At 47.5% G+C, this 975,175-nt stretch overlaps 1 protein-coding gene across 2 annotated transcripts; it reads left to right on the plus strand.

Moving 5' to 3' along the window:
- Positions 1-170,780: 170,780 nt before the first annotated feature.
- LOC115084727 lies at positions 170,781-964,677 on the plus strand. Of its 2 annotated transcripts, XM_029589965.1 has the most exons (18): positions 170,781-170,816; positions 173,022-173,172; positions 192,761-193,043; positions 242,781-243,871; positions 271,184-271,294; positions 272,713-272,781; positions 327,595-327,616; positions 329,694-329,777; positions 363,092-363,228; positions 436,956-437,072; positions 469,148-469,184; positions 555,209-555,245; positions 613,747-613,768; positions 698,364-698,399; positions 760,109-760,234; positions 824,621-824,774; positions 871,299-872,552; positions 964,336-964,677. In XM_029589965.1, the coding sequence occupies exons 4-18, from the start codon at positions 242,987-242,989 to the stop codon at positions 964,389-964,391; spliced, it is 3,147 nt and encodes a 1,048-aa protein (XP_029445825.1). In that variant the 5' UTR covers positions 170,781-170,816; positions 173,022-173,172; positions 192,761-193,043; positions 242,781-242,986; the 3' UTR covers positions 964,392-964,677. The 2 variants fall into 2 exon arrangements, with proteins under 2 accessions (XP_029445825.1, XP_029445826.1); XM_029589966.1 differs by lacking the exons at positions 170,781-170,816; positions 173,022-173,172; positions 192,761-193,043 and adding an exon at positions 242,372-242,634.
- The last annotated feature ends 10,498 nt before the right edge of the window (positions 964,678-975,175 follow it).

Genomic DNA, 975,175 nt, shown 5'->3' on the forward strand with positions numbered 1-975,175 from the left:
AGAGACCTTGGGGTGATAGTGTCTAATGATCTGAAGTCAGCGATAGCTAAAGCCAGCCAGAATTCTGGGCTGCATAGAGAGAGGAATATCGAGTAAGAAAAGGGAAGTGATTATCTGTTCAGTTCTGGAGACCGTATCTCCAAAGAGACAGACACAAGATGGAGGCGGGCCAGAGAAGGGCGACCAAAAAGGTGGAGGGTCTTCATCGAATGACTTATGAGGAAAGATTGAAGAATCTAAATATGTACACCCTGGAGGAAAGGAGGAGCAGAGGTGATATGATACAGACTTTCAGATACTTGAAAGGTTTTAATGATCCAAAGACAACGACAAACCTTTTCCGTTGGAAAAAAATCAACAGAACCAGGGGTCACAATTTGAAGCTCCAGGGAGGAAGACTCAGAATCAATGTCAGGAAGTATTTCTTCACGGAGAGGGTGGTGGATGCCTGGAATGCCCTTCCGGAGGAAGTGGTGAAGACCAGAAATGTGAAGGACTTCAAAGGGGTGTGGGATAAACACTATGGATCCATAAAGTCTAGAGGACGTGAATGAAGAGTGGGTGGCTCGCGGGAATTACGGCTACTACCTAGAGATAATTCCCTTATTCAATAAACATACACACGGTTAATGCGACTCCAACATTGCTCTAAGCTTCAACGGCAAGAGGAAATGTGGAAAAAAGGATTTGCATTCACAAAAAAGTGGGGAGTAGCTTGCTTGTTACAGCAGTTACTACCCAAACCAAATTAGCCTGATACTTCACTTTCAATGCATATCCAGCATAGCTCTCTGCTTCAACGGCAGGGGAGAAAGTCTGATACTTCACGCATATCCAGCATAGCTCCATGCTTCAACGGCAGGGGGAATGAAGAAAAGTGGATCTATATATGGAACAACCAACAAGGACTGAATTACATAGTCTGGGTAAACAAATAAGCATGGGTGTAGCTTGCTTATTGCGGTGGTTACTATCCCTAACTAATTAAGCTAGATATTTCACTTAGATGCAGTTCCAACACTGCTCTCTACATTAATGGTGGGGGTGGAAGGGAAATAGAGTCAAAAGGTTACTAAGAGCCAAGAGTAACAGATAAGTATGAGAAAAAAAAGAAAGTGTGAAACTTGCTGGGCAGACTGGATGGGCCGTTTGGTCTTCTTCTGCCATCATTTCTATGTTTCTATGTTTCTCTCTTGCACCTGCTGCTGCAAAACATCCAGACAAAGCAGCACCTCAGCTGTCATTCTCTCTTCCTGTTTAAAGGCCTCCAAATTTTCATCCAGGAAATTAACTATAGGATGATGTCAGCCAAGGTGGCACTCCTGGAACTCAGTTCCTCCGTGACATCCTTGAAGGGCTGCAGGATTTTTACCAGCTGACTCATGACTAACCAATCATGATGCCCTAGGGGATTCTGCACACCTATGTCCATTGAGCCAGAAAATTCATGAAGGGCTGTCTGCAGCTCCACTAACCTCTGCATCATGTAGGTGGAATTTCACCGGGGTGGCAATGTCTTGAATGAGACGCTTGTGAGGAATCTCCAAAATCAGTCTGCTTTTGTCAGAGAAACTGCCCCACCTTTCACACTTCTGTGGAAGTGCCCTGCTATGTCTCTGCACTTGTGTATTAAGTCCTGCAGGTGCTTGGACTCCAACCCCAGAGCTGACTTCACTACCAGGTGCAGAGTGTGTGCAAAACATCGGATGTTCTTAAAGCGCCCCTCTGTTATTGCTTTAACCATGTTTGCACCATTGTCTGTGGCAAAGAACCCTGCCTGAGGATTCCTGTCTCGCTGGTGTAGTTGCCAGCCCTCCAGCATCTGTCTGATGCATGCATGCTAGAATATTGGCTACGGTACGGCTGCGGTACGGGCCTGGTCCGTAAAGCCCACCTCCACCCTGATAGTTGTTCACTAATAGAGCTGCTGCCTGTCCCTGTCCCTGCCTCAGCCAGGTCCCACCAGTGTGCTGTCAGGGAGAAGTAGCATTCATGGCAGTCCAGATATCGCAGGTGACATGCACACTTCCCTCTGTCTTAGCTAGCAGTGCTTGGATGCAACTGCGACACTGCTTGTACAGACTGGGGATGACCTTTCTGCTAAATGTGGTTCTGGAGGGGACTTTGTAATTTGGAAGTACGACCTTCAGAAAATGCTTGAAACCCACATTCTCCACTATCTGCAAGGGCTGGTCATCAAGGGCTATCATTTCCCCAATGCTCCTGGTTACAACTTTTGAGGCTGCCTGCCTCCTACCCCGAGATAGCGTTACTGCACTCCCCCCCATTTCCTCCATGGTGGGTTGTTGCTTCTGTCACATGTTAGGGGTTTGCTGGCCTGCCACCTGACTGCTAGAAGGGGCTGAGGGCGTAGGGTGACTCTGCTCCTTTTCAACCACTTTACGCTGCTTGGAAGGGGTCCCCTGATCCCCTAATGGCAGTACTGTTGTTGGGTGTTGCCTCTTCATATGATGTGTCATGCCAAAATTAGATAGTTCCCAGTACGTACCAGGATCAGTCCAGACGGTGGGTTATGTCCCCCGTCCAGCAGATGGAGTCAGAACAGACTTCGAGGGATGTCACCAGCATAAGCCAGTACACCCTCTGCTGGAGCTCAGTATCTTCTGACTCCAGCAGATGAGAGTTGGGGGGATCCATTAGCTCCCCCAGAGTGACAGGATTCTAGGTTTTCTTCTTCTTACTTTCTATCTGTCATTTTCTTTTGAGCTCCCTGGATCAAGTTTAAAGTTTTCAGGTTTAAAAAAAAAAAAAAAAAGCTCCAACTTTTAGGAGGCGGGCCTTTTTGTCTGCTTCTCTCGGTTTCACTTCTCCGCCGTCGCTGGGGGTAAGTTGTTGGGGTTTTTCTTGTGTGCCTTTCTTCTTTGGCAGGTTTTTGTTTGTCTTCGCCGGCAGCGTCTTCAGTGCCCCGTGGACGCCGGTGGTGCCGGCCTCTCCACGTGGGGACTGACGGTCCCACGGCTCAGCGGCCTGTTTCTTGCGGCCCCCTTCTTTGGTAGGGCCTCCTCCGGAGCTGCGGGACCCGGCGGGCGGGTTGTGCGGGCCGTTCTGGGCCCCCCCGCGGCACGTCTTCAATTTTTCAGGCCCCCCCCCCCCCCCCGAGGCGTAGTGCCTGCTTTCTCCGGCGTCTCTTCATGCCGCGGCCGTCACGCTGTGCGGCTTGTGGCGAGCCGGGGTCCCGGATTTCAAGGAAGGGGATTTGCGCGAGGTGTCTCCCCGGGGGGGGAAGGCACCTCGCAGTCGCTAGTCACTTTTTTGTTTCTCCCCTCCCCCCGGCAGGGGCGGCGTGGGCTGGCCACGTCGCCGCCGTTGGCGGGAACGGCGGCCATGTTAGATTTGCAGCACGATGCTGCACAGGATTCAGCACAGGAGCGGAGGGATTTTCGGGAGGTTTTCCCCCCGAATTTATCCCCGGAGGGGGCATTGGCCGCCTTGGAGCCCTCAGTGGTCCCTCCCTCGGGGCCCCCTCCCAGCTTGACGAGGTTTTCTCCGGAATTCATCCTTCTTATGCATAATGCGTATTTGGAGGGACTGGGGGTCCCGGGGGGTCTCCCCCCGGGCCCCCCGCCTACCAAGACCCCTCGGGTCTCCTCGGCCCCTCATGTTGCCCCCCCCCCCCCCCCCGACCTGGTGGGTTCAGTGTCAGGGGCCCTGGGACCGCTTCCTCGCATTAGGCCTACCCAGGGGGGTATGGGAGCGGTCTCGCCTCCGGGGGGAGCCTCCCCGGAACCATCGGACCCGGCGCACCCGGATCTGCCGTCCGAAGGGGATGACCCCCTGGCGCTCCGCATTTTCCAGAGAGATGAGCTGAATGATCTGATCCCTCAGATCCTCCTAGAACTGGACCTTGATCCTCCACCGGATCCGCCGGCTCCTGTTGCACCCGCAGTCGCCACCTCGTCCAGGAAGGGGGACCCTGTTCTAGCCGCCCTTCGCCCTAGACCTAGGGCTTTCCCCATCCATGATTCTTTCCTGCAGCTGCTCACCAGGGATTGGGATACCCCTGAAGCCTCGTTGAAGGTCACGCGGGCCATGGAGAAATTGTACCCGCTACCGGAAGATTTCCTGGACCTCATTAAGGTGCCCAAGGTAGATTTGGCTGTTTCAGCGGTTACCAAGAGGACGACGATCGCGGTCATGGGCGGCACAGCCCTGCGGGATACCCAGATCGAAAGCTGGAAGTCTTCCTGAAGAGAGTTTTTGAAGTCTCCGCCTTGGGAATGCGGGCCGTCATGTGTACCTCGCTGACGCAGCGGGCCAGCCTCCGGTGGGTTCAACAACTACTCACCTCCCAGTCTCTTCCTCCAGAAGAGGCCGCACAGGCAGATCGTTTGGAGTCTGCAATAGCCTACGGGGCGGATGCGCTCTATGATCTTTTCCGAGTCCTGGCGCGGTCCATGGTGTCGGTCGTGGTGGCTCGACGACTTCTCTGGCTGCGCAATTGGGCGGCGGATGCCTCTTCCAAGTCGAGCTTGGGCTCCTTGCCGTTCCAGGGCAAGTTTCTTTTTGGGGATGATTTGGATCAGCTCATCAAGTCCCTGGGGGAGAACGCGGTCCACAGGCTTCCCGAAGATCGTCATCGGCCTTCCAGGATGTTTACTTCCGGTCGGACCAGGGCCAGAGCACAGAGGCGCTATAGGTCTTACAGACAGTCTGGGACTCGCACAGGCTCCTCCAAATCCCAGTCCTGGACGCGGTCCTTTCATGGGCGTAGGCCCCCGCGCGATGGATCAGGGCAGGGTAACCCCCTGCCAAAGTCTACACAATGATGCCAGTTTCGCCCACTCCTCCACTCCCAGGATAGGGGGTCGGCTGGCGGACTTCTACGAGGAGTGGGTACGTATATCCGCAGACCAGTGGGTCCTGGACACTATAAGGACCGGCTACGCCTTGGAGTTTGTCCGCCCTCCCAGGGACAGATTCCTTTTCTCCCCCTGTGGCTCGGATCTCAAGAGGGCGGCAGTGCAACAAACCCTGGATCGCCTTCAGAGCATAGGGGCCATTTCCGACGTCCCCTTCGGCGAGGTGGGCTTGGGCCACTATTCCATCTACTTCGTCGTGCCAAAGAAGGACGGATCTTTTCGGCCCATCCTCGATCTGAAGGAGGTCAACAAGTCTCTGTGTGTCAGCCGGTTCCGGATGGAGACGCTGCGCTCAGTGATTGCGGCGGTACACCAGGGAGAGTTTCTGGCCTCCCTGGATTTGACGGAAGCCTATCTGCACATTCCCATTCTTCCAGCGCACCGTCGATTTCTCCGCTTCAAGGTTCTGGGCCAGCACTTCCAATTCACGGCTCTCCCCTTCGGCTTGGCGACCGCACCTCGTACGTTCACCAAGATCATGGTTGTCGTGGCGGCGGCCCTGAGGAAGGAAGGCATCCTGGTGCATCCCTATCTGGACGATTGGCTGATTCGGGCGAAGTCCTTCGCCCACGGGCAGGCCTCGGTGGCCAGGGTTGTTCAGGTCCTCCAATCCCTGGGCTGGGTGGTGAACTTCTCCAAAAGCTCCCTCGTACCCTCGCAGCGCCTGGACTTCCTGGGTGCCAGCTTCGACACGCTTCAAGGCAAGGTGTTCTTGCGCCCGGACAAGGCTCAGTCATTGCGGGAACATGTGTGTCGTTTTTCTGCGTTACAGGAACCCACTTCCTGGAATTATCTGCAGCTGTTGGGAGTGATGGCGTCCACCATCGATATGGTGCCCTGGGCTTTCGCCCATCTGTGTCCTCTGCAGGCATCTCTCCTCTCCAGGTGGAAACCAGTGTCTCAGGATTATCAGGTTGTCCTGCCTCTCCCCCCAATCGCCAGGGCCAGTCTGGATTGGTGGCTGGTGCCTGCGAATCTGGCGCGCGGAGTCTCGATCGAGGTGCCCAATTGGGTGGTAGTCACCACCGATGCAAGCCTCGTGGGCTGGGGCGCCGTCTGCGATCGAAGCGCCACGCAGGGGATGTGGTCCCCGGTAGAAGCGACGTGGCCGATCAATCGACTGGAAACCAGAGCGGTAAGTCTGGCGCTTCAACACTTCCTCCCGCTGGTGCAGAACAGAGAAGTACGGATTCTCTCGGACAACGCCACCACTGTGGCCTACATCAACCGACAAGGGGGCACAAGAAGCAAGCATGTCTCCCTCGAGTCGACCCTCCTGATGGAATGGGCGGAGGTGCATCTCATCCGGATCGCGGCCTCTCACATCGCTGGTATGGACAACATTCAGGCGGACTTCCTGAGTCGGCAACAGCTGGATCCCGGCGAATGGACTCTCTCCGACGAGGCAATGCGGCTGTTGATCCGCCGATGGGGCGCACCGCATGTGGATCTGATGGCGACTTCCATCAACACCAAGGCACCACGCTTCTTCAGTCGCAGAAGGGAACATGGCGCGGAAGGAGTGGATGCCCTGGCCCTTCCGTGGCCGACTCACCGGCTTCTCTACGTCTTTCCCCCATGGCCCTTGGTAGGCAAGACTCTCCGCAGGATAGAAAATCATCGGGGACCGGTGATTCCCGTCGCCCCGGAGTGGCCGCGCCGGCCTTGGTTTGCGGACCTCCTACAGTTGGCAGTGGACGGTCCGCTATGACTAGGTCATCTTCCTCGTCTACTGCACCAGGGTCTGGTATATTTCGAGCAGGCCGAACTCTTCTGTCTTGCGGCATGGCTTTTGAACGGCATCGCCTCCGGCGCAGAGGCTACCCAGAGGCGGTAGTTGCCACTATGCTCCGTGCCCGCAAGTCCTCCACTTCGGTTGCGTACGTCCGAGTTTGGAGAATTTTCGAAATCTGGTGCTCCGCCAGAGGGATTCGGCCTACGGAGGCGTCGGTTCCTTCAATCCTGCAGTTTCTTCAGGATGGCCTGGAAAAGGGCCTCGCATATAATTCCCTTCGAGTCCAGGTGGTGGCCCTGAATTCTCTCGTGCAAGGGAACGGTTCTCTCCTCCTTCAACCGGATTTGGCTCGTTTCCTCAAAGGGGCTAAGCACATACGTCCACCAGTGCGGGATCCTTGTCCCTCCTGGAGTCTCAACCTGGTGCTTCGTGCCTTGTCAGGGGCACCTTTCGAGCCGCTTCGTGGAGCGACCCTCAAGGACCTTACACTCAAGGCGGTCTTCCTCGTGGCCATCTGTTCGGCTCGTCGCATCTCGGAGCTACAAGCGTTGTCCTGCAGGGAACCTTATCTCAGATTCTCGGATTCGGGAGTTTCCCTGCGCACCGTTCCTTCGTTTCTCCCGAAGGTAGTCTCGTCTTTTCACTTGAATCAGACAGTGGAACTTCCGTCCTTTGGTCCCGGCGAGCCCTGGACCCTTCGTCTTTTGGATGTCAAGCACACTTTGCTCCACTACTTGGAGATGACTAATGACTTCAGGCTCTCCGATCATCTCTTCGTCCTTTGGTCGGGGCCAAGGAAGGGGTGCCAGACCTCGAAGACAACGATTGCGCGATGGTTAAAGGAGGCTATCTCCTCATCTTATATTGGAGCAGGTCTGATTCCTCCCCGCAGAGTTATAGCTCACTCGACTCGCTCACAAGCCGCTTCTTGGGCGGAAGCTCAGTCTGTCTCCTTGCAGGAGATTTGTCGGGCTGCAACATGGAAGTCGTTGCACACTTTCTCACGACATTATCGACTACACCTGGCGTCGTCATCCACTGGGCATTTTGGTGGCCAGGTTCTCTGAGCAGGGCTTTCGGGGGCCCACCCGGTTTAGGGAAGCTTGGGTACATCCCATCGTCTGGACTGATCCTGGTACGTACAGGGAAAAGAAAATTATTCCTTACCTGCTAATTTTCGTTCCTGTAGTACATGGATCAGTCCAGACGCCCACCACTTTGGGATTTCTTGCTTCTGCTCGGGTCTGCTTACTGTCGATGATTTTCTGTATTCCTCAGTTCATTCACAGCTCCCTACAAGTTGGGTGCCTTGCCACTAGTTGGCTGTTTATTCTTACATCTAGTTGTTTCATGTTTTAATGTATGTTTAAGTAACTTGATCCAGACTTTCCTGGTCCTTTTGGGCTTTGCTATGCGTTATACTGAGCTCCAGCAGAGGGTGTACTGGCTTATGCTGGTGACGTCCCTCGAAGTCTGTTCTGACTCCATCTGCTGGATGGGGGACATAACCCACCGTCTGGACTGATCCATGGTTCTACAGGAACGAAAATTAGCAGGTAAGGAATAATTTTCTTATGTCCCATTTGCTTGCCTCTGCTAATAGCCCTGCCATCGTAATTCCACCAAGTAAAACATGGTTCTTCTGTCACTTTAAAGTGGCTCCAGATCGCAGATGTCTTTCGTGATCCTCCCTTCTGTATAGTCTTGGGGGTGGATGCTGGCACTGGAGCTGAAGTAGTGGGTGCACCCTGAGAAGCAATGCCGGGGGCATCAGTCACACTCTGTGCCTGCGCTGACTGCTCTTCCTCCTCCTCATCATCTGTTTCATCTCTCCCCTGCTGCACTGAATTGGAGGCTAAGACAGGACTAACGAATTCTCCTAAAACTTCGTCAGCTATTACTTCTTCCATTTCTGATGAGAATCCCACACAAGATGATTCTTCATCTGAATCAGAAGCAAACAGTGCCTGCGCTACATTGTCAACGCTAAGTCAAGACTGCTGTCCCACTGCTACTTTTGGGTGTCGACATTTTGTCTTGCATGACTCAGCCTCCCCTTCCCTCACCTCCAAAACTACAGGATCAGAAACAGGTGGTGGCGATGCATCATGTTTAGATTTCATGTTTTTCCGGATGGAACTGCCTGCCCCTCCAAAGATTTTAGATTGCAACAGGTCCCTTTTCTATCTTTAATGGGGGACTGGCACTCCCTTTTGAGGTGTCTCCTCTCCTAATCCCAATCACCCAACCATCTGTAGCTTTCCCTGACATTATGGATTTAATGTCACTGCCTACTAGGGATTTCAATTAAAAGAATTATTTCCAAAAGAGGCTCACTGGGGATTTGGCTTCACAGAGCACACTGTCCCAATATACGTGAGTCTGCAAAACTGGCTGCTCACAGGCACAGTGCCTTGATGTGCACTAATGTAATCTATGTGCACACACCAAGCTTGTAACTACAAAAGAGGCCCACTGGGGATTTGGCTTCACAGACCACCGCTGTCCCAATATACGTGAGTCTGCAAAACTGGCTGCTCACAGGCACAGTGCCTTGATGTGCACTAATGTAATCTATGTGCACACACCAAGCTTGTAACTACAAAAGAGGCCCACTGGGGATTTGGCTTCCCAGTCCACCACTGTCCCAATATACGTGAGTCTACTAAACTGGCAGCCCACAGGCACAGTGCCTTGATGTGCACTAATATAATGTGTGTGCAGAGAGAAACCATCTCAGATCAATAAGAATATTTGCAGTAAAAAAAAAACGGCTAGTAGCTGGCACTGCAGCCAAATGCAGAACAAATATGATTTTCTATCGAAGTAGCTAGCCTAGCTAGCAATTGAATACAGATTTGACAACTCGGACTAGCTCTGAATGCAGCCACCTTCCGCAGACCACCTCCCCAGACCACTCCTGCAAAGAAAGTATGTGGCACGCCACGTGCTTAAGTATATTTGGTGCTGGGTCATCAGCAAAAGCGTCACCGACTACTGAGTGAGAGTGCAAATGGCTGCATTGCCAAAATTCTTACCGCTGATACGTTGCATTCGGGTCTTCTTGCCGACCTGACCGACCCACTCTGTGATAGGGCTGTGAGGTCACTGATAACTCACAGGAAAGGGCTGGGTTTTGTCTATGGCGTTCTCCTATTTCAAACGGCTGCTTAGAAATCACTGTGAGTGCGCCAAAAGAATAAAATGTATGATATGTTTTATTCATGGGGGATCGCGATACGTTTCGCGAACCCACTAATACAACGAATATGGACCTATTCGTTGCGGATTGCCAATACGTTGCAAACAAATGCACACCCCTAATCCTTACTTGCCTGAAAAACATATTACCTGTTGTTAGGAGTAAAGAATCCAGAGTGCAGCATCTCTTGTCTTCTTTCATAATTCTTTTTCCATTTATCTGTATCAGGTGTGGTTACATAGACAGCATAGTCTCGTGCTTGCACTTTCAACAGACTTGGACTTCTTCCTACAAATGCAAATTGTAGTAGAAAATGTCTCAGTATATTTCTTTAGGGCAGGGCCAGTGCAAAGGTATTAGGTGTCCCCTCCCCCCCCCCCCCCCCCAAAAAAAAAAACCTCCCCACACACAATTAAAAATTATGCATTTATAGTAGATTTTACATGAAAAAGGACATTCTGAGGTAAAAAAAAAATAATCTTTTACAATTGTATATTATATTACATGCACTACTGTGGTGCCAACAGGAAAACCCTGCAAAAAAGATGCTTGGAACTCATATGGAATTAGACCTAATTAAGATGTGTTGTGTATGGACTTGGCCCTCAGAAAGTCTTGAGTAAACTGAATTACAATTACAATATACCAACATAGCACTAACTGCCAGCACTCAAACAAAAGGGTGACCATATTACTCCATGTCAAGGGAGACAAGCCAGTCCAGTCCTGGTTCTACCCCATTGCATTCATAGAAATGTAGTTCTGATTTCCCTATTGAGTTCCATAAGAAAAGGAGAACTATGTCTCATTGCATGCATTGGGGTAAGCCAGGAGCTGGTTCCATTTTTTTTCCTTTGAAAAGGAGCTACTTTATCACTCTACATACAAAAATAAATTTTACATACAAAGGTAAATTTAAGCAAGCTAAGTCTTTAAAAATAAGTTATTGTGGACAGGTAAATCTTTGGCATATGGGAGATGCATGCAGGCCATGATAGTTTGAGTTGGTCTTCAAATTGTTTACATTGTTAAATAATATTTTCTTTCAGAAATACAATTTTTTCAGGGTTTGGTTCTGTGCTTTTATTTTCATAATCTATCTCTTTTGTTGTTCCCTGATCTAGTTTTCTCTTTATCTCTGCTTTTTCTTTTCTCTCTTTCCTACCTTTGTCCTCCTTCCTTTTTCTTTTATGCTTAGTTTTTGCCACTTCTTTCTTTTCCTTCAGAAGTGTATTAGTCATTCCTTTCTCGCCCTTCCTTCTCTTTCTACTTCTTCAAAATTCCTAATTTTGATGGAGTATCTGACATTTTTATGTTCTGAAGTCTAAAGTTCGCTAGAGATTATGGCATGTCAAATATCAGAAATCCATCTAAAATCAAAATAGGAAGATTGCCAGCAGAAATATATAAAATCCTCAACAGAGCTCTTTTTACTTTATCTCTTTCTCTTCTTCCCTTCTCTTTCCCTATGCTCTCTTTTCAAATTTCTTCCTCCATTTTCCCCTTCCTTTTACATGCTTTCTCGTTTCCCCTTCTTCCTATGTTCTCTCTCCTCCTACTTTTCTCTTTTCCACTTCTTCCTCCTGTGTACTATTTCCTCTCCCCCTTCTTCCTGAGTAGTCTCTTCGCTCACCATTTCTCAATGCATTTCCTCTCATTTTCTACCTGTTCCCTTCTTTATACACTACTCTAGCATTGCTGGTCACAATTTCCATTGATGGGGGAAAAGGGAAGCCTGAGAAGGCAGTTACACACACACACATCTCATGCTCCCTAAACCTTGATCCAAAGCAAAAGACCACCAGAACCTTGGTTTTTGGAGTTGGGAGAGAAAAATTCCTATATCCCCACACCTTCAATTGCAAAAGACCAATAGCATCTCCAGTGCTGGGGAGTCAGTGAGAGGAAGGTATTTCTACCTCCTATGGGTGAAATTCTGCCAAAGAGCATGAAGGGGAAGAGAATCACTTCTGTCCCTGAAGTTTATCTCAACCACATTCCACTTTTCCCTCCTCCTGGGAAAGATTGTAGCTAATTAGTGGTAGAGGGTAGAGGTGTATGGTTGAGATAAATTTCAGAAAAAGATATGAGGACAAAGAACAATCAGGAAAAAGTTTTTATAAAAATGAACCAGCCCTGAAAATTAAATTTATCCAGTAATTCTAGGCAGATTGAGGCAATCGTGGTTGAACATAACTGCATAGAAACATAGAAACATTAGAGATGTGAATCGTGTCCTCGATAGTCTTAACGATCGATTTCGGCTGGGAGGGGGAGGGAATCGTATTGTTGCCGTTTGGGGGGGGTAAAATATCGTGAAAAATCGTAAAAAATCGAAAAAACGTAAAATCGCAAAACCGGCCCATTAAAACCCCCTAAAACCCACCCCCGACCCTTTAAATTAAATCCCCCACCCTCCCGAACCCCCCCCCAAATGACTTAAATAACCTGCGGGTCCAGCGGCGGTCCGGAACGGCAGCGGTCCGGAACGGGCTCCTGCTACTGAATCTTGTTGTCTTCGGCCGGCGCCATTTTCCAAAATGGCGCCGAAAAATGGCGGCGGCCATAGACGAACACGATTGGACGGCAGGAGGTCCTTCCGGACCCCCGCTGGACTTTTGGCAAGTCTTGTGGGGGTCAGGAGGCCCCCCCCAAGCTGGCCAAAAGTTCCTGGAGGTCCAGCGGGGGTCAGGGAGCGATTTCCCGCCGCGAATCGTTTTCGTACGGAAAATGGCGCCGGCCATACGCATATGGCCGGCGCCATTTTCCGTACGGAAAATGGCGCCGGCAGGAGATCGACTGCAGGAGGTCGTTCAGCGAGGGTTCCGGCGCCTCGCTGAACGACCTCCTGCAGTCGATCTCCTGCCGGCGCCATTTTCCGTACGAAAACGATTCGCGGCGGGAAATCGCTCCCTGACCCCCGCTGGACCTCCAGGAACTTTTGGCCAGCTTGGGGGGGGCCTCCTGACCCCCACAAGACTTGCCAAAAGTCCAGCGGGGGTCCGGAAGGACCTCCTGCCGTCCAATCGTGTTCGTCTATGGCCGCCGCCATTTTTTCGGCGCCATTTTGGAAAATGGCGCCGGCCGAAGACAACAAGATTCAGGAGGCAGGTAGCCCGTTCCGGACCGCTGCCGTTCCGGACCGCCGCTGGACCGCAGGTTATTTAAGTCACTTGGGGGGGGGTTCGGGAGGGTGGGGGATTTAATTTAAAGGGTCGGGGGTGGGTTTTAGTGTGCCGGCTCCACGATTCTAACGATTTATACGATAAATCGTTAGAATCTCTATTGTATTGTGTTCCATAACGGTTTAAAGACGATATTAAAAATTATCGGACGATAATTTTAATCGTCCTAAAACGATTCACATCCCTAAGAAACATGATGGCAAGAAAAAAGACCATTATGGCCCATCTAATCTATGCATCCATATCAACTAGACCAGCGCTTCCCAAACTTTTTATCCAAGTGGACCCCATTTTGAAACTTGAAATTCATATGACCCCAGAGGCATACCTGGGAACTTTTGATTTCCTGTCACCCTGAGATTGTTGAGGGTCGGGGGGGGGGGGGGGGGGGAGACGATAATAGCAGCATGTGCACAAACTTTCTCACACATTAGCACACTCATATGTTCACTCACATGCTTATTCTCATATACTCATTCATTTCTCTCCCTTGTCCACATACATATGCACACTCACTTCTTTCCCTGTTCCACATACATACATGCACTCAGATACACATGCACTCACTCCTCTCCCTTTTACACACACACACACATACTCTCTTCCAAACACATACATACACTCACTCATTTCTCTTCTTCCACATACATACATGCATTCACTCCTGTTTTCCACACACACACACAAACTCACTTCTCTTCCTATTCCATACATATACATGCATACTCAATCTTCTCCCTTTTCCACATACACCCATAAATGAATACACTCACACATACATTCACATTCATTTACTTCTCTCCCTCGTCCGTACACATATGCACTCTCATTCTTTCTTCTCGCCTCAATTCTTATTAGCCACAGGAGCCTCCTTTTTCCCCATGCCCGCAGGACATGTGCTCCATTTCCTCCTCCTGCAGTGTCGGGCTGCTCTGCCCTTGTTTTATTTTCAGCGCGTGGCCCGACGTTGTTGCTCCTCCTCCTGCATTTGCAGTTTCTTGTTTCCCATGGAGGAGGGCAACGCTCCTGCTCATCTCACTTTTCACATCATTTTCCTGAAGCATAGGTGCTGACGCTCCTCCTTCCTTGAGCCTGCGCTGCTCCAGACCCTTTTTCTTCCAGCCTTCTGCAGCAGGGCACCCAGAGTTATCGGGTGTTGACCTAGAGACCCAGCAATTCGTTCAGAATTCCGGCGTCTCCAGGCAAAATCCAGAGAGTTCCCAAGTATGCCCGCTCCCTCTCACGCCATCTCCCATTGCCTCCTCCCTCTCGTCCTCTCTCTCAAACCTTCCAGCTTCATCTCCTCCCTCCAATCCTTTCCTCACATCTCCATTCTTTTTCCATCCCTCAGTTGATCTGTCATTCTTTCTCTCTCACTCTCCAGAAGTAATCCCTCCCCACCTTATCCAACACAAAAAAAGCTCTCTTGCCTCTCATCCCTTTCTTTAAATAGCCCCTCTTCCAAATATCTCACTGGTCAGAGTCAATGATAAAATTTTCCTTTGGGCTCTGGGAAAAAGGTGGATAATAACAGTGGGAAGAGAGAGCAGGCTAATGACAGAGGCAACATTTTTTTCTTGGTTAGGTTCAGTGGTTGGTGAGGGGAGGGCAGCAGTGAAAATCTCCACTGGCCCTTCATACAGCCCTCCCCTTCTTTCATGGCTGGTCCCAAGCTGCTGCCACATGCAGATCACATCAGGCCCTGCCAGCAGACCTGATCCTTCCTTGTGCAGGGCTTCCTACAACTACAGAAACTCATGCAAGAGCTGTGCCACTGCACCATCTATGAGTGTGTGCTTATTTACAGGCTCCATGCTAACTTCCACTACTAATGCTGCTGCTGCTGGCACCTAAAGAGTGCCGTAACTTGAGGCACTTGTGACCCCAACTGAAAGATGTATGATCCCATTTGGGGTCCCCGACAGTTTGGGAAGCCCTGAACTAGACATTTTTATGATCCCTACCACTGTCTCAGAGATCTTCTGTATTTATCCCATGCTTTCGTGAAATCAGGCACTGTTCTTGTCTCCAACACCTTTACAGCGAAGATATTCCTTGCATCCACTACCTTGTTTGTAAAAAAAATATTTCCTTAGCTTACTCCTGAATCTACCCCCTTTCACCCTCATCTCATGATCCCTCGTTCTAAAGCCTCTGTTCCTTTAAAAGAGGCCCATCTCCTCTGCATGGAAACTATGTAGGTATTTAAAAGACTCAATCATATCTCCTCTATCCAGACTTCCTCTAGGGCAGTGTTTCTCAACCTTTTTCCCATTGGGACACACCTGACAGACCACACTCACGTGTGGTGACACACTGCTCATACAATTCACAGCGAGAAATAAGAATAAAGGCCCAGTATTATTTTTATTGTTAAGAATGACACAAGGGAAAGATAAGTACTCTGTCTTGAACAGAAATTGCATAAATAAATAAATCATATACCAAAACAGCACCAATTTCCAGCACTCAAACAGTAACCACCTTACCTAAGAAAAAGCAACACTGAAAATATTTCACCAGGCCTTAAGACACCAATACACCTCCTGTTAGGACAATGGAACAAGCCAGGATGCTACAGAGCCCTACACAGAAACTACACACCAGCAGAATACCTTACCTCAGTCACATTTACAGACCCTCACCTAACAAAGAATAAAGAGACCATAAAGTATGACGAGAAATGGAGGATCCAAGATGGCACCTTAGCGAGACTAGCAGGAGCGTCTTTCTTTCTGCTTACTCTTTCCTTTATGCAATGCCGCACTCGGCCCGCAAGCGAAGGGAAAGAGAGCAATTGGGCCTCTGAAGCCTCTCTCTCCCATTGTGGGACCTATGAACGTCCATGTTTCATCAGGGCAGCAGCTATTCTGGGAGGAAAGCTCTCTGGCTGGTTTTCAGGGAGAAGAAGAGCCCGAACATGTCCCTGAGCTACTGACATCCTTATTCCCAGAGGAGAGGTCTCCCACCCGTCAACCCTGCTGACAGACGGCTCCCATCAGCCGCGACGAGACTCGGAGGTGCTAGGGATGAATGCCTTTAGTGACTTCTCAGCCACAGCCCGCGATGCTGGAGGGAGGTGCTTCAGCCCCAAGTTGATGCAGGAGATGTTCCTGCTGGAGCTGCCTTGCAGCAGGCCGCTGAGAGCTCAGCTGACCATACATCTTTTCGACTAAAGAGCTGGTAAGACCTCAGTCCTTTAATCTGGAGTCGATTTAGGATGTAATACATGTTCTGAATTCAAATATTACAGTTCAGATAAATTCTATTATTAATACAGTTAAAGATTTATTTATTTATTTTAAAGATTTTATATACCGACAACCGTTTGCACATTGTATCGGTTTACAGATAACTTAGAACAATAAATATCGAATAGGCATGGCCTTTACAAAGAACAAGAAACAAACAAGAGTATAACAGGAAACCTAAGAATTTAGTTAATACGTTCAACTGGGAGTAGCATAAATTGGGGGGGAGTATACAACAATGTGATAAGGGAAAGGCTATGTACAGGTTCAAAAAATAAATTCGTTGAAGTTGCTGAGTTTTATTTTTATTTGGGGAAAAGACAGGGAAAATTGAGAGGCCTAATACGGGTACTGCTTAGATCTGAGGGGGTGTCATAAGGAATAAGATTATCAACAAAAACTAGACAGTTAGATAGATTTTTAGAGTTTCTGGATTGCTTTTCATTTTTTTCAAATAAGACATAACGCAATGAGATTTTAGCAGTAGGTCATAGAAGGAGTGGGATTAGCGTGGGTGGATAAAGAGGGGTAGGCTTGTAGGAAGAGCCATGTTTTAAGTTTTTTTTTTTAATTTAGGTGTGGAAGTTTCAGTGCGTAGGTCGAGGGGCATGGAGTTCCAAAGTGAAGGGCCAGCAAGCGTGAAGGCTCTGTTTGTTGTAGAGGGAGTGCAGAGGGTTCCTTGGAGAGAGAAGCGTGTTGGTCTTGTGGAAGTTCGAGGGAGGAGTGGGGGATTTATCCAGTGGTAATGTTCATTGGTAATGCGTTTGTGAATGAGGGTAAGAGTTTTGTAGAGGATGTGTGATTGTATCGGTAGCCAGTGAAGATCAATCAGAGTGGGAGTGATGTGGTCCTTCTTATTGGAGTTTGTGAGGATGCGAGCAGTGGCATTTTGGAGGAGTTGCAAAGGCTTGATGTGGGCAGCAGGGAGGCCAAGGAGGAGAGCATTGCAATAGTCTATTTTGGAAAAAATGATGGACTGGAGTACTGTACGGAAGTCAGAGAAGTATAGAAGAGGTTTGAGTTTTTTAAGGGTTTGCAGTTTGAAATAGCAGTTGCTGAGGATAGATTTGATGTAGGGTTTGAAGGTGAGTTGGTTGTCAAGTATGACACCCAGGTTTCGTGTGTGGGTAGGGAAAGTGGATGAGGAGAAGGCAGGAGGTATAGGGATTAATGAGTGTTTAGGGGAGATGAAAAGGAGTTCAGTTTTTTGGGGGTTGAGAGACAAGTGCATATTAATGAGGAGCTGATTAATGGAGGCAAGACAAGTTTCCCAGTTTTGGAGTGTGGTGAGAAGGGAATTTGTGAAAGGTATGAGGATTTGCACGTCATCTGCGTAGATGAAGTGCATGAAACCGAGATTGGAAAGAGAGTGGTAAGAGGGAGCATGTAAAGGTTAAACAGTGGTAGAAGATGAGGGAAGAGCCTTGTGGGACACCACAATCAAGATTTACAGGGTTGGATTCTTTATTATAGGTGATGACTGTGTAACACTCGATTTTGGAGGTATGATTTATCCAGGATAGGGCAGATTGGATATTCACCTAAAGACTGTTGAGAAAGAACTGGAGAACATAAAGTGATGTTAGTTTACTATACTCAGCAAGCGTTCATTTAGGCAAACCACATTACTCAGTTTAAATTAGAGAACACGGCGAATCAAATGTGTGTGAAAATTTACGATGCATTAAACTTTCCAAAAGTTCGTTTGTTTCACCTAAGACATCTGGAGGAGGTATCTATTAGAAATATTAAAAATTCCAGCATCTACACTCCCAATAATTTTTTTCTAAGATATAGTTTACTGGACAGTAATAACATACAAGTTTTACTACCTACTGAAACATCTAAGTTGGATATCTAAGCAGTTTTGGAACAGTCAGATGAAAATTTGGCAACATCTTCTACCCTGATTGTTACTTTCTTGATTGTCACTGACAGGGACTGGATCTTCAAAAAATATTTTGCACATCGAACAGAGCTTTTTTCTGAACCATAAAGTTCAAATATTCCCTGATCTGTCAAGACAAACCCAGAGGAGAAGACACCATGTTTTTGTTATTAAAGCCAAAGTGCTTGAATTAGGATTATTTGTATTAAAATTTCCATGAAAATATTTGATAAGCATCAAGGGGCTTCCTATTTGTTTTTCAACCTTCTCAATTAATAACTCCTTTCTAATAAAGTTGGAGTCCAATTAGCTCTTCTCTGGCCTCTGCTTAATGAGCTCCCTAAACCAGCAACTTGACCTGTTCATATGATATGCTGACCCATTCTCACTAAGTTTTGATGATATAGTTTGATTCCTCATGGATAGTTGTAAATCTTGGATTAAATTTGTGGGCTTGTTAGAATGTGGTATTTGATTTGTTATTTTTTTTTAACTCTTTCTATTTTTGTCCTTGCTGTAATACTACATATATTGCCTTTCAAGTGATGCTTGATATTATATTGAAATGCATAAATAAAAATTTAAAAAAAAAAAGAAATGACTAGAAGCATGCAGACAAAAACTGAATTGGAAACCGCAACAAGCCAGAGTCTCTGTATGCAGTGTAACAAAGGAAAAAAAGCACATCACCAGTCCTCAAAACAAATTAAGAAATATAAAATCAATAGCAGTAAACCATACTAACAAAAAGAACAGATTCTTTCAAAACAGCTGAGGAATGGAAAATCCAATATTAAAACTCATATAAAAAATTTCTAGATACCAATAAAATATTTCAAAATAGCAGACACAAAGACCCAATAATGAAAAATAATAAGGATAAAAAAATGTTTTGCTCTGCTTATACTGGGAACGTTTGATCATCCAGGTGCCCTGAGATTGTTTTGAATTAGCAGAAGGAAGGATGGTTTGCTTGCAAATTTCTGTTACGATTCCTGCCCGAGGAGTTTTCCCGCGAGCAGGCCTCTTCACCATCCATTCTGCTGCTGCCTTCCCCCCTTTGACTGGTAAGCCGCCGAAGCTCTGACGCCGCAAGACTCCACCCTCTGCGGCCTGGACTGCCGCTTTGCTGACACACCACACGGCCAGGAGGCTGCCGTCCTCCTTCTCATGCCGCTGCCCGGACCGCAGCGAGAGTAATCCTCTTCGCAGCATGGTTGCCGCCCCCAGACTTCCTCTTGCGGTTCGGATGCCCATCTTTGGGGCCTGCCCTAAGGCCCAAGCTCCTGCTCTTGCATGGCCTCAGCATCTCTGCGGCAGCATGGCCGCACCCCTAGGTCCTGCCCCCTTTCTAAGGGGCAGGGCCCGCGCTTCTTCCCCTTCTTAAAGGGGCAGTGTAGGTGGGGTTCCTCCTGGCCCCACCGGAAGTCAGCTCCACCCCGGTTTCCTGGTTCAGCCTTATAAAAGGACTTTTCACTTCAGCCTTTGCCTTGCATTGGAGTTTCCTGCTCCTGGAAGTCTCATCTTCCAGCACTCCGTCCAGGTCTTCGTTCTTTGTTTGGAGCTCCATGTCCTGAGTCTTCGAGGCTTCCTGATGTTCCATGTCTTCATGTTCCGAGGTTCCTAGTCCAGGCTTCCTGATGTTCCAGGCTTCCTGATGTTCCGAGTTTCCGTTCCTCCTTCGCTTGTTCCGAGCTCTCTTGACCCTCCAGCTCCTTTGGTTCTCCAGATGACACTTTTGTTGGAGTAAATCCGTCTCATCGGTTTCCTGTTCTCGTCATTGGAGTTTCGTCTCGGCTGGATTCCCTTCCTGCGCTTGTCCCGCTCTCCGCGTGGTCCATGACCAGCCTCTCCAGGTTGTGTAGGGTGCGCAGTGGGACAGTGGTGGTTTGTGACCAGCCCATTGGGTTCCGCCCATGTCGGTGGGCTGTGTAGGGCGCCCTGAGAGACAGTGCCTATGTCTGAACCTCCAAGCTCCTCATCTCGTCCAGAGTCTTCCAAGTTCCTCATCTCATCTAGGAGACTTCTATGTCACAAAAGCCTTCGTCTGCCCTCATCCTCAGTCCGGCCTGCTACTTCTTCGCCGACACCTAGCAGCAGGTCCAAAAGGGCTGGGGAATGGTCGGTGGGACCCTCTACGGACCTGCATGCTTCTGGAAGGCATTGTTGGCCTTCCAGAAAGCATGCAGGTCCGGTAGAGGGTCAGACCTTCAGTCTTCACCCATGCTTGGACACGCCTCGCCTACCTTGGTGCGCTTTGGAGTCTTCTGGGGTCGTGCCAAGGCCCAAGGCACACAATCCTCTCAGATGGGGATCGGTCTCCTAGCATTCTCTAACAGAACAGAATGCAGGCTTCCTATGGCTTATCAGAACAATTTCTCCTCTCTCTCAGTCACCCACAAGCACTCTCTTTCAAATATTGGCTGTCAATCACACACATACACACATGCTCTCTTACTTACATAGGCTCTCAATTGCTCACATATGCACAAGCTTTTTCTCTCTTTTATATAGGCTCTTAATCACACATTTACACACATGCCGTCTGTCTTTTCATCACTTACATACACACAGGCTTTCATCACGCACTTACATACATGCTGTCCTCTTTCTTACACACTCAGACTCTTATTCACACACGTACACACATGATCTCTCTCTTTCTCTCACTTACACACAGGCTTCTATCACATACTCACATTCTCTCTCACCTACACCAGCTCTGTCACACCCAGACACATGCTCTCTCTTTTGTTTATTCACACGGGCTCTTTTTTTTTAATTTATTTTTATTGGGTTTTTCAAATAACACAATTTTAAAAACATGTTACATGTGTTAATGTCCAAAGGCTCATAAACAATAAAATTCTAAAACTTCAGTAATCATACCATTGGAGGAAGAGAACATGGGCATCTTACTCTGCACAGCATCAATATCCTCAATTAACCAGTTATCATAACCTAATACCAAGTGACAATTATTCCCCCCAAGGACCAGACCCCCTCCCATCCTCCCCCCTTCCCTTTCCCATTCCCCCTCCTCTTCTACTGACAACTTTCAATGCTAAAGTGAGTATAGCTCCTATGCCAATGTTGAGAGTCAAGCTGATTGTAGTACAAAAGGTAATATTTCTCCAAACATAGTCCATTCATAACAGTTGTGAGGTTATCCGTGATATCTCCACAGTGTTATACCAAGAACGCATCTCAGTGTCCTACTGCAGGAGGCATCCCCCCCAACATATGTTATCCTTTTGTTGTAGGTGAGCAGTCTGCAACCCGTAAAACGGAAATAGTACACCAAGGCAGGGACCCCACTGCTACGAGACCATGCTTCACCCTATACTGCTGGAATACTATGGGTATTAGAGATGTGAATCGTGTGCCCGATTCGTTTTAAACGATCAGGTTCGGATGGAGGGAGAAAAAAATCGTATCGTTAGAGATGTGAATTGGAATCAGTTCACATCGTTAATTTTTTAGTGAGGCCTGAGCAGATAAAAAAAAAACCCACCCCGACCCTTTACAAATGACCCCTTTGCTCTCCCACCCTCCGAACCCCTCCCCAAAATGTTAAATTCCTGGTGGTCCAGTGGGGGGGGTCCCCGGCGCGATCTCCCGCTCTTGGGCCATCGGCGCCATTTTGGCTACCACTGAAAAAAATGGCGCCGACGGCCCGATAAAAAAAAAAAAAAAACCACCCCGACCCTTTACAAATTACCCCTTCGCTTCTCCCACCCTCCCGACCCCCCCAAAAACCTTTTACATGTACCTGGTGGTCTAGCGGGGGGTCCAGGAGCCATCCCTTCAATCATACCCTCGGTGCCGGTGCTGCTGGACTGGTTTCAAAATGTGCGCCGAACGCCTTTGCCCTCACTATGTCACAGGGAGCGACCGTCGCTCCCTGTGACAAGTGAGGGCAAAGGCGATCGGCGCCATACTGGCAGTCTATCGCCTTTGCCCTCACTTTGTCACAGGGAGCGACGGTCGCTCCCTGTGACATAGTGAGGGCAAAGGCGATCGGCGCCATTTTGAAACAAGTCCAGTACCGGCACCGGCACCGAGGGTATGATTGAAGGGATGGCTCCCGGACCCCCCGGTAGACCACCAGGTTCATGTAAAATGTTTTTAGGGAGGGGTCGGGAGGGTGGGAGAAGCGAAGGGGTAATTTGTAAAGGGTCGGGGTGGTTTTTTTTTTTTATCGGGCCATCGGCGCCATTTTTATCAGTGGTAGCCAAAATGGCGGCCGATGGCCCGAGAGCGGGAGATTGCGCCGGGACACCCCCCCCCCCCCCCCACTGGACCACCAGGTAATTTAACATTTTGGGGGGGGTTCGGGAGGGTAAAGGATTGGTTTTAAAGGGTCGGGGGTGGGTTTAGGGGTTGTTTTGGTGTGCCGGTTTTCCCGCCCTCCCCCCATATAATTCCCGTACTCGATTTAACGATTTTCACAATAAATCGAGGGAATTCCTATTGTATTGAGTCCCTTACCAATTAATGATGATTTTAAATTATCGGACGATAATTTAAATCATTAAAAAACGATTCACATCCCTAATGGGTATAGCGGCATTGGGTCGAAAAGCATTGGACACTGGTGAGGGACCCCATGCCTCAATGATGGGGCAAGGTGAGGCTTTGGGCTGCCCACCCTAGGGAAATAGTAAGTACATTGTGATTATGGGTCCATCGGAGACGGAGCAGGTATCTTCTCATGGAGATACCATAAGATTTCTTGGTGGGACCCTGGCGGGACATCCTTCTATTTTTCTTACTCTTTCTAATTCAGGGAGATACTGATAGAGAACATGATAGTGAGACTTTGGGCTCTAACTAGGCAAAAAATGCTTCCCAAACTCCCTTATATCAGATTGACCTTCTTTAAAGGGGTGTTTCTGGCTACAATATATTCTAAAGTACTTAAGTTGACCATTTTTGTAAACCAAAAGCCCAGCTGGGTGGTTTATCATTAAGCCACTGGGTTCAGAATAACTTTCCTGCCCAATAAACTTGCCGCTGAGGGTAAAGCATGCCCAGTGGGCTCCCCAGATATCGGGCTCAGAGAGCCAAACAGCCAGAAGTTCGGATCAACCGGTAAACTTGTCCTACAATTTGGGAACATTTTGAGAGACTTTTTCCCAAAAGGACACTGGACTTTTGGGAAAAACACTCCCAGAAACAATGTACATATGTGCTTTCGTTTGCTCGGCATATTATACAGTCTGCTGAAGTGGTTATCTTGAATTTATATGCTTGCAAGGGAGAGATATACATTGTGCCAAATAAACCTGTAGTGTGATTCTCGTAATAGCACATTATCAGAGACTTCTGGGAGAGAAGCGAAAAGATGGTTAAATTCTTTCATATGTGAGTTGAAAAAGCGGCCATACTGCCCATTTTTCATATACCTTTCAATGTGTGCCAGATCTCCACTGTTTGCTAGTAATTTGTAGTACAAGGTAATAGTGGGTTTATTTATTTATTTGAAACTTTTTATATACCGGTATTAGTATGCATACATCATACTGGTCACATTGTAACTAAAGGCAGAAATTACAATCAACAGGGAGGGGAAAACAAGGAGGATTATACAAAGAGCAGGGGGCATAGAGATTAAAGCATTAAAACTGTAACGAGCTATTTACAGGACTATATACAAATTTAAGCAGGTTACTTACAAGAGTAAAAGCAGGGGGCATAGAAATTAGAGCATTAAAACTGTAACGTGCTATTTACAGGAAAATATACAAATTAAAGCGGGTTACTTACAGGAAAAGTATAAGAGAGGGTTCAATAGGGCAGGGATTGGTAGGGGAGGGGGAGGGGGGTGGAGAAATTAGTCAGGGTAGAGGGGGGGAGGAGGTGAAGGTTAGTCAGGGTAGGCTTGTCGGAAGAGCCATGTTTTAAGTTTTTTTCTGAACTTGGAGTAACATGGCTCCAGCCTGAGTGTGGTGGGGAGGGCGTTCCATTGTTTAGGGGCCTGCAATGGATAGGGCCGCGATCCCTAGTAGAGGTGGGCTTTTTTTAAGGGGGGAATGGAGAGGGTGCCTTTATTGACAGTTCGGGTGGGTCGTTCAGTGCGTATGGGACAAAAGGGTTCATCTAGCCAATTAGAGTTGTATGAGTGGATGGATTTGTGTACTATGGTTAAGATTTTAAAAAGAATTCGGGATGCGATGGGGAGCCAGTGGAGTTCTTTGAGTATAGGAGTGATGTGATCAGCTTTCCGTGAGTTGGGTAATGACCTGGCGATGGCATTTTGGAACATTTGTAAGGGTTTGGTAGTGGAGGAGGATAGACCAAGGAGGAGGGCGTTACAGTAGTCGAGCTTTGATGAAAGGGTAGCTTGGATGACGGTACGGAAATCATGATAGTGGAGGAGGGGTCTGAGTTTCTTCAGGATATTGAGCTTGAAGAAACCTTCTTTGAGGATGGTGTTGATCTGTTTTTTTAGATTGAGTTGTTGATCTAGGATTACTCCAAGGTCTCTTACAGTAGTGTGGGGCATTATGGTGCTGAAAAGCTGGGGTCGTTGGAGATCAGGGGTTTGGGAGGGAGGTGAGGAGAGATGAGGAGCAGCTCCGTTTTAGAGGAGTTTAGTGCAAGGTGGATGTTGGAGAGGAAGTCATTTATGTTAGCAAGACGTGTTCCAGAAAGCAAGGGCATCTGAGAGAGAGTTGTGAATGGGAATGATGATTTGCACGTCATCTGCATAGAGGTAGAATTTGAGGCCGAGGTCTGTGAGGAGATGACATAGAGGAGTGAGATAGATATTGAAAAGGGTAGAGGAGAGAGAGGAGCCTTGGGGGACACCTTGAGACAAGGGGTATAGTGTGGAGTTGGCGTTTCCTATCTTGACGGAGAACTTTCTGTTAGATAGATAGGATTTGAACCATAGCAGGGCTAGGCCTGAGATACCTATTTCGGTTAAGCGGTTGATGAGGTGGTTGTGGTTGATGGTGTCAAAGGCAGCTGAGATGTCGAGGAGGGCGAGGAGGTAGCAGCTGCCTTGGTCCATGCCTATAAGCAAGTGGTCTGTGAGGGAGAGCAGGAGGGTTTCCGTGTTGAGGTATTTACGGAAGCCGAATTGAGCTGGATAAAGAATATTATTACTTTCCAGATATTCTGAGAGTTGGATGTTTACAATCTTTTCCATAATTTTGGAGAGGAAGGGCAGGTTAGAGATAGGGCGGAAGTTGGCGGGGTCTTTGTGGTCTAGTGTTGGTTTTTTTAAGAGGGGCTTAACAATTGCTTGCTTGAGCACATCTGGGACCAAGCCAGAAGAGAGGGAGGAGTTTATGATGTCTGCGATGGGTTTGAAAATAGTATTTGGGATGGAGAGGAGAGATTTAGTGGGAATGGTGTCCGAGGGGTGTGATGCTGGTTTGAGTTTTTTGAGAATAGATTCCACTTCTTTAGAGGAAGTCAGGTCGAGGGTTTGGAGGGTGGGTGAGGTGGCAGAAGGTTGAAGGAGGGGGAAGGGGGAATTGAGGGAGATGGGTGTTGAAATCTGCGGAGGATGTTGGTGATTTTTGCGAGGAAATATTGGGCGATTTCTTCACTCTTGGCGGTGGCTTCATTCTCAGGGATAGCGGGCTGGGAGGATTTGGTGAGGTTGGCAACATAATTAAAGAGGGCTTTAGGGTTGTACATGTACTGGTGGATCTTGGATGAGTAGAAGTCTCTTTTAGTTTTAAGGGTGGTTATTCTGTATTGGTGAAGGGTGGTTTTGTAGCTTGAGGCGAGTTGGGGTGAAGGGGCTTTTCGCCATGTTCTTTCTCGTTGCCTAAGGGTGTTTTTTAGGGATCTTAATTCTGTCGTGTACCATGGTTGATGGTTTTTTGTGGATTGGGTGAGGTTACGTCTAGAGATGGGACATAGTTTGTCTGCAATCTCAAGGGTTGTGCTGAACCAGGATGAGATGGCAGTTTCAGGACTTGAGCAGTCAAGGCTAGTAGAGGCGTTGGAGATGGCAAGAGCTAATTCATCTCCTGAGCAGGGTTTCCTAAAGGTGAAGGTAGAGTTGTTTGAGGGAGTAGGGGTAGTTGGGAAGTTAAGGGGGAGAAGGGGGAGAAGGGCTTTTATGAGGAAGTGGTCCGACCAGGGTACAGGGAGCAGGTGGGGGGGTGGGATGGTAGGAAGCATTGGTTAATGAATATGAGGTCCAGGGAGTGACCAGCTTGATGGGTGGGGGAGACAACGATTTGTCTAAGGCCTAATGCTTGTTTCTGGTTTAGTGGGGATTGAAATATGTCCCGGTGCTTAACTATGGATGGCATGTCTGAGAAACAGTGTCTATTACTCCCCAAATAATGTTGGATTGCAGATGTGCGAAATAGTTCATTTGTGGTAGGCCATACTGCCTCATCAGAGAGGGAAAGTCATATGGCAGTCTGGTTTTTGGGTCATATAATTGGTATACGTACCGAAGGCTGTGATGGTGCCATATTTGAAAGGTGGAGGAGGCAAGGCCAGGGGGAAAAGTGGGATTTGAAGCTATGGTAATTAGCGAGGTGAGTCTATGGGGGATATGAAGCAATTTCCCTAGGTGGTTCCAGGTTTTACGACAGGTTTGCAATAATATGTGAGATTTAAAGTCGCCTTTAAGTTTGGAATATTCTATTTGTAATAGAGGGTTTAGTGCTGGGACTTTATACCAATCTACCAGGCTCTGATAAGGGATGAAAGTAGACGTGGAGAATAAGCAATCTCTCACCAGTCGTAGATTGCAGGCTATGTTATACCACATTAAATATGGACAGCCTAGTCCCCTCTGGGAGGTTGACCTGTAAAGGATAGCCATGGATACTCTTGCTCTCTTGTTGCGCCATTAAATATTGTGTAAGGCTTTCTTGATGTTCTTAAAGTCATGTCTAGTTTTCCAAAGGGGAACCATTTGAAGGATGTATAGCCACTTTGGCAATAAGATCATTTTGAATAACTGCATTCTATCTCCCAGGAAGAGTGGCAGCACTTGCCAGCGCGTCAAAGAGTTCACCATTTGTGTTAGTAATGGTTTTATGTTAGCAACATATGGATGGGAATTTTGATACCCAAATATTTTAGCTCCAATTTCACCCCTCTAAGCGGAAAGGTCATTTGCCAAGTAGAATGAAGAGTACCCGAAACGTCAATCGCTTCTGACTTTTCTTGGTTAATTTTTAGGCCAGCAAAGGTACCAAATATAGATTGTAAAAGTAATACCGCCGGCAAGGATACTGAGGGGTTGAGGAGGAACACTAAAACATCATCAGCAAATGCTGCTACTTTAAAGGGGTTATCCGGCCCCCCAAAACTGGTGATGTGTGGGCTTTCCACTATTTTCCGTAAAAGGGGGTCTATAGAGAGAATGTACAACAATGGAGATAAGGGACAGCCTTGCCGCACCCCCCGCCGGAGGGGAACATCTCTGGATACACATCTGTTGGCAACTATGTGGTATAGGAGTGATAGGTAACCCAAAAAAGCACCCTCAAAACCCAACCGACATAAAGCGAAGAACATTTAATTCCAGGAAACACAGTCAAACGCCTTTTCAGAATCGAAACCTACTGCTATAGCAGGTATGCGATTGTAAAGCTGAGAGCAATTTAAGGATATTGGCGTTGGCCTTTCGCCCTTTCACGAAACCAACCTGATGGGGGGAGATTAAGTGTGGCAAAATGACATTGAGACGGTCCGCTAATATTTTTGCCAAAATTTTGAGATCGCAATTTAGTAAAGAAATAGGTCGGTAAGATCCTGGAAGTTGTGGGTCTTTGCCCGGTTTCGGTAGGACCGAGATATGTGCTAGGTTAAAGTCCCTGAGAAATTTGTTGTGATCCATCCCGTCTCTGTAAAAAAGTGTCAAAGGGTCGGCAAGCTGAGTACTGAGAATTTTATAAAAATCATAGGAAAATCCATCGGGGCCCGGGGATTTATTTATTTATTTATTTATTTTTAGTTTTTATAAACCGACGTTCCTGTATAAAATACATATCACACCGGTGTACAGTGAAATAAAACTGTCGCCACGTGGGCGACACATGTCGCCACGTGGGCTTACATTATAACAAATAACATTATAAATAACATTATAAATACATTTAACATTTTAACCGATAACATAGAGATTAGAGGAGATTAGCGGAGATTACAGTAAATAATCGAGGTTGATTAAGATTCAATGATGAGCTCTTCAAGAACTTATATACGACAGGTGGGTCTGGTCATAGGCTAAACTGATCAAGTATAAGCTCTTCCTGCTCTTAGTTCTCCGGGAATGCTTGTGTGAAGAACCAAGTCTTTAGTTTCTTTTTGAATGTATTATGGCAGGGTTCAAGGCGAAGGTCTGGAGGGAGTGAATTCCAGAGTGTGGGGCCCGCTGTGGATATTGCGCATTTCCTCAGTGAGGTTTTTGCCGGCTGGGTGATTAGCAGGTTCTTGTATGCGCTTCTGGTTGGTTTCTTGGAAGTGTGTAGCTGGAGTTGGTAAGTTAAGTTGAGAGGCGCGATGTTGTGTAGGGCTTTGTGTATCATCATAATGGTTTTAAAGTGAATCCTGTAGTTAATCGGTAGCCAGTGGAGCTGCTGAAGGATGGGGGTGATATGTTCCCTTTTTTTGGAGTTTGAGAGAATTCTGGCCGTGGCGTTCATTACCATCTGGAGTGGTTTGGTGGTGCAGGCGGGAAGGCCCAGTAGGAGAGAATTGCAGTAGTCCAGTTTTGGGAGTATGATGGCCTGTAGGACCAGGCGGAAGTCTCTGTAGTTTAGTAGTGGTTTTAGTTTCTTTAGTGTTTGCAATTTAAAGAAGCATTCTTTCGTGGTGTTATTTACGAACTTGTTGAGGTTGAATCTGTTGTCCAGCAGAACACCCAGGTCTCTTACTTGTGGCGGGGAGGAAGTGACTGGACCTTGGCTAGCCGTTGGAGCGATGGGTGGAGAGTGATTTTCAGGAGCTATGAGTAGGATTTCTGTTTTGTTTGTGTTTAGTACCAGGTTGAGGCTGGCGAGTAGGTTATTGATTGCTGTGAGGCATTTATTCCAGTATGCCATAGTTTTGTGTAGAGATTCAGCTATAGGAATGAGTATTTGAATGTCATCCGCATAAAGGAAATGTGTAAGCTTGAGGTTGGTAAGTAGGTGACAGAGTGGGAGAAGATAGATATTGAAAAGTGTGGGTAACAGTGAGGATCCTTGCGGTACTCCCATCTTGGATTCTATGGGGTGAGACTCTTTGTTGTTCACTTTGACCTTGTAGAACCTGTTATCTAGAAACGATTTGAACCATTTGAACGCTGATCCTGTAATGCCTATGTCTGAAAGACGCTGAAGTAGGCATGTGTGGCTCACTGTATCAAACGCTGAGGATAGATCCAGTAAAGCGAGGAGGCAGGGTTGACCTTTTTCCAGATTGAATATAATGGTGTCTGATAGTGAAGCTAGTAGGGATTCGGTGTTCCGGGTTTTACGGAAACCGAATTGGTTTGTGGTGAGGATGTTGTTATCATCGAGGAATTCTGAAAGTTGTCTATTTACAATTTTCTCCATAATTTTGGCGATCATTGGTAGGTTTGCTATAGGTCTGAAGTTGGCTGGGTCAGTAGTGGGAAGGTTAGGTTTTTTGAGGAGAGGCTTGAGCATTGCCAGCTTGAGTTGATTAGGGACGTGGCCTTCAGTGAGGGAGCAGTTGATGATGTCTGCCACTGGTTTGGCAATGATGTTGGGGATGGAGCTCAGCAGATTGGAGGGGATGTGATCCAAAGGATGGGATGAAGGCTTGATCTTCTTGAGGATGTTTTCTATTTCTATGGTGGACGTGGGTTCGAATGTATCGAGTGTGACTTGGGTAGTATTAAGTTGTTGGTTGGATGGGTCCGATGGTTGGGTACTGTAGGAAGCTGAGTGATTAGAGTGCGGTGAGGGAACCTTGAGGGGGGCGACAAGCGTGGAGATTTTTTTGTCAAAGAAGTCTGCCAGTTCGTTGGCTTTGTTGAGTGCTTGATCATCTGGTATGATGGGTGTGGATGGTTTAGAGAGGGCTGATACGTAAGAGAAAAGTGCTCTTGAGTCGAATATGAAGTGGTGTATCTTTTTGGAGAAGAATTCTTTTTTGGTTTTGTTGATGTCTTTTCTATATGCGTTTAGGCACTCTTTAAAGGTAAGTAGGGCTGTCTTAGAGGGGCTTTTCCGCCATTTGTTTTCCTTGCTTCTGAGTTCCTGTTTGCGTGCTTTCAGTTCCTGAGTGAACCATGGTTTCCTGTTGTCTTTTTCTGGATTATGTGATTTTGTCATCATGGGGCACGCTTGATCTGCGGTCTTGGTGATTTTAATCCATGATGACGTGGCCGTGTTGGCGTCTGATAGGTCCAGATGCTCTAGTTCTTTGGTGAGGTATTCACTGAGTCGATCTCCGGTGCACGGTTTCCTGCTGGATATAGTAATTGTTTGAGTTGTTTGTGGAGGGTGTTCCTTGATCTCTAGTACGGAGGAGATGATTTGGTGGTCTGTCCACGGAACCGGTAAGCAGGAGGGAGTGGTGTGGGGTAATATTCCTTCGTTAATGAAGATAAGGTCTAAAGTATGACCTGCTTTGTGAGTGGGCTCTTTCACAATTTGTCTAAAACCCATATGGCTCAGGGAGGAGATTAGTGTTTTGCAGTTAGTAGAATGCGGTTGGACATCGACGTGAAGGTTGAAGTCCCCCATCAGTATTGCTGGTTTACCGGTGTTAAGGTGTTTTGCTGCATGTTCTATGATCGGTGATGGGTCTGCTTCTAGTGCTCCGGGAGGAGCGTAAATTAGTTCGATTGTCAGGTGTTTTGAATTGAAGAGGGCAAATTCTATATTTCCTAGGTTGTTGGAAGTCTGCAAGGTTAGACCTAGGCCTTTTCTAGCTGCGAGGAGGAGGACTCCTCCTCTTTTTTTGAGTCTAGGAATAGATAGGAAGTCGTAGACCTGAGTGGGTAGCTGGTTTATTAGGACAGTGTCTGAGGCTTTTAGCCAGGTTTCTGTGATGGCACAGATGTCTGGTTTTGAATCTGATAGGAAATAATTGAGGATATGGGTTTTCTTGGAGATGGATTGTGCATTGAATAGGGTAAGCGAAATCAAAGACATGCCAAGTAGTTGTGTTACGGGTGTCAGTAAGATGGACCTGAGCCTCTGTTGTCGGATGGGAGGTGGGGGAGGGGGCTTAGGTGCTCTCCACATGTGTTTGTGGATAATGGGAATTGTAAGGAGTTGCATGGTATCTGGTGAAGTCGAATGTGTATGCGGATGGTTCCTTGTTGTGTCGTGGGAGGTTGAATCCCAATGCAATTGAATGTCCCGGGATTGGTGCTTCCCCAGACGGGGGTAGGATGAGACTGCAGGCCTGAAATGTGGGAAGAGTGAGGGGGGACCTAAAGCTCCTACCTGGGGGCCTGAGCCCTGGCTCTGGGAGAGTGGGGAAAAACTCTGGATTCGATTAAAAAGTTGGTGGTGCTGCCCCTGTGGGGGCTGCACTAAGGGGCGCACAAAGGGGGCAGGCCCCTTTGTCGTGCTCCTTCGGGAGTGCGACGCTCGGCGCGCGGCGCCTAGCAGAGGGCCGTTTCAAGCCCAGCGGGGCTGGCCTCTGATTGGTGGCCGCTGGGTGGCTGGGCGGGCCTCGGCGCGGTTTCTTTTTGTTTTTTCTGTTTTTAATTTAGCAGGTTCTGCCAGAGCCGGAGGCGGTCGCGCGATTGGGGCTGAGCCCCCGTACGGGTGGGGGTTAAATTACTGACCTTTCCCCCGACGGGGCTTGGCGGCCGGATCGCGCAGGCCTTCCCCCCGATGCAGTGCTCCAACGAGGATCCAGCGAGGATTGAAGAGGAGAAGAGGAGGAATGGCGCCCGCAGAGCCCCGTTTTAAAGCCCAGCGGGGGCTGGCTCTGATTGGTTGCCGCTGGGTGGTGGGCGGGCCTCGGCTGTACCTGCTGTGATAGCATTTAAAAACTTCAATTGATTGTATGGGTCTGTTCAGAAAATTTAGTTGTGCTGTGGAGAGTTTTGAGAAGGATAAATCCTTGAAAAAGTCAGACTCCTCTGGCCTAGGGTCAGTGGTGTCATCTGTGTATAAGGTCTCATAAAACTCCCGGAATACTTCACATATATCTGGTTGGCTAGAGACCAGAGTCCCTTTGGCGTCTCGCATTTATGGGATGAACGTGTTCAGCCTGGCAGCTCGCACTAAATTAGCCAGTAGTTTCCCTGCTTTATTCCCGAATTGGAATAGATTCTGTTCCCCTTTATACAGTTGTTGTTGCGCTCTAATATGTAATAGTGTGTTTAAACGATTCAATATTCTGTAATATTCAGTATTGGAATGATGAAGTGCATTAGCAATCACCAATTTTTGTGTTTGTAATTGTTTGCTTAACTGTACAATATCTCGACTCAAAATCTTTTTGCGTGCCCGCGTGTATGATATTATTTCACCCCAAAGAACCGACCACACTGACACCCCCCAAAACAGTTGGGGGGTGTCAGTGTGTTGTTTGTTATGTAGTGACAAATCAGTCCACTTCTCCAGCAAGTAGCTTTAAATTTAACATCATTTTTAAGGTGGGTTGGGAATTGCCAGATTCGGGCCTCGGGTCCCTGAGTATTCGTGGCGAATTCCAAAGCTATTGGAGAATGGTCAGAAAGTGCCTGTGTTTCAATTGTGGCTTTTATCATCTCTGAAAAACTATTTTGAGACACCAAAATATAGTCTATGTGAGATAAAGATGTGTGTGCTCTAGATATGTGAGTGTAATCTTTCTCATTGGGATGAAATACTCCCCAAATATCCAAGAGACCCAAATGGTGGCCAAATATGCTCTACCCTTTTTCTTCCTACTTGCCGTCGGAGCGTGGGCGGGTTTCTGTCAATTATATGGTCATGAACACAATTGAAGTCTCCTGAAAGAAAAAGTGTTCCCTGCGTACAAGCGAGAAGAATATTACATAGGTTCAGAAAAAAACTGTGATTGTATTCATTTGGTGCACATACATTGTAGATCGTAACATTGACAGCATTCCAAGTACCAATAACAACACAACATAGCGACCATTTATATCAGTTATTTGGTCAATGACATGGAAGTCGATGCCCTTATTTATGAGTATTGCAACACCCGCCTTCTTTCCCTGTGCAGCTGAATAGTCACAGGTGGCCCACCCATTCCCTTCGCAGTTTTACACTTTCTGTAGCAGTAAGGTGTGTCTCTTGCAAACAAGCAAGATCCGCATGTAGATGCTGGAGATGTGAAAGGATCTTTTTGCATTTAATGGGTGACCCAAGACCATTGACATTCCACGACCCCAACTTACCCATGATCCAGAATAGTGTTATTCAAAGTGGGCCGAAACCCTGTTAGTGTCTGCCATCTAAGGAGCTATGGGACTACCAGCACAGCCCCCCCAGCTCCATGACCCTTTCTCATCTATCTGATTATAGATGATATTACTGGAGCGTACTCCAGCGGGGTACTCCACATCAAAAAAACATAGGTATGCAGAGTTGTGTCCCCGATTAGTTCAATTAAAACTAGCCTGTATTGTCAGTAGATCCCAGCCCCCCCCCCCCCCCCCCGCAACCCCTTCCCTTGTCTGTGTCCCATCACAACGGTGGTGTGGAGATCGTGTTGTATGTGCATGGATGCCATACCACCACTATATGAATAAAAGAACCCTGTTTTTGTGACCCATAGGCGCTGTTCATTCAGATAGGACACTGTGCTTCAAAGATTAATGTTAGCTCAGATACCACAGGAGGTGCTGGGTGAAGAAGGATGCTAAACCTCAGGGGCCGCCTTACCAGGCTGTGCTATTTTCTGCCCTCAGTCAGATGATTCAGTATATAAAAATAAATAAATAAATGATTCAAAGATTTAGAGATTCGGTGCCAGAGAAATCCTAGGCAAAGACCAGTTCCTTGCTAGTTGGAGTGGACCATATGTCCATGCCACTAGCATGGTGAAGCCTCTCGCAATGGAGCAAGAGGGAAGATGGTGGTCTCACTCCTGTCAGTGGCAGTAAAGAAATTCCTGTTCTGTCCCAGTCTCTAGCACTGCCCAGTGGCAAGCTGATGAAACTGTACCAGCTCTCCCCAGCATTGCGCTGTAGATGGTATCGTGTCTGAGAGTTGCAGGGGAATGAACTGGTATCTAGGCTTTCTATCGCCATAAAAAAGCCCTCCAAAGCTTCTACATGGATCCACTGTGCCTATGACCAGTCGGGATGATGTCCGCCTCTCCAGGAGATGGGAATAAGCCAGAGTTAGATAGATTTATTTATTTATTTATTTATTTATTATTTTTATTATACCAAGTTTCATGATATGAATCACATCAACCCGGTTTACAATTAACAATGTGAATAACTGCAGAGAGTAACATGGTAGAAACATTTCCCAATTCGACATCAAATATAATAAGAAACTTAACAAATAAAAACATTATAACAATATTTAGGATGTGAGAAAGTTACAAAAAAACAAGGAAAAATAACTAGGAACTGAAAGGGGAGGAAATTAAAGAAAGAATATTAACATTTTAGCCAACTGTATCAATTAATAAATATGTATAAAATTATAAAATATAGATGGGTAGGAAAGATTGACCAAATATGAATTGTTGTGAAGTATAATAATATGTTGTTGTCACTGCGTGTGAAGTTAGTGGGTTTTTGTTACAGTTCACTAACTTTTGTGTTTATGCTGATGGGTGGAGAATTTAATCCAGTTCTGGGAATGCTTTTTTAAAAAGCCAAGTTTTTAGTCTTTTCCTAAAAGTTAGTGCGCATGGTTCTTGTCTTAAGTCCGGGGGGATGGAGTTCCAAAGGATTGGACCTGCAGATGAGAGAGCTCTTGAACTGTAGGATTTGTGGTGGTAGGTTTTGGCATGTGGAACCTGTAGTGATTCTTTGTAGTGTTCCCTGATGGGTCTGGCAGATGTGTGTTTTTTAAAAGGGATTTGTAGGTCGAGTTGAGTGTGTTGATGGATGTTTTTGTAGATAATCATGATGGTTTTGTACATAATTCTGAAGTGGATCGGTAACCAATGAAGGTCTTTGAGGATGGGGGAGATGTGGTCAATTTTCCTGGAGTTTGTGAGGATTCTGGCTGCAGTGTTCTGTACCATTTGTAGAGGTTTGGTGTAGGAAGCTGGGAGGCCTAGTAGTAAAGAATTGCAATAATCTAGTTTGGAGAAGATTATTGCTTGTAGGATTGATCTAAAGTTATGCGCGTGGAAAAGTGGCTTTATTCTTTTCAGAATATGTAATTTGTGGAAGCAGTCTTTGGTAGTTTTGTTAATGAATGGTTTGAAGCTAAGACGGTTGTCTAAGATGGCTCCTAGATCTCTTACATGTGTGGTTTGTAGAATGGTTGGAGGCTTTGAAAGTGTGTTGTTGTTTTCAGGTGATATAAGGAGATATTCCGTTTTCGACGCATTAAGGATTAGGTTAAGGCTGTTAAGGAGGTGTTTGATTTCTAATAGGCAACTATCCCAGTATTCCATTGTTATCTTGATAGATTCTTTTATAGGGATCACAATCTGTACGTCGTCAGTGAAGAGGAAGTGTTTCAGTTTTAATTTTGTTAATAGTTGACAAAGAGGTAGCAGGTATACATTGAAAAGAGTTGGTGAAAGGGATGAACCTTGTGGCACCCCTCTGGTGGAGGGGTGATGATGTGATTCTGTATTATGAATTTTAACCCTATATCCTCTGTTTTCCAGGAAGGTTTTGAACCATGTTAGTGAAGTATCTGTCACTCCGATAATAGCTAGTTGTTTTAGAAGGAGGTGATGGTTGACGGTGTCAAAGGCCGCCGAGAAGTCGAGGAGGATTAGTAAAAATGCTTTGCCTTTGTCGATTCCGGAGAGGAGGAAGTCTGAGAGTGAAAGAAGTAATGTTTCTGTGCTTGCAGCTTTACGAAAGCCATATTGGTTTGGAGATAGAATTCCGTGATCTTCCAAGTAGTTGGAAAGTTGTGTATTCACCAATTTTTCCATTATTATGGCTATGAATGGAAGGTTGGAAATAGGGCGGAAGTTATTGGGATCGCTTGGATTTAGATTTGGTTTTTTTAAGAGGGGTTTGATTGAAGCTGTTTTTAGTTCATCTGGGTAGATACCCTGGGACAGTGAACAGTTTATAATTTCGGCTAGTGATTTTGATATAGTATCAGGAATGAGAAGTAGCATTTTGGAAGGAATTTGATCGAAGGGGGTGTGATGAAGGTTTCATTTTCTTCAACACCGATTGTATTTCTGTGACAGTGATGGGTTCGAATGCGTTAAGTTGGATATCTTTGTTAGGGAGAATGTGTGTGAAATCTTGAGAGCTAGTGGTTGGTGGCAATTGATTGATGAGGTCAGAGATTTTTTTGCTGAAATGCAGAGCCAGTTCGTCTGCTTTGGTCTGAGAAAGTTCTGGTGGTATATCCGGAGTGATAGGTTTAGTGAGATTAGAGACGAAGGCGAATAAAGCTTTTGAGTCAAAGATGAGGTGATGAACCTGACGGGCATAGAAGTCTATTTTTGTTTTCTGTATACTGTTTTTGTATTGGTGGAGTGTGCGTTTGTACTCAGAGACTGAGGCCGGTGAGGGGGCTTTGCGCCATTTTCTTTCTTTCTGCCGAAGTAGTTGTTTGAGATTTCGCAGTTCATCATTAAACCAGGGTTGTCTTTTGGATGCCTTTGTAGAGTGTTTTTTGGTGGTCAGTGGGCAAAGAGTGTTTGCTACTGATTTTGTTATTTTGGACCAAGATTGAAGAGCGGAATTCGGTGTAGAAACATCGATGGACGGTAGTTCTGGGGCTAAAACTTTGCTGAGGAGTTCAGAGTTACATGTTTTTCTGTAGAGGAAGGAGGGTCTTGTGTCAGGTTTGAAATCTGGTTGTGGTAGGGAAAAGCTGGTGGAGATTAAGGAGTGGTCTGACCATGGGACTTGTTGACATTCAGGTTGAGTTGTTTGAGAAATGCCTGCGTTTGTAAAGAAGAGATCGAGAGTGTGTCCTGCTTTGTGAGTGGGTTTGTTGATTTGTTGTTTGAAACCCATAGCGGACATTGCGGTGAGGAAGGCTTCACAGTTCGTTGAAAGGGGAACTTTGTCAACATGTAAGTTGAAGTCCCCCAAGATTATAGCTGGGGAGTCAAGGTTTAGGTGTAAAGTTATAGTTTCTAGAATGGGAGAGGTGTCTGTTTCTAGAAGTCCTGGAGGGGCGTAGACTAGAAGGATTTGCAGATCTTCTGATTTGAACAATCCTAATTCTAATTTGGTATTTGTGTTGATAGGATAGAGTGTGAACCTCAGGGATTTTTTGGCAGCTAGAAAGATACCCCCTCCTCTTTTTTTTTGTCTTGGGATAGAGAAGAAGTCGTAGATCTGTGTTGGTAGTTGGTTAATGAGTGCGATGTCAGTGGGTTTGAGCCAAGTTTCTGTTATGGCGCAAAAATCCGGTGTTGAGTCCAGCAGTAGGTCATTAAGTATTAAAGTTTTGTTGGTAAGTGATTGTGCGTTAAATAGGAAGATGGTAAATAAGGTGAGACCTAGAAACTGTGTGGTAGGGGAAATCATGATTGGGATGAGGGATTTGTAGGAGCTTGGGCGGTAGAGCATTGTCGGTTGAATGAAGGCTTGTTATAGATTACAGGGATGTAATGGCAGTATGAATGCTGTTGTGGGTTGGATTGGTGTTGGATGAATGCTGTTGAAGGTCAGATAAGAGTTGGATGTACGTTGTAGTGAGCTGGTTTGGTGCTGGTTGAATGCTGCTGAAGTTTGTCTGCGTGCTGGTTGAATGCTGCTGAAGGTTGTCTGCGTGTTGGTTGAATGCTGCTGAAGTTTGTCTGCGTGCTGGTTGAATGCTGCTGAAGGTTGTCTGCGTGCTGGTTGAATGCTGCTGAAGGTTGTCTGCGTGCTGGTTGAATGCTGCTGAAGTTTGTCTGCGTGCTGGTTGAATGCTGCTGAAGGTTGTCTGCGTGCTGGTTGAATGCTGCTGAAGGTTGTCTGCGTGTTGGTTGAATGCTGCTGAAGGTTGTCTGCGTGCTGGTTGAATGCTGCTGAAGGTTGTCTGCATGCTGGTTGATGAGCTACCAAAGTGAGGGCAAGAATATTGCTGCACGGGCCTTAGTTCTGGCTCCTGGGTCTCTCCAAGGGGCCCCCTTAGGTCGCGCCCCTTCGGGAGCGCGACGCCCGGCGCGCGACGCCCGGCGGTAGTCGCCGCGATTTAAAGGGCTTAGTGCCGCCTTCTGATTGGCCTAATGCCTTTGGAGGGGCGCGGCTGACTCACCGGGTGTGCTCAGAGCAAGAGCTTCCTTCGGCTTTTTTTTCTGTTTTCCGTTGTGTTTTTTTTTTTTAGTTTTGCTTTCGTTTGATTCGGTGGCCTCCTCTGCACGGCTCGCGGTGGGAACGAGCGGGCTCTTGCCCCGATTGGGCCTCGGGAGCCCCGACAGAGGAGGAGGAGGTAAGCGGGTGCCGGAGTTCGACGAGGAGGAGAGGGGTGCCGGAGTTCGACGAGGAGTTGAGTTTTATATACCGTTTTATATACCGTTTTATATACCGTCATTCGGTACATTTTTCTTAGCAGTTGTGTAAAGAAAAAACAATGTGAACGTTATACATTTTCTTAGCAGTTGCAGATAAAATAAGATAAAATAAGTAGATAAAATAAGGGCGCAAGCAGGCCTGTAGGTTGTAGGCATAGGAGCAGAAGAACAGAACGTGGCTCCTCCCCTGTGCCAATGCACCAACTAGGCTTACATGGCGATGTGCTCTAAGGTCAATGATGCAACCAAATATCTATAATTCAAAATGAATTTGTGAAATAAAGACAGCCACAGTCCGAGCCTCCTTGCTGCACAGGTTAGAATGTGTGATATCTTGGCTGTTAGTTGATGGGCCGCAGGTAACCACACATTAGGGATGTGAATCGTTTTTCAACGATTAAAATTATCGTCCGATAATGTTAATATCGTCTTAAATCGTTATAGAACACGATACAATAGAAATTCTAACGATTTATCGTTAAAAATCGTTAAATCGTGTTAGTGCGCACTAACTCCCCGTTAGTGCGCACTAACTCGATTTAGTGCGCACTAACTGAAAATGATACAAATAAACACTTTCCAGGTCACTGAAGGTCAGTTAGGAATGAATATGTGTTCCAATTGGCTGGCTGCCCTCTTATCTATTGATGTTACCAAGGTTACCACTGAGGTGATGATTGGGGGGATGGGAAATGGAACTGGAAACTAACGAACACCAACAGAAAATGAAACAAAGTGTTCACACTTCCCAGGTCAGTAAAGGTCACTTAGGAATGAATATGTATGTATGTATTCCTATTGGCTGGCTGTGCTCTTATCTATTGATGTTACCAAGGCTAACACTGAGGTAATGGTTGGGGGGATGTGAAATGGAAACAGTTGGAAGCTTGACAAAAAAAGTAATGTAATGATCAGCACTCACGTGACTAGAACTTGTTTGTTTATTATTTTTGTTAGCAGGCACCTGAAATGCTAGTGCATGTTGAATTTGCCAATCACTGTGCATTTTAGAAAGGTGGTCCTGGCTGGAACTGTACACAGTTCAAATATATGTAATTGATTGTTGGTAAGTGTATTTTTTAAGTAGCCACACTGGCACAAGTATGTTTACTTTTCCTCCTACTTAACTCACTAGCTCAGCTTTGTAAGAAGGGCTTCTCTGCTTGTGTGTTGTTTTTGTTTGGTGTGAGGAGAGCAGAAACATCAGATCTTTATTCAATCTACTACAGTCATCTCTTACAGTGCCCTATCCCTATTAATACCAGGAGTGTTGTGATCTTCCTGCACACAATGCCCTAACCCTGATACCAGTCTGAGACAGCTCCCTCCCTGCATTACTAGTGAGAGGCTGGCTTCACAGACAGGGGGGAGCTGTCTGATCCTCACTCCTGACTTCCCCCATGTCCCAGCTAGTGAATGGTGTGTGGGTGAGGGGGGGGGGAGGATGGTGAAGTCTGAGACAGCTCCCTCCCTGCATTACTAGTGAGAGGCTGGCTTCACAGACAGGGGGGAGCTGTCTGATCCTCACTCCTGACTTCCCCCATGTCCCAGCTAGTGAATGGTGTGTGGGTGAGGGGGGGGGAGGATGGTGAAGTCTGAGACAGCTCCCTCCCTGCATTACTAGTGAGAGGCTGGCTTCTCAGACAGGGGGGAGCTGCCTGACCCTCACTCCTGACTTCCCCCATGTCCCAGCTAGTGAATGGTGTGTGGGTGAGGGGGGGGGGGGAGGATGGTGAAGTCTGAGACAGCTCCCTCCCTGCATTACTAGTGAGAGGCTGGCTTCACAGACAGGGGGGAGCTGCCTGACCCTCACTCCTGACTTCCCCCATGTCCCAGCTAGTGAATGGTGTGTGGGTGAGGGGGGGGGGAGGATGGTGAAGTCTGAGACAGCTCCCTCCCTGCATTACTAGTGAGAGGCTGGCTTCACAGACAGGGGGGAGCTGCCTGACCCTCACTCCTGACTTCCCCCATGTCCCAGCTAGTGAATGGTGTGTGGGTGAGGGGGGGGGGGAGGAGGATGGTGAAGTCTGAGACAGCTCCCTCCCTGCATTACTAGTGAGAGGCTGGCTTCACAGACAGGGGGGAGCTGCCTGACCCTCACTCCTGACTTCCCCCATGTCCCAGCTAGTGAATGGTGTGTGGGTGAGGGGGGGGGGGGGAGGATGGTGAAGTCTGAGACAGCTCCCTCCCTGCATTACTAGTGAGAGGCTGGCTTCACAGACAGGGGGGAGCTGCCTGACCCTCACTCCTGACTTCCCCCATGTCCCAGCTAGTGAATGGTGTGTGGGTGAGGGGGGGGGGGAGGATGGTGAAGTCTGAGACAGCTCCCTCCCTGCATTACTAGTGAGAGGCTGGCTTCACAGACAGGGGGGAGCTGCCTGACCCTCACTCCTGACTTCCCCCATGTCCCAGCTAGTGAATGGTGTGTGGGTGAGGGGGGGGAGGATGGTGAAGTCTGAGACAGCTCCCTCCCTGCATTACTAGTGAGAGGCTGGCTTCACAGACAGGGGGGAGCTGCCTGACCCTCACTCCTGACTTCCCCCATGTCCCAGCTAGTGAATGGTGTGTGGGTGAGGGAGGGGGGAAGGAGGATGGTGAAGTCTGAGACAGCTCCCTCCCTGCATTACTAGTGAGAGGCTGGCTTCACAGACAGGGGGGAGCTGCCTGACCCTCACTCCTGACTTCCCCCATGTCCCAGCTAGTGAATGGTGTGTGGGTGAGGGGGGGGGGGGAGGATGGTGAAGTCTGATACAGCTCCCTCCCTGCATTACTAGTGAGAGGCTGGCTTCACAGACAGGGGGGAGCTGCCTGACCCTCACTCCTGACTTCCCCCATGTCCCAGCTAGTGAATGGTGTGTGGGTGAGGGGGGGGGAGGATGGTGAAGTCTGAGACAGCTCCCTCCCTGCATTACTAGTGAGAGGCTGGCTTCACAGACAGGGGGGAGCTGCCTGACCCTCACTCAAGCAGAGAAGCCCTTCTTACAAAGCTGAGCTAGTGAGTTAAGTAGGAGGAAAAGTAAACATACTTGTGCCAGTGTGGCTACTTAAAAATACACTTACCAACAATCAATTACATATATTTGAACTGTGTACAGTTCCAGCCAGGACCACCTTTCTAAAATGCACAGTGATTGGCAAATTCAACATGCACGTGTCTGCTAACAAAAATAATAAACAAAGAAGTTCTAGTCACGTGAGTGCTGATCATCACATGTCAAGCTTCCAACTGTTTCCATTTCACATCCCCCCAACCATTACCTCAGTGGTAACCTTGGTAAACATCAATAGATAAGAGCACAGCCAGCCAATAGGAATACATACATACATATTCATTCCTAAGTGACCTTTACTGACCTGGGAAGTGTGAACACTTTGTTTCATTTTCTGTTGGTGTTCATGAGTTTCCAGTTCCATTTCCCATCCCCCCAACCATCACCTCAGTGGTAACCTTGGTAACATCAATAGATAAGAGGGCTGCCAGCCAATAGGAACACATATTCATTCCTAACTGACCTTCAGTGACCTGGAAAGTGTCTATTTGTATCATTTTGAGTTAGTGCGCACTAATCGGAAAAAAACGATTTTTTAACGATTTTTCAACGAAATAATTGTGCCAAACACGATTTTCTTCTCCTGCCACACGATTTCTATCGTTAAGACGATATGGAAAACGATTCACATCTCTACCACACATATCCTGCCTCCCACAGGTTCAGCTGCTGGTCTGGAGAAAGTGGTGTGCTTGTTCCGGCATTTCAAAAAAATGGATCTTGTCCTTGTGCCACACTTTCAGCTTAGCCAGGTATAACAGAGAAAAATGTATCTGCTTTTTGAAAAGCTCCGTGCAGATCAGAGAAAAGGTTTTCCTTAATGCAGAGACACGAGCTGAATAATCCTGAAAGACCAGTATTTTCTGGCTGTTGTACGCTGCATTTTGCCTCTTTCTATAAGCCTGCCAAATATCCTGCTTGTTGCGGAAGTTCAGCAGTTTGGCAATGACAGTTCTAAGTCTGTTCTGCTGGTCGGATCTGACCCTCAGCCGATGAGCTCGCTCCACCACAATGTTGCCCTGTAAGTCGGGGAGCCCAAATTCGTCCGGTAGCCATTTTTCGAGGAGGCCAACGAGTTCATTGTCTGCCACTGCTTCAGGGAACCCTGTAAACCTTAGGTTCGCTCGGCGGTCTCGATTTTCGAGATCGTCTAATTTGGACTCGAGCATAGCGATCCTTTTCTCTTGCGCCGTAACCATTGTGCTACAGGCCGTGGATTCGTCCTCCAAAGCCGCTATTCTGCCCTCCGCCTGCTCCAATCGGGGTGTGAGCTCCGTAAGTGCCGAGCAAACCTCTGTAAGCCGTTCCTCAATGCCCGCTATTTTTTCCCCAAATTTCTCATCTAGGGCAGCCTTTACTGTGTCTTTAATTTCGGCACGCGTGATGCCTGTGCCTGGGTTTTCCCCCGAAGTGTCAGGTCCCGCCGCCATTTTAGGTTCTGTGCCACGTGGCTTTTCTTTTTCTTTTTTGCTGTTTTTAGCGGCCATTCCGGGTGGCGATTTTTGCATAAATTTCACAATGGACATATGCTCTTATCGGAGATAGCAAAAAGCTGGCTAGTGATGGCATTAGTGGGTCAGATGGTGATCAATTGCGGGGTAGGCACCCGGAACCTGAAGAGAGACCTCTATCCAGCTCACCACATCATGTGATCTCCTACACATGGGCTCTTAATCATACATACACATGATCTCTCTCACACACAAAGGATCTCAATCGCACACACATACTCTCTTTCACACAAACAGGTTTTCAATCACACACTTACATACATGCTGTCTCACAAACACACACACACACACACGATCTCAAACACATATGCTTGCTCACTCACTCACTCTCTCTCTCTCTCCACCCACTGAACTAGCAGCAGCAGCCTTCTACACTTTCAAACCTAATGGCAGCACCAGCTTCCTACACTTTCAGTCCCCTCAGCCTCGAGAAAGGAGTCCCATCAGCCATGGGGGTTGACATTGTTCCTCTTTTGCTCTGCTCATTCTTCAGGCCACGCTTCTCTTCTCTTTTTTGGGCCTATGCTGCCTGCACTAGCATGGTCTCTTCTTCCCACATGCACAGCCACTGCATACCACTTCCTCTTCCAGGCCGCGGGGGGTGGGGGGCAGGAAGAAGAGACCATGTGGTGCCGCTGACTCCAGCTCTCCTGCTGCGTTCCGCCCAGGAGGAGGACCCATTTTGCTGGGTCAGGGGGAGCAGCTGGGCCAGTGGGGGACCACGAAGTGGGGCAACACAGCTGCATGTGCTTTGCGACACACTGTTGTGTCACTACACACCGATTGAGAACCGCTGCTCTAGGGTATACATGTTTAAGTCGATCCCATATACTCTACTAGGAACACCACTAACCAAGATGAGACATAAAACTCAGGAACTTGGGAGACTCAGACGAGGGTTCGAGGAACTTGGGAGACTCAGACGAGGGTTCGAGGAACTTGGGAGACTCAGACAAGGACTCGAGGAACTTGGGAGACTCAGATGAGGTTTCAGGATACTTGTAAGACTCAGGCAAGGATTCAGGATGAAGGCACTAGTGCAGGGTGCAGCATTCCCTGCACAGCCGCCCATAGCTGGTCACGGACCTCGCCGGAAGCGAAGCAGACTCCAGGCGAGAAAGTGAAAACTTGGAACTGGAAACATGTCGAAGATTCAGGAGAGGCCTGCTCCAAGGCGCGCCCTACACAGCCACCCATGGCTGGTCGCGGACCACACTAAAGCAGAGCAGGTTCTGGCTTGAGTTTAGGGCATGGACAGAAGCATGAGCAAGGTACTCCAAAGACCGGAAACACGATTCAAGACTCAGGATTCAAGACTCAGAACTCTGATTAAGGAACAGACCTCAGCATTAAAAACAAAGGCCTTGGAGTCACGTGATGTGGTGAGTCGGGGAAGACGTGACTTCCGCGGCTCCGAGCACCCGCTGCCCATCTACCCGCATCTTGCCCATTTCTACGCTCCAATTTTGTGCCTAGTGTACGGTTGGTTCCGCTTATGTCCATTGTTAAATATATGCAGCGTTCCTCACCCGCGATGGCTGCGAGGAGCAGTAAAAAAGACAAAGACAAGACTCGTGGGGCGGATGCTAAAATGGCGACCGGCAGCGATCCTAGCGGAGACCAGCCGGACGCAGGGCTCACTCTAGCAGCGATCGAGGGAGTGATTCGTGCTGCACTAGACGATAAATTAGCGGGCATACACTCTCAACTTACCGAAGTAAGTGCCGCGATCGGGGAAATCACCCCGCGTCTAGATCAGGCAGAAAGCCGAATTAGCTCCCTGGAAGACGACGTCACCGCCTCTAGTCAGACGGTGGAGAAGCAGGGGAAACTTATAGCAGAGCTGACGGAGAAACTCGATGACATTGAAAACCGGGCGCGGCGCTCTAACCTGCGATTCTTGGGGTTCCCCGAATCGATAGACGACAAAGATTTGGTGGGCCTGCTCGAAACCTGGCTGCCTGAGGCCTTAACCCTTCCGACTCTACAAGGGAAGCTCATAGTGGAACGCGCCCACCGCCTGGGGGCCAAGCGAGCCTCGGATACTCGGCCCAGGTTGATTATCGCTAAGTTACTAAACTATGCCCAGAAAAGTGATATTTGGCGGGCATATCGGAGCCACCCTGACCTTCATTATAACAATCATAAAATCCGGATTTTTCAAGACTATTCTGTGCGGGTTTCGGAACAGCGGCGTAGATTTTCACCAATCTGCACGCAATACTATAACAAACAAATCAAATTCTCTTTACTGTATCCGGCTACATTGAAAGTTTGGCACAAGGAGACTCAACACACATTTACAACCCCGGAAGCGGCTCAAGCTTATTTGGCGGCCCTACCGGACTAAGAAGGGGGCATCTTAGCCCCAGCTCTGGAGCTGACAGAAATGACGTACATCCCTAATATGAGATAGACTACGTTATCGTCGAGTTGGTTATTACCCCGTGGAATTTTGGCTCCCTGCAGCCACTGCTTCATATCTCCGGCGGAGCTCATGATCATCCTGATGCAGTGACAATCTTCTCACATTGAGTTTTCCTCAGTCTACGGAGGTTGTCTCCCTAATCTACAGTGAGACATCTCTTCACTTGGGCCTAGCCGACCATGTATCTCTGCTATCGATGGTATGCTATCTTTGTGAGCGTGATTCATATAACTGTTGGGCATGGTGCTCGAGCACAGGACACGTGCCTCCACAACTCCCGAGAGGAGTTTTTGCTACAGACACTAAGGGGGAGACTGGGGGACGTTGGGGGGAGAGTTCTTGGGAGGGGGGAGGGGAAGGGGGAACCGAGAAGAGATGGGGAACATGGGGTGGGCAGGGAGCAAAAGTCGTCCACATTGTTTTTTATTTTTCAATTTCAGCTCATGCAATGTTTGTATTTGATGGGGTGCGTGTATATCATTGTTGGCTCTTGGTATTCTATGCAGTATGTGTCCAGTGAGATAGTGGGGGGAGGGCTAGCTGGGGGCCCTGCCTCTACTTACGACAGTTCTTGCACCTGTGTTTATGATCTGCTACTGTTGATAGGCAATGGCTAAGCTTGTATCTTGGAACGTCAACGGGCTGGGGTCCCCAGTAAAAAGGAAAAAAGTATTATCGCACCTTAAGCGATTGCGGGCTGACGTGGTGTGCATTCAGGAGACACACCTCACGGATCCGGAGAACCATAAGTTGCGCCGGGAATGGGTGGGTTCCTGCGTGCACGCTGCGGCGGCCCAGCGAAAAGCGGGAGTAGCAATCCTGATCCATAAAAATGCTGATCTTCAGGTCACTCAAACCATATCTGACCCGGGGGGACGATATATAATTCTTATTGGTGTGTGGAATCAGCATCCTGCTACCATCTGTAACACCTATGCCCCTAATGACTATAGTCATGAGTTCTTTGTACAGCTCAGCAACTTGCTCCAAATTCACGCTCAGGGAACCCTTTATTTGGTGGGGGATTTCAACTGCGTACACGACACATTGGTAGATAAGCAACCTCCCCAGACCCCCGTTAAGAGGTGGCAGAAAAAGGGGATAGAGTTCTTGTGTCTTCAACTGGGGCTCCTAGATGTCTGGCGCACACTCCATCCAACCGAAAAAGATTACACTCACATATCACGCTCCCATGGGACGTTGTCCCGTATCGATTATATACTATTATCTCACGACCACTTTTTTGAGATCGCTTCGGCGGATATTGAGACCCAAGCTGTGTCAGACCATGCTCCTATCTCTATCCTCTTGCATTCTCATATATCAGCATATAAAGACAGGCTATGGCGCTTCCCTGGGTACCTTAAAGATGACACCCACTTTCAGTCCTTTTTGAGAACGAAATGGACAGATTATGCTGCTAATAATAAACAGCATATGAATACGCCACACCTTTTTTGGGAAGCGGGGAAGGCCGTAATACGAGGGGAAATCATCGCATATACCCATTTTCGCAATAAACAGCTGACAAAAGGGATCCTACATTTAGAGGACTTGCTTAAACAGGCAAAGGACATCATGATCCAACAGAACTCAGACCACAGTAGGAAAGCATATTATAGTGTCTTGGGACGCTTGAATACCCTTCTTGGTACTAGAGCCCAGCTATACTTGCAAAAGGGACAACAAAACCTATTTCGATTTGGGAATAAACCCAGTCGTCTACTCGCCAACTTGACTAAAGCTCGTAGATTGAAAACTCACATTCATAGTCTGAAAACTTCTAAGGGAGCGGTGGTGACCCAGGCGCGCGATATTAATGAAATTTTTCGTCAATTTTTCACTACACTCTACACGGCCGAACAACCAGAGCACTTTGGGGCAGAGGACGCCTTTTTCCGAAATTTAGTCCTTCCTACGCTTACGTCCTCTCAAATTACATTCTTGAACCAACCTATCCAACCTTACGAACTGACACAGGCTATAACTGCAGCACACCCTGGGAAATCCCCTGGCCCAGATGGCCTCCCCTATGATTTTTACAAAATATTACTTTCTCATGTTAGTACACCCTTAATAGCGTACTATAAAACGGGGCTTGAACAGATGCGCTTTCCAGTTTCTTTCACAGAAGCCTTTATTACGGTCCTTCCTAAACCGGGTAAGGACCCATTGCACCCATCGTCCTACCGTCCCATCACTCTACTGAATTGTGACCTGAAGCTCCTGGCGAAAGTGCTAGCAACCCGCCTGAACGTTTTTCTGCCACGCTTAGTTTCTCCTTGTCAGGCAGGGTTTGTTAGGGGGCGGAAGCCTAATGCCAACATTATTAAGTTGCTCACTGCTATGAATCTCTGTCAACAACAGGATATACCAGCTTTAGTAGCAGGGCTTGATGCAGAAAAAGCCTTTGACAGAGTTGCATGGCCTTACCTATTTAATGTCCTACAGAGATTCGGCCTTCGGGGCGATTTTCTGCACTACCTCCTTCTTTTATATGATAACCCCACTTCGCGTGTATTGGCCAATGGTTGCTTATCTGGTGCCATACCGATTCAGAGGGGGGTCCGACAGGGGTGCCCCCTTTCCCCTTTATTGTATATCCTTTCTTTAGACCCTCTTTTGCGGACTCTGGAGGCATATGGGGCAGTGAAGGGATTTGGAGGTCCAACACATGTATTTAAAGTTGCTGCTTTTGCAGACGACTTACTAGTTTTTCTCACGAGACCGACTCATTCGCTCCCCCACGTGTTGGATACTTTGACCCAATTTGGTACCTTCGCCGGCCTTAAGATCAACCATCAGAAATCTGAAGCCATAGATGTAACGGGGGGGCTGCGTGCTACCTGGCCGGGAGCGTTTCCGTTCCGTTGGGTGGCAGACACGCTAACATACCTGGGCATGAAGGTCCCCATACAGATGGATGACCTTTACAGAGTGAATGTTCAGCCTCTTATGCTTCATACAGAAACTTTGTTGCGCAACTGGACCCCCTTCCCATTATCTCTGATGGGCCGTATTCACCTTTTTAGGATGGTTTTGATCCCTAAATGGTTATATATACTACAACTAGTACCCATTTGGATTACGAGGCGGGACCACCATCGGTTAGAGAGGGCTTTGCGGCTCTTCCTATGGCGTGGTAAAAAAGCTCGTATTCCCCTAGAGACCCTTATGAGCCGACAAAAAGGGGGTGGTCTGGGATGTCCCAACCTTCTTATGTACAACCTAGCGTGTTCCACACGTTATGTTAGAGATTGGCTTTTCGCTACTTCCACAATAGTCCCCAGTCTCTGCCTTTTAGAGTGGTATGGAGTGCGTTCCCTGAACCCTTTGTTGCAGTTAGATAGCCGGATGATCCCTCACACCCTTAAACACCAACCCCTCTTGTACGTTTGCAGGAAAGCTTGGCTCCTGCTAAGTAAACTACATCATGTACCGAGCCGATTAACTTCTCTCCTCACTATCACTGGTCATGATTTATTCCCTCCTGGGCAAGACAAGGGGACCTTCTTTCGCTGGAATCAAACGGGGCTTCGTTTTCTTTCTGATCTGTATGATAGGGGGACTGGGACTCTGCTTTCTTTTGCCGCCCTTAAACAGAACTTCGCACTCCAAGATTCGGATCAGTATGCTTACATACAGATTGTACATTTTTTACAGTCTATGCGACCGCACATCACCAATCACCCTGCGGTTTACACCCTCAGAGACCTGGTTTATGGGAGGAAAAATACTAAAGCTTCCATATCATACTACTACAAAGAGATGGTGGGTTTAGCAACCCTACAGAATTTGGATCTTTTATATGCCAGATGGGTGACATGGCCGTTATTTTCCTTAACCCTGGCGGAATTTCAAAAATGTTTCGATGAAATACCTCATGTTTCTGAAAATGTACTGCTTCGTGAGACTTATTATAAATTTCTTTGGCAGAGCCACATCACTCCACTCCGAGCCAAGCACATGAATATAACGCAGTCCTCGTGCTGCCCTAAATGTGGAGAGGAGGATAGTGATTATTTCCACTGTTTCTGGGACTGTCTGCCTATTACCAATTTTTGGAGACAGGTGTGTAGAGCCTGCTCGACCTTTCTTCATACCAAGCTGCCGCTTACCCCTAATCTATGGCTTTTTGGCCGGGACACGCCTCCTTACCTATCCCTCACACCGGCGACTGAACTTTTTCTTAAGAAAGCGGGGCTTGTGGGGAAACAAGTGATACTGGCACATTGGCTCAATCCTCATCCTCCCAGTCATGATCACTGGTTTCACAAAATGATGTGGCTCTGCTCTATGGAATATGCTGTTGCTAAGGACACTGTACTACGGAAATCTATTACAACGCCCCAGGTGTGGGCGGGGTTCACGTCTTCTCTCGCTCCACACATTGGACCCTATTATGATCCTTGGAGTCTGGACCGGACCCCAGACCTGGATGCTGCAGAACCCACGGACACTGAGACTGCTTTTCAGGATTCATAGTCGACCACTTTGGAGGGGAGTGTGGCTCGCTCTCCCTCCTACATTCTTGGACACCCCCTTACGGATTGTATGAGCGGGGCGGGATTGGTGGGGGGGGGGGAGGGGGAGTTAACATAGGGAATGTTATTCGTTGTTTGTATTATTTCTTGGTTGAAAAAATGAATAAATACAAATTCTAAAAAAAAAAAACAAAGGCCTTCCAGAGACTTGTGCTGCAGACGTGAAGACAAGCCTTGTGCCACGAAGCGCCCTACACAGCCCCCCATGGGCTGGTCATGGACCATGATGGTGGCACACCAGGAAAGGTGGACAAGCGGGAAACCTGGAAGCAGGATGAAGAGCCAAAGATGAGATCTGTAAATTTAAAGTACTCTCATTCCCTTAGTCTCCTAAACTTAACTATTTATTTATTTTATTTATTTAGAGCTTTTTTATACCGACATTCATGATCCCAATCATATCATATCGGTTTACAAGAAACAATGGTGCAATAACATTAACATCAATCTGAACAATAGGCGAAAAGTGATAAAAGTTACAATAAAACAGGGACACTCGAACTGGGAGGAGGAAGAGCCAAAGGCATGGGTAACTCAGAGATAAATAATATCTGGTAATATACTCAGGATTAACAATAATCTGAACTCAGGGCTGAATACTATCAAATATATAAATAAGATCATATACTCAGGACTGTAATAATATCGTATATTCATGACTAATTAGTATCAGGTCTTAGAACTCAGAACTAACTAATATGGAGTCAGAGGCCATGTCAGGGCTGGGGTACATTGACTGGAGGACCATGAAGTTATTGTGGTTGGGGAGGTCATAGCTCAGGGAAGGCTTGTAGAAATAGCCACGTTTTGAGTTTCTTTCTGAATGACAGAATGCAAGGTTCTTGTCTAAGGTCGGGGGGCATGGCGTTCCAAATGGTTGGTGCCGCTGTCGAGAAGGCTAGATCTTTGGTGGATGAGAGGTGAGTGGATTTGGCTGGGAGGGTGTGTAGCGAGCCCTTGTAGGCTTCTCTAATGGGTCTAGAAGAGGAGTGCAGCGTGAGTGGGTAGTGTATATCGATGGGTGTTCTGTTGTATATAGCTTTATGGATGATGGTGAGACACTTGTATAGAATTCTAAAGTTTACAGGGAGCCAGTGCAGGTTTTTCAGGATGGGTGTGATGTGGTCTCTTCTGTTGGAGTTTGTTCAAATTCTGGCGGCTGAATTTTGTAGCATCTGAAGCGGTTTGGTGGTAGAGGCGGGAAGGCCTAGCAGAATCGAATTACAGTAGTCTAATTTGGAGAATATAATGGCCTGGAGTACCGATCTGAAGTCTTGAAAGTACAGGAGCGGTTTGAGTCTTTTTAGTACCTGAAGTTTGAAGAAGCAGTCTTTGGTTGTGTTGGTGATGAACTTTTTAAAATTTAACTGGTTATCAATTATAACTCCGAGGTCTCTTGCTTGGCTGGCCAAGGTGTTGGTGTGGATTGAATGTGAGTTATCATTGTGGTTGAGAGATATAAAGAGCATTTCTGTCTTAGCCTTGTTAAGAACAAGGTTTAAGGTAGTAAGGAGGTCGTTTATATCTTGGAGACATTTGTCCCAGAACTTCAGTGATTTTGTGAGGGATTCAGTTATTGGGATCAGGATTTGGACATCGTCGGCGTAGAGATAGTGTTTGAGTTTAAGATTCGTAAGCAGCTGGCAAAGGGGAAGAAGGTATAGGTTGAATAGTGTAGGAGACAGAGAGGAGCCCTGTGGAACACCTCTTGTGGTGTTGATGAGCGGAGATTCCTTATTGTTGATCTTTACTTTGTAGCCTCTGTTCGTGAGAAAGGAGTCGAACCATTTGAAGGCCGTACCTTTTATTCCGATGTCTGAAAGTCGTTTAAGGAGAGTGGAGTGATTCACCGTGTCAAATGCTGCTGAGATGTCGAGGAGTATTAGAAGGAAGGAGTGACCAAAGTCCATACCCATGATGAGATGATCTGTGAGGGAGATGAGGAGGGATTCGGTGCTTAGTGCTTTGCGAAATCCGTATTGCGATGAGTGGAGAATATTGTTATCTTCCAGATATTCTGATAATTGGGTATTGACTATTTTTTCTGTGATCTTTGCCAGAAAAGGAAGGTTGGAGATGGGGCGGAGGTTGTTGGGTTCTCTGGGGTCTAGATTTGCTTTCTTGAGAAGGGGTTTGAGGGTGGCTATTTTTAGGACGTCCGGGAAGATTCCTTGAGATAGTGAGCAATTTACGATGTCTGCTAGGTACTTGGAGATGGAGTCTGGCACTGATAGAAGAAGCTTGGTTGGGATTTGGTCGAGTGGGTGGTAAGAGGGTTTCATTTTCTTTATTAGAGATTCAATTCCAGAGTAGAGGTGAGTTCAAAAAAATTCCAGTGAGGGTCCAAAATTTGAGGGGGGGGGGAGCTGGAGATGCGAGCGGAGGCAGAATTGGAAGGCAGGAGTGTTAGTAATTTAGAAATTTTGTTGTGGAAAAAAGTTGCCAGTTCGTTTGCCTTTGCTTGTGCCTGTTCATCTGGGATGCATAGAGTAGAGGTTTTTGTGAGCTCTGATACGTAGGAGAATAGAGTCTTAGGGTCAAAGACAAGGTCATGTATTCTGTGACCGTAGAAATCTTTTTTCACTTGGAGGGTGGCGTTTCTGTATAAGTGTAAGGTTGATTTGTATGCGTTTAATGTGCTCGGGCATGGGGGTCTTACGCCATTTGTTTTCTTTTTGTCTGAGGTTTCGTTTAAGTTCTCTGAGTTCATCGGAGAACCAAGGTTGTTTCCTATTGGGCGTCTGCTTTGATTTTTCTGGCTGCCCGCTATTGATTGTGTGATGCTAAGCCATAAGCGGAGTGCCGAGTTGGAGTCAGAGACTTCTAGTTTGTGGAGTTCCTTTGTTAGATGCTTGCTGAGGACCTCTGGGGAGCAGGATCTCCTGTAGTGTATTGTAGACTGAGTGGGTTGTGCTTTGGGGTTTTCCTTGCTTGAGAGGGTGGTGGTGATCAGCAAGTGGTCAAACCATGGGACTGGTGTGCATTCCGGGGGGGTAGAGGGTGAAAAACTGGAGTTGATGAAGATGAGGTCGAGAAAATGCCCTGCTTTATGGGTGGGCTTATTGATGATTTGTGTGAAGCCCATGGCCTTGAGAGAGATGAGGAATGCTTCACAGTTAGTAGAGAGCGGGATTGAATCGACATGGAGGTTGAAGTCCCCTAAAATCAAGGCGGGGGCATCTAGGTTGATATGTTTGGCTATGATTTCAATTATGGGGGAGGCATCTGTGTCCAGGAGACCAGGTGGAGCATAGATAAGGATGATTTGTAGATGGTCAGATTTAAACAGGCCTAGTTCTAATTTAGAGGCTGACTTAATTGGTTGAAGGGTTAGTCTAAGTTCCTTTTTGGCCACTAGGAGCAGGCCGCCGCCTCTTTTTTTCTGTCTGGGAAGAGAAAAGACGTCTTAGTGATGTATAGGTAGTTGGTTTATCAGGGCTGTATCTGTTGGTTTAAGCCAGGTTTCTGTTATGGCGCAGATGTCTGGATTTGCTTCGAGGAGATAATCATTTAGGATGTGTGATTTTTTTGTGATCGATTGAGCGTTAAATAGAGATATTGAGAGTAGTGCAAGACCCAGTAGTTGGGTGAAAGGCGAGATCATGATGGGGATAAGGGATCTAGTAGTGCGTGTCTGGGGTAATGTGAGAGATATTTCCCTGGTAAGGGCGCTGTGGTGGAGGATGGGAATCGGGTAGCCTTGTGTCATGTTCCCCTTGTGTTCAGGCTGGACCGGTTTTTGGTTGAATGTCTGTTTATTGGAGCAAAGGGGTTAGGGCTGGAATCCTGGGGTGGGAATTCTGGGGAGTTGATGTTGGCAGTGTGAAGAGCGGTGTGTCCTGGTGGTCTGGGAGAGGCTGCGAGAGGATTAAGCGTCCTTATTCTGTGAGTGGTTGGATGAATGAGAGGCGTCCTTCTGCTGGGAGGGAAGGGTGAATGGAATTATGAGAGAGCACCCGTCTGCTGAGTGAGGGAGGTGATTGATGGGAGGGTGACCGTCTGTAGAAGTTATATGTCGGTCTGTTGAGTGAGTCCGTTGAGTGTCCATCTGCAGTGTGGGTCCGTTGGGTGTCCGTCCGTTGAGTGTCCGTCTGCAGTGTGGGTCCGCTGGGTGTCTGTCCGTTGAGTGTCCGTCTGCAGTGTGGGTCCGCTGGGTGTCCATCTGTAAAGTGAGTCCGATCGGTGCTGGTCTGATGAGTGAGTTCGTTGAGTGTCCGTCTGTAGAGTGAGTCCGATGGGTGCTGGTCTGAAGAGTGAGTTCGTTGAGTGTCCGTCTGTAGAGTGAGTTTGCTGAGCGTTGATCTGCTGAGTGAGGAGCATGGATGAATGAAGGCAGAGTGTTTGATGAAGAGGTGCTAGGTGTTGTTCTGGTGTGCACGAAGGGGCACACAAAGGGGCAGGCCCCTTTGTCGCGCTCCTTAGGCGCACGAGGCCTAGCGCCATCGAGCCCTTTAAAGGGCTCCGGGTGCCTGGCTGACGTTGGGTTTTGGGGGGCGGGCTTACCGCACTGTTTTTTTTCTTTTTTTCGCAGCTCCTTTCCGGATCGGGGGTCCAGAGCGATGTAGCTACTCTCCCTTCCTCAGGTCCACCTCCCCTGACCCCAACGGGTCAACGCCGAGAGCGCAGGGAGGGCCGACCTGGGTGGCGGCGAGCTGGGAGCAAAAGGGCGCGTTTCCCACCGTCGAGCCCTTTAAAGGGCTCCGGGCGCCTGGCTGACATCGACCCCGGGCGCCTTGCTGACGTAGGGTTTCGGGGGGTGGGCTTACCGTGCTGTTTTTTTCTTTTTTTCGCAGCTCCTTTCCGGATCAGGGGGTCCGGGGCGATGTAGCTGCTCTCCCTTCTTCAGGTCCACCTCCCCTGACCCTGATGGGTCAGCGCCGAGAGCGCGGGGAGGGCCGACCTGGGCGAGTGGGGAGCAAGGAACCTGGGCGAGTGGGGAGCAAGGAACTAGGAACTCAATAAAACTAAGATGAAGGCAGCAGTCCAGCAGCAAGAGTAGGAGAACATCACTCTGGTGTAGCAGGAAGTGATCCTGTAGCAAGGACCTGCTCTCCAGGTGATGTATGTCCTGTCGCACTGAGGACAAGTCTCCCAGGGCTACTGCCCAGGAGGGAATGGTTAGGCCGGCCATACTGCAGATGGCCAGGATGGCTACTGCCCAGGAGGGCCAGGATGGCTACTGCCCAGGAGGGAATGGTTAAGCCAGACCCACACTGCAGATGGGCTGATGAGTAAAGGTGGCTGGCGCCATCTTTAAAGATGGCGCCGGCCAGCCAGTGCTCCTACCATGTGACAGGGGCCAGCCAATGGCACGGATACCCTGTCACATGGTAAGGGCAAAGGTGCATCAGCGCCATTTTATTTTTAGAACAGCTGATGCCTGGGAATGGGAAATCTCTTCCCGAGGCCCCCCTGGATCTCTCCTCTCCCCGAGGCCCCCCTGGATCTCTCCCCGAGGCCCCCCAAGGACCCCCTGGACCACCAGGTAATTTTAAAAGGTTTTGGGGGGGTCGGGAGGGGGGGGTCGATTGAAAGGGTCAGGTGGGTTTGTTTTTTTTAGCGGCGCGGGCCTCACTTAAAAACAAATTAGCGATGTGAATTGGAATCGGAAACGATTCCAATTCACATATCTTAATGATCAGATTCTTCCCCCCCCCCAGCCGAATCTGATCGTTAAGATGATCTGGCACACGATTCACATCTCTAAAGGATACTAATGAAACAGGAGAGTTAGGGCATCCCAACAGAGAGGTTCCATTAAAAACAAACAAAGTCCATATGTAAAAAATCACCAAAGCTAATGATTTCCAAATTATCCCTAACAACTGAAAAGCAGGTTGTTAATACAAACAAAAAACACACTTTGAAATGTCTGTATGCCAATGTCAGAAGTCTAAGAAGTAAGATGGGAGAGTTAGACTGTATAGCAGCAAATGATGAGGTTGACATAATTGGCATCACAGAGACTTGGTGGAAGGAGGATAACCAATGGGACAGTGCTATATCAGGGTACAAATTATATTGAAATGATAGAGAGGATCAGCTTGCTGGGGGTGTGGCACTTTATGTCCAGGAGGGTATAGAGTCCAACAGGATAAAGATCATAAAAGAGACTAAATGCTCAGTAGAATCTATATGGGTAGAAATCCCATGTGTGTTGGGTAAGAGTATAGTGATAGGAGTATACTACCGTCCACCTGGACAAAATGATCAGACAGATGATGAAATGCTAAGAGAAATCAGGGAAGCTAACAATTTGGCAGTGCAATAATAATGGGAGATTTCAATTACCACAGTACGCTGGTGCAGGATAGAAATTTAATCACCATTAATTTCTATGGTATGGTATACTTTACTTGAAAAATTGAACATCAAGGATATATATAGTTCAAACAGGCAACTCCATGAATTCCAAGTAGTACTTTAAACTCGGTCCCCCGACACGGTCCCGTGTTTCGCCAGGCTGCGTCGGGGGGGAACCAGGGGTACATTCAAATCTAAAGTGTAAAAACAGATACAAATCAACTCAAATAATTGGTGAGAAAGGCTACGTTGTAACATCCGTTTAGCGAAAGTACATACCTCTAAAATGTCACCCGGAGCGCGCAGGCTCTCACAGGTGTCTGACATTTAAACACAGGAAAAGGCGCGAACGTGACAGATTTCGCGAGAGCTGTCAAAATTTTCTTGACAGTTCCCGCGAGAGCCATCAAGAGCCAGCAAATCTCGATGGATCCATCCCTAATAGAACAGATGCCACTCAATTTCTCTGTTGAGGCCCTGGGGGGCAACCGTATCAAGCGTGAAGATCCACCTCTGCTCCCTCCGGCCCAAGGCCTCTGGGAAGTCCCCACCCCGAAGGGGGGGACGTACAACCTCAATTACTGAAAAAAGAAGATCGGAGACGGTGTGACCAAATTCAATCCAGTGCAAAACCAGGGGCTCATCTACTCTATGAAGGCGAATATTTGAGCAATGCTCAATCATGCGAGTCTTTAACATCCGAGTGGTTTTTCCTACATAGAGTAGAGAGCAGGGACATTTTATGATGTACACTACACCCTTTGTAAAGCAGTCTGATGTAGAGCGGAGTTTAAAGATACGCCCCGTTCGAGGGTGTGTGAACTCAGAGGACGATGTCGTATGGCTGCACATAGTGCAGCGGCCACATGGACCGTGTATTCCAAAATTGTCAGGACTATCATCTGAAGGAGATGTGTGGACCAGCCGGTCCCGCAGATTTTTCCCCCGTCTAAAAGTAAAACGTAATGAACTGTCAAACAATTCAGTCATAGCCAAAGATGCCCTGCAGAGGTGGATCTTCACGCTTGATACGGTTGCCCCCCAGGGCCTCAACAGAGAAATTGAGTGGCATCTGTTCTATTAGGGATGGATCCATCGAGATTTGCTGGCTCTTGACGGCTCTCGCGGGAACTGTCAAGAAAATTTTGACAGCTCTCGCGAAATCTGTCACATTCGCGCCTTTTCCTGTGTTTAAATGTCAGACACCTGTGAGAGCCTGCGCGCTCCGGGTGACATTTTAGAGGTATGTACTTTCGCTAAACGGATGTTACAACGTAGCCTTTCTCACCAATTATTTGAGTTGATTTGTATCTGTTTTTACACTTTAGATTTGAATGTACCCCTGGTTCCCCCCCGACGCAGCCTGGCGAAACACGGGACCGTGTCGGGGGACCGAGTTTAAAGTACTACTTGGAATTCATGGAGTTGCCTGTTTGAACTATATATATCCTTGATGTTCAATTTTTCAAGTAAAGTATACCATACCATAGAAATTAATGGTGATTAAATTTCTATCCTGCACCAGCGTACTGTGATACTTGCTTATGTGCAAGGTTTTGCTTCTTTTCTCTCTAGATTTCAATTACCCCAATATTGACTGGGTAAATGTAACATCAGGACTTGCTAGAGACATAAAGTTCCTGGATGTAATAAATGACTGCTTCATGGAGCAATTGGTTCAGGAACCAAGAGAGGGAGCTATTTTAGATTTAATTCTTAGTGGAACACAGGATTTGGTGGGAGTGGTAATGGTGGTGGGACCACTTGGCAACAGTGATCATAACATGATCAAATTTAAACTAATAACTGGAAGGGGGACCATAAGTAAATCTGCAGCTCTAACACTAAATTTTAAAAAGGGAAACTTTGATAAAATGAGGAAAATAGTTTAAAAAAAAATGAAAGGTGCAGCTGCAAAGATTAAAAATGTTCAACAGGCATGGACATTGTTTAAAAATACAATCCTAGAGACGCAGTCCATATGGATTCCACACATTAAGAAAGGTAGAAGGAAGGCAAAACAATTCATGTCATGGTTAAAAGGTGAGGTGAAAGAGGATATTTTAGCCAAAAAAAATCCTTCAAAAAATGGAAGAAGGATCCATCTGAAGAAAATAGGATAAAACATAAGCATTGTCAAGTTAAGTGTAAAACATTGATAAGACAGGTGAAGAGAGAATTTGAAATTAAGTTGGCTATAGAGGCAAAAACTCATAATAAAAACTTTTTTAAATATATCCGAAGCAAGAAACCTGTGAAGGAGTCGATTGGACCAATAGTTGACCGAGGGGTTAAAGGGGCTCTTAGGGAAGATAAGGCCATTGCAGAAAGACTAAATGAATTCTTTGCTTCCGTGTTTACTAATGAGGATGTTGGGGAGATACCAGTTCCTGAGATGGGTTTCCAGGGTGATGAGTCAGAAGAACTGAACGAAATCTCTGTGAACCTGGAAGATGTAGTAGGCCAATTTGACAAACTAAAGAGTGGTAAATCATCTGGACCGGATGGTATGCATCCTAGGGTACTGAAGGAACTCAAAAATGAAATTTCAGACCTATAAGTAAAAATTTGTAACCTATCATTAAAATCATCCATTGTACCTGAAGACTGGAGAGTGGCCAATGTAACCCCAATATTTAAAAAAGGCACCAGGGGCGATCCGGGTAACTATAGACCAGTGAGTCTGACTTCAGTGCCAGGAAAAATAGTGGAAACTATTCTCAAGATCAAAATCTTAGAGCATACAGAAAGACATTGTTTAATGGAACACAGTCAACATGGATTTACCCAAGGGAAGTCTTGCCTAACAAATCTGCTTCATTATTTGAAGGGGTTAATAAACATGTGGATAAAGGTGAACCGGTAGATGTAGTGTATTTGGATTTTCGGAAGGCGTTTGACAAAGTCCCTCATGAGAGGCTTCTAAGAAAACTAAAAAGTTATGGGATAGGAGGCGATGTCCTTTCATGGATTACAAACTGGTTAAAAGACAGGAAACAGAGAGTAGGATTAAATGGTCAACTTTCTCAGTGGAAAAGGGTAAACAGTGGAGTGCCTCAGGAATCTGTACTTGGACCGGTGCTTTTCAATACATATATAAATGATCCGGAAAGGAATACGAGTGAGGTTATCAGATTTACAGATGATACAAAATTATTCAGAATATTTAAATCACAAGCAGATTGTGACACATTACATAGAAACATAGAAACATAGAAATGACGGCAGAAGAAGACCAAATGGCCCATCCAGTCTGCCCAGCAAGCTTCCCTCATTTCTTCTCCCATACTTATCTGTTACTCTTAGCTCTTGGTTCTAATTCCCTTCCACCCCCGCCATTAATGTAGAGAGCGGTGATGGAGCTGCATCCAAGTGAAATATCTAGCTTGATTAGTTAGAGGTAGTAGGGGTAGTAACCGCCGCAATAAGCAAGCTACACCCATGCTTATTTGTTTTTACCCAGATTATGTTATACAGCCCTTATTGGTTGTTTATCTTCTCCCCTGCCGTTGAAGCAGGGAGCTATGCTGGATATGCGTGAGGTATCAGTTTTTTTCTTCTCCCCTGCCGTTGAAGCAGAGAGCTATGCTGGATATGCATCGAAAGTGAAGTATCAGGCACATTTGGTTTGGGGTAGTAACCGCCGTAACAAGCCAGCTACTCCCCGCTTTGTGAGTGTGAATCCTTTTTTCTTCTCCCCTGCCGTTGAAGTTATGCTGGATATGCGTGAAGTATCAGTTTTTCTTTTCCCCTGTCGTTGAAGCAGAGAGCTATGCTGGAAATTCGTGATGTATCAGTCTTTCTCCCATGCCGTTGAAGCAGAGAGCCATGCTGGATATGCGTCGAGAGTGAAGTATCAGGTACATTTGGTTTGGGGTAGTAACCGCCTGAACAAGCCAGCTACTCCCCGCTTTGTGAGTGCGAACCCTTTTTTCTTCTCCCCTGCCGTTTAAGCAGAGAGCTCTGCTGGATGTGTGAAGTAACAGTTTTTCTTTTCCCCTGCTGTTGAAGCAGAGAACTATGCTGGATATGCATTGAAAGTGAAGTATAAGAATGGAGTGATCAAGCTAGTTGAAAGGCATCAGGAATAGAGGAAGGTGGAGGTAGTAATTTGGATATTTGGTTTGGGGTAGTAACCGCCGTAACAAGCCAGCTACTCCCGTCTTTGTGAGTGCAAATCCTTTTTTCCACATTTCCTCTTGCTGTTGAAGCTTAGAGTGATGTTGGAGTCACAGTAACCATGTGTATGTTTATTGACTAAGGGTATTGTCTCCAGGCAGTAGCCATCATTCTGGCGAGTCACCCACTCTTCATTGGCGGCCTCTTGACTTTATGGATCCACAGTGTTTATCCCACGCCCCTTTGAAGTCCTTCACAGTTCTGGTCTTCACCACTTCCTCCGGAAGGGCATTCCAGGCATCCACCACCCTCTCCGTGAAGAAATACTTCCTGACATTGGTTCCTGACATTGGTTCATTACAGGAGGACCTTGCAAGACTGGAAGATTGGGCATCCAAATGGCAGATGAAATTTAATGTGGACAAGTGCAAGGTGTTGCATATAAGGGAAAAATAACCCTTGCTGTAGTTTCACGATGTTAGGTTCCATATTAGGAGCTACCACCCAGGAAAAAGATCTAGGCATCATAGTGGATAATACTTTAAAATCGTCGGCTCAGTGTGCTGCAGCAGTCAAAAAAGCAAACAGAATATTAGGAATTATTAGGAAGGGAATGGTTAATAAAACAGAAAATATCATAATGCCTCTATATCGCTCCATGGTGAGACTGCACCTTGAATACTGTGTACAATTTTGGTCGCCGCATCTCAAAAAAGATATAGTTGCGATGGAGAAGGTACAGAGAAAGGCAACCAAAATAATAAAGGGGATGGAACAGCTCCCTTATGAGGAAAGGCTGAAGAGGTTAGGGCTGTTCAGCTTGGAGAAGAGACGCATGAGGGGGGAATATGATAGAGGTCTTTAAGATCATAAAAGATGTTGAACGAGTAGATGTGAATCGGTTATTTACACTTTCGAATAATAGAAGGACTAGGGAGAATTCCATGAAGTTAGCAAGTAATACATTTAAGACTAATTGGAGAAAATTCTTTTTCACTCAACGTACAATAAAGCTCCGGAATTTGTTGCCAGAGGATGTGGTTAGTGCAGTTAGTGTAGCTGGGTTCAAAAAAGGTTTGGATAAGTTCTTGGAGGAGAAGTCCATTAACAGCTATTAATCAAGTTTACTTAGGGAATAGCCACTGCTATTAATTGCATCAGTAGCATGGGATCTTCTTAGTGTTTGGGTAATTGCCAGTTTCTTGTGGCCTGGTTTGGCCTCTGTTGGAAACAGGATGCTGGGCTTGATGGACCCTTGGTCTGACCCAGCATGGCAATTTCTTATGTTCTTATGTTCTTATAACATCAGGACTAGACCATGGAACATCAGGAGCTTCAGAACATAAAACATCAGGACACCAAAGAGACAACAAAGGAGCTCCAATGAAGAACAGGACCAGGAACATCAGACAAAGGAGACCAGGAACAACTGGAACATCAAACAAAGAGCGAAGACCACAGCCGACCTTGACTGGAAAAGAGGTCACAGGCAACTGTGAATCCTGGTTCAAAGCCCCAAGGAAATGAAAGAGAGCCCTTTTATAGGGCTGGTGAAGGAGTAGGTTGATGATGTCATCATTGGGGCCACGGGGCTTTTCCTGCTGCTGGCCCTTTAAATGTTGAGCAGAGGCCCGGAGACAGGCAGGTGCAGGCGTTAGCGGCGTTCCTGCCATATGAAGGAGGTAGAAAGACGATGGCGGCACTCATGCCGCATACAGAGGCATCCTGCCTGTGGCTTTCGTGCAGTGAAGATGAGTGTAGCTTGCTTATTGCAGTGGTTAATACCCCTAACTAATTAAGCTATTTCACTTAGATGCAGTTCCAACACTGCTCTCTACATTAATGGCGGGGGTGGAAGGGAAATAGAATAAAAAAGGTTACTAAGAGCCAAGAGAAACATAAGTATGTGAGAGAGAAAAAAAAAGTGCGAAAGCATGCTGGGCAGACTGGATGGGCCGTTTGTTCTTCTCCTGCCGTCATTTCTATGTTTCTATGAAGATGGTGGCAGCTTCCTAGCCACAAGGAAGGTGAAGTAGGTGGCACTAGGGCTACAAAGAGACATCCCGGCAGCGGCTCCTGTTGCGAGGAAGAGGAGCCACAGCGGCATTGGACCGCACAGAAGCGGCAGTGGCAGTCCAGAGAGGCCTAGGCTGCGAGACGGCAGCGACGTTGTGTCGAGCCGGGGTGAGTGAGGCTGGACCGGGACAAGATGAGATGCTGCTCGCGGTATGGGCTTCGCGAGCAGCATTGTAACAATTTTTTGGCTAAATTAGCCTCTTTCATCTCACCTTTTAACCATGCAGCAATCATTTGGCCTTCCTTCCACCTTTCTTAATGTATGGAATGCTTCTGGACCATGCTTCTAAGATGGTGTTTTTTAACAATGTCCACCTTTCATTTTTTTAAACTATTTTTCTCATTTTATCAAAGTTTATATTTTGAAAGTTTAATCCTAAAACCATGGATTTACTTATTGTTCCCTTTCCAGTCATTAATTCAAGCAGCCCCACCACCATTACCTCTCTCACCAAATCCTGCACTCCAATAAGAATTAGATCTAAAATATCTCTCTCTCATTGATTCCTAAATCAGTTGTTCCATAAAACTGTCATTCCACCCAGGAACTTTCTCTCTAGCATGTCCTGATATTAGATTTACCCAGTCAATATTGGGGTAATTGAAATCTCCCATTATTACTGCACTACCAATTTGGTTGGCTTCCCTAATTTCTCTTAGCATTTCATCTTCTGCCTCATAATTTTGGCCAGTGGATGATAGTATACTCCTATCGCTATACTCTTCCCCAATACACAAGGTGTTGCGGTCCTGGTCGCTGGACTCGTGACCGGGTCCTTACCTTCTTCCTGCCTTGAGTATCGCAATGGGGTCCAGCATTTTCCAGGCCTTCTTAGGCTCGGCAGCGTCTCCACTACCAAGCTCCACTCCCCTTAGACACGCGCGAGCGAGCGAAGGAAGGGGTGCCATTTAAAGGCACTGTGGCGTGAAACCGCGGCCGGCCCCCAAGATGACGTCAGATGCCGGCAGGATATTTAAACCCGGCGTCTGACTGAAGACTTTGCCTTGCAACAGGGTTCATTCCTCGGAGTTACTAGTTGCCTTGCGTTCCTGATCCAGCCTCTGTGTTCCTGATCCAGCTCCTGAGTTCCTGAGCCTTGTTCCTCTGCAGTTCTAGTTCCTTCTCCAGCTTCAGTTTTCCTGATCCTCGGACTGTCTCCCTGGTATCTGATCCGGTACGTCTTCGGTTCCCTTGTCTGCTGCCTGCCTCGACCTCAGACTGCTTCTTCTGACTATAGCCTGCTCCAGGAGACTGCTCCTAAGTCCCAGCGGCCCGGGTCCACATGGGCTCCTCCCGAGGGGACCGCGGGCTTCCAAGGGCGAAGCACCCGTCTGGTCTCACAGCTCCGTGCTGCCACCCGGCTATTCTTCAGTACAGAGACTCGCTTTCCTTCCATTCACCATCCGCACGGCCGGCCCAAGGGTCCACCACTCCAGCGATAACAGTTTGCAAGGCCATGGACCCGGCGGACATCTCGGGACTTCAGGCCATTCCGGGAATGGCTAAACGTCTACAGCAGCATTGTCTGGACGTTCTCGCAGCTACCGTCAAGCGGTTGGCTAACCGCTTGGATGCCACACCTCCAGAGGCACCACCTGTGCATCCTCAGGTACCTGTTTTGGGAGTTACTGCACCTACTCAGCTACCTGCCCCACTTCGCTACTCAGGCGATGCCAAGGGTTGTCGAGGGTTCCTGAACCAATGCTATATAAGATTTTCACTTCTGCCAAGCCAGTTTCCTTCTGATTCCTTGAAGGTAGCCTACATTTTGTCCTTGTTGGATGGAAAGGCGTTGAGCTGGGCCTCACCCATGTGGGAACGCAATGACCCGCTGTTGAATAACTTGCAACAATTCATAATTAATTTCAAGCAAGTGTTTGATGAGCCTGCTACTTCGGAACTTCTGCAACTACGATAGGGGCCCCAGTCCTTGGCTGATTATGCGATCGAGTTCCGCACCCTCGCCACGGAAGTCGGGTGGTGAGACGACAGTCTGCGGGGAGTCTTCCTGGAGGGGCTGTCGGCCTGCATTAAAGATAAATTGGCAGCCAGAGACATCCCCAACGACCTTAACAGCATAATTGATTTGGCTGGGCGAATTGACCGTCTTCTTCAGCAAAGAGTTAAGGAGGGGCGCCCACCGCGCAGGTCAATACCGTTGGCCCCAGCCTTCTCTAGACCTATGACATCTCCACCAGGCCATTCAGTGCCTCATCCAGAGCTGTCGGCAGAGGAACCAATGCAGCTAGGACAGACCCCTTTGACTGCAGAGGAGAGGCGTCGGCCTCAGGCGTTGGGTCTATGCCTATACTGTGGCAACAAAGGCCATTTCCTGACCCAATGTAAGGAACATCCGGAAAACGCCAAAGCCTAGGTGCAACGGGGGAGCTACTCCTAGGCTGTGGTAATTCTGCTCCTTGATGTATGGTTCCTGTGACTTTTGAGTACCCTGGAGGGTCGTTTTCCACACTCGCTTTCATCGACTCTGGAGCAGGAGGGAACTTTATCCTGTCCAATTTGGTACAATAACTTCAGTTACCCACTCTTCCCCGTAATCCACCGTTGCAAATCACCTCTATCCGGGGCATGATATTACAAGGGAGTATCTCTGCTACCACTGCTCCCATTACTCTCCAGACGGGAGTGCTACATTCTGAAAAGCTATCCTTCCTGGTCCTGGAGAAGGCGCTACATCCTGTAGTACTAGGATTACCGTGGCTACAACAACACTCTCCGGTTATACACTGGGACACTTTACAAGTGGCAAGATGGGGTTCTTTCTGTTTTTCCAATTGTCTCAACATCCCATCTCCTCGGAGGGTGGCCTTATTGAACACATCGGTCATACCCCTGGCGTCCTACGCAGAATTTGCAGAGGTGTTTTCCAAGAAAAAAGCAGAGATTCTGCCACAACACCACCCCTTTGACTGTGCAATTGAATTGCTGCCCGGGACCACACCTCCCCGAGGAAGGGTATACCCACTATCACTTCCAGAGACACAAGCAATGTCCAAGTACATTTCCGAAAACCTTGACAAAGGGCTTCATCTGACCATCCAGATTACCCGACGGTGCAGGGTTCTTCTTCGTAGGGAAGAAGGATGGCACCTTAAGACCTTGCATTGACTACAGGGGCTTAAACGCCATCACTCGATGAGATCGCTATCCTCTTCCATTGATTCCTGAGCTCCTGGACAGTTGACGCCAGAGTATGGCCCAAGGCCGCCTGTCAAGTTTTTGAGGACCTAAAGGAGGCTTTTCTGCTAGACACTTGCTTACATCATCCAGATCCACAACGCCCCTTTATAGTAGAGGTGGACGCCTCCAACATAGTGGTAGGGGCAGTACTCAGTCAAACCTCCAGCAAAGGGAGGCTACTTCCATGCTCTTACTTCTCCAAGAAATTCTCAGTAGCCGAGTGTAACTACAGCATTGGAGACAAAGAACTCCTGACGATTAAATTAGCTTTTGAAGAGTGGAGACAATGGCTAGAATGGGCAATCCACCCCATCACGGTCTACACGGATCATAAGAATTTAGAATTCCTATGCTAAGCCCAACAACTAAATCCCAGACAAGCCCGTTGGTCCCTCTTTTTAAATCGCTTTAACTTCACTCTTCGCTATCGACCAGCAACCAAGAATATCTGAGCAGGCACCTTGTCCAGAACCACAGAGCAGGAGGGGGAGGGAGAGTCACCCCAGTACATCCTGGATCCAGCAAAGGTCAACATAGCAAGCACTGACTTAACTCCCTTGGGCAAAACAGTGGTCCCACGGCAGTTACGAAATAAGGTATTACTTTGGGCTCATGATTCTCTCACCAGGAGACATGCTGGACGAGAAAGAACTTTGGAGCTCCTGACCCGCTATTATTGGTGGCCTAGGATGGGGCATGATGTTCGTACCTATGTCAGTTCCTGCCCTATCTGGCCAAACAGAAGCCCTTGCCAGGGCAACCATGGGGACTTCTGCAACCTTTGCCCATACCTGTAGAACCCTGGACACATCTAGCCATGGTCTTTGTGGTTGATTTGCCATCTTCAGAGAGGAAGACGGTCATTTGGGTCACGGTGGACTGTTTCTCCAAGATGGCTCATTTCGTTCCACTTTCCAAGCTACCATCAGCACCAGAACTGGCCCAACTCTTCACACAGCATATCTTCCGGGTTCATGGGCTGCTGCAGAATATTGTCTCAGACAGAGGACTGCAATTCACTGCCCGATACTGGAGGGCATTGTGTAAGAAATTTGGAGTCCAGTTAAATCTGACCACAGCCTTCCATCCTCAGAGCAAGAAGACTTTCCTCCACACATTTGCTACTGAAAAACAAAATAATTGTGTGACGTTACTACCATGGGCCGAATTCTCATATAACAATCATACCCATTCAGTCACCGGGAAGTCTCCCTTTCAAGTAGTTTACGGTAGGCAACTCAAACCACCATTAACTCTGCCAGTAACCATCCCAACACTTGCGGCTGAACTGTCAGCTCAACAGCTGCATAACCTCTGGAACTCCATTCAGAACAAACTATTAAAATCAGCAAAGTCTGCAAAGAAGTATGCCGACCGGCATCGCCGACCAGCGCCGGTATTTCTACCAGGTGACAGAGTCTGGTTAAGCACCAAGAACATACATCTTTGATTACCATCCAGGAAATTGGCTCCCAAGTTCTGTGGGCCCTTCAGAGTCGCAGAGAGAGTAGGCATGGTTTCCTATCACCTACGTCTTCCCACCACATTGTGAATTCACAATGTGTTTCATGTCTCCTTACTTAAACCAGTAATTCTTTCTAGGTTTCATCGTAGACCGCCAGATCCTATGGAGACCCCTGCCACCGATGAAGCAACGTATCAGCTTCAAGAGGTCCTACATGTACGATTTCATCACCGTCGATGGGAATACTTGCCAGCCTGGGAGGGATGTGGCCCTGAGGAGAACACCTGGGAGCCCGCTCGTAACACCTTGGACAAATATCTTCTGCAACAGTTCCACCTGGATCATCCTGGTAAACCAGGGCCTCTGAGGAGGGGGCGTAAGATGGGGGTACTGTTGCGGTCCCAGTCGCTGGACTTGCGACTGGGTCCTTACCTTCTTCCTGCCTTGAGTCTCGCGACGGGGTCCGGCATTTTCCAGGCCTTCTCAGGCCTCTCCGCGGCAGTGTCTCCATGAGGGAGACGCCACCGAACTCCACTGCCAAGTCCCGCCCCCCTTAGACACGCGTGCACGAGGGGGTGCCATTTAAAGGCACTGAGGCGCGAAACCGTGGCCAGCCCCCAAGATGATGTCAGACGCCAGCAGGATATTTAAACCCAGCGTCTGACTGAAGACTTTGCCTTGCAACAGGGTTCACTCCTTGAAGTTACTAGTTGCCTTGCGTTCCTGATCCAGCTCCCATGTTCCTGATCCAGCTCCTGAGTTCCTGCTCCAGCTCCTGAGTTCCTGAGCCTTGCTCCGCTGCAGCTCTAGTTCCTTCTCCAGCTTCAGTTTTCCTGATCCTCGGACTGTCTCCCTAGTATTTGATCCGGTACATCTTTGGTTCCCTTGTCTGCTGCCTGCCTCGACCTTGGACTGCTTCTTCTGACTATAACCTGCTCCGGGATACCGCTCCTAAGTTCCAGCGGCTCGGGTCCTGATGGACTCCTCCCGGGGGGACCACGGGATTCCAAGGGCGAAGCACCGGCCTGGTGGCTCTGTGCCGCCACCCGGCCATTCTTCACTGCGGAGATTCGCTTTCCTTCCATTCACCATCCGCACGGCCAGCCCAAGGAAGGAAAAAATTTGTTTCGTTTCATATTTTCATTTCATGGGGCCACAATTCGTTTCATTAGTTTCATAGAGGGGAAACCAATTCGTTTCTTAGTTTCATTCATTTTCGTTTACCATTAAAGTCAATGGGGGAAGTATTTGCAGCCTATTTTTGGCTGTAGAATTGGGGTTTTCTTATCAATTCTGATGAAACTTCTGGGAAGCAATCATCAGAATGAGAAAAGAGCTCCAAGCTACTTAGACTGTGGCAAAGTGGCACCAAAGTGGCATGAATAGCCTAAGGCACTGTAAAAGGGCAAAGGGGTACCAGGATTGGCAAGAGTGCTTTAACAGAGGTGCAAAGCAGCAGCGAGAGTGTCAAAAACACACCACAGCTTCAAAAGAGAGCACCGATAACAGAACCCTTGAAGGCAGCATGACAGGCAAAGTGGCAAGACAAGTGGCATCAACATCCTACAGCATAATGAATTGGGAACATAGCAAGCAGAAAGAATGTCAGAAAAAACCACAAGGTGCCGATAAAGGGACAAAGCAGCAGAAAGACTATCACCAACACACTGAGGAACCTTGATAATGGCAAGAACACCACAAGGAGTAGAATGAGTCGTCTGCTCTATGGCAGCAAGGCATAGGGGCAAGACAGGCTGGCAGAGCCAGAGTCTGGTCCCTGTGGTTTTGATAGGGGCAATAGAGGCTGGCAGAGCTGAGGTAGTCAGGTCCCTGTGGTTTTAATACGGGCAAGACAAGCTGGCAGAGCTGAAGTAGTCAGGTCCCTGTGGTTTTGAAAGGGGCAAGACAGGCTGGTAGAACTGAGGTAATCAGGTCGCTGTGGTGTTGATAGGGGCAAGACAGGCTGGCAGAGCTGAGGTAGTGAGGTCGCTGTGGTTTTGAAAGGGGCAGGACAGGCTGGAAGAGCTGAGGTAGTCAGGTCGCTGTGGTGTTGATAGGGGAAAGACAAGGAGGCAAGACAAGATGAGGCTCAGCCCATGGATGGTGTTAGGCTGGTAGTAGTGGCCCCCGGCGTGCCTGGACTAGGTCTTCTCGGAGTCAGGTTGTTGTGATGCAGCCAAAAGTGGGTGGTAAACTCCATCTAAGGCTAAATACCGGCACGAGACCAATAATCAACAAGTAATTCAATAAAAAAAAGTGCAATAAAAAAAAAGCCTGGCTGTCTGGCAGGCACAGCAGCAAAAAAGAACAAATATCTTTTTCAGCAATAGAAAATTAATTGTAGCAAACTAGCAATAGTAATTGAATAAAGATTTGAGACACTCTGAGAGAGCACAAACACCAAACAAGCTTCTCAGATAGAACCCAAGAAGAGGGGAGCAAGGTGAAGGGGTACGGGGCCCCCTAAATGTGGCACGATTGTCAACCAGGGCGTAGTATTGTCCACCCGATCTGTCTTGAAACACGGACCAAGAAGTATAACATGCGTGCTAGGACCTGAAACATGATGAACTATGCCTGGGTGGGGTGCAGATCTTGGTGGTAGTAGCAAATATTCAAACAAGTGCCCCAGGGAGAGTTCCCTTTCCTTTGTGCAGGAAAGGGCTCCCTAGAATGGGTTCGCCCCTAGAGTGTGGTGGTTCTGTTGGCATCTAGTGAGCTCTCGCTGGTCTTTTAAAATCTGGTGGACGTAGCAGATGTACAAACGAGAATTTTGAAGGCCGAGACGGAGAAGGTTTCCATGTGAACAGTGGTTCAACATGTGTCAGCGGGTACTAAGAGATAGGCAACACCTAGGAGAGTTCCCTTTCCTTTGCGCAGGAAAGGGCTCCCTGGAATGGGTTCGCCCCAGAGTGGGGCCCGAGCCTTCAAAGTGTGGCAAAGTAGGGAAAGTTTCCATGTGAACAGCGGTTCAACATGTGTCAGCGGGTCCTAAGAGATACGCGACTCCCGGGGAGAGTTCCCTTTCCTTTGCGCAGGAAAGGGCTCCCTGAAGTGGGTCCCAAGCCTTCAAAGTGTGGTGAAGTGGGGAAGGTTTCTATGTGAACAGCTGTTCAACATGTGTCAGCGGGTGTTAAGAGGTAGGCGACACCCAGGGAGAGTTCCCTTTCCTTTGCGCAGGAAAGGGCTCCCTGAAATGGGTTCACCCCAGAGTGGGGCCCAAGCCTTCAAAGTGTGGTGGAGTGGAGGGGGTTTCTATGTGAACAGCTGTTCAACATGTGTCGGCGGGTGTTAAGAGATAGGCGACATCCGGGGAGAATTCCCTTTCCTTTGTGCAGGTATGTTGTGGTTTGATCTGTCACTTCTTCCTGAACTGGTTCACTGCCAGGGTGGGGAGAAAGGTATATGGGGGAAAGAACTGCCTGGCTATTTTTTTGAAAGGTGAGGTGGGAGGAACCCTGAGCTATTTATTGCAACTTTATTTGTTGGGGGCCACCTCAATTGGGTGAGTAGGAGGTCATATTTGACCTCTGGACATATTTTTACTATTTTTGGCACCTTCTTTTTTTTTTGTGCTGGACCCTTTAAATCTAACGCAGGAGCATTAGGGTCTCTATGCTCCCAAGCTAGATTGTTTACCCCAGAGCTATAGATAAAATAATGCACTGACAAATTTTAAAGTCAGCCGTCTATTCTCCAAGCTAAACAGACCTTACCTCTTTAGCCTTTCCTCATAGGTTAGACATTGCATCCCCTTTATTGTTTTGGTTGCCCTTCTCTGTACCTTCACCAATGCATCTATATCTTCTTTGAGATGTGGCAACTAGAAATGAACATGTAACTCAAGGTGTGGTGTCACCATGGAGCGATACAGAGGCATGAAGACATTCTCCGTTTTATTCACCATTCCCTTCTTAATAATTTCTAACATTCTGTTTGCATTTTGACCACTGCCAACAATTTCAATGTATTGTCCACTCTGATGCCAAGATCTTTTGCCTGGGTGGTAACTCCTAACATGAAACCTAACATCGTGTAACTACAGCATAGGCTATTTTTCACTTGTCCACATTAAATTTCATCTGTTATTTGAATGCCCAATCTTCTAGTCTCGAAAGGTCCTCCTACAATTTATCACTATCTGCTTTTAATTTAACTAATCTGAATAATTTTGTGCCATCTGCAAAATTTTTTCACCTTACTCATCGTTCCCCTTTCTAGATCATTTATAAATGTATTAAAAAAGACCGATCCAAGTGCTTTTTAATATCCTCAGATCCCTGAGGCACTCCACTATTTATCTCTCTCCACTGAGAAAACTGACCATTTAATTCTACTCTCTTTCCTGTTTTTTTAACCAGTTTACAGTCCACAAAAGTACACTGCCTCCTATCCCATGACTTTTTAATTTTCTTAGAAGCCTTTCATGAGGGTCTTCATTAAACGCCTTCTGAAAATCCAAATTCACCACATCTACCGGTTCACCTTTATCCACATATTTATTAACCCCTTAAAAAAAAGTAGCAGATTTGTGAGGCAAGTCTTCTCTTGCGTAAATCCATGTTGGCTGTGTCTCATTAAACCATGTCTGTCTATATGTTCTGCGATTTTGTTCTTTAGAAGTTTCCGTGGTTTTTCCTTGGACCAAAGTCAGGCTCACTGGTCTATAGTTTTCCAGATCAACCCGGAGCCCTTTTTAAATATTGGGGTTACATTAAGTTCCTTTCCTGTTTCAAACCAGTTTGAAACTGATTTCCAACCTTATTTGGTAAAAAAAACCCAAAAAACACAATATGGTAGTGTAGTTCTTATGTATATACTGTATAGAAATTAAAATATAGGACTCTCCAGACTAGAAAAGAGATGGCTAACCAAGGTCTATAAAATCATGAGTAACATGAAATAGAGAAACAGGGAATGTTTCAGAGAGAGGGAACAAAAAGGGCCTTAAAGCCACTCGCTCCCCCCTTACCTCCTGATGTCTCTTCAGCATGGAGGCCCTCCGGCGGCTCATGCAATCGGCACCACCCATTCAGGGTAAGAGCCCTCCCCCCTTTCCACAGTGTTCGACCAACCCTGCAGGCCCTCCGACGATCGCGCCCTTCCTCCAACCAGGATCCAGGCGCAGGGCTGACGTCAGAGAGAGCGACCAAAAAGGGCCTTAAAGCCCAGGCACCAGCCACTCGCTCCCCCCTTACTTCCGGACGTCTCTTCGGCAAAGAGGCCCTCTGACGACTCGCACGATCAGCGCCACCCAGTCAAAGTGGCAGCGTTTGACCGACCTCTGCAGGCCCTCCGACGATCGTGCCCTTCCTCCAACCAGGATCCAGGCGCAGGGCTGACATCAGAAAGAGCGACCAAAAGGGCCTTAAAGCCCAGACACCAGCCACTCGCTCCCCCCTTACCTCCGGATGTCTCTTCGGCATCGAGGCCCTCCGGCGGCTCGCACGATCGGCGCCACCCAGTCAGGGTAAGAGCCCCCCCCCCCCCCCTTTCCACAGTGTTCGACCAACCCCTGCAGGCTCTCCGACGATCGCGCCCTTCCTCCATCCAGGATCCAGGCGCAGGGCTGACGTCAGAGAGAGCGACCAAAAAGGGCCTTAAAGCCCAGGCACCAGCCACTCGCTCCCCCCTTACCTCCGGACGTCTCTTCGGCAAAGAGGCCCTCTGACGACTCGCACGATCAGCGCCACCCAGTCAAAGTGGCAGCGTTTGACCGACCTCTGCAGGCCCTCCGACGATCACGCCCTTCCTCCAACCAGGATCCAGGCGCAGGGCTGACATCAGAAAGAGCGACCAAAAAGGGCCTTAAAGCCCAGACACCAGCCACTCGCTCCCCCCTTACCTCCGGATGTCTCTTCGGCATCGAGGCCCTCCGGCGGCTCGCACGATCGGCGCCACCCAGTCAGGGTAAGAGCCCCCCCACCCCTTCGACAGCGTTCTACCGACCCCTGCAGGCCCTCCGATGATCACGCCATTCCTCCAACCAGGATCCAGGCGTAGGGCTGATGTCAGAGAGGGCGATCAAAAAGGGCCTTAAAGCCCAGGCACTAGTCCCTAGTGCCGTGCGCCGAAGGAACGCTACCAAAGGGGCATGACCCTTAGAATGCCCTTTTGAGCAGCACCTTTGACCCTAGACCTGACAGTTCATTTGAACCAACTTCCAAGAATCCCGAGAACGATATCATACCTAGCCACAAACAACTAAAGATGAATCCCACAACTTCAAAACACCCTCTTGAAAGACACCAAACTTGGTAAATATACACATCAATGACTCTCTAAAAAACATGATTTTCTTAGTTTTTCTCCTCATAAACACTCAATCGATCACAAAAACATTCATGCTGATTTCTGACTTCCTACAAGATCATAAACTGGACTTCATTGCTATAACTGAAACATGGTGTTATGCTCAGGCTTGTGAACCCTTGGGCCAACGGAGGATGGAATACCTTAGGAGGAAGATCCGTAGGTTCTCCCGTCGGGTGGTGAGGCAGGAACAGAAGACGTGACCAGCTGACCCTCGGCACTGGAGACAGAGGCGACTGTGGAGGCGGATGAAGAGTCATGACATCGAAGGAAGGGAGTGTGTCTTCGCCGCTGAAGTCCGCGGTCCCTCCAGGAGGAGCCCGTAGGGACCAGGACCGCTGGGACTTAGGTGGACCTTTGAGAGGTCAAGAAGTTCGGTGCAAGGACTGACTGGAGCTTTACCCCTGGAAGCCCATGGTCCCCCCAGGAGGAGCCCGTAGGGACCCGGGCCGCTGGGACTTAGGCGGGCCCTTGGAGACGACGGTCAAGAAGAAGTCCGAGGTCAAGTGCCAGAGGGTCGCCGCTTACCAGTCCGAGGTCACACACTGAGGGATCACCACTTGCCAGTCCGAAGTCACACACCAGAGAATCGCCGCTTGCCAACCAAAGTCAATACCAGGAATCACCGCTAGCCGATCCGATGTCACACACGAGGAATCACCACTAGCCGATCCGAAGTCAGGAACCAGGAACACCAAGACAAACCAGGAACAAGGATCCAAAGCACAAGAACTTACCGAAGCAAGCAGACCTGACTAACCACGGAAGTTGCCAAGTCAAAGAATGAGCAGAGGAAGCCTCCTTATATAGTTCCTCTGCTCTGGATCATTGAAGGCAGCTGAGTGTAATTAAAGGGCTTAGGTCCCGTTAATTCTGGTGAGGAGGCGCGGCCTCGCGCCTAAGATGGCGACGGCCATCTTGGATTCCGGCCACGGGGGAGAAGCTATAGCTGCAGCACCGGGGAAGCAGGGACGGCTCCCAGCCGTATGGGAACCCCAGGGGCCCGTGCCGATGCACGGGAACCGCAGCACTGAACTGGGGCTTCTCTCCCAGTGTTTCCGTGGCAGGTCGCTGCCGCGATCAGGTAGGGGGATGCACCCACAGATGGCCACGGGCGCAGAACACAACACATGGCTTAAAAAAATGGACCAAGTAATATCAAATCAGATAACCAACAGCTCATATGATCTATTCTCCATACCCAGAATTGCACGTAGAGGAGGAGGAATAATGTTAATTATTAAAAAATGTTTTGCCATGAAAGTAATCCCTCACTCACTCCCACAACATTATGAGGTAGCATTATGCGACTCAGAAAATCTCCAGATCTGCCTAGTTTACTGCCCCCCCCAAACAACTAGACAATGACATCTCCCCTCTAATAGAATTCTTCATATCAATTATCAGCCACAAAAAACCCTCAATTATTCTCAAAGATTTCAATCTTCATACTGATGAATCCCCACTATCACACTCCTGCCAAACCCTGATAGACGTATTATCTGCCCTCAGCTTCACAGCTCTAGTAAACAACCCAACACATAAAGCAGGCCACACTCTTGACCTCATCTTTACAAATGATAAATTCTCCTCATACCCCACTGTATCTTGCTCACCAATACCATGGTCAGACCACTATCTCATATACTGTCAGACAGCAATGGACACAAACAACATGGCAATAAAAACCAATCTCTCCTCCTTCAAATACAGACCACTATTTCCACTAGACCTACTACAGCAAGAACTCAAAAAACAATTAAGGAACATAGATCTATCAAATATCAACATTGCCTCCCAATCATGGCTGCAAATAACAACAGAAGTAGCTAATACCATAAACCCTGAAAGAACTAAGCGGATTGATAACAAAAGAAAAAAAGGAAACCCATGATTCAACAAACAACTGAGAGAGACCAAATCAACCCTAAGAAGAAAAGAAAAGATTGGCACAAAAAAAAAATGCCCACTAACACTAGCAAGATACTGAGCAGACTTAGCATACTATAAAAACATGATAGACAAAAGAATACTACAGCAATAAAATCCAAAACTACTCAAACAATCCAAAAACCCTATTCAACACAGTGAAAAACAACAGAAACCTAAGCCAAGATCTAGCAAATTTCTTCAAAAGCAAAATAATCAAAATTACAGCAAACATAAACAAAACCACGACCCACAACATAAATCTAATTAATAAAGACATAACAACATGGCCCACATTTGAACCTGTATCAACCAATGAAATCAAGATTCTAATTAAAACACTAAATCCTGCTTGTCATGAACTCGATAAAATACAAATTTGAACCCTAAAAGAAATATCACAAACCATTACCCCAATCATCACGACAATCATCACTAGAGGAAGGAAAAATTCCAGACAGACTGAAAATGGCCACAATCAAACCAATTATAAAAAAAAAGAACCTAGACCCTACTGAATTCAACAACTACCGTCCCATCTCAAATTTACCCATTTTAGCAATATTAACTGAAAAGGTAGTCCTCAAACAACTAAATCAACACCTAAAACAAAATAACATCCTACACCCAACTCAACATGGTTTCCAAAAACACTACAATATGGAAACCTTACTCCTAACCCTATCAGACACAATCATAAGAGGTTTCAATAAAGGCCAACGATACATACTAATTTTACTAGACTTATCCGCGGCCTTCGACACTGTTGAACATAAAAGCCTAATAGGCCGACTATACAAAATTGGTCTGGCTGATAAAACTCTAAACTGGTTCACTTCCTTCCTCCGCAACAGATCATTCCAGGTTAACATTAACAACTCCATCTCAGAGTCAATTCCACTAGAAACCGGAGTGCCACAAGGATCAGCCTTATCAGCCACCCTGTTTAATATATATCTCTTCCCATTATGCCCGGATTTACGCGAGCAGGGCCTTGCGCGCCGGCGCGCCTATTTTCCATAGGCCTGCCGGCGCGCGCAGAGCCCCGGGACTCGCGTAAGTCCCGGGGTTTTTTGTCGGGGGCGGGGCTGATCGACGCAGCGTTTGGGGGGCGGGACGCAGCGTTTCGGGGGCAGGCCCGGGGGTGTGGTTTCGGCCCGGGGCGGTCCGGGGGCTTGGCCGCGCCCTCCGGAACCGCCCCCGGGTCGCTTCTCGGCGCGCTAGCGGCCCGCTGGCGCGCGGGGATTTACGTCTCCCTCCGGGAGGCGTAAATCCCCGGACAAAGGTAGGGGGGGGGTTTAGATAGGGCCGGGGGGTGGGTTAGATAGAGGAAGGGAGGGGAAGGTGAGGGCAGGGTGAAAGCGAGTTCCCTCCGAGGCCGCTCCGATTTCGGAGCGGCCTTGGAGGGAACGGAGGCAGGCTGCGCGGCTCGGCGCGTGCCGGCTGCACAAAATCGGCAGCCTTACGCGCGCCGATCCTGGATTTTAGCAGATACATGCGGCTACGTGCGTATCTGCTAAAATCCAGCGTACTTTTGTTTGCGACTGGTGCGCCAACAAAAGTACGCGAACGCGCATTTTTTGTAAATCTACCCCTAAGGGTGTATGTTTTTGTTTTAATAGAATTCATCAGTAAAGGATAAGTTACTTATAGAATGAGTCCTCAACTCAAAACCGCTATAGAATCGACCGGGATATGATAGTGATCACACTCATTTTAACAACTAACTTTGATTAAACTATGTTACCGAACATTATGGCACCTGTGTAAAATGATAGAGGTTAATAGCATTACTTTTGTGCCTTATTGTAAACCGTTGTGACGGTACCCACCTTAACGACGGTATAGAAAAAGATTTAAGTAAATAAATAAATAAATAAATGTTTTTGTGATTTCTGTAAAACGTTGTTATAACTGTAAACCGGAGTGAAGGCTAGTACCAAACTTCAGTATATAAAAGCTTACAAATAAATAAATAAATAAATGTTTATTTACCCTTTTGAATAATACTAGGACTAGGAAACAATCCATGGTGATAATAGATAGCACATTTAAAACAAATCAGAGAAAGTATTTTTCCACACAGCAAACACTTAGGGTCCAATGCAATACCGTGCATCCATAACCCTCAATGCAATACAGGGATTAGTCAGTGCATCCAAAACATGCATACAAACCACCGCGTAGCTAATAACACTCTTACCCTAATACCCACGATGCAAAAATATTTCTCGCACAGCCAATACGCCCATTGCAACATGTCAAATTTTATGCCAGTCCGTGTCTGGCGTAAAGGTATGCCACACTCAAGGGCTCAATGATAAAAACAAAAAATCCTGCTTTCTTTGATTCCTCCTATTAGTATCGTAGATTAAGGTAAAAAAAAAAAGTCTTGGGTAAAAACAAATTCTAGGTGCCCAATATAAACACAGAAGATACATAGTCCAGGCCATGTATCTTGTGCATGTATATTGTGCCAGTAGCAGGGACCACAATTTTCCCTAGTGCCTCCTGCATTTAAATATTGCATCGCGTGCCCAGGAGAGGTGGCTAGACACGCATTAGGAAAACGGGCACTCAACATTGAGTGCCCATTTTCTACACACAAATATTGCATCAGCCCGCCAAATTGTGGAATTTGTTACTAGAGGATGTGGTGAAAGCAGTTAATTTAGCTGGCTTTTAAAACTGTCTAGACAAGTTTCCAGGCAAAAGTCCATAAAACATTATTAGCCATGTAGACATTAGAAAGCCACTGTTTATCCCTATTTATAAGCAAGAAGGATCGGCTTTATTTTTTACAATCTTGCTAGGTATTCATAACCTGAATTGACCACTGTTGGAGACATGATGCTGTAATATGGCATTTCTTATGTTTCTTAGGTAACCCAGACTCACCTATTTTTTTTTCAATGTATGTAAATACTTACTTTTTGCAGCATCTGGTAAACATTGTTTCATGTAGCCTAATATGACTTGATCTCGTTCAGTTAATGACTGGTCCAAGTGAGTTGCAATTCTCTTAATAACTTCTGCCATGTTTAGTTTGAGGTCCCAAGGAGGATATCTGAAACAAAAATGTTGTTGTTTAATATCTAATATACAATTTTAGAAAGTGTTGGGAAGAAGTTAGCTGTCATAATTTATTGGGTACCAATGACAAAGGAAAATGGTGGATGGGGGTTCTAGAAACTAAATTTATATTTTTAGCTAGTAAACTAAAATTCAGAACCTCCAAGGTAATATTCTCTGACATGCTACCATTTTTACAGGGATCCCAGAGATAGGCTAAGCCTGGGGTCTCAATATGTGGAAGAGATTATGGTGCAGGGAAGAGAGCTTTAGATTCATTGGGAACTGGAGAATGTTTTGCCAAAGGGGGGAGCCATTCAAGCGGGATGGGCTCCACCTTAACCAAAATAGAAACTTTCTGCTGGTGCTAACAATTAAAAAGGAGCTAGATCAGCTTTTAAACTAGATCATGAGAGAAAGCCGACTGTCCCTCAGGAGCACATGCTTCAGAGCAAAATATCCACAAAAGATACCATTAAAAATAGGAAATCAGTTTGTCCTCACAATCGGACCGATATAGTAAAGTGCACTCCAGCGGAGCCAAACGGCTCCAAGCGGAGCCCGCGTTTGGCCGCGCGTTTGGCCGCGCGTTTGGCCGCGCGTTTTCGACAAACTCCCCCCCCCCCCCCCCAAAACTAATAGCGCCCGCAACATGCAAACTTGCAAACCGTTGTGATGGCTTCACCGAATGACGGTATATAAAACTCAACAAATAAATAAATAAAATAAATTCCCACACGATCCAGAAAGTAAAATGTGCAGCCAAGCCGCACATTTTACTTTCAGAAATTAACGCCTAGCAAAGGCAGGCGTTAATTTCGGCCGGCACCAGGGAACTGTACAGAAAAGCAGAAAAAACTGCTTTTCTGTACACCCTCCGACTTAATATCATAGCGATATTAAGTCGGAGGCCCCAAAAGTAAAAAAAAATTAAAAAAAAAATTTTTAAATCTGCCAACGGCACGCAGGTTGGAAGATGGATGCTCAATTTTGCCGGTGTCCGTTTTCTGAACCCGTGCTGTCAGCAGGCTTGAGAACCGACGACGGAAAAATTGAGCGTTGGCTGTCAAACCTGCTGACAGCCGCTGCCTCTCAAAAAGGAGGCACTAGGGATGCGCTAGTGTCCCTAGCGCCTCCTTTTACTGCGGGCCCTCATTTACATTTTTTTTTTTACTGAATCGCGCACCCAGGAGAGTGGCCTGGGTGCACATCGGGAGAGCAGGTGCTCACCGGCCTGAATGAGGATAAGAAAAGAGTTGATTCCAAATTATCTGAATCAACTGCTAATAAGCAGGTTGTAAAAAAAGAATTAAAAAATGCATTTAAGTGTCTGTATGCAAATGCCAGAGGTAAAAAAATAAGATGGGAGAGTAATGTGTATTTCACTAGATGAAAATATTGACATAATAGAGATCTCAGACCTGATAGAAAAAGGTCAACCAATGGGACACAGTGAAGGTCATATTCAGTAGGATGGTTAGAAAACAAGCTCTCCAGCTAAAGTTAGCCCGATAATTTGTCCTGTATATACAAGCAGGATAAATACCCCACTGAACATATAGTCGAATAATTTATAAATCTAACTGGCTATGTTTGAATATAGCCGTTTATGTTTTTAAGTTATACAGCCTTGTGTCACCAGATAATTTGCTACTTATCTGAATTAGTTCAAAAGGTATCCGGGTAAGTAATGCTGCTACTTATCCAGATATCTTTAAAAGATATCCTGGTAGGAGATCACGTGATGCAGTGAGGTGGGTGAGTTGCATTCACTTGGGCTCCGAGTGTCACCCCCTTTGAATGCAGTTTTTGGGAATAATAATTAATCGGCATTGATACTGATCATATTAAGCCTCTCCTGTAAAATTTCGTGGCCAAATGTTTTATTAAAAAAGGAGTTATGGCTGCTAAGCTGCAGAAATGAGACAAGGAAAAGGGTAAGCCTCTAGAGAGTAAAATGGTAAAAGGACATGATTCGCTGGGCCTACCTGATATTGACCAAGCTACTATTATCATCCTGATGCAGGCACTTGTGGCTGCATTAAAGAGTAAGTTCAAGACAGTGAACACAAACATTTCAGAGTTAAAAACCTCATTGGAGGACATTAGAAAATGAATTTCGTTGCTGGAGGATGACAATAATGTCTTGACAGGTAAATTGGCGGTGATAGAAAAAGCAATAGCAGCTGGTGAAGCGAAACTGGAAGACTTAGAAAATTGCTTCCAGTGCTGTTGGTTTAATGGACAGGGTAACAGAAGAGGAGCATGTGAGTACTCTTTAAAATTGGCTACCACAGGCATTAAATTTGACCAATCTGGTTGGGAAAATAATAATAAAATGAGCATACGAAGTGGGCCCCAAAACATGGAACCTGTTTTATTTTTTTTTTAACTTTGTTTTTATTGAGTCAAGTAATAAACAAGAACAGATAAGTACAACCACCACACGCATATTGGTACAGATAGTGGCAAAACGATCCAATTTTCTAACATAGAGAAAACCACAACCAAAAACAACAACCATGTACTCCCACAATCACACACTCATAACCCACACAACCACTACATCACATACGAACCCACCACAAAAAACCCATGAACTATAAAACAAAAGACCCCCAGCAGCCTAAAAAGACCAGCCAATAGAACCCTAGCAACAAGTACACCTCAAGGAGTAGAAAGTAACTTATCCCTTAAAACGAAGTAACCTTGGAGACTAGGAGGAGATCGAAGAGTGACCAAGTCCTGCTTCCGAAGTAGTTCCAACTTCACTGTCTGCCACATCAAGGCCTTCCATTGATCGAAAGAGGGAACATCCTCAATTTCCAATTCTCCAAGATAACTTTTCTGCAAGGAGAATGGCCACAGCCAAAAAGTGTCTGCTCCCCTATGGCAATGAACAATCAGTGTCCCAGAAACAAAAATACACAGAGACCCTGACCAGGAAACATCACAACCCAGAAGTTTATCTAAATACATCATAATGCTACTCTAAAAATTTTGTAATTTATGACACCCGGTGAACATATGACAAAATGAACCAGGAACAGCCTTACATTTTAAATAGATATCAGAGTTCCACAAATTCATCAAAACCACCCTAACCCTGGAGATATAAGTTCTGTGCAATAGCTTAAACTGGATTTCCCTCATATAAACAGCTAAATAATATCTATAGATCAACATAAAAGCACGAGCTACCATCTCCGCGGAAACATCCTCTCCAAGTTCTGCACTCCACTTCCCAGCCAAATGAGTCAAGAGAGGAGTGGATAAGGCAGAGAGGAGAAGTCTGGCCCATATAGCAATTTTGTTGAACTTTGACATGGTCTCGAAAAAACCTTCATCAACATCAGTGAGAGCGAGTAAATAAACATTACCCTTAGTCAGACTGTGACAATAATGATGGGTCTGGAGAAATGCAAAACATTGAGATCTTGGTATGTCCCACTTCTCCAGCAATTGCTCGAAGTGTCCACCAGCTGAGCCACGCTGCGAAGTCCCATCACTGGAAAAAAGAATCACTCAAACCTGGGACAAAATTTGGATTGGCTGTCAAGGACAGAAAGGGAGAAACCACCATGCTACAAGCCTCAAGCCCCCGCCACCACTCAAAACTTCCTAAGTGCCTTAAGCCAGAATACAGAAAGTTTCATAGAGGACAATTTGCTCGGTGTTAGATGCACTAAGTTAATCGGGGCAAAAGGAGCCGCCCAGTCTGACATCAAGCTCTTGACATCAAACTTAGGACAACCAGACACCCATTCTTGTAAATAACACAAAAGGCAGGCTGCATTGTAGGTATGTAAGTCTGGCAAAATAACACCATCATGCTTACAATCAAGCCTCAGCACATCGTACCCAACCCTTGCCCGTCTATGACACCAGATAAAAGAGCCTACGAAAGATCGATACACCTTAAGGGTCGAAGCAGAGAGCCATACTGGAAGCAGTTGCATAGGATATAGTAACTTTGGGAGGATCACCATTTTGACTAGAGTGCATCTACCTAGCATTGATAGCAGGGCTTTCCACTTCAGCAGTAATGCCTTGACATGATTAATGGCAGCGTCAATGTTCAGGGCATAGAATTCCTCCATAGAGTGCGCCACCCGTATGTTGCGCTTAGCGGTGGACCCTTGTCCTGTGGTAGTACAAGAACTGTCCACAGGGGACGGAGCATGGAAGGAGACAGAGGCAGTATAGAGGTTCACCACTGGAAGCACGAGGTCCCCCCAGGAGGAGCACATAGGGACATGGGCCACTTGGACTTAGGTGGGCCTCGCAGGGTCTCCTGGGAGAGTGTAAGTCCGGTGTGCCCACAGATGCTAGAGGAGCGCTATCAAGTTCGAGGCTGGAAACAGGTTGGAGGAGAGCGAAGCAGAATAGAGATGGTGATGACAAGGCTAGGGACAGTGCCAGAATCAAGCAGGATCAGGCAAGCAAGGTCAGAGTCCAGAAGTCAGTCTGAGGAATGGTCAACGAAGCAAGGGTCAAGATCCAGAGGTCAGGCAAGGTCGAAGAGCAAGCTGAGGTCTTCGGCAGGTGGCAGGCAGGCAGGCAGGAACAAGCTGAGGTCTTGGGCAGGCGGCAGGCAGGCAGGTCAGGAACAAGCTGAGGTCTTGGGCAGGCGGCAGGCAGGCAGGCAGGTCAGGAACAAGCTGAGGTCTTTACCAGAAGGACAGTCCAAGGTAAGACCGGGGAAATGAACAACGGACACTGGAACAAGCAGGGCTAGGAAGCAGGAACAAGCAGGAACGGAACTGGAACAGAAGGATCTTGGAACAAGACTAGGAACAAGCAAGTAGGAACACAAGCAAGGGCAATCTCAAGAACAAACCGACGTGATTGCCAAGGCAAGGAAGTGAGGCCAGGAACTTCCTTTTAACATGAGTTCAATCAGGGTGCGCCGCGGATCTAGACCCCGCCCTGGAACCTACATAAGAACATACGAACATAAGAACATGCCATACTGGGTCAGACCAAGGGTACATCAAGCCCAGAATCCTGTTTCCAACAGTGGCCAATCCAGGCAATAAGAACCTGGCAAGTACCCAAAAACTAAGTCTATTCCATGTTACCGTTGCTAGTAATAGCAGTGGCTAATTTCTAAGTCAACTTAATTAATAGCAGGTAATGGATTTCTCCTCCAAGAACTTATCCAATCCTTTTTTAAACACAGCTATACTAACTGCACTAACCACTTCCTCTGGCAACAAATTCCAGAGTTTAATTGTGCGTTGAGTGAAAAAGAACTTTCTCTGATTAGTTTTAAATGTGCTACATGCTAACTTCATGGGCGGCTGGTCCGCGCACGAATAGGGGCTTGGCTAGCTGCTGTGACGCCGAGGTCCAGGCGTGAGGCCTGGCATGCAGCCGAAGGCCCGGCGACCGTTGCTGTGGGACGCCAGGGCATAGCTGGACTTGCAAGGGCCGCGAGGCAGACAGGACCAGGACCCGCTGTGGAACCCCGAAGGTGAGCGGTCCCATGCGCGGGACGACCGCAGGTGGGGCGCGTAACACTATATACCCAAGTATTAAAATGAGATCATGCCCAGGTGAATGGGAAAGGCCCACCCCACGTAGACAGCAGAGTAGGAGACCAAGAAAAAGCCACCAACTTCCCATAATTAATCTGAAGCCCCCAAAAAGAGCCAAATTGATTGATAACTGTAATAATGTCCCCCAGTCAACAGGATTACATACAAAGAGCAAATATCATTGGCAAAGTGGCTTAATTTAATGGATGCCCTGAAATGAACGAAGCGCTCACAACTTTATCGCCAATGGTTCCAGAGCAAGGACAAACAACAAGGGAAAAAGGAGACAGCCTTTACCTACCTAAAATAAAAGCCTCAGAGAGGGATCTATTCACCAACAGTTACGCTTGAGGGATATGATATAACAATTTGACCAGGCCATCATGGAACCCCCAAAATTATATCATTCCAAGACTTGATGCAAGTAAGACCACTCTACACAGTCAAATGCTTTTTCAGCGACAAGGCTGAGGAAAAGGTTGACAGAATTGTTAGTCTCAGGTGAGAGGGCAGCCAACAAAGTTTTTAAAAGTTAATGTTAGAAAGCCGCCCTTTGATAAATACCGTTTGATCTGGGGTGACTACTTCAGAGATCACCGAATTCACCCGGTGGGCCAGGACTGTGGCCAATAATTTAATGTCTTGATTAAGGAGGGAAATGGGCCAGTAGGACATGGTTAAAGCAGGGTCCTTTCCTGGCTTAGGTAACAAGACCAAGTAGCAAGATTATGTCCTCTATCAAACTCCCCCCTGCTCTTGAGCTGCCTGAAAGATATTTTTTAGAGGCAGCAAGATATGATCACCCAGTAGTTTATAAAACTCAGGACCAAGGTTACATGGATCCTGTTTTATAAGTTGAAATAAACCTGTTTTTGTTGAACACCTCTAACAGACAGCTGGCTGGGTTTCTCTGTGCATCTTCAGTTTGATGAGATCTTCTGAAATGAGTACCCATTGAACTGTGATTTATTGGGTGTTTGAGAGTGATTGACTGTATCTTAAGTCTTCACCACTGCACTGAGGGCTCCACAAGCCCAGCCCTCTTCCCTGCCAATGGAACCCCAGCATACTAGTGGCTAACACTTGCTGTGAAATAGCAGAAAGAATCAACAGTACAGGACTTTAATAAGTAGCCCGGAGAACTGTGTGGCATCTTTATTCAGTCTTTTAAATGAAGCATGGGTTACAATAAGAACACCCCAATCTCAATCCCCTTCCCATTTATATCAAAAGCTCTAGGCAGCTAAAAAATAAAACATTCATAATTAAAATAAACAAAAGACAATAGAGTTAAAAGACAAATGGCAATAGCTATCTCGTACTGTCATCAGCCCCAGTGTGCTCTGGGGCCTATAACCCACATCTGGCTCTGCCTCCCAGGATCTATGGAGATCCAAAGATCTGTAGGGGTTTCCTAAGGTATCATCACCTTCTTCTGTCCCTCTTCCCCCAGCATCATAATCATGTATTTATTTATTCATTCATTTATATTGACTGCTCACTCAAGAAAAATCTGGTTGGTGCCGTGTCCAACAATTCAAGCAACCATATACATTAAAATCAGGATACAAGAAGATATACATTCAAAAAACATAACGTAAAAATAAAACAATCATATAATCAAAATAAAACAACACTATAACAGCATTAATAAAATAAATAAAAAGCTCTAAAAGCACAGTTTATTCTGAACTATAATGGAAAGAGCCACATTTTCACCTTTTTTCCAGAAGGGCAAATAATTTAACTCCATCCGTAATTCTTTTGGTGCTGAATTCCACAGTTTGTGTCGCACAATGAAAAAGAGACGCTTCCTAACTGCACTTCTTAACACCTCCTTTACTGTTGGAATTCTAAATAAAATTTCTGATGCTGAATAAAGGCATCTCCTTGGTGTACACTACTTTACCAACTGTTGTAAATACTTCGCCCCCCTGTCTTCTCGATACTTTATACATCAAGCCCATGATTTTAAATTGTGCTCTTTGCTGGACCAGGAGCCAATGCAGCTGCTTTAATAAAGGAGCGGCACTGAGCTTCCGAGGACAACCAGAAATCAACCTCGCTGCCATATTTTAATCATGCCTGTCCCCTGGCATCTTCTTCTTCCCTTCCCTATCCCCCACCCCCCGGCATCATCATCATCATCATCTTCCCCTCTCTCACTATCTTTTCCCCCTCCCTCGTATTATCATCACCTTCCCTCTCCCTCACTCCCTGACCTCAACATTGCCTTCTATCTCCACCTCCTCACCCCTGGCATCACCACCTTCCCTTCCCTTTCCTTCTACCCCTCTCCCCCACTCCCTGGCATCATCAACTTCCTTCTCCCACCATCATCATCATCACCTTCCCTCTCCTTCCACCACTCTCCTTGCATTATCACCACTCCCTGGCATTATCACCTTCTCTCCCCACCTCCTCTCCCCTGGCACAACCTGGGCAGGGATAGGGCCTTTCCTTTGTGTTCTGCCATCCCCACCCTCTCTCCCTCCCCCTTTAATCTCTTTAAACCGCTTCCCAACTAGCCAGGAACCACACAGATGATTAACACAAATCATATTTATTCATGGATAAATATACATGGCCACAGCATAGCAACATCAGCAATAACTTCAACACAAAACAACTGAATCTAGGCTTATACAATTATCGTCCTGCACTAGAATACAATCAATATTGCAATAACCCCTAGGTGACAAGCCCCAATGCAATTGATCAACAAGCTGTTGACAAACTAAAACCCAGCCGTAGATGCCAATAACGTGGGAGGGGTTGCTGCCAGTCTGAGATCTGGACTATAGAAGGTTCTCAGGTTCTCAGGTGAGAGCTGCTCAGGTTTCCCCCTCTTCTTCTCCCCGGAATGCCTTTGAAGTGCCAGGCTTCCTATCTCACTGCCGTGTGGGCTGCTTGCCCTGCTTTATCTTGCCCCTCCCCTTCCCCTGGGCTGCTGCCCTTGGCCTAATGAACATAATGACTGGGGAAGGGGCCCAGTCACCATGCCACTGCTGTGGCCATCCCTATCCAACATTAATTCTAGCACATTTTGAATGCCACTGTTGAAGATGTCCCAGTCTATGTCTGACAAATGCACCCCATCTGGATGGAATAACCCAGGGCAACTTTCTTCTGTCAGATTGTGGGGTATGTGCAGCCCCTGCACAATGGGAAAAAATCTACACATCCATCAGTTAATCTTTTGTCTTGCCCTATCTACTGCCTGGTGAGAGCATTCTCCCTTCCAGACGTGTCTGGGGGTGATACAGGACCAAATGTTACAGGTCTCAGGATACCAACCTGTAATTGAGAAGCAATCTTTATGCATCCTTTGCACTAGCGCAACACTGCAAATGGCCACCAAATCATTGCTCAAAATATGAAGGATTCATATAGTACATTCAAGATATATTACAATTATCTTTAATCAACATTTACAAAAATATTTAAAATTACAGTCACAAACTATGCTATTATAATAAAATAGAAAAAGGAATTCTATCCTCTGTCCATAACCAGACATGTATATTCACTTAAAATAAGTATATGTACATCTCCAAACGTTTTCAAGTATCTTATTCAGACCGAAAGGTGCCCTCAATTCTGCCTAGCGCTATTTTGGAAGAAATATTTTGCTCCGCCTTAATTTCATGTAATGCTAGAGAGTGTGCATTACACACTGGGGAAAGGCATTCAGGTGGATCTCGGGAGCAGGGAAACCTAAAATCTGTAAGAAAACCCAGGCTGATCTGTGACACCTTTTCTTTGTAGGGTTAAAGCTCGAGCCAAGGCATCATCACCTCAGTATTGACAGTGCCAACTCCCTCTGCTCCACGTACCTGGAGGGGACCCAGCTGTCTATAGTTCCTTTGCACATGGCACTGGGTTGCTGGATGACCATTACCACAATAAGAGCAGGCATGCCTGAACTTGCAGTGGGCCCAAGTGTAGTGACCCGTATTATATTGTCTGCAGGTGTCACACCTCCCCCTGCCCGCAGTATTAAGCCTATCCCTTCCTCCCCCAACAATAAAGACTGGCTTTTCCTTGCCAGATGACTTGTGCATTGTCATCTCACCCAGCCAGAGGTCTAAGACTTGGTATCTCTATGAAATGGAGCTGTTTAATAGGGATGTGAATCGGGCTTCGGACGATTGAAAATATCGTTGATATTTTCAAAATTGTCAGAAATCGGGGGCTCCCCCAAAATGATAGGAAAACCCCACGATATTGATCGTGGGGGTTCCCTTATCATTTGGGGGGAGGGCGGGAAAAACGGCACACAAAAATAACCCCTAAACCCATCCCGACCCTTTAAAACTAACCCCTTAGCTTCCCCCACCCTCCCTACGCCCCCAAAAACATTTTACAGGTACCTGGTGGTCCAGTGGGAGTCCCGGGAGCGATCTCCCACTCCCGGGAGCGATCTCCTGCTCCGGGCCGTCCTCCCATTCCCGGGCCGTCGGCTGCCACTAATCAAAATGGCGCCGATGGCCCTTTGCCCTTACCATGTGACAGGGTATCCGTGCCATTGGCCGGACCCTGTCACATGGTAGGAGCACTGGATGGCCGGCGCCATCTTGTGCTCCTACCATGTGACAGGGGCTGACCAATGGCACCGGTATCCCCTGTGACATAGTAAGGGCAAAGGCTATCGGCGCCATTTTGATTACTGGCAGCCGATGGCCCGAGTGCAGGAGATCGCTCCTGGACCCCCGCTGGACCACAAGAGGCTTTTGGCAAGTCTTGGGGGACCCTCCTAACCCCCACAAGACTTGCCAAAAGTCCAGCGGGGGTCCGGGAGCGACCTCCTGCACTCGGACCGTTGGCTGCCAGTATTCAAAATGGCGCCGATAGCCTTTGCCCTTACTATGTCACAGGGGCTACCGGTGCCATTGGCCAGCCCCTGTCACATGGTAGGAGCACAAGATGGCACTGGCCATCCAGTGCTCCTACCATGTGACAGGGGCTGGCCAATGGCACAGATACCCTATCACATGGTAAAGGAAAAGGGCCATCGGCGCCATTTTGATTAGTGGCAGCCGATGGCCCGGGAGCGGGAGGATGGCCCGGAGCAGGAGATCACTCCCGGGACCCCCACTGGACCACCAGGTACCTGTAAAAAGTTTTGGGGGGGGGGGTCGGGAGGGTGGGGGAAGCTAAGGGATTAGTTTTAAAGGGTCGGGGTGGGTTTTTTGTTTGTCGGCTCAGGCACAGCCGATAAACAAAACCACGATCGGACCCGATGCAAAAAAACCCACATGTGAATAGGAATCAGAGTCTGAACCGATTCCGGTTCCGATTCACATCTCTACTGTTTAATGCCACACTTCTCCTGAACTTAATGTCATAATTCAACCAAGGCCCACTCTCCCCGCTTGTGGGCTTTTGTAATGATATCTAAATACCTAATTAGATAGGGCACCTGCTCAGGTTTGCACTCAATGACCATGCTCATGAACATATGAAACGCTGGCACCCAATTAGTAATAGTTTTTTAAATTTTTGGCCTCTTGTCTTTCGTTTCTGCAGCTGCATCTTTGGCCTTTAAATTGCTGTCCCCCCATCTTGCACCCTAACAAGAAACAAGAATATATCTATAAACTTCCATCTCCAAATCTTTTTCTTGATTCTCTTGGCTACACCGCATACCAGCAAGCTGACCCCACATTATACCTCCTGTCTGATGAGCAGAGTCTGACCCGCCGATGCTCCTAACTGTGCAACTTGCCCCTGGGTAATCTCTTATCCTGTATTATTGGCACACCACACAGCTCTAGCAGAATTAGCAGTTGATGTGGCATTAGACCTACTGCCTGCCCTCTTTTTCTTGAATGTTTTCAAAGTCTTCTGCATGCCTGAAGCCAAGGTCAGCTCCTCATCGCTTCTATCAGGAGCCAAGCATGAGTCAAAGTCACTAATAGCGTCCTTACCTTGGGCCACTAAATGCACACCCTCATTGCCCTGTGGGGCAGGGGGTGTGCCGCTCACTTGAGAGGTACCACTGCTACTATCCGCAGCTCGGCTGCCAGAGGTGCTGACAGTTCCTGCCAGATGTTGGTGAAGCCAGCCTGTACCGTGAGTGTTGCGGCTAGACTGCTGAGAGGGTAGATGGTGGACCCTTGGGCTGGCCTACCGGAGATCACAGGGCAGGCCGGGAGGCGGAGGCACAATCTGGCAAGGTTTCACCTGGAGCCTGGGATTCCCCCAGGAGGAGCCTGTAGGGACCCAGGCCCTTGGGACTTGGGCACTGCTGAGAATGTCCTGAGGAGCTAGTGCGTAGGAAGGGCAGGAGGCCCACTGGGAGCTGAGCCGGCTAGAGCCATGCCAGAGAGTCAGAGAGACAAGACAGGCCGGGTCAGGGGCTGGCCCAGAGGGTAACAATCGAGGCCAGGGCAGGCGGGTAGTGGTAAAGAAGTCCGTGGCAACCTGGGTCAGGGTAGGCGGCAGGCTGTAGCGAAGTCAGGAGCAAACCGGAGTCAGGGCAGGCAGCAGGCTGTAGCGAAGGCAGAAGCAAACCGGAGTCAAGGCAGGCAGCGGGCTGTAGCGAAGTCAGAAGCAAACCGGAGTCAAGGCAGGCAGCGGGCTGTAGCGAAGTCAGAAGCAAAACCGGAGTCAAGGCAGGTATCAAGGAGTCAATAGGAAACGCGAACAGGAAGCAACTAGTCAGCTAGGAACCTCGTTGCAAGGCGTTTAGTGAACGACTGAATGCCGGTTATATTGGGAGCAGAGCGTGACGTCGGCCAAGGAGGCGGGGCCAGGCTTCCGGGAGCTGGACGCACAAGAGGCGCCTCCTCGCGCATGCGTGAGGCCGAAGGAGAACAGGCCCGCAATGGCATCCGCCACGTGGGAACTGCGCGGACGGAGGGCCTCCCGGGGCCTGGGCTGAGCGGAATCCCGCGGCTGCCGGAGCGGAGGTAGGCGGGCCTGAGCCCGATCAGGAGAGGGGCGGTCGGGACCGCAACAGTACCCCCCCTTTTACGGCCCCTCTTCAGAGGACCGGGTTTCTCAGGGTGGTCAAGATGAAACTGCTGAAGGAGGGACTTGTCCAGGATGTTACGACTCGGCTCCCAGGTGTTGTCCTCGTCGCCGCACCCCTCCCAGGCGAGGAGGTACTCCCATCTTCGGTTGTGGAATCGTGCGTCTAGTACCTCGCGTACCTGGTACATGGGATCATCAGCTATGGGAGTAGCCGAAGAGTCCGGAGACTTGCGGTGGTAGCGGGAGAGGACCAGAGGTTTTAGCAGAGAGACGTGGAAGACGTCGTGGATCCGTAGTGAGGATAGCAACCTCAACCGGTAGGAAACGAGCCCCACCCTTTCGGCAACCCGGAAAGATCCACAGAACTTGGGCGCAAACCTCCTAGAGGGTAGTCTTAGATGGATGTTCTTCGTACTGAGCCAGACCCAGTCTCCAGGCTGATACATGGGTGCCGGGCGTCGGTGGCGATCAGCTGCTCTCTTGGCGGAGGAGGCAGAGGCAGCCAACTTGTCCTGGGTATTTGCCAAAGAGTCTGTAGTTGCTGAGCCGTCACCTGCGCGGCCGGGGAAACACTGGGCGTGGAAATGGGGAGCGGAGGTTTAAGCTGCTTCCCATATACCAGCTGGAAGGGTGAGCGTCTGGTGGCGGTGTGACACTGGTTATTATAGGCAAACTCGGCCCAGGATAGGAGCTCAATCCAGTTGTCCAGCCTTTCATTGATGAAGGCACGCAGGAAGGTCTTTAAGGAGCGGTTCATCCTTTCGGATTGTCCATTGCTCTGAGGGTGGAAAGCAGTGGAGAAACTGAGCTGAACCTTGAAGCACTTGCAGAGAGCCCTCCAATACCGCACGGTGAACTGCGGCCCTTGGTCCAAAACGATATCCTGGGGAAGCCCATGAATCCGGAATATGTGCTGGGCAAAAAGAAGGGCCAGTTCAGGTGCGGATGGCAGCTTGGGCAGCGGCACAAAATGCGCCATTTTGGAGAAACGGTCGACGGTGACCCAGATTACCGTCTTCCCGTGTGACGGCGGTAGGTCGACCATTAAGTCTGTAGCGAGATGGATCCAAGGTTCTGTGGGAACCGGGAGAGGCTGCAGAAGACCACACGGAGGACCAGGACTGGGATTTTGTCGGGCACAGGTGGGACAAGAGCTTACGTAGGTGCGGACGTCCTGCCGAATGTTGGGCCACCAGTAGAACCGGTTGAGGAGTTCCAATGTTTGCTCCCGCCCGGCGTAGCCTCCAATAAGGGAGTCGTGGGCCCAGCGCAGGGTCTTAAGTTGGTCTCGTCAGGGGACCACAGTTCTACCTTGAGAAAGGACCGTCAGGGCTGATAGACGGACTTTGCTGGGGTCCAGAATGTATTGGGGAGGCTCGAGGTCCTCTTCAGACATGGAGGTCCGTGACAGGGCATCGGCCCGAAGGTTCTTTGCTGCAGGGCGGTATTGCAGTGTGAAATCAAAGCGGCTGAAGAACATAGACCACCGGGCCTGACGGGGGTTTAACCGCTGGGCTTGGGACAGGAACTCCAAGTTTTTGTGGTCAGTGTATATGGTGACCGGGTGTTTAGCTCCCTCGAGCCACTGCCTCCATTCCTCGAAGGCGAGTTTGATTGCTAAAAGTTCCTTATCTCCAATGGAGTAATTCACTTCGGCGGGGGAGAATTTCTTGGAGAAATACGAGCAGGGCAATAATTGGCCTGAAGCGGAGTGTTGGCTGAGAACCGCCCCAACGGCCACATTGGAGGCGTCGACTTCGATGATGAAGGGTCTTGCTGGGTCTGGGTGGCGGAGACAGGTGTCGGCCAGGAATGCCTCTTTCAAATCGGAGAATGCCCTGACGGCGGCGTCGGGCCAGGTCCTGGCGTCGGCTCCCTTTCTGGTTAGGGCAGTGAGGGGAGCGACCCGATGGGAGTAGCGAGGAATGAAATGTCTGTAGAAGTTAGCAAATCCCAGGAATCTTTGAAGAGCCTTGAGACCCACAGGCTGGGGCCATTTGGTTATGGCCGAGACCTTCTCAGGGTCCATCCAGAAGCCAGTTGACGAGATGATGTACCCCAGAAAGGGCAAGGACTCTGCCTCAAAGACGCACTTTTCTAACTTGGCATAGAGGCGGTTATCCCTTAGAGCCTGTAGGACTTGTCTGATGTGCTGGCGGTGAGATTCCAGGTCCTTTGAAAAGATTAACACGTCATCAAGGTACACGATGATGTGAGAGTGTAGCATCTCGCGTAAGACCTCGTTCATGAGGTTCTGGAAGACGGCCGGGGCGTTGCAGAGTCCGAAGGGCATCACCAAGTACTCGTAATGCCCGTCCCTGGTATTGAAGGCTGTCTTCCATTCATCTCAAGGCCGTATACGGACGAGGTTGTAGGCCCCTCGAAGATCTAGCTTAGTAAAAACGTGGAACCCCTGGAGGTGGTCCAAAGGTTCAGGAATCAGAGGAAGGGAGTAGTGGTCCCTCTTCGTAATGGCGTTCAAGCCTCGATAGTCTATACCGGGGCGGAGTGAGCCGTCCTTCTTTGCCACAAAAAAGAAGCCGGCTCCAGCGGAGGAACGAGATGGGCGAATGAAGCCCATGGCAAGATTCTCTGTAACGTATTGGGACATGGCAGCAGTCTCTGGCAGGGATAGTGGATAAACTCGGCCTCGAGGGGGCGTGGTACCAAGCAACAAGTCAATAGGGCAGTCGAATGGCCGATGTTGGGGGAGAATCTCCGCCATCTCCTTGGAGAACACGTCGGCGAAGGCTTGGTTCGGCTCCGGTAAGAGAAGAGATGAGCAAAGCTGGAGCGGCGGCGGAGGGCGCAGGTCCTGCAGGCAATGTGCAAAGCAGAAGGGACTCCACTGGGTCAGCTGGAGGGTGTCCCATTGAATTATCGGGGAGTGACGCTGCAGCCACGGCAGTCCGAGGACCAGAGGATGCACTGCCCGCTCCAGAATCAGCAGGGAGATCTCTTCAGAGTGAAGCAGTCCGGTCTGAAGGGTCAAGGGACCCGTGCAGCAGGAAATGGTCCCAGGAAGCAACATACCTCGGATGGAGGAGATACGCAGTGGAGGAACTTTGGGCCGCGTGGGGAGCGATAACTGGTTTACCAGGTCCGCTACTATGAAGTTGCCCTCTGCCCCAGAGTCGATGAAGGCACGAGTCTGGAGTTCCCCTCCGGGGTATTTAAGAGTCACTGGTATGGTGCATTGAGGAGCTGAGCCCGCAGAGCCTAGGAGTAGCTCCTCAGGGTGACCTAGGCACGGTCGTTTCCTGGACCCTCCGAGCAGTTGGCGAGGAAGTGCCCCTTGCCGCCACAGTAGAGGCAAAGGCCCTGCGAACGGCGTCTCCTCCTTTCTTCTGTGGTCAGTGGGGACCTGCCCAACTGCATGGGCTCACCGGGGGCGGCAGAAGCGGGTGGTGTCTTGGGTGCTGAGGGCCGGGTGGTATCTCCTTGTCTCGTTGCTGTAGGCGGCGGTCTACCCTTCCGGCGATATCAATCAAGTCATTGAGGTCCTCCAGGAGATCTCGACCCGCTAGCTCATCCTTGATACGGCTAGCTAGGCCTTCCAGGAAGATCCCCCTAAGGCAGTCGTCCCGCCAACCGACCTCCATGGCGAGGGTGCGAAAGTCTATAGTATAGTCCGCCACTGAGCGCACCCCTTGCCTATGGTGCAGGAGTTCAGAGGCGGCCGTAGTTTGGCGTGCAGGGTCGTCGAAAGCTAAGTGGAAGTTGAGAACAAACTCCTGAAGGTTCTGTATCAAGGGATCCTGATGCTCCCACAGGGGAGAAGCCCAGTTGAGTGCTTTTCCATCCAGCAGCGAGAATATGTAGGCGACCTTGACCGCGTCCGAGGGGAACTGTGCCGGCAAGAGCGTGAAGCGGACATAGCACTGGTTCAAGAAGCCTCGGCATGTCTTGATATCCCTGGCATAGCGAGTCGGTGCAGGCAACTGGGTTACCGACGCGGGGCTGGGGACGGAGGTGAGAGGCGGAGCTGGAGGCGGGTCCGGCAGGGAAGCCTCCAGACGGCTGACCAGCTGTTCCATGGTGGCAGCAAGGGTGTTGATGCAATGCTGCTGTTGTTGGAGGCGTTGTGCCATGCCAGGGATGGCCTGTAGACCGGGAGCCTCCGCCGAGTCCATGGCCTTGCAAACTGTTGCGGCTAGACTGCTGAGAGGGTAGATGGTGGACCCTTGGGCCGGCCTACCAGAGATCACAGGGCAGGCCAGGAGGCGGAGGCATGATCTGGCAAGGTTTCACCCGGAGCCTGGGATCCCCCCGGGAGGAGCCCGTAGGGACCCAGGCCCTTGGGACTTGGGCACTGCTGAGAATGTCCTGAGGAGCTAGTGCGTAGGAAGGGCAGGAGGCCCACTGGGAGCTGAACCGGCTAGAGGCTTGCCAGAGAGTCAGAGAGACAGGCCGGGTCAGGGGCTGGCCCAGAGGGTAACAGTCGGGGCCAGGGCAGGTGGGCAGTGGTAAAGAAGTCCGTGGCAACCTGGGTCAGGGCAGGCGGCAGGCTGTAGCGAAGTCAGGAGCAAACCAGAGTCAGGGCAGGCAGCAGGCTGTAGCGAAGGCAGAAGCAAACCGGGGTCAAGGCAGGCAGCGGGCTGTAGCGAAGTCAGAAGCAAACCGGAGTCAAGGCAGGCAGCGGGCTGTAGCGAAGTCAGAAGCAAACCGGAGTCAAGGCAGGCAGCGGGCTGTAGCGAAGTCAGAAGCAAAACCGGAGTCAAGGCAGGCAGCGGGCTGTAGCGAAGTCAGAAGCAAAACCGGAGTCAAGGCAGGTATCAAGGAGTCAACAGGAAACGCGAACAGGAAGCAACTAGTCAGCTAGGAACCTCGTTGCAAGGCGTTTAGTGAACGACTGAACGCTGGTTATATTAGGAGCAGAGCGTGACGTCGGCCGAGGAGGTGGGGCCAGGCTTCCGGGATCTGGATGCACAAGAGGCGTCTCCTCACACGCGCGAGGCCGGAGGAGAACAGGCCCACAATGGCGTCCGCCACAAGGGAACTGCGCGGACGGAGGGCCTCCCGGGGCCTGGGCTGAGCGGAATCCTGTGGCTGCCGGAGCGGAGGTAGGCGGGCCTGAGCCCGATCAGGAGAGGGGCGGTCGGGACCGCAACAGTGAGTCCTGGTCTTGCTGTGCAGTTCTCACATAAGGTCATCAATTCGTGCTGGTCATTGCTGCCCTTTTTCATTGCCTTGTAAGGCGCTGCACTGTGTGGAGTATTGGCAGGTGCCTGCCTGCCAGTAGTTGCCTTCCACTGCTGTTCCAAGGCACCTTGCCTACCGCTATGCCCATGGCTCCACTCTTCCGCTCTCCCTTTCCCATCCTTGCAGATGCGATGGACTCGGAACACTTCTTTATAACCATTTGCCTGGGACCCCACTACCCCTGCTATAAGTAAGAGTGCTGAAAGGACAAATAGAACATCTGAGTATAACTGAACATCTTTCCCACACAAATGCATTTCCTCTTATGAATCAGCATCACATGCCCATCCTGGAAGATCACTTAAATTATACATTAAGATATCAAACCATCTGCAATAAATGAGATAAATAAATGCAGGATCAAGACAAAGCAGGCCAACATGGCAAAGTACAATGAGTGCAGTAACCCAATTCTTTTTGTTTTGGGTTTCGTTTTTTTTTATAGATTCCATCACTTCTCGTTTCCCCTCATGCCCACGCCAAAGATGACTGTGGCTTTGGACTGCTAATGCCAGAAGTCTAAGAAGTAAGATGGGAGAATTAGAATGTATAGAGCAGTGAACGATGACATAGACTTAATTGGCCTCTCAGAGACATGGTGGAAAGAGGATAACCAAATGGTACAGTGCTGTACCAGGGTACAATTATATCGCAATGACAGAGAGGAGCACCCGGGAGAGGGGTGTGGTGCTTTATGTCCGGGATGACATAGAGTCCAACAGGATAAACATCCTGCATGAGACTAAATACAAAATTAAATCTTTATGGGTAGAAATCCCTTGTGTGTCGGGGAAGACTATAGTGATAGGGGTATACTACTGTCCACCTGGTCAAGATGGTGAGATGGACAGTGAAATGCTAAGAGAAATTAGGGAAGCTAACCAAATTGGTAGTGCAGTAATAATGGGAGACTTCAATTATCCTAATATTGACTGGGTAAATGTATCATCAGGACAAGCTAGAGAGAAAACATTCCTGGATGGAATAAATGATAGCTTATGGAGCAATTGGTTCAGGAACCAACAAGAGAGGGAGCAATTTTAGATCTAATTCTCAGTGGAGCACAGGACTTGGGTGAGAGAGGTAACGTGGGTGGGGCCGCTTGGCAATAGTGATCATAATATGATCAAATTTGATTTAATGACTGGAAGAGGAACAGTGTGCAATCCAAGGCTCTCGTGCTAAACTTTAAAAAGGGAAACTTTGGAGGAGAGGAAGTGACGTCAGCCGACGAAATGGCCTGCCTAACTTCTGAGCTCCCGCTACCTTCCCCCTCAAATGCTTTCTTAAGAGTGGCAACTTGCATATTTCTATTTCCCCCTGCGGCGAGTTTTACAAGCAGGCATCACGGATGGCGACGAAACGAAAATCCGTGGATTTTCGCTGCTATTCTTACCAAAAATCGGGTGGAGAGGAGGCGGAGGCAACGATGAGGAGCGCGCCTTCCGACATGATTCCTGAACCCCCTGATGGCGCAGATGAATTTAATGTAACATCTGATGTGGCACCCGTCGCGCTCAGAGTTTCGCGATTGGTTTCTGCAGCATTAGGCAGGACCTTAAAAGCTACAAAAAGGAGATTCGCGAAATGATGGAAGATTTCCAGAGGAATTACATGCCATAGGCAGGTGGGTCGATGATCACGAGGGCAAGATGGACGAACAGGTGGAGGCCACGAAGCAACTCCAGGATATCTGCAACGAGTTGCAGGGTGAAAATGTCGCCATGCGGGCCAAAATGGCTGATCTGGAGAACAGAGCGAGAAGGGGGAATCTCCGCTTCCGGGGCTTCGTAGAGAATCCTACTACGAGAACTGTGAGCTACTGATTACCCGCTTCTGTACCTTTCTTCTAAACGGCGAGCCTTCGGAATATGCCGCAGGAGGGGGTGGACATAAAGATTGATAGAGCGCATAGAGCTTTGCGCCCCCCGAGGGCGAATGTCCCAGGGACATAATTGTTTGCTTTCCACAGCTATTCACAGAAGGAGAAAATAGCAGCAGCGGCACGGAAGCAACAGAAATGGGGTGTGGGAAACCCAGGAGATTTCTATATACGCTGATCTTTCTCAAGCCACGTTACAGATCGCTACGAATTCCGGGAGGTTACACAGTTTCTTCGGGCGCCAATATTAAATATCGCTGGCTGCACCCGTTTGGGCTGACTTTTACATGGGAAGGACAGACCTCTCACTTGCAAACGGTGGCGGAGGCGACTAACGCTTTTGAAAGAAAAGGGGTTTTGTCCTGCACTCCGCTTTCGGGCCCACCAAGGAAGGCTCTCCCTCAGGGCCAGCACCCCCGGTGGCAGAGAGCCAGCACAACGAAACAGCAGGCTGAAGAGGAAACTCTGACGCTACTAAGCACGCGGCTGGGACAACCTGATCTTCTAAGGGTCTATATAGTTGGATATCTGTTTGCATTCTTTGCCTCAGGCTGAGCGAGTTCAAGGCCTCACAAACCTGCGCTCACTGTTTAATTGGTTTTTCAGTTTCCTGCGCTTTGCATATGTTCAGAGTTGGGGACACTAGATAATCACTGCATTATTCACATGTCTTTTGGGAAGGGGGAGTGAAGCCCAGTTATAATCTTCCTCTATGAGTATTGAGAGGGTGGATCTACGGTAACGGAGTTTTGTAGATCTGATGTGTGGGAGGGGAGGGGTTTGGGGAGGGGTGGATTTTGGGGGATACAGGAGGGAGCCCTTGCTCTATGGCAGCGCTATGGTCATGGGCGCGGTTCACAGCTCTGGTATTGTGTAAGGGGAAACAACGGAGTTGGCCGGAGGGATGGGGTCTCATAGAAGTAATAGCATTGCGGTGGCCATTATAGATATGATACAATGACGACCTTGCGTATAGCCTCTCTTAATGTTAAGGGGCTTAATACTCCTTATAAGAGACGCCTGTTCTATAGGGAATTGGGATGTCTTAAAACCGATGTCATTTTTGTTCAAGAAACCCACCTCCGAGCGAGGCATGAGTCACTTATGGCATATCCCCAATTATCCGCACCAATACTATGCAGCCAGCTCTAACAAGGCGAAATATGCAGGGGTCGGCAATTCTGATTAGCAGACAAGTGGTCTTTGAATGTCTAAGCTGTATTAGGGATCCAATGGTTCGTTACCTTATTTTAGTTATCTCTATCAATTGGGGTGGCGTATACCTTAATGAATATCTATGTACCCATAAGGAACAGGGACAGTTTTTTGATCAGGTTGGCACCTCTGCTCCTACAGCACAGCCAGGGATTTTTGTTGCTCGGTGGGGATTTCAATGTGGTGCGGAAAGCCTCACCTTGATGCATCTAAGGGCAGTGTCCTCCTCTTCTCCCAATCATAGAGTTAAGCTGAAAACCCTCATGGATACCTGGCAGTTACTATATGTCCTGGAGGGTACATTATCCCACTTCTCGAGTATATACGTTCTATTCCGCACCACATTGCTCTTATTCCAGAATCGATTATTTTTTGGCAGATAGGGGCTCTTTCATCAGATACGTCACTCAGACATCAGCCCAGTGTTGTGGTCGGATCATGCTGCAGTGGTACTCGAGGTCTCTTTAACAGGGGTATGAATGCGGGGGGTCCGGTTTGGCGCCTTAACGAATCCCTATTGAGTGAGGAAGCTTATGTCTCGGCCCTCACTGAAGATATCAAAAGTTTTTTTTCCCTAAATATGGGGGAGGAGGTTTCTGCGCCCATAGTGTGGGATGCATTTAAGGCCTACTTTAGGGGACTATTGATCTCCCGTGGCACTTTTGTCAAAAAGAGGGATTCAAAATTGCCCAGGGATTAAGGGATACTATACGCCATCTGTCCTCGGCAGCATCAGCTCAGTGGCTCCAGGAAGGTATGGCTGAAACTCACAACGTGGCTAGGGAGGACCTTACCTCGATTGGAAACCAAAAAGGTTGCCCACTCAATGCTGCTGGTGAAGCAGGACTACTTTGAGGGGGGGCAACAAAGCTGGCAAGCAGTTGGCCTCCCGATTAAAACCATACAATATCAAAATAATATTGCCAAAATTAAAACCTCAACGGGCACTATCCTCACTAATAACACGGACATCCGGAAGTGCTTCTTAGATTTTTATGCTCAGTTATATGCCCCTAACACCAATATCTCCCAAGCAAGCGTAGATGGCTATCTAGAGGATCTACAGTTACCCTGCCTTACCACTGAGGCGCAAAAGGCCATTGACGCTGAGATTACAGCTGCCGAGATACTTGATAGTATTCATGAGTTGAAGGTGGGGAAATCACCAGGTCCTGATGGCCTGACGGCAAAATTTTACAAGCAATTTGCGCCCCATTTGGGTAGCACATTTGCAAAAAGTTTATAATTCTTTAAGACAGGGAGTCACTCTGGGACCTCAAGCTAATCTAGCGGGCATTACGGTTCTCCCCAAGCCAGGCCGAGACCCCACGGTATGTGGCTCATATCGTCCCATTTCCTTGATAAATCTGGTCCTCAAGATTCTAGCGAAGATACTTGCTGGGCGCATGAATAATTATATCACGGGCCTCATCCATCAGGACCAGGCGGGCTTTATCCCGGGGAGAATGGCTGGGGACAACATTCGGAAATTGATAGATCTGATGTGGTTGGCACATGGACGGCAGGGGGGATGCGCTTCTCTCTTCCATGGATGCAGAAAAAGCATTCGACATGGTGCACTGGCCCTTTCTATTCGGGGTATTACGTAAAATGGGGTTTGGCCCGTATTTTTGTGAGTGGCTGCTTAAATTGTATGAACATCCTCGGGCCTGTCTCAAAATCAATGGGGGGTATTCTGATAGTTTTGAATGTGGGTAGGGGAACTAAGGCAGGGGTGTCCTCTCTCGCCCATTCTTTTTGCGATATTTTTGGAACCTCTAGCAGTTAATATTCGCAGTAATCTGGCTATTCAGGGGAGTGCAGGTGGGTGATACCCAACATAAACTTTGTCTTTTGCAGATGATGTATCTTTACAGTGACAGATCCACATGCTTCACTCTTGGCCATTGAACAGGAAATAAGGAGGTTTAGTGCGGCCTCTGGCTACCGGGTAAACTGGGAAAAATCAGAGATCCTCAACCTTACCTGTTCTGCTTCCATTGTACAAACCTTAAAACCTCTCCACCCCTTTCGCTGGGCTCATCAAAATCTCAAGTATCTGGGGGTTTATCTATCCAGCCATCCGAGGGATATTTATGCTTGCAATTACCCTCCGCTTATCCAGAAAATTTTTTTGGATCTGGATGTCTGGCATCGGTTCCCTATGTCCTGGTTGGGGCGAATAGCCACTATCAAGATGAACATCCTTCCGAAGTTGTTATATCTTTTTCAATCATTGCCTATAGCTATCCCTACTGCAGCACTAAAAATGTGGCAGCGTCGGATTTTTAGCTTTATTTGGAGAAGACGCCCGCCACGCGTTGGTAGACATGTTCTTTATCAATCTAAATTGGAAGGGGGGCTTAGTGTGCCTAATTTTCAATGGTACTATGTCGCAGGGCAGGTTCGCTCTCTTATAGAGTGGCATGTGGATAGGGATCCCAAACACTGGGTAGCTATTGAGCAGTCTCAGGTGCCGGAAATGCAGCTAGCTGCCTTGCCCTGGCAGCCTAGGAGTACGTGGAGGGTTTGCCAAAATGTCTTGCCTACCACCCGTCATACTCTAGCGCTGTGGTCCACTTGGAAAGCTAAGTTGGTGGGCAATAAGAAATATTTCTATATGACAAGTTTATATCATAATACTGATTTTTGCCCGGGGCTCCTTGCATCAGCATTTCATGCCTGGAAGGTCAGGTCTATCACTAGATTAGAGCATCTGTGGGGCGGGGATAAACTTCTTTCTTATGCCTTATTGCGAGAGAAGGTGGGCATCCCGTCTACTGAATATTTGTCCTATAAGCAGTTGGAGCATTTCTGTCTTACTAATGATGTGCCGGCAGATTTGCGGGGTGGCAAGACTTTATTTGAAGGCTTTTGTTCCACCCCACATAGAACGAGGGGACTCCTCTCCAAGATATATAAGTTACTAAATGGAAGACTGTTGGCTGCACCCAGCCATATCAGAGCCTGGTGTGCTGACCTCAGGCGGGACCTGACTACAATTGAATGGGACCAGATTTTTCTTCGCATCAGTAAAGCCTCCATTTCCTCTCTTCTTGTAGAAAATGGGTACAAGTTATTATATCGGTGGTACATCACACCGGAAAAGCTGGGGAAAATGAATCCCAACCATGATGGTAAATGTTGGAGAGGGTGTGATGCTCGGGGATCATTTTTACACATGTGGTGGGAGAGGGCTTGTATCCAAACTGTGTGGAGGACAGTTGAATGTTGGCTAAACGAGATGCTTCCCCACCCTATCTCCCTCACTCCTAATGGCGCACTGTTGCATGATTTTGGCAGCCTTGAACCTGAGGGGACATCGGACTTGTGTGTACAGGTGTGTATAGCTGCTCGTTTGGAAATTGCACGATTGTGGAGGGACAAGAACGGGCCTGGTTTGGCTGTGGTTCAACGGAGGACAGACCAACTCTGTACCCTGAACAAACTTACAGCGGAAAGACATAAGAGACTGAAATTGTTTTATCAAACCTGGAATCCTTATCTTAGATGGCGGGCTACATCGGCATCCTTGCCGTCTACTAACTAGCTCGGGACTTTGCAGAGTATGAGACGAGCATACCCTTCTGCTGTGTATCTCTTGTTTATTGGTTTCTCTACTCTGGCTGGGGGATCATGTCCTTGTGGGACGGAGTTTTACTGTCATGGCCTATGGTTCTTTGATACATTGCTTCCCTTCTACCTTATTAAGCAGTTGCCTATGTACTATATCACTGTCTATGGAAAACAGGGTGGGGGCTTCCTTCTGGTACTTGGGGAGGGGTGGGGGGAAGGAATTTGGGAGGGTATGAAATGATGACACTCTGACGCATCTTTTTGTGTTGATTACTTTATTGTTGTTCCGCTGTTGCTTTACTGTGTCAATAAAAATGTTCATGTCAAAAAAAAAAGGGAAACTTTGAGAAAATGAGAAAAATTGTTAGAAAAAAACTGAAAGGAGCAGCTACAAAAGCAAAAAATGTCCAAGAGGCGTGGTCATTGTTAAAAAATACCATTCTAGAAGCACAGTCTAGATATATTCCATACATTAAGAAAGGTGGAAAGAAGGCAAAACGTTTACCGGCATGGTTAAAAGGGGAGGTGAAAGAAGCTATTTTAGCCAAAAGATCTTCATTCAAAAATTGGAAGAAGGATCCAACAGAAGAAAATAGGATAAAACATAAACATTGGCAAGTTAAATGTAAGACATTGATAAGACAGGCTAAGAGAGAATTTGAAAAAAAGTTGGCTGTAGAGGCAAAAACTCACAGTAAAAACTTTTTAAAATATATCCAAAGCAGAAAGCCTGTGAGGGAGTCAGTTGGACCGTTAGATGATCGAGGGGTTAAAGGGGCACTTAGAGAAGATAAGGCCATTGCAGAAAGATTAAATGATTTCTTTGCTTTGGTGTTTACTGAAGAGGATGTTGGGGAGGTACCCGTAATGGAGAATGTTTTCATGGGTAATGATTCAGATGGACTAAATCAAATCACGGTGAACCTAGAAGATGTGGTAGGCCTGATTGACAAACTGAAGAGTAGTAAAATCACCTGGACCAGATGGTATACACTCCAGAGTTCTGAAGGAACTAAAAAATGAAAATTCAGACCTATTAGTAAAAATTTGTAACCTATCATTAAAATCATCCATTGTACCTGAAGACTGGAGGATAGCAAATGTAACCCCAATATTTAAAAAGGGCTCCAGGGGCGATCCGGGAAACTGCAGACCGGTTAGCCTGACTTCAGTGCCAGGAAAAATAGTCAGCCATGCTGACTTTGTTCCATTAAACCAAGTCTTTCTATATGTTCTGTGATCAAAATCACAGAACATATAGAAAGACTTGGTTTAATGAACAAAGTCAGCATGGCTTTAACCCAAGGCAAGTCTTGCCTCACAAATCTGCTTCACTTTTTTGAAGAAGTTAATAAACATGTGGATAAAGGTGAACCGGTAGATGTAGTATACTTGGATTTTCAGAAAGCGTTTGACAAAGTTCCTCATGAGAGGCTTCTAGGAAAACTAAAAAGTCATGGGATAGGTGGCGATGTCGTTTTGTGGATTGCAAACTGGCTAAAAGACAGGAAACAGAGAGTAGGATTAAATGAACAGTTTTTTCAGTGGAAGGGAGTGGACAGTGGAGTGCCTCAGGGATCTGTATTGGACACTTACTTTTCAATATATTTATAAATGATCTGGAAAGAAATACGACGAGTGAGATAATCAAATTTGCAAATGACACAAAATTGTTCAGAGTAGTTAAATCACAAGCAGATTGTGATAATTGCAGGAAGACCTTGTGAGACTGGAAAATTGGACATCCAAATGGCAGATGAAATTTAATGTGGATAAGTGCAAGGTGATGCATATAGGGAAAAATAACCCATGCTATAAATACACAATGTTGGGTTCCCTATTAGGTGCTACAACCCAAGAAAGAGATCTAGGTGTCATAGTGGATAACACATTGAAATCGTCGGTTCAGTGTGCTGCAGCAGTCAAAAAAGCAAATAGAATGTTGGGAATTATTAGAAAGGGAATGGTGAATAAAACGGAAAATGTCATAATGCCTCTGTATCGCTCCATGGTGAGACCGCACCTTGAATACTGTGTACAATTCTGGTTGCCGCATCTCAAAAAAAGATATAATTGTGATGGAGAAGATACAGAGAAGGACTACCAAAATGATAAGGGGAATGAAACAGCTCCCCTATGAGGAAAGACTAAGGATGTTAGGACTTTTCAGCTTGGAGAAGAGACGGCTGAGGGGGGATATGATACTAATTATAGAGATGTTTAAAATCATGAGAGGTCTAGAACGGGTAGATGTGAATCGGTTATTTACTCTTTCGGATAGTAGAAAGACTAGGGGACACTCCATGAAGTTAGCATGGGGCACATTTAAAACTAATCGGAGAAAGTTTATTTTTACTCAACGCACAATTAAACTCTGGAATTTGTTGCCAGAAGATGTGGTTAGTGCAGTTAGTATAGCTGTGTTTAAAAAAGGATTGCATAAGTTCTTGGAGGAGAAATCCATTACCTGCTATTAAGTTCTCTTAGAGAATAGCCACTGCCATTAGCAATGGTAACATGGAATAGACTTAATTTTTGGGTACTTGCCAGGTTCTTATGGCCTGGATTGGCCACTGTTGAAACAGGATGCTGGGCATGATGGACCCTTGGTCTGACTCAATATGGCATTTCTTATGTTCTTATGTTCTTAAAATTGGCAGAAGCTACCTTTCTATGATCTGTGCACAGACCTAAGATGGCCACCAGCTTCCCTAACCTGCCTCCACAAAATGGCCGACATTTACATTTTCCTACACAAAGATGGCCACTACTTCTTCAAAGCATCCACAATGAGGTTCTACCCTCAACAAAGATGACCACCGCCTCTTCAAAGCACAAACAATGAGGTTCCACCCTCAACGAAGATAGTCATTCCTACCCTATCACACCTGAAATGCCCAGCATCCCTGCCCCCATCTCGCAAACAAAAGCAGACTCTATGCCCTTTGCCCTGCGGTCCAACGAGTACTACAGCCCCCACCCCCGCAAAAGAGGAGAAAGAGGTCCCAGGAACCAAGTATGAATGCCTGCCATGTGAGACAGACCTGCTATCCATCCCACCAAACTGCCCTGAGCTTCCTATCCCCATCTCCTCCCCCTTTTACTTTTTTCCTCCAAATGGAAAATTTGCTGTGAACTTCAAAAAAAATGGGGATGCAAGGGGGGGGGGGTGGCCAGGGCCATCATCAACATGCATCCTGGCCTGATTCCTACTGGCAGTCAACAAAAGCTGCCAACAGGAAAGCCCTGGGGCTTGCTACAGCCACTCCCAGCGCCTACAGAACCCTGGTCCAGTATTTCAACAGATTTCATCATGGATCTTCCCCCCCAAGGCAAGGCAACATGGTGACTGCTTCTCAAAGTTGGGGCACTTCATCCCGTTGCTGGGTCTTCTGTCAGTCCCGGATTTAGCAAAACTCTACTTGAGATACATCTTTCGAGTTCACGGGCTCCTCAAGGAGATTGTCTCCGATCGGGGACCACAGTTTGCCACCAAGTACTGGCACTCCCTATGTCAGAAATCAGTATTTCCTTGAGTTATACCTCGGCCTAACCACCCTCATGCCAATGGGCAGGCCAAGAGAACAAATCGGACCTTGAAAACATTCCTACGTTCATACGTCAATGACCAACAGAATGACTGGTCAGACCTTTTCCCTTGGGCCGAGCTGTCACGTAACACTCATCTTGCAGGAGCCACGAACGTGTCTCCCTTTTCAGTGGTCTTTGGAAGGCAGCCCTGTCTGCCTCTTCCTGTTCCTGTTATGGTTTCCGTCTCCTGCAGCACAATCCATGCTCAAACCATCCGCCAAGTATGGACTCAAGTAAGAGAACATCTCTCGCAGGCTGCTGAGCGAGCTAAACGCACCTCAGATCTCCATCGACGATCTGTTCCACTCTGCCGACTGTTTGGCTGAGTGCCCGCTATATCTGTCTCCGACTTCCATCTCATCGGTTGGCCCCGAAGTATATCGGGTCCTTTTCTAATACTCAGAAGAGTGGGAGATGTTTCCTATCAGCTCCAGCTACCCCCAGTCCATGGGCATCCACAGCACGTTCCACGTGTCTTTGTTAAGGCCTCTTGTCTTGTCCTGGCCCTCTCGCAAAGACCCTCCAGTTCCACGTGTCTCGGCAGAGCCTGATACTTCTCTGTAGGTAAGAGAAGTCCTTGATGTCGACGACATCAAGGCAAATGGGAGTATCTCCTAGCTTGGGAGGGCTATGGGGCTGAGGAGAACTCGTGGGAACCCTCTCAGAATATCCTTGACAAGGATCTCTTGAAGACCTTCTAGACAGAATCCTGAGAAACCCCAGCAACGTAGGGGGAGGCCTAGAAGGGGGGGGGGAACTGTTTTGTGCCCCACCTGCGGTCGTCCAGCGCACGGGACAGCTCACCTTCGGGGTCACACAGTGGGTCCCGTTCCTGTCTCCTTCGCGGCCCTCGAAAGTCCAGCTAGGCCCCGGAGTCCCGCAGCGGCAGTCGCCAGGCCTTTGGTCGCATGCTAGGCCTCACACCGGGCCTCGGCATCTCAGCAGCTAGCCACGCCGCTAAGCGTGTGCGCACAAACCAGCCGCCCTGATGTAGGTTCCAGGGCGGGGCCTAGTTCCGCAGTGCACCCTGATTGAACTCATGTTAAAAGGAAGTTCCTGGCCTCACTTCCTTGCCTTGGCAATCGGGTCGGATTGTTCCTGAGATTGCCCTTGCTTGTGTACCTGCCTGCTTGTTCCTAGTCTCGTTCCAGGATCCTTCTGTTTCAATTCCGTTCCTGCTTCTACCTGCTTCCTTGCCCTGCTTGTTCCAGTATTCGTTGTTTGTCTCCCTGGTCTTACTCCGGACTGACTTACTGGTAAAGACCTCAGCTTGTTCCTGACCTGCCTGCCTGCCGCCTGCCCAAGACCTCTGCCTGCTCTTCGACCTTGCCTGACCTCTGGATCTTGACCCTTGCTTCGTTGACCACTCCTCGGACTGATTCCTGGACTTTGACCTTGCTCACCTGACCTTGCTTGATTCTGGCTCTGTCCCTAGCCTTGTCCTCACCATCTCTATTTTTGGTTTGCTCTCCTCCAACCTTTTTCCAGCCTCAAACCTGATAACGCTCCTCTAGTGTCTGTGGGCACGCCGGACTTATACTCTCCCAGGAGACCCTGCGAGGCCCACATAAGTCCAAGGGCCCAGAGGGACCTCGGACTTCCAGTGGTGAAGCTTTACACTGCCTCTGTCTTCTTCCGTGCTCCGTCCCCTGTGGACAGTCCCTATACTGCCACAGGACAGGGGTCCACCCCCAAGCGCAACACTAACAGAGTTAAGGTGAGCCGATTTTAGAAATGGAATGGGTAATATACCATTTCTGGCCGATCTGGAGTTTCAATGAGGTGTATGGAAATGCAGTGCTGCCGTATGCCACTCCATGTTATCATTATATAAAGTTTTATGGATAAGGGTTAAAGTTTTGTATTGAGCTCGGTGCGTTATGGGGAACCAATATAGGTTTTGTAAAACAGGGGTTATGTGCTCAGAAAGTTTCATATTTGTGAAGATTCTGGTGATGTGTCTGTCGCTTCCCGATGCCCTCTTTCCTCCCTCCTTACCTCTTTGGCGACTCCCTCTTTGCCTGTGGGAAGTTTGGCTGCCTCGGCGTCCTTCTACCAAAGTCCTCCGGCGTCCCCGGACCGGCTAGACGCTGCAACCCGCCATGTTTCCTGGAGGCTTAGGGGCGCGCGCGCGCGCGGCGCGGCCCCAACTGAAGTACCAGCGTTGGCGCGAACCTCAGGAGCATCCCTCTGAGATGATGTCATCCGCTATGGATATATAAGGTCTTAGAATTTGCTATCAGATTGAGTTAGCAACGGGTAAGGGTCGGGTTCTCTCACTCTACCTAAGCTACTCTGCCTCCTCGGCTTACCAGGGGTACCCGCTCCTCGGGGGCCTCGCTCTCTCCTTTGTTTTTCAGGTTACAGTCTGGAACCAGTACTCGCTCCTCGAGGGCCCATGTTCCCAGACTTGTTCCGTATTCTCTTCTGCCTGGAAGTCATCACTACCAACTACATCAGTGAGTTACCATCGTTTTCTCAGAGCTTTCCCTGGAACCAGGTACTCGCTCCTCGAGGGCCTATTCATTCCAGCTCCTGGGCTTCTATGAGACGATTGAGTGAGTGTCCTATCAAGGTTCATTACCTGAACTCTGCATACCCTGCCTACTCACTATCTTCAGTTTCTCAACAGCTCAGCCATCCAGGGATCGCTATTCCAGTACCTGAGGGACTACAGCCCTGCCGGGCACTCCAGCTCACTACTGCCACCTCTGGTGGTTCCTTATATGGTTTAATAAAAGATCTAGTGTGTGTCTGTCTCCAAACTCTGAGCCTGACCGGTGTCCTCTCAGGATCTTCCTCACGGGGGCGTGGTCCATCTGCCACCGGTCCAAGGGTCCACCTACTACTCCACCATAATAGATAGTCATCTGTTAGGGAGTTGGCAAACTCCCTAACATCTGGCTGCTGAATTTTGAAAACAACTGGAGAGGCCTTGTAGTAGCTGCTGGAAGACCTAAAAGAAGCGCATTAAAATAGTCTAGCTTTGAAAACAGTAAAGCTTGTAAAACAGTTCTAAAATCTTGACTATGTAATAGTGGTTTGTTTTTTTAAGATGTGTAGTTTAAAATATCCATCTCTAATGAGATTATTGATCCATTTTTTACAATTAAGTTCACTGTGAAGGGTTACTCCTAGATCTCTAATTTAATTGTCCTACATTCAATGGTTCGTTCCATACCGGCATCTAATGCAACACCACACCAGGGTCACATCGGAATGGGATATTAATAGCAGTCTGAAATGCAGGATATGACGTGCCAATCATGCAATAGTACATCATAAATTACATATATATATATATATATATATATTAAACACCAAAGCCCTCAGTGACTCACTCACTCATCACAAATTCTCCCACTTTCCAGGTATCTACAAGGCTGAAATTGGTACCGGCATTTCCTTTCATGGAGAGACCACGCCCCCTCCATGACATCACGGAGACCTTCGTCGGCGGTTGAGAGGCGCCTCGCCGCCGGGCCCATTTACATCTAGGGCCCCCCGCAGTAACTTTAATTTCCATCATCAAAAGTTAAAAAAAGAAAAGGAACTGAGAGGAAACTATAACATCGGGAGGTGAGATGACATCGCGAGAGAGAGAGAGACCACGCCCCCTCCCACGACGTCACGGAGACCTTCGTCGGCGGTTGAAAAGCGCCTCACCACCAGGCGCATCGCGCGACGAAGGGGTGCAACAAAGGGGTTTTCCCCCTTTGTGCTCCCCTTCGTGCAACCCTTGGTGCCTCATTTATATCCTTTTTTGTACATTTTCTGTTATATAAACCTTTTCAAGTTATGTACCCTTTTTAGTTTGTTAACAAGTTTATAATTGTAATTGTTCACTGTATCAGACTATGGAATTATTCTCCAGCTGTTTTTTGTTCTATGTAAACCGGTATGATTTACATGTAATGTAAGAATGTCGGTATATAAAAATCCAAAATAAATAAATAAATAAATGTAAAATCGTATAATTATTATTGGAGAAAGTAGTGATGTGGATCGTAATGGGCTCTTTCACTTTGTGGCAAAGTATAAGGAACTCTGTTTTCGCTTGGTTTAGAGATAAGCAGAGTTGTGCAAGTAGACGTTTAATAGCTGCTAAATAAACTTCCCACAGTTTAAGTGTTTTTTCCACAGAGTCAGTAATAGGAATTAGGATCTGCACATTGTCCGCATATATATGATGGGATAAGCCTAGACCTGCCAGGAATTTACATAATGTGAGCAGGTAAAGATTAAATAGGGTCGATGATAGGGATGACCCCTGTGGTATTCTTGTGTCCGTCAGTGCCCGACGCCCTCTCTCCCCCCTTCTTACCTTTTGGCGCCTCCCTCTTTGTCCGCGGGAAGATTGGCTGCCACGACGTCCTCTTGCCGAGGTCCTCCGGCGCCCCCGAATCGGCTCCACGCTGCACACCGCCATGTTCCTGAGAGGCCTAGGGGCGCGCGCGTGGCGCGGCCCTGACTGATGTACCGGCGATGGCGCGAACCTCTGGGGTGTCCCCTGAAGATGACATCACCCGCGTCGGATATTTAAGGTCTCAGTATTTGCTAATACTTAGAGTTAGCAAGGATAAGGATTCGTTCTATCTGAGCTACTCTGCCTCCTCGGACTTACCAGGGGTACCCGCTCCTCAGGGGCCTCGCTCTCTTCTTGTTTTTCAGGTTACAGTCTGCATCCAGTACTCGCTCCTCGAGGGCCTATGTTTCCGAGCTTGTTGCTGAATTCCCTTCTGCCTAGAGTCTTTACTGCCAAACTACTTCAGTGAGCTACCATCGCTCTCTCAGAGCTTTCCCTGAAACAGGTACTCGCTCCTCGAAGACCTATACCTTCCAGCCCCTGGGCTTCTGTGAGAAGGTGTGTGAGTGTTACCATCTGGATCGGTACATGAACATTGCATACCCTGCCAACTCACTATATTTCAGTTTCTCTCCAGCTCAGCCTCCAGGGATCGCTGTTCCAGTATCTGAGGGACTGCAGCCCAGCCAGGCATTCCAGCTCACCACTGCCACCTCTGGTGGTTCAGTATATTGTTTAATAAAAGAACTAGTGTGTGTCTGCCTCCATACTCTAAGCCTGACTGGTGGTTCCTCTCGGGATCTTCCCTCGAGGGCGTGGTCATCTCCCATTGGTCCAAGGATCCACCCACAAATACCTACAAACTGCTGTCTCCCAAGCAGTCTGTCCATCCCGAAGATAAGATTGCTAATTCCAGCAGTCAAATACCAACAGGTACCCCATGGGTAGCATTGACGTTTTCAGAAAAATGAGTGTGTAGTTGTACTTTGAAAGTCCTATTCTTCAAGAAAGATACAAACCACTGATAGACAGTACCTGTGATCCCAATTTCAATTAGTCTATCTAATAGTATTTCGTGTTTAATTTTGTGGAAGGCAGCCGAGATATCTAACATACTGGCCGATACAGTAAAAACGCAGGAGAGCGGGCGAGCGCCCGCTCTCCTGTGCGCGCAATTCAGTATTTTAATTTATTAAAATTAGGCCCGGCGGTAAAAAGAGGCACTAGGGATGCTACCGCATCCCTAGCGCCTCTTTTTTGACGGATGCGGCGGCTGTCAGCGGGTTTGACAGCCAATGCTCAATTTTGCCGGCGTCGGTTCTCGAGTCCGCTGACAGCCACGGGTTAGGAAACCGGACGCTGCAAAATTGAGCGTCCGGTTTTCGACCCGCCAGCCGCGGGCCCATTTAAAAAATTTTTTTTTAATTTTTTACTTTTTGAAACTTTCGGGACCTCCGACTTAATATCGCCATGATATTAAGTCGGAGGGTGCACAGAAAAGTAGTTTTTACTGTTTTTCTGGGTAGGCGCTAATTTCTGAAAGCAAAATGTGCAGCTTGGCTTCACATTTTGCTTTCTAAATTGCGTGGGAATACCTAATAGGGCCATCAACATGCATTTGCATGTTGCGGGCGTAATTAGGTTCGAGGGGTTGGATGCATGTTTTGGACGCGCTATTAAAGCTAGCGCGTCCAAAACGCACATTCAAATGCCGGCTAACAGTGCGCTCCATCGGAGCGCACTGTTAGCTCCATCGGAGCGCACTGTTGGCCGGTACAGTACAGTGCGCTCCATCGGAGCGCACTGTACTGTATCGGCCTGATAATTAAGAAGTAAGATTGACCGTTGTCTAGACCCCTCAAAACCGTGTCCATGAGGGACACTAGTAAAGTCTCTTTGCTAAAAAAATTTCGAAAACCATATTGGAAAGGAAATAAAATACTGTTTGTTGGTTGACTGTTTTTTCAATGAGTTTAGCTAAAAAAGACAAATTAGATATTGGTCTAAAATTTGAGAGGTCAGTAGCTGGCAGATTGGGGTTTTTTTAAATCAGTTTAATAACAGCACTTTTTAAACAATCAGGTAAAATGCCTTGAGACAGTGACAGATTAATTATATTAGCCAGAGGTTTGGAAACGATGTTTGGAACTAGTTTCAGTTAGAACATAAGAACATAAGAAATTGCCATGCTGGGTCAGACCAAGGGTCCATCAAGCCCAGCATCCTGTTTCCAACAGAGGCCAAAACCAGGCCACAAGAACCTGGCAATTACCCAAACACTAAGAAAATCCCATGCTACTGATGCAATTAATAGCAGTGGCTATTCCCTAAGTAAAATTGATTAATAGCCATTAATGGACTTCTCCTCCAAGAACTTATCCAAACCTTTTTTGAACCCAGCTACACTAACTGCACTAACCACATCCTCGGGCAACAAATTCCAGAGCTTTATTGTGCGTTGAGTGAAAAAGAATTTTCTCCGATTAGTCTTAAATGTGCTACTTGCTAACTTCATGGAATGCCCCCTAGTCCTTCTATTATTCGAAAGTGAAAATAACCGAGTCACATCTACTCGTTCAAGACCTCTCATGATCTTGAAGACCTCTATCATATCCCCCTCAGCCGTCTCTTCTCCAAGCTGAACAGCCCTAACCTCTTCATCCTTTCCTCATAGGGAAGCTGTTCCATCCCCTTTATCATTTTGATTGCCCTTCTCTGTACCTTCTCCATCGCAACTATATCTTTTTTGAGAATCGTCGACCAGAATTGTACACAGTATTCAAGGTGTGGTCTCACAATGGAGCGATATAGAGGCATTATGACATTTTCCATTCTATTCACCATTCCCTTCCTAATAATTCCTAACATTCTATTTGCTTTTTTGACTGCTGCAGCAGACTGAGCCGACGATTTTAAAGTATTATCCACTATGATGCCTAGATCTTTTTCCTGGGTGGTAGCTCCTAATATGGAACCTAACATCGTGTAACTACAGCAAGGATTATTTTTCCCTATATGCAACACCTTGCACTTGTCCACATTAAATTTCATCTGCCATTTGGATGCCCAATCTTCAAGTCTTGCAAGGTCCTCCTGTAATGTATCACAGTCTGCTTGTGATTTAACTACTCTGAATAATTCTGTATCATCCACAAATTTGATAACCTCACTCGTCGTATTCCTTTCCAGATCATTTATATATATATTGAAAAGCACCGGTCCAAGTACAGATCCCTGAGGCACTCCACTGTTTACCCTTTTCCACTGAGAAAATTGACCATTTAATCCTACTCTCTGTTTCCTGTCTTTTAACCAGCTTGTAATCCACAAAAGGACATCGCCTCCTATCCCATGACGTTTTAGTTTTCGTAGAAGCTTCTCATGAGGGACTTTGTCAAACACCTTCTGAAAATCCAAATACACTACATCCTCCGGTTCACCTTTATCCACGGTTATCCTCGGTTATTTTCACATGTTTATTAACCCCTTCAAAAAAATGTAGTAGATTTGTTAGGCAAGACTTCCCTTGGGTAAATCCATGTTGACTATGTTCCATTAAATCATGTCTTTCTATATGCTCTACCATTTTGATCTTGAGAATAGTTTCCACTATTTTTCCCAGCACTGAAGTCAGGCTCACTGGTCTATAGTTACCTGGATCACCCCTGGAGCCTTTTTTAAATATTGGGGTTACATTGGCCACCCTCCAGTCTTCAGGTACAATGGATGATTTTAATAATAGGTTACAAATTTTAACTAATAGATCAGAAATTTCATTTTTGAGTTCCTTCAGAACCCTAGGATGCATACCATCCGGTCCAGGTAATTTGCTACTCTTTAGTTTGTCAATCTGGCCTACTACATCTTCCAGGTTCACAGTGATTTCGTTCAGTTCGTCTGACTCATCACCCCTGAAAACCATCTCCGGAACTCGTATCTCCCCAACATCCTTATTAGTAAACACGGAGGCAAAGAATTATTTTAGTCTTTCTGCAATGGCCTTATCTTCCCTAAGAGCCCCTTTAACCCCTCTGTCATCTAATGGTCCAACCGACTCCCTCACAGGTTTCTTGCTTTGGATATATTTTAAAAAGTTTTTATTATGAGTCTTTGCCTCTATGGCCAATTTCATTTCAAATTCTCTCTTCGCCTGTCTTATCAATGTTTTACATTTAGCTTGACAATGCTTATGTTTTATCCTATTTTCTTCAGATGTTTAGTTGGGATGGAATCAAGGGGATGAGTGGTGGGTTTTAGATTCCGTAAAAAACATTCAATTTCTGTTGAGACAGTGTTATCAAAAGAGGACCAAGTGGTATCGATGTTAGAAGGGAGAGTTATTTTATTGCTTAAATCGGTAGGTATAGCATTTATTAACTTCTATGGTTTGCCTCTAAAGAAATTGGCCAGATCATTGCAGAGGGATTCAGCTTTTAAATTTATCTCTAGATTGGAAGTAGGGCTAATTAAGTCAGAAACAAAAGATTGAATTTGAAGTCTTGGATTTTTTTTGAGTAATGTTTATGTTTAGTGTCATTAATTTTATTTCAGTAGTTATGAAGGGCTGTTCTGTAATTAGTCAGAGTGGTAGGTGAAGGTATTTTACGCTATTTTTTTTCCAACTTTCTCAACATATGTTTCATTAATTTTAATTCGGGAGTATACCAAGGGGAGGTAATTTTATTACGTGATTTAATTTGTTTTTTAATTAAAGGGCAACAATTGTTGCAACAGTGTTGGTAATATCCAGCCAGGATTTAACAGCATTGTCAATATTGGAGACAGTTAACTTTTTAATGGCATCTGGGAGGAGATCAGTGAGGTTCTCTATGGAGCCTATCTTTCTATATTCAATATTAATGGGTTGGTTGGTCGGAATTACAATAGGATTTTTAATGGTGAGCATGGCAGAAATCAAAAAGTGGTCAGACCAAGGAATGGGAAGAACTTTGGGAAAATCTTTATATTGCAATAAGGTGTTAATAAAAATGAGATCCAGTGTATGACCTGCTTTGTGTGTAGGTGAGTTGATAATTTGTTGAAAACCAATGGCAGTCATGGTGGATAAAAATGATTCACAATTTGAAGAGAGTACATCAGAGTCGGCATGTATATTAAAATCAGCCAAAACAATGTCAGGGATATTGGAGTCAATATTGTTCATAAGGAACTCAATTAAAGGGGAGGGATTATGATCAATTAATGCAGGGGGAGCATATATTAGACATATTTTGTTGCGAGCACAGCCTTCAGGGACCGATGGAGTGGGCTCGGCGCGCATCACTTGGCTCTTGGGAGAGCAGAACCCATGGGCCACAGGGCGGCTCAGGTCAAGACATGAGTCGCACCCATGGTGAGGTGTATGTGTGGGAACGGGCCTCGCAGGAGTAGAGCTGGACAGAGCTAGGAACTCACGAAGAGTACGTCGTGGAGCTGAAAACTTGGAACTTGGAACGTAGAGATGAAGGCTTGGAACTTGGAAACGTGAAGCTTGGAACTTGGAACGTAGAGAATTGAAGCTTGGAACTTGGAACGTAGAGATGAAGACCTGGGTCATGTAGATGAAGACTTGGAACTTGGAAATGAAGACTTGGAACTTGGAGATGGAGACTTGGAACTTGGAGATGAAGACTTGGAACTTGAAACGTGGAGATGAAGACTTGGAACTTGGAGATGGAGACTTGGAACTTGGAGATGGAGACTTGGAACTTGGAACGTAGAGACAAGGAACACAGACGTAGACTTGGGACGAGGAAGACAAATCCCACAGGCGCCCTACACGCACGAGAGGCTGGTCACGGACCACACTGCAGACTCAGGCGAGGAACAAGACACAGACGGGGATGAGCAAGACCTTCAGGCGCCCTACACAGCACATGGGGCTGGTCGTGGACCACACTGTCCCCTTCACACCCTACACAGCAGGATGGCTGGTCGCGGACCACGAGGAGATTGGGGCAAGCTCAGGAAGTCTCATAGTGCAGGTTAGTGGAAACCCCTCGGATCCTCTGGGGTCGGAACTAGGGAACCAGATAAGAGCAGGAAATCTCTGGAGGCACGGGTCCCACCTCCTGGTGCATTAGGACCAGGACAAGATCAACAGGGAGACAGGAACCTCACAGGCAACTTGGAACTTGGAACGAGGAACTTGGGACATCTTGAATCATCTTGGAATGAACTGCAGGACTTGGAATGGACTGCAGGACTTGCAACGGACTGCAGGCCCTGGAATATGGAACCTCTTGGAACATACATCCGGTTCAGGATGCATGGACATTTGGACTTGGAATGGACCACGGGATCTGAACTCACAGACGTCTGGACTTGGAATGGACCATAGGATCTGGACTCACGGACGTCCAGACTTGGATTAGGCATCGGGAGCTGGACTCACGGACATCCGGAGTTGGAATAGACATCAGGATCCAAACTCAAGAACAGACATCAGGATCCTGATTCAGGAATCAGACATCAGGATCCGGACTCAGGAACAGGCATCAGATGAAGAGACATCTTCAGGGAGCATATGCGCTGATGCGAAGACAAAGCTGGAATGAAGCAGGACCCTGAAGAGGCAACTCCCTGGGAGGAGCTGTCCGGAGGACTACGCCTGACTGGCCCCATAAGAATGGGAAAGAACCGCGGACTTGCCCCTTAGGAGGAGCAATCAGAGGAAGTCTGCAGGACCCTGGACAGCAGCCCTGAAGACGCTGAAGCAGGAAGGAGGCGGAGCAGAGGAAGCAGGCCTCTGGCCAGGCTCTGATGACATCGGTGGCATCCTGCTGCATCGAAGAGGAGACGGAGCAGGCCTCAGGGCCCGATGAGGAGCAGCGGCCCCAGCCGTACAGGAACCCTGAAGGATGCGGCCTCTAGGCCGTGGCACCGGATGGCGGTGTCGGCGGCCTCCCAGGCTGTGAAGGAAGGCCCGGCATGGCTCCTGCCATGCCAGCAAGATGGCGGCCGGGCTGCAAGGTCCCAGCATCGGTGGCTCCTGCCACGGGCAGGGGAAGCAGGCTGCGAACCCACCAGAACCCTGGGAAGGTAAGAGGTGGCTCGTGGCTCCGGTCACGGGCCGCATCGCAACATATTTGGAGCTGTTTAGATTTTAAGAGGCCAATTTCAAAATTAGAGAGAGACACAATGACTTGCAACGACATCTTAAAGATTTTCTTAATCAGTAATAAGATTCCGCCCCCTCTTTTGTTCAAGCGGGGAATAGAATGAACATCATAAATGTTTTTTGGTAATTGATTTACTATAACAGAGTCTGTTTTTGTGAGCCAAGATTCAGTTACTCCGCAAAAGTCCGGTTTATCATCCAAGAGAATATCATTGAATACTGGTAATTTTTTTGTTATGGATTGGGCATTTAACAGTAATATGGAAATCATCGACATTCCTAGAATTAATACGTTATTTGAAGTAGGAATTTGTATAAGACAACGGACAGAAGGTTTTCTGTGTGGTTTGATACATATCTGTCTATTAGATGTAATGGTCGACAAAGACACATTCCCTTCCCTCTCCCCCCACACATTGTAGCACATCCATCTGTCCCTTTCCCCACTCTGCCCCCAGTCCCTGAACAGCAAAGGTCTGGGAGCAGGCTTACCAAATGCTGCTTCTTCCTCCTTTGCCAGCCTCCCTCTGCAATTTGAACTGCATAGGGCCAGCAAGTCTCACAAAGCCTACAGAGCCCCGTGCAGTTTCTGTTGCATAGGAGATCCAACAGAGGGGAAGCAAAAGCAGCAGCCAATAAGCGTTGCTCTCTGACACCACCTGCTTGCAGGAGGACATTCTTCAGGCCAAGAGGGAAACAGGAAATGAGATAAAAGTAGCGGCACACCTACACTCCAGTTATGGCACACTAGTATGCTGCGACATACCGGTTGAGAAACACTGACCTAAACCAATGTTGATGCAGTTTGAGCTGCAGGCTTCCAGCTTCCCTATTGATAGGGACAAGATTATTTATTTACAGTAATTTATTTATATACCACCCCTCTAGGCAAAGGAGATTGAGGTAGTTGACAATTCATCAAATATCAATGATAAATAAAAACATACAAACTAAGTGATTTGATATCAAATGCTGTTCTGAAGAGCCAAGACTTTAAAATCTGTCATTCTCTTAATGACTCTGACATGGAATTCCATAATCTCAGGCCAGCGATATAAATGGCTCTGTCTCTTATTTCTCATAAGTAAGCGCGATAAACAGAAGGGACTTCAAGTAGCCCTTTAAGGGCGGATCTTAGATTTAATTAGGGCATGTACATTTGTAGAGATGCACCTAGCCAAACCGTGCCTGAATTTGTCAATATTTTGTATATTAAGGTCAAGATTGGTAGCCAATGCAAAGAAGAAAGGATAGGTGTAATGTGGACATATTTTTTTTTCCAGTTAAGACCCGTGCAGTAGCTGTTATGAACCTGCCCGCGAGGAGCACGGGCAGGTCCCTTACCTCCCGCGGCCAGTCGGGCTGCTGGTGCTGCTTCTTTCGCTGCTGGCGTGCCGCTGCCACCGGGCTCCTCCCCGGCTGCCTCTGGCCCTGCGCGGTGGGGTCGGGCTGCCGGGGGCTCTCCCTCGTGGCCGGGACAGCCGCTGACACTCCTGTTCCTACCGACGCAGCTAGGACTGTTCTTGGGGTCCTCAGACGGCAGGGAGCCGTCCTCACCGATGCCGGGTCTTCAGCCGGCAGGGAAGCCGCCCCTGCCGGTGCCTGCTGCTGCCCGGGTCCTTGCCCGGGAGGGAAGCCGTCCCTGCCGGTGCCTGCAGCTTCCTGCTCTTCCTGCAGCCTGTCATCTCTCCACTTTCATGGCAGAGCTGCCCCGCTGCCTGCCTTGCTTCTCCTCGGGCCTTCCACATGGCTGGGGACGCCACTAGCCTGTCCTCTCTTCTCCCAGCTCTCCTTAGGTGCAGGCGCGCACCTCTCTCCTGCTCTTCAAGGGCCAGCCAGGTGTGGCCCCCTGCTGGCCGCTCCCTGGGCTCAGCATCCATTCCAGTGTTGCCTTCGCAAGGAGTTAGACGCTCCTGGGATCTTCCTGTCCTTCGCTCCAGGAGTCATCCCTGTTCCAGCTCTTCTTCAAGGTCCTGTGTTTCCTGTTCTTCGTTGGAGCTCCTCGTCTTGTCCAGTTGTCCATGTTCCAGTCCAGATGTCTGCCTGCTGTTCCTGATACCCATGGTCAGTCTTGTTGTGTGTCTTCCAGTTCCTGCAATCCGTGATCCAGTTCAGATGTTCGTAATGTTCTTCTCTTGTTCCTGAAGTCCGTGTTCCAGTCCAGATGTCCTGAACCCCTGGTCTCTTGTTGCCACCCTTCTTTGTGTGCCACATCGTGGTCCGCGACCAGTCCCATGGGCGGGCTGTGTAGGGCGCCTCGTGGTGCAATGCCTCCTTTACTTCTGCAGCACAAGCCTCTGGGAGACTTCCGCTTGTATCCTTGTCCCTAGTCTATGGAGTCCCTTGTGCTCGCTCCACCCATGCCAAAGACTCTGCTAGTACCTGTGCCGTTCCAGCGTGGTCTGCGAGCCTGCACTGGAACACACCCTTCTTAGTGTGGCCAGCCGCACTGGAGCCTGCACTGGAGCACACCCTACACAGCCGCCAGTGGCTGGTCTGCGACCAGCCACTGGCGGCTGTGTAGGGTGTGCTCCAGTGCAGGCCTCTACAGCTTCTGAGACGTGTTCCTCTTCTTCTCACCACATCTCGCCTAGAGGCTCTTTGAGTTCAGTGTGGTCCGCAACCAGCCCCGTGGGTGGGCTGTGCAGGGCGCGCTGCGTCATAGTCTCAAACCAGTACTTTACTTGACTCCTCTGAATATCTTGAACTTTGCTTGACTCTCCTGAATACCTTGAACCTAGCTTGAGTCTTCTGAATATCTTGTTCCTGAGTCTCGTCTGTGCATCCAAGTACCTTGTTCCTGAATCTTCATCTGTGCATCAAAAACCTTGTTCCTGAGTCTTCGTCTGTGCATCCAAGTACCTCGTTCCTGAGTCTTCATCTGAATCTCCATGTTCCGGTCTTCGTTGCCCTGGCCTCCATCCGGCCTGCTGCTTCTTGCCATTACCCAGCGGCAGGTCCGAAAGGGCTTGGAATGGTTGGAGGACTGTTCATAAGACCACCATTGCGTTGATGGTCTTCCCGAAGCATGCAGGTCCGGAGGAGGGTCAGTATCTTCAGCCATCCTTGTCTCCAGTCCAGCCTCCCTCCTGTCCAGCCCATGCTTGGGCATGCCTCACCTGCCACGGCACCTCTTCGGAGTTCCTCTGGGGTCGAGCCGTGGTCCAAGAACACACAAACCCCTGGAGAGTGGAACCACTTTCCTAGCGATTCCTAACAGTAGAGTTCTGTAATATCTGCAATGATCTTAGAGTATTGGCAGGGAGGTCCAGAAAGAGGGAACTACAGTAGTTTATATTAAAAAATATTAATAAGAACATAAGAACACAAGAAATTGCCATGCTGGATCAGACCAAGGGTCCATCAAGCCCAGCATCCTGTTTCCAATAGAGGCCAAAACCAGGCCACAAGAACCTGGCAATTACCCAAACACTAAGAAGAACCCATGCTACTGATGCAATTAATAGCAGTGGCTATTCCCTAAGTATAATTGATTAATAGCCATTAATGGACTTCTCCTCCAAGAACTTATCCAAACCTTTTTTGAACCCAGCTACACTAACTGCACTAACCACATCCTCTGGCAACAAATTCCAGAGCTTTATTGTGCGTTGAGTGAAAAAGAATTTTCTCCGATTAGTCTTAAATGTGCTACTTGCTAACTTCATGGAATGCCCCCTAGTCCTTCTATTATTCGAAAGTGTAAATAACCGAGTCACATCTACTCGTTCAAGACCTCTCATGATCTTAAAGACCTCTATCATATCCCCCCTCAGCCGTCTCTTCTCCAAGCTGAACAACCCTAACCTCTTCAGCCTTTCCTCATAGGGGAGCTGTTCCATCCCCTTTATCATTTTGGTTGCCCTTCTCTGTACCTTCTCTATCGCAACTACATCTTTCTTGAGATGCGGCGACCAGAACTGCACACAGTACTCAAGGTGCGGTCTCACCATGGAGCGATACAGAGGCATTATGACATTTTCCGTTCTATTAACCATTCCCTTCCTAATAATTCCTAACATTCTATTTGCTTTTTTGACTGCTGCTGCACACTGAGCCGACGATTTTAAAGTATTATCCACTATGATGCCTAGATCTTTTTCCTGGGTGGTAGCTCCTAATATGGAACCTAACATCATGTAACTTCAGCAAGGGTTATTTTTCCCTATATGCAACACCTTGCACTTGTCCACATTAAATTTCATCTGCCATTTGGATGCCCAATCTTCCAGTCTTGCAAGGTCCTCCTGTAATGTATCACAGTCTGCTTGTGATTTAACTACTCTGAACAATTATGTATCATCCGCAAATCATCCGCAAATACTCGTCGTATTCCTTTCCAGATCATTTATATATATATTGAAAAACACCGGTCCAAGTACAGATCCCTGAGGCACTCCACTGTTTACCCTTTTCCACTGAGAAAATTGACCATTTAATCCTACTCTCTGTTTCCTGTCTTTTAACCAGTTTGTAATCCACGAAAGGATGAATCTAGAAACGTTGTTAGATCAGGTGGTATTTCATCTTGATCTTGATGAATATCCTGGTTTCTATCAGTTGGATAAAGATAGTATGCCTTAGTAATTACAGGCTTAATTTCTTCTGGTATTTTCAATACCTGAGAGACATACAACTATAGCCTTTTCAATTGACTGCAGGGCTATCCAAATCATAGATAGATTTATTTCTACAGGCATTTGCAATTTTAACTGCATTAGGGCTTCATGGTTCACATCACCACCTCCTCCACCCACTGTTAGGCCTACGCCATTGCCGACGCCCATATGCTACAACTCTCCAGCAAAGTCCAGCCTCTGTCCTCCAACTCCCCCACGAGGCTTTACCTTCACTGGCTGCTCTGAGATGGTAAGTCCAAAAGATGTTTCACTCTGCCCGGTCGCTTTTGCCTCTCCTCGGAATCCTTGAATCCTTCCAATGGGGTCATGGTCTCCTGCTGCAAATACTCTCCTCCATGGGCCGGCGGCTCCGGTCTTTCTGGTGACCCGGGGGTTAATGATATCCCGGTCAGAGAGGACGGCTCGCGCTCTAGAGTTGTCCCCTCAGCGACCTGCGCACCCGGAGATAATGGTGGTATCGGAGCGAAGAAGCTTCCTATCCAAGGTTGTGTGACTTCTAACGGTGTGGAGGAACTTTCCCCACACTGTACCCTGGCCTTTCTTTTGGTGTGAGGCATGGTTTAAAGAGGTAATAGAAACATTTCTGGAGCCTCCTTCATGCACATCTGCTTAGGTCGCCATCTTGAAAGCTCTCCTCATTCTTCTCATTTTTAACACATATTTGTCCCTGTGTTCCCTTTTTTGGGATTTTTTATACTTCTTGAACGCTGTTCTTTTTGCCTTCATTTTTTCAGCTACCTCGTTTGAGAACTATATTGATTCCTTTTTCCTCTTACTTTTCTCATGTATAGATTTGTTGCCTTTGTAATGGCTCCTTTTAATTTGGCCACTGTTGTTGCACCTCACCCATTTTCTCCCAGTCTTCCATATCTTCCTCCAGGAAATGAAATTCAAAATCTGGGTCTTCGTGTGATTTCTCTGTATCTTATTCACAACATGGAACCCCTACCCTAACATTAGAGACCTTATCCCCATTATTCCCATTATACCCGTCCTCATCTTATTGTTGCTGCTGATGTCACAAAACTAACCCCACAGCCAAGCACTTTGCCCACACCGCATACTGTGCTGTTTGAGCTTACTGGAGGATCAATGAAAATATTTGAACACAAAAACACTATAAAACATGCATACTTTGAGATGGATTTTTAAAACGTTGCTCATGCAAAAATTCCCACATATGCAGGTATGTGGACTGCATGAGCAACATGGATTTAAAAAAGCCGCGAAGTATGCGCATATACACCCGTGTGCAAGTCAAAAAATAAAAGGGCAGAAAAACATTTACGTGCATTACTCCGAATTTTAAAACTGGAGACCGCTGCGCATGTTGGCTTGTTATCCGCATAACGTTGCTGCTATACCAGATGACGAACAAGTTTATAGATCTCAAGTTTTAGGGCTTACAGGACAGGGTGAGGGGTCTAGGTCAACTGGAGAACTTGCAGGATGAAGAACCAGAGGGTCTTGAAGACCTTGATATTAACTGGGAAAACTGGTGGACTAATTGGAAAAACTGGATTGTCCCTCAAGCGAGTATGTTTTAAAATCACCTACATACGTGTGTAAAAACCGGCAAGTCCTAGGAAAGGTATAGAAAGTACATTTTCTCAAGCCATCTCTTAAGATTAGGTACATACTTATGCGTGGGATGTGTATTTTAAAATATATGCACGCAAGTGTGCACATGATTTAAAATTGCAGCATATCTACGCTCGCACAATAATACATGCGTGTATAGGCGCATGCGCGCTTGTTTTAAAATTTGCCTGTTTGTGTTAATGCTGGAATTGTACACTTCTCCAACTTGTTTCTAGGTTAACTGTAAACTTCATATGGGAAATAGGATTGATATAGTTTACAATATTTATAGGCATTTCTACATTTTTTTTAATATATTCCATGAAAGATTGAATTTTGAAATTATGAGATACATTACGACTGAATAAGGAAGTTTCTGAAGAGAAGGCCATAGCAAATCATAGTACCTAGGAATTTTGGGGTTTTGTTCACCCTGAGATTAGCAGATTTGTAGGCAGGAGAGGGGAGAGAACTTCACTGACTAAAATCACTCAGTATTTTCTGTATATGATGCAACTTTTGTTCAAGTAGGTGGAACAAACAAGGTAAGCAGAACAAATAGAAAGCCTTTTTGGTGGTGCCTATTTTCGGGAAAGACAATACAGTGAAAGAAGCCAACAGGAAAATATCTCTCCTGTGTTGCTTTTCCCACTTTCTCCTCCAGTCAGTTGGCTTTCTTTCTCTCCAATTGACAACCAATTGACCAAGTTGAAACGTAGAAATAGCAGCACAGGTAAAAGATGTGTTCTGCCTTACTCTGTGGCTGTTCAAACCTTACTACTGGGCTGCACTGGTGAATTTTTTAACTGATCACAGAGCCCCAGAGAAGCTTTGAACTCTTCTGGATACCTGGAGTAGGGTCTCTGAACCTGGAGCCTCCAGGAAAACCTATAGTTTCCAGCTAAAGTCATAATTCATGTCATGTATTTCAGTAATAATAGGTGACAAAGTCAAACAGGGATGTGTGCTTGGACTGTATCAAACTAGAGGAAAAATAATAATTCTTATTTTTTGTAGTTAACATCAAATATTGTAAATATACTGTAGGGTTCACTGATTCATATATAGGGATATAAATATGTGGTCCTCAGCACAGTCTTTAAGTCTTCCTAAATAAGTGTCAGAAAAGAATTAATGTGGATAATGATGGGTGTGAGGAAGTATAAAAAAGACTCACTTTAGAACACAGTCTTTAGTGATCTGCCCCAGTCTACCTTAAGGCACAGACCCACAAAAGATTCTGGGTCCCAGGAGGATCCCATCCGAACAGTATAAAGGATCAGGGCCCAGAAGGATTAGGAAGGCCCCACGGAGCTGCTTTAACACAATGGTATGCCTGTACAGAGTATGTATAACTTATTTGGATGTTTAAAATGAGGTGAGATACTGTTTATGTTTTGCTGTTTCTTTGAAGTCTTGTAAATAAACCTTTGTTCCTGATCAGAACAGCCAAGTCTTGCTGTCATCCTTGGCTGTTCCAGACACTGTGGCTGGCTCAAAATACTACATGTAATAACAGCAGTGGGGTGGTTGCCTAAAGAGGGAACTACCGGCACAACTAAAATAGAAAAAAAAAAAAACACAGAGGTTTTATCCCTGTTTTCTGGGGCCTTCCTGGTTCTCACCTAATGGTGCTACAAACAAGCTAAGGGGGTAGCCTGCCTGGAATAGTTAGGTTTAAGAAGTGAAGTAGGGATGGAAGGACTAGCAGGATTTTATTTTTTTCTCTTCCTTCTCTTTTTTCCCCGAAGAGTCACCTGTCTAGCATTCCCCCTCCTCCAGAATGCAGGAAAATATGGAGCAAATAATACAGGTCCAAGAAAACAAAGAGGTAGGCGATCTATGATAGCCGTCAGGAAAACAAAACAAAATAGATGCCTCAGTCTTTTTTCAATATTTATTAAAACAGAGATGTGTTCACAAGATGCCCGACTCAGGCCGAGTTTCCAGCCATCCTGATTCCTGCTACCATCCTTACCCAAAAGACTGATGTGAATTTGGCACCATGTGGAGAGATCATCATCAAGAGGAAATCCAGTGGAGATGGGAAAATCCATAAAGATGAAATATGGACTGCCAGACAATGGACTGTGTAATGTCCCACCGACTGCAGTGCCCATCCCATGGCTGTTGCTTCTCACCTTCAGCTGATCATGCCCTGGAATTCTGTCACCACTCCTGCCTGGCTCAGGCCCTAGGTGAACGCAATTGCCGCACTCTTAAAGGCATCACAGTGGGAACCGCTCCATAGCGCATGCTTGTGACGTCAGCCTCCCAGGGTCATTTATGCGCCACCTGTGCAGAAGTCCAACGCCTCAGCAACAGATCCCCCTGCATCTGCAGTGTTCATTGCCTTGTTTCAGACCTTACCTTGCTCCTGGCTTGCTCAAATTCCTTGTTCCATTCAGATTCCTGCCTCGTCCTTCTGCCTTTGCTTTGTTCTGCTCCCTTCTCCAGTTCCTGTCCTGTTCCTATTCTTGCCTTGCCCTACCCCTCCTTGTCTTTGTTCTCTGTCTTCTTTACCTCTTCAGACTGGTCTCTTGTGCCTTAACCTGTGCCTGGACTTGACTCTGCCTTGTAAGCCACCTGCCTGGATACTGAATCAGCCTGAACTCCACCTGCCTTGACTCTTGCCTGGATATCGACACCTTTGATCGCTGCATGCTCTGACCCTTGGTCCACTCCTCTGCTGTGGACATTCGCCCAAGTCCAGCCAGCTTCAGAACCCAAGGGCTCAATCTGCGGGGGAAGAGGCTGGCATAGGTGAAACATTCCTCTCACTCCCAGCCCTGAATGTGTCCACATGCTGTTAGCATGGACCCACCTGTGTCCATGTGTTGGGCAGTACCAACTGCACCACAGTCTGAGGACTCACACTGCTGTGACAAACTGTAAAGCACTTTCGGCTCGATCCAGTAAGGCCGCGGTAAAAACAGTGCGGTAGTGTCAGGCGCACCCTTCCTCCCCGCACGCACAGTTCTCTTCACTAACTCCCCGATACTCTCCTCTAATCGCATGCAAATGCATGCCGCGGCTTTAAAGCGGTAGGAAAGGGTTATGGCCGCGTAACCCATTTTACTGTATAGACGCTTAATACAGCGCCTATACAGTAACCTGGGTGCGCTGGTACCTGTCATTTCAAATGACATTTGAAATGACAGGTACCAGGAAGTGTAAAAATCAAAATTTGTAAATACCTGTCGGAGGGCCGCGTGGGTCCAGGCGGCCGGCGGGATCCGGGGGGGCCGGTGGTCGCGTGTTAAATCTAGGCCGCGGGCGGGTGGGCGCAGCGGCGGCGAGGGGACACGCGTTAGTTCGAGACGGCCGGCGGGCGGCGGGTGGTCGCGTGTTAAATCTAGGCCGGGTCCGCACAGGCGCACATTCATTCATTCACTGCCGGTGGGGGCTGCCGGAGAGGCAACCCCCACCGGCAGTGAATGAATTCATTCATCCAGGCGGAGGAGCCGGCTGCTTTCGCCACCGGCTCCTCCGCCTGGATGAATGAATGCGCGCCTGTGCGACCCCTGCGTTTCGGCGCTCAAGGCGTGACGTCACGGCATGTGACTGCCTTGAGCGCCGAAACGCAGGGGTCGCACAGGCGCGCATTCATTCATCCAGGCGGAGGAGCCGGCGGCTTTTCGCCGCCGGCTCCTCCGCCTGGATGAATGCGCGCCTGTGCGACCCGGCCTAGATTTAACACGCGACCACCCGCCGCCCGCCGGCCGTCTCGAACTAACACGTGTCCCCCCGCCGCCGCTGCCGCCGCCGCCTGGAACAGGCGCCCACCCGCCCGCGGCCTAGATTTAACACGCGACCACCGGCCCCCCGGATCCCGCCGGCAGCCTGGACCGACGCGGCCCTCAGACAGGTATTTAAAATTTTTTTTTTCTTCTGACAGGTTTTATGTGTCCCACATCATTACATTTTCTCGATCATCTCTGTATCGCTTTTTTTTTTAATTGTGTTTTATTGTTTTTGAGTGTCTTAAGCGGTGTCGATGGATTTGTTACTAGACTCACAGTCCTAACTCCTACTAGGGGGAGGCGGTAAACTAACACGTTACGGCCGCGGCAAAACAGTGCGTTACTAATGAGATAACTTGAGCGCGCGTTACGGTATCGGAGGGGAATAGCTAATTCCTTCATTATACAGCTAATTCGTTCATTTACATGCCGGGTGCGGGAAGGGTTACGCGTCTGTTTTAAGAAGCGCTACGGACACGCGAAACTGGAAACTGTATCGCTGATTTGCCTTACGCGTCCGAATTGTGCGCAGGGAGCTCGTTACAGACGAGAAAACTTCAACTGAATGTTACTGTATCGAGCTGTTTGTTAGACACATCACTGAAACAGTGCTTCTCTTGGCTCATGAAGAAGCATGAGCACTTTGGACTCCTTAGATTGACTGCAATGTTGTTAGTGTTTAATTAAAGAAAAGTTAATAGTGACGGTGGGGGGGGGCCTTGTCTCCACAGGTGCTTTCCTGTTTATTCACTGTTGTCCTATTTTCATAGCATTCTACTTCTCAGCAGCTTGTCTGTTTCTTACTAATGCTGTATGCATGCTTTATTTTGCATAGTTTTTTTTGTTTACTATTATACTACCAACTGGTTTCCAGCCTGCATCATCAGAGGTTCTGTGTTATCTAGTGTAGTTGAATCTAAAGGGTTAGCTGTGACTGAAAGCAGACATGCCTTGAAGTTTTCTTATCAGGTGGCTCTCTCATCTCTGGTCAGTACTGGCCAGGCCTATATGAATCAGTAATTATCCTGACCAATCCTGCATAATTATTTTCATTATACTTGTCCTTAGTTCAGTGGCCCAATCTGCACAGACAGCTCCTATCTTTATTAAGACTCTTAATTGTTTTACATCAATAAAGCTGGATTTGAAGCAGCAGCAGCCTCATCTGTTTGCGAGTAAGGACTGCGTTAAGCTATCTGTTGAAGCTGTGCATAGGAAATGCATAGCTGAGAGACTAGCATATATCCTAACATAATTAGAATTTATCTGAAATTCCACTAGGGTGACCATTATTTATGGATAAATAAAGAAGCCTGGCAACAATCTAAAGTTAAGAGAATCCATAAAATCTTGATTACATATAATCTTTCCTTGCTTCAACTCTCTCCCACTTCTCTATTCTGCTTTCTACATTTTTCCTTCATTCCTTCCACCACACTCTTTCCTTTTCAATCCTGCCTGCCACCTTTTAGAAGCACTTCAAGAGACAAAAAGGCCTTACCTTGTGACCCATCCAGTTTTCTCCTAATCAAGCAGCCCATATTGAGGTAGAAATGCTACCAGCCTGTAATGCTGCTAGAACTTTATGATGTCACAGAAGTACAACATACAGTAGTAAAGGTTGAGCAGCTTCAACATAATGTTTAATTAATAAATTTTAAATGCACACATTGTAAAGTAAATAGGTTTATTAACAATATCACATATAACCAAAGAGGTCATCTGTATACACAAAATGCAGTTTTCTAAATAAAGTAATGTGAGAAAGGCCTGTAGTCAACAACATAGCGCCAATTAGCTAAACAATAGAGAAAGCTTGCTTTCACTCTTTGATTATGAGGTTGGTTATTTAATGCAAGAAGTCAAGCTACCTGTATAAACCTGCATCACAAGATAAAGAGGAATGGAGTTCTAGGAGATTGCTGGTAGGTAGGCCTGCAAGATGCACACTGATAAATGTTCAAACTGTTTTCATTAATGTATATGTCTCAGGAGCTCAGAGGCTGGAAACTTTATAAACATAGGTGTCATATGGAATGGGTTAATAGGGAACAGTTGTTTACAATATCAAACAGTACTAGGATTAGGGACGGAGACTCCCTGAAATAAAGTTAAGAGCACTTTTTTAGTCAGCATACAATTAAGCTATGAAACTTGTTGCCAGAAAATGTGGTTAAGGTTAATAGTATAACTGAAACATAGAAATGACGACAGAAAAGGACCAAATCCACCAAGGCTGCCCAGCAAGCTTATGCCAATATCTGCTGCACTGTGCAGGATACCCTCATGCATATCAGTTTCCCAGACCATAAAAGTTAGGGCCCTCGGATACTTTTTAAATCCAATTTCCCTTAATGCTTGCCATGGAAGCAGAGAGCCATGATGGAGCTGCATCAAAAGTATCAGACTTAGGGGTCAATTTTAAAAGGCACGCGGTTTCCAGTGAGCACTCATGGATGCGCCTATTTTATAACATGCGTGCGTCACCGCGAGTATGTTATAAAATACGATATCTGTGTGCACATACACGCCTGATAGTATAATCGGCGTACGCATTTGCGGGCGGATGCCCCATTCACGTGTTCGGGGGGGGGGGGGGGGATTTTTCAATTATGCGTAGCAATGCGATCGGCCTTTTTCCCAGTTCCTTCCCAGTCCACTCCAATTAAGGAACTTCCCTAACCCTAATCCTATCCTTCCTCCCTCTTTCCCTCTCCTCCCCGACCCCTAAACCTACCCTACCTATCCCCAATTTTTGGTTTTTATACTTACTGCTCCTCTGGAAGAGAAGTAAACCAGCACGCGCTTCCCCGCAACAGTATCTAATGGCGTTGTCCCAACTTGTCCCCTGCCCAGCCCCTCCCCACCCAGACCCTGCTCATCCCAGCCCGGCCCGGCACTTGTGCAGGTATCGGGGGTTACGCACGTGGCTGGGTCCTTTTGAAAATGCGTACGGTGCGCGTAGGACCCAGCCATACATATAACTCCCGATTTTTACACATGCAGGGCTTTTAAAATTTGGGCTTTAATGATTAAGGGTAGTAAAAGCCGTATCAGCCAGTTACCCCTGTTACGAGCGCGAGGAGCGCAGTCACCTCTAAAGCAGGTGTTGAGCCCTTGAGCCATGGCGTGACTCAGGGAGGAGCCCCAAGACACACTGTGGGAGGTAAGCTGGTGCGAGTATGGGTAGCCAGGAGCAGGACAAGGTAAAAGACAAGAACTGAAGGTCCGATCCTCAACTGAACCTGCCCACCTCAGGATGACCAGCAACATAGTGTTGGTCAATGAACAGTCCTCCGACCGTTCCAAGCCCTTTCGGACCTGCAGCTGGGTAACGGCAATAGGCGGCAGGCCAGACAGAAGATGAGGGCAGAGGAAGAACTTAAAACATAGAAGGCTCCAAAACAAGGCACTGAAGACGAAGACTCTGGAACAAGGTACTGTAGCATAGACTCTGGAACAAGGTACTGTAGATGTAGATTCTGGAACAAGGTACTGTAGACGTAGACTCTGAAACAAGGTAAGGAACTTGGAAGGTTGAGACACTGGCACAGTCCCTCAGGGCGCCCTTCACAGCCAGTACCACTGGCCTGGTCACGGACCACCCTGTCCTACATCCGCGGGAGCAGGGCCAGCGCAGGAAGGGTAAGAGGTACTGAAGAATCAGGAACAAGGTACTGCACACCGGCAGTCAGGAGCAGGGTACTGCACACCGACAGTCAGGAGCAACAGGACTGGAACATCGGGATCAGGAAAAAATATCAGGAAACAGGTAGCGACACAGGACATGGCACCATCAATAAAAGAACCCAGTGGGAACCTGGACAAGCATGGCATCCAATCCAAAGGCAAACAGGAACTGAAGTGAAGATCCTTTTTCCCGTCGATAGCAGGGCGGAATTAGCCATGCTGTCATGGGATCTGTCAATCAGGCCCGGGAGGCGGAGCTTGTCAAAGCAGAGAACAGAACTTTGCTCTCTGTGGCTGCGCGTGTGTTCCCGCGCAGAAAAGTAACGGTATCTCCTCAGTCTGTTTTTTCCGCGAGCGGGATCGCACGCGGAGCTGAACTCTCCTCAGTTTTAAAAACAGAAATAAAAAAAAAAAATGTCAAAACCGGGGTTCAAACCCTGTAGCTGTGGAAAAAGTATGTCGGTCACGGACGGACACGACCGCTGTTATAAATGTCTCGGACCAAGTCATAATCGAGACAACTGTGAGTATTGCTCTAAGATGTCACCCAGAGCATTAAAACAAAGGGCCTACAGGCTGCAGGAACTTTTTGCCTCACGAGATCCGTCGGAGGCTCATTCATCGCCTGGCCCAATCACTTCATCGGCTCCACCAAAAAGGAAAACTTTAAAGTTGGATCCTAAGTCCTCCACTATAGGAGGTAAAGGAAAGGAAAAAAGACAAAGGCCAGTGGGTTCTCGAAAATCCCCAGTGCCTACAGAGCCACAACATACCTCATCTGAGGTGGAATCCTCAGCGCCGAAGACTTCTGTGCCTATGACGCTGTCTGCGCAGAACGACATATCGGCGCCGAGAAAGGAGTCTGCGCGCAGCTTACAGCTTCCGGCGCGCATGGCGCAGAAGAAACACATGGCACCGGAGAACCCTACACGTACGGCGCCAGAGAACCCTGCGCGTATGGCGCCAGAGAACCCTGTGTGTACGGCGCCGGAAAACACTGCGCGTTCGGCGCCGAAGAAACTTGCGCATATGGCGCCGACTACAATGAAACTTATGCGCACGGCGCCAAACACTTTGGCGCCGATGACCCATGTGCGCGCCGCATCAAAAAGATATGCGCACATCTACTACTGCGCATGAATCTACTTCCACGCACAGATATACAAGTGCGCATAAGTCTACAGTCGCGCATACGCGCATATCTGCGCATAATTCCACATATGCGCGTAAGCATAAAACTGCGCATAAATCTAAATCAACGCATAGATCAAAATCTGCGCATGGAACGAGCTTGAAGCGGAAACGGTATCCTTCACACAGCTCTTCTCCAGAGACTGGAGCCACGGATACTGATACATCATCTGATGAATATCACGAGTATTCAAGTCACTCCCACCGTAATAAATTACCAAAGAGGAGTGCTACATGGGAGATAAGTCCTTCTACTTCTATATCACCTCGTAAAGCTCATACCTGCTCAAAGAGGAAAATAGTACAAATTTCTTCCTCGCGCACTTCTTCAGATTCAGAATATTCAAGGAATAGTTCAATCAATAAACTACAAGGAGATAGAGAAGTTCCTACAACTTCACCTCAACCAGTTATCACTCAACAACCAGACAGTCGTATGATAATGCCTTCTCATACAAGAGAAGCTTTATACCAACTATCTCAATCTTTAGCAGGCTTTTACGAGACGCTTCAATCATCATTTCAAATGACTAATACTGCTGATGAAAATGCTACACAACATAGAGCACAAACTACTGAACAGCAGTTGACAAACCCACCGACATCTCCCATGTTAGACCAACCAACCTCACCAACTCATAACCAGGAGACATCTTTAGATTCTCCTTCAATACAAACTAGAGATGTGAATCGTGTCCTCGATCGTCTTAACGATCGATTTCGGCTGGGAGGGGGAGGGAATCGTATCGTTGCCATTTGGGTATTTAGAATATCGTGAAAATCGTTAAAATCGTGAACCGGCACACTAAAACCCCCTAAAACCCACCCCCGACCCTTTAAATTAAATCCCCCATCCCCAAATGCCTTAAATTACCCTGGGATCCAGCGGCGGTCCATAGCTAAATCGGGGGAAGGGGGAGGGCAGGAAAACTGGCACCCTAAATCCCCCTAAAACCCACCCCCGACCCTTTAAATTAAATCCCCCCCCTCCCGAACCCCCCCAAATGCCTTAAAGTACCCTGGGGTCCAGCGGCGGTCCGAAATGGGCCGAAAACCGGCACACTAAATCCCCCTAAAACCCACCCCCGACCCTTTAAATTAAATCCCCCCCCCTCCCGAACCCCCCCAAATGCCTTAAAGTACCCTGGGGTCCAGCGGCGGTCCGAAACGCTCCTGCTGTTGAAGCGTGTTGTCTTCAGCCGGCGCCATTTTGCAAAATGGCCGCCGCAAAATGGCGGCGGCCATAGACCAACACGATTCGACCGCAGGAGGTCGCTTCCGGACCCCCGCTGGACTTTTGGCAAGTCTTGTGGGGGTCAGGAGGCCCCAAGCTGGCCAAAAGTCTCTGGGGGTCCAGCGGGCATCCGGAAGCGATCTCCTGCCGCAAATCGTTTTCCGTATGGATAATGGCGCCGGCCATATGCGTATGGCCGGCGCCATTTTCCGTACGGAAAATGGCGCCGGCAGGAGATCGACTGCAGGAGGTCGTTCAGCGGAGGTCCGGAACCCTCGCTGAACGACCTCCTGCAGTCGATCTCCTGCCGGCGCCATTTTCCGTACGGAAAATGGCGCCGGCCATACGCGTATGGCCGGCGCCATTATCCGTACGGAAAACGATTCGCAGCAGGAGATCGTTCCCGGACGCCCGCTGGACCCCCAGAGACTTTTGGCCAGCTTGGGGGGGCCTCCTGACCCCCACAAGACTTGCCAAAAGTCCAGCGGGGGTCCGGAAGCGACCTCCTGCGGTCGAATCGTGTTGGTCTATGGCCGCCGCCATTTTGCGGCGGCCATTTTGCAAAATGGCGCCGGCTGAAGACAACACGCTTCAACAGCAGGAGCCCGTTTCGGACCGCCGCTGGACCCCAGGGTACTTTAAGGCATTTGGGGGGGTTCGGGAGGGGGGGATTTAATTTAAAGGGTCGGGGGTGGGTTTTAGGGGGATTTAGTGTGCCGGTTTCGGCCCGTTTCGGACCGCCGCTGGACCCCAGGGTACTTTAAGGCATTTGGGGGGGGGGATTTAATTTAAAGGGTCGGGGGTGGGTTTTAGGGGGATTTAGTGTGCCGGTTTTCCTGCCCTCCCCCTTCCCCCGATTTAGCTATGGACCGCCGCTGGACCCCAGGGTAATTTAAGGCATTTGGGGGGGGGGGTTCGGGAGGGTGGGGGATTTAATTTAAAGGGTCGGGGGTGGGTTTTAGGGGGTTTTAGTGTGCCGGTTTTCCTGCCCTCCCCCTTCCCCCGATTTACGATTTTTTGACGATAAATCGGGGGAATTGGTATTGTATCGTGGCCCTAACGATTTTTGACGATTTAAAATATATCGGACGATATTTTAAATCGTCAAAAAACGATTCACATCCCTAATACAAACATCCCCTTCATCATCGGTGGGATGTCTCTCAGACCTGCAGGACCACATACAGGAACCGTATTCCCCTCCTGAAGACCTAACATACCCAAAATTCTTAGAAAAAATGGGTTCCATTCTACATCTAGAGGTCCAAAAAGAGACAGACCCTAGGGCAGAAACCCTTGGTCTTCTAAAGATTTTTGATACTCAAGTGGAACCAACATCTCTTCCACCACAAGATATCCTGCATTCAGTCTTACAAAAATCCTGGGAGGCCCCGTATACAATAGCAGCCATTTCCAGGAAAACAGACATAAAATTTCATATGAAGAAAGTGTCACTATACACTCTACCACAACTGCCTCATGCATCACTTGTAGTAGAGTCGGCGATGCAAAGATTCAAAAAGACAAAGTTGCATACCAACTTTCCACCAGTAAAAGACAACAAATATTTAGATAAGTTTGGCAGGAAAATATTCCATAACTCGATGTTAACTGCAGGAATTATGCAACATCAGTTCTACATGGTGCAATACCTCTATGAATGCATGCAAGCTATGAAAAGTACTCATTCCTCAATGGCGGAACAGATACCTCAGCCTCTTCATGACATGGAGGAATGTTCTCGACACCTCTTGAGATCAATCTACGAAGCACATGAAACATCATCCAGGGCATCTGCAACAGCCATCGCAGCCCACAGACTAGCATGGTTACGTTCCAGTTCGATACGTGAAGACTTGCACGAAAAACTAACAAATCTCCCATGTACAGGAGATAACCTGTTCGGAGAGAAATTCCAGGAAGCAGTAAGTAAATTAAAGGACGAAGCTCTAGCAGTACAATCGCTAGCATCACATCCTATTTATTCGACTACACGTCGCTATGTGGGGTCTACCCGTAGGCAATCCTATGGCAGAAGACCCTATAGATCTTATCAATCTTTTCGTACGCAGCCATACCCTGCCTACCAATGTCCTGCTCCACAAACCAATACCTCAAATCAACGAAGAGGTAAAACACGTAACCAGAGGCAACAGGCACAACAGCCGACGACTGCAGCAAAACCAACGTCATCTTTTTAGTTACTCAGCCGCCACCACAACATCAAGCTCCTCCAGGCAGAATTCGTGCTTGCATGAATGTCTGGGAAACAATAATATCAGATCAATGGGTGCTGGAGATAGTATGTCAAGGCTACCAACTCCAATTTGTAACAAAACCCATCTTGCCTCATCTTTCCACACTCAAGATCTACAATTCCCATCCACAACTGGGGGAGGAAATTGCTTCACTTCGCAAACAACAAGCAATTCGACAAATCCATCCACATCCCAATTTAGCAGCATTTTATTCCCCGTACTTCCTCATACCAATGAAGTCTGGGGGCCTTCGCCCAATACTAGACCTAAGGGAGTTGAACAAATTTCTCATCAAGGAGAAATTCAAGATGGTATCATTGAAGTCAATTCTTCCTCTCATTCAAACCAACGATTGGATGTGCTCCATCGATCTGAAGGATGCTTACACGCACATTACATAGAAACATAGAAACATAGAAATGACGGCAGAAGAAGACCAAACGGCCCATCCAGTCTGCCCAGCAAGCTACGCAGTTTATTTATTTATTTCCAGCACCCTCCGGCCCCAATTCCCTTCCACCCCTCCACCAATGCAGACAGCAGCGCCGTATCCGCATCCCAGTGATCATCCAGCTCAATCAGGGGTAGCAACCGCCGCAACAAGCGGCCACACCCCTGCCCCATACTCTTACTCACCTCTGTTTTGTTTGTTTGTTTGTTTTTTGTTTTGTTTTTTTGTTGTTTTGTTTTTGGGGGTTTTTTTGGAGATGGCAGCCCTCCATCCTTCCGCTCCGTGAAGGTGGAACACAAACCACTGGCCACTGGCATCCCGCTCCGTGAATGCCTCTGTGGCGCTCCGTGAATGCCTCGTGGCGCTACCTGTGCTTTCGATACAGACATCAACACTACCAGTACAAAGTTCTTCCCTTTGGACTTTCGGCGGCACCCAGAGTTTTCACCAAATGCATGGTGGCTCATCTCAGGAAACAAGGTATAACCATCTTTCCATATCTGGACGATTGGCTCATAATCGCCTCAACTCCGAACATCTTACAGGATCACCTCAATCGGGAGATACATTGCTTGCAAGAACTAGGGTTGGTGATAAATTTTCAGAAATCACATCTACAACCAACACAGCAGTTACAGTTCATAGGCGCATGCCTGGACACGACGTGCAACAGAGCATACCTCCCAGACGACAGAATATCACATTTCCGTCAACTTCTGCACACCTTGAAACATACTCAGAGACCTTCAGCAAGACAAGTCCTGGTAATTCTGGGCCACATGGCAGCGGCGAATTTCATGGTTCCCAACACCAGGCTACACATGAGACGCCTACAATGGGGTCTAAAACGACAATGGAAACAGCATTCACAACCATTGACACAGAAGGTATTGCTAACCGCAGAAATGAAAAAAGATATAGTATGGTGGCTCCTAGACTCCACCTTGTCCAAGGGAGCGTTGTTCAGCCCCCCTCCTCACAATGCAGTCCTAACCACAGATGCGTCTCGCAAGGGATGGGGGGCTCACCTCGAGATTTACGAAACCCAAGGGTTAAGGACAATCTCAGAACAAAATTTACAAATAAATCTATTGGAACTCAGAGCGATTCGCAATGCATTGCGAGTCTTCCAAGACCACCTGAAGGGACGCAGAGTCATGATCTACACGGACAACCAAGTAGCGATGTTTTACATCAACAAACAAGGAGGGTCCGGTTCATGGTCCCTCTGCAAGGAGACCCTGACAATCTTCGAACACGCTCACAAGAATTGCATACATCTACAGGCAACTTACCTTCCGGGAATTGCAAACACAAGAGCGGACAGACTAAGCCGCATCTTTCATCCCCACGAATGGACACTCAATACAGAAGTAGTCCAGAACATATTTCTGCAGTGGGGGACACCTTCCATAGATCTCTTTGCAACAGAGATCAATTCTCAAGTTCCCAAATTCTGCTCGATAAGACCAAGCCAATTCAGGATTGCTCAAGATGCCTTCCTCATTCCGTGGATGACAGGCCTTCTCTATGCCTTTCCTCCCATACCTCTCATAACAAGAACAATTCAGAAGTGCATAACGGACAAAGCTCAACTGATACTCATAGCCCCGGCATGGCCGAGGCAACCATGGTACAGTTTCCTACGTCGACTATCCATCAAGGATCCAATTCTATTACCGAATCGTCAAGATCTTCTCAGCCAAGATCAAGGAACACTACTACACCCGCTACATTCATCTCTACACTTGACAGCTTGGAGATTGAAAGGCTCCTTCTAACAGAACAAGGAGTTTCCACTTCAGCACAATTCATTTTGTTACAATCAAGGAAACTCTCCACCAGGAAAAATTATAGCTATAAATGGAAACGCTACTCGGCCTGATGCACTTCCAACGGTGTACCACCATTGGACTGCTCCCCGGAATTTCTCATTGATTATCTTCATACACTATATGTAGCTGGTCTAGCAACATCATCCATCAGAGTTTACCTCAGCACCATAGGCGCCTATCATAGACCAATCAATGACATTCCTATATCCAATCACCCATTACTGACTCGTTTCATAAAGGGTTTAACACACATTCGTCCTCCGGTATCCAAACCTCCAGTTACATGGAACCTCAACATAGTTCTGGAACAGCTCATGCTTTCTCCATTTGAACCTATGGACTCAGCACACATTAAATACCTCACTTGGAAGGTGGTATTCCTGGTTGCGGTAACATCAGCATGAAGAGTTAGTGAGTTACAAGCTTTGGTCCATTATCCTCCATACTTACAATTTCATCAACAGAAGGTAGTTCTACGAACTCACCCATCCTTCCTACCGAAAGTAATTACCCCATTCCATCTCAATCAGACAATGGATTTACCAATATTTTTCCCTAAACCTCATGCAAACGATAGGGAAAAGCTACTGCACACACTGGATTGTAAGAGAGCTTTAACACACTACAAAGAAAGGACGAACTCGGATTCCCGTGTTTCTCAACTCTTTGTTTCCTACGACCCGAAGGCACCTGGACTGCCAGTGGCTAAACGCACCATCTCCAGTTGGATAGCACAGTGCATCAAATTCTGCTACGACAAACAGAATTTACATTTACAGTCTACTCCTAAAGCTCACCAAGTCAGAGCAGTAGCAAAATCCTTAGCACACCTGAAGAATGTGCAACCCATAGACATCTGCAAGGCAGCTACATGGTCATCACTGCATACCTTCACATCTCATTACTGCCTTGACCAACAAGCAGCCACGGATGCGAAGATAGGGCAAGCAATACTGCAATCTCTATCTTCCTGACCTCGGTGACTGCCACACTGTCACAGATCACGTCCAACCATATATTTTTAAATTAAATTTATTATTTTTATATACCGACATTCGATCTCAATCGATATATGTCACAAATGACGTGATCGGGAGCTTTGGACTCCCATGACAGCATGGCTAATTCAGCCCTGCTATCGACGGGAAAAAGCAAGTTTGCTTACCGTAAACGATGTTTCCGTAGATAGCAGGATGAATTAGCCATGCTGACCCACCCTCCTCCCTGGCAGTCACCAAGTCTTCGACTACACTACAGCTTTATTACAGACTGAGGAGTTGAAGGGGTCTGAACGCTTCAACCTGACAAAGGACTTCATGTACCAGAATTCCCTGCTTCATGACGGGTTTACTTACAGTCTGCAATACAGCTGTAATTAGGACATTGAGAAACTCTCTGTCAGCACATTGCACATTTTCATTTTTTGGCTTCGCTGTTCTTATTCTCTGATAAGCTTTCACTGCTGTAACCTAGATTAGAACAATGGATGTATTATGTGATGGGCTGTATTACTGCAGACTCGCAAATTCCTTTCCAGAACTGCAAGTCCCAGCAGCCTCTCCTGCAGAACATGGGAGAAGTTTCACGAAAGTTCCAGGGTGTCTAGGGAGGGGGTCAGTAGCCCCTTCAGCCGGAATATGCTTGCTCAGCAATGCTTAGAACGCATGTGTAAAAGATAAGAACTGTAAAGTGCATAAGAGTCTGCTCCTGGAGGGGAGGGGCATGCAGTTGTACTGAGCCTTTGTCTTAGCTGCATCTTGCTGGCAATAAAAGTCTATCTTTACGGATCAGTTGTCTGGACCTCCTTACTGACTAAAAAGAGACGGTTACATTTGGCGAGCCTCAGCCAGGAGGTACCGGGGACGCTATTTTAGCCCCCCAGTTGGTCCAGGGGATTTTGTGGCGGAGTGATCCCCCAGACTTGCCTGGTGAGTGGCCACCGCTGAGTTCAGTGATCAGGTATCTGAGGGGGTCATTCCACGGAGATCCTCTGAGACCTTTGGGCTGGTGATCCGGGAAGAAGGCTTTCATGACGTTCGGAAGACCCCTGCAGGCGAGTATTATGGGAATGATGGGAAAAGTGAAGAATAGCTAAAAGAGTAGCAAATAACCGGTCCATCCGTGAGGGGACCGAGGGGGCTTTGATCACACCCCAAGCGGTGGTTTGGTAGGAATTGCATTCCGAAAGCCACGCGCATAAAAAGAGGAAAAAGAAGTAACGCATACGATAGTGGGAATAGGTTTCTTGTTGTGTGAAAGAGAGTGAATGGCCTCGCAGTTCTAGGCCGGGCTGACCGCGTCCTAGTCGGGGTGATTGTGACCCTTTTGTGTCTGACGGGTACGGACCCCTTACCTATCCGTCTTCCCTTCCCTCCTTTGTCTGTGAATTCTATCCTGATGGGAGGGGGCGGTTCGACTCCATTAAAAGTCATGACGGAACACTATAGGGAAGTGTTCGATAGACATAAATGTACTAAACCCGGAATGATTCAACGATGCACCCATAGGTGGCCCAGTTTGTGTGTAAATTGGCCTCCGGTAGGAACTTTCGATTTCCAAACGGCCACAAGGGTCCAGAAAATAGTTAGTGAAGAAGGGAATCCGGGTTGCCCTGAGGATATAGCGTACATAACTGCTTGGATTGCAGTTATTGAAAATCCTCCGTCGTGGGCAAAGAAGTTAGTGGAGGGAGCCGCCCTCGTAATGGTGGCTCAGGCGCACAAAATGGGGAACTGGAAGTCCCCATTATTAATTAAGGATTGTAATGTATGTAACTGCTATCTGTGAATTGCAAGCACATGTACCAGGGATTTTTTTAATTGTTTTAATTGTTTTAAACCCTAATAAGAAGAGATTTTGGTTTACAGATGCTGCACAAGACTACTATACAACAAATTAATGTACAGTGTTAAGTTAAAATACTGATTTGATTACTGGAGAATGCATTTACTGGTGTTGAAGTTTAGAACTTGATGGCAGTTAAGGGTTAACGGCAGAGATAATTACAGGAGAGAGGAGGGAATCGAGCCAGAGGAAAAAAAAAAAAAAAGACGTTGAGCCAGTGCGTAGTGCATTCAATATGGCTGTGCATTTCAATGCTGGCGTTGTTAATCAGAAGCTTTCAGTTTTCTCATATCTTCTATCCCAGTGTCCTCCCTATGCTTATCTTTCTATTCTCTAATACCATGTTAATTATTGTTCTTACTTGTCTCCTATATATTATCTGTTATTTAAAAGTTACATTGGAACGCATGATAAAGTATGAACTCTCTTTTGCTGACGCAGTTTATTTTGAAGCTGTCTCTGGGAAATTTAGAGAAATGATTAAGAATGGGTTCTTTGTTAAAGTTTTTCTTGTTGCTTCTTTGGCTAGCAGTAGTTAAATATGCAGAGCTACTCCCTGTTTTAAGGAACTGGCAAGATAAGACAGCCAAGCATGTGCAGCGCTGACTGTGGGAATTACAGGATGCCGTTTGTAAAAAAAAAAAAAACAAAAACGGAGAAAACAAAGACTTAATATTAAAAATTTTGATTCAGTGGCAGGCGCAAGATAAGGATTATTGGAAGTTGTGGGCAAGAGAAGGGGCCACTATGCAAGATTAGGAACAAGAGCAAATATGAGTCGGCCCAAATGATAAAGTAGTAGCCCCCACACACACACACATATATATATATATATTGCAATTATGTTCTTTGACCACTGGTGGGGGCTGGGCTCTGGCTATTACCATATGTTCTTAGTGTTTGCAATGTAATTGATACAAGGCTTCCAAGGGTTTGATCATCACTCCTGCACACCTAAAGCGCCCCCCCCTGGATCCTTGCCTGCAGATCCAGGTTGACTTTATTGAATTAACCCAATGCCAAACTTACAAGTATGAAGGAAGCAATGTTTTGCAGCTTCTCAGCCTCGTCAGAACTGATTTGCCTCCAGGCGCAGGTCACCTATTCAATTTCCAGATGGACTGTGATCTTTTCATCGTATTTTGAGATGTATGGGAACAGGGATCAGGAAGAGAAGAAAAGGGCCCGTCCCTGCAACCAGGAACTTAATAATAGAGACCCGACATCCGAAAGAAGCTGCAGAAGGCCGAAGGCTTTGAGGGCATGAGCCTCAGCCAGTTAAAAGCTATAGCAGACCAGGTATGTGGAAATAGAGAAGTGGAAGAGAAAAGAGAGAAGCAAGTAGAGACATGAAGGAGAAAGTGACTGTTAGCCGCCGCTCTCGAGGACACGCGGACGGGAAGGAGCCAAGACAATGGCAGACCGCGAAGAGGAGGGGGAACAAGACCCCCCTTTGGGAAAGAATCAGTGTGCGTACTGCAAAAATGAAGGCCATTGGAAGAGAGACTGTGAAGAATGGCAAAAGAAATACGGGAGCCCTGCAGTGAATACTAACGAGAAAAATGGACCTGCACCGACACAAAGGGGCTGAGGAGGAAGGAGATCGGACAACCCCCACTGGCAGATGACGGGGGAGGCGACAAGGAGCATACAGCCTGAAGAGACCGGGAGGGAAGAATCCCCACTGACCCTCTGGTGGAGATCCACGAGGTAACACAACAAAAATCAGGGGCCTGTTGGACTCAGAGGCCAACGATCTGTCATGACTGCACCAATCGGCCCCCCCCGACGAAAGAGACTGTTTCTATAGTGGGTGCCTCAGGTCAGGTACTCACTGCCCCTCTGCAGAAAGAATGAAGTATACAAGTAGGCGGGACCATGGTATCCCTTATCGGATGGAACCTGCTGTGTAAGCCTCAGACCACATTGAGATTTCAACCAACAGGGGAAGTTAAAGCCTCCTTCGGGGACCATCCAGTGATACTCATCTGTCCCCTCCAAGAAGAATGGAGACTACATCTTCTAGGGATGTGCAGAGCAAAATTTTATGTTCATATTTTTTATGTCCGAAAGGGGGTCCCACTTGCGGCCAATATGGACATAAAAAAAATCCAATGAGTTGGGTATATGTACATATGTGCAAAAAAAAAAATTAAACCCCCTCACCCTCCTTAATCCCCCCCCCAGACTTACCACAACTCCCTGGTGATCGAGCGAGGAGTGAGGACGTCATTTCTGCAATCCTTGGCGAGAAGCATGTGACGTCGGTGGCACGTCGAGTGACGCGGCGTCACGTGATTCCCGGCTCGTTCGCGCCGGACGGCTCGTTCGGCCCAAAAAGAACTTTTGGCCAGCTTGGGGGGGCCTCCTGACCCCCCCAAGCTGGCCAAAAGTTCTTTTTGGGCCGAACGAGCCGTCCGGCGCGAACTTGCCGGGAATCACGTGACGTCGGCGTCACGTGATTCCCGGCTTGTTCGCGCCGAACGAGCCGTCCGGCGCGAACTTGCCGGGAATCACGTGACGTCGCGTCTGAGTGACGCGGCGCCACGTGATTCCCGGCTCGTTCGCGCCGGACGGCTCGTTCGGCCCAAAAAGAACTTTTGGCCAGCTTGGGGGGGTCAGGAGGCCCCCCCAAGCTGGCCAAAAGTTCTTTTTGGGCCGAACGAGCCGTCCGGCGCGAACGAGCCGGGAATCACGTGACGCCGGCGTCACTCGACGTGCCGCCGACGTCACATGCTTCTCGCCAAGGATTGCAGAAATGGCGTCCTCACTCCTCGCTCCATCACCAGGGAGTTGTGGTAAGTCGGGGGGGGGGGGGGATTAAGGAGGGTGAGGGGGTTTATATTTTTATTTTGGCTCAACAATCGCGATTTCCCACATATCGAACATATCTATGTTCGATATGTGGGAAATCCGATCGTTTATGTCGAATCAATTTTTTAAGTAAAAAAAAAATATGAGTTGCGTTTTACTAATGCGGTCAATCCGAATGCACACCCCTAACATCTTCCCATAGTCGAACGAACCATCGAACATCGATATGAAAACAACACCCCCCTCAACAAAAACGAAGACAACTGATGGATAGTGTACCCCAAGTATGGTTCGAACAGAACCCGGGAGGGATAGCTATCGACGCTACCCCCATATGGATAGAGATGAAACAGAATGCACAGGTGATTAATCAACCTCAATACCCCATTCCATATATGGCCAGGCAAGGAATCCAGATACATCTGCAGAGACTGTACGACTTGGGCATTCTCCGACGAATCCGATCTGCTTGGAACACCCCTTTGTTGCCAGTAAAGAAGCCTGGATCTAATGACTATCGACCAGTACAAGACTTAAGAAAAGTGAATAGTCAAGTAGCAGATCTAGTAGCCCTCGTCCCAAATCCGTATTCAATCTTGGCTCAAGTCTCTCCTGCATCAAAGTGGTACAGTGTCATTGATCTCAAAGATGCCTTCTTCTCCGTCCCGGTGGCGGAGGAATGTCAGAAGATTTTTGCTTTCACATGGGAAAATGCACCTACTGGAATAAAGCAGCAGTACACATGGACTCGTTTGCCTCAAGGGTTTAGGCACTCACCTACGCTGTTCGGTGAGCAACTGGCAAAAGACTTGAAGATGTACCAAGTCATGTATGGGCCAGTAATACAATACGTGGATGATCTTCTGGTGTTTCGAGAAACGTACCTCGAATGTGAAGTATCCACTCTTCAGCTGCTAAAGACGTTGTACTCAAAAGGATATCGTGCAAGTAAAAAGAAAGCGCAAATCTGTGAGTTGGAAGTAGAATATTTAGGCTTCCAAATACGTGGAGGAACCCGTTGTCTGGGAATTTCTCGCACCAGTTCAATACGAGGTCAACCTGTACCCACTTGTAAGAAGGAACTCCGAGCGTTCCTTGGAGCTGCAGGATACTGTAGACTGTGGATTGCTAACTATGCAGTTATGGCCCAACCCCTGTACGACAAGTTGCGGGGTAAGGAATCAGAGTCTCAAACTTTTCAATGGGAAGGACACGAGCTAGCAAGCTTACGTCAATTAAAAGAAGCCTTAATTGAACCACCTGCTTTAGGATTGCCAGATGTAATGAAACCATTCCATCTATTCGTCGATGAAAAGAAAGGAATGGCCATTGGGGTATTGACTCAAACTCTAGGCTCATGGGAGCGACCTGTTGCATATCTCTCAAAAGGAATGGACAATGTTGCAAAAGGATGGCCTGGTTGCCTTCAAAGCATTGCGGCTGCATGCTTACTAATTCCAGAAGCAGTCAAATTAACTTTTGGTCAAACTCTGAACGTAACAACTCCCCACACCATTCAAGGACTGCTAGAGACCCATGGACCAAAATGGATGACTAATTCACGTCTCGTCAAGTATTAAGCCTTACTGTGTGAAACACCTGAAATTCAAATACAAGACAGCAAAAACTTGAACCCGGCCACTCTTATGCCGGCACCTGAACCAGTTGCCCATGATTGTGAAGAAGTCATGACTACAATACATTCCAGTAGACCAGACCTGAGGGATCAACCCTGGCAAGGAGCTTGGACTTTATTAACTGATGGGAGCAGCCAAATCATTCATGAGATACGTTCTGCTGGATATGCTGTTGTATCCGAAGATGAAATCATTGAGGCTCAACCTCTTCCCCCAGGAACGTCTGCACAAAAAGCTGAACTAATTGCCCTTACTCGAGCTCTGCAGTTGGCAGAAGGAAAACTGTAAATATCTATACAGACTCTAAATATGCCTTCCTTACAATTCAAGTGCATGGAGCATTATAGAGGGAAAACAATTGAACAATGCATCAGAAGTACGTGAATTACTAGACGCAGTTTGGCTACCTCGCAAGGTGGCTGTAATGCATTGCAAAGCACACACCAGGAAATCAAACCCTATTGTCAAGGAAATCAGAGAGCAGATGAAGCAGCAAAAAGGGGCAACTCGGGAACCCTTCCAAGCAGTATTAATTGCATCGAATCATCAGGCTTCAGGCAGTCCTGGAGCTCATCACCAACGACTGCTTTCGCTCTTAAACTCTGGGCAAAACAAAATACCAAAATTATGACTGCAGTGTACCAGAATAGATTGGTTTTAGATTACCCTCTGGCCCAGGAAGGAGGGTTTGTGGAACATTTAACCTCTCCAATTGTTGTTTACAGGTAGATGACCAAAACAAGGTTATCCAAGACATCACTGATCGCATGGTCAAGATGGAACACGTCCCTGTCCAGCAGTGGAATAGTGCTTGGGACTGGACCAATGGATTCCGTGGTTGGTTTTCCATGATCAGTGGATTTAAGAGCTTGTTTGTTATCCCAGCCAGTTTAATTCTGTTTTGTCTTTTAGGACCCTGAATTATTCCTTTCTTGCTCAAACCGCCTTCGTCAGGTGATGAAGGACATTGCTGAACGCAAAACAGCCACGCAGCTCCTGTCACTGTACATGTATTCCTCTGAGCCTATAGAACCTGTTTAACCATCCTCATGTTTTATCCTGGGCCATCTTCCCATACATGACAAGTTCGGGCTACAAAGGGGGGTGGAGCCATTAGGGCCCATCCGTCTCAAACCCGTGAAGAAACCATCGGACTGTTTGGGAAATTAGGGCCCCCTGAGAACTCAAATTGCTAATTTTTCTTGTTTCTGTTTCTTTCAGCTCCACAGTTGCGTTGTGATGGTGTGATACTTTTCATAAATAATGATAAGTATCAAAGGGGGGAATGAAGGGGTCTGAACGCTTCAACCTGACAAAGGACTTCATGTACCAGAATTCCCTGCTTCATGACGGGTTTACTTACAGTCTGCAATACAGCTGTAATTAGGACATTGAGAAACTCTCTGTCAGCACATTGCACATTTTCATTTTTTGGCTTCGCTGTTCTTATTCTCTGATAAGCTTTCACTGCTGTAACCTAGATTAGAACAATGGATGTATTATGTGATGGGCTGTATTACTGCAGACTCGCGAATTCCTTTCCAGAACTGCAAGTCCCAGCAGCCTCTCCTGCAGAACATGGGAGAAGTTTCACGAAAGTTCCAGGGTGTCTAGGGAGGGGGTCAGTAGCCCCTTCAGCCGGAATATGCTTGCTCAGCAATGCTTAGAACGCATGTGTAAAAGATAAGAACTGTAAAGTGCATAAGAGTCTGCTCCTGGAGGGGAGGGGCATGCAGTTGTACTGAGCCTTTGTCTTAGCTGCATCTTGCTGGCAATAAAAGTCTATCTTTACGGATCAGTTGTCTGGACCTCCTTACTGACTAAAAAGAGACGGTTACAGAGTTACCATTACTTTCCTGCGCTGGAACACACGCGCAGCCGCAGAGAGCAAAGCTCTGTTCTCTGCTTTGACAAGCTCCGCCTCCCGGGCCTGATTGACAGATCCCATGACAGCATGGCTAATTCATCCTGCTATCTACGGAAACATCGTTTACGGTAAGCAAACTTGCTTTTATACTGCTGTAAGCAGGCAACTCCCTGGGGGGAGTCCAGATGGGCCACCCCTCGCTAGCCCTAGAAGACTGGAGAGAAGCCGCTGGCCCGCCCCTAGGGAGAAGGGCATGGCCCTCACCAGAGCATCCAGGCTGCAGAAGAGTAGGCCTCTAGCAGGCCCCGACCACCTCTCCAGTCTGTGGAACATTCAGGGCCCCTAGCCTCCTGCTGCTACACCGGACTGTGCCTGCTGCTTCCAGCTGCTGCTGCTTTCCAGCTGCTTGAGGAGCCAGCTCCTGCTTCCAGCCACTTCCTCCAGCCTGTGGGGTGGTTTTTGGCCTGCCTTCTCCAACCAGGCACAACTCCAGGCCTGCAGGGCCTTCCGGTGGCCTCTCCTAGGCTCAGTACCTTCCTCCTTCCCTTCCTTCCCTCTCCTTCACATACATTCAGGTGCTGCAGCATTTTTCCTTCTCTTTCTTTTACTTCTTTTGCCTTCCCTGGTTTGGTTAGGTTAGACCCCCCCCCCCCCCCCCCCCCCCTTCTCTTTAGAGTTTTGTTTGCTTCTCTCCATATTCACCCCTCCCCCTCCTTGGGTTGTTTTTTTTTTTCCCAGGTGCTGCTCCTTCTCGTCGGAGGCCCCTCCACCTGCCCTCTGCGTCCAGGCAGAGACAGCAGGCCCTGCAGGCATGCAGGCCTTCTCTACAGGCAGAGGTAACAGGGTGCAAGGAGGTTTGTGCCACCTTCTGGTGGTTCCCTCCCTCCCCTTCCTTTCTCTTTTTGGCTTGCACGGTGTCCACCTACCTTAGTGGTTGTCTCTTTCTCCCCTGTTTGGTTCTCCCTTTCCTTGCCTTTGTTCCGTCCTCTTTTCTTTTTTGCTTCCTGGATTTTCTGGTTGTTTGCTGTTCTTTGGGTTACCGTGTCTCCTTCCTGGCTGCAGGCAGCTGGCCTGCCTAATTACTTACAGGTCGATACAGTAAACGTGCGGTTTGAAGATTTCCCGTCTGTAACGTGCTGGGAGCGCACAATACAGACGAGTAAGGCCATCCAGCGATACAGTCACCAGTTTCACGCGTCCTTAGCGCTTCCTAAAATAGACACATAACCCTTTCCGCACCCAGCATGTAGATGATGTGTAAATGAACGAATTAGCTGTTTAATGAAGGAATTAGCTATTCCCCTCCGATACTGTAACGGGCGCTGATATTATCTCCTTAGTAACCCGCTGTTTTGCCGCGGCCTTAACGTGTTAGTTTACCGCCTCCGCCTAGTAGGTGTTAGGACTGTGAGTCTTGTAGCAAACCCATCGACACCACTTAAAATACTGAAACACAATAAAACACAATAAAAAAAAAAGCGATACAGAGATGATCGAGAAAATGTAATGCTGTGGGACACATAAAAACCTGTCAGAAAAAAAAATAAAAAATTTTAAATACCTGTCGGAGGGCCGCGTGGGTCCAGGCGGGCGGCGGCGGGAGCCGGGGAGTGAGTGGTCGCGTGTAAAATCTAGGCCGCGGGCGGGTGGGCGCCTGTTCCAAGCGGCGGCGGCGGCGGGGGCGGGTGGACACGCGATAGTCTCAGACGGGCGGCGGGATCCGGGCAGAGGGAGCCAACGGCGAAAACGGCCTCCGGCTCCCTCTGCCTGGATGAATGCACGGCAGTGAAGGAATGGCCGTGCGATTTCAGCGCTCAAGGCAGTCACATGCCGTGACTGCCTTGAGCGCAGAAATCGCACGGCCATTCATCCAGGCAGAGGGAGCCTCTGCCTGGTTGAATGCACGGCCCCCGCCGGAATGGATGCCCGTGCAATTTCGGTAGTCACATGACTTCACGTGCCTGGATGAATGGCCGTGCGATTTCAGCGCTCACTGCCTTGAGCGCTGAAATCGCACGGCCATTCCTTCACTGCCGTGCATTCATCCAGGCAGGCCGGCTCCCTCTGCCTGGATGAATGGCCATGCGATTTCAGCGCTCAAGGCAGTCACGGTGACTGCCTTGAGCGCTGAAATCGCACGGAGAGGAGAGGGGAGAAGGGACGGAGGGGAGAATCGCACGGAAAGGAGAATCGCACGGAGAGGAGGGGAGGGGAGGATCGCACGGAGAGGAGGGGAGGGGAGGGGAGGGGAGGATCGCACGGAGAGGAGAATCATTCCTTCACTGCCGTGCATTCATCCAGGCAGGCCGGCTCCCTCTGCCTGGATGAATGGCCGTGCGATTTCAGCGCTCAAGGCAGTCATGGTGACTGCCTTGAGCGCTGAAATCGCACGGAGAGGAGAGGGGAGAAGGGACGGAGGGGAGAATCGCACGGAAAGGAGAATCGCACGGAGAGGAGGGGAGGGGAGGATCGCACGGAGAGGAGGGGAGGGGAGGATCGCACGGAGAGGAGGGGAGGGGGAGGATCGCACGGAGAGGAGAATCGCACGGAGAGGAGGGGAGGGGAGGATCGCACGGAGGAGAATCGCACGGAGAGGAGAAGGGAGAAGGGACTACCGTAGCAGGCCCGAGCCTTGCTACTTTTTCGGTTTTTTGTTTGTTTTTTTTTGCCTCAGGAGGAGGGGACCGGACGGGGCTGCAGGAGACCGGACGGGCTGCACCGGAGACCGGACGGGGCCAGGGCAGGTAAGTGGGGGCTGGGGGAAAGTTTGCTGAGCATCGGGGATCATCTGGTACCTGTCATTTCAAATGTCATTTGAAATAACAGATACCAGCGCGGCCGTGAAGCGTTAGGCCCGCGAACCCAGGATACTGTATAGGCGCTCTATACAGTAAAATGGGTTGCGCGGTCCTAACGCTTGCCTAAGGCTTCGCAGCCGCGGCATGCATTTGCATGCAATTAGAAGAGAGTATCGGGCGCTAAGTGAAGAGAACTGTGCGTGCGGGGAGGAAGGGTGCGCCTGACACTGCCGCACTGTTTCTACCGCGGCCTTACAGTATCGAGCTGTTAATTGGCCTCAGCTGCCTGCAGCTGCCTGCCCCGCCCCTCCCCCTAGCCAGTTTCCTGCCTCCTTTGTGGTTCCTTTTAGTTTTGTGGCTTCTTTTATTTTTTATTGGCCCTTGTCAGCTCTTGAAGTTTGTAGTGCTGACCTCCCCCTTCTACCGTATAGTATTCAAAGGGAGCCAGGCGCTTCCTCTCCCTTAGAGCCCCTCCTTATCCCCTGAGGGCTTTTCTTTCTTTTTGCTCCTTCTCTTCCTCCCTTTCTTTTTAGTACCCGTTTCAGTTCGGCTCAAGTTGCCTTAGTTCCTCTTTTTCTTATTTTTTCCCCCACTCTCGAATTCAGAGTTTGGGCCCTCGGGCTTGTTTTCTGTTCCCCACCCCCACCTGCCCTGTTGGTTAGGATTGGCCACCCCCCCCTCCCCTTTCAGTTACCTTCGACTTCGCATTCGCCGTTCCTCTTTCTTTCAGTTTGGTCCTTTTCTGTTCTTAGCCCTTTCATGTCTTCCGTGGCGCAAGGAGCCGCCCCCCCCCCCCGCCGGCCGCCGCTACTGTCACTCTTCCTTCGGCTGGCGAGGCGGCGCGAGAGGCCACTCCTTTATCGGACCCCCGGCCGGAAGGGGAGGGCCCCCCTGCCCCCGCGGCCGCCCCACCCCCGCTAGCCCCACCCCCCACCGACCTCCTTCGCGGGAGGATCGGCCCCTCCCACCCACCCTTCCGCCAAAGCGGTGCCGGCCGCCGGTGCGAAGCCTGCCGGGAAGAGGGCGAGGAAGGCCAAGCACATTGCTTCGCCCCTCCCCTCTTCCGGCGGCTCCCCGGCAGCCCCGCCCACTCCCTTCCCATTCACCCCCATCCACGAGCTGGTGGCAGAGGATGGGACCATAATCACCCCCTTCCCCTCTTGGGCGCGGGGCGACCCAGCCACGTGGACGCGAGCCCCAGGACCCGCTCTTCCCCCTCTTCTGTCTCCCCTGCCGCAGAGGGCGGCGAGTGACACCTCACGGCGGGCCAGGGCTGCTGCCGCTGCTGCGGCTATGGCGCCCCACCGTGCCCGCAGCCACGTCCGCCGCCCCCTCCTGCGGCACACCCTCCCCTCCCCTACCGTGGCCGATGTTATCGGCGGCCCAAACCGCCACGGCCACCAAACAACCGACAGCCTCTGGGGGCCCCACGTCGCCTCCGCCCGCCACCCCCCCCCCCCTCCCCGCCCCGTGTCAGTGCAAACCAGCTACTCCGCGGCCGCGGCCCAGGGAGCAAGAGCCAGAGGAGGGCAGCGTCCCGTCGCTGGGTCTTTATTCTTCAGCGGCGGGTTCCTCCAGCCTCACCCTGTGGCACGGCCTGCGCTGCCAGCTGCTGGCCACCGCAGACCCCCTCCGCTTCTCGGCTGCCCTGGCCAAGTTGGTTGGGCCCCGACAGGTCGTGGCGGCGGGGAGAATGCACGGGAAGGCCGTGCTTTTCGTCAGGTCCCTCGCCTCGGTCCACAAGGCCGTGGTGGAGGGACTTGTCATCGAGAGGGTCCACCATGCGGTGGAGCCTATCGTGGGGCAAGGGACGCGGGTCGTCTTCTCTAACGTCCCGCCCCACATTCCGGACGCCCTCTTAAAACTAAACTTCAGTGGCCTGGGGACTTTTACATCCCTCATAACAGCCATCCCAGCAAGCCACCGAGAAAAGGAGCTGCGGCACGTGTCCTCCTACCGCCGGCAGGCCTGGATCTGTTTACCGGCGGAGGGGGCGTGTTACGAGGGGTGGAAGCACATCATGTACCGGGAATACCTTTTAAGGTATACTGTTCGGCGGAGGGGCCGCTGTGCCAGAACTGCCGCATGCTGGGGCACTCTCTTCGGGAGTGCCCCGGCCTCCCCTCCCAGCTTCCACGGCGGGAGGGGGAGGGGGCAGCGGCAGCGAGTCCCCTCCCAACCGTGCCCCCTGGTGCAGCCACCCCTCGACCATCTCCGGACCCCTCCTCCACATGGGGGTCCGAGGCCTCGGCTCCTTCGAGGGCGTCCACTCGGGGCGGGACCACAGCGGTCGTCGTCAACGTGGAGGCCGTGAGTGAGGGGGACGAGCCCTCGGAGCCTCGGCCCGACGTCCCGGGCGGGGAGTCGGAGCCGGCCCCGGGGATTATCCTCGAGGGCCAGGAAGGAGGAAGCTCCCCGGAAGCGGGGAAAATACCGGGGACCCGTCGGGCGGGCTCCAGGTGGGACCCAAGGGTGAGGGACAGATAGTATCATCCCTGCCCTCCATGGAAGTCCACCCTCCCCCATCCCCTGAGCAAAAATCTCACCCCCGCCACCGCCGCCCCCTCCTGACCAGCAGGAGGCGGGTGAACCCCCCGCCATCGTTGGTGCTCCCGGCCAAGGAGCCCCCTCCACCGCCCCCCACCAGGCCACCTGTCTCCACTTCGGTTCCCCCCTCCTGTCTAGGCAGAGGGGGACAGCCCGGTGGGCCGGGCAGAGGAACCTCTGGCCGTGGAGGCCTCAGTGCCCCCTGACCCTTCCCTTTCCCTCCCTGCCCCGGCTCCGCAGGGCGCGGGACCAGCCAGGCTTCCGCCTCCGGTAGGGGTCCTGGAGCCCTCCGACCCGTCCCTGACAGAGTTACTGTCGGGGCTCCTACACCCCCTCCCCCTCTCTCTCCTACCCCTTCCTCCCCCTGCCCCACTCCTCTCCCCCTCTCTCCGATCTGGAAGAGGGGAGATCCTCTCCCTTCCGCCTCCGTCCCCCTTCCTCACTTACGGTTTCTTCTGCCCCCATCATCCAGACCCCGCTTTCCCGGCCTCCCCCTCCCGTTTCCCCTCTCCCTTCCCCTCCCGTCCCCGGACCCCCCAACCGTCCCCCTCCTTCCCGTCGTTTCTCCCCTCCCCTTCCACTCCCCTCCCTTCCGCCCCCCCCCGCTCTCTCGCGCTCCCCTCCTCTCCCCCCATCCCTTCCATCCTCTCTTTTGTTCGCCCTCCCAGTCCCTCCTTGGCACCCTCCCCGTCCACTCCCCCGGCACCCAGTCACGCGGGCCAGAGTCCCGCGGGGGGCGGGAGGGAGGGTGAGGGCGGTCAGATGTCCTCCTCCAGGAGGAACCGCCGGAAGAGCTCTCGGTCCCGGAGAGAGCTCGTTCCGAAACTCGTGGGAACAGGTCCCGGTCCCCCGCAGGGTCAGGTCCTGGGGATTTCCGCAGCAAGGAGGAGGGGGGAGCGGGGCGAAGTGTGAGTGGGCGTGTGGCCGAGGACGGAAAGAGGGTCGCGCATCGGCACGGGACTCACTGGCCCTCTCGGCCCCCGCTCTCCCCCGTCGTTCGCCTCTAAACCCTCCCCTCGATCGTGGTAGGGACGCTTCACCCGGTTCCAGTCGGGGGGGGGGGGGGGGACGCGGAGCGGGCGGCTGTACCGCTCCCCGACCGTCTCCCGCCCCCAGCGAGGAGAGCTTCTTCTTCTTCATCGGTCACTACGAAACCGTGCGCGCTCGGCCGGCTCTGTGACGGGGCCGGTCGTGCGCGTATCGCCTGAAACCCCGTCTTGACAGAGAATGGCTTTCACATTCTGCACCTTTAACGCCAATGGCTGCAAGACCGGGTTCTGCAGGCACTGGGTGCTTTCCGCCATCGTGCGCGGCGGGTACTCGGTGACCTTTTTACAGGAAACCCATACCACTCCGGACGCCGAAGCAGCCTGGCGACTGGAGTGGGACGGCGAGATGGTCTTCGGTCACGCCTCGGGAGGGGCCTGGTGGGGTGGCCCGTCTTGATTTCGAAGGTCTCGCAGACGGAGGTGCTGAACATCGAGGCTGTCATGCGGGCAGGATATGCACGTGAGGCTGCGGGCGGAGGGGAGTCGCCGACACGGTGCTCAATTGCGTCAACGTGTAGGCCCCCTGCCAGCGGGCCCGAACAGAATGTATTCTATCGCTGGTTGTCTGCCTTTCTGGACTCGTTGGACCCCGATGAGGAAGTGGTGCTCGGGGGAGACTTTAACCTCACCCTCGGCCAGCTCGATCGGAAGGGCACCAGCGAGGGCAGGGCTGCGCAGGGGATCTCCTTCAGGAGGCCGTCCTGCGTCTGAACCTGACGGATGTCTGGCGTGAGCAGCACCCGGACACCTGCTCCGGCTTCACCTTGCTTCAGGTGGTGAGGGAGCACATGCGTCGCTCTCGCATCGACCTGTGGTATCTGTCCCGTTGGCTGATTGCCCCAGGCCACAGAGTGCACGGTGGTGCCGGCCGCCCCTCTCGGATCATCACATGGTGGTCCTGAGGGTCGTGCTCAGCCGCGCTCAGCCCAGGTCAACCCACTGGCACTTCAACAACTCGCTCCTGCAGGACGAGGAGTTGGTGGCGGTGGTGGTGCGGGAGTTCTGGGTGGACTGGCGCCGCCGGGAGGCGGACTTCCTTTCCCTCGCTCAGTGGTGGGTTGTGGGCAAGGTCCGCCTCGGGTTCTCTGTCAAGACCGCTCCAGGGCCGTGAACGCCGAAGCAGCATCTGGACGCTCCGTCGCCTTTGGGGAGGTGATGGAGTTGGAAGAGCGCCTCGACGACGCTCGGGGACCGGGAGGCGAGCAGGCTCTGCTCCTAGAGTACGAGGGAAGAAGAAGGCCAGCCCTGCGTCACCTCAAAGAGCAGGTGGGGCCTACGTGAGGCTCGCGCGTCCAGATTCCTGCGGGAGATGGATCGCGGTACACCCTTCTTCTCACGGGTGGAGAGGCGGGAGGGGCAACCGGAAGCAGATAGCGTGCCTGCTGTCTGCCGACGGGACCCCCTTCGACAAGCCGGGCAGGATCTGGGCGGAGATCCGCGATTTCTACTCTGCTCTTTTCTCCCCCAGACCCCGTCGATCCGAACGCTTGTCAAACCGTTATGGGAGGGGCTGCCGGTAGTGAGCGAGGTCAGCCGAGCCTGGCTCGACCTACCCTTGGCCTGGGAGACCTCGCCGAGGCTCTGTGCCGGATGCCGAGAGGGAAAGTCCCCCAGCATCGATGGGCTCACCACCGAGTTCGTCTCTTTCTTTTTTGACGTCTTAGGGCCCGATCTCCTGCGGGTCCTGAACGAAGCCCTCCGGACGGGCTGCCTGGCCCTCTCTTGCAGGCGCGAGGTGCTCACCCTTTTGCCCAAGAAGGGGGACCTCCGCTGCCTCAAGAATTGGCGGGCCCGTCTCCCTGCTCTGCACGGATTATAAACTTCTGGCCAAGGTGGCTTTCGCTGCGGCTGGCTTCCATGCTGGTGGAGGTGATCCACCCCGACCAGACCTACATGATCCCCGGACGCACCATTTTTGATAACATCTTTTTAGTCCGGGATCTCATCCACTAGGTGCGTTGGTCTGGTCTGTCGGCGGCCTTTTTGTCCCTCGATCAGGAGAAGGCCTTCGGACAGGGTGGATCACGACTTGGGTACTTAGGTACTTTGCGAGCGTTTGGCTTTGGCCCCGGGTTCGTGGCCGGGTACCTCCGCCTCCTGTACTTGAAGGCAGAGTGCCTCGTCAAAGTCAACTGGTCCCTGGCGGCGCCCCTGGCGTTCAGACGTGGAGTGCGTCAGGGGTTGCCCCCTCTCGGGCCAGCTCTATGTCCTGGCATCGAGCCGTTCCTGTGTCTCTTGTGCAGGCGGCTCACCAGCCTGGTGTGAGAAGAGCCCAAGCTGCGGGTCACCCTTTCGGCCTACGCCAACAACGTGGCTCTTGACGGTTCAGGACCCGGTTGACCTGGAGAGGGTGCGAGACTGCCAGCAGGTCCTATTCCGCCGCATCCTCGGCCAGGATCAACTGGGCCAAGAGCTCCGGCCTTCTGGTAGGGCCGCAGAGGGTGGATGCTCTCCCTGACCTGTCGTGGGGAAGGGAGACTCTGAAGTATCTGGAGTCCAACCTTTCCGTCGCGGAAACCACCGCCACTGTCAACTGGAGCGAGCTCGGGGAGAAACTCGAAGCTTACCTCGGGGCGTGGAGGGTCTGCTGCGGCTGGTTGTCCTTCCGTGGTCGGGCCTTGGTGGTGAACCAGCTGCTGGCGAGCATTGCTGAACCACCGCCTCACCGCCTTTGAGCCCGACCCCGGAGTCCTCGCCCGCACCCAGAGGAAGTTGCTGGACTTTTTCTGGGGCGGCAGGAAGCACTGGTTCTCCGCGGGAGTCCTAGCTCTCCTGCAGGGAGAGGGCAGGTCACGGAGTTGTGTGGCCTGAAGTCTCAGGTACACACCTTCCGCCTCCAGGCCCTGCAGAGATATTTGTACGCGGACCCCCGCTCCGCGATGGCGCCCGCTGGCGACGCAATTTTTCCGCCAGACGAAGCAACCCTCGGTACGACTGGCAGCTGTTGGTCCTCAACCCTAGCGGCTTCACCCCCCTGGAGGCTCAGGACAGCTGCAGGATTCTACCGCGAAGAGCTGAAAGCTTGGACGTTGCTGGGACTGACCAGGGGTCTGCCGAGCAGGCCGGGTTGTCCTCCTGGGGGAGCACCTCCTGTATAACTGTGCTCTCGGTTTGGGGGAGCTGGAGGGAAACACCGGCCTGCAACACTACCTGGTCGGTGCCCAGGTGACCAGGGTCGGGACCTGCTAGACACCCCGACCCGTGTAATCGAGCTCCTCCTGCGGGGGCAGCCCGGCGCTCTCTGACTTCTAGCACGAGCCAGGAGCAAGGGGGCCCCGCGGCAGCCCGGGGATCCCCGCACCGACCGCACCCCCCGGTCCCCTGGCCGCTGATCATAGGGGCCCAGGTTTGACCAACGAGTCCGGCCCCCTCGCAGAGCTGACGCTTCTCCTTGTACCCACAGCCTTAGCAGGCTGTGGGAATTGCCCATAGCGGACTTCCGGACCGTGTCCCGGATGAGTCCTGTGCCGGCTTGGTGGTACATTACCGTTGCACCGCCTCGCCCTCGCTCCGAGGCCCGACATTCCCTGGCGGGAGGTGTTGGATCGAGGGGCGGGGACGGGAGTGGCCCCAGCTGGGGATCATTTTATTCTGAGATGATCCCCGGCTATGAGGGTGACCGCTCCTGGAGGTTGGTGCACGGGGCCGTGGCCACCAGCTGGTTCAAGGCGCGGGCATTCCGGGAGGACCCCTCCTGTCCGTTCGGCTGAGGGCAGAAGGAGGATGTTTTCCACCTGGGACTTCAGTGTCCCAGGCTGACCCCCTTCCTAGCCTTTTTGAAGGGTTTGTTTTTGGGTTTTTGGTTGAATTTCTCCCTGCACCTCCTCATCTATGGGCGCGCGCCTTGGAGGAGGCCTCTGCGCCAGAGGGACAACCTCGTCAATTATCTCCTGTCCGCCGCCAGATCCTCAGTCTGGCGGTCGCAACAGGAGATGTTGGCCGAGGGGCGGTCCCTCGAGTGCGAGGTCCTCTTCCGTGCCACGGTGCTCGCCCGGCTGCAGGCAGAGCACTTCAGCGCGCTGTCCACTGGGCGGGTGGAGGAGTTTACCCGCTGATGAGCAGTGGACGGAGTGCTCTGCTCCCCTCCCCTCCCTCCCCTTTTTGAGTTAGTCCTTAGGATTTAAGTTTTTTTTTGTTTGATTATGTTTTGCTTTGTGCACGTTTTGGGTGTTCCTTCCCCTCCCTCCCCTCACCCCTCGCTAAGAACCAAAGCGAAAGGGTCAGGGGGCCCCTTCCCTGGTCCCAGTAGGGATCCCCTTCTCACCCTCCCTTATTTTGGTCGGCGACCCCCCCCCCCCCTTTCCCTTTGCCCCATCCCCCGCCCTGTCAGCGGGTATTGTCGGCCCCCCCTTCCCTCTCTTTCCTCATTGTAGGAGGTTGACTGCCCACCAGGTTTCAGAGGCGGGCAGTCCTCCGGTGGTCGCTGGCATCTTCAGGCTAGACAGCTAGAGTGGCTCCCCCGATGGCTGGACCCCCTGGTACCTGATATGGTAGGCGTCCTTTACTACTCGACAGACACGAGGTAGGTGGTAGCAAGTGAGGGTGTTTTCTTTTTTCGGCCGCCCATTCCATCTTGCGGCCCTTTGTTTATTGTCACCCCTCCCTTCCCTTCCTCTGTCCTTCTCTTACTGGCCTCCAGCACTCTCGCTAGGGGGCGCTGGAGTAATGCGATATTCCTTCCCTGTATTTTGTTGTCCTTTTTCTCCCTTTTTCTTTATTTGGCCGGGGCGGCCAAAGGCCGCCCCCGTCTCCTTCCTCGCCCACAATAGTAGGCCTCGAGTAGGCCTTGAACAACACCGAAGGCCTCCCAGGCCGTAGAGCAGGATATGGACAATTGTTCAGGCGAGGCCCTGGCTTCGGAGTAGCCTCCAGAGAAAGGTGAGATGCCTCCTGTGGCACAGCTACAGGAGGAATCGTAACAACCCCCTTGTTTATTTGTTCCCCAAACCATAAAAGTTGGGGCCCTCGTTGGTTGCTGTCTGAATCCAATTCCCCTTTTCCCAATGCCATTGAAGCAGAGAGCAATGATGGAATTGCAATAATGGTATCAAGGCTTATTTGAATTGAAAAAAGGTTTGAACAAGTTTCTGGAGGAAAGGTCCATAAATAATAATTAGCCAGATAGATTTTTCTTTCTCCACATTTTAATTCTTTGAGAGAACAACACAAAACAAACGTTCATACAGAGATTTGCTGGGTACTTTCAGGCATCCTGGACTGCCCACTGTTGGAAACAGAAAGCTGGCACTTTTTATGTTTGTAACCCAAACTACATTTTGGGTTACTAATAGTCTTGAACAGTCTAGTGCAGTTAAGGAAATAATTAGGGGAGTATACATTCATGGACAGCTCTCCCACTAGTGGGACTGTAATGGATACCCTTGGTCCTGAGGTTTTATAGCAGAGCTCTACAATAAGCTCTGGGGGGAGTATTATTTAGAAGTCAGACAGAGGAGGTATTTTTCCTAAGTTAGATTTGGGCCTACCTGGAGCTTCAGACACCCTCCGAGACCCCTCTAACAGGTCGATACAGTAAGGCCGCGTTAGAAAGAGTGCGGCAGTGCCGGGCGCACCCTCGTTCCCCGCACGCACAGTCCTGCTCACATACTGCTCAATACTCTATTTAAATTGCTTGCAAATGCAAGCCGCGTCTGCGAAGCGTTAGGCGAAGGGTTCGGCCCGCGCAACCCATTTTACTGTATAGGCGCTTAATACAGCACCTATACAGTATCCTGGGTGCGCTGGTACCTGTCATTTCAAATGTCATTTCAACTGACATTTGAAATGACAGGTACCAGGAAGTGGATGGTTCCCCCCCTCCTGAAGCAAGGCGCAGGCGAAAATTAAAACAAAAGTGTAAAAAAAGTAAACTTACTGGCTGGAGCCAGTGGGTGCACGTTCGAGGTGGGAGCGAGTTCATCGAGGCGGTAGCCGGCGGGCGCGCGTTCATCCAGGCAGCGGCGGCGGGGGGAACCGGCGAGCGGGGCGGGCGCGCGTTCATCCAGGCGGCGGCGACGGGAGCCGGCGGGCGGGTGGGCGCGCGTTTATCCAGGCGGTGACGGTGGGAGCCGGCGGGCGCGCGTTCATCCAGGCGGCGGCAGCGGGGGCAGGCGGGTGCGCGTTCATCCAGGCTCTGGCGGCAGGAGCTGGCGGGCGGGCGTGCGTTCATCCAGGCGGAGGGAGCCGGCGGCGAAAGCGGCCTCCAGCAACCCCCGCCGGCAGTGAATGAATGCACGCCTGTGTACGCCCGTGCAATTTCGGCGCTCAAGGCGTGACGTCACGACGTTTGACGTCACGGCACGTGACGTCGGCGTTCTCTAATGCCCTGCCTTGAGCGCTGAAATTGCACAGGCGTACACAGGCGTGCATTCATTCACTGCTGGCGGGGTTGCTGGAGGCCGCTTTCGCCGCCGGCTCCCTCCGCCTGGATGAACACACGCCCGCCCGCCGGCTCCCGCCACCGCCGCCTGGATGAACGCGCGCCCGCCGGCTCTCACCGCCGCCGCCTCGATAAACGTGCGCCCGCCAGCTCCCACCGCTGCTGCCTGGATAAATGCGCGCCCGCCAGCTCCCGCCGCCGCCTGGATGAACACGCGCCCACCCGCCTGCCGGCTCCCGCCTCGATGACAGCACGCCCGCCCGCCGGCTCCCGCCTCGATGACAGCCCGCCGGATGAACGCGCGCCCGCCGGCTCCCACCGCCGCCGCCTGGATAAACGCGCGCCCACCGGCTAGGTCGAGCATATCTTCACCTCCACCGAATGATAAATAGCGCCAGAGCAAAAACAAGCAGGTCGTCCATGGTGCAGTCCGGTACGTAGCTGTTCAAACACCACACTAACGCCAGGTAGAGGGTAGGCGGTAAACTAGCAGGTTTACCGCCTACCCTCTACCTAAAATAGCAGGTTAGAAAGGAGATAATCGGAGCGCGCGTTACAGTATCGGAGGAAATAGCTAATTCGTTCATTAAATAGCTAATTCGTTCATTAACATATCATATACATGCCAGGTGCGGAAAGGGTTACACGTCGGTTTCAAGAAGCGCTAAGGACGCGTGAAACTGGAGACTGTATCGCAGGATCGCCTTACACGTCCGAATTGTGCGCCCACAGCGAGTTACAGACGGGGAATCTCCAGCCGCACTTTACAGTATCGAGCTGTAGGATAGGCCAAAGAGGCTCCACTGCTGTACTATCCCCACAAGGTGCAGAGTGGCTGCTCTGGGACTGTTTTTGGGGATTTTGAACCTTTATTTAGAGGAGCCTTGCTGAAAGCCTGAGCCTTTCCGAAGCCCTGGGAATGGGGAACCCTGGGCTGAAGACGTCCAGTGTTTAGGGAAGATATGCCCAACAAAGGTGATGACCCATTGCAATGGATTCCTGCAGTTATCTAAGTTGGGGAGGATTTGTTTTCCAATATCTGTGAGGAAGTGTTTTTCTGGCCCTCTTCCTGCCCATCAAGGGGTCTGGCAAGGACTGCAATCCGCAAGGATTCCTACCACCAGGATCCCACCAGAAGATTAATCTACTAACTGTGAGTAAAAGATCTACATTCAAGGGAAGACACCCATCTGGCGTCCACAAAGAGCCCTGAGGGATAGAGACATTAACTCTGTGCCAAGCTAGATTTTTGTGCCATTGGGAAGGGCTTCCCAACCATTCAAGGGGGCCTAGCCTAGAGGGACCACTACACTATCTAATCCAGAAGTGTGGATGGATTCCTGGCCTAATAAAGACTAATGAGCAGATAGAGGAGAAAAGATCTGTAATTAAGAGTGAAACTGCAGAGACTGTGGTGTTTGATATACAATATTTAATTGTGCCATTTAACTAAACTGTATCAGTAAAGCATTATTTGGACACTGCCTATGTGGTCCAAGTGCAGGACCACGTAGGCAGTGGGACCAGATAGGCAGTTTGTTTGGCACATAAGAGAGCTCCATCACAGCTCACTGTACTCAGCGCCTATACAGTAAAATGGGTTGCGCGGGCATAACCCTTCCCTATCGCTTCACAGCCGCAGCATGCATTTGCATGCAATTAGAAGAGAGTATCGGGGACTTAGGGAAGAGAACTGTGCGTGCGGGGAGGAAGGGTGCGCCTGACACTGCCGCACTGTTTCTACCGAGGCCTTACTGTATCGACCTGTAGGTACCCTGTACTGGGACCCCTAGTCCAAAGGACCTACACTTTGGGATGGGAGAAGAAGTAAAAGCTAGCCATAGTCCCTGCCCAAAAGAAATTACAAATACCTTTATGCACCCCTCCATACTCGACTTATACTTTAAGGACGGGTTACATGTTCTTATGTTAAACTATGTGCCTGGAAAGATATTTCTGTTGACAGAATTGAGTCAGCCACAGTTTATTTCACTATGTTGAAGTTAGTATTTTGTTTTCTAGGAGTTTTTTCCCTCTCTATATCATTTCAGCACAACTGTGCATGTGTGTGTTGCAATTCAAGCAGAGACTGGCAAATAGTGTGGGAGCACAGCCAGCAGGAGAAATAAATGTTGAGTGGAGAGACAAGAGAAATTGCTAGATGGGAGGTAAATTCATACTACAGCAGTTTTATACACCCATAGAGACAGTGAGGGACCAGCAGAAAGGGCAGACAAGAAACAGACAAAGAAAACATTCAGACTCCTATCAGTATTTTACAACATCCTCCCAATCAGTGGTGGTTAGGAGGGGGTGAGCAGCAGGGAGAGAAGGAGAATGCAAACAAACTCTGTGGAACTTGATCCCCAAGCAACTGCTCATGTGGTCAAGAGAATAGAAAGAGGAGAAAGGGCAGACAGCAGGCAAGTGCAGAAAGAGTGTACCAGAGGAGGAAGAAAGGGTCAAGAAGTAGACAGTAAGAAGGATGGCAAAGTGAGGTTTGCAATGAGAAAAGTGTCTGTGGGAAGTAATGACACTATTCCCTCTTGGGAATGATAAAACAGTGAACAAACAAAAGATTCAGCGAAAGAAGACTTTATTGATCATTTGCAAATGGATGCAAACAAAGCCAACACACACATGTGTTAACAATGCAGGCATAAGCTTGCTGTTGGATATGCAGGGCCTTTTATACCCTTTTGGTTCCTCTTTTTAAGCTGTGCGGTTAGGCATCTCTCCTATCTTATTCTTGCCACCTGGCAGGCTTATTTTTCTGTTTCTTCTTGTGCAATAGCAAGGGGAGTTGGTGTGGGTGGGGGTTTGTTGCACTTTCTGTACTTCCCTAAATCTAACAGCTTGCACCTGTTTGCTTTGGAAAAAGGGAAGGGGGGGGGGATTAATCAGGGGGCTGTTTTCAGCATTGCCTTTCTTAATATTTCTTAATATTGCAGCTTACGGCTTCTGGAGGTATTCGCCATTGCTGTGGTTTCAGGGCAGGAAATCAGAGGGCCATCCAGGTACATTTGGTGTCATTCCAGGCCGTTTCTTCTTGTTACAGATCCAGGATGCATTTCATGTCTTCAGGGCTGTTATTCCACCCAAAGGAAACTGTCACAATTTAGGTAATAGGTTTTCTAGCTGCACATATATAGCAGTCACTCTTATTTAGAGATTGTATGGTATATTTGACACATTCCATCCAAACATTCAACTCTCCATATCCTGTCTCTATCTCTAGGGTCTTACTCAGCTTGCCTACTGTTTCAGTCTTCACTATTTTGGGATCATTCAGGATTGACTTGAATGTCTCACTACTGGACTCCTCCTCTGGGGTTTCTGCCTTGTCTAGATTCATGATTCTGAACCTCCTTGCTGCCCCTTTGTCTTTTAAGGATATCCTTAAGGAATATAATCCCTCCACCCACTCACGATACTTCCCCACCTGTGCCTCGTCTGTTATTTGTGCTGTTCGATCCCAAATCTCTGGCTTAATTGTCAATATCAGGGGATTACACATTAAATTCCCACATACAGGATTAGCCTTTCCTCGGATCAGGCTCACGGCCTCTTTTAGGGGCCCATTAGGGTAATTTTTTTTACTAGCTTCAACTTTTATACTTCCCTTATGTCCACTGCTCCACCAACTATTCTTTCCCCATGCACACGGGCGAGGCGGGGAAAACAGTATTATTTCCTCTGCACACAGGTAGAGATCAAACCAGGCCAGTGTTCTCTGTGCCACTAGATTGCCGCAATCCATCAGTTGGCAGGCATCAAACATCAGAGTAACTGGTGCATCACTCCTAGTCACAATGAACCACTGTTGTACTGGATAACCTCCACCTTCAAGGTATTTATCCTGATTTCTGTAAGTTTCCAGCATCTGGGGATGGTAATATGTCCAGGTGGGTGTCCAGCACAATAGTGGAGCAAGAATCCACAGTATCCACACTCTCCTCATCTTTGTCTCCTATCTCCTTTCCTGACCATCTTTGTTTGTAAAAACACCAAAATATTTCGGGTCCCACGATTAGCAGTACTACTATTGACAAGACTATTACCACTGCTTCTAGAACTTCCTTGATCCACACATAGGTCCATCAACCAAATTCCCCCGCCAGCTTTCACTCAAAATTCTCTACTAACTGTTCCTAAAAGATGTGAGCCATTCATACGAATTATTTCAAATAATTCAAGTTCCCTTGTCCCTCGTTTCCTTAAGAAATACCAAGGGTGTCTCCTGCGCCTGTACTTGTGTATGTGATGTACCAGTATGTCACAAAATCCCCTATTCCTGGTCTCATTAGTGGTGTAGCTCCTCTATCTATTCCTGACTTGTTTTGCTTCTTCTGCTTCAAAACTTTCCCTGCCACACAGTGATAGAGGCCCAATCAACCACCCATTAATCAAAGGTGCACATATATCATCAAAACTGGTTATGGGATCCCAGGTGGGATTATCTTCTGGGCCTGGATCCCAACTCAAAAGGGGTTTCCTAGCAACTCATCATCCATATGTGAATCAGTCCTTTCAGTCTTTCTTGGCAATCTTTATCTTGAGAGGGTCTTCCGTGTTTTCCACAGTCCAGCGAGAAGAAGGACAGGCATCTCGGGACAAGTCTTTGGGGTCGTTCGCTCTTGATCCTGGGGCATCAGAAGGTGGTTCCACGGGTCCCTTGGCACGGGAATGGTGTGTCCACCCTTTTGCTTCTGTTCTAATGACAGTCTCGGTGGTCAGCAGAACCTGGAACCGGGCCTTCCCACTTAGCTTGCAACTTGGATTCTCTTCCACACTTTTATCAGCACCCAGTCTCCTGAACCGGTGCACCATGAAGTCCAAGGGAGGGGTCTGTACCAATAGCCCTTTATGCCTTAGATAGGATAAAGAAGAGATAGTTGCCAGTATATAGTTTCTCAAAAATAGATCCTTAGTTTCAAAGGTGGGAATCTCCCCTTTTCCCCCTAGATATGGTAAGCCAAACATTATTTCATAGGGAGATACTCCCACATCTTTCCTGGGGTGGGTCCTTACCTGTAGCAAAGCCAGGGGCAAGCACTTAGTCCAGGGCAATTTGGTTTTCCAGCATTAATTTGGAAATTTGTTGTTTCAGGGTCTGATTCATTCTCATCCACTTTTCCCGATGACTGGGGATGCCAGGGTGTATGGAAGTGCCAATTGAGTCCTAGCCCTTCCAATACTCCCTGCAGGACCTTGGAAGTGAAATGACTTCCTTGATCTGAGTCAGTATTCTCTACCAAACCATAACGTGGTACAATTTGTTCCAGGAAGACTTTTATAAAACCCTGAGCTGTAGCTGACGGCATGGGAAAAGCCTCTTCCCATCCTGTGAGGTGATGCACTATCACCAGCAAGAACTTAACTCTCTGAGACGGGGGCAATTCAGTAAAATCTACCTGCACACTTGAAAGGGCCTTAGGCCAGGTTATCTCCCTCCCGGCAAAGTTTTTCTTAGTATTTTCTTGTTTATCTTCTGCACACACTGAACATCTTCACATATTTGTTTTGCTACTGTATAGTAGGGATGTGAATCGTTTTTGAACGATTAAAATTAATCGTCAGATAATTTTAAAAATTGTCCTAAATCATTAGAGTGCACGATACAATACAAATGCCCCCGATTTATCGTCAGGGGCATTTGTATTGTATCGTTAAATAGGGCACGGGAATTATTTGGGGGAGGGCGGGAAACCGGCACACCAAAACAACCCCTAAACCCACCCTGACCCTTTAAAACCAATTCCTTACCCTCCCCCACCCTCCCGAACCCCCCCCAAAATGTTATGTTACCTGGTGGTCCAGTGGGGGGGGGGGGTCCCGGCACGATCTCCCGCTCTCGGGCCATCGGTGCCATTTTGGCTGCCACTAATTAAAATGGCGCAGATGGCCCGATAAAAAAAAAACCCCACCCGACCCTTTAAATCGACCCCCCTTAGCCTCCCCCACCCTCCCGACCCTTTTTTTTAGGGAGGTCCGCACCGCAACAACCCACCTGACCCTTTAAATCGACCCCCCTTCCCGACCCCCCCAAAACCTTTTAAAATTACATGGTGGTCCAGGGGGGCCTCGGGGGCCTCGGGGAAAGATCCAGGGGGGCCTCGGGGAGAGGAGAGATCCAGAGGGGCCTCAGGGAAGATTTCCCGTTCCCCAGGCATCAGCTGTTTCTAAAAAAAAAATGGCGCCGATTGCCCCCTTTGCCCTTACCATGTGACAGGGTATCCGTGCCATTGGCCGGCCCCTGTCACAAGGTAGGAGCACTGGATGGCCAGCGCCATCTTTACTCATCAGCCCTTATAGTATAATAGGGCTGATGAGTAAAGATGGCCGGGCGTCCCTAAAAAAAAATTAGCGATGTGAATTGGAATCGGAAACGATTCCAATTCACATATCTTAACGATCAGATTTTTCCCCTCCCCCAGCCAAATCTGATCGTTAAGACGATCTGGCACACGATTCACATCTCTACTGTATAGATCCCTATACAGCCATATTTTCTTAAGATCATGTCACAAAGGGCCTGGGCTCCCCAATGGCTCTCCTGATGAAGAATAGCCATCATTTCTCATGCGATCTGCTTATTCAACATCTGGCGTCCATCTGGAAGGAGCCAAGCTCCTGCTTCACTCTGAATTGCCCCTATCTCACTGAGTTTTGTCTGTTCTTCATCACTGAATATTGGCATGGTTTTAATGGGAATCAAGGCAGGTATCAATGTATACAGACTTATGCATCCTTTTTGTTCTGCCACTTTCTTAGTGGCTTCATCGACTAGTCTATTACCCCTTGCTTCTGGGATGGTGGACTTTTGGTGCCCCGGTACATGAACAATTGCCACTTCCTTTGGCAGCATCAAATGCTCCAGCACTTGTGTGACTAACTCTTCATGCACTAGCTCCTTACCTCGGCTGTTTATAAGCCCTCTCTCTTTCCAAATATTTCCAAAAGTATGCACTACACCAAAAGCATATTGCGAGTCTGTATATATTGTCCCTTCCCCTTTTTCCATTAGTTACAATGCTCGGTCTAGAGCAGTGGTTCTCAACCTTTTTTCTGTCGGGACACACCTGGCAGATGGTTCTCACATGCATGACACACTGAACCCATGACCATCACGGGGCTAGGTGTAAAAGTACAGTTTGCATCCACGGGAACCCCCCTGACCCACAATAATGGATGTAAAGCAGAATTACAACATTCCCCATACAACTCACCCTACAAAAATGATATTCTGGTTCTGGTGTCATCTCAGTAACAGCAACTCAAACTCCTTCTACTACCAGGCTCAATAGCCCTACTTATGAAAAGATAGCAGTTTACCACCAATGCATGTCCTCTTGAGAAAACACAACAAATAAGACTGATACAAACGCTTACATACTAGTAAAATATCTTACCTCAGTAACACACACAGAACAGACCTAACATACTCCCAGGATCTGCAGTATGCACATAAACTAATCTGCACACAGTTACACCTGTATTATGGAATACACTCAAACAGGAGCAAACCCTATCTATGAAAAGGCAACACTACAAATATTAAATCAGGCCCTAAACACCAATACACCTCCAATTAGGAAAACAGAACTAGCAAGCAGCTATAGATCCCCACAAGGAAATATTTGTAAAACTATACTAATAAGCAGAATAACTTTCAAAACAGCTAGGAGCAGAATAACATCCAACAATTAAAAACTCATAAAAACTATTAAAAATTCTCCAAACACCAATACAATATTCAAAAAAGCAGACACATCATATAATATTAATAATTAAAATGGCATTCAATCAAGAAAAATAAACTTAAAAAGCCACCTTTACTTACCCCCTCCAGCAGCTCTCCTACTCCTCTTCCGTGCAGGCCGTAGCACACAACAGAAGCAGCAGTAGTGGCTAAACTCTGTACTCATGATCCTCTTCCTTAGGGCCCATGACCAGTCTCTCTGTCGCTCATACACACACACACACACCATACCTGTCACACCCCCATGACCAGTTTCTGTCTCTCACACACCAGTCATCTCCTAACCAGTCTTTGACACACACACCAGTCACCTTCCTGAACAGTTTCTCTCATGCCATACACACACAAAGGCTTCCCACTCCCGTGTTCTATCTTACATATATGGGCTTCTCACTCCCATACTGTGTCTCTCACACACACCCGGGTTTCTCACTCCCATTCTCACTCTCTCCACATGCACAGGCTGGGGAAGCACCTTCCATCGGTATTGCTGATTTCTCCCTGTTTGCAGGTCTTCCCATTCAAATGCAAACATGTCCCTGCTATCCTCGGCTAGTGGGCACATCCAAAAGGCATCTTATAAATCTATTACGCTAAACCATTTATGTTCCTGAGGGATTTTACTTAATAATGTGTAGGGATTTGGAACCACTGGATGGCACACTTGTACAATTTTATTTAGCTCTTTCAAATCCTGTACTAATCTGTAAGTGCCATCGGGTTTTCTCACGGGAAGGATCGGGGTGTTATAGGAGACATACAGGGCTCAATCAGCCCATCCTGCAACAGCTTATTAATCACTGGCTGCAAACCTTTCCTTCCTTCCAGGGAAATGGGATATTGTCTCCTGCATACAACTTCCTCTCTTTCTTTCAGCTTGATCTGCAAGGGTGCTATATCTAACCCTCCCCTTCCATGAAGTTAGCAAGTATCATATTTAAAACAAATCAGAGAAAATTATTTTTCACTTAATGTTCAATTATGTTCTAGAATTCATTGCCAGAGGACATGGTTAAAGCAGTTAGTGTAGCTGGCTTTAGAAAATGTTTGGACAAGTTCCTGGAGGGGAAGTCTGTAAACTGCTATTAATCAAGTTGACTTAGGGAATAGCCGCTGCTTATCACTGGCATTAGTAGCATGGGATCTAGTGATGATAGTTTTAAATTGTATTGTATTTTTATTATGTGTATTTTATTTGTGACCCACACTGGACAATATATTGGATTTAAGAAAATAAGAACATGCCATACTGGGTTAGACCAAGGGTCCATCAAGCCCAGCATCCTGTTTCAAACAGTGGCCAATCCAGACCACAAGAACCTGGCAAGTATCTAAGAATGTTACTGTTGCTAGTAATAGCAGTGGCTATTTAGTGGGATATAAGAATGTTAAATAAATAAATTTAATATTTGGATACTTGCCATGTTGCTGGGTTTGATTGACCCTCGGTCTGACCCAGTATGGCAACTTCTTATGTTCTTAAGTTAAGTTTCTTCTATCTGTATGTTATTGTTTGTAAGGTTTTGGGTGGACCCTTGGACACTGTGGCAGATGACCATGCCCATGGGGGGAAGTCCCGTGAGGGGCACAGATCAGGCTCAGCTTTAGGACACACAACACAGAATTATCTTTTATTAAACAGAGTTGAGAACCCACCAGAGGTGGCAGTAGTGAGTAGAGATGAAGCCCGGCTGGGCTTGTAGTCTCTCAGGACACTGGAACAGCGATCCCTCAATAGCTGTGCTGTAGTGGAGAGAAACTGAGATCGTGAGTACAGTGGAGCATACATAGGGTTCTGGTGTAGAGCCTCGTTGGTTGATTAATCACACAGCGGTTTCTCCCGGAAGGTAACACAGAAGCTGGAATAAAGGCAGGCCCTCGAGGAGCGAGTACCTGGTTCCAGGGAATAGCTCTGAGAGAATATAGATGGTAACTCACTGATGGTGTAGGCAGCGGTTTCTTCCAAGCAGAAGTGAGCTCAGGCAGCGAGTCCAGGAACATGGGCCCTCGAGGAGCGAGTACCGGTTCCAGACAGCGACCTGAAAGAAAAGAGAGAGGCCCCCGAGGAGCGGGTACCCCTATAGAGTAAGTCCAATTAAGGAGAGGCAGAGTAGCTAGGTACGGAGAGCGAATCCCATCCGTAAGGAGTCCCTTGCTAACTCGAATAGGTAGCAAACAGAGTAGGCTTTTGTATCCAGGATGCGTGACGTCATCACAGGGGGATGCCCTGAGGTTCGCGCCAAAGAAGGAATAAGAAGCAGGGCCGTGCGGCGCGCGCGCCCTGTGGCAGCTGAACAACATGGCGGGATGCAGCACCGAAGCCGGACCAGGGACGCCGGAGAGGACGGCAGGCAGATGCCGCGGCAGCCAGACATCCATCAACCGCAGGAGGAGTCGCCAAAGAGGTAAGGAGTGGAGACGTCGGGCAGCGACAGTCGTAACACTGTAGATGAGGTCATTATGAAAAGCAGTGGTGTAGCCAGAACTGATTTTTTTGGGTAAACCCAAGGTTAACATGGCTGAGCCTCAGGCTTACAGGACTGAGCCCTACTAGTTGTACTCTAATCAACAAATATGCCTTAGCATGCACCCTACAATTGGTCTCTAACTAGTTGCAACAGCCATCATGATTCATGAGTGACACTTTAAAATATTTTAACTCAATTATTTCAAGTGCTTACCAACATTAAAAATGCCTTATTAATCTGTATTAATTTATTTATATATTTATTACAGTATTTAAATACACAGGAATTTAATGTAAAAAGCAAAGAACACATACATCAGATCCAATCATGTAATAAAACAAATAATTTATTCTTTCATGAATCCTCATTGCAGAGATCATAACTCAATAAAATAGACATAATCTTAATAATCATAAGAACGAGTACAGAATGAACCTAGAACAGTTCACATTACAACCCAATATGAAAAGAATATATTCGAATTCTGGTATCACCTCAGCAAAAACAGAGAGTAGGATTAAATGGGCAATTTTCTCAGTGGAAGGGAGTGGACAGTGGAGTGCCTCAGGGATCTGTATTGGGACCCTTACTGTTCAATATATTTATAAATGATCTGGAAAGAAATACGACGAGTGAGATAATCAAATTTGCAGATGACACAAAATTGTTCAGAGTAGTTAAATCACAAGCAGATTGTGATAAATTGCAGGAAGACCTTGTGAGACTGGAAAATTGGGCATCCAAATGGCAGATGAAATTTAATGTGGATAAGTGCAAGGTGATGCATATAGGGAAAAATAACCCATGCTATAATTACACGATGTTGGGTTCCATATTAGGTGCTACAACCCAAGAAAGAGATCTAGGTGTCATAGTGGATAACACATTGAAATCGTCGGTTCAGTGTGCTGCGGCAGTCAAAAAGCAAACAGAATGTTGGGAATTATCAGAAAGGAATGATGAATAAAACGGAAAATATCGTAATGCCTCTGTATCGCTCCATGGTGAGACCGCACCTTGAATACTGTGTACAATTCTGGTCGCCGCATCTCAAAAAATATAATTGCGATGGAGAAGGTACAGAGAAGGGCTACCAAAATGATAAGGGGAATGGAACAACTCCCCTATGAGGAAAGACTAAAGAGGTTAGGACTTTTCAGCTTGGAGAAGAGACGACTGAGGGGGGATATGATAGAGGTGTTTAAAATCATGAGAGGTCTAGAACGGGTAGATGTGAATCGGTTATTTACTCTTTCGGATAGTAGAAAGACTAGGGGACACTCCATGAAGTTAGCATGGGGCACATTTAAAACTAATCGGAGAAAGTTCTTTTTTTACTCAACGCACAATTAAACTCTGGAATTTGTTGCCAGAGAATGTGGTTCGTGCAGTTAGTATAGCTGTGTTTAAAAAAGGATTGGATAAGTTCTTGGAGGAGAAGTCCATTACCTGCTATTAAGTTCACTTAGAGATTAGCCACTGCCATTAGCAATGGTTACATGGAATAGACTTAGTTTTTGGGTACTTGCCAGGTTCTTATGGCCTGGATTGGCCACTGTTGGAAACAGGATGCTGGGCTTGATGGACCCTTGGTCTGACCCAGTATGGCATTTTCTTATGTTCTTATGTTCTTAATCCCTCTACTGCTAACCATTTTGTGAAGTAACACAAAACCCCGCAAAAAGAAGACACCTAGAGCCTTGCCATATCATACAATCATAGCAGCAACTCTCAGGACTCATATAACAGCAGTCTTATTTATGAAAAAGCAGCAATGCAAATACTACACCAGGCCCTAGAACATTAATACTCCATCTACTGGGGTAATAGAACAAGCCCGACTGCTACAAATCTCTACAGAGAAACTGCACGCTAGCATAAGTACTGTGCCTCAGTCACACACAGACCAACCCTTAATTAATTACAGAAATAAGGGACTAAAAATTAGAAACAAACATACAGATATTACTGAACTAGAGAGCCTGAGAAACCAGACTCTGAACAGTGGAACTCTAAAGAAAGAGCAAAATACAAAAACATAAGAAATGCACATTCCCAAAAATGGCACATTCCAGTCACTAAATTTTACTAATCGGTTTGTATCAGTCTCTTTTTTTCACTTTCCCCTAATTCCTTTTTCAGGGTCTCTGCAAAAAGACTGTGACCTCATGCAGCAAGGGGTAATGAATAGATTGTCAAGGCAACCCCACAGCCCCCATGGCCTGCTTTCCTTCATCCAGCAGCCAGTGATGGAACTACACCCAAAACACGAGATAAAAATTCAGTTTGTTGGGTAATAATTAGAATAATATTTTTTTATTTTTTTACAGGATATCTAAGGGATATTTTTTACAGGATATCTAAGGGATATTGTAGGAAAACTAAGATTCTGCAAACCTCTTTTTTTCCAACATACAAAAAATGCTTCTTTGCTTCTTTTTTTAAGAAATGAAAATAATTGAAAGAAACTAAAATTGAATTAAAACATGGTTAGACATGCCAATGCTATTTCATACTGTAAGTAAGACTATAATACACTTGCATATTTTTTCCATTCTAATTATGGTCAGTGGTGTTACTATGCTATATATAAACTTTTATTTTTTTTTCTTTGGCTGTCTGGATTGTATAGTAAAGGCAATACTGAGAACCAGCTTGTCAGGCTGAATTGATGACCGTACTGCTTTGATCTCACAGCTCTATACACTGAGACCTTATTCTGGCCACTACTTTGGCTCTTGGGGCCACAAGCGGTTACGCTCACCAGCCGCTGCAAGCTGCAACCAGCACCACTCACCCGTAGCCTCGTGCTCCCCCTGGCCTCTGGCATCCTCGCAACTGCAGCAAGTTCCTGCCGCCACTCCTCCCTGTTCCAACCCTTCTGCAGGTCACATGGTACCTGGGACGCAGCCGACTGCTCCTTTCATCTGGGCCCTCCCTAGGTGCGCATGCACACCGCCTCAGCTCCCTTTAAAGGGCCAACGGTGGAAAAACACGATCCGGGCATTGGGATAATGTCAGGCCTCCCGGCCTATTTAAAGACCGCCTCTAGCTCCAGCTGACTGACTTGGCAATGAGTTCACTGGATCCTGTTTCAGCGTATCTACTTCAGAGATTCCTGTTCAGTGTCCCTGCCTGTAGTTCCCGCTTCGGAGGGCCTGGTTTCAGCCTTCTTGCTTTGGAGGTCCTGGTCCCAGCCTTCCTGCCTCAGAGGTCTGGTCTCAGCCTTCCTGCTTCGGAGGTACTGATCCCAGCCTTCCTGCTTCGGAGGTTGTGGTCTCGGCCTTCCTGTTCCGCAGGTCCTGGTCTCAGCCTTCTTGCTTCTGAGGTCCTGGTCCCAGCCTTCCTGCTTCGGAGGTCCTGGTCTCCATGTTCCTGCCTCGGAGGCTCCAGCTTTTGAGGGCTCTGCGTCTACTTCCTGCTTACTACCGCCTGCTTCTGACCTCGGACCGGACCTGACCACCGTTTATTGCCGCCTGCCTCTGACCTCAGACTGGACCTAACCACCACTTACTGCCACCCGCCTCTGATCTCAGACTGGACCTGACCACCGCCTTCTGCCGCCTGTCTCTGACCTCGGCCGCTCTTCGGGACCAGGCCCACCTAAGTCCAGCCAGCCCCGGCACCCAAATCATATAATGCCTTTCTTTCATCAGACCTTAAATTATTTTAGAGTATAACCCTTGTTGAAAATGCTGTTTCTCATATTCTTCTATATCACGGAGGACAATCTTTTTATAAGTCTCCAGTTTTGGAGACTTCCTGATGATAATGGATTCGTTATCCTTCAAATCATATAATGCCTTTTTTGATATAGAAGAATATGAGAAACAGAATTTTCAACAAGGGTTATACTCTAAAAATAATTTAAGGTCCGATGAAAGAAAGGCATTATGGGCCAGATTTTCAAAGGGTTACGCGCGCAGAAAAAGGTACTTATGCGGTAAGTGGCCGGTGCGCAAACAACCCGAATTTTGCATACGGGTATTTGTGCGTGTAAATGACCCTGCGCACGCAAATTTACGCGAATAAGAAAGGGGCGTGTTGTGGGCGGATACCTGACTTACGCACGTAAGACGTATTTGATAAGCGACGCGCACAAATCCACTGGCACGAGCAGCCAATTTCACATGTATATATTTACTACTGCCTGCCTCTGTGCGCAAGCGACAACTGAAGTGTCCGCAACTGCTGGTTCTCATCGCTCAGGGACCCTACATTCTGGAGAAAGGCAGAACGTGGAAGGAAGAGGTTGTGGAAGGCTAACTGAAGGTAACTGGGAAACTCCAACCGATTTCCCTAGGCACTGTTGATGTGTGTATAACGGTGTTGCGTCCGTCGGTCTCAGATGGCTTCGACCTCTGTGCCTCACCTTTCTTCCTTCTCTCTCCTCAAGCCTTGGGAAGATGGCTGCTGCCGCGTCTTCATGCTGCTCTCTCCGGCGTCCCTGGAACGGCAATGGCGACTGTGTTTGCCATGGATTTCCTGAGGGCCTCCTAGGGTGCGTGCATGCCACCCATGTCTTTATCCATGTCATGGCGGGAACCTCGGGGGCGTCCCCTCCTAGTGACGTCATGCCATCCGGGTATTTAGCCTGCCCTTCATTTGCTAACAAACTGACGGGAGAGCGGAGGAACGCCTGCTCTCCTGGCGCAAGCACCGGTCCCTCGCCGGTGCGCGTGATTCACTATGCAAATTAGGTGGCGCGGTAGAAACAGGGAAAAGGAGGTGCTAGGGACACTATCGCGTCCCTAGCACCTCCTTTTTGACAGGCGCGGTGGCTGTAGGCGGGTTTGACAGCCGACGCTCAATTTTGCCGGCGTCAGTTCTCGAGCCCGCTGACAGCTACGGGCTCGGAAACCGGACACCGGCAAAATTGAACGTCCGGTTTTCGGCCCAACAGCCGCGGGCCGAATTCAAAAAAATCTTTTTTTACTCTTCGGGACCTCCAACTGCACAGAAAAGCAGTTTTTACTGTTTTTCTGTGCATTTTCCCGGTGCCGGAAGAAATTGGTCGGCGCTAATTTCTGAAAGTAAAATGTGCGGCTTGGCTGCACATTTTACTCTCTGTATCCTGCGCGTATACCTAATAGGGCCATCAACATGCATTTGCATGTTGAGGGTGCTATTAGGTGCCGCGGGTTGGGCACGCGTTTTCCTCCCCTTACTGAATAAGGGGTAAGGGATAACGCACTTCCAATAGCAGGCCTGTGAGTTAGCAAAGATTGGAATTTCTCCGGTCTAAGCTGCTCTGCCGCTTCCCAGCTGCCGCAGGAAGCTCTCTCTGCCCTTCGGGGTAACTCATCGCTAACCTGTGTACCCGCTCCTCAGGGGCCCATCTTCTCTCTTTCAGGTACATGACTGGAAACCGGGTACTCGCTCCTCAAGGGCCTGCGCTCCCTACACTGGTGCCTGCAACTGCTTCGCTTCTGTCTGCCAGGATCTTCATCAATACAGCTATTTACTTCAGTGAGTAACTAACCTTGTCAGTCTGTCTCACTTCCAGCTTCTGCACTGCGAGTCTATATCCGGGACTTCTCTACTACCTTGCGCAGCCTACTGTCTACCTGAGCGTGGGACTGGTCTCCTCTGCTGAGGACTCCTGGACTTCTTCTACTGGTTACCTCACTGCTGCCACCCCTGGGCAGTACCACCAAGCTGTCTAATAAACATGAATTCTCTGTGTCTGCATGTATAGAGTCTAGCCTAGAACTGCGGTTCCTCACGGGGCTCCTCCCCGTGGGATTGGCCATCACTGCAGTACCCAAGAATCCACTCCAACACCTCAAAACCATAACAGATTGCTAACTCCATGGATTCGGCTCAGCTCACCACTTTGCAGGCCATTCCGAGCCTGGCCCAGCGAATCTCCGAACAACAGAATTCGTTGGATAACTTGACTGTTGCCTTTAACCAGTTACACGCACAGATGAATACTCTGACTACCACAGGTAAAGAAGTTACACTGCCAGAAGTGACGGTCAAGACTACAGTGCCTCTATCTGCTCCAACACGCTTCTCAGGTGAAGTTTGGAAATGTAGAGAATTTATCAATCAATGTTGCATGTACTTTTCTCTGCAACCTAACCATTTTCCTACAGCGTATGCCAAGACCACTTATATCCTTTTGTATCTGGATGGAAGCGCGCTGGCTTGGGCCTCACCACTGTGGGAGCGCAATGACCCTATACTGAATGATCTTGCCAGGTTTCTTGAACTGTTCATATCAGTATTCGATGACCCTGCCTGGTACTCGACAGCAGGATCAACCTTGGTGCATCTAAAACAAGGTAATAAACCTTTACCAGACTTTGCCATTGAATTCAAGACATTGACTTCGGAATTACATTGGGACCCTAGGTGCCTGAAGACCCTCTTCTTTGAAGGACTGAGCTCCCGGTTGAAAGATGAGCTGGCGACTCGAGAGATGCTTGAAACCTTAGCAGAACTGATGAAGTTGGCAACAAGGATTGATCGCCGACTTCGCGACAACGTTCAAGACGTCAAGAGCCCCAGAAGACCACCTCAGGGAGAGACTCGAGTCAAGTCTGTACTCAGGCCTATACCTCCAGGTCCTGCTGCGGGCGAAGAAGAACCAATGTAATTGGGCCGCAGTCATTTGACTTCTAAAGAGAGACGAACTCTAAAGAGGTTGGGACTATGCATGTATTGTGGACAAGCTGGTCATGCTGTTCAAACATGCCCTATATGTCTGGGAAACTGGCAGACCTAAGTCCTGTGGAACTCTTCTTAGGTCTAACTGCACCCTCTCCTTCACTCTCTCTTCCAGTATCCTTGATCTGCGGACCTCTAGAATACCAGACCCTTGCCTTAGTGGATTCTGGGGCAGGGGGAAATTTCATTTTGAAACATCTAGTGGAACATATGCGGATCCCCACCACTACCATGACATCTCCTCTACTTTTGTCCTCTATTCATGGAGAGCCCTTACTGGGAAGTAATCCTGCTTATAGAAACAGTGAGCTTATGTACTGGTGCTCTTCATACAGAGACTATTTCCTTCTTTGTGCTAGAGAAGGCCATGCACCCTTTGGTACTTGGGCTACTGTGGCTGCAGAAACATATGCCACAATTCAACTGGGCCACTTTGGAGCTTTCACGTTGGGGTCCAGATTGTCATGGAAAATGCTTGATGGAAGTCTCTTCAATACCATGCATGTCAACTACCCCATTGTTGCCTGGGTTGCCTCCTCAATATGCATCTTTCCAAGATGTGTTGTATAGAATAAAGCGATGTCAGAGTACATCCAGGAGAATCTCCAGAAAGGCTTCATAAGACCTTCCAAGTCTCCAGCCGGTGCAAGCTTCTTCTTCATGGGGAAGAAGGATGGAACATTACGTCCATGCATTGATTACATAGGTCTGAATGAGATCACTGTAAAAGATCGCTATCCCTTACCACTCATCTTGGAGCTATTCGAAAGGCTACAGGGAGCGAAGATATTCTCCAAGCTTGACCTCAAAGGAGCGTATAACTAAGTTCGCATCCGCTCTGGCGATGAATGGAAGACGACTTTTAATACCTGGGATGGGCACTTTGAATACCTGGTGATGCTCTTCAGCTTGTGCAACACCCCGGCTGTCTTCCAAAACATGATGAGCGATATTCTGCATGATCTACTCTACCAATGTTCATTGTCTACTTAGACGACATCTTGATTTTCTCCCAGGACTTGCAATCCCATCAGGAAGATGTCAAAAGAGTTCTGCAGAGACTTCGCGAGAACCGCTTATACACCAAGTTGACTAAATGTGAATTCCACAAGGAATCCGTGCCCTTCTTAGGGTACATTGTCTCAAACAAAGGCTTCCAAATGGACCCTCAGAAGCTTGAGAGTATTCAAAACTGGACACAACCCACTGGCCTAAAAGCTCTCAGGCGATTTTTGGGATTTAACAACTACTACAGGACCTTCATCAAATATTACTCTTCATTGACTGTTCCATTAACAGCGATAAACAACAAAAATAAAGGGATATAGCTAGTATACAATCAAGGCAAAACAATAACTGGCTATATGATGTAAGCCGCAAAATATAGGGCCAGCGGTGGGCAGTCCTGGCAAGCTCCTCCCAGGGAGTTTCCTTCTACCTCCAGTATATAAGGACTTCCTTGTCATTTGCAACTGGCCTTCGGATTGAGCATTACAGTCGCCTGTAACCTTGCCGATCCAGGTCCTCCATGTATTGTTGGCTCCTTGTCCTGACCTTGCTTTGATGTCTGTTCCTGACCTTGCTTTGATGTCTGTTCCTGAAGCTGCCTGATCCTGTTTCTGTTCCAGTTCCGGTTGTTCTGCCCTATGTCCTCGCCTGGTTCCTGAGCCTTCTGTCCTGTTGGGCCCTGGAGTGGCCAACAGGAGGGATTCGTCCCCCGGGCTCTTGAGCTTCCCTGCCTGCCAGCCGAAGGGGCTTCGGATGTCAGTATCCCAGCATCAGAGTTCCTGCTCGTCTGGACCTTTCCTGCACCCTCCTTTCCTCAGCGTGGTCCGCGACCAGCCTTCCTGGGCTGTGTAGGGCGCGTCTGGGACAGGGTGGTCCGCGACTCAGTCCCGTGGGTGGGCTGAGTAGGGTGCCCTGTTGGACAGTGCCATGTCTCCTTCCAGCCCTCCTCTTCAACATCTTGCTTCAGCCTGTCTTGGATGTCTGCTTCAGCCCCCGTCTGACATCTTCTGTGTAAAGGACTCTGTCTGCCCTCGCCTCTGTCCGGCCTGCTGCCCATTGCTGTTCCCAGCGGCAGGTCCGAAAGGGCCGGGAACAGTCGGAGGACCGTTCATCAGTCAACTTCCCAGTGTTGGCTACCATGGGCGTGCAGGTCCGGCTGAGGGTCAGACTCTGTGCCTGCTTCTGTACCCGCCTGGCTCACCATGCCTGCCCAGCTCACCTCCCACAGTCTGGCTGGGGCTCTTCCCTAGCTTTCGCTGTGGCCCAAGGGCTCACCACCAGCTCGAGACGACCGCGCCCGCGCGCGCTCGTAACAATATCGCTCCATGGTGAGGCCGCATCTTGAATACTGTGTACAATTCTGGTCACAACATCTCAAAAAAGATATAGTTGCGATGGAGAAGGTACAGAGAAGACAACCAAAATGATAAAGGGGATGGAACAGCTCCCCTATGAGGAAAGGCTGAAGAGGTTAGGGCTGTTTAGCTTGGAGAAGAGACAGCTGAGGGGGGATATGATAGAGGTCTTTAAGATCATGAGAGGTCTTGAACGAGTAGATGTGAATCGGTTATTTACACTTTCGAATAATAGAAGGACTAGGGGGCATTCCATGAAGTTAACAAGTAGCACATTTAAGACTAATCGGAAAAAAATTCTTTTTCACTCAACGCACAATAAAGCTCTGGAATTTGTTGCCAGAGGATGTGGTTAGTGCAGTTAGTGTAGCTGGGTTCAAAAAAGGTTTGGATAAGTTCTTGAAGGAGAAATCCATTAACGGCTATTATTTTATTTATTTGGGTTTTTTTATATACCGGCATTCATGATAAGATCACATCATGCCGGTTTACATTTGAACAAGGAGTGCATGATAACAATAAAACTGAAACTAGTGCATAGGAAATACAGTTACAATGAACAAGGGTAATGGAACAAGGAGAAGAGAGAGAAAGACATAAGTAAGTTAACATCATAATTAATTATTTACAGAGCCGGAGTGGATACATTCTTTGAGTAGATGAAGTGAGATTTAGGAGTGTTCTGGGAAGGCTTGTTTAAATAGCCAGGTTTTAAGTCTTTTTCGGAATGTAGGGAGGCAAGGTTCATGGCGAAGATTCGTGGGGATGGAGTTCCAGAGAGATGGTCCAACTGTCGAAAAGGCCCGTTCTCTCAGGGTTATATGCCGCGTGAATTTCGTATTGGGTACCTGGAGTGATCCTCTGTACGCTTCTCTGGTCGGTCTTTTGGAGTTATGTTGGCTGAGAGGGTGTTGAAGGTCAAGTGATGTAAGGTGGTGGATGGTTTTGTAAATGATGGTGATGGACTTATAGATGACTCTGAAATGGATGGGGAGCCAATGAAGATTTTTTATTATGGGGGAGATGTGGTCTCTTCTTCTGGTGTTGGTAAGGATTCTTGCCGCCGCATTTTGGACCATCTGTAGCGGTTTAGTGTATGACGAAGGGAGACCTAGTAGGATGGTGTTACAGTAGTCTAATTTTGCAAAGATAATTGCTTGAAGAATTGTTCTAAAGTCATGGAAATGGAAAAGCGGTTTTATCCTTTTTAGCACTTGGAGTTTATTAATCAAGTTGACTTAGGAATCCTTTTCAGCACTTGGAGTTTATTAATCAAGTTGACTTAGGAATCAAAACAAAGAATAGCCGAAAGTCCTTTGAAAATCTGTTTATTAGTTGCCCGACTCTAGGCCTGAGTTTCGCCCAACAAGGGGCTGCTTCAGGGGCTATAAATAAATAAATAATACAAATTAATAATTTACATTAAAAAATATTAAGAAATATAATTAAAAACACAGACACAAAAACAGCTCAACCTAAGCAATTTAAGCTTACATAGAAACGGTAATCATAAAGAACAATTCAAAAGATAAGTATAGATACACATTGGGGTAGATCTTAAAAACATACACGAGCGCGTACTTTTGTTCTCGCACCAGGCGCGAACAAAAGTATGCTGGATTTTATAAGATACGCACGTAGCCACGCGTATCTTATAAAATCCGGGGTCGGCGCGCAAAAGGGGGTGCACATTTGTGCAACCTGCTCGCACCGATCCCAGCGCGCGCTGCCTGTTCCCTCCGAGGCCGCTCCGATTTCGGAGCGGCCTCGGAGGGAACTTTCCTTCCACCACCCCCCCGCACCTTCCCTTCCCTTCCCCTACCTAACCCACCCCCTGGCCCTATCTAAACCCCCCCTAACTTTGCACGCGCCGGCCGGCAGCCCTGCACTGTGTTCCGGTCCTGGGGGCTGGTCCGGAGGCCGCAGCCACGCCCCCCCGAACACCCCGGGCTAAAACCACGCCCGCGTCGCTGCCCCCAAAATGCCGCATCACGCGAGACACGCCCCCAAAATGCCGCGTCACTCCGGGCACGTCCCGACTCGCCCCCGACACGCCCCTTTTACAAAGACCCGGGACTTACATGCGTCCCGGGCTCTGCGCGCCAGCGGCCTATGCAAAATAGGTGCGCCAGCGCTCGAGGGCCCTGCGTGCGTAAATCCGGCCGGATTTACACGCGCAGGGCATTTAAAATCCGCCCCATTATGAATTAAAAGATACATGTGTGTGTTAAAAAACAAAAGAGGAGAATATCAGGAGAACAAACAAAATTGCAGCAAAATAAAAACACAGATAAAATTAATCATGTCATATGGAAATACAGATTGTGTCTTACAAACTCTTCATACATTAAAAGAATTAATTTGAATTGTAAAGAAGAACAGAATATAAATACCAAAGGATCATACCTTATTTTAGACTAAAATGGCATATTCATAGATGTGCTCTGTCCACGGAGGTTCATAGGCGGACTTCAATATAAATATTGAATGATATCAATATAAAACCTGATATTAATACTGATAAAAAATCAAATATAATGGGAAGTAACAAAATATAATTACCTTACAAACAATTAATAAGCCTTCATATTCACAATATCCAAGTGACTGCGCAAATGGTCTATATTTGTCCAACATTAAAATTTCTCAATTTCAATTAAAGAAGCTCCAGACTCCAACAGGAGAAGGTGTACATGCAGGATGCAGCTGGTTTGCTAAATAAATGACCCCATAAAAAATAAATAAAAAATCAAATTCTATACGGAATTGATAAAGACTTGCTTTAGACCATATAATCATTCCTGAACGTGCGCTATCTATCTTTTCATTTGAACGGACTTTGATTGTGCGAATTGTATTAAAAATTATATGATAAAGGCTTAGTGTTAAAAAACTTAAAACTGAACCTTTTCAAAGGAGATAAGTGGAACAGACTGTCAATCTAAGGAACATGCTAAGAAGTAAATGTAAATAAACAATACGCTGTCGGCACTAATAATAAAATTACAAACAAAATTGTCTTAAGTTAATGTACTTACTATAGTGTTGTATGTAAATATTATCTATGCATTTAAATGTACACAGTGATTGGTCAATTATGTTGCGCCAACATAAAATAAATATAAAATCTGACTCAATTCTAATATTGCCTAAAAATGTTTCTAACTTTATGAATATTATAATATTGTTTAAATCATTTGTGCACCAAAATAAATATCCTTTTAAAACATACACTGTGGAAAAAACTTGTACAATTTAGGATAAAAAAATACGCTAAAAAAACGTTACTTTATTCAAGTTTATAACAAGTTTATTAATTTTTCAAGATTTCAATGACAGCGCCGATAATGCATTGACTAATTACATCCACTTACCGACACGGTAGCAAGATCGATAGTGCTGTCAACTCATCAGTTTAAAAACGTTCATTTTTTGTAGTAACACAATTTTTTGATATCGTGGGTTAAATTTATTATCATTATTTTAAAAAGAGGATATCGCGCTTCTGACTCCGCAGTTCAAATTTAGAATTTTTTATCCTAAATTGTACAAGTTTTTTCCACAGTGTATGTTTTAAAAGGATATTTATTTTGGTGCACAAATGATTTAAACAATATTATAATATTCATAAAGTTAGAAACATTTTTAGGCAATATTAGAATTGAGTCGGATTTTATATTTCTTTTATGTTGGCACAACACATATGACCAATCACTGTGTACATTTAAATGCATAGATAGTATTTACATACAACACTATAGTAAGTATATTAACTTAAGACAATTTTGTTTGTAATTTTATTATTAGTGCCGGCAGCGTATTGTTTATTTACATTTACTTCTTAGCATGTTCGTTAGATTGACAGTGTGTTCCACTTATCTCCTTTGAAAAGGATCAGTTTTAAGTTTTTTAACACTAAGCCTTTATCATATAATTTTTAATACAATTCGCACAATCAAAGTCGGTTCAAATGAACAGATAGATAGCGCACGTTCAGGAATGATTATATGGTCTAAAGCAAGTCTTTATCAATTCCGGGAGGCGTAAATCCCCCAACTAAGGTAGGGGGGGGGGATTTAGACAGGGCCGGGGGGGTGGGTTAAGTAGAGGAAGGGAGGGGAAGGTGAGGGGAGGGCGATAGCGAATTCCCTCCGAGGAATTCCCTTGGAGGGAACGGCGGCAGGCTGCGCGGTTCGGCGCGCGCCGGCTACACAGAATAGGCAGCCTTGCGCACGCCGATCCAGGATTTTAGCGGATACGCGCGGCTACGCACGTATCTACTAAAATCCCGCGTACTTTTGTTTGCACCTGGAGCGCCAACAAAAGTACACGAACGCGCCGTTTTTGAAAATCTACCCCAATGTGTATAAATACTTGTCTTTTGAATTGTTCTTTATGATTACCGTTTCTCTGTAAGCTTAAATTGCTTAGGTTGAGCTGTTTTTGCGTCTGTGTTTTTAATTATATTTCTTAATATTTTTTAATGTAAATTATTAATTTGTATTATTTATTTATTTTATAGCCCCTGAAGCAGCCCCTTGTTGGGCGAAACTCAGGCCTAGAGTCGGGCAACTAATAAACAGATTTTCAAAGGACTTTCGGCTATTCTTTGTTTTGATTCCTCACAGCTTTCTTAGACCGTCTTCCTCAAGTTGACTTAGGGAATAGCCACTGCTATTAATTGCATGGGATGTTCTTAGTGTTTGGGTAATTGCCAGGTTCTTGTGGGAAAAATAACCCTTGCTGTAGTTACACGATTTTAGGTTCCATATTAGGAGCTACCACCCAGGAAAAAGATCTAGGCATCATAGTGGATAATTGTCGGCTCAGTGTGCTGCAGCAGTCAAAAAAGCAAACAGAATGTTAGGAATTATTAGCAAGGGAATGGTTAATAGAACGGAAAATGTCATAATGCCTCTATATCGCTCCTTGGTGAGACCGCACCTTGAATACTGTGTACAATTCTGGTCGCTGCATCTCAAAAAAATATAGTTGCAATGCAGAAGGTACAGAGAAGGGCAACCAAAATGATAAAAGAGATGGAACAGCTCCCCTATGAGGAAAGGCTGAAGAGGTTAGGGCTGTTCAGCTTGGAGAAGAGACGGCTGAGGGGGGATATGATAGAGGTCTTTAGGATCATGAGAGGTCTTGAACGAGTAGATGTGACTCGGCAGAAGAGAAGGTAGGAGCAGGCAGTGAGCAGGAGCAGGCAGCGAGCAGGTTCGAATAATAGAAGGACTAGGGGGCATTCCATGACGTTAGCAAGTAGCACATTTAAGACTAATCGGAGAAAATTCTTTTTCACTCAATGCACAATAAAGCTGTGGAATTTGTTGCCAGAGGATGTGGTTAGTGCAGTTAGTGTAGCTGGGCTCAAAAAAGGTTTGGATAAGTTCTTGGAGGAGAAGCGCATTAACGGTTATTAATCAAGTTTATTTAGTGAATAACCACTGCTATTAATTGCATCAGTAGCATGGGATCTTCTTAGTGTTTGGGTAATTGCCAGGTTCTTGTGGCCTGGTTTGTCCTCTGCTGGAAACAGGATGCTGGGCTTGATGGACCCTTGGTCTGACCCAGCATGACAATTTCTTATGTTCTTATGTTCTTAGGAAGGATTCAATGTTAGAATCAATAATATTGGGTTCTCTAGCATATAATTCTGCATAGAACTGGTTAAATCTATCCCTTATTTTGTCCCCTTGCTCTTATCTCTCTTATCTCTTATCATTGTCCCCTTGCTATCTTTCATTTTTATTATTTGAGATTGAGAGAATTTGGTCTTTAGTGCATGGGACTTAGCTTTATTGCCATGTTCGTAATGGGTCTGCTTCAGCAGATCCATTTTAAACACCAATTCTTCCATCTCCAATGCCTGTAATCTATGACTAATATCCCTGAGCTCCTGTTGCAGCTTTGGTGAGGGGTTCCTTTTATGCTCTTGTTCAGATTTTTTCAATTGGTTAATCAGTTCTTGTCTCAGCGGTCCTTTTACTTTCTTATTATAGGAGGCTATCGATATCAATCTTCCCCTAAGCACTCCTTTTAAGCAGTCCTATAAAACAACTGAGTTCACCAATGATGTTTTATTAAATTGGAGATACTCAGGGATTGCTGTCCTAATTTGTAGTTCCATAGCTTGATCCTTTATCAAGGAGTCGTTTAGTTTCCAAAATCTCTGTCCAGTATCCAAAGAGATTCCCTTTATTTCCCACCATACCGGGGCGTGATCAGACCATGAAATATTCCCTATCCCGGCCTCCTTGGTAACCAATGCTAGAGATTTGTCTATGAGGAAGAAATCAATTCTAGTGTAAGTATCATGGGGTATTGAGTAAAAAGTATAATCTTGTTCTGCATAATGCTTGTCCCTCCAGATATCAATTAAGTTCCACCTGGACATAAAATTATGGAAGGCTTTCCTATCCAGTCGGGAGTGGTGTACACCCCCTTTAGAACAATCCACCAATGGCTGTTATTATTTGTAAGGGTTTTGGGTGGATCCCTGTACCTGTGGCAGATGACCACGCCCACGGGGGGAAATCCCGTGAGGGGCCACAGGTCAGGCTCAGCATAGGAGACACACACACACTAGTTCTTTTATTATACAGGATTGGTGAACCACCAGAGGTGGCAGTAGTGAGCTGGAAGTAGCCCGGTTGGGCTTGTAGTCCCTCAGGCTCTGGAACAGTGATCCCAATGTCTGTGCTGTAATAAAGAGAACTGATATTGTGAGTAGTAGCAGGATATGCAGAGTTCAGGAATAGAGCCTTGTTGGTAATGTACTCACGCAGCAGTCTCTCACTGTGGAGCACAGGAGCTGGAGTAAAGGTAGGCCCTCGAGGAGCGAGTACCTGGTTCCAGGGAATAGCTCTGAGAGATAGAGATGGTAACTCACAGATGTTATAGGCAGCGGTGTCTTCCTGGCAGAAGTGGAGTCCAAGTAGCGAGTCCAGGAACATGGGCCCTCGTGGAGCGAGTACCGGTTCCAGACTGCAACCTGAAAGATAAGAAAGAGAGGCCCCTGAGGAGTGGGTACCCCAAATAGAGTATTTTATTTATTTATTTTTTTTGTTTTTTAATTCATTTTAATATACCGATGCTCAAGACCAAGTCTTATCGTACTGGTTTACAATAAACTAGGGGGTGAAACCAGTTAACACAGAAAGCGAAAGTTACATTAAAACAGGGAATGTAGAACAAGGCCGTTTGAAGAAGAGGGATAGATTAAACAATTTCTAACTGGAGAGCAAAGCAGATAAGCCGGGAGCAATTGCTTACATAGTAAATATATACAGTTAACATAGCGATTTACACAGTTATTTGAGTTATTCGATTTGACACAGTTATTTGAGTGAGCAATTCTAGCATAACAGTTCCATTGTGAAGCAGATAGAGGACGCAACCGAAAGGTGGTGGTCTGTGCATGTTACCATAAGGCTTCTTCAGCGATATGCTTGGGCGAACAGCCATGTTTTCAATTTTTTTCTGAAGGTGAGATGACAATATTCCTGGCGTAGATCTGGCGGGAGAGAGTTCCAGTGATGAGGTCCAGCGGTTGATAGAGCTCGTTTTTCAATGGAGTTGTGTATAGCGGATTTGCTAGGGGGAACCTGGAGGGAGCCTCTGTATGCAGATCTGGTTGGTCTTGATGAAGAGTGGAGTTCGAGGGGTATGGTAAGTTGGAGAGAGGATTGCTGATATATGGTTTTGTGAATGATGGTCAGTGTCTTGAAGAGTATTCTGTAGTGGATGGGTAGCCAGTGTATTATTTTCAGAATCGGTGTGATGTGGTCCATACGGCGAGAGTTTGTGAGGATCCTGGCTGTAGCGTTTTGCAGCATCTGAAGAGGTTTGGTAACAGAGGCAGGGAGACCAAGCAGAAGTGCGTTGCAATAATCAATCTTTGAGAATAGTATGGCTTGAAGGACTGAGCGGTAGTCATGGAAATGTAGGAGAGGTCTTAACTGTTTTAGGACCTGTAGTTTATAGAAGCCTTCTTTAGTGGTGGTATTAATGAATTTTTTAAGGTTCATTCTGGAGTCCAGGGTGGCTCCAAGCTCTCTCACTTGGCTTACTAGTTGTGTAGTTGTGGTGCTGGCTAGGGGGTTATTATCATTGGGGGAGATGACCAGAAGTTCGGTTTTGGACGTATTGAGAACCAGGCTGAGGCTCGTGAGAAGGAGATTGATAGCATGAAGGCAGCTGTTCTAAAAGTTTAAAGTGTTGGAGATGGGATCCTTGATGGGGATTAGGATCTGCACGTCGTCAGCATATATAAAGTAGGTGAGGTTGAGGTTATTGAGTAATTGGCATAGGGGGAGAAGATAGATGTTAAATAGGGTTGGGGAAAGAGAGGACCCCTGGGGTACTCCTTGTTTGGAAGCTATGGGGGGAGATTCTTTGTTGATTATTTTTACCTTGTAATACCTGTTGCTTAGAAAGGATTTTAGCCAGAGGAGTGCAGAGCCTGAGATGCCTATTTCCATCAGACGGTTGATGAGGATAGTGTGGTTAACTGTGTCGAACGCTGCGGAAATGTCTAGGAGAGCTAGCAGGTAGGATTGACCTTTGTCAAGGCCCATCAGGATGTTGTCCTTTAATGAGAGTAGGAGATTTAGCTTAGCTATGAAAGGTAAGTTGGCGCTGGGGCGGAAATTTATAGGGTTGGAAGGGTCTAAGTTAGTTTTTTTTAGTAAGGGTTTCAGAGAGGCTGTTTTTAAAGCGTCTGGGACTGTTCCTTGAGTGAGGGAGCAGTTTATGATGTCGGCCAGAGGTTTGGCTATGGTGTTCGGAATTGTGAGAAGGAGTTTGGTTGGAATTTGATCTATTGGGTGTGATGAGGGCTTCATTTTCTTGATGATAGATTCAATTTCCAAGGATGATGTAAGATCAAAAGATTCTAGAGACTGTGTATCGTTTGGGAGTAGTTTTGGCTAGATGGAGGCTGAGAGTTTGGAGTAGAGTTGGAAGATGTCAGCGGAATAAGTAAATTTTTAATTTTGTTGTCAAAGAATACAGCCAACTCTGTGGATTTGTCATGGGCCTCTTCTTCTGGGATGATTGGAGGAATAGGGGTGGTGAGTGCTGCAACATATGAGAACAGTGTTTTTGGGTCGTATAGGAAGCCGTGTATTTTTTTGGCGTAGAAATCCCTTTTAGTGCGAAGAATGGTGACCCTATAATAGACCATTGCGGTTTTGTAGGAGGCCAGTGTGGTAGGGGAGGGATCCTTCCGCCAGCGTTGTTCTTTATGTTGCAGGTCTTGTTTGAGTTTTCTTAATTCTGTTGAGAACCAGGGTTTTTTGTTAGTGCGGGCAGGATTGATAACTTTGGAAGTCAAGGGGCATATTTTATCAGCTGCTGAGCGGGTGATAGTTAGCCAAGAGTTAATAGCAGTGTCGGCATTTGTGAGGTCCAAGTTAGTTAGGTCCTTGGTGAGGATGTTGCTGAGGGCTTCCATGGAACATGGTTTTTTGAATTGGAAAGAGGATTTAGGGGTGTTGGTGGTCGGTTTTATCTTTATTGATAGTTCAGTTACTATCAACGAGTGATCTGACCAAGGGATGGGGGTACATGAAGGAGGAGAAGTGGGCGAGATTGAATCGTTCGTGAATATTAAGTCTAACGTGTGTCCTGCTTTGTGCGTGGGTTTATTGATAATTTGTTTGAAAGAGTAGGTCCAAAGGAGGCAGAGTTGCAAGGTACGGAGAGCGAATCCCATCCGTTAGGAAACCTTTGCTAACTCGATTAGCTAGCAATCACGTAGGCCTTTTGTATCCTGGATGCATGACGTCATCACAGGGGGACGCCCCTGAGGTTTGCGCCACTGAAGGTACTTGAAGTAGGGCCGCGCGGTGCGCGCGCCCTAAAGCAGCTGAACAGCCTGGTGGGAAGCAGCACCCAAGCCGGTCCGGGGTCACCGGAGAGGACGGCAGGCAGACGCTGCGGCAGCCAAATGTCTGTCAACCGCAGGAGGAGTCACCAGAGAAGTAAGGAGGGGGGAGTGGAGATATCAGGCAGTGATAGTCATAACAGTACCCCCCTTCAAAGGGCGATCTCCTCTTCAGGTACAAATCTTCGGTTTAGAAGGATGTGCAAGGTGCAATTGACAGAGCATCTCTTTGTCAAGAATGTTGGCCTGAGGCTCCCAAGAGTTTTCTTTGGGGCCAAAACCTTCCCATGACAGAAGGTATTCAAGTGCATTGCCTCATCTTCGGACATCAAGTATCTCTTCAACCTTGTATTCTAACTCGTCTTCTGCGTTGATAACAGGTGGTACCTGAGTCTTGGAAGTAAATTTGCTGAGAATGAGTGGTTTTAAGAGTGAAACATGAAAAGCGTTATGGATGTTGAGTCCAGGTGGTAGCTTCAGACTATAGATGATGTTGCCAAGACGTCAGAGGATTGGAAATGGTCCAATGTAGCGAGGAGCGAACCAAGTGGAGGGTAGCTTTAGTCTGAGGTGTTTGGAAGATAACCAGACTTTATCTCCAGGTTTGAAGACTGGCTCTTGCGAATGGTGAGCGTCATAGTACTTCTTAGCACGGTCACTCGCTTTATTCAGCATGTCCTTTGTCTGAACCCACAAATTATGGATTTCATCAGCAGTAGCTTGAGCTGCTGGGGACGTCACTGAGAGCTTCAGTGGAAGTGGCGGTGTTGGAGAACATCCATATACCACTTCAAAAGGTGTTGATCCAGTTGATGTTGCTGGATGAGAGTTAATGGCGAATTTAGCCCATGGTAGCAGTTCGGCCCAGTTATTCTGATGGGAACTGACGTAGGCACGAATGAACTGCTTCAAAGTTCTATTCATCCGTTCTGTTTGGCCATTTGATTGCGGATGGTAGGCTGAAGTGTAGTCTAGAGAGATGTCAAATAACTTGCACAAGGCCCTCCAGAATCATGCCGTGAATTATGAACCACAGTCAGAGACAATGTGACTAGGTAGACCGTGAAGGCGAAATATGTGCGATATGAAGAGCATCGCAAGCTCCAAGGCTGAGGGTAAGCTAGGAAGCGCTATGAAGTGGCCCATCTTGCTGAAGCGATCAACTGTTACCCAGATGGTATTCATTCCTCCGGAAGGGGGTAAATCGACTACAAAATCAGTAGCGATGTGTGACAAGGACTGTTCCGGAACTGGCAAAGGCAGCAGACCCCACGGTTGACCAGAAGCGGGTTTGTTCTTGGCACAATTTGTACAGGATGTCACATAGGAATAGGTATCCTTCTTGATCATAGGCCACCAATACAACTTCTGTATTTTGAGCAGGGTACGGCGTTGACCAGGATTGCCAGCCAGCTTGGAATCGTGTGCCCAAAAGAGCACTTTCTTCCTGAGGTGTTTTGGAACGATGGTCTTACCAGCAGGCACAGAATGGGTAGTTGCCAAGATGACTTTCTTCAGATCAATAATGTGCTGAGGTTCTTCGAGCACATCCTCCGAGAGAAAGGAGCATGACAAGGCGTCTGCTCTGGTATTTCTGTCTCCAGGGCGATATTTAAGCACAAAGTCGAAACGATTAAAAAATAAGGACGATCTGGCTTGTCTGTGGTTAAGACGTTGTGCATAGCGGAGATACTCTAGATTTTTTGTGGGCCGTGAATACGGTTATTTGATGTTGAGCGCCTTCAAGCTCAACATCAAATGCAAGCTTTATTGCCAAGAGCTCTTTATTGCCAATTCCATAGTTCTTCTCGGCCAGGGAGAATCGTCGTGAGAAGAAGGAACAGGAACGTAAGGCTTTCGAGTCTCCTGTCTGGCTCAATACGTCCCCCATGCCGAAGGGCATCACCAAATACTCAAAGTGTCCGTCCCTGGTGTTAAAATCTGTCTTCCATCCGTCCCCTGAACGAATGCGGACAAGGTTATACGCGCCTTTAAGATCCAGCTTGGAGAAGATCTTAGCCCCTTGTAGGCGGTCAAACAGCTCAGAGGTGAGTGGTAAGGGCTAGCGGTCTTTGACCGTGATCTCGTTTAGACCACGATAATCAATGCATGGACGTAGGGTTCCGTCTTTTTTCCCCACAAAGAAAAACCCTGCTCCTGCAGGAGACTTGGATGGCCTTATGAAACTTTTTTGTAGATTTTCTTGTATGTATTCCGACATCTCTATATTTTCCACCACCGAGAGGGTGTATACTCTTCCCTTGGGTGGTTCGGTATTCAGTTTCAAGTTGATCGCACAGTCATAAGATCTATGTGGAGGCAGTATATCAGCGGCTTCTTTAGAGAACACATCTTGAAACGATGAGTATTAAGGTGGTAACCCAGGTATCAACGGAATTGTAGGCTTACAGGGTAGTGGTGAAACTTCCTTCAGGCATTTGCCATGACAATCTGGGCCCCAATGTGAAAGCTGCAGTGTAGCCCAGTTGAATTGAGGCATGTGCTTTTGTAGCCATGGTAACCCAAGTACTAAGGAGCGCATAGCCTTTTCGAGCATGAAGAAGGAAATGGATTCCGTATGAAGAGCTTCAGTCCTTAAACTGACCGGTTCCATTTGTAGGGTTACTTCACCCGGTAAGGGCTCCCCATGGATAGAAAATAACAGAAGCGGAGGCTTCATAGTTGTAGTGGGGATTCGCAGATGTTCCACTAAACGTCTCAGTATAAAATTCCCTCCTGCCCCGGAGTCCACTAGGGCAAGAGTCTGGAAATCAAGTGGTCCATTTATCAAGGAGAGTGGAGGAGAAGGAGCAGTTAGACCTAAGAAGAGTCCTCCCACAGTACTTAGGTCTGCCCGTTTCCCGGACAGATAGGGCATGTTTGTACTGCATGGCCTGCTTGACCACAATACATGCAGAGGCCTAATCTTCTCCGTGTTCTTCTCTCCTTAGAAGTCAGGTGACTGGAGGGGAAGGCGAGAGGAACATTTACCATCATTTGTAAGATTTGGAATTTAAATTTACCGCTGGAACCGGAGGCAGAGAAGAACTTGCCCCGACGGAGGCTTTCCACTTCCAGGAGTGACGTCACCGGGAGGCTCTTTAAAATCAGATCATTCACGTCGTGCAGTCGACGAAGGAGCATGCGTCGCCCAAGCCGCACGCGCCTAAGGGGCGTGCGGTTTTGATTTGAAGTTCCTTTTCTTGTCTGGTTCCAACCTCCTTCTCCAAGCAAGTAAGTAAATACAAGCTAAGTTAAGTTTTTCCTGATTTTTTGCTGATGAGCAGAAATTGAGAGTTTTCAACCTTAATATATTTCCATTTCCTCTATCCAAACCTCCACTTGAGAAGTAAGATACTTAATTAAGATTGTGGAGAGGTGTTTAGGATCTAAGGGTTTCCTATTTACCTGTGTTTCTTTTTCAATATGCCTCATACAAAAAGGAAGGCAAAGATTAGGGAGATTATTACTTCATCTCCCTTATCTGAGCCTTCACAACCTCAGATCCATGCATTCTTTTCACCAGCACCTAATAATCAACCGGTGAATAGGGCCATTGAAGAACTGGGCATGGAGCGGGTGTCCAAGCTTCCGGCCGAAACATCTCTTAGTCCCGGTGCTCCAAATACTCCTCCTCCACCTCTACTAATTCCTCCTGATTTCTTAACAATTAACCCTTCCAAAGAAGGGAAGGGAGAAGGAGTCCAGGCTAAGGAAGGGTAACAACAATCCAGCATTCTAAATGACATCTCACTGCAGTTAGTTAAACCTGCAGAAGTTACAATGAACTCCATCTGGTCTGCCATCAAAGCACTTGAATTAGCAATAGTAAAATTAACAAAAATAACAGAAGCAGCTAACCAACGAGTTACTAATATTGAGACTGCTGTGATAAAGATGTTGGGGAGCGCTAGGAGAGCGATCCCACTCCTGGGAGATGTGTGTGCCCTTGGGCCGCAGCTCGACGCCAGAGAAGTCTGAAGAGGTGCCGCGGGAGGCGTGGCATGCCCGAGCATGGGCTGGACGGAAGCAAGCTGGAGTGAAGACTGGAAGACAGGCCCTCCTCCGGGCCTGCATGCTTCGGAAGACCCAACAACGCTATGTTGGTCTTGTGAACAGTCCTCCGACCGTTCCCAGCCCTTTCGGACCTGCCGCAGGGTACAGCATGAAGCGGCAGGCCGGATGGAGGCCAGGGCAGCGAAGACTGGAACATGGATGTAGACGAGACTCAGAAACGAGGTACTGGAAGTGCAAACGTGGACTCAGAGACAAGGTACTGAACGTGCTGGCATAGACTCAGAAGCAAGGTACTGGAAGTGCAGAGGTAGACTCAGAGATGAGGTGCTGGATGCGGAGAGGAGAACTCAGGAATGAGGGCCGAAGGAAGACATGGGCACTGTCCCACAGGGCACCCTACTCAGACCATCCGCGGGACTGAGTCGCGGACCACCCTGTCCCATGCGCGCCCTACATTGCCTTGGAAGGCAGGTCGCGGACCACGCTGAGGAGAGTGCAGGGAAGATCCAGGCGAGAAGAACTCTGATGCCGGGACAAATGACATCCGAAGTCCTGTCGGCTGGCAGGAAGGGAAGCTCCAGAGCACAGGGACGAATCCCTCCTGTTGGCCACTCCAGAGCCCAACAGGACAGAAGGCTCAGGAGCCAGACGAAGATGAAGGGCAGAACATCTGGGACTGGATCAGGAACTGGATCAGGTACAATCATGAAGGCAACAGGGAAGAAGAAGGTTGCTGCACTCCTGGCAGCCTATAGCAGGGTTTGCTGCACACCGGCAGCCTGAAGCAGGGTTTGCTGCACACCGGCAGCCAAAGGCAAGGTAAAGGCATCAACTGGACTCGAACATGGGATCGGATTGGAAGACAGGCCAAGGGCTGGAACATGGACAGGCAAACATCAGGGCTGGAACATCAAGCAGACATCAGGACTGGAACAGCAGGTAGACATCAGGACTGGAACAGCAGGTAGGCATCAGGACAGGACGAGGCGCTCCGACAGAGAACAAGTAACACTGGACCTTGCAGAAGGCTGGAACACGGACAACTCCTGGAGCAAGGATGGTAGAATCCCAGGAGTGACCAACTCCTTGTGAAGGCAAAGTCAGACTGGAAGCTGAGCCCTTTAGTAGGGCTGACGATGACAACGCCCAGGGAGGGGCCAGCAGGGGGCCACACCTGGCTGGCCCTTGAAGAGGAGTAGAGGGGCGCGCGCCCACGCCCTAAGGAGCTGGAGAGACAAGCTGGAAGCTGATGGCGTCCTCCCGGCCACGTGGAGAATCCAAGGAAGTCAGGCAGGCCGCGGAGCAGCCCTGCCCTGAAGGTGGAGAGGTGGCAGGCTGCTTTAGCGGCTCCCAGCCACGAAGACTGAAGCAGGAAGGCAGAAAAGGTAAGCTGGCTGCAGGGAGAACCAAAGGCTGCAGGCACCGGCAGGGACGGCTCCCTGCCAGGCGGGGACCCGGACTGCCGCACGGGCACCGGCAGGAACGCCCTCCCTGCCGGCCGAGGACCCCGGGAAGGCTGAGAGACGTCGAGGAGGCCCAGACGCAGCAGCGGGTGCCCTGACTGCAAGGGAGAGCTCACGGCGGGTCGGCCCCGCTGTACGGAGCAGAAGGCAGCCCGGGAGGGACCCAGACACCGCAGCAGGACTGCCACGGAGGCAGCAGCGTCAGCACCCCGACTAGCCGCATGGAGGTGAGAGCCTGCCCGCGCTCCTCGCGGGCAGGATCGCAACAAAGATAGAAGGAGAAAAGAACCAACTAGAAGAAAGAGTGAATAAGATGGAAAGTTGTTACCAAAGATTCACAAAAACTGAGATACTTTACGATAAGAGACTTGAAGCAATTGAAAATACTCTGAAATACCTTAATTTAAGAGTATTGAACTTTCCCAGACAGGACTTAATTTCTCCACTGGAAATGTTTAAAGAATATCTTGTTTACATTCTACAGATGCCTCAAGAATCTCTTCCACTAATTTCAAAAATTTATTATACCTTACCTAAAGGGAATAAACTAACTCCGGATGATAAATCAGAGGAGCCTCAATTAAATCTGACCGCAGTTTTAGAATCTACTGCAGAAACTATAATTACAACTAGGGCAACTTTGCATATAACATTTGCTTTTGCGACTGATAGAGATGCTATTTTCCGCCTCTACATGAGGAAAAGATTGGAGAAATTTCAGGGGGCCCCAATTTGGATATATCCTGACCTTTCTAGTTTAACACAATTAAGGAGGAGGCAGTTTCTAGCCTTGAAAACTGAAACTGAAAAAATGGGAGGAAAAAATGATTTTGAAATTCCCGTGTAGATGTGAGATAATGCATCAAAATCAGAAAAGTTTTTTCTTCGAAGTTCCACAATTAAGAATGTTTCTGGATTCAATTAACCAAGAGTCCTTAGTCTTGGAAAACGTGGCAAAGTAAATAGAAATATGTTAGGTCCTTAATCTTATTTTCAATTGTTAATTGGATATCCAATTGATTACCTTTAACAGCCTTTGTTTCCTTCCTTACTTCTTGAGTATTACCTTATTAATTGTTTCTTTTTAATACAGATAAATACTGTAATTGAATTTGTAAGAATTTATCACCTTATTTAAAATTCAAAATATCTGTAACGCATTTTTTATTGTATTCTATAAAGCATAAATTAAAAATTGAAAAAAAAAATGTCAGGTGACTACGGCCCAGTTGCATAGGTTCTTCTTCACCAGCAACCGCTTTAGACTGAATAGGCTTACGTAAAGTCTTGACTCAGATTTCTCCCTGGCTAGGCCTCTTGGAACCTTTAACCTCTTGAACCTTATCCCAAAGTCATTGGTCAAGTCTTGTGGCTAACTTCATCAGGTCCTCCAAGGTCTCAGGCATTTCTCGAGCCGCCAATTCACCTTTCAGTCGGGAGTTCAGGCCTTCAAAGAAAAGGGTCTTCAGGCATCTTGAGTCCCAGTTCAACTCTGAAGACAAAGTCAAACTCGATGGCGAAGTCTGGTAAAGGATTATTACCTTGCTGTAGATGAACCAATGTGGATCCTGTGATTGTGTACCTGGCAGGGTCATCAAATACGGATTTCAACAGTTCCAAAAACCCAGCAAGGTCCTTCAAGATGGGGTCATCATGCTCCCACAGCGGAGAAACCCAAGTTAGTGCTCTTCCATCCAGATAAGACAGGATAAGACAGGATATACGTAGTCTTGGCATAGGCTGTGGGAAAGTTGTTAGGCTGAAGTGCAGAATGCATACAGCATTGGTTGAGGAATCCCCTGCATCTCCAGGCTTCTCCAGAGAAGTGAATAGGAGTGGAGAGGGGTACAACTGTTTCAGCCATCACTTCTGGCGGTGTTTCTTCTTTACCTGAGGTAGTAGAAGCGTTCATCTGTGAGTGCAGTAGATTAAAGACCACAGTCAAGCTTTCCAGCGTACTCTGTTGTTCAGTGATTCGCTGGGCCAGGCCTGGAATGGCCTGCAACGTGGTGAGCTGAGCCGAATCCATGGAGTTAGCAATCTGTTATGATATCGAGGTGTTTGGTGGATTCTCAGGGGCAACAGTGATGGTATCTCCTATGGGGAGGAGCCCCTTAGGGAACTGAAGCACCGGGCTAGACTCAGATGCACAAACACAGAGAATACGCTACTATCATCCTCTTTTGATACGGTAAAAAGTGGCTTTGATTCAAATACAGATTACATTTGTTATGTTAGACATAAAATTAGAACTTGATACCCTGGATCAGAGCATTCTTCTGACAAGTCTAGAATCAATATTTATTTATTTATTTATTTATTAACTTTTATTTACCGACATTCGTGAAGCACATCATGCCGGAGGTATTAGAGATGTGAATCGGAACTGGAATCGGTTCGGATTCCGGTTCAGATTCACATGTGGGTTTTTTCCCATCGGGCCCAATCGCGTTTTGTTTATCGGCGCTACTTTTGCCCTCACTATGTGACATATGAGGGCAAAGGCTAGCGCCGGCGCCATTTTGAATACTGGCAATATGGCCTGAGTGCAGGAGGTTACTCCCGGACCCCCGCTGGACTTTTGGCAAGTCTTGTGGGGGTCAGGAGGCCCCCCCAAGCTGGCCAAAAGTCCCTGGGGGTCCAGCAGGGGTCCGGGAGCGATCTCCTGCACTCGTGCCGTCGGGTGCCAGGAACCAAAATGGCGCCGATATCCTTGCCCTTACTATGTCACAGGGGCTACCGGTGCCATTGGTCAGCCCCTGTCACATGGGAGGAGCACAAGATGGCGCCGGCCATCCAGTGCTCCTACCATGTGACAGGATCCGGCCAATGGCACGGATACCCTGTCACAAGGTAAGGGCAAAGGACGGCCCGGTAGCCGGAGGACGGCCCGGAGTGGGAGATCGCTCCTGGGATCCCCACTGGACCACCAGGTACCTGTAAAAAGGTTTTGGGGGTTACTTTTAAAGGGTCGGGTGGGTTTAGGGGTTATTTTTGTGTGCCGTTTTTTCCCACCCTCCCCCAAAACGATAAGGGAAGACCCACGATCAATATCGTGGGGTTTTCCTATTGTTTTCGGAGAGCCCCCGATTGCTGACGATTTTGAAAATATCGACGATATTTTCAATCATCCGAAGCCCGATTCACATCCCTAATAGGTATTACAGGCATAGTATTACAATGGTTTACTTTATTTCTCCTAAATCATATACAGCAAATAAGGATTGGTCCATCAGGATTACCTCGGGGATCAGCTCTCTCTGCATTACTTTTTAATTTTTTTCTCCACTACATTGACTCCTAGCAGGTCTTTGCGTAAATTTTAAAATTTACACCAATGACATTGACAGTTTTTTTTTTTTTATCCCCTACAGCACTTCCCGGACCAACGCACAATTAAACTCTAGAATTTGTTGCCAGAGGATGTGGTTAGTGTAGATGTGTTTAAAAAAAAAAAAAGGATTGGATAAGTTCTTGGAGGAGAAGTCCATTACCTGCTATTAATTAAGTTGACTTAGAAAATAGCCACTGCTATTACAAGCAACGGTAACATGGAAAAGACTTAGTTTTTGGGTACTTGCCAGGTTCTTATGACCTGGATTGGCCACTGTTGGAAACAGGATGCTGGGCTTGATGGACCCTTGGTCTGACCCAGTATGGCATGTTCTTATGTAATATATCTTTTATTATACAGCTAGTGTGGTCCACCAGAGGTGGCAGTAGAAAGTAGATTAGATAGCAACAGTCTGTGATCCTTGGCCTAGGAGACCCGTCCCACAATGGTGGGTAAGGCCCCGATGCAGATGTCCAGTAAGGCACTGTAGGAGAGACAGACTGGCAGATGTTATAACACACTCCCTGGTAGCTGAGTAGAGATGAGCAGTAGAGAGAGGATAGGTATTAACAGTCTGTAATCCTCGGCAGAGGAGACCCGTTCCACAATGGTGGTGTAGGGCCCGATGCAGATGAGCAGCAAGGAGCTGTAGATAGACAGACTGGGAGACGTTGTACTCACTCTCTGTAGCTGATAGCTAGTGTTCCAGCAGGTTGAAGAATTGGTAGCAGGCACCAGGATAGACACACAGGCCCTCGAGGAGCGAGTACCTGTATTTAGAATAGGCTCCTGGAAATAAGCAAAGGGCCCCTGAGGAGTGGGTACCCAGGTTAGTAGAGGGTGAAAGTGGCTTCCAGCAGAGTAGAAGCGGCAGAGTAGCTTCAGACCAGAATGAATCCAATCTGTTGCTAACTTGGCGAGAGTCAGCAAATGGGCAACCTTTTGAATACGGAAGCAGTGACGTCACTCGAGAGGGACGCCCCCGAGGTTGCGCCAACACTGCCACAAGATATGAGGCGTGCGCGCGCGCCCTAGGAGGCCTCAGGTCAACATGGCGGGACGCCGCGCCAGAGCCGCTCCAGGGAAGCCGGAGGGTGTGGCAAGGAGACGCTATGGATGCCATTCTCCCGAAGCTGGTGGAGAAGACTGAAATAGAGGTGAGGCATGTTGGGCGAAGCCATCTGAGACTGACGGATGCAACTCAGGGTTGCTGCAGCCCAGGGAGCAGAGTTGCTGCAGCCCATTGACATCTAGGCTCTGGCATTTCCAGTCTCTCGAGGCACTGAGCCAACATGTGACCCTTACCGGCACAATAGAAGCATAGCCCCAAGGTGTGCCGGCGCTGCCTCTCTTTGGGAGATAGTCGGCTGCGGCTGAGATATCATCCCATGATGAGGAGCCAAGACATACTGTTATGAAATGGTATCGTTTATGAACCCTGGGTCGAGGTGAGTGATGACTCCATCCACAGGGAGGAGCCCTGTGGAGACTCACCCTGATAGGCGTGGCCTTAGCAGCATCAGACACAGCTATGACAAGCAGACTTTATTATGTAGGAGAGAAAAGTAGAACCTGCAGAGCGGGCAGGAAATACAGTTCTGGAATGAGATAGTAAATCCAGCAGTCAAGGCCCGGTAGTGGCCCGCAGAGTGGGGTATGCCGGGGAGTCCTTTCAGTAGAGTAGAGTACCTTGTAGTGCAGATCCAATAGTGGCCAGTGGAGCGGGGTACGCCGAGGATTCTGTGTTGAAGATGGAAAAGCAGATCAGGTCACTCGAGGTACTGCTGGATAGTAAGGTGCACTCTGCAGCGCAGAGTGTGCTGTGTAGAGTAGCTGAAGGAAGAACGGTAGTGGCCCGGGGTACGGGGTATGCCGTAGGTATTCCTCAGCCCGATGGATGAAGTGTTCAAGTAGATAGGTACTCACTAGAAGTCCAAGGCAGGTCCAAGAAGTGAGTAGGTAGATTTGCCAGGAAGAAGGCCCTCCGAGGAGCGGATAGCCAAGACGCGGAAAGGCCCCCGAGGAGCGGGTACCTAGAGCGTCCAAGACAGGAGCAAGTCCAAACAAAGTGTGGAATTGAGCAGAGAGGAAACTCCTTGCTAACTCGTAGAAGAAGAGGGCCAAGTGGATTAAATACATCAGTGGGATGACGTCATGCGGAGGGGATGCCCCTGAGTTTCCCGCTATGACGTGTATTTAGGAGGCCCTGACACGTGCGCCCTAGGTGATACCCAATTCAAGATGGCAGTTGGCAGCGCCCACGCTGTCCACTGGACACCGGGGAAGGCAGCGTTTGCTGGTGGAGACTGCCAATCTTCCGACAAGGGCTGGAACAGGAAGAAAAAAGGTGAGCATGAGAGGTCACAGCCATCTGCGACCAACGGGCGCAACAGTACCCCCCTTCTTAGGGCCCCACCCCGGGAGTTTCGGCTTTCTAGGATATGACAGTGGAACTGTCAAATTAAGTCCTTGTCCAGGATATTACCTGCAGGCTCCCAACAGTTCTCCTCCGGCCCGAAACCCTCCCAAGAAATGAGGTACTCCCAGTGTCTTCCATGTTTCCTCACATCAAGTATGTCATCTACCTGATAGGTGATGTCCTCTTCTGCAGTCAGCGTTTGAGGCTCAGGTGTCTTATTGGTAAATTCAGATAACATGAGCGGCTTCAGAAGAGAAATATGGAAGGCATTATGTATTCTCAGAGAAACGGGTAGTTGCAAGCTGTAAGTCAGTGGTCCCAGGCGGCATGTTATCGCGAAGGGGCCAATGTAGCGAGGCGCGAATCAAGCAGATGGCTGCTTGAGCCAGATGAACTTGGTACTTAATCATACTTTATTTCTGATTTGTAGCTGTGGAGCTTCTCTATGATGAGCATCATAATATTTCTTGGTCCTTTGTCCTGCTTTCTGAAGGAGGCCCTTGGTGTGCTCCCAAAGCTGGTGGAGCTCTTGTGCTGATACCTGGACTGCAGGAGATGTTACCGTCAAGGGTAAAGTAGTGGAGGTAATGGCTGGCGACCATACAAGATCTGGAATGGAGATGATCCAGTAGATGCTGATGGGTGAGAATTCAGAGCGAACTCGGCCCAGGGGAGTAATTCCGACCAGTCACGTTGTCTGGAGTTGACGTAAGATCGGAGAAACTGTTTGAGAGTACGGTTCGTCCTTTCAGTTTGTCTGTTGGCTTGTGGGTGATATGCTGACATTAAATCCAAAGAAATGTCAAATTTCTTACACAGACTTCTCCAGAACTTGGCCGTGAACTGGACCCCTCTGTCCGAGAGGATATGCTTTGGCAACCGATGAAGGCGAAAGATGTGTTTATTGAACAGCTTCGCCAGTTCTGGGGCTGATGGTAGCCTGGGTAATGCCACAAAATGCGCCATTTTTGAGAAACGGTCAACCGTGACCCAGATGGTATTGTTTCCGCAAGATGATGGCAAATCGACGATGAAGTCCGTCACGATGTATGTCCAAGGTTCACTCGGGACTGATAACGGCTGGAGAAGTCCTTAAGGATGGCCGGCTGGAGGTTTCTGTCTTGCACAGTATGGGCATGAGTCTACGTAAGCCCGCACGTCTTCCTTCACTGAAGGCTACCAATATTATCTCTGTAAGGTGGACAACGTACAAGCCTCCCCAGGGTGACCAGCAAGCAGTGAATCGTGGGCCTATCCAAGAACCTTTTTCCTAAGGTTTTGAGGAACCACCATCTTGCCAGGTGGAACAGCGTGTGAAGCAGCCAGAATCACCTTTGCAGGATCGATTATATGGCGTGGTGCATCCGGGACATCTTCAGTGGTGAAGGAACGTGAGAGTTCGTCTGCACGGGTGTTTTTGTCAACAGGGTGATAATTCAGCAGGAAATCAAACCAATTTAAAAATAAAGACCGAGTGGTGACGTCACCCGCCAAGATGGCCGCCTGAGATCTCGGCTCCCCCCTCCTCCGGTGTGGATCTCCTTTCATCGGGGCGAAAAATGGCTCATTACCCACTCTGTTCTGCACACCCAAGTCTAGCAATGATGGCGCCGGCTACCCCGCGGAAAAAACTAGATTTAAATTGCTTCTCCTTTGCGGCAGCAGCCGCGGCCGCGATCCCTGATGAGGGAGGTAAAATGGCGCCGGGCAGCAAGACTGCAGAGGATACAGGGCCCGTGGTGCCGGCCGGAGAGCCGGAGGTACCGTCTCGGCACGAATTCCAGCAATGGTTTCAGGACCTCAGGGGCGATTTGGCTCGAATGCGGGAGGAGCTGAGCGCCATGAGAGAGGACATAAAAATGGATATTCGCGAGCTGGAAAGAAGGGCGGATGAAAATGAGGCTGGCCTGGAGGAGTTGCACACAGCGCTGGATGGGGTACGTGAAGAGCAAGTCAAGTACCAGGAGGCGCAGGAGGATCTGCAAATGCATGTTGAGGATCTTGAGAACAGAGCCCGGAGGGTAAACCTTCGGTTCAGAGGAGTGCCGGAGGGAGAAGATTTTAGAGATTGCACCCAAGTTGTGCAGGACATTTGCTCTCTCCTCCTGGATTCGGAGGGTACCGCTGGTAGATCACGGGAGGTGGTCTGGAAAGGGCTCATAGAGCATTTGGAAACCCGAGGAATAACCAGCCCCGTGATATCATTGCGTGTTTCCATAGCTTCCAAGTTAAGGAGAAGGTGGCGCGTGCAGCCAGGTCCCTGGGAACTATTCAATGGAAGGATCACCAAATAGAAGTTTTTCAAGACCTTGCGATTTCTACTATTAGAAAACAGAGGGACTTCCGAGACATCATAAGCATCTTGAGATCGCATAACTAAAATACTGCTGGCTTTTTCCATTTGGCCTACAATTCACTATCAGCGGCACCGCATCCAGGGTTCATAAGGTCACGGAGGCTGAAGACATATTGCGTGCGGCGGGTCTGCTCACGTCTGCATTACCACGGAACAAGGACACCGCCACTCCAAGCAATGCCCGGGCGGCAGACAGACCACGCTGGAAAAGAGTGGAAAAAGGTGATCGGCGACTATGTCGGAGATCAGGAGGACCAACGGACCTGGAGGAACCGGGCTAAGAACTAATATACATCTGTGTAGGTTAACACTAGCCCGATATGGGCGCTCATCTCAGTGACTCTGTGCACATGGGATATGAGGTGTGCCGACTCTAGAAAGACTCTAGAAAGTTTGGTTTAAGTATAGTTACTACTAGTGGAGGGGGATCCACCCTCATCCTTTTGTTCTTATTGTTTATATGTTATAACGTTTTGCATTTGCAGGATGGGGGCGGGGAGAGGGGGGGAGAACATTATGGTCGTGGTGACGTCAGGTCTCTCATGGTGGTGTACCACTCAGAGGGGCGAGTGGATGGAGGGGGGAGGGGAGGGGAGGGGGGAGGGGGGGCTAGGGGTGGGTGGGACGAGGACAGTGCTAGCTCGGATCAGGGCCTAAACTGTCGGGTTTATGGTAGGGGGGAATATAGCAGGTCTCTCAAGGGATCCCAGAGGTCCACTTTTAGACTGGAAGGAGGTGCTGGGAGAACAATTGTTTTAACATGGGGTCACTAAAAATCACGTCTATTAATGTGAAAGGGCTGAATACTTATAGCAAGAGACAATTGTTCTCCCGGGAAATGTTTCATATGAAGGCAGACATCATATATAGCCAAGAAACACACATAAGGAAGAGATACGAGCGGTTATTATCAATCAAAGGGTATCAGCCAGTGTTTCATGCAGCAGCCTCAGCTCAACACAAATATACGGGGGTGGGGATCTTCCTGGCCAGCTCTTTAGCGGCCGATGTAGTATCAGTGGTGCGGGATGTGGAAGGAAGGTACATACTTGTGAAAGCTAAAATCAATGATGGGCTTTACACTTTTATGAATCTCTATGCACCTAACACAGATCAGATTCCGTTTTTTCATAAAATATCTTCAGTAATCAGTGAGTGGGCGGAGGGTCATCTCATTGTGGGAGGGGATTTCAATATTACGCGATATCCTTACCTGGATAATTCCCAAGGGGGAGGAGCAGGAGGCAAAGCTGTTAGACAGGTGCTGAAACGCTTCATTCAAGATAGGGGGCTCATTGACATATGGAGGCTACCCAACAGCCCGGAATTATACATTCTATTCACACCCGCACCAGACTTATTCTAGGATAGACTACTTTCTAATTGATAAGGATCTAGTGGGATCGGTAAGAGACGTAGGACTGGGTAATATATCATGGTCAGATCATGCTCCCATCTGGCTTACGCTAGTCTCTGGGGGGTGCCAGGCGGGTACTAAATTCTGGAGACTAAATGACAGATTATTGGATGACAAAGATTTTGTTGAACATCTGAAGAAAGAGATTGCCGCTTATCTAGACATTAATGATGATGGGGAAGTTTCCCCTGGAGTACTCTGGGACAGTCTTAAAGCCTACATACGGGGTTTGTGCATAGCTAGAGTGGCTTATATAAAGAGGAAAAAAGATAGAGAACGTTTGTCCCTCATGGCGACTATTGCTAAACTAGAGTTGAGTCATAAGTGCTCTCTCGAGCCAGGAATATTACAGCGACTATTAGCAGCGAGGCGGGCTCTGCACACTTTGGAAATAGATGGGATAGCGTACCAATTAGAGCGGTTGAAGCAGCACCATTTCGAATGGGGGAATAAGGCTGGTCGTCATTTGGCCAGGAAATTGAAGGAGAGAGTTTCTCAATCTCAAATTACCAAAATTAAGGGGCCCCGAGGGCAATATGTATATACCCAGAAAGAAATCGGACAAAGCTTTAATCATTTTTACAAATTCTGTAAGACTCAGAGTCCCTTTGTACACCGCAGGAGATAGAACAATACCTGCAGGATCTGCCACTTCCAACACTTTCATCAGAGATGAGGGAGCAGCTTAATGCAGAGCTTAGGGAGGGGGAGGTCTCATTTATTATCAAGGATCTTAAAACTGGGAAAGCCCCTGGATTAGACGGTTATACAGGTAAATTCTATAAAGTGTTTAGCGCTGAGCTGTTGTCTCCGTTGGTGGCCATGTATAATGCCTTGCGGTCGGAGGGAACCCTATCTAAGGAGACGAACACAGCAGGAATTACGATTCTGGCAAAGCCCTTAGAGATCATACACTATGTGGATCCTACAGGCCAATCTCATTGATTAATATTGACCTCAAAATTCTTGCCAGGGCTCTGGCTATCCGCCTTGGGCGAGTAGCCCCTACACTATTTTATTTCGGTGCTTTTATATACCGAGGTTTAGCAGTTAGCCTTCACCCCGGTTTACAGTAGAACAACTTGTTACATCGAACCAGGACACGGAAACTAGAGTGGCAGAGAATACATCGAACTGGTAACATAGAATCATAGAATAAAACTTAAATGTTTGAACAGGGTCGCGGCGTGTTTAACTGAAACTTTGCACGGCATCGAAAGAACTGGGAAATGGGTTCACAAAAAAAACAAAGAGAAAGAGACAAGACTCTAGCGTAGCTTATTGAGTTCATCTTATAGAAACATAGAAACATAGAAACATAGAAATGACGGCAGAAGAAGACCAAATGGCCCATCCAGTCTGCCCAGCAAGCTTCACACATTTTTTCTCTCATACTTATCTGTTTCTCTTAGCTCTTGGTTCTATTTCCCTTCCACCCCCACCTTTAATGTAGAGAGCAGTGATGGAGCTGCATCCAAGTGAAATATCTAGCTTGATTAGTTAGGGGTAGTAGCCGCTGCAATAAGCAAGCTACACCCATGCTTATTTGTTTTACCCAGACTATGTTATACAGCCCTTATTGGTTGTTTTTCTTCTCCCCTGCCGTTGAAGCAGGGAGCTATGCTGGATATGCGTGAAGTATCAGTTTTCTATTTTTCTCCCCTGCTGTTGAAGCAGAGAGCCATGCTGGATATGCATCGAAAGTGAAGTATCAGGCACATTTGGTTTGGGGTAGTAACCGCCGTAACAAGCCAGCTACTCCCCGCTTTGTGAGTGCGAACCCTCTTTTCTTCTCCCCTGCCGTTGAAGCAGAGAGCTCTGCTGGATGTGTGAAGTATCAGTTTTTCTTCTCCCCTGCCGTTGAAGCAGAGAACTATGCTGTATATGCATTGAAAGTGAAGTATCAGGCTTATTTGATTTGGGGTAGTAACCGCCGTAACAAGCCAGCTACTCCCCTCTTTGTGAGTGTGAATCCTTTTTTCCACATTTCCTCTTGCTGTTGAAGCTTAGAGCGATGTTGGAGTCACAGTAAGCATGTGTATGTTTATTTAATAAGGGTATTGTCTCCAGGCAGTAGCCATCATTCTGGTGAGTCACCCACTCTTCATTGGCAGCCTCTTGACTTTATGGATCCACAGTGTTTATCCCACGCCCCTTTGAAGTTCTTCACAGTTCTGGTCTTCACCACGTCCTCCGGAAGGGCATTCCAGGCATCCACCACCCTCTCCGTGAAGAAATACTTCCTGACATTGGTTCTGAATCTTCCTCCCTGGAGCTTCAAATCGTGACCCCTGGTTCTGCTGATTTTTTTCCTACGGAAAAGGTTTGTCGTTGTCTTTGGATCATTAACACCTTTCAAGTATCTGAAAGTCTGTATCATATCACCTCTGCTCCTCCTTTCCTCCAGGGTGTACATATTTAGATTCTTCAATCTCTCCTCGTACGTCATCCAATGAAGATCCTCCACCTTCCTGGTCGCCCTTCTCTGTACCGCCTCCTTCTTGTCTTTGTCTTTTTGAAGATACGGTCTCCAGAACTGAACACAGTACTCCAGGTGAGGCCTCACCAAGGACCTGTACAAGGGAATAATCACTTCCCTTTTCTTACTCGATATTCCTCTCTCTATGCAGCCCAGCATTCTTCTGGCTTTAGCTATCGCCTTGTCACATTGTTTCGCCGACTTCAGATCATTAGACACTATCACCCCAAGGTCCCTCTCCTGCTCCGTGCACATCAGCTTTTCCCCCCCCCCATCGAATACAGTTCATTCGGATTTCCACTCCCCATATGCATGACTTTGCACTTCTTGGCATTGAATCTCAGCTGCCATATCTTCGACCACTCTTCCAGTTTCCTTAGATCTCGTCTCATTCTCTCCACTCCTTCCGGCGTGTCCACTCTGTTGCAGATCTTAGTGTCATCCGCAAAAAGACAAACCTTACCTTCTATCCCGTCCGCAATTTCGCTCACAAAGATATTGAACAGGACCGGTCCCAACACCGATCCTTGCGGTACACCACTTAAAACCGCTCTCTCTTCAGAGAAGGTTCCATTTACCATCAGATGATCAATCGGGTTTCATACCCGGTAGACTTTCATACCCGGTAAACTTGCGTCCGATAATGTCCGGAGAGTGGTGGAATTAATGTGGTGGGTGCAATCAAAGCACATTCCAGCAGTTATGCTTACTGTGGACGCAGAAAAAGCTTTTGACCGGGTGCATTGGCCATTCTTATTCAAAGTTTTGGAAGTATTGGGGCTGGGGGAATTTTTCATTACCTGGGTTAAGAAACTGTATGGACACCCGCATGCCCGCATAAAGATCAATGGGGTGTACTCGGACCCCTTTGAAGTTAAAAGGGGCACACGTCAAGGTTGCCCGTTGTCCCCTTTGTTGTTTGCCCTCTCCTTAGAGCCCTTTGCTGAGACAGTACGTAGACATCAAGATATAAAGGGCATACAGGTGGGGGAGGTGGACTATAAAATTTCGCTATTTGCTGATGATCTGCTATTCACTGTTACGAAACCAGAGTCCTCCCTGAAAGTGTTATTGGCAGAGATGAACAAGTTTGGGAGATTGTCAGGATTTAAAATCAATGCTGATAAATCAAAGCTGTTAAATATTTCCATGCCGGGAGCACTATATATGGAGTGGGGAGTACACTGCCTTTCCGTTTTGCAAAAAATTATGTTAAATATCTGGGTGTGAGACTGGGGACGAGCCTAGATGATCTGTATAGTTTGAATTATGACAATTTGATATCCCAGATCCAACAGGATTTAGATAAGTGGGACAGGCTAGATCTCTCCTGGTTTGGCAGAGTGGCAGCCACGAAAATGAATATCCTGCTTCGGTTTTGTTATAAGTTCCAAACTTTACCAGTGGTGGTTCCGGAAGGAGCTATGCGCATTTGGCAAAGGAAACTTTTTCGATTTATATGGAAGCACAAACCACCGAGGGTCTCACGCTATATCCTTTACAGGGATAAAGCGCGGGGGAGTTTGAATATACCCAATTTAAGTTGGTACTACACTGTGACTGTGCTTGGGGTCGTAGTCAATTGGCACAGTTTGAGGGAGTCAAAGCCTTGGATCCTGATTGAACAACATGTTTCGGGGGCTATGACCTTGGCTGATAGGGTCTGGAGCAAAGATGTCCGGCAGGTGATCAGTGGAACCCTTACCCCGTTTACACTAGGAGTACTCAAATTATGGGTTAAGTGGCGTAGTAAACTGGCAGGCCACAAGGGGATTTACTCTCTTCCTCTCCAATCCGGGATTTCGCCCTGGGTTCGATACAGCATTTGTTCAAAGGTGGAGTCAGTTAAACCTTACGATAGTAGGGCAATTTGTTTCTGGGTCTCAAGTGATTCCCTTTACGGAGCTGCAAGCTTCCCATGGGCTATCACAGGGGGACTGGTACCAATATCTGCAAATTACCCACTTCCTCCGAGCTGAAGGGGCGCTTGCTGACCTTGGCAAAGGCCGATCTATTTTTGAATCACTATGCGCGCAAGCGGGGCCCTTGAAAAGACCAATATCCTGCTTATATACGCTTCTCAACAGTGGACCCAAGCTCAAGGTGTCTTATCAGCGGCAGTGGGAATTGGACCTAGGGGAAGTGCTCTCTGACGCCGACTGGGAGCAATGTCATATGGTAATAGGCAGAAGTTCTATTTCTGCCACTATCAAAGAAAATGGGTACAAATTGATATACAGATGGTATATGGCTCCAGACCGGTTGCATAGAATGAACACAAAATATAGTGCATTATGTTGGAGGGAATGCGGAGAGAAGGGGTCTTTCTACCATATGTGGTGGACATGCCCTAAGATACAGAGTATTTGGGAATTAATGACAAATTTCATGACTGAAATACTGGGGGTACATATCTCTCCAACCCCCAAGGGTTGCTTACTTAGTCTAGTGGATGGGCAACTTAGTGATAAGCAACAAATGTTAGTGTTGCAAATATTCATAGCCACCAGCTTATAGATGGAAGAGCACCGATGTCCCCTCATTGTCAAACGTACTCACAAGAATTGATAGAGTGTATCACATGGGATATCTTACCGCTGTGCGACACGACTGAGTTCGCAAATTCCATGATGTTTGGGACCCATATTGTACGTGGAAAGGCAAACAGGGCCCAGTGTAATCCGGAGCAGCTGATTTATTCATCGATGTCCTGGGGGGGGGGGGATGGGGGGTCGTTAAAAACTGCTTGCATTTCTTATCGGTACACTGTTACATTGATGATGGGTCACTTGATGTATAGTTCCAGCTTTATATGACTGTTATTGGATTATTCTTCTATATGACCCGTACAGCTGGTGCTAGGGGGTAGATTTTCAAACAAGGCGCGTTGGCGTACTTTTGTTGGCGCTCCAGGCGCAAACAAACGTACGCGGGATTTTAGTAGATAAGCCCGGAGCCGCGCGTATCCGCTAAAATCCTGGATCGGCGCGCGCAAGGCTATCAATTACGTATAGCCGGCGTGCGCCGAGCCGCGCAGCCTACCCCCGTTCCCTTCAAGGCCGCTCCGAAATCGGAGCGGCCTCGGAGGGAATCCTCTAACGCCCTCCCCTCACCTTCCCCTCCCTTTCTCTACCTAACCCACCCCCCCGGCCCTGTCTAAACCCCCCCTCTTACCTTTGTCGGGGGATTTACACCTCCCAGAGGGAGACGTAAATCCCCGCGCGCCAGCGGGCCGCTAGCGCGCCGGGACGCAACCTGGGGGCGGGTACGGAGGGCGTGGCCACGCCCCCAGACCGCCCCAGGCCGTAACCACACCCCCGGACCCGCCCCCAAAACGCTGTCGACACGCCCCCTAAACGCCGCGATGACCGGGCCCGCCCCCGACACGCCCCCCTCGGAGAACCCCGGGACTTACGCGAGTCCCGGGGTCTGCGCGCGCCAGTGAGCCTATGTAAAATAGGCTCACCGGCGCGCAGGGCCCTGCACGCCTAAATCCGCCCGGATTTGGGCGGATTTAGGCGAGCAGGGCTCTTAAAATCCGCCCCTATATGTATGACTTATGGTATAGATGTAAAAGGGATACCCTTTCACCTGTGATTTATGGAGTGTGTACCAGACAGTCTTCTTGTTTGTATTTGGATGATATGAATGCATAAATAAAAACTTTCACAAAAAAAAAAAAAAATAAGGACCACCGGGCCTGTCGATGGTTTAAACATTGCGCATGACGCAGATATTCCAAGTTCTTATGGTCATAAGAACATAAGAAAATGCCATACTGGGTCAGACCAAGGGTCCATCAAGCCCAGCATCCTGTTTCCAACAGTGGCCAATCCAGGCCATAAGAACCTGGCAAGTACCCAAAAACTAAGTCTATTCCATGTAACCATTGCTAATGGCAGTGGCTATTCTCTGTGGGGTAGATTTTCAAACAAGGCGCATTGGCGTACTTTTGTTGGCGCTCCAGGCGCAAACAAAAGTACGCGGGATTTGAGTAGATACGCGCGGAGCCGCACGTATCCGCTAAAATCCTGGATCGGCGCGCGCAAGGCTATCAATTACGTATAGCCGGCGCGCGCCGAGCCGCACAGCCTACCCCCGTTCCCTCCAAGGCCGCTCCGAAATCGGAGCGGCCTCGGAGGGAATCCTCTAACGCCCTCCCCTCACCTTCCCCTCCCTTCCTCTACCTAAACCCACCCCCCGGCCCTGTCTAAACCCCCCCTTACCTTTGTCGGGGGATTTACGCCTCCCGGAGGGAGACGTAAATCCCCGCGCGCCAGCGGGCCGCTAGGGCGCCGGGACGCGACCTGGGGGCGGGTACGGAGTGCGCGGCCACGCCCCCGGACCATAACCACGCCCCGGACCCGCCCCCCAAACGCTGCCGACACGCCCCCTAAACGCCACGACGACCGGGCCCGCCCCCAACACGCCCCCCCTCGGAGAACCCCGGGACTTACGCGAGTCCCGGGGTCTGCACGCGCCGGTGAGCCTATGTAAAATAGGCTCACCGGCGCACAGGGCCCTGCTCGCCTAAATCCGCCTGGATTTGGGCGGATTTACGTGAGCAGGGCTCTTAAAATCCGCCCCTAAGTGAACTTAATAGCAGGTAATGGACTTCTCCTCCAAGAACTTATCCAATCCTTTTTTAAACAAAGTTATATTAACTGACCTCAACCACATCCTCTGGCAACAAATTCCAGAGTTTAATTGTGCGTTGAGTAAAAAAGAACTTTCTCCGATTAGTTTTAAATGTGCCCCATGCTAACTTCATGGAGTGCCCCCTAGTCTTTCTACTATCCGAAAGAGTAAATAACCGATTCACATCTACCCGTTCTAGACCTCTCATGATTTTAAACACCTCTATCATATCCCCCCTCAGTCGTCTCTTCTCCAAGCTGAAAAGTCCTAACCTCTTTAGTCTTTCCTCATAGGGGAGTTGTTCCATTCCCCTTATCATTTTGGTAGCCCTTCTCTGTACCTTCTCCATCGCAATTATATCTTTTTTGAGATGCGGCGACCAGAATTGTACACAGTATTCAAGGTGTGGTCTCACCATGGAGCGATACAGAGGCATTATGACATTTTCCGTTTTATTCACCATTCCCTTTCTAATAATTCCCAACATTCTGTTTGCTTTTTTGACTGCCGCAGCACACTGTACCAACGATTTCAATGTGTTATCCACTATGACACCTAGATCTCTTTCTTGGTTGTAGCACCTATATGGAACCCAACATTGTGTAATTATAGCATGGGTTATTTTTCCCTGTATGCATCACCTCGCACTTATCCACATTAAATTTCATCTGCCATTTGGATGCCCAATTTTCCAGTCTCACAAGGTCTTCCTGCAATTTATCACAATATGCTTGTGATTTAACTACTCTGAACAATTTTGTGTCATCTGCAAATTTGATTATCTCATTCGTCGTATTTCTTTCCAGATCATTTATAAATATATTGAAAAGTAAGGGTCCCAATACAGATCCCTGAGGCACTCCACTGTCCACTCCCTTCCACTGAGAAAATTGCCCATTTAATCCTACTCTCTGTTTCCTGTCTTTTAGCCAGTTTGCAATCCACGAAAGGACATCGCCACCTATCCCATGACTTTTCACTTTTCCTAGAAGCCTCTCATGAGGAACTTTGTCAAACGCCTTCTGAAAATCCAAGTATACTATATCTACCGGTTCACCTTTATCCACATGTTTATTAACTCCTTAAAAAAGTGAAGCAGATTTGTGAGGCAAGACTTGCCCTGGGTAAAGCCATGCTGACTTTGTTCCATTAAACCATGTCTTTCTATATGTTCTGTGATTTTGATGTTTAGAACACTTTCCACTATTTTTCCTGGCACTGAAGTCAGGCTAACCGGTCTGTAGTTTCCCGGATCGCCCCTGGAGCCCTTTTTAAATATTGGGGTTACATTTGCTATCCTCCAGTATTCAGGTACAATGGATGATTTTAATGATAAGTTACAAATTTTTACTAATAGGTCTGAAATTTCATTTTTTAGTTCCTTCAGAACTCTGGGGTGTATACCATCCGGTCCAGGTGATTTACTACTCTTCAGTTTGTCAATCAGGCCTACCACATCTTCTAGGTTCACCGTGATTTGATTCAGTCCATCTGAATCATTACCCATGAAAACCTTCTCCATTACAGGTACCTCCCCAACATCCTCTTCAGTAAAAACCGAAGCAAAGAAATCATTTAATCTTTCCGCGATGGCCTTATCTTCTCTAAGTGCCCCTTTAACCCCTCGATCATCTAACGGTCCAACTGACTCCCTCACAGGCTTTCTGCTTCGGATATATTTAAAAAAGTTTTTACTGTGAGTTTTTGCCTCCACAGCCAACTTCTTTTCAAATTCTCTCTTAGCCTGCCTTATCAATGTCTTACATTTAACTTGCCAATGTTTATGCTTTATCCTATTTTCTTCTGTTGGATACTTCTTCCAATTTTGAATGAAGATCTTTTGGCTAAAATAGCTTCTTTCACCTCCCCTTTTAACCATGCCGGTAATTGTTTTGCCTTCTTTCCACCTTTCTTAATGTGTGGAATACATCTGGACTGTGCTTCTAGAATGGTATTTTTTAACAATGACCACGCCTCTTGGACATATTTTACTTTTGTAGCTGCTCCTTTCAGTTTTTTTCTAACAATTTTTCTCATTTTATCAAAGTTTCCCTTTTGAAAGTTTAGCACGAGAGCCTTGGATTTGCACACTGTTCCTTTTCCAGTCATTAAATCAAATTTGATCATATTATGATCACTATTGCCAAGCGGCCCCACCACCGTTACCTCTCTCACCAAGTCCTGTGCTCCACTGAGAATTAGATCTAAAATTGCTCCCTCTCTCGTCGGTTCCTGAACTAATTGCTCCATAAAGCTATCATTTATTCCATCCAGGAACGTTATCTCTCTAGCGTGACCCGATGATACATTTACCCAGTCTATACTGGGGTAATTGAAGTCTCCCATTATTACTGCACTACCAATTTGGTTAGCTTCCCTAATTTCTCTTAGCATTTCACTGTCCATCTCACCATCTTGACCAGGTGGACGGTAGTATACCCCTATCACTATAGTCTTCCCTGACACACAAGGGATTTCTACCCATAAAGATTCAATTTTGTATTTAGTCTCATGCAGGATGTTTATCCTGTTGGACTCTATGCCATCCCGGACATAAAGTGCCACACCTCCTCCCGAGTGCTCCTCTCTGTCATTGCGATATAATTTGTACCCTGGTATAGCACTGTCCCATTGGTTATCCTCTTTCCACCATGTCTCTGAGATGCCAATTAGTCTATGTCATCATTTACTGCTATACATTCTAATTCTCCCATCTTACTTCTTAGACTTCTGGCATTAGCATACAAACATTTCAAAGTTTGTTTGTTGTTTGTATTTTCTTTCTGCTTTTTAATTGATAGGGATAAGTTAGAATTTTTTAGCTCAGGTGATAGGGATAGCTCAGGTGATAGGGGTAGCTCAGGTGATAGGGATAAGTTAGAATTTTTTAGCTCAGGTGAGTTTTTAGTTACAGGCACTTGGACTACTTTTCTAATTATTGGAACCTCACTGTCGGGATGCCCTAATTCTAATGCATCATTAGTATCCTTTAAAGATACCTCTCTCCGAACCATGCGCTGCTGAGCGACTGTCGGCTTTCCCCTTTGTTCTAGTTTAAAAGCTGCTCTATTTCCTTTTTAAAGGTTAGCGCCAGCAGTCTGGTTCCACCCTGGTTAAGGTGGAGCCCATCCCTTCGGAAGAGACTCCCCCTTCCCCAAAAGATTCCCCAGTTCCTAACAAAACTGAATCCCTCTTCCATGCACCATCGTCTCATCCATGCATTGAGACTCCGGAGCTCTTCCTGCCTCTGGTGACCTGCACGTGGAACAGGGAGCATTTCAGAGAATGCTACCCTGGAGGTTCTGGATTTAATCTTTCTACCTAAGAGCCTAAATTTGGCTTCCAGAACCTCCCTCCCACATTTTCCTATGTCGTTGGTGCCCACATGTACCACGACAGCCGGCTCCTCCCCAGCACTGTCTAAAATCTGGTGCACAACACCAGATAACGGTCTATAAAGACTGTTATCTGGTGTTGTGCACCCTCAAGCCAGGGGCACCACTCCTCAAATACCATCTTGATGGCAAGTAACTCCTTGTCTCCTATCCCATAATTCTGCTCGGCTAGTGAAAAGCACTGTAAAAAAAAGGAACAAGGATGGAGTGTATGGATGTCACTCTGTTGGCTGAGGATGGCTCCAACACCGACATCGGAGGCATCTACCTTGACAATAAATGGTCGTCGAGGGTCTAGATGGCGAAGGCAGGGCTCCTTGAGAAATGCCTTCTTGAGTTCTTGGAAGGCATTAACAGCTTCTGGAGACCAGTTGGAAGGATTGGCTCCTTTTCACATCATGGCGGTAAGAGGTGTTACGAACGACAGCCTCAAAAGGCCTTGCATTCTGTTACGTGATGGGGTGTTTAGTGTGCCCTTGGGCCTCGACCCAATCCCAGATGGATCCAGGACCGAACCAAGGGTTGACGGCGTGTTCCAGCATGGCTGTTGGTCTTACCCTCTGCGAGGCCTGCAAACTCCCAAGGCCAACAACATGATGATGTTGGAATGTGAATGGTCCTCCGACCATTCTGAGCTCTTTCGGACCTGCCGCTTGGATCGGCATGGAGCAGCAGGCCTGGCCTGAGGTCGAGGGCAGACGGGCCTTGACATGAAGACATAACACCAAGGTCGATGCTACGGCACAGGACATGACATTAAGGTAGCTGAAGACATGACACCAAGGCTGATGCGAAGACATCATGGACCAATGGTCGATGCCATGGCATCCCGGACCAGGGTCGATGTGACGACAACAGGAGCAAGACGTTGACATGATACCAAGACCGATGCAACGGCATCCAGGACGAGACGAGGAACTTGACGAAGTCCAGACGAGAGCTGGGCGGAAGGACATTGGCACTGTCTCTCAGGGCGCCCTACACAGTCCACCTGCGGGACTGGTCGTGGACCACCCTGTCCCACAGCGTGCCCTACATAGCCCGAGGAGGCTGGTCACGGACCACGCTGAGAACCGGACAAGCGCAGGGAAGAATCCAGCCGAGGTAGAAACTTCGACGACGGAGCCATAAGTCATCCGGAGCTCCGCAAAGGCTGGCAGGACATGACGGCTCAGGAGCACAGGAACGAATTCCACCTGTAGGCAACTCCACGCTCGGGAAAGACGTCATCTCAAGAGAGCACGGCCTGAAAGGACCAAAAGGCTCAGGAGTGCTGAAGACACAGGAGCAGGACACCAAGGAATTTGGGACATCAGGAAGCAGAAGATCAAGACGAGACACCAGGACACCTGGACGGGGCCCTCAGGCACGAACATGACTTGACAAGACGAGACAAAAGAAGAGGAGCTCCACGAAGAAGACCTGACGGAGCTCTGGCAGGCAGGAGCCTCCAGAGTGAAGTAACTCCGATACAAGGCCAAGACGTACTGTGAAGACAGCCCTTTTATAGGGCTAGGCAGGTAATCAGTCCTTATGTGGGGTCAGCCACACTTCCTGTGGCTGGCCCTTTAAATTCTGTGAAGAGGCGCGCGCCGGCACCTAAGGGAAGCAGGAAGCTGGCTGTGCAGGACCGTGGAAGGCAGGCCTCAAAGATGGCAGTGTCTCCAGCCGCTGCAGGAGGCCCCGGGGGCGGCTCCAGCCACTACTCCAGCCCTCGCTTTCAGCCTGCAGCCCCGGAGGATGTGATGACATCAGCGGCGGCTCCGTGCTGCATGGGATGCTGAAAAGTCCGTGGCACAGGCCACGGTGAAGACTGCTACCAGGCGCGGCCTCTGGGCCGCAGGAGGAACTTCAGACCGCGGCTCCAGCCACACCGGAAGACCTGACATCAGCGGCACCAGCCGCTTCGGGTGAAGCAAGGTGAGCAGGGCCTGCTCGCGGGGGACCCGCGAGCAGGGTGCATGACAAGAGGTGCTGTCAGGGTTGAGTTATGATGGATGAATGTTCGGTAATAGTTGGTAAATCCGAGAAAGCATCGAAGAGCCTTGAAACCAGTGAGTTGGGGCCAGTACTGGATGCTTTTGGTCTTTTGTGGATCCATTTGAAACCCCCTGCTGAAAACCACGTAGCCCAAAAAAGGAACAGACTCTTGGTGGGAAGAGCATTTTTCCAATTTGGCATAGAGCTTGTTGTCATGTAGCCTCTGCAGGACTCTAGCAACGTCCACTTGATAGCTCTGTAGGTCATGAGAAAAGACCAGTATGTCGTCTAAGTATACGACTATACACGGTACAACATATCTCGAAGTATCTCATTCATCATATTTTGAAATACGGCCGGGGCATTACAAAGGCCAAAGGGCCAAATACTCAAAATGGCCATCTTGGGTATTAAAGGCCATCTTCCATTCGTCTCCCTGATGTATGCGGACTAGATTGTATGCCCCTCTGAGGTCCAATTTTGTGAATATCTTGGCTCCTTGGAGCCTATCGAAAAGTTCAAAGATCAATGGTAAGGGGTATCTGTCCTTTAAGGTGATCTCATTTAACCCACGATAGTCTATACATGGGCGAAGGGATCCGTCCTTCTTACCCACAAAAAAGAATCTGGCTCCTGCAGATGACTTGGAAGGCCAGATGAATCCTTTCTGTAAATTTTCCTGAATATAAGCCGACATGGCCTCTGCCTCGGATAGAGAGAGGGGGTAAACTCTTCCTCTGGGAGGCTCTGAATTAGGCTTCAGGTTAATGGCACAGTCAAACGATCTATGCGGTGGTAATACGTCTGTTGCCTTTTTGGAGAACACGTCCTGGAATGATGAGTATTGAGGTGGTAGGCCCGGAAGAGAAGTGGTGGTCGTCATGCAAGTTAAGGGGGTTACCTTCTTCAGACATTTTCCGTGGTAGGCTGCGCCCCATTGTGACAGTTCTAAGGTGCTACAGTCAAACTGGGGTGAGTGGTCTTGCAACCATGGTATCCCAAGCGCTACTGGATCGATCGCCTTATCCAAGACTAAGAATGAGATGGTCTCAGAGTGAAGAGAGCCAGTGCTAAAGCAAATTGGCTGGGTAGAATAAGAAACCTCTCCTGGTAAAGGTTCTCCATGTATGGAAGATAACAACAGCGGCATAGGAATCCGGACTGTGGGGATTCGTAGGTGTTCCACGAGTCTCCTGACTATGAAATTACCCCCCAGCACCAGAGTCCACTAGTGCAAGGGTTTGAAACTCTAGAGTCCCAGAGATGATCGAGACAGGTAAGGTCAGTGGAAGAGATGGAAAAGTGAGACCTAGGAAGAGTCCTCCGGCGGATCCTAGGTCTGCAAGTTTCCCGGACAAATGGGGCAGGATTGAACAGCATGGCCAGGTTGTCCGCAGTACATTCAAAGACCTAATCTCTTGCGGTAACGCCTCTCTTTGGCTGTTAAGAGGCTGCAGCCTAATTGCATAAGTTCTTCTTCCTCAGCATTGGGTAGAGACGTGGTCTGAATCACGGGTGCAGGCCGTGAGCATGGGATTCCTGGAGCGGTCTTCTTAGAACTCTTTACCTCCTGTGAGCATTCCCGCAGGCGACGAACAATTCGCCCTACGAGTTCAATGAGTGAGTTCAAGGTGTCAGGAAGTTCACATGCAGCCAATTCATCTTTAATGCGGGGATTGAGGCCTTCTAGGAAAATGGCCCGCAAGCAACCCAAGTCCCAGTGAAGTTCTGAAGATAATGTTTTAAATTCAATTACGTAGTCTGAGAGATATTTAGCACCTTGTTGCAGGTGCAGAAGAGCTGATCCTGCGACGGTCTTGCGAGCTGGATCATCGAACACTGACCGAAAGAGAGCAAGAAAGCTAGTTAAGTCGCTGAGGATTGGATCATTATGCTCCCAAAGAGGTGAAGCCCAGGCCAGGGCTTTTCCGTCTAGTAGAGACAGGATGTATGTGGTTTTGGCCAACATGGTAGGGAAGCATGTAGGTTGTAGCGAGAAGTGCATGCTGCACTGGTTTAGGAAGCCCCTACACATCAGGGGATCTCATGAAAAGCGAGTGGGGGCCGGCAAAGGCACGGAGGTCTGTGCAGGCCCCGCCTGCAGAGAAGAGACACTCTTGTCAGGCGTAGGAGTAGAATTCAGTCATGCACTCAACTGGTTAAAAGTATTAGCCAAAGTCTCTAAAGTCCTCTATTGTTCCGCCAGATGTTGGGCCAGGCTGAGACCTGTGCTGAGTCCACCTGAGCTAAAAAATTCTAACTTATCCCTATCAATTAAAAAGCAGAATGAAAATACAAAAAGATTTTTTATTGAAGCTCTGGGAGTTTCTGAAAATAATCTGTTTTCAATTAATACATGTTTCTTTGTAAAAAAAAAGAGCTTCAGCAGCAGTAGTTTCCATCCCGGTAAATCTCACTAGTTTCTTAGAGGATACAACTCTAGAGGTATTAGAAAGAGATACATTAATTGTATCGTTTATAACAACAGTGGACATAAGTAAATTGATGAAAATATATTTTCAAAAATTCCCTGTTTCATACTATGGCCAAATAGTAAAAATATTTCCAGATTTAGCACCTATAATACGTTCTAAACATCGTGATTTTTTGGCCTTGAGACAAAGAGTGATTTCTTTAGGTTTTTCGTTCATGCTTAAATACCCATGTAAATGTAACATTAAGAAAGGAAACGAATCATTTAGTTTTACACAAATAGAACAATTATGCCAGTTTGTGGAAACACGTGAGCCGGTAACCTCTTCTCCTATAGTTACCTGATGTGTTGGACTTAGAGCAGAAATGGCTGTTCTACTGTGCATTCTTATTAATGATAATCTGTAATATTTCTTCCATATTTGCTTTGAATTCCTCAAATTTTTCAATAGATTCCTATGAGCAATTATAGAGATATGTTTTGCCGATTTCAACAATGAAAGATTTAGTTAAGTATCTTGATATGTGATTCAGAAATATTATAATTTAATTATTTTCTTATATCTTCTTCTTTTTTTTTTGTTGAAATTAAGAAAAACAATACATTTCAATGGATTTATATTGAATGTAATGATTTACTGAGTATGTAAATTGAACAGTAATAAATAAAGAATTAAAAAAAAAAAAGCAGAATGAAAATACAAACAAAAAACAAACTTTGAAATGTTTATATGCTAATGCCAGAAGTCTAAGAAGTAAGATGGGAGAATTAGAATGTATAGCAGTGAATGGTGACATAGACTTAATTGGCATCTCAGAGACATGGTGGAAAGAGGATAACCAAAGGGACAGTGCTATACCAGGGTACAAATTATACCACAATGACAGAGAGGAGCACCCAGGAAGAGGTGTAGCGCTTTATGTCCGGGATGGCATAGAGTCCAACAGGATAAAACATCCTGCATGAGACTAAATACAAAATTGAATCTTTATGGGTAGAAATCCCTTGTGTGTCGGGGAAGACTATAATGATAGGGGTATACTACTGTCCACCTGGTCAAGATGCTGAGATGGACAGTGAAATGCTAAGAGAAATTAGGGAAGCTAACCAAATTGGTAGTGTGGTAATAATGGGAGACTTCAATTATCCCATTATTGACTGGGTAAATGTATCATCGGGACACGCTAGAGAGAAGACGTTCCTGGATGGAATAAATGATAGCTTTATGGAGCAATTGGTTCAGGAACCGACGAGAGAGGGAGCAATTTTAGATCTAATTCTCAGTGGAGCACAGGACTTGGTGAGAGAGGTAACGGTGGTGGGGCCGCTTGGCAAATTTGATCATAATATGATAAAATTTGATTTAATGACTGGAAGCGGAACAGTGTGCAAATCCAAGGCTCTCGTGCTAAACTTTCAAAAGGGAAACTTTGATAAAATGAGAAAAATTGTTAGAAAAAAACTGAAAGGAGAAGCTACAAAAGCAAAAAATGTCCAAGAGGCGTGGTCATTGTTAAAAAATACCATTATAGAAGCACAGTCTAGATGTATTCCACTCATTAAGAAAGGTAGAAAGAAGGCAAAACGATTACCAGCATGGTTAAAAGGGGAGGTGAAAGAAACTATTTTAGCCAAAAGATCTTCATTCAAAAATTGGAAGAAGGATCCAACAGAAGAAAATAGGATAAAGCATAACGTGGCAAGTTAAATGTAAGACACTGATAAGACAGGCTAAGAGAGAATTTGAAAAGAAGTTGGCTGTAGAGGCAAAAACTCACAGTAAAAACTTTTTAAAATATATCCGAAGCAGAAAGCCTGTGAGGGAGTCAGTTGGATCGTTAGATGATCGAGGGGTTAAAGGGGCACTTAGAGAAAATAAGGCCATCGCAAAAAGATTAAATGATTTCTTTGCTTTGGTGTTTACTGAAGAGGATGTTGGGGAGGTACCCGTAATGGAGAATGTTTTCATGGGTAATGATTCAGATGGACTGAATCAAATCACGGTGAACCTAGAAGATGTGGTAGGCCTGATTGATAAACAAGAGTAGTAAATCACCTGGACCGGATGGTATACACCCCAGAGTTCTGAAGGAACTAAAAAAGGAAATTTCAGACCTATTAGTAAAAATTTGTAAACTATCATTAAAATAATCCATTGTACCTGAAGACTGGAGGATAGCAAATGTAACCCCAATATTTAAAAAGGGCTCCAGGGGTGATCTGGGAAACTACAGACCGGTTAGCCTGAGTTCAGTGCCAGGAAAAATAGTGGAAAGTGTTCTAAACATCAAAATCACAGAACATATAGAAAGACATGGTTTAATGGAACAAAGTCAGCATGGCTTTACCCAGGGCAAGTCTTGCCTCACAAATCTGCTTCACTTTTTTGAAGGAGTTAATAAATATGTGGATAAAGGTGAACCGGTAGATGTAGTATACTTGGATTTTAAGAAGGCGTTTGTCAAAGTTCCTTATGAGAGGCTTCTAGGAAAAGTAAAAAGTCATGGGATAGGTGGTAATGTCCTTTCGTGGATTGCAAACTGGCTAAAAGACAGGAAACAGAGAGTAGGATTAAATGGACAATTTTCTCAGTGGCAGGGAGTGGACAGTGGAGTGCCTCAGGGATCTGTATTGGGACACTTACTTTTCAATATATTTATAAATGATCTGGAAAGAAATACGACGAATGAGATAATCCAACTTTTGCAGATGACACAAAATTGTTCAGAGTAGTTAAATCACAAGCAGATTGTGATAAATTGCAGGAAGACCTTGTGAGACTGGAAAATTGGGCATCCACATGGCAGATGAATTTAATGTGGATAAGTGCAAGGTGATGCATATAGCGGAAAAATAAACCCATGCTATAATACACAATTGTTTGGGTTCCCATATCTAGGTGCTACAATCCAAGAAGAGAAGGATCTAGGTGTCATAGTGGATAACACATTGAAATCGTCGTTTCCAGTGTTGCTGCGGCCAGTCAGTAAAAAGCAAACAGAATGTTGGGAATTATTAGAAAGGGGAATGGTGAAATAAAACGGAAAATGTCATAATGCCTCGGTATCGCTCCATGGTGAGACCGCACCTTGAATACTGTGTACAATTCTGGTCACTGCATCTCAAAAAGATATAATTGCGATGGAGAAGGTACAGAGAAGGGCTACCAAAATGATAAGGGGAATGGAACAGTTCCCCTATGAGGAAAGACTAAAGAGGTTAGGACTTTTCAGCTTGGAGAAGAGACGGCTGAGGGGGGATATGATAGAAATGTTTAAAATTATGAGAGGTCTAGAATGGGTAGATGTAAATCGGTTATTTACTCTTTTGGATAGTAGAAAGACTAGGGGGCACTCCATGAAGTTAGCATGGGGCACTTTTAAAACTAATCGGAGAAACTTCTTTTTTACTCAATGCACAATTAAACTCTGGAATTTGTTGCCAGAGGATGTGGTTCGTGCAGTTAGTATAGCGGTGTTTAAAAAAGGATTGGATAAGTTCTTGGAAGAGAAGTCCATTACCTGCTATTAAGTTCACTTAGGGGCGGATTTTAAAGGAGCGCGAATAGCCCTACTTTTGTTTGCGCTCCAGGCGCAAACAAAAGTACGCTGGATTTTAGTAGATACGCGCGGAGCCGCACGTATCTGCTAAAAACCTGGATCGGCGCGCGCAAGGCTATGGATTTTGTATAGCCGGCGCGCGCAAGGCTATGGATTTTGTATAGCCGGCGCGCGCAAGGCTATGGATTTTGTATAGCCGGCGCGCGCTGAGCCGCGCAGCCTACCCCCGTTCCCTCCGAGGCCGCTCCGAAATCGGAGTGGCCTCGGAGGGAACTTTCCTTTGCCCTCCCCTCACCTTCCCCTCCCTTCCCCTACCTAACCCACCCGCCCGGCCCTGTCTAAACCCCCCCCTTACCTTTGTCGGGGGGTTTACGCCTCCCGGAGGGAGGCGTAAATCCCCGCGCGCCCAGCGGGCCTCTTGCGCGCCGGGCCGCGATCTGGGGGCGGGTACGGCGGGCGCGGCCACACCCCCGGACCGCCCCGGGCCGTAGCCACGCCCCCGTACCCGCCCCCAAAACGCTGCCGACACGCCCCCGAAACGCCGCGACGACCGGGCCCGCCGCCGACACGCCCCCCTCGGAGAACCCCGGGACTTACGCGAGTCTCGGGGCTCTGCGCGTGCCGGTAGGCCTATGTAAAATAGGCTTCCCTGCGCGCAGGGCCCTGCTCGCCTAAATCCGCCCGGTTTTGGGCGGATTTAGGCGAGCAGGGCTCTGAAAATCCGCCCCTTAGAGAATAGCCACTGCCATTAGCAATGGTAACATGGACTAGACTTAGTTTTTTGGGTACTTGCCAGGTTCTTATGGCCTGGATTGGCCACTGTTGGAAACAGGATGCTGGGCTTGATGGACCCTTGGTCTGACCCAGTATGGCATTTTCTTATGTTCTTATGTTCTGGTGTTACCTGGTTACAAGTACATCAAACCCAATTTGACTGGGCATCTCTAAATCTCTCCATTGGGGTCCAGAAAGTCATGGGAAATGCCTTAAGGAGATATCTCCTGTTAATAGCAAGCATGTGACTCCAGCAGTACTGGGTCTACCGTTCCAGTTCACTCCCTTCGGGGATGTCTTCTCTAAAGAAGTAGTTGATATTCTTCCTCCATTGGAGCCCTATGATGGTGCCATTAGACAGAAGTCTAAAACTGAATCTCCAAAAGAACAGGTGCACTTTCTTCCTGCAATCGAGAGTAAATTTACTACAGAAGACGATACACTACTTAAGGAATGTTCCTCAATATCTCAAGATGAAGACAATGCACTAACTAACGAATGTTCTTCAGTATCTCGAGATGAAGACAATACAATAACCAGTGAAAGGTCTTCAATATCTCCAGGCGAAGACTAGACCCTTACCCCGAGTGTTCTTCAATACATCAAGACAAGGACAATGCATTAACCAGTGAAGGTTCTGCAATATCTTCAGACGAGGATTATACTACTCCTGGTGAATGTTCTTCGGTACTTCCAGATGTGGAAGATACTGTTATGAATCTGGGTTGTGGGCTCCTGAAAGAGGAAGGAGTTAGCAATCTGTTATGGATCTCCATGAGGAGTTAGCAATCTGTTAGGAATGAGTTGCTGGATACTCCTGTTGGAGGAGGAGTTAGCAAACTGTTATGAATCTGCTCCTGTGGAAGGAGGAATTAGCAATCTGTTATGATCTACTCCTCAAGAGGGGAGGAGTTAGCAATCTGATATGCTCAGCTCCTGTAGAGGGAGTAGATAACAATCTGTTAGGGTTTAGACTGCGGAGTTAGCAATCTGTTATGAATCTGTAGCTGAAGACTCCTAATGGAGAAGGAGTACCAATCTGTTACCAGCGGAGTGCTTGGAGAGGGCACTCAGCTGTAGAGGAATGTAGATAGGTGGATCCTTGGGCCGATGGCAGATGACTGCGCCCCCAGGAGGATATCCTGAGAGGGATCACCAGCTAGGCTTGGGTATGGAGACAGACACAGATAGTTCTTTTATTAGACAGGTTAGTAGAACCACCAGAGGTGGCAGTAGTGAGCTGATATGCCCGACAGGACTATAGTCCCTCAGGTACTGGAACAGCGATCCCAGGATGGCTGAGCTGTTGAGAAACTATAGATAGTGAGTAGACAGGGTATGCTGTGTTCATAGCCAGAACTAGATGACAAATCTCACATAAGGTCTTAAGGAAGCTCAGGAGCTGGAAAGGATTAAGCCCTCGAGGAGCGAGTACCATGGTAACTCACAATTGTTTGTAGTAGCGATAGCTTCCAGGTAGTAGAGAATCTTCAAAGTGTCCAGGAACATGGGCCCTTGAGGAGCGAGTACCGGTTCCTATCTGTAATCTGAAAGAAGAGAAAAGAGCGAGGCCCCCGAGGAGCGGGTATGTCCGAGGAGGCAGAGTAGCTTGGGTAACGATCCCCTTGCTAACTCAGTTAGATAGTGAAAATAGAGTCCTTTAAATATTGGAAGCGGAAGACGTCATCTCAGGGGGACGCCCCTGAGGTTCGCGCCCTTGCTGGTATTTCAATCAGAGCGCATGCGCGCCTTAGGTCTTCAGGCAACATGGTGGATCTGCAGCTTTGAGCCGGTTCGGGGATGCCGGAGAGAGATGGCATGGAGACGCCGCGGCAGCCAACTGTCCATCAGACCTGGAGGGAGTCACCACAGAGGTAAAGAGGGCGGAGTGAGGGCATTGAGCAGTGACGGTCGCAACAGTACCCCCCTTCAAAGGGCGATCTCCTCTTCGGGTACCAGGCTTAGGTTTAGAAGGATGCGCAAAGTGGAACTGATGACGCATCTCTTCATCCAAGATATTGGTCTGAGGCTTCCAAGAGATTAAATCAGGGCCAAAACCTTCCCAAAATCAGAAGGTATTCAAAAGTCTTGCCTCTGTTTCGAACATCCAGAATCTCTTTGATCTTAATTTCTAAGTCGTCTTCTGCAATGATGACAGGTGGATCTTGAGACTTGGAAGAATCTTGCAGAGTGTTATTGATCATATCAGCAGCAATGGATTGAGCTGCTGTGAATGTCACTGAGGGTTCAGTGGAAGTGGTGATGTTGGAGTACGTTCAAAACCCACTTCTAAGGATGACTCTCCAGTAGATGATGCTGGATGAGAGATGGTATTTTTGATCAACTCAGGATAGCTGAAAATCAGAAACTGTCAAAATACAAAAGGATCCAGCTATGTAAAGAACTCAATGTGAACTTACTTGGCAACCGTCATACATAGCCTCAGTAGTATATTGGCTTATGGTGTCAAGCCCTTGCAACTCTGGGCTTGATAATCATAGGTTGCTGTAAGAATTTTAAGAACCAAACACTGTGTGAAAACTACAAATGTTAGCTCTTAACGTTTTCCACCAGCCAGGGGAGAAAATATCTTACTACCTGAAGTGCACGCTCCAACACGGCAGTGTTTCGGAGTGTCCAGACTCCTTCCTCAGGGAACTTCAGGGAGGTAATTTGCTGGTGTAATTTTTTGAAACGATGTTTATGGTCAATCAAAAAGCGGTTGCAAGACACTGGCTGAAATCGGTGCCCCAAAAAGTGAGCAGCCTTGCCGAGATCCTTGCCGCTAGAAGTGGTCACTGAGGCTATGTATGACGGTTGCCAAGTAAGTTCACATTGAGTTCTTTACATAGCTGGATCCTTTTGTATTTTGACAGGATGAGAGATGGTGGCATCACCAGCGGAAACAGACTGACTGGTTGCCAGAGATATTTTCTTCAGTACAAATGCTGTGGCTCATCAACACATCTTCTGAATGGATGGAGCGTAACAGATATATCTAAATTTTAATCCGAGAATGTGGATAGATGTTATATCTTCTTCGGATCTATAATGTGCTGTGGTTCAGGCACATCTTCTGAGTGAACCGAGCATGACAGCGCGTCTGCTCTGGTGTTTCGATCTCAGGTCGGTACTTAAGCCCAAAATCAAAACGGTTGAAGAGTAAAGACCATCTGGCCTTTAAACATTGTGCGTGTTGGAGATACTCAAAGTTCTTATGATCCGTGAAAATGGTTATATTTGAACGCCTTCGAGCCAAAGTGAACGTATAGGCGCTATGAATAACAGCAGCCATGAGTTGAACTGCTGTGGACGTCACTGAGATCTTCAGAAGTGGTGATGTAAAGGAACGTCCAAGCCCACTTCAAGTTGTGAAGCAATAATGGATCTTCTAATTTGACGAAGGGACTCCTCAGGTCTACCATTAGACGTCTGAGTATAAGGTTGCCTCCTGCCCCTGAGTCTACCAGGGCAGGGGTCCGAACCGTAGTCGGTTCGCAGATCACGGAGACTGAAAGAGAGAATGAAGGAGAGAAGGCAGTATGGCCCAAGAACAGTCCTCCCGCGGGACTTAGGCCCATCCGTTTCCTGGATGAATGGGGCATGTAGAGACATCATGGCCGGGCTGACCACAGTACATGCACAGGCCACGTTTCTTCCGAAATCTTCTCTCCTTGGGGAACAAGTGTCCATGACCAAGTTGCATCGGTTCATCTTTATCAGCAGTAGACGTTACTGGAACCATTCGAGGTGCAGTAGTAGTACTAGCCTGTTTCAACCCAGGTAACAACTTAGGCTGGAGCTCCTTCACCTTGTCTCGGAGCCGGTGATCAATCCGAGTAGCCAAGGCTATTAATTCGTCCAAAGAGTCAGGTGTCTGGCGAGCGGCCAGCTCGTCCTTTAAGCGGGTATCCAGGCCTCTGCAGAAGAGTGTCTTGAGACATATAGGGTCCCAGTGAAGTTCCGCTGCAAGAGTCTTGAATTCTATGTCGAATTCAACCAATGATCTGTTGCCTTGCTTCAAGTCCACCAAAGCAAAACCAGCAACAGAAATACGAGCAGGGTCATAAAAAATGGATTTAAACAAGTCCATAAATCCTTCTATGTCCTGCAAAATAGGGTCCTTGCATTCCCACAAGGTAGATGCCCACCACAGGGCTCTCCCATCCAAGTATGACAGGATGTAGGTGGTCTTAGAGAGAGCCGTGGGAAATAAAGAAGGCTGTAAGGTAAAGTGCATGCAGCACTGGTTCAGAAAGCCCCGGGTCTTCTGGATTTCTCCGGAAAAGCGAATAGGAGCCGTCAGTGGTACAGCAGTCTTTAAAGTTACCTCCTGTAACTGACCTTCTTGGTTAGAAGCTGTGCCTTGTATCTTCTGTGTGTGTAGCTGATGAAATGCTGCAGTAAGTTTCTCCAAAGTTTCTTGCTTCTCTGAGATGCGTTGGGCCAGGCCCGATATAGCCTGCCAGGTGGAGAGATGTGCTGGATCCATGGAGTTAACAGCATCCCATAATATACCGGATCCACTGGAGTTAATCGCATCCCATAGTAAAGCCGGATCCACTGGCCTTAACAGCATCCCTTAGTAAGCCGGATCCACTGGAGTTAGCAATCTGATGTGAACGTTGTGAACAGTCTGCTGGGAGGAGCAATCTGTTAATGACGTGCTATCTGATGGGAGGAGCAATCAGATAGTAATTAGCAATCTGTTGTTGATCTGACTGCGGAGAGAGCAAACTGTTAGAATTCTGTTATTGTTGACTCCTAAGGAAGGAGGAGTCAGCAATCTTATTTGAATCTGCGTTGCAGGCTCCTGAAGGAAGGAGGAGCTAGCAATCTGTTGTGTCTCAGATATCGTCTTGCTAAGGAGTAGCAATCTGAAATGAATCTGATATAGTTGTGGGTGGATCCCTGGGCAGGTGGCAGATGACCACGCCCCCGGCAGGATATCTCGAGAGGGACCACCGGCTAGGCTTGAGTATGGAGACAAACACACATTAGTTCTTTTATTAAACAGGTTTTTTAAATTACCAGAGATGGCAGTAGTGAGCTGATATGCCCGTAGGGCTGTAGTTCCTCAGGTACTGGAACAACGATCCCAGGATGGCTGAGCTGTTGAGAAACTATAGAAAGTGAGTAGGCAGAGTAGACAGAGTTCATGAACAGAACTAGATGACAAAACTCACATAAGGTCTCAAGGAAGCTCAGGAGCTGGAAAGGATTAGGACCTTGAGGAGCGAGAACCTGGTTCCAGGGTAAGCTCTGAGAGAGCAACAGTAACTCACAATTGTTTGTAGTAGCGATAGCTTCCAGGCAGTAGAGAATCTTCAGAGTGTCCAGGGACATGGGCCCTCGAGGAGCGAGTACCGGTTCCTATCTGTAATCTGAAAGTAGAGAAAAGAGCGAGGCCCCCGAGGAGCCGGTACCTCTGGTAAATCCGAGGAGGCAGAGTAGCTTGGGTAACGATCCCCTTGCTAACTCAGTTAGATAGTGAAAATAGAAACCTTTAAATATTGGAAGCAGAAGACGTCATCTCAGGTGGACGCCCCTGAGGTTTGCGCCCTTGCTGGTACTTCAATCAAAGCGTGCGAGCGCCCTAGGTCTTCAGGCTACATGGCGGATCTGCAGCGTCAAGCCGGTCCGGGGGACACCAGAGAGAGGACAGCATGGAGATGCCGCGGCAGCCAACTGTCCATCAGACCGGAGGGAGTCGCCACAGAGGTAAAGAGAGCGGAGTGAGGGCGTCGAGCAGTGACGGTCGCAACAGATACTGAGGGAGCTCAGAGATGTGCTGGCGGCTCCGCTGCATGACCTGTTCAATAGATCCCTGGAAAAAGGAGTGGTGCCAAGTGATTGGAGAAGAGTGACGGTGGTCCCTCTTCACAAGAGTGGGAGCAGAGAGGAGACTGGTAACTACAGGCCAGTTAGCCTCACCTCGGTGATGGGAAAAGTATTAGAGTCGCTGCTGAAGGAAAGAATAGTGAACTATCTACAAGCAGCAGAATTGCTGGACCAGAGGCAGCATGGTTTCACCAAGGGAAGGTCCTGTCAGACGAACCTGATAGACCTTTTTGATTGGGTGACTAAAGAATTGGATCAAGGAAGAGCGCTCGATGTCATCTACTTGGATTTTAGCAAAGCTTTTTATACGGTCCCAGACAGGAGGCTTGTGAATAAAACAAGAAGCTTGGGAGTGAGTGCCAAGGTGGTGGCGTGGATAGAAAACTAGTTGAAGGACAGAAGACAATGTATGATGGTAAATGGAACTTACTCGGAAGAGAGAGCGGTGATGAGCGGAGTGCCGCAAGGGTCGGTGTTGGGACCGGTCCTGTTCAATATGTTCGTGAACAACATCGCGAACGGGATAGAAGGTAAGGTTTGTCTTGGCTGAGATTCAATGCCAAGAAGTGCAGAGTCATGCATATGGGGTGTGGAAATTTGAAAGAAATGTATTCGATGGGGGGTGAAGGGCTGATGTGGACGGAGCAGGAGAGAGACCTTGGGGTGATAGTGTCTAACGATCTGAAGTTGGTGAAACAATGCGACAAGGCGATAGCTAAAGCCAGAAGAATGCTGGGCTGCATAGAGAGAGGAATAACGAGTAAGAAAAGGGAAGTGATTATCCCCTTGTACAGGTCCTTGGTGAGGTCTCATCTGGAGTACTGTGTTCAGTTCTGGAGACCGTATCTCAGAAGGGACAGAGACAGGTTGTAGGCGGTCCAGAGAAGGGTGACCAGAAAAGTGGAGAGTCTTCATCGAATGACTTATGAGGAGAGATTGAAGAATCTAAATATGTATACCCTGGAGGAAAGGAGGAACAGGGGTGATATGATACAGACTTTCAGATACTTGGAAGGTTTTAATGATCCAAAGTCAACGACAAACATTTTCCGTTGGAAAAAAATCAGCAGAACCAGGGGTCATTACTTAAAACTCCAGGGAGGAAGACTCAGAACCAATGTCAGGAAGTATTTCTTCACGGAGAGGTTTGTGGATGCCTGGAACGCCCTTCCGGAGAAAGTGGTGAGGACCAAATCTGTGAAGGATTTCAAAATGGCTTGGGATAAACGCTGTGGATCCATAAAGTCTTGAGGATGTGAATGAAATGAAATGAAGAGAAGAGGCATGGGGGTGGCTTGCGGGAATGATGGCTACTACCCTTATTCAATAAACATAGACAAAGTTAATGCGACTCCAACATTGCTCTATGCTTCAACGGCAAGAGGGAATGTGGGAAAAAAGACCTGCATTCACAAATAAGCGTGGGAGTAGCTTGCTTGTTGTAGCAGTTACTATCCCAAACCAAATTAGCCTGATGCTTCACTTTCATTGCATATCCAAGCAGCTCTCTGCTTCAATGGCAGGGGGAATGAAGAAAAGAGTATTTATATCCAAACAACCAACAAGGACTAAATTGCACAGGCTGGAAAAACAAATAAACATGGGAGTAGCTTGCTTGTTGCGGCGGTTACTACCCTGAACCAATCAAGCCTGTTTGAATATATATATAGTGCAGCTCACTGCTTCAACGGCAGGGGGAATGAAGAAATGAGGATTTATATTCAGACAACAACCAACAAGGACTAAATTGCACAGGCTGGGTAAACAAATAGGCGTGGGAGTAGCTTGCTTATTGCGGTGGTTACTACCCCTAACAATTTAGGCTTGATACTTCACATTGATGCAGCTCCACCACTGCTCTCTACATCAATGGCAGGGGTGGAAGGAAATTAGAAGCAAAAAGTTATCAATAAGGGCCCTGAACTCAGCGATCAGAGTAACAGATAAGTATGAAAAAAATAAGTACGAAAGCTTGCTGGGCAGACTGGATGGGCCATTTGGTCTTCTTCTGCCGTCATTTCTATGTTTCTATAAAGGGGGGGGGGGGGGGAAGGGGATAGAACAGAGTAGTGTATGGCAGAGAGTAAGGAGTATTTGGTATGCTTTGCCAGTTTTAAGCTCCAGCCTAGAGCAGGAAGTGGAGAAGTTCTGCCTTGTCAGTTCCTTGTATAGGGTTGGCAGGGAATTTGAGAGAAGAAGAGTTTTGTGTCTTTTTCTGAGTTTTAAATCTTTTTTTCTGATGAAGACCTGTGCCTTTCTGGAAGTTTGTTCACCTGCCCAGGGAGGTCAGGAGGGAGCTGTATACATTAGAGATGTGAATTGTGTGCCAGATCGTCTTAACGATCAGATTCGGCTGGGGGGGGGGGGGGGGGGGGAATCTGATCGTTAAGATATGTGAATTGGAATCGTTTCCGATTCCAATTCACATCGCTAATTTTTTTTTTTAGGGAGGCCCGCGCCGCTAAAAAAAAAAAACCCACTCGACCTTTTAAATCGACCCCCCTTAGCCTCCCCCACCCTCCCGACCCCCCCCAAAAACCTTTTAACATTACCTGGTGGTCCAGGGGGGGCCTCGGGGGACGATTTCCCGTTCCCAGGCATCAGCTGTGCTAAAATAAAATGGCGCCGATGCCCCTTTGCCCTTACCATGTGACAGGCTGTTACATGGTAAGGGCAAAGGGGCATCGGCGCCATTTTATTTTAGCACAGCTGATGCCATGGTAAGGGCAAAGGGGCATCGGCGCCATTTTATTTTAGCACAGCTGATGCCTGGGAACGGGAAATCGTCCCCCGAGGCCCCCCTGGACCACCAGGTAATGTTAAAAGGTTTTTGGGGGGGGTCAGGAGGGTGGGGGAGGCTAAGGGGGGTCGATTTAAAGGGTCGGGTGGGTTTTTTTTTATCAGGCCATCGCGCCATTTTAATTAGTGGCAGCCAAAATGGCGCCGATGGCCCGAGAGCAGGAGATCGCGCCGGGACCCCCCCCATTGGACCACCAGGTAATATAACATTTTGGGGGGGGGGGGGGTTCGGGAGGGGGGGGGAGGGTAAGGAATTGGTTTTAAAGGGTCGGGGTGGGTTTAGGGGTTGTTTTGGTGTGCCGGTTTTCCCGCCGTCCCCCAAATAATTCCTGTGCCCTATTTAACGATTTATGACGATAAATCGGGGGCATTTGTATTGTATCGTGCACTCTGACGATTTAGGACGATTTTAAAATTATCCGACGATAATTTTAATCGTTCAAAAACGATTCACATCCCTAGTATACATACCTCTTCGCTCAATCCAAGAGGGCCATAGAAACATAGAAATGACAGCAGAAGAAGACCAAACGGCCCATCCAGTCTGCCCAGCAAGCTACGCACTTTATCCATTTTTTTTTCTCTTTTTCTCTCTCCCACCTGTTACTATTGGCTTCCAGTACCCTCCAGCCCTAATTCCCCTCCACCCCACCACCAATGTAGAGAGCAGCGTCGTATCTGCATCCAAGTGAACATCCAGCTCAATTAGGGGTAGCAACTGCTGTAACAAGCAGGCCACACCCCTGCCCAATACTCTACCCACCCCTGTTTTTTTGTTTGTTTGTTTGTTTGGTTTTTTTTTTTTGAGATGGCAGCCCTCCATCCTTCCGCTCCGTGAAGGTGGAACACCAACCACTGGCCACTGGCATCCCGCTCCGTGAATGCCTCTGTGGCTACTGCCACTCCGTGCAGTGTTTTGCTGCCTCCTCTTTATACACGTCCTCTAGACCTGATGGATCCACAATGTTTATCCCACGCCCCTTTGAAGTCCTTCACAGTTTTAGACTTCACCACTTCCTCCGGAAGGGCATTCCAGGCATCCACCACCCTTTCCGTGAAGAAATACTTCCTGACATTGGTTCTTAGTCTTCCTCCCTGGAGCCTCAGCTCGTGACCTCTGGTTCTGCTGATTTTTTTCTGATGGAAAAGGTTTGTCGTTGTCTTTGGATCATTAAAGTTTTTCAAGTATCTGAAAGTTTTAATCATATCACCCCTGCTCCTCCTTTCCTCCAGGGCTGGGGGCCATCAAGGTGAAGAAAGGAAAATTAGTTTCTTACCTGATAATTTTCGTTCCTGTAGTACCATGGATCAGTCCAGACAGCTGGGTTATGCCTCCCCTCCAGCAGATGGAGTCAGAGAGAAAACTGAAGCAACCCCCCTAGATATACTGGTGTGCCACCTGTGATCCCTCAGTATATGTGATATCAAAGCAGAAGTAAGGAATTAACCACTTTCAACACTGCCCCCAATAGATTTCCAAAATTTCACTTTATTTATAGTATTTTAACTTAGAGGCCAGATCAAACAGAAACCTCCTTGATAACAGACAAAATCAGAAATAATAAGTAGGACACGGACACCTAAGAGTGTACAGTAAAACACGAACAATGACAAACCTAACATTTAAAACGTTGCATATGTTGCTGATATAAACTGTAATGAAAGAATTACGGAACACGAGCAGACTCCCAGAAAACTCCCAGAAAACTGTGGGCGGGCGTCTGGACTGATCCATGGTACTACAGGAACGAAAATTATCAGGTAAGAAACTAATTTTCCTTTCCTTTCCTTTTCAGTCCAGACAGCTGGGATGTACCCAAGCCGCCTCAACTGGGGTGGGACCCTGAGAGTCCCGCTCGAATCACGCTGCTCCCAAAGGACTGTGCAGACGGTCCACGGACATCCAGGCGATAATGCCTGGAAAACGTATGCCAGGATTTCCAAGTGGCCGCCCTGCATATCTCCTGGGAAGAGACCAATTGATTTTCTGCCCACGAAGTTGCTTGAGAACGCAACGAATGAGCTTTGAGCCCATCAGGAACAGGCTTACCGCAGCCAATATACGTGGACGTAATAGCGCCCTTCAACCAGCGTGTGATCGTAGCTTTGGACGCCTGAAGACCCTTCTTGGGTCCATTCCATAACACGAAAGGTGATCCGACCTTCTAAAGTCGTTGGTAACCTCCAAATAGCGCAAAAGAATTCGACGGACGTCCAGTCGTCTCAAGTCCCTACCTTGAGAAGACTGCAGTTCCTCTTCCGAAAAAGAAGGCAACTCTACCGTCTGGTTGACATGAAACGCTGAGACCACCTTAGGTAAGAAGGAGGGTACGGTTCGTAAAGAAACTCCTGATGCAGAAATACGCAAAAACGGTTCTCTGCAAGAAAGAGCCTGAAGCTCCGACACCCGACGAGCCGAGGAAATGGCCACAAGAAATACCGTCTTGAGAGTCAGATCCTTTAACGAAGCCGTTTTAATAGGCTCAAACGGGGCCGCACACAGGCCACGGAGTACCAAGTTCAAGTTCCAGGAAGGACAGGGAAGCCTAACAGGAGGATGCAAGTTTCTAACACCTCGCAAAAAATGAGCCACATCTGGGTGACTCGCAAGGGAAGACCCTTCAACCTGACCTCTCAAGCAACCCAGCGCCGCTACCTGGACTCGAAGCGAATTATACGCCAAACCCTTCTTCAGGCCATCCTGTAAGAACATAAGGATATGAGGCACGGATGAACGTCTGGGTGAAATACTTACGGGCGGATTTTAAAAGTCCTGCTCGCGTAAATCCGCCCGGATTTACGCGAGCAGGGCCTTGCGCGCCGGCGCGCCTATTTTCCATAGGCCGGCAGCGCGCACAGAGCCCTGGGATGCGCATAGGTCCCGGGGTTTCTGGAAGGGGGCGTGTCGGGGGCGTAACCCGATGATGCGGTGTTTTGGGGGCGGGGCGCTGCGTTTTGGGGGTGGGACCGGGGGCGTGGTTCGGCCCAGGGCGTTTTGGGGGCGTGGCCGCGCCCTCCAGAACCGCCCCCGGGGGGTTGGGTTAGGTAGGGGAAGGGAGGGGAAGGTGAGGGGAGGGCGAAAGAAAGTTCCCTCCGAGGCCGCTCCGATTTCGGAGCGGCCTCGGAGGGAATGGTGACAGGCTGCGCGGCTTGGCGCGCGCCGGCTGCCCAAAATCGGCAGCCTTGCATGCGCCGATCCAGGATTTTAGAAGATACGCGCGGCTACTCGCGTATCTTATAAAATCCAGCGTACTTTTGTTTGCGCCTGGTGCAAAAACAAAAGTACGCGAACGCGCTTTTTAAAAAAATCTACCCCTTAGCGCGGTACACCAATCGTGGAAAACCTTCCAGATCCTAGCATAAGCAAGTGTAGTGGAAGACCAACGCGCCCGAAGGAGAGTAGACACAACTGCATCCGAATAACCTCTCTTCCTTAACTGCTTCCGCTCATAAGCCAAGCCGCCAGACAAAAGTGATCCGCCAGATCGAAAAATACCGGACCCTGACGGAGAAGATTGGGAAGATGACCCAGACGTAGCGGACCGTCCACCGCCAGATTGACGAGATCCGCAAACCACGGGCGACGCGGCCATTCCAGAGCTACGAGAATCACCCGACCTTGATGGGACTCTATGCGTCGTAACACTTTCCCCACCAGGGGCCACGGAGGAAACACATAAAGAAGGATGTGATGGGGCCACGGAAGCACCAACGCATCCACCCCTTCCGACGCGTGTTCTCTTCTTCGACTGAAGAAATGCGCCGCTTTCGCATTTAGTCGAGTCGCCATCAGGTCCAAGCGCTGAGTCCCCCAACGCTGAGTGATGAGACACATCGCCTCTGTCGAGAGCTCCCATTCTCCTGGATCTAGATGCTGCCGACTGAGGTAATCTGCCTGAACGTTGTCCACGCCGGCAATGTGGGTGGCCGCGAGGCGCGACAAGTGTCGTTCCACCCAGTTCATCAACAACGCCGCCTCTGTCGCTACCGCTCGACTTTTTGTGCCTCCTTGCCGATTTATGTACGCCACTGTGGTCGCATTGTCCAACAGAATTCTTACCGGTCGGCCGCGCACCATTGGAAGGAGGCGACGCAAGGCCAGACGTACCGCTCTGGTCTCCAATGGATTGATGGACCAAGTGGACTGGAGCGCTGACCAGGTGCCCTGGACTGCTCAGGACTGGCAAACCGCCCCCCAGCCTGAAAGGCTGGCATCCGTCGTCACCACCATCCAGGATGGAGGTTCCAGGTCCACTCCCTGTAGGAGATTGCCTGGAGTTAGCCACCAGGAGAGACTGGAGCGGGCCGGCTCCATCAAAGGCAATTCCATCCCGTAATCCTCTGATCTGGGATCCCAACGAGAGAGAAGCACTCTTTGTAACGGCCGCATATGCGCAAAAGCCCACTGCACCATCTGTTGCGATTCCGGGTCGCCCCCGGAATCATCGCCCACCTTATCTGCACTCCGCACGGGTCCCGCGCTCCCCGGGCCTCCAGGGACCTCGGCTGCCGCAGGCCCGGCGTCTCCCCACCTTGCCCGGGCCTGCAGCTCCTTCTCCTTCTGCCTCCTTGCTGCGCCGGAGCAGCCGGCGCCTCGCGGCGGTAGGCCCCGCCTCCTAGACGCGCGCGTGCGTCTCGGCCCAGAATTTAAAGGGGCCAGCGCGGGAATATTCGGGGACGCCTCCTGATGACATCAGACGCTGCAGGGTACTTAAGCCCTGCAGCTGGACCAAGACTCTGTCTTGCAACGAGGTTCCCAGGTTTTTTCCTGTCCCCAGTTGCTGCGTTCTTGCTTCGTGGTCTCCTACTTGGCTCCTGACCCCGGATTGGCTTACGTTTATTCTTGGCTCCTGACCCCGGACTGGCATTTGGTATTCTCTGGCTTCTGACCTCGGACCGGCTTACGTTGACCCTCTGGCTTCTGACCCCGGACCGGCTTTCGTTGATCCTCTGGCTCCTGACCTCGGACTGGCTTACGGTGATCCATTGGTTCCTGACTCTGGACTGGCGAGCAACGACCCTTCGGCACTCAACCTTGGACCACAGCTGACCAGGCCCCCGCGGGCCCTCCGAAGTCCCAGCGGCCGGGTCCCTACGGGCTCCTCCTGGGGGGACTCCGGCTTCCAGGGTGAATCTCCTAAGTCCCAGCGGCCGAACTCCTACGAGCTCCTCTCGGGGGAGGATTGGCTTCCAGGGCGAAGGTTCTCTCAACACAGTGCCAGCGCCACCATCACCTTCTTCCTCGCCAGGGCTCTTGGTCGCATAGGGCTCCCAGAGTTCCGCCTTCGGCCAGCCACCAGTCTGTCCTCGCCGCCTCCCGGTCGGGGTCGCTGCTGCAACCACCTACAGCAGCTCTTCCTCCGGCTCCGATCGGCCCAAGGGTCCACGAATCCAACACCGTCTCCATAGTAGACACCATATGACCAATGACTTGCAAATAATCCCAAGCCGTGGGAGTCGAAAGGTCCATCAGGCGCCACACCTGTGCCATGAGGTTGAGCATGCGTTGATGTGGAAGAAAAACCTTGCCCACCAAGGTATCGAACCGAGCGCCCAAAAACTCCAACTGTTGGGTCGGCTCGAGTCTGCTCTTCTCGAAGTTGACTACCCAACCCAACGACTGAAGTTGACGCACCACCAAGGAAACCGCTCGTTTGCAGGACGCTTGCGACTTTGCCCGGATGAGCCAATCGTCAAGATAGGGATGTACAAGGACTCCTTGCCGACGGAGAGAAGCCGCGACCACTACGAGAACCTTGGTGAACACTCGCGGAGCGGTGGCCAACCCGAAGGGGAGGGCACAAAACTGGTAATGGCATCCTAACACCATGAACCTCAGGTATCTTTGATGTCGCTCTCGGATTCCAATGTGGAGATATGCCTCGGTCAGGTCCAAAGAAGCCAAATATTCTCCCTTGTGGACGGCCGCAATAACAGACCGTAGAGTCTCCATACGAAAGCGAGGCACGCGTAACGCCTTGTTCACACCTTTTAGATCCAGAATTGGACGGAAGGTGCCCTCCTTTTTGGGAACCAGGAAGTATATGGAATACCGACCTGTCCTGAGCTGGTCTGGCGGGACCGGAACCACCGCTCCCAGTGCCTGTAGGTGATCGACTGTTTGAGCTATAGCCAGCTGTTTTTCCCGCGGACCGCACGGCGATATCATAAAAAGATCCCGGAGGGGATGTACAAAATCCAACTCGTAGCCGTACCGAACAACGTCGAGGACCCGTTGATCCGAAGTTATTTTGACCCACTCCTCCCAGAACCGGGACAGCCGACGTCCGATAAAGGGAACGGAGGAATGGGCCTGCGCACCTTCATTGTGCGGGCTTGCTGGTAGCGAAACTTTGGGAGGAGCCTCCTCGTTGAGGTCTCCTGCCACGAAAGGAAGGAGACCAAGACTGGGGTCTCATTGCCTGCTGCCTCTGGGGAAAGGAACCACCTCTTCCCGCACGGAAATGCCTTTGACCCTGAAAACGAGCCCTGGCATTCCCAAAAGACCGAGACTGACGAGGCTTATACTCCGGTAATTTATACACTTTGTTGTCTCCCAGGTCCTTAATGAGCTGATCTAGTTCCTCGCCAAACAGCAACTTACCCTTAAAGGGGAAGGAACGTAATCTCGCCTTGGAGGTGGCATCCGCCGACCAACGACGGAGCCACAGCAACCTCCTGGCGGAAACTGCCGAGGACATAATGCGAGCTGAAGTGCGCAATAAATCATATAAGGCATCCGCTGTATAAGCGACCGCAGCTTCTACACAATTGGCCTGCTCTGCCTCGCCCGGAGGAAGCTCCTGCGTGGTTAGCAACTGCTGGACCCATCGCATGTTGGCCCTCTGCACAAGGCTGCTGCATGCCGCCGCCCAGACACCCAGGGCAGCCACATCAAAGATGCGCTTCAACAAGACCTCCAGCTTGTGATCCTGGAGATCTTTCAAGGCTATACCCCCCGTAACAGGGATAGTAGTATGCTTAACCACAGCCGTGACAGCCGAATCCACCGCGGGTGTCTTCAAAAGATCCAGGGATTCCGTAGGCAAGGGATATAGCTTTTCCATAGCTCGAGTCACCCGTAGGGAAGCCTCTGGCAGCTCCCACTCCTTCGAGACAATCTGCAAAACTTTGTGATGGAAGGGGAAAGTCTGAGGGGGGGCCCGAAGCCCTGCCATAGCAATATCCCCTGTAGAAGTGTCCGCATCTTGGGGCGGCGCTGTCAGCTCTAGCTCTTGCAGGACATGGAGAATGAGGGAGCTTAACTCATCCTTCCCGAATAAACGTAGCACCTGGGGGTCATCCCCCTCTACGGACCCCTGTTCGTCCGCCGTCAGCAAATCCGGAGCCCCCGGAGGATCCGTAGCGGCTCCTGCGTCCCCCGTGCCCTCAGCCCCCCCCCCCCCCGCGGGAGGGGGACATTAGCCCCGGAGGGCCCCATGCCCAGCGGGCTCCCTTGGGCCAAGGAAATTTTGGGGACCTTTGGAGGAGAGGGAACTTCCGCCTCCCAGCCAGATTCTGCCTGCAAAAAAGCTTTGTGCATTAATAGCACAAAGTCTGAGGAAAATGGCACTGACCTTTTTAAATTCTTCTTCGTGGATCCTGAGGGAGGAGGGGCTTGAGGGCTCCCCAAACCGGGCGGGGATCGCGGGCTCTGCTCGCTAGGAGAGGGAGTAGGGGAGATTTCCTCCTCCGAAGCTGCCGATTCTGCCTGCCTCGTGGCCAAGATGGCCACCGCACTCCTCCCCGAGGGAGGAGGGGCCGGGGAACGGCTGCCTGAAGCGCCGCGATGCTGCGGTGTAGAGGGAAGAGGAGACCCGCTGCGGGCAGCGCTCAGCCCACGAGAGGGTCACTCGCCCCCGGGAAGACATCGGGGACAGAGGCCCTCTCGGGAGAGTCGCGCCCACGCCCCCCCACAGGCTGCGCAGGCCGAAGATCGCGGCATCGCGGGAGAGAAGACGGAGCTGCAAGAAAAAGGCGCCAAAAATCAAGGTGAGTAAAAAACTTCACCAGCACAGCGCGCTGGGTGGACTAGTCACCCCCTCCGGAGTCCGTAGAGGCTCTGGCAGGCCGAGGTTGAAAAGGAGGAGCTCACTGCCTGTCCCCAACAGGCCTTAAGTGGCTCAAAAAGAAAAAACTTTTAAACCTCTTTTTTTTTTGTAAAACCCCCTTCAGGGCTGGGACCCCTGGAATTGGGGGGAGGGTGACCGGCCCACCTGTAAGCTCTCCCCCAGCCTCAAGGACCGTCTAGTCCGGGAACTGCAGAGGGCACTGCCCTCTGTGCCTGCCCCACACTGAGCTCCAAACCGCGCTGCGCCAAGACAACCAACAACACAGACAGACAGAAGGGAGAAAGGGAAGAAACTAATTGATCTTGTCCCTCTGTTGTTGTTGTTTTTTTTTTTTTTCCCAGTACCAATAAACTGACCAGGCCGGGACCGCAGGTTATGCCTCTCAATCTGCTGGAGTCAGAGAATATACTGAGGGATCGCAGGTGGCACACCAGTATATCTAGGGGGTGCTTTCAGTTTTCTCTCTGACTCCATCTGCTGGAGGGGAGGCATAACCCAGCTGTCTGGACTGATCCTGGTACGTACAGGGAAAGGAATTTTCTTGTTTTGTCTACCTGAGTTTGGGAAGGAAGTTTTTTCTTCCACCCTTACCCTAAGCTGGAAGCTTTAAGAACTGTTTCCAGGGAAGAGGTGTTTCCTCCAGGAAGGTCTACAGACATCTGTTTGAAGAGGAGTGGAGAACATCTGGAGACCCCCAAAGAAATTTCCACCCAAGAGACAAGGGACACAGCCAGATTGGAGATTGGGTGTGCCCTTGGACTTAAGGTACTGAGGGGAGGGGATCCATTCATGGTTAGGGCTCCGCAGCCATCTTGGGACAATTATCATTTCACCCCATGGAGAATAAGCACGGTCCATGCCCCTGTACTGAGGCCCACCTCCACATAGGTAGAGAGACTTTAAATTTGTACTCTGATATGGCAGAAGTACCTGGATATATCTGGACACTTAATTATTTACTCATTTTAATTCTTTTGCAGCCAATCACAGTAAACTTTTATTTGAATACCATACAGCAAGTCCAGCCTGTTTTGTTAGTGTACCTGCCCCAAAGTCATAGTAACACACATGGAAGGGATTTGACCTGTGCCTTGAAGAATATCCTTTGCCTCCAAGAGACAAAGAACCCACACTTCAGGACAAAAGGACTAGTGACTGTAGCACTGGGACTCAGCGTGGGATGTTTATGGCCCCAGCAAGATTCAGCCCAAACAATGAATTGAAGGTTACAGTCAGGGCCGGAGGAACCACTAGGCAAGCTAGGCCTGTGCCTAGGGCGCTGCGATTTAAGGGGCGCTGCGGCAGGCGGCAGAATTTTGAAAGGGCAAAAAGTGCCCTTTCAAAATTCTGCCTTTAGCCCCTACCAGGTATTTTATAGGTTTTCTTTTAGGGGGGAGGAGTCGGGGCTGTGACCGGAGGCGGGGCTGGGGGCGGCACAAGGCTGAAGGTGCTTAGGGTGCCCAATCCCCTTGCACCGGCCCTGGTTACAGTTTGTTTTTAGAAGGGATGTGGAGGCGGGAGCAAAAGCAGAGTACATAAGTGCACATTCTTCCTTCCCATCCCCTCTTGCTACTCCTCCCCACCTAGAAGCAGTCCTCTTCTCCAGTCTCTTTCAACCAACTCCCATCTCTTCCTCTGCTCATTCCTCAGCACCTTCTCTTTCCTATCAGGTACAGATTGGAGCCCAAGATTTCTCTCTCCATCAGTCAAGAAACTGCAGAACAAGATTTTTGAGTATACAGTAAATATTGACAGATAAAGACCAAATGGTTCATCCAGTCTGCCTCGCAACGTGTTCGAGGTTGTAACTGAGGCATTGTGGCAGTATGAGTTCTAGGGAATTTCTGGTTGGTATCATTCCTGGCCTTTACTTGACTTCCATTTTGTAATTTTTGTCTTTACCTTTTATTTTAACCATTTTATTACTTTGGAATATATTACCATGCTTAATCTGTTAGGATGTTAGTGTGACATTTTACTGTTTTCACTCCAGGCTTCAGCACTCAGTACATCTTCTCATCACCACCAAGGGCCCGAACTATTTTCTTTATGTCTCCCGAAAAGCTCAAAGATATGTTTTGCGACGTCGAGCACGTAGTCAGCGTCTGACGTCACCCGTCTCTGCTGCAGCCGGTGGTGGCCTTGCACTGCGCATTGATACTTTTTGTTGCTTAAGTTCCGGTAGAAGATTCTGGCGCAATGGCAGCGGCAAGTGAGACGTGCCAGGAGCGGAGAGGGAGGCTTCAGGAACAGATGGGCGAATGGCGAGGCCCTCAGCCTGGAGAGGCAGAGGAAAACTCGGAGGAGCAGGGCATGCAAGATATGGACCTAGTGATATCGGAAGAGGAGGAAGAGGTGGAGATGGTGGTGGCGGCGGCGGCCTTGGGATACGAAGGGATGGGGGAGCGGGAAGTCAAAGAACCCGAAACGGCGGACGAGCAGGGCTTGCAGGATATGGATCTGGTGATTTCGGATGAAGAGGAGGAGGTAGTGGCGGCGGCAATAGGATATGAAGAGATGTGGGGGGCGGGAGTCGAAGACCCTGAAACGGCGGCAATGGCCTATCAAGAGATGTGGGAGCTGGGAGTCGAAGATCCTGAAGCGGCGGCGGCGGCGGCAATGGGCTATCAAGAGATGTGGGGGGCGGGAATCCAAGATCCCGAAGCGGAGGAGGAAAACGCAGAGAAGTTAAAAGTTCAGGTTATGGCGAAAGAGGAGGAAGTAGCGGCGCTGCTAATGGGATATGACGAGATCGGGGGTCCGGGAGTCCAAGAACTGGAAGCGGCGGAAGAAAATGCCGAGTTGCTGGGAATGCAGGATACAATGATACGGAGGGAGGAAGTGGCGGCGGAAATGGGAGTTGAAAGGGTTGGAGAGTCGGGAGATGGACAGAGTGATATTGAAGAGGGAGAAGCGGAGAAGGCGGGAGATATGACGGAGCAGAAGGTGGTGAGACCTTTGGAGGAAGAGCAAGAGAAAATGCAAGCCAAACCACAACAGACGATGGATACGTCAGGGGTGGCTGATAAGAAACAGCAGAAGGTGGTGCAGCCGGAAGCGGGGAATCTGCAGTGCAGAGCCACGGTGAGTGCCCTGGTGGTGGGTGGGGAGCTGCAGGGCCAGGGAAGGTAAAAGTTGGCGAGGCTAAATCTCGCGCCCACTCTCCCGACAGCGGGTATGGGGGAGGGATTCCTGCCGACACACGGCGTTTCGGACGCACTCCAAAATCTGTTGGCGGCGGGGTGGACTTCTACAAGTAGCGCTTCGCTCCACCTGAGGTGCTCGAAACTGTTGTGCATCTTGGGTTGCCCGGAGGCCCCCCCCCTTTAAAAATCATTACCCCCCAACTCCCCCATGATAGACAAATGCATGTGCCCTAGTCAGTTTGGGGGAATTGGAAAAATGCTCGGAGGTACTAATGGGTTTTTATTTATTTCATGGCTTTGGGAAAAGTGCTTAGTACTTGGGCCTGTTGAATAGTGTCTGTATATTAATGCTTTTGGATGCTTGTGTTTTGTGCCCAGAGGGTACCTGCAAACAACTTTGTAACCTGACTTGGGAACGTTCTCGCATGCAAAGGTCATTTGGGTAAGGCATGCCAAGTGAAATAAAAGGGTAAACTCTCTGGAGTGGACAACAGCTATGCAGTTTGCACTATTTAGTGGCCTAATTAGAATGCTTAGCAGAGTACACTTTGGCAATTGGTACCAGCATCAGAGAGTGTTTACTATTTTGATTTCACTTGAAATGGTATGGCCAAATAGACTTGCATGCCAGATAGTGCTCAAGTCTGGGTGCACAGTGCCATTCTGGCGTGCAGGGCCATTTGGCCTTTCTTAACTAGGAAGGTAATTGGGCAGCAGTCAGGCCATTGAGAGCTGGGCCTTGCTGTTCAGCCCTTTTCATCCGCTTTTAAAGCCTTCTAGCTGCTGTCCTGTCCTCAAGCTGAGTGAAATGGGGAGCGTGTGCACTGCTTATACAAGTGGCAGCAGCAGTGAAAGAGCTCTGGCAGCCAAAGTAACTGAGCCAGTTACCTGTACCATATCAACTTCTGTGCTTGTGTATAGAGGGAGTTGATCTACTTTGGGTTCATGTTGCCTCCTCTCCCTTTGTTTTATAATTTCGAAGAGGCAGGGGGCTTTTTGATTCTCAGAGTTTGACGTGACACATTTTTTGTTAATGTGGGTATGCTATGGGCTTCAAAAGATTGGAAAACACTGGTCCGGGCTGATGAAGCTCATGCAGTTTAGTGCGCTTTGTTGGCTTTGGCCAATAACAGGAATCAAGTGTGAGAATGCTTAAGAAGGCTGACATGAAGCACTATGACCAGATAGCTGCAGAATTCAGTCACCTGTGCTATGAATTGGTTGCCCTGTATAAATCCTTTCTGGTTGATCTGCTCTTCCAAGGGCAGTTTTTTTTCATGCCTGTCCTAGAATACTCTTTAGCTACTCTAATTTTAAAGATATCCACAAAGAAATGGATATGAGTTGCGTGCATTGCCTCTATTGCATGCAAAATTGTCATGCATATTTATTGTGGATATCTTCAAAACCAGACTGCAGGGACTACTTGGCAACTGGCATTTTCCTAGCGTGTAGTAGATGGACTCAGGACCAATGAGTATAGTGTGCTCCTGATAGTAGTTGGAGACAGATTTCAATCTGATGTCAGCACTACATACACCCCTGCAGGAAGCTCTGCTCGTCTGTATTTCTGTCTCCTTAGCAGTTTGGGACTCTACACACGCTCACGCAGCGTTAGGGAAATACAAACCAAAGTGCGGTGATACCTAAGGGGTAGATTTTCAAAAACCGCGAATAGGCCTACTTTTGTTGGTGCTCCAGGCGCCAACAAAAGTACGCTGGATTTCAGTAGATACGCGCGTAGCCGCTGAAATCCGGGATCGGCGCGCGCAAGGCTATCGATTTCGTATAGCCGGTGCGCGCCGAGCCGCGCAGCCTACCCCCATTCCCTCCGAGGCCGCTCCGAAATCGGAGCGGCCTCGGAGGGAACTTTCTTTTGCCCTCTCCTCACCTTCCCCTACCTAACCCACCCGCTCGGCCCTGTCTAAACCCCCTCCTTACCTTTGTTGGGGGATTTACGCCTCCCGGAGGGAGAAGTAAATCCCCGCGCGCGCCGGCGGGCGGGTCCGGAGGGCGTGGCCACGCTCCCGACACGCCCCGAAAACGCCGCGCGGTTCGGGCCCGCCCCCTGACACGCCCCCCGACACGCCGCCTCCGAAAACCCCGGGACTTACGCGAGTCCGGGGCTCTGCGCGCGCCGGTAGGCCTATGTAAAATAGGCTTATCGGCGAGCAGGGCTCTGAAAATCCGCCCCTATGGGTCCCTTCTCCAGTCGAGAATTTCTGAGGTGATTTCCATGATCCCCCAGAGGTAAGCCTCGGTCCAGGAGCCAGTTCCTGGCGTGGACTTAGCCCCCAGGAGGGAGTGGCTGAAAGGCAGCAGGTGCAAGACCGAACGCGGTGGTGAAGGTATTTCCCCCGCCCCCCCCCCAGCACGAGACCGGGAAGTGCCGAGACAAGGTAAGGTAGAAAACTTTAAATCTCCGAGGCTCGGATAGCCGCACAGATCGCCCGTCGACGACTGTCCCATGGGGTTGAGCAGCCCCTTCCAGGCTAGACCCTGAGCTGGTCCTCCTACGTGGAGACCGGGAGGGGGTCGCCACCTTAATCACATGGTGGCCAGCGCCATTCCCCCCCCTTTGATCGCCATACTGTCCGCCTAACTGAGCCGTGCACACAGCGGCGAGCCATGCGCATAACGTAGTTGCGCACATAAGTGCCGTGCCCACAGCGAGGCACACGAGGGTGCCGGGCGCATAGCGCCACGCTCAACAGCACCAGGCGCAGAAGTTCGGCTGCGCACAGACCGGGCTGCGCACAGACCGGTCTGCACGCATATCTTCGCATCCTGCATGCGCACCCGGAGCACATATCTTCTCCTGGCGCGCGCATATAAACGCACAGACCGGGTTTGAACGCCCCTACCCGCGCAAACCATGGCACCACCAGCCAAGAAAGCGAAAGTACAAGCCCTCTGTCCAGCCTGCCACATTAAAGCTGCACAGCATGAAGAGGCTACTGCCCTGTGCGAGACGGCACTGGGAGAACCAGGGCAAGGTCCATTGTGACAGCCAGAAGGCAACTGTGGCTCCGAAGCTGGTCAGCCAACGCGACTTCTAAGACGAAATTAACAAGAATGCTGTTTTTAAAGGAACCCTCCTGTTCGGAAGTGAACTGGAGAAGTTAGCCGACAAATGGGGCGAATCAAGAGAAGCCAACGCCCCTCTCCCTGAACATCCAGGCGCAGAGGATCACAGCGTTTCAGACTGTACAAGAATACGTATCAAGCAGGGGCAAGGTGCTTGATACGGAACAAACACAACAAGAGGGGAGCCGGCCCAGGCCCCAGCTGCACCCCACAATGAGAATCAACAGACAAATCCACAGGAAGAAGCCATAGGGGGCAGGCTTGCCCGATTGTACCAAAGATGGGTCGAGATAATGTTGGACAAGTGGGTCCCAACCATCATTCGAGAGGGATACTTTCTGGACTTCCACAGCATCCCTCCAGACAAATTTGTGAAATCTCCCTGCCTTTCCCCTTCCAAGAAGAAGGCAGTGAAAACCACGCTAACCAAATTGCTCGCCTTAAAGGCTATAACACAGGTGCCTGCGCAGCAACGAAATACTGGACACTATTCCATCTATTTTATCGTTCCCAAGTAAGAGGGAACGTACCGCCCCATATTGGACCTCAAGTCGGTCAACCGCTACCTAAGGGTACCACACTTCCACATGGAAACCCTACACTCGGTCATAAGGGCGGTAAAGCCGGGAGAATTTCTGACCTCCCTGGACCTGTCAAAAGCCTATCTGCACATCCCGGTCCATTATGATCATCAGCGCTTCCTATGCGTCACGATCCTGGACCATCACTACCAGTTCCGAGCACTACCGTTCGGGCTAGCTACAGCCCCTCGGAGGTTCACCAAGATCATGGTCGTAGAGGCGGTGACACTGAGGAAAGAAGGAATCCTCGTTCACACATATCTAACAACATTATCTAACAACATTATCTAATCCCATATCTAACCCATTATCTAACAACATTATAATACCACCTGTTTAGCTAGACTACATTAGGCACCGTACCTTTTAATTATGTTATTAACCCCATATATCTTAACCCAAGTTAATTCGACCTGTTCATTGTAAGACATTTACTTGTCATTGTTATTGTTGAGAATGTAAACCGAATTGATCAATAATTCTGTTATTGGAAAGTCGGTATAGAAAAATGCTAAATAAATAAATATCTGGACGATTGGCTGATCAGGGCAAAATCTCCAGAAGAAAATCATCAGACGACCACTAGAGTCGAATATCCTGGAGAACCTTGGATGGGTCGTCAATGCAACCAAGAGCTGTCTGCAGCCCTCCCAATCTCTAGAATACCTGGGAGTCCAGTTCGACACCCAACAGGACAAGGTCATTCTTCCCCCTACAAGGAGAAGGAAATGGATGGACCAGTTGAGAAAACTGAACGGTGCTCGCCCCATGGTAATGGACTACCTCAAAGTCCTCAGACTCATGACATCAACCCTAGAAGTCGTACCATGGGCAAGGACCCACATGCGACCACTAAACGTTCCCTACTATCACGATGGAACCTGATGTCCCAGGACCGGCGGAGGTATGGATCCAGCTCCTATGGTGGCTACAAGAAAACCACCTGAGCAAGGGAGTAAGGCTATCCCCACCGTCCTGGGTCTTGATCACCAAGGATGCGAGCCTATGAGGGTGGGGAGCCCACTGTCAGGAACTGACGGCCCAGAGACAATGGGACAAGGAAGAGTTGGGATGGAACATCAACCATCTGGAAGCCCGGGCAGTCAGACTAGCCTGCCTACAATTCAGTTACAGACTCTGGGGTGAATCTGTCAGTCATGTCTGACAACGCCACAATAGTGGCCTCCATCAATCGACAGGGAGGAACCAGAAGCCAACAGGTGACCCTGGAAATAGACCCCCCCCCTAATGGCATGAGCGGAAGCAAACCTACAAGGGATCTCAGCTGCCCACATCGCGGGGAAAAGACAATGTTGCTGTGGATTAACTCAGCAGGAAAAGTCTTGACCCAGAGGACTGGAGACAGTCAACCACAGCCTTCCAGGTGGTGGTAGGCCGCTGAGGAACTCCAACCAAGGATCTTCTGGCAATCCTGTCAAACGCCCAAGTCCGTAAGTTCTTCAGCCGTAGACGAGAACCACAATCCCAGGGGATCGACACCCTGTTCCAGACCTGGCCACAGGAAGACCTGCTGTACGCCTTTCCTCCATGGCCACTACTGGGCGGAATCATCCGCAAGATAGAACACCACAGAGGGCTAGTACTTCTAGTGGCCTCGGACTGGCCAAAAAGGCCGTGGTATGCAAACATGCGAAGACTTCAGGAGGGGGAACCCTCTGTGTCTACCTTCACTTAGGGACCTGCTCCAGCAAGGACCGATCCTCGACGAAGGCCTAACTCAATTCTCGCTTACGGTCTGGCCATTGAGAGGACTCGCCTGAAGAAGAGCGGATACTTGGGGGCAGTGATCGACACCTAGCTCAGAGCACACAAATTTTCCATATCTTTAACCTACATACGAATATGGAGAATATTCGAAGCCTGGTGTGAAAACCGTGACATCCTTCCGCGGACAGTCAAAATTCCCATGATCCTGGAATTTCTGCAGGCTGGCTTGAAGGGGTTATCTCTCAACTCCATCAGTCCAGTGGGAACACTGAGAGGAGAGGCTCACCTTGCTGGTGGCTGAAAGGAATCAGTAAAGTTTTGCTTGGGACATTTTTTTTTTTTTTTTTTTAAAGTATTGGGGCAAAGTTAACTATTTGGTAATATTATTTAGTGTGTTTGTGTATGTGCTTTTAATAGTTAGTAAGGCAGCAAATAAACAGAAGCTAGTGTTTGTATAAAAAAAAAATGAAAAAAAAAGTAGTCAGAAGCTAGAAACAAACTAGGAGCAGTGTATACCTAAGTAAAAAGGTTGAAAAGTTCGGTTACTCAACTTGGAAAAGTGAGGTAGTATGATTTGGTTTGATTAGGTACCAACATTTGTTAATCAAGAGAGCAGTGAGTCGCTCTGGCTGACTAACTGAAGTTAGACTGTTTGTTTGTATTTCCCAACCCACCCCTAGCTCATCCTTTAATTTATAGGCAGGTGCCACTTTAAAAAAACAAACAGAAAACACCTTATTGACAGTTTGATCATTTCCTGTGTAGGCCACTACTAGACATATAGTGAATTCACTAGTACATTTAAAGGACATTAGACACATTCCTACTCCCATAGCAACCTAAAACGTAAGGAGCTGAACAAATTTGAGATGAAGGCAGCAGTCCAGCAGCAAGAGGGGGGCTTCCCAGTCTTTTGCATAGACGTCACGTGTATGATTTTTTACCTGCTGGTGAGAAATTGTACATGTGCATGCTATTTCCGAGGGTCTACCCATGTGGAGACCCTCCGAGGGGGTCGCCATATTGCTCGCCGTCGCCATCTTGGCCCTATTCACTTCGCCGATCGAGAGCGCACAATTCAAGCTAGGCGCACAAACCACTTGTGCGCATAAACTTACATGCACATAAAACCTTGGGCGCATAATTGCGCGCACAGATCCGGGCACATATCTAAGGCTGAACGCACAGCTGTGCGCACAATTACATGTTCATCTTAAGCGCACCGGAGCGCATAAGAGTTTACACGCTGACAGCCATGGCAACTCCAGAAACAGGGATAAAGGCTCAGGCCTCTGCCCAGCATGCCACATCAGAGCCGCGCTAAGCAAGGAGGCCGACGCCCTATGCACGCAGTGCGAAGAGGCCCTGGGAGACCCAATCCCACCCAGGGCTGAGTTCTGGCTCCTCAGGGGGTACCCCGGACCTAGCCAGGGGGACCTCCCCACAGACGGGCACCCCCAAGGAACCAGTGCCCCTCAGCTTTGACCCAGCGTCCGATCTCATGGGTGGAATTCTTTAAGGGGATTCACGCCTTTGTTCAAATGCAAACTGAACCTCAGGCTGACCAGCCACATGCTCCACAGGAGGAGCCTCATGCCCCAGGCACTTCAAGACCTAGGCACAGGCTTCCACTACCCAGAAGCCCCACCTATGGGACTCTGATATCTCTGAGGAGGAAGCCAAACCCTTGGAAGGGGGGAGCTCCCCCCAGGGACAGAGCCTCACTGAACCATGACACGCTTCTTCACAAAGTACGAGCTCCCGGACCTGGTCAACCAATGCCTGACGGAGCTCGCTATCCTGGGCCCAGATACTTCGGGGGAACCTAAACCGGAACACCTGCTGGAGGGTCTTTGACAGACTTCTCGCCATTTCCCTCTGTTACAAGCAGCACAGCAGCTGATTGACCTGGAATGGAATGCTCCGGAGTCCACATTCAAGGGGGGATGAGCTTTGGCAGCCCCGTACCCCCTGGACCCGGCAACCAAAGATCTGCTTGCATGCCCAAGAGTTGATGCCATGGTCTGCGCGGTCTCCAAGCGCACTACCATCCCAGTGGAGGGAGGAGCCGCGCTCAAGGATGCACATGACCGGTGGCTGGAGTCCATCGTCAAACAGTCATTTGACATAGCAGCTATGTCTCTACAAATTGCAGCCTGCTGCACCGTGGTGACATGTGCCTGCTTATCACAAACCAGGAACAACACACCGGGAGAAGACATGGAACCAGCAGTATCATTCCTCGCGGGCGCTGACTCCGACCTAGTACGCACTGCGGCCGGAGGAGTGTCCTCTGAGGTGGTGGCCAGGAGGCAACTCTGGCTCCGAAGCTGGTCGGCCGATGCATCTTCCAAAACTAGGATGCCCGACAAAGGATCCCTCCTGTTCGGCAGTGAACTAGAGAAACTGGCCGACAAATGGGGCGAGTCCCCATTACCACGTCTACCGGAGGATAAGATGAAGAGAAACCAGTGACCCTTCCCCAGCTCCTCCAGGGGCAGAAGTTCATAGCGCTCCAATCTTTACAGGAGCAACTATCAAGCCCCCCGCCCTACGGTCAGGAACCAGTATTTTTGGACCAAGCACAACAAGAGGGGAACCTGCTCGGGTACGGGCCCCAGCCGTACCCCACAATGAGATTCATAAGAAAATGCCATACTGGGTCAGACCAAGGGTCCATCAAGCCCAGCATCCTGTTTCCAACAGTGGCCAATCCAGGCCATAAGAACCTGGCAAGTACCCAAAAACTAAGTCTATTCCATGTTACCATTGCTAATGGCAGTGGCTATTCTCTAAGTGAACTTAATAGCAGGTAATGGACTTCTCTTCCAAGAACTTATCCAATCCTTTTTTAAACACAGCTATACTAACTGCACTAACCACATCCTCTGGCAACAAATACCAGAGTTTAATTGTGTGTTGAGTAAAAAAGAACTTTCTCCGATTAGTTTTAAATGTGCCCCATGCTAACTTCATGGAGGGCCCCCTAGTCTTTCTACTATCCGAAAGAGTAAATAACTGATTCACATCTATCCGTTCTAGACCTCTCATGATTTTAAACACCTCTATCATATTCCCCCTCAGTCGTCTCTTCTCCAAGCTGAAAAGTCCTAACCTCTTTAGTCTTTCCTCATAGGGGAGTTGTTCCATTCTCCTTATTTTGGTAGCCCTTCTCTGTACCTTCTCCATTGCAATTATATCTTTTCTGAGATGCGGCGACCAGAATTGTACACAGTATTCAAGGTGCGGTCTCACCATGGAGCAATACAGAGGCATTATGATATTCAGCCGACCTATCCAAGGGAAGAAGCCATAGGGGGCAGACTAGCCCTGTTCTACCGCAGATGGTTCGAGATAACTTTGGACAAGTGGGTCCTAGCCATCATTCGGGAGGGGTACTACCTGGATTTCCTACGAATCCGTCCAGACAAGTTCATGGAGTCCCCCTGCCACGACCTCTCCAAGAGGGCGGCAGTGGAAGCTACACTGTGCAGGCTACTGACCCTCGAGGCCATAACCCCAGTGCCTCCACAAGAAGTAAATACTGGGCATTATTCCATTTATTTTATCGTCCACAAGAAAGAAGGAACATTCAGGCCCATCCTGGACCTCAAATCGGTTAACCGCCACCTGAGGATTCCCTGCTTCCGCATGGAAACCCTACGATCCGTAATAAGAGAGATACAACCGGGAGAGTTTCTCACATCCCTGGATCTTTCGGAGGCCTACCTACACATCCCAATTCATTAGGAACACCAGCGTTACCTACGCTTCAAAGTCCTGAACCGTCACTATCAGTTCTGGGCACTACCCTTCGGGTTAGCCACAGCACCCCAGACGTTCACCAAGGTAATAGTGGTGGCAGGAAACCCTGAGGAAGGAAGGAATCCTCGTTCACCCCTTACCTGGATGATTGGCTGATCAGGGCAAAGTCACCGGGGGAAAGCCGCCAAGCAACCAGCAGAGTCATAACTCTACTGGAGAGTCTAGGATGGGTGGTCAACACAAAAGCTCCCTACAGACCTCATAGTCGCTGGAATACCTAGGAGTCCGATTCGACACCAAAGAGGACAAGGTCAGCTTGACCCCCACAAGGAGATCAAAATTGTGGAACCAGCTGCAAACCTTGCTTGAACGATCCTTGTCCCACAACATGGGATTACCTGCAAATCCTCGGGCTGATGGCATCCACCCTGGAAGTTGTGCCATGGGCGTGAGCCCACATGAGGCCCCTACAGCGCTCCCTCCTATCACGGTGGAGCCCACTGTCCCAGAACTACACCGTACGTCTATCACTCCCGGGCAGAGTTCGGACCCAACTACAGTGGTGGCTGCAGGCTAGCCACATGAGCCGGGGTTCAAGACTATCCTCCCCAACCTGGACCCTACTCACCACAGATGCCAGTCTACAAGGATGGGGAGCACACTGCAAGGAGTTAACCGCCCAAGGGCAGTGGCACGCAGAAGAGGCGGGATGGAACATCAACCGCCTAGAAGCGCGGGCATTCAGACTAGCCTGTCTGCGGTTTGCTCACAGACTCTGAAACAATGCAGTCAGAGTAATGTTGGACAATGCCACGACAGTGGCCTACATCAACCGGCAGGGGGGAACCAGGAGCCAACAGGTGTCGCTAGAAATAGACCCCCTGATGGCGTGGGTGGAAGCAAACCTCCAGGAGATCTCCGCCGTACACATCGCCGGGAAAGACAACATCACGGCAGACTTTCTTAGCAGGGAAAGTCAAGACCCATGAGAATGGAGGCTGTCGTCCGCAGCCTTCCAATTGATAGTGAATCGGTGGGGGACACCGGACATAGACCTGCTGGCAAACAGATCCAACGCCCACGTATCCAGATACTTCAGCTGCAGGCGGGAACTGCAGTCCCAAGGGATCGATGCCCTGGTAGAGACCTGTCAACTTTCTAAATACCATCAAATTAACAGTGCTTGCTGTAGCCTGAATTTTTGTAAACAGGGAGACCTCATAAGATGTGGCGGGCTCACCGTGTGAGCGCCCGGAACGCCACTTTCAAGGTAGTGCGGTGATAATTTTTCGAATACACCGTCAAAGAAATTCAAATCATTTGTTTTGTACAGATTTTGTTTTCTACTGGTACAGACCTGGCCACCGGGGACTCTACTATACGCCTTCCCGCCATGGCCCCTATTGGGCGCGATCATTCACAAGATACAACTACATAAGGGACTAGTTCTTTTGGTGGCTCTGGATTGGCCAAGAAGACCCTGGTATGCAGACATGAGAAGACTGCTGGCAGGGAACCCTATTCCCCTGCTTCAACAAGGTCCGATCCTCCTCGAGGACCCAGTTCAATTCTCTCTTACGGTCTGGCCATTGAGAGGGCTCGCCTGAGAGAGAGCGGATACTCGGGCGGTAATTGACACTCTCCTCCGAGCACACAAGTTCTCCACATCGTTAACGTACATAAGGATCTGGAGAGTATTTGAAGCCTGGTGAGAAGACCACAACATCAAGCCACGCTCATTTAAAGTTCCCGTGATCCTGGAATTCTTACAGAATGGACTACAGAAGGGTCTGTCCCTCAACTCAATCAAGGTACAAGTGGCCACATTGTCATGCTATGGCCCCAAGAGCGAGGGCGACAGCATAGCTTCTCACCTGGATGTGTCATGCTTCCTGAAAGGAGTCAAACACATTCGCCCACCACTAAGGTGGCCGATACCTCTGTGGAATCTCAATCTCGTTTTGGACTTCCTAGTGGGAACCGCCTTCAGACCCATCCGAGGCCTGTCCCCTCTGCCTGTTAACCTTAAAGACGGTGTTCTTGCTGGCAGTGTGTTCAGCCCGCCGCATCTCGGAACTACAAGCACTGTCCTGCCGTGAGCCGTTCCTCAGGCTCACCCCGGGGTCCATCCAACTACGCACTGTTCCCTCCTGCCCCCGCAAAGTGGTCTCACACTTCCACCTCAACCAGACCATCTCGCTACCAACGGCGGATGGCTTGAAGAGTTCAGAAGAAGCCCGTAGTCAACGTCACCTCAACATCGGCAGACTCCTATCCAGATACCTGGAAGTGTCGGAACCCGTAGGAAGAACGGACCACCTTTTCGTGCTTCACAACGGAAAGAGACAAGGGGAATCGGCCTCGCGGGCAACAATCGCCCGCTGGATCAAGGATGTCATCAAGGCGGCCTACGTAGAAGCTGGCAAGCCACCACCTCTACAGGTCAAGGCCCATTCTACCAGAGCCCAGGCAGTATCCTGGGCAGAAACTAGAATGCTGTCACCTGCCGAGATCTGCAGGGTAGCGACATGGTCCTCCATCCATACTTTCTCCAGATTCTACCGTCTGGACGTTCAGGCTCGGGAGGACACGGCATTTGCAAGGGCAGTACTAAGTGGGTCACGGGCAGCCTCCCACCCGGTTCGGGAGTAGCTTTTATACATCCCATTGGTCCTGAGTCCATCTGCTACACGCTAGGAAATGGAGAAATGACTTACCTGATAATTTCGTTTTCTTTAGTGCAGACAGATGGACTCAGCATCCCACCCTTGGCTGCCGTCACGCATGGTTTTTCAAATAATTCAAGGGTAAGCCATGTTTTCATTTACCTAGGGCATCCACCCTGCTGGGTGTTGACGCTTTCTGGTTGAGTACACTGGTGGTTTCCAGCTATAGTTAATCAAGTTTGAACGTTTAAGTTATGAAGTTATTAAAGTTAACCAAATTATTAAGTTAATCAGTCACACACATATCCACAATGCTTTTCGAAGAGAATACTGAAGAGCTGCACTTCCTGCAGGGGTATATGTACTAGGGGCTGACGTCAGATTGAAATCTGATCAGTCTCCAACTGCTAACAGGAATACACTGTACCCATTGGTCCTGAGTCCATCTGTCTTCACTAAGGAAAACAAAATTATCAGGTAAGTAATTTCTCCATTAATGTTTCAAAACAGCTGATGAACAGAATAACGCCAAACAATTAAAACTCCTAAAAAATTGTCCAAATATCAATAAAATACTTCAAAACAGCAGACACATCACATAATACTCAATTAAAATGGCAGTCAATCCAGAAAAATAAACTTAAAATGCCACCTTTACTTACCCTCTCCAGCAACTGTCCTACTCCTTTCCCCTGAAAGCACATACCAGGAGCAGGAGTATCCGCTGAAGCTCTGTCCTCACGGACCTCTTCTTTAGGGCCCACAAGTCACTTATTTTCTCACACACCCACACACCCTGCCCAGTCTCTGTCTCTCACGCACCCCCCTCCCCTCCAGTCACCTCCCTGCCCTGTCTCTGTCTCTCACGCATGCTTAGAGCCCCAATGCTGTGTTCCCCTTTAATTTCGCAGTGGCAGATTTCCCAGGGCTGCTGCTGCCTTCTCAGCCGCACTGAAGCAGCAGACATTTATTTTAGAAAAATATGCCACAGCACTCAAGCCTTTCTTCTGGCTGTCGGGATATCCACGGCTGCTGGGAGCTCCAATTGCCCCATCTGTAATCAGCATGGCTGAGTGCCACTTTTACTTTAAGAGAGGCTTTGCCGCGCTCACTGTTGCATCACGATGTGAGACCCCGGAGCAACCGGCCTCTTTGTGCTTGTGACTCATTGCCACTTTGGGAAATCCCTACTCTATCGCGGTTTCCTGGCGTGGCTGGCCAATTTTCTTTGTGGCTCGCCGCTGTTTAATTTCAGCACTTCCACATGGCGGTGACAGGGTCGGGCTTCTTTGCCGCCATGGGCCTGGACACTGCCACTCCTCCCAGCCCCTCATAAACCACCCCACCTCTGGGCTGTGAGATGCTCCACTGGCCAATCAGCGGCTTCCTTCTTCCACTGGCAGGAAGAAGGGAGGAGGCTTCCGATTGGCCTGCGGGGGCAGGAAGAAGGGAGGAGGCTTCCGATTGGCCTGCGGGGGCAGGAAGAAGGGAGGAGGCTTCCCATTGGCCTGTGGGGGCAGGAAGAACTGAGGAGGTTTCCCATTGGTCCGCGGGGGCAGGAAAAAGGTAAAGGGAAGTATAACTGGGGCTTTGGGACACCTGGAGCCGCAACACACCAGCTGGTGCTTGGCGACACATTGGTATGTCGCGACACACCTGTTGAGAACCGCTGGTCTAGGTGGTTCACATATAAAAACATACATAAATCATAACAGATAAACAGATAATGTGATAAAACAGACTTTACCATGGAATAATAGAGGCATTATGAAAACATTTCAGTCTCACCTTGATTTTTTTTCACTTCAGTTTGTCATGGGGTCCTATGGCTTTTTGATGTTTCTTTGTTTCCTTTAGTGTTCAGTTCCCTTCTGGACGGCATTGACCATAGATTGTTGCCCCTATCAAATTTGATTTAGCTTCCCTTTTATTTTGAGTTGATATGCCTACAGGGCTCCAGTTTTTCCCAAGGACATTGTTTGCTTGGGGGCATCACTTGATGTCCGGAGTTGCCACAAGTATGCACAAAAGGACACTGGTCTCGCTTGGATTTGAGGGGTCATCTGTTTGGGTACCATAAGACTGATCCATTGCCATCTGAGGCATCGATGTCAAAGGACTATCAAGCCACACCAATGGATTTAGTCACTTGCATTGGGGGGGGGGGGGGGTGCGGGGGAAGGCATTGATTCCCTCAATGTCAAAGGCTGGTAGGGATAGAGAGGACTTTAGTCTTATCTCCTATCTCCTCCTTGTCCAGGAAGGCATTTGGTTCCTCTTCTTTGCTGGCATTAAGGAATCCGAAGATCCCCCATCAATAATGCTGAGCACGGGGATGGTCCAGCTTTTGCAGAGAAATCACCACAACAACCTCGGTGAGGAGTCTCTATCCTCCCAGTTTACCTGGGGTTTACCACAGTTTACACTGATTGTGGTGTCAGCCATTGGTGGTCCTCTTGCTTCTGAAGAGGGTGTGCCTACGCCTCCTGCCTCCCAAGTTTCTTGGCATTGTCGATACTTTAGTTGGAGAGATGCATGCAGAAGGCTGTAGGAAAGGTGTTGCATAGCCTCCATGATGGAGCACAGATGGCACATTCTTTACTTGAGCTACTGCTTGGCTCGCTGCAAGCACTAATTGGTGTGCTACTGACACTTCCATCGGTCTTGTTGCCCATTGCCGGCGGGGCATCAGTCTGTGTCGGCCGATCTATTGGTCATCAGAAGTTCATTGGAGAAGTGGAAGCTCCTTTGGAGTAAGGGCCTTATGGTCTAGGCCCTGGAAGCTAGCTGCACTGGTCATCGAACCGCTGGCTGAGGACGGAGTGCCTAGCGTTCCTTTCCCTGGCAGTTGCAGTGGGTCGTAATCAGACTATTCTGGGGGTGCGGAGGCTCCAGTGGCTTGGATGATGCGGCTCTCGGTCTAAAGCAGTAATTCTATCCAGTGTGTTACGGCTCCAGTGTCTCACTGCCCCAGTTGTGCTTCCCCGTTCCCTGCCCCCACAGCTCAATGGCAAGCTGCCTCCATTCTTCCTGCCCCTGCGCAGGCCAATCGGAAGCTTCCTACCTTCTACCTGCCAGGAGGAAGCTTCTGATTTGGCTGTGAGGCAGGAAGAAGGTACATAGCATAGGCCGGGGGTTGGAAGGAGTGGAAATATCAAAGCGAGGCCTCCACGGGAGCTCATCCCCATGGTGGTGAAGAAGCCCGACCCGATGAAGAAAGGCCGCCATGGGATTCCCATCTCCGTGGCTGTGAAAAAGAAGAGCCTCTGGAGTAAAGCAGCGGCGGAACTGGAGCCCATCCCTGCAGCGAAGGAAGAAGAGGCTTGGTGGTGAGGCCTGGTGCATCCATGTGAGAATGGAAGCCTGGGTGTGGATGTGAATGGGAGCCTGGGTGAGGGCTGATGTGCGTGATTTTGAGCTTGTATATGAGAGAGCATGTGTGTGATTGAAAGAGACTGGCCAGGAAGAAGACTGTGTGCTTGAGGAGACCTAGCTTGGTCATGGGGTCTAATTTGTGGTGTGTGTGTGTGAGAGTGACTGGTTGTGGGCTCTAAGAAGAGGATCGTGAGGATACAGCTTCAGCAGCTTCTGCTGCTGCTTCTGGTGTGTGCTTTTGGCCTGCAAGAGAAAAGAGTAGGAAAGTTGCTGGAGATGGTAGGTAAAGGTGGCTTTTTAAGTTTATTTTTTTTGATTGACTGCCATTTTAATTATTGGGTATTATATAATCTGTCTTTTGAAATATTTAATTGGTATTTGGACAATATTTTAAATAATTTTTGAGTTTAATTGTTGGATGTTCTGTTCATCAGCTGTTTTGTAACATTTATTAATATAGTTTTACAATTATTTCTGCGTGGGGTTCTACAGCAGCTTGGCTTATTCTGTTTTCCTAATAGGAAGTATATTGGTGTTGAGGGCCTGGTTTAATATTTCTAGTGTTACCTTTTCATAGATAGGGTTGTTACTGTTGGAGTGCATGCCATAATGCAGGTATAACTTTGGGCAGATTAGTTGTGTGCATTATTGCAGATCCTGGGACTAATTAGGTGCTATATTTGTTTCCATTTCTCCAGGTTTGCACTGCATGCAGAGTGGCTTTCTTGGTTTTCCATTCCAGTTTGTCTCCATATTTATAATTTGTGGTCTTTCTGCCCTTGGTGAAGGTCTGCTTTGTGTGTGACCGAGGTGAGGTATTTTGCTAGCATGTAGGCATTTGTATCACTTATTGTGTGTTCTAAATAGGATATACTTTAGTGGAAAATTAGTCTTTTCATAAGGACTTTTCAATTAGTCTTTTCATAGTAGTAAAGGGAGTTTGTTTTGCTTTTACTGAGATGTCACCAGAATATCTTTTTTTGTATGGTGAGTTGTATGGGTAATGACCTAGTTCTGTTCTGACCCATTGTTGGTGGTCAGGGGGGTTCCCGTGGATGCAGAGTGTATGTTTACATATAGCCCCGTCACACTGAACATGTGACAGTCACGGTCACATGTTCAGTGTGACACGCATGTGAGAACTATCTGTCAGGTGTGTCCTGGCTGAAAAAGGTTGAGAACCACTGGTCTAAAAGACACTCACATCAAGATATTCCCTAGTCACGAATTATCTCAGATTTGTGGTGTCTTCTCAAAATGCTTAGGCATGGTGCTAGTGCACCTAGCAGGCTGGGAGTGCATGTGTTGCTCTATCTGAACAATGGGCTGATCAAGAGTATGTCTTGGGCAGGAGCCAAGGAGTTCTAATGCATGACTAACCAGGTTTTATAGTTAATATGGTTCATCAAGAACACCAAATCTCACTCCTGCCTGCTCAGTTGGAAATAATTTGAGCTCTGTTAGACATTGCTCAGGCTGGAGCCTTCCTCCCACAGCAAGGAACTGTCACCCTGATGGCTATTGTGGCAGAAATCCAAGAAAGTCAGCAGACAGCATGACACATGTTGTGGCTGTTAAGCCACATGGTGCAGCCGTTCATGTTATCCCCATAGTTCATCTTATTTATGTGACAAGCCCAATGGACTTTGTGGTTTCAAGCCACTCAGGATTTTCAGGATTATATTCTAGTCACTCTGTTGCTCCAGGAAACTTCAGTGCAAATTGTGCTAACCACGGATACATCCAACCTTTATTGGGTAGCTCGTATATTGTAAATGAGCTTTGCATCCAGGGCTCTTGGTCTGCCTGCTAATGTCGGTGCTAGACAAACATCCTGGTGTTCCGAACAATATGATACACACTATAGGCTTTGAGATCAGCTGTCCAACAAAATCATACGGATCTAGATGGACTAACGTGGTGATGTATTACATCAATAAGCAGGGATGTACAGGACCCTACCTCCTATGTAACAAAGCAGTCCAGTTGTGGACCTACACTCTTGGGATGGTGCTCAGGGCCGGTCTGAAGAATGGGATGGTAGACTGAGTCAGTACTTCAGACCCCATGAATGGTCCCTGGAACAGGAAGTGGAACTGGAAGGTCCCTCTTTCCTGCTCCACTTACAGGATGCACTGCAAGCTAGCCTTGGATGCCTTGCTCTCCTTTGGGGCCCAGGAAGGGGAAAAACTGATTCTCATAGTCGAGACAAATATGGTTTCTACTCCCTTTGAGAGTTATCTATTGGGAAACTTATCAGACTAGGGACTTCCCTCAGATTTCATCACTTGGGATCAATTCATATTGTATCATCTCATTTTCCAGGCCATCTTGCTCATGCCAGGCTTATTCTACAACCTTTTGACCTTTCTTAAGATGTCGTGTGTTCTCCTTTCTTCCTGATAGCTTTCCACCAGAAAGTCCTATGGACTGAAGTAGAGGAGTTTTCCCATGTGGAGTGAGCAAAGGTCCTTAGACCCCCTTCTGCTCACCACAAACACTGCTTGACTACCTTCTACAGCTTTCTGAGGCTAGTGTTAAGATTAACTCTGTAAGGGTTCATCTTTGTACGATTGGCACATATTACCATAGAGAAAGTAAGCCCATCTCTGCACATGTTTTAGTTATGTTTTATGTGGGGTCTGCTTCATTTGAAGCCTCCCATCAGATTTTTTATGTAATGGAACCTCGGTGTGGTTTTGTCATAGCTGATAAAAACTCCTTTTGAGCTGCTGTGCCCTTGTGACCCTGAAGTACCAGACTTGTGCTGTATTTTTGGTGGCGGTTTCTTCAGTGCGCAGGCTCAGTGAGCTTCAGGTCTTAGTGATTTGTCCACTTTACACTAAATCTTTTCATAATAGATTGTGTATGCACCCTAAGTTTTTGCCTGAGATGGTGTTGGAATTCCATCTTCATCAATCAATTGTCCTTCCACTCTTTTCCCCAAGGCTTCATGCTCACCAAGGTGAACAAGCCTTGCACAGTTTAAAATGCAAGAGAGCCTTGGTCATCTGTCTGAGGAGGATAGCTTTTTGATTCTTCTTGATCAGAGATAGCTGGGGGTTGCTGTTGCGAAGCAGATGCTCTCTAATTAGGGAGGCTTTACTCTTTTTGACCATGTCAAGGCTCACGCCGTTTGAGCCATGGCAGCGTTGATGGCTCATTTGTAATCAGTCCCCATGAAGATCTGCAAGGATGCAATGTGGAATTATGTCTACTCATACAAATTGCATTATTGTTTGGACAGGGATGGCCATTACAACAAAAGGCTTGGCCAATCTGTCCTCTGGAAATTGTTTGAGGGTAGAACCCAGCTCTGTTCTGGCCTAGGGCCTGTTGATTTTCTTCTAGGTTAAGAACATAAGAAATTGCCGTACTGGGTCAGATGAAGGGTCCATCAAGCAAAGCAACCTGGTTCCAACAGTGGCCAATCCAGGCTACAAATACATGGAAAGTACCCAAACACTAAGAAGATCCCATGCTACTGATGCCAGTAATAGCAGTGGCTATTCTCTAAGACAACTTGATTAATAGCAGTTAACGGTTTTATCCCAGGACAAGCAGGATAATAGTCCTCACATATGGGTGACATCACTGGATGGAGCCCTATCATGGAAAACTTTGTCAAAGTTTCTAGAAACTTTTGACTGGCCCACTGAGCATGTCTAGCATGCCATTATCCCTTGAGCCACAGGGATCTCCCTTCAGTCTCTTTTTTTTTTTTTTTAATTCTGCAGTTTGCTTAGGAGCCCTGTGTGATTCTTCACACAATTTTCCTAATGGAAAACGTATTAATTTCCTCAGAAAAATATCCCCTCAGGGGTTTCCCATTCTCAATTTATTTTTCTTCGATCAGTGAGTAAAATACTTAATTGTGGTCGATACCGATCTCACCAACCCTCTGTGCCCGCAGGCCGTCAACAGCTGACTGGTCTCAACTTTTTAAAAAAGTGCCCAAACTGACCGACCCCCCCCCCCCCATGACAAGTGCATCTTATGCCTTGGTGTGGGACATAATGTTTCTTCTTGTCCTCAATGTGCTGAAATCACAGCAAAAGGTAGGCAGGCCCATCTGGAAAAGATGGAAAATCTGTTTAAAATAGTTACTTCCATGGACATTGACTCAATCTTCACCGGCAGGGGTATCCAAGAAAGTAGTAATAAAGACCCGCCAAATACATGAGGGTAGTGGTAACCACCCATTCCAGACTCCATCAGTCGTCGACTAAATCTACCTCTGTGCTAGGAAAAAAAAGAACCGAACACTGGCATCAACGGGCATCCACACCCGGTGCTGGCTCTGATTCCGGAGCGGGATCGATGGCTATCGAGCCGCCCCCGAAGAGGACGAGGTTAGAGGAGCCAACTATGCCCTCGACACCAGAAGGTCCAAGGCAATTGCCACCAATATTGGTGCCGGGTACTGCGCCCCCACAGGGACCTGTGGAGGAGCCAGTTCCACCTAATCTGCCACGCCCTGTAGCTGCTCTGTCTTCTTCAACTATACAGGAGGAACTGGATGGATTTATTCGCCAGGCAGTCATCTATGCCCTTTGAGAACTACATCCACCGATGCTGGTTCGCATTCCAGCATCGATGCCGGAGCCATCGATTCTCACACCATTACTGACGAAACTTGATACATTGATTGGTGCTCTACCGACGCAACCTGCGCCACCGATGCCGAAGGAACAGATTAAGCATCCGAAAGACCCGATACAGATTCCCAGCTCTTCGGATGAAGAAGGCACTGACTCTGACCCACAGTCACCGATGCCTCAGCCGATGCCAGGACTCTGGGGACCGAAACGTCAGAGTTGTCCGATGCCATCGATGTCACTGAATCATCAACCAAAATCATCAAATGATCCTTCGAAGACTTTACATCTTTCGATGCCATTCTTCATTCCTCCTTCCAGTCCTCAACCAGAGACTGATTATTCTACAGAAGATTTCTTGTCAGACCCATCTCCACCGGAGGAAAGGAGAAAGTCACCACCTGAAGACCTCTCCTTCTCAAATTTCGTAAGGGAAATGTCAGAAACAATCCCTTTTCAATTAACAGAAGAAGATACAAGACAAAACATTGGAGGTTCTTCAATTTGTTGATGCCCCCAAAGAGATAGTGGCTGTACTAGTATGACGCAATACCAGAGAAAGCTGTGGAAGCAGGTTTAAGAAATATCAGAAACTCTTCCACAACATCAGGGCACCTACATACATAAAGGCCTTGAAGCTGGGAAGCACGAGGTGCGAGCGGCCTACGACTCGTTTGAGATAGCTTCTAGAATGGCAGCAACTGGCATCAGTGCCAGACGATGGGCATGATTAAAAGCATCTGACCTCAGGCCTGAGGACCAAGATAAATTGGCTGACTTGCCTTGCACTGGAGAAAATTTATTTGGAGAAAAAGTGCAAGAAGCAGTTGTGCAGCTTAAAGATCATAAGAAACCTTGCGCCAACTGTCCATAATCACTGCAGAAACCCCTTCTGCAAGACGCCCATCTAGAAAAGACACCAGAAAGCCATTCTATCGACCACGCAGGTAGTATCCAGCAGCTCCTCGTGGGAGAACAACAAAGCCATCTCAAAGAGGATATCCCAGACAACCAAAAACATCCAGACCTCAGCCTCCCCCCACAAACAGGCCAAGCATCTGGGTTTTGAAAAACTCCGAGAACAGCAGCCTCTCCAGAAACCCAAATCAAGATTTACCAGTCTGTGGCTGGGTTTATTACTTTCTACCTAACTGGACAAACATCACCACAGATCAATGGGTTCTGTCCATTATAACACAAGGTTACCATCTAAATTTTATCACGGCACCCAGAAATTCCCCACCAAACTTACTTTTAATAACTGAGTGAGACATTTATTGCATTTTAATTGAGTGTTTTAGAGGGCATGAATTAGCTATTTTAATATTTCATTTTCCTAGCGTGTAGCCAGATGGACTTAATACCAATGGGTATTGTGCTCTACTGATAGCAGATGGGAGACGGAGTCAGATTTCAAAGCTGACTTCACTCTACATATACTCGTGCAGCAAGCTTAGCTCTTCAGTATTTCTCGTCTCCACAGCAGATGCAGACACTATCCCATACTAGAATAGTGTTAGTAATTACATCAAAGAAGAGAAAAAAATCTACCTTCAAGAAGATTGAGCCCTGCTCTCCTGTGGTGAAACCCAAGGGTCCCTCCCCCAGTCAAGCATTCCTGAGATGATCTCAGATATCCCTCAGAAGTATGCCTTGGTCCCGGCATGGACTTAGGCAGCGGGTGCACATCCGAGCACGCCGGTGAAGGTAAAACCCTCTCCCCCCGCAGCTGGAGACTGTTCAATGCACAAGCGGTAAGCAGGAAACTTAATATTCAGTTCTCCGATCTCCAGAACTCTGATCGCCATACCGACTCCCCTTCCAGCAAGTTAGAAGGGAGCACTGATTGGATTGAGCAGCCTTGGTTAGGCTAGGCCCTGATCTGGTGCAAGGTTCCACACACTTGGAGACCCTTAGGGGTTGCGCCATCTTACACGTGTGGGTCGTCGGCACCATCTTTCCTTCCCCTCCGCGGTATGTGCAGGATCTTCCGGTGGCCGATGCGCATAGATAAGACTGCGCACAAATACCGTGCGCATAACTACGGCTGCGCACAAATTTTTGCACGCAGTGAAACTCGTGCGCCTAGACATAGGTTCAATGGCACCGGCGTCTAAGAAGGCCAGAAGGCACTCTTTGCACAGGCTGCCACGTAAGAGCCACGCAGAGTAAACTGGAGTCCTGCCTGTGCCCGCAGTGTGAAGAAGCCTAGGGGGAACAGAACCCCACTGTCGGAGGGGTCCGGAACTACTGACGATTGCTCCCCACAGGAGGACACCTATGGGGCCCCCTACTCCACACCCCCCCCCCCCAACCAGGATCAATATGGACCCAGGGACCTTCTCCTGGGTGGAATTCTTCAAAGGGCTGCAAACAGCCCCCGCTGTGCACCAGGCTCAATCCAGGCCGTAAGCATAAGATCTTCCCGGCACTACTCGGATGCCTCGAGACAGGCCTCGTCTATTAGGGGCCCAGATACCTCAGTGATGAGTGACTCCCTGGAAGGAGAAATCCCTCCAGGGATGGAACCATACCGAACCATGCCTTGCTTCTTCCACAAGGACGAATCATCAGCCCTTGTTTCTCAGACTCCGAAGACGCTGGGCATTCCGGGCACTGACCGTATAGTGGAACCAAAGAAGAACTCTAGCTTGGGGTCCCTTCATAAGGCCTCATGCTACTTTCCTATGTTGGAAGCCACCCAGAAACTGATTGACTTGGAATGGAATGCCCTGGAGGCCAGCTTCAAAGGGGGGGGGGGGTGTTCCCAAGAAGCCCTATACACCCTGGAACCTGCAGCCAAGGAGCACCTGTGCTCCCGAAAGTGGACGCTATGGTCTGTGCAGTCTCAAAGCCAACAACGATTCCCGTTGAGGGGAGGAGTGGCACTGAAGGACAGACGATTGGAGTCCATCCTTAAGCAGGCCTTCACAATAGCAATGACACTGCAGATTGCTTCCTGCTGCGCACTGGTGGCACTTGCCTGGTTACTCCTCTCCAGAGACACAAATATGGCCGGAGAGACGATGGAATCTGCGTCATCCTTCCTCACTGATGCAAGCTCAGACCTAGTGTGCACCTCAGCCAGAGGCGTTGCCTCAGTAGTAGCAGCCAGAAGAAAACTATGGCTACGAATTTGGTCTGCGGACCCGACATCTAAAGCAAATCTCACGAGAATCCCTTTAAAGGACCTCTCTTGTTCGGGAGCGAATTGGAGACGTTAGCCAACAAATGGGGCAAATCTCCAGTGCCCCGACTACCGGAAGATAGAGGTAAAAGACCCCAGTGTTCCTCCCCCAGAAAGACCAAGGGCAGAGGATCGCAGCGCGTTAGACCCTACAGGAACGCACAGTTCCAGGTACCCAGTCCTTTCGGAGCTGACGCGTCAAAAGGGGAGCAGGACCCGGGGGCAGGCTCCAGCAGTTCCCCATAATGGAGAAGAGACCAGCCCATCCACAGGAAGAAGCCATGGGGGGGTCGACTTGCCCTCTTCTACCAAAGATGGGTCAAGATAACGTCTGACAAATGGGTTCTAAACATCATTCGAGAGGGGTTCTCTCTGGAATTCCGCAGCATCCCCCGAGACAAATTTATGAGATTATCCTGCCACTCCCACGCCAAGAGACTGGCAGTTGAAACCACATTAACAAGACTACTCAGTCTGAAGGCAATAACTCCGGTGCCCACGCCCCAGTAAACTACTGGGCGCTATTCCATCTATTTTATTGTTCCCAAGAAGGAAGGGTCATCCGACCCATCTTGGATCTCAAGAACGTCAACCGTCATTTACAGATGCCATACTTCCACATGGAAACCCTGCGCGTTGCGATACTGGGTCACTATTACCAGTTCTGGGTGCTACCCTCTGGTTTAACAGCCACCCCCAGGATCTTCACCAAAATTATGGTGGTCATGGCGGCAGCACTGAGGAAGGAAGGGATCCTGGTACATCCCTACCTGGACGATTGGGTAATCGGGGCAAATTGTTCGGAAGAGAGCCGGCAGGTGACCAGCAGAGTCAAGAGCCTACTGCAGGAACTCTTTTGGGTCGTAAACACGGCAAAAGTAGTCTGCAGCCCTCTCAATTGCTAGATTACCTGGGGGCCCATTTTGACACCAAACAGAACAAAGTCTTCCTCCCTCTCCCGAGGAGAAGGAAACTGATGGAACAGTTACGATTGATGACCAATGCACACCTTCAAGTCCTCGGCCTCATGGCATCAACCCTGGAAGTCGTCCCTTGGGCAAGGGCCAATATGCGACTGCTCCAGCGCTCCTTACAGTCACGATGGAACCCTCTGTCCCAGGAATACTCAACTCACCTCCAACTACCAGCAGAGGTACGTTCTCAGCTCCAGTGGTGGCTACAGGAAGACCACCTAAGCAGAGGAGTTAGCCTGTCCCCACCGAACTGGATCTTGCTCACCATGGATGCGAGGGTGGGGAACCCACTGTCTGTCAGGAATTGACAGCCCAGGGGCAATGCACCAAGGAACAGGCAAAATGGAACAAAAACCGCCTGGAAGCTCAAGCAGTCTGACTAGCATGCCTGCAATTCAGCCACAGACTCCGAGGCAAAGCAATTCGAGTAATATCGGACAACAGTTGCTTACATCAACTGCCAGGGAGGAACCAAGAGGCAGCAGGTGTCTCTGGAGATAGACCCTCTCATGGCATGGGCGGAGATAAACCTATAAGGGATCTCGGCCTCCCACATCGCAGGAAAAGACAATGTCTCAGCAGACTTCCTCAGCAGAGAGAGCCTGGTCCCATGGGATTGGATGCTATTGACTACAGACTTCCAACTGATAGTAAATCGCTGGGGCCTCTCAGCCATGGACCTACTGGCCACCTGTCTCAGTGCCCAAGTCCCCAGGTTCTTCAGCCGCAGACAAGAGCCACAATCCCAAGGAATCAATGCTCTTGTCCAGACTTGGCCAGAGGAAGACTTACTGTATGCCTTCCCCCCCCCCCCCCCCCCCCATGGCCACTACTGAGCAGGTTCATCCGCAAGAGAGAACATCACAGGGGACTAATTCTACTAGTGGCCCCGGATTGGCCAAGACGACCATGGTATGCAGACATGCAAAGACTCCTTGTGGGGAACCCTCTGTACCTACCTCCACACAGGGACCTTCTCCGGCAGGGCCCAATTCTCCACGAAGATCCATCTCTATTTTCTCTGTCTGGCCCTTGAGAGGATTCGCCTGAAGAAGCGTGGTTTCTCAAAGGCCGTGATTGACACCCTGCTCCAAGTGCGCAAGTTCTCCACATCCCTGTCATACATACAGATCTGGAGAGTATTCGAAGCCTGGTCTGAGGAACGTGGGATTCTCCTGCAGACAGCCAAGATTCCCATGATTCTTGAGTTCCTACAGGATGGTATGAAGAAGGGGTTGTCACTCAACTCCCTCAAGGTCCAAGTAGCTGGACTGGCCTGTTTCAGAGACTAAGTGGATGGTATCTGGCTATCAACCCATCCAGACTTGTCCCTCTTCCTGAAAGGGGTTAAACAACTCCGACCACCCCTAAAGTGGCCGGTGCCACTATGGAATCTCAATCTAGTATTAGACTTCTTAGCTGGGACTTCCTTCAGACCAACACGCTGTCTGTCTTGACATTGAAGACTGCATTCCTGGTGGCAATATGTTAAGCTCGTTGCATGTCCGAACTACAGGCTCTATCCTGTCGGGAACCGTGCCTTAGGTTCACACCTGGAACCATACAACTTTGCACTGTCCCCTCCTTCCTTGCAAAAGTGGTTTCCGAGTTTCACTTGAACCAAACCATCTCACTACCAGCTCCAGATGTGAACGTAAGGGCTCGGAAGACTCCTGTCTTCTTGGCCACCTGAATGTCTGCAGACTCCTGGTGCGAGATACCTGGAAAGATTGGAACCAGTGCGCAAAACGGATTGCTTGTTTGTTCGTTCTTCACAGTGGGAAGAAACAATGAGAAGCGGCCTTGTGGGCGACCATAACCCGCTGGATCAAAGAAGTAATCAAGGCAGCTATATAGAGGCAGGAAAGCCATTACCTTTATAGGTTAAGGCTCATTCTACGAGGGCCTAGGCAGTCTCTTGGACAGAAACCAAGCTGCTGTCGCCCACAGGGATCTGTCGGGCGGCGATGTAGTCCTCCCTACGCACCTTCTCCGGGTTCTACCGCCTGGATGTTCAGGCCCGGGAAGACGCAGCCTTCACAAGGGCAGTATTAAGTGGGCCACGGGCAGCCTCTTGCCCTGTTCGGGAGTAGCTTTTGTACATACCATTGGTCCTGAGTCCATCTGGCTACATGCTAGGAAATGGAGAAACTTGATTAAACTGAGTAAAAAACTTGAACTGGTTCAACTAATTTCCAAACTGGAGACCGCCAGTCCACTCAACAAATTAACGCCGACAGGACAAACTGTGGGTAGGCCACGGCTTAACAAACCTCGAACTAAGCAAATACGGGTAAGCCGTGGCTACCCACAGTTGTCCTGTCGGCGTTAATTTGTTGAGTGGACTGGCGGTCTCCAGTTTGGAAATTAGTTGAACCAGTTCAAGTTTTTTACTCGGTTTAATCAAGTTTATTTAAGCAAAGATATATCCACAATGGCTTTTTGAAGAGAATACTGAAGAGCTGAAGTTACTGCAGGGGTATGTCTACATTGACGTCAGGTTGAAATCTGACTCAGTCTCCCATCTGCTAGCAGAAGAGCACAATACCCATTGGTCCTGAGTCCATCTGTCTACACTAAGGAAAACAAAATTATCAGGTAAGTAATTTCTCCATTACCCAAATTTCCTTTCCTCTGAGGGAAGGCCAATCTCTTGACTAGCCCTAGGCTGTTGAGGTTTTATGTTTTGGTTGGCCTTTTCCGGGCAAACTTTGCAGAGCGTGATTCTTGCTCTTCATTGAAAACTGGTAAGTGGCTTATTTAGCCCCTTAGTTTATTGAATGTTATTTCTTTTGGCTTAACTCACTGTTCCTGTTTTGGATTGGAAGCTTGAGTAGTTCATTGTTAATGATCAAGTATAGTCAGTTTGTCCACTTTGGCTTTTCCAGAGAATACTGGAGGGCTGATGTCAAGGCAGAACTATATATCCATGATGTCAGCTTTTGCTCTATCTCCATCTGCTGGCAGAGGTGCATAACAGGGATTGTCCTGCCCTCAGAGGAAAGGAAATTATCAGATAGTAGTAATTTCTCCTTTTTCGACAGCAGAATGTGAAAAATATACAAGGGTGTAAAGACTTTACAAGACACTGTGCCACTTTATTAGGAAAAGCAGAAAGAGCCACTAAACTAACATTTGAGGATCAGTTGTGAGAATTATTTTCCAGCTATTTAATTTTACATTCTCCAAGTCAAAAGACACAGACCAGCAAATGTTTGATTTGCAGATTCCTATTTTTTGTATGTTTGGATACCTTGAGGCAAAATTTATGTATGCTTTTTTTCTTCAGGATCTATCATGTAATTCATTGAAAACAACTAACACTAAGGATGCTGCACTACTATCCAAGACAGATGAAGATGACTTACTTAATTTTGAGAGAAGAATTTTTTTTTGTCAGGTAAGTGTTGCCTTTCCTAACAGTAAGGCAGGTTAAACATTCTTCTACATCTGTTCAACTGTGCTCACTGCTGTTGGAGAGGTGAGAAGCTGCTGAGGTGCCATGGATCTTTATAGTAGCCATGGGTTTCCCCAACTAAAACCTCATCACAGTGACAGGCCTTGCTAAGGGACCCTTCCCTTATCAGCCACCCTTATCTCCTAGCCCATAGTCCTCTTGACCATTTGTTACATCAGCCTGACATTTATTCTGTCCTTGACCTTTCTCTCTGCTTCTTCAACAGCTTGTGTCCCTTTTCCAGTCCTCTCTCTCTCCCAGCACTTGCTCTCATTACTTACTACTTCTTTCATAAGAACATAAGAAATTGCCATGCTGTGTCAGACCAAGGGTCCATCAAGCCCAGCATCCTGTTTCCAATAGAGGCCAAACCAGGCCACAAGAACCTGGCAATTATCCAAACACTAAGAAGATCCCATGCTACTGATGCAATTAATAGCAGTGGCTATTCCCTAAGTAAACTTGATTAATAGCCGTTAATGGACTTCTCCAAGAACTTAACCAAAACTTTTTTGAACCCAGCTACACTAACTGCACTAACCACATCCTCTGGCAACAAATTCCAGAGCTTTATTGTGCATTGACTGAAAAAGAATTTTCTCCAATTAGTCTTAAATGTGCTACTTGCTAACTTCATGGAATGCCCCCCTAGTCCTTCTATTATTCGAAAGTGTAAATAAATCACATCTACTCGTTCAAGACCTCTCATGATCTTAAAGATCTCTATCATATCCTCCCTCAGCCGTCTCTTCTCCAAGCTGAACAGCCCTAACCTCTTCAGCCTTTCCTCATAGGGGAGCTGTTCCATCCCCTTTATCATTTTGGTTGCCCTTCTCTGTACATTCTCCATCGTAACTATATCTTTTTTGAGATGCGGCGACCAGAATTGTACACAGTATTCAAGGTGTGGTCTCACCATGGAGCGATATAGAGGCATTATGACATTTTCCATTTTATTAACCATTCCCTTCCTAATAATTCCTAACATTGTTTGTTTGCTTTTTTGACTGCTGCAGCACACTGAGCTGACAATTTTAAAGTATTATCCACTATGATGCCTAGATCTTTTCCTGGGTGGTAGCTCCTAAAATGGAACCTATCCCCTTCTCCCTTGCAGCGCCGGCTCAACAAGTTTTTCTCCCCCTTTCTCATCCTCTCTTCCTTGAAGCTTTTCTTCCAGCCAATATTCCCTCTGCCTTCTCCAATTAGAGATGAAGGGAGCACAGCTCTCCAAAGCTAGTAACAAATGTATTAAACTTGTTCAATAAAGTATTGCTTACAGACTAATGCGGCATTCACAGTACTTTATTCAATAATGTTTTTCTAGTAGCTTTGATTATAATTTGGTTTTGTTTTTATAGATTTGCCAAGTTCCCTGTCTCAGTGAATCAGTTCTTCAGTTACATTATCGTGGGGCAAGGCATAAGAAGGTAATGTTAATTTAGGTTTTTTTTCCTTTAAACTAGGGATCTAAATTTAGATAAGTGACAGTCAAACATTTTTTAGGAGTTAAGGAAAAATGTTTCCCCTCTGGTAATTTTTGTTATTCCTGTTTTGCTTGTTTTTAATGTTTTTCTTTTTCTGCTTTTTTTTCCTTTGAATTTCTGAATTTTCTGCACGGATTCTAAGTTTTAGATGCCCTGGCTAGAGAAACTTTCCTGTGATGAGTTAAGGATTTTTTCCCTAAATTATTCTCTTAAATATATTCTACTGTCATGAACCTCTGTTTAGGTGTTGCATAACTAGTCCTATTTTCAGTGATGTGTGTGTATCTTGTTCATTTGAGAAACAGAATGGTATTGACCTTTTCCTGTACACAAGCACGGCAAATAGCCACACAAATGGATAAAGTCATCTAATTGTTCCAAGCCTGGTGATTTTTCCTCGCTTAAAGACCAGAAAATTCTTCTTAGCGTTAAGACAGGTGGATCCAAAACAATTGGGTTATGCACCTCTATCAGCAAATGGAGACTGAGCAGATGGTGGATGTATATCTCCCTACTTGGGGGTTGCTTAAAGTTTGCAGAAGGAGAAAAGATGGAGAATTAATTTGCTGGTGATACCATTTAGTCCCTCCCTCAGCTGCAAATTCCTGAAGTGATAGGTATTGGATTTTTCCCTCAGATGAGTGCCTTGGTCCAATAGCTAGTTTTCAGCTGGCATGGACTTAGCTGTAAAAGACAGCTGAAATGCAAGTGGGTGTAGGAAGCTGAGCATGGTGGTGACTGTATATGCACTCTTTCCCCGCAGCTGGAGACCGATTGTGTACTCAGCTGGGGCTGAGCTCAGTTAAAGCAAAAAAAAAAAACAAAAAAAAAACCAGGAGGGGGGGTTGTCTGTAGGGATTCCTTTTTCCTCTGGTCTCTGCACTTGATGCTCCGTTCTGATGTTTGTTCCCTATTTCTGAGGGAATTTAGATGTGGGCAGCCTGGCGAGTTGAACAGCCTTTTTGGGCTAGGCCTATCACTATGCACTGCGTGGTAGGCCATGGTGGCCTTTTCGCGCGTTTTCCTGGCTGCCTTTTTCAGGACTGTTGGTTTATGCAAGTTTGCCCAGTTTTTGGATGTTTATTTGGATGCCTACTTGGACATCCAATTGGTAGAGGCGTCTAATTGAGGTGTGTGTTTATCTATACATACAATCTGCGCGGCATTGAGGGCATTCAGTTCTTGGGTGCTCATTGTGGCACAGGGCTGTACCCTTAAATATGGATGCATATTTTTTGCAGCACGACTACAGCTGGATGCACATCTTTTCAATCGCCTGTTAAGCGTACTGTCAGACTGATGGCACCTGTAGCTCAGAAACCTTTCTGCCTTTCCCTCTGTGCTATTTTCATATTTGGGCATCTCAGCCTGGTGTTCCCTCTAACTTGTGCTAGCACTGCTTGGAGGCCTTCGTCTGATTTTACTAAGCTCTGTTCTTCCCAGCCTGATGCGGGCCTGGGTAAAGATATGTCAAATGGGGTGCCTGACTTTGGAACTCCCTAACTGGTTCGTCAACGGGGGAAGGTAGTCAGTGAGCACATAACAAATGCCTCATGGTTTTGGCATGGATCCTTCTGCCTTTTCTTGGGTGAAATTATTTCAGGGATTGCAGTCCTTTCTTCATGCATAGTCTTTGGCTCCAACTAAGCTTGCCAAGTCAAAGACGCAGGTGGTGACCTCCTCCCGCATGCCTGGTGTTGCGGTTAAGCATGGAAGTACACCTAGATCGGGGGCCAGTCTTCCTGATAGGGGCCTGGGTGGCACGGATGATGAAGCTGATCCTTACTCCCTGGAGGATAGGGAAATTCCTCCGGGATTGGAACTGTATAGGACTATGTTGTGGTTCTTTCATAGAGATGAGTTACTGGCTCAGATTTCCCAGATATTAAAGATGCTGGGAGTCCTGGGGCTGAATCTGTCTGAGCCAAAGAAAGATCCCATTTTGATTTCTTTTGTGTAAAGCCTCTTGTGTTTTGCCTTTTATGAAGACTACTCAAGAATTAATTGATCTTGAGAGGGCCACCCCAGAAGCTAATTTCAAATGGGCATGAGTCTTGGAAGGACTGTACCCACTGGATCCAGCTGCCTAGAGAGCAGTTATGTTTTCCGAAAGTGAATGCGCTTGTGTGTGCCCTCACCAAGTGGACGACTATCCATGAAGAGGGAAGAGCGGCCTTGAAGGATGTGCATGATAGGAGGATTGAGGACAACTTAAGCATTTAAAGCAGTGTCAATGACTTTGCGGATAGCTTCTTATAGTTCCCTGATGGCTCGCTCCTGTTTCCTTCTCTCTCAGGAGGTTGATAAATCTGGTGTGAATTCCTGGGCAGTGATGGACCAGCAGCCGCCTTTTTTTTTTTTTTTTTGACAAAAGCTGGCTGCAATTTAGTCTGCATCTCAGCCAGAGGAGTGGCTTTGGTAATAGGAGCCAGACGTCAGTTATGGCTCAGAAATTGGTTGACCGATGTGACCTCCAAGTTAACCTTACAAAGTTGCCCTTTAAAGGCTCATCCTTGTTTGAGAGCGAGTTAGGGAAAATGGCAAGTAAGTGGGGTGAGTTCCAGTTACTGGAGAATAAGAAGCAGATGCCATGCTCCTTTAGCATGACAGAAGTACTAGGGATCCAAGTGGCTTTCAGAGGACTCTACCTTTTGGGTAGGTCTCGGTCCTTTCATTCTAGACAGCCCTGATGGTGCACAGGCTTGGGTAGTGGAACCCCCTGAGCCTCCCAATAGAGACGTGTTCATGGTGTCTCGCTGCAACTCTCTGCAAAAGACAGGCAGTGGAGTGTACAATGTCAAGGCTCCTCAGTCTGAGGGTTGTGATTCCAGATACCACGTCTCAAGAAAATAGGGATCAATATTCTTTATTTCATTGTGCCCAAGAAGGGAGAGCTCTTTTCGTCCCATCCTGAATCTCAAAGGGGTCAGCCATCATTTGCAAGTGACTTATTTTCGCATGGAAACCTTTTGCTCAGTGATAATGGCCGTGCAGTCTGGGAAGTTTCTGATGTCCTTGGATCTGTATGAGATGTACCTGCATATTGCCATCTGGCTAGAGCACAAACATTTTCTGCGATTTTGTAGTTTGGGTATGTCATCAGTTTCGAGCACTGCCTTTTGGTCTGGCCACCACACCCAGAACATTTTCCAAGGTGGTGGAACAGTTGAGAAAGTATGTGATATTGGTACACCTATACTTGGACGACTGGTTGATTTGGACCAAGACTCTGGAAGAGAGCCTCCTGGTATTGTGTAAGGTATCTCCTTTTTGCAGGAGCTCGATTAGGTGATGAACCTGGCCAAGAGCAGTCTTTGGCCTTCTCAGTTGCTGGAGTATCTCTGTTTGGTTTGACATGAAGCAGGGCAGGGTTTTGCTGCCAAAGGGTCGTATTCAGAAGTTGATGGTTCAGGTGCATCACTTCCATGGTTGCCGTAGCGAGGCTGCATATGCGTCCTCTTCAGCACTTCCCTGCTGTCTTGGTGCCCTCAAGACTATTCGATTTGACTTCACCTGCCAATGGAGGTCTGCACTCATCTACAGTGGTGGTTGATTAAAAGCGGATCATCTGAGAAAAGGGGTTTTCCTAAGCTCACCGGACTGGCTGGTACTCATGACAGATGCGAGTCTTCAGGGTTGGGGAGCTCACTGTCAGGAGTTGACAGCAAAAAGGCGCTGGAGTCCAGATAGGTCTCTCTAGAGAGTCAATCAGCTGGAAGCCCTTGTGGTTCGGCAATTGATTGAAGGATTGAGCAGTCCGAACACTGTCTGATAATGCAACGACAGTGGATTTACTTCAATTGGCAGGGGGCAACAAAGAGCCAGCAAGTATCACAGGAAATAGCCCAGCTTATGGAATGGGTGAAGTGTGCATCTTAAGGAGATCTCAAGCTTACACATTGCAGAAAAAGGCAATGTAAGAGCAGACTCTCACAGCAGACAGTTTGAATCCAGAAGCATGGAAATTAACAATTCATTTCAGCTGATAGTGGATCTCTGGAGCTTTCTGTCTCTGGACCTACTAGTGACGACTTTCTCTTCTTCCACTGCAAAGGTGCCTCCGTCCTTGAGAATTGATGCCCTTGTGAAGGAGTCACTGGAGGGTGAGCAGCTGTATGCCCCTCCTCCCTGGCACCATGTTGGACAGAGTGGTCCAGAAGATCGAGGGTCACAAGAGGATGGTGCTTCTCGTGGCACCAGATTGGCCCAGGAGACCATGGTATGCAGGTCTGCGAAGGCCACTGGTAGGCCCCTCACTCCAGGTTCTGGCGCACAAGGATCTGCTGCGGCAGGGGCCTGTTCTTCACAAAGAATCAACTCTGTTTTGTCTTGTGAAATGGCCCTTGAGAGGGCTCGCTTGCTGAAGCGTGGATATTCTACTGCGGTGATTGCCGCAGTTTAGGTCTCATTCCACTAGGACTGCGCAGTGTCATGTGCGGAAATTAGATTGTCTGCTGTTGACATTTGCCGAGCTGTGACATGGTTCATTTTATACACCTTTTCCAGGTGTTATCGTCTAGATGTGCAGGCCTGGGAGGACACAGCCTTTGCACGTGCAGTTTTGACTGGACTGTGGCTAGCCTCCTGCCCTGTTCGGGAGTAGCTTTGGTATATCCCACTTCTGGATCCACCTGTCTAAATGCTAAGAAATGAGAAATTTCTGCTTACCTGATAATTTCCTTTTCTTTAGTATAGACAGGTGGACCCACCTTTCTGCCCTTGACTGCCAGCAAGTTGTGTGTTCCTCCTGCATGTTTGTATGTTTCCAGGGGTTACTTGTAACTCTTAATCCCATGCCTAGATTAGTGTTCATATGTTCTTTGTCTGAGCCCAGTGTTTCCTGTTGGCTGATTGCTGGAATGGTTGTCTGTTAATCGAGTTTTGTTATTATGTCCACAGTTGGCTTTTGCAGAATACTGGTGGGCTGATGCCACTGCAGGGGTTTATATAGTGTGTTTTCAGCTTTGCTCCATCTCCATCTGCTGGTAGAGGTGCGTAACCTACTTGTTCTGGATCCATCTGTGTCTACTAAAGAAAAGTAAATTATCAGGTAACTAGTAATGTCTCACTGCTTTCTGAGCATGTGCGGGCCTTCCTGTGTTACCATCTCCCCACTCTATTTTTGTCCACTTCAGCATTAAAGCTAAAATTTGAAATGTTGATGGGAAAACAAGAGGAAGAGCCCATTTTAAATAATGCCAGCCCTGTGGGGACACACAGATGTAATTTTAAAAGGAGAAATTAAAAAAAAGTCATTAACTCGTGTAAAATGCACATCCTATGAACAATTCAATGGCATTATTGTAGCAGTTTTTTCAAAAGTGCATTTACAAATGTAAAACTCAATTTTAGGTGTGTGAATTGTTTTTTAAATTGGCTCTAAAATGTCCATACTAGAATCGCATTCTTTATCTAAAATGCTTAAAGCTGGATCGCAGCTCATCAAACCGTAGCCTCTGCAAAATCGATATCCCCGAAAGCATAATTTATAGATAGTCGTTACTCAAATATGAGCTTCTAAGCTCATCGAGAGAGATCACATCAAAGACTAGTACAAAAACATTTCCAGGGCAACTAAGCCGAGAATCATCTGCACTTGTGCCAAAATGCCACATCAGGAGCTGTGACATATCCATGGTAAAGGGAGATTACTAATTTGACTCCAAATTAGTAATCGGAGCCAGGAAGCAGCCCTGGTGCCATAGCAATGAAGCATGAACTAGCAGGTGCTAAAGCATCAATGCATTGACTCAATGGCACTGAAATAATGGCACACAGATTTTGTAGCACCGAAATATCACCGACCAGAATCGCTGATGCATCGGCATATGGTCACCAGAACCAAAAATTTACATTGGCGGTTATTGGCACAGAACCGGCATTCACCAGTACAGGAAAGCAATTCCGATTTGGAGCAAGAAGTAGGACACTATCCATTTGTCCATTTCATTTATTAAAACTTATTTTTGTCGAGAAGCAGGCTGCATTAGACATGATCTGTGGGTGATGTCATCTGGCAGCACCTAATGGACTAGTCTCTCAAAGGTAATAGAGCTTTGAGATCTACTGAGTATGCACAGGAGTTCCCACTTGAATGTTACCTCAGAAACCTCCTCTCTTTCTCAGTTACAGCATGGATGGTTACTAATTCTCATCTTATCTTAGTTCTTATAAATTTTTCTCTTCTCACTGCCTCAGCAGCACCTCCAACAGCACTTTTCAGTGCTACCTTAAAAAAAAAAAAAATTCCAGCAAAGTACTTCTGCACTGATCTTTTTTATAGATCATATTTATTGGAGATTTCACAACAAATACAATGACATATCAAACCTGAAGAAAATCCAGCCATCTAGAGCAAGAAAAAACTTTAACATTATAACCACAACCATCCTCGCTACAATTGTGGTCATGCATAATTAACAGCATATGTCCAACACAATACAATGATGTGGTAGTAATAAACTTGAAAACAGTGGGAAACTCTTAAACATAACACCAGTACTATAAAAAATTTTCCCTTTTTATTCTAACTCACCCTTAAAGCCTCCCTCCCTACTGTTAGTAAAGAAGCTAAATAACAATGTCCTTTAAATTGTCCTTAATGGTGGGGGACAAGTATGTTATGAAAGGTCTCCAGGTTGCCATTACCATCTGGTATTTTTTTCTAGACTTCTGCTTTGCGGAGAGATGAACAAGCGAATCTGTTTTTGAAACCAGTGTTCTACTGAAGGCGGGGATTGTGATAGCTATTGCCCTAAAATTACTTTCTTTCCTATAAGGCCCTCTTTCAGAACTAAATGCCAGTTTGCCCCCGATTGATCTAAATCATCCAGAGTGCTCCCTCCAAAAAGCCACATGCTTGGGTCTTCTTGTAATGCTTTCCCCATGATGCCCTGTGCCTTGCCGTATTTTTGGTGCCAAAAAAGTTGGATGTGTGGACATGTCCAGGCCATATGAAAGTAGTCTCTTGGGGAGTGGTCACATTTTTGACAGCAATTAATTAGAGATTGGGAAGCCCTAAAGGCCTTACTTGGAGTCCAATAGCATTGCCATAAAAATTTCAATTGGGTTTCCCTGAGGAGGACATTTTCTGAGGTCTTTGGGATAATTTAAAAAACATTGTTTAAAATTTTGAAACGATAGGTGAAACTCAGGCCACGCCTCCCACCTCTGGTACAGTTTTTAAAACGTCAGGGATGGTATTGTTGAGAGTTTTATGAATAAAGGCTATAGTCTCAAATCATTCAGTGGGGACCACCAGAATGATCTTACGGAGTGTTAAGAATGTACGAGGTTCCTGAAACGGGAGTCCTGATGTTTCGAGAGAGTGCCAATTCTACAAGTAGGTGTAAAAGTGGTGTGATGGTAGATTACCGTATTTTCCGGCGTATAAGACGACTTTTTAACCCAAGAAAATCTTCTCAAAAGTCGGGGGTCGTCTTATACGCCGGGTATCGTCATATAGGGCACACCTGTTCTCTGACCAGTTTCTCTCAATCACATACATGCTCTCAATCAAATGCATTCTCTCACTTACACACAGGCTGGCTGGCTGCTTTTCTCTCTCACTCACTTCCTCTCCCCCGCCCCCCAAGCACAAATAGTAGCTGCAGTCCCCGCAGGCCAAGAAAGAAGAATCCCATCGGCCGCGGGAGGCTCATGGTGCTGTCTCCTTTCCCTATTATCAGCTGCTTCGATTGCTCGGGGGCCGATGCTGCTGTCGCCGCTGCTATTTTTCATGCGGCACGGCTTTCTCCTTCCCGCGGTGCCGCTGGGCTATCAGCACGTTCAAGCCCAGCGGTGAAAAAAAAAAAAAAAGTTGTGGCATCCGCGGCTGGCCTTTTCTTCTTTCCGCTCCCCCCCCCCCCCCCTTTGAACCGGAACAGGAAGTGATGTGCGGGAAGAAAGAGCCGTGCCGCGTGAAAAAATAGCAGCGGCGACAGCAGCATCGGCCCCCGAGCAGTCGAAGCAGCTGATAATAGGGAAAGGAGACAGCACCATGAGCCTCCCGCGGCCGATGGGTTTCTTCTTTCTTGGCCTGCGGGGGCTGGAGGAGGAAGCTGCTGCAGCTACTATTTGTGCTGGGGGGGGGGCGGGAGTGGAAGTGAGAGAGAGAGAGAGAGAAGCAGCCAGCCTGTGTGTAAGTGAGAGAATGCATTTGGGAGCATGTGTGTGATTGAGAGAAACTGGTCAGCGAGCTCATGTGTGTGTATATGTGAGAGACAATGAAAGTGACTGCTCAGAGAGATGACTGTGTATGTGAGTGTGAGAGAGAGAAAAAGCATGGAAGTGAGAAATCTGGGTATGGGAGTAAGAAGCCTGATTATGTGAGAGAGCATGGGAGCGGGAGGGCTGTGTGTGTGTGCATGCATGAGAGAGAGACTGGTTGATAAGGTGACGGTGTGTGTGAGAGAAAGAGACTGGTGTGTGTGAATGTGAGAGAAAGAATGTGATTCAGGGAATGAGAAGCCTGTGCACATGGAGAGTAAGCATGGAAATGAGAGACTGGTGTGTGTGTGTGTGACAGAGAAAGTGATTATGTATGGTAAGCAGAACACGGGAGTGGGACGCCTGTGTGTGTGTACGGCATGAGAGAAACTGTTCAGGAAGGTGTCTGGTGTGTGTGTCAAAGACTGTTTGGGAAATGATTGGTATGTGAGAGACAGAAACTGGTCATGGGGGCATGATTGGGGGGGGGGGGGTGTGTGTGTGTGTGAGAGACATGGGCCCTAAGGAAGAGGACCATGAGTATAGAGCTTAGCCATTACTGCTGCTTCTGGTGTGTGCTACGGCCTGCATGGAAGAGGAGTAGGAGAGCTTCTGGAGGGGGTAAGTAAAGGTGGCTTTTAAAGTTTATTTTTCTTGATTGACTGCCATTTTAATTATTTAATATTATGTGATGTGTCTGCTTTTTTAAAATATTTTATTGGTGTTTGGAGAATGTTTAATAGTTTTTATGAGTTTTTAATTGTTGGATGTTCTGTTCATAGCTGTTTTGAAACATTTATTCTGCTTATTAGTACAGTTTTACAATTATTTCTGTGTGGGGATCTATAGCTGCTTGCTAGTTCTGTTTTCCTAATAAGAGGTGTATTGGTTTTTAGGGCCTGATATACGGTATTTGTAGTGTTGCCTTTTCATAGATAGGGTTGCTCCTGTTTGAGTGTAAATATTTTTTTTCTTAAAAATATTTATAAAAAAGGGGGGTCGTCTACGCCCAGTCTTATACGCCGGAAGATACGGTAAATACTGCTTGCAGTTCTTGGAAACTGTACAGTTGCTGGGTTTCTGATGAGAACAATTGGTGTAAACTACTCAAGCCTTCTGATTTCCAGCTATTAAACACCGTCTCTCCCACACCTGGAGGGGGGAACATGGGATTCTGGCCAATGTGTTTGTAGGGTGGTTGTAGCTATGCCCATGCCTTTCTGCAGGAGAGGATCAAGAGGTGCGTTAAGTGTTGAAGTAATATTTTGGGGGGGCACTGTATAACAAAATTGAGAGTTGGGATCAGATACCATCGCTTAAGATAATAAGGAATATATCTTGAGGTTTCTAAGAGAGTGTCTTGGACCCACCAAAGCATTGCAGCAAGATTATATATCTGCAGGTTAGGGCATCCCATTCCCCCCCCCTAGCCAGAGGTTTAGTTAGGCTCGTGTCTCCTTTCTGCTTCTTTCTTCCATTCCAAAGAAAGACTGAATAGTTTCTTATGGCCTGGACTGGCCACTGTTGGAAACAGGATGCTGGGCTTGATGGACCCTTGGTGTGACCCAGTATGGCATGTTCTTATGTTATCATCTCTCTGGTCCTCTTTCAAGAGCCATAGAGGCGCTATTTGGAAAATGTGTATCCATTTCGGTATAATCATCTGCAAGAGGTGATTTTCCCCCATAAGGATAAAGGTATTTATTTATTTGAACATTTTTAGAGACAGACGTTTGTTGGGAACATCACATCGGTTTACACATAAAACAATAAGCAGCAAACGGGCTTTACAGGTAACTGTGAACAGAATTATGAATAACTTAAAAATAGCAATTTGGAGCAGAAAGAGCTGATAACTTGTCTAGAAAATAAGGGCATAAAATCAATAGCTTAAACTTTCAGTTTAGAAACATGAGTGACAGCTTGTCAAATATCAAGGCATGTAATACAGTATTTACAGTCGAAGTGGTGTGGTGATATTAACAGTCAAGAATATCAAGACCTCCACAGGTTGAGAGAGTGAGTAGTCTCTTTTACCGGGGGTCGGATATTAGCCTCATGTGTCCACTGCATGTGCTCACTGGACCGCAAGGATTCCTACACACATTCCTAGTCAAATTCCTTTTTGGTGCTATCTTCGCTTCTGGGCTGATTCAACCCCCTATCTCTAGGCTGAGCCTTGCAGTAGTAGCAGCAGCCCATGTCAGGGGATTCAGGTCTTCCCTTAACTGGACAATTGGTTGCTTACTGTGTCCACACAAGACAAGTTTTATAGGTCCTCTTGAGTGACCGAGTTTCTCTAGAACCTGGGTTTTCTTATCAACTTTAAAAAGTCCTATCTCATTTCGACTTGACTCCTCCTCCAAGTCATTGGAGTGTGGATACTCTTTGTTCAAGAGAGCATTCATGTCCTGCAAATGCACCTGTGCCCTACATCTTGTAATAACCAAGCTTCTCTATGCCCTTCTGACTCAACCCACCAAAACATATGTGGTGTTGAATACATGGCAGCAGTGATATGTGGTTCCACTGACCCACTTACACATCTGCCTTCAGTGGGATTTGTAACCACTGGATCTAGTTCCTACAACTTTTGAACACAGTCGCCATATCACCAGAAATAAATAAATAATAATAAAAGAAAACTCTGACTGCATCTCCACATTCTTTTGAGACACCAACTGCTTTCAACCATTACCTTACCAAATGATCTCAGCAACAGATTTCTCCAATATGGGCTGGGAAGCTCACACCAGGTTCTGGCAGACTCAGGTACCTGTAAATCGAGCTTCTTAAATTCTGAGGCATCAAAAATGCATGCTTGACATTCACACATTTACTTCGGGGAAAAGGTATCATAGTTTAAACAGACAAAAAGGAGGCAATATTTTACAAGAACAAAATGGCACTGGATCTTGGATGCTCTGTTGGGAGAGACTTCAGATCTGACAATGGTCAATCATGTAATCCTGAAAGCACTTATCTTCCAGGGATACCTAATACCTTGGCAGACTTTTCGGCAGAGTTTCTTCCACACGAGTGGTCATTCAGGCAGTCTACAGCTGACAGACTCTTCAAGTTCTGGGGTTGGCTATCAATCTCTTTGCATTGGCGCAAAACTGAAAAATCAGTTTTTGTTCCATGCTTCTGAGCCCTTGTAGAATAGCACAAGACACTTTCCTTCTGGATTGGAGAACAGACCTTATGTATGTTTGTGGGGTTTTTTCTTTTTTTTTAAAACACCGCTACCACTTATTGCAAGGACTGCTCAAAAACTCCTTTACGATCATTCTCAATCCTCATAGCCATGTCATGGCCAAGACAAGTATGGTACATATCTCTCATACAACTTACTTCAAGTCCACCAATCCATCTAGTATCAGATTCTTTCCTACTAACATACTTCATCTTTTTCTACCTTCTCGTAACCTGATAGTGTGGATGTTGAGCATGCTATATCTCACTTATTGTTACCAAAGCCTGCAGAAATTATCATTCTAACTGCTAGGAAGCTATCTACTTTAAATGGAAGAGAGATTCATTTTCCTACGAGCCTTGCCATCTTGTCCTATCTCTATGATCACTCATCTGATTCTGGTCTAGCAACATCTTCGGTCACTTCACTTGAATGCCATCGTGGCCTACCATGTTTGTTGACCACAGAGCTATTTTGTCCCATCCGTTGATAACTAAATTCACAAAGAGTCTTACAAATCCTCCAGTGTTTAGGTTCCAAGACACTGCTGGCTTAAACTTCATTCTCAAACCATTGGACACAGCATTTCTCAAGCACCTGATTTGGAAAGTTGTGTTGCTATATCTTCTGCACACAGAGTATCCTTGTGAGGCCAGTTCCTCCTTAGAAGAGGAGTATATGATTGACAACTTTAACTAGCAGTCCTCATGGGCCTACTGTGAAGCTGTTGAGTATGCTGTGAAGAAAGTTTTTTGGGAATATATAATTGACAATTATAATCAGCAGTCCTTGAATTTAAGGCACATTTATCCGGAGGAACTGTAACCAGCAAGTATTTAATTGAAGATGCCAAGGATATATGGATTTTGAACATGTTTTATTGTTCCCATGACATTTTTCTAGCATGGAAAACTGTTAAAATATTTATTGTAATTGTAAAAATTGTTTTGTGGGGGTAGTCATGGGTATGTATGAATGGGGTTGATTTGTGAATGGGATATGTTTGTGTGAATGAGCAACTAAGGGATGTTTCATTGGATGAAGGAATAAACGGGTCGATACAGTAAGGCCGCGTTAGAGTGCGGCACTGCCGGGCGCACCCTCGTTTGCCGCACACACAGTTCTGATCACATACCGCTCGATACTCTTTTTAAAAGAAGCGTTAGGCCCACGCAACCCATTTTACTGTATAGGCGCTTAATACAGCGCCTATACAGTATCCTGGGTGCGCTGGTACCTGTCATTTCAAATGACATTTGAAATGACAGGCACCAGGAAGTGGATCCCAACTTTAACCCATGAAAACTGAAAATCCCCTCCTCCCGAAGCGGCTCGACATGGGCCAACTTACCTTTTGTTGCTTTTCAGCCCCTTCCCTTCTCTGCCGCCCTCCGGAGGGGGCAGCCGGCGGCGAAAGCGGCTCGTGGCGGCCCCCCCCGCACAGGTCCCGGTTCTCCTGGCTCGGCGTGAGGTGAGAGCTCACTGTTCTGTGCCCTCTCCGGCACGAGCGGAGCGAAGCGTTCTTTCATTGGCCTGAGCGCCCGTCGATTTGGGCGCTCCAGCCAATGAAAGCACATAGACGGGGAGCGCACAAATCGGGCGCTCAGGCTAATGAAAGCACGCGTGTGTCACGTGCGCCCATCTATGTGCTTTCATTGGCTGGAGCGCCCAAATCGACTGGCGCTAAGGTCAATGAAAGAACGCTTCGCTCGTGCCGGAGAGGGCACAGAACAGTGGGCTCTCACCTCACGCCGAGCCAGGAGAACCGGGACCTGCGTGGGGGGGAACGCTGCAAGCCGCTTCACAATTTGGCCGAGCTAGGAAGGAAGGAAAGATTGGGGTGGATGGAGCCCTAGCTGTTGCAGGAGGAGAATGGGAATACAAGGGGGAATGGATATGGAAACTTGTGCCAGACTGGACAAGTTGCTTTAATTGGTGGCCATTGTACTGCTGTTGCTGTTGCCGAGCCAGGAGAACAGGGACCTGCGCCGGGGGGACTGCTGCGAGCCGCTTTCGCCGCCGGCTGCCCCTCCGGAGGTCGGCAGAGAAGGGAAGGAGCTGAAAGCAACAAAAGGTAAGAAAGCAACAAAAAGTAATGTCATGTCGCTTCGGGAGGAGGGGATTTTAGGTTTTTAGAGGTTTCCTTTTGGGGGAAAGTTTGCCGTCTACCATTACCCCTGCCTCTAATGCAGGGGTAAGGTTAGGCGGTAAGTTAGCAGGTTAAACGCGGGGCAAAATGGCAGGGTAAAATAGCGATAGTCGGGGCGCGCGTTACTGTATGGGAGGGAATAGCTAATTCGATGGTTTACATCTCATATACATGCTGCGTGCGGAAGGGGTTACCCAGTGATTTAAAGAGGCGGTAAGAATGGGTTAAAGGGGATAGTGTATCGCGGGTTGGACTAACGCGGCCGAAAAGTGAGTAGAAAGCGGGTTAGGAGCAGGGTAACCGCGGCCCCACTTTACTGTATCGAGCTGAATGTGTATTACCTGTTGAAACCTTTATAGGATAACATTTGTGGAATAAATAAAATTTGTTCTTTCTTTAAAGGCGTGATTTATTCTGATAAAAGGTTATTAGTGAGCTGGGTAAAGACAAGTTGGTGGCCTGTATAGGGTATTTATATAGAACATAAGGCTTGCCATACTGGGTCAGACCAAAGGCCCATCAAACCCATTATCCTATTTCTAATGGGATCTTGCCAGGTACTTCTGACCTGGCTTGGGCACTAAGTGATACATTCCAAGCTACTTATCCCAAGAATAAGTAGTGGATTTCTGCAACTCTACCTTAATAATGGTTAATGGACTTTTCATCCAGGAACTTGTCCAAACCTTTTTTTTAAACACTGCTATACTAATAGCTTTCGTCACATTCTCTGCAATGAATTCCAGAGCTTAATTGTGCATTGAGTGTAAAAATATTTTCTCTTATTTATTTTATTTATTTAAGGTTTTTTTATACCGGCATTCAAGAACTCGTTCTCATCATGTCGGTTTACAGAAAACGGGGGTGCAAAAATATAACCAAAAACATAGATAAACATGGAGAAGAGAAGCAGTTACAATTAACAAGGGTTCATGAACTGGGACTATAAGAAATAAAAGAGATAGATGAGGATAATTATATACAAGTGTACAATGTAAATAAGGAGTCCTCTATAAATACAAGAGAACAAAATAAATATGGAGTCCACTATATACAGCTACTTAGCATAGGAGTCATTGATGGATCTTGTTAGGTGGAGTTCGGGAAGGCTTGCCTGAAAAGCCATGTCTTCAGTCTTTTCCTAAACGTTAAGAGGCACGGTTCGTTTCTTAGATCTGGTGGGATAGAGTTCCATAGCGGAGGGCCTGCTGTTGAAAGGGCTCGGTCTCTCAAGGTTCTGTGATTAGTAGTTTTTACGGGTGGAACAAGGAGGCATCCTGTGTAGGCTTCCCTAGTCGGTCTTGTTGATTTGTGAACACGGGGAGGAATTTGTAGGTCGATTATGGTGTTTAAAACTCTTATTAGTTTTAAATGTTACCGAATAACTTCATTGTACTTTTCGAAAGAGTAAACAACTGATTAACACGTACTCGTTCCATTCCGCTCATTATTTTATAGACCTCTTATCATATCTCCCCTCAGCTATTTCTTCTCCAAGTTGAAGCATCCTAACCTCTTTAACCTTTCTTCATAGGGAGTTGTTCCATCCTCTTTATCATTTTGGTCGCCCTTCTCTGTACCTTTTCTAATTCTGCTATATCTTTCTTGAGATATGGTGGTAGCTTCAAGCTCTGGTGCATTACTTAACTTTATTTTCAGTTTTTTCATGATAGAGGTTCTTCGCACACATCCCAAATTCCTTCCAGAAGTGGTCTCTGTTTTTCACATTAATCGATTGTCTTACTGACTTTTGGCCACACTCCCACAATGATGAAAAATCTCTTCACATCTTGGAATACAAGAGAGCATTAACATGCTATAAATGAATAACTTGGGTTCATTGGCCAATGGTTTTTGTCTCTTAGAATCTCAATAAATTTGGCATAGTAGTTCCAAGCATATCTTACCCAACTGGATAACGGAATGTATACAGCACTGCTACTCTGCTGTAGGACTTGATCTCGCTACTCTTGTTAAAGCTCATCAAGTTTGAGCTATGGCCTCCATTGCCCACCTGCAAGATGACACATGCAAAGCTGCCACATGGTCATTGCTACATATTTTCATGTCTTAATACTGCCTGGACAATCTCATTTCCTCTGATAGCACAGTAGGATGGTCAGTACTGTATCACGTCCTCTTGCAGTATCTGCTCCATGGCGGAATCTAGATTGCTTACTTACTGAATGCTCTGATGCAACCTTCAGATTAGGACTCCCCATAGATCATGACTAATTCAGCCTGCTTACTGATGGAAAAAGAAATTTGCGTACCATAAATGTTTTCCACAGATAGCCGGATAAATTAGCCATGAGATGCCTGCCCTTCTCCTGAAGAGTTGACCATGTACCTAGGTAGCTTTGAAACAGATTAAGGAGGCTTCTGAGGTAATATTAGAGTAGGAACTCCCATGCATGCTCAGTGGATCTCAAAACTCTATTAGCTTGGAGAGATTAGTCTGTTCAGTACTGCCGTATGACATCACCCACAGATCTTAGCTAATTCATCCTGCTATGTACAGAAAATAGCATTTACAATAAGCAACCTTGCTGTATCCCACTGTAAAATTGTATCTATCTTAATGACATTTCCTCGGACCTCATTCAAATAGGAAAACAAAGCATACTGGAACATCAAATATGTTCTCACCTCTGTTAGAACCCAAAAGAGTCATCAAGGGTTTATATCCAGAAATCCTGCTAAAAAACCCAGTACAAAAATGTCATTCATTCATACAGAAATTAAGAGCAGATTTCATAGGCACATACCCAGTCAAGAGAAAACAGTGCAACCCATACTAGAGAAGTTGCAGGAGCACCTTCAGTCAGCTTCCATCCTCAAATTAGGAAAAGACAGAAAAGAATGCAAGGTAGGAGAAAAAAAAATCTGAAATAGCTTCATATATACAAATAATATCTGTTGATTCAAGCACTTCAAATGAATCCTATGTAAAAGAAATATACTGTCCCTATACTCCATGTTGGAGTGAGCTAGGAGTTTAACATTGCCAGTTGACTCCACATACCTGAACTTTATACAAAAGATGTCAGAAGTATTCAGTTTTGAGGAAGACACAGCTCAGTTCATCCAGCCACCCAAGCAGTATGAAGTGCTACCGATGCATGATGCGCTTTTGAAAGTGCAAAACAAAAATTTGTTAGAAACCTTTCTCCATGGCCATCTCTAGCTAAAAACATTGATGTGAAATATAGCATATAGAAATGCCCAGGGCATAAGAAGATGCAACTTCATATAATGTAAGAAGATCGGTATATAAAAACCATAAATAAATAAATAAATGATTAGATTATAATAGAATCAGCAAAGAAGCAAGATTTTAAAAAGCAAAAACCATACTCAAATTCTCCTCGGGGAGAAATCATAGAACATTGATAAAGTCAGCAAAAGAACATACCGAGAAGTGAACTTACAAGCAAGGATTGCTGCACATCAGATCAGGATGGTTCTGTTTCTGTTCAGTAACCTAGAAAAACTCCATGACTGTTCTTTTGGTAACTTCTTAGAACAATCTTACAATGAAATCATGGCAGACACACAGGATTATGCGAAATGCATAGCTTGCTCAATTTATGACTCATTTGATACTGCTACAAGTTTCTGCAATAGCAGCAAAAAAAAGGCTAGCATGGTTGAGGACTTCAAGCCTCTGCGATGTCCACGAGATGCAGATATTCCTTGTTCAGAAGATAATTTACTTGGGATAAAGTTAACGAGAAAGTAGAAAAGAAAAAAAAATCAAAATAGCATTCTCTGGTCTCTCACTTCTCACCAAGAATCTTTGTTCTCAGAGGACAAACAGGATGGTAGCCCTCACATATGGGTGACATCAGATGAAGCCCTGAGATGGAAAACACATGTCAAGGTTTCTAGAACTTTTGACTTGGCCACATTGAGCATGCCCTATACCACATGTCCACATAGGCTCTCTCTTTGGTCTTATAACATAGACTTAGAATAAACTAAAAAAAAATAGGAGAAACCCAACTCCAGGGGTTGGCAGGCGGGTTTTGTGTCCTTGGAGAATACCTGTTGCAGTTAAGCAACTCTGCTATATGGAAACAATTTAAGCAAGACCTATGTAAAAGGCCATACTACTATTCTCAAAGGAGAAGATTCTCTCCAGTGTACAGTATGTCAGTGAATCTTTCCTTTACCTCCGGTAGGAGATCTTAGGCCCACATCCATGCCATTTTGCAGGTGCAGATTCATGCTACAGAGACCCTGATGACGTTTTGAAAACATTGTAGATCGCACGGCCCTCATGTTTTCCACACTCCAAGCTCTTATGTGCTAGTGATATGAGGATGTCCTGCTGCTGTTGAGGCAGCTGCTCGGCCACCTCGTGCACCTACTTCTAAATGTCCCATAAGTACTAGCTCATGTAGGGCTGGTAAGAAGCTGTGCAGGAAACTATCATAGCTCCCTGAAAACATTCCTCCCAAGAATGTCCATCGCTCTATGATCTTTCCCCTTGGGGCATGGAGGAATGGGTACAAAAACGCTTGGCCCTCTCGAGAGCAGATTTGACCACTACAGATTGGTGGGGCAGCTGATGCTTGTCAAATCCAGCAGCCTTCTGGATTGAGAGAAACTGTCTACCTTCATGTTCATGGGAGGCACTGTGAAGGGGTATTCGCTCCTTAATGATGTCTTGCACCAGGACTGCCAAGACCTTCTGCTGTTGGAGAACTCCTGTCATAGGTAAGCAACTCTGCTTATACAGAAACAATTTAAGCAAGACCTCTACAAAAGGCCATCCTATATTCTCAGAGGAGAAGATATAATACCTAATTCCCTTACAGACAATGACCAATTATACAAAAATCGCAATCTCAAAACCAGCAACTGCAAATTAGGCAACAAAATTATAATATATCTCAGCAGAGGCAGAACCATCAGCCTCTGCAAAGATCTACTCAGTTCTTTTTAACTCCAACCTACTATCAAAACCCATTTCAACAACTGGAAGTAGGTGTGAGACTACAGTTTAACCAGGATCACTGGAGTAAAAAAACCCACAAAAAACAAATGGGTTTTGAAGCAGCATACCAGCAGCATTCAAGATCAACTCTCCATTTTGTGGGAAGAGTTGCAATTACTTCAATCCAGAGCAGTTCAACCAGTTCCCAAGAAGCAATGAAGAATGGGTTTCTGTTCAAAATATCTTCTGATCCTGAAAAACAGGTGCCCTGCATATAATACTGTATCTCCATAATTTGAACTTTTTCCTAAAAAAGGAAAAGGTAAAGATGATTTACATAGGAACAATGTTACTACTCCTACAAAAAAGGGAATTGGTTTTAATATCCTTAGATCTAATGGACGCCTAAGTGCACTTTTCAAACAACAAAACTCAACAAAAATATCTGATTTATGCATGAAGACAACAATTACCAGTACAGAGTACTACATTTTGTACTGTCAGCGGCATCCAAATGCCTAATAGTAGCAGCTCACCTAATGAAACAGAACACATTGGTATTTCCATACTTGACAATTGGCTACTATTGAATGCATCCTACTAAGACTCAAGCTTACTGATAAAACACCATTCACTGCCTAGGCTTTAGCATAAATTACAAGGTAGCTCTGCCAGTTACCTTCTTACTAGTCACACTATACCTCGGCTTCAGCCCTATTTAACCCAGCCGGCTCAATGCCTTTTCATTGCCAGCTCGACTCACTGACCTGGCCACTCTTTCTTGGTTATCCTGTCTTGCCTTGCAGCCTACCCAGGCCTCCTACTTTGCCTTGTAGTCTCTGTGCCTCTTGCCTTGTCTAGCCTTGTGGCCTCTTACTTTGGGATCCTCTAGGCCTTCCAGCCTTGCTCTGAGGCTTCTTGGGATTCCAGGCCTACTAGAATTACCTTGCCCAATCTTGTGCCCTGTAGGTATTTCTTCTTACCTTTTTAGTCCAGTCCTGTCCTTGTCCTGCTCAGTCCAGTTTGGTCCCCTGTTTATTCCCCAGGTTTTGCCCTTGTCATTCGCCTCAGATCCAGCCAGCGCCAGTCCCTGTATTCTGCTCTCAAGTTGTTTTCCCTCAGCTTCCGGCCTGCCATGCCTCGTCCAACCTATGTCTGACCTCTGCTCCCAGCCTGTACCCCAATGTTTCACAGACAAGTCCTGCTGGCCCCCAGAACTCAAAAGGCTCAACCTGCAGGGAGGGGGATTGGTTAGGCAGAAGATCAGCTCCTATCCTGTCCTGCAACCCTGTACTTACCTCTGTAGGGGTGCTACCTGACTCCAGCCTGTCAGTCCCTGACAGTTGTCAACTCAACCACACACATGGTAATTCAGTGACGTCATTCTGCAGGACCTTTTTCGCAGCTTGAGGCACACCAAATGGATCTTCTTGAATCTGTTCAATCACAAACTACAGAACTACTGTTTGAAGAGACTGTGAAGGATGTGATTATAGATGCTTATCTGAATCTACCCTTGGATCAGAATGATACTATGTAACTTTGTACCAATTCCATTAATAGCAAAAACAATTATGAAATTTTAACAAGAGCAAAAACACAATGATCTTGATAGCCCCCTATTTATTTAGTCATTTTTATACCGCAATATAAAATATCAGCGCGGTTTGCAGTTAAAACACATGACAACAACATCCTCTAAGAGACTTCACAATATAATGTAAATATTTATTCCTTAACTGACCAGTTATCTTGCTCTAATTCTTTCCCACAGTTAGACTTTACCCTGTTTTAATGTAACTTTACGACCTTCGCACTTGTTAATGTTCTGTTATTTGACTCACTCCCCCTGTTATCTGTAAACCAGCATGATGTGATTTTTTTTTTTTTTTTGTATAAAAGTTTTTATTGGCAATCAAAGCTACATCATAGTAAAAAACAGAACAAGAACCGGAAACATGAATTAGAACTCAAATACAAATAAAGTCGTAGAGGTCCATGCACGAAAGGATAAAACCTCGATTGACCAATTTTCATACAGTGTATAAGTATATCCCATCCCCAAAACCCACCCCCCACCCACCCACACACACACAGCGGGACAGCGAAATACAAGTGTGCAAAAAAAAAAGAAGAAAAGATAAAATGAGGGTGAGATAAGAGTAAAAGTAGAAGGACTAGAAAGGGGGAAAAAGTAAGGAGGACAACAGTTTGAGGAAAAATCGCCCAATATGTCCAGAGTGAGGCACCCCAAACTGAAGGATCATGGAGGCACATGAAACAGACTAGGGAAAAACCAAAGGCCAAAAAACATCAGCAAGCTCCAGGGAGCCTCAGAAACGCTCAGGAGGAAGGAGCATGGGGAACTGAGAGTGCCTGAGACCCAAGCCAGTGAACATAATGAACCCATATTTTCTCAAAAATACCCAAACGATCCCTAAGAACAGCAGTAAGTCTACTGAGTTGATAAAAGGTGTGTAACCTATGTTGTATTTTAGCCATGTTCGGCACTGTGGCCCCTTTCCAGTGTAATGCAATTTCCGAGCGAACAGCAATAAAAACATGTCAGAAACCTCTGAGTGTGTTTATTGTGTCCAGGAACTGGAAGGCCTAAGAGCACATGCCAAGACTCAGCTGCTATCGGGTCCGGGATAAACGTGGACAACCAATCGAACACCTCCCGCCAAACAAGAGCAATCTGCTGGCATTCCCACCATAAATGGTAGTAGGTGCCAGTAATCCCGCACCCCCTCCAACAGCAATCCGATAGGGATGGGCGATACTTATGTAATTGGACCGGGGTATAGTGCCATCTATATATAAGTTTATAACAGTTTTCCTGGAGACCCACCGACACTGAGCATTTATGAGCATTAATATATATAGCATCCCAATCCTGATCGTCCAGCTGACACTGAAAGTCCCGGTCCCACAGACCACGATGACGGGGAGGATCCCTTGCCAGGCCATTAAGAATGCCATACACTTTAGAGATAACGCCTCGTATAGTGGATGCATTCTTGCAGTAGTTTTCAAAAAGGGTACCCTTTAATGTCAAGTCACGTCCACGCAGGCCCCGCTGAACAAAATAGTGCAGCTTTGCATAATGCAAGAAATCTATCGCAGGCAAGGAGTACATTAAGCAAAGCTGATCGCGAGTCAAAAGAGACCCTAACTGTTGGACGTGAGACAAACAAATAAGGCCCCTAGACGCCCACTGACTCAGGGTCGCTGAATTATCCTGGGTAGAATATACTGTGTTAGACCGCATATGGGTCATGGTAGAGTATTTCTCAGGACCAACAAGGGCAAGTTTCCAAGTGCGCCAGACACGAAGAGTCGTGCGGAGCGCAAACGGAAAATAGAGGAGTGGTCCCCACGTAACTTTGGGTTGCCAGGGTAGCGCAGATATGGGGAAATCCCCTAGAAGTGACTGTTCTAAATGCACCCACTGTGGAATGTCATGAGAGCGATGGATAGCAACCAGAGCTCGCAGTTGCGCAGCGGAATAATACCATAACAAGTTTGGTAAGTTAACACCCCCCCTAAGTTTTGGACGATACAACGTGTTCCGTGCCACCCTCGGAGGTCGCTTGCGCCAAATATAGCTGCACAAAATTCGTTGCCATTGTTTGAGAACACTGGTGGGTAAATAAATGGGAATAGTGGTAAAAAAATATAAAAATCTGGGGAGGACATTCATCTTAATGACAGCCAAGCGTCCCAACCAGGAATGCATTTGATTCTGCCAACTACGTAAATCCTGCAGTATTTTTTTTATAAGAGGGTCATAATTCAGGGAGAATAATTGACTGTTGGAAGATCCCAAGCGAACCCCCAAATATTTCAGGGCAGGCTGGGCCCATTTAAACGGAAAGGCTTGTTCTATCAAATGTGCCTCTGAAGGCAATAGAGTTAAATTGAGAAGTTCGGATTTATCATAGTTCACTTTTATGCCGGAGACGGCAGTGAACCGACCCAGCTCTGTCATAACACCCCTAAGGGACGTTTCTGGATCAGTAAGTGTGAGCATCACGTCATCCGCAAAAAGGGAAATTTTAAAATGACGACCGCCCTTCTGGACTCCCACTATATCCTTGGATTCCCGGACGGTCGTGGTGAAGGGTTCTAGGAACAGAGCGAACAAGAGAGGGGACAACGGGCACCCCTGCCTTGTGCCCCGATTAATGGGAAAGGATATACCATAACCCCCATTCGCCTTCACCCGAGCCAAAGGATGGTCGTATAGTTTCGCCAACCAAGACATAAAAGAGGAGCCAAAGGCCATGGACTGCAGGGTTTTAAATAAAAAGGGCCAGTGAACCAAGTCAAAAGCCTTCTCGGCATCTAAGGAGAGAAGGACCGCTGGCTGCCGCTGAGTGTGTACCAAATCAATAATGTCCACTATCCTCCTAACGTTGTCTGCTGCCAGACGACCTGGCACAAAACCCACTTGGTCATTGTGCACTAAGGTGGGCAAGACCCCATTAAGCCGTACTGCTAAAACTCTAGCCAACAATTTAAGGTCTATGTTAATTAGCGAAATGGGTCTATATGAGCTGCATTTAGTGGGATCTCTACCCGGCTTGGGAAGCACTGTTATCCCTGCGGTATTGGAATCACTACCGAGAGAGGCACCCTGTAAGAGAGAGTTAAAGGCGTCCGTTAGGGGACCCACTAATATATGTGCAAATTTGCGGTAGTAGGAGCCCGTGAATCCATCGAGGCCCGGGGCCTTGCCTGGCTTTAAGCGTTTGATAGCCTGATGGACCTCATCCTGGTCAATGGGTTTGTCTAAATATGCCCTCTGCGAATCCGTGAGCTTAGGTAACTGGACCGAACGGAGATAGGCATCGATAGCAGTGTCAGTTACCACGCCATCAGGGGCATACAACTGGGCATAAAATTTAGTGAAAGCTTGCCGGATACCATCAGAGGTGGTAATGTGAGATCCAGTCCCTGAGTCCAATTTTTCAATAGTTGTTATGGCCCTGGCTGCACGCAGTCTATGTGCAAGATAACGCCCCGCCTTGTTACCCCCTTCAAAAAACTGTTGTTTTAATAAAAGGAGACGATGACTGATAGCTTCATCGTCTAGTGAGCTAAGTTGACTCTTAATTTGTAATATGCGGCGGTAGACTGCTTGAGAGGAGGTGGCAATGTGTTGTTTAGTTAAGGCTTCCAGGTCGGACAGTAATGTAAGCCTAGACTGGGCCCTAGTTTTGTTACAATAGGCAGCCTGCGATAGAAAGTGTCCCCTCACGACAGCCTTAGAACACTCCCATATAAGCAAAGGACCAGTGCCCTCAGTAGTATTCTCCTGGAAGTAATGTTGTAAATGAGATTCCATTTTAGTGAGAAATCCCTGATCTTTAAGGAGGCCCTCGTTAAGACGCCATGGTCGGTATCCTGGATCTGAATCATGGAAGGCAACCTCAATCCAAATGGGAGCATGATCAGACCAGGTAATGGGTTCTATCCCTGTCTGGAATACTCGGGCCTGAATCTGCACTGAAACAAATAAATAGTCGATTCTAGTATAGCTACCATGAGGAGGAGAGTAGAAGGTGTAGGATCTAGAGTGTGGGTAGCGTCGCCGCCAAATATCAACAACGCACCATTTGGTCAGGAAGCGACACCATCTCGTACGAAATCTGGTGGGTAGCCCCGCACCAGTACTGTGATCCATTTTAGGAGACAAGGTGGCGTTAAAATCGCCTCCCAGGACCAGGTCCCCCTCTAAATGTTGTTGTAAAAGATGGTCAAGTGAACTAAGAAACGCCACCTGACCTGTATTTGGAAAATAAACGTTAAGGAGGGAAATAACACTGGTACCCACCCTAATCTGTAGAAAAATATACCTGCCCTGAGGGTCAGTAATGGTAAGCAGGACTTCATGCACACAGGTATTAGAAATCAGTATCCCCACTCCCACATACTTGTGAGCCTTGGAGCTAGCTGCCCAACATGCAGTAGAGAAATTTGGAAAGGTCAGCAGCCGCTCATGGTGCCTACGCACGTGAGTCTCCTGCAGGAAGGCTATGCCCACCTTCTGACGCTGGAGCTCCCTAGCAAGTAACGAACGCTTGCGGGGGATGTTCAACCCTTTCACATTAAGTGAGAGAATCTTAGTAGCCATTGGTCATAGAAAAACAGCTAGCCAAGAAAGATATTGAGATTTCCCCAACCCATTGCACAACCAAAGTGAAAAGAGATACCCCCTCCATCCAAAATAACAGAGAAAAAACAAATGTCCCCGTGTGTGTTCCCATAATTACACCGTATCCCAGCATCCGCCCCAGGGATACACAGATAATGGGAGCCGTGGTCTCCCGATATACAGCAGCTACAAACCCCCAAAACTCTCCCTCCCCCGAGCCCGCAGCCTAAAGTAAGCACAAAACAAAAACCTAAACAAGAAACCCACTTAACAAAAATGTAGTGTACCAGAAGAAACCACACATTCAGCCTGGCATGGGAATAATAAAGAGTCTCTGGAAAAAGTCAGTCCAAAAACAACAACAAGTCCGCACCTCTGTTATAAAGCAGCAACACAGAAGTGAAACCCACAAGTGTAGAGAACAAAAAAACTGTTCAAAATAAGATTTCACCCTAGGTCCTTCTGTGGGGAGCGGCGAACATCAGATTGCCTCCTCAGCCTCTTTCCCCCCTTGTCTGCTCGTTGCCAACGAGGGGTGGCGTCCAGTTTTCCCAGGGAAACCGCCATCTTAGGAACCTGGAACGTGGCTGGAATTTGTGCCTTGTGAAAGGCTTCCGCAGCATCAGCCAAAGTTTTAATCCTATAGGTAACTCCTTGAGCCTGAAAAAGCAGGCCAAAAGGGAAAGTCCAACGATACTTGATATCCTTGGAGCGTAACGCAGCTGTGGCCTCTCGCAAGGCATACCGTTTCTGAAGGGTGACGGGTGCAAGGTCCTGAAAAACGGAGATAGTCAGATTGCGCCAATGTATGTCCTTCTGTGAGCGAGAAGCAGCATACACCCTTTCCTTTGTCAGGAAGCTATGAAAGCAGATGACTAAGTCACGGGGTTGCTGATCCCGACGCTGACCCAGCGCACGATGGGCCCGCTCCAAGCGCACCTCTGGGGGATCGGCCGGTAAGGCATCATTACTATCCGGGCCACCAAGGAGCAAATGCTGGCAGATTTGGGTAGCCACAAGCGCCGCATCGGAAAATTCAGGAGTCTCAGGGACGCCCCTAATACGGAGATTAGCCCTCCTGTTTCTATTTTCCAGGTCCTCTATTTTCTCCTGAAGCTCCAAAATATCAGACTGATATTGGGTGCCCTGAGTTTGTAGCATGTTGAGGGCCTCGCCATGAGATTCCACCCGGGTTTCTACGTCAGCGACCCTGTGCCCCATAGCCGCCAAATCTTCTTTTAGATCTGCTACAGATGCCATAATGTCCTGTTTATGCTGCTTCATATCTTTTCTGAGGTCCATAAACCATTGCCGTACCTCCGTTCTTGTGAGATAGTCAGCTGTCGAGGGAGCAGCCCCGCCGGGCGCCAGTGCGCGCGTTTCCTCGGCCTCTTCACCTTCCCCCGCGCTGAAGTCGCCGTCCGAGGCGCCATCTTGCTCCGGGCCCGGCGGTAATTTGTTATAAGAAAATTGCCGAAGATCGGCTGGTTTTCGCTTGGTGGCCATCATAAAAGGTACGCGGACCCTGAATGCAAGTGTTCCAGGCAACTTTGCAAAAAATCTACCCGGTTCGCTGCCTTTGGAGCGGATAGCGGGCTCGTGGGGGAGCGGAGCTCAAGAGCTATGCGTCTGCTCTCATCGGCTGCGTAAACCACGCCCCAGCATGATGTGATTTTTAATCACGAATGCCGGTATAGAAAAACTCTAAATAAAATAAATAAATAAAATGTTAAACTTAAAAACAAGAAAGACTTGAGCTACCATACCAGATTTCATCAGCATACAAAAATCAGCAAATCTATCATACGCTCCCGTCTATGAAGTTGTTACCAAAATATCTCTGAGACAGCCATGTTTTTAAAAGTTTCTTAAATGTGGAAGTGGTGGATTCAGTTCTCAGAAATTCTGGTATATTGTTCCATAGTATTGGCCTATCCACTGAGAAGCTACAATCTTGATTTTCCCCCAAGTGTGTCTCTTTAACATATGGAATTTTGAGCAACCCCTTATTCTGCGAATGAAGGGAATGTGAGTGTATATACACTCTTAAGGCTGCACCTAACCAAGGAGTCCTGTCCTAATTGATTAATTTATAGATGAGCATAATGATTTTATATTCGATGAAAGTGGTAACCAGTGTAAGTTAACCAGGACTGGAGTAATATGGTTAAACTTCCTACCTACTACCAGTAGGAGAGCTACTGAGATTTGCAGTTGGTGTAGGGCTGAGCCAGAAGACTCAGCAGGAGGGAATTGCAGTAATCAAAACATGGCAGTAAAATTGTATGTAGAGCAAATGGAGTCTGGTGGTTCCAACAGTGATTTGAGTCTGAAACGGATCTTATACAAATAAGGTTGTAATGTGAACGGAACACCCCTAAGACTCTGGAGGAGGCAGTTTTTATATGTCTCTTTAAACTGAACTCTAAGTTCTCAGGTATTCTGGAAAGAAACAATTTCCAGTTTAGAGAGATTCAGAACAAGACAATTTTAGGACAGCCACTTTTGAGTTGCTTCCAACTAAATTTTTAGGTATTCAATTGAGGAGGCTATAAACCTCTTTATTGGTATTTAAAAATTTGATGTCATCAGCATATATAAAAGCCCCAGACCTGCCAAATATTTACAAAAAGGGGTTAAATAATTTGAACAGAATCATCGAGAGTGCAAAGCCTTGAGGCACCCCAGTAGTAATCTCAACCAATTGGGGAAAAATGTTTTATGTCATTCAAATATGTAGTGAACCATTTTAAAGGTTAACCTCCAGTACCTAATGACTTTAAATGATTAATCAAAATTCTAGTATAGATTGTCTAATGCAGCTGATACATGTAATGGAGCGAACAGATAGTCTTGACCACCATCGAAACCCCACAGTACAGAATAAAAAATGGATAACTGTTTGTGTTGCTTTGTTTCCTGAAACAAAACTGGTTCGGAAACCACAGCAAATTCTTCTAAATCAGATAACTGAGTGAGGAAAATATTTTCTATTAACTTTGAACAAATGGAAGTGAAGAGAGAGGTCTGTAACTACTGGGAGAACAGGGGTCAAGATTGCCATTCTTCAGTAGTGGTCTAACAATGGGTTTTTTTTTATTGCACTCGGAATATGGCCTTCTAAAAGAGAGATTTCCTAGCATGTAGCCAGATGGACTCAGGGCCAATAGGTTTATGCTCCCCTGCCAGCAGATGGAGACAGTCAGGTTTCAAAGCTGATGTCACCCTAGATACACCCCCACAGTGACCTCAGCCCTTCAGTATTTCTCAGTCTCCCAGCCTCTAACTGCCTCTCTAACTGCCTCTCTTACCTGCCTGTGCCAGAGGATAATCGCTAACACTTTCTGACCCAGATTTGGGGAGTGTGCATAGACAGTACATGGCAGCCACGTTTTCCTCCAAGTACTTAGCTGGTGCAGTTTATCCAGATGGCTCATTCACATAGTTAAATGGAAGAATAAGCCCACTGGTCCCTTTTAGCATTTGTTTGATATGCAGCAGGGACATATTTATTTATTTATTTATTTATTTTTAATTTTTATATACCGGAATTCCTGTATACAATACAAATCAGTCCGGTTTACAGTAAACGAAGAAATTGCCCCAGTCTGGGAGGTCAGACCTGGGTTGATTACATCGAACATTGAACATTGAAAAATAACAATGAAAAATAAAAAATAAAAATAACAATTAACAATTAAACATTAAACATTGAATGTTTTCGTGACCTAAATTAAATTAAATTAAAATAATTAAAAAGTTAAATATTGCATATATATATATGTTGAATATTGTTAACTGTATAAAACAATAAATTAAAGGTTCAATCAGGATAAGGTGCTTAGTTGGATTCTGTAAATTGGAACGCTTGTCTGAAGAGCCAGGTTTTTAACTTTTTTTGAACTCTGGCAGACTGGGTTCAAGGCGTAGGTCTGGGGGGAGAGCATTCCAATGGTGTGGTCCTGCGGTTGAGAGTGCTCTTTTTCTTAGTAAAGATGTTGCTGGTAGGGCGAACAGTGTGCCTCTGTAGGCGCTTCTGATGGGTCTGGAGGATAGGTGTGGACGAAGTTGCGTTTGGAGAGATATAGGGGCGATGTTGTTTATTGATTTGTGAATAATGGTAAGGGTTTTAAAAAGGATTCTCTGTTTGATGGGTAGCCAGTGGAGGTTGCTCAGGATAGGGGAGATATGTTCTTTTTTATTGGTGTTTGTTAGGATTCTGGCGGCGGCGTTCTGTACCATCTGAAGGGGTTTGATACTGTTAGCGGGGAGGCCAAGCAGGATTGCGTTGCAGTAGTCGAGTTTTGAAAAAATGATGGATTGTAGGACAAGGCGAAAATCATTAAAGTGAAGGAGAGGTTTTAACTTTTTGAGGACTTGTAATTTATAGAAACAGTCTTTGGTGGTGGTATTTATAAATTTTTTTAAGTTAAGATGATTGTCAAGCCATGCTCCTAGATCTCTGACGTCTGAAGAGAGATCAATATTTAATGAGGTGGATTGATAAAGGTAAGGTGAGTTGATGTGTGGGACGTGTGAGATAAGTAGCATCTCTGTTTTGCTGGAGTTTAAAATCAAGTTAAGGTTGGAGAGTAGTTGTTTAATTGGTTGTAAACAGTCCTCCCAGAAGGATAAAGTTTTTTGAATAGATTCTGAGATGGGTAAGAGGATCTGGATGTCGTCTGCGTAGAGGTAGTGGGTAAGCTTGAGTTTTGATAGCAGATGGCAGAGGGGGAGGAGGTAAATGTTGAACAGGGTGGGAGATAGAGATGAACCTTGTGGAACGCCTTGGTCTGATAGGATGGGTTCAGATTCCTTGTTGTTTATTCTGACTTTGTAGAACCTGTTTGATAAGAATGATTTAAACCAACTGAGAGCCGTGCCTTTAATTCCTATGTTTGATAGTTGGTCTAGGAGTTGTGAGTGATTTACCGTGTCGAATGCTGCGGATAAATCTAGGAGAACCAGTAGGTATGATTGTTTTTTTTCCAGATTCAGAAGTAAGGTATCCGTGAGAGAAAGCAGAAGGGACTCTGTGCTTAATGATTTCCGAAAACCGTATTGTGCGGGAGAGAGAATGTTGTGTTCCTCGAGGTATTCGGAAAGTTGTTTGTTGACAGCTTTTTCCATCAGTTTGGAAATCAATGGTAAGTTTGCAATGGGTCTGAAGTTAGCTGGGTCAGAAGGTGAAGCGTTTGGTTTTTTTAGTAGTGGTTTGAGAATTGCTAGTTTCAACTGATTGGGTACCATGCCTTGGGCTAGGGAGGTATTAATGATTTCTGCAATGGGTTTTGCTACAGTGTTAGTGATGGCGGTGAGCAAGTTGGTTGGTAGTGGGTCTGAGGGATGAGCAGCTGGTTTAATTTTTTTCAGTATGTTTTCGATCTCCATGGCAGATGTGGGTTCGAAAGCCTCTAGTCTGGCGTTCTGAGTGAATTGAAAAGCGCTCATAGGTATAGGTGGGGAGTTGTGGGTTGTAAGGTGTTGAGTGAGGTTGGAGATTTTTGTTTTAAAATAAGTGGCCAATTCGTTTGCCTTGTTGAGTGCTTGTTGGTCTGGAATGGTTGGGGGCATTGGTTTGGTAAGAGATGAGACGTATGAAAATAGAGCTTTTGAATCGAAGATGAAATTGTGAATTCTTTTTGCATAGAAGTCTTTCTTTGTTTTGTGGATGGCATTTCTGTAGGTGTTGAGGGTGTTTTTGTAGTCCAGTTTTGCTGAGTGTGAAGGGTTGTTTCTCCAGCTTTGTTCTTTGTTTCGAAGTTTTTGTTTCAGGGATTTGAGATCTGGGGTGAACCACGGTTTTCTGTTGTCTCGTGCTGGTTGAATTGTTTTGGAGGAGATTGGGCAAAGTTGATCAGCTATTTTGTTTGTGAGTTTGATCCATGAGGTAATGGCTGTGTCGGCATCTGAGAGGTCTAGTTGGTTGAGATCATTGGAGCATTGTTCGTTAAGTTGATCAATCGAGCATGGTTTCCTAAAATGAATCGTGGTTTTGTTAATGTTTGGAGGTGGAGTGTTTTTCATTTTGAGAGTCGTGTTGATGATCTGGTGATCTGACCAGGGGACTGGAGTACAGGAGGGATTGGAATAGGTAGATAAGCTTTCGTTGATAAAGATGAGGTCTAATGTGTGACCTGCCTTGTGTGTGGGACCGCTGATTATTTGTGAGAATCCTAGGTGACTGAGGGAGGTAAGAAATGTTTCACAGTTTGAAGATTGAGGGGTGGAGTCGACGTGTAAGTTGAAGTCTCCTAGGATGATAGATGGTTTTTCTGAGTTGAGGTGTTTGGTTATTAGCTCTATTAGAGGAGAGGGGTTGGTGTCTAGGGTTCCTGGTGTGGCGTAGATGAGAAATATTTGAAGTTGTTGTGATTTGAATAGGGAGCATTCCAGTTTTGTAGTGGAATATGATTGTTGTAGGGTTAGGCCCAGTTGTTTTTTTGCGGCAAGTAGGATTCCTCCTCCTTTTTTTTTGGGTCTGGGTATTGAGAAGAGGTCAAATGTTTGAGTTGGTAGCTGGTTTGTTAGTGTTATGTCTGAAGGTTTTAACCAAGTTTCTGTTATTGCACATATGTCTGGGTTGTTGTCGATGAGGTAATCATTAAGAAGGTGAATTTTTTTGGAAAGTGATTGAGCGTTGAATAGGGTTAAGGTGAAAAGAGAGAGGCCAAGAAGTTGCGTGATGGGGGAAGTCATGATGGATATGAGTCTTTGTTGTCTTGGTATGGGGAAGGGCCTGAATCTATGTGGGCAGTTGTGAAGGTGGGGAGTGGGGGGTTTTGGTGCTCTCCACTTGTAGTTATGTATAATGGGAATTGTGATGGGGTGCATGTTAGCGGGTGGAGGTGTCTGAAGTCAGATGTCTGACGGAATGGTTGTAGTCGAATGAATGCTGGGAGAATGTAATCAGATGAATGCTGGGTATATGTTGGGCGAATGCAGTTAGCTGTATGCTGGGCGAATGCTGGGTTAGTGTAGTCCGAGAATAGTCTCCTTTTCTAAGATCTCTGATATTCCTCTGTGGAATCTGTTGCCACTCCGGCTATTCCACTGGTTCTTGGATTGAAGCTGGCGTGGTCTGTGCAGGTCTGGAGTTGGAATCTTGTACGCGGTAGTATGTAGTGGCTTGGTAGGTTTTATTGTGGGAGGATGGAAATTGAAGGCTAGTGCCGCTGTCTTTCGGTGTTTGAGCTCTGATACTTCAGCTAGTAGTTGATCCGCTGTTATTATGAAGGAGCTGCAATGGTGAGCAGCTGACGAGGAGATGAGATATAAACCAGAGCTGGAAGACCAAGGGTTTGACTTGTGGCTCCTTCGGGGCTGCGACGAAGGGGCGAGACAAAGGGGCAAGCCCCTTTGTCGTGCTCCTTCGTCGCGCGGCGCCGGTTTGAAGAGGATTTAAAGCCCCTCTGGGCTGTCTGCGATTGGAGGCTTTGTTCGGCGGGCGGGGCTTCCGATCTCGGCGCGTTTTTTTAAAATTTCTAGCCGCTTTAATTTTTGCAGTAGGGATTTTTGTTTGCGCTATCGGCGTCTAGTCCGCCCGGGTGGGGAGAGCAATTTACTGACCTTCCCCCGGCGGGGCTCGGCGCCGATCGCGCAGGTCTTCCCCGATGGTGGCAGCCGTGATGAAGAGGAAATGGCGCCGGTTTCAAGAGGATTTAAAGCCCCTCTGGGCTGTCTGCGATTGGAGGCTTTGTTCGGCGGGCGGGGCTTCCGATCTCGGCGCGTTTTTTTTAAATTTCTAGCCGCTTTAATTTTTGCAGTAGGGATTTTTGTTTGCGCTATCGGCGTCTAGTCCGCCCGGGTGGGGAGAGCAATTTACTGACCTTCCCCCGGCGGGGCTCGGCGCCGATATATAAAACATATAAAACAGAAGGGAAAACATAGTGTGTTCTGAGAGGTTACCGGCTGTTTTGGCCTATGACCGTTCATGTCGAGGCCTTAGTGTGTGGTTTGACAGTGTTTTCAAATAAGTTCCAGAAACATGTAAAGTATTTCCTGTCCCAAGAGAAAACTGCACATTGACTGATATACATACTTAAAACAAGAGCTTAGTAGATGAGAAAGGTCTGTTAGTTGGCATGTTCAGTTTACTAAAGAATGCTTAGGCTAAAGGTCTTAGATATTTTCCTGGGCCTCACAAAACAAGGAAAGGAGAGAAAATCTTTATATGATCTTTTTGTATGGCTTTGTTTATCCTGTTTTGAAACAATCTCTATAGCAGTGTTATTTGCAGTTAAATGAATATGCATAAACTGAGTGCCTGGTGTTTGAGTATTACTTGGCGTAAACAGGGAAGATACCACAAGATGTAGCTCTTACAGGTGTAAGTAATAGATGGGGGTTGTGGTTTCTTGGAGCAGGCAGATAAGGGAGGGGGGAATTGGAGGATTCGGGGAGATATTTGTACGTGAGACAGTATGGTAGAGCGAATGATTGGGAGAGATATTTGTACGTGAGACAGTATGGTAGAGCGAATGATTGGGAGGAAGTATGAGAATGTAAGAGTGGTTTGTGGGTGTTGTGCGTTTTGTATGTAATACAAACTATACTGTGGATGGGCACAATGGATTTGGTTGCCTGGGGCCTCAGCTGGGAGGTTTCCTGGGCTGGAAGTTAAATTTATGTACTCAATTTGAGTCTTTATTACACTGGAAACATGGGGAAGGTTGAAATATTAATGTTAAATATTGATGGAATCCAGTCTCTGATTAAGCATAAGTTTTTGAGGTTGTTCAAGCATTTGAAAGCACAGATTGTTTTTCTTCAAGAGACATATCCATCAATTCCAGTTCCTTATTGACAAAGTTAACCCCAAGATTCTCAAACCCCAGCTTGGCAGTCTCAGCATGTTTAGTCTTCTCTGCTGTTTGCAGCTACAATAAAGTCATCTCCCGCTATTAGCTTATAATCCAAGAGAGTTAGCAAATTCGCCACACTGTCCTTAAAAAAAAAAGTTTGAGGCAATACACTTGGGGTGTACAGATTGCAAAGGGCCAACTTTTGATGAAAAAGAGAACCCATCTCAATGATATATCAACTTTCAGCATCTTGTATTTGATGCTCCATTTGGAACAGCAGTTGTTTATGCACAAGTATAGCTACTCATCTCTGCCTACTACAAAATGAGTAGCACCCAGTCATTCGTTATCTTGGCATGTTCTGTATCATTCAGATATTTGGTGGACCCTTTACGCTGGAGAACTAGATTTAACATTTTTTTTCTAATCCCCACAAAATTATACTCACATTTGGATTATTTTTTTAATCTCCAAAGATTTGTTCCTCTGAGTCTGTGGCTCCACTATAGGAGCTATATCTTTTTCAGATCACGCACCAGTATCATCTTTTTCAGATCACGCACCAGTATCATTTGCAGGCTCTGCTGAGCACCTCCAGGCCCCCACAGCTTGGTATTATCTACAGGTCATCGGCTTAATGGCATCCACTCTGGAAGCAGTACCATGGGCATGGGCTCATATGAGACAGTTACAACGCGCCCTCCTATCTCGGTGGAGCCCACAATTACAGAACTAAACCGTGCGTCTCCCTCTACCGGCCAGAGTACGGAATCAGTTACGGTGGTGGCTGCAGCCCGGCCACACGATCCGGGGGTCGAAAATGTCCTCCCCAACCTGGACCCTACTCACTACAGATGCCAGCCTGAGCGGCTGGGGAGCACACTGCGAAGAGCTAACCGCCCAAGGGCGGTGGAGCAAAGAAGAGTTGGGGTGGAACATCAACCGACTAGAGGCACGGGCAGTCAGGTTAGCCTGCCTGAGATTTGCGCACAGACTTCGAAACAAGGCAGTCAGAGTGGTGTCGGACAATGCCACCACAGTGGCATACATCAACCGACAGGGCGGAACCAGAAGCCGACAGGTATCCCTAGAAATAGCCCTCCTGATGGGTTGGGCGGAAGCAAATCTCCAGGACATCTCCGCCGTCCACATCGCCAGGAAGGACAACACCACGGCAGACTTCCTCAGCAGAGAAAGCCTAAACCCGGGGGACTGTCAACTGTCACCTACGGCCTTCCAGATGATTGTGGATCAGTGGGGGACTCCGGGCATGGACCTACTAGCAGACAGGTCCAACGCTCAAGTACCCAGATACTTCAGTCGCAGACGAGATCCTCTTTCCCACGGGATCGACGCCCTGGTGCAACTATGGCCTCAGGGGATCCTGCTATATGCCTTCCCCCCCATGGCCCCTGCTGGGCGCCATTATACATAGGATTCAGCGACACAGAGGCCTAGTTCTTCTGGTGGCCCCGGACTGGCCAAGAAGACCCTGGTACGCAGACATGAGAAGACTGCTGGCAGGGGATCCCCTACCCCTGCCCCCTCACAGGGACCTGCTGAGACAAGGTCCCATCCTCCACGAGAATCCAGCTCCATTCTTTCTTACGGTCTGGCCATTGAGAGGGCTCGACTGAGAAAAGGGGGATACTCGGGGGCGGTAATAGATACACTCCTCCGAGCACGCAAGTTCTCCACATCACTAACTTACATACGGATCTGGAGAGTATTTGAAGCCTGGTGCGAAACTCGCAGCACCAACCCACATGCTGCTAAAATCCCAATCATTTTGGATTTCCTGCAAGATGGGCTTCAGAAGGGGCCTGTCCCTCAATTCAATCAAGGTTCAGGTGGCAGCACTATCCAGCTACGGCCCAGGTGTGACGGCAACAGCATTGCCACACATCCAGACGTTTCACGTTTCCTGAAAGGAGTCAAACACATTCGCCCGCCACTGAAATGGCCAGTGCCCCTGTGGAACCTCAACCTAGTTTTGGACTTCCTAGCGGGACGTGCTTTTACCGAATATGAGCTTTTAACATCGAACACCAAATAAGGAAGATCGGAGTAAGATACAAATAAGAAACACCAGTTATATCACTGGGCTGAGTTTTTTTTTACATGGTTTGTCTGTTTGTTCTGTTTTTGAGTATTTGTTTTTAATGTTATATTTTATTTGACCTATTTTACTTTTACTGCCTTTAATAACTAACTTATTTCATACTTTTAACAGTTAGTTATTACTATTTATAAATGTACTGTATTTATTACATGTTTTATACTCTGTAAACTGTTGTGAAGGCACGTCTGATGCGACGGTATAGAAATACAATAAACTAAACCTACCTTCAGACCCCTCCGAGGACTGTCCCTCCGGCTGTTAACCTTGAAGATGGTGTTCTTGCTGGCCGTATGCTCAGCACGCCGCATCTCAGAGCTACAAGCGCTGTCCTGCTGCGATCTGTTTCTCAGGATCACCCCAGGGGCTATCCATCTTCGTTCGGTTCCTTCCTTCTTACCCAAAGTAGTCTCACACTTCCACCTCAACCAAACCATATCCTTGCCAACCACGGAAGGGTTGAAGAAATCGGAAGCAGGTCGAATACTGCGCCATCTCGACATCGGCAGGCTGCTGTCCAGATACCTGGAGATGTCAGAAACAGTACGAAAGACGGACCAACTGTTCGTCCTTCACAGTGGGAAGCAGCAAGGAGAAGCGGCCTCACCAGCGACTCTTGCTCGCTGGATCAAAGAAGTTATCAAAGCGGCCTACGTAGAAGTGGGAAAACCACCACCTCTACGAGTCAAGGCTCACTCTACCAGAGCACAAGCGGCCTCCAGGGCAGAAACCAGGATGCTGTCGCCTGCAGAGATATGTAAAGCGGCAACGTGGTCCTCCATCCAAACCTTCTCCAGATTCTACCGTCTGGATGTCCAGGCCAGGGAGGACTCAGCATTTGCAAGGGCAATCCTAAACGTACCTCGGGCAGCCTCCCACCCAGTCCGGGAGTAGCTTTTGTACATCCCATTTGTAATGAGTCCATCTGCTACATGCTAGGAAATGGTGAGATTACTTACCTGATAATCTCGTTTTCCTTAGTGTAGGCAGATGGACTCAGCATCCCGCCCGGATGCCGATATATATAGGGATTTACCGTTTCGAGGTAAGCCATGTTTCTTTAGAGGGCATCCACCCTGCCGGGTGTCTATGCCTTCTGGTTGAGAACACTGGCGGTCTCCAGCTACTATCAATCGGTCAGGTTAATCATGTTCAGTTAATCAATCGGTCAGTCACACATATATCCATACAGCTTTTGCAAGGAAGATTACTGAGCGTCTGCACTTCCTGCAGGGGTATATGTACCACGTGCTGACGTCAGATCCGTCTCCAACTGCTAGCACGAGCACACTATACCCATTTGTAATGAGTCCATCTGCCTACACTAAGGAAAACGAGATTATTAGGTAAGTAATCTCACCATTATTGAACAGTATTTTCAACACACCCCCTGGGCTAACTTATCATTCTGATATGCCTTAATTCAGCAAATAGCGGTCATAGCTATTCTCTTGTCTCTTTTGTTATGCCTCTAGGAGGCACTACCACAAGTTGTGGTGTGATAATTGCCCTCCATCTGCAGAAATAAAAACCCTCTTGTTCCATTTCCTAAGATAATGATGTATAAGAGAAAATAATCTAAATTTGCATATATGATTAAATTATGTTGCAAATTACTAATACAAACATGACACTCATCAGTAAATCATAGCATGGAGTCCTGTGTTTCTGAATTTTTGAATTGGAATCTCATTGGGTAAAAGGCAAAACTGGCATATCTGTTATCAGGATATGACATTTTTAATTAAGTACTTTAGCATTGAATATATGTATATAATTTCTTTTTCTATTTTTTCTCTGACATCTGTTAGATTCAAGATATGTTTGTTTAATTTTCTTCTCTTATGCATTACCATGCCATAACTCACGCCATCCACTAACGTACCCTCAACCTCAAACAACTTAGTGTAGTAATCCACTGTTCAAGCAAACAAAAACTCTTCCCAAAAGGAGAGCTCCTTCAATTCATTTGAAAATCCTTAAACCTTGTGTGAATCTATTAAGATGTCTGAGGTAAAGTTTGTTAGTGCTTTGTAATATGAAATTAATCAAAACATTGTTGCTGGATAGGGTAACAAAGGCTCTACTCCCATCTTCAGAATGATTTTTGTGTAGCTCTTCATACTTAAGATAACCAAATGGATGCATTTTAACTCTCACCAGAATAAAGCAGCTTTCCTACTCAGTTCTTTTTTTTTTTTTTTTGCAGAGAGGAGTGAATTCCTGAGGGTGGGGCTAGTCCAACTGCTACAGTAAAACAAACTTTCTTATCGCAGAAGTAACTAGAAAACTGCTCAGAATATTTTGCTTTACACTTCAGTCATTATTTATTGACAAAACACTTTAAACATACACATCTGGCAGAGCAGACAAATCTCAGATACCAAAAAAAATTTGATTCATATTTTAAATCTAATCTAATCACATTTCTAACTAAAGTAGGAAACTAAATATTTTACCTAACTTAGAACAGAATAGTATTTCTTTTTTCCATCTACATTATTTTTGATTTATTAAGCAAAGAAAGCAAAAAGCAGAAAATTAAAAAGGAAGCTTCTCATCTCTATAAGATCTCTGTATAAACAATTAAACATCTGCTTTGTTCAAAGAGCAAGGCGCTCAGAAACTAACTGCATGTTTCAACTCATTCTGCCATACAGGTTCTTTCCCTTAATAAACAGTATCTATAGTATTTCATTACATATATTAGGGATAAAATATAAACATTTATGAACACCAGTCATGTAACAGGCATTCCAGTCTGATTCAGGACCAAAGCATGCATTATATGCAGAAAAAATGGACAAGACAGCTGTTCTCTATTTCTTGATCCGAGCCATTCACTTTACTTATTTAACGCACATACAAGTATTTATTTACCCATAGTTTAAAGAAATCATACCACCTTTAGTTTCTGTCCAAATTCAATGCTAGCCATCAAGAGAAAGCAGACAAAACCAAGCTTTCTTAATCTACTAAATTAAATTCACTTTCTGTAAAAATCAACTCATTTCTCCAAAACTTTAATTCCCATCAGTTTGTTTATAACTTCCAAATAGAAAAAGCAATTCATTTAAACCAGTTCTCCCCTTTGTTTCTAGTTGCCTATGAGAATTACTTTGAGCTTTACATAACCCCCCTTCCTCTTATCTTCCAACAGTTAACTCTCCAGCGCCCAGTGTTCTTTCAAATTCTAAAACTTCCACGGCAATTGTAAATTGAGACTGAGCTGTGATCCCTAGAGCGGATCCCCACTCACTGCGATGCATTAATACAGTTACACCATGGCAGCAATCAGACATAAACAGAAAATCCAATTCCAAACAATGCTTTCCCCAAAACTTTCCCTTCTTATTCTCCTCTAAGTAATCTCTTCTAAGCAAGGCAAGGACTTAAAACAAGACTAAATGTTGCTTGAACCTCTTTGTATTGTGTTCCAGTACAAATTTATTAACAAATCTATAGGCAAACAAACCAGAATCACTCTTACGTTTTCACTAAGTATACTAGAAATAATCTTAAAAAAAGAGTGGGCGTCCCCATGGTAAATCAAAATAAATCATGCACTTTTATCTACAATTGGCCAAAGAAGATCTTTTACTTGCAAACAAAAATTATCCTTACATACAGATCTGTATTTCGCTTACCACTGTAGTGCGAGTGCATCTTCAAGTCTCTGCTTTCTCTTTTTCTCTGTCTCAGAGTATAACTTCTCAATGGTCAAACATCCAGAAAACTTTATCTGGGAAACTTCCTTTGGACAAGAAGCCAATTGAAGTTAGAGTGTCACTGTTTGGGTCTGTGCCTGTCCAGCAGATTCAGATGCAAAACTGTGCAATGCACGGTGGCCTCAGCCGCTGCTGAGTCCTGCCGTGGTCGCCAGATGTTTAGCACCAAACACACTTAAGGCGCTTCTCCACGGCCACAAGGATACCATACCAACATTTGTAGAAACAATTTTTTATTGTATATTAATAAGCAATACAGGTACCCTTGGTAGGTACAGTTGACAGGTCTTCTGCTTATGAGAAGCACCAGTCTCTGTTTGCACATTAGCTACCTCTTCTTTTTATAGATTAAGTAGTCTGAAATAAGTCCCTGAATTGCATGAACCTATGGGAGTATCACGTACATAGTTTCTCATGTAAAAAAGAAGATAAAATTAGACCTATATTACCCTGATCCCCTTCCCAAATTGAGACACACTTGCCTGATGTTCACATCAATCTTCCATTAGTCCTTTGTCCTGCCATTTTCTTCACCCTCAGAGAGATTTCCAAGACCTAAGCTGTTTGTTCAGGTGCTACTGTAGTTGGAATATTAGCCTGAGATTCTGACCTTTTCCTTCTGCTTTTTTGTGACCATGTGACCCTCCATCACAAGTTTTAGACAGCTCTGGCTGCTGTCCAGATGTCTCCTGTAATTTCTCCAGGTCAGGCTCAATAGTGCATTCAGAGTTCACATGGCCAGACCTGCAAACAGGCCAAGGCAGCAGAGGATTCTGGGTCAGTCAGTCTCTATGTTGGTCTCAGACTCAGGTACACACATCAAGGGCTAAAAATACATTTTAGTAAGTTAGAGACATTGGCACTGAGCTTTCGGAACAATACTTCAGGAGGGCCCCTATGCTTTCCCCTTCACATGGGCTGCTCAAAAGAAAATTTAAGTATTTGGGAGTATGGATCTCACAAAACCTCAACACCATATATGAGGTCAAGTTCGCATTGGCACGCCCTGGCATGAAACCTCCCTGGTCACCATGAATCAGGATGGGGATGACCAATGATAAACATTTTGCCAGTATTCTGGCCAATAATTTTGTCTGTTTGAGAGATATCGGGCGATATGAGCTACATAGTGTCCAGTCTTTCCATGGCTTGGGGAGTATTGTTATGCTGGCTACATTAGAATTAGGTGGTATCTGCTCTTCTGTTTAATTTAATTTAAAATCTTTTCTATACCGTCGTTAAGCGGGTGCCATCACAACGGTTCACAATAAGGCACAAAAACTGTTGCATAAAGTGTCTGGAATTCTAACACTTAAACAGGTGCCATCAACAATACTGTAACATTATATCATAAGTACTATTTGGTGAGTGTTATAAGTTATGTCTAGTTTTTCTAACTCTGCTAAAAGTTTGGTGTTACTTAACTTTAGTTCTTTGAAGTTTAAGATAAAGGTGGAGATTAGAATATAGGAGAGAAGACTTCCGGCGATGAGGTGCAGGAGGCGGAAGTGAACGGGGAAAGCTCCGTGGCCTCGCTCCCCCGAATCGGCAAATAAACCATTTAAAAAATATCTGTTTTCGCCGCTAGGATCGAGGAAGGGCTGCCGGAGGTGCTGCTGAGGCTTACCGTAACGAGTAGGTCCGCGGGTGATGCGCAGGTCGAGCGCCCACGGCAAGTCTGATCGCAGACTGCACCGACCGCGTGCTGCCAAGATGGCCGCGGCAGCCCAACCTGGGGAGCCTTTGCTTGCATCCGTGAATGAGGAGGCCCTGCAGAAAATATCACAATGGGTGACCGAAGCGCTGGATGGCCGGCTATATGAGCTCCAGACTGTGATGGAGGATATCAAATCCGCGGTCGAAGGCCACGCCAAAAGGTTGGACACCGCGGAGGGGATAATTTCTGACCTGGGAGACTGGCTGGTGACCACGGAGAGGACCATAGCAGACCACCAAGGCAGGCAACGCGAGCTCCTTGCTAAGGTGGAGGAGCAGGAGGACAGAGGACGCCGGAATAATTTAAAATTATTGGCCTCCCAGAAGAGGTGAAGGAGGGGGACCTAAAGGACCTAGTGGAGAAGTGGCTCCCCCAGCAGGTAGGCCTCCTTCTCGCCGGGGACCAGCTCCAATGTGAACGGGTGCACCGTGTGGGGCCCATGCGGGATGGGCTTGGATGGCTGAGACCAGTAATGGCCAGGATTCTCAATTGGGACCATAAGACTCTGCTTTTGAGGTCCTACCGCCAAAAAAAGGAGGTGGATTATAATGGCCGCAGATTGCTATTATTTAATGACTTTTCAGCTAACACAGCAGCGCTGAGGAAAGCCATGGCGCCGGCCTGTCAGCGCTGCACAAACGAGGCATTCGGTTTGCCCTGCTCTATCCTGCAAAACTGCGAGTCCAGCATGAAAATGAAACCCTCTTTTTCAACTCTAAAGAGGAGGTGGAAGGGTTTGTGGCGAGCCTTCCTCATCTGGCTGGGTAGTGAGGAGTCGACTCTTTGGTGGCCTGATACTCAGCTTATTGTTCTAACACCTTCTACTTCTAACAACTGCTGTTTACTAGCGCTTCTACTGGTGTGTTCACCTCTCATTGCGCTTGAGGGGACCTGTTTTTTCTTTCCTTCATTTTTCCCCGGTGGCGGGGGCCACAGCAATGCATACTGTGATGCCTTGGGACAGCCTTTGTCGAGTGGTAGTTATATCCCAACATGTTAATTGTCCCTGTTGGACTCTGACTAGTCGGATAGATGAATTGCAAATCACACTTTTAGGATTGGTTCTGTTTTGAAGTCTTTTTCACGCGTTGGATTCTGCGCAGGACTCTACTGCTTAACTATTGCAGTTTTTTGGGGTCTCTGATGCCTACGGCCAGAGGCGGTGAATGGTGGGGAGTGGGGCGGGAGATGGGAGAAAAGGATTCTTCGTGGTATCCTTATGGAGCTCGGCAGTTCGAGCCCCATGAGGTATGGGGGGGGGGGGGGGGGGGATTTGTGGTGAGAATATGGATCTGCTGCGTGTTTGTGGGTATGTGTGATAGTAGAAAGGGGCGGGCAGGGGAGATGACCCATGAGCTACTAAATTCAAAGGTTTCATTTGTGACCAGAGTATGGTTTGCAGCTTTTCCCTCGAGGCCTAGGCTGGGAGGCCTTGAGGGATTTCTTGTGAGCAGGGCAGGGGGCCTGGGAGGCCCCGGTTATCTTTTTTTTTGACTTCACTGTTCCTCTAAAATGATGGCGCCTGTTAAAATTGTTACTATGAATGTGGATGGCATACACTCCCCAATCAAGCGGGCTAAATTATTTGCATTGTTTAAATGTATGAAAACACAGGTGGCGCTATTGCAGGAAACCCATTTGGGGGATGGGGAGCACGCCAAATTAAAAAGAGATTGGGTGGGCCAGGCCTACTACTCGTCTTATCGGCGTCAAAGGGGAGTTGCCATCCTTATTCACAAAAACTTGCCATTCCAACTTGAGCTTATTTGCCGGGATGAGGAAGGCAGATATGTTCTAGTGGCAGGCACTTTGTACCAGCAACGTATTGTTTTTTGTGCTGTTTACGCACCTAACGTATACTCCCATGGATTTTTTGTTTCTCTGATTAATCTCTTGGCCGATTTTTCTGATTATAGTTTGGTACTGGGTGGTGACTTTAATATTGTGGCGAGCCGCCAACTTCATAATGCACCCCCTAAGCTCGCCTTGAGAACGGAGAGTGGGGAGGGTATTAACCTACTGTGTCAAGAGCTTCGCTTGCTGGATGTCTGGCGGATTTTACATCCGCAGGAGCGCGATTTCACTTTTTTTTTTTCACACCCTCACAATGTGTATTCCAGGCTCGATTATCTACTCGTATCCGATCAGTGCTTCGCTAAAATACAGGATGCCACTATAGGGACTATCTCCTTATCAGATCACGCGCCGGTGGCCATGGTCCTTCAATGGGGATTGGGGGCCTGGCCTCTACACTCTTGGCGCCTGAGACCGGATCTATACTTAGATAAAGAGTTTCGTGGGTACCTGCAGGCATTTTGGAAGGAATATGTTGCGCATAACATGACCCCGGAAGTTTCTCCCTCGACAGTGTGGGAAGCGGGGAAGGCGGTCATGCAAGGGGCGGTCATTGCTTACGTAGCTAAGAAAAACCGCCGCTGTAATGCTGAAATCTTAAGACTAACGGGAGTTCTTAAAACTGAGTGCATGGTTCTTATGTTCTTATGCACAAAGTGCTCATATGGGGGGCTTGTCTGAGGATACCAAAGCCCTTTTGGATCGGGCACGGGAGGCTTTAAACAGCTTGTTGCACCAATGGGCTTCCAAGTCCCTTCGATATTACTGGTACCAATTGTATAAATATGGCAATCGAGCAAGTCGACTTATGTCGCACCTGGTTCGGCCTTGGGGTCAGCGTGCCTCGATTGTCGGAATCAGAGATAAGCAAGGGGTACATCAGACAACTTCTACTGGCATAGCGGCCAGGTTCTTAGAATATTACAGGACCCTTTACACTTCCCAGCCTATGAATCAGGGGATAGCAGATCTAATGTTTGCTGACCTCCCCTGGCCTCAATTAGCACCAGAACATTTGGAATTGTTGAATCGTCCCATTAATACTCAGGAAATTTATGCAGTTATTAAGAAGCTTCGGCTTGGTAAGGCAGCAGGCCAAGATGGGCTTGGATCTGAGTATTATAAGATCCTTAACTTTGGAGTGCTTACCCCGCTGCAAGCTTATTATGCTGACTTGTTGCATACAGGTACACTCTCATCCGCCTCCAATCAATCTGTTGTCATAGTTCTTCCCAAGCCCGGGAAGGACCCTTTGGAGGTGGGATCCTATCGCCCCATTTCGCTGTTAAATGTGGATATTAAAATACTAGCTTCGGTTTTGGCAGCCCGAGTGTCCACTATTCTACCAAAACTTATTCATGGGGATCAGACTGGGTTTATTCAGGGACGCCAAGGGGTGAGGAATGTTAGACGCTTATTGGCGGCATTGAGTTACCAAGCCGAAGCTGAAGCACTGATCTTGAGCCTGGACGCTGAAAAAGCGTTTGATTCCATTTCTTGGGAGTATATGTTCTGGGCCTTACAGAAGTATGGTTTCTCAGGGGCTTACTTACAATGGTTGCATATCCTTTACCAAAACCCTAGCGCCACTATCTTAATCAATGGGATACCTACCGAGGCTTTTCCTATTTCCCGGGGAGTTCGTCAGGGGTGTCCCCTATCCCCTTTGTTATTTGTTATGGCGCTGGAACCTTTGGCCATTTGCCTCAGACGTGAGAGGGCCATTAGTGGAATCAGCTTGGATGGTCACCCCCTAAAGATGGCCTTGTTCGCGGATGACCTCTTATTATTTGTGGGGAAGCCGCGAACTAGTGTGCCGGCTATTATTAAACTGTTTGATCGCTTCCATTTGGTTGCCGGTCTAAAAATTAATTATGATAAATCTGAGGCCTTGGCCTTACACGAGGATCTCCCAGCCACATGGGGAGGGGAGTTTCCTTTTCGATGGGCTCCTGGCAAGCTCAAGTATCTGGTAATATGGATTCCGAGGGACCTATGACAATTGTATTCCCTAAACATAGGCCCCTGCATTGCTAACTTTCAAGCACAATTGGACATGTGGAAGCTGTTACCGCTATCACTCTTTGGCCGGGGCGCCCTAGTCAAAATGGTGTTGGTCCCTAAACTCTTATATCTTCTACATATGCTCCCTTGCTGGCTGACGGTGGCTGATGTCCGCCGGTTGCATTCCAGTATTCAACGTTTTATGTGGCAGGGGAAATGTGCCCGTTTAGCCTATGTGACTATGGAATACCCGCGAGAGGGGGGAGGGTTGAATTTGCCGGATTTCCGGTTATATAACGTAGCCTGTCAAATGAGGTTTATAGGAGAATGGTTAACGGGGACTTATCGCTACTGTGAGGAGGGGATGTTGGGTTGCATGTCGACCCCTGGGTCTCCTTTGAGCCTTATTCAAGTGCGGGTGGAGCAGCGTCGCACTGCCTATTATCCTAAGGTCCTATTAACTCCCTGTGTCCGGGCATGGTGCTGGATGCGGAAAAAGCATAACCTATCGGGAGGGCAGTCCTTGTTGATCCCTTTCTTGAAAAATGTGGAATTTCTCCCCGGCCGTGAGTGCAGCTTGGTGTTTCGCACTTGGGCGGAACGCGGGGTGCTGTTTGCGTTCCATATGTATGATTCTGTTTCAGGTACACTACTGGACTTTGCTACGCTGGCATGCACCTTTCAATTACCTGCAAAACAATTCTATGCTTTTCTCCAAGCCCGCCATTATTTGACTGCTTTCGCCTGGACGAACCTGGAGTTGGAGGCTGAGATAAAGTTTGCCAGTACCATTTTTGATACTGCGTATTTGAGAAACACTATTACCAGCTGGAAAAAACTAGGACAAACTTAGTGGTGCTGTTCCACTCCGTCGCCTGGCCAGTCGGTGGTCTACTGTTCTGGGCTCCCCTGTTACTGAGAGGCAGATGTCAAGCTGGTGTCGAGGCCTGTATACACTATTACCTGACCTGGGCCTACGGGAGCTTCAGTTTAAGCTTCTTCATTGTCTTTACTATGACGATGTCCGTCGGTTCAAGATGAAGCTGGCTACATCTCCTAAGTGTACTAAGTGTGGAGCTGAGGAGGGTACGCTGCTCCACCGGTTGATAGATTGTTCATTACTTCGCCCTTTTTGGCAGGCAGTGTTGTTGGTGGTGGGAACTTGCATAGGTGAACCTCTCAGACTCACTGGTTGGATGCTACTCACCTGTACTTCACGTCGACTCGCGCCAGGCAGTGGTTCTAAGGCCCGATTTGAGCGGGTGGCTGTTTTGATGGCGTGTCGCACTATTCTAGCTGGTTGGACGGAGCCATCGGTGCCTACGCTTGATGCTTGGTTTGGGAGAATGGCCTCTCTTGCACAAATGAAAAGACTGGACTATCTAGCAGGCAGGAGGCGCCCAGACAAACTTTATTGCAACTGTTGGGATGCATGTTTTAACACCTTTCCTAAATCTCTTCAGGAAGAATTGCGCCGCAATGGTTATACTACGCAATGGTCATCTAAAGAAGGGGGGAAGGGGAAGGGGGGGGGGATTAAGGTATGAATGGAGAATGCATGTGTTGTCTGTGGGATTTGGGTTCGGGGAAGGGGTATTGGGGTGAAAATGGAAAACCAGGGTGGGGAGTATGTTGCGATTCTGGTCACACTGTGTTACTAATGTTATTGAAGCTGCATTTTTGTACTATGTTTATTTGCTTGAGTGGCAGATGTTACTGCCCCCCTGTTAATAAAAAGTATTTTGACAAAAAAAAAAGAATATAGGAGAGAAGACACACTTTAAGAAGGAAGGAGTGTGTTTGTGTGGGCGTTTGCTTGACCGCAACTAACAGTTCCCTGGGTTCTACTCTTGATTTTCTTTGTGGTATGCTTGTTTAAATAGCCATGTTTTTAAATTTTTTCTGAATGTTTTGATGTCTCTTTCCAATCTGATTTCTACCGGCATGGTGTTCCATATTATCGGTCCTGCTAGGGATAGGGCCCTGTCCCTTACTTGTGTTAATCTGGCTGTTTTGACTGACGGTATAGTTAGCAGTGCTTTGTTTGCTGACCTTAGGTTTCTGTGTGGGGTATGTAAGCGGAGGGCTGTGTTCAGCCACTCTGCTTTTTCGTCGTGTATTAGTTTATGAATGGTGCGTAAAGTTTTGTATTGTATTCTTTGTTCAATGGGTAACCAGTGTAATTCTATTAAGGTTTCAGTGATATGTTCTCTTTTACTTGTTCTGAGAAAATTGAAAATTGAACATCTCTGCTAGGGGGTTGACCAATAGTTCTTTAAACCTTTTATAAAAGACAGGGGTGTGGCCATCTGTACCTGGGGCCTTTCCCGGTTTCAACTCCACAATAGCCTCTAATACTTCATCAGTATAGATAGGCTGCCCTAATTTCTCCCCCAAATCTGTATCTAGGTAGGGAAGCTGAACATCCGCTAAGAACTTTCTCAATCTCTGCCACAGTGGAATCTTTTTGCATATAATTCAGCATAATAATGATTGAATCTTCCATTATTCCCTCCCTGTTCGTAATCATCGATTCATTTCTATCTTAATTTTAATTATCTGAGCTTGGGATAATTTTTTTTTTATTTATTTATTTTTTTAGTGCTTATGCCAGCAGCTTGCCAACCTTATTGCCTTGTTCATATTGGGTTTGCTTATATGATCCATTTTAAATGCTATTTCTTCAGCCTCTAGTAGTTGTAACTTGTAGCGAATGTCTCTTAATTCCTGCCATAAGCTGTGAGAATTATTTTCCCGTCGATAGCAGGGCTGAATTAGCCATGCTGTCATGGGATCTGTCAATCAGGTCTGGGAGGCGGAGCTTTACTGTACGCCTTCCCTCTGTGGGCCCCTGCTGGGCAAGGTCATTCGCAAGATCGAATGCCATGGAGGATTAGTCCTTCTGGTGGCCCCAGATTGGCCCAGACGTCCGTGGTATGCAGAGGCTTCTGGTGGAGAGCCTTCCTATACCTGCCCCCACACAGGGACCTTCTCCAAGGTCCGATCCTTCACGAGGACCCAACTCTGTTTTGTCTTAGTTTGGCTCTTCAGAGGGCTAGCCTGACGAAGCATGGATATTTGCAGTAGTAATCATCACCTTACTCTGCACGTCCTTGGTGTACGTGCGGATCTGGAGAATATTTGAGGCCTGATGCGAGGAGTGCGGGGTGCCCCCCTCAGACGACCAAGATCCCCATGATCCTAGAATTTTTACAGGACAGCTTGAACAAAGGGTTGTCCCTAAACTCCTTGAGGATCCTGGTGGCAGCTCTCTCCTGTTTCAGGGGCGAGGTGAACAGAGTCCGCCTGTCGATGCACCCGGACCTGGCCAGTTTCCTAAAATGGGTTAAACACCTCTGACTACCCTTAAAGTGTCTGGGCCCCCTATGAAATGTCAGTCTAGTATTGGACTTTTTAGCAGGGCCTTCCTTTCCTCTATGCCTGTTAATGCTGAAGACAGTATTCTTGGTGGTGATATGCTTGGCTTGAACTACAGGCGCTATCATGTCGGGAGCTGTTCCTCTTGTTTACTCCAGGAACCACTGTTCCTGGAGTACTGTTCCTTCCTTCTTACCAAAGGTAGTCTTGGAGTTTCAGCTGAACCAGTTCATTTCCTTACCGTCCCTAGATAGATGCAAGGATGTGGAAGACTACTGCCTCCTTCGCCACTTAAACTTCAGGCTTTTAGTACAATATCTGGAACGTTCAGAACCAGTGTGCAAGATGGACCGCTTGCTTGTTCTCCACAGTGGAAGGAAACAAGGTGAAGCGTCTTGGCGAGCTACCATAGCTCGCTGGAAGTGGTCACGGGAGCTTATGTAGAGATAGGGAAGCCTTTACCACTTTAGGTTAAAGCTCATTCCACTAGGGCCCAGGCAGTATCTTGGGCAGAAGTTAAGCTACTGTCTCCTGTCAAGCAGCAACGTGATCCTCCTTGCACACCACCTCCAGGTTCTATTGCCTGGACGTCTAGGCCCAATAGGATGCAGCCTTTGCGAGGGCGGTGCTAACCGTACCTCAGGCAGCCTCCCGCCCCATTCAGGATTAGCTTTTGTACATCCCATTAGTCCTGAGTCCATTTGGCTACATGCTAGGAAATGGAGAAATTATTTAACTGATAATTTCATTTTCCTTAGTGTAGACAGATGGACTCAGCATCCTGCCCACAGCTGCCCATGAATGGTACCAAGGAATTGCCCATGAGATAAATCTCTATTCCAAGAGGTTACAGGTAAGCCGTTTTCCTATCCCTAGATCAAGGCATCTATAATATTGCTGGGGTTTAGCGCTTTTGTTTGGAGTACAGTTACGGTCACCAGTTTAATCAGGTGTTTAATCAAGTTAAGTTGTATTCAAGTTTTTCAATAGTATGTCAACAGTGGCTTTTGGAGAAAATACTGAATGTCTAAGGTCACTGTAGGGGAATATCTAAGGTGACGTCATTTTTGAAACCTGACTCCATCTCCATCTGCTAGCAGGGGAGCACATAACTCATTGGTCCTGAGTCCATCTGCATACACTGAGGAAAACGAAATTATCAGGTAAGTAATTTCTCCATTTTCGTGGAGGGACCATTATTACCAGTCATTCTCGCCTACAGGACCATACCTCGGTGAGAGAGGTTCTAGTCCATCTAATTGGCAAGTATGCCTTTCACCTCTCACCATATCCATGTCTGAGGGAGTTGGTGGACGAGGAAACCACAACAGAGTTGCTGCTTTTTGGTTGTGGTGACTTGCAAGCTATACTTCCTCATTTTAGGGATAACAGTCTCTGCGGACAGGAGAGTCCTGGTTCATGCAGCGGTTGTTCCATTTACTGGACTGCAAGCTTTCTTGAGGGAAGTATATATAATCATGGCTGAGGTACTCACACCTAAACCAGGTTGGTGGGCAGTCTGTTCCAAGATCACATTGACCCTGCCCTTGTACCCTTAGGGTTTCCAGGCCAGTGAAGAAATGCTGTTTTACAGCAGTTTGCACTTGTCACCCCGACTTCTTGTCTCTTGGTGAAATGTTTCTGGATTTCTTCCCTAGGGGATTCGTTCTGTTTCAACTGTTCCATCTCGGGGGGAGTAGGGGTTTAATTCCCTACTGGAATCGGCAGCAATTTATTTGCTTGGGGTTGAGAGATACAACTTAGCAACTTGTTCTTACCCCTGCAGCCCAGCAGTCTGCCTTTTTGTGTTATTCATTCCTTCCAATTTCCAGTTGGAATGTCGAGGGGAGGGTTAGAAAAGCTAGGGCATTTGTGGTTGTCCACTTAGTGAAATGAATCCTGTCCTTTAGACAGCAAGGATAACCTTGGCCTTGACAGGGTGCAGTGTGCATGAGCTTCAGACCTTATCTCACTGCTCAGGGGTTTGGGTTAGCCTTCCTATTCAGGGATTTCCTTTCTTCCCCTGAAACTCTTGATGCTGTCCTGCATGGTCAGCTGTGTCTAGTACTTTGGTGTGTAGGGTCTGTCACAGACCCTGCTGCTGTTGATTATTCTTAAAGTGTTGCTTGGGTTTTTCTGCCCATTGTGCCTATCAGCCAAACAAAGGTCACACTTCTGCAGATGCCTTCTGTCCTTCAGATGCCAGTGAACCACAGTGTCTTTCTACAGAGCTTTCGGAGCCCCAGTTTGATCTTGTCCATGTGACCATGTGATCTTCGTCCAAGAGTTCTTCTCTTGTATAAATGTCTAAAACCTTTTTCCTGTATCCAGCAGGTTCTAGACCTATTGTCGTTGTCGCGGTTTATTGACCCAAAACCCTGCTTGTAATATTTTCTGTGATGCAGTGTATGTTTTCTTGCTGGCATTTGCATCACTCCCCTGCCTTAGGCGCCTCTGCTTCGCATTGGGGTTTTGTTTCTTTTCTGTGGTTTTCTCTTTGTAGAACCCAACTCTTTTTCCACTTAGACCTCTTTGGGGGTTGGCTGCCTCACAGGCAAAATAGAGGTGATGCTTATCTTGCTTGAACAGCCTATAGCTTGGGAATCACCCATGTGTGAGAACTACAATTTTGCTTGTTCTCAGAGAAAGCAGAGTTGCTTACCTGTAACAGGTGTTCTCAGAGGACAGCAGTATGTTGGTACTTGTGAAACTCACCCGCTTCCCTGGGAGTTGATTTCTTCATGTATGAGCTATATTATGGACTGAGGGACTCTGCCTAGGGCAGGGTGATAACTATAGCTGCACATGCTCAGTAGAGCATGTTTGAAAATTTTAGAATCTTTGAGATCAAAGTTCTGGACCAGGCTCCATCTGATGTCACCCATGTGTGAGGACCAACATCCTGCTGTCCTCAGAACACCTGTAACAGGTAAGCAACTCTGCTTTCTCTTTCTCTAATAGATGATAGATGTGCAAGTTGTGCAGCTGGGATTCCTTTTTAGAAATTAATGCTGGAAGATTAAGCCTAGGAGTCTTTCCTCCAGTAAAGTAGGGCTGAGCAGGGGAGGGTGTCTTTGGCCCCTGGATGGAGGAGGATGTTAAGGGAGAGCGAGAGACAGAGAAGTCTGATTCCCTCATCAGCCCATTTCTCCTCCCTGAGGTCCCATCTCTTAGGGTCTGTCTGTAGGCAGATTTACATAGAAAGCTGAAGATTCTCAATTTATATTTAAAAAAAAAAAAAAAAAAAAAGAGCTGACAAGAAGATTTCGGATAAAAGTAAGATTTGTTGAGGGGCTCCTGCCGTGTAAGACCTAGAAAAGAGTTGAAGTGATTTTCTTTTGCTGCACCTGGCAGCAGACTGAGCATGGGAAATCTTTGGGCCTACTGTATGATGTGTTGAAATACCAAGCGCATCTGGGGACTGGTGCAGTGGGGCTCTTTTTGCTGCAGATGTGCGGGCCAGGTATCCTTATCGAGGGATGACAGAATTATTGAAGGGAGACCTAATGAGTTCCTGGATCAGGATGCAGTGATGAACTTTGTCAGGACTCTCCAGAGGGTCCTTGGCCATTTTGAGGATCCTTGACTTTGGGGAGGATGTTACACTTGGGACACCAAGCCTTGCTGTGGTGGATCTGGAGTGTGGGGGCCATGTTGGGAGAGGAATGATTGTTTCAGGGGGATGGGGTTCCTTTGTTCCAGAGTTTTTGTTTCTTCAGGCATGTTGACTGAAGCAGAATTTGCCCACTGGGTCTGCAGAGGCTTAAGGGGTCCCTCCCTTCCCTTTCTTTTCTTCCGATCTGGTAGAGGGGGTCTTTGTCGCAACTTAGACAGAGGCCTAAGAATCTTTCAAGATTTTCCTCTGTCAAATTTTTGTTTTCAATATGATAAAAAAAAAAAAATCCAAATAGTGTTGGAGTCTGAGATCTCAGCTTCATAATTTTTCATCAGAAGTAAGATTATTAGAAAAGTGTCAGACTTTGAGATTACAATGTTGTCCGACTCATTTGGTTTACAATTAACAGCTGTTTAGAATGGCAATTGTTTGACTTACCAATGAATCTGAAGCTACGGACACTTGTCATCTGCCGGAATCCATCTCGTGCTCAACAAGACACTCCAGCACTTCTACTATTGATATTTTTGGATGCTTTTTCAAGTCTTTGATGTATATATTTCAGATCAATTTCTATCTTGTATTTTGGTCAACAGACATTTGTACACCTTTGTCTTAAGTAATGTTATCAACACTTGTGTTTGATAGCTCCATTGCCTTCTGGATGTTTCTTGTCAGTTTGACAACATGGCCAAAAATTCTATTTCAGAAGTGGAACTACCTAGAATTTTTAGAGCACACATAATTTTACTATGAGTATTTTCTTGGCTAAGTTTCATAATCATGGATATCTTGCTGTGAAATCAAGCATGAAGGACAATGAAAGGACAGTTGATGCTGTTTCTAGGCATCATACCTACCAGCTTCATTTATCCAGGAAAAAAATGAGAAATGGGACCAAACAATATCGTTCATCCAATAAACATTGTGATTCTTGCTCCTACATCTACATTTACCCTCTATTCTATATAGCAATTTAAATCATGGTCTACTTCTGTTACAGCTGTTTGACCCACTGAATCTAGACACCAAATAGGGGAGTGTATTGTTTGGCGGTGCTTGTCAACCAGTCCTGAGGAGTGAATTACATACCTCCTTTGGGTTATGAATATGCTTTGTTTACAGGTAAGATAGGCATTGGAGGAGTTCTGGTCCATTGTGCATAGTAAATTTGGTTTTTGTGGAGGCATTGTCTCAACATTTCTTTATAATGTTCACGGTCATTTCTTTTGATGGACAAGCATTCCACAACAAAAAAGACTTAGCTTGCTGTATTTGCAGAGATAAGGGGCCTTGTGCTTTGAAAGTCTACCTGCTTTTTTGCATTATCATCAGTATTGAAGTACCCTTTCAGGAAATGCATACCATTCAGATATGCTAGATATGGAAAGAGATTCATTTGTGATTCAAAAACAAATGTACTAAATGTAGCCACAGTGGTTGAGAGAATTGGAAGAAATAGGTTTTCTTAATGAAATCTTATACTAAGGAAATTATTTGCCAAAACTGTAACTTTGGTGGCTATTTTCAGGTGTCTGTAGCAACCGATTAAGACTTGTACACTCAAGCTTGTAGAAAATATAATATAGATCAATGTCCCGAAAAAGGGAAAGGCTATAATGTTAATATAACTGAAGTATTCTTATGTTTTTACACACAGGGCTGCGTCTAAACCAGAAATACCTTACTGTAATAATTTTAAAAAGGTGACTTAAACACCTGTCAAATCAGCTTGCACAAAATGGATATGCAAGATGACCCTTGATAGAATTTGCTAACGTTTTGGGTATTTCATCGGGTTGCTATGGAAGTGCCTGCAACATAAGATGCATTGAGGCTAATCCAAAGAAAAAGGTGGTAACTATGTCCCAGAAGACAGTACCGGAAAACGCATTAAAAATGTTCATATTGTTAAAACTTTGTTTAACTAGACTACCCACTTCCTATTTTACCTGGTTATGAGTTTACGAAACTTGTTGTGTCCGTTTTTCGACTATTTGCTTGGGGTCACTTAGATCCCAACACTTGTCTTGCATTTACCTAATGGTTTTTGAGATTAGTCAGTTAGATTTGTATTCAGTGAATGTGCTTTACGCTTTATCAAGTTAGATGTTCAGTTCATAGAATAACATTTATTTTTGATTGTAGACCATATGTTTTTCCTACGGTAAGTAGGGGTCTCTTCAATGCAGAAATACATGTTTTTTTTCCGGAGGTGGAAGGCAAAGCATCCTTATGGACTTCTAGTCTTTGTTAGACATAATACATCACATTTTGTAAAAAGGGGCATGGGGCCAAATCAAACCTGTTTGGTTGGCACATAATTGCATGCAAAGACAGGCTTTATGTTCTAACTGATAAGATTTGAAGTGGCTTTTAGATCCATGCTAGTGTATTATGTCATTTTGCCACTTAGTCCTTTTATTTGTAAAGGTTTTCCACTTTTTTGCTTTTTGTTTTCAGCTGTTCAAGTTTTTCTAGTTTTCTTATTTTCATATTTAAATAGAAAAAGTAAGGCGGTCTTTCCAAATAAGCCCCAAAATCTTGATTTTTGAATGCTGCAGTTATTGAACTGCAAATGTGCAGAAGTTAAGATTTTCCTTTATTGTATCTGTTTGCAAGGTTTTTTTGTTATATAATACTAGGCAATTAATATATTACTCTAGGTTTGTGCTAGATGGATTTCTTATATCCAGATTTTTTGCAGAATTATCATAAAGGCTGCACTTAACTGTTTGTAACAGGAAAAGTTGGCCTTCGCTGCATAATATCTGCAAAAACTATATCACCACAAAAAGCAATTTTTTGTGAAAGGATTAATATACTAATGGGGTCTTTTCTTATTTTATTTTGGGAATGATTCGTTTCTTCATATTAACAGAGAGAGAAAGCTATGAAATCTGGTAAGTATGGCTTTTTTTCTTTGAAAATACAGACTTTGTTTTCAGTATAGTTCCGTTTGAATGACCAACAAAGTGAGTTGAATATCTGAAGAAAAGATAATAGCAGTGTAATTTTGTATTCCCTAGTGGCATAATTGTCATTCAGATTTTTTAACTCTTTGATGGAAGAGGAGTTCCACATTATGGCCATCATTCATCCATGGACATTTTGCCTTATTGATGGCTTCCTGGAATACTAGCAGAAGAAAATGGAATGACCATGTCATTTTATTTTTTATTTTTTTAATTTTTTGGGACATTCATTGGAATATTTAAACCACTCTAATCATTTGAAATGATTTTTTTTTCTTAATACATGGATTTTTGAATATACTGCTCATGCCCTTCCAGCTTTAAGATCTTTTTTCCTTTTCCATTGCTTTTATTTTCCACTAATTTAATTTTGATATTTCACAGTAAACTGGGATCCTTTCTGTGGTCTTTGAACTATTTTAGCAAAAGTATAGTGGCTGTAGAAGAGGTGTGATATTTAAGCAAGTGACAATAAATACATGACAGCTTCTCCCAATAAAAAATTCAGTAATCTCATTAATCTCAGAACACCAAATTAATGGCATTTCTGAATGTTAGAATAGTAGATGGGTCAGTGAATTTACACATGAATTTCATCTGCATTTCTGATTTTAAACTACATCCTCTGCCTCACAAATTCCCACTTTACATCAGTCTTGTAATCTGCTAGCAAGTTTTAGTTGGAGCAGTTCATTCAGGACCAGATGTACTAAAGAGTATTTTCCTATTTTGTCTATGGGGAAGAAAGTTTAGTAGGTCTTAACCATAGCTGAATTGGTTATAATCTGTCTATCAATAGTTATTTGCATCAAAGGGAAGCAGAAGAGTCTGCACTATAGGACCTTCAGTTATAGCTTCTGCAGTGTTCTGTTGGTTTCCCATCTCCTGTCATACTGGGCATTTACAGCTACTTCTGGTTGCATAAAAATGCTTTCTGTGGTTTTATTAGAATTTCCCTTGTAGCCTGAAGGCATTGCTTGTATCTCAAGGTCTGATTCTACCCTACCCATCCACTCTAAGCATTCCTATTTCTGATTGACTCAGTATGAGTTAAATGCCATAGTCCATTGCACTATTATGGGTCACTAAGCCAACCTAGATACTTAACTGTTAATACGGAAAGTAGAAAAGGGAAATCTATATTAAGATTATAATAAAGCTTATGAAATCATTCATGGGGCAGTTTTGAAATAGCTTGCATTGCTGTAAAGTATGTGGGTACTAATGCTGTGTGTACTTTTAGCTAATTTCTGGATAGTTTTGCTTTGAAAATGAGCTAATGTAAAGTACATTTGCTAAAAGCGCCAGTGCACTTGAACTGCTTGTGTGCATGGAGGTGTTTAAAATAGTATCACGTGCACGTGTGCATCTCCCTATCTAAAAACATGCCATCTTTTTGATCCAGCTCATAGCATGTGCACTTCAGAAACTTGAAATGTAAAAGAAATTTTCGCACAGGTAAATGGGTTTGAAAATTGCCTTTTCAATGACCATTTGAGCCTTAACTGTAATTCCTGGCTCACACTGATATAAAACAAATTTATTATGAACTTTATATTAATACAAAGTATGCATTTTTATTTTACATTAAGTATAATTTTAAGAACTTTATTATATGAAGTTATGTGTTGTAAATGTAAGCCTGTATTAATGATCTTAGTATTTGCTAGTGATTTGCAATATTTAACATAATGCTTTGAGAGAGCCAACTAAAATTAATTAATAGAGTCTAAGATACATGTATTTTCTAAAATATTCTTGCCAGTATTTCTTAGGTTTGCTTGGGTTAATTTATGTCGTATATTTTCTTATTGGTTTTTTTTTTTGGGGGGGATTATGTATACTTCTGTTTACACTCTTATAGGTTCTTTTCATGGATGACAAACTTTGGTACAGCTTATAACTTGTATTCGTCCCTATACTGATGTTTGCATTGGTTTTTTTTTCTGTTGATATAAAATGTTAAATATTTTATATTACTAAAATCTAAACATTTTTTTTACAGAGATATTTCTAGGGATTACAATGTCAAATCAAATCAAATCGCTAGCAGACTACATTAAAGAGCCTTCCAGAGAGCCCTTAATTGGTATGTTTTTTTCTTTTGAGGGGGAGGAGAGGGACCAGTGGGCAGAAGGACATAGTGGATATTTCATTAATACATATATTTGTTTAAACATCTGTCATCAAGGTGCTATATCCAAAAGACAGGGAAATTTCCTAGCGTGTAGCCAGATGGACTCGGGACCAATGAGTATTGTGCTCTTCTGCTAGCAGATGGGAGACTGGGTCAGATTTCAAAGCTGACGTCGCTCTAGATATACCCCTGCAGTAACCTCAGCTCTTCAGTATCTCTCAGTCTCCAAGCAGATGTGGACACTATCCCACACATTAGAATAGTGTTAAGAATTACAGCAAAGAAACAATTTACCTTAAGGAAGATAGAGCCCCCGCTCTCCTGCGGTGATACCAAAGGGTCACTGCCCCAGTCAAGAATTCCTGAGGTTGATCTCAGATATCCCTCGGAGAGGTGCCTTGGTCCGGTAGCCGGTTCCCAGCATGGACCTAGCCCCCCAGTGTGGCTGAAAGGCAGCAGGTGCAGAAATGAGCGTGGCGGTGAAGGTAATTCCCTCTCCCCCCGCAGCTGGAGACTGACACACGACAGGTAAGCGCTGAGACCAGGTAAGAAAAAATCTTTAAATTCAGGTGTCCGGTTTTCACAGGTCGGCTTGCCATACCGAATCTGTCCCTGCGAGGTTAGAAGGGAGCACCGATCGGATTGAGCAGCCTTGGTTAGGGTAGGCCCCGATCCGGTGCAAGGGTCCACACACATGGAGATCGTCGGGTGTGTGTGTGTGTGTGCGCGCGTGCCATCTTACACGAGGGGTTGTCTGCGCCATCTTCCCTTCTCGCCGGCGGTACGCGCGTGGCAGGCTGGGTGGCCAATGTGCCTAACTTCAGGGCGTCCAATACAGACGCGCGCACAGCTGTGTGCGCAATTGAGCGCACGGTTGCGTTTACTTCTGCACGCGTGCAAACACACAGAAACAATGGCATCGGTGCCCAAGAAGGCCAGAAGGCGCTCTTTGCACAGCCTACCACATAAGAGCTGCGCAGCCTGAATTGGAGTCCTGCCAGTGTCAACATTGCGAAGAAGCCCAGGGGAAACCAAAGCCTGGTCCTTTAATGTCGGGAGATGGTTCCGGGACTACTGAAGATAGCTCCCAGGACCTTTGCATTTCCGTTGGCTTCCCCGCAAGAGGGCACCTTCAGGACCCCTACTCCGACTCCCCCTGGGATTAACATGGATCCAGGGACCTTCTGGTTGGAATTTTTCCAAGGGCTGCAAGCCTTTGTTCAAGCGCAATCAGCCCCAGCTGCGCCCCAGGCTCAACATAAGAACATAAGAAATTGCCATGCTGGGTCAGACCAAGGGTCCATCAAGCCCAGCATCCTGTTTCCAACAGAGGCCAAACCAGGCCACAAGAACCTGGCAATTACCCAAACACTAAGAAGATCCCATGCTACTGATGCAGTTAATAGCAGTGGCTATTCCCTAAGTAAAATTGATTAATAGCCATTAATGGACTTCTCCTCCAAGAACTTATCCAAACCTTTTTTGAACCCAGCTACACTAACTGCACTAACCACATCCTCTGGCAACAAATTCCAGAGCTTTATTGTGCATTGAGTGAAAAAGAATTTTCTCCGATCAGTCTTAAATGTGCTACTTGCTAACTTCATGGAATGCCCCCTAGTCCTTCTATTATTCGAAAGTGAAAATAACCGAGTCACATCTACTCGTTCAAGACCTCTCATGATCTTAAAGACCTCTATCATATCCCCCCTCAGCCGTCTCTTCTCCAAGCTGAACAGCCCTAACCTCTTCAGCCTTTCCTCATAGGGAAGCTATTCCATCCCCTTTATCATTTTGGTTGCCCTTCTCTGTACCTTCTCCATTGCAATTATATCTTTTTTGAGATGCGGCAACCAGAATTGTACACAGTATTCAAGGTGTGGTCTCACCATGGAGCGATATAGAGGCATTATGACATTTTCCATTCTATTCACGATTCCCTTCCTAATAATTCCTAACATTCTATTTGCTTTTTTGACTGCTGCAGCACACTGAGCTGACAATTTTAAAGTATTATCCACTATGATGCCTAGATCTTTTTCCTGGATCCTAATATTTATTTATTTGTAGGGTTTTATATACCGTTATTCGGTAGAGCCATCATAACGGTTTACAAATCTGCAATTATCATCCAACATATGCAATTATCTTACAATCAAATGGAGTTAACATAGTAGTTGGGAACAGTAGGGTTTTGTGAACAATCAACATATTTTCTTAGTCGTTGAATAACAGAATATTGCGGAGAACATTTTCAAAGAACTTAACGGATCAATGGAGTGAGCAGGGAGGGGTAGAAAAGGAGGGTACAACAGGAGAGCATGAAGGAGGAGGATTATGCTTGCGAGTTCTGTTGAGTGCTGGGATGATCAGGTGTCAGAATAGAGTTTGCGGAATAAAAATGTTTTTAGATCTGTTTTAAATGTTTTTTGGATGTGCTGGGTCCTCAGTTCTATGGGTAGGGTGTTCCAAGTTTTGGGGGAAGCAATGGAAAATGCTCTTTCTCGCGTAGTTGAAAGATGAGCGTCTCTTAAGGTGGGGATGTTTTGGAATCCTGTGTTGTTGGAGCCTAGGTTTCTTTGTGGGTTTTGGGGGGTTATGTTTAAGCCTTTTAGACCATGAAGATCATCATTTAAGATTTTATGAATGATGGTCATAGATTTGTAGGTAATTCGTGCAGAAATAGGAAGCCAGTGAAGAGAGGTTAAAATGGGTGTAATGTGTTTCTTTTTTTTCCGGTAAGGATTCTGGCAGCTGAGTTCTGCAGTATTTGGAGCGGTTTGAGGGATGATGAAGGGATTCCAATAAGTAATGAGTTGCAGTAATCGAAGGTGGAGAAAATAAGCAGTTTGATGACGGTTCTGAAGTCAGAAGGGTTGAGAAATGGCTTTATGTGTCTTAGGATTAGTAGCTTGTGGTATCCTTCTTTCGTTTTATTTACAATGTGGGGTTTGGTAACTCCAAGGTTCCTGGTATGGGTGGTAGGGATTATCGTTGTCATTTGTTTATCTAGGATTGTAAGGGGTGGCAGAGTTGGATTGGGTTTTTTATCCATGAGTATGATTTCAGTTTTGTCTAAGTTGATTATGATTTTTAATATGGAACCTAACATCATGTAACTACAGTAACTGTTATTTTTCCCTATATGCAACACCTTGCACTTGTCCACATTAAATTTCATCTGCCATTTGGATGCCCAATCTTCAAATATTGCAAGGTCCTCCTGCAATGTATCACAGTCTGCTTGTGATTTAACTACTCTGAATAATTTTGTATCATCTGCAAATTTGATAACCTCACTTGTTGTATTCCTTTCCAGATCATTTATATATATATATATATATATATATATATATGTGCTGTCACTGAAACCTGGCTCAAGGACTCTGATATTGTCCTCCTCAATCAGCTCCCTTCTGACACCTATGACTTTTTCTCCATCCCAAGACCGAAGAAACGAGGCGGTGGTCTCCTCCTCTCTGCTAAAAAGCACATGAATCTCAAACCTGTAAAAATCATCACACCACACAAATTAGAGATTGGGCTATTCAAATCTCAGAATCTCCAGGTCTGCCTAGTATATGCCCCCCCTAGCATTCTCGAACACAACCCTTCCCCCCTTATAGAGTTTATCTCCAACAACATCAACAGCGATGCCCCTGCCATTATCCTGGGGGATTTCAACCTCCATGTTGATGCCACCCCCTGCTCCACCTCATGTGAAGCCATCCTCAGCACACTCAAAGCCATCGGCTTTACCCGTTATCTCCCCCACGCACAAAGCAGGGCACACCCTGGACCTCCTCTTTGTCAACTCCAGCATTAGCCTACCCTCTAAACCACACTGTACCCCTGTCCCATGGTCCGATCACGCTATTGTCAAATCCTCCATCTCTATAAAGATACCCAAACCATCCAAATCCCCCTCCACCACATCTTTTGCCTACAGAAAATCCTGCCCCTGTGAGGACCTTACTTCAGCCTTTGCCAGCTCTTCTCTGAAACTCAACTGCTCAACTCCAAACACAGCCCTAGACTCTTGGAGCCACATCACCTTCGATATTGCAAACAAACTGTGCCCTATCACCACACACAAAACTAAACTATCTGCAAAAAAACAAAACCCATGGTACTCCCCAGACCTCAAACTAATGAAACATGAGCTCAGGCAGAAAGAACGCACATGGCGTAAGGACCCATCCCCGCAAAAAGCATCCATATTCAAATCCTCACTACATCTCTACAGGCTAGCCACCCTTAAAGCCAACGAGACTACTACGCCCTAAGAATCCACGATTACAAATATAATCCCAAAGCCCTCTTCACCTATGTTTCTTCCCTTACCAAACACACATCCCCGCCATTCCTGACAGCGAAGCCAGCAGCAAATGTGAAGAACTGGGATGCTACTTTCATGACAAAATCGCAACCATCCTTCTCCGATTTCCCTCTACTCCCTCCTCGCTCCCAGCTGCTACAGGCATTGACCCACCCTCATCCTCCTTTAACGACCTTGAACTCGTTTCTTCCACTGAAATCACATCTATCCTCAAAAAGATGAAACCTGCGACTCATCCATCAGACACTATCCCCACCAAAGCCCTCCTCACCATACCTGACATCATTTCCAAACCCATTGCAGATGTTATCAATTGCTCCCTCTCTTCAGGCATTGTCCCTGACCCACTCAAGCATGCTGTGGTCAAACCACTGCTCAAAAAACCTGCACTTGACCCCAAGGACCCCTCCAACTTTCACCCTATCTCCAATCTCCCTTTCATCTCAAAAATCATGGAGAAGGTCGTCAACTCGCAACTTACAGAATTCCTTGAAACTCACAACCTTCTCCACCCCTCTCAATTTGGCTTCCGTAAACACCTCAACACTGAGACCCTCTTACTTTCCCTGACTGACTACTTACTCAGGGGAATGGATCAAGGTCACAGCTACCTTCTTGCTCTACTGGACATTTCAGCAGCTTTTGACACCATAAATCACACCCACCTCCTTGCCTGCCTAACCGACATTGGCCTTTCCGGCACAGCCCTTAAGTGGTTCTCATCCTACCTCGACAATAGGAAATTCACCGTGAAAATAGGCAATGCTGAGTCCTCCCACTACGCCCTCGCCCAAGGAGTCCCCCAAGGCTCCTCCCTCTCTTCTACCCTCTTTAACATTTACCTCACCCCCTTGTGCAAACTCTTATCAGAACTTGGCCTCAAATTCTTTCTCTACGCTGATGATGTGCAAATCATCATACCCATTCAAGGCTCCCTATCTGACACCCTTGAATCCTGGGGAAACCATCTCGCTGCCATCAACTCCTTACTTACCAACCTCCACCTTGCTCTAAACACTACCAAAAATGAACTCCTCCTCATATCCCATCACCCCCCTACTAATCCCGCACTCTCAATTGACTCTGCTATCAAGATTCCTCATGCACAGCCCTGCGCAAGGAACCTGGGGGTCCTAATCGACCAACAACTGAACTTCAAAAAACATATCAGTGCCATACTCAAAGAGGGTTTCTTCAAACTTAGTCTTAAAAAACCTGAAACCTCTCCTTCATGCTAGTGACTTCCGCACTGTCGTCCAGGCTACACTGGCATCCAAGATGGATTACTGTAACTCCCTCTTTCTTGGCCTACCCTACTCCTCCTTAAAGCCCCTCCAAATGCTACAGAACACTGTAGCCAGAACCCTCTCCAACGCTCACAAATACGACCATATTTCCCCTATACTGAAGGACCTACACTGGCTCCCTATTCCCTCCCACATCCTCTTTAAATCCCTGACCATTATACATAAAGCCTTATATTCCCATCACTCCAAATGGCTGGCAGATCCCCTCCAATTTACCTGCTCGAATTGACCGACAAGGACCACCAACAAGGGTCCCTCCATGTGCCATCCCTAAAGAAAGCACACCTCACAGCTACAAGGGATCGGGCGCTCTCCATTGCTGGACCTATTCACTGGAACTCACTCCCAACCCACCTCAGACTTGAACCTTGCATCACCAAATTCAGAGCCCAGCTCAAAACCTGGCTATTCAAACAAGCCTTTCCCCAACACACTTGATGAATATTGAATTGTGATGGATCATGACCTGAATTTGACTATGACCTTGTTCTTATGACATTATAGTTCACTTGTTGTTTGTTCCTATGCTTCTCTGCTCTCCTTATGGTTTTTTTGTACCCCTTACCCTTCCCCTGTTACTTGTAATTTCCGTTGCTTTTGTTCCATGTAAACCGAGGTGATGTTTCGACTAACATCGGTATAGAAGACTCTTTAAATAAATAAATAAATATTGAAAAGCACCGGTCCAAGTACAGATCCCTGAGGCACTCCACAGTTTACCCTTTTCCACTGAGAAAATTGACCATTTCCTGGTGTGTAGCCAGATGGACTCAGAACAAATGGGATAGTATCCGTGTGCTAGCAGTTGGAGACGGATCTGACGTCAGCACGGGGGTGTATATATCCCCACAGGAAGCGCAGCTATTCAGTAATTTCCGTCTCCAAAGCAGTTTGGAGTGCCTGCACGCTGGTTGAGCGTGCTTTCCAAGACTACTTTAATTTTTCTCTTTTCTTATCATTCTAGATTCTACTTTGTGTTTCCTGTCTATTCAACTTTAGAGCCCCGCGCTCCTGCGGTAGATACCCCAGGGTTCCTCCCCCAGTTGAGCTCCCGGGGTGATTGCTGTGCTCCCCCGGCGGTGGAAGTCCTCGGTCCTGCTGGAGCGCGGCAGTGACACAGCCCCGGGCGAGTTCGGGTGAGGCATACGAGGCCCTCGGTCCCGGCGTGGACGAGGTAGCGGGTGCATATCCTCAATTGCGGCGGTGAGGTGGTCCCTTCCCCCGCAGCCGGAGACCGTCTGTGTTCCAGTTGGGAAGCGCCGAAGCTGGTAAGGAGTACATCTCTTCCTACGGGTCTCCGAAGCACAGAGGATCGGCGGTGTGGCACGCCGTGGAGAACGCCATTTTGAGGCCTTGCTCAGGTACTCCGCGCCCGTAATAGGCGCGGCTTTCTTCCTCCTTGTGCGTATATGGCTTTGTTTCTGTAAATTGCTCAGCGCCTATTGAATGCCACTGAGCGTCTATCGCTAGCCGCATATTGCTGACAGCCTATTGAATGCAAATTGGGCGTATATGGCTAACTGCTTATTACTGAAAGCCTATTGAATGCAAATTGGGCGTAGATGGCTAACTGCTTATTACTGAAAGCCTATTGAATGCAAATTGGGCGTAGATGGCTAACTGCTTATTACTGAAAGCCTATTGAATGCAAACTGTGCGTTAATTGCTGCCCGCTTATTACTGACAGCCTATTGAAGGCCATTGAGCGTCTATTGCTAACTGCATATCGCTGAGAGTCAATTGAATGCCATTGTGCGTATATTGCTACCTGCATATTGCTGAGTGCCTATTGCATACCATTTAGCTGGTTTTTGGCCGCCTATTACTGTGCACACGTTGAGCGCCGGTTGTGTTAAGCACCTATTGCTGCCGCATATTGTTGCTGTGCGCCTATTGTCTTCAGCGCCTCTTGCTGCCGCATACTATTATTGAGCGCCTGTGGTATTAAGCGCCTTTTGCTGCCGCATACTATTATTGAGCGCCTGTGGTATTAAGCGCCTCTTGCTGCCGCATACTATTATTCAGCGCATATTGTTCAATGGATCAGAAAACAGCAGAGTCTTCAGCGACGGCGCCGCCTGCTTCAGGCATTGCAGCCCTTGGCCTCTGCTCTGCATGCCAACTTAAGGCCACGCGCAGTGATGAGCCTGACTCTCTATGTGCCCAATGTGAGGGGGCCGTGCGATCCTCGGGCCAGGACCGGTCTCAGCCACGATTTGTGGACAGTTCCCCAGGGGCTACCCCGGAGTTAGGGGGCAGTCTCGACCAATCAGGAATCCCGGGGGAGCTTGTACCCCGGCGATTAGAGGCTGCTTCAATTTCCTGGGTGGATCTCTTTAAGGGGATTCATGCCTTCGTACAGATGCAAACGACTTCCCGTCCAGGCCCTGCGGTTCCTGTGGTGGCTGCGCCTGCGGCGGCTGCTGCAACTGCTGCTGCGGTGGCGGCTCCTACGGATCCGGTTCCTGGACCCTCACGACCTTATCGCGAGCAGGACTTCCCACCGCTGGACAGTCCGGATCAGTCAGACCAGGAGGTCTCACAGGACGAATCCGAACTCCCGGACGAGGGGGACCTTCCCCCAGGGACTGAGCCATATAGAACCATGAGGCGGTTCTTCCCTAAAGAGGATCTCTCCGACCTGGTGTCTCAGTGCTTGGCGGAATTGGATATTACAGGTCCCAGCGCTTCGGTACCCTCTGCGCAGAACCCCTTGCTGGAAGGTCTTCGTCCTACAGCCCGCCATTTTCCATTCTTACAAGCGGCACAACAACTGATCGATTTAGAATGGGCGGCACCAGCGGCTGCCTTCAAAGGGGGTCGGGCCCTGAAGAGCATGTACCCATTGGCACCGGCTATCCAGGACCTGCTGGCGTGCCCTCAGGTGGACGCCTTGATTAATGCTGTGGTCAAGCGCACTACCATTCCAGTTGAAGGGGAGACGGCCCTCAGGGAGCCTCATGACCGGCGACTGGACGCCATTCTGAGACAGGCCTTTGAGGTGGCAGCTTTATCTTTGCGGATCGCCACCTGCTGCACGGTGGTGGCACGTGCCTGTTTGTCACAGGTTAGAAACAACGCTCCGGCGGCGGACATGGAATCCGCTCTTTCGTTCCTTACAGATGCGGCATCTGACCTGGTCCGGACAACAGCTAAAGGGATTTCATCCGCCGTAGTTGCCAGGAGGCAGCTCTGGATCCGGAGATGGTCAGCTGATGCGCCTTCTAAGACACGCCTCACCAGATTGCCCTTTAAGGGCTCTTTCCTTTTTGGCAGCGACCTTGATAAACTGGCCAGTGCATGGGGTGCCTCTCCAGTGCCCAGATTGCCGGAAAATCGGTTCAGAAGGGGCCAGTGCGCCTTTCCAAGGCCCTCCAGGGGCAGGAGTTCCCAGCGTTTCGTTCCTTACAGGGGTCGCTACCAGGCACCACTTCCTCCGGCCAGGAATCAGTCCTTTCGGACCAAGCAGCGCAAGAGGGGAGCGGGCCCGGGCTCGGGTCCCGGCCGCGCCTCCCAATGAGAATCCGCCGACTCATCTGGGGGACGGAGCCATAGGGGGCAGGTTAACCCTCTTCTACCCCAGGTGGGTCAAGATTACGTCGGACCAGTGGGTCCTCGCCGTTATCCGGGAGGGATATTACCTGGACTTTCATCATCTCCCTCCGGACAGGTTTGTGGAATCTTCATGTCCCATACACAAGGCGGCAGCATTGGAAGCTACCCTGGCGAGGCTCCTGTCCTTGAAAGCCATCATCCCAGTACCTGCCTGGGAAGTGAATTCTGGACACTATTCCATTTATTTCATGGTATCCAAGAAAGGGGGTACCTTTCGTCCTGTCCTGGACCTCAAGTTAGTCAATCAATACTTACGGGTACCGAGGTTTCTCATGGAAACTCTACGCTCCGTCAAGGCCGCAGTACAGCCCGGAGAATTGCTCACGGCATTAGACCTGTCAGAGGCATACCTGCATATCTCGATCCATCCGGATCATCAGCGCTACCTATGCTTCAAAGTTCTAGGCCGCCACTTCCAGTTTCGGGCTCTGCCCTTCGGGTTGGCAACGTCGCCATGGACGTTTACCAAGGTGGTAGTAGTGGTAGCGGCGGCACTCAGGCGGGAAGGAATTCTGGTCCATCCCTACCTAGACGACTGGCTGATCAGGGCGAAATCACGAGAGGAGAGCCTTCGGACAACTGACAGGGTGATTGCCCTTCTGGAAAGCTTGGGCTGGGTAATCAACCTCAGCAAGAGCTGCCTACAGCCTTCCCAGTCACTGGAATACCTGGGAGTACAGTTCGACACCCGGGCAGACACAGTCAGTCTCACAACCAAGAGAAAGATGAAACTTCAGCAACGTATCCAGTATTTGATGGCAGCCGGTCGGCCCATAGCCTGGGATTATCTGCAGGTTCTTGGTCTCATGGCATCCACCCTGGAAGTGGTACCTTGGGCGAGGGCTCATATGAGACCTCTACAACACGCCCTGCTCTCTCGCTGGAGCCCCCGTTTACGGAACTATTCTACGCACCTACCTCTGCCAGCCAGAGTGCGGACCCAGTTGCGGTGGTGGTTGCAGTCCAACCACATGAGCAGGGGGTCGAAGATGTCCTCACCCACGTGGATCTTGCTCACCACAGATGCCAGCCTGAGTGGCTGGGGAGCACACTGCGAAGAACTCACCGCACAAGGGCGGTGGAACAGAGAAGAGTCAGCATGGAACATCAACAGTCTAGAGGCCTGCCTTCAATTTGCTCACAGACTGAAGAACAGAGCAGTCAGAGTGATGTCCGACAACGCCACCACGGTGGCATACATCAACCGTCAGGGCGGAACCAGAAGCCGACAGGTATCTCTGGAAATCGCCCCTCTGACTTGGGCAGAGGTGAATCTTCAGGACATCTCCGCCGTCCACATTGCCGGGAAAGACAATACCACAGCGGACTTCCTCAGCAGAGAAAGCCTAAATCCGGGAGAGTGGCAGCTGTCGCCCACAGCCTTCCAGATGATTGTGGATCATTGGGGGATTCCGGACATGGATTTACTGGCGGACAAGTCCAACGCTCAAGTACCCAGATACTTCAGCCGCAAACGCGACCCGTTCTCACACGGAATTGATGCCCTGGTTCAGCCATGGCCTCCAGGGACTCTACTGTACGCCTTTCCTCCTTGGCCTCTGCTAGGCGCTGTCATCTGCAAGATTCAGAGACACCGGGGCCTAGTTCTTCTAGTGGCGCCAGACTGGCCAAGAAGACCCTGGTACGCGGACATGAGAAGACTACTGGCAGGGGAGCCTCTTCCCCTGCCTCCTCTCCGGGACCTTCTACATCAAGGTCCCATTCTTCACGAGGATCCGGCTCAATTCTCTCTTACGGTATGGCCCTTGAGAGGGCTAGATTGAAGAAGAGGGGTTACTCGGAGCCCGTGATTGATACCCTCCTCCGAGCTCGCAAGTTTTCCACATCCCTCACATACATCCGGATCTGGAGAGTATTTGAAGCATGGTGCGACACTCACAGCACCACTCCACATGCACCCACAATCCCTATTGTGTTGGATTTCCTGCAGGAAGGACTTCAGAAGGGTCTGTCCCTCAGCTCCATCAAGGTTCAGGTGGCTGTGCTGTCTTGCTATGGTCCCAGGAGGGATGGCAAGACCATCGCCAAGCACCCAGATGTTTCTTTCTTCCTGCAAGGAGTCAAGCATATTCGTCCGCCACTGAAGTGGCCTGTGCCTTTGTGGAACCTCAACCTTGTTTTGGATTTCCTCGCAGGATCCACCTTCAGACCCCTTCGGGGCCTGTCTCTTCGTTCTCTAACCTTGAAGATGGTGTTCTTGCTGGCTGTATGTTCAGCCCGCCACATCTCAGAGCTACAAGCATTGTCCTGCCGTGATCCCTTTCTCAGAATCACTCCGGAGGCTATCCATCTTCGTACGGTTCCCTCCTTTCTACCTAAGGTGGTTTCACAGTTTCATCTTAATCAAACCATATCCTTGCCTACCATGGCGGGTCTGAAGAAATCTGAAGAAGGGCGTTTATTACACCATCTCAACATTGGCAGATTGCTGCCCAGATATTTGGAACTTACACAAGACCTACGAAAGACTGACCATCTGTTGGTCCTGCACAGCGGGAAGAAGCAAGGTGAAGCGGCCTCGCGGCCCACCATCGCCCGCTGGATTAAAGAAGTTGTCAGAGCAGCGTATGTAGAGGCTGGGAAGTCTCCGCCTCTACAGGTCAAGGCTCATTCTACTAGAGCACAAGCGGCATCTTGGGCAGAATCCAGGATGCTGTCGCCTGCGGAAATCTGTAAAGCGGCGACCTGGTCCTCCCTCCATACCTTTTCCAGGTTCTACCGTCTGGATGTCCAGGCCAGGGAGGACTCAGCTTTTGCGAGGGCTGTACTACATGGGCCTCAGGCAGCCTCCCGCCCAGGCTGGGAGTAAAGCTTTTGTACATCCCATTTGTTCTGAGTCCATCTGGCTACACGCCAGGAAATGTTGAGATTACTACCTGATAATCTCCTTTTCCTTAGTGTAGACAGATGGACTCAGCATCCCGCCCAGCTGCCTGCGTACATGGGTTTCACCGATTCAAGGTAAGGCATGTCATCTGTTTCCATAAGAGCGTACACTCTACCAGGTGTCAACGCCTTCCGGTTGGGAATGCTGGCGGTCTCCAGCTACTATCAATTGGTCAGGGGAATCCTGTTTTCACTTTTCACTGAGCGTCAGTACACACATCTATAACAGCTTTTGCAAGGAAGATTACTGAATAGCTGCGCTTCCTGTGGGGATATATACACCCCCGTGCTGATGTCAGATCCGTCTCCAACTGCTAGCACGCGGATACTATCCCATTTGTTCTGAGTCCATCTGTCTACACTAAGGAAAAGGAGATTATCAGGTAGTAATCTGAACATTTAATCCTACTGTTTCCTATCTTTTAACCAGCTTGTAATCCACGAAAGGACATCGCTTCCTATCCCATGACTTTTTAGTTTTCGTAGAAGCCTATCATGAGGGACTTTGTCAAACGCCTTCTGAAAATCCAAATAAACTATATCTACCGGTTCACCTTTATCCATATGTTTATAAACCCCTTCAAAAAAATGAAGCAGATTTGTTAGGCAAGACTTCCCTTGGGTAAATCCATGTTGACTATGTTCCATTAAATCATGTCTTTCTATATGCTTTACAATTTTGTTCTTGAGAATAGTTTCCACTATTTTTCCCGGCACTGAAGTCAGGCTCACTGGGCTATAGGTACCCGGATCACCCCTGGAGCCTTTTTTAAATATTGGGGTAACATTGGCCACCCTCCAGTCTTCAGGTACAATGGATGATTTTAATGATAGGTTACAAATTTTAACTAATAGATCAGGAATTTCATTTTTGAGTTCCTTCAGAATCCTAGGATGCATACCATCCGGTCCAGGTAATTTGCTACTCCTTAGTTTGTCAATCTGGCCTACTACATCTTCCAGGTTCACAGTGTTTTCGTTCAGTTTGTCTGACTCATCTCAGCGTCCTTTCCCCAGAAGAACCAAGGGCAGAGGATCGCAGCGCTTTAGACCCTACAGGAATTTGCAGTTCCAGGCACCTAGTTCCTCCGAAAGGTCCCAGCCCTTTTGGAAGAGACAGACCAAGAGGGGAGCAGGCCTGGGGGCAGGCTGATGGCTGAAAGGAAACAGTAAGTTTTTGCTTGGGACATTGTCTTTTTCAAAAGTATTGGGGCAAAGTTCCAAAGGCTGGGCCCGGCTATGTCCACAGCCGGGCCCAGCCTTTGGAACTCGCTACCACCCGAGCTTCGCCAAGAACCCTCTCTCCAAACTTTTAAAAAACACCTTAAAACATGGCTCTTCAGACAAGCCTTTCCTGAATCTCAACATTATTACTCAGACACGAGTCAAAAGACATAACATGTCACAAGGGAACCTCTGGGCATAAGACATATCAGGACTTTAAGGAGACACTTGATCACGCATTACTTCCGTATTATATCCCTCCAATCTTGATTCAACGCCTCACATCCTTCCCTTCTACATACTCCTCCTTCCCTCCACCACTCAGCCAGATTCTCATTGCTACCCTATGCCTTGTACCCCCGCTACGCCTTATCCATTATGCAGCTGCATAATGATACTCCATTAAACGTATTTTGATGTTACGCCCACAGCCGCCCCAGTTGTTCTTGCTCTATATATTATGTTATTCACTGATGAATCATTTCACTATTTGTTATTGTTGACTTGTTCTATGTTCATTGCTCAATGTTCTATGTAACGCCATAGCCGCGACTGTTCTGTTTAATTGTAAACCGATATGATTTGATATCTTTGTTCAAGAATGTCTGTATAGAAAAATTCTAAATAAATAAAGTTAACTAATTGAGAATATTATTTTCTGTGTTTGTGCTTTTAATAGTAAGTAAGGCAGCAAATAAACAAGTTAGACTATTTTTAAATGGTCAGTCTGTAAGGCAGCTAGTAAGCAGAACTGAGTGTTTGTATTAAAAAAAAAAAAAAAAAAAAAGTAGTAGCCAAAGCTAGAAATAAGTTAGGAGCAGTGTATACCTAAGTAAAAAGTTTGAAAAGTTCAGTTCAGTTACTCACCTTGGAAAGGTGTTGAGGTAGTGTGATTTGGTTTGATTAGGTACCAACATTTGATAATCAAGAGAGCAGTGAGTCACTCTGGTTGACTAACTGAAGTTAGACTGTTTGGATTTTCCACCCCTAGCTCATCCTTTAATTTATAGGCAGGTGCCACTTCCACAAAAAAAAACAAAAAAACAACAAAAACTTTATTGAGAGTTTGATCAGTCCCTTGTAGGCTACTACCAGACATAGTGAATTCACTAATACATTTAAAGGACGTTAATTAGATACATTCCTACTCCTCATAGCAACCTAAATCTTAACTAGGAACTGAACAAAATTGAGATGAAGGCAGCAGCCCAGCAGCAAGAGGGGGGCTTCCCAGTCTTTTGCATCGAGTGTCACGTACAAATTTTTACCCGCTGGTGAGAAGTTGTACATGTGCATGCATTGCAAAGAGCTCCTGACTCTCAGAGAATGAGTCTATCTCTGGAGGCTAGAGTGGCAGACCGGGAGGAGCTGAGGCAGACAGGTATATAGATGAGACCTTCAGGGACATAGTAGTCAAGTCCCAACTGCAGACTGGCAGCCCTGGTGCTGCCTTGGAGGAAGAAGGTCTCATGATTGGAGAGCATCAACCGGGTGCAGCAGGAAAAGGATCATGTAGCAAGGACCTGCTCTCCAGGTGGTGCATTGTCCTTTCGCACCGAGGATATCTCCCCAAGGCCTACTGCCTAGGAGGGAAGGGTTAGGTCAGCTGTCATAGTTGGTGATTCGATTATTAGGAATGTAGACAGCTGGGTGGCTGGTGGGCATGAGGATTGCCTGGTAACATTCCTACCTGGCGCGAAGGTGGCGGACCTCACGCGTCACCTAGATAGGATTTTAGATGGTGCTGGGGAGGAGCCGGCTGTCGTGGTACATGTGGGTGCCAACGACATAGGAAAATGTGGGAGGGAGGTTTTGGAAACCAAATTTAGGCTCTTAGGTGTAGAAAGCTTAAATCCAGAACCTCCAGGGTAGAATTCTCTGAAATGCTCCCTGTTCCACGCGCAGGTCACCAGAGGCAGGCAGAGCTCCGGAGTCTCAATGTGTGGATGAGACATGGTGCAAGGAAGAGGGATTCAGTTTTGTTAGGAACTGGGGACCCTTTTGGGGAAGGGGGAGCATTTTCCAAAGGGATGGGCTCCACCTTAACCAGGGTGGAACCAGACTGCTGGCGCTAACCTTTAAAAAGGAGAGAGAGCAACTTTTAAACTAGAGCAAAGGGGAAAGCAGACAGTCACTCAGCGCATGGTTCGGAGAGAGGTATCTTCAAAGGATACTAATGATGCATTAGAATTAAGGCATCCCGACAGTGAGGTTCCAATAATAAGAAAAGTAGTCCAAGTGCCTGTAACTAAAAACTCACCTGTGCTAAGAAATTCTCACTTATCCCTATCAATTAAAAAGCAGAATGAAAATACAAAGAAAAAACAAACTTTGAAATGTTTCTATGCTAATGCCAGAAGTCTAAGATGGGAGAATTAGAATGTATAGCAGTGAATGATGACATAGACTTAATTGGCATCTGAGACATGGTGGAAGGAGGACAACCAATGGGACAGTGCTGTACCGGGGTACAAATTATATCGCAATGACAGAGAAGAGCACCCGGGAGACGGTGTGGAGCTTTATGTCCGGGATGGCATAGAGTCCAACAGGATAAACATCCTGCATGAGACTAAATGCACAATTGAATCTTTATGGGTAGAAATCCCATGTATGTCGGGGAAGACTATAGTGATAGGAGTATACTACCGTCCACCTGGTCAAGATGGCGAGACTGACAGTGAAATGCTAAGAGAAATTAGGGAAGCTAACCAAATTGGTAGTGCGGTAATAATGGGAGACCTCAATTACCCTAATATTGACTGGGTAAATGTATCATCGCACACGCTAGAGAGATAACGTTCCTGGATGGAATAAATGATAGCTTTATGGAGCAATTGGTTCAGGAACAGATGAGAGGGAGCAATTTTAGATCTAATTCTCAGTGGAGCACAGGATTTGGTGAGAGAGGTAATGGTGGTGGGACCGCTTGGCAATAGTGATCATAATATGATCAAATTTGAATTAATGACTAGAAGAGGAACAGTATGCAAATCCACGGCTCTCGTGCTAAACTTTCAAAAGGGAAACTTTGATAAAATGAGAAAAATTGTTAGGAAAAAACTGAAAGGAGCAGCTACAAAAGTAAAAAGTGTGCAAGAGGCGTGGTCATTTTAAAAAAAATACCATTCTAGAAGCACAGTCCAGATGTATTCCACACATTAAGAAAGGTGAAAAGAAGGCAAAACAATTATCGGCATGGTTAAAAGGGGAGGTGAAAGAAGCTATTTTAGCCAAAAGATCTTCATTCAAAAATTGGAAGAAGGATCCAACAGAAGAAAATAGGATAATGCATAAACGTTGGCAAGTTAAATGTAAGACATTGATAAGACAGGCTAAGAGAATTTGAAAAGAAGTTGGCCGTAGAGGCAAAAACAGAAAAACTTTAAAAAATATATCCGAAGCAGAAAGCCTGTGAGGGAGTCAGTTGGACCGTTAGATGATCGAGAGGTTAAAGGGGCACTTAGAGAAGCTAAGGCCATCGTGGAAAAATTAAATTATTTCTTTGATTCGGTGTTTACTGAAGAGGATGTTGGGGAGGTACCCATACTGGAGAAGGTTTTCATGGGTAATGATTCAGATGGACTGAATCAAATCACGGTGAACATAAAGATGTGGTTGACCTGATTGACAAACTGAAGAGTGGTAAATCACCTGGACTGGATGGTATACACCCCAGAGTTCTGAAGGAACTAAACAATGAAATTTCAGACCTATTAGTAAAAATTTGTAACCTGTCATTAAAATCATCCATTGTACCTGAAGACTGGAGGATAGCTAATGTAACCCCAATATTTAAAAAGGGCTCCAGGGGTGATCCGGGAAACTACAGACCGGTTAGCCTGACTTCAGTGCCAGGAAAAATAGTGGAAAGTGTTCTAAACATCAAAATCACAGAACATATAGAAAGACATGGTTTAATGGAACAAAGTCAGCATGGCTTTACCCAAGGCAAGTCTTGCCTCACAAATCTGCTTCACTTTTTTGAAAGAGTTAAACATGTGGATAAAGGTGAACCGGTAGATGTAGTGTACTTGGATTTTCAGAAGGCGTTTGACAAAGTTCCTCATGAGAGGCTTCTAGGAAAAGTAAAACGTCATGGGATCGTTGGGATATCCTTTCGTGGATTGCAAACTGGCTAAAAGACAGGAAATGGAGAATAGGATTAAATGGGCAATTTTCTCAGTGGAAGGGAGTGAGCAGTAGAGTGCCTCAGGGATCTGTATTGGGACCCTTACTGTTCAATATATTTATAAATGATCTGGAAAGAAATACGACTAGTGAGATAATCAAATTTGCAGATGACACAAAATTGTTCAGAGAAGTTAAGTCACAAGCAGATTGTGATAAATTGCAGGAAGACCTTGCGAGACTGGAAAATTGAGCATTAAATGGAAGATGAAATTTAATGTGGATAAGTGCAAGGTGATGCATATAGGGAAAAATAACCCATGCTAAAGTTACACAATGCTAGGTTCCCTGTACGTACTAGGATCAGTCCAGACGGTGGGTTGTGTCCCCCGTCCAGCAGATGGAGTCAGAGCAAACTTCTGAGGGTGCTGGCATATAAGCTGGTGCAACCCTCCTAGTCCTCAGTATCTCTCTGACTCCAGCAGATGTGAGGAGGGGAACCCGTTGCTTCCCCTAGCTAGTGGCTTTGTTCCACACTTTTCTGTTTTATATTTCCTTCTTAGGGTTGGATCAAGCAGTAAAAAAAAAAAAAAAAAAAGTTATTTATTAAGGGGAGATTTTATTGTGTGTGGTGAGGAGGCTTGGGCTTGCCGCCCTAACTCTTGCTATCTGGACTGCCTCTGCGGTAATTTCTTCATTTCTCCTCTCACTCTCTCTCCCTTCTGCTTTCCCTTCACTTCGCAGCCGTTTTGGGGGGAAAGTTTGGTAAGTTTTTTTTGTATTGTTTCCTTTGCAGCTTTGCAAGCCGTACGGAGGTGGATGCTGGTGGGGCCAGCCTCTCCCCTACCCTGAGTCGCGGTTTTTTCCTCCCTTCTCGCGGCCCCGCGACACGCCAATTCCCCGGGGTCGCAGCGGCAGGGAGGTCTCTTTCCCCTGTCGCTCCTGGTGGGAGGATAGCGAGTAGAGCGAGGGCGAGGCAGGCCTGCTTCTCCCGCGGCACGACTCTCCAAGGCTCTCCTGCGCCTCGTTCCCGCCCGGGTCCGACACCATGCAGCGCGCTCGCTGCCCGTCCGGCGGCCCGGGATAGGGCGGCTCGCGGGAAGGTCCGTGCGGCCGGTGTCTCCCCGGGGGGGAATCAAGCGCCGCTCCCCCGACGATTTCGCCGCCGCGCTCAGAGTGCCGCGCTCCTCGGGGAGGTGCCCCGCCCTTTCCTTTGGCGGGAGCGGCGGCCATCTTGGAGCTGGAGAGCAGCGTGGGATCCGAACCTGAAGAGACTCAGGAGGAATTTTCGTCGCTGGTACCGCTGATCCCGGACCCGGGCCTGCTCCCCTCCACCGGCGGACTCCCCAGGGACCCTCAATCCTCCACTTCCACGGGGCCCCCAGGGTTTTCGGCCGACTTTGTGGTGCTCATGCACCAGGCCTATCTTCAAAGCCTACACCCCACGGGAAGGGGGGGGGGGGGTCAGCAACAGTTTCCCCGCCAGCCAAGTTCCCAAGGATCTCTGGGACTGCGGCCGCGGGACCGGGGAGCGCAGGGGGGGGGGGGGTCCCAGAGTGCCACTGGGCCTTCCGTTGCCCCTGGGAGGGACGTCTCCTCTGCCAGACCCAGGAGGGGATCCGGTATCGCAGGGGGATGAGGAAGCAACTTCGGCAATCCACCTGGAATGTGATGACCCTTGGGTGCTACGGATCTTTCGTAAGGAGGAATTGGCGGAGCTTATCCCCCATGTTCTCCAGGAGTTGGACCTCGACCCCCCTGTTGAGCCCCCAGCTCCTCCGGCTCCCTCTGTAGCTTCCGCCACAAAGAAAAGGGGATCCAGTGCTGGCGGGCCTGCGTCCACTGGCTAGGACCTTTCCTATCCATGATTCGTTTCTCCAGCTGCTAGTGCGGGAATGGGACACCCCGGAGGCGTCCCTTCGGGTCGGCAGGGCTATGGACAAGCTCTATCCTCTCCCTGGAGACTTTCTGGATCTCCTTAAGGTCCCTAAGGTTGACTCAGCGGTGTCCGCTGTCACGAAGAGAACCACGATCCCTGTCACAGGGGGTACAGCTCTTCGAGACCTACAGGACAGGAAGCTGGAGGTCGCCCTGAAGAAGATCTTTGAGGTCTCGGCACTGGGGGTCCGAGCAGCCATCTGTGGTTCCTTAACTCAGCCGGTCTTCGTTGGGTCCAACAGCTCCTCACCTCGCAGCAGTTGCCGCCGGAGGAGGCAGCGCAGGCGGACCGCCTGGAGGCGGTCATAGCCTATGGAGCGGATGCTTTACATGACTTATTGAGGGTTCTGGCGAGGACCATGGTGTCAGCAGTCTCTGCCATGCGACTTCTGTGGCTGCGAAACTGGGCGGCGGACCCTTCCTCCAAATCTAGCCTGGGGGCTCTACCCTTTAAGGGTAGATTTCTTTTCGGCGAGGACCTCGATCAGATTATCAAGTCTCTAGGCGAAAATTCGGTCCATCGGTTGCCCGAAGACCGCCAGAGGTCCTATTGCCCATCTTCATCAAGCTCCAGGAACCGCGCCCGCCCTCAGCGGCGTTACAGTGGAGCTAGGCAGCAAGGACCCAGGACGCCATCCGGGAGGTCTCAGTCTTGGACCCGGCCCTTTCGGGGTCGCAGACCCGCCAGGGACTCCTCGGCTCAGGGAGCCTCTGGTAAGCCTTCCCAATGATGCCAGGCCAGTCCACTCCTCGCTTCCCCGGATTGGAGGTCGCATCGCTCTGTTTTTCAAGGAGTGGACCAACATCACAATTGGCCAGTGGGTCCTGGATATCCTAAGACACGGCTACGCATTGGAATTTGTCTGGTTTCCCAGGGACAGGTTCATCTTCTCTCCCTGCGGATCCGGCTACAAGCGCCTGGGAATCCAGCGCACGCTGGACAGGCTTCTGGACTTGGGGGTCATTGCACCCGTCCCTTCAGGAGAGGTGGGCTCGGGACATTATTCCATTGACTTCGTAGTCCCCAAGAAGGACGGCTCCTTCCGTCCCATCCTAGATCTCAAGGAAGTCAACAAGGTGCTTCGGGTCTCCAGGTTCCGCATGGAAACACTCCGCTCAGTTATCGCTGCGGTGCATCAGGGAGAGTTCCTGGCCTCTCTCGATCTAACAGAGGCCTATCTGCATATTCCGATCCAGCCGGCCCATTGGCGGTTTCTTCGCTTCAAGATTTTAAGTCAACACTTTCAGTTCCAGGCCCTACCCTTCGGATTGGCGACCGCGCCCAGGACTTTTACCAAGGTCATGGTAGTGGTGGCAGCCGCACTCAGGAGGGAAGGAATCCTGGTCCATCCTTACTTGGACGATTGGCTCATCCGAGCGAAGTCTCTTCAGCAGGGTCGGTCGGCGGTCGACAGAGTGGTGTCCTTCCTGCAGTCTCTCGGCTGGGTGGTGAACTTCAGCAAGAGCAGCCTGGTTCCCTCCCAGCAATTGGATTTTCTGGGAGCACGCTTCGACACAGTACAGGGCAAAGTCTTCCTTCGTCCAGACAAGGCGCAAGCCTTGCGGGATCAGATCGTTCACTTTGCCTCTCTTCCGGTGCACACGGCACGGGACTACCTACAACTCCTGGGATCTATGGCTTTTGCGATAAATCTCGTGCCCTGGTCTTTTGCACACCTGAGACCTCTGCAAATGTCTCTGCTATCGAAATGGAAGCCAGTGTCTCAGGATTATCAGGCGATCATCCCTCTCTCTCCAACCGCCAGATACAGCTTGAGGTGGTGGTTGGACCCCAAACACTTGGCCCAGGGTTGCCCGCTGGAGACTCCGGACTGGATAGTAGTCACTACCGATGCCAGCCTGTCCGGTTGGGGGGCAGTCTGCCTCAGGAGCTCGGCTCAGGGTCAATGGACAAAGGAACAGACTACATGGCCGATCAACCGCCTGGAGACCAGAGCGGTGCGTCTGGCGCTCATGCAGTTCCTGCCCTTAGGGTCAGTCGGGTCCGCGTCCTCTCGGACAATGCGACTACGGTGGCTTACATCAATGGGCAAGGGGGCACCAGGAGTCGTCAGGTAGCCCTCGAAGCCGCTCGTCTGATGTCGTGGGTGGAACGGTTTCTCGTTCGTCTGGCGGCTTCGCACATTGCAGGGGTGGACAACATTCAAGTGGATTACCTGAGTCGTCAAGCCCTGGACCCCGGAGAGTGGGCTCTCTCCGACGATGCGATGGCCCTCATCGTGCGGCGCTGGGGGATGCCCTCCATGGATCTCATGGCAACCGCCTCCAACGCCAAAGCCCCACGGTTCTTCAGCCGCAGAAGAGAGCGCGGCGCGGAAGGGGTGGACGCCCTAGTTCTTCCTTGGCCGTCCCGAATTCTTCTCTGTCTTTCCCCCTTGGCCCCTGGTGGGCAAGGTGTTGAGACGGGTAGAGTTGCATCACGGATCGGTAATCCTAGTAGCTCCAGAATGGCCGCGACGGCCGTGGTTCGCAGATCTACTCAGCATTGCGGTAGACGGTCCTCTTCGGCTCGCACACCTGCCTAGTCTCCTTCACCAGGGTCTGGTATTTTCGGATCAGGCGGAACACTTCTGTCTTGCGGCCTGGCTTTTGAAAGGAGGAGCCTCCTGCATGAGGGCTACGCAGTCTCCGTGGTAGACACTCTCCTCAGAGCGCGGAAGACTTCGACCTCGGTTGCTTATGTGCGGGTGTGGAAGGTCTTCGAAGTATGGTGTTCCGCACGGGGGGCCCACGCAACAGCGGCCTCGCGGCAGCAGATCCTGGCGTTCCTTCAAGAGGGGCTGGAGAAGGGTCTCTCCTACAATTCCCTGCGAGTGCAGGTATCTGCGCTGGCCTCCTTGGCTTGCTCTTCGGGAAGACCCGATCCCTCGTCTCATCCGGATATCTCACGGTTCCTGAAGGGAGTCAAGCATCTGCGGCCGCCGGTGCGTCAGCTTTGTCCTTCCTGGAACCTTAATCTGGTGTTGCGGGCTCTAGCGGGATCTCCTTTCGAGCCGCTGCATCAGTCCTCCCTCAAGGATCTCACTCTGAAGACGATTTTCTTGGTGGCAATAGCCTCGGCGAGGCGCATCTCGGAGCTCCAAGCTCTCTCCTGCAGGGAACCTTTCCTTAGGTTCTCGGATTCGGGAGTCTTCATCCGGACAGTTCCTTCGTTCCTGCCCAAGGTGGTCTCGGCGTTTCACTTGAACCAGGTGGTAGAACTTCCGTCCTTCCCACAGGACGCCCCTACATCTCTCAGGCGCCTAGACGTGAAGCGAGTCCTCTTGCGCTATTTGGAAGTGACAAATGAGTTTCGAGTTTCCAATCATCTTTTTGTTCTCTGGTCCGGGAACAGAAAGGGACAACAAGCGACTAAGACCACCATTGCTCGCTGGCTCAAGGAAGCGGTGGCTTCGGCGTACATCGGCTCCGGTAAGGATCCTCCGATAGGAATCAAGGCTCATTTGCTGAGAGCACAGGCCACTTCCTATGCGGAGTCGCAGCACGTCTCCGTTCAGGAAATCTGTAGGGCAGCGACCTGGAAATCTTTGCACACGTTTTCCAGGCACTACCGGCTCCATTTGCCGGCAGCGGAATCCGGCTCCTTCGGGGACAGGGTTATCCGAGCAGGGTTCTCAGGGACCCACCCGGTTTAGGGAAGCTTTGGTACATCCCACCGTCTGGACTGATCCTAGTACGTACAGGGAAAAGAAAATTATTTCTTACCTGCTAATTTTCGTTCCTGTAGTACTTAGGATCAGTCCAGCTGCCTGCCCTGGTCGTGATTGGATCTGGGGGTATACCTGCTCGAAACCGCTCTCTCCTGTCCTTTTGCTTAGCCTTCTTCTTTGGGGGCTAACTGTCTGCGTGTATTTGTTTCCGTTGTCAGTTCTCTTGGCAAGTTGTTCTGGTTCACAGTTTTTACAGTTTTTTACAGTTTGACTTTGTGGATATGCTTGATCCATCCTCCTCGGTCTGTCCAGTTTTCTGACTTGGCTTTGATATTCTCGATACTGAGGACTAGGAGGGTTGCACCAGCTTATATGCCAGCACCCTCAGAAGTTTGCTCTGACTCCATCTGCTGGACGGGGGACACAACCCACCGTCTGGACTGATCCTAAGTACTACAGGAACGAAAATTAGCAGGTAAGAAATAATTTTCTTTTCCATATTAGATGCTACAACCCAAGAAAGATATCTAGGAGTCATAGTGGATAACACATTGAAATCGTCGGTTCAGTGTGCTGCGGCAGTCAAAAAAGCAAACAGAATGTTGGGAATTGTTAGAAAGGGAATGGTGAATAAAACGGAAAATGTCATAATGCCTCGGTATCGCTCCATGGTGAGACTACACCTTGAATACTGTGTACAATTCTGGTCGCCACATCTCAAAAAAGATATAGTTGCGATGGAGAAGGTACAGAGAAGGGCTACCAAAATGATAAGGGGAATGGAACAGCTCCCCTATGAAGAAAGACTAAAGAGGTTAGCATGTGGCACATTTAAAACTAATCGGAGAAAGTTCTTTTTTACTCAACGCACAGTTAAACTCTGTGGAATTTGTTGCCAGAGGATGGTGGTTAGTGCAGTTAGTATAGCTGTGTTTAAAAAAGGATTGGATAAGTTCTTGGAGGAGAAGTCCATTACCTGCTATTAATTAAGTTGACTAAAAAAAATAGCCACTGCTATCACTAGCAGCGGGTAACAATGAATAGACTTAGTTTTTGGTTACTTGCCAGGTTCTTATGGCCTGGATTGTCCACTGTTGGAAACAGGATGCTGGGCTTGATGGACCCTTGATCTGACCCAGTATGGCATGTTCTTATGTTCTCATGCTCTACAATGAGAATGGGCTGACCCATGCACAGGAAGAGGATATAGGGGATTGACTTGCCGTCTTTTACCAAAGATGGGTCGAGATAATGTCGGACAAATGGGTCCTAAACATCATTTGAGAAGGTTCCTCCCTGGAGTTCCGCAGCATCCCTAGAGACATGTCACTTTGCCACTTCCCATTCCAAGAGACTGGCAGTAGAAACCACTCTAACAAGACTACTTAGTCTGAAGGCAATAACTCCGGTTCCCATGCCCCAACAAAATACAGGGCGCTATTCCATCCATTTTATCGTTCCCAAGAAGGAAGGATCTTTCCAGCCCATCTTGGATCTCAAGAATGTCAACTGTCATCTGCGGGTTCTACACTTCCGCATGGGAAACTCTTTGCTCAGTAATAATGGCAGTACAACCAGGAGAGTTTCTAACCTCCCTGGACCTTTCCGAAGCTTACCTTCACATCCCAGTCCATCAGGATCACCAGCGCTTCCTGCGTTTTGCGATACTGTCACCATTACCAGTTCTGAGCACTACCCTTCAGCCTAGCAACCGCCCCCGGAACCTTCACCAAAATCATGGTGGTCATGGCAACACCGAGGAAGGGAAGGGATCTTGGTTTATTCCAGGACAAGCAGGTGGTAGCCCTTACATATGGGTGACGTCACTGGATGGAGCCCTATCACAGAAAACTTTGTCAAAATTTCTAGAAACTTGACTGGCACACTGAGCCCACTGAGCATGCCATTATCCCTCGAGCCACAGGGGTCTCCCTTCAGTCTTTTTTTTTTTTCTGCACTGCAGTTTGCCCCGCGCTTAGGAGACCTGTGTGATTTTTCACGTTTTTCCTCACAGAAAAAATGTTACAATTTTTCAGAAAAATATCCCCTCATAGGGTTCTCCAGTTTAAATTCATTTTCCTAGCATGTAGCAGATGGACTCAGGACCAATGGGTATAGTGTACTCCTGCTAGCAGTTGGAAACGGATCAGATTTCAATCTGCCGTCAGCCCCTAGTACATATACCCCTGCAGGAAGCGCAGCTCTTCAGTATTTTCCGTCTCCATAGCAGTTAGGGACTATCTGCACGCTCTCAAGCGTTAGATCAAATTTAAAGAAGAAAACCCAAAATTGAAAGAAGAAAACCTACCTGAAGACGAGCCCTGCTCTCCTGCGGTGATACCCTCTGGTCCCTCCCCCAGTGCAGTCAGACTCCCTCAGTCATCAACAGCTGGATCCTGGACCTGGTACAGTTGGCGACAGACGGCCCTCTACGCCTAGCTCAACTGCCGAACCTCCTGCGACAAGGGCCCATTTTTTTGGATCGGGAGGATCACTTCTCTCTCGCTGCCTGGTGTTTGAGAAGCGGTGGTAATGGATGAAAGATTATTCGAAACAGGTGATTTCCACCCTGCTTCAGTCCAGGCAGCCCTAGACATCTATGGCATACGCTCGAGTGTGGAAGGTGTTTGAAGTCTAGTGTGACCAGCAGGGTGTAGTGCCGTTGTCGGTGACCATGCCTCAGGTCTTGGGGGTTTTTGCAGCAGGAATTATCTAAAGCTTTGGCTTATAGCTCCCTGTGTGTTCAGATTTCGGCCCTGGGATTTCTCCTAGGGCGGGTAGGTGGCAGGCCTCTAGCCAGCCACTCGGACATTGTCTGTTTCCTGAAAGGGGTGAAGCACCTTCGTCGTCCTCTTCGTAAGTTATGCCCGGAGTGGAATCTCAATCTGGTGTTGAGGGCACTTCGTGATCCCCCTTTGAGCCTCTGGGACACGCTTCCTTAAAGGATCTCACCTTGAAGACTGTATTTTTTGTGGCCATCTATTCCGCGAGGCGTATTTCAGAATTGCAGGCTCTTTCCTGTAAGGATCCCTTCCTTCGCATCTCTGCTGATAGGGTGTCCCTGTGCACGGTCCCTTTCTTTTTGCCGAAAGTGGTGTCTGTCTTTCATGTTAATCAGTCCGAGGAGTTACCTAGATTCCCTGATTGGGCTCGTGACCCCGCTATGGGAAGAGATCTTCATTTGTTAGATGTCCACCGGGTTCTCCTTTGGTATTTGAGGGTCACTCAGACCTTTTCAAAAATCGGATCACCTTTTGTGCCTTTGGAGTCTAAAGAAGGGTGAAAGGCACCTAAAGCATCCTTGGCTCACTGGCTGAAGGAAAACAATTTGCTGGCCTACATCTGGAAGGTCGCCCCCATCCCGACTGGTTTGAAAGCTCACTCAATGAGAGCACAAGCGGCGGCTTGGGCGGAGTGTCAGTTGTTGTTGCCTGAGGAGATTTGTAGAGCCGCAGTCTGGTCTTCCCTGCATACCTTTACAAGGCATTATTGTCTGGATGTCAGGGATTTGGACCAAGCACTTTTTGGGGAGAGCATCTTGCGAGCGGGTCTTTCAGTTTCCCGCCTGGCATAATGTGGCTTCGGTATATCCCACTGGTCTGAACTGATCTGGGTAAGGAAAGGAAAATAGGTTCTTACCTGCTAATTTTCATTCCTGTAATACCACAGATCAGTCCAGGATCCCGCCTGGGTGCTACTGCTGAAAGACTGATTTACCTAACTGTTAGCTGCTGTACATAGGGAATCTATTAGAATGATTCTATAATATTTGTGTTTGTTATGAACAGAGGTTCAAACCTGATTTTCAGGTATTGGGGTCGTTTGTTTCGGACCCTTGAGGAGTTTTTTCCTGTTCGCTCTTGTTTCGGGAATTAGATGTTTTTTTGTCAATTATACTTTGCTTAGGTATCGATAAATACTGATGAGCTGCAGGTGGCACACTTGGGATAACAGTGCCTCGAAGCTTTGCTCTCTGACTCAATCTGCTGGTGGGAGTACATAACCCACTGGTCTGGACTGATCTGTGATATTACAGGAATGAAAATTAGCAGGTAAGAACCAATTTTCCTATGGCACATGTCTTCCAAGTGCTCACAAACCTGCAAACTTGCCACTATAGTTATTTGTTCAGGGGTGCCACTCTTTCACGTGTTCTAGCATTCGGGTAGCAAGCATGGCTGGAAAGCTCTCGGATTCTGTTGCGCATATGTTGAGGAGTAAAGTTTGAGAGCATGGGGCATGATTGGGAAACCATATGTGCAATAGATGGATATTTTCCTAATACTGTCCCTATGTGCACTGTTGCTGTTCTATTAGGCGTATCACGTCTTTGATCTTGACCAAACATGGGCTTCATCTGCACTCAGGCAGGCCAATCCACACAAGTGGGTTCTGCACCTCTGCCAGCAGATGGAAGAATGTGTAAGCTCATTTCATAGACATACAGCCCTGCCCTGCCCCTGATATCACCTACCGTATTTCTGTCTCCAGCAGACAAGTAGTTCATTTCTGTATTGAAGATTACTTGTTGTAGTAAAAAAAAAAAAAAAAAAAAAAATAGAAGCAAAGGAGTTTGATAGCACCATTTGAGATACCTGTGAGTTCCTCCCTAAGTTGAATGCCTTTAGCCCAGTAGACTTTTCAGGTTTCGACTAAAAAACAAACAAACAAAAAAACAACTTTCACCCTCTCCCGCAGTAGCCGGAGATCTGGTCATGCTCTCAGCCAGGGAGAGCTGAGCTCGGAAGAGAGATTATATTTCCCCTTTTTCTATTTTCCTAGTCTTCTTCCCTCGGTATGAGTGGTTGGTGTTTTTTCCCTTCCTCCCTCACTTCTCTGGGGAGTTGAGTGAGATGTGGAAGCAGCGCAGCTCTGTGTGTTGAATAGCCTTTGGCTCCCAGGCTTGGTTTAGTCAAGCTGCATGGCAGACCGTGGTGTTGTTTTTGCACGCTCGCTTGTGCGCATTCTCTGTATACAGCGGTGTAGTGATGTCATTGCTCATATGCATGCCTACTTGCGCGCGCACAAGACTGTATTTGCCTAGTTGTGCGCATACTAAGCTCGTTCTTGAGAGCGTGTCTTATTTGGGTGCACAAGAAAAATGAGTATGGCTTCGGTGATGAAGTCTTGCTTAGCGATCTGTGCTGCTTGCCATATAAGGACAATACAGCCAGGGATTTTTGGAGCTTGTGTCAGCGCTTTGTGGATGTTCAAGGTGACTGCTGGCTCCTGATCTTGCAGTCACTGGTCTTTGGACAGAGGGAATTGGAGTTGAAGGCGATACAGCTAGAGTGTCCCCTTCTTCATTTGACTCTGACAGAGACATCTTCGGGGGGTGTTCGGTCAGAGGACATCAGTTTGGGTCCTGGGTAGAATTTTTCCAGGAACTACAGACCTTTCTGCAGGGGCGCCCAGCATAGATGGCAATACCTTCGAAATCAGCTCATTTAATCGAGGTCTCTAGTTGTCTGCCACTCTGTGCAAGTGCCGCGGTAAGGTCCTCTCTGATTAGGAGGGTGTGGATAAGGATGACTGACAAGGATTTGTGGTTTCTTCCCTCTGGAAGAGGTGGAAATTCCTCTGGATCCACATAGAACTCTGCTCAGTTTCTATTATAGAGGTGAGTTGCTGAGTCTGTTATCTCAGACTCTGAAGAAGCTTGGTGTGGCTGGGGGTGAGCCTACTGGTGCGTGAAAGAAGGATCCCATTTTGGTTACCCTATGCAAAGCATCATGTTTCTTTCCTGGATGCAATTCAAGAGTTGCTTGACCTTGACTGGAATGCTCCAGAAGCAAACTTTAAAGGAGGAGGCGCTTTGGCAGCTCTGTACCCCTTGGATCCGGCAGCTTTGGAACAGTTATGCTTCCCGAAGGTGATGTGCTGGTGTTTTCTGTGACCAAGCGGACCACCAATTCTGGTAAAAGGAGAGGCAGCTCTAAAGGATTCTCAAAATAGAACTGCTCCCTGGTGGCTCAGGTTAGTCTCTGTCTCTCTCAGGAGACTGAGTGGGGTCAAGTAACAGAGCTCTGAAGAAACCTGGAACTGCCGCCTTAGCTGACACAGGCTGTGACCTTGTTTGCACTGCTTCCAGCAGGGTGGCTTCTATTATAGCAGCTAGGTCTCTGCTGTGGCTGCAAAATTGGTCGGCTGATACAGTTTCTAAGTCCAGTCTCATGAGATTACCCTTTAAGGGTTCTCTCTTATTTGGCAGTGAGTTGGAGAAAATGGCAAATAGATGGGAGGAATCCCAGGTTCCTCGTTTGCCGAAGGATACGTTGTTGTCACGTCCTTTTGGGGCAAGAGGCCGCGCTAGGGACTACAGGCATTTTCATCCCTATAGGGGAGTGACTATGCAGAGGTCTCGACCTTTCCTTGGGCCTTGGGCCTCAGTCCTTTTGGCTCAGAATAATGCGGGCTCCAGGAGTGGAGCACTTCAAAATTAACAATGAAGGTGTGAGGACTCAAACCTACTGGGGCTAGAGTTTCTTTGCATTCCTCCAGATCCCTTTCTGGTTTCTTCCTGCAACTTCCTACAGAAGAAGGGGGCAATGGAGACTACCTTAAGGAAGCTATTGGACTTAAAGGTTGTAATTCCTGTTCCTGAATCACAAGAAAATATGGGCTGCTATTCCATTTATTTCGTCATACCCAAAAAGGAGGGATCTTTTCAGCCATTACTGGATCTCAAATGAGACAATTGATATTTGTGGATGACTCATTTCTATATGGAAACTCTGTGCAATGCGCAGTGCATCTCTAGATCTGATGGAGGCATAACTGCATGTTCCCATTCGCCAAGAACATCAATGGTACTGGTGGTTCGCCGTTCTGGGACATCAGTTTTAGGCCCTGCCCTTCAGGCATTGTGCCCAGGGCCTTTTCCAAGGTCATGGTGGTGGTAGTGGTGTCCTTGTGAAAGGACTGCATCCTGGTTCACTTGTATCTGGACGACTGGTTGATTTAGGCCAAAAGTGTGGAAGAAAATAAACTGGTTTCATGCAAGGTAGTCTGATTGCTGCAAGACTTAGGTTGGGTGGTGAACTTGGCCAAGAACAGCTTAATGCAGTCTCAAATGCTGAAGTATCTTGGTGTTCGTTTTGATATGAAGCGGGGCAGAGCGTTTCTGTCAGTTACATTTGGAAGTTGTTTGTTCAAATTTAAACCCTGAGAAGGGCTGTTTGCCCAACAGTGTTGTCTTGTCTTCAGGTACTGGGTTTGTTGACAGACACCTTGGAGGTTGTCCCCTGGATGAGAGTGCACATATGGCCTCTTCAGCACACGTTGTTTTTCTGGTGGAGTCTGCAGTCTCAGGACTATAAGGTAAGGATTTACTTGCCATCAGAGGTGAGCATCTTCTTGCAGTGGTGGTTGCAAGTGGATCATCTCAAGAGGGAGTTTTCTTAGATGCTGGAATGATTAGTGCTCATTAAAGATGCAAGTCTTGAGAATTGGGTGCTCATTGTCAGGAGTTGCTGGTGCAAGGTCGCTGGAGCGCCGTGGAACATCCTTCGATTGGAAGCAAGTGCAGTTTGCCTGGCATGCTGGAGGTTCATTGAGCATCTAAAGGTTTAGGCTAATAAGATAATGTCAGACAATGTGATAATTCTGGCTTACATCTATCAGGGTGGAACCAAAAGCCAACAAATGTTGGAGGAGATAGATGCAGTCATGGTATGGAAGGTACAATATCTCTCATATTGCCAGAAAGGACAATGTGTAAGGGCTGACTTTTTCAGCAGACTGAGCTTGGACCCAGGAGAGTGGGAGTTGTCTGAAGCCTTTCAACTCAGTGGTGCGCTGGGGTTGCCCCTGAATTTGTTGGCAACTTCAAACCGCACGAAAGTTCCCCGGTTCTTCAGTCGCAGAAGAGATCTGAAAGCTCTGGGTATCAATGCTCTTATTCAGGCATGGTCGCAGGGTGGGGTACTATATGCCTTCCCGCCATGGCCACTGGTAGGCAGGATCGTTCAAAAGATTGCAAGAGAGACTGAAGCAGTGTTTCTGGAGGCTCGAGATTGGCCTCTAGGCTGTGGTATGCCGATCTGTAGAGGCTGCTGGTCGGCAGTCCTCTGACTGCTGCCCTGGAAGGATCTGTTGCGGCAGGGACCCATTCTATAAGACAATCCAGGTTGATTTTTGTCTTATGATTTGGCTTGAGAGGGCTCAATTATTGAAGTGTGGATATTCTTTTTGCGGTGATTTCCACTTTGTTCTAGGCTAGAAAAGGTTTCTACATCTCTGGCATGTTAGTTTTGAGGTTTCAAAGCCTGGTGTAAGGAGTAAGGTTCTCAGCCTTTGAGTGGAAATTCCATTAATTTTGGAAATTTTTTGCAGGAAGGATTGCTTAAATGCTTGGCACTTGACACTTGAACCTTTCAAGGTATTATCTCTTGCGTTTTATAGGCAGCGAGTCAGTGATTGGCCTTTGTCTTCTCATCCGAATGTGTCTTTATTCTTGAAGGGAGTTAAGCATCTTTGTCCTCCCTTGTGGTTACCGATGTCTTTGTGGAACCTTAATCTGGTCTTGGATTTCTTGGTGGGTCCTACCTTTTGTCCTCTACGTAGCCTGTCCTTGAAGCTACTTACCTTGAAGACTTCGGCACCTGATGTAGTACCTGGAGGATACTAAACTTATCAGGAAGTCTGATAGACTGTTTGGGCTCCATGGCGGAAATAAACTGAGTGCGTTGGCGATGAGGGCAACTATAGCCAATTGGATTAAGGACATCATCACATCCACCTATGTGGATGCTGAAATTCCTTTGCCTAGGCAAATTAGAATGCATTCCACTAGGGTTTAGGTGGTATTGTGGGCAGAGCATAGTTGTCTCCTGTTGAGACTAGCCGAACAGCAACGTGGTCCTCCTTACACACTTCTTCCAGGCATTACCGCTTGGATGTTCCGGCTCAGGAAGACGCTACCTTTGCACGTGTAGTGTTGCCTGGACCACGGGCAGCCTCCTGCCATGTTTGGGAGTAACTTTGCTACATCATACTTGTGTGGATTGGCTTGCTTGAGTGCAGAAGAAGGAGAAATAACTACTTGCCTAATAATTTCTTCTCCTGTAAAGAAGGCAGGCCATTCCACAGCCTGCCTTCGGCTGCCACCTTAATTTTAGTTTGTCCTTTAGGTATGGATGACACAGACTGTTCTGTTACTCGCTGGAGGGACTGCTAAGTGTTATAACCAGCTACTCAGTTTAGTGAATTTTTTTTTTTGTCTGAGCTCAGTGTTTCCAATTGGTTGGGAGCATGAGTGTCCTGACTCTTAATAGTAATGTTCAAGTATAATTAGTTTGTCCACAGTTTGGCTTTTCCAGATAATACTGGCGGGCTGATGTTGGGGCAGAACTCTGTCTATGATGTCAGCTTTACTCCATCTCCAACGGAGATAAATAATATTCTCATGGCTCCATACAGAATATTTATTTTCTTTCTATGGTGCTTTCCTTCTCCAGTTGCCCCAAACACCCCAAGTCAAAGCAATAGGTTACCATCTCTCCTGATTGTATTAATCTACTAATACAAAATTTCTGGCTTTTTGGTTTACAATTTTTAATCTCTTGCACAGCTTAGAGATAGGGAATGGAAGAATGTTTGTTTGGGTAGGGAATGGAAGAATGTCTGGAAGTTGGTGGGTGGAGGAAGGGAAGCGAGTGAGGCTATAGCTGGGGGAAGGATTAATAGACTGAATGCAGAACTAATACACTTTCAGCATATTATCTCAAGATAAGGTCAGTTCTCTGAAGAAAGGGAGAATATGCTTTAGTAAATAGTCTCATATTAAATCTAAATGGAATGAAACAAATTACCAGGCCTGACTCAGTATCTGTATCAAGTATTAAAAGATGGCAAATAGAGGATTATGGGTTTGTCTAATGTAAATGTAAAGGTTAGCAATTCAGGATTAGGATTTTGGAAAAAAAACATTAGATTTAGGACTTCTGAATTGCTAAACTGTCATTTGAATGTGTAGGAGAGAGATTCCCCAAAAATTGTGAAAAATCAATGTTTTGTGATGTTTGTTTTAAGAGTTATATATGTGCTGACTTAAGTTAAAACAAAAAGAAATCAGGAAAATTGCTGTATATTTCAGTTGTGGTAGCTAAACATTGTATTTTTCTTGTTTTCTAGGTTTAGAATATGTTGTTGAGCACAGAACACCAGGAAAAAAAACTCCAACTTACAACTGTGAGCTGTGTGAATATAAAACGGAGTTGGCTCCTATAGTGCAACATCTTATTGGCTTTAAACACAGAAAAGCATATATTGTGAGTTGATTTTAATGGTCCTTTGCTATAGAAGGCTGCAACATGTTAAGTTCATTGTTATATTTAATGAAAGTGGGGAAAATAACACAGGCAATCTACTGCAATAGAGAATTGTCCAAAAAACCAGTGGACTTAACACAAACACAAAATACACTTTGAAATGTTTGTATGCTAATGCCAGATGTCTAAGAAGTAAGATGGGAGAATTAGAGTGTATAGCAGTGAATGATGACATAGACTCAATTGGCATCTCACAGATATGGTGGAAAGAGGATAACTAATGGGATACTGCTACACCAGGGTACAAATTATATCACAATGACAGATGAGCATCTTGGTGGTGGAATAGCGCTTTATGTCTGGGATGGCATAGAGTCCAACAGGATGAAGATCCTGCATAAGACTAAATGCACAGTTGAATCTTTATGGGTAGAAATCCCTTGTGTATTGAGGAAATATATAGTGATAGGTGTATACTACCGTCCACCTGACCAAGATGGTGAGACAAGACAGTGAAATCCTAAAAGAAATTAGGGAATCTAACCAAATTGGTAGTGCAGTATTAATGGAAGATTTCAATTTCCCCAATATTGATTGGGTAAATGTAACATCAGGACATGCTAGAGAGATAAAGTACCTGGATGGAATAAATGACAGTTTTATGGAGCAGTTGGTTCAGGAACAGACAAGAGAGGGAGCAATTTTAGTTCTAATTCTCTGTGGAGCGCAGGATTTGGTGAGAGGTAATGGTGGTGGGGCCTCTTGGCAATAGTGATCTTATATGATCAAAATGAGGGTCTCTTAGCCCAAAGATCTTTATTCCAAAATTGAAAGAAGGATCCATCAGAAGAAAATAGGATAAAGCATAAGCCTTGGCAAGTTAAATGTAAGATATTAATAAGACAGACTAATAGAGAATTTGAAAAGAAGTTGGCCATAGAGGCAAAAACTCACAGTAAAAACTTTTTAAAAAAATATATCAGAAGCAAAAAGCCTGCAAGGGAGTCGGTTACACAGTTTAGATGATCGAGGGGTTAAAGGGGCACTTAGAGAAGATAAGGCTGTTGCGGAAAGATTAAACTATTGTTTTGCTTCAGTGTTTACTGAAGAGGATGTTGGAGAGAGACCCTTCCGAAGACTGTTTTTTCTGATGATTCAGTTGAACTGAAAAAAATCACGGTGAACCTGGAAGCTGTAGTAGGCCAAATTGACAAACTGAAGAGTAGTAAATCACCTGGACCAGATGATATACATCCAGGGTTCTGAAAGAACTCAAAAACGAAATTTCAGATCAATTCAAGTAGTTTGTAACCTATCATTCAAATCATCCATTGTACCTGAAGGACTGGAAGGTGTCCAGTGTAACTTGATATTTTAAAAAGGCTCCAGAAGTGATCTGGGCAATTAGACTACTGAGTCTGACTTCGGTATCGGGTAAAATAGTGGAAACTATTATAAAGAATAAAATCACAGAACATATAGATACACAAGATTTAATGGGACACAGTGAGCATGGATTTACCTAAGGGAAGTCTTGCTTCACAAATCTACTTTTTTTTTTGAAGGAGTGAATTAGCATGTGACCTGGTAGATGGTATGTATTTGGAATTTTGGATGGTGTTTAACAAAGTCCCTCTTGAGAGGCTTCTAAGAAAACTAAAAAGTCATGGGATAGGAGGAGATTTCCTTTTCCTTTTATGAATTGCAAACTGGTGAAAAGACATGAAACAGAGTAGGATTAAATCTGTTTTCATACTGGGAAAAGGTAAACAGTGGAGTGCCTCAAGGATCTGTTCTTGGACAGGTGCTTTTTAATATATTTATAAATGATCTGGAAAGGGGTACGGCGAGTGAAGTGATCAAATTTGTGTATGACACAATTATTACAGTAACTAAATCTCAAGCAGGTTTTGATAAATTGCAGGAGGACCTTAAGATGGATTTCTTAATTGAAATTACTTTTGAGAATTATCGATGTATTTGTTATGATCTGAATTGTTTGTTTTCCTGTACATGTGAAATGAAAATAACATAAAGAATTAAAAAAAAAAAAAAAAAATAAAATAAATTGCAGGAGGACCTTGTGAGACAGGAAGATTTGGCTTCCAAATAGCAGATGAAATATAACGTGGACAAGTATAGAGTGATACATATAGGGTAAAATAACCCTTGCTGTAGTTAAGCAGTGTTAAGCTGTATCTTAGGAGTTACCACACAGGAAAGAGATTTAGGCGTCATAGTGCATAAAACATTGGCATATTCAACTCAGTGTACTGTGGCGATAATTCTTAACATTGTTTTTTTTTATTAGGAAGGGATTAGCAAATAAAACGAATGTCATAATGCCATTGTATTGATCCATGGTGAGACTGCATCTCGAATACTGTATGCAGTTCTGGTCACCACATCTCAAAAAAGATATACTGTATTTTTTGCTCCATAAGATGCACTATTTTTTCCCCAAAAGTGGGGGGAAAATGTGTCTCTCTTATCGAGCGAATATTTAAAAAAAACCCTGGGTTTTTTTGTCCCCATTCCAACCCTTTAAATTTAATTAACTACAGCCCCCCCCCCCCCCCCCCCAAGACTTGCCCAAAGTCCCTGGTGGTCCAGCGGGGGTCCAGAGCGATCTCCTGCACTCGGGCAGTCGGCTTCCTGTAATCAAAATGGCGCCGATAACCTTTGCCCTTACTATGTCACAGGGGCTACTGATGCCATTGGTCGGCCCGTCACATGGTAGGAACACAAGATGGCGCCGGCCGTCCATTGCTCCTACCATGTGATGGGGGCCGACCAATGACACCTGTAGCCCTGTGACATAGCAAGGGCAAAGGCTATTGGCGCCACTTTGAATACTGGCAGCTGACGGCCCAAGTTCAGGACCCCCACTGGACCATTAGGGACTTTTGGCAAGTCTTGGGGTGGGGGGGGGGGGGGGGGGGGGGGGGGGGTTATAGTTAATTAAATTTAAAGGGTTGGGATGGGGAATGAGGACAAAAAACATTTTATGCCCTACCCTATTTTGCTCCATAAGACGCACAGACGCCCAGGAACGAGCTGGTTTAGCACACCAAATTTTTTTTTTTTTTTTAATTTTCCCACTCTGAATCCTAGCTGCGTCTTATGGTCAGGCGTGTCTTATGGAGCGAAACATACGGTAGTTGAACTGGAGAAAGTGCAGAGAAGGGCAACCAAAATAAGGGGCATGGAACAGCTGCCCTATGAGGAAAGGCTAAGGAAGTTAAGGCTTTTCAGTTTGGAGAAGTTGACTGAGGGGGGGTTATATGATAGAGGTCTACAGAATCATGAAAGAACTTGAACAAGTTCATGTAAATCAGTTATTTATTCTCAGATAATAGGACTAGGGGGCACTCCATGAAGTTAGCAAGTAACTCGTTTAAAACAAATCGAAGAAATTCTTTTTCACGCAATGCATAGGTAAACTCTGGAATTCATTTCCAGAAGATATGGTTACAACAGTGTAACTGGGTTTAAAAATGGTTTGGATAAGTTCCTAAGAGGAAAAATCCGTAAACTGCTCTTAATTAATCAACAACAGTAACTAGAGATTTATTTAATGTTTGTGTAGTTGCTAGGTACTTGTGACTTGGATTGGCCACTGTTGGAAACAGAATACTGGGCTTGATGGACCCTTGGTTTGACGCAGTATGACACATCTTATGTTCTAAGTTCTTATGGAACTTAGAACATAAGATTAAGTATGTATAAAATAGTTAAAGCAATACAATTATAGGAAAAATAATTATTGAAAATCATACCAGCTGATTGGCATAAAATCTGGAAAGAACAGTTTGGAAATGGCCTGATGTGATTGGGTTGGCATTTATGCCTGTGCCAAGATTTTTATGAACTTTACTTGAAAATCAGTCATGGTAATACTATGAAAAAAAGTATGACATTTTGAACATATGACAATTCTAACAAAGGGCAAAAAAAACAACTAATTACAGATGTCTGAGAATCATATACAAATTCAAAGAAAAAAATAGAGTACAGAGAGCTGGATAAATGGAACACATAACCATGAAATGGCCAAACAGCTCACTTCTTAATGTTAATACCCTGTGATCCTAAAATCTCTACATGAGAACCAGAAAAATCTGTGAACCCCAAAATGTGGCTATGTTGGGTCGTCTTTCCAAACTGTGGTCTTTCAAGATTTTATGCTCTTCATCTGTTCTGTTGAAGATTTGGATTAGATTGGCAGCTTCTCAGAGGACAAGCAGGATGGCAGTACTCATGCATACTATAGCCACCTTCCTGTCTCCTTAGTCCTTTTTTTTTCCCCGCAGAACCTATAAGACATGGCTCTTCCATATCTCCCTCATAGCTACTGTGGTTAACGTTTTGGAGCTGCAGAAGGTGTTTTTATTCGAGGACAAGCAAGGTGACAGATGAAGCACAGATGCGGAAAATTTGTGTCAATGTTTCTAGAACTTTGAATAGGCACATGGAGCATGCTACGTGCCCCATACCATGCATCCACATGGAGTCCCTCTTCAGTCTCCTTTTTTTCCGTGGAGCTTTAAGCCTCTCGATGTGATTGAGCTCAAATCTTTGGCTTTTTGCCTTGTGGAAGCCTTCTTTCTTTGTGCTTTGAGTACTTTTCTCTTTAGTCTGTCACCGGATCCTTCTCTGTGCCCTCCAGTAGTGTCCCCGTCACAGTTTTCCGTGTGTCAGGTAAGTTTCCTTTCGCGGTCAATTCCCCTGTGGTGGTGGTGCTTCAGTGCCCACCGGCCCTTGATGTGCACAGCCATCGTTTTCGACTTGGGCCCTTTTGTTTCGCCCCGTCATGGCCATGTCCAGTTGTTGTCGATGCCCCCCTGTGCCTGAGGACTGTCTCTATCACTAATTTTCATGAGGTGTACATCCTCTGCCTGGGGCCATTACATAGAGTCCGGGGTTACTGCTTTTGCACCCCAGATGACTCTGAAGGGATGTCTGCTTTGACTCAACAAGATGGATCAGCTCTTCGGGTTGAGGAGGTCAGCATCATTAGCATCGAAGGACCTTGGAGCCACACTGATGGACACTTCACCATCGACATCAGTGGGGCACTGGAGACAGACCATTGTCAATCTCCTCCAGCTGAGGACACCGGGTTCATCGGCTTCGGCACCAGGGAAAGACCAGGCCGAGCATCGAGGGAAGCCTAAGAAGCATCGGCCATGGTGCCTGGCACTGGGATGCACTGGCTGTTGCTGCCCTGCCCCCAAAGTGGCCCTGTGGCAAGGAGTGCCCATTCTCTATCTATTCCCGGGATCTGTAACCATTTCCACTTGTCCTGCTGCCAGTAGCCGATACCCCTCCTGGGTCCGAGGAAGATCTGGCCACCCCTCCTTCCTCCCAGTCTGTATTGGCATCTGCAACATTTGAGGAGGAGCTGGAGTGCCAAGTCAGGTAGCAGTGGAGTGCACACTCCAGAACTTTGCTCCTGTGGCACAGGAGCTGGTGCTGCCTGTCCTCGTACCACTTCCGGAGACACTCAATGTGCTTATCCGTGCGTTATTGACCCAGCTGGCATCTGTCCCTAGGGCAGCATGGGTGCCCGGTGGGGCCGCAAGGCTTCCCCTTATCGATACGGTGGTTGTTGCTAGTTCCTCTTAGGAAGAAGCTGCAATGAGGTCGGCAGAGATGGCAAGGCCTACAGCCCTCTATCCAGTTTTACCGGAGCCTGCACCTTTGGACATAGGCCAAGCACCTTGGGCTCCATCCCCTGTACCATACAGTGAGGATGAGGGTCCCTCTGACCCCCGGGGGAAAGATCCAAAAGAGCCATCTTCTGAGGCCTCTGATGGTCTCCCGATAAGCGAAGGAAATCTCCCATCTGAGGACTTAACCTTCGCAGTGTTTGTGAGGGTGATGGCAGAAGCCATCTTTTTTCAGCTTTTGACTGAGGATACCAGGCACAAAATGCTTGAGAGCCTCCAGTTTCGTGGAGCCTCCTAAGGAAATAGTGGTGGCCTGGGTTGTACAAGATACTTAAGGAAATGCTGCTGAGGATATGGGAGCACTCCCTCACAGTTGCTCCCTTTAACAAGAAGGTGGATGGGGTCTACCTCCAAAAGGCTACCAGATTCGATCGTCAGCTGCCTCACCAGCTGGTGGTGGTCAAATCTGCTCTCAAGGGCCAAGGGCCCTCGGACCCATTCCTCGGCGCCACCGGGGAGGGACCACAGAGTGATGGGTGTTTCATGGCATCGAGAGTGTTTGAGGTGGGAATTAGCACCCACAGAATGGCATAGCTGCGCGGCCTCGGATCACCGGCCGGAGGTACAGGAAAGACTTGCTGAATTGCCGTGTACTGGAGAGAGTATCTTTGGAGATAGGGTGAGGAATGCTGTAGCCCAGCTTTGGGACCATCATGAAACCCTCCAGTAATGCTCCGTTGGTACTCTGGACCCATCCTCCTCATCTAGGAGGTCCTTGAGGCCAGGGCCCAGGAATTCTTTCTTCACCAAAGTACTACCTTCTCCGCCTCAATCCCATCAGCATTTTCAGAGCTCCTTTGGCCATTCCAAGTGGCAGAGAGCTCCCAAGCCCTTGCCAGCTCCTCAGTTAAATCCCGGGATGGGGTTTAGACTGGGCCGCAGGAAGCATAAGCCTTTTTGCCCGTACCTGAGATGATGGACCCTCCAGTCAGGAGCATGCTGTGGTTCTTCGCAAACCAGTGGCCCAGTGTAACATCAGACCAGTGGATTTTGACCATCATCCATCAGGGGTACCAATTAAACTTATTGGGTATTCTGCCAAATTGCCTGTAGCTCATCAGGATGTATTGCAACTGGAGCTCTCCTCCCTCTTACTGGAACGGTCGAGCCCATTCCACCAGAGCAAAGAGAGCAGGGATTCTATTCCAGGTACTTCCTAATTTCAAAGAGAAAAGGAGGACTCTGTCCCATTGTAGACCTAAGGGACTTGAACACTTTTCTAAAAAGGGAAAAGTTCAAGATGTTTCCCTGGGCACTTTGATTCCCCTTTTGCAGAAAGGGGGACTGGCTTTTGCTCCATCGACCTGAAGGACGCATATACTCACATTGAGATCTTCCCCCCATCACAGGAAATATCTCAGATTTGTGGGTTTGAACCCAGCACTTCCAGTACAGAGTGTTGCCATTGGGTTGGCGTTTGCCCCATGGGTCTTCAAAAAATGGTGGTGGTGCTTCTCCGCAGACTGGGAGTGCATGTCTTCCTGTATCTGGACAATTGGCTGGTCAAGAGCATATCTCAGGGAAGGGCGAACGGGTCCATACACTTGACCATTTGGGTGTTGGGGTCATTTGTTTTCAACCACCCAAAGTCCCCTCTCAGCCCGTCACCTCAATTGGACTTCATGGGGCCCTGCTAGACATGGCTCAGGCCAAGGCCATATTCTGCCCTGCCAGAGGGCTGTTACTATGGTGTCCATAGCGATAGACATTCAACAGATCCAGCAGGTATCAGCCTGGCACATGTTGAGGTTATTGGACAATATGGCGACAGCCATCCATGTTACTCCCCTGGCATGTTTACACATGCGAGGAATCCAGTGGACCCTGTGAGCCTCCAGTATTGCAACTGAGTTCCCCCATCTCTCAGGACTCTTTGTCCAGGTGGCCGGCATGTTCCACAGGGATCTTGTTTGAGTCCCCCCACTCAAATTGTGCTAACCATGGATGCATGTACCCTGGGTGGGGAACTCGTGTAAATAGGCTTGGCGCCCAGGGTCTTTGGTCCGCTCAGGAATGTACTTGCCAAATTTAACTTTCTGGAGCTTTGGGTGATCTGGTACATTCTGTGTGCTTTCAGAAATTGGCTGTCCAACAAAGTTGTCCTAATCCATACTGACAATCAGGTACCCATGTGGAATGTCTGTAAGCAGCGAGGCACGGGGTTATACCTCCTGTGTCAGGAAGTGATCCAGATCTGGTCATGGGCCATGTCCCACGGGATGGTGCTCAGGGCCACGTACCTGGCCGGGATGGAGAGCGTGGAAGCGGACAGGCTGAGTCGAGCCTTCAGACTCCGAGTGGTCCCTGGATCTGGGGGGGTAGCGAATGGATATTCTGCCTCTGGGCAGCCCAGTCAAAAATCTATTCGTGTCCCCCTGCAACAGGAAAGTTCCTAGATTCTGCTCCCTGTACAAGTCAGACGGCAAACCAGCCTCTGGCGCCCTTGCCTATCACTGGGGCCAAGGGTCTTTCGTATGCGTATCCTCCAACTCTCTTGGCAAAGACTCTTGAAGGTTCGCAAGGACAGGGAACTATAATTCTTATAACCCCCTCGTTGATTGAGACAGGTCTGGTTTCCACTCTCACAGGAGTTGTCCATCTGGAAACCGATCAGTCTGGGGACTTCCCCAGACCATCTCATGCAAGATGTACATTAGTTGTCATGTCAACAGCATGATAAGATCATCCCTAAGATACCCTGAGTATTTCTCAAGGTGGGGTCCATTTACCATCGCTCTCTAGATAGTCCTTTGTTCTTTTAGAATCTTGCTGGTCAGGGCAATTAACACATCTGAGGCTGTGTTTACAGATGCTCCTGAGAATTGTGCCTCTTATTGTGACAGTATAGCCTGAAGTTTCCAACCATTGCCTTCTTTTATGACCCTATAATTTCTGCAAGTCAGGTTCAATAAGTCACTTAGAGTTCATACAGCCAAGACAGGCTAAGAAAGCAGAGGATTCTGGGTCAGCTGCCTTTCTCCATGTGGTTTTCTGTTTCAGGCATATATTTATTTATTTATTTAACAGTTTTTTTTATACCGACCTTCATAGTAAATAACCATATCGGATCGGTTTACATTTAACAAGGGTATAACTGGAGTAACAATTCAAGTGAATGAAAGATGATAGGTAGGAATAGGTCAAAGTTACAATCAACAGGGAAAGAGAACTTGGAAGCTTGCAACAAGCTGGAAGGAAGATAAGGCAGGAAATAAATATAAAGTGTTACCAAAGAGCGTACGGGTTAAAAGCTTAAAAGGTGCTTTAACCTGGAAGATTCAGAGTCCATTGTTCATGAATATAAATGCCAGGCCGGGTTAGAGTGAGGACAACTATTTATTTATATTTATTTATTTGTTTTTATATACCGACATTCAACGCATGTTATCACATCGGTTTACATAGAACGAGTTGAGAAGGATACATTGTAACATGGTGTGGTAACTGGGAGGGGGAAAACAGGGAGAGAGAAATTTAACAGGCAGATAAGGTATATAAATAAATTTAACCGGAAAATAAAGCAGTTAAAGAATAACACTGGGAGGAGGGATTCTCTTATGTCCATTTAGGTATGTGGAGGATTGGCATTCTGCGTTAATATCAGTGTGGGATGGAAAGGGGAGTGTGGGAGATGGGTTAGTGAGTGGAATGGAGGGCTAGTGGGTGAGGAAGGGGGGGGGGGGGGGGGGGGAGAGGAGAGGGTTTAGGTGAGTTGAATGGTGATTGTTCTTATGATTTCGTGAATGCTTTTTGGAAGAGCCCACTGCGGCATCCTAACCTTTAGGCACTGTCTCTCACGGCCTGGATGATGTTGAGAGGTTGATTCTCAGCTGCTTGATCTTTCAGAGGATTTCTCTGGTTCTAGGGCTTCTAGAAAGCCTTCCGCTAGAAAGTCCTGTAGGATAAAGTGGAGATTTTCCATTTTGTGTGAGCAGAAGGCCCCTAGATCCATTCTCCTGCCCCACACAAAAACTGCTTGATTACCTTATACACCTATCGGAAGCTGGCATGAAAACCAAGTCCATCAGTGCAACACTCCTATGTGCAGTTGGCGTATAACACCAAGGTGTAGATGGTACGTTCATCTCTATACAGCCTATAGTTGTTTTTCATGTGACTTCTGCTTCAGTGGAAGCCTTCCCTAAGGGTCTACCCCTGTGTCTTGGGGCCTTAATATGGTTTTAGCTCAGCTGATGAAAACTTCTTATGAGCTGCTGCACACATGGGACCTGGAAGATCATCTTTTGGAGGTGGTCATTCCAGTGTGCAGGGTCAGCGAGCTCCAGGCTTTAGTGACTTATCCGCCTTGTGCTAAGTTTTATCATGACAGGGTGGTCTTGTGTACGTGCCCTAAGTTCCTGCCTAAGGTGGTGACTGATTTCCATCTTAACCAGTCAGTCGTCCTGCAATATTTTTTCCCAGGCCTCATTTGCATCAAGGTGAATGAGTACTGCACAGTTTGGACTGCAAGCAAGCCTTAACCTTCTATCTGTAGCAGACAGAAGCCCATAGATCAGAGCTTTCCAAACTGTGTGTCGCGACACGTTAGTGTGTCGCCTGCAGTGTGCAGGTGTGTCGTGCAAGCCCGGTCCACATAGCCGCTCCCCTCCAGCGATTCACTTTTTTTTTTTTTTTTTCAGTTTGTGAGTTGCTTATTATTGGGCAATTTTTGCGGTCAATCGTGTTTTTTTTTTTTTTGGGGGCTTGGTAGGTGGGACTTGAGCCCAGGTGTCCCTGTCATTGGCTGCTGCTGCCGATGAGGCCTGGCCATGAGGAGTACTGACTGCAAGCAACAGTGTCTGGTGATTATGAAAGGTGTTATGCACCACGACAGGCTTGAACCCTGAAGGGAGTGAAGCACTTAAGTGGCAACAATCAAAAAGAAGAGTTACATGAGGGTGGGGGCGACAGACAATTTGTTTTATTATTGTTACTCAAATTATAACAACATTAATCTTGGAATATTATATATTTTTAATATAAATGAAAGGTTTTCATGAGAATTTGTCGTGAAACATTTTATGTATATATTTAAGGAAACACAAATTGTCAAAATACATTTCATTCATTTAACCTTTAACCTCTGGTTTGCTAGTAGACTGAATTACTGTCGTGAAATTGTGTTTGTCTAAAAAGTGTGTCACCAACATGAAAAGTTTGGAAAGCTCTGCCATAGATAGTCCATCCAACTTTTTATTTTTGATAAGAATAGGTTTTTTGCTTTGCTGTTGCCAAACAGACACTATCCAATTGGCTACCAGATTACAACTCCTTCTGTTATGCCCAGGCAGGATTGCATCTTGGGAGTCATTCAAGGCTCATTCTGTCAGAGCCATGGCAGCATCAGTGGCCCACTTCAAGCGGTTCCCGTGGAAGAGACCTGCAAGGCTGCATGGAGTTCTCGCCACACATTCACATCCCATTAATGTCTGGATAGGGATGGCTGCTGCGACAGTAGCGTCAGCCAATCTGTATTTAGGAACCTGTTTGAGGATTAGAACTCGGCTCACTCCCAAGCTAGATCCTGTTGTTTGGGTTCAGGCTGTCTCCACCTCTGTTACCAACAGCACTGGTGGTGTTTTGCCTGTTGGCATCTTATTAGGTGTCTGGTCCCCTTTTGTGTTGGGGAGCATCCTGTAGCTAGGGATTCACCCATGTGTAAGGACTGCTATCCAACTTGTCCTCTGAGAAAGAAGAGTTGTTTACCTGTAACAGGTGTTCTCAGAGGACAACAGGTTGTTAATCCTCACAAAACCCTCCTGCCACTCTGCTTAATTGAGTTTATGGCATGCTGGTTATTCTCAGCGTGCCTAGTCAAAGTTCTAGAAACTTTGACATAAGTTTTCTGCATCCGGTCTCTGGTGATGTCACCCATGTGGGAGGACTAACATCCTGCTGTCCTTGAAGAACACCTGTTATAGGTAAGCAACTCTGTTCTCTGTTTTGTCCTTATGTATCTTTTTGGTAGTTAGTGTTACAGTATTTTCCCCATTTTCAAGGTTTTCTCTGCCATCTGCATGGTGAGTGTAGTCCCTAGTGCAACTTGGCAGAAATTTCTTCTTTCCCTAATAAATAATGCTGTGCCTGCAGCTTATTTGCATTGTCCTCCCATTCAATTTGTTTTTTTGTGCCTTCATTGATGCCTCGTGGGATTTGCAGGCAATGTTTGGTCCACAGAGGTCTCTGTCCTGGGGACTTGCCTGAGTACCCATCCAGGCAGGAGTTCATGACCTTCTATTATGGACTCCTGCCTGGGCACTGCTGCGGAAACTGTCGATGCCATGGATGTCTGTGTTGTCATTGATGCCACATGCACAGTCAGCACCATTGATGTTGTGGCAGCCAGCAAGAGCACCTTTTCCACCATCAAACATGGTAGGCACCAAAAGGGGCATCGACTGCCATCAAACACCATTGGGCATGCCTGTTGTGGGGTCCTTAAAGTTGAACCTCCCAGGCCAAGCTGATCAGGGGTCATTGTCAGGTAGCGCTATTGGGTGCAATCCAGTGCTCTTGCATACTGGGCACCATGGTGCAATGTATGGCAGTGATGGGATCGATGCCACCCCCTCACGTCTATCAGCTTCTTCACAGTGCACCGCTGCAGGTATCAGCAGCTTAGTTGTTGATGCACGCTGTGGAATGAACATGGTCTACAATGCTGACACAGAACTATGCTAGTACTCTGCCATTGGACATATATGCACCACCAACAGCAAGGTGGAGCACAGTTTACGCAGGTGCAAAACACTGCTATCACAATGCTGAGGTTAAGTGCAAAGGCACCACTGATACTGGTGACTGTGGTGCAGTGGCCCATGATGCCTTCTGTCCACACATACATTTAACCTGTTGTGTGTGTGTGTGGACAGAAGGAATCGCAGGCCAGTGGGTATCAGGACTCCCCCCAGGTGTAAAAGACAAGACGTTATGGTCCCTTTCCAATGTTGGCTTCTGATATGGATCCTCTTCACTGGGAAGCTTCCAGGCCACATACCATAGCAATTTCTTCGTTCTTGCAGGGACTATTCATCTTGATTGCACAAACTGTTTGGCCACCAGCAGTTTTCTCTGTCGCTGATAGAATAGTGTGGTGGGGGGGGGGGGGGGGGTGGTGGTGGCTGTCCTACCCTTCTCCTTAATGTATTCATAAGTTGGTAACAATATCCCACTCTCGTATGAAGATGAGGGGGGTTCCAGGATCAGGGCTTTGTTGCCCAGACCTGGATAGTGCCATTTGTAGATCACAGGTATGAGACAGGGTTCTGGTCACATACATGCTATTGACTGGGTTAAATTTGAGATCTTCATCCCCCTTAGGATATAGAGGTTATGACAGTTTGCTTCCGAAAGGCAAGATTAGTAGGTTCACTCTCAGTGCCTTGTTTTCTGGTCAGGGAAGGGGTTGTTACCAGCTACTTTCTCCGAGTGGCTTTGCTTTTCAGTGACTGCTTTCTTCATTGGCCATTCTTTGTATCCCACTGGATCTGAGAACCCATCTGCGAGAAGTACTCCACCACTTTGCGCTACCGTGCAGTTGAGATACTTCGTGGCATTCAGGAAGCTTTACCGAATTCTGCAGTATTTACACTGGATTCCTTCTTGTGGGAATCTGCTCCCCTGTAATAGAGAGATTTCTTCCAAGTGAAGGGAATGCTCTTTCTGATACCTGCTGGGCAAAACATGCATGTTTTCAGTTTGCAACTGCTCCTGCCAATCAGTGTCATCCTTGGGTGTACTCTTAACCATTGCCCCTCTGCAGAAGGGGGTACCTGAGTTATGCAGAGGTTCTCAAAGGACAAAACTGGATGGTGGTGGTCACCCATGGGTGACATAATCAGATGGAGCCCCGACACGGAAAACATCAACGTTTCTAAAACTTTGACTTGCCACACTGGATATGCCCAGCACGCCCTATACCACGCATCCACATGGGGTCCCTCTTCAGTCTCTCTCTTTCCACGGAGCTGCAGCATCATGGTTGGTGAGCTCTTTTCAGCCTTTTTTGGTTATTCTGGAAAACGTTTCTAGTTTATGCTTTTTTTGTGACTTTTTTCCACCTGCATTCGCTGGGTCCCTCTCAGTCTTCCCTGTAGCATTATTAGTCAGGATTTTCATTACTTATCAATGTTTCCTTTCACAGTCTGTACCTCCACAGTGGCGGTGCTTCGGTGCCTGCTGGTCTTTGATGCCTGCCACCATAGATTTTGATATTGCTTCCCATCTGTTTCACCCCCGTCATGGCTGGGTCTGATTTCTGGTGATGCCCTTGATGCCAGAGGACTATGTCCATCATGGACCCCCATGATGCCTGAGGGCATCGCATGACATCCAGGTGACCCCAAAGGAACATTCTCTTCAGCTTGACAAATGGAGCAACTCTTCGGGTCAGAGAAGGACTGAGCCATCATTATCAGCGGCAATGGTATTGAGGGACCTCGGAGCCATCGACATCTGTGGATAGGGACGCCAAAGACCAACCACCATCTGGCTGCTTTAGGCAGAGGACGTCTGGTTCCTTGTCATTGGCCTTGCTGGTAAACATAGAAGCCAACAAAGCATCGGCATCAGTCCCTGTCTATGCATGGGGATGTGCCAGCTTATGCTGTGATGCTCTCGAAGCAACCCCGCAGCAAGGAGCACCAGTCTTCCATTGGTGCCAGGAATCTGCGAAGGTCTCCATCAGTCCTGATGCCAGTCTTTGATCCCTTTCTGGTTCTAAAGATGATCTGGCCACCCCTCCTCCTTCCCAGTTGGTATGGGCATTGGCAGTGTTCGGGGAAGAGCTTGAATGGTGAATCAAATGGCGGTCGAGCGGGTGATGCGGGGCATTCGTCCCATAGCAATGACGGAACTGTACCATCCATCTTGGAACCATTTTTGGAGAATCTCAGTGTGCTTATCGGGGTGTTACCAACCCAGCTGGCATCAGTTCCCAGGCCAGCGTCTGAGCCCTTAAGGGCACCACAGCCTCCCCCTGCCGATATGGTGATTGTTGCCAGTTTTTCAGAGCAGTAAACTCCCCCCAGGCTAGCTGAAATGCCGAGACCTGTAGCCTCCCCCCTACCCAGCTCTGTCAGTGTCTGCACCTCCTTACGAGTGCCTAGGGCCCCACGCTGTCTGTTTCATTGAGGATGAGGGTCCCTATGACTCCTGGTGGGATGACACCGCAGAGTAGTCCTCCATTGGCTCTGAGGGTCTCCACTCAGACCCTTCTCCTCCAGAAGAGTGAAGGAAGTCTCCACCTGAGTTCTTAACCTTTGTAGGTTTTGTGAGGGTGATAGCGGAAGCCATCTTATTTTGATTCCTGACTGAAGAGGATGCTAGGTACAAAATGCTTGAGATCCTCCAGTTCATGGAGCCTCCTAAGGAGATTGTGGTGGTCACAGTACACAATACCCTTAAGGAGTTACTGCTGACGATGTGGGAACAGTGCCTTCTGTGAACAGGAAGGCTGATGGAGTTTACCTCACCCAGAACCTCCTGGATTTGATAAGCGACAGCTGCCTGACCAGTCGGTGGTGGTCGAATCTGCTCTTGAGAGCCAAGTAGTCTTGGACCCATTCCTTGGCGCTCCTGGGAAAGGATCATAGAGCAATGGATGCTCTTGGGAGAAAGGTGTTTCAGGGAGCCATGTTCATTGCCTGCATGGCTTCCTGTTAGCTCTACATGACCCAGTACTCATATCTGGAAGCAGATGCAGGTGGTGGCCGAACAGCTGCCTCAGCAGCAGCAGGACTCTCATCTCATGGTGCATAAGGGCCTTGGCGTGTGGAAAACACGAAGTCCGAGTGACCGATGATTTTGAGATGGCATCTAGGGCTCTGCAGCAGGAATTGGCACCCGTAGAATGGCATGGCTGAGGGCCTGGGATCTCTGACAAAAGTACTTGAACGACTTGCTGACGTGCTGTGGATTGGGGAGAATCTCTTCGGAGATAGGGAGAAGGACACTGTGGCCCAGATCTGTAACCACCATGATATCCTCCAACAATTCTTCGCCAGAACCCAGGACCCATCCTCCTTGGCTAGGTGAGATCAGGGCAGAATTTTTTTTTTTTTTTTTGCCAGAGGATGTGCTTTCCTCCACCACTTCTTTCCAGTTAACGGCATCAGGGCTCCCGCATAAGAACATAAGAAATTGCCATGCTGGGTCAGACCAAGGGTCCATCAAGCCCAGCATCCTGTTTCCAACAGAGGCCAAAACCAGGCCACAAGAACCTGGCAATTACCCAAACACTAAGAAGATCCCATGCTACTGATGCAATTAATAGCAGTGGCTATTCCCTAAGTAAAATTGATTAATAGCCATTAATGGACTTCTTCTCCAAGAACTTATCCAAACCTTTTTTGAACCCAGCTACACTAACTGCACTAACCGCATCCTCTGGCAACAAATTCCAGAGCTTTATTGTGCGTTGAGTGAAAGAATTTTCTCCAATTAGTCTTCAATGTGTTACTTGCTAACTTCATGGAATGCCCCCTAGTCCTTCTATTATTCGAAAGTGTAAATAACAGAGTCACATCTACTCGTTAAAGACCTCTATCATATCCCCCCTCTGCTGTCTCTTCTCCAAGCTGAACAGCCCTAACCTATTCAGCCTTTCCTCATAGGGGAGCTGTTCCATCCCCTTTATCATTTAGGTTGCCCTTCTCTGTACCTTCTCCATCGCAACTATATCTTTGAGATGCAGCGACCAGAATTGTACACAGTATTCAAGGTGCGGTCTCACCATGGAGCGATACAGAGGCATTATGACATTTTCCGTTCTATTAACCATTCCCTTCCTAATAATTCTTAACATTCTATTTGCTTTTTTGACTGCTGCAGCACACTGACCAGACTATTTTAAAGTATTATCCACTATGATGCCTAGATCTTTTTCCTGGGTGGTAACTCCTAATATGGAACCTAACATCGTGTAACTACAGCAAGGGTTATTTTTCCCTATATGCAACACCTTGCACTTGTCCACATTAAATTTCATCTGCCATTTGGATGCCCAATCTTCCAGTCTTGCAAGGTCCTCTTGTAATGTATCATAGTCTGCTTGTACATAAGAACATAAGAAAATGCCATACTGGGTCAGACCAAGGATCCATCAAGCCCAGCATCCTGCTTCCAATAGTGGCCAATCCAGGCCATAAGAACCTGGCAAGTACCGAAAAACTAAGTCTATTCCATGTTACCATTGCTAATGGCAGTGGCTATTCTCTAAGTGAACTTAATAGCAGGTAATGGACTTCTCCTCCAAGAACTTATTCAATCCTTTTTTAAACACAGCTATACTAACTGCACTAACCACATTCTCTGGCAAGAAATTCCAGAGTTTAATTGTGCGTTGAGTAAACATTTCTCAGATTAGTTTTAAATGTGCCCCATGCTAACTTCATGGAGTGCCCCCTAGTCTTTCTACTATCCGAAAGAGTAAATAACCAATTCACATCTAGCCGTTCTAGACCTCTGTGATTTAACTACTCTGAATAATTTTGTATCATCCGCAAATTTGATAACCTCACTCGTATTCCTTTCCAGATCATTTATATACATATTGAAAAGCACTGGTCCAAATACAGATCCCTGAGGCATTCCACTGTTTACCCTTTTCCACTGTGAAAATTGACCATTTAATCCTACTCTCTGTTTCCTGTCTTTTAACCAGTTTGTAATCCACGAAAGGACATCGCCTCCTATCCCATGACTTTTTAATTTTCGTAAAGCCTCTCATGAGGGACTTTGTCAAATGCTTTCTGAAAATCCAAATACACTACATCTACCGGTTCACCTTTATCCACATGTTTATTAACACCTTCAAAAAATGAAGGGGTTAATGCAGAGAGCCCCCAAGCCCTACCTCAGCACCTCAGTCAACTTAGGGATGGGGTTTGACTGAGTTGTAGGGAGCATTACCCAGTTTCCCATACAGTTGGCGGGAGGCTGTGGTTCTTTGAGAACCAGTGGCTTGGTATAACCTCAGACCAGTGAGTTTTTTTCCATCGTCCACCAAGGGTACCGATAGATTCAATTGAGTGTCCTGTCAATTGCTTTCCAAGGCCCGTTGTTGGGGGCTTGGTAGTGCATCAGGAAGTACTTCTAACAGAGCTCTCCTCCCTCTTAACGGCCAGAGTGGTTGAGCCTATTCCATCAAGGTAAAGATGGTGGGGATTTTACTCAAGGTACTTCCTGATTCCAAAGAAACAGGAGGATTCTATCCCCTCTTAGACCTTAGGGTATTGAACAGATTTGTCAAAAAAGAAAATCTCAAGATAGTTTCTCTGGGCCCTTGATCTCCTTTTGCAAAAAGGGGACTGGCTGTACTCCTTCAGTCTAAAGGATAAGTACATTTACATCAAGATTTTCCCCAGTCACCAGATGTATCTCCAATTCATGGTAGGAAAACAGCACTTCCAGTATCAAGTATTGCTGTTTGAGCTAGCGTTATCCCCCTTTGGTCTTCACAAAATGCCTGGCTGTGGTGGCAGTACACCTCTGCAGGCTAGGGGTGCATGTTTTCCCTTATCGGGATGATTGGCTGGTAATGAGCACATCTCAGGCAGGGGCCATCAGGTCCATGCGTTTGACATCTGGGTGTTGGAGTCACTAAGGTTCATGATCAGCTACCAGACATCCTGTCTCAACCAGTCACTTCAATTGGACTTCATAGGAACCCTGCTAGACATGGCTCCTATGAAGCCTTCCTGCCTTGTCAATGGGCTGTCATTTTGACTACCATTGCAGCAGAGAGCCAGCAGGTGTCAGCCTGGCACATATTGAGTCTTTGGTCCACAACCGTCCATGTTACTCCCTTGGCACGATTAGACAAGCACAGAGCCCAGTGGACCCTGAGGTTGCGGTGGCACCAGGCAACACAGAACCTCCATGATTGCTTCAGAGTCACCTCGTTCCTCCAGGACTTTCTTGGTGACAGGTACTTTCAAATCTGGAATGGCGGATTTCTTTCTGAACTCCTCCTACCCAAATTTCCTAACCTCTGATGCATTCACCCTGGGATGGGGAGCTCATGTAGATGGGCTCTGTACCCAGGGTCTCTGTCCACCCAGAAAAGCTGTTGTCAAATCAGCTTCCTGGAGCTTTGGGTGATCAAGTACGCACTATGTGTTTTGAGAGATTGGGGTCCAATAAAATTGTCTTGATCTAAACCAACAGCCAGGCGGCGATGTAGTATATCAACAAGTGGGGAAGTACAGGATCATACCTCCTGTGTCAGGAAGCAGTTCAGATATGGTCATGGGCCCTATCCCACAGAATGGTGCAGAAGACCATGTTCTTGGCCGGGCCGAAGAACGTGGAGGCGAACAGACTAGAGTTGTGCCTTCTGAATCCACAAGTGGTCTCTGGACCAGGGGATTGCGAATCGAATGTTCTGCTTCTGGGGTAGCCAGAACGTATCTCTTTGCATCCCCTTGAAGCAGAAGATGGCGAACCAGCCTCTGATACCCTTGACGGTCATTGTGGTAAAGATCTTCTGTATGCATATTCTCCGATTCCCTTAATGGCGACTCTCTTGAAGCTTAGCGAGGACAAGACTGATTCTTCTTTCCTCTTATTGGCTGAGACGGGTCTGGTTTCTGCCCCTTTGGGAGTTGTCCGTCTGGAGACTGATCAGTCTGGGGACTTCCCCAGATCTCATCACACAGAATCGAGGCAGGTTGTGACAGCCCAATCTCCAAGCCCTGTCGCTCACAAGCTTGGCTGTTGAGAGGTTAGTTCTGCAACCACTCGATCTCTGAGGATGTGACTCACATCCTGACCTTTACATTTGTGGGAGGCTGGTTTGAAAACCAACTCAGAGTTTATCTGAGTGCAGTTGGCACATACCATTATGGTGTAGATGGTATTCTTATCTCTGTACAGTCTATAGTTCGTTTCATGCAGGGCCTTCTTCAGTGAAAGCCTCCCCTGAGGACTCCCACTCTGTCTTGAGACCTCAATGTGGTATTAGCTCAGCTGATGAAAACTTTTGAGCCGCTGTGCACCTGTGACCTGAATTACCTGACCTGGAAGGTCATATTTTTGGTGGCTGTCACCTCTGTGCAGGGTCAGTGAGGTCCAGGCCTTAGTGACTTATACATCTTCTTACACTATTTATCATGACAGGAAAGTCTTGCTTAAGTTCCTGCCTAAGGTGGTGACGAACCTCCATCTTAACCAGTCCATCATCCTGCCAACATTCTTCCCCTGGCCCCATCCGCACCAAGGTGAAAGAGCCCTGCACGGTTTGGATTGCAAACAAGCCTTAGCCTTCTATCTGGAGTGGACAGAAGCCCATAGAAAGTTCACACAACATTTTGTTTTTTGGATAGGAATAGGTTGGGGCATTGCCGTTACCAAATAGACAATATTGAATTGGCTAGCATATTACATTTCCTTCTGTTGCCCAGGCAGGATTGCATTTTGAGGGACTTCTTAAGGCCCACTTGTTGATCCACTTCTGTGGAGGAGATCTGCAAGGCTGCAATGTGGAGTTCTCTCCACACATTCACATTTCACTATTGCTTTGATAGGGATGACTGATGCGACAGTAGGTTTGGCCAATCTGTTTTTCGGAATTTGTTTGAGATGTAGAACCCAACTCTCTTCCGCCTAGGGCCCATTGTTTGGATTCGGGCTCTCTCCCCACTCTGTTACCAACAGCACCATTGTTGCTGTTTCCATTGGCACCAGGTTTGGGTGTCCGTCTTCTATGTTTTGGAGCAGCCTATAGCTATGGATTCACCCATGTGAGAGGACTACCACCCTGCTTGTCCTTGGAGAAAGCAGAGTTGCTTACCTGTAACAGGTGTTCCCCAAGGATGGCAGGATGTTAGTCCTCATAAAACCCATCTGCCACCCCACGGAGGTGGGTTTCTTCTGTTTTTTGATTTGAATATAATTCTATGTTATAAGACTGAAGAAGGGACCCTGCGTGGACCTGTTGTATAGGATATGCTGGCATGCCCAGTGTGGCAAGTCTAAGTTGTAGAAACTGACTTAAGTTTTCTGTGTCGGGGCTCCATCTGATGATGTCGTACTTGTGTGAGGGCTACCATCCACGTGCGAGGACTAACATCCTGCTTTCTTTGGAGAACACCTGTTGCATCTAAGCAATTCTGCTTTCTCTGGCACTTCTTACCTTATCCATGGCTACATGCTTCATGGTGTATCTCACACAAGGCCCTACACTCAAATTGCAGTTGCTTAGGGGTTTTCATCTCTTTCAAGTGTAACCGTGATTGTGTGGGCATTCGTTGGCTGACAAGATGGTATGTGTCCATATAGTTGAGGGTTTTTTCTACCTAGCAGAACAACAAGATTCTTCTGTTGGAGAACGAGTTAACGTTGGCAGTAGGTCATGAGCCCTACTGCAGGTGGGTGAGCAGTCTTTTCTGCTGGTCAATCTGAACCTTATCTGAAACCCTCAAGTTTCCTTATTGTGAGAAGTCCTATTTTTCACAACATTGCTTATTCCATCTCTCAGTGGAGTGGCTTCTGAACTGCTTTCTCAGGATGCTCTCGCCAATAACTAGAATCTTGGGTTTGTACTGAGTTTGAGTTTGATTTTTTTGAAGTTTACATTGTCAATTTTCTACTGAGAGGAGGTTGTACTAGGTTAAAGCTCCTTGACTAGATGTTCAGCAGGGGGGGGGGGGTTTTGATAATTTTAGACTATCACCTACCATCAATCTCTAAAGATTATAGGCTGTTTTTGTCCCTGCATCCCCAGGGTCTGCCGCCTTTTATTTATTCACTTCTTCTGACTTAAGTCAGAATATGCAGGGAGCAGCCAAGGTGCAAGAGGTTATGATCTTGACGAATGGCTTTCAGAAAAGGTATACAGTCCTTTCCCTGTTTTTGACCAGAATCCTGGTAAAAATGCCTTTTGGCTTTTCGTGATCGATTGGTTGGCCAATGTATTAATTACCCTTTCTCCTGGGCTTAACCTACTTGAAGTGAGGATTTGGCTGTCATTGGAGGGTTTAGATTAGGTGAACTCGTTGAAGCTCCCTACCATGGTCAAGGTCTTGATGTGATGCTACCACTGGGGGTAGTTCTTTCATGTCTCTGCAGTCTTGTCTTCACGCTATCTGACGTGGGAGGTCAGATCTTTTGTTGTGGCCATTTGGCAGATGGGGTCTGCACAGTCCTTAATACTTTGTACTGGCTTCTATGCCCATTGTTTCTCATGACCAGAAAGGCATAGCTACATCTCAGCAATCTGTTACTGCTCTTCAGCAGTCCTCTGGCATTTCACAATTTTCTTTCTGAAGGGCTCTCTAGCCCCAGATTGTCTGTTGGCTCTTTCCAAAATTGAAGGAAACTGCAGTCTGTTCCAAGAGCTCTTTTTCTCTTGGTTAGTGATTTATATACTTTCTGGGCCCATGAGCACCTAGGCTTAGTGGGGCATGTTGTGTTGTGCTGTGTGGGTGCTCTGACTTTGTGGGTTTTGTGCAGCGAAGTGGGCTTCTTTCCATGAGTTCACATTATACCCCTGTCTTTGGATTGGGACTATTGGCATGCAGTGTGGTTTGTCACTGCATCTGTCCTACAAATCTCTCTGAAATGTAAAACCCAATTCTGTTCCTTCCTAAAGCCAATTGTGGGTTCTGCTGCCTCTTTAAATAAATAAAAAAAAAAATCACACTTGACAGGAAATTGAAAGAGTGGCTTCTGCAACCACTTTAGTGCCTTCAACACTATGGGGTTTCTCCCTTATTCTTGTTTTTTGGCCAGCCTGTAGATTGGTAATCACCTGTGCGTTTGTTGCATGATTACCAAATCACTTTTTCAATATAGAACAAATGCATGGATGACTACCCATGCAGTTGTAGACCAGTGAAATCCGGTTCTAAGTGTGCATTTGTTCCAGATATCCTAAAGCAGTGGTTCTCAACCTTTTTTCGGCCGGGACGCACTTGACAGATGGTTCTCACATGCATGAAACACTGAACATATGACCGTCATGAGGCTATATGTAAACATAAACTCTACATCCACAGAAACACCATTGACCCCTAACAATGGATACAGAGCTGAACTAGGGCATTACCCATAGAACTCATCATGCAAAAAAAAAAGATATTTTGGTTCTGATGACATCTCAGTAAAAGCAAAACAAACTCCCTTTACTACCAGACACAATAGCCTTCCTTATGAAAAGGCAATAATTTACCACTAATGCATATCCTATTGAGAAAACAGAACAAATAAGATTGATACAATTGCCTACATGCTAGTAAAAAACCTCACCTCGGGCACACTCATAGAACCTACCTTCACCAAGTACAGAGACCACATATTACAAATATGGAGACAAACTGGAATGGAAAATCAAAAAAAGCCACTCTGCATGCAATGCAAACCTGGAGAAATGGAAAAAGAAATATAGCACCTAACACAGTCCCAGGATCTGCAATAATGCACAGAAAATAATCTGCACAAAATTACACCTGCATTATGGAACACATAACCATATCTATGAAAAGGCAACACTACAAATATTAAATCGGGTCCTAAACACTAATACACCTCCTATTAGGAAAACAGAACAAGCCAAGCACTATAGATCCCCACACAGAAATAACTGTAAAACTATATTAAATGTTTCAAAACAGCTGATGAACAGAATAACGTCAAACAATTAAAACTCATAAAAATTATTAAAAATTGTCCAAATATCAATAAAATACTTCAAAACAGTAGACACATCACATAATACTCAATAATTAAAATGGCAGTCAATCAAGAAAAATAAAATGGCACCTTTTCTTTTCTTAAAAGCAGAATAAAAATACAATCAAAAAACAAACTTTGAAATGTTTGTATGCTAATGCCAGAAGTCTAAGAAGTAAGATGGGAGAATTAGAATGTATAGCAGTAAATGATGACATAGACTTAATTGGCATCTCAGAGACATGGTGGAAAGAGGATAACCAATGGGACAGTGCTATACCGGGGTACAAATTATATCGCAATGACAGAGAGGAGCAGTCGGGAGGAAGTGTGGCGCTTTATGTCCGGGATGGCATAGAGTTTAACAGGATAAACATCCTGCATGAGACTAAATACAAAATTGAATCTTTATGGGTAGAAATCCCTTGTGTATCAGGGAAGACTACAGTGATAGGGTATACTACCGTCCACCTGGTCAAGATGGTGAGATGGACAGTGAAATACTAAGAGAAATTAGGGAAGCTAACCAAATTGGTAGTGCAGTAATAATGGGAGACTTCAATTACCCCAATATAGACTGGGTAAATGTATCATCGGGTCACGCTTAGAGAGATAACGTTCCTGGATGGAATAAATGATAGCTTTATGGAGCAATTGGTTCAGGAACCGACGAGAGAGGGAGCAATTTTAGATCTAATTCTCAGTGGAGCACAGGACTTGGTGAGAGAGGTAACGGTGGTGGGGCCACTTGGCAATAGTGATCATAATATGATCAAATTTGATTTAATGACTGGAAAAGGAACAGTGTGCAAATCCAAGGCTCTCGTGCTAAACTTTCAAAAGGGAAACTTTGATAAAATGAGAAAAATTGTTAGAAAAAAACTGAAAGGAGCAGCTACAAAAGTAAAAAATGTCCAAGAGGCGTGGTCATTGTTAAAAAAATACCATTCTAGAAGCACAGTCCAGATGTATTCCACACATTAAGAAAGGTGGAAAGAAGGCAAAACGATTACCGGCATGGTTAAAAGGGGAGGTGAAAGAAGCTATTTTAGCCAAAAGATCCTCATTCAAAAATTGGAAGGAGGATCCAACAGAAGAAAATAGGATAAAGCATAAACATTGGCAAGTTAAATGTAAGACATTGATAAGACAGGCTAAGAGAGAATTTGAAAAGAAGTTGGCTGTAGAGGCAAAAACTCACAGTAAAAACTTTTTTAAATATATCCGAAGCAGAAAGCCTGTGAGGGAGTCAGTTGGACCGTTAGATGATCGAGGGGTTAAAGGGGCACTTAGAGAAGATAAGGCCATCGCGGACAGATTAAATGATTTCTTTGCTTCGGTGTTTACTGAAGAGGATGTTGGGGAGGTACCCGTATTGGAGAAGGTTTCATGGGTAATGATTCAGATGGACTGAATCAAATCACGGTGAACCTAGAAGATGTGGTAGGCCTGATTGACAAACTGAAGAGTAGTAAATCACCTGGACCGGATGGTATACACCCCAGAGTTCTGAAGGAACTAAAAAATGAAATTTCAGACCTATTAGTAAAAATTTGTAACTTATCATTAAAATCATCCATTGTACCTGAAGACTGGAGGATAGCAAATGTAACCCCAATATTTAAAAAGGGCTCCAGGGGCGATCCGGGAAACTACAGACCGGTTAGCCTGACTTCAGTGCCAGGAAAAATAGTGGAAAGTGTTCTAAACATCAAAATCACAGAACATATAGAAAGACATGGTTTAATGGAACAAAGTCAGCATGGCTTTATCCAAGGCAAGTCTTGCCTCACAAATCTGCTTCACTTTTTTGAAGGAGTTAATAAACATGTGGATAAAGGTGAACCGGTAGATATAGTATACTTGGATTTTCAGAAGGCGTTTGACAAAGTTCCTCATGAGAGGCTTCTAGGAAAAGTAAAAAGTCATGGGATAGGTGGCGATGTCCTTTCGTGGATTGCAAACTGGCTAAAAGACAGGAAACAGAGAGTAGGATTAAATGGGCAATTTTCTCAGTGGAAGGGAGTGGACAGTGGAGTGCCTCAGGGATCTGTATTGGGACCCTTACTGTTCAATATATTTATAAATGATCTGGAAAGAAATACGACGGGTGAGATAATCAAATTTGCAGATGACACAAAATTGTTCAGAGTAGTTAAATCACAAGCAGATTGTGATAAATTGCAGGAAGACCTTGTGAGACTGGAAAATTGGGCATCCAAATGGCAGATGAAATTTAATGTGGATAAGTGCAAGGTGATGCATATAGGGAAAAATAACCCATGTTATAATTGCACGATGTTGGGTTCCACATTAGGTGCTACAACCCAAGAAAGAGATCTAGGTGTCATAGTGGATAACACATTGAAATCGTCGGTTCAGTGTGCTGCGGCAGTCAAAAAAGCAAACAGAATGTTGGGAATTATTAGAAAAGGAATGATGAATAAAACGGAAAATGTCATAATGCCTCTGTATCGCTCCATGGTGAGACCGCACCTTGAATACTGTGTACAATTCTGGTCGCCGCATCTCAAAGATATAATTGCGATGGAGAAGGTACAGAGAAGGGCTACCAAAATGATAAGGGGAATGGAACAACTCCCCTATGAGGAAAGACTAAAGAGGTTAGGACTTTTCAGCTTAGAGAAGAGACGACTGAGGGGGGATATGATAGAGGTGTTTAAAATCATGAGAGGTCTAGAACGGGTAGATGTGAATCTGTTATTTACTCTTTCGGATAGTAGAAGGACTTGGGGACACTCCATGAAGTTAGCATGGGGCACATTTAAAACTAATCGGAGAAAGTTCTTTTTTACTCAACGCACAATTAAACTCTGGAATTTGTTGCCAGAGAATGTGGTTCGTGCAGTTAGTATAGCTGTGTTTAAAAAAGGATTGGATAAGTTCTTGGAGGAGAAGTCCATTACCTGCTATTAAGTTCACTTAGAGAATAGCCACTGCCATTAGCAATGGTTACATGGAATAGACTTAGTTTTTGGGTACTTGCCAGGTTCTTATGGCCTGGATTGGCCACTGTTGGAAACAGGATGCTGGGCTTGATGGACCCTTGGTCTGACCCAGTATGGCATTTTCTTATGTTCTTATGTTCTTACCCTCTCCAGTAACTCTCCTTCTCCTACTCCTTGAAAGCACATACGAGCAGCAGCAGGTGCTGAAGCTCTGTCCTCGCGTTCCTCTTCTTTAGGGCCCACAAGTCTGTCGCTCTTGCTCTCGCTCTTTCGCTCTTGCTCTCTCTCACACACACACCAGTCACCTCCCTGCCCAGTCTCTGTCTCTCTCACACACTTTGCTTAGAGCCCCAATGCTGTGTTCCTCTTTAATTTCGCAGTGGCAGATTTCCCAGTGCTGCCTCTACCTTCTCAGCCACACTGAAGCAGCAAACATTTATTTTAGAAAAATATGCTACAGCACTCAAGCCTTTCTTCTGGTTGTCGGGATATCCATAGGCTCCTGCGGCCCCCCCATCTACCTGCTTTTACGGCCGCTGGGAGCTCCAACTGCCCCATCTGTAATCAGCATGGCTGAGTGCCACTTTTACTTTAAACGCGGTTCTGCCGTGCTCACTGTTTCATCAGGGGGAGAATCCCCGGAGCAACCGGCTTCTTCGTGCTTGTGACTCACTGCCGCTTTGGGGAATCCCTACTCTATCGTGGTTCCTGGCGCGGCTGGCCTCTTTTCTTTGTGGCTCGCCGCTGTTTTTAATTTCAGCACTTCCAGCCTGTGGCGGCCAAAGGGCCGGGCTTCTTCGCCGCCACGGGCCTGGACTCTTGTCACTCCTCCCAGCCCCCCTCAAACCACCCCACCCCCAGGCTATGAGATGCCCCACTGGCCAATCAGAGGCTTCTTCCTCCCACTGACAGGAAGAAGGGAGGAGGTTTCCAATTGGCCCGCAGGGGCAGGAAGAAGGGAGGAGGTTTCCCATAGGCCTGTGGGAGCAGGAAAACAGTAAAGGGAAGTATAATTGGGGCTGTGGGACACTGGGAGCCGTGACACACCAGCTGGTGCTTGGTGACACACTGGTTGAGAATGGCTGTCCTAAAGTGTCCTCCAATCGACCAGTGGCTGGCTGTGCTATTTTTCCTAAAGTTCATGGGGAAAGTATAATGCTTGTATTTTTGTACCCGTTTGCTTTGCATGGTGGTTGGTTGAAAAACAAAGCAAGCACTGTTAGCTACATTTCTCTGAATAGAAAGTATACTTTTGTGGATCTGAAGTAAAACTTACTGGGCCTTACTATATTAGGAAAGGCAACTGTGTAGTTCCCTCCTTTCATATCCCCCCACCTGTGAGGGAACCTTTCTTATATAGTTTTCCATGGACTTCTAACTACTAATCTTCAATTTCCTAGCGTGTAGCAGATGGACTCAGAACCAATGGGTATAGTGTACTCGTGCTAGCAGTTGGAGGCGGATCAGATTTCAATCTGACGTCAGCCCCTAGTACATATACCCTTCAGGAAGTGCAGATCCCCAGTATTTTCCGTCTCCATAGCAGGAGCTATCTGCATGCTCTCAGAGCGTTGGAACCAAATTTAAAGAAGAAAATTCTACTGAAGACGAGCCCCGCTCTCCTGCGGTGATACCCTCGGGTCCCTCCCCCAGTCGAGATTCCCGAGGTGATTTCTGTGGTCCCTCGGAGGTGAGCCTTGGTCCGGCGGCCGAATCGCAGCGGGACCTAGCCCCTGAAGGATCGGGCGCGGCATAGAGGCAGCCTCGGTCCGGCGGCCGAATCGCAGCGAGGACTTGCAGCCCCCGAGCGAGAGGAGTTCGGGCGCGGCTGAGAGGCAGCGGGTGCACCCTCAAAAGCAGCAGTGAAGGTAGTTGCCCTCTCCCCCCGCAGCCGGAGACCGCCCGGGTCGAGACCGGGAAGTGCCGAAGATAAGGTAGAAATCTTTACTTGTGTCGGTCTCCGAGGATTGAGGACGAGCGCAGGCCATCGGCTGAAGCCAGCGCCACCCGGTTGATCCGCCCTAGGAGGCCAGACCCCGGCATTTCCAAGGGCCTACCCACGTGGAGACCCTCCGAGGTAGTCGCCATCTTGCCCGCATGGTTGCCGTCGCCATCTTGGCCTTAATCTCGCCGTTCACATCGCTGCCCGGCCGCGCGCACAGAATTTACCTGTGTGCACAAACCTACTTCTGCGCGTAAGTTATACGCACAAGAACCCTTGGATGCATAAGCGGCGCTCGCAAGTCCCAGTCGCACGGACTACGCGCACTCGACTACCCGCGTGCACATCCCGGGTTAAGCGCTCAAATACGCGCACAAACCCCGGTTAGGCGCACAGATACGCGCACAACCTCCACGCACGCGGCCAGGCGTTCCGGAGCGAAACATGTACGCGCAGGCAACCTCGACACCTCCAATAACGGAAGTAAAATCCCTAGGCCTCTGCTCAGCTTGCCACCTCAGGGCCGCCCAGAGCCAGGAAGCCGATGCCTTATGCACCCAATGCAAGGAGGCCCTGGGAGATCCACCACAGGCTCAGCCTCGCCCAGGGCCGGGGACTAGCTCTTCAGGGGGCTCCCTGGAGCTAGCAACCCCCAGCGGGACTCCCTCTCAGCCGGAGGCCCCCAGGGAAGCAGCGCCACTCAATGTGGACCCCCTCGTCTATTTCTTGGGTGGAACTTTCAAGGGGATTCACGCCTTTGTCCGAATGCAAACGGATTCCCGGGCGGACCAACCACGTACGTCGCAGGAGGACCCCTATGCTCCAGGCCCCTCAAGACCTAGGCATAGGCCTTTACCGCCAAGTAGTCCCACCTTCGGGGGCACGGACATCTCAGAAAAAGAAGTCGAACCCCTAGAAGAAGGAGAACTCCCCCCCGGGGACAGAACCCCACCGAACCATGAGACGGTTCTTCACAAGGGAGGAACTCCCAGATCTGGTCTCCCAATGCCTGGCGGAACTGGCGATTCCGGATTCAGAAACCCAGGGGGATCCCGAGGAGAACCCATTTCTGGAAGGCCTTCGACAGACCTCCCGTCATTTCCCGCTCTTGCGAGCCGCCAACAGCTAATTGACCTGGAATGGAACACCCCAGAGTCTGCCTTTAAAGGGGGGCTGGCCTTGGCCAGCTTGTACCCCCTGATCCAGCAACCAAAGACATGCTCGCTTGCCCTAGAGTGGATGCCATGGTCTGCGCAGTCTCCAAGCACACCACCATTCCAGTAGAGGGAGGAGCAGCACTCAAGGACACGCATGACCGGCGGCTGGAAGCCATGCTTAAACAGTCATTTGACGTGGCCGCTATGTCTCTTCAGATTGCGGCCTGCTGCACCGTGGTGACATGTGCCTGCTTATCCCAGGCCAGGAACGGCACCCCGGGAGATATCCTGGACCCATCGCTATCCTTTCTAACGGACGCAGCCTCAGACCTCATACGCACAGCGGCCAGAGTAGTATTATCGGCGGTGGCGGCCAGGAGACAGCTCTGGCTCAAAAGCTGGTCGGCCGACCCATCTTCCAAAACACGCCTCACAAGGATGCCCTTCAAAGGAACACTTCTGTTCGGCAGCGATTTAGAAAAGATGGCGGGCAAATGGGGCGAATCCCAGTACCGCGCCTTCCGGAAGACAAGTCAAGGAGAGCCCAGCGACAGCCTTCCAGGGTCTCCAGGGGCAGAAGCTCGCAGCGCTTCAACCCATACAGGAGCAGCTACCAGGCGCCCCGCTCTTCGGGCAGGAACCAGTCCTTTCGGAACAAGCACAACAAGAGGGGAAACAGCTTGGGCACAGGGCCCGGCCGCGCTCCGCAATGAGAATCAGCCGACCCATCCAAGGGAAGCCATAGGGGGCAGACTGACCCTATTCTACCAAAGATGGGTCGAGGTAACTTCGGACAAGTGGGTCCTAGCCATCATCCGGGAAGGGTACTACCTGGACTTCATACGCACCCCCCCGGACAAGTTTGTGGAGTCCCCCTGCCACGACCCCACCAAAAAGGCGGCAGTGGAAGTTACACTGGCCAGGCTACTGAGCCTCGAGGCCTATCCTCCGGTACCTCCTTAGGAGATGAACTCTGGTCATTATTCCATATATTTTCTCGTTCCCAAGAAAGAGGGAACGTTCCGACCAATCCTGGACCTCAAATCCGTAAACCGATACCTGAAGGTCCCCCGCTTCCGCATGGAAACCCTGAGATCCGTAATAAAGGCAATACAGCCGGCAGAGTTCCTCACCTCCCTGGATCTGTCAGAGGCGTACCAGCACATCCCAATTCATCAGGAACACCAGCGTTACCTACGCTTCAAGATCCTGGGCCATCACTACCAGTTCCGGGCCCTACCCTTCGGGCTAGCCACAGCACCACGGACGTTCACCAAGGTGATGGTGGTAGTGGCGGCAATACTGCGGAAGGAAGGAGTCCTCGTACATCCTTACTTGGACGACTGGCTGATCAGGGCAAAGTCACCAGAGGAAAGCATCCAATCAACCAACAGAGTCCAGTCTCTACTGGAGAGCCTCGGATGGGTGGTCAACACGAACAAGAGTTCCCTGCAGCCCTCACAATCGTTGGAGTACCTGGGGGTCCACAAGGAGGTCAAAACTGTGGAACCGTATGCAATCCTTGCTGAGCGACCCTCACCCCACGACATGGGATTACCTGCAGGCCCTAGGGCTGATGGCATCCTCACTGGAAGTGGTCCCCTGGGTGAGGGCCCACATGAGGCCTCTACAACACTCACTGCTGTCCCATTGGAACCCACGGTCGCACAACTACACCGTACGCCTAGCCCTCCCGGGCACAGTTCGGACCAAACTACACTGGTGGCTGCAGCCCAGCCACGTGAACAGAGGCTCAAGACTATCATCCCCAACCTGGACTCTGCTAACTACAGATGCCAGCCTACGGGGATGGGGAGCACACTGCGAGGAATTAACCGCCCAAGGGCAGTGGAACACAGAAGAGGCAGGATGGAACATCAATCGCCTAGAAGTGTGGGCAGTCAGACTCGCCTGCCTGCGGTTCGCCCAAGGACTCCGAGGCAAAGCGGTTAGAGTGATGTCCGACAACACCACAACGGTTGCCTACATCAACAGGCAAGGGGGGAACCAGAAGCCAACAGGTGTCATTGGAGATAAACCCACTGATGGCATGGGCAGAAGCAAATCTACAGGAGATCTCCGCAGCCCACATCGCTGGGAAGGACAACATCACGGCGGACTTCCTCAGCAGAGAAAGTCTAGACCCAGGAGAATGGAAGCTGTCTCCCGCAGCCTTCCGGATGATAATAAACCGGTGGGGAACACCGGAAATGGACCTTCTGGTGAACAGAACCAACACCCAAGTACCCAGATATTTCATTCGCAAGCAGGATCTACAATACCAAGGGATCGATGCCCTGGTGCAGGCCTGGCCACGGGACCCTACTATACGCCTTCCCGCCGTGGCCCCTCTTGGGTGTAATCATTCACAAGATACAGCTACACAAGAAGGGACTAGTTCTTCTGGTGGCCCCGGATTGGCCAAGAAGACCATGGTACGCAGACTTGAGAAGACTGCTGGCAGGGAACCCTCTACTCCTGCCCCCTCTCAGGGACCTGCTACAACAGGGTCCGATCTTCCACGAGGACCTAGCTCAATTCTCTCTTACGGTCTGGCCATTGAGAGGGCTCGCCTGAAGAAGAGCGGATACTCGGGGGCGGTAATAGACATCCTCCGAGCACGCAAGTTCTCCACTTCGTTAACATACATAAGGATCTGGAGAATATTTAAAGCCTGGTGCGAAGATCACGACATCAAGACACGTTCACTTAAAGTTCCCGTGATGCTGGAGTTCCTACAGAGCGGACTCCAGAAAGGTCTGTCCTTCAACTCCATCAAGGTACAGGTGGCAGCACTGGCATGCTTCGGCACCAGGGGCGAGAGCGATAGCCTAGCCTCTCACCCGGATGTCACGTTTCCTGAAAGGAGTCAATCACATTCGTCCACCTCTGAAGTGGCCGGTACCTCTGTGGAATCTCAACCTCGTCTTGGACTTCCTGTCTGGAACCACCTTCAGACCTCTTCGAGGGCTATCACTCCATCAGCTGACCCTGAAGATTGTCTTCCTACTGGCAGTTTGTTCAGCGCGACGCATCTCTGAACTACAAGCACTGTCTTGCCGTGAACCCTTTCTTAGGTTCACTCTGGGATCCATCCAGCTGCGCATGGTACTGTCATTCCTTCCCAAAGTGGTCTCCTACTTCCATCTGAACCAGACCATCTCGCTCCCGTCGGCGGGAGCCCTGAAGAATTCGGAAGAAGCCCGTAGTCTGAGTCACCTCAAAGTTGGCAGAATCCTTTCCAGATACCTGGAAATGTCAGAACCCGTACGGAAGACGGACCACCTTTTCGCCCTTCACAGCAGGAAAAGACTAGGGGAAGCAGCCTCGCGGGCAACCATAGCCCGCTGGATCAAGGAAGTCATCAAGGCAGCCTACGTAGAAGCAGGGAAACCTCAGCCTCTACAGGTCAAGGCCCATTCGACCAGAGCCCAGGCAGCATCCTGGGCAGAAACAAGAATGATGTCACCCGCCGAGATTTGAAGGGCGGCGACATGGTCCTCCATCCATACCTTCTCCAGATTCTACCGTCTGGATGTTCAGGCCCGGGAGGACACGGCATTTGCAAGGGCAATATTGAGTGGGTCACAGGCAGCCTCCCACCCGGTTCGGAAGTAGCTTTTATACATCCCATTGGTTCGGAGTCCATCTGCTACACGCTAGGAAATGTAGAAATTACTTACCTGATAATTTCGTTTTCCTTAGTGTAGACAGATGGACTCAGCAGCCCGCCCTTGGCTGCTGTCACGCATGGAATTGCAAATGATTCAAGGGTAAGCCTCTTTTCGTTTATCTAGGTCTCCATCTGGCTGGGTGTCGACGCTTTTCGGTTGAGCTCCCTGGCGGTCTCCAGCTATACTCAATCGACCAGTTCAAATTAATCCAGTTAATCAAGTTATAAAGTTTATATAGTTACGAAGTTATACAAGTTAATCAAATTAACCAATCGGTCAGTCAAACATATATCCACAATGCTTTGCAAGGAAGAATACTGAGGATCTGCACTTCCTGCAGGGGTATATGTACTAGGGGCTGACGTCAGATTGAAATCTGATCCGTCTCCAACTGCTAGCACGAGTACACTATACCCATTGGTTCTGAGTCCATCTGTCTACACTAAGGAAAACGAAATTATCAGGTAAGTAATTTCTCCATTACATCATCTTCTATTACATAGTAGATCCTTGCAGCTCAGATAACACAAACTTTTTACTGTCTTTCAGGCCGATACAGTAAAAGTCGGGGGAGAGCGGGCGGGCGCACAGGCCACTCTCCTGTGTGCGCGATTTAGTATTCAAATGAGGGCCCGCAGTAAAAAGAGGAGGCTGTCAGCTAGTTTGACAGCAGTTGCTCAATTTTGCCAGCGTTGGTTCGGAAACCGGACACCGGCAAAATTGAGGGTGCGGAAACCGGACGCCAGCAAAATTGAGCGTCCGGTTTTCAAGTCGCAGGCTGACTTTAATGGACGGGAGGCATAACCCAGCAGTCTGGACTGATCCTTGGTACTACAGGAATGAAAATTATCAGGTAAGTCCTAATTTTCCTTTTTTTAACTTTTGGGACCTCCGACTTAATATCGCACTTTCCTGGTGCCGGCAGAAATTAACGCCTACCTGTGGGTAGGCGATAATTTTTGAAAGTAAAATGTGCGGCTTGGCTGCACATTTTACTTGCTGAATCGCACGGGAATAACTAATAGGGCCATAAACATGCATTTGCATGTTGCGGGTGCTATTAGTTTCGGGAGGGGGGGGGGGTTTGGCTGCGCATTTTCGACACGCTATTACCCCTTACTGAATAAGGGGTAAAGCTAGCACGTCAAAAGCATGCATCCAAACGCGGGTTAACAGTGCGCTCTGCCAGAGCGCATTGTACTGTATCTGCCTGTTTGCTTGTAAAATTTGGCTTTCAGTTTCTGCCTATTAAGCTTTACTAGCTTATTTTATTATAATTTTACTTTTTATTTCAAATCCTGTTAAACTTTTGCTACAGCCTAATTTTTCCTTACCTTATAGGATTTTAAGGGATTAATTAATCATTAACAAAATATCTTTCATTCAATTAGGATGCTTATCTCCCAAGACTTCTCATTTGGAGAATCAGATTGTCCATTTTGCCTCCTGCTGTCTGCAGTGAAAAAAGAGCTGACTCATCTGAGTGTGAAATTGTCCAAGTTCTAGTAATGTCCCCTTCATTCAACTACCTTGCATCTCTCTCCCAACTTACATAGGATTCTGAAATCCCAGAAAAAAAGTTTAGTGAGCTCTGGTAGAACAAGATATGTGACAAGAAGACACCTAACTTCCCCAATTATGGTGCATCCTGTGTATCAACCCTCACTTTCACAAAGAAGTCAGAATCCAGGATTCAGAAATAAGGGCTGTGATGAACAGACACCCAGTCTCCATGCTGTTACCCTTACATAATACCTTTTCTGCATTGGATAATGAACAAACTCATGTAATTGAAAATGAGGTGATTATGAAAGGTATGTAGTCACCAGGAAACCCTTAAACATTATGAAAGGTCAAAAAAGGAAGCTGGTTCTGCTAGGAGACTTGATCGGAGGAACCAATTTGGGAAATCATTTTGATGGGGAGGCAACAGCTAAATGCCTTTCAGGATTCTCAGCCAGTAGAAACACCAACCAGATTAGTCAATGTGATTATAGAAAAAAAGTAGACACGCCAATATGAATGTTATACATCTGGGAACCAATGACCTTTCTAGAAGTGGTATCCTTGCAGTACAGAAATAATTCCAAAATCTAGGGAAGAAGATTAAACATATGGCAAAGACCATTGCCTTTTCAGAAGTATAACCTGTTAATGGAAAGGCTCTGCCATATCGAAAACTATCTGAAAATATGGTGTTAAAGTGTTTTTGGATACATGGTCTACATTTATCCTTAGCAGGGAAGAGGATGCTAAATAAAAAAATTCAGATCATACATTCTCACAGGACAAGCAGGATGGATGTCATCAGGATGGTGCCCAATCACGGAACACTTGTCAAAGTTTCCAGAACTTTGACTGGCACCTACTGGGCATGCCCAGCATAGCACCAATCCTGCAGCCAACAGGGGTCCCCTTTCAGTCTTCTTTTTTCCGCGCAGTAGTAGCCACGCAGGTTAAGGAGCTCTTCAGAGATTCCTGACAGGAATTTTTCCTCATGGAACTTCATCAATATTTTCAAAAAAAGTTTACCCCACAAGGGTCCCCTTATCAATATCTTTGCTCCGCGGTCGAACGGTAAGTTTATCTGCCTGCGGTTGATTCCTGTCTGGTTTTTCCCTCACGGCCATTGACCTTACCACGGCTAAATTTTGTCGAGGCCATGGCGTCGGGTTTTTGTCGGTGCCCTGACTGCACTCGATCGATGTCCATCACTGACCCTCACACGGTCTGCGTGATGTGTTTGGGGTCGGACCCCAAACACATACTTACTTGCACCAAATGTGTCCAAATGACACCAAAGGGTCACAAGGCTAGGCTGGAGAAGATGGGACTTCTCTTTCGGCCAAAAACCGGACTCCATCGATAGCTTCGACATCGTCTAAACCAGTGCCATCTACTTCACGCCAGCACCGGGAAACCGCTGCTGCCCGACCGGCTTCGGCTCCGTGGGTGTCGACCCCCCCCCTCCCCCCTCTGTTCCTCAGGAGAAAAACCGAGGAGAAAATAGGGAAAAGTATCGACACCGCCATCAAAAAGCTCAGGCCACCGATACGGGCAAGCCCTCTGCATTGACGTCATCTGAGCCACCGACAAAAGTCCCGAACAGAAAAGGTCCCATCCTCTTCTGTCTCTAGGTCGCCGAGGCATTCCCCCACCTGGACAGGTGCCGGGATCCGCGATTCCACCTTTCCCGGTAGACCCTCCGGCTGTGCCAGTGCTGCCTCCTACTCCGGAACCGGGTATCCATGCCCCAGACTTTCGTGAGGAATTGGATCAGATGATCCAAGAGGCCATCTGTAAAGCACTCCAGGGGTTCAAACCGCCATCGATGCCGGTTCCTGCCCCGGCCACCGATCCTATACCCATGGTGCTTGTACCGTTATTGGCAAGAATAGATAAGTTAATTGGTGCCCTTCCACCGGTGCATCCGAGGGAACCGATGGCTCCGATTTCTTCCTCACCGATACCCTTGTCATCGGAAGAAGAATAATCACTGATCTCCATTCCACCCTCTGGAGTGCTACCACCGACACATCCATCGATGTCGTAGATTCCCTCGATGCCTCCCTCGATGCCTTCGGTTCCACCTCCAAGGCCATCGATGCCTAGGCCCGGACCTTCCGCAATAACACCGTTACTCCCTTCTGATGAACATATGGGAGCTGGTGATGAGCCATACAATCCCTGGACTGATGACTCATCCCAGGATTAAGATGATTTGCCTTCACAGCCCTCTCCTCCTGATGAAAGGAAGCATTCTCCTCCAGAGGACCTGTCCTTTAATAAAGAAATGTCTGAAATAGTTCCATTCCAACTTCAGACCGAAGAGGACTCTAGGCATCAGATATTACAACTTCTCCAATTTCTCGATGCTCCTAAGGAAATCATGTCTATCCCTATTTATGATATCCTTTTGTACCTTTTAAAGAGAAACTGGGAGCACCCTGGCTCTGTGGCACCTGTAAGCCGTAAGGCAGATGCCATCTATCTAGTTCAGCCAGCCCCTAGCTTCCAGAGAGCTCAACTAGATCATCATTGAGTAGTTGTGGAGACAGCCCAGAAGAGGGCACGACGCTCCAAACCCCACTCTTCCATTCCCCCAGGAAAGGAACAGAAATTTCTGGATGCATTTGGAAGACTAGTATTTCATGGGACAATGCTCATCTCTCGCATTGCTTCCCATCAATTATACATGACCAAGTACAATAGGGCCCTGTTTACGAAGATTCAGGAATTTGTTGAAGCCTTACCTCTGTGATTCCAGGATCAACTTCATGCCCTAGCACAAAAGGGTCTAGATGCTGCCAAACATGAAGTACGTTCGGCATATGACATCTTCGACATCACCTCCAGAGTTTCGGCGTCAGATGGGCCTGGCTAAAGACTTTAGACCAGAAGTACAGGACAGGTTAGTTGACTTGCCCTGTTCTGGGTATAATCTTTTTGGAGAAAAAATTCAAGAAGCAGTGGTGCAGCTCAAGGACCACCAAGAGAATTTGCGCCAGCTCTCCTTACTGCCTTCTGATCTCTCTTCTTCTTCCAAACTATTTTTAAGAAGAGACTCCAAGAGACAATTCTATCCAAGAGGCGATTCTATCCCCCGGCGTCCAGGGCTCAAGCTTCTAAGCCTTACCAAAAAGGCCAATCTAAGCAACCTCGAGTTCAGAAGTCACAGCCAGCCCCCCAGCCAGGTCCAGCGTCTGGCTTTTGACTCCTTCCTAGAGAGCAGTACCCAGCCTCCACTTCCAGCTATTCCTCTTTTGTGGAATTTTTCCAGGGGTTACAGGCTTTTTTGAAAGGGCGTCCAGCGGAGACGAAGCATCCCTTTAGGAAGGAGGCTCATTATAGGGTATCCCGCTTGGTGTTCAAGTTGGGCAAGTGCCATAGAGAGGCTGCCCCTGGGGAAGTAAAGGAGAGGATAAGGCTCATGGCCAGTCGGATGATTCGGGTTGAGATTCAGATTTTGCACGTCTGGATGAGAGAGACATTCCGCCTCACTTAGAACCACATAGGACTCTATGCTGGTTTCACAAAGACGAGTTGCCAGGTCTGTTGACTGAGACTCTGAAAACACTGAGTAGATGGGTGTGATGCTGCAGGATCACAAAAAGATTCCATCTTGGGGTGGGGGGTGTTCCTTGGTGGGTCTGTACCCCTTGGATCCCAAGGTAAGGGAGCAGTTGTGATTCCTGAAGGGTTGATACCTTGCTGTTCTGTTACCAAGTGAACCATCATCCTGGTCAAAGGGGGAACCGCTCTGAAGGATGCCCAGTATAGGAGGATTGAAGCCATTCTCAAGTAGGCGTTTGAAGCCATGGCAATGAATTTGTAAATGGCTTCTTGCTGCTGCTTGGTGACTCGAGCAGATTTGCATCTCTCTCAGGAGACTCTCGAGGGCTGGGAGCAGATAGCGGGCCGATGTTGGAAACAGGGCCGCATTTCTAGCTAGTGTGGGCCGTGATTTGATGTGCACGGCTGCTAGAAGTAAAATAGCGGCAAGGCACCTGATGTGGTTGCAGAACTGGTTGGCAGATACTATTTCTAAGTCAAATTTGACAAGGTTTCCCTTTAGGGGTTCTCTTGTTCAGGAGTGAGTTGGAGAAGATGGCGAATAGATTGAGATGAATCCAAAATTCCATGACTGCATGAGGTCAAGAAAACAGCTTCGTGTTCTTTAGGGGCGAAAGCCCGCTTCAGGGATTCCTGTCTCTTACCCGTACAGAGGGGCAGCAACTCAAGTTGCGCCCTTTCGGAACGTTTCGGTCTTTTCAACCTAAGAAACCACATAAGGACGAGGGCTCCAGACTCTGAGCATCTTGATCTTCGCGATGAAGGTAAAGGGGCTTACCCTACTGGTTGTTTCTCCTAGGACAAGCAGGATGGTAGTCCTCACACATTGGTGACATCAGATGGACCCCGTGTGGCCGCATGGATAGTGGCACGCCCAGCATGCCACTATCCATGCGGCCATGCGGGGTCCCCCCTCAATCTCTTTCCGTGATGCAGGTGGCTCGCAGTGTTGGAACTCTACTCTGTTTTCTTCTGATTTTTTTTTCGCCGCTTTCTTGTGGGGTCTCCTTTCCTCAGTTCTCCCCCTAGTCAGTGGGGTGGTGCGGTACGTTCTACCTACTTTGCAGTCAGTTCTGTGGATTTTTGGCGTTTGGTGTCCACCCACTCGTCTGCTCGAGGCAGCAATGCCTCAGTGCCTGTGGATCATGTCTGATCTGGCTGGAGGCACTGCATGATGGTCTGGGGTTGCCATTTTTGCGACCAAATGACCCCTAAAGGTCGTCGAGTGCGTTTTGATAAAATGGAGAAACATTTTGGGCCCAAGAAGTCTGGGCCCACCGCACGGTCGAGGGGAACCCATCGACACCGAACCCTCGGCGCCTACCCCTTCTCAGGCTCCCCCTCTAGAGAGGGTTGCCAGAGATCAACCTCTTGTCTGTGTCCTTCCATTCCAGAACATTGTCTCTTCATCCTTCTCAGTGCTGGGGAAAGACCGGGCTGAGCACCGGAGATCAAGAAAGCAGTCACTGGTCACCTTCAAGGCATGGCTGTGGTTCTGGGACAGCACCGACCTTGGCTGGGTTGCCCACAAAGCGGTTCCACAGAGACCAGGATTCGCCCTCGATCTAACCCAAGAGTCAGAGGCGCTCCCCACAGATTCCCATGTCTGTGCCGGGCACCAATCTCCCTCATTTCAAGGGTGATCCTGTGGCGCCTGCTCCTCCTCCCCCTACCATGGCCATGGCACTCTTTGAGGAGGAGCTGGATCGTAGGGTTCAGTTGGTCGTGCTCAGAGCCCTCAGGGGTATCAAGCCGCAGGCCCCATTGGTGCTTATGACGAAGCCCTCGCCCTTGATCCTAGCACCGCTGCTGGAACACCTTGATGGAATTACTCTGCATCCTCCTTATGCAGTCGGTGCCCGGGGGGGGGCCTCCTATCCCCTGGCGGCCATCGTTGCCTTCCCCCTTGGCTATATCATTAGCTGGTTCTTCTAAGGAAGAAGGCTCTGTACTTCCAGGGTCCTTGGAGCCTTTGGCACCTAGACTGCTGACTCCGGCACTGGGCCTTTTGGGGACGTCTAAGCCCTCTGTGCCCCCGGCGCTTCCGGGGCCCAGATTGTGGGCAGTCATCATGAGTCTCCCGCAGATCTCTTTGGGAGATCTCAGCAAGGACGCCCCATATGATCCATGGGGGCAGGGCAACAATGCTTCAGAGTCCTCCTCAAATGTTTCTGAAGATGTCCTTGGAACCATCTCCCTGGAGGAACAGCATTGGTCTCCCCCAGAGGACTTGACCTTCGCTGGGTTCATCTGAACAATGGTGGAGACCATTCCTTTTCAGCTCCTCACAGAGGAGGATGCTAGGTACAACATGCTGGAGGTCCTCCAGTTTGTGGATGCACCAAAGGAGGTAGTAGCAGTTCCTGTGCATGAAATATTCGAGGAGTTGCTCCTGCATATCTGGGAACATCCTATCTCTCTCTCCCCATTTCAGAAGGATATTTCCTGAAGATGTTGCTCTGCCCATGCCATGAGGGTATCTATCTCCACTTACCCTGGTTCAGCCCTGATTTATGTAGGTGACCATAGTGGCATTGTCCAACATTCTTACCGTTCGACCTGTCAACCACTCAGTGAACCTTATTTATTTTATTTATTTATTTATTTATTTATTTTGGACTTTTATATACCGACATTCATGTGGAAGATTACATATCATATCTGTTTACAGTGAAACACAAAAAATTGCAAAGAGCATTACAAAGAACAGGGTTACATGGAACTGGTTATAATATTGGAATCTGTTAAAGAGTGAGCCCCATTAGGAGTGGGAAAGCTCTTAACCAATATCCAATCCAATGAAAACATATGAAAGAGATGAAACAATATCCAATCCAGTAATATCCAGTCCTATGAGAACATATGATAATAAAAGTACAAAGCTGATGCCTATAAGATAATCAAATAGTACTCTAACAATAACCAAACCAATGAAACATATGAGAAAAAAAAAAGATATGATAAAAACCTATAAGCTAATCATATAGTGAGAGCAGTTCAATACAATAAAACACTGAGCCTAGTTATACAATGATAATAAGTTTATAAGAATGTCTGAAAGTATGTTCTGTCCGGTCCAAACCAAATGGAGAGTCCATTCCGGAAAAAATGGGGAACATATGTTCCCTATACATACCAGGATCATTCCAGACGGTGGGTTATGTTCCATGTCCAGCAGATGGAGTCAGAACACAAAATTCCCAGGGGAGGAACCATATAACCACGCCTCCCATGTAACAGCTCTCAGTAACGTTCTGACTCTAGCAGATGTGAGCAGGGGACTTGTGGTCCCCAGCTTGTTAGCTTAGGGCTACCTCCTCAGGGGGATCGTTTAAAAAAAAAAAAAAAAAAAAAAAAAAAAAAAAAAGGAAAGTTTTAAATTTAAAGTTTAGGTCACTTTGCTAAGGATCCTCTTACAGCAGGGGAGAGCTCTCCGCTGGTGCTGGCTCATCGCTCTCTAGCCTGGTGACTTGCTGACAGGCTGTTGCCTGTTTTCTTTCTTTCTTTTCTCATTTTCCTCACTGAGGGCTCAGTTGGGGTAAGTGTATATTTTGTTTCATCTTCTTTTTCAGCAGAAGACTACAATTTTTTGGACTCCGTTCGGCTCTCTGAGGTGAAAGTCTGTAGCGCCGGCCTCTCCCTCCTGACCCAGATTTTCCCCCCTCCCTTTTGGGGAGCGACCGACGTTCCGACCTGCGGCCCAGCGAAGCACCATTCCCCGGGGCCGCCTGCTGTCGGGAGGGTAATTCCCCATCAGTTCTTCAGGTCGGTGGGGGACCGCGGCAAGCGTCCGTTGCCGGGTCGGCGCTCATTTTAGGCGCGAGTCACCTGTAGAGCCTCCCCCACCCCCCCCCCTCTCTCTCCCTGCGGTGATGCAGTCCGCGGCGCCTTGTGAGGGCTCCGACAGGGCCGGATTATTTTCTGAAGAGGGTCTGTGCTTAGGCTGTTTCCCCGAGGGGGGAATGTGCGCCAGCTACTAACAAGGACGTTCGAGCTGCAGACTGTGTGGGAAGGAAGCGCCAGGCCCCATTCCCTCTCAACGCGGGAAAGGCGGCCATTTTGTTGCAAGATTCTGATGCCCCGCTTTCTGAGGAGGACACGGATAATCCGTTCCCCACTTCTAGGCCCGTTTTGGACCCTTACTCCGAGTCTAATCCTGGTAGGCAGAGGGGGGATCCCCCCGGAGGGTGACCCCTCAGGATGCCAGGCCTTTTCCCCTGAATTCATAGTCCTGATGCACAGGGCTTTTCTTCAGAGCAGAGACACGACCTTCGGGAGACTTCGGGGGAAGGACAATCCCAGGACCCTGACGTGGACGACCCCACCTTGGCGGCCCAGGTGGAGAGCGACGACCCTAGGTTCCTCTGCATCTTCCAAGCGGCGGACTTAGATGACTTCATTCCCTACATCCTCCAGGAAATGGATATTGATCCACCTCCGGAACCGGTGGGGCCTGACCCGGCTCTCAAGAAGGGGGATCCCCTCCTAGCAGGACTGCGGTCTCTAGCCAAATCTTTTCCCACTCATCACAAGATCTTGCAGTTGATCACTCGGGAATGGGATTCCCCGGAGGCCAACCTTAGGGTCGGTTGAGCCATAAAAAAATTGTATCCTCTGCCGGCCGATTTTTTGGAAATTCTCAAGGTTTCCGCCGTAGATTCTGCGGTATCAGCAGTCACAAAGCATACCACTGTTCCTGTCACTGGAGGGGGAGGGCGTTGAAGAATATGCAGGATCGGAAGCTGGAGGTTTACCTCAAGCGTATCTTTGAGGTCTTGGCCTTAGGGATGCGGGCGGCTATCTGCAGTTCCCTCGCACAGCGAGCGGGTCTTCGGTGGGTGCAGCAGCTTCTCACCTCCCAGTCCTTACCAGACGCTGAGGCTCACCAGGCGGACAGACTGGAAGCCGTGGTTGCCTATGGAGCGGATGCTTTATATGATCTTTTAAGGGTCCTAGCCCGAACCATGGCGGCGGCGGTCTCAGCCGTCTGCTCCTTTGGCTTCGCATTTGGTCGACTGATGCCTCTTCCAAGACACGTTTGGAGTCCCTTCTTTTTAAGGGTAGGTATCTTTTTGGTGAAGACTTGGATCAGATCATCAAGTCCCTTAATTAGAACGCGGTGCGCAAGTTGCCCGAAGATCGACCCCGTTCGTCAAGATCATATAATTACTCCTGAAACCGTTATCGTAACCAGCGGAGAGCGCGTCCTCAGAGGCAACAGCCACCTCGGTCTCCCTCTTCTCGTTCGCACTCCTGGAACCGGCCCTTTCGTGGGCGCCGCCAGGGTAAGGAAGCGCAGGGTGCTGGTACATCCGCTAAATCTACCCAATGATGCCAGACGGACCCGCGAGGTGGTCCCTCGACTGGGGGGTCGCCTTGCTCTCTTTTACGAAGAGTGGGTCCAAATCACGTCGGATCAATGGGTTCTGGATATTCTAATACGTGGTTACGCTTTGGATTTTGTTTGCGCTCCTCGGGACCGGTTCCTGTTTTCCCCTTGCGGGTCTTTAATCAAACAGGGAGCCGTGCGGCAGACCCTCGATCGTCTCTTTCAATTGGGGGCCATAGTGCTGGTGCCAGCCGCCGAACTGGGCCGGGGCACTATTCAATCTACTTTGTGGTTCCCAAGAAGGAAGGTACTTTTCGTCCTATCCTGGACCTCAAGCAGGTCAACCGGTCCCTCAGAGTTCCTCGGATGAACTGCCGCTAACACTCTGTTCAGTGTTAGCGGCAGTTCATCCGGGAGAATTCTTGGCTTCGTTGGATCTCACGGAGGCGTATCTCCACATACCAATTTGTCAAGCTCATCCGCGTTACCTACGCTTCAAAATTTTGGGTCAACACTTCCAATTTCGCGCTCTTCCCTTTGGCCTGGCCACAGCTCCACGGATTTTCACGAAGATCATGGTGGTAGTGGCAGCAACCTTGCGCAAGGAAGGCATCCTTACCTATACGATTGGCTCATCCGTGCAAAGTCACGAGCGCAGTGTATCCTCGCAGTCGACTGAGTGGTACAACTTCTCCAATCTCTGGGATGGATTGTCAACTTCACCAACAGCAGCCTGGTCCCATCCCAGTCGTTGGATTTTCTGGGAGCTCACTTCGACACCAAGAATGCCAGGGTTTTTCTGCATCCGGACAGAGCTCATTCTCTGCGTCAGCAGATTCAAGGATTTATGGCGCTCGAGACGCCCACTGCCTGGGACTACCTGCAGGTACTGGGGACCATGGCCTCGACCATCGATCTGGTTCCTTGGTCATTTGCGCATCTGAGGCCTCTGCAGAGATCCCTACTCTCCCGGTGGCAGCCGGTGTCGAGAGATTTTCAGGCAATCCTTCCGATTCCGAGGGGAACCTTCATCAGTCTCCATTGGTGGCTGGAACCGCGCATCTGAGGCCTCTGCAGAGATTCCTACTCTCCCGGTGGCAGCCGGTGTCGAGAGATTTTCAGGCAATCCTTCCGATTCCGAGAGGAACCTTCATCAGTCTCCATTGGTGGCTGGAACCGCGGCACCTAACTCAGGGTGTGTCGCTGGAGGACCCGGATTGGGTGATTATCACCACGGACACCAGCCTCACAGGCTGGGGAGCGGTCTGTCGGGACAGCTCAATCCAGGGTCGATGGATGGAGGAACAGTCGAAGTGGCCCATCAACCGCTTGGAGACCAGGGCGGTCCGTCTGGTGTTACAGGGTTTCTTCCCCATAGTACGCCATCAAGCAGTCAGGGTGCTATCAGACATTGCGTCTACAGTGGCGTACATCAATCGCCAGGGAGGCACGAGAAGTCGGTGGGTCTCTCTGGAAACCGACAAATTGATGGAGTGGGCAGAGCTTCACCTCCAACGACTAGCGGCCTCGCATATAGCGGGAGTGGACAACGTACAGGTGGACTTTCTCAGCCGACAAAACTTGGATCCCGGAGTGTGGGAGCTCTCACAGCAGGCGATGCGGCTAATAGTACGGCGATGGGGGACACCGCACGTAGACCTAATGGCAACTGCCGGAAATGCGAAGGCTGCCCGCTTCTTCAGCCGCAGGCGGCAGCGCAGCACCGAGGGCGTGGACGCGCTGGTCCTGCCCTGGCCGCGCCACTGTCTCCTATATGTTTTCCCACCGTGGCCCCTCGTGGGCAAGGTCATCCGCAGGATAGACACACACCAAGGGCCGGTGATCCTTGTGGCGCCAGAGTGGCCCCGACGACCGTGGTTCGTGGATCTGCACAATTTGACGGTGGAGGGTCCCCTTCGTCTCGGTCAGCTGCCACATCTTCTATGCCAGGGACCAATATTTTTCAAGGAGGTAGATCGCTTCTGTCTTGCGGCCTGGCTTTTGAGAGGCGTCAGTTGAGGAGGCGTGGTTATCCGGAGCCGGTTTTTTCAACGCTACTGAAAGCACGTAAGATGTCCACCTCTGTTACCTATGTTCGAGTCTGGAAGGTCATTGAGGATTGGTGTTGAGCGAATGAAATTCTTCCCATGCAGGCCTCAGTGCCACAAGTCCTTTCCTTCTTGCAGGCAGGTTTGGATTTGGGTCTTGCTTACAATTCTCTTCGGGTTCAGGTGGTGGCCTTGGGGGCTTTTCTTCGCAGTGGAAATAAGGAGTTTCTGTCCTCGCATCTGGACGTCTCCCGTTTCCTTAAAGGAGTGAAACACTTGAAGCCTCCGATTCGCCCACCTTGTCCGTCGTGGAATCTGAATCTGGTGCTCCGAGTCCTCTGTGATTCGCCGTTCGAACCTCTAAGCTCGGCTACCATCAAGGACGTCACTCTCAAGACCATTTTTCTCGTGGCAATCAGTTCAGCAAGTCGTATTTCCGAGCTGCAGGCCCTATCCTGTCGTGAACCATACCTTCGTTTCACGCCTGAAGGGGTTTCGCTGAGGACGGTTCCTTCTTTTCTCCCTAAAGTGGTTTCGGCATTCCACCTCAACCAATCGGTGGAATTACCATCTTTTGCCTCTTCTGAGTCTGGAGACCTGCGTAGACTGGATGTACGGCGGTCTCTGATACGCTATCTGGAGGTGACTAATGATTTTCGTCTTTCTGATCATCTGTTTATCCTCTGATCCGGACCCCAGAAGGGTTGCATGGCCTCCAAACAATCTTTAGCTCGGTGGTTGAAGGGAGCTATCATAGCGGCGTACCTTGGCGTAGGTAAGTTCCCTCCGCTGGTTGTCAAGGCTCATTCTCTTCGAGCCCAGGCGACATCTTGGGCGGAGAGCTCCTCCGTCTCCACTCAGGAGATTTGTAGGGCGGCCACTTGGAAGTCGATCCATACTTTTGTGAGACATTATCGCCTGGTCGTTGGTGCTCCGGGCGGTCAGCTTGGCGACAAGGTAATACGAGCAGGGCTGTCTGCGGCCCACCCGTGATGGGAAAGCTTTGGTACATCCCACCGTCTGGAATGATCCTGGTATGTACAGGGAAAAGAAAATTATTCCTTACCTGCTAATTTTCGTTCCTGCAATACCATGGATCATTCCAGACACCCTCCCTTGGTTTGAGGGTTTGCTTGTGGGACATCCCTGCCTACCTATCTTAACAATCATTTACTCTGTATTTCGAATTCTGCGTGTCTTTTTTGTTCACTGTTCAGAATTTAGTTGCTGTTTTATTTGGACAGCGGTTATTTCAATTCCTTCTTTGATTACTTGATCCCTCTGTTTTTAGTCTCTCTCTTTTGGGCTTTGTTAGTCTAGTTACTGAGAGCTGTTACAGGGGAGGCGTGGTTATATGGTTCCTCCCCTGGGAATTTTGTGTTCTGACTCCATCTGCTGGACATGGAACATAACCCACCATCTGGAATGATCCATGGTATTACAGGAACGAAAATTAGCAGGTAAGGAATAATTTTCTTATCTGAAAGGGAGGAAGATCGACCTTCCTTGAGTGTGTAAACTGAAGTGATCAGGGATAAGTCTTCCTGAGGTCTAGGTAAAGAACTGGTTATGGAAAGCTTGTTTGAAAAGCCAGGTTTTGAGGTTTTTTTTTTTTATAATTTATACTTTATTCAATTTTTAAATTCAAAACAATAAATAAAATTAACATAAAAGGCAATAAACAGTGAACAATTCAGGCAAACTTATTACAAGAAGATTAATACAGTCAAAAGTAAATTTGATTGTCACATTTATCCAATAAATGAGTCTTTATTTGGTAAAGAAAACTTACATAATACAATTGAGGAGAGGGGTAGAAATCTTTATTTTTACAGATCTGTTTCTCCTGCTTCAACCTGATTTTCCTTTACTAACTCTTTATATCTCAAAAAACTTTCTAGATGTGGCATACTAAAAATAAATTTCTTGCCTTGATAATTGACTAAACATCTACATGGGGAACCTTAAAAAGTTGCTCCCAATTCAATAGTCCTTGAAACGTCTGGAAAAACATAAATTTTTTGACCACAAAATAAGTTCCCTATTTTTTTTTTTTTTAGAGATTTTTCAAAAATAAACTCTTTATCCTTTTCTAGAGAAAAAGATACAAGAAGAGTAGCTCTCTTATTTATGATGTCAATAGATTCTTCCAAAAAAGTAGACACTCCTGGGGATTGTAGGTCTCCCTGATTCCCAGGAGTGTCTCTTAATTGGAGAGGAAAATAATAGATCTTAGAAATGATTAGCATATAAAGATAATGAGATTCCAAATTTTCCTTAAGATATTTTACAAACATCTCATAAGGAGACAAAAGTCTTGTACAAGGAAAATTTACAAACTGCAAGTTTTTAACTATTAAACAATTCTCCAAATTCTCTATCTCATTATGTAACACTATATTATCTAAAATACAGTTAGATTCAACACTTTGAGCATTCTGAATTTTCAATGATAAACTATTTACCTTAGATTCCAATTCAGTTAATTTTTTCCCTTGATCTTTAATCATTGATCTATTTCCACCTACCATAGCTGAAAAGGATAAATTCATTTGTGTTACATTAGTATCTAGTTTTTGCAGCATTCTCCACAAGTCACCAAGAGTAACATTGGTGGCATCTACAGCAGTCGCCTGTATGCCACCAATGTTTACAGAGGGGCTTCCATTTACTCCCTCTTGATGAATATTCAAGGGTTGTGAAGCTGCTGAATCTACATATAACTCACCTACATTTGCAAAACTCACACTTACTGCTTCATTTTCAATGGAATTGCCCTCCTCTGTAAATCCTGGGGGCTGTATAGGAGTTGGTCCAGCGCCAGGACTTAAAGAGACATCTAATATGTCTCTAACACTGTCCTCTCTTGGCAAGTTGAGCCTGCTTAGATGAGCATCCATCGGACCGAGTCTTAAAGTAGCTGGAGAGGAGGTGATCTTGGCCTTCCTCTTGCGCCCCATATATCCCAAAACAATTGCAAAATAAAATACAGCAGTCTGAAGACAGTCAAAGCCAGTCTAAGCCATACACGGGGTTTTAAGCCCCAGTCCAGCTGTGTGTCTGCAGAAGCCCTAGCTGCAGCAGCTGATTTCAATCAGGGCTTACCACGAGTGCTTGGAGGGCTCCGACTGAGCTCCCTTCTCTCTCCCTTCAAGGCCCTGTCGATATGCCACTTCACCCGGGGTTTTAAAGCCCCAGTCCAGCTGTGTGTCTGCAGAAGCCCTAGCTGCAGCAGCTGATTTCAATCAGGGCTTACAACGAGTACTTGGAGGGCTCCGACTGAGCTCCCTTTTCTCTCCCTTCAAGGCCATCGAGTTTTTTTTTTTTTTGAAAGTTAGTGGGCATGGTTCTAGCCGGAGATCTGGGGGAAGAGCATTCCATTGAGAGGGACCCACAGTGGAAAGGGCACGTTTCCTAAGGGCGGTCTTAAGTGGGGGAGCAAAGAGAGAGCCTTTGTAAGCAGACCTAACAGGTCTGGAAGATTCGTGGAATCGAAGAGGTAAGTTAAGATCAAGAGGTATAAGGTTGTGCGAGGCTTTGTGAATTATCGTGAGGACTTGGTAGAGAATTCTGAATTTGATTGGTAGCCAATATAAGTTTCGAAGTATGGGCGTGATGTGTTCTCTTCTGTTAGTGTTGGTCAGGATCCTCGTGGCGGAGTTCTGTACCATCTGCAGAGGTCTGATTGTAGTTGCTGGGAGACGTAGGAGGAGCGAGTTACAGTAGTCGAGTTTTGAGAAAATGATGGATTGCAGTAGTCATGGAAGTGGAGGAGGGGTCTTTGTTTTTTCAGGACCTGTAATTTGAAGAAACAGTATTTTGTGGTTGTATTAACAAATTTTTTTAGGTTAAACTAATTGTCCAGAATGACGCCCAGGTCTCTGAAGTGCGGGGAGAAGTTCAAATGAGAAGTGATTGGGATGTTGGTTAGTCCATAATTGTTGTCTTGGGAGATAAGAATCTCAGTCTTGTTTGTGTTAAGGACTAGGTTAAGGCTGGAGAGGAGGTGGTTGATAGCTTGGAGGCAATTGTTCCAGATGATGAGGGTTTTGGATAGGGAGTCCTTGATAGGGATGAGTACCTATACATCGTCAGCATAGATGTAGTGGGTTAGCTTAAGATTTGTCAGAAGCTGGCAGAGCGGAAGGAGGTAAATGTTGAAAAGGGTTGGAGAGAGAGATGAACCTTATTTATTTATTTATTTATTTAAAGAGTCTTCTATACCGATGTTAGTCGAAACATCACCTCGGTTTACATGGAACAAAAGCAACGGAAATTACAAATAACAGGGGAAGGGTAGGGGGTACAAAAAACCAATAGGACAGCAGAGAAACATAGGAACAATTAACAAGTGAAGTATAATGTCATAAGAACAAGTTCATAGTCAAATTCAGGTCATGATCCAGCACAATTCAATATTCATCAAGGGTGTTGGGGAAAGGCTTGTTTGAATAGCCAGGTTTTGAGCTGGGCTCTGAATTTGGTGATGCAAGGTTCAAGTCTGAGGTGGGTTGGGAGTGAGTTCCAGTGCATAGGTCCAGCAATGGAGAGCGCCCGATCCCTTGTAGCTGTGAGGTGTGCTTTCTTTAGGGATGGCACATGGAGGGACCCTTTGTTAGTGGTCCTTGTCAGTCAATTCGAGCAGGCAAATTGGAGGGGATCTGCCAGCCAGTTGAAGTGATGGGAATATAAGGCTTTATGGATAATGGTCAGGGATTTAAAGAGGATGCAGGAGGGAATAGAGAGGCAGTGTAGGTCCTTCAGTATAGGGGAAATATGGTCGTATTTGTGAGCGTTGGAGAGGGTCCTGGCTACAGTGTTCTGCAGCATTTGGAGGGGCTTTAAGGAGGAGTAGGGTAGGCCGAGAAAGAGGGAGTTACAGTAATCCATCTTGGATGCCAGTGTAGCCTGGACGACAGTGCGGAAGTCACTAGTGTGAAGGAGAGGTTTCAGGTTTTTTAAGACCTTGTGGGACTCCCAGGGTGTAGCTGACGGGGTGAGATTCCTTGTTGTTAATTTTGACCTTGGAGCATCTAATACTAAGGAATGACATCTATGGTGCTGTACCAGTGATACCAATGTCTGTGAGGCGATCTAATAGAATAGAGTGGTTCACTGTGTCGAACGCCGCGGATAGATCTAGAAGAGTAAGAAGGTATGGTTGTGTGTTTTTCTAGGCTAAGGATGATGGAATCTGAGAGTGAGACTAAAAGGGATTCTGTATTAAGCAATTTGCGGAAACCGAACTCTGCTGAAGCAAGAATCTTGTGAACGTCTAGGTATTCTGAGAGTTGCTTGTTAACTATTTTTTCTAAGAGTTTAGCGATGAGCGGTAAGTTGGCTATCGGGCGGAAGTTGGCTGGATCAGCTGGTGACAGGTTGGGTTTTTTTTAGCAGCGGCTTGAGAATCGCGATCTTAAGAGCGTCTGGTACTAGGCCTTGTGCGAGCGAGCAGTTAATGATTTCAGAAATCGTCTTGGCAATGATTTTTGGGATGGAGATGAGATTTGACAGTATTGGGTCGGAGGGGTGAGAGGATGGCTTGAGCTTCTTAAGCAGGATTTCAATCTCCAATGAAGATGTGGGCTCGAATGTTTCAAGTCTGGATTTTTTGCTGAATTGAGGTGTTGTAAGAGAGGTTGGGATGGTTATTGTTGGAAATAAGTGGTGCTACCAGGTTGGTGATTTTTTTTTTTCAAAGTATGTAGCTAATTCTGTGGCTTTTGTTAAAGCTTGGTCATCTGGAATAGTTGGTGGGGAAGCTTTTGTAAGAGATGAAACGTAAGTGAACAGGGCTTTGGAGTCAAAGATGAAGTGATGAATTTTTTGTATGAAGAAATCTCTCTTTGTTCGGAGGATCGTGTTCCTGTACCGGTGCATAGATTCTTTGTAGACTGCTTGTAAAGTTGTAGAAGGGTTTTTCCGCCATCTGTGTTCTTTGCTTTTTAATTCTTGTTTAAGGGATTTCAATTCCGATGTGAACCAGGGTTTCCTGTTGTCAGTAAGAACATAAGAAATTGCCATGCTGGGTCAGACCAAGGTCCATCAAGCCCAGAATCCTGTTTCCAACAGAGGCCAAAACCAGGCCACAAGAACCTGGCAAACACTAAGAAGATCCCATGCTACTGATACAATTAATAGCAGTGGCTATTCCCTAAGTAAAATTGATTTATAGTCATTAATGGACTTCTCCTCCAAGAACTTATCCAAACCTTTTTTGAACCCAGCTACACTAATTGCACTAACCACATCTTCTGGCAACAAATTCCAGAGCTTTATTGTGCGTTGAGTGAAAAAGAATTTTCTCCGATTAGTCTTAAATGTGCTACTTGCTAACTTCATGGAATGCCCCCTAGTCCTTCTATTATTCGAAAGTGAAAATAACCGAGTCACATCTACTCGTTCAAGACCTCTCATGATCTTAAAGACCTCTATCATATCCCCCCTCAGCCGTCTCTTCTCCAAGCTGAACAGCCCTAATCTCTTCAGCCTTTCCTCATAGGGAAGCTGTTCCATCCCCTTTATCATTTTGGTTGCCCTTCTCTGTACCTCCTCCATCGCAACTATATCTTTTTTGAGATTCGGCGACCAGAATTGTACACAGTATTCAAGGTGTGGTCTCACCATGGAGCGATATAGAGGCATTATGACATTTTCCGTTCTATTAACCATTCCCTTCCTAATAATTCCTAACATTCTATTTGCTTTTTTTGACCGCTGCAGCACACTGAGCTGACTATTTTAAAGTATTATCCACTATGATGCCTAGATCTTTTTCCTGAGTGGTAGCTCCTAATATGAAACCTAACATCGTGTAACTACAGCAATGGTTATTTTTCCCTATATGCAACACCTTGCACTTGTCCACATTAAATTTCATCTGCCATTTGGATGCCCAATCTTCAAGTCTTGCAAGGTCCTCCTGCAATGTATCACAGTCTGCTTGTGATTTAACTACTCTGAATAATTTTGTATCATCTGCAAATTTGATAACCTCACTCGTCGTATTCCTTTCCAGATCATTTATATATATATATATATATTGAAAAGCACCGGTCCAAGTACAGATCCCTGAGGCACTCCACTGTTTACCCTTTTCCACTGAGAAAATTGACCATTTAATCCTACTCTCTGTTTCCTGTCTTTTAACCAGCTTCTAATCCACGAAAGGACATCGCCTCCTATCCCATGACTTTTTAGTTTTCGTAGAAGCCTCTGACTCTCATGAATATTAGGGTGTAATACTTTAGTGGTTGTAGGGCAGGTTAGATCTGATACTTTATTGGTTATCTTGAACCAGGAGGTGGTGGCCACCTCTGCATCTGAGAGATCAAGATAATCTAGTTCTTTGGAGAGGTGGGAGCTGAGGTTGACTAAGGAGCACGGTTTCCTCAATTGGATTGTGGACTTGTGGGATGGTTGGGGTGTAGTATTGGTTATCTCTAGGGTAGTCGTAATCAATTGGTGGTCTGACCAGGGGATAGGGGTGCAAATAGTTTTAGCAGCGAAGGTGAGGCCTTCGTTTAGGAATATTAAATCCAGAGTGTGTCCTGCTTTATGCATTGGGCTGTCTATGATTTGTTTGAAACCCAAGAATTTCAGTGAGGAGAGAGGTTTCACAGTTTGGGGAATGAGGAGAAGCGTCACCGTGAAGGTTTAAGTCTCCCAATATTATAGTTGGGTCATCGTAGTTAATGTTTGACAATGCGTTCAGTAAGCGGGGAGGGGTCTGATTCTAGGAGCCCTGGGGGGGCATAAATTAGGCATATTTGAAGCTGGGTGGATTTAAAGACTGCGAATTCCAGATTTGCTACTGATTCTGAGTGTAGAAGTGAAAATCTTAGATCTTTTTTTGACATTAGGAGGAGGCCGCCTCTATTTTTTTTTTAGGTCTCGGGATTGAGAAAATGTCATACATCTGAGTGGGAAGTTGATTGGTTAGCACTGTCAGTAGGTTTCATCCAAGTTTCAGTAATTGCGCATATATCAGGTTTGGCATCCAGTAGATAGTCGTTGAAAATGTGGGGGTTTTTTGTGAGCAATTGGGCATTTCCTGGCGTGTAGCCAGATGGACTCAGAATAAATGGGATAGTATCCGCGTGCTAGCAGTTGGAGACGGATCTGACGTCAGCACGGGGGTGTATATATCCTCACAGGAAGCGTAGCTATTCAGTAATTTCCGTCTCCAAAGCAGTTTGGAGTGCCTGCACGCTGGTTCAGCGTGCTTTCCAAGACTACTTTAATCTTTTCTCTTTTCTCATCTTAATCACACCATATCCTTGCCTACCACGGCGGGTCTGAAGAAATCTGAAGAAGGGCGTTTATTACGCCATCGCGACATTGGCAGATTGCTGCCCAGATATTTGGAACTTACACAAGACCTACGAAAGACGGACCATCTGTTCGTCCTGTACAGCGGGAAGAAGCTAGATGAAGCGGCCTCGCGGCCCACCATCGCCCGCTGGATTAAAGAAGTTGTCAGCAGCGTACATAGAGGCCGGGAAGTCTCTGCCTCTACAAGTCAAGGCTCATTCTACCAGAGCACAAGCAGCATCCTGGGCAGAATCCAGGATGCTATCGCCTGCGGAAATCTGTAAGGCGGCGACGTGGTCTTCCCTCCATACCTTCTCCAGGTTCTATCGTCTGGATGTCCAGGCCAGGGAGGACTCGGCATTTGCGAGGGCGGTACTACATGGGCCTCAGGCAGCCTCCCGCCCAGGCTGGGAGTAAAGCTTTTGTACATCCCATTTGTTCTGAGTCCATCTGGCTACACGCCAGGAAATGTTGGGATTACTACCTGATAATCCCCTTTTCCTTAGTGTAGACAGATGGACTCAGCATCCCGCCCAGCTGCCTGCGTACATGGGTTTCGCCGATTGAAGGTAAGCCATGTCTTCTGTTCCATACGAGCGTACACTCTACCAGGTGTTGACGCCTTCCGGTTGTGACTGCTGGCGGTCTCCAGCTACTATCAATCGGTCAGGGGAATCCTGTTTTCACTTTTCACTGAGCGTCAGTACACATTTCCATAACAGCTTTTGCAAGGAAGATTACTGAATAGCTACGCTTCCTGTGGGGATATATACACCCCCGTGCTGACGTCAGATCCATCTCCAACTGCTAGCACGCGGATACTATCCCATTTGTTCTGAGTCTACACTAAGGAAAAGGGGATTATCAGGTAGTAATCCCAACATTAAAGAGGGTTAGTGAGAACAAAGGCCCAGTAGTTGAGTGAGGGGGGAGGATCATGATGGGGATCAGCCTCTTGGGTTGGATAATAGGAACGGAGGTGGGTTTGGTGTAGTATCTGGAGTGGTTGCGAATGATGGGAATTGGGAAGGTGAGCATCTTGACTGGTAGAGGTCGGAGGGTCTGTTGAGTGTCCGTCTGCTGCATGAGACTGCTGAGTGGGTCAGTTGGGTGAACTTTTGCTGAGATTAGTTCGCTGGGAGTCCGTCTGCTGAGTGAGTCCTTTGAAAGTTGAGTGAGTCCGTCTACTGAACCTTAGGCACAGCAAGCAAAACTGCTCATGCTTCCAAACAATTGGTGGTCTACTGTCATTCTTCGGTATTCCACCGAACTTGTGCCATTAACTCTGTTGTGAGCTCCCCAACTCAGGCTCACATTTTGTCATGAATACCAACCAGTCTTGTGTTCTCCAAGGGCACTCCTTTACTGACGTTGACTGCTTGTAACTACTACTGTGACTGCTTGCCCACTTCCATCAGCAATTTAGAGCCTCACTGTATGCTCCTGTGACTGCAGATTCCACTAGGAGAACATTGCACAATGAAGGGGCTGCATACGTGTCCTTGCCCAAAGTACTACCTCCAAAATTGCCACCACAGACCCCAGGACTTGCAGACAAGACCACACCGGTGGATGAATATCAGTCTTCAAGGACTGGATTTGAGTTATCAACTTCTGGATGCATTTCTCTGGCAGGTTCACTCTGTCCCACTCCATATTGAATCGTATGCTGAGGTACTCCAGGGTGTGGGTCAGCTGTAGCCTACTCTTGGCTAAGTTTACCACCCAGCGTAGCTTCTGAAACAAGCAGATCACTTTGCAAGATGCCAAGTGACACTCTTCCATTCTCTTGGCTCGAATTAACCAGTCGTCCAGATACAGATGGATTAGAATGCCCTCCATGTGCAGATATGCCATTACCACCACCATGAGCTTTGATAAGGTCCTGGGTGCCATAGCTGGACCGAACAGCAGGGCTTGAAACCTATAATGGTGCACTAGAATGGCGAAATGAAGGAAAAGCTGATGCTCCTGGCAAATGGAGATATGTAGATAGGCTTCCGTCAGATTGACACATGAGAAATTCCCCTCTCTAAACTGCCATAATTATGGAGCGTGGAGTTTCCATCCTGAAGTGAGTTACAGGCAAATGCTGATCTAAAGGGGATGGAACAGCTCCCCTATGAGGAAAGGCTGAAGAGGTTAGGGCTGTTCAGCTTGGAGAAGAGGCGGCTGAGGGGGGATATGATAGAGGTCTTTAAGATCATGAGAGGTCTTGAACGAGTAGATGTGACTCGGTTATTTACACTTTCGAATAATAGAAGGATTAGGGGGCATTCCATGAAGTTAGCAAGTAACACATTTAAGACTAATCGGAGAAAATTCTTTTTCACTCAAAGCACAATAAAGCTCTGGAATTTGTTGCCAGAAAAGGTAGTTAGTGCAGTTAGTGTAGCTGGGTTTAAAAAAGGTTTGGATAAGTTCTTGGAGGAGAAGTCCATTAATGGCTATTAATCAATTATACTTAGGGAATAGCCACTGCTATTAATTGCATCAGTAGCATGGGTTCTTCTTAGTGTTTGGGTAATTGCCAGGTTCTTGTGGCCTGGTTTTTGGCCTCTGTTGGAAACAGGATGCTGGGCTTGATGGACCCTTGGTCTGTTCCAGCATGGCAATTTCTTATGTTCTTACTCCCTTCAGATCCAGGATCAGTCAGAATGAACCTTCTCTATTGGGAGCAACAAAATAGAGCCCCCTATTTTTTTTTGTGAACTGGAATTATGGCCTTCAGATCAAACAGCCTTCTCAACATAGTCTCTACTGCCATTCTCTTCCCTAACAAGTTGCAGGGAGAAGACCATAAGGGCATCAGGAAGAATTCAGAGAAATTCTAGAGCATAGCCATCTCTTATCGCCTCCAGGACCCACTGGCCCATCATAATAAAAACAAGATAAAGCAGAGTTACCTGTAACAGGTGTTCTCATAGGACAGCAGGATGTTAGATGGAGCCTGGCACAGAAAACGTCTGTCAAAGTTTCTAGAACATTGACTGGCACACTGAGCATGCCCGGCATGCCACTATCTGCGTGGCCACGTGGGGACCCCCTTCAGTCTCGTTACGAAGAATTACAAAAATAAAATAAATTTAAAGTGAAACTCAATTACACAGGGTGGCAGGCGGCTTTCATGAGGACTAACATCTGGCTGTCCTAGAACACCTTTTACAGGTAAGCTCTTCTTTCTCATAGGACAAGCAGGATGGTAGTTCTCACATATGGTTGAATACCTAGCTGTAGGCTGCTTCCGGATGTAGTGGACCAACCGACACCAAACAGGTGTTGGTTGGGCACAACAACCTAGGTGCTGTTGGTAATGGAGGAAGACAGCCTGTACCCAAAAAAACAGGGCCCTAAAGATAGATACTCATGGCATGGGCAAAGCAACATCTTCAGGAGATATCCTTCCTGTCAACGTGAGAAGCTAACGTGTGGGCTGACTTCCTTAGCAAACAGGTCTTAGACCCAGGAGATAGGAGCTGGCAGATGATGCATTTCAGCTGATTGTGGTTCATTGGGATGGGCTGTATCTGGACTTAATGGTGAGCTCGAGCAATGTGAAGGTGCCTGGTTCTATAATCACAGAAGGGATCAGAGAGTTCTGGGAATTGACGCTCTTGTCCAGATGTGGCCGTGGAGCAGTGTGTTATGTTTTCCCATCCTGGCCAGTGATCGTCAGGGTAATTCAGAGCATCACAAGACATACTGAGACCATGTTTCTGGTGGCTCTAAATTCGCCATGGAGCCTTTGGCATTCCGATCTTCAATGCCTCCTGGTGTATGGTCCTCTCAGGCTGCCAGTCAGGGAGCATCTGCTGCATAAGGTGCCGATAGTGCAAGATGATTTGGGTCTGTTTTGTCTTACTGTTTGGCCTTTGAGAGGGTTTGGCTACTAAAGTGTGGTTATTCTTCAGTGGTGATTTCCACTTTGCTTCGCATTAGAAAGTTTTCTAACTCTCTGGCTAATATTAGGCTTTGGAAAGTATTTGAGAGCTGGTTAAAGGTTTGGCCTTAAACACTCTGAATGTACATGTAGTAGTTCTCTCATCCTACAGGGGCGGATCAATGGTAGGCCCTTCCTTTCCATCCATATGTGTCCATATTCTTGAATGGAGTCTAGCATCTACGTCCTCCCTTGCGTCTATTGGTGCCTCTTTGGGACCTTAAGTTGGTATTGTTTTTTTTGGTGGGTCCTACATTTCAGCAGCTACATGATCTTTCCTTGTGGCTGCTGATGTTGAAAATGATTTTTCTGGTGACTATTTGTTCGGTGAAGCCTAACTAGGATCATGGTCTCTTTAGCGAGACCTGGAGATACAGGCTGAGGAAGCAGTTTGTCTTCATATGTGGGCAACTCTGAGGAAGGAATCTTCTTTTCAGGAAGCTAGAAGGCAGAGTAATAACCATGGATCTTCTAGAATTTCTCATTCAAAAATGAAACTGTCCTCAAATCCATTGAATCCTTGGCTGACTGCTTTGCTTAAACTAGTACGTGAAAACATTTCCCAGTACTTAGCATACATAATCAATTTCTCTCTGTCATTAGGAATGTTTCCACGTTCACTTAACTCTTGTATCTCCAGTTCTCAAAAAAGCAATAGCTGTGCCACTACAGACTAATTACATCTCTAATATCTACTGCAAAAATCATTGAATCTGTAGTGTTACGATATATGCTATCTATATAAATCGACTCTGATCAAAAACACCTTTTTAATACTATATAAATGAAAATCAAAATGTAGGATGAAAGAAGCGAGACTCTTGCAGCACACTCTCTCTAGCCCCCAAAGCAGACATTTTTTGTCAAAATACTGTCAGCATTGGGCAATGTAAACTACAGCTGGCAGGGAATGACGATACGGTCTTACGCCGCTTGTATTCCTCAAAAATGAAAATTTCAGGTAAGTGTTCCCTAGTCGTCATAAATACAAACTTTGGAAAGGGTTTTGAATCTCTTTAAATATTAATATTTTTTAATTGTATTTCAAAAACAAAACAAATATAAAAAGCATTTGAGATTTCAAGTTAAAAACCGTATAAGAATTAAGACATAGCCTAAGGGGGTGGCAGTTGCCTTCATAGTAAATACCGGACTACAGTATTTTTCACACTACATTTTGTTTTTTGTGTTACATCAATTGACAGATAATTTTAAATCCATTTTGGATCAGAACCAACATGGTTTTAGGCATGGCCATAGCCCCAAAACTCTACTATCATCCTCTTTTGATACGGTAACAAGTGGCTTTGATTCAAATACAGATTACATTTGTTATGTTACGACATAAAATTAGAACTTGATACTCTGGATCAGAGCATTCTTCTGACAAGTCTAGAATCAATAGGTATTACAGGCATAGTATTACAATGGTTTACTTTATTTCTCCTAAATCATATACAGCAAATAAGGATTGGTCCATCAGGATTACCTCGGGATCAGCTCTCTCTGCATTACTTTTTAATTTTTTTCTCCACTACATCGTCTCCTAGCAGGTCTTTGCGTAAATTTAAAAATTTACACCAATGACATTGACAGCTTTTTTTTTTTTTTTTATCTCCTACAGCACTTCCCGGACCAACGCACAATTAAACTCTAGAATTTGTTGCCAGAGGATGTGGTTAGTGTAGCTGTGTTTAAAAAAAAAAAAAAAAAAAAAAAAAAAAAAAAAAAAAAAAAAAAAAAAGGATTGGATAAGTTCTTGTATCTGCTATTAATTAAGTTGACTTAGAAAATAGCCACTGCTATTACTAGCAACAGTAACATGGAAAAGACTTAGCCAGGTTCTTATGGCCTGGATTGGCCACTGTTGGAAACAGGATGCTGGGCTTGATGGACCCTTGGTCTGACCCAGTATGGCATGTTCTTATGTTCTTAACATTCTGAATCTCGTAACACTATATGTAAATAAAGTGAAAATTTTATCACATAAACTAAAATTGAATAATGCAACATCATATATTGGCTACAATAAAATCTTAATTTTACAAAATACTTAAGTTTAAAACCATTATTAAATACAATATGGTATTCCAAGGCTTAATTGTAAGCAATCTTGCCTACTGCAACTTCCTACGTTTGGGATTACCTTCATGTGTAACTTGTCCATTACAGCTGTTTCAAAATTCAGCTGCCCATATTCTAACCACTGACTCGCTGACATCTCATATATATATATATTACTGTACTAGCATCAGCTTGCCAGTATTCTCGGTCTCCAGCAAATGGTGGACATTCATAACTTCTGTGGACCTAGATAGACCTTTCAGGCATAGGACAGGTGATGGATGGCTTCTGAGGTGATATTTTGCCTGTCTCCTCCCTCAGTTGAGCAGAATGTCCTTGAGCCAGTTTTGAGGATCTCTGTGGTGAAGGCTGTTAGCTCCCCCTCCCCCTGCAGATTTAAGAATTGCTTCCAGCTGAGATAGGAAGCTTTGGGCTCAATTTCTTTGTTTCTCTCTGCTGGTCGGTAGTCCACATGGGTATATTTATTGAGGGAACAAAGCAGCGCTTTTCTTCAGGAGGTGTGATTCAGGGCTATAGGCACTTACTGGACCAGCAGCATCAGCGAATCTTCTTGGGGGTAGTTATATTCAGGCTGACTGATTTCTGCATATGACCCCAATGGTTCTAGCGGTGCTCTCTAGTTTTCAGTGGCAGTCGTACTTGTGCTTCCTGCAAGCCGAGAGAGGTACAGGCACCATTTTGAATCTGCAACACTGCGTATGTAGGTCATGTTACCAGGATTGTAAACGTGGGAAGATGCTTCCCATTTAGTCTGTGCCAGAAGTGTTGGGAGGCTCGAGGGGAATTACCTACAACTGAGTTTACTACTGGCCTCTTCCTCTGGAATAAAGAGACCAGCAGAAGGGGATATGCAAGAAAGTGGGGAGCCTCGGCAATCCTCTAAAGAGGAGGATTTCTCCCCGCCATCCCTATTGCCATATATACGCTAGAGAAAAGGCAAGAACTGGGAGATATAATCATAGACATTTAATACCTTTAAAGTTTCTTCGCAGAGGAGGTGGGCCTCTTTCAATGGAAAGGAGGCTGTGGAATGAGAAGGGGGACATAGGATGGGAATGAAATGGGGTAGACTCGAGTAATCTAAGAAAATATTTCTTTACAGAGAGTGTAGTGGCTGCATGAAACAGCTTACCTGCAGAGGTGGTGGAGATGACAATATTTGAATTCAAGAAAACATGGGATAAATACAAGGGGCCCGATTATTCAGTGCTGGCTGGATGAGTAATTTAGCCAGATATGACTTACCTGGCTAAGTAACAAGGATTTGCCACTGAATATCCGCAGTCAAGACGCTATTTAGCCGGATAAGTTAAATCTGGCTAAGTTAGATCAGTTCTATGGCTGATTTAACTTATCTGATTAACTTAACCGGATAAGAACGAATATTATTACTTGAGCAGTTAAGTTAACCAGATAAGGAGCGCCACCGAGATCCACCCATTGCCCACCCTCAAATTGGCCAGCTAAAAGATAGTCAGATATGTGACTTATTCGGCTGTCTAGCAGCCACTTATTTTCAGTGTCTTATCTGGCTATCCAGCGCTAAATGCGCTATCAGTATCTGGCCCAAGATTTCTGAGTAACTGGTAGGGATCGTAAAGCTGAATAGTTCATGAGGATGTATGGACTAGAAAAGTCGTTTAGTTTTCTGCCATCATGTATCTGAATTAGTGTTCTTGTTCTCAGTGGACACTTGTATACAGCACAAAAGCCATCATTGCAGTTTCTACAAATTGTCACTATTTGTCACTGAGTTGGAGAATTAATTACACTCTCTCCTTGAACTGCTCCTTCCAGAAAAGGGTTGAGGCACATTGACAGGATGGCTTTTCAGGATTCTTGCATTGCCACTGCTTATGCTGTGTACCTGTTCTGTTAAATGCAATATTTTGCTTTCTATTGCTTTCAGTGTGTTATTTTTAACATGCATTCCCTGTACGTACCCGGATCAGTCCAGGCTCCTGGGTTTTGCCTCCCCACCAGCAGATGGATACAGAGAAGCTTGAACGACTCTGCCCTATATCCTGAGGTGCCACCTACAGCCCATCAGTATTTCTCTGTCTCCAGCAGATGATGGAGGTGCAAATCCTACAGTCTGTAGCTAGCTGGTTTAATTTGGTTTATGGTACTGGATTGGTAATAGAGTTCCTGTTTCTTTAAAAAAAAAAAAAAAAAGGCAGAGAAAGCAAGTGTTTTCCGCTTAGCCTCCCAGGGAGTAGGCAGGTCCTGAGAGGGCCATCCTCCCTGGTATTGAGGCTCAGCTGTTCGGGGGTTGAGAACCCTGCTTTACAGCACGGCTCTTTGCCAGGGACAATCAGGACCCGTTTTGCTTCTGCAAGTGCAGGTCAGTAAGAAGCTGCGGTTTAAGCAAATGTGTTCCCTGCCGCAGCCGCCGTTTTCTTACTGCCGTGGCTGCCGGGACAGTCAAAAAAATTAAAATTAGAATTTTTCTGCTGCTTGGAAATGCCTCGTGGCGAGGCCTGCAAATCATGTGGAGATGTGCGCGGCTCTCCTGCAACGGCATGTGTGCAGCCTGCCTTCCCGGAGGGGAAGGCACGTCAGACGCAATTAGGTTCTCGGCTCCAAGGGGGCTCAGCAGCATTGGAGCATTCATGGCAACTGCAGGCAGACCCATTTCAGCTGAGAGCGGGAACGGAGGCCATTTTGGCCACATTTCGTGTGCTGGAACCAGTTGCTGAGGGGGGAAGGGAATTCCCCTCCTCTTTCCCTACTGCCCCTGGGGGACGCTCTCATTCCACTAAATCTCCTGGCCTGACAGAGGAGGGCCCTGAGGCGGCCTCCTCATCAGATTCCTTTTTATCTGACTTTGTATTATTGCTGCATTAAGTCTTTAAGGCCAGGGAAGCAGCTCGTAAGCGCTCTGGGTGGCGGGTTTTGCAGGAGCCCAGTGCCCCAGATAGCCATAGGAGCAAGAAGGCTCGGGCAACTAAGACAGCGCTGGATCCGAAAGCCCAGAGAGGGCTAAGGACTTGTCCACGGGAAGATACATCATACCAGGATTCAGATCAGGACGCTCCGGATCCTAGCGGGGCTGCTCAAGAAAAACAGCCTGACCACCAGGGTCTGACTGCCGATCCTGGAGGACCACAAATCGTGGACGGAGATCACCCTAAGGTGGTCTGCCTTTTTCGCAGAGATGAGTTGGCTCCCTTAATTCCGGTCATTCTGGGAGAGCTAGGTACTGAAACTCCGCCAGAGGATTCTCGGATGGGGTCCGTGGATCCGGTCATGTTGGGCCTGCTGGGTCCGACTAAGTCATTCCCATTTCATCTCTCTGTTACGGACTTGCTGTTCTGAGAGTGGAATACTCCTGACCTGGGTTTGAAGGTTAGTAAGGCTATGGAAAAGTTGTATCCCTTGCCAGAGGAAGCGTTGGAGCTGCTCAGAGTTCCCAAGGTAGATGCAGCTATTTCAGCTGTCACAAAAAAAGAGCACACTACCTGTTACGGGAGCAATGGCTCTCAAGGATTTCCAGGACTTGAGGTGCAGCTCAAAATGATTTTTGAAGTGTTGGCGCTGGGAGTCATAGCTGCAATGTGTAGTAGTTTTTCCTTGAGGGCAGATCTGTGCTGGGTTCAGCTCCTACAAAATAGCACTGCCCTAACAGAGCAGGAAGTGATACAAGCGGGACGCCTCGAAGCGGCGTCGCTTATAGTGCGGATGCTCTCTATGAGCTTTGGCATACTTTGGCCAGGTCTGTGGTTTAAGCGGTTTTAGCCCGAAGACTTCTCTGGCTGAGAAACTGGTCTGCAGATGTTCTCCAAGGCTCAGCTGGGCTTGTTGCCTTTCAAGGGAAAACTGCTCTTTGGTAAAGACCTGGAGGATATAATTCAATCCTTGGGTGAGAACAAGATACACCGGCTACCTGAGGATCGCCCAAAGTCGAGGGTCGCAGTTTCGGTTCGCTCTCGCTTCCGGGGGAATTGGAGATTCCGCTCGTCACAGTCGTCTGGATCTTCCTTTTGACAGCCATCAGGAAGGCAACAGTCCTGGTCCCAGTCCTTTCGAGGCCGGCGCTTCGGCAGACCAGGGGCCCATCAGTCCTCCAGTGAACTCAAGTCCTCCCAATGATGTGAGGCCGGTCCATTCCTCTGTTCCAGTGGTGGGAGGCAGACTGTCTCAGTTTTACGAGGAATGGGTCCTCACGGTGATAAGACAAGTTTACGCTTTAGATTTTGCATGGCGCTTTCCAGATCAGTTTCTAGTCTCTCCGTTGTCGTACGTTGAGAAGCGCCGGGCGGTAAAGGACACATTGCAGCGTCTCCTCGACCTTGGGGCAATTGTTCCAGTTCTGCTAGTGGAGCAGCGCAGAGGCCGTTACTCCATTTACTTCATGGTGCCCAAGAAAGAGGGAACCTTCCAGACTTAAAACAAGTAAACAAACGCCTCCGTATTCCACGGTTTCGCATAGAAACTTTGAGATCGGTTATCGCATTGGTGCGAAAGGGAGAGTTCTTGGCATCTCTGGATCTCACAGAAGCATACCTGCACATTGGCATCCGGTCAGATCACCAGAAATTCCTGAGGTTTGCCATCCTGGGACGACATTTCCAGTTTCGTGCCCTGCCGTTCAGCCTCGCCACGGTGCCCAGGACCTTTACTAAAATAATGGTTGTTGTAGCGGCACAGCTGCGGAAGGAAGGTTTCTTCGTTCATCTGTATCTAGACAAGTGGTGATCTGTCGGGTTGTTCAACTATTGGAGTCGCTTGGATGGGTGATAAAACTTTGCCAAGAGTCACCGGATTCCTTCTCAGTCCTTGGAATTTCTAGGGGCCCGGGTCGATACACAGCTAGGCCGGGTTTTTCTGACGGAGGAGCACATTGCCAAACTGAAGGAGCAGGTTCGGAATTTATTGGACAAGCATCCTCCCAAAGTCTGATTATTTGTGGGTCATTGGATCGATGGCGTCCATCCTCAAGTTGGCCCCCTTGGCCTTTGCTCATATGAGACCTCTGCAGTTGGCATTTCTTTCCCGTTGGAGTCCGGTGTCAGAGCACTTTCATCTTCCGCTGCCTCTTACAGACTCTGCTTGTTCCAGTCTAGATTGGTGGCTCAACTCTGTCCGTTTGAGCCGCGGAGTGTCCTTGGAAGTCACTACAGATGCCAGCCTCTCCGGCTGGGGAGCAATGTGTCAGGTCAAGTCTGTACAAGGTCAGTGGTTGAAGGAGGAATCTCAGTGGTCAGTCAATTGTTTGGAGATCAGAGTGGTCCGATTCGACCGCAGGGCCTGCAGAGCTAGACTGCAAGGGAGGTCGGTCAGAATTTTGTCCGACAAAGCGACCACAGTAGCCTACATGAATCGACAAGGAGGAACCAGGAGTTGTTCGGTGGTGAGCGAAGCACAGCAGTTTATACTCTGTGCGGAACAACATTTAGTCAGTCTGGTGGCCTCTCATATCGTGGGGGTCGATAAAGTTCAGGCAGACTTCCTCAGTCGCTACAGACTTAATCCTTGGGAGTGGGAACACTCTCCAGAGGCATTCAATCTGATCTGTGAAAGGTGGTCCAGACCCAGCATGGACCTCATGGCGACATTCTGCAATGCCAAGGCTCCTCGTTTCTTCAGTCGTCGCCGCGAGACAGGAGCGGAGGGGGTGGACACCCTAGTTCTAGCTTGGCTGCACAACGTGCTTCTGCCATGGCCTCTAATCGGCAAAGTGCTGCAGCGCATAGAGTTCCATCCGGAGGTGATTTTGGTAGCTCCGGAATGGCCGCGGCGTCCATGGTTTGCGGACTTGGTCAACCTCGTGGTGGATGGACTTCTCAGGCTGAGACCTCTCTCACCTTCTTCGACAGGGGCCCGTTTGTTTAGAAGAGGCAGATTGCTTTTGTCTAGCGGCATGGCTTTTGAAAGACAGTGCTTAAAGAGCAAGGGTTACTCAGATGCAGTGGTGGCTACCCTCTTGCAGTCTAGGAAGATCTCACAGGACAAGCAGGATGTTAGTCCTCACAAATGGGTGACATTGAGGATGGAGCCCAACCACGGAAAACTTCTGTCAAAGTTTCAGGAACTTTGACTGGCCCCTACTGGGCATGCCCAGCACGGCACCAACCCTGAAGCCAGCAGGGTTCTCCCTTCAGTCTTCTTTTTTCCGCGCAGCAGTAGCCACGCGGTCAAAGAGCTCTAAACCACGTTCCTGACAGGAATTCTTCACTTAGAAATTTCTGAAGAAAATTTGCCCCTCAGGGGTCTCCCTTCAAATTTTTTCATCCGCGGAACTTCGGTAAGTTTTTGCCGTCGTTTGACAGACTTCCGTCGAGTTTGGCCCTTGAGGCCTGTTGGCAGTCGACAGTCCTGCTGCTAAATTTTTGGCCTATGGCCATGGCGTCGTGGTTCCGTCGATGTCCGGACTGTACCCGAACTATGTCAATCACAGACCCGCATAGAGTCTGTGTTTTGTGCTTAGGAAGCGAGCATGATGTCCTGACTTGCACCAAATGTGCCATAATGACACCAAAAGGTCGCAAAGCCAGAATGGAAAAGATGGGACTCCTCTTCCATGCTCGGACCCCAACGCCATCGATTGCATCGACGTCATCGGAACCGGCACCGTCGAAGTCTCATCGTCATCGACAGCCCTCCGGTGACCGTCCGCCATCGACTTCACGGCCATTGACTCCTGTCCCTTCCCCTGATCATCGAGGGGATCGGAAGGAGAAACATCGCCATCGACGTCATAAGTCTCGGCCCGTTGAGGAATCGATGTCATCGACCTCCGTACCGTCCGAGCCTCCGCCAAAGAAGTCTCGACCAGAAGTTGCACCATCCACTCCTGTCTCGCAGACACCGAGGCAACCCTCACCCCTCCAGGGTTTGGGAGCCGCGATTCCACCGGTGACGGTGGTCCCTCCGGCTCAGCCTCAGCCTCCCTCTCCCGTCGAGCCGGGTCACGTTATCCCAGGTCTCCGGGCAGAACTGGACCGGCTGGTCCAGGAGGCCATCGACAAGGCGATACTACGGTTCCAGACTCCTCCGGCACCGAGAGTGGAACCGGTCACCGATCCGATTCCAGCAGCACTGGCGCCGCTGCTTGCCCGGATGGAAGCGCTCATGAATGCCCTTCCACCGGCAATACCCGGATCACCGACGGCATTCTCATCAGGTGGAGAAACACCGTATCGAATTCCCCCTTCGAGGGTAGTTCCATCGGTGCCTTGTCGTCCCTCGCCACCGATACATTCCTCGGGGGCGATAAGCACATCAGCTCCACCGAGGATTCCGATGCCGACACTGGTTCCTTCGATGCCGGCACCGATACCATCGATTCCATCGATTCCATCGAGGACATTCTCGATGCCCCCGGTGATTACTTCGAGTTTCTCGGAGCCTCAACCGGGGCCTTCAGGTATTCAGCCTGCTCATGGTCCTAAGGGTCAGCAACCTGATCCTTATGACATTTGGGGTGATACCTCGACTGACACCGATGATTTGCCTTCACCACCCTCTCCTCCGGAGAGTAGAAAGCGTTCTCCCCCTGAGGACCTCCTTTCATAAATTTTGTGAAGGACATGTCAGAGTTGGTCCCTTTCCAGCTTCAATCTGAACAAGATGACAGGCACCAGATGATGGAATTGCTCCAATTCCTGGATGCCCCTAAGGTCATCACCTCTATTCCAATTCATCAGGTTTTTCTAGACCTTCTAAAAAAGAATTGGGAATCTCCTGGATCTGTTGCTCCGGTAAACAAAAAAGCTGACTCTACCTACCTTGTACAGTCAGCACCTGGCTTTCAGAAGCCACAATTAGACCATCATTCTGTTGTGGTAGAATCAGCTCAGAAGAAAGCTAAACGAGTAAAGCCACATTCTTCCATACCTCCTACTAAGGACAACAAATTCCTAGATAGTATAGGTAGGAAGGTATACCAAGGAGCCATGCTGATTTCTAGGATAGCTTCTTATCAGCTGTATATGACTCAATATAATAGTCATCCTTAAACAAATGCAGGAGTTCTCCGATGCCTTACCAGAACAGTTCCAGCCACAGCTTCAATCCCTACTAAATAAAGGATTTGAAGCTGGGAAGCATGAAATAAGAACAGTTTATGACATCTTTGATGCTTCCACTAGACTTTCTGCTACGGCTATCTCTGCTAGACGCTGGGCTTGGCTCAAGTCATCTGACCTTCGTCCGGAGGTTCAAGACAGACTCTCTGACTTGCCTTGTCTAGGGGATAACTTGTTTGGTGAGCAGATTCAGCAAATTGTTGCTGAACTAAAGGATCATCATGAGACACTTAAACAGCGCTCATCCATTCCTCCTGACTTGCCTTCTAAACAGCCGTTTAGAAAAGACTCCAAAAAGTCTTTCTTCCGGCCACGAAAGTATTATCCCCCACTAACCAAGGCTAGGCCTGCGAGGTCTTACCATAAAACTCAACCTCGCCAGTCTCGTAAACAAAAGCCCGCACCAGCTCCACAACCTGGCCCTGCGGCAGGTTTTTGACTCTCATTTAGAGAGCACTTGCCAAACCCCTCTTCCAGCCATACCAGTAGGAGGTCGGCTGAGCCACTTTCTAGAAAGGTGGCGTCATATCACCAAAGATCAGTGGGTGATAGCGATAATTGCACAGGGTTACCATCTCAACTTCCTGACCCTACCTTCCGACTCCCCACCCCTGCAGGCGTGGAGACTCACCGATCACTCTGTTCTTTTAGAGCAGGAAGTTTCTCTTCTCCTACAGTCAAACGCTATAGAACCCGTTCCTCCCTTACAACAAGGACTAGGGTTCTACTCCAGGTACTTCCTGATCCCAAAAAAGTCAGGGGGACTTCGTCCCATCTTGGACCTACGGGCCCTCAACAAGTACCTTAACAAGGAGAAGTTCAAGATGGTAACCCTGGGCTCGCTTCTCCCTCTGCTGCAAAGAGGGGATTGGCTATGGTCTCTAGACCTAAAAGACGCATATACCCACATTGCGATCACGCAATCTCATCGCAAATATCTGCGTTTTCTAGTAGGCCGAAATCACTACCAATATCGAGTGCTACCTTTCGCCCTAGCATCCGCACCACGAGTTTTTACCAAATGCCTCGTAGTAGTGGCAGCTTTTCTGAGGAAGGCAGGTGTCCACGTCTACCCCTACCTGGACGATTGGTTAATCAGGGCCCCAACCCAGCAACTCGCTCGGTCCTCCCTGACCCTAACAATTCAAACTCTGCTTTCTCTAGGGTTTCTTGTCAATTACGACAAATCCTACTTAGTCCCATCACAGACCTTATCCTTCATTGGGGCAGACTTGGACACCTTACAAGCAAAAGCCTTCCTTCCTCATCCACGAGTTCAAATCCTTGTGTCCCTAGCTCGCCAGCTGCAGTCTCAACCCACAGCTACAGCTCGCCAATTCCTCTTTTTACTGGGACACATGGCCTCCTCAGTTTATGTGACTCCCATGGCCCGCCTGGCCATGAGAGTCACGCAATGGACTCTGCGACTGCAATGGACACAAGCTGTTCAGCCTCTGTCCTCCATTGTTCGCATCACCGATGCTCTCAGTCTGTCTCTTGCCTGGTGGACAAATCAATCCAACCTCCTACAGGGCTTGCCTTTTCTTCCACCAGATCCCCAGGTAATCCTCACCACCAACGCTTCCAACATCGGTTGGGGAGCCCATGTAAACAATTTACAAACTCAAGGGTTCTGGTCACCAGAGGAAGCCAAACACCAGATAAATTTCCTGGAACTGAGAGCAATCCGATATGCTCTCAGGACCTTTCAAGATTGCCTATCAAACCACACAATCTTAATTCAGATGGACAACAAGGTGGCCATGTGGTACATAAACAAGCAGGGAGGCACAGGCTCCTTCCTTCTGTGTCAGGAAGCTGCGCAGATCTGGGCAGAAGCCCTCTCCCACTTTATGTACCTCAGGGCCACCTACCTGCCGGGAGTAGACAATGTATTGGCAGACCAGCTGAGCCGTGTCTTCCAACCACACGAGTGGTCACTCGACTCCTTGGTAGCGACCTCTCTGTTTCACAAATGGGGTTATCCCCACATAGACCTCTTTGCGTCCCCTCAGAACCACAAAGTGGACAATTACTGCTCTCTCATTTGGAGCCAGCACTCTCGGCCGAGGGATGCATTCCCCCTCACGTGGACAACTGGTCTGCTCTATGCATTCCCTCCACTTCCTCTTCTGTCGAAGACTCTCGTGAAGCTGTGTCAGGACAGGGGAACTATGATCCTGATAGCACCGCACTGGCCACGCCAAGTGTGGTTTCCCATACTCCAGGATATCTCCATCCGCAGGCACGTTCCTCTGGGAAAGGACCCACATCTGATCACTCAAAACGACGGATGCCTCCTCCATCCCAACCTCCAAGCCTTGTCCCTGATGGCATGGATGTTGAAAGGTTAGTCCTTCAACCATTTAACCTTTCGGATTCAGTTTCTCGTGTCCTGATCGCTTCACGAAAGCCTTCCACAAGGAAATCTTATTCCTACAAATGGAAAAGGTATACATCATGGTGCACTTCTCAGTCCTTTGATCCCCTTTCCTGTCCAATCTCTAAATTCTTGGACTATCTCTGGCATCTATCAGAATCAGGTCTAAAGACCTCTTCCATTAGAATGCATGTCAGTGCGGTAGCCGCCTTCCACAAAGGTATCGGGGGTGTTCCTATTTCAGTGCAACCCCTTGTTACACGTTTTCTTAAAAGATTGCTCCATTTGAAGCCACCTTTACGTCCTCCGGCCCCATCTTGGGACCTTAACCTGGTTCTTGGTCGCCTTATGAAACCACCTTTTGAACCTCTTTACTCCTGTGACTTAAAATATCTCACATGGAAAGTATTATTCCTTTTTGTTATCACTTCAGCTCGCAGGGTTAGTGAATTACAGGCCCTAGTTACCTATCCGCTTTGCACTAAACTCCTGCAGGACCGGGCGGTACTCCGCACTCACCCTAAATTTTTACCTAAGGTAGTTTCGGAGTTTCATATTAATCCATTATACTACCTATCTTTTTTCCCAGGCCCCACTCCAACTCCGGGGAACAGACTCTGCATACCCTCGACTGTAAACGGGCTCTAGCTTTTTATCTAGACCGTACAGTTGCCCACAGGAAAAGCACTCAATTATTCGTCTCTTTCCATCCTAACCAGTTAGGGCAACCTGTGGGTAAGCAGGCTCTTTCCTCCTGGTTGGCGGATTGCATCTCCTTCTGCTATCAGCAAGCTGGCATTCCTTTTCAAGACCGTGTCAAAGCACACTCTGTGAGGGCCATGGCGACTTCAGTAGCGCACCTTCGTTCGGTGCCGCTTCCTGACATCTGCAAGGCTTCAACCTGGAGTTCCCTCCATACATTTGCAGCCCATTATTGTTTGGACAAAGCTGGAAGACAGGATTCCATCTTCGGCCAATCTGTCTTGCATAACTTTTTTCCAACATGATGTACCAACACCCTTCCACCTTCCCGGTTGGGTGCGGATGCCCTCTCCCAAATTCCACCCCAGTTGTTGTACCTGTTGCACGCCGTTGGGTGCATTTGGTGCATGTTAGGACATCCTCAGCTCGGTACTCACCCATTTGTGAGGACAACCATCCTGCTTGTCCTGTGAGAAAGCAAATGTTGCTTACCTGAGGTAACAGGTGTTCTCGCAGGACAGCAGGATGTTAGTCCTCACGAAACCCGCCCGCCACCCCGCGGTGTTGGGTTCTTTTTTATTTTATTTTTCGGCAATGCCTGTAGCTTTGAAACAAGACTGAAGGGAGACCCCTGCTGGCTGCAGGGTTGGTGCCGTGCTGGGCATGCCCAGTAGGGGCCAGTCAAAGTTCCTGAAACTTTGACAGAAGTTTTCCGTGGTTGGGCTCCATCCTCTGTCACCCATTTGTGAGGACTAACATCCTGCTGTCCTGTGAGAACACCTGTTACATCAGGTAAGCAACATTTGCTTTCTCTACTTCCGTGGCTTATGTCAGGGTTTGGGAGATTTTTAAATCGTGCCTGGATCGAGGGGTGGCTCCTACGGCTGCCTCGGTAGCACATATTTTGTCCTTACAGGTGGGGCTTGCGAAGGGCCTTTCATGCAGTTCATTGCGGGTGCAGGTGGTGGGTTTCAGTTGTTTCCACGGTAAGATTGGTGGAGCACCACTGGCTGCACCTCCGGATAGCGCTCTGTTTCTCCGAGGCGCTAAGCATTTACGTCTGCCAGTCAGGTCGCCTTGTCTGTCGTGGAATTTGAACCTGGTGCTGAAGGCTGAGTGTGGGGGGGTGCCCTTTGAACCAATGAAAAGGGCTATGCTAAAGGCTCTTATGTTAAAAACTGTTTTTCTAGTAGCTATTTCCTCAGTTCGAGTGTCCAAGCTTCAAGCTTTATCCTGCAGGGAACCCTTCTTGAGGATTTCAGATAACGGGAGTTTCCTTATGAACGGTTCCATCCTTTCTCCCGAAAGTGGTATCCTCTTTTCATTTGAATTAGTCTGTGGAGCTCCTGTCCTTTCCTATCTTAGATCATTCCGATCCCAAGTCAAAAGATCTGAGGAAGCTGGACATGCATCACATTCTTTTGTGTTATTTGGAGGTTACTAATAGCTTCAGGATGTTGGATTATTTATTTGTGTTGTGCAGTGGACGCTCCCGAGGGCATATGGTGGCCCGCTGGTTGAAAGAGACTGTTTCTTCAGATTATCTGCTTTAAGGCCGTACACTCCCGGTGGGGCTGGGCTGCGAGCACATTCTACCCTTTCGCAGGCAACTTCATGGGCGGAATGTCAACAGGTGCCGCCGCAGGAGATTTGTAGGGCGCCTACATGGAAGTCATTGCATACCTTTGCGAAGCATTACCGATTGGATGTCCAAGCCCTAGACTCTGGAGGCTTTGACGCTGTGATCAGAGTGGGACTCTCAGGGTCCCACCCTAACTAGGAGAGCTCTGGTACATCCCAGGAGTCTGGACTGATCCGGGTATGTACAGGGAAAAGAAAATTGGTTCTTACCTGCTAATTTTCGTTCCTGTAGTACCACGGATCAGTCCAGAGTCACGCCCGTTTCATTACAGTGCTGCTTGTTGGGCGAGTCCGCTCATCTACTTTAAAAGAATTTATTTTTCTGCAGAATTACTTAGACCTTTTTTCTAGGCTCACGGGTTCTGCTTGTCTTGAGATCTGTGAGCTGGTTATCTGCCGGTGTTCTTCCCTGCAGTAATGGGGCTGTTAAAATTGTTCTGATGGTTTATTTAGTTCTGCTTTGATACATATAAATACTGATGGACTGTAGGTGGCACCTCAGGATATAGGGCAAAGTCGTTCAAACGTCTGTCTCCATCTGCTGGTGGGGAGGCAAAACCCAGGAGTCTGGACTGATCCGTGGTACTACAGAAACGAAAATTAGCAGGTAAGAACCAATTTTCTTTTATATTTGCTAAAAACATTTTTAAAGGGGGAATGTCATTTTTTCTTTTTGCTTCAGTATTGGCTTGATTGTGACAGTTTAAAATGGAAATCTGTAATGCGTAGGACTATCTTCCCCTTTGACAGTTAAGTGCCTTCCACTTAGCACATGTATAGTGTACTTCTGCTCTTTAAAATGAACTGCTTACACTGCTCCATAGTTTTTAAAATTCTCAGCTTATTAAATTCTCTAATAAAATGACAGCAACACACAAGACTGAAATTCAGTTTTGTTACATTTACTTGTGCTTTACGTGCACTAACAGTTTATGCAAGGCTGCATTTCTCTTGTGATTGTTTTTGTTTTGTATTGCAAGCAATTTATTTTTAGTTTGTGTAAAACATAACTGCAGATAACTGTCATAAATTATTTCAATAGGCTAAAGAATTTCCATTCTTACTGAAAACTCCACCAGGCATAAAAGAAGACCGAATCCAGTTTCTTAGGAGAATGGCACAAGATATAGAGAAGGATGAAGGAATTAAAATGTACAAAGTAGGTGTGATATTCTATATTTTCAACTAAGATCATTATTAAAGCTTATCTGTTTTAATTCAGGGATGATGCTTGTGCATTATCAAATGTGAATTTAACTTTGGTCAGTCTGCTTCAATTTCTAATGTGTAAGATCTGGAAGTATCTGTTTACTATCCCCCCCCCCACCCCCAGCTGAGGGGGGAATAGATAAGATGAAAGATGATGTAAAAAATGGAAGAATGATTATGGGTTTGACAAGTGCTTTATTAAAATAAGTAGTTTAGCATTTGGAGTGCAGAAATCCAAAGGCCAAATATATATATATATATATATATATATATTTTATTTTTATTTTTCTCACAGGACAAGCAGGATGGTTGTCCTCACAAATGGGTGACATCGAGGATGGAGCCCAACCACGGAAAACTTCTGTCAAAGTTTCAGGAACTTTGACTGGCCCCTACTGGGCATGCCCAGCACGGCACCAACCCTGCAGCCAGCAGGGGGTCTCCCTTCAGTCTTCTTTTTTCCGCGCAGCAGTAGCCACGTGGTCAAAGAGCTCTAAACCACGTTCCTGACAGGAATTCTTCAATTAAAAATTTCTGAAGAAAATTTGCCCCTCAGGGGTCTCCCTTCTTCAAATTTTTTCATCCGCGGAACTTCGGTAAGTTTTTGCCGTCGTTTGGTCGACTACCGTTGAGTTTGGCCCTTGAGGCCCGTTGGCAGTCGACAGTCCCGCGGCTAAATTTTTGGCCTATGGCCATGGCGTCGGGGTTCCGTCGGTGTCCGGATTGTACCCGAACTATGTCAATCACAGACCCACATAGTCTGTGTTTTGTGCTTAGGAAGCGAGCATGATGTCCTGACTTGCACCAAATGTGCCCTAATGACACCAAAAGGTCCAAAGCCAGAATGGAAAAGATGGGACTCCTTTTCCATGCTCGGACCCCAACGCCATTGATTGCATCGACGTCATCGGAACCGGTACCGTCGAAGTCTCATCATCATCGACAACCCTCCGGTGACCATCCGCCATCGACTTCACGGCCATCGACTCCTGTCCCTTCCCCTGATCGAGGGGATCGGAAGAAGAAACATCGCCATCGACGTCATAAGTCTCGGCCCGTCGAGGAATCGATGTCATCGACCTCCGTACCGTCCCGAGCCTCCGCCAAAGAAGTCTCGACCAGAAGTGGCACCGTCCACTCCTGTCTCGCAGACACCGAGGCAACCCTCACCCCTCCGGGGTTTGGGAGCCGCGATTCCACCGGTGATGGTGGTCCCTCTGGCTCAGCCTCAGCCTCCCTCTCCCGTCGAGCCGGGTCTCGTTACCCCAGGTCTCCGGGCAGAACTGGACCGGCTGGTCCAGGAGGCCATCGACAAGGCGATACTACGGTTCCAGACTCCTCCGGCACCGACTCCGGCACTGAGAGTAGAACCGGTCACCGATCCGATTCCAGCAGCACTGGCGCCGCTGCTTGCCCGGATGGAGGCGCTTATGAATGCCCTTCCGGCAATACCCGGATCACCGACAGCCTTCTCATCAGGTGGAGAAACACCGTATCGAATTCCCCCTTTGGGGATAGTTCCATTGGTGCCTTGTCGTCTCTCGCCACCGATACATTCCTCGGGGGCGATACGCACATCAGTTCCACCGAGGATTCCGATGCTGACACAGAGTCCCTCGATGCCGACACCGGTTCCTTCGATGCCGGCACTGATACCGATGCCGACATCTATTCCATCGAGGACGTTCTCGATGCCCCCGGTGATTCCTTTGAGTTTCTCGGAGCCTCAACCGGGGCCTTCAGGTATTCAGCCCGCTCATGGTCCTAAGTGTCAACAACCTGATCCTTATGACACTTGGGGTGATGCTACCTCCACTGACACTGATGATTTGCCTTCACCACCCTCTCCTCCGGAGAGTAGAAAGCGTTCTCCCCCTGAGGACCTCTCTTTCATAAATTTTGTGAAGGACATGTTGGAGTTGGTCCCTTTCCAGCTCCAATCTGAACAAGATGACAGGCACCAGATGATGGAATTGCTCCAATTCCTGGATGCCCCTAAGGTCATCACCTCTTTTCCAATTCATCAGGTTTTTCTAGACCTTCTCAAAAAGAATTGGGAATCTCCTGGATCTGTTGCTCCGGTAAACATAAAAGCTGACTCTACCTACCTTGTACAGTCAGCACCTGGCTTTCAGAAACTACAATTGGACCATCATTCTGTTGTGGTAGAATCAGCTCAAAAGAAAGCTAAACGAATAAAGCCACATTCTTCCATACCTCCTACTAAGGAAAACAAATTCCTAGATAGTATAGGTAGGAAGGTATACCAAGGAGCCATGCTGATTTCTAGGATAGCTTCTTATCAGCTATATATGACTCAATATAATAGGGTCATCCTTAAACAAATGCAGGAGTTCTCAGATGCCTTACCAGAACAGTTCCAGCCACAGCTTCAATCCCTTCTAAATAAAGGTTTTGAAGCTGGGAAGCATGAAATAAGAACAGCTTATGACATCTTTGATGCTTCCTCTAGACTTTCTGCTACGGCTATCTCTGCTAGACGCTGGGCTTGGCTCAAGTCATCTGACCTTCGTCCGGAGGTTCAGGACAGACTCTCTGACTTGCCTTGCCTAGGGGATAACTTGTTTGGTGAGCAGATTCAGCAAATTGTTGCTGAACTAAAAGATCATCATGAGACCCTTAAACAGCTCTCATCCATTCCTCCTGACTTGCCTTCTAAACAGCCGTTTAGAAAAGACTCCAAAAAATCTTTTTTCCGGCCTCGGAAGTATTATCCCCCACTAGCCAAGGCTAGGCCTGCGAGGTCTTACCATAAAACTCAACCTCGCCAGTCTCGTAAACAAAAGCCCGCACCAGCTCCACAACCTGGCCCTGCGGCGGGTTTTTGACTCTCATTTAGAGAGCACTTGCCAAACCTCTCTTCCAGCCATACCAGTAGGAGATCGGCTGTGCCACTTTCTAGAAAGGTGGCGTCATATCACCACAGATCAGTGGGTGATAGCAATAAATTGCACAGGGTTACCATCTCAACTTCCTGACTCTACCTTCCGACTCCCCACCCCGGCAGGCGTGGAGACTCACCGATCACTCTGTTCTTCTAGAGCAGGAAGTATCCCTTCTCCTCCAGTCAAACGCTATAGAACCCATTCCTCCCTTACAACAAGGACTAGGGTTCTACTCCAGGTACTTCCCGATCCCAAAAAAGTCAGGGGGACTTCGTCCGATCTTGGACCTACGGGCCCTCAACAAGTACCTTAACAAGGAGAAGTTCAAGATGGTAACCCTGGGCTCGCTTCTCCCTCTGCTGCAAAGAGGGGATTGGCTATGCTCTCTAGACCTCAAAGACGCATATACTCACATTGCGATCACGCAATCTCATCGCAAATATCTGCGTTTTCTAGTAGGCCGAAATCACTACCAATATCGAGTGGTACCTTTCGGCCTGGCATCCGCACCACGAGTTTTCACCAAATGCCTCGTGGTAGTGGCAGCTTTTCTGAGGAAGGCAGGTGTCCATGTCTACCCCTACCTGGACGATTGGTTAATCAGGGCCCCAACCCAGCAGATAGCTCGGTCCTCCCTGACCCTAACAATTCAAACTCTGCTTTCTCTAGGGTTTCATGTCAATTACGACAAATCCTACTTAATCCCATCTCAGACCTTATCCTTCATTGGGGCAGACTTGGACACCTTACAAGCAAAAGCCTTCCTTCCTCATCCACGGGTTCAAACCCTTGTGTCCCTAGCTCGCCAGCTGCAGTCTCAATCCACAGCTACAGCTCGCCAATATCTCATTCTACTGGGACACATGGCCTCCTCAGTTTATGTGACTCCCATGGCCCGTCTAGCCATGAGAATCACGCAATAGACTCTGCGACTGCAATGGACACAAGCTGTTCAACCTCTGTCCTCCATTGTTCGCATCACCGATGCACTCCGTCTGTCTCTTGCCTGGTGGACAAATCAATCCAACCTCCTACAGGGATTGCCTTTTCTTCCACCAGCTCCCCAGATAATCCTCACCACCGACGCTTCCAACATCGGTTGGGGAGCCCATGTAAACAATTTACAAACTCAAGGGTTCTGGTCACCAGAGGAAGCCAAACACCAGATAAATTTCCTGGAACTGAGAGCAATCCGATATGCTCTCAGGACCTTTCAAGATTGCCTATCAAACCACACAATCTTAATTCAGACAGACAACCAGGTGGCCATGTGGTACATAAACAAGCAGGGAGGCACAGGCTCCTTCCTTCTGTGTCAGGAAGCTGCGCAGATTTGGGCAGAAGCCCTCTCCCACTCCATGTACCTCAGAGCCACCTACTTGCCGGGAGCAGACCAGCTGAGCCGTGTCTTCCAACCGCACGAGTGGTCACTCGACCCCTTGGTAGCGACCTCTTTGTTTCACAAATGGGGTTATCCCCATATAGACCTCTTTGCGTCCCCTCAGAACCACAAAGTAGACAATTACTGCTCTCTCTTTCGGAGCCAGCACTCTCGGCCGAGGGATGCATTCTCCCTCACGTGGCCAACCGGTCTGCTTTATGCATTCCCTCCACTTCCTCTTCTGTCGAAGTCTCGCGTGAAGCTACGTCAGGACAGGGGAACTATGATCCTGATAGCACCGCACTGGCCACGCCAAGTGTGGTTTCCCATACTCCAGGATCTCTCCATCCGCAGACACATTCCTCTGGGAAAGGACCCGCATCTGATCACTCAAAACGATGGATGCCTCCTCCATCCCAACCTCCAAGCCTTGTCCCTGACGGCATGGATGTTGAAAGGTTAGTCCTTCAGCCCTTTAACCTTTCAGATTCAGTTTCTCGTGTCCTGATCGCTTCCCGAAAGCCTTCCACAAGGAAATCTTATTCATACAAATGGAAAAGGTATACATCATGGTGCACTTCTCAGTCCCTTGATCCCCTTTCCTGTCCAATCTCTAAATTCTTGGACTATCTCTGGCATCTATCAGAATCAGGTCTAAAGACCTCTTCCATTAGAATGCATGTTAGTGCGGTAGCCGCCTTGCACAAAAGCATTGGGGGTGTCCCTATTTCAGTACAACCCCTTGTTACACGTCTTCTTAAAGGCTTGCTCCATCTGAAGCCACCTTTACGTCCTCCGGCCCCATCTTGGGACCTTAATCTGGTTCTTGGTCGCCTTATGAAACCACCTTTCGAACCTCTTCACTCCTGTGACCTGAAATATCTCACATGGAAAGTGTTATTCCTTTTGGCTATCACTTCGGCTCGCATGGGTTAGTGAACTACAGGCCTTAGTCACCTATCCGCCTTACACTAAACTCCTGCAGGACCGGGCGGTACTCCGCACTCACCCTAAGTTTTTGCCTAAGGTAGTTTCGGAGTTTCACATCAATCAATCCATCATACTACCTATCATCTTTCCCAGGCCCCACTCCAACTCCGGGGAACAGACTCTGCATACCCTTGACTGTAAACGAGCTCTAGCTTTCTATCTAGACCGTACAGTTGCCCACAGGAAGAGCACTCAATTATTCGTCTCTTTCCATCCTAACAAGTTAGGGCAACCTGTGGGTAAGCAGGCTCTTTCCTCCTGGTTGGCGGATTGAATCTTCTTCTGCTATCAGCAAGCTGGCATTCCTTTCCAAGACCGTGTCAAAGCACACTCTGTGAGGGCCATGGCGACTTCAGTAGCACACCTTCGATCGGTGCCGCTTCCTGACATCTGCAAGGCTGCAACCTGGAGTTCCTTCCATACATTTGCAGCCCACTATTGTTTGGACAAAGCTGGAAGACAGGATTCAATCTTCGGCCAATCTGTCTTGCGTAACCTTTTTCCAACATGAGTTACCGACACCCTTCCACCTTCCCGATAGGGTGCGGATGCCCTCTCCCAAATTCCACCCCAGTTGTTGTGCCTGTTGCACGCCGTTGGGTACATTTGGTGCATGTTAGGACATCCTCAGCTCGGTACTCACCCATTTGTGAGGACAACCATCCTGCTTGTCCTGTGAGAAAGCAAATGTTGCTTACCTGATGTAACAGGTGTTCTCACAGGACAGCAGGATGTTAGTCCTCACGAAACCCGCCCGCCACTCCGCGGTGTTGGGTTCGTTTTTATTTTATTTTATCGGCACTGCCTGTAGCTTTGAAACAAGACTGAAGGGAGACCCCTGCTGGCTGCAGGGTTGGTGCCGTGCTGGGCATGCCCAGTAGGGGCCAGTCAAAGTTCCTGAAACTTTGACAGAAGTTTTCCGTGGTTGGGCTCCATCCTCAATGTCACCCATTTGTGAGGACTAACATCCTGCTGCCATGTGAGAACACCTGTTACATCAGGTAAGCAACATTTGCTATATTCTTTTTAGCACTTTAAAACAGATTTCATTCAAGTAGGCATTTCCCTATCCCCAAAGAACTTAGTCTTTCTGTACCTGAGGCAACCGGGGGGGGGGGGTGGGGTGGGTAAAGTGACCTGTCACAAGGAATGGCAGTGGAATTTAAACTCTAATTTCCTTGGTTTGTAGCCTGCAGCTCTAGCCACTAGGCTACTTCACACCGCTCTTTTTGGTAAAAAGCTAGGAGTCATCTGATGACTTAAAGGGTAGCCAGTTAGTGAGGCAAATAATATACTTGGGTGGATACAGAGAGGCATCACTAATTAAGAGGGAAGTAATAGCTCTATACATTGTCTGGTGAGGCTCAACTTTGAGTACTGTGAGCAGTTTTGGAGACCCCATCTACAAAAGGCCAATGATAGAGAGAAGGCTATTTGGAGGAGAGAGATGAAAATGATGTAGGGGCACTAAAGGTCATACATAAGGGACAGGTAAAAAGCTGTTTAACTGGCAAATTGGTTTATTGAAAATTGCTGTCCCTAAATGCAGATAAAATTATGGGCAGTGAGTTCTCCATAGATAAGCAGGATGAAGTTGGTCCCATATCCGAGTGACGACATTCATTTATTTATTTGAGTTTTATATACTGTTATTCGGTAGAGCCATCATAACGGTTTACAGATCATGTAATTATCATAGCAGTTGAGCACAGTAAAACCTTGTGAACAATATACATTTTCATAGAAGATTTGTAACAGTAAAGTAAGGTGAACATTTTCAAATATAAAACGCATCAAGTCAGAGAGCATGGAGGGGTTGAATGGGGAGGGTAAGGAGGTTCATAAGGAGAGCAGGAAATAAGAGGATTATAGATGCGAGTTTGATTGAGAGCTGGGATGATCAGACGTCTGAGAGCTAGTATAGAATTTGCGGAAAATAAATGTTTTTAGGTCTTTTTTGAATGTTTTTAGGTTGTGCTGGATTCTCAAGGCTTTGGGTAGGAGGTTCCAAAGTTTGGGGGAAAGCGATGGAAAAGGCTCTTTCTCGTGTAGTTGATGTGTAGTGCTGCTGATGACTAAATGTGCACTAGCTGTACTAGAAAAGGCTAGAAAGCCTTTGTACATGCGTTATTGGTATTGCCCATGAATGTGCACTGCTGATCCCCCTTGGTCTCTTGTTAGACTTGTCCTGCAGTACTCTTAGTTTGTTCCTGTTGTGAGACTCCTTCAGAAAAGTTTTTATTCTTTCACTTTTATTTTCAAGATCCCATATCACTGTTTTCACTAGTTTGGGGAGTAAAATTGTGTGTTCAAAATTTTATCTTTTAACTTTGCTGACAATAATCTTCCTGCAGTTGCTGGTAGGAAAGCCAAGGTGTCAAGTAGTGTCCATAATGTAACAGGAAGATAACTATTACTGATCACTGCAACAAATGTGCATGACCTTGGCTGAGGATGAACATGCACATCACTGCTTCTGCAACAGTTCGGACAGCAAGAGGCTCCGGGATGGGTCACGAAGCTCTGGCAGCCCAGGGGCTTCCTCTCTATCCAGGTTCTCCCAGCTGTGAGGATTGACTGCGCCTCCAGCTTCTGGGAAGTCATGGTGCTTGCAGTTCCTGAGTTGCTGCATGGTGGGAATCTGGATTCCTCTTCAGCCAACCAGACCAGTTCAGACGTATGGGTTATGTAAACAAACCAGTAGATGGAGACAGATTAACAGTTTGCTGACATTACTCCTTATTGGCTCCCGTACTGACTTCAGCCTACCACTATTCTTTCTCCTTCTGCGCTACTGCGGAATGCAGAATTTGCAGAATTCCTCCTACCTGCAGATTTCCTCCCTCACCGCGCAGATTTCCTTCCTTGTCGCCGTTCCCGCAGATTTCCACCATCGCCTCGCCAATTTCCTCCCTTGCCGGAAGACTATTCAAAACTGAAAGGACAGCGGCCATCGCGGGACAGGCAGAAAATAGCAGAGGAGACCCTGGCATGCCGCGAACGGAGCACGTCCTGTGGCACATGCTTTGTTAGCGGCGAAGATGAAGACCCGGTGCACCGTTCGTGGCGAAAAGGGAAGGCCCCCGTGTGCTGCAACTGGCACTCCTGGGCCTTCATCTTCACTGCGACCGGAGCGTGTGCCACGGGACGTGCTCCATTCACGGCATCCTGGGGTCTCTGCTGCTATTTTCTGCTCAAGGCAAAAATGGAAGGCCTCCCTGTGCCGCGAACGGCGCGCCGGGCCTTCATCTTCGCCACGAACGGTGCGTGTGCTGCGGCATGCTGGTGAGAGAGAATGTGTGTCGGGGAGGGTGAGAGAGAGCATGGGGGGGATGCCGGTGAGAGAGGGGGGGGGGGGGGTGACAGAGCATGGTTGGTAAAGAGAGGGGTGAGGCGGGTGTGAGAGAGAGCATGGGAGGTAAGAGAGGGTGGGTGGGGGGGAGGATGCTTGTGTGGGTTTCAGAGAGAGGGAACCTATATGAGGGGAGGGGGATGCTGGTGAGAGAGAATGTGTGTGGGGGAGTGCAAGAGACAGCTTGGTTGGTAAGGGGGGAGTGCGGAGGATGCTTGAGTGTGAAGGAGAGGGAGCCTACATGAGGGGATGTGCGTGTGTGTGTGTACAAGAGTGAGGGAGCCTGTATGAGGGTGTGTGTATGTGGAAGGGACACTTACAGTGAAATTTCTAGGGAAAGTCTGCTCAAAATATTTAAAATTCTACAACTTTAATAGCTTTTTTCTTTAATAATTTAAAATGTAATTACTTGTAGACTGTCATGTAAATTGTGTTGTTTTGACCAATATAAAAAAGTTTGCAGAATTTTGCAGAATTTTCATTTTTTTGTGTGCAGAATTTTAAATTTTTTTGCTCAGAATTCCCCCAGGAGTAACATATGGGTGGTGTCACTGGACGGAGCCCTATCATGGAAAATTTTTCTATCAAAGTTTCTAGAAAGCTTTGACTGACACTGACATCCTGCATGCCCATGATTCCTGTGTCCACAGGGGTCTCCCTTCAGTCTTCTTTTTTCTGCAAAGAGTTTACCCTCACTTTCAGGAGCTCTGTGAGATTTCTCACAACTTTTCCTCTCAGAAACACTTGAAGTTTTACTTCACAAATTATTTTTCCCTACACGGGTCTCCCTTCACGTACATTTAATCACCGCTCGGTGAGTACTATGCCCTGTTTATCAGTCTGTTCTTGTCACCTCACTGTTTCCCTTGGGTTACCAAACGAACTGCGGCCTTCTCTCTCCCTATGTTTGTCACCCTCGGTCAGCCCCACGAAACCGCTGAGTGTCCTTCCTGCGATTCTCCACCGGGTTCATCGGGGCAAGAGGGATAAGGGATGTCCATGTTTACTGTTGCTGCCAGGGCCGCTATCGATGCTCTCGATTCCATCTGTTTCTCCATCGATTCCTTCGATGCCCTCATCCATGCCGTCGATGCCTCCATCGTTAGTGCCCGTGTCTATGCCCCCGTTGTCTACTTCATAGATGCCATATCGATTCCATCGATCCCCTTGTCTATTCCTTGGATGCCATCTGTATTGGAGAAATTACTTACCTAATAATTTCGTTTTCCTTAGTGTAGACAGATGGACTCAGGACCAATGGGTATAGTGTACTCCTGTTAGCAGTTGGAGACTGATCAGATTTCAATCTGACATCAGCCCCTAGTACATATACCCCTGCAGGAAGTGCAGCTCTTCAGTATTCTTCCTTGAAAAGCATTGTGGATATATGTGTGACTGACTGATTAACTTAATATTTTATTTATTTATTTATTTAACATTTTTTATATACCGAGGTTCTGGTAACAATGTTATCAATCACTTCGGTTTACATTTAACTTTGGGATGATATAACACGAATGTCTTACATAGAACAAGGGAATGAGAATTGGGAGAAAATTAATGAAATTAAATTAAATTGCATGGAACATTATGAGAAACAACATTTTAAGTTACTGAACATTAATTAAATTAAATTGCAAATATGGTTAACTTAAATAACTTTGTTAGAACGTTAAAAGCTTGATTAACTTGAACTGGTTGATTGACTATAGCTGGAGACCGCCAGTGTACTCAACCGGAAAGCGTCGACACCCGGCAGGATGGATGCCCTAGGTAAATGAAAACATGGCTTACCCTTGATTTGTTGAAAAACCATGTATAACGGCAGCCGAGGACGGGATGCTGAGTCCATCTGTTTACACTAAGGAAAACAAAATTATCAGGTAAGTAATTTCTCCATTTCCTAGCGTGTAGCAGATGGACCCAGGACCAATGGGGATGTATAAAAGCTACTCCCGAACCGGGTGGGAGGCTGCCCGTGGCCCACTTAGGATTGCCCTTGCAAATGCTGTGTCCTCCCGAGCCTGAACATCCAGACGGTAGAATCTGGAGAAGGTATGGATGGAGGACCATGTTGCAGCCCTGCAGATCTCGGCAGGTGACAGCATTCTAGTTTCTGCCAAGGAAACCGCCTGGGCTCTGGTAGAATGGGCCTTGACCTGTAGAGGTGGTGGTTTTCCCGCTTCTACGTAGGCCACCTTGATGACTTCCTTGATCCAGTAGGCAATGGTTGCCCATGAGGCCGCTTCCCGTTGCCTCTTCCCGCTGTGAAGGACGAAAAGGTGGTCAGTCTTTCGTACTGGTTCCGACATTTCCAGGTATCTGGATAGGAGTCTGCCGGTATCGAGATGGCGTAGACTACCGGCTTCTTCCGACTTCTTCAAGCCGTCCATCGTAGGTAGTGAGATGGTTTGGTTAAGGTGGAAGTGTGAGACCACTTTGGGGAGGAATGAGGGAATCGTGCGTAGCTGAATGGTCCCCGGGGTGAGTCTGAGGAATGGCTCACGGCAGGAGAGTGCCTGTAGCTCTGATATGCGGCGGGCCGAACACACGGCCAGCAAGAACACCGTCTTTAAGGTTAACAGACAGAGGGACAGGCCTCGCTGGGGTCTGAAGGCGGATCCCATTAGGAACTCCAAGACAAGGTTGAGGTTCCACAGGGGCACTGGCCACTTTAGTGGTGGGCGAATGTGTTTGACTCCTATCAGGAAGCGTGATACATCTGGGTGCGAGGCTATGCTGTCGTCCTCTCTCCTGGAGCCGTAGCATGACAATGCGGCCACCTGTACCTTGATGGAGTTGAGGGACAGACCCTTCTGTAGTCCATTCTGTAAGAATTCCAGAATCACGGGAACTTTAGAGGAGCGTGGTTTGACGACGTGGTCTTCGCACCAGGCCTCACTCTCCAGATCCTTATGTATGTTAGAGATGTGGAGAACTTGCATGCTCGGAGGAGAGTATCTATTATTGCCCCCGAGTATCCCCTCTTTCTCAGGCGGGCCCTCTCAATGGCCAAGACCGTAAGAGAGAATTGAGCTGGATCCTCGTGGAGGATGGGACCTTGTTGTAGCAGGTCTCTGTGTGGAGGCAGGGGTAGTGGGTTCCCTGCCAGTAGTCTTCTCATGTCTGCGTCCCAGGGTCTTCTTGGCCAGTCCGGGGCCACCAGAAGAACTAGCCCCCTGTGCCGCTGAATCTTGTGAATAATTGCGCCCAGCAAGGGCCACGGAGGGAAGGCATATAGCAGGGTTCCCGGTGGCCAGGCCTGTACCAGGGCATCGATCCCCTGGGACTGCGGATCCCGCCTGCGGCTGAAGTATCTGGGTACTTGAGCGTTGGATCTGCTTGCTAGAAGGTCCATGTCTGGAGTCCCCCACCGATTCACTATCATCTTGAAGGCTGTGGGTGACAGCTTCCATTCTCCTGGGTTTAGACTTTCCCTGCTGAGGAAATCTACCATGGTGTTGTCCTTCCCGGCCATGTGGACGGTGGAGATGTCCTGGAGATTTGCTTCCGCCCAAGCCATCAGAGGGTCTATTTCTAAGGACACCTGTTGGCTTCTGTTTCCGCCCTGCCGGTTGATGTAGGCCACCGTCGTGGCAATTTCCGACATCACTCTGACTGCTTTGTCTCACAGTCTGTGGGCGAACCGCAGGCAGGCTAATCTGACCGCCCCTGCTTCTAGGCGGTTGATGTTCCACCCCGCCTCTTCTTCGTTCCACCGCCCTTGGGCAGTTAGCTCTTCGCAGTGTGCTCACCATCTGTGGTGAGCAGGGTCCAGGTTGGGGAGGATAGTCTTGATCCCCGGCTCATGTGGCTGATCTGTAGCCACCACCGTAGCTGGGTCCGGGCTCTGGCCGGTAGTGGTAGATGTACGGTTTAGTTCTGGGATCGTGGACTCCACCGTGATAGAAGTGAGCGTTGCAGGGGCCTCATGTGGGCTCGCGCCCATGGCACCACTTCCAGTGTGGATGCTATTAGTCCGAGGACTTGCAGGTAATCCCATGCTGTGGGATGGGAGGCGCTCAGCATGGTCTGGAGCCGGTTCCACAGCTTTGATCTCTTCGTAGGGGTCAGGCTGACCTTGTCTTCCTTGGTGTCGAATCGGACTCCTAGGTATTCCAGCGACTGCGAGGGCTGTAGGGAGCTCTTGTTTGTGTTGACTACCCAACCTAGGCTTTCTAGTAGAGTTATGAATCTGCTGGTTGCTTGGTGGCTTTCCTCCGGTGATTTTGCTCTGATCAGCCAATCGTCCAGGTAGGGATGAATGAGGATTCCTTCCTTCCTGAGTATTGCCGCCACTACTACTATTACCTTGGTGAACGTCCGGGGTGCGGTGGCTAACCCGAAGGTTAGTGCCCGGAACTGGTAGTGATTATTCAGGACCTTGAAGCGTAGGTAGCGCTGGTGTTCCTGATGAATTGGGATGTGTAGGTAGGCCTCAGACAGGTCCAGGAATGTGAGAAACTCTCCTGGTTGTATTGCACGTATGACTGATCGTAGGGTTTCCATGCGGAAGTGTGGGATCCTTAGGTGTCGGTTGACCGACTTGAGGTCCTGGATGGGCCTGAATATACCCTCTTTCTTGGGTACGATAAAGTAGATGGAGTAATGTCCAGTATTTATTTCCCGTGTAGGTACCGGGGTTATGGCCTCAAGAGCCAGAAGTCTGGTCAGTGTAGCTTCCACTTCCGCCCTCTTGCGGGGGTCGTGGCAGGGAGATTCCACGAACTTGTCCAGAGGGGTTTGAAAGAAGTCCAGGTAGTACCCCTCTCGGATGATGGCTAGGACCCACTTGTCCAAAGTTATCTTGACCCATCTGCGGTAGAATAGGGTTAGCCTGCCTCCTATGGTTTCTTCCCTTGGATGGGTCGGCTGAATCTCATTGTGGGGTGCGGCTGGGGCCTGGACCCAAGCTGGTTCCCCTCTTGCTGTGCTTGTTCCGAAAGGACTGGTTCCTGCCCGTAGGGCGGGGTGCTTGATAGTTGCTCTTGTAAGGGTTGAAGCGCTGTGAGGTTCTGCCTCTGGAGGACCTGGGGAAGGGATGCTGGTTTCTCTTAGTCTTGTCTTCCGGCAGGCGAGGTAATGGGGAGTCGCCCAATTTGTTGGCCTGTTTTTCTAGTTCGCTGCCAAAGAGGAGGGATCCTTTGAAGGGCAGTCTCGTGAGCCGTGTCTTAGAGGGAGGCGTCAGCCGACCAATTTCGAAGCCAGAGTTGTCTCCTGGCTGCCACTGTGGACGACACTACTCTGGCTGCTGTGTGCACTAGATCGGAAGCCGCGTCAGTGAGGAATGATAGTGCTGATTCCATGTCTTCTCCCGGGTTGTTGTTCCTGGCTTGAGATAAACAGGAACGTGTCACCACGGTGCAGCAGGCCGCAATCTGCAGGGATGTCTGCCACCTCAAATGATTGTTTTAGTATGGCTTCCAGGCGCCGGTCATGTGCATCCTTGAGCACCGCTCCTCCCTCCACTAGGATGGTAGTGCGCTTAGCGACCGCTCAGATTATGGCGTCCAGTCTAGGGCACGCCAGAAGTTCCTTGGTCGCTGGGTTCAGGGGGTACATGGCTGACAAGGCTCGACCTCCTTTGAATGAGGACTCCGGAGCATTCCATTCCAGGTCAATTAGCTGTTGTGCCGCCTGTAAGAGAGGAAAATGGCAAGACGTCTGCCGAAGGCCCTCCAGCAGGGGGTTAATTCTAGGTTCCCTCGAGGTGCCTTGGCCCGGGATAGCGAGCTCCGATAGCATTGGGATACAAGGTCCAGAAGATCATCCTTTGTGAAGAAGCGTCTCATGGTTCGATGTGGCTCCGTCCCAGAGGGAAGTTCCCCTTCCTCAAGGGGCTCGACTTCCTCTTTGGAGAAATCCGTGTCCCCTTAGGTGGGGCTTCTGGGTGGTGGGAGCCTGTGCCTAGGCTTCGAGGGTCCTGGGGCATGAGGGTCTTCTGGTGGCTCATATGGCTGGTCCGCCCGGGGTTCAGTTTGCATTTTGACAAAGGCGTGAATCCCCTTAAACAACTCCACCCAAGAGATCGACACTGGGTCTAAGTTGAGGGGTTCCCTGGGGGTCCCCGTCTGTGGGGTGGATTAACTGGGGCCTCCTAGGTTCGGGGTGCCCCCTGAGGAGTTAGCACTGGCCCCTGGGTGTGGCTGGCCCTGACCTGGATCTCCCAGGGCCTCCTTACAGTGTGCACATAGTGCGCTGGCTTCCTTGCTCTGTGCGGCTCTGATGTGGCATGCTGGGCAGAGGCCTTGAGCTTTTATTCCTGTTTCTGGAGATGCCATTTCTGTGGACGCCTAAGCTCTTATGCGCTCCATTGCGTCTGATATGTGTGCCTAGCCATAGATGTGCGCCTTGTTCTGTGCGCGTAACTTATGCGCGTAAGGTTTTATGTGCGCCTAAGATTATGCGCACAAGTAATTTTGTGCGCTTAGCTTAATTTGTGTGCTCGGACGGCGCGGCAAACAGGACCAAGATGGCGATGGCGAGCCTGTGGGCAATATGGCGACCTCCTCTGAGGGTTTCCATGTGGGCAGACCCTGGAACAGCCGGGGCCTAGCCCTGCTAGGGCGGATCAAACCGGTGGCACAGGTTCCGATCGCTGACCTGTGCTCCTCCTCGATCTTCGGAGACCGGCTTAAAGTAGAAGATTTCCACCTTACCTTGTCTTCGGTGGTTCCCGGTTTCGCTCCGGGCGGTCTCCGGCTGCGGGGGGGGGAGAGGGCAAATACCTTCACCGCCGTGCTCGAGGGGTGCACCCGCTGCCTCTCAGCCGCGCCCGGGATCGGGGGCTAAGTCCTCGGCGCGATTCAGCCGCCGGACTGAGGCTGCCTCTACGCCGCACCCGAGGATTCGGGGGCTAGGTCCCTGCTGCGAATCGGCCACCGGACCGAGGCTCACCTCAGAGGGACCACGGAAATCACCTCGGGAAACTCAACTGGGGGAGGGACCCGAGGGTATCACCGCAGGAGTGCGGGGCTCATCTTCAGGTAGGTTTCTTCTTTAAATTTCAGGTTTTGTTCTTTAATTTTGGTCTAACGCTCTGAGAGCGTGCAGATAGTCCCTAACTGCTACGGAGACGGAAAATACTGAAGAGCTGCACTTCCTGCAGGGGTATATGTACTAGGGGCTGACGTCAGACTGAAATCTGATCCGTCTCCAACTGCTAACAGGAGTACACTATACCCATTGGTCCTGAGTCCATCTGTCTACTCTAAGGAAAACGAAATTATCAGGTAAGTAATTTATCCATTTTACTCCCGCAAGAGCTCCAAACCCATTGAGACTGGTCACTAAAACAAGCCAGATGTTCTCAGAAAGTTCTAGGTCATCACATCTTCCAGGAACCATATGGGTGTCACATATTGCTATATACCAGCTATGTTTGACACAACACCAAGGGATCCTCTCTGCCAGCAATACGGAATTGCTTCGAGATGTCCTCCCATTGCCAGTAACAGGGCTCTGTACTCGATAGTACCTGGCTTCCAACCTCTGATTTATGGCCCGAAGTCCAGAATAAACTAGCTGATGTGCCATTCAAAAGGTCCAGCAGACAGTGCCTCAATTGTGAGACCTGCGACAGCTCTCTACGTTTCTTGCACAGCAGAGAGGGAGAGATACTAGAAAGACCTTTTACCGCTCACACTCTCGCCTCAGACCAACTCGAATCCAGATTGCACAAGCTCTGCCAGTCGGGCAGGCTCCTGGATTATTTAACCTTGCCAGGCAACAGAGTGGCCATCCCACTGAAGACCAGGACTCTGGGCACTGTTCCCTGGGAATGACAATGCGGAGGATTTTAATCCCGCTATTTCCTTCTTTCAATGGAAAGCAGTCTATCTCCGCCCATCCTGCACCTCAGAATCTCAACAATTTTCTTCAGAAAGGAAATTCCAGAATAGTGTCTCTCGGCACCATTCTTCCCTTACTACAATAAGTGGGTTGCCTCTATCCTCTGGTCAACAACATTTTCAATACCAAGTTCTACCGTTCGAACTAAATTTGAAAGCTTGTGTATGCACCAAATGTCTAACAGTGACTGCCGCATATCTACAAAGAACAGCATTCACGCTTGCCTTACCTGGACGACTGCCTAATATGGAGTCAATCCATCAAGGGGCTCTACATTCTCTGAGACTCACTAAAAATCAACTACATTTGCCTGGGATTTCTATTTAACTACCATAAATCCCATATGCAGCTGTTCTGGGCACTACAGTTGCAACGAACCTCCTGCCCAACAACCGCGCAGATATCCTGTCGAATTCTCCACATCTCTGCACACATGCAACATAGCCTCAGACCCTCAATTCTTTCATTGCTGGGCCACGAGGTTTTCACTATCCACGTCACTCATATGGCCAGACTAGCCATGAGTAAGATTCAGTGGATTTTCAAATTTCAGTGGCTCTAAGCTGTTCAACCGCTTTTGTCTCTGATTCATATTACCGATCCAGAACCAAATCCTCAGATGATCCTGGCCACGGTTGCATTCACCTAGGGTTGAAGAGTTAGAATCCACATCTTCCCAACCCAAAATGCATCTACTCCGCTCCATGAAGAGTTTCACATCAACTTCCTGGGGCTTCAAGCCATGGTTATGCCTTTACACCTTAAAATACTGCCTCTGACACAAACCTTTGTGCATACAGACAGAGACAGCATAGTGATATTCCAACATACAAGCATGCACGACCTCTTATCAGCTCTGCCAGGAGGCCGCGCAGCTCTAGCCCTAGGCCCTTGCACACTCCATGCCTCTACGGGCCACTTATCTCATAGGCATACTGAACGCACTAATAGACCTTCTCCATAGGGGTCTCCGTCCTCATGAATGGTCTCAAAACCATGTGTAGCGAGCAAAATCTTCTACCGCTAGGGTCAAACAACCTTTGACCTCTGCGCCCAAATCGAACCACGGAGTGGACAGATTCTACTCCCTACACATGCATTGAAAGGCGTTACCATTCACGCCTTTGCTCACCCTGCAACAGAAGCCTCCGCTATGCATCTCTTTCAATACCGCTCGTAGCCAAAACTCTCGTGATGCTACAGCGGGACAGGTTTTCCAATGATTCTCGTAATCGCGTCCTGGCCTTGACAAGTATGCTCCCCATACTTCTCAACCTAACACTCCAGTAACCAATTCGCCTGCCCACAGGTCAGTCTCATAACACAGACTCACTGATGTTCTCAGGTACTGGTACCTTCACAGCATCCTTCCACACGTAAATCTTACCATTCCAAATAGGTAAAACGTGGTGTGCACAAGAGGGTATTGGCCCCTTTTTTCTGCACCATTCCATCTCTCTTAGGCTATCTACCATACCCCTCTGATTCTGGTCCCCAGCATCCTCCGCATGGGTACACCTCAGTTCCATTTCACTGTACCACTTAAGAGTAGGGGATGCCAGATTAACGGCTCAACCCCTTATGAGTCGGCTTATCATGCATTCTGTACAGATTAAGCCTCCTCTACGATCACTAATTAATTACGGAATGGGACCTACATATAGTGCTTATAAGGCTCGTACGTTCCCCGTTCGAGCCTTTGCATTCCTATAACTTAAGATTCTAACAGGGAAAATTATTTCCCTCATAGCCATCACTTCTGCTAAAAGGGTCAGTGAGTTGCAAAACCTTGTTGCATACTCACCCGACTCTAGGTTCCTCCGTGACCTCGTCTTAATATTCTTCTTAGGGTAGATGCAGCCTCTCACCTTACTCAGAATATAATCTGCCTACTTTTCCCAAGGCCTCTCTCTCACCAGGGCCGAGAGGGTTTTCCACAGCTTGGACTATAAGCATACACTTGCGTTCTATCTAGACTGCATTGCACTCCATGGGATATACACCTAACTCTTTCCTTCATTGCCAAAGACAAGTTCAGAGTTCCAGCGGGCAAACAAACTCTCCAACTGGCTAGCAGACTGTATCGAATTCTGCTATGACGCACCAGGCCTTCCTTTCTTGGGGTGAGTTCAGGCACATTCTGTAGCGGCCATGACAACATCTGTACCACACTGTTGTCCAGTATCAATTACTGACATTTCCTGAGCTGCGACATGTAGCTCTCTTCACAAATTCGCAGACCTTTACTGCTTACATATGGAAGCTTGTCAAGACTCTGCCTATGGCCAACCTGTCTTGAAATGTTTTCTTCCACTATAATCCCCAACTCCTTCCACAACCATCTGCTGTGATGTCAGGCTGCCTCATCATTGCCAATAGCACCCCAATTATTGTGCCTCTGCACGAGTGTCTGCTATTGGCCTGTTGTAATTCGAGTCAGCCTGTAGCTTGCTAATCACCCATATGTGAGGACTACCATCCTGCTTGTCCTGGGAGACCACCTGTTACAGGTAAGCAACTCTGCTTTATCCCAGGACAAGCAGGATGGTAGTCCTCACATATGGGTGACATCATTGATGGAGCCCTATTGTGGAAAACTTTGTCAAAGTTTCTAGAAAATTTTGACTGGCACTCTGAGCCCACTGAGCATGCCCAGCATGCCATGATATTCTCAGCCACAGGAATCTCCCTTCAGTCTTCGTTTTTCTGCGCTGCTGTTGGCATCATGGAGCAGGAGCCTGTGTGTTTTTCTCACCATTTGTCTGACTAAAAATCAGATTTAAAAACCATTTATTCTCTCCCATATTGGGGTTTCTCGGGTTACCACCGGCTGGTGAGTAAATCTTAGTCTCTTTTTTACTTTGAGTAAAATCTTTTCCTCTCACGTTTTCTTTCATTTTCATCCACAGCTGTCAACGAAAAAAAATATGGCCACGGGATTTAAAAAAATGTCCCAACTGTAATCTGACAATGTCCATTACTGATCCACACCTCGAGTGTTTCCTTTGTTTAGGAGAAACACATGACGTAACAACCTGTCCCAAGTGTGCAGCGAAACAGCCTGGAATCCAGGAAACACCGGTACCTTGGCCTTCATCCCATGTCGAAGCACCAATTGTCGAACCTCCACAGGGCCCTGTGGAAGGACCATCAACACCTCCACAGCCACCATGTGTAGCTGCTCTGCCTGCACCAGCTATCACAGAGGAATTGTCTGATTTCATCCGTCAAGCGGTGCTCCAAGCCTTGAAGGAACAGACATAGATAATGGTGCCCGCACCGATGCAGGCGATCCCGCCGATGCCAGTGCCTGCACTGATGCCGGTTCCACAGCCAAGGTCTATACCGAGGCGACCATCGATGCAGATTCCATCGCCGATGCCTGACCCGATACCATCGATGCTGACGTCACCTGGGGCTCCAGAACATCCGGAATTTGCACTGTACCAGCTTCTAATGAAAAGATTTGATGAAATATTCTGTGCTATTCCATCAACTCCATCCAAGCCACGAGAAGAAGTCCCTGGACGGATACTTTTAGATGATCCACAGCCAGGTCCTTCAGGACACTCTCGTCCACCAAGGTCTTTTCCGTCTCCACATCAGGTCGATCCATATGATACCTGGGACGACAGGCATACAGACACTTCTGAAGGACTTATGTCTGATCCTTCCTCTCTAGAAGAACGAAAAATCTCCACTGGAGGATTTATCCTTCACAGACTTTGTTCAGGATATGGTAGACACCATACTGTTTACTCTGATAGCCGAAGAGGACGCTAGACAGCAAACACTGGAGGTCCTCCAATTCATGGAACCTCCAGAACAAGTCTTGGCTATACCTGTCCATGAAGTCCTCCTAGACTTACAGCACAGACTCTGGGAGCACCCATGCTCAGTACCAGCTATCAATAAGAGAGTGGACACCATTTATTTGGTACAATGTGTCCCCGGCTACCAGAAAGCACAACTGCCACATCAATCAGTTGTTGTGGAGTCTGCACAAAAGAAATCAAAACGGATAAGGCCTCATTCCTCCACTCCTCCAGGCAAAGATCATTGATTCTTGGCTTCCCTGGGCAGGAAAATTTATCAAGGAGCCATGCTAAACACAAGAATTGCATGATATCAGTTGTACATGACGCAATATCAGAGAAACCTGTGGAAACAGATGCAAGATTTTTCAAATTCGTTACCACAGCAATATCAAGAAGCAGCCCAAGCAATCATACACAAAGGACTCGAAGCTGGCAAGCACGAAGTCCGGGCCGCTTATGATAATTTTGAAACTGCCTCTAGAGTAGCGCCCTCTGGTATAAGTGCGCGTCGCTGGGCATGGCTTAAGGCCTCGGACCTCAGGCCTGAGGTCCAAGAAAAATTGGTTGATTTGCCATGTGTGGGCGACAACCTTTTTGGCTCTAAGGTACAGGATGCTGTAGCACAATTAAAAGAACACACAGAAACCCTGCGACAACTGTCGTCAGTTCCACAGGATTCTGTCACAACATCATCTCGCCGACCTCCAAGGAAGGAATCCTGACGACCCTTCTATAGACAGAGGCGTTACTACCCTTCAGCATCAAGAGGCAGATCTTCTAGGCTGCAGCAAAGATCTCAGCCCAGGCAACCTAGAGCTGCTAGGCCTCAACCTCTGCCGCAGACGGGACCGGCTGCAGGCTTTTGAGGCCATCACCAGAGACCAAAGCCATCTCTACAACCTCAATCAGATCTACCGGTAGGAGGCAGAGTATCCTCATCTTACAACCATTGGGTACAAATAACAGACCAATGGGTACTCGCAATAATATCTCGAGGATACCAACTCAATTTTGTCTCAATTCCAAAAGATTCTCCTCCAAAACATTTTCCATTAAGCAAAAATCACATAATCCATCTACAAGTAGAACTATCCACCCTTCCGAGAGACAGGGCTGTGGAGCCAGTGCCCCGGACTCGGCAGGGCAGAGGATTCCATTCCCGTTATTTCCTCATTCTAAAGAAAACCGGAGGCCTACGTCCCATCCTAGACCTCAGAAATCTCAACACATTTCTGAGAAGAGAAAAGAAAAGTTCAGGATGGTTTCTCTAGGCACCATGCTTCCACTTCTTCAAACAGGAGATTGGCTTTGTTCTCTGGATCTTCAAGACGCTTATGCTCACATTCCAATATTCCCTCCTCATCGCAAGTACCTGCGCTTCATGTTGGGTTATCAACATTTCCAGTACAGAGTACTACCATTCGGACTTGCATCAGCTCCCAGAGTATTCACAAAATGCCTGGCAGTAATAGCAGCACACTTACAAAAGGAAAGTGTTCATGTCTTCCCTTATCTAGATGACTGGCACATCAGAAGTCAATCTTAACAAAGAGCTCTGTGTTCCCTCAGTCGAACAATTACTCTACTTCACTCCATGGGATTTCTCATCAATTATCAAAAATCCCATCTCATTCCGTCTCACCTGCTTCAAAACAGAATTGAACACCATCCTCTCAAAAGCTTTTCTACCTGAGGATCGGGCAGAGACGCTTTCCCTATTGGCAAACTCGCTACACTTGAAGAAACAAGCAACAGCTCATCAATTTCTAACCTTACTAGGCCACATGGCCTCCACATTTCATGTCACTCCTATGGAAAGACTAGCCATGAGGGTAACCCAATGGACTTAAAGATCGCAATGGATCCAACCCATTCCACCACTGTCCTCTCCAATTCAAGTCACCCACCAACTACGTTCATCTCTACTTTGGTGGGCAAACAAGTACAATTTGCGCAAGGGCCTACCCTTCCAGCAACCAGTCCCACAGATAACTTTAACTACAGATGCATCCACCTTGGGTTGGGGAGCTCACATAGACAATCTCCAAACCCAGGGTACTTGGACAAACTCGAAGCAACGTTTCAAATCAATTTCCTGGAACTTCGAGCTATACGTTGTGCTCTGCATGCATTCAAGGACTGCCTTTCACACAAGACTGTTCTCATTCAAACGGACAATACAGTAGCCATGTGGTACATCAACAGACGGAGGTATGGGCTCGTATCTCCTTTGTCAAGAAGCCGCACAGATTTGGAACTGGGCCCTGACACACTCAATGTTTCTTCGGGCCACTTATCTGGCAGGCATTCACAACGTAGTGGCAGATCGACTCAGTCGTCAGTTCCAACTATATGATTGGTCCCTGGATCCCTTAGTATCGACCAGGATATTTCAACGTTGGGGGCAACCAACAACCGACCTCTTTGCATCACACCTGAATCACAAAGTGGAAAAGTTCTGCGCTCTCCACAGAAATACCAGCCAGCCAAGGACGACTTTGCTCGCCCGTGGAACTCAGGCCTTCTATACGCGTATCCTTTGATACCGCTCATAACCAAAACTCTAGTGAAGCTACAACAGGACAAGGGGTCCATGATACTCATAGCCCCATACTGGCCTCGACAAGTATGGTTTCCCATACTTCTAGACCTCTTGATCAGAGATCCAATTCGCCTGGGTATAGCTCCCACTCTCATAACTCAGGATCAGGGTTGGTTGCGCCATCCAAACCTTCAATCCCCTATCCTTGACAGCATGGATGTTGAAAGCTTGATTTTACAACCACTAAATCTTTCAACCAATGTCTCTCAAGTGCTTATAGCTTCACGTAAACCTTCAACACAAAATAATTATTCTTTGAAATGGAAAAGGTTTACTTTGTGATGCACACAAAAGAACATTGACCCTTTCTTCTGCCCCACAACTTCTCTGCTAGACTACTTATGCCATCTTTCAGATTCTTGTCTCCAGACATCATCTGTAAGAGTACATTTAAGTGCAATCTCAGCTTACCATAACAAGATGGGAGATGCACCAATATCTCTACATCCTCTTGTCAGTAGATTTATGAGAGGTTTAATTCACCTTAAACCACCAATTCGGCCACCTGTCACAGAATGGGACCTGAATTTGGTCTTAACAAGGCTCATGCGTTCTCCTTTTGAACCCATGAATTCCTGTGATCTTAAATTTCTCACATGGAAGACTATCTTCCTCATAGCCATTACATCAGCTAGAAGGGTTAGTGAGTTTACAAGCACTTGTCACGTACTCACCCTATACAAAATTCCTACATGACAGAGTGGTTCTCCGTACACATCCAAAATTCCTCCCCAAGGTAGTTATGGAATTCCACTTGAACCAATCCATAGTTTTACCCACATTCTTTCCAAGACCTCATTTTCACCAAGGAGATCGGGCCTTACATACCTTGGACTGTAAGCGTGCACTAGCATTTTACTTAGACCGCACTACAATCCACAGGAAATCCACTCAACTCTTTGTATCTTATGATCCAAACAAACCGGTGAAAAGCAGCGGGTAAACACTCTCTCCAATTGGCTAGCAGATTGTATACAGTTTTGCTATGAAAAAGCAGGCCTTCCTCTCCAAGGGCGAGTAAAGGCCCATTCAGTAAGAGCAATGTCAACCTCAGTAGCACACTATCGTTCAGTGCCAATTCTTCACATATGTAAAGCAGCAACATGGAGTTCTCTTCATACCTTTGCAGCTCACTACTGTTTGGACAAAGAAGGACGACAAGATTCAGCTTACGGACAATCTGTCTTAAAGAACTTGTTTCCAGTATAATCCCAACTCCTTCTACATCCAACCTGCTGTGATCTTCGGCTGCCTCATTTTCACCAGCAATACTTCAATTCAAAATGACTCAGCCTAGAAGCTTGCTAATCACCCATATGTGAGGACTAGCATCCTGCTTGTCCTGGGATAAAGCAAAATTGCTTACCTTGTAATAGCTGTTATCCCAGGACAGCAGGATGTAGTCCTCACGAAACCCACCTGCCACCCCGCGCAGTTGGGTCCGATATGTTTTGTTTTATTTTTGCTAAAGCTTATTGCTACATACGAGACTGAAGGGAGACCCCTGTGGCTGAGAATATCATGGCATGCTGGGCAAGCTCAGAGTGCCAGTCAAACGTTTCTAGAAACTTTGACAGAAAGTTTTCCGCAATAGGGCTCCATCAATGATGTCACCCATATGTGAGGACTGCATCCTGCTGTCCTGGGATAACACCTATTATAAGGTAAGCAGTTTTGCTTTCCAGTAGATGGTAGGCAAGCATCCCATGACTGACCTGAGGCCTGATTAGGCTGGGTGAAGAGTAAACATTATTTCTGGAAGGGCAGCTTCTGAGGTGACAGCTACATACTTTCTCCCTCTGTTGAGCATGGCCCTGGACCAGGGGGGGTTTCCAGTTTGTGGAATAGGGTCTAACTTATCTTCTGTTAAATACCCCCTTTCTCTTTCTCAGTTGTCTTCTCCCTGAGAGAGCTTTATACCTCAGGAAATGCTTATCCCTTTGAACCATAAAGCTTTAAAAAAAAAAAAAGCCAAAAAACAAACAAACCAGGGAAACTAGAGAAGCTGTTATTAAACAGACCATAGAGTTTAGTGCACCATTTCTTTGTGGTCTGGGAGAGAGTGAAACCTTTTGATTTTCTGAGGCTGTGGCCATTTTTAGGAATGGGACTGGCAGTGTGGCTGTTCTGGATCAGTGTGGGAAGACGCCCTGCACTCTGCAGTAGCGTGGGTTCTATCGCATTCCATGCTACTGAGCCACCTACCTGGTGGACACGAAGAATGTGATGGCAGACCGTCTCAGCCGGACCTTTCATCCCCACGAATGGTCCCTGGATCCCTCTGTGGCAAACAGAATTTTCCAACAGTGGGGTTGCCCAGACATCGACCTCTTTGCATCCTTTCACAACCGCAAAGTGGACTGATTCTACTCTCTGCACCACAGCCGCAAGACATCAATGATGGATGCCTTTGCGCACTCATGGAGCACGGGTCTCCTATTCCACTCATCAGCAAGACTCTCGTGAAGTTACGTCAAGACCGGGGCACAATGATCCTCATAGCCCCATATTGGCCGCAACAAGTTTGGTTTCCCATTCTTCGTGACCTCTCTATCCAGCAGCCTCTTCGCCTTGACACGGCACCAACTCTCATAACGCAGAACCAGGGTGCATTACGTTATCCGAACCTCCAGTTTCTGTTTCTGACAGCCTGGATGTTGAAAGGTTGATTTTGCAATCCCTTGACCTTTCCATTGATGTCTCCTAGGTCCTCGTAGCTTCACGAAAGTCTTCTACTGTGAAATCTAACTGATCAAAGTGCAAGAGATTCTCCTTGTGGTGCATGCCATAAGGTCTAGATCCCTTCTCCTGGACTACCTCTGACACCTCTCGGAATCTGGCCTACAGATTTCCTCCATCCGGATACATGTAAGTGCCATAGCCGCTTACCATAAAGGTATAGGGGATACCCCAATTTTGGCGCAACCCCTTGTAGGGCACTTTATGAGAGGCTTACTACAGCTGAAGCCTCCACTGCGTCCCCCAATTACGGCCTGGGACCTCAGTGTTGTCTTAGCACAGCTCATGCGGTCTCCGTTTGAGCCCCTGCATTCCTGTGAGCTACGACATCTCACTTGGAAAGTTATCTTTCTAGTGGCTATAACATCAGCTCACAGAGTCTGTGAGCTCCAGGCACTGGTAACGTACCCACCTTATACAAGATTTCTCCACGACCGGGTAGTGCTCCGCACTCACCCTAAATTCTTGCCAAAGGTAGTGTCTGATTTCCACTTGAATCAATCCATAATACTGCCCACCTTTTTTCCAAGGCCTCCCTCACACCCAGGTGAGCAGGCCCTGCACTCCTTGGACTGTAAACGTGTGCTCACATTTTATTTAGACCGCACTGCAGCCCATAGGCAGTCTACCCAAATCTTTGTCGTCTTTGATAAAAATAGACTCTGAGTTGCAGTGGGTACGCAGACCCTGTCCACCTGGTTGATGGACGGTATTTTCTTCTGCAACCAGCAAGCAGGCCTACCGCTAGAGGGATGTGTGAAAGCGCATTCAGTCAGAGCCATGGCAACGTCAGTAGCGCACTTCCATTTGGTACCCATTGCCGACATCTGTAGAGCTGCATCTTGGAGCTCTCTCCATACCTTCGCAGCTCATTACTGTCTGGACAAAACTGGCAGGTAGGACAGCGTCTTTGGCCAGTCTGTACTGCATAATTTGCTTCCAGTTTAGGAACCCAACTCTTCCTACCTACAGCTCATTGTGAATTTCAGGCTGCCCTTCATTACCAACAGCACCCCTGTTGTTGTGCCTGTTGCACATTTTTGGGTGCTGCTTGGTTTACTCTTTTGGGCAGCCTGTAGCTCGCTATTCACCATGTGTGAGGACTATCATCCTGCTTGTCCTGGGAGAAAAAGTTGCTTACCTGTAACAGGTATTCTCCCAGGACAGCAGGATGTTAGCACTCACGAAACCCGCCTGCCACCCCGCAGAGTTGGGTTTGCCTGTGGTATATTTTATTTTTCGCTCATACTTTTTGCTACAAATGAGACACAGGGTTAGTGGCATGCTGGGCTTGCTCAGTGTGCCAGTCAACGTTCTAGAAACTTTGACAAAAGTGTTCTGTGACAGGGCTCCATCTTATGATGTCACCCATGTGTGAGGACTAACATCCTGCTGTCCTGGGAGAACACCTGTTACAGGTATGCAACTCTGCTTTATTCTCCATGGTGGGAATAAACAAGGTGAGCCGGCATCATAGACTGCTGGATTAAGGAGGTAGTCACGGCCGCATATGTGGATACCAAGCACCACTGCTTAGTCAAGTTAGGCCTAATTCCACTAGGGCTCAAACAGTATCATGGGCAGAAGTTAAGATTGGCTCCTATTGACATTTGCCGAGCTGCGGCATGGTCTTTCTTATACACCTTTCCCAGGCACTATCGCCTGAATGTACAGGCCAGGAAGATGCAACCTTTGCACTTTAGGTTTCGACTGGACCGTGGGTAGCCTCCCTCCCTATTCAGGAGTAGCTTTGATACATCCCATTGGTTTTAGATTCGCCTGCCTTTACGCTAGGAAAGGAGAAATTCCTACTTACCTGATAATTTCCTTTTCCTTAGTACAGACAGGTGAATCCAATTCCCACCCTTGGCTGCCGAATGTGGTGCTATGGTCCTTCTGCATGACTGTGTTCCAGGATGCCCTGATTAGTTTCAATCTAGTCCCAGATTGGTGTTGTTACACTCCTTATCTGAGCTCAGTGTTTTCCTGTTTGCTGAGTGCTAGAATGGTTATCTGTTAATAATCAAGTTTTGATAGTTTGCCCACATTTGGCTTCTGCAGAGAATACTGGTGGGCTAATCTCACTGCAGGGGTATATATACTGTGATGTGAGCTTTGGCTCTGTCACCATCTGCTGGTAGAGGTGCATAACCCATAGGTTTTGGATTCACCTGTCTGAACTAAGGAAAAGGAAATTATCAGGTAAGTAGTAATTTCTCCATTTTTATCTTCAACTATATTATAAGACTTGATGGGGCCTCTCCACACATACTCATTTATGGCGCATCAGCCTCACATGTGCAAAAGATTTTCTGGCTTTCTCTAACACACCTAAGCCATGGTCCATTATCTGTAACATTGGATGATGTTACCCCTGCATGTGATTGGCATATCCTGCTGTCCATGTAGAACCCCTATAGATAAACAACTTTGCTTTATCCGCAATGTGCGGAGGTGTTCTTGTATTTTCCAAACTGTATATTGTCCTCAGTGGAAAAGGTTGAGGCAAATGTCTGTGGGTACTTTTTTTTCTGAAGGCAATTTTCCAAATAAAAGTATTCTCGTACTTTGCGCAAAGCAGGAAGTAAAAAGAAAAACCTGCACACTTTGCACCAGTGTGGGCAATTTGATTATTTCTTTTCTTTTTTTTTTTTTTAATTCTTTATTAGATTTTTCATTACAAATCAAGAAAAAAATAAATAATATTTATAACATATGTTGTCATTTACATAAGTATTTCAACGTATAATATTCTTCCTGTAGTCTAAACTTCACCAACATATTGATATAATGAATTATTGTTATTGCACGTTCACAATAGCCCTTATATATAGTAACTTACGAGTAGGAGGCAAGTAATACTTGGAAGAGAAATCATAGGAAATATATTTATAAATTAAAACAGGGCATTAACATAGCTATTTCTCCAGTTTAACTAAATTTCTACCCTTTACGCATTGGTAGATATTGAAGAGGAAGTAGTTGGTAACCTGGCCTCCACAAATTTCTTTAACTGATCAAACTGAAAGAAAACATATACCTCGTTGCCTTTTTTCAATATACATTTACACGGATAGCGTAAAACATAGGAAAAGCCTAATTCAATAGTTTTCTGCCTAAGAGAGAGAAATTCTCTTCTCCTGATTTGAGTGGCCTGGGCCACATCAGGAAATAGCTTCACCGGCTGATCGTAATAATTCAAGGGAAATTTCCTAAAATATGCTTTCATAATTAAATTTACATCTTGCTTGTAAATAAAGGATGCCAAGAGGGTACCTCTCTCTATAACATCCGTACTTGAATTTTCCAGGAAGCTTGTTAAATTAGCCGGAATATTCGCTTGATTTATTCCTTCAACCGAGGCTCTCTTATTAACAAAGTAACAACAATTTATAGATGGCAAATTTTCAGGCAAAAAAGAGAGCTTCGGTAAGAAATCTTTTTAAAGTAGTAAAGGGGATTTCTCCCGCTATTTTAGGAAAGTTTAAAATCCTTATGTTTAGATGTTTTGAGCTATTTTCAATAGCTTCCAATCTCCTTATGCAAGATATTTGATCTCTAAGGATTGTCCCATTGAATTCTTGTATCGCTTTAATCTTATTTTCTGCAACACCGATTTTGCTTGAAATTTGAGTTATCTGTTCTTGAAATTCGTCTATTCTCAGTTGAGAATTATGGGCAACTGAGTCCATTTTCTTTTCCAATCTATTCATGGAGGCCCCAAGTCCCATCATCACCTCCCAAATATTCTCCAATGTTATAGTCTGCGGTCTAGGTGGAATGACCGTAGACTCACCCACAGCTTCAGATGTCCTTCGGGCTTGATTTCCCACAGGCACCCCCTCTCTCTCCGTTCCTCCGGTGCTCTGTAGCCCAGTCTCACCTCCTCTCTCGCCGGAGCCAGCTCCTTAAACGGCGTTCTGAGGGCTTGCAGCACTCACATCTTCCGAGGTAGTGCCCCCCTCCTGCTCCGTCGCTTCCACCGTGTCATCGGTTAGCGTCGGGGCTGGTTCAGCCTCGGGGTCGTGCTGAGCTGGAGGCTGGCGCTGATCAGGGCTCAGGGAAGCTTCCTCCAAGAGAGCTCCCTGCTCTCTTCCACAGGGACTCCCAACGGGCTCCTCGGTTCCCCGAACTTCTGGAGCGGACAGGAATCGATCAATTTCGAGCTGAGTCAACGGTGGTAAGGATTTGGTGGGGTAAATCCTTACTTTACCTTTTCTTTTTGCAGGCATAACGAGATATTAAGGTAATAGAGTTTTAAATTACAGCTCGAGCATTCCTGCCTCCTGCTATGCCGCCATCTTGCCTCTTGATTCTTTTGATTATTTCTTTATAAATTTAAGATGTACTCTCTCTAGAATTTAAACCAAAAAAAAGGAAAGGAAAGGAGGCTATAATATAAAAAAAAAATATTCAGATATCTGGCACAGGGCTGGACAACTCCAATCCTCAAGAACCACAAACAAGTGTGGTTTTCAGGAGATATCCACAGTGGATATGCATAAGAGAGGTTTGTATGCAGTGCTTCCATTGTATGCAAATATCTCATACTTCTTCATTATAGATATCCTGAAAACAAGATCTCCTTGTGGTTCTTGAGGACTGGAGTTGGCCACCCCTGACCTGGCAGGCTTCGATGAATTAACAGAATTGAAAAGAGAAAAGCTCAAGGATAAGGGGGACAAGCATCATATGAAGTTGGAAGGGAGGCTTATTTGGTGGACACCCGGAACAGGTTTTCAGCAGAAGTGATAGAATCCAAAGCAGTGGCAGAATTTAAGCATGCATGGGATGGGCTCAAAGGGGCATTTGTGGAGGGAGAAAGTGTTGTGGGAGCTAGTAAACACTGAATACACCTTTACAGCGCTAATAAGACCACATATTAGGTAAGATATGATAGCACCAGTAAGCAGGCACAGAAAAGACAAACTGGATTTAGTAGTCTTTGTGTGCCAGCATCTGTGCTGTTTCTGTTTTCAAGCCGAGGAACATCTACCTTTTTTTTTTTTTTAATCTGGTTCAAAATCAAGCCTCTGGTTTTCTGTAGCAGATTTTTCAAGATACTGCAGCAAGAGCTGGCAAATTCTGTGGCAGATTTGTTTCAGAATTATGTACGATTATATGACAAATTTGAATAATTTTATACTTTTTTTTTTTTTTTTTAGTTTATACAGATAGTCTTTCTGACATTGTCATTAATGTATTTGGTTCTTTATCAGAAGAAAAGGGATCTTAGGGTTAGTGAGGAAGGCAATAAAGAAAACTTAAGCAGGAGGGGTATAGAGATAAGGGATGGAGGAAGTAGGGAGGAGAGGATAGGAAAGAGAGGGGATTGAAGAGGGATCAGGAGTGGGGAGAAAGAGTGAGGATCGGGGATGAGTTGGAGGGAAGAAAAAGGGTAAGTTTTGGGTAATGGGATTTGGAGAAGAGAGAGAAGGAAGCCCCATCTCATCTGCTCTTTGCCTTATCCAGCCTTTCAAAGCCACTTTGATCCCTCATTCTCTCTTTTTTTTCTTCCCCTCATCCTGATCCCTTCCCACACCCTGGGTCAGTCCTCTCCTCATTAAACCCCTTGCTCTATCTGTTTCACTTCTCTCCCCCTCCCCCCTCCCCCCTCCCCCCTCCCCCCAAACACCCCTCACTACCCTAGTTCACTTTCCTCCTCCCCAGTTCATTCACTTACTCTTCTTCCCTCATAATTTCCATTCGATTTGTTCACTATAGCTTCCCCTGTGATTCCAAGATCACTCCCTCTATTCCGCCTCCTGCTCCCCTTACTCACTGGCTCCTATCACTTCAAAATAAAAGGAATACTGAGGCCTTGCAGCTCCTCCAGTGCAGCATCCCACCTCCCTTGCTGGATTTTGAATATTATGCTTTGAACCACATGGTTCCAAGCAGGACATTCAGGCCCTGGCAGGGGAGGATGGAGGATGCACCAAAGGAGCTGCAAGGTCGCTGCCTCCTGTTTTCAAGTGAGAGATGCCAGTGAGTGAGGGAATATGGATGGGACAGGAGAAAGATAGATTGCACCAGCCATTGACACAATCCTTTCTCTTCTAGGGTGGACGAGAGAGGGGAAGTACACTGTCAACTGCCACCAATGCATCTTTTTCAAAAGGAACCCTGTTTTCCTGCAGCACTTTGGTCATGCCTGGCCTGTTTCTGTCAGGGGCTGAATTTTGAGGCCCTGGGCACCCTGACCAAGTTACCTTATGGTTCATATACTACTACTGATATCTATTAATACATTAAGCAAAAAGCATTCAGAATTCTCTACATTCCCATAACCTTTCTGATAGATTTTATGTTTTCATGGTAAGCATTAATGAAATAAGATGTTTAGGTAATCATGATTATTTTCCCCTACCCCTCTTTTCTCATAGATTGATCCTGGCCCCAAGCTGGAACCATTAATGTCAGGTAATTTTAAGTTTTACAATTGTTGTGCTGTAACGTTTGGTTGAAGTAATTATAGATTTTGGTTTGTGTTGACATTATTGATGATTAAATATATATTGGGTTTATATAGTACTTTTAATTCGGACAACATCCTGGCATTCTTACATCTTAAATATGAAATATGTCTACAACTACATTTTTGATGTGAAAAGTATAGCTAATTCTCTAAAGATCATCAGTTTCATCATGTTATCCAAGTAGGTCATGCACTTGTGTTCTATGCTGAAGAGATGAATTTTTCCAGATGTTTCTGGAAAAGACTTAAAAGCTTATTGCTGCTCCTGTGGCTCCATACAGATAGTTCTTGTCTGCTGAGATTGGGCATGGATTTTTTTTCAGCATGCCCTGCTGTACTACTTTTTGTCCAAGCTTTTTATCAAAATTCCGTTTGCTAACCCTGATTAAGATTTTTCTCATTCAAAGTGTTTTTTGATTCTTTGTCTTGCTAAGCTGGCCTGTAAGAAGTTTTGTTTTTACAATGCGGTCTTCCTAGTAATTCATCTGACTGCTGATTCGGCTGTTCATCCAAGAATGAACATGTCCTCACTTTGCCTGAATTTTCCAGTAGGCACATTAGGCTTGTTCCTAGGGTAGCAAAACTCTGGGGGCAACAGGCCAGCTGACTATTTGCTGGCTCTCAGCTATGCTGAATTTCACTAACAGAACAGCTTCCTGCTTCAGCTCCTCCCCTCCCAGTGCAGAGAACAGGAGGGGAAAAGGGAATGGTAAGGCTGGAAGAAACCAGGTGAAAGCAGAGTGGCTTACCTGTAACAGGTGTTTCTCCTAAGACACAGGATGTTAGTCCTCATGAAACCGGCCTGTCACTCTCGGAGTTGGGTTTCTTTCCAAGTTTATTTTATTTTTATGATTCTCTGTAACAAGTCTGAAGGGATACCCCATGTGGCAGTGTACCACGCATCTACTCGGGTCCCTCTTCAGTCTTTTTTTTTTTTTCCCCATGGAGCTGTCAGCCTCGCAGTCGGATTGAGCTCTAAAACATTTAGCTTTGTCTCACGGAAAACTTTGTTGCGGTTTTTCGCTTCTTTCTTTGAAAGTCTGTCACTGAGTGCCTCTTGGTGGCTCCCTGTAGTGCCCCAATCAGGGTTTTCGGTGTTAGGGTAAGTTCCTTTCACAGTAGGTTCCCCCCATGGTGGCAGTGCTGCTGTACCAGTTTTCCATCAATACCTGCCGCCATCGTTCTGTATTTTTCTCGTTTGTTTCACCCTGTCATGGCCACGTCTGGCTTCTGCCAATGCACCCAGTGCCAGAGGACCATGTTGATCACTAATCCTCATGAGGTTAGCTTTCTTTGCCTTGGGGCATCGCAAGATATCTGGGGTTGCCACTTGTGCGCCACATGACCCCAAAGGGATGTCTGCTTAAACTCAACAAGACCTCTTTGGGTTCAAGAAGTCCGAGCTGTCAGCACCAGAGGACCTTGGAGCCACACCGGTGGACATAATGCTATAGACATCAGCGGGACTGTTGGTTCTGTCGAAGTCGCCAGTGGAAGGCGCACCGAAGACAGACCATTGTTGATCTCCTCCAGCTGAGGATGTCTGGTTCATCGACTTCGGCACCGGGCAATGAATGGACAGAGTATTGAGGGAAGACCAAGAAGCATTGGCACCAGTCCCCGTCAATGCATGGTGCCAGACACGGGGAGGCACCATGCATTGACGGTGGACTGGTGGAGCAGGCGCTGCAGGGCTTCAGTCCAGTGGCACTGACGGCACAGAGCCTCTGCCACCTGTACTTGTACCACTTCTAGAGAAGCTGAATGTGCTCATCTGTGCCTTACTGGCTCAGCTGTCGTTGATTCCCAGGATGGCACAGGCACCGAGGCTTCCCCCTTACTGATATGGTGGTCGTTGTCAGGTCCTTTGAGGAGGAAGCTCTGCCAAGGCTGGCGGAGATGCCGAGGCTGGTAGACCCCCATCCAGTTTCATTGATACCTGCACCTCTGGACACAGGCTGAGCACCTAGGGCTCTATCCCCTGTGGTATACAGTGAGGATAAGGGTCCTTATGACCCCTGGGGGGATGATCAGAAGGAATCCTCCAAGGTTTTGGATGATCTTCTGTCCAGGAGAGCGAAGATAGTCCCCACCTGAGGACTTAACCTTTGCAGGGTTTGTCAGGGTGATGGCAGAGGCCATACCATTCCAGCTTTTGATTGAAGACACCAGGCACAAAATGCTTGAGTTTCCTCAGTTCATGGAGCCTCCTAAGGAGATTGTGGCGGTCCTGGTTCACGAGATCCTTACGGAGTTGCTTGCTGAGGATTTGGGAACACCCCCTCACAGTGCCTCCCATCAATATGGTGGATAGGGTTTACCTCATCCAAAAGGCTGCCGGATTCAACAAGTTCCAGTTGGCCCATCCGTCTGTGGTGGTAGAATCCGGCCTCAAGAAGGCCAAATGCTCTCATAACCTTTCCTTGACACCCCCAGGGAAGGACCACAGAAGGTTGGGCGCTCTTGGGAAGAAGGGTGTTCCAAGGCACCATGCTTGTTGCCCACATTGCTGCTTCCAACTCTACATGAACCAGTACTCGTGGGAGATCTGGAAGAAGGTGCCGGAGATGGCTGAGCAGCTGCCTCAACATCAGCAAGACACCCTTATGTCACTGTTGCACAAGGGTTTGGAGTGTGGAAAACACAAGGTCTGTGTGACCTATGATGTTTTTGAAACATTGGGGGGGTCTCTGCAGCGGAAATCAGCGTCCACAGACTGGCATGGTTGAGAAGATCTCAGACCAGAGGTACAGGAACCTCGCTGATGTACCGTACACTGGAGAGAATCTCTTTGGAAATATGGTGAGGGATGCTATGGCCCAAGTCCGGGACCATCATGAAACCCTCCAAAAACTCTCCACCAGCACTCTGGACCCATCCTCCTCATCCAGGAGGCTGTCAAGGCAGGGATCCAGGGAGTCTTTCTTACACCAAAGGAAGTATTCTTCGCCTCTTCTAACCCATTTATACCATCAGAGCTCTCGTGGCTGTTCCAGGCAGCAGAGAGCTCCCAAGCCCCAGCCAACTCCTCAGTCAACTCTGGGGATGGGGTTTTGACTGAGCCTTAGGGGAGTGTAAGCCAGTTGCCCGTACCTGGGATGATGGACCCTCTGGTCGGGGACAGGCTGCAGTTCTTTGTGAACCGGTGGCCCAGTGTAACTGTGGACCACTGGGTTTTGTCCATCTGACAGGGGTACCAATTTAAACCTATTGGGTGCCCCACCAAATTGCCCTCGTGCCCATCTAGGGGGCCAGTATTGCATCAGGAGGTGCTACAAACGGAGCTCTCTTCCCTCTTAACGGCCAGAGTGGTCAAGCCCATATTACCAGGACAAAGAGGGTACTTACTGATTTCAAAGAAAATAGGAGGACTCTGTCCTATCCTAGACCTGAGGGTCTTGAACAAGTTTCTAAAAAAAAAAAAAAAAAAGTTTCCCTGGGCACATTGATCCCCATTTTATTATTTTTTTTAAAACGGGACTGGCTATGCTCCTTCCACCTAAGGATGCATATACCTATATTGAAATAGCACTTCCTGTACCGGTTGTTGCCATTTGGGCTCATGTCCACCCGACTAGTCTTGACAAAATGCCTGGCCATGGTGGCGGTGCAACTCTTTAGACTGAGAGTGCATGTTTTCCCATATCTGGACAATTGGCTGGTCAAGAGCACGTCTCAGACAGGAGCCATCCAGTCCATGGGTGTTGGAGTCACTAGGATTCATTCTTGACTACCTAAAGTCCTATCTCAGACCATCACCTCAATTGGACTTCATTAGAGCCCTGTTAAACACGGCTCAAGCCATGGCCTTTCTGCCACGTCAGAGGGCCGTTGCTTTGGCAACCATTGTGATAGAGGTGCAATAGAGCCAGCAGGTATTAGCTTGGCACATGTTGAGGCTGTTGGGCCACATGGCCACAATTGTCCATGTCACTCCCTTGGTACGCTTACACATGAGAAGAGCCCAATGGATCCATAGGTCACAGTGGCACCAAGCCCCTCAGAGCCTCCTGGATTGCATCTGAGTTACCCCATCTCTCTGGGACTCTCTCCCTGGTGACGGGTACTCTCTAATCTGGAATAGGGGATTTCCTTTTGGAGTCTCCTTTCAAATTGTACTATCCACGGATTCATCAATGGGGTGAGGAGCTCATATAGATAGGCTCTGCATCCAAGGACTCTGGACTGCTCAGGAACGTTCTTGTTCAACCAACTTCCTGGAGCTTCAGGCGATCACATACGTGCTATGGGCTATTTGACAAATTTATCCTGATCCAGACCGACAACCAAGTAGTCATGTGGTATATCAGCAAGCAGAGAGGCATGGGTTCTTACCTCCTATGTCAGGAAGCATAAGAACATAAGAAAATGCCATACTGGGTCAGACCAAGGGTCCATCAAGCCCAGCATCCTGTTTCCAACAGTGACCAATCCAGGCCATAAGAACCTGGCAAGTACATAAAAACTAAGTCTATTCCATGTAACCATTGCTAATGGCAGTGGCTATTCTCTAAGTGAACTTAATAGCAGGTAATGGACTTCTCCTCCAAGAACTTATCCAATCCTTTTTTAAACACAGCTATACTAACTGCACGAACCACATTCTCTGGCAACAAATTCCAGAGTTTAATTGTGCATTGAGTAAAAAAGAACTTTCTCCGATTAGTTTTAAATGTGCCCCATGCTAACGTCATGGAGTGCCCCCTAGTCTTTCTACTATCCGAAAGAGTAAATAACCCATTCACATCTACCCGTTCTAGACCTCTCATGATTTTAAACACCTCTATCATATCCCCCCTCAGTCGTCTCTTCTCCAAGCTGAAAAGTCCTAACCTCTTTAGTCTTTCCTCATAGGGGAGTTGTTTCATTCCCCTTATCATTTTGGTAGCCCTTCTCTGTACCTTCTCCATCGCAATTATATCTTTTTTGAGATGCGGCGACCAGAATTGTACACAGTATTCAAGGTGCGGTCTCACCATGGAGCGATACAGAGGCATTATGACATTTTCTGTTTTATTCATCATTCCTTTTCTAATAATTCCCAACATTCTGTTTGCTTTTTTGACTGCTGCAGCACACTGCACTGACGATTTCAATGTGTTATCCACTATGACACCTAGATCTCTTTCTTGGGTTGTAGCACCTAATAATGGAACCCAACATTGTGTAATTATAGCATGGGTTATTTTTCCCTATATGCATCACCTTGCACTTATCCACATTAAATTTCATCTGCCATTTGTATGCCCAATTTTCCAGTCTCACAAGGTCTTCCTGCAATTTATCACAATCTGCTTGTGATTTAACTACTCTGAACAATTTTGTGTCATCTGCAAATTTGATTATCTCACTCGTCGTATTTCTTTCCAGATCATTTATAAATATATTGAACAGTAAGGGGTCCCAATACAGATCCCTGAGGCACTCCACTGTCCACTCCCTTCCACTGAGAAAATTGCCCATTCAATCCTACTCTCTGTTTCCTGTCTTTTAGCCAGTTTGCAATCCACAAAAGGACATCGCCACCTATCCCATGACTTTTTACTTTTCCTAGAAGCCTCTCATGAGGAACTTTGTCAAACGCCTTCTGAAAACCCAAGTATACTATATCTACCGGTTCACCTTTATCCACATGTTTGTTAACTCCTTCAAAAAAGTGAAGCAGATTTGTGAGGCAAGACTTGCCCTGGGTAAAGCCATGCTGACTTTGTTCCATTAAACCATGTCTTTCTATATGTTCTGTGATTTTGATGTTTAGAACACTTTCCACTATTTTTCCTGGCACTGAAGTCAGGCTAACCGGTCTGTAGTTTCCCGGATCGCCCCTGGAGCCCTTTTTAAATATTGGGGTTACATTTGCTATCCTTCAGTCTTCAGGTACAATGGATGATTTTAATGATAAGTTACAAATTTTTACTAATAGGTCTGAAATTTCATTTTTTAGTTCCTTCAGAACTCTGGGGTGTATACCATCCGGTCCAGGTGATTTACTACTCTTCAGTTTGTCAATCACGCCTACCACATCTTCTAGGTTCACCGTGATTTGATTCAGTCCATCTGAATCATTACCCATGAAAACCTTCTCCATTACGGGTACCTCCACAACATCCTCTTCAGTAAACACCGAAGCAAAGAAATCATTTAATCTTTCTGCGATGGCCTTATCTTCTCTAAGTGCCCCTTTAACCCCTCGATCATCTAACGGTCCAACTGACTCCCTCACAGGCTTTCTGCTTCGGATATATTTAAAAAAGTTTTTACTGTGTGTTTTTTGCTTCTACAGCCAACTTCTTTTCAAATTCTCTCTTAGCCTGTCTTATCAATGTCTTACATTTAACTTGCCAATGTTTATGCTTTATCCTATTTTCTTCTGTTGGATCCTCCTTCCAATTTTTGAATGAGGATCTTTTGGCTAAAATAGCTTCTTTCACCTCCCCTTTTAACCATGCCGGTAATCGTTTTGCCTTCTTTCCACCTTTCTTAATGTGTGGAATACATCTGGACTGTGCTTCTAGAATGGTATTTTTTAACAATGACCACGCCTCTTGGACATTTTTTACTTTTGTAGCTGCTCCTTTCAGTTTTTTTCTAACAATTTTTCTCATTTTATCAAAGTTTCCCTTTTGAAAGTTTAGCACGAGAGCCTTGGATTTGCACACTGTTCCTTTTCCAGTCATTAAATCAAATTTGATCATATTACGATCACTATTGCCAAGCGGCCCCACCACCGTTACCTCTCTCACCAAGTCCTGTGCTCCACTGAGAATTAGATCTAAAATTGCTCCCTCTCTCGTCGGTTCCTGAACCAATTGCTCCATAAAGCTATCATTTATTCCATCCAGGAACGTTATCTCTCTAATGTGACCTGATACATTTACCCAGTCTTTATTGGGGTAATTGAAGTTTCCCATTATTACTGCACTACCAATTTGGTTAGCTTCCCTAATTTCTCTTAGCATTTCACTGTCCATCTCACCATCTTGACCAGGTGGACGGTAGTATACCCCATCACTGTAGTCTTCCCTGACACACAAGGGATTTCTACCCATAAAGATTCAATTTTGTATTTCGTCTCATGCAGGATGTTTATCCTGTTGGACTCTATCCATCCCGGACATAAAGCGCCACACCTCCTCCCGACTGCTCCTCTCTGTCATTGCGATATAATTTGTACCCCAGTATAGCACTGTCCCATTGGTTATCCTCTTTCCACCATTTCTCTGAGATGCCAATTAAGTCTGTCATCATTTACTGCTATACATTCTAATTCTCCCATCTTACTTCTTAGACTTCTGGCATTAGCATACAAACATTTCAAAGTTTGTTTTTTGTTTGTATTTTTATTCTGCTTTTTAATTGATAGGGATAAGTTAGAATTTTTTAGCTCAGGTGAGTTTTTAGTTACAGGCACTTGGACTACTTTTCTAATTATTGGAACCTCACTGTCGGGATGCCCTAATTGTAATGCATCATTAGTATCCTTTAAATATACCTCTCTCCGAACCATGCACTGCTGAGCGACTGTCGGCTTTCCCCTTTGTTCTAGTTTAAAAGCTGCTCTATCTGCGCCCTGGCCCATTGGATGGTGCTCAGGTCCATATACCTGGCCGGAATGGAGAATGTGATAGGCAGGCTGAATCGAGCCTTCAGACCCCATGCATGGTCTCTGAACCAAAGGGTAGCAAATCGGATTTTCTGCCTTTGAGGGAGCCTATATCTACATCTCTTCATGTCCCCATGCATCTGGTAGATGCCTCTATTCTGCTTCCTGTCCAGGTTAGATGGCAGTCCAGCCTCAGACGGCCTTGCCCCTCATTGGGGCAAGGGTCTTCTGTATGCATATCCTCTGATTCGCTTAGTGGCAAGGACTCTCTTGAAGCTTTGCGGGGACAGGTCTGGTTTCCACTCCTGTGAGAATTGGTATCCGCAAACTGATCAGTCTGGGGACTTCCCTGGATCTCATCACGCAAGATCAGAGCAGGCTGTGGCATCCCATCCTCCAGATCCTGTTGCTCAAAGCCTGAATGTTAATCCTGCAGCTGCTTGATCTTTCTGAGGATGAGTCTCGAGTCCTGTTGGCTTCCAGAAAGCCTTCCACTAGAAAGACCTGTAGACTGAAGTGGAGGAGGTTTTCTATGTGGTATGAGCAGAAGGTCCTAGATCTTTTCTCCTGCTCCACACAGAAACTGCTTGATTACCTTCTGCACCTATCAGAAGCTGGCCTAAAAACCAAATCAGAGTTCATCTGAGTGCTATTGGCACATACCACCAAGGTATAGATGGTAATCCCATCTCTGTACAGCCCGTATTTGTACGGTTCTTGCAGGGCCTACTTCAATTGAATCCTCGCCTAAGGCCTCCCACTGTGTTCTGGGACCTCAACGTGGTGCTAGCTCAGCTGATGAAAGCTCCTTTTGAGCTGTTAAACCCCTGTGACCTGAAGTACCTGGCCTGGAGTGTCATAATTTTGGTGGTGGTCACTTCAGTGTGCAGGGTCAGCGAGCTCCAGGTCTTAGTGATTTATCCACCTTATACCAAGTTTTATCATGACAGGGTGGTCTAGTGTACACACCCTAAATTCCTGCCTAAGGTGGTGACAGATTTCCATCTTAACCAGTCAGTCATCCTTCCAACATTCTTTCCCAGGCCCCATTCGCACCAAGGTGAATGAGTACTGCACAGTTTGGATTGCAAGAGAACCGTAGTCTTCTATCTGGAGCTGACAGAAGCCTATAGACAGTCCACACAACTTTTCATTTCTTTTGACAGCAATAGATTTGGAGTTGCCGTTGCCAAACAGACACTCTCCATTTGGCTAGCAGATTGTATCCTCTTCTGTTATGCCCAGGTGGGACTGCATTTTGGGAGTCAGTTAAAGGCTCATTCTGTCAAAGTCATGGCGATGTTGGTGGCCCACTTGCGAGCAGTTCCCATGGAGATCATCTGCAAAGCTGCGACGTGGAGTTCTCTCCACACATTCACTTCTCACTACTTTCTGGACTGGGTTGGCCGACATGATAGTAGATTTGGCCAGTCTGTCCTTTAGAGAATCTCTTTGAGGTGTAGAACCCAACTCTCCTCTCCCTGCCTAGGGCCCATTGTTTTGGTACAGGTTGTCTCACCCTCTTTTACCAGCAGCACTGTGGTTGTTGTGCCTGTTTGCACCTGGTTGGTCCCCTTTTGAGTTTGGGAACAGCCTGTAGTTAGGGATTCACCCATGTGTGAGGACTACCATCCTGCTTGTTCTAGGAGAAAGCAAGGCTGCTTACCTGTAACAGGTATTCTCCTAAGACAGTAGGATGTTATCCTCACGAAACCCATCTGCCACGCCGCGGAGTTGGGTTTCTCCAATTTTTTTTTAAATTTAATTTAATTGTAATTCCATATTACAGAATGAAGAAGAACCCTGCATGGACATGTGGTATAGGTAATGCTCAGTGTGCCTAGTCAAAAGTTTCTAGAAACTTTGACATAAGTTTTCCACATTGAGCTCCATCTTATGATGTCACCCACATGTGAGGACTGCTGATGTTGGAGAACACCTTTTGCAAGTAAGCAACTCTATTTGTGGCAACCCTCTGGTCGATCACTGGATGGCCCTAGTTCCCTGCCACTTAGTAATTAGTTATTTGGAAAGGGATAACTTTTCAGCACCTCCCCCAAAGTCTGTCTCCAGTCTTTTACCTATAAGTGGAGGCTAGGAGTAGGTTAGGTGTGGCATTTGAGTTTAATTTTTGAAGAGTGAGGAGCTCTGTATATTTTCTGTTACAGTGAGGCCTGTTCCCCTCACTGATGCTATTTTGGGAGGAAAGTCTTTTCCAGGCACTCCCTGCTAGTTAAGAATCGAGACTTTAGTTAAGATTTTCTCCTTGAAAGTAGTTTTTACTGGAAGGTTGCCTGGGTTCCTTCCTGGAGATGGCCATTCTCTGGATCCAAAGGCTGGGACACTGCTAATAACCACCTAAGTCAGCAGCATCCCAGAGGGTTTTTGGATATTTGAGTGAAGGATTTCCCCCCCCCCCCCCCTTTTTTTTTTTTTTTTTTTTTGGAGAAACGTTTCTCCTAGGACAAGCAGGATGGTAGTCCTTACATGTGATGGAGCCCAGCACGGAAAACTTGTGTCAAACTTTCTAGAAGCTTTGACCAGCAGACTGAGCATGCCTAGCCTGCTACTATCCGCGCATCCATGCAAGGTCCCCCTTCAGTCTTATCTTTTTTGCGGTGCAGTTGCCTTGCGGTCTGTGGAGCTCAAATTTATTTGACGCCAAGCCACCATCGAAGCAGCAACTGCCATCGGAGACTCCATCCTTTGGTGCCCCTGGTTGCCGTTGCAGGATGCCATGCCACCTCGGGGACCCGAGGATGAAACAGTGGTGCCTCGTCACCCTCCATCAGTCCTGATCACTCAGGACTTCAGGAGGGGGTTGAACCGCAGGGTGCAATGGCAGTGCTCAAGGCACTGCAGAGCCTTGAGCTGCCGGTGCTACTGGCCCCCATACCAATGCCTGAGCCTCTGCCATTGGTGTTACCACCTCTGCTGGAGCGTTTGAAGTCCTTCTTGGCGGCCTACCGACGCAGCTGGTGCCCGAGGGCCCCTTGATACCCCGATGGCCACCGATGCCCTCCACCAGAGTGATTCCCTTTCCAGGGTCCTCAGAGGAGAAAGAGGCAGCCGGGACCGTGCACCCTTGCCCATGGATCCTCAAATCATTGCCGGACCCCTTCAGGCTTACCACAGCCGATGATCCCCTAGATGCCGGGGGACCCGTCTGTACCCCTATGTCCTCTGAAGTCCTCTGAACCTAGAGCTGATGACCCTCCTGGCCTTCACCCTTGGCGCCCTGGCCCGAATGAGGAAGAGGGTCCCTATGACCCTTGGGGTGATAACTCCACAGACTCAACCTCTGAATACTCAGACGACCCCCTCCAGAGAAATGGCGCCAGTCACCGCCTGAGGACCTGTCATTCGCGGGGTTTGTCAGGGATATGACTGAAACCATCTCCTGCACGTCACAAGCTGCTGGAAGTTCTCCAGTTCATTGATGCTCCTAAGGAGATAGTGGCAGTCCCGATCCATGATATTTTTAAAGAACTCCTCGTCCGCATTACATAGTTTTACATAGAAATGATGGCAGAAAAAGACCAATCGGCCCATCAAGCTCCCACACTTATTTTCCCATACGTATCTGTTTCACCAACCATCAATTTCAGGGCCCTTGTTGATAACTGTTTGATTTAAGTTTCCTGCTATCCCCTGCATTGATGCAGATAGTAATGTTGGAGTTGCATCAAAGGTGAGCATAAGGCTTAATGGTTAAGGGTAGTAACCGCTGCATCAAGCAAGTTACCCCGATGCTTGTTTACCCAGACTGCACAGATCATTGCCTTGTTGGATGTTGTCTGAATGTAAATCCTGGTTTCCACATTTCACCCTTTTTCCTCTGCCGTTGAAGCAGAGAGCAGCGCTATATATGCATTCAAAGTGATGTATCAGGCTTAATTGATTTAGGGTAGTAACCACCATATTAAGCAAGCTACCCCCATGCTTATTTGTTTTCCCCAATTGTGAAGTTCAGTCCTTGTTGGTTGTTGTCTGAATGCAAATCCTCTTTTCCGCATTTTTTAAGAACATAAGAACAAAAGAACATGCCATACTGGGTCAGACCAAGGGTCCATCAAACCCAGCATCCTGTTTCCAACAGTGGCCAATCCAGGCCATAAGAACCTGGCAAGTACCCAAAACCTAAGTCTATTCCATGTTACCATTGCTAGTAATAGCAGTGGCTATTTTCTAAGTCAACTTAATAGCAGGTAATGGACTTCTCCTCCAAGAACTTATCCTCCAAGAACTTATCCAATCCTTTTTTAAACACAGCTATACTAACTGCACTAACCACATCCTCTGGCAACAAATTCAGAGTTTAATTGTGCGTTGAGTGAAAAAGAACTTTCTCCGATTAGTTTTAAATGTGCCACATGCTAACTTCATGGAGTGCCCCCTAGTTTTTCTATTATCCGAAAGAGTAAATAACAGATTCACATCTACCCGTTCTAGACCCCTCATGATTTTAAACACCTCTATCATATCCCCCCCTCAGCCGTCTCTTCTCCAAGCTGAAAAGTCCTAACCTCCTTAGTCTTTCCTCATAGGGGAGCTGTTCCATTCCCCATATCATTTTGGTAGCCTTTCTCTGTACCTTCTCCATCGCAATTATATCTTTTTTGAGATGCGACGACCAGAATTGTACACAGCATTCAAGGTGCGGTCTCACCATGGAGTGATAGAGGCATTATGACATTTCCGTTTTATTCACCATTCCCTTTCTAATAATTCCCAACATTCTGTTTGCTTTTTTGACTGCCGCAGCACACTGAACAGACTATTTCAATGTGTTATCCACTATGACGCCTAGATCTCTTTCTTGGGTTGTAGCACCTAATATGGAACCTAACATTGTGTAACTATAGCATGGGTTATTTTTCCCTATATGCATCACCTTGCACTTATCCACATTAAATTTCATCTGCCATTTTGATGCCCAATTTTCCAGTTTCACAAGGTCTTCCTTCAGATTTGTGAGGCAAGACTTGCCCTGGGTAAAGCCATGCTGACTTTGTTCCATTAAACCATATCTTTCTACGTGTTCTGTGATTTTGATGTTTAGAACACTTTCCACTATTTTTCCTGGCACTGAAGTCAGGCTAACTGGTCTGTAGTTTCCCCTGCCGTTGAAGCTGAGAGCAACACTGTATAGGCATTCACTGTGATGTATCAGTCTTAATTGTTTTAGGGTAGTAACCGCCATAATAAGCTAGTTACCCCCATGTTTATGGTTTATCCAGATTGTGAAGTTCAGTCCTTGTTGGTTGTTAGAATGCAAATCCTCTTTTCCACATTTCTCCTTGCTGTAGAAGCAGAGAGCAATGTTGGAGTTGCATTAACCTTGCAAAGGCTTATTGAGTAAGGGTAGTAATCACCATTTAGTAGCCTCTACTTCAGTAATCCATCCCCATGGCTCTTCGCTTCATTCCCATCCTCTAGCCTTTATGGATCAACAGTGTTTATCCCATGCCCCCTTGAAATCCTTCACAGTTTTAGTCTTCACCACTTCCTCTGGAAGGGCATTCCAGGCATCCACCACCCTCTCCGTGAAGAAATACTTCCTGACATTGGTTCTGAGTCTTCCTCCTTGGAGCTTCGTCGTGTCCCCTAGTTCTACTGATTTTTTTCCAACAGAAAAGGTTTGTTGTTGATCATGGATCATTAAAAACTTTCAAGTATCTGGAAGTGTGTATCATATCACCCCTGCTCCTCCTCTCTTCCAGGGTATAGATATTTAGGTTCTTAAATCTCTCCTCATAAGTCATTTTATGAAGACCATCCACCTTTTTGGTCGCTCTTCTCTGGACTGCCTCCATCCTGTCCCTGGCCCTTTGGAGATACAGTCTCCAGAACTGAACACAGTAATCCAGGTGAGGCCTCACCAAGACCCTGTACAAAGGGACCATCACTTCCTTTCTCTTACTAGATATTCCTTTCTCTATGCAGCCCAGCATTCTTCTGGCTGACTTTAGATCGTTACACTCTCACCCCAAGGTCTCTCTCCTGCTCCGTGCACATCGGCCCTTCACTCCCCATCAAATACAGTTTGTTCGGATTTCCACACCCCCATATGCATGAGACTGCACTTCTTGGCATTGAATCTCAGCTGCCATATTTTTGACCACTCTTTCAGCTTCCTTAAATCCTTTTTCATTCTCTCCACTCCTTCCAGAGTGTCAACTCTGTTGCAGAGCTTAGTATCATCGGCAAAAAGACAAACCTTACCTTCTATCCTGTCCGCAATGTCGCTCATGAAGATATTAAACAGGACCGGTCCCAACATCGATCTTTGTGGCACTCCGCTTAACACTGCTCTCTCTTCAGAGTAAGTTCCATTTCCTAGCGTGTAGCAGATGGACTCAAAACAAATGGGTATAGTGTGCTCGTGCTAGCAATTGGAGACGGATCTGACGTCAGCACGGGTACATATACCCCCACAGGAAGTGAAGCAATTCAGTAATTTCTGTCTCCAAAGCAGTTTGGAGCTACCCCACGCTCGCTGAGCATGTTTCCAAATTCTAACGACTAAATTCATAGAAGAAATCTACTGAAGACTAGCCCCGCACTCCTGTGGTGATAGCAAGCGGTCACTCACCCAGTTGAGTTTCCCGAGCTGACTTCCGTGGTCCCTCGGAGGTAAGAGCCTCGGTCCGGTGGCCGGTTCACGGCAGGGACCCAGCCCCCGAGTGAGAAGGGCGTGACTTGGCCCCCGAGCAAGACGTGTTCGTGCGCAGCCTAGAGGCGGCCTCTGTCCCGGCGTGGACTTGGCCCCCGAGCGAGATGAGTTCGGGCGCGGCCTAGAGGCAGCGGGTGCACTTCCTTAAGCTCGGCAGTGAAGGTATTCCCCTCTCCCCCCGCAGCCGGAGACCGCCCGGGTCGCAGCCAGGAAGTGCCGAAGACAAGGTAAGGCGTACATCTTTACTTGGTCTCCGAGGAAGTGTGGACTAACTGGACCTGCCTATGAGGCAGTCCGCCTGGAAGGTCGCCATTTTCCCTGTCTACACATCTTCTCATTAAGCGCACGTTGCTTGCTAAGCGCATGTTGTTCGCGCACGCTACTAGGATACGCGCACATTTATAAGACGCCCGCTATAGGCGCACGTTTATAAGACGCCCGTTCTAGGCGCATGCTGTTAAGCGCCCGTGTTAGGCGCACATCATTGGGCGACACTGCATTTAAGGCGAATGGAGCATAAGAAAGCTCAGGTGTCCGCAGAGCCGACACCTCCAGAATCAGGCATGAATGCTCTAAGCCTCTGCTCAGCATGCAACCTCAGAGCCATACAGAGCGAGGAAGCAGACTCCCTATGTGCCCAATGTGAGGAAGCCATGGGAGTTCCAGGACAAGACCGGTCCCAGCCCAGCGGTTCCTCAGGGAACACACCGGACTTAGCAGGCCGCGGCGAGCAGCCAGGGAACCCAAGAGACCTGGTACCCCTGCGGCCAGATCCGGCTTTGCTTTCCTGGGTGGAATTATTTAAGGGGATTCACGCCTTTGTCCAGATGCAGTCTGCTCCTCGTATGGGTCTTTCCGTCCCGGTTGATCCGGCCCCTGTACCCTCGAGACCTAGGCGCAGCCACCCGCCACCCGACAGCCCCGATTTATGGGGATTCGGATTGCTCCGAGGACCATGAGGAGCCCCCCCGAGGAGGGTGAACTTCCCTCGGAGATAGAACCATATCGGACCATGAGACGCTTCTTTCGGAAAGATGATCTTCCAGGCCTGGTCTCACAATGTTTATCGGAGCTGGCCATTCCGGGCCAGGATGCCCCAGGGGGCCCTATAAAGAACCCCCTGCTAGAGGGCCTGCGCCAAACAGCTCACCACTTTCCCCTCCTACAAGCAGCACAGCAGCTAATTGAGCTGGAATGGAAGGCACCGGAGACCTCATTCAAAGGGGGTCGGGCCTTGTCGGGCATGTACCCTCTAGATCCAACGTCCAAGGAACTGCTGGCGTGCCCCAGGGTAGACGCCATAGTTAACGCAATTGTGAAGCGCACCACCATTCCGGTGGAGGGGGGAGCGGCCCTCAAGGATACGCATGACCGACGCATGGACACCATTCTGAAACAAGCCTTTGAGGTAGCAGCCATGTCCCTTCGAATCGCAACTTGCTGCACCGTGGTGACGTGCTCCTGTTTATCCGACCTCGTCCGTACGGCAGCCAAGGGAGCGTCCTCCTCAGTGGCAGCCAGTAGACAGCTTTGGCTACGCAATTGGGCAGCCGACTCGTCCTCCATGACACAACTCACAAGAATGCCCTTTAAGGGTTCCCTACTGTTCGGCAGTGACCTTGAGAATTGGGCTACGAAATGGGGTGCCTCTCCATTACCCCGTCTACCAGATGACAGGTCAAGGAGGAACCAGCGTTCGGTTGCTAGACCATCCAGAGGTAGAAACTCGCAGCGCTTCAACCCCTACAGGACTCGCTATCAAGCACCTCGTTCTCAGGCCAGGAATCAGCCCTTTCGGACTAAGCACACCAAGAAGAGAACCGGCCTGGGTTCTGGCCCCGGCCGTAACCCACAATGACAATCAGCCGACCCATCCGAGGATAGCAGCCATAGGGGGCAGGCTAACCCTCTTCTACCGCAGGTGGGTCGAAATCACTTCGGACCAGTGGGTCCTCGCCATCATCCGGGAAGGATATTACCTGGATTTTCTTCGGCTTCCACCGGACAAGTTTGTGGAATCTCCCTGCTCACCGATCAAGAAAGTGGCACTAGGAGTGACCTTACGGAGGCTCCTGGCCCTAAGAGCCATAATCCCAGTACCTGCAGAGGAGATAAATTCTGGGCATTATTCCATTTATTTCATAGTACCCAAGAAGGAGGGCACTTTCAGGCCCGTCCTGGACCTCAAGTCAGTCAATCGACACCTACGGGTCCCCAGCTTTCGCATGGAAACTCTGCGGTCTGTCAAGAATTCAGTACAGCCAGGGGAATTTCTCACCTCCCTAGATCTGTCGGAAGCTTATTTGCATATCCCAATTCATCGGGATCACCAGCGCTATTTACGCTTCAAAGTCCTGAATCAGCACTTCGAGTTCCGTGCTTTACCCTTCGGGTTAGCCACTGCACCGCGGATCTTTACCAAGGTCATGGTAGTAGTGGCAGCGGCACTCAGGAAGGAAGGAATTCTCGTCCATCCCTACCTGGACGATTGGCTGATCAGGGCAAAGTCACTGGAGGAGAGCCACCGGGCAACCAACAGTTATAGCTTCTGGAAAGCCTAGGATGGGTAGTCAACATAAACAAGAGTTCCCTATAGCCGTCCCAGTCGTTGGAATACCTAGGAGTCCAATTCAACACCCAAGACGACAAGGTCAGCCTGACCTCCAAGAGAAAGTCAAAACTCCGGACTCATCTGCAGGTCCTCCTGAGCGCCAGCCGGCCCACGGCTCGGGATTATCTACAAGTCCTCGGCCTCATGGCATCCACTCTGGAGGTGGTGCCATGGGCGCGGGCTCATATAAGACCATTGCAATGCACCCTTCTATCTCGATGGAGCCCACGCTACGCTGGTACATCGTAGTTGATTCCGCACTCTGGCTGGTAGTGGTAGGTGTATGGGGTGTAGTTCTGTGATCGTGGGCTCCATCGAGATAGAAGGGCGCGTTGCAATGGTCTTATATGAGCCCGCGCCCATGGCACCACCTCCAGAGTGGATGCCATGAGGCCGAGGACTTGTAGATAATCCTGAGCCGTGGGCCGGCTGGCGCTCAGGAGGACCTGCAGATGAGTCCGGAGTTTTGACTTTCTCTTGGAGGTCAGGCTGACCTTGTCGTCTTGGGTCATGAGCTGGGGGGCCACATGAGCCGGGGGTCAAGAATGTTCTCCCCAACCTGGATTCTAATCACCACAGATGCCAGCCTGAACGGATGGGGAGCACACTGCGAGGAACTCACTGCCCAAGGGCTGTGGACCAGAGAAGAGTCAAGGTGGAACATCAACCTTCTAGAGGCATGGGCAGTCAGGCTAGCGTGCCTGCGATTTGCCCACAGACTTCGCAACAGAGTGGTCAGAGTGATGTCAGACAACGCCACCACGGTGGCATACGTCAACCGACAGGGCGGAACCAGAAGCCAACAAGGGTCACTGGAAATAACTCCCCTGATGATTTGGGCAGAAGCAAATCTTCAGGACATCTCCGCCGTCCACATCGCCGGGAAGGACAACACTACGGCAGACTTCCTCAGCAGAGAGAGCCTAAACCCGGGAGAGTGGCAGCTGTCACCCACAGCCTTTCAGATAATTGTGGATCACTGGGGGACGCCAGCCATGGACCTATTAGCAGACAGGTCCAACGTTCAATTTCCCAGATATTTCAGCCGCAGGTGGGATCCTCGAGCTCAGGGGATCGATGCCCTGGTACAGCTGTGGCCTCAGGGGATCCTACTATACGCATTTCCTCCATGGCCCCTGCTGGGCGCCATTGTACACAGGATTCAGCGACACAGAGGTCTAGTTCTTCTAGTGGCCCCGGACTGGCCAAGAAGACCCTGGTACGCAGTCATGAGAAGACTACTGGCAGGGAATCCTCTACCTCTGCCTCCATACCGGGACCTGCTACGGCAAGGCCCCATTCTCCACGAGGATCCAGCTCAATTCTCTCTTACGGTCTGGCCATTGAGAGGGCGAGACTGAAGAAAAGCGGATACTCTGAGCCAGTAATAGATACACTCCTCCGAGCACGCAAGTTCTCCACATCACTAACATATATCAGGATCTGGAGAGTTTTTGAAGCCTGGTGCGACTCTCACAGCACCAATTCGCATGCCGCGAAGATTCCTACCATTTTGGACTTCCTACAAGATGGACTTCAGATGGGTCTGTCCCTCAGCTCCATCAAGGTTCAGGTAGCAGTGCTGTCTTGCTACGGTCCCAGGAGTGACGGCAATACCATTGCAAAACACCCAGACGTTTCACGTTTCCTGAAAGGAGTCAAACACATTCGACCGCCACTGAGGTGGCCAGTACCCTTGTGGAACCTCAAACTAGTGTTGGAATTTCTAGCGGGATCCGCCTTCAGGCCCCTTCGAGGCCTGTCTCTCCATTCGTTAACCTTGAAGATGGTGTTCTTGCTGGCGGTATGTTCAGCACGCCGCATCTCAGAGCTACAAGCACTGTCCTGCCGTGATCCATTTCTCAGAATCACTCCAGAAGCTATCCATCTTCGCATAGTTCCATCCTTTTTACCCAAAGTGGTCTCCCACTTTCACCTCAACCAAACCATATCCTTGCCTACCACGGACGGTTTGAAGAAGTCAGATGAAGGTCGAATGCTTCGACATCGGCAGACTGCTTTCCAGATACCTGGAAATGTCTGAAGCAGTACGAAAGACGGACCACCTGTTCGTCCTTCACAGCGGGCAGAAGCAAGGGGAACCGGCCTCACGGCCAACCATCGCCCGCTGGATTAAAGAAGTTATCAAGGCAGCCTACGTAGAGGCAGGAAAACCACCACCTCTACAGGTTAAGGCTCATTCTACCAGAGCGCAATCAGCCTCTTGGGCAGAAACTAAGATGCTGTCGCCTGCAGAGATATGTAAAGCGGCGACGTGGTCCTCCCTCCATACCTTATCCAGATTCTACCGTCTGGACATCCAGGCCAGGGAGGACTCAGCATTTGCGAGGGCGATCCTACACGGTCCTCGGGCAGCCTCCCGCCCAGTCCGGGAGTAGCTTTTGTACATCCCATTTGTTTTGAGTCCATCTGCTACACGCTAGGAAATGTTGAGATTACTTACCTGATAATCTCCTTTTCCTTAGTGTATGCAGATGGACTCAGCATCCCGCCCGGCTGCCGGTATACATGGGGATTCGCCGACTCACGGTAAGACATGTTTTCTTATATAGGGCATCCACCCTGCCGGGTGTCGACGCCTTCCGGCTGAGTACACTGGCAGTCTCCAGCTACCATCAATTGGTCAGGGTAATCCTGTTCATTTAATCGATCGGTCAGTACACATATATCCATAAAGCTTTGCAAGGAAGATTACTGAATTGCTTCACTTCCTGTGGGGGTATATGTACCCGTGCTGACGTCAGATCCGTCTCCAACTGCTAGCACGAGCACACTATACCCACTTGTTTTGAGTCCATCTGCATACACTAAGGAAAAGGAGATTATCAGGTAAGTAATCTCAACATTTACCGTCACACGTTGTCTTCTGTCCGTCAACCAGTTTGCAATCCAGGCCACCACCTCGGCACTCACCCCTAAGCTTCTCATTTTATTCACAAGCCTCCTGTGCGGGACCGTAGCAGAAGCTTTGCTGAAATCAGAATAGATGACATCGAGCGCTCTTCCTCGATCTAATTCCTTAGTCACCCAATCAAAAAAGTCCATCAGATTTGTCTGACAGGACCTTCCCCTGGTGAATCCATGCTGCCTCTGGTCCGGCAATTCTTCTGACTGTAGATAGTTCACTATTCTTTCTTTCAGCAGCGACTCCATTACTTTTCCCACCACCGAGGTGAGGCTAACCGGCCTGTAGTTTCCAGCCTCCTCTTTGCTCCCACTCTTGTGAAGTGGGACCACCACCGCTCTTCTCCAATCACTTGGCACCACTCCCGTTTCTAGGGATCTATTGAACAGGTCACTCGGTGGACCCGCCAGCACATCTCTGAGCTCCCTCAGTATCCCGGGATGAACCTCATCAGGCCCCATGGCTTTGTCCACTGTCAGTTTTCCTAGCTTTTCCCATTCATTCTCTTCTATAAACGGAGTTTCATCTACTCCACTTCCCTCCAGTTTCTTGTTAATTAGCGACGGTCCTTCTCCAGGGTCCTCTTTAGTGAACACCGAACTGAAGTATTCGTTTAATATTTCTGCCATTTCTTCGTCTCTCCCCACATATTGATCCTTTCAGTTTCACTATGCCACTTTGAACTTTTCTCTTTTCTCTGATGTATCTGAAAAATGTTTTGTCACTTCGCTTTACCTCTTTGGCAATCCTTTCTTCCGCTTGATGTTTTGCGGTCTTGATTACTTTCTTTGTTTCCCTCAGTTCCACCAGATATTCTTCCTTGTGCTCCTCCCTTTGGGATCCTTTATATTTCTTGAGCGCTGTTCTTTTAGCTTTTATTTTGTCAGCCACCTCCTTTGAGTACCAGATAGGTTTCATTTTTCTCTTGCTTTTCTTTATTTTTCTAACATATAGTTTCCTTGGTTATTTCACCTTTTAGATTGGCCCACTGTTGTTTCACATCTCTCATGTTCTCCCAGCCTTCTAGTTCTTCCTCCAGGTACATCCCCATTTCATCAAATCCGTGTTTTTGAACTCCAAAACTCGGGTCTTCGTGCTTCTTCTCTGTATCCTGTTTGTGATATTAAACCATACTGTTTGATCACTGGTGCTGAGGTGGACACCCACCTGGACATTAGAGACATTATCTCCATTAGTGAGCACTAAATCTAGTTTAGCTCCCTCCCTTGTGAGTTCCATTACCAATTGTTTGAACAGAGCCCCTTGCAGGGCATCCACTATCTCTCTACTACTGTTATATTCTGCAGAAGGGATTCTCCAGTCTACATCAGACAGATTAAAATCTCCAAAATCACCACTTCTCCCTTCTTTCCCATCTTTTGGATGTCTTCAACCAGATCTCTGTCAAGCTCTTCTATTTGATTTGGAGGCCTGTAAACCAATCCAATAAAAATGGATGCCCCATCTTTTTTTTAGGTCGGCACATAGTGCTTCTTCTTTGCCCCATCTTCCTTGCATCACAGATGCTTGGATATTGTTTCTGACATAAAGAGCCACTCCTCCTCCTTTCCTGTTCTCTCTGTCCTTCCTTAACAAGTTATAGCCCGGTATTGCCGTATCCCAATCATTAGATTCTGTAAACCACGGTTCTGTGACAGCAACAGCGTTCAAGTCTGCCTCCACCATTAGGGCTTGCAGATCTGGGATTTTATTGCCCAAACTACGAGCATTTGTGCTCATAGCTTTCCAGCTTTTCTCAATCAGGTTACTGCTTTTCTTGGACTCCTTTTGTGACTGATTTAGTTGAGTTTTGTTATCCACTTCACCCTTTTCCATTGCAATAGTATTTGGGGGGTGACATTCTAATTTCTTTCTGCCACCCCCGGCATCTAGTTTAAATGCCTTATGACATAGGATTTGTATTTTTGTCCCAGGACAAGCAGGATGATAGTTCTCACATATGGGTGACGTCAGTGGACGGAGCCCTATTACGGAAAACTTTGTCAAAGATTCTAGAAACTTTTGTCTGGCACACTGAGCCCACTGAGCATGCCCAGCATGCCATGATCCCTCGAGCCACAGGGGTCTTCCTTCATTTTTCTTTTTTCCTCGCTGCAGTTAGCATCGCGGTGAAGGAGCCCTATGTGATTTCCTCACATACAAAGTTGAGAGAAAAAGTTTAAAAATCTCTTTTCATCCCCTATATAGGGGTCTCCCTGTCTCCACCGGCCGGTGAGTACAGAGTTTTTCCCACTTTGGGTTTAAAAGAAATTTTCTGTTAGGCCGTCGACGGCCTTCTAACATAGTTACCGTACTATGTGCCATCATAGTACGGTAACAATTTAAAATAATAAACTAAGTGTGTAAGTTAATCCTGATTGTTAGGAACAAATTAGGCGGTTTGAGTTTAACTTTAATATGCTTTTGTAGGTTACTCATAAGTTCTTATGATAACGGGCTTCAAAAAATGCCCGAAGTGCCCTCGCACACCGTCTATCACCGACCTGCATGTCTAGTGTGTTCTGTGCTTGGGTGAGTCTCACGATGTTTCTTCCTGATCTCAATGTGCGGAGATGACCGCCAAGGACAGGAGAGCCCGTCGAGAAGATGTAACATCTCTTCCATATCCAACTTATTCCATCGACGTCGACCCAATCGTCTCCGGCTGGAGCGTCTAAAAGGTTGGTTGTTCAAAAAGGTCGCACTGATGTCTCTGGAGACAGACTATCACCGACTCTGTCTGGGGCATCGGTAAAATCGACATCCATGCTTGAAAAGAAAAGCACCGAACCCACAGAAAAACATTGTCATCGGCATCAACAGATGCCTTTACCGTTGCCGAGAGAGTCATCACCGAAGAGGTCTCATCTGCAAGAGCCATCGAGGCCGACCACTCCAAAACTATCCCCACCTGCAAAGGTGCTGGGTATCAAGCTACCACAGGGACCTGTGGAAGTGCCGATTTACCCCTTCTTTGCCACCACCTATAGCTGCTCTGACCTCACCAGCTATAAGGGAGGAACTGGATGATTTTATCTGCCAGGCAGTGAAAGAAGCTCTCCGGGATTTTTGGCCATCAACACCGCTGGTGCCGATGCCTGTGCCGGTGCCATCCCCGAGGCCGATGCCTGTTCCGATGCCTACTCCGATCCCAATACCTTCTCCGATGCCGGAACTTCCTAAGGAGGTCCACAAACTGCAGAACCTGCCTGAAGTCCTGGTCAACCTGCAACACAGATTGTGGGAACACCCATGTTCAGTGCCTCCAGTCAACAAAAGAATGGATACCACCTATCTGGTGCAACACATCCCTGGTTATTAGAAGGCCCAACTCCCACATCAGTCTGTGGCTGGGATCGGGTTTGTGGAGTGGTTGCTGGCAGCCACTCCACAAACCCAATCCCAGAGTTACTAGTGGGAGGACGGGTCTCTCTCTTTCAGCCCCATTGGTCAAACATCACAACAGAACAATGGGTACTATCAATTATAACACAAGGTTACCATCTGGATTTTCTCACAGTACCAAAAGACTCTCCACCAAAGTCTCTTTGGATACACAAAGATCATATCACTCTTCTACAATCAGAATTATCCAACCTTCTTGGAACCAGTTCCCCGACCTCAGCAGGGCAGAGGATTCTATTCCTGCTATTTCCTCATTCCAAAGAAAACAGGAGGCCTATGACCCATCCTAAACCTCCGAAATCTCAACAAATTTCTACGGAAAGAGAAGTTCAGAATGGTCTCCTTAGGCACCATGCTCCTCCTTCTGCAAGCAGGAGATTGGCTCTGTTTTCTGGATCTACAAGATGCTTACGCTCACATTCCAATATTCCCTCCTCATTGCAAGTTTCTGCGTTTCCTGGTGGGTCATCAACATTTCCAATGCCGAGTTCTGCCATTTGGACTTGCCTCAGGACCTCGAATATTCACAAAGTGCCTAGCAGTAGCGGCAGCCCACTTACACAAGGAAAGGATACATTTCTTCCCTTAACTAGACGACTGGCTCATCAAAGACCAGTCAGAACAAGGAGCTCTCAACTCTCTCAAGCTCACAATCAACCTACTCCACTCGTTAGGATTTCTAATCAATTACCAAAAATCCCACCTCACACCATCTTGCCTACTGCAGTTTATAGGAGCAATATCAACAGCCTTCCTCCCAAAGGACCGCACAGGAGACACTCTCTACATTGGGCAATCTCTGCACACAAAAGACATTGCAACAGCCCATCAGTTTCTAAGTCTGCTGGGCCACATGGCTTCAACAGTTCATGTCACTCCCGTGGCCATATTAGCCATGAGAGTAACACAATGAACATTAAGATTTATTTAGATTCTTTTTTATACCGAAGTATAGCGAGGAGCCTTCACTCCGGTGTACAATGAACAACTTCATACATTAAACATTTTTTAACAGTGGATATAAACTTAAACATCAGTGTTAACAATAACATCTCAGCAAAGCAGAGTGATAAGAAACATAATTAGAAAACGTAACTATAGTAAGTATCAAATTTGGGTTATCTTAAGAAAAGGTGAATATTAGTTAAGAATATGGAGAAGTCAGAAAGGAGAGGAAGAGTGATGAAAAAAAAGAGAAATAAAAGTGAAGGGGTTGTGGAAATTATAGTGGTAAGGTGGTTCAAGGTGAAAAATGGGAGAAAAGAGAGAGTGGACAGAATGGGAAGGGTTAAGTAGAAGGAAGTCGAGATAGTATGAGAGGGTAAGGGGGGGGGGGGTTCTTACAAGTGGAGAAATCAAAGACTGAGGGTGGACATTAATTTAGGTTGTGAAAGCTTGCTTAAATAGCCAGGTTTTAAGTTCTTTTTTGAAGGATTTGGTATCCGTTATTGAGCTTAGATGAGATGGTAAGGAGTTCCATTCTATAGGGCCAGCAACTTGCGCAAAGGTCTACCCATCCAACAACAACAACAACCAGTTCTGCAAGTTACCTTAACTGCAGATGCATCACTTTAGGTTGGGGAGCACACATAGGCAATCTCCAAACCCAAGGTATTTGGACAAAACGCGAAGCAACATTTCAAATAAATTTCCTAGAGCTTTGAGCTATACGTTATGCTCTCTATGCATTCAAGGACTGCCTTTCACACAAGACTGTTCTTATACAGACAGAAAACACAGTAGCCATGTGGTACATCAACAAACGGGGGGGGGGGGGGGGGGGGGTATGGGCTCGTATCTCCTATGTCAAGAAGCCGCACAGATTTGGGACTGGGCCCTAAGAACATAACATAAGAAATTGCCATGCTGGGTCAGACCAAGGGTCCATCAAGCCCAGCATCCTGTTTCCAACAGAGGCCAAAACCAGGCCACAAGAACTTGCAATTACCCAAACACTAAAGAAGATCCCATGCTACTGATGCAATTAATAGCAGTGGCTATTCCCTAACTAAAATTGATTAATAGCCATTAATGGACTTCTCCTCCAAGAACTTATCCAAACCTATTTTGAACCCAGCTACACTAACTGCACTAACCACATATTCTGGCAACAAATTCCAGAGCTTTATTGTGCGTTGAGTGAAAAACAATTTTCTCCGATTAGTCTTAAATGTGCTACTTGCTAACTTCATGGAATGCCCCCTAGTCCTTCTATTATTCGAAAGTGAAAATAACCGAGTCACATCTACTCGTTCAAGACCTCTCATGATCTTAAAGATCTCTATCATATCCCCCCTCAGCCGTCTCTTCTCCAAGCTGAACAGCCCTAACCTCTTCAGCCTTTCCTCATAGGGAAGCTGTTCCATCCCCTTTATCATTTTGGTTGCCCTTCTCTGTACCTTCTCCATCGCAACTATATCTTTTTTGAGATGTGGCGACCAGAATTGTACACAGTATTCAGGTGTGGTCTCACCATGGAGCGATTATAGAGGCATTATGACATTTTCCGTTCTATTAACCATTCCCTTCCTAATAATTCCTAACATTCTATTTGCTTTTTTGACTGCTGCAGCACACTGAGCTGACGATTTTAAAGTATTATCCACTATGATGCCTGGATCTTTTTCCTGGGTGGTAGCTCCTAATATGGAACCTAACATCGTGTAACTACAGCAACAGCTGACACATTCCATGTTTCTCTGGGCCACTTGTCTGGCAGGCATTCACAACTAGTTGCAGTCTGCCTCAGTCGTCAGTTCCAACCTCACGAGTGGTCCCTGGATCCTTTAGTAGCAACCAGGATATTTCAATGTTGGGGTAAACCAACAATGGACCTCTTTGCATCAGAGCTGAATCACAAAGTGGACAGATTCTGTTCCCTATACAAACAGAGAAACCACTTAGCCAGGGACACCTTTGCTCGCCCCTGGAATTCAGGTCTTCTATACGCTTATCCCCCCGATACCGCTAATAAGCAAAATGCTAGTGAAGCTACAAAAGGACAAAGGGTCGATGATACTCATAGCCCCTTATTGGCCTCGACAAATGTGGTTCCCCCCCATACTTCTCGACCTCTTGATCAGAGAACCGATTCGCCTGGGTACAGTTCCCACTCTCATAATTCAGGATCAGGGCAGGTTGCGCCATCCCAATCTTCATTCCCTATCTCTAACAGCCTGGATGTTGAAAGCTTGATCTTGCAACCACTCAATCTTTCAACTAATGTCTCTCAAGTGTTTGTAGCCTCACGTAAACCTTCCACACGAAAAAAACTATCGTTCTAAGTGGAAAAGATTCACCACGTGGTGTGCACGGAAAAGTATTGACCCTTTTTCCTGCCCCATAGCATCTTTATTAGACTATCTCTGGCACCTTTCAGACTCTGGTCTCCAGACCTAGTCAGGGTACATCTAAGTGCTATCTCAGCTTACCATCATACAATAGGGTTGCACCAATATCAGTGCAACCCCCCTTGTCAGTAGATTTATGAGAGGTTTAATTCACCTTAAACCCCCATTATGGCCACCCGTCACAGAATAGATCCTTAATGTAGTACTAACGAGACTCATGCGTTCTCCTTTTGAACCCATGGATTCATGCGATATTAAATTTCTTGCATGGAAATCTTTCTTCTTAGTAGCTATTACATCTGCTAAGAGGGTTAGTGAGTTACAGGCACTTGTCACATACTCACCCTATACAAGATTCCTACATGACCGAGTGGTACTCCGTACACACCCGAAATTTCTTCCCAAGATAGTTACGGAATTCCATTTGAATCAGTCCATAGTCTTGCCCCCATTCTTCCCAAGACCTCACTCTCACCAAGATGAGAAGGTTTTGCACACCTTGGGCTGTAAACGTGCCCTTGCATATTACCTAGATCGCACTGCAGTCCATAGGAAATCCACTCAACTCTTTGTTTCTTTTGATAAAAACAACCCGGGTAAAGCAGTGGGCTAACAAACTCTCTCTAACTGGCTGACAGATTGTATAGAGTTCTGCTATGAAAAAGCAGGCCTTCCTCTCCAAGGGTGAGTAAAGGCACACTCAGTAAGAGCAATGTCATCCTCAGTAGCACACTATCGTTCAGTGCCAATACCTGACATATGTAAAGCTGCGAGGAAACACAACAAAAGAGAGCGATGCCAGAAAAGTCCTTTTCAAATTTTTTATTGGATGGAGACGTATAAAATCAACATGTTTCGCCACTTCCCAGTGGCTGTCTCAGGGGCTCAAAGTGACTTCTCAAATTTGAAACAAATTTGAAAATATTCACTTATGACCTTAGTAATCAAAAGCCATCTGCAGTACACATATCTTAATGTGAAACAGATAAAACGTATGCACTTGATGGCTCCATATACTTAATGGCGCCGCATACTTGTAGACTGCTGGTTGGCGTGTGTCGTCTCCACTCGTACTGTTACATCATAAGTCATAAGTGAATATTTTCAAATTTGTTTCAAATTTGAGAAAGTCACTTTGAGCCCCTGAGGCAGCCACTGGGAAGTGGCGAAAATCGGCCTGAGTCAGGTGTTCCTTGTTGATTTTATCCAATAAAAAATTTGAAAAGGACTTTTCTGGCATCTACCTCTTGTGTTACCTCACGACTTTTTTAGATTGCCTACCTATATGCAAAGCTGCAACATGGAGTTCTCTTCACATCTTTGCAGCTCATTACTTGGACAAAGAAGGAAGACAAGATTCAGCCTATGGACAATCTGTCTTAAAGAACTTGTCCAGCATAATCAGAACTCCTTCCGCAGCCAACCTGCTGTGATTTCAGGCTGCCTCATGTTTTCCAGTTGTTGTGCCCGTTGCACAAGTTGTTTGCTGTTTGGTCCAATAGAAGAATGACTAAGCCTGTAGCTTGCTAATCACCCATATGTGTCCTGGGATAAAGCAAAATTGCTTACCTTTTAATAGGTGTTATCCCAGGACAGCAGGATGTAGTCCTCATGAAACCCACCCGCCACCCCACTGAGTTGGGTCCGATATGTTTTATTATTTTATTTTTGCTAACGCTTATTGCTACACACGAGACCGAAGGGAGACCCCTGTGGCTCGAGGGATCATGGCATGCTAGGCATGCTCAGTAGGCTCAGTGTGTGTTGCGACCCTCGCTGCCCGACATCTCCACTCGCCCTCCTACCTCCTTGGCGACTCCCTTTCCGCTCATTGGAAGCTTTGTCTGCCGTGGCATCATTCGGCTGACCCTCTCCGGCATCCCCGGACCGGCTCGACGCTGCACTCCACCATGTTCCCAGGAAGCCTAGGGGCGCTTGCGTGGCGCGGCCCCGACTGAAGTACCAGCAGTGGCGCGAACCCCGAGGGCGTCCCCCTGAGGTGACGTCATCCGCACCAGATGATATATAAGGTCTTTGAATTTGCTAACTGATCGAGTTAGCAAGGAGTTGACTACGGTTCACTACCAAGCTACTCTGCCACCTCGGACTTACCAGGGTTACCCGCTCCTCGGGGGCCTCGCTTTCTCTTTACTTTTTCAGATTGCAGTTAGGAACCGGCACTCGCTCTTCGAGGGCTCTTGTTCCCGGACTTGTCTCTGGACAACCTTCTGCCAGGAAGTCGCTGCCTACAACATCAGTGAGTTACCATCTCTCTCTCTCAGAGCTTTCCCTGGAACCAGGTACTTGCTCCTCGAAAGCCTATTCATTCCAGCTCCTGGGCTGCTTCTATGAGACTACTGTGTGAGTGTTACCATTAAGGATCAGTACATGAACTCTGCATACCCTGCCTACTCACTATATCTAGTTTCTCTACAGCTCAGCCATCCTGGGATCGCTGTTCCAGTATCTGAGGGACTACAGCCTAGCCGTGCGCTTCCAGCTCACTACTTCCACCCCTGGTGGTTCCATATATTGTTTAATAAAAGAACTAGTGTGTGCCTGTCTCCAAATTCTGAGTTTAACCGGTGGTCTCTCTCGGGATCTTCCCCCGGGGGCGTGGTAATCTGCCACCGACCCAAGGATCCACCCAAAACTATCCCAAAACAATCCCAAAACACCAACAGTGTGCCAGTCAAAAGTTTCTAGGAACTTTGACAAAGTTTTCCGTGATAGGGCTCCGTCCAGTGACGTAACCCATATGTGAAGACTACATCCTGCTGTCCTCGGATAATACCTATTACAAGGTACACAATTTTGCTGTCTTTTAGGATCCTTTTTCCTGCCACAGAAAGATGTAAGCTCCTTTGTGGCCTGTGCTTGCCAAGAGGCAGACTGCTTCCATTGTTCAGCTAAGGATAAACTGTTTTTATTAAGTTATAATTATTTTAGAAGGCTTCTCTGAATAATATATTACTGCCTGTGCTTTTATAGAATCTTTCTCGATATTGAAACTGTTGTTAAAATTGCTGTTTGTTTTTTTTTTTTTCTTGAATCTTAGACAACCATCTAGATTTAAATTAGGTAAAATCTTTTTGGAATTAGCTGTCACTAATAATCTCTGTTTAGATATTAATATTGGGCCTAAATTTGTTCAGGGTTCCTTTATCTCTGTTTAGATATTAATATTGGGCATAAATTTGTTCCGGGTTCCTTTAAGCAAGGACAGAGAATTCCAGAAACAGCCCTGCCCTAACTAGAGTGGGGGTTGCTATCTTTCAGTGCCAGCAGGGGTTTTGACCAAGGGTTAACTGTTTAACTCCCTCCCACCCCTAGGTTTGTTTTTCTGATATAGTCTGCCTAAATACATAATTAGCAACAAGATAAATTAGTAAATTGGTATTTCCTTAGGTGTTATCCATCAAAGAAATTTACCAAAATGAGGACTATCCAATGTAACTATTGTGGAGCCTTTATTCTGAGAGAAATCATCTGGAAAGTTAGGGCTTGCCCCATTTGTTCAGAACTCTCTTCCTTGAAAAAGGAGCTGGCTGAAGTTAAAGCTGGAATTAGCTGCAATAAAGAAAGCTTCACCCACTTTACATTATTCAGGAATTAATTCCCCATTGCCACAAAAAAAACCCAAAAGTCAAGGAAAAATGGATTTTCAGTGGGCTCAGGTAGGATAAGACCTGTAACCTACAGATACCTGTTATTTACAGCTGTGTACAGCTCACAAGTGTACCCCCCCACTCACACAAGGCATTAAGAAACTAAAAAAACAAGATTACAGTGGGCTCTGGTAGAATTAGATCTGTGGTGCATAAACACATGCTGTATCAAGTGACACAAGCACAAAATGCCTTCTATATTATATACCAAAGAGATTGAAGTGTTATCTGAAAAGGAAGAAGAAACCCAATTCATTCAGAAACTCCATAATACAACCAGTAACCAAAGAAAAAGCTCACTATGCTGGGTGACTGTCATCAGAGGCACTAGTCTAGAAACTCTCAGTGAGGGAAACACTACAGTTTAAAACCTCCCAGAATCAACGGCCAGTAGAAATGTTGTTCAAACAGTGACAGTAGGACATTAAAATTACACTCCCCAAATACAAATGCAATAAGAAAGGGCAGAGTGGATAAAAGTCAGCTAAATAAGTCACATAAAGAGTCCAAGAAATCATTAACCTGTACCAGAATAGCTGGAAAGCTATGTTCACAAATGCTCGTAGTTCGGGCAATAAAATCCCAGACCTGCAAGCCCTAATGATAGAGAAGGACTTGGACATTGTTGCTGTCACGGAGACGTGGTTCACCGATTCACATGATTGGGATACTACCATACCAGGATATAACTTATTAAGGAAGGACAGAGATGACAGAAAAGGGAGAGGAGTGGCTCTTTATGTCAAAAACAATATCCAAGCTGCAGGGAAAATGGGGCAAAGAAGAAGCTTTATGGACCGTCTTAAAAAAGATGATGGGGCATCTGTTTTTATTGGCGTGGTTTACAGGCCTCCAAATCAAATAGAAGTACTAACTAGACAGAGTTCTGATTGAAGATATCCAAAAGATGAGTAAGGGCGAAGTGGTGACTGTTGGAGATTTTAATCTACCGGATGTAAACTGGAGAATCCCTTCTGTGGAATCTAACAGTAGTAGAGAGATAGTGGATGGCTCTGCAAGTGGCTCTGTTCAAACAAATGGTAATGGAGCCTACGAGGGAGGAAGCTACACTCAATTTAGTGCTCACTAATGGAGATAATGTCTCTAATGTCCGGGTGGGTGCCCACCTCAGCACCAGTAATCATCAAACGGAATGGTTTCATATCACTAATATGATATGCAGAAGTCTCACAAAGACCAGGGTTTCGTGTTTCAAAAACACAGACTTTGTTGAAATGGGGAAGTACCTGGAGGAAGAACTAGAAGAATGGGAGAATACGAGAAATGTGGAACAGTGGGCCTAACTGAAGCGACTAATATACATGTAAGAAAAGTAAAGAAAAGCAAGAAAAGAATGAAACCAATCTGGTTCACAAAGGAGGTGGCTGATAAAAGAACAGCATTTAAGAAAATATAAAGGATCCCAAAGGGAGGATCACAAGAAAGAATATCTAATAAAACTGAGGGAGACTAAGAAAGTAATCAAGAATGTGAAAAGTCAAGCGGAAGAAAGGATTGGCAAAGAGGTAAAGCGAGGTGACAAAACTTTTTTCAGATACATCAGTGAAAGTAGAAAAGTCCAAAGTGGTATAGTGAAATTGAAAGGTGAAAAGGATCAATGGGTGGAGGTAGATAAAGAAATGGCAGAAATATTAAATGAATAGTTCAGTTCGGTGTTCACTAAAGAAGACCCCGGAGAAGGACCGTCACTAGTTAACAAGAAACAGGAGGGGAGTGGAATAGATGAAACTGTTTACAGAAGAGAATGTATGGGAAGAGCTAGGAAAATGGAAAGTGGACAAAGCAATGGGTCTGATGAGGTTCATCCCAGGATACTGAGGGAGCTCAGAGATGTGCTGGCGGGTCCACTGCGTGACCTGTTCAATAGATCCCTGGAAACGGGAGTGGTGCCGAGTGATTGGAGAAGAATGACAGTGGTCCCTCTTCACAAGAATGGGAGCAGAGAGGAGGCTGGTAACTACAGGCTGGTTAGCCTCACCTCGGTGGTGGGAAAAGTATTATTTATTTATTTATTTGCAATTTTTGTGTGCCGACATTTGTTAGGTAAACATCACATCGGTTTCCATGTAACATAAAATGGCCAACTGGGCTTTACAATGAAACTGATGGGCGAACTGGGTAGAGGGGAAGAGGGGGGCAAACAAGGGTAATACTGTACAAATTGAAAAACAAAAAAATGGTTTGGTACATGCAGTGAAAACATATTATACATGTGAATTATTTACAAAAAAATTGGGGAAGGGAGTTAGGAAGTGGGGAGAGAGGTAGAATGTTTGGGGGGCGAGGGGAGGGGGGATTGGTGGAGTGCTTGAGGGGCAGGGGGAGATGGGTGGGAGGTTAGGGGGTTCATGTGTATGCTTGGGTAAAGAGCAAGGTCTTGAGATCTTGACTGAATTTTTTGGAGCAGGTCTTAAGGCATAGGTAGGTGGGAAGGTCCAGCTAGGGATAATGCACGTTGTTTGGTGGTGAGGTGAAAAAGTTTGGGCGATGGAGTGTGGATGTTTGCTGTGTAGGGAGTTCTGGTAGGTCTGGAAGAGAGACGTATGTGCAAGCTGAGAACCAGAGCATGTCAGGATTGTGGATGGCTTTATGTATAAGGGTGAGAGTTTTAAACTGAATTCTGTATTAGAGTCTGTATTAGAGTCGCTGCTGAAAGAAAGAATAGTGAACTATCTACAAGCAGCAGAATTGCTGGACCAGAGGCAGCATGGTTTCACCAAGGGAAGGTCCTGTCAGACTAATCTAATAGACTTTTTTGATTGGGCGACTAAGGAATTGGATCAAGGAAGGAGCACTTGATATCATCTACTTGGATTTTAGCAAAGCTTTTGATACGGTCCCGCACAGGAGGCTTGTGAATAAAACGAAAGCTTGGGAGTGAGTGCCAAGGTAGTGGCATGGATAGCAAACTGGTTGAAGGACAGAAGACAATGTGTGATGGTTAATGGAACTTACTCGGAAGAGAGAGCAGTGATGAGCGGAGTGCCGCAAGGATCGCTGTTGGGGCTGGTCCTGTTCAATATCTTTATGAGCGACATCGCAGACGGGATAGAAGGTAAAGTTAGTCTATTTGCGGATGATACTAAGATCTGCAACAGAGTGGACACGCTGGAAGGAATGGAGAGAATGAGATGGGATTTAAGGAAGCTAGAAGACTGGTCAAAGATATAGCAACTGAGATTCAGTGCCAAGAAGTGCAGAGTCATGCATATGGGGTGTGGAAATCCGAAAGAAATGTATTCAATGGGGGGTGAAGGGCTGATGTGTACAGAGCAGGAGAGAGACCTTGGGGTTATAGTGTCTAATGATCTGAAGTCGGCGAAAGTATGCTAGGCTGCATAGAGAGAGGAATAACGAGTAAGAAAAGGGAAGTGATTATCCCCTTGTACAGATCCTCGTTGAGGCCTCACCTGGAGTACTGTGTTCAGGTCTGGAGACTCTATCTCAGAAGGGACAGAGACAGGATGGAGGTGGTCCAGAGAAGGGTGACCAAAAAAGTGGAGGGTCTTCATCAAATGACTTATGAGGAGAGATTGAAGAATCTAAATATGTATACCCTGGGGGAAAGGAGGAACCGGGGTGATATAGTCTTTCAGATACTTGAAAAATTTTAATGATCTAAAGTCAACGACAAACATTTTCCATTGGGGAAAAAATCATCAGAACCAGGGGTCATGAATTAAAACTCCAGGGGGGAAGACTTAGAACCAATGTCATGAAATATTTCTTCATGGAGAGGGTTGTGGATGCCTGGAACCCCCTTCCGGAAGAAGTGGTGAGGGCCAAAACTGTGAAGGATTTCAAAAGTGCATGGGATAAACACTGTGGATCCATAAAGTCTTGAGGATGTGAATGAAATGAAGAGAAGAGGCATGGGGGTGGCTTACGGGAATGACAGCTAATACCCTTATTCAGTAAACATACACACGGTTAATGCGACTCCAACTTTGCTCTGTGCTTCAACGGCAAGAGGAAGTGTGGGGAAAAAGGATCTGCATTCACAAATAAGCGTGGGAGTAGATTGCCTGGTACGGCGGTTACTACCCTAAACCAGATTAGCCTGATACTTCACTTTGAATACATATACAGTGCAGCTCACTGCTTCAGCGGCAGGGGTAATGAAGAAAAGAGGATTTATATTCAGACAAAAACCAGCAAGGACTAAATTGCAAAGGCTGGGCAAACAAGCGTGGGAGTAGCTTGCTTATTGCGGCGGTTACTATCCCTAACCATTTAGGCTTGATACTTCACATAGATGCAGCTCCAGCACTGCTCTCTACATCAATTGGTGGGGGTGGAAGGAAATTAGAACCAAAAAGTTACCAAAAAGGGCCCTGACCTCAGCGGTCAGAGTAACAGATAGGTATGGGAAAAAAAAGTATGAAAGCTTGCTGGGCAGACTGGATGGGCCATTTGGTCTTCTGCCATCATTTCTGTGTTTCTATGTTTGACAAAGAGTTTTTACTGTTCTATACATGGCCCCAGCCCCCAATAAATCCAAAACTTTGTTCCTTACACCAGAATTTGAGCATTTTGCATTGAAGTTATTAATATGGCATAGCCTCTCCTTCCCCTTTCCACGAACAGGCAACACTTCTGAAAAGGCAATGGTTGTCGCCATGTGGCTAATGTGCTTCGCTAGAAACTGGAAATCTCTCTTTACCTTTTGGATGCTGTTTCTAGCAAGGTCATTGGTTCCCAGATGGATGATAATATCAACATTAGAGTCTTTGCTTTCTTCTTTGATCACTTTGACTATTTGAATAGCATTTCTGCTGGCTGATGATCCTGGGAGGCTTATAACTGTACTGTTTCCCTCTAAAATAATTCCCAAATTAGTGCCTCTGACATTCACCCAGCACAATGAGCTTTTTCCTTTGGTTATTGATTGTATTTTGGAATTTCTGTAGGCATTGGGTTTCTTCTTTCTTTTCAGATACCATTTCAATCTCTTCCACAAGAGTTTCATCATTATGTAGTAGAGAGAAGGTGTTTTGAAGTTTTCACTTGAGAGAGCATGTGTTTCTGCATCACCGGTCTTAGTCTACCAGAGCTCACAGTAATCCCAAAGATTTTTGGGTTCCTTAATGCTCTGTGTAAGAGGTGGGGAAGACATGTGGGCTGCATGTGTAGAATGGGTGTCTGGGTCACAGGACTTATCCTACCTGAGCCCACTGTAAACTTCTTTTTCCTTGAGTTTTTTGTTTTTTTCTGTGGTCATTTATTTATTTTTAACTTTTATATACCGATCTTCTTGCATGGGATACAAATCAAACTGGTTTACAGTGAAACAATAACCTCACATGAGAGTGTTACATAGAACATGAAACATCATAAGAACATAAGAAATTGCCATGCTGGGTCAGACCAAGGGTCCATCAAGCCCAGCATCCTGTTTCCAACAGAGGCCAAAACCAGGCCACAAGAACCTGGCAATTACCCAAACACTAAAGATCCCATGCTACTGATGCAATTAATAGCAGTGGCTATTCCCTAAGTAAAGTTGATTAATAGCCATTAATGGACTTCTCTTCCAAGAACTTATCCAAACCTTTTTTGAACCCAGCTACACTAACTGCACTAACCACATCCTCTGGCAACAAATTCCAGAGCTTTATTGTGCGTTGAGTGAAAAAGAATTTTCTCCGATTAGTCTTAAATGTGCTACTTGCTAACTTCATCGAATAAACTTTGAATAAAACATTAGGAAAATAGAACATTAGGTAGCATTACATTAAATTAAATTAAACATAATATAGCATTAAACATTGGATAGCATTGAACAGTTGGGGCTATTAATTACTGAATACTTTGAAGTGGGTGAAACTTTCTTTATGGTCGCCAATTCAGCTGTAGCTTCAGCCAGCTCCTTTTTCAGGGAAGAGAGTTCTGAACAAATGGGGCAAGCTCTAAGTTTCCAGATGATTTCCCTCAAAATAAAGGCTCCACAATGGTTGCATTGGATAGTCCTCATTTTGGTAAATTTGATGGATAACACCTGAGGAATTACCAAATTTCCAACCTGTTATTGTTGCCAATTATGTTTTAAGATAGAGTATATCAGGGAACCAACCCCAGGGGTGGGGGGGTGGGAGTTAAAGTTAATACTTGAAGGTTGTTCTCAGGACCCTGTATCTGCAATTGAGTTTCAAAAGACCCTCCCTCAGATTGGCTTGCTAAGTTAAACTTTTTTACTTAGCTGGTCACTAGAAGCTTTAGTTCTTCCTGGCTTATGACAGCAGACTAAGGACCTGATAGACCCCTGCTAGGCTCAGAGTCTCCCGCCCCCCCCAAGCTAATTCCAGAAAGACACTTTCTGGAAACTTTGCTTTTGCCTTAAATGAAGCCCAGAGCAAATTTATGCACCAATATCAATATCTAGACAAAGAGAGAGTTTAGAGGCAGCTACTTCCAAATAAAGAGAGATTTTAGTGACAGCAATATCTAATTAAATCTAGAGGTTGTTTTTTTTTTTTTTTTTTTTTTTTTTAGACTTACATAAACCCCAACAAATTAATACAGCAATGTTAATATCTAGATAAAGATAAATTATAATAGCACTTCCCAGAGAACAATATAATATAACACAGAAGCCCTCTAGAATTAGTACAAATTAATACAATTTTTTCTTAACTGGACACAAACTTCAGCACTTCCTGTCTCTTGGCTCCTCACCGCAGACTGGAATATTAAGCGCCTGATAGTCCCCTGCTAGGCTCAGTCTCTCCCCCCCCCCCCCCCCCAAAGCTAATTCCAGCAAGACACTTTCTGGAAATTTTCATGCCTCTGTCCCTCCAGGACATGAGCATGGTGAACTCTATGCCATAGGGAGAAACATTTTTATTTATTTATTTATTTATTTTAAGTTTTTCTATACCGGCATTCGCGATGGGTATCGCATCATGTCGGTTTACAATTAACAAGTGAAAAGGTAACCAGAGGTCATAAATAACAATAAATAACATAAATTAAAAAGGTAGTAGTAATAGTAACAATATACAAGTGAAAGTTAAGGGTTGCAGTTACAATAAAACAAGGTAGTAATATAACTTGGAACAGAGAAAAGAAGCAGGGGTTTTTAACTAGATACATATGATACATATATGCCTATCAATGCATTTGAGGTAATAACGAATTGCCCTAATGCTGTGGAGTTAGTGATTAGTCAAAGACTGATTAAGGTTCAGTTTACGTCAGGAAATGCTTTCATAAAAAGCCATGTTTTGAGTCTTTTCCTGAAAGTGGGGAGGCAGGGTTCCTGTCGCAAATCTGGTGGGATGGAGTTCCACAGTGATGGTCCTGCGGTGGAGAAAGCCCTGTCTCTGGCTGTTATGTGTCGCATGGTTTTGGAATGTGGAATTTGTAAGGATTCTTTGTAGGACTCTCTGATTGGTTTATTGGAAGTTAATTTTTTGAGAGGAATTTGAAGGTTGAGCTGAGAGTGTTGATGTATGGTTTTGTAAATAATGGTTATGGACTTATAAATAATTCTGTAGTGAATTGGCAGCCAATGTAAGTCTTTGAGAATTGGTGATATGTGATCTCTTCTCCGGGTGTTTGTTAATATTCTTGCAGCCGTATTTTGAGCCATCTGAAGGGGTTTAGTGTGAGAAGAGGGAAGACCTAATAGTAAAGAGTTGCAGTAATCTAGTTTAGCGAATATTATTGATTGAAGAATTGATCTGTAGTCTTGAAAGTGAAACAGTGGTCTTATTCTTTTTAAGACTTGGAGTTTATAGAAACAGTCCTTAGTAGTTTGATTTATGAATGATTTAAGGTTTAGCTTATTATCAAAGATAGCTCCTAGGTTTCTTACTTGTGGGGTTTGTAAATTCGGTGGTGGATTTGTGTCTGTATTACTGTTTTCGGTGGAAATTAGGAGGAGTTCGCTTTTTGAAGAGTTTAGTATTAGATTTAGGTTGGAGAGGAGTCCGTCAATTTTTTGAAGACAAGATTCCCAGAATTCAAGAGTTTTAGTATAGGATTCTTTGATGGGGATGACTATCTGGACGTCATCTGCATATAGATAGTGTTTAAGGTTTAACTTGTTTAGAAGTTGGCAAAGAGGGAGCAGGTAGATATTAAAGAGCGTTGGTGAGAGGGAGGAGCCCTGTGGAACTCCTGAAGAGGAAGCGTAGTGCTGAGATTCTTTGTTGTGTAGTTTAACTTTGTATTTTCTGTTCCCTAAGTACGATTTGAACCACGATAGAGCTGTTCCTGTTATTCCAATATTTGCTAATTGAATTAGTAAGATGGAGTGGTTAACCGTATCAAAGGCAGCTGAGAGGTCCAGGAGGATTAGCAAGTAAGCTTGACCTTTGTCCAGGCCCATGATAAGGTAGTCAGTCAGGGAGATTAGTAGTGATTCTGTACTTAAAGATTTCCTGAAACCATATTGAAACCTGAAAACCATTTTCAAGACACCATGCTGGTTGCTTGCATTGCCGCCTACCAATTTACATGACTCAGTACAACTGCAATCTCTGGAAGCGAGCCCAGGATTTTGTGGAGGGTCATTCCCAGCAACAGCAGGAAACTCTCTTCCATTGCCTCACTGGGTCTGGATGCAGGAAAACACGAGGTACATTCCACCTACGATGTTTTTGAAACTGCAGCCCGCTTAGCCACCATGAGCATTGGTGCCAGAAGGGTGGCTTGGCTCTGGGCCTCAGACCTCCGGCTGGAGGTCCAGGATAGGCTCACCAACCTCACCTGTACAGGCGAGAATCTGTTCGGAGATAAGGTCCAAGGTGTGATGGTGCAGCTGAAGGACCATCATGATACCCTCCAGCTGCTATCTGCTAGTGCCTCAGAAGGGCCATCCTCAGCCAGGAAAGCTTTCAGGCAAGGTTCTCGTAAACTCTTCTACCGGCAGAGGAAGTATTATGCTCCGGACATTGGAACTTGCACACCCCGTACTGGTTCCAGGGGTCGCCCCCACCAGCAGTTGACTTCCCAGACCCCAATCGGCGCTCCGTAAACCTCGGCCACGAGTTTTGACTGGCAGCAAGGTAGCATGAGTCAGCTGGCAGTTCCCCTTGCGCCCGATCCCCTAATCAGCGGCAGGCTCCTCAGCTTTGCCCAGTGCTGGGAAGAGATCACATCGGACTGTGGAGACCTCTCGGGTCCATTTTGGAGTTCATCCGCCCATCTGGTCGACATGACAGTAGCTTCGGCCAGTCAGTCCTTCGAAATCTCTTTAAGCTGTAAACCCAAATCTCCTTGCTTAGGGCCCTTTTTTCGGGTTCAGGCTGTCTCCCTCTGTTGCCAACAGCACCGTGGTATATTGTGCCTGTTGGCACCCAGTTAGGTGTGTGATCATTGTTTCTGGGAGCAGCCTGTAGCTTGGTATTCACCTACATGTGAGGACTACCATCCTGCTTGTCCTAGGAGAAAGCAAATTTGCTTACCTGTAACAGGTGTTCTCCTAGGACAGCAGGATGTTAATCCTCAGGAAACCCGCCCGCCATCCCAAGGAGTAGGGTTTCTTCTATGTTTATTTTATGTTTTCTTACTTCTCTGTTATAAGTCTGAACAAGGATCCTGCGTGGCTGGGCAAGCTCAGTATGTCAGTCAAAGTTTTCCGTGCCAGGCTCCATCTGATGTCACCCACATGTGAGGACAAACATCCTGCTCTCCTAGTAGAACACCTGTTACAGGTAAGCAACTTTCACTCAGTGCATGGTTAAGCTCTAGAATTCATTGCCAGAGGATGTGGTTATGGCAGTTAGTGTAATTGGGTTTCAAAATAGTTTGGATAAGTTCCTAGAGGAAAAATCCATAAACTGCAATTGGACAATAAGGAATAGTAGTTTGAGATCATTTTTAATGTTTTGGTATGTGCCAGATATTTGACTTAGTTTCACCACTGCTGGAAACAGGATGCTGGGCTTGATGGACCCTTGGTCTGACCCAGTATGGCATATCTTATGTTATGCCTGGAGGATATTCTGCCGCCCAGCTGCAACCAGAGCCCACATGGAGTGGTAGTGCCGAGGAAAGACTCCTGCCATGGTGCACACTGCCTATGCACCTCTGGATATTGAAGCAGTGACTCTGGCTGATGGATCAGTACTGGACGCTGCAGGCAGGCCGAGAGAAGTAGGGGCCAAGGGGAAGGGTCCCTGGAAGACATTCTGAGGCTCTACAAAAAGCATATTGACAAGAAAATGGTGTGGGGTGTGGGCTGTGTGCTACCAATTCTTCAAGGCCTGGACTGCCTGCAGATAGCACCTGGGAGAGGGGTATCTTGCAGGAGCAGCCATCATCCGTATCCAGCGGGATGGCAGTGTTTGTACTGGAGCCCCTGCTGTAGGTAAATTTGGATCTTCACAGTGCACCAGAACAGTTATTGAATCCCTGGGGATCATCATTTATAAGGTGCTGAACTACACTTTGAAGGACAACGAGGAGTGAGAAATAAGTCCTCCCTTGAAGCAACTTATTTTAAAAATATTCAATATAGGCAGAATATAAATATGCTAGATGGATTACCAAGTAAACATAAAACTATAAACAATATAAAACAAATCATAGTCAAAGAAGATAAAAAAAAATTACACTTGCTAGAATGCTTCTACAAAATAGTGCAGTTTTTACTGCCTTCCGAAACAGCTCAAACATAATCTAAGTTGTTGCAGAGGAGTGTACCTCCAATGACAGTGTTCATTGCCTAGTTTCTTGAAAATGTATGGCTTTTGCAGGAGGATCTCAAATTTGTCATGTGAACGTAATGATATTTTAGGAACATAAACCTTAAAAAGATTGGTTAAAAATGAAGGTGCATTTCCTTGAATTTTTTTAAACAGTAAAAGGTGAATTTTAAAAGCCCAGCATGCGCCAAAACCAGGAGATGAGCGCACAAGTCTGGCTGGCACTTTCAGAGCAGTTTTTAAAAGTCACCCGTGTACACGTGTATCTCTGACCGCACACACTTGAAAAGTTTTGATAAAGGGTTGGGGCATGGATGTCCCCGATATCAACTTTAAATTTGCACATCCATACAATAGTTGGTAGGTTTTGGAAGTCCTATTCCTGTCCTGGACGAACTGAGAACGAACTGGTAAAACTGTGTCTCTTCTAAAATTCCCACACTTACGCGGAATTTGTGCGCATAGGTGCACTTAAAGCGGCACATATGTGCATGTGGTCAGTCTGTTTTATAACATGCACATCTTATAAGATGTCCGTGTCCCTGGATATAGGCCGAATGCATGCATGTGCGCCTGCGTGTGTATTTTAAAGTTACCATCTAAGGTTAAAATCTCTAATCTTCAGCTCTACAGGCAGCCAATGGAGCAGGTACATGCTCCCAACAGGTCATTAGTACCAGCATAGTTGCTGTAATGCTCGTATCCTTGTTTTTGGGATCCCAAAGTACATGGAATTGCCATAGTCCAATATGGTGAGAGCAAAAGCTTGGGCTATTGTACGAAAATCAGACTTTTGTATTAAAGGTCTGAGATGTCTAAGTTGTTTTAATTGAACATATCAACAATACTGTAGAGAAACGAGCTAAGATGAAGGCTTTGTGGCTCTGGACAAAGAGAAGGAAGAGCACATGAGAGGAAGTGAAGTTCAGATGCTCATTTATTTATTTAGACATTTCGTGTACTGTCATTCCATGTATAGATCACAACATTTACAAAGTGACATTCATATATAAAGATGTCATGAAGTTTTCCGCATCACATCTAGCGCCATCAGACACTCCCAGTCACTAGCAGCTGATATGTTGGGCACTGTTTGCTAAAATATTGGAGCTGTGTGTGATCCTGGTCAAAACAAAAAAGTGCAGAAAGTCTCAGGGGGATTCAGGAAATGGACAAAGAAATGAGTGGAAAATCCAGCAAGAGAACTGCCTTAGCCAAGTCTAAGTTGTCAAATTGCTGAGCAACAGAGGATCATAAGCTGTTGGCATATTAATATCCAGTCTCCACTTAGACATGAAAGACATAGAGCATGCTATTCTGAATTTTAAAAATACAGTAGTAAACTTGGAAACTATTGAAGCCGCTATGAAAATAGAGCACAGCCAGAAAACTTAAACAAGATTGAAAAGCTTGTGAGGACTTCCAAGATGTTTAAAAAAACAACAAAAAAGGCAAGCCTTTGGATAAACCTGAACATGTCTTCTGCATCCTCTTTCAGTTACCATTTACAGAGTGTATTAACTCTATCCATCAGAAACTGGAATTGTTGCAGGAAGTATGTGAGATCTTAAATAGACCTGGTGTTTGAAAATTATAAGTTTGATTCTTTCCTGGAAACCAGACATGGGAGCAGGCTGATGGCTTTGAATTAGACATCCTTCCAAAGCTGAAAGATTTCAAAAGTGGTGATAGCAGAAGTCTAATTTTATATATTATCTCCCAGTATTTGCATGATTTTGATGAGGATTTTGGAGAAAAGCAATGTCCTTCCTCTACCAGAGCCCCAGGAACTCTTCCAGGCTTCACAAATGAAGCTTGAAGATTTTCAAAAGGATTGTAACAAGCTAAAGAGAAATTTGCAAGCATGTGATAGAGAAGCACAGAAAGTTTGTTGATTATCTTTAGAAGAACACATTCAACCTTTCAAACAAATTGGAGCAATTTATTGCTGAAGCAAACATAGAAGTAGAAACAGAGGCAAAATTCTTGACAGAAGCAGACTCCAACTTTTTGGAAGTCAAAAAGTTGAGAGGAGAAATAATCATCCAATGCTTTTTTCACACTTAGTTCACCTCTGACTTAGTGTGTTCTGGAAGAAGGAAAATTGAATACTGCAAGAAAGACTCAAAAAAGAGAAATGAGCTTGTGGACAAAAGATGAAAAAAGCTCCTTGTGTCATAAATGCAAAACATGTTACTGCAAGAAAAGTGGAGCTCAGTATGAGGATTTAAGAGGAAATGATCAGATTTTTGAATAAAAATTTGATGCAAGAATACATCTTCCTTTTTGCAAGTATTGCTTTTCATTCTGGCAGGGTATCCCATGTATGTAGTAAATTAATGCTGGAGATCTTAAACTTATTTAATTTATACTCTGTGGAAAAACATAGTCTGTAGAGGGACCCTGCTGGGCATTCTCAGAGTGCCAGGTCAAAGTTCTAGAAACGTTGGCATAAGTTTTCCATGTCAGAGCTCTATCTGATGTCACCCATGTGTGAGGAGTAATAGTCTGCTGTCCTCTGTTTTGAATATATAATCTGTTTTGAATAACTGATGCAGTAAACTATAATTTGGACTAAATAACTAATGCTAATGATAAATTTTTAATGTGTTGTGGGAATTATTTTGACAACTTGTATGTAAACACTCCCTGAGGACTCATTTATTAGATTATTCATTACTATACCATGCCACTGTAAACAGTGGTATGAGCATCAGTGTCAACATAGCTCACCTCAGCTCCAGGACATTATATAGCACTGCGTGCCTTGTTCCTTGTCTCATATCACCATTCTGCTTCCTCTTACGGCCCTTTTCATGTCTTTTCCATCTTTGTCTACTGATTTCCTGGATGGTTCCGGAATCCTTTAATAGATCATAATTTTTTTTTTGAAATTTAAGTTTTTCATTTATTGAACCATTCAGCACATGAATAACACACAGTACAAAGAACCGGCCAATGAACAAAAGCATAGAAACCAATCTGGTTACAGAATTCAATAAGTTTCCAATAACTGTTTTTCCCCCTTCCCCCCCTCCCTCCCACCGCATGGCAGAATCTCACAAGAAACACCAATTCAGTAACAGTAGTATAAAGCTTCAGCAGAATACAAAATACATGGTTTGGAAATATACCATAGCAGAAGGTGATGATCCAGGTGTCCGGAAACAAAAATCCAGCCTTAACAGTCCACCAAAACAGAAACGATACATAGTATATAACAGAAAATGATAAGCTTCTTACAGTGTCAAGATGTAGTCAGTAAAGGGCTTCCAAAGTTTGTGGAAAGAAGTGTGTCTGTGATACTTGTCAGCTGTAAGTGATGCCAGGTGTTTATATGAGTGTAATTTTACTAATACTTCGGAAAGTGTGGGCAGGCGAGGAGACCGCCAATGAAGAGCAATAAGACTATGTGCAGCAATAAACACCTGTATACACAATTTCTGTTGCATTTTATCTAGCGTATCGGGAAATACATGCAGTAAGGCCATCTCCATCACTGGAGAATTAAGAACCCCAAGCATATCGCTGATCATTTTAAAAATCCCTTCCCAAAATGGCTTAAGGATGGGACAGGTCCACCAAACGTGCTGGTATGAGCCTAAATCCCCACATTCTCGCCAACATGCGTCCGGGACCTGCGCATACATTTTATGAAGCTTGACAGGTGTAAGATACCATCGGTACATCATTTTATAACAGTTCTCCTGTAAAGTAGCAGATATAGAACAATGGCGGGCCTGTGAAGCAATAATGCTCCATAGCTCAGGGCTGATGCTATTGCCGAGATCCCGCTCCCATTGGACAATGTGGGTGCCAATTAGTGCATTGGGAGGATAAAATAATTGATAAATTTTGGATATAGACCCACTAAGGGCATCTCCTTGAAGGAAATATAATTCAAATAAGGTTCTCCCCGTGCGCATGTAGTTGCCTTTAATCGCGCTGCGAATGAAGTGCGCAATTTGTGCATATAGCAGACAATCCTTGTGATCTAAGTCATACAAAGTAAAGAGTTGCTCCCTAGATATCAGAGAACCTAGCTGCAAAAGATGCCCCATTGTAGTGATCCCTTGCGCCGCCCAATGCTGCATGCGAGACGTTTGGTAACCTGGTGAAAAGCTAGTATTGGTCACTAATGAGGATTGATAATAGTATCGGTGAGTACCCACTAATTTTTGCCTGGAATGGGCCCAGATCTTCATGGTAACTCCCAAGGACCAGGGTATCTGATATATCGGCAGCCACGTATTACGCGGCTGCCATAAAACAGCAGAGAGATTCATTGGTCCCAATATAGCCTGCTCAATAGTAACCCATTGCTTACGGGCAGCCAGTCGAGAAAAATCTAATACCGCCCGCAATTGGGCTGCATGATAATACCTTAAGAGATTTGGTACCGCCATACCCCCCTGAAGTTTAGGAAGATAGAGCACGGATTTGGATATCCGCGGGGGTCGGCGTCTCCAAATAAAATCAAAAATTCTTGTTTGCCATTTCCGTAACCTATTAGAGGATATAAACACCGGCAAAGATGAAAATAGATATAAAAATTTCGGTAACACCGACATCTTAGTTATAGCAATCCGTCCCAGCCAAGAAAAGGCGGATTTGTTCCATCGACTAAGGTCAGTAGTCACCTTACGGAGTAGCGGGTTATAATTTAGGTCGAATAGGTCTGTTAGTTTGGAGGATAGCAAGATGCCCAGATATTTAATATGAGATTTGGCCCATCGGAATGGGTATGTAGAGCCTAATGTTCTTACCAATTGTGGGGAAACATTGATATTGAGCAATTCGGATTTGTCAAAATTTACACGTAAACCCGCCACCTGGCCAAAACAGGAAAGTTCCCTCATCACACCCTGTAAGGAGCGCATGGGGTCAGTAAGGATCATGAGAATGTCGTCGGCGAACAACGACAATTTGTATTGCCTTTCTCCTATGGTGACTCCCTGAATATCCCCAGAGGCCCGCACTCGGGAAGTGAGTGGTTCAAGATATAGTGCGAATAATAATGGGGATAAGGGGCATCCCTGTCGGGTGCCACGCCCTATAGGAAAAACCTCGCCATAACCACTATTGACCTTGACTCGAGCCTGCGGGTGTTCATATAACCTCTGTATCCAAGTGATAAAATTAGGCCCAAACTCTAACTTCCGCAGCGTCTGAAATAAAAAAGGCCAGTGCACCAAGTCGAAAGCCTTTTCCGCGTCAAGGGACAACAAAACCGCCGGCTCCCCTGTCTCCTGCACCCACCACATAAGGTCAATAACTTTTCTAATGTTATCAGCTGCCATTCGCTTTGGAACAAAGCCGACTTGGTCGGTATGTACCAAGTCTGGAAGACAAGAGTTAAGGCGCAGCGCTAGCACTCGAGCCAGTATCTTAAGGTCTACATTTATTAAAGATATTGGCCGGTACGAGCTGCATTGGGTGTGATCCCTGCCCGGTTTAGGCAGCACAGTGATGCCCGCTACGTTGGCCTGCTGATGTATAGAGATACCCGCCTGAAGACTATTAAAGTATGCAGTCAGGGGCTCCGCGACTGTATCTACACATTTTTTGTAGTAGGCTCCCGAAAGGCCGTCCAACCCCGGAGATTTGCTAGGTTTTAGTGCTCTAATTACCGCTTCAACGTCATCTACAGAGATGGGCTCATCGAGCCTCCGCCTCTGGTCCTCAGTAACTCTGGGAAGAGAAACGGAAGCTAAGTAATCCTCTATGTCAGAAAGTGAAACAGTGTCCTCAGCTGAGTACAGTGTTTCATAGAAGCGGGAGAAGGCTTCCCGTATCCCTCCGGAGTCAGTGACAAGGCTACCAGTAGGGTGTCGAATCTTAGTGATACTGGATTGAGAGAGTTTTGCCTTTAATTGACGCGCCAAAAGCTTCCCCGCCTTGTTCCCCCCTTCATAATATACTTGCTTAGTGATGTCCATAGCATAAAGAAGCCTTTGGTTATCAAATTGTTGCAGCTGTGCTTTAAGAGCTAGAATCTTATGGTAGCATTTCTGGGACAGACTCTGCATGTGCGCACTGTTAAGCTGGCCTAGTTGGGCCAGAAGCTCGACTCTAGCTAGGTCCTTCTTCCGCTTACACGCGGTAGCCCTGGCTATCAAGAGGCCCCGGGCTACAGCCTTAGAGCAGTCCCAGCAGATACTTGGGGAAATATCAGGGCAATCGTTGTTAATAAAATACTCTTGCAATTGGGACTCCAGAGTTTTCACAAAGTCCAGATCTTGGAGTAAGGACTCATTCAATTTCCAAAATTTGGAACCATTATCACTGACTCCCAGGTTGACCTCTAGACTGATTGGGGCATGATCAGACCAGGTGATCGGTTCTATTTCAGGGCAGGTAACTCGATTGCTCAACCGTTTGTCTACTAAAAAATAGTCAATCCTCGAGTAGCTATCATGTGGGGGAGAGTAAAAGGTATACGAGCGGGAGTGTGGATACCTATTTCTCCATACATCTATCAGTTGCCAGTCACCCAGGATGTCCCGTAACTGAGTCCGAGGGGCTTGTTGGGGCATACCTTGAAGCTTTGAATTATCTAACTCTGGATTTATGGTCAAATTAAAGTCCCCCCCCAAGATTAATGAACCCTCTGTGTGCTGCAGTAAGAGTCCTTGCAGGGTCTGAAAAAAGGCCTTCTGATCCACGTTTGGGGCATAGAGGGACACAAGTGTGTAAACTTGAGAACCCACTTGAATTTTGAGTAGTAAGTATCTACCAGCTGGATCCTCAATGTGTGACAGCACATCAAAAACTAAGCGAGAAGATATCAATATTCCCGTCCCTGTATATTTGTGCTTTGCGCAGCTGGCAGCAGCATATACGTGAGGGAACTCCCTGCATCCCAACAAATGAGTATATCTGCGTTTAAGGTGAGTTTCCTGTATAAAGGCGATATCCGCCTTAAGATAAACAAGTTCTTTCCTGAGAAGAAAGCGTTTTTTATAGGTATTGAGGCCCTTTACGTTAAGGGATATTATTTTAACCATTAGGAAATCCGTGGAAGCATACTCCACATGAACAGTACCACATAATTGGAGACATTAAAGACTGAGTACAAAGGAAAATAATAACTGGACACCTTTGGGCCATGACCCCCTCCCCCCCGAAGAAGCATAAAAGTAAGGTATAAGCAAAGTTACCGATGTGTGTAATGCATAGAATAAGAAGAAACTTCTGCCATAAATCCCCCCCTCCCCTTCCTACAGTGGTTCGCGGCATCCTGGCGAACCAAATATGGGAAACGCTGTACAGACAACTCAGACCCCCATCATAGATCCCCCCACCCCCGGTCCAAAAACACAGACCCAACCGTGAACATTTGAAACTGAAAAACGGCATTTAACCTTGAAAACCTTCATAAAGCAGTAGCTCCCTATAAAATTAGAAACCGGGCGCTCGCAGGGCCCAACAGCTGGACCCTCTCAACCAGTACTGCAAGTAAAGAGGGAATCTCCCTTCCATCATGTTAGGACCGCTATCAGCCCAGTCCCTCCGGTGTAACCTCAGATTGCGATTGTTGCCTGCGTAGTCTACCCCGTCCTGGCCCCGGGCGTCGCCATTTGGAACTCCTTGTAGACCCAGGTCCCTGCTGCCGGGGTTCGGAAGCCGAAAAAGCTGCGTCCAGCCCAGCTTTCTTAAAACATTCGATGGCGTCGGATAGAGACTTGACACGATAGGTGATACCCTTACGCTGAAAAATCAGGGCGAACGGAAACGCCCAGCGATACCTGATGTCTTCATTCCGAAGTGCCGTGGTCACTTCTCGAAGCTGGTAACGTTTCTGCAAGGTGATGGGAGCGAGATCGTTGAACACAGAAATCTCCAAATTCTGCCATTTGACCACTTGTAGAGCTCGCGCGGCCGTCAGTACATCCTCCTTAATGCGAAAATGATGAAATTTTAAAATAATGTCCCGTGGGCGCCCATCTGTTCTCGGGCCCAAAGCTCTATGAGCACGCTCGAGATCCACCTCGGGGGAGCCCCGTTCCCCTCCTGCAGCGGGCTTATGGTTAGATAATATATGCTGACAAATAGCAATAGCTGTAGCCATGCAGTCATTATATAAATCAGACTCCGGTATGCCCCTTAGGCGTAAATTTGCCCTCCTCGATCTGTTTTCCAGATCCTCCACTTTTTCGGAAAGGAGATCTAGTTCAGTGGTGACCCGGGTGTTTTGGGCAGCTAGCGATTCTGTCAATACCTCTTGGCCCTCCAGGCGGGTGTCCACGTCGTCAACCCGGCGTCCCAATGCATTCAAATCCTCCCTAACATCTGCGATGGAGGCTACAATTTCCGTTTTGTGAGCTTTTAAATCTGCTCTCAGTTCTATGAACCAGTTCCTCATTTCGGAACGTGTGGGGAACTCCGGCGGTCCTGAAGTCGCTAAGGCTGTGCTAGCCGCGTCCTCGTGGCTGACGCCGGCAGCCGGGTCCTCGTGGCCTGAGGCCCTCTCGGCCTGCGCATCAGCCTCCGGGAGGAGTTCCTCCGCAAGTTTGCTGAACGCAAATTGTTTTAAATCCGTAGTTTTTTTTTTTGCTGCCATCGCACACGGAGTCTGCAGCCCTGATCGCTATTTTAGTGTGGCAGGGGTCGCAACTGCCGCTGTAAATGCCGTTTTTAGACCGGGTTTAGGAGGAGCAATCAAATCAGGCGGCCATCTTGTTAAGCTGCTCTCTAGCGCCCCCTCAATAGATCATAATTTTAAATGAAAAACATTTTGAACCTTCTCTGTGTTAACACAATTGTGGGATGATGTCATAAAGTGCAAAAAGAATAGCATATTGGTGATTATGGGGGCATGGTAGTGCAAAAAGAATAGCATATTGGTGACTATGGGGGCATAACTCCTAGATTGCTTGGCTTTTTTGTTTTTTTATTAATTTATTAGAATCATAACCTTACTCTAATACCATGGGTAGGCAACTCCAATCGTCATGTGCCAAAAGCTGGTTGGGTTTTCGAGATATCTACACTGCATCTTCATGAGACACATTTGCATGCATGGTCTCCATTGCATGCAGATGCATCTCAATTATATTTGTTGTAGATATCCTGGAAACTTAACTAGCTTTTGCCTGTCCCTGCTGTAATACATACATTTTATAAATGATATAATGAATTGTTGTATTGGATTTTAGTGCAAATTTTTTATTTGGTTATTGGGCCAGTGTGTTGAGACAACTTACCCACAGGAAAAATTGTTCTCAGAGGGCAAGCAGGATGGCAGTCCTCATCGGATGGAGCCCAGTCCAGAACTTTGATTTCAAAGATTCTAGAGCTGTTAGGGTTATGGACCCAGCTCAGCTGGGAACCTCCATGGGAACAGTCCAAGACTCCAGGGACAGACTAGACTAAGGGATCTTCTGCCTATTCCAGCCATCTTCCCCACAGGTTGAGCCTTAGGTGCTGGTGGCCAGCAGGACTTGAACAAGGGAGAGACCTAATGCTAAAGCTGGACTGGAATTTGGAGTGGAGGCAGAAGTCAGGCAGGACTGAAGAGGCAGGCTCTAGGCTGACGTCGGATGGGACTGGAGACAGAAGCAATGGAGACTTGAGATGCAGGCTGCAGGGCTAAAGGCTGATGTCTGGTTGGTCTGGAGCTCAGGCAGGAACCAAAGTCTGAGATGGTATGTTGGAACAAGACGGGCGTTAATGATACTGGCAAGCTTGAGACAGGCGGCTTAGGGGGGGGGAGGCCAAGGAGCAAGGCTTGAGACAGGCGGCTTAGGCTGATGTCTGGTTGGTCTGGAGCTCAGGCAGGAACCAAAGTCTGAGATGGTATGTTGGAACAAGACAGGAGTTAATGATACTGGCAAGCTTGAGACAGGCGGCTTAGGGGGAGGAGGCCAAGGAGCAAGGCTTGAGACAGGTGGCTAGGGGGGGGAGGCCAAGGAGCAAGGCTTGAGACAGGTGGCTTAGGGGGGGAGGCCAAGGAGCAAGGCTTGAGACAGGCGGCTTAGGGGGGGAGGCCAAAGAGCAAGGCTTGAGACAGGCGGCTTAGGGGGGGAGGCCAAAGAGCAAGGCTTGAGACAGGCAGCTTAGGGGGAGGCCAGGGAGCAAGGCTTGAGACAGGCGGTTTAGGGAGGCCACAAGGAATACAAGGCGAGAAGGCTTTGGAAAGCCACAAGGCAGAAGGCTGCAGAGAGCCACAAGGAATGCAAGCGAGAGAAGGCTTTGAAGAGCCACAAGGCAGAAAGCTGCAGAGAACCACAAGGAACAAATGATCAAGCAAGGACCCGAGCAGACTCAAAATCAATGACAAACCACAGAGTGTAGACTGAGGCAGGGCTAAATAGGCAGAGTTCTGCTGAATCATGAGGTCACCAAGACTAGAGCTGAAAAAAGGATAGGCGCAGCTCCCGGAAGACCTCTGGTGGTTGGGAGGCTGCATGACAAGCAGAATCACAACAAGAGCTTTCAAACACGCCCTACAGAGCATGTGTAGCTGTAGTTCTTACAGAATAAGCAGGGTGGTAGTCCTCACGTGTGGGTGACATCATCAGGATGGAGCCCAATCACGGAAAACTTCTGTCAAAGTTTCCAGAACTTTGACTGGCCCCTACTGGGCATACCCAGCATGGCACTAACCTTGCAGCCAGCAGGGGTCCCCCTTCAGTCTTCTTTTTTCCGCACAGCGGTAGCCTTGCGGTAAAGGAGCTCTGAAGAGAATCCTGACAGGAATTTTCCTCACGGAATTACTAAAAGTTAAATTGCCCCACAGGGGTCCCTCCTCTACCTTTTATAAGTCCTCCGTTAAGTTTTTACCCGTTTCCCGTCTATTACCATCGAGTTTGGCCTTCGCAGCCTACTGGCCGTCGTCCTTACCGCGGCTAAATTTTTTCCATATCTTTGGGGTTTCGTCTGTGCCCGGACTGTAGCCACACCATGTCTATCACAGACCCCCATAAAGTCTGTGTAATGTGTTTAGGACGATGTCTTGACCTGCACCAAATGTGCCCTGATAACACCGAAGGGTCGCAAGGCCAGAATGGAGAAGATGGAACTTCTCTTCCGTGCTCAAACCCCGACTCTGTCGATTGCATCGACGTCTGAACCTGCACCGTCAACTTCGCGCCAGCATCGACCACCAAACGGTGACAGACTGGCAATGACTTCTCAGCCATCGACACCCTCTACTCCCCCTCAGGATCGAGGGGTTTGAAGGGAGAAACATCACCATCGGCACCATAAGACTCAGACCATTGAGGGAGCGAAATCATCGACCTCGCCATTGTCCGAGCCGCTGTCTAAGAAGCCCCGTCCAGGAAAGGCACCGACCATTCCTGCGACCGGGTCTCCGAGGCGACCCTCACCCAATCGGGGATCGGGAGCCATGACTCCGCCTTTACCGGTGGTCTCTCCGGCTATGCTTCTGCCTCCTTCTGTTCCGGAGCCGGGGCTACTTGCTCCAGGTCTCCGAGAAGAACTGGACCGGATGGTCCAGGAGGCCATCGACAAGGCGATGTAATGTCTCCAGGTTCCACAGGCACCGACTGTGGAACCGATCATCAACTCGATTCCGGCAGCCCTGGCACCGCTGCTATCCAGGGTGGAAGCGCTTATGGCCGCTTTTCCACCGATGGATCCCAGGTCTCCGATGGCTCTGATGCCCTCCCCACTGACAGCAGCATCGGGAGGAGAAACACCGTTCCGCGTTCCTCCATCTGGAGTTATGCCTCAGCCATTGATGCCTATACGTCCCTCGCCGCCGATACGTCCATTGGCGCCACCAAGCCATCCATCAATGCCTTCGATGCCATCGTCGGTGCCTCCGATAATTCCTCAGATTCCTTCGGAGCCTATACCAGGACCTTCAGGTATCCAACCACCCTGTCCCCCTCTACTTCCTAGAGGACTGAGAGTAGAAAGCGTTCTCCTCCAGAGGACCTCTCATTTACAAATTTTGGGAAGGAAATGGCTGAATTGGTTCCTTTTCAATTACAAATGGAACAGGATGATAGGCACCAGATGATGGAGTTGCTCCAATTCCTGGATACCCCCAAGGTAATAACCTCTATTCCCGTCCACCAGGTTCTTCTTGATCTCCTCAAAAAGAACTGGGAAAATATAGGAACAGTTGCTCCAGTACACAGGAAAGCTGACACTACTTATTTAGTACAGTCAGCCCCAGGTTTTCAGAGGTCACAGCTTCATCACCACTCGGTCATTGTAGAGTCTGCACAAAAGAGGGCAAAAAGGTCAAAACTTCACTCGTCTAACCCTCCTGGTAAGGAACAAAAATTCCTAGACAACATGGTCGCCGAGTATTCCAAGGGGCCATGCTCATCTCCCGAATTGCTGCTTATCAGCTTTATATGACCCAATAACAGGGTCATCTTTAAGCAGATACAGGACTTCTCAGACTCCCTGCCTCAGCAATTCCAGGACCCAACTGCAAACCCTTGTAAGCAAAGGTTTTGAGGCAGGCAAGCATGAGATCAGTACATCTTATGACATTTTTGACACCTCTACCAGAGTGTCTGCAGCTGCTATTTCAGCGAGACGGTGTGCCTGGCTCAAGTCTTCTGACCTTCGTCCAGAAGTACAAGACCGGTTGTCCAACCTACCTTATGTAGGAGATAATCTGTTCGGCGAACAGATCCAACGGACGGTGGCCGAATTTAAAAGACCATCATGAGACCCTAAAACAGCTCTGTTAAATGCCTTCCAACTTCTCAAAGCAGCCCTTTAGAAAGGACTCTAAGAAGTCGTTCTACCGTCCAAGAAAGTCCTACCCACCACAAGCCAGATCCCGTGCTACGAGACCTTATCAAAAACCTCAGTCTCGTCAAACCCAAAACCAAAAACCACAAGCAGCTCCCCAGCCGGGGCCTGCTTCAGGTTTTTGACTTCCACTTGGAGAGCAGCAGCCAGATTCCTCTGTGGCACATACCAGAGGGAGGTCGACTGTGCCACTTCCACAACATGTGGCATTCAATTATATCCAACCAATGGGTATTGGCAATCATTGCTCAGGGTTACCATCTGAACTTTCTCGCCCTGCCACCGAACTCCCCACCTCTGCAGACGTGGAGAACGTCCAACCACTCCATTCTTCTGGATCAAGAGGTCTCCCTCCTTCTCCAATCAAGAGCAATAGAACCCGTTCCATACTCTCAGCAAGGCCTAGGGTTCTATTCCTGGTATTTCCTAATCCCCAAAAAATCGGGGGGTGTCCATCCTATTCTAGATCTACGGGCCCTCAACAAGTACCTCCAGCGAGAAAATTTCAAGATGGTCACCTTGGGATTGCTTCTACCTCTTCTACAAAGAGGAGACTGGCTCTGCTGTCTGGATCTCCAGGACGCATACACCCATATTGCGATAAGTCCAACTCATCGCAAATACCTGAGATTCCTAGTAGGCCTCAAGCACTATCATTAGAGTGCTTCCATACGGATTAGCATCTGCTCCACGAGTCTTTACAAAATGCCTCGTAGTCGTCGCAGCATTCCTCAGGACACAAGGTGTTCACGTCTACCCCTATCTGGATGACTGGTTAATCAGGGCTTCCACTCAGCAAGCTGCTCTGTCGTCCCTCAGTCTAGCCTTACATACTCTAATTTCGTTAGGGTTTCTCGTCAACTGTGACAAATCCTACTTAGTCCCATCTCAAACCTTATCGTTCATTGGGGCAGACTTTGACACCTTACAGGCAAAGGCTTTCCTGCCTTGACAACGAGCACGGACTCTCGTGTTTCTTGCTCACCAACTGCAATCTCAACACACTGCGACTGCACACCAATTTCTTGTCCTCCTGGGACACATGACGTCCTCAGTCCATGTCACACCAATGGCCTGCTTGGCCATGAGGCTCATGAGACTCTGAGGTCTCAATGGACTCAAGCTATTCAGCCTCTGTTGACCATTGTCCAAGTCATCGACTCACTCAGTCTGTCCCTCGTCTGGTGGAAGAATCAGACCAATCTCCTCCAGGGTTTGCCCTTCCAGGTTCCGAATCCTCAAATCATTCTCACCACCGATGCTTCCAATCTCGGGTGGGGAGCCCACGTAGCCGATCTGCAGACACAAGGCTCTTGGTCTCCAGAGGAAGCCAAACACCAATAAATTTCCTGGAACTTCGAGCAATAAGATATGCTCTCAGGACCTTTCATGATCACCTGTCAAATCATGTCATCCTAATTCAGACGGACAACCAGGTGGCCATGTGGTACATCAGCAAACAGGAAGGCACAGGCTCCATCCTTCTGTCAGGAAGCTGCGCAGATTTGGGTGGAAGCCCTCTCCCATTCGATGTACCTCCGGGCCACCTACTTGCCAAGAGTGGACAATGTGCTGGCGGACAACCTGAGTCGCGTCTTTCAACCGCACGAGTGGTCTCTCAACCCCTCAGTAGCAATCTCCATTTTCCAACAATGGGGATATCCACAGAGAGACCTCTTTGCATCCCCTGAGAACCACAAAGTGGACAACTACTGCTCCCTCATTCGCAGCGAACACTCTCAGCCTAGAGACGCATTCTCCCTCTCATGGGCAACCGGTCTGCTTTATGCATTCCCTCCACTTCCTCTTTTCTCGAAGACTCTCGTGAAGTTCCGTCAGGACAAGGGAACCATGATCCTGATAGCACCTCACTGGCCACGCCAAGTGTGGTTTCCAATACTTCAGGATCTCTCCATCCGCAGGTACATTCCCTTGGGAAAGGACCCGCTCCTGATCACTCAAAACCGGTGCCTACGCCATCCCAATCTTCAAGCCTTGTCCCTGACGGCATGGATGTTGAAAGGTTAATCCTTCAACCACTTAACCTTTCAGATCCAGTTTCCCGTGTCTTGATTGCTTCACAAAAGCCTTCCACGAGAAAATCTTACTCTTACAAATGGAAAAGGTTCACGTCATGGTGCTCTTCTCAGTCCCTTGACCCCTTTTCCTGTCCAATCCTGAAGTTTCTGGACTATCTTTGGCATTTGTCAGAATCAGGTCTAAAGACCTCTTCCATCAGAATGCATGTCAGTGTGGTAGCTGCCTTCCTTAAAGATTTCGGGGATGTCCCTTTATCAGTGCAACCCCTTGTAACACGCTTTTTCAAAAGGCTTTGCTCCACATCAAGCCTCTACTGCATCCTCTGGCCCCTTTTTGGGACCTTAATCTGGTTCTCGGTCTGCTCATGAAACCGCCTTTCGAGCCTCTTCACTATTGTGAACTTTGATATTTCACATGGAAAGTGATTTTCCTTTTGGCTATCAATTCAACTCGCAGTTAGTGAATTGCAGGCTCTAGTTACCTATCCACCTTACACTAAACTTCTGCAGGGCCGGGCGGTACTCCGCACTCACCCTAAATTCTTACCTAAGGTAGTCTCGGATTTTCATCTAAACCAATCCATCATACACCTACCTTTTTTCCCAGGCCACATGCCAACCCAGGAGAACAGGCTCTGCATACCCTTGGCTGTAAACGTTCTCTAGCATTTCTTACTTAGACAGTACAGCTGCCCACAGGGAAAGCACTCAATTGTTCGTCTCTTTCCACCCTAACAGGTTGGGAAAGCCTGTGGGTAAGCAGACTCTCTTCTCCTGGTTAGCGGACTGCATATCCTTTTGCTATCAACAAGCGGGCATTCTATTTCAAGACTGTGTTAAAGCATACTCTGTGAGGGCCATGGCGACTTCAGTAGCACACCTACGATCGGTGCCGCTTCCTGACATTTGCAGGGCTGCAGCCTGGAGTTTTCTCCACACCTTTGCAGCCCACTACTGCTTGGACAAAGCCGGAAGACAAGATTCCATCTTCGGCCAATCTGTCCTTCGCAACTTATTTACAGCGTGATGTACCTACACCCTTCCGCCTGCCCGGTGGGGTTCAGGATGCCCTTTCCCAAATTCCACCCCAGTTGTTGTGCCTTTTGCACGCTGTTGGGTACATTTGGTGCATGTTCGGACATCCTCAGCTCGGTACTCACCCATATGTGAGGACTACCATCCTGCTTGTCCTGTGAGAAATCAAATGTTGCTTACCTGTAACAGGTGTTCTCACAGGACAGCAGGATGTTAGTCCTCACAAACCCCCCCCCCCTGCGGTGTTGGGTTCGTAACGTTTTCTTGTTTAATTTTCGGCACTGCCTGTAGCTTTCAAATAAGACTGAAGGGGGACACCCCCGCTGGCTGCAGGGTTAATGCCATGCTGGGCATGCCCATTAGGAGCCAGTCAAAGTTATGGAAACTTTGACAGAATTTTTCCGTGATTGGGCTCCATCCTGATGATGTCACCCATATGTGAGGACTAACATCCTGTTGTCCTGTGACAGGTAAGCATCATTTGCTTTATCACCTTGCCCCTTAGGCGGAGTCCCTCAGTCTTTTTTTTTTTTTCCCCCCTATTGGAGCCGTGTGGTCATGGGAGCCATGTGGTAATGGTGTTCAGCTTTGCTCTCTCCTCAGTTTTTGTTATGATTTTTTTTTGGGAGTTGCAGGTGTTTTTCTTTTTCCTTTCCTTATGGTAGTTTGTCTTATTTTATTTTCTCTTTTCAACTTTCTGCCAGGCGCATGGCGAGTCTTAGTCGCTGGGCAGCATGGCAGAGTCTAATTTTATTCCTCAGTAAATAAATACTTTTATTCCTCAGTAAATAAATACTTCATCTGCAGTTTAGTTTCTGTGTCCTCTCCGTGTTGGTTTTTGAGTGTTGTCTAGTGCTGACATGTCTGACAGAATGCAGTCCATGAGTGATCCTTGTAGGCCACCGAGCCTGGGCATTCAGCCTAAGTTCTAACCAAGCAGGAGTTCAGTTTTCTTTCACTAATCCATTGGAGGCGTGCACAGTAAAAGGCTCGAAGATCGCATGGTTCCTGTGGAAGAGAGAGCTCATCCTCCCCACATGCTAGAGAACTAATCTTCACGGGCAGGAGCCCTAGATGAGGTAGCCTCCTCTTCTGCTTGCCAGTGCTGGCAGTGCAGTCACCTTGTAAGCAGGAGCCTGGACAAGTAGCATTGCTGCTGTCCCTTTGGTGCCATGCCCGGTAATAGTTGCCTGTGCATACCTGTGCCAGCACACTGATGGTCTGACATGTTGATGGTTTGTACTGTCGGAGACCAGGCTCACCATAGAAAATCATGGTCACCTGTGATGCCATCGAGTGGTGTGACTACCCTTTACATCATAAGGGCCATCAAGCGGTGTGCATACTGATGATTGCCCTGGCTGTGGTTGGGAGCCCTTCTATCCCGTAGGTGTTGGGTGCCATCTTGCACCAGCACCAACCCAATCATCATCGATTGCCATGGGTCTCAATGTGGCGGAGTAGTGGCACTCGCTTCTATCATTGCTGCCTGGACCGCATCGGGGACCAGGACTGCCATTGAGTGTCATGGTCATTCTCGAGCCCATCACAGCCGCCATTGAGGTCATTGAGTGCCATGGAAACTATCTAGCATTTTTGCCATTCATGGCTGCTTTCGACGATGTTCAGCATTGTGCTGCCAGGGGACACCGGGATTGTCATTGAGTGCATGGTCACCCTCAAGGCCATCAGTCACCAGGGTGCAGAGGTCCTGAAAGCTCTCACGCGCTATGGAAACTCTCAGCCGACAAGGGTTTCTGGCCTAGGGCAGCTGTGGCACTATTGAGTGCCAGGGTCACCATCAACCCGAAGCACCCTGGAGCGCCATGGCATCTAGAGTACTCCATGGATCAGTGCTCTCGAGGCTGTTTGCGATGCCCAGAAGGGGAATTGAGCTGTACCAATGGCATATGGCTATCAGGTACTGTGGGTGCTGGCGTGTTCGGGTGCCTGGAACCGCCATACATAAGGATCATTGGACATCAAGCACCATAAGAACATGCCATACTGGGTCAGGCCAAGGGTACATCAAGCCCAGCATCCTGTTCCCACAGTGGCCAATCTAGGCCATAAGAACCTGGCAAGTACCCAAAAACTAAGTCTATTCCATGTTACCGTTGCTATTAATAGCAGTGGCTATTTTCTAAGTCAACCTAATTAATAGCAGGTAATGGACTTCTCCTCCAAGAACTTATCCAATCCTTTTTTAAACACAGCTATACTAACTGCACTAACCACATCCTCTGACAACAAATTCAGAGTTTAATTGTGCGTTGAGTGAAGAAGAACTTTCTCCCATTAGTTTTAAATGTGCCACATGCTAACTTCATGGAGTGCCCCCTAGTCTTCCTATTATCTGAAAGACTAAATAACAGATTCACATCTACCCGTTTTAGACCTCTCATGATTTTAAACACCTCTATCATATCCCCCCCTCAGCCGTCTCTTCTCTAAACTGAAAAGTCCTAACCTCTTTAGTCTTTCCTCATAGGGGAGCTATTCCATTTCCCTTACCATTTTGGTCGCCCTTCTCTGTACCTTCTCCATCGCAATTATATCTTTTTTTGAGATGCGGCGACCAGAATTGTACACAGTATTCAAGGTGTGGTCTCCATGGAGCGATACAGAGGCATTATGACATTTTCCGTTTTGATCACCATTCCCTTCCTAATAATTCCCAACATTCTGTTTGCTTTTTTGAATGCTGCAGCACACTGAACTGACAATTTCAATGTGTTATCCACTATGATGCCTAGATCTTTTTTGGTTGGTAGCACCTAATATGAAACCTAACATTGTGTAACTATAGCATGGGTTATTTTTCCCTATATGCATCACCTTGCCCTTATCCACATTAAATTTCGTCTGACATTTCGATGCCCAATTTTCCAGTCTCACAAGGTCTTCCTACAATTTATCACAATCTGCTTGTGATTTAACTACTCTGAACAATTTTGTATCATTTGCAAATTTGATTACCTCACTCGTCGTATTTCTTTCCAGATCATTTATAAATATATTGAAAAGTAAGGGTCCCAATACAGATCCCTGAGGCACTCCACTGCCCACTCCCTTCCACTAAGAAAATTGTCCATTTAATCCTACTCTTTCCTGTCTTTATTTATTTATTTTGTGTTTTTCTATACCGGCATTCGCGAAAGGTATCACATCATGCCGGTTTACAAATAACAAAGGGGTGTAAGATACAATAAGAACATTAACAGGTGCGGATCGAAAACGTTGCAGTTACAATAAAACAGGGAAATACACAACTGGGAGCAGTGAAAAGTCAATAGGAAATTAACAGAACAAATTTACAAACTTATGGTATTTACTAAGTAATGGAGTTTTGCAATGATATTGATTATCCTGTTAAGGTAAGGTCTGAAGGTGAATTAAAGTTCAGTTGGGGGTCTGGAAAGGCTTTCTTAAATAACCACGTTTTGAGTCCTTGCCTGAATGTTGGAAGGCAGGGTTCCTGTCGCAGATCCTTTAGCCAGTTTGTAATCCACAAAAGGACATCGCCACCTATACCATGACTTTTTACTTTTCATAGAAGCCTCTCATGAGGAACTTTGTCAAACGCCTTCTGAAAATCCAAGTACACTACATCTACCGGTTCACCTTTATCCACATGTTTATTAACTCCTTCAAAAAAGTGAAGCAGATTTGTTAGGCAAGATTTGCCTTGGGTAAAGCCATGTTGACTTTGTTCCATTAAACCATGTCTTTCTATATGTTCTGTGATTTTGCTGCTTAAAACACTTTCCATTATTTTTCCTGATATTGAAGTCAGGCTAACTGCTCTGTAGTTTCCCGGATCGCCCCTGGAGCCCTTCATAAATATTGGGGTTACATTAGCTATCCTCCAGGTACAATGGATGATTTTAATGATAGATTACAAATGTTTACTAAGGTCTGAAATTTCATTTTTGAGTTCCTTCAGAACCTGTGGTGTATACCATCCGGTCCAGGTGATATTACTACTCTTTAGTTTATCAATCAGGCCTACCACATCTTCTAGGTTCACCGTGATTTGGTTCAGTCCGTCTGAGTCATTACCAATGAAAACCTTCTCTGGAACAAGTATCTCCCCAACATACTCTTTAGTAAACACCGAAACAAAGAAATCATTGAATCTTTCCGCAATGGCCTTAACTTCTCTAAGTGCCCCTTTAACCCCTTGATCATTTAACGGTCCAACTGACTCCCTCACATGCTTTCTGCTTCATATATATTTTAAAAAGTTTTTACTACCCTGTTTCCCCGAAAATAAGACCTCCCCCGAAAGTAAGACCTAGCAAAGTTTTTATTTGGGAGCATGCAGCTGTGATTTTTTTACCCTGCAGGATTCACAGTTGTCATCACAAACCAGCATAACCAGACAACTATTCAGAATATAATAAATGTTCATTTTTTTGTTCAACAATATATGTGAATTCTTCTTCATGGAAAAATAAGACATCCCCTGAAAATATGGCCTAGTGCATCTTTGGTAGCAAAAATTAATATAAGACACTGTCTTATTTTCGGGGAAACAGGGTATGAGTTTTTGCCTCTATGGCCAACTTTTTTTCAGATTCTCTCTTAGCCTGTCTTATCAATGTCTTACATTTAACTTGCCAATGCTTATGCGTTATCCTATTTTCTTCTGTAGGATCCTTCTTCCAATTTTTGAATGAAGATCTTTTGGCTAAAATAGCTTCTTTCACCTCCCCTTTTAACCATGCCGGTAATCGCTTTGCCTTCTTTCCACCTTTTTTAATGTGTGGAATACATCTGGACTGTGCTTCTAGGATGGTATTTTTTAACAATGACCACGCCTCTTGCTCACTTTTTTACCTTTGTTTGCTGCTCCTTTCAGTTTTTTTTTCTAACAGTTTTTCTCATTTTATCAAAGTTTCCCTTTTGAAAGTTTAGCACGAGAGCCGTGGATTTGCTTACTGTCCCCCTTTCAGTTATTAATTCAATTTGATCATATGATCAAAAAAAAAAGCTAAAAACCTGGCTTTTCCGCCAAGCCTTCCCAGACTCTTAATGCTGCCTAGACGCGATGGTGAGTTTTACTATTATGATTTTTTAACTGTACAATGATTTTGAGTTCAAACGTTTTTGTATTTATACTGTATTTATACTGTATCTACACTATATTATAATATTTCTATGTTAAATTGGCATTCTGTTCTATTGTTCCATGTAAAGCCCCTTCCTCTATGTTGGGCATTTCACTGTTTTATGTAAACCGGAGTGATTTGTATTTCTTACAAGAACATCGGCATATAAAAATTAAAAATAAATAAATAAATAAATAATGATCACTATTGCCAAGCGGTCCCACCACCGTTACCTCTCACCAAATCCTTAGCTCCACTGAGAATTACATCTAAAATGGCTCCTTCTCTTGTTTGTTCTTGAACCAATTGCTCCATAAAAATCATTTATTCCATCCAGGAACTTTATTTCTCTAGTATGTACCGATGATACATTTACACAGTCAATATTTGGGTAATTGAAGTCTCCCGTTATTACTGCACTACCAGTTTGGTCAGCTTCCCTAATTTCTCTTGGCATTTCACTATCAGTCTCACCATCTTGACCAGGTGGATAGTAGTATACTCCTATCACTATAGTCTTCCCTGACACACAAGGGATTTCTACTCATAAAGATTCAATTGTGCATTTAGTGTCATGGACTCTATGCCCTCCCGGACATGAAGTGCCACACCGCCTCCCGGGTGCTCCTCTGTCATTGCGATATAATTTGTACCCCAGTATAGCACTGTCCCATTGGTTGTCCTCCTTCCACCATGTCTCTGAGATGCCAATTAAGTCTGTCATCATTCACTGCTATACATTCTAATTCTCCCATCTTACTTCTTAGTTTTCTGGCATTAGCATACAAACATTTCAAAGTTTGTTTTTTGTTTGTATTTTCATTCTGCGTTTTAATTGATAGGGATAAGTTGGAATTTTTTAGCTCAGCTGAGTGTTTAGTTACAGGCACTTGGACTACTTTTCTTAAAATTGGAACCTCACTGTCGGGATGCCCTAATTCTAATGCATCATTAGTATCCTTTGAAGATACCTCTCTCCGAACCATGCGCTGCTGAGTGACTGTCTGCTTTCCCCTTAGAGCAGCTTTTAAACTAGAACAATCTCCTTTTTAAAAGTTAGCGCCAGCAGTCTGGTTCCACCCTGGTTAAGGTGGAGCCCATCCCTTCGGAAGAGACCCCCTTCCCCAAAAGGTTCCCCAGTTCCTAACAAAACTGAATCCCTCTTCTTTGCACCATCATCTCATCCACGCATTGAGACTCCGTAGCTCTGCCTGCCTCTGGTAACCTGCGCGTGGAACAGGGAGCATTTCAGAGAATGCTACCCTGGAGGTTCTGGATTTAAGCTTAAATTTCGCTTCCAGAACCTCCCTCCCACATTTTCCTATGTCGTTGGTGCCCACATGTACCACGACAGCTGGCTCCTCCCCAGCACTGTCTAAAATCCTATCTAGGTGACGCGTGAGGTCCGCCACCTTCGCACCTGGTAGGCATGTTACCAGGCGATACGCCCACGAGCCATCCAGCAGTCTACATTCCTAATAATCGAATCACCAACTATGACGGCTGACCTAACCGTTCCCTCCTGAGCAGTAGGTCTTTCAGAGATATCCTCAGTGCGAAAGGACAATGCATCACCTGGAGAGCAGGTCCTTGCTACAGGATCCTTTCCTGCTGCATCAGGTTGATGCCCTCCAATCATGAGACCTTCTTCCTCCAAGGCAGCACCAGGGCTGCCAGTCTGAAGTTGGGACTTGGCTACTATGTCCCTGAAGGTCTCGTCTATATACCTCTCTGGCTGCCTCAGCTCCTCCAGGTCTGCCACTCTAGCCTCCAGAGATCAGACTTGTTCTCTGAGAGCCAGGAGCTCTTTGCATCGCATGCACATGTACAATTTCTCACCGGCGGATAAAAAATCATACATGTGACACTCGATGCAAAAGACTGGGAAGCCCCCCTCTTGCTGCTGGACTGCTGCCTTCATCTCAAATTTGTTCAGTTCCTATTTAAGTTTTAGGTTGCTATGGGAGTAGGAATGTGTCTAATGTCCTTTAAATATATTAGTGAATTCACTATATGTCTAGAAGTGGCCTACAATGGAATGATCAACCTCTCAATAAGGTGTATTTTTTTTAAGTGGCACCTGCCTATAAATTAAAGGATGAGCTAGGGGTGGGTGGGCAAGGGTTGGGAAATACAGTCTAACTTCAGTTAGCCAGAGTGACTCACTGCTCTCTTGATTAACAGATGTTGGTACCTAATCAAACCAAATCACATTATCCCAGGACAAACAGGATGCTAGTCCACACATATGGGTGACGTCACTGACGGTGATCTATTGTGGGAAACCTTTCTGTCAGTTTCTATAAACCTTTGACAGGCACTGTGTGACCACTGAGCATGCCCAGCATGCTATGATATTCTCTGCCACAGGGGTCTCTCTCTAGTCTTCGATTTTCCGCGCTACTGTAAGCATCGTGGAGCAAGTAGCCCTGTGAGTTTTTTTCAGAGTTACTGACTAGAAAGTCATTGATTTTTCAAAATATTTCTCTCCCATACGGGATTTCTCTCACATTTCCACCGGCTGGTGAGAAATCACAGTCTCGTTTTTACTTTTAAGTAAAAACTTTCTCGCAGAAGTTTTCCCCTCTTTTCATAGACGGCTGTCGGGAAAAATGGCTTTAGGATTTAAAAAATGTCTGGTATGTAATCAGATGATGTCTATCACAGATCCACACCTTGAGTGTGTTCTGTGTTTGGGAGATAAACACGATATCTCATCCTGCCCTCAATGTGCAGAGATGACTCCCAAAGGAAGAAAACTTCGGCAGGAGAAGATGGAGCATCTCTTTCACCTTCCGCTTCTTCCTTCTCCTTCAACATCAACGATATCTTCCCCGGCAGAAGCTTCAAAGAAAGTTTTACTGAAAAAACATCGTTTGGAGGGATCGTGATATCAAGCATCGCCATCGACTTCGGCATCGATAAGGTCAGTGGTCGAGCATAGGCCTAAACATCGACACCGACATTGACATACACCGACCCTTGCGTCAACCCTCTCCCCGGAGGAACCGACAGCTAAGTGGTAGAAGCCTTAGGAAACTCCTATAACAGCAGCGCCGGGGCCTACATCATCATTGATTGAACCTCCACAGGGATCTGTGCAGGTTATATCAACGCCTACACCGCCACCGCATGCAGCTGCTCTGTCCACACCAGCTGTATCGCAGGAATTGTCTAATTTTATAAGACAAGCGGTTCTCCAGGCCCTGAAAGAACAGACACCTATTCTGGCGACTGTGCCAATGCCAGTGACGTCCCCGATGCCGGTTCTTGAACTGATGCCTGTACTTTCGCTGATGCCGGTGATTATGCCAACACCGTTCACCGTACCAATGCCGACGACTTTGTCGATGCTGGTTCCGATGCCGATGTCACTAATTACATGTATGCCGGTACCTAAACCGATAAACTATGGTGACATCGCGACCACCGAAGACAACACCATCTTCGGTTCCGATACAGTCACCATCGATGCCAACCTTGCCTGGGGATCCAGGAAGTTCAGAAGTGGCACTATAACAGCTGTTAATGAAAAAAATCATAAACTGCTCGATTCTCTTCCCTCAAATCCAGAGGGAGAACAACCTGAGGAATCACCTATTGATGATCCATTACCAGGACCTTCAGGGATTCCTCGACCACCTGCACCTTCCAAAACTTTTCCTCAACCCCAAGATCCATATGATACTTGGCGGGACACGCAATCAGACACCTTATCTGAAGCTTTTATGTCAGATCCATCCCCACCAGATCCAAGAAAGAAATCTCTTCCAGAAGATTCTTCAGTCACATCCTTTGTACAGGAAATGTCTGATACCATTCACTTTGGTCACAGAGCAAGATACCAGACAGCAGACATTGGAGGTACTTCAATTTGTAGACCCTCCAAAGCAAGTGGTAGCTATACCAGTCCATGATGTTCTGCTGGATTTGCAATATCGCATTTGGGAACATCCATTCTCAGTACCAGTTGTTAATAAACAAATGGACAGTACATATTTGGTGCAATCTGCTCCTGGATACCAAAAGACGCAGCTCCCTCACCAGTCAGTAGTGGTAGAGTCTGCGCAAAAGAAGTCCCAAGAGGATTAGATCACATTCCTCAAATCCCCCAGGTAAAGATCACAGATTTTTATATTCCCTGGGACGAAAGGTCTACCAAGGGGCCATGTTAAATTCTAGGATATCTTCATATCAACTTTACATGACCCAATATCAGAGAAATTTATGGAAGCAAATGCAGGACTTTATACCATCTCTTCCATCACAATATCAAGAAGCAGCCCAAGCCATCATCCAAAAAGGACTAGAGGCAGGCAAACATGAAGTGCGTGCAGCCTATGATGGATTTGAGACAGCTTCCAGGGTAGCTGCATCAGGGATCAGTGCCAGGCAGTGGGCATGGCTTAAAGCCTTGGACCTCAGGCCAGGATAAATTAGTAGATCTTCCAGGCCTGGGAGATAACCTATTTGGATCCAAGTTGCAGGATGCAGTTACGCAGCTAAAAGAGCATACGGAAATCCTGAGACGGCTTTCCTCAATCCCACCTAAGCACCCAGTTCGTAGGCCTCAAAGAAAAGATACTAGAAGACCATTCTAGAGGCAAAGATGGTACTACCCTCCTGCATCTAGAACCAGGTCTACTAGACCACAACAAAGGCCTCAGCCCAGACAACCTAGGGTGGCTAGGCCTCAACCTACGCCACAAGGACCTGCTGCTGGCTTTTGAGGACACTCCCAGAGAACACAGCCACCTCTCCAATCCTCAGCCACTACTTCCGGTAGGAGGTAGAGTATCCTCCTTTTACACCCATTGGGTTCAAATAACAACAGACGAATGGGTACTTGCAATCATATCTCGAGGTTACCAACTCAATTTCCTCTCAATTCCAACAGATTCTCCTCAGAGACCTCTTTCTCTCAGCGAAAATCACATACTCCAATTGCAAGTAGAATTATCCACCCTTCTGAAAGCCAGGGCTGTAGAGCCAGTGCCCCGGACTCAGCAGGGCAGAGGATTCTATTCCTGTTATTTCCTCATTCCAAAGAAAACCGGGGGCCTACGTCCCATCCTAGACCTCAGAAATCTCAACAAATTTCTAAAGAAGGAAAAGTTCAGTATGGTTTCTCTGGGCACCATGCTTCCACTTCTTCAATCAGGAGATTGGCTTTGTTCTCTGGATCTTTAAGACGCTTACGCTCACATTCCAATTTTCCCGCCTCATCGCAAGTATCTGCGTTTCATGGTAGGTCATCAGCATTTCCAGTACAGAGTATTGCCATTTGGACTTGCCTCTGCTCCCAGAGTATTCACCAAATGTCTGGCAGTAATAGCAGCACACTTGCACAAGGAAAGTTTCCAAGTATTTCCCTATTTAGACGACTGGCTCATCAGAAGTCAATCACAACAGGGAGCTCTGGCTTCTCTCAGTCGAACAATTACTGTACTTCACTCCATGGGCTTTCTCATCAATTATCAAAAGTCCCATCTCACTCAGTCTCACCTGCTTCAATTCATAGGAGCAGAATTGAACACCATCCTCTCAAAGGCCTTTCTACCCGAGGATCTGGCAGAAACACTTTCCTTTTTGGCAAACTCCATTTACTCAGTGAAACAAGCAACAGCTCACCCGTTTCTCACTTTGCTAGGCCACATGGCCTTCACAGTTCATGTTACTCCTATGGCAAGATTAGGTATGAGAATAACCCAATGGACTTTAAGATCATAATGGATCCAAGCCATTCAACCACTGTACTCTCCAATTCAAGTAACCTACCAGCTACATTCCTCTCTTCTTTGGTGGGTGAACAAGGACAATTTGCACAAGGGCCTACCCTTCCAACAACCAGTTCCACAGATAACACTAACCACAGATGCATCCACCTTGGGTTGGGGAGCTCACATACACAACCTCCAAACCCAAGGTACTTGGACAAAACTCGAAGCAACATTTCAAATCAATTTCCAGGAACTTCAAGCTATACGTTATGCGCTGCATGCGTTCAAGGACTGTCTTTCACACAAGACTGTTCTCATCCAAACGGACAACACAGTTGCCATGTGGTATATCAGCAAACAGGGAGGTACGGACTCATTTCTCCTTTGTCAAGAAGCTGCACAGATTTGGGGCTGGGCCCTGAACCACTCAATGTTCCTCAGGGCCACTTATCTGGCAGGCATTCACAACATAGTGGCAGATCGACTCAGTCGTCAGTTCCAACCACACGAGTGGTCCCTGGATCCCTTAGTAGTGACCAGGATATTTCATCGTTGGGGGCAACAAACAAAAGATCTCTTTGCGTCACATCTGAATTACAAAGTGGACAAATTCTGTTCTCTACCAAACAGAAGAACCAGCCAGCCAAGGACGCCTTTCCTCGCCCTTGGAGCTCAGGCCTTCTATACGCATATTCTCCAGTACCGCTCATAACCAAAATTCTAGTAAAGCTACAATAGGATGGATGGCCAGAAGCCATCCATCTTCGCACAGTTCCTTCCTTCTTACCCAAAGTAGTCTCGCACTTCCACCTCAACCAAAACCATCTCTTTACCTACCACAGACGGTTTGAAGAAGTTGGAAGAAGGTAGACTTCTACGCCATCTCGACATCGGCAGGCTACTGTCCAGATACCTGGAAGTGTCCGAAGCAATACGAAAGACGGACCATCCGTTCGTTCTACACAGCGGGAAGAAGCAAGGGGAAGCGGCCTCACAGGCAACTATCACCCGCTGGGTCAAAGAAGTTATCAAGGCAGCCTACGTAGACGCGGGGAAATCACCGCCTCTACAGGTCAAGGCTCACTCTACCAGAGCGCAAGCGGCCTCTTGGGCAGAAACTCGAATGCTATCGCCTGCTGAGATCTGTAAGGCGGCGACGTGGTCCTCCCTCCATACCTTCTCCAGATTCTACCGTCTGGATGTCCAGGCCAGGGAGGACACCGCATTCGTGAGGGCAATCCTGCACGGACCGCCGGCAGCCTCCCGCCCAGTCCTGGAGTAGCTTTTGTACATCCCATTTGTTTTGAGTCCATCTGCTACTCGCTAGGAAATGTTGGGATTACTTACCTGATAATCTCCTTTTCCTTAGTGTATGCAGATGGACTCAGCATCCCGCCTGGCTGCCAATATTCATGGGATTTCACAGGCTCAAGGTAAGCCATGTTTTATTACATAGGGCATCCACCCTGCCGGGTGTCGACACCTTCCGGTTGAGAATCCTGGCGGTCTCCAGCTACGATCAACCGGTCAGGGTAATCCTGTTTAATTAATCGATCGGTCAGTACTCATATAGCTATAACAGCTTTGCAAGGAAGATTACTGAATTGCTTTACTTCCTGTGGGGGTATATGGGTATATACGTCAGATCCGTCTCCAACTGCTAGCACGAGCACACTATACCCACTTGTTTTGAGTCCATCTGCATACACTAAGGAAAAGGAGATTATCAGGTAAGTAATCTCAACATTGATCCTTTCACCTGCCCCACAACTTCTCTACTGGACTACTTATGCCATCTTTCAGATTCTGTTCTTCAGACTTCATCTGTCAGAGTACATCTAAGTGCAATCTCAACTTACCATAACAAGATGGGAGATGCACCAATACCCATACAACCTCTTGTCAGTAGGTTTATGAGAGGTTTAATTCAACTTAAACCACCAATTCGGCCACCAGTCACAGAATGGGACCTGAATCTGGTCTTAAGGCTCATGCGTTCTCCTTTTGAACCCATGAATTCCTGTGATCTTAAATTTCTCACATGGAAGACTATCTTCCTCATAGCCATTACATCAGCTAGAAGGGTTAGTGAATTACAAGCATTTGTCACGTACTCACCCTATACAAAATTCCTATATGACAGAGTGGTTCTCCGTACACATCCAAAATTCCTTCCCAAGGTAGTTACGGAATTCCACTTGAACCAATCCATAGTTTTACCCACATTCTTTCCAAGACCTCATTCCCACCTAGGAGAAACAGGCCTTACATACCTTGGATTGTAAGCGTGCGCTGGCATTTTATTTGGACCGCACTGCAGTCCACAGAAAATCCACTCAACTCTTTGTATCTTATGATCCAAACAAACCTGGTAAAGCAGTGGGTAAACATACCCTATCCAACTGGTTAGTAGATTGCATACAGTTTTGCTATGAAAAAACAGGCCTTCCTCTCCAAGGGTGAGTAAAGGCACATTCAGTAAGAGCAATGTCAACCTCAGTAGCACACTATTGTTCAGTGCCAGTTCTTGACATATATAAAGCAGCAGCATATGGACAATCTGTCTTAAAGAACTTGTTTCCAGTTTAATCACAACTCCTTCCACATCCATCCTGCTGTGATTTTCGGCTGACTCATTTTCACCAACAATACTTCACTGTTGCTTCACTACAAAATGACTCAGCCTCTAACTTGCTAATCACCCATATGTGAGGACTAGCATCCTGCTTGTCCTGGGATAAAACAAAATTGCTTACCTTATAATAGGTGTTATCCCAGGATAGCAGGATTTATTCCTCCCAAAACCCACCCGCCAACCCACGGAGTTGGGTATGTTAACTTTCGTTATTTTTATTTTTGCTAAAGCTTATTGCTACATACGAGACTAGAGAGAGATCCTTGTGGCAGAGAATATCATGGCCTGCTGGGCATGCTCAGTGGCCACACAGTGCCAGTCAAAGGTTTATAGAAACTTTTACAGAAAGTTTTCCCGCAATAGAGCTCAGTCAGCGACGTCACCCATATGTGAGGACTACATCCTGCTGTCCTGACATAACACCTATTACAAGGTAAGCAATTTTGCTTTATCACAGGACAAGCAGGATGCTAGTCCTCACATATGGGTGACATCGATAATGGAGCCCTATGTACGGAAAAACTTCTTTAAAAGTTTCCATGAAACTTTTGAATGGCACCGGAGTGCCTACTGAGCATGCCCAGCATGCCATGATATTCCCTGCCACAGGGGTCTCCCTTCAGTCTTCTTTTTTCCGCGAAGCAATTAGCATCGCGGGCTATTGGAGTCCTGAGGTGATTTTCACCTAATTCAAAAGTTTAGAAAAATTCGGAAAAAATTACTTCCACCGCAGGGGTTTCCCTAAGTATCACCAGCGGTAACTTTTTCCGTTTTTGGTTTCCGGCCGGGACCGATATTTTTAGGTCATCGCCGACGACGGCTATCAGGCGCCATGGCCTCAGGGTTTAAAAAATGCCCAAACTGTACGCGGACGATGTCTGTAACCGATCCGCATTTTGAATGTGTTCTTTGCCTAGGCAAAGACCACAATATTCAAACTTGTAAATCCTGTGCGGAGATGACTTCCAAGGGCCATCGTCTCAGAGCCGAAAAAATGGAACAATTGTTCAATATACAGTTGCTTCCAAGGGCCTCAACTTCAAGGCAGTCATCGCCAGCAGGATCAGTCTGGCAAGCTCTTCTGACAAAGACTCGTCCGGAGGCGGGAGATGCCTCAACGCCATCCCCTTCAGTGTCATCGAAGGCATCGACTTCAGGTAGCGAGAAACAAAAAGAGAAACATCGCCACCGGCATCGAAGATGCCTAGCACCGATGACCGAGGACCTATCGTCAGGTACGGCCTCACCCGCAAAGAAACCCCGGACGGGAGCGGAGGCTTCGAGGCCTACTGACCCAGGGCGATCCCCACCGATATCTGTGCCGGGCTCCGTACCTCCTCAGGGCTCTGAGGAAATATTGGCATCGCCAACACCGCCTCCCTCCATAGCTGCTCTGATATCACCAGCTATGAGAGTGGAACTTGACACATTTATACGTCAAGCGGTGCAACAGGCTCTGCGCGATGCGATTCCGCCTCAGCCATCGACACCTCCATCAATGCCGAGCCTGATGCAGACGGATCCATCTCCATCGATTCCGCGGGCACCGACGATGTCAAAAACCGGTCCCGATGCCTTCTCCGGTACCCTCACCGGTGCCACCGGTTCCTACACCGATGCCCAAGGAAGATGTCTCGATCCTCCATCCGGTCATCTCCAAATTGGACACACTCCTAAATATTTTGTCCAATAAAGTACCAGAGGAACCCGTTCCAGGTCCATCTGGCATCCCAAGACCTCCAAGGCCTCGTTCTCCTCTTCTGCCACCAGGGCCTAAGGAGCCATTTACTCACCACACTCCACGAGAGGTGCCTGTGGACACCAATTCTGAATTTTCTTCAGATGAAGACATCTTTTCAGAACCATCTCCACCAGATTACCACAGGAAGTCACCTCCTGAGGACCTCTCCTTCACAAATTTCGTGAAAGATATGGCTGAAACCATCCCCTTTCCCATACAAACAGAGGTGGACGCAAGACAAAAAACCTTGGAGGTCCTGCAGTTCGTGGACCCTCCTAAAGAAATGCTGGCAGTCCCTGTCCACGAAGTTTTCCAGGAACTGCAATACAGAATTTGGGAGCATCCAGGATCGGTGTCGGCAGTGAACAAGAGAGCGGAGGCAACTTACTTGGTGCAACCTATCCCAGGTTTTCAGAAAACACAGTTACCTCACCAGTCGTCGTCGAATCCGCCCAAAAGAAGGCGAAAAGACTAAAATCCCATTCTTCTATTCCACCTGGAAAAGAGAGTAGGTTTCTGGACAACCTTGGAAGAAAAATATTTCAAGGTTCTATGCTGGTGTCTAAGATATCATCTTATCAATTATATATGAACCAGTACCAAAGGAACCTTTGGAAGCAGGTTCAAGAAATGGCGCTCTCTCTTCCCGAACAGTATCAGGAGCCATTCAACAATATTATTCACAAAGGCCTCGAATCAGGAAAACATGAGGTCAGAGCCACCTATGACTGTTTCGAGACTGCGGCAAGACTTTCAGCATCTGGTATAGCTGCAAGAAGGTGGGCATGGCTCAAGGCCTCTGATCTGCGCCCAGAGGTACAAGAACATTTAGCAGATCTGCCTTGCTTGGGGGATAACGTTTTTGGAGAGAAGGTAAAAGAAGCTGTGGCAACCTTGAAGGACCACACAAACACTAAAGCAGTTATCTTCACTACCACAAGATACTCAGCCTTCTGCAAGGAAGCTTCCAAGGCGTGACACTAGACGGCCTTATTACCGTCCACGTAGATATTACCCCCCATCAAGTAGGCCCAGAACTGGCCGGCCATCTCAATGCCAACAGCCTAGACAAAGGCCTGCAAGGGCTCAACCACCACCACAAACTGCCACTACCTCTGGTTTTTGAAAAGCCCCAGAGAGCAGCAGCCAGATCAACCCATTCCCAAATATGCCAGTAGGGGGTCAAATAATATACTTCCACAGCATTTGGACCTCCATCACCACCGACCAGTGGGTGTTATCCATCACAGCCCACGGTTACAAACTGGATTTTCTTACTGTCCCAAAAGAGAACCCACCACTTCCATCTTGGACAGTAAATCAACATTCCATAATTCTTCAAACAGAATTATCCACCCTTCTGAAAGCCAGGGCCATAGAACCAGTTCCTGGACCTCAAAAGGGCAAAGGATTCTACTCCCGATATTTCCTCATTCCAAAGAAAACAGGAGGCCTTCGACCCATTCTAGACCTCAGAAATCTCAACAAATTTCTCAAAAGAAAAATTCAGAATGGTGTCCCTAGGCACCATTCTACCTCTTCTTCAAAGGGGAGATTGGCTCTGCTCTCTGGATCTTCAAGATGCCTACGCTCACATCCCCATTTTTCCTCCTCATCGCCAATACCTGCGATTTCGGGTAATGGATCAGCACTTTCAATACAGAGTGCTGCCATTCGGCCTTGCATCAGCACCACGAGTATTCACAAAGTGCATGGCTGCAGCAGTGGCACACCTCCACAAACAAAGAGTGCACGTGTTCCCTTACCTGGACGATTGGCTCATCAAGAGTCAATCAAAAGAAGGAGCTCTCACTTCTCTCAAGCTCACTATCCATGTGCTTCACTCCTTGGGATTTCTCATCAACTACCAGAAATCCAATCTGTCACCAAATCATCTTATACAGTTCATAGGTGCAGAACTAAACACTACGATAGCAAAAGCTTTTCTTCCAAAAGATCGGGCTCAAACACTTGTCCTTTTGACTCACAATCTTCGCAACCAATTCCAGGTAACAGCTCACCAGTGCCTGATTCTTCTAGGGCACATGGCTTCCACAGTTCACGTAACTCCCATGGCCAGATTGACCATGCGGCTACTGTAATGGACACTCAAAGCACAGTGGATACAAGCCACTCAACCAATGTCCACGCCCATTCATGTCACACCAGAGCTCAGATCGGCACTCATCTGGTGGACATCAATGAAAAACCTGCTCAAAGGCCTACCTTTCCAGCAACCAGTTCCACAAGTGACTTTAACTACAGATGCATCCACCTTAGGGTGGGGAGCACACATTGGTCATCTAAAGACACAGGGCAAGTGGACAAAGCTCGAAGCCTCTTTTCAAATAAACTTCCTGGAGCTTCGAGCTATACGCTATGTGCTACATGCGTTCAAGAACTGCCTTTCATACAAGACTGTTCTGATCCAAACGGACAATACAGTGGCCATGTGGTACATCAACAAACAAGGAGGGACAGGTTCCTACCTCCTTTGTCAAGAAGCAGCACAGATTTGGGACTGGGCCCTGACACACTCAATTCTTCTACGGGCCACTTACCTAGCAGGCATCCACAACATAGTAGCGGATCGCCTCAGTCGTCATTTCCAACCGCACGAATGGTCCTTGGATCCAGCAATAGCATCCAAGATCTTCCAATGCTGGGGTCAACCGACGATAGATCTCTTTGCATCCCAATACAACTACAAAGTGAACAATTACTGCGCTCTACTCCGACAGCAGAACAGCCTACCAAAGGACACATTTACTCGCCATTGGAATTCAGGCCTATTATACGCGTATCCACTGATACCACTCATAACCAAAACACTAGTGAAGCTACAACAGGACAAGGGGACTATGATACTCATAGCCCCATATTGGCCTCGACAAGTATGGTTCCCCACACTGCTAGATCTCTGTCAGGGATCCAATTCGCCTGGGAGTAGCTCCCAATCTCATAACTCAGGAACAGGGTCAGTTGCGCCATCCCAACCTTCAATCCCTGTCCCTGACAGCATGGATGTTGAAAGCTTGATCTTACAACCTCTCAACCTTCCAATCTCTATATCTCAAGTACTTATAGCTGCACGTAAACCTTCCACTAGAAAGAATTATTCCTACAAATGGAAACGGTTTACACTGTGGTGCACTCAGAAAGATTTAGATCCTTTCACTTGCCCCACAACCTCACTACTAGATTACCTTTACCATCTCTCAGACTCTGGTCTTAAGACATCATCTGTAAGGGTACACTTAAGTGCAATCTCAGCTTATCATAACAAACTGGGAGATGCATCTATCTCTACACAGCCTCTCGTCAGTAAATTCATGAGAGGCCTAACTCACATAAAACCTCCAGTTCATTCCCCAAGCATACAATGGGATCTGAACGTAGTCTTAACCAGGCTTATGCGTTCTCCATTTGAACCCATAGATACCTGTGACCTTAAATTTCTCACTTGGAAAACTGTTTTCCTTATAGCCATTACATCAGCTAGAAGGGTCAGTGAACTACAAGCTCTAGTCACATACGAACCCTTTACAAAGTTCCTACATGACAGAGTAGTACTCCGTACTCATCCAAAATTCCTTCCTAAGATTGTTACGGAATTTCACTTGAACCAATCAATAGTTTTACCAGCATTTTTTCCTAGGCCTCATTCCCATCAGGGTGAAAGAGCCTTACACACTTTGGACTGTAAGCGTGCGTTATCCTTTTATTTAAACCGTACAACAGCCCAAAGGAAATCCAGTCAGCTGTTTGTTTCCTATGATCCAAACAAACCAGGTAAAGCAGTGGGTAAGCATACTCTGTCAGACTGGCTAGCAGATTGCATATAATTTTGTTATGAAAAAGCAGGCCTTACTCTTCAAGGGCGAGTAAAAGCACACTCAGAGCAATGTCAACCTCAGTAGCACACCTTCGCTCTGTACCTATTCTGGACATTTGTAAAGCAGCAACATGGAGTTCTCTTCACACTTTTACAGCTCACTACTGTTTAGACAAGGAAGGAAGACAAGATTCAGCATATGGACAATCTGTCTTAAAGAACTTGTTTCCAGTGTAATCCCAACTCCTTCTACATCCAACCTGCTGTGATCTTCGGCTGATTCATTTCATCAACAATACTTCACTGTTGCTTCCCTACAAAATGACTCAGCCTCTAGCTTGTTAATCACCCATATGTGAGGACTAGCATCCTGCTTGTCCTGGGATAAAGCAAAATTGCTTACCTTGTAATAGGTGTTATCCCAGGACAGCAGGATGTAGTCCTCACGAAACCCACCCGCCACCCCGCGGAGTTGGGCCCGATACGTTTTATTATTTTATTTTTGCTAACGCTTATTGCTATAAAACAAGACTGAAGGGAGACCCCTGTGGCAGGGAATATCATGGCATGCTGGGCATGCTCAGTAGGCACTCCGGTGCCATTCAAAAGTTTCATGGAAACTTTTAAAGAAGTTTTTTCCGTACATAGGGCTCCATTACCGATGTCACCCATATGTGAGGACTACATTCTGCTGTCCTGGGATAACACCTATTACAAGGTAAGCAATTTTGCTTTACCTCAACAGCTTTCCAAGGTGAGTAACTGAACAGAACTTTTCAAACTTTTTACTTAGATATACACTGCTCCTAGCTTATTTCTAGCTTCTGGCTACTTTTTTTTTTAATATACAAACGCTCTAACTTCTGCATACTAGCTGCCTTACTGACTATTAAAAAATCCAAACACACTAAATAATATTACCAAATAGTTAACTTTGCCCTAATTCTTTAAAAAAAGACAATGTCCCAAGCAAAAACTTACTGATTCCTTTCAGCCACCATCAAGGTGATCCGCTCCCATCGGTGCTGCCAAGTGCTGGTGGTGCATTGGTGCCAAAGGACTGATGCCTTTGGGCACCAGGAGCATCCTTGGTATTACTGGTCCATCGACAACTTTGGGCACCCATCCTCATCCATGCCACCGACCATCAGACATTTTCAGACTGCAGTGTTTGCGGGTCATAGGCACCTTTGGCTGTTGTGTACCCCATGGGTGCCACCCGACTATTGTCATCAGGCACCATTGATGGTGCTGCATATTGTTGTGCATGCCAGGCGCCTGTGGCACAGTCATGCACCGTCAGAGCCCTAGGCAAGGTGCCATAGATGTGATCCATCGCTTGTGAATTCCAGAGCTTAACTATGCGCTAAGTGAAAAAAGAATTTTCTTCATGGAGTGCCCCCTGGTCCTTGTGTTATGTGAGAGAATAAATAACAGATTTACATTAACTAGTTAAAGTCCTTTGATTTTGTAGACTTCTCCCAAACTGAAAAAGCCCTAACTTCTTTAGCCTTTCCCCATAGGGCACCAGTTCCATGCCCCTTATCGTATTGGTCGCCCTTCTCTGCACTTTCTCCAGTACAGCTATATCTTTTTTGAGATGCAATGACCAGAACTGCACCCAGTATTCAAGGTGCGGTCTCACCATGAAGCAATACAGAGGCATTATGACATCCTCAAGTTTTATTTTTCATTCCCTTCCTAATAATTCCTAAGATTCTGTTTGCTTTTTTGATTGCCACAGCACCCTGGGCCGATGATTTCAATGTATTATCCACCATGACGGGTAGATCTCTTTCCTGGGTTGTAACTCCTAAGATAAAACCTAACCTTGTGTAACTACAGCAAGGGTTATTTTTCCCTATATGCATCACTTTGCACTTGGAAATGTTAAATTTCATCTGCCATTTGGAAGCCCAGTCTTCCAGTCTTGCAAGGTCCTCTTGTAATTTATCACATTTCGCTTGAGATTTATCTACTCTGTATAATTTTGTCTCATCCGCAAATTTGATCACTTCACTCCTACCCCTTTCCAGGTTATTTGTAAATATATTAAAAAGCACTAGTGCAAGTACAGATCCCTGAGGCACTCCACTCTTTACCTTTATCCACTGTGAAAACTGACCATTTAATCCTACTCTCTGTTTCCTGTCTTTTTAACCAGCTTGCAATCCACAAAAGGACATTGCCCCCAATCCCATGACTTTTTAGTTTTTAAAGAAGCCTCTCATGCAGGACTTTGTCAAATGCCTTCTAAAAATCCAAATACCCCACATCTTCCAGTTTCACTGTGATTTGGTTCAGTTGATCTTAATCACCTTTGAAAACCTTCTCCAGAATGGGTATCTCTCCAACATCCACTTCAGTAAACATTGAAACAAAGAAATCGTTTAATCTTTCCGCGATGTCCTTATCTTCTCAAAGTGCCCCTTTAACCCCTTGATCATCCAATGGTCCAAACTACTCTCTTACAGGCTTTCTGCTTTGAATATATTTTAAAAAGTTATTATTGTGAGTTTTTGTCTCTAGGGCCAACGTTTCAAATTTTCTCTTAGTCTCTTACAGTGTCTTACATTTAGCTTGCCAATGCTTATGCTTTTTCCCAGGGCAAGCAATTTGGTAGTCTTCACAGATGGGTGACATCAGCAGATGGAGCCCTGTCATGGAACACTTTTGTCAAAGTTTCTAGAACTTTTACTGGCACACTGAGCATGCCCAGCATGCTACCAACCCTGTAAGCCACATGAGGTCCTTCTTCAGTCTTTTTTTCCGTGCAGCGATTGCCTCGCAGTTACTGGAGCTCTGTGAGAGGTTTTCCTCACATGGTATACTTTGAAGTCCGGTAAGTCCGTCCGCGTTTTTTGCAGTCTGTTCCAGACTGTTTACCTCTCGGTTACTGACGGTCACTGACTGCATGCCGCCTCTTTTTTTTTTTTTTTTCATGGCGACCAGGTTTCGGAAGTGCTCTGAGTATCCGCGGACGATGTCCATAACGGACCCACACGACGTCTGCATCCTGTGTCTTGGGCCTTCCCAGTGACGTCTGTCTATGCCCAAGATGTGCTCAGATGACCCCCAAAGGCTCCAGCTCTCCCTCACCTGGTGGGCTCAGGAATCCAATTTGAGCAAGGGATTTACTTTTCAGCCCCAGGCTGCTTAGGTGACCTTGACCACGGACGCCTCCAACCTATGCTGGGGAGCCCATGACAACGGCCTACAGACACAAGGGTTTTGGTCGACGACAGAGGCGGCCTGCCAGATCAACTTCCTGGAACTCCGGGCGATGCAGTATGCCCTCTACGCATTCCAGGACTGCCTATCCAACAAAGTCATCTTGATCCAGACTGACAACCAGGTAGCCATGTGGTACTTGGGGGTTAGCCATAGCTCAGCGGTTCCTTCGCATGGTACTTAAACGGGGGGCACGGGCTCCTATCTGCTTTGCCAAGAGGCACAGATCTGGTCCTGGGCCCTGTCGCATGCCATGCTTCTGCGAGCCATCTACCTGGCAGGCACCAAGAATGTAGTGGCAAACTGCTTTAAGCCGAACATTCCAGCCCCATGAGTGGTCCCTGAACCCCTGTGTAGTAGACAGGATCTTCCACCGGTGGGGTCAGCCCAATGTGGATCTCTTTGCGTCCTCGCAGAACCACAAGGTGGACCGATTCTGCTCCCTGCACGGGGACCGGGAGAGACTGGCCGTAGATGCCTTCACCCACTCCTATGTGCGTACCCTCCGATTCCGCTAATGGGCAAGACTCTCGTGAAGCTACAGCAGCACCGAGGCTCCAGGATCCTCATAGCTCCGCATTGGCCACATCAGGTCTGGTTTCCCATTCTCCACAACCTCTCTGTCCAGGAGCCTCTTCACTTGGGCACCTTGCCCGACCTCGTAACACAGGATCAAGGCAGGCTACGCCACTGAACCTCCAGTTGCTGTCCCTAACAGCCTGGATGTTGAAAGGCTGATACTGCAGTCCCTCGACCCCTTTTTTTTTTTTTAATTCTTTATTCAATTTTTCTTAATTACAAACAGAAAAGTTGCATTAAGCATGTTATCTCACATCACTTCATATTAAAGTAAATATTATAAAGGAAAAAAAAAACAAATTTACATTGAACGCACAGTTTACAATAAAAATACTTTTCCTGCTAGTAAGGTCATAAGGTAATTGGGAGATCCAAGAATTTATTAGAACAATACCATATAGGAAAAGATATAAAAAAAATAACTTAAGGAGGTATACCATTCTTTCTACTTCATACCACACCTGAAGGTTAAGTAATACTAGCCTCTACTATACAATTATCCAGCAAATGCCTTAACTGGGCTGGTTCAAAGAAAATATATCTCTTATTTTCTAATTTCAGTATGCATTTACAGGGATATCTAATATTTATTTGACCACCCAATTGTCTGACTTCTTGACTCATTCCCAAGAAAAGTTTCCTCCGAATCTGTCACTCTTTCTTTTTTTTTTTTTGTCCCTCGACCTTTCTGATAGTGTCTCGTGGGTCCTAGTAGCTTTGCGAAAGCCTTTCATGCGGAAATCGTATCGGGCGAAATGGAAAAGGTTCTCCTCTTGGTGCACACAGGAAGGCCTTGACCCTTTCTCTTGCTCCATGCCGAGGCTGTTGGACTACCTCTGGTGCCTTTCGGAGTCTGGTCTACAGACAACTTCAATCCGGGTACATCTGAGTGCCTTTAGCGCCTACAACCGAGGGGTGGACAATACCCCAGTCTCGGCCCAGCCCTTGGTAGGGCGCTTCAAGAGAAGCTTACTTCTGCTGAAGTCTCCACTACATCCTCCTGTTGTGGCCTGGGACCTCAACATAGTGCTGTCATGGCTCATGCGGCCTCTGAGCCTTTTTGCTCCTGCGAGTTCAAGCAACTCACTTGGAAAGTTCTCTTCATCGTGGCAGTTACTTCCACTCGCAGTCAGTGTGCTGCAGGCCCTAGTGACCTACCTCCCTTACATGAAGTTCTTCCATGACAGGGTGGTTCTTCTAACTCGCCCCAAATTCCTGCCTAAGGTAGTGAATGACTTCCATCTAAATCAGTTCATTGTGTTGCCCACCTTTTTCCTGAGGCCACACTCATACCCAGGTGAACGGGCTCTGCACACCTTGGACTGCAAGCGTGCTCTCGCCTTTTATTTGGACCACACCGGGAGTTGTGGTGGGCAAACAGACCCTCTCAAATTGGTTGGCGGACTATATTGCTTTCTGCTACCAGCAAGCAGGCGTTCCGCTCGAGGGATGAGTGAAAGTGCACTCAGTAAGGGCCATGGCAGCGTCAGTGGTGCACTTCCAGGCAGTCCCTATTACCGAAACCTGCAAGGCTGTGGCATGGAGCTCCCTCCACACCTTCGCAACCCTTTATTGCCTGGACAAGGATGGACGACATGACAGCTTCTTTGGCCAGTCTGTTCTCTGTAATTTATTTCCAGTATAACAACCCAACTCTTCCTACCTAGGGCCCAGTATGATGTGCAGGCTGCCACGCTGTTGCCAACAGCCCCTGTTGTGCGTGTTGCACATTATTGGGTGCTAGTTGGCCCAGAGTGTTTCAGGGACAGCCTGCAGCTTGCTATTCACCCATCTGTGAGGACTACCATTATGCTTGTCATGGGAGAAAGCAGAGTTGCTTACATAGAAATGACGGCGGAAGAAGACCAAACGGCCCATCCAGTCTGTAACAGGTGTTCTCCAAGGACAGCAGGATGGTAGTCCTCATGAAACCTGCCTGCCACCCAACAGAGTTGGGTTCGCTGACGTCTTATTTTATTTTTCTCTTGTGCTTTTTGCTATAAAATGAGACTGAAGGGGGACCCCGTGTGGCCACAGGGATGGTGGCATGCTGGGCATGCTCAATTTGTCAGTCAAAGTTCTAGAAACTTTAACAAGTGTTCCGTGTCACCCATCTGTGAGGACTAATATCCTGCTGTCCTGGGAGAACACCTGTTACAGGTAAGCAACTCTGCTTTATCCTATTTTCTTCTGATGGATCCTTCTTCCAATTTTTGAATGAAGATCTTTTGGATAAAATATCCTTTCACCTCACCATTTAACCATGCTGGTAATCGTTTTGCCTTCCTTCCACCTTTCTTAATGCACTATTCTCTTCCCCAACACACAAGGGATTTCTACCAATAAAGATTTGATTGTATTTATTTATTTATTCGTTTTTATGTACCATGCGGTCAGCTGATCACTTATATACCTCCAGGGTTCGTGGGAACTTCACATCGGTTTACAGCATAGAAATATAAGAAACACAATTAGATAGATACACAGTGAATTACATAATTAATTAAAATACATTCAAATAAAATGAACAGAATTTTAAATCTTGTGGAAGTAAAAAAAAAGCAATCCAATGGATAAAATCAAAACTAAATAGATAAAAAATATCATATGTAACAAATGGCATCTAATAAGTGGAAATAAAATGAAATTTAAAATAATGAAACTTAGGGTTGTGATAGGGTTGTCATGTTCTGGTTATGTGAAACTTTCTGGAATGACCATGTCTTTATTTTCTTCTTGAAACTTTGTGGGTTTGCCTCTAATCTTAGGTCAGGTGGTAAAGAGTTCCATAAGTGCTGGTCCCTGCTTAGGATAGAGCTCGCTCTCTTATGGTATTTAAATGTGCCAATTTTGGGAAGGGAATAGGTAACATACCATTATTTGCTGAGCACATATTTCTTTGTGGTGTGTGGAAATGAAGGGCTGTGTTGAGCCATTTGACTTTATCGTTGTATAATGTTTTATGAATTAATGTTAAGGTTTTAAACTGGTTTCTGTAAGTTATTGGTAACCAATGTAATTCCTTTAGAATCTGTGTTAAGTGATCAGGTGACCTCATATGTCACCTAAATAGGATTTTAGTCAGTGCAGGATCTTTATCCTTTTGGACTCTATGCCAACCCGGGCATAAAGCGCCACCAATATGCTCCTCTCTGTCATTGCTTTATAATTTGTACCCCGGTATAGCACTATCTCATTGGTTATCTTCTTTCCACCATGTCTCTGAGATGCTAGTTAAGTCAAGTCTGTCATTCACTGCTATACGCTCTAATTCTCCCATCTTACTTTTTAGACTTCTGGCATTAGCATACAAACATTTCAAAGTATGTATTTTGTTTTTTTACATTTTGTTTTTCAGTTGACAGGGATAAATTAGAATCTTCTAGCTCAGGTGAGTTCTTAATTATAGGCACTTGGGCAAGTTTTCTTAATATTGGAACCATTGTGTTGGGATGCCTTAACTCTAATGCTTCATTAGTAGTATCCTTTGAAGATAACTCCCTCCGAAACATGCCACTGCTTGAGCGACTGTCAACTTTCCCTTTTGTTCCAGTTTAAAAGTGCTCTATCTCCTTTTTAAGGTTAGCACTAGCAGCCTGGTTCCACCCTGGTTAAGGTGGAGCCCATCTCTTCAGAAAATACTCATCCTTATCCAAAAGGTTCCCAGTTCCATACAAACTGAATCCCTCTTCCTTGCACCATCGCTCTCATCCACACATTGAGGACTCCAGAGCACTACCTGCCTCTGAGGACCTGTGCGTGGAACAGGGAGCATTTCAGAGAATGCTACCCTGGAGGTTCTGGTTTTCAGCTTTCTACCGGAGAGCCTTAATTTGGCTTCCAGAACTCCCTTCCACATTTTCCTATGTTAGTGCCCACATGTACCACGATTAGCCTTCTCCTCCCCAGCCACTGTCTAAAATCCTATTTAGGGTGACATGTGAGGTCCGCCACCTTCGCACCATGTAGGCATATTACCAGGTGATCCTCCAGCCACCCAGTAGTCTATATTCCTAATAATCGAATCACCAGCTATGTTAGTCGAGCTAATCCTTCCTTCCTTGGCAGAAGCCCTGTAAGACACATCCTCTGTGCGAGAGGACAATGCACCACATGGAGAGCAGGATCATTTCCTGCTGCATCAGATTGATGCTCTCCTATCATGAGACCTTCCTCCTCCAAGGCAGCACCAGGGATGCCAGACTGAAGTTGGGACTTGGCACCTATGTCCGTGAAGGTCTCATCTATCTTACCTCTCTGTCTGCCTCAGCTCCTCCAGGCCTACCACTCAAGCCTCCAGAGATCGGACTCGTTCTATGAGGGACAGGCGCTCTTTGCATCTGATGCCACACTTACAATTTCTCACGGTGGGTAAGAAATCATACATTTGACACTAAGAGCAAAAGACTGGGAGGTCTGCCTCTTGCTGCTGGACTGCTGCCTTCATCTTAAATTTGTTCAGTTCCTAGTCATGTTTTAGGTTGCTATGGGTATAGGATTGCGTACAATTAGGGTACTTTAAATGTATTAATGTATTTACTATCAGGCCGATTCAGTACGGTGTGCTCATGCCGAGCGCACCGTTAGCTGCCATCTGGACGCACATTTTCAACACGCTATTATTACCCCTTATACAGTAAGGGGTAATAGCGCGAGGAAAATGCGTGTCCAACCCCCCAAAAACTAATAGCGCCCGCAACATGCAAATGCATGTTGATGAGCCTGTTAGTTATTCCCGCGCCATACAGAAAGTAAAATGTGCAGCCAAGCTGCACATTTTACACTCAGAAATTAATGCCTGCCCAAAGGCAGGAGTTAATTTTGGCCGGCACCGGGAAAGTGTACAGAAAAGTAGAGAAAACTGCTTTTCTGTACATCCTCTGACTTAATATCATAGCAATATTAAGTCTGAGGCCCCAAAAATAAAAAATTAAAAAAATAGTAAAAAAAAAATTTTTTTTTTAAATCAGCTCGCGGGTTGGAAGATGGACGCTCAATTTTGCCCGCGTCTGTTTTCCGAACCTGTGGCTGTCAGCAGGTTCGACAACCGACGCCGGTAAAATTAAGCGTCTGCTGTCAAATCCGCTGACAGCCACCGCTTCTGCCATTAAGGAGGAGCTAGGGACGCGCTAGTGTCCCTAGCGCCTCATTACTGTGGGCCATCATTTGAATACAAAATCGCATGCCCAGGAAAGTGGCCTGGGCGCTCGCCTCAGAGCACCGGCTCTCCCGTGCATTTTACTGAATCTGCCTGTATATATCTGGTAGTAACCTACAAGGGAATGATCACTCTTTATATAAGGTGTGGGGAATTTTTTAAATTTTTTTTTTAATGTTTTTAAGTTGGGAAAGTATCACCTGTCTATAAATTATAGGATGAGCTAGGGGGGTGTAGGAGAGGGGTGGGAGGCTTGGGAAATACAAACACACAAAATTCTATTTGTTGCCTGACTTTCTGACTATTTAAAACAAAACATACACACTTAAATATACCCCAAATAGTTTACTTCTTCCCAATACTTTAAAGTTTTAAAATTTCTCTAGGGCAGTACTTACTGATTCTTTCCAGCCACAGGAAGGTGATCCCTCTCCTCTCAGTGCTCCACTAGATTTATTCAGGGATGTAAAAAACTGTTGTGAAAACTTAGCCAGTTAAAAATTATTAGGAACCAGGGGAGAAAAATTGTTTAATTTGTAGCTTGTGGATTGTTTGAACTTTTTTCACATTACTTTGCTTTTTATCTTATTTTTCCTGTAACTTTTTGTGCTTCCCTTTTCCACGCAACTATTTTTTCTTGGCTCTAGCCTTTCCTGTGCTCTTCTTCTACAATCCAACATTGGCTTCTGGGTGCAGCTCTGTCCCTGGTAACTGTTTTCTACACATACTGGCCCATTTCTTCTGCACACCTTGGGCCTCAGCTCTCTAACAGTGGCAGCTCTTCCACCTGAACCGGGCCTGGTGTTCCTCCCTGGTGATAGTAGCAATTCCAGTCATTCTTTGTCTTAGTGGCTCTTCCAGCTCATGTCTTGGTTAGCAGCAGTCATTCCACCTGGACCCAGTGAGAGATGTCAAATTTTTTGTTTCTAAGCAACTTGGTAGATGGTTTTTTGTGTTGGTTTTTTTCAGCCCTGCATTTCTTTTTTTTTTTTTTTTTTTTTTTTTTTTTGCTACAGTCTTGCTAAATATAATTGGTCAAATGTATGATTAGCTGACTTATGCAACAATGACAGAGATCTGAAGATGAGCATAGTTCATTTTATTGTTTAAATGAAGTATATATTTGAATTCAGATAAAATATTGAGTATGGTATATAATTATGAAGTTACCAAGAATGAATGTCTTGCATTTCATTTCACCTTTTCTTATTTCAATTTTTTTCTAGTTAAGCCACCAGCTGAACATCCGAAACAGAAAACCCGGTAAGGATGGAAAATGGTTTCATTGTTTGAAATTTAGGGATGTTAGCTTAACAGTTATACTCGACAACATACAGGCAAAAACTTTGCTACTGATTGAGAAGGTTCAACAAAATCAGGCTTATTTTGGCGGAGAATAATTGAAGAATCTCATTTTATGGAGAACATTTCATGTAGGTAACCTGCAAGGAGCAGCAATTAGATCCCTGAACACTTGCTAGGTAAATTGGATGGAGCATTCGGTCTTTCCTGTATGTACCCGGATCAGTCCAGACAGTGGGTTGAGCCTCCTTTCCAGCAGGTGGAGACAGACTAAAACTTGAAGGATGCCCTATATCAGGACAGAGCATATCCTCTAACCCTTCAGTATTCGTCTGTCTCCAGCAGGTGCAGCATCTCCCCTTCGGTTCTCTGCGTTAGGCTAGTCAGCCTCTTTCTATCTGTCTTTTGCTAGGCTCAAGCAAGTATTTCTTTTGGTTCTCGCTTGTTTAAAAAAAAAAAAAAAAAGTAACAGACAAGGGAATTTGCCCTTTCATTTTTAGTGCTTTTTCCCTTTCTGTGTGGGAGACTGTTTCATTTCCCAGCTCTTGCCCGGCTCAGGGGGGCTTTGCCCCTTTTGCAGGAGGGGTATTCCCTGCATAGCCTGAGTCCGTGGATGCTTCTCGGTGTGGGGACCGAGTCTCTCTGGGTCTCGCTCCCCCCTCTGGCTGCCGAGAGGGTTTTTTGAACCTGCTGCTTAGCTCAGTAAAAAAAAAAAAAAAGTTGCAGGTACTCACCTACCTCTAACTTATTAGCAGCAGTTGACCAACATTTTTTATATTTTCTGGTCAGAGCAGGCCTTGAACCGGCAGCCAGACTAGCAGAAGGCAGCAGGTTTCCCCCCTGCTCTCTCCTGCTGTGCAGGCTGTCAATCAAACCATTTTTTCTACTTTTTTTTCTTCAGCCGCGACTCTGCTATGTCCCGGCAGGCATCCTGCCTTTCTTGTGGGCTGCCCTCTTTGCATTTTTCGCGGCAGGGTCTCTGCACTGCTTGCCTGCCGGGTGGGGAAGGTCTCTCCTCGGCAGGACAAGCAAATTTAGCCCGGGGCTCAACTCCTCCCGGCATGGCCAGGCCTTTCCCGGGTCGGCAGAGCCCGGGAACGGTGGCCATATTGGATTTTTCGTCTGGGCCGATTTCAGTGCTCCCTGGGGCTGGAGGGCCGGGTTTTTTTGATTTAACTCCCGATTTTGGCTCCCGCGGGTCCCCAAGAGGGGGGTCCTAACCCCTCCTCTCGCGCCCCCCCCCCCCCCCCCCAAACCGTCAAATCCAGGGTCCCTTTTTCAGCGGATTTCGTCCTCCTCATGCACAAATCTTATTTAGCTAGCTTGCATGAGCTGGACGAAAGCCCCACCCCCCCCCCCCCCCCCCCCCCCCCCCCCCCCCCCCGCGCCAAAAATCCCTCGCTCAGCGGAGTTGACCGCCGGACCGGCTGCGGAGCCCCAGGGACCGGTTCGGGTGAGGGTGGTCCCGGGGGTACCCCCCCCCCCCCAGAGGGGGATGACCCCAGAGCCCTTTGCCTTTTTCGTAATTGGAGCCCCTCCTGCCCTTTGTTCTGCAGGAGCTGGGTCTGGAGAGTCCTTCCGTGGATAATCTCATGGCCTCGCTTCCTAAGGATATGAATCCGGTCCTGGGGGGGCTCCGGGCTCCGGCCTCTGCCTTTCCCTTCCACCCCATGCTCAAGCTCCTTATCCTGCGGGAATGGGAGGCCCCTGAGGGTGCGCTCCAGGTGGGGCGTGCGATGGATAAACTCTATCCCCTTCCGGAGGAGGGTTTGGAGCTGCTGCGTTATCCCTCGGTGGATTCTTATGTCTCTGCGGTGGCCAAGCACACCACGATTCCGGTGGAAGGTTCCACGGCCCTGAAGGATTCACAGGATCGTAAGTTGGAGGCTCACTTGAAGCGCATCTTCGACATTCTGGCCCTCTGGGTTCGGGCGTCTTGCTGTAGCAGCCTCATGATGCGGGCAGGCCTTTAGTGGGTTCAACAGTTGCTCTGTGCCCGGGATCTTCCGCCAGTAGAGGCAGAGCAAGCTGAACGGTCTGGAGGCCGTAACCGCCTACGTATCGGACGCCCTCTACGACCTGGTCCGTGTGCAGGAGAAGGCGATGGTTTCGGCAGTGGCTGCCAGGAGGCTCCTTTGGCTACACCATTGGTCGGCTGATCAGACGTCGAAGACTCGGCTGGGCACGCTGCCCTTCAAAGGTAAGATGCTCTTTGGAGAGGATCTCGAGAAGCTTATGTACTCCTTGGCTGACAACAAGGTCCATAAGCTCCCAGAGGAGCACCCTAAGTCTTCCCGGTCCTTCGCGCCCTCCCGCTCTCGCTTCAGAGGCCAGCGTCGCTTTGCTTCTCGGGGACGGGGCGGCTCCGCGAGGGGTTCTTCTCGAGCTTAGTGCTGGTCGCAGTCCTTTCGTGGCAGGCGGCCCTTTCGTGAAGGCCAGCCCGTGCGTTCCACCTCTAAACCTGCCACACAATGAAGTTCAGCTGACCCATTCCTCGGTTCCTTACCTCGGCGGACGCCTCTCCCTGTTCTTCGAGGAATGGGTCAAGATCACATCGGATCAGTGGGTCCTCGACATTATCAAAGACGGGTACGCTTTCGAGCTCGTCAGTGACCTGCCAGATCTCTTTCTCTTCTCTCCTTGCGGAAGAGCCAAGAGGGACGCGGTGGTCCAGACCCTCTCCAAATTCTTGGATCTGGGAGTGGTGGTCCCAGTTCCGGAAAGGGAGATTGGCGCAGGCCAGTATTCTATTTACTTCACCATACCCCCAAAAAGGACGGGTCCTTCCGCCCCATTCTGGACCTCAAGAGGGTCAATCGGGCCCTCAAGATCCTCCACTTACGCATGGAAACCCTGCGTGTGGTCATTGTGGCGGTCCACCCCGGAGAGTTCCTTGCTTCTCTCGATCTCGCAGAAGCGTACTTCCACATTCCTATCCACCGCGACTACCAGAAGTATCTCCGATTCCACATCCTCAACCAGGACTTCCAGTTTCGAGCTTTCCCCTTCGGCCTAGCGACCGCTCCTCGCACCTTTACGAAGGTCATGGTAGTGGTAGCGGCGGCCCTGCGCCGGGAGGGGATTCTCGTCCACCCCTATCTGGACGATTGGCTAATCAGGGCCAAGTCAGAGACCTCTTGCCAACGGGCGGTGGATCGCATCTTGGAACTCCTTGCCTTCCTCGGGTGGATAGTGAATTTTTCCAAGAGCAAGCTTCAGCCCTCCCAGGAGTTGGAATTCCTGGGAGCCCACTTCGACTCCCGAGTAGGCAAAGTCTTCTTACCACGGGCGCGCGCCCTCAAGCTGATCAATCAGGTCCGGAATCTGATCGCGCTACCTTCTCCGACCGCCTGGGATTATCTTCAGGTCCTGGGATCCATGGCTTCCACCATCGACCTTGTCCCCTGGGCTTTTGCTCATATGCATCCGTTGCAGAAAGCTTTGCTATCCCGTTGGCAGCCAGTGTCGGAGCAGTTTCACATAGTCCTTCCGTTCTTGGATTCTACTGCCAACGAATTACAGTGGTGGCTGTCTCTTCCTCATCTTCTGCAAGGGATGCCTCTTCAAGCTCCACAGTGGACGATAGTGACCACGGACGCCAGTCTCCTGGGCTGGGGTGCGGTCTGCCTTTCTCAATCCACCCAGGGAATATGGTCACAGACTCAGTTGCGCTGGCACATCAATTGACTGGAAACCTTGGCGGTCCGCCTGGCTCTTCAGGAGTTCCTTCCCCTGATCCGCAGCAAGGCGGTAAGAGTCCTGTCAGACAACTCCACCACAGTGGCCTATATCAATCGCCAAGGGGGCACTCGCAATCCCCTGGTAGCCTTGGAAGCCAGCCGTCTCCTCTCTTGGGCAGAGCGCCACCTACAGTGCCTGGCGGCCTCTCACATAGCAGGCAAAGAAAATGTTCAAGCTGACTTCCTCAGCCGACAGTCTCTCGATCCGGGAGAGTGGGAGCTCTCGGACGCGACCATGGCTCTGATAGTGGACAGGTGGGGTCCTCCTCACCCTCGACCTCCTGGCGACTCTGCGCAATGCCAAGGCAAATCGGTTCTTCAGCCTCTGGAGGGAGCACGGCGCAGAGGGCGTGGATCTCATCAATCTGGCGGTGGACAGGCCCCTGCGACGCGGTCATCTTCCTCGTCTCCTCCAGCCAGGGGCCTGTATTTTTCGACCAGGCCGATCGCTTCTGTCTAGCGGCCTGGCTTTTGAACGGCGTCACCTGAGGCGCAAGGGTTATAAGGAGGAGGTCATCTCCACCCTGCTGCGAGCCCGGAAGCACTCGACTTCTCTGGCCTATGTGCGCATCTGGACAGTTTTTGAGTCCGCGTGTGCGGAGTCTGGTGTTCCGGCACGCTCCGCCTCGATTTCTCTGGTTCTTTCTTTTCTTCAGAAGGGTCTCTCTAAGGGCCTCTCCTTCAGTTCTCTACGCGTTCAAGTCTCTGTGCTCGGCTCTCTCCTGGGTCGGGTGGACTGTCATTCCTTAGCTGCTCACCCGGACGTGATTAGTTTCCTGAGGGGTGTTAGGCACCTTCGTCTGTCGTGGAGTCTCAACCTAGTCCTTCGTGCTCTCTGTACGGCTCCCTTTGAGCCTCTTCGCCACGCTACGCTCAAGGATCTAACACTCAAAACTGTCTTTTCCTAGCGTGTAGCAGATGGACTCAAAACAAATGGGTATAGTGTGCTCGTGCTAGCAGTTGGAGACAGATCTGACGTCAGCACGGGTACATATACCCCCACAGGAAGTGTAGCAAATCAGTAATTTCCGTCTCCAAAGCAGTTTGGAGCTACCTCACGCTCGCTGAGCGTGTTTCCAAATTCTAATGACTAAATTCATAGAAGAAACCTACTGAAGACGAGCCCCGCACTCCTGTGGTGATACCAGGTGGTCACTCATCCAGTTGAGTTTCCCGAGCTGACTTCTGTGGTCCCTCGGAGGTAAGAGCCTCGGTCCAGTGGCCGGTTCATGGCAGGGACCTAGCCCCCGAGGGAGAAGGGCTCGGGCGCGGCCTAGAGGCAGCCTCGGTCCCAGCGTGGACTTGGCCCCCGAGTGAGACGAGTTCGGGCGCGGCCTAGAGGCAGCAGGTGCACTTCCTTAAGCGTGGCGGTGAAGGTACTCACCCTCTCCCCCTGCAGCTGGAGACCGCCCGGGTCGCAGCCGGGAAGCGCCGAAGACAAGGTAAGGCGTACATCTTTACTTGGTCTCCGAGGAAGTGTGGACTAACTGGGCCTGTCTACGTGGCAGCCCGCCAAGGAGGTCGCCATTTTGCCTGCCTACTCACCTTCGCCAACTAGGCGCACGTTGCTAAGCGCACGCGATAGGCGCACGTTGCTAGCGCCCGCTACTAGGCGCACGTTGCTAGCGCCCGCTACTAGGCGCACGTTGCTAGCGCCCGCTACTAGGCGCATGTTGCTAGCGCCCGCTACTAGGCGCACGTTATAACATGCCCGTTCTAGGCGCATGCTGTTAGGCGCACATCATTGGGCGACACCGCATTTAAGGCGAATGGAGCATAAGAGAGCCCATGCGTCCGCAGAGCCGGCACCTCCAGAATCAGGCATGAAAGCTCTAAGCCTCTGCTCAGCATGCAACCTCAGAGCCACACAGAGCGAGGAAGCAGACTCACTGTGTGCCCAATGTGAGGAGGCTATGGGAGTTCCAGGACGGGGACCGGTCCCAGCCCAGCGGTTCCTCAGGGAACACAACGGACTTAGCAGGCCGCGGTGAGCAGCCAGGGAACTCGAGAGACCTGGTGCCCCTACGGCCAGATCCGGCTTCGCTTTCCTGGGTGGAATTATTCAAGGGGATATATGCCTTTGTCCAGATGCAGTCTGCTCCTCGAATGGGTCTTTCCGTCCCGGTTGATCCAGCCCCTGGACCCTCGAGACCTAGGCGCGGCCACTCGCCACCCGACAGCCCCGATTATGGGGATTCGGATTGCTCCGAGGAAAATGAGGAGCCCCCCGAGGAGGGTGAACTTCCCATGAAGATAGAACCCTATCGGACCATGAGATGCTTCTTTCGGAAAGAGGATCTTCCAGGCCTGGTCTCACAATGCCTATCGGAACTGGCCATTCCGGGCCAGGACACCCCAAGGGACCCAAAAATGAACCCCCCTGTTAGAGGGCCTGCGCCAAACGGCTCACCATTTCCCCCTCCTACAAGCAGCACAGCAGCTAATGGATCTGGAATGGAAGGCACCGGAGGTCTCATTCAAAGGGGGTCGGGCCTTGTCAGGCATGTACCCTCTGGATCTGGCGTCCAAGGAGCTGCTGGCGTGCCCCAAGGTAGATGCCATAGTTAACGCAATTGTGAAGCACACTACCATTCCGGTGGAGGGGGGAGCGGCCCTCAAGGATACGCATGACCGACGCATGGACACCATTCTGAAACAAGCCTTTGAGGTAGCAGCCATGTCCCTACGATTTGCAACTTGCTGCACCGTGGTGACGCGTTCCTGTTTATCGCAAGGTGGGTCAAGATCACTTTACCGCAGGTGGGTCAAGATCACTTTGGACCAGTGGGTCCTCGCCGTCATCCGAGAAGGATATTATCTGGATTTTCTTTGGCTTCTGCCGAACAAGTTTCTGGAATCTCCTTGTTCACCGCGCAAGAAAGCGGCACTAGAAGTGACCTTACAGAGGCTCCTGGCCCTAAAAGCCATAATCCCAGTACCTGCAGGAGAGATAAATTCTGGGCATTATTCCATCTATTTCATAGTACCCAAGAAGGAGGGCACTTTCAGGCCTGTCCTGGACCTCAAGTCAGTCAATCGACACCTACGGGTCCCCAGCTTTCGCATGGAAACTCTGCGGTCTGTCAAGAATTCAGTACAGCCAGTGGAGTTTCTCACCTCCCTAGATCTGTCGGAAGCCTATTTACATATCTCGATCCATCAGGATCACCAGCGCTATTTACACTTCAAAGTCCTGAATCGGCACTTCCAGTTCCGAGCTTTACCCTTCGGGTTAGCCACCGTGCCGCGGATCTTTACCAAGGTCATAGTAGTAGTGGCGGCGGCACTCAGGAAGGAATGAATTCTCGTCCATCCCTATCTGGACGATTGGCTGATCAGGGCAAAGTCACCGAAGGAGAGCCACCGGGCAACCAACAGAGTTATAGCTTCTGGAAAGCCTAGGATGGGTAGTCAACATAAACAAGAGTTCCCTACAGCCGTCCCAGTCGCTGGAATAACTAGGGGTCCAATTCGACACACAAGAAGACAAGGTCAGCCTGACCTCCAAGAGAAAGTCAAAACTCCGGAATCATCTGCAGGTCCTGCTGAACGCCAGCCGGCCCACAGCTCGGGATTACCTACAAGTCCTCGGCCTCATGGCATCCACTCTGGGGGTGGTGCCATGGGCGCGGGCTCATATGAGACCATTGCAACGCGCCCTTCTATCTCGATGGAGCCCACGATCACAGAACTACACCATACACCTACCTCTGCCGACCAGAGTGCGGAATCAGCTACGGTGGTGGTTACAGCCCGGCCACATGAGCCGGGGGTCAAGAATGTCCTCCCCAACCTGGATTCTGCTCACTACAGATGCCAGCCTGAACGGATGGGGAGCACACTGCGAGGAACTCACCGCCCAAGGGCGGTGGACCAGAGAAGAGTCAAGGTGGAACATCAACCGACTAGAGGCACGGGCAGTCAGGCTAGCGTGCCTGCGATTTGCCCACAGACTTCGCGACAGAGCGGTCAGAGTGATGTCAGACAACGCCACCACGGTGGCATACATCAATCACAGGGCGGCACCAGAAGCCAACAAGTGTCCCTAGAAATAACTCCCCTGATTTGGGCAGAAGCAAATCTCCAAGACATCTCCTCCGTCCACATCGCCGGGAAGGACAACACGACAGCAGACTTCCTCAGCAGAGAAAGCCTAAACCCGGGGGAGTGGCAGCTGTCGCCCACAGCTTTTCAGATAATTGTGGAACAATGGGGGACGCCAGCCATGGACCTATTAGCGGACAGGTCCAACGCTCAAGTTCCCAGATATTTCAGCCGCAGGCGGGATCCTCGAGCCCAGGGGATCGATGCCCTGGTACAGCCGTGGCCTCAGGGGATCCTGCTATATACGCTTTTTCTCCATGGCCCCTGCTGGGCGCCATTGTACACAGGATTCAGCGACACAGAGGCCTAGTTCTTCTAGTGGCCCCGGACTGGCCGAGAAGACTACTGGCAGGGAATCCTCTACCTCTTCCTCCATACCGGGACCTGCTACGGCAAGGCCCCATCCTCCACGAGGATCCAGCTCAATTCTCTCTTACGGTCTGGCCATTGAGAGGGCTAGACTGAAGAAAAGAGGATACTCGGAGCCGGTAATAGATACACTCCTCCGAGCACGCAAGTTCTCCACATCACTAACATATATCAGGATCTGGAGAGTTTTTGAAGCCTGGTGCGACTCTCACAGCACCAATTTGCATGCCGCTAAGATTCCTATCATTTTGGACTTCCTACAAGATGGACTTCAGAAGGGTCTGTCCCTCAGCTCCATCAAGGTTCAGGTAGCAGCGCTGTCTTGCTACGGTCCCAGGAGTGACGGCAACAGCATTGCCAAACACCCAGACGTTTCACGTTTCCTGAAAGGAGTCAAACACATTCGCCCGCCACTGAAGTGGCCAGTGCCCTTGTGTAACCTCAACCTAGTATTGGAATTTCTAGCGGGATCAGCCTTCAGGCCCCTTCGAGGCCTGTCTCTCCGTTTGTTAACCTTGAAGATGGTGTTCTTGCTGGCTGTGTGTTCAGCACGCCGCATCTCAGAGCTACAAGCACTATCCTGCCGTGATCCATTTCTCAGAATCACTCCAGAGGCTATCCATCTTCGCACAGTTCCATCCTTTTTACCCAAAGTGGTCTCTCACTTTCACCTCAACCAAACCATATCCTTGCCTACCACGGAAGGTTTGAAGAAGTCGGAAGAAGGTCGAATGCTACGCCATCTCGATATCGGCAGACTGCTGTCCAGATACCTGGAAATGTCAGAAGCAGTACGAAAGACGGATCACCTGTTCGTCCTGCACAGCGGGAAGAAGCAAGGGGAAGCGGCCTCACGGCCAACCATTACCCGCTGGATTAAAGAAGTTATCAAGGCAGCCTACTTAGAGGCAGGAAAGCCACCGCCTCTACAGTTCAAGGCTCATTCTACCAGAGCGCAATCGGCCTCTTGGGCAGAAACTAAGATGCTGTCGCCTGCAGAGATATGTAAAGCGGCGCCGTGGTCCTCCCTCCATATCTTCTCCATATTCTATCGTCTGGACGTCCAGGCCAGGGAGGACACAGCATTTGCGAGGGCAATTCTAAACGGTCCTCGGGCAGCCTCCCGCCCAGTCCGGGAGTAGCTTTTGTACATCCCATTTGTTTTGAGTCCATCTGCTACACGCTAGGAAATATTGAGATTACTTACCTGATAATCTCCTTTTCCTTAGTGTATGCAGATGGACTCAGCATCCCGCCCGGCTGCCGGTATACATGGGGATTCGCCGACTCACGGTAAGACATGTTTTCTTATATAGGGCATCCACCCTGCCGGGTGTCGACGCCTTCCGGCTGAGTACACTGGCGGTCTCCAGCTACCATCAATTGGTCAGGGTAATCCTGTTCATTTAATCGATCGGTCAGTCACACATATATCCATAAAAGCTTTTGCAAGGAAGATTACTGATTTGCTACACTTCCTGTGGGGGTATATGTACCCGTGCTGACGTCAGATCAGTCTCCCAACTGCTAGCACGAGCACACTATACCCATTTGTTTTGAGTCCATCTGCATACACTAAGGAAAAGGAAATTATCAGGTAAGTAATCTCTACATTCTGGTCTCTATCTCCTCTGCTCGCCGGATTTCCGAGCTCCAGGCGCTTTCCTGTCTGGAGCCCTTCTTGCGTTTTTCTGATTCCGGGGTTTCTCTCAGGACGGTTCCTTCCTTCTTGCCTAAGGTTGTCTCCGCTTTTCATGTCAACCAGTCGGTAGAAGTGCCCGCGTTCTCTCCGGAGGAGATTGCGAGAACGGCTGGTGGCGACCTTCGTCGGTTAGATGTCAAACGAGTCTTGCTTCACTATCTCCAGGTCACCAATGACTTTCGCGTATTGGACCATCTCTTTGTCCTTTGGAGTGGCCCCAACTGGGGTAAACAGGCTTCTAAGACCATGATTGTGCGGTGGTTGAAAGAAGCCATTTCCTCGGCATATCTTTGTCAAGGTTGTCCGCTTCCTGAGGGTCTCAAGGCCCATTCTCTGCGTTCTCAGGCTACTTCATGGGCGGAGAGTCAATCTGTCTCCCCACAGGAGATTTGCAGGGCCGCCACTTGGACGTCTCTGCACACTTTTGCTCGGCACTACCGTCTGGATGTGCACGCTCCGGTTTTCGGTTCCTTTTGGCGGCAAGTGCTTCGAGCGGGACTGTCTCGGTCCCACCCAGTTTAGGGAAGCTTTGGTACATCCCACTGTCTGGACTGATCCGGGTACGTACAGGAAAGGAAAATTAGTTCTTACCTGTTAATTTTCATTCCTGTAGTACCATGGATCAGTCTAGACGCCCTTCCCTGTCTGTCTTTGTCCTCTTGAAGCTTGTTTTCTTGCAGGTTTGCAGATTTTCATATTTCACTTTGTGCAAGATTACTGAGCAATTACACCGGAAGCCTTGGTCATTTTTTTATACCAAGTTTATGCAAGAGCGTATGGTTATGCCATGTTTCTACTTTTTCTATAGTTGCTCCTTTTAGCTTTATGGTTACTTGCTTGACCCTATTCTTGGGTTTGTTGTTTTTCTGCTTTGACATATGTTATACTGAAGGGTTAGAGGATAGGCTCTGTCCTGATATAGGGCATCCTTCAAGTTTTAGTCTGTCTCCACCTGCTGGAAAGGAGGCTCAACCCACTGTCTGGACTGATCAGTGGTACAACAGGAACGAAAATTAACAGGTAAGAACTAATTTTCCTTTATCTGCTGTCATTTACTATGTTACTATTCCATGAATCACTGTAATATCAGAAAAACACGAAAAGTTAACTAATTTTTATTTCTTAATTTTGGAGACGAGAAAAATTAAGGCAGCTGAGAAAATATTTACTAAACTGTCTGTAAAGATAGATTAATGTCTTTTAAAATAAAACAAACCTGAAACAGGCAGCCCTTTCGCTCTCCTACCTTCCCCGACCCTTGCAATCCTTTTACTTCCTGAGTTGTTACATAGTTGAATGACTAGACTTGATTGCTTCCTTGCATGGAAGGTGAAAATGAAAAAGATTCCGATTTCCACAAAAAAAATGATGTTTTATACAAAGAACAATATATCAAGAGGTAGAAATTTGAATACCCCTGGACAAACAGGACAGTAATCAGCTACACAAGTAAGATGTTGTCATATGGTGACAAGACAGACAAACGCTCTCAGAACTCAGAAAAACTGAGGTGGTTTTCTGATATGTGGATATTCCCACATGGCTGTAGCTGCATGAGTCTCCTTTGTCTTTTTTCTTCTGTGTGAGAGAAGGATATGTGTTACTTTTTAAGCTGCTTAGCAAATTCATTGTAAATTTATTTTCTTCTTATTTTTGTGCTTCTTTTTCTGTTTTGCATGTCTCTAAACATTTTATATAGCACTTTTTAAAAAATATTTTTATTGATGTTAGGTATTTTTGCCAGAACTGAGTTCAACCTTGCTTTGGTCTATCTTATGATGGACAGCAAATCAGGTTCCAACAGATCCCCTTGCTGCTCTTATTCATTCAACACGACTGCTGTGCTTATTGTTTAGAACTGTCTCGTGATACATCAAATTGAACTGCCTGTGCTTAAATGTCCCCAGGGCAAGATCATACAAATCATTGCCAAAATCAAAAAGGCCAGGTTCCTCTCATGTTTAGCTTTTCTTAATCGCATGTTCTTACAATAATAAATCAAAGCGATGTATATTTAAATATAACGTATACTAACAAGATTTAAAATTGGAACCCCCCCCCCACCCATAAAGCAAGCATAAAATAATAAAAACCTAGAACATAAAGTAATTTAATAACAAGGAGCCTCACTAAATTAAAATATGGTATTGTGGTTTTCTGAAAATACTGCTTAAAGCCATTAGCTGTAGAAATATATATATTTTTAAATGCCATAAAATATAAATCTTAAACAATATCCCAGGACAAGCAGGATGCTAGTCCTCACATATGGGTGACATCACTGAGGGAGCCCTATTGCGGGAAAACTTTGTCAAAGTTTCTAGAAACTTTTGACTGGCACTGTGAGGTCACTGAGCATGCCCAGCATGCCATGATATTCTCTGCCACAGGGGTCTCTCTTCAGTGTTCGTTTTTCCGCGCTGCTGTAAGCATCGCAGAGCAAGGAGCCCTGTGAGTTTTCTCACAGACTTACTGACTAGAAAGTCATTGATTTTTCAAGATATTTTTCTCCCATAAGGGATCTCTCTCACATTTCCACCGGCCAGTGAGAAATCATAGTCTCGTTTTTACTTTTAAGTAAAAACTCTCTCTCAGAATTTTTCCCCTCTTTTCATTGACGGCTGTCGGGAAAAGATAGTTTCAGGATTTAAAAAATGTCCGGTATGCAATCGGACAATGTCTATCACAGATCCACACCTTGAGTGTGTTCTGTGTTTGGGAGATAAACATGATGACTCATCCTGCCCTCAATGTGCAGAGATGACTCCCAAAGGAAGAAAACTTCGACAGGAGAAGATGGAACATCTTTCACCTTCACCTTCTTCCTTCTCCTTCAACATCGACAAAATCGTCCCCGGCAGGAGTTTCAAAGAAAGTTTTACTGAAAAAACGTCGTTTGGAGGGATCAGGAGATCAAGCATCGCCATCGACTTCGGCATCGATAAGGTTGGTAGTCGAGCATAGGCCTAAACTTCGGCACAGACATCGACACACACCGACTCTAGCGTCAACCCTCTCCCCGGAGGAACCAACCGCTAAGCGGCAGAAACCTCAGGAAACTCCGATGCCAGGGCCTGCACCTTCATCGATCGAACCTCCACAGGGATCTGTGGAGGTAATATCAACGCCTACACCGCCACACCATGCAGCTGCTCTGTCCACACCAGCTGTATCGCAGGAATTGTCAAATTTTATAAGACAAGCGGTAATCCAGGCCCTGAAAGAACAGATGCCGATGCCGGTGTCAACACCAATGCTGGTTCTTGAACCGATGCCAGTATCTTTACCAATGTCGGTGCTCCCACCAACACCGGTCACCATGCCGATGACTCTGTCGATACCGATACAGATGTCACTAATTACATCGATGCCGGTACCTAAACCGATGACATCTATGGTGACATCGCGACCACCGAAGACACCATCTTCGGTTCCAACACAGTCACCATCGATGCCAACCTTGTCTGGGGATCCAGGACGTCTAGATTTGGCACTTTATCAGCTTTTAATGAAAAAATATCATAAACTGCTCTATTCTCTTCCCTCAAATCCCCAGGAAGAACACCCTGAGGAATCACCAGTTGCAGTCTCAGTATACAGCAACAGCTCGGCAATTTCTTGTCCTTCTCTGACACATGGCGTCCTCAGTCCATCTCACACCAATGGCCTGCTTGGCCATGAGGCTCATGCATTGGACTCTGAGGTCGTCATGGATTCAAGCAACTCAGCTTCTGTCAACCATTGTCCACATCACCGACGCACTCAGTCTGTCTCTTGCCTGGTGGAAAGATCAGAACAATCTCCTCCAGGGACTGCCTTTTCACCTACCAGATCCTCAAATCATTCTCACCACCAACGCTTCTAACCTCTGGTGGGGAGCTCATGTGAACAATCTACAGACACAAGGATCTTGATCTCTAGAGGAAGCCAAACACCAGATAAATTTCCTGGAGCTTCGAGCAATGCGACATGCTCTCAGAGCTTTTCAGGATTGCCTATCAAATCACGTCATCCTGATTCAGACGGACAACCAGGTGGCCATGTGGGACATCAACAAGCAGGGAGGCACAGGCTTTTTCCTTCTGTGTCAGGAAGCTGCACAGATTTGGGCGGAAGCACTCTCCCACTCGATGTACCTCAGGGCCACCTATTTGCTGAGAGTGCACAATGTCTTGTCAGACAAACTGAATCGTGTCTTCCAACCGCACGAGTGGTCTCTCAACCCCTTGGTAGCGACCTCTCTCTTCCAGCAATGGGGTTATCCCCAAATAGACCTCTTTGCGTCACCTCAGAACCACAAAGTGGACAATTTCTGCTCCCTCATTCGGAGCGAGCGCGCTCAGCCCAGAGATGCATTCTCCCTCTCGTGGGCAGCTGGTCTGCTTTATGCATTCCCTCCACTTCCTCTTCTCTCGAAGACTCTCGTGAAGCTCCGTCAGGACAAGGGAACCATGATCCTGATAGCACCTCACTGGCCACGCCAAGTGTGGCTTCCCATACTCCAGGATCTCTCCATCCGCAGGCACATTCCCTTGGGAACGGACCCGCTTCTGATCACTCAGAACGACGGATGTCTACGCCATCCCAATCTTCAGGCCTTGTCCCTGACTGCATGGATGTTGAAAGGTTAATCCTTCAACCACTTAACCTTTCAGATTCGGTTTCTCCTGTCCTGATTGCTTCACGGAAGCCTTCCACAAGAAAGTCTTATTCCTATAAATGGAAAAGGTATACATCATAGTGTTCTTTGCAATCCCTTGATCCTTTTTCCTGTCCAATCCCTGGCATTTATCAGAATCAGGTCTACAGACCTCTTCCATCAGTGCGGTAGCTGCCTTCCCTAAAGGTGTCTGGGATGTCCCTATATCGGTACAACCTCTCGTAACAAGTTTTCTGAAAGTCCTCCGGCCCCTTCTTGGGACCTTAATCTGGTTCTCTGGCGGCTCATGAAACCAATATTCGAACCTCTTCACTCCTGTGACCTAAAATATCTCACATGGAAAGTGATTTTCCTTTTGGCTATCACTTAAGCTCGCAGGGTTAGTGAGTTACAGGCCCTAGTTACCTATCCGCCTTACACTAAACTCCTGCAGGTCCGGGCAGTACTCCGCACTCACCCTGTTTTTGCCTCAGGTAGTTTTGGAGTTTCACATTAATCAATCCATCATACTACCTATCTTCTTTCCCAGGCCCCACTCCAACCCAGGGGAACAGGCTCTGCATCCCCTTGACTGTAAACGGGCTCTAGCGTTCTACCTAGACCGTACAGTTGCCTACAGGAAGAAACACTCAGTTATTCGTCTCTTTCCATCCCAACAAATTAGGGCAACCTGTGGGTAAGCAGACTCTCTCCTCCTGGTTGGTGGACTGCATATCTTTTTGCTATCAGCAAGCAGGCATTCCTTTTCACGACCGTGTTAAAGCACACACTGTGAGGGCCATGGCAACTTCAGTAGCACACCTACGATCGGTGCTGCTTCCTGACATTTGCAGGGCTGCCACCTGGAGTTCTCTCCACACTTTCGCAGCCCACAATTGCTTGGACAAAGCCGGAAGACAAGATTCCATCTTCGGCCAATCTGTCCTGCGTAACCTATTTCCAACGTGACGTACCTACACCCTTCCACCTGCCCGGTGGGGTTCAGGATGCCCTCTACCAAATTCCACCCCAGTTGTTGTGCCTGTTGCACGTCTTTGGGTACATTTGGTGCATGTTCGGACATCCTCGGCTCGGTATTCACCCATATGTGAGGACTACCATCCTGCTTGTCCTGTGAGAAAGCAAATGTTGCTTACCTGTAACAGGTGTTCTCACAGGACAGCAGGATGTTAGTCCTCACGAAACCCGCCCGCCGCCCCACGGTGTTGGGTTTGTAACGTTTTGTTGTTTTATTTTTTCGGCACTGCCTGTAGCTATCAAATAAGACTGAAGGGTGACCCCTGCTGGCTGCAGGGTTAGTGCCATGCTGGGCATGCCCAGTAGGGGCCAGTCAAAGTTCTGGAAACTTTGACAGAAGTTTTCCGTGATTGGGCTCCATCCTGATGATGTCACCCTTATGTGAGGACTAACATACTGCTGTCCTGTGAGAACACCTGTTACATTTGCTATCCATCAGTGCAAGTTTGCTAACATGATTTTATTGAAAGAACCTGATGCCAGAAACTGATTGTCCTTGAGAAGAAATTTCAAGAGTGGAGAAATACACCATGATAGCTGAAAATTCTGCTCAAATATTGTTGTCTGTGCCTTTGACAAAACGATGAGCAGTCAACTTTACAGAAGTAAACACAATTGTAAGCTGTTGCATATAACTTATATATCTGTATCTTTATAACCGATCCAAGCGTATCAAAATATAATACTTGTTTTAGATAATGGATATCTTGTTAGGGCTAACATCTTATTGTTATCAACTTATTACCTGTCAGATGTTACAAATATCATGGATTCAGAAAGTATAACAAATAGGCAATTTGTTGCTAAATCAGAGAGGCACTAGCATATCAAATCATATCTTGCACTTAAAATTATCCATGCCATATTATGACTATCCATAGGAACATAAATGCCCAACTTACAGTAGAATCTGTATCTGTCAGTAGGAAGGTCTGTCTGCTGTGCTGTGTCACAGCCGTGGAGGTAGCTGGATTAGCCTGCTCTGCATTTGGTGTTAACCTAGCTTTGAGGGGAATTCTTACAGCTTAGTGAGGTGGGCTGCCAAATTCACCCCTAGGGTCGGCGTGCAGAGGAAATACGAGGGTCCTTGCAGATGTTACATGCACCCGAAAGCAGTCCTTTGTCTCTCCTCTTTTATAGGGATTCATCTGCATTTCTTGGTTCATCATTACAGAGCAATTAGCTTTCAGATGGGCAGTCTGATTGGTTCTCACTACCAGTGTGTTTTCAAATGAAGCAGGTCAGTCTTAGGCCAGATTGACACTGACCAGGGTTTGGAAATATGTGTCTCTAAGTTCACAAATGCTGATTGTCAGGTTTGAGGAGCAAAGCTTTAAACCCAGCCCATAGGTATGTGTAGCCTGCTCTGGTTTTGCAGGTGTACACAGGCCTTCATTGTTCTTGTCCTTCCGTATATAAAGCAGTTTTTTTTCTCGTGCAGAGAAAGATGCTAGCTGCCAATCATCCTTGCAGCAGAGATTCCATTTTTATTACAAGATAATAAAAGTAAACCGGTATGATTTGCATTTTAATGTAATAATGTCGGTATATAAAAATTATAAATAAATAAATAAGATCTTGCTCCTACACCATGACTCATAAGTCTCAGCGCAAGAATATTCCTCTTCCAGTAAAGAGGACTGGTGTGCTGTATGGTGACAAAGCATTTAGGAGCCAGTACTGAGAACACATCAGTGCACAGGAAGGAGCTATCAAGGTCTGGCCAGCATTATCCACAAGTAAAGGCACTGCATTATGGTTGGCATCAGTATCTTGATGTGGAGACTCAAGATATCCTCACTGAGCTGATTAAAAACTGCTTGTTTAGATTTAATTTATGAATTAAAAAAAAAATCAAGAACATCTTGAAAAAGAAACTGACAGAAATCCAAGAAATTACATAATATGACAGAAAATATTAAGACTCAGCGGCTAACTTAGCCTCAGTGATGAATTTTTTTGTTTATTGGCAAAAACTTCCCTTTTATTAGAATCCTAGCCAGATTTTTGGCACTAAATACTTTTTTTTCACATTGCTCTTGGCAGTTTCTCAACCCCTACCCCTGGTCTAATCAGTGGGATTGGATTGTTGGACAGTCCTTACTGCAAGATTTTCTTTTGCAGTAAGGATTTTAAATGCTGTCTCTCTCTTGGGAAGGACCATGATGTTGATGGCCGTGAAATCGACACCAAAATGTCCCCTACCTTGTCAATTGTCAGAGTCCCTGGCCAGGGTGCAGGGAGCTGCTAGGGATTAGAATCGTGTTAAGGTTCACTCCTGGCTCAAAACCAGCCACCAAGAACTGAGAACTTGATTCAGAAAGTATGTACAATATTTATACTATTTATTGCCCACTGATCCACCAATCTTAGTAACAGCTTACATAAAATTTGTAAAATACATATATATTAAACACATAATAGACTAGTATATCACAAACACAAAATAAAACAATTTGCAACATATAAGTTGGCAACCTTAAGGAGCTTTCTGAACCAAAGGAATGCGCTCCTCCAGTAGCACATTCCATAGTATGAGACCAGCTATGCCAAGAATCCATTCTTAGGAGATTTCAATCTGCACATTATCTTAGGAGATGATGTGCAGAATCCAATCATCTTAGAATCCAATCATTTTAGGAGATTTCAATCTGCACATAGACAATCCTTCACCATCTAACAGCTGCGTAACCCTCCTCACAGCCATGTCAGCAATGGGATTCCAACAATTAGTCAACGAACCCACTCACAAAGCGGGTCACACTTTGGACTTGATTTTCATCAACAAAGGCATTACGACTACATCCAATTTGAAGAACAAAAAGGTTCCATGGTCGGATCACACTCTCATCTCTACTTCTTTCGCCCTGAAAGAAACCAACACTCCTAATATCCCCTCCCCTTCATTCCAATACAGGAGGCGATGCTCCCCAGAAGACCTTAACAACCAGTTGGATTCACAGCTCCCTCTACTAGATCTCACCGACCCGAACACTGCCATTCGTTCCTGGAACAACATAACAGAAAATATAGCTAACAAGCTCTGCCCTTCAACTATAAAAAAAATCTCACACCAATGCCTCCAACAGACAACCTTGGTTCACCAATGAACTTAGAAAACTAAAACAAAGCTTAAGAAAGAAAGAAGCGACTTGGCGTAAAACCCCTTGTGACATCACCATTTCTTCATACAAATCCACACTATACCAGTACAAAGCCCTCACCTCAAAATCAAAAAAAGATTATTTTGCATCTAAGATTCACAACCTGGTCTTTGATGCTAAAGCTCTCTTCGCTTATGTTTCCAGCCTCACTCAAACCATACCGCGAGAAATCCCCGGCGACATGGCACAGTCTAAAGCTGATGAACTCGCTCAGTTTTTCCAAAATAAAATCAATAATCTTTTAATTCAACTGCCTTCCAATACCGCTGACGCCCTACCAACATATCAACACCCGACCTTCAAAAACTCCAGCCTAAACACTTTTGAGCCCGTCTCTTCCACTGAGATTCAAGCCATCTTGAGAAGAATGAAACCTTCGTCTCACCCTGCAGACCACATCCCCACCAAACTACTTCTATCTATTCCAGACACAATAGCCACATCATTGACAAACATCATCAATTGCTCTCTAGCCCAAGGATCCTTCCCAGATGATCTCAAAATGGCATCAATCACACCACTCCTAAAGAAACCCAACCTTGACCCGAAGGACCCTAACAACTTCCGCCCCATAGCTAACCTTCCATTCATCGCCAAGATCATGGAAAAACCAGTCAACTCAACTTTCAAATTACATCGAAGACAACAATCTCCTCTTCGCCCCTCAACACGGATTCCGAAAAAATCGAGGCACAGAATCCCTCCTTATATCTTTGACAGACCATATCCTACTGGGCCTCGACAAAGGAAACTCATTCCTACTGATCTTGTTAGACCTATCCGCAGCGTTCGACACGGTCAACCACGCCATCCTCCTAAACCAGTTGTCGGCCATAGGAATCAGCGGCACCGTCCTTTCCTGGTTCAAAACCTTTCTCAACAATAGAGGTTACAAAGTCAAACTCCAAAACAAGGAATCCTCTAGATTTGACTCTGCCATAGGAGTCCCACAAGGTTCGTCATTATCTCCGACTCTATTCAATATTTACCTTCTTCCTCTCTGCCAGCTTCTCACCGACCTCAATCTAAAGTTTTTCCTTTACGCAGATGATATCCAAATCATCATCCCCATCAAAGACACATACTCTAATACTCTTGACTACTGGGAATCATGCCACCAAAAAATCAAACAACTACTCAACAGCCTACACCTCATCTTAAATTCCTCCAAGACTGAAATCCTACTCATCTCTCCTGAGAACAACACCTCCAACAGTACTCTTCCTACCAATCTGCCTACCACACAAGCTAGAGACCTAGGAGTAATAATAGACAACCGGCTAAACTTCAAGGCACACATCAACAAAACAACCAAAGATTGCTTCTATAAACTCCAGGTCCTGAAAAGGATAAGACCTCTTTTCCACGCTCAAGACTTCAGAACGATCATCCAAGCAGTCATTTTTTCGAAACTAGACTATTGCAATTCCCTATTGCTAGGTCTACCTTCATCCTACTCCAAACCTCTACAGATGGTTCAAAATTCAGCAGCCCGAATCTTGACAGGCGCAAGGAAAAGAGACCACATATCCCCCGTCCTGAAAGAGCTTCACTGGTTACCCGTATACTTCCGCATCATGTATAAAGCCATAACTATCACGTACAAAACTATACATCAACTCACCACCCTCTATCTCCAATTCCCTCTCCAAGCACATAACTCTACCAGACCTACCAGAGATGCTCACAGAGGCTCCCTCCAAGTTCCCCCAGCAAAAACGACCAGACACGTTACCATAAGAGATCGCGCCACCTCCACAGCTGGCCCTCTTCTGTGGAATTCCATTCCTACAGACCTCAGACAGGAGCCCTGCCTCCCAACTTTTAGGAAAAAACTTAAGACTTGGTTATTCAAGCAAGCTTTTCCGGACACAACCCATTGACACAATCCAATGACTCCTAAAACACCATGCCTCTTGTATATAACATTTATTTTGTATACTATACTTAAATTGTATATTGTTTAACTATTTCTATTCTCTCCTATTTCTTCCTCTCCAAGTTCGGCTACCCTTGTTAAATGTAACTGTACCTTCGGTCACCACAGTTCTAGTTTTTATGTATATAATGCACCCCTGTTTTATGTAAACCAGCAAGATATGTTTTCATGATTGCCGGTATATAAAAATTCTAAATAAAAATAAATAAAATAAAATTCTCTGAATTAAACTAAATGAGAGCAGTCTTGAGAGATGGTATTTCCAATAAGTTTTTAGCTGATGAAGGGCACTCCTACGAGAATATTGGTGTATTGCTGATTAAATGCATAGTGGAGCAAGGTTATGAAGAGCCTTGAAAATAAAGGTAAGGATTTTAAATCTTGCCCTCCATACAACAGGTAGTCAGTGCAAGTTGGCCAAAACAGGTGTAATATGAACTGATAGGGAAGAGTCAGAAATTAGAATTTTGTATCAATTGCAAGACCTTTATATGGGAATGCAGGAGGCCTGAAAACAGTGTTACAGTAGTCAAGAGAAGAAAGCACAAGAAATTAACTATGAAAATCTGAATAACAAAGAAAAGGCTTTAGAGAACGCAAGAGCCGCAGTTTAAAGTAAGCAGACAACCAGGGCATTAACATGAGGATGCATGCATAGTGACGAGTCGACAAAAACCCCCAGTTCACGAGCGAGCGAACTGATAGGGGTGGAGCAGTTGTCAAAGGTAAAATTAGCAAGGTTAATAGTTAGTGAATTCCAAGATAATGGCTACATTTCGGTGTTGCTAATATTCACTGCTGATTTACTAGCAGAAAGTCCGTTCTTAATCTGAGGTAAGCAGAATAGCTTCTAGAAGTCATGTTTGAAAGTGGAAGACATTGGAAAGAAACTGTATATCATCTGCATGCAGTTTAAATTAAACATCTAGGTGAGCCAATACTGGGAAGAGCGGGGCTAAATAGATATTAAAAATTACTGCAGAGCACACAGAACCCTTGAGGCGCTCCTGTGGAGAATATAGGTGAAAAACTGAATGTTTCCACTTGTTACTCTAAAAGATCTATCAGTCAAAAAAGAAGTAAACCAGAAGTGAACAGTGATCCTAGGCAAGACAGCAATATAGTATGAGGATATATTTAATAAAACTGTGTACCATTGTCAAAACCCTGACAAATGACATCAAAAGTACTCAAAAATAAAGTTTGTGTTATAAAATGGACGCAATATGAATGAGATTTATCCAAAAAGATTGTTAGTGCCAGTATAATCTTGTTTTACCATCACTCTGGACAAAATGATAGAGAAGAAATTGGTCGGTAATTTTTGGATCGAGAAAATCACATTTAGCTTTCCTTCAGAAAAGGACGAATAGCTGTGGATTTTAATATGGATGGAGCTTACCTTCCACAAGAGAGGCATTCACCAATTTGGCTATAAAACCTCCTGTGCCATATCATATTTTAATCAAAGCAGAGGGAGCAATGTTCAGGGCACAAAATGGGAAAGGGTTCAGTCTAGGATGTTGAAACCTGTTGACACTGGTTAAAAATCTAAAGAAGGAGCTAATGGAGGTGATGGAGAGGGCATCCATTATCTGAGCTCTTTTTTTTTTTTTTTAAACAGGAAAAGGCAAACTGCTTTCACATTGAGTTAGGTGGGAGAAGATAACTTAAAGTTGTTGAGAAGCTGCTGCAGTCATGTGAACAGAGTATCACTCTTCTTTGCTTTATCAATGGAAGCTTTGTAACTTTTCAGCTTTGAATGGTAGATATTAAGATTGTCATCAGTTTTATGTTTACGCCAGCGATGTTTAGCCTTATGCAAATCACTCTTAAGTGTGATCTCAAGGAGGAAGTGAACCATGGAGCACATTGCCTTCGCTTCACAAAAGATTGCACAGGAGCAATAGGATTCAGAAAAAGTATGAAGGGATGTCTGCCAAAGGGGTAGGCAAACTGCCTGCATCAGGATTAACATCAGAAGAGAACAGTTTAGGCAACTAGTAAGACTGAAACACATCGGCACCTATGGGAGATCTATTTTGAGGTATCCTGACTCCATGAAAACAAGGAGGGGACAGGTTATAGAGCAGCTAATTTAAAAAATGATCAGCACAGGGAATATCAGTGGTAGAGGTATAAATCACTTCTAGTTGAGATGTACAATACTTTAGCAGCAAGACACAAATCCACCAGGGAGAAGCAGGGTCAAAGCCAAACCAAAGACAGAAATCAGGAAATCCAAACAGATAAGGGTAAAGGCCAGAATACAAGAGTTAAGAGGATGCAGTCAGGAAGACAAGAGTTACCCAGATGCCATGATCATGTTAAGTACAGTGCAGTCAGTGAACCGGCCAAGAGCACAGCCAGGGCAGAGAAGAAATACCTCAACAAATCTGGATTGGATTTTGTTGGGCTAATTGGGAGAGAGCAGCAGAGAGGATAGAACTCACATACTTTAGCAGCTTAGCTGGAATGCAGTCTTCCTAGATGGTAGTTAAATCATCCAGGAAGAGTGAGCTTTGTACTCCAGAGGGTGACAGCTTTGATTGGCTGGTATCTAACACTAATGAACTTAAGCCAGATCCAAGAAGCTAGCCTCAAAGTTTCAATGCATGGTCTGGGTAGCCAACTATGGTTGCACTGGTGGCTAGATTGGTACCTCAAAAACAAGCACAGATTCATGGCTTTGGTTATCTTTCTATTTGCTCAGTTCTGCAGCAAACAACTGATTCTCATGCAAAGATTTCAGTAAATCAAAACAGCTTCAAGAACCTGGACCATGCTGGAGGCTCTGCATATTTTGAAGCAGGCATGCCTTTAGGTTACCTTACACTTGTTCTAAGGTTGCTTTGTGCTGGTCTCCACCAGGCCAGTCTGAAGTTTTCAAGTCAAGCCTTGAAAGAGCTACTCAGGTTTTTACAAGATGTACCCTAGCTTTATCATTAGCATTGTTTTAACATTGTGTTGGGATGAAGAAGTTCTCTGGTATTGCCTATATTGCCTATATTCTCTTGGCACTGAGGTTTGAGCATTGAGTCCGTCAAACCCTATGGGGCGGATTTTAAAAGGGTTACACACGTATAGTATGCGTGTAACCGCGGAAACCCGCTCCTGCGCGTGAAGAGCCTATTTTGCATAGGCCCGGAGAATCACGCAAGCCCCGGAACACGCGTATGTCCTGGGGCTTGAAAAAAGGGGCGGGGTGTGGGCGGGGCAGTTCGGGTGCGAGGCCAGGCCGGAGCCTCCAGGCACAGCGTCCTGGAGGCCGGCATGCGCAACCTACACTTGCCCGGAGGCAGGTGCAACTTATAAGATAAAGGTAAGGGGGGGTGTTTAGGTAGGGTTGGGGGCGGGGAAGGGAGGGGAAGGTGGGAGGGGGTGGAAGGAAAGTTCCCTCTGAGGCTGCTCAGATATCACACCAGCCGATTTCAGAGCAGCCTCTAAGGGAACGGAGGAAGGCTGTGCGGCTCCAGAAGAGTGGGTTGTGTATCCTTACCAGCAGGTGGCCTCAGAGAACAATTAGAACTTTGGGCACTGCTACATAACGAGAGTGCCACCTGCAGTCACTCAGTATTTCTCTGACTCCAGCGGGTGGTACAGATGCACACCTGCAGTCTTTAGTTATATTTTTTTATTTAGTTTGAATTTAATTTTTTGGTTTACAGTCGCTTGCTGAGGTGTTAGGCGCCTTCGTGGGCAATCCCTCAGTAGAAGCCGGGCGTCCGGGGAATTGGATATTCCTGTCAGGGTTTTGCCCACCACAGTTCGGTGTCTGACGACCAGGGGCTCTTGGCTACTCACCACCGTCCCTGCTACAGCTGCTCCCTTGTCTCCTGCAACAGCTTTTCTCTGTGTCTTGGTAAAGTTTAATTTAAAAAAAACCAAAAACCTGTTTCACTGCGGCTGACAGTCTTCAGTGCTGAGGTAAGGAGAGGTGCAGGAGGTACCGGGTCTTTTAAAGCCGGCCGGGGAAGCTGTCAGCAGTGTTCCCTCAGCTCCTGGGGCTCCGGGTTGTTTTCTGAGGGCAAGGGGGAGTTTTTCTCAGTGTGCCTTTTTTACTCGCCGCTTCCCTGCTTGGGGGCCTTGCAGTTTCACTATAGACAGGCTCCTTTCCTGTGGCACGGCTGTGCGCGTTTTTTTCTCCTCAGCCGGTAGTCTCTTAGCCTACAGCACGAAAAGTTTATTTTTCTGGTCCTGCCTGACTGAAACTTTCTCCATGTTGCGGCTCTGAGTGTTTCGTTGTTTTTTTTTTATTCGCGCCCTTTTCTATTTCACTTCAGACTAACTGCGCGCTGCTGCGGATGGGACCGAAAACAGAATCACAGGCCTGCTGCGCATGTGGGTCATACAGCCAGGCGTTAGATGCGGTCTCCTTATGCGCAGCGTGTTCCCCGGGGTTAGAGGGCTCTTCAGGGCTTCTTGCCTCCTCCCACGGGGAGGAAACGTCTGTTTCGGCTTCACGGGAAGAGGATTCTCCGCCTGTTCTAGCCTCTGTGAGGGAGGACCTCACCGGGGGAATTGATATCACCCCAGCCGACTCTCCAGTGGGGGAGGGGGACCCGGAGGGGTTTTCCCCAGAATTTGTCCTCCTTATGCACCAGGCTTTCCTGGCAAGGAAACGCTCAGCAGTAAAGCGGTCCGGTCTCCTGGAGGTAGGTTCGGACCTGCCTGAGAAAAGAGGCAGGGGTACGGACCCTCGTCAGCGCCTCTCTGATCAGGCTCACCCCACTGGGAATTCTCCCCAGGGTACGCGAGATCCGATTTCGGGGTCTGGGGCAGTTAGGGAGGCAGACCCGGATTCGCGGCCGGATCCGGCTGATGTGGATACTGATGATCCAGATGAGCCCGATGACCCTCCTGCGGAGGGGGATGACCTCAGCGAGGTGCGTTTGTTCAAGCGGGATGAGTTAAGACCCCTTATTCCCTAGGTCCTTGACGTTCTGGGACTTAAGGTTTCTCAAGAAGAGTCTGACAACGAGGGCGTCAATCCAGTCCTCTACAGCATTAGGGGTCCCACAACATCTTTTCCTCTGCCTAAGAAGGTTTGCAAACTAGTGACCCAGGAGTGGGAGACTCCAGATTCCGGCTTGAAATCGGGCAGAGCTATGGCGAAAACTGTACCCGTTATTGTCTGATGTTATGGATTTACTAAAGATTCCAAAGGTGGATGCCGCGGTCTCGGCAGTCACAAAAAAGACCACTATCCCGGTTGCTGGGGCGGCTGCCCTTAAGGATATGCAGGACCACAAGTTGGAGATCCAGGTGAAACGACCATTCGAGGTTGCCGCGCTAAGCCTTCGGGCGGCGGTTTGAGCTAGCCTCATGCAGAGGGCCTGTCTGTGTTGGGTCCAGGAGTCGGCTGCTGGGGCCAGTATGGGTGACAGTAAGGATCTGCAGTCCGCCCGCCTAGAAGCAGGCATCGCTTATGTTGCAGATGCTTTGTATGATCTGGTGAGGATCTCGGCGAGAGGTATGGTGTCCTTGGTGTCAGGGCAGCGTCTCCTCTGGCTGTGAAATTGGGCGGTGGATTTGTCCTCCAAGTCCCAGCTTTGTAATCTACCCTTTAAGGGCAAGCTCCTGTTTGGGGAGGATCTGGATCAGCTAGTAAAGCTGCTTGCTGAATCTTCCGGCAATTGGTTGCCGGAAGATAAAAGATCTTCTAAGAAAACCTTCTCTCCTCGAGCTAGGTTTCGGGAATCTTGCCACTTCAGAGCGTGCTGCGCGCACGCTCCTGCTTCTAAACCTGCTTTGGGGCGCCAGCAGTCCTTTCGAGGGGGTTGCCGGCCCGGAAGAGATTTGGGACATCTTCGTGTAGGAAGTAATAAAAATCCCCAATGAAGCCACAAGCACCCATTCTGCCATCGAAGCTGTCGGATGCAGATTATCCAATTTTTACACGGAATGGGCAAGAATTACATCAGACTGCTGGGTCTTAGAAGTGATCAAAGACGGGTATGCACTGAAGTTCTTGCGCCCGGTTCAGGAGGTTTTTGTGGAGTCCCGTGTGGCCTCAAGTGTCAAGCGAGAGGCAGTCCGGGTGACTCTACAACAACTTCTCGAGCTCAAAGCTATTGTCCCATTTCCAGAGGCTCGACAGGGACGAGGTTGGTACTCCGTGTACTTTGTGGTCCCCAAGAAGGGAGGGTACGTTTCGGCCCATCATTGATCTGCAGAAGGTGAACCGTTGCCTTCAGGTTCCTCACTTTCGTATGGAAACCCTGAGAACAGTGATGGCCGCGGTTCAAAAAGGGGAGTTTCTCGCTTCTCTGGACCTCATGGAGGCGTATTTACACATTCCGATCCGGCTGAATCACCAGAGGTTTCTGTGGTTCAAGGTCTTGGGACGACACTTCCAATTTCGAGCCCTCCCATTTGGTCTCGCAACAGCTCCTCGCACGTTCACCAAGGCGAATCTTGGACGATTGGTTGATTCGCGCAAAGTCTCGGGTGGGCTGCGGGAGATCAGTGCACATGGTGATGTTCACATTGCGACCCCTAGGTTGGGTAATCAATGTACAGAAGTGTCACTTGGAACCCACTCAGAAGTTGATTTATCTCTGAGCACAATTCGATACCTTGCTGGGCAAATTGTTTCTAGCTGCGGACCAAATAGGGAAGTTGCAGGAACAAATACATTCCCTTCTTCAGGTCATGGGCTCCATGGGCATCATCTTCAGGTCCTGGGCTCCATGGCTTCAACCTTGGACTCTGTTCCTTGGGCATTCGCTCACTTAAGACCTTTACAGCGTGCGCTTTTGTCCCGCTGGAGCCCAGTGTCAGAGCAATTCTATCTACCAATGCCTCTACTTCCGGAATCCAGAGCCAGTCTGTCATGGTGGCTGTCACTGGACAATCTGGAACAGGGGTGGATTTGGACACTCCGAATTGGATGATAATCTCCACTGATGTCAGCCTCTGTGTGGGGGGTGGTGTGTGCAGACAGGTCCGCCCAAGGGCTCTGGTCGGCGATGGAAAGATCCTGGTCCATAAATCTGCTCGAAACCAGGGCTGTACGTCTGGCCCTGCGGGCGTTTCTTCCCTGGATCCAGGGCAGAATGGTGCGAGTCTTCTCGGACAATGCGACAATGGGTGGCGTACATCAACTGGCAAGGTGGGACTCAAGTCCCGCCGTAGCACTGGAGGCACGTCTTCTGTTCACCTGGTCGGAGTGCTATCTCGAGGGCATTGCCGCATCCCATGTCATGGGAGTAGAGAATGTGCAAGCCGATTATCTCAGCCATCAGCAACTAGACCCAGGGGAAGGGGAACTATCTCTTGAGGCATGGAATCTCATTTGCGCCAGATGGGGAACTCCTCAGCTGGATCTGATGGCAACAGAGGCGAATGCAAAAACAGTTCATTTTTTCAGCCGTTGACGAGAACAGGGCTCGGTGGGCATAGATGTTCTCCTGTGTCCTTGGCACACGGGGATTCTGCTGTATGCCTTCCCGCCCTGGCCCCTCATAGGTTGGCTTCTCCGCATAGAGTGGCACCCGGGGGAAGAGTGATTTTGGTGGCGCCGGAGTGGCCACGTCGTCCATGGTTTGCGGATCTGATACCTTGGCTCTAGAGGGTCCACTTCAGCTGGCTCATCTAACGCATCTGCTCCATTAGGGGCCTATATTTTTGGATCCGGAGGATCGCTTCTCTATCGCGGCTTGGCTTTTGAGAGGCGACATTTACGCTTGAGGTGTTATTCAGAACAAGTCATTTCCACCCTCCTACAGGCGAGATGCCCAGCCACCTCTATGGCCTATGTGAGAGTTTGGAAGCTTTTTGAGACGTGGTATCATCAGCGTTCCTGCGACCCTTTAGCAGTGCATGTTCCTTGGGTGCTTGACTTTCTGCAACAGGGCCTCGCTAAGGGCTTGGCGTTCAATTCCCTTAGTGTACAAGTTGCAGCTCTAGGTGCCTTGCGGGGAAACTTTGACGGCTGTTCGCTGGCAGCGCATCCGGATATTGCTCAGTTTCTTAAGGGGGTCAAACATTTGCGCCCTCCCATCCGTTCGGTGTGTCCGGATTGGAGTTTGAATTTAGTCCTGCGAGTTTTATGTGACGTTCCTTTCGGACCTCTTCGTGGAGTTTCCCTGAAAGATCTGACTTTGAAAACAGTGTTGTTGGTGGCCATTTGCTCGGCCTGTCAGATCTCAGAGATGCAGGCGCTGTCTTGTCAGGATCCTATTCTTCGGATTTACGACTAGCTGGTATCGTTACGTACGGTTCCGTCCTTTGTCCCTAAGATGGTTTCAGCCTTTCACGTCAATCAAACTGTGGAGCTTCAGGGGTTCCTTAACTAGTCCCGGGAGTCTTCTCAGAACAGAGTCCTTCATCTTTTGGATGTGCGGTGCGCCTTATTGCGTTATCTGGAGGTTACCAATGGCTTCAGACGTTCTGATCATTTGTTCGTTCTCTTTGGTGGCCCAAAGAAGGGGGACAAAGCGTCAAAGGCGTCCATATCTCGGTGGATTAAGGAAGCCATTTGCGCGGCATACGTAGCCCGAGAGCGTCAGGTGCCTTTGGGTCTCAGAGCTCAATCCACTAGGGCTCAGGCTACCTCCTGGGCAGAGTGTCAGTTACTGTCGCCTCAGGAGATCTATAGGGCGGTGGTGTGGTCGTCTATTCACACTTTTGCGAAACAGTAATTGGATGTTAAGGCTTCTAATGAACCGTCCTTCGGGGGGAGAATGTGCTTCGTGTGGGTCTTTCGGGTTCCCGCCCAGTGTAGGGTGGCTGGGGTACATCCCACTTTTCTGGACTGATCTGGGTATGTTCAGGAAATGAAAATTGGTTCTTACCTGCTAACTTTAATTCCTGTAATACCACAGATCAGTCCAGAGGCCCACCCCTTTCTTGAGATACCGAAAGACTGTCTTGGTCAGAACCTGCTTAAGTTTTTTTATTGTTGAAGCTCCTTTTTTTGCAGATATGATTCATGGAGCAGTTTTTAGCAGTTGTTCGGTCTGGTATTTTGCCAGCGACACAGTGGTAGTCCGGAAATTGGTGCTACCCTTCGTTATTTAGTTCTGTTAGCATGGGCTTGGGTACAGGTCAGTACTGAGTGACTGCAGGTGGCACTCTTGTTATGTAGCAGTGCCCAAAGTTCTAATTGTTCTCTGACTCCACCTGCTGGTAGGGATACACAACCCACTTTTCTGGACTGATCTGTGGTATTACAGGAACGAAAATTAGCAGGTAAGAACCAATTTTCATTTTGATTGCATCCACAATCATTGTGCAAGGCAGCCATTCCACAATTTTCTCTCAACCTCTGTCCTAGGAAGATCTTACCAAAGGTCAGGGCCATCTTCAGCATCTTGCTTCAGTCAGTGCTGCCTTGATACGTACTAACTCCTCAGTATTTGGATAAAGTCTGCGGCATCTCAGGGTACTGAACATTACTCTGTAGGCAGAAGCCCTAGAGGGAAGTCTCCAGATCTCCCCATGACAGGAGGAACTGCATTCTCTACCCAGGGACAGTTTCCTGATTTTGTTCAGAGGATGGTTAAGACATTTTCCTTTAATTTAGAGATGACTGGAAAATCCAGGGTACCTTTACTTGGTAATCTCAAACACCTCAACACCCCTAAAGAGTTTAGCAGCATCTGTTCACCTACTCTTTCAGGATGAATGTAAGAGTATTGCAGGAAATCCTACACACTCTACTCCTGTAGGTAAGAAGAGGAACATGAAGTAGTAGCATGAGATCTGTCTATTTGGGATCCAACCGGGTATTTGTGACTTGCATTGGCTACTGTTGGAAACATTTGGTCTGACCCAGTGGAGAAGTTATGTATAAGGACCTGCGTCTTCAATTTTTATTGTATTTTTCCTGGGAATTTCAATGTTTTAACAAAAACAATCAATGCAAAAATAACTTCCACTGATTTTTCTCCCATTTTATAGCAGTCATTTTTCCACTGATTTTATTTTTTTTTTTTTTGCTATGATATTGAAATTCCCAGGAAAGACAAATACTGAAAATGAAGGTTCCTAGTTATGTACCATGTTCAGGCAGATGAAGGATTTGACAAGCTCTAATTGACAAAACTCAGTATCATTGTCAAATCTGCATTGTTTCTTGCTTCCAATTCCCTGAGTTTAAGGCTTTGGACCTTATTGGGATGCATAATTACCAAATGCTGTGCTGCAGTCTCACATAATTTTTACCATATTTCAGTATAGTTGAATATTTGCTTATTTATTTCGACAATTTATATGCCACTATTCATAGCTTTTGGCAGCTAACAGAATAAACATACATAAAATTAAAAAAAATGAAAAAGTAAAACTGCTAGACAAAGTAATATCATCTTGTGCCAGATTAGTTAAAATGCCTGAACATAAGAACATAAGAAATTGCCATGCTGGGTCAGACCAAGGGTCCATCAAGCCCAACATCCTGTTTCCAATAGAGGCCAAAACCAGGCCACAAGAACCTGGCAATTACCCAAACACTAAGAAGAACCCATGCTACTGTGAACAAACCTTGGCTCTCAACATCCAAAAGCTGTTCATACATCAAATGCTAATTGAAATAAGTATGTCTTCAGCATCTTTTTAAAGGTTTGAGTGCATTTGGTCATACATAGCTAGTGAGTTCCACAGTGTCTTTGATGCCAATAATGTGCACTTGGCGGAAAGAAGATATCTCAACTAGACCTCTCTCAGCTGAATGGAGCACCTTCTAGGGTTGTAAATGTGTGTGATGGAGCTATGCCTGTCATTAATATGCTCCCATGTATATATTGTGTATTTGTCTAGCAGTAAGCAGTGGAAGGGAGTTTTTCCCCTTCCCCCTTTTCCCTTGCTATAAACCCATCTCTTTGAGGGAAAGCTTGGGTGGGATATAAAAATTCCCATGAGCATGCTCAGACTTTAGTGGAAAGGTGACTAAACAAAGAGTAGGAGAAGGTGAGGAGTTCTTGAGTTTTGCCTCATTTCTGGGGGTCTAGTGTTTTTACTTTTGAAAATTATTTTTGGAAGATTGATCAGTCTAGAGGGAAGGGCGTCCCGGTATCCTGATGGATTGTATAAAAGGATCTTTTTGCCCAGGCTACCTGTTGAGCGCTGGGGTAAGAAGAAATTGTGGGTTTGGAAGAGAATTAAGAGACTTGGAGACTGCTGTGAATTTTAGATTATAGTTGGATGTTTTTGAATTGTTGAGCATATGCTGGAGCTGCACCCTAGCTATCTTCACTGGGAAGGATATTTTTCTATGGTTGAAACCATTGTTTTCATTGTAATGTTTTTATGCTATTTGATTTTCATGATTTTGGTCTGGATTCTGCTATTTAAATTACAGTAAAGATTTTATTTTGAAACACCACTTTGGACTTTGTTTTTTCCTTCTTTGTCCCAGTGCATTTTCTGAATGGATGGAACTGGTGTGATTTTTGTCTTTCCACACACTTTTGGCTTCCTTGCTATTATATTGGACAATCTTGCACGTGGTAGAAATTTTATAGCTAAAGTGTGAGCCCATTTTTTTAGTGGTGACTTTGTGCCAGGGGCCCAGAAAGATAGCTATTCCTCCATCTGTACTTGGATGTGGAACTGTAGCACCCCTGGTTGAGGCTCATTGCTCACACAAATACAACTATTGATTGACCCATGATGAGGAGTCAATCTTTTGCAACTTAGTGGACAGGCAGCCAATAAAGTTCACAAATGAGTCTGGCAGAGGAATTTTGCAGCACTTGAAGGGTTTGCAGTCTCTTAGGTAAGCCAAAAAAACAAGGAGATAAAATAGTTGAGGGTGGGAATAGCATTGCCTGAACCACAGAGCAAAATTTATTGAACTTACGGACCATAAAAGTATTACTAAGCACAATTTTGAGTAACCTTCCTTAACATGGGCGTGCCTTAGCTTCCTGGCTTCCCATCCCCCGCCCCGACCCTGCCCTCTTACCAACAGTGATGCAATACAAGGTCCATAATGCTCTGAGTGGATAAAACGGCCAGAACCATACAAGCATGAACTTAAATATTAACATACAGAAATACTTTATGCAAACTTAACATTATCCTTTTATAAGACTGGCCTACACCCCCATCAGCAAAGACTTCGTGCTGTTACAAACCCCCCCCCCCCCCCTGCTTGCTGTTGCTGTCCCAGTGAGGCGGCAGCCCTCTACCTTCTGCTCTGTGAATACCGCTGTGGTCACTGCCGCTCCATATAGTGTGCTGCCGCCTCACCCACCCCCTGGCCGTCCTTGCAGGTCACACTTATTTATTTATGCCAGACTTCCATTTGACCACCCCCAGACTAGCCACCATCTCGGTCTGTGCCATGCATTGCATAGATCCATCAACCTCTGCCAATTAATAGGCTAATAGCACCCTGCTTCATCCGCCCCCACAAGCTTCCCCCATGCGTAGTCTTTGGTACCCAGATCCTTCCCCTCCCACAAACACTAAAGCACCCCCCAGTGCACCGGTGAGGGCCCTGTCATAGTAGAGACCAGTAACCTCTTACTTGGTCCCTACCCCCACCTAACCCTCTAGCGCTTTTGTGGCCGTTTGCAAGGAGAGGATAAAGAGATCTGTGCCTACACAGATAGGTGAACCCCATCTGGCCTATACAAGCCTGGTCAGCCAGCGGAGATATTTTTGTGTATGACATGTCCCCCCAAGAACCCACTTTAATTTTCGCCTGTTCTTTTCGATGCCTTTGCAGGATTTTGATTCCTCTCCACACTAGGTGAGGGATAATGTGGGACCAAATGAACACCACAGACAGCCAGAGTGCCTTGATGAACGCTAAATCCTTTTTGATGCTAATGAGGTCAATGTTTTTGGCTGAGATGAGATCATTACTCCCTAAATGCAAGATTATAATATCCAGCCACGGAAGCTCTGTGGCATATTGAAGGATGGATGGTATTACTTGGACACACCTCATCCTTCAATTGCCTAGCCAAAAAAGGTTGGCTTTGCTCCATGGTAGGCCCATCTGTTCCAGGATCCATAGCACTTTAGCGATAGCGGGAGAAGTGTCTATGATAAATAAGAACAGAAGGTTCTTATTGCCTATGCCAATTTTATGGTGGACTGAGAGGAAGACAGATGCTGGAACTGACTGGATAGCAAAGAAGAGCCAATCAGTTCCCTGCTCCAGCCCTCCCCATTCTCCCCATCTCCCACTCTAACTGCTGCCTGAAGTAGCGAGAGCTCTTCTGTGTTGTGCTGTCCACAGGGAAGAAGCTGAAATGAGCAGTGCTCCGGGCCCAGCAGATCACACTGTTCCCAGGTTGTGGGATTTATCTAAGAGAGGCAGTTTGGGTCTCGCACAGAGCTCCAGTCAAGCCAGAATGTACATTGTCTTGATTGCTATAAAGAAAGGTGATCAATCAAATATAAACTAAACTAAATGATTTTGATGGAAAGGGGGTGAATGCTGAAAGGGAATGAATACTGGGGCAGTGTGAGAAATGAATTTTGTAGTAAGTAAGGGATGTGAATGCTTGGAAAGAGCAAGGAGTGGTGATTGCTTCTGTAGAAGGGGACGAATGCTGGGAGTCTGTGATGAGTTTGAAAGCTCGTGGACAGCACAAGGAGATGTTGAATATTATGGAAAAGGTGAGGAGGGATGAATGTCATGCTGCTCGTTGTCTCTCTAAAGTAGCAATGCAGATTGGACAGTCTAGAATCTTATTCCTCCCCAGGGTTCATGCTGCCATTTGTTCTATAGCAAGTGTGAGAGGACCATAGCGGAGATGGGCACAGAGGGAGGGAGGACCATGATAGAGGGTTGCATGAAAGCCATGAGGGGGGAGTTTTATGTATAAAATAGTGGATGATGCCAGGGATGGGGGTAGAAGAGGTTGAAAAGAACTGGAGGTAATGACAGTAGAGAAGTGGAGAAAGGGGGAAGGGTGTAAGTGAAAGAAAGCTAGAGATAGTACTGAGGAATTTGAGAGTGGGACAGAGGTAGTGATTGAAGGTGAGTGAGAGAGCCAGCCATAGGTGCCAGAGAGAATAATAACAGCCAGAGTTGGTGAAACTTATAGGGCCAAGAATGGGTGACAGAGAAGTCTTGGGTAGAAGGGGGGTGGGGGGAGAGGGAGGTGAAGGCAGGGTGTCAGGAGATGCTGATGCTATTTAGAGGGCAAGGAGAGAAAGGTACAGGAGGTGTTAGCTTGTGGTCGCTGAGCCTTCCTTTCTTAGTGTGTAGCTGATGGACTCAGGACCAATGGTATAGTGTACTTCTGATAGCAGATGGGAGACTGAGTCAGATTTCAAGCTGACATCAGCCTACATATACCCATGCAGGAAGCTTAGCTCTTCAGTATTTCTCCGTCTCCTAAGCAGATAGGAATACTACACACACTTGCACATTGTTAGAAAATCCAAACCAAAGAAGAAAGAAATCTTACCTCTACAAGTAGAGTCCCGCTCTCCTGCGGTAATACTGAATGGTCCCTCCCCCAGTTGAGAATTCCTGAGGTGATTTCAGAGATCCTTCAGAGGGAAACCTCTGTCCGTCAGCCGGTTTCTGGTGTGGACTTAGCCCCCACAGTGGCTGAGAGGCAACGGGTGCATTACCGAGCACGGTGGTGAAGGTATTTCCCTCTCCCCCCGCAGCCGGAGACCGCCCGGCACAAGACCGGGAAGCGCCGAGACAAGGTAAGGTAGAAACTCTTAGTCTTGGGTCTCCGAGACTCTGTTAGCCGCACAGATTGTCTTCTGGCGTCTGTTAAATTGGGTTGAGCAGCCCCGTCCGGGCTAGACCCTGATCCGGTGCGAGGGTCCTCACACGTGGAGACCCTCCGGGGGTCGCCATCTTGCCTGTGTGGTCGTCGGCGCCATTTCCCCCACTTGATCGCTGTATTGTCCAGCGTTTGTGTGCCCAGCGGTGAGCTGGGCACACAAACGACTTGTGCGCACAGCGGTGCGCACATATAGGCCTGAGTGCACAACTAAGTCTCCCGGCGCGTGCACCTACGTGCACAGATGATTTTTGAGCCACTCCACGCGCATAAATCATGGCACTGCCTGCCAAGGGACAAGCCCTCTGCCCAGCCTGCCACCTGAGAGCTGCGCAACCCAAAGTGGCCTCTGCCCTATGCCTGCATTGTGAAGACTTAGGGGGAACCGAAGCAAGGCCCCCCTCAGCCAGTAGAGGGATCCAGCTCCACCAATGATAGCACCCCGGACCTCTGTATCTCCAACTCTGCTCCTTACCCACCTTTTCCTGGGTGGAATTCTTTAAAGGACTGCAAACCTTTGTCCAGGCACAATCGGCACCGCCTGCGACACAGCCCCAGTCTCCACCAGAAGCGCAAGACCTTCCAAGCACCTCTTGGACCTCCCGAGACGTGCCCCATCAAGGCAAAAGCCTACCTTTAGGGGACACAGACACTTCGGAGGAAGAGTCTGACTCCCTGGAGGAAGGGGAAATCCCTCCTGAGATGGAACCACACCGAACCATGATGCGATTCTTCTTCAAAGACGATTACCAGATCTTGTGTGTCTGACCCTGAAGATGCTGGCCATTCCAGGGGCGAGAACCACAGCGGAGCCAAAGACGAGCCCAGTTTTGGTCGGTCTCAGTCAGGCCTCAAGCTATTTCCCAGTGCTGCAGGCCGTACAACAACTGATTGATCTGGAATGGAATGCTCTGGAGGCCAGCTTCAAAGGAGGGAAGGGCCTTAGAAGCCCTACACTCCCTGGAACCCACGGCCAAAGATCTCCTACAGTTCCCAAAAGTGGATGCCATGGTCTGCGCTATCTCAAAGCGCACCACCATCCCAGTCAGAGGAGGAGCTGCACTCAAGGATGCCCAGGACAGAAGTCAGGAATCCATCCTTAAACAGTCATTTGATGTGGCAGATCGCTTCCTGCTGTGCCGTTGTGACATATGCCTGCTTGCTTCTCTCCAGAGATGCAATCACCTCTGCCAAAACATTAGAACCGGCGATATCCTTCCTCACAGATGTGACCTCAGACCTGGTACGCACCTCAGCCAGGGGCGTCTCTTCCATAGTGGCAGCCAGAAGACAACTATGGCTCCGAAATTGGTCAGATGACACGACCTCCAAAACAAACCTCATGGGAATGCCTTTTAAAGGATCTTTCCTGTTCGGGAGCGAATTGGAGAAGTTAGCCAACAAATGGGGCAAATCTCTAGTGACTCGTCTGCCGGAGGACAGGAACAAGAGTACAATCAGCGCTCCCCCCCCCCCCCCCCCCCCCCCCGAAGATCCAAGGTCAGAGGAACACAGTGCTTCTGACCGTACAAGAACACACACTACCAAGCACCCTGCCCCATAGGCAGGGGCCAGTCCTTTCGGAACAGACACAACAAGAGGGGAGCAGGCTCAGGTACAGGCCCCAGCCACACCCCACAATGAAAATCAACAGATCCATCCACAGGAAGAAGCCATAGGGGGCAGACTTACTCTCTTCTACCAAAGATGGGTCGAGATAACATCGGACAAGTGGGTCCTAACCACCATTCGGGAGGGATACTACTTGGATTTTACATAGCATTCCTCCAGACAAATTCGTTAAATCATCGTGCCACTCCCTCTCCAAGAGAACGGCAGTGGAAACCACACTGACAAAACTACTCGGCCTAAAGGCGATAACCACAGTGCCCAAGCACCAACAAAATACTGGTCACTATGCCATCTATTTTATCGTCCCCAAGAAGGAGGGGACGTTCAGGCCCATCTTGGACCTCAAGATCGTCAACCGCTACTTAAGGGTACCGCACTTCTGTATGGAAACCCTAACTTCAGTCATAAGGACAGTACAACCGGGAGAATTCCTGACTTCCCTGGATCTATCCGAAGTCTATCTCCACATCCCGGTCCACCACGAGCATAAGCGCTTCCTGCTTCCTTACCAGTTCCGGGCACTACCCTTCGGACTAGCTACTGTCCCTCGGATGTTCACCAAAATCATGGTAGTAGTGGCGGCGACACTGAGGAAAGAAGGAATCATCGTACATCCGTACCTGGACGATTGGCTGATCAGGGTAAAATCTCCAGAGGAAAGTTACCAGAGGCAAGAATCTACTGCAGAATCTCAGGTGGGTCGTGAACACACAGACAAGAGCTGCCTGCAGCCCTCCCAATCGCTAGATTACCTGGGAGTCCGGTTCGACACCAAACAAGACAAGGTCGTTCTTCCCCCCTACAAGGAGGAGGAAACAGATGGACTAGTTGCGAAAATTGTTGAACTATGCTCGCCCCAAGGTATGGGACTTACCTCCAAGTCCTCTGTCTCATGACATCAACCCTAGAAGTCGTCCCATGGGCAAGGGCCCACATGCGCCCACTACAACGTTCCCTACTATCACGATGGAACCCGATGTCCCAGAACTAGTGTCCCTAGTGTCCCAGAACTAGTGGATAACACATTGAAATCGTCGGTTCAGTGTGCTGCGGAAGTCAAAAAAGCAAACAGAATGTTGGGAATTACTAGAAAGGGAATGGTGAATAAAACGGCAAATGTCATAATGCATCAGTATCGCTCCATGGTGAGACCGCACCTTGAATATTGTGTACAATTCTGGTTGCCGCATCTAAAAAAAGATATAATTGCGATGGAGAAGGTACAGAGAAGGGCTACCAAAATAAGGGGAATGGAACAACTCCCCTATGAGGAAAGACTAAAGAGGTTAGGACTTTTCAGCTTGGAGAAGAGACTACTGAGGTGGGGCATATGATAGAGGTGTTTAAAATCATGAGAGGTCTAGAACGGGTAGATGTGAATCGGTTATTTACTCTTTCGGATAGTAGAAAGACTAGGGGGCACTCCATGAAGTTAGCATGGGGCACATTTAAAACTAATCGGAGAAAGTTCTTTTTTACTCAACGCACAATTAAACTCTGGAATTTGTTGCCAGATAATGTGGTTAGTGCAGTTAGTATAGCTGTGTTTAAAAAAGGATTGGATAAGTTCTTGGAGGAGAAGTCCATAACCTGCTATTAAGTTCACCTAGAGAATAGCCACTGCCATTAGCAATGGTAACATGGAATAGACTTAGTTTTTGGGTACTTGCCAGGTTCTTGTGGCCTGGATTGGCCACTGTTGGAAGCAGGATGCTGGGCTTGATGGACCCTTGGTCTGACCCAGTATGGCATTTTCTTATGTTCTTAACTACTTTGTTCGCCTCCAGCTACCGGCAGAGTTTCGGACCCAGCTCCAGTGGTGGCTACAGGAAGACCATCTGAGCAAGGGAGTAAGACTATCACCACCGACCTGGATCTTGCTTACCATGGATTGTATACTAATCTGTTTGGTTTCTTGATTATATTGTATACTAATCTGTTTGGTTTCTTGATATTAGATTGATGTAAGATTCAAAAAACCCACAAAAAAAGAAAATTAAAATTCCCAGTATCCCTCTAATTGTATAGCTGTCATTATAATCTGTTACATATTGGGATATAAGTGCTGTGGGAGCATTTACTAGCTAAAGGACAAGTAAACTTTCAGAAAGTGTCTTGCCCTACCCAGCTTGACCTAGGTATAAACTGTTTAACTCCCTCCCACCCTACCCCTCTGCCCACCCACCCCTAGGTTTGTATTTCTAATGTAGTCATCCTAACTTCATAATAGGCAACAAGATAAATTAGTAAATTGATTATTCCTTAGGTGTACCAATCAAATAACTTACCTAAATGAGTACTGTTCAATGCAACTGCTGTGGAGCCTTTATATTGAGGGTAATCATATGGAAACTTAAGGCTTGCCCCTTTTGTTCAAAACTCTCTACCTTGGAAAAGGAGCTGGATGACTTTAAAGCTGAATTAGCTTCAATAAAGAGAGTCTCAGCCACTGTACATTATTCAGGAAATAATTTCCCCTTACCTCTGAATAACCAAAACTCAAGAAAAAAGAGATTTACTGTGGGCTCAGGTAGTATAAGACCTGTAATCCACTGACACCCATTATTGAAAATAGTGCAGCCCACAACTCCATCCCCCCACTCACACAGGCCATTAAGGAACTTAAAAAGTATTACAGTGGGCTCTGGTAGAATAAGACCCGTGTTCTGGAGACACACACTGTATCAAGTGCAACAAGTACAAAATACTAGAGATGTGAATCGGAACTGATATCGGATCCGATTCTGGTTCCGATTCACATCTCTACAAAATACCTTCCCTTTATTAAATTCTGAAGAAGTCCTTGAGAAAAAGATTGAAGTGTTATCAGAAAGGAGAGAAAAAACCCAATGCATACAGAAATTCCAGATCAGAAACCAAAGGAAAAAGCTCAAGGTGATGGATGACTCTGTCATCAGAGGCATTAATCTCTTCCCTTGCACAAATGCAAAGAGAAAAGTGGATAACAAAACTCAACTAAATAGGTCACAAAAGGAGTCCAGGAACAGCAGTAACCTGAACGAAGAAAGCTGGAAAGCTATGAGCACAAATGCTCGTAGTTTGGGTAATAAAATCCAGAGCTGCAAGCCCTAATGGTGGAGGCGGACTTGGACGTTGTTGTTGTCACGGAAACGTGGTTTACGGAATCTCATGACTGGGATACGGCAATACCAGGCTATAACTTGTTAAGGAAGGACAGAGAGGATAGGAAAGGGGGAGGAGTGGCTCTTTATGTCAGAAACAATATCCAAGCATCTGAGCTGCAAGGAAGATGGGGCAAAGAAGAAGCACTATGGGCCGACTTAAAAAAAGATGGGGCATCCATTTTTACTGGAGTGGTTTACAGGCCTCCAAACCAAAAGGAAGAGCTGGACAGAGTTCTGGTTGATGACATCCACAGAATAGCAAAGAAAGGAGAAGTGGTGATCGTTGGAGACTTTAATATGCCAGATGTAGACTGGAGAATCCCATCTGCAGAATCTAATAATAGTAGAGAAATAGTAGATGCCCTGCAAGTAGCTTTGTTCAAACAAATGGTAATGGAACCTACGAGAGAAGGAGCTATACTCGACTTAGTGCTCACTAATGGAGATAATGTCTCAGACGTCCAGGTGGGTGCCCACCTCAGCACCAGTGATCATCAAACGGTATGGTTTAATATCACAAAAAGGACACGGAAAAGAAGCACAAAAACCCAAGTTTTGATGTTCAAAAACACAGACTTTGGGGAAGTACCTGGAGGAAGAACTAAAAGGCTGGGAGAACGAGAGAGATGTGGATCAACAGTAGACCAATCTAAAAGGAGCAATTACCAAGGCAACTAATCTATATGTTAGAAAAGTAAAGAAAAGCAAAAGAAAAATGAAACCTATCTGGTTCTCAAAGGAGAGGTGGCTGACAAAATAAAGGCTAAAAGAACAGCGTTCAAGAAATATAAAAGATCCCAAAAGGAGGAGCACAAAGAAGAATATCTGGTAGAACTGAGGGAGACAAAGAAATAAATCAAGATGGCAAAAAGTCAAGCGGAAGAGAGGATTGCCAAAGAGGTAAAGAGTGGTAACAAAACATTTTTCAGATACATCAGTGAAAAGAGAAAAGTTCAAAATGGTATATTGAAATTGAAAGGTGGAAAGGATCAATGTGTGGAGAGAGACGAAGAAATGGCAGAAATATTAAATGAATACTTCAGTTCTGTGTTCACTAAAGAGTACCCTGGAGAAGGACCATCACTAGTTAACAAGAAACTGGAGGGGACTGGAGTAGATGTAACTCCATTTACAGTAGAAAATGTATGGGAAGAGCTGGTGAAACTGAAAGTGGACAAAGCCATGGGGCCTGATGAAGTTCATCCCAGAATACTGAGGGAGCTCAGAGATGTGCTGGCGGGTCCACTGTGTGACCTGTTCAATAGATCCCTAGAAACGGGAGTGGTGCCGAATGATTGGAGGAGAGCGGTGGTGGTCCCGCTTCACTAGAGTGGGAACAGAGAAGAGGCTGGTAACTACAGACCGGTTAGCCTCACTTCGGTGGTGGGAAAAGTAATGGAGTCACTGTTGAAAGAGAGAATAGTGAACTATCTACAGTCGGGAGAATTGCTGGACCAGAGGCAGCATGGATTCACCATTGGAAGATCCTGTCAGACAAATCTGATTGACTTTTTTGACTGGGTAACCAAGGAATTGGATCGAGGAAGAGCACTCGATGTCATCTACTTGGATTTCAGCAAAGCTTTTGACACTGTCCCGCACAGGAGACTGGTGAATAAAATGAGAAGCTTAGGAGTGAGTGCCGAGGTGGTGGCCTGGATTGCAAACTGGTTGACGGACAGAAGACAATGTGTGATGGTAAATGGAACTCTCTCTGAAGAGAGAGCGGTTTTAAGTGGTGTACCGCAGGGATCGGTGTTGGGACCGGTCCTTTTCAATATCTTTGTGAGCGACATTGCGGAAGGGATAGAAGGTAAGGTATGTCTTTTGTGGATGACACTAAGATCTGCAACAGAGTGGACACGCCGGAAGGAGTGGAGAGAATGAGACGGGATTTAAGGAAGATGGAAGAGTGGTCGAAGATATGGCAGCTGAGATTCAATGCCAAGAAGTGCAGAGTCATGCATATGGGGAGTGGAAATCCGAATGAACTGTATTCGATGGGGGGAGAAAGGCTGATGTGCACGGAGCAGGAGAGAGACCTTGGGGTGATGGTGTCTAATGATCTGAAGTCGGCGAAACAATGTGACAAGGCGATAGCTAAAGCCAGAAGAATGCTGGGCTGCATAGGGAGAGGAATATCGAGTAAGAAAAGGGAAGTGATTATCCCCTTGTACAGGTCCTTGGTGAGACCTCACCTGGAGTATTGTGTTCAGTTCTGGAGACCGTATCTCCGAAGAGACAGAGACAAGATGGAGGCGGTCCAGAGAAGGGCGACCAAAAAGGTGGAAGGTCTTCATCAAATGACTTATGAGGAGAGATTGAAGAATCTAAATATGTACACCCAGGAGGAAAGGAGGAGCAGAGGTGATATGATACAGACTTTCAGATTCTTGAAAGGTTTTAATGATCCAAAGACAACGACAAACCTTTTCTGTAGGAAAAAAATCAGCAGAACCAGGGGTCACGATTTGAAGCTCCAGGGAGGAAGATTCAGAACCAATGTCAGGAAGTATTTCTTCACGGAGAGGGTGATGGATGCCTGGAATGCCCTTCCGGAGGAAGTGGTGAAGACCAGAACTGTGAAAGACTTCAAAGGGGCGTAGGATAAACACTGTGGATCCATAAAGTCAAGAGGCCATCAATGAAGAGTGGGTGGCTCGCCAGAATGACGGCTACTGCCTGGAGATAATACCCTTATTCAATAAACATACACATGGTTACTGTGACTCCAACGTTGCTCTAAGCTTCAACAGCAAGAGGAAATGTGGAAAAAAGGATTTGCACTCACAAAGCGGGGAGTAGCTGGCTTGTTACGGCGGTTACTACCCCAAACCAAATAAGCCTGATACTTCACTTTCAGTGCATATCCAGCATAGCTCTCTGCTTCAATGGCAGGGGAGAAGAAAAACTGATACTTCACGCATATCCAGCATAGCTCTCTGCTTCAACGGCAGGGGAGAAGAAAAACTGATACTTCATGCATAACCAGCATAGCTCTCTGCTTCAACGGCAGGGGAGAAGAAAAACTGATACTTCACGCATATCCAGCATAGCTCCCTGCTTCAACGGCAGGGAGCTATGCTGGGTAAAACAAATAAGCATGGGTGTAGCTTGCTTATTGCGGTGGTTACTACCCCTACTACCCCAAACTAATCAAGCTTGATATTTCACTTGGATGCAGCTCCATCACTGCTCTCTACATTAATGGTGGGGGTGGAAGGGAAATAGAACCAAAGAGCTAAGAGAAACAGATAAGTATGAGAAAAAAATGTGTGAAGCTTGCTGGGCAGACTGGATGGGCCGTTTGGTCTTCTTCTGCCGTCATTTCTATGTTTCTATGAGAGCCTGTGAGGGTGGACAGCCCACTGCCAGGAACTGATGGCCCAGGGGCAGTGGGGCAAGGAAGAGTCGGGATGGAACACAGACTGGTAGCTCAAGCAGTCAGTCTAGCCTGCCTACAATTCAGTCACAGACTCCGGGTCGAATCTGTCAGTCATGTCTGACAACGCCTCAATGGTTGCCTACATCAATCGCCAGGGAGGAACCAGAAGCCAACAGGTGTCCCTGGAAATAGACCCCCTTATGGCGTGGGCAGAAGCAAACCTGCAAGGGATCTCAGCCGCCCACATCGAGGGAAAAGACAACGTCACTGCGGACTACCTCAGCAGAGAGAGTCTAGACCAGGGGAATGGCAACTGTGAACCACAGCCTTCCAGTTAATGGTAAACCGCTGGAGAACCCCAGCCATGGATCTCCTGGCAACCCAGTCCAATGCCCAAGTTCCCAAGTTCTTCAGCCGCAGACGAGAACTGCAATCCCGGGAAATAGACATCCTCGTCCAGACCTGGCCACAGGGAGACCTGCTGTACGCTTTTCCCCCCTTGGCCACTACTGGGCGGGATCATCCGCAAGATAGAACACCACAGGAGGCTAGTACTTCTAGTGGCCCCAGACTGGCCAAGAAGGCCATGGTACGCAGACATGCGAAGACTCTTGCGTGGCATCCTCTGTGCTTACCTCCACACAGGGACCTCCTTCGTCAAGGACCGATCCTCCACGAAGACCCGACTCTATTTTCTCTTACGGTCTGGCCATTGAGAGGACTCGCCTGAAGAAGAGCGGATATTCCAAAGAAGTGATTGACACCTTGCTCAGAGTATGCAAGTTCTCCACATCTCTAGCTTACATACGAATATGGAGACTATTCGAAGCCTGGTGTGAGGACCGCGAGATCCTTCCATGGACAGTGAAAATCCCCACTATCCTGGAATTTCTGCAGGATGGATTGAAGAAGGGGTTGTCTCTCAACTCCCTCAAGGTTCAGGTGGCCGTGCTGGCCTGCTTCAGAGCCAAAGTGAACGTCAGTCTATTAACCCATCCAGATATTTCCCGCTTCCTGAGAGGAGTCAGTCAAATCCGACCACCATTAAAGTGGCTGGTGCCCCTAAGGAATCTCAATCTAGTACTAGACTTCCTAGTAGGAGATTCCTTCAGACCTACTCGCGGTTTGTCCCTACGGCTACTGACCTTGAAAACTGCATTCCTAGTGGCAATATGTTCAGCCCGTCGCATCTCCAAGCTTCAAGCCCTATTCTGTCGAGAACCGTTCCTCAGGTTCACACCGGGATCCATACAACGGTCCCCTCTTTTATTCCAAAGGTGGTTTCTCAATTTCATCTAAACCAAACCATCTCGCTACCATCTCCAGACGAACGTAAGGACTCGGAAGACTCACACCGTCTTCTCCATCTAAACGTCGGCAGATTCCTAGTCAGATACCTGAAAAGATCGGAATACGTATGAAAGACGGACCACCTATTTGTTCTTCACAGCGGGAAGAAACAAGGGAAAGCGGCCTCGCGTGCTACCATAGCTGGATCAAAGAAGTAATCAATGCGGCCTACATAGAAGCAGGGAAGCCTCCACCTCTACAAGACAAGGCCCATTCTACAAGGGCCCAGGCAGTGTCCTGGGCAGAAACCAAGATGCTGTCACCTGCCAAGATCTTTCGGGCTGCAACGTGGTCCTCCATACATACCTTCTCCAGGTTCTACCACCTGGATGTCCAGGCCCGGGAGGACACAACCTTTGCAAGGGCAGTACTAAGTGGGCCTCAGACAGCCTCCCACCCGGTTTGGGAGTAGCTTTTGTACATCCCATTAGTCCTGAGTTCATCACACAAGGAAATGGAGAAATTACTTACCTGATAATTTCGTTTTCCTTAGTGTAGACCAGAGCTTTCCAAAGTGTGTGTCGCGACACTTTAGTGTGTCGCCTGCAGTTTGCCGGTGTGTCGAGCAAGCCCGGTGCACATGACACACCGGCAAGTGGGAGCCAATGCAGCCGCCGGTGGAGCTCATCCCACTGGCGGCTGAGCAGTGAAATATCGCTGTGCTATGTGCCGGAGACACACAGCAGGAAGATCGGCATGGCCGTGGTGGAGCTCACCTCACCACGGCCCGAAGAAGAAAAAGGTCACGTCGAAACGTGCAGGTGCTCCTCCTCCTTCCTGCCCATGCAGCCCCGGAAGAAAAATGTTGCCGGAGCCGCACGGGCAGAAAGGGGGAGGAGCGTCAGCCGCGTGCAGAAGAGGAGCAGCAGCGTTGTTGCAGCAGGCGAGAAGAGGAGGAGGCCTGATAGCAGGGTCCCCACCGCGGATCGGCCTGAGAAGGTCAGGGCCGCTGCCGCCATCACCACCGTGATCGACCCGAGAAGATCAGGGCCGCTGCCGTCGCTGCGATCGGCCCGAGAAGATCAGGGCCGCTGCAGAGCCCATCCTGCAGCGACCCGTGAAGAGGAGGCCCAGAGGTAAGAGAGAGGCTGAGGGCCCGTAGAGTGCGTGTATGAGGTGAGTTGAGCGATTGTGTGCGTGTATGAGGTCAGTTGAGAGATTGTGTGTGGGAGTGAGGACCTGAATGTTTGCAGAGACAGCATGTGAGAGAGCCTGTGTGTATGAATGATTGTATGAGAGAGAGCATGTGACAGTGAGAGCCTGTGCTTGAGCAAGACAGCATGTGGGAGTGAGAGAGAGCCTGGGTGTGTGTCAGACAGCATGTGCAAGAGAGAGACTGTATGAATGATTGTATGAGAGAGAGCCTGTGAGAGTGAGAACCTGTGTGTGTGTGAGAGAGAGAAAGCATGTGAGAATGAGAACCTGACTGAATGTTTGAGGGAAGAAGATAGATGGAGAGAAAAGAAATAGAAAAAAAGACAATATGAAAGGAATTGGCAAAAAAATAAGAAAGGGGAGGTGGAACAAAAAAGCCTGTGACCAACCGATTAAAAAACTAAGATCAGACAGCAAAGGTAAAAAAAAAAAGAAATAAATTACTTTTTACTGATTGGCACATGTAATCTTTGGTAATGTGCAAGAGTAGCACTTTCTTTATGCTGATTTCACAATGTACGAGATCAACATGGAGGAAGTGGAAACCCATGGGGCCTGCACAGAGGAGGCAGCAGAATGGGCTTCAGTGCCAATAGCAGCAATCAGCACCTCCCCAATAGCCATGCGGCATCAGTGACAGTGGCAGCAGAGGAATGAGAGAAGCTCAGAGGTTGCTGGCAAAAGAAAGAGAGGGGGTTTGCCTTTAGTGTGTGCCTGCCTGAGGGTGTGTCTGTGTATGAGAATGTATGGGTGTCTTCCTGGGGTTTGTATGTGTGAGAATAGGTGCCGGCCTGTGTGTGGTGTATGTGTGTGTGAGAATGAATTGGTGCCTGCCTGGGGGTCTGTGTGTGTGAGAATGAATGTGTGCATGCCTGGGGGATAGTGAGGGAGTGTTGTGAAAATGAATGGAAGCCTGCCTGGGGGTCAGTTTCAGTCTGTGAGAATGACTGGGAGCTTGCCTGGGTGTGTGTGTTTGTGTGAGAATGATTGGGAACTTGCCTGGGTGTGTGTTTGTGTGTATGTGAGGGAGCCAGAGAGAGTGTGTATGAGAAAATCCAGGGGAGTAAGAGTTTGTGTGGGGGGTGTGTGTGGAGGGAGAGAGAGAGTGTCTTAGAGCTTGAGAGTGTGTCAGTGTCTGTGAGAGCGAGAGGTTATGGTGGGTATAAGAGCATGAATGTGTATGTATGTGACAGTGTATGTGTGAGAGAGAATGGAAATGTGAGTATGTGTGAGAGAGAGGATAACCTAATCCTTGACAATATCAGGGTGACTGGAAATCAAGAGCTCCCATGTATGGACAGCAGGGGCTTTTTAAAATCCTTATTAGTTTTAATTATTGGGTGTTATTGGATATATGTGCTGTTTTGAAATATTTTATTGGTGTTTGGGAAATTGTAAAAAATGTATATGATTTTAATGAATAGAAATTCTATTTATCAGTAGTTTTAAAATATTCTTTTATTAGTATGGTTTTACTATTATAACTGATGCTTTATGTTTCTTGATTTTATTTGTTTTATGAGGAACAAGCCGTTAAGCCCGTTAAAACGGGCTACATCCCTCTGTCTCTCACCTCCCCCTCTTCACCACCCCCTACCTCTCTCCCTCCCACCCACTCACTCTCCCTCAGTCCCACTCCCTCCCCCCTCCCTCTCCCTCAGTCCCACTCCCTCCCCCTCCCTCTCACTCTCCCTCAGTCCCACTCCCTCCCCCCTCCTCCGTCCCACTCCCCCTCCCTCTCCCTCTCTCCCCGTCCCCCTCCCCCTCCCTCTCTCTCCCCCCCTCCCCGTCCCCCTCACTCTGTCCCCCCTCTCACTCAGTCCCACTCCCTCCCTCTCACTCAGTCTCACTCCCTCTCTCTCCTCCCCTCTCACTCAGTCCCTCCCTCTCTCTGTCAGTCCCTCCCTCTCTCTCTCCTCCCTCGTTGCTGCCGCCGCCGCTGCCACCCGCCGCCGCCGCTGCTACCACCGGACGCCGCCACCCGACGCCGCCGCTGCTACCACCGGACGCCGCCACCCGACGCCGCCGCCGCTGCTGCCACTCAACGCCGCCGCTGCCTCCCGACGCCGCCATTTTTTTTCTTTTTTTTCTGGCTTTTTTTTCAGACCGACGTGCTCGCCCGCACATGTGCGGTAGAGCTGGTCTCTACTGCGCATTTGCGGCACGTCGGTCATCCTTCGTTTATTAGGTAGGATGGTGGTTCTGTTTTTCCATTATTAATACATAGTCTGGCTTCTTGGGGTTTCCATTTCAGTTTTTGTCTAATTTGTGCTCATTTATTTTGTATTCTGCATTTGGTGAGGGTCTGTCTCTGCTCTGTGTGTGTGACCATGATGAGAAATTCGCTAGCATAGGGATCTATAGCAATCGGGTTTGTTTTGTATTGTATTGGTATTCTAGGACCCAGTATAATATTTACCCTTGCTTTTTCACAGGTAGGGTTATTGCTGTTTGAGTCCTTGGTGTTATTACTGTTATGTTACAATGGGATTGCAGTATAGATTTTGAGTGTCTTTTTTTTGCGAGGTTTTATTTTCGTTCACAATGTGCCTGGCAGTGGAAGGTGTTTGTGCTGCTGTTACTGTGAGGTGACACCAGAATTTGAAAATATCTTTTAGTATGATGAGCTGTAAGGGAAACATTCAAGCTCCATTGTTTGGGGGAATTTCAGTGGATGCACAGAGTTACAGAACTGGAGGTGCAGGATTTATATTGACATTCTGTCCCTTCCTATAAATTCCAGACTTCACTCTCATAGCCATATAGAATTAGTTGAATGAGGCTATCAAATAATTATATAGTGTGAAGAAACTGGCCAGCTTTTTAAAATTACGCAGAAGACCCTTTGGACTTTCTTATTAACACCAAATATTCAAAAGCTGTGTTCATCCCATCAAGCTCATATATCTCATTAAAGAGGTAAATTGAATAACACAATAACTTTGTTTTATTATTGTTACTCATAAATTATAACAACATTAATCTTGGAATATTATATATTTTTAATATAAATGAAAGGTTTTCACAAGATAGGTTGTGTTGTGAAACATTTTATTATGTATATATTTAAGGAAACATACATAAATTGTCGAAATACATTTTGTTTGTTTAACCTTTAACCTCTGGTTTGCTAGTAGACTGAATTACTGTGTCCCGAAATTGTTTGTCTAAAACGTGTCTCACCAACATGAAAAGTTTGGAAAGCTCTGGTGTAGACAGATGGACTCAGCATCCCACCCATGGCTGCCTCGAAATCCGGAAACCTGGGGTGACAATCCCCGAGAACAAGACAAGCGTGGGTAAGCCAGGGATTACCCCTAGTTAAAGACACCCATAGTTGCCGGGTGTTTGCGTTCCTCGGTTGAGTGCACTGGTGGTCTCCAATTTGGAAATCAGTTTTAACCAGTGCTAGTTAATCAAGTTATTAAAACACACATATATCCACAATTGTTTTTCGATGAGAATACTGAAGAGCTAAGCTTCCTGCACGGTTATATGTAGGCTGACAGCTTGAAATCTGACTCCATCTGCTATCAGGAGTACACTATACCATTGGTCCTGAGTCCATCTGTCTACACTAAGGAAAACAAAATTATCAGGTAAGTAATTTCTCCATTATAATTCTTGTTAGATGTGAGAAATGATATGCTGAAAGAGAGAGACTGACTGGTGGGGACAGGGTAGGATCATTGAGAGAGGGATGAACTGGCAAGGGTCAGAGTGGGAAAGAGGGGACATGGTGGAAGGATTGAGATAGAATGGTAGCATGGAATTGAGAGAGGCGGGTTTTGGAAGAGGTTGATGGTGATAGAGAGATACTACTAAGGAAGAGAGAGCCCACTGGGGACTCCCCCCAAAAAAATACAGTGCAATTAGTAGACAAAACTATACCCTGGGGAAGACTTGCTTTTAACATCCCTTCTCCTTTATGCTTGTGTGCTCCCAGACTAACAGACTGATTCAAAAAGGCAGTGAGGTGTTTCCCAGCTTAATACCCTGGACAGTTGCCCTACTTGCCATCCCTTAAAACTCTTCAAAGGGGACTTTTACATCTTTTGAAAACATAAGGCTCTTTAGTACTGTATATTCTGACTCCTTGGCTCTTGGAGTATGAAAGTTTAGCCACCTCTGCTGCATGTTATATTTATGAAATATACTTGTAGGAAGCCCATCATTCAATGCCAGAAGAAGGGGTATAACTTAAGTTCCCTTTCACTCTCCTCTCTCATTATCTTGCTCTCCTCACCTCTACCTTTCCCTTTTTAGCCTCTGCCTTCCTTTCCCCTCCTGTAGCCCTTCCCTTCTGGTCCTGTTGTCTGCCCCATTTTGCCAGCTGCTCTTCTCACTTCCACCAGTGCTGCTGATGCTTTGGCAGGCAGGGCCTGACCGTGCTAGCTGAACTAGTTAGATCCATCGGTGCCACTCTGTCTCCAGCTGATAGGATTGAGCTCCCTGCCTGCCACACCACTCATGTAGGTACCATTGAAGTCCAGTGATACCATTCAGCTTTCTCTGCACACCCTAATTGTCGACTGTTGTACTGCATGTGGTGCCTGCACACAACACAGCAGTGAAATTGACAGACTGCATTTTATGTATGATGGAGGATATTTTTGTTTGCAAAGAATAAGAATTGCATGCTAAAAAGATTAAAACATTAATTTTTTCCGTCGATAAGCAGGGCATTTAGCCATGCAGCGTGGGTGACCACATCCGTGATGTCACGAGGCGGAGCCTACTCTCTTAGCTGGAAGAGCTTTGAAGTGTGCATGCACTGGCGTTCCCGCACTCCTCGAGCCATCTCCTCAGTTTAGTTTTCCGCGGGACTTCGCAGACTTATTTTTCTACTCTCTCCAACTCCTCAGAAAACTAAGAACAAAAAAAAGAACAAAAGGTCAACATGCTGAAGAGCCCAGGATTCAAGTATTGTTCCTGGGGAAAAATCATGTCGGTGACAGATGAACATAATTACTGTTATTTATGACTCGGTCACAACCAGACTGCATGTAAAGACTGCGGCAGGATGTCCCCGTGGGCTAGACGCCAACGGGCGGAAAAAATAGAGGTTGGGGCATGCCTCATCGTATGCCCCCTCTTCTGCTGATAAAAATCCACCAAGTTCTCTCCGGGTTAGAAAAAACCCTGGTCATAGGCTCCACAAGGTGCACATTCAGCTTCGGAAAGCCGTGCACCGAAGACTGCGTCGTCAGACCCTGCGTCACTCCTTTGCGTTTTGCCTCGGATGATGCAACTGACGTATGCATGTCTACCTTTAAGAATATCGATCCCTCCGACACACTAAAGGAAATAACGACTGCACCTGACTCATAAAACCAAGAAACCTTCTCAATATCATCCAGAGAATTCTTCTTCAAAGATGAGACATAATGCCTCCATCTGGAGCACCCTCTTCTTCAAGATCCACCACTCAGCATACCACATCTCCAAGGGGAGCCACCACTCCCCCTCTTCAGTATTCTTGGATAGAATCATAGACAAACCAGTGGGTAATTGGGACTCATCACCAGAAATTTACCCCCTTCTTCACCACTCTGAAGCGACCAAGATCTCCACATTCTCTACGTCCCAAGATGCCCATCAAGTGGTTATGCACAGCTACCATGGGACCTACTCCACCTCATCATCCATCAGCCCAGGAAATAATGTCTCAAATCTCTACTCTTTTACAAAATTTTTTCCAGGGATTGCCAACAAATCCCACTCCATTTCCAGACCCACTAAAAATTGCATCACCACATGTTTCTCCTTCACCTCAAGGAGTAACATCTCCACGAAATTAGAGTTCTCTTACTTCTTTCACTCATGCTATTTCCCCGGATCTCTCCCCAGTGTCATCTCCAGGAAGTTCTACGGGAATTCCGTCAGACCCTCCACGAGAACACCCCCAACCTTCTTCACCACTGGAAGATCTCAAGTATGCTAAAGTCCTTGAAAAATTGGGATTAGCTCTTAATATAGAAACCCGGAAACTATCGGATCCCAGATCTGAGGTAATGGGAATCCTTAAAATATTGGAAGTTCCAACTGCACGTTCTTCTCACCAAGTTTTGGAAACCCTTATGGACAAGACTTGGGTTACTCCGCATCTTGTTGCTCAAACGTCTAGGAAACGACTTGAAGTATAGGATGCAGAAAATGTCTTACTATTCTAATGTCCAGATTCCTTACAATTCAGTGGTGGTAGAAATCAACAATGAGAAGAGCTAAAAAAAACCAGGCTATATTCCAGTACACCACCGGAGAAAGACGACAAACTTCTGGATGACTTTGCTCGGAAGATTTATCAAAACTCAATCCTGGGTTCTTGTTATACATCAACACCAGTTTTATATCATTCAGTACTTATTCAGCTGTACTCAACTTCAACCTTTACTAGCCACTTCGCACGGAGATGCCCCACTTCCGCAACTTTTTCAGGACTTACAAGAAGGCCTATGCCACTTATTAAGAACAGCATACGAGGCGTTTGACACATCTGCTACGTCTTCGGCAACTTCAGTATCAGCTAGACGTCTAGCGTGGCTCCATGTAAGTAGCATAAGAGAAAGATGTTCATGACAGGTTGGTGAATTTGCCTTGTAGACCGGACAATCTTTTGGGGAAACACTCAGGGAAACAGTTTTCCAAATAAAAGAACAAAACATTGCAGTTCAATCATTAATGCCACCCTCTGACACACCTTCAAAGTCCAGGCGTTGCTACGGCCAATATAAAAGAATTACTACTACAGAAGACCATTCCGGTATTACCAACCGTACCTACAAAATTTTAGACAACCTTTCCAGCAGCAAAGACCTCAATCTCAAGTACAAGGTCAAAGGCCCCGGCAAAGATCTCAGACAGCAAAACCCACAGTATTCTCATCCATCATCTAAACAACCTTTTTAGATGCACTTGCCACAACAGAACATGTAGGCGGGAGACTATTTCTGTTTCATCCCCAGTGGTCCGAAATTACCATGGACCAGTGGGTACTGAGTATAATCTCACAAGGTTACAGGCTACAGTTCAACTCTTTTCCAACACTTCCCCATCCCATTCGGCCCAGAACACCTCAGGTTCAAATTCCCTCACTAATGAAGGAAGTAATACTGCTCCTTCAGCAAAAGGCAATCCAACTAGTTTCTATTCCCAATGCTTCCTCATTCCCAAAAAATCAGGAGGTCTTCGTCCCATCTTGGACCTTTGAGCTCTCAACAAGCATCTAAAAAAAGAGAAGTTCAAGATGACCTCCCTCAAGACAGTCCTCCCGTTTCTACTCACTAGATCTAAAGGATGCATACATTCATATTCCGATTCACAAGACGTTCTGGCGTTATCTCTGTTTTCAAGTTGCAAGTCAACACTACCAATACAAAGTACTCCCTTTGGTCTCTCCTCTGCTCCAAGAGTCTTCACAAAATGCCTTGCTGTAGTGGCACACTTACGCAGACAGGGCATAAACATTTTTCCTTACTTGGATGATTGGTTAATCGTCTCTTCCAGCACGCAGCTCCTACAGTAAAATGTGGAACACACACTACTCTGTCTAGAACAGTGGTCCCCAACCCTGTCCTGGGGGCCCACCAGCCAGTCGGGTTTTCAGGATATCCACAATGAATACGCATGAGAGAAAATGTGCATGTTATGGAGGCAGTGCATGCAAATTTTCTCTCATGCATATTCATTGTGGATATCCTGAAAACCCGACTGGCTGGTGGGCCCCCAGGACAGGGTTGGGGACCACTGGTCTAGAAAAATTGGGTTGGATCATAAACTACAAAAAATCACAGCTCCATCCCTCCCAAAACATTCAATTCATTGGAGCAATAATTCAAACCCCCCATTTCCAGGGCCTTTCTACCTCTGGACAGGATTCAGACTCTGAAGTTTCTTTGTCAATCCCTCCTTTGTCAACAAGTTGCTTCTGTTCATCAGATACTAGTATTGTTGGGACACATGGCTGCAGCAATTCATGTGGTTCAGAACACATGTCTACACATAAGACGTCTCCAATTTATTTATTTATTTATTTAAATTCTTTTGCTATACCGTTACTCAAGACTAGGTCTTATCGTACCGGTTTACAATGTGGGGTCTAAAATCTCAATGGAGCCAAGTTATTCAACAAATGACTAAAAAAAAAATACAAATTACAAAGTCCATGCCCAGAGATATACTTTGGTGGCTAAGTCCATTGGTCTTAACCAAAGCGAGTCCACTGCAACGGCCTCCTCATAAACTTGTCATTACAACAGATGCATCAACAATGGGATGGAGAGCCCATCTCCTACATCTGGAAACCCAAGGAATATGGTCCAAAAGCGAACAAGGTCTTCAAATCAACTTGCTGGAACTTAGAGCAATAAAAAACCTCTCTACTAGCATTCCAGTTATGGATACAAGGGAAATCCGTAATGATTCACACGGACAACCAAGTAGCAATGTTCTACGTAAACTAATGAAGATCCGGTTCCTTGATACTGTGCAAGGAAGCAATTCAGATATGGGAATGGGAGGAACAGAACAGGGTTCTCCTTCAAATGTCATACCTACCGGGTCTTGCGAATACAAAAGCAGACAAACTCAGCAGGGTTTTCCACCCACATGAATGGTTACTAAAACAGCAGCAGACTGGATCTTCGCACACTGGGGTACTCCAGTGATGGACCTGTTCGCGTCAGAAGACAACAGGAAAGTAATGAAGTTCTCTTCTCTTCTCCCCAGTATACACAGGACATCGCAGGATGCATTCTTGATTCCGTGGAGGGACAGCCTCCTATACGCCTTCCCTCCCATTCCACTGATATCACGTACAATCCAGAAATGTATAGAGGACAAGGCAGATTTAATCCTCAATGCGCCTGCCTGGCCGAGACAACCATGGTATGCTCATCTTCTTCATCTTTCGATCAGTCCACGATGCCTCTTACCAACGACCCCTTTCTCCTTTCTCAGAACAGAGGGAATCTGATTCACCCCATGCAGTCATCTCCCATAGAGGTTGAATGGCAAATATTGAATGCACTAGATCTCCCTCCTAGTATCACGGACGTTCTGATTGCATCTAGGAAACCTTCCACCAGGAAGAATTACGCTTTCAAATGGAAAAGATATTCTAATTAGTGCAACCACCGAAGGATTAACACTTTTTCTTGTCCTCCAAAAGCACTACTATCCTATCTGCATGGCTTTTCCCTCTCAGGTCTAGCAGTAATGTCCATCCGGGTTCACCTCAGTGCTATAGCAGCTTACCACACCACGGTTAACGGCTGCTCCATTTCTTCTCATCATCTAATTTCAAAATTCATGAAAGGGTTGCATCACTTGCACCTGCCTATTCAGAATCCTATAGTTCCATGGGATGTCAGTCTAGTCCTAGAAGCACTAATGAATCCTCCATTTGAACCCATGTCCTCCTCATTGTTCAAGTACCTAACCTGGAAAGTTCTTTTCTTGGTAGCCATCACTTCAGCGAGGAGAATAAGTGAACTAAAAGCACTGGTAGTCAACTTCCCTTATCTACAATTTCACCACGATAGTCTTGCTATGGACTCACCCTACCTTTCTACCAAAGGTGGGCTCAGCCTTTCATTTGAATGAAACAATCTCCTTACCAGTCTCTTACCCTAAAGCACATTCTGACGACCATCAAAAAGCTCTTCATACACTGGACTGTAAGAGCTTTAGCCTATTACAAAAAACAGGACTCAACCAATAAAGGCGTTCCTCTGAATTGTCTCGTTGAACCCAAACAACCCGGGACAACCGGTCTCTAAAAGAACTCTATCAAACTGGCTTACAGCTTGCATCCAATTCTGTTACTCCCAAAAGTCGGTTCCTCTAACAACTCCAGTTAGGGCTAATCAAATCAGAGCCACTGCCACTTCAATAGCACATATCCAGGGCGTGCCTATCCAAGACATCTGCAAGGCGGCAACCTGGTCTTCCATTCACACTTTTACTTCACACTATTGCCTTGATCAGCAATCCGCAGCGGATTCATCCTTAGGATCGGCAATTCTTCATACCGTTAAAAACTTGTAATGGCTGTCCACAGGTTGCTTAAAAAAAAAAAAATTTTTCTTCAAGATGGAACACAGTCAACATGGATTTACCCAAGGGAAGTCTCTCCTAACAAATCTTCATTTTTTTGAAGGGGTCAATAAACATGTGGATAAAGGTGAACCACTAGATGTAGTGCATTTGGATTTTCAGAAGGCGTTTGACAAAGTCCCTCATGAGAGGCTTCTAAGAAAACTAAACAGTCATGGGATAGGAGGCGATGTCCTTTCGTGGATTACAAACAGGTTAAAAGACAGGAAACAGAGTAGGATTAAATGGTTAATTTTCTCAGTGGAAAAGGTTAAACAGTGGAGTGCCTCAGGGATCTGTACTTGGACTGGTGCTCTTCAATATATATATAAATGATCTGGAAAGGAATACGAGTGAGGTTATCAAATTTGCAGATGATACAAAATTATTCAGAGTAGTTAAATCACAAGCGGATTGTGATACATTACAGGAGGACCTTGCAAGACTGGAAGATTGGGCATCCAAATGGCAGATGCAATTTAATGTGGACAAATGCAAGGTTTTGTACATAGGGGAAAATAACCCTTGCTGTAGTAACACGATTTTGGTTCCATATTAGGAACTACCACCCAGGAAAAAGATCTAGTCATCATAGTGGATAATACTTTAAAATCGTCTGCTCAGGGTGCTGCAGCAATCAAAAAAGCAAATAGAATGTTAGGAATTATTAGGAAGGGAATGTTTAATAAAACAGAAAATGTCATAATGCCTCTGTATCACTCCATGGTGAGACCGCACCTTGAATACTGGTCGCCGCATCTCAAAAAAGATATAGTTGCAATGGAGAAGGTACAGAGAAGGGCAACTAAAATGATAAAAGTGGATGGAACAGCTCCCCTATGAGGAAAGGCTGAAGAGGTTAGGGCTGTTCAGCATGGAGAAGACTGCTGAAGGGAGATATGGAGGTCTTTAAGATCATGAGAGGTCTTGAACGAGTAGATTTACACTTTCGGATAATAGGACTAGGGGGCATTCCATGAAGTTAGCAAGTAGCACATTTAAAACTAATCAGAGAAAATTATTTTTCACTCAATGCACAATTAAGCTCTGGAATTTGTTGGCAGAGGATGTGGTTAGTGCAGTTAGTGTAGCTGGGTTCAAAAAAGGTTTGGATAAGTTCTTGGAGGAGAAGTCCATTAACTGCTATTAATCAAGTTTACTTAGGGAATTCCCACTGCTATTAATTGCATCAGTAGCTTGGGAACTTCTTGGTGTTTGGGTACTTGCCAGGTTCTTGTGGCCTGGTTTGGCCTCTTGTTGGAAACAGGATGCTGGGCTTAATGGACCCTTGGTCTGACCCAGCATGGCAATTTCTTAGGATCCTTCATATGCAATGTATGAGCTTGGGACTCCCACGCTGCATGGCTAAATACCCTGCTTATCGACGGAAAAAAAGCAAGTTTGCTTACCGTAAACAGTGTTTTCTGTAGATAGGGAATTTAGCCATGCAATTCCTCCCACCTCCCTGGACAGCCATTTCATTTCAACACCTACACTCGCATTTAGCTTGGAAAACCAACGGAGGAGACTGCTCGAGGAGCGCGGGAACGCCGGTGCATGCTCATTTCAAAGCTCTTCGAGCTAAGAGTAAGCTCCGCCTCATGACATCACGGATGACGTCACCCACGCTGCATGGCTAAATTCCCTGCTATCTACGGAAAACACAGTTTACAGTAAGCAAACTTGCTTTTCTTGGAGAATTCTTTGCACAACTATTGAGCTAATATAAAAAACATCTAAACATAATGATATTCATAACTTTCAGGGGTGACCAGCTCCGGTCCTTAAGAGTCACAAATGGACCTGGTTTTCAGGATATCCACAATGAATATGCTATGAAAGATATGCATGTACTGCCTCCGTTGTATGCAGATCAATCTCATACACATTTATTGTGGATATCCTGAAAACCTGACCAGTTTGTGGCTCTCATGGACCGGAGTTGGTCACCCCTCACATAGATCCTACTTTTAAATGTGATTATAAGGCTGAAGAAAGTAAGCATATGTAGAGAATTGAAGTTGATATTTCTAACTGACAGAGACATGAGATAGTCATTCATGTCTATTACAAAAGACAGAAAAGACAAATTTACAAATGTAGTTAATAAAAAATGATTACCAGTAATACTTTTTTTTTTTTTTACTTTGGAAGAATTATCATTGATGGGGGTATATTTACTTTTGTTAAATATACAGATTTGAGTGTCTGTATAGAATAGTGCCCTAAAAATGCTTTTTATTAAATTTAAATTTCTATTTAATGTAGTATACTTTTTTTTTTTTTCTTTCAGTTGGGGTCCTGCCCAAGAGGATGTAAGTAAAAAAAAATGTGTTACTTTGTACCAATCCACGAATTCTAGCATCATTCAGATAGTACACACACATTCACATCCACATATCATATATATACGTAAAACAACATAAGGGGAAAGCTATCTACATGAAGGTAAAAAATGATATGAGAAGAAGCACAAATTTTTCAAATCACTTGTTTATACAAATGTTTTTACATTTGAAACAATTGCCACACACAGTTAATGTAAAACATCTTCTGGAACAGAGGAGCATAAAAGGGACATCAAAGGGTGACCAAATGATGGTCACCCTTTGATGTCCCTTTTATGCACCCTTTTATGTCCCTTTTATGATCAAAGATGGCATAGGATAAGACAACAGACCACACCCACTGCATTTCCACTTCGGGCATGCAATATCTTTCCAATGACTATTTCACTGACTCACTGAAACCTTACCGATTTTCACCCATTTGCAATTTTCCCCTTACTCGATTTGAGCACGGATTTATACCTAGTTATACTGTAGATATTGATTTGGTTTAAGTTGTTGTTCAGAACCAGTTTCAGTTATTGATAAATGCTTTAAATGTAACAGGTTGTTGTAATTGTAAACCGGAGTGAAGGCGATTTCTGCTATACCTCGGTATATAAAAACTGCTAAATAAATAAAATGATGAGGAGGATGGAACAGATGCCCTATGAGGAAAGGCTAAAGAGGTTAGGGCTGTTCAGCTTGGAGAAGAGAAGGCTGGGGTAGGGGAATATGATAGAGGTCTATAAAATCATGAGAGCACTAAAGTGGGTAAATGTGAATCAGTTATTTACTCCTTCAGATAGTAGAAAGATTATGGGGCACTCCATGAAGGTTACAAGTAGCACATTTAAAACCAGAGAAAATTGTTTTTGATTCAGCGCTCAATTAAGCTCTGAAATTCATTGCCAGAGAATATTGTTAAGGCAGTTGGTATAGCTGGTTTTAAAAAAGGTTTGGATACGTTCTACAGAAGTCCATAAACTATTAATCAATAGGGAATCTCCATTGCTTGATTCTGGGATTAGTAGCATGGGATTTATTTAATGTTTGGGTACTTGCCAGATACTTGTGACTTGTTGGAAACAGGATACTTTGACAGAGAATGGCATTTGTTATATTCTTATGTTATGTAAATTCTCACAGGACAAGCAGGATGGTAGTCCTCACATATGGGTGACATCATCAGGATGGAGCCCAATCATGGAACACGTTTGTCAAAGTTTCTAGAACTTTGACTGGCACCTACTGGGTATGCCCAGCATAGCACCAACCCTGCAGCCAGCAGGGGTCCCCCTTCAGTCTTTTTTTCCACGTAGCAGTAGCCACGCAGGTTAAGGAGCTCTTCAGAGATTCCTCATAGGAAGTTTTCCTCATGGAACTTCTTCAAAAATTTCAAAAATATTTTCCCCCACAGGGGTCCCCTTATTGATATCTTTGCTCCGCGGTCAAACGGTACATTTTTTTACCTGCTTGCGGTAGATTCCCTTCCATTTTTTCTCTCGCGGCCTACTGGCTCTCGACCGCAGCGCAGCTAAATTTTGTCGAGGCCATGGCGTCTGCTTTCCGTCGGTGCCCTGATGGCACTTGAACAATGTCCATCACTGACCCTCACACGGTCTGTGTGATGTGCTTGGGGTCCGACCATTATTTCCTTACTTGCACCAAATGTGCCCAAATGACACCTAAGGGTTGCAAGGCTAGGCTGGAGAAGATGGGACTTCTCTTTAGTCCAAAAACCCGAACGCCATCGATAGCTTCGATGTCGTCTGAACCAGTACCGTTCACTTCGCGCCAGCACCAGGAAACCGCTGCTGCCCGACCGGCTTCGAGTCCGCGGGTGTCAACCCCCTTTGTTCCTCCTCAGGAGAAAGACTGAGGGGAACATTTAGAAAAACATAGACACCGCCACCGTAAAGCACAGTCCACAGATATAGGCAAGCCCTCGGCATTGACGTCTGGGCCACCGACAAAAGTCCAGAACAGAAAAGGCCCCATCCTCTTCTGTCTCTGGGTAACCGAGGCGCTCCCCACCTGGACAGGTGCCTGAATCCGCAATTCCACCTTCACCAGTGGACCCTCCGGTTATGCCTGTGCTGCCTCCTACTCCAGAACCGGGTATCCATGCCCCAGGTTTCCGTGAGGAATTGGATCGGATGATCCAAGAGGCCATCTGAAAAGCACTCCAGGGGTTCAAACCTCCATCGATGCCAGTACCGGTTCCCGAGCCGGCCACCAATCCGATACCCATGGCGCTTGCACCACTATTGGTAAGAATGAACAAGTTAATCGGTGCCCTTCCAGCGGTGCATCCGAACCGATGGCCCCGATTCCTTCCTCACAGATACCCTTGTCATCAGAAGAAGAATCACCGATCTCCATTCCGCCCTCCGGAGTGCTACCACTGACAAATCCATTGATGTCACTGATTCCATCGGTGCCTCCGATGCCTCCATCGATGCCTTCGGTTCTACTTCCAAATCCATCCATGCCTAGGCCCGGACCTTCCGGAATAACACCGTTACTCCCTTCTGATGAACATATGGGAGGTGGTGATGAGCCATACAATCCCTGGAATGATGATTCGTCTCAGGATTCAGACGATCTGCCTTTTCAGCCCTCTCCTCCTGATGAAAGGAAGCATTTTCCTCCAGAGGACTTGTCCTTTATCAACTTTGTTAAAGAAATGTCTGAAACAGTTCCATTCCAGCTTCAGACTGAAGAGGACTCTAGGCATCAGATGTTAGAACTTCTCCAGTTTCTCGATGCTCCTAAGGAAATCATATCTATCCCTATTCATGACATCCTTTTGGATCTTTTAAAGAGAAACTGGGAGCACCCTGGCTCTGTGGCACCTGTTAGCTGTAAGGCAGATGCCACCGATCTAGTTCAGCCAGCCCCTGGCTTCCAGAGAGATCATCTAGATCATCATTCAGTAGTTGTAGAGTCAGCCCAGAAGAGGCATGACGCTCCAAACCATTCCCCCAGGAAAGGAACAGAACTTTCTGGATGCGTTTGGAAGACGAGTATTTCATGGTCAATGCTCATTTCTTGCATTGCTTCCTATCATTTATACATGACCCAGTACACTAGGGCCCTGTTTATGAAAATTCAGGAATTTGTTGAAGCCTTACCTCTGAAATTCCAGGACCAACTTCATGCCCTAGCACAAAAGGGTCTAGATGCTGCCAAACATGAAGTACGTTCGGCATATGACATCTTCGACACCGCCTCCAGAGTTACGGCAGCAGAAATTAGTGTGAGGAGATGTGCCTGGCTAAAGTCTTCGGAACTCAGACAAGTCAGGTTAGCTGACTTGCCCTGTGCTGGGGATAATCTTTTCGGAGAATAGATTCAAGAAGCAGTGGCACAGCTCAAGGACCACCAAGAGACTCTGCGCCAGCTCTCCTTACTGCCTTCTGATCTCTCTTCCTCTTCCAAACGTTCTTTTAGAAGAGACTCCAAGAAACAATTCTACCAGCAAAGGAGATTCTATCCCCCGGCATCCAGGGATCGAGCTTCTAAGCCTTACCAAAAAGGCCAATCCAAGCACCCTTGAGTACAAGTCACAGCCATCCTCCCAGCCAGGTCCATCATCTGGCTTTTGACTCCTTCCTAGAGAGCAGTACCCAGCCTCCACTTCCGACTCTTCCTGTCGGAGGCCGGTTGTGCCACTTCTCCAAACCATGGCACACAATCACCACAGATCAGTTGGTACTCGCTGTAATAACCCAAGGTTGCCACTTCAACTTTCTCTCTGTTCCACCGGATTCCCCACCTCGGCTGATGTGGGGAACATCCGACCATTCACCGCTCTTGGATAAGGAGGTCTCCCTCCTCCTCCAGTCCCAAGCAATAGAACCAGTGCCCCTCTCCCAACAGGGGACAGGGTTTCTATTCTTGGTATTTCCTGATACCAAAAAAGTCAGGTGCTGTTCACTCAATACTGGACCTTTGCACCTTAAACAAATATCTTCAAAGAGAAAAGTTGAAGATGGTGACCTTGGGTTCTCTTCTTCCCCTTCTCCAAAGGGAAGACTGGCTCTGCTCTCTAGACCTCCAGGATGCCTACACACACATTTCCGTTACTCCTTCACATCGCAGATTCCTGCGGTTCCTGGTAGGCCTATAACACTTCCAATATCGAGTGTTACCATTCGGCCTAGCATGTGCCCTACGAGTCTTCACCAAGTGCCTCGTAGTGGTAGCTGCCTTTCTCAGGAATCAGTGTCCATGTCTATCTCGACGATTGGTTGATCAGGGCTACTACTCAGCAAACTGCACTGACTTCTAAAATCCAGGCTAGTTCCCTCTGAAACCTTATCGTTCATAGGGGCCGACTTAGACACTCTAAAGGCAAAAGGCTTCCTACCTCAGGATCGAGCTTTCACTCTCGCCTCTCTGGCCCATCGACTGCAGTCTCGACAACACTCAACTGCATGTCACTTTCTGATCTTACTGGGTCATATGGCTGCCTCGATGCATGTCACTCCCATGGCCCGCCTGTAATGCAGTGGACTCTAAAATTGCAGTGGATTCAGTCTTCTCAGCCAATGTCCACCATGGTCCACATCACCAACCAGCTCCGCTTATCGCTGGCTTGGTGGATAAACCAATCCAATCTGCTTCAAGGTTTTCCATTTCAGGCTCCAGAACCTCAAATAACCTTGACAACAGATGCCTCCAACCTCGGCTGGGGTGCACATGTTGCAAACATGCAATCTCAGGGCATTTGGTCTCCAGAGGGAAGCCAAACATCAAATAAATGTCCTGGAGCTTCGTGCAATCAGGTATGCTCTCAGGGCTTTTCAGGATCACCTTTGCAACCAGGTCATCCTGATTCAAACAGACAACCAGGTGGCCATGTGGTACATCAACAAGCAAAGGGGAACGGGCTTCTACCTCCTGTGTCAGGAAGCTGCACAGATATGGCGGAAGCCCTTTCCCACTTGATGTACCTCAGGGCCACCTACTTGTCTGGAGTGGACAATGTGTTAGACAAGCTGAGTCGCACTTTTCAACCGCATGAGTGGTCCCTCAACCCCACTATAGCGTACTCAATAATCCAACGTTGGGGTTACCCTCACATAGACCTCTTTGCGTCAATTCACAACCGCAAAGTAGGGAACTTCTGCTCTTTCACTCGCAGCCAACACTTTCAGCCAAGAGAAGCTTTCTCCCTCTAGTGGGCCAGCGGTCTCTTTTATGCGTTCCCTCCACTTTCACTCATTTTAAAGACTCTCGTGAAGTTGCGAAGGGAGAAGGGACTAATGATTCTCATAGCCCCTCATTGGCCACGCCAGGTCTGGTTTCCAATTCTCCATGACCTATCAGTGCACCGGCACATTCCTCTGGGGAAGGACCCGCTTCTGATCACTCGGAACGACGGCTGCCTTCGTCACCCCAACCTCCAGGCCTCTCTCCCTGACTGCCTGGATGTTGAAAGGTTAGTACGTCAACCTCTTAACCTTTCAGAGCCGGTTTCCCATGTCCTAGTAGCTTCATGAAAGCCTTCCACAACAGGTTTGCGGTATGGTGTACTTCCTTGTTCATCATTCCTTTCACTTGTTCCACACCGAAGTTTTTGGACTACCTCTGGCACCTGTCAGTCAGGTCTCCAGACTTCTTCTATAAGTGTACATGTCAGTGCGGTAGCCGCTTTCCATAAAGGTGTCTAGGATGTACCTATTTCAGTACAACCCCTTGTAACAAGCTTTTTGAAGGGGTTGCTCCACCTTAAACCTCCACTGCGCCCTCCGGCCCCTTCCTGGAACCTCAGTTTTGTTTTGGGGCGGCTCATGAAACCGCCGTTTGAGCCTCTCCAATCCTGTGATCTCTGCCATCTCACCTGGAAGTTGATTTTTCTTTTGGCGATCACATCTGCTCGCAGAGTCTATTTATTTATTTAAATCTTTTCTATACTGCCGTTAAGGTGGGTACCATCACAACGGTTAACAGTAAGGCACATAAAAGTAATGATACTAAAATCTGTCAGTTTACACAGGTGCCATAGGGTTCGGTAACAGTTTGTAATCAGTGTTAATTGTTAAATGTGATAAATCATGACCAGGTCTCTCTCTATCAGTTTTGAGTACAAAACTAGTTTTATAATTGTAACTTATCCTTTAGTGATGAGCTATCTATTAAAACTATACACTTAGTGATTACTGTAGTGTGTGTGGGTGTTCAATTGTTCGTACCTTGTACTTCCCTGGCTTCTAGTTAGTGAATTACAGGCCTTAGTCACCAACCCGCCTCACACTAAACTTCTGCATGATAGGGTAGTGCTCCATACTCACCCTAGGTTTTTGCCTAAGGTAGTATCGGAGTTTCATATCAGTCCATTATACTACCCACCTTCTTTCCCAGGCCCCACTCAAACCCTGGAGAATGGGATCTGCATACACTTGACTATAATAGTGCTCTAGCATTTTATCTAGACCGTACAGCTGCCCACAGGAAATGCACTCAATTGTTTGTTTCCTTCGATCCCATCAAATTGGGCAAACCTGTGGGGGTAAGCAGACTCTCTCCTCCTGGTTAGCGGACTGTATTTCCTTTTCGTTACCAACAGGCAGGCATTCCGCTTTAAGACTATGTTAAAGCACACTCTGTCAGGGCCATGGCAACATCAGTAGCACACCTACGCTCTGTGCCGCTTGCTGACATCTGTAAGGCTGCTACCTGGAGTTTTCTCCACACCTTCACAGCCCATTATTGTTTAGACAGAGCTGGCAGACAAGATTCCATCTTCGGCCAGTCTGTGCTACGCAACTTATTTGCGAACTAAAGTACCAACATCCTTCCGCCAACCCGGTAGGGTTCAGTATGCCCTTTACCAAATTCCACCCCAGTTCTTGTGTCTGTTGCACGTCTTTGGGTACATTTGGTGCATTGCTCAGGCATCCTCAACTCGGTACTCACCCATATGTGAGGACTACCATCCTGCTTGTCCTGTGAGAAAGCAGAGTTGCTTACCTATAACAGGTGTTCTCACAGGACAGCAGGATGTTAGTCCTCACAAAACCCGCCCGCCACCCCGCGGAGTTGGGTTTGTTTACGTTTTCTTATTTTATTTTTCGCATGTACTTTTTACTATAAGACGAGACTGAAGGGGGACCCCTGCTGGCTGCAGGGTTGGTGCTATGCTGGGCATGCCCAGTAGGTGCCAGTCAAAGTTCTAGAAACTTTGACAAAAGTGTTCCGTGATTGGGCTCCATCCTGATGATGTCACCCATATGTGAGGACTAACATCCTGCTGTCCTGTGAGCACACCTGTTACAGGTAAGCAACTCTGCTTTATGACTTGTACTTGGTATATTTGTATATAGTTTAAATATTCTTTTAAAACAACCATTGTGAATGGTTTTAATAGATTCATAACTCCTGCATAGTCAGGAATTATGAATCTTTATACAAATTTGCCAAAAAATTCTAAAACTTTATGCCACAAATTTTTAAAAAAATCTGCCACAGAAAGCTGGAGGTGTTTTCTAAATACATGTTTGTTTCTTAGTGTCCAGTCAAATGAATCCAGAACAAGTGGTTTAAGCACCTCTACATGCAGATGGAGCAAACTGACACCAGTGTAGTGATAGACTGCCAGTATTCTCTGTCTCCAGCAGATTGTGGACGTGCATCTCCCTACTGGGATTGCTTCAAGTTTTAGAAGGAGGAAGAAAGAAAGAAGGAAATTGAATATGCCCCACTCTCCTGTGGTGATACCAAATGGTTCTTCCCCAGTTGAAAATTCCTGAGGTGATATCCGTGGTCCCTCAGATGAGTTCCTTGGTCTGGTACCTGGTTTTTCAGCGTGGACTTAGCTGTTCAAGCAGCTGAAGGGCAACAGTGCAGGAGCGCATTGGTGACTGCATATGCCCTCTCCCCCTGCAGCGCCAGAGACAGCCTCTGCTCAGCCAGGAAGGGTTGAGCTTGAGTACGTTTTTAAAAATAAATAAATAGAGAGAGAGAAGGAATGTTTTTGGTGTAGGGCTTCCTCCTTCCCCTGGTCTCCATGCTTGGCGTGCTGTTCCGATGTTCGTCCTGCTCCATGGGAGGTCGAGGGACATGGGCAGCCTGGCAGGTTGAGCCGCATGATAGGCCCCAGTGGCATTTCATGTGCTTTTGTAGGCTGCCCTCTACAGGATTGTCTGTTCGGTGTGCGTCCAGGTTGTGCATACAGTTTTTGGATGCTTAGCCAGGCCTCATTTTGTGCATCCCAGTTAAGCGACATCTTTAGTGGCTGCAAGCTTATCTGTGCATACAAGTTGAGCATTGCTGTGTGCTTACGTTTTGTATGGTGCCTATCCTAGGGATGCCTAATCTTTTGGATGCCTTAAAAAAAAAAAAAAAAAAAAATCTGGATGCATGTCTCTGGTCGCCGATGAGCGCACTGTCCACCTAATGGAGCTTATACCAAAGAAACCTAAGTGCCTTTCTCTTTGCGATGCCTGTCATATTCGGGCATCTCAGCCTGGAGTGCCTGCTAAATTGTGCCAGCACTCCTCTGATTTCACTAAGCCTGGATCTTCCCAGCCTGATGTAGGCCTGGGTAAAGACATGTCAGGTGGGGCGCCTGATTTTGGAACTCCCCTAACTGGTTCTTAGCAGGGGAAGGTAGCTCAGTGAGTACTCCTCGGGTATCTCCTGATTTTGGTGTGAATACTTCACATTTTCATGGGTAGAATTTTTCCAGGGATTGCGGGCGCAGTCCTCAGCTTTGTCCAATGATTCCAGGGCAGAATTGTTTAGGAATCTTGCCTGGACCTACTGTTTAGCACTGGAGTACACCTAGATCGGCAGTGAGACTGCCAGATAGAGATCCGGATGGCACAGATGATGAGGCCGATCCTGACTCTCTAAAGGATGGTGAAATTCCTCCAGGATTATAATAGAACAGAAGCATAGCCCTCTACCTACATAGAGATAAACTGCCACCTCTGACTTCCGAGACATTGAAAATGCTCTGAGTTCCTGGGTCAGATTCTGTATCTAAGCCAAAAAAAAATCCCATTTTGGTTTCCTTGCGTAAAGCCTCTTGTTTTTTCCCCCTTGATGGAGGCCATTCAAGAATTGATTGATCTTTAGTGGGGTGCCTCAGAGGCTAATTTCAAAGGGGGTCAGATTTTGGAAGGCCTGACCCTCTGGATCTAGTGGTAAGAGAGCGTTTACGTTTTCTGAAGATAGATGCACTTGTGTATGCAGTCTACAAGTGGACTACTATTCCCGTGGAAGGAGGAGTGGCCTTGAAGGATGTTCATGATAGAAGAATTGAGACTATCCTTAAAGTATTTAAAGCAGTGGCAATGACGTTGCAGTTCACTTCTTATTGTTTCCTGGTGGCCCACTCTTATTTACTTCTTTCCTAGGAGGTTAGTGACCCCGATGTGAATTCCAGGGCAGTAATGGAGCCAGCTTTTAAACTAGATGATGGGGGGAAAGCAGAGTCACTCAGAAGCATATGGTTCAGAAGGATATTAAGAGAACAAGAAAAGTAGGGCATGCAGTTTAGAAGGTGCAATAAATACTAAACTGGACTAGGTACCATTAAGTAAAGAGGATTTCAAATTACCCCTGTCAAAATACATACTTTGAAAATGTCTGTATACAAATGCTAGAAATAGTCTAAAAATAAAATGGGAGAGTTAGAGTGTATAGCATCTCGGAGTTCTGGTAGAAGGAGGATAACCAATAGGATACTGTGATACCAGGTTACACATTATATCAAAATGATAGGATGGATAAAATTTGATGGAGGGGGTTGGCACTATATATTAAAGATGGCATTGAGTCAAACAGGATAAAAGTTTTTCAGAAAACAAAATGCAATGTTGAATCTTTATGGATAGAAATTCTAGGTGAAAAGGGGAATAAAATCTCAATGGGGGTGTATTCTGTCCCCTGGCCAGAATGAACAAACAGGCAATGAAATGCTAAAAGAAATTAGGGCGGCTAGCAAAATCAATAGCACAGTAATAATGGGTGATTTCAATTACTCCAAATATTTACTGGATGCATGTTACATCAGGACACGTTAAGGTTCTTAATTGAAATAAATGACTGCTTCATGGAGTAGTTGCTACAAGAACCAACAGAGGGGAAACTATTTTAGACCTAGTCCTTATTTGAACACAGGATTTGGTGCAAGAGATAAGTGTTGGGACCACTTGGCAATGGTGATCACATGATCAAATTTGACTTAACTAGAGAGAGGACACTAAAGAAATCTATTGCATCAGCATTTACATTTCAAAAAGTTGACTACAATAAAATGAGGAAAACGGTTAAGAAAAAACTGAACAGTGCAATTGCAAAGGTTAAGACTTTAGATCAGGCCATGGACATTGTTTAAAAATACTATCTTGGAAGCCCAGTCCAAATGTATTCCACACATTAGAAAAGGTGGAAGGAAAGCTAAATAACTACTGGCATGGTTAGAAGGTGAGGCGAGAGAGGCTATAATAGCTAAAAGAACAACTTTCAAGAAATAGAAAATGGATCCGAATGAAGAAATCAGGAAACAGCATAAAAGCACTGACAAGTTGGATGCAAAGTATTGATAAGGCAAAGAGAGAATTTGAAAAGAAGCTTGCTATGTAAGCAAAAACTCAAATAAAACCTTTTTCAAGTACATAATAAAACCTTTTTCAAGTACATTCAAAGTAAAAGCCCATGAGGGAGTCAGTTGGACTATTAGATGGTCAAGGAGTAAAAGGGACACTTAAGGATGACAAAGCCATAGCAGAGAGAGACTAAGTGAATTCTTTGATTCGGTCTTCATTGAGGAAATGATATTCAAAGGTAATGATTCTGCATAACTGACCAAATCTAAGTGAATCTGGAAGATGTACTAGGTCAAATTGACAAACTAAAGAGTATCAAGTCACCGGGACCAGATGGTTTATATCCCAAAGTGCTGAAAAATGAAATTGTGGACCTGCTATTGCAAATTTTTAAACTATCATTAAAATTGCCAATTGTCAATTTTTATAAAGGGATCAAGGAGTGGTGCAGGAAACTAAAGGCCAGTGAGTAAAGTTTGTGCCAGGCAAAATAGTGGTGGGGAGGGCCCCTCAGCAGTGCTGAAGTCTTCAGCCAGGGGATGAGCTCCCCGATGCATGGCCAGGCCATTCCCGCCCTGGCAAACCGCGGGAACGGCAGCCATCTTAGGAATTTCTGCTGATGCCGATTCAGCATTACAGGGGGTAGAGGAGCCGGATTTGCAGGTTCTACCCCCCGATTTAAGCCTGGTACGCTCTCATCGGAATTGCCCGGACCCCTCTTATCCTCCCTCCCCCCCCACCCCCCCCAGGAAAAAATACTCTTGAGCCCGATTTTCATCTGATTTTCTGCTCCTTTTGCACAAATATTCTTTGGCTAGCCTGCAGGAGGATGAGGACCCCTCCCTAGGTCCCCCTCCTCCAAAGATTCCTCTGATACCCGCTCCACTGCCCCCTGCAGTACCGGATGTGCAGGGTCCCGTGCGAGTGGTCCCAGGGGCCCCCTCCCGGATCCACCGCAACCTCCTGAGGACCCCCTACAAGATCCTGATGAGGATTTCTCCACACCTGCCCCCCCCCCCCCCCTTGAGGGCGATGATCCCCGAGTCCTCCGTCTTTTTCAGCAGGAAGAGCTGGAGCCACTCATTCCTTTTATTCTCCTGGAATTGGGGATCTTTGCTCCCCTGGAGGATACAGTGACGGCCGCAATGCCGGCAAACGCAGACCTGGTCCTGGCAGGACTTAGGGCGATTCCGCGCACTTTTCCCTTCCATCCTATGCATAAATTACTTCTATTACGGGAATGGGAAGCGCCTGAAACGGGTCTCCGTGTCGGGAGAGCTATGGATAAGCTCTACCCGCTCCCAGAAGATTGTCTGGACATGCTGAAGATTCCCAAAGTGGATTCTTCTGTCTCGGCGGTCACCAAACATACTACGATCCCAGTGTATGCATTGAGAGATGTTCAAGACAGCAAACTCGAGTTTTTTCTTAAGTGGATCTTTGAGGTCCGGGCGACAATCCGCAGCAGTCTCATGCAGCGGGCAAGCCTTAGGTGGGTTCAGCAATTACTCAGCACCCAGGACCTCCCGTCTGCAGAGGCAGAGTAGGCGGAACACTTAGAAGGTGCCATTGCTTATGGCGCGGGTGCCCTGTACGACTTGCTTCGCGTACAGGCCAAGGCAATGGTTTCCGCAGTTTCGGCCAGACGTCCCCTCTGGCTGCGCAACTGGTCCATGGACTCTTCATCCAAGGCTCAGCTGGGCACACTTTCTTTCAAGGGCAAGTTGCTTTATGGAGAGGACCTGGAACAGCTTATTAAATCCTTGGGTGAAAACAAGGTCCATAAGCTGCCGGAGGACCGCCCTAAACAGTCTAAGTCCTTCCCAACGCGTACCCGCTTCCGGGGCCAACACCAGTATAACAGGATGCACAGTTCCTTTCCCAGAAGAGGCACCTCCAGGTCACAGTCATGGTCTCATTCCTTTCGGGGCTGCCGGGCCTTCCAAGATGGTAGTCAGTAACACCCGGCCGCCAAGTCCGCTCCCCATTGAGATCCAGCCGGTCCATTTCTCTGCTCGAAACTTAGGTGGGCATCTTGCTCTGTTTTGTGAGGAATGGGCCAAAATCACATCCGATCAGTGGGTCCTCAATGTGATAGGAAGCGGTTACGCGTTAGAATTTGCCAGGGACCTACCGGATCTTCATCTCGTTTCTCCTTGTGGTCGACTAAAGAGGCCTGCGGTCTGCCAAACCCTAGCTAGGCTCCAGGAACCCGGGGCGATAATCCCGGTACCAGTACAGGAACAAGGCGCTGGCCACTATTCCATTTACTTCGTCGTGCCCAAGAAGGACAATGCCTTCCGTCCAATCCTGGACCTCAAGCGAGTCAACCGGGCTCTCGGTGCCCCATTTCCGAATGGAAACCCTGAGGGTGGTGATAGCGGTGGTCCGTCCAGGCGAATATCTGGCCTCTCTCTACTTGACAGAGGCTTATCTTCACATACCAATTCGAGAGCATCAGAAGTATCTCAGATTCCACATCCTAGACCAAAACTCCCAGTTCCGGGCTCTACCCTTCTGTCTTGCCACCGCTCCCTGCACTTTTACCAAAATCATGGTAGTAGTGGCGGCTGCACGCAGATGAGAAGGAATCCTAGTCCACCCTTATCTGGACGACTGGCTCGTGCAGGCCAAGTCAACAGCTCTTTGCGGTCACGCAGTTGACAGGGTTCTGGCTCTCCTCACTTCGCTCGGCTGGATAATCAACTTCTCCAAGAGCAATCTTCATCCCTCACAGGTCCTGGAATGTCTGGGAGCTCGCTTCAGCACTCGGGTCGGAAAAGTGTTTCTCCCGTAGGCGTGGGCGCTCAAGCTCATCGATCAAGTGAGCAACTTTATTTCCCTGCCGTTTGTCACAGCGTGGGATTATCTGCAGGTCCTGGGGACCATGGCCTCCACTCTCGACCTGGTCCCCTAGGCTTTTGCGCATATGCGTCCATTACAGAAAGCATTATTATCCCGCTGGTAGCCAGTGTCCAAGCAGTTCCAGGAGACCCTACCTCTTTTTGACTCTACCATTGCAGACGCATCTCCTGAAGGGGATGCCCCTACTGACTCCTTTGTGGGTCATAGTCACGACGGACGCCAGTCTCTCCGGGTGGGAAGTGGTCTGTCAATCTCAAACACAAGGACACTGGTCCCCAGTCCAATCCCGTTGGCACATCAATTGTCTGGAAGCCCGCATGGTGTGCCTGGCTCTCAAGGTCTTTGTCCCGCTAATCCGCTGCAAAGCAGTATGCGTTCTCTCGGACAATTCCAGCATGGTGGCCTATATCAATAGTCAGGGGGGTACCCGAAGTTGTCTGGTTGCGCCGGAAGCCAGCAAGCTCTTCGCTTGGGCAGAGAGGCTCTTGGATCGTCTAGCTGCCTCCCACATAGCGGGCAAGGAGAATGTTCAAGCCAACTTCCTCAGCCGACAACGTCTCGATCCTGGCGAGTGGGAGTTGTCCGACGAGGTGATGGATCTGATTGTTCGCAGGTGGGGTCCTCCTCACCTGGATCTGATGGCAACTTTGGACAACGCCAAGGCTCCCAAATTCTTCAGCCGCTGGAGGGAGTGGATGCGCTGGGCCTCCCGACATTCTCCTCTACGTGTTTCCGCCCTGGCTAATAGTGGGGAAAATTCTCAGGAGGATAGAGCTTCACCGGGGACCGGTCATTCTCGTGGCTCCCAAGTGGCCTCGCAGGCCGTGGTTCGTGGATCTGGTAAATCTGGCAGCGGACGGTCCTCTTCACCTCAGCTATCTCCTCCGTCTCCTTTGGCAGGGTCCCATATATTTTGACCAGGCGGATCGCTTCTGTCTAGTGGCATGGCGTTTGAATGGCGAAGATTGAGGAGAAAGGGTTATAAAGAAGAGGTTATTTCCACTCTGCTTCGAGCCCGTAAGCAGTTTACGTCCCTGGCCTATGTCCGCGTCTGGAAAATTTTTGAGAATGTCTGTGCGGAATTGGGTGTCTCAGCTCATTCGCCTTCGGTTTCTATGATTCTCGCTTTCCTTCAGCGGGGTCTCTCCAAGGGGCTTTCCGTTAGCTTGTTGCGCGTCCAGGTTTCTGCCCTCTGTTCCCTCCTGAGCTCCAGCAAAGGTCATGCGGTGGCCTCTCACCCAGATGTCTTTTGTTTCCTGAAGCACCTGAAGCCACCTGTCCGGGCCACTTGTCCATCGTGGAACCTAAATTTGGTCCTTCGGGTCCTTTGGGGGTCTCCTTTCGAACCTCTCCAAAGGGCTACTCTCAAGAATTTGACGCTCAAGACTGTCTTCCTGGTTGCTATTTGCACTGCCAAGAGGGTGTCAGAGATTCCAGCTCTGCCCTGTAGAGAGCCTTTTCTGCGGTTCTCGGATACAGGTGTCTCTCTCAAAACTGTGCCCTCTTTCTTGCCGAAGGTTGTTTCCTCCTTTCACGTCAATCAGTCGGTGGAACTCCCCGCGTTTTCTCCTGAGGACTTAGCGGGGTCAGGGGGGCAGTGACTTTCGCCAATTGGATGTTAAACGTGTTTTGATGTGGTACCTTCAGGTTACCAATGACTTCCGGGTCTTGGATCACCTTTTTGTTCTCTGGAATGGTCCAAATAGGGGCAACCAAGCTTCTAAGACTACGATTGCTCGGTGGTTGAAGGAGGCGATTGCTTCAGCCTATATCTGCAAGGGCCGGGCGGTTCCTGACTGTTTTGAAAGCTCATTCCTTGCGTGCTCAGACTGCTTCTTGGGCGGAGAGTCAATCGGTCTCTCCGCAGGAAATCTGCAGGGCAGCTATGTGGAAATCCCTGCATACGTTTGCTCGACATTACCCCCTTGACGTACAGGCGCCAGTTTTTGGTTCCTTCGGTTGGCAGGTACTTCGAGCGGGACTGTCTCGGTCCCACCCTTTGTAGGGAAGCTTTGGTACATCCCATGGTCTGGACTGATCGGGGTACATGTTTTTTCCTTCTTATAGGAGTGTTTTTTTGTGTCTCTGCATGGCTCTCTTGGATTCTCGTTACAGGCACCGGAAGCATCTTTTACGATGATCTGGGGTAGTCATACGAGCGATTAGTTACACAGTTCATTCATTTGTTCTATTGGTTGGTTGTTTTAACAACTTTAATGGTTATCCTGTTACTTGCTTGATCTTATGCCTTTTGCTGCTTTGACAATGGTTATACTGAAGGGCTGCAGGGTAGGCTCTGTCCTGATACAGGATACCCTTTTCAGTTTTGGTCTGTCTCCAACTGCTGGACAGGAGGCTCAACCCATGGTCTGGACTGATCCGTGGTACTACAGGTAAGAACTAATTTTCCTTTAAATCCTAAGAGGATTATGAGAAATTGGAAGAGGACCTTATCACAGAAGTCATCACCTGAAGTATAAAAACCAAAGCTTGATAAGCCTGAAACGTTTGGAAAGAAAGTGCTTTGGACTGATGAAATACAAATTGAACTGTTTGGCTGTAAACATACAAAATGCTGTAACTTCTATTTCTCACAGGACAAGCAGGATGTTAGTCCTCACATATGGGTGACATCAGGATGGAGCCCAATCATGGAACACTTTTATTTATTTATTTATTTAACAGTTTTTTATACCGACCTTCATAGTAAATTACCATATCGGATCGGTTTACAGTTTAACAAAGGGAAAACAACAAGAGTAACAAATTCACGTAAATGAAAGATAACAATAAGTAGGAATAAGTCAAAAATTACAATCAACAAGGGGAGAGAACTTGGAAGCTTGCAACAAGCTGGAAGGAAGATAGGCCGGTAAAAGAAATTTTACCATAGAAAGTACAAGTTAAAAACTTAAAGACGGTGTTTTAACCTTAATGTCTCAGAGTCCATTTATTTTGACAAAAGTTCTAGAAACTTTTGTCAAAGTTTCTAGAACTTTGACTGGCACCTACTGGGTATGCCCAGCATAGCACCAACCCTGCATCCAGCAGGGGTCTTCCTTCAGTCTTCTTTTTTCCGCGCAGCAGTAGCCACGAGGGTTAAGGAGCTCTCTGGAGATTCCTGACAGGAATTTTCCTCACGGAACTTTATTCAAAAATTTTCAAAAAATTCTACCCCATAGGGGTCCCCCTATCGATATCCATATTCTGCGGTCGAAAGGTATGGTTTTACCCTTGTTGTGGTCGAGTCCCGTCGAGTTATCCCTTCGGGGTCTGCCGGCCATCGACCGCATTGCGGCTACATTTTTGTCTGAGTCATGACGTCGGGTTTTCGTTGGTGCCCCGACTGTACTCTAACAATGTCCATCACTGACCCGCATGGGGTCTGTAATCTGTTTGGGGTCCAGCCACGATGTCCTTACTTGCACCAAATGTGCCCAAATGACACCTAAGGGACGTAAGGCTCGTTTAGAGAAGATGGACTTTTTCTTTCAGTTAAAACCCCCGACTCTATCGATAGCTTCGACGTCATCTGAGCCGGTGCCATAGACTTCTCGCCAGCACGGGGACACTGCTGCTGTTCGACCGGTGTCGACGATTCCAAAGGTGTTGATTGCCTCCTTGCCTCCTCAAGAAAAGCGTCGACACTGGCATCGGAAGGCTCAATCTGTCGATCCGGGCACGTCCTTGACATAGTCTTCGACAGAGCCCCGTCCAGAAAAGGCCCCATCCTCTTCTGTGACCGGGTCACCGAGGCGTATCCCACCTTCAGTGATGCCGGGATCTGCGATTCCACCTTCACCGGTAGACCCTCCGGCTATGCCAGTGCTGCCTCCTTCTCCAGTGCCGGGGTTTCATGGCCCAGGCTTCCACGAGGAATTGGATCACATGATCCAAGAGGCCATCGGAAAAGCACTTCAGGGCTTCCAACCTCCATTGACGCTGGTAGCGGTCCCCGAGCTAGTCACCGATCCAATTCCCGTAGCGCTCGCACCGCTACTGGGCAGATTGGATGCGTTGATCGGTGCCCTGCCTCCGATGGAACCAAGAACACCGGTGGGTCCAGTACCTTCCACACCGATTCCATTATAATCGGATGATGAGGAAACATAGTTACCCATTCCACCGTCTGGAATTTTACCACCGACATGTCCATCGATGTCACCGGTCCCTTCGGTGCCTCCCCCGATGTTGTCTATTCCTCGTCCTGGTCCTTCAGGATTAGCACCATTTCTCCTTGCTGGAGACCCACTAGGTGCTGGAGATCAGCTCTACAATCCTTGGATCGATGATTCCTCCTAGGATTCAGATGATCTACCATCAGAGCCCTCTCCCCTAGATAAAAGATGACGCTCTCCACCAGAAGATCTTTTATTAATTTCATCAAGGAATTGTCTGAAACCATTCCTTTTCAGCTTCAGATGGAAGAGGACTCTAGGCATAAGATGCTGGAAGTACTCCAATTTCTAGATGCCCCTAAGGAAATCATGTTCTATACCCATTCATGAAATCCTGCTTGATCTCCTGAAGAGAAACTGGGAACACCCACGTTTGATCCCACCAGTCAACCGCAAGACAGATGCCACCTATCTGGTGCAGTCAGCTCCAGGGTTCCAAAAATCACAATTGTATCATCACTCTGTGGTTGTTGAATCAGCCCAGAAGGCGGCATGACGTTCAAAACCTTATTACTCCATACCTCCAGGGAAGGAACAAAAATCCCTGGATGCTTTTGGCAGGTGTGTCTTCCATGGCTCCATGCTCATATCTCGCATCGTATCTTACCTGCTATACATGACACAGTATAACAGAGACCTTTTTAAAAGGATCCAGGACTTCTCTGATTCTTTACCAGAGCAACTCCAGACTCAACTTCATGCTCTGGCGAGAAAGCACGAGGTCCGTGTTGCATGTGATATCTTCGACACGGCCTCTAGAGTGTCTGCAGCGGAAATTAGTGCCAGAAGATGGGCCTGGCTCAAATCATCTGACTTAAGACCAGAAGTCCAAGACAGGTTAGCAGATCTACCCTGTGTGGGCAATAATCTCTTCGGGGGAAAAGATCCGAGAGACTCTGGCGCAGTTGAAAGATTACCATGAAACTCTGTGCCAGCTTACTTCTGTTCCATCTGAGTTCCCGTCTGCCCCTAAGAGAACTTTCAGACGTGACTCTAAGCGGTCGGCCTACAAGCCAAGGAAGTTTTATCCTCCAGCTTCTAGAGGACGCCCTTCTAGAGCTTACCAAAAAGGGCAATCCAGGCAGACTCGGCCCCAAAAGACTCAGCCAACTTCTCAGCTTGGACCAGCGTCAGGGTTTTGACTCCTTCCTAGAGAGTATAAGCCAACCTCCTCTCCCATCCGTACCGGTTGGCGGTTGGCTCTGCCACTTCAATAGCGCTTGGCATACGGTCACCACAGACCAGTGGGTACTGACAGTAGTCACTCAGGGTCACCACCTAAATTTCCTGACTGTTCCAGCAGACTCTCCGCCTCGGCTGACGTGGGGAACATCCGACTACTCTCCCTCGCTTGAACAGGAGGTCTCACTACTTCTCAAGTCCCGAGCAATAGAACTAGTGCCCCTCTCCCAGCAGAGGCAAGGGTTCTATTCCCGGTATTTTCTAATACCAAAAACATCAGGTGGCATACGCCCGATACTGGACCTCCGTACCCTAAACAAATTTTTGCACAGAGAAAAATTCAAAATGGTAACCTTGGGCTCTCTACTTCCTCTTCAACAAAGAGGAGATTGGCTATGCTCTCTTGATCTCGAAGACGCTTACACACACATCTCAATTACTCCATCTCATCGCAAATTCCTGCGATTCCTGGTCGGCCCCCATCATTTCCAGTATCGTGTATTATCCCAGGACAAGCAGGATGCTAGTCCTCACATATGGGTGACATCAGTAATGGATCCCTATGTACGGAAAAACTTCTCTCAAAGTTTCTATGAAAAGTTTTGACTGGCACCAGAGTGCCCTCTGAGCATGCCCAGCATGCCATGATATTCCCTGCCATAGGGGTCTCCCTTCAGTCTTCTTTTTTCCGCGGAGCCATTAGCCTCACGGTTAATCTGGAGTCCTGTGGTGATTTTCACCACTCACAAAACTTTAGAAAAGTTTAGAAAAGTTCAGGAAAAACTTTCCACCGCAAGGGTCTCCCTTCCGTTCCATCGCGGTTTCAGTTTTTTCCCTGAGTTTCCGTCTGTTCCATACCGTTTTTCTCTCACATTGCCGTCGACGGCTGACCGGCAAAAATGGCCTCTGGTTTTAAAAAATGCCCTAATTGTGCGAGAAATATGTCCATTACGGACCCGCACCAAGAATGTTTTCTTTGCCTCGGCGAAAAACACGATGTAAAGTCTTGTCCTTTATGTGCCGAAATGACATCGAAGGGACGTCTGCTCCGGATGGAGAAAATGGAGCATCTCTTCAAAATTCAACTGCTCCTAACAACTTCGACGTCAGCCCAGTCATCGCCATCGGGATCGATACGGCAAGTTGTGCTGAAACGACGACATCCAGGTGAGGCCGGAGACACTTCTACTCCCTCCCCCTCGCCATCGTTGAAGGCATCCACCTCCGGCAGCGAAAAACATAGAGAAGCATCGGCATTGACGCCAGCACGCCATCGAGCCGGTACCCGAGGAACCATCAAAGGATGCGGCCTCCTCCGCTAAGAAAGCTCGGCCGAGCGCCGAGGCTCCGAGGTCTACAGTACCGGGGCGATCCCCACCGATATCTGTGCTGGGCACCATACCTCCTCAGGGCTCTGAAGAGGTGTCGGTATCGCCATGGCCGCCTCCCCCCATAGCTGCTCTGATACCATCAGCTATGCGGGCGGAACTTGACGAGTACATCCGTCAAGCGGTGCAACAAGCGCTCCTCGGTGTGATACCATGCCAGCCATCGACACCGATGTCGCCATCGACAACAGCTCCGATGCCTTCTGATCCATTGCCATCGATACCTTTACGGCCTTTGATCCCGCAGCAGATGACTGCGATGCCTCGCCCGATGCCTTCACCGATTCCACCGGTGACTCCATCGATGCCATCCTCAGATTTCACGGTTCTTCAACCACTGATGACTAAACTGGACACTCTACTCGGATGCTTTCTCGAGGAAGCCCAGAGACATCCCAGAAGAACCTGTTCCAGGACCCTCAGGAGTTCCCAGGCCTCATCAGCCTCGTTCTCCCTTACTTCCACCGATGCCCAGAGAGCCACCGCTGGTGCCAATTATACCACAGCCACTGAGGTCACCAAGAGATACAGGCACAGACACAAAAACAGAGTACTCCTCAGAAGAAGACCTGCTGTCTGAACCATCTCCTCCTGAGGACCGTAGAAAGTCTCCTCCGGAAGATTTATCTTTCTCAAACTTTGTGAAGGACATGGCGGACACCATCCCCTTCCAGTTACATGCAGAGGTGGATGCCAGACAAAAGACACTGGAGGTCCTACAATTTGTAGACCCTCCCAAGGAGATTTTGGCAGTGCCGGTACATGAGGTATTTCAAGAACTCATGTACCGAATATGGGAACACCCAGGTTCACTGGCAGCGGTCAATAAGAGGTCAGATGCCACCTACTTAGTCCAACCAATACCTGGATTTCAAAAAACCCAGCTACCTCACCAGTCAGTGGTCGTAGAGTCGGCCCAGAAAAAGGCTAAAAGATTGAAGTCTCATGCCTCTACACCACCTGGGAAGGACAACAGATTCATGGACAACTTGGGCCGAAAAGTTTTCCAAGGTACCATGTTGGTTTCTCGAATTACATCTTACAGTCTCTTTATGAACCAATACCAAATAAATCTTTGGAAACAAGTCCAGGACCTGGTACTCACACTTCCTGATCAATATCAGGAACCCTTCCATCAGCTGGTGCATAAAGGCCTAGAGGCGGGCAAACATGAAGTCAGAGTTCCCTACGACAGTTTTGAAACTGCAGCACGTCTCTCAGCTTCAGGAATAACAGCACGTAGATGGGCCTGGCTTAAGGCATCAGATCTCCGGCCGGAGGTACAGGAAAGACTAGCAGACCTTCCCTGTTTGGGGGATAACCTGTTTGGCGACAAGGTTAAAGAAGCGGTTGCGACTATTAAAGATCATACTGAGACACTTAAGCAACTCCTTACTGCCTCAGGAGCCTCAACCCCCGGTCAGAAGACCTCCTAGAAGGGATATAAGGCGCCCTTACTACCGCCAACACTGCTATTATCCCCCATCAAACCGGGCAAGACCATCTCGCCCAGCTCAGCGTCCACCGGCTAGGCAAAGGCCTGCAAGGCCTCAACCTCCTCAAACTGCCTCAACATCAGGTTTTTGAAAGAAAGTCAGAGAGCAGCAACCAACCCACTCCACACCTACCGGTAGGAGGTCATGTAACCTTTTTCCATCACACCTGGACCTCCATAACCACAGACCAATGGGTACTCTCCATAACAGCTCACGGTTACCGATTGGATTTTCTCACTGTACCAAAAGACTCTCCACCACTCTCATCTTGGACAGTGAATCAACATTCCAAAATTCTACAAGCAGAATTATCCACCCTTCTGAGAGCCAGGCCATAGAGCCAGGCCCCGGCCCTCAGCAGGGCAGAGGATTCTACTCCCGCTATTTCCTCATTCCAAAGAAAACAGGAGGCCTTCGTCCCATCCTAGACCTCAGAAATCTCAACAAATTTCTCAAAAAAGAAAAATTCAGGATGGTGTCGTTAGGCACCGTGCTACCTCTCCTTCAAAGAAGGGATTGGCTCTGCTCTCTGGATCTTCAAGACGCCTACGCTTACATTCCCATCTTTCCTCCTCATCGCCAGTACTTGCGATTTCTGGTAAAAGGTCAACATTTTCAATACCGAGTGCTCCCATTCGGCCTAGCCTCAGCACCTCGAGTCTTCACAAAGTGTCTGGCAGTAGCAGTGGCACATCTTCACAAACAAAAGGTGCATGTATTCCCTTATCTGGACGATTGGCTCATCAGAAGTCAGACTCAAGAAGGAGCTCTCAATTCCCTCAAGCTCACAGTCAACTTGCTTCACTCCTTGGGATTTCTAATCAACTACCAGAAATCCCACTTCACACCATCTCACCTGTTACAATTCATGGGTGCAGATCTAAATACCACCATAGCAAAGGCTTTTCTTCCAAGAGGCCGTGCTTAAACACTCGTTCTCCTGGCACACTCTCTCCGAAATCAATCTCAAGTTACAGCTCATCAGTGCCTCACCCTACTCGGTCACATGGCCTCCACAGTTCACGTCACTCCCATGGCCAGACTGACCATGCGTCTAATGCAATGGACACTCAAATCTCAGTGGATTCAAGCCATTCAACCATTGTCCACTCCCATTCAGATAACGCAGGAACTGCTTTCCTTTCTCCTCTGGTGGATATCAATGAACAATTTGCTCAAAGGTATGCTCTTCCAGCAACCAGTTCCACAACTAACATTAACTACAGATGCGTCCACCTTAGGCTGGGGAGCACACATTGGTCATCTCCAGACCCAAGGGACGTGGACAAAAGCTGAAGCCTCTTTTCAAATAAACTTCCTAGAGCTTCGAGCTATACGTTATGCGATACATGCGTTCAAAGACTGCCTCTCACACAAGACTGTGCTGATTCAGATGGACAACACAGTAGCCATGTGGTACATCAACAAACAAGGGGGAACAGGTTCCTACCTCCTTTGCCAAGAAGCAGCACAGATTTGGGACTGGGCCCTAGCACACTCAATTCTTCTATGGGCCACTTACCTAGCAGGCATCCACAACATAATAGCCGATCGCCTCAGTCGTCAGTTCCAACCACACGAATGGTCCTTGGATCCAGCGATAGCAACCAAGATCTCAGCTTACCATAAGATGGGAGATGCACCAATCTCTACACAACCTCTTGTCAGCAGGTTTATGAAAGGTTTAACTCACCTTAAACCTCCACTTCATTCCCCAAGCATACAATGGGATCTAAACGTAGTATTATCCAGGCTCATGCGTTCTCCATTCGAACTCATAGATACCTGTGGCCTTAAATATCTTACATGGAAAACTGTATTCCTCATAGCCATTACATCAGCTAGAAGAGTTAGTGAACTACAAGCTCTTGTCACATACGAACCCTTTACAAAGTTCCTGCATGACAAGGTGGTCCTCCGTACTCATCCCAAATTCCTTCCAAAAGTAGTCACGGAATTCCACCTGAATCAATCTATTGTTTTACCAACATTTTTTCCAAGGCCTCATTCTCACCAGGGAGAAAAGAGCCTTACATACCTTGGACTGTAAATGTGCGCTATCCTTCTACTTAAACCGCACTACAGTCCAAAGGAAATCCAGTCAACTATTTGTATCTTATGATCGAAATAAACCAGGTAAAGCAGTGGGAAAACATACTTTATCAAACTGGCTAGCAGATTGCATACAGCTTTGTTATGAGAAAGCAGGCCTTACTCTTCAAGGGCGAGTAAAAGCACATTCAGTCAGAGCAATGTCAACCTCAGTAGCACACCTTCGCTCTGTACCTATTCTGGACATTTGTAAAGCAGCAACATGGAGTTCTCTTCACACCTTTACAGCTCACTACTGTTTAGACAAAGAAGGAAGACAAGATTCAGCCTACAGACAATCTGTTTTAAAGAACTTGTTTCCAGTTTAATCCCAACTCCTCCTACAGCAAACCTGCTGTGATCTTCGGCTGATTCATTTTAACAACAATACTTCACTGTTGCCTCAATTCCAAATGACTCAGCCTCTAGCTTGCTAATCACCCATATGTGAAGACTAGCATCCTGCTTGTCCTGGGATAAAGCAAAATTGCTTACCTTGTAATAGGTGTTATCCCAGGACAGCAGGATGTAGTCCTCTCGAAACCCACCCGCCACCCCGCGGAGTTGGGTCAGATACGTTTTATTATTTTATTTTTGGCTAACACTAATTGCTACAAAACAGACTGAAGGGAGACCCCTGTGGCAGGGAATATCATGGCATGCTCAGTGCCAGTCAAAAGTTTCATAGAAACTTTGAGAGAAGTTTTTCCGTACATAGGGCTCCATTACTGATGACACCCATATGTGAGGACTACATCCTGCTGTCCTGGGATAACACCTATTACAAGGTAAGCAATTTTGCTTTACCATTCTGCCTGGCATCCGCTCCACTAGTACTCACCATGTGCCTGGTGGTGGTTGCAGCCTTCCTCAGGAATCAGGGTGTCCATGTCTACCCTTATCTCGACAATTGGTCGATAAGGTCTCCGACTCAGCAGGGCGTACTAACCTCCCTGCGTCTCACTATCAACACCCTGATTTCCTTAGGGTTTCTAATCAACAATCCCAAATCCAAGATAGTTCCATCCCAAACCCTATCCTTTATAGCAGTGGTCCCCAACCTTTTTTGCACCAGGGACCGGCTTCAAGCAAGACCATTTTTTCATGGCCCGTGGGGGTGGGGCAGGGGCGGGGTTATGGATGGGGTTGGATTTTAGTGCATACATATTTAAATTATGACATTTATAAATTCTGCACCTCCAGTTCTCTAACTCTGTGCATCCACTGAAATTCCCCCAAACAATGGAGCTTGGATGTTTCCCTTACAGCTCATCATACTAAAAGATATTTTCAAATTCTGGTGTCACCTCACAGTAACAGCAGCACAAACACCTTCCACTGCCAGGCACATTGTGAACTAACACAAAACCCCACAAAAAAAGACACTCAAAATCTATACTGCAATCCCATCGTAACATAACAGTAATAACACCAAGGACTCAAACAATAAAAACCCTACCTGTGAATAAGCAAGGGTAAATATTACACTGGGTCCTAGGATAACAATACACCACCTACAGAGGAAACAAAACAAACCCGATTGAAATAGATCCTTATACAGACACTACATGCTAGCAGAATCTCTCATCGTGGTCACACTCACAGAGCAGAGACAGACCCTCACCAAATACAGAATACAAAATAAAGGAGCACAAATTAGAAAAAACTGAAATGGAAATCCGAAGAAGCCAGAATCTGTGTATTAACAATGGAAAAACAGAACCACCATTCCTCATAAAACAAATAAAATCAAGAAACATAAAGCATCAGTTATAATAGTAAAACCATACTAATAAAAATACTTTAAAACTACTGATAAATAGAATTTCTATTAATTAAAATCATATACGGTACATTTTTTACAATTTCCCAAACACCAATAAAATATTTCAAAACAGCACATATATCAAATAACACGCATTAATTAAAGCTAATAAGGATTTTAAAAAGCCCCTGCTGTCCATACATGGGAGCTCTTGATTTCCAGTCACCCTGATATTGTTGAGGATTAGGAGGTTATCCTCTCTCTCTCACACATACTCACATGTCCATAATCTCTCACACATACTGTCACATACATACACATTCATGCTCTTATACCCAACCATAACCTCTCGCTCTCACACATTCTCAGGCTGTAAGATACTCTCTCCCCCCTCCACACACACCCCTCCCACACATACACACTCTTACTCCCCTGGATTTTCTCATACACACTCATGCTCTCACTCTCACTGGCTCCCTCGCAACCTAAGAGCCTCTCTCATTCTTCTGCTGCAACTGTCACTGCTGTCGTGTGGCTATTGGGGAGGTGCTGATTGCTGCTACTGACACTGAAGCCTATTCTGCTGCTTCCTCTGTGTAGGCCCCATGGGATTCCAGTTCCTCAATGCTGATCTCGTACATTGTGAGATCTGCATAGAGAAAGTGCTACTCTTGCACATTCCCAAAGATTACATGTGCCAATCAATAAAAAGTAATTTTTTTTTTTTTTTTTTTTACATCTGCTGTCTGATCTTAGTTTTCTAATCGGTTGGTCACAGGCTTTTTTTCCCTACCTTCCCTTTCTTATTTTTTTGCCAATTCCTTTTTATTGCCTTTTTTTCTATTTCTTTTCTCTCCATCTGTCTTCTTCCCTCAAACACACAGTCAGGTTCTCATTCTCACATGATTTCTCTCTCTCTCTCACACACACACACTCTCACTCACATGCTCTCTCTCTCATACAATCAATTCATAGGCACATGCTGAGCCTCACACATACAGGCTCTCTCTCACTCTTACATAGAAACATAGAAATGACGGCAGAAGAAGACCAAATGGCCCATCCAGTCTGCCCAGCAAGCTTCCCTCATTTCTTCTCTCATACTTATCTGTTTCTCTTAGCTCTTGGTTCTAATTCCCTTCCACCCCCGCCATTAATGTAGAGAGCGGTGATGGAGCTGCATCCAAGTGAAATATCTAGCTTGATTAGTTAGAGGTAGTAGGGGTAGTAACCGCCGCAATAAGCAAGCTACACCCATGCTTATTTGTTTTTACCCAGATTATGTTATACAGCCCTTATTGGTTGTTTATCTTCTCCCCTGCCGTTGAAGCAGGGAGCTATGCTGGATATGCGTGAGGTATCAGTTTTTTTCTTCTCCCCTGCCGTTGAAGCAGAGAGCTATGCTGGATATGCATCGAAAGTGAAGTATCAGGCACATTTGGTTTGGGGTAGTAACCGCCGTAACAAGCCAGCTACTCCCCGCTTTGTGAGTGTGAATCCTTTTTTCTTCTCCCCTGCCGTTGAAGTTATGCTGGATATGCGTGAAGTATCAGTTTTTCTTTTCCCCTGCCGTTGAAGCAGAGAGCTATGCTGGAAATTCGTGATGTATCAGTCTTTCTCCCATGCCGTTGAAGCAGAGAGCCATGCTGGATATGCGTCGAGAGTGAAGTATCAGGTACATTTGGTTTGGGGTAGTAACCGCCGTAACAAGCCAGCTACTCCCCGCTTTGTGAGTGCGAACCCTTTTTTCTTCTCCCCTGCCGTTTAAGCAGAGAGCTCTGCTGGATGTGTGAAGTAACAGTTTTTCTTTTCCCCTGCTGTTGAAGCAGAGAACTATGCTGGATATGCATTGAAAGTGAAGTATAAGAATGGAGTGATCAAGCTAGTTGAAAGGCATCAGGAAAAGAGGAAGGTGGAGGTAGTAATTTGGATATTTGGTTTGGGGTAGTAACCGCCGTAACAAGCCAGCTACTCCCGTCTTTGTGAGTGCAAATCCTTTTTTCCACATTTCCTCTTGCTGTTAAAGCTTAGAGTGATGTTGGAGTCACAGTAACCATGTGTATGTTTATTGAATAAGGGTATTGTCTCCAGGCAGTAGCCATCATTCTGGCGAGTCACCCACTCTTCATTGGCAGCCTCTTGACTTTATGGATCCACAGTGTTTATCCCACGCCCCTTTGAAGTCCTTCACAGTTCTGGTCTTCACCACTTCCTCCGGAAGGGCATTCCAGGCATCCACCACCCTCTCCGTGAAGAAATACTTCCTGACATTGGTTCTGAATCTTCCTCCCTGGAGCTTCAAATCGTGACCCCTGGTTCTGCTGATTTTTTTTCTTATGGTAAAGGTTTGTTGCCTTTGGATCATTAAAACCTTTCAAGTATCTGAAAGTCTGTATCATATCACCTCTGCTCCTCCTTTCCTCCAGGGTGTACATATTTAGATTCTTTAATCTCTCCTCGTACGTCATGCGATGAAGATCCTCCACCTTCCTGGTCGCCCTTCTCTGTACCGCTTCCATCTTGTCTTTGTCTTTTTGTAGATACGGTCTCCAGAACTGAACACAGTACTCCAGGTGAGGCCTCACCAAGGACCTGTACAAGGGAATAATCACTTCCCTTTTCTTACTCGATATTCCTCTCTCTATGCAGCCCAGCATTCTTCTGGCTTTTGCTATCGCCTTGTCGCATTGTTTCGCAGACTTCATATCATTAGACACTATCACCCCAAGGTCCCTCTCCTGCTCCGTGCACGTCAGCCTTTCCCCCCCCATCGAATACAGTTCATTCGGATTTCTGCTCCCCATATGCATGACTTTGCACTTCTTGGCATTGAATCTCAGCTGCCATATCTTCGACCACTCTTCCAGGCTCTCACTGTCATATGGTCTCTCTCATACAATCATTCATACACACAGCCTCTCAGTGGCACATGCTCTCTTTCATACAATCATTCATACACACAGCCTCTCACTGGCATATGCTCTCTTTCATACAATCATTCATACACACAGCCTCTCACTGGCACATGCTCTCTCTCATACAATCATTCATACACACAGCCTCTCACTAGCACATGCTCTCTTTCATACAATCATTCATACACACAGCCTCTCACTGGCACATGATCTCTCTCATACAATCATTCATACACACAGCCTCTCACTGGCACATGCTGTCTCTGCAAACATTCAGGTCTTCACTCCCACACACAGTCTATCAACTCACTCTCGCACACACTCAACTCATCTCATACACGCACAAATACACACTCTACAAACCCTCAGCCTCACTCTCACCTCTGGGCCTCCTCTTCACGGGCCGCTGCAGGATGGGCTCTGCAGCAACCGTGGTCTTCTCGGGCTGCGCTACTCCTCTTCTGCACGCGGCTGATGCTCCATCTCCTTCCTGCCCGAGCAGCTCCGGCAACATTTTTCTTCCGGGGCCGCGATGCTCCTCTTCTGTACGTGCCTGATGCTCCTCCTCCTTCCTGCCCGTGCGGCTCCGGCAGCATTTTTCTTCCGGGGCCGTGTGGGCAGAAAGGAGGAGGAGCACCTGCATGTTTAGACGCAATTGTTTTCTTCGGGCCATGGTGACATGAGCTCCACCACAGCCCTGCTGATCTTATTGCTTTTCGGGTCGTGCCTCCTTCCTTTTGGGGTTGGAGGAGGCGGGTCTCCAGCCTCGCTCCGCCTCCCTGCGGCAGCCAATGAACGGTAGCTGGGGAGAGCAGTGCCGTGGAACGGCAAAAAACCCCCAATGACCCGGTCCATGGACCGGTGGTTGGGGACCCCTGCTTTATAGGGGCTAACCTGAACACTGATCCCCTGGATCACGCTTTCGCCATAACATCTCTTGCTCATCAACTGCAGACTCGAGTTTCTTCAACCGTTGGTCATCCCATGGCACAGAAGTGCTATGGGATCATTTAATAGCTAAAGGACTAACAAAGTTCCAGAAAGTGTCCTACTCTACCCAGCTTGTCCCAGGTTCAACTGTTTGATTCCCACCCACCCCTGGGATTAGATTACTAATATAGACTGACTAAATTAGCATTAGCAACAAGATCAATTAGTACATTAACAGCTAAGGACATACCAATCCAAAACTTAACCAATATGAGAACTATCCAATGCAACTGTTGTAGAGCCTTTATTCTGAGGGAAAGCATCTGGAGACTTGGAGCTTGCCCGATCTGTGCACAACTCTCTTCTTTGAAAACGGAGCTGACTGAGGTTAAAGCTCAATTAGCTTCAGTTACAAGAATTACACCCACATTGCATTACTCAGAAAATAATTCCCCAACACCAAAGAATAACCAGGAGTCAAGAAAAAGAAATACAGTAGACTCAGGTAGGATAACACATGTGTCCCACAGTCACCCATTCTTGACAGATGGGAAGCCAACAAGTATACCCCCCCCACTCAATCAGTTCATCAAGTAAATCATTAAAAAACAGGATCACAGTGGGCTCTGGTAGAATTAGACCTGTAACAAGGAGACACACACAGTATCAAATGCAACAAGAACATAAAGCCCTCCCTATATTAACTGAAGAAATTCTAGAGAAAAACATTGACGTGTTACCAGAAAAGAGAAAAAAACAATGCATGCAGAATTTCAAGATCCATAACTAAAAGAAAAAGCTAATTGAGATGGATAACTCTGTCATCAATGGTACAACTGCAAAAGGGAAGAGTAAAGTGAATAACAAATCCCAACTAAAGTCTCATAAGGAGTATAGGAAAAGCAATAACCGTAAAGAGAGTACCTGGAAAGCTATGACTACAAATGCTCATAGTTTGGGAAATAAAATCCCAGATCTGCAGGCCCTAATGACGGAGGCAGAACTGGACATCATTGCTTTCACAGAGACATGGTTCACAGAATCTCATGATTGGGATACGGCAATACCAGGCTATAACTTGTTAAGGAAGGACAGAGTGGATAGAAAAGGGGGAGGTGTGGCTCTTTATGTCAGAAATAATATCCAAGCATCTGAGCTGCAAGGAAGTTGGGGCAAGGAAGAAGCACTATGGGTCGACCTAAAAACAGATGATGGAGCATCCATTTATATTGGAGTGGTTTACAGGCCTCCAAACCAAAAGGAAGAGCTGGACAGAGATCTGGTTGAAGACATCCATAAGATAGGTAAGAAAGGGGAAGTGGTGATCGTTGGTGACTTTAATATGCCAGATGTAGACTGGAAAATCCCATCTGCAGAATCTAAAAACAGTAGAGCAATAGTGGATGCCATGCAAGTATCATTGTTCAAACAAATGGTATTGGAACCCACGAGAGAAGGAACTATTCTCGACTTAGTGCTCAATAATGGAGATATCGTCTCTGATGTCAAGGTGGGCGCCCACCTCAGCACCAGTGATCATCAAACGGTATGGTTTAATATCACTAAAAGAATATGGAAAAGAAGCACAAAGACCAGAGTTTTACAGTTCAAAAACACAGACTTTGAGGAAATGGGGAAGTACCTAGAGGAAGAACTAAATGGATGGGAAAATGAGAGATGTGGATCAGCAGTGGACCAATCTAAAAGGAGCAATCGCCAAGGCAACTGCTCTATATGTTAGAAATGTAAAGAAAAGCAAAAGAAAAATGAAACCTATCTGGTTCTCAAAGGAGGTGGCTGACAAAATTAAAGCTAAAAGAACTGCATACAAGAAATACAAAAGATCCCAAAGGGAGGAGCACAAAGAAGAATATCTGATTCAACTGAGGGAGTCTAAGAAATTAATCAAGTTGGCAAAAAGTCAAGCGGAAGAGAGGATTGCCAAGGAGATAAAATATGGTGACAAAACATTTTTCAGATACATCAGCGAAAAGAGAAAAGTCCAAAGTGGTATAGTGAAATTGAAAGGTGGAAATGATCAATGTGTGGAGAGAGACGAAGAAATGGCAGAAATATTAAACGAATACTTCAGCTCTGTGTTCACTAAAGAAGCCCCTTGAGAAGGACCATCTCTACACAACAAGAAACTGGAGGGAAGCGGAACAGAGGAAAATCCATTTACAGTAGATAATGTATGGGAAGAGCTAAAGAATCTGAAAGTGGACAAAGCCATGGGGCCTGATGGGATTCATCCAAGGATACTGAGGGAGCTCAGAGATGTGCTGGCGGGACCGCTGTGCGACCTGTTCAATAGATCCCTAGAAACGGGAGTGGTGCCGAGTGATTGGAGAAGAGCGGTGGTGGTCCCGCTTCACAAGAGTGGGAACAGAGAGGAGGCTGGTAACTACAGACCGGTTAGCCTCACTTCGGTGGTGGGAAAAGTAATGGAGTCACTGTTGAAAGAGAGAATAGTGAACTATCTACAGACGGGAGAATTGATGGACCAGAGGCAGCATGGATTCACCAGAGGAAGATCCTGTCAGACAAATCTGATTGACTTTTTTGACTGGGTAACCAAGGAATTGGATCAAGGAAGAGCGCTCGATATCATATACTTGGATTTCAGCAAAGCTTTTGATACGGTTCCGCACAGGAGACTGGTGAATAAAACGAGAAGCTTGGGAGTGAGTGCTGAGGTGGTGACCTGGATTGCAAATTGGTTGACGGACAGAAGACAATGTGTGATGGTAAATGGAACCTTCTCTGAAGAGAGAGCGGTTTTAAGTGGTGTACCGCAAGGATCGGTGTTGGGACCGGTCCTGTTCAATATCTTTGTGAGCAACATTGCGGACGGGATAGAAGGTAAGGTTTGTCTTTTTGCGGATGACTCTAAGATCTGCAACAGAGTGGACACGCCGGAAGGAGTGGAGAGAATGAGACGAGATCTAAGGAAACTGGAAGAGTGGTCGAAGATATGACAGCTGAGATTCAATGCCAAGAAGTGCAAAGTCATGCATATGGGGAGTGGAAATCCGAATGAACTGTATTCGATGGGCGGGGAAAGGCTGATGTGCACGGAGCAGGAGAGGGACCTTGGGGTGATGGTGTCTAAAGATCTGAAATCGGCGAAACAATGCGACTAGGCGATAGCTAAAGCCAGAAGAATGCTGGGCTGCATAGAGAGAGGAATATCGAGTAAGAAAAGGGAAGTGATTATTCCCTTGTACAGGTCATTGGTGAGGCCTCACCTGGAGTACTGTGTTCAGTTCTGGAGACCGTATCTTCAAAAAGACAAAGACAAGATGGAGGCGGTACAGAGAAGGGCGACCAGGAAGGTGGAGGATCTTCATCGGATGACATACGAGGAGAGATTGAAGAATCTAAATATGTACACCCTGGAGGAAAGGAGGAGCAGAGGTGATATGATACAGACTTTCAGATACTTGAAAGGTGTTAATGATCAAAAGACAACGACAAACCTTTTCCGTAGGAAAAAAATCAGCAGAACCAGGGGTCACGATTTGAAGCTCCAGGGAGGAAGATTCAGAACCAATGTCAGGAAGTATTTCTTCACGGAGAGGGTGGTGGATGCCTGGAATGCCCTTCCGGAGGATGTGGTGAAGACCAGAACTGTGAAGGACTTCAAAGGGGCGTGGGATAAACACTGTGGATCCATAAAGTCAAGAGGCCGCCAATGAAGAGTGGGTGACTCGCCAGAATGAGGGCTACTGCCTGGAGTCAATACCCTTATTAAATAAACATACACATGCTTACTGTGACTCCAACATCGCTCTAAGCTTCAACAGTAAGAGGAAATGTGGAAAAAAGGATTCACACTCACAAAGAGGGGAGTAGCTGGCTTGTTACGGCGGTTACTACCCCAAATCAAATAAGTCTGATACTTCACTTTCAATGCATATACAGCAGAGCTCTCTGCTTCAACGGCAGGGGAGAAGAAGAGGGTTCGCACTCACAAAGCGGGGAGTAGCTGGCTTGTTACGGCGGTTACTACCCCAAACCAAATGTGCCTGATACTTCACTTTCGATGCACATCCAGCATGGCTCTCTGCTTCAACAGCATGGGAGAAAACTGATACTTCACGCATATCCAGCATAGCTCCCTGCTTCAACGGCAGGGGAGAAGAAAAACAACCAATAAGGGCTGTATAACATAGGCTGGGTAAAACAAATAAGCATGGGTGTAGCTTGCTTATTGCGGCGGCTACTACCCCTAACTAATCAAGCTAGATATTTCACTTGGATGCAACTCCATCACTGCTCTCTACATTAAAGCTGGGGGTGGAAGGGAAATAGAACCAAGAGCTAAGAGAAACAGATAAGTATGAGAAAAAATGTGTGAAGCTTGCTGGGCAGACTGGATGGGCCATTTGGTCTTCTTCTGCCGTCATTTCTATGTTTCTATGTTTCTATTTCATCATACTGCTGGGTCACACAGCGTCCTCAGTGCATTTCACTCCGATGGCTCTCCTCGCCATGAGAGTAATGCAGTGGACCTTAAAAGGCCAGTGGATTCAAGCTTGTCAGCCAATGTCCAGCATTGTCCAGGTGACCAAACAGCTCCATCTGTCACTAGCCTGGTGGATGTACCACTCCAATCCCATTCAAGGCCTTCCATTTCAGGCCCCAGATCCTCAAATTATCTTAACAGACGCATCCAACCTTGGGTGCGGTGCACATGTAGGCGACCTGCAGACTCAGGGAACCTGGTCTCCAGAGGAAGCCAAACACCAAGTAAATTTCCTGGAGCTACGAGTGATCAGATATGCCCTCAAGGCCTTTCAGGACTGCCTATCAAACAAAGGCATCCTGATTCAAACAGACAATCAGGTTGCGATGTGGCACATGAACAAACAAGGGGGAACGGGCTCCTAACTCCTGAGTCAGGAAGTTGCACAGATATGGGCATGGGCCCTTTCCCGCTCGATGTCCCTCAAAGCAACCTACTTGCCGGGAGTGGACAATGTGTTGGCAGACAAGCTGAGTCGCAATTTCCATCCGCACGAGTGGTCTCTCAACCCTGCGGTAGCGGACACGATATTCCAACGTTGGGGTTACCCTCACATAGACCTCTTTGCGTCGGTCCACAACTACAAAGTAGACTACTTCGCAGACTCAACTCGCAACCAAAAGATGCCTTAGCCCTCTCCTGGGCCAGCGGTCTCCTTTATTCGTACCCTCCACTTCCTCTCATTTCAAAGACTCTCGTGAAGCTCTGGGATGACAAGGGATTAATGATTCTGATAGCTCCCCACTGGCCATGCCAGGTGTGGTTTCCAATCCTCCAGGACCTATCAGTAGCAGACACATTCCTCTGGGGAAGGATCCCCTTCTAATCACTCAGAACGAAAGGCATCTGTGACACCCCAACCTCCAAGCTCTGTCTCTGACGGCCTGGATGATGAAAGGTTAATACTCCAACCTTTTAACCTTTCCGAGTCGGTATGTCCTAGTGGCTTCACAAAAGCCTTCAACGAGAAGGTCTTATCGCTCTAAATGGAAAAGGTTTATGGTTTGGTGCTCTTCCATGTCCATAGACCCCTTCACTTGTTCCCCTGTGAGGTTCCTGGACTATCTCTGGCACCTGTCAGTTAGGCCTAAAAACTTCCTCTATCAGGGTGCATGTTAGTGCACTGTCTGCGTAACATAAGGGTGTAGGTAATGTCTCCATTTCAACATAACCCTTAGTATCACAGTTCATGAAAGGCCTGCTCCATTTAAAACCTCCACGGCGCCTTCCGGCCTCTACTAGGGTCCCTAATGTGGTTTTGGGATGGCTCATGAAACCTCCGTTTGAGCCTCTCCACTCCTGTGATCTCCGCCATCTCACCTGGAAGGTAGTTTTTCTTCTGGCGATCACGTCCGCTTGCAGAGTTAGTGAATTACAGGCATTAGTTACCTACCTGCCTTAAACTAAAATTCTGCATGACAGAGTAGTGCTCCGCACTCACCCTATTATCCTACCTACCTTTTTTCCCAGGCCCCATTCGAACCCAGGAGAACAGGCTCTGCATTCTTTGGACTGCAAACGTGCTCTAGCTTTCTATCTGGACCCCACATCGGCCAACAGGAAGTCCACCCAATTGTTTGTTTGTTTTGATACCATCAAATTGGGAAATCCTGTGGGAAAGCAGACCCTCTCCTCCTGGTTGGCGGACTGTATTTCTTTTTGAGATCAGCAAGCAGGCAATCTGCTACAAGACTGTGTAAAAGCACACTCTGTCAGGGCCACAGCAACATCAGTAGCGCACCTCGGTTTGGTGCCACTTGCTGATATTTGTAAGGCTGCTATCTAGAGTTCTCTCCATACATTCGCAGCACATTATTGCTTAGATAAGGCTGGCAGACAAGATTCCATCTTTGGCCAGTCTGTTCTACACAACTTGTTTTCAGTTTAACTACCCATTATCCTTCCACTGACCCGTTCAGGATGCCCTCCTAACCAAATTTTCACCCCTGTTGTTGTGCCTGTTCAACGTCTTTGTGTGCATTTGGTGCATTGCTCGGGCATCCTCAGCTCGTTACTCACCCATATGTGAGGACTACCATCCTGCTTGTCCTTTGAGAAAGCAGAGTTGCTTTCCTGTAACAGGTATTCTCACAGGACAGCAGGATGTTAGTCCTCACGAAACCCACCTGGCACCCCGCGGGGTTGGGTTCGTTTGTTTACTTTATTTTTCGTACGTACTTTTGCTATATTACTAGACTGAAGGGGGACCCCTGCTGGATGCAGGGTTGGTGCTATGTTGGGCATGCCCAGTAGGTGCCAGTCAAAGTTCTAGGTACTTTGACAGAAGTGTTTTGTGATTGGGCTCCATCCTGATGATGTCACCCATATGTGAGGACTAACATCCTGCTGTCCTGTGAGAACACCTGTTAGAGGTAAGCAACTCTGCTTGCTTTCTTAATGTTTCTGACAGTTGAAATTGCTAGCTCTGTGCTTTTTCAGAGTTGAATTACAGTATTTATTTTCAAATGCTCGGACAACTGCTTAAAGGAGTTCATGTTTGTTGAAAGCAGACAGAACAATCAATCTGAGAGTTTAGAAGAGTATTTTTTTCAATTGTGAAATTGTCTTCACTTGACTTGGGGATTCTCAAGCTATAGAATGTCTACCCACTTATGTGGCTGATTTGTTCTGCCAGCAACCTCTCTTCCTCTATCTCCTGGTTATTCCCCTCTTAAACTCCATCCCCTCTCCTGTTTTTTTAAGCGTGGGTGAGTGCGCCAGAGTGGTGGAGTGCATTACTAATTGGTTGACTGACAGGAGATAATGTGTAATGATAAGTGGAACTTGCTGTGAAGAAAGAATAGAATTAAGTGTAGTACCTCAATGATCCGTTTTGCAACCAGTTCTGTTCAGTACCTTGAGTAACATCGCGGAGAGGTTAAAGGAAGGTTTACCTTTTTGCGGATGATTCTAAGATTTTGTTATTGTGTATGTTTTCTTCTTCTAACAGGACAAGCAGTATGGTAGTCCTCACATATGGGTGACATCAGGATGGAGCCCAATCACGGAAAACTTCTGTCAAAGTTTCCAGAAATTTGACTGGCCCCTACTGGGCATGCCCAGCATGGCACTAACCCTGTAGCCAGCAGGGGTCCACCTTCAGTCTTCTTTTTTCCGCAAAGCAGTAGCCTTGCGGTTTAGGAGCTCTGAAGAGATTCCTGACAGGAATTTTCCTCACGGAGTTAATTAAAATTAGATTGCCCCACAGGAGTCCCTCCTCTAACTTTTCTCAGACCGCGGTACTCCGGTAAGTTTTTGACCGTCTTTCGTCGATTACAGTCGAGTTTGGCCCTCACGGCCTACTGACCATTGACCGTACAACGGCTCGTTTCTTTTTCTATGGCCATGGCGGGGTTTCGTCTGTGCCCAGACAGTACTCGTACCATGTCTATCACAGACCCTCATGGAGTCTGTGTAATGTGTTTAGGCCGTGAGCATGATGTCCTGACTTGCACCAAATGTGCCCTCATGACAACAAAAGGTCACAAAGCCAGAATGGAGAAGATGGGACTCCTCTTCCATGCTCACACCCCGACGCAGTCCATCGCATCGACATCATCGGAACCGGCACCGTCGAAGTCGCACCAGCATCGACCTCTGTCCAGTGACCGTCTGCCATCCACTCCCGTTACTCCCCCTCAAGATCAAGGGGATCGTAGGGAGAAACATCGCCATCGGCATCGTAAGTCTCGGACCGTCGAGGGAGCGAAATCATCGACCGAGCCACCGTCCGAGCCACCATTGAAGAAGCCCCGTCCAGAAATGGCACCGACCATTCCTGCGACAGGGACATCGAGGCCACCCTCACCCGATCGGGGTTTTGGAGTCGCAATACCGCCTGTAAAGGTGGTCCCTCCGACTGTGCCTCCGCCTCCCTCCTCCGTCACGGAGCCGGGGCTGCTTGCTCCAGGTCTCCGGGAAGAACTGGACCAGCTGGTCCAGGAGTCCATCGACAAGACGATGCAACGGCTCCAGGTTTCTCCAACACCGGCACCGAGAGTGGAACCGGTCACCGACCCGATTCCAGCAGCGCTGGCACCGCTGCTATCCCAGATGGAGGCGCTCATGACCGCCCTTCCACTGGTGATTCCCGGGTCTCTGATGGCCCCAGTGCGCTCCCCGTTGACAGCTTCATCGGGAGGAGAAACACCATTCCGCATTCCTCCTTTGGGAGTATTGCCTCAGCCATCGATGCCAATTCGTGCCTCGCCACCGATTAATTCATCAAGAGCGATACGCACATCGGCGCTATCGATGCCTTCAATACCGGCACCGATGCCTTCCAGGCCGTCCACGGTGCCCCCAGTGATTCCTTCGATTTTCTCGGAGCCTCAGCCGGGGCCTTCGGGTATCCAACCCTCTTCTCGTCCTACAGGTCAGTCTGCTGATCCTTATGACACCTAGGGTGATGATACTTCCACAGACACAGATGACTTACCTTCACCTCCCTCTCCTACTGAAAGTAGAAAGCGTTCTCCTCCAGAGGACCTTTCTTTCATTAATTTTGTGAAGGAAATGTCTGAGTTGGTCCCTTTTCAGCTTCAGACAGAGCAGGGATGATAGGCACCAGATGATGGAGCTCCTCCAATTCCTGGATGCCCCTAAAGTGATCACTTCTATTCCCGTTCATCAAGTTCTTCTTGACCTCTTCAAAAAGAACTGGGAAAACCCAGGGTCCATTGCCCCAGTCCATAGAAAACCCGACACTACCTATTTAGTACAGTCAGCCCTCGGCTTTCAAAAATCTCAGCTCGACCACCACTCAGTTGTGGTGGAATTGGCTCAAAAGAAAGCAAAAAGGACGAAGCCTCCCTCCTCTACCCCTCCTGTTAAGGAACACAAGTTCCTAGACAATATTGGTCGACGAGTGTTCCAAGGGGCCATGCTCATCTTCAGAATTGCTGCTTACCAGGTGTATATGACCCAATACAATAGGGTCATTTTCAAGCAGATACAGGACTTCTCTGAAACCCTCCCTGACCAATTCCAACAACAGCTTCAAATCCTTGTCAACAAAGGGTTTGAGGCAGGAAAGCATGAGATAAGAACAGCTTACGATATCTTCAACACCTCTACTAGAGTATCTGCAGCTGCCATTTCGGAAAGACGATGGGCCTGGCTCAAATCTTCTGACTTTCGGCGAGAAGTACAAGACAGGCTATCTGACCTACCATGTGTAGGAGACGGTCTGTTCGGTGAACAGATCCAGCAAATAGTGGCTGAATTAAAGGACCATCATGAGACCCTTAAAACAGCTCTCATTGATACCTTCCGACTTCCCCTCAAGACAACCCTTTAGGAAGGACTCTAAAAGTCATTCTTCCATCCAAAGAAGTACTATCCTCCACCATCAAGGTCCCGAACTACGAGGCCTTCCCAAAAACCTCAGCCTCGCCAGGCCCGGAAGCAAAAGCCGCAAGCAGCTCCCCAGCCGGGGCCTGCTTCAGGTTTTTGACTTTCACTTGGAGAGCAGCAGCTTGATTCCTCTGCCAAGCATACCAGTGGGCGGTCGATTGTGCCACTTTCACAGCATGTGGCAATCAATCACAACCGACCAATGGGTGCTAGCAATCATTGCTCAGGGTTACCACCTAAACTTTCTTGCTCTTCCACCGGACTCACCACCTCTGCAAGCAGGGAGAGTATTCGACCATTCTGTCCTTCTGGAGCAGGAGGTTTCCCTTCTTCTCCAGTTAAGAGCAATAGAACCCGTCCCTTTCTAGCAGCAAGGCCTAGGGTTCTATTCCAAATACTTTTTGATCCCCAAAAAGTCCAGGGGAGTTTGTCCAATTCTGGACCTACATGCTCTCAAGAACCTACAGCGAGAAATGTTCAAGACGGTAACCTTGGGCTCGCTTCTACCTCTTCTGCAAAGAGGAGACTGGCTCTGCTTTCTGGACCTTCAGGACGCATACACACACATTACGATAGCTCAAGCTCATCGCAAGTACCTCAGGTTTTTAGTAGGCCCAAAGCACTATCAATACCGCGTGCTTCCATTCGGCCTAGCATCGGCACCACGAGTCTTTACCAAATGTCTCGTGGTTGTCGCAGCTTTTCTCAGGAAAGAAGGTGTTCACATCTACCCCTATCTGGACGACTGGTTAATCAGGTCTCCAACCCAGCGAGGCGCTCGGTCGTCCCTCGATTTGACCCTACACACTCTAATTTCTCTAGGATTTCTCGTCAATTACGAAAAATCCTATTTAGTCCCATCTCAAACCTTGTTGTTCATTGGGGCAGACTTGGACACCTTGCAGGCAAAAGCCTTTCTACCTCAACGAGCGCTAACCCTCGTGTCTCTCGCTCACCAGTTGCAGTCTTAGCATACAGCAACAGCTCGTCAATTCCTCGTTCTTTTAGGACACATGGCGTCCTCAGTCCATGTCACACCAATGGCCCGCCTGGCCATGAGGCTCATGCATTGGATTCTGAGGTCACAATGGATTCAAGCTGTTCAGCCTCTCTCGACCATTGTCCACATCACAGACTCACTCCGTCTGTCTCTCGCCTGGTGGAAAGATCACAACAATCTCCTCCAGGGACTGCCCTTTCAACTGCCAGATCCTCAACTTATTCTCACCACCGACGTTTCCAACCTTGGGTGGGGAGCCCACGTGGACAATCTACAGACATAAGGGTCTTGGTCTCCAGGGGAAGCCAAACATCAAATAAACTTCCTAGAACTTCAAGCAATGCGATATGCTCTCAGGGCTTTTCAGGAACACCTGTCAAATCACGTCATCCTGATTCAGACAGTCAACCCGGTGGCCGTGTGGTACATCAACAAGCAGGGAGGCACAGGCTCCTTCCTTCTGTGTCAGGAAGCTGTGCAGATTTGGTCGGAAGCGCTCTCCCACTTGATATACCTCAGGGCCACCTACTTGCCGGGAGTGGACAATGTCTTCGCAGACAAACTTGAGTCGTGTCTTCCAACCGCACGAGTGGTCCCTCAACCCCTCGGTAGCGAACTTCATCTTCCAACAATGGGGTTATCACCAGACAGACCTCTTTGTGTCCCCACAGAACCAAAAAGTCAACAATTTTTCTGCTCCCTCATCGGAGTGAGCGCTCTCCACCCAGAGATGCATTCTCCCTCTCGTGTGCAAGCGGTCTGCTCTATGCATTCCCTCCACTTCCTCTTCTCTCGAAGACTCTCGTGAAGTTACGTCAGGACAAGGGAACCATGATCCTGATAGCAGCTCACTGGCCACGCCAAGTGTGGTTTCCAATACTTCAGGATCTCTCCATCTGCAGGCACATTCCCTTGGGAACGGACCCGCATCTGATCACTCAAAACAACGAATGCCTACGCCATCCCAATGTTCAGGCCTTGTCTCTGACGGCATGGATGTTGAAAGGTTAATCCTTCAACCATTTAACCTTTCAGATTCGGTTTCTCGTGTCCTGATTGCTTCATGGAAGCCTTCCACAAGACAATCTTATTCCTATAAATGGAAAAGGTACACATCCTAGTGCACCTCGCAGTCCCTTGTTCCCTTTTCCTGTCCAATCCCAAGGTTTTTGGACTATCTCTGGCATTTGTCGGAGTCAGGTTTAAAGACCTCTTCAATCAGAATGCATGTCAGTTCGGTAGCCGCCTTCCATAAAGGTGTCGGGAAGGTTCCTATATCAGTACAACCCCTCGTAACATGCTTTTTAATGGGCTTGCTCCATATCAAGCCACCTTTGCGTCCTCCGGCCCCTTCTTGGGACCTTAATCTGGTTCTTGGTCGGCTCATGAAACCAACATTCGAGCCTCTTCACTCCTGTGACCTAAAATATCTCAAATGGAAAGTGATTTTCCTTTTGGCTATCACTTCAGCTCACAGGTTAGTGATTTACAGGCCCTAGTTACCTATCTGCCTTACACTAAACTCCTGCGGGACCGGGCGATACTCCACACTCACCCTAAATTTTTACCTAAGATAGTTTCGGAGTTTCACATTAATCAATCCATCATACTACCTACCTTCTTTCCTAGGCCCCATTCCAATTCAGGGGAACAGGCTCTGCATATCCTTGACTGTAAACGGGCTCTAGCGTTCTAACTAGACCGTACAGTCGCCTACAGGAAGAGCACTCAGTTATTCGTCTCTTTCCATCCCAACAAATTAGGGCAACCTGTGGGTAAGCAGACTCTCTTCCTGGTTGGCGGACTGTATATCTTTTTGCTATCAGCAAGCAGGCATTCCTTTTCAAGACCGTGTCAAAGCACACTCTGTGAGGGCCATGGCGACTTCAGTAGCACACCTACAATCGGTGCCGCTTCCTGACATTTGCAGGGCTGCCACCTGGAGTTCTCCACACTTTCACAGCCCACTATTGCTTGGACAAAGCTGGAAGACAAGATTCCATCTTCGGCCTGTCTGTCCTGCATAACGTATTTCTAACGTGACGTACCTACACATCCTGAACCCCACCTGCCCGGTGGGGTTCAGGATGCCCTCTACCAAATTCCACCCCAGTTGTTGTGCCTGTTGCACGCGTTGGGTACATTTGGTGCATGTTCAGACATCCTCAGCTCGGTACTCACCCATATGTGAGGACTACCATCCTGCTTGTCCTGTGAGAAAGCAAATGTTGCTTACCTGTAACAGGTGTTCTCACAGGACAGCAGGATGTTAGTCCTCACGAAATCCGCCCGCCGCCCTGCGGTTTGGGTTCGTAACATTTTATTTTATTTTTCGGCACTGCCTGTAGCTTTCAAATAAGACTGAAGGGGGACCCCTGCTGGCTGCAGGGCATGCCCAGTAGGGGCCAGTCAAAGGTCTGGTAACTTTGACAGAAGTTTTCCGTGATTGGGCTCCATCCTGATGATGTCACCCATATGTGAGGACTAACATCCTGCTGTCCTATGAGAACACCTGTTACTGGTAAGCAACATTTGCTTAGCCGCCTAGTGCTTTTGCATAGGTTGAGTAATTTATATGCCACCTATATCCAACAGTGGACACTCGTAAAGGAGCTGAGGGAACGAAAAGTGATTTAAAAAAACTTGGAGTGGTAAAAAATTTGGCAGCTGCGATTCAGTGCCTAGAAGTGCAGTCATGCTACCTGGGTCAGTAATCCTAAAGAGCTGTATGTGAGGGGGGTGAAAGACTATCGTGCAGAGACCAGGAGACTGACTTTGTGGTGATTGTATCTGGTGATCTGAAGGCAAGGAAGTAATGTGACAAGGCAGTAGCTAAAGCCAGAAAGATGCTGGGCTGCATAGAAAGAGGAGTAACCAGCAGGAAAAGGGAGGTGATAATGCCCTTGTACAGGTCCTTGCTGAGGCCTCACCTGGAGACTCTGTTCCGTTCAGGAGACCGTATCTCAAAATGGATAGCGACGACTGAAACTGTGCAGAGGAAGGCAACCAAAATGATGTGGGGTCTGTTTCAGAAAACCTACGAGAGTCTGAAGGATCTAAATATGTTTACTCCTGAAGGAGAGGAGGTACAAGGAAATATGCAGACCTTTAGATACCTGACAGATATTAATGATGTGCAAACTTCAAACATTTTCCATTGGAAAGGAAATATTAGAACCAGGGATCACAATATGAAACTCCAGGGGTGACAACTCAGAACCAATATCAGGAAATATTTCTTCACAGAGAGGGTGTAGATTCCTGGTATGCCCTCCCAGAAGATGTGGTGAATATGAGAACATTAAATGAATTAAAATGAGCATGGGGAAAATGCTGTGGATCCCTAAAGGCTTGAAGTTGGGGGAAAAAAAAAAGAATAGGATGGTGCAATATTTCTGCATGAGGGTAACCTGCATGGACCAGCAGGTGGTACTATTCTTAAGAATAAGGGGAAACCTGATGGAGCTGCAGTTACTACCATAAATTGCTGGGCAGACTGGATGGACCATTTGGTCTTTATCATCATTGCTATATTACTTTATTAATGTTTGCTTAGAAATTGAATAAAACATTTTGATCAGGGATGCCTAAACTTTTACATTCAAGTGTAATTAAATGCAACCCTCAGCTTGGGAATCCCCACTTGTGTAGTTGAATGCCTACTTGAAGATGAAGTTGCTTACCAGTAACAGGTATTCTTTGTGGAGAACAGAACAACTTGGCCACAATCTCGCCCTTCTCCACTTACAATTAAAACTCAGCTTGAGAATTGACAGAGGAGACAACACCACACATGCTCAGATGCATCTACGCCATACAGTCATGTTCTCCTGTTTGGCTGATTTGGTCTGCCAGCATTCTCTCTTCTGTCTTATCCTCTGGCTTTTACCCCCTTCTTTTTTCCTGTCTCAGATCCCCCATCCCTAGCATTCTCTTTCCTGTTTCTTAAACCTAACTTCCTCAGTATCTTTTCCCCTGTCTTTTAATCTTGTCTCCCATTCCAGTATCTGCCATTCCCATCCATTCTCTTGCAAACAACCCCCCCTCCCCCCCACACTCACACACACACCCAAACTGCTGCTACCATTACATCTGTTCCCCCTCCTCCCTGGGTAAAATCCTTGTTTAGCAGCAGAAACATAGAAACATAGAAATGACGGCAGAAGAAGACCAAATGGCCCATCCAGTCTGCCCAGCAAGCTTCCCTCATTTTTTCTCTCATACTTATCTGTTTCTCTTAGCTCTTGGTTCTATTTCCCTTCCACCCCCACCATTAATGTAGAGAGCGGTGGTGGAGCTGCATCCAAGTGAAATATCTAGCTTGATTAGTTAGAGGTAGTAGGGGTAGTAACCGCCACAATAAGCAAGCTACACCCATGCTTATTTGTTTTTACCCAGATTGTTATACAGCCCTTATTGGTTGTTTATCTTCTCCCCTGCCGTTGAAGCAGGGAGCTATGCTGGATATTTATTTATTTATTTAACAGTTTTATATACCGACCTTCATAGTAAATAACCATATCGGATCGGTTTACAATTAACAAGAATAAAAAACTGGGGTAACTATTCAAGTAAACGAAAGATAAACAGTAAGTAGGAATGAGTCAAAGTTACAATCAACAGGGAAGAGAACTTGGAAGCTTGCAACAAGCTGGAAAGAAGATAAGGCGGGAAATAAATATGAAGTGATGCCATAGGGCGTACGGGTTAAAGCATTAATGGTGCCTTAACCTGGGAGAGTCAGAGTCCATTCGTGAGTATAATCATCATAACGGGTAAGCGTGAAGGACAACTAGTGATTGTCTGGTGGGTCGGTGAAGGCTTGGTGAAAGAGCCAGGTCTTAAGTCTTTTTCTAAAAGTTAACAGGCAAGGCTCCACTCTGAGACTTGAAGGGATGCTATTCCAGATAGATGGGCCAGCTATCGAAAAAGCTCTGTCTTTGGTCATCGAGAGGCGTGAAGCTTTAGTAGGGGGAAATTTCAGGGTGCCTTTGAGAGTATCTCTAGTTGGTCTGTTAGAGGAGTGGAGTTTGAATGGGATTTCCAGGTCGAGTTGAAGATGATGATGGATAGTTTTATGAATTACGGTGATTGATTTGTGTAGAATTCTGAAATTAACTGGTAACCAGTGTAGGTTCCTGAGGATGGGAGAGATGTGTTCGCTGCGGCTGGTACTGGTCAGCAATCTCGCAGCCGCATTTTGTAACATCTGCAGTGGTTTGGTAGTGGATTTGGGAAGGCCTAGGAAAAGGGCACTGCAGTAGTCTATTTTGGCGAACAGTAGCGCTTGGAGGATTGTCCTGAAGTCGTGGAAGAATAAGAGTGGTTTAAGTCGTTTTAGAATCTGTAATCTGAAGAAAGTCTTTGGAGGTTGTGTTGACCATTTTCTTAAGGTTTAGACGATTGTCTAGTATTACCCCAAGGTCTCTAACCTGCTTGCAAGTAATGTGAGAGATGTGTGGAGATGGTGGGGAGATATTGATTTCGTTTGAGGATATGTGGAGCAGCTCTGTCTTGGAGGCATTAAGAACCAGGTTTAAACTGTTGAGTAGATTAGTGATGGATAGAAGGCAGTTGTTCCAATGGGTGAGCGCTTTTGAGATTGATTCTGTTATTGGTATTAGAATCTGCACGTCGTCTGCGTACAAATAGTGAATTAGGTTGAGGTCTGTTAACAATTGGCAGAGGGGGAGGAGGTAAATATTAAAGAGGGTAGGAGATAAGGAGGAACCCTGAGGTACGCCAAGAGTTGATTTAGTTAGGGGTGACTCTTTATTGTTGATTTTGACTTTGAAAGTCCTATTGCTGAGGAAGGACTTGAACCAGTTGTGGGCAGATCCGGAGATGCCGATGTCTGTTAGGCGATCCAGCAGGATGGTATGGTTGACGGTGTCAAATGCCGCCGAGATGTCTAACAGGACCAACAGAAAGGAGTGTCCTTTGTCCAACCCCATGATTATATGGTCAGTAAGTGAAATGAGAAGGGTTTCCGTGTTACGTGATTTACGGAACCCATATTGCAATGGGAATAGGATCTTGTGGTCTTCAAGATATTCAGAAAGCTGGGTGTTTACCAGTTTCTCCGTTAGTTTGGCAACAAATGGGAGGTTAGAGATGGGTCTGAAATTAGCTGGTACATTAGGATCTAAGTTGTGTTTCTTGAGGAGGGGCTTGAGTGAGGCGGTTTTTAGACTGTCTGGGTAGCTTCCTTGCGTTAGAAGGCTGTTTATGATGCCGGTCAGAGGTCCTGAGATCACATTTGGGATGAGAAGCAGGAGTCTCGATGGGATGTTATCAGCCGGATGACTTGATGGTTTCTGCCTTTTTAAAAGGGATTCAATCTCTTTAGTGGAGATTGACTCGAAACTGTCAAATTTGGGTCTAGTAAGAGACTGGAGATTCTCACCTGGCTTGGGAGGTGTAGTATTTGAAGGCAGGAGGGCGAGTGTATTTAAGATCTTCTGTTGGAAGAATGTAGCGAGCTCATTAGCCTTGGAAAGAGCTTGTTCGTCTGGAATAGGTGGGGGGGGGGGTAGATTTGGTGATTTGTGTCACGTAGGCGAATAGGGCCTGGGCATCATATTGGAAATGGTGTATTTTGTTTGCATAGTATTCCTTTTTTTTCTGTAGAATGGCGGTCCTGTAGTGATGTAAGAATCCCTTGTATGTAGAAAGGGTAGAAGTGTTAGGGGTTTTTCGCCATCTGTTTTCCTTATGGCGTAAGGTCTGTTTCATTTGTTTAAGTTCAGTGCTGAACCAGGGTTGATTTCCCTTTTTTGTTGGGTTGATTGATTTGGAGACTAAAGGGCACCATTTGTTTGCGACCGCTTCTGTAATCTTTTGCCAGGAGGATAGGGCTGAGTCGGGGTTAGCTAGGTCTAAGTTAGAAAGTTCTTTGGAGAGCTGATCGCTGAGAGTATCCGATGGACATGCTTTCCTAAATTGAATGGTGGAAAGGAGTGGGGCGGTGTGTGTCTGTTTGTGTGTGGAGAAGGAAGATTCTATCAGGAAATGATCTGACCAAGGGATCGGGGTACAAGAAGGTTCTATAGTGCATGTGAAATTGGAGTTGATGAATATTTGATCCAAAGTGTGACCAGCTTTATGTGTGGGGCTGTTGATGGTCTGAGTAAATCCCATAGCGCTGAGGGTGGTGAGGAGGGCTTCGCAGTTTGCAGAAAGAGGTGTTGCGTTTGTATGGAGGTTGAAATCCCCCATGATCATTGTTGGAAGGTCTGAGTTAATATGTTTCACGATGGATTCTATGAGGGGTGACGGGTCCGTTTCTAGAACTCCCGGGGGAGCGTAGACTAAGAGTATTTGTAGATGTTTTGACTTGACTAGACCCATTTCCAATTTGGACTTTGTCTTGATTGAGAGTGCGGTCAGTCTGAGTTCTTTCTTGGAGGCTAGGAGGAGTCCACCTCCTCTTTTTTTGTGTCTATGGAAGGTGAATATGTCATACGTCTGGATGGGTAGTTGGTTGGTTAAGGCTATGTCCGAGTTTTTTAACCAGGTTTCTGTGATGGCACAGATGTCTGGGTTGGAATCCAAAAGGTAATCATTGAGGATATGTGTCTTCTTAGTTAAGGATTGTGCATTGAAGAGGGTGACTGATAGAAGCGTGAGGCCTAGAAGTTGGTTCAATGGAGATGTCATGATAGGGATAATTCTTTTTTGTATGACGTTAGTGGAATAATTAGTGGATGATTGGGATGTTGTAAATGTGCATGATGCGTGTAATTCTGGAGGAGGTTTAGTCTGCGAAGAATGGTTGAAAGAAGGTGTCTGTCTGATTGAAGAGAGGTTGGGAAGATTGTTGAGAGTGTTTGTAAGTTTGTTGGTTCGGCTGGAGGAGTGCTCTGTCCTCCGTAGTTGTGAATGGAGTTGTCTGACCGGTTGCTGGCGGTGTATCTGTCCTTTGAGGTAAATAGCGTGACTGTTTAGAAAGGCTTTACTTAGGTTATACATGCGAGGTGCTGTAATGTCATTTAAGTTATCATGTGGATACAATACATGTGCAGAAAACAGGTGGATGCAGGCGGATAAAATACAATATATGCAGGTGGATACAATGCAATAGATGCAGGTGGATGCAATACATGTGCAGAGTGTAGGTATAATACAGAATGCAGGTGGAGTGCAAGTATAATACAGAATATCATACAGAATATAATATAATATAAAACAGAGTATAATACAGAATGCAGGTGAAGAATTTTCAGTATGCAGGTGGATACATTACAAGTATGAGAATCCGTGCGAGATACAGGGCTAAGCACTGATGGTACAGTACAATAGATGCAAGCTAGCAGGTGGGCCTTGCGGGCATTTGAGTGCCGGCTCGGGGGGGAGAGGTAGACCCTTACCCTGCGGTGGTGCGCCGGTTGTTGTTTGATCCGACCGGGTCCAAGGGACTAGGTGGATAAGATCTGAGTTGCGAAGATAATAGTTATAGTCTGTATGAGGAGTAAAGTGATCCTCATTGGTCCTGGACAGTTCAGCGGAGGACCGTGGCCAGCCTTTTTTTGGTGGGAGTTAGGTGGCAATGGGGTTCTTGAGGAGAGCACAAGTTAAGTGGTCTCCCGTACCCGTACGTTAGGGTCCATAGAAGTTAGTGGTCCCGTACCCGTATGTTAGGGTCCATAGAAGAGACACCCAAAGAGGCTCACAAAGGAGCGCACTAAGGAGCAGGCTCCTTAGGTCGCGCTCCTTCGGGTGCGTGACGCCCGGTGCGTGACGCCCCAGGACGCTCCGTTACTTTTAAAGGGCCAAATCCGAGCGGGGATAGGCCGGCTGGGGTGGGGGTGGGAGCGTTTCAACTCACCACGTGGTTGCAGCTTTTGTCTCTCTTTTTTTTCAGCTTTCTTTATTTTATTGGTTTTGGAGCCCTCTTTCACTGTTTTTCCTCTGCCTTAAATCTGCTGCTGCTGGCTCACTGCTGGGGTGAGCGGGATATGCGTGAGGTATCAGTTTTTTTCTTCTCCCCTGCCGTTGAAGCAGAGAGCTATGCTGGATATGCATCGAAAGTGAAGTATCAGGCACATTTGGTTTGGGGTAGTAACCGCCGTAACAAGCCAGAGCTACAGTCATTCTCACAGGATGGAGCCAAATCATGGAAAACTTCAGTCAAAGTTTCCAGAACTTTGACTGGCCCCAACTGGGCATGCCCAGCATGGCACTAACCCTGCAGCCAGCAGGGGTCCCCCTTCAGTCTTCTTTTTTCCGCGCAGCAGTAGCCTTGCGGTAAAGGAGCTCTGTAGAGATTCCTGACAGGAATTTTCCTCACGGAGTTATCAAAAGTCAATTTGCCACACAGGGGTCCCTCCTTTAACTTTTTTCAGTCCGCGGTACTCCTGTAAGTTTTTACCCATTTTCCGTCTATTACTGTCTAGTTTGGCCGTAAGGCTCGATTAGAGAAAATGGACTTCCTTCAGTTAAAAACCCCGACTACATTGACAGCTTCGACGTCGTCCGAGCTGGTGCCATCGACCTCTCACCAGCACCAGGACACCGCTGCTGTTCGACCGGAGTCGACAATTCCAAAAGTGTCGATAGCCTCCTTGCCTCTTCAGGAAAAGGACCGAGGAGAACATCATGAAAAGCATAGACACTGGCATCGGAAGGCTCAGTCCGTCGATCCAGGCAAGTCCTCGGCAACGATGTCAATAGAGCCACTGACAAAGAAGCCCCGTCCAGAAAAGGCCCCATCCTCTTCTGTGACCAGGTCACCGAGGTGTTCTCCGCCTTCAGTGGTGATGGAATCCGGTATTCCACCTTCACCGGTGGACCCTCTGGCTACACCAGTGCTGTCTCCTACTTCGGTGCCAGGGTTCCATGCCCCAGGCTTCTGTGAGGAATTGGATCGCATGATCCAAGAGGCCATCGATAAAGCATGTCAGGGTTTCCATCCCCCATCGATGCCGGTACCGGTCCCCAAGCCAGTCACCAATCCGATTCCCGTAGCGCTCGCACTGCTACTGGGTAGACTGGATGCGTTGATTGGGGCCCTGCCTCCGATGGAACCGAGAGTACCGGTGGCTCCTGTGCCTTCTACACCGATTCCATTATATTCGGATGATGAAGAAACACCAATTCCCATCCCACCATCAGGGATTTTAACACAGACTCTTCCATCAATATCACCGGTCCCTTCGGTGCCTCCATTGATGCCGTCAGTGCCACCTTCAATGCCTAGGCATGGTCCTTCAGGATTAGCACCCTTTCTCCCTGCTGGAGACCCTCTAGGTGCTGGAGATCTGCCCTATAATCCTTGGACCGATGATTCGTCCCAGGATACAGATGATCTACCATCAGAGCCCTCTCCCCCAGATGAAAGATGACTTTCTCCACCAGAAGATCTGTCTTTTATCAATTTCAACAAGGAAATGTCTGAAACTATTCCTTTCCAACTTCAGACAGAAGAGGACTTTAGGCCCAAGATGCTGGAAGTACTCCAATTTCTTGATGCTCCTAAGGAAATCATGTCCATACCTATTCATGAAATCCTGATTGATCTCCTGAAAAGAAACTGGGAACACCCATGTTCAGTTCCACCTGTCATCCGCAAGACAGATGCCACCTATCTGTTACAGTCAGCTCTTGGCTTCCAGAAGTCTCAGTTGGATCATCATTCTGTGGTTGTTGAGTCAGCGCAGAAGAAGGCACGATGTTCAAAACCTCATTCCTCCAGGGAAAGAACAAAAATCCCTAGATGCTTTTGGCAGGCATGTCTTCCCTGGCTCTATGCTTATGTCGCATAGCCTCTTACCAGTTATACATGACCCAGTATAACAGACTTCTTTAAAAGGATCCAGGACTTCTCTGGTTTATTACCAGAGCAACTCCAGACTCAACTTCATTCTCTAGCTCAGAAAGGTCTGGATGCTGGAAAACACTAGGTCCGCGCTGCTTATGATATCTTCGACACTGCTTCTAGAGTGTCTGCAGCGGGGATTAGTGCATGAAGATGGGCCTGGCTCAAATCCTCGGACTTAAGACCAGAAGTCCAAGACAGATTAGCAGATCTACCCTGTGTGGGAGATAATCTCTTCGGGGAAAAAGATTGGAGAGACAGTGGTGCAGTTGAAGGACCACCATGAAACGCTGTGCTAGCTTTCTTCTGTGCCATCTGAGTTCCCTTCCACCCCTAAGAGAACTTTCAGACAAGACTCTAAGCGACCAACCTATAAGCCAAGAAAAGTTTATCCTCCGGCTTCTAGTGGACACCCTTCCAGACCTTACCAAAAAGGTCAATCCAGGCAGACTTGGCCTCAAAAGTCTCAGCCAGCTTCTCAGCCTGGACCAGCATCAGGGTTTTGTCTCCTTCCTAGAGAGTGTAAGCCAACCTCCTCTTCCATCCATACCAGTCGGAGGTCGACTCTGCCACTTCACCAGCACTTGGCATACAGTCACCACAGACCAGTGGGTACTTGCAGTAGTCACCCAAGATTACCACCTAAATTTCCTGACTGTTCAAACGGACTCTCCACCTCAGCCGATGTGGGGGAAGTACGACCACTCTCCCTTGCTCGAGCAGGAGGTCTCATCCCTCCTATCCTGAGCAATAGAACCGGTATCCCTCTCCCAGCAGGGGCAGGGATTTTATTCCCGGTATTTTCTAATACCAAAAAAGTCAGGTGGTGTACACCCGATACTAGATCGCTGTGCACTAAACAGATTTCTGCACAGAGAAAACTTCAAGATGGTAACCTTGGGCTCTCTACTTCATCTTCCTCTTCCTCAAAGAGGAGATTGGCTATGCTCTCTAGATCTTCAGGATGCATACACACATCTCAATCACACCATCTCACCGCAAATTCCTGCAATTCCTGGTCGGCCCTCATCATTTTCAGAACAGTGTACTACGGTTCGGTCTGGCGTCTGTTTCACGAGTATTTACCAAGTGTCTGGTGGTGGTCGTGGCCTTCCTCAGGAATCAGGGTGTCCAGGTCTACCCTTATCTCGACAATTGGTTGATAAGGGCTCCGACTAAGCAGGACACACTAACCTCCTTGCATCTCACTATCAACACCCTGATCTCCTTAGAGTTTCTTTTTTTTTTTATATTAATAGTTTTTTATTGATAACATAATAATAAACAACAGTAGTACAAGGCCCTTGAAAAGCAGTGAAAACAACCATAATGCGTACATCACATGAACAGACACTGCAATGATAAACAAGCAAATATAAATAAATAATCAGGCCATTGAACTGCATAACCAGTGGATTTCTGTACGAAATAAAGATATATGAATGTCAAACTGTTCTGAACTGTAAGCATGAGTCTCTATAAAAAATAAAAATCAAAATCAGAATCAAGAAACCGATACTGAGTTATCATTTAGTAGAGCAGTCCCTTCTCCTTAGAGTTTCTAATCAACTATCCCAAATCCAAGATAGTTCCATCTCAAACCCTATCTTTTATAGGGGCCGACCTAGACACTATACAAGCGAAAGCCTTCCTTTCCCAGGATCGTGCTTTCACCATTATATCTCTAGCACATCAACTACAGTCTCTAGTATCTTCAACTGCTCGTCACTTCCTCATACTGTGGGTCATATGTCGTCCTCGGTGCATGTCGCTCCGATGGCTCACCTAGCCATGAGAGTGATGCAGTGGATCCTAAAATGCCAGTGGATTCAAGCTTGTCAGCCAATGTCCAGCTGTGTCCAGGTTACCAAACAGCTCTGTCTGTCACTAGCCTGGTGGATGCACCACTCCAATCTCATTCAAGGCCTTCCATTTCAGGCTCCAGATCCTCAAATCACCTTAACAGACACATCCAACCTTGGGTGGGGTGCACATATAGGTGCCCTGCAGACTCAAGGAATCTGGTCTCCAGAGGAAGCCAAACACCAAATAAATTTCCTGGAGATACGGGTGATCAGATATGCCCTCAAGGCCTTTCAGGATTGCCTATCAAGCAAAGCCATCCTGATTCAAACTGACAATCAGGTTGCGATGTGGTACAACAACACACAAGGGGGGGAACGGGTTCCTACCTTGTCAGGAAGCTGCACAGATATGGGCATGGGCCCTTTCCCGCTCGGTGTCCCTCAAAGCAACCTACTTGCTGGGAGTGGACAATGTGTTGGCAGACAAGCTGAGTCGCACTTTCCATCCACATGAGTGGTCTCTCAACCCCACGATAGCAGACACATTCCTCTGGGGAAGGACCCCCTTCTAATCACTCAGAACGAAGGGTATCTCCGTCACCCCAACCTCCAGGTTCTGTCTCTGATGGCCTGGATGTTGAAAGATTAATTCTCCAACCTCTTAACGTTTCAGAGTCTATATCCCGAGTCCTGGTGGCTTCACGAAAGCCTTCAACTAGAAGGTCTTATCGCTCTAAATGAAAGAGGTTTACGGTCTGGTGTACTTCCATGTCCATAGACCTTCACTTGTTCCACTGCAAGGTTCCTGGACTACCTCTGGCACCTGTCAGGGTTAGCCCTAAAAACTTCCTCTATCAGGGTACATGTTAGTGCAGTGTCTGTGTACCATAATGGTGTAGGTAATGTCTCCATTTCAATGCAACCCTTAGTATCACGGTTCCTGAGAGGTTTGCACCATTTAAAACCTTTACTGCGCCCTCCTGCCCCTACTTGGGAACTTAATGTGGTTTTGGGATGGCTCATGAAACATCCATTTGAGCCTCTCCATTCCTGTGATCTCCGCCATCTCACCTGGAAGGTAGTTTTTCTTCTGGCGATCACGTCCGCTCACAGATTTAGTGAATTACAGGCATCAGTTACCTACCCGCCTTACACTAAAATTCTGCATGACAGAGTAGTGCTCCGCACTCACCCTATTATCCTACCTACCTTTTTTCCCAGGCCCCATTCGAACCAGGAGAACAGGCTCTGCATTCTTTGGACTGCAAACGTGCTCTAGCTTTCTATCTGGACCGCACGTCGGCTCACAGGAAATCCACTCAATTGTTTCTTTTGACACCATCAAATTGGGAAATCCTGTGGGAAAGCAAACCCTCTCCTCCTGGTTGGCGGAATGCATTTCTTTTTGCTACCAGCAAGCAGGCATTCTGCTACAAGACCGTGTAAAAGCACACTCTGTCAGGGCCATGGTGACATCAGTAGCGCACCTCCGTTCGGTGCCGCTTGCTGATATCTGTAAGAACTTGGAGTTCTCTCCATACTTTCGCAGCCCATTATTGCTTAGATAAGGCTGGCAAACAGGATTCTATCTTTGGCCAGTCTGTTCTACGCAATTTGTTTACTGTTGAACTTCCCAACATCCTTCCACCAACCCATTCAGGGTTTCAGGATGCCCTCCTAACCAAATTCCACCCCTGTTGTTGTGCCTGTTGCACATCTTTGGGTGCATTTGGTGCTTTGCTCGGGCATTCTCAGCTCGTTACTTACCCATATGTGAGGACTATCATCCTGTGAGAAAGCAGAGTTGCTTACCTGTATAGGTGTTCTCACAGGACAGCAGAATGTTAGTCCTCACGAAAGCCACCCCGTGGAGTTGAGTTTGTTTACGTTTTCTTATTTTATTTTTTGCACATACTTTTTGCTATATGACGATGCAGGATCAGTGCATTGCTGGGCATTCCCAGTAGGTGCCAGTCAGAGTTCTAGAAACTTTGACAAAAGTGTTCCGTGATTGGGCTCCATCCTGATGATGTCACCCAAATGTGAGGTCTAACATCCTGCTGTCCTGTGAGAACACCTGTTGCAGGTAAGCAACTCTGCTGTCCTTTAGGATAAGCAGGCCATTCCACATTCCTGCCCAGGGCTGAGCTGGTCTTACTGTTTCTTTTTTTGGGGGGATAGCAGATATTTGGAAACCATTAAAGGCTCTGGATTATTGAATTTTTCTGGGTAAGTGACAGATTTGTATTTTATTTTCTGCTGTTAATGGATTTTCTTTTCTTGAGCCCGGTGCTTTTGTAAAAAAACAAAAAACTTTGGATTCAGGGTATATTGATTTTTTAGTTTGAGTTTAGTTGTCCACAATGTCAGTGCAGGACTATATATAAAAGTGATGTCAGTAAAACATAGAAACATAGAAATGACGGCAGAAGAAGACCAAACGGCCCATCCAGTTTGCCCAGCAAGCCACGCAGTTCATCCATTTATTTATTTATTTTTTTCCCCACCCTTTTTCACCCTCCACCCTTTTTCTCCCTCCCACCCATCACTATTGGCTTCCAGCACCCTCCGGCCCCAACTCCCTTCCACCCCTCCACCATGCCGAGAGCAGCGCTGTATCCGCATCCCAGTGAACATCCAGCTCAAACAGGGGTAGCAACCGCCGCAACAAGCAGGCCACACCCCTGCCCCATACTCTTACCCACCCTGGCTTTGTTTGTTTGTTTCTTGTTTTTTTGGAGATGGCAGCCCTCCGTGAAGGCGGAACACCAACCACTGGCCACTGGCATCCCGCTCCGTGAATGCCTCTGTGGCTACTGCCGCTCCGTGCAGTGTTTTGCTGCCTGAAGGTGGAACCCCAACTACTGGCCACTGGCATCCCGCTCCGTGAATGCCTCTGTGGCTACTGCCGCTCCGTGCAGTGTTTTGCTGCCTGAAGGTGGATCACCAACTACTGGCCACTGGCATCCCGCTCCGTGAACGCCTCTGTGGCTACTGCCGCTCCGTGCAGTGTTTTGCTGCCGCCTCTTTATTTACGCCCACTAGACTTGATGGATCCACAGTGTTTATCCCAAGCCCCTTTGAAGTCCTTCACAGTTTTAGACTTCACCACTTCCTCCGGAAGGGCATTCCAGGCATCCACCACCCTTTCCGTGAAGAAATACTTCCTGACATTGGTTCTTAGTCTTCCTCCCTGGAGCCTCAGCTCGTGACCTCTGGTTCTGCTGATTTTTTTCCTACGGAAAAGGTTTGTCGTTGTCTTTGGATCATTAAAGTTTTTTAAGTATCTGAAAGTCTGAATCATATCACCCCTGCTCCTCCTTTCCTCCAGGGTGTACATATTTAGATTCTTCAATCTCTCCTCGTACGTCATCCGATGAAGACTCTCCACCTTCCTGGTCGCCCTTCTCTGTACCGCTTCCATCTTGTCTTTGTCTCTTTGTAGATACGGTCTCCAGAACTGAACACAGTACAAGGGAATAATCACTTCCCTTTTCTTACTCGATATTCTCTCTCTATGCAGCCCAGCATTCTTCTGGCTTTTGCTATCGCCTTGTCACATTGTTTCGCAGACTTCATATCATTAGACACTATCACCCCAAGGTCCCTCTCCTGCTCCGTGCCCATCAGCCTTTCCCCCCCCATCGAATACAGTTCATTCGGATTTCCGCTCCCCATATGCATGACTTTGCACTTCTTGGCATTGAATCTCAGCTGCCATATCTTCGACCACTCTTCCAGTTTCCTTAGATCCTGTCTCATTCTCTCCACTCCTTCCGGCGTGTCCACTCTGTTGCAGATCTTAGTGTCATCCGCAAAAAGACAAACCTTACCTTCTATCCCGTCCGCAATGTCGCTCGCAAAGATATTGAACAGGACCGGTCCCAACACCGATCCTTGTGGTACACCACTTAGAACCGCTCTCTCTTCAGGGAAGGTTCCATTTACCATCACACATTGTCTTCTTTCCGTCAACCAATTTGCAATCCAGGTCGCCACTTCGGCACTCACTCCTAAGCTTCTCGTTTTATTCACCAGTCTCCTGTGCGGAACCGTATCAAAAGCTTTGCTGAAATCCAAGTATATGACATCGAGTGCTCTTCCTTGATCCAATTCCTTGGTTACCCAGTCAAAAAAGTCAATCAGATTTGTCTGACAGGATCTTCCCCTGGTGAATCCATGTTGCCTCTGGTCCATCAATTCTCCGGACTGTAGATAGTTCACTATTCTCTCTTTCAGCAGTGACTCCATTACTTTTCCCACCACCGAAGTGAGGCTAACCTGTCTGTAGTTGCCAGCCTCCTCCCTGTTCCCACTCTTGTGAAGCGGGACCACCACCGCTCTTCTCCAATCAGTCGGCACCACTCCCGTTTCTAGGGATCTATTGAACAGGTCACAGAGCGGACCCGCCAGAACATCTCTGAGCTCCCTCAATATCCTTGGATGAATCCCATCAGGCCCCATGGCTTTGTCCACTTTTAGGTTCTTTAGCTCTTCCCACACATTTTCTACTGTAAAAGGATTTTCATCTATTCCACTTCCCTCCAGTTTCTTGTTGTGTAGAGATGGTCCTTCTCCAGGGTCTTCTTTAATGAACACAGAGCTGAAGTATTCGTTTAATATTTCTGCCATTTCTTCGTCTCTCTCCACACATTGATCATTACCACCTTTCAATTTCACTATACCACTTTGTCAGGGACCTCAGTCTCCATCTGCTCACAGGGTTGCATAATCTACATTTGTGGACTGGCCAGCCTATCCTAAAGAAAGGAAATTATCAGGTAAGAAGTAAATTTACCTTTTGAAAGTTTAATTCTAGAGCTGTAGATTTACTTAAAGGTAGATTTTAAAAGCACTGTGCATGCAAAAAATTGGAGATATCTGCGCATGTAGCGCTTATTTGTGCCAGGGAAATTTTTATTAACATAAGCACACAATTACCAATGCATAAATACCTAGGATTGTGTTAAAAAAAAAAAAAAAGGGGCAGAATAGGAGTGAGTTAGTGGTGTTTTGGGTCAGAGACAACACATATGCGCGTAAGTTTTGATTTTATATGACTGGAAAGAACTGTACGCAGCACATGCAGAGCTTTTTCCTGTGTATATTTACTTTCGCAATTTATCAAGAGTGAAGCTGAACAAAATTTATAGCTAAATATGGACTGAATGAGGGGTTTGTGTAAACAGGGGGAGATCAGGCTAAAGAACCAGGGAGTTCTTGATGATCCAGAGATAAACTGGGTAAACTGGCTGAACTGGTTAAATAGGTCATTAAAATTAGGAGCACACATACACACAAGATGTATAAAAGTTTTTCTATACCGCGAATTGGGCAGGTGACTGACCGTCCAGGCGGTGTACAATAAAACATACACAATTAAAATAAATTCAGATAAAACTAAGTCTTCATCTATATCACATTTACATTTGAGTACACTATCTGAGTTACAGCTTTTGGAGATGTCGATAATTAGATGTTATTCTTGCATCAAATAGGTAATTAACTATTTTTATAGGCAATGGAAAATAAGTTTTTAAGGATTTTTAAAATTCCTTTGTGCTTGCAGTTAATCTTATTTCATCTGGAATTGAGTTCCAAAGGATTGGCTCAGCTACAGAAAAAGCACGGCGAAGTGTTAGGTCCAGTCTTGCTGTTTTTACAGATGGTACCTCAAGTACACATTTGTTCATTGAACAAAGTTGCTGGTTTGGTTTATAAATTCTTAGTAGAGAACACAGCCATATTGAGTTAGGATTGTATAGAAGATTATGTATAATTGTAAGAGTTTTGTATATGATTTGTTGAGAGATTGGTAACCAATGAAGGTACTGTAGGATTGGAGTAATATGGTCTCTTCGTGATAGGTAAAATAGTACAGGAGCTGTTGAATTTTGGATTAGTTGTAAAGAATGAGTAGTTGATGATGGTAAGCCTAAGTATAACATGTGCGCATACTTGTGCAGCCGATATAAGATTCCTGCATATGTGGCTGTACACCCATGTACGTGCAAATACACGCTTGTTTTAACATTATCTTAATGTCTTCCCTCCCCTCATTAAGTCAGATTTGATGGCACTATGATCACTGTTGCCAAGCGGCCCCACCACTCTTAGCTCTTACCAAATCCTGCTTTCTATTGAGAATTAGGTCTAAAATGTCACCCCCCTCTTGTCTGTTTGCAGGCCAGCTGTTCCATGAAATAATCATTTAGTTCACCTAGAAACTTTACCACACTGAGACATTTACCTACAGGCCGATTAAAAAAAGAACAAAAAAAAAAACCCCTTGGGAGAGCCGGCACTCCATGTTGAGCACCTGCTCTCCCAACGCGTGCCCAGGCACCTCTCCTGGGTGCGCGATTCTCTATTTAAATTAGGGCCTACGCTATAAGGAGGCGCTAAGGACACTAGCACGTCCCTAGTGCCTCCTTATTAGCGGAAGCGGCGACTGTCAGTGGGTCCGACAACCAAATGGCGAAATTACTTACCTGATAATTTCGTTTTCCTTAGTGTAGACTGATGGACTCAGGACCAATGGGGTATAGTGTACTCCTGCTAGCAGTTTGAGACGGATCAGATTTCAATCTGACGTCAGCCCCTAGTACATATACCCCTGCAGGAAGTGCAGCTCTTAAGTATTCTCCTCAAAAAGCATTGTGGATATATGTGTGATTGACTGATTAACTTAATATGATTAACTTAAATAACTTCATAACTTGTTAGAACGTTTAAAACATGATTAACTTGATTAACTTGAACTGGTTGATTGACTATAGCTGGAGACCGCCAGTGTACTCAACCGGAAAGCGTCGACACCCGGCAGGGTGGATGCCCTAGTAGATGAAAACATGGCTTACCCTTGATTCATTGACAAAAAACATGTATAACGGCAGCCAAGGGTGGGATGCTGAGTCCATCTGTCTACACTAAGGAAAACGAAATTATCAGGTAAGTAATTTCTCCATTTCCTAGCATGTAGCAGATGGACACAGGACCAATGGGATGTATAAAAGCTACTCCCGAACCGGGTGGGAGGCTGCCCGTGGTCCACTTAGAATTGCCCTTGCAAATGCCGTGTCCTCCTGAGCCTGCACATCCAGATGGTAGAATATGGAGAAGGCAGATCTGCAGATCTCGGCAGGTGACAACATTCTAGTTTCTGCCCAGGATACCGCCTGGACTCTGGTAGAATGGGCCTTGACCTGGAGAGGTGGCGGTTTTCCAGCTTCTACGTAGGCCGCCTTGATGACTTCTTTGATCCAGCGGGCAATGGTTGCCCGCGAGGCCGCTGCTTCTTGCCTCCTTCCACTGTGAAGGACGAAAAGATGGTCCGTCTTTCGTACTGGTTCCGCCATTTCCAGGTATCTGGATAGGAGTCTGCTGATGTTGAGGTGGCGTAGACTACGGGCTTCTTCCGAATTCTTCAAGCCATCCATCGTTTGTAGTGAGATGGTTTGGTTAAGGTGAAAGTGTGAGACCACTTTGGGGAGGAAGGAGGGCACCGTGCGTAGTTGGATGGACCCCGGGGTGAGTCTAAAGAACGGCTCACAGCAGGACAGTGCTTGTAGTTCCGAGATGCGGCGGGCCGAACACATGGCCAGCAAGAACACCGTCTTTAAGGTTAACAGATGGAGGGACAGGCCTTGGAGGGGTCTGAAGACGGATCCCGCTAGGAACTCCAAGACGAGGTTGAGGTTCCATAGAGGTACTGGCCACTTTAGTGGTGGGTGGATGTGTTTGACTCCTTTCAGGAAGTGTGATACATCTGGGTGCGAGGCTATGCTGTTGCCCTCGCTCCCAGAGCCGTAACATGACAATGCTGCCACTTTTACCTTGATGGAGTTGAAGGACAGACCCTTCTGTAGTCCATTCTGTAAGAATTCCAGGATCACGGGGACATTGGAGGAGCGTGGCTTGACATTGTGGTCTTTGTACCAGGCCTCAAAAACTCTCCAGGTCCGTATGTATGTTAGAGATGTGGAGAACTTGCGTGCTCGGAGGAGAGTATCTGTTACCGCCCCCGAGCATCCGCTCTTTCTCAGGCGGGCCCTCTCAATGGCCAGACCATAAGAGAGAATTGAGCTGGGTCCTCGTGAAGGATTGGACCTTGTTGTAGTAGGTCTCTGTGTGGGGGCAGGGGTAGTGGATTCCCTGCCAGTAGTCTTCTCATGTCTGCGTACCAGGGTCTCTTCTTGGCCAATCTGGAGCCACCAGAAGAACTAGTCCCCTGTGTCGCTGTATCTTGTGTATGATTGCTCCCAATAAGGGCCACGGCGGGAAGGCATATAGCAGGGACCCCAGTGGCCAGGTCTGTACCAGGGCATCGATCCCCTGGGACTGCGGATTCCGCCTGCGGCTGAAGTATCTGGGTACTTGAGCGTTGGATCTGCTTGCTTAGAAGGTCCATGTCTGGGGTCCCCCACCGATTCACTATCATCTGGAAGGCTGTGGACGACAGCTTCCATTCTCCTGGGTTTAGACTTTCCCTGCTGAGGAAGTCTGCCGTGATGTTGCCTTTCCCAGCGATGTGGACGGCGGAGATCTCCTGGAGATTTGCTTCCGCCCACACCATCAGGAGGTCTATTTCGGGAAACCTGTTGGCTTCTGGTTCCGCCCTGTCATTTGATGTAGGCCACAGTCGTGGCGTTGTCCGACATCACCCTGACCGCTTTGTCTCGGAGTCTGTGGGCGAACCGCAGGCAGGCTAGTCTGACTGCCTGCACTTCTAGGCGGTTGATGTTCCATCCTGCCTCCTCTGCGTTCCACCGTCCTTGGGCGGTTAACTCTTCGCAGTGTGCTCCCCATCCAAGTACACTGGCATCTGTGGTGAGCAGGGTCCAGGTTGGGGAGGATAGTCTTGATCCCCGGCTCATGTGGCTGGACTGCATCCACCACCGTAGCTGGGTCCTGATTATGCCCGGGAGTGGTAGACGTATGGTGTAGTTCTGGGACCATGGGCTCCACCGCGATAGAAGTGAGCGTTGTAGGGGCCTCATGTGGGCTCGCGCCCATGGCACCACTTCCAGTGTGGATGCCATCAGCCCGAGGACTTGCAGGTTAGTCCCATGCTGTGGGACGAGGCATGCTCAGCAAGGTCTGCAGCCGGTTCCGCAGTTTTGATCTCCTTGTGGGGGTCAAGCTGACCTTGTCTTCCTTGGTGTCGAATCGGACTCCTAACTATTCCAGCGACTGTGAGGGCTATAGGGAGCTTTTTTTGTGTTGACCACCCATCCTAGGCTTTCCAGTAGTGTTATGACTCTGCTGGTTGCTTGGTGGCTTTCCTCCGGTGACTTCGCCCTGATCAGCCATTCGTCTAGGTGTAAGGGTGAACGAGGATTCCTTCCTTCCTCAGTGTTGCCGCCATCACTACTATTACCTTGGTGAACGTCCGGGGTGCTGTGGCTAACCCGAAGGGTATTGCCCGGAACTGATAGTGACGATCCAGGACTTTGAAGCGTAGATAGCGCTGGTGCTCCTGATGAATTGGGATGTGTAAGTAGGCCTCCAAAAGATCCAGGGATGTGAGAAACTCTCCTGGTTGTATTGCGCGTATGACGGATCGTAGGGTTTCCATGCGGAAGCGGGGGATCCTTAGGTGGCGGTTGACCGACTTGAGGTCCAGGATAGGCCTGAATGTACCCTCTTTCTTGGGTATGACAAAGTAGTTGGAGTAATGTCCAGTATTCATTTCCTGTGGAAGGCACCGGGGTTATGGCCTTGAGGGCCAGAAGTCTGGATAGAGTAGCTTCCACTGCCGCCTTCTTGAAGAGGTCGTGGCAGGGGGATTCCACAAACCTGTCCGTTGGGGTTTGAAGGAAATCCAGGTAGTACCCCTCCCGGATGATGGCTAGGACCCACTTGTCCGAAGTTATCTTGACCCATCTGCAGTAGAATAGGGCTAGTCTGCCCCCTATGGCTTCTTCCCTTGGATGGGTCGGCTGATTCTCATTGTGGGGCGTGGCTGGGGCCTGTCCCCGAGCTGGCTCCCCTCTTGTTGTGCTTGGTCCGAAAGGACTGATTCCTGCCTGTAGGGCGGGGTGCTTGATATTTGCTCTGGTAAGGGTTGAAGAGCTGCGAGCTTCTGCCCCTGGCGGACCTGTGGAAGGGACGCTGGTTTCTCTTAGTCTTGTCTTCCGGCAGGCGTGGTAATGGGGAGTTGCCCCATTTGTTGGCCAGTTTCTCTAGTTCGCTGCTGAACAGGAGGAATCCTTTGAAGGGCATCCTTGTGAGGCGCGTCTTGGAAGAGGCGTCAGCCGACCAACTTCGAAGCCAGAGTTGTCTCCTGGCTGCCACTGCGGGCGACACTCCTCTGGCTGCTGTGCGCACTAGATTGGAGGCAGCGTCAGAGAGGAATGATACTGGTGGTTCCATGTCTTCTCCTGGAGTGTTGTTCCTGGCTTGTGATAGGCAGGCACGTGTCACTACGGTGCAGCAGGCCTCAATCTGCAGTGACATGGCTGCAACTTCAAATGACTGTTTTAGGATGGCTTCCAGGCGCCGGTCTTTGTGCATCCTTGAGCGCCGCTCCTCCCTCCACTGGGATGGTAGTGCGCTTGGCGACCGCACAGACTATGGTGTCCACTCTAGGGCATGCCAGAAGCTCCTTGGTCGCTGGGTCCAGGGGGTACATGGCTGACAAGGCTCGTCCCCCTTTGAATGTGGACTCTGGGGCATTCCATTCCAAGTCAATTAGCTGTTGTGCCGCCTGTAAGAGAGGAAAATGGTGAGACGAAGGCCCTCCAGCAGGGGGTTCGTTCTAGGTTCCCCCGAGGTGCCTTGGCCCGGGATAGCGAGTTCTGTTAGGCATTGGAATACGAGGTCCGGGAGCTCGTCCTTTCTGAAGAAGCTTCTCATGGTTCAATGTGGCTCTGTCCCCGAGGGAAGTTCCCCCTCCTCCAGGGGCTAAACTTACTCTTCGGAGAAATCCGTGTCCCCGTAGGCGGGGCTTCTGGGTGGTGGGAGCCTATGCCTAGGCCTCGAAGGTCCTGGAGCATGTGGCTGATCATCCAGAGGTGCAGCTTGCATCTTGACAAAGGCGTGAATCCCCTTGAATAACTCCACCCAAGATATCGAAGCTGGGTCTAAGTTGAGGGGCGCAGGTTCTCTGGGGGTCCCCGTCTGTGGGGGGGGACCCACTGGGGCCTGCTAGGTCTGGGGTGTACCCCCTGAGGAGCTAGCACTGGGCCCTAGGTGCTGGATCTCCCAGGGCCGCCTCACAGTGTGCGCACAGGGCGTCAGCCTCCTCGCTCTGTGCAGCTCTGATGTGGCATGCAGAGCAGAGGCCTTGAGCTTTAATTCCTGTTTCTGGAGGTGCCATGTCTGTGGACACGTAAGCTCTTGTGAGCTCCAGTGTGCCTGAGATGTGCGCGCAGATATGCGTCTAGCCGTAGATATGCGCCTGGCTCTGTGCGTGCAACTTATGCGCGCAAGGTTTTATGTGCGCATAGCTCGATTTGTGCGCTCGGATTGAAAGGCGGGCGGCGCGGCGGATAGGGCCAAGATGGCGGCGGCAAGCATTCGGGTAATATGGCGACCTCCTCGGCGGGTCTCTATGTGGGCAGACCCTTGGAAATAGCTGGGGCCTGGCCCTGCTAGGGCGGATCAACCCGGTGGCACTGGTTCCGATTGGTGACCTGTGCTCCTCCTCGATTCTCGGAGACCGGTTCAAACAGCAGATTTCCACCTTACCTTGTCTTTGGCGCTTCCCGGTTTCGTTCTGGGCGGTCTCCGGCTGCGGGGGGAGAGGGCCAATACCTTCACCGCCGCGCTCGAGGGGTGCACCCGCTGCCTCTCAGCCGCGCCCGAGGATCGGGGGCTTGGTCCTCGCTGCGATTCGTCCGCCGGACCGAGGCTCACCTCCGAGGGACCACGGAAATCACCTCAGGAATCTCAACTGGGGGAGGGACCTGAGGCTATCACCACAGGAGAGCGGAGCTCGTCTTCAGGTAGGTTTTCCTCTTTAATTTTGGTTTTCTTCTTTGGATTTGGTTCAAACGCGAGAGCGTGCAGATAGTCCCTAACTGCTATGGAGAAGGAAAATACTGAAGAGCTGCACTTCCTGCAGGGGTATATGTACTAGGGGCTGATGTCAGATTGAAATCTGATCCGTCTCCAACTGCTAACAGGAGTACACTATACCCATTGGTCCTGAGTCCATCTGCTACATGCTAGGAAAGCTTAATTTTACCAGCGTCTATTTTCGAACCCGCTTGACAGCCACGGGTTCGGAAAATGGCCGCCAGCAAAATTGAGCATCCGTTTTCCAACCCGCTGGCCGGTGGACAGCCTTGTTTTTTATTTTTTTTTATTTTTGGGACCTCTGATTTAATATCGCTATGTTATTAAGTCAGAGGCTGTTCAGAAAAGCAGTTTTTTCTGCTTTTCTGTACACTTTCCCGGTGTTGTCTGTGATTAACGCCAGCCTTTGGGCAGGCGTTAATTTCTGAGAAAATGTGCAGCTTGGCTGCACATTTTACTTTCAGTATCCCGCGGGGAGAACTAATAGGCTCATGAACATGCATTTGCATGTGATGAGCGCTATTAATTTTGGGAGGGTTGACAGCGCGTTTAATAATAGCGCGTGTAAAACGCGCGGTCAAATGGGCTAAACAGTGTGCTCGGCCGAGCACACCGTTCTGTATTGGCCTGCTAGTCAGTATTTGGAAAATTGAAATCTTCCATTACTGTTTTGCCAAATTTGTTAGCTTTCCTAATCTCTCAACATTTCATTGTCCCATCTGTTCATTTTGGCCTGATGGGTAGTAGTATACCCCCACTGCTATTTATCTCATCACGCATGGAGTTTCCACCCATAAGGATTTATAGAAACATAGAAATGACGGCAGAAGAAGACCAAGCGGCCCATCCAGTCTGCCCAGCAAGCTTCACACATTTTTTCTCTCATACTTATCTATTTCTCTTAGCTCTTGGTTCTATTTCCCTTCCTCCCCCACCATTAATGTAGAGAGCAGTGATGGAGCTGCATCCAAGTGAAATATCTAGCTTGATTAGTTAGGGGTAGTAGGGGTAGTAACCGCAGCATTAAGCAAGCTACATCCATGCTCATTTGTTTTTTCCCAGACTATGTTATACAGCCCTTATTGGTTGTTTTTCTTCTCCCCTGCCGTTGAAGCAGAGAGCTATGCTGGATATGCATCGAAAGTGAAGTATTAGGCACATTTGGCTTGGGTAGTAACCGCCGTAACAAGCCAGCTACTCCCCGCTTTGTGAGTGCGAATCCTTTTTTCTTCTCCCCTGCCGTTGAAGCTATGCTGGATATGCGTGAAGTATCAGTTTTTCTTCTCCCCTGCCGTTGAAGCAGAGAGCTATGCTGGATATGCATCGAAAGTGAAGTATTAGGCACATTTGGTTTGGGGTAGTAACCGCCGTAACAAGCCAGCTACTCCCCGCTTTGTGAGTGCGAACCCTTTTTTTTTTTCTTCTCCCCTGCCGTTGAAGCGGAGAGCTCTGCTGGATGTGTGAAGTATCAGTTTTTCTTCTCCCCTGCCGTTGAAGCAGAGAGTTATGCTGGATATGCATCGAAAGTGAAGTATCAGGCTTATTTGGTTTGGGGTAGTAACCGCCGTAACAAGCCAGCTACTCCCGTCTTTGTGAGTGCAAATCCTTTATTCCACATTTCCTCTTGCTGTTGAAGCTTAGAGCGATGTTGGAGTCACAGTAACCATGTGTATGTTTATTGAATAAAGGTATTGTCTCCAGGCAGTAGCCATCATTCTGGCGAGTCACCCACTCTTCATTGGCGGCCTCTTGACTTTATGGATCCACCACTTCAAAGGGGCGTGTTTATCCCACGCCCCTTTGAAGTCCTTCACAGTTCTGGTCTTCACCACTTCCTCCGGAAGGGCATTCCAGGCATCCACCGCCCTCTCCATGAAGAAATACTTCCTGACATTGGTTCTGAATCTTCCTCCCTGGAGCTTCAAATCGTGACCCCTGGTTCTGCTGATTTTTTTCTTATGGTAAAGGTTTGTCGTTGCCTTTGGATCATTAAAACCTTTCAAGTATCTGAAAGTCTGTATCATATCACCTCTGCTCCTCCTTTCCTCCAGGGTGTACATATTTAGATTCTTCAATCTCTCCTCGTACGTCATCCGATGAAGATCCTCCACCTTCCTGGTCGCCCTTCTCTGTACTGCTTCCATCTTGTCTTTGTCTTTTTGTAGATACGGTCTCCAGAACTGAACACAGTACTCCAGGTGAGGCCTCACCAAGGACCTGTACAAGGGAATAATCACTTCCCTTTTCTTACTCGATATTCCTCTCTCTATGCAGCCCAGCATTCTTCTGGCTTTTGCTATCGCCTTGTCGCATTGTTTCGCAGACTTCATATCATTAGACACTATCACCCCAAGGTCCCTCTCCTGCTCCGTGCACATCAGCCTTTCCCCCCCCATCGAATACAGTTCATTCGGATTTCCACTCCCCAAATGCATGACTTTGCACTTCTTGGCATTGAATCTCAGCTGCCATATCTTCGACCACTCTTCCAGTTTCCTTAGATCCCGTCTCATTCTCTCCACTCCTTCCGGCGTGTCCACTCTGTTGCAGATCTTAGTGTCATCCGCAAAAAGACAACCTTACCTTCTATCCCGTCCGCAATGTCGCTCACAAAGATATTGAACAGGACCGGTCCCAACACCGATCCTTGCGGTACACCACTTAAAACCGCTCTCTCTTCAGAGAAGGTTCCATTTACCATCACACATTGTCTTCTGTCCGCCAACCAATTTGCAATCCAGGTCACCACCTCGGCACTCACTCCTAAGCTTCTCGTTTTATTCACCAGTCTCCTGTGCGGAACCGTATCAAAAGCTTTGCTGAAATCCAAGTATATGATATCGAGCGCTCTTCCTTGATCCAATTCCTTGGTTACCCAGTCAAAAAAGTCAATCAGATTTGTTTGACAGGATCTTCCCCTGGTGAATCCATGTTGCCTCTGGTCCATCAATTCTCCAGACTGTAGATAGTTCACTATTCTCTCTTTCAGCAGTGACTCCATTACTTTTCCCACCACCGAAGTGAGGCTAACCGGTCTGTAGTTGCCAGCCTCCTCCCTGTTCCCACTCTTGTGAAGCGGGACCACCACCGCTCTTCTCCAATCACTCGGCACCACTCCCGTTTCTAGGGATCTATTGAACAGGTCACACAGCGGACCCGCCAGAACATCTCTGAGCTCCCTCAATATCCTTGGATGAATCCCATCAGGCCCCATGGCTTTGTCCACTTTCAGGTTCTTTAGCTCTTCCCACACATTTTCTACTGTAAAAGGATTTTCATCTATTCCACTTGCCTCCAGTTTCTTGTTGTGTAGAGATGGTCCTTCTCCAGGGTCTTCTTTAGTGAACACAGAGCTGAAGTATTCGCTTAATATTTCTGCCATTTCTTCGTCTCTCTCCACACATTGATCATTACCACCTTTCAATTTCACTATACCACTTTGGACCTTTCTCTTTTCGCTGATGTATCTGAAAAATGTTTTACTGTGATTCTATTGTGCATTTAGATTCCTGCAAGATCTTTATCTTGTTGGACTCTATGCCATCCTTAACACAAAGCATCCTTAACACAAAGCACCACCCTCCCAAAAAATTGATCCATACTATCATTGCATTGTCTCATTACTTCCAGATCTGTAAGATGCCTACCTCTTCAGTGCTATACTTTCTAACATTCCCATTTTACTTTTTAGACTTCTGGCATTAGCATATAAATATTTCAAAGTATCTTTTAGTTTCTATTAACAATTTGCTTATCTGTTGACCGGGCAATTTAGAATCTTTTTACTCAGGTGGTTCTTTATTTGTAGTCACATGAGCTACTTTTGCTTGTATTGGAATCTGTCGGGGTGCACTAACTCCTCTGTTTATTTTAATATCATTCAAAGATACCTCCCTCCATCCATGTGCTGCTGAGCGACTGCTAGCTTTGCAAAACCAGGTTATAGCAGTATAGCTTAGACCGTGGTATTGGCAGGCCACTGATGTGTTGTGTTTAAGCAGATTGTAATTCCTCCGAGGGTAAACAGGATGGTAGTCCTCACACATGGGTGGCATCATCAGATGAAGTCCAAAGGAGAAAACTTATGTCAAAGTTTCTAGGAACTTTGACTAGGCACATTGAGCATACCCAGTACACCCAATACCACGCAGGGTCCCTCTAAAGTCTTTTTTTTTTTCCCCCCACCGAGCGGTCAGCCTCACGTTTGGATTGACAGGAAGTATCTCCGATTTGTGGTAGGGAAACAGCACGTCCAGTACCAGATGATGCAGTTCAGGCTCACGTCCACCCCACAAGTCTTCACAAAATGCCTGACCGTGGTGGCGGCGCACCTCTGCAGACTACGAATGCATGTTTTCCCGATTGGCTGGTCGAGCAATTCTCAGGCAGGGGCTATCCAGCAGTATCTCAGGCAGGGGCTATGCACTTTACCATCGAGGTGTTGGAGTTACTAGGGTACGTTCTCAACTATCCAAAGCCAAATCTCAGTCTGTCACCTCAAATGGACTTCATTGGAGCCCTGCTACACATAGCTAAAGCCAGGGCCTTTCTGCTGCTCAAGAGGGCCATCGCTCTGGCATCCATTGCAATAAATGTGCAACAGAGCCAGCAGGTATAAGCTTGGCACATGTTGAGGCTGTTGGGCCACATGGCCACAAAAGTCCATGTTACTCTCTTGGCGCACACACACATGGGCAGAATCCAATGGACCTTGAGGTCACAGTGGTGCCAAGCTGCTCAGAGCCTCCAGGATTGCATCTGAGTCACCCCGTCTCTCCAGGACTCTTGGTCCTTGTGGCAGGTACCCTCCGATCTGGAAAGGGGATTTCCTTTCGGATTCTCCCTATCAAATTGTGCTAACCACGGCTGCATCTACCCTGGGGTGGGGAGCACATGTAGATGGGCTCTGCACCTAGGAACTATGGTCCACTCAGGAACGTTCTTGTCAAATCAACTTCCTGGAGCTTCAGGCAATCAGGAATGCGCTGTGGGCTTTCAGAGATCGGATGTCCAACAAAATTGTCCTGATCCAGACTGCCAAGTATCCAAGTAATATTTCATCAAGCAGGGAGGCATGGGATCATACCTCCTGTGTCAGGAAGCGGTCCAGATCTGGTCTTGGGCTCTGGCCAGGAACCTGGGTAGAACGGAGAAAATGATGATAAGCAAGGCTGAGTTGGGTCTTCAAACCCCACGCGTGGTCTCTAGACCAGCGGGTAACAAATTTGATTTTTCACCTTTGGGGGGGGGGAGCCCAGACATGGATCTGTTCACATCCCCCTGCAACCGGGAGGTGCCTCTGTTCTGCTCCCTGTCCAGGTCAGACAGCAAACCAGCCTCGGATGCCTTTGCCAGTCATTGGGGCAAGGGTCTTCTGTATGAGTATCCTCTGATTTCCTTAGTGGTGAAGACTCTTCTGAAGCTTCACGAGGACAGAGGGATTATGATCCTCATAGCCCTTCATTGGCTGAGATAGTTCTGGTTTCTACTACTGAGGGAGTTGTCCATCTGGAAACTGATCAGTCTGGTGACTTCATTGGATCTCATCACACAAGATAAGGGCAGGCTGCAGCATTCCAAACTTTAGGCTCGGTCGCTCACAGCACAGATGTTGAGAGGTTATTCTCCTAGGACAAGCAGGATGGTAGTCCTCACATATGGGTGACATCATCCGATAGAGCCCGGCATGAAAAACTTTTGTCAAAGTTTATAGAAGCTTTGACTAGCTGACTGAGCATGCCTAGCCTGCTACTGTCCACGTGAGGGCCCCCTTCAGCCTCTTCTTTTCCACAGTGCAGTTGCCTCATTGTCTCTTTCTTCGTCGGGTCCCCCCTTCACGTTCGATTCACTTGGTAGGTTTTCTCTACATTTTCATCTGTTTTTGCGGTCAGTGCTAGATTATCGCCTTGCGGTGATTGCCGGTCAGCGACCGCACTTGGGATTATTTTCTTCCATGGCAACATCCAGTTTTCGCCAGTGCCCGCAGACCATGTCTATCATGGATCCGCATGAGGTCTGTATCCTCTGCCTGGGGGCCTCGCAATATGTCCGCGGGTGCCATCTGTGTTATCAGATGACCTCCAAAGAGCGTTGAGCGCGCCTTGATAAAATGGGAAAGCTTTTCGAGGCTCCGAAATATTTTCCCTCTACCCCTGTGTCTGTTCCTTCAACGCCCCAAGGTCGTGGGGAGCCTTCGGATGCACTTCCTCTGGCCCCCTCCCCCTTGCAAGTACCTCCAGGGATCGAGGGAACAGTGATCCGACCCTTGCTGGTCTCTTGAGTTTCCCGAGCATTGGGAATCCTCTTCCTCCTCAGCTCCAGGAAAAGACTGGGCCGATCACCAACAAAAGTCATGGAAGCATAGACACTGGTTGCAGTCGACGAGCAGCACCGGTTCTGGTGCGGCATCGGCAGCTGCTGTTGCCACCACCAAAGCGACACTGGCCATTGGAGGCCCCATCCTCCAGTGCCCCACCAACACTGGTGCTGGATACTGTGCCACCTCTGAGGTCCAAGGAAGAGCTAGCAATGTCTTGTCCCCCTCTTTCAGTCCTGGCCACCCTGGACTTCCAGAAGGAGAGCGGGACTACAGGGCGCAGTCTGCAGTGCATAAAGCCCTTCAGCGCGTCAAGTTGCTGGTACCACCGGCCCCCATACTGGTCTCTGAGCCTCCGCCGTATGGACGTCTTACTCGATGCAACTGGTGCCCGGGGGACCGTTAGTTCCCCAGTGGCCACCGATGCCCTCCACCAGAGCCATCCCAGTTCTTGGGTCCTCAGAGGAGGAAGACATGGCCGGTATTGCATTTCCCACTCCACAGTTCCCCGAGCCTGTGCCAGGCCCTTCCAGCATTCCGCGGCCTCCGGTCCCTGCAATGCCCTCGAGGCCTCCAAAACCTTTGGGGCCCAGGACTGATGCCCCTTGCGGACCTCGCCCATGGAACATTGCTCCTAGTGAGGAAGAAGGACCTTATGACCCATGGGATGACTATTCCACGGACTCGTCCTTTGATTATTCCGATGATCGCTCTCTGAGCCTTCCCCTCCGGAGGAACGGCGCTGGTCGCCACATGAGGATTTGTCCTTTGCGGGCTTTGTTAGGGCTGTGACTGAAGCCATTCCATTTCAGCTTCTGACTGAGGAGGACGCAAGATGCTGGACGTTCTCCAGGTCATTGACGCTCCTAAGGAAATCGTGACAGTTCCTGTCCACGATATCTTCAAAGACCACCTCCGCATGTGGGAACACCCCATCTCAATCTCCCCAGTGAACAGAAAGGCCAACGCCACCTATTTGGTGCAGCAGGCCCTGGGGTTTGCTAAAAGGCAGCTGCCCCACCAGTCGGTAGTTGTGAAGTCTGCCTTGAAGAAGGCTCGGTGCTCCCGCACCCATGTCTCCACTCTGGGTCATGAACATAAAGAGCTGGATGCCCTAGGCAGAAAGATCTTTCAAGGTGCCATGCAGTTGGCTCGCATCACCACCTACCAACTCTATATGACCCAGTACAATCGAAATCTCTGGAAGCGAGTCCAAGATTTTGCGGAGGGTCTCCCCCAGCAACAGCAGGAGGCCCTCTCTGCTATTCTCTTGGGTCTTGAGGCCAGTAAACAACTGCGGCCTGCTTAGCTACCGTGGGCATCGGCGCCAGGAGGATGGTGTGGCTCGGAGCCTCCGACCTCTAACTGGAAGTCCAGGACAAGTTGTCCGACCTCCCCTGTACGGGTGTAAACCTTTTTGGGGATAAGGTTCGTGACGCGGTAGTACAGTTGAAGGACCACCTTGATACCTCAGAAGGCCCGTTATTGGCCAGAAAGCACTCCAGGCCAGGCTCTCAGAAGCACTTTTACCAGCAGAGGAAATATTACCCTCTGGCCGCCTGGGCTCGTCCTGCACGTACTGTGTCCAGGGGCCATCCTCGCCAGCAGCGAACACCAAGGCCCCAACCAGCACCCCAGCCAGCCCCAACTACGGGCTTTTGACAGGTGTCAAGGGAGCAGTAGTCAGTCAGCTGTACCTCTAGCGGAAGACCCCTCCAGTCTGAGGCAGACCCCAGTGGCGGACGAACTGCAGGAAAGTGTTGACATTGGACCGCTGGGTCCTCTGTTGTCCGATTGTCGTCCAAGACAGTGCTTACCCTGATGGACAATCATGTCGCGATGTGGTACGTCAACAAGCAGGAAGGCACGGACTTGTTCCTCCTCTGCCAAGAGGCAGTGCAGCTGTGGTCCTGGGCCCTAACTCAAGGAATGTTGCTGAGAGCAGCCTTCATGCCAGGTCACCTCAATGCGCTGGCAGACCACCTGAGCAGGTCCTTCCAGCCCCATGAGTGGTCCCTCAACTGAGAGGTGGCGACACGGCTTTTGTGCCTGTGGGGCATGTCTGAGGTGGATCTTTTTGCCTCCCCTGTCAACCACAAGGTGAGCAATTTCTGCTCCCTGATAGCCAGAGATGGCCATCCAGCCTGCGATGCCTTCTCCCTCCAATGGGGGAAGGGCCTACGGTACGCATATATCCCCCTCTTCCGCTCCTCTCCAAGACTCTGCTGAAGCTTCAACAGGAAAGAGGACCATGATTCTCATGGCACCATATTGGCCCTGGCAGGTTGGATCCCGCTTCTGCAGGACCTGTCCGTGCGGACGTCCATCTGGCTGGGGACAGCACTGGATCTCATATCGCAGAATCAGCGCACTCTGTGCCATTCAAACCTCTGGGCTTGGATGCTGAGCACATAGTCCTCAAGCCATTGCAGATGTGGGACTGTCCCAGGTCCTGGTGGAATTTCAAAAACCTTCCACCAGGAAGTCCTACAGCTTAAAATGGAAATGATTTTCCTTTTGGTGCATGGGTCAGGATTTAGATCCCTTCTCCATCCCCGGCTGTTGGACTACCTATGGCATCTGTCAGAGTCTGGGCTTCATACCAGCTCAGTCAGGGTGCACCTCAACGTGGTTAGCGTGTACCATCGAGATGTGTCTGGCACGCCTGTTTCGGTCCAACCCTTAGTGATCTGGTTCATGAGGGGTCTCCTTCAGCTGAAGCCCCACTGCGACCTCTGGTTTGCATCCTAGGACCTTAACGTTGTCCTTACATGGCTCATGCGACCTCCCTTTGAGCCGCTGCAGTCCTGTGACCTGACGTTCCTCACCTGGAAAGTCACATTCCTGGTGGCGATTACTTCAGCTCGTAGGGTCAGTAAGCTTCAGGCGTTGGTCATGTATGCACCGTACACGAAACTCTTCCATGATCATGTGGTCCTGCGTACGCATCTGAATTTTCTGCCCAAGGTCGTGACTGCTTTCCATCTAAACCAGTCCATTCTGCCCACCTTTCTTTCCCAAGGCCTCATTCCTACATGGGGAACGGGCGTTTCATACCCTGGACTGTAAGAGGGTCCTGGCTTTCTACCTGGATCGTTCTGCGGGCCACAGACAGTCCTCCCAGCTCTTCATATCCTTCGACTGCAACCAGCTTGGGGTAGCAGTGAGCAAGCAGATCCTGTCAAACTAGCTGGCAAATTGCATTACCTTCTATTATGCACAGGCAGGCCTTCAGCTAGCCAGCAAAGTGAAGGCTCACTGAGTGCGAATTATGGCAATCAGCTGATTTGCATACAATCCCTGTTGTCGAGATTTGCCGAGCCGCAACCTAGAGTTTCTTTCATACATTTGTGGCTCATTACTGACTGGACAGAGATGGACGCTAGGACAGTGCCTTTGGTCAATCCGTCTTATGCAATCTTTTCCAAACCTGAGCCGAACTATTCCTGCTTTGTGCCTCTTGTGTAGCCAGACTGCCCCTTGTTTTGCCCACATCGCTGCAGTTGTGTTGTGCCCTTTGGCCTCTGTTGGCCTCTTCAGTTGAATGGGGAAGTCTGGAGCTCATCATTCACCCACATGTGAGGACTACCATCCTGCTTGTCCTAGGAGAAAAGCACAGTTGCCTACCTGTAACAGGTGTTCTCCTAGGACATCAGGATGTTAGTCCTCAGGAATCCCACCCACTTCCCCACGATGTTGGGTTCACTTCCGGTTTGTTTATTTTTTCGCTCGTATTTTCCTATGTTACAAGACTGAAGTGGGGGACCTCGCATGGTCATGCGGATAGTAGCAGGCTGGGCAATCTCAGTCTGCTGCTCAACGCTTCTAGAAACTTGGACAAATGTTTTCCGTGCCGGGCTCCATCGGATGATGTCACCCATATGTGAGGACTAACATCCTGCTGTCCTAGGAGAACACCTGTTATAGGTAAGCAACTGCGCTATCCTGAAGCCACTTGATCTTTCTGAGGATGTGTCTCGGGTTCTAGTAGCTTCCAGAAAACCTTCCACTTGAAAGTCCTAAGGACTGAAGTGGAGGAGGGGAGGTTTTCCATTTTGTGTGAGCAGAAGGCCCTAGATCAGTTCTCCTGCTCCATACAAAAACTGCTTGACTACCTTCTTCACCTATCGCAGGCTGGCTTAAAAACTAACTCCATCAGAGTTCTTCTTAGTGCGATTGGCGTATACCACCATGGTTTATTTGGTACACCCATCTCTGTATAGCCTATAGTTGTACTTTTCATGCAGGGCCTGCTTCAATTGAAATCTCCCCTCAACGTGGTTTTCGCTTACAGGATAAAAGCTCCTTTTTGAGCCTCTGTGCACATGTGACCTGAAGTACCTGACCTGGAAGGTCATATTTTTGGTGGTGATCACTTCAGCATGCAGTGTCAATGAACTCCAGCCCTTAGCAACTTATCCACTTTATGCTAAGTTCTATCATGAGTGTGGTCTTACGTACACACCCTGAGTTCCTGCCTGAGGAGGTGACAGATTTCCATCTTAACGAGCCAGTTGTTGTTATGATTATCTGTCACAGATGGCTGCACCGATTCAACTCAAGTTATGTGTTGCCCTGCTCTCCTCTCCTGGTAAACTCACAGCTGGGGCTAGCCACTACTGCCGCATACCTATGGGTTTTCAAGGCTCCTCATGGCGGCCGAGACACCGCCACCACCCACGCCGGCTCCAGGCCTTCCTAGACACGCGCACCACTGGGCCTCCTTTTAAAGGCCCAATGGCGGGAACCTAGGGGGTGTCCCCCGACTGATGACATCACAAGGTTGGGATTCATAAGCACCTCCCTCGTCCTTTGCTAGTTGACTTGGCAATGAGTTCCTTCGCTGGTGCTTGCTCCTGTTTCATCGGACCCGTGATTCCTGTACCGGATCTACCTGCGGCTCTGGAACCCATTCCTCAGGTGCCTGCTCGAGCTCCAGTTGGAGACCTTGTCTCCAGGCTTCACCGCTCCTCGGGGTAGCCCCTGCGCCTTCCAGAGTTCCTGCGTGCTGGCTTCCCTGCTCCTCGGGTTGTCCCTCGAACTTCCTTACTACTTGGAGACTCGACTCTGCGCTCCCTTGCTCCTCGGGGCAGCACCTCCGTTCTGCATCAGTGACAGTACCCTGCACTTCTCCACTTCTTGGGGCAGTGCCTACGTTCTATACCAGTACCTGTACCCTGTGCTTCCCCACTCCTAGGGGCAGGGCCTTCGTTCTCTAGCCAGTGATTCCATCGTGCGCAACCCCACTCCTCGGGGCGGCTTACGTCACTAATTCGGAGATTCAACTCAGGCTTCCCCGCTTCTCGGGTCAACCTATGTCATCACACCAGAGCCTCTCTTGCTGCGCTGCAGACAGTCTCCACTGCATTCCTCCAGTAATTCCTGTCTCGTGCTCCCTGCTCCTCTGTCGGAGGCTCCTGCTCTGGTACATGCATCTCCAACCCGCCTGAGTACTGTGGTTCCCTCCGAGCTGTCTCTTACCCCGCTGCGGGACACTTCACAGTACTTTCTCTACAAGCTCCTGCGATCACATGGCTATGGCGCAGGACGTCGCAATGCTTTAGACTCTACAGGAACTCGCAGTTCCAGGCACCTCGTCCCTCCGGAAGGTCCCAGCCCTTTTGGAACCTTCAGACCAAGAGAGGAGCAGGCCCGGGGGCAGGCTCTAGCCGTGCTCCACAATGAGAATGGGCCGACCCATTCACATGACGAAGAAATAGGGGGTCGACTTGCCCTTTTCTACCAAAGATGGGTCGAGATCACATCGGACAAATGGATACTAAACATCATTAGAGAAGGTTACTCTCTGGAGTTCCACAGTATACCTCAAGACAAATTTATGATGTCACCCTGCCACTCCCACACCAAGAGACTGGTAGTGGAAGCCACCATGACAAGACTACTCTGTCTGAAGGCAATATCTCCGGTTCCCACGCCCCACAAAATACGGGGCGCTATTCCATCTATTTTATCGTTCCCAAGAAGGAAGGATCATTCCGACCCATCTTAGATCTCAAGAATGTCAACCGTTATCTGCGGATACTAAACTTCCGCATGGAGACTCTTCGCTCAATCATAATGGCAGTCCAACCAGGAGAGTTTCTGACATCCCTGGACCTCTCAGAAGCCTACCTTCACATCCCAGTCCATCAAGATCACCAGCGTTTTCTACGCTTTGCGATACTGGGTCACCATTACTAGTTCCGAGCGCTACCATTCAGCCTAGCAACCGCCCCAGCACATTCTCCAAAATTATGGTGGTCGTGGCAGCAACACTGAGAAATGAAGGGATCTTGGTACACCCTTACCTGGACAACTGGCTGATCAGGGCAAAGTCTTCGGAAGAGAGACAACAGGTGACCAGCAGAGTCAAAAGCCTACTGCAGGAACCCGGTTGGGTCGTGAACATGGGCAAGAGCAGTCTGCAGCCCTCCCAATCCCTAGAGTACCTGGGGGCCCGTTTGACACCAAACAGAACAAAGTCTTCCTCCCTCCCTCAAGGAGAAGGAAACTGATGGAACAATTACGACGATTGATTACAAATGCATGCCCCAAGGTATGGGACTATCTTCAAGTCCTCTGCCTAATGGCATCAACCCTGGAGGTTGTCCCGTGTGCAAGGACCCATATGTGACCGCTCCGGCCCGCCTTACTGTCACGGTAGAACCCACTGTCCCAGGATTACTCATTTGCCTCGAACTACCTGCAGAGGTTCATTCTCAGCTCCAGTGGTGGCTACAGGAAGATTACCTAAGCAGAGGAGTAAGCCTATCCCCACCGAACTGGACCTTGCTCACCAAGGGCTCGAATCTGTTAGGGTGGGGAGCCCACTGTCAGGAACTGGCGGCCCAGGGACAATGGAACATAAACCGCCTGGAAGCTCGAGCAGTCAGACTAGTGTGCCTACAATTCAGCCACAGACTCCGAGGCAAAGTGATTCGAGTAATGTCTGACAATGCGATAACTGTCGCTTACATCAACCGCCAGTGAGAAACCAGGAGCCAGCAGGTGTCTCTGGAGATAGATCCCCTCATGGCATGGGCGGAAATAAACCTACAAAGAATCTTGGCCTCCCACATCGCAGGAAAAGACAACGCCTCAGCAGACTTCCTCAGCAGAGAGAGCCTGGACCCAGGAGAATGGAAGCTGTCAACCACAGCCTTCCAACTGATAGTAAATCGCTGGGGTCTCCCCCCCCCCCCCCCATGGACCTACTGGCCACTCATCTCAGTGCCCAAGTTCCCAGATTCTTCAGCCGCAGACAAGAGCCACACTCCCATGGGATTGACACGCTTGTCCAGATTTGGCCAGAGGAAGACTTACTGTAAACCTTCCTCCCCCCCCCCATGGCCACTACTGGGCAAGATCATCCGCAAGATAGAACATCACAGGGGATTAGTTCTACTAGTTGCCCTGGATTGGCCAAGATGACCATGGTTCGCAGACATGCAAAGACTCCTTGCGGGGAACCCTCTGTGCCTACCTCCACACAGGGACCTTCTCAGACAGGGCCCGATTTTCCGCGAAGATCCGACTCTATTCTCTCTTATGGTCTGGCCCTTGAGAGGATTCGCCTGAAGAAGTGTAGTTAAGGCCGTGATTGACACTCTGCGCTGAGCGTGCAAGTTCTCCACATCCCTGTCTTACATACGGATCTGGAGAGTATTCGAAGCCTGGTACGAGTACTACAGGATACTCCCACAGACAGCCAAGATTCCCATGATTCTGGAATTCCTACAGGATGGTATGAAGAAGGGGTTGTCACTCAACTCCCTCAAGGTCCAAGTAGCCGCACTGTCCTGCTTCAGGGCTGAAGTGGACGGTATCCGGCTATCAACCTATCCGGATTTGACCCGCTTCCTGAAATGTTAACTCCGACCACCCCTAAAGTGGCCAGCACCTTTATGGAATCTCAATCTAGTATTAGACTTCCTAGCTGGGGATTCCTTCAGACCAACACTCGGTTTGTCACTACGCCTTGTAACGTTGAAGGACGGTATTCCTGATGGCATTATGTTCAGCTCGTCGCATCTCCGAACTACAGGCATTATCCTGTCGGGAACCGCTCCTTAGGTACAACTGCGCACCGCCCCTCCTTTCTACCGAAAGTGGTTTCCCAGTTCACTTAAACCATCACACTATCATCTCCAGATGAACATAAGGACTCTGAAGACTCATGCCTTCTTCACCACCTAAATGTCGCCAGACTCCTAGTACGGTACCTAGAAAGATCAGAACCGGTGCGCGAAATGGACCACTTGTTCGTCCTTCACAGCAGGAAGAAACAGAGAAGCGGTCTCGCAGGCAACCATAGCCTGCTGGATCAAGGAAGTAATCAAGGCAGCCTACATAGAGGCAGGGAAACCCTTATCACTACAGGTTAAGGCTCATTCTACAAGGGCCCAGGCAGTTTCTTGGGCAGAAACCAAGCTACTGTCGCCCACCGAGATCTGTCTGGCAGGAACGTGGTCCTCCATACACACCTTCTCCAGGTACTACCGCCTGGATATTCAAGCCCGAGAAGACACAGTCTTCGTAAGAGCAGTACTAAGTGGGCCACGGGCAGCCTCCCACCCTGTCCGGGAGTAGCTTTTGCACATCCCATTGGTCCTGAGTCCATCTGGCTACACACTAGGAAATGGAGAAATTACTTACCTGATAATTTTGTTTTCCTTAGTATAGACAGATGATCTCTGCATCCCGCCCACGGCTGCCCCAGAAAAGGAGAACCTCGGATAGCAAACTTCGAGACTAAGCAAATATGGGTAGGCTGCGGCCTACCCCCTAGTTCAAGGCACCCACAGTTTATCTGGTGTTGGCATTGATCAGTTGAGTACACTGGCGGTCTCCAGTTTGGAAATTAGTTAAACCAGTTCAAATTTTAATGTTTAATCAAGTTATTTATGCAAAGATATATCCACAATGGCTTTTTGAAGAGAATATTGAAGAGCTAAGGTTACTGCAGGGGTATATCTAGAGTGATGTCAGCTTTGAAATCTGACTCAGTCTCCCATCTGCTAGCAGAAGAGCACTATACCCATTGGTCCTGAGTCCATCTGTCTACACTAAGGAAAAGATTATGTGATCACAGAAAGAGGAAGACAGGTAACAATATCTGGAAAAATTAAGAGAAGCTGGGAAAGTAATCAGGAATGCAAAAATTCATAGAAGAAAAAAATAAGAAATATGGTAAAATGGGACTTTTTTTTTTTTAAGATATGTTGGTGAAAGAAGGAAATGCAAAAGTCGCATTATGAGATTCAAAGGTGAAGAGGAGGAATATGTAGAGTCTGATGAGGAAAAAGTAAAATTGCTTAACAAATATTTCTGTTCGGTCTGTTCGGTCCTGAAGCAGGACCACATAAAACAAACAATGTTGGAAGTGAGGTAAACCTCAATCGATTTTCAGAACACTGTATTCATGAGGAGCTAAACTTGCAATGGGGCATTTCTTAGCGTTGAGACAGGTGAATCCAAAACCAATAGGTTATGCACCTCTACAGGCACATGGAACTGAGCAAAGCTGACATCACGGTACATATACCCCTGTAGTGATATCAGCCCACCGGTATTCTCTGTCTGCAGCAGATGGTAGACATGAGTCTCCCTACTGGTGATTGCTTAAAAAAATAAAAAATGAGAAGAGGATTATTTGCCCTGCTCTCCTCTGATACTTCAGTTGAGAATTCCCGACTTTCTCAGCAGACTGAGTCTGTAGGAATTGTCCAACAAGGCATTTCAGCTAATAGTGGATTACTGAGGCCTTCTGTTTATGGATATACTGACGACTGCTTGCAATGCAAAAGTCTCTCACTTCTTCAGTCACAGGAGAGATACAAAGTCTTTGGGCATCAATGCCTTCATGCTGGAGTGGCTGGAGGACAAGCTGCCACATGCCTTTCCCAAGTGTGCCATGTTGGGCAAAATGATTCGGAAGATCGAGAGTCATAGAGGGATGGTAGTTTTCTTTGCACCAGATTAGCGCAGAAGACCATGTTTTACAGATTTGAAAAGGCGCCTGGTGGACTTTCCCCTCCTGTATCCAGTGCATGGGGACATGCTATGGCAAGGATCTGTTCTTCACGGAAATGCAACTCGATTTTGTCTTTTGGCCCTTGAGAGGGCTCAGATGCTGCAGTGTGGATATTCTACTGCAGTGATTGTCACCTTGCTATGAGTGAGAAAGTTCTCCACTTTCTTAGCCTATGTGCAGGATTGGTGAGTGTTTGAGGCTTGGTGTGAAGATCGAGGGGTTTGTCCTCATTCATTTAAGATCCCGCTTATTGGAATTTTTGTAGGATGCATTGAGTAAAGGGATGGCCCTTACTTCATTAAAGGTACAGGTGGAGGTTCTTGCCTGTTTCCGAGAGGTCAGGTGAATGGTGGGCCCTTGTCAGCTAATCTGGATGTGGCCCGTTTCTTGAAAGAAGTTGAAGCATTTTCATCCTTTTGGAGTCTTAATCTAGTTTTGGATTTTTTAGTGGGCCCTACTTTTTGACTGATGCATAACATTTCCTTGAGCTTACTGACCTTGAAAACAGTGTTTCTTGTGGCAATTTGCTCTGCGCATTTGAGTATCTAAACTACAGGCCTTGCCATGCTGGGAGCCATTTCTTTGAGTGACTTCAGAGGTGATACAGCTGCATACTGTTCCTTCCTTTTTGCTAAAAATGTTCTCATACTTTCACTTGAATTAGTCTTTTTCCCTGCTATCTCTGGACAGGGCAAGAGATGTGGAGGAATATCGCCTGTTACAGCCCTTGTATGTCAAGAGGCATATCTTGTGGTATTTAGAGGTTTCTGAACCTCTCAGGAAGACCGATTGGCTGTTTATAATCCATGGTGGGAGTAAACGGGGTGAGTCGGTGTTGCAAGCTACAATAGCTTGCTGGATTAAGAAGGTAGTCCCGGCCGTGTATGTGGATGCTGAGCAGCCATTACCTAGTCAAGTTAGGGCTCATTCCACTAGGGCTCAGGCATTATTGTCTGGATGTACAGGCCCGTGAGGATGCGGCCTTCATGCATGCAGTTTTGACTGGACCGCAGGCAGCTTCCCGCCCTATTCGGGAGTAGCTTCGGTACATCCTACTCGTTTTGGATTCACCTTTCTGAATGCTAAGAAAGGAGACATTACTACTTACCTGATAATGTCCTTTCCTTTAGTGCAGATAGGTGAATCCAGTTTCCCACCCTTGTCTGCCGAAGGGTTGTGCTACAGTCTTCCTGCATGGCTGTGTTCCAGGGAGTACTGGTAAATATCAATCCAGTCCCTAGACTATTGTTGTTACACTCTGTCTGAGCTCAGTGTTTTCCTGTTGGTTGGGTGCTGGAATGGTTTTCGGTTAATAAAGTTTTGTTAGTTTGTCCACAGTTGGCTTTTGCAGAGAATACTGGTGGTCTGACGTCACTGCAGGGGAATACATACCATGATGTCAGCTTTGCTCAGTCTCCATCTGCTGGTAGAGGTGCATAACCAATTGGTTTTGGATTCACCTATCTATACCAAAGAAAATGAATTTATCAAATAAATAGTAATTTCTCCTTAGATATGCCCTGGCAGCACTACTGGCATATCTTTTCAATACTTCCTTAAAATCTGGAGTAGTTCTGGAGGACTGTAAAAGGGCAGAAGTGGTTCCTATTCATAAAAGTGGCTGGGAACCACAAGCCAGCTTGATCTTTGTGTTGAGCAAACTAATGGAATCACTACTAAAACAGAGGATAGTAAATTTTTCAAAGATCCAGTTCAGCATGGTTTTACCAAAGGTAAATCTTATCGGACAAATCTGATCATTTCTTTGATTGGGTGACCGGAGAACTGGATTGCTAGACTTATTGAACTTGGATTTCAGCAAGGCCTTTGACACTGTTCCACACAGAAGACTTATAAGTAAATTGTGTATGGATCCTAGAGTGACTGACTAGATTAGAAAACTGAGCGTGAGGTGACAAAGGTAGTGATAAATGGTTTTCTCTGAGGCGAGGGTTATTAGCTGTGTGCCTCAGATATTGGTCTTGCACCAGTTCTTTTCAACATTTTTGTGAGCTATATAATAGTTTGTCAGGAAAGCTTTGTCTTTTTGCCAATGATACCAAAATCTGTAACAGGATTGACAGCCACGAAGAAGTAGAAAACATGGAGGGATCTTGCGAAGCTCAGGGAATGGTCTAAGGTCTGACAGCTAAGATTTAAAGGTAAAACAAAATGCAGAGTAATGCATTCAAGTTGAAAAAACGTAAGGGGAAGGTACAGTATTGGAGGTGAAATTCTGAACACAAAGGAAGAGCAGGATCTGGGGGTAATTATATCTGATGGTCTTAATGTGGCCAAACAGGTGGATAAAGTGACAGTAAAAGCCAGAAAGATGCCTGGTTGCATAGGGAGAGGAATGGTCAGCAGAAAAATGAAGTTAATGTTACCCCTATACAAGTCCCTGCAGATCACACCTTCAAAAGGATATAAACAGGATTGAGTTGGTCCAGAGGGTGGCTACTAAAATGGTCAGTGGGCTTCATGCTAAAGCATATGGGGATAGACTTAAAGATCTAAACTTGTTTACCCTAGAGGAAAGGTGAGATAGAGGAGATAAGATAGACATTCAAAAACCTCTGAGAGACTTCTCAAAAGATTTACATGCACAGGAGGTGAGCCTTTTTCACTGGAAAAGAGACTCTAGAACACAGAGGGGTCGTGGGATGAGGTGAAGACTCAGGACTATTCTTCAGAAATATTTCTGGAGGTGGGTGTATAGAACAGCCCGCAGGTGGAAATGGTGGAGACAAAAAACGTTTTTGAATTCAAGAAAGCATGAGGATAAGTACAGGGGGCTCTTTAAGAAAGTGATGAGAATTATGTTAAATTAATTGGACAGATGAGCAGACTGGGTGCCATATAATCTTTTTCTGCTGTCATGTTTCTATGTAACATTCATAACAGATTACAAAAATTAACATTAATCATAACATATTAGACAATGCAACACCAACTAGATCAGCAGGATGTTGCTCTGTAAAACACTGCACCAACAGCTTAAGCACCACTCTTCTGTGAGCTGCCTCTCTATTTAGTCTTTATTTAAGGTTTTTATCTACCGACATTTGTAGGTACATCATGCCAGTTTACATAATCTTGATGGTACAATATGCCTATATACTGTTTTAAATGTGTGAAATTTTACAGAAGTATGTGCATTTTTGTTTTTTCAGCAACGAAGAATTGTGCTATATGGAAATATGAATGATTTACAGAAAAACTGCTTATCTTGTATTAGTGGTTATGAAAATAATTCCTGTTTTGAAGATATACTATGTACTGCCATAGAACAAATTTTAAAATTTACCTGTTACATATTTTCTTTTCTTGACAGAAAAATTCACAAAAAGAACAGGCTCTAAAATTTCTGGTAGGTTTATAAACTTCTTTGTAACAAATGTTAGATTATAATAGGTAATTTCTTTATAAATAAAGATAAGAGCAGTTGTGAATATTTCTTCTCTATCCCTAGATCATTCTTACCTACATTTTTCCCTACTTGTCCCATTTACTACACACTTTCTGATAAGTGAGGCTGATGTGTTAATGGGCCATGAGTGACTGATATTCAGCAAACACAGATTGTGTTACAAAATGTTTTCTAAAGATATTGTTCCCTGTACGTACCAGGATCAGTCCAGAAGGTGGGTTATGTCCCCCGTCCAGCAGATGGAGTCAGAACAGAGAACTTCTGTGGGAGGTCCTATATTACCTCACCTCCCTTGCCTCTATCTTCAGTATCTTTCTGACTCCAGCAGATGCGAGCAGGGGAATCAGTGTTCCCCACTACCATAGCTTAGGATTCTAGGCTTTTTCTGTTCTTCTTGAAGGATCAAGTTTAAAAAAAAAAAAAAAAAAAAGATTAGGTAAGGGGGGTTAATCTCCCGAGATTAGTTAGGAGGGCTATTTATGCCTGGAGGGACTGAGTATTCTCCCTCCACCGGGGCTTGCTGACAGGCCTGTTTCTTCCTCCTCTCTCTCCCCCCCCCCCCCCCCTCTCTCTCTCGGCTTTATTTGGTTTTAGGGTAAGTGTGCTGATTTTTCTTTCAGGCTTACCTCATTTTGTGTGTGTCATCGCCATTGGACTACTTCTGACCGGGGTGCACGCTGGTGGTTCCAGTCTCTCCCCGCTCCCCCCCCCCCCCCCCCCCAACGAGGCAATTGTACCCGGCCCCGCGATGCTCCATTCCCCGGGGCCATCGGGAGGGTAGATTCCCCGGCGGTTCTCCGGGTCGGCAGGGGGTCCGATCTCAGAGCTTGGGCTGTAGCATGCAGGGATCTTTGCTGTGCTCGCCCGCCCCCCGCTCAGCGGGTTGTGTATCCTGTGGTCGTCAGGGAGGGAAGCTCTCTTGGGAGGGGCATTGCTCTGGCTGCCTTCCCGACGGGGAAGCCAGCCCTTCAGGGGGGGATGCTGCGAGTGGCCCGGACTGCGACTCGAGAAAGCGGCAGGCTCCGTTCCCGCTGAGCGCGGGAACGGCGGCCATTTTGATGACTGACTCCGAGGCGGGGTTTTCTGAGGAGGATTCCCCGAGTACAGCAGCGCCACTTACACGAGCACCCTTGGTCGAACCGGAGACAGGACATCGGGAGGGGGAGGCCCCGGGGTGCCCCCCCGTGGGTATTTCTTCTTTTTCCCTCGAGTTTGTTTTAATGCATAAAGCATCCTTACAGTGCAGGAATGCGCCGTTGGATTTCCCGGGTCCCACTCCTCCCAAACTGGCCCGCTTGACCATGCCTCTGGGGGGGGGTCCCCCTCTCAGGGCACTGCACAACCGTCCAGGGACAGTCCTGGGCCCTCCCGTGCCACCTCGACCGCCACTCGGGAGTCCAGGGGGGGGATCCCTCCGGTGGATCCGATTGGAGATGATTCCACCTTGGTGGCCCAGGTGGAAGGAGACGATCCGAGAGTCCTCCGCATTTTTCAGCCAGATGAATTGAACGACCTCATTCCCCACATCCTGCGGGAGATGGATATCGACACCCCCCCCCCCCCCCCCCCCGGAACCGGTCGGACCTGACCCTAAGGTTAGGAAGGGAGACCCCCTGCTGGCGGGTCTTCGGCCTTTGGCCAAGGCTTTTCCCACTCATCCCACATTTCTTCAACTTATTTCCCGGGAGTGGGATACCTCGGAGGCAACCCTCAGGGTTAGTAGGGCAATGGAGAAGCTCTATCCCCTGCCACAGGACTTCCTGGAGATTCTCAAGGTGCCCGCCGTGGATTCGGCAGTTACCAAGCATACTACCATTCCCATCACGGGTGGCACGGCCCTGAAGGATATTCAGGACAGAAAGCTGGAAGTTTACCTCAAGAGTTTTTGAGGTCTCGGCGTTTGGGATGCGGGCGGCTATTTGCAGCTCCCTAGTGCAGAGAGCAGGCCTCCGTTGGGTCCAACAACTTCTCACCTCCCAGGATTTGCCGGAGGCGGAGGCCCAACAGGTGGATCGGTTGGAGGCCGTGATGGCCTATGGAGCGGATGCCTTTTATGACCTCCTCAGGGTCCTAGCTCGCTCCATGGTAGCGGCGGTCTCGGCTCGGCATCTCCTGTGGCTTAGGAACTGGTCGGCGGATGCCTCTTCCAAGACCCGGCTAGGGTTCCTTCCCTTCAAGGGTGAGTTCCTTTTTGGGGAGGATCTGGATCAAATTATCAAGTCTCTCAACGAGAACGCAGTTCATAGACTCCCGGAGGACCGTCCGCGTACCTCGAGACCTTTCTCCTCTTCTAGGTATCTGTCCCGGAATCAGCGCAGGACACGGGCCACGCGTCAACAGCCTCCTCTGACTCAGTGCTCTCGTTCGAATTCCTGGAACCGGTCCTTTCGTGGGCGCCGTCCCGGTAGGGAGGGACAGGGACGGGGCCCCACCACTTCTACCTCCGCCATCAACACTGCCCAATGATGCCAGGCGGACCCACGATCCAGTCCCCAGGCTGGGGGGCCGGATTGCTCTCTTCTACTAAGAGTGGGTCCAAATTACATCGGACCAGTGGGTCTTGGATATTCTAAAGCACGGCTACGTGTTGGATTTTGTCCGCGCACCCAGAGACAGGTTTCTTTTCTCTCCATGCAGGCCCCTCCACAAGGAAGAGGCCGTTCGTCACACCCTCGCCTGTCTCCGCGCCTTGGGAGCGATAGTGCCGGTCCCCGCCTCCGAGTTGGGTCGGGGTCATTACTCCATCTATTTCGTGGTACCGAAGAAGGAAGGCACTTTTCGTCCTATCCTGGATCTCAAGCCGGTCAACAAGTCTCTCCGGGTCCCTCGTTTTCACATGGAAACCCTCCGCTCGGTCCTGGCAGCGGTGCATCGGGGGGAATTCCTGGCCTCGTTGGATCTCACGGAGGCCTATCTGCATATTCCTATCTGCCGGGAGCACCAGCGCTACCTCCGGTTCAAGATCCTGGGTCATCATTTTCAGTTCCGAGCCCTGCCTTTTGGTTTGGCCACAGCTCCCCGGGTCTTCACAAAGGTCATGGTAGTGGTGGCAGCGGCATTGCGCTGGGAAGGCATCCTGGTACACCCCTACCTGGACGACTGGCTCATACGGGCGAAGTCCTGGCTCCAGGGTCGCCGAGCGGTCAACAGAGTACTTCGGCTGCTCCGGTCGCTGGGGTGGATTGTAAACTATGCTAAAAGCCACCTGGTCCCCTCCCAGTCCTTGGACTTTCTGGGAGCACATTTCAACACGGAGGGCATGGTGTTCCTACGTCCGGAATGGGCACAGGCACTTCGCGAGCAGCTCCTGTGTTTCTCGTCTTTTCTGGAACCCACGGCGTGGGACTACCTGCAGGTTCTGGGATCCATGGCCTCCACCATCGATCTGGTCCCGTGGGCGTTCGCTCATCTTCGTCCTCTCCAGAAGGCTCTGCTGTCCCCGTGGAAGCCGGTGTCACGGTATTTTCAGGCGGTCCTCCCAATACCGAGACCAACCTTAGACAGCCTCCAGTGGTGGCTGGACCCTCAGCATCTGGCTCAGGGCATTTCCCTGGAGGTTCCGGATTGGATAGTTGTCACCACAGATGCCAGTCTTTCGGGCTGGGGGGCAGTCTGTCAGGAGAGCTCCCTTCAGGGCCGGTGGACAGCGGATCAGGCACGGTGGCCCATCAACCGGTTGGAGACCAGAACGGTCCGCCTAGCTTTGAAGGGTTTTCTTCCACGGGTGCGCCACCGGGCGGTTCGGATCCTGTTGGACAATGCGACCACAATGTCCTACATCAATCGTCAGGGGGGCACGAGAAGCCTTCAAGTCTCCTTGGAAGCAGACAAGCTGATGCAATGGGCGGAACTCCACTTGCTGCGCTTGGCGGCCTCCCACATTGCAGGCGTAGACAACGTGCAGGCGGACTTTCTAAGTCGACAGCACTTAGATCCCGGGGAGTGGGAACTATCAGAGGAAGCGATGCGTTTGATAACTGCTCGCTGGGGACGCCCTCACATGGATCTCATGGCCACCACGAGAAATGCAAAGGCCCCACAATTCTTCAGCTGCAGAAGGGAGCACGGCGGGGTCGATGCTCTGGTCTTGCCGTGGCCACGGCACATCCTATTGTATGTTTTTTCCCCCGTGGCCCCTCGTGGGAAAGGTAATCTGGAGGATAGAAATCCATCAGGGCCCAGTGGTTCTGGTGGCCCCATCGATCGTAGTTTGCGGACCTTCTTCACTTAGCCACGGAGGGCCCGGTATGTCTGTCATCTGCTGCGCCTCCTCCGTCAGGGTCCCATATTTTTAGAGGAGGCAGATTACTTCTGTCTAGTGGCTTGGCTTTTGAGAGGCGCAAGCTGAGGCGCCGAGGCTACCCGGAAGCTGTCATTTCGACTCTACTATAGGCGCGCAAGCAGTCCACTTCCGTAACTTATGTCCGGGTGTGGAAGGTTTTCGAAACTTGGTGCATGTCACATGCTATTCAGCCCACTCGCGCATCGGTCCCACAGGTTCTCTCGTTCCTGCAGGAGGGGCTGGACTTGTGCCTCGCTTATAACTCGGTCTGGGTGCAGGTAGCGGCTCTAGGTGCGTTTCTGCATTTCGGAAAGGGGTCGCTGCTCTCCTCCCATCCGGATGTTGTGCGTTTCCTCAAAGGAGTCAAGCACCTGAAACCTCCGATACGTCCGTCTTGGAACCTGAACTTGGTTCTGCGGGTGCTTAGTGGTCCACCTTTTGAGCCTCTTCGAGATGCCAACCTCAAGGACATCACTTTTAAGACTATCTTTCTGGTGGCGATCAGTTCGGCGCGGCGTATCTCGGAGCTTCAGGCATTATCCTGCTGGGAGCCGTACCTCCGTTTCTCTGAAAAAGGGGTCTCCTTGCGCACGGTTCCATCCTTTCTGCCCAAGGTGGTTTCGGCCTTTCACCTCAATCAGTCGGTCGAACTACCTTCCTTTTCTGCGAGCGATCCTAGGGACCTGCGCAAGCTGGGTGTTAAGCGATGTCTGATGCGCTATCTGGAGGTCACGAATGAGTTCCATCTCTCTGACCATTTGTTCGTGATTTGGTCGGGTCCCAGGAAGGGTCGCATGGCTTCCAAGCCTTCCATCGCCCGCTGGTTGAAGGGTGCGATCGCCGCTGCTTATCTTGGGGCGGGAAGGTATCCTCCGCTGGGGGTTAAGGCTCACTCCCTTCGCGCTCAAGCTGCGTCTTGGGCGGAGAGTAAAGCAGTGTCCACACAGGAGATCTGCAGAGCGGCGACTTGGAAATCGCTTCATACCTTTGCGAGACACCATCGCCTGGACGTCCGAGCGCCGATGATCGGTTCTTTCGGGGATAGGGTCATTTGAGCAGGGCTCTCTACGGCCCGCCCATAGGAGGGAAGCTTTGGTACATCCCACCATCTGGACTGATCCTGGTACGTACAGGGAAATGAAAATTATTCCTTAACTACTAATTTTCATTCCTGTAGTACCATGGATCAGTCCAGACGCCCTCCCTTTGTTTTGGGGGTATTATCTCTGGTGGGTCGCCTCTGCTAGACTGTCTTCTCCTGTTACTCTCTGCTCTCCCTGGTTCACCAGGGCCTGTATCCATCAGTTCTGTGTTTTGCAAGTTCTCTGTTGAGGTTTATAGTTCTTGTTTAATGACAGTTATTTCAGGGAATAGTTACTTGATCCCTCTGTTTCTTTTCGGCTTGGCTTGGCTAGGCTAGATACTGAAGGTAGAGGCAGAAGTTTTCTGTTCTGATTCCATCTGCTGGACGGGGGACATAACCCACCATCTGGACTGATCCATGGTACTACAGGAACGAAAATTAGCAGGTAAGGAATAATTTTCATTTATAAATGTTGTTTCCTAGTATGTAGCAGATGGACTCAGGACCAATGGGGTATAGTGTGCTCCTGATAGCAGTTGGAGACGGAGTCAGATTTCAATCTGATGTCAGCATCAGTACATATACCTGTGCAGGAAGCACTGCTCTTCAGTATTTTCTGTCTCCATAGCAGTTCAGGACTCTATACATGCTTGCACAGAGTTAGTTTTCCAACCAAAGAAGATAGAAAATTCCAAACAGGCGAGCCCCACTCTCCTGCGGTGGTACCTAAGGGTCCCTCCCCCAGTTGAGAATTCCTGAGGTGATTTCCAAGATCCCTCAGAGGTAGACCTCGGTCCGGTAGCCGGTTCCCGGCGTGGACTTGGCCCCCGGCAGCGGGCACGGCTGAGAGGCAGCGGGTGCAATACAGAGCGCAGTGGTGTAGCTACTTTCCCTCTCCCCCCGCAGCCGGATACTGCCCGGAACAAACCGGAAAATGCCGAGACAAGGTAAGGTAGAAAACTTTTTCCAAGTCTCCGGTCTCCGAGGCTCGGATAGCCGCACAGATCGCCAGCCGGCGTCTGTACCATTGGGTTGATCAGCCCAGTCCGGGCTAGACCCCGATCGGATACGAGGGTTCTCCCACGTGGAGACCCTCCGGGGTGGTCGCCATCTTGCTCACATGGTCGCCGATGCCATTTCCCCTTGATTGCCACTCTGTCCGCCTAACTGAACCGTGCGCACTAATTACTTGTGCGCACAGCGGCGCGTGAATAGGTGCTGTACACACAGCCACGCGCACAACTGTGCCGGGCGCACAAGTTAAGACTGTGCGCACAGTGGCGCGTGCATCCCGGCCTACACGCACATCTTGGGCGCACCCGGAGCGCATAGCTAAGCCTCCCAGCGCGCACGTTAAGCGCACAGACCGAGATTTCAACGACTTGCGCGCATAAAACCATGGCACCACCGGCCAAGAAAGTCAAGGCACAAGTCCTCTGCCCAGCCTGCCACATAAGAGCTGCGCAGCACGAGGAGGCCACGGCCCTGTGTCTACAGTGCAAGGAGGCCCTGGGAGAACCTGGTCAAGGCCCTCCCCAGCCAGTACAGGAATCCGGATCCACCCCGGACCTCTCTATCCCCAGCACGACCCTCCCCCAAACAGGGTCCCTGAGGAACACAGCGGTTTTCAATCTAGACCCAGGATCCTTCTTTGTAGAATTCTTTAAGGGTCTACACACCTTTGTCCACATGCAACTACCACCGATGACACAGACACATCCTCCACCACAGGACCCTACCCTCCCAGGGCCCTCTAGGCCTCCCAGAGATGTGCTCCCTCCCCCCCGGCCTAAAGCCTCACCATAAGGGACACGGACACCTCGGATGAGGATCAAGACTCCCTGGAGGAAGGGGAAATACCTTCAGGAACAGAACCTTACCAAACCATGAGGCATTTCTTCTACAAGGACGAGCTGCCAGATCTCGTGTCTCTCAGCTTGAAGGAGCTCACCATCCCAGGCAGAAGTGCCATAGGGGAACCAAAGATGAACCCTCTCTTAGAAGGGCTCAGTCAGGCCTCCCGCCATTTATCTTTGCTACAAGCCGTACAACAACTGATTGACTTGGAATGGGATGCCCCGGAGGCCAGCTTCAAGGGGGGGCGGGCCCTGGAAGCCCTATATTCATTGGAACCCTCAGCCAAAGATCTCCTGGTGTTCCCCAAAGTGGACGCCATGGTCTGCATGGTCACAAAGCGCACTACCATTCCAGTCGAGGGAGGGGCGGCACTCAAGGATGCCCAGGACAGACGTCCGGAATCCATCCTTAAACAGTCATTCGACGTATCAGACATGTCGCTGCAGATTGCGGCCTGCTGTGCCATGGTGACATGCGCCTGCTTATCAATGACCAGGAACGCTACCACGCCCGTCGAAGCACTAGAACCAGCAATATCACAGACGTGACCTCTGACCTGGTGTGCACCTCAGTCAGGGGCGTTTCATCCATAGTGGCAGCCAGAAGGCAACAAGCTCCGAAGCTGGTCAGCCGACACAACTTCCAAGACGAAACTCATGAGAATGCCTTTTAAAGGAGCCCTCCTGTTCGGAAATGAGCTGGAGAAGTTAGCTGACAAATGGGGCGAATCTCCAGTACCTAGGCTACCGGAGAACAAGAACAAAAGAAGCCAACTCCCCTCTCCCTGACTACCTAAGTGCAGAGGATCACATCGTTTTAGGCCCTACAAGAGTACATATCAAGCACCTCGCCCCACAGGCAGGGGCCAGTCCTTTCGGCACAAACACACCAAGAGGGGAGCCGGCTTTGGCCCAGGCCCCAGCCGCACCCCACAATGAGAATCAGCCGACCCATCCACTGGAAGAAGCCATAGGGGGCAGGCTTGTCCTATTCTACCAAAGATGGATCGAGATAACAGCGGACAACTGGGTCCTAACCATCATTTGAGAGGTATACTATCTGGACTTCCAAGTTCATGAAATCTCCTTGCCACGCACCCTCCAAGAGTATGGCAGTGGAAACCACACTGGCCAAATTACTTGCCCTAATACCGGTGCCCACGCAACAACAAATTACTGGGCACTATTCCATCTATTTTATTGTCCCCAAGAAAGAGGGAACGTTCTGGCCCATACTGGACCTCAAGTCGGTCAACAGCTACCTGAGGATACCACACTTCCGCATGGAAACCCTGCGCTCTGTCATAAGAGCGATACAGCCGGGAGAATTCCTTACATCCCTGGACCTGTCAGAAGCCTACCTGCACATCTTTGTCCATCATGAGCATCAGCACTTCCTACGCTTCACGATCCTGGACCACCACTACCAGTTTCGGGCGCTACCCTTCAGGCTAGCCACATCCCCTCGGACATTCACCAAAATCATGGTGGTGGTGGCGGCGACACTGAGGAAAGAAGGAATCCTTGTACATCCATATCTGGACGATTGGCTGATCAGGGCAAAATCCTCAGAGGAAAGTCAAGTGACCACCAGAGTCAAGACTCTACTGGAGAACCTCGGGTGGGTCGTCAACACAAACAAGAGCTGTCTGCAGCCCTCCCAATCTCTAGAATACCTGGGAGTCTGGTTCGACACAAACAAGACAAGATAATTCTTCCCCCTACAAGGAGAAGAAAACTGATTAACGAATTGCGAAACCTGCTAGGAGGTCTCCGCCCCAAAGTATGGGACTACCTCCAAGTCCTTGGCCTCATGACATAAACCCTGGAAGTGGTCCCATGGGCAAGAGCTCACATGCGACCGCTACAGTGCTCCCTACTGTCACAATGGAACCAGATGTCCCAGGACTACTCTGTTCGCCTCCAGCTCCTGGAGGAAGTGCGGAACTAGCTCCAATGGTGGCTACAAGAAAGATCATCTAAGCAAGGGAGTAAGGCTATCCCCACCGACCTGGATCTTGCTCACCACGGATGCGAGCCTACGAGGGTGGGGAGCCCACTGTCAGGAACTGACTGCCCAGGGGCAATGGGACAAGGAAGAGTCTGGGTGGATCATCAACCGACTGGAAGCCCAGGCGGTCAGACTAGCCTGCCTACGATTCAGGCACAGACTCCAGGGCAAATCTGTCAATCATGTCTGACAACGCCACAACAGTTGCCTATATCAACCGCCAGGGAGGAACCAGAAGCCAACAGGTGTCCCTGGAAATAGATCCCCTAGTGGCATGGGCGGAAGCAAACTTACAAGGGATCTCAGCCGCCCACATCATGGGAAAAGACAACATCACTGCGGACTACCTCAGCAGAGAGAGTCTAGACCCAGGGGAATGGATGCTGTTGTCCACAGCCTTCCAGTTGATAGTAAGCCGCTGGGGAACTTGAGCCATGGATCTCCTGGCAACCCGGTCCAACGCCCGAGTCCCCAACTTCTTCAGTCGCAGACGAGAACCACAATCCCAAGGGATCTATGCCCTCATCCAGACCAGGCCGCAGGAAGACCTGCTATACGCCTCCCCCCCCGTGGCCACTACTGGGCGGGATCATCCACAAGATAGACCACCACAGGGGGCTAGTACATCTAGTGGCCCCGGACTGGCCAAGAAGGCCGTGGTATGTAGACATGCAAAGAATCTTGATGGGACGGCCTCTCCCCCTACCCCCACACAGGGATCTGCTCCAGCAAGGCCCGATCCTCCACGAAGACCCAACTCGATTCTCTCCTACGGTCTGCTCATTGAGAGGACACGCCTGAAGAAGAGCGGATACTCAAGGGAGGTGATTGACACCTTGCTCCGAGCACGCAAGTTCTTCACATTGCTAACCTACATACGAATATGGAGAATATTCTAAGCCTGGTGCGAAGACCATGACATCCTTCTGCGGACAGCCAAGATTCCCCCGATCCTGGAATTCCTGTAGGATGGCTTACAGAAGGGGTTGTCCCTCAACATCATCAAGGTTCAGGTGGCCACGTTGGCCTGCTTCGGAACCAAAGTGGAAGGCATTAGCCTAGCATCTCATCCGGACGTCTCCCACTTCCTGAGAGGCTTCAAGCAGATCCGACCACCCTTAAAGTGGCCGGTAACCCTATGGAACCTCAATCTAGTACTAGACTTCCTAGCAGGAGCCTCCTTCAGACCTATCTGCGGTCTGACCCTACGACTCCTAACCTTGAAGACTGCATTTCTAGTGGCAATATGTTCGGCCTGTCGCATCTCCAAACTTCAAGCACTATCCTGTCGGAAACCTTTTCTCAGGTTCATACCGGGATCCATACAGCTACGCACTGTCCCCGCCTTACTTCCAAAGGTGGTTTCTCACTTCCATCTAAACCAAACCATCTTGCTGCCATCTCCAGAGGAGCATAAGGGCTCGGAAGAATCTCGCCATCTTCGCCGTCTTAACGTCAGCAGACTCCTAGTCCGATACCTGGAAAGGTCGGAATCCGTACGAAAGACGGGACCACCTTTTCGTCCTTCACAGCGGGAAGAAACAAGGGGAAGTGGCCTCGCGGCAACCATAACCCGCTGGATCAAAGAAGTAATCAAGGCGGCCTACATAGAGGCAGGCAAGCCTCTACCGCTACAAGTCAAGGACCATTCCACTGGAGCCCAGGCAGTGTCCTGGGTGGAAACCCAAGATGCTGTCACCCACCGAGATCTGTCGGGCGGCAACATGGTCCTCCATTCACACCTTCTCCAGGTTCCACCGCCTGGGTGTTCAAGCTCGGGAGGACATAGCATTCGCAAGGGCAGTCCTAAGTGGGCCATGAGCAGCCTCCCACCCAGTTTGGGAGTAGCTTTTGTACATCCCATAGGTCCTGATCTATCTGCTACATGCTAGGAAATGGAGAAATTACTTACCTGATAATTTTGTTTTCCTTAGTGTAGACAGATGGACTCAGTATCCCGCCCACGGCTGCTGCAATACACGAAAACCTTGGGTGACAATCCCCGAGAGCAAGACAAGCACGGGTAAGCCAACCTTCCCTCCATCTAGGACACCCATAGTTACCGGATGTTGGCATTTCTCGGTTGAGGGCACTGGCGGTCTCCAGCTATAGTCGACATCAACCATTTCAAGTTAATCATGTTTCTCAAGTTATTCAAGTTAAAACAAAGTTAACCAAGTTAATCATATTATCCAGACACACATATATCCACAATTGCTTTGTGAGGAGAATACTGAAGAGCAGAGCTTCCTGCATGGATATATGTACTGGTGCTGACGTCAGATTGAAATCTAACTCCGTCTCCAATTGCTATCAGGAGCACAGTAAACCCATTGGTCCTGAGTCCATCTGTCTACACTAAGGGAAACAAAATTATCAGGTAAGTAATATTTCCATTCCTTTCCTTTTCTTTGGCATTATACTAGGAAAAAAAGTGGGCAGACTGGATGGGCATTAGGGTTCTTATCTGCCAAAAGTTTTGACAAAAACTGCTATACATAGAAGTCAATATTGCTATACATATAGGTCACATAGAGGCTGCATGAGTAACTTTTGACCTGCTGTTTTTCCCAGAGAAAGCTATCTGGAAAACGTGCCTCAGTACCACACATTTTACCAGACATGGCCATGTTATGCGTCAGGGGGATGAGTTCCAAAAATTCTTAAGGGGGCTAGAAATGAAGCTCTGGTTGCGGCAGAATCGCAGGTGTCAGGTAATGAAACTTCAAAGCACGGGGTCCCGAGCTGACTCGTTAATTTGCAAACGTGTGGGAAAAGAATTTTAGCCGTCCGGGGACATCGCAAAGAACTCTGAGATGCTTCAAAAAAGTGGACCCGAAGGTCTCGAACATGTGTAATTGTGGGATGATAGCAAGCGATCAAGAGACTCTTACAACGAGTATCCGACCTATAAACCTTTCAATATGTCAGGCTTAAGCGCTGTAAGAGTCTCTTGATCGCTTGCTATCATCCCGCAATTACACGTGTTCGAGACCTTCGGGTCCACTTTTTTGAAGCATCTCAGAGTTCTTTGCGATGTCCCCGGACGGCTAAAATTCTTTTCCCACACGTTTGCAAATTAACGAGCCAGCTCGGGACTCGGTGCTTTGAAGTTTCATTACCTGACACCTGCGATTCTGCCGCAACCAGAGCTTCATTTCTAGCCCCCTTAAGAATTTTTGGAACTCATCCCCCTGACGCAGCCTCACGCGAAACACGGCCGTGTCGGGGTTTTGTATGACTACGTGTTTACGTCTCTTTTGATTAAACTTTGTGCACTTTTGTTGTGTGCACTCATTAAACTATTTATGCTTCGTTTATAGTGCTATTGTCCAGTTTAACTTATTGCCGCACATTATTCTGCTGTGATTTACCTAGATGTGTGTGCTCTCAACTCCGCCCCTTTTGCATGTTTGTGAGATCTTCAACATAAGAGAATAGAGCATTAGAATTGAATTGATAGCCATAGATTTTGGATGAGTAGAAGTCCCATTTGGCTTGGAGGGTGGCTTGACAGTAGTTGTGTAGTGTGTGTTTATATATTGCTTTGTGTGTGGGGGAAGGTTTGTTGCGCCAAATGCGTTCCTTGGATCTGAGCTCCTGTTTTGTCTTTTTTAGTTCACTGGTATACCATGGGTTTTTTTTTTTCATTCTGTGAGTTGGGGATTTCTTTATGGGTCATGGGGCAGAGTTCATCAGCTATTGTGTTGGTGATGTTCCAGGAGTGCAGGGCTGCATCAGGATTGGAGAGGTCAAGGTTCCCAGTTGCTTTTTCAAATGCTAGGGTGAGGGCCTCTGTGGAGCATGGTTTACGGAAAGAGAGAGTTTTCTTCTGTGTTTGGGAGGGCAATGAGGGGGTGTTGAAAGTGATATGGGCATTGATAAGGAAGTGGTGTGACCAGGGGATGGGGGAGGCTGAGGGGGTGTTAGGTGCTTGGATGTAGGAGTTAACAAAGAGGAGGTCAAGGGTATGCCCTGCTTTGTGTGTTGGCGTGGGTATAAGCTGTCTGAAGCCTAAGGCTTTGAGGGCGAGCAGGAGGGTTTCACATGCAGGCGATGTAGGACTGGCATCCACATGGAGATTGAAGTCTCTGAGTATAACTGTAGGGAGGTCAGGCTAGAGGGAGTCTACAATAAATTCAATAAGGGGGGAAGGGTCATGCTCGAGTAAATTGGGAAGGGCATAGATGAGGCAGACCTGAAGGACGGTAGATTTAAATAGCCCAATTTCTAATCTGGGGAGGGGATTGGAGGGTTGCAATTTAAGGATGAGGTGTGTTTTGGCAGCTAGGAGTAGCCCTCCATCTCTTTTTTTTTTTTTAGGTCTTGGGATGGAGAAGATGTCGTAGGCTTGTAGGGGGGAGTTGGTTGATGAAAACATGATCTGAGTCCTTTAGCCAAGATTCAGTAATGGCACATATATATCAGGATTGTCATCAGTGAGCAAGTCGTGTAGGATGGGTGCTTTTTAAGGATAGATTGTACTTTGATTAAGGTTATGGCCAGTGTGGCTAGGCCTAGAAATTGGGTGAGGGGTGTGATCATGATGGGCACTAGTGATTTCCGGGAGGTAGCTGGGTGTGTCTAAGTTATGTTGGTTTTATGCATGGATGGGTGGTGCAAGATGGGAATGGTCGAAGTACACGTTTCAAGACAGCAGGTGGGACACTTAGATAAGTGCAAAATGGGAGGTCTGGCTAAGCTACAGAGTAATGAGCAATGTCAGAAGTTGGGCTACAAAGAGAACAATCTAGGTAGTATATGAACTAGCTAAGCTACAGGGTAACAAGCAGTGTCAGAAGTTAGGCTACAAAGAAAACAATCTAAACAATATATGAACAAGACTACTGTCTATTCTACAATGAAATCAATTTAGCGCGAGTCACAGGGAGAGATGCCTCACATGGGCCCGGTGTTGATCCAACCAGGGTGGCTTTGCATTAATGAGCTCCCTGGTGATCATGCATGGGTAGGACCTCCTGCGATAAGGAGGTCAGAGGGCAGGGGGTGGAGGGTGAGTGGGGCACAAATATGGCACGAAGGGCACATTTGCGACGGGGGTAAAAGACCTTTGGAGGGTGGGGGGTGAAAGGGGGAGAGAAATATGAGTGGAGAAGGGATTAGACGCCGATCAGTCTTAGTAGAATCCTGTTAGGTTTAGAAGCCTGATCCGCTTGCCGTTCACGCGAGCAATTCGCAGGAATGGTCTCTTTGTCGCTTGGTGTGACTGTGATGTAATGAAGGGACGCACTAAGGGGCATGCCCCTTAGGTCGTGCTCTTTTGTACGCCCGGCGCACAGCGACGCCGGTGAGCATCAAATTTTAAAGGGCTCACCCTGCGTCCCCGATCTGTGTCATCTGTATCTGGCTGGGCTGCGATTGGGCGCACCGATCTGGGGGCGTGGCTAAGGCCTGACCGCATTGCCGTGGCCTCAATGGCGCTGCTGGGTCTCTGGGACGACCTGGGTCCGCACAAAGAGGCTCTCTCCCCGGCGGGAGTGCGCGAGCCTATATCGAGTCGGGTCGGCCGGACGAAAAGAAGGCGCTGCTGGTGAGCATCAAATTTTAAAGGGCTCACCCTGCGTCCCCGATCTGTGTCATCTGTATCTGGCTGGGCTGCGATTGGGCACGCCGATCGGGGGGCGTGGCTAATGCCGACCATGTTGCTGTGGCCTGAGTGGCGCTGCTGGCTCTCCGGGATGGCCTGGGTCCGCACAAAGAGGCTCTCTCCCCGGTGGGAGTGCGGGTCGGGTCAGCCGGACGAAAACATCATGTACTGGTATGTCCATGCTAATCAAGCAAGCGGTGATGCAGGCCCTGAAGGAACAAATTCCGGCGCCGATGCCAGTGATGCCGGTGACATTACCGATGACTGAGGCACTACCGATACCAGGGACATCACCGATGCCGGGGACAACCCTGATGCCGGTGACAACACCAATTCAAATAACTTCGATGCCACTATCGATACCAACGTCGGTGCCTTCGTTTTTGCTGGTCACCTTGCCGATGTCGATGACCCTATCGGTTCCGTCACTGACGCCAATATTTACGCTTGCGCCGATGCCGGGCATTAAAGACAAGACAACTACGGTGACTTCGAAGAGATCATTGAGGACACTAGTTCCATCTTCGATCCCGAAGCCCTCATCAACGGTGCCACTCTGTCCTGGGGATTCAGGACACCCAGAGTCAGTACTACATCAAATTCTAATGAAAAGGTATCAGGATCTACTGGATTCTCTCCCTTCTAATCCAAGGGAAGAATATCTGGAAGAGTTATATCCTGAAGATCCATTACCAGGACCCTCTGGCATTCCTTCTCCACCTAAGGCTTCAGCAACTCCTCAACACATCCAAGAATGACACTTGGAGTGACACAAATTCAGAAATGTCATCTGAGGATTTTATGTCTGAACCATCACCACCAGATCCACAAAAGAAATCTCCTCCAGAGGATTTTACTTTTACAACTTTTGTCCAAGAAATGGCTGACTCCATTCCTTTCAAATTAGTCACTGAGCAGGACACCAGACAGCAAACCTTGGAGGTGCTTCAGTTTGTCGACCCTCCAAAACAAGTGGTAGCCATACCAGTTCATGATGTTCTCCTAGAATTGCAACATCGTCTGTGGGAACATCCCTGCTCTATTCCAGCTGTCAACAAGAGAATGGACAGTACATATCTAGTACAATCTGCTCCTGGGTATCAAAGTCGTAACTCCCTCACCACTCAGTGGTGGACTCAGCACAAAAAAGATCAAAAAGAATCAGAACACATTCATCAAATCTCCCAGGTAAAGACCACGGGTTTTTGGATTCCCTGGGTCATAAAGTGTATCAAGGGGCCATGTTGAACTCAAGAATCTCGTCATACCAGCTCTACATGACCCAATATAAACGAGATTTATGGAAACAAATGCAAGATTTTGTTCCATCTCTCCCAACTCTGCCCAGGCCATCATCCACAAGGGTCTGGAGGCTGGAAAACATGAGGTCCGTGCGGCTTATGACTGATTCAAAACAGCTTCTAGGGTAGCTGCATCAGGGATCAGCACCAGAAGATGGGCATAGCTTAAGGCCTCAGACCTTAGACCCGAGGTTCAAGATAAATTAGTGGATCTCCCTTGCTTGGGAGATAACCTTTTTGGATCCAAGGTCCAAGATACAGTGACTCAACTAAAGGAGCATACTGAAACACTGAGGCAGATTTCTTCCCTTCCACAAGATCCCCCTACGCACTCTGCACATAGGCCTCAGCGAAAAGAAGCTAGAAGACCTTTTTACAGACAAAGGAGGTATTATCCTCCTACATCTCGAGCCAGGCCTTCTAGAACTCAACAAAGACCCCAACCAAGACAGCCGAGGGCAGCTAGGCCTCAACCTGCTCTGCAGACCAGACCTGCTGCTGGTTTTTGAAACCACCTCCAGAGAACTCAGCTACTTCTCCAATCCTCAGCCAGAACTTCCAGTGGGAGGCCGCATATCCAAATTTTACAACAATTGGATGCCAATAACATCAGACCAATGGGTTCTGTCTATAATATCTTGCATACCAACTCAATTTCCTCTCAATTCCCACAGATTTTCCTCAGAGTCATTTTCATCTCAGCGAAAATCACATGCTCCAACTACAAGTAGAATTATCCACCCTTCTGAAAGCCAGGGCTGTAGAGCCGGTGCCCCGGCCTCAAAGAGGCAGAGGATTCTATTCTGTTATTTCATCATTCCAAAGAAAACCGGAGGCCTTTGTCCCATCCTAGACCTCAGAAATCTCAACAGATTTCTAAGAATGGTTTCTCTAGGCACCATGCTTCCACTTCTTCAAACAGGAGATTGGCTTTGTTCTCTGGATTTTCAAGACGCTTACGCTCACATTCAAATATTCCCCCCTCATCGCAAGTATCTGCGCTTTTATAGTGGGTCATCAGCCATTTGGACTTGCCTCTGCTCCCAGAGTATTCACCAAATGTCTGGCAGTAATAGCAGCACACTTGCACAAGGAAAGTGTCCATGTATTTCCCTACTTAGACGACTAGCTCATCAGAAGTCAATCTCAACAAGGAGCTCTGACTTCTCTCAGTTGAACAAGTACTGTACTTCACTCCATGGGCTTTCTCATCAATTGTCAAAAGTCCCATCTCACTCCATCTCACCTGCTTCAATTCATAAGAGCAGAATTGAACACCATCCTTTCAAAGGCCTTTCTACCCAAAGATGGTGCAGAAACACTTTCTTTGTTGGCAGACTAGATTCATTCAAACAAACAAGCAACAGCTCATCAGTTTCTAACCTTACTAGGCCACATGGCCTCCACAGTTCATGTCACTCCTATGGCAAGGCTCGCCATGAGAGTAACACAATGGACTTTAAGATCACAATGGATCCAAGCCATTCAACCACTGCATTCTCCAATTCAAGTAACCCACCAGCTACGTTCATCTCTACTTTGGTGAGTGAACAAGGACAATTTGCGCAAGGGCCTACCCTTCCAACAACCTGTCCCACAGATAACTTTATCTACAGATGCATCCACCGTGGGTTGGGGAGCTCACATAGACAACCTCCAAACCCAAGGTACTTGGACAAAGCTCGAAGCAATGTTTCAAATCAATTTCCTGGAGCTACGAGCTATACGTTATGCACTACATGCGTTCAAGGACTGCCTTTCACACAAGACTGTTCTCATCCAAACGGACAACACAGTTGCCACGTGGTACATCAACAAACAGGGAGGTACGGGCTCATTTCTCCTTTGTCAAGAAGCTGCACAGATTTGGGACTGGGCCCTGAACCACTCAATGTTTCTCCGGGCCACTTATCTGGCAGGCATTCACAACGCAGTGGCAGATCAACTCAGTTGTCAGTTCCAACCACACAAATGGTCCCTGGATCCCGCAGTTGCGACCAGAATATTTCAATGTTGGGGACAACCAACAATAGACCTCTTTGCATCACATCTGAATCACAAAGTGGACATCTTCTGTTCCCTACACAAACAGAAGAATTAGCCAGCCAAGGACGCCTTTGCTCACCCTTGGAACTCAGGCCTTCTATATGCATATCCTCCGATACCGCTCATAACAAACACTCTTGTGAAGCTACAACAAGACAAGGAGTCCATGATACTCATAGCCCCGTATTGGCCTCAACAAGTATGGTTCCCCACACTTCTAGACCTCTGTCAGGGATCCCATTTGCCTGGTTATAGCTCCCACTCTCATAACTCAGGATCAGGGTCGGTTGCGCCATCCCAACCTTCAATCCCTATCCCTGACAGCATGTATGTTGAAAGCTTGATTTTACAACCACTTAATCTTTCAACCAAAGTATCTCAAGTGCTTATAGCTTCACTTAAACCTTCCACACGAAAGAATTATTCTTCCAAATGGAAAAGATTTACTTTGTGGTGCAGACAAAAGAATATTGATCCTTTCACTTGCCCCACTACTTCTCTTCTGGACTACTTATACCATCTTTCAGAATCTGGTCTCCAGACTTCATCTGTAAGAGTCCATTTAAGTGCAATCTCAGCTTACCATAACAAGATGGGAGATGCACCAATATCCACACAACCTCTTGTCAGTAACTTAGACCACCAATTCGGCTGCCAGTCACAGAATGGACCTGAATCTGGTTTTAACAAGACTCATGCGTTCTCCTTTTGAGCCCATGAATTCCTGCGATGTTAAATTTCTCACATGGAAGACTATCTTCCTCATAGCCATTACATCAGCTAGCAGGGTTAGTGAGTTACAAGCACTTGTCATGTACTCACCCTAAACAAAGTTCCTACATGACAGAGTGGCTCTCCGTACACATCCAAAATTCCTTCCCAAGGTAGTTACGGAATTCCACTTGAACCAATCCATAGTTTTACCCACATTCTTTCCAAGACCTCATTCTCACCAAGGAGAACGGGCCTTACATACCTCGGACTGTAAGCGTGCGCTAGCATTTTACTTAGACTGCACTGCAGTCCACAGGAAATCCACTCAGCTCGTTGTATCTTATGATCCAAACAAACCGGGAAACGCAGTGGGTAAACATACTCTATCCAACTGGTTAGCAGATTGCATACAGTTTTGCTATGAAAAAGCAGGCCTTTCTCTCCAAGGGCGAGTAAAGGCACATTCAGTAAGAGCAATGTCAACCTCAGTAGCACACTATTGTTCAGTGCCAGTTCTTGACATATAGTAAAGCAGCAACATAGAGTTCTCTTCACACCTTTGCAGCTCATTACTGTTTGGACAAAGAAGGTTGACAAGATTCAGCCTATGGACAATCTGTCTTAAAGAACTTGTTCCCAGTTTAATCCCAACTCCTTCTACATCCAACCTACTGTGAACTTCACTACAAAATGACTCAGCCTCTAGCTTGCTAATCACCCATATGTGAGGACTAGCATCCTGCTTGTTCTGGGATAAAGCAAAATTGCTTACCTTGTAATAGGTGTTATCCCAGGACAGCAGGATGTAGTCCTCACGGAACCCACCTGCCACCCCGCGGAGTTGGGTCTCATACCTTTTATTATTTTATTTTTTGCTAAAACTTATTGCTACATACAAGACTAGAGTGAGACCCCTGTGGCAGAGAATATCATAGCATGCTGGGCATGCTCAGTGGCCTCACAGTACCAGTCAAAAGTTTCTAGAAACTTTGACAGAAAGTTTTCCCGCAATAGGGCTCCGTCAGTGACGTCACCCATATGTGAGGCCTACATCCTGCTGTCCTGGGATAACACCTATTACAAGGTAAGCAATTTTGCTTTTTCTCATAATTTTTTCTCTCATTTCATCGACGGCTGTCGATAGAAAATGGCTACCGGATTTAAAAAATGTCCCATCTGTAATAGGACAATGTCCATTACAGACCCACACCTTGATTGTGTCCTTTGTTTGGTGGACAAACATGATGTCTCAACCTGCCGTAAATGTGCAGAGATGACTCCTGAAGGAAGGAAACTTCGCCAAGAGAAGATAGAACATCTTTTTCACTTGCAGCTTCTTCCTTCTCCCTCAACATCAACAAAATAGTCTCCGGCCGGAGTTTCAAAGAAAATAATATTGAAAAAAAGTCATCCTGAGGGGTCCGGAGATCTTCCATCACCATCGGCATCGACAAGGTCAGTAATCTAACACCGGCCGAAACACTGTCACAGACATCGGCATACATAGACTCCAGCGGCACTTCTCTCCCCGGAGGAACCGACAGCTAAGCAGCTTAAACTTGACGCCGGGGCCTTCACCTTTGGAAGAAATTCCAATACTCGAACCTCCACAGGGTTCTGTGGAAGGGGTATCCGCCTTCACCGCCACCGCAGTCAGCTGCTCTGCCTGCACCAGCTGTTCCACAGGAATTGTCGGATTTTATCCAGCAAGCGGTGTTTCAGGCCCTTAAGGAACAGTTACCAGCGCCTTTGCCGATGCCGGTGCTTGCACTGAAGTCTGTGACTACACCAATGCCGACGATTCAGTCGATGCCGGTGCCTGCACCGATACCACCTAAAGTGCCACCGGCTAAGCCATCAATGACACCAATACCATCTTCGATTCCGTCCCCAATCTGGGGTGCAGCAAGCCCGGGGAAAGAGGAAATGTTACGTAGTATCCTTTCTCTGAGGACAAACAGAATGGCAATCCTCACACACATGGGTGACATCTGATGGAGCCTGGCACAGAAAACTTATTAAAGTTTCTAGAACTTTGACATAGCCTCTCTGAGCATGCAGTGTACCATGCTTCCATATGGGGTTTCCTCAGTCTCTTCTTTTCCATGGAGCCTAGTGTCTCATGGCAAATTGAGTGTCTCTCCCTCAGTTTTGGCATGTTTTCACTGATTTTTAGGAACACTTGGTTGATGCAAGGTACCCACCACCTTTATCATCATAGCTATGGTTTCCCATGGTTTTAAGTTTCATTTCACAGGCACTCTGTGCCTGCCAGCCATCAAAGGCTGCTGCCATCAGTTTTTTCATTGGGTCACTTGTCTTTCACAATGACATATCTTCCAGTTTCAAGCAGCGCATTCTGTGCACAAGAACTATGGCTCCTTATAATACAGATGTACTCTGCCTGGGGGTATCAGATGACATCTGGGATTGCAGCAAGTGCACCCAGATGACCCCATTAGGGTGTAAAGTCCTGCTCAACAAGATGAATCAACTCTTTGAGTTGGCTAAGACCAATCCATTGGCATCAGCATCAGAGGTATCGACAACTTCCAGGGATGCTGGAGACAGGCGAGTTCGTCTTTAACCTCTGCTTAGGGAAGGACCAATCTAAGCATTGAGTGAAACCAAAGAAGCAACTGACCCCATCAGTGTATGGTGCCGGGCACAAGGATGTTCCAGCTTTAACTGTGATGCCATCCCGTGGTGAGGAGCTCCAGTTTTCATCAATGCCAAGGGTTTGCCATGGCCTCCACAAGTCCTGATGCCCGCCAGTAAGCATTTGGTCACGCCTCCTGCTAGTCTTGGCGTGGGCAGTCTTTGAGGAGGAGCTAGAAAGATGAGTGGAGAGAGAAGTGCGATGCCTAGGGCCAGCACCATTCCTCCTCAAGCTGTTGCTCGAATCCCTACATGTGCTCATCTAAGTGCTACTGACTCAGTCACTAGTGTCGGTTTCATGAGTGGCATCGATGCCTGGCGGGGCATTGGAGCAACCACCAGCTGATTCGGTAGTCCTCGGTTCCTCAGAGAAGGAAGTTCCCCTGGCACTCAGGATGTCCTCTGGGTCCAGGACACCACGGCCAGCCAAGTTGGTTCTCATATTGCTGGCCAGGGACAGAGTACCTCGGGACCCATCCCTTTTATATGACTGTGATGAAGAGGCCCTTACGACCCCTGGAGGAATGACTTTTCTGATGTTTCGGATCCCACGCATCGGATGGCCTCACCTCAGACCACTCGTCCTGACAACAGAAAAGTCTCCCCCAGAAGACCTCTCTTCTCAGACTTCGTCAGTTTGATGGTAGAAGCCATCCTATTTCAGTTACAGATGCAGGAGGATACCCAGGACAAGATGTTGGATATTCTCCAGTATGTGGTGATCGTGGGTGACTTTAATATGCCAGATGTAGACTGGGAAATCCCATCTGCAGAAACTAAAAATAGCAGAGCGATAGTGGATGCCATGCAAGTATCTTTGTTCAAACAAATGGTGTTGGAACCCACCAGAGAAGGAGCTATACTCGACTTAGTGCTCACTAATGCAGATAATGTCTCAGATGTCCAGGTGGGCGCCCACCTCAGCAGCAGTGATCATCAAACGGTATGGTTTAATATCACTAAAAGAATAGGGAAAAGAACCACAAAGACCCGAGTTTTACAGTTCAAAAACACAGACTTTGAGGAAATGGGGAAGTACCTGGAGGAAGAACTTAAAGGATGGGAGAACGAGAGAGATGTGGATCAGCAGTGGACCAATCTAAAAGGAGCAATCACCAAGGCAACTGCTCTATATGTTAGAAATGTAAAGAAAAGCAAAAGAAAATTGAAACCTATCTGGTTCTCAAAGGAGGTGGCTGACAAAATTAAAGCTAAAAGAACAGCATTCAAGACATATAAAAGATCCCAAAGGGAGGAACACAAAGAAGAATATTTGTATCAACTGAGGGAGACAAAGAAATTAATCAAGTTGGCAAAAAGTCAAGCGGAAGAGAGGATTGCCAAGGAGATAAAAAATGGTGACAAAACATTTTTCAGATACATCAGCGAAAAGAGAAAGGTCCAAAGTGGTATAGTGAAATTGAAAGGTGGTAATGATCAATGTGTGGAGGGAGACGAAGAAATGGCAGAAATATTAAACGAATACTTCAGCTCTGTGTTCACTAAAGAAGACCCTGGAGAAGGACCATCTCTACACAACAAGAATCTGGAGGGAAGTAGAATAGATGAAAATCCTTTTACAGTAGAAAATGTGTGGGAAGAGCTAAAGAACCTGAAAGTGGACAAAGCCATGGGGCCTGATGGGATTCATCCAAGGATATTGAGGGAGCTCAGAGATGTTCTGGCAGCTCCGCTGTGTGACCTGTTCAATAGATCCCTAGAAACAGGAGTGGTGCCGAGTGATTGGAGAAGAGCGGTGGTGGTCCCGCTTCACAAGAGTGGGAACAGGGAGGAGGCTGGCAACTACAGACCGGTCAGCCTCACTTCAGTGGTGGGAAAAGTAATGGAGTCACTGCTGAAAGAGAGAATAGTGAACTATCTACAGTCCAGAGAATTGATGGACCAGAGGCAACATGGATTCACCAGGGGAAGATCCTGTCAGACAAATCTGATTGACTTTTTTGACTGGGTAACCAAGGAATTGGATCAAGGAAGAGCGCTCGATATCATATACTTGGATTTCAGCAAAGCTTTTGACACAGTTCCGCACAGGAGACGAATAAAACGAGAAGCTTGGGAGTGAGTGCCGAGGTGGTGACCTGGATTGCAAATTGGTTGACGGACAGAAGACAATGTGTGATGGTAAATGGAACCTTCTCTGAAGAGAGAGCGGTTTTAAGTGGTGTACCGCAAGGATCGGTGTTGGGACCGGTCCTGTTCAATATCTTTGTGAGCGACATTGCGGACGGGATAGAAGGCAAGGTTTGTCTTTTTGCGGATGACACTAAGATCTGCAACAGAGTGGACACGCCGGAAGGAGTGGAGAGAATGAGACGGGATCTAAGGAAACTGGAAGAGTGGTCGAAGATATGGCAGCTGAGATTCAATGCCAAGAAGTGCAAAGTCATGCATATGGGGAGTGGAAATCCGAATGAACTGGGGGGGAAGGCTGATGTGCATGGAGCAGGAGAGGGACCTTGGGGTGATAGTGTCTAATGATATGAAGTCTGCGAAACAATGCGACAAGGCTATAGCAAAAGCCAGAAGAATGCTGGGCTGCATAGAGAGAGGAATATCGAGTAAGAAAAGGGAAGTGATTATTCCCTTGTACAGGTCCTTGGTGAGGCCTCACCTGGAGTACTGTGTTCAGTTCTGGAGACCGTATCTACAAAAAGACAAGATGGAAGCGGTACAGAGAAGGGCGACCAGGAAGGTGGAGGATCTTCATCGGATGACGTACGAGGTGAGATTGAAGAATCTAAATATGTACACCCTGGAGGAAAGGAGGAGCAGAGGCGATATGATACAGACTTTCAGATACTTGAAAGGTTTTAATGATCCAAAGACGACGACAAACCTTTTCCGTAGGAAAAAAATCAGCAGAACCAGGGGTCACGATTTGAAGCTCCAGGGAGGAAGATTCAGAACCAATGTCAGGAAGTATTTCTTCACGGAGAGGGTGGTGGATGCCTGGAATGCCCTTCCGGAGGATGTGGTGAAGACCAGAACTGTGAAGGACTTCAAAGGGGCGTGGGATAAACACTGTGGATCCATAAAGTCAAGAGGCCGCCAATGAAGAGTGGGTGACTCGCCAGAATGATGGCTACTGCCTGGAGACAATACCCTTATTCAATAAACGTACACATGCTTACTGTGACTCCAACATCGTTCTAGCTTTAACAGCAAGAGGAAATGTGGAATAAAGGATTTGCACTCACAAAGAGGGAAGTAGCTGGCTTGTTACGGCGGTTACTACCCCAAACCAAATAAGTCTGATACTTCAATTTCAATGCATATACAGCATAGTTCTCTGCTTCAACGGCAGGGGAGAAGAAAAAAGGGTTCACACTCACAAAGCGGGGAGTAGCTGGCTTGTTACGGCGGTTACTACCCCAAACCAAATGTGCCTGATACTTCACTTTCGATGCATATCCAGCATGGCTCTCTGCTTCAACAGCATGGGAGAAGAAAAAACTGATACTTCAAGCATATCCAGCATAGCTCCCTGCTTCAACGGCAGGGGAGAAGGAAAACAACCAATAAGGGCTGTATAACATAGTCTGGGTAAAACAAATAAGCATGGGTGTAGCTTGCTTATTGCGGCGGTTACTACCCCTACTACCCCTAACTAATCAAGCTAGATATTTCACTTGGATGCAGCTCCATCACTGCTCTCTACATTAATGGTGGGGGTGGAAGGGAAATAGAACCAAGAGCTAAGAGAAACAGATAAGTATGAGAGAAAAAATGTGTGAAGCTTGCTGGGCAGACTGGATGGGCCGTTTGGTCTTCTTCTGCCGTCATTTCTATGTTTCCTAAGGAGATTGTGGCGGTCCCAGTGCACAAAATCCTTTCAGTTACCGATGAGGATGTGGGAACATGTGGATAAAGGTGAACCGGTAGATGTAGTATACTTGGATTTTCAGAAGGCATTTCACAAAGTTCCTCATGAGAGGCTTCTAGGAAAAGTAAAAAGTCATGGGATAGGTGGTGATGTCCTTTCGTGGATTACAAACTGGCTAAAAGACAGGAAACAGAGAGTAGGATTAAATGGACAATAATCTCAGTGGAAGGGGGTGGGCAGTGGAGTGCCTCAGGGATCTGTATTGGGACCCTTACTTTTCAATATATTTATAAATGAACTGGAAAGAAATATGACGAGTGAGATAATCAAATTTTCAGATGATACAAAATTGTTCAGAGTAGTTAAATCACAAGCAGATTGTGATAAATTGCAGGAAGACCTTGTGAGACTGGAAAATTGGGCATCAAAATGGTAGTTGAACATAAGAACATAATAAATTGCCATGCTGGGTCAGACCAAGGGTCCATCAAGCCCAGCATCCTGTTTCCAACAGAGGCCAAAACCAGGCTACAAGAACTTGGCAATTACTCAAACACTAAGAAGATCCCATGCTACTGATGCAATTAATAGCAGTGGCTATTCCCTAAGTAAAATTGATTAATAGCCATTAATGGACTTCTCCAAGAACTTATCCAAACCTCTTTTGAACCCAGCTACACTAACTGCACTAACCACATCCTCTGGCAACAAATTCCAGAGCTTTATTGTGTGTTGAGTGAAAAATAATTTTCTCCGATTAGTCTTAAATGTGCTACTTGCTAACATCATGGAATGCCCCCTAGTTCTTCTATTATTCGAAAGTGAAAATAACCGAGTCACATCTACTCGTTGAAGACCTCTCATGATCTTAAAGACCTCTATCATATCCCCCCTCAGCCGTCTCTTCTCCAAGCTGAACAGCCCTAATCTCTTAAGCCTTTCCTCATAGGAAAGCTGTTCCATCTCTTTATCATTTTGGTTGCCCTTCTCTGTACCTTCTCCATCGCAACTATATCTTTTTTGAGATGCGGCGACCAGAATTGTACACAGTATTCAAGGTGCGGTCTCACCATGGCGCGATATAGAGGCATTATGACATTTTTCATTCTATTAACCATTCCCTTCCTAATAATTCCTAACATTCTATTTGCTTTTTTGACTGCTGCAGCACACTGAGCTGACTATTTTAAAGTATTATCAGGGCCGGCGGAAGCACTAGGCGAACTAGGCTGTCGCCTAGGGCGCCAGCTTCCCAGGGGCGGCACTGCCTTGGTAAAATTAAGAGCTGCATTAAGCCGCCGCCCCCCCCGATAAAAATAAGAGCCGCTGCCGGCAGCCCGGCCCAAAGACAGATTTAATTAATTATCATGGCGCCGGCCACAACAGACCCATCTGACCTCCTCCCCCAACAAGACCAGATCTGATTGCTCAGCCAGCAGGGGCGGATTGACCTATTGGGGGATCGGGCTTCTCCCGGTGGGCCGGTCTAGCTGGTCACGTGGTCTCGACCGCGTGCAGCCTGCATTCAGCCCAGTGACCGCCATCAATTCAAGGGCCTAGTCAGCACCCGCTAGAGACCAAGCAGCGGGGGCCGAAGAAATAAAAATCGTGGCTGGCGGAGGCCGAAGAAAAGAAGATGGGCCGGCCCGGCGCCTCCCAGACAGCCCCCGCGGGAGACGAAGCCCGCGAGAGCCGAAAAATGAAGATGGGTGCCGCCTAGTCAGCCCCCGCTAGAGACAAAGCAGCGGGGGCTGAAGAAATAAAAATCAGGGCCGGCGGCGGCGAAAAAATGAACACCGGTGCTGCTAACCCCCGCCAGAGACCAGCTGTTCAGCTGGGGGCCTTAGATCGGCAGAGTGCTTCTGTGTGTGTGTGTATGTGTGAAAGGAATGGTGCTTCTGGGTGGGTGGGTGTGTGTGTGTGAGAAAGGAATGGTGCTTCTGTGTTTGTGAGAAAGGAATGGTGCTTCTGTGTTTGTGAGAAAGGAATGGTGCTTCTGTGTGTGTGAGAAAGGAATGGTGCTTGTGTGTGTGTGTGAGAAAGGAATGGTGCTTCTGTGTGTGTGTGTGATGTATATGTGAGTCAGGGAGGGTGCTTGTGTGAGTCAGAGTGTGTACGAGAGAGAGATGGAGCATGTTTTTGGCTGGCTTGTGGCTGTGAGAGGAGGGCATGTGTGTGATTGAAATCCTGCTTATAAGTAAGGGGAGCGAGAGCATTGTGTGATTGAAATCCTGCGTGTAAGTAAGGGGAGCGAGAGCATTGTGTGATTGAGAGAGTCTGGCCAGAGAGGCGAAATATGTGTGAAACTGAACAGGGAGATAACTGGTGGTATGTGTGTGCTTGTGTGTGAGAGAGATACTGGTTGGGGAGATGATTGGTGTGTGAGAGACAGAAACTGGTCTTGAGGGTGTGATTGGTGTATGTGTGAGAGAGAGAGAGAAGAGACTGGTTGTGGTCCCTAAGGAAGAGGACCATGAGGACAGCTTCAGCAGCTACTGCTGCTTCTGGTGTGGCCTGCAAGGGAAAGAAGTAGGAGAACTGCTGGAGAGGGTAAGTAAAGGGCCTTTTAAAATTCATTTTAAAATTCATTTTTCTTGACTGACTACCATTTTAATTATTGGGTAGTGTGTGATGTCTTCTGTTTGAAATATTTTATTGGTGTTTTGATAAAGGTTTCAAAATTTGCTTGAGTCTTTAATTATTGGATATTCTATTCATCAGCTGTTTTGAAATTATTTTATTAGTATGATATTATGATTCATGATTTATATATCTTGATTTTATTGATTGTTTCATGAGGAATGGTGACATTTTTGTTTTTCCATTGTTACACTGTATAGAGTCTGGCATGATGCGTACAGTTCAGTTTTTGTCTGCACTTTTCTATTTATACTTTATGTGGCTTTATTCTGTATTTGGTGAGGGTCTGTCTCTGCTCCATGTGTGTGACCATGATGAGAGATTCTGCTAGCATATAGTGTCTGTATAGGGATCTATAGCAATCGGGTTTGTTTTGTTTCCTCAGTAGGTGGTGTATTGGTATTCTAGGACCCAGTGTAATATTTACCCTTGCTTATTCACAGGTAGGGTTATTGTTGTTTGGGTCCTTGGTGTTACTGTTATGTTACAATGGGATTGCAGTATAGATTTTGAGTGTCTTTTTTGCGAGTGTTCACAACGTGCCTGGCAGTGGAAGGTGTTTGTGCTGCTGTTACTGTGAGGTGACACCAGAATTTGAAAATATCTTTTAGTATGATGAGCTGTAAGGGAAACATCCAAGCTCCATTATTTGGGGGAATTTCAGTGGATGCACAGAGTTATAGAACTGGAGGTGCAGGATTTATATTGACATTCTGTCCCTTCCTATATATTCCAGACTTCACTCTCCTAGCCATATAGAATTAGTTGAATGAGGCTATCAAATAATTTTATAGTGTGAAACTGGCCAGCTTTTTAAAATTACGCAGAAGACCCTTTGGACTTTTTTATTAACACCTTTTTTTTATAACCAATTTGAAAGCAGGATCCATGCTATAGAGGTGGGTGTGATGAAATGTCATTTTGGCTCCCCCCCAACAATTCTTCTGTCTAGAGACGTCACTGATTTTCTGTGACCTTAAGCATTAGTACAAGAAGGATTACGGGGGGATGCTGGAGAGGCACACACATGCATTGCCCCCGGGTGCCGGAGACCCTTGGTGCACCACTGGGTGCAAGCCATATGGGGCTGCAAGCGGTGGCAAAGAGGAGTGGAGATTTGGCGGGCTGCGAGCAGTGCCCAACCCTCTCGTGATCCAGAAAATCACACAGTCGGCGGGTGTGATCGAGAATGAGGTAGGAGTCGGGGCCGAGACCGGAGAGTGGCGGCGTGACCCGGGGGGGCGCAAGGGAGAAGGCTCGCCTAGGGCGCCAAATCCTCTTGCCCTGAGTATTATCCACTATGATGCCTAGATCCTTTTCCTGGGTGGTAGCTCCTAATATGGAACCTAACATCGTGTAACTACAGCAAGGGTTGTTTTTCCCTATATGCAACACCTTGCACTTGTCCACATTAAATTTCATCTGCCATTTGGATGCCCAATCTTCAAGTCTTGCAAGGTCCTCCTGCAATGTATCACAGTCTGCTTGTAATTTAACTACTCTGAATAATTTTGTATCATCTGCAAATTTGATAACCTCTCTCGTCGTATTCCTTTCCAGATCATTTATATATATATTGAAAAGCACCGGTCCAAGTACAGATCCCTGAGGCACTCCACTGTTTACCCTGTTCCACTGAGAAAATTGAATGTGGATAAGTGCAAGGTGATACATATAGGGAACAATAACCCATGCTATTGTTACACAATGTTAGGTTCCATATTAGGTGCTACAACCCAAGAAAGAGATCTGGGCGTCATAGTGGATAATACATTGAAATCGTCTGTTCAGTGTGCTGCGGCAGTCAAAAAAGCAAACAGAATGTTGGGAATTATTAGAAAGGGAATGGTGAATAAAACGGAAAATGTCATAATGTCTCTGGATCGCTCCATGGTGAGACTGCACCTTGAATACTGTGTACATTTCTGGTCGCCGCATCTCAAAAAAGATATAATTGCGATGGAGAAGGTTCAGAGAAGGGCGACCAAAATGATAAGGGGAATGGAACAGCTGCCTTATGAGGAAAGACTAAAGAGGTTAGGACTTTTCAGCTTGGAGATGAGACTGCTGAGGGGGGATATGATAGAGGTGTTTAAAGTTGTGAGGGGTCTAAAACGGGTAGATGTGAATCTGTTATTTAGTCTTTCGGATAATAGAAAGACTAGGGGGTACTCCATGAAGTTAGCATGTGGCACATTTAAAACTAATCGGAGAAAGTTCTTCTTCACTCAACGCACAATTAAACTCTGGAATTTGTTGCCAGAGGATGTGGTTAGTGCAGTTAGTGTTTAAAAAAGGATTGGATAAGTTCTTGGAGGAGAAGTCCATTACCTGCTATTAAGTTCACTTAGAGAATAGCCACTGCCATTAGCAATGGTTTCATGGAATAGACTTAGTTTTTGGGTACTTGCCATGTTCTTATGGTCTGGATTGGCCACTGTTGGAAACAGGATGATGGGCTTGATGGACCCTTGGTCTGACCCAATATGGCATGTTATTATGTTCTTAACATACCACCTTTCAGAGCCTTCTGTTAATAGGAAGGCGGACATGATCTATCTCATCTAGAAGATTCTTGGATTCGAAAGGTGTTAGCTTTTAATAAAGCTAAGCGCACTTGAAACCATTCCTCTGTGACCCCAGGGAAGGATCAGAAAGTCATGGATTCTCTTGGCAGAAATATGTTTCTTGGTGCTATGCTTATCATCCACAGCCCTACATGGATCAATATGTGCAGGACTTCCTAAAACAGGTGCAGGAAGCATCTAAGCAACTGCCTCAGCAGCAGGGCACGCTGCAGTTGCTGCCGCACAAGGGTCTGATGTGTGGGAAACACAGGGTCAGGTCAACATACAATGTTGTTTAGATGACATCAAGAGTCTCTGCAGCAGGGTTCGGCACCTGTAGACTTGCCTGTCTGCGGGCATTGGATCTCAATCAGGAGGTACAGGAGTTAACCTGCTGGTGTGCCGTGCACAGGAGAGAATCTCTTCAAAGATAAGGTGAAGGACGCAGTGGCCCAAAGTCAAGACCACCATGCGACATTCCAGCAGCTCTCCACTGGCACTTGGACCCATTGTCCTCATCCAAGTGGTCTTCGAGGTCTGGCTACACGAAGTATTTTTTTTTCTGCCTCAGGAGAAACTATCCTCCGCCACCTCAATCCGGTCAGCAACAAGAGGCCCCTCGTAGCCGTCTGAGGCAACAGAAGGCACCCAAAGTTAGTGCCTGTCAATTTCTGGGATGGGTGTTTTGACTGGATGACAGGGAGCATAGCCCCCAACTGTAGGACCATACCTGTGGTGATGGTCCTACAGTTGGGGGCAGGCTGAGGTTTTATGTGAACCAGTGGCCCACAGTAAACTCAGACCAGTGGATTCTTGCCATCGCATGCAGAAGGTACAATTTAAACCTATTGAGTGCCCCGCGAAATTACTCCCTACTCCCTGGCTATAGTCCTTTTTGGGTTCCAGGAGCACATGAGGAAGTGCTTTTGGTGGCGATTTCCTCCCTCTCAATAGCCAGGACAGTTGAGTCCATTGCACCAGGACAAAGAGGGTGAAAATTGTATTCCCAGTACTTCCTGATTCCAAATAACAGGAAGACTCTGTTCCATCCTAGACCTAAGGGCCTAGAATAATTTTCTCAAGAGAGAAAAGTTCAATATGGTTTCCCTGGGCACCTTAATCCCCATCCTGCAAGAAGGGGACTGGCTGTGCTCCCTCATTCTGAAGAACACGTACATTCACATCGAGATCTTCCCCAACCACTGGAAGTATCTCAGATTTGTGGTGGGGAAAACAGCACTTTTAGTACTGTGTTCTGCTATTTAGGCTATTGTCATCTGAATGTGTCTTCACGAAATGCCTAGCCGTGCTGGCAGCGCACCTTCACAGACTGGGGAGTCCACGGGTTCCCCTGGCTGGACGTTCGGATGGTCAAGAGCATCAAGATTCAGGAGAGCCAGCTAGTATCAACATGGCAAATGGCTGCAATGGTGCATCTTACTCCCTTGGCAAATAATCACATGCGGAAAGCCCAGTGGACCCCCAGGTCCCAGTGATGCCAGGCCACTCTGGATCTATGGGACTGCATAAGAGTCAAGTTGCCTCTGTGGGACTATTTATCCTGGTGTGGGTAACTTCAAATTTGGAACAGGGAGGTATCCTTTCAAATCCTCTGGTCCAAATTGTATTAACCACAGATGCGTCCACCCTGTGCTAGGGAGCTTATGTCCATGGTCTGAAGGTCTTCCCAGGTATATCTCTATCAAATCAATTTCCTGGAGTTCTGGACGATCAGATACAAGCTATGGGCTTTCTGATATCGGCTGTTCAAGAAAGTTATCTTGATCCAAACCAGTATCCAAGTGGCAATGTAATTTCTCACAGGACAAGCAGGATGGTAGTCCTCACATATAGGTGACATCAGGATGGAGCCCAATCACGGAACACTTTGACTGGCACCTACTGGGCATGCCCAGCAATGCACTGACCCTGCATCCAGCAGGGGTCCCCCTTCAGTCTTCTTTTTTCCACGCAGCAGTAGCCACGCGGGTTAAGGAGCTCTCTGAGATTCCTAACAGGAACCTCTTTCAAAATTTTTAAAAAACTTCTACCCCATAGGGGACCCCTTATCAATATCTATACTCTGCGGTCGAAAGGTAAGCTTTTACCCTTGTTGCGGTCGATTCCCGTCGCGTTATCCCTTCGGGTCTATCGGCCATCGAATATACCGTGGCTAAATTTTTTGTCAGAGCCATGGCATCAGGTTTTCATCGGTGCCCTGACTGTACTCTGACAACGTCCATCACTGACCCGCATGAGTCTGTGTTATGTGCTTGGGGTCCGACCATGATGTCCTAACTTGCACCAAATGACACCGAAGGGCCTTAAGGCTTGATTAGAGAAAATGGAATTTCTCTTTCAGTTAAAACCCGACTCCATCGACAGCTTAGACGTCGTTTGAGCCGGTGCCATCGACCTCTCACCAGCACCTGGACACCGCTGCTGTTCGACCTGCGTCGACAATTCCAAAAGTGTGGATAGCCTCCTTGCCTCCTCAGGTAAAGGACCGAAGAGAACATTGTGAAATGCATTGACATTGGCATCAGAAAGCTCAGTCCGTCGATCCAGGCAAGTCCTCGGCATCGACGTCGATAGAACCACTGACAAAGAAGCCCCGTCCCGATAAGGCCCCATCCTCTTCTGTGACCGGGTCACCGAGGCGTTCTCCACCTTCAGTGGTGATGGGATCCGGTATTCCACCTTCACCGGTGAATCCTCCGGCTGCGCCAGTGCTGCCTCCTACTCTGGTGCCGGGGTTCCACGCCCCAGGCTTCCACGAGGAATTGGACCGGATGATCCAAGAGGCCATCGGTAAAGCACTTCAGGGCTTCCAACCTCCATCGACGCCGGTCACCGATACGATACCCATAGTGCTCGCACCGCTATTGGGTAGACTGGATGCATTGATCTGAGCCCTGCCTCCGATGGAACCGAGAGCACCGGTGGGTCCAGTGCCTTCTACACCGATTCTATTATATTCGGATGAGAAAGAAACACAGATTCCCATCCCACCATCTGGGATTTTACCACAGACTCGTCCATCGATGTCACCGGTCCCTTCAGTTTCTCCATCAATGCCGTCAGTGCCTCTGTCGATGCCGCCTCCGATGCCATCAATGCCTAGGTCTGGTCCTTCAGGATTAGCACCCTTTCTCTCTGCCGGAGACCCACTAGTTGCTGGAGATCAGCCCTATAATCCTTGGACCAATTATTCGTCCCAGGATACGGATGATCTACATTTCAGAGCCCTCTCCCCCAGATGAAAGATGACGTTCTCCACCAGAAGATCTGTCTTTTATCAATTTCATCAAGGAAATGTCTGAAACTATTCCTTTCCAACTTCAGACAGAAGAGGACTCTCTAGGCACAAGATGCTGCAAGTACTCCAATTTCTTGATGCTCCTAAGGAAATCATGTCCATACCTATTCATGAAATCCTGCTTGATCTTCTGAAAAGAAACTGGGAACACCCATGTTCAGTTCCACCTGTCAACCGCAAGACGGATGCCACCTATCTGGTACAGTTATCTGGTACAGTCAGCTCCTGGTTTCCAGAAGTCTCAGTTGGATCATCATTGTGTAGTTGAGTCAGCCCAGACGAAGGCACGAAGTTCAAAACCTCATTCTTCCATACCTCCAGGGAAAGAAAAATCCTTGGATGCTTTTGGCAGGCGTATCTTCCCTGGCTCTATGCTTATATCTCGCATAGCCTCTTACCAATTATACATGACCCAGTATAACAGAGACCTCTTTCAAAGGATCCAGGACTTTTCTGATTAGTTACCAGTGCAACTCCAGACTCAATTTCATACCCTAGCTCAAAGGTCTGGATGCTGGAAAACACGAGGTCCACGCTGCTTATGATATCTTCGACACTGCTTCTAGAGTGTCTATAGTGGGGATTAGTGCACGAAGATGGGCCTAGCTCATATCCTCAGACTTAAGACTAGAAGTCCAAGACAGGTTAGCAGACCTTCCCTGTGTGGGAGATAATATCTTTGAGGAAAAGATCCGAGAGACGGCGGTGCAGTTGAAGGACCACCATGAAATGCTGCGCCAGCTTTCTTCTGTGTCTTCTGAGTTCCCTTCCGCCCCTAAGAGAACTTTCAGACGAGACTCTAAGCGGCCAACCTACAAGCCAAGGAAATTTTATCCTCCAGCTTCTAGAGGACGCCCTTCCAGACCTTACCCAAAAGGTCAATCCAGGCAGATTCTGCCTCAAAAGTCTCAGCCAGCTTCTCAGCCTGGACCAGCGTCAGGGTTTTGACTCCTTCCTAGAGAGTGTAAGCCAACCTCCTCTTCCATCCATACCAGTCTGAGGTCGACTCCGCCACTTCAACAGCGCCTGGCACACAGTCACCACAGACCAGCGGGTTCTTGCAGTAGTCCCCCAAGTTTACCACCTAAATTTCCTGACTGTTCCAATGGACTCTCCACCTCGGCCGATGTGGGGGAAGTCCGACCACTCTCCCTTGTTCTAGCAGGAGGTCTCATCCCTCCTCCTATCCCGAGCAATAGAACTGGTACCCCTCTCCCAGCAGGGGCAGGGATTTTATTCCCGATATTTTCTAATACCAAAAAAGTCAGGTGGCATACGCTCGATACTGAACCTCCGTGCACTAAACAGATTTCTGCACAGAGAGAAATTCAAGATGGTAACCTTGGGCTCTCTACTTACTCTTCTGCAAAGAGTAGATTGGCTATGCTCTCTAGATCTTCAGGATGCATACACACATCTAAATCAAACCATCTCATCGCAAATTCCTGCGATTCCTGGTCGGCCCTCGTCATTTTCAGTACCGTGTACTACCATTCGGCCTGGCGTCTGCTCCACGAGTATTCAGTTGGTGTTACTAAATTGATTTTTGGGAAATTCAACAATCTAAGATTTAATTTCCTATTTTGATTCTCTAATAATTCAATTTTCCCTTCATATTCTTCTGCTGATTATATCAGATTAGTTTGAATTTTTTTAATTTCTCCCAATTTCACATCAAATGTATTAACATTTTTCTCCAAATTCTTTTTCCTGTATATATGTATTCTTTTTTTAATGCTTCCTTAACAGTCATGGTAAGGTTATTTATTGATTTTTGCATATTAACCATCATCGAACACAATTCTTCAATAGAAAATTTTTTAGGAATAATAATAGGGATATCTTTAATACCAGGAACTTGTACATCATCTCTTGACTGTTTTAATGTCCCACCAATTCCTTCTGCAAACGGTAAGGACCAGTCCTTAAATTCCCTTGGACTTTGTTCTTCAATGTCCTCCGAGACTTTCATCGAATTCACGACCTCTCTTTGGGAATTAAAGGATTCTTTTGAAGAAAGGTTAATTTCTGCAGACTTTGCAGATGGGGGGAATGGTTTCTCTGGGACACCAGGGGTAGGAGATGTTTCACTGGCCAAGTAGTTCAGCTCCTGCTCCTGAGCTGGTCTATTAGCGGCCCCCTCCGGTGTAGGTATGGAAACAATTTGAAAGCAGTCCGCAATACTTGGTTGAAGCATTTTACTTGGAATTGAAGTTAAGTAAAATTCTCTCAATTTTGCTTTCCTCTTGATATGAGGCATAGCAACTGAATAATATAATTTAAGCAACTTTTCAATCCAGAGAATTATCCGAACGGAAATGCGGCTTGCTCCATTTTAAACCTCCCCTGCGCCCTCCTGCCCCTGCGTGGGACCTTAATGTAGTTTTGGGATGGCTCATGAAACCTCCGTTTGAGCCTCTCCACTCCTGTGATCTCTGCTATCTCACCTGGAAGGTAGTTTTTCTTCTGGCGATCATGTCTGCTTGCAGAGATAGTGAATTATAGGCATTAGGTACCTACCCGTCTTACACTAAAATTCTGCATGACAGGGTAGTGCTCCTCACTCACCCTAAATTTTTGCCGAAGGTAGTGTCGGAATTTCATATTAACCAATCTATTATCCTACCTACCTTTTTTCCCAGGCCCCATTCGAACCCAGGAGAACAGGCTCTGCATTCTTTTGACTGCATACGTGCTCTAGCTTTCTATCTGGACCGCACGTTGGCTCAGGAAATCCACTCAATTATTTGTTTCTTTTGACACCATCCAGTTGGGAAATCCTGTGGGGAAAGCAAACCCTCTACTCCTGGTTGGCGGAATGCATTTCTTTTTGCTACCAGCAAGCAGGCATTCCGCTACAAGATCGTGTAAAAGCACACTCAGTCAGGGCCATGGCGACATCAGTAGCGCATCTCCGTTTGGTGCCGCTTGCTGATATCTGTAAGGCTGCTACCTGGAGTACTCTCCTTACTTTCGCAGCCCATTATTGCTTAGATAAGGCTGGCACACAGATTCTGTCTTCGGCCAATCTGTTCTACGCAATTTGTTTACTGTTTAACTTTCCAACTTCCTTCCACCAACCCATTCAGGGTTTCAGGATGCCCTCCTAACCAAAATTCACCCCTGTTGTTGTGCCTGTTGCACGTCTTTGGGTGCATTTGGTGCTTTGCTCGGGCATCTTCAGCTCAGTACTCACCCATATGTGAGGACTACCATCCTGCTTGTCCTGTGAGAAAACAGAGGGTCCTAGCGTGTAGCAGATGGACTCAGGACCAATGGGTATAGTGTACTCCTGCTAGCAGTTGGAGACGGATCATATTTCAATCTGACGTCAGCCTCTTCAGTATTTTCCATCTCCATAGCAGGTTAGGGACTATCTGCACGCTCTCACAGCATTAGAACCAAATTCAAAGAAGAAAACCAAATTTTAAAGAAACAACCTACCTGAGGACTAGCACCGCTCTCCTGCGGTGATACCCTCGGGTCTCTCCCCCAGTTGAGATACCAGAGGTGATTTCCTTGGTCCCTCGGAGGTAAGCCTCAGTCCAGCGGCCGAATCGTGGCGAGGACCTAGCCCCCAATCCTCGGGTGCAGCTGACAGGCAGCGGGCGCACTCTCGAGCACGGCGGTGAAGGTATTTGCCCTCTCCCCCCGCAGCCGGAGACCGCCTGGGACGAAACTGGGAAGTGCCGAAGACAAGGTAAGGTAGAAATCTTCTGCTTGAATCCGATCTCCGAGGATCAAGGAAGAGCACAGGTCACTGGCCGGGACCAGTGCCATCGGGTTGATCCGCCCTAGCAGGGCCAGGCCCCGGCTATTTCCAAGGGTCTACCCACGTGGAGACCGTCCGAGGGGGTCGCCATATTGCCTGCGTGCTCACCGTCGCCATCTTGGTCCTATTCGCCGTGCCGTTCGGCCCAAACGCACAAAACTGAGCTAGGCACACAAAACCTTGTGCACATAAGTTGCACGCACAGAGCTGGGCGCATATATACGGCTAGACGCACAGCTGCGTGCACAACTCTCACGCTCATCTTAAGCGCACCGGAGCGCATAAGAGTTTACATGGCACCACCAGAATCAGGGATAAAGGCTCAAGGCCTCTGCCCAGCATTCCACGTCAGAGCCGCACAAAGCGAGGAGGCCGACGCCCTGTGCACACAGTGTGAGGAGGCCCTGGGAGATCCAGTTCAGGGCGAGTCCCACCCAGGGCCGAGTACTAGCTCCTCTGGGAGTACCCCGTACCTAGCAGATCCCAGTGGGACCTCCCCAAAGACGAGGACCCCCAGGGAACCAGCGCCCCTCAGCTTAGATCCAGCATCAATCTGATAGGTGGAGTTCTTCAAGGGGATTCATGCCTTTGTTCAAATGCAAACTGGACCTCCAGCTGGTCAGCCACATGCTCCGCCAGAGGACCCTCAGGCCCCAGGTCTTTCAAGGCCCAGAAACAGGCTTCCACTACCCAGAAGCCCCACCTATGGGGATTCGGACATCTCTGAAGAGGAAGCTGAGCCCCTAAAAGAGGGTGAGCTCCCCCCGGGGACAGAGCCTCACCGAGCCATGAGACGCTTCTTCACAAAGGACGAGCTCCCGGACCTGGTCACCAAATATCTGACGGAGCTCGCTATCCCGGCCCAGGTACTACAGGGGAACCTAAACCGAACCCCCTGCTGGAGGGTCTTCATCAGACCTCTCGCCATTTCCCTCTGTTACAAGCGGCACAACAGCTGATTGACCTGGAATGGAATGCCCCGGAGTCCACATTCAAAGGAGGACGAGCTTTGGCAGCCATGTACCCCCTGGACCCGGCGACCAAAGATCTTCTTGCCATGCCCAAGAGTTGATGCCATGGTCTGCACGGTTTCTAGGCGCACCACTATCCTAGTAAAGGGAGGAGCAGCGCTCAAGGATGCACACGACCGGCGTCTGGAATCCATCCTCAAACAGTCATTTGACGTAGCCGCTATGTCTCTACAAATGGTGGCCTGCTGCACAGTGGTGACAAGTGCCTGCTTATCCCAAACCAGGAACAACACCCCGGGAGAAGACATGGAACCAGCAGTATCATTCCTCGTGGACGCTGCCTCTGACCTAGTGCGTACAGCGGCCAGAGGAGTGTCATCTGCGGTGGCGGCCAGAAGGCAACTCTGGCTCCGAAGCTGGTCAGCCAACACATCTTCCAAAACGCGCCTCACAAGGATGCCCTTCAAAGTATCCCCCCTGTTTGGCAGCGAACTAGAGAAATTAGCCGACAAATGGGGTGAGAACCCAGTGCCGTGCCTGCCGAAGGATAAAACGAAGAGAAACCAGCGACTCTTCCCCAGGTCCTCCAGGGGCAGAAGTTTCACAGTGCTTCAATCCTTAAAGGAACAACTATCAAGCGCCCCGCCATACGAGCATGAACCTGTCCTTTTGGAACAAGCACAACAAGAGGGGTACCAGCTCGGGTACAGGCCCCAGCCGCACCCCACAATGAGATTCAGCCGACTCGTGCAAGGGAAGAAGCCATAGGGGGCAGACTAGCCCTATTCTACCGCAGATGGGTCGAGATATCTTCGGACAAGTGGGTCCTAGCCATCATTCGGGAGGGGGGTACTACCTGGATTTTCTACGTACCCCTCTGGACAAGTTCGTGGTGTCCCCCTGCCGCGACCTCTTCAAGAGGGCGGCAGTGGAAGCTACACTGTCCAGACTACTGGCCCTCGAGGCCATAACCCCAGTACCTCCACAAGAAATAAATACTGGACATTATTCCATCTATTTTATCGTCCCCAAGAAAGAAGGAACATTCAGACCCATCCTGGACCTCAAGTCGGTCAACCACCAACTGAGTATTCCCCCCTTCCGCATGCAAACCCTGCGATCCGTAATAAGGGCAATACAACCGGGAGAGTATCTCGCATCCCTGGATCTTTCGGAGGCCTACCTACACATCCCAATTCATCAGGAACACCAGCACTACCTACGCTTCAAAGTCCTGACCCGTCACTACCAGTTCCGGGCACTACCTTTCGGGTTAGCCACTGCACCCCGGACGTTCACCAAGGTAATAGTAGTTGTGGCGGCAACACTGAGGAAGGAAGGAATCCTCGTCCACCCTTACCTAGACGACTGGCTGATCAGGGCAAAGTCACCAGAGGAAAGCCACCAAGCAACCACCAGAGTCATATCTCTACTGGAGAGCCTAGGATGGGTGGTCAACACAAACAAAAGTTTCCTACAACCCTCACAATCGCTGGAATACCTAGGAGTCCGATTCGACACCAAAGAAAAGGTCAGCCTGACCCCCACAAGGAGATTAAAACTGTGGAACCGGCTACAGACCTTGCTGAATGATCCTCGGCATGGGATTACCTGCAAGTTCTCGGGCTGATGGCATCCACACTGGAAGTTGTGCCTTGGGCGCGAGCCCACATGAGGCCCGTACAGCACTCACTTCTATCATGGTGGAGCCCACTGTTTCAGAACTACACCGTACGTCTATTGCTCCCGGGCAGAGTCAGGAACCAGCTACGGTGGTGGCTGCAGGCCAACCACATGAGCCGAGGATCAAGACTATCCTCTCCAACCTGGACCCTACTCACCACAGATGCCAGTCTACGAGGATGGGGAGGACACTGCGAGGAGTTAACCGCCCAAGGGCAGTGGAACGCAGAATGGGTGGGATGGAACATCAATCACCTAGAAGCGCGGGCAGTCAGACTAGCCTTTCTGCGGTTCGCTCACAGACTTTGAGACAAAGCAGTCAGAGTAATGTCAGTCAATGCCACAACAGTGGCCTACATCAACCGACAGGAGGGAACCAGAAGCCAACAAGTGTCCCTGATGGCGTGGGCGGAAGCAAATCTCCAGGAGATCTCAGCCATCTACATCGCCGGGAAAGACAATGTCGTGGCGGACTTCCTCAGCAGGGAAAGTCTAGACCCAGGAGAATGGAGGCCGTCGTCCGCAGACTTCCAATTGATAGTGAATCAGTGGGGGACACTGGACATGGACCTTCTGGCAAACAGATCCAACGTCCAAGTGTCCAGATACTTCAGCTGCAGGTGGGAACCGCAGTCCCAAGGGATCAATGCCCTGGTACAGACCTGGCCACCGGGGACCCTGCTATACTCCTTCCCGCCGTGACCCCTATTGGTCGCAATCATTCACAAGATACAGCTACACAAGGGACTAGTTCTTCTGGTAGCTCCGGATTGGCCAAGAAGACTCTGGTACGCAGACATGAGAAGGCTGCTGGCAGGGAACCCCCTACCCCTGCCTCCACACAGGGACCTCCTACAATAAGGTCCGATCCTCCACGAGGACTCAGCTCAATTCTCTCTTACGGTCTGGCCCTTGAGAGGGCCCACCTGAGAGAGCGGATACTCGGGGGCTGTAATCGACACCCTCCTCCGAGCACACAAGTTCGCCACATCATTAACGTACATAAGGATTTGTAGAGTATTTGAAGCCTGGTGCGAAGACCACAACATCAAGCTACGCTCATTTAAAGTTCCTGTGATCCTGGAATTCCTGCAGAACGGACTACAGAAGGGACTGTCCCTCAACTCCATCAAGGTACAGGTGGCCGCACTGTCATGCCTCGGCTCCAAGAGCGAGGGCGACAGCATAGCCTCTCACCTGAACGTGTCAAGCTTCCTAAAGGGAGTCAAACACATTCATCCACCACTAAAGTGGCCGGTACCTCTGTGGAATCTCAATCTAGTCTTGGATTTCCTAGCGGGAACCGCCTTCAGACATCTCCGAGGACTGTCCCTCCGCCTGTTAACCTTAAAGACTGTGTTCTTGCTGTCCATTTGTTCAGCCCGCCGCATCTCGGAACTACAAGCACTGTCCTGCCGTGAGCCATTTCTCAGGTTCACCCCGGGAGCCATCCAACTACGCACGGATCCCTCCTTCCTCTCCAAAGTGGTCTCACACTTCCACCTTAACCAGACCTTCTCGCTACCAACGACAGATGACTTGAAGAATTTGGAAGAAGCCCGTAGTCTACGCCACCTCAATATCGGCAGACTCCTATCCAGATACCTGGAAATGTCAGAACCTGTATGAAAAACGGACCACCTTTTCATCCTTCAGAGCAGAAAGAGACAAGGGGAAGAGGCCTCGTAGGCAAGCATTGCCTGCTGGATCAAGGAAGTCATCAAGGCGGCCTAAGTAGAAGCTGGCAAGCCACCACCTCTACAGGTCAAGGCCCATTCTATCAGAGCCCAGGCAGTATCCTGGGCAGAAACTAGAATGCTGTCACCTGCCGAGATCTGCAGGGCAGCGACATGGTCCTCCATCCATACCTTCTTCAGATTCTACCGTCTGGATGTTCAGACTCGGGAGGACATGGCATTTGAAAGGACAATTCTAAGTGGGTCACGGGCAGCCTCGCACTCGGTTCGGGAGTAGCTTTTATACATCCCATTCGTCCTAAGTCCATCTGCTACACGCTAGGAAATGGAGAAATTACTTACCTGATAATTTTGTTTTCCTTAGTGTAGACAGATGGACTCAGCATCCCACCCTTGGCTGCCGTCACGCATGGTCTTTCAAATGATTCAAGGGTGAGTCATGTTTTCATTTACCTAGGGCATCCACCCTGCCGGGTGTCTACGCTTTCCGGTTGAGTGCACTGGCGGTCTCCAGCTATAGTCAATCAACCATTTCAAGTTAATCAAATTATTAAGTTAATCAATCAGTCAGTCACACATATATCCACAATGCTTTTCGAGGAGAATACTGAAGAGCTGCACTTCCTGCAGGGGTATATGTACTAGAGATGTGCTTCGTTTTTTTCTGCCGGGTCGTTTTTTGACTCGGATACTTCGTGGTAAATTTCGGGTTTCCTCGTTTCGTTTTTTTGAAAAACGAAACTAGGAAACCCGAAACCGGGCCAAAAAACGAAACGGCAAAGGAAGCTTAAAAAAAACCCACCCCAAGCATTTAAAATCATTTTTTTACATACATACACTACCCCCCCCATCCCGATCCCTCCCCAAGACTTACGAAGTACATCCCTGGTGGTTCAGCGGGGTCCCGGGTTCCATTTGCCCTCCGTGCCCGTGCTACTGCAAGCTGTGCTCTTTAAAATGGTGCCGCATAGCCTCTGAACTACCATGTCACAGGGGCTGACCAATGGCGCCGAAAGCCTCTGTGACATAGTATGGGCAAAGGCTATCGGCGCCATTTTGATTACTGGCAGCCGACAACGAAATCGCTCCCGGACCCCAGCTGGACCCCCAGGGATTATTGGCACCCTGGCAAGGCTTGCCAATAATCCCTGGGGGTCCAGCGGGGGTCCGGGAGCGATTTCGTTGTCGGCTGCCAGTAATCAAAATGGCGCCGATAGCCTTTGCCCATACTATGTCACAGAGGCTTTCGGCGCCATTGGTCAGCTCCAGTCACATGACAGGAGCACAAGATGGCGCCGATGGCCATGTGACAGGGGCTGACCAATGGCGCCAGTAGCCCCTGTGACATGGTAGTTCAGAGGCTATGCGGCACCATTTTAAAGAGCACGGGTTGCAGTAGCACGGGCACGGAGGGCAAATGGAACCCAGGACCCCGCTGCACCACCAGGGATGTACTTCGTAAGTCTTGGGGAGGGATCGGAATCGGGGGGGGGGGGGGGGGTGTTGTATTATAGTTAATGTAAATGTTTGGGGTTGGTTTGGGGTGGTTTTTAATTAAAAAAAAAAATAAATAAATTTGTGCCCCTCTCCCCAGGCAAACCCGAAAAACGAAATTTCCCCAAAATTCGGGGAAAATTCTTTTCGGGTTTCGGGGCCTCCGAAACAAAAATGAAATAGGAAATTTCGGGTAATTTCCTATTTCAGGCGAAAAACGAACCACATCTCTAATATGTACTAGGGGCTGATGTCAGATTGAAATCTGATCCGTCTCCAACTGCTAGCAGGAGTACACTATACCCATTGGTCCTCAGTCCATCTGTCTACAGTAAGGAAAAATAAATTATCAAGTAAGTAATTTCTCCATTGCTTACCTGTAACAGCTGTTCTCACAGGACAGCAGGATGTTAGTCTTCACAAAATCCACCCGCCACTCCGCGGAGTTGGATTCATTTACATTTTCTTATTTTTTCGCACATATTTTTGCTATATGACGAGACTGAAGGGGAACCCTGCTGGATGCAGGGTCAGTGCATTGCTGGGCATGCCCAGTAGGTGCCAGTCAAAGTTCTAGAAACTTTGACAAAAGTGTTATGTGATTGGGCTCCATCCTGATAATGTCACCCTTATATTAGGACTAACATCCTGCTGTCCTGTGAGAACACCTGTTACAGGTAAGCAACTCTGCTATGTCAACAAGCAGGGAGTTACAAGATTGTACCTCCTGTGCTAGGAAATGGCCCAGACATGTTGCTGCTCATGGATATGTATAGCCAGAATGAAGAACATGATAGCAGACAGATTTGAGTCATTCCTTCAGACCCCACGATTGTTCTCTGGACCAAGGGTTGTGAATTGGATCTTACACCTCTGGGGAAGCCCGAATGTGGGTATCTTCATAGCGCCTTGGAACAGGAAGATTCCTTAGTTCTGCCCCCTGTAGAGAACATGCACCAAACTAGCCTCAGATGTCTTCACCCGGCATTGGGGGTAAGGGTCTTTTGTATGCGTATCCTCCAGCTCCACTGCTAGCGAAGACTCGCTTGAAACATTGCGAGGACAAAGGGACTGTGATCCTCATAACCCCTCATTAGCTGAGACATGTCTGGTTTCCAATCCTGCAGGAGTTGTCCATCCGGAAACCGTTCAGTCTAGGGAATTCCCCATATCTTATCACACAGGAATTGAGGCATGTTGCAACATCCCAACCTCCAGACCCTGTCGTTCACAGCCTGGATATTGAGAGATTGCAATCGCTCAATCTCTCAGAAGATATCTCGGGTCCTGGTGGCTTCCAGATAGCCTTCCACTATAAAGTCCTATAGTCTAAAATGGAGAAGGTTTTCTGTGTGGTGTGAGCAGAAGGCCAAAGATCCTTTCTCCTGCTCCACACAAAAATTGCTTGACTACTTTCTACACCTGTCAGAAGCTGGCTTGCAGACCAAATCTTTAGAGTTAATCTACGTGCAATTAGCACATACCACCATGGTGTTCATGGTGTGCCCATCTCTGTACAGCATATAATTGTACATTTCATGCAGGTTCTGCTTCAATTGAAGCCTCCCCTAAGGCCTCCTGACATCCTGGGACCTCAATGCAATATTAGCTCAGCTGACTCAAAGGGAGCCTTTGAGTCTCTGAGCTCTTGTGACCTGAAATACCTGATATGGAAGGTCATATTTTTGGTGACTCACTTCATGCAATTTCAGCGAGCTCCAGGCGATAGTGACTTACCCACCTTACACTAAGCTTTTCCATGATAGAGGATGGTTTGCGTACACACCCTAAGTTCCTACCTAAGGTGATGTTGAACTTCCAACTTAACCAGTCCATCGTTCTGCCACATTCTCTCTCAGGCCCTATTGACACCAAGGCTAACAAGCTCTGCACAGTCTGGACTGCAAAAGAGCCTTAGCCTTCTATCTGGAGTGGACAGAAGACCATAGACAGTCTACCCAACCTTTTATTTCTTTTGATAGGAATAAGTTGAGCATCGCCATTGCCATGCAGACACTTTCCAGTTGGCTAATAGACTGCATCTCCTCCTGTTATACCCAAGCATGACTGCATTTTGGTGGCTTTGTCAAGACCACTCTGTTTTGAGCCATGGCAGCATCTGTGGCCTGCTGACAAGCAGTTACCATGAAGGAAATCTGCAGAGCTGTGACATGGAGTTCTCGCCACACATTCACATCTCATCATTGTTTGGATAGGGATGGCCAATGCAACAGCAGGTTTGGCCAGCCTGTCCATTTGGAACTTGAGATTTAGAAACCAACTCTGTTCCTGCCTAGGGCCTGTTTGTGTTCAGGCTCCCCACCTCTGTTACCAAACAAACTAGTTATTCTGCCTGTCAGCACTTACTGTGTGTGGTATTGGTCCTCTTTTATGTTGGGTGAGGGGGGGGCAGCCTATAGCTAGGGATTCACCCAGTTGTGAGGACTGCCATGCTGCTTGTCCTTTGAGAAAGCAGATGTTTTCAGAGGACAGCAGGATATCAGTTCTCATGAAACCTGCCCACTACCCCGCAAGTTGGATTTCCACTATATGGGTTTCTTCTCATTTTATTTTGTCCTTTAATTCTATATTATAAAACTGAATGGGATCCCTTGTGGACACTGCTGTAATGCATACTGAGCATGCTTACTGAGGCTCAGTCAAAGTTCTAGAAATTTTGACATGTTTTCTGTGCTGAGCTCCCATCTGATGCTGTCACCCCATGTGTGTGAGGGCCGACATCCTGCTGTCCTCAGAGAGCACCTGTGACAAGTAAGCAACTCTGCTTTCTACTAACTTACAGGCCAATATAATAAAAGTTCCGGGAGAGCAGGCGAGCGCCCGCTTTCATGTGTGCGCGATTTATTATTCAAATGAGGGCTCGCAGTAAAAAGAGGCGCCAGGGACACTAGCTCGTCCCTAGTGCCTCTTTTTTTGACAGGAGCGGTGGCTGTCAGTGAGTTTGACAGCCGACGCTCAATTTTGCCGGCATCTGTTCTCAAACCCGCTGACAGCCACGGGTTCAGAAACTGGACGCCGGCAAAATTGAGCTTCCAGTTTTCAAGCTGCGGGCCGATTTTAAATATTTAAATTTTTTAAATTTTTAATTATTTTTTCTCACAGGACAAGCAGGATGGTAGTCCTCACATATGGGTGACATCACAGGATGGAGCCCCATCACGGAAAACGTCTGTCAAAGTTTCCAGAACTTTGACTGGCCCCTACTGGGCATGCCCAGCATGGCACTAACCCTGCAACCAGCTGGAGTCCCCCTTCAGTCTTCTTTTTTCCGCGCAGCAGTAGCCTCGCGGTAAAGGAGCTCTGCAGAGATTCCTGACAGGAATTTTCCTCATGAATTACTAAATGTTAATTTGCCCCACAGAGGTCCCTCCTTTACCTTTTTTAAGACCGTGGTACTCCGGTACGTTTTTACCCGTTTTCCGTCAATTACCATCTAGTTTGGCCCTCGCGGCCTACTGGCCGTCGACCGTACCGCGGCTTGATTTTTTTCCATGGCCATGGTGTCGGGGTTCCGTTGGTGCCCGGACTGTACACGCACCATGTCTATCACAGACCCTCATAAAGTCTGTGTAATGTGTCTTGGACGCGAGCACGATGTCTTGACCTGCACCAAATGTGCCCTAATGACACCAAAAGGTTGCAAGGCCAGAATGGAGACTATGGAGCTTCTCTTCCATGCTCGAAACCGTCAGAGCCAGCACAGTCAACTTCGCGCCAGCATCGATCACCGGCCGTTGACCGCTCGGCATTGACGACTTCTCGGCCTTCGTCACCCTCTCATCCCCCTCAGGACCGAGGGGATCGTAGAGACAAACATCGCCATCGACACCGTAAGTCTCGGACCATCGAGGGAGCGAAATCATCGACCTCGCCATCGTCCGAGCCACTGTCGAAGAAACCCCCTTCAGAAAAGGCACCGACCGTTTCTGCGACCGGGTCACCGAGGTAAACTCACCCGACAGCTGATCGGGAGCCGCAACTCCGCCTTTAATGGTGGTCCCTCCGGCTATGCCTCTGCCGCCTCCTTCTGTTCCGGAGCCAGGGCTGCTTGCTCCAGGTCTCCGAGAAGAACTGGACCGGATGGTTCAGGAGGCCATCGGCAAGGTGATGCAACGACTCCAGGTTCCTCCGGCACAAACACTGTACCAATTGCGGAATCGATCACCGACCCGATTCTGGCAGCGTTGGCAAAGCTGCTCTCCAGGATGGAAGCGCTCATTGCTGCTTTTCCACCGATGGATCCCGGGTCTCCGTTGGCTCCGGTGCCCTCCCCGCTTACATTGTCATCGGGAGGAGAAACACCATTCCGCATCCCTCCATTGGGAGTTCTGCCTCAGCCATCGATGCCGATACGTCCCTCACCACCAATTCAACCATTGGTGCCGATACGTCCGGCGCCACCAAGTCATCCATTGATGCCTGCACCAGTGCCTCCGATAATTCCTTCGGAGCCTAGACCAGGACTTTGAGGCATCCCACCAACCTGTCCTCCTCTAGTTCCTAGAGGGCCAGGTGCTGATCCTTATGATACCTGGACTGATGATTCCTCGCCAGACACTGATTAACTTCACCCACTGAAAGTAGGAAGCGTTTTCCTCCAGAGGACCTCTCCTTTATAAACTTTGTGAAGGAAATGTCTGAATTGGTTCCCTTTCAGTTGCAGACTGAACAGGATGATAGACACCAGATGATGGAGCTGCTCCAATTCCTGGATGCTTCGAAGGTAATAACCTCTATTCCTATCCACCAGGTTCTTCTGGATCTCCTGAAGAAGAACTGGGAACATCCTGGCTCCATTCCTCCAGTCCACAGGAAAGCTGACACTACCTATTTGGTGCAGTCAGCTCCAGGCTTTCAGAAATCACAATTAGATCACCACTCTGTAGTGGTGGAGTCTGCACAGAAGAGAGCAAAGAGGTCAAAGCCTCACTCTTCTTTTCCCCCTGGCAAGGAACAGAAGTTCCTAGATGCCATTAGTCGCCGAGTCTTCCAAGGGTCACTGCTCATCTCCCAGATTGCCGCCTATCAGCTCTATATGACCCAATATAACAGGGTCATTTTTAAGCACATACAAGACTTGTCGGACTCCCTGCCTCAGCAATTTCAAGAACAGCTCCAAACCCTAGTAAACAAGGGTTTTGAGGCAGGGCAAGCATGAGATCAGAACATCTTATGATATCTTTGATACCTTTACTAGAGTATCTGCAGCTGCTATTTCGGCGAGAAGGTGGGCCTAGCTCAAGTCTTCTGACCTTCACCCTGAAGTACAAGACAGATTATCCGACCTGCCTTGTGTAGGAGATAATCTGTTTAGCGAACAGATTCAACGGACGGTGGCGGAAATAAAGGTCCATCATGTGACCCTAAGACAGCTCTCTGATGCCTTCCGACTATTCTTCTAAACAGCCCTTCAGGAAGGACTCTTAAAAAGTCCTCCTTCCGCCCGAAGAAGTCCTACCCACCACCAACCAGATCCCGTGCCACGAGACCTTTTCAAAAAGCACAGTCTCGTCAAACACGTAAACAAAAGCCACAAGCAGTTCCTCAACCAGGGCCTGCTTCAGGTTTTTGACTTCCACCTAGAGAGCAGCAGCCAGATTCCACTGCCTCACATACCAGAGGGAGGTCGATTGTGCCACTTCCACAACATATGGCACTCAATCACCTCAGACCACTGGGTATTGGCAATAATTGCTCAGCGGTACCATCTGAACTTTCTCTCCCGTGCTTCCGGACTCCCCACTTCTGCCGATGTGGAGAACATCCGATCACTCCATTCTTCTGGATCAAGAGGTCTCCCTCCTTCTCCAGTCCAATGCAATAGAACCGGTACCATACTCTCAGCACAGCCTAGGGTTCTGTTCCCGTTACTTTCTAATCCCCAAAAAATCTGGAGGCGTTCGTCCTATTCTGGACCTATGGACCCTCAAGTACCTCCAGCGAGAGAAGTTCAAGATGGTCACCTTGGGCTCGCTTCTTCCTCTTCTACAAAGAGGAGACTGGCTCTGCTCTCTGGACCTCCAGGACGCATACACTCGTATTGCGATAGCTCATCTCATCGCAAATACCTGAGGCTTCTAGTAGGCCCCAAGCACTATCAATACCGAGTGCTTCCATTCGGCCTAGCATTTGCACCACGAGTCTTCACAAAATGCCTTGTAGTCTTTGCAGCCTTCCTCAGGACTCAAGGTGTTCACATCTACCCCTATCTGGACGACTGGTTAGTCAGGGCTCCCACTCAGCAAGCTGCTCTGTCGTCCCTCAATCGTAACATTACACACCTTAATTTCATTAGGATTTCTCGTCAACTACGACAAATCCTATTTAGTCCCATCTCAAACCTTGATGTTCATTGGGGCAGACTTGGATACTTTGCAGGCAAAGGCTTTCCTGCCTCGACAGTGAGCACTATCTCTCGTGTCTCTTGCTCACCAGCTGCATTCTCAGCACTCTGCGACTGCACACCAATTTATCATCCTTCTGGGACACATGGCATCCTCGGTCCACGTCATACCAATGGCCCACTTGGCCATGAGACTCATGCACTGGACTCTAAGGTCACAATGGACTCAATCCATTCAGTCCCTGTCGACAGTTTTCCACGTCACCGACTCACTTCGTCTGTCTCTCACCTGGTGGAAAAATCAGATCGATCTCCTCCAGGGTTTGCCCTTCCAGGCTCCAAGCCCTCAAGTCACGCTCACCGCCGACGCTTCCAACCTCAGCTGGGGAGTCCATGTGGCCAATCTGCAAACACAAGGATCTTGGTCTCCAGAGGAAGCCAAACACCAAATAAATTTCCTGGAACTTCGAGCAATCAGATATACTCTCAGGGCTTTTCAGGATCGCCTCTCAAATCAAGTCATCCTGATTCAGACGGACAACCAGGTGGCCATGTGGTACATCAACAAACAGGGAGGCACAGGCTCCTTCCTTCTGTGTCAGGAAGCTGCACAGATTTGGGCGGAAGCTCTCTCCCATTTGATGTACCTCAGGGCCACCTATTTGCCGGGAGTGGACAATGTGTTGGCAGACAAGCTGAGTCGCATCTTTCAACCGCACGAGTGGTCTCTCAACCCCTCGGTAGCGAACTCCATATTCCAACAATGGGGATCTCCTCGGACAGACCTCTTTGGTCTCCTCAAAACCGCAAAGTAGAGAACTGCTGCTCTCTCATTCGCAGCAAATGCTCTCAACCCAGAGACGCATTCTCCCTCTCATGGGCAGGCGGTCTGCTCTATGCATTCCCTCCACTTCCTCTTCTCTCAAAGACTCTTGTGAAGTTTCGTCAGGACAAGGGAACCATGATCTTGATAGCACCTCACTGGCCATTCCAAGTGTAGTTTCCAATACTTCAGGATCTCTCCATTCGCAGACGCATTCCCTTAAGGACTGACCCGCTTCTGATCACTGAAAACAATGGGTGCCTCCGCCATCCCAATCTTCATGCCTTGTCCCTGACAGCATAGATGTTGAAAGGTTAATCCTTCAGCCACTTAACCTTTATGAACCAGTTTCCCGTGTCTTGATTGCTTCACGGAAGCCTTCCACAAGAAATTCTTACTCTTACAAATGGAAAAGGTTCACGTCATGATGATCTTCTCATTACCTTGACCCCTTTTCCTGTCCAATCCCGAAGTTTCTGGACTATCTCTGGCATCTATCAGAGTCAGGTCTTAAGACTTCTTCTGTCAGAATGCTTGTCAGTGCGGTAACCGCCTTCCATAAAGGTGTCGGGGATGTCCCTATATCAGTACAACCCATTGTAACTCCTTTTTTGAAGGGCTTGCTCCACATCAAGCCTCCACTACGTCCTCCGGCCCCCTCTTGGGACCTTAATCTGGTTTTGGGTCGGCTCATGAAACCTCCTTTCGAGCCTCTTCACTCTTGTGAACTTCGCTATGGATTTTTCTTTTGGCTATCATGTCAGCCCGCAGAGTTAGTGAATTATAGGCTCTAGTTACCTATCCGCCTTACACTAAACTTCTGCAGGACCGGGTGGTACTCCGCACTCACCCTAAATTCTTAACTAAGGTAGTTTCGGATTTTTATCTCAATCAATCCATCATACTACCTTCCTTTTTCCCCAGGCCCCATGCCAATCCAGGAGAACAGGCTCTGTATACCATTGACTGTAAAAGGGCTCTAGGATTCTACCTAGACCGTACAGCTGCCCACAGGGAAAGCACTCAATTGTTTGGGTAAGCAGACTCTCTCCTCCTGGTTGGCGGACTACATATCCTTTTGCTATCAGCAAACAGGCATTCCATTTCAAGACCGTGTCAAAGCACACTCTGTGAGGGCCATGGCAACTTCAGTAGCACAGCTACGATCGGTGCCGGTTCCTGACATTCTCCACACCTTTTCAGCCCGCTATTGCTTGGACAAAGCCGGAAGACAAGATTCCATCTTCGGCCAGTCTATCCTTCATAACCTATTTACAACGTGACTTACCAACACCCTTCCACCTGCCCGGTGGGGTTCAGGATGCCCTCTACCAAATTCCACTCCAGTTGTTGTGCCTGTTGTATGCCTTTGGGTACATTTGGTGCATGTTCGGACATCCTCAGCTCAGTACTCACCCATATGTGAGGACTACCATCCTGCTTGTCCTGTGAGAAAGCAAATGTTGTTCCCTGTAACAGGTGTTCTCGCAGGACAGCAGGATGTTAGTCCTCACGAAACCCGCCCACCCCCCGCGGTGTGGGGTTCGTAACGTTTTATTGTTATATTTTTCGGCACTGCCTGTAGCTTTTAAATAAGACTGAAGGGGGACCCCTGCTGGCTGCAGGGTTAGTGCCATGCTGGGCATGCCTAGTAGGGGCCAGTCAAAGCTCTGGAAACTTTGACAGAAGTTTTCCGTGATTGGGCTCCATCCTGTGATGTCACCCATATGTGAGGACTAACATCCTGCTGTCCTGTGAGAACACCTGTTACAAGTAAGCAACATTTGCTTTACTTTTGGGACCTCCTACTTAATATCGCCATGCCGGCAGAAATTAACACCTACCTTTGGGTAGGCGCTAATTTCTGAAAGTAAAATGTGCGGCTTGACTGCACATTTTACTTACTGAATCGCGCGGGAATGACTAATAGGGCATCAACATACATTTGCATTTGCAGGTGCTATTAGTTTCGTGGGGGTTGGACGCGCATTTTCGACGTGCTATTACCCCTTACTGAATAAGGGGTAAAGTTAGTGCGTCCAAACACGGGTTAACAGCGCACTCTGCCAGAGTGCACTGTCCTGTATCGGCCTGCTAGAGAAGAAGGGAAGGCTAGAGACTGGCTGGTATTGGTCCTGGATATTGAGGTGCAAGCCAGGTTTTTTAAGGATAGGTTTGATTGCTGCCTTTTTAAGCGACTCAACAATGGAATCATGAAGTAAGATCATGTTTATTATAATGGATAGCCAAGGGACCAAATTGTTTTAAGATGCGGATCTACCTGGGTGGGATTGGGTCGAGTGGGCTGGGAGATTAGCTGATAATCCTGAAGGATGGCTTCCCCCCTCTTTTAGGGATGGTGGTACTGAAGATAGAGTGCCACAGTCTTGAAGGAGTTGCTGTGTACCTGAAGGAGTCAGGGTAGGGTCTCTGGCAAGGATGTGGAGGAAGGCCAAGCAGATTGCTATGATTTTTTCAGAGAATTTTCCAAAGTCTTCTGCAGTAAAGTCTACTGTTGGGGGTAGAATGGTTATAGTGTGGGTTTGAAGCTGTACCAGCTCAGACAGTTTGGCAGGATGGTTCATTGAGAGCTTAAGATGCGTGGAGACGTGTTCTTTTTGTTTTTGTTTTTTGTTTTTTTGCAAGTCAAATGGCTGTTCTATATATTTTTGCTTGTTTAATACAGTTGTCTGAGTTGATTCTCCCATGCAGGTTCAGGTTGCCAAGATTTTTGTTTGAGGGGGAAATGCTCCTCATGGAACCATGGTGAATTGCTAGGGTTTTTCAAACATTTGGTTTTGAGTGGAGCTAGGGTATTGATGACTTTGGTGAATTGGTCATTCCAGCATTTGTTTAGGGCCTCGGGTGGGTCCAGAGGTGATAGAATTTCAGGGATGTTGAGGTGTTACAAGTTTTCGTTCGTGATGGATAAGTTTCTGGTGGAAAACTTAGGTGGGGGAGGAAGATGGTTTACTGTAGAAACATGACAGCAGAAAAAGACAGTATGGCCCATCCAGTCTGCCCATCCATTCAATTAATTTAGCATTATAATTCTCATCACTTCCTTAGAGATCCCCTGTATTTATCCCATGCTTTCTTGAATTCAAATACTGGTTTTGTGTCTACCACTTCCACTGGGAGGCCATTCTACATCCACCACCCTTAAAAAATTATTTCCGAAGAATACTTCTGAGTCTACCTCCTTTCAACCTTATCTCATGATCCCTTATTCAAAAGCCTCCTTTCCATTGAAAAAGGCTCAACTCCTGTGTATGGCAACCTTTGAGATATTTGAATGTCTCTATCATATCTCCCCTATCTTGCATTTCCTCTAGGGCAGAGCTTTCCAGACTTTTCATGTTGGTGACACACATTTTAGACACACATAATTTCACGACACAGTAATTCAGTCTACTAGCAAACCAGAGGTTAAAGGTTAAACGAACAAAACATATTTTGACAATTTGTTTGTTTCCTTAAATATATACATACATTTTTGTGGATTACATGATATTATGCCCATACTGACCCCCAGGCAGCTCCCATTCATTCTCACACCGCTCCATCCCCATCCCCCAGGCATGTACACATTCATTCACACACACAGACCCCCAGGCAGGCAGGTACCAATTTATTCTCACACACACATACACCACACACAGGCAGGCACCTATTCTCACACATCAGACCCCAGGAAGACACCCATTTGTTCTCATACACAGATACAGCCTCAGGCAGGCACCCATACATTCACACATATACACCCCCAGTCAGACTCCTATTCATACACTTGCACACACTGAAGGCAGACCCCCCCCCTCTCTTTTGCAAGCAACCTGTGTGGGTATGGCTTTAGTCTGTGTATAATTGTTCATACAATCTTTAGCCAAGATTTAAATTAAAAAATAAATAAATTTTTAAAAAATCCATTTTGGCATTCCACTGTGGTAGTTATTGTTCATCAGAAGGCATCTATCCTGTTTGTTTTCTGCACTCAGTAGCCTTTATTTTTTTTCAACTTTTGTTTTTGAAATATTTACAAAATGCATAATTTCCATTTGTGCAGCAGATAAATATACAGTCATACTATATGATTATCACCAATGCTTATTAAAGATGAGCTATTAAAATATCAGACCAGAATTATGAAGTATGTCCAGGATTTTTAGACAGGATTTCTGAATGAATGTGTGGGGATCAGAGAAAGAGGTACAATGGCAAAGTCTTCAGCTGCAGATCTTTTATTTTCTCCTAGGACAAGCAGGATTGTAGTTCTCACACATGGGTGACATCATCAGATGGAGCCCGGCACGGAAAACATCTGTCGAAGTTTCTAGAAACTTTGGCTGGCATACTGAGCATGCCCAGCACGCCATTATCCTTGCATCTGCACAGGGTCAGTCCTCCAGTTCTTTCTTTTCCATGGAGCTATCCATCTCATGGAGGTGGAGCTCGTGCTTTTTTCGGAAAAGTGAGTTATGTGCAATTTTCACATGCTTTTTTCCTGCACTGGGTTTCTCTCCGGGCCCTATTGGGTTCTTCTCAGTTGGTGAGTTTTTCGCTTCTCCCCGTATCCGCTGGTTGTTGTGCCCTTTCAGTCTCTGTGCACCTCATGGGCTGCTTGCGGGCTTTCGCCGATATCCCCAGTGACCCCGGACTATGACTCTAACGGATCTACATGACGTGTATAACCTCTTCCTGGGGGCGTCACACGATGTCCACGGCTGTGTATTGTGTGCTCAGATGACCCCGAAAGGCCGTAAGGTCAGGGCTGGGCAAAATGGAGAAAGTGTTTGGCTCGGGCAAGTCAGAACCCTTTACTCCGACGTCTGCACCATCAACGCTCAAGGACAGAGGGGAACTGATTACCCTCAATCCCTCTGTTACCACCCCTTAAGCTTTCAGGGCAGGGGGGCTCCGGGGATCAACCAGTCTTGGCGTCCTCGAAGTCCCAGACTTCAGGATAGTCTTCGTCATCCTCTGCACTGGGAATAGACCAGGCTGAGCACCGAGGGAGATCCCGCAAACATCTGCAACCGGTCCCCATCTGCGCAACGGATTGGGCATGTGAAGACCATGGCGCGTGTCGCCCTGCCGCCTAAGCAGCTTTAACACAAGGAAGCCCCATCCTTCCTTGATATTGATGGTATGGGGCAGTCTGCACTGGTTTTGCTGCCAGACATCAACCTTCCTTGGGGCTTTGAGGGAGGTGTTGGGCCCAACCCTTCCCTCTCAGCCTGCCTCTCATGGAAGGCTAGAGGGCCGGCGCCGATGCTGACTGTGGTGACCATGCTGGAACTGTTGCTGGATTCACCTCGACGTCCTCCTCTGTCCTCCCAACGCAGTTGATGCCGGGACCTTGAGATCCCTTGGTGACCTGCTGGGCACCGAAACTCAAGGCATCCGAGCTAGTCCTCGTGGGGGATTCCTCAGGAGATGAGGGTGCGTTGGTGCCCTGTGTACCTAGGGGTCCATCAGCACCACATCCAGCGCTTCCCAGGCCAGGTACAGCCCTGTGGTGCCTGTGGCCCCCCCCTGGGCCCTCCCGTGCCTGCACCCAGGGATATGCTTTGGGCTCCACAACCCTACTCTTAGAGTAGTCTCAAAGAGCCTGAGGGCCCTGGCTTCAGGATGCCTCTGTCGGTGGACTCTGATGACCTTCCATCAAATCCTTACCCTTCGGAGGAATGCCTGCATTCTCCACCAGAGGACTTGACCTTCTGCCCAGTGGCAGAGGCTATTCCCTTCCAGCTCATGATGGAAGAGGATGCCTGCCTTAAAATGCTTGAGATCCTCCAGTTCGTCAGCATCCCGAAGGAGGGTCATGGCGGTGCCAGTGCACAAAATTTTCTGGGAACTACTCCTCCGGCTCTGGGAACACCCCCTCTCCATCGCCCCGGTTAACCGGAAGGCTGATGGGGTGTATCTCGTGCAACAGGCTGTGTGCTTTGAAAAGTGCCAGCTTCCCCATCAGTAGATGGTTGAGTGCAAGAAGGCAAAACAATCAAAAACCCATGCGTCAGCCCCTCCGGGTAAGGACAATTGAGCATGGGATGTCATGGGTAGGAGAGTGTATCAAGGCTCCATGCTGGTGGCCTGTATTGCTTCCTACCCTCCTATACATGACCCAATATACCCACAGTTTCTGGAAACAAGTCCAGGAGGTGGCGGATGGCCTGGCAAAGCAGCCACAGGAGGCCCTCATGGCACTCATCCAGCAGGTCCTTGAATGTGGTAAGCATGAGGTGCGTGTGCTGCCTAGGATGTCTTTGAGACGGCGGGGGGCGTGTAGCAGGGCTGGTATTTCTGCCTGCTGTCTAGCTTGGCTTCGGGCCTCGAACCTTTGCCAGGAAGTGCAGGACAGACTGACTGACTTTAGTCCAAGAAAACAGAGGTAGGCGATCTATAATAGCCGTCAGGTGAACCACAAAGGGATAGATGCCTTGATCTTTTTCAAAACTTTTTATTGAAGCAGAGATGTATTCGTAAAAATGCCTGACTCAGGCCGAGTTTCGCAGCTCAACAGCTGCTGCCTCAGGGGCCAGAATCCTTTGCTGCCTTAGGCCTAACTCAAACAGACTCTGGTTATGAAGAAACTCAGACTGACCTGAGCCATTTCAGCCTGAGTCGGGCATTTATACGAATACGTCTCAGACTGACTGACTTGCCTTGCACCGGCGATTAATCTTTTCAGCAGCGAGATCAAGGATGCAGTCGCGCAGCTGAAGAACCACCATGAGGACCCTTCAGCACTTGTCCGCCAGCGCCTCAGCCTCACCGGCCTCTTCAAAAGGTCATCCCAGACAGGGGCAAGGAGCTTTTCTATAGGCAAGGAAGTATTTCCCACCGCTCCCCCCCCGCTCCAGACCACAGCAAGTGAGCATCAGGGATAGATTCCGACAACAGTGGGTTCCCTGCCCACACCAGCCCCCCCAAGGTCACCCCTGCTACGGATTTTGACTGGCAGGTGAGGGTGCATATGCCAGTCGCTTCATCCAGTGCCCGGGGGTCCCGCCAGTCGGGAGCCGGCCTCCACTTTTTCGTGGACCGGTGGCTGGCCAGGACTTCAGATCGGTGGGTGCTGTCCATCAATCCGATGTGGCTATGGGCTGAATCTCATGGATACCACCAGATTTTCCCCCGACCCCCCGTTAGCGGGGGTCCTGTCTTGCATCCAGAAACTACTTAGAGGGGCTCTTGGCCCTTCTAACAGCCAGGGTGGTGGAACCTGTTCCTCAGGAGCAGCAGGGTCAAGGGTTTTACTCCCATTTCTTCCTGATTCCAAAGAAAACCGGAGACCTCACTCCCATTCTGTATTTGTGGCCTGAACAGATTCCTAAAAAGGGAAAGTTAAAGATGGTAGTATCCTTGGGCACAATAATTCCCCTGTTGAACCAGGTGGACTGGCTTTGCACCCTCGACCTGAAGGACGCATACGTCAACATCGTGATCCTCCCAAGTCACAGGAGGTACCTTTGCTTTGTGGTTGGGCTCCAGCATTTCAGTACCGTGTGCTGCCGTTCAGCCTTGCCTCTGTGCCGCTGGCTTTCACAAAATGCCTAACTGTGGTGGGGGGGCTTACCTGAGCCAGCTAGGGGTCCAGGTGTTTCCATATCTGGATGACTGGCTGGTCCAGAGTGACACATAGGCCAATGCACTGTGTGCACTTCGCAATATCATTCAGGTCCTGGAGCAACTGGGGTTTTTAATAAACTACCCGAAGTAAATCTCCGCCTATTGTCGAGGCTGGCTTTCATCGGGACCATGCTGGATGCGACACAGGCAAAGGCCTTCATGCTGCACAACCAGGGCACATGCCCTGGCTTCCCTGGCGGGGGAAAATTCAACAGTGCAGACTAGTAACGGCGAGGCGTATGTTGCAGTTTCTAGGACACATGGCTGCGACCGTAGATGTTGCTCCTTTTGCCCGTCTACATATGCCTACAGTACCTGAATGTAATCCACTTTGAAGTGCTGAAAAAAGAAAGTGCGAAAAGCGGAATATAAAAATAAATATGCGCCGAGCCCAGTGGGCCTTGCGCTCCCAGTGGAGACAGGCCACTGCGGGCCTTCAGGTTCGCATCCAGGTGTCCCTCTCACTCAGGACTTCCCTGACTTGGTGGACATCCCCACTGAACCTGGAGTGGGGTATTCCCTTCTGATCACCCTCACCTCAGGTTGTGCTTTCCACTGATGCGTCCCACTTTGGTTGGGGAGCCTATACCGATGGCTTCCGCACAGGAGGCGCAGTTTCAGATAAACCTCTTGGAGCTAAGAGTGATCCAGTATGCACTGTGGGCCTTTCTGGGGATCGCTTGGCCAACAAGATCATCCTCGTTCGAACAGACAAACCAAGTGGCCATTGTGGTATATCAACAAGCAGGGGGGGTACTAGATCCTTTCCTTGTTAGGAAGCAGTTCAAATCTGGAGCTGGGCGGTGGCGCATGGGATGTTTCTCAGGGCCATGGACTAGGCGGGCTCAGAGAACACCCTAGTGGACCAGCTGAGTCACACCTTCCGGCCCAACGAGTGGTCCCTGAAACAGGAGGTAGCAGACTGGATCTTCTGTCTCTGGGGGGAATCCAGATGTGGACCTGTTTGCCTCCCTCAGTAATGCAAAGGGTCCCTGGGTACTGCTCTCTGTCCTGGTTGGGACGGCATGCCACCCACGGGCGCCTTTGTCATCCATTGGGGGATGGGCCTCCTTTGTGCCTATCCGCCTCTTTCCATTAGTGACAAAGACTTCCCTGAAGCCTCTCCAGGACCCAGGGGTCCATGATCCTTGTTGCCCTGCATTGGTCGAGACAAGTGCTCGTTTCTATCTTATGCGAGAACTGTCCAGGCGGAGCCCGATCCGTTTGGGGATGGCCTTAGACCTCCTCTCCCCAGGAAACAGGGCAGGCTGCGCCATCCCAACCTCCATGCCCTGTCTCTCACGGCATGGATTTATTTATTTAAAATCTTTTCTATACCGTCGTTAAGCTAGTTGCCGTCACAACGGTTCACAATAAGGCACATAATTTCAAACTTAAATGTGTTGAATTATATTAACTAAACAGGTGCCATCAAATACTGTAACATAGTTTCATATTAAATATTACTTAGTGGTTGTGATAAGTCATGTCTACTTTAAGTATATCGGCTATAAGATAAATTAACACTTTAGTCTGGTCCTCTGTTGTTGATCCTACAGCCTCTGGACCTTTCAGAGGACATAGCCTGGGTCCTGGTTGCTTCAAGAAAGCAGTCCCCTGGGAAGTCTTATGCCTTAAAATAGAAGAGGTTTGCCATCTGGTATGAGTAGAAGGGCCTCGATCCCTTCTCTTGCCCTATCCTACAACTCCAAGACTATCTGCTGCACCTCTCAGAAGTGGGATTTAAGACCAATGCCTTTCGGGTGCATCTCAGTGCTATAGGAGCCTATCACCAGGAGGTGGACGGTTCGCCCATCTTGGTGCACCCTATCGTGGGGCGGTTCATGCAGAGGCTGCTTCAGCTGTGGTCCCCAGTGGTTTCTTGGGACCTGAATATGGTGCTGACCCAGCTGATGAAGCTGCTGTTTGAGGTGCTGCACTCGTGCGCGCTCAAGCATTTGACATGGAAGGTTGTCATCTTGATAGTGGTCACGTCGGCGTGCAGAGTCAGTGAGTTGCACACCTTGGTGACTTATCCACCCTATATGAGGTTCTTCCACGATGGGGTGGTTCTGCGCACACACCCTAAGGTCTTACCGATGGTGGTTACAGATTTCCATCTTAACCAATCTGTAGTCCTACCTACCTTCTTCCCCTGGCCTCATGCTAGCCCGGGAGAGGGGGCGCTGCACATGTTGGATTGTAAGAGGACCGTAGAGTAGGCTACAGGCTGTCCACCCAGCTGTTAGTCGCAGTTAGGTGGAAAAAGACAATCTCCTTCTGCTATGACCAGGCGGGACTGCAGCTAGAGGGCCACGCCAACGTGCACTCTGTAAGGGCCGTGGCGGCATCTGTTGCCCACCTGTGTGCAGTTCTGATGGGAGAGATTTGCAGGGCTGCGACATGGAGTTCTTGAAATATCTTCGCTGCACACTGTTTGGACAGGGATGGCCGGCGAGTTAGATTCTGCCAATCTGTCCTGAGAAATCTCTTTCAGCTGTGAACCCAACTTTTCCTACCATAGGCCCCTGTTTTTAGTTTAGGCAGTACCCACTGTTACCAATAGCATCTCTGTTGTTGTGCCCATTGGCACCTGGTTTGTTGTCTATTGGTCCCGCTGGATTGGGTCCAGCCTGTAGCTAGGGATTCACCCATGTGTGAGGACTACCATCGTGCTTGTCCTAGGAGAAAGCAAAGTTGCTTGCCTGTAACAGATGTTCTCCTAGGACAGCAGGATATTAGACTTCATGAAACCCGCCTGCCATCCTGCGGAGTTGGGTTTCTCCTGGTTGGTTTATTTTTTTGTTTTCTCGTATCTATGTACAAGACTGGAGAGAGACCCCACATGGATGCAGGGATAGTGGCATGCTGGACATATTCAGTGTGCCAGCCAAAGTTTCTAGAAACTGACAGAAGTTTTCTGTGCCAGGCTCCATCTGATGTCACCCAAGTGTGAGGACTAACATCCTAATGTCCTAGGAGAACACCTGTTAATTTTATAACTACATTGTAGAAATAGTAGCTAGTAAAGGAAAAGTTGAAAAATCTGATACTTTCGTACTTTCACACTTGAACCAGATTCTGATGTTCTGTTTGAATGAAAGCTCCTTTATGATTTCAGATTACTAGTAATAGATCTAGTTAAAATGACAAGCTAGACTAAAAAATGGAAAATATCACAAAATTGTTCATTGTTAGTTCTTTATAAGTTAATTTAAACTAGATCTGTGTAGCATTCTAAGTAATGAGAGAATAAAATGCTTTTTTATATATATGGCAGGAAACCTTTGAGATTGATTCGGACAACGAAGCATATTCAATAATAACCCTTACAGAGAGTCTGACTCATGCTTTGAAAGGATACTGTTTTCAGCAGAAAGCAATTGCCAAGGCAAATGAAATAAATGTAAGTATTCTCTTCTTTATACAGCTAAAGAAGTGCAGTGAATACTCCATGTTTTTAAATATTTAATGCTGTTTATACTGTTTTATAAGCTTAACTAGCAAAAAGTGCCCAGCACTGCTTTAGATAGTCTAGTCTGTAATAGCCTGAGGTGGGGGGCGATATCTGTTTGTGTGTGTTTGGGGGCATATGTTTGTGGGTGCCTGTGTGTTTGCATGTACAAGCTGGTGGATGTGAGCTTGTGTGCACCTCTGTATATGTGCCTGCCTATCCCTGTTGTGGGAGCATGAGAGACCAGGCTTTGCAGTCAGAGCATTACCCAGCATTGCTCAAGTTTTCTGGTTAATAGCAACCTATATGCATGTAGGTGCCTGTCTATATGTGTATGCATGAGAGTGTTTGGGTGTCTGTGTGTGTCTAACAGTGCTTTAAAGAGCATATTGTCTTAGCACTTGAGTACCTTGCACTGTCCTGGGAGTCACTTGGTAGCCACAGATACATGAGCGACCGACTGACCAACCAACACTATATAGATAGATTATAGCGAGAGAGAGTGAACACAAACGAACATGGGGTTCATTTGGAATAAGATTGGAAGTTGCGGGGAATCAGATATTACACATGAAGAAACTTAGATAGTATGGCAATTTCTTAGGTTACTAAGTCAGACCAAGCGTCCATCAAGCCTAGCATCCTGTTTCAACAGTGGCCAATCCAGGCTGCAAGTACTCAAAAACCAAGTACATTCCATGCTAGTAATAGCAGCAGCTATTTTCTAAGTCAATTTGATTAATAGCAGGTAATGGAATTCTCCTCCAAGAACTTATCCAAACCTTATTTAAACCCAGCTACACTAACTGAACTAACCACATCCTCTGGCAACAAATTCCAGAGTTTTTTGTGTGTTGAGTGAAAAATAAATTTCTCCGATTAGTTTTAAATGTGCTACATGCTTTCTCACAGGACAAGCAGGATGGTAGTCCTCACATATGGGTGACATCACAGGATGGAGCCCAATCACGAAAAACTTCTGTCAAAGTTTCCAGAACTTTGACTGGCCCCTACTGGACATGCCCAGCATGGCACTAACCCTGCAGCCAGCAGGGGTCCCCCTTCAGTCTTCTTTTTTCCGCGCAGCAGTAGCCTCGCGGTGTAGGAGCTCTGAAGAGATTCCTGACAGGAATTTTCCTCACGGCAGTTAATTAAACTTAAATTGCCCTACAGGGGTCCCTCCTCTAACTTTTCTTATGCCACGGTACTCTGGTAAGTTTTTGACCGTCTTTCATCGATTACCATCGAGTTTGGCCCTCGCGGCCTACTGGCCATCGACCGTATCGTGGCTCGATTTTTTTTCTATGGCCATGGCGTCGGGGTTTCGTCGGTGCCCAGACTGTACTCGTAACATGTCTATCACAGACCCTCATGGAGTCTGTGTAATGTGTTTAGGCCATGAGCATGATGTCCTGACTTGCACCAAATGTGCCCTCATGACACCAAAAGGTCGCAAAGCCAGAATGGAGAAGATGGGACTCCTCTTCCGTGCTCACACCCCGACGCCGTCCATCGCATCGACATCGGAACTGGCACTGTCGAAGTATCACCAGCATTGACCTCCGTCCGGTGACCGCCGCCATCGACGTCTTCACGGCCATCGACTCCGTTACTCCCCCTCAAAATCGAGGGGATCGTAGGGAGAAACATCGGCATCATAAGTCTCGGACAGTCGAGGGAGCGAAATCATCGACCTCGCCACCGTCCGAGCCACCATCGAAAAAGCCCCATCCAGAAATGGCACCGACCATTCCTGTGACTGGGAGATCGAGGCCACCCTCACCCGATCGGGGTTTGGTAGTCGCGATTCTGCCTGTAAAGGTGGTCCCTCCGACTGTGCCTCCGCCTCCCTCTTCCGTCACGGAGCCGGGGCTGCTTGCTCCAGGTCTCCGGGAAGAACTGGACCGGCTGGTCCAGGAGGCCATCGACAAGGCAATGCAATGGCTCCAGGTTCCTCCAACACCGGCACCGAAAGTGGAACCGGTCATCGACCCCATGACAGCAGCGCTGGCACTGCTGCTATGCCGGATGGAGGTGCTCATGACCGCCCTTCCACCGGTGATTCCCAGGGCTTTTCAGGAACGCCTGTCAAATCACATCATCCTGATTCAGACAGACAACCAGTAGGCCATGTGGTACATCAACAAGCAGGAAGGCACAGGCTCCTTCCTTCTGTGTCAGGAAGCTGCACAGATTTGGTCAGAAGCGCTCTCCCACTTGATGTACCTCAGGGCCACCTACTTGCCGTAGTGGACAGTGTCTTGGCAGACAAACTGAGTCGTGTCTTCCAACCGCACGAGTGGTCTCTCAAACCCTCGGTAGCGAACTTCATCTTCCAACAATGGGGTTATCCCCAGACAGACCTCTTTGCGTCCCCTCAGAACCAAAAAGTTGACAATTTCTGCTCCCTTCATTCGGAGCGAGCGCTCTCTACCCAGAGATGCATTCTCCCTCTCCTGGGCAACCGGTCTGCTCTATGTATTTCCTCCACTTCCTCTTCTCTCGAAGACTCTCGTGAAGTTACGTCAGGACAAGGGAACCATGATCCTGATAGCACTTCACTGGCCACGCCAAGTGTGGTTTCCAATACTTCAGGATCTCTCCATCCGCAGGCACATTCCAGCGGGAATGGACCCGCATCTTTTCACTCAAAACAACGGATGCCTACGCCATCCCAATCTTCAGGCCTTGTCTCTGACGGCATGGATGTTGAAAGGTTAATCCTTCAACCACTTAACCTTTCAGATTCGGTTTCTCGTGTCCTGATTGCTTCACGGAAACCTTCCACAAGAAAATCTTATTCCTATAAATGGAAAAGGTACACATCATGGTGCACTTCGTAGTCCCTTGATCCCTTTTCCTGTCCAATCCCAAGGTTTTTGGACTATCTCTGACATTTGTCAGAGTCAGGTCTAAAAACCTCTTCCATCAGAATGCTTGTCAGTGCGGTAACTGCCTTCCATAAAGGTGTCAGGGATGTCCCTATATCAGTACAACCCCTCGTAACACGATTTTTAAAGGGCTTGCTTCATATCAAGCCACCTTTACGTCCTCCGGCCCCTTCTTGGGACCTTAATCTGGTTCTCGGTCGGCTCATGAAAATTCCATTTGAGCCTCTTCATTCCTGTGACCTAAAATATCTCACATGGAAAGTGATTTTCCTTTTAGCTATCACTTCAGCTCGCAGGGTTAGTGAGTTATAGGCCCTAGTTACCTATCCGCCTTACACTAAACTCCTGCAGGACCAGGCGGTACTCCGCACTCACCCTACATTTTTACCTAAGATAGTTTCGGAGTTTCACATCAGTCAATCCATCATACTACCTACCTTCTTTCCCAGGCCCCATTCCAATCCAGGGGAACAGGCTCTGCATACCCTTGACTGTAAACGGGCTCTAGAGTTCTACCTAGACCGTACACTTGCCCACAGGAAGAGCACTCAGTTATTTGTCTCTTTCCATCCCAACAAATTAGGGTAACCTGTGGGTGAGCAGACTTTCTCCTCCTGGTTGGCGGACTGCATATCTTTTTGCTATTGGCAAGCAGGCATTTCTTTTGAAGACCGTGTCAAAGCACACTCTGTGAGGGCCATGGTGACTTCAGTAGCACACCTACGATCGGTGCCGCTTCCTGACATTTGCAGGGCTGCCACGTGGAGTTCTCTCCACACTTTCACAGCCCACTATTGCTTGGACAAAGCCGGAAGACAAGATTCCATTTCGGCCAGTCTGTCCTGCTTAATGTATTTCCAAAGTGACGTACCTACACCCTTCCGCCTGCCCGGTGGGGTTCTGGATGTCCTCTACCAAATTCCACCCCAGTTGTTGTGGCTGTTGCACGCCGTTGGGTACATTTGGTGCATGTTCGGACATCCTCAGCTCGGTACTCACCCATATGTGAGGACTACCATCCTGCTTGTACGTGAGAAAGCAAATGTTGCTTACCTGTAACAGGTGTTCTCACAGGACAGCAGGATGTTAGTCCTCCCGAAACCCGCCCGCCGCCCCGCGGTGTTTGTTTCGTAACGTTTTGTTATTTTATTTTTTGGCACTGCCTGTAGCTTTCAAATAAGACTGAAGGGGGACCCCTGCTGGCTGCAGGGTTAGTGCCATGCTGTGTATGCCCAGTAGGGGCCAGTCAAAATTCTGGAAACTTTGACAGAAGTTTTCCGTGATTGGGCTCCATCCTGATGATGTCACCCATATGTGAGTACTAACATCCTGCTGTCCTGTGAGAACACCTGTTATAGGTAAGAAACATTTGCTATCCCAGTCATAGCATCTCAGATTTCTTATGTGTGTATGTTTGTGTATGTATGTTGTGTGTATTTCTTATGTGTGTGTATGTTTCCTCTGAGGACAAGCTGGATGGCAGTCCTCACACATCGGCGACGACATCCAATGAAGCCCTGTATGGAAAACCTTAAGTTTTCCTAGCGTGTAGCAGATGGATTCAGGACCGATGGGGTATAGTGTACTCCTGATAGCAGTTGGAGACGGATCATATTTCAATCTGACGTCAGCCCTAGTACATATACCCCTGCAGGAAGTGCAGCTCCTCATATTTTCCGTCTCCATAGCGGTTAGGGACTCTATGCATGCTCTCACAGTGTTAAAGTAATTTTACCAAAGAAAACCAAATTGAGAAGAAATCTTACCTCTACTGTCACCGCTGTCCTGCGGTGACACCCATTGGGTCCCTCCCCCAGTTCAGAATTCCCGAGGTGATTACCGCGATCACTCGGAGGTAAGCTTTGGTCCGGCAGCCGACTCTCGGCGGGGACTTAACCCCCAACATCGGGTGAGGCTGAGAGGCAGCGAGTGTAGCCTCGAGCACGGTGGTGAAGGTATTTTCCCTCTCCCCCCCGCAGCCGGAGACCGCCCGGAACGAGACCGGGAAGCGCCAAGACAAGGTAAGGAAGAAATCTATTTAAAAGTCTCCGGTCTCCGAAGCTCGAGGACACGCACAGGTCGCCAGCCGTGACCAGTGCCACTGGGTTGATCTGCCTTAGCAGGGCTAGACCCCGGTCAGATCAGAGGATCCTCCCATGTGGAGACCCTCCGAGGTGGTCACCATATTGTTCGCGTGGTCGCCGTCACCATCTTGCTCTGTTCGCCGCCCTGTCCGCCGTTCTGATCCGTGTGCATAGAGACAACCGTGTGCACAAATACCTTGTGCACACAACGTCGCGCGTCCAAGGTATGTGTGTGCACAAGCGACGCGCATAGCCACGCGCTTACTGTGCCGGGCGCATAACTTCGACTTGTGCGCACATCTCCCTGAGCGTGCACCCAACCTACGCGCACAACTTCGCACACCGGAGCGCACAACTGTATTTTACGCGCACAACCCATGGCACCACCAGAAAAGAAACTCAAGGCTCAGGGCCTTTGCCCAGCATGCCACATTAGAGCCGCATAGCATGAGGCCACTACCCGGTACCGGCTGGAGCCCTCCCCAGCCGGTACCAGGCTCCAGCCTCTCGAGCAGTATGCTGGACCTAGCATTGCACAGCAGGACCCCCCAGGGACACGGTGCCTCTTAGTCTAGACCCAGCATCTATCTCTTGGGTGGAATTCTTTAAAGTTCTGCATACCTTCATCCACATTCAACCGGGGCCTCCTATTAAACGGCCACAGGCTCCACCAGAGGATCTCAACATATTGGGACCCTCTATGCCCAGGGAAGTGATCCCACCGCACAGAAGCCCCACCTTCGGGGACATGGACAACTCAGATGAGGATTCAGAACCCCTGGTGGAAGGGGAACTTCACCAAGGACGAGCTTCCAGACCTGGTCACACACAGCTTAAAAGAGCTTGCTATCCTGGGCACAAGTGCCTCGGGGGAACCTAAGACGAACCCACTATTAGAGAGACTCCGTCAGACCTCCCACCATTTCCCACTATTACAAGCCGTCCAGCAACTAATTGACCTGGCAGCCATGTACCCTCTGGACCCAGCCCTCAAAGATCTCCTGGCATGTCCGAAAGTGGATGCCATGATCTGCGCGGTTTCGAAGCGCACTACTATTCCGGTGGAGGGAGGAGCAGCACTCAAGACAGATGTCTTGAATCTATCCTCAAACTGTCCTTTGACGTCTCTGCTATGTCTTTACAGATCGCGGCCTGCTGCGCCGTGGTGCCACGCGCCTGCTTAGCACAGACCAGGAACAACACTCCTGGGGAGGCCCTGGAACCAGCAGTATCATTTCTCGCGGACGCCGCTTCTGATCTGGTACGCACAGCAGCTAGAGGAGTGTCATCCGCCGTGACAGCCAGAAGACAAATCTGGCTCCGAAACTGGTCCAAAACAAGATTCACAAGGATGCCTTTCAAGGGAACACTTCTGTTCGGAAGTGAACTAGGGAAACAAGTCCCCACTGCTGCGGCTACCGGAGGACAGGAATAAGAGAAACCAGCGATCTTTCCCCCGAACCTCCAGGGGCAGAGGATCACAGCGCTTCAACCCATATAGAAACACATATCAAGCGGCCCGCCCCGCAGGCCAGAGCCAGTCCTTTCGGAACAATCACAACAAAAGGGGAGCCAGCTCGGGCTCAGGCCCCAGCCGCACCCCACAATGAAAATCAGCCGACCCATCCAAAGGAAGAAGCCATAGGGGGCAGACTTGCCCTATTCTACCAAAGATGGGTCGAGAGAACTTCGGACAAGTGGGTCCTATCCATCATTCGAGAGGGATATTACCTGGATTTCCACCACCTTACTCCAGACAAGTTTGTGGAATCTCCCTGCCATGACCCTTCCAAGAGGACAACAGTGGAAGCTACACTGACCAGATTGCTACACCGGTGCCTCCACAACAAATAAATACTGGACATTATTCCATCTATTTTATCATCCCCAAGAAAGAAGGAACATTCAGACCTATCCTGGGCCTCAAGGCGGTCAACCGTCACCTGAATATTCCTCGCTTCCGCATGGAAACCCTACTCTCTGTAATAAGGGCGATACGACCTGAAGGGTTCCTTACATCCCTGGATCTGTCAGAAGCCTACCTACACATTCCGATCCATAAAGAACAACAGCGTTTTCTACGCTTCTCGATACTGGACCAATTCCGGACACTACTTTTCGGGTTAGTCACTGCACCCCGGACGTTCACCAAGATCATAATGGTGGTGTCAGCAACACTGAGGAAGGAAGGAAACCGCGTGCACCCTTATCTAGACGATTGGCTGATCAGAGCGAAATCCCCAGAGGAAAGCCACCAGGCAACCAACAGAGCCAAAACTCTACTGGAGGGCCTCAGGTAGGTGTCAACACAAACAAGAGCTGCCTGCAGCCCTCCCAATCTCTAGAATACTTGGGAGTCCGGTTCGACACCAAACAAGACAAAGTCATCCTGACACCGACAAGGAGATCAATACTGATGACCCAGTTACGAACCCTGTTGAGCGAACTTTGCCCCACAGTATGGGATTACCTACAAGTCCTTGGCCTCATGGCATCCACACTGGAAGTAGTGCCATGGGCACGAGCTCACATGAGACCCCTACATCGCTCGCTACCATCATGATGGAATCCACTGTCCCAGAACTACACCATAAGTCTTCAGCTCCCGGACAGTGTTTGGGCCCAACTACGATGGTGACTACAAGAAGCCCATCTGAGCCAGGGAATGAGACTATCCTCATCAACCTAGAATCCTACTCACCATGGATGCCAGCCTAGAAGGATGGGGAGCGCACTGCCAGGAGCTAACCGCCCAAGAGCAATGGAACAAAGAAGAGTCGGGATGGAACATCAATCACCTAGAAGCCCGGGCAGTCAAACTAGCCTGGCTACGGTTTGTTCACAGACTCCCGAGACAAGGCGGTCAGAGTAATGTTGGACAACGCCACAACAGTGGCCTACATCAACCATCAGGGAGGAGCCAGAAGCCAACAGGTGTCTCTGGAAATAGACCTCCTAATGTAATAGGCGGAAGTGAATCTTCAAGAGATCTCGGCCGTCTATATCGCCGGGATAGACAACGTCGCTGCAGACTACCTCAGCAGAGAAAGTCTAGATCCAGGAGAATGGAGGCTGTCGACCACAGCATTCCAATTGATAGTAAACCGTTGTGGAACACCAACCATGTACCTCCTGGCAAACCGGTCCAACGCCCAAGTACCCAGTTTCTTCAGCCGCAGGAGGGAACCCCAGTCCCAGGGAATCGATACCCTGGTACAGACCTGGGCACAGGAGACTCTGTTATACACCTTACTGCTGTGGCTCCTATTGGGTGCAGTCATCCACAAGATAGAACACCACAGGGGACCAGTACTTCTATTGGCCTTGGACTGGCCAAGAAGACCATGGTACGCAGACATGCGAACACTGACGCTACCTCCACACAGAGACCTGCTCCAACAGGGACTGATCCTCCACGAGGATCCAGCTCGATTCTCTTACGGTCTGGCCATTGAGAGGACTCGCCTAAGGAAGAGCGGATACTCGGGGGCAGTAATTGACACCCTTCTCCGAGCACGCAAGTTCTCCACATCCCTAACATACATAAGTATTTGGAGTGGAGGAGTAGCCTAGTGGTTAGAGCAGTGGGCTATGAACCAGGAGACCAGGGTTTGAGTCCTGCTGTCGTTCCTTGTGACCTTGGGCAAGTCACTTTACCCTCCATTGCCTCAGGTACAGACTTAGATTGTAAGCCCTTTGGGGATAGAGAAATACCTACAGTACCTGAATGTAAACTGATGTGATATGTTAGATTGAATGTCGGTATATAAAAAAAAAAGAAAAATATTCAAAGCCTGGTGCGAGGACCACAACATACCACGCTCAGTCAAAATTCCTACGATTTTGGAATTCCTGCAGAACGGCCTACAGAAGGGATTGTCTCTCAACTCCATCAAGGTACAGTTGGCCGCATTGTCATGCTACAGAACCAAAAGCGAGAGCGGCAGCATAGCCTCTCACCCGGATGTCTCCTGCTTTCTGAAAGGAGTCAAACGAATCCTACCACCCCTGAAGTGGCCCGTGCCTCTGTGGAACCTCAACCTGGTCCTAGATTTCCTAGCAGGGAACCTCCTTCAGACCTCTCCGCAGCCTGTCTCTCAAACTATTAACACTGAAGACAGCCTTCCTGCTGGCAGTCTGTTCGGCCTGTCGTATATCTGAGCTACAAGCACTGTCCTGCCGAGAGCCGTTCCTCAGACTCACCCCGGGAACCATCCAGTTACGCACAGTTCCGTCACTTCCATCTCAACCAAACCATCTCGCTACCATCGTCAGATGAGCATAAGAATTCGGAAGAGGCTCGAAGTCTATGCCATCTCAACGTGGGCAGGCTCCTAGTCCGATACCTGGAAAGGTCGGAATTCGTACGAAAGACGGACCATCTATTCGTCCTTCAGAGCGGGAAGAAGCAAAGGGAAGCGGCCTCGCGAGCAGCCATAGCCCGCTGGATCAAAGAAGTCATCAAGGCGGCCTACGTAGAAGCAGGCAAGCCACCGCCTTTACAAGTCAAGGCCCATTCTACTAGAGCCCAGGCAGTGTCCTTGGGCGGAAACCAAGATGCTGTCACCCGCCGAGATCTGCAGGGCGGCAACATGGTCCTCCATCCACACCTTCTCCAGGTTTTACCGCCTGGATGTTCAGGCTCGGGAGGACACCGCATTTGCAAGGGCCGTATTAAGTGGGTCAAGGGCAGCCTCCCACCTGGTTCAGGAGTAACTTTTATACATCCCATTGGTCCTGAGTCCATCTGCAACACGCTAGGAAATGGAGAAATTATTTACCTGATAATTTTGTTTTCCTTAGTGTAGACAGACAGACTCAGCATCCAACCACGGTTGCAGTTACTCGTGGAATTCTCGGGGGATTCACGGGTAAGCCATGCTTTCCTTCAGCTAGGACACCCATCCTACTGGGTGTCAACGTTTCTCGGTTGAGGGCACTGGCGGTCTCTAGCTATAACCAATTCAACCGGTTCAAATTTATTAGGTTAACCAAGTTATAAAGTGAATCACGATATCCAAGTTATAAAGTTAGTCAAGTTATTCCAGTTATTCAGTCATACATATATCCACAATGCTTTGAGGAGAATACTGAAGAGCTGCACTTCCTGCAGGGGTATATGTACTAGGGCTGACATCTTTCAAATGATTCAAGGGTAAGCCATGTTTTCATTTACCTTGGGCATCCACCCTGCCGGGTGTCTATGCTTTCCGGTTGAGTGCACTGGCGGTCTCCAGCTATAGTCAATCAACCATTTCAAGTTAATCAAATTATTTAGTTAATCAATCAGTCAGTCACACATTTATCCACAATGCTTTTCGAGGAGAATACTGAAGAGCTGCACTTCCTGCAGGGGTATATGTACTAGGGCTGACATCAGATTGAAATCTGATCAGTCTCCAACTGCTAGCAGGAGTACACTATACCCTATTGGTCCTGAGTCCATCTGTCTACACTAAGGAAAACAAAATTATCAGGTAAGTAATTTCTCCAGTGTTTGTAGAACTTTGGCTGTACCTCTCTGATCTTGCCCATGGATGCATTATAGCTTTTTCCGCAGAGCCCTTTCGCTCGCAGCATGGTGTCTCACTTGCCTGTTGCTGGGATTTATTAGTTCTATTTTGCAACATAAGAACAAAAGAAATTGCCATGCTGGGTCAGACCAAGGGTCCATCAAGCCCAGCATCCTGTTTCCAACAGAGGCCAAAACCAGGCCACAAAAACCTGGCAATTACCCAAACACTAAGAAGAACCCATGCTACTGATGCAATTAATAGCAGTGGCTATTCCCTAAGTATAATTGATTAATAGCCATTAATTTAGTTCTCCTCCAAGAACTTATCCAAACCTTTTTTGAACTCAGCTACACTAACTGCACTAACCACCTCCTCTGGCAACAAATTCCAGAGCTTTATTGTGCATTGAGTGAAAAAGAATTTTCTCTGATTAGTCTTAAATGTGTTACTTGCTAACTTCATGGAATGCCCCCTAGTCCTTCTATTATTCGAAAGTGTAAATAACCGAGTCACATCTACTCGTTCGAGACCTCTCATGATCTTAAAAACCTCTATCATATCCCCCCACAGCCGTCTTTTCTCCAAGCTGAACAGCCCTAACCTCTTCAGCCTTTCCTCATAGGGGAGCTGTTCCATCCCCTTTATCATTTTGGTTGCCCTTCTCTGTACCTTCTCCATCGCAACTATATCTTTTTTGAGATGCGGCGACCAGAATTGTACACAGTATTCAAGGTGCGGTCTCACCATGGAGTGATACAGAGGCATTATGACATTTTCCGTTTTATTAACCATTCCCTTCCTAATAATTCCTAACATTCTATTTGCTTTTTTTGACCACTGCAGCACACTGAGCTGACTATTTTAAAGTATTATCCACTATGATGCCTAGATCTTTTTCCTGAGTGGTAGCTCCTAATATGAAACCTAACATCGTGCAACTACAGCAAAGGTTATTTTTCTCTATAATGCAACACCTTGCACTTGTCCACATTAAATTTCATCTGCCATTTGGATGCCCAATCTTCCAGTCTTGCAAGGTCCTCCTGTAATATATCACAGTCTGCTTGTGATTTAACTACTCTGAACAATTTTGTATCATCCGCAAATTTGATAACCTCACTCGTATTCCTTTCCAGATCATTTATATATATATATTGAAAAGCACCGGTCCAAGTACAGATCCCTGAGGCACTCCACTGTTTACCCTTTTCCACTGAGAAAATTGACCATTTAATCCTACTCTCTGTTTCCTGTCTTTTAACCAGTTTGTAATCCACGAAAGGACATCGCCTCCTATCCCAAGACTTTTTAGTTTTCGTAGAAGCCTCTCATGAGGGACTTTGTCAAACGCCTTCTGAAAATCCAAATACACTACATCTACCGGTTCACCTTTATCCACATGTTTATTAACCCCTTCAAAAAAATGAAGCAGATTTGTTAGGCAAGACTTCCCTTGGGTAAATCCATGTTGACTGTGTCCCATTAAATCATGTCTTTCTATATGCTCTACGATTTTGATCTTGAGATTAGTTTCCTCTATTTTTCCCTGCACTGGTCAGGCTCACTGGTCTATAGTTACACGGATCGCCCCTGGAGCCTTTTTTAAATATTGGGGTTACATTGGCCCCCCTCCAGTCTTCAGCTACAATGGATGATTTTAATGATAGGTTACAAATTTTAACTAATAGATCAGAAATTTCATTTTTGAGTTCCTTCAGAACCCTAGGATGCATACCCATCCGGTCCAGGTGATTTGCTACTCTTTAGTTTGTCAATCTGGCCTACTACATCTTCCAGGTTCACAGTGATTTCGTTCAGTTAGTCTGACTCATCACCCCTGAAAACCATCTCCAGAACTGGTATCTCCCCAACATCCTCATTAGTAAACATGGAGGCAAAGAATTCATTTAGTCTTTCTGCAATGGCCTTATCTTCCCTAAGAGCCCCTTTAACCCCTCTGTCATCTAATGGTCCAACCGACTCCCTCACCGGTTTCTTGCTTTGGATATATTTAAAAATGTTTTTATTATGAGTTTTTGCCTCTATGGCCAACTTCATTTCAAATGCTTATGTTTTATCCTATTTTCTTCAGATGGATCCTTCTTTCAATTTTTGAAGGATGTTTTTTGGCTAAAATAGCCTCTTTCACCTCACCTTTTAACCATGACTGTAATCGTTTTGCCTTCCTTCCACCTTTCTTAATGCGTGGAATACATATCGACTGCGCCTCTAGGATTGTATTTTTAAACAATGTCCAAGCCTGTTGAACACTTTTAACCTTTGCAGCTGCACCTTTCAGTTTTTTTCTAACTATTTTCCTCATTTTATCAAAGCTGCAGATTTATTTATTGTCCCCCTTCCAGTTATTAGTTTAAATTTGATCATGTTATGATCACTGTTGCCAAGTGGCCCCACCACCGTTAATTCTTTCACCAAATCTTGTGTTCCACTAAGAATTAAATCTAAAATAGCTCCCTCTCTTGTTGGTTCCTGAACCAATTGCTCCATGAAGCAATTGGTTAAGGACCCCATGACAAACAACCTCCATGTTTTTGTCATGGGGTCCTGCGCTCTTGTTTCTCATAGTTTCCCTAGGTATGTTATTTTGGTTGGTTTTCTTATTTTTCTTCTTTTGCTGTCATTTCCTCTCCGCAGTTGTGGGGCCTTTGGTGCCTGCCAGTTATCACCACCATCGAATTCAATTTTGCATCCCTTTTGTTTTGGTCAAACATGTCTAACAGGTTCCATCAATACTCCAAAAGAAAAGGACGCCCACCATACATCCTTTGCTTGGAGGCATTGCATGATGTCCAGGGTTGTCGCAAATGTGCAACTATGACCCTCAAAGTATGCCAGTCCCAACTAGAACTTATAGACTCTTAGGGCACCAGAAGACTGATCCATTAGCATCATAAACATCAAAAGACCTCTGAGCTGCATCGATGGAAGGAGCAGCATCGGTTTCAGGGGAATCCTCAGGAACATGGAGACAAGCCACCATCTGACTCTTCCCGATCATTGAAGGTGTCTGTGCTTCTTTGACTCCAGCATCAAGGAGATCTTATGCTGAGTATCCAGGGAAGCCAAATAAGTATTGGTCTCCATTGATGCCTGATGCTGGGAGCAGGGATGGTCCCGCGAATGCTAAGCACCCCAAAAGCAATTCTGAGATGAGAGCTCATCCTCTAAGCATGCCAGTGATTTGCAACAGACTCCACTGATCCTCATGTCTGCCACTAATTTACTTCTGAGTTCCAATGAAGATGTGGTCACATTTCCTGCCTCCCAGTAGTTGTTAGCATCGGTGACCTTTGAGGAGGAGTTGGACAAAAAGATCCAGCATGTATTGGAAAATGCCAGTACAAAATAAGTACAGTTCATCCTCAACCCTCTGCTTGATTCCCTTCGGGTGCTCAGCATCAGTGCCAGATTGACTACCACTCCAGTGTTGATCTCAAACTCCTCAGGAGAGGATGCTTTCCTGGGATATCAAAGCTCCTTTGAATCCAGGCTCAATCAGCCAGTTTTTGTAAGGAAAATGGTGGAAGCCATTCCTTTTTTTTTTTTTTTTTTTTTTTACAGATCGAGGCTGAGTCCAGAACCAAACTGTTGGAAATTCTCCAGTTTGTGGAACTCCCTAAGGAGATTGTGGCAGTCTCAATTCATGAGATCTTTCAGGAGGTATAGTAGGAAGGCGAATACAGTATATCTTGGCAGAAACTAAAGGCTAAGAGGTCCGGAAACCACTCCTCTGTGCCTCCAGAAAGGGATTCTAGGGCCCTTAACACTATTTGGGGGGGGGGGGGGAGGGGGGTGGGGAGAAGGTTTTTCAGTGTACTACTCAATGTCTGCACAGCATCCTATCGGCTCATGGGCTAGAATATGTGGGATATGCTGAAGCAAGCGCAGAAGGATGGCTGAGCATCTTACTCAAAAGAAGTAAGACACCCTGCAGTCACTGATGGGTTAGAGCAGTGTTTCCCAACCTTCTGGAGGCACACCAAACCAGGTTTTCAGGATGTCGATAATGAATGTGCAGAGAGGTTTTCATACATTGGAGACCTAGTGTATGCAAATCTGTCTCGTGCATATTCATTGCAGCAATCTTGAAAACCTTTCTGGATAGGTACACCTCCAGAAGAGGGTTGTGAAACACCGGGTTAGAGTGTGGAAAGCACAAGGTCCGCTCAACCATTTGTTTTCAAAACTGTATTAAGAGTTTCTGGTATAGAGATAGAGGCTTGCAAACTAACCTGGTTGCAAACCTCAGAACTCCATCCGAAAGTGCTGTCATGCCATATTCAAGAGAGAATCTCTTTGGAGATAAAGGAATTGGTTGAACAGATCAAGGATTACTGTGCAGCTTTCCAGCAGCTCTCCACTGGTACTCAGATCCTGATCTTCTGCCCTGGGCCTTGGGTATCTCCTGGAGAAGAAGAGGCACTTCTTCCACTCGAGGAGGCACTATCCTCTGCCCACTTGGTACCGTACGCAACGGAACCCTCATGCCTGACCAACAGAACCCTCATGCCTGACCAAGGCAACAGGGCACCTAAGCCCCAGATTGGATTGTAGAGAACATAGCCAAGATCCTGGTACCTGTGCTAGGGAAGTTTTGTGTCTGGGAGTTCAGCTACAGTTATATGTAAACCAGTTGCTCAGTGCAACCTTTGACATGTGAGTTGTCAGCATCAGCAGTAGAGGGTATAGATTAAATGTACTGGATCTCCTGCCAAATTGATGTCCAAACCCCAGTTGGGATCACTCATCACATCAGGAACTGCTTTTACTGGAGTTCTCCTCCTCCTCAGTAGCCAAAGCAGTCAAGCCTGTTCCACCAAGACAAAGAGGGTGGGAATTTTACACCAAGTATTTCCTTATTCAAAGAAAACAGTCCCATCCTAGACGTAAGGGTCTTTAACAAATTTATCAAAAGAGAAAAGTGCAAGGTGGCTTCCCTGGGCACCTTAATTCTTTCTTCAAAAAGTGAACTGATTGTTTTCTTGATCTGAAAGATGCCTACTCTCACATAGAGGTTTTACCTGGCCATGGAAAATATCTCCTGTTTGTTGTTTGAGATCATCACCTCCAGTATTGCGTTCTGCCTTTTGGACTATCATCTGCCCCATGTGTTTTAATGGGCTGTGCTAGTGATGAACTTACAGAAACTTGATGATTGGCTAGTTAAGAGCAAATCTCAGGCAAGAGCCAAGAAATCGATGAATATGACCAACTGGGTGTTAGAGATAGCATCTATTGTCAACTAATTTGCTAGCTATTTTATAGATTCATTTCTGCTGCATTGTTCTTTTTTTTTCTGCATTTCAATGTTTTGCATGTTTTAAAACCTTGATATATTTGTCCTAGCTTGATAGTGTCTTTGTAAGTTACTGAGTTTAAGCTTAAAAAAAAAAAAACCAAACAAACTTGTGTTCTCAGGGTCTGGTGTGTCACAGGGCACTCCAGGGGGGTCTTCAAGAACTACTTACAGGTTTCTCTACTGAGTCATCCATATCCACTGAGCTTGTGCCAGATAAGTTGAATATTAATTTGCTAGCCATAGTATAGATTGATTTGTTGTTGACATTGTTCTGCTCTTCTGCATTTCTGTGCTTTTTCATGGTTTGAAATCTTGATACATTTGCCCTAGCTTGATAGTGATCTTTGAATCCTTGCTAGTATGTATTTAAGTTACTGTGTTTGTTAATTTAGAAAAGAGGCTGATATCTACAAAAGATTTGTTCCCTCCCAACCCTAGTGTGTTTTTTTCTTAAATAGTTCTTCCAAGGACTTGGGTTAAATGAATAATATAATACCTATGTACCAATCTAACAGCTTATATATTAGTCACGATTAGCAGAATGTATTTTATTCAGTGTAACATTCGTGGTGCTTATGTCCCAAGGCCTACCATTTAGAGACTTAAGGATTGTCCAATTTGCTTTCAGCTGTCTGCAATGAAAAAAGAAGGTAACTCAGTTTTCAAAGATCCTCCCTTATTTTGCAACATTCAGAATATCTCCCCAGTTCCCACAGAGGATTCAGAAACCTAGGAATAAATGATTTACAGTGGGCAGTAGCAGAACAAGATAAGTGACTGTACACACTGAATTTTCCCAACTGTACAGTTTCCTGAATACCCACCCCCATTTCTTCAGAGAAGTCAGGTATCCAGGATTCAGAAACCCAGGAATAAATAGATTTTAGTGGGCTTTGGAAGAATACCCAGGAATAAATAGATATTAGTGGGCTTTGGAAGAATAAGGCCTGCAATGAAGACAGCCATTCCTCCCCACTGTTACCCTTATGTAATTCCTTTTCTGCATTGGATAATGAAGAAACTCCAGCAATAGAAAATGAAGCAATGTCTGAAAGAGACATAGTTATCTAGTGTAGCCAGAAACCATTAAATGTCATAAAAGGAAGTTTCTTCTCCTGGGAGACTCTCTTCAAAGGAACCAATTTGGGAGATCATTTTGTTGAGGATGCAAGGGTTAAATGCCTTCCAGGATCCTCAGCCACTAGAAATAACATCCAGATAGTCGATGCAATTGTAGAATAAAGTAGAATCTCTGATATCAATGTTATCATCCATCTGGGAACCAATGACCGTACTAGAAATAGTATCCTTCAAGCACAGAAAGATTTCCAAAATATTCAATTATTCTACCAATCAAGGACATATTAGAGAAAACATTAAACCTAGCGAACATGTACCTAGACATTATAAAACAACTGCTAAACCGAATGGAACTTGTGATTAATATTGAAAAAACAGAATTTCTACCCTTAGAACGAAAAAATATCGAAATCATCCAAACTCCAATAATCCTCAAAAACAACCAGAAAATTTAACTAGCAGGAAAAGTATGGAATAATAATGGACCCAGAAATCAATCTAAAACACATATCGCTAAAAGTAAAAGAAGGCTATGCAAAACTCATGGTATTCAGAAAACTAAAACCACTACTAACACTAGCTGATTTCAGAACAGTACTACAGGCACTGTTTTCTCCAGCACGGACTACTGTAATGCCCTTTTACTAGGACTCCCAAATACTAAGACCATTTCAAATACTACAAAACACAGCAACTAGAATACTAACCGGAAAAAGGAGGGACCATATAACTGAAACTCTAGCTGAATTGCATTGGCTACCTATTGAACCAAAATAAAATACAAAGCCTTATGTACCATACATAAACTAATACATGATGAAAAAGCGGACTGGTTAAACACAGCACTACGAGTACACGTCCCACACAGAAACCTTCATTCAGCAAACAAAGCTCTCTTAACCATTCCTTCAGTAAAGACAGCGAGACTAACACAAGTCAGCGAAAGGGCCCTATCTTTAGCAGGCCCCGCTTTATGGAACACTATGCCTCTAGAGATCAGACTACAAAGAGATCTCAAAACCTTTAAGAAAAGTTTAAAAACATGGCCTTTCAAACAAGCACTTTCTAAAGAAACAAAGAATAGAAAATATACAGGAAAGGCAGAAAAGCACCAACACACACAACCTATGTAATTATATAAAACAGAGAATATGATTTTTTACCTGTAAATAGTACCTGACAGGTACACTTGGGCATGAACTACATTAATAAATCGATTGTTTTTGTATATACCATATAAATGGGCTTGGACCGACGTGCTGCAAATGCGCAGTAGAGAGTAGCTCTACTGCGCATGTGCGAGAGCACATTGGTCAGAGGGGAGCCCAGCGGACGGCTGTCTGGAAGCAGCAAGTAGGAGCGGCGGTGGCAGCACAGATGGTCTCTCTGTCTCGTGTTCGGGGAGAAGCAGCAGCGGCGGCACAGATACAGAAATGGGAGGGCGCCGGGAGTCTCTCTCTCTCGTGCGCCTCTCCACCGGGCTCGGTGATGAGGCGCGCGAGAGACTCCCGGCGACCTCCCATTTCTGTATCTGTGCCGCCGCCGCTGCTTCTCCTCGCATGCGAGAGAGAGAGACCCCCCCCCCCCCCGGAGACCTCCAATGGAGGAGCAGCGGCGGCGGTTAAGTGTCAGGCGGGCCAGAGAGAAGAAGAGGGAGTGGAGGAGGGCTGAGGGAGAGGGAAGGGGTTGTGGAGGAGGTGGGAGGGAAAGGAAGAGGATGTGAGTAAATGGGGAGGGTAAAGTGTAGTACAGAAAAAGGGAGTGGAGGAGGGCTGAGGAAGAGGGGGGAAGGGAAGGTGAGTGGGGAAGGAAAAGGGAAGAGGATATGACTGAACAAGTGGGAAGGGTAAGAAGTTCTGGAGAAGAGAAAAAAGAGTGGAGGAGGTGGGAGGGGAAAGAAGAGGATGTAAGTGGGGAGGGTAAAGTTGTGGAGTACAGAAAAAGGGAGTGGAGGAGGGCTGAGGGAAGGGGTTGAGGAGGTGGGAGGGATAGGGAAGATGAGAAGGGATGGAAGGAAGAGGATGTAAGTGGAAAGGGTAAAGTGGAGTAGAAAAAGAGGGAGTGGAGGAGGGCTGAGGGAGAGGGAAGGGGTTGTGGAGGAGGTGAGAGGGGAAGGAAGAGGATGTAAGTGGGGAGGGTAAAGTTGTGGAGTACAGAAAAAGGGAGTGGAGGAGGGCTGAGGGAGAGGGGAAGGAAAAGGGAAGAGGATATGACTGAACAAGTGGGAAGGGTAAAAGGTTCTGGAGAAGAGAGAAAAGAGTGGTGGAGGAGGGCTGGGAGAAGGGAAGGGGTTGTGGAGGAGGTGGGAGGGGAAGGAAAGAAAAGGGAAGTTGTGGAGAACAGAGCGGCTCTAACCGTGCCGGTCTGAATGATGGAATCTCGCCCGTTTTAACGGGCTTAACAGCTAGTTATGATATAAGAACATAAGAAAATGCCATACTGGGTCAGACCAAGGGTCCATCAAGCCCAGCATCCTGTTTCCAACAGTGGCCAATCCAGGTCATAAGAACCTGGCAAGTACCCAAAAACTAAGTCTATTCCATGTAACCATTGCTAATGGCAGTGGCTATTCTCTAAGTGAACTTAATAGCAGGTAATGGTCTTCTCCTCCAAGAACTTATCCAATCCTTTTTTAAACACAGCTATACTAACTGCACGAACCACATTCTCTGGCAAAAAATTCCAGAGTTTAATTGTGCGTTAAGTAAAAAAGAACTTTCTCCGATTAGTTTTAAATGTGCCCCATGCTAACTTCATGGAGTGCCCCCTAGTCTTTCTACTATCCGAAAGAGTAAATAACCGATTCACATCTATCCTTTCTAGACCTCTCATGATTTTAAACACCTCTATCATATCCCCCCTCAGTCGTCTCTTCTCCAAGCTGAAAAGTCCTAACCTCTTTAGTCTTTCCTCATAGGGGAGTTGTTCCATTCCCCTTATCATTTTGGTAGCCCTTCTCTGTACCTTCTCCATCGCAATTATATCTTTTTTGAGATGCGGCGACCAGAATTGTACACAGTATTCAAGGTGCGGTCTCACCATGGAGCGATACAGAGGCATTATGACATTTTCCGTTTTATTCACCATTCCTTTTCTAATAATTCCCAACATTGTTTGCTTTTTTGACTGCCGCAGCACACTGTACCGACGATTTCAATGTGTTATCCACTATGACACCTAGATCTCTTTCTTGGGTTGTAGCACCTAATATGGAACCCAACATTGTGTAATTATAGCATGGGTTATTTTTCCCTATATGCATCACCTTGCACTTATCCACATTAAATTTCATCTGCCATTTGGATGCCCAATTTTCCAGTCTCATAAGGTCTTCCTGCAATTTATCACAATCTGCTTGTGATTTAACTACTCTAAACAATTTTGTGTCATCTGCAAATTTGATTCTCACTCGTCATATTTCTTTCCAGATCATTTATAAATATATTGAACAGTAAGGGTCCCAATACAGATCCCTGAGGCACTCCACTGTCCACTCCCTTCCACTGAGAAAAATTGCCCATTTAATCCTACTCTCTGTTTCCTGTCTTTTAGCCAGTTTGCAATCCACGAAAGGACATCGCCACCTATCCCATGACTTTTTACTTTTCCTAGAAGCCTCTCATGAGGAACTTTGTCAAACGCCTTCTGAAAATCCAAGTATACTATATCTACCGGTTCACCTTTATCCACATGTTTATTAACTCCTTCAAAAAAGTGAAGCAGATTTGTGAGGCAAGACTTGCCCTGGGTAAAGCCATGCTGACTTTGTTCCATTAAACCATGTCTTTCTATATGTTCTGTGATTTTGATGTTTAGAACACTTTCCACTATTTTTCCTGGCACTGAAGTCAGGCTAACCGGTCTGTAATTTCCCGGATCGCCCCTGGAGCCCTTTTTAAATATTGGGGTTATATTTGCTATCCTCCAGTCTTCAGGTACAATGGATGATTTTAATGATAAGTTACAAATTTTTACTAATAGGTCTGAAATTTCATTTTTTAGTTCCTTCAGAACTCTGGGGTGTATACCATCCGGTCCAGGTGATTTACTACTCTTCAGTTTGTCAATCAGGCCTACCACATCTTCTAGGTTCACCGTGATTTGATTCAGTCCATCTGAATCATTACCCATGAAAACCTTCTCCATTACGGGTACCTCCCCAACATCCTCTTCAGTAAACACCGAAGCAAATAAATCATTTAATCTTTCCGCGATGGCCTTATCTTCTCTAAGTGCCCCTTTAACCCCTCGATCATCTAACGGTCCAACTGACTCCCTCACAGGTTTTCTGCTTCGGATATATTTAAAAAAGTTTTTACTGTGAGTTTTTGCTTCTACAGCCAACTTCTTTTCAAATTCTCTCTTAGCCTGTCTTATCAATGTCTTACATTTAACTTGCCAGTGTTTATGCTTTATCCTATTTTCTTCTGTTGGATCCTTCTTCCAATTTTTGAATGAAGATCTTTTGGCTAAAATAGCTTCTTTCACCTCCCCTTTTAACCATGCCGGTAATCATTTTGCCTTCTTTCCACCTTTCTTAATGTGTGGAATACATCTGGACTGTGCTTCTAGAATGGTATTTTTTAACAATGACCACGCCTCTTGGGATTACTTTTGTAGCTGCTCCTTTCAGTTTTTTTCTAACAATTTTTCTCATTTTATCAAAGTTTCCCTTTGAAAGTTTAGTACGAGAGCCTTGGATTTGCACACTGTTCCTTTTCCAGTCATTAAATCAAATTTGATCATATTATGATCACTATTGCCAAGCGGCCCCACCACCGTTACCTCTCTCACCAAGTCCTGTTCTCCACTTAGAATTAGATCTAAAATTGCTCCCTCTCTCGTCTGTTCCTGAACCAATTGCTCCATAAAGCTATCATTTATTCCATCCAGGAATGTTATCTCTCTAGCGTGACCCGATGATGCATTTACCCAGTCTATATTGTATATATTGTAACCGAACCTTTTGGCACCTGTTAGAATGTATGATAGTACCATTCACCAACCTTAATTTATGTGCCTATATGTAAACCGTTGTGATGGTATTTAACTTAGCGACGGTATAGAAAAGTTTTTAAATAAATAAAATCGAGGCAAGAAGATTAGACGCATGGCAAAGACCATATCATTTTCAGAAGAATTACCTGCCAATGGAAAGGGGAAGGAAAGGCTGTGCTATATAGAGAACTTCAATGCTTGGCTAAAAAAATGGTGTAAAGAAAGTGGTTTTAGATACATTAGAAGCTGGGGAAATGTATGGAGCAATAGAAGATTCCTGAACGTACCTGGATCAGTCCAGACTGTGGGTTGAGCCTCCTTTCCAGCAGGTGGAGACAGACTAAAACTTGAAGGATGCCCTATATCAGGACAGAGCCTATCCTCTAACCCTTCAGTATTCGTCTGTCTCCAGCAAGTGCAGCATCTCCCCTTCGGTTTGCTGCTGTAGGCTAGTCAGCCTTCTCTTATGTCTTCTTAGGCTCAAGCAAGTACTTCTGTTAGTTCTCTTTGTAAAAAAAAAAAAAAAAGGGAAACATTGCTGGTTTTCCTTTTTACTGATTTTTTGTGTGGGAGATGGCTCCATCTCCCAGCTCTTACCCGGCTCAGGGGGGCTTTGCCTCTTTTGCAGGAGGGGATTCCCTGCATAGCCTGAGTCCATGTATGCTCCCAGGTGTGGGGACCGATGCTCTCTGGGCCTCGTTCCCCCTTTGGCTGCCGAGAGGGTTTTTGAACCCGCTGCTGCACTCATTAAAAAAAAAAAAAAGGAACAGTTTTAAACTCTAAATAAGTTGCAGGTACTCACCTACCTCTAACTTACTTGCAGCAGTTGACCAGCTTTTTTTAATTTTTCTGGTCATAGCAGGCCTAGAACCGGCAGCCAGGAGGCAGCAGGTTTCCCTCCTGCTCTCTCCAGCCCTGCAGGCTGTCACTCAAAGCTTTTTTTCTACTTTTTTTCTTCAGCCGCGGCTCTGCTATGCCCCGGCATGCAGCCTGCCTCTTTTCTGCAGCCCCCTTCGAGTTTTTTTCGAAGGAGCTTTTTCTCTGCCTCCCTGCCAGGTGGGGAAGGTCCCTCCTCGGCAGGGACGGCAAATTTAGCTTGGGGATCGAGTCCCCAGAGCTTGGCTAGGCCTTTCCCGGGTCGGGAAAGCCCGGGAACGGCTGCCATCTTGGATTTTTTAACTGCTCCGTTTTCGGAGCTCCCTGGGGCTGGGGGGCCGATTGTTTTTGCAGCTACCCCCTGATTTGAGCCCCCCAGGAAGAGATTTTTGCTACCTCCTCGCCTCTCCCTTCCCCTCCCCCACCCGGGATTTTTGGGGCCGGGAGGTGGAAGGTCCCCTACTTGCCCCCCCCCTACCGGGGGACAAATCAATTTAAAAAATAAAAAAAATGAATGAATTAATTAAATAAGTAAACAAAAATTCCCTGCTCCATGCCGTTTATAGTTCGGCTGGCTGCTGAGCCCCCGAGGTCCCTTGGGGCGCGGGTGGTCCTGGAGGTGCCCCCTCCCTGTCCCCCGACGGCTCCCGGTCCCTTTAGCCAACCCGGGTGCGTTAGCTAATCTTCCTGGTGCCGCCTCTTGTCCATGGATGTGGCCCCGGTCCTGGCGGGATCCTGGTTTTGTCAGGTGCCTTCTCATTTCTTTCCCGCCCAAACAGTTGTGCCTGCGGTTTCGCAGGCTCCCCGGTCAGGCCGTGCCCTGAACGAACTCCCCTCTAGGGGGCATGCTTTGTTTGGGAAAAAAAAACCAAACATAATTACTCCGTTGACTCCTTCTGCGGTCGTGTTTCAGGAGGGTTTTTCCGGTTTTTCAAGCGGCCCCGGTCTGCCTGCTGACCACGGTTCGTGAGGCTCCTTTGAAGCGCACTCTGATGTTTTAGCGCCATGGATGTGTTCCACTATTTGCTGCAGTTCCTGTTGTGCGCAGGTCTCTTATGGAGTCATCGGCAAGATTCCTCTGTGCCCGGGACCTCCCATGGCCAGAGGTTGTGCATTCGACCCTTCGCCGCCTCTAGCCGGAGGCGCTTGCCTTGGAGATATCCGCCACACGGCTCCTGTAGCTGCGTCACTGGTCGGCCGCTCCGGCCTCCTCCGCCCGGTGGGGTACCTCGCCATTCAGAGGTAAGCTGTTCCTTGTCCTGGACCTTAGGCGGATGGTAGGGGCCATCAGCTGTCGGTGGCCCGTCTGCAACCATCCTGGTCCTTTATACCCTCTAGTCCATGCTTCAGGACCAGAGTTGGTATACCCCACGTGGGCACGGTGTCTCCTCAGGAGGGTTTGTCTTTCGTGATCGAGGTTTTTTTTGTCGCAGCATTCTGTTGGGTGCCTTCTTCTGTGCGAGGGTTAGCCCACGTGCTCAATCCTTACGCCAGCACATACTCTGGAGTATCTTTGCCCCGTTCCTCGGTCCCCTTCTGAGGCGGTTGCCTCTCCCTCTTCTCCGCGGACTGGGTCGGGCTCCGGTCGGACCAGGGGGTCCTCGACGTTCTCAGACACGGGCATGTCTTCACCTTCCTCGTGTTTAGCGGGATCCTTTTTTTCTGTTTCCTTTGGTCGGTCCCTGCGACATACGGTGTAGCTAACTCCCGCCAAGCTCCTGTGTCTGGGCACGGAGGCCCAGGTGCCAGCCAATGTACCAGCCGCAGGCCACTATCCTATTTTCTTCGTTCACTCTTAGACCTCACAAGAGTCCCCGGGCTCTCAGTTCCCGCTTCTCCACATGCTCTCCCTGTGAGCATACTCGTGCCGTCCTCCCCCCGGGGCATTCCTCGGCCCACTCGTTTCTCTCAGTGGTATATTCCACTTTCCGTTTCATCGTGGCTGCCATAGTCTCTTCGTGTTCGCGTCCTCCGCTGGGACTCCGAGTTCTGGACGCTTCCCTTTGATCTCGCGACGGAACCTTGCATCTTCACCAATGTCTAGGTGTTGATGGCCGCAGCTCTCCGCCAGGCAGGATTCCTCGTCTACTCTTATCTAGGCGTCTGGCACGTCAGGGCCAAGGCGGAGGTTCTTGTCGGCGGTCGGTGTATCGCGGGTTAGCTTTCTTTGCGTCCCTGGGGTGGATACTGATTTCTCTTAGAGCAATCTTCAGCCCTCCCCGGCGTTAGAGTACCTGAGACTCTGCTTCATCACCTGGGTAGGCAAGGTCTTCTTGCCTTGTGTGCAGGCCCTCAAGTTGTTTGGCCGGCCTCAGAGTCTGCCCTTGCTCCCTTCCTTGACTGCTTGTGTCTGCCTGTAGATCTCGGGCTCCTCTGCTCCTACCCTCACCCTTGTCTCTTGGGCCCTTGCTCCAATACGACTGTTCTAGTTAACTTTGCTGTCCCGTTGGCAGCCACTGGCAGAACAGTCTCACACAGTTCTCCCGTTCTTGGGCTCTACCGTTGCCATCTCGCAGGGGTGGATTTCCCCTGCTTTTTCTTTTACTACCGGGCCTACCTCTCCAAGTTCCCCAGTGGACGATAGTGCCCACGGATGCTAGTCTTTCGGGCTGAGGAGTGGGCGGCCGCTCCTAGTATGCCCAGGGGACCTGGCCAGCATCTCTGTCTCGCTGGCACATTACGGAGTCTTGGGTGATGTTCCTGGCTCTTCTGGAGTTTCTTTCTCTCATACGCGGCAAGGCGCTATGGGTCTTGCCCGACAACTCCACCTCCGTGGCTTGCTTCCATCGCCCAGGGGGCACTCGCAGTCCGTGGGTGGCCCTGGACACCAGCCTTCTGTTAGCCTGGGCACAGCGACAACTACAGTGCCCGGCAGCCTCCCACTCCGCGGGCTAGGGAAATGTTCAGGTTGCTCTCTCCGTCATCAGTCGCTAGATCCCGGGGAGTGGGGACTCTTGACTCAACCATGGTTTCTTCATAGACAGGTGGTCCCCTCCCACCTGGGCCTTATGGCGACTCTTCTCAATACCATGGTAGATTGGTTCTTCCGCTGGAGGGGCCATGGCTTGGTGGGCGTACTTGCCTCGGCCGGTGGTACGTCTTTTTCTACTCCCCCCCCCCCCCCCCCCCCCCCCCCTTCTCCCGTGGTCTCTGGTCAGGAAAGTTCTTAAGACGGATAGTTCTCCACCGGTGTCCCATGGTTCTGGTAGCGCCCGAGGGGCCGTTTCAGGCCTTGGCTCACAGTTTTTCTCAACCGAGCGACGGTCGGACCCCTGCGGCCACGCCATCTTCCTCGGCTCCTTAGACAGGGCCCTGTATTTTTTTCGACCAGGCCACTCACGCTTGTCTAGCGCCCTGCCTTTTTGAACGGCGATGTCTCCGATGTGAGTGTTTTTTGGAGAAGGCAGTCTTCGCCTTCCTTCAGGCCCGGAAACGGTCGACTCCCTGGCGTACGTGCGCATCTGGAACGTCCTTGAGTTTGTTTGTGCGCAGTCGGGTTTTTCGGCGTACTCCGCACCAATCTCCTTATTCTTTTCTTCTCTGAGGCAGTCTCTCCTAGGATCCTTCCTTCATTCTCGGCGCGTACCAGTCTACACCCTCGCCTTTCTCCTGGGTTGACTGGCAGGTCGTCCCTGAGCGGCCACCCGTTTGCGACTTGGACTTTTCAGGGGTGTCAGGCATCTACATCCACCTTCTCGCCTACTTGTCCGTCGTAAACTTTTCACTCGGTTGTGCGGACCCCTCTGTACGGCCCTGTTCAACCCTTTCCGTCGCGTCACCCTGCAGGCCCTTATGCTTAAGACTGTCTTCTGGTCTTACCTCCTCTGCTCGTCAGATCCAAGCGCTTTCCTGGCGGGATCCGTTTTCGCGATTTTCCGACTTCAGGGTAGCCCTCGTACGAGTCCTTCCTTTTTCGTGAAGTTTAGTCTAACTTCTTTGTCCTTCGGTCGGCGGAGCTCCCTGCTTTTCTCCTGCGTCTGGTGATGGTCCCCATTATCTAGGTGCCATACGGGTCTCCGTTACCTCGCTTCCATACGAGTTCTCTTGCTCTATTTCCTGGTCCCCAACGGCTTTCGTGCATCTGTCCATCTTTCTGTTTCCTAGAATGGGTCCAATCAGGGTAAGCCGGTCTTAGCTCGCTAGTTGCAGGGCGTGATCTCTCGGTTGATCTTTGTCATGGCCTGGTGGTTCCCCGAGGGTCTTCCGACTCATTCTTTGTGTTCTCTAGCTCCTTCTTGGGCGAGCATTCTTTGTTCTCTCCGTGGACGATTTGCACAGTTCATACTTGGGCGTCCTTTTCTCTTTTTGCTCGACACTATCGCCTAGATGTGTAAGCTCTGCTTCGGTTCTTTTGGGCTACCAGTGCTTCGAGTGGGACTGTCTTGATCCCACCCTTTTAGGGAAGCTTTGGTACATCCCACTGTCTGGACTGATCCGGGTACGTACAGGAAAGGAAAATTAGTTCTCACAGGACAAGCAGGATGTTAGTCCTCACAAATGGGTGACATCGAGGATGGAGCCCACCACGGAAAACTTCTGTCAAAGTTTAAACAGAACTTTGACTGGCCCCTACTGGGCATGCCCAGCAAGGCACTGACCCTGCAGCCAGCAGGGGTCTCCCTTCAGTCTTCTTTTTTCCGCGCAGCAGCTGCCACGCGGTGAAAGGAGCTCTCTTACCACGTTCCTGACAGGAATTCGGTTTTTTCTTTCCGAAGAAAATTTGCCCCTCAGGGGTCTCCCTTCGACAAATTTTTGTCACCTCCGCGAAAGCCGGTAAGTTTTTTGCCGATTTTCATCGACTGCCGTCGATTTTGGCCCTAGAGGCCTGTTGGCACTTACCAATCCCGCGGCTAAATTTGGCCCTAGGCCATGGCGACGGGGTTCCGTCGTTGTCCGGATTGCACCCGGACTATGTCAATCACAGATCCCCATCGGGTCTGTGTTCTATGTTTGGGAAGTGAGCATGATGTCCTGACTTGCACTAAATGTGCCCTAATGACACCTAAGGGTCGTAAAGCCAGGATGGAGAAGATGGGGCTCCTCTTCCATGCACCCACCCCAACGCCATCGATAGCATCGACGTCATCGGAACCGGCACCGTCGAAGTTGCACCACCATCGTCAACCCTCCGGTGACCGTCCTCCACCGATGACTTCTCGGCCGTCGACTCCTGTCCCCTCCCCGGATGGGCGAGGAGATCGGAAGGATAAGCATCGCCATCGACGGCACAAGTCTCGGCCCGTCGAGGATCCACAACCATCGACCTCTGAACAGGCCGAGCCACCGACGAAAAAGCCTCGGTCAGACCTGGCACCGTCCACGTCTCGTTCGCAGGCACCGAGGAAACCCTCACCCTCCCGGGGTGCGGGGGCCGTGATCCCACCGGTTACGGTGGTACTTCCGGCCCTGCCTCAGCCTCCCTCTCCCATCGAGCCGGGTATGGTTACCCCTGGTCTCCGGGCAGAACTGGACCGGCTGGTCCAGGAGGCCATCGAGAATGCGATGCGAAGATTCCAGCCTCCACCGGCACCGCCTCCGGCACCGATTCCGGCACCGCCTCAGGCACCGACCTCAGCACCGACTCTGCCACCGAGGAGGGAACCGACCACCGAGCCTCTAGTGGAAGCGTTGGCACCGATACTAAATCGTATGGAGGCACTCATGCGAGCCCTTCCATCGGTGATTCCAGTAGCACCGACTACACCATCATCTCCGGAAGGACATTCATCGACAGGAGAAACACCGTTCCGGATTCCCCCGTCCGGTGTCGTTCCATCGGTGCCTTCACATACCTTTCCACCGATTTATCCTTCGGCTCCATCGATTCCAAGATCGGCACCGATTCCATCGGTAGCCCCGAAGCCCTCGATGCCGTTCACAGTTCCGCTTGCAGCACCGATTCCATCGATGCCTTTGGATCCTCTACCAGGTCCTTCAGGACTGCAAGCCCTACATGATCCTTATGATACCTGGGGTGATGATACATCTTCAGATACAGATTTACCATCCCCACCATCTCCTACAGTGAGTAGAAAACTATCTCCTCCTGAAGATCTCTCCTTTATAAATTTTGTAAAGGAGATGTCAGAAATTGTGCCTTTTCAGCTGCAATCTGAGACCGATGACAGGCACCAAATGATGGAGCTGCTCCAATTTCTGGATGCCCCAAAAATTATCGCTTCCATCCCCATTCACCAGGTATTTCTGGATCTTTTAAAGAAAAACTGGGAATCACCTTCATCTGTGTCGCCAGTTAATAAAAAAGCTGACTCAACATACCTCGTTCAGTCAGCACCAGGATTTCAGAAGTCTCAACTGGATCATCGCTCTGTTGTAGTTGAGTCTGCGCAAAAGAAGGCCAAGCGCCTAAAACCACACTCTTCCACTCCCCCTATCAAGGACAACAAATTCCTTGATAGTGTGGGAAGGAAAGTGTATCATGGGGCTATGTTGATATCTCGCATAGCTTCATACCAACTTTATATGACTCAATACAACAGAGCTATCCTTAAACAGATGCAGGACTACGCTGACACATTACCCGGACCAATACCAGCCACAGCTTCAAGCCCTCCTTCACAAAGGATTTGAAGCTGGGAAGCACGAGATCAGAATGGCCTACGATATCTTCGATGCTTCCACGAAAGTCTCAGCTACTGCCATCTCAGCCAGACGTTGGGCTTGGTTAAAATCATCCAACCTTCGCCCAGAGGTCCAGGATCGTCTAGCCGATTTACCCTGCTTGGGGGACAATCTGTTCGGAGAACAGATTCAACAGATTGTGGCGGAATTGAAGGATCACCACGAGACGTTGAAACAACTTTCGTCTGTTCCATCTGAGGTATCCTCCAAACCACCACCTAAGAAGGACTCTAAAAAGTCATTCTTTCGGCCACGTCGTTATTACCCTCCGTCGACTAGGCCTCGTCCGGCTCGATCCTCCACCAGACCTCAGCTACGCCAACCTCGGAAATAAAGACCTGCTGTAGCCCCACCTCCCGGGCCTGCGGCAGGCCTTTGACTTCCCGACACGGAGCACATGCCATATCCCACTCCCCCACATCCCTGTGGGGGGTCGTCTGTGCCACTTTTTACAGCATTGGATACGGATTACCTCAGACCAGTGGGTGCTGGCAATTATCGCACAGGGTTACCACCTCAATTTCATAACTCTTCCGACAGACTCCCCGCCTCTTCAAGCGTGGAGTCTATCCAGCCACTTCACTCAATTACAACAGGAAGTATCCCTCCTTTTGCAATCAAATGCTATAGAACCTGTCCCTCCCTCTCAACGAGGCAAGGGATTTTACTCCAGGTACTTCCTAATTCCAAAGAAGTCAGGAGGGCTACGTCCAATTTTGGACCTTCGGGCCCTCAACAAGTACCTTCAAAAAGAAAAGTTCAAGATGGTAACCCTGGGCACGTTACTCCCTCTGCTGCAAAAAGGGGATTGGCTATTCTCCCTCGACCTCAAGGAAGCTTATACCCATATTGCGATAACACAATCCCATCGCAAATATCTGCGGTTTCTAGTAGGCCGCGACCATTATCAATACCGAGTACTGCCTTTCGGTCTGGCATCTGCTCCACGAGTCTTCACCAAATGCCTCGTAGTTGTAGCAGCATTCCTCAGGAAGGAAGGTGTCCACGTATACCCCTATCTGGACGATTGGCTAATCAGGGCCTCCACCCTTCAGATTGCCCGGTCCTCCCTACAATTGACAATCAACACACTCCTTTCCTTAGGGTTTCTTGTCAATTACGAGAAATCTTGCTTCGTCCCATCTCAAACCTTATCTTTCATTGGGGCAGACTTGGACACCTTACAGGCAAAGGCCTACCTTCCGCTTCAACGGGTCCAAACTCTCATGTCCCTAGCTCACCAGCTCCAGTCTCAAGACACGGCCACGGCTCGCCAGTTCCTCATTCTCCTAGGACACATGGCATCCTCGGTTCAAGTCACTCCCATGACCCGACTAGCCATGAGAGTAACACAATGGACTCTACGACACCAATGGATTCAAGCTTTTCAGCCTCTGTCCTCCATAGTCACAGTCACACAAGCGCTGCGCCTATCCTTAACCTGGTGGACGACTCAGGTCAACCTCCTTCAGGGCTTACCCTTTCTTCCACCGGATCCGCAAGTAATCCTAACCACCGACGCTTCTCACATCGGTTGGGGAGCCCATATGGACAACTTTCAAACCCAAGGGTTATGGTCCAACGAGGAAGCCGAACACCAGATCAATTTCCTGGAACTTCGAGCAATCCGCTATGCGCTCCGCACTTTCAAAGATCATCTCTTTCATCAGATAATCTTAATCCAGACGGACAACCAAGTGGCCATGTGGTACATAAACAAGCAGGGAGGCACAGGCTCCTTCCTTCTGTGTCAGGAAGCTGCGCAGATCTGGGCGGAAGCCCTCTCCCACTCCATGTACCTCAGGGCCACTTACCTGCCGGGAGTAGACAATGTATTGGCAGACCGGCTGAGCCGTGTCTTCCGACCGCACGAGTGGTCACTCGATCCTCTGATAGCGACCTCTCTGTTTCACAAGTGGGGTTCTCCCCACATAGACCTCTTTGCGTCCCCTCAGAACCACAAAGTGGACGATTACTGCTCTCTCATTCGGAGCCAGAACTCTCGGCCGAGGGATGCATTCTCCCTCAAGTGGACAACCGGTCTGCTCTACGCATTCCCCCCACTTCCTCTTGTGTCAAAGACTCTCGTGAAGCTACGCCAGGACGGAGGAACCATGATCCTGATAGCACCTTACTGGCCACGCCAAGTATGGTTTCCAATACTCCAGGATCTCTCCATCCGCAGGCACATTCCTCTGGGAAAGGACCCGCATCTGCTCACTCAAAACGACGGATGCCTCCTCCATCCCAACCTCCAAGCCTTGTCCCTGACGGCATGGATGTTGAAAGGTTAGTCCTTCAGCCTTTCAACCTTTCAGATTCCGTTTCTCGAGTCCTGATAGCTTCACGAAAGCCTTCCACAAGAAAGTCTTACTCATACAAATGGAAAAGGTACACATCATGGTGCACTTCTCAGTCCCTTGATCCCCTTTCCTGTCCAATTTCCAAATTCTTGGACTATTTATGGCATCTCTCTGAATCAGGTCTTAAAACCTCTTCCATTAGGATGCATGTCAGTGCGGTAGCCGCCTTCCATAAAGGTGTACAGGGTGTCCCTATTTCAGTACAACCCCTAGTAACACGTTTTCTTAAAGGCTTGCTCCATCTGAAGCCACCCTTACGGCCTCCGGCCCCATCCTGGGACCTTAATCTGGTTCTTGGTCGTCTAATGAAACCTCCTTTCGAACCTCTGCACTCCTGTGAGTTAAAGTATCTCACATGGAAAGTGTTATTCCTTTTGGCTATCACTTCAGCTCGCAGGGTTAGTGAATTACAGGCCCTAGTTACCTATCCGCCTTACACTAAACTCCTGCAGGACCGGGCGGTACTCCGCACTCACCCTAAATTTTTACCTAAGGTAGTTTCTGAGTTTCATATCAATCAATCCATAATACTACCTATCTTTTTTCCCAGGCCCCACTCCAACTCCGGGGAACAAACTCTGCATACCCTAGACTGTAAACGAGCTCTAGCTTTTTATCTAGACCGTACAGTTGCTCACAGGAAGAGCACTCAATTATTTGTCTCTTTCCATCCTAACAAGTTAGGACAACCTGTGGGTAAGCAGGCTCTTTCCTCCTGGTTGGCGGACTCCATTGCTTTCTGCTATGAGCAAGCGGGCATTCCTTTTCAAGACCGTGTCAAAGCACACTCTGTGAGGGCCATGGCTACGTCAGTGGCACACCTTCGATCGGTACCGCTTCCTGACATCTGCAGGGCTGCAACCTGGAGTTCTCTCCATACCTTTGCAGCCCACTATTGTTTGGACAAAGCTGGAAGACAGGACTCCATCTTCGGCCAATCTGTCTTGCGTAACCTTTTTCCAACGTGATGTACCAACACCCTTCCACCTTCCCGGTAGGGTGCGGATGCCCTTTACCAAATTCCACCCCAGTTGTAGTGCCTGTTGCACGTCGTTGGGTGCATTTGGTGCAAGTCAGGACATCCTCAGCTCGGTACTCACCCATTTGTGAGGACAACCATCCTGCTTGTCCTGTGAGAAAGCAAATGTTGCTTACCTGATGTAACAGGTGTTCTCACAGGACAGCAGGATGTTAGTCCTCACGAAACCCGCCCGCCACCCCCGCGGTGTTGGGTTTGTTTTGTTTTTACTTTCTAGGCACTGCCTGTAGCTTTGAACATCAGACTGAAGGGAGACCCCTGCTGGCTGCAGGGTCAGTGCCTTGCTGGGCATGCCCAGTAGGGGCCAGTCAAAGTTCTGTTTAAACTTTGACAGAAGTTTTCCGTGGTGGGCTCCATCCTCGATGTCACCCATTTGTGAGGACTAACATCCTGCTGTCCTGTGAGAACACCTGTTACATCAGGTAAGCAACATTTGCTTTCTTACCTGTTAATTTTCGTTCCTGTAGTACCACGGATCATTCCAGACGCCCTTCCCTGTCTGTCTTTCTGTCCTCTCGAAGCTTGTTTTCTTGCAGGTTTGCAGATTTTCATGTTTCACTTTGTGCAAGATTACTGAGCAATTACACCGGAAGCCTTGGTCGTTTTTATACCAAGTTTATGCAAGAGCGTATGCCATGTTTCTACTTTTTCCTATAGTTGCTCCTTTGAGCTTTACGGTTACTTGCTTGATCCTATTCTTGGGTTTGTTGTTTTTCTGCTTTGACATACGTTTATACTGAAGGGTTAGAGGATAGGCTGTGTCCTGATATAGGGCATCCTTCAAGTTTTAGTCTGTCTCCACCTGCTGGAAAGGAGGCTCAACCCACAGTCTGGACTGATCCGTGGTACTACAGGAACGAAAATTAACAGGTAAGAACTAATTTTCCTTTATATGATAAGGATAGTCTACGTTTGTCCTTGACAGAAGAGGATGCTAAGCAAGAAATTCAGATCATACATAATCAGGCTTTTAAACTAGAGGGTAGGGATAGCAAATGGTCAGTGAAATTGGCATGTCATCCCCCAAACCATATAGGAAGTGGGAGAAGAAAATAAAATCAATCAGCTCAAAATTGAAAAGGTGACAAGGAAGAGCAGCAAACTAAAGGAGAACATTTAGAAAGCTTTGACCACAAATGCTCGTAGTCTGGACACTAAAAGCTCAGAGCTGCAGGCCCTAATGGTGGAGACAGACTTTGACATCTTTACTGTTATACAGACATGGTTCACCAAGTCTCATAATTGGGATATGGCCATCCCTGGCTATAACTTAAGGAAGGAAAGGGGTAGGAGTAGCTCTTTATGTCAAGGGAAGTGGGGTAGGGAAGAAGCATTATGGGCTGTCCTAAAAATAAATAAATAAATAAATAAAAATATGGTGCTTCTGTTTACATGGATGTGATCAACAGGCCTGTGACTCACAGAAGAGCTGGACAAAGATCTGGTCAGATATCCAAAAGGTGGGAAAGAAGGGAGAAAAATTGCAGATTGGAGATTTTAATCTGCTGGATGTACCGGTGAATTGCAATATACTTTCTCTACCAGAAGTAGAGAAGATAGTGGATGCCCTTCAAAGGGCTCTGTTTAAACAAATGGTAATGAAAGCCAAGAAGGGAGGGTGTGATACTCAGAGCTCTCAGATGGGGATGTCTCTAATGGCCACATAATTGCCCACCTGAGCACCAGTTGTCATCAGACGGTATGGTTTGATATTTCAGTAAAGATATTTCAATAGAGGAGTCACACTAAGACCCAAGTTTTGAATTTCAAAAATACGATTTTGTCAAAATGAGGATGTTCGTGGAGGAAGAACTAGAAGGCTGAGAGAAAATAGGTGAGGTAGAAGAGTGGGCCAAATTAAAAGAAGCTATTACAAAGGCAACAAATCTATATGTTAGAAAAGTAAGAGGAAAAAGAAATCGATCTGGTTCACAAAGGAGGTGGCAAAAAGAACAACTTTCAATAAGTATAAAGGATCCCAAAAAAGAGGAACACGAGGAAGCATACCTCATGAAACTGAGGGAGACGAAGAAAGAAATGAGGAAAACAAAAGGTCAAGTGGAGGAAAGGACTGACTAGATAAAGCAAGGTGACAAAACATTTTTCATCTATATCAGAGGAAACTACAGGCTGGTTAGCCTCACCTCGGTGATGGGAAAATTATTGGAGACTCTGCGGAAGGAAAGTGTAGTGAACTATCTACAATCAGGCGGGTTACTGGACCTGAGGCAGCAATGATTCACCAGGGGAAGGTCCTACCAGATTAATTTTTTTGATTGGTTTACTAGAACATTGGATCAAGGAAGAATGCTTGATGTGATTTACTTGGATTTCAGCAAAGCTTTTGAAATGGTACCATGTAGAAGGCTCATGAATAAAATGAGAAGCTTGCAACTCTGCCAAGGTAGTGGAGTGGACTACAAACTGGTTGATTTACAGGTGACATACTCTGAAGAGAGAACTATCTTAAGTGGAGTGCTCCAGGGATCAGTTTTGGGACTGGTTCTGTTAAATATCTTTGTGAGCAACACTGCGGAAGGGATAGGTAAAATTTTGTCTATTTGCAGATGCTGCGAAGATCTGCAATAGAGTCTACACGCTTGAAGGAATAGAGCGAATGAAGTGATTTAAGAAAGCTTGAAGAATGGTTGCAGACTTGGCAGCTGGGATTCAATGCGAAGTGCAGAATCATGCATCTGGGGTGCGGTAATCCAAAAGAGCTCTTATCTGATATGGGGTGAAAGGCTAATGGCACGGACTGAGAGAAGGACCTTGGGGTGATAGTGTCTGACGATCTGAAGGCGGCAAAAGAATGTGACAAGGCAGTAGCTAAAGCCAGAAGAATGCTGGTCTACATAGAGAGAGGAATAACTAGTAAAATAATAGGTGATAATTCCCTTATTACAGGGCTTTGGTGAGGTCTCATTTTTGAAGACCATATCTCAAAAAGGATGGAAGCAGTCCAGAGAAGGGTGACGAAAATGGTGTCTGGTCAGTATTGAAAGACTTACAGGAGAGGAAGAGAGGATGTGCAGGGAAGATATGATGCAGACCTTTGGCTGTTCCTTGATATGATGCATGTTCTTGAAACTTTTTTGGAGGAAAGCAAACAATAGAAATAGGGGTCACAATATGAAACTTTAGGCGGGATGACTCAGAACAATGGTCAGGAAATATTTTTTTCACGGAGAGGGTGGTGGATGCCTGGAATGCCCTTCCAGAAGAGGGGGTGAAGATAAAAACAGTAAATGAATTTAAAAGGCATGGGATAAACACTGTGGATCCCTAAAAACTAGAGTTGGAAATTTAAGAAAAGGGTGCCTGGGGATAACCAGCATGGAGCAACAGCTACTACCCCTAATCAAAGGCATGGAGATTACTACCCTTAACCAACTGGCTTGCATGATTTTGATGCAAATGCAGCATCACTCTCCTGCTTGACAGTGGGGGATGGAGGGGAGGGGAATTGGGCTCAGATGACAATCAATGCTGGACTCTGACATTTATGGTCCAGGGAACTGATAGACATTAGAGAGAGAGTGCAGGATGGCTTCTGTGGCCAAGTCCAAAAGCAAAGCATGGTCAAGCAGCAGCATTGTATGAATTATCAGGAAGGCTGCTTACACTGTAAAAATGTTGCTAGCAGTAACTTCATGGATTTGACAGTTGCTTGGTTTTGATTTTTAATATTGCTACCCTTAACATAAGGTTTGGGGTTATTCCAATGGAGTATAATCTGGAAAGTAATATGGAGTAGTCCAAGGTATCAAATGCCGCAGTAATATCCAGGATGTTGCGCCGGAGGTGGACCCTTGGCCCGAGGAGGGGTTGACGCTACCCACAGGGCAAGCCCCATGGGTCCCCACCATTGGGAGGCAGAGCTGGCTGAGCGGAGACCGGCTGGAGTTTCACCAATACCACCCCTCGTTCCTCGCATATTGAGCCTTTGAGGTGCCGGGGCCGGCTGACCTTAGGTGGGCCTATGTCAGACTCCTCCCAGTAGACGAACTGGTAATCAGCCAGCGACCAGCAGGAAGGGCGAAGCAGGTCTGGACAAGGCAGGGAACCAGAGACCCGAGCGCCAAAGGGAACCAGAGGCGAAGACAGGTGGCGCCCATGTAATGGTAGGCCGGAGCCTGAAAGGCCAAATCCAGAGAGATACCAGAGGATGTAGTAGAAAGCAGGCTGGCATCAGGGCAGGCAGCAGACGTGGAAAGGCGGTCAAACAAGTGGGGGTCAAAATCAGAAGTCGGTCAAAGCCAGAAGTCGGTCCAAGCGTGGTCAGTGCATAGCAAGGTTCAAAGCCAGTAGTCGGTCCAACAAGGCAAGGCAGGGACCTGGTACGGATCAGAAACAGGAACCGGGAACGTAGACTGAATCAGTAACGAGCACACGATAAGCGGGGAGAACTGTTGCCAAAGCAAATAACTAGTGGCAGGTTGGATTACCGCTGTGGCCCCTTTAAAACCCGGCAAGGTGCACACACCTAGAGGGTGGCAGGGCTCTGGAGAGTGGTATCTCCCCGCGACCCACGTGGGGAGGCCCGCCGGTAGACAGAGGGGTCCGGGTGGAGCCGGGGACGGTAGAGGAGGCTTGGGAGCGTAGATGGCTGCCCACAGCTGCGAGGGAGGACAAATCAGGACTGAAGCAGGCCTTCCTCTGAAGGGACACGCAACACAGGAGCACTAATATATAATCAGTTAGCAACAAAGCCTCTGAATATGGTGTCAAAAGATAATAGCAGGGTTTCGGTGCTATGGCCCTTTCTGAAGCTGTGTTGGCTGGGATGGAGGAGATCATTGACATACAGATAGTTTAATTGCTGGAGAATTATTGATTCAGGTAGCTTAGGGCGTAAATTATTTAAGTTGGTGAATTCTTCATTTTTTGAATAGGTAATATATGTCAGTTTGAAATGATCAGGGCAAATGCCTGAGCTGAGTGACTGATTGATTAAATTGACAAGAAAATCAAGTATCAGATTTATCAAGGTTTTTAGGTAAAGTCCATGACAGGAATCAAATGGAGAAAAATAAATTTTTATTTTATTAAGAACACGAGATATCGTGACAGCATCAACAGGAGAAAATGTAGACCAAGAGCAATCAACACAAAGATTAGAGTCGCTGGGGTAAGGTAAGTGAACAAAACAAGTTGTTTCCCTGTACGTACCAGGATCAGTCCAGACAGTGGGTTATGTCCCCCGTCCAGCAGATGGAGTCAGAGCAAACTTCGAGGTGTGCTGGCATATAAGCTGATGCACCCTCCCTAGATCCCCAGTATCTCTCTGACTCCAGCAGATGTGAGGAGGGGAACCCGTTGCTTCCCCTAGCTAGTGGCTTCTGTTCCACATTTTGTTCTTCTTTCTCTTATTTCTCTAAGGTTGGATCAAGCAGGACCTGTGTAAAAAAAAAAAAACAAAAAAAAACCAAACAGCCTTCGGGGAGTCACTCTGTGCTCTCTTCCCGGGCCTTGTAGCCCCTGTTTTGGCTTGCCATCAGGACTGAGCTCTCCCCTCAGTCCCTCTCTCTGTCTTTGTCTGTTGGGGGTAAGTTTTATTTTAGTTGTTTTGCTTTGCAGCACACTGGTTTATTTTCAGTAGGGGGGTGAATGCTGGTGGTGCCAGCCTCTCCCCTCCTCTTCGCCACAGTCAATCCCCTCCCCCCTCGGCCCTGCGACGCGCCATTCCCCGGGGCCGAAGCGGCACGGAGGTCCCATTCCCCTGCCGCTCCTGTGGGGAGGGGCTCCCAAGTCGATCGAGGGCGAGGCATGCCCGCTCCTCCCGCGGCGTGCGCCCAGGCTTCTCAGGCCCCCGCGTCATCGATCCACCCCCCCGGGCCCGCGTGATGCAGCGCGCTCATTGCCCTTCTTGCGGCGGCCTGGGGCTGGGCGGATCGCGGGATGGCCCCTGCGGTAGGTGTCTTCCTGGGGGGGAGACCAGCTCCGCTCCCCCGACAACTTCACTGCCGCTCTCGTCGGAGCGCCGCGGGCCTTGGGGGATAGCCCCACCCCCTCCTTTGGCGGGAGCGGCAGCCATTTTAGATCTGGAGGGTAGCGTGGGCTCCGCTGAAGAAACTCAGCAGGAGTTTTCTCCTCTTTCACCGTCGATTCGAGACCCGGGGTCCTCTCCTAGCCGCCCCCGGGCCCTCCAGGGACCCTCCACATCACACCCCCCCCCGCCCGCTGCCACTTGGTTTCTCAGCCGACTTCGTGGTGCTTATGCATAAGGCATATCTTCAGAGTCTAGTCACCGGGGGGGGGGCAGCTGCGGATCCTCCGCCCGCCAAGGTTCCTCGGATCGCCGGTGCGGCAGGCACAGTACCCGGGGCCGTGGGGGGGGGGGTCCCAGGGTGCACCTGGCCCTGCCCCTGAGTGGGGCGGCTCCATCGCCTAATCCAGGGGAGTGAACCGGCGTTGATGGCGGATGATGACATGCTCCTGGCTGCGCACTTAGAATGTGACGACCCGCGTGTCCTACGGATTTTTCGTAAGGAGGAATTGGCGGACCTCATCCTGCACGCCCTTCAAGAACTGGACCTCAATCCTCCCGTCGAGCCGCCGGGTCCCCCGGCTCCCTCCGTAGCATCTTCTAGCAAAAAGGGGGACCCAGTCTTGGCAGGCCTGCGTCCCTTGGCACGGACCTTTCCAATCCATGATTTGTTTCTCCAACTACTGGTGAGAGAGTGGGACACTCCAGAAGTGTCCCTTCGGGTCGGCAGGGCAATGGACAAGCTCTATCCTCTCCCTGGAGACTTCCTGGATCTCCTTAAGGTCCCCAAGGTTGACTTGGTGGTCTCCGCCGTCACGAGAGGACCACGATTCCGGTAACGTGGGGGCACTGCCCTCCGGGATTTGCAGGACAGGAAGTTGGTCGCCCTCAAGAAGATCTTTGAGGTCTTGGCGCTTGGAGTTCGCGCAGCCATCTGCGGCTTCCTTACTTAGAGAGCCGGCCTTCGGTGGGTGCAACAGCTCCTCACTTCTCAGCAATTACCACCTGAATGAGGCGGCTCAAGCGGATCGTCTGGAAGCTGTCATCGCCTACGGGGCTGATACCCTACACGACCTGCTCCGTGTCCTGGCAAGAACTATGTTGGCGGTTTCCGCCAGAGACCTTTTGTGGCTACGGAATTGGTCGGTGGACGCCTCGTCCAAATCAAGTCTGGGGGCTCTCTGCCCTTCAAGGGCAGGTTTCTTTTCGGTGAAGACCTTGACCAGATCATCAAATCTCTGGGGGAAAATTCGGTCCATCGGCTACCCGAGGACCGTCAGCGTTCTTATCATCCGTCTTCTTCGGCTTCCAGGAACCGTTCCCGCGCCCAGCGGCGATATAGGGGCGCCAGGCAACAAGGCCCTAGGACGCCCTCAGTCAGGTCTCAGTCGGGGCCGCAGATCGCCCAGTGACTCCTCGGCGCAGGGAGCCTCTGGCAAGCCTCTCAATGATGCCAGGCCAGCCCACTCCTCACTGCCTCGGATTTGGAGGGTCGCATCGCTCTCTTCTACGAGGAGTGGGCCAAATCACCACGGACCAGTGGGTCCTGGACATTTCTAAGACACGGCTACGCATGGGAGTTTGTACGTCTTCCCAGAGACAGGTTCATTTTCTCACCCTGTGGGTCAAGTCCCAAGCGCCTGGGGGTACAGCGCACGCTGGACAGACTTCTGGATTTAGGAGCCATCTCGCACCCGTCCCCTCCGGAGAGGTGGACTCGGGCATTATTCGATTTACTTCGTGGTTCCCAAGAAGGACGGCTCCTTTCATCCCATTCTAGACCTCAAGGAAGTCAACAAGGTGCTCCGAATATCCCGGTTCCGCATGGAAACGCTTCGCTCAGTTATCGCGGCGGTGCATCAGGGGGAGTTCCTAGCCTCCCCTGGACCTGACAGAGGCCTATCTGCACATTCTGATTCTACCTGGCCCATCGGAAGTTCCTTCGCGTTCAAGATCTTGAGTCAACACTTTCAGTTCCATGCCCTACCCTTCGGTCTGGCGACCGCGCCCAGAACACTTCACCAAGGTCATGGTGGTAGTGGCTGCCGCACTGCGAAGAGAAGGATCCTGGTCCATCCTTACCTGGACGATTGGCTCATTCGGCAAAGACCCTCTCACAGGGGCAGGCGGCGGTCGACAGAGTGGTATGCTTCCTCCAGTCCCTCGGCTGGGTGGTAAACTTCAGCAAGAGCAGTCTACTACCTTCTCAGCAACTGGACTTCCTGGGGGCACGCTTCGACACGGCCCAGGGCAAGGCTCTTCCTTCGTCCAGACTAGGCCCAATCACTTCGAGATCAGATCATTCGTTTTGATTCTCTTCCGGTTCACACGGCATGGGATTATCTTCAGATCCTAGGATCTATGGGCTTTCGCAATAGACCTAGTACCGTGGGCCTTCGCGCACCTGAGGCCTTTTGCATATGGCTCTGCTCTCGCGGTGGAAGCCAGTCTCTCGGGATTACCAGGTGATACTCCCTCTCCCCCTGACCGCCAGGAACAGCTTGCTGGTGGTGGCTGGACCCAGGAACTTGGCTCAAGGTTGCCCTCTGGAGGACACCGGATTTGAGTGGTGGTCACTACCGCTGCCAGTCCTGACCGGTTGGGGGGGCAGTTTGGCCACCGGAGTTCGGCTCAGGGGCAGTGGACAAAGGAACAGGCGACCTGGCCAATCAATCGCCTGGAGACCAGAGCGTGTGCGTCTGGCGCTCATACACTTCTTGCCCCTGCTGAGACGTCGGGCAGTTCGAGTCCTCTCGACATAGCGACCACGGTGGCCTACATCAATCGGCAAGGAGGCACAAGAAGCCGTCAAGTCGGCCCTCGAAGCTGCACGCCTGATGGCATGGGCGGAACGTTTTCTCGACCGCCTGGCGGCCTCGCACATCGCCGGGGGTGGACAACATTCAAGCGGACTATATGAGTCGTCAGACTTGGACCCCGGAGATTGGGCCCTCTCCGAGGGCGATGAGGCTCATCACCCGGCGCTGGGGGACTCCCTCAATAGATCTCATGGCAACGTTCTCTAACGCAAAAGCATCCCGGTTCTTCAGTCGCAGAAGGGAGCACGGCGCAGAAGTGGTGGTGGATGCCCTAGTTCTCCCCTGGCCGCCCCGGCTCCTACTCTGTCTTCCCCCGTGGCCTCTGGTGGGCAAGGTTCTAAGGAGGATAGAGACTCACCGCGGAACAGTAATCCTAGTGGCTCCAGAGTGGCTGCGGCGGCCATGGTTCGCAGACCTGCTCAACATTGTGGTGGACGGCCCCCTTCGGCTCTCACACCTGCCTCGGCTTGCTTCGTCAGGGTCCGGTGTTTTCGGACCAGCGGAACGCTTCTGTCTTGCGGCCTGTCTTTTGAGAGGCGGAGTCTCCTGCGCAAGGGCTACGCAGTCCCCGTTGTAGACACCCTCCTCAAGGCGCGTAAGACCTCGACATCGTTCGCTTACGTGCGGGTGTGGAAGGTGTTTGAAGTCTGGTGCTCCGGACAAGGTGTCTACGCGACCACGACCTTGCTACACAGGCCCTCCTGGCGTTTCTCCAGGAGGGCCTGGAGAAAGGTCTGTCCTACAATTCTCAGCGAGTGCAAGTCTCTGCCCTGGCTTCCCTAGCTCGCGCCACGGGAAGGCCAGGTCCGTCGTCTCATCCGGACATTTCAAGGTTCTCAAGGGGGTCAAGCATCTGCGGCCGCCGGTGCGTCACCCTTACCCTCCTGGAATCTCAATCTGGTTCTTCGGGTTCTCGCGGAGCCTCCCTTCGAACTTCTAAGTCAGGCCTCTCTCAAGGATATCACTCTGAAAGCGATTTTCCTGGTGGCCATAGCCTCGGCGTGGCGCGTTTCTGAGCTTCAGGCGCTCTCCTGCAGGGAACCCTTTCTTCATTTCACGGACTCCGGAGTCTCCATATGGACAGTTCCTTCGTTCCTACCCAAGGTGGCTCGTCATTCCACTTGAACCAGACGGTTGGAACTACCGTCCTTTCCGGCGGATGCCCCCAAGTCGCTCCGGTGCCTGGACGTAAAGCGCATCCTCCTACACTACCTAGAGGTGACCAACGAATTCCGGGTATCCGATCATCTCTTTGTACTCTGGTCCGGGAATAAAAGAGGCCATCAAGCGTCGAAGACTATGATAGCGCGATGGCTCAAGAAAGCGGTGGCATTGGCGTACATTTGGCACCGGTAGGGATCCCCTGGCAGGGATCAAGGCTCATTCCTTTCGCGCCCAGGCCACGTCCTGGGTGGAGTCTCAGTAGGTCTCCAACTCAGGGAAATCTGTTGGGCAGCGACTTGGAAGTCCCTGCACACGTTCTCTAGACATTACCGGCTCCACTTGCCGGTATCTGACTCGGGCTTTGGGGACAGGGTAATTCGAGCAGGATTCTCAGGGACGGTAGGGAAGCTTTGGTACATCCCACCCGTCTGGACTGATCCTGGTACGTACAGGGAAAAGAAAATTATTCCCTTACCTGCTAATTTTCGTTCCTGTAGTACTAAGGATCAGTCCAGACGCCCACCCTGGTCTTTGGATCTAGGGGTACACCTGCTCTCGTGGTTGCTCTCCTGTCCTACTGTTCAGCCTTCTTTCTGTTCTGCTGTTCGTTTATTCATACCGGTTCGACAGTTCTCTTTGCAAGTTGCATTGTTTAAATTTCTACAGTTTCAATTGCGAATATGCTTCATCCATCCTTCTCTGTCTGTCAAGTGCTCTGGCTTGGCTTTGATATTCTCGATACTGAGGATCTAGGGAGGGTGCATCAGCTTATATGCCAGCACCCCTCGAAGTTTGCTCTGACTCCATCTGCTGGAGGGGGACATAACCCACCGTCTGGACTGATCCTTAGTACTACAGGAACGAAATTAGCAGGTAAGGAATAATTTTCTATATGTTTACTATTTTGTTTTGAAGTGGGATGCAATTTGATTGCAGAAGTCATTACTAAGATCAGAGAAGGAAGTGTTGATGGTGCTGTTAATTTTTTTACAATATTGAATAACACGGAACTGTTACCATTACTGGCTTTAATTTTTTGAGAGTAAACATTTTTTTTTTTTGTAAGGAGACTTCTTTTCTGTATTTTCTTAAGCAAATGAAGTAGCTCTTTTTCAAGTTCATTAATATTTTCTCCAGGAGTGTTCTCATTGCCTCAGTTTAGTCTTTTTTTTAATGGAGATCTGCAGAGTACCAGGGAGCATGGCCTTTAGGTTTCATATGGAATCGAGAAATAGGAGCTATGGAATCTAGGACCTTGGTAATGGTATTATTCCAGAGGATAACAGTGGCATTAGTATCAGAATAGAACTGGGTAAATTATTTGTGAGATTTTCCAAGAATTGTTCTGGACAAATTTTCTTATGTTTAAAAATAAAATGAGGAACGGAACTGTGACTGGGGTTAGCTTTTTTTTTTTTTTTTTTTTTTTTCAAGATTCATTTGTAGATTGATAAGTTTGTGATCTAACCAGGGAATAGAAAAAACAGAAGTCATGGTTAACTCTGATCTAATAAATTCGGGGTTGCAGGAAAATTAATCTAGAATGTGACCAAATTTAAGAGTTGGGGTGGTGATATATTATTTTCCACCCTAGACCAGATAAGGCATCAATGAAAGCTGTAGCAGAGGTATGTTGATTGAGTGGGTTAAAGTGGATGTTGAAATCTCCTGCGATAGTTTTAGTAAGATCTATTTTTTTTTTTTTTTATAATTCTCTCTTTATTAGCTTTAGTAAGCTCTAAAGGAAGCGTGGAAATAGTTTCAATGAGTGCGGAAGGATCAGAGTGAATTAGACTGGGAGGGCAGTATTCCAGGAGAATATTTAAAACAGTTGAAATTAGTAGAATTTCGTAAGGGAGAATAATAGGTAGATTGATTTTCCGCAGGGATAGAGTTGATTTGCAAAGGGCCAAAAAGCCACCGCCGTGTCGATTTGGCCTAGGTTCAGAACAGGAGCTGTAGCCGAGGAGACAAAGCGAATTAATTTTTACGTTGTCGGAATTTGTAAGCCAAGACTCAGTGATAAGGAAACAGTCTGTTTTTTTTATCTGTAAGAATATCATAGATAATGGTGTTGTTTTTTTTCTAAAGATTGAGTTACAAATTAGTAAATTATATCGCAATGACAGGGAGGAGGTGTGGCGCTTTATGTCCGGGATGGCATAGAGTCCAACAGGATAAACATCCTGCATGAGACTAAATACAAAATTGAATCTTTATGGGTAGAAATCCCTTATGTGTCAGGGAAGACTACAGTGATAGGGGTATACTACCGTCCACCTGGTCAAGATGGTGAGATGGACAGTGAAATGCTAAGAGAAATTAGGGAAGCTAACCAAATTGGTAGTGCAGTAATAATAGGAGACTTCAATTACCCCAATATAGACTGGGTAAATGTATCATTGGGTCACGCTAGAGAGATAACGTTCCTGATGGAATAAATGATAGCTTTATGGAGCAATTGGTTCAGGAACCGACGAGAGAGGGAGCAATCTTAGATCTAATTCTTAGTGGAGCACAGGACTTGGTGAGAGAGGTAACGGTGGTGGGGCCGCTCGGCAATAGTGATCATAATATGATCAAATTTGATTTAATGACTGGAAAAGGAACATTGTGCAAATCCAAGGCTCTCGTGCTAAACTTTCAAAAGGGAAACTTTGATAAAATGAGAAAAATTGTTAGAAAAAAACTGAAAGGAGCAGCTACAAAAGTAAAAAAATGTCCAAGAGGCGTGGTCATTGTTAAAAATACCACTCTAGAAGCACAGTCCAGATGTATTCCACACATTAAGAAAGGTGGAAAAGAAGGCAAAACGATAACCGGCATGGTTAAAAGGGGAGGTGAAAGAAGCTTACTTTAGCCAAAAGATCTTCATTCAAAAATTGGAAGAAGAATCCAACAGAAGAAAATAAGATAAGCATAAACATTGGCAAGTTAAATGTAAGACATTGATAAGACAGGCTATGAGAATTTGAAAAGAAGTTGGCTGTAGAGGCAAAAAACTCACAGTAAAACTTTTTTTAAATATATCCGAAGCAGCCTGTGAGAGAGTCAGTTGGACCGTTAGATGATCGAGGGTTAAATGATTTCTTTGCTTCGGTGTTTACTGAAGAGGATGTTTGCTTCGGTGTTTACTGAAGAGGATGTTGCGGAGGGTATCCGTAATGGAGAAGGTTTTCATGGGTAATGATTCAGATGGACTGAATCAAATCACGGTGAACCTAGAAGATGTGGTAGGCCTGATTGACAAACTGAAGAGTAGTAAATCACCTGGACCGGATGGTATACACCCCAGAGTTCTGAAGGAACTAAAAAATGAAATTTCAGACCCATTAGTAAAAATTTGTAACTTATCATTAAAATCATCCATTGTACCTGAAGACTGGAGGATAGCAAATGTAACCCCAATATTTAAAAAGGGCTCCAGGGGCGATCCGGGAAACTACAGACCGGTTAGCCTGACTTCAGTGCCAGGAAAAATAGTGAAAAGTGTTCTAAACATCAAAATCACAGAACATATAGAAAGACTTGGTTTAATGGAACAAAGTCAGCATGGCTTTACCCAGGGCAAGTCTTGCCTCACAAATGTGCTTCACTTTTTTGAAGGGGTTAATAAACATGTGGATAAAGGTGAACCGGTAGATATAATATACTTGGATTTTCAGAAGGCGTTTGACAAAGTTCCTCATGAGAGGCTTCTAGGAAAAGTAAAAAGTCATGGGATAGATGGCGATGTCCTTTCGTGGATTGCAAACTGGCTAAAAGACAGGAAACAGAGTAGGATTTAAATGGGAAATTTTCTCAGTGGAAGGGAGTGGACAGTGGAGTGCCTCAGGGATCTGTATTTGAGACCCTTACTGTTCAATATATTTATAAATGATCTGGAAAGAAATACGAGGAGTGAGATAATCAAATTTGCAGATGACACAAAATTGTTCAGAGTAGTTAAATCACAAGCAGATTGTGATAAATTGCAGGAAGACCTTGTGAAACTGGAAAATTGGGCATCCAAATGGCAGATGAAATTTAATGTGGATAAGTGCAAGGTGATGCATATAGGGAAAAATAACCCATGCTATAATTACACAATGTTGGGTTCCATATTAGGTGCTACAAACCCAAGAAAGAGATCTAGGTGTCATAGTGGATAACACATTGAAATCGTCGGTACAGTGTGCTGCGGCAGTCAAAAAAGCAAACAGAATGTTGGGAATTATTAGAAAAGGAATGGTGAATAAAACGGAAAATGTCATAATGCCTCTGTATCGCTCCATGGTGAGACCGCAACTTGAATACTGTGTACAATTCTGGTCGCCGTGTCTCAAAAAAGATATAATTGCGATGGAGAAGGTACAGAGAAGGGGCTACCAAAATAAGGGGAATGGAACAACTCCCCTATGAGGAAAGACTAAAGAGGTTAGGACTTTTCAGCTTGGAGAAGAGACGACTGAGGGGGGGGGGATATGATAGAGGTGTTTAAAATCATGAAAGGTCTAGAACGGGTAGATGTGAATCGGCTATTTACTCTTTCGGATAGTAGAAAGACTAGGGGCACTCCATGAAGTTAGCATGGGGCACATTTAAAACTAATCGGAGAAAGTTCTTTTTTACTCAGCGCACAATTAAACTCTGGAATTTGTTGCCAGAGAATGTGGTTAGTGCAGTTAGTATAGCTAGTGTTTTAAAAAAGGATTGGACAAGTTCTTGGAGGAGAAGTCCATTACCTGCTATTAAGTTCACTTAGAGAATAGCCACTGCCATTAGCAATGGTTACATGAAATAGACTTAGTTTTTGGGGTACTTGCCAGGTTCTTATGGCCTGGATTGGCCACTGTTGGAAACAGGATGCTGGGCTTGATGGACCCTTGGTCTGACCCAGTATGGCATTTTCTTATGTTCTTATGTTCTTAAGGTGAATGAAGAGAGAAGAACTAGAGATGGGAATAAAGAAGGCATTTTACTGATCATTGAGGCTTTCTAAGGTTAGTTTTATGCTTATGTGATTTTAGCTTATTGGAACGAAAATGTAGGTGGCCATATTTAGCTTGTCCAATGAGAGTGGATATTTCCAAAGTGCTACTGGTAGGAACAGTTCAACAAAAGCAGGGGTTAAGATTGCAGGGAAGTGCAAGAGAAAGTCAATTAAAAACAAGTCAGTTCTTAGTTAACAGGTTAGTCGCACAAAGGGACGTGCCCCTTTGGTGCGTGATGCCCAGCACTTTGGCCCCTCTGGTGTCGCTGCAGGGTGTTTGTTTCTGCCCCAGATGATGTCAAGGGGGGGGGGGGGGGGCGCGGAGCGAATAAGTCCAGGCAACCAGGAACAGCAGAGGTGGTGGTAGTGGCTGCAGAGAGATAAGTTTGGTGCTCTAATAGTTGTTGCGGTATTAATTGCACCAGGAGACTCAGCTCAGAGATGGCAAAGTGCTGCATGGAGACCAGGGCAAAATGATGCATGTAGGGGGAGAGTATTCCAAATTAGATCTACCACAATACAAGGTTCCACATTGGAGTCACCACCCAGGAATAGAGAATAAACACAGGATATCATAATGCCTCTGTTTCGCTCCATGGTGAGATCGCACCATGTGCGATTCTGGTAACCGCATCTCAACAGCAATATAGCGGAATTAGAAAAGGACTAGAGAAGGGTGACCAAAATGATAAAAGGGGATGGAATAATTTCCCTTTAAGGAAAGGTTAAAGAGGGTTAGGGCTGTTAAGCTTCAGGAAATGATGGCTGAAGGGAGTTACAATAGAGGCTTATAAAATGCCGCTTTTCCACTGATGGATCCCGGGTCTCCGATGGCTCCGGTGCCCTCCCCGCTTACGTTGTCATCGGGAGGAGAAACCCTGTTCCGCATACCTCCATCGTGGGAGTTCTGCCTCAGCCATCAATGTCGATATGTCCCTCACCACAATCCAACCATTGGTGCCTATATGTCCGTTGGCGACACCGAGCCATCCATCGATGCCCTCGATGCCTGCGCCGGTGCCTTCGATGCCTTCATTAGTGCCTCAGGTTCCTTTGGAGCCTAGACCGGGACCTTCAGGTATCCCACCACCCTGTCCCACTCTACTTCCTAGAGGGACCGGTGCTGATCCTTATGATACCTGGACTGATCATTCCTCGCCAGACACTGATGATTTACCTTCACCCACTGAAAGTAGGAAGCATTCTCTTCCAGAGGACCTCCCCTTTATAAACTTTGTGAAGAAGATGTCTGAATTGGTTCCCGTCCAATTGCAGACTGAACAGGATGATAGGCACCAGATGATGGAGTTGCTCCAATTCCTGGATGCTCCCAAGATAATCACCACTATTCCAATCCATCAGGTCCTTCTGGATCTCCTGAAGAAGAACTGGGAACATTCTGGCTCCATTCCTTCAGTCCACAGGAAAGTTGATATTACCTATTTGTTGCAGTCAGCTCCAGGTTTTCAGAAATCACAACTGGATCACCACTCTGTAGTGGTGGAGCCTACACAGAAGAGAGTGAAGAGGTGAAAGCCTCACTCTTCTTTTCCCCCTGGCAAGGAACAGACATTCCTAGATTCCATTGGTTGCCGAGGCTTCCAAAGGTCAATGCTCATCTCCCGAATTGCTGCCTATCAACTCTATATGACCCAATATAACAGGGTCATTTTCAAGCAGAAACAAAACTTGTCAGACTCCCTGCCTCAACAATTTCAAGAACCGCTCCAAACCCTAGTAAACAAGGGTTTTGAGACAGGCAAGCATGAGATCAGAACATCTTACGAAATCTTTGATACCTCTACTAGAGTATCTGCAGCTGTTATTTCGGCAAGAAGGTGGGCCTAGCTCAAGTCTTCTGAAGTACAAGACAGGTTATCCGACCTGCCTTGTGTCGGAGATAATCTCTTTTGTGAACAGATTCAATGGAAGGTGGCGGAACTAAAGGACCATCATGAGACCCTAAGACAGCTCTCTCTGATGCCTTCTGACTATTCTTCTAAACGTCCCTTCAGGAAGGACTCTAAAAAGTCCTTCTTCCGCCCAAAGAAGTCCTATCCGCCACCAACCAGATCCCGTACCACGAGACCTTTTCAAAAAGCACAGTCTCGTCAAACATGTAAACAAAAGCCACAAGCATCTCCTCAACCAGGGCCTGCTTCAGGTTTTGACTTCCACCTAGAGAGCAGCCGCCAGATTCCACTGCCACACATACCAGTGGGAAGTCTATTGTGCCACTTCCACAACATATGGCACTCAATCACATAGAAACATAGAAATGACGGCAGAAGAAGACCAAACGGCCCATCCAGTCTGCCCAGCAAGCTTCACACATTTTTTTCTCTCATACTTATCTGTTTCTCTTAGCTCCTGGTTCTATTTCCCTTCCACCCCCACCATTAATGTAGGAAAGCAGTGATGGAGCTGCATCCAAGTGAAATATCTAGCTTGATTAGTTAGGGGTAGTAGGGGTAGTAACCGCCGCAATAAGCAAGCTACACCCCATGCTTATTTGTTTACCCAGACTATGTTATACAGCCCTTATTGGTTGTTTTTCCTTCTCCCCTGCCGTTGAAGCAGGGAGCTATGCTGGATATGCTTGAAGTATCAGTTTATTCTTCTCCCATGCTGTTGAAGCAGAGAGCCATGCTGGATATGCATCGAAAGTGAAGTATCAGGCACATTTGGTTTGGGGTAGTAACTGCCGTAACAAGCCAGCTACTCCCCGCTTTGTGAGTGTGAACCCTTTTTTCTTCTCCCATGCTGTTGAAGCAGAGAGCCATGCTGGATATGCATAGAAATTGAAGTATCAGGCTTATTTGGTTTGGGGTAGTAACCGCCGTAACAAGCCAGCTACTCCCCTCTTTGTGAGTGCAAATCCTTTATTCCACATTTCCTCTTGCTGTTGAAGCTAGAACGATGTTGGAGTCACAGTAAGCATGTGTACGTTTATTGAATAAGGGTATTGTCTCCAGGCAGTAGCCATCATTCTGGCGAGTCACCCACTCTTCATTGGCGGCCTCTTGACTTTATGGATCCACAGTGTTTATCCCACGCCCCTTTGAAGTCCTTCACAGTTCTGGTCTTCACCACATCCTCCGGAAGGGCATTCCAGGCATCCACCACCCTCTCCGTGAAGAAATACTTCCTGACATTGGTTCTGAATCTTCCTCCCTGGAGCTTCAAATCGTGACCCTGGTTCTGCTGATTTTTTTCCTACGGAAAAAGGTTTGTCGTTGTCTTTGGATCATTAAAACCTTTCAAGTATCTGAAAGTCTGTATCATATCGCCTCTGCTCCTCCTTTCCTCCAGGGTTGTACATATTTAGATTCTTCAATCTCTCCTTGTACGTTCATCCGATGAAGATCCTCCACCTTCATGGTCGCCCTTCTCTGTACCGCTTCCATCTTGTCTTTGTCTTTTTGTAGATACGGTCTCCAGAACTGAACACAGTACTCCAGGTGAGGCCTCACCAAGGACCTGTACAAGGGAATAATCACTTCCCTTTTCTTACTCGATATTCCTCTCTCTATGCAGCCCAGCATTCTTCTGGCTTTTGCTATAGCCTTGTCTCATTGTTTCGCAGACTTCATATCATTAGACACTATCACCCCAAGGTCCCTCTCCTGCTCCGTGCACATCAGCCTTTCCCCCCCCCATCGAATACAGTTCATTCGGATTTCCACTTCCCATATGCATGACTTTGCACTTCTTGGCATTGAATCTCAGCTGCCATATCTTCGACCACTCTTCCAGTTTCCTTAGATCCCGTCTCATTCTCTCCACTCCTTCCGGCGTGTCCACTCTGTTGCAGATCTTAGTGTCATCCGCGAAAAGACAAATCTTGCCTTCTATCCCGTCCACAATGTCGCTCACAAAGATATTGAACAGGACCGGTCCCAACACCGATCCTTGCGGTACACCACTTAAAACCGCTCTCTCTTTAGAGAAGGTTCCATTTACCATCACACATTGTCTTCTGTCCGTCAACCAATTCGCAATCCAGGTCACCACCTCGGCACTCGCTCCTAAGCTTCTCGTTTTATTCACCAGTCTCCTGTGCGGAACCGTGTCAAAAGCTTTGCTGAAATCCAAGTATATGATATCGAGCGCTCTTCCTTGATCCAATTCCGTGGTTACCCAGTCAAAAAAGTCAATCAGATTTGTCTGACAGGATCTTCCCCTGGTGAATCCATGTTGCCTCTGGTCCATCAATTCTCCGGACTGTAGATAGTTCACTATTCTGTCTTTCAGCAGTGACTCCATTACTTTTCCCACCACCGAAGTGAGGCTGACTGGTCTGTAGTTGCCAGCCTCCTCCCTGTTCCCACTCTTGTGAAGCGGGACCACCATCGCTCTTCTCCAATCACTCGGCACCACTCCCGTTTCTAGGGATCTATTGAACAGGTCACACAGCGGAGCTGCCAGAACATCTCTGAGCTCCCTCAATATCCTTGGATGAATCCCATCAGGCCCCATGGCTTTGTCCACTTTCAGGTTCTTTAGCTCTTCCCTATCCTCCACACATTTTCTACTGTAAAAGGATTTTCATCTATTCCACTTCCCTCCAGTTTTTTGTTGTGTAGAGATGGTCCTTCTCCAGGGTCTTCTTTAGTGAACACAGAGCTGAAGTATTCGTTTAATATTTCTGCCATTTCTTCGTCTCCCTCCACACATTGATCATTACCACCTTTCAATTTCACTATACCACTTTGGACCTTTCTCTTTCGCTGATGTATCTGAAAAATGTTTTGTCACCATTTTTTATCTCCTTGGCAATCCTCTCTTCCGCTTGACTTTTTGCCAACTTGATTAATTTCTTTGTCTCCCTCAGTTGATACAAATATTCTTCTTTGTGTTCCTCCCTTTGGGATCTTTTATATGTCTTGAATGCTGTTCTTTTAGCTTTAATTTTGTCAGCCACCTCCTTTGAGAACCAGATAGGTTTCAATTTTCTTTTGCTTTTCTTTACATTTCTAACATATAGAGCAGTTGCCTTGGTGATTGCTCCTTTTAGATTGGTCCACTGCTGATCCACATCTCTCTCGTTCTCCCATCCTTTAAGTTCTTCCTCCAGGTACTTCCCCATTTCCTCAAAGTCTGTGTTTTTGAACTGTAAAACTCGGGTCTTTGTGGTTCTTTTCCCTATTCTTTTAGTGATATTAAACCATACCGTTTGATCACTGCTGCTGAGGTGGGCGCCCACCTGGACATCTGAGACATTATCTGCATTAGTGAGCACTAAGTCGAGTATAGCTCCTTCTCTGGTGGGTTCCAACACCATTTGTTTGAACAAAGATACTTGCATGGCATCCACTATCGCTCTGCTATTTTTAGTTTCTGCAGATGGGATTTTCCAGTCTACATCTGGCATATTAAAGTCACCTACGATCACCACTTCTCCCTTCTTACCTATCTTATGGATGTCTTCAACCAGGTCTCTGTCCAGCTCTTCCTTTTGGTTTGGAGGCCTGTAAACCACTCCAATATAAATGGACGCTCCGTCATCTTTTTTTAGGTCGAGCCATAGAGCTTCTTCCTTACCCCCACTTTCTTGTAGCTCAGATGCTTGGATGTTGTTTCTGACATAAAGGGCCACACCTCCCCCTTTTCTATCCTCTCTGTCCTTCCTTAGCAAGTTATAGCCTGGTATTGTTGTATTCCAATCATGAGATTCTGTGAACCATGTCTCTGTGATAGCAACAATGTCCAATTCTGCCTCAGCCATTAGGGCCTGCAGATCTGGGATTTTATTTCCCAAACTATGAGCATTTGTGGTCATAGCCTTCCAGGTACTCTCCTTAAGGTTATTGCTTTTCCTGGTATCCTTATAAGATATTAGTTGAGATTTGCTATTCACTTCCCTCTCTCTTTTTGTAGTTGTGCCACTGTTGACAGAATTATTCATCTGAATTAGATTTTTCTTTTGGTTATGGATCTTGAAATACTGCATGCATTGTGTTTTTTCTCTCATTTCTGGTATAACTTCAATGTTTTTCTCAAGAACTTCTTCAGTTTTTAATATAGAGATGGCTTGTTGTTCTTTTTGCATTTGGTACATTGTGTGTCTCCTCATCACAGGTCTAATTCTACCTGAGCCCACTGTATTCCTGGATTTTAAAGAACTTAATGACTTGTTTGAGTGGGGGGGGGGGGGGGGGTACCTGTTGGCTGCCCATCTGTCAAGAATGGGTGACTGTGGGTCCTACCTGAGCCTAATGAATCTCCTTTTCTTGACTCCTGGTTTTTTTGTGATATTGGGGAATTATGTTCTGAGTAATGCAATGTGGGTGTATTACTTTTAATTGAAGCTAATTGATCTTTAATCTCAGTCAGCTCCTTTTTCAAGGAAGAGAGTTGTGCACAAATTGGGCAAGCTCTAAGTTTCCAGATGCTTTCCCTCAGAATAAAGGCTCCACAGCAGTTACATTGGATAGTCCTCATCATGGTAATTTGTGAATTGTATTTTCTTGACTTTTACCAATGCACTAATTTATCTCGCCGCCAATGGTACGTTAGGCAGTCTTTATTAGAAAACAAGCCCCAGGGGTGGGTGGGTTGAGGGGCAGGGTGGGAGGGAGTCAAACAGTTAAACCTGGGACAAGCTGGGTAAAGCAGGGCACTTCTGGACGGCTCTCTTTGCTTTTAGGTCAATTGTTTTAAAAAACAGTCTTTATGCCCCAATTTTTACTTTGAACAGCTTATTTGTGCCAGCTAATTCCAAAACAGAGAGACTTAAACAGTTTACAAGCTGGAGAGCGATTTGGTTTGGGGGGTTGGGGTTTTTTTTTTTTTTTTCAACTTATGCAGCAGACAGCAAAATTAACTTACTAGAATAATATCTTACTATCAAGAACTGAAACACACACTATAAATAAAATTAAAACACAGACAGGAATTAAGAACAGAAGCTTTCTACACAACTTCTAAGCAACAGCAGAAATACTTAGCTCAATGCAATATACACTGCCTCCAAGAGAACACACTCTAGATCACCTCAGATCAATGGACATTGGCAATAATTGCTCAGGGTTACCATCTGAACTTTGTCTCCATTCCTCCGGACTCCCCATCTCTGCCGATGTGGATAACATCCGATCACTCCATTCTTCTGAATCAAGAGGTCTCCCTCCTTCTCCAGTCCATTGCAATAGAACCCGTACCGTACTCTCAGCACGCCTAGGGTTCTTTTTCTGGAACTTTCTAATCCCAAAATAATCGGGAGGCGTTCGTCCTATTCTGGACCTACGGGCCCTCAACAAGTACCTCTTACGAGAGAAGTTCAAGATGGTGACCTTGGGCTCGCTTCTTCCTCTTCTACAAAGAGGAGACTGGCTCTGCTCTTTGGACAAAATAAAAGCTAAAAGAACAGCATTCAAGAAATTTAACGGATCTCAAAGGGAGGAGCACAAAGAAGAATATATGGTACAATTGAGAGACGAAGAAAGTACATTACTATCAAATGGTTCAGATCATATCTAAGTAACAGATATTTCCAAGTTCAAATCAAAGACATAATGTCAGAAAAAATACACCTACAAACAGGAGTACCACAGGGGTCAGCTCTATCTGCTACACTCTTTAACATATACCTGTTACCTTTATGCCACCTACTAACCGGGCTGGGCATAACACACTATATATACACTGACGGTATATAGCTAATACTTCCCATAGATGAAACTATTGAAAAAACATTAAATATTGCTAACATGTACCTTGACATCATAAAACAATTACTAAACCAAATGGAGCTAGTAATCAACATAGAGAAAACAGAATTCCTACATCTAGAGCGCAAAAAGACAGAGATCATTCAAAACACTATCACACTCAAAAACAACCAAAAGATCGAACTAGTGGAGAAAGTACGGAACCTAGGAGTTATAATTTATTATCATTGATTTTTGCCAAAATAGACTACTGCAGCGCGCTCTTCACAGGATTACCCAACTCATCCATCAGGCCTCTCCAGATGATACAGAATGCTGCAGCTAGAATCCTGACAAGCACCAACCGGAATGATCATATTACACCCATCCTCCGAAATCTACACTGGTTACCAGTCAATTACAGAGTCCTTCACAAATCTTTAACATTAATACACAAATTCATCTATAATCTCCTTTATCTCGACCTTGAAATTCCATTAAAACTCCATACTTCTAACAGGCCAATGAGAGAAATATCCAAAGGAACGCTACAAGCCCCTCCAACCAAAGCCACACGACTCATCGCATCCAGGGACCGAGCATTTTCGACAGCAGGCCCAGCCATCTGGAACAACCTCCCTGCAGAACTTAGGCTGGAACCTTGCCTGCTAACTTTTAAGAAAAAACTCAAAACGTGGCTGTTCCGCCAAGCCTTCCCAGAACCCTGGGATACACATTAGGCGTTATCTACCCATGATTAATGGATCCTCCCCTCCTCTGAATACCTTGACAGCATGGATACCGACTCTAACATGTGGACTATCTCTAGTCTGGACTACCTCTAGTCCGGAATTTGTTTCTCTCCCTTTAACTTAACTTTATATTTCTCTTCTAGCTTCCTAAGCTTCCAAGTTCACAGTCCTCGTTGTAATGTAACTTTGTTTTTCTTCCTTTATCTAGTTATTTTACCCCTGTTCGATGTAAACCGTCCTGATATGGTATTTTAACCATGAAGGTCGGTATAGAAAAAATGTTAAATAAATAAAATAAATAAATAAATAATTGACACCGAATTAAGCTTAAAACAACATATATCCTTAAGTTAGAGAAGGATTCGCTAAACTTATGGTACTCAGAAGACTCAAACCACTTCTAACGGCAAAGAACTTTCAGTCCTGCAAGCATTGATTTTTGCAAGCACAGACTACTGTAATGCGCTACTACTAGGCTTACCATACACCTCACTCAGACCACTCAAATTTTACAAAACACTGCTGCAAGAATTTTGACCGGAAAAAGTAAGAGACCACATCACCGAAACCCTAGCCGAGTTACACTGGTTACCTGTTGAGCAGAGAATACAATACAAAACACTTTGCATCATACATAAATTAATACATAACGAAAAAGCGGAATGGCTTAACACAGCCCTCCGCGTACACGTACCAAACAAACCTAAGATCAGCGAATAAAGCACTCCTTACTATCCCATCAATTAAGACAGCAAGACTAACTCAAGTAAGAGAGAGAGCACTATCCTTGGCAGGACCCACACTGTGGAATACTATGCCACTAGAGTTAAGGTTGCAAAAAGACAACAAAACCTTCAGAAAAGGTTTAAAAACTTGGCTATTCAAGCAAGCCTACCAAACAGAGAAGGGGAAAACAGTGAGGCAGGTGAAGTGAGAGGTATGAACAAATAGTGTGTAGCTATATTTCTATTTGTTTTTACTCTACCTTCTCGTTCTTCACCAGAAGAGAAATTGACACTTATAAAGTTAGAATTGTTTTTAAACTGATAATTCCTGGACAGTATTGTATCACAAACCAATTATATCATTTAGAAAACTATATACCGAATCATTACGGCACCTGTGTAAATTAATATATCTCAGCATCCATATTTTATGTGCCCTATTGTAAACCGTTGTGACGGATCCTTCTTAATGACGGTATAGAAAAGATTTAAATAAATAAAATAAATAAGTAATCAAGACGGCAAAAAGTCAAGTGGAAGAAAGGATTGCCAAAGAGATAGAGAGGTGACAAAACATTTTTCAGATACATCAGAGAAAGGAGAAAAGTTCAAAGTGGTATAGTGAAATTGAAAGGTGAAAAGGATCAATGTGTAGAGAGAGACGAAGAAATGGCAAAAACTAAACAAATACTTCAGTTCGGTGTTCACTAAAGAGGACCCAGGAGAAGGACCATTGCTAGTTAACAAGAAATTGAAGGGGATTGGAGTAGATGTAACTCCGTTTACAGTGGGGAATGTGTGGGAAGAGCAGGGAAAACTGAAAGTGGACAAAGCCATGGGGCTCGATGAGGTTCATTCCAGGATACTGAGGGAGCTCAGAGACGTGCTGGCGGGACCGCTGTGTGATCTGTTCAATAGATCCCTAGAAACAGGAGTGTTGCCGAGTTATTGGAGAAGAGCGGTGGTGTTCCCGCTTCACAAGAGTGGGAGCAGAGAGGAGGCTGGTAACTATAGGCCGGTTAGCCTCACCTTGGTGGTGGGAAAAGTGATGGAGAAGCTGCTGAAAGAGAGAATAGTGAACTATCTACAGTCGGGAGAATTGCTGGACCAGAGGCAGCATGGATTCACCAGGGGAAGATCCTGTCAGTCAAATCTGATTGACTTTTTCGACTGGGTTACACGGGAGTTGGATCAAAGAAGAGCGCTCGACGTCATCTACTTTGGATTTCAGCAAGGCTTTTGATACGGTCCCGCACAGGAGGCTGATGAATAAAATGAGAAGCTTAGGAGTGAGTGCCGAGGTGGTGGCCTGGATTTCAAACTGGTTGACGGACAGAAGACAATGTGTGATGATAAATGGAACTTTGAAGAGAGAGCAGTGTTAAGCGGAGTGCCGCAAGGATCGGTGTTGGGACCGGTTCGGTTCAATATCTATGTGAGCAACATAGCGGACGGGGATAGAAGGTAAGGTTTGTCTGTTTGCGGATGACACTAAGATCTGCAACAGAGTGGACACGCCGGAAGGAGTGGAGAGAATGAGACGGGATTTAAAGAAGCTGGAAGAGTGGTCGAAGATATGGCAGCTGAGATTCAATGCCAAGAAGTGCAGAGTCATGCATATGGGTGTGGTAAATCCGGAAGAACTGTATTCGATGGGGGGTGAAGGGCTGATGTGCACAGAGCAGGAGAGAGACCTTGGGGTGATAGTGTCTAACGATCTGAAGTCAGCGAAACAATGTGACAAGGCAATAGCTAAAGCCAGAAGAATGCTGGGCTGCATAGAGAGAGGAATATCGAGTAAGAAAAGGGAAGTGGTGATCCCCTTGTACAGGTCCTTGGTGAGGCCTCACCTGGAATACTTGCGCTCAGTTCTGGAGACCATATCTCCGAAGAGACATAGACATAGGATCAAGGCGGTCCAGAGAAAGGGCGACCAAAAAGGTGGAGGGTCTTCATCGAATGACTTATGAGGAGAGATTGAAGAATCTGAATATGTACACCCTGGAGGAAAGGAGAAGCAGAGGTGATATGATACAGACCTTCAGATACTTGAAAGGTTTTAATGATCTAAAGATAAGGACAAACCTTTTCCGTGGGAAAAAAAATCAGCAGAAACAGGGGTCACGAATTAAAACCCCAGGGAGGAAGACTGAGAACGAATGTCAGGAAGTATTTCTTCACGGAGAGGGTGGTGGATGCCTGGAAAGACCTTCCGGAGGAAGTGGTGAAGACCAAAACTGTAAAGGACTTCAAAAGGGCGTGGGATAAACACTGTGGATCCATAAAGTCTAGAGGATGTGAATGAAGAGTGGGTGGCTCACGGGAACGACGGCTACTACCTGGTGTTAATACCCTTATTCAATAAACATACACATGGTTAATGCGACTCCAACATTGCTCTAAGCTTCAGTGGCAATGAGGAAATGTGGAAAAAAGGATTTGCATTCACAAAAAAGCGGGGAGTAGCTTGCTTGTTACTGCAGTTACTACCCCAAAACAAATAAGCCTGATACTTCACTTTCAATGCATATCCAGCATAGCCCTCTGCTTCAACGGTAGGGGAGCAAGACTGATACTTCACTTTCAATGCATAGCCAGCATGGCTCTCTGCTTCAACAGCAGGGGGGAATGAAGAAACGTGGATCTATGTTCAGGCAACAACCAACAAGGTCTGGATAAACAGATAAGCATGGGTGTAGCTTGCTGATTGTGGTGGTTAATACCCCTAACTAATTAAGATATTGCGCTTAGATGCAGTTCCAACACTGCTCTCTACATTAATGGCAGGGGTGGAAGGGAAATAGAATAAAAAAGGTTACTAAGAGCCAAGAGAAACAGATAAGTATGTGAGAGAAAAAAAAAAGTGTGAAGGCTTGCTGGGAGACTGGATGGGCCGTTTGGTCATCTTCTGCTGTCATTTCTATGTTTCTATATATATGTTTCTATGGACCTCCAGGACGCATACACTCATATTGCGATAAGTCCATCTCATCGCAAATACCTGAGGTTCCTAGTAGGCCCCAAGCACTATCAATACAGAGTGCTTCCATTTGGCCTAGCGTCTGCGCCACGAGTCTTCACAAAATGCCTCGTAGTCGTTGCAGCCTTCTTCAGGACTCAAGGTGTTCATGTCTACCCCTATCTGGACGACTGGTTAGTTAGGGCTCCCACTCAGCAAGCTGCTCTGTCGTCCCTCAATCTAACCTTACACACCTTAATTTCATTAGGATTTCTTGTCATTTACGACAAATCCTATTTAGTCCCATCTCAAACCTTGTCGTTCATTGGGGCAGATTTGGACACCTTGCAGGCAAAGGCTTTCCTGCCTCAACAGCGAGCACAAACTCTCGTGTCTCTTGCTCACCAGCTGCAGTCTCAGCACTCTGTGACAGGACGCCAATTTCTCATCCTTCTGGGACACATAATGTCCTCAGTGCACGTCACATCAAAGGCCCGCTTGGCCATGAGAATCATGCAGTGGACTCTAAGGTCTCAATGGACTCAAAGCATTCAGCCCCTGTCGACCTTTGTCCACATCACCGACTGACTCAGTCAGTCTCTCGCCTGGTGGAAAAATCAGAGCAATCTCCTACAGGGTTTGCCCTCAAGTCACACTCACCACAGTCGCTTCCAACCTTGGCTGGGGAGCCCATGTGGCCACTCTGCAAACACAAGGATCGTGGTCTCCAGAGGAAGCCAAATAAATTTCCTGGAACTTCGAGCAATCAGATATGCTCTCAGGGCTTTTCAGGATCACCTCTCAAATAGTCATCCTGATTCAGACAACCAGATGGCCATGTGGTACATCAACAAAGAGGGAGGCACAGGCTCCTTCCTTCTGTGTCAGGAAGCTGCACAGATTTGGGCGGAAGCTCTCTCCCATTCGATGTACCTCAGGGCAACCTACTTGCTGGGAGTGGACAATGTGTTGGCAGACAAGCTGAGTCGCGTCTTTCAAACCGCACGAGTGGTCTCTCAATCCCTCGGTAGCAAACTCCATCTTCCAACAATGGCGATCTCCTCTGATAGACCTCTTTGCTTTTCCTCAAAACCGCAAAGTAGAGAACTACTGCGCTCTCATTCGCAGCAACTGCTCTCAGCCCAGAGACGCATTCTCCCTCTCATGGGCAGCCAGTCTGCTCTAACTCTCGTGAAGTTACGTCAGGACAAGGGAATTATGATCCTGATAGCACCTCACTGACCACGCCAAGTGTGGTTTCCAATACTTCAGGATCTCTCCATTCGCAGACACATTCCCTGAGGGACGGACCCCGCTTCTGATCACTCAAAACGATGGGTGCCTACGCCATCCCAATCTTCACACCTGTCCCTGACAGCGTGGATGTTGAAAGGTTAATCCTTCATCCACTTAACCTTTCTGAACCAGTTTCCCGTGTCTTGATTGCTTCATGGAAGCCTTCCACGAGAAAATCTACTCTTACAAATGGAAAAGGTTCACGTCATGGTGCTCTTCTCAGTCCCTTGACCCCTTTTCCTGTCCAATCCCGAAGTTTCTGAACTATCTCTGGCAGGTCTTAAGACTTCTTCCATCAGAATACCCTATATCAGTACAACCCCTTGTAACACATTTTTTGAAGGGCTTGCTCCACATCAAGCTTCCACCACGTCCCCCGGCCCCCCTCTTTGGGACCTTAATCTGGTTTTGGGTCGGCTCATGAAACCTCCATCGAGCCTCTTCACTCTTGTGACTTCGATATCTCATATGGAAAGTGATTTTTCTTTTGGGCTATCACTTCAGCTCGCAGTGTTAGTGAATTACAGGCTCTAGTTACCTATCCGCTTTACACTAAACTTCTGCAGGACCGGGCGATTCTCCGCACTCACACTAAGTTCTTGCCTAAGGTAGTATCGGAGTTTCACATTAATCAATCCATTATACTACCTACCACCTTTCCCAGGCCCCATTCCATCCAGGAGAACAGGCTCTGCATTACCCTTGACTGTAAAACGGGCTCTAGCATTCTACCTAGACCGTACAGCTGCCCACAGGGAAGCACTCAGTTGTTTGTCTCTTTCCGACCTAACAAGTTAGGGAAGCCTGTGTGTAAGCAGACTCTCTCCTCCTGGTTGGCGGACTGCATATCCTTTTGCTATCAGCAAGCGGGCATTACATTTCAAGACTGTGTTAAAGCACACTCTGTGAGGGCCATGGTGATTTCAGTAGCCACACCTACGATCGGTGCCGTTTCCTGACATTTGCAGGCGTTGCCACCTGGAGTTCTCTCCACACCTTTGCAGCCCCACTATTGCTTGGACAAAGCCGGAAGACAAGATTCCATCTTCGGCCAGTCTGTCCTTCATAACCTATTTACAACGTGACGTACGAACACCCTTCCGCCTGCCCGGTGGGGGTCAGGATGCCCTCTACCAAATTCCACCCCAGTTGTTGTGCCTGTTTGCATGCCTTTGGGTACATTTGGTTGCATGTTCGGACATCCTCAGCTCAGTACTCACCCATATGTGAGGACTACCATCCTGCTTGTCCTGTGAGAAAGCAAATGTTGCTTACCTGTAACAGGTGTTTCTCACAGGACAGCAGGATGTTAGTCCTCACGAAACCCACTCGCCACCCGCAGTGTAGGGTTCGTAACGTTTTATTTTATTTTTCGGCACTGCCTGTAGCTTTTAAATAATATTGAAGGGGGACCCCTACTGGCTGCAGGGTTGACTGAAGTTTTCCATGATTGGGCTCCATCCTGTGATGTCACCCATATGTGAGGACTAACATCCTGCTGTCCTGTTACAGGTAAGCAACATTTGCTATACATTTAAGGCAAATAGGAAAAAATATGTTTTTACTCAATATATGATTAAACTCTGGAATTCATTGCCAGAGAATGTGGTAAAAGCTGTTTTTATGTAGCTAAGTTTAAAAAAGGTTTATATCAACCTTTTGGGGATCCTGCAAGGTACTTGTGACATGGATTGGTCACTGTTGGAACAAGAATACTGGTTTGGTGGATTCTTTGGTCTGACCCAAATCTTAAGTTCTTATTTATTCACAGCTGTTGCTTGTATTCTTGTATCTTGTATTCTTGTATCTGAGCTACTTGTAATCTAGATGCTGCATAGTGGTTGACGCCGTCATATGTCCAACTTTTGTAATCGCTGTCAGAGTTAAAAAAAAGAGTTCCAGTAAACAGATCTCCTTTTTTTTTTGTTTTAATAGATAACTGTATGTGTTTGGGGTGCAAAAGTATAAACACTATAAAAGATTAGAAGTGACTGTAATGATAATTTTGCAAATATAAAACATCTTAATATTAAATTCTGATATCGATGTAGAAATATTTAATAAAAGAATAATCACTAAAAATCTGATGCCTTTGCCACAATTGTCCGCAATTTTCTAAGGTGTTGAGAAATAAATAATGTGACAAGGCTGCAGTTTTCATATGGATGATGATTGTTCCGAATAGCTAATATAAGGAAGTAAGTAATACTGTGTGCTAGGATCCCCAGACTTTTTTTTTAAATGGACCAATGTTACGACATTTCTAATTGCTAAGAGGGCAGAGGTGGAGGGTCGTATCTGGCATCTGGCCCTTATAATGTTTGAAATGCTGCAGAAGGAGGGGAGCAGGCAGAAGGTTCCCACAAAGGTATGTAAAGATAGGATGTTTGTAAAAATATTCCTAGGAAGTTAATAACCTTCCGACACCTCTGGAAAATTCTGCCATTTGCTTCCCCTCTTCTTCACTATCTGCATCTGTCCCCTGGAAGAGTGGCTTTGGGAGGGGAAGAGAAATGGCAGGAAGATGCATTTGTGACCCTCTCGCCTACTCTCACACATCTCTCTATACACTCTTGCTTTCTCTTCCCTCTCTTCCAACCTCCACTCCCTCCTTTGCCTCTCACCACCTCTGCCCTCATCTCATTACAATTCTTCCCCTACCTTACTTCCTTTCCACTCCTCTCAACTCAGACTTCCTCCTCTGCCTCTCACCCCTATCCACTCATCTCATTCACACTCCCTCCCCCTGCTTTGCACCCCACTCTATACTCCTCTTACTCCTTCCCCACTTCTTCTTCTTCACTCTCCCTCCTTCTCTCAATCCCTCTCACTACTTAACCATCCTCTCTTTTGTCCTCCACTCACTTTCTTTTACACTCCCTTCTCCTCACTTCACCTCTTTTGCTGGTGTGGACTCTTGACAGTACTTCCTTGTTGCTCTGCCATTGCATGAGAGTTGGAGATAAAACCAGCACATCCTACTTCCATTTTCTACCTCACGTGCTTAAAAAAAAAAATATGTAAATTTTGCTGTGTGGCCTGATTTGGCTGCAGGCAGGGAAGTGGTTGGAGGGGCTGAATAAAATTGCTCTATGGGTTGGATTTGGCCTGTGAACCATAGTATGAGGACACCTGCTATATGCAGAGATATGCAGGAGAAATTTAGATCTTGTTTATGGACCTGTTTTTTTCCTCTTCTAGATGTCATTTGCTAACCAGATCAAAGCTGAAAGATGGGCAAAAGAAGCAAAATGGGCTAAACAGTTTACCCAAGCAGCTAACCAAGCCATAGCACAGGCTGCATTTTTGACTCTTCAGTATAATTCAGTGGGAGATTGGAACACAGAACCTTCAGGTATTGTACATAAGATCTTCATGTCAAAGGTTTTAAACAATCAAAACAGTTCTGATTTGGCAGATAATCTGTAACATGCCACTTATCACCTCAACTTAAAATTATACTAGTCAACTAAAATGCTTCTTAAATGAATGTAGTCAAATTTTATTAAATCTGAGTCACTGAAGAAAAAAATGCATACAATCCTTAATTGGCTTTAGTTTTCAAGATATGCTACTGGGTTGGGAATTGCAGAGGATAAGTGAGTTAAAGGAAAGAATCTCAAATGTAATCAGAAATGACTAATATATATATATTTTTGACTGAATTTATGAATAAATGTATGACTGGGTTTCCTCTGAATGGAGTAGTCGTGCAAGAGATTTCCAGTACATCAAAAGACACTGGCTATGCTGACAGTCACTGGAGCCTGTGTGGAAAAGTGTTCAACATATGTGACTTTTTGAGTATAGGAAGATTTTATTACCACCCTTACACATCAAGCTGGGTCTGATGAAGGCCTTGGACAAAATTAAAGTAGCCTTCAACATCTGTGGTAAATTTCCAAAGATAACTAAAGCTAAGATAAAGGAAGTTATCATTGTTTGCTCTGATTCGTGAACTTCTTCACAATGATGCATTTAACTTTGTATTTCATGGCAAGGAAAGGACTGAGTGAAAAGCCTTCCAGTTAGTGGTAACAAATTTTCTCAGAAATAGTAAGGCAGACCACTATAAGGAGTTGGTGGAAAACCTCCTTGAGGCATACAAAAGTCTTGGCTGCAATATGTCACTAAAGATACATTTTTTGCACACTCATCTAGATTTTTTCCACCAAACTGCAGCACAGTGAGTGATGATCATGGCAAGCAATTTCACCAGGACATTGCAGCAATGGAAAAACAGTATCAGGGCAAATGGAGCCCAACAATGCTTATAGACTATATTGCTAGACAGTGACCAGAGATTTCCCACTTAAATACGAGACAAGCCAAGAAAGAGCCAATTAGCCACTGAATAAGGGCTAAACCATGTACGTCATACTATATATTTTTGGCCTTTTGTTTCACTGTACATTTTATTTCTATTATCCTTTTTACTGATTTAATTTTACAGCATTACATAAACAGGACAGGTGAAATATGCAACCATAAATACATAAAGATGTAAGTTTACAATTTGATTAAAACTACTATTTACACAAGACAGATGTAAGATATAAAAACTTAAATATCTTGGAAACAGTAGCCAATCAGCTGTTTTGTCATATTTGAATTCAGCACATCAATATCAATAACAAATGGCACATTTTATCATTGAGAGAGACTTCTAAAAATATGCATGCCAGTATTACTTTAAAATCTATATGGTATTGAAAACTGCTAGGGGTTAATCTACATTAAAGTGATAAACCTAAGGGCGTGATGAATATGGGCGAACTCAGCAGAGCCCAGTTGTGCACACATCTTTTGTTCGTAGATATTGCTTCTGATACAGAGTTTTACACACAAAGTGTGTAAAACTGTGCATTCTGTTTAGCACCTTCTCATGGAAATCCCATACCAAGGAAGGCATTAACCATAACCCCCCAGGCTATGCATGCAAAGAGGTGTGTGCTGGCTTAACTCAGATTTTATTAGTGCTGAAAATGTTACTTCTGGTCAAAGGTGGAGTAATGTTTTTCAGTGCTAGTATCAGTCTGTGGGCAAAAGCTGGAGTTCTGATGCAGATTCTGACTGGAAAATGTATGCAGAAACCTGTAATCATGATTTATGCACAGAAAATATGCTTTGCGCACACAAAGCAGGTTTTCTGTACATAAATATGATTTATGCACACAAATTCTCTACGCCAAAAGCAATTTTGTGCATTATATCTGAAGGACTCCCCTTCCCCAATTAAAATGTGTGATCAATCCATGCTGAATACATTTTAATTGTGTGCATACACTTTCCTGTTAGCACACTTTTTGACATCTGATGCATTAGCATACAATTCTTACTGAACTGAATTTGTATACAATTTTAACCCACACTTTATTAGATTGGGCCCTAGGAAGATATGACTTGAGACAGCTGATGGCCAAGTCTGTCTTAATTTGTTTTAATTTTGACATTATCCCAGGATAAGCAGGATTCTAGTCCTCACATATTGGTGATGTCACTGGATGGAGCCCTATTATGGAAAACTTCCTGTCAAAGTTTCTAGAAACTTTTGACTGGCACACTGAGCATGCCCAGCATACTATGATCCCTCGAGCCCTTCAGTCTTCGTTTTTTTCCGTGCTGCAGTTAGCATCGCAGTGAAGGAGCCCTGTGTGCATTTTCTCACACAAAATACTTAGAGAAAAAAAGTTTAAAATTTGTCTTTTCATCCTCTTCATAGGGGTCTCCCTGTCTTCACCGGCCAGTGAGTACTTGGGTTTTTCCGGTTGATTCCGGTTAAACAAAATTTTTCTGTCAGAAGGCCGTCGATGGCTGTCCGGCCTTCATAATGGCAACGGGTTTTAAAAAGTGCCCGAATTGCCCTGGTACTATGTCCATCACCGACCCGCATGTCGCGTATGTGCTGTGCTTGGGTGAATCCCATAACTTATCCACCTGTCCACAATGCGCCGAAAATGACGGCCAAGGGCAGGCGAACCCGTCAGGAGAAGATGGAACATCTTTTCCATATTCAGTTAATACCATCGTTATTCAGTTAATACATCGCTGGAGCGGCTAAAAAGTTAGTAGTTCGAAAGCGTCAGCCCTGACTGCTCTGGTGACCGCTTATCACTGGCTCCATCCTGATCATCGGTAAAATCTACAATCTGTGCTTGAGAAGAAAAGCACTGAGCATCGGGAAAAGCATCGCCATCATCATCAATGGACATCGACACCTGATGTCGCATCGATTCCGGGAACCCTTCAATGCTAAAGGAACCATCACCGAAAAGAGCTCGACGTGGAACAGCCATCGATGCCTTTTGATGCCTCTCACTTCAAGGCATTTCCCCACCGGTAACGGTGCCCGGGTAGCAAGCCACCACAAGATTCCTGTGGAATTACCGGTTCCGCCTTATCTCTGCCACCCCCTAGTAGCTTGCTCTGACCTCAGCTAGATGGGAAGAACTGGATGGATTTATCTGCCAGGCAGTTAGACGCTCTTCAAGACCTTCAACTGTCGGTGCCATCCGAGCCAATACCCGTGCTGATGCCACCGTCGATGCAAATTGCCGGACCTTTCTCTCTTTCGCACCAATTCTTGCAAAACTCGATACCATCATCGGTACTCCTACCGGTACAACCACCGGCACTGCAAATACTGATCCCGTGAGTGAAGACGATGCCTCCGGTGTTTCTCCCATGCCTGAATCCGTTCCAGGGCCATCTGGGATTTCTCGGCCGAGAATTCCGGTGACACCATCAATGCCTTTTTCTCCCCATCGATGCACCGCAAAAGCCATCGATGCCTTTTTTCATACCTCACTCTACTCCCTCACGACGCCCTTCATCAGACACCTGGGAGGAGGGAGACACGGATTCTTCATCAGAAGATGCGCTGTCTGAGCCATCCCTATCTGAAGAAAGGAGGAAGTCTCCTCCAGAGGATCTTTCATTTTCAAATTTTGTCAAGGAAAGATGGCTAATACCATAGCTTTTCAACTAGTGACAGAAGAGGACACCAGGCAGAAGACCCTGGAGGTTTTGCAGTTTGTGGACCCTCCTAAGGAGGTATTACCAATTCCAGTCCATGAAGTCCTAGTCGACCCACAGACTGTAGGAGCGCCCATGTTCAATCCCTCTGGTGAACAAGAAGAGGATGGACACTACCTACCTAGTTCAGCACATTCCAGGTTACCAAAAGGCCCAACTCCCAAACCAATCTGTGGTGGTAGAATCCACCCAGAAGAAATCAAAGAGGATATGTCCTCATTCATCGACACCTCCTGGCAAGGAAAAGTTCTTAGACACTCGGCAGAAAGTCTTCAAGGCTCAATGCTTGTTTCCAGGATAGCGTCAGATCATCTATATATGACGCAGTATCAGCGCAATCTCTGGAAATAGATGCAACAACTATTTGAGACTTTGCCTCAACAGTATCAAGACTCGGTAAATGATCTCATACATAAGGGCCTAGAAGCAGGCAAACACAAAGTCCATGCAGCCTATGATAGATTTGAAACCTCGTCCAGGATGGCTGCAACTGGAATCAGTGCACATAGGTGGGCCTGGCTAAAAGCCTCTGACCTCAGGCCTGAAGTTCAGGAAAAGCTGGCAGATTTACCTTGTGCTGGTGACAACCTTTTTGGAGGCAAGGTTCAGGATGCAGTGGCACAATTAAAAGAACACTCTGAAACTCTGCGTCAGCTCTCTGCTGTCCCAACAGAGCCACCATCTTCGGCACATAGAACAATACGCAGAGACACCAAGACCTCACTCTCACCAAGGTGAGAGGGTTTTGCACACCTTAGGCAGTCCGTAGTCGCAATCTTAGGGACCTCGGAAGAGGGAGCCCTTCTCTCCTAGATGACGACAGGAGGTTCCACAGCAGGTCTTCCAGCGAGGAGATACTGTGGATGAGATAGACTGAGAGTTAGAGTACTCACTAGGTGTTTGCTGTAGATATGCGATTCCACCAGGTATGTTGTAGAAGGTTCAGGCACCAAGGCAGGGAGAGCAGGCCTTCGAGGAGCGAGTACCTGTTCCCTGTAAGGCACCTGAAATAAAAGAGGGCCCCCGAGGAGCGGGTACCCAGGTTAGCAGTTACCCCGAAAGGCAGAGAGAGAGAGCTTCCTGCGGCAGCACGGAAGTGGCAAAGTAGCGTAGACAAGAACGGATTTGAGTCCTTGCTAACTGGCAGGCCGATACAGTAAAGCGTGGCCGTGATTACCCTGTTTCTAACACCGCTTTGTACCCACAATTTGGCTGCGTAAGTCCAACCCGCGATTCACTATCCCTTTAACCCATCACTTACCGCTTCTTTAAATCAACGGGTAACTCTTTCCGTCCGCGGCATGTATATGATATGAAAAACACTCCGATTAGCTATTCCCTCCCATACAGTAACATGCGCCCCGACTATCGCCCTTTTAACCTGCAGTTTAGCCGCGTCTTTAACCTGCTAAATTACCGCCTACCCTTACCCCTGCGTTAGAGGGTAGGCGGTAAAATTTGCCGGTGAAATTTCATGGGCAAACTTTCCCCCAGCCCCCGCTCACCTGCCCTGGCCGCGTCCATGGGTGCCGGTCTCCCGTACAGGCCCGCGCTGACAGGGACATTGACTCACAAATGTCCCTTCACTTTCTCTTTCAGCGTGCCTTCTCTCGCTTTGGCTCACAACCCTTCACTCTCTCCTCCAGCATTCCTTCTTCCGCTTTGGCTCATGTTGTCCCTTCATTTTCTCTTTCAGCATTCTTCTCCCTCTTCAGCATCCCAGGGCGGATCGGGCGCTCTCCGCGAGGCGGCTTCCAGCAGCCCCCGCCGGCGAAGATGCATGAACTCACGCCTGTACTTCCAATTTGGGCCCTCAAGGCACCCAAATTGGGTGTGCTCATGCATCTTCGCCAGCGGGTCTGCTGGAAGCCGCTTTCACCGCCACTGCCCCCGGGAGGCAGGGAGCCGCGGTGGGCGCCTCGGGAGGAGGGGTGAGAGGACTGGGGCTGCTGGAAGCATGCAGTAAGTTTACTTTAGTTACAATTTCCATGTTCTTATTAACATGTCGAGTCAATTTTCGCCCTGCGCCTTGCTTCGGGAGGTGGGGGAGAGAGGACTGGCAATCCCCGATGCCCGAGCTTAGCAGAACCATCCACTTCCTGGTACCTGACATTTGAAATGACAGGTACCAGCACACCCAGGATACTGTATAGACGCTGTATAGCGCTCTATACAGTAAAATGGATTGCGCTTCATGGACACTTCCTGGACGCGCTTTGGACGCGGCTTGCATTTGCATGCCATTTAAATACTGTATCGAGCGGTATGTGATCCGAACTGTGTGTGCGGCAAATGAAGGTGCGCCCGGCACTACCGCATTCTTTCTACCGTGTCCTTACTGTATCGGCCTGTCAAAGCTAGCAAATTAGTGAAGGTAATATACCCGGATGGCGTGACATCAGAATGAGAGAATGCCCTAGAGGTTCACGCCAAGGGTGGTACAAAGGCGTGGGTTTCGTGTGCGCACCCTAGTAGGTACCTGGGAGGAGCAATGGCAGGAGGCTGCACCATAGCCGTTCTGGGGACACCAGAGAGTTGTAGATGCGGCGGTAGCCATCTTTCCCAGTTAAGCGGGTGGAGCCGTGAATAAGATGAGGCAACGGGGCAAAGCCGTCTAGCACTGACGGATGCAACAATGAGAGGATATATTATTGCCTATGATTCAATATAGAAAATGAGCAGGGATGCTGAAATTTTTCAGCTTAACAGCATTACAGCTAGCACAAACTGCTCACCAATCAACATTATCCAAAGATCATGGAAAGGAAGTAGCTCAAATAAGAGGAGCTCTGAACCATTTGTGTTTCTACAAGCACAAAAGTCCTTGACACATTTTAAATATCAGTTATATAAATATGGTAATAAAATGAGTAAATTGCTGGCAAACCTAGTGCGTATTAAAGAGGTTGTTCATTACTGGCATTAAAGATAAATTTGGTGACCCAATATACACTGAACAAGATATAGAGGCGAGAGTAGAATTTTGCCGATCCCTGCAAGGAGCAGATGGAGACAGTCCAAGCGAAGTTCTTCAGGGAGTTTCGGTGGCCTAAATTAAAGATGAAACAAACGTGTTTAAATTCCCAAATCAAAGAAACTGAGGTATATGCAGTGATCCCAAAATTAAAGTTAGGAAAAGCTGCGGGCTTGGATGGGCTGGGTTATGAATTTTATAAGAATAAGTTCCCAATTCTTCCTGTTTTTCTTGCGTTTATAGCAACTTATTGGAAGGAAGTGTTATTTCCCAAGAGATAAACCAATCTCTAATTGTTTTACCTAAGAAGAACAAGGATCCGAGCGAAGTTGGGTTGTACCACCCATTTATTTAATCAATATTGATTTAAAATGACTATCTAGTACCTCCTAGATACTCCTAGTACACCTAGATAAAACGAGTTTTGTTAGCAGACAATGGGGTAAGACACATTAGGAAGTTAATAGCTGCCCTGTCCCAGACAAAAACAGGAGGGCTATGGTTCTGAGCCTGGATGCTAAAAAAGCTTTTGACTTGTGGTGTGGAATTAATTATATGTTCTTGGTATTCAGGGCAACATTATGACTTGGCTGATAACCCTCTACAGTAATCCCACAGCTAGATTACTTATTAATGGAAAGGTAACAGTTTCCAGTTGCAAAGATGAGTCCAGCAAGGATGCCCACTGTCCCCCTTGCTTTTCATTTTGGCGGTGGAGCCTCTGGTTATTAAATTGCGCAGAGACCCACCCTTATGCAGTATCCAGGTGGAAGAAGTGAATCTGGAAATAGCCATGTTTTCTGATGACATCCTTTTCTCCGAGAACAAGTAGGATGGTAGTCCACACATCATGAGATGGAGCCGGATGCAGAAAACTGGTGTCTAGGCACACTGAGCATCCCCAGCATGCCCTATACCACGTGTTCACGCGGGGTCCCTCTTCAGTCTCTTATTTCTGCGGAGCTGTGAGCCTTGTGGTTTGATTGAGCTATAAAACCTTTGGCTTTTTTGACTCTTGGAAAATTTCATTTTTGTGGTTTTTCTCTGTCTTTTTTAAATCTGTTACCAGGTATCCCTGTAGTGCCACCATCTTCCATTGACGCTTGCTACCATTGTTCCATGTTTTCCCTGTTTTCTCCCCATCATGGCCGTGTCTGGCTTTTGCCGGTGCCCAAGGACCATGTTGATCACTGATCCTCATAAGGTTTGCATCCCCTGCCTGGGAGCATCGTAAAATGTCCAGGATTGCCGCTTGTGTGCCCAGATGACCCCAAAGGGAAGTCTGCTTCGACTCAACAAGATGGACAACCTCTTTGAGTCGAATGAGTCCGAGGTGTCTGAGGACATCGGCGGGACAGTTGGTTCCGTCGAGATTGCTAGTGGATAAGGGTGCCACTAACAGACTGTATTGCTTCTGGACCGGGGATGTTGGGTTCATCATCCTGTGCACCGTTCCCTGTCAATGCATGGTGCCAGGCACAGGGATGCACTGGCTTTTGCCTAAGTGCCCCCGAAGCATGGAGCACCAAACCCATGGCGAGTGGCATTTAACAAGGAGTCCGCGGTGGTCTCACCGGTCTAAGGAAGACTTGACCACCCCTCCTTCCTCCCAGTCAGTGTTGGCATCAGCAACATTTAAGGAGAAGCTTGAGCATTGAGTCCAGTTAGCGGTGGAGTGGATGCTGCAGGGCTTTGGACCTGCAGCACTAGAGCTGGTATCGCCCTTGCTCGTATTGCTTCTGGAGAAGCTGTGTGCTCATTTGTGCCTTACTTACCCAGCTGGTGTCTGTTCCCGGGGGGGGGGGGGGCACAAGTGCCGGGCAGGGGACCAAGGTCTCCCCCTACCGATACGGGGGTTGTCTCCATCTCCACCGAGGCCAACAGATGCCGAGGCTGGTAGTCCACTGTCCAGTTCCATTGGTGCCTGCACCTCTAGACATCGGACGAGTGCCTAGGGACCTATCTCCTGTGATATACACGCATCCCCTGAGGGGATAATCAGACGGAATTCGGATGGTCTCCCATCAGACCCTTCTCCTACAGAGGAGCGAAAGAAATTCCTCCCCCCCACCCCCGAGGACTTAAACACTTGAGGTTCTTCAATTCATGGTTCCTCCTATGGAGATCATGGCAGTCCTGGTACACAAGATCCTTACGGAGTTGCTGCTGAGGATTTGGGAATACCCCCTCATAGCGCCTCCTGTCAGTAAGAAGGCGGACAGGTTTTACCTCGTTCAAAAGGCTGCCGGATTCGATAAGCATAAGCTGTCCCACCAATTGGTGGTGGTAAAATCCACCCTCAAGGGCCAAGCGCTCTTGACCCACTCCTCGGTGCTGCTGAGGAAGAACTACAGAGCATTGGATGCTTTTGGGAGGAAGGTGTTCCAAGATGCTATGCTCGTTAGCCGCATCGCTGCCTACCAGCTCTATACGAGCCAATACTAGTGAGACATCTGGAAGCAGGAGGTGACTGAGCAGCTGCCTCAACATCAGCAAGACACCATGTCTCTATTGCACAAGGGTTTGGAGTGTGGAAAACACGATGTCAGTGCAACCTGTAGTGTGATCGAAATGGCATTGAGGGTCTCTGGCAGCAGGAATCGGCACCCACAGAATGGCATGACTGCAGGCCTCGCATCTCAGATCAGAGGTACAGGAATGACTTCCTGACATGCCGTGAACTGGAGAGAATCTCTTCAGAAATAGGGTTAAAGGATGCTGTGGCCCTACTCTGGACCATCATGAAACTCTTCAGCAATTCTCTGCCAGCACTCCAGACCCATCCTCCTCATCCAGGAGGCAGTCAAGGCCAGGGCCCAGGAAGTCTTTCACCCAAGAAAATAAAATCCTTCTCCTCCTTGATCCCATATACATCAGAGCTCCCTGCAGCCGTTCCAGGCAGCAGTGAGCTCCCAAGCCCCAGCCAGCTCCTCCATCAACTCCAGGGAAGGGGCTTTGACTGGGCCATGGGGAACATCTGCCAGGTGTCCATACACTGGAGAGTGGACCCTATGATCAGAGGCATGCTGCAGTTATTTGTGAACCAGTGGCCCAATGTAACCTCAGACGAGTGGGTTTTGTCCATCATCCACCAGGAGTACCAATTAAATCTTTTGGGTGTCACACCAAATTGACCTCCATGAACATTTTGGGGGCTGGTAGCGCATCAGGAGGTGCTACGAGTGGAGCTCTTTTCTCTGTCAACGATCAGAGTGGTCAAGCCTTTATCACCAGGCGAAGGAGGGCAGTGATTCTACTCCAGGTACTTCCTGATTCCAAAGAAAACGGGAGGACTCCGTCCCAACCTAGACTTGAGGGCCTTGAACAAGTTTCTAAAAAAGAAAAAAAAGAAAAGTTCAAGATGGTGTCCCTGGGCACCTTGATCCCCCTTTTGCAAAAAGGGGTCTGGCTATGCTCCCTTGACCTAAAGGACCCTTACACCCATATCGAGATCTTCCCCAGTCACAGGAAGTATCTCAGATTTGTGGTGGGAAAACAGCACTTCTAGTAATGGGTGTTGCCATTCGGGCTCATGTCCGCCCCATAGATCTTCACAAACGCCTGGCTGTGGTGGCAGTGCACCTCTGCAGAGCGGGAGTGCATGTTTTCCCATATTGAGGTAATTGGCTGGTCAGGAGCATGTCTCAGGCAGGGGCCGTCAGGTCCATGCACTTGACCATTCAGGTGTTGGCGTCACTAGGGTTTGTTCTCAACTACTCAAACTCCCATATCAGTCCGTCACCTCAATTGGACTTCATCGGAGCCCTGCTAAATAATGGCTCATGCCAGGGCTTTTCTGCTTGCCCAAGGGCCATCTTTATGGTAACCATTGTGACAGAGGTGCAACAGAGCCAGCAGGTTTCAGCTTGGCACATGTTGAGACTGTTGGACCACATGGCTGTATTTATCCATGACACTCCCTTGGCACGCTTACACATGCGCAGAGCCATGTGGCAGTTGCAGTGGCACCAAGCCACTCAAGAGCCTCCAGGAATGCATCAGAGTCACCCTGTCTCTCTTTGTCTCGATGGCAGGTACTCTCCAATCTGGGATTTCTTTCAGAGACCACCTACTCAAATTGTGCTAACCACGGATGCATCTACCCTGTGATGGGAGCTCATATAGAAGAGCTCAGCACCCAGAGGCTGTGGTCCACTCATGATATTTGTCAAATCAACTTCCTAGAGTTTTGGGTGGTTAGGTACACGCTATGGGCTTTCAGAGATCGGCTGTTCAACAAAATTGTCCTGCTCCAGACCGACAATCTAGTAGTCATGTGGTATGTCTACAAGCAGGGAAGCACGAGATTGTACTACCTGTGTCAGGAAGTGGTCCAGATCTGGTCCTGAGCCCTATCCCATGTGATGGTATTTAGGGCCTTGTTCCTGACTGGAACAGAGAACATAATAGCAGACAGGCTGAGCGAAGCCTTCAGACACCCATGAGTAGTCCCTGGACCGGGGGTAGCAAATCGGATTTTCCGCTTCTGGGCAGACAATATGTAGATCTGTTTGCATCCCCCTGCAACCGGAAGGTGCCTCGATTCTGCTCCCTGTCTAGGTCAGATGGCAAATGAGCCTCAAATGCCCTTGCACGTCATTGGGGTAGGGGTCTTCTGTATGCTTTATCCTCCAATTCTCTTAGTAGCAAAGTCTTTATCCCAGGACAAGCAGGATGCTAGTCCTCACATATGGGTGAAGTCACTGACGGAGCCCGAACGCGGGAAAACTTCTGTCAAAGTTTCTATAAACTTTTGACTGGCTGCCTGAGGCTACTGAGCATGCCCGGCACGCCATGATATTCCCTGCCACAGGGGTCTCACTCCAGTCTTCGTTTTTCCGCGTGCCCTGTGAGTCTGCCTGTGAGTCTGCCCTGTGAGTCTCCTCACAAACATACTAAAAAAGTTAGTTAAAACTTAAAGTTTTTTTTCCCACATCGGGTCTCATTCCTTTTTGACACCGGCTGGTGACAAAATTTTCTCAGACTTCTCATTTTTGGTAAATCTTTTTCTCAGACTTCCCATCAACGGCCGTTGGTTTTTCTCAGCATGGTCTCCGGGTTCAAGAAGTGTTCTTGTAACTGGACCATGTCCTTTACAGATCCGCATACCGAATGTGTGATCTGCCTGGGAGAGAAACATGAAATTTCCGCATGTTCTCAGTGCCAGCAAATGACCCCAAAGGGTCGAAAACTAAGGAGAGAGAAGATGGCCCAAGTTTTTCAACTTCAAATATTACCATCGCCATCTACTTCGACCAAGTCTTCGCCTACAGGGGTAACTAAAAAGCTTTTATTAAAGATAAAGCATGTCGAGGGTTCAGGAAACGCACCGCCGCCGACACCGTCCTCAGCATCGGTCAGGTCAGTGTTAAAAATGAAACATAAACACAAGCACCCTCGATCGTCGATACCATCATCGACGGAACCGTTAGTGAAACGGCCTAAAGTCATCGAACTTCAACCTCGATGCCTGTGTTACCCTCGACGTCAACATCGCCTACACCTGATTTCACGTCTATGGTTCAAAAGTTAGTCCTAGACGCATTGCAGAAGCAACTTCCGGCGCCATGGCCGATGCCGGTGGATACACCGATGCTGGCGGGATCACCGATGCCGATGACGTCATTGTCGATGCCGGCGGGACCGCCGATGCTGATGACGTCATCGTCTGTCGGCGACATCATCGTCGATGCCGGCGGGACCGCCGATGCCTACCATCTCCTCGATGCCTCTATCGACGTCTGCCACTGCCAGAATACCAATTTCAGAATTCTCATTCCTCCCTACTTCGACAATGATGTCATTGATGTCAAGATCACTACCTCTGTACACAACTGCTCCTACTATACCATACCTTCCTAAAAAGGCATTTCACAGTAAGAGATCATCATTGCCAACAAAAGGACCAATCTCTGAAGATAGATCTTTCCAGGATATTATTACTAAAAGGTATACGGACTTACTATCTTCGTTACCAACTGTACCAGAAGATGTACCGCCAGAACATTCTTCATCAGATGATCCTTTACCAGGACCCTCTGGAATACATGCTCAAAAAGCAACACCACCTCATCAACCAACTCAATATGATTCATGGTCTGACACGGATTCTGAACCATCATCAGAGGATTTTGTCAGATCCCTCTCCGCCACCTGCAACAAAGCAGTCACCACCAGAAGATTTCACATTTCAATCATTTGTACAAGAAATGGCAGATAATATTCCTTTTCAATTGCATACTGAACAAGATAATAGGCAACAAACATTAGAAGTGCTTCAATTCATTGATCCACCTAAGCACACTCTTGCCATACCTGTCCACGACATTTTGTTACAATTACAACAAACGTCTGTGGGAACACCCTTGTTCAGTCCCTGCAATAAACAAGCGCATAGAATCTACATATTTGGTACAACCTTCCTCGTCATACCAAAAAACACAACTACCACACCACTCGGTGGTTGTTGAATCGGCCCAAAGAAATCTCGCCGAACAAGAACCCATTCTTCAGTTCCTCCAGGGAAAGACAATAGGTTCCTTGACCAACTGGGCCGCAAAGTGTACCAAGGAGCAATGCTGAATTCCAAAATATCAGCATACCATTTGTATATGACACAATACCACAGAAACTTGTGGAAGCAAATGGAAGAATTTGTGCCATCTTTGCCTGCACAGTATCAAGAAGCTGCGCAGGCTGTTATAAATAAAGGTCTCAATGCCGGCAAACACGAAGTACGAGCAGCATATGACAGCTATGACACCGCTTCACGAGTGGCTGCATCCGGCATTGCTGCAAGACGCTAGGCCTGGCTTAAAGCATCTGATTTAAGACCAGAAGTACAGGACAAGCTGGTTGATCTTGCCTGCCTGGGGGATAACCTGTTTGGTTCAAAAGTCCAGGATGCTGTTTCCCAACTAAGGGAACATACAGAGACACTGAGCCAGTTATCCACGCTGCCACATGGCTCTTCTCCACATTCTGCCAGACGACCATCACGAAGGGACACCAGAAGGCCCTTCTTCAGACAGCGAAAATACTATCCTCCATCGTCTAGACCGAGACCTCCTAGATCTCAGCAAAGACCTCTACAGCAACAACAAAGAGCTCCAAGACCAGCACCAGCCCCTCAAACTGGACCTGCCACTGGTTTTTGAGATTACGACCAGAGAACAGAGCCCACATGCCAACCCTTACCCAACATTACCAGTAGGAGGCAGACTACAAAAATTTTACATCAATTGGACATCGATAACATCGGACCAATGGGTCCTGTCTATCATTCACAAAGGATACCATCTCAATTTCAATTCAATCCCTCCGGAATTTCCACCAAAACCTTCTCATCTCACCGAGAATCACATTCTTCACCTTCAAAGAGAATTATCCACCCTTCTGAGCGCCAGGGCAGTCGAGAAAGTACCCTGGGCCCAGCAGGGTAGAGGATTCTACTCCCGTTATTTCCTCATTCCAAAGAAAACCGGAGGCCTCCGTCCTATACTGGACCTCAGAAATCTCAACAAATTTCTAAAAAGAGAAAAATTCAGAATGGTATCCTTAGGCATAATGCTCCCACTCCTTCAACAAGGAGATTGGCTTTGTTCTCTGGACCTTCAAGATGCTTATGCTCATATTCCAATTTTTCCCCCCTCATCGCAAGTATCTGCGCTTCATGGTGGGAAATCAACACTTCCAATACAGAGTTCTACCATTCGGTCTTGCCTCTGCTCCCAGAGTATTCACAAAATGTCTGGCAGTCATAGCGGCACACTTGCACAAACAAGGTGTTCATGTCTTCCCATACCTAGACGATTGGCTCATAAGAAGTCAGTCGCACCAAGGAGCTCTAACTTCCCGAAATCACACGATTGCTGTGCTTCACAACATGGGTTTTCTCATTAACTATCCAAAATCCCATCTAATTCCTTCTCATCTTCTCCAATTCATAGAAGCAGAGTTAAACACTATCATTGCAAAAGCCTTTCTACCGGACGATCGAGCAGAAACGCTGTCCCTCTTGGCAAAGTCGTTACATTCAAGGAATCAAGTAACGGCTCACCAAGTTCTAACCTTGTTAGGCCACATGGCTTCCACAGTTCGTTACCCCCATGGCAAGACTCGCCATGAGAATAACCCAATGGACATTAAAATCACAATGGATTCAAGCCATTCAACCTTTGCACTCTCAGATCCAAATCACACAACAACTTCGTTCATCTCTCCTTTGGTGGTTGAACAAGGACAATTTACGCAAAGGACAGGACTTCCAGCAACCAGTCCCACAGATAACGTTAACTACGGATGCATCCACCTTGGGTTGGGGAGCTGATATAGACAATCTCCAAATTCAAGGGACATGGACAAAACTCGAAGCAATGTTTCAAATCAATTTTCTGGAACTTCGAGCTATACGTTATGCGCTACATGCGTTCAAAGACTGCCTTTTGCACAAGACTGTTCTGATCCAAAAGGACAACACAGTGGCCATGTGGTACATCAACAAACAGGGAGGTACAGGCTCGTATCTCCTTTGTCAAGAAGCAGCACAGATTAGGGGATGGGCGCTGAACCACTCAATGTTCCTCCAGGCCACCTATCTTGCAGGCATACAAAATGTAGTGGCGGATCGACTCAGTCGTCAATTCCAACCACACGAGTGGTCCCTGGATCCCTCAATAGCAACCAGGATATTTCAACATTTGGGTCAACCAACGATAGACCTGTTTGCGTCACATCTGAATCACAAAGTGACCAATTTCTGTTCTCTACACAAACAGAAGAACCAGCTAGCCAAGGACGCCTTTGCTCGCCCTTGGAACTCAGGCCTACAATACCCGTATCCTCCGATACCACTTATAACTAAAACTCTAGTGAAATTACAACAAGACAAAGGGTCCATGATACTCATAGCCCCGTATTGGCCTCGACAAGTATGGTTTCCCACACTTCTAGACCTCTCAGTCAGGGATCCCATTCGTCTGGAAGTAGCTCCCACTCTCATAACTCAAGATCAGGGTCGATTGCGCCATCCCAACCTCTAATCCCTAGCCCTGACAGCATGGATGTTGAAAGCATGGATGTTGAAAGCTTGATTTTACAACCACTCAATCTTTCATCCAATATATCTCAAGTGCTTATAGCATCACGTAAACCTTCCACACGAAAGAACTATTCTTCTAAATGGAAGAGGTTCACTTTGTGGTGCAGGCAAAACACTATTGATCCTTTCACCTGCCCCAGTACTTCTCTTCTAGACTATTTATACCATCTTTCAGAATCTGGTCTCCAGACTTCATCTGTAAGAGTTCACTTAAGTGCAATCTCTGCTTACCATAACAAAATGGGAGATGCACCAATATCTACTCAACCTCTTATCAACAGGTTCATGAGAGGTTTAACTCAACTTAAACCACCAATTCGGCCTCCAGTCAAAGCATGGGACCTGAACTTGGTCTTAACAAGACTCATGCGTTCCCCTTTTGAACCCATTGATTCATGTGATCTTAAATTTCTCACATGGAAAACTATCTTCCTCATAGCCATTACTTCAGCTAGAATGGTTAGTGAGCTACAAGCACTGGTCACATATGAACCTTACACTAAGTTTCTACATGACAGAGTGGTTCTCCGAACACATCCAAAATTCCTTCCCAAGGTAGTTACGGAATTTCACTTAAACCAATCCATAGTTTTACCCACATTCTTCCCAAGACCTCATTCTCATCAAGGAGAACGAGCCTTACACACCTTGGACTGCAAATGTGCATTGTCTTTCTACATAAACTGCACAGCAGTCCATAGGAAATCTAAACAACTTTTTGTTTCTTATGATCCAAACAAACCAGGGAAGGCAGTGGGTAAGCAAACTTTATCAAACTGGCTAGCAGATTGCATACAATTTTGTTATGAACAAGCAGGCCTTCCTCTCCAAGGACGAGTAACGGCACATCAGTAGCACACTATCGTTGAGTGCCAATTCTTGACATCTGTAAAGCAGCAACATGGAGTTCTCTTCACACCTTTGCGTTTGGGCTCAGTCAGTGACGTCACCCATATGTGAGGACTACATCCTGCTGTCCTAGGATAACACCTATTACAAGGTAAACAATTTTGCTTTCTTGAAGCTTTGAGAGAACATAAGAACATAAGAGAATGCCATACTGGGTCAGACCAAGAGTCCATCAAGCCCAGCATCCTGTTTCCAACAGTGGCCAATCCAGGCCACAAGAACCTGCAAGTACCCAAGAACTAAGTCCATTCCATGCTACCATTGCCAATGGCAGTGGCTATTCTCTAGGTGAACTTAATAGCAGGTAATGGACTTCTCCTCCTAGAACTTATCCAATCCTTTTTTAAACACAGCTATACTAACTGCACTAGCCACATCCTCTGGCAACAAATTCCAGAGTTTAATTGTGCGTTGAGTAAAAAAGAACTTTCTCCGATTAGTTTTAAATGTGCCACATGCTAACTTCATGGAGTGCCCCCTAGTCTTTCTATTATCCTAAAGAGTAAATAACCGATTCACATCTACCCGTTCTAGACCTCTCATGATTTTAAACACCTCTATCATATCCCCCCTCAGCCGTCTCTTCTCCAAGCTGAAAAGTCCTAACCTCTTTAGTCTTTCCTCATAGGGGAGCTGTTCCATTCCCCTTATCATTTTGGTAGCCCTTCTTTGTACCTTCTCCATGGCAATTATATCTTTTTTGAGATGCGGCGACCAGAATTGTACACAGTATTCAAGTTGCGGTCTCACCATGGAGCGATACAGAGGCATTATGACATTTTCCGTTTTGTTCACCATTCCCTTTCTAATAATTCCCAACATTCTGTTTGCTTTTTTGACTGCCGCAGCACACTGAACCGACGATTTCAATGTGTTATCCACTATGACACCTAGATCTCTTTCTTGGGTTGTAGCACCTAATATGGAACCCAACATTGTGTAATTATAGCATGGGTTATTTTTCCCTATATGCATCACCTTGCACTTATCCACATTAAATTTCATCTGCCATTTGGATGCCCAATTTTCCAGTCTCACAAGATCTTCCTGCAATTTATCACAATCTGCTTGTGATTTAACTACTCTGAACAATTTTGTGTCATCTGCAAATTTGATTATCTCACTCGTATTTCTTTCCAGATCATTTATAAATATATTGAAAAGTAAGGGTCCCAATACAGATCCCTGAGGCACTCCACTGTCCACTCCCTTCCACTGAGAAAATTGCCCATTTAATCCTACTCTCTGTTTCCTGTCTTTTAGCCAGTTTGCAATCCACGAAAGGACATCGCCACCTATCCCATGACTTTTTACTTTTCCTAGAAGCCTCTCATGAGGAACTTTGTCAAACGCCTTCTGAAAATCCAAGTATACTATATCTACCGGTTCACCTTTATCCACATGTTTATTAACTCCTTCAAAAAAGTGAAGCAGATTTGTGAGGCAAGACTTGCCCTGGGTAAAGCCATGCTGACTTTGTTCCATTAAACCATGTCTTTCTATATGTTCTGTGATTTTGATGTTTAGAACACTTTCCACTATTTTTCCTGGCACTGAAGTCAGGCTAACCGGTCTGTAGTTTCCCGAATCGCCCCTGGAGCCCTTTCTAAATATTGGGGTTACATTTGCTATCCTCCAGTCTTCAGGTACAATGGATGATTTTAATGATAAGTTACAAATTTTTACCAATAGGTCTGAAATTTCCTTTTTTAGTTCCTTCAGAACTCTGGGGTGTATACCATCGGGTCCAGGTGATTTACTACTCTTCAGTTTGTCAATCAGGCCTACCACATCTTCTAGGTTCACCGTGATTTGATTTAGTCCATCTGAATCATTACCCATGAAAACCTTCTCCATTACGGGTACCTCCCCATCATCCTCTTCAGTAAACACCGAAGCAAAGAAATCATTTAATCTTTCCGCGATGGCCTTATTTCCTCTAAGTGCCCCTTTAACCCCTCGATCATCTAACGGTCCAACTGACTCCCTCACAGGCTTTCTGCTTCAGATATATTTAAAAATGTTTTTACTGTGAGTTTTTGCCTCTACAGCCAACTTCTTTTCAAATTCTCTCTTAGCCTGTCTTATCAATGTCTTACATTTAACTTGCCAATGTTTATGCTTTATCCTATTTTCTTCTGTTGGATCCTTCTTCCAATTTTTGAATGAAGATCTTTTGGCTAAAAGAGCGCTGATCCTCATAACCCCTTGTTGGCCAAGACAGGTCTGGTTTCACTCCTGTGGGATTTGTCCATCCAGAAACCGATCAGTCTGGGACTTCACCAGATCTCATCACGCAAAATCTGGGCAGGCTGAGTCATCCCAATCTCCAGGTTCTGTCGCTCACAGCAAGAATGTTGAGAGATAAATCCTGCAGCCATTTTATCTTTCTGAGAATGTGTCTTGGGTCCTGGTGGTTTCCTGAAAACCTTCCACTAGAAAGTCCTATGGTCTGAAGTGGAGGAAATTTTCCGTGTGGTGTGAGCAGAAGGCCCTAGATCCATTCTCCTTCCGCAGACAAAAACTGGCATGAAAACCAACTCCATTGGAGTTTATCTCAGTGCAGTTGGTGCATACCACCACTATGTAGTTGGTATACCCATCTCTGTACAGCCTATAATTGCACAGTTCATGCAGGGCCTGCTTCAATTGAAGCGTCCCCTAAGGCCTCCTGTTGGGTCTTGGGAGCTCAACATGATAACTCAGCTGATGAAAGCTCCTTTTGAGCCATTGTGCTCCTGTGACCTGAAGTACCTGATCTGGAAAGTCATTTTGGTGGTGGTCACTTCAGCGCACAGGTTCAGCGAGCTCCAGGCCTTAGTTACTTATCCAACTTATGCTAAGTTTTATCATGATAGGGTGCATGCGCAAGACCACCCTAAGTTCCTACCTAAAGTGGTGACAGATTTCCATCTTAATCAGTCAATTATCCTGCCAACATTATTTCCTAGGCCCCATTCGCACCAAGGTGAATGAGCCTTCCAGAGTATGGATTGCAAGAGAGCCATAGTCTTCTGTCTGAGGCAGACGAAAGCCCATAGACAGTCCACCCAGCTTTTTATTTCTTTTAATAGGAATAGGTTGGATGTTGCCATTGCCAAACAGACACTATCCAGTTGGCTAGTAGACTGCATCTCCTTCCGTTACACCCAGGTGGGACTGCATCTCAGGGCTCATGTCGAGGCTCATTCTGTCAGAGCCATGGCAACGTCTGTGGCCCACTTGAGAGCAGTTCCCATGGAGGACATCTTCAAGGCTGCAACATGGAATTCTCTCCACACATTCACATCCCATTACTTTCTGGATAGGGATGGCCGACGCAATAGTAGGTTTGGCCAATCTGTCCTCGGGAATTTCTTCGAGGTATAGAACCCAACTCTCTCCCTAAATAGGGCCCCATTGTTTGGGTTCAGGCTGTCTCTCCCCTCTGTTACCAACAGCATTGGCACCTGGTTGATGCTTGTTGGTCCCCCTTTTGTGTTGGGGAGCAGCCTGTAGCTAGGGATTCACCTGTGTGCGAGTACTACCATCCTGCTTGTCCTAGGAGAAAACAGTTGCTTACCTGTAACGGGTGTTCTCCTCTGACAGCAGGATGTTAGTCCTGAAGAAACCACTCTTCACCCCGCACCTCTGCTTCCTCTAGGACAAGCAGGATGATAGTCTTCAAACATGGGATGGAGCCTGACACAGAAAACTTATGTCAGAGTTTCTGGAACTTTGACTGAGCATAACGAGCATGTCCAGCACGCCTTAATCCACATGTCCATGTGGGATTCCTCTTCAGTCTTTTTTTCTCCCAGGACAAGCAGGATGGTAGTCCTCACATGTGGGTAACTTCACTCAGTCACAGAAAATCTTTCTGTCAAAGTTTCTAGAACTTTTGACTTGGCACGCTGAGCATGCCCAGCATGCCATAATCCCTGTAGCCACAGGGGTCTCCCTTCAGTCTCTTTTTTCCGCGCTGCAGTTTGCCTCGCGGTTAGGAGCTCTGTGAGAATTCTCTCACGGAAAAAGTTGAAGATTACTTCAATAAAAAATTGCCTCATAGGGGTCTCCCATCGCGATATTGTTTTTCATCACTCGGTGAGTAAATATTCATTGTCCCTGGTCGGTTCCTGCCCCTACCTTTTTCGGTGTCCGCAGGCCATCGGCGGTTTTTGGGCCTCAACCTCTGCCATTATGGCAACAGGTTTTAGAAAATGTCCGGAGTGCCCCCGTACCATGTCTATTACTGATGTCTGTGTGCTGTGCCTCGGCTCATCACATGATGTTTCTCACTGCCCAAGTTGTGCCCAGATGACTCCGAAGGGTAGGCGGGCTCACCTCGACAAGATGGAGACACTGTTTAAAATCAAGCTGACTCCATCGATATCCACCCAATAGTCACCAGCAGGAGCATCGAAGAAACTGGTCATCAAACCTCACCGGGAGCACCAGGGCAGACAACCATCTAAGGCATCTCTATCATTTTCCTTGGTGCTGGAGAAAGACCGGACCGAGCATCAAGGAAAGCTCCGGCACAGACGCAAGTCTGCTCCCGGTGCCGGCACTGACACCGCATCGGCCTCTGTGGCTATCGAGCTGATTGCGAAGAGGACACGGGTAGAGGAGCCTTTAACCCCCTCTCCACCCAAGAAACCAAGGCAATCCCCACCAATATCGGTGCCGGGTATTGAGCCCCCACAGGTCCCTGTGGAGGTGCCAATATCACCCAACCTGCCTTCCCCTGTAGCTGCGATATCCACACCAGCTTTCAGGGAGTAACTGGACGGTTTCATCCGCCAGGCAGTACTCTATGTTCTCCGAGACTTACAGCCATTGAAGCCGGCCCCTGTACCAACACCGGAGCCATCAATATTTGCACCGTTGCTGACCAGACTGGATACACTCATCGGTGCCCTTCCAACACAACCCGGGCCAACGATGCCAAAGCAACCCACAAAGCCTCTGAAAGCCCCGATTCCCATTCCGGGGTCCTCAGACGATGAAGACACAGACTCCAGTCCCCTACCAACACTGTTTCCGCCAATGCCGGAACTGATGCTTGGTCCATCAGGGCTTTCAGGACCGAGAGGCCCTAGTTTTCCCTCGATGCCTTCGGTGTCGCCGAAACCTACATCGGTGCCACCGCATCTTCCATTGAGGCCATCTAAGGATCCATCGGTGCCAACACGTCCTACAGTACCAGCCTTCTTCCCTCCTTCAGGATCTCAATTAGAGACCTTTTCTGACACATGGGAAGATTTATTTATTTATTTTTATTTATTTAGAGTTTTTATATACCAGCAATCATGAGAACATATCTTGCTGGTTTACATCGAACAGGAGTGCATTATATACAAAAAACTAGAACTGAGGTGATCAAAGGTACAGTTACATTTAACAAGGGTAGCCGAACTTGGAGAAGGAAGAAGAGAGGACAGAAGAGAAGAGGTTAAACAATATATAATTTAAATATAGTATACAAAATAAATGTTATAAACAAGAGGAATGGTGTTTTTAGGAGTCATTGGAATGTGTCATTGGGTTGTGTCCGGAAAAGCTTGCTTGAATAACCAAGTCTTAAGTTTTTTCCTAAAAGTTAGGAGGCAGGGCTCCTGTCTGAGGTTTGTAGGTATGGAATTCCACAGAAGAGGGCCAGCTGTGGAGGTGGCGCGATCTCTTATGGTAATGTGTCTGGTCGTTTTTGCTGGGGGAACTTGGAGGGAGCCTCTGTAAGCATCTCTAGTGGGTCTGGTAGAATTATGTGCCTGGAGAGGGAATTGAAGATCGAGAGTGGTGAGTTGATGTATAGTTTTGTAGGTGATGGTTATGGCTTTATACATGATGCGGAAGTAGACTGGTAACCAGTGAAGCTCTTTCAAGACGGGGGATATGTGGTCTCTTTTCCTTGCGCCTGTCAAGATTCGGGCTGCTGAATTTTGAACCATCTGTAGGGGTTTGGAGTATGATGAAGGTAGACCTACCAATAGGGAATTGCAATAGTCTAGTTTCGAAAAAATGACTGCTTGGATGATCGTTCTGAAGTCTTGAGCGTGGAAAAGAGGTTTTATCCTTTTCAGGACCTGGAGTTTATAGAAGCAGTCTTTGGTTGTTTTGTTGATGTGTGCCTTGAAGTTTAGCCGGTTGTCTATTATTACTCCTAGGTCTCTAGCTTGTGTGATAGGCAGATTGGTAGGAAGAGAACTGTTGGAAGTGTTGTTCTCAGGAGAGATGAGTAGGATTTCAGTTTTAGAGGAATTTAAGATGAGGTGTAGGCTGTTTAGTAGTTGTTTGATTTTTTTGTGGCATGATTCCCAGTAATCAAGAGTATTAGAGTATGTGTCTTTGATAGGGATGATGATTTGAATATCATCTGCGTATAGGAAAAACTTTAGATTGAGGTCGGTGAGAAGTTGGCAGAGAGGAAGAAGGTAAATATTGAATAGAGTCGGAGATAAAGACAAACCTTGTGGGACTCCTATGGCAGAGTTAAATCTTGAAGATTCCTTGTTTTGGAGTTTAACCTTGTAACCTCTATTGTTGAGAAAGGTTTTAAACCAGGAAAGGACGGTGCCGCTGATTCCTATGGATGACAACTGGTTTAGGAGGATGGCGTGGTTGACCGTGTCGAACGCTGCGGAAAGGTCTAGCAAGATCAATAGGTATGAATTTCCTTTGTCAAGGCCCAGTAGGATATGGTCTGTCAATGAGATAAGGAGGGATTCTGTGCCTCGGTTTTTTCGGAATCCGTGTTGTGGGGCGAAGAGAAGATTGTTGTCTTCGATGTAGTTTGAGAGTTGAGAGTTGACTAGTTTTTCCATGATCTTGGCGATGAATGGAAGGTTAGCTATGGGGCGGAAGTTGTTAGGGTCCTTCGGGTCAAGGTTGGGTTTCTTTAGGAGTGGTGAGATTGAGGCCATTTTGAGATCATCTGGGAAGGATCCTTGGGCTAGAGAGCAGTTGATGATGTTTGTCAATGATGTGGCTATTGTGTCTGGAATAGATAGAAGTAGTTTGGTGGGGATGTGGTCTGCAGGATGAGACGAGGGTTTCATTCTTCTCAAGATGGCTTGTATCTCCGTGGAAGAGACGGGCTCAAAAGTGTTTAGGCTGGAGTTTTTGAAGGTCAGGTGTTGATATGATGGAAGGGTGTCAGCGGTATTGGAAGGCAGTTGAGTTAAAAGATTGTTGATTTTATTTTGGAAAAACTGAGCGAGTTCATCCGCTTTAGACTGTGCCATGTCGCCGGGGATTTCTCGCGGTATGGTTTGAGTGAGGCTGGAGACATAAGCGAAAAGAGCTTTAGCATCAAAGACCAGGTTGTGGATCTTAGATGCAAAATAATCTTTTTTTGATTTTGATGTGAGGGCTTTGTACTGATATAGTGTGGATTTGTATGAGGAAATGGTGATGTCACAGGGGGTTTTACGCCAAGTCGCTTCTTTCTTTCTTAAGCTTTGTTTTAGTTTTCTAAGTTCATTGGTGAACCAAGGCTGTCTGTTGGAGGCGTTGGTGTGAGATTTTTTTATAGTTGAAGGACAGAGCTTGTTAGCTATGTTTTCTGTTATGTTGTTCCAGGAACGAATGGCAGTGTTCGGGTCGGTGAAATCTAATAGAGGGAGCTGAGAATCCAACTGGTTGTGGAGGTCTTTTGGGGAGCATCGCCTTCTGTATTGGAATGACGGTGAGGGGTTATTAGGAGTGTTGGTTTCTTTCAGGGCGAAAGAGGAAGAGATGAGAGTGTGATCCGACCATGGAACCTTTATGTTCTTCAAATTGGATGTAGTCGTAATGCCTTTGTTGGTGAAAATCAAGTCCAGAGTGTGACCCGCTTTGTGTGTAGGTTCGTTGACTAATTGTTGGAATCCCATTGCTGACAGGGCTGTGAGGAGGGTTATGCAGCTGTTAGATGGTGAAGGATTGTCTATGTGCAGATTGAAATCTCCTAAGATGATTGCTGGAGAATCCAGGTTGATAAGCGTAGTGGTGATTTCAAGGATGGGGGAGACATCGGATTCTAGGAGCCCTGGGGGGGCGTAGACAAGAAGGATTTGAAGATGTTGTGATGTGAAGAAACCGACTTCCAGTTTTGTGTTGGAACTGAATGGGTGTTGGGTGAAGTTAAGGCTTTTTTTGGTAGCCAGAAGGATTCCCCCTCCTCTTTTTTTCAGTCTTGGGAGTGAGAAGAAGTCATAGGTCAGCGTAGGGAGTTGGTTTATCAGAGCTGTATCTGAGGGCTTGAGCCATGTTTCTGTTACTGCACAAATATCTGGCTTGGCGTCTGTGAGGTAATCATTGAAAATTAGGGATTTTTTTGTTAGGGATTGTGCATTGAAGAGTGAGAGTGAGAAGAGGGTGAGGCCTAGAAGCTGGGTGATTGGTGCAATCAGAATGGGGGTGAGTGTTTTTAAGTTGTAGTGAAGGGCTTGTCTGGCAGATGGTCTTTTAGGAAGGAGGTGGTGTTGCAAAATTGGTATTGGAAGAGCTGGAAACATTTTGGATGGTTAGCTGGATGGTTGCTTGCAGGATGGTTGCTTGCAGGATGGTTAGCTGGATGGTTGTTGCAGGATGAGCGCTGGATGGTTGCTGCAGGATGAGCGCTGGATGGTTGCTGCAGGATGCGCGCTGGATGGTTGCTGCAGGATGCGCGCTGGATGGTTGCTGCAGGATGAGCGCTGGATGGTTGCTGCAGGCTGAGCGCTGGATGGTTGCTGCAGGCTGAGCGCTGGATGGTTGCTGCAGGCTGAGCGCTGGATGGTTGCTGCAGGCTGAGCGCTGGATGGTTGCTGCAGGATGCGCGCTGGATGGTTGCTGCAGGATGCGCGCTGGATGAATGTTGCGGGATGAACGCTGGGTTAGCACTGGTACGGTGCTGGTGGGGTAATGCTCGGGGAGAGCGAGGGGCGACACGAAGGGGCAAAACAAAGGGGCAGGCCCCTTTGTTGCGCTCCTTCGTGCGCGCGACGCCAGGGAGAGCGGCGGTTTAAATACCCCGCCGGTCGGTCGCGCCTCTGACGTCACCGCCGCGACGTTTTCGTGGGCGTCTCGTTTTCTGAGATGGCGGTTCCGGGCGAGGGCTCACGGCTCTGGTCTAGGCCGGCGGAAGCGAGGGCTCGCGGCCCGGGTCGAGGCCGAAGAGGGCGGATGTTCGCGGCCTTACCGGGTGGTAAGCAGCTGGAGAGTTACTGCAGGGAAGGGCCGGCGAACGGCGCAGGAGCCCGAGCGGGGTGAGCGGAACAAGAGGCCTTACCCCGACGGGCTTCAGCGCCGATCGCGCAGGCCAAGTTCACCGCTGGACCCCAGGTAAGCAAAGGATTAAGTAGAGGAGAGCGGCGGTTTAAATACCCCGACCGGTCGGTCGGGGTATTTGACACCGACACATCCATGGAGGATATCTGATCAGAACCAGGGGTGGATTGTGGGAAAATAGTGGCCCCGGGGGATTTTTCTCCATACTGGCCCATGGGTACCCAATTACATATACAATATAATTTACATATATAATTTATATATATATATATATATATATATATATATATATATGTACGGTGCTGGTGGGGTAATGCTCTCCCCGAGCATTACCCCACCAGCACCGTACCAGTGCTAACCCAGCGTTCATCCCGCAACATTCATCCAGCGCGCATCCTGCAGCAACCATCCTGCGCTCAGCCTGCAGCAACCATCCAGCGCTCATCCTGCAGCAACCATCCTGCGCTCATCCTGCAGCAACCATCCAGCGCGCATCCTGCAGCAACCATCCAGCGCTCATCCTGCAGCAACCATCCAACGCGCATATATATATATATATATATATATATATATATATATATATATATATATATATAGGCATGGTCCTCCCGTATCAACACAGTACTATTTGCCAAAACTCAAAGAATAACAACCCCACCTATGAAAAAGAATACCACAAATATTACACCAGAATCTAAAATATCAATACACTTCCTATCAGGAAAACAGAACAGGCCAAGCTACTACAGATCCCTACAGAGAAACCTCATGCTAAAAGAATGCTTCATCTCAGTCTTTGCATGCAGAACACAAACTCTCACAATATACAGAATAAAGCCACATAAAGTATAAATAGAATTGTGCAGGCAAAATCTAAACTGTAAAATGTATCACGCCAGACTCTATACAGTGCAACAGTGGAAAAACAAAAATGTCACAATTCCTCATGAAACAATCAAATCAAGATATATGTCATTAATCATAATAGTAAAATCATACTAATAAAATAATTTCAGAACAGCTGATGAATAGAATATCTAATAATTAAAGACTCAAGCAAATTTTGAAAACTTTACCAAACACCAATAAAATATTTCAAACAGCAGACATATCACATACTACCCAATAATTAAAATGGTAGTCAATCAAGAAAAATGAACTTAAAAAACCACCTTTACTTACCCTCTCCAGCAGTTCTCCTACTCCTTTCCCTTGCAGGCCACACCAGAAGCAGCAGTAGCTGCTGAAGCTGTCCTCACGGTCCTTTTCCTTAGGGACCAAAACCAGTCTCTTCTCTCGCGCTCTCTCTCTCTCTCACACACACACACACCAGTCATACCCTCAAGACCAGTTTCTGTCTTTCACACACCAATCATCTCCCCAACCAGTCTCGCACACGCATACACGTCACGTATATAATATATACACGTTATATATTATTTATTTGTTGCTTATTTCCGCTCTACCTTTCTTCCTGGCTATTCTAGCCCCCAAGTACAATGCCCCTGTTTTATGTAACTTTGCTTGATTCAGCCTTCTTGTTCTAGGTTACACTTGTTTATCCCCTAAGTTCCATGTAAACCGGCCTGATGTGAATTCTATTCGTGAAGTCCGGTATAGAAATATATATTAAATAAATAAATACCTCTCTGGCCAGTCTCTCTCAATCACACAATGCTCTCGCTCCCTCTTACACACAAGATTTCAATCACATGCATGCTCTCTATTTCACTTACACACAAGCTCTCAATTACACACATGTTCTATCTCACTTACAGACAGACTCAGTCACACACATGCCCTCACTCTGACAGCCACAAGCCAGCCAAAAACATGCTCCATCTCTCTCTTGCGCACACACACACACATTGACTCACACAAGCACCCTCCCTGACTCACATATACACCAAACACATATAGAAGCACTCTCCCTGCCTCACACACAGCAGCACCTTCCCTGTCACACACACAGAAGCACCATTCCAGTCTCACGTACACACAAACACACACAGAAGCACCATTCATTTCTCACATACACACACACAAGCACCATTCCTTTCTCACATACACAAACACGCACACACACAGAAGCACCATTCCTTTCTCACATACACAAACACACGCACACAGAGAGAAGCACCATTCCTTTCTCACATACACAAACACACACGGAAGCACCATTCCTTTCTCACTTATACACACATACACGCACGCGGAAGCACCATTCCTTTCTCACATACACACAGAAGCATCCTTCCGATCTAAGGCCCCCAGCTGAACAGCTGGTCTCCGGCAGCAGTTAGCAGCACCGGTGTTCACTTCTTTGGCCCCCGCCGGCCTCGATTTTAATTTCTTCTGCCCCCGCCGGCTTGGTCTCCGGGGGCCGAAGAAATTAAAATCGAGGCTGGCGGGGGCTGAAGAAAAGAGGATGGGCACCGCCCAGCCAGCCCCTGCTTGAGGCTGGCTGGGAGGTGCCCATCTTCTTTTATTCGGCCCCCGCCAGCTTGTCTCTGGCGGGGGCTGGCTGGGAGGCTCCCATCTTCATTTCTTCGGCCCCCGCTGGCTTGGTCTCCCTCGGGGGTTGGATGATCTTCTTTTTTTTCGGCCTCCGCCGGCCTCGATTTTTATTTCTTCGGCCCCCGCTGGCTTGGTCTCCAGCGGGGGCTGGCTGAGAGGCGCTGAGGCTGGGCTGAGGAAGAGCCACGCGGTCGAGACCTCGTGACCAGCTAGACTGGCCCACCGGGGGAAGCCTGATCCCCCTATAGGCCAATCCGCCCCTGATCAGAACCATCTCTTCCAGAAGAAAGGGGAGAATCTCCCCCAGAAGACCTCTTCTTTGCTAATTTTGTAAGAGAGATGTCGGAGACAATCCCCTTTGACCTGGTTACAGAGGAGGACACTTGCCACAAAACATTGGAAGTTCTCCAATTTGTGGATGCACTGAAACGTGATGGCTATCCCTGTCCATGAAGTGCTAGTAGATCTCCAGCATTGTCTCTGGGAGCATCCTTGTGCTGTTCAGCCAGTGAATAAGAGAACAGATGCAACTTACCTGGTCCAACATATTCCTGGATTCCAGAAGCCACAACTACCCCATCAGTCCGTGGTAGTTGTCTGCACAGAAAAAGGCCAGAAGGCTTCAACACCTTCTGGTAAAGATAAAAAAATTCCTTGATGGTTTGGGTCGTAAGATACTTCAAGGTTACCAATTTTACATGACACAGTATCAGGAATCTTTGGAAGCAGGTTCAGGGAATAGCCAACTCTCTTCCCCAACAGCAGGATAGTCTCAATGCCATATTGCAGAAAAGCCTTGAGACTGGTAAACATGAGGTTTGTGCTGCTTATGACTCCTTTGAAACATCTTCTCGCTTGTCAGCAATGGGGATCAGCGCCAGGAGGTGGGACTGGCTGAAAGCATCTGACTTGAGACCTGAAGTCCAAGACAAACTTGCTGATTTGCCATGTACCGGTGAAAAACTATTCGGAGATAAAATACAAGACACAGTGGCTCAACTAAAAGACCATAATGAGATCCTGTGGCAATTATCCACAGTTACTACCGAGGCCCTTCTGCAAGATAATCCACCAGAAGGGACTCTAGACAGCCATTTTATTGCCCACGCAGATACTACCCACCGGCATCTCACTTGAGGCCAACTAGGCAGTCTCAGAGAGCACATCCTAGACTGCCCAAGACATCCAGGCCTCAGCCACTACCACAAACAGGCTAGGCCTCTGGATTTTGAGACGTATCCAGAGAACAGCAGTCGCTCCACAAATCCAAAACCAGATTTGCCAGTAGGAAGTCGAATTCGCCACTTCATAACCAACTGGCTCAACATTACCACAGACCAATGGGTTATATCCATCATAACCCAGGGATACCATCTAAACTTCCTCAAGGTACCCCCGGACTCACCACCCAATCCTCTGTGGATGCAACAAGATCACACAAGTGTTCTAGAGTCAGAACTGTCCACCCTTCTGGGCGCCAGGGCTGTAGAACCTGTTCCCTGGGCACAGCAGGGCAGTGGATTCTACTCCCGCTATTTTCTCATTCCAAAGAAATCAGGCGGCCTCCACCCCATCTTAGTCCTCCGCAATCTCAACAAATTTCTACGAAAAGAAAAATTCAGGATGGTGTCCTTGGGCACCATGTTTCCCCTTCTGCAAAAAGGAGATTGGCTCTGTTCTCTGGATCTTCAAGATGTTTATACTCACATTCCAATATTCCCACCTCACTGCAAGTACCTGCGTTTCCTAGTGGGACATCAGCACTTTCAGTACCGGGTCCTGCCTTTCGGACTTGCCTCGGCACCCTGTGTATTCACACAGTGCCTAGCAGTGGCTGCGGCCCATCTACACAAGAAAAGCATACACTTCTTTCCTTACCTGGACGACTGACTCATCAAGAGCCAATTCAAGCAAGGAGCTCTCGACACTCTCAAGCTCACTATCAAGCTGCTTCACTATTTGGGATTTCTCAACAACTACCAGAAATCCCACCTGACTCCATCTCACCTCCTTACTTTCATCGAAGCAGATTTGGATACCAGAGTCACAAAGGTCTTCCTGCCCAACAACCTCTAGCCTTGTCTCTGCGCACAAAAGCAACAGCCTCAGCCCATCAATTCGTTGCTGGGCCACATGGCTTCCATGGTTGACATCACTCCTGTGGCCAGGCTGGCCATGAGAATAACTCAGTGGACTTTGAAATCTCAGTGGCTCCAAGCCAGTCAACTGCTTTCATCCCAGATTCAAGTAACTCACCAGTTACTTTTATCGCGTCTCTGGTAGACGAATAAAGCGAACTTGCTAACAGGTCTACCCTTTCAGCAACCAGTTCCGCAAGTAACTTTAACCACAGACGCATCCAACGTCTCGTGAGCTCATGTGCACAATCTTCAAGCTCAAGGTACTTGGACACAGCTCAAAGCAGCGTTTCAGATCAACTTCCTAGAGCTTGGAGCTATACGTTATGTCCTATATGCGTTCAAGGACTGCCTTTCACACAAGACTGTTCTCATACAAACAGACAACACAGTTGCAATGTGGTACTTGAACAAACAGGGAGGCACAGACTCTTATTTCCTCTGCCAAGAGGTTGCGCAGATCTGGGCCTGGGCCCTTACACACTCCATGTATCTCTGGGCCACTTATCTGGCAGGCATACAGAACCTAGTAACAGATCGCCTCAGCCGACAGTTCCACCCCCATGAGTGGTGTCTGGATCCTGTGGTAACGACCAGAATATTTCAACCCTAGGGTCAACCAACAATAGACCTCTTTGCATCCGAACTGAATCACAAAGTGGACAGATTCTGCTCCCTGCACAGACAACCAAACAAGTTAGTTATGGACGCCTTCACTCGCCCCTGGAACACAGGCCGCCAATACGCATATCCCCCGATACCGCTGATAGTCAAAACTCTCGTGAAGCTACAACAGGACAAAGGGTCAATGATACTCATAGCCCCGTATTGACCTCAGAGAACCTATTCTCCTGGGCACAGCGCCCACTCTCATAACTCAGAACCAAGGCATGTTACACCATCCGAACCTTCAGACCTTATTCCTCACAGCCTGGATGTTGAAAGCTTGATCCTGAAACCGCTCAACCTTTCAACTGATGTCTCAAGTGCTTGTAGCTTCACGAAAATCTTCCACACGAAAATCCTATCGTTCTAAGTGGAATAGATTTACCATATGGTGCACACAAAATCCTGCCCCACTCCATTTCTATTAGACTACCTCTAGCACCTTTCAGATTCTGGTCTCCAGACTTCCTCGGTGAGGGTACACCTGAGTGCCATCTCAGCGTATCACAAAGGAATTGGGGATGCCCGGTAACAGCGCAACCTCTTGTGAGTAGGTTTATGAGGGGCCTACTACAACTCGAGCCCCTTCTACAGCCACCAGTCACTGAATGGGAACTAAATGTAGTACTTACAAGGCTCATGCGCTCTCCGTTTGAGCCTTTGCACTCCTGTGATGTTAAATTTCTTACATGGAAAGTTCTTTTCCTAGTAGCCATTACATCTGTGCGAAGGGTTAGCGAGTTACAAGCACTTGTCACATACTCGCCCTATACCAGGTTCCTACATGACCGAGTGGTCTTCCGTACTCACCCTAAATTCTTTCCCAAGGTGGTTACTGACTTCCACTTGAATCAGTCTATAGTCTTGCTCACATTTTTCCCAAGGCCTCACTCTCAGCAGGGCAAGAGTTTTACACACCTTGGACTGTAAACATGCACGTGCATTTTACCTAGACTCCACTGCAGTCCAAAGGAAATCCACCTAACTCTTTGTTTCTTCTGATAAAAACAAGCTGGGAGTTGCAGTGGGCAAACAAACTCTCGCTAACTGGCTAGCAGACTATTGAATTCTCTCCAGGGATGAATGAAGGCGCACTCAGTAAGAGCCATGGCAACCTCCGTAGCACACTGTCGTTCAGTACCGATCGCAGAGATCTGCAAAGCTGCAACATGGAGCTCTCTTCACACATTTGCAGCACATTACTGCCTGGACTCCTTCCACATCCAATATGCTGTGATTTTCAGGCTGCCTCATTTTTCCCAACAGTACACCAGTTGTTGTGCCTGTTGCACAAGTTGTACGCTGTTGGTCCAAACAAATGAGTCAGCCTGTAGCTTGCTAATCACCCACATGTGAGGACTACCATCATGCTTGTCCTGGGAGAAAGCAGAGTTGCTTACCTGTAACAGGTGTTCTCCCAGGACAGCAGGATGTAGTCCTCATGAAACCTACCCGCCACCCCGCGGAGTTCGGTCCAAAACGTTTTATTATTTTATTTTTTTCGCTCGCACCTTTTGCTACATACGAAACTGAAGGGAGACCCCTGTGACAACAGGGATTATGGCATGCTCAGTGTGCCAGTCAGAAGTTCTAAAAACTTTGACAGAAATGTTTTCCATGATAGACCTCCATCCAGTGACATTACCCACATGTGAGGACTACATCCTGCTGTTCTAGGAGAAAACCTGTTACAGGTAAGCAACTCTGCTTTCCATGGAGCTTGCTCGTAGCTTTCTTTTGAAATTGCCTTTGTGATGACTAACATCCTGTTGTCCTAGGAGAACACCTGTTACAGGTAAGCAACTCTGTTTCCTTAGAATGACGAAAAATCCTGTCGAGCAGCCATGTTGAAGCTTTACAGGTCATTCATGTTTCAAGTATAGTCTGTCTATGAAATTGAATAGAAAGTTTTTGAACTTTTCATTAAGCATTGTGCCTTTTATTAAGGAAATAATGTGTTTTTCACTTATGAATTTCTCAATTACTCTTCTAGTTATAATAGGTGTGGAATTGATTAAGCTGACATTCACTATCTTTGGAGAAGGTGGAATTTATTTTTTATTGCTGGTCTAATTTTCAAGAAGATTACAGTATCAAGTTTTTGAGACCCAGCCTTAACCCTGATTGTAAAATAAGCTATGGCACCATAGAGTTCTAAAGCACTACTAAACATATAGATGCCAGTATTCAGAAGACCATTCAGTGGACAAAGTTATCCAGCTAAGGTTAGCCAGATAACCTTTCCCGTATATTCAGCAGGATAAACATCCCACGGATTATACTTGCTTAAAGTTATCTGGCTACATGTTGCAGGATAACTTAAAAACCTAACCAGCTATGTTTGAATATAGCGGTTCGTTTTTAAGTTAGCAAGCCTCATGTGGCCAGATAATTTGCTATGTATCTGGATATCTTCAAAAGATATCCGGCTAAGTAGCCTTTCTTTTATAAAATAAGAGCCTGGGGGGGCTGATGACGTCAGCGGCTCGAGTGGCAGCTTAGCCCGGAGCTCCTGGCTATGCCGGATAGCATCTAGATAATATCGCAGCCATCCCTCCACTTTTTGACGTGGCTCCAGCACCAAGCTCACCCCCGACGGCAGCTGATGGCGAATCGGGCCCCCAAACCCGACTTTTGCAAGTTTTCCTACCAAAAATCGGCCCGGGAACACTCTCCTGAAAAAAACAAAATGGCCGCCACGACGGGAGAAGCGATCTCGGAGGCCTCAGCTGCAGCACCGGCACTCCCCGATTCGGAAATCCCTACTCGGGGTGAGTTTAAGGCTTGGTTTGGGGAGCTCAGCCACGATCTAAATTCTTTTAAATCTGAGATCCGAGAAACGGTGGGTGAAATGGAGGAACTGTGTGAAATGGGGAGGAGGCTTTTTGAGTATGAAACCCTCACTGAATCTCAGGCGGATAAAATGAGCTCACTGCAGCATAGCCATAAGGAAATGGCTAGTGAAATCCTGCAACTCTCCTCCAAGCTGGAAGATTTAGAAAACAGAAATAGGAGGGCTAATCTGCGCTTTCGGGGCATTCCTGAGACCTCTGACTTTGCTAACTGTGTGCAGGTTATTACAGAGCTTTGCACTGATTTACTGCAGCAAGAAGCGAACCAAAATGCTGCGGGCTCTGGAGGGTCGCTTGTGGTCAAGCTTGAACGTGCTCACAGGGTCCAGGGTCAGAGAGCTCCTAATCAACCCAAGGATGTGATCGCTTGCTTTCATGATTTCCCTGTGAAAGAGAAGATCCTAGCCCTGGCTCGACAGCGGGGGAAGATGCAGTTGCAGGGACATGATGTGCAAGTCTATGCTGATGTTTCCCCGACTACTATACAGAAACGCCAGGATATGAGACCTATTACTGCTGTTTTGATCAAAGAAAACATCCGGTACCGCTGGCTCTTCCCCTTCGGCCTCAGCTTTACCGTGCAAGGCACTACGCACAAGGCACAATCCGTGCATGAAGCGGCTGGCATCTTGAAGGACCTTGGCTATACTGTGGCGGATTTGCCGCCTTCTTCCTCGCCACGTGCCGACCGCAGGGAGGAACCTCGCTGGCAGCGGATGGGAAAGGGGGGAAAGAGACTGCGCCGCACCCCGGATCCAGATATCGCGAACAGAGCCCCTACATGAACTGGCTGCTTTTGCTCTGATGGCTTTGATACTGTTTCTTGTTAAGCCGCAATGAACGCGGAGGGTTTGGTTACTGGTTATATGCTTAATATGCTGATGCTACCGGGTGGGACAGCGACTGGGAAGCTGTCTTCACTCACCCCTAGATGATGGGGGACCCAAGAGTTGATTGTGGTTCCATTGGGGGGGGGAATGGGATCTAGTGGAGATCTCCTCTCTGGGAGTGAATTGCCTTGTTTCTTGCTGCCCGGCTCACTGGGGGTTGCGTGCTGCCTGGGACCATGTTTAGTTGTCTCTTGTTTCCTGGGGGGACATTCACTGCTATTATCTCTGTCTGCTCTATATACGCTGGGGCACTTGAAAAGCACCATCACTTATCCGGATGGCTACCTTTAAGGTACAGTCCTTTAATGTTAAGGGCCTGAATACGCACCGTAAGCGTAAATTACTATATAAAGATCTGCAGCGTGCTGATATTGCGATTGCTTGTCTCCAGGAGACACATTTAAAGCGGCGCTATGAGCACCTAATTGGCTCTGCCCTTTACCCGCATCAGTACTGGGCGGCTAGCTCTAAAGCTGCTAAATATGCAGGCGTGGGGATTTTATTTCACAAGGACTTTGCTTTTGAATTGCTTGACAGTGTTGCTGACCCTTTGGGTAGATATTTATTGCTGGTCCTTAATATTGCTGGGGACCCGTATACATTGCTTAACGTATATGCCCCCAATGTTCACCAAGCCAAATTTTATGATGCGCTGGCGAAGCTGGTCCTCTTGAAAAAAGTGGGTCACTTGATGGTGATGGGAGATTGTAATCTGCCTTTAGACCCTGGTCTTGATTCCTCTGGGGGGCGATGTTCTACTTTGAAAAAAGACCGCAATAGCCTCCTTGCTTTTTTGGACCACTTTCAGCTGGTGGATGTGTGGCGCTTTTTGCATTCCACCCAGAGGGATTATACTTTTTTCTCGAAGCCTCATAACCTATACTCTAGGATAGACTATGTTTTCGTGGATAAGGGAGTGATCCAAAATGTGCGTAAAGGGGTTATAGAGTCGATCACGTGGTCCGATCACGCTCCGGTGTGGGCTGAGCTGACTTTTCCCAATTATGATAAAGGCCAACGTTTTTGGCGCCTAAACGATAGCTTGCTTGACAGTGACTCCTTTGTGGATCAGTGTCGGCGGGTACTTACCGATTACAGTTCCCATAACCTTCACCCTGACATCTCGCCCATCACTTACTGGGACTGTTTGAAGGCTGTGATTAGGGGGACTTTTATTGCTCGGGCCTCCTGGGTTAAAAAAGAGACCCAGCGGGAGCGTTTGCTCTTGACTGCGAAATTATTGGACTTAGAACAGCGCCACAAGCAAACCCCCACTGAGGCGCTCCGATTGGCTTTAGCTGACTACCGATCGCAACTTGGGGCGCTGGATGCGGCCAAAATTGCGCATGAGCTGGAGCAAACGGAACAAGTGTACTTTGAAGGGGGCAATAAAGCGGGGAAGTTGCTTGCGCATAAGTTGAGAGCCAAACGCTTACAAAACACCATTACTAAAATTGTAGATGCTCGCGGCGCACACCTTACCTCCAATGATGCGATACGTGACTGCTTTTTACAATTTTACTCTGCACTGTATTCCCATAACCACACTATAGAGTTCAGGGACATACAGTCCTTCTTGCAGGACACTCCCTTATCCCAGCTATCAGATTCCGCCAGGGATACGCTAGACAAAGATATCTCAGAATCTGAAGTGTTCTTTGCCATTAAGCAACTTAAGGCTGGCAAGTCCCCGGGGCTGGATGGGTTTACTGCCCGGTTTTATCAATGCTTTGCCGGTGATTTACTTACCCCACTTACTGCCATGTTTAATACCTTGCGGCACGAGGGGGCTTTGAATCCCAATTCTAATGTGGCGGGCATAACGGTCATTGCTAAGCCGGGAAGGGACCCTACCAAGTGTGGATCTTACAGGCCCATCTCATTGCTGAACATAGACCTCAAGCTGTTAGCTAAAATCTTGGCTAATAGGCTTAACGGTTATGTCGCACAGCTCATTCACCCGGATCAGGCCGGTTTTATCCCAGGTCGCATGGCGTCCGATAATGTTCGGAAGCTGTTGAATTCCCTTTGGTGGGTTAAGCGCCATCATATCCCTTTTCTTTTTATGGCTATGGATGCGGAAAAGGCCTTTGATTTGGTTCATTGGCCTTTTTTATTTCAAGTTTTGCACACCATGGGTTTTGGGACTTTTTTCATTACCTGGATTCAGAAATTATATGATAGACCGCGGGCCTGCATTAAGGTAAATGGGGGCTATTCCCCGTTCTTTATTGTTGAGCGGGGCACTCGCCAAGGCTGTCTGCTCTCTCCATTACTCTTTGCCCTATTTATAGAACCTTTGGCCCAACGGATCCGGTTGTCGAGGGACGTGATGGGTATTAGTGTGGGATCATATTCCTCAAAGCTGGCGATGTTTGCTGATGATGTCATTCTGACCCTTGCAGACCCTCAGCAATCGTTGCCAGCCGTGGTAGAGATTATTAAAGCCTTCAGTCAAGTGTCTGGCTACTCCATCAATTGGGACAAAACCGAAATCCTTAATATCACGTTACCGGAGGATCAGGCGTGGGATCTGAAAGCCCGTTTTGCTTTCAGATGGGCAAAGGAGAAAATTAAATACCTCGGTATATATATAGGGGCTCATTCTGATGTTTTTAGGCTTAACTATCCACCTCTTCTCGTCAAATTGTACAGGGAAATGGAGGAGTGGAATCGATACCACATTTCGTGGCTGGGACGCATTGCTACTTTTAAAATGAACATCCTGCCCCGGCTTGGATACCTTTTCCAAACCCTTCCTTGCGTAATACCACCTGCACTGCTTCTCAAGTGGCAACGCAGGATTATTTATTTATTTATTTATTTTTAATTTTTATATACCGAAGTTCTAGTAGGGACTACAAATCACTCCGGTTTACATAAAACGAAGAACTGCTCAACAGATAGCGGAGCTTTACATGGAACCGTATAACATATGGAACAGTATAACTGGTTGACAATTTAACATAGTGCTAAATAAAGTGATAATATTTTAACTGGTAATAAATAAAGAAATATAATATTTTATATAAGAAGTATAACTATTTAACGTAGCAATAAATATAAATATAAGCAATGCCTAATATATATATGAAATAAAGTGAATTTTTGAGCTCACAGATAATTGTCCAGTTGCAGATTCTTAAAAGTAGTACTTTATACAGTGTCCATAGTTAAGGGATGGAAGTCTGTCAGTCATAGTAAGATTAAGCGTCTGGGAAAGCTTGTTGGAAGAGAAAAGTTTTCAGTCTTTTTTTGAATTCTTGATAACTGGGTTCTAGTCTAAGATCTGGGGGAAGCGTGTTCCACTGGTGTGGGCCTGCTGAAGATAGCGCACGTTTGCTCAATGATGATTTTATTTGCGGAGCATGCAGTGTTCCTCTGTATGCGCTTCTGATTGGTCTGGAGGAAGTGTGCGGTTGGAGTTGAGAGCTTAATGTGATGGGGGCTAGATTGTTTGTCGCTTTGTGGATGATAGTGAGTACCTTATAGAGTATCCTTTGTTTAATGGGGAGCCAATGTAAGCTCCGAAGGATTGGGGTGATATGGTCTTTTTTGTTAGTGCTAGTTAGAATTCTAGCCGCTGAATTCTGAACCATCTGTAATGGCTTGATAGTGTTGGCGGGAATACCTAGTAGCAGGGAGTTGCAGTAGTCGAGCTTGGAAAGAATGATGGATTGCAGTACTAGCCTGAAGTCGGAGAGGTGAAGGAGGGGTTTAAGTTTTTTAAGGACTTGCAGTTTGTAAAAGCTGTCCTTTGTAGTATTGTTTACGAACTTTTTTAGGTTTAGATGATTATCTAGCCATGCTCCAAGGTCTCTGACGTCAGATGAGAACGAGTTGTTTGTGTTAGGTAGAGAAAGGCTGGAAGAGATTGTGCGTGGATCCTGCCACAAGAATTATGAAATTCTTGTGGCAGGGGAAGCACCCCAGGGTAGCCCAGAAAGTATTGTTTCAACCTAGGGTGCGGGGGGGCCTTGCGGTGCCTAACTTATTACGGTATTATGTTGCGGCTCAACTACGAGCTGTTGTTGATTGGCACCGACTATCCGCCAGCAAACCTTGGGCGATTCTGGAGCAGGAACTTATCGGGCCTCACTTGTTGACTAATATCCTCTGGCAACCTCCTAGCTCTGGGCCCAAATTGGAAGGCTTACCGGATACGATTCAGTGTACCTTACACCTTTGGTATAAATGGAAGCCTCAAGTGGTGGGGTCAAAGGTGGGGTCGGTCCTTTTTTCCCCCTTCTACTCAAGGACATTCTTGGGGGGTACAGCTCCGCAGGTCTTTGCAGATTGGTTGGCTAAGGGTCTTTATAATTATAGTCACTTCTGGGAGCACTCCTCGTGGGTGACGTTCTCCACTCTCCAGGCCCAGCATGACTTACCTCAGGGGGATTTCTACCGCTACCTCCAACTAATGAGTTACGCAAGGGCATCCCATATTTCCCAGGATTTACTTCAGCCAATTGGTCTCTTTGAGAATTTCTGCCGGGCGGCTGATAAAGTACAGCACTTAATGTCCAAAATTTATAAGTTGCTCCTTCAGGGTATGGGAACATGCCTGACATACAAGTCCGCCTGGGAGGCTGATCTGGGGTCCCCGCAGGGTGACGACTTTTGGGACACTATCTTTACAGTGGGGTGTAAGGGTATTATATCAGCCTCATTCTTGGAGGATAGTTTCAAACTCCTTTATCGTTGGCATTATACCCCCGCTAAACTCCATAAAATTTATTCCACGGCCTCGGATAGGTGCTGGAGGGATTGTGGGGAGCGCGGTTCCTTTTATCATATGTGGTGGGAGTGTGCTGCTGTTTCCCAGTTTTGGCTGGGGCTGGCTGCGTGGCTTTCAGATATCTTGCATATCTCTACTCTGACCCCCATAATTGCCCTGCTTAACTCAGATTATCCCCAGCTCGACACGGCCTTACAGCGCTTTGTCAGATTGGTGGTCACATCTGCTCGATGTGAGATAGCATTACACTGGAAGTCTAAGGGCGTACCTACATTACTGCAGGTTCAGTCACGGGTGGCAAAGGTTTGTACCCTTAGTAAGATTACGGCGCACCGTCGGAAACAAATAGGGGCCTTTCAGCGTACTTGGTCTTTATATCTAACATGGCAGCAACAGCAGAAGAAGCTATGATTTCTTTTTATGTTTGATTTTATCTTATGCTATTTGTTCATACTACCCTTGTAGGAGATCCCAGGGACGGTAGGGGAGAGGGGTGGGGGGGGGAGGGGAACAGGAGGGGGGGGGATATGATTGCATAATAACTGAGAAACGTGGAGAATCTGTTGTAAGTCTTTATTGCATTTCTTCTACTGTTAATTTTGTTATTGTACATGCTTCACAGATGCTGTATGGTTTTGTATTTTCGGTATTCTGTTTCTCTAATAAACCTTAAATTTCAAAAAAAAAAATAAGAGCCTATGGTCCAATTTTACTGTCTCCTCTCACCTAATACTAATGTCCTGGGATTACTGCCCCGCACGCACCCCCTCTTCCTCTTGCTAAAATAACACTGAGGCCAATCCGTCTTATCCTCCCCCCCCCCTTCTACCACTGCTGCACCCCAAACTGCCGCCCCTCACAGACCCATCCCTGCTGGGAGCAGGGTCTACATTTACCTGCTCCCAGCTTCTGTCAAAGCTGTGCCGGAAGCATAAACTGAGTGTAGTTTATGCTTCCGGCACAGCTTTGACAGAACTTGAGCTGGACCTTATCGGGAGCGGGATTGTGCAGACTCTGCTTCAGGTACAACAGGTTACAAGTCAACATGGTGGGCCTAGCTTCAGTGATAAATTCTAATGAGAGGAAGGGGTTTGGTGGGAGTGGGGGAGAATGATCCCTGGACATTTTGAGTTTTCTGGGATGTGTGGTTGGGGATTATAGAGAATCTTTATTATTAGGTGAGGGGAGACAGCAAATTGGGTCATTGGCACTTCTACTTTTATTTATTTATTTGGCCGTTTGAAGATATCTGGATAAGTAGCTAGGTATCAGGCCACACGAGGCTGGATAACTTTAGAACTGCTTGGAAACAGGTCTAAAGTTTCTGACTAACTCGGCCGGATATATGCAATATTCAGCTTAGTTAGTCGGACAACACAACCCCTCCCTGGGATGCCCTTGTAATGCCCCATTTTTATCCAGCTAAATTATAGTTGGATAAGTAGTTGCCCGTGTATAATTTAGCCAGATATGTGGTTGAATAGGTCTATTTTACCATTTAGACAACTTTTGAGTTATCCGTCTAAATGGTTTTGGAATATGGACTTCTGTGCAGTACTGTACAGCCTTATTACATTTCCTTAATAAAATTGCATTAAATTATCGTCATGTTGTCTTGAAGACTAACAGCTATGTTGCACCAGTTCTTTTTGCTTAGTTTCTTGTTTGCAGATCTTGACATTTTTTTCTGATGTTGATCAATTTTACTGCCTTTATTCTCTTTAGCCCTCTTATGCCCTGCATTACTAGACTGGAAATAAAAATAAAATAATTGAAAGGCGAAACTGCAATAAGAAAAAGTTTTGTTAACTAAATTATTACAGAAAAAATGAATATGCTGTATTGTCAGCTTTTACATTACCAATATTTATTTATTTATTTTATTATTTATTTATTTATTTAACAACTTTTAATATACCGACGTTCGTGAGGCACATCACGCCGGTTTACAAGTAACTCAGTTAAAGGAGGAAATTACAATGAAACAGGGGGCCGGGGGATGGGAGCAGACCAGAAAGGGGGGGGGGGGGGGTAAGGGAGACAGGAAGGAGAGAGGGAAAGATAGGTAGCATGAGTGAGAGTATAAAAAACAACCGTTAACATAAGAAAATAAAAGGAACTTATTTACAGAAAAAGGAATATTTACATTAGTGACAATTAGCATAGGATTGATTATATCGGACTAAATTGAACAATTTTGTAAAATTATAGGAAGATAAAAGGGGAAGGGCGGGCAAGGAGAGGCGAAAGGGAAAGCCTTGGGAGGGGGGAAAAAAACCTAAGGAGGGGGGAAAAGAAGGCCTAAGGAGGGGGAAAAAAGGGAAAGCCTTAGGAAGGGGGGGGGGAAAGGGCGGGTGGGGGTGGGGGGGATGGAGGGGGGATGCCCTCTCACTCACATAGAGCATTAAGGAACTCAAAAGACAGAATTACAGTGGGCTCTGGTAGAATCAGACCTGTGATGCAGAGACACACACTGTATCAAGTTACAAAAGTGCAAAAAGTCTTCTCTGTATTAGCTATTGAAGATGATCTTGCAAAAGATTGATGTAATATCCGAAAAGAGAGAAGAAACCCAATGCATACAGAAATGTCACCCCCGAAATACAAATAAAAATGTAAAGGAAAAGGGTGAAGAGGATAAGAAAATTCAATTAAATAAGACACTAAAGCAATCCAAAAAAAGCTGTAACCAGAATGAGAAAAGCTGGAAAGCTATGAGCACAAATGCTCATAGTTTAGTCAATAAAATCCCAGATCTGCAAGCCCTAATGATAGAGGCGGACTTGGACATTGTTGCTGTCACGGAGACATGGTTCACGGAATCTCATGATTGGGAAACGGCAATACCAGGCTATAACTTATTAAGGAAGGACAGAGAGGACAGGAAAGGGGGAGGAGTGGCTCTTTGTCAGAAACAATATCCAAGCATCTGAGCTGCAAGGAAGATGGGGCAAAGAAGCTCTATGGGCTGACCTAAAAAAAGATGATGGGGCTTCCGTTTCTATTGGAGTGGTTTACAGGCCTCCAAATCAAATAGAAGAGCTTGACAAGGCTCTAGTTGAAGACATACAAAAGATGGGAAAGAAGGGAGAAGTGGTGATTGTTGGAGATTTTAATATGCCGGATGTAGACTGGAGAATCCCTTCTGCAGAACAGTAGTAGAGAGAAAGTGGATGCCCTACAAGGGGCTCTGTTCAAACAAATGGTAATGGAACCCATGAGGGAGGGAGCTATACTCAACTTAGTTCTCACTAATGGAGATAACGTGTCTAATGTCCAGGTGGGTGCCCACCTCAGCACCAGTGATCATCATACAGTATGGTTTCATATCACAAATAGGATACGGAGAAGTAGCACGAAGACTCGAGTTTTGCAGTTCAAAAACACGGACTTTGATGAAATGGGGAAGTACCTGGAGGAAGAACTAGAAGGCTGGGAGAACGAGAGAGATGTGGAACAACAGTGGACCAAACTAAAAGGAGCAATCACCAAGGCAACTAATATATATGTTAGGTCTATTTTTCTCTTGCTTTTCTTTACTTTTCTATCTGGTTCTCAAAGGAGGTGGCTGACAAAATAAAAGCTAAAAGAACGCGTTCAAGAAATATAAAGAATCCCAAAGAGAAGAACACAAGGAAGAATATCTAGTGGAACAGAGGGAGACAAAGGGGGAGACAAAGCAATCAAGAAAGCGAAAATTCAAGCGGAAGAAAGGATCGCCAAAGAGGTAAAGCAAGGTGACAAAACATTTTTCAGATATATCAGTGAAAGGAGAAAAGTCCAAAGTGGAATACTGAAATTGAAAGGTGAAAAGGATCAATGGGTGGAGACATAAAGAAATGGCAGAATTATTAAACAAATACTTCAGTTCGGTGTTCACTAAAGAAGACCCTGGTGAAGGACCGTCGCTAGTTAACAAGAAAATAGAGGGGAAAGGAGTAGATGTAACTCCATTTACAGTAGAGAATGTATGGGAAGAGCTGGGGAAACTGAAAGTAGATAAAGCCATGGGGCCTGATGAGGTTCATCCCAGGATACTGAGGGAGCACAGAGATGTGCTGGCGGGTCCGCTGTGTGACCTGTTCAATAGATCCCTAGAAACGGGAGTGGTGCCAAGTGATTGGAGAAGAGCGGTGGTGATCCCGCTTCACAAGAGTGGAAACAGAGGAGGCTGAAAACTACAGACCGGTTAGCCTCACCTCGGTGGTGGGAAAAGTAATGGAGTTGCTGTTAAAAGAAGGAAGAATTGCTGGACCAGAGGCAGCATGGATTCACCAAGGGAAGATCCTGTCTGACAAATCTGACTTTTTTGACTGGGTAACCAAGGAAATGGATCAAGGAAGATCACTCGATGTCATCTACTTGGACTTCAGCAAGGCTTTTGATACGGTCCCGCACAGGAGACTGGTGAATAAAATAAGAAGCTTAGGAGTGAGTGCCAAGGTGGTGGCCTGGATTGCAAACTGATTGACGGACAGAAGACAATGTGTGATGGTAAATGGAACTTACTCTGAAGAGAGAGCGGTGTTGAGCGGAGTGCCACAGGGATCGGTGTTGGGACCGGTCCTGTTCAATATCTTTGTAAGCGACATTGCGGAAGGGATAGAAGGTAAGGTTTGTCTTTTTGCGGATGACACTAAAATCTGCAATAGAGTGGACACGCCGGAAGGAGTGGAGAGAATGAGACAGGATTTAAGGAAGCTAGAAGAGTGGACAAAGACATGGCAGCTGAGATTCAATGCCAAGAAGTGCAGAGTCATGCATATGGTGTATGGAAATCTGAATGAGCTGTATTCGATGGGGGGAGAAGGGCTGATGTGCACGGAGCAGGAGAAGGGTCCTTGGGGTGATAGTGTCTAATGATCTGAAGTCGGCGAAACAATGTGACAAGGCGATAGCTAAAGCCAGAAGAATGCTGGGCTGCATAGAGAGAGGAATATCGAGTAAGAAAAGGGAAATGATTATCCCCTTGTACAGGTCCTTGGTGAGGCCTCAACTGGAGTACTGTGTTCAGTTCTGGAGACCGTATCTCCGAAGGGACAGAGACAGGATGGAGGCGGTCCAGAGAAGGGCAACCAACAAGGTGGAGGGTCTTCATCGAATGACTTATGAGGAGAGATTGAAGAATCTAAATATGTACACCCTGGAGGAAAGGAGGAGCAGAGATGATATGATACAGACTTTCAGATACTTGAAAGGTTTCAACGTCCAAAGACAACGACAAACCTTTTCCGTCAGAAAAAAATCAGCAGAACCCGGGGTCACGATTTGAAGCTCCAAGGAGGAAGACTCAGAACTAATGTCAGGAAGTATTTCTTCACGGAGAGGGTGGTGGATGCCTGGAATGCCCTTCCAGAGGAAGCGGTGAAGACCAGAACTGTGAAGGACTTCAAAGGGGCGTGGGATAAACACTGTGGATCCATAAAGTCTAGAGGACATGAATGAAGAGCAGGTGGCTCGCGGGAATGACGGCTACTACCTGGAGATAATACCCTTATTCAATAAACATACACATGATTAATGCGACTCCAACATTGCTCCAAGCTTCAACGGCAAGAGGAAATGTGAAAAAAGATTTGCATTCACAAAAAGCGGGGAGTAGTTTGCTTGTTATGGCAGTTACTACTCCAAACCAAATAAGCTTGATACTTCACTTTCAATGCATATCCAGCATAGCTCTCTGCTTCTACGGCAGGGGAGAAAGTCTGATACTACGTGCATATCCAGCATAGCTCTCTGCTTCTACGGCAGGGGGAATGAAGAAAAGTGGATCTATATACAGACAACAGCCAACAGGGACTGAGTCGCATAGTCTGGGTAGACAAATGGGCATGGGTGTAGCTTGCTTATTGTGGCGGTTACTACTCCTAACTATTAAGCTTTATATTACACTTAGATGCAGCTCCAACACCGCTCCTTGCATTAATGGTGGGGGTGGAAGGGAAATAGAACCAAAGGGTTACTAAGAGCCAAGAGTAACAGATAAGTATGAGGGAAAAAAAAAGTGCGAAGCTTGCTGGGCAGACTGGATGGGCCATTTGGTCGTCTTCTGCTGTCATTTCTATGTTTCTATAATGCGTGTTCTTCTCTCTTTAAATATGGCTGTGCTGTCTGTAATAACCAAAAGTTACGTAACTTTCTCCTGCTAGCTGTAGGTTTTAACATTTGACTCGTGTTCCTATACACTATGGGGGTAATTAATTTTATCTCTTTATTTAGGAACAGAAGCATGAACAAACATAGGCATAAAATGAATAACATATACATGTCGCAGAACACTTAGTCCCAAGGAAAACAATACAAAAACAATAATATTCCAGGCTAAATATCAAGAAATAGACCTATTCAGCTATCTATTCAAGAGGCATTTCTCCATTTCCAGTAAGCCCCCCCCCAAATGGATTCATTTATGCACATAAAACACAGATTTATGTGTGTAAATGACTTGTTAGAAAATTGCCTGGGTTTGTATAACCAGATTTGCACATACAGTATTTTTATGCATTCAATAAAGGTTTTCCAGGAGAAGGAATTGAGATGGAATTTGGATTTACACTCATATTTATTTTAAAAAGTGTGTGTGTAAATTGACTTGCACTAGTTATGCACTCGAAAATAGCAGCTGTAACTTTATGGATGAGTTTGTGCATATTTTATCTGGTAATTTTCAAAGTAAATTTTTTGCACATAAGTTTGCATTAAAAATGATGTAACTTATGTACAGAGCTGCCTCATAAGTTATCCATGATGTTATATAAAAACAAACAAAAAAAAAAACTCTGTAAAGCAACTGGTCTTAAATCTTTACAAATGTCTGACTCTTTTTCAGGAAACAGCAATAGGAATCAAAACTCCATGATGCAGAACCAACAAAATCAGTGGGTTTATAATTCAAGAGCTGAAAATTGGAATCCAGGAAACATGCAAAACCAGCAGCCCCCTAACAGTTATGGGGATGGAAATTCGAATCAGAAATTCATGATGGAAAATCGTGGCCGTTTTGGAGGTAGATACTGGAATCGTAAACCCATGAATCAAACGCAGCAGGGCCATAGTGGTTTTGGGAATCAAAATCCCATGATGCAAAATCAGTATGGCGGCTATGGTATTGAAGGTGGAAATATTAATCAGAATTCCATGCTGCAAAATCAGTCGGGAAGCTATAGCTGTGGAGATGAAAATTTGAATCAGGTCCAACATACTTCAGAAGTGGGGAGTTGGAATCAGGAATCTGTGATCTTTAACCAGGAAACTCAACGTACTTCAGAAGATGGCAGTTGGAATCAGGATTTTACAATGCATAACCAACAAGCTCAGCAGGTCCAATGTATATCAGGAGAGGGCATTTGGAATTCAGAGTTGGAAATGCAAAAACAAATTCAGTGTCCTTCAGGATATAACTTTAATCTGGAGTCTATGATATTAAAACAAGCTCAGCAGAGTCAGTATAATTCACAAAGTGGTAATCGGGCATTCACAATGGAAAATCAAGTTGCTCAGAAGGTGACAAATAATTTGCCTTTTCCCATGGCAACTTCATCCAGCCGTGTTGTATGTTCTACAGATTTGTCTAATTGGGATAATCAGCCTGGTCTTTCATTTTTTCCATCAACCTCTTCTGGTAATCCTTCATATTCTCATGATGAATATTTAGAGGATTCTGATCTTAGACATTCATCCAAAATATATGAGATCAGAAGACCTCATGCAGCCAGAGATGAAAACAGGAGGCTTAAATCAAAACATACAGACAGAGATTTTCCATTCCAGAGAGCCTCTTATCCTGCTGCAGGTGGTGATGATTTGTCTGAGGACATTCCTTCCTGTTTCATTGGTAGATCTGAGAAAAATGATATGATACTTGCAAAGTTTCCTACTCTGACAAAAAATGGTTCTGGTTGGCCCCACCAGCACCATCTGGATTCATTCAGAAAGTTCCCACAGGATACTAGATCCAGTAAAATAACAGAGAGAAATTCTATGAATCTTCCTCCTGAGATTGTGAATCGAGTTCGAGGAAAAGATGTTTTTACAGCAACAGCAATTCTCAACCAACTCGCAACACATCACCCAGCATTGCAGAGTAAGTAGATATTTGTTAATTAGAAATCTATGATGGTTATCATAGTTGAAAATTCAACAAAGTTTGTGTTTAGTTTTGATTTTAAAAAAATTACGTTCAGTAATGCATTTAAAAAGATTCTTCTTAAGGTATGAGTATAAAATGTGTGTAACTTCTATAAAAGTATAAGTGTTGGTGTCTGAGTGATTGCTGGTGAAAGCATGTGCTACAATGCAAGGAAGCTCTTGAGAACTGAAGTACTGATGGGTTTGGCATGCTAAATTGAGGGAAGGAACAGAGTCTTTCCCTGTACGTACCAGGATCATTCCAGACGGTGGGTTATGTCCCCCGTCCAGCAGATGGAGTCAGAACAAAAAATTCCCAGGGGAGGTCCCTTATAGCCACGCCTCCCCTGGCTCAATCCCCAGTATAGTTCTGACTCCAGCAGATGTTGAGCAGGGGACACTGCGGTCCCCAGCATTTAACCTTAGGGTTTTTCTACTTTACTAATTTATTTTCTGTGAGGGATCAAGTTGCTTACTACTAAATTTATTTTAACTATTTAGTTTTAGAAAAAGCAATTCCTTTTTTTGTTTTCTCAGAGAACAATATTTTTCTTGCTGACAGGCTGTGTTTCTGTCTTATTTTTCTTTCTTTCCTACCTCTTCCCTTTTTTATTACAGGGTTGGAGGTAAGTGTTTAATTTTGGTTTTAGGACGTCGTTTTAAGGGAAAAGAAAGAACTACTACGGGCTTTTAGGTCCGAGGGAGCACATCGGTGGTGCCGATCCCGCCCCTTTGCCCGAAGCCGCTTGTACCCGCCCCACCCTTGAGGTGGACGGCAGTTCGAAGTTTTTTCTTCCCGACCCGCGGCCCCACGACGTAATATTCCCCGGGGCCGCCTGCCGTCGAGAGGTCACATTCCTCGACGGTTTTCTCGGGTCGGTGGGTGGGTAACCGGGCCGGACCGTCAGTCTCTCTGTACAGTTTGACTGATTTTTTGCGCGCGCGCGCGCGCTGCCCCTCCTCCTCCTTCTTGTCAGGTCTCAATTTCTTACTACGGTAAGCATTTTTACCTGCTTCGACTGAAATTATTTCTGTCATGATGTCTTCAGAAGGGGAAGACAGCCCTCCTACGAGGGAGGTCGAGCGCCTTCAGGACCATGGGGAACGAAAAAGACACGCTCCGTTTCCGTCGTCCGCGGCAACGGCGGCCATTTTGTCCTCAGCTACAAACGATGGTTTCTCTGAGGAGAATACAGACGCTCAATTTTCCACTACCCTGCCTATCTCTGCTGCCGGAGTTCAGCCTGCTTCTCTGCCTGGGACATCTTCTCATGATTTTTTCTCTCCTGAGTTTGTAGTTCTAATGCACAGAGCATTTGTATGCAGCAGAGACAGCTTTCTGGGGGGAGGGGGTCCTCCTCCAGCTAAGCTGCCTTGTACGATACCTTCCCTGGGAACTTTCTTTCCCCAAGGTGATGCCTCTCCTCCGAAGGGACGCTCAGGAATTTCTGGGGGTTCCCTGCCCACTCCAGCAGCTCCGCAGCCAGTAGGGGGTGGAGATCCCTCTCTGGATCCACTCTCTGATGATCCTTCCCTGGTGGCTCATGTCGAGGGAGATGATCCCAGGGTTCTCAGAATTTTTCAAGCCGGAGAACTAGAGGAACTTATACCACACATCCTACAGGAGATGGATATTGACCCTCCTCCGGACCCAGTGGCTCCAGATCCTAATATTAAGAAGGGGGATCCTCTTTTAGCAGGTCTTCGTCCACTAGCAAAGGCTTTTCCTACACATCATTCTATCCTACAGCTAATTTCCAGGGAATGGGACACTCCTGAGGCTAACCTTAGGGTTGGTAGAGCAATGGACAAATTATATCCCTTGCCAGCGGATTTTTTGGAACTTCTTAAGGTCCCTGCTGTGGATTCGGCTGTTTCTGCTGTGACTAAACACACCACCATTCCTGTTACTGGCGGAACAGCATTGAAAGATATTCAGGATAGGAAATTGGAAGTCTTCCTGAAGAGAGTTTTTGAGGTTTCAGCTCTGGGTATGCGAGCTGCTATTTGTAGTTCGTTAGCACAGCGGGCAGGACTCCGATGGGTGCAACAGCTGCTTACTTCACAAGCTCTTCCAGATTCTGAGGCTCAACAGGCTGAAAGATTGGAGGCAGTGGTAGCTTATGGAGCTGATGCTCTCTATGACCTTATCAGGGTTCAAGCTAGAGCCATGGTTGCAGCGGTGTCGGCACGCCGCCTCCTTTGGTTAAGGAATTGGTCTGCGGATGCTTCATCCAAGACGCGTCTTGGGTCTCTTCCCTTTAAGGGCAAGTACCTGTTTGGTGAGGACCTGGATCAGATTATTAAATCCCTTAATGAGAATACAGTTCACAAGTTACCAGAGGATCGGCCACGCTCAAACAGGTTTTTTAATGCTAACAGAGGCCGATATCGTAATCAACGCAGAGGGCGTCCCACCAGACAACACCCACCTCGACCTCCTACATCTCGTTCTCACACTTGGAATCGGTCCTTTCGAGGCCGTCGAACCGGTAAGGACGGTCAAGGTGCGGGCACCTCGGCTAAATCGTCTCAATGATGCCAGGCGGACCCACGAGTCGATTCCCCGGCTGGGGGGTCGACTTGCGCTCTTCTACAAGGCGTGGGTCCAAATAACTTCAGACCAATGGGTTCTAAGTATTCTAAGACATGGCTACGCGTTAGACTTTGTACGCGCTCCACCAAACAGATTCCTGTTCTCACCTTGCGGGTCTCTTCTCAAGCGCCAGGCAGTTCGACAGACCTTAAATCGTCTACTTGCCTTGGGGGCTATTGTGCCGGTGCCGGTCTCCGAACTGGGACGGGGTCACTATTCCATTTATTTCATAGTGCCCAAGAAGGAAGGTACGTTTCGTCCAATCTTGGTTTTTCAGCCGGCATGGACTCCGCTGATTGTATAGTTTAAAGGCAGCAGGTGCAGGAAGCAGAGCGTGGCAGTGATGGCAGATACCCTCTCCTCCCTGCAGCTGGAGACTCTCTGCACTCAGCCGGGAAGGGCTGAGCTCAGGTAAAAAAAAAAAAACCTTACAGAGACAGCGAAGGAGGGTTGGTTCAGGGATTTCCCTTCCCCTGTCTCCAAGCTTGGCGTGCCATTCCGACATTCGTCCTGTCCTGAGAGAGGTTGAAAAATGGGGGTATCCTGGCAGTTAAGCAGGCTCTTCTGATTAGGCCCCACTCTGAGGCTTTTTCCACTGCATGCCATGTGGTAGGCCGCAACAGCGTTTTCGCGTGCTTCTACCTACGCGTTCAGCTGCCCTTTATAGGATGTCTGTTCAGCGATGGTCTAGGTTGTGCGTCCAGGTTTTGGCGCTTAGTTGAGTCGTCTGGGGTGTCCAGGGAAAGCGGCATCCGGCTTGGACACATACATTTTTGTGCACTTAAGCTGAGATGCCTAGCCTTGCGGCGCCCAGTTTTTGAACGCCTAAATTTTGGATAAATATAGCTAAGAAGCCTAAGCACTTTGCCTTGTGCGCCGCCTGTCGTATTCCAGCGTCTAAGCCTGGCTTGCCCTTTAACTTGTGCTAACACTCTGTAAAGGCTCAGGGGGAATATCTTCCATTGATTATACTAAGCCTGGTTATTCCCAGCCTGATGAGATTATGGGTAAAGATGTATCTGGAGAAATCCTGATATTGGAACTCTCTTGACTGGTTCCTCAGCAGGGAACGGCAGCTCAGTGAGCACAGCACAGGTGCCTCCTGGTTTTGGCATGGACCCTTCTGCCTTTTCTTGGGTAGAATTTTTTCAGGGATTGCAGTCCTCAGCCCCATCCAATCCTGTCAGGTCAGTCCCTGAGGCAGTGGCCTCTCCCTTTTCTGGTACTACGTTTAAGCATCAAAGTACTCCTCGAGCTATATGTGTTCCTGCCAGGAATCTTGAGGGCATTGATGATAAGGCTGTTCCTGACTCTCTCTTGAGGTTGGGGAAATTCCTCTGGGATTAGAACTAAATAGGATTATGTTGCGGTTCTTTCATAGAGATGAATTGCCAGCCCTGATTTCCCAAACATTGAAAATGGTGGGAGTTCCTGAAGCAGATTCTATCTCTGAGCCAAAGAAAAATCCCATTTTAGTGTCTTTGTGTAAAGCCTCTTGTTTTTTCCCAGTTATGGAAGCCATTCAAGAACTAATCTTGAACGGGACCGCCCCAGAGGCAAATTTTAGACGAGGTCGGACTTTGGAAGGTCTGTACCCTCTGGATCCAGTGGCGAGAGAGTGTCTGCGCTTTCTGAAAGTGGATGTGCTTGTCTGTGCCATCTCTAAATGGATGACTATTCCTGTGGAGGGAGGAGCGGCCTTGAAGGATGTGCATGATAAGAGAATTGAGGCCAACCTTAAGCAAGCATTTGAAGCAGTGGCAATGACTTTGTAGATAGCTTCCTGTTGTTCCCTGGTGACTCGCTCTTCTTTGCTTCTCTCTCAGGAGGTTGATGACTCTGGAGTGTTAAGGAACCTGCCGCTGCCTTTTTAGCAGATGTGGGCTGCAATTTGGTCCACACCTCAGCCAGAGGGGAGTGGCTTTGGTAATACCAGCCAGACACCAGTTATAGCTGAGTAATTGGTCAGCCGATGCAACCCCCAAAGCTAATCTTACAAAATTGCCTTTTAAAGGCTCACTCTTGTTCGCGTGTGAATTGGAGAAGCTGACCAGTAAGTGGTGCGAATCTCTGGTTCCTTTGTTGCCGGAGGATAAGAAACGGTTGTGGTGTCCCTTTGGTATGAGAGGTTGTGTGAGGCTCCAAGTGTTTTCTTTCCTAAAGAGGGACGACCTTTCAGAAGACTCGGCCTTTTGGCAGGTCTCAGTCCTTTAGTCCCAGACAGCCCAGGCATGGCGGGGGCTCAGGTGGTGCAATCTCCTGATCCTTCCAAAGAAGGTTTGCAGACCCACCCCCGAGAACAAGAGATAAGGGGGACGCCTCTCCCTCTCTTATCAGATTTAGTGGGTCCTGGAAGTGATAAAAGAAGAATATGCGCTGGAATTTCTCAATGTTCCTCGGAACGTGTTCATGGTGTCTCTCTGCCACTCCCCACAGAATAAGCAGGCAGTGGAGTTTGGCTATCAAGGCTCCTCAGTCCTAAGGGCTGTGGTTCCAGTATCCATGTCTCAAGAAAGTTTGGGTCCGATACTCCATTTATTTTGTTGTGCCATCCTAGATCTCAAAGGGGTCAACGTTCATTTGCGGGTGACTCATTTTTGCATTGATAATGGTCGTGCAGTCGGGGGAATTCCTGACTTCCTTGGATCTGTCTGAGGCTTACCTCCATATTCCTATCTGAGTGGAGCACCAACGTTTTCTGCATTTTGCAGTGTTGGGGTGCCATTATTTATTTGTATGTTTTTTTTATACTGAAGTATTAGTGTCGGCCTTCACTCAGTTTACAATTATAACAACGATTTACATTAACAGAAAAACATCAGAAAACATCATGTATTTATTTAAATAATTTATATACCGGAGGTTCCTGTATAATATACATATCACCCCGGTTTACATAGAACAGTAACAATCGCTACATTTTGCGGTTTACATAGAACCAGGATTAAACAACGAAGTTTTACATTGAGCCAAAAGAAGTAAACAAGTTTTAACATTGAAACAACCGTAGTAAACAAGTTTTTACTTTGAAACACATTAATAGAAGTAGGCAAATAGTAAATACTATTAAACCATTAATAGACATGCGGTTAATAAATCAAAAAATAACATGGAGATATGTAAGTCCACATGAATATATGTATGTAGACTGTATGTAGACAGCATGAATATGTGAATCTCTAATTGAATAATGAAGAATAAAAAAGATCTGAAAAATATCATTGTGGGAGTGAGAAGACTTTTTTCCTGTTCTTGGTTCTAGGGGAAGGCTAGTTTGAATAACCAAGTCTTAAGTTTCTTTTTAAATGTAGTGTGGCATGGTTCCAGACGCAGGTTCAGATGGTTCCAGACATCATACCATTAAAAGTTTTGGGTGCTGCCTTTTGGTCTAGCCACTGCTCCCAGAACTTTTTCCAAGATTATGGTGGTTGTGGCAGCAGAACTGGGAAAGGATGGGATACTAGTACACGCATATTTAGATGACTGGTTGATTTGGACCAAGTCTCTAGAAGAGAGCTGTCTGGTGACCCACAAGGTGATCTCCCTATTACAGGAGTTCAGTTGGGTAGTGAACCTAACCAAAAACAGTCTTCAGCCATCTCAGTTGTTGAAATATCTGGGTGTGCAGTTCAACATGCTGCAGAAGTTCGTATTCAAAAGTAGGTGTCTCAGGTGAATCTCCTGGTGAGCACTATATGCCAGACAGTGTGGTCCTATCTACAGGTACTCAGGTTGATGGCAACCCTGGAAGTGGTGTCGTGGGTGAGGGTGCATATGTATCCACTTCAGCGTTAATCTGCCCTCTTCAGGACCATCTGTGCATGCAAGTGCATCTATCTGTGCATCCAAGTTGTATGCCCAGTTTTTTGGGAGCACTGCCTCTGTGCACAATTTGAGGACACAGTGGTTGTGCACTTTCGTTTGCAACAGCAGAAGTGCACCTACTGTTGAGATTCCTAAATTTTGAGTACCTTTATTTTACAGCATGCATTCAGCTGAATGCAAACATTCAGTCACCGTTTAAGCAAATGAAGGCACCTGTGGCTAAGAAATCTAAGTGGCTTTCCCTCTGTGCTGCCTGTCATATTTGAGAATCTCAACCTGGCATGCCCTCCAACTTGTGCCAGCACTGCTTAGAGGCTCAGGGAGAATTGCTTTTGTCTGATTTTACTAACTTTGGTTCTTCACAGCCTGATGATGGCCTTGGCTTTGGAACTCCCTTAACTGGTTCATCAGCAGGGGACAAGTACCTCAGTGGGCACAGCACATAAGAACATAAGAAAATGCCATACTGGGTCAGACCAAGGGTCCATCAAGCCCAGCATCCTGTTTCCAACAGTGGCCAATCCAGGCCATAAGAACCTGGCAAGTACCCAAAAACTAAGTCTATTCCATGTTACCATTGCTAATGGAGGTGGCTATTTTCTAAGTGAACTTAATAGCAGGTAATGGACTTCTCCTCCAAGAACTTATCCAATCCTTTTTTAAACACAGCTATACTAACTGTACTAACCACATCCTCTGGCAACAAATTCCAGAGTTTAATTGTGCGTTGAGTAAAAAAAGAACTTTCTCTGATTAGTTTTAAATGTGCCCCATGCTAATTTCATGGAGTGCCCCCTAGTCTTTCTACTATCCGAAAGAGTAAATAACCGATTCACATCTACCCGTTCTAGACCTTTCATGATTTTAAACATCTCTATCATATCCCCCCTCAGTCGTCTCTTCTCCCAAGCTGAAAAGTCCTAACCTCTTTAGTCTTTCCTCATAGGGGAGCTGTTCCATTCCCCTTATCATTTTGGTAGCCCTTCTCTGTACCTTCTCCATCACAATTATATCTTTTTTGAGATGCGGCGACCAGAATTGTACACAGTATTCAAGGTGCGGTCTCACCATGGAGCGATACAGAGGCATTATGACATTTCCGTTTTATTCACCATTCCCTTTCTAATAATTCCCAACATTCGGTTTGCTTTTTTGACTGCCGCAGCACACTGAACTGACTCTTTCAATGTGACGCCTAGATCTCTTTCTTGGGTTGTAGCACCTAATATGGAACCCAACATTGTGTAATTATAGCATGGGTTATTTTTCCCTATATGCATCACCTTGCACTTATCCACATTAAATTTCATCTGCCATTTGGATGCCCAATTTTCCAGTCTCACAAGGTCTTCCTGCAAAAGCACAGGTGCCTTTTGGTTTTGTCATGGATCCTTCTGCCTTTTCTTGGGTAGAATTATTTTTCAAGGATTGCACTTCTTTCTTCAGGCACAGTTCTCAGTTCCATCCAATCCTGACAGGTCAGAGTCACAGGCAGTGACTTCTCCCTTGCCTGGTATTAATGTTAAGTGCTGTAGTACACCTAGATTAGCAGCAGGTCCTCCAGATAGGAATCCGGATGACACTGATGATGTCGATCCTGACTCTCTGGAGGATGGGGAAATTCCTCCGGGACTGGAATTCTATAGGACTATGTTGCAATTCTTTCATTAGAGATGAGCTACTGGCTCTGATTTCCCTGGCATCGAAGATGCTGGGAGTGCTGGGCGCAGATTCCATGTTTATGCCAAAGAAAACTTGCATTCTGGTTTCTTTGCGTAAAGCTTGTTTTTTTTCCTGTTATGGAGGCCATTCAAGAATTGATTGATCTTGAATGAGTGGGAGCACTGAGAGGAAAGGATCACCTTGCTGGTGCAGTAAGCACTGCTTGGAGAAATTTTTAAAACTTAAAAGTATTGAGGAGAAGTAAACTATTGGGGCATATTATTTAGTATGTTCTTGTGTTTTGTTTTAAATAGGTAGTCAGAAAGTCAGGCAACAAACAGAAGTTTGTGTGTTTTGTTTTTCCCAACCTTCCCACCCCTCTCCCACCCACCCTAACTCATCCTTTAATTTATAGGCAGCTGTCACTTTCACACTTAAGGGAAAAAAATCAGCCTTTTAACTTAAACTTAGAAATTCCCCACAGCTTATCAAGGGTTTGATCATTCCCTTGTATGTCACTACCAGATACATAGTGAATACACTAATACATTTAAAGGACCCTAATCGTACGCAATCCTACACCCATAGTAACCTAAAACTTAACTAGAAACTGGACAAATTTAAGATGATGGCAGCAGTCCAGCAGCAAGAAGGAGGTCTCCCAGTCTTTTGCATCAAGTTTCACATGTATGATTTTTTTACCCACTGGTGAGAAGTTGTAGATGCAAAGAGCTCCTGTCTCTCAGAGAACATGTCCGATCTCTGGAGGCTAGAATGCCAGATCTGGAGGAGCTAAGGCAGACCGAGAGGTATATAGATGAGACCTTCAGGGACATAGCCAAGTCCCAACTCCAGTCCGGCATCCCTGGTGCTGCCTTATAGGTCTCATGATCGGAGAGCATCAACATCCTAATAATAAACTTTTTAAAATATGTCCGAAGTAGAAAACCTGCAAGGGAGATGGTTGGACCATTGGATGGTCAAGGGGTTAAAGGGGCACTTAGAGAAGATAAGGTCATCGCAGAAAGATTAAATGATTTCTTTGCTTCAGTGTTTACTGAAGAGGATGTTGGAGAGATACCCATTCCGGAGAAGACTTTCATGGGTGATGATTCAGATCAACCGAACCAAATCACGATAAACCTGGAAGATGTGGTAGGCCTGATTAACAAACTGAAGAGTTGTAAATTACCTGCACTGGATGGGTATACACACTAGGGTTCTGAAAGAACTATAAAATGAAATTTCGGATCTATTAGTAAAAATGTTTTCCTAGCGTGTAGGAGATGGACTCAGGACCAATGGGATAGTGTACTCCTGATACCATTTGGAGACTGATCAGATTTCAATCTGATGTCAGCCCTAGTACATATACCCCTGCAGGAAGTGCAGCTCTTCAGTATTTTCCGTCTCCATAGCAGTTAGGGACTATCTGCACACTCTCACAGCGTTAGAGCAAGAATTTAACGGAGAAAACCCAAAATAAGAAGAATACTTACCTCAACGACGAGCCCCGCTCTCCTGCAGTGACACCCTCTGGTCCCTCCCCCAGTTGAGAATTCCCAAGGTGATTTCTGTGGTCACTCGGAGGTGAACCTTGGTCCGGCGGCAGACCTTCGGCGGGGACCTAGCCCCCGATCTCGGGCGCAGCTGAGAAGCAGCGGGTGCAACCACAAGCGCGACGGTGAAGGTATTTGCCCTCTCCCCTCCAGCAGCCGGAGACCGCCCGGAACAAAACAGGGAAGCGCCTGGACAAGGTAAGGTAGAAATCTTATTTAAAGACTCCGAAGCTCGAGGAGTCGCACAGGTTGCCGGCCGGGACCAGTGCCCCACCGGGTTGATCCGCCCTAGCAGGGCTCAACCCCGGTTAGAGCCAAGGGCTCTCACACGTTGGGGATCTTGCAAGGTGGTCGCCATCGCCATTTTGGCCCTGTTCGCCGCCCTGACCACCGGCTCGATCCATGCGCATAGGGCGAGTCGCATGCACAATATTGTGCGCACAACGTTACACGCTCAAGTGCTGCATGCACAAGTTACACGTGCAACTCGTGCTTACTAGGCCAGGCGCATAACTACGACTTGTGTGCACACCAGCGCGCACATCTGTCCACGCACACATATTCGACGCACAAGAGATTTCATGCGTCTAAAGCTATGGTACCACCAGAAAAAGAGCTCAAGGTTCAGGGCCTCTGCCCAGCCTACCAGATCAGAGCCGCACAATATGAAGAGGCCGACGCCCTGTGTATCCAGTGCGAGGAGGCCCTGGGGGATCAAGCCCAGGGCCAGCCCCATTCGGGCCTGAGTGCTAGTTCCTCAATAAGTACCCCGGACCTAGCAAATCCCAGCGGGACCCTCCCTCAAATGGGGCCCCCCAGGGACACAGTGCCTCTTAGCTTGGACCCAGCATCTATCTCCTGGGTGGAATTATTCAAAGGCCTGCACACCTTCGTTCACATGCAGACGGAGCCTCTGGTAACACGGCCACAGCCTTCACAAGAGGACCGCTACACTCTGGGCCCCACTAGGCCCTGGGTAGTGAAGCCCCCACCCAGAAGCCCCACTTACGGGGACATGGACATCTTGGAGGAGGAATCAGAGCCCCTGGAGGAAGGGGAACTCCCTCCGGGGACAGAGCCTCACCGGACCATGAGACACTTCTTCACCAAGGACGAGCTTCCAGACCTGGTCACCTGCCACCTGAAGGAACTTGCGATCCCGGGCACAAGTGCCTCAGGGAGAACCTAAGACGAATCCTCTGCTAGAGGGACTCCGTCAGACCTCCTGCCATTTCCCTCTGTTACAAGCCGTTCAAAAGCTAATTGACCTGGAATGGATTGCTCCAGAGTCCACATTCAAAGGGGGACGGGCTATGGCAGCCATGTACCCTCTGGACCCGGTGGCCAAAGACCTTCTGACTTGCCCAAAAGTGGATGCTATGGTCTGCGTGGTCTCAAAGCGCACTACTATCCCAGTAGAGGGAGGTGCAGCACTCAAAGATTTGCAAGTCAGACGTCTGGAATCCATCCTTAAACAGTCCTTTGACGTCGCCGCGATGTCTCTACAAATAGCGGCCTGCTGCACTGTTGTGACACGTGCCTGTCTATCACAGACCAGGAGCAACACCCCCTGGGGAAGCCATGGAACCAGCAGTATTGTTCCTCGCAGATGCTGTTTCCGACCTGGTATGCACCGCAGCTAGAGGAGTGTCATCGACTGTGGCAGCCAGGAGACAACTCTGGGTCCGAAGCTGGTCTGCCGACGCGTCTTCCTAATTGAGACTCACAAGGATGCCCTTCAAGGGATCCCTCCTGTTTGGCAATGAACTAGAGAAACTGGCTGACAAATGGGGCGAGTCCCCACTACCACGGGTACCGGACGACAAAAGCAAGAGAAACCAGCGACCCTTCCCCCCGATCTTCCAGGGGCAGAGCTTCACAGCGCTTCAATCCATACAGAAACAATTATCAAGCGCACCGCCCTACAGGCAGTAACCAGCCCTTTCGGAACAAGCACAACAAAAGGGGAACCAGCTCGGGTCCAGGCCCCAGCCGCACCCCACAATGAGATTCAGCCAACCAGTCGAAGGGAAGAAGCCATAGGGGGCAGACTAGCCCTATTCTACCACAGATGGGTCGAGATAACTTCGGACAAGTGGGTCCTAACCATCATTCGAGAGAGGTACTACCTGGATTGCCTACGAACCCCTCCAGACAAGTTCGTGGAATCCCCCTGCCACGACCCCTCCAAGAGGGTGGCAGTGGAAGCTACACTGACCAGACTACTGGCCCTCGAGGCCATAACCCCAGTACCTCCACAAGAAATAAATACTGGATATTATTCCATTTATTTTATCGTCCCCAAGAAAGAGGGGATGTTGAGGCCCATCCTGGACCTCAAGTCTGTCAACCGCAACCTGAGGATTCCCCGCTTCCACATGGAAACCCTACGCTCTGTAATAAGGGCGATACAACCGGGAGAGTTTCTCACATCCCTGGATCTTTTGGAAGCCTACCTACACATCCCGATCCATCAGGAACATCAGCGCTTCCTACGCTTCAAAATTCTGGACCGTCACTATCAGTTCCAGGCACTACCCTTCGGGTTAGCCACAGCACCCCGGTCGTTCACCAAGATCATAGTGGTGGTGGTGGCAGCAACACTGAGGAAGGAAGGAATCCTCGTACACCCTTACCTAGACGATTGGCTGATCAGGGCGAAATCCCCAGAGAAAAGTCACCAGGCAACCAACAGAGTCAAAACTCTACTGGAGAGCCTTGGATGGGTGGTCAACACAAACAAGAGTTGTCTGCAACCCTCACAGTCTCTAGAATACCTAGGAGTCCGATTCGACACCAAAGAAGACAAGGTCAGCCTGACTCCCACAAGGATATCAAAACTGAGAAACCATTTACAAATCCTGCTGAGCGAACCTTGCCCCACAGCATGGGATTACTACAAGTCCTCGGTCTGATGGCATCCACACTGGAGGTAGTGCCATGGGCACGTGCTCACATGAGACCTCTACAGTGCTCACTTCTATCGAGATGGAATCCATTGTCCCAGAACTACGCCATAAGTCTACAACTCCCGGGCAGAGATCGGACCTAGCTACGATGGTGGCTGCAGGCCAGCCACCTGAGCCAGGGAACAAGACTATCTTCACCAACATGGACCCTGCTCATCACAGACGCCAGCCTACGAGGATGGGGAACACACTGCCAGGAGCTAACCACCCAAGGGCAGTGGAACGCAGAGGAGTCGGGATGGAACATCAATCGCCTAAAAGCGCAGGCAGTCAGACTAGCCTGCCTATGGTTCGTTCACAGACTCCGAGACAAAGCGGTTAGAGTAATGTCGGACAACGCCACAACAGTGGCCTAATCAACTGTTAGGGGGGAACCAGAAGCCAACAAGTGTCTCTGGAAATAGACCCTCTAATGTCGTGGGCGGAAGTGAATCTCCAGGAGATCTTGGCCATCCACATCGCCAGGAAAGACAACATTACGGCAGACTACCTCAGCAGAGAAAGTCTAGACCCAGGAGAATGGAAGCTGTTGACCGCAGCGTTCCAAATGATAGTGAACCAGTGGGGAACACCAGACATGGACCTTCTGGCAACCGGTCCAACGCCCAAGTACCCAGGTACTTCAGCTGCAGGCGGGAACCTCAGTCCCAGGGGATCCGATGCCCTGGTACAGACCTGGCCACAGGGGACTCTATTATACACCTTCCTGCCGTGGCCCCTATTAGGTGCAATCATTCACAAGATACAGCTACACAGGGGACTAGTACTTCTGGTGGCCCCGGACTGGCCAAGAAGACATGAGAAGACTACTAGCAAGGACCCCCCTGCCACTGCCTCCATACAGAGACTTGCTCCAACAAGGACCGATCCTCCACAAGGACCCAGCTCGATTCTCTTACGGTCTGGCCATTGAGAGGGCTCGCCTGAGAGCGGATACTTGGGAGCTGTAATCGACACCCTACGCCGAGCACGCAAGTTCTCCACATCTCTAACGTACATAAGGATTTGGAGAGTATTTGAAGCCTGGTGCGAAGACCACGACATCATACGCTCAGATGAAATTCCCACGATCCTGGAATTCCTACAGAACGGGCTACAGAAGGGATTGTCCCTCAACTCCATTAAGGTACAGGTGGCTGCATTGTCATGCTGCGGCACGAAGAGCGAGAGCGACAGCATAGCCTCTCAAGCGAACGTCTCACACTTCCTGAAAGGAGTCAAACACATCTGCCCACCCCCTAAAGTGGCCGGTAGCTCTTTGGAACTTCAACCTAGTAGTGGATTTCCTCACACGAGCCTCCTTTAGGCCCCTCCGTGGACTGTCTCTCCGACTATTGACCTTGAAGACAGCATTCCTGCTGGCAGTCTGCTCAGCCCGCCGCATTTCGGAACAAGCACTATCCTGCCGTGAGCCGTTCCTCAGGCTCACCCCGGGAACCATCCAGCTACGCACGGTTCCTTCCCAAAGTGGTGTCAGACTTCCATCTCAACCAAACCATCTCGATACCATCGCCGGATGAGTTTAAGAATTTGGAAGAGGCTCGAAGGCTATGCCACCTCAACATCTACAGACTCCTATCCAGATACCTGGAAATGTCGGAAACCATACGAAAAATGGACCACCTATTCATCCTTCACAGCAGGAAGAGGCAAGGGGAAGCGGCCTCGCGGGCAACCAAAGCCCGCTGTATCAAAGTAGTCATCAAGGCGGCCTACGTAGAAGCAGGCAAGCCGCCGCCTCTACAAGTCAAGGCCCATTCTACTAGTGCCCAGGCAGTGTCCTGGACAGAAACCAGGATGCTGTCACCCGCCGAGGTTTGCATGGCAGAGACATGGTCCTCCATCCACATCTTCTCCAGGTTTTACCGCCTGGATGTTCAGGCTCAGGAGAACACGGCATTTGCGAGGGCAGTACTAAGTGGGTCACGGGCAGCCTCCCACCTGGTTCGGGAGTAGCTTTTTTCTTTTTTTATCTTTATTCAATTTTCATTTAAAAATCTTTAAACAAGATCGAGAAGTAAGACAGATGTAATCTCATTACCAAATAAACAATTACCATAATAATTTTCATCTTCATTACTAAATCCATAACATGGGGGAGTCAAAATACAGAGAAGGGCAACCAAAATAATAAAGGGGATGGAACAGCTTCCCTATGAGGAAAGGCTGAAGAGATTAGGGCTGTTCAGCTTGGAGAAGAGACAGCTGAGGGGGGGATATGATAGAGGTCTTTAAGATCATGAGAGGTCTTGAACGAGTAGATGTGACTCGGTTATTTTCACTTTCGAATAATAGAAGGACTAGGGGCATTCCATGAAGTTAGCAAGTAAGAACATAAGAACATAAGAAAATGCCATACTGGGTCAGACCAAGGGTCCATCAAGCCCAGCATCCTGTTTCCAACAGTGGCCAATCCAGGCCATAAGAACCTGGCAAGTACCCAAAAACTAAGTCTATTCCATGTAACCATTGCTAATGGCAGTGGCTATTCTCTAAGGGGCGGATTTAAGACTAATCGGAGAAAATTCTTTTTCACTCAATGCACAATAAAGCTCTGGAATTTGTTGCCAGAGGATGTGGTTACTGCAGTTAGTGTAGCTGGGTTCAAAAAAGGTTTGGATAAGTTCTTGGAGGAGAAGTCCATTAATGGCTATTAATCAATTTTACTTAGGGAATAGCCACTGCTATTAATTGCATCAGTAGCATGGGATCTTCTTAGTGTTTGGGTAATTGCCAGGCTCTTGTGGCCTGTTTTGGCCTCTGTTGGAAACAGGATGCTGGGCTTGATGGACCCCTTGGTCTGACCCAGCATGGCAATTTCTTATGTTCTTAACAAATATCAAGACAAATAAACAATCAAGTCATCAGGAGAGAGAGAATTTAGGTTTCTATTTGATCATCACTACTTCTTCCTACTACATTTTTATCCAGTATGAATGTCTCCAAATGTAAAGGGTCAGAGAAACTATATTTCTTTCCGTGATAGGTTACTAAACAAATACAGGGATATTTCAGGAAAAAGCTTGCACCGGGGAGTAGCTTTTATACATCCCATTGGTCGTGATTCCATCTGCTACACGCTAGGAAATGGAGAAATTACTTACCTGATAATTTCGTTTTCCTTATAGTAACAACATACTATACCCAACACAACATGGGTTTCGCAAACACTACAGTACCGAACTCTGCTACTAGCCTTATCAGATAATATATTAAGAGGGTTTCGTACAGGAAACTACATTCTGGTACTATTAGATCTCTTCACAGCATTTGACACAGTAAACCACAAAATACTACTCATCAGACATAGAGAAATAGGACTCATTAATAAAACAATAAAATGCTTTGAGGATTACTTAAACAATAGATGTTTTCAAGTACAAATCAAAAATACACTCTCAGACAAAGTCACACTGCTAACCGGTGTACCACAGGGATCAGCCCTATTGGCAACACTTTTCAACATTTATCTCCTCCCGATATGTCACCTACTAGCGGGACTTGGAATAATACATTACATATACATTAAGAAAGGTGGAAAGAAGGCAAAATGATTACCGGCATGGTTAAAAGGGGAGGTGAAAGAAGCTATTTTAGTCAAAAGATCTTCATTCAAAAATTGGAAGAAGGATCCAACAAGAAAATAGCATAAAGCATAAACATTGGCAAGTTAAATGTAAGACATTGATAAGACAGGCTAAGAGAGAATTTGAAAAGAAGTTGGCTGTAGAGGCAAAAACTCACAGTAAAAACTTTTTTAAATATATCCGACGCAGAAAGCCTGTTAAAGGGGCACTTAGAGAAGATAAGGCCATCGCAGAAAGATTAAATGATTTCTTTGCTTTGGTGTTTACTGAAGAGGATGTTGGGGAGGTACCCGTAATGGAGAAGGTTTTCATGGGTGTAATGATTCAGATGGACTGAATCAAATCACGGTGAACCTAGAAGATGTGGTAGGCCTGATTGAGAAACTGAAGAGTAGTGAATCACCCAGACCGGATGGTATACACCCCAGAGTTCTGAAGGAACTAAAAAATGTTTTTTGGGTACTTGCCAGGTTCTTGTGGCCTGGATTGGCCACAAATAAATGATCTGGAAAGAAATATGAGGAGTGAGATAATCAAATTTGCAGATGACACAAAATTGCTCAGAGTAGTTAAATTACAAGCAGATTGCAATAAATTGCAGGAAGACCTTGTGAGACTGGAAAATTGGGCATCCAAATGGCAGATGAAATTTAATGTGGATAAGTGCAAGGTGATGCATATAGTGAAAAATAACCCATGCTATAATTACACAATGTTGGGTTCCATATTAGGTGCTACAACCCAAGAAAGAGATCTAGGTGTCATAGTGGATAACACATTGAAATCGTCGGTTTAGTGTGCTGCGGCAGTCAAAAAAGCAAACAATGTTGGGAATTATTAGAAAGGGAATGGTGAATAAAACGGAAAATGTCATAATGCCTCTGTATCGCTCCATGGTGAGACCGCACCTTGAATACTGTGTACAATTCTGGTCGCCGCATCTCAAAAAAGATATAATTGCGATGAAGGTACAGAGAAGGGCTACCAAAATAAGGGGAATGGAACAACTCACCTATGAGGAAAGACTAAAGAGGTTAGGACTTTTCAGCTTGGAGAAGAGACGACTGAGGGGGGGGGATATGATAGAGGTGTTTAAAATCATGAGAGGTCTAGAACGGGTAGAAGTGAATGGGTTATTTACTCTTTCGGATAGTAGAAAGACTAGGGGGCACTACATGAAGTTAGCATGGGGCACATTTAAAACTAATCGGAGAAAGTTCTTTTTTACTCAGCGCACAATTAAACTCTGGAATTTGTTGCCAGAGAATGTGGTTAGTGCAGTTAGTATAGCTGTGTTTAAAAAAGGATTGGACAAGTTCTTGGAGGAGAAGTCCATTACCTGATATTAAGTTCACCTAGAGAATAGCCACCTCCATTAGCAATGGTAACATGGAATAGACTTAGTTTTTGGGTACTTGCCAGGTTCTTGTGGCCTGGATTGGCCACTGTTGGAAGCAGGATGCTGGGCTTGATGGACCCTTGGTCTGACCCATTATGGCATTTTCTTATGTTCTTATACGCAGATGATATACAGCTACTGCTACCCATTGTAAATACCATTGAAGAAACAATGAAACTTGTCAGTATGTATCTTGAAATAATCAAACAGCGCCTAAATCAGATGGAACTAGTAATAAACATTGACAAAACGGAATTCTTACACCTAGAACGTAAAAACATATATCACATACAACTAACACCCACACTCAAAAATGCTCAAGCCACTGTGCTAGCAACTAAAGTACGGAATCTAGGAGTAATAATTGACCCTGAGCTAAACATGAAACAGATCTCATTGAAAATAAAAGGATATGCAAAACTAATGATCCTGAGGAGACTAAAACCTTTACTAACACTAAACAATTTTCGTACAGTGCTGCAAGGAATGATATTCGCTAGCACAGATTACTGTAACTCCCTACTATTAGGACTACCACAATCCACATTGCGGCCACTGCAAATTTTACAAAACTCAGCTGCTAGAATTTTGACTGGCAGAAAAAAGAATGACCATATTACAGGAACACTCGCTGAATTACATTGGCTCCCAATCGAACAAAGAATACAATATAAGGCTTTATGTATTATTCATAAACTAATCCACGAGGAAAAAGCTGACTGGCTTAACACTGCACTTTAGTACATGTCCTGCAAAGAAACCTGAGATCGGCTAATAAGGCTCTACTAACTGTCCCCTCTTTCAAAACAGCACGCCTCACGCAAGTAAGGGAACGAGCACTATCTCTGGCTGGCCTCGTGGTATGGAACACCATGCCACTTAAGGCTGCAGAGAAATTTGAAAATTTTCAAAACAAATCTGAAAACCTTGCTCTTTAAACAAGCTTTTTATAAAGATAAAGAGAAGAAGAAAAACAGTTGATTAACAAGGACGCACCAATACCAACACATATCTCCCTTCCGGGTCTGCTTGCAGTTCCTGGAGTTTGAAGGAAACGGACTTATGAATAAGAATTGCTACCCCTCTACTTTTTGAGGATCCTGTAGCATAGTATAGTTGCGCTACCCTTTTTTTTTTTTTCAATTTTCCCACCTCCACAAGGAGGGGAGTCTCATGAAGGAAGGCGATTTTTGCATGGATATGATTAAGCCGGGTGAGAACCTTTTCCCTTTTGATCGGGGTGCCCAAACCGGCTGCATTCCAGGTTACTACCTCTATAGCCATAATATTAATAACCGCAAGACGTGTGTTACATGTAGGCAAGGTATGTACCAAGTGGCAAGGTGCCTCCAATTGCAGACAGCAAACCCATTCCCAAAGCTCCCCCACACAGGTGATACATTTTAACTACAAAATAAAAGAAAATGTATACACATACACACCAAAATGTAATCCTTATGAGATCCTCTGTAAGCATCCCCCCCCCCCCCTTGCTTCAATCCCATTCCCTCTTCTAGCTTTCCCAAAGCAAGAACAGGTCTCAGAACAAGGACCAACAGAATCCTCCCCCTCCGTTTAACAACGAATCTCCCCTAATAGGGAGAGAGAACACAAAGATGGTAGATGTGTTCAACTACCACCCCAGTACTGCGCTTAACCTGAAAAAGAACAAAACCAATCCCAAACACAGAACATCCCACAGGCTGGAAAATCTCTCTAAAAAAAAAACAACAAAAAACCCGTAGTATCTGCCCAGCTAAGATTGAAGATTTAGGAGCAGACTGGTAGAACCAACCTATATTGGGGGAACCATATTTTTAAAACCTGGCATTAACTGTGGGTGTGATTACAGTAAATCACTCCGATAGTGCTTCACACCTATGTATGGTCAAAACTGAAATAATAATAGAATCCATAGCTGTAGTTAGGAAAGCCGGGTTTTGCTGCTAAACATGTTAAATATAGCTCACATCCAGCGAAAAACTTCTCGTCAGCAAGCAGCATCCACAGCTTAAGCAGATGAAACGGGTTCTTCAGTTTGTAGACCCTGTATATATTCCCGAGCCTCGCTAGCAAAGATCTTGATAGAGCCTTGGTGGGAAATCCTTAAGCGAGCAGGAAACAATAACGCAAACCGGATTTTCTTGTGTCTTCAGACACTGCTGAATTCCTTCCGCATGGTAGTAACCCGAGGGGAGAAATCCTGAAAAATCAATATGTGCTTGGTTTCATAGAAAAACTCCCTTGCCTTTCGATAATGTTGCAGTACTAAGGTCTTATGGGCGAAGTGGAGAAAGCGGGCGATTACCACTCTTGGCCGGTTTCCTTGCGTCCCATCGATCTGGCGGACAAGCCTGTGCGCTCGTTCCAACAGGCCTCCCGAGGGTGAAGCGAGAGAGGGGACAATACTTAGGAGCCATGCCTCCAAATAGCGTGATAAATCCGCTTCTATCAAAGATTCGGGGAAGCCAACAAACCGAAGGTTGTTCCGGCGTGAGCGATTTTCTAGGTCGCTGATTTTCTCTTCACCCAGTTTCGCCTTTTTTTTTTTTTACAGTTCGTCCATTCGCCGTTCTAGAGCGCCGATGTCGTCTTCAGTGAGCGCAACACATCCCTCCACTCTTTCTACTCGGGAATCAATTTCAGTGAACGATGCCCGAACCTCCGCAATCTGCTCTGATAGTTGGTGCAGGCGAGCATCTAACGCTGAAACCACTGCCTGCGATATTTTCTCTTCCAGGCTTTCATCTCCGAGGCCGTCTCCAGCCATGTGGGCGGCAGCCATCTTGGTGTCCGGGGCCTTCACTTTCTCTTTACCTTTTTTGGTAATAATTGAAATATTTTTATTGATTGAAGCACAACTAGACATATGCAATATAAAACAGGCTTCGAATCATAAACAGTATCAACCAAAACATAGTCTTGTGCAGTGGTATATGATGAGATTTCTAGGCATATGTGAGTCTGACAGCAGCACCTGCTAATAATCCACAAGCACTGAAAATCAGAGTATCATTTGATACAGAATAGCATAACATAATAAAATCTGATACTGTCAGTATACGAGAAATCAGTCTCACAATGTCTAAAACGATATCAATCAAATTTATAATATAAAAACCCCTCCTTCATTCATTATGGTGATGGATATGTAGTGGATGTTAATACATTGTAATAGTAGTGTAACCAAGCAGTAATGAAAAAAGGAAATAGTGAATGGTTGGATGCCATGAAATGGTGCCAATACAAAAATAGAAGATTGTTGTTAACCCAGCAAGAGAGGTTGTCCTGCTCACTTGGTGGCTGCCCCATATATCTCCTCCTTCCAGTTGCTGTAGGGGCACCAAATGGCTTGAAAGCATTCATAACTCTTCTTAAGATGTGCCGTTATTTCCGCCGGTCTGTATACAGTTGCGAGTCTGTTGTATTGTGGCTAGAGTAGGTATCTAGGGAGATTTCCAATTTTTTGCTATTTCAATCCTGGTGGTGGAAAAAATGAAGTTAACCAGAGTAGTGGAGCTGTTTTTTTCCAGGAAATAGTGGCATGCCAAATAGGACATGCTGAGCTAAGATCATCATCTGAACCCCGCATAGCTGATGTATCCAAGTTTCTATGGAAGACCATAAAGTCTGAAGTAAAGGACAGTCCCACCATATATGAAGAAAACTGCCAACATTATGACACCTTCTCCAGCACTTATCAGAAACGCTTGGTAACATATGGTGCAATCGTGTCAGACAATAATGCCATCTCATTACAAGTTTTAAGGAATTTTCAATCATTGATGACGCAATCAACCCTCTACCCGTATTCATAAAGATTATTTACCAATCTCGCTGAGAGAGAGAGAAATTCAAATGTTTTTCCCAAGCAATCACATAATTTGGCTTCGTGAATGGTACCTTACCCAGCATAGCATATAGTATCGAGAGCAATTTAGCGGCATTGTCCGCTGAGCTACAAAGTTTCTCAAACTCTGACTGACCCTGTTGGAAATGGTCTTGAAGCCGTACACTGGAAGCAAAATGTCTTAATTGTAAATACAAAAATAAATCAGTACCTTCCAAATCGTATTTAAGTTGGAGATTGGAAAAAGTAAGGAGACCCCCTCTCCCCCATAGATGACTCCATATGTAAATCCCCCTTTTCTGGCGTGTAGCCAGATGGACTCAGAACGAATGGGTATAGTATGCTCGTGCTAGCAGTTGGAGACTGATCTGACGTCAGCACGGGTATATATACCCCCACAGGAAGCGTAGCAACTCAGTAATTTCCATCTCCAAAGCAGTTTGGAGAGCCTGCACGCTTGCTGAGCATGTTTCCAATCTACTTTCTATATTCTTCTTACTAAATTTCTTAAGGAACATCAAGCCCCGCACTCCTGCGGTGATACCCTTGGGGTCCCTCCCCCAGTTGAGTTTCCCGGGGTGATTTCCGCGATCCCCCGGAGGTTTAAGGCCTCGGTCCGGTGGCCGAATCGCGGCAGGGACGTAGCCCCCGGGCGTGGCGAAAGAGGCGCCTCGGTCCCGGCATGGACGAGGCAGTGGGTGCATTTCCTTAAGCGCGGCGGTGAAGGTATTTCCCCTCTCCCCCCACAGCCGGAGACCGCCCTGGTTCCAACAGGGAAGCAACGAGGATCAGGTAAGGCGTACATCTCTTACTTTTTGGTCTCCGAGGAACGAGGATCGGCGGCGTTGCCTGCATGTGGCACGCTGTGGAGGTCGCCATTTTGTCTGCCTTGTTCAGGTATTGAGCGCCCATGATAGGTGCCTGTCTATGCTTAAGCGCATATGGGATATCCTTGAGTGTATATTGCATACTACTGAGCACGTATTGTATATCATTGTGCGTATTTTGCTGACCACAGACTAATGAGCGCATATTGGATAGCATTGAGCATCTATTGCTGACCGTCAGCGCCTGTTGTATTAAGCGTATATTGCTGCCGCATATTATTGAGCGCCCGTTGTATTAAGCGCATATTGCTGCTGCATATTATTCAGCGCCTATTGTATTGCGCGCATATTGCTCCCGCATATTATTAAGCGCATATTCTTCAATGGAACAGAACGCCTCAGCGTCTTCAGCGGCGGCACCTCCTGATTCTGGCATTAAAGCCCTCTGCCTCTGCTCAGCATGCCAGCTTAGGGCCACGCATAGCGAGGAGCCAGACTCCCTTTGTGCCCAATGTGAGGAGGCAGTGGGAGCTTCGGGCCAGGACCAGTCTCAACCGAGGTTTGCTGACAGTTCCCCAGGGGCCACCCTGGATCTAGCGGGCAGTCTCGAATAACCTGCGATCCCGGGGGATCTGGTACCCAGACGACTAGAGACCGCTTCCATTTCCTGGGTGGATCTCTTTAAGGGGATTCATGCCTTTGTACAGATGCAATTACCCACAATAAAGGAGAACCTTATATAATATAACACAATTAATTTTAAAACACACATTTATTAAGAAAGACACATCTTAATGTAACCCCACTAAATACACAATCAATACACATTAAAAACATCAAACATGGATATCATATGAGCAGAAAATATTTTCAAATATAATATGATCATCAACAATGTAAATCTTCACATATTAAAGTGCTTCAAACATTAAAGTGCTTCAAACAATGCAGATTCTCGTAGTTTTCAACTTTGCTGCCGTAATGAAATTCACTTGAGAACTACCCGACACAATTCCCAACAAAACTCCCGACGAAGATCTCCGTTTCACCTGACAAGCAGGCTTCCTCAGGGGAAACTTCTAATATCCCTGCAATGATTAAATAAAATCATTACATTTACCTCATCCCACATATAACCGACGCCTACATCACTATAACTATAAATGCTTACCATATGCGTCCAACCAAGGAACACACACAAATTCTTATCCAAATCACGAATTTCTCCGAATATCTTTAATATCAATTTCATCAAAGCTTTATATCAGTTCTTCAATTATTGGTCACGAAACTGTAAACCACAAACATATATTTAATCATCAAAATTTAAAGAAAATGAAAGACAGCACACTACCTGAACAAACGCTACCCAAACGTACCTTCAAAAAACGGAAGTGACATCATCACTTCCTTTCTGCAAAAATCTCCATTCTGCACAACTGGATCTCTTTAAGGGGATCCATGCCTTTGTACAGATGCAGTCAGCTTCCCGTCCAGGCCCTGCTGCTGTGGCCGCTGCTGTTGTTACTCCAGCTCATCCTGCCCCTGGACCTTAACGCCCTTCTCATGGGCACCCGCCTCCGACCAGTCCGGTTCATCCTCTGATGTCTCGGAGGATGAGTCCGACCCCCCCGGAGGAGGGGGGACCTTCCTTCAGGGATTGAGCCATATCGAACCATGAGGAGGTTCTTTCCCAAGGAAGATCTTTCCGACCTGGTATCTCAGTGCCTGGCGGAGTTGGATATTACAGGTCCCAGCACTACGGCGCCCTCTACGCAGAAACCTCTGCTAGAAGGTCTTCGTCCTCCAGCCCGCCATTTTCTCTTCTTGCAAGCGGCACAGCAATTGATAGATTTAGAATGGGCTGCACCAGCAGCCTCATTCAAAGGGGGTCGGGCCCTGACGGGCATGCACCCTCTGGAACCGGCAATCAAGGAGATGTTGGCGTGCCCTCAGGTGGACGCCTTTGTCAGCGCTGAGGTCAAGCGCACTACCATTCCAGTTGAAGGGGGGGAGGCCCTCAAGGAGCCTCATGACCGGCGACTGGACGCCATTCTGAAACAGACCTTTGAGGTGGCAGCTCTATCTTTGCGGATCGCAACTTGCTGCACAGTGGTGACGCATTCGTGTTTGTCTCAGGTCAGAGACAATGCTCCGGCAAGAGACATGGAGTCAGCTCTCTCGTTCCTCACGAATGCTGCATCAGACCTAGTCCGTACAACAGCCAAGGGGGTCTCATCCTTCGTAGCCGCCAGGAGGCAGCTCTGGATACGGAATTGGTCAGCCGATGCGCCTTCGAAGACACGCCTCACCAGAATGCCCTTTAGGGGTTCTTTCCTGTTTGGCAGCGACCTTGATAAACTGGCCAGCACATGGGGCACCTCTCCAGTACCTCGACTGCCGGAAGATCGGTTCAGAAGGAACCAGCGCGCCTTTCCAAGGCCCTCCAGAGGTAGAAGCTTCCAGCGCTTCACTCCCTATAGGAGTCGCTACCAGGCGCCTCGTCCTCAGGCCAGGAACCAGTCCTTTCGGAACAAGCAGCGCAAGAGGGGAGCCAGCTCGGATTCAGGTCCCGGCCGTGCCTCCCAATGAGAATCAGCCGATCCATCTGGGGGACGGAGCCATAGGGGGCAGGTTAACCCTCTTCTACCCCAGATGGGTCGAGATTACGTCGGACCAGTGGGTCCTCGCCATCATCTGAGAGGGGTATTATCTGGACTTTCATCATCTCCCTCCGGACAGGTTTGTGGAATCTTCGTGTCCCATACACAAGAAGGCGGCCTTGGAAGCTACCCTGGCGAGGCTCCTGTCCTTGAAAGCCATCATCCCTGTACCTGCATGGGAAATGAATTCGGGACACTATTCCATTTATTTCATGGTACCCAAGAAAGAAGGCACTTTCCGGCCCGTTTTGGACCTCAAGTCAGTCAAACGATACTTAAGGGTCCCGAGGTTTCGCATATCAAGACCGCAGTCAAGACCGCTGTACAGCCAGGAGAATTCCTCACGGCCTTAGATTTGTCAGAAGCCTACCTGCATATCCTGATCCATCCGGATCATCAGCGCTACCTACGCTTCAAGGTTCTGGGACGCCACTTTCAATTCCGGGCTCTGCCCTTCGGGCTAGCCACGTCGCCGCGGACCTTCACCAAGGTGGTTGTAGTGGTAGCAGCGGCGCTCAGACTGGAAGGAATCCTCGTCCATCCCTACCTGGACGATTGGCTGATCAGGGCGAAATCACGGGAGGAGAGCCATTGGGCAACCAACAGAGTGATCGCCCTTCTGGAGAGCCTGGGATGCGTAGTCAACCTCAACAAGAGTTGCCTACAGCCTTCCCAATCACTGGAATACCTGGGAGTACAGTTCGACACCCAGGCAGACACTCAGTCTCACTACCAAGAGAAGGTTAAAACTTCAGACGCGTATCCGGTCCTTGATGGGGGCCAGCCAGCCCATAGCTTGGGATTATCTGCAGGTTCTCGGCCTCATGGCCTCCACCCTGGAAGTGGTCCCCTGGGCAAGGGCCCATATGAGACCACTACAACGCTCCCTGCTCTCTCGATGGAGCCCCCGCTTTCGGAATTATTCCATGCATCTACCTCTGCCAGCCAGAGTGCGGACCCAGTTACGGTGGTGGTTGCTGTCCAACCACACGAGCAGGGGGTCGAAGATGTCCTCCTCTCAGGGACCTGCTTCGTCAATGTCCCATCCTCCACGAGGATCTGGCTCAATTTAGGTTAAAGCACTTTATGCTCTAACCTAAATTCCTTTTGTATTATGTTATTATTCCTCCGGCCTTTCTTTCTTCCAGCTTTAAGCTTCCCAAGTTTTTTACTCCTTGTTAAATGTAACTTTGCCTTATTCACCTCTCTTGTTAATTACTATTTTATTTATTGCTTCAGTTATACCCTTGTTCTATGTAAACTGATCCGATATGGTTATTACTATGAAGGTCGGTATAAAAAAGTGTTAAATAAATAAAATAAATAAATAAATTCTCTCTTACGGTGGCCATTGAGAGGGCAAGACTGAAGAAAAGAGGTTACTCGGAGCCGGTGATAGATATACTCCTCCGAGCCTGCAAGTTTTCCACATCCCTCACCTATATAAGGATCTGGAGAATATTTGAAGACTGGTGCGATACTCACGACACCAATCCACATGCGACCACAATTCCTATTGTTCTGGATTTTCTACAGGATGGGCTTCAGAAGGGTCTCTCCCTAAGCTCCATCAAGGTTCAGGTGGCTGCGCTGTCTTGCTATGGTCCCAGGAGGGATGGCAAGACCATTGCCACGCATCCAGATGTTTCTCGCTTCCTAAAAGGAGTTAAGCACATTCGTCCGCCACTGAAGTGGCCTGTGCCCCTGTGGAACCTTAACCTAGTCTTGGATTTCCTCGCGGGATCCACCTTCAGACCCCTTCGGGGCCTGTGTCTCCATTCTCTCACTTTGAAGATGGTGTTTTTGCTGGCAGTGGGTTCAGCACGCCGCATCTTGGAGCTACAAGCACTGTCCTGCCGTGATCCCTTTCTCAGAATCACTCCGGAGGCTATCCATCTTCGCACGGTTCCCTCCTTTCTTCCTAAAGTGGTCTCACAATTTCACCTCAACCAAACCATATCCTTGCCTACTACGGCGGGTTTGAAGAAATCAGATGAAGGGCATTTACTACGCCATCTCGACATCGGCAGATTGCTGCCCAGATATCTGGAATTGACACAAGAAGTACGAAAGACGGACCATCTGTTCGTCCTACACAGTGGAAAGAAACAAGGTGAAGCGGCCTCTCGACCCACCATCGCCCGCTGGATTAAAGATGTTATCAGAGCAGCTTACGTAGAGGCAGGGAAGTCACCGCCTCTACAAGTCGAGGCTCATTCTACCAGAGCACAAGCAGCATCTTGGGCAGAATCCAGGATGCTGTCGCCTGCAGAAATATGTAAAGCGGCGACATTGTCCTCCCTCCATACCTTTTCCAGGTTCTACCGTCTGGATGTCCAGGCCAGGGAGGACACAGCGTTTGCGAGGGCAGTCCTACACGGTCCTCAGGCAGCCTCCCACCCAGGCTGGGAGTAAAGCTTTTGTACATCCCATTTGTTCTGAGTCCATCTGGCTACACGCCAGGAAATGTTGAGATTACTTACCTGATAATCTCCTTTTCCTTAGTGTAGACAGATGGACTCAGCATCCCGCCCAGGCTGCCAGTATACATGGGTTTCACCGATTCAAGGTAGGCCATATCATTTTGCTTACATAAGAGCATCCCCTTTGCCAGGTGCCAAGGCCTTCCGGTTGGGAATGCTGGTGGTCTCCAGCTCCTATCAATCGGTCAGGGGAATCCTTCTTCACTAATTCATTGAGCGTCAGTACATCCATAACAGCTTTTGCAAGGAAGATTACTGAGTTGCTACGCTTCCTGTGGGGGTATATATACCCGTGCTGACGTCAGATCCGTCTCCAACTGCTAGCACGAGCATACTATACCCATTTGTTCTGAGTCCATCTGTCTACACTAAGGAAAAGGAGATTATCAGGTAAGTAATCTCAACATTTGCAGCCATTTATGGGAGGACTGTGATTGAAAGCCCGTGGTGAAATGGCTATTGGCATATAAATAAGTATTCAAATGATATGCTCTAGTGCCTACCAGGACATGTTTTCTATCAAGCCAAAGATGGAGTGGTAGCAGCATAGTAGGGGGAAGAGAGTTGTCTGGTTTAATAATCCACGTTTTCCTAGCATGTAGCAGATGGTCTCAAAACAAGTGGGTATAGTGTGCTCGTGCTAGCAGTTGGAGACGGATCTGACGTCAGCACGGGTACATATACCCCCACAGGAAGTGCAGCAATTCAGTAATTTCCGTCTCCAAAGCAGTTTAGAGCTACCTCACGCTCGCTGAGCGTGTTTCCAAATTCTAACGACTAAATTCATAGAAGAAACCTACCTGAAGATGAGCCCCGCACTCCTGCGGTGATACCATTCGGTCACTCCCCCAGTTGAGTTTCATGAGCTGACTTCCGTGGTCCCTCGGAGGTAAGAGCCTCGGTCCAGTGGCCGGATTGGGGCAGGGACCTAGCCCCCGAGTGAGAAGGGCTCGGGCACGGCTTGGCCCCCGAGCGAGACGAGTTCGGGCGCGGCCTAGAGGCAGCGGGTGCACTTCCTCGAGCGCGGCGGTGAAGGTACTCACCCTCTCCCCCCCGCAGCCGGAGACCGCCCGGGTCGCAGCCGGGAAGCGCCGAAGACAAGGTAAGGCGTACATCTTTTTTGTGGTCTCCGAGGAAGTGTGGATTAGCGGGGTCTGCCTACGTGGCAGCCCGCCAAGTTAGGTCGCCATCTTGTCTGTCTACTCGCATTAGCCACGTGGGCGCACGTTGCTGAGCGCACGTGCATAGGCGCCCGTTACTAGCCGCCTGTAGGTAGATGCCTGTTACTAGCCACCTGTGGGTAGGCGCACGTTCATAGGCGCCCGTTATTAGCTGCCTGTGGGTAGGCGCACGTTCCTAGGCGCCCGTTACTAGCCGGCTGTGGGTAGGCGCACGTTCATAGGCGCCCGTTCCTAAGCCGGCTGTGGGTAGGCGCACGTTCATAGGCGCCCGTTCATTAGACGCCTGTTTATAGGCGCACGGTCATAGGCTCCCGTTCATTAGACGCCCGTTGATAGGCGCACGTTCATAGGCACCCGTTCATTAGACGCCCGTTGATAGGCGCGCATTCATAGGCGCACGCTGATAAGCAACGCATATTACAAAGCGCATACTCCGGCTGGGAGGAAATAACAGGCGAAATGGAGCATAAGAAAGCCCATGCGTCCGCAGAGCCGGCGCCTCCAGAATCAGGCATAAGAGCCCTAAGCCTCTGCTCAGCATGCAATCTCAGAGCCACACAGAGCGAGGAAACAGACTCCCTATGTGCCCAATGTGAGGAGGCCATGGGAGTTCCAGGGTCGGTCCCAGCCTAGCGCCCTTGACAGTTCCTCAGGGAACACTCCGGACTTAGTGGGCCGAGGAGAGCAGCCAGGGAACCTGAGAGACCTGGTGCCCCTAAGGCCAGACCCTGCTTCACTTTCCTGGGTGGAATTGTTCAAGGGGATTCACGCCTTTGTCCAGATGCAGTCTGCTCCTCGAAGGGGCCTTTCCGTTTCGGATGAGCTGGCCCCTGGACCCTCAAGACCTAGGCACGGCCACTCGCCACCCGAAAGCCCCTCTTATGGGGAGTCGGATTGCTCCGAGGAAGATGAGGAACCCCCCGAAGACTGAGAACTTCCTGCAGAGATAGAGCCATATCGGACCATGAGACGCTTCTTTCGGAAAGAGGATCTTCCAGGCCTGGTCGCACAATGCCTATCAGAACTGGCTATTCCGGGCCAGGACACCCCAGGGGAACCTAGAAAGTACCCCCTGCTAGAGGGCCTGCGCCAAATGGCTCACCATTTTCCCCTCTTACAAGCAGCACAGCAGTTAATCGATCTGGAATGGAATGCGCCGGAGGCCTCATTCAAAGGGGGTCAGGCATGTACCCTCTGGACCCGGCATCCAAGGAGCTGCTGGCGTGCCCCAAGGTAGACGCCATAGTTAACGCAATTGTGAAGCGCACCACCATTCCAGTGGAGGGGGGAGCGGCCCTCAAGGATACGCATGACCGGCACATGGACACCATTTTGAAACAAGCCTTCGAGGTGCCAGCCATGTCCCTACGAATCGCGACCTGCTGCACCGTGGTGACGTGTTCCTGTTTATCACAAGCGAGAAACAACACCCCCGGGAGAAGACATGGAATCAGCTCTCGTGTTCCTCACTGACGCAGCTTCCGACCTCGTCCGTACGGCAGCCAAGGGAGTATCATCCTCAGTGGCAGCCAGGAGACAGCTCTGGCTACGAAATTGGGTGGCCGATTCTTCCTCCAGTACACGCCTCACAAGAATGCCCTTTAAGGGATCCCTACTGTTCGGTAGCGATCTCGAGAAACCTGCTAAAAAATGGGGTGCCTCTCCATTACCAGAAGACAGGTCGAGGAGGAGCCAGCGTTCTTTTTCTAGGCCATCCAGAGGCAGAAACTCTCAGCGCTTCAACCCTTACAAGGCGCGCTGCCAAGCGCCTCGTTCTCAGGCCAGGAACCAGTCCTTTCGGACTAAGCACAACAAGAGGAGAACCGGCTCGGGTTCTGGCCCCGGCCGTACACCGCAATGACAATCAGCCGACCCATCCGGGGGTAGCAGGCATAGGGGGCAGGCTAACCCTCTTCTACCGCAGGTGGGTCGAGATCACTTCGGACCAGTGGGTCCTTGCCATCATCCGAGAAGGGTATTACCTGGATTTTCTTCGGCTCTTGCCGGCCAAGTTTGTGGAATCTCCTTGTTTACCTCTCAAGAAGGCGGCACTAGAAGTTACCTTACAGAGGCTCCTGGCCCTAAAAGCCATAATCCCAGTACCTGCAAGGGAGATAAATTCTGGGCATTATTCCATTTATTTCATAGTACCCAAGAAGGAGGGCACTTTCAGGCCCATCCTGGACCTCAAGTCAGTCAACCGACACCTACGGGTCCCTAGCTTTCGCATGGAAACTCTGCGGTCTGTCAAGAATGCAGTACAGCCAGGGGAGTTTCTCACCTCCCTAGATCTGTCGGAAGCCTATTTGCATATCCCGATCCTTCGGGATCACCAGCGCTATTTACACTTCAAAGTCCTGAATCAGCACTTCCAGTTCCGAGCTTTACCCTTCGGGTTAGCCACTGCGCCGCGGATCTTTACCAAGGTCATAGTAGTAGTGGCGGCGGCACTCAGGAAGGAAGGAATTCTCGTCCATTCCTATCTGGACAATTGGCTGATCAGGGCAAAGTCACCGGAGGAGAGCCACCGGGCAACCAACAGAGATATAGCTCTTCTGGAAAGCCTAGGATGGGTAGTCCACATAAACAAGAGTTCCCTACAGCCGTCCCAGTCGCTGGAATGCCTAGGAGTCCGATTCGACACCCAGGAAGACAAGGTCAGCTTGACCTCCAAGAGGAAATCAAAACTCCGGAATCATCTGCAGGTCCTGCTGAGCGCCAGCCGGCCCACAGCTCGGGATTACCTACAGGTCCTCGGCCTCATGGCATCCACTCTGGAGGTGGTACCATGGGCGCGGGCTCATATGAGACCATTGCAACGCGCCCTCCTATCTCGGTGGAGCCCACAATTACAGAACTACACCATGCACCTACCTCTACCAGCCAGAGTGCGGAATCAGCTACGGTGGTGGTTGCAGCCCGGCCACATGAGCCGGGGATCAAGAATGTCCTCTCCATCCTGGACCCTGCTTACTACAGATGCCATCCTGAACGGATGGGGAGCACACTGGGAAGAACTCACTGCCCAAGGGAGGTGGAGCAGAGAAGAGTCGAGGTGGAACATCAACTGACTAGAAGTAAGGGCAGTCAGGCTCGCATGTCTGCGATTTACCCACAGACTTCGAAACAAAGCGTCAGAGTGATGTCGGACAATGCCACCACAGTGGCATACATCAACCGACAGGGCGGAACCAGAAGCCAACAGGTGTCCCTAGAAATAACTCCCCTGATGATTTGGGAGGAAGCAAATCTCCAGGATATCTCCGCCGTCCACATCGCCGGGAAGGACAACACCAAGGCAGACTTCCTCAGCAGAGAAAGCCTAAACCTGGGGGAGTGGCAGCTGTCGCCCACAGCTTTCCAGATAATTGTGGACAAGTGGGGGACGCCGGGCATGGACCTACTAGCGGACAGGTCCAACGCTCAAGTACCCAGATATTTCAGCCGCAGGCGGGATCCTCTATCTCAGGGGATCGATGGCCTGGTACAGCCATGGCCATAGGGGATCCTGCTATATGCCTTTCCTCCGTGGCCCCTGCTGGGCGCCATTATACACAAGATTCAGCGACACAGAGGCCTAGTACTTCTAGTGGCCCCGGACTGGCCAAGAAGACCCTTTTACGCAGACATGAGAAGACTACTGGCAGGGAATCCACTACCCCTGCCTCCACACAGGGACCTGCTGCGGCAAGGTCCCATCTTCCACGAGGATCCAGCTCAATTCTCTCTTACGGTCTGGCCATTGAGAGGGCTAGACTGAAGAAAAGAGGATACTCTGAGCCGGTAATAGATACACTCCTCCGAGCACACAAGTTCTCCACATCTCTAACATATATAAGGATCTGGAAAGTTTTTGAAGCCTGGTGAGATACTCACAGCACCAATCCACATGCCGCTAAGATCCCTATCATTTTGGATTTCCTACAAGATGGACTTCAGAAGGGTCTATCCCTCAACTCCATCAAGGTGCAGGTGGCAGCGCTGTCTTGCTATGGTCCCAGGAGGGACGGCAACACCATTGCCACACACCCAGACGTTTCACGTTTCCTGAAAGGAGTCAAACACATTCGCCCGCCACTGAAGTGGCCAGTGCCCCTGTGGAACCTCAACCTAGTGTTGGAATTTCTAGCGGGATCCGCCTTCAGGCCCCTTCGAGGCCTGTCTCTCCGTTTGTTAACTTTGAAGATGGTGTTCTTGCTGGCTGTATGTTCAGCACGCCGCATCTCAGAGCTACAAGCACTGTCCTGCTGTGATCCGTTTCTCAGAATCACTCCAGAGGCTATCCATCTTCGCATGGTTCCTTCCTTCTTACCCAAAGTAGTCTCACACTTTCACCTCAACCAAACCATATCCTTGCCAACCACGGACGGTTTGGAGAAATCAGAAGAAGGTCGAATAATGCGCCATCTCGACATCGGCAGGCTGTTGTCCAGTTACCTGGAAATGTCAGAAGTCATACGAAAGACGGACCACTTGTTCATCCTTCACAGTGGGAAGAAGCAAGGGGAAGCGGCCTCATGGCCAACCATCGCCGCTGGATCAAAGAAATTATCAAGGCGGCCTACGTAGAGGCGGGAAAACCACCGCCTCTGCAGGTCAAGGCTCATTCTACTTGAGCGCAAGCAGCCTCTTGGGCAGAAACTAGGATGCTGTCTCCTGTAGAGATATGTAAAGCGGCGACGTGGTCCTCCCTCCATACCTTCTCCAGATTCTACCGTCTGGACGTCCAGGCCAGGGAGAACACAGCATTTGCGAGGGCGATCCTACACGGTCCTCGGGCAGCCTCCCGCCCAGTCCAGGAGTAGCTTTTGTACATTCCACTTGTTTTGAGTCCATCTGCTACACGCTAGGAAATGTAGAGATTACTTACCTGATAATCTCCTTTTCCTTAGTGTATGCAGATGGACTCAGCATCCCGCCCGGCTGCCGGTATACATGGGGATTCGCCGACTCACGGTAAGCCATGTTTGCTTATATAGGGCATCCACCCTGCCGGGTGTCAACACCTTCCGGTTGAGAACACTGGCGGTCTCCAGCTACCATCAATTGGTCAGGGTAATCCTGTTCATTTAATCGATCGGTCAGTCACACATTTATTTATTTATTTATAACTTTTATATACTGAGGTTCAATTAACAAGATTAATTATCACTTCGGTTTACATTACAACCAGCAAAATTAACAGACGTACAGGTCGATACAGTAAGGCCGCGGTAGAAACAGTGCGGCAGTGTCAGGCGCACCCTTCCTCCCGCACGCACAGTTCTCTTCACTAACTCCCCGATACTCTCTTCTAATTGCATGCAAATGCATGCCGCGGCAGTGAAGCGATCGGGAAGGGTTATGCCCGCGCAACCCATTTTACTGTATAGGCGCTGAGTACAGCGCCTATACAGTAACCTGGGTGCGCTGGTACCTGACATTTCAAATGACATTTGAAATGACAGGTACCAGGAAGTGTAAAAAAACAAAAAACCAAAAATATAAAAACCTGAATGTTATAAAAAAAAAAAAAAAAAAAATGTTTAAATACCTGTCACTTTCCGAATCGTGCGGTCATCCAGGCAGCGGCGGGAGCCGGAGGGCCGCGTGGGTCCAGGCGGCCGGCGGCGGGAGCCGGGTGTTCCATCGAGGCTGCGGGTGGTTCGGCGCGTTTAATCGAGGCCGCGGGGGCGGGTGGGCGCGCGTTGGTTTCAGGCGGGTGGCAGCGGCGGCGGGATCCGGGTGGGCGCGTGTTTAATCGAGGCCGCGGGCGGATGGGCGCGTGTTTAATCGAGGCCGCGGGGGCGCGCGTTGGTTTCAGGCGGGCGGCAGCGGCGGCGGGATCCGGGTGGGCGCGTGTTTAATCGAGGCCGCGGGCGGATGGGCGCGTGTTTAATCGAGGCCGCGGGGGCGGGTGGGTGCGCGTTGGTTTCAGGCGGGCGGCAGCGGCGGCGGGATCCGGGTTGGCGCGTGTTTAATCGAGGCCGCGGGCGGATGGGTGCCTTCTAACTCCCTACCTCAACAGTACCAGGATGAAGCTGGAAAGCATGAAGTCCGGGCCACCTACGACAACTTCAAAACAGCTTCAAGAGTGGCAGCTTCAGGAATCAGTGCACGTTGCTGGGCCTGGCTAAAAGCCTCTGACCTCAGGCCTGAGGTACAAGAGAAGCTGGTGAATTTGCCCTGCGTAGGTGACAACCTCTTTGGGTCGAAGGTTCAGGACGCAGTGGCCCAACTAAAAGAACACACAGAGACATTGCGCCAACTGTCGTCAGTTCTGCAAAACTCTTCCTCATCAATGTCTCGCCGTCCACCGAGGAAAGAAACCAGGAAACCTTTCTACAGGCAGAGACGATATTATCCACCAGCATCCAGGGGTAGATCTTCTCGTCCGCAACAAAGATCTCAATCCAGACAGCCTAGAGCCACTAGGCCTCAACCGCCACCGCAGATGGGACCGGCTACAGGTTTTTGAGGCCACTACCAGAGACCAAAGCCATCTCCTCAATCCCAAACGGAACCTGCCGGTAGGAGGCAGAGTTTCCTCCTCCTACAACCATTGGTTACAGATAACGGACCAATGGGTACTCTCAATGATATCACGAGGTTAACAACTCAAATTTCTCTCAACTCCAAGAGACTCTCGTCCACAGCCTCTTTCGTTAAACGAAAATCACATAATTCATCTACAAGCAGAATTATCCACCATTCTGAGAGCCAGAGCTATAGAACCAGTGCCCCGGACTCAGCAGGGAGGAGAATTCTACTCCCGTTATTTCCTCATTCCAGAGAAAACCGGAGGCCTACGTCCCATCCTAGACCTCAGAAATCTCAACAAATTTCTAAAGAAAAAAGTTCAGGATGGTTTCCCTAGGCACCATGCTTCCCCTTCTTCAAACAGGAGATTGGCTTTGTTATCTGGATCTACAAAACACGCTCACAATTTATTTATTTATTTATTTATTTATTTATTTATTGTTATACCGAGTTTCATGACAGGCATCACATCAACCCGGTTTACAATTAACAGAGTGTGTAAAGCATAACATAACTTAAAACAATGTTCTCAATAAGAACCTTGAACTTTAAATACAGTGAATAAATACAGTGAATCAAATAAAGGATGTGAGAAAGTTACAAAAAATCAGGGAAATCAACTTGGAACTGGAAAAGGGGAGAGATTGTACAGAGCAATATTTACATTTTGGCCTATTAATGTAATAGAGTAGCAAAGTGATTAAATATGAATATGTGAGTAACTGTGGCGGTGCATCACTATGAGACGGTACATAAATAACCAGATGCATAAATACGATAATGGTATGATAAAAGCTCAGAAGGTATTGATGAGTGTCAATTTAAGGTTGGTTGATTTGTATTAGGTCCAGTTATAGAATAAGAGTTTGTGCTATTTAATGGAGGTTTTATTCAATGCTTGGAAATGCTTTTTTGAAAAGCCAGGTTTTTAGTCTTTTCCTAAATGTTAGAGAGCATGGCTCCTGTCTCAAATCAGGTGGGATAGAGTTCCAGAGAGTTGGACCTGCTGAAGAGAAGGCTCTAAGACTCAATGATTTATGTTGGTAGGTTTTGGCCTTTGGAATTTGGAGTGACTCTTTGTAGTATTCCCTGATGGGTCTGGCGGAAGTGTATTTTTTAAGAGGTATTTGTAGGTCGAGGTGCGTGTTTTGGTTGATAGTTTTGTATATGATGTTGATGGTTTTGTACATGATTCTATAGTGGATCGGTAGCCAGTGGAGGTTTTTGAGGATAGGTGAGATGTGGTCCATTTTCCTGGAGTTTGTAAGGACTCTGGCTGCAGAGTTCTGAACCATTTGTAGCGGTTTGGTATAGGAAGCTGGGAGGCCTAGTAGTAATGAGTTGCAGTAATCTAATTTGGAAAAGATTATTGCTTGTAGTATTGTTCTAAAGTCCTGGGCGTGGAAAAGTGGTTTGATTCTTTTCAGAATATGTAATTTGTAGAAGCAGTCCTTTGCGGTTTGGTTAATGAATGGTTTGAGGTTGAGTCGATTGTCCAAGATGGCTCCTAAATCTCTTACGTGGGCTGTTTGAAGGAGTGTGGGTGGTTTTGGGAGTGTATTATTGTTTTCCGGTGATATGAGCAGGAATTCTGTTTTAGAAGCATTAAGTACAAGGTTTAGACTGGTGAGGAGGAGTTTAATTTCTGATAAGCAACTGTCCCAATATTCCATTGTTTTTGATATAGATTCTTCTATGGGAATCACGATCTGTACGTCGTCAGCGAAAAGGAAGTGTTTCAGGCTTAGTTTTGTAAGAAGTTGACATAGTGGTAGGAGGTAGACATTGAATAGTGTGGGTGAAAGTGATGAACCCTGCGGCACCCCTCTATTGGAATGGTGGTATTGGGATTCTTTATTGTGAATTTTGACTCTATATCCTCTATTTTCTAGAAATGTTTTGAACCAGTTAAGTGTGGCACCTGTTAAACCAATGTTTGCCAGCTGTTTTAGAAGGAGGGCGTGGTTGACTGTGTCGAAGGCCGCCGAAAAGTCAAGAAGAATTAGTAAATATGCTTGGCCTTTATCAATTCCAGAAAGGAGGAAGTCCATGAGTGAGAGTAGTAGCGTTTCAGTGCTTGCGGCTTTGCGAAAACCATATTGGTTAGGGGACAGAATACTGTGGTCCTCTAGGTAGTTGGACAATTGGGTGTTTACCAATTTTTCCATGATTTTCGCTATGAATGGGAGGTTGGAAATAGGGCGGAAGTTGTTGGGATCACATGCATTTAGATTTGGTTTTTTTAACAGTGGCTTGATTGAGGCAGTTTTTAGGTCTTCCGGGTAAATACCATGTGATAGAGAGCAGTTTATGATATCTGCTAAGGTTTTTGCTATTGTGTCCGGGATGAGAAGGAGCATTTTGGAAGGGATTTGATCAAATGGGTGAGATGATGGTTTCATTCTTTTTAACACCGTTTGTATCTCTGAGATCCAATATTCTCTGAGATCCAATATTCTCTGAGAATCCAATATTCCCTCCTCATCACAAGTATCTGCGCTTCCTGGTGGGTCATTAACATTTCTAGTACAGAGTTACTACCATTTGGACTTGCCTCAGCTCCCAGATTATTCACAAAATGCCTGGCAGTAATAGCAGGACACTTACACAAAGAAAGTGTCCATGTTTTCCCCTATCTCAACAAGGAGCTGTGGCTTCTCTCAACCGACCAATTACTCTACTTCACTCGATGGGTTTTCTCATCAATTATCAAAAGTCCCATCTCATTCCGTCTCAATTACTTCAGTTCATCAGAGCAGAATTGAACACCATCCTCTCAAGAGCTTTTCTACCCGAGGATCGGACAGTAACACTCTCCCTATTGGCAAACTCGCTACACTCAAAGAAACAAGCAACAGCTCATCAGTTTCTAACTTTACTGGGCCACATGGCCTCCACAGTTCATGTCACTCCTATGGCAAGACTAGCCATGAGAATAACCCAATGGACATTAAGGTCACAATGGATACAAGCCATTCAACCACTGTCCTCTCCAATTCAAGTAACCCACCAACTACGTTCTTCTCTCCTTTGGTGGATCAACAGACAACTTGCGCAAGGGCTTACCCTTCAACAACCAGTTCCACAGATAACTTTCACTACAGATGTATCCACCTTAGGTTGGGGAGCTCACATAGACAATCTCCAAACCCAGAATACTTGGAGAAAACTCAAAGCAACATTTCAAATCAATTTCCTGGAACTTAGAGCTATACATTATGCTCTGCATGCGTTCAAGGATTGCCTTTCACACAAGACTGTTCTGATTCAAACGGACAATACAGTAGCCATGTGGTACCTGAACAAACAGGGAGGTACGGGCTCGTATCTCCTTTGTCAAGAAGCCGCACAAATTTGGGACTGGACCCTGACACAGTCCATATTTCTCCGGGCTACTTTAGCGGGCATCTACAACGTAGTTTCAGATCACCTCAGTTGTCAGTTCCAACCACACGAGTGGTCCTTGGATCCCTTAGTAACGACCAGGATAATCCAACGTTGGGGACAACCAACAATAGACCTCTTTGCATCACACCTGAATCACAAAGTGGACAGGTTCTGCGCTCTGCACAGGCAGAAACACCAGCAAGCCAAGGACGCCTTTGCTCGCCCTTGGAACTCAGGCCTCCTATACACGTATCCTCCAATACCTCTAATAACCAAAACTCTAGTGAAGCTACAACAGGACAAGGGGTCCATGATACTCATAGCCCCATATTGGCCTCAAGAAGTATGGTTTCCCATACTCCTTGTCCTCTCGATCAGAGATCCAATTCGCATGGGTGTAGCTCCCAATCTCATAACTCAGGATCAGGGCAGGTTGTGCCATCCCAACCTTCATTCCCTATCTCTGACAAGCATGTATGTTGAAAGCTTGATCTTAAAACCACTCAATCTTTCAACTAATGTCTCTCAAGTGCTTATAGCTTCATGTAAACCATCCACACGAAAGAACTATTCTTCGAAATGGAAAAGATTTACTTTGTGCTGCACGCAAAAGAACATTGACCCTTTCTCCTGTCCCACACCTTCTCTACTAGACTACTTATGCCATCTTTCAGACTCTGGTCCCCAGACCTCATCTGTAAGAGTACACTTAAGTGCAATCTCTGCTTACCATAACAAGTTGGGAGATGCAACAATATCCATACAACCTCTTGTCAGTAGTTTTATGAGAGGTTTAACTCACCTTAAACCACCAATTCGGCCCCCTGTCACAGAGTGGGACCTGAATCTGGTCTTAACAAGGCTCATGCGTTCTCCTTTTGAACCCATGAATTCCTGTGATCTTAAATTTCTCACATGGAAGACTATCTTCCTCATAGCCATTACATCAGCTAGAAGGGTTGGTGAGTTACAAGCACTTGTCACGACTCAATCTACACAAAATTCCTACAGGACAGAGTGGTTCTCCGGACACATCCAAAATTCCTCCCCAAGGTAGTTACAGAATTCCACTTGAACCAATCCATAGTTTTGCCCACATTCTTCCCAAGGCCTCACTCTCTCCAAGGTGAAAGGGCCTTACATACCTTGGACTGTAAGCGTGCGCTAGCATACGACTTAGACCGCACTGCAGTCCATAGGAAATCCACTCAACTCTTTGTATCTTATGATCCAAACAAATCGGGTAATCCAGTGGGCAAACACACTCTCTCCAACTGACTAGCAGATTGCATAGAGTTCTACTATGAAAAAGCAGGCCTTCCTCTCCAAGGGCGAGTAAAGGCGCATTCAGTAAGGGCAATGTCAACCTCAGTAGCACACTATCGTTTAGTGCCAATAGTGGACATATGTAAAGCTGCAACTTGGATTTCTTTTCACACCTTTGCAACTCACTACTGTTTGGACAAAGGACGACAAGTTCCCTGTACATACCAGGATCATTCCAGACGGTGGGTTATGTCCCCCGTCCAGCAGATGGAGTCAGAACAAAAAAGTCTCAGGGGAGGACCCATATAACCACGCTTCCCCTGTCTCAGCTCTCAGTAAAGTTCTAACTCCAGCAGATGTGAGCAGGGGACTTGTGGTCCCCAGCATGTTTAGCTTAGGGCTACCTCCTCAGGGGGATCAAGTTTAAAAAAAAAAAATAATAATAATAATCTAATAGGAAGTTTTAAATTTGGGGTTTTAGGTCACTTGCTAAGGTCCTCCTTTCAGCAGGGGGACTGCTGCCCGCTAGTGCTGGCTCATCGCTCTCTAGCCTGTGACTTGCTGACAGGCTGTTGCCTGTCTCTCTCTTTTCCTCTCGTTTTCATTTTCCTCACTGAGGGCTCAGCTGGGGTAAGTGTCTTTTTGTTTCACCTTCCTTTTCAGCAGAAGTCTGCAATTTTGGGCGGCTCTCTGAGGTGAAAGTCGGTGGGGCTGACCTCTCCCTCCTGACCCGGTTTTTCCCACTCCCCTCCGGGGAGCGATTGATGTCCCGGCCTGCGGCCCCGCAAAGCACCATTCCCCGGGGCCACCTGCCATCCGGAGGGTAATTCCCCAACGGTTCTTCACTAGGTCGGTGGGGGAACGCGAAAAGCGTCCTTTACCGGGTCGGCGCTCATTTTTTGGCGCGAGCCACGTTTGAGCCTCCCCCCTCCTTCTCCCTGCGACGATGCAGTCCGCGGCGCTTTGTGAGGGCTGCGACAGGTCCGATTTTCTGACCGAAGAGGGTCTTTGCTCAGGCTGTCTCACCGAAGGGGAGGGCGCTCCGACTACTAGCAAGAACGGTCGAACTGCAGACCGCATGGGAAGGAAGTGCCAGGCCCCGTTCCCTCTCAGCGCGGGAATGGTGGCCATTTTGCTGCAAGATTCAGATTCCACACTTTCTGAGGAGGACACGGATAATCCGTTCTCCGCTCCTAGGCTCATTTTGGACCCTTCTTCCGAGCCTGACCCTGGTAGACAGAGGGGGGGGGGGCCCTCGGGAGGTGCCCCCTCGGGAGGCCAGGCCTTTTCCCCCTGAGTTCGTCGTTCTGATGCACAGGGCTTTTCTTCAGAGCAGAGACACGAGCTTCGGGACCTGGGGACCCTCTCCCCCCAAGATACCATGTTCTGCCCCCTCCTGGGAGGGGTCCTCCCTCAGGGTCGTTCCCCCTCTGTTAGGGGGGGAGCGGGGACATCTTGTGGTACTACCGTAACACCATCAATGGTGCAGACTCCGGGGGGGGGAACATCCCCAGGACCCGGACGTGGACGACCCCACCCTGGCGGCCCAGGTGGAGGGCGACGACCCAAGGATCCTCCGCATCTTCCAAGCGGCGGAGTTAGATGATCTTATTCCCTACATCCTCCAGGAAATGGACATTGATCCTCCTCCAGAACCGGTGGGTCCTGACCCGGCTCTCAAGAAAGGGGACCCCCTCCTAGCAGGTCTGCGGCCTCTAGCCAAGTCTTCCCACTCATCACAAGATCTTGCAGTTGATCACAAGGGAGTGGGATGCCCCAGAGGCCAACCTTAGGGTCGGTAGAGCCATGGAAAAATTGTATCCTCTACCGGCCGACTTTTTGGAAATTCTCAAGGTTCCCGCGGTAGATTCAGCGGTTACGAAGCATACCACTATCCCGGTCACTGGAGGGACGGCGTTGAAGGATACGCAGGATCGGAAACTGGAGGTTTACCTCAAGTGCATCTTTGAGGTCTCGGCCTTGGGGATGCGAGCGGCTATCTGCAGTTTCCTTGCACAGCGAGCGGGTCTTCGTTGGGTTCAGCAGCTTCTCACTCAGTCCTTACCAGACGCTGAGGCTCATCAGGCAGACAGACTGGAAGCCGTGGTTGCCTATGGGGCGGACACTTTATATGATCTATTAAGGGTCCTAGCCCGATCCATGGTGGCGGCGGTATCAGTGTGTCGTCTCCTTTGGCTTCGCAACTGGTCGGCTGATGCCTCTTTCAAGACACGTTTGGGCTCTCTTCCCTTCAAGGGTAGGTATCTATTTGGGGAAGACTTGGATCAGATCATCAAGTCTCTTAACGAGAATGCAGTGCACAAGTTGCCAGAAGATCGACCACGTTCGTCAAGATCATATAATTCCTCCAGAAACCGTTATCGTAATCAGCGGAGAGCACGCCCTCAGAGGCAGCAGCCACCCCGGGCGCCCTCTTCTCGTTCGCACACCTGGAACCGGCCCTTTCATGGGCACCGCCAGGGTAAGGAGGTGCAGGGATCGGGCGCATCCACTAAATCTACCCAATGATGCCAGACGGACCCGTGAGGTGGTCCCTCGGCTGGGGGGTCGCCTTGCTCTCTTCTACGAAGAGTGGGTCCAAATCACGTCGGATCAATGGGTTTTGGATATTCTAAGACGCGGCTACGCTTTGGATTTTGTTCGCACTCCTCGAGACAGTTTTTTGTTTTCCCCTTGCGGGTCTTTAATCAAACAGGGAGCCGTGCGGCAGACCCTCGATCGTCTCCTTCACTTGGGGGCCATAGTGCCGGTGCCAGCCTCCGAACTGGGCCGGGGGCATTATTCGATCTACTTCGTTGTCCCCAAGAAGGAAGGTACTTTTCGTCCTATCCTGGATCTCAAGACGGTCAACCGGTACATCAGAGTCCCTCGTTTCCGCATGGAGACTCTTCGTTCAGTGCTAGCTGCGGTTCATCCGGGAGAATTCTTGGCCTCGTTGGATCTCACGGAGGCGTATCTTCACATACCGATTTACCAAGGCCATCAGCGTTACCTACGCTTCAAAATTTTGGGTCAGTACTTCCAATTTCGCGCACTTCTTTTTGGCCTGGCCAAAGCTCCACGGGTTTTCACAAAGATCATGGTGGTAGTGGCGGCGACCTTACGCAAGGAAGGCATCCTTGTGCATCCTTACCTGGACGATTGGCTCATTCATGCAAAATCACGGGCACAGTGTATCCAGGCGGTCGACAGAGTTGTACAGCTTCTCCAATCTCTGGGGTGGATTGTCAACTTCACCAAGAGCAGCCTGGTTCCATCTCAGTCGTTGGACTTTTTGGGAGCTCACTTTGACACCAAGAATGCCAAGGTTTTTCTGCATCCGGACAGAGCCCATGCTCTGCGTCAGCAGATTCAAGGTTTCATGGCGCTCGAAATGCCCACTGCCTGGGACTACGTGCAGGTACTGGGGACCATGGCCTTGACCATCGATCTGGTCCCGTGGGCATTCGTGCATCTGAGGCCTCGGCAGAGATCCCTACTCTCCCGGTGGCAGCCGGTGTCGAGAGATTTCCAGGCGATCCTTCCGATTCCGAGAGGGAACCTTCCTCAGTCTCCGCTGGTTACTGGACTCGCGCCACCTAGCTCAGGGGGTGTCGCTGGAGGACCCAGATTGGGTGATTATCACCACATACGCCAGCCTCATAGGCTGGGGAGCGGTCTGTCGGGACAACTCAATCCAGGGCCGATGGTTGGAGGAACAGTCAAAGTGGCCCATCAACCGCTTGGAGACCAGGGCGGTCCGCCTGGCGTTACAGGGTTTCTTCCCAATAGTACTCCATCAAGCAGTCAGGGTGCTATCGGACAATGCGACCACGGTGGCATACATCAATCGCCAGGGAGGCACGAGAAGTCGGTTGGTCTCTCTGGAAACCGAGAAATTGATGGAGTAGGCGGAGCTTCACCTCCAACGACTAGCGGCCTCGCATATAGAGGGCGTTGACAACGTGCAGGCGGACTTCCTCAGCCGACAAAACCTGGACCCCGGAGAGTGGGAGCTCTCGGAGGAAGCGATGCGGATGATAGTAGAGCGCTGGCGGACGCCGCATGTGGACCTAATGGAGACCGCCGGAAATGCAAAAGCCGCCCGCTTCTTCAGCCACAGGCGGGAGCGCGGCACTGAAGGAGTGGACGCGCTGGTCCTTCCTTGGCCCGCGCCAGTGTCTCCTGTATGTTTTCCCACCATGGCCCTTCGTGGGCAAGGTCATCCGCAGGATAGTGGCACACCAAGGGCCGGTGATCCTGGTGGCGCCAGAGTGGCCCCGACGACCGTGGTTCGCGGATCTGCGCAATCTGACGGTGGAGGGCCCCCTTCGCCTTGGCCAGCTGCCACGTCTCCTCCGCCAGGGACCAATATTTTTCAAGGAGGCAGATCGCTTCTGTCTTGCGGCCTGGCTTTTGAGAGGCGCGGTTATCTGGAGCCTGTCATCTCAACGCTACTGAAAGCACGTAAGATGTCCACCTCTATTACCTATGTCCAAGTCTGGAAGGTTTTTGAGAATTGGTGCGGAGCGAATGGAATTCTTCCCATGCAGGCCTCGGTGACACAGGTCCTTTCCTTCCTGCAGGCAGGTTTGGATTTGGGTCTTGCCTACAATTCTCTTCAGGTTCAAGTGGCGGCCTTGGGAGCTTTTCTTCGCAGTGGAAACAAGGAGTTCCTGTCGTCTCATCCGGACGTCTCACGTTTCCTTAAAGGAGTGAAGCACTTGAAGCCTCCGATTCGTCCACCTTGTCCGTCGTGGAATCTGAATCTGGTGCTCCGAGTCCTCTGTGGGTCGCCATTCGAACCTCTGAGCGCAGCCACCATCAAGGATGTCACTCTTAAGACCATGTTTCTCGTGGCAATCAGCTCGGCAAGACTGATTTCTGAGCTGCAGGCCCTATCCTGCCGGGAACCATACCTTCATTTCACGCCTGAAGGGGTTTCGCTGCGGACGGTTCCTTCTTTTCTTCCTAAGGTGGTTTCGGCGTTCCACGTCAACCAATCTGTGGAATTACCATCTTTCCTGTCATGTAGCCACATGGACTCAGAACAAATGGGTATAGTATGCTCGTGCTAGCAGTTGGAGACGGATCTGACATCAGCACGGGTATATATACCCCCACAGGAAGTGTAGCAACTTAGTAATTTCCGTCTCCAAAGCAGTTTGGAGAGCCTGCACACTCGCTGAGCGTGTTTCCAAATCTACTTTCTACTTTCTTCTTACTAAACTTCTACAGCACCTTCGAGCCCCACACTCCTGCGGTGATACCCTAAGGTCCCTCCCCCAGTTGAGTTTTCCGGGGTGATTTCCGTGATCCCCCGGAGGTTTAAGTCCTCGGTCCGGTGGCCGAATCGCGGCAGGGACGTAGCCCCCGGGCGAGGCTCGGGCAGGGCGAACGAGGCGCCTCGGTCCTGGCGTGGACGAGGCAGCGGGTGCATTTCCTCAAAGCGCGGCGGTGAAGGTACTTGCCCTCTCCCCCCGCAGCCGGAAACCGCCCGGGTTCCAGCCGGGAAGCGCCGAAGATCAGGTAAGGCGTACATCTCTTACTCTTTGGTCTCCGAGGAACGAGGATCGGCGGCGTGGCCTATGGGCGGCACGCCGTGGAAGGGCGCCATTTTGTTGACCTTACTCAGGTATTGAGCGCCCATGATAGGCGCATGTCTATGACTAAGCCGCATATTGCTGAGAGCATATTGCATATTGTTCAGCGTACATTGCTAAGCCGCATATTGCTGAGAGCTTATTGCATATTGTTCAGCGTACATTGCTAAGCCGCATATTGCTGAGAGCTTATTGAATATTGTTCAGCGTACATTGCTAAGCTGCATATTGCTGAGAGCTTATTGCATATTATTTAGCGTATATTGCTAGCCGCCTATTGCTGAGAGCATATTGAATATCATTGAGCGTATATTGCTAGCCGCTTATTGCTGAGAGCATATTGGATATCATTGAGCGTACATTACTGCTGCATATTATTGAGCGCCTGTGGTATTGAGCGTATATTGCTGCCGCATATTATTGAACGCCTGTTGTATTGAGCGCCTGTTCTATTAAGCATATATTGCTGCCGCTTATTATTAAGCGCATATTTTTCAATGGAACAGAACGCTTCAGTGTCTTCAGCAGGGGGCGCCTCCTGCCTCCGGCATTAAAGCCCTCGGCCTCTGCTCTGCATGCCAGCTTAGAGCCACGCACAGTGAAGAGCCGAACTCCCTATGTGCCCAGTGTGAGGAGGCCGTGGGACCCTCGGGCCAGGACCAGTCTCAGCCACGATTTGCTGACAGTTCCCCAGGGGCTACCCCGGATTTAGCAGGCAGCCTCGACCAGCCTGGAATCCCGGGGGATCTCATACCTCAGCGATTAGAGGGTGGATCTCTTTAAGGGGATTCATGCCTTTGTACAGATGCAAACAGCTTCCCGTCCAGGCCCTGCTGTTCCGGCTGTTTCTGCTGTTCCGGCTGCGGCGGTGGCTGCTGCTGCGGTTGCGGCTCCAGCGGATCCTGTTCCGGGACCCTCACGCCCTTATCGTGTGCCGGACCTCCCGCCTCCAGACAGTCCGGATCAGTCGGACCCGGATGTTTCACTGGAAGAGTCTGAACTCCCGGACGAAGGGGAACTTCCCTCAGGGATTGAGCCATATAGAACCATGAGGCGGTTCTTCCCTAAAGAGGATCTCTCCGACCTGGTGTCTCAGTGCCTGGCGGAGTTGGATATTACAGGTCCCAGCGCTACGGTACCCTCCGCACAGAACCCCCTGCTGGAAGGTCTTCGTCCTACAGCCTGCCGTTTTCCATTCTTGCAAGCGGCGCAACAACTGATAGATTTAGAATGGGCTGCACCAGCAGCCTCATTCAAAGGGGGTCGGGCCCTGACAAGCATGTACCCCCTGGCACCGGCTATCCAGGAGCTGCTGGCGTGCCCTCTGGTGGACGCCTTGATTAGCGCTGTGGTCAAGCGCACTACCATTCCAGTTGAGGGGGGGGGGGCGGCCCTCAAGGAGCCTCATGACCGGCGATTGGATGCCGTTCTGAAACAGACTTTTGAGGTGGCAGCTCTATCTTTGCGGATTGCAACCTGCTGCACAGTGGTGACGCGTTCCTGTTTGTCACAGGTCAGGAACAATGCTCCAGCAGCAGACATGGAGTCAGCTCTCTCGTTCCTTACAGATGCTGCATCAGACCAAGTCCGGACAACAGCCAAGGGGATCTCATCCTCCGTAGCTGCCAGGAGGCAGCTCTGGATCCGGAAATGGTCAGCTGATGCTCCTTCGAAGACACGCCTCACCAGATTGCCCTTTAAGGGCTCTCCTGTTTGGTAGCGACCTTGATAGACTGGCCAGCACATGGGGCGCTTCGCCAGTACTTCGACTGCCGGAAGATCGGTTCAGAAGGAACCAGCGCACCTTTCCAAGGCCCTCCAGGGGTAGGAGCTCACAGCGCTTCACTCCCTACAGGAGCCGCTACCAGGCGCCTCGTCCTCAGGCCCGGAATCAGTCCTTTCGGACCAAGCAGCGCAAGAGGGGAGCGGGCCCGGGCTCAGGTCCCGGCCGCGCCTCACAATGAGAATCCGCCGATTCATCTGCGGGACGGAGCCATAGGGGGCAGGTTAACCCTCTTCTACCCCAGATGGGTCGAGATTACATTGGACCAGTGGGTCCTCGCCATCATCCGAGAGGGGTACTATCTGGACTTTCATCACCTCCCTCCGGACAAGTTTGTGGAATCTTCATGTCCCATACACAAGAAGGCAGCATTGGAAGCTACCCTGGCGAGGCTCCTGTCTTTGAAAGCCATCATCCCAGTACCTGCCTGGGAAGTGAATTCTGGACACTATTCCAATTATTTCATGGTACCCAAGAAAGGGGGCACTTTTCGACCTGTGCTGGACCTCAAGTCAGTCAATCGATACTTAAGGGTCCCGAGGTTTCGCATGGGAACTCTGCACTCCGTCAAGACCGCAGTGCAGCCAGGAGAATTCCTCACGGCCTTAGACTTGTCGGAAGCCTACCTGCATATCCCGATCCATCCGGATCATCAGCGCTACCTACGCTTCAAGGTTCTAGGACGCCACTTCCAATTCCGGGCTCTGCCCTTCGGGTTGGCCACGTCACCGCGGACCTTCACCAAGGTGGTCGTAGTGGTAGCAGCGGCACTCAGACGGGAAGGAATCCTGGTCCATCCCTACCTAGACGACTGGCTGATCAGGGTGAAATCACGAGAGGAGAGCCATCGGACAACCGACAGGGTGATCGCCCTTCTGGAAAGCTTGGGCTGGGTAGTCAACCTCAGCAAGAGTTGCCTACAGCCTTCCCAGTCGCTGGAATACCTGGGAGTACAGTTCGACACCCAGGCAGACAGTCAGTCTCACTACCAAGAGAAGGTTAAAACTTCAGACGTGTATCCGATACTTGATGGGAGCCAGTCGGCCCATTGCTTGGGATTATCTGCAGTTTCTCGGCCTCATGGCATCCACCCTGGAAGTGGTACCTTGGGCAAGGGCCCCATATGAGACCTCTACAACGCTCCCTGCTCTCTCGCTGGAGCCCCCGCTTGCGGAACTATGCCACGCACCTTCCTCTGCCAGCCAGAGTACGGACCCAGTTACGGTGGTGGTTGCAGTCCAACCACATGAGCAGGGGTTCGAAGATGTCCTCACCCACGTGGACTCTGCTCACCACAGATGCCAGCTTGAGCGGCTGGGGAGCACACTGCGAAGAACTCACCGCACAAGGGCGGTGGAACAGAGAAGAGTCAGCGTGGAACATCAACCGTCTAGAGGCCCGGGCAGTCCGATTGGCATGCCTACGATTTGCTCACAGACTGAAGAACAGAGCAGTCAGAGTGATGTCTGACAACGCCACCATGGTGGCATACGTCAACCGTCAGGGCGGAACCAGAAGCCAACAGGTATCTCTGGAGATAGCCCCACTGATGGCTTGGGCAGAGGCGAATCTTCAGGACATCTCAGCCATCCACATTGCCGGGAAGGACAACGCCGCGGCGGACTTCCTCAGCAGAGAAAGCCTAGATCCTGGAGAGTGGCAGCTGTCACCCACAGCCTTCCAGTTGATTGTGGATCACTGGGGGATTCCGGACATGGACTTACTAGCGGACAAGTCCAATGCTCAAGTACCCAGATAGTTCAGCCGCAAACGCGACCCGTTCTCACACAGAATCGATGCCCTGGTTCAGCCATGGCCTCCAGGGACTCTGCTATACGCCTTTCCTCCGTGGCCTCTGCTGGGTGCCATCATCCACAAGATTCAGAGACACCGGGGCCTAGTTCTTCTAGTGGCACCAGACTGGCCAAGAAGACCCTGGTACGCGGACATGAGAAGACTACTGGCAGGGGAGCCCCTTCCCCTGCCTCCTCTTCGGGACCTTCTACGTCAAGGTCCCATACTCCACGAGGATCCGGCTCAATTGTCTCTTACGGTCTGGCCATTGAGAGGGCTAGACTGAAGAAAAGAGGTTACTCGGAGCCCGTGATAGATACACTCCTCCGAGCCCGCAAGTTTTCCACTTTCCTCACCTACGTAAGGATCTGGAGAATATTTGAAGCATGGTGCGACACTCATGGCACCAATCCACATGCGACCACAATCCCTATTGTTCTGGATTTCCTGCAAGATGGGCTTCAGAAGGGTCTCTCCCTCAGCTCCATCAAAGTTCAGGTGGCTGCACTGTCTTGCTATGGTCCCAGGAGGGATGGCAAGACCATTGCCACGCATCCAGATGTGTCTCGCTTCCTGAAAGGAGTTAAGCACATTCGTCCGCCACTGAAGTGGCCAGTGCCTTTGTGGAACCTCAACCTTGTTTTGGATTTCCTCGCGGGATCCACCTTCAGACGCCTTCGGGGCCTGTCTCTTCGTTCTCTTACCTTGAAGATGGTGTTCCTATTGGCGGTGGTGTGTTCAGCACGCCGCGTCTCAGAGCTACAAGCACTGTCCTGCCGTGATCCCTTTCTGAGAATCACGCCAGAGGCTATCCATCTTCGCACGGTTCCCTCCTTTCTACCTAAAGTGGTCTCACAGTTTCACCTTAACCAAACTATATTCTTGCCTACCACGGCGGGTTTGAAGACATCTGAAGAAGGGCGTTTGCTACGCTATCTCGACATAGGCAGAATGCTGCCCAGATATCTGGAAATGACACAAGAAGTACGAAAGACGGACCATCTGTTCGTCCTGCACAGCGGGAAAAGACAAGGGGAAGCGGCCTCTCGGCCCACCATCGCCCGCTGGATTAAAGAAGTTATCAGAGCAGCTTACGTGGAGGCCGGGAAGTCTCCGCCTCTGCAAGTCAAGGCTCATTCTACCAGAGCACAAGCGGCATCTTGGGCAGAATCCAGGATGCTGTCGCCTGCAGAAATCTGTAAAGCGGCGACGTGGTCCTCCCTCCATACCTTCTCCAGGTTCTACAGTCTGTATATCCAGGCCAGGGAGGACACAGCATTTGTGAGGGCGGTCCTACATGGTCCTCAGGCAGCCTCCCGCCCAGGCTGGGAGTAAAGCTTTTGTACATCCCATTTGTTCTGTGTCCATCTGGCTACATGACAGGAAATGTTGAGATTACTTACCTGATAATCTCCTTTTCCTTAGTGTAGACAGATGGACTCAGCATCCCGCCCAGCTGCCTGTGTACATGGGTTTCACCGATTCAAGGTAAGCCTTGTCATCTGTTTCCATAAGAGCATACACTCTACCAGGTGTCAACGCCTTCCGGTTGGGAATGCTGGCGGTCTCCAGCTACTGTCAATCGGTCAGGGGAATCCTGTTTCACTATTTCACTGAGCGTCAGTGCACACATCCATAACAGCTTTTGCAAGGAAGATTACTAAGTTGCTACGCTTCCTGTGGGGGTATATATATACACCCGTGCTGACGTCAGATTCATCTCCAACTGCTAGCACGAGCATACTATACCCATTTTGTTCTGAGTCCATCTGTCTACACTAAGGAAAAGGAAATTATCAGGTAAGTAATCTCAACATTTTGCCTCTTCTGAGTCGGGAGATCTCCGTAGACTGGATGTACGGCGGGCTCTGATACGCTATCTGGAGGTGACTAATGATTTTCGGCTCTCCGATCATCTGTTTATCCTCTGGTCAGGACCCAGGAAGGGTTGCATGGCCTCCAAACAATCTATTGCGCGGTGGTTGAAGGGAGCGATCATTGCGGCATACCTTGGAGTAGGTAAGTCCCCTCCGCTGGTTGTCAAGGCTCATTCTCTTCGAGCCCAGGCGACATCGTGGGCGGAGAGCTCCTCCGTCTCCACTCAGGAGATTTGCAGGGTGGCCACCTGGAAGTCTATTCATACTTTTACGAGACATTATCACCTGGACGTCGGTGCTCCGTCGGACGGTCAGCTTGGAGACAAGGTAATACGAGCAGGGCTGTCTGCGGCCCACCCGTGATGGGGAAGCTTTGGTACATCCCACCGTCTGGAATGATCTTGGTATGTACAGGGAAAAGAAAATTATTCCTTACCTGCTAATTTTCGTTCCTGTAATTATACCATGGATCATTCCAGACACCCTCCCTTGGTTTGGGGGTTTCTTGTGGGACATCCCTGCCTTCCTATCTTAACAATCTTTTACTCTGTATTTCGGATACTGCGCGTTTGTTTTGTTCACGCACTGCTGTTCACAAGTTCACTGTTCAGAATTCAGTTGCTGTTAGTTTAACAGCGGTTATTTCAATTCCTTTTTGGGTACTTGATCCCTCTGGTTTGGTCTCTTCTTTTTTTGGGCTTTGCTAGTCTAGTTACTGAGAGCTGAGACAGGGGAGGCATGGTTATATGGTTCCTCCCCTGAGACTTTTTTGTTCTGGCTCCATCTGCTGGATGGGGGACATAACCCACCGTCTGGAATGATCCATGGTATTACAGGAACGAAAATTATTCAGCCTATGGACAATCTGTCTTAAAGAACTTGTTTCCAGTATAACCCCAACTCCTTCTACATCCAACCTGCTGTGATTTTCGGCTGCCTCATTTTCACCAAGAATACTTCAATGTCTCTTCTCTACAAAATGACTCAGCCTCTAGCTTGCTAATCACCCATATGTGAGGACTAGCATCCTGCTTGTCTTGGGATAAAGCAGAATTGCTTAGTTTGTAATAGGTGTTATCACAGGACAGCAGGATGTAGTCCTCACGAAACCCACCCGCCACCCCGCAGAGTTGGGTCTGATACGTTTTCTTATTTTATTTTTTGCTAAAGCTTATTGCTACATACGAGACTGAAGGGAGACTCCTGTGGCTGAGAATATCATGGCATGCTGGGCATGCTCAGTGGGCTCAGTGTGCCAGTCAAAAGTTTCTAGAAACTTTGACAGAACGTTTTCCGTAATAGGGCTCCATCAATGACGTCACCCATTTGTGAGGACTACATCCTGCTGTCCTGGGATAACACCTATTACAAGGTAAGCAATTTTGCTTTTTCCTAGCGTGTAGCAGATGGACTCAGGACCAATGGGGGTATAGAGTGCTCCTGATATCAGTTGGAGACTGAGTCAGATTTCAGTCTGAAGTGAGCATTACATATACCCGTGCACAAGGCTTTGCTCTCCAGTTTTTTCCATCTCCATAGCAGTTCGGGACTTCACACATGCTAGCACAGCGTTAGAAACCCAAACTCCAAATTTAAAGAAGAAACAAAGAAAACCTTACCTCCAAAACGAGCCCCGTTCTCCTGCGGTGATACCTTAAGGGTCCCTCTCCCAGTCGATTTCCTGAGGTGATTTCCGAGATCCCTCAGAAATAAGCCTCGGTCCTGGCGTGGACTTAGCCCCTGGGAAAGGGAACGGCTGAGAGGCGTCGGTGAAGGTAATTCCCTCTCCCTCCGCAGCCGGAGATCACTCAGCAGAGGACCAGGAAGCACTGAGACACAAGGTAAGGTAGAAAACTTTCTCTAAGTCTCTGGTCTCTGAAGCTCGTTTAGCAGCACAGATCATCCCTCTGGTGTCTATATAATCGGGTTGAGCAGCCCCATCCAGGCTAGACCCCAATACGGCAAGAGGGTCCTCCCACGTGGAGACCCCCTGAGGGGGCTGCTATCTTACCGTGTGATCGCTGGCGTCTCCCCCCCCCCCGCCCTTGGTCGCCGCATCGTCCGCACAACTGAGCCGTGCGCACAGTGGCCAGCCGGACACACAAAGTACTTGTGCGCATAGCGGTGCGCGCATCTGCGCAGTGCGGACAGCGACGCACACAACTAGGCCCACACGTACAGCCACGCGCGTATCTTCCGCTTCTACGCACACAACGAAGGCACACCCGGAGCGCATAGCCAGGCCTCCCGGCATGCGCACCTGTACCGGATACACGCGCAAATCAATGTACCGCTGTCCAAGACAGCTAAAAGTCAAGACCTCTGTCCGACATGCCACCTGAGAGCGACACAGCCCGAGGTGACTTCTGCCCTGTGCTTGCTACGCGAAGAAGCTCGGGGGAGAACTAAGACAAGGTCCCCCTCAGCCTGTAGAGGACTCCGGATCCACCAGTGAGACTACCCCCGGACCTCTCTATTCCCGACTCTGCGCCCCCCCCCCCCCCCACAGTGGGGGCCCTCGGGGAGTGCCATCGGACCCAATGCGGTCCCAGGCAACTTCACCTGGGCGGGATTCTGAGCTGAGCTGCAATCCTACATCCACACACAGGCAGGGCCACCAGTGGCACAACCACAACCCCCATCAGTGGCCCAGAACCTCCCAGGCCCCTCCAGACCTCCACCAGATGAGCCTCCCCTGGACAAATGCTCCCCTTAGGGTACACAGATGACTCGGAGGAGGAATCAGAACCCCTGGAAGAGGGGGAAATCCTTCCAGGAACGGAACCATATCGAACCATGATTCGCTTCTTCCCAAAAGACGATTTATCAGATCTCGTAGCCATGAGTCTGAAGGCATTGGCCATCCTGGACACATGCAACACAGCAAAGTCCAAGGCGAGCCCCTTCCTGGCCGGGCTCCGCCAGACCTCACACCATTTTCCTACACTTCAAGCCGTACAACAACTGATCGACCCTGAATGGGATGCTCTAGAGACCACCTTTAAGGGAGGGCAAGCCCTAGAAGCTCTCTACCCCTTGGACACTCAATGAAGGAACTCCTGAGGTTTCCCAAGGTCGATGCCTTGGTCTGTACCACCACAAAGCACAGTACCATACCAGTCGAGGGAGGAGTTTCACTCAAGGATGCCAATGACAGATGGCAGGAATCCATCCTCAATCTGTCTTACGATATATCAGCTATGACCTTATAGATCGCTGCTTGCTGCGCCGTGGTATCACATGCTTGCCTGGCTATGGCCACGGACGCAACTACACCAATCGAGGCATTAGACCCGGCAATATCATTCCTCACGGATGCGACCTCAGACCTGGTACGCACCTCAGCCAGGAGCCTCTCGTCCATAGTGGCAGCCAGAAGACAGCTCTGGTTCTGAAGCTGGTCAGCCAACGCAACCTCTAAAACGAGGCTCACGAGAATGCCCTTTAGAGGAACACTCCTGTTTGGAAGCGCACTGGACAAATTAGCCGACAAATGGGGCGAGTCCCCAATACCCCGTCTACTGGAGGACAGAAACAAGATCAATCAGACTATCCTGCCTACGGTTCAGCCACAGACTCTGAGGCAAATCAGTCAGGGTCATGTCGGACAACGCCACAATGTTAAGGAGGTGGAGAACTTGCATGCTCGGAGCAGTGTGTCAATCACTGGTCCTGAGTATCCACTCTTTTTCAGGCGAGACCTCTCAATGGCCAGACTGTGAGAATCTCATTGGGTCTTCGTGTCCCTGGAAATCTCATTGGGTCTTCGTTGTCCCTGGAAATAGAGCCCCTAACGACGTGAGCAGTATCAAACCTACAGGGAATATCAGCCCACCTATATTGCGGAAAAAGACAATGTCACTGCAGACTACCTCAGCAGAAAGAGTCTGGATCCAGGGGAATGGACACTGTCTACAGCAGCCTTCCAGCGGATAGTAAACCACTGGGGAACCCCAACCATGGATCTTCTGGCAACCGGGTCCAACACCCAGGTTTCCAAGTTCTTCAGCTGAAGATGGGAACTGCTGGCCCAGGGAATCTATGCCCTCATCCAGACCTGGCCACGGGAGGACCTATTTGTACGCCTTCCCTCCATGACCACAGAGGGCTGGTACTTCTAGTGGCCCCGGACTGGCCAAGAACCCTCTGTGCCTACCTCCACACAGGGATCTACTCCAGCAAGGACCGATCCTCCACGAAGACCCAACGAGATTCTCACAGTCTGGCCATTGAGAGGTCTCGCCTGAAAAAGAGTGGATACTCAGGACCAGTGATTGACACACTGCTCCGAGCGTGCAAGTTCTCCACCTCCTTAACATATATACGAGTATGGAGAATATTCGAAGCCTGGTGTGAGGACCGCAACATCCTTATACGGACGGTCAAAATCCTCATGATCCTGGAATTTCTGCAGGAGACGTGAACAAAGGGTTGTTCCTCAACTCCCTCAAGGTACAACTGACTGCTCTGGCCAGCTTCAGACCCAGGGTGGACTGCACCAGCCTAGCGGCCCACCCAGACGTCTCTCGCTTCTTAAAAGGGGTCAAGCACATTCGGCCACGCCTAAAGTGGCCAATACCCTTTATGGAATCTCAATCTAGTGTTAGACTTCCTAGCGGGAGCTTCATTCAGACCAATTCGCGGTCTGTCCCTACGGCTCCTGACCTTGAAAATGGCATTCCTCATGGCAATCTTCTCAGACCGTCGAATCTCCGAACTTCAAGCGCTATCACGCCGGGATCCATACAGCTGCGCAGGGTACCCTCCTTCCTGCCAAAAGTAGTTTCTTACTTCCATCTAAACCAAACCATCTCGCTGCCATCTCCAGACAAGCATAAGGACTCGGAAGACTCACGCCTGCTTAAGAACATAAGAAAATGCCATACTGGGTCAGACCAAGGGTCCATCAAGCCTAGCATCCTGTTTCCAACAGTGGCCAATCCAGGCCATAAGAACCTGGCAAGTACCCAAAAGCTAAGTCCATTCCATGTTACCATTGCTAATGGCAGTGGCTATTCTCTAAGTGAACCTAATAGCAGGTAATGGACTTCTCCTCCAAGAACTTATCCAATCCTTTTTAAACACAGCTATACTAACTGCACTAACCACATCCTCTGGCAACAAATTCCAGAGTTTAATTGTGCGTTGAGTAAAAAAGAACTTTCTCCGATTAGTTTAAATGTGCCCAATGCTAATTTCATGGAGTGCCACCTAGTCTTTCTACTATCCGAAAGAGTAAATAACCGATTCACATCTACCCGTTCTAGACCTCTCGTAATTTTAAACATCTCTATCATATCCCCCCTCAGCCGTCTCTTCTCCAAGCTGAAAAGTCCTAACCTCTTTAGTCTTTCCTCATAGGGGAGCTGTTCCATTCCCCTTTTCATTTTGGTAGCCCTTCTCTGTAACTTCTCCATCGCAGTTATATCTTTTTTGAGATGCGGCGACCAGAATTGTACACAGTATTCAAGGTACGGTCTCACCATGGAGCGATACAGAGGCATTATGACATTTTCCGTTTTATTCACTAATCCCTTTCTAATAATTCCCAACGTTTTGTTTGCTTTTTTGACTGCTGCAGCACACTGAACCGACGATTTCAATGTGTTATCCACTATGACGCCTAGATCTCTTTCTTGGGTTGTAGCGCCTAATATGGAACCCAGCATTGTGTAATTATAGCATGGGTTATTTTTCACTATATGCATCACCTTGCACTTATCCACATTAAATTTCATCTGCCATTTGGATGCCAAATTTTCCAGTCTCACAAGGTCTTCCTGCAATTTATCACAATCTGCTTGTGATTTAACTACTCTGAACAATTTTGTGTCATCTGCAAATTTGATTATCTCACTCGTTGTATTTCTTTCCAGATCATTTATAAATATATTGAAAAGTAAGGGTCCCAAAACAGATCCCTGAGGCACTCCACTGTCCACTCCCTTCCACTGAGAAAATTGTCCATTTAATCCTACTGTTTCCTGTCTTTTAGCCAGTTTGCAATCCACGAAAGGACATCGCCACCTATCCCATGACTTTTTACTTTTCCTAGAAGCCTCTCATGAGGAACTTTGTCAAACGCCTTCTGAAAATCCAAGCATACTACATCTACCGGTTCACCTTTATCCACATGTTTATTAACTCCTTCAAAAAAGTGAAGCAGATTTGTGAGGCAAGACTTGCCTTGGATAAAGCCATGCTGACTTTGTTCCATTAAACCATGTCTTTCTATATGTTCTGTGATTTTGATGTTTAGAACACTTTCCACTATTTTTCCTGGCACTGAAGTCAGGCTAACCGGTCTGTAGTTTCCCGGATCGCCCTGGAGCCCTTTTTAAATATTGGGGTTATATTTGCTATCCTCCAGTCTTCAGGTACAATGGATGATTTTAATGATAGGTTACAAATTTTTACTAATAGGTCTGAAATTTCATTTTTTAGTTCCTTCAGAACTCTGGGGTGTATACCATCCAGTCCAGGTGATTTACTACTCTTCAGTTTGTCAATAAGGCCTACCACATCTTCTAGGTTCACCGTGATTTGATTCAGTTCATCTGAATCATTACCCATGAAAACCTTCTCCATTACGGGTACCTCCCCAACATCCTCTTCAGTAAACACCGAAGCAAAGAAATCATTTAATCTTTCCCCGATGGCCTTATATTCTCTAAGTGCCCCTTTAACCCCTCGATCATCTAAAGGTCCAACTGACTCCCTCACAGGCTTTCTGCTTCGGATATATTTTAAAAAGTTTTTACTGTGTGTTTTTGCCTCTACAGCCAACTTCTTTTCAAATTCTCTCTTAGCCTCTTACCTGTCTTCGCCACCTGAATGTCTGCAGACTCCTAGTCCGATACCTAGAAAGATCAGAACCTGTACGAAAGACGGACCATCTGTTCGTTCTTCAGAGCAGGAAGAAGCAAGGGGAAGCGGCCTCGCGTCAACCATAGCCCGCTGGATCAAAGAAGTAATCAAGGCGGCCTTTGTAGAAGCAGGCAAGTCTCCACCTCAGAAATCAAGGTCCATTCCACGAGGGCCCAGGCAGTGTCCTGGGCAGAAACCAAGATGCTGTCACCCGCAGATATCTGTTGGGCAGCAACTTGGTCCTCCATCCACACCTTCTCGAGATTCTATCGCCTGGATGTTCAGGCCAAGGAGGACACATCATTCGCAAGGGCAGTACTAAATGGGCCACGGGCAGCCTCCCACCCTGTTTGGGAGTAGCTTTTGTACATCCCATTGGTGCTGAGTCCATCTGCTACACACTAGGAAATGTAGAAATTACTTACCTGATAATTTCATTTTCCTTAGTGTAGACAGATGGACTCAGCACCCTACCTATGGCTGCCTCATAATCAAGAATCCTCGGGGGAGCCTCTCCCCGAGTGCAACACAAGCACAGGTAAGCCAACCCTTATCTCTAGGTCAGATACCCATATTACCAGGTGTCTGCGCTCCTCGGTTGAGGGTCCTGGCGGTCTCCAGCTAGAATTCATGCCAACCAATTCAAGTTTATCAAGTTACTTAAGTTAACGAAGTTATCCAAGTTAAGAAAAAAAAAGAAAAAAATTATCCAAACACAAATATCCATAATTGCTTTTCAAGGAGAAAACTGGAGAGCAAAGCCTCGTGCACGGGTATATGTAGTGCTGACATCAGATTGAAATCTGACTTCGTCTCCAACTGCTATCAGGAGCACTCTATACCCATTGGTCCTGAGTCCATCTGTCTACACTAAGGAAAATGAAATTATCAGGTAAGTAATTTCTACATTTCCATGATATTTCCCAGCACTGAAGTCAGGCTCATGGTCTAGTTTCCTGGATCACCCGTGGAGCCTTTTTTAAATATTGAGATTATATTGGCCATCCTCCAATCTTTAGGTACAATGGACAATTTTAATGATAGATTACAAATTACTAGTAATAGTTCTGAAATTTCATTTTTTTAGTTCTTTCAGACCCCTGGGGTCCAGACAGGCAGATCTGGGCGATTTATTTCATCATCTTCCAGGTTCGCCGTGATTTAATTCAGTTCTTCTGAATCATCCTTGAAAAACTTTACCGGAAACATACCCCAACATCTTAATTAGGAAATACCGAAGCAAAGAATTAATTTAGTCTTTCCGCAATGGCATTATCTTCCTTAAGTGTCTCTTTAAGCCCTCCATCATATAACGGTCCAACCAACTTCCTTGCAAGATTCTTGCTTCAGATATTTTTAAAGTTTTTATTATGAGATTTTGCCTTTATGGCCAACTTGTTTTCAAGTTCTCTCTAAGCCTGTCTTACCAGTGTTTTACTTTTAACTTGCCAATGCTTGTTTCTTCCTATTTTCTTCAGATGGATCCTTTTTACAAATTTTGAAGGATGTTCTTTTAGCTAAAATAGCCTCGCTGACCTAGTCTTTTAACCATGCCGGCACACTTTTGGCCTTCCTTCCATCTTGCCTAATGCATGGAATACATGTGGACTGTGCATCTAAGATGGTATTTTTAAGTAATATCAACACAAGTTGTACACACTTAACCTTTGTAGCTGCACCTTTCAGGGTTTTTTTTCTGTTTTCCTCATTTTATCAGTCTCCTTTTTGAAAGTTTAGTGCTAGAGCTGTGGATGTGCTTATTCTCCCCCTTCTAGTCATTAAGTTTGATTTATTCATGTTATGATCACCATTGCCAAATGGCCCTACAACCATTACCTCTCACACCAAATCCTGTGTCCCATTAAAAATCAGATCCACAGTGCCGCCTACTCTCATTGGTTCGTGAACTGATTGCTCCATGAAGCAATCATTTATTCCATCCAGGAATTTTACCTCTAGCATGTCATGATGTTATATTTAAAGTATACTTTTTGTTTGAATTAACAACATGCTTATCAGTTGACAGGGATATTTTGGAATCTTTTAACTCAGGTGGTTCTTTACTTTGTTTCATTAGTGTCTTTTGAAGATACCTCTCTCCGAACCATGCACTGCTGAGTAACTGTCATCTTTTCTCTTGCTTTAGTTTAAAAGCTGCTCTATCTCCTTTTTAAAGGTTAGCACCAGCAGCCTGGTTAAGGTGGAGCCTGTCCTTTTGGAAGACTATCTGCCCCCCACCCCCAAAGGATTGCCCAGTTACTTACAAAACTAAATCATTTTCTTATCCATGCATTGAAATTCCAGAACATATGGAACAAGGAGCATTTCAGAGAATGCTACCTTGGAGGTTTTAGATTTCAGCTTTCTACCTAAAAGCCTAAATTTGGCTTCTAGAACCTCTCTTCTTCACTGACCCATGTCATTGGTGCTTTCATGACCCACAACAGCTGGCTCCTCCACAGCACTGTCTAAAATCCTTTTCCTATCATGTAAGCAGATGCACTCAGGACAAATGGGTATAGTGCACTCCCGATAGCAGATGGGAGATGGAGTCAGATTTCAACACTGACGTCAGCCTACATATACCCGTGCAAGAAGCTTAGCTCTTCAGTATTTCTCAGTCTCCTAAGCAGATAGGGACACATCCACACACTATAGAATAGTGTTAGCAATTCTAAAACAAAGAAGAAAGAAAATGTACCTCAAGAAGATGAGCCCCGCTCTCCTGCGGTGATACCTAAAGGTCCCTCCACCAGTCGAATTCTTGAGGTGATTTTCGAGATCCCTCAAAGGTAAGCCTTGGTCCAGTAGCCAGCTCCCGACGTGGACTTAGCCCCTAGGGTGGCATAGAGGCAGCGGGTGTTGAATCGAGTGCAGCGGTGAAGGTAATTTCCTCTCCCCCCACAGCCGGAGACCACCCTGCATGAGACCGAGAAATGCAGAGACTAGGTGAGGTAGAAAACGTTTTCTAAGTCTCCAAGGCTCAAATTGCTGCACAGAGATCATCCCTTCCGGCGTCTGTAAAATCGGGTTGAGCAGCCCCCGTCTGTGCTAGACCCCGATCTGTCGCGACGGTCCACACACTTGGAGACCCTCCTGGAGGGGGTCACCATCTTGCCCGCGTGGTCGTCGGCCCCATTTCCCCCCCCCTCCTCCCCGGGTCACCATATTGTCCGCACAACTGAGCCGTGTGCATAGCGGCGAGCCGGGCGCACAACCGACTTGTGCGCACAGCGATGCACACAACAGTGCCGGGTGTCTAGCGGCCCGCATAAACAGCCCGAGCACATAAATAGGTCCGTGCGCAACAGCAGCACGCAATCTCGCCGAGGCATACAGTGGTAGCCTGCGCGAGCACCCCGCACACGCATCGCTGGCGCATCCGGAGCGCACAACTAAATCTTCCGGCGCACACACCTACACGCACAGATGAGTTTGAGCCACTCCACATGCACAAATCATGGCACCGCCGGCCATGAAAGCCAAGGGACTAGCCCTCTGCCCAGCCTGCCACCTGAGAGCTGTGCAACCTGAAGTGGCCTCCGCCCTATGCCTGCAGTGCGAAGTGGCTCGGGGAACCTAAGCAAGGCCCCCCACAGCCAGTAGAGGGATCCGGATCCACCAATAATAGTACCCTGGACCCCTGTATCTCCGACTCGGTGCCTACTCAGGGGGGCAACTCGGGGGCCTCTACTGGATTCAGTATGGACCCAGGGACCTTTTCCTGGGTGGAATTCATCCAAGGGCTGCAAACCTTTGTCCAGGCACAATTGGTACCGCCTGCGACACAGACCCAGTCTCCACCAGAAGCACAAGACCTTCCAAGCGCCTCTCACACGTACCCAGACACGCCCCATCCAGGCAAAATTCCCCCATTAGGGGACACAGACACTTCAGGGAAAGAGTCTGATTCCCTGGAGGAAGGGGAAGTCCCTCCAGGGATGGAACCATACCGAACCATGATACGATTCTTCTCCAAAGACGAGCTACAGTTCTCGTGTCTCTTGACACTAAAGACGCTGGCCATTCCAGGCACGAGTACCACAGCGGAGCCAAAGACTGACCCAGTTTTGGTCGGTCTCCGTCAAGCCTCGTGCTATTTCCCAATGCTTCAGGCCGTACAACAACTGATTGACCTAGAATGGAATGCCCCAGAGGCCAGTTTCAAAGGAGGATGGGCCCTAGAAGCCCTATACCCCCTGGAACCCATGGCCAAAGAACTCCTACGGTTCCCAAAAGTGGAAGCCATGGTCTGCGCTATCTCAAAGCGCACTACCATCCCAGTCGAAGGAGGAGCTGCACTCAAGGATGCCCAGGAGAGACGTCAGGAATCCATTCTTAAACAGTCATTTGATGTCACAGCAATGACCCTGCAAATAGCTTTCTGCTGCGCCGTTGTGACATGTGCCTGCTTGCTTCTCTATAGGGACACAACCACTTCCGCTAAAACATTAGATCCGGCGATATCTTTTCTCATGGATGCGACCTCTGACCTGGTGCGCAACTCAGCCAGGGGCGTAGCCTCCATAGTGGCAGCCAGAAGGCAACTATGGCTCTGACATTGGTCAGCCGACGCGACCTCCAAGACTAACCACTCGACTGGGGGAGGGACCTTTAAGTATCACCACAGGAGAGCGGGGCTAGTCTTCTTGAGGTACATTTTCTTTCTTCTTTGTTTTAGAATTGCTAACGCTATCCTAGTGTGTGGATGGGTCCCTATCTGCTTAGGAGACAGAGAAATACTGAAGAGCTAAGCTTCTTGCACGGGTATATGTAGGCTGACGTCAGTGTTTAAATCCTACTCCATCTCCCAAGACGAACCTCTTCAAAGCCGAGCAGCGAGCCCATCTGCTTTTTTCGCCGACGTCCCGACTGCCTCGGCCCTGCTCCCCCACAGTCGGTGAACGACCCATTGGGGTCAGGAGCAAAAGCGACCCAAATCCGCTGCACAAGGCAGGCCCAGAGACACCCACCCCATCCAGGCCACTCCTCACTCCACGAGAGGCCAGCCCAGCTGGTGAGCTCATCAAACTGCAACGCACATCTTTAAAGCCGAGCAGCGAGCCTAGGCGTCGTGCGCCTAAGGAGGGGAGGCCAAGGAGCAAGCCCCTTGGCACACCCCTTAGCGTCGACCCTCCTTACCACCCAAAAACCCTCTACCCCCTCCTCCTATCTCCCTATTTCTAAACCACAACCCCCATGTACTGTACTTATCTACAACCTACACCCTCCCACACCAAACACTCCCACACCACCTCCACATACTAGCCCCTACTAAAAAAACACAACCAAGACAAACACAGCTTACAAACGACACACACTGAACACAGCGATTAGAAGAGAATAACAAAGAGCCACTCAGAGTAAAGCATTCAATCGAACCTGTGAGCTTAAAACTCCAAATTAAGAAAATTAAGAGACAACAAACCTAAAAGATCTAAAACTGACATTATGCAGCAATATATCAACATAATGACTAACTTTGTCACCACAAAACCCCTGCTAATGAGAAAAAGAAACCTGGTGAATATAACCATTAATAATTCTATGAAATACTTGATATGCCTCACATTTCTCCTCTTAAATGCTCAAGCCATCACTAAAAAAAGTCATGCTAATTTCTGATATAATACAAGATCAAAAACCAGATTTCATTGTGATCACTGAAACCTGGCTAAAAAATACAGACAATGTACTAATAAACCAACCAACGAATAGTGCATACAACATATTCTCAATACCCAGGAAAGTACGCAGAGGAGGCGGAATAATGCTTACAGCTAAAAAAAAAAAAAAAGTCTTGCTTTGAAACTATTACCCAACCCACTCCCCAAAAAATATGAAGTAGCCCTCTTCGATTCAAACAACCTCCAAATCTGCCTGGTCTACTGCTCCCCCCTCCCCCCAACTACTTGATAATGACATCTCCCCACTAATCGAATTCCTCACACCAACAATCACAAAAAACCCACAATCATACTTGGAGACTTCAATATCCATTTTGATGATACCCCATTATCACTCACCACCCAAACCTTGATCGATGTTCTATCCTGCGTTCAACTTCTCTAAACTAATAAGCAAACCAACGCATAAAGCAGGACACACAATAGACCAGATATTAACTAATGACAAATTCCTCGCAGATCCCTCAGTAACCAGCTCACTAGTCCCGTGGTTTGAGCATTACCTCATAAACTGCACAACAAAAATGCAACCTAAAATAAATACAGAATCAAACAAGACATACACCTTCAAATACAAACCACCATTCCCCTTAGAACCACTACAACAAGAACTCTGAAAACAATTTAAAAAACATAGACCTATCCAACATAAACAAAGCAATACAATCATGGCAACAAATAACCTTAGAAATCGCTAATAATATAAACCCAGAAAGAACAAAAAAGATAAATAGCAAAAGAAAAAATGATAACCCATGGTTCAATAAACATCTTAGGGATATTAAAGCAACCCTTAGAAAAACAGAAAAAGAATGGCACAAAAACAAATGCCCCTGAACACGAGCTAGATACAGGACATACTTAGCATTCTATAAAACCTCAATAAACAACACCAAAAAAGAATATTACAGCAAAAAAATCCAAAACTACTCAAACAACCCAAAGACTCTGTTCAACATAGTAAAAAACTTAACATCAGACTATAGCAACGCAAGTGTGCACTCAAACAATAATTTAAGCCAAGAATTAGCAATTTTTTTCAAAAACTGTCAGCAAAATCTCCAATAATATAGCCAAAATCCCCCCACAAAACATACAACTAAACTACAAAGACATAACCCCCTGGTCCTCATTTGAATACATATTGTCCATTGAAACCGAGAAACTAATCAAAATGCTCAACCCAGCACACCACGAAATTGATAAAACACCCACACGAACCCTTATCCCACACCATTTCCCCAATCATAACATCAATCATTAACAAATCACTCGAAGGTGAGCTACCAGACACCCTTAAAATGGTAACAATTAAACCCACTGTTTAAAAAAAAACAAACAAACAAAAACCTTGACCCCTCTGAGCTCAATAACTTCCTCGCTAAACTAACAGAAAAAGTTGTCCTGAAAGAACTTAACGCACATATAGAACTAAACAACATCCTATATCCTAAACAACACGGATTCCGAAATGCTCACAGCACAGAAACACTTCTCATCAACCTAAGAAACACAATACTAAGGTTTCAACAAAGACCAACGATACATTCTCATATTACTAGACCTATCCACCGCCTTTGATACCGTCTATCACCTATCATTACTCAACAGACTAGCAGAAAATGGTTTAATGAAAAAAACCTTAAACTGGTTCACATCCTTCCTACAAATCAGATCGTTTCAGGTAAACATCAATAACTCCGTCTCAGAACTAATCCCACTAGATACAGGAGTCCCACAGGGCTCCACCCTATCTGCCACGCTATTCAACATCTACATTCTTCCACTCTGCCGACTGCTAACAAACCTCAACATCACCTATTACATGTATGCAGACGACATACAAATTGTAATACCTGTAACAAATACCATTGAAAATGCTCTCAAATTGGAAGAAATCAGAAATATATTACTAGTGATGCAGAAGTCAATTCACTAACTGTAACGGTTCAAGAAGCGATAACTAAAACCATGTTGCAGAAGAGAAAATGATTAATATGGAGAAACAACTTGAAACAATGGAAGTCAGAGTAAAAGAAATCGAGAATGTGCAAGTAAATCTGATAAAGTCAGAAAAAATGTTTGAAAATAAAATGGAGATTTATGAAAACCAAGCTCGAAGGGCAAATTTGAGAATTTTAAATTTCCCAAAAACTAAATGACGCCAATGGAATTATTTAAGAGTTATCTCTTAAATATATTAAAATTTAAGGCAGATGAAATACCTGCAATATCAACAATGTACTATCTACCACAGAGATCATTTTCACAAGAAGAAATTTCTCGATTGGAAAATCTGGCTTTCTTGAGAAATCCTTTGAAATGGAAATAAGTTTAAGAGCAACGCTTTTCGTGCAGTTTTTTCTTGACAGAAAGAGATAACTGTTTGAAACATTACTTTAAATATCAGAACCTAAAGTTTTATAGACACTCAAATTCAGATTTTTCCGGACATTGGACGAATAACACTGTCAAAGAGAAAAACATTTCTTGCAATGAGGGGGGAGGTAACAAATAGGGGAGTAAAATTTACTCAAGAGTCTAAAACCACTTCTGAACCAACAGGAATTCAGAACCATACTTCAATCCCTAATTTTCTCAAGCTTCGACTATTGTAATTCACTATAAATAGGACTACCCAAATCATCCACAGCCCCATACAACTACTACAGAACGCAACAGCGAGAATACTCACAAATCACAAAAGATCCGAACACATAACTCCAATTCTAAAAGAACTCCATTGGTTACCCATAGAGAAAAGAATAGAATACAAATTACTATCCATTATTCATAAGAACATATATAAAAATGAAAGCAAATGCCTTAACACCATTTTCCAAATGCATACACCAAAACGCAACACAAGATCAGCCAACAAAGCACTGCTAACAATACCATCAGTCACAACTGCAAACCTCACATCAGTCAGAGAAAGAGCAACCTCAATAGCTGTTCCTCAACTATGGAACTCATTACCTGAATACCTAAGATTACTAAATGACAAAATATTCAAAAAAACAACTCAAAACATGGTTATTTCAACAAACTTACAAAGAAGGCATTGGTTAGGAAAGCCATGCAAACATACAAGAACTCTTCTCAATTCCTGACACCCTAATAATCTTCACACACCCAGCACCCCCACTGAAACCCCATTCCTATACAATTTATCAATATACTTGAAGTTATCATACCCTATACACACAAAACTAATGACAAGAGAATGTTAACAACGATAAACCTTAATTAAGAAGATAAGAATCTAGTCTCACTTAAACCACTAGCAACAAAATATTAACATTTATTTATTTTATATTTATATTCTTTTTTATACCGAAGTATAGCAGAGTGCCTTCACCCCGGTTTACATTGTAACAACTTCATACAAGAAACAAGTTATAAGTTATAACGCAAGTAAAGATAATAGAAATATAACATCTCGGCAAAGGCAGAGTATAACATGTTAGCAGGAGACAATTTACAACTTAATTTAGAAGATACTTATTAAAGAAGAATTAGGGTTCAAGATGAAGACTAAGATTATTCAGATCAGACTGTGAATGATTGTCTAAACAACCATGTTTTTAGTTCTTTTTTGAAAGTTTTGGAATCTCTGATAGAACTTAGTAGCATGGAATCGAGTTCCATTCTATAGGTCCTGCTATCGAGAAGGCTCTATTTTTAGTAGCGGATAGTTTCGCAGATGACGGGGGGAATTATTAGTTGTAATTTGACAGTAGACCTTGAAGAACGGGGTGATTTGTGAATTGCGATCATATTATCCAGAGAGGAATTGTTGCCTTTGTAAATTTCGTTATGTGGAATAGTTAAGGTCTTGTATTTAATTCTTTGCAAAATTGGTAGCCAATGAAGGTTTTTTAGGGTTGGAGAGATGTGATCAAACTTCCTTTTGCCAGTGAGCACTCGTGCAGCGGCATTCTGCAGTAATTGTAGCGGTTTTAGAGTAGATTTAGGTAGCCCTAAGAAAATTGCGTTACAATAATCCAGGCTTGAGAAAATGAGGGTTTGTAGAATCGTTCTAAAGTCATTCGGGTACAGTAGAGGTTTGAGATGTTTGAGAATCTGGAGTTTATGAAAGCCTTCTCTCGTTTTTATAGCTATACAATTTTTAAGGTTCAGATCATTATCTAGCCAGATACCAAGATCCTTTATTGGATTCTTCATTTGAATGTTGGAGTTGTCAATTTGAATGTAGGGTATTTGAGAAGATTGAACTGAGAAGTTTCTTTTTATTAGGATCCATTCGGTTTTGTTCATATTCAAGCATAGCTTTAGTTGGTTCAGAAAAAATAACCCATCATATCCATGCCTCTGTTAGCAACATCACTCATTAACAATCTATACCATGATTGCATACAAGAATACTCTTTAACAATCTGTATCTATAAACATATACATTATAACCATGCCATACTAGCAAGAGTAATACTCAACAATATGTATCTATTAATACATGTTATGAACTGTAATAGAAGAACATCTAAATCATGAATTTATTATAATAAAATCAGTGTTAATTGTTATTACTAATGACAATGTAACTGATAGAAAAGTTAATTGATGTCACTTGTGACAATGTTACTGTTAGAAATGTTAAACGTAAACAAACTGTTAGTAAAGTTATAGGTTAACAAACTATATCTGTTAATACAATATAATAATGTTATGAACTTCATTGTAAGAATTGTTATAAATGTAAACTGGAGTGAAGGGGCACGCTCCAAACTTCGGTATAGAAAAGCACACAAATAAAAGAAAAATAAATAAATAAGAATGCCATTTAAAGGATCCCTCCTGTTTAGAGGCGAACTGCAGAAGTTGGCGAACAAATGGGGCGAATCCCCAGTTCCTCGGTTACCAGAGGACAGGAACAAAAGAAACCAGCGCTCCTCTCCCCAAAGAACCAAGGGCAAAGGAGCCCAGCATTTTAGACTATCAAAAACACATACCAAGCACCTCCCCCCGCAGGCAGGGCCCACTCCTTTCAGAACAGACACAAAAGGGGAGCTGGCTCAGGTACAGGCCCCAGCCTCACGCCACAATGAGAATCAACAGACCCATCCACAGGAAGGAAGTCATAATGGGCAGACTTACCCTCTTCTACCAAAGATGGGTCGAGATAACTTTGGACAAGTGGGACCTAACCATCATTCGAGAGGGATAGTATCTGGATTTCCACAGGATCCCTCCAGACAAATTTGTGAGATCACTGTGCCACTCCGTCTCCAAGAGGGCGGCAGTGGATACCACACTGACAAAACTACTCAGCCTAATGGCGATATCCTCTGTGCCCACGCACCAACAAAATACTGGTCACTATTCCATCTATTTTATCATCCCCAAGAATCGTCAGTCACTACCTGAGGGTACCGCACTTCTGCATGGAAACCCTACGCTCAGTCATAAGGGCAGTACAACCGGGAGAATTCCTGACTTCACTGGATCTATCCGAAGCCTATCTCCACATCCCGGTCCACCACGACTATCAGCGCTTCCTACGCTTCATGATACTGGACAATCACTACTAGTTCCAAGTGCAACCCTTCGGGCTAGCTACCGCCCCTCGAACCTTCACCAAAATCATGGTGGTAGTGGCAGCAACAGAGGAAAGAAGGAATCCTCGTACAGCATTACCTGGACGATTGGCTGATCAGGGCAAAATCTCCAGAGTCAAGAATCTACTGCAGAATCTCGGGTGGGTCGTCAACACAGCCGCTTACAGCCCTCCCAGTCACGAGAGTACCTGGGAGTCCGGTTAGACACCAAGCCAAGACAAGGTTGTCCTCCCTCCATGGAGAAGGAAACTGATGGGTCAACTGTGAAAACTGCTGAACTATGCTCGCCCCAAGGTATGGGACTACCTCCAAGTCCTCTGTCTCATGACATCAACCCTGGAAGTCATTCCATGGGCAAGGGCCAACAAGCGCCCACTACAACATTCCCTATTGTCACGATGGGATCCAGCGTCCCAAAACTACTCCATGCACCTCTAGCTACCAGCAGAGGTTCGAACGCAGCTCCAGTGGTGGCTACATGAGGATCACCTGAGCAAAGGAATAAGGCTATCCTCACCGAACTGGATATTGCTCATCACAGATGCGAGCCTGCAAGTGTGGGGAGCCCACTGTCAGGAACTGACGGCACAGGGACAATGGGACAAGGAAAAGTCGGGATGGAACATAAACAGACTGGAAGCCCGAGCAGTCAGACTAGCCTGCCTACGATTCGGCCACAGACTCCGGGGAGAATCTTTCAGAGTCATGTTGGACAACGCCACAACAGTTGCATACAACAACCGCCAGGGAGGAACCAGAAGCCAACATGTGTCCCTGGAAATAGACCCCCTCATGGCGTGGGCGGAAGCAAACCTGCAAGGAATCTCAGCCACCCACATCACGGGAAAAGACCACATCTCTGTGACTATCTCAGTAGACAGAGACTAGACCCAGGGGAATGGACGCTGTCGACCACAGCCTTCCAGTTGATGATAAACCGCTGGGGGACCCCAGCCATGGATCTACTGGCAACCAGATCCAACGCTCAGGTTCCCAAGTTCTTCAGCCGCAATCCCGGGGAATCAACGCCCTTTTCCAGACCTGGCTGCAGGAAGACCTACTGTAAGCCTTTCCCCCATGGCCACTACTGGGCGGGATCCATCCGCAAGATAGAACACCACAAGGGACTAGTACTTCTAGTTACCCCGGTCTGGCGAAGAAGGCCATGGTACGCAGACATGCGAAGACTTCTTGCGGGGAACCCTCAGTGCCTATCTCCACACAGAGGGACCTTCTCCGGCAAGGACCGATCCTCCACGAAGACCCAACTCTATTCTCTCTTACAGTCTGGCCATTGAGAGGATGTGCCTGAAGAACAGCGGATACTCGTGATTGACACCTTGTTCCGAGCACGCAAATTCTCCACGTCTCTAGCTTACATACGAATATGGAGAGTATTCGAAGCCTGGTGTGAGGACCGCGAGATTCTTCCACAGACAGTCAAAATCCCCATGATCCTGGAATTTCTGCAGGACGGCTTGAAGAAGGGGTTGTCTCTCAACTCCCTCAAGGTTCAGGTGGCCTCACTGGCCTGTTTTAGAGCCAAAGTGGACAGCATCAGTCTAGCAACCCATCCAAATGTTTCCCGCTTCCTGAGAGGGGTCAAACAAAATCCGACCACCATTAAAGGGTCCGGTGCCCCTATGGAATCTCAATCTAGTTCTAGACTTCCTAGTGGGAACTTCCTTCAGACCTACACGTGTTCTGTCACTATGGCTCCTGACTGTGAAGACTGCACTCCTAGTGGCAAATATGTTCAACTCGTCGCATCTCTAAACTTCGAGCACTATCCTGCCGGGAACCGTTTCTCAAGTTCACACCGGGATCTATACAGCTACGCACTGTCCCCTCATTTCTCCCGAAGGTGGTTTCTCAATTTCATCTAAACCAATCTCGCTGCCATTTCCAGACGAACATAAGGACTCTGAAGACTCACACCTTCTTCGCCATCTAAACGTCAGCAGACTCCTAGTCCGAGACCTGGAAAGGTCAGAATCTACGAAAGACGGACCACCTATTCGTCCTTCACTGTGGGAAGAAACAGGGGGAAGCAGCCTCATTGGCAACCTAGCCCGCTGGATTAAAGAAGTAATCAAGACGGCCTACGTAGAGGCAGGGAAACCTCCACCTCTACAAGTCAAAGCCCATTCTGCAAGGGCACAGGCAGTGACCTGAGCAGAAACCAAGCTGCTGTCGCCTGCTGAGATCTGTCAGGTAGCGACATGGTTCTCCATACACACCTTCTCCAGGTTCTACCGCCTGGATGTCCAGGCTCGGGAGGACACAACCTTTGCAAGGGCAGTAGTAAGTAGACCACGGGCAGCCTCCTACCCGGTTCAGGAGTAGCTTTTGTACATCCCATTGGTCCTGAGTCCATCTGCTACATGATAGGAAATGGAGAAATTACTTACCTGATAATTTCGTTTTCCTTAGTGAGAACAGATGGACTCAGCATCCCACCCATGGCTGCCCCGGAATCCGGAAAACTCTGGTGGCAAACACAGAGAACAAGACAAGTACGGGTAAGCCAGGTATTACCCCTAGTTCAAGTCACCCATACTTGCCGGGTGTCGGCGTTATTGGGTTGAGTGTACTGGTGGTCTCCAATTTGGAAATCAGTTGAACCAGTCCTAGTTAATCAAGTTAATCACGTTAGCCAAGTTAATCAAGTTATTATAGCACACATATATCCACAGTTGCTTTTCGAGGAGAATACTGAAGAGCTACGCTTCCTACATTTATTTATTTATTTTTATTTATTTGCTTTTATATACCGACATTCGTTGGGGTACATCACATTGGTTCACATTGTAACAGGATAATAGCATGACGGAAGTAGTACCATTTTTACATTGTAACATTAAAACATGCGTAGGAACAGTTTAACAATGAAACATAGGTAAACAGTTTAACAATGAAACATAGGTAAACAGTTTAACAATGAAACATAGGTTAACAGTTTAACAGTGAAACATAGGTTAACAGTTTAACAGTGAAACATAGGTTAACAGTTTAACAGTGAAACAAAGTGGGACGTAGGGAACAGTATATGTACATAGTAACAGTTGAGGAGAACTTTATATGTGGTGGGTTGGGGTTTTTTTTTTTTATGTCTTAATCTACCTTATAAATGGCCTGTGACCGACGGCCCGCAAATGCGCAGTAGAGACCAGCTCTACCGCGCATGTGCGGGCGAGCACGTCGCTCTGAGGCAGCTTCAGAAAGAAAAAAAAATGGCGGCGTCCAGTGGCAGCAGCGGGCGGCGGCGGCGGTACCGGCAGCGCGCGGCGACGGCGGTAGCGAACGGCGGCGGTACCGGTAGCGAGCGGCGGCGGTAGCGACGGCGGTAGCGGCGACGGCGGTAGCGGGCGGTAGCGAGGGAGGGAGAAGAGAGAGAGAGGGAGGGAGGGACTGAGTGGGAGGGAGGGACTGAGTGGGAGGGAGGGACGGAGTGGGAGGGAGGGACTGAGTGGGAGGGAGGGACTGAGTGGGAGGGAGGGACTGAGTGGGAGGGAGGGAGAGGGGGGACTGAGGGAGGGAGTGGGACTGGGAGAGAGAGGGAGGGAGTGGGACTGAGGGAGAGTGAGTGGGACTGAGGGAGAGTGAGTGGGACTGAGTGAGAGGGAGGGGGGAGGGAGTGACTGAGTGGGGGGGAGGGACTGAGGGAGGGAGTGGGACTGAGGGAGAGAGAGGGAGGGAGGGAGTGGGACTGAGGGAGAGGACGGAGGGAGGGGGGACTGAGTGAGAGTGAGTGGGACTGAGTGAGTGAGAGGGAGAGAGGGGGGAGTGACTGAGTGATAGGAGAGGGAGGGTGGGGAGGAGTGGGTGAGGGAGGGGGTGGTGAAGAGTGAGGGGAGAGAGAAAGAGGGGGAGGTGAGAGACAGAGGGATGTAGCCCGTTTTAACGGGCTTAACGGCTTGTTGTTATATAAGGTGAGGCTTTCTTGTGGGGTGAGGGAGGACAGAGGAATGGGTGGGAGGGGAGGAGGAGTTAGGTCGCTAGTTTATTTAACACTTTTTTATACCGACCTTCATAGTAATAACCATATCGGATTGGTTTACATAGAACAAGGGTATAACTGAAGCAATAACTAAAGTAATTAACAATAGAGGTGAATAAGGCAAAGTTACATAGTTGGTAGGCTTTCTGGAACAGCCATGTTTTCAGATGTTTTTTGAATGTTTGGAGAGAGGGTTCCTGCTACCCATGTATTTGTAGACATCAGCCTACAAATACATGGGTATTTGTAGGCTGATGTCAGCATTGAAATCTGTCTCCCCCATCTGCTACCAGGAGCACTATACCCATTGGTCCTGAGTCCATCTGTCTACAGTAAGGAAAACGAAATTATCAGATAAGTAATTTCTCCAGTCTAGGTGATGCATGAGGTCTGCCACTGTCGCACCAGGCAGGCAAGTTACCAAACTATCCTCACATCCACCTAGTTATCTACATTTCTAATAATTGAATCACCAACAATGATGGCTGGTCTAACTCTTCCCTCCCTTGTACTAGTCCTGGGAGACTCTCTCCTTGGTCGAGAGGATAATGCATCACCTGGAGAGCAGGTCTTTGCTACAGGATTATGTCCTGCAAGACCAGGGTAATGGTCTCCGACCAAGTGATCTTCCTCCAGGGCATCACCAGGTCTGCCAGACTGGAGTTGGGACTTAACAATATGTCTCTCAAGGTCTGTCTGCCTCAGCTCCTCCAGGTCTGTCACTCTAGCCTACAGAGATCAGGCTCGTTCTCTGAGAGCTAAGAGCTCTTTGCACCAGGTGCACACTTAACAATCTGTCATCAACTGGAAAAAAATCATACATGTGACACTATGAAAAAGACTGGAAAGCCCCAGTCTTGCTGTTGGACTGCTGCCTTCATCTTAATATTGTTGAATTCTTTAAATTTAGGTTGCTAAGTGAGTAGGGCTGAGTAAATTAGTCCTTTAAATTTATGTAGTGTGCTTGCTTTTAATCTGGTAATGACTTGTAAGGGGATAATTAAATTTAGTAAGGGCTGGGGCAATTCTGTGTTTTAGTTAAAAACCCTGATTTATTTTTTGTGTGAAAGTGTCTGTTGCCTATAAATCAAAAAATGAACCAGGTAGGTGGTGGGAAGGAAAAACAAGCACAAGAATTACCTAGCTTATGCTAGCTTTTTATTTCAGGTATGCACACTAAAGAGTATATCCCACTGTTTCACCTAAATTTCTCAAAGTAGCACTCCCTGATCCCCTTCAGCCAACAGCAAAATCATCCTCTCAGTATTGCCACAGGAATTGGGACATATACAGGGCCAATATTAACTCGCTCTTTCTGCTGACTATTTCTCTTCCTGTGCAGCCAAACATCTTTCTGGCTTTTGCCATTGCTTTATCCACCTGTTTGGCCATCCTAGACCCTGCTCTTCTTTTGTGCTTATAAGAATTTCACCTTCAATACTGCACTTTTCCTTTGGGTTTTTGCAGCCTAAATGAATTACTCTGCATTTTTAGCATTAAGTTTAACTGCCAGTCTCTAGACCATTCCTCAAACTTTACTCCTTGTTTTCCTCAACTTCCTGACTGTTTACCCTGTTGGTGATTTTGATATCAGTAAAAAGACAAACCTTTCATGTCAATCCTTCAAGATTCATCCATTATACCAGAAGATTGAAGGATAGCTAATGTAATCCCAATATTTAAAAAGGGCTCCAGGGGCGATCCGGGAAACTACAGACCGGTTAGCCTGACTTCAGTGCCAGGAAAAATAGTGGAAAGTGTTCTAAACATCAAAATCACAGAACATATAGAAAGACATGGTTTAATGGAACAAAATCAGCATGGCTTTACCCAAGGCAAGTCTTGCCTCACAAATCTACTTCACTTTTTTGAAGGAGTTAATAAACATGTGGATAAAGGTGAACAGGTAGATGTAGTATGCTTGGATTTTCAGAAGGCGTTTGACAAAGTTCCTCATGAGAGGCTTCTAGGAAAAGTAAAAAGTCATGGGATAGGTGGTGATGTCCTTTCGTGGATTGCAAACTGGCTAAAAGACAGGAAACAGAGAGTAGGATTAAATAGACAATTTTCTCAGTGGAAGGGAGTGGGCAGTGGAGTGCCTCAGGGATCTGTTTTGGGACCCTTACTTTTCAATATATTTATAAATGATCTGGAAAGAAATACGAGTGAGATAATCAAATTTGCAGATGATACAAAATTGTTCAGAGTAGTTAAATCACAAGCAGATTGTGATAAATTGCAGGAAGACCTTGTGAGATTGGAAAATTGGGCATCAAAATGGCAGATGAAATTTAATGTAGATAAGTGCAAGGTGAGGCATATAGGGAAAAATAACCCATGCTATAGTTACACAATGTTAGGTTCCTTATTAGGTGCTACAACCCAAGAAAGAGATCTAGGCAACATAGGGGTGGATTTTAAAACCCCTGCGCGCGCCCACACGCCTATTTTGCATAGGCCGCTGGCGCGCCTAAAGCCCCGGGAGGAGCATAAGTCCCAGGGGCTTTCGAAACGGGGAGGGAGGGGGCGTGTCCGGGGGCGGGCCGTGGCGTTTCGGGGGTGGGCCCGGGGGCGTGGCGCCAGCCCAGGGGCGTGGTCGAGGCCTCCGGACTACGCCCCCGGGACCGGAGGACGGAGCGGGGCTGCCGGCGATGCGCGCAAAGTTACGCCTGCTGAAAGCAGGCGTAACTTTGCCGACAAAGGTAAGGGGGGGGGGGGTGGGTTAGGTAGGGGAAGGGAGGGGAAGGTGGGGGGAGGGCGAAGAAAAGTTCCCTCCGAGGCCGCTCCGAAATCGGAGTGGCCTCGGAGGGATCAGGCAGGCCGCGCTGGGCTCGGCGCACGCAGGTTGCACAAATGTGCACCCCCTTGCGCGCGCCGAGCCCGGATTTTATAAGATACGCGCGGCTACGCTACGCTATTGTTTTAAAATCCGCCCCATAGTGGATAACACAATGAAATAGTTCAGTGTGCTGCGGCAGTCAAAATAACAAACAGAATGTTGGGAATTATTAGAAAGGGAATGGTGAATAAAACGGAAAATGTCATAATGCTTCTGTATCGCTCCATGGTGAGACCGCACCTTGAATACTGTGTATAATTCTGGTCGCCGCATCTCAAAAAAGATATAATTGCAATGGAGAAGGTACAGAGAAGGGCTACCAAAATAAGGGGAATGGAACAGCTTCCCTATGAAGAAAGACTAAAGAAGTTGGGACTTTTCAGCTTGGAGAAGAGACGGCTGAGTGGGGATATGATAGAGGTGTTTAAAATCATGAGAGGTCTAGAACGGGTAGATGTGAATCGGTTATTTACTCTTTCGGATAATAGATTAGGGGGCACTCCATGAAGTTAGCATGTGGCACATTTAAAACTAATCGTAGAAAGTTCATTTTTACTCAACGCACAATTAAACTCTGGAATTTGTTGCCAGAGGATGTGGTTAGTGCAGTTAGTATAGCTGTGTTTAAAAAAGGATTGGATAAGTTCTTGGAGGAGAAGTCCATTACCTGCTATTAATTAAGTTGACTTAGAAAATAGCCACTGCTATTACTAGCAACGGTAATATGGAATAGACTTAGTTTTTGGGTACTTGCCAGGTTCTTATGGCCTGGATTGGCCACTGTTGGAAACAGAATGCTGGGCTTGATGGACCCTTGGTCTGACCCAGTATGGCATGTTCTTATTATGATATTCTCAGTTTTGTTTTCTGCTCCATTCCAAATAATTCCTAATATTCTATTTTGCCTCTTTGACTATCATCGCACACCAAGCTGAAAATTTCAAAGTATTATCCACGAGGACTCCAAGGTCCATTTCCTGAGTGGTGACAGAACCCAGCATTGTGTTCTTGTAGTTGTGATTTTTTTCCTTCTGTGCATTACTTTGCACTTATCAACACTAAATTGTATCTGCCATTTGAAAGCCTGGACTTCACAAGGATAATAGGACTAGGGGGCATTCCATGAAGTTAGCAAGTAGCACATTTAAGACTAATCAGAGAAAATTAATTTTCACTCAACGCACAATTAAGCTCTGGAATTTGTTGCCAGAGGATGTAGTTAGTGCATTTAGTGTAGCTGGGTTCAAAAAAGGTTTGGATAAGTTTCTGGAGGAGAAGTCCATTAACTGCTCTTAATCAAGTTTATTTACAGGCTGATACAGTAAAAATTGCTGGAGAGCGGGCAAGCGCCCGCTCTCCCGGCGCACGCACAGGCCACTATCCTGTGCGCTCTATTCAGTAAATAAAATTATTCAAATTAAGGCCCGCGGTAAAAAGAGGCGCTAGGGACACTAGCACGTCCCTAGCACCTCTTTTTGGACAGGAGCGGCGGCTGTCTGCAAGTTTGACAGCCGACGCTCAATTTTGCCGGCGTCAGTTGTCAAACCTGCTGACAGCCACGGGTTCGGAAACCGGACGCCGGCAAAATTGAGCGTCTGGTTTTCAGCCTGTGAGCTGCTTGCCAATTTAAAATTTTTTCTTTTTTTTTCTTTTTGATTATTAACTTTTGGAACCTCCGACTTAATATCGCCATGATATTAAGTCGGAGGTTGTACAGAAAAGCAGTTTTTACTGCTTTTCTGTACACCTTCCCGGTGCTGAGAGAAATTAACGCCTACCTTTGGGTAGGCGCTAATTTCTGAAAGTAAAATTTACGGCTTGGTTGCACATTTTGCTTTCTGTATCGTGCGGGAATGACTAATAGGGCCATCAACATGCATTTTCATGTTGCGGGCGCTGTTAGTTTCGGGGGGGAGGGGGGTTTGGACACGCTTTTTCGACGCGCTATTACCCCTTACCGAATAAGGGGTGAAGCTAGGGCGTCAAACTCATGTCCAAACTCGGGTTAACAGTGCGCTCCGGCAGAGCGCACTGTACTGTATTGGCCTGTTAGGGAATAGCCATTGCTATTAATTGCATCAGCATGGGATCTTCTTGTTGTTTGGGTAATTGCCAGGTTCTTGTGGCCTGGTTTGGCTTCTGTTGGAAACAGAATGCTGGGCTTGATGGACCCTTGGTCTGACCTAACATAGCAATTTCTTATGTTCTTAAGGTCCTTCTGCAGTTCTTCATAATCTGCTGCTGTTTTAATGACTCAAAACAATTTTGTAACATTTGCAGAGCTGCTCACTTCACTCATCATCCCTTTCTCCAGATCATTTATGAACATACCAAATAGCACAGGTCCAGTAAAGACCCCTGAGGCACACCTCTAACATCTTTTTTTCAATTCAGAAAGCTGACTATTTAGGCCTACGCTCTGTTTTCTGTCTATTAACCAGTTACCAGTCCACAGTAGGATACTGCCTCCAATCCCATGGTCTTCCAATCTCCTGAGGAATCTTTCTTGAGGAATGTTGTCAAATGCTTTCGGAAAATCCAAATCAACCAGTTCACCTTTGTCCACTATGTTTTACATACTATGGAATACCATGCCCTTGGAGTTAAGACTACAAAGTAACAACAAAACCTTTAGAAAAAATTTAAAAACCTGGCTCTTTAAACAAGCTTATCAAAAAGAGAAAGGAGAATAGCACTCAGGGGAAAGCAGGAACAAACAAACAATTGAACAACAAACACATAACCAAAATCAATGTGTATAATTTTATTTGTTATTTAGCTTACGTTTCATTTTTAAGTTCATCAATAAAGGATAAAAGTATAATGAAAAAGCTAATCTTGTATCCTAAACTGATACAATGAGAAATGGATATGATTCATTACACTTACCAATTAATATTGTTTACAAACTGTTACCGATCCTTAATGGCACCTGTGTAACTTAATATACTTTAGCATCATTTTTATGTGCCTTAATGTAAACCGTTGTGACTGTCCCCACTGAACGACGGTATAGAAAAATGTTAAAAATAAATAAATTAAAAAATAAATACACACAAAATAACCCAGGAAATTGATAAGGCAAGACTTCCCTTTGCAAAAACAAGGTTGACTCCCCCACCATGTCTATTATGTGGTCAGTTTAAAAAAAATGTTTTTAAATTTTCCTGTTTAGTGCCATTTGTGCCTTGTTTTTGCCCTGTTTTATTTGAAAGCAAACTTTAGCTAGCTATCAGACAACACTGTAGCTCCTTGTTAGCAGAAAAATTATAATTGCTTTCCTATAGTTATTCTCTGATAGCAGTAAAACAATGAGTCATACTACTACCAACCTGCTTTCAGTTGTGGGAGTTTTCTTCCTACCTAATATTTTCTAATTTTGGTTATACATACTAAAAAAAAAAAAAATCTTAATGTGCTTTTCTTAAATAGCTTAATTTACTGTCTAGTTCAGGGTTGCAGAATAACTGGTTAATTTAAGTTGGATTACATGCTACGGATTCCCAGCTCTTTGCTCAAACTTCAAATCTTCATTACCTGCTGAAAAAGGTGTATAAGAAGCCCTCATACTTATGATACAATTGGTCCTGAAAAACATGTCACATTTCAAGTTAAAACTGATTGTTCCATATAAGTAATGTTACAAATGGTGGATTGGTTCCAGCACCAGGTCATCAATATCCTATTTTCATCAAAATAAACCAAAATTTAGTAATATATAGTACTCTAAAAAGCAGAGAGAGATTTTTTTTAAAGCATTACTGTATTTTGTCTAAAGAGGAAAGTGGCCACAAGACATTGCACTGGCCCTGTTTTAAGGAGAAGAGAAACCTGATAATTTTCCTGCTAATGTCACTTTACCCCGCTTCATGGTCATCAGCACACTGTTTTCCTAGTGTGTAGCCAGATGGACTCGGGACCAATGGGTATAGTGTACCCCTGATAACAGATTTCAAAGCTGACATCCCTTCAGTATTTCTCCATCTTCTAAGCAGATAGGGACACTACACATACTAGAATAGTGTTAGCAATTTTAAATCAGAGAGAAAACTTACCTCTAGAAGATGAGCCCTGATCTCCTGCAGTGATACCTAAGGGTCCCTCCCCCAGTTGAGAATTCCTGAGGTGATTTCCGAGATCCCTCGGAGCCAAGCCTCTGTCCGGTAGCTGGCTCCCGGCGAGGACTTAGCCTCCAGGGTGGCTGAAAGGCAGTGGGTGCAGAATCGAGTACGGCAGTGAAGGTATCTCCCTCTCCCCTGCAGCCAGAGGTCGCCCGGCATGAGTCCGGGAAACGCTGAGACCAGGTAAGGTAGAAACCTCTCTTAAGTCTCCAGTCTCCGAGGCTCGAATAGCCACACCGATCGCCCCTTCCAGCATCTGTTAAATCGGGTTGAGCAGCCCCATCTGGGCTAGACCCCAATCCGGTGCGAGGGTCCACGCACGTGAAGATCCTCCCGGGGGGGGGGGGGGGGGTTCGCCATCTTGTCCGTGTGGTCGTCAGTGCCATTTCCCTCCCTTTGACCGCCATATTGTCCTCTCAACCGAGCCATGCACACAGTGGTGCGCACATCTGCCGTGTACACAGCGATGCGCATAACGGTGCCAGGCGCATAGCGGCCCGCATAAACGGCCCGAGCACACAAATATTGCCGTGCGCACAGCGGCGCGCTCTTCTCAGCCAGGTGCACAAAGTAGTAGCCTGCATGCACATCTTTACGCATTCCGCATGCACATCTTCGCCGCACCCAGAGCACATAACCAAGCCTCCCAGCGCGCACACCTACGCGCACAGACGATTGTTGAAGCTCACCGCCTGCCAAGAAGGCCAAGGGACAAGCCCTCTGCCCAGCCTGCCACCTGAGAGCTGCGCAACCCTAAGTGGACTCCTCTCTATGCCAGCAGTGTGAAGAGGCTCAGAGGGAACCGAAGCAAGGTCCCTCACAGCCAGTAGAGGGATACGGATCCACTAATGATAGTAACCGGGATGTCTGTATCTCCAACTCGGCACCTACTACTCAGGAAAGCACTCCAGGGCCTCCACTATAACGCCGCCAGAAATCAACATGGACTCAGGGACTTTTTCCTGGGTGGAATTCTTCAAAGGGCTTTAAACCTTTGTCCAAATGCACTCAGTACTGGCTGCGACTCAGTCCCAATCGCCACTAGAAGTGTAAGACATTCCAAGCACCTCTTGGGCTCATCGAGACATGCCCTTCCTAAGCAAGAGCCTCCCTACAAGGGATACAGACACCTCGGAGGACAAGGCTGACTCCCTGGAGGAAGGAGAAATCCCCCCAGGGATGGAACCATACCGAACCATGCTGCAATTCTTCTCCAAAGACGAGTTACCAGCTCTCGTGTCCCAGAGCCTGAAGACACTGGACATTTCAGGCACGGACACCACAGCGAAACCAAAGATAAACCCCATCTTGGTCTCCCTCCGTCAGGCCTCATGCTATTTTCCAATGTTGCAAGCCGTACGGCAACTGATTGACCTGGACTGGAATGCTCCAGAGGCCAGCTTCAAAGGAAGATGGGCCCTAGAAGCCCTATATCCCCTGGAATCCGCGGCTAAGGAACTCCTGCAGTTCCCAAAGATGGATGCTATGGTCTGCGCAACCTCCAAGCGCATGACCATTCCCGTCGAGGGAGAAGCGGCACTAAAGGATGCACAGGACAGACGGCTGGAATCCATCCTTAAACAGTCCTTTGGTGTAGTAGCAATGACTCTTTAGATCGCTTCCTGCTGCGCCCTGGTGGCACGTTCTTGCTTGCTCCTCTCCGGAGACACAACCATGCCTGGTGAGACTATGGAACCTGCGGTATCCTTCCTCATGGATGCAACCTCAGACCTAGTGCGCACCTCAGCCACGAATGTCGCCTCAGCAGTGGCAGCCAGAAGACATCTATGGCTCCGAAATTGGTCAGCCTACGTAACATCCAAAGCGAACCTCACGAGGATACCCTTTAAAGGATCTCTCATGTTCAGAAGTGAATTGGAGAAGCTAGCCAACAATTGAGGCGAATCTCCAATACCTCGTCTACCGGAGGACAGGAACAAAAGAAATCAGTGCTCCTCCCAAACCCCAAAGAACTAAGGGCAGAGGAGCTCAGCACTTTAGACAGTACAAGAACACACACCACCATGCACCTTGCCCCACAGGCAGGGCTCAGTCCTTTCGGAACAGACACAAGAGGGGTGCAGGCTCAGGTACAGGCCCTGGCTGCACCCCACAATGAGAATCAGCAGAACCATCCGCAGGAAGAAGTCATAGGGGGCAGACTCACCCTCTTCTACCAAAGGTGGATCCTAACCATCATTCGAGAGGGAAACTATCTGGACTTCCACAGCATCCCTCCACACAAATTTGAGATCACCATGCCACTTCCACTCCGAGGACGGTAGTGGAAACCACACTGGCAAGACTACTCAGCCTAAAGGCGATAACCCTGGTGCCCACGCAAATGAAAAAATACTGGTCACTATTCCATCTATTTTATCGTTCCCAAGATGGAAGGAACGTTCCGGCCAATCCTGGACCTCAGGACCGTCAATCGTTACCTGAGGGTACCGCACTTCCGCATGGAAACCCTACACTCAGTCATAAGGGCAGTACAGCCGGGAGAATTCCTGACCTCACTGGATCTATCCGAAGCCTATCTCCACATCCTGGTCCATCACGACCATCGGCGCTTCCTACGCTTAGCGATACTGGACCATCATTACCAGTTATGGGTGCTACCTTTCGGACTAGCTACCGCCCCTCGGACCTTCACCAAAATCATTGTAGTAGCGGCAACATTGAGGAAAGAAGGAATCCTCGTACATCCTTACCTGGACGATTGGCTGATCAGGGCAAAATCTCCAGAGGAGAGTCACCAGGCAACCACCAGAGTCAAGAGTCTGCTACAGAATCTCGGGTGGGTCGTCAACACAACCAAGAGCTGCCCGCAGCCCTCCCAATCGCTGGAGAACCTGGGAGTCCGGTTCAACACCAAGCAGGAAAAAGTTGTCCTCCCCCCCTCCCCCCAAGGAGAAGGAAACTGATGGGTCAGCTGCGAAAACTGTTGAACTATGCTCTCCCCAAGGTATGGGACTTACCTCCAAGTCCTCGGTCTCATGACATCAACCCTGGAAGTCGTTCCATGGGCAAGGGCCCACATGCGCCCACTACAACGTTCCCTACTGTCACGATGGAACCAGACGTCCCAGAACTACTCCATGCACCTCCAGCTACCAGACGTTCAGACCCATCTCCAATGGTGGCTACAGGAAGACCATCTGAGCAAGGGAGTAAAACTATCCCCACTGAACTGTATCTTGCTCACCACAGATGCGAGAGTGGGGAGCCCACTGTCAGGAACTGACGGTATAGGGACAATGAGACATGGAAGAGGCGTGTTGGAACAGAAACAGACTGGAAACCCGAGCAGTCGGACTAGCCTGTCTATGATTTGGCCACATGTCAGACAACGCCAAAACCGTTGCCTACTTCAACCGCCAGGGAGGAACCAAAAGCGAAAAGGTGTCCCTGGAGATAGACCCCCTCATGGCATGGGTGGAAATAAATCTGCAAGGGATCTCAGCCTTCCACATCACGGGAAAAGACAACATCTCTGCAGAATACCTCAGCAGAAAGAGCCTAGACCCAGGGGAATGGACGCTGTCGACCACAGCCTTCCAGTTGATAGTAAACTGCTGGGGAACCCCAGCCATGGATCAACTGGCAACTCGGTCCAACGCCCAAGTTCTTCAGCTGCAGACGAGATCTGCAATACTGGGGAATTGACGTCCTCGTCCAGACCTGGCCACAGGAAGACCTGCTGTACGCCTTTCCCCCATAGCCACTACTGGGCAGGATCATCCACTAGATAGAACACCACAGGGGACTAGTACTTCTAGTGGTCCCATCTGGCCAAGAAGGCCATGGTACGCAGATATGCAAAGACTTCCTGCGGGCAACCCTCTGTGCCTACCTCCACACAATGACCGTCTCTGGCAAGGACCGATCCTCCACGAAGACCCAACTCTATTCTCTCTTACGGTCTGGCCCTTGAGAGGACTCACCTGAAGAAAAGCAGATACTCTAAGGAAGTGATTGACACCTTGCTTTGAGCATGCAAGTTCTCCACATCACTAGCTTGCATACGAATATGGAGAGTATTCAAAGCCTGGTGTGAGGACCACGAGATCTTCCCGCGGACAGTCAAAATCCCCATGATCCTGGAATTTCTGCAGGACGGCTTGAAGGGGTTGTCTCTCAACTCCCTCAAGGTTCAGGTGGCCGCACTGGCCTGCTTCAGAGTCTAAGTGGACGGCATCAGTCTATCAACTCATCCAGATGTTTCCCGCTTCCTGAGAGGGGTCAAACAAATCTGACCACCATTAAAGTGGCTGGTGTCCCTATGGAATCTAAATCTAGTACTAGACTTCCTAGCTTGAACTTCCTTCAGACCAACACGCAGTCTGTCACTATGGCTCTTGACCTTGAAGACTGCATTCCTAGTGGCAATATGTTCAGCCCGTCGCATCTCTGAGCTTCAGGCGCTATCCTGTCAGGAACCGTTCCTCAGGTTCACACTGGGAGCCATACAGATATGCATTGTCCCCTCATTTCTCCCGAAGGTGGTTTCTCAATTTCATCTAAACCAATCTCGCTACCATTTCCAGACAAACATAAAGACTCTGAAGACTCACGCCTTCTTCGCCATCTAAACGTCGGCAGACTCCTAGTCCGATACCTGGAAAGATTGGAATCTGTGCGAAAGACGGACCCACCTGTTCGTCCTTCACAGTGGGAAGAAACAGGGGGAAGCGGCCTCGCGGGCAACCATAGCTCGCTGGATCAAAGAAGTAATCAAGGCGGCCTACGTAGAGGCAGGGAAGCCCCCACCTCTGCACGTCAAGGCCCATTCAACAAGGGACCAGGCAGTGTCCTGGGTGGAAACCAAGATGCTGTCACCCGCCGAGATCTGTTGGGCGGCAACATGGTCCTCCATACATACCTTTTCCAGGCTCTACCGCCTGGATGTCCAGGCCCGGGAGGACACAACCTTTGCAAGGGCAGTACTAAGTGGGCCACGGGCAGCTTCCCGCTCTGTTCAGGAGTAGCTTTTGTACATCCCATTGGTCCTGAGTCCATCTGGCTACACGCTAGGAAATAGAGAAATTAGTTACTTGATAATTTTGTTTTCCTTAGTGTAGACAGATGGACTCAGCACCCCGCCCACGGCTGCCCCAGAATCTGGGAACTTCGGGTGACAAACTCAGAGAACAAGACAGTCACGGGTAAGCCAGGTATTACCCCTAGTTCAAGACACTCATAGTTGCCAGGTGTCTGCGTTATTGGGTTGAGTGCACTGGCAGTCTCCAATTTGGAAATCAGTTGAACCAATCCTAGTTAAGCAAATGTTGCTTACCTGTAACAGGTGTTCTCACAGGACAGCAGGATGTCAGTCCTCACATATGGATGACGTCGCAGGACGGAGCCCAATCACGGAAAACTTTTGTCAAAGTTTCTAGAACTTTGACTGGCCCCTACTTTGCATGCCCAGCATGGCACCAACCCTGCAGCCAGCAGGGGTCCCCCTTCAGTCTTGTTTTGAAAGCTACAGGTAGTGCCAAAAAATAAAATAAAACGAACCCAACACCGCGGGGCGGCGGGCGGGTTTCGTGAGGACTAACATCCTGCTGTCCTGTGAGAATACCTGTTACAGGTAAGCAACATTTGCTTTCTCACAGGACAAGCATGATGGTAGTCCTCACATATGGGTGAGTACCGAGCTGAGGATGTCCTGAACATGCACCAAATGTATCCAACGGCGTGCAACAGCCACAACAACTGGGGTGGAATTTGGTAGAGGGCACCTGGAACCCTATCGGGTGTTGGTACGTCACGTTGGAAAAAGGTTACGGAGGACAGATTGGCCGAAGATGGAATCCTGTCTTCCGGCTTTGTCCAAGCAATAGTGGGCTGCGAAAGCATGGAGTGAGCAGCTCTGCAAATGTCAGGAAGCGGCACCGATCGTAGGTGTGCTACTGAAGTCGCCATGGCCCTCAGAGAGTGTGCTTTAACACGGTCTTGAAAAGGAATGCCTGCTTGCTGTTAGCAAAAAGATATGCAATCCGCCAACCAGGAGGAAAGAGCCTGCTTACCCACAAGTTGCCCTAATTTGTTTGGATGGAAAGAGACTAATAACTGAGTGCTCTTCCTGTGGGCAACTGTACGGTCTAGGTAGAACGCTAGAGCCCGTTTACAGTCAAGAGTATGCAGAGTCTGTTCCCCTGGGTTGGAGTGAGGGCTGGGAAAGAAGATAGGTAGTATGATGGATTGATTAATATGAAACTCCGAAACTACCTTGGGCAAAAACTTAGGGTGAGTGTGGAGTACCGCCCAGTCCTGCAGGAGTTTAGTGTAAGGGCGGATAGGTGACTAGGGCCTGTAACTCACTAACCCTGCGAGCAGAAGTGATAGCTAAAAGAAATAACACTTTCCATGTGAGATATTTAAGGTAACAGGAGTGGAGAGGTTCGAAAGGTGGTTTCATGAGCCGACCGAGAACCAGATTAAGGTCCCAAGAAGGGGCCGGAGGACGTAAAGGTGGCTTGATATGGAGCAAGCCTTTAAGAAATCATGTTACGAGGGGTGGTAACCGAAATAGGGACAATCCCCGATTCCTTTATGGAAGGTGGCTACCGTGCTGACATGCATTCTGATGGAAGAGGTCTTTAGACCGGATTCTGATAAATGCCAGACACAGTCCAAGAATTTTGGGATTGGACAGGAAAAGGGATCAAGGGACTGAGAAGTGCACCATGATGTGTACCTTTTCCATTTATAAGAATAAGATTTTCTTGTGGAAGGCTTCCGTGAAGCAATGAGGACACGAGAAACTGATTCGGAAAGGTTAAGAGGTTGAAGGATTAACCTTTCAACATCCATGCCGTCAGGGACAAGGCTTGAAGATTGGGATGGAGAAGGCATCCGTCGTTTTGAGTGATCAGATGCGGGTCCGTTCCTAAGGGAGTGTGCCTGCGGATGGAGAGAGCCTGGAGTATGGGAAACCACACTTGGCGCGGCCAGTGAGGTGCTATCAGGATCATGGTCCCTCTGTCCTGATGTAGCTTCACGAGAGTCTTCGAGAGAAGAGGAAGTGGAGGGAATGCATAAAGCAGACTGGTTGCCCACGTGAGGGAGAATGCATCTCTGGGCCGAGAGTGCTTGCTCCGAATTAGGGAGCAGTAATTTTCCACTTTGTGGTTCTGAGGGGACGCAAAGAGGTCTATTTGGGGATACCCCCATTGCTGGAAGAGAGAGATCGCTACCGATGGATTGAGTGACCACTCGTAGGTTGGAAGAAACGGCTCAGTTTGTCTGCCAAGGCATTGTTCACTCCCGGCAGGTAGGTTGCCCTGAGGTACATCGAGCGGGAGAGCGCTTCTGCCCAAAATCTGCGCAGCTTCCTGACACAGAAGGAAGGAGCTTGTGCTGCCTTGCTTGTTGATGTACCACATGGCCACCTGGTTATCCGTCTGTATCAGGATTACGTGATTTGATAGGGAGTCCTGAAAAGCTCTGAGAGCATATCGGATTGCTCGAAGTTCCAGGAAATTTATCTGGTGTTTGGCTTCCTCTAGAGACCAAGATCCTTGCGTCTGTAGATTGTTTACATGAGCTCCCCAACCGATGTTGGAAGCGATGTGAGAATGATTTGAGGATCTGGTAGGTGAAAAGGCAGTCCCTGGAGGAGATTGGTGTGATCTTTCCACCAGGCGAGAGATAGACGGAGTGTGTCGGTGATGTAAACAATGGTTGACAGAGGCTGAGTGGCTTGAATCCATTGTGACCTCAGAGTCCAATGCATGACTCTCATGGCCAGGCGGGCCATTGGTGTCACATAGACTGAGGACGCCATGTGTCCCAGCAGGACGAGGAATTGGCGAGCTGTTGCTGTGTGTTGAGACTGCAACTGGTGAGCTAGAGACACGAGGGTTTGAACTCGCTGCTGAGGGAGAAAGGCTTTTGCCTTTAAGGTGTCCAAGTTTGCCCCAATGAAGGATAAGGTTGAGATGGGAGTAAATAGGATTTCTCGTAATTGACAAGAAATCCTAGAGATATTAGAGTGTGAATGGTCAGGTTCAGGGAGGGACCGAGCGACTTGCTAGGTTGGGGCCTGATCAGCCAGTCGTCCAGATAGTGGTAGACATAGACACCTTCCTTCCTGAGAAAAGCTGCGACAACTACGAGGCATTTGAAAACTCGTGGTGCCGATGCTAGGCCGAAAGGGAACACTCGACATTGGTAGTGCTTTTGGCCTACTAAAAAACGGAGGTACTTGCTATGAGCCGGAGCTATCGCAATGTGGGTGTAAGCGTCTCGGAGGTCTAGAGAGGCAGAGCCAGTCTCCTCTTTGTAGCAGAGGTAGAAAAGAGGCCTAAGGTTACCATCTTGAACTTCTCTCTTTGAAGGTACTTGTTGAGGGCTCATAGGTCCAGAATTGGATGAAGTCCTCCTGACCTTTTTGGGATCAGAAAGTACAGGGAATAGAATCCTAGATCTTGTTGTGAAAGAGGGACAGGTTCTATTGCGTTTGACGGAGAAGGAGGGAAACCTCCTGCTCCAGAAGGATAGAGTGGGCCGGTTAGTCTCCATGTTTGCAGAGGTGGGGAGTCCGGTGGAAGAGTTAGAAGCTTAGGTGTTTAAGCCTGAGCAATGATTGCTAGTACCCATTGGTCGGTTGTGATTGAGTGCCACTTTTCGTGAAAGTGACCTAATCGACCTCCCACTGGTCTGCTTTGTAGAGGGATCTGGCTTCCGCTCTCCAAATGGAAGTAAAAAACCAGAAGCAGGCCCTGGCTGGGGAGCTGCTTGCGGATTTTGCTGGTGAAGCTGAGATTTTTGATAAGGCCTCGTCGATCTGGATCTTGTTGGTGGGGGATAATACTTCCAAGTACGGAAGAATGATTTCTTAGTCTTTCTTGAAGGGCTGTTTAGAAGGGAAATCAGAAGGTATCGATGAGAGCTGCTTGAGGGTCTCATTATGGTCCTTTAATTCAGCAACTGTTTGTTGAATTTGTTCTCCAAATAGATTATCCCCTAAGCAGAGCAGGTCAGAAAGTCTGTCTTGAACTTCTGGGCGAAGATCAGAAGACTTGAGCCAGGCCCAGTGTCTTGCCGAAATGGCAGCTGCAGACACTCTAGTGGAAGTGTCAAAAATATCATAAGCTGTTCTAATTTCATGTTTTCCTGCTTCAAAACCCTTAGTTACAAGGGCTTGAAGATGTTGTTGGAATTGTTCAGGCAGGGTTTCAGAGAAATCTTGTATTTGCTTGAAAATGACCCTATTGTATTGGGTCATGTACAGCTGATAAGAAGCTATCCTGGAGATAAGCATGGCCCCTTGGTATACTCATCGACCAATATTATCTAAGAACTTGTGTTCTTTGATAGCAGGTATAGAGGAGTATGGCTTCGTCCTTTTCGCTTTCTTTTGGGCTGGTTCAACCACTACTGAGTGGTGGTCAAGCTGAGGTATTTGAAAGCCAGGTGCTGACTGTACGAGATGAGTAGAGGTCAGCTTTTTATTTACTGGAGCAATAGATCCAGGATTCTCCCAATTCTTTTTTAGAAGGTCAAGAAAAACCTGATGAATTGGAATGGAAGTGATCACTTTGGGGCATCCAGGAATTGGAGAAGCTCTATCATCTGGTGCCTGTCATCTTGCTCCGTCTGAAGCTGAAAAGGGACCAATTCCGACATTTCCTTCACAAAATTGATGAAAGAGAGGTCCTCTGGAGGAGAACGCTTTCAGTAGGAGAGGGTGGTGAAGGTAAATCATCGGTGTTTGTAGACGTATCATCCCCCCAGGTGTCATAAGGATCAGTGGGCTGAGCTGTAGGACCAGGAGGGGTTGAATACCCGAAGGTCCCGGCTGAGGCTCCGAGAAAATCGAAGGAATCACCGGGGGCACCGAGAATGCCCTGGGGGGCATTGGTGCCGGCATCGATGGCGCCGATGTGCGTATCGCCCCCTATGAATGAATCTGTGGCTAGGGACGACACGGCATCGATGGTTGAGGAATGCGGAACGTTGTTTCTCCTCCCGGGGAGCGCACCGGGGCTGTCGGAGACCCAGGAATTACCGGTGGAAGGGCGGTCATGAGCGCTTCCATCCGGGAAAGCAGCTGTGCCAGCGCTGCTGGAATCGGGTCAGTGACCGGTTCCACTCTCGGCGCCGGAGTCGGTGCCGGAGGGACCTGGAACCGTTGCATCGCCTTGTCGATGGCCTCCTGGACCAGCCGGTCCAGTTCTTCCCGGAGACCTGGGGTAACAAGACCCGGCTCCGTAACGGAAGAGGGAGGCTGAGGCAGAGCCGGAGGGGACCACCTTTACAGGTGGAATCGCGACTCCCAAACCCCGATCGGGTGAGGGTTGCCTCAATGTCACGGTCGCAGGAGTGGACGATGCCGCTCCTGGCCGGGGCTTCTTCGATGGAGGCTCGGACGGTATCGAGGTCGATGACTTCAGTTCCTCGAGGGTCCGAGACTTGCGATGCTGATGGCGATGTTTCTCCCGATCCCGATGGCGGATGGTCACCGGAGGATTGTCGACAGTGGTGCGACTTCGGTGCCAGTTCCGAAGACGTCGATGTGATGGATGGTGTCGGGGTGTGAGCACGGAAAAGGAGTCCCATCTTCTCCATTCTGGCTTTGCGACCTTTAGGTGTCATCAAGGCACATTTGGTGCAAGTCAGGACATCATGCTCACTACCTAAACATAATATACAGACTCTATGAGGGTCTGTGATAGACATGGTGCGCGTACAATCTGGGCACCAACGGAAACCCGATGCCATGGGAAAAAATTGAGCCGCAGTACGGTCGACTGCCAGTAGGCCGCGAGGGCCAAACTAGACTGTAATCGAAAAATGGCAAAAAACTTACCGAAGGCTGAGTAAAGAAAGAGGAGGGGGACCCCTGTGGGGCAAATTTAACCTTAAAGAAGTCCGTGAAGAAATTCCTGTCAGGAATGTGGTCAGAGCTCCTTAACTGCGAGGCTACTGCTGCGCGGAAAAAAGAAGACTGAAGGGGGACCCCTGCTGGCTGCAGGGTTGGTGCCATGCTGGGCATGCCCAGTAGGGGCCAGTCAAAGTTCTAGAAACTTTGACAAAAGTTTTCCGTGATTGGGCTCCGTCCTGTGATGTCACCCATATGTGAGGACTACATCCTGCTTGTCCTGTGAGAAATCAAGGTAACCATGTTAATCAAGTTATTAAAGCACACATATATCCACAATTGCTTTTCGAGGAGAATACTGAAGAGCTGAGCTTCTTGCATGGATATATGTAGGCTGATGTCAGCTTTGAAATCTGACTTCGTTTCCCATCTACTATCAGGAGTACACTATACCCATTGGTCCCGAGTCCATCTGTCAACACTAAGGCGAAATTATCAGGTAAGTAATTTCTCCATTGTCTGTTGGGAGAAGCTTGAGTGTCTTCATTGAAACAAATGTACATTGGATAATAGGTATCAATTTAGAAAATTAACTGAATTGTTGTAACTCAAAACACCTTAAGTCGAGGACTTCCTGCACTATATTTGGGCATATTTTGCATTGCATAATTAATGATTTGAAATGCTAGTTTCCAAACTATTGAAAATTTTCCGGGGAACTAGATGGCTTGGTTTTAGGTTGCATGCATAATTAATTATAGTCGGCCAAAACTTGTAATCAACACATCCCTTCTAGATATTTATCAGTAATATTTCCAGAAACTATGCTTAGGCATAATTTATTAATAAAGCATTGCCTATATTTACTGCACTGTAAAAAATTGCATGGCTATGAATTTGTTGCTGTTAAGAAACAAATTATGTTCGTTTCAAGTTTCATTAGAATTCATAATTGCCTTATTTTTGTTTTCTTTTTCTCCAGAATTGAATATTTCCAATTTGGTGAATGTGCTGGTTGAAAATGGAATAATAGAATAAGGCGCAATAGTGACCAAACTAGAAATGGATAAAATGGAAAGACTTCAAGAATATTTGTGTTCTAGTTTTTAATGGAGATATAAATTCTATGACTTATTTTTTAAATGCTTGCATAAGACATGTTCATTTAATGTAATATGGGCATATAAGTAAAGCATTGTTTTAAAATGACTGTTTAAAAATTTGTGCAAGTTTTGGAAATAAAGTAAAACTTTTAGTCATTATGTTAAGTAGAAACAGCTATCCTAAGCTATTTCCTAAAATAAAGGGTGGAAAATAATGTTCATTCTTATGGTCCTGTTTTGTTTTTTTTCCTGCTATTTAAAAGATTCAGTCTTGAATTCACATTATACATATTTAGCATCAAAATAGATTAAATTCACTATGACTTCCCCTTCTATTTTTAGAGACTTGCAGGATACAGTGATTATCCCAGGATAGGCAGGATGGTAGTCCTCACATAGGGCTCCATCAATGATGTCACCCATATCACGGAAAACTTCTGTCAAAGTTTCTAGAAATTTTTGACTGGCACACTGAGCCCACTGAGCATTCCATGATCCCTGCAGCCACAGGGGTCTCCCTTCAGTCTCTTTTTTTTTCCGTGTTGCTTTTAGCCTCACGTTGAAGGAGCTCTGAGTTTTTCTCACAATTTTTTCCGCACGGAATAATATTTTCTGTCAGAAAATTCCCTTCAACATCCCGTTCGGTGAGTACTCTTTGGAGTCTTTTTCCATCTGTTCTGGATATTTACTTCAGTATCCATGGGCCACCGACCATTGCCCAGCCTAAAAAGTTTTATAATGGCCACGGGGTTCAAAAGATGCCCTAATTGTCCCCGGGATCAGGCCATGATGTCTGCGCATGTTCCACCTGCGCTCAGATGACTCCAAAGGGCAGGCGTGCCCGACTGGATTAAATGGAGGAACTTTTCAAAAAGATTACTCCACCATCATCTTCTACGTTGTCACCGAAGAAAATTCCTTCCTCTGTTGAAAAACATCGAGGAAAGAAAAAGTCCGATGACCGTCCGTCACCGACCCCATCCGGATCTTCCATAGCGTCCTCTTCGATATCCAGCAAAGACCATTGAGAGAGAGGACGCCATTGACACCATTCCATCAGGAGAATCGGTGTCCGCATCGGCTTGAAAGAACGTCGAGCCGATGAAAAAAACAGGTCCTGGTACTAGAGCTGCCATGCCCCTTTGTACCTGAGACACTGAGGCGCTCTCCACCAGCATCGGTGTCAGAGACTGTGCCACCACATTCTGCTGTGGAAGTGCCAGTAGCGCCAGTCTTACCTTCTCCTGCGACAGTGGACCCAGTCTCAGTCTCCAGGAAAGAAGTGACTTCCATGATTCAACAGGCAGCCATCGAAGCCTTACAAAAATTTCAACCTCCACAGACACCGAAGCCAACGATGTTTGCCCCTCTTTAGTACAAGACTCGACACCTTAATTTGGTGCCTTCCCAACACCTGCACTGATACCATCAACGGGTCTTACGATGCCTCCATCGACGCCGTCCATACCAAAACATCTACCGATGACTCCAGCAATAGCCATTCCAGGCTCATCTGAGGACTATGATGGAGACTCTGATCCATTACCAGGGCCATCGGGCTTACAAAAGTCCCATATTCCATCTATGCCCTCTGCCATTCCCTGGTCCATTGATGCCTTTACAGTCTGGTCCATTGGATGATGCTGATCATCTGTTCCCATCGGTGCCATTGATGCCTTTTGGTTCCCCGTCGATGCCTTTTCTGCTTCCATCGAATCCAAAGCAGATTCCAAAACAACCATCAAAATCTGCATCGATGAAAAAGTGTCCTTTTCCAAAGGACCCTTTAGATCCTTCTGGATCCCATTTCCAGCCTCAACACAGTCCTTGGGAGGATGTTGATACTGATACTGATGACCTTGCATCTGAACCTTCTCCACCAGAAGAAAGAAGGAAGTCCCCACCAGAGGACCTTTCCTTTCAACACTTCATAAAGGAAATGACAGATAACATTCCTTTTGAATTACTTGCTGAAGAGGATACCAGACACAAAACCCTTGAAGTCCTCCAGTTTGTAGATGCACCAAAAGAAGTCATGGCGATACCATCCATGAAGTTCTCCTAGAACTCCAGCATCGCCTATGGAAGCATCCCTGTTCTGTGCCAGCTGTTAACAGAACAGATGCAACATACCTGGTCCAACATACACCAGGTTTTCAAAAACCACAATTGCCACATTATTCATTTGTTGTTGAATCAGCACAGAAAAAAGCAAGGAAGCAGAAACCACATTCATCTGCTCCAGGAAAAGAACAAAAATTTCTGGATGGTTGAGGGAGGAAAGTGTTCCAAGAATCCATGCTTGTGTCCTGTATTGCGGCATGTCAGTTATATATGACGCAATATCAAAGGAACTTGTGGAAACAAGTTCAGGACATAGCGGATACTCTCCCTCAGCAACAGCAAGTGTCACTCCATGCTCTTATTAACAAAGGGCTGGAGTCAGGCAAGCATGAAGTACGGGCCGCATATGACTCTTTTGAAACATCTGCCCGTCTATCAGCTGCTGGAATTAGTGCACAGAGGTGTGCTTGGCTGAAGGCCTCTGATCTCAGATTCATAATCCAAGAACAGCTGGTAGATCTCCCATGCACCGGAAACAATCTCTTCAGCAAAAAGATCCAAGCCACTGTCTCTCTACTTAAAGATCACTGTTGTGTGTGTCCGGTCTCAGACGGCTTCGACCTCTGTGCCTCACCTTTCTCTCTGCTCTCCCTGCTAGCCTTGGGAAGATGGCTACCGCCGCGTCTGCTTGCCGCTCTTTCCGGCGTCCACAGAACAGCTATGGCCAGACTATCCGCCATGTTTCTCTTAAGGGCCTCCTAGTGTGCGCACGCCATCCACGTCTTTATCCATGTCATGGTGGGAACCTCGGGGGCTCCCCCTCGAGTGAAGCCAACCGGGTATTTAGCCTGCCCTTTGTTTACTAACTAATCGAGTTAGCAAGGATTGGATTAGATTTGCCTCCGGTCTAAGCTACTCTGCTGCTTCCGTGCTGCCGCTGGAAGCTCTCTCTGCCCTTTGGGGTATTTCATCTAACCTGGGTACCCGCTCTTCGGGGGCCCTTAGCTTTCTTACAGGTGCCTATCTGGGATACCAGGTACTCGCTCCTTGAAGGCCTGCGCTCCCTGCCTTGGTGCCTGCAATCCAACTACTTCTGCCTGCTTGGATCTACATCTATACAAAAAACTTATCCACAACGCAAAGATAGAATTCTACTCAAACAAAATAAACAAATTCCAACATCACCCCAGAATGCTTTTCACAATCGTCCAAAACCTCACCAAAACTACAAACGACCAGAAAACACCACAGTCCAAGAAAAGTAGCGACGAACTTGCAGAATTCTTCAATGAAAAATCTAATCAAGAACAACCTCAATGATAACACACAAATCATCAAAATGCAAACTAAACTTACACAAAGTTGGTCAAAATTTGAAACTGCATCATCACTGGAAATCCAATCAATCAAAAAAATGAATCCACCAACACACCCCATCGACAGCATACCCTTAACGACAAGCAAAGCTATTGAACCAACAATAAACAAAACGATAACCGACATAGTCAACTTATCCCTCACAGAAGGAAATTACCCAGACTGCCTAAAATCAGCAATCATTAAACCCATCCTAAAAAAGAACAACCTAGACCCGGACAATCCACTAAACTACTGTCCCATATCTAACCTACCATTCATTGCTAAAATCATAGAAAAGATCGTACACTCCCAACTCACTGACCACCTAGAAACGAACAACCTCCTTTCCCCCGCTCAATTCGGCTTTAGGAAACACCTAAGCACAGAAACACTACTCCTCCCATTAAACAACACCGTACTCAGAGGCTTCGACAACGGCCAAAGCTACCTACTAATCCTCCTAGACCTATCCACTGCATTCGACACGGTCAATCACTCAATCCTAATTGACCGTCTGACCGAAATAGGAGCAACTGGAAAAACACTACAATGGTTCTCGTTATATCTATCAAGAAGAACCTACTAGGTTTCATTCAACAATACCCTCTCGAAGAAAATAAACCAAACACTGGAGTTCCCCAAGGCTCAGCACTATCCACGACACTCTTTAACATCTACCTTCTTCCAATATGTCACCTCCTTGATGACCTTGGGCTCACCCACTTCCTATATGCGGACGATATCCAAATTCTAATCCCAATAAATAACACAATAGAGGAAACCTACATAAAAATAGCCACGCATATCACCAAGATAAAGAAAATACTTACCGACTTGAAACTCATAATAAATATAGAAAAGACAGAAATTATCCTGGAGAGAAAAAAGACGCCATCACCCCCTCCTCTACTAAAAACTGAGAATCAAAAAACAGCAATTGCACCTGTCACCCATGCTCGCAACTTATCATCGATAGCGAACTATCATTCAAGAACCACAGCACCACTAAAATTAAGGAAGGATACCGCAAACTATTATTATTATTATTATTTATTATTTTTATATACCGACATTCGATCTCAATTGAGATATCACACCGGTTTACATTCAGGTACTGTAGGTATTTTTCTATCCCCAGAGGGCTTACAATCTAAGTTTTTGTACTTGAGGCAATGAGATTAAGATGACTAAAACTTTTCCTAAACCTAGATGACTTCAGATCCATCCTACAACTACTCATTTTCTCCAACCTGGACTACTGCAATTCATTACTATTCAGTCTACCAATCTCCACGATACGCCCACTTCAAATCTTACAAAATGCAACCGCCAGAATCCTCAGCGGAACAAAAAAAAAAAAATGAACACATCACCCCAATTCTGATATCACTACATTGGCGCCCAATAAAATTCAGAATAGAGTATAAAATTCTGAAATACACAAACTTATACACGAAGAGCAAACTGACTGGTTAAACAAAAAGATAAGACTCCACGCTCCACAATGAAACCTCCACTCAACCAACAAAGGCCTCCTGAATGTTCCACCTGTACAACTGAAACAACTAACCTCAACCCACGACAGAGCCATAACTCTCGGAAGCCCCAAACTCTGGAACTCACCCCCAACAGAATTAAGAACACAACCAAACTTAAAAGCCTTCAAGAAAGAACTAAAAACCTGGTTATTCATCAAAGCCTACCAAAACAACAAATGAAATCCCACCTCATCCTTATTATCCGGTAATCAAAACCCTTTCAATACAAACACTTGCAACCCTATGAAAATATATAACCAACACTGTTTACGCACACCCAGATTATGTTCTAGAATGCCTTGACATGCGCACTAACTTATTATACTATCACGATTATGGACATGAATACCGACAACACTGAGATGTACTTGTATTTTCTAATCTGTATTTACAATACCTACACGTGCTCACAAACATTGTATATAATTTGTAACATCTATATGCACTATTAGACAACAAATGTAATCTGTATTGCTCGACCAGTCGAATCATGTAAACCGTTGTGATGGGGAAACTGAACGATGGTATCTAAAACTCGGCAAATAAATACAGCTATCAACTTGGTGAGTAATCTAACCTTTATCAGTCTGTCTCATCTACAGCCTGCACTGGGAACCTGCAACCGGAACTCCCTATACTATCGTGTGCTGCTAACATCTACCATTGTGAGACGGGTCTCCTCTGCCGAGGGTCCCTGGACTGCTACTACTGGATCACCTCACTACTGCCACCTCTGGTGGTATCATCCAGCTGTATAATAAGACAAATCTCTGCGTGTCTCGAGTCTAGCCTAGTAATGTCGTTCCTCATGGGGCTCCTCCCCATGGGTGTGGCCATCACCACAGTACCCAAGAATCAACTCCAATACCTCAAAACCATAACAATCACCATGAGACATTCCGCCAGCTGTCCAGATTGCCATCGGACCAGCCATCCTCAGCATGGAAACCCACAAGACGTGATACCAGAAAGCCCTTCTATCGGCCTCGTAGGAACTATCCACCTTCTTCTTCAACATGCCCTTTCCGTCAACTTCAAAGAGAACGTCCACGTCAACCAAAACAGGCAAAAACTCAGCCACCCCCTCAAATAGGATCAGCATCTGGATTTTGAAAGGAATACCAGAGAGCAGCAGCCTCTTCAACAACCCCGAACCCAACTTGCCTGTAGGAGGTTGGCTCCATTACTTCAAACACCAATGGGGTCTCATCACCACAGATCAGTGGGTGTTAGCCATCTTGAACAGGGGGTACCATCTAAAATTCCAGACGTTACCCCCAGATTCCCCACCCATTTCTCTGTGGTCATACAGCGTGACAACATCTCAGCTGTAGTCAGAACTGTCCACCCTGCTGACTACCAGGGCTATCGAAACCTTTCCCCAGACTCAACACGGCAGATGGTTCTACTCCCGCTATTTCCTAATTCCAAAGAAAACATGCAGGCTCTGCCCCATCCTAGACCTCCGCAATCTCAACAAATTTCTTCAAAAAGAAAAATTCCGGATGGTCTCCCTAGGGGGACCGCTCTTCCCTTATTACAACAAGGAGATTGGCTCTGTTCTCTGGACCTTCAAGAAGCCTACGCTCACATTCCCATTTCCCCACAACATTGAAAGTATCTACGATTTGTAGTGGGAAAAAGACATTTCCTGTACGTACCCGGATCAGTCCAGACAGTGGGTTGAGCCTCCTTTCCAGCAGGTGGAGACAGACTAAAACTTGAAGGATGCCCTATATCAGGACAGAGCCTATCCTCTAACCCTTCAGTATTCGTCTGTCTCCAGCAGGTGCAGCATCTCCCCTTCGGTTATCTACGTTAGGCTAGTCAGCCTCTTTCTATCTGTCTTTTGCTAGGCTCAAGCAAGTATTTCTTTTGGTTCTCGCTTGTTTAAAAAAAAAAAAGTAACAGAGAAGGGAAGTTGCCCTTTCATTTTTCCCTTTCTGTGTGGGAGACGGTTTTGTCTCCCAGCTCTTGCCCGGCTCAGGGGGGGCTTTGCCCCTTTTGCAGGAGGGGTATTCCCTGCATAGCCTGAGTCCGTGGACGCTTCCAGGTGTGGGGACCGAGTCTCTCTGGGTCTCGCTCCCCTCTCTGGCTGCCGAGAGGGTTTTTTTGAACCCGCTGCTGCGCTCAGTAAAAAAAAAAAAAAAAAAGTTTTAAACTTTAAGTTGCAGGTACTCACCTACCTCTTAACTTATTAGCAGCAGTTGACCAGCATTTTTTATATTTTCTGGTCAGAGCAGGCCTTGAACCGGCAGCCAGACTAGCAGAAGGCAGCAGGTTTCCCCCCTGCTCTCTCCTGCTGTGCAGGCTGTCAATCAAACCATTTTTTCTACTTTTTTTTCTTCAGCCGCGGCTCTGCTATTTCCCGGCAGGAAGCCTGCCTTTCTTGTGGGCTGCCCTCTTCGTGTTTTTCACGGCAGGGTCTCTGCACTGCTTGCCTGCCGGGTGGGGAAGGTCCCTCCTCGGCAGGACAAGCAAATTTAGCCCGGGGCTCCACTCCTCCCGGCATGGCCAGGGAACGGCGGCCATATTGGAATTTTCGTCAGGGCCGATTTCAGTGCTCCCTGGGGCTGGGGGACCGGATTTTTTTTATTTAACCCCCAATTTGGCCCCTGCGGGTCCCCAGGAAGGGGGGTCCTGACCCCTCCTTGTCCCCGTCCCCCCCCACCAAAAATACCTCGCTCAGCGCCGTTGACCGCTAGACCGGCTGCGGAGCCCCAGGGACCAGTTTGGGTGCGGGTGGTCGCTGGGGTGCCCCCCGGTGTCTCCCGGGTCCTCAGACCCTGCCGCTTCCTCGGATTCGGCAGATGCCCCCCCTCCTACAGGGGGATGACCCCAGAGCCCTTCGCCTTTTTCGTAAGGAGGAATTGGAGCCCCTTCTGCCCTTTGTTCTGCAGGAGCTGGGTCTGAAGAGTCCTTCCGTGGATAATCTCATGGCCTCGCTTCCTAAGGATATGAACCCGGTCCTGGGGGGGGCTCCGGCCTCTGCCTTTCCCTTCCACCCCATGCTCAAGCTCCTTATCCTGCGGGAATGGGAGGCCCCTGAGGGTGCGCTCCGGGTGGGGCGTGCGATGGATAAACTCTATCCCCTTCCGGAGGAGGGTTTGGAGCTGCTGCGATATCCCTCAGTGGATTCTTATATCTCTGCGGTGGCCAAGCACACCACGATTCCGGTGGAAGGTTCCACGGCCCTGAAGGATTCACAGGATCGTAAGTTGAAGGCTTACTTGAAGTGCATCTTCGACGTTCTGGCCCTCGGGGTCCGGGCGTCTTGCTGTAGCAGCCTCATGATGCGGGCAGGCCTTCAGTGGGTTCAACAGTTGCTCTGTGCCCGGGAACTTCCGCCAGCAGAGGCAGAGCAAGCCAAACGTCTGGAGGCCGTAACCGCCTTCGTAGCGGACGCTCTCTACGACCTGGTCCGTGTGCAGGCGAAGGCGATGGTTTTGGCAGTGGCTGCCAGTAGGCTCCTTTGGCTACGCCATTGGTCGGCTGATAAGACGTCGAAGACTCGGCTGGGCATGCTGCCCTTCAAAGGTAAGATGCTCTTTGGAGAGGATCTCGAGAAGCTTATGGACTCCTTGGCTGACAAGGTCCATAAGCTCCCAGAGGACCGCCTTAAGTCTTCCCGGTCCTTCGCGCCCTCCCGCTCTCGCTTCAGGGGCCAGCGTCGCTTCGCTTCTCGGGGGCAGGGTGGCTCCGCGAGGGGTTCATCTCGTGCTCAGTCCTGGTCGCAGTCCTTTCGTGGCAGGCGGCCCTTTTCTGAGGGCCAGCCCGTGCGTTCAACCTCTAAACCTGCCACACAATGAAGTTCAGCTGACCCATTCCTCTGTTCCTTTATCTCTGTGGACGCCTCTCCCTGTTCTTCGAGGAATGGGTCAAGATCACATCGGATCAGTGGGTCCTCGACATTATCAAAGACGGGTACGCTTTCGAGCTCGTCAGGGACCTGCCGGATCTCTTTCTCTTCTCGCCTTGCGGACGGGCCAAGAGGGACGCGGTAGTCCAGACCCTCTCCAAACTCCTGGATCTGGGAGCGGTGGTCCCAGTTCCGGAAAGAGAGATTGGCGCAGGCCAGTATTCTATTTACTTCACCGTGCCCAAAAAGGACGGGTCCTTCCGCCCCTTTCTGGACCTCAAGAGGGTCAATTTGGCCCTCAAGATCTGCATGGAAACCCTGCGTGCGGTCATTGCGGCGGTTCACCCCGGAGAGTTCCTTGCTTCTCTCGATCTCGCAGAAGCGTACTTCCACATTCCCATCCACCGTGACTACCAGAAGTATCTCAGATTCCACATCCTCAACCAGGACTTCCAGTTTCGAGCTTTCCCCTTCGGCCTAGCAACCGCTCCTCGCACCTTTACGAAGGTCATGGTAGTGGTAGTGGCGGCCCTGCGCCGGGAGGGGATTCTGGTCCACCCCTATCTGGACGATTGGCTCATCAGGGCAGTGGATCGCGTCTTGGAGCTCCTTGCCTCCCTCGGGTGGATAGTGAACTTTTCCAAGAGCAAGCTTCAGCCCTCCCAGGAGTTGGAATTCCTGGGAGCCCACTTCGACACCCGAGTAGGCAAGGTCTTCTTACCACGAGCGCGTGCCTTCAAGCTGATCGATCAGGTCTGGAATCTGATCGCGCTACCTTCTCCGACCGCCTGGGATTATCTTCAAGTCCTGGGATCCATGGCTTCCACCTTCGACCTTGTCCCCTGGGCTTTTGCTCATATGCATCCGTTGCAGAAAGCTTTGTTATCCCGTTGGCAGCCAGTGTCTGAGCAGTTTCACGTAGTCCTTCCGTTCTTGGATTCTACTGCCGACGAATTACAGTGGTGGCTGTCTTTTCCTCATCTTCTGCAAGGGATGCCTCTTCAAGCTCCACAGTGGACGATAATGACCACGGACGCCAGTCTCCTGGGCTGGGGTGCGGTCTGCCTTTCTCAATCCACCCAGGGAATACGGTCACAGACTTGGTCGCGCTGGCACATCAATCGACTGGAAACCTTGGCGGTCCGCCTGGCTCTTCAGGAGGTCCTTCCCCTGATCTGCGGTAAGAGTCCTGTCCGACAACTCCACCACAATGGCCTACATCAATCGCCAAGGGGGCACTCGCAGTCCCCTGGGTAGCCTTGGAAGCCAGCCGTCTCCTCTCTTGGGTGGAGCACCACCTACAGTGCCTGGCGGACTCTCACATAGCAGGCAAAGAAAATGTTCAAGCCGACTTCCTCAGCCGTCAGTCGCTCGATCTTTGAGAGTGGGAGCTCTCGGACGCGGCCATGGCTCTGATAGTGGACAGGTGGGGTCCTCCTCACCTCGACCTCATGGCGACTCTGCGCAATGCCAAGGCAAATCGGTTCTTCAGCCGCTGGAGGGAGCACGGCGCAGAGGGCGTGGATGCTCTGGCTCTACCTTGGCCAGCGGATGTCCTACTGTACGTGTTCCCCCCCCCCCCCCCCGTGGCCTCTGGTGGGGAAAGTTCTCAGGAGAATAGAGCTCCACCGGGGACCGGTGATTCTCTTCGCTCCCGAGTGGCCGCGAAGACCGTGGTTCGCGGATCTCATCAATCTGGCGGTAGACGGGCCCCTGAGACTCGGTCATCTTCCTCGTCTCCTCCACTAGGGGCCTGTATTTTTCGACCAGGCCGCTCGCTTCTGTCTAGCGGCCTGGCTTTTGAACGGTGTCGCCTGATGCGCAAGGGTTATAAGGAGGAGGTCATCTCCACCCTGCTGTGAGCCCGGAAGCAGTCGACGTCTGGCCTATGTGCGCATC

Source organism: Rhinatrema bivittatum, chromosome 2 (genome assembly GCF_901001135.1).
Source record: "Rhinatrema bivittatum chromosome 2, aRhiBiv1.1, whole genome shotgun sequence".
Lineage (NCBI taxonomy): Eukaryota > Metazoa > Chordata > Amphibia > Gymnophiona > Rhinatrematidae > Rhinatrema > Rhinatrema bivittatum.

Coding starts and splice junctions, on each gene's coding strand:
- LOC115084727 (XM_029589965.1), top strand. CDS start 242,987: ATGGCAGCGGCAAGTGAGACGTGCCAGGAGCGGAGAGGGAGGCTTCAG. Junction 243,872..271,183: donor ATCTGCAGTGCAGAGCCACG/GTGAGTGCCCTG, acceptor TTTTTTCTTCAG/GATCTATCATGTAATTCATT. Junction 469,185..555,208: donor GCTGGAACCATTAATGTCAG/GTAATTTTAAGT, acceptor ATTTTTTTCTAG/TTAAGCCACCAGCTGAACAT.